This window comes from Buteo buteo, chromosome 21 (genome assembly GCF_964188355.1).
Source record: "Buteo buteo chromosome 21, bButBut1.hap1.1, whole genome shotgun sequence".
Classification (NCBI taxonomy): Eukaryota; Metazoa; Chordata; class Aves; order Accipitriformes; family Accipitridae; genus Buteo; species Buteo buteo.
In genome coordinates, this window is record NC_134191.1 from 23,465,730 (window position 1) to 24,619,162 (window position 1,153,433).

At 39.5% G+C, this 1,153,433-nt stretch overlaps 16 protein-coding genes and 2 long non-coding RNA genes across 57 annotated transcripts; 10 read left to right on the forward strand and 8 right to left on the reverse strand.

Moving 5' to 3' along the window:
- Positions 1 to 23,898: 23,898 nt before the first annotated feature.
- On the forward strand, positions 23,899 to 36,523 carry TSEN2 (tRNA splicing endonuclease subunit 2). The gene is made up of 12 exons (XM_075053092.1): positions 23,899 to 23,999; positions 24,774 to 24,969; positions 25,769 to 25,850; positions 26,525 to 26,561; positions 28,416 to 28,947; positions 29,063 to 29,140; positions 29,722 to 29,772; positions 30,444 to 30,582; positions 32,340 to 32,376; positions 33,044 to 33,155; positions 33,771 to 33,860; positions 34,354 to 36,523. The coding sequence occupies exons 2-12, from the start codon at positions 24,796 to 24,798 to the stop codon at positions 34,411 to 34,413; spliced, it is 1,392 nt and encodes a 463-aa protein (XP_074909193.1). The 5' UTR covers positions 23,899 to 23,999; positions 24,774 to 24,795; the 3' UTR covers positions 34,414 to 36,523.
- Positions 36,524 to 36,867: 344 nt separating this feature from the next.
- MKRN2OS (MKRN2 opposite strand) lies at positions 36,868 to 43,213 on the reverse strand. Of its 4 annotated transcripts, none has more exons than XM_075053096.1 (4): positions 42,870 to 43,195; positions 42,547 to 42,596; positions 41,473 to 41,635; positions 36,868 to 38,041 (listed from the first exon to the last, which is right to left on the reverse strand). In XM_075053096.1, exons 1-4 carry the CDS (start codon positions 43,073 to 43,075, stop codon positions 37,822 to 37,824), a joined length of 639 nt encoding a protein of 212 aa, XP_074909197.1. In that variant the 5' UTR covers positions 43,076 to 43,195; the 3' UTR covers positions 36,868 to 37,821. The 4 variants fall into 4 exon arrangements, with proteins under 4 accessions (XP_074909197.1, XP_074909201.1, XP_074909200.1 ...); XM_075053097.1 differs by having other exon boundaries at positions 37,823 to 41,035; positions 42,870 to 43,213; XM_075053100.1 differs by lacking the exon at positions 42,547 to 42,596 and having other exon boundaries at positions 36,879 to 38,041; positions 42,870 to 43,100.
- Positions 43,107 to 86,050, forward strand: MKRN2 (makorin ring finger protein 2). Of its 4 annotated transcripts, XR_012653850.1 has the most exons (10): positions 43,107 to 43,265; positions 43,671 to 43,799; positions 45,420 to 45,598; positions 46,391 to 46,695; positions 48,230 to 48,444; positions 50,049 to 50,159; positions 52,341 to 52,485; positions 53,127 to 53,282; positions 78,749 to 78,881; positions 85,548 to 86,050. XR_012653850.1 is itself a non-coding variant. In XM_075053095.1 (9 exons), the coding sequence occupies exons 1-8, from the start codon at positions 43,240 to 43,242 to the stop codon at positions 53,268 to 53,270; spliced, it is 1,254 nt and encodes a 417-aa protein (XP_074909196.1). In that variant the 5' UTR covers positions 43,107 to 43,239; the 3' UTR covers positions 53,271 to 53,282; positions 85,548 to 86,050. The 4 variants fall into 4 exon arrangements, 3 of the variants coding, with proteins under 3 accessions (XP_074909196.1, XP_074909195.1, XP_074909194.1); XM_075053095.1 differs by lacking the exon at positions 78,749 to 78,881; XM_075053094.1 differs by lacking the exons at positions 78,749 to 78,881; positions 85,548 to 86,050 and adding an exon at positions 54,799 to 56,912.
- RAF1 (Raf-1 proto-oncogene, serine/threonine kinase) lies at positions 57,058 to 137,163 on the reverse strand. Of its 5 annotated transcripts, none has more exons than XM_075053091.1 (18): positions 137,040 to 137,163; positions 82,851 to 83,066; positions 81,772 to 81,884; positions 80,613 to 80,715; positions 79,099 to 79,256; positions 78,016 to 78,114; positions 76,404 to 76,557; positions 74,806 to 74,865; positions 72,933 to 72,960; positions 72,714 to 72,841; positions 71,528 to 71,645; positions 67,488 to 67,572; positions 66,301 to 66,477; positions 65,235 to 65,281; positions 63,609 to 63,727; positions 61,074 to 61,205; positions 59,184 to 59,318; positions 57,058 to 58,213 (listed from the first exon to the last, which is right to left on the reverse strand). In XM_075053091.1, the coding sequence occupies exons 2-18, from the start codon at positions 83,055 to 83,057 to the stop codon at positions 58,073 to 58,075; spliced, it is 2,004 nt and encodes a 667-aa protein (XP_074909192.1). In that variant the 5' UTR covers positions 83,058 to 83,066; positions 137,040 to 137,163; the 3' UTR covers positions 57,058 to 58,072. The 5 variants fall into 5 exon arrangements, with proteins under 5 accessions (XP_074909192.1, XP_074909188.1, XP_074909190.1 ...); XM_075053087.1 differs by lacking the exon at positions 137,040 to 137,163 and adding an exon at positions 102,830 to 102,984; XM_075053089.1 differs by lacking the exons at positions 78,016 to 78,114; positions 137,040 to 137,163 and adding an exon at positions 102,830 to 102,984.
- On the forward strand, positions 101,705 to 169,034 carry LOC142042790 (uncharacterized). Of its 5 annotated transcripts, XR_012653854.1 has the most exons (7): positions 101,705 to 102,557; positions 110,087 to 110,169; positions 139,652 to 139,863; positions 150,017 to 150,141; positions 166,912 to 166,979; positions 167,816 to 167,956; positions 168,182 to 169,034. It is a non-coding gene; the product is annotated as an uncharacterized LOC142042790 (long non-coding RNA). The 5 variants fall into 5 exon arrangements; XR_012653851.1 differs by having other exon boundaries at positions 167,816 to 169,034; XR_012653853.1 differs by lacking the exon at positions 101,705 to 102,557 and adding an exon at positions 103,121 to 103,558 and having other exon boundaries at positions 167,816 to 169,034.
- A 1,918-nt stretch (positions 169,035 to 170,952) lies between these two features.
- On the forward strand, positions 170,953 to 180,403 carry CNBP (CCHC-type zinc finger nucleic acid binding protein). 6 transcript variants are annotated; one of them, XM_075053307.1, is made up of 5 exons: positions 170,953 to 171,096; positions 177,600 to 177,719; positions 178,003 to 178,098; positions 178,285 to 178,483; positions 179,424 to 180,403. In XM_075053307.1, exons 2-5 carry the CDS (start codon positions 177,617 to 177,619, stop codon positions 179,539 to 179,541), a joined length of 516 nt encoding a protein of 171 aa, XP_074909408.1. In that variant the 5' UTR covers positions 170,953 to 171,096; positions 177,600 to 177,616; the 3' UTR covers positions 179,542 to 180,403. The 6 variants fall into 6 exon arrangements, with proteins under 6 accessions (XP_074909408.1, XP_074909406.1, XP_074909411.1 ...); XM_075053305.1 differs by having other exon boundaries at positions 178,003 to 178,097; positions 178,281 to 178,483; XM_075053310.1 differs by having other exon boundaries at positions 178,006 to 178,098.
- A 3,228-nt stretch (positions 180,404 to 183,631) lies between these two features.
- ISY1 (ISY1 spliceosome associated protein) lies at positions 183,632 to 196,300 on the forward strand. The gene is made up of 11 exons (XM_075052637.1): positions 183,632 to 183,715; positions 183,935 to 183,957; positions 185,427 to 185,478; positions 187,239 to 187,304; positions 188,031 to 188,073; positions 188,297 to 188,409; positions 189,128 to 189,245; positions 190,130 to 190,252; positions 192,660 to 192,769; positions 193,902 to 193,988; positions 195,471 to 196,300. The coding sequence occupies exons 1-11, from the start codon at positions 183,713 to 183,715 to the stop codon at positions 195,576 to 195,578; spliced, it is 846 nt and encodes a 281-aa protein (XP_074908738.1). The 5' UTR covers positions 183,632 to 183,712; the 3' UTR covers positions 195,579 to 196,300.
- Positions 196,301 to 199,147: 2,847 nt separating this feature from the next.
- Positions 199,148 to 214,583, forward strand: LOC142042585 (haloacid dehalogenase-like hydrolase domain-containing 5). Its single transcript, XM_075052659.1, has 8 exons — positions 199,148 to 199,334; positions 201,697 to 201,906; positions 203,023 to 203,135; positions 204,793 to 204,886; positions 206,088 to 206,121; positions 207,043 to 207,217; positions 209,322 to 209,510; positions 210,367 to 214,583. Exons 1-8 carry the CDS (start codon positions 199,206 to 199,208, stop codon positions 210,761 to 210,763), a joined length of 1,341 nt encoding a protein of 446 aa, XP_074908760.1. The 5' UTR covers positions 199,148 to 199,205; the 3' UTR covers positions 210,764 to 214,583.
- Positions 214,584 to 219,585: 5,002 nt separating this feature from the next.
- RAB43 (RAB43, member RAS oncogene family) lies at positions 219,586 to 240,849 on the reverse strand. Its single transcript, XM_075053466.1, has 3 exons — positions 239,813 to 240,849; positions 229,531 to 229,714; positions 219,586 to 228,619 (listed from the first exon to the last, which is right to left on the reverse strand). The coding sequence occupies exons 1-3, from the start codon at positions 240,038 to 240,040 to the stop codon at positions 228,366 to 228,368; spliced, it is 666 nt and encodes a 221-aa protein (XP_074909567.1). The 5' UTR covers positions 240,041 to 240,849; the 3' UTR covers positions 219,586 to 228,365.
- Positions 240,850 to 258,907: 18,058 nt separating this feature from the next.
- On the reverse strand, positions 258,908 to 263,236 carry GP9 (glycoprotein IX platelet). The gene is made up of 2 exons (XM_075052639.1): positions 263,154 to 263,236; positions 258,908 to 261,296 (listed from the first exon to the last, which is right to left on the reverse strand). Exon 2 carries the CDS (start codon positions 261,287 to 261,289, stop codon positions 260,705 to 260,707), a length of 585 nt encoding a protein of 194 aa, XP_074908740.1. The 5' UTR covers positions 261,290 to 261,296; positions 263,154 to 263,236; the 3' UTR covers positions 258,908 to 260,704.
- Positions 263,237 to 284,096: 20,860 nt separating this feature from the next.
- EFCC1 (EF-hand and coiled-coil domain containing 1) lies at positions 284,097 to 343,755 on the reverse strand. Of its 3 annotated transcripts, XM_075052539.1 has the most exons (8): positions 342,979 to 343,755; positions 341,178 to 341,584; positions 304,328 to 304,473; positions 300,658 to 300,790; positions 300,185 to 300,350; positions 293,778 to 293,936; positions 291,402 to 291,471; positions 284,097 to 289,797 (listed from the first exon to the last, which is right to left on the reverse strand). In XM_075052539.1, exons 1-8 carry the CDS (start codon positions 343,687 to 343,689, stop codon positions 289,664 to 289,666), a joined length of 1,926 nt encoding a protein of 641 aa, XP_074908640.1. In that variant the 5' UTR covers positions 343,690 to 343,755; the 3' UTR covers positions 284,097 to 289,663. The 3 variants fall into 3 exon arrangements, with proteins under 3 accessions (XP_074908640.1, XP_074908641.1, XP_074908642.1); XM_075052540.1 differs by lacking the exon at positions 293,778 to 293,936; XM_075052541.1 differs by lacking the exons at positions 291,402 to 291,471; positions 293,778 to 293,936.
- Positions 343,756 to 350,721: 6,966 nt separating this feature from the next.
- Positions 350,722 to 385,260, forward strand: CFAP92 (cilia and flagella associated protein 92 (putative)). Its single transcript, XM_075053516.1, has 16 exons — positions 350,722 to 351,737; positions 352,547 to 352,743; positions 353,899 to 354,106; positions 355,536 to 355,667; positions 363,424 to 363,511; positions 363,759 to 363,922; positions 366,029 to 366,127; positions 366,961 to 367,145; positions 368,762 to 369,651; positions 370,640 to 370,834; positions 373,954 to 374,251; positions 376,053 to 376,217; positions 377,011 to 377,223; positions 379,803 to 379,941; positions 380,942 to 381,144; positions 384,550 to 385,260. The coding sequence occupies exons 1-16, from the start codon at positions 351,461 to 351,463 to the stop codon at positions 384,727 to 384,729; spliced, it is 3,633 nt and encodes a 1,210-aa protein (XP_074909617.1). The 5' UTR covers positions 350,722 to 351,460; the 3' UTR covers positions 384,730 to 385,260.
- A 103-nt stretch (positions 385,261 to 385,363) lies between these two features.
- Positions 385,364 to 410,931, reverse strand: ACAD9 (acyl-CoA dehydrogenase family member 9). 2 transcript variants are annotated; one of them, XM_075053102.1, is made up of 18 exons: positions 410,757 to 410,929; positions 407,711 to 407,804; positions 405,198 to 405,299; positions 401,866 to 401,972; positions 400,367 to 400,467; positions 398,465 to 398,543; positions 397,269 to 397,443; positions 396,573 to 396,646; positions 395,939 to 396,014; positions 395,156 to 395,226; positions 394,657 to 394,776; positions 393,665 to 393,793; positions 390,990 to 391,069; positions 390,309 to 390,435; positions 388,287 to 388,364; positions 387,255 to 387,383; positions 386,138 to 386,210; positions 385,364 to 385,648 (listed from the first exon to the last, which is right to left on the reverse strand). In XM_075053102.1, the coding sequence occupies exons 1-18, from the start codon at positions 410,889 to 410,891 to the stop codon at positions 385,548 to 385,550; spliced, it is 1,851 nt and encodes a 616-aa protein (XP_074909203.1). In that variant the 5' UTR covers positions 410,892 to 410,929; the 3' UTR covers positions 385,364 to 385,547. The 2 variants fall into 2 exon arrangements, with proteins under 2 accessions (XP_074909203.1, XP_074909204.1); XM_075053103.1 differs by lacking the exon at positions 393,665 to 393,793 and having other exon boundaries at positions 410,757 to 410,931.
- Positions 410,932 to 420,370: 9,439 nt separating this feature from the next.
- Positions 420,371 to 776,541, reverse strand: IQSEC1 (IQ motif and Sec7 domain ArfGEF 1). 12 transcript variants are annotated; one of them, XM_075053238.1, is made up of 17 exons: positions 776,230 to 776,516; positions 701,049 to 701,078; positions 607,502 to 607,588; positions 582,417 to 582,461; positions 474,461 to 474,743; positions 469,476 to 470,743; positions 453,159 to 453,320; positions 448,783 to 448,905; positions 447,820 to 447,986; positions 445,049 to 445,188; positions 443,763 to 443,792; positions 441,308 to 441,433; positions 439,493 to 439,592; positions 434,771 to 434,944; positions 433,915 to 434,091; positions 426,461 to 426,510; positions 420,371 to 425,115 (listed from the first exon to the last, which is right to left on the reverse strand). In XM_075053238.1, the coding sequence occupies exons 1-17, from the start codon at positions 776,493 to 776,495 to the stop codon at positions 424,510 to 424,512; spliced, it is 3,834 nt and encodes a 1,277-aa protein (XP_074909339.1). In that variant the 5' UTR covers positions 776,496 to 776,516; the 3' UTR covers positions 420,371 to 424,509. The 12 variants fall into 12 exon arrangements, with proteins under 12 accessions (XP_074909339.1, XP_074909340.1, XP_074909341.1 ...); XM_075053239.1 differs by having other exon boundaries at positions 434,783 to 434,944; positions 776,230 to 776,513; XM_075053240.1 differs by lacking the exon at positions 607,502 to 607,588 and having other exon boundaries at positions 776,230 to 776,515.
- A 64,772-nt stretch (positions 776,542 to 841,313) lies between these two features.
- On the reverse strand, positions 841,314 to 909,460 carry NUP210 (nucleoporin 210). Its single transcript, XM_075052695.1, has 40 exons — positions 909,280 to 909,460; positions 899,583 to 899,719; positions 898,657 to 898,788; positions 895,061 to 895,157; positions 892,801 to 892,951; positions 890,889 to 891,021; positions 889,782 to 889,940; positions 889,235 to 889,303; positions 888,815 to 888,921; positions 887,569 to 887,709; positions 886,211 to 886,348; positions 882,398 to 882,553; positions 879,130 to 879,328; positions 877,686 to 877,831; positions 875,218 to 875,439; positions 873,750 to 873,923; positions 872,313 to 872,505; positions 871,070 to 871,176; positions 868,598 to 868,702; positions 868,360 to 868,461; positions 865,314 to 865,442; positions 864,474 to 864,601; positions 863,405 to 863,540; positions 863,019 to 863,081; positions 862,209 to 862,388; positions 860,705 to 860,785; positions 859,610 to 859,741; positions 859,252 to 859,410; positions 858,280 to 858,371; positions 856,599 to 856,773; positions 852,582 to 852,757; positions 850,994 to 851,211; positions 850,324 to 850,460; positions 849,419 to 849,542; positions 848,319 to 848,465; positions 846,158 to 846,408; positions 845,349 to 845,568; positions 844,667 to 844,762; positions 844,418 to 844,501; positions 841,314 to 843,321 (listed from the first exon to the last, which is right to left on the reverse strand). The coding sequence occupies exons 1-40, from the start codon at positions 909,438 to 909,440 to the stop codon at positions 843,221 to 843,223; spliced, it is 5,658 nt and encodes a 1,885-aa protein (XP_074908796.1). The 5' UTR covers positions 909,441 to 909,460; the 3' UTR covers positions 841,314 to 843,220.
- Positions 909,461 to 931,774: 22,314 nt separating this feature from the next.
- Positions 931,775 to 962,225, forward strand: HDAC11 (histone deacetylase 11). Of its 5 annotated transcripts, XM_075053613.1 has the most exons (11): positions 931,785 to 931,839; positions 933,465 to 933,613; positions 936,323 to 936,423; positions 942,841 to 942,957; positions 947,978 to 948,020; positions 949,410 to 949,486; positions 951,237 to 951,299; positions 953,367 to 953,463; positions 956,547 to 956,725; positions 960,203 to 960,388; positions 961,721 to 962,224. In XM_075053613.1, coding segments are annotated over exons 1-11 (1,020 nt in total). In that variant the 5' UTR covers positions 931,785 to 931,837; the 3' UTR covers positions 961,727 to 962,224. The 5 variants fall into 5 exon arrangements, with proteins under 5 accessions (XP_074909717.1, XP_074909714.1, XP_074909713.1 ...); XM_075053616.1 differs by having other exon boundaries at positions 931,775 to 931,839; positions 956,547 to 956,608; positions 960,203 to 962,225; XM_075053612.1 differs by having other exon boundaries at positions 931,786 to 931,839; positions 960,203 to 962,224.
- Positions 962,226 to 1,017,873: 55,648 nt separating this feature from the next.
- On the forward strand, positions 1,017,874 to 1,023,770 carry LOC142042951 (uncharacterized). The gene is made up of 4 exons (XR_012653888.1): positions 1,017,874 to 1,017,940; positions 1,018,788 to 1,018,856; positions 1,022,897 to 1,022,996; positions 1,023,451 to 1,023,770. It is a non-coding gene; the product is annotated as an uncharacterized LOC142042951 (long non-coding RNA).
- Positions 1,023,771 to 1,027,482: 3,712 nt separating this feature from the next.
- FBLN2 (fibulin 2) lies at positions 1,027,483 to 1,145,540 on the forward strand. Of its 3 annotated transcripts, none has more exons than XM_075052570.1 (17): positions 1,027,483 to 1,027,715; positions 1,064,587 to 1,066,049; positions 1,107,414 to 1,107,525; positions 1,111,729 to 1,111,858; positions 1,116,663 to 1,116,849; positions 1,118,286 to 1,118,486; positions 1,121,022 to 1,121,138; positions 1,121,585 to 1,121,686; positions 1,129,079 to 1,129,213; positions 1,131,328 to 1,131,465; positions 1,131,789 to 1,131,932; positions 1,135,535 to 1,135,663; positions 1,136,192 to 1,136,317; positions 1,136,967 to 1,137,083; positions 1,137,924 to 1,138,052; positions 1,142,263 to 1,142,386; positions 1,143,418 to 1,145,540. In XM_075052570.1, the coding sequence occupies exons 2-17, from the start codon at positions 1,064,669 to 1,064,671 to the stop codon at positions 1,143,773 to 1,143,775; spliced, it is 3,630 nt and encodes a 1,209-aa protein (XP_074908671.1). In that variant the 5' UTR covers positions 1,027,483 to 1,027,715; positions 1,064,587 to 1,064,668; the 3' UTR covers positions 1,143,776 to 1,145,540. The 3 variants fall into 3 exon arrangements, with proteins under 3 accessions (XP_074908671.1, XP_074908669.1, XP_074908670.1); XM_075052568.1 differs by lacking the exon at positions 1,027,483 to 1,027,715 and adding an exon at positions 1,036,300 to 1,036,486; XM_075052569.1 differs by lacking the exon at positions 1,027,483 to 1,027,715 and adding an exon at positions 1,048,205 to 1,048,323.
- The last annotated feature ends 7,893 nt before the right edge of the window (positions 1,145,541 to 1,153,433 follow it).

Below are 1,153,433 nucleotides of genomic sequence, written 5' to 3' on the forward strand. Positions count from 1 at the left end.
GTCAGCATCTGTTTCTGAACGGATTTCTAGGTTCCCTCTAGGTCCTCTCCTCTAGCTATTTTACTATTTACAAGGCAAAAATGTGCATGTATATTACGGTTTGATTTCATATTACTTAATTTAACACCATCTAAAAGCCAAGCATCCAAGTAGTCATTCTACAAAGCGGGGAGTTCAGCATGTCATTAATCTCCTGCAAAGATTGATGTTTCAGGCTGTGGTATGGCTTACACTTTGGAGATGTTGCTCCTTCTACAGGCTATGGATGTAAATTTTAGATGACTGAATAAAAACGAGACAAATCATAGTCTATAATATGCTCCACAATAATGTGACACCCTATAACTTCTTTCCACTCATACACAGGGGGCTTCTTTCTCTTACATAATATATGAAATTTTAAAGGACTCTGCTACTATAACTAAATAATATCATATATCCATGGAACCTAGCAAAGCTGATGTCATTAGTTCATTCTTCTCTTTCGCTTTGTCTTCTTCCTCTGGGCTCCTCTTTTCCTTCTCGTCTGCACATTCATGAGACTTGTAAAGTAACCAGGACACAGTTATTTTGTGTCAGGCAAAGGAAACCTGAGGCACAAGAAATTTTGGGTCTGTCTGAAACAATCTAAAATTTTACTCTATTATACGGTCCCTCCACTTGATGTGACTGTATATACTTCTCCCCATACAGGGATGTGGTTGCCAAGATCATTTCTAAGTCTTCAGGGTGCCCAAGTGCTGCAGTGATTTCACGTCACTGAAGATAGTTGTCGGTTTTTCCTAGGGACCTTGACACAGCCTTGCTGAAATGAAGGACCTGAAAGATTTGCTTCAGAGCATATATGCTCAGTCCTGCACAGTGCTGAGCTTCTCTGAGGGGGATCTATATGTCATTCATTTGCACTATATGCACAAGAAGATGTTAAAGGGCATTCAGCGTTTTCAGAAAAAAAATAATTAATTGCAGGATCAAGTTCTTAAAGACCATTCTAAGTTTGAACTTAGAGCTCTCAGTATGAATCCATCCATCTGGAAATCATTGAAAGAGGATCCAATTGAGTTTGTAATACAGGTGTGATTTGATGGTAATATTTCTGTTAATATTCAAGAAAAAGGGTTCAAATTTGCCTTTCCAAAAACATGATCCAGCCTTGCCTAGGAACCCATTTCACAAGGCACCATGCATGTTACTGGAGCCTCTCCCAAAATGTTGGGTGCTTAGAACTGGCTGTTCTGGGTGACAGTTCTCCTCATTGTTTTCAGCTGTTGCATTTATTATTAGAGGACAAGCAACAATACATTAAATGCTTTCTTAATGTTTGTTTCTGTTAGGCAATTGTATTTGCCATGGGGATAATATGCAATCAGGGCTGGAAGAAGCAGCAATGTTTGCAAACTATGGATGGGTGAGGTGAAAATTTTTCGTGGTTGCTTCCAAGAACAGAAGGAGAAGGGACTACAAGGCAGATTTTTCATTAAAATGTGGTCCAAGTATTCAAATGAGGGAAATGGCTCCTTCAGCAGAAAATACAAAATGCCTTTAACAGGTTTAATTGAGCAACAGATATCACATGATCAGCTGCTGCTGCTAATATAACTAGTGCTACTATGCTTATCCCTATAAATGAGTTAGTGATTTATTACTTTCAAAGAGACAAATGCTTATTCTATGCATTTGTCCATACTGTTCTTATTAGCAAAGGTTTATCCATGGAAAGAAACAGCTTACTATGTCCTCACCAATGTCCTGTGATAACAGGAGCTGCAAGTTGTTTAGCTTAAATGTGTCGGGGGTTTTCCATTTCACTGGCACCAGCATTTTCAGATCTGGAGCTGCCAACAAAGCCTACAAAACCCCACCTTTGAGACAACAAGTAGACTAACTGTATGTTTAACCGCCTGTGTGAATGTGCAATTCACAGATCTGCTCATAAAAAGCAAGAGATGTTGCAGGAGCACAGGCTACACCTGCTATTGTACAACAGCATCTTGTTACACAAAGTTTAGTACATTTGACCTCAAATAAACCTAATTCAGAAAAAGAGAAACTATACAGAAATGCTTCTCTACAGCAGTCACTCTTTCAGATAGCTCTACCGTTCACTCTATCAGGAATAGTTCGACTCTCAGCTCCTGCCTTGGAACAGGAGAATGGATTAGAAGATCTCTCAGCCCCCTCTAGCACTATTCTATTTCTGTTTCAAACTGTGATATTCAGGTCCTTCTCCAAACCCTCCACCTTGCTTTCCTGGGATGACAACATCTAACCTTGAGATCCCAAGTGCTCTTTACTGCTTCCTTGAATTCCTGTTCTTCAGAGCTGAGAACAACTTGATTATTCATTTTACCTGGAGTAAAAGATGTAAAATACAGTCTTGCCTCACATCCTTTATTTTATTCAGTTTTCTGTGTCATTTCTGTTTTAAAGGAACAGAAAATATAACAAAAACACACACTGGACTAGTTTAGCAGAGGCTAAAGATTTCAGCCTACTAATCACCATAGATTTTCTTTGATTTAGATAGATTTCAACACTTAAGAGAAGAAAGAAAATACAACTATATGAAAGAAATTAATCTTCTGACTCAATGCTCTTGGAAATCTGTTCCTGAAGCAAATCAAAGAAATCAGTGTTTTTCTATTTTTCAGCATAGCTATTTTCCCTGTTATCAGCTGTCTGAAAAATGTGTCCAATAACCTATAGCTGAAGTGAGCCTCCAATCTTACTATCAGCTTTTGCAGTTGCTCCAAGAAAATATAATGATGTTTCGTTATTGCTCCCACATTGCCCTGAGGTCTGTTACGGAATGTACTAAGACTACACAGCGTTGGCCAAGGTATAATAGAAAGAAGCAGGTGGAAAAATAAAATATGATTTTAATTTCCTGCCATATACTAACCTTTTACTATACCCAAAGCAAGAAAGGATTATAAATAAGATCTTACTTTTTGTTTGTCACTTGATTGATGAACTGTTTAAGTAATTCTCACTCAATCTCTTTAAAACATATTTTTCCCTGCCACAATGTGCTCTTGGATTTCTTCTCTGGGAACTTGTGTTTACAGAGCTTTGCAAAGCATAAGTGCTGTAGCTGAGTTAGCAGAATTCCTTGGCTTGCTTGTGTCAATTGGGCATATAGACAAAATACTGGAGTGACAATCTGTAAGCAGAATACCACTGCTTCAATTTCTGCAAATTGATAGCAGTGGTTCACTGCCAGATGATAAAGAAACGACGAAATTATCAGCAAGAGAACTTTGTGACTCACAGACTGTACTGATGTCTGATTATTACTCCAGTTGGGGAATACAGTATTGGGTAAATGAGTAACTACAGCAGAATCAAACCAAACCACTTGGCGCTAGCCTGGAGAAGCTGGCCATCTAGAAGGAGTTGGTGACTGATTAACTGAAGAGCAAATGCCATGCTAAAGCAGATAGCATGGGAGTGAACAGAATGGCCTCTTTCTGTTTTTGACTGCACTGTGCAGCTCTATATTTACTAAGGTCAGTCATGGTCCCGTGCCTAGTCTGAAATAAACAAGGCAGAAATGGGCATTATCAAAAAACAACAACAACCAACCAACCCCCCCCCACCCCCCCCCCAACCTCCAACCTAGTTGTTGTTTCCAATAGGCGATCCACTGTGTGCACACTCCTGTCACCTACATGGCAACATACATTCCTTCATCAGTAGTGCTACAGAAAAGAAGGTGAACACTCAGAGTAAAATACAGCTTGGACCTTGTATTCACACACGAGCATTTAATCTCTGGTTAACTGACTGGCAACTCAAAGTAGATAATCGCCTTATAAAACCTAGCTTGGACACTTGCCAAACGTTTGTTCCAGACGACAAATGTGTAAACTTTTCTCCTTGTTCTGACCCTGTTTGGCAGTAGGATATCAACCCCACACATATCTTCAGTAAATCTCAATCCAATTGCTTTTTTTACTTTGCTCGGAAGTGCAAGGTGCAGGCAGCTTTTCACAGGCACAGCATTCTCTCTTCCCAGTTGGAGAAAGAACGTATATGGTATTGTTTCACAGATTGCTTCCCTAAGTCAAACTCATGAGGGAGAATTACTCTCCATCAAAATATGAGTGTTGTCAGGGTCAGAGAAAAACTAGTGAAACAGAAGCACTTTTAATAAAAATAAATGCTTCTTTTATTCCCCGTTAGAAAATTTTCTGCTCCTTGAAGGATGGAGTACTCTGTGACAAATGTTCTCATTCCTCTTTTATTTTTAATCCAAATTCCCAGCTGTAATTGGCCTCAGGTCACATGCTATTTGTTCTGCCTGAACATCCTCAGATGATAGCCGAAGTCATCGTGAGTCATTTTCTCAGAAAGAGAGGCTACATTGCATATTCTGTCTGGAAGCCAATCAGAGTGGGGAAAAATGCTCTCAAACACGGCAACACAAGTGAATTCCCTTTATGCTTTCTGTATACAGAGAGGTGATTTGTGCACCTCCTTTCCCCACACATTAGCCAGCAAAGATGAGCAGGGCCATGGACTTGCCTGGTTGCTCACAGTGAGAGAAAAGTCTGTCCTGACATCAGAAGGGATAGCAGAGCCTGAGCTCATACAGGAGAGGCAACATGCCAAGCCATCAGTAAGAGTTGGAAATCACTCATACTGAAGTTGTTTAAGACAGATCTGTAAGCAGAATCACAGTGTGAAGAATTATTGCCATCCTTCTGATTTCTCAGCCATATTGGGATAAACTGGCTTTAAAAATACTGATCAAACAAGTGTTTGGACTCACATTTCTGACCAACTCTCTGCAGCTACCTGTCTTGACTTTTGACTGTTCATTTTCACTCTCAGTTGTTTCAGCAAGCAGCTAGATGACACCTAAACTTCTTAAATGGGCTAAGCTGCTCTGTTGCCTGGACTTCTATTCCTGCCTCCTTGCCTTGGAGGCCTGTGAATTTTTTGGTGGCTGATTATTAAGTCTCACTTTGTTTTATGGCTACCTCCAAACAGGAAAAGCCTCTCCAGATATTGAACAGTGAGTCCCATTGAATTTATGGCTATACATCACTGTTCTGTTCCTGAAGATGAGAACAGTATGATTTCCTTCACAAAATATTTGTTATTTTTTCCTAATTCGACAGAATTATGACTCATTTTAAACTTCTTGTGCCGTCCATACTGCCTCTGAGCCAGCACCCTTTCCTGCAATCGGTGCTCCAAGGTAGGAAAGTACAGGATCCTTCGTGTGAAAGAATTTGTCTTTTGGCCCTTCATCTGAGCCAGCATTGGTAAGCATGCTTTCTGAAATGACAGGGGAGGCACAGATTGTATTTTCAGCCTAGTCCTGGAAATGGCTACACATGTACCACCACAGCATATATGCCAAGTTCTCTTGTTTTCCTTCTGACAGAGATTCTAGATATCTAATAAACCAGATTTAATACCCTGACTCTACCTCACAGCCACCCAGTAGCTTGGGATATTAGACAGAAAGAATTTTTATTTTATTTTCACAAGTAGTAGCTCTGTGAAATAGAACAGGTTCAATCAACAGCCTGTGTAATCTGCTGCTTCTGTCACATTCCTCCAAGGTTTTGAAAAGAATGGCTGGGTTTATGGAATCCTAGTGGGGTTTTGTTTTGCCCATTTATTTCCTCCTCTGTTTACACACATATGAGATAAATCAAATCTCTGGAGAATTAAGTCTATTTACCTACGGAATGGTACAATTCTGGCAGCAAGACCGTAAGTACCTGTTTGTGAAGTCACTCATGTCTGCAGACACTAGCCTGAAAAGCCATTTCTGGGGGTGCATGTTAATTTAGCATTTGTAACCATTCATTCCTTATCTTTGCTGAGATAATCAACAACAGGTCTTACTAATTGATTGGGTCCTTTTCTGTATGAACAGAACTAAAACAAATTTTGTTTTCTGTAAAGTGCTGTGCAATACATACATCTTCTGTCCATATTTCATTACCTTTGCACTATTCAATAGTTTTGCTGATGTGTATGGAAGTTCTTTTGGTTTGTGTTCAATACAAAGTATTTTTCAAGGAACATAACATTTGTATAAAGCAAAAATAACGCCTGCTTCATGATGCAACAGTGCTAGCATTAGCATATTTTCTAACATTAGTATTAAGTTCTGGAATTACTGTAATTTAACATAGTACTATTTCTGAAATCTTTTCATAAATGAACACAGACAGTATTGCATTTACCAGCTTACCAGACTCTCATGGGAACCATAGACGTTTGTACTAGCACTGAATTTGGACCCTGAAATTTTGTATACTAGAAGCTGCAGTTAATACCATAGCTGAGCTGCTGATGATTATAGATAATTGTATATTGGCCAGATAAATTCTATAGCAATTTTTAAGCTTTCACAAGAGAAGAAATGGAATAATTTCTTGTCTGAGCAAATTATATCTATTTGTATGCAACTGTGTTAAGGGTAGCTTTGCATCCAAATTAGCAACTTGAATACAGCCTGAACTATGAGGAGTGTGTGTGGATGGCAGGATGCTAACTGAGGGAACAAAATGACAAATTTCTTTCCTTTACATTTTACCCAGCAGTTTAAATACAGAGAATGTAAGTCGTCTTGTTCTTCTAAACAATACAGGCAAAGAAATCACTGTATTCTGACTAGCCATAGAAGGGCATTATCTTTTGCAACTGGTCCATGTCAAGTAGTGTACCTAGAAATTAAAATTAATCTTTTACAAGCATTTATGTAAGTCAAACCTGTTTACTAACAATATGCTGTGTCTTGTCACCACATGGGTGACTCAGCATGGCATCACCTCATAGCATGAGTATGTAAAAAGGGGAAGCGATGGGGCAAAAAAGATACAGATGTCAGATGACACACTTCTGTAGCAACGTTTGCTTTTGGTCACACAAAGTGTGTGGCTCAGCATGTGCATAAACATGTATGACAAAAGAATGCTTCTGGTATGCTATTTTTTTCAGTGCCATAATTTATTCTGAAATATGATACAGAGTCTGTATTAATGCAGAGTTGACCTGGATGAAGCTGAAGAGTTTGCACAGGAAAATTTTAAAATATCCAATACTGTTTTAAAAGGCTAAGTTTCAAAAGAGACTGTGTATGAAATAATAGCCAGGTTACACCTTATCTGCCTATGCCAAAGTGGAAAAAAAGTCGTGGCAGAATGGTTCATTCCTTTCTTTCTATGCTCCTTTGGGAGAATGGGGCAAATACTGACAGCAGGGTGTTCTGGGAGGGAGTAGAGGTGAGCAGGGGAGCATGTGCTTCTGCTGCATCTATTGTCAGAATGTCTGGAAGCCCCAATTTGTGTCATTTAGCAAGCTCTGACTTCTGCTGCAGCCTGTAATTCAAATTCTTGGTGAATCCTGATCTCAGTAGCCAAAAAACTCTAGGGACACTCTTGGAATAATCCTCAGGCTGTAGAAAACTGAAGGATAATTCTTGGCAGCATGCTACTGTATTTTAAGAGAGCCTTTCCAATATGCATGGCTTATTAAAGACAGTGAAATTGCTATATATTCTTCTTCCTTCAAATAATATACCTCCACATCTCTTTATAACAACTCCTTTATTCCCTCAACGATGAGGCTGTCACATAAATCACACACATACAACAAGTAGGATTAATTATAGCTCCAGAAATATGCTTGCCCACATTCCCACCCCTTCACAGCCCACAAACCCCTGTGGCAATTAAGATATGTGGATTATGGGTTGCTCCCCTAGGGTCACTGGAAAGCTAAGGACAGATGCTTGGAATCCTCTTGCTGTTAGTAATGCTGCTATTCTCTTAGACATTAGGACCAAATAAATAAATAATCTAGGGCCAAGTTGGTTTTACTATATTTTGAAACCTCATGTTGATGCAACAGGACCTTGCAGTGCTGCAATAAGCCTGTGTTTGAAAAAGGCAACAAAAGTTTCACCTCATCTCAGTATACCAGCCAAAGCCACGTGAAGTTCATGAAGAGCAGACGTTTGGCGCAACTCCAAAATGGAAAGACCTGCTTGTTGTATATTTGCCCTAGGTGCCCTTCACATGCCTTCAAAGTGATGGGGATGAGGTACGGTGACAAAATGTTCTATGTTAAGATGTTAGAGAGCATTCATATGGGGAGAGAAACAAGGTAGTGTGTTTTCAAATGCGACTGGAAATAATGGAACACAATTAAGAAAAGGAACTGTGATTAAAAAATTAAGGAAAACTGAAAGACCGTAACAGAAGAGTATTTTTTCCACGGTAGGTTCCATTTCTTCAGATCTTAAGAGCAAATTTACCCTAGTATTTAGGGTCAACCTTAAAGTTACCTTAATCTTCCTGAGATGCCTCTTTCTCACTTAAGAGTTTCTCCAAACTAGGGAAGACCCAAGCGGGGGAGTAAGGAGTGGAGGAGTACGAATGTGGCAAATTGCAGGGAAGTCCTGACTTTTGCCCCTTTTTTCTCTCCCCATTTCTCTTCCCTCTGAAAATTCTCTCCTTTCTGGCAGCCATGCGAAGAGTGAATCAATGTCTCTGAGCCAGGAAGGGTAAAGGAGACCAAAGGCTGCAAGCTTAGACAACACACAGTGTAGCCGTGACTGTCTGCCTGGGTCACATTATCACGGGGAAGAAGGGAGCAAATTCTAAAAAGCTTGAGAATCACTGAATTGTTGATTGTCTTTTTATGACGAGGAGCTCTTCTAGGATTTATTTTATAGGTTATTGTTCTTGCTTTATGGGAAGTTCAGCAATTCACACCAAAGAAATACGCAGTTGCTGCTGTGGACTTTCTAGCCTTGAAAGAAGTTTTAAAACATTTCATGATGGCAGACTGGGAGATGACTCGGATAAGGTTTGCTTTCAAACCCGAAACTCTCAATTTTAATAGAATGGACGAATTTACTTCATGATCATTAGAAAGTTTCGTCTGAGGACCTACTTAATACTAATGATCAGTACAGACCTAAAGATAGAGTAAATAAAATGCTAGCAATTTTCCTGTAGAAAACAATTCTGTGTTGGCTAACAGTCCATTTTACCCCTTTCACTTCTTTTTATGGTTCTGAACATTGTAGTACTGGTTTCATAAAATGAAGATTCTGGCCACTCGTGAAAAAAAACTCTTAGAATTAGCGATATTAACATTGTTCCTAGCCAGTTTTAAAATATTCATTCTACTGTGTCTGCCTTTATTTTCCATTGCAGTTGATGAAGTGAAGCTTTCCTTCTTCCTAGAAGACTTGCTTTGTTTTATTGCCAATACGAACTGACTGCTACTGAAAATTCTTCTCCCAAAAGTGGCTGCAAACAGGTAGTAAATTATGAACTCCCTTGGCTTCCATAGAGTTACATGTCCTGATAATGTCATCAAAATATTGTATACCACAGTCAGACCCAAATGACATTGGATCCTTTTGTTCAATGGCACTAGACAGATAGCAGTGGAGTATCTCTGAAGAAGGCTAGTACTTTGGCAGCTCCTTTTTGTTTTGGCTATACAAGGATAAGATATAGCAGACTCCTGTTTTTCTTATTAAATAAGTTGATATACATTACCTCCTTTCCTCACCGATAATTAGAATCTGCTAATTTTAAATACATACTGCCTCACAGAAATGTAATATAGATCACAACTCTTAACTGTTCTCTTCAAATAGCAGTTAGCAGCCTGAATTCAGGTAACCTGTGGTACGAATAGAAGTTTCATGAGTAATAAAGTACATATTTTTAAGTTATATATGTACAGTGACATTGTTTAACTTTGCAGCAATGTGACAGAGACTAAACAGTTGAGTTTGCCTTGAAATTCTGATATGTGGAAGAAACACTGGCGAGATTATCTACAGGGATATTCTGTGCAAAAGACTAAATTACAATGATGAGCTCCAGGTCCTTCCTAATCTGAAACCTCTTATTTTAAAAATGAGAGGTAGAAATAACCTGAATAATATTTAGCCTTTCAGCAGTTGTCATGCATGTAGTTATTTTGCATGCCCTCGGAAAGATTGCACATGTGTAAGTAGCAGAGAAGCAGGGCTGGCATGGGGGTGTCAGGGCGCAGATCCCAAACCCATCTCAGTCTGTACGGCACAGTCTGAGTGGGAGCCATTGTATGGCTGCATCCATGGCTTCAGGGCTGGTATCAAGGTGAGGATTTCTTTCCTCTGAAACCTAATCTAACCTGGCTATTTCAGTTCTGTGTTGGGAAAGGGATTACCTCTTGAGAGGGAGTTCAAACCCATGAAGTTTGGGTCTTTACTCAGCATACCACATATCTTTTCCACAACCTTGGTTATCATTCCAGCAAAGACAGTAGCTTTTGCAGGAATGCAACATTTTACATTTGTTTTTCACACTTTCAGTTGAAGCAGGAAGAAAGGTCACACTGGAATACATGCTACCCGATCAGAAGGACCTGGGGTCTGATACAGTTTAGCAATTCCTAACTCTTTTTCTGGCACATCAGGAGATACTTACACTTAAATTTGCCATCCATTAAAGTATGTAATGGACTTAATGGGAAGATTTTGATTAACAGAGCACGGGTTTATTTCATCTCTCTGTTCTGATTCAATGTCACTTGACTATGTAAAATCAGAAACAATAGAAGGCAGAAGCAAGGAATTAATACTGAGTGAATACCTGTCATGTTTTAATTGATATAATAATTTCTCAGTGATGTAAACAAATGATGGCCCTCAGACTCTCTAGAATTGATGTCACATGAACAAATACAAGAGTCCCATTTTATCAGATGTCATGGAGCGCGCTTTTCTATGGTTCAGATTCTGAACTTCTGCCTTTACTGCTGGTTCAGAGTTGTAGAGGTGAATGAACAGTTTAATTCTGTCCTTAAGAGCACTTTTACTTTAATCCACGTTTTCTGGGTCTTTCCCATTTGCTGCAACCTGCATACAGACCATGAGTGTGCATTAGAAAGCCTCTTCAAATTCCTGCTGCTTACCTATGAGACCAGAATATTCCTTGTGGAGTAAGGAGGTTTATGGAGATTTTAAATATGCATTATAGATACTTAATAGGATGAAGGAGGAAATTTGCATTTAGATAGATGCTGCTATTCCTATGAATACATAATCATTTTTAAATGAATTTTTGTAAAAGAATTACTTTTAAAGGATTTTTAAAAGGAATTATAAGAAATAATAAGTCTTAAATAACAGTACCATTCTCTATTAATATCAAAGTAAGTGGTATGTGAGTGGCTTCATTCCATTTTGCAAATAGGGATACTGAGTAACTGAGGTGTTATTTGCCAAGTGCATGTCAGAATGGGGAATAGGACCCAGTATTCATATTTGTAGTCTGGCATCCTGTCTGCCTAGACCTCGGTGCCTCTAAATAGCCTGCTGGAAAGGTGTCAGAAATGTGGCATTTTTGTGAAAGTCTATGGGGAAAGTATATCAACCTTGCATAATAGTCAGTTGCTGTTTTATTTATTCCAAGTATCCAAATCCAACCACAAGTCATTTTTTAATCTGACAGCGTTCACTCAAGGGATTCATACACCCATTGCAAGAATTGATGCAATCGTGCTACAGTCTTGCAATGAGTTGTGTTAATAGTTTGTAGTCCCAAGACTTTCCATTAATATACATTACTGACATCAGGCTGTCATTGGATAACCCTGCCATTAATAGGGATAGTATTCAGCACTCTCAGATCCTAAGATTTTTGCAAGAATCCATGGGTGTTTACTTTCTATGATTTCTGTAGCAAGCAACAAGGACTGATAGGTGCATATGACTTTATCATGTGTTTGAGGACAATAGGCACATAGATTTACGTGTATAAGAAGTTATACTGACTACAGACACTGCAGAAACATTTTTTTTCCCCACTATAAGCCTGGCGAATTTAGCTTGGGTTCTGGAACACAAGATAGGAGTTTTTCAGGTTCCTTGCATGTGTCCAAAAGTATAAAGCTCTAGAGGTCAGATTAGGCCCTCAAATTCATCCATGCTATGCCCCATATCAGCAAACTATGCCCTCAGTGACCCACCTGTCACTTACAATGACTTTGTATAGGTGTAATTGATTGAAACTCAGCAAACAATTCTGTTTGAAGTTTCAGGAGATGAACTGTAATAAGCAGTTCACTCACTTGGAGTTCTGTTAACTCTACAGTATGAGGAAGAGTGAAAAAAACAAGTTTTTTAACTGGTCAGCTGACATGAACAAAGTACAACTCTACTGAAGAAGCAGCACTGTGTGCAGTCTAATTTTCAGAGTAGAGTTGCACTTAATTTAAACCAAACGGCTTATTTACCAGAGATTATGTACGGACCTCAGGGAGCTTCTCAAGCATTAACCGATTTAGTCTTTCAACACTTCTGAAAGCTAGATGACATGATAGAGAATGTTCTGTTCTTTAATAAGGTAACAAACACTTTATGCTGACTCTATCAGAATTACTTTCTCAATTGATGTGTTGATTCAACAAGATGGGAACAGGATGGAAAAGTAGTAGCTCAGCATAAACTATAGTTTGGTAAACAGCATTGGTGGACACAAATACCTTCAAGAGCAAAGGAAAATCATTCATTTAAAAGCTGGATCTCTTGGATCTCTCAGTTTAGAATAAGGTGAAAACCTGCACAAACAGCCCAGCAGGCATCTAAAAAACCTAATTCTGTCTTTTACCAGCTGGTTATCAGGTTGTCATCTGGTGATGTTAAACATTTGGTGAGAGACTTGTTTTGAACTATTTATCTGTCACACACTGAGACTGATATTTTTGTTTTAAGAGGGCAGTGTGGTGATAGTGCCCACCGCTCATCAGACTTCCAGAGGGAAAAATACTAGTTGCCAAGCAGTTCTGCTGTTAGATTGACAGGCAAGTTTATAGACAAGAAGATGAAATTCCAGCTCCACTCTGAGTCTCAAAAGTACTGCAAAATTCAACCCCAGTAAAATCAAAGGCATGAAGCTTAAAAACTGAAAGATGCTTTCAGAAAGATAAGAAAAGGGACTCAGATGTGAGGCAGCTTTATAACCTTGGCAGATGGCTACTGAAAAGTTGTTTATAACAGAAAGTTAAGCTGAGCCACAGTGAGATGAATGAGTTGACACCAAGAGTTTGAGCATGTGGTAGTTTATTTAGCATGCAGACGTCTTGATTTTCAGCCTGCTGTCTTAATCTATACTGTTCTTGTGACTAAAAATAAACATCCACCCACAGTAAAGAAAGTAATTTACTGGCAGTTGGGCCTGATTTAAGAATTTAAAAAAGAAGGAAATATTAGTTGCATTTCTGTAGAAAGCACTTAATCAGCAAAACAGAGTTCCTTTAAAACCTCAGTATGTTTAATTCTCCTTCCTTTTACTAAGCAGTCTTCCCCTTCAAGCCTCAATAATTTGTTTCCCAACAAAAGACAGAAATAGTTTTAGAACAGCTTTTACTAATGTTTACTGTGGCATAGCATGCTTATAAAATCTTTTTAATATGTAACCATTTAACTTCTTTTGGCAAGATAAATTCAGGGTGATACAGATATTTTGTAAATACCATACCAACTTAGCATCTGAGTCAGAATAGATTATAAAAGAAAATGGCATTTGAAATAGACTTGGGTTTGCAGTGTAGTGAGGTATATTAAGCAAAAATTTTAGGAAGAACTTAGTTGAGAGTTCAGTATGTTCTTTATGGTACAGACAGCAGCTATGTGCCCCGAACTTCTGTGAGGGTATTTCTGAGGTCATCAGCTATCCCGTGGGGGAAATGAGTCAGCAAAAGCGTAAGTGATTTCAACACCTTTGTTATAAATTCCATAGATTAGTAATATGAACTTTACAAAAGTTTTGCTAATTTGGGACCTGTGAGACTTTCCACTGAGTAACTTTAGCTTTAAAAAATTATACACACTGCCACAATATTTGCATTAAAGCAGCATTAAGGATTCAAGCAGGAATGAGATTTTACTTTGCTGCTCTATGTCTGCATTTGAAAACAGTCCGTGCCCTCAAAAAGGTTAAGGCAAGACAAAGGTAGCTATTATGAGCTAAGTGAACAAAGAACATTAAGAAGGAGAATACTTACATTATTGAGACAGAAATATATATGGCTATTTATACCACAACTCAAAAGTTATAGAAAAACATTTTTTACAAAGGTAGATATATCTAAAATGCTTGTATCAGTATGCAATACCAATTGGAAAACATGTACCTCAAGGTGAAAAGAAAGCTAAAGGAGCAGTCTTTGGGAAAGAAGGTATCACAGACCTCTAGGATCTGGTAAAAGAGTAAGGAAAGCATGTATGGTCTAAACTGTAACATTCTTTAGAAGTAAGCACAGAAATTTATATCTGAAGGCTAAAGAGAATTATGTTTTCGGCCATCAGTAATATAAGTAGTGAAGTTCAGATGTCATTACATGACTGTGGTCTGTTAAATGTAATTGTCTCTTTATATGACTGCAGAATTAGGCTCCAAAATTGCAGTTACCCCCCAACAGCAACTTGCATGTAATATGAACATATGCAAAGTGCAGATATGAAATACATATGTCTTGGAGACTGACCGTTCACAATATTATTCTATTAATTATCATTCCCCAAATGATTAAGTTCTATGTATCAGCACACAATGATTCTCTCTTTGCTCTGGGTGGACAATGGTGTGACAAACCAGGAAGTTTTATCCCATTGTTCAAGGCAGCCTATAAATTAAACTCATACAACTATATCTAAAACAAATTGAGTATGTGCAAGTTGTTCCAGACCTTAAACACTTTAAAGAGCATACAAGTGAGCCTTCTCAGAGGTGTATTCATCAAGGTGCTCTCTGGTTACAAGTGGCTTTCCTAATCCAAGATCCAAATACACTATACAATGCCCTAAAGGCATTTTGCAGAATTGTGATTCTCCTATAGGATGTTGTGGGTATAATACAATGAATGGAACATATTGATCTATAGATGGAGTTTTCCATCTGTGACAGGCTGAAGGTGTTAAACAATTCAAATATCCCTCATTTTTCTCTAATGTTTCAGGACATAACAGAATGGAAATCACTTATATGAAATACGACAAATGTTGAAAGCCAATACATTTTAGATCAGTAAATTATGTGTGCAATTTCTATCTGCTATTTTCAGGAAAGGATATGAGAAATAGGTTGTCTATGTATAGTTTTGCCGGGACATTCAATTCTATGCTTATGATTTGCATGTTTGTATCTGTTGTTTTACAAATCTGAATACCAACATCTAGTAGTCATTTGACTGTTAATCAGCTTCTTCCCTTGTGATATGAAATCCAATCATGTTATAAATTGCACAGTAGGTTTCATAACATGCTGCAATGTGATGACAGGATTGTTCATATTCAAATACAGCCACCCATATTGCTTGGCCACATGCCTCTGTTTGGATTTATATAAGAAGCAAAAGAATTGTAGCTTCTTGTAAATTTTATCATGTGTGAAAATAACCTTGCAGAAACCTACAGTAAGGGCTCAACTTGGCTGCTAAAAAAGCTATGATTTTTACTTGGTGGCAACTAACATGCAAAAGCAGTCCTAAGGTAAAAGCACAGTGAAGACCAAGCACTTCAGTTTAGCCTTGAGTTAAACACACCAAGGTCAGCTCCAAGCGTGGGCTTGGATAATAGCACAGTTACATCATGGTAAAAATAACGTGCTTAGTCTTCTTTTTTTACTTCAGAATAATTCCAACAGTTATTTATTCCAAGATGTAAAAGCCTGCATTTTGAGCAATGAAAAGAAGGTCTTCTGTAACATGGCAGCTTCTGTATTAGTTCATCCATTTCCAAGTCAGGTGCAACATAAAATGTTACTCTTTCAACAGGTTAGCAGAGGTAATTTTCAACCTACAATGCATCCTTTGAGATTTGAAGCACTGTTGACTGGTTGTACTGCTCAGAAAAGTCCTGACCAACTAGTTCTGTCCTGTGCCAACCTCTTTAATTCACTCACATTGTTAATATGATCTTATTAATACGTTCATACTAACACAGTCACTTCTTTCAGTGACCATGCTCATGACCAGGGTTAATAAGCTTATGTTTTTCAATTTTTAGCATAATGTAGAAAGCCTTTCTGGACCACTTCCTTTCTTGCCCCCAGATTTCAAAATCACATCTTGCTTACAGAGCCCTCACTACTAAATAATGTTTAAATTCCATTTTCTAGACTTAGTATCTTCCTATAAAGACTGCTTTAGCTGAAGTAGCATGCCCATATTTGCATGCAGTTTTAAAAGGCCATGCTTGACCTACCCATTCTAGCAATAACTGGTCACAGTCATCTGAGTTATGAAAGGTGTTTCCTAGATAAACTAACTGTTGGTAAACTATCTCAGATCAACAGCATTGCTTTTTTATTCAATGGCTGTGAGACCAGTCATTTTTAAAGGAGTGGTAATGATCCTAGTTTTCTGCTGAATCTCATTTTAATGACAATAATCAGATCTCATCAACAAAGCCTGGGTCTCTGAGCCTGACATTTACCTCTGAAACCTTGGTGTCTGTGCCAGAGATCTGTTGTGTAGCTAAGATACTGAAGATGCAGAACAACTGGGTGTAGATCACATATCCTCCTCCAACTACTGCGAGAACATAAAATGTCCTCAAAGCCCAAGGCCCAGTAGCCTCCATAAAGCTACCCATTCTTTCCAGTATGACTGTCCTTTACACAGCTTGACAGACAGAAACAAGATTTCCCTACTGTTTGCACTTCCTTTTATGAGTTATTTACTTTTTTTTTAATCTGAAGCCTGAATTTCAAACACTACTGTACCCACAGTTATAATCCTACGGAATCCAGTTGCTAGCTGTTTGTACCTTACTCATTGTTTAAACAAGCCCACATCATGTTATAACTATATGAAGAGAACTGGCCTACTTGATATAATTTGGTCTATCCTACAGTGGCAGAACTATCCCGGAACTTTTGTAACATGATTAGGCCAAAATTTGCTGCAGTTACTGCAGTTGCCACAATAGAACAGTCAAGGCCAAAATAGGTTAAAGGTTAGAAATAGGTTAGACTTCTGTAAGCAGTCACTTCCTCATGCTAGTGACAATCCTTGTCCTATGGATCCAGTAACAGATGTATGATAAACCTTTAGCTCAATATTCATTATGGCTGAGACACCAAAAGAAGCAGAGCCCAGCAGGTAATGGGGAAATGAAAACAGGGATTTAATCTACACTTGAGTTCAAAAGGTACAGAGAGAGGTAATAAACAGAACACAGGAAGGGCAGGGACAAATGAGCCAAGGAACTATATAACGAAGTACAAATGAGACACCAAGCCATTATAAGTTGCTCCCTTGGTTTATGATAGGTAATTGTTTGCCTTTGTGTGCTCATAAACGCATTTAAAATAAACAGAACGCTTCCTACTACAGGCCATGGCACTGTTTTTTCCTGGTAAAGGTTTTAAGAACACCATAGGAATATTAAGATGCTGACATGTAAAACTCAACAAAAGAGCTACAAGCCTTTTCCTGTTATTAAACAAACGGAAAGTAAATATTCAAGATTGGAATATATTCCATAAGAGGATGTTCTGGGGGGTTTTTGTATTTAAAAACATATACACTTCTGGCAACAAATTGATTTATTTGGTTTATTTCAGTTCTTAGAATGTGATGATTTAGGGATTTATCTTGATTTGCTTGTTATTTTGTCCTTTTGTCAGTTATGACACATGAACATAGACAGCATTTAGGATGAGCTTTGAGACACATTTTAGATAATATCTGAATCCAGTAGGGTTGTTTATGTGCTTAAAGGCAGACAGCCTTGTTAAAGCACATTCCTGGATCAGGCATGGTCTAGGTTAAATAGAGTGACACCAAATTTTCATTTTGTTACATAATAAAGATAAGCCCTTCTGCTTCCTTAATATTGTAAATGAGGTAGAAGTGATGGAGACAAATTCAGCTTTAGATGTTATACTCATATCTATGGGAATTATAAACCACTAGTGCCTAGCTTGCATCTGGTCCTGGAAGCTGCCTTAAAATGGTCTGGTACATAGCATTCTCTAAAATCTATTCTGTCCTTACATTTAACAAAGCTGAAAATGCCTGGGAAACCAGAAGAAAAACAGTGAAAAAAGTCTCTCTTCTGGGTTATTCCTAGAGTGGAATTCAGTAATCTTAAATAAGGCCTTCATTTCAGCTCCTTGGAATTCCCTAGTATTTGAACTAAATTGCTGGTCTCTGACCTATTATTAATGAATGGGTGGGCAAATCACAAAAACGCCACAGAGGACATAAACTGATACCTCTCTTTGCAGTATTACAGGTAATCAAGGAAGTGAGTAAGAATGTCACCGATTTGGCAAGATAAAGATGACTTCTAGATTTGCTGAGGCAAATGAGCAGAGTGATGACAGACATCCTCTTCTGCCAGTGTATAAAGTAGATATCTGGAGTTGTAGCCTGGCACTTTCCATGCCACAACACTCACCACTTTGGCAGAAGAGGAGCACAGGCTTAAAATGGAGTGCAAACCTTGCTCTTCACAGTTGCCATAAGGTTCCCTTGCCCAGCCAAAGCAGTGAAAAACCTCTTCAGTAAAAGAATACCAAGGCCAAAAGGCTGTCTATGTACAGTTTGTTTAAAATTTTGAGCATAAAAAAGAATGTGTGCTCAGTGACTGTACTGACATGCACGCAAGCATAACTGTACTTTCCAACACCCGTTAGATACCCAAAGTAAGTAAACATTAGACATCAATATTTGAATCGAATAATGAGCACAGCAATTATTTAATAATTATGCAGGCATATCTAAATATCTGAGCCACTGGTTTAGGATTCTGCACACATCTGAATGCAAAAAAGAACCGTGCATAGAAAAACTAGAAGCCAAACTGAAAAAAAAAAAACAACCCACACTAAAAATCTTGAAATATTTTTCCAACTATTTATTCCTATAAGTTAATACAAAGCACATAGTAATTCAAAAAAGAATAAGAAAAGCAAGGTTGTAAACAACCAGAGACAATACTCAATATCTGAAAAGTCTGCCAGCCTTAAAGGACCTTTTTCTTAGTGTATAAGATGTACAAAGCGAAAGGTGGGGTTCGTTTGTTTTGCACTAGATTCAGTGCCTTTTTAAACAGAGCGCCAGGTGCACAACTTCACTGATATGAAAATCTATCTTGTATTTACATCTTTCAATGGAGCATAGCATTTTTTATGCATTTTGCACAGGGCTACAATGTTCATTTTAAGTTATAACTGAAAATTGCTGAAATATGGACATCTAGTGGAGACATATAATTATTACAGTTTTCTTTCCAATTGAAACACAAAAAACCGAAATGGACTTTTACTGATTATCTTGCTGGAGCCTGGAGTTTTGTCCTTGCTTTTCACTGCCTGGCCCATTGCTTAGTTGCATGAGGTGAAGCTGACAGAGTCAGAATTTGGCAAAACAGAAGCTGTGCGTCATTTAACAACTTACCTAGGTGACTGATGAAGCAGAAAAACTAATGACCCATGAAGGAACAAAAGTTTCTTCAACAAAAGGTAAATAAATCTGATATGGGAGCTCAAGGGATGGGCAAAAATCAGAGGTTGTAAGTGCCCTTAATTTCCCCTGAAATTGCAAGCTCACACCTTTTGCATTAGTTTCCATGGAGAGAAGGAAAGCGATAATTTTGGGGGCATTGGAAGCCTTGATGCAATGAATATTAATGTTTAGATTTTCAAACCCATATAGTTTGCAATACTAATTGAGAGCTAGCTATGAGGACAAAAAAGTGACACTGCACTACGATGTCTGCAGAGACACACTGATGTGACGGGATGTCAGCTGGATCAAATGGTTCTATAAGAATTCCTCATGAAAGTGTGTTTAATCTCCAAGAACACAAAATCATTTTCCATGTCTGAAGTAAGTATGCTAACTACATACTCATTTTTAATGTTCTCTTTTCTCATGCTATTCACTTTATTGCCTTCCACCTCGGGATTTCTGCTATTATGGGATTCCTTACTGGGTTGATGCTTGGCCAATATTTGTCTGACTTCTCCTTTTTTGTCTCCTGTGAAAACCATCTGAAACTAAGCAGAAACTAACCTTGATTTATTTCTTTAATAAACAAAATGAAGATACTGCATATTAATAAAAATGAAAACTATTCCCTTGTTGGTTTTTTTAAAGTTTCCAAAAACAGTCCCGTATCTCTGTCAAAGTTAATGGAACCAGAATTTCCATGGGAATTTCTGTCAGTCTGGGGAAACTGGAACTGGCTAATGTAAATAACTACAGCCCATCCTCCAACTACTGTTCAAATCACCTTGTGAGAAAGGAATGAGCTTTATTGAAAAGAAATATTTCTTTTGCTGACTACAACTAGTATGGGCTAAGAAAACTTTACAGGAACATTCTGTGAAAACCAGAGACAGAAATGAACCTAATGATGAACCATGACTTGAATTTCATGGGATTCTATGCAAAACTTTCTTTTTTTTGGTATGCAAACCAAAATTACCTAAAGATATTACAAGAATAGATCATTCTTTTATGATTTTATGACTAACTTCCTTGAGAGTGCTACATAGGCAAATAGTTTTACAGGCTGACATTTCTGTTTCTTTTAATAAGCCTAAGAATGTAACATATGTATGTAAAGAGTACCTGGCCTGTATGTTTCAGCTGAGATAGGACTGGGAATTAACTTCCCAACTCCCCATAAAAGACCCCAAACATCCAGAAAATAACCACCTTGGATAACAAAACTCCCTAGCACTTTCTTGCATATGGCAACTTAATTTTACTGGCAGTAGCATGAAAATTAGTTATTATTAGCTGTTAAATATTAGTTAATATAATATTACATGAGGTCTTTTGTATAAATGGAGTGTTTCATCTAAATGATTCCAGGCGAACTTTGTAATGTGACTGTTATTGAGGAAGGGCACAATAAACCACAGAAAGGCTGAGAGTACATGATTCCAAATGCTGATGTAGATTTTAAAGGATATTACTGCATATGTGGTCACAGGAAGAGTTTAATAAGCCTGATGGTGAGAGCATATCTTCCCATTGTAACTATTTTTCAGTTCTACATCTCCACCACTGATGGAGAAATTCTGTAACAGAGCAGAAGCTAGCAACTTCCCCCTGAAAAGACATATTGCTAGTTCAGAGGGACTACTATGCATGCACTAGTGTCCCCAAATGGGACCATGCTGTAGGAAATTCTGGGTATGGCAATGTAAACAACAGGACATTGAGGGTCAGGCAACGGACAAGCGAAAATTCTGCAGCAAAGGCAACTGTGTCAAAGTTTAAGGCAATGCATTTCTAGAACTGAAAAGTTACAACCAAGTTGTTCTCATCATGATTTGGAAAAGAGGGTCATACTAGTCTTTTCAGAAAGCTGACATCGGTTTGGACCTTAATTTAATAAAGAGCAACAGAATAATTCAGCTGAGTATCAAGAAATAGTAAGCAATCAGGTACTCTGCATTAGAAGCAATGAATCAGTCAGAGACAACATGGAAGTGTAGTCCGTTCTCATAATGACATTCCTGAACCAAAAGACAGTAAAACAGAAATGGAAAGCTGAAAGATGATTTAACGAAAGCTGCAGGCTTTCAGCCTCTGCAGGGCAGTACAGAGCATTGCATTTTCTGCCGCACTGCAGAGAGATCAGAAAAGCCCCTGGAAGGATAAATCCTGAAAACTCCCGTGAAAGGGATCTTCAGTGCTTTTAGTGCAGGCCCTTGTCTCAAGGCAGGACTAACTTTAGTTGAACTGTTCCTGAAAGACGTTTGTCTAACCTGCTCTTAAAATTTCCAGTGATGGACATAATACAATCCTCCTAGGTCATGACAGTGTTGTCCTCGCCTCACAGGTACAATCCTGTTTTGCAACATAATCTCCTTGCTCCTCCTATTCTTTCCCAGTGGTCATGCAGAACAATGTATGTCTCCCTCTTTGCAATGGTCTGTTTTTCCTATTTTACCTTTTCTAGACTTATTTCAGTCTTTCCTCCTAAGTCACTCTTGTCATTCTCTTCTTGACAGCAGACTGACATTTCTGACTCATTCCCAGTTTGTGATTCACTAATCTTGGGGGTTTGCTTTTCAGAGCTACAGCCTAGTCATTTAGCCGCCGCCTTGTCATTAGCTGTCTCATCATAAAAAGGGAGATCCAGATATTTGTGAAAGTGTCTGTACAATTATTGATATGCTAAGAAAAAAATGGGCATGACTCATCTTAAAGACAGCTTGTCCTTCAGATAACAAAATTTCTGGTTGAAGCACAATCTGGGCTTATAATCAGAAACGGGAGCAGATGTTTGGTTGAAGAAATGTGAGTGTGATTCAGTTAATTGAGTGAATGGCATATGCTGCGGTTTCCCTCTCAAGGCTGTAAGAAGATAACAAGATGTGAAGGAAAGCAACTGACCTATAGCTTTTTTATGTTTTGTCTACTTCTCACTGTAATGTACGTCTCATAGCAATGCCTCTGCACAATGAGAAAATACAGATATATCTAACATAGATAAACTCCACTTCCATTTAAAGGAGACTTGATTTGACAAAATTTAGAAGGGATTTTGAAACAAAGTGACATCTTTGATACTGGCTTACTTTCATGTTGTTACCTAGAATAATTTAACTCACAGGTATTTTAATGGTAGAGCTCTAAGAACAAACCTGAAGTTATCAGAGCATTGCTGTGTACTTTGGTGACAGGAATGCAGCAGGCTCCTCTGTGGTTCAGCTTCAACACTTTACAAAGTGTAAATCAACGTTCAAAATAAATTCACACTCATTCGATGGTATATAAAGGGGACCTCTGTAGGAAAAAACCGCAAGAACACTCGCTTGGTGTTCTCATGTTTTGCCCTACATTTCCTGTGTGGCCTTGTAACCATTACTGCCCCCTCTGTGCCTCATGAGTCTGTCAGGAAAATGGGAATAAGAGATAAAATACCTCATAAGAATGATGTATTTTTACAACTTTTCACCAGTGACTTCACTGATTTCTCTGTTGAAAATCACAGACTTCTCTGTCTCTCTGGAGCCAAAATGTCTTGATCTTCTTTCTTTGATAGCAGCACCTCACAATATAACCTCAAAATAAGAAAGAGTAGTTGCATCATAGTTGCATGTATGATGATGAATTTGATGAGCAAGGCTCAAACTGGTAACAGGTTCACTTGTGTATCAAAACAGAAAAAGGGCGGTTTGCTCCTCCCTAACTCGTGAAAATGCTTTGCTGCTTTTTTTTTCCAAATTGCACCACCATGTCCTCCTGAATGCGGCTCCGGTAGTAAGCTGCACGATCACAATTACCTCTGTTAACAAGTTGTGTAAGGAGCATTGCATTATCCCTGGCAGTTACATGAGTCACGGCCACATCAAGGGTTTGTTACGGAGCCAAAAACAATGGCTTCGAGCTGAAAACTGTCTCTGCCTCACCTCCCACAGCTGTAAAATTTCACCCACCCGCGTATCACAAACGCCGCTCATTATGGAGCTCATCATTCATTTCAGGACGGGTGTTCCACACGAAGTGTCGTTCTTCTCTCACTTTTTTATTTTTAAATCGCCAGCAGCGGTGGTTTTGCAGCCCGGGGACATTACCGCAGCACCACGGTTGGCAGCAACCAGAAACGCGGTGCCGAGGTCCCGGGCAACCCAGCCTCCCTCCTCCTCGCACGGACGCCATCTCTGCCTCTCTCCCTTGAGGCCGGTCCCGCGGCCGGGGCGCTGGGGGCCGTCCGGCCCACCTCCTCCCCACAGGCTGCCCCGGCTGCCTCCGCTCGCCCCTCGGGGCCGGGACCCGGCGTCCCACCACAGCCGGCGGAGACGCCTCCCCTCAGGGAGCGCCGACGGAGGGGGGGCGGAGCTCCCGCCGCCCTCCCGCCAAGCGGAGCGGGGCGGGGCGGGGCCAGCCGCCCAGAGGCGCCCGCGCGCTCCGGCCCGTGCGCACGCGCGGGCGGGGTTTCGCGGCCCTGCCTGCCGGCGCGCGGCCTCCTCGTGCGGCGGTGACGGGTGCGTGCGTGCGGGCGGGCGGGCGGGCGGTTGCTATGGCGACGGGCGAGTGGCGGTGCCCGGCCTGCGGCCTCACGGTGGTCCGCGGAGCCGGGCCGGGCCGGGCGGAGCTGTGGGTTTCCTTTATCCCGCCGGGGAGAGGCCCGGCCCTGTGTAAAGGCGGTTCCTACGCCGGGAAGGGGGGGTATGAGCGGGGCTTACGCCCCGCTGTGCCGGTCGCCGGCCCGCAGCTGCGGCCACCAAGAGCCCCCCGCGGTGGTTCTGTCAGACGGTGAAGGCTGCCCGTCCCCCACACCTCCTGCTCGGTCCGATTTCCCTCGGGAAGGGGGTTCCCTCTTTAAAGAAGAGAAACCTGCCCCAGCCACTGCTTTTTCTTCAAAATTTATTCCCGTCATTATTCAAAGCAGTTTATATTTAGGCGCTTGTGTGCTGTGGTTTTCTGCGTATTCTGCTCACTCGTCTGTTGTATTCCTGAAACGTTTTCAGCAGTTTATGTACTCGCCTTTCATCTGAAGTTTACTTTATAAACTATTGGCTCAGAAACTATCCCTACCCGGTCTTCAGGGGATACTGCAATGCCCAAGAGAAAAAGATTAACAGATAACACTAGCAAATCGCTGCTTATGTTCGTCTGGCATAATAGTTACAGAATTAAACTTGGATTATACTGTAGGGTTTATTGCTAATTTGCCATAGGGAAGGGAATATTGCTGAAAAGTAAAAATGGGTGAACTTTAATTCCTGAATATTAAATGTTTTGTTTCCGCTTTCTAGGAGGAAACACTAATATTAGGAAATGGCAGAAGCAGTTTTTCATCCCCCAAGAAGGAAAAGAAGAGTTTTTGAGTCGTACGAGTCTCCGTTTCCTGTGGATGTAGGTGGGAAGGATTTCAGAATATGCCAGGCTGAAATCATTAACAACAATGTTATTGTGAGGAACCCTGAAGATATTGAACAGCTGTATAACAAGGTGCTGTATCCTGTTTGCACAGTATGTTTAGTGTTTTAGACACAGGTAGAGCATAATACCTGTTATAATCTGCCTGCCTTTATGTTTTCCTTCCCCTTTAGCCTCCAGTAGTTCTCATATCTCCTTCTTCTCCTGAAATCAGTACAAAACATATATGAGGTATCAAATGTGAAAAGTATTTAATTCTTATCCCAGCAAATAGATTTTGGAATTAAGTGATGTTGTCAGCTAAAAAACAGCTGCAGAGACTTCATGTTTGTTATGTTTATTTCTCCTTTCAACATTTTATGTGACCTTGCAAAAGCATTTTCTTGTTTTTAAAGCTCAGGAGGTTGTAATCTTAATGTTTTATAAATGCTTGTGTAATTCTTTTAGCTTCAGAGTGATTTCTTCCTGAGTGAAATAAGCTACATTAAGCTTCTTATGTCTGAGTACCATTTCACCACCATTCTTAAGCAGTAGCTTTATCCATCTCTTTGTTTTCTATTGTGCATTGTCACAGCATTGAAACACAGGTGTTTTCTTATGCATCTGCTTTCAAATGTCTACTTGGAGATGCCGACTGACAAATATTTAGAATCGAGGAAGAAGGCCCAACACCCTCCACTGGTCAAATCTTTGAGTGCAGGTGTTTAATATTGAAGTAGTTATCAGAAGTTAAGCAACGAGCTTTAGGCAAAGCTTAAATGCTGCAGAATTTCAGTTATTTTTTTCAGCTGATCTTGGCAGTAAACGTTTTATATTTGGAAAGAAGTTAATTTTTGTCTGATATAATAAGGATTTTTCCTTTTCTTTGAAGGGCTATTTTGGAAAAGGTGTCCTTTCAAGAAGTCGACCAGTGTACAGCATTTCAGATCCCTTACTGGTTACTAAGTGGCAAGGTAAATTGTGCCCATTAGTACTTCCATCACTATTCTAATAATAGTACTTTTCACTTTTCTTCACTCATTGAAGATACATGTTTATAAATTGCACACGGAAAAATAATCTCTCTGCCGGGTCAGATCAAGGATCTCTCTCCTCCTATACCTTGTCTCTGATGATGGCCAGTACAAGATCCCTAGGAAAAATACAAGAACAGGAAACGTATGTCGATAGCTCCTTAGTGTGTTCTCCTAGCCTTCACTGATTTGTTAATTAGGAAGTCTGTAAGTAAAGGCATCATCCTTGAACTTTTCTTCCTCTAACTGTCCAGTTTTTCTTGGTTTTAATCTGTAGTTTTCAGTGTCCATGAAATCATGAGGCAAGGATATGTGTAATTTTTAATCTGGTTATAGCCAATCTGGTCTGCTCTTGGTCGTTTATAGAAAGACTGTCTTTTTACAGGCTGGAGAAGAATAGTGGATTTAATTGTTCCATTTGTGCAGGGTGTTCAGTCTTCGTTATCTCTGTACCTTTTCTAGTTCTGTTATGTCCTTCTTGAATACAAGTTGGACCAAAATGGCAGAGGATTGAAAATGGGGATAAATATGAGGCCACAGATTACCTCAATGCTCAAAGTCATGTAAAAACATTTTTATATTGATGAAACAATGTATGATTTTTCTTTATACAGGTGTTAACATAAACATGCCTATAATTGCATCAAAAAAGTAAGTTAATTTACATTGTTCTTGGGTTTTTTAGAAAACAGATGATTGTATTTTATGTTTTATCTTGCTGGTTTTCAAATAGTTGGCTATATGCATGCTGATGACTTGCTTCTATTTCTTTTCTTTGTATTTCATTTATAAATCACATTAGGAAAAGTAGAAATATAGTAGGTTCAGCATGGTTTTACATGTAAGCTTGCATGTATTAATTGCTGTTTAGAAGCCAAGATTGAGTGTATACATAGTAGTATGTGTAATTAATTCATAATAATATCAACCATAATAAACTTGTCTTTTAGCTGAGAAGGAGAGAAAGAAGTTTCTGGGGCAGGCTATTTAAAATAACTTTCCCAATTCCTTATTGAATTAATATAGCGTTAATTAATAGGCTGAAGCTGCTCTTGAACTTTTCTAATACATAAATGTTTATTTTTTTTAAGGTCTCTATTAACACTGCTAGTTTGTACATTTAAGAAAACAGAGTGTTGGACCACATCTTTATTGTTCTGCTTAAATAGTACATGAACTAACTGTAAGAATGTGCAAGTTAGTTACGCTGTTTGCTTTAATCCTACAATAACTCTAAAAAATTTTACTTTACTTAAATTTAAAAGTTATGCTCCTTCAGTCCTCAACTTTAGGTAAGGCAAACAGTAGCAATATTACTACTGCTGCTACTACAGTTATTACTGCTTGCAGAAACACTTGTCATTCTTACTAGTCTACTTTGTGACTGCTTTATGTGTCAGCAAATACAGCTGAGCATCAGTGAAAGTGTTACATTGGTGCAGAAGGTGCATCATGATCCATCTCAGTAGAGACCTGTAAGTGCAAATTACATTTAAATCATAGGATAAAGAGGAGTCTATTTTTTATAACAAAAGGTACAGCACTGAATTATATAGCTTTATTATGAGACTCCAGAGGGACTTATATTTTGTGTTGACACATGCAATTTGCATTTAATTGTCTTTGCAGTTCTTCATTACCTGGTCTGTAATTGCTGTGTTGGGGTTTTGTCTGGGGAAATAAAGAATATTGTACTAGATTTGTCCAAGTTTGAATAAGGATAGCTGCACTCAGCTACCTGTAACTTTCACAAAATGAAGATTAATGTCTTTGACTGGATATTGATGTTATCTTCCAAGGAGAAATAACTAAGGGGGCACTAAAAGCTCTTATAATTTAAAAACATTAGAAGTATTTACAGCTTTCAGCTACTATCTCACTGACAGAATTATTGTTATTTCTCAGGGATGTGAGGGTTTTGGTTAAAACTGAAGATAGTTTCTGCTTATGATTTTTACACTGGTGGTTTTGCTATGCGATTGCTGTTTCAAAGGTAGTTAAAACAGAGTTTGAAGGTACTGTTCTCAGTAGTTAGCTGTATAATAGATGAAGTGTGCGAGAGATCTATCTGCAAAGTCTTGTTGCGTATTTTCATCATGCAGGCTCTGATACCAGGATGGTTTTGCAGGGAATTCAGGCTTAAGGCTTCCATGGGAGAAAGGAGTTTTTGCTGGTGAAGTTCTTGCTTCCTGAAACTATGTAGCAATAGTCCTCAATGCATGGTCTTTGCACAACCTTCAGTAAGGGTGTTTGTTGCCACAGAAATTGAACAGGCAAAACAAAGCTGAAGAAGGTAGCAGAATCTTGATGTTCAGTCATATCTGCAGTTGTCTGAAGACTGGAGTCCTATTACATTGTGCATGTTGTACGTTGCATAGCAGTTATTGGGGTGTGTGTTCAGATTTGTTTTGTGAACTGTGCTGAATCTTACTTTTTTTGAGATGTTTCTGAGGTGTTAATTAAAGGATGTAATGCCCTAGAACTTCTCATTTACATGTTTACTAGGTACCAGTGTCATGTTCAGTGGGCTAAAAGTATTTTGCAAGAGCAAGGATTTGATGACTGCTCGGTTACCAAAATTCTTGAAAATTACACTAAGCCTCTTAAGCTGCTGGTTTTGGAAGAGGATGGAGCTGAACAAACCGGTAATAGTTGCAACAGAATGGGCCCAAATACAGAAAATACAGAACTTTCCAGACAATCTTCTACAGACACTGGAAATGTAGTAGCCCCAAGTCCTGAGAATCAGAATGAAGGCTACAAGAAAGCCTGTTTGGGAGGAGATCCAGCGTTTGATCCTGTGGCCATATGTGGCTCTAAACAACAGGAACAAGATGACTCAAAGGACATAGCTGAACTGTCTTGCCAGAAGCATGGTTTTCTCGTGCATTGTGGCTGCAAGGCTAAGGAGAGCACAGAGCAAAGATCTTGTGAGATGATCAAGTCAAAAGAATGTGCTCCAGAGTATGTATTGGTGCAAGAGGAAGAAGAAGGTAGCTTATGTCCTGAAGATGAGTCTGCTCACGCGCAAGAAAATGTAAGGTTAAAGAGTATCCTAATCTTTTAGAAAAATTATGTCATCAGTGCTATTTTCAGAATTCAGTATTTTTTCCAGTTTAAAGTTTTAGTAATATAGTAAATTTTTCTTGTAGCTTGTCAAGAAGGAAAAACTAGTATGCAGAAGAAATCCATTTAGGATTTTTGAATATTTACAACTCAGCTTGGAAGAGGTATGCTTCAACTGCAGTACAAGTTGTTTTACTTTAATCTGAGAAGTAAACATTAATCTATGTTACAATGTAATTTAATACCTGTTTCTAAAGTACAGGGTTCCCCTGTGCGTCCTAAGTATTTGGATTTTCTTAGTCATTAAACTTATTTTTAATAACCTGCGATAATTACATGATATGGTTAAAAAACATATGTAGGGTCCAATCCCATTCACTTTTGATGAATAATCCCGCTGACAAAGAGACCAGTGATAGGACTTAAGTATAGAAATACCAGGAATATAACATTTGTATAAGTCCTGCTTTGATTGTGCTGCTTCTAAATATGTTCATGTGTGTTAGTTTTAACACCATGCCTTCAAGAGTCTACAGCACATGCACAGATTTTTTTGTAGTGCTGTGTCTGTTGAAATGTAAAGGTCATGAAGACAAATCTCAAAGGAAACCTTCAGGCAACCTGTTTGTCTTGATGACATTAGGATTCTTGTACAAAATTAATTTGAGCCTGTGTTCTTGCGTGGAATATAAACTACAGGAAGAGTTTAGCTATCAGTTAAACTTATTCCATTTATTTTTTTTAGGCTTTTTTCTTGGTGTACGCTCTGGGATGTTTAAGTATTTATTATGGTGAGGTAAGAGATTGGATTCGTTTTAGATTGCTGGGGATACCATTAGTTTGGATATGTTTTGGTCTGAAATTTTTACCTACTATGGCAGTATTTTATGCTGTTAATTCTGAAGGAGAAAATACCAAACAGAGTAATTAGGAAGCTTTTCTTATAAGTAATGATATTTCTGTTTATGAAATACTGGTCTGAATGTTTTGTGTTTACCAAGGCAAATAGAGTTAAGCATGGTCTTTCTGTAGAGAAAGGTTTTTGTTCTAACTTAGGCAGGAAGTATGGGGAAAGCAAGTATGGGAGGAGTAATATGGTGAATAGCCTCTCTTTCCTGAAACAGGAAAATTCCTTTGCGTTTTAAGCATTAATTTATAAGTATATCAAGCTACTGTTAATGTAATGACAAAATAATTGAAACCTATGCTTCTAGTTTAAGAATTACCAGGTTTTCCTTTAAACAAGGGCATTATGGAACTGATTGTGAAATACTAAAAAACGCACTAAATGGAGCAACAGGTTTCTGTCTTACATTTAGGGATTCCATATTTTATTGCCCAAAGTTCATGCTCTTTGCAGTAGATTGTGGTATTTGATATTTGGCTGTTAAGCTCTACTACACACAGTATTCTATATCTGCCTAATATTAATGTAGCCACATTAATGCCTTTGGTTGTGATTTTTAGGAGCCCCTAACTATTTTGAAGCTATGGGAAGTTTTCAGCGAAGTGAAGCCCAATTTTAAAACTACCTACATGGCATATCACTACTTCCGCAGTAAGGGTTGGGTCCCCAAAGTCGGACTGAAGTATGGAACTGATCTCTGTGAGTAGCTTCCTTAAAAAATTGAATCATTTGCAACTGACTTCTTTTCAGGCAGTGCAAGACTCCAGTGCCAAAAATGAATTTAACAGTGAGGAGCTGCATGACTGGAGCAGGCTTTGCTGCTTGCAGCTGGCAAAAGACATTTTTGGCTAGACTGTGGGTTAGCAATGGAGTTAGGATGCTAGTAGAAAATAACATCACCTATGCAGTAGCTGAAGAGATAGCTCGAAAGGCCTGTTGTTTTGCTTCATGAGGTTAATGATACAGGATTGCACTGAAATTCCCTTCCCAGGTTTCTCTATCCCCTTCTAAACACATCTTCTGCAGTGTTACCGTGACAGTCTCTGGAATAGCAGGTTTGCATCTAGATCCCAATTCACATCAAAGACCATACCTCTCATTATTCACCTTGTTTAATGGAAGCTGGACTTCTGCTGCACTTCCTGCTAAGACTGTTTCTCTGAATTTTTTTTTTTTTGGGGGGGGGGGGGCGGGATGGGGAGAAAGGGGAAACGACTTGCTTTTTTGTTAATGGTAGGGTTTTAATCTTACAGAAATAATTAGTAGTGTCCGTAATCCCTTGCTAAGTAATTCAAGAACTACATTCAGCTCGCGTCAACATAAACAGTACAGTAATGCTTGTCATTACAGACAAATGTGCATAAAGGGAGATATTTTTTAATATATGCATGCAAACCAGCAGGTGTTTTAATACTGCTGATGCAGTTTTATAATTTGGGTGTTTGAGTATTTGAGTATGTCGAGGTTGTGCTGAGCTAGTCCTTTAGATCCACGTGTAGGTTTGGCTGAATTCATCATCACTGTTCTTAGTACCCTGGGTTGTAGATTGGGTTTTGCTATTGATCACCTGATGTGTATGTGAAATTGATACTAGTTGATTCACCATTCATTTGTGTTCTGGCCTGAATTTATTGTTTAGCATATCACTGCCTTTGGGTTTGTGCCAGACAAAGGAAGTGGATTAGTTTAAGGCTAGTAGGAGTTCTGCCTTACTCCTGAGCTCCTCTGGCTGCTTGTTCTTTGGCAGTACCTTCTTAGAGTTGGTATTACTACAATTGTTTATAATAGATAATTTGCAAATCATGGTTGTCACTGGATTGAAGTGCTGCTCATCCTTTTCCTGACAAGGTCTGTGCTGGCCAGCTGTTATAAGAAAAGCTGTGCTAGTTAAAGAAAGTCCCTTCTTAGAAGCTCATGACAAAAGGAAGACAGGAAATGTAACCATTCAGTTTAGTTACAGCAGTCCAGCTTCGATGAGTCTTGTGTACCCTTGTATAAAGAAGGAACTTTTAGTGGGTGTGGTGAGCAGTATGTAAGAACTTGTGCCCTGTGTCTCTCCTAAAACTTGTGGAAAATGCTTGCTTGGAACAGAAATTTGATGGCTTGTGATCTTTTAATTGTACTCCAGTGGCTCAACTTCTCTTGCAAATACAGTGATGAGTCTGTTGCAGAAAAATTCCATCCTAAACTTTTTCCCATGGCAATTGCTAACTGTCCTTTGGCTCTTCTACTTTATCTTTTACCTGCCACTCCCCTGCAGCTCCCATGGTTTTTTTTGTCTCTTCGCTCTCTCTGCACTTGCTGGGACAACTTAATTCTGAGCAGAAGTCAAAGGTGTTGAAGTTTTGTCTTGTGTAATTAAAACTTATAAAACATTTGAAAATATCTATGGACCCTGGTATTAAACTTAGATGGAAACTCTGTGATTATCTAAGGGTGTTTCTCTTCCATTTCAGTGCTGTATCGAAAAGGACCCCCCTTCTATCATGCAAGGTTTGAAGCTCATGTTTCTGTCTAATTTCTTAGTTTCAAATTAGTAAATTTCTCTCGCGCAAATTTAGTATCTTCACTGGTTAAGCACATATTCTTCACTCAAAATACTTTGCCAGATGCATTCATACTTGAAATGCAAAAGTCCTTTTAGCAGAGGTACTAAATAATGCAATTTCACTGAATTCATGTAACAGTAGTAAGACATTAAAAATTAAAGGTTGCAATGAGTATATTTAGCACTCATATGATGAATGCACTCAGGAAAGTAATTTGATTTAGTAATACTGACTTTTTTAAATATATGGTATGGATAATTTATGTAATTTGGGAGAAAAAACTTTTAAGGGATGATAATTGTCTTTATTTGTTCACTAGTCTGGTTGAACTCCTAGATAATAAATTGGTTATAAATGTCAGACTGGCATTCATAAGAGAATGCCACAGGCATCAGCAGAAGGGTGGGGAGGGAAAGTGCCAGTAAGCATATTCACAACTTCATCTTTTCTCCTCTTTTCTTAGTAGAAAGAGACTTAAGTTTCACAACTTGCTTACTGCATGCTGGCATATTGTTTAACACCAATCTTTAGGTTCTCATTCTTAAGTTTCATGATCTTCCAAAAATGGTAATTTTCTTTCCGTGAATTGTCCTATCTGCTTTGTTTTCCAGTTACTCTGTCATTGCTGAATTAGTTGATGATAATTTTGAAGGTCCTCTTCGCAGACCACTCAGCTGGAAGTCCTTGTCTGGGTTGAACAGAACAACTGTTAATGCTTCTAAGGTAAGTGTAAGATGCTAGTTTTAAAATAGCTTTAAAATGATAAATGTACAGTTTAGTTCCAAAGAACAGAGTGTCGGAGTGAGGCTGGGAAGAGAAACCTTCTGTTTCTAGTCTGCTGAAGAACACGTTGAGTTGCCAATAGGCGAACAAGTTTCCTTTGCCAATATCCAGATGAATTCTGGAAGCAGCTTATTAAAGATCTGTTGCCTGTAGGAATGTTAAAAGTTGTGTGAGGAACTGAAGAAAGACCTGAGGGACACTTCTGTCCTGCTTGCCACTTCTGTTTTTAAAGCCCTCTCCATCTACCAGGATTTTCTTTTGAACAGTGAAACTGAAAGTTTCCAAAAGCTTTTCTCTGTGATAGAGCCTCAGACATAGTGCTCCCATACTCACAGCCATGCTGCTCAGGTGTTATGCTATAATTCTATTTTATCCTATCGCAGTATCATGCTTTGATAAGGAAAGTGAGATATGCATATTATACAGCTCTCCCCAACTTTGTCTGCAGAAGACATCTTGTAGGAAACTTGGTATCTGCACAGCTAATTAATCTAAAACTTGTATAGAAAGAAATCAGTTGAAATTCATGTATTCCTGTTTTCTGTTTGCCAACAGGAACTTATGTTATGCTATTTGATTAGACCATCTGACATGACTGAAGAAGAGATGTTGACACCAGAATGTATGAAAAGAATTAAGGTTCAGGTGAGTAATTGCTTCTCTCCTTTGCCTGTGTAGCTTTGCCTTGGGACAGCTGGACAGCCAACTGTAAGAGCTCCCTTAAACTGTTGCTTGCTCTTTAGCATGCTTTGGTTTTTGCACACATAGCTGCAATAAAATAATGAGATTCCTTTGTGCCCCAAGGCATGAGAAGTGCATTGCAGGCTCTTTAAAGACTTAAGATCTTCTAATCCAAATTTTAATGTTGCTGCTACTGTGAATGTAAGCATTTGCATGGGGAAACAGGGGTACCTATGGAGACTGTAAGGTTAACGTATATTTAAAAATGAAGGGAGAAAAATGTGCGAGAGGCCGGTTCACTTCAGGAACAAATGTAGTCATCTACTAAAATTTCTCAATGGTCACATAATATATGTCAATTTGCTAAAGGCTTAATCCCCATCCCTCACTGATTACCTGTAGGGTTTGGGTTTTTCTTTCCCCCCCTCTCCATAATAATTGCTGGTTTTTATTTCAGGAACTGATTGTAACTCGTTGGGTTTCTTCCCGTGAGCGCAGTGAGCAAGATGAACTTTAACTGACTGTATAGGAAAAACTTATTTTTTTAAAAACTACTTCTTGTTGGTTTTTACCTGATCTCCTCATGATGCACCTTTGCCTCAGAGTAGTTTCTATCAACAGATTCAGTTGGTATGTATAAATGCTATTTAAAATGAGGTATATCCTGTTTACTGGAGAGAATGTTGTATTGAAAACATAACTGAACTATAATAATGCATATGAAGGGTAAAAAATTAAAGCTGTCCCCGAACTCAAAGTACTTGTTTGTTTTATTAAAACTTACAAACGTGTATGTTTGAACGGTGGCTAGACTGCAGTCATTAGTAATGGTGTTTTTAATATTCTGACAGATCCAGGCATTAGTGCTGAATAGGCACTGTGGCCTGCAGAGCCACTGAAGTCCAAAACCTCTACGTCTGCCTGAAAGCCTAAGCAATGAGCAATCAGTTTTCTGGGAACACCACAGATTACTCAGAGATGAACTCAGGAATTGTAAGACTAACTTCGTTTTGTAGCTCAGCACAGGGTCCTACATTTCTTCAGAAATGAGAACTTAAATTTGATAATCCTCAAGTTTAATGCTGGTTTTTAACTGGTTAAAAGCCAGCAGTAATTAGAGCAAGCCAAATAACCTTTTGTGATACCTATGGTACCATTCTGCTTCAATCAAAACCTGACTTCATAGCCTTGATGAAGTTGCACAAACTGAGCTTTGGGGAGAGAGTTGGTTGTTGCAATATTGAGCATTGTAACACATTGTTGTTAAGTGCCTAGACCCTGGAATTCGGTGGCTTATTTTCACAAGCACTGCTCAGAATTGATGAACTCTTCCCAGAATGTGCAAGGATTTAAATTAATTCTGGGGTCTAAGCAGCTAACAGCAAAGTTAAGTGTTAGGCACCTTTCCCCACTAGCATGTCTGTCTTTCCCTGGGGTTTGCAGCATAAGATTCCTCCTTGAAAGTAAGGGCCTAATCTTGCCCCATGGCAGCAAATGCCCTGACCATGAGTTGATGCCCTTTACTTTTGCTGAAGGTGGGTTACTGTGCAGAAAATAATGCAGATTTGCTGAGCTGGTGAGAGGAAGTCTGTCTCTCTAGCTTGGCAAGTATAGGTCTCAGTTTCATCACTGCTTTTTTCTCTTTTATCCAGTAACTACAACAGTCTATACACTAGTTTTTTTTCATAGTGCACTCATAGCTCTCTGCCCTGGCCTATCACATGTAGTAAAACAGACTGGGAGACACTGATGTGTTTTGTATAGAGTGAGGTATAGGACAGTGCTGAGCAGTTCTGCCTTGCTACACTAGATGCCTGCTATTTTCTAACTTTTTTGGAAGATTTAGTCCTCTAGATTGCACATTCCTAAATAAAATGCTTACTATTGCTAAGCCAGTTTGGAAAACAAACCAACCAACTGAGGAAGTATTCAGTTGTCTTTCAAGTAGAGCCAGGAGGTTTAAGGATCAACTATGCTGCATTTTAAGTATTGCTGCGTTAGATTCGGGCACTTGAATTCCATCTTAGTCTTCGAACAATAGGCTTCCTTGCATCACCGTGCTGTTAAGATTTATTTATCCCCTCCCCCGCCCCCCACCCCGGGTTGTGAGAGAAGTCATTTGCTGCAACAGTAGGCATTATAGCTGGTGACAATGACACCGTTTTGGATTGTCTTTGTGCTGTTTTCATTCACTATAAAAGGGGTTTTGCCTCCTGGTCACAGGAAATTTTCCAGGGCTGGTAAAAATTCTGTCAACTTGGACTGTTCCCACCAAACACAAAACCACAATCTTGTTTACTTAGGCAGTTTAGACTGTGAAGCCATGTCATGAATGCAGGAAACTACATACAACTCAAAGTGGAAGATCTTCTAGTCTTTGCTTTCCTTTAATACAGCTGCTACTGGAAAGATGTAAAATGAGAATGTTAATTGCATAATAGCTTTTTCAAGCTGAACAGGTATGTATGTGTTGACTATACATGGCAAGGTGTTTTATTTCTAGCTGCAGATGACTGTACTTCATGTTTCGGTACTGTTGTATCAAATAACTTACATTAGATAGTTGTACCGTAGCACTGATGCTTGCCATTTTATTTGTATTTTACCAATAAAATACAGTACTTAGATGAAGTGTGGATTCTGATTCACTCAAAAATAGCATACCGTAATTTCTTTTTGTAAGCCAAATCCTAGCTGAAGAATTCTGACTTGCAGTAGGAATGGGTGGATAGGAGGTCTCTAACAGCAGCAGAATTGCGTGTTTCGACCTGGTTGTCTCTATTGTGTTGTGGTTTTTGAATATGCTTTTAAAGAAGCTGTAATTTAGAATTTAGCAAGAAATGGAAGAACACAGGAGGTGGGGGAGTATGTTAAGCCTGGTGTATGGAGAGTACTGAGGGGGCGGGGTTAATGCAGTTTGTGTATACAAAAATATAAACTAGATGTGGACATAACCCTAATCATTTATCATTACTTCTCCATCTTTGAGAAAACAGGACTTACATCTAGACTAAAACCAGCTTACTTTGCAGAAATGAGCAGAAGGAAAAAAAGCTGAAATTATTTTGTTAAACTGGAATCTAAGTAAATAAATTGCACAAAATTATGGACTGCAGAATTTTGACCTCAGCATACACTTCCATGTAATGTACAATAGGTAAAAGTGCTGTTTGGAGGACCTTTTTCATTTCTTTTAACTTAAATTTCTTTTTGTTAAGTTCTAAATTTTTAACTCGAGAGATAAATCCTGAGGAGTCTTTCGCTTATTACAGATAGTAACAGATACAGACACTAAATTATTATCTTTTAATACTAAGCGTTTGTCTTGGTTTGAGGAATAAATGTGCAAAATGTAAATAAGAATTGGAAAAGAAATATATCTGGCAAAGAGGCTGCATTAATTTGTTGTTATATTTATTAGTAATTAAAGTAGATGAAAGTAACTTCGCATGTGGTGAATCAGCATTAAGTCATGGACTTTGGATTTCAGCAGCACACAAGCAAAAATTCCCTTTTTTTCATCTATCAGTAAACAAATGTGACAGGAAAACAACATTTTGGTTTGCTACAGCTTAAGTTACCACAGTTTATTTGTTAAAGCCCTTCATTACACAGCAGTTAAGATGTCTAGCCTTAAATGTCTTGGTGGGACAGAGCATATAGCAAATGTAAACAGGAGAACCTTTTTCCACATGAATAGTTCCCATTTAAATTTTCTGTAGTACATACATTGTATGCATGTTGTATCATTCAGATGGGCAAGTTCAGTTTCCTGATCCTTCCATGATGTGCAGGCTAACATGTTAAGCTAATTGTTTTTAAATATATTAGTAGATCATGCATCTTAAACCCTGAGATTTGGAGTCTTAAGACTTCCTTTTCCTATTGCATGTTGTAGATGTTTTTATACAGGAACTTAAAATTTTCAGCACAGTTTTTCTTGATCAGGAAGGGGTACAATGTAGAAATCATTAGCTGTTAGCTCCTGATGCAGAGTAATGTACTTGGAAGCTTTCTTTGTCTGTGGGATCACAAATTTCTCTGTAAATTCACTTTTACTCATCTGCCGTTTTCCTTGTGCAGTCAGCACACTGTTAATGAATGCCAGCGCATACGTGTAGCAGTTGTGGTCATGTTCGTCATACCTAGGAAAAATATCTCATTGGTAAGAGTTAGCGCTAATCCATTAATTACTGTGCACGGAAGAATATTTTACTGAGTGAAATAAGGAAGTGCATGCTCTCCAAGAACTATTGCCACCTTCCTTTAATACAGGTGTTTAAATACATTCTATTCATCACAAGTTGTACTTTGCAGCCAGGGATACCAGAAACTGAGCATGAAAAAAAAAAAAACAACAAAAAAAAGGCAGCTGCAGCCTTTACAATAATGAGTTCTTATTTTTTATATTTATTTGGCTTTTACCTTGTTAACCTTTGTTCTTCCATGTATTGTTACTCTCTTGAAAACTTCTTCCTGCAGCAGCGATGTTAACTGTGTGCTACTACATGCACTTCTTTCAGAGTGGCATTAACTTGGAAGCTTACTTAAAATCATGTAAATTCTATCACTAATATATTGATACAGTTGCTATATGGTGTGCCAGTTGTACTCCCGTTGGCAATTATTTGTGCCAATTGTGCAAGGCCAGAAATACTAACTGAAGAGCAGCAGCCACTATTTAAGATGTTCTTGCCCCCTTTTTTTTTTTCCCCCACTACCCTGCCCTAGGAGCATATGGTACTTACCTGTTCTTTTCCCTGTCAGAATGTTTCTCAGATTCTCCCAAATGCTTCATGTTGACCACTAACAACTTCAGTAATTTATTCCACTCCCTCACCACATAGTGCTGCTTTTTCCACTGGCCCTGTGTAACTGCATTTGATACAGACCTGCTCAGACTCCTGTTTGCCATCTGCCTAATCCTCAAGATTCTTCGGTAACTGCCTCATCCTGTGTCATTTTTCCCTTGTTCTTGTCCTGGTTTCAGCTGGGATAGAGTTAACTGTCTTCCTAGTAGCTGGTACAGTGCTGTGTTTTGAGTTCAGTATGTTGATAACACTGATGTTTTCAGTTGTTGCTCAGTAGTGTTTAGACTATAGTCAAGGATTTTTCAGCTTCTCATGCCCAGCCAGGGCACCTGACCCAAACTGGCCAACAGGGTATTCCATACCATGGGATGTCCCATCTAGCTTAGGAACTGGGAAGGGGGGGGGGCAGGGAATCGCCGCTCGGGGACTGGCTGGGTGTCGGTCGGCGGGTGGTGAGCAATTGCCCTGCGCATCATTTGTACATTTCAATCCTTTTATTACTACTGTTGTCATTTTATTAGTGTTATCATTATCATTATTAGTTTCTTCTTTTCTGTTCTATTAAACCGTTCTTATCTCAACCCAGGAGTTTTACTTCTTTTCCTGATTTTCTCCCCCATCCCACTGGATGGGGGGGGAGTGAGTGAGCGGCTGCGTGGTGTTTAGTTGCTGGCTGGGGTTAAACCACACAGTCCTTCTGGCCCCGTGACTCATTCCTTGCCTTGTACTGTCAGTGGCTCCATGATTGCCACATGGACTCTTCTGTGAGGCTTGCCTGTCAGCCCTGGGCATTTACAAGGTGTTTTTGCAGGATCTGAGGGCTATGGCTGTCAAAGGCAACCCTGCGACCCTGAGCCCAGTTCAGGACAGCTCACTGTCTTCTTCAAAGCTCTTTTAAGGGTATCTGAAGTGACCTATGAGCTCCCATTCAGTAAGCAAGCGATTTGCTAACGGTCTACTTACTTTACCAAAATAATTGTTAAGAAAAATAATGATGAGTAACTTCAGCAGTGGCCATCATCACTGTGCAGTACAAAACCTCTGAAAATGACACTGAAAAAATTGTTGGGTTCACCAGCTCAGGGCTGAGCCGGCAGAGAGCCGCAGCACGTCTGGATAACTTTTACGAGTACACAATGCTTTCCTGAATCAGTTCCACAATTAAGCAAAGCACGTAACACCTCATTTCTGTTTGCACGCTATCTTTGTATTTATAATGCAAAAGATTCTGTAATATACTTCTTACTACCCTCTGTGTCTTCCAGTTAGCACCTCATTTTTGGGAAGTGTGTCTTTATATCCCGACAAGCAAATCAGTAATTTAAGATACTGTCGGTCATGGCTGTGGCTGCTATTCTTTGCTGCTGTTATATACCATCCTTCCAGTAAATGAAAAGCAGTCAGGAAAATTAGAATCAGGCTTGGCCTGAACCCAAAGGAGTTACAGGGTTAGTTTAGCGCAGTTCCTCTCCACTGAAAAAATAAAGAGTTAATTTAACATCTTAAAAAAAAAAAGGTTGGTTTTCAGCAGTTGAGGGGTCACTGGTCTATTTGTGGAAAAAGTAGGTCACTTTGTCAGGAGGTGGCAGATGGAGGACAAGCAAAGAAAAGCTTGTAGAAGAGATGCACACACCTACCCACCTTCTACCAATGCTTTTTTGACATCAGGTTAGTTTTCATAATAACATTAAGGCACTGGGAACTGCTTACATACGAGACGCAAATCCTATTGGCTTTACAAGTTCCACAGACATTTTAAAATTACACTCTAGGTCAAATTCTTTCATCCCCTGGTATTAGGAAGATAATACATTATCTCTAAAATTTTAGAGTCAAGCACATAACTGAATTGCTAAAACCTGCTTTTGATCTTTTGTGGGTTTTTTTTCTTTTATATAAGATGACATCAACAGACATGCTCAGAACTGTGAGCAACAGTTCACAGAACTATGCTCAGACAGGCTGTTTGTTACAGGTACTGTTACTGATGGACAGTTCGAGGACTGGTGTTTTGGAAAGCAGGCTGCTTTGTCATCAGCAGGCGTGGTGATGTGGCAGTGCGTGTTTTAGCTGGGCTGCGTAACTTGTAACTGTCATCAGGCATTCACTTCAAGGAAAGCTACAAAGAACTGAACGTTCTTGCTGGAATGTACTGGTTTAATTCAAAATATGTGGAAGTCTTTCTGTATTTAACTATCCAAAGCAATGTTAGGAACCAGCTGGAAGAGCTGGAAATGAGCCTGACTGTGTTTCCCATTTCTGATCACTGACAACAAAGAAGTCATCTGGATGTAGGATCTGGGCAAGAATCCCATCAGTGCAGTCAGCCTGTAAATGCAAACACATCTAAAACCGTTGAAACCGAGAAGATAGCGTTGCAGAATTGCGCCTGGGCTTTTCTACTTCTGTACTCAGCAGCGTACTCTTAAAGGTAATGTTTCATTGAACTGGGTTTTTTTTATGCAAAATTCTTTTGTTGCTGAAGAAAAGTTCCCTCAAATGATCCCTTGTTTTAGAGCTTTAACATTCCAGCAGATGCATTTGTTACTTACAGCTTCAAAATACTCCCTTTATGTTTAGCAAGGCCAGTAAGTTTCAAGACGCCTGGCCCAACAGCATTATTTAGACTTGTTTGTTAGAAATGTGTGTTCTAAAAGAGCAAGGCTCTGAATGAACCACAAGCCTCACAGGGTCCAAAATGGAATAGCCCAATTTACCATCCCAGACTAAAAACTCCTATTGCATCCAGCTTTTAAACTACATACCTGTGAGGAAGCCAGGCCTCTCCCACAGAAAATTCCTCTAGGAGCTTATCCCACTGCTGAAGAAGCCCAAACATGTCTGGCTGTACTAGTGGGATACTAATGCACTGTTCCCATCCAGTTTCAGCTCTGTGAATGCCCTCTTCGTTGTAATTATACACCACGCCTGAAAACAGAGAGCAATACATTGTCAGGTGGCACTGCAAATCGGAGCCATATTCTTTTTCTTTTTTTTTTTTTTTTTTAAAGTGATGAAAGCTACTACTAGTTTTCCATACTGCCATTCTTTCCTAGACTAGCTATACCATAGCTTCCCATCAGTGGCCTTCTGTGGCTACAGAGCAGAAAATGCTGTACTTGCTTTTATCAAGAACCTGTTCTTATTTTTACAATGTCATTTCAGCAGTCTTTTGATCATGAAAGCAACTTAAGGACAACCAGGCTTCTTTTTTAACCCCCCAAATTAGACCAGCTTTATATTAAACATCTGAAGTGAGATTTTGCAGGCTGTGCCTACTCTAGGAGAACCTGATGCGGCGTTTAACGCGGCTTTTTAAAATTTTGTTAATTTGTTTTTTAATTAGGGGTATTTTTAGAATTAGCAAAAACTGCGTTCAAGTCAAAATTTCCTGTAACTTCTTTAAAGAAGTAGGCTGCCTAGCTTTCTATCTCCCCGCGTCCGGAACAGAAGTCCCCCTGTCAATTCCGTTCCGTGCCCTGCGAAGAGCGGTGCGTGGCTTTGACTCGAAGCTCTCCGTGCTCACTGCTGCGAGGCGAGGGAAGCTCCCGGCCTCCAGATTCTCTGACCTTTACGCGATAACTCTTCTGTAGCCAGCAGCCGAGCTCCGGCTCCGACACCCGCCGCACGCCGAGGAAGAGGGAAGCACCGGGCACCTGGACGTCGCCGCCCGCGTTTTTAACAGGTACCGGACACCGCCGCAACAGCGGAGGCGGCTCCGAAAACCCGCCGGGCGGTTCAGGTAATCGCGGGCCGCCCTAAACGGGGGCGACGCGGTCCGAAGACGAGGTACGGGGGACGGGCGGTGGTGTGGGAGGCAGCCAGCGAGCGCTTTTTACCGTGAGTACTGGTGATGCCGACGTGCAGGTCGGACTCCCCGTCGTAGCCCCTGAAAGAAGAGCGGCGGTGTGGGCGACGGCCGCCGGCCTCCTCCCCCGTCCCCCTCACGGACAGACCCCCGCCTCGGAGCCGGCGGCACTCCTCACGCTCCCGGGACCCACCGGGCGGGCGGGAAGGCACGACTTTTACCTAACCCCCCCCCCAATTTTCCTCTCCGGACGGGGCTGGGGTCGGGACTTACAGGCTGGTGGAAAGGAGGCGAAAGCTGCCTTTCCCCCGGGACCCCCGTCCCGCCCGCCGCGCTCACCCCGCCCGCCCCTACCCGAGGAAGGTGCCGGCGGCGGGCCGGAGGAGGAAGGCGCGGGGCTGGCGGTGTCCGTGGCGGAAGGGGCTGGGGAGGCGGACGGGGGCGGCGGGCAGCCCGGCGCCGCGCAGGGGGCGGCCGCAGGCGGGGCAGCGGGAGGGCGGCCGGCGGCAGAAAATGGCGGCCCCGCAGTGCCGCACCCGCAGGATGGCGGCCTCTGCCATGGCGGCGCGGCGCTGAATGCTGTCCGGGCGGGAGGGAAGGCGTTGCGGCTCCGCCCTTCTTCCTCCCCCGCGGCTGAGCGGAACCCCGGAGCGCGGCGCGGGGAGCCGGCCGGGCCGGCGGGGCGGACCGGGCCGGGGCCGGGCCGGGCCGGTGCGGGGCGAGGATGAGCACGAAGCAGGTGACCTGCAGGTGAGCGCCGCCGCCTCGGCCCGGCCCGGGGCCGGGGCTTTCTGACCGGGGTCTGCTCTCCCGGCCCGGCCCGGCCCGGCCGCTTGGGGCCCGCTCACGGCGAGGGCAAGGTCGCGGAGGCCTCTCCCCCGGCCGGGCCTGCGTGCCGGCCCCGTCCCCCGGTCCCGTCCCGTCCCGTCCCGTCCGCCGGCAGACGCGGTTTCCCCCGCCCGGGGAAGCCGGGGGTCGGCAGCGGCAGCCGCTCCGTCGAGGCCCCCCTCGCCGGGGAATCTCCGCTCTGAGGGAGAAGCGGGGCCGGGGGTGCGCGGAACCGGTTTCGGAGCTCCCTCTGGCCCCTACGCCCGTCCTTACGCTCGTCTTTCTTGCCCCAGCGGGCCTCTCTGACCAGAACTGCTTCTCCCCCAGGTACTACGTGCAAGGAGTGTGTCGGGAGGGCAGCAAGTGCCTGTTCTCTCACGACTTGTCGACAAGCAAATCCTCTACGATCTGCAAGTACTACCAGAAGGGACAGTGTGCCTACGGAACTCGGTGCAGGTAAAGACCTGACTCGGTTTGGAACAGCGAGTTCAGAAGAACTGGGCGTAATAATCGCGTTCGGTCAGCGGTAAACCCCGGGGAATCCCGGATCAAGACGAGATGACAAAGGGAATCAAATAGTATGTTAAATGTGAGCTTTTTCTCCCAGTACCAAAATCAGCTTGTGCATCCAATATTATAGTTGTACTCTGTCTTGGCTTCAGAAATTATTTTACTCTGTGGAAATTAAACTTCAGGTTTCACAAATGTTTTTCATCTGGTTCTTACTATACTGAGACCTATGAAATGCAAAAAGCAGAGCCTGCAACTTCACATGAAATAGCATTTGGCGGCACAGTTTGCTTTCCGTGTTACTGAAGCGGCGGGAAGCAGGCAGTGTTTCGGCAGTGCTTCACTCAGTTCTCCTGTTGTAGCTTGTAGCCTCCTTCGTGCAGATTCTAATACACAATCTCAGGGACTTTCAGCTCTGTCTTAGAGCAAAGTGTTTTTCTCGTGCTCCCCTAGGTTTGGTGGGAAAGCTGAACGGTACCACGCCTTTTCCTGAACTCTTCTGGTTAAAACTCCTTGAGAAATGCTCTAGTAAACGCTACCGTGTTAGTTAATGTCATTACATTCCACCAGGGATGTGCCAGAGGTGCCTTCACCCAACAGCAGCAGGGGATTTCACGGCATTGCTGTGATTGCAATGGCTTAGCTATATTTCCTTTCCTTCGCTTAGTTCATGATACCAAACTTGCTTTAGGAGATTGAACATTGGTGATTTCTGCAGCTTGCGTTAGCTGCTCACATTGAACTGGTAGTGTGTGATGTTGCTGATGGCCGTGTTATTCATGGGGACCACATCATGCGCTGACCGGACCGTAACGATGGCTGTAAAGCATGTTGCTGTTTTACTCCAGCTGTTTTGCTGGAGTTTGGGGTGCTTGACACACATGAGCGATTCACAGGAATGGCATGTCTGTGGGCGCGTACAGGTCCTAAGTACGGGACCAGAAACAGATACGGAGAATATTTTGTTCCCATCAGAAATACTCTAGTGTTCAGGTATGTCCCTGGTTTTACTGGCCCAGCCTCTTTACTGCAGTGATTGCTTCTGCTCTGCTGCTGGAGTATATTTCCACAGCTTTACTGGATGTTTCGAGTCCTTTCCTATCCCATGTGCAAATACTACATCTTCTCCTGTGCTGTGGGAGCACGAAGTCTGAGTGTGGCTGCTTGCAGGGGGAAACTGAGATCACGAAATGTCACTCCTTCCTGCACAGCGTTTTGATGTTGCTTCTCTGAGAAATGCCAGCAAACCTGTTTGTGTGAGGGGATGACGAAGATCTAATTTAATATGCACATGAATAATATTCTTTCAGCTAGGCTGGGTGTCTCTGGAGAAGAAAATATAGGTGTGCTTTCAGCAGCATCCATTTTTTTGAGACTGAGAAGCCTTTTAGTCTGGCTTTGAAAGGAACTGAGCAGTTCAGTCAACTTGTCAGAACAATCCTTTAAAAAAAAAATAAAAAAGTAGCTGTTCGGTTTTATTTTGTTTAAATATTCATCAGGGCAGTGTCCTGCCACTGTGCCAAGTTTAGCCTTTGTAACACTTGTTCTGTGTTTTTCCTTTCGCAGGTATGATCACACCAGACTTCCTGTGTCGGGGGGTGCAGCAGCCCCTGCGCCGCCTCCCCTCTCATCGGCAGCACTGCACAACCCTCGCCATCCTCCCGAGCACAGCGCACCGATAATCAGGAGCAAACTGCATGAGACTGGCAAACGGGAGAAGAAAACACTAGTGCTCAGGGACAGAAGTGAGTGGGAGTGCTGCTGTGCTCATCCTCTGTGATGCTTGATAGGAGTTAGGTAGTTTTTCTCCTTTTATTACTTGAGTTTCTTGGAGAGCTGGAGAGGTGCGGTCAGGCTTCCTACCCAATGAGGCCTCTTTCCTGGAAGCGTTTGTGCCTGTCAGTACCTTTTAATGACCTTGTCTAGCTGACTGGCTTTTAGCCTGGTGTTCTCTGAAGGAAGGTTTTGGTTTTGGGGGGTGGGTTTTTTTCTTTTGAAGTGGATTTTTTGGTTAAAATCTCTCTGCCCCTCAGATCTTCTTGTGCATTTTGTTCTCAGCATAAGGGCATTTGAAATGGTGAGAAACCTGGCTGCTTTGTGCCGGGGTACCTGGCGTGTGCTTTGTGGAGGATTGTGCCAGCCCGTAGGAACACAAGCACAGAGACATCCATCCACGCCTGACAGGCAGGGCAGAGGAGCCAAGCCCCCCTGCCGCCTGCACGCTGTTCCTACCTTCCCCTGCTGTCGCACTGAATGGGCCAGTTGCCCTAATGTGAAATTAGAGGATTTTTTAGCCTATTTGTAAACAGAAAACAGCTGAAGAAATCTTAAAATCAAACTTTTCAGTAGGTAGTTTGCGAAAATTCTTATGATTTGTGAGCAAAAGGAGCTTAGAGATGAGATTTCATTGAGAAGAAAACTTTTTCTAAAAAAAAATCAACCAAACTGGTAATCACTGGAAAGAAGGTACATGAAACTTCTTGTGTGGGTTTTGTGCAGTGCCTTGTATGGTTCATACTATGTTTCTGTTTCCTAAGATCTGTGTGGCTTGAATGAAGAAAAGCAGAAACCCAGCACTGCAAGTGATGTGGTGTGTTGCAGTGACCAAAATGATAATCTGGAAGTGAAGCCCCATTCGTATTTGGAAGCTATTTGCAGCGGACTGGAAGATCCGGTAGCTGGAAGCTCCTGCGCTGTTGGAGAGCAGCTGTGTCCCTACGCTGCAGCGGGAGCGTGCCACTTCGGAGATCGCTGCCTTTACCTCCATGGAGACGTGTGTGAGATATGTGGATTGCAAGTACTTCACCCTTACGACCAAGAACAGAGGAAGGCTCATGAAATGGTAGTATTAACTTGAAATCCGTGTGAGATTTGCTTTGCTTAGTGCGGGATTTGGTTTGTTTGCTCTAAAATCCAAAGATGTGTTATGTAGAAGAGCCTGTTGTTCCAAAGAGCTTTTGTTTTATTGTTTATCTAGCTATAAAATGATTCTAAGAGTGGTCTGCTCAAGCATCTTGGCCTTAATTGGTAACGATGATGCAGATAGCCTTTTACAGCAATTTCTTTTTTTCCAGTTTCATCCTTATTGGAAACTTGCCTGCAGCCTTCTCCCAGAACACCCTACAACTCTACAAGGAAAATGTCCTTGGTAGCTTACACAATGTCTCAGTGGTACATTATGTGTAGTGGGGAAGAGGAGTTGGGGGCTGCTGGTGCGTTCGGGGAGATCACCCTGCCTGCCTGCTGAGTCACCTCTTCCGATGTCTCCTCTTGGTTGTGGCTGATTTCAGGGCAGGGTCAAGTAGGGTCAGACTGAACGGAGCACAAGGATTTTGGAGCTGAACTTGAAGTAAGACAGCTGGAGGGACCGGGTGAGGAATTGGTTGACTAGAGATGGGCTTAAAGGGCTGCTCTTTTCTCTGCCTGGCTACCAGATTTAGGTCAGGGCTGGTCACGATCAGGAGTTCTCAAGGCTGAGGAAGAGAAGGACCAGCAGTGTTAGTGGTTACCGAATCGGAAGACTCTCCAGAGCCTGGAGTAGAATCCAAGGGGTTAAAAACCTCAGTTTTTGTGCAGTCAGCATATACTTGCAAAACGCACTGGTGCAAAACGCACTTCTCCCGAGAGCTTGTTGATAGCTGGCACAGTGTCCTGTCAGCGCTGCTGTCAGGCGCTCACCTCCAGAAACAGAGGTGTGTGTTGGATGAGAAGGTGCACTGGTCAAAATGCTGCTACTAAGGTGGAATTGTTTTGTGTGCTTTATTATTATTATAATTTAAAGTCTTTTAAATTTATTTTACTTGTCATGTCCTGAGAACTTTGAAACGTAAAACTATCCAGGTATAACCACCAGCTCACCTTGTAGTGCTGTGAGAGTGTGAATTGGTTATTCATGGTCACTACTGGGATACTGCGATGAGAGGTGCTGTAGGAAAGCCTGTAATAAGAGACTAATTCCTTAGCTAGGTTAAAGCTTAGTATCTGGTGAATGAGTGTGGCCCTAATGATAAGCAGAGTAACATCCTGAGTGTGGGACCTTTTCTGGACCCTGAATTAGATGGTTTCTAGGGGTATTTGAAGCACCTCCTTGTGCAATACCTGTTCCGTGACAGAGAGATAGAAAGGTGTAAATGAAGAGTGTTTAGGCAGCCTTACTTCTGATACTCCTGAAGCTGCAGAGAACGCTGAAGGGGTGAAATACATGATTGATTTTAATGTTCTTAAAATTAAATTATGACAATGAAAGGTAGGCATGATGCTCTTAATCAGTGTATCTTGTTTTTCCTGTAATAGGTCCCTTTCATAGACACTTTTGTTTTACAAGGAACAGGCTGATACATGGATTGCAATAACCGATGACATCTCTCCCATGACAGATGTGCATGGCGACATTTGAGCACGACATGGAGAAGGCCTTTGCCTTTCAGGCAAGTCAGGACAAAGTGTGCAGTATCTGCATGGAAGTGGTGTACGAGAAACCGTCAGCCTCCGAGAGGAGGTTTGGGATCCTTTCCAACTGCAATCACACCTACTGCTTGTCTTGCATCCGGCAGTGGAGATGTGCCAAGCAGTTTGAGAATCCAATCATAAAGTAAGTTGATGTTAACCAGAGTCTCTTCTCTGTGGCCTGTGTCAGTGAGATGGGCTCTCTGGTGTGCTTTGACTTGATACAGAAATAAAATTGGTGACAAGGGATTCCGTAGTTGTAAATATTACCATACCCATTAATAAGATCTGAGGTCAGAAAATCCTGGTCCAAGTGCTGGCAAATTCCAGGACATTGGAGTGTGGCTATGAGAACTACCTTCAAGACCAGAAGGATGCATTGGGTATCCTTTGGTAACAGTTTACTTACATGCTGCCGTCCTGTATGGGAAGAGCTTGGCCCGTTATAACTTTGCCCTCTCTCATTGCATTGACGGTGGGGAAAAGTGCACACGCGTGGACTCTGGAACAGCTGAGACCTTGTTAACCTGTGCCCTTCACAGAAACCTGTGTGCCAAAACAGGAACTCCTTTTTTTCTAAGTGTGTGCTTAATTACTGGATTTTTCTCTATAGCTTACTCAAGCAAAGTGTCCCACTACTTATGGATTTATCTGTACCTGAGTAAATGCCTTCATCTTCTAGCTCTGTAAAAATGTATTCCAAATATGCCTCTCCTCAGATGAGAGAATTTAAAACATCCTATTAGGGCAATTTCCTTTTTTGAGCATCTCTTTGAAAACTCTCTCAAGTTACAGGCATGCTGAGGAAAAGGTGGGAAATATTTTTTCAGTCTTCTGCCAAAACAGACTTTTCTGCGCAAGTTTCATTATAAATGTAATTTAAGTGAACGTTAGCTCATTAGGACATAACCTGTATTGGAGTCAAGCTTCTGTTGGACAGGTACTGAGATATTCTGCCTACAGCAGGGACTGCAAGTTGTTTGTTTTTTCAGAAAAAGCACCCTGGAATCCATTTTGAGTATGGATTAACTACTAACACAAATTCTTCAAATGTTTTTTACGTTTCTCCACAACAGTGAACATACCAGTTGTTGCAAAGTTAATCCAAAGGAGGGACTTGGCTTAGTTCTAGAAGCACTGCCTGCTGGGAGACAAGGTGTTTTATGGGACTTGGGGGGGGGGGGGGGGGGGGGTGTCCTGGTAGGTAATAAAGCCATTCCTAGGCTTGTTGAGGTACCTGAAGTTGCATATTTGATTCTTGGTCTCAGTTCCTCATGTAGAAATCCATCTCCTAAAACCACTAAGTGAACAACTGATCACTGCTGGTAGAAGTCAGATCACATTTCAAAAGGCTTAGAGACCTTCCTTTGTCTTTTTTCAACTGGTTTGGCTTTCTGCTGCATGGCAGCTGCAGTACTCGTGTAGGAGTTACGACTTATTTCTGCGTATTGGGAGTAGCAAATGCAGTTTACTCCTGCGTATTGAGGAAATACCTGTTACTTTTGTTCAAGTCTAGAAACAAATGCAAGGTAGCACAAGCCCTGACTGCGCTGAACTGTATTATTTCAATTGAAAACTACTAACAAATGTGCACGTGTGCTGTACTAATGTGTGAGGAGGTCTCTGCTGCTTCGAGTGCGACAAACCATTTCCCTTTCCCGCAGGAAACTGCTGTTTCTGGCAAATCTATTGAGGAGTATCATTCTTGGAAAGTAAAAGAGCATTGCTGTTTTGTCTTGATCCATTAAGGTCTTGCCCAGAGTGCCGTGTGATATCCGAGTTTGTCATTCCCAGTGCATATTGGGTAGAAGACCAGGAGAAGAAAAATGAGCTGATTGAAGCATTTAAGCAAGGAGTGGGGTAAGTTCAGTAACCACACACACTGTTTACATTGTCCTTAAGATAGATAGACTAAGATGTAGTCAATCGAAGTGCCTATGTTTTTAAGCTTTACGTAATTACAAACCATTCTACAGAGAACTCGTAATCTCTGTTAATGGTTTTATTTAACTTCGTGACTGCCACGAAAGGCTGTCACGTAATTATAGATCAGAAATTATTCAAACTCACTGTGCTCTGAAATGTTGAAGCTATTTCAGTTTGCTTGCCAAAATTGGCTTCATGTGTTTTCTGTTGATCCCTTAGACATGATTGCCTGGAAGATTGTCGGTTACTGAGGAAAACAAACAGGGAAGGAAAATGTATGAGTCTCTTGAAATATGGGATAAAAATTCATGGGGCTTTTGCAGTGTCTGCTGGAAATGGAAAATACTACATGACTGCATTCCTTTTATTGTCTAATAATGATTTGCCCGCTGCTTGGAGCGGTGGGAGAGGTCTGCTGACGGGTAGTTTTACAGCAGCTTTGCGAAGCTGTGCTTGCCTGGAATGTGTAAGGGCTATGTAGCTCGCAGAACAGTAATCTTTATTTATCTATCTCCTTGCTCACTCTTTTTAAGGTAAACAAGCAGAGCTGTGCTTGACCCAAGTGAGCGATGACTATTTTGTTGAAGGTTGTGCAGCTTTACTCTGTGATGTGCGCTGACCTTTAAACATGCCCTTTGGAGTACAGAAAAAAACAGGCCTTACTTAAATCTGTGCAGAGCTGCTGCTACTAGCTTTTCAGCTGCTGGGGAAGCTTTAAGTCTCTGAAGTCCTGTTACAACACAGCAAAAGAATTGCTGAAAGCAGCACTACTCCACTAAATGTTTAATCCAGCATCTGGTCTTGTTTTATCTTATAGTCAGGCAAAATATTTGAATAAAATTAATCACTTTAAACTGAGGTTCTTCAGACACAGTTTGTTTTCAATACCCTATTGCTGTTTTGGTTCTTCATTTTAATTCATAAGGACTTTGAATTGTGAGGGTAGTAAGTTGCGCTCAAAAGCCTCAGCTTAGTGCAGTTTTTAAACGGCCACGTTGTCAGTGAGGTAAGCTTTCGTGTTATTGGAACAGAGGTGTCAGGTCATGTTGGAAGTTGGGTTTGGCTCTTGTCAACCTGTTGTACAGAAGAGAATACAAAGAGGGGTTTTGTTTAAGTGCTTAGCTAAGACTAATACATTGTGTTGTAGCTAACAGTCTTTGGTACAGAAATTCTATGGATAGATCTCTTGGCAGTCAGTTTAACCTGAGGATTTTGTACTGCATGGGATGAAAAAATGCTAATACAATGCCAATAAAGTGGACTCTAAGAGCAGGGGTCATGCCAGCACAAATCCATTCTGATTTATATGCCAGTGGAGGATGAAAAAAGTCAGATCCAGAAACCTGGAAGTCACAGACCACCTGTGTTCCAAACCAAGACAAATTCATTCTGCTTTTAATGCACTGCTAGGTTTGGGGGGTGGGGGGGCAGTGTTATTGTTGAGCTTTTTTTCCCCCCATGTAGTTGCTATTTGATAGACTGTATCTATGTCTTGGAACCAGTTTCATCACTATTTGCATATTAAGGTTACAAGTTCAATTGCATTTTCTCTGTACTTTCCTCTTCAGCTGTTTTTCATCGCAGAACAATCCACCCACCCTGAATACTGTTGTCCTACCTTTGTAAGGAACACCTTTACAAAAACTTGCTACACAGCTAGAACAGCTTGATTGAACAATAAAGGCGATGGAAACTTAAATTAACAAAGTATTGTCATAGAACTTCCAAAGGAGATGATGAGGAACTGGTTCCTAAAAATGTAGTGGTAAAAAAATACAGGAGAGGAATGTTGCTAGAAAAATAGCATTGTTCATTATGATGACAATGCATCTGTGTAGGATTGATGACATTCTTTGAACATCCTTCAATTTCCATGTCTTAAGATAGTTTAATTTTTTTGACATGTGATGCTGTTCTTTTATCTATGTCTTTGTTCGCTTTTAATAATCTCTGACTGCTGTCAATGAGGGAAGGGGAGACCAAAACTCTCCGTGTGTTAACAGGAGCAGTACTTTGCATTACTGGCTAAGGATGAGATCAGCAGTCACGGAGAGTGAACTGTATCTACTTCCTTACTAGCTGAAGGCAATAACTCCCTCTTTCTAATTAAATCAGGAAGAAACCCTGCAAGTACTTTGAACAAGGGAAAGGAACTTGCCCGTTTGGAGGGAAGTGTCTTTACCTTCATGCTTATCCAGATGGGACACGAGCTGAACCTGAAAAACCAAGGAAACAGCTCAGCTCTGAGGGGACTGTGCGGGTAAGGGAATACTCCAGTCAAGTGCAATTAAAACCACGTTTTGAATGTAATGTGTATTACTTAAATATGTTTCATACCACACAGGGCCTTGGAGAGGTGTAGAAAGCACCCATCAATTTTCCTTGAGGCAAAGGTTTGTTATTAGGGAAAGGAGAAAGCATCTTTCATTTTATAGCAACAATTTATTACCATTTTATTTTTTCAACCAACCCTTCTCACGGCAAACCTTTCTTCAAAGGAATTCTGCCGTTAAAGCTTTCACCTACAGTGAAAGAACTCATCTCACTTGCCTGCATACAGCTGGCACTCAGACCAGCTGAAAAGGTTAAAGCCCCAGAAACATGTTATGGCTTAGCCACCACCCTGCATGGTCCAGGCAGGCCTACCCCTTCAATGCAGATACAGCTCGTTAATAGTGGCTATTTTGACCTCACTGTATTCATACTGTAACACTGAGTGGTTGTCACTTTGAATTTAACAGCAAATGTTGCTAAGAGTATTAGTAAATCCTAGCACAAACCCAGCTTTTGAATCTGAACTTCTGACTTTTTAATGAAGAAATAAGACAAATAAGGGAAAATGTTTTGATGGAACTGTGACAAATAATGCTTCATGCTTAGTCAGATTTTCTTCTATTCCAGTTCTTCAATTCTGTTCGTCTGTGGGACTTCATTGAAGACAGAGAAAATAGGACTGTGACCAGCACAGACGATGAAGTAACAGAACTTGGAGAACTTTTCATGCACCTTTCTGGGGCTGATGAAGATTCTGCTACTTCTCAATAAAGAGAACTAAAGGTGCTTTCATTTATAGCAATCTAGCTATTTATTTAGCAATGCTTTTACTTTCTACAGCACAGCTAGAATGAATGTGCCCTGTGGCTTACTTGTGCAGTCCTGGTAAAGTTTTCAGATAGTTTTTGTATGGCAACAAAACTACTAAAATATATTTAAAATGTTACATTGATTGCATGGAAAAAAAATCCCTTAATCCCAGAGGGTTTTCTCCCTCTTTGGCCTAACATATGCTGTCTTGTGAGCTGAGTGGTAGTGTAAATACAGCTCCTCTCTTACCATTTAAAGCTTAAGCTGTTAAAAACTGTTGCTAAATCTATTTTGGGTGGGTTTTTTTTTTTCCCCACTAAATCAACTAAATCTATATCTACAAAAAAACCACTGGGAATAAATAATGGTCAGTGTAGCTTTTTCTTCCTTAAAAAGGAGATTTAAGAACTAATACATTATACCTCAAAGTAGTACCCAGAGTTCAGAATAAAGTTTACCCTGTTCTTACAGTGAGTGTTTCAGTAGTGGGGCCTGGACACTGCCTGGCTCTGAAAGACTGTGCCAGTTACGTTCCTACCCTTGTTTTAAAATCATTAAAGAGTACAGGGGCAGGAAATGTCTCTCAGAGCACCTGTTATAAAGCAAATACAAGAGTACTGATTAATATATTCAGACAGAGCAACATTGGAGTCACAACATGCAGCTGAATTAAACTTAGAGCACAAATGGGATTTTGGAAACTGTATAATGAGAGCAAGTAGTTACTTTCAATAGCCATTGCAACCATAATAGTTACATTTTTGTTCAATTTAATTAGTTCAAATGTATTTAACCAGAAGGTAAACCTTCGGTCAGTTAAATGAAGTAGCCAAAATTAAATGAAGTAACTAAGTAATTTTCTGATCTCCTTTTGTCAGTGATCTTATAGTTTGCAACTATACAACATAAATAATTTGAGTTACAAAAGAAACAGTTTTAACTGCTGCTTTTCTTAACTGAACTGTGTGGCTGATAGATACTTAGGCCCTTCCATCTCCATGTACCTCTAGCATAGTGAAAGACACCTTTCTGAAGCTGTAATACAGTCTCAGAACAGCCCCCTTTCTGTGTGGCTCCAACCCCTAGATGAGCTGGCAGATGCCATTACTAAAAGCACAGGCAGAGGGCCAAACATTGCCCACTTAAGTGACATTTAAGGTGGCTGCAGTGCAGCCTTTTGCCGAGGCTGTCTCCAGAGTGCTCCCTGGCACTCCTGCCCCAGACAGTACTGACAGCTGGCTCCTTCTCCTCTTTGTCAGGAAGCCTCTCTCCAGGTTCCCATTTGCCTTTTTCAGATTAAGGACAGCAGTGTTAAAGGCCCAGGAGGTGCGAGGTGTAAGGCACATTTCTCAGCTAACAGAATTGCTACTGAATTTTATTTTTGTTAAAAATTTAATTTGCATTTGTGTTGCAAAAGCAATTTCCAATTTGATTGTGAAATTTGATACAAGGAGTTAAATCTGCTAAGTCATTTGTATTAATTTTGCAGTGACTAAAAATTCAGTCTGGACACAACTGAAATGGCTACTGAGTAATATAGCATTAAAATACTTGAGTGCAAGCAGAGTTTTCTCAAGCACATTCAGCAGACAATCTTCAAGTAAGTAGAGGGTCAATTTAACCACTGGCTTGAGGGTAAGACTGCATACCCTTGAAAAGTTGCTTGTCTGCTTGAAGACTTGAACTTTTTAGAAGGCTTGATTGTTGAGACAACAGAAATTACTTGTATTGTGAAGCAAAGTATATTTAGAGACACTTGTGCAGAAAACCTTACATCAGCACACCAAATAGGGTGCTGCTTTGATGGCTAAAAACTAGGATCTGGGTCACTGTCATAAAGCAAACAGCAAGAACCTTAATCTGGGATTCAAACATTTTTAAATGGCACCAAATTAGTGACTCCAGGATTATCCGCTTCAACTGTTGGTTGGCATTTCTGAGTCAAAACTGAAGCTGAGAAACATCCTGGGTGGAAATACTACCTTTCTATAAGGGTTCCAACAGAAGAGGGAGAACTCCTCCCACGTCTGCTGGCCAACAGTTCCCTCAAATTGAACATGCAAATATCGCTCTCTATTCTGACTTAAGAAATGTAACTTTTCCATAATTAATTTCCCCCCTAGAGTTAATTTTTAACAATGCTTACTGCAATGTCAGGCCTTATCTTCATCGCTAATTACAAAGGTGAAGGAAAATGAAGTATCACTACAAGAGATGGAGTACTCTGAAGATCAATGTTCAAGAGCACTTGCCCAGGCATACTTTCTACCCCAAAATACTTAGATAGCCCTTAGCCTCCCCACAGAAGCTTGTTTCTAGCTGGTCTTGCACATTTATTTTTTTTTCCCCAGAGAGAAATATTTTCAGTAATAAAATATACTCAAAAAAAGTCAATGGAGAGGATGTTCTTTACCTTAAACAAAACATTCCTGATTTACCTGGTTTATGTCTTTTTGGGGCAAAGTAACAGTAGTCTGAAATAAAAAAGATAACTTCTTTTTCAAAGCTACCTAGGGACAACATAAACAGAAGTTTTAATTTGAAAGCAGTAAGACTTAGAAACTCAGACTTTTTACATTCTTCACTTAGCAGCTTTCACCTAATTTGACATCAAGTGCTGGTCAAAATAAGCCTATTCATCAAAAATATTTTAATTTTTCAAGAGACACATAACCTGTTTTAAAAACCAGGAGTTAATGGTTTCTTTTTGGAAATCAGAGCTAAAGTAAAAGCAGCTTACCATTTATCTTTTTTTTTTCTTGTTCTTATTATAATGAAGGTAAAATGAAAGATAAATGACTTTTAGAGAGGGTTACAGTTAGAATACCAAGAATATTGTTGAAAATCATGCAGAACTATATAGAACAGTTTCCTTCAACCCTCAATTTACTTTTTAGCAAGCAAACTTTATGATCATGCTCAATTATCACCTAAGCATTAATATTCCACACTTCTTATAATATCATATGATATTCTGAGGACAAACAGTCTAGATATTTTTTAAGTATGTATCTGGCTTATGTACTTCAAGTTCCTTTGCCCTTTCACATTGTGGGTTTCTTGCTTGCTGCAAATACGAAGCTGAAATGGCTATTTGAACATTACAGACAGTTAAGAGTTGCACATGTAAGCTGTCAAAATTAACAGCAGAAGTATTTTGCCTGACAGCTTTTAGGCAGCTGTTTAGATGGAGATAACAGTGGTTACAGACATCTTGTCTCTTCACTCACTAGACCTCAGCAATGTATTCAGTTCAGAGCCCCATACTTACCTGCACACACACACAGACACAAAATCCCAAGCTTCCATTCTTTCCCTAATAAACATATTTAAACAGAATGCTATTTAAAAAATAAATTCTTAGATTAAACCACCTAGTTTTTGTCATCTATGGAGTTCAGCCAAGACAAAACTCTCACTTCTACCTAAGTAAACAACAGGTTCACAGAAGATAAAATGCAGAGCAAAAATGGTGCAGTTAAATAGCTTGATAGCACATCAGGGTAGGTATCTTAAGTAGATGCTGCTGAGAGATTATTTTACAGTAGAATAAAAACCATCTCATAATGGAAGTGATTGGAAACCTATAGGTTGTTATATCAAGTGTGTTTTTACTTGAACTGCTATTGCCTATCCTAGTAACTTTTAAAATATTATTCAGAATGTCACTTTCTGAGGTTTTCACATCTAGATGTACATATCAGAACTATGGATTACTACATTAAATGATGACATTGAATCTGAAACCTAAAATTTAATTTATTTTATTAAAATAAGATAATCAGAGGAACCTTGGCTTACAATAAATGCATTTTCTCAGGAGCAATAAAAACAAAATTAAAACCCAAATCAGCAAGAAAAACTGTATATGCTCAGTTTCCTCTTGATAGTGCATCTCTTGGACGACAGCTTCAGATGGGATGAAGACTATGCTCATTTTGCAGAAGTATACAGATAATGTTAATTAGCCTTTTCTCAGCCACAAAAGCCTGTCTTTCTGCACTTACCACCTCATTGGGCTGCAAGAAACAAGTCAATAGTACCAAAGTAAGCTGCTTAAGTTACTGAAGATGACCATAGCAAGACTGGCTAGCTTCCTTCTCTGAGCAGTACAATTCAGAATATATTCCATTCTTTTGCAAGAGTTTTTCTTCTATGTGCAAAACTATTGCAAAACTATTTTGTGTTGAATTAGCATTTTAACTTATTTCATTGGCTTGATGAAAGTTCTTAGGCAGGAGCTGATTTCCAGAAAGTTTTTTTCCACTTCTCTCAGTCTTGTTTGCAGATACCCATTTCAGGCAAAACTCCCCCCAACTTGAAGTGGCATACGGCATGGGGCAATCAAAGAGCACCATAATGCATCTTCTTTCCTCAAATGCTGAGGCAAGCCATCCTTGCAGTAAAAAATACCAATTTATCAACAGATTCAAATCAATCCAGAAACACTGCCAAAGAAACATCCATCGCTTCTGTGTATGGGAAAAATAAGGCTCAAGTGCATCTATTAAAAAAATAGTAATAGATCTCTTGATTTATAGTCTGTTAACTGTCCCAGTAAAAGAAACTGTAGAAAAAGGCAATGTGGAGCTGTGTCCCTGCAGGATAAGAACTGCAGAAATCCTTAGCAGCTTGTTCTTAAAACTGGGACGCAGATAATCCTGCTGGCACTGATCCTGTACACTGAGGCATTAAAAGCACAACTTCTGTTACTTCTGTTCCTTTCCCATCACTGGAGAGAACAAGGGAAGGGGAGCATGATCCTAAAACACGGGTAGTCTTGTCGACGTTAATGTGCATGAATTTATGTCCTCTGTGTGGGCAGCACGATGCAGAGATGGTTCAGAAGCACTCCGGTTGATTTTGGGTAAAGAATGTTGCAACAATTCAATGGACGACAGTATCTGAGGGAAACACAAAATTAAAAGGCAGCTTGTTAGACAAGCAACTCTTTCTATTTAAGTCTCAAACCTTCATTTGTTACAGCTTTAAGTGTATCTTTAAGAACAACAATATACTATGTGGAGGCACTGAAAACAACACTCGAGGAATACTCCAGTTTGAATAATCAAACTCTGCCATACAGTTTCATTGCTATAAGGAGTCTCGCTAAGTTTCAGAGGATGGGAAGATACTTTTCATTACCTCACAGACATTACAATCCATTAACAAGTATCTATGCAATTCTCCAACAGAGTAACAGGGAAAGAATTGCATCTTCTGCCTAACAGTCTGTTTACAAAACATTTAGAAAGAGCTTTTTAAACAACAAAAGTTACACTTGGTTGTAACAGCAAGAAGTTATTCTTCCAAAATCTGCTGATATTTAACTCCAGCTATTTAATGAGTATAAGAAAGTACCTTCATCATCCTCATAGTGCCAGGAAAAGGTAAAGTATCCTTTGTAAAAATACCAAAAATTGCTACATGAATTTACGCCCCCCGGTGGATTCTGTTTGCTTGTTCATAGTTGTGGGGAAGGAAAGGAGGAATAGCCTCTCATTTCCCTCAAACCTACACTAAAACAAAATGTAAATACAAAGATAGGTTTGATTTTTATTGTGTTAAGGTGGGGTTTTTTCTTATCTCTAAAATGGGTCAGCTGTTGAAAGCAAATTGCTCTAGTGTTAGTCTAACACTGCTTCAGGCTGCATGCATAGTATTTTTAGTGACCTTTACAGGAACTACATACAATCAGAATTACAAACTGTCTAGGGGAGCTGGGTTATGAAAAAATGCACATAGGAACAAAGATAAAAATAAGAAGCAGGCTGCACTTTATATAAACCAAAAATTTTATCTGCATAGAATGTTTTGTGTGCTAATGGCTACTTATAAAATACTCTGAAACTTCTGTGCAGAAAACACACTTACTTGTGGAAACAGAGGTCGTTCTTCTCTAACTTTCTTCAAACAATCTGCTACAAGCCTCTTCATTGCTTTGGGGCAGTTCTTGTACAATTTACTGAGGTCTGGAGAAGCATACCCTCGGCCAACCATGAAAATAATCTGAAAAAGAACAAGCAAGTAGCAGAAAACCAAAACTGTAAAAGTTGTTTCAGTGGTTGATAGCTTTAGTATCCTAAAGCGATTAAACACAAGTACCAAAGGTGCACACACAAGCAGAGCCTTGTAGATTTGTCCAAATTAGTTAACTGAAACAATGGCCCTGCTTTTGTGTAATGCAGGACATGATTAAATCAGAGCAACACCATGGTTTGAAGTGCTCAACAAGTGAAGGAACTATTGCATACAGAACAGGAGATAGATACTACATGACATGGGCATGACATGGCAATTTCCTTCAATTGAAGGCTACAATGACAAATGATCCTCAATTTAAGTAGTTATAAGCAGCCAGCTGATTTGGCACAACAGCTTAATCCATCAGTAGAACTGTATTTTCAGGTATCTCTGTAAAACATGTTGCAAAAGGAGATGTACAGCTAGAAAGTTGAAAGAGATCATCATAACTAATCACAACTAATGCAGCAAAAAAGGAAATGCTGTTTGTTTTGTTTTGAGACAAACAATAAAAGACATTATTAGTGTTCGAAAATACATTTTCTGTTTTAGTCCAAGTTAATATGGTCATCATTTAGGATTTTCAGACTTCCAGTAACCTTAATAGTTGACTATATAGTATTGATAAGATTATTATCTGGTAAAATAGTGGTAGGTTTGGTTGGTTGATGGGAGTTTGTTTGAGGGTTTTATTGGCAGGGAGCAGGGGTAAACAGAACTAACTGTGCTATTGTTTCTTTTTCAGCTAATGTTGTCTCAGGAAAAAAAAAAAAAGGTCAATAGAATGTTGCTAAAATAAGGTCTCAGTGGTGTTCTCCAGGAAATACTCTATCCCTCCCCAGAAAACTTACTTGAGGGTCAAGTGTCACATGTTTTGCAACAGTAATGATTATTAAAGCTTGCATATGATTTAAATATTATGAATTAAAACACATGCCAATATCCCAATTTGTAGACAACCTTAAAAATAAGAAAAAAATTCCTTAGCTTAACAGAACTGGCCTCTTCTGCTTGCAATTCAGACTATATAACATAACAGGGGCTAAAATCTAGTAGTTTGTCCCCATACACACACACTTCTCATTATAAGATCTTAATTTAAAAAAACAACAACACAAACCACAACTGAGATCAGCAAAACAGCGATCAAAAAGATCTAACAGTCTTAAGTTCACGCTCTACAGAATGAGTTAGCTTTACATTTGCTAAGCTAGAAAAAGCATTCATATAAAGAGAACAGTTGGTTTCTGTCCTTAATGTGCTTCTTTATAATTATTGGTTAACTGACTGGTAAGAATACAACTTAGTAAAGATTAAATAACACAAACTAACATGCAATACTAAAAGGTTTAACAATAGCCACTATATTTTTTTTCACTTAGTAAAAAGCACAGAAACCAATCTTGCTGATTTAACAGCGTATTTAACATCAGAAGGGAAATTTCACATAACCACATATATATAAACCAAGATTTTACTGATGTAGCAAAAGCTTTAACCCATGAATAAATCAACAGGGCACTTAAAATGTTTATAAAAAAAGAATTTTTTTCCTTTGAGTAACTGTCACTGTCAATATTTAAGTAAACATTCAATTACACAGATTTGCTGCTGAAACAAATCATGTTGTAAACAACATTCCAATTCTTGTTTTCATTTGTCTTTATCTTGCATTTCTTGAGGACAACAAAATGTACTATACCCAGAAATAAAACGCAGTATTCAAAGAATGTTTCTTACCTGATCTCGGTTGTTTATGTGGGAGTATGGCAACTCTCCTGTCATTAGTTCATATAATACTATTCCATAGGAGTAGACATCTGACTGAAAACTAAACGGGTTACTATCCTGCATCCGTATCACTTCTGGTGCCTGCAGAAGGAGGAAAAAAGAAATAAATTACAAGCAATATTAATAGAACTTAGAAACAGAAGACAAGAGAAGGGGAAAATATTTGGAAAGTAGAGAGAGTGAGCTCAACCAAGAATTAGTGAACAAAGGATACCTCAAAACCTTTGATGAGTTTTACCTAAGGCTCTGGAAAAGTTCAGGCAGTGCTACTCTTCATCTTATTTAAAAAACAAAAAAAATCAGCACTATTGAGAGTAAATAAAAAACCAACACTTTAATTCAATGAGTATTTTACCATTAGAAAAGTTAGTATCCCAATTTGCAAGATTTATTGACTTGTTACATCTTTCTTACAACTGAGTCTGAGTCTCTCACCATCAGTTCTTAAGCAGGTATTGATGTTAAAGGGAAAAAATGTAAAATTCTAATAGACTTAATCTCTTGTAAAATTGATACCAAAACATTTACATGAAATGTGAAAGCCAGATACAAAATAGCATATTAAAGATCAGGGAAGAAATGCAAGAGCATTCTCGCATCCATGCAAAAGAAAGCAAAATTATGAAGCTAAAGAACTTAAAAGAAACAACATTGAAAGATTTAATAAAAGAAGATATAAGCCATCAAAATGTCTTTCCTGTTAACTAAGATTTTTTTCTTCCCCCAAAAGAAGTCCCTCAGAATACTGAGCAAAGTACTAGTCAAAGTACAACAGTACAACAAAAACCCAGTAAGAGACTGTATCAACTTTCAAGGAAACAGTATCAACCTCCCCTTCTATATAATGACAACTCAGCAAAGACAGTCTATAAATGATTCAAATTTTTAAAAAACTGCAAAGGGCAAAAATGCAGGTGTTTTTTTCCCTAAGATCTGCTTCATCTATCTAGGCATACCATTAGTTTTGAATACCTTTATGGAAAGCTGTAAAAAGCTTTGGCTTTTTGGTTTGGTTTTTATGGGGTTTGTTTTGTTTTAAGAAAAAACTGTTTCTGCTTTTGTAAGTTTCTTTCAGGTGATTTGTGTATTTTATAGGTCACAAACAAATCTTAGCCAAGCATCCTGATATTCTTAATGAACACTTCCTGACTTTTCTCAAAATACAAATACTTCAGTAACAATGAAGGCTGCAAGCCTAGTAATAAAGAATAATTTTTCAAAAGGAACACCTGTTTTAAGTAACACCTGCAGCTCATTCAGTGCTAAATACTGAAAAATTTAAAACATACTAATATGTAGCATTCAGCAAGTCATTTTTATTTGGTTACACCTCCCCAAAGTACATGCACAAATGTTGCTGCATGCTCTATCCTGGGAGCCAGAAAATACTGCTGATCAGTCTACATGCTGAATTTAAGTAAACTGCATAGTACTAACAAAAATGGGTCAAGTAAAACTTCAACAAAATATTCTGAGTGCTAAATAAGACATTCTTGCATAATTTCAATTATGCCCTTTTAACCTGGTAACAGGCACTGTTCCACTTTTTCCATTTACTTTATTGAAGTCCTGCGTTTGAAAAGTTACTGAATAGATTTTCTCCAGCTGATTTTGGAAGGAAAATTGTAGAACTGCCTTTTAAGTTCTGACAGAAGTTAAACACAAAGGCAATTGTTGGGAATGTCCTCTCAGACAAGGACTTTGCAGTACCACTGCCAAAAGAAACTCCATAAACTTTCCAGCAGAACTTGAGAACTTCTGTACCTAAACTGATGTTCATCTGCTATGATTCTGAGCTGCCTCAAAACCTATTGCCACTACCTGGTGCAGGGTAGGGAGCAGTAGTGGGCCTAACAGCAGTATCTTGGCATATATGCAACATCTTACCACGGTACCAACGATGAATTACGCTCATTGCCATAACTCTGGAAGCATTCCCTATCCTTTCCCCAGTGCCCTGCCAAAGCTGCCAAATGTGCGATCAGCAAGTGTGTGAGAAGGAATGTTGCCAAGTCCCAAGCAGGGAGCAGGGGAAGAAGAGGCCACATTGAAGAACGTAAAGAAAGACAGGGTCTCACTGATCCCACAAAGCCACCATTAAGAAGATTAAAGACTGCTCTCCAGTGAGACAAGCCTGTGGTGTGGAAAGACAAGATTACAGCAGGAGAAAGGCTCTCCTCTTCCCTTGGAACTGCTCCTCACAGTTCCACTGACAGCCCTGTCTCTGCCCTAAATATTTAAAATAACTCTGAAAATTAGAAGGAGCATCCGTAGGTGAATGGTGTCTTCTCTGGACAATTAAGCACTCCAGCACTTCATTCTTCAATTTTAACTTGTCCTACAACTGGAGTAAAAGTCTACACAGTACTAACAGCATATGTTGATTCATTTAGATTTAAAGCTTTAAAATAGTGTTCAACTGACAAAACATGTATTAACTGAATGAAAGCGAGCTATTTAAAAGCAGTGAAATGTTTTGCTCACCATCCACAAGATTGAGCCAGTGGGCTGTTCCACCTGTTGAGATCCACTCCACCTGGATTTTACAGTTGCCAGACCAAAGTCTCCTATTTTCACTGTGAGGCCTTCATGAAGAAATATATCTAAACATTTGTTAAAGAAACTCTGTAGAAAACTTGAGTAAACAATTCTGAATTTTCTGACATGATTACAAAGTGTCTGGTCAGGTTATCACAAATGCAAGCCAACTATCCAAGAATATTGCTGGGTTTTGGGTTTTGTTTTGTTTTTTTAAAACCTGCTACAAGTTGTATGTTAAACAGAGGAAAAGTAATTTTATGACATTCATTTTAGCAAGTTAACATTTAAGACTAAATGAGACCAGATGTTTCAGCATTATTTGTACATTTATCTTTATGGTGAGTTAGGACAGAAATCAATTGTGTTAATTAACATCAATGACTGCAGGTACTTAAATAACTGATGTCAAGAGACACATAGGGAAACAACATAGAAGTCAACACAACTCAAAACAGAGAACTAAGAAAAAACAATTACAAGTAGAAACAAAAATCAAAATCTATTTACATAAAGCTCTCTGGCAGATCTCCAGAGATTTAGCAATGATTTAACCATTTCAACTGGAAATACACATGTCCATACTATTTGTAATCTATCTACTTAATAGATTTGTCTGTTAAAACTGTCAGCTAGCACTTTCTTTGTTGGGGTTATTTTAAGAAGATACCATTTTACAATTTAATTTAAGAATGTTTTAAGTTCAAAAAGATCATTCAGAAATGACAGACTCCTAGTTCTCATTTCCATGTCAGAAGAGTTAACTTATTTCACAAAAATGTTCATCATCATCAGGAATCACAAACTCCTGACCTCCTATATACTAAAATGATTATTTTTCTAACTTAACTGAAAATGGGAATCCCCTTACATTATGGAACTACTGAATTTGACATATTTTTTTATGATGACATTTGCAAAGCATTCTGTTCACATTTTATGAAAGGAAGTTACAACTGATGCTGCCAGGTCAATGGATGCTCTTCTTGGCAATTTCAAAAGCAGGCATTTTCAAAGGTGAAAGACATCGGCTCACAACATTTTTACTCCATATGCACTACTAGATTTATATTTTTTCAAGAAATATAGTGGGGAAAGGTTGCCTTTTCTTGAGTTTAAAGTAAGATTTTTGGCTTCATTTCTGCCAGTCATGTGATGTGAAGGTGTTTTAAATTTATTAAAAATATATGGGGAACAGTAACAAACCCCACATGTGCACACATACATCAGCATACACACACACGTATCTCCCATCAAGCAAAGAGCACAACTTCTCTCCAATACAGCATTTGAGTAACAGAGAATTGCATAAACACCATTTAAGTAAAATAAGACACTTCTGGAACACAACTATTGCACATCTTTTTTCATCTTTATCACAATAGTTTGGTAAGCAAGCACAAATGTTCTATGAAAGTCCTTGCTAAAAAGTAACTTCTTACTCACCAATCAGAATTACTCATTAGTCGTTATACACTTTTGAAACAGCTGTTTCACCCCCCCCAAAAGCTCCATATTAACAACAAATCACTCTCACATTAAAGGAAATATGATTAAGTTAGGAAAGGATACTATTGGATTTCATGTCTCTGTGGATGATATTCTTTGCATGTAAATAGCTGTAAAAGAAAAAGCAGAAAAGTGCCATTATGAAGGTTGTTCACATAAACTTAGCCTTTCAATTTACTGATAGACACTGTGACAGTTTATCACATACTCAACCATTTCATAGACCTCTTGCTTTAGTCAATTTACAGAATGTGGCTACTTTGGAAAAAGAAACGTAGCAAGCACTCACTGATGACTACTGCCTTATGCATTACAGAAAGTGGAAGCGATGCAGTAAATAAACCTCAGGAAGAGTGGCATCACTGTTATGTAACTGTATAATGCCCTAGAAAACTGGGTGCTGTCCTCACACACATGAAATTTGTATGCTATGCTAAGGTTTACTTTTTACAAACTGCTTTAATTTGCAGTCACAATATATGTCCCTAGTTTTCTGGGTGTCTGACTGGAAACCTGGGTCCTGATCTACAAAATGGATGAGCACTGACAGTGTCAGCCCATGTCAGCATCTTCTATGCTACGAACATTATAACATGGTCTGAAAGAGTAGTGAGGTGGTTACTATATCAACTCAGACATCTGGAGAATGCTTCCAAAATATATCCGAGTGTGAGTCCCATAGCCGTAGAATAGGAACAGCCATTCCCTCATCCCACAGAAGTACAATGCGTATGAATTAGTGTTTGCCAAACACTGCAATGTTATAGTAAGTAACACAGGGAAGAAGGAAAAAAAAGTTAATTCTATGTTTAGAATAGGATATCATCTAGTGCATTACAGTAAGACCTCAAGCTACAAATGAAGATAAAATACAGAAGAGCTGACTGTCAAGTGACTAGTGGTCTAACATGAACTAAGGCCATGATCCATGGGGAAAAAAAAAGAATACTAAATGAAATTAAGAATGCATACAACAGTGCTGAATTAAGGCTGCACAAAATCTTTACTTGGTATACCATTTTGATCCGTTACTATTTTAGCGCAGTAACTCCACATATTAGGGTTTGGGGAAGAGAAGGGAAACACCATTCCAAGAACAAAAATAGCCAGCATTGTTTATCCTACTCACTCCATTCCCTGTGCTGTCTGCCGAGCAATATCAATGAGCTGGAACATTTGGAACTTGGTCTCTTGAACATGCAGGTGTTTATACAGACTGCTTCCTTCACACCATTGTGTAACAATGGCCAGATTATCTTTAGTCATGTAGCCCATAAAGAGCAAAATATTAACATGCCGAGTCTTCCTAACAGAAAATAGCAGAAAAAGAAATTAGTATCTTTATGAAAAATGTTTTCAAATTCTTTTAAAAATGCATTCCTGGCTGAAGGAACATATTTCAGCTTTTGAGTCCAAAACCACGATTTTCCTGCAAACTTTTTGCTAGGTGGATGTGTGTGTAAAGTTTGGTTTTAAAAATAATAAAAATACGCCACAGTTGTGAATATATAATTTTTAATTAAAATCAGCTGATTTTCTGCTTTTTAGTTAAAATACTTCCTTTTAGTTCCAAGGAAATTATTTTAAATCAACCTTTAAGAGAAAGATGTCATGGAAATTCAAGGGTTTTGAAATTGGTAACCAACGTTCATGCTTGCAAGTGGTATTAGAAAAAGTTACTGGGGTAACAGAAATTACCCTGAAAGCTGTGAAAAAGTGACAACTTTAGATAGAAGACTGAATCCCAACAGGAAACTAAAGGGTCATTATAAACTGTGAAGGCATTAACAGATGAGAAGATAGTTCTTGTGTACTCTAACTGGTTCAGTTTCAGGATTAAAGTTACAGATTTTTAACCGGATGCTACAAAAACAGTATTTGAAAGCAGAAAACAGTTACGTAGATCAGAGTATACATTAAAAAACAAAAGGAATTATGCTGCAATTTTAAAAGGCACAGTTCAAGTACTCTGTCCAGTGATGAGAATTATGGCAGAATTTATTAATCCTCATCTTTTACTGCATGCCAAATGTGACCTGACCAGTTATGGATGTTAGTATTATTTATCTGAAAAGACAACTTTCAGAAACAGTGAAGAACCACTGAAATACTCTGAATTATGATTGCTGTCTCACAGCTCCACAACAATATTCAGAAGTATCACTCTGTGCTCTCTTTTTTATTCTTCTTCTCTGGAGATCTGCTTTTTTTTGTCTATCAAACATAGAATATTGGGCAAGATGGCTTAAAGGAGGGGTAGTAGTCAAATACAGTGCCTTGGAATAACAGAATTTAGCAATGAAACTACCAACTCACCTTAATACAGCCACTTCATTTCTGAAAGCCTGGAACTGTTCTGGGGTTGGATCTACAACCTTTAGTATCTTCACTGCTACATCCCCTGAAAATACATTTACCATAAAAGTTACTAAAAATACAGCTTTTTTTTTTTCCCCCAAAAACCAACATTAATATACAGTATATTTAGATTCCTAATCTGTGCACAGTACACCTCTACTAATTTGTACATAGGTCAAGATTTTCCAGCAGACATAATTTCCATAGTATCAAGCAATTAATTTATATGAATTTCAGTCTAATGGAAAAAGTCATTAATTGTTCACATGCTTCCCTTCTATTTTTTAACAGCTATGGCTGGCAAGAACAACACATATGCTTTTTGCACAATATGAAGCCACCAAAATCTCAAATAGTTGTTGAAAAGGAAGGTATTCTAGTGTAGGTGCGTTCTCAGCACATTATTTCAAGCACAGTCACATCAGAGTCTCTCGGCTTCCAAACAGTATCCAAAGTTTCATCACTTTCCCTTTTCTATCCGGCTTTAGCACGCATATATATACACCTTTGTATTTTTATATAATTGTTTATAGATTAAAGTTTATATGTATATATATAAAATATATATATGTATATACACACCCATCCTTTTTTAATATAAACTTTATTTAAAAAACAAACTTTATAAATTTAAATACTGCTAAATTTCAGGAATGGGAGGGATAAATCTTCTATCCAGGAACAGCAGAAAAATCATGAACGATATAACTGATTTTAGTATTTCAATAACAAATTTGGGGACTACGGAAAGCAGAATATCTTACTGTTCTTTAAGCTGATACATTATAAAATTGTAGTTAAAAGCTTCATTTGAATTGCTTTCAGTGTCAGTGCTTGCTTTAAATTTCAGTATCTGTTAAAGAGTAATACAGAGGGGAATATATGATGATCCAGTGCTATCTGTTTAGAGACTGTTTCCAAAGAATGAAGTTGTAAAAACCTTTACACAGTGTACATACAGACAACAGCAGAATTGAACTGATTCAAAAAAGGTAATAGTGGAATGAAGCCGACTGTTCTAACAAAAGTAAAAGCACTAACAGCAAGACCCACCAATTCCTGAGTGAAAGCAGCAAGCACCACATTCATTTTAACTATGGATGGACAGCATTTTAGAATTCAAGAGGGGGATAAACTTTCCTTGACACAGGAAGATGAAAGCAGCTTAGGAAAACAAAACTTCAATCTTGGTCCACATGCAGTAAAAAGATTTGAGAGGTGCTATACTCCAACATAGGCTTATCTCATAGTTCAAAGGCTGCTGCCACTTAGCATTACAGCATCATCACCTACATTAAAAAAATCCCTACAGTGACAGATTTCTCTGCTACCACAATCACTAGTTTTCTTCTTCTTAATATGGTCTCTTTTCAAAGATACATGTAAAAAAATATATTAGCATATCTCTAGAACATAACGATAACTGAATACATTAGGAATACTAACCGCTCAATTAAAAAATGTTGCCAACAAAGTATGAAAAGGATATGCAAACTGGTACTTGAAAGTTTCAGAGTACCCTGAGTGAACTGCAGTATCTTCCACTGTAGTTACCAGTTGCTTAATTTGCTGTATAATTTGAAGTCACAAAGATGCACAAATACTGAACACATTATTATACATTTATATCTTCTTCCTTTAACTTCAGTAAATGCAATATGCTTCCTATTTCATCCTCTAGCATCTTCATAAAAGAGAACCATCGCACATTTGCAGTATGCATAATGTTTTAGAACTTACAGATCTCTCTGCTTACAGACCAGAACAGGAGAATATAACTCATAGAAAGACTACACATGCAACTACTAAAATCAAAGGCTTTGAAGTAGCCAGTTCCTACTGCAACTTCTCTTGACGTACAGTGCAAGACCAATAGATGGTCTACCAGTATTTGAAGTATATTGGTATGAGGTATGCCCAGACAAGGCAAGGATGCAGCATCCACTGATTACAGGCCAAATGTTTTCATATTATTTTTCAATATATTCTCCATTATGATCCTTGCTCCACAGATGAAGAGATGTTTTTAACCTTACACTGTTCTTACTGAATCAGGTGCCACACTTTTTTTAGGCTTGATGGCATTTCCCAAGTAGTTTTTTCTACAGAAACAAATACACAATAGCACTTGTTTTGTTTAGCAGCAATCTGAAGACAAATCAGCTTCCGCCACCCCCCAACCACCAAAACCCTAGAACTGATTACCAGGGTCAAAGGGGAAATGTGAGTGTTTATGATAGGTAGTCTTCCAACCCATTTAAACTGCCTTGGTTCTCTTTCCGCCTTTTAAATTTAGAAGCATGCTACAGGACACTACAGGATCCAAATGGGGTCTGTAACAGAAGTGGTGCAAATACGAAAATTAGTACTTAACCATCAGAACAATCTGGAAAAATATGGAAGTGCAAGATACCTGTTCAACGAGACACACGCTCCTCAGAGCAAGACTCTCCTTGACACTTCATTTTTATTTTGGAAGACTAAATTAGGGAAGCTTATTGGAAACCTAATACCTTTTGCATATAGTTGTACATGATCTTCCACAGGTACTCTCCAAAGGTTCATTGCAAACAGCCTTTCACAGTTGGGCATGTTAAGAAACCCAACACCTCTAACTTAATCTAGAATTTTTACTTAAGTTTGCAGCAATCTTCCCACTTATTAATTTCATTTATCTTCACCAAAACATTTTTATTGCTGCATTTCTACTGTTAGAATAGGTTACTACAAAAAAGTCTGCAGTTTCACTAGTTTGCGCAGGGAACTCCCAGTTTCTTCAATTCCAAACAGGAAAAGACTTGCAATAAATATAAACCTTTAAATCTTTTAAGACCACACCACAAATGATGGTTACAAAGAGAAAAAAAAATTAGTAATTTAACTTCGATTTTCCTGAGAAATCAAGAAAACTATAAACAGTTAACCACAAATGAGGAACTGAATCTTATCGATACCAAGTTAGGTGACAGCTATACAGCCATCCAGTGCACACAACAGAGTTCTTTCTAAATATGTAGCTCCATGCATTTCCTGTCTAACATACCAAAGTTCTTGATACATGAAGAGTTGCTAATGTTTTATTAAAATAAAGATTAACAAGAAATTCTCATTTATTACTTTGTTTAGTGAAATCTTACTTAACCTATTTTTTCTCTTGATTTCTCTGTTCCATTTCACTTATATAATGAAAATCAATTTAACCGTTCCTGAATATTACTTTTAGCATAAGAATAGTCCTTCCATTGATGCTGACAATATTTGGGCTTTAAGACACACAAGTATTTATTCTTTAAAAATAGAGGGTGGAAGATAAGTTTCCAGATTTTTTTTGTCAGCTTATTTTATGACAATAATGCTATTTAAGTTAGGGCCTGGAGGGGTTTGTGTTTCTTTTTAAATCACAAGCCCTGAATTTGGAAACTAATTCTGTAGTTCTGCAGTGTGCCTCTTTTCAAAGTATTCCAGCTAACTTTATATCATAAACTCTCACATCAACCATTTTTTCCTTAGAAAAACTCCACAGTAAAGACAATTTATCCTTATTTCCTTTCCCTGCCACCTTGAATATAAGTTTGCTAATTAAACCACAGAGGTATTAAAAAGAAAAGGTAAACATAATTTAACATCAGGCCGTGAAATTTCCCAGCCAATTCTGCTAATTCAGCCCTGCTAATGGAAAGGGAAATCTTTTCAGAAAACAAGCTGTTGTAGAACATGGTAATAAAGAAAACAATGTTGGCTCCAATATAGTGAACATGTAGATGGCAGCTGTGAGATTCAGATTTTGATGTCTGTGAGGCAGTTGAGAGATTCAGATTTTGATGTCTGTTCTTTGCTCAATCTCCCCACTGCTAACATTAGGAAATTAGTATTTCTCATCTAGTACCTTTGGTGGTAGATAAGCACACAGCACCATTAAAACAATTTTACCTTTTTCTGGATTGCTGTCCTACCATATCAACATTTTGAGAAGATTGTAACACTTGTCAAGAACTTACCATGCCATTTGCCTTTGTAAACTGTTCCAAAAGAACCTGACCCTATTCTGGTAGAAAGCATGACTTCACTTGCTTCTATTTCCCAGTAATAACTGGAATCTCTCTGTCCACGAGGCCTCTGGAACAAAAATTAACATGGCTTTTAGTCCAAGTATTTCATCAAATATATATACACACCAAAAACAAAATAAATTCCTTCATAAAAGTTTAAGATGCACTGAAACCTCAAGGGTTTTGTCCTGCAGTTTGGACTTTTGTTCTTTGTCTCAATTTGTGAGGGGTGGTGGGTTTGTTTACATTCCCACCCCATCCCCCCCCAAAAAAGACAAAACATTATCTTGGATGGCTTGAACTGCTTAAGAAGCTATCATTAAGTTCTGCACTAGAAACTTAAACCCTGATCTTAGATCTTAAGAGGAACAAATATTTTACAATCAACTATTTAAAGACATCTGAAATATTTACAAAACTTACTGACTTTTTCAAAATTGCAATACTAAAATTCAGGAACTCATTTACATATTTTAAAGGAATAGACGAAAAAGACGAAAGCAGAATTCTCAAACGTCTAAGCGATTAACAACTGTGTGTGCCACTAAGCAACTGTACTTTCATTTTTATACCTTACAAGCCTTCAAAAAATTTGAGATATTATTCATTATTATTCTAACTTTTCTTTCTCTCCCCCCCCCCCCCAAAGTTTACATCAAGCCTTTGAGGCAAAACTTGCATTTTGTTAAATCTGTTTTTCCCCTGAGGTGTTTTGAGTAACTTTACTAGGAAAATAGTGGCATTATCAATATCCCCTTTCTATGGAAGCTATGGCTATGCAGTTCAAATAGTGATAATAAGGCTAACTTTAAACATATTAAACATATTAAAAAAGATGCAGCCCCTAAAGATTTAGAAAGGTAATCCTTGAGTCTGTACTGAAAAATAATTTCACAATACTGTCTGAAATGAATTTTCAATCAAGACCACTTTCTGGGTATTTATAATGCAAGGCAATAGTGCCATCCTTCCCAAGTTAGTTAAAATTATATTGCCGTTATATACACACACTGCAGAGCAATTCAAGATTACGATCAGCTTTTCTTGCCTTAAAGTACAGAAATTTATCCCAACACACCACTACTCCCAGCCTAGTTTAACATATTAAAAAATAATCAAGTATTACCATACTTACAATTTTGTTTTTTTCTTGTGTATTAGATCCAGGGGCTCGCTCTCTTTGGGCTGGGACTGGGGTTTTGGGCTGAGACCAGCCAGTTGGACTTATATTGTTAGGACTTCCAGACAGAGCAGAGGGTGAGGCTTAAATATAAAAATAGAAGAAAAACAATTTATGAACCAGAAAATAAACACAAAATAATAATATAAATTATTTTACTTTTTGAAACCATACCTGATTCACTATGGCTTCGAATTGCATCCTAAAACAGAAGAGATAGATAATGAAGTTAATAAATACATGAAAGCATACAAAGGAACAAGCAGAAATAGTGCTGAAATCATTCCTGACTGTTTTGGTCAAGTGCGATATGGTATTGACCAACACTCTCTAAAAGATGACAGCTTGGTTATTTTCTAGTTACAAGAATCTTATATGCAAAAAACCCATGCAATTTGTGAATTCTTACAAAACATTAAAAAAATTCACAGCATATTAAAAGGTATTACTACCAAAAAAAGAAAGGGAAGAGGGAAAAAAAGAGACACAGGACAAGAAGAAACACCAGAAATACTGTCTGCATTCCCACCACTGGATTTTTGTACATGCTTGTATTTCAGATCTGAACATAGCTCCGGTGATGGTCCTGTATATCTAGGGGACAAGTTCTCAAAAAGGTTTTGGGTTACAAGTAGGAAAACTTTTAAAAGCCCCTAAAATATTCCAAGTCAATATACATTTTGAAATACCTGTACATACTATTTCAACCCCCAAAAAAAGGAAAAAGGCTATGTCTAGCACCCTAATACAAAAACACGTAATTTTCAAAACATTTCCCCACAGATTAAAGTTTGATGATATTTGAAAAGCATGTTCTTACACAGTTCACTAGTTGGTACAGTGCGACAACTCTCACCTCATGCCACAGGCACTTTACAACACAATTCTACAGCCATGCACAAGATAAACTAAGCTCTGACAAACATGACTTTACAACTTTTCTCACCTGCTATGTATTATCCCAAAGTACATACAGGAAAGGTAAAATATCCAGGTACTGTATAAGTACAAAGCAAGAACATGCACTACAGAAATGTTAATACTGTCAAAATTAATAGAAGTCAATTCAAACTTTCTAACTAATTAGTAGAATAATAAATGTAAGATTTCATAGGAGGACAGAACAAGCCTACATTCCACCATACAGTTTTCAAATTAACTCAGATTATACTTAGTAAAAATTCTTTTATGAAATACATCATTTTAGCCAGTTAATTGCATTCTCCCAGGCTTGACTCTATATACAGAATTCTTGCAGAGTACCTCTACTCTACACCTGAGTGGATTAAAATCTGCATAAACTGCCAGTGAAGAACTCTTGCAAGTTACTACTTTTGTCCATTTTGAGGACAATAAAAATCTTTAAGAACCTGAATCAATAACAAGTGATGTTTTTTGTACGTCAGCCTGAGAACGTAACTGCTTTCAAGTAAGCTGGCAAAAGATAACTAAATGATTTAAAATTGTTCTCATGTATATGTAATTCTTATTTGAGAAAAAGGATTTTTGAACTTCAATCCTGATGTGAATATTTTCTTTTTTTGTTTATGAATCCTACAGCAAATGAACCAAAACCAGTGTTCTTTAGAGCTGTTCTTACAACATAAATAATACCATACACAGTGCTGTAGTCTGTCACCTATACTTTGATGTGAAATAAAAATAGTACTTCATGTTCTTAATCTAAGGGGTTTGTACAGTTACATTCAACAAAATAGTTTCCAGAGGAAAAAAGCCACACAATAGATGTGTTTGAGAAGGTTTTTCTTTAAAACCTCTGTGACCAAATGCATCTCTAATCCAAGCCTATTCAAATTCACACCAAATTTCATAGTAGTATGGATTCATCCAGCTAATCTAAAAATGAAGCTCTTTATCAATTTGCCGCTTCCAATTAGCATCCTCAATATTTAAGTATAAACATGCTATAAAGATTTTCATCAAATCAACTCCAGATTAAACATTTCATGTGGACACCGCCATGGCTTACAAGTTATAGCAATCCTGTTAATCACAAGAAAACAAAAGGCACCAAGAAAATACCTACTCTTCCCCTCAAACAAAATCGTCTGCACCAGGAACTGGGAGAAGCATTCAGGCTGTTATTCTAGGCCAACACAGTAAGAGATAAAAGAAAAGAACAGAGGAAGTATAAAAAAGAAATTTCTAAAAATCAAATGTTAGGATAAATGAAAGAAAAAGTAACCTAATTTCTTTGATATATGATAATTAAGTGCAGTAAAACTTTTAAGTAAGTACTCCTGTTCAAACCCAAAAGTTCACTAGTATCCATCCTTTGGTAAACCACTTTATTAAGGTGGTCTTTCTCATGTCATACTAGAGGGTCTCTATCACTTTTTTTTTGTGGTGGTATTTTTTTTTTATTTATTTATTTTTTTTAAGCCTTTTGGAAATGCAGCTCTTGTCTTTAAGACATGACTGCTATTTTTATTCAGTCCCTATGATGTTATGAAGAGACAGAATAGAAAGCATTTCTGTCTTTACTGCTATGCATAAAGGTTAAAGAAAGCAATGTTCTCCTTAAAGACTCAACACACTACAAAGTTCGATAATTCATATTCTCTTTCTTGAGTGCTTCATTATTTTTTGTGCCATAAAAGATGGTCAACCAGGCTTCTGAAGCAGTAAAAAAGGCTGTAAGCCCAAAAAAAACTAAGAGAAAGGGAGGGTACCTTCCCCCATAAAACCCAACTGACACAAAAAAACTTTATGGGGCTGCAGTGCACTTTTCTTCAGTTCCAAAGGTCCAGAGGACTTCTCTAGCACATTTCAGAGAGTCTTCACATTTCATTGAAGCCTATGAACTACCAGCTGAAGATGCAAGTAAACTCAGCAGTCAAAGACTTTTGCTTGGCCTAAACTATTCCAGAGCGAAAAAACAACAAACAGTGCTCTCTCTTAAGTCCTGCTGTTCAGCACTTTCTGCAAGCCTTTCCTGCACACCACTCCCTTATTTTGTTAAGGTTATCACAAAACAAAACAAAAGAACCACTTTAGGCCTGACTTCAAAGAATTGCCTCTCACTACTGCCAGTCTAAGGTAGGAAAAAAAAAAAAAAAGAAAAAAAAAGAAAAAGGTGCTTGAAAGCAAGTAACAGCAGAAATATTCCCAGGTACAGATGGCTTTAGCACACAAGCCCAGGATCGCTGTTAATTCCATAGAGGTATAACACAAAACATATTGCCAGTAAGCTTTGACTTGAGTATTCCAACTCTGAGAACTACATCCAGACTTACAGTACCTGTAGTCTGATTTAAAATAAACACCAGCCTCCCCAACAAATCCAGATTTTTAAGATCAAAAGAACATTTTTAGACAGGACTAATAAATATTTCTTCAGCAAAACTGAGCTTATTTTCTTTTCAGATCTGTGAAACTTGACTGTTAAGCTCTTTACAGACACCAAAAATCTTCCTAGAGCTTCAGGAATGTTGATAAAGACTACAAGAATGAACTATTAACTTTCTATGCAAATGTGTCACCTATATTCTCCATCACTCAGCCAACTAAGGCAAACAGTAAGCAAATAACAGAAAGCAAAGAAGAAAAAACAACCAGTGACTATTAGATGACCAGTCACAATTTTAGTTTCACTTTATACTATTCCCTCCCTACCAATATTACCTCAATTATCCGGCTGTCTACAGGCATTGTAGTGCTAACCATATGGACATTTGGTGTGGATGTAGATCGCTGTCTTTGGGAAAGAGAGCCCTCAGAGGAAGGATTTGATGTGTTGAATGTGAAGGCATGAGGTGTAGAATACCTGTGCTGGGAACTGAGAAGGAAAGAGAGAGAAAGGGAAAGTTGTGGTTATTTTTTCCCCCTCTTGCAATTGAAAAATACTGTTCAATGTAACCTGTGCAAAAGCAATATACACAGAATTCCAAACAGAACAGAAACTGGGACTTACACACTAACTAAACTATTTGGTCATCTGAATCATTCCCAGTTTAACTTAGGAAATAAATTAAAAAACTTGAAGATCTTGTCAGCTCACATACTTATCTAGTGTGTTTAACACAAGTCTGTTTCTGCCATTATAAATTTTGACACACTTCACCTCAATCCCAATCAAATCACATTTAATATACTGATAAAATACTGGCTCTGCTGGATTAATTCAGGTCTGTGAAATTTAAACAAACTGCTCATTTCAAGCCTGTTAAATGCGTAGCTTAAGAGCTACTTTTACTGCTAAGCCTTGAATTTGTAAAGGTTTGCAAGACTGTTCAATGGTTCGCACAGAACAGCCAGCAAGGAAGTCATGAAACCCAATATCAGTTAAAAGGAGGCCAACACTGAAATCCAGTTCAACAAAAAGTGATAAATCATAGCTAAGGTCACTCAAACCTTATTTATCCCAAATCACACAAGTATCTTAACTGAAATCAGCCAGCATTCACAAAAAGCTTAAAAAGCTATCAAGTTAATGAGTCATTGTTCAACAACACTGGAAATAAAATAAGACAGCAAAGAGAACATAAGATCAACCCCTGGTGCAGTTAAATAAAGAAATACATAGAACCATTTGCAAGTCAGCTACGTGCTCTGTGCCTCGTTCCTGAATAGGCCAAGATTTTTCAAAGGGATGTACAAAAAAGAAAAGATGGCCTGCCCTCTTCAGCCTCTAGAATTTCAAGGAAAAGAATACAGGCACAAATAGGATCAGAAGACAGGCCCCTTTGAAAGGATGGCAATTTTTATTCTAGCATTTAAAACTACAGAAATGTTCTCTTTAGATCTCAGAGTTTTCTTTAAGTGGAGAGTATTTTCAGTTTCCACTGTTCTCTCTTTAAACTCTTACCTGTCATCATAATATTAGAACCTTATTTTAGTTTATATATGCAAGTCATGCAAAACAAGTCACAAACCCTTACATGTATACTACCTGTTCAGATAAAAAAAACTTAATTCACAAAAATACCAAAGGGAGCCTTGAGTTCTCTTAGGCAGGAAAACAAAGGTCTCCAGAAAACCTTTAATACCCTCCCTTAAAATCTTAAGACTAAGAATTAAAAATATAAAAACCCAAATCAATGTTTTGCTTTAATCTAAGAACAAGAAAGGACACTAGATATAATCTATGATGAAGTGGTGTTGCCTTCTTGCACATTTATCCCAACCTTCTATAAGATTGTTCTATTTTTGAGGTGTTGGGGGTGTTTTGGTGGTTTTTTTGTTTTTTAAACAACTGTATTTCCCAAAACAGAAATGACAGGAAATACTAGCTTACCTAACAGGTATCCGGGAGACAGACTCCCGCATCCGTCTCATTGTCAAGGGAGGTAGTGCAGGGACACCACTGTCACTGATATTTGAATTTGGGAACAATCTGAAATATCAACAAAAACAATTACAATTTCAACTGCTACACTACCTCCTGTACAATGCTCTTTAAAGCTGAAAATTTAAAGGGCTGTTTCTTTCCAGCATAATTAACTTCATGAACACATTCCTATCTTTACCTATTTTTCCTCTGTGTATGGTATGACTAAACGCTGTCTTCAGACTCCCAAAGAAAATTTCCATGTGTTCCTTCTGAACTTACGATACAAATCTTTTTACAACAGACTTCAGATTTTCCTGAAAGGGTATTCGACACCAGATTTTTTACGTTCTATTAAACCCAGGTAGCACCAAGTGGTACAAGTCATCCTACATGCTAATGATTAATCAGTGTAAGAAAATGCATAACTATATGACCAAGTTTAGCTATTAAAAAAATACAATCACTAAGGCACATAAAATCAGTTCTGGGTTTTAACACTTCTGCATAAAAGGACTACTTCTAACATAATGATTTTCAACTTTTTCTAATCAATATTCGGAAAGTATTATCCTTCAGCAGTTTTCTCACCATTCCATGCATTTTCAACAGGGTGTCAAAAGTTGTGGTAGTTCTGAACACTCATGCTTCCAGCAGCTAAAAACCAACTGAATCATGACCCTTTTTTTTCTTCTAACAGAAGTGTTATGTGAGAGGAATTACTATTGCTCTGTTGAAATAGAGGACATTCTAGCAACTGCCTCGTCATTCAAGATCTTTGTTTGCTTGTCCCAGAATATTAAAATCTACAGCAAGAACAAAATGCACCTAATGTAAGTGGCCTTCTTCACCTGGGAATAGACACTCATTGCTGGCTGTTTTATGAAATCAATACACAAGTTCTGTATATTGATGAAAGTGACTACACTTCCCAACAATCCAAATTTATCTCTATTATAAGATATTAAAAAAAAACAAAACAAAACAAAAAACCCGATGCTTGTCTGTCACAGACAATTACTGTTGCTATTAAAAAGGAACAGTCCTTACAAGAGTTGCCTGATATTGCTCCAGTCGACACACATGGTTGGCACTTTAGTGCTGCAGTGTTCATGGAATTTATAACCACATGTCTGACACCGAAACCCATTTAGCAGGAACTTCTGGCAGATGTCACAGAAAGCAAGCTTTAGAAATGTCTTCCGAGCCTAGAAAACACATTAAATGATTAATCCAAGCCACTAGCTTCTCTTCATCAGCTGAGGTGAACATCTTCAGAGCTCGACATAAATAAATACCATGTTAAAATGTTATCAGTGCCCCCCAAGTGCTACTGAACTTAAAACCACACTTGAGTATTCTTGCATATATTTCCAGTTTGGTTGGAAACCTGGAAAGCTTACAAACATTTAGAGCTTTGTTTACCTGATTTTTTAATATTTTTTTTTAAAGAAAGAAAGAAAAGGAAAAGTGTTCTGTCACATTCAAAATCACTATTTTGTGCTCAGTAAGGTGACAGTTCGGTGGGCCAAGAATTGGGTTTTTGGTTTGTTTTCAGTATAACCAAGGAGGTGAAGGAGGATCAGATTGTAAGAACCACCTTGGGTTTTTTATTAGTCAAAATGCTTGTTGTGTGTTTACGACTAACCAATACTCCTTGTATAAGAAATAAATTCCTTAGTAAATAAAATAGTTTAAGGACATTCTACTTTTTTAAATGGCACCTAACTTTTTTTAAAGCTTCTGAAATACAAAGAAAGATTTAAAAGAACCAAAGCGTTTCTTCCTCCAGAGCATACTGTGGAGGAAGACTTGAAGTTTGAGCTTCTTCCAGATCTGGAGAAAAATACTAGTTTCCTGGTGATCAACTGCAGGTGATTTTCTTTGTAGTTTTCTAAAAATGTAAAGTAGAAGCAAAGCTACTTTCAGTTTTTGTAAATCAATTCTAACCTTTCTAATGGAGGTAAATGATAATCCTTTAGTTTTGCCACTTGGTGCAATATATTTCTGGGACAAAACAACAAAAAGGGTAGAATATAGGAATAGAGTTCCTTCCCAGGGAGAACAAAATAATGCACAGTGAAACTGTTAGAATTAGGCATTATCAGTTTGGTTAAAAAAAAAAAAGCTCTATTTATTTGCTCTATACTGAGCAAATAATCCATTTTTGAGAAGGAACTACAAATCTAAAATCTTTCATCCCCCCAAAAAACATTCTGTCAAATTACAAGGCAGCATTAGTTCACAAAAAACGTCATGACCTTGCAGAATTAACAGCACCCCTGTACACTCGGTACAGTTACCAACAGTCCAATGAAGCTGCTGAACTTATCCAGCTGATGAGCCAGAGACTGAAAATACAAGTTATCTCCCAGTTCTGGACTTTAAAGATGTGATATCTTAACATGACAGTTACAGAAATATATATTTATAAAAAATCACTTCAAAACCTCCCCACTGTGTTCAGAAAGCCAAAAGGTACCTAATGCCCAAAACATTCTTTGACTGAACATGTGGTTCAGTTGATACAATTTACATCAAAATACAGAAGAGGAAAAGCTTACAAAATTGTGTGTAGTGAGTGGAACATGATCAAGGAAGTCCACTTGCAGTTCCTCTCCAATCAAGGAGGCAGCATCTGTATTCCAATCCAAACGCACTTTTTTTCTGAAAGAAAGAGAAAATGGGGACAACAAAATTAATTAGGAGGTAAGAAGTCTGGCCTAATCAATGATCTATGCTTTGTGAGTTTTCTTGAGCAAACTGAAAACAAATACAAAAAAGCCTCTTAGTGAGCTATACTGCAGTGTCTTTCACTTAAAAAATTAGAAGCAACTTTGAAAACAAAGCAATTCACCTCTTTTTCTGTTTATTTTTTAACGTGTAAGTCATTTAGATATATAGATTATTTGAAATAAGACACCTAGAAGCTGTAATGGAGTCACAGAAATACCCTTATAAACAAAACATAAGAAATTATGAATGGGAGACTTAGCAACATGAAAGCCATATTACGTGCTTCAGCACTGAAGTTACTGGTGTCCCCAGAATGGACTCAGTTACATAGAGATGTAAACCCACAAATGACTGCCTCATGATTGAGGCTTAAAGGAGCATTAAGCCCAAGCCTTACGAGGTGTGAAGTTAAATGTATTAACTCCATGAGATACCTTCACTCCCTCAGCTTGTAAAAGAATCATTTGGTATTTAATAGCAGCATCCCCGGTCCTACAAAAAATAAGGAATATCTGAAGTGAGATTTAAATCCAAACATTAAAAAGTTGTAGAGGAGTGTAGAGCCTTAAAACTGAGCATACAGAGGAGACGTTCATTTAATTTGGCTAAGAATCACTAGCACTGAAGTTTACCAACTACAAATGCAAAGGAGAAATGCACCTCAAATATGAAGGCATATCACATCATTTCATCTAGAGTACAACAAAAGCCTCTGTAAGATGCTACAAGCACTTGAGTATACCCCTCAATTTTGAGCATTTTTAATATTTAGCTTTAAAACAAAAATAAATTTTTTCATACCCAGGAAGCTGAAGGAGTTGCCCTAGAGGAGGGTAAAGAAAGCAACATGGAAGTGTTCACAACCAAATTGTGCTTTTAAAAGAAACTAGCAAGAGAGAGGAAGAAATTATTATTGCTGCTATTCTAAAAAGAAGATTTTTACATTCTCTAGCTGAAAGTTTCACATATAACATTCCAGACTCTTACCCTTTTGGTTCAGCAAGAAGTCGAAAAACTGCACAGCATTCTGGCTGCAGACCTCTTACTTTAAGTGCCTTCATAAGACAGTCATGTAAGGTCATCCCATTTCGCACATTTACCTGTGACCAAAACAAATGTAGTCAGTGATTGCAGAATTTGTTTAAACGTTTTGGGGTTGGGTTTGTTTTGTTTGTTTGTTTGTTTGGGGGGGGGGGGCGGGGGGGGTGGTCATATTTTTCTCCTTTTCTTTAAAAGTTCCAGTAAAACTGCACAGCTGTTCACTTTTCAAGTTAATACATAGATAAATAAAAATTATTTGTATGATATAACAACAGACTGCTGTGCCTTCCAATTTAACTCACCACACGTTAAGCCAACCTATCAGAGGCAGGTACATTTTCTGCCGTATACATAACTATAGTGTACGTATGCAAAGAAAGTTTTGAAGTCATTTTATAAACTTTTCAATTTCTTACAATTACTAAGTTTCTAGGAAACAGGATTTTATACAGCACTCATACAAGTAGACAGACTGTAAAAGTAATAGAAATGCAGGCAAATGGAGGTACCTTAAGTATAGAAAAAGGCTTAATTTAGATTCCAGGGAACTTTGCATAAGACTACTATTAGTACACTCAGCTCCAAGAAATCTAGTAGAAGCATCCCCTCAAGAAGTTTCACTTCGGCTTTAACTACCATACTTCACTGTGGGCATCCAAGTGAAGAAAATGGTGACAGAAATGACTACATGTTTTACTTCGTGTTTTAATTCATGTTTCATGTACTTTATACAGGCATCATTGTTTAGGTCAGCCACCTACTGTCTTTTAATGTTCAATATGTAAGCAAAGTATCTTGCTCATGTATATTGGAAAAATACAGCACTGAGGTAGAGAAATACAGGTTCTGAAAATACAGATACATTGCTTTCAAAGTATGTCCTCTAGAATTAACAAACTGATAACAACACACTTAATCACAGTAAGACCTTTTGTGAAGCTTGGCATTTCTCTTACCAGATACAGTCATAGTGTTAGCAAAGGCAACAGTATGACCTTTTTTTCATTAAGGTAATATAGACTTACCACCGTGCGCTGCTTGTTGGGCAAGAAAACACGAATAGTATTACTAGTTTTGGAAGTATCTGATATTTTGCCATCATCAGATGCTCGGCGTTGATAACCAAACTGCTGAACGATAGTAGGTGAAATACAGTTTGGGCCATCAAAGACAGAATCCTTGAGTCCAAAACCATTACTGATAGTCTTCCAAGCTCCCTGAATGTGCTCCATTGATGCGGTCTAAGAAACAAAAATTGATAGAGTCAGGGAAAATCACAACATCCTTCACCATAAAGTGGTATGCTGTCTTCCTGAGACAACAGACCTCACAGCCTCTATTGAAAGCATCTGAAAACTGCATTGCCTTCTCCCTTGTGACACGATCAACCTACACATACATGGTACAGTTCACCCACATCTGCAAAATTAGCCTGAGTCTTGAAAGCATTTGACTTTCTGCACATAAACAGATCATCAGTAACATAAGCATAATTCCTCTTACTGCATCTCTGGTGTCACAGGAGCAGTTTACCATCATGTTAATTTAGATAATCATTGCCCGACGTGCCTTCAGAAAGGTGGCTAGATGCTAGCTGCAGGCCAAAAGAATAGTCCTATAAGCCAGATACAGCATGCAAACATTAGCAGACTGTACTGTTATGAAAAAGAGGCCCATCAGGAATTATAATACAAAGCATTCATTGAAGAAATTCCATTTTTATCAGTGATTTGGGGGCTTTGTTTTGGTTGTTGGTTTGTTTGGGTTTTTTTTTTTAAAGGGTAGCAAGTTTAATACCGTTAGAATACAACAAAATACATAACATTTTAATGGCATTACAATTTACACAGTATGAAACAGCAAAAAGACTTTTAAACCCACACACACACTATGCTTAGTTACATTTCAGCATAAACCTCTCCCATTGCAGGGACAAGAACAACCCCCGGCATACTTCCAAATCAGCACACAGTACTACTTTTGCACACTCAGGGACAAAGAAAAAGGTATCGTGTATTTTTTTTTCCCCAGCTATCACAACTTCAATGCAGCTTGAACTCCAAATTATATTCCAAATGCATCTTGTTCAAAACTAAGCAAAAACAAAGTCTAAAACAGTTTTGAAAAGTGAGATGTACTCCTTGCTAAATTTCCAAGTAGCCAGGTTCATTACCAAGCTTTCAAAAAGAAAAAAAAAAATCATTGAAAATAAGCACAGTAGTTTATTTCCTCCATAAACCTGCATCATTCTACAAATATCTGAGAAACTGATGTTCAGAACTGCACAGTGCAAGTGCACATCTTTTGCCATGTTAGTAGATTGTTTCCAAATTAATCTTCAGTGGTTGTGCACACCACCTATATTCCTGATCACCTCTAAGCAAGGTAAAAAAAGTCGTACTAAAGCTGCAAAGTCAAAAAGCAAAATCAGTCAGGAAATGCCAAAATAAAGGTCTTCCTAGCAATCCTAATTCCATCCCCTTATGGTACAGGAAAGACTTACACTGAAAGACCTACTTTGTTCCACTGAAATCACTAACTTAATTCAGTACATAATACCAAACGCTCCTTCACTGAACACCTATCAGTATCTATTAAAGTCTCATTTCATGTGTGGTCCTGTACCTCCTCTGTTGCAAATTATCTGAACCCTCCAATTCATTTCCTTATGCCCTTTGGTGTAGTGCCCATACAAAAAAACAAAAACAAACAAACAAAAACCCCAAAAAACAAAAAACCATTTATACCAAACATTCACATGCTTATGTCAGAGAAAAGGAAATGGTATTTGTTACAGTTGAAGAGCTAAAGTAATGGAATTTGTGGAAAAAAAAAAAAGATCTACACTAGTGTTAAGTGTCCATTTTGGGATGCCCAGAAGGATAAACTTTGAATTTCAGAGTGTCTTCACTCACAGCACAACTCCAGAAAGCCTTAGCTAAATTTAGAAGTACTTAACATTGCTACAGACCTAAACCCAGATCTGACTAGGAGCTAGAAAGGAAACATAAAAACAAAACTTAAAGGTTTGGTTTATATGCGAACTGCAGCAAAAGAACTCTAGACCTCTTACACTCTCTGCTATAAAGGGATCTTTCGGTCAGTTCATGAACATTTCTTTCACTGACAACATATACAATGACAATATACATATCCTCTCCTTCCTCCTGCCAATCATTGTCATTCCTGCATCAGTGCCATCAGTTGTGCAGGTCCAGTTGTTCAAAGGTTCAAAATATTTAAATATCAGTAAGATTTAAAACTCAATACCCAATCGAAATCTAATAGAATTTAGATACTTGGAATTTTTTTTTTTTTTTTTAATCTATGGCACATAAATTACAACAATCTTACATTTAATGTAAAAAGGGAACAAGGAATGGGAAGACACAGGGACATTCTGAAAAAAGGAGGGAAGAGGGGAGTTAAAATTTAGGAATACAACCAAGTTCATCATGCACAAGCAACTACAAGCACAACAATCTCACAATTCATATGCATTGCCCTACTGACAGGAAGCAGAAAGGTGAAAAAAGTTACATACAGTTGCAACAACTGTATTATGCATATGGACAGCCAAAACAGTAACTAGTTAGTAACAGTAAAAACAGAGTGGAGATAAACTGTTAGATAAGAGGGGTAAGATGAAACTCAGACAGCTTGTTCTCTTTCCTCCTATTTACTTACCCACTAAGGAACCCTACTTTATTTCACTCTTCTAGGTAATACATGAGACAAAACAAGAAGAGGAGCTCAACTGGATTTCTCTACTAAGCTGAGAGAAGGAAGACAGAGGCAACCACCAAAACCTCCTTGTTGCCACTGCTGACATAAGTTGACAACACCGTTAACATTACAGCCTTTATATTTAGTATTTTGACAAGCAGCCAACATTTCTTGAAAAATTCAAGAGAAAACAGGAAATGACAAAAAATTCAAACTTGCACCTTGAGAAAAGCTAAGTTTCATACCAAAAAAGGTACTTCCCTCACCTAACAGTGTTCTCTCATCTGAATATGGAAGGCCTACTGTATACTGTAGAACAGCCTACTAGAGAAGATCACAAACACATTTTGAGGTTGTTGTACACACAGTCAGAAAAACAGAAAGACAGCAACTCCTATCAGCCTTCTGTACAATACAAATGTCAGTTATATCTTTGACTATGCATTTCCATCCTTTTCTTTCCTAGGATCTTTGCCTCAATAAATGCTGGATATTCTGAGGACTGTGTATGTTTGGTGTAATCCTCTCTTCCAGCAATGCCCTGCTCTCTCTTGCCACCATGCTTCATCAGTGCATTTTTGCCATCTTTTTGGCTGCAGCTGATGACTGTGACCCTGGCAGCTTGGGTTTGCTCACAGATGTTGAGAGCTCTTTTTCTAGAAAATGAAAGTACCTCCTCATCTCAGCAGACAAATTTAAACCATGCCATCCTTGGCTCTCCTTCCTGCTTAAACTGAAGGCTATGGGTTCTACTCACACACTTCAAGAAGGAGCTACCACTGAAGGGAGAAGATGAGAACTTAGCTCCGATCTGGCCTGGAGCGGACAAAAACCTGCGAGTGGCCTAGGCGTGGAAGGCTAACAGAGAAGAAAGGGAAGTTTGAAAGATATTTGCAGTTTCCTGGGGAGAGACAGGAAATCCGTGATGAGAAGCTGCTAAACCTGCTCTTGGTGTCGATGGTACAAGGGCATGCAGGTGGTACGGTGGAGCTTGTTGAAGAAAGAGCAGTAATCAATTGTCCTGCTTCTGACTTTTGCAACTATTCAGAGACAACCCTCATGTGGGATGACAGGAGGCTCCAGGTCCTCAGAAATACCTCTTCGATCAGACCAAGAAGAGTCTAGTCAAGAACACTTCAATTCTGATACAGCATGGGCAGCCACTGGACATGTTCACTTCTCAAACCTAGTCACTGTTCCTTTTCCAAATTATTATCATGGAAGAATACAGACAGTCATAAAAGCTGCTTCTTAAGAAGTAATTTACAAAGGAATTACACTTACCCCTGCCCTCTAATGTAAAGAAAGCTATCTTAAAAAATTATATGAATATATACAAAAACATCCACTTTGAACTCAAACAGCTCACTGCATACATAGATATGAGGCAAGAGAATTAGCATTGCAACTACTTGACCAGCTTTGAACTGACAAAAACAAAAACAAATACATATATAATCACACAACTTAATATTGCACTTACACACATGATTTCTAGGTAGTACATGGAACACAGAACTAAGCACAACAGAAGACAACAGACATACTGTTTCACAGGACACAGGTTAGTGTGTCCACCTTCTGGCTACCTTAACAGGTAAGACATGTGCATAGCATAGCTTACCTTTCAGTGTCCTGTAGCCTGCGCCCTAGCATTGATTTTTTCATTCATTTTGGGTCTTTTGCTCCAACCAGTATCTGATGAAAGCCATTTTTACTGAAACTAAATTCATTTTCTCTAACTCTCCCAAGATCCCCACCAATTCACTCCAGTGAAAAGATGTCTGATATGTTCTAAAGAGAAATTTAATTTTAAATAAAGGAGGGAAGATTTTACAATGATGCCTTCATAAATACATAATTCTTAGTTTGTCTATTCCAGAAAAACTAGCTCTTCTTCCTTTAAATGAGTTACAAGCATGTTTCTGAAACATAATCGTTACCAGATATTAGATTTATGTTTATGCCATGCTCAAATAATCCATTGCTAGCTGAATATTTTCATACATCTTTCTAAAATTTTTTCTTTAAAATTTTTCTTCCTGCAACTCCTCACTTTCATGAAAATGACTTCAAAGAGCCTGTCTACAACTGAAAAACTGCAACAGCAGCATTCAAAGAATATTTTAAGATGTTAAAGTATATCAGTGCCCTTGTAGATCCAGTACTGCTAGGAAACTGATACTGATTCGTTTCATATTAAAATTCAATCCGAGGAAAAAAAAAAACCAAACAAAAAACATTCATACTATTCCTCCACCTCCCACAGATATACTGCATATTATGACCAAGATTGCACTTTTCATTAGTACTTTTTGCATAGATTACAGGTTTTGATATTTAGTCATTTGAACAAGCATTAAAACCAAATGCACAAAACAGCTATGCAATGTGCACATCTGACAGTAACAAATTCCTAGTGAACATTCACTCATATCCACTCAGATCATACACTCATATCATTCATCCATATCTGAAAGATACTTTAAGTTACTTTAACTTTTTCCATGACTAGCAAAAAGTGTTTAGTCCAAACTGCTAAAAATTTTAGTTGGTCTCCCTAAGGAATGCTGAAACTGGTAATGAAGAAGCCTTAACGTTCACAGGATACAAAGCTAAACTCCTCTCAGTATAGAGTTTAGGTGCCTTGCCCTTTCCTTTATTTCTGAAACAAACACCAGAAGCTTTTAAAGAAAATGTAAATACAGTTCCCCCTCCCAACACACACACGGTGCCATTTTTGTCCACATGAACAATTAAAAGCCACACTCCTGTTTAATGAGATATATATACAAAGGCAAAACACCACAGAACAAAACCCAGAATCCATTTCAAAGTGAACACTTTTGTTAGAAAATATAAGCTTTAAAAGTTGCCTATAAGAAAAGTTTTCATCCTTGACACAAAACGATCAATGATACATTTAACTCGCCTTTTCTCAGCTTCCCTCCCATACAGTAATTCTCAATTGATTTAATATTGCATGGGTGACCAGTTGTCTGGGGAAAAAAAGAAACCGACAACAAACAAATATCTGTTGTGATATATAGCAGTATTTTTTAAAAGTAGCTTTTCATAGCAGTAGAAAATAAATATGGACCCATTCCTATATTAATAAATAAAGCTGTGATCCATGTAAACATAAATGCAGGGCATGAGTTAGGATCAGTCTAATAACCCAGGCAGATCTCTCATACATCTGCAAGGTTGGCGTTTTTCCTTTGAATGTCCTTCATTTTAAGAGATCAACGCCAAAAAGCAAGCTCCCCTCTAATAGAACTGACAAAAAACCCCTAAAAATTAACGGGAGGAAATGTTATTGTTCAGGGGGGAAAAAAACAAACCCCAACACACAAAAAACCAACCAATACTTAAAGATTACACACATAATTTCTGCCTCAGGTGTTCTGATCTTGGAAGTATCTTTTCTCATCTTTTTCTCTATTGCTCTGAACCATTAATTTCTTAGTCATTACTTCAGCCATTATGCTGCTAACATAACTTAGAAGTATTTAAGGAAAAAAATAACATTGGTTTTCCAACAATGGGGCTTCACAGTAAGGAGGGCACAAGCAATACAACTCTCAGTCTGACATGCTTTCAGATTGATTAATCCTTTGCAAGATTAACATGTCTTTGTATTTAACTTTCAGAGTAAAACTCTGGTTTATATACTACTTGGCTGTAGTAGGCTGTACTTTGGGCTTCAGCTAGTAGGTATTTGTGACCAAAACTACCTGCATCTTTGGCTGCTCTGTGCCTGCTCTTCCCTGTTGATTAGAACACCTTCAGGCTACTTTTCCTAACCAATTTTTTGGAAGATCTCTTTGGTTTGTCCTCCACACAGATCATTCCCGTGTCAGTCACCCATTTCTTCCCACATGAAATTTCTATCAAGTTCAAATGCAGAGCTCTGTAAGTTTCCCTACAAAACCTGAATTCCTTCATTAGAAAAAAAGGAGCACTGAATACTCTGCTTGTATCTAAAAGAGCACAAAGGGATATAGAACCCAAATCCTTCCCTTTCCCAAAGCAAATAAAGCAATCTCAGCTAAAAAGAAAAATGCAGCAGGTGTTTCCAAGTACTCAATAAGAATTTTTTAAAGTTTTAGTTAAGTTCTGCTGCTGAGTTTATACAGATTCACAAAATAGTTTATAAAACTGCAAAAACAGCTATGAAAGGAAAAGGCAAGCAAGGAAAGTACACAATTTTTGCATGTACATTTTGTACAAGTTTTGCTAACAAACCACCAGAAGTATGTCATACAGTAAAAGCTCCACTTTTTTTTAGTATAATAATTTATAATTTTTATCTTATAATCAAAATTGATAAATATTGAGAGGCAGTCACTCAATGTTTTAAATGTGTTCTCTTAACATTATGAAGACTATTAAAGCTGAAGTGATATTTAAGATGTTCTCATTTTTTAATTTGATAAATTCAAATGCATTACTAGAAATAAAAAGCATACTGAACACTGCTTTCTTATACCTGATTATATCAGAATCACATTATATGACACTCTTGTCACGCTTAGACTTCTTGTTTCTTCACCATAATGTTGAATTCTTTACAGCAGAATCCTCCACAGATAGATTAAGAAAAATAGATCTTTAAAACAGACCTTGGATTGCAGAAGTGGGGCTACGAGTTTACATGTGTATTGACATTACACAGACAAGTCACTTTGGACAAGCATTTTTTTTCCCCCAAGCCTTTCAATCAACTATACATACATTCTCAGACACATGCCTATTTGCATTCTGAACTTGCTCATGCTTGAATTGTTTCAAGTATGGCTGAAAGCCCCAAACTGTGTTTACAGTTGCCTGGAACTCATCCACTTTACAGCAAGGATGAAAAAGTTACTCAAATGTCAGCAATCTACCAAATGCCCTTCCCACACAAGTTCTCAAGGATTAAACAAAAGTGACTGGGAATCTCAGCACAAAGAATTACTGGCTCTGTCCTCCCTCAGTTGCATGTAGTAAGTGAAGCAACACTGAGGACACCACCACTGAGAACATACCAGTCTTTAAACCAACCTCAGTTTTGCTGAAAAGGACCACTGACTGAGATTAGGTTATTCAAGTAACTGACGGGAGCCACTAGTTACGCAGGCTAACTGTACAGTTCAGACATACCACAGTTACTGTTAAAATACTGTTGCAAAATACCAGCTAGATTATCTGTACAGTTAGACAGAATAGCATGCAGTGATCCAGCTAATTCAAGAGTTAGGTATTCTCTTCATTCACTCAGGGCAGCTTTAAACTAATAAATGTAGTTGATTAAATGTGGGCTCTGTGCCAGAACCAGCAATGCCACCGGGAAGTCAATACTGCAATTCTAAAAGCCTGGGCATGGAAACAATGTACAGATTGGAGAGGGGGTGGGCAGCAGGGAAGAGGGGCAATAGCACTAAGGAAGGTTTGGAAAGGGCCTTGAGATATTTTTCTGTGAGAAGATAGAACAAATGGTTCTCCCTTATATTTTAAAATAAAGTACACCTGGGAATAGTTGAACATACATTTCTGCAATATGAACTAAGTCTTTTAGTTACAAATTGCCTGGACAGCTCTACTAATTTCATATGCACCGGTATTTGCAAAAAAGCCTGCATAAAAAGGCAAATAAAAACTGAATGTAATTAGAAATTACAGATTGTATACAAGCTAAATTATTTAGACTATGTCAAAAATTTACTATCCTGATTGTCTCCAAAGAGAAATTATGCTCCGTTTTAACTCTATCTTACATTATCTTACTAAATACATCTATGAAATTACAGGGGTTTGGGTGGGGTTTTATTTAACAAAGTACCATAACAGATTTTTTGTTTCAGAGGTACAACCTCAGAAAAGAAAAAAAAACAAAAACGACCACCAGTTGCAAGATAACATCGCAGACTTGATTTACATTAGGTCTGGGTTATTCACAACAGATCTGTAGTTGTGTGGAAAGGCAAATGCTATTTGAAGAGAGGCAAATATCAAGATCTAAAGTTCTAAACTGAGGAAAGGGCTTTCCCCCTGCAAAGTAAATATCCATGGAGACTGACTAAAGTAAGAGCTTAAGGTAAACATACACTTCTGATAAAGCAAACACTGAAACAACTGTAGGTATCATATCAATTTCATGGACTTTTTCAAAAAAACAAGAAGCAAATTTTAGTAGTAGTGAAGCAATACAAGCACTGAGCTCGGCTGTGATAAGTTTCCCTTCCTCCAGGAAAGACCCAGGGACCTCAGAAGAAAGAATGGGGCAGGGTAAGGATGAAGGGAAAGATAACCAGAAAAAGTTTTTTATACCTTTAGTTTCTCCTTTAAGTGAATAAAGTCCTACAACAAAAGGATGAAGTACATAATCTGTGGAAGGTAACACAAAACCAGAAGATATTTACTATTTTAATAGAAAAACTTATACACATGCCCAACATACCAAATTAATAACCAAAAAATTATTTTGTGAATTACATCAATAGTAGTGTTAACTTATCATCCTTCTACTGTTATAGTTTTCAGGGCCTTCTAGCCTTTCATTATTTTATCCAACATTCCAGTGTAATGAGACGCACTGTGCAAGGCCAGACTGTGTGACAACGAAATGCTACCCCAGCTCAACATAATCTCATAATTATTCAAGAGCATCATAATAATCTTTCACAGCTAAAAACTCACTAAATTAAAAATTAAGTATGAGTTGAATACTTTCTTCACCAGTTCCTCACTTATACAGAAAAACACCTCGCTGACTCATAAATGTTATAACAAATCTTGGTCCAAAACAACAACAACAAAAGAAGTAGTAAGAAGCTAAGCTTCTGAAGGCTGTGTCTTGCATATAAGCATTAACTGTAAGAGGAAGAATTCCTAGGGAAGCCAAAGAAGTCTTGATTAAAAGATTGGAAGCTCAGATTAGTGAAAGAAAGCAGTGCAAGTCAAATACACAAAAACATTCACTATATAGTAAATGGTAAAATGCTTTCTTACCCAAAGTTTCCATCCTAATTAGCAATTCCTAAAACAATCCCATGCAGAGATGATTAGAGTAGGCAAAGATGCAACACAGTCACTGAGGCTAGAAGGGACCTCTTGAAACCATTTAGTTCAACCTCCCTGCTCAAGCAGGGTCAGCTATAGCAGGCTGCCCAGGACCACATCAGTTGGGTTTTGAGCATCCCCACAGATACACGCTCCACAGCCTCTCTCTGCAACCTGTTCCAGTGTTTGCCCACCCTCACAGTAAAAAAAAAAAAAAAAAAAAAAAAAAAAAAAAGTTTTCTTGTGTTCGGATGGAGATTCATTTGTTTTAATTTGGGCTCACTGCCCCTTGGGCTGTGACTGGGCACTAATGAGAAGATTCTGGTGTCCTCTTCATTCCCTCCCACCAGTGTACAAATACACATTGATAGGATCCCCCACAAAGCTTTCTGTTCTCCAGTCTGAACAGTCCCAGGTTCCTCATATCTTTCTTTATATGAAATACAAGAAAGTACACGTAAAAAAAATTCAAGAAGAGATCTTGTATTGCTAGCTCACTTTTGGTTACAAGTATCCTCTCTCCTAGATAGAGCAGGTAGGGGAAAGGGGCAGAGGGGGGGAAGCTGCAATGATTTTACCCAAGATGGCAAACTCCCAAAGAATAAAAAGAAACCAGAAGAATGGTTTGGGATCTCCACCTTGAGCCACTTGGTAATTTTAAAATTAAAACCTACTTACAGTCTGAACTGTACATTTACCCTGCTTACTAACTTGCATACCTCTCTACAGCAAACATTTAGGAATGTGACATGCAAAATATCGTGAATATGGTTTCCATTACAGGAAAAGATAAGCAGGGAGACTGGGGAGAAGGGAAGAAGGAATTCCATCTTTTGCACACCAGAAGAAAAGCTGAGATCTTTAGTTCTAACAGAAGACAACCAGTCAGCAATAATGATATATTTAGGAAATAATCCACACTGAATCAAGGGGGAGGACGTGTTGTTTGTTTATTTTTTAACAGATTACATTACTGAGGAATAAGGTGTGGGAAGTGATGTGACCAGAAAGTATGTGGGGGCCAGAAGCAGAGAAAAACAGATAAGATCAAAACCACCATAAGAACCATAAGAATAAGCAGAGGACCAGAGAAAGACATCCTCATAGGAACCAATGTAGGCATGAGGGGGTGAGAGGGAAGTGGTGGGTTTTTAATTTTAAAAGTACCTAAGTTGACAATTGGCAAACTGATAAAAGCAAGGATACAGTTATGATCCTCATATTTAGCTAAGAGGTTAAGAGATTTGTAAAGACCAGTTTCTGAGGAAAACGAGCTAAAAACTGAGCTGAAAAGTGTCTGGGACAAACTTTTGAGACAATCAGTATAATGGATAATGCTAGATGAAAAAGAGAAGAGAAAACTGACGTGGTGGGGTAGAGGTTTTACAGACTGAAAACCCAAAGCAATTTTATTGTAGAATCAGCCAGAAAAAAAAGGATTCTCATATAAAAATCAAGAAGAGAAGGCATAGCATAAAACAAGTGCTATGGGTTAAAGAAGCAGCAGGTACAATATTTCTACCTGCAACCAAAGTAATAGCTGCAAGGGAGTAAAAAAATCACATATTTTTCCTGACAGGTAAGAAATAGATGAAAAACAAAAATCAGTAAGAACATTTGCTAACAGAACTGGCAACAAAGGGGGTTTAAGAAGCAAAAGAGTTGACAAAAATACCAGCTGTTATTGCAGATGTGAGATTCAATTAAACCTGAGAAGTAGAATTGTTCACCTAAGACAATGGCAAAGCCAAGGGACAAGAAAATTGCTCTGTACTGGAGGAAGTCTGCCTACTCACAGGATTTCCACCTGAGATACTCCACAGTGCAAGAGAAGGAGTAAGGGAAGCAGGTGTTCTTCTGTAAGGGGAATGCTGAACTCACACAAGTTGATCACTGATCGTACTTCAGTTTTTAAAGCATTGCTTTTGAAAAATTAAAAATTCTCCTACAAGTATAAACAGCCAGATCAAGAGTTTGAAACAGAGTTTTAAAATGATAGGTTTGTGTTTCAGGGTTGTCAAGTCACTTTTGAACTAGGTGCTGACAGTTTTAGAAAATACACCTGGACAATATTGTATTTAAGATCAGATAATCACAAACATTAGACATTTCAGCGCTGTGATTCAGACGGTCATACATCTGCATATGTGGTATCATATGTAGTACTTCTATACAGCTGAACCCCAGTGTTATACTGTTACAGCATTCTTGCTGTTTCCTCCAGTTTTCACTACAATTAGATAGTAGATACAGCATTTTGTCACTGGCAATGCTGAAAATCTGCTCCCAGAAAAAAAAAATTAAATTAATTTCTATTGTGTGTCAGAACCATCAACTTGAAATTTAGTAGGCTTTTTAGAAGTTATAATGACAAAAACATCCTGCTACACTTATTTCCTGGGCTACACTGTTAATTCCTGGTCTTTAAAAATCACATTGCCTATTTAAAATCTCCACATGAGAAACTGACAAAGACAAAACACTTAATACACAAAGGAAACCAAAATTAGAGAAAAAAAGAAAAAAAAGAAAAAGAAAAAAACACCTCTGCCAGACATAAAATATGCAAACAAAAGTGAAAAGACTCTCTTACAGTTACAGCAGCAGTATTATTTGTGGTGACAGAGGAAAAAATATTTTCAAAATGTAAGACAATTTTAGTCTCAATCTGCCTGACAATTTTATTGAAAATTTTCTTCAGAGCATACAGCAGTTCTGTAAAACAAAATAATTCCAGGTACTGCCCTGTAATTTAACATCACAAGGGCAGATCTTACTGGAATAGGTAAAAATAGCACTAGTGAACATGCCAAAGGAGAGTCTTTCCACTATATGGCCAGTGCTTAGATTGCAACATCAGCTGGCTCTCTTTTTATAACCTCTTGATTGCCAGTGAACAAGTTACACATTCAACTTAAAAGGTTTGAGAAATCTAAGAGTAAGCTCTGGAACTGACTTCCAGCTGAAATCAATCCACTGTATCACTCTGACACGAACACTTTGTTTCAGCATGCTATTATTGCCTGTGTAAGCTGCATACTTGCTTCTAAAGCATTTAACACAGATGAATGATGTAATTCAGAACACCGTTTATTTTTTGTTAAATGTCAGCATAAAATTAGAGCCTTTCACACTTTGTTGTTTCTTTTGGCTGCAACACACTCTGGAAGCTACTTAACTTACTACATTCGCTCACAGCCGCACACGTGCCATGCTCCAATGAGCCCGTATTGGCCCATTTCTGCAAACGCACCCCCTCAACTCCAACCACCCTGGAACAACCACCCCCTAGCACGTGAACTCTAGATCAGGTTTTTTCCGTGTTTCCACATAAAGATAACAACCGACACAATATGAACGCTTAAAACTGTTAGACCAGTGATCAAATTGAGACAGAAATGTTTTGCTAGAAGAAATTCATGCTCCTTAGCCAGCAGCTTGACTTACAGATGACTGAAATTGCTTAGCTTTCTAGAGACAAGGGAAACCAGTATCCTCCCATCTTCAACACCACAAACAGGCTTCTGCCTGCTCACGCCTATGGATTGGTACTGATTGGACATGGCTTTCAAAGTTATTGGAGAGGGAGACAGGGAGGGAAAAGAAAGCTATAAAAAAGCAGGAGGACATCACTTAGCTTGCACAGTTACTGCTACATTTTTTCCCCTCAGCCCAAGAAAAACTGAATGATCATCAACATATTTAACTCTCCTTAAGTTTGAAAGTGCTGGCATAATCAAATATATGTTTCTTATTTGCACACAGTGGCCCCAGTACTCTGTGTCTATATGAAGAAATATACATAGGTCATATACATGCAAATTCAAAAGTAGAGAGTTTAGATGCATTTGCCATACTTAATGCACGAGTTTTACAATACAGGTTTTAGAAAAAAAACCTGCATAAAATTACAAGCAGTGCACAAATAAAGAACTGATAATAATTATTTTAATGGGCTTATGAGATAGATTAGACCTGAGGGAATCCAAATTCTATCAGAAATTATCAAAATAAGGAAAATATTAACCTGGCAGCAATCATGAAACTAACAATTGCTAGGTAAATTCTGAACTTCTGGAATTCTAAAAAAAGGTTTTATAGAATCTGAAGCTGGAGTTGTATCCTATGTTACAAATCTGAGCAACTTTGTGACACTTAGAACAAAGTTTCTAAAACAAAGTTTAAAAAACCCCAAGTTGTTAGTGTATATCAAAATACACCTTTTCAACTGGAACCTAGAGAGATAATTACAGGCTCTTTCATCACCACATTAAGTTGAGTTAAAATCCACCTTGCTTTTTCTTTCACAATAAATTTATAAAAACATTATACTTTCTATGATAACCATTTGGGAATAATGTAACTAGCATTTTGGGATTGCAATAAATTTTTTTAAAACCCTTAAAATATGATTAACTAGTATTTTTTCTTCCCAGCAACATTGCCACCATTGAAGCTTCCAGTCTAATGGTCCTCCCTACATTTGCTGTATTACTTTGCAGGACTATCCCTCTGTGTTTCTACATTTCTTTTACAATTTCATGCAAACAAAAGGGAGTATACATTTCACCATGCTTCCTTCAGTTTCACCAAGAAATGTAAAATCTTATGTAAAATCTCGCACATAGTTTCTTCTACACAGGGAAAATTATAGAATAAAGAAAAAAGGATAATTTACTTGTTTCTCCAACAAGCTGTCGCAGTGGGGGAGACACAGTTCATCTCTTCCACAGGTAGTAAGAGAGTAAAGAGAGAGGAGTGCCTTTTGTTGTACACTAATAGACTGGAAAGACCACTCTAGAAAATACTGAATGCATGACCAGACTTTGAGCAAACAGTTAAATGACTGAGAATAGAAGAAGAAAGTGGAATATGCAAAAACTAGCACAAATTACTGATAGAGTTGACAGGGACATATACTGGAAGCAAATGACTAACAAAATAAAAGATATTACAGAAAAAGGAAGATTAGTCATATATTAAAGTTTCTGAATATATACCTAAATGTTAGCCCTGCAAAGGTACAAAGGCATTAAAGATACCTTTCTTCTAGTTGTGTGCTACCTTGCATCTCCCTCTTGCTAGTCTCTGCAGCTAGGTGTTCCCAAAACACTCATTTTCAAAACTCTATCTTGTTCTATAGTGAAAAAAATTATGTAACAGAAGACTATAATGGGGGCTCTGAGCCATTTTTTAAAGTCTAAACCTCTGAGCCAGCTTTAATTAATATGGTTAACCCCATGCCACACCCAGCTGCAAGTTAGTGAAGCAACCTCCCTCTAGCTTGTGAACTAAAAATATACAAGATGTCTCAACTGCTCTTAAGCGATACTACGTATTTCAATTGGAATGCAATATTAATTAACACCCTTTTGTCAGCTGTTTGTCAGAAATGACATATTTTAGGGTTAAACCAATAGCAAGTATGCAATGTAAGCTGAAATCTGAAATGAAGCAATGTAATGCAGTAGTAAGAGAAAACAGGCAGCACTACTGTAATCAACTCAGCATCTGCAGAGAGCCACAACACAGCAAGTGAAATGATTCCACAGAGCAATGAAACCGAGAACAACAACAACATAAAAAGGGGCTTATATCAGAAGAGCTGGAGATACAGGTCCCATTTGCAGATTTTCAGATACTGCAAAGAAAACAAGGCAGAGTCACTTACACACTCACCACATGCACAGATTATTTGCAAGGCAATTCTAAAACTCTTTTGCCTGAAGTTAAAACCAATCAGCTTTGATTTAACTGTGCTACTGCTCTGCTTCCTTTATGCAAGCATGCAGGATACGTTTGTAACATGCATAGAAGAAATGGCAGAACACAGACACACCTGCAACTGCAAACAAATCCAATGACCTGCATTTGCCACCGTATTGTTCTACACGAATCCAGAGTTTTTCTACATTAAAATCTTAGCTCTAAAAAGCCTGTCATTCCCCATAAGCAAGCAAAAACTTCTGGAAAATATACAACTCAATCACATTGACTATGTCACTTAAAACCCTGAAAAAAGGATACTCATTTATGTAAATGTTGTATTTATTAATTACCAGTTATAATTCTTAGCTCTGAAGTCTACCAAGAAAATGCTTTACTCATTTACAAATGACTCAAGAACAGTGCTTTGTTTATCCTCACCTACTGTATGCATTGCAGCATTTCAGTACACAAGATGACCATATTCTATTAAACCATAAAAGGTCAGTACACACTGCTGCAATAAAATCAACTTTGTGTGAAACAGATGGCATTTATAGTACAAACACAATATTCAAGTCACTAAAGGAATAAATGTGCGCCAGCTGCTTTTCAAAGCAAAATCGTTGTTTACAAAAAAATAGCGTATGCAGCAAGAGCCAACAGAGCACTGAGAATTATTCACAGAACTTTGTCCAAAACAGACTTTCTTTTCAGAAAAACTAGCAACATCACTAAATACATATCTGGATTACCCACACAGAATAAGCTGTATCTACTTTAGGCTGTCCCAAAACTCATGAGTTAATGCATGCTCATTGCTAAAATACCTTGTTAATTTGTCATAAAGCTAGCATTTTTACCTGATTTCCTAGTGTTGTATCAACTCCTCTTTCAATTAATTGTTAGAGCTCACAACAGGTTTCCACAATCTTATTCAATACACAATGGATATATTTCATACCAGAAAATACTCAAGGGTTTTGCATAAGCAATTACACAAAATCAATCAAATTTGGTACAATGCAGATATAAACACGCCTGCTCGTTCACAAATTAAACTTACGTGAAACTTACTGAAATCGTGCTTAAATTACCATGCTTGAAATTTTAGTTAAGTCACAAATTTTAATCTTGCTTTGTCTATTCTTGTTACTTCCCCAAATAAAGATAATTCTGACTTACGCAATTTGATGTTTTCACAAGAAATAGAACACTGACTTCTATTTCTCTTCACACAGTTACACAGTCTTTAGATTTCTGCATTTTTAAGTTAGAAGATGGTCCAGGAACTTATTTCTTACAAAACAATCACCCTTCTCAATTATTCATTTGTTTCAAGCTGAATTTGCATGGAAGTTTTGGAAATTCTACTGCACAAAAACATGTTATCATTGTTCCCTAGGCAACTGGTCTTATGTGATCATGCCACCCAGCTGTCCTTCTGCTTCTCCTCCAGCAACTTGTGGACATACTAGCTTATTTCAACTAAACACTTAGGTAGAGGCATCAAGAATACAATATTCCCACAGGTTATGGAAATAGGAAGCAAAAGCATGGAAGAATCCTTCGCTCTCCCAGCATCTTCATCAGTGAGGGCACCACAGCACAAACCTTTGGCATGCTAGCTGCAGCAGCACATCACCACGTGACAAAACCAAACCAAGAAAAAACCTCTTGCCTAGCTGGCAGACCAAGAAGGTAGACAAGCAACATAATAGAGGGAGAGGAGGAGGGAAAAAAAAAAAAACCTGGAAGGTGTTTAAGTAAGGCAATAGCTAAGACGGGAAAGCAAGGGTTGCTAAAGGTATTAAAAAGGTGTGGCAAAGGGACTGACTGAGGGTGTCATGGAAGAGAAAGACAGTATGTTTGCAGCAGAGATGATCAGAGACCCAAATACAAGCCTGTATTGAACTAGACTTCGTTAGTTTATTTGCTCTCGTAACTTTATTAGAAATAAAAAAATAATTTAAACATTCTGTATCCATAACACAAAAGTGAATTTATCAGCATGACTCCTGCATTTGAAACTAACTGATTGAAGACTTATTTATACATAGTAACTCGAACCAGCTTTTGGTTCCCATCTCCTACAGTAGTTTTAGAACCAACAGCTCTCATCATCTCAATTTAACTTGTCTTCAAAGACAGAAAACAAGGAAAACTTGTTTTTTCCTCAACTCCTGGTTTCCCAAGAGCAAAGGAGCCAAATATATAAACTAGAGGGAGGAGGGGAGTACATGTCCCAGAAGAAACTAGTGCTGATTTAGCATACCAAGAAGTGCTGACCAATGATTTCCGTGGGTCATGTTTGTGGTTTATAAAATATGAGTTATTTTAATAAGTTGTAGTAAGTTCAGGCCCTGAGACAGCAGTAACTTCATATGTAATTTGAATAAACTTTGTTATTGTTAAAGAATAAAAAATGGAAAATTATAGGTAAACACCAAAGGCATTCAACTGAAACAAAATAAAGTTTTACAACTACTTTGGAAAAAAATAGATCTGCTACTTCCAGATTTTCTTTCAAAGCAGGTTAGTCAGCAGTGTTGCACAATAAGTTGTCCAGTCCTGAAGATATTAAGTATGGCAACAAACCGTACGAAAAACACATTCCAGATTTCTGAAAGCACCACTGCTCCAACCCAAGTAAGCTAGTTCACTTCTGATTTAATAATCTAAGAGTAAATTGCTTACCCTATTAATTAGTCATCCATTTAATGAACATTCATACAGATCCATACTTTTTTTATGATTAATTGTAGCCTTAGGGTTCACCTACAGAAATTTTTCTTTAAGACAAACTAAATTAAAGCCACTTCCATTCTGAATGTGTGTCCACTGAACAGATTTCACTGAACTGCCTGAAATTAACTCTCACATTCACCAATTCAATCTTTTCTTCTGCACCAACACTGCAGACACATCCTAAAGGATAAGCATGTCCATTCAAATTAAATCTTAGTTTTACACAATGCAGTGATCTTTTAGGCAACATTTGGAGCCAAGTTCTTCAGAAGCATTAAAATAAAAGACATTTTAAAGTAATAAGTGCTTTGTACAAAACTATTTTCAGATATTTTAAGTTAGCTTTGGTTTTGGAAGAGTCTTAGTTTTACTCCATTACAGACCCTTCTGGTTTTGCATACATACCTACGACAACCTACAATTGCATCTGGAATGCACACTGTGCTGTAGCAATTCCACTACAACTGGTTTTGAGATCTCATTGTCCCAGGTAAGGTCCCTGCGTTTATGGATGTCACTTAAAGGCTAAGAAGGAAAAAAAAAAAAAAATTCTACACAAGTTACTTAGCCTGACGTAGGCCAGATGAACAATGGACAAGGGACGTGCTGCTGCCGTTAGCACGGGCAGGTTATTTGCATGTACATTTAGATTGTAGATAGAGTCCAGAAACAGTGCGATCCTCAAGCCCTGGCTCTGGAGTAACACCATTTCTACATAGCAAAGTTGTACCAGTTCAGAAAAAAATGAGGAAACTAAAGAATCTTACTCCACTTTTCAAGTGTCTTTTTTTTAAACTGAATCTAAGTCGGGGGAAAAAAGAAGAAAAAAAAAAAAGTCAAGCAAGCAGTTCAAACTGAGGAATGCCTAAGCAGAATGCATTCAGTTATGCTAATACAGCTTAAACGCATCTTCCGTTCTCGGTTCATTACACAGTAGATCAAAGTAACAGAAAGGTTAGGGAGTCCCCGCTGGAAGCACAGGAGGGACAAAGCTGCCAGCAGCGAAGCGCAGACCCGAGGAGACCGGGCAAGCGGAGCCACCGCTGGGCATCCCGCCCCTCCCTCCCCGCCACCGGGGCACGGTTCCAGGTGCTGCCGGGCGCCCGTTGCTCATCCCGCCCGCTGGCCGCCGCAGCACCGGGCCGGGCCGGGAGAAGCGGAGCCCCAGCCCCCGGGCACAACCGCCTCGGCCGCGCATTCCCCCCCCCCCCCACGCCAGCCCCCCGGGGCGGGCGGCGGCGGCTCCGTCCCCGGGGCTCCGCGCTGGCACTGACAGGCGGCGGCCGCGGCGCACCTTCCTCTCCCATCTGACCCGCCGCAGCCGCTACGGGCCTCAGACCACCCGCCCCGGGCTTTTTGGCACCTTCCCCAGCTCCCGGGTCTGGGCCGCCGCGCAGCTCCCCTCCCGAGGCGGGAGCCCCCGCCCGGGCCCCGCGGCGGACAGGGACGCCGGCCCCGGCGGCGGAGGGGGAGCGCCGAGGGCTCCGCGATGAGCCGCGACCCCGCAGGTACGGATGGGGCCGATTCCTCCTCCTTCCTCCCCCGTCCCTGTCAGGGGCCGAGCGGCCGCCCTTGCCTCGCCCTGGTTTCCCCTCACGGCCGAGGCGGCGGCCGGGTCAGCGCGCCCGGGGCTGAGCCGCCGCTGGGAGCCAGCCGGCGCCGCTCCAGGCGCCAGCACCGAGGAAGAGCGAGCCGGGGAGAAAGGGGAGAAGGGGGAGCCCTTCTGTCCCTCGCTCCCTGCCGCGTCCTCTGCCGCTCACCATCCCGACGCCGCTCCTACCTATGTCACTCCCTCCCGGCGGCTCCCTGCAGGCTCTCGTCCCGCTCGGTGCCGTTCGTTTCGTTCCGCATCTAAAATGGCGGCCTCACACTCAGCGAGACATTTATCCTCCGCCGATCGACCTCTCGGTACTCGGCTCCTTCCCTCTCGCCTTCTTTTCCCGTCCTCCTCCTCCCCGCCTCTCGGCCTGACCGCGGAGCGCCGAGCTGTCGATAGAACCCGCTCCGCCCCGCGTCCCCGCCCCCTGTGCAGGCCGCCATTTTGGAGCGGCGGCGGCAGCGGCTGTAGGCGGTAGCCGGGGGAGGTGAGGCGAGGTCCTGCCGCCGCCGCGGCTGCCTCTGCTCCTCCACCCCTTCTTGGGTCAACCGGTCTGGGGGTGGGCGATGAGCCCTTCCGCTGCGCCGGGGGAGCCGGAGCGGGCCCTGCCGGGGCGACCGAGCCGCCTTCCCCTCAGTCCTCCAGAGGTGCCTGCAGCGCTGCCGCCAGCCCGGCGTTACAGCCGCCTCCGTGCAGCCCCGCGCCCCCCGCTCAGCTCAGCTCAGCTCAGCCCAGCCCAGCCCAGCCCAGCCCAGCCCAACTCTCTTGCTTGCTCGACAGTTAATTAAACGGGGCCCTTCGGCAGTCGGTTAGCTCACGGGTGCGTGTGTGCGCACCGGCGGGGCCCCGCGGGCAGGGCCGCCCCCTCCCCGGGCCGACACCTGCCTCAGCCGCGCTGCCAGCGCAGAGCCCGTAAGTCTTACCTGTTCAAAAGCAAACCCTGTTTCTGAAGGGAACAGGCAGAAATTCCCAAGGGGCGGTACGGGCTGAGAGGGGTGGGGTGTGAACTGCTGGGAAAGGTAGCTGGGGAGACATTAAAAAAAAAAAAAAATAGCGTGCAACCTCTTTTCCTGGAGGAGACAGGGAACAGCTGCCAGACAGCAATCCCCTGTATGTAACTCGGCACAGCCTCCATGTAAGAGTAAAGATACTGAAGGAGTCTGCTGGCTGTTAAGTTGTTGCCAGTGCACCACAAACGAACCTATTTTAGGTCAGGCTTTGAGAATGTACAGCACTGCCCGTTAAATGGTAAACAGTTAATTTATCATCCCAAAACAAAACTTCTAAGGATAGCCATTGCAAAATAAAACATTTCTCCTAGAACTGTTTTTAAAGAGCATACACGTTTGTGTTTATAGTCACATAAGTTATGTTAATTGTTAATTAAATGAGCACTTCTCTAAAAAGAGCCTCCAGCAAAATTCTCTCAGCCTTATTTGGGATTTCTATACAGAAGAAAGTTCATTCTGATATAAACCAAGGCTTGAGTTCAGCTAAAGAAACATTAAGCTCATCGAGGCATAGCGAGGGCAAGAAAAAAAAAGCAGCACTGCTGAGCTTGCCTCTCCTAAGTACCAAATAAGAAAAAAAAACATACAAAGTTTTTAGCTACTGGTGCTCTCCAGGAAGAGGTATTGTTGCCAAGTAATAGGAGATTGAAATGGGCATGGCAACCAGGAGCTCTAGAAGGCCGAAACAGATATTTCCATGTCTCTAGAATACTGTGATTCAGTACTTTATTCTCGTATGTTCTAGAATTTATCCACTTATTCCAGTGTAATAATGCCTTCAATTTAGAGGATACTGCTAAAAGAAAGATGTAACTAAACTTTTGTAGCAGTCTTTTGTAAGACAAACCACGTGGAGATTTCAACTTTTCTATTGGGAAAAGCGCTTATTCTCTTCTTTTTCTCTTCCCCATTGCCATGGCTCAGACCTACCAAAAAAAAACCCAGAAAAACAAATCCAGACCAAGATGGTGTCTAGCAAAGACAAAATTTTTAAATGTGACTCATTCTTTTCAAATTCTTAAAGAGTAGCTTTCCTCTTAAATGTCACATTTAAACTGAAGGAGTCCTCTGATGCGCATACACAGTTTACATGACTTTAACAGGAGTCATCTCTCTTTATCTGACTGCAAGAGTTGGCCCAGGAGAAACAAATAAACTCAAAGCAGTGTGTACAATAAATACTCACATGGCTTAAAACTAAGCATATCCATGTAATATGGTAGACAGTAGTACAGATTTTTGCAAAATATGCAAAAGGAGCTTGAAACATTTAATATATAAGTAAGAACATGCCATGAGAAGCTTAAAAAGAAAAAGGGAAAGAAAATAGGGATAACCACCTCAAGAAGAGGTGGTTTTGATAGAAGACCTTTCATAAAGTTTTAAAATTCTTTTGAAAGAGTAGAAGGATCAAGGATTGTAGTCATGGAACAAATGAACACATGGAGGAAAGCAAGCCAAATTTCAGATAGTTAAACAATGTGGCACATGCAAAGAAATACAATAATTACAAGAAAAAGAAAAGCAAACAAGGAAACCAAGCAAAGAAACTCAAACATTACAGCGCTAAAGTAAAAGGGAAACAAAAATTGAACAAACTTTCCAAAATAAACTGAAAATTATTAGCATTCTTCCTGATGTTGATCTATTTTATGTTTGTGTTTAGTGGTTGGGTTTACAATATGTTTAACATGTGAATGTCCAGGTATTAGACATTCATTTGTGCAGCCATATAATCAAATCTTACATTTTCACCATCTGAAGTGTTTTCTACCTCTATAAAAAGCAGCCTGAGGAGTGATTAGAAAGAGAATGAGAACCAGTGCCACTAGAGTTTAGAGCAGGCTGAGTTAGTGACAATAACTGTTATCTTGAGATATTAGGCAAATCTGTCTAGTCTTTGTAGACTTGGGAACTCCCTTTTATCCAGTGAGTGTGTTGCACAGGCAAAGCCATCTCAGCTTCACAGACTTCAGTTTCCTCATAGTTAAAAATGGGATAGATGATTCTAAGTGGCCGTCTTTAAGAAGAGTTTTACTATTGACTGCTGAAAAGAAGTGTGTAAAAGTTAAACCTATTACTTATTTGTTGTGGTTCAGTTTGCTATGTGCAATATTCATGTATTCCCAGTCTACTTAAGTGTGATTACTTGGGGAGTCTCAAAAAATATAAAAAGTTTTAAGTGGTATCATATAACCTCAACTGTATCTTTAGTACATAAAATACCTATAAGCCTCAGAAGAATGAGTAGCAAGAATTAGCAGTGTAATGATGGCTGGGAAAAAGAAGAAATGTATATACACATTTTATTATGGAATTTTGGGTATCAAATCTTACTCCCTTACTTCTCAAGCCAAGGACTGCTGTAAACAAATTTTGCCATTTTATCCAGGGTTATTCAATCTGAGCCACATTCAGAGCATTGTACTTATGCATGTTATTTGGATATATGCTATAAATTATTCTCTTATTACTCTGTAAAAAAAATTTTTTTTTTTTTTTGAGTAAGAGAACACTGCTTAGGAAAAATTTAAGTTAGAAACAAAAGAAGTCCAATGTACAGAGGCCATGAAGAAGGTGGCCTTGAACAAGTCAAGCAATAGCAACCTAAAAGCTAAGTACTCCAGATAAGGAATATGTTATTTGTATGATGATGCATAAACTATTTTTATTTTATAGTTCAGCTGATAGACTTTATTATTTCCCCATGTCACTGACTTGATCAAAGAAGAGGGGGGGGGGAATGTAATTTATAGTTTGTTTGGTTTTTTTCATGCATTGTAGAATTTAAATTGCATACGTTACTTCAGAACAACAGGACATCTTATATACGAAGCTGTTAACAAAACAGTGAACTTGTTTTGCTGGAATGGAAATGGTAGCACAGTCTGTTCACATTAATTTTTTTTTTTATTTTATCCTGGACAAACTCTTAACTTTTTATGTTATCCATATACAACTAAATGTGGTTGCTACTGGGCTGGCTACGCTGCATGTCTATCTCCACTCTGTTCAGCATCTCTTCAGCCAAATAATGAAGCTAAATCTTGGGGGTCTTTCTCTTCCGTATGAAAATAACACTGACTTCCCATAGGCACAACACAAAAGACACCTCCTTCCAAAAGCTTTGGTCTTTATCATCAGTCATAGATTAAGCATGTAGTGACTTCCATTGCTTCCGTGGAAAGGCTGGATTCTGGAAGCAGATCCATTTAAGTAATTACTACACTCAGAAAACTCAGGGGAAGTCAGTCAGGCTATGAGACAGGGTTGTGTAGGCTTGTGTATCTGCAGGTTCTAACCCCCAAGGATCTCCTTCGGTAAATCTTCATCTCAGTGTAAAGTCAAGTCATGTACTTCATGATACAGAATGGACTGTCTGATACAAACCTCATAGATACTGAAGTGTGAAATAAGAACAGCATATATTTTTAAATTCACTTTAGTTTATTTACTTCCAGAGTCAAGCCAATTTAAGTGCTTTAAGACAGTTACCAAGAGCTGTCATGCAAAGTTTCTTTTGTTAAGTTTTACACACGCGCACACCTTGTGAGACACACTGCCTGAGGTAAATATGTTGTGCCATAGTTGCCTCCACAGTACTGCAAACAAGTTCTGCCTTATGTGTTGACCACTTCATTCTGTATATAAATTTAAGTTAGTATCTTTATTTTTTCCTTTCTTTCTTCTTTTTTACTGCTTTAACACTTTGATTTAAGAAACATGTTTATCTAAAAAACATATACAATTCATTGTAATGTCAAGGACTATTATCCTCTGCAGATTTGTATATTCTTCCAGAATCAATTCCATCTCTAATACTATAATCCATCTATTAGGTATTCGTACTTACATGGTTCTTGGGTTGTCCTTATGTAAACTTAACAATAAAAATATTTGATGCAAACATCAATTGCAATAGATTTTCAATACAAGTTTGTGTGGGAACAGTTCAGAGTAAAATTGAAACAGATTTTTGTTAAGCCTTGCAGTAATATATAAATTATTCTGAGAGAGCAGCTCTATAAACAGTACATAATAATCCCTTACTGAAAAAAAGTTGTATTAGCCTTTCTTCATTGATAATCTTTTACAAAACACTCTTAAAGTTCTCAACAAACTCTCTACCAGTTTTCAGTCCTCCATATGCTCCTACTGTAATTTATGGTATTATAGATATCCAGTGTCTCTGGGCTTGTTATGTGGAGTGTAGCAGAGAATTTCTGGTTCTCCAATTTCAGTGCAGTGCAATTTGCTTCTAGGAAAATTCAGAGGCACTGCACTACCCCATCCAGTTCTCTCAGACTCTTCTCCAGACAGGGTGAGTTAAGTTGCTTTCCTGAATTTTAGCGACTCATTTGCAGTACTTATTACCAAGATTTAATTTTCTTCTAGTGTGAAAAGAAGTTGTGACACATAAGAAAACTGGTCATAACTTGGAAACCTGAGCTTACAGACAATTGTCCCTGCTGCATGACTCAGCCCATGTCCATTGACTTATTTGCTGTTACAGACCTTGGCTACCCATTTGTTTGCAAATGCAGTATAAGCTGACGGAAAAAAATAAAATAAATAAAAATATCACTAAAGCCATGTGGTTTCAAAGTGATCACTGTTAAATTGTGTCTGGCAGGTGTTGTTATATTTTATTAGGTAACCATAGCTGTGGTTTTTTCCCTGTAGTTGGAAATGTATTGGAGGGATAGCAGTTAGATTCCCAATAGAAGGATTGAGAATCTGGGTAACATTCCTTTCGTCACAGACAGAACTTGGGAAGCTTCAAAGGAAGCAAAAGACAAACGTACTAAGTCAATTGGTATACCACTGTATACTGAGAATATCAAAGCATGAAAATGATTTTAGAATAATGTTTTATAAATTTAAGGTGGAGATGCTGAACTGATGGGTGCCACCTGCACAGTGAATAAATACTCAGTCTGAATAAGCATTATTGGAGCTCCAGCAGGGGAGGGGGGGAAACCCTAGGCTTTAATTTGTGGCTATTTGAACAGTCATTCCTACTTCATAGACAATAAATACAGCACTTTGATTTATACACGTATTCTATTTTTGAAACCTAACCAAACTGGTTTATTGGGTTTATTTTGACTTTCTGAAAAAGTCTAACCACAATAAAATCTATTTAGAGCTAGGTACTACAGTTTAAAAATAACAAAGCATAAGTAGCTCTTTCCTGACAAACATTTTTAGAACCTCCCTGAATATATAATTGTTCAGCTGCAGCAGGTTTTTTTATTTCACCTGATACAGAGATACATAAAGAGACTGATCATCTGATTTGGCATGACCTCAAGCTATGCGTTATTTTTTCTGTGCATGGACAATTTCTAGTATGTGGTAACTGAACTGCATTCAATACTTAGTTTCTCTACAAGTTATTCGTTGTAATAACGTACATTAGGATGACAGCAGAATTTCAGTTTTCTATGAAGAATCACAAATATTGAATCAGTAGCGATAGGGCAAAATAAGATGTGTGTACGGGCACATGTGTCTGAGTGTGTGTGTGTATATATATGTTCAAAACATATGGAGGGATGATAGGCAAGAAAAAAATTATAAGCTTCCCTTTATCTTTTCATAAATCCTATTTGTTGTGATTCTTCATTAAAAAGCCAAACTACTTCTTTTATAGTTTTGATGAGGAACCTATTCTTGTTGTATGTTTGTACTGCATACAGAAACACTCAACATATGCTCTTTTTGACAGCACACTCAGCTTTTATCAAAGGTAGATTCTAGGAGACAAGGGAATCAAAAGCAGTCTAGCCAGTGTATCTATCCAAGCTGCTCTCCAGCACTCTGGATAAAGCCAGACTAATTAGAATATAGGTATAAGGTTATAAATACCTGGCACCATTCAAAGGTTCAATGTATCTAGTAAGAAGACAAATTAAAAGTCCATTTTAGCCATGTGCATACATTCAGGTACTAAGAGAAACGGAACTCTCATTTACTGGATTCTGTTGTAAAAAGCTATGCAAATTAAGAAGAAAAAAAGGTATTTGGCTTTCAGCACAAGCCTATTTATCCACTGTCTTTCAAGTTCACCTCAAACATTCAGATAAACAAAGATAGGTGATCAAAGGCACATATTACCTTTGGCAATATACCCATGTTTTAGCTGGCTTTTGATACTTTGTACCTCGATGTCGTATATATCAAATTGTGCTTAGAAGGGTATGAAAATTTAAAATTATGTTGTAAGCACATAACTTCAGAAACAGTATACTAATATGACAACAGTGAAAGATTTTTATTATTAAGCTGATTAAGCTTGGTAGCTGTACAAGTATAAGTTCATAACATAATCTTTCTAAAGCATGCTGGTACATAGTATTTCAGTGCTAAACTACGGTCCTTTGGTGAAAATTTCAGTATATGCTAATAGACCACATCTCTGTTACAGGTATCAGCATTATTCTTGTCAGCAGCAGAATGCATCAGCAGATTTCACCATGTGAAGCTCTGTAAGATGATACACCAGTGGAGGTATGGTATTTTTTAAAAAATTGCATATGTATATAGCTAATTTAGTCTCTGATTATAAAGGTGGGGAATGTTTTTGTCAGATGTTTCATGTCATTTGTTAAGGCTTTTTTGCTGTTGTTACAAATTCATTTCTATTAGAAATGGACAGTGGTAATCGGATTGATTATATGCATCAGGATATGCTTTTCCTCCAGTGGAAAAGTCAATTTAATTATGTTTAAAGCTTCTAATACAAGATGATGTTCATTTTGGTCTTATTTTCGTAAGAACTTTTTTTTAATTTCTTTTTGCAAGATAATAAAAACCCAAAACAATGCTATGAGCAAAACAACTAAATTACTTGAACAGTAATTAGCAAAGACATCAGGTCAAAGGAATGCAAACATACAAGTCTATTGCTATGCCTCACTGCAAAACGCTAGTATGCTGCGTTAGTAGATTTGTTAAATCTTTCAGCAATTGCAGAGAAATGAGTATCAACATGTCTGGTTGTACCTGAGTATTTTTAATACTTTTAAGATGTATATCTAATACCCAGATGTGTTTAGATTGATTTATTCAGACATTCCTTAACTTCACATTTATTTCTGTTGGAGACAGAAGCTTTCTATCAGCAACAAATTATGTAAGCCTTTCTTCTGCATTTCACCTAAACGGAACAGTGACATAAGAATTTAAGTAACTGCTAAAACATTATTGCTGAGACATCAGTTTTATTTGATAGTAAGGCTGAATAAAAAAAAAAAAAAGCAGAATCTTTTTGGGGGACTAAATCCCTGTTTTTCATAAAGTAAGCATTGCTGGCATCTTTGTGAGTTAGAGTAACCTGATTCTATGTTCACACACTAACTTTCAGACTGGAAATGAGAAAAAGGGTATTTTTTTCCCTAACACATATAAAGTTGAATGGAGGGAAAAGAATAACAAGTTCTTGTTGCCAGTATATTTCCTTATAATTCCTACTTGGGTTTGACAACTTCAACATACCACCATTTTAATTCTTTTATATAAGCCATGCTATTACAGAGTATTACTTGTAGTGTAATAGGGTCAGTGATGCTTTATGATGGTTCTGTAATTGAAGTAAAGTTAAATCTTTCCTGGGGCAAATAGGGTGAAACTCAAAAACATTATTGCTATCTGAGGGGGATCAATTGCTGAGACATCTCCCCAGGACATACTTGACAGATACACCTCTTTTAAGACTGTCTTTTGAAAATAAACTAAGGTGGATTTTTTCCTCTTCTTGTGAGGGCCATGTGGTGAATAAGAAACAGTATGACCAAGGATATCTTATGTTGGTGCATGCAGTCTTCAGATGCTTTGACCCAGCACTCTCTGGGTAAATTATCTGACTTTTTGTAGCTTTCAGGATCACAGACTTCAAAATTAGCTATTTTAACTAAATATTTGGGTGCAACATTCAGTACAAAGCAATAAAGTTATTTTCCCAAGTAATGGATTTTGATATATCAAGTTTTCAAGTAGGGTCATGCTCTTAGCTGACAAGAAGGCAAGCAAAATGATTTGCCTCTTCCCCCCCCCCCCCCCCCCAGCTTCATTTAGCATTTGATAACATACAGTCAACTACGCTTATTCTTAAATATGTATTGCTGATTATAGACACAGTTTTGTTCAAAACAAATATTGCTTTCCAGAATATTTGAAATATGGGATACCTTATATATATTATTATAAATTAAATATATTAGAAATTAATATTTCACACCTGCTTTGTTTATATCTAGGAGAGTTCAGGATATTTCCTTTGAAACCAAAGGTCTACCCTCAGATTTTTAGTGCTATCATAGTAAAGCATATTACTGAGATTGTTTACTTCTATAACTTTATGTATAATCACTACACTTCACCCTTTAACTTCTACAATTGTGCTTTCCTACCCATCTTCATATAGCTCAGAGAGATGCAGGAAGGCAAGATTTAGCATAGAATTTTGAGATGGGGATAAAAAAAACCCCAAATCGCACAACAAAAAACCAAAACCAAACCAAACCAAACACAACCTTAGCACACATAAGGATTAAAAAAATAATAATTACCTGTCAGTATCAGAGGACAGGATTTACTAAATTTAGTAAAAACCCTATTAGTAAATTGACTATAAGAAAGAAAAATCATCTCTTCCAGATGCACCTGGCATTCCACTTTGCTTCCGGATTGTCTCCAAGGTGGGCCATTACTTTTAAATGCACAAATATGTAACAATATGTGCCAAGCCTTAGTGCAATTATGTTTTCATTTGAACACACCTTAGAGCAGTCTAGAGTATTTAAACATTATCGATGCAAAGCTTTAGCATCATGCACTACCATAAGGGTAACAATTTGTCCTTGTAATATTCAAAGTGGTGAAATCTGGTATTACAAAATATCCCAGTTCCTCTGGTATCTTGAGGAGGGTAGTAAGTGTTACCACAGTAAACTCCAAGTTAAAGACTTTCAGATATTGTACACATTTGTTAGCCAGTATTCTTTATTTAAAACATGGCATTTAAGAAGCTTCCATTTATCAAAAGGGGTGATGGCAGTTAGTTCATACATTTGAAAAACACAATGAAATCTCACATCTAAGTGACCAAAAGATAGAACAGGCCTATTCAAGAAGAATTTCCATTTCTGTAGCAATCCCAGGAAGTCTTTGAGTATGGGTAAGAAATAGGGTCCATTCTCATATTTGACATAATATAGTTCATATAAAATAATAAATCATAGATTTATTTAGTTTAATACAGGCCATGTAATTCACTTGAGTATTTAACTTCATCATGTGGAAAATCCTAGTTTCTCTTTGGGATAGGAAATAGACTCAAGTGATTAAAAATCTTCTGGTTACTTTTCCTGGTAGCTTTTTGTTGCTTGTTTTTGTAGGAAGTTAAGAATTCTCTGAGGAAAGCTTCAAGATGTTTTTGTGGCTTTGTGAGTAATGGAAAGAATTTACAACAAAATATGCTACTGCTGCATAGTGATATGGAACAATAAATAATAAAATAGTCAAGAAGTAAGGATCGCTAAGACTCCCTGTCTATAAAATAGCTTTTCCTAGAGGAAAGTGGAGCTGCTGTAGAACAACTTATATGAAACATTTGAGAGGATGCTTGCCAAGGAAGCCTACCTTGGAATTTGGCAAAAAGCCACTATGTTCTAATTACCTTTACTTTGCAGTTCGAATTTGTGGTAAGAAAGCGCTACTTGGAACTAGCTAGTACTGTATTAGGTTATTAAAAATAACAATTATTTTCTTATGAAGATAGGTAGTTTTCACATTGAATACTGCATTCCTCTTTCAAGGAAGAGAAAGAATAGCAGTTTCAAGAAAACCTTTATCATAGAAGGAGAGAATATAGAATTATTCTTTCACGATAACTTAATGCAGTAGAGAACTTTCAGAGCAATAAGCCATATAAATGCTATTCTTACCACAACTGTTTACTACAAGGCATAACACCCTTGGTCTCCGTTAGCATTTTAGAATAAATGAATGTCATTATTAATGTCAGTATGTCATACTGAAGCAGCTGTTGATATGCTATACAGTTGGTTTCAGCTACATTAGCATCTATCTACAAACAGTCTAAACTGCCTTATTTTTAAGCTTAACCTGAACTTGTTATTCTGATTGCCCATTGATATTACAACAGTAAACAAACAGTAAAAAGGCTACTGTTATCAGGCAGCCTTAATCACTATCTGCCTTCATACATTTCTCTCTTCCCCCACCCTCACTACTGCCATCACTTCCAAAGTTGTTGCACCACCTGCACTGCATTAGATGTATGCCACCCAGTATGCTTTCCCACTGAGAATGCCAACTGCGTTTATCTATTTATAATTAAGCGGTTGCAGGGTGCTTTTTGATTCATAGAAGTTATAGAATTAGGCTAAAAAAGTTTTGCAAGTTATTCTTATTAGAATTAGATACTATCAGACAGATTTAACTAAGTCAGTCTTTATATTTCATCAGAGAACTTTTCATTTTTTGGCTTAATTTCCTGACACAAGCTTTTACTTCCAGCATAAGCAAAGCAGTATGAGTACTAACCTGCATAATAAGCACAGATGATGTGCTCAAAGCAAGTCACAGGTCTGGTAATGTGGACAAGCAGTTCCTGGTTTTTGTCTAGGGTTAAAGCTTCACACTGCATCAGAGCATTTGGGCTACATTCCTGACTGTCACATGGAGAAAGACTGTGGATTTGGTTAAGTTCTCTGTACCTCAGGTTTCTCCTCTGTAAAGGAAAAGTAGGAGCACTGCTATGCTTTAGGGCTTAGGTGCAATTTCACAGTACTTGTAACAGTCTAATTATATACTGCTGCCAAAGGGACAGTCCCTTTTTCCCCTTTCAGCCCAAGTTGCACATTTCTGCCCCTTCTCTCATGCTGGATCTAGCAGTCATGACACTGCTTGGTGAGTCAGATTTTTATGTTTTCATGACTAATCTCACAATCCCAGCCCTTCTCGATCAATGCAAGGGAAGGAGCAGGAAGGCCCAACTAGTGGATGAGGTGTGCAGAGACTGGAATCTCCCCATTTGGCAACAGCCTACAGATCCAGTTACTTGGTTTGTGAAACTGCAGCCTGAGTAGTTGGAAACCCAGTGATCCCAGAAAGAGTATCTTTTTGCATATGCAAAGTATTATCTCAAAGGCTGTACCTTCTTACTCATCTGTTTATCACACTGACATAAGCAGCAATATTATTATATACAATCAGAGCTGAAGCTGCTAAATTAGTTTTTTTTGTCTATTGTTCATAAATTCCACATATGTTATGATTAATTTACGCCTTACACTATAGGTATTGTCTGGTTTGAAAAAAGCCCATGTGAATTCTTCAAAAGTTTATAAAAAGAACAACAGGAGTAAGTAGGAAGGCAAGAAAGTTTGCTAGTAAACATAACTTTTCATTATACTTGAGACTAAAAAAACCATACATTGAAAAAGCACAATATTAGATTATGAAATAGTAGATTAAATCTTATGCAAGTGAATGCAAAGCAACAGTCTGGGAGAAGACAGCCTACATCACATGTAAACAGTAAGGGGTTCTGGTTTAGCTCTTGTCAACCAGATAGAGAGATGTGGGATTTACTGTGAATAGGTCCCTAAAAATGCCAGCTCAGTGCTCAGCGATGGTTAAGACAAGAAACAATGTTAGGAATTTGGGATGAGAGCTGAGAACAAAGCAGAAGAGAGTACTTACTGCATTGTATAAATTAAGGATGTACCCACATTTTGAATACAGCATGCAGATCTGTTCCTGTGACAGAATATATGTTTAATAAAATTAAGAGGAACAGAAAAGGGCAGCAGGGACTTTTGGAGGTATGAACCAGCTTCTGCATGGTAAGCAACTAACTAGATTAGGACTCTTCAGCTAGGAAAATGAAAGGATGACACAGAAAAAAGAAGTTATTTTTATAAGACAAGTACCTCTCACAAGCCTATATAGTCATCTCCTAGGGACTAAAAAGAATAAGATTTAGGTAAATTGAGAAAGTAGGTACTCTGCTGTATATTTGTAGGCATTTCCTATCCTAGGTTCTCACAGCACTTCACAAACCACAATGAATGCAATGATAGATGATTAGGAAGAGTGCTGTAAACAAACAAACAAAAAAGTGCTTTCCTCCTACTATGACCTCCCATGTTATAGCAATCAATGGAAAGTTTTCCTGAATTGGAGGCCGATTTTCTATTTCTGTGCATTTGAAAGTCTTTCATAGTTTTATGCTTTCTGTAAGTTGCCTTTTGGGGTTTGTGTCCACCTTACTATGATTTTACATTTAAAATACCAGAGCTAAGAGCTTTTAAGTTCTCATTTAGAAACAACATTCACTTTCTGACAAATGACTTGTTGCAGCTAATAGTGCTCTTTGTTCTGCAGTTTCTCCTTCTTAGGTTTGGAGGGAAAGATCCTTTCAGCTTTTTTTTTTCTTTTTTATATTAGTCAGTGGATTATGTTGAGTCCCTAGAATAGCATCTTTAAACTCTAAACCATCTGCAAGCATTTTATCCTTTTAGCTGTTACTTCAAAATGAAAACAGAGATTGATTTGCCCAAGGGCACATGGTAAGTTAATGAGGGAGATGGGGAACAAAATTGAGGAGCAAAGGCTGGCAACCTGTTGTTTCAATATCCAACTTCCCCCAATGATTTTTATTGTATAACAACAATCTTCACTTCTTGGCAACAGTTATGCTGCAGTTTCAGTATACTGCCAAACACTTAGAGCTACATGAGATATGCTAGAGTTGAACAATATTGAGATATTCTTACACATCAAGATTTCAGTTTTGTATTATCTCAGTACAGACCACAGTTAAAGCAGAACATGTACCCTATTGACAGGGTACAACTGGAGAGTTTTAGAACTAATTTACAAAGCGGGTGCCTTCCTTTTGTGTAATGGGACTTCTCACAATTTGACTACCACATTTAGAGACAACTGTGAACTGAATTAACAAAGTTCAACTTCCATGTATTTCTGAAATATTAAAATACGGATCTTGATGTTTTACTATATGTAGTAAGTATATGAAGTATGATAGAATTACACAGCAAATTCCCAACAAAAAGATGTATATACAGTTGTTTTGAAATTAGTTTCTACTTTTACAAAATGCAGCCAATATTACAAAACTTATGGCTTAGATTTAGTGATGCCTTTGTTATTTCACAAAATCCTCACAAAATTCTGGAGAGTGCATGTTTTGCCTTGCTTGACCTTTGTTTAATTAAGCAGAATAAACACACAGTTGTTTCTCCAACACCCAGAAACTGGAGGAAAAAAATAGCAATATGACATAAAAATACTTAGAAAAGTTTTTATAGTGAAGCAGAAATACCATCTGGTTTAATTTGAGGGGTTAAAAAGTTGTTCTGTATTTACAAAAATTTTGCAAATAACCTGAAAAATCCTTGGCAGGTATATCCTAAAGAAACATCTGGGGTGTTAACTTGTGGAATAAAGATGTGTAGAGTATATACTAAGATGGTGGTCTCAGGGTTTTTGTTTATACATAACACTTTTCTTGGCAATACAAAGCAGTATTAAAGTATGCAACATGTTTAAAAAAAGCAAGTTTAAAGCACACAGGATTGTCATCCCAGATTGCTCACCAAAAGTAAAAACAAACAAACAAACAAACAACACTGCCTCCCAAACACCCCCCCCCAAAAAAAACAACAAAAGAGGCAGGGAGGGAGAAGAAAGAGAAATAACGTTTTCCCATGCAGGTATTCTGGAAACTGTAGCAGACTCCACCCAACATAGTAAACAGACAGTTTACAGAAAAGCCAGGCTCAAGAGAGAAGTAAAATGAGGAACTCTGCAGTCAGAAAATACAGAAGTTTGCTAACTAAATAAATATTCTGTGTTAAAATTTATCATTCTGATTCTAGGAACTAAGTGATATGACCACAGTCTACAAAAATAGCCCCAGAAGGAGTCACATGGAATGATGTAATGTGAACATGGAATAAATCCTTGCTTTTTTTAAACTGAAAAATTTATATTCAACTCTAGGAAGAACACAAACCAACAAAAAGGTTAGCTCTAGTGCACTGAATCAGGTCAAGGGCAGCATTCATCTGTATGCATTTGATGCTTACATCAGTATCCCATGGTAGAAAAGTTTTATACTAACTTTGACATAACAGTGCAAAGCACTGCACAGAAGTAATGGATAAGACCTTCATTTCTGGAAAAGTTACTCTGCATTAAATGCATCATCATATAGCCACTTAATTACTTCTGTTCAAGGACAGAAATAGATATGCGAGTGTTAAGCAACCCCATTATGAGGTTCTGTCCTCATGAAGGAGGTTCATGACTTCTCGAATATGAAGGATTTTTGGTCTGTTGCTTTTCTACCATATGTTCTTGTAAATAAAGGTACCCAGAGAATCTGAGATACAGTGGAGGGCAGTGGATTGCATTTCAGTTTTGCCAGCCTGCACTCCCACTCCTACAGTAATATGCTCCAGGATAAGGTTTTCCAAAGTCTGAAGTATTTTGAAGAGACCTTATTAAAAATGTAATCCTAAAATATTTCTAAAGGAAGCCAGAAAGAAAATAAAACAACTTTCAAGATTTCCATTAAAATATATTGGAAAACAGACACCACACTGCTGAGCTGTGAATGGTTAAAGAAAATTAATAGCTGTATGCAATGTGCTAATACACTAATGCAAGCAAAGAGCGTCATTGCATATGCCCTGGTGCATGAGATCATTGGCCAAGTGGCTGGATATTTCAAACCACATGAGAGGAGCATTGCTCCTTCCAACATGGAATGTGGCCAGAAAAGAAAAAAAAAAGTTTTAGAATCTCCTTTAAGAAAAAGAAAAGCAAAAAAGTGACCCTGCTATAAGCTGGACATGACTTGCCACGTCCATCTTTTAGAATTTATCTTGAATTTAAATTAGCCCACAAATAGATTCTGTGTTATCTTCTCTTTCTACCACATCATAACACCATTGATGAGCTCAGCAACAGGCTCATTTGGCTTTGGAGCCTGTCATAGTTCCTGGTTGTTGAAGTTACTCTTATTATCCAGCTCCATTAATTCCAGTTTTCTTTTATTCTGGAGTACTTGAATGTTCAAGTGTGATGCTTTGTGCCATTTAGTTCTTTTCATAGAGCTAGGTGTTAATAAGGAAATAATGTGGTTTTAAGATAAAATGCACAATAAAAATATTTACAATATTATAGCAAATTTTAGATTATAATGAGCAACAATTACAAAGGCATTGGATTTAAAGCAGTGAAGGGCTCAAATTGTGACTCTATGAGAGACTTAGTCAAGTCACTTAAGTAAGTAAATAAAATATACTTAAGCAGACGTTAAATGCTTTACTGGCTCCGAGATTAAGTTAAACACAAGGGAGAGATTTTCAAGAATGCCAGAATTATTTTGTTAGTGTAAGTGCATCAGGTGGGAAAAATTGTGAAGTAGCAAGGCAGTAACAGGGAACATCCCTTGTTAGCCACACTTGTAGCTCCAAAAGAATTGAAGCAAAACTGTGATATTACACCAAAATAAATTTTTAAAATCCTGTTTAAGGGTTAGATTTGTCCCTTGGGGATGGTTGGTTGTTTCTGCTCCCTCAGCTATCCCCAAAAGATAAGGGGATAGCATACATCATATCATTACCACCATTCTCAAGTTTACTTGACCTCGAATCCAAGAGCTTTTTCACACCCCCACATTTTACTCTTCTCTCTAACAGGGGGTTAGTTCTGCTTCATGTCCTAGCCTTACTGTTGCTGCTGGTACAGAAAGAAGCAAAGCAGCATTTCAGAAGAGTTCTGTCTAGTGGAGGGCTGAAATCCACAGTAGGGCTGGAACTTCTCATATCCTCACAAGACCGATACCAGTGCTCACCAGAGTTGCATGATTCAAGGAAGTCACAGGACTTGGCGACACTGAACTAGAAAGACTGAGATGAAATAGTCAGCTCTGCTGTGAGTTATGCACATGTTCATGTACTTGGGCTATGTCTAAAGGGCTCTGAAAGAGCCATCTCCAGAGCAGCTATAAGCACAACACATCTGAGCACCCATACCTGCTGCCCTTCTGCACGCTGCTCGCACTGCATGTTTACCAGAATATGCTCCAGCTACACCCAAAGCAGTACCAAGAGGTTCGAAGCCTCTGGAAGGTAGGTCATGCTGCATAGGCAATCTCAGGTTGTCTCTGTGAGACATTAGAGACAGCTTTAGTCTCCAATTTTCAGTCTTGTTCTTTGTTCTCTACACTTCCATACCTCAGTGAGGAAAGATGAAGCAAAGATAAGCTAAACATCACAAGACTCCTAGGCATTAATGTAATGAGGACTCAGTTCTACTATTTTGGAATGTGTTTGGAAAATGTTTTGTTTGGTAAGGGTCCATAGCCTCCTGATGCCTCATTTTTCTATCCTTGAAATGGAAACAGGCAGGCATCCCTTGTTCTTTCAACACTTTCAACTGTATATGAGGCATCAACATTGGTTATGTGAGGGACGTACTCATTCATAAGCCAGACTTCCTGTTAGCATTGGACACAACTGCAATATCGACAAGAAAAATATCTCTAATGCTTACTAATACTGGAAAGCTAAAAAAAAACAAACCAAAAAAAACAACCAGCCAACAAACTGTATTAATGAAGAGTGAGACACTGGAAAACAACAAAAAGCCCCTTTAAAATTTTGAACAGGAAGAAGTATTAAAGAGCATACTCAAATAGAAAATAGAACTATTTACTACATAGCAGAACTATTTACTACATAGCAGAACTATTTACTACATAAAGTTTCCACTTCAGCCATGAATCAGCTATATAAGTGTTATTCCACTTATGGTGGATGAGAGGCAAAGTGAACCATGGAAGTCAGGCAGGAGTAAGCCTCACTGATGTTCCTGGGCCATGTAGGTGTCCATGCACAGTAAACTTCACACCTGTAAGAGAATGTCCCACCTGCAAATAACATATTCCTTCATCTGAGGCATCTGCCTCCCTTCTTTGCTATGGGGCATGGGGAATGAAGAGGGAAAAAGACTCTCAGTCACCAGTAGAGAAACTCATCATAGAAGGGCATGCTCTCCAAAAGCATATACATGCATATCCTTTTCCACTAGGAAAAACTGGTTCTGATTTAAATTTAATCTTTTTTTTGCATTTATGCACTCATAGCATTTGTACATTTGTTCCAGACATCTGTAAAATCTTGTATGTCTACCTAGGAAGAGTTTCACTAGTGTGCTTGCAGCATAAACAGTCTGCTTTTGCTGTCCAAAACATAAACAGAATCAAAATTAAGAATTACTCACTTCTCAGCATACTGAGATGACATTATAATATTATGAACATTGCACTTTTCTGGCTAGCGGCCCTGTTTTCCTCGTGCCCTGTAAAAGAAGGAAGAAAATTGACACTCAGCTCATGTTGCAGTAGTTGGAGATCCTTAATTGCCCCTCTGACATTATTTTATAGAGGCTATTTGGTCAAAAATTGTGTCTGAGAAGTATCAAATGCAAATGCCATCACAAATCAGCAAGTTCCCTAAAGAATATAGGTGATAACCACTTTGTTTCCAAGCTGACCTGTGACATGCAGTTTTTCTCTTACTTTGACTCATCTAATCTGTACTGGGGAGGACAATGAAATACTGCTGAGATATAACATTCCAGGCATTCTGGAGAATAGCAAGTAGTATTGCTTACAAATCGTTTTTGAAAATGTATGAAGACTTCCAGTGGGAAGTTTAAAATCAAGAGGTACATACAAGTTTTTGTCTGCATTAAGCTCTGATCTCCTGAAGCCAGTCATACAACAACTCCTCAGTTTTATCCTGCAAAGGGAAATTCTTCCACATATCACTAGTGGTATGGCTCATCCATGATATAATCTTGGTCTGGCTTGAGGAACAGAATATAGTCCCTGACCAATTCCTTTGAACTTTGACAGTACAGCATTGTTAATTCTCATGATTCTACCAAGAGCAGAATGATTCTGTCCTGTGATCCGGCCAGTCTTTTGGAAATCCAGCAGCTCCAGCTCTCACATCATTTTCAGCCCTGTCTGTGGAAATCTCCTTTGACTATCTGCTACTCCCATCTTCTGGGCTAGAGCATCTAGGTCATACTTCACAAGGCTGATGGACCTTTCTTTCTCTCCTTCAGTACCCAATATGATTTTTTTCAGCTGAGGTTAAATGGGAAATAGAATCATTAATGCAGCCCTCATAGGAAGAGCATAAGCAGAAAGTGCCCAGAAGTCCAGGCCAGCCCTCGTCCCTTCTCCCTACCATTCCTGCAAACAGTGGGTCAGTTGGGCTTTGCTCTCCCTCTCAGTGTGGAGGTGGACTGCAGAACACTCGGGGTTTCCTCTATTTGACTGGAGGACTCCAGTCTAGAAGCCATCTCAAGCCTGTAATAAAAGCAGGTGCACACTGCAACCCACAAGGAACAGAAATGTAAATCAGGGCAACATGTAAATAAGGACATCAAAACCATGATTAAGTGAAAGCTGGCTACCATAAGTATTGATGAGGGATGTTGTCATCAGGTGGATCACTAACTGATGTAAGCAGATAGGATGGTGGAACAGAATGTAAGGCATTACTGGAAGCCTTTATTATGAGGCAGTTTCAAAAGTTCCTGCACCCCAAAGGCAAATTGCATTCTATACATTTAGGAGAACCTGCAACATTACAGACTCAAGTTCAGAGTGCTTGGGATAATCAAATAAATAGATATATACACACACTCTCCATATGCTTTTCTTGGTTTTGTTGTTGCTGTTGTGGAAGTTTTCTTCCTCGAGGTATTTTGGGATCCAGCCTGTGCTTTTTGATGTTAATTCTGCAATACCAGCACCAAGTTCATAGTTGAAGATACTCTCCAGCTATTCAACACTGAGAGCCTACGCATAGCTAGTATAAAGAGTGCTAGCTGAAGATTAAGTAATCAAAGTACAGAAAGTGGCATGAAGTCATAGATACAGAACTCAGTCATTAAGATAAAGGAAAAGAGTTCAGAAACAATATACGTTAGGTTTGGGTTTTGTGCATTCTTTGCACTGCTTGCCCCCCTCCCCGAAAAGAAAAGATTTAATCTCTCCCTTTTAATGATGTCTCCAAGACTAGACCATGAGGGGAGAAGAGAAAATGAATCATGATCCATTTGTTTTCCCATCACAAAGCATACTAGAGAGGGAGGAATCTGGTCTTTCAGATTCTACTTAGTATGAAAGGGGATGGTGCTAGGGGAGACAGAGCTAGTTGAAAACCCTTGAAAAATGAGGGTTACTCTGGTGCTGTATACAAAAGGCTCAAGTAGGATGCTTCTGCTCTAAAGAAAGTTAGTTTTACCTCTTTTACTACTTTTATCCGAAGGAAGGAATCCAGGCTTATTTAAGCTGTAATGATTGCACATATATTTCCTAGCTTGAGTCCCATAACACTGCAGCTGTATTTGGAATCTGCAAAACAGTTCTTTCTGGATTAGAAGGTATTTAATCATGGGGTAGAAGTGTTTTAGGAAAAGCACCCTAAGAAGTTTTAGAGGATAGAGCCAAGACCATTTTTGAAGCTTGTCAATAAAATAAAACAAACATTAGGGGTAGAGTCTCTTATCTACATGCTAGGCCCTCAGGTTCTGCCATAACCGAGTTGCATACCCAAACCCAGCTCTGGTGGCTGGTTTACAATAGGACTTTGTCTCTCCTGATGGAACTGGTTTACTTCTATAAATACACAGGAATAGGAGTAAAACCCTGGAACTTATTTTGTCGCAAGCAAGTGGCCTACATTATTTGATAAGTTGGAATGAAAGGATGTCTCATCCAAGCCAGAAACTTTGTCTTGGAACACCAAAACCTTCCCTGACAAAAGCTTCACCAAGATAAATTAATTTCCATGCAAAACTTTTGGCTTTGAATCTCATTTTCCAATAAAAAAGCATTTTGTCGAAAGATTCTTGATCAATTCTCTTTCTGAACACATACATTTTGAGTAATCACTGTGTAGGACAAGGAAATATTTGAAAATCATGAGCTTCATCAGTGTCATCTAACAGATGCATTTTTGCATAAGTAATTAACTTGAAAGAAATACACATAAGCATTCTCTACTGGTTTGCAGTTATTTTCAGGGTATAGTGAGTAATCTAACACTGCCTCTGAAAGCAGCTGCAATTTATAGATGAGTAATATTTACATATGAATAGATTTTGATCTGTGAACGACTAATTTCTATTTTTTCAGAAAGAGATTAAACATCTTTTGCATCCTGTTAGAAAGCAATTACAATTTATGTGGGCAATTCAGTATTGAACGCTGCAGTTAGACTGGAAGCAGTATTTCATTCTTAACTTGTTCAGTTGCTTTTGATATTACCCAACAAACTCCACTGAAGCAGAATCTTAAGGCCCATCGAGTGATAATTTATGGGACTCTAAGCAGTTAAGTTATATGAGCAGAAGGGAGTCTGAATGTTTTGAATTATCTTTGTGCTTACTTTAAACCAGATACATAATAAGTCTTTTTTCATTTGAGTACTTACAATATATGTACATTGCAAGAGAAGATGTGATCACAATATATCCACGTCAGTTTTAGTATAGGTAGAACAAGTAAAAATAACAGTTAAAATAAGTTATTATAGATGTCAACCTAGAAAGCAACTTTAATATATACATGTTCCCAGGGGGCTACTATAAATATTTATGCTTAAGATGACTCCAGTCAGTTTTATTGACCTTTAGACATGTAACAATATTAAAGAAAAATATGCCTACCAATCCTCTAATACAACCTTCACTGGGAATGTTGATACACCCTCTGTAGGAAACCCAAGTGCAACATTTGAAGAGGTTCAATGTTTATGATATAGGAACTGTTCAAGAAGTTACTGCTAACGGAATTGGATATATCAATCTCTGGGCATAGTTACTGGCACTAAGATTTCTGAAATACATTTTTCTTGGATAGTCTCTGGTCACCATTTGCAGAAAAGTTACTGTAAACAAGACAAGCATCACTAAATACCCAGTTTCCCAATAATTTTTCCCTCCCCTTGTGGAAGATGGACTTGAGTATTCTATGTCTTATTACTACAGTATAGAGGAGGGACCACTAAAGCTTTTTTAATATGGCCAGTATGCTTTTGTTTGCCATCTGGCCTTTTTAAAGAGCAACACAACATGGATGTAAAAGCTACCAATATTGCATTAAGATTTCCACAACTGTGTTGAAAAGAGCTGTGAAATACTGCATTTTGCTTGTTGAATAAGAAAAATAATTTTAATCTGCTGGTAGTTGGAGACACTTAAGCAATGAGATCATAATCTTTTTATAATCTCCTAATTTAGTGTGTAATTGAAACCAGGAGAATAGAAAAACCTGTCTTGAAGACAAAATGTCTATTTTGAGTATGCATCGACTCACATTTGGAGATACAGGATACAGAAAGGTGGGACTTGGGGCAGATTGTCATAATTAAAGGGGCGGGGTGCAATAGCATAAGTGACATTTTTCATATAAATTGATAATAATATAAAGGTGTGGTGGGTGTGGAAAGTAGGAAGAGAGGCAAACACTGGATAAGAAGTATTAGTGTGAAGGCTACACTTGTACTTCAAGCACAAAGCATTCATTTTGCCAAGTTCTGTATCAAAGAAGGATGGGCCTGCTGACTCCGTGGTTCATCTGTAGTATCTTTGTCCATAAACAGACACTTTAGTCAGTAATCTCTTTCATTTACAATAATCCTGATCATAATATGAGTGCTTATTATGTGCCATAGCATCTATTTAGACTTAAGAAAAGTGATATAACAACCAAATTTTAATCTGGACAATTATATAAACAATATTGCACAAGTTTCTGATTAAGACCTAAATGTGTAAAACTTGGCTCTGGTTTATGTAACCATTCTTCATTAGCCCGCACTCAGGAATTTGAGTAATTCTTTGGTGAAATAACAAATTTTCCACAAGCCCTTGATAGCAAATAAACTTTGAATGGAAGTAGCATATGCTCACATGAGTTAGAAATTCACAGATTCATTAGCTCTTTAAACAATATTAATTGCTTGCATACTGCTGAAGGAATTAGGTTGTCATGGCATTCTTTCAGCTTTGTGTCTGTAAGGAGAATTGGGTCAAAGAAAGAACCAGAAAAAGGTAGGCAAAGCATTTATTTTGGGTTTTGAGACTTTGAGGAAAGGACTATGAACTTTTGGCAATATGTGAAGGAATCCAAATGCAAAGCCCATGAAAGAAACCAGATTCAGAAAGGTGCTGGAAAACACTTTGTGGGAGGCGCTCACTTGCAAGATCCGAGAGAACAATTAAATCCAGGAAGCTGGCGGGGAGACTGAGGTGGGTGGGTTAGATGGAATTGAAGCAGGTTTTGGTTTGTTTTTCATAGCACTACACTAAGCTAGTTCTCACAGCTTCATTCTGGTGGATGGATATGTCATTAATCAGCAAGACAGGACACTATAAACTTGATTTTGAAATTGAGGGCTGCCTATCTGCAAAAAGGTAGCTATTATCATCCCTCACTTTTGTAGCCAGAGGAAATGGTTCCTTTACATTGCAGCCACTTTCTACAATAGATGTTCAAGTCACATCTGGTTCAGTTGCTCTCTTACATCCCTTGGCTACTATTTCCTTCTGTACAATAGAAAGTAGCAGCAATGTGAAAGACAACATAGGAGCAGGATACTTTTAACTATCCTAATGTGATCTCAGAGATCTGTGTATTAGAATGTGCTCAGAGAAAGATTTTTATTGATAGAATAGAAAAGTGATAGGGAAGTGATTTCCCTTGCATTCACTCACATACACAAAACTACAGTGGTCTGGGTTCTAGACAGATTTGAACTCCTCTTAAAGAATTTAATCTTGTGTAAATCTAAAAATAATAATAGGGTAGCATATCATTAATTTGATTATTCTTACTAGTCTTTCAGATACAGGTTCCTTCAATTACATTAGGAGAAAGGAATGGTTATCAAATCTGTATTTTTTTTTTTAATCTCAGTGCATAGGATCATTGACTTCTGTAATGGAATCTAGCAGTATTTTCTCAGGAATAAAATTGCTGCAAGAATCCCATCTTCTACATGCCCATATACTCCCAAAGCATCACCTACTATTCACAGTATAGAGGTGGAAACTTTGATGGGAAGGAGTTAATCTGAGCGGAAGATAAAATAGCCAGTTAGGCTGCACATCCACTAGTTTGTAAACTAACTGCAGGGATTGTGTAAATTCCCGAGTTCTGGTTGCTCGAGTCACTATTGCCAAATAGGCTTCAAGATCTGCATACTTATAAAGTATTTCTAAACAGTATTTATTTAATGTATGAGCTGAATACATTCAAAATACCTTCAAAAAGGACACAAAACTGTCACAAGGGTCTCTTATGCACCTTGTGGAAACAAAGAATTAGAGCTGTCTTCAGTCCATGTGCAAACTTAGTAATGCTTTTCACAATTACCATGGTACCAATTTATCATACATTAAGTGCTTAGCTCTCTCAGGATAGTAACCATATATTTTTGTACTTAGTGAGCAATATATGATATACTGTTCAAAGTAAAACCATATACACAATTTGAAACCCTTGCTCATAACAAAACAAGATTTATAAATGTATAGCCAGCTCCAATATATAATCTGAAGAAGACCAGAGCTGCTTCTGCACCTTGAAAACATTATCTTTGATTAAATAGTGATTACAATCTTCCCTCAGATAAAAAAAAAATAATATATGTTTATATATATTTATGTATATAATTTCAAAATCAAAGCCTTGTACTTACTGCATCTTCTTCTGCATGTCATCTGATGGCATTGGGAACAGATCCCAACATCCCAGAATGCAGCTTGGCAGGTATTAGTCTCCTGCTTATAATGGGCTCTCTAATTGCAATGCATTTTTTTTCCCTTTTGAACTAGCTAACTAACCTGTAATTTTTCTTGGTATCTGCCCAAAGGTAAATGAAGTATCTGATACACCCAAGGAATTCCTCATCTGCTACAGGTGACTTTGGACTGGGAGTTGCCATCACCAAATAAGAATGAATCTACATGTAGCCAGGTTTCAATAATATCCCCAGGCAAGACAGATCGCTCATGCTTCCATTTTTATACTGTTTATTAGTTCTTATAAGAAGAATAGTGAAGCCTGCATGCAAGTCTCCTCCCCTGAGCTCCAACACAAGATTGAAGCTGAGAGAGATTCTGATCATTGAGCAAGTATTGACTTGATTTAATAAGGCAAGAAGAACCTCAACGAGCAATTGCTGCTGCTACCCAGTAGCTTCAGGTGCTTAGCAATTCAGCATATCAGCAATAAGTACACTTAAGCTTGACCCACTTTTTCTTCCTCATTTTGCAAAATCAGGGTTATTCTTGTTACTTTGCATTTGGCACTTTGCACTTAGGCAAATGCATTACAATAAAGTATCTTCCACTGTGACAATTTGAAAAGATTCTGCTATTAATATGTCTAGCTGTTAAAAGTCAATGCATATATAAAAGTGGGGATGAGGCTGCAGAATTAAATGCAAATTAGCATGCAGTGATAATGGGTCTACACCAGCAAAAAAAAGGGCTTGAACTAAAATACTACCTTTTCTTCCCTTTTCCTCATTTTGAGAAACACTGAATTTGTCCTGCCTTCTGTTCCTTCAGCTGTTCCTATAGCCTCTTCTTCCTGCTGGCATACTGAATGGAAGATAAGAGACTTACTGTCCTCACCAGCTGTCTTTTTTCTCCAGATTAAGACAGTGGTTGCTGGGCAGCCTACTTGTCCGTCAGTGGACAAAAGTCTGCCCTCTCACTTAGAAGGTAAACATGCAGATTCTCAAGGAGTGGAACCACTGTGACCAGTATAGTACTTTTTTTTCAGCTGTTTCTTCTGTTGAAGATCTATGTTCTCCAGTGCAGCAAGTTCATGGACTTCTCCTTTCTGCAAGAGCATAGAGGGGAGGCAAAGAGGTTGCTGTCTGTCTTTCTTTTTTTTTTTATTATGCCCATTCTTTCATTGTGGCCTCTGCCTTGTTCCACATGTGGGAAAGTAGGCAAGAATCCTGAGAATAGTATAGGACAAAGACAAACCAGGCTTTTCACTCAATATACATGAGCTTTGGGTAGAAAGAAAGTAAATTCATTCTCTTGTGGGGAGATGAAATGTTTTGCTAAAATGTTACGTGTCTGGTCCACTGGGCAAGATAATATGGTACTAGAAATACACAGCCTTCCCCCAGTAAACCATTTCCTTTTATTTGTAGTCAGTCATCAGATAGGCCCTGTGTATGCCACGGTATAGCATTGTTCTGCTTCTGGACAATCCTTTTTTTGTACTACTAGCAAGTCTCCACTTACTAATGCAGGTGTATATCCATGCAGATTCAAAGTAAAAATAACACATTGCATGTAAGCCAAATGCAAAATCCTGCAGTGAAGAAACTAGATTCAGAACTCACACACACAATCTAGACAATGCAGAATGAATGTTGCAAAACATGCTAAGACAATGTCTGCCAATATCATTGTCTTGCTTCGAAGCACGAAGCCATTTCAGCACACAGGTAAACTTCATGAATTTTTTCTTTTGTATTTCTGGTAAAACATTCACCTTCCTAACTATGGTTCTCATCAAGAGATCAACTACTTTCACTTATATCTTTAAGTATATATATTTTTAAAAAAGTCTGAGCTAGACACCAGAAAAATAAATAATCTCAAGTACTTGAAGTTTGGCTTTTGGAAAGCACAGAAACTACAGGATTTATAATAGAAAGTCTGGGATAGCCTTTACTCTAGATAGCAGCACTGCTTTCTCTGCCTGAAGTTTCAAGCTTCTGTTTTCATAACTGTTTCATGTCATTTAGTTCTCATAACTACAAGGTTCATTTCAAATCCACTACAGATTTCCTAACAAAAAAGGTTGAATAATTTTCCATATGAAAACTGGGGAAAGATACTCAGTTTTAGCCAGCTTTTTTAGGTACCAGTGAATTGGTAGACAAACAGATTAAATGCTAGTTTCCTAGTAAAAATAGAAAAATTATTCCCATGTATATGATAAGAAGTAACTCAAGTAAAAGTGAGAAAAAATAAGCTGGTGGTTGGGAGGACTTAATTTCAGTTCAGCTTAAGAAAATATTGTCCTGGTATCCATAAATTCATGGGTTTAGTTCAAGCAATTTTTCTCCATTGCAGTTCACACTCAGTGGGAAGCAGGCTGTGGTTCAGTAACAGTCTCTGACATAACATGCCAGGCTTGGAAGAGCTTTCAACACTAGTTGACATGTTTGTGACCTCTGCTTAGGAACAACTAAAGTCCTGCATTGTCCATGTACAGGTTCCCCGTTTTTAGAAAGAGAAAAGGACATTGTCAATCTTGTGGATATTATAAAGCAGAATCATCTGTTTCAAATAGCTTGTTGGCAAGGATCTCTATGAGATGATTCTTTATGTGTATGGTGCTGCTTTGATTGGCACGTGGTACAGTGGGAAAGTTTAAAAGATTACAGGTATGTGCGTAGACATTTTACAAAAGCAAAAAACAACCTACAGGTACAGCTAAAAATACCTGTGCATAATATTCAGTCAGCTAGTTAAAAATGCTAGTAAAGTCCCAGTGTCAGAGGGAGTGAATCTGTCATCATTTAGCAAAAATATTTATCCTATTTTTTCCTTTAATACAGTTACTTTAAACTATCACTATTTCAATAATGACATACTGTAAAAGACGGAGATTTGTGGCTTGGCTTCTATAGTGTGGTTCATCTTTTAGATTTTTTTTTAAAGACTTCTGTGTACACAGTTGTATTTGTATGCAAACAGTATTTGTGCAGGTGTCTATCTGGTGTTTGGGGCATGCAAAACAAGGGCTTGCCAAAACTTTGATTTTTTTTTTTTTTTTTCTCCCCCCTAACCAAACAATCATTTCACATACTAGAGTGTTTGGGCACCAGAGGGATGTGTTCTTCCATTTCAATAAAAGTCCACATTCTTTATGGAACTACTTATGCTTTCTTCTTGTACTGCAAATGAATAAGGGTACAAGATAGAGTAGAATAAAACCTTGTGACAGAATTCTGGCATCTTTCTCTGCTGCCTCCAAAGTAAGAAGGGTTCTGTCTTAACCCCCTGACACTTACTGCTACCGGATACATTCCAGGGTAACAAAAGCTGATTCTCACCAAATTTGAGGCAGGGGAAAAGAATGATCCCTCACTGGAAATATTCAAAGGAGGGAACAAACTAAGGATCCTCAGACATGAGATTCTTTAAGCAGGGACTTCTGTACACCTTCTGGAATCAAAATGAGCAAATATTAAATTTGAGTGTCAAACTGAATGTACTTGTATTCAATTGATTGTAAAAGTTAATATAATTCTGAGTATCAAAATGAACAGGTATTGAATTAAACTTCCAGTGCAGGATGATTAAAAATGGAGTAAAATCAAACACATCTTTTGTGGGAGAACTGCGTAAATCCTTTGTGCAAGGATCAGTTCACTGGCAAAGGGAACACAGTTATTTTCTTGCAAACGCTGGTCCATCCTTTGGCTTTGCATGCAGCTGCTGCTCTTGTTTATAGGTATGGCACCACTACCCTCATTTGGCTTTCCCAGTAGGAGTGATATAGTATCTTTGTGCTTAGGAGGAAAAGTACAGTCAATATTCTCATGTTCCTCTACCTAGACAGAGGTACGAGAAGGAGCACAGAGCACCCCTGCACTGCACACAGCACAATCCATACTATAGGAACAGAAAAAAGATAGCATTTGGGCTTCAACAATGAAGTAGGTAGCAACCACACCAACTACAACAACAGAATCCAGACTAGCTAGCAAATGAGGCAGTGCTAACCTCATTGTGGTATGCAGAGTAGATAGCCAACAATATTAATCTAACATACTATGAATGCCCAGAATACTCATCCCAATCTTTTTGTTTCAGATTTTGAAGAAGTATGGGATATCTGCCAATGAAATTAAATATAGTATAGCTTTGGAGCTTAAAGGGAAAAAGTACAGTAACCTAACATTCTGGAAAAAAAATCTTACTACATTTCCATTTTGTTTTTCTTTCTCCTACAGCCTGATTAATGGTAATCTATTAATGACTTGGTTTCAACTGAACTGAAGTTGGGAATACAACTTGACATTACTATTAACTTGTAAACTCCTTCTTCAAAGCAGATGACAAACAATATATGCTTCATTGTCAAACACAAGCATGTATCACTGCCAAGAAAAAGGACACTGGGCACAAGGGTTCTGTTGGCTCTTGTTTGGCATAGGTCTATGTTTATAAAAAAAATGCACTTCCAGTCATTTGGGTGTGGGGCTTTTCATGGAACAATCTTGATTAGCTTGCTTTCCTAAGGAGAGGAAGCTTATGTAATGGTTCAGTCTATCTCTTCTCCAAATTTCAAACATATTTGATGCATGAGCCAAGGTATAAAAAATAATGAAAATTTCTACAAGTTTCTTGGAAGTTAGCAACTGAAGACAGAAAAAGGAACCATGTTCATTCCCCAGCTGAAGGAAAGAAAGAACTCAGAAACCAAGCATTGTACACTCTACTGTTTACAATAGCAGGCTGGCCAGTCAGCATTTATCTAAAGCTGAATTAGCCACAGTATGTGAGGCTTTTGCCCTGTGGGGGTGACACTGAAATAAGAAACACAGTTAAGATATCCTTATTTATTATAGCAGGGAGAAAAGGTGCTTTATGGATGAGACCATATAAATCTGTAGTAAAGCTGCCTTAGTTGTGCTGCTCATAGAGCTTTTTTTTTTCTTGAAATGTACTCTAACATTCAAAACACAATAAGCATGGTCTTCTTGTTCTTAAAAAGCATGGTGCAATACTCAACAAATTGTACCATAGCTGAGGCACCAAATAATTAAAATACTGGGTGGAAGTATACACAACATGTTGGTCCTTGGCTAGAGGACCATAGTTTATTTCATGTATGAATAGGCAAGGGTGGTTAATAACTTTTGATCTGTCTCTCTAAGATCATTTTGATTTGCTCAGGTTGCCAGAGAATGAGAATCTGAATGCAGCTGCTGAAGCGGCTGTATGTTGACTCAGATTTTTCTGAGGAATAAAAGCAATGCAGTGGTATAACTGTGCAGGAAGCTTTGTCCAAAATCATAAAATGCTCAACTTTTTTTCCTTATAGCATGGCCCTATCTATGTCATTCCTTTTTCATTTGTTGTTCTCAGCCTGAATTCCTTAGATAACTTTGCTAGAGACTTGAGTTTTATTGTAGATATGGAAAACTGCCTAGAAGTTTTGCTCCTTTGTTGTTCTGGCTACTTTCCAGCCTCAATAATACTCAAGATGCAACACATTCAACTTACTCCAGCAATCATTCTTTAAACTAAGGCAAAAAATAAAGGCAACCTTACAAAATGAACTCTGTTGCTACCTTAGTTAATGACTTCAGAAACCAGTAAAAGTGAGTTGTGACCTGGATCTTTGGAGGGCTAGTCCGAGCTCTGCTATACTGGTTATGTGGGCCTAAAATACAGCAACAGGTAAAGGTAGCAGGGTTAGTGTACAGGTCAATAAACATTGCTCAGCACTGCAGATCTTGAATTACTAATGTTTCTATGACCATCCCATAAACAAAGAATTTTGATAGCACACATTTAAATTGTCAGTGCCAGTTTGGCTAGCACCTGCTGCTGACAATAGTGAAAATGCATGTGGAGGAGACACCTGGGTTATATTAGACAACTCTGTTAACAAAAACTTAGCTGACTTCTGTGAAACATTTATGGCTACATAGAACCAAAAGAAAAATACAGAATAATAGATGGAGTTACATGAAGCCTATAAAGACAGTAAGCTAGATTTTAAAGCTGTCCAAGAAGATGACACATAATATACACTATACATCCAAGTGGTATAACCATGCCCACTTGACATTTCCAAACATAAAATCCTGATTTCTGTTGCTTATTAGTTTGCCAACAGATTATTTGGCCTGTAAATTTTCATGCTGGGTCTCTGCCGTAAGGTGATACTGTCTGTGTGTGCGTTCATATGGATAAAATAGCAACAATCAATTTCTCAAGAAGGAAAAATAGTAAACTTTACTCTGTTAAGCATTTTCCAGCTATTTCTTTGAAGCTGAAGCATGCCCAGCCTTTCAAGCCAGTGCTTCAAATTTGCTGAGTTAGTTGCTTTGGTTAAGGTTGACATCTTGTAGACTGATAAAGTTCCCCTTGCTGGACATCCACTGGTTTTATTTGCAGGCTGAATGACTTGTTCATTTACGGTCCCTAGCAAACTGAAACAATTAACAGCATGGGCTTCTACATGGGCTGCAAGGGGCCAAGGCTGTGCCTGTTATCCTTTCTTATGGTGGAGAGAGAGTTTAAATGTTGAAGCCCTGAAACTTAAAACACCTGTGTCAAACCTCTCAAGAAACTTTCCATGTTCCCCAGAGCATACCCCATGATCACTGTTTGTGCTTTCAGAGACATGTGATAAAGGCAGAACACAATGCCCCGACTTTGCATGAGACTTCTAACACATTTACTCTTTACTTAGAGGGTACATCGGACAGAAGATAAGATGAAGAAAGAAGATAAGTGATATTCCTATCACATAGTTTCCTCACTACATTGAAACAGATCTGGGACTGTGCTAAGCATCTTTCAAGTTTCTGCAATTCTTTTTTGCTGATCTTGACCTTTCTTCAGGACTGTATCTTTCTGCCGCTCCTAAACATCAGTTTATTTTGACATCATTCTATCCTGCAGTTACACTGGATCTTTCTGGTACAAAAGCCTGCTTGTCTCTTCCTCTGTGCTACTCATAGCTTCCTGTGAGCTTCAGTGAGTCTGTTTAGGTTCGCTCACCACTAGTAGAAACCGTGTGGCCTTGAGCAACTTAGCCTCTGCCTCAGTTCCCCATTTTGGAAAAGAGGAATTGGTATTTCATGTCCTCTACCTTTTGTCTTGACCTCTCTTTCAGTTATAAGAAAAGGTAGGGTAGGGTTTTGTACAACACATGTAATAAATTAATTTTACTGAGTGGTGAGAGGAAGGATTTCACAAGAATGTGGATACACAGAGGGAGAAAACCTGGACACATACAAGACTGAGGGAGTTAAGAGAAGTTATGATTCTGAAGCAGCTGAAGAATTTAAGGGTCAAGCAGAAACTCCAGACCTTCCTGTGTGCTGAATGTCCTGGCTGACATAGGCTTTGATAAAGGAGGATATTATTGCTTTTCTTGTGACTTCTGACCTGCTGCCAGATATTGTCCAACTGTGGACAGTCATGAAAAAGCTTGGGATTTTTTTTCTATCAGAGGATATGAGTGACTGTTATTTCCTTAAAATTAATTTCAAATAAATAGCTGAAATGTATTAAACCTCAGACTATCTAGGAAAAAAATGTGAACCCCAAATCCTTGGGCGGTGAGTTTGACAGTTTTCTCTGCTAACGAGAAATTCACTCATCTTTATTAAATAGAGGCTTCAAAGGATTTGTTCTATAGCTGAAACAATGGTTAGATGAGGTATTACAGGAGCCAAGCAGGGCTGAAGAGCAGGAAGGTGAACCTCTGCTATATGGGTACAGTACCTGCCTCAACGGGGTTTGGATCCTGCCTTACCTTTCTGGCTATTTCATAACAGCTGTGAGTCCTCACACAAACTCTGCCTTGAGTTACACTAAATCACTGACTTGGTGAGTTGCGTAGGATAATAGAGCCATGTGTTTAGTTCCTTTGTACTCTCAGAATCTCTTACAGTAAGGTGCACTTAATCAGCTATTAAGTTGCAAACCTGATGGGCTGCAAAACTATAAAGGAATCTGCCATGTTCATATACATAAGTAACAGGCATTTTGCATATTTATTTTTATGTGTTTTTTTGTTTAGAACACACACAGCCTGAGACACAGTGAAACAGCTTCAAATGCCTGTCTGATGGTTCCATTAGCTTTTTGTCTGCTGTAAATTAAAATATATAGGTCCAAATTTCATCTACAAACTTAATGAGGGAAATGAAGAAATGTAAATTAGCAGTACAGTTTTTAAAATATTTGGATTATTAAAATATTTGTTAAATTGTTATATGTTATTACAACATTTCATTTTAGCTATACTATTAAAAAACAATTAACTTGCATAAAGTGCTACATGTGAAGTACTTTCAAGGTCATGCAGTTGGGACGACAGAGGTTTTGTCTTAGAGTATTAGAAGGAACCCCAATGAAAATATCCTTGCAGTTTTAAACATCCACTTAATACTGTCAGGAGATCCCTTCTAGGTTTCTTTAGAATGTATAGTGAGAGCTACTGTACTTAAGATCAAGAACCAAAGCACATCTAAAAATTGCATAACACACAAAGCCAAGGAAGCAAGGTATTAAGTCCTATTGCTTCATCCACTGCAATAGACTCTGTTGCAGCAATGCATTAAGAAACTGAAGTAAGAGGTAAGACGAGACATTGCAATAGCTCAGCAACATGAAGCAGGGCTGGTTCAGGTACACAGAGCTGAACTTTCAGTTTAGTATGAAGGAGCAGAACTTCACAGCCCTCACGAGTGCTAATGAGTCCCATGACTAAACTGTGGCATACTTGGAAATTGCAATCTATAATACATATAATCTCAATCATCGTTTGGAAACTTCTGACCTACATGCAAACTTCCAAGGAGCTACCACTGCAGATACACTATCACTGCAATTACAGGTAGCCATGGAGCTCTAGTATTGTGTATATATAATACATTGTTATGCAAACATGCATCTACTTTTAAACCTCAGTTTCACAGTCATCATGGTTTTAATTTCAAAGCATCAAAAAGGAGGCAGAAATAAAGTCTCCTGCAAATAGACCTTGATTAAATCTAGAAAGAATTTTTACAAACAATTCAAAACAGGCAGTCTGAAACCCTAAAATGGAACCGTGCTGGTCAGGAAAGGACAGTCACAACAAATATTGCACTTGAAAATGCAACTTTGTACTGGTAAAACTTAAGTCTTGTGCTGGTTTAATATTTAAATAGGAAAAGACAATTTCAAAGATCATTAGATTTTTCCTCAGAAAATGAGGAAAATCCTACCAAATTCTTTATATGAGGTTCATAGAATGCCCCTTAGAAATAGCAGTTGGGCTTTTCTATCTCACCTCAGACTAATTAATGTAACCTTGTGGAACAGGTCCAGCAGGTATTTAATCCTGACCCTTTAGGATTCACAGATTCACTAATCTTCCATATGTCACTGTACAATTAAAAGCGCTGCAAAAGCTGTGAAAATCGTGTTTCCCCCCAGCCCGTCCCCCCGACACTCACCAGAGCCTGACAGTTCTTCCCACACCCAGCTAGCCCGCTGGCACCATCAGTCGTGGTTTTGGATCCGAAGGAGAAGTCTAAAGGCTGGGACCGGACCCCGGCTGGGAGGATGTGTGCAAACAGAAGCCAAGTGCACCTGGGGTTAACAGTTCTTAGGGAAAGCAAAGGCAAGAAGCAAGACAGTCAGTGTGATTTGCCTTTCCAAAAGGCTCTAATGCATTCTTTGTGTTAGCAGAAATACCTGGACCCACAGGCTGAACTCTTGAGTGTCACATGGGTGACAGAGCTAAAAAAGGCAAACCCATAGGCTTAATTTAAACTCCCCCAATATGTTAGTGTTTTCCCCTGAGACTGCTTATGTGCCTCTTCCAAACTTTTCTACAGTTTTTCTGGAATTTTAAAATCCCACTCTCCTTAGTTTTGTACTTTTTCACCCTTTTATTTTTAGATTCAGTATTTCACAGTGGTCTGTAGAGTCTGCTTGACGCCAGCAAATGTAACTGGATCCCAAGTCCCTGCAAGCCAGGAATTGCAGCCATGATCAGCATGCTGCCGAGAGTGCAAACCTTGGCACTGGTCAAAACCAAATAGTCTGAATCCTCTATTTATCTTACGGTAGGGCTTGGGAAACGAGGCAAGAAGAGTTCATCAAAATGTAAAGAATAACTGGGAAGGGTTAGGAGTAAGTAAATAGAAATCAAAGATGCAAATAGGTCTGTTCTACAACAGATTTGTGTGACCAGACTTTTAAAAGAAAGAACAGGGATTTACAAAAAAACAGAGATATTTCATTCTCTAGTAACCTAGTAACAGGACAGGCATGCACAAAGCAGATTGCCTTTGAAAAAGGCTTGTGTCAGCAAGGTTGACTTTAGTGGAATAAATAAGAATAGCCTGCTTGGCAGCAGGTCGCTGCTGACAATAATCTCACAGGTCAGATTTTCCAAGTTATGGTGGCTCGTTTGATATAAACGTAACTGCAACTACCAGTTCTGTTTAGGATTAATATGGGCCACCATCTTCCACCCAGCCTTTGGTGAGTAGGTGTCAGGTTTTTACCTTAGTCTTTCATGGTATGCAGCTGGAATAAATCTGGTCTCTGATACTAAGGAGCTGTATTACCTCGCCTGAACTTACTTTTTAATTTTCTATCACTTCTGGCCCTTTCTTCCTGTAGCAGAGAACAAAATGAAGAGTTGCCAGTTTATCTGATTGAGAAATTGTTCATCCTAACTATTCTAGGATCTGTAACTATGGTAACAGTGTCTACAACGGAGTGTGACTGCTTCACGGAAGAAAAAACAAGTGTATCGAGGCAGTTATTTCCCAAAGGTGACATGATGAGTCAGCAGCAGGGCCCAGATTAGAATACAGTGTTCAGACTGCCCGTCCCATATGCAGCTCACTAAACCACTCTTCCTCCTGCAGCCTCCAGGGAATAAAGTTCATTTAGCTAGGTGGTAAATGCTCAACTCCTGCCCTCGCACTTCACCTTGTTACTTATCTAAGTTTTGGCAGGCTTAATTGTTTGTTGCCAAGAAAGAGCGCAATCAAGAAAAACAGAGAAAGCATTGGTCTTACCATGGAACAAAGGACACTGCAACAGCAAAACTCTACTTGGAGAGAACAAGAACACTGGTCTGCCAATACATTGAATATATAGATTGTGTGTAACACTGAAATTGCTTGAAAATTAATTTCCTGCAAGGCAGCTTCTTGGTCTCTTCGTAAGTAACAAATGCAGAGTAAAAGAACTGTAAAACAGAGATCTTGAACAGAGCAACTAACATTGTCTGTGAGTTTTCTCCACTGCATAAAGTTCTATCTTTTTTTTTTATTCCTGGCATATTTAAAACTGGTTTGGACACATTATGTAACATGAGCATGTTTCCTTGGCATAGATGGTATTTGGTATTTGTATTTGCTCAACTAATTCGAAACTTGGACAGCCAGTCTGAAGTAGTTCTGCCAGCTGTAAGTGATGCCACTTTACATACACGCAGGAAGAGTTCTGCCTTCTCTGGTCTGCTGTGGCATGATCTGGCAAGAAGTTGTAAAAACGTGCCCTATGTAATCTCCTGCTGTATTCTCATCCTCTAATTTTTCAGTTACTCTTTGTATCACAGTTCCTCTTAGTTCTCCTTGATCCTTATGATTAACCCTTCGTTCTCACTGTCCTGATTAGCAAACCCTTAAAAGGAAACACAAGAAAACTGGTATTATTTACCCCCAGCACTGAATATCACAGTTTAGGAACTGCTGTTGCCACTGCGATGCTCCAGTGTCTCATCATGTCAAACATAGCTAAAGTGGAAAACTTGCTAGTCTCCCATATTGATGCAACTTTTCCATAGAGTTGTTCTCATCAAGATTTTTCCTGAAATGACCCAAAGCCTTAGCTTTCTCTTCCTGCTGCTGGCTAGCAGCCTGATACACCTACTTGAAAGCGCGTCAGATCATGGCTTAATGATGAGTCAAAGATTCTTGCAATTTGCCTATTGGCAATTTGCCCGTTTAGTTTGGGGTTTTTTAAAATCGGTAAAACAGTAATGTTGATTTGTTAACACAGTTTCTGATCTGCTATTTATTTTTTTCTGTTTTCTAACATTCAGGATGTACACAGATGATGTCAGACAGCGTGAGCTGACACAGCAGTTGTCAGAGAGCTCAGAAATATTAAGACTGTCTTAGAAAGCTCTCTGCTTGGTCCACGGGGCTTGCAGAAGGTGCTCAAGGCAGAAAGTCCAGTGAATGCTGAGAGTGGGCTGGTCTCTGGAGAACTGGAAGCAGCTATGGACTGTCCACCACGAAGGAGCCTCTTGAGGTTAGCACAACCCAAGATGTAATTGGCATTGAAAAGCAGGTGTGACCACCAGGACAAAAAATGTGTGACACCACACTGGGCTCTGTCAGCGGGGCTCTTCCCTGCTTGGGAAGAATCCTCCATGAGAAAGCATGGATGGCCGCAGTACAAGCCCTTACAATGTTGAGACCCAAGTATAATTTGGGGGTATATATTATATCCTGTTTAATAAGTTACCTTGCTAAAAGTGATTTTAAGTGTGGTCTGTGTTTGTATACAGCTTTGAATGCATGTGGCGGTGCTTTTTCTATGATGGATGGTGCAGAAATGTTTGTGCTGGGCAGGAAATGCAGCCAGCTATTCTAGGAAGCGTACATGGTAGCCTAAGGCAGTTACAAAAAGAAAATGAGGTGCTACTTAGGTGACTTAACAGTAAGGACTGAGTTGCCACTACTGGTCATGATTCATCAACTTTTGTATTTCTGTCACTAAGAAATATAGAGGAGGGAGTCCATGAGAGCAGGACACACAAGAAGCCTTAAGCTCTTAGCATGTAAATATTTGTAAAGGAGATAGTGAGTCCTATGCATTAGAGTAAACATAAATTCTTCTGTTTTATTCTCAAATGCAAGTGTATTTTATTTGAACCCTAATCTGTGTGCTGTGTAGGTGCCACTAATAAACAGTTTCTTTTCAACTAATCTCTAGAGAAAGATTGCTTCCTACCTACCCTGACATGTTTCTTGCAGGCACGTTGCTCTTGCCTTCATTGACTTATTCTTTCTTTTTTTTTTGGACAAGGTAGAAACTGTTAGTCTAGGAATCTGTATTGTGGAGAAGGCAGAATTTAAAACCAATGATATGGAGATAATTGTGGAAGGCATAGATAATTTAAGTTCAAACCCGAAGGTTTTTATTCAGTCCTGTAATTTTAAAGAGAGCAACCTTATTTATGTTTTTGAGAAGGGATGAGAGTATCCACGCAGTCTATCTAACTTGCAGTATCTAAATTTGGGGTCTCTATGGAAAGAAGTGGACTCTCATTTTTTGAGTTACTTTCTGGAAGAACTTGTCTCTCTCTTTTGAGTACAGTGTGCCAGGATAAGCAGAGCAAAACCATTTTACATTAATTCCTTCAACGTGAGGATTTTGCTTTAGACTGAGAAGGATGTGATCTCCTCTCTCTTGTTTCACTGGGAGTGAAAGATTATGCGTCTGTCAAATGTTAACCAGATTCAGATCTCTGAGCTAGAGTGCTGTTTTGCCAATAGATGGTTTTCATTGACACATTTTTTAAATGCAGTTCCAAATCATAGCTGACTGTGCCTGTTGTTTATGCCATCAGCCAAAAAGCTTAAATATCTACTTTAATGACTATTATTTCCTTCATATAGGGGAATAAGTATACCTCTTATTTCTTATGTATCATAATCTGAACTTATCAATAGATTGAACGTTCATTTATGACGTATGCTTTGTACTTCCTTTGACCTAATTGTTCATGTGCAGGGAAATTATCTAAATTCAAAGTAAGCTACCCTATCTGGTCTCTTTTTACATCACTTTTATCTCCTGATAGTCTTAACTGAATTCTCCTTATTGACTAAAGTATGCCTTATGCCCTCATTCTTGTGGGTTAATACTCAACAAAATTAAAAGCAAAATAACATTAACAAAAACCTGGATTTCTTAGAGAAATTACAGTACCTGGCCACTTTGATATTCTAAGATGATGTAATAGTTAACATTTCGTTTGCCTTTCTTACACAGGCTCTCAATACCCTTGAAATCTCCATGTAATATATATATTGCTTTATAGATGGAGACACTGAAAACCAGGAATGAAATCTGAGCAGGGGAGTGAACTCCCATATGACTATTACATCATTTAGAAGTATCACCAGCCTCTCTCTTTCTTTAGAAGAGAACGGTCACGCCATATTACTAAATAGCAAACAGGATTTTTCGTATGTCCAGGACAGGGCTGAGTCTAAAAATGATAGCCTAAGACAATGCAGAAGTAATATCATTTTGGAGAAAAAACTCTTTCCCTTTGTTTACCTCTTAAAACTGATGACCAGAATAATTCTGGTGATTCTGATACTTCTGGGTGAGCTAGGGTGTCATGAGTTCATTCATGAGTGCAGCAGAAAGAACTAAATTGCTGGGCTTCATAAACTTCCCTAATAGCAGTTCAGCATCTCAGCAGAGGCAAAACTAGGAAGAAGTCGCCAGAGTCCTCTGAGTCAACAGTTACAGGCGGGGAGTTATGATAAGGACTTGTGGGAGGGAATTCTGAGGTTTAGTCTCAGACCTCCACCATCAGGTAACTATGGGCGAATTCTCCATGATGCCATTAATAACAATCACATAATATAGTGTTGGGTGTTATACTATCAACATGGTCAACATGCCATCCAAACTGCATGGAGCAGCGGTAAAGATATATAGATAATTAGAATTCTAAAAAATGTGTACTTGCTGCGTATGTATGGTAGATGTAAAATATTACCATTATAGGTCCTTTTAGGTAAGCAGAAGTTTCATTAAAGACAATGTTGCATAAAGAGTGGCATATGTACTTACGTCAGGCCAGGATTTCAACTGAAATTGTTGGAACAAGGTCTTTAGGCCTTCACGGCTGTTCGTTCTTGCTTATCCCATGCAACAGACATACATAGGAAAAGCAGCCATAAAGCATATTTAGCTTCATGATACAGGTCAAGAGCCAGGATGAGAACAAAGACGCTCCTTGTTGCTGATAACGACTGCTTTGTGGTTGAAACTGGATCCTTGATTTTCAGTGCCTTGTTTTATGTGGTAGGGTGGGAGGAGTCCCTGGGCTCCATGTTCTCCTGTTATCAGCTGGGAGCAAGTGCTTGAGTTTCTCTCCTAGTGGAGACTGACTCCTGATGGGGCTCCCTCTAATTTGTATAGAGGGCTAAAAAAGCTTCTTGAGTAAGTTTGCTTTGTGAAGGAGTTTGGATTCAGTGTCCTACTTTTAGGAAGAAGCAGAAACAACAATAAAAATCAAGTTAATGAAAACAGCTTTTTGATTCTTTATATATATATATATATATAACTGAACATGTATTTATGTCCTACATTATTTGCAAACCAAACAAAACTGTGCAAAGGTATTAGTAAGTGAAACTCAGTAGATATGAGTTCTGTTAATCAACCCAGTTTCCCTCTCTGGAAAGACAGTGAGATTATGGAAACTCTAGTCCAAATTAAAATAGCAGTTAAATTTCAGATCTAATCATTTAACTACTTAATAACAACAAGACCTTTACTTTTTGGAATAATATAGTCTAACTATACAACCACAGACAGACCCTCATTTGCATAACGAGACAATCAGGGCCACCACTGGCATCTCAGCACAGTGCTTCTTGCGCAGATTCATAGCCAGAGAATTTGATACAAAGCCACAGACCCTTTATTTTTTTTAGCCTGACTTTAATGAGATTCTGTGTCTTGCCCAGTACTTTCCTTACAGACACCAGAAGGTGGGAAGCGAAGCCTTTCAGTGAGGAAAAATTGTGGGGAGGGTAAGTTGTACAGCCACTGCAAGAGTAGTATACGTAAGAGAAAAGGAACCTTTTGCAGCTTGCCAGTTCAGATGAGCAACTGCTTGAATTTTTTTTGGTCATTCCTTGCTATTTACCACACAAAAAGTAGGAAATCCTGGAAAATAATGGAAGAAATACTAACTAGAGTGAGCTTTCTTTAAGCTCGAAGAAGAACAGAGCAGAAAAACAACTTGTGATATCAAAAGCCTCTGATAATTTTTAATGTTTAGATTATTTCATGCTAGTGACAGCTTGATATTTCTAACAGTGACTATAACTGTAAAACACATCTTCTGGTCTAATTGTGACGCTTTGAATCTCTCCGCAGGATTTCAGTTAAGTTACGTCAAACCATTCCTGAAGTTCTTCAGCTAGATGAAGGGTACCTAGGAAAGAGCTGCACGTGTGTTCAGCCATGCTAGTTACTTTCTAGTAAGGAAAGTACCGCTGAGCTAATAGTTTCTGTCACGGGTAGGGTTAAATGAGTTTCACTTACACATCTTCAATTGCTGTCTATGAAGCATGAGTCAGGAGGAACCCTGCTTGACTTTAGCCTCTCTGGGGAACAGGCAGACTTGGCAGTTCAAGGAAAAACTTGTTTATAAAATGAACAAAAGACAGACAGATTGAAGCGGCCCTCCACAATGTCACTTTTAAGATTAGAAATGCACTTTAGCTGAGCCTGTCACCTGCTCTCAAGTCTGTTTACTGTACACATGACTAAGTGCAGTTATTATTGCTCGCTCTCTTTCTCAGATCTGGGTATACCTTTTCAAAAGACCTTATGGAAAATGCCTAATGTAAACCTAGCTTGCTCCTCTGAAAGTCTGTCAGCTTTCTATCTATTGTTCAGCAGAGCAGTGGTTATCTGACACTGCATACCAGGGAGGTTAAGTGAATGTCAGCTCCTTTAAAGGCACAGGTACCTGGAGCACTGAAGATTGAGTCTGCCCTTCGTATGTGGTTACATGAAGTCTTTTTCAAAGTCATTGTCCATGACTCGTTATATTGCCTAAACGGTTTTGGCTGTTTCAGGCTGGGTCTAAATTCTGGATGACACCAACCCCTAAGGCTTTTTATATAAAGGTAACTGAGCTCTTGCGTATATGGTAAAACATGCTGCTTTACACATTTTTCTGCTCTTCAGTCAGTCTGTCTAACAAGGCCAAAGGCATGCTGCTGACTCAGGCCCAGCATCTCTTACAATTTGTAGGAGTTCTGTGTCTTCAGCCAAGTACCCAGAAGAGACACAGGGTAATTCATTGGTGAAAGAGGCACTGCGAAGTTCTGAGGGCAACTACCAAACCAGAAGTGAAATTTTAACTTCAGTATTAAATCAGAAAACTCTTTAACTCTAAGTGTTCCTGCACCTCTGAATCTTCCATGTTTCATATCTTGTATGCTTTATAGTATATGCAAAGAGCAAATAACAGTAACAGATGAGGTTTACCTTACAAAGGGAATGCATAGCCAGAGCCAAGTTAGAATGAGAGCAACATGACCTTTAGTAATTCACCAATTTTTTGCATGCTCAGTCTGTTTGGTTTAAGGGGCATTCATATTTCTCCCATACCTTCTTCTTCACACAACTGTAGAGATACTCAGATGGGAGAGCTTTTGCACCATCTTGAGGAAGGAGCTATTTGGTTTATATATCCTGATTCTCTTTTGTGCAGATAAGCTTAGTGCAGGAGTGCTGACTGTGTGAAATCTGATCCCCAGTTCTTTGTGGCACATCTGCACTGACCCCAATAAAGCTATGAGAATCTCTGAAGAGAATGTCTCCCAAAGCAACCTTAACCAGTCAGGGCGAATCGAGAGTCACTGCGAGCTGATTCTCCTCAGTCCAAACAGACTTTTGAAAAGATGGCTGAAGTTGATTAGAAATTTTTAGTAACCAGAGGGCAACATTTTTTATCACATTAAAGTCTCTTTCCTTCCTACTCCCACTTTTGAATAATTTGCAGCTGAAAACTCATTTCACTTGGTCTTTCAAACATGAAAGCTGGCCTTTGATCTAGAACTAAGCATGGAGAGCTTTGACCCAGGAGGAATGTATTTATTAAAGCTAGAAACAATAGAAGCAAGGGTGTTAAACTGACTAGCAACACTGTGTTTTTAAAGGCTACTGCCTGAGTTTGCTAAGGTTGCGTATAAAGCTTCAACTTACAGATAAAGCATAAAATACTGTATTTATTGGAGCTGTTTCTTCTGTGCAGTTCTTCCCAAAATCAAGAGTTAGGTATTCTAATTGTTTTCATTTATTAACAGCTTTTGAGCCCCTTTGCTCCCCTTGCCAGTGGAAGTTCTGTAGCTGGCTAAGTGTCCTAGGACATAGGCAGCCAAGGTCTGAAACTGAGGAAGTTTCTAGCCTCTGCATTGTGTTAGTTGCCTTTGAACTCTTTCCTAGAACACGGGGTTCCTATGTAGAGGGAGATGCTGAAAAGCTTCAAGGGAACAGTTTGAGATACAAATATGCAGATCATCATTCCTACATCATTAAACTCCACTGAAGATTCAGTGATGTGAATGTACAAATTCAATGTGGCTCAACTGCTCTTTCATCCTAGGGCCCCAATCAGGTTAATTTACTTCTGGGTTTCCTTCTAGGATTGAAAGGAATCCAGGGGAAATTTTCAACCTTGAGAGATGGACATGAACTGTACCAAGTTTGTTCTAATACTACTCTAGTAGTTCTTATGTCTTCAAAATGACTCAAGGCAGGAGATCTACACCTTTGGTGTCATTCTATAAAGACACAACTGTGGTAGGCTGCAACACAGCCAACTATTATTTTGTGCATTTCCAGCTGAGGAAAAAAATGAAACAATGATCACAGTAATCTCGGGACAACCACACAGGGCCCAGAGCTATGAAGTACAGACTTGAGCTGGTCTGCATCAGCTGGTCAAGGAACTTGGATTCTCTTCCTGGTATGGTGCATAAAGGCAGCATCTCCACCAGCTGGAAGCAGTCTGGCACAATGTGTCGAAGTGTCTGTGCTACCATCACAGCCATTCCCGTCTTCCTGCCAAGAATGTGGAGCAGCACAGTACACAGTACTGTACTCAGCAGAAATGAGGTTCAGAGAGGTTCTGTGTGGCTCAGTTTTACAGTCCCATGTGAAACTGGTGTCTTGGTATTAGTCCATTTTTTAATTGATTGGCTGGTTTAATGGGATTTATGTCCTTCACTCATGCTGTCTGAATGTACAGAGAGCCAGAAAAATCAGTAGCAGACTCCCTGAAACAACAGATGCCCTGAAATTTTAGTCTCCATTCTCCAAATCAAGTCTGCTGTCCCCCTTATTCTTAACGGTTATATAGAACGTCATAAACAGTCACCAAGTGTAGAACAGTGCTGCACAGAATTAGATAAAATTAAACTGACTTGTAAAGCTGTACTAGTTTAGCCTTAGAATTTCAGTGGAAATATTTTTGGCTAAGGACTTTATATGTGGTCTTGAAAGAGCTTCCAGTTCCCTGACTGTGAAGCCTGACCTATGGCCAAACTCAGAGCCCCAAATATCCAGCTTCTTGAGCTTTAAGTCAAAGAATCATTCTAGGTATGCATCCCTGTGACAAAGCAGTACAATGAAAAACATTGAAAACACTGCTTTTCCAAAGCTTTGCAAGGAAGATCGTGGAGGAGATGATTGCTTGTGGCGAGGCCAGAACACCAACAGAACAAGCCTGCTGAGCCCATCATGCTTACCTCCAGTTACCCCCTTGCAAAACTCCCACTGCTGGGCAATAGTCAGTGCCCAGTGACTCTGGGCATAGGATGGCAGTTCTGTTGAACATACTTTCCCTAATGAAACAGGATGAATGACGTGAGCGTACAAATACAGCGTATGGGGCATGAGAACGCTGCACAGCCAGACATGACTCATGGGGTATCCCAAGAAAACAGAAGGATCGTCTCTGAAATAGATTGTGGGGCATATACTCAATGACAGGAATATGGATAGCTACCCACACTCTTTTCAGTTTCATTCTTATTTTGCCTGTTAGCTGTAACAAAACAATCAAATGTCTTTAACAGATAAATTAGGCATTTGGGGACACTGGCCTACTTGCATTTACATAGACTGGGGGTAACAGCTTTGTATTATTCTTTGTTGTTTAATAAAGGTTTGAAGCCTATCTATAGTAAAGTGCTTAGGAGTGAATGGGTATTTTTAATACTCAGAATAAGGATTAGAAATCAGAAATAGTAACTGAACAAGACCTTCCAGTCACAAGGATCCAGTGTGGATAAACTTGAGATTTTTTTAGAGAGTGATTGCTGAGACAGAGAAACATACATCTGTGTAAGCAAAGATTACTTTAATGAGGCTGTACAGTTAATAATAGATTGCCTTCTACTAATTGCAAAGCTATAATAAAGCTAAAATGCAAATGTTCCTATTTTCTTGTCCAACAAAAGATATAAGATGCTGTACTGATATGTCAGTACCACTCAGTACACTCAAATTTCTTCCACGATTATTTTTATAGATGTTACTCTGACTCCCTGGTGACAGACTCTTAAGTTTTTCTCCCTTGGGAAGTCTGAACAAGGCTTTAATTTCTGTCAAAATCAGAACAAGGGATCTTGCATCCTGTTCTCATTGTTGCCATATTTCCTTTCCTATGCACATCAGTAGCAATTTGAAAATATTAGTTAAAGTGTCCACAGCTTGTATGGGGGAAGCAGCATTGCACGTCCAGACTCATAGGAGTTTGGCCGGACTTTGATCCCTTAAGGCAGTCTGCTATAGTAACGGTGTGATCTGATGAACCTAGTCCCAGCACATCAGATCTGGGATGTAGCAGAGGCTGATGATCAAATAAATGGGAACTACAGGCTGTCCTGAGCATATGCTGTATAATTTTGGAGATTGTATTCATTGCCTGACTTAAAACATGCATTCTGCATGGACTTAAATTTTTTCCAGTGGCATAGTTTCAGATTTGAGCTCAACAAGAGGACCAGTGAGGGCAAATCTTGCCCTCTCTCCTCATGACTCAAAGCAAGTGCCAACTTCCCATGTATTCTTACATTGAACATTCAGAATGCCAAGAGCCTTGTTTGGTGCTAAAGGCCAACAATGTGATTTTGGTTGTCAGGAGCTCCTAAACATTCTTGTATTAATCCAAGATTTCTGGCTCACTTTTAGATTACAGACTGGCCTGGAAAGAGTTAACAATAATTTCCCTGCTGCCCTGCAGCAAATTCTCCTGCAAAATATCTGCAGGTAGCTAGAAACAAATACCTACCATGGTATAGGAGCATGGGGGCACCTGAAAACCTCTTCTGCAGCTAGCAGGCAAGCAGTAACAAGTATCTCTTCTGATGGCTATATGTAAAGTTAATAATGTGGATGTGTTGGGTGGAGGAAAGGGGTTAAGTGGTTGACTATCTGAAGCCACTCTTTCAGATTTCTTTATTCAAATCCCATATCACAAAGGTTCATTAACGCTTAAGTCAGAACATTTTGAAAAAAGCAAACTAATACTAGAGTCTCAGTGCTGTGTTCACTGGTAGTACGGGAGTGCTGGAGCTGGCATGTCATGGCTCTAGACTAAAAAATTCCAACTACAAGGATATGAAGAACATGTGGAAGCTTCTGCAGCCAAGTGCTTGCAATCCATAAACCACAAAGTGTATCTGGGCTTGTGCAGATGAGAAGCACTGCAATTCATTAGTGAGCACAGCTGCAAACGTAGATAGAGGACTCTATATTTGAAGATGTTTTTTGGAGCCTCTGGGACTGCATCATGCATGAGCCATTGCTATGGTACAACTGGCTGAGCTGTTTTGAGGGACGTAGATGCTGTTCAAAGACATTGTCATAGTTGTGCTTACTGAGCTGTAGAGTCCACGACCCAAAGTATGTATATTTGTAACGAACTGTGAGATGAAGCCTGGGAAATGAGCACAAAGATTTATACTGTTATACCTACACCTCAACCAGTGTAAAGAAGTAAAAAAAAAAAAAGTCACTATGAAAAATTGAGCTGCATTTAATATTTTGCTTCTCATCTGCAGGGAGTCAAGCCTGACAGAGCAGCTGGCTGCCAAACAACTAGACAAAATAAATACCTGGTCAAAACAAAAGTACTACCAGTAAGCAGTTACCATCTAATTCTAAATTAGAGCTCCACTTCTTGGAAGTCATTTGTGAGCTGTCCCCTCAACAGAAGGTTACAGTGTGCCTGTATATGATGTAATTGTGCTGGCACTAGCAACCTGCTGTGAACTAACTCTGCTGGGATTATTTCATTCACAATAACCGAGTTACTGAGTTAGTCAATAGTGTTGTTCAAATTAGGGCATAGAACTAGAAAGAAATTCCTTGGACTTCAGGTCCAGTCCTCCTCCTATCACAAAAAAAATTGCTCATTATCAATTGGGTGATGACTTGCCATCTCAAATTCATTGTTTTTTGAATCCTGCCTGACTCGGTGGGGAAGCCTGAAGGATAACCTAGGACCAGTTGTATGAACAAGGCTATCACCATTTTCACTGTGTCAGCTGATAAAAGATTTGTTTGTTCATGAATATCACCCAGTTGAAAACATAAAATTTGACTAATTCATTTTTTTGCTTTTTAGGCTGTCCTCTTTAATATTCAGATGGAAATACATTCATTCAGCTGGTGATGTGTAAAACAGAAGATAGTGAATATGCAGAGTACAACCAAGTTGTTGTAACTTTACTTTGAATTGCACAAGTAGTGGTAAGTATTTGAAAACAAAATTTTAATGTATTTTTGTAATGGGAGCCTCCATGAAGCATATGCTGAATGGGATAATTCTAATACCTAAATCTCTTAAGTTTTGTCAATTTACATTTTCTGTCATTTGGTCTGTTCCAATGAGTCACACAGCATAATCATATAGAATTATAATAAACTTGAAAAGCCAGCAATCATGAGCACTTGGTATTTATAGAATGGAGAAGTGATAACTAGTACTTTCAATGTAACAATTTAAGCTTGCTGAAACTTTTCCAGCCAGGACAGTTTTCCATCAGAAAATGTTGATTCAGTGGAAACTTATTGGGCTATTTCTGGTCAATCCTTAATCTTAGCATCTCTCTTTATGCTGATGTTGAAATGTATCCTGCTTAATTGATACTGTGGATGACTCCTTCTTGCTCATTTTCTCCTTCAGCTCAGACCCAGTAAAACTGTAGGTCCACCTTTGGCACTCTAGTGCTGTGCTGGTAAACATGTAGGTACAACTTTTTTTTAACAGTAATTTCAAGTACTGAAGTTTGGGGGTTTTTACTCAAAAGAAACTTACAGACATGAACACGTGGTTGTCACTGCTACATCCCTTCTCAGTCTAGATTATTTTCCTCCATTGACTGTCAGCTGACATGACCCATGGTGTAGGAATTAGACCATTGCCACTTACATCACTAGAGTCTCCCACTGTCGAGTGGCTCCTTTGCATCCTGGGAATACCACTATCCATCCTTTCGCTTCCAGGGCAACCTCTCTCTGTGTTTTGCATTGCTCAGAGTAACTCCTAAACATGATGAATGCTGCTGCCTGATGACTTGTGAATCTGAGCAAGGTCACTTCAGTCTTGTCTTCAGACTATCTTCTATGTCTGTTTAACATTGTAGCCAAAACTTCCCTTCTTACCTTTAAAATTACTCATCTTTAATCTTGCTTCAGACTGTCTCAGGCTTTACTTTGCCCTGCTACTTACTTCTGCTGCAGTGCTAGTTGCTTTTGTCTCTCTTTGTAGTCACATCGTATTGGATACAATAGCTGCCTCCTGTGCAGCTTTCCTGGGCCTCATTAACTCATGCTGAAGTTTCATATTTCAGATGCCAGTTTAAGGCTTTGGTCATAATCTTCAAAGTAGTTAATGGATCAAGCCTTAGCTACATTAAAGGCTGAATTTTGATCTGTGAACCATCATGACAGCTGCATTTCCTTGGGGCAATGTAGATTACAAAGCCTAGGAGGAAGTGTATGAAAGGGAGGAACAAGGCAATCTTAACTGAGAGAAGCAAGTGATGGAAAAAATATTCAGAAGATATTCTACAGATCCAGACCTTTCAAAACTGAATCGCTCCGAATATTGATTTCCCCCTTTATCCTAGCAAACAAACAAACAAACCAGCAACGCCTCAGCACCACCTTTAAAACAAATGCTGAGTAAATTTTTTCTAGCGAGCTACCAGGAAGTCTGCTACAAATTGTGCTTTAAATACAAAGTTCTCAAATGGCCAAGTGCTAGAACACCTTTTCTCCCTTGTCTTCAGTTGTGTCACTGCATTCACAGAATGCCCCAGTGTTAAGAGACTGTTCGTATGAAGCTGAATCGACAGAAAAAATTAATGCAAAATATTCAAATAGAAACAATCAAATACAGATGAGTAGTCTCTTCTTAAAGAGGGACTTCCTGTGAAGCTGATGATGAATATAGTACACAGTTTACTTTTGAAAATAAACCAGACTTTTTCATTCCTATTCTAAGCCAAATTAGTGTATTTCAGGCTTAGTGTTTATCCAAACACAAAAGTCCCACTGGTTAATCTTCCATGGAGGTTTCAAACAATACAGTTAAACTGGTATAAACACTTCTGTAAAGACTCTTAGTTTAGTTTATGTCAGTTTGGAATCTGTTTATGGCAACCCAAAATAAGCTATTCTTATACTTGACTACAAATGTCAGCCAACTTCTTGCACCGATTTTGACTAAACTGATTTAAAATAGAATCTTAACGTAAACTAGTGTAACTTTCCTGTAAACTGGAAGCTTCCTTGGTAAACTGGAATCTTCAGTGTACTGCATGTCATGTCCTCCCTCTTGTGGCTGATGTGAAGATTCACAGTGTTGGGGAACGCACATTAAAGCCCTAAAATGGATTAGGCTTTCCTTAGCCATGACCTGGCAACAGGGACAGTAAACTGGCAGTTATTTTGGTATTCAAATATATATAAACACAGCTTTATAGAAAGAGAATAACAAAATACTTGAAGTTGTTAATTTGAAAAACAGAATTTATAATTATTTTGGAATAAAGTAACTCCTAAATTAGCAGTAAGCCTTTCTGTTAAAAATACTCTACTAGTAGAAAAGTACTATACTACTAGTATAGCATCCTAATATAGTATATTACTATTAGTATACTACTAATACTAGCATAGCTTGTGCTCTGGGAGGGTACTAGAAAAGGAAAGTTGGCAAGGATGGATAACCAGGAATTGGGGGTGGCTTGTTCGAGGTAGGGACAAGGAGAGAAGCTCCAGAGGACAGAGCAGAGGAATAAGGCTTGCAGATTTGAGAGATGGTCCAGAAACTACATTTCTAAACTGAGTATCCCTTTGCGTCCTGTGGTAGCACACAAGTGGCTGAAAAGCTGGATGCAGAGGAGATACTGGCCTTCCTAACCTGCTCTGCCCATTCAGACACTGAAGATGAAAATACAAATCAGAGTGACTGCTGGGTGGGGTAAGCTGTGCTTCTCACCAATAAGAAATAGCTGCCCAAGGCTTCAGTAGAAGTACAGCTAAATTATGTAAATAGATTCCTGCCTTTATTTGGTCTTTGCCTGATTGATTACCTGATGTAACTGGGCAACCATCAGGTGATTTTCAACATGCTTAGGGGAGGCTTGAAGTTGCTGTAAGGATCTCAGTCCTGCATTCCCAGATTAATGTAATTGTTGTGATTACTTTACTGACACTATTACAAGGTTTTCTCGTTTGAAATTTTGCCTAAAAAGGCTTGGTGCCAGATGAGTCCTCTATTCTCTTGCTCCACCCCACCAGGGTAAAGCTGTCTCTTACATTCAGGCACAGCACTTGCCTATTGCATACTGTGCACATTTTGAAGTGCAAGCTGAAAGCTGGCATCTCTGTTTCTTCTCATTAAAGATGCAACAATCCTATCTTGTTAGGATCCACCTCTTCTGTGAGAGCACCAGGACTGAGGAATGTAATAAAGTTTATCTAGAGGCAGGGAGGTTCAGGACACGGGAAGGGCAAGGGAAAAGGAAAAGCACCACGTAACACTTGTGCCATGGGGAGAAAGTCCTCCTGTGCCCCTGAGTTTGGGGTTAGCATCTCAGGTCATCCACAAAAAGGTATGTGGGGAAAAGACAAAGGTGGTGGCACAGGAAGAGGTTCTCAAGGAGAGGATGGGACTATCCTCTAAAATTCCCCACTTTGATATGCTGGTGGTACACACTAGCAACTCATCTACCTTGCCTTACAGCAGCGAGGCAGCTCGTGGCAGAGGCAGAAGCTGTGTGACTAGGAGGGCACCTGGGGCAGCTGGGAGCTCCTGTGCCAAACAGGAGACATCCCACACCCATGAGCAACCATGGGACAACACAGGCATTAATGGGAGGGGCTACATTATGAGCTATGCTCATAAGTCAGCAGTTAGCTGTAGTTTATTTCCTATGCTGGTAAAATCTGACGTAAATTAGAAGCGAACGCTCAGTGAAGAATAGCCTGGATTTTCTTCAGTTGCTTGGTTCTCAAAATACTGACCAACCAGAATTGGCCAGTATTAAAGACTTTCAAGGTCACTGATGCTCTTTAGAAACATCACCAGATCAGGCTGAACAGTGTGCTGCACAGGTCAGGAGTAGTGCAGAGCCATCTTCCAGCAGTCAACAGAATTCACTGCCACAATCAAACTGGGCATTGCATGGGTTAATGCAAAATAATCAACACAGGATAAAGTGTTTCTGTTTTGCAGCAGGGTTGCTGTAATAATCAAAGTTCTGAAATCATTATTACTCAGGATTTCTTCCAAGTCTATTTTCAGCTACGTTGTCACCAAATTTTGGATTTTCTGAACTTTGGGGGATCTGTGAACACCTTCAGTCTAACGAGACTATGCCCATTGCCAGGGAGCAGCAAGCGCCAGCTGCTGCCGAAGGGGCAGGGGGCCAGAAGCCCAGTGCAGTAACACAGCCAAGGTCCAGCCCCATGGCAACCAACCAGGGTGAGCAGGCGAGACCCAAAGATAGTAGCTCGGTTCAACCATGAGTCCAGATCATCCCACAAATTCACAGTGATGAGGCAGGGCCAACAGGTCAGTCCACAAGTCAGGGCCGGAATCAGGTCTCCTGAGAGTATGGTCCGGTAATTGCTGGGCAGCTCCGTAGTTCCGAGACAGATCCAAGGTCAAGCTGGGAGGTCAGTCCAGACGTAAGGATCAGTGGGGTCCGTGGCAGGTACAGCTGTGGCTGAGCAGTACTGCTGCAGAGCTTGGGCCAGGACGGAAGATAAAGTGTGTCTCGGCAAAACTTTTCATAGCATGTTTTGGAGAGGCATGGTCAGGAGAGAGTTTATGCTTGTTGAATATGTAAGGAGTCAGTTTGGCTGCAATCTTCTCAGGCTTCTGAAAACACTGGGCTTCCATTATGCAGAACCAGTATTTGGTCACCCAGTGGTGACTCATTGTAGGATTCAGCCAAGAGAGAAGGAGAGAAGGACACTGAATTCAAAGTGATCCCCAGTTCCCTTTGTCACAGTTACTCCCACTGCTTATTAAATTGAAATGTAGGGTGGGAAAGCACTTCAAGAGAACAGCTAGGTAAAGGCTGAAGCGTCTCTTCCACACTGAAGGCCAAAGAGGTCTTTGATGAACCATAGCAACAAATTCTTACTGTCATTCAGTAACAAGACAGAAAAAAATCATGTGGCTATTTAGCTTTATGCTGGAGTTGTACATCTGGCTTCATAGTTTGGGCTTCTCCTCTCTGATCTTGGTTATTCCTCTGCATTCAGGAACAGTGAAGTGACAAGTGTCAGGCAAGGAAAGGTAACAGTGCAGAAGTTATCCTTGCTGAACAGCAGTGGTATAAGGTATTCATTGACTGGACATAATGAAAACCAAAAAAAACTATTGCAAAGTTCATCTTTTTTACATGTATTAATTCAACCCACTGACACAGACATTTTGGACATCCTGCTCACATGGTTTGCATTAAAGCATTATGAAATCCCAAATTCTAGTGCCAGATGGTTTTGGATTACTTTGCTTGTATAAAAGGTTTAATTTGGGTCCATGGAAAATGTAAAATATTCTGGTAATAGCTTCAGCAGGACTACATAGACTGCATTTGCTTTATTCATCAACTGTGCTGTCTGCCTTCTGCACGTTATATTCCGAGTCATGATAAACTTCAAAACATGAATTCAAATTTACTGACTTCCCAGAACAGACTATGCTCTGTAAAATGCTTAAAGGGATTGACGTGAAAGGAAATATTCCTAAAGACCCACTATGCTGAGAAACCACACGGTGAATAAAAATAGCCCTCTCTTTCCAAATACGTGCCTCCTAAGAATGCATTGAGCCCGGTCCTGAATGTGAAGCAAGAAAAGAGAGAATGGGTAAAGGTCAAGCATACAGCTGTTGTTCCTGCCAGTAAGAATTTTGCTTGCTTTACTTGATGAGCTGAATGAGCCTTTTAGCTACTATTAACAGGGATCACATTTTTCAGATGATCTTTTCTTGGTGCAACAGATGAGCACCAGGAGTATAAATATGGAGTTAACTTGAAATTAGATCTGTTGGAATTCACACATCCTGTTCTACATGGTATGAACAGGGTGAAATGGCCCTTGCACTTTCTGAATTTCATCCTGCATGGACCACCGTCACATCACGTACCGTGTGGCTTCTGCCTTGTCATTATTCAAATATAGAATTACTTCCCCGATCCAGTCACACTCCCAAGTGCAAGTGCAAAATGTTGACCTGGTTAAACCAGTAGCTTTCTAGGATATAGTAATAAAAATCAGCTGGATTGTATTTTAGGAGAACACTTTAAAGTTACTTCTTTAACTGGATGTGATTTTAGTTTGTTTGTTTAAACTTACTCTAGATGGGGAAGCCAGTGGCTAGCTAGAGACAGTCTTTCTCTCAGTATCCTCTCTTCCAGTTTTTCAGAAATAAATTGCTTATTTTCAGGGGAAGCACAAAAGTAAGGGCATGACATATGAACAGTGATCTTGTTCTCAGAGACATAAAGGGAGGTAGGCTGGTTTGTAGAGAGTCAAATAGAAAAACTAAACAGGAGTTTCAGATTTGGTTTTGACAAGTTTAGTATTGCCAAGGAGTCTGTGTTTCCGTTGTACTGCAATAAATAGACAGAAAATCATTGACTGGCATTGCATTTGATCAGTGTCCAAGCACTCTAGAATAATTAGGAGTCTATCAAGTTATTCTCTAAAATGAAAGTGAAACAAAGCAAAATTTAGGAGTCTTGCAAGCTGTCATCAAAACTTGAGAGCTCCACATGATGTCTACATGGAACAGTGGATCATTACATGATTATAGAGGAATCATGACTCTGTGAACACTGATCTCCATTACAGTCTCAGGTGAGCTTCCTCAGCTGTATCGCCTTACCAATGCAACTGAAAGTAGCTGCTGATGTCAGCGAAGACTGTACTAAGGCCTAGAATTTTTTAGAGAGGTGGAGGAGGAGTAAGAATAATATCAACAAGTACGTCAGGCAATAACGAGGTACCGTGATCTTGCTGAGGTCAGCATCACACCCAAGACTCAGAAAGGCTGACAGCAATGGATTAAGTCATAACCTTAGAGCTGAGTATGTGCTGATTGGCTTGCACAACTCCTCTCGAAGTTATGGGGTGGGGTAAATTTCAGAAAGGACTTTTTAGAATTGAAGAGTCAGTAGACTTAGATATAACAGTAGGATGGGGCAGCATGTGAAGCAGATGCAAAGCTTAACATTGCCTTTAGATGCAGGCAATGCATCTAAATGTTTTTTAGGATCTGTATTAGCGGAAACTGTACTTAAGCAACCTCTGTTTCAAATGAATGGTTAGCATGGAGACACTTGTGTGAGCAGTTTGTTACGCTCTTTAAAACCTTGTTGTTTAGCCTTTGCTGTATTAATGATACACTTTTTAAAACTGGAAAGACAGAAATTTCCCTGTCTTCCTTACTTTGTCGTCTCTCCCACTGGCTCCCCTATCTATCTACACGTAGTCCAAAGAGGGATAGAGTACCATATATTATTTACCAGTGTTTTCCTCTGGAAGACTCTGTAGTGGGTTGCTTGTGACTGTACAAAATTTTAATTGTTTTCAAACATTTTTCAAGATGACTGTCAAGGTGACACACATTCAGTTTACATGGAGACAACTTAATAAAACTGATTCAACAATTTCCAGGGACGACCCTTGGTTTAGAAGAAGTTCCTGTGACCTCTTTTCTGATAACTCCAGTGTTCCCATGCTTCAGGGTTAGGATTTGCCTACAACTATGGTCACTCCTCACTTCTGAGTGTCGCAAATATAGAATCTTTGAAAATGAAGCATATACACATAGTCACCACCTGTGAAAAGTTCAGTTTATGTGACCTGTCTGGTATCATACAGGTGATCCGTGACACAAGCATGGATAGAATTCAGTTACCCAGGACAGTGTTCAGTTCTCTGAGCCATGAAATTGTCCTTTCCCTTTCCTGTAGTCTCCTGTCTCCTTGTGCATCTCCCAGCTTTTACAATAAGGTAAGTGTTCCATTAGCATGCAACCACAATTCACTCCAAGGAGGCTGGGAAAAAATAGCATTGAATTATTTCACTAAAGGTTGTTCTAATTCTGTCCACAAGATTCCCAAATTAAGGTTTTATAGGCAAACTTAACTCTAGCATGTCCCAATTTTTGAGTGCCTGGTTGGCAATCTTTTGCATCTATTCTAATAACGGTGTTTGTTTTCTGGATGGATTTTGTCTAGAAATTCACATGCATCATCAACATTCTGCAGTTACTGTTCCTAGCAGTCTCAGTGCTCAGATATGTGGGCCTGAAAAATTAAAAATTATATTCACCAATACTAATGGACTTGCCAAAAGGCACTTTCCTGTCTTAGTAGTGGGAGGTTTCATTTCAATAAATGAAAATTTAATGGAAGAGCCCACTCAGACATTCCTTTTATACATGTCCAAGGGGAAGAGATTTCTGTGTCCACCAGATGAGGAATGATGAGCTGTTTGATTAACATGCCTCCCTGTTCTTCCTTCAAATTGAAAACCTGTCCAGACTTGCTGGAGTCATCACCTTTAGGGAGCACAGATTCTCAGCTCCATGCAGAAACAGTCTGGCTATAAGTCGTGGTATTGCTAAGAGATTTCAGTCATCAGGACCATCTACAACACAACTTGCAGATGTACAAAGAGTAAGTTACAGTTGGCAGTACAATGGAGGTCCTGCATTTCATTCAGGTCTCTATTTCAAACCAAATACATAGAGCTTTTAATTAGTCATGTAGGCTGGCAGGAGTTTCATGACCACAAACCTGTTCATCAAGTTGACTAACGTATTTGTGTCTGAACGTTCCAGTGTCAACGTTAGTCACTGTATGAAGGTTTGTAACAATGGAAGGATCAGGCAACACCCAAGGTCATTCCCAACTCAAAATATGAAAATAAATTCTTGATATACTTTCCACTTGCTATTGTTTATCACTTTTCACACTTTGAAGCTGACTGAGAGCTGCTTCCAAGAAAATGATAATGACCCTATCACATAATGTGTTTCATCCTGGTACACCCTAACTACAAAAACATGTGCAAATTTTTGAAAAATAATGTCTTCTTTCTTCAAAGACAGAAATCAGTTTTATTCTTCAGTTATTTATTTATTCTTATTTATTCTCCAGTTTTCAGAGGTACCTGATTTTTCTCTTAATTTCACCATACAACCTCCTTTTTCCTACCTTTTGCTAAATACCAGTATTGTGCCATTTTCAGGCTCACATGGATAAAACATCCTTCTAGATGACTCGTTTATTAGTATGACCAACCTTGGAGATGGATGTTTATGACATAATTATGCCTAGACTTTCAGTTGCCTGAATCTTCAAGGAAGAATTTTTTTAAAGACTTTAATATGAAGTGTACCTATTAAAGCTAGTGATAATACTAATAATCTGAGGCTAAGATGAGTTCTGGCGTATTTAATTATTGTAATGTGATATTATCAAGTAGGACGCCAGTGAGGAAAAACAAACCATACTTCTGAGCAAAGACAGGCTTTTTACTCCATTTTATTGAATAACGAAGGCTGTAAACAAATACCATTTCTGCATCATTCTCTTAGGTGACTCTATTTACTTTTATAGATTTTATATAAATTATGAAAGTCATCATATATAGTATATGTTGTACCATCAGCTTGAAATTAGAGATGTCTTGAAAACCAAGTGTCTGCAGTTCTGAAGTCCACAGGCACAATTTGATATAATTTGCCAAATATACCAGTGATGCTTAAATCACTCACATAGCTGATTGGGAATCCCCTTTTGGAGTATATAAATAAACACTTTATTCCACCCATCTGTATCTGATACTGAAAAAGAAACTTTGCTGGCAGCTTTCTTAAAAATTACATTATAGGTGGTGTATTCCTGCTTTTTACTATGCTTGTAAACTCCTCCTAAAAGAACTAGAATCAAAATACTGGCCAAATTGAATTAACAGAGCTTTTAAGCAGATCCTGTTTTCTACCCAAGAGACTATACTTCAGCAGTCCTCCTGTTTATCTTCTTCCATTCCCAAGATGTTGTAAAGTTGGGCTAATAGTCATGAACCACTGGGGAAAAAAAATGCCTTAACAGCGTGAAGTCTTATTGCTCATGTAGTGGGGTAAGAAATTCAAACAGCATTTCCACATGTTCTGAAAGACTTGGATTTATTCTGACTCCTCCACCAGTCTTAACTTAAGACTAAGATCTTCAAAAAATCACTTAATATTTTGTATTAAAAAGTCATCTAGTATTTAACCAATACTTCAGGCAGACTTGTTCCTGCTCTTTTCCAAATGGGTATCCCTTTTTATTGGGCGCTGTTTTCTTTCCCTTGCTATGAATGAACCCTCCTTGAGCCGTAGACTGGATAGTGACTCTTCACTTCTGTTCCTTATAATACAGCTTGGTCAAGCTACAGAACATGCAAGAAGGAACATCTTTCTTTTTAGTCATTTGTTTCTGCCAGTTTGGGATATAACAGTGCTTAATCCTGTAATTTAATAATAGTATTTTTCCATTATGAGCCATGTAAGCCACTTTTCTGAAGTAAAGGGCTAGAGATACAATGTCCTGCTGTGGCACTGACAAAGCAAGGTAGGAGTTTAGTTACAGATCACAACCTACGTGCAATACCTGGGACAAGAATCTTTTGCACTATGTGTAATTCTGAAGCCATAAAAAATGTCTAAGTGGGTTTTCCAGCCACTCCAGAGAGACCACATGGGAAGAAAAAACATCAGGGGAAACAAAATGTCACTGCATACAACATTACAAAATAGAAATAACCAGCTTCTCTATAGGCCTGATGCTTGGAAACTCACCACAGTTTCCACTGAATACAGGTTTAAGGAATTCCAGTGTTAGGTGTGCTTATAATGGAAGCTGATGTCATAAACCTATGAAAATCCAGGACTGTCCTTCTCAATGTGCTATGTTGACACAGCCCCTGGTGTAAAAAAACACCACACCGGCTGTGCTAAGAGTCTCTTAGCTTTCACACATGCAGATACCCACTTAAGAGATGTCCAAACACCCTGAGATATGAAAGGCCAGAGTGATGGTAGTGTGTGTTCAACCTGTGTGTATCACAAGAACTGAACTGAAGTTCTTAACTGTATCATCACGTTTCATTTTATCCCATAGAACCCCTGCTTCTGCCCAAGCAATGTAAGAGCAATGTGTATTGCGCAACATATGGCTCCTGTCTAGACTTTATTTGCTATACACCTTTATTTGCTACACATCTCCACCAACCCTTCTGCACTCATGGCCCTACACACACATCCAATGCCTAACCGTGGCTCCAAACAGTTTTCAAGTTGAGTAGCAGAGCTGAATGTATTTAGTGTGAGAAGGAAGGTCTTTTAAGAAGAAAGTGCACTGGCAAACATATCTTGAAAGGTCAAATGTTAAATGGAAGCCCTTTCTGCACTCATACCAGAGACAAATTTACGTAAAAGTATTAAGGTAAACTGTATGTTCCTGAGAGAGCTATTCCTAGATTCCCTAAGACTAATGCACCACAAGATTTTATGGATAATCAATTCAAGAAGCTGGAAAAGAGAAGAAAATTATTTATTTATACAGAGCAGATCACACCTATTATGAATTACAAACTATGAATTTATATAGCAGACCATATGTGCTCCCAAGTAAATCCTTTTCTGAAACTCAAGACTGAGGTACCCATCCACTAAGTTAAATTTTACACATGTTGATGAGAAGGAGCCTAGGAAATGAAGATAGTTCCTTCCTAAGTAAAAGTCTTGCTTACAACAGTGAAATGCACTCACGGGAAATAAAAACAGCACTGACCACAGTGCAAAAGCAGTGCAGAGCACATCGTGAGCTGAGGCTTTATGAGTAGCTTCCAGAGGGCCTGGCTTACAAAGGTGGCTTTAAGTCAGCATTATGCTCTGAATTTAGGGATGCAGGGCCATTTCCCTCTGTTCTCACAGCCAGCAAACCCCAGGAACTCTATATGTTTTTGCAATGTCTGTTGGTATTTCTGGGACTGAAATCCTTAAAACAACTTGAGAATATCTCAGCAGGAGAAGAACAGAACCTGGCTGTACACGTTGAGAAGGAGAAAAAGATGCTCCATGTTTTTAGGATGATGTCACTTTCTAAGAGCTTGCATCGAAGATGATGATTTTTTTCTACTTGGTTGAAGCAAACAATTAGATCTGTAAACTTGGCTTTGTTGTTACAAACAGCTGGAATATTATATTCTTATACAATTATGAGGAGAATATTGTTTCATTTCTATCTAATTCATACAGAATTGACATGAAAAGAGTGGAAGGCAGGATGACTTATTAGGGTTTTTACCTGTAAATCTTCACCTTTACAATTCCAAACACAATATGTTTGCACTGCTGGTGAACCCCACACTATCTGGGCTTTTTTAAACCTTTAACATTGCCTCGCCTGTATTATTGCTGTTACTTCTAGCTTATGACATAATTAAAACAACTTTATTAACTCAGCTCTGCAGAATATCTAACACACACATCTTTATCATAACTTTTAATTCTGATATGTCTGCTCTGATGCTTTTTCTACCTTCAAGCCAAGCACCTTTTTATGACCTTTTACTCATCCTCAGCTTGTAGTTTCTCATGCAATTAAAGTGAGACATGCCTATTTTTAGCACATAAAAATATTCTAGGAACTACAGAACTGTTTGTCATCTCTGTTGGTAAGGCCTGATTGTTTTCATTTGCTAGTTGGTTGAAATTACCATGAAATTCAGTTATCTTTTTGTTGTTGATAATGTGTACATTTTTTACATAATTTCTGCCTAGAGTTATTTACGCTGCTCCTGCCTGACAGGCATACCCCCTAACCTTGCTTTGCACAACTTTAAGTGAACATCTTTTTTAATCATCTTTTGGTTATCAAAAGAGTATTTGTGATAATTATGTTTGTACTTCTACTTAATATTTAATGAAGCTGAAAGGATGCTGTCATTTTTATATCCACATTTCAATAACAGGTTGGATAGCTTCACTTAGCTCACTTTCACATATGCTCTGCAGTACTTCAGGTAAAACACCACACTGGGAAAAACAATAAAGCAGATAAATCTCTGTATTAACACAAACTTTTTTCCCATTAGATGTCTATCTTTCTACATAGAATTTATGTCTGAAAGGAATGTGGCTATAATATTTTCCATTAAACTATCATGCTGCTAAATCTTTCTTGGCAAAGATTGTGATAAGGTGAAACAACTCAATTGCTTGCTTGACAGATTATTCCAGTAATAATGTAGAGGGGAAAAAAAGGTTCTACTCATTATTTCAGTAATGAGGTGTAGGGGGGAACAAAAGTTTTAATCCCTTTTGCTTTGGCAGGCTGCAAACAGGACACCAAATGGGATATATTTAATAAATAAGCACTGCAAAGTCTCTGATCCACCTACAGCCAAGACCTTACTCAGCCTCCTCTTACTGAAATCATTTGGAGTCTAGTCAAGTACAGATAAAGAGATCATTTCTTTTTTGGATCCAAGCTGAGTCTTGCTGCATCCAAACTAGGTTAGGAACCCGACACTGAGGAGAGGTGGGAGTATGAAAGAACAAAGAAGCTTTGCTTTTGTACTTCTCTTCTAGGCTCTAGCTGTCTTGCAGTCAAGTCAAGTTAGAACAGTCTATTTTCTCTGCTTACAGTTGCCTCTTGAAAACTTAAAAAAGCTGTTCTAGCATCTCTGGGCTGCCACTGCACTCTTGACATACTCTTTTTTCCTAAGAATCTCTTTCTTTCCCAGAGTTAACTGGAATAGCCATGTGGGGATGCCCTCTAAACAAGGTAGAATCTCTGGTGTCCAGTTACAGTTGCCTGACAGCAAACATATGCTGACACAAGATGGGTTGATTATGAATCTCAAGAGTAGACTTCATAATCCATTCTACACAGTTCAGTATGATTGCCCAGCAAAGAAAAGTTTTAGCTATTGGATCTGATACGCCTCTGGAGTCACAGATCAGGAGGCACCCTGTTGAAGTAAACAGAATTGCATGGGCTCATACAGTCCAATTATGTTAAATTAATACTTAATATTTTTAGTTGTAAGTGGAATAAAACACTACGTAAAGATCTTCTGTCACTCATTCCTTGTCTGCAAAACTTAAATTTTGGAATCACTTGTGTAAATCACTGGAAGAAGTGAGAAAAGCATTTGAAAGCAAGCAAGCAAGCATCCAGGGCTGCAGATTGACTGCAGCAGATGCCTGAGGATCAGACAGCTGATAATATCCCTCGGTGCGCTTCAGTGCGTTCCCTGGTACAATCAAGGGTACCTCTTGACCTTGGTTTTACACTGTAGTGTTTTAACCTTAGGGCACTGCACAAAAATAGAAGCAGCAGCACTACAAAATCTGACCCTTTAGTCAAATATCCCATTTTAGAGGGATACCAGAACTCCATCAGACTGTGTACACATAAACATCTACTCTTATTATCATGGTATAGTGCCTAAGCTACTTTACACTTCAGGTTATATAGGTTATTCTTCAATCTTTTTTATGTGTGTGGTCTTACACTATATATGCACTATATAGTTCTTTGAAGCGTCAGACAGACCATCAAATATTAGTGTAACTTTTAACAGTGTAGTCAGCTTAACAGACGTAACAGTTGGCTCAATGGTACAATTGCTGGTGTGATAAAAGGAAATGACAGCTTGAAGGTGGGCATAGTGCAAAATATTAAAGTATACTGAGCAGCTAGGACCCAACAGGTTAGTCCATAGGTTGTTTTAAAAATAAGAACAGCAAAAAGAGGTTTGGGTGTTTTTTTCATGTCAAAGAACATGCTTTAGAGAATACTTTATTGAGACATTTTCTCACTGTATCTCAGCCTGGTACACTGGCCATTGGTTATGTTGGATATGACCTCATGGTGCCTTCATATGCAGGTTGTATCTTCCCATTTTCATGTGACACCAATCTGCTGCTTCAAGCATTTGCCCCGAGTCCTGAAGACTTCTGCCCTCCTTCGTACCATGTGAGCTCTAGCTTTTTATTCCACAGGACATTCTGAATAACCAATTTCATGTAATTTATAAACTTCGTTGCACACTTAGAAAACCTGTCTGGCTAATGCAGTCATCTGTATCATCAGTGAAAAATCAATGGAGTAACTCACTTAAAAATACATTAAACCTTAAAGACATGGCAGAGTCACTAAGCACATTTAATTATGTCAGGGCCATGAGTGTACTAACACTTTAATTGCTTCGACCAGCTTTTCCTGGCGCTTCCACCCACGGCCCTGCCCACGGGCCCATCTCAGCCACCGCCTGAGCTACGTTGTGGGGGTGCTGGTCTCCAGCTCCACGTTCAGCTGCGGTACAGCCACGTCTGTGCCCAGCCACGGACCGCCCTGACGTACGCCTGGTCCTCCTGCCTTCATCTCAGCCCTGCCTTGCCACCATGGACGTGCCTGCCAGTCACCAGGCTGCATCTCGCTCCGTTTACTGCCACCAGACCTGACCCTGATCTGCAAATTGACTTCCCAGCATCACCTCAGACCTGCCTTCTCATTACGAGCATGTCTGATGATCCGGACTCGTGCCGGACCCCAGCTGCCATCCCTGGGCTTCCCCTGCCTGGGTGCTGTGGGGCTGGACCCCGCCACCTCGGTGCCATTTTTGGTTCCTGGCTCCTTGTGCCCCAGGGAGCAGCTGGCCCTCACTGGTCCCTGCCAAATAATATACGCATCGCTGCATATGTTCATCTATCTCTAAAAAGTACTTAGAGAGCGTATCGTAGTTTTTTCAGACATGTTTAAGGATTTCATTCTCTTTAGAAAAATAGAAGGATATTGTGTAGCTGGACTTCTTAGAGAGCGAAGGAAGTTCTTTTTGCCTGACTCTAAATGCGGATATCTGTGCAACAGTCATAAGCTAACTAATCATTCTTGTATTATTATAAACATTAAATAAGTAATTATTTGAAATCTCATCAGCTAATTACAATAAATCATAATGAACTAAGCATCTGGAATCAGTATGATTGCTTCTCTTCAACCAGAATAATTTTACCCTAGAAGACTGTAAGTAGCTAATTTAGCATAGACAGACTCTTAAAAAAAAGCATATATAAGCCTATGAAATAATTCAGTCATGAAGATTGAGTATAAATATGAATATTTTATAAAAGAAGCAGGCAAACCTTTCCTGTTATCTGTTACATCATCCAGGGGCTTATCACTTGTCCTGGTTTCAGCTGGGATAGAGTTAACTGTCTTCCTAGTAGCTGGTGCAGTGTTATGTTTTGAGTTCAGTATGTGAAGAATGTTGATAACACTGATGTTTTCAGTTGTTGCTCAGTAGTGTTTAGACTATAGTCAAGGATTTTTCAGCTTCTCATGCCCAGCCAGGGCACCTGACCCAAACTGGCCAACGGTGTATTCCATACCATGGGACGTCCCATCTAGTTTAGGAACTGGGAAGGGGGGGCAGGGAATCGCCACTCGGGGACTGGCGGGGTGTTGGTTGGCGGGTGGTGAGCATCATTTGTACGTTTCAATCCTTTTATTACTACTGTTGTCATTTTATTAGTGTTATCGTTATCATTATTAGTTTCTTCTTTTCTGTTCTATTAAACCGTTCTTATCTCAACCCACGAGTTTTACTTCTTTTCTTCCCGATTTTCTCCCCCATCCCACTGGATGGGGGGGAGTGAGTGAGCGGCTGTGTGGTGCTTAGTTGCTGGCTGGGGTTAAACCACGACACACTTCTATATTTCAAAAGTCTCTTAAGATCACCACTGAAGCTTCCTGATCTGTCATTTATACGGACAAGTATTAACCAGAGTCAGTCTTTCCTTTCTCAATACACCAACTGATTTCACTGACTGTTTTATCAGGCCTCTTTTCAACAGCCAGTTGACTATGACTTTTTCAAAGAAATAAATATACAGACCTGACTAAAGACTCACTCTCTTTCTTTCAGCAACAGATGATACTCTTTTTGCAGAAGTATTCTTGGTGGACATTGCTGACCCACTGGCCTTAAACCAGGTAAAATACTCTTCTCTTAGGCGATGCTGTAATACAGAATGTCACAATCTATTGATCTTAGAGGGATAACATCACTTGCCAATCTTTAAAAGCAAATACTTCCCTCCTTTGTTATTCTTACACCATTGGAATTAAATTTACTGCAGAGGCTAGGGCAAAGCATTCAGGGGCAGAACTGTGCAAAGATGGGTGTGTATTCCTGCTCTGCTCTGGCCTCCTGTCAGGGGAAATGAGTGTTTGGGGATGGGGGAAAGAATGGGCCACAGCTACCACTTGTTCTGCAACTGCTGCTGACAAGTTGTTTTCAACTAAACCATACTCCGAAAGCAGTTTCTCTTCTTAATACTTACAATCCATAGCGATTATTTTAGGTCTTCCTGGTTTTGAAAAATCCCACATACAAAATGAAGTAAGATTTACTTCAACAATAAAAATATGTGGCTGAGAAGCAATGACAATTGCCCAGCAACTGAAACAGTTTTCTACCCACATGTCCAACCACTCGGAGGAAAACAATGCAAGAACATTGGTTGCAAAATGTGATTTGTTGTTTTATTTGGTCTTAAAATGATTTGGCTCTTCATCCAACCCTTCTAAGAACTGTCTGCATTAGGAAAGATATATTGCTGAAACAATAGATTACCTTCAACTATTGCTGTACTTGAGCTCCTTTGAGCACTGTTATTCATAAATTGTTCTTGAGGCCTGGGATTTTGGGGGCAGAGCTAACACAATGAGAAGTCTGGAACTGACATAAAACTGTCTTTTCCTTGCGCATCATAAATTTAAAGACTTTGTATTTCTATCTCGTTTTCTGTCTACTTTGTTTTCTATAGGAAGTACTGAGCCAGGAACAGATGTCATGCCTCTCACTTTTGCTCTTTAATTCCAAGACTATCCTTTGCCTAAATATCAGAGAAACCTGCAAAACAAGAATTGCAAGCTTTATTAAGATATGAGCCAAATTAATTCTTGAGGCAAGTACACAAACCAAATGCTGTTAGAAGACTCTCTTATTATCTGCTGGGGGAAATTTTCATCCATTATAATGAAACATAGCTAAAAATATCCTTAGTGTAAGAACACTGGAACTGTATTTGAGGCAGTACACTTACAGAGGATGATTAATTGATTTGTCACCAGCAGTAACACTTCTTGAGTAATGCATTTTCACTCACAGTTGCACCCTATTTCCATTTCAGCTAAGGCAGAGTCCAGGATATGGTTTGAAGTTCCTTCAAATAAACAGTTTTGGTTTGTTCAGGGGCATTTACTGGCTGTATCAGTCACAAAAACTTTTGATGACAGGAAGTCTACAGATTGCCACCAAGAATAAACTTTGAGTTTCCTAGCCTCATGGACGGTACCAGAAGTACAACCAGCAAAACACAAGAAAAAAGTTAGAAAAGTTGTATTACAATTGTTTTGTCAGTCTGAAATTCCCAAGTCCTGTTACAAAGACTCATACAGAAGCCATGTTCTGGTACTTTAAAAAAAAGTAAAGATTTGATGAAAAAAAGAGGTTATATGATTTTCTCTCTGCATTCTTTCTTAGTGACATGGATCTGTTGTTTGGCTGGGTTTTTTAATGCAGTGTAGGCAAACTCATGATTTAGAAACTCTGAGTACTTCCTTAGCTACATACATTATTTTTCTTCCCTTTATCACATGAAAAGAGTAGCAATTAAAACTAGAAGTATGACTACTTGTGAACAGGATTGTAATGTATCCGAGGCAACCAAAGGCCATGAAAATTATGCTGAACTATGACAGCAGAGATGAAAAAAAGTAATTAATGGGAAGAAATGTTATTATGAGTTCAAAGCTTGTTGGCAATGTTGATGTTTTTACATTGCTGTAAAACAAATACCAGAATGAGAGTTGGCAGAAGTTTTAGTAAGACACTATAGCATAACAGGCAGAGATAGGCCTGAAAGGCTCGTCCCCTTTTTGAACCTCGGTGCTGATGCAATCTGGCCTGGTTTAGTTCTGCAGAAAATACAGCAGGTTATAAAACACACAGCACAGACATGCAAATACAGCACACAAAATACAAATAAAACCACATAAAGTCCATCTTAAATGAACTGCACTTAACAACACCGAGCAAAAGACATACATTGTTACTCATATTCTAATAAAAGAAACCTAACTACAGTGCTATAATATTAGATTTACAAGCTTGAGGAAAGGTCAATCCAAAGCGTCTCCACGGTCAGCCTCGCACTGACGTTTTACCCCCGAGTCCCAGGGCCTGGTGGGACTTTCTTGCTCTTGTAACTGACGGGCAGGAAGGGAAAGACATTTCAACATAATGTTGAAATGGTGGAATTTTAAACAAAACGATGAGGACGACCAAATGAGCAGAGTAATTGTGGATATTGCTGGTGTATTGTGCTCCCTAGGACATTCGCATAGAAGTGGTTTGGGTGCAATACGTAGTTGTTAATTCGTTTATAAAATTCCTAGGCAAAAGGGACAGTGTTTATGTAAAACTCCTCATAGCTGAGTACTAAACTAAGCAGTAATATTATTTGTGAGATTTGTGTAAGACACAGATTCTAAGAGAGTAAATGTTGCCCAGTAATTCAAAAAAACATTTTCCTTCTTGTGTCTGCTGGCTGTAATACGCCAAAATATCAGAAGCCTTGTTAACTGGCGTCCTCACCAGCGCGAATGAAGCCACGGGAGTCTGGTAAAAACCGAACTCCCCGAACCGCACCGTGACCGATCCCCCGTCCACCATTTCCTGGTGCTACCGGCAGGACGGGCGCCAAGCCGGCCTGTCAAGATGGCTGCCGCTCCTCCGGGCCACTGGCGTGCGGAGGCCAAGCCGCCGCCGCCCGGCGGTTAGCGCGGACGCCCTACCCCTGCCCCTGCCCAGGTGCCCCGCTGCTGCCCGCTTCCCCTCAGCCCCCAGCCGCAGCGCCTCGGGGCTGTGCCGGCCGCCCGCCCGGCACCGCCGGGTCGTGCCCAGAGCCGTAGCGCCGTACGGGCGGCACAGGCGCCTGACGGAGGGAGCGCCCGCCGCAGGGCAGCGCGGGGAGCGGGAAGCTCCGGCTGGGAACGGCCCCGGCGTCGGTGGGTTGGAGAAGGCTGCTCGGGGACGGGGGGGGGCGGCGGCAGCTCCGAGGCGAGCGGGTTATACCGAGGGGCCAACCGGAGGCCAGTGGCATGCGGGGTGTCGGCTGCGGAGGCTGCGGCTTGCCCGGCTGGGCGGGAGGAGGAGCGGGGGACGAGCTCGTCTCCTCGGCCTAAGATGGAGGAGGCTGCGCGGGGGCAGGCAGGGCAGTGACAGGCAGGGAGCAGAGGCGGGCCGGCAGCTCCCGCCGATCCCCTCGATTTCGCGCGGGGCCGAGCCGCTTCTCGCCGGGCGGCAAAACCCACAGCGGCGACCGCCCCGCCTGTCTGATCCGCCGCGGGACTCCCACCCGGACTGCGGAGCGGGGTGGGGGGTGCAGAGGGCGGGCTCTGACACGCCGTTTCGCGGCGGCTTCTGCTGCATCACCGGGACAGCCCCGGCGTCCCCTCCGGCGCGAGGCGTCGGGCGGGCGCCGGAGCTCTCCGCGCCGCGCCTTTGGCCGGAGCGGCCGGCAGACGGGGGAGGGGGAGGCGCGGGGAGGGAGCCGGAGCTGCCTGGGCGGTGAGTCACCGTGCGAAGGGCAGGGAGGTGCCGCAGAGCCTGCCCGGAGCCGCGCCGCCCCGCAGCGCCCGGGGAACGAGCCGCCCGCCCCGACAGCGCGTCCCCGCTGCTGCTGCTGCCGCTGCTGCCGCCGCCCCTCGCCCCGCCCGCCCCGCAGCAGGCAGCCCGGCGCGGTGAGGCCCGGTAGGCGGGCCCCTCCCACCTTTCGACTGCGATGGTTGGGCGCCCCCGTCCGCGGCTGCGATTGGCCACCCGGAAAAGCGTTTTGCGCCCATTGGCTGAGAGGTGGCCTCCAGCGAGCCGTGCGCAGAGTAGTAGGGAGGGGCGGGGTGAGGGGAGAGCGCGTGGGGCCGTGTGCAAACCGCGTGTGGCGCAGCCAGAAGGGAGCCGGGAGCGGGCGGGCAGAGCCGGAGCGAGCGGGGCCTACTGTCGTCCGGGTGGGCTACTGCCGCAGCGGGGTCGGGAGTCCGCCAGGTAACTGCCGGGCCGGCCTCGGCGGCGAGGGGGGCTGCCGGGGCCGAGGGCGGGGAGCGAGGGCAGAGCGCGGAGGGATGATGGCGCTGGCGCACTCCGGCCTAGTGCGCGGGAAAGTGGCGCCGAGCGGCCCGCCCGGGCTCGGGCGCGATTCTCTGGCCCGGGTGCCGCCGCCGGAGGAGGGGGGGGAGGGGGGCGGATGGGGAGCGCTGAGGAGGGGGGGAGCGGGGCCCTGCGAGGGCGGGCGGTGGCGGCGGGTGAGTCAGGCGCTGGCGGGTTCCGGGAGGCGCTGAGGGAGCCTGCGCTGCGCTGGGGGAAGGGAGGCCGGGGCGCCGGGGAGGGGGCGGGCTGTCCCGGTCCGCTCGGTCAGGCCGGGCGCTGGGCGGGAGCGGGTCTCCTGCCCGAGCCCGCGGGCCGGTGGCGGGTGCTCGGCCTGTTGGCCGGTGGCCGGCTGTGGCGGCGGCGACGACGACGACGTGTCCTGCCGAGGAGGCCCGCAGCGCGGGGGCGGAGGGCGGTGTGGTAGTCGGGGGTAACGCTTCACGTGGCCGGCCCGGCGGTGTGGGGAGGGGGAAACCGCCCGGCCCGGCCTTAATGCGCGGGTTGGGGTGTGTGACTAACTTCCCTGTGGGTGAGCGGCTGCAGCAAGTTTGGGGAGGAGAAGGTCTGGTGAGACCGGGGACTGGGTGGACGGTGGCAGAAATAAAATTGTTTGTTCTTCTCTTTCTTTTCTTTTTTTTTTTTTTTTTTTTTCCCCCTAAATCCGTGCCAAACTGCTCTGTGCCGTGACTGAGTGGGGAGGCTGGCGGGGCCTTGGCCCGGGCGCACCACGTGGCTCCCCACGTGTGAGGCTCTGCCGGAGACAAGAGGGTCGAGGTGTTGCAACTATTGGTCTCCGACCACAGGCATGGATGGTGGCCTGCTCCAAATCCAACTGTGACCTATAAATGGATAGGAAAAATAGCCTGTGACATCTACAGATCACGGACTAGTGGAGCAGCCTTTTATTTAAGTTCCGGCCAGGCGGAGTTCTCAAGTAACCGCTGTTACTCATTTTGTATCCAGAATTGTCATAAGGAATTATTAGACTTAATAGTGGGGTTTATTTTCTTTTCAGCGCTTAGTAAGATCCTATTGCCAGGCAGCGCTAGGGTTGCCTAGTCCATGTTTTCTTCCTCAATGCAAAGTTGCCTAGAGAAGGAATCCTGCATCTGTCTTCAAAGCGAAGAGGTTAAAGGAGTTCACTGGGGCTGTGCAACAACCTTGCGAGTCACAGCCTTAACCTACCACTTTTTTGAACTGACTTTTTTAACGTCTGGACTGAATTTTATGTTAAAAAGTTTGCATGTTGCTGATGTCGTTTACTTCTCTTCAAGTTTAAAACTTTGCACAGATAGCAAGAAAAAACAAAAGGAGAGGGCGGTAGAATGTGCATGTTTGGTGGGTAATCAATAGTTTTCCCCACTCTGTATCAACTAGTATGGATGGGCAGAAAGTGCTACAGAGTCACCTTTTTGATGAACTTTTGCTCTCCTTCTGATCTGTGTCAACAAAGCTATTCAAGAATTACTAGTCTAATCAAAGTCACCATGTCTTTTTGACCTGGCTTCTGGCCCCTCAGTAGGGGCCAAGTTATTGAGTTTTAGTTAATGTTCAGCGTTCTTGGATCAGCTTGGCCATGGAATATATTGAGGGGGATCCAAATGGAGTGTAGGGCTTGGCTTTCCACTTGTGTGGGTTTTCTTGATGTTTCAAACTACTTCCTTTCAGAATTGGGCTATCGTTACCTGGTGGTCAGGATACTTAATTCTGTATCTTTTTTAGTGAGGACAAAAGCCGGAGACAGCAGCATCACTAACTCTTTGTAGCACGTTTTCAAGTTACAGATGTGGAAATTCAACCAGCTCAATACTGAGTAGCTTTGGTGACACTCACATGTGGTCTGTGTTCAAGAATTCTCAAAACGTGCTCCTGGGGAAATAGAAACTCCTCGGGGGTAGCATTTCTCTTTAATATTTTTATTTCTCTTTTGAAACTAAATGCTAGTACTTGTTAGCAGTCCTTTCTTCCTTTCCAGCTCTTTATCTTAGAGGACACAAAGCTATGCTTCCTGTTACATAGGGGTTTTGCCATGTTCAGGCTGGCTCTGGGCTGGCTTCCTAAATTTGGATGTGGTATTATAGGTTGGTCACCGACAACCTGGAAGGAGACTGCTGATTTCTCAATGTTCGCCTATTTGATATAGCTGACTTGCCAAAGAGCTCTTAAGTGTGCTGGCTTTAGCAGTGGTTTTTATCTAGTCTGTCCTTTGATTGAAGGAGTGAAGTCCTCTTAATATTGAGTGGAAGTGATACTCGTAGATCAAAAAAAGCACCTGGTAAGTATAAAGAATATAAAAGCCCCTGTTATATTGGGCTGTTGAACTCTAAGGAACTGCTAGTATGCAGAAAAATAGTGAGTAATCTTAGAGGTGAAGTTCAGCTTCCTTTCTATGGTGAGGAGCTGAAGTTAGTTTTACTTTGTTTGTTAAAACAGACTTCTTCCTCGGAAGGCATCTAGGCTAAAACCTGTAAAATAAGTGGTAGCTTAAGTGGAGCTTAGTGGTAGTTCTTTCTATTATCAGGTCTAGATGCTTGTGCGTGAAGACTGGAAAGTAGTAGCACCTCTCCCGTTTTACAAGTTTTGAATGTGTATTAACTGTAAAGTCACAGAATGGCATGATCTTCTACTTTGAAGTTTGATTCAAGAAACTTCAAAGTTCTTCCTATCACTAGAAGAACCACAAAGAAACTTTGTCACTTTGAAGTTTGGTGCTAAAGTTGCACTCAGACTTCAAATCTGACCCAGGAAACTGCTGTGGTGGCACCTCTCCCTTGGATCTTTGAGCTGTTCTTAGCCCATGAGCTAGCAGTAGGATGGTCATACAGAGTAAAGTCTAAAATTAATTCTTAATAGTGTTTTGCTGAATAGCTGCAAGGTGATTTATTTCAGCTTCAAACTACAGTTCTGGAGCTCTGTAGAAGGAGTTCAGGTAGATGATGTGCCTTCTCTCTTTAGTAGAAAGCTAATGTTTGAGGCAACTAGACTTGTGTTTCCTCAGAAGTTTTGGAATCTAGTCTGAGGCAGTGGCTTAGTATATCTTGCAGAATTTTGACCTGGCTTGGAAATGCTAGGTGAGGCCATAGTTCTAATTTGTTTTCCATTATTTTTGTGTCTCAGTGAGGCCGAAATCTAGTTCGGGGATGTAAAGGGCATAGCTGGGGGGGGAGGGGGGGAGCAGTGGCAGGTGGACAAGCTTTGTGTAACCCATTTGAGCTGTGGAAAACACTGATAGATGTGACTGAGTGCAAACTTTTCAAGCAAACTTAAACAAGTAGGCTTCTTGCAGAAGGCTTACTTTAAGGTGGCCTTGATAGATAAAAGAAACTGCTAGTAACGCCTGTGAATACAAAATGAAGTAGTACTGACTAAGAGGAGAATTTGAAGTTGGGTGTTTTTTACTGTAGTCATTTTTTTTTCTCTTAGAAGTAACTGAAAAATGTAATGGTGTCCAAACTGTTTGGAGGCTATCCATTTAAGGACTTGTCTTCTGAACCAGCCTTTTCTGGATACTGCTCCTGAAAGGTTGCGGATGGCTTTATCTGAAAACTAAGTCCTTATATTGGTTTTTAAAACAGTCTACACTGGTGGGCAGTTCTGTCCTGTGTAAGGCTTTTTAGAATGTGGGGCAAGTAAAACTAGTGTCAGCTGCATCCACCTACTAATAGCTGGTGAACTTGTATTCGGTTTCAGATTCTTTACAGGAAGAAAGCAGAAGTTAAATATTAAAATACTGGTAAAGAGAAATTCCCGGCAAACTGTTTGATACTTTCATATACTTAACGTATCTGAAGATGGAGCAGTGTGCTTTGTAGTCATGCTTCTATGGCAGCTGTATCCTTCAAATATCTCTGAGTTGAGGCGGGGAAGGGGCCTCTGAAGTTAAAGTGTTTTAAATGAATTTCTCGAATAGTCTTGAAGGATGGTTGTACAGAGACTGTTGTCTGACTTTAGATTTCTTACTCAGTTTGCATAATCTTACTTTGCCAATTTGCTATACACCAGATGAAAAGAAACTTCAGGTTTTCCTCTTGAAGGAGCAGTTAAAAAGGAAGCAACTTCTAATCAGCTGTAAAACTTCTCTTTTCAGATTCCTTTGGGGCAGTGAGTAGTGAGCTTTTTTGTCCCATCATGCAGATCCTGACCCTGACTGGCAGACTGACAGACTAGATACAGGCTGACAGATTAATCTTAGTACAAAAACTTTTCCACTGTGTATCTAAAGCAGGTCTAGCTCACCTATTAAACATTTGTCTTTTACCACATGTTAACCTAACTGGTTATATTAGGTTCTTCATATGGGTAACTGCTGGCAATATTCAATCCTGTCACTTTGTGCTGTAATCTCAAGTTCGTGGTTTGGAATGAAAGTCTAGTAGTTTTTAGTATCTGTAAAGACATATCACAATTCTGTTACAGCTGTTGGCATACTATTTTGCTCTTTGTAACAGGTCTTATGTCGTTGTTCTATAATTTTTTAAATGTGATTAGAAGAGTTGGAAGTTGAGTGAAGAATATATCTTGGTATATAATTCAGAGACCCCATCTTGTCCCTCTTGAAATTAAAAGCAGCATCAACTATTGTGCCTGAGCCCAGCTCCTGCAGTTGGCTTTGCTTGTGTTTTTCCTGTTCTGCAGAGTCAACATGGTTGCTATGAAAACAGACATAAACAATAGCGCAGTGAGTGCCAGCTGCTGCCACCATAGTAGATGGCTCTTCACCCTTGGGTGTCCTAATAAAGACTGGGATGAAGCACAGAAGACTGGGTTATGTGTAAAATCCAAGTATACTCCTAAGTGCTCAGACAACCAGTTGTTTTATTCTTGTTAACGTATGTTTAAGATCTTATTGCATCTTTCTGTTGCAGAACTTCATTTTAAGGGCAAATACCATCATCTAGTCCAGCGGGAAGGTAGATGTGGGATTACAGAAGTAGCATACTAAAGTTTATCTCTCTTGTACTTTGAATTCCCAGACTTCTACTGTGGTTGGAAGGATGGGTGAGCACTTCTATGCTGATGATGATTGGAGAGAGAAGAACTGTTTTGAGGGAGGAGGGGCTAAAAAGCCACAGTGAACTTGTTCAACATTGGAGTAATTTAAAAATAACTCTAAATAAAAATTCATGTTCAGATATACACTCTCCATTTAAGAGCTAAATATCAGGATGCTAATTCTGGTTCCTTCTTGCGCTCCTGTGTTCTTACTGCTTCTGTAGTGGCTTTCTTGAAGACGCAACTTATGACCATTCCTGGTAATCTGGAATGCTGGGTGGTTTGGAGGGGAAGAAAGCATTCTGTAACATAAATAAATTGTAGGGTTACAGGAGGGTTATCTTGAGGGATCAGGTAAACTGACCAAACATACCAGATAATGATTCTACTTCTGTTGGGTTAAGAACAGTGAATTGGGAGAGAGCATGTGATGTATTTAAACTCAAGCTTTGTTTTGATGAAGTCTCCTTGACATGCGTGTTTTTAAATAAGCGTTCTTCAAGCACCCTTTAAAAAAAGACTCCAATTTAAATGTTTAACTTCCTTGTTCTTTTCTAGTTCTAGAAGTCTTGCGTAACTGTTTTACAGCTTAGGGGAGTTACGGTACTGTGACTGCAGTCTGTTTAACCTACCCCATCCTAATCACTGCTTCAGCGGCCTGTTACAGGCTGACTTTCTGCTCAATGAAATGCATACCTCCATTCCCCAATATGGGCAAAAGAAGTGGTTTATACTGTCTCGGACAGGCATGCCAATCTAATGTTTCCCTAGCATTCTAAGGATGTTTTCCAAGTTAGCCTTCTAGATATCTGGCAAGTGTCTGGTGTCTTTTAGGGAAGTCAAATGTCTTAAACATTTTCTTTCATGTAAACCTGGGAGTGAAGCATGCGTCCTGAGCTATAGGTTAATATATTGAAGTTTGTCATTCTTGTTTCTCAGAGTTTAACTGCTCTTTAGGTCATGAAAGAACTGAAGTCTTCAAAAGTTAAGCTAATGTGCTCTTTAAGGCTTTAGGTTTAATACTGCCTATTCTTAAAATTAGCTTCTAGAATGAAGCTTGAGTAGTCAATAAATGTAGTAGCTGCCAGCCAGACACTTCAGGAGAAAGCGTAGCAACTACCAGGAAGAAATAATTTGTAGAGATAAGTAGCTGCCTTTTGAGTATAACTCTGAGGAATAAGGAAGAAGGTGTCTTACTGAAAGAGAGAACAACAGTAAGGCTTTTATCTGCTACAGTCGTTTTAATAGCGATGATCGGATATTGTGCAAGAAAGTATTGAGTTAGCCAGAAGTCCTGCTTGGTTTTCGTTGCCTTTGCCGGGAGGGTGGGAAACCTCTAAATCTCTTATTTTAATGTAGCCTTTGGTTGGGGGAGGGGAAGGTGTTCTAAAAATGTCTGTCTTCCTCAGGCAGGTAATCTGCAGTCATGAGCAGCAATGAGTGCTTCAAGTGTGGACGTACCGGCCACTGGGCTCGGGAGTGCCCTACTGGAATTGGCCGTGGTCGTGGGATGAGAAGCCGTGGCAGAGGTGATTGATCACTGTGGTTTACACTTTTTGTATAGTAAGATCTCTAGCTTGACTGCTCTGTATAATGTGTGAAACTGGCTTTGTTAGTCTGAATGAAGTGAAGAAGTTAGGACACAAATTGGTAATAAATTCCACTGGTTCTTGCAGCTGCATAAGAATTTTGCCAGGGGCATCTGAGAGTGAAGTTAACTTGTGAATTGAGCTGGCAGTGTCCTTGATTAACTCTTGGAGAATATTCTGAACTTAATCCTGAAGCCTTTTTTCTCCTGTTACCCATTTCAAGCAGGCTTCCAGTTCATGTCTTCATCTCTTCCGGACATCTGTTACCGCTGTGGTGAGTCTGGCCATCTTGCCAAGGACTGTGATCTTCAGGAGGATGGTAAGTATCACTAAATATTCTATCTCTTCAATCATATGAACAGGGATCTGTGGTTGAAGAGAAGGATACAGTACACTGATCATAATTCACTGGAAACGCTGTACATGTCCTTCATTAGAAGCATTCTATGTCTCACTCTACCAAGGTTTTATAGTCTTGTTTGGTGTGTTTTTCTTATTGTGGAAGCCTGCTATAACTGCGGTAGAGGTGGCCATATTGCGAAGGACTGCAAGGAGCCGAAGAGGGAGAGAGAGCAGTGCTGCTACAACTGTGGCAAACCTGGCCATCTGGCTCGTGACTGTGACCATGCAGATGAGCAGAAGTGCTATTCTTGTGGAGAGTTTGGACACATTCAAAAAGACTGCACCAAAGTGAAATGCTATAGGTAAGAACTGACAAGAGGCAACTGCAAAATGTAGCTTAAGTGGTAGATGCATTCTGTATTTAATTTTGGTTAGGAAATGAAGCTGAAACTTTGACCAGATAGTTTTTCTTAAACACTTACCTACTGTTGTGCAAAACTGAGACTTAAACACCTGTTAGCAGCTAAGTCAAGTAATAGATTCAGTGATGTGCATCTCTAGGTGGCCAGAACAACGCAGATGTTAAATCACTTCAGCTGTACAGGAGAAAGGGCTGTATCTTTTTGCAGAAGGTGATGTGAAGTACTTGCCTGTAGCACAAACTTAAATTAGAGTTGGGTACCCCATGTCTTAAGCTGGAACTGACAAACTCCAGCTGTACACGTGGGTTGACTGGCACATCCAGCAGGAATTTGCTTAAGATGCCTTGGTTATAGGAACTGCAACATACAGGGGATGTTAGATCAGTTTTAAACACCAGCTTCAAAATGTTGTCTAGTTTTTGAATGCAGGCCTATACCAGAAACAGCATGTTCCTGAGCAGTATTCTTCACCCCCACCAAGATTCCCTTCTGTGGAGGAAGGAGAGGGAAGACACGGTGCACTTGAGTTAAAACTAACTACTTTCAAAACAAGGTTAAACTGTAGACAGACGCATTGGAGCAGGTGAAACCTGACAGTAAAAAAAAAAAAACCCAAACGTACCACTTCTCTATTTGATGTGTGGTGGTTTTGGCATATACAGTGATTAATGTGAGTTGATCATTTGGAGGACAGTTCCTGGCTCTGGTGAAGACAGAAAATTGCCTCATGTCAAAGAACTCTGGAACATTGAAGCAGAAGTCTTGGATGTGGAACTCATTGTTGCATGAAATTTAAGTAGATCATGTACTTGACAGAATAGGATTGCTTTTCTGAGTAACTGTTCTGGATGGTTCTGATAAAATTATTTGCTTTTTCCAGGTGTGGTGAAACTGGCCATGTAGCCATCAACTGCAGCAAGACCAGTGAAGTCAACTGCTATCGCTGCGGCGAGTCAGGGCACCTTGCACGGGAATGCACAATTGAAGCTACAGCCTAATTATTTTCCTTTGTCGCCCCTCCTTTTTCTGATTGATGGTTGTATTATTTTTCTCTGAATCCTCTTCACTGGCCAAAGGTTGGCAGATAGAGGCTACTCCCAGGCCAGTGAGCTTTACTTGCCGTGTAAAAGGAGGAAAGGGGTGGAAAAATCAACTTTCTGCATTTAACTACAAAAATGTTTATGTTTAGTTTGGTAGAGGTGTTATGTATAATGCTTTGTTAAAGAACCCCCTTTCCGTGCCACTGGTGAATAGGGATTGATGAGTGGGAAGAGTTGAGTCAGACCAGCAAACCCTCTCTGGGTTACATGGAAGTGATCCTATGCAGGAGGAAAGAAATTCTGGAAGTGTCTAAACTTCCTCATAACTTTAATTTTATTACAATGGCCTTGGATTGTCTGACCTCAGTAGCTGTTAACACCAAGTAATATCTGTATCGGGCCCTACCTAGAGCATATAGCTGAGTGGGAGTAAACAAACAAGATGCACATGCCTGTTAATGGCCATGAGAGAGAGAGAGAGAAATCAGGAATAAACTTAAAAGTAACAATAATTCAGTCAATGAATGTTCACGTTGGAGATATAGAACGTAAGGGGAAGCTTTTGAATAAATATTTCAAAGTAAATCTGAAACCCAGACATCCGTGCTCATAGCATATACAATTTGGAGCTATTCAGGAGTTGCAAATAAATGCATTTTCACAGAAATCAAGATGTTATTTTTGTATACTATATCACTTAGACAACTGAGTTTCATTTGCTTGTAATCAGTTTTTAAAGTAAGATGGTAAAAGCAATTGAAGTCCTAGAACATAGAAAATGTAATTTTAAACTATCAATAAAGCTGGAGGAGGAAGGGGAGTTTGGCTAAAGTTCCTTTTGTTTATTTTTGGTTTTCATGTACACAGTGCAAAATAACATTAAAAAGGGGTATGTGGAGGTGTAAAAAGTTTAGTTTGGACTTTTCTTTTGTACTGTCTTAAGTTTCCATCCGGTAGCATCAAACTGTAAATACATGAAGTATGCAGTCCTTCCAGACCGTTGCGTATCTGCGTATGTTCATGTGAATGGAGTGTGTGGTCTCAGTGGGTTTGTTTCGTTTATGCTGATGCAGTTAAAGCTTTTCTTTAAAAATCACTGAAGGAGGCACAAAAGTTGTTGAAGGTACAGCAAGTTCCAAATCTGGACTAGTTTAATGGTCTATTAGCAGTACTTCAGCCTTCACAGATGCCGTTACGCTAAGAACTACCACGTAAAAAAACATCTAGTATGACAGGCGCTTCCCATTCCCATACATTGTTCTGCTGATTGACTAAGGGTTAGTAAACAGTTAGGAAGTTGAACAGATGAAAAGGGAGCTGCCTGAGAGTGTGTCTTGAGCACATCTGCTCTGTAAGCGAATAAAGTCATCTTGATGTGCAAGAAAAGCAAGGGCAGGTGTTCTTGACTGATCAGTGCTTCACCTATGGTGCACGTGTGGAAGGTGTGCCTTGAACACCTGGTGTCAAAGGCAACTGAGGGCAGCTTCCGCTGGTGTCCCTCAGCTTGGGGCTGTGCAGGAGCTCGAGCGGATCAGATGGAATCTGTCTATGATGAGGGGTAGTGTACTCTAGTCAGCTTGTGTTTGCATCTTCACACACAAACGAAAGGCTTTCCTTACTTTGAAGTCCCAAAGTGTTTTTTCATAGGCTATGTACGCTACAGCAGTGAAAAAATTACCTGTGATGTTGGGATGGCTGTGTGTGGATCTCTTCAGAGAGAAGTACCAGACTGGTAATCTGCAGCTATGCTGGAGTAAAACAGAATTGGCACTATGCCTTGTCTTCTAGATCTGTGTTATAATTAACCAGTTAAGTATCACGTTAACATTTGCAGTTATTTTGGAATCAAGGCTGTTAAGTGTGACACAGTCATGCCATAATGCCCCTGAAGGTTGTGGTCTTCAGAAACAACTTAAGCCTGTGGCTTTCAGCAGACTATAGCAAATAGGTGAGGCTTATAGAAGAGCGGTCAGAACTCCTCAGTTGGTGAACTAGAAGATCCCAATGAGGGGTCTTCCCTGGGACTGCTTGAAACGGTAAAAGCAGGCATATCACCTGATACAATCTTCCTGTTGTTTCAGGAAATCTGATGCCTAAAATACGTGCGTCCAAGAAAATTGTGACGGTCATAGCTGCTGTGTCACGTCGGCTGAAGTCTGATCAGGTTACTACTGTTTTGCAGTGGGCTGCCATAGCAATTTAGAGTTCCATAACGTTTAATGAAATAAAGATTTATAAAGAACTAAAGTGTTCAGCCTGGGTTTGATGTTCAAAGCCTGTGCAAAAATGTTGAGCCGTAGTTCAGGGAGAAAAAGGAAGATTCTTGGTAAGAATACAAAGTACAAGGTGACTGGAGCCCAGATCGGTTGGCTGGCAGCAGTCAACCTGAGCAGGTTTTAGAAAGGCTGAGTTGGTCCTGCTGCGAAGATGAAAGGAAGCAGGCTGCTGGGAGAAGTCTCTTTATTTGAAGCACTTAAAAAGAGGGAATGTTCTTGTACTGCTTTGCGTAAGCAGGAAAAAATCCTGAGTACTTGCTGCTGCCTGGTCAGTGTGACGTACAGATGTAGAAGGCAGGTTCTACAGAGTGTAAAACCAAAATGAGATGGTGACTGCTGCTACAGTTGGTTGTGATTCTTTGGCAGGATGCCTCTTGGCCAACCTACTTGCTGAAGAACAAAGCCTTTCAGCTCTGGTGGAACTGAGGGGTGAGGAAGAGGTTCTTGCCTGAGTTGGGGTGGGGGCGATGGTTTTGGGTTTGTTGTTTTTTTTTTTTTAAATAGCTGCTGTGGGAGCACAAATGTATTTTTGAGTCTTAAACACAGTTGCCAAAACCCTTGTAAAATCCACACTTGAGATGAGTGGGTTGTCTTGGGGTAGTAGAGATGGCCTAATTGTAGCATATTCTTGTTCAGCCTTGTGGTAGGCAAGTATAAATTAACGGAATCTTTACATATAGTTATCTTAGTTAAACAGTAATAAAGCTCAAAGCTCTGTGATTACAAAGAGCTGAAAGTCTTTGGGACTTAACCTGTAGCTAAAAAAATGCTGCATCAAGGACCTGCAGTGCTGGTGACAGCCGTAGTCTTCCTTTTCCATTCCTGTAGGACCTGGGAATTAAGCTTGGTTATGGAGATCCTGCAGCTACTGCTTCCTAGTGCTCCTCCGGTGCCTCGCTGTTACCGTTGAATAATTTTTTGTGAGTCTGAAAAGTAGTATTGTTCTCTGAGAAATTAGGTTTTTTACCAGAAAAACAGGATTTGAAAGCTGAGAAATAGAAACCAGGATGTAACTTCAAAAAGGAGACTACGACTCCCGCGGAGGTCTCTCTTCCCCGGCATCTTTCCGTAGGGAACAGCTCGGGATAGCGATGCTGCTGTTGCTGCAGGTGTCAGTTGTGTTGCAGTGAATGAGCCAAATGAGCACACGCTCATTTAAGAAATTGTGGGGACTTGGAAAAGTCAGACCAAACGCTTCATTTGTGCCACATTAATCTCTTCCACTAAGGCTGAAGCGTCTCCTCAGTCCTTCGAAGAAGGCCAAGCCCGTGACGGACTCCGGCGCAGCGGTTGTTGCCCCTGTGGTGGGCCGCAGGGAGCGGGAAGGCGAAGATAAATGTGGGATCGATTCTTTTCGGCGAAGGGCCGGGCTAGCGTCTTCTGGAAAGGCAAATCTTATTTTCCTAAAGTTGTCGGGAGTCGCTGCCCGCGCCCGCCTCCTCCCGGTGCGGTTTCCCGTCCAGCTGCCGAGGGGCGGTGGGGCTGCAGCGCTGTCACGGCGGCGGCCGAGGTACAGGCGCCGTTGCTCCGTGCGCAACAGCCGAAGCCCCCCCGGGCTGTAATTACGGAGTTATTTTTTTTACAAATCGTGCTTTGTGCCTACGGAGGGAAACGAGGGCCCGGGGCGCCGCTCCCGCCTGCCGGGCGCCCTGCGCGTGCGCGGTGTTTGTGCGGGGGGGGGGGGCGGCCGCCCCCTTCCCGGCGGCGCGTCGGGCGGATGGCGCATGCGCGGTGGGGCGAGGCGGGGAGCGGCCGGCCGCGCCTGCGCAGAGGGGCGGGCGTCTCCTTCCGGGGTGCCCGGAGCGCGGTCGGCGGCGGTTCTGCGGGGTGGGCCCAGGGCACCGGTGGGCGCCATGGTGAGTGTCCCGGTGTCCTTCCCGGCCGCGGGGGGCTCCGCGGGTGAGGGCGGCCCCGCCGTGCGTGGCGGCCGGGTGCCCCTCCGCCGCCCCGGAGGATGAGGAGCGAGGCGGCGGTCTGGCGTCCGCTGCCTCCGTCCAGGCGCTTCGGCGCGGGGCGGGCGGTGAGGCGCTGCCCGGCGCCCTCCGGTAACGCCGCGGCTGTTTTCTCTCTTTCAGGCTCGAAACGCGGAAAAGGCCATGTAAGTACGGCTGGGGGTGTCGGCGGGGGCTCCCCGGGGCGGGCGCTTGGGCACAAGCACCGCTTGCTTTGGCCGCGGGGCAGAGACCGCCCGGCCCGGCGGTTCCAGAGGCGACCCCGCGTTCCCTCGGCTCGGTCCCGAAGCAGCGTGGTCGGGTTCCTGCGTGGGGCTGGCCGAGGCCCTGGCTGTGTGCGTTTCCAGAGACGTCCGTGCCCCCTGCGCAGTGGCTCGCACCCACAGAGCCGCGCTTGCCCGGCGGGACTCGCGGTTCAGCCTTCTTTAAAGTCACCGGGAGCTTAATAACGGGTTTTAGTACTTGGCTGTACGCGTTACGCTGGTCTAGAGACGGTGGGAGCAGGAGGGGTGCCAAGGCATCTGCGCGCAGCGTGCCTGGTGGTGTGGAGCTTGCAGAGCTGTGCTGGGTGGTGGTGGGCTGACCGCTGCAGGGGAGAGGCCACAGCAAGGGCTGGGTGATAAATGTGGTGAAATACATCCTAACAGCCCGTTACAGTTTTAGGCGGTTCCCATTTTTGGAACAGGGTGGATAGGGATCTGTCTGTGCTCAGGAGTGGCTTGGGCTAAACTGATGGGTTTTACCATATTTGTTTTTTGTATTGACTTTCTTGAGTACTTTTCAAAAAGGTTTGCAGACCACATATTTAGAACTACTAGATTAGAGGCTCTTCGATATATTTGTCTCATGTTTGTTCTTTTTCCTAAAATACTTTCCGAGCTTGTAATAGTAACTCAGAGAGAGGCTGAAGAGACTACAGCTGTTTAATACCTCATGAGGTACTCTCTTACAGTGATCCCATCCAGCGCGTCTGGGATGCTGGATTGGATGGTGTGATTTTCATTCTGGAAGTGCCTCTTAAAAGTAAATCGAGCCTCGATAATTGGCTTAGCTGCAGGGTATAGGTATGCTGTTAAAGGTTTTAAATGCGCTCAATTGTTTTGTGCTTTTTAATGTAACTATTAAATGTCTAGTAAATAAATAAAACAGTATATTAAAAACCTGTAGTATGTGTAGTCTCTGTTCAGTTGTAAGAGACTCAGAATATTTTGGTAATGTTAATTAACTTGATTACTAACTGCTGCTTTCCTTACTGAAGCTTTTTTCTCTTGAGTTTGTTTGCTTTTTCATGTATCCCCTGCTAAGATATGTAAACTTAATGCTTGTGCTTATAACGTGTTGACGTCCTTTTGCCGCTAATATCTAACAAGCTGGCATGTGCTGAACAGAAAAAATAATTAGCTGCTTACCAGGATTTATATGTATTGCAGAAATTTACCACTGACGATTTCTAGTGTTGAAGAAGTCGCTAGCCAGAAGAGCTAGTCAACGGATAGGTTCAAACCTTTGTTTTCTACAGGCTGTAATTAAGTCCATAATAAATATCCAGAGCAAAACTCATTCCTGTTGGAATGTAGACTTGTAAAAGTAAATCTGCTTCCTTTCTTTTCTTTAGGACGGCCTTGGCGAGATTTCGGCAAGCTCAGCTTGAGGAAGGAAAAGTTAAGGTATGATGTAAAAAAACTAAAGCTTTGTTAGCTCTAGTCAAGAGTGGAATGCAAGCCGTGGACAGAGCTGCGTGACAGCCATCAGAAAGGTCATATGCCAGGTACAGGTATCCTGTAGGAGTCCGACAGAAGTCATCTGGGAAGCAGCTGAAGTAGGGACTGTATTTCACAGTGACACAAAACAGAAAGTGGAATTTTCTTAACTAAATAACCTGTTTAAAAATTTACGTATATCTATGTTTCAGAGGTATGCTGCCTTGGCTGCTGAGAAGAAAGTGCAAATTGAACATCACTTAATTTTTTACATAATGTAGGTAGAATATGTAATAGTTTGGAAAAACCACCAAACTACAATAATGCTATAAATAGAGGCAGCATGCTGGGCAGAAAACGGAAACTATTTTTGAGACTGAAGTTATCTCCTTCTGCAACTACTACGCAAATTGATGCACATACACTTATTTTTACTGACAGTAATCATAAGATTTGTTTGGATTTCTTCCCAGAAAAGGTAGAGAAGTCCTTTTCATAATCTTGTTCTTTGGTAATATTATGACAAAACAGTAACCATGAAACAGAGGGCCTTCGGGATCATTGTGAACTCAAGGTTTGCATGATACATAACATTGGCATGTTATTAACCCAATACATGATAGCTGTGCATCTGTTCATAATTGTCTTCACTGTCATGCAGCTTTTTTTTGATTGATTGAAGATTGACAAAAAAAGAGACTTAGCAACTTTGTAATTTAAAACCCCACCACCACTATAATGAAAGAAATAGCACCCCTAAACCCACACAGAACCTTAGAGACTGATTCTCAGCTATCTCTGGATATTCCTGTACACTTTTCACTGAATCATAACTTGCAAGAATATTCATGTGGGGATCAGGGTGTTCTCAATAACTTTTTTTTGGACGAGTTTACAATTTTTAATTTTGAGTAACTGACAAAGGAATTCTGGAAACTAACTGAGGTGTCCTACGTTTGCACCTTAAGAAATGATGTTTTACACACAAGTACAAGCAATATGAAACAGTAAAGTGGAAAATAACAGTTTGGGGAAAGTGTAGTGGAAAAGATTCCACGAGTAACGGCCAGAGAATAAGATGGAATAGAGTTTCTGGTATACTATGTGAAGGAAAGCTTTTTAATATATAGAAGGTAGAGATGTGGAAGTATTGCAGGGAAAGGGACAAAATAACTGCACACAGAGTCCTAGAGGTAAGATGAAGTATTAGTTTGCATAAGCAAGTCAGCGGAACATGAAGAAGGTTGGGGAAAAAGGTGTTTTGGATAAATTGTAGTTGGGAGAGTACAGAACAAAATCATCTTGGAAAAAAATTACATTATTTAGGTAGTAGCAATTGAGAAAGAAAGGCCTAAACTTAGTAGCTGCTTGGAAGACAGTGGATTTTCTTTAGATGCTAGTATATTGAAAATAATGTTGTAATTCAACTGTCCAAAATGGAATGGTATTTGTATTGGAGAGGATTGTAGGGTGCTTTGAAAAAACAGGTGACAGATTTTGTTTTGAATAAAGTGTATTTAAGTAGATCCTTATATTCTGTGGTAGTTTTATTTGGCCAGGCTGTAAATCGTCATTGTTTTCCACTTATTAAAAATTGGTGGGAGCAGAAGATACTGGAGCTTGGTAGCATAGTTTGGGATTAATCAAGCAATAAAGTTTGCCTGAAATGCTGTGAATATATTGATGCTAGGTTAAAGCTTCATGGTGTGTGGCTTTCTGTCAAACAGGAACGAAGACCTTTCCTTGCATCAGAGTGTAATGAATTGCCTAAAGCTGAGAAATGGAGGCGACAGGTAATGTCAAGCTATAGATTTTTCTAATTATAGTAGGTAGAACTTTAGCACTTCCTATTTAGATGGCCTGCTTACAGATTTTTTTTCGGACTTCTTCAGTATGCTGACAGTTAAATCACAGAATAATTTAGGTTGGAAGATCATTTAGTTCACCAGGGTGTTCAAAGCAGGTCCTACCATGTCAAGTTGCCTAGGGCCATGTCCAACTGAGTTTGAATATCTTCAAGGATTTGGATTCTACAGCTTTTTGGGGCACCTGTTCCAGTGTTTGATTACCTTCTTAATGATTTTTTTTTTCCCTTGAATTTAATCAGAACTTCCCCAGTTCCAACTTGTGTTTGCTACTACTTGTCTGAGAGGCGCATGACAATAAAACAGTTTGGCTCTGTCTTCTCTATACCCTCGATTAGGTAGTTGAAGACAGCAATAGGTTATTCCTGCTTTGTCTTCTCTTAAGGCAGATCAAACCCCGTTCTCTCTCAGCCTTTCTCTGTACTTCATGTGCTTCTGCCCTGATCCCATGTACAGCTGTAAAAATGTTTCCTTGTTTTTTAAGCTTCTGAAGGTACTATATTTGTGTCTGAATAAAATCTGTGTTGATATTTGAAATTGATAAGCTCAGGTCCATTTTCTAGATCAAAAGGCCAACTTAGAAGTTGGATCTTCCTATTTCTAGGATTTTATTATTTTCTTGAGAAATTCACTGCTGTGTTCTTATTTAATTAGATCATTGGGGAAATTTCCAAGAAAGTGGCACAGATTCAAAATGGTAAGATTTTTCTAATTACGTTTTATTTTTTGAATCTCCAGGCCTAAGCAGTTACAGTAAAAATCACATTTCATGTGAATCATAGAATGGTTTGGGTTGGAAGCAGCCTTAGAGATCATCTAGTTCCAACGTGAACTAAACTGTTTCCATTGCATAAATTCTGAAATTACTCTGGTGCTTCTAGTAAGCTGCCTAATTTATTGCCTTCCGCCCCCTCTAACAGCTGGATTAGGCGAATTCAGAATTCGGGACCTGAACGATGAAATAAACAAGCTTCTGAGGGAGAAAGGACACTGGGAATTCAGAATAAAGGAGCTAGGAGGTCCTGATTATGCTGTAAGTGTAAATTATTCTGTACTACATGGTTGTTCTGCTTACAGGTAAAGTAGTGAGAAAAATCTGTGCGACGTTTAGTTAACCACGTACTACCTGGCCAATGTTTATTAGAGAGGAAATTTATTCAGCCCCTAAAAATGTTAGGTTGTGTTAGAAGTAATACTTGTTCCCATGTTGAGCAAGTCAGACTCTTCATTTGGAACACCGGTTCAAGGGGTCTTGCCTTCCTGTTACAAGTTTGCAGCAATGGTCTGGTTTTACCCATCAGTAGGTGTTGTTTTTCTCTACTGTACTCTGTCAGTCTGTAGAAGAGGTTTCACTTGGCTCACCTAGTTACTGCTGAAAATGAAATAATGACACTAGCTCTCACTTGCCAAAAGGTCAAATGTGTGCTTATTGTCAGATTTAGTAGTGCTTGTTTATCTGTTACCCAAATATACTAGTACAGAGAATAAGACAGGTTTAGATACTTTGTGAAGATTAATCTGGTATGGACACTCTATGGTTTGTGTGGTCATTTTATATGTGTGATTTGTAGTAAAAGTAGAGAACCTGTATAAAAATAAGCTATGAGGGCATTTGACTTGTGGGGTAGTTTGAACTGGTATAGCGTATCTCCTTTCTCAATCCTGTAATCTATGAAGATGCCCAGGAAAACAGAAAATACTAGATGCAAGAGGAATAAAATTTTAAATAATGAACTTTGTTTATTTTCCAGCGGATTGGACCAAAAATGTTAGATCATGAAGGGAAGGAAGTTCCAGGAAACAGAGGCTACAAGTATTTTGGAGCTGCAAAGGATTTACCAGGAGTTAGAGAACTTTTTGAAAAGGAACGTAAGTAAATAGCAACTCTTCCCAGACATGAATCTACATAGCAGTATATCTTGAGTAAAATGACTGCTGTAGTATGTGGGGAATGCTAGTAACAGCATATTCTGGCCTACATCTTGGATCAGCTAAATGAAATGCTAAACACAAGTAATTAATTAAATGCTGTTTCTTTGGGCAAAGAACACCTTTGGCTGTTTGCAGTTAAAGAAATGTAGAAAAGTGTAAACTGTTTTTGACTGGGAGTTCCAAATGGTAAGGACTGATGTTCTACAGAAACTTTCCAGCATAACAGGTTAATTTTATTGATAAGTTCTAAATAGTACTCTGAGTTCTGAATTTAAAAAAAAAAAGTTCACTTGAACATAATTTTAGAAGTAGGAATCAGCTTTCATAATAGGAAAAACTAGACCTAAGTGGATAAAACTTTATATATTGCTTTGCCATAGAATGAGTGGAAATTACTTGGACCCAAAGTGAGACAGGCCTACTGAATCAGCTCTTTCTTACTTGCCATCTGCAGAGAAAAATGATGGGAAGTACTACATCATCTGGGGGAGCTTGGAACAGCTTTTTAGTTCCTTTCATACAGTAGTCTTGCTCAGTACTGGGACTGCAGTACAGAGAGGGGAAAACAACGACATTCATGACAGGGTGGAGTTGCCACAGGGTGGGAACTGTGCAATACGAAGCATCGGGTCATGTATTCAAACTGTTTTGTGCAGACCAGAGTAAAATACCAATACTCTCGTTATTGACAGCAGTTCAGGTCATGCGTTGTTTATTAGCTGAAGTGAGGTAGCTGTAGTTGCTGTGAGGTTGATAGGAACCGGGAATGCAGAGCAAGATATCAAGATGGACCCGGATGAATGACAGTCGTGTTCTTTCAGCCCTCCCACCACCTCGGAAAACTCGAGCTGAGCTTATGAAAGCCATTGATGCAGAATACTATGGCTACAGGGATGAAGATGATGGTATTCTGGAGCCACTGGAACAAGAACATGAAAGGAAAGGTATGTGAGATTGAAAACCTGCATAAATCAGTCCGAGAAGGGGTGATGGTGGACTCTGAAGTTAAGATATCTTTTTTTTTTCCCCTGCAGGTGTTGTCTTGTGCTTAGCTGTCAGATTTCATCTGTCATATAGGTATCCAAATCACTATTGTGTAGGGCATTTTAGGAGTGAGGGGGTGTGCTTGAGAGTTTGCTTTCATCCTTACTACTGTTAATGTTTTAATACTGTCAGCAAGTGATTCATTATTGAAGCAAAATCTCCTTTTCTCCCCACCTTTCTAAGAATGTAGAAGAGTAGGTTGCAGCAGGGAGAGCTATGGAACTCAAGTGGTTTTCTCCCTCCTTTGTGAAAACTGACCATACCATCTGTTTCCTGTCTCACCTAATTATTTATCCATAAACAGAGCTGCTTAGTTTTCTTGGAGATTAGAGGGGAACTTCTGGAAATCCTGAAGTCTAGGTGGCCTGTGATAATTTCTTCATGTCATCTATCTTGGAACTTCAACACATTTGTGAATATTTTTTCCTTTGAAACCCATACTTTCTCAGTATTTATCCATGTTTCTGCTTCCTTAGTTCTCTAGCTTTGTTTCTGCTGATTTGCCCAGTAAAGACATCAGGATTATGAGTCTAATTCCTGAAACCCTCTTCAAAATTCAGCACTGTGTGCCGTATCCTGGTATTTGTGTAGCTTTAAGCAGGAGGCCACACACCACCTTTGAGAGCTTAGCTGTTTTCTAAATAGTTCTCTTAGTGCTTCAGGTGAGTGTTGTCTGATCCTGGCAATTTGCTGCCGTTTGCATTGTAGTTTGCTTTATGATCTCTGCTTCTGAAGCTTCAACTGCAGGCAGATCCTCAGTGCTCATCAGGAAACGTCCTGGTATAGGAACCCTTGGCAGGCTCTTCCACAGAACACAGCAGATAAAACCATCAGGTTTTTTCCTTGAACGGTGCTTCTTTTTGTATCAAATTATCTCTCTGCAATTAGAAGAACTTTAAACGAAACTGCAGGAAGTGACTTGTTTAAATCATTACAAGTTGTTGAGCTTGTAACTGTTACCAATACGTAGTATCTCTTGGTCTGGTCATCCACTTCTTACATTTATCCCTTCTCCGTGTGCGAGATCTTCATAGTATTGTGCGTCAGAGATCATGCCTTGTTGGTTAGGTTATAGGACAGGGAGGAAGAAGGGAATAAAGGAAATATTTCAGTTATCTGTGCCCTGCAGTGTTAGGGCCAAGTGAACACTAGCTGGCTGGCAGACAATTGATAGTGTAAGAAGGGAAGCTGTGCGGTGCAGCACTCCCAGAAAGGCCTTCCACTCCGTGTTCATCTTGCACATCCTGCTAAATGCAGGCAGGAGAGGTAGCTCATCCAGTTTCATGTGATTATTTAAGACAATTACCATCGTTGGTAATTATGCCACTTGAAATAACAAGGCTAGAGATGCTAACAGCACCAATAGGTATACTGTTAATATCCAATTAAATATACTATTAATGCACAACAGCTAAGATTCTCTTAGGGTCACTTGTTGTCTGGTGGGCTCTTGTGGTTTTTACCTTGTTATCAGAAGGTTTAAATTTTTGTCAAACAAAGTATTGAAAAGACTACTTAATTTGGGGTACCTTTTCTGTCACAAAACCACACAAACACACACCCATGTGCCACTAGTTAGTTAGATCTTGCTTTCTCAGGGAGAGCATTTTAATGTTTAATCTTTGAGAGCTAGGGGGAATGACTGCTGACTTCTGTTGTTGTAAGTATTTCATACTGCCTAGTTGCATTAGTCTTACACCTCCCTAGGATTTTTATACACTGGTGATGTCACTGATTAAGGTTCTTAAAACTTGTTTTAGTGCTCTTACTAGCACTCCGCTGTATAGTAGAGAGAGAGCAACCAGCAGCTCCTAGCTAGCAGCAAGTTACAGAATTGGAATCATGCTACATAATAAGAGAAATACACTATGAGTTGAAAAGAGAGAGACTGAGGCAGGTGGTCACTGTAAGGAGTGTAATCATGTTTAATTAACTACATGGTGATCAACATTGCTCTAGGCGTTGACATGCTATGGAGCTGTAAGAACCACTTAGCCTGGTTATGTTGACTCCGTGTTACTGAGTTCAGAAAGTAGGCTGATACTTGCCTGTGACATTGAGAGTCTAAAATGTGCCCAAATGAAGGCATTAGCAAGTACCACACTTTCACAATGCTAGTATTGGGTTTTGCTCAGACTACATTGATATATTTTATTAGATACTACATCAAGGTTCTACAGTAAGTGTGCGTTACCGATGTAGAGGATTTAAGCAAGAAGTTTAAGTCTGTTGGAGAAGCTTTGGAAATGGAACCATGCTGCTTTAACTTGCTCTCTGATACACTTGCTGTTTTCCTTTGTTAACCAGTTATAGCAGAAGCAGTGGAAAAATGGAAAATGGAGAGAGAAGCACGACTTGCAAGAGGTGAGGAGGAAGAGGAGGAGGAAGTAAATATCTATGCTGTCAACGATGATGAGGTATGTGATGGCTTAAGGTGATGTAACATTTCATGTGTCTTTTATGCTGCTGCCTTGGACGTTGAGTTATTTTGCCAAGAACCTGTCTGCTGCTGCATTCTGCCCTTCTCTCTGCCGAACTTACTAGACAATTGTCCCTGTTCAGTAAAAATCGGTAGTAGATGAGTCAACTTGGTCTGAGCTTAGAGCGATGAAAGCTGGCAGCTAGGGAAGACTTCTTACTTGAGTGAGAAACAACTAACCTCTGAGACCCTGTTGCAAATAACCGTCACTGCCTAAAATGCTGGTATGTGTAAGGTAGTGTGTTGTTAACACTGATCAGTCTTGCTTCTAAGTACAATCTACATCAGTAACAGCACAAGTAGTTTCGTGTACAGTGTAATTTCACACTGTCAATGCATAGCAAAACCAAGGGTTGCCAGGGTCTTGTTTAGTCAAATCCTAATACAGCAAGGCTTTGCTGATGCTGCAGTCACTGTTGTGACGGGGCTCTTATTTCTCTATTCTTCCCTGCTCCTAATGCCAGTAAGGGAAGTGAGGGACATTGCTGCCGCTCTCCAAGATCTGTAAAAGGGGTAGTGGAAACTAGTTCTTGTTTCACAGTCTGTACCTAAGTGGATTTGTCACAAGAATAAAAAGGAGATAGCCCATAATGTAAAACTGGTGGTTCCTTCAGTACCCTGTTTTATTTGTATTATCTCATGATTCATAAGCCCAGCTCTCAGGTGTGAGAACAAAGCAGTACAGAGCTGTACAGGGAAGTAGTACGTATATTTTTAGAGCACTTGCTTTCTTCTTGGTTAGCTGGCTCCTCTTTTGTTTATAGCTTTGCTGTGGCAGCTAGAGAGATATGGAAGAGGAGGGAATACAGCTTTACATTCATGCCCATGCCACAGCAGAGGAAAAGCCGTATGAAGAATGAAAGCAATAATTCTGAAAATGTCAAGGAGCCGGATCTGAACATGATAGTTGTCGTATTCCTGTGTTGTTTGGTCCTATTCACTTCTTGTGTTTGTAGCGTTGATTGTGCTCTATCTGGTTCCTTCTGGCAAAGCAAGTAAAAAAGGGGTTTTTGATGACCTCTTTAGAAAGTAAACTTGATGTGGCTTAATTTTTTTTTTTTTTTTTTTAGTCGGATGAGGATGGTGCCAAGGAGAAAGACGGTGAAGAAGGGCAACAGAAATTTATTGCACATGTTCCAGTGCCATCTCAACAGGAGGTAAGACGTCACAAAATTAAGTCGCAGAGATGCACTCTGGCTTTTGCAAGACAGAGATCTTAACTTATGGCAGGTCATCAGTAAAAATGTCTTCAGTTTGTTATTTCTGTGACTTGATGCTGGAGCTGTTTAATCCTCTTGCAAATGCTGTGGAAGTAGCCAGAATTGTGGTACCATCACTATACCCCTTTTCACCTGAGAATTTCCAAAGCCTTCATAAGTATTACATAAATTGGAAAGTATTGTGGTGTTATGGTCAAGATAACCCTGATTGCCTACTATGTCTTTACTGTGCTTTTCTGCTGGCGGTCTAACTTTTTTTATTATTTAATGGGATGATTTCTGAATTGCAGGGTTTGCTCTCTTAAGTTTTCTAAAATTATTTTGGTGGCGTGACCTTGAATTGTCTATTATATTTTGAAACTGCTGTAGGGTTTATATTACCTTAACAGTGACAGGTTGTTTGAAATATAACTCAGGCAAGAAGGTTCTGGAGTTATGTATCTTTTAGTATGTATGCCTTTACATCACACAGATAGCATGTGGTGGTTTGTGCTCTGCTCCCATCTTGTCAGATAAGAATGCTGTGTTCTTCTGTGAAGTCATGATGCTGCACATCCAACAAAATATACATGTAATGGCCTATGAAAACTGCAGGAGAGAAATAATGATTAAAAACATTGCTCTCTGGCCAATGGTATTCTCTTAATGGAGAGAGCATAACAGAGTCAAAACTGGCTTTCTAATACCTAACCACTGATGTACATAGCAACCTTTTCTAATTAGAGAGTAGTCAGTGTAATCTTTTCTCTTTTTGTAGTGGCAAATCACTCCATACCTTATGCCTACAGGATTATGCCTTCTAGATTCTAAATTACAGAAAGCTAATGTTCAGAACACTTATTTTGAGAGATGCTGTGTGCAGTTTGGACAAATATAAAATCATTACTGAGATTAAAAAAGGTCTTGCAGATTGCTGTTAGTAGATCTTTAAAGTACATGCTTGTTAAAGAATCATGTATTGCTGGTGCTTCTAGGCAAAATTTAGGTAAGAGGTTCATAGCCGTTGCTAATGTGAAAGGTATACTCACTGGACTGTTATTTCAGGGGTGTGGACTAGTGTGGCATAACTCTATGTGTTCTGCATTGGTTCAAGCCATATCCAAGACAATTGTTTGAAACAAAATTCAAGTGACTGTACTGAGAGTAAAATAAAATGGCAGCTAAATGTCTTCATTAAGAAGGGTAGGAGCATAGATCTGAAATAGAGGCATCTATTTTACTGCTTCTTTTGAGTATTAAAGTTGAGTATTAAAAAAGATACTCCTGACTCATATTAATTCAACTACTTCTACACTAGTATACACTTCTAACTTTCACAGTCTGTTTCCTGTGTTTTTCTTCCTCCTGTCTTAACAGCTAAGCATGCTAGGTTTCGGTATCTCAATTAAGCTGAATGTCATCCTATTTTTATATTTGCAGATTGAGGAAGCTCTTGTACGGAGAAAGAAGATGGAGCTTCTTCAGAAGTATGCCAGTGAAACCCTCATGGCACAGAGCGAAGAAGCAAAAACACTTCTAGGATTGTAACATTGCACCAGTACCTCCTGGGGTTTGTATAATTGATCTAAGAGCAACAGGTTCATGTATTCTGGTAGCAATCACTTTTAGATTTGAAAGTCCCTTTGGATGTTAAGAGTAAACTGATGAAGTTACAGCATGTTCTGCAGAAGGCAAATGCATCATTTTGGTTTATTCACTAGGATAACTTGCACTCCAGTGCTGAAAAAGATCAAACCTGGGTTAACTTGTCTCTACATCCTCAGCAGCTGTCCTCAATCCTTTCACTTTGTAAAACGGTTTGTGCAGTGATGCCTCTTACAGACAGAACTGCAAACCCAGTAACTTTTTAAATCCTGACGGAAAACTGACTGATGTTACTATTGTTCTGTCTGCTGTATCCTGACTGTAAGTGTACACGTCTTTCTCATGTTGATTTTTGCTGAGCTGAGTCCAGAAGTAACTCACTCTATTATGCCTGGTTCATTTACCAGAATGGCCTGGAACCTGTTTTAGAGGTATCTCGATGGCAGATCTTACAAGTGACTTCGAAGTTGATTTGGTTCTTCATATAACACATGCAATATGTCTAAAATCTGTTACCCTTTTTGTGGGTTGTAACCATGCCTGGACAAATTGCTTAAATGCTGGATATTTCAGCAACTATTGTAAATACTTCCAACATTGCAATACCTTGTTCAAATATTTTTAGTAAAACTTATTTACAACCTGATGTCTTGTTTCATTCTAGCTCAAAGGATTGTGTTGATCCCATTCTTTGGCTACGATTAGGGAAACATCAACAGCCATCCATGTAGGGATTTGAAGCTCTGCATCCCCTGCTGCTCTTAGCTTGTGTATCCTGTGTATCTGACAAGAGGCAGATCACAGCAGAGCCTGTTCAGAGTCTTATGGGTGACTTAACATTGTTACATGGGTCTGAATGAGTGAAACTTTAAATTGGACATCTGCAGCCATGGAGTGGGAGTGCTATCGAAGGAATATAGTATTTAACAACCAAGTAATCATGTCTTGGGACTATCTAGAGTTTAGAGATGCTCTTAGTATTCAGCACTATCTATTGTAAATAATCCGCTCCAGAACAATCGAAGCTCTAAATTATAGAGGCAAGCTTTTTCTTACTTGATGTAAATGATCAAACAAAAAAAGTCTTGAAGAAGTGGAAAGCATAGCTGCCAAATTTAAAATCTTAAAAAAAGAAAATAAATCAAAACTCAAGTATTGATAGCAAGCAGACAACTACCACTACAAACACATTCTCTCTTCCTGTTAGCAGCGTAGCTTCTCTGCTTTGTAATAAAGCAGCAAATGAGTATGTTTATGGCTTGTAATAATTTGTGTGCTCTGAGTTACAAGCATCTCTCCAAAGTCAGTTTTAGTTTTTGCTGCTGCTCCTTGAGTGTTTTCTCTTCTTGGGGTTAGAGAAGGTGATGTGCTTTTATCTATGTGCTATCTGTATTGCTGTGAGAGACAACACTGTTTCCCAGAGTTCCTTCCCTGAAACCCCTGGTCGCCAAGAATGGAAAAATAGGCTTCTTTCATGTTGGATGTGCTAACGGGTTTATGGTCTAGCAGTACTGGATCAGACTAGTGTGCTTTGCCTATGGAAAAGATTAGTATGTGAAGGATAAAGGCTTTGTTGCCTGGGACTAAGCCAATAACTGAGTCCTTGGAGCTGAATAAATTGGCAGGCAGTCTGGTTCATCTTTATTGGAGTGTTGGTCACTAAACCATAGGATGACTGGGGCAGGGGAGACACAACACCAGCAAATAAACTGGAGCAGCCAAATGGGCTTGCCAAAAAGGCGTTTGGAGTTAAATCTCCATTGTGAACAGCCCCTCGTCAGCCGTGCTTCTGCTAGACTGTACTTTATTTTTTTTTTCAGTACAACAACAGTTTTTCTTCTAGAACAGTGCTTGGAAGAAGAATGCCAGTCGTGCTGTAGACTTGCTAAACTATATGCTGGAGGTAGCTGAACTAGATTTGGGGGGGGAGGGGGGATCAATTAGTTTTTAGGGCCTGATACAGTCTGAGAGTTTGATAATACCAATGGTTGATCTGTTCTGTCACTATATGAATTCCTAACACAGAAGACAGAAAACAGAAAGAGTAAAGACAGGTCAGGGACAGAGTGATAATGACAGAAGACTTAAAAAAAGACTAAGCAGAAAGAAGGAGAAAAAATCAAGACAGGATATTAATTGCATTCATGTCCAAAGGAGTAGCTACCAGCCCTGGTAGCTGGTTTTCAAGGCAGTGCTGATCTCTGCTGACCAACACAGAAATGGAATATATGTACAAAAATGCAGTATGGAGCTGTGCAATGCAAATTGTGGCTGCTGCTTGAACCTGCTGTACCAAATATTCACTCTGTAGCTCTGAGTGCTAAGCGTTTTTGAGCTGAATGCTCTTTTTGGCTGTATCTACAAATTGCAGAGTAATTATTTGCCAGCAGCAGCCTACATTCTGCTTGCTGCACAGGCTGGTAAATTTCTGGTGGAGTTTGGCTGTGGAAGCTTCCCAGCCCTAAGCCAGGAAACCAATCTTGTTGTTTGTCCTAGAGAAGGAAATGGTGTATAGGGTCTGCTTTAACTCTTACTTTGAGTGTGCAGCTGTGCTTGGACATGTGTGTTGTCGGGCTTATAGCTTATACCGTCTGTATAATGTCTGAGCCTTGCATGTGTCAAGGTTATAAAATAGGTGTAATTTTATACATGCTTACATGTAGCTTGTTCTCTTGTCCACTTCAGAGTTCTGTGCTGTGCGTGATCCTGGCTTGAGCTTTGGTGGGATAACCTCCGTAATTGTTCTGTTCTCTGCATCAATTTTGGCTTGCTTTTGTGTTTTAGAAACGCATCCAATTCTGTTTCATTTAATGCTACCCGCCTAAGCGGTGCAGACTGAAAGACACTGTCCTTACTCTTTGTCTGGGTGAGTGCAGTGCAATCACTGGAAGATGGGTTTCGCCCTGGAGTCTGAGAGAGGGTGGTGAGGAACATTTGTTGGCAGTGCTAGGAGATAAGTAGATTTACTTAATCTGTATTAGCTGATGAGCAAGATCAGCAGTGGTAGCTTTGCAGAGTCTCCATTAACTAATGATATTTCGTGCTTGTTTTCTCGCTTTCAAGTCTAGTTGCTGGGAAATGCCTTTGCAATACAGATCTAAGATTCCGCAGTATTTGTGTACAGACGTGATATGCTTTTTTCCCCAAAAGCATCGACTCCTGAAGAACCAGAAGGAACGTCTGATTTGTTATTGAAGAAAAACTTGGTTCTTTCCTGGGTAGAAATGTTGCCGCCGAAGCGGTACCGCCTCCTGCAGCCCTTGAGGCGAGTCAGACACCAGAGCCCCGGCCCGCTCCCGCTCGCCCAACGCTTGCCCGCTGCCAGGGGACAAGATGGCGGCGCGAAGCCAGGAAGAGCTTCGACGGGCGGCGCTGGCTGGGCGAGGGCGGGGCCGTCTCCTCACGGCCCGCTGCCGGGCCAGCTGAGTGAGGCTGCAGCGCGGGGGCGGGGCCTGAGCCGGCGGGGCGGGGCGTTGGGGAGGTGGGCGTGGCCGCGCTGTGGAGGCGGGGCATGCCGGTCGCTCGGCGCGCGCCGCCGCCGCCGGTCGCCGTTCCCGCCCCGCGGCCGTTATGCGGCGCGCGCTGCCGCCGCTCCGCGCTCTCCTCAGGGCCGGTGCCGCGGGGCGGCCGCCCCGGCTCCCGGCGCTCAACGGGCTCTGCGGCGCGCCGGCGGATGAGGGGAGCGGCGGCGGCAGCGAGGTAAGCGAGGGGCCCGGGGCGGCGGTTGTGGCCCGGGGGCGGGCGCCTCCAAGGCGTGCGGGGCGAGCCGGAGCGAAACCGAAACGGCCTCGGGCGGCGGCTGCCGGACCCGGCCTGGGCGGGGCGCGGCCTGCCGGCGCCCCAGGGTGTGGCGGGGCACGGCCGGGCCGCCCGCCGCGGCTGAGGGGCGGCGGGGGCGCGGGCCGCCCGCGGGGAGGGGCCGTTCCCGCTCCCGGGGGCTTTCCCTGCCCGGGGCGGAGGGATCGTCTCACTCCCGTCCCAGCTGGGAGCTCGTTACCGGGGTTCCCTCGCCGGTGCCTGCGAGCCCCCCTCTTCCGAGGCTTTTGCCTTCCGCTGTTGCCGAAGAGGAGCAGCGGGAGTCGTTACGGTCGGGCTCGGAGGGAGCCCCGGGCTTCGTCCCGGCTCCTTTGTTGTGGCAGCGCTGCAGATCTCTCCTGTCGCGGAGAGAGTGTTCCTTTGTGGTCAAAAGGAAGAAAAAAATAGCTGTTAGTTTCGTTATTTCCCTTTCGGATATAGGCTCAATTCCTTGCTTGGTTCTTTTTTTCACTGTATGTTTAGCAAAAGACTTCTTTTTTTTTTAAATTTTGCTACGGTGTCGTTCGCTGTAAAATTCACGTTTGTAATCTACGTTATTTACAGATGGCAAAATTAACGCGAAGAACTGTGTTTCTTACAAAACCATTACAATATAGTTTCAGTAATTTCACATACCAGCTTACAAAGCCTGAGAAGACTACTGTATGTCCATCAGCAAGCCTGCAACATCATTTCTGCAGCAGGCGGGTTATTTCTAACGTAGCGTTCCTCAAAGTGTTGCAGACTACTCGGAGACAGTGGTTGCAGGGTTTTTTGTTTCAGAGGGCTGATAATTATATCGGGGAGAAAGGAGAGGGCTTCAGGGGGAGTTCCGGCATGTAAAACTGAACAAAACCCAACTGCCTAATTTAAATCAATGATAGTGCAATACATTTAAAGTGTTGACTTTATTAAATTGGGCTCTGTAGGGGTATGTACTCAAACTCATGGGTTTTCAAATGTCATTGGCGTGCCATGGTTTTAGAAGAGGCAGCAGTGAGAGCCGGTGTGTCAAGGTGTGTGTCTGCAGCTACATCACCTTTCAGGCGGTGGTGGTTGTGGCAGTGCCTATCTCTGTGCTGTACCCAGCTGCAGGAAAAATGTAGCAGATGAATAATTGATGAGGAACAAAGTGCTGCTTAAATAGGCAAAATGCCCTTCTCCCTCCACGGGAAGAACAGCGGGCTGGATTGCTGTCAGGATGTGCCCCCAGACAGCTTGAATAGCAAAGGCTGTCCCACCTCTGCTGGCTGGAGTCATTTCTGCGCCTGTTCTCCCCATCACACTCCATCTCAGCGCTTAATCTCTCACTCCTTTTTCATCAAATGATGAAAGAGGGGATCATAAATCCTGAGAGTTCTGGATTCCATTTGAAGCTTGGGAGAGAAATTAAGCTTAGATTATAGATCCTTTTTAGTCCATCCTTTTCCAACCTGATTCAGTCACGGTTTCATTGCTCAACAGTCCTCTCTCTGTCTCCGCTCCTTAGGCTTATCACCCAGCTTATCTTTCTTAGCCTCTCTCTCCTTTTCTGGGCTTACTAGGTCTAGCTCTTCACTTCTTCAAAGGCAGGCAATGGGATAAATTTTAGTAACTCAAACAGCATCTTTGTTTAAGGAGGTGCTAACTTTACCAGTAGGCATTAGTCTGCCATATATAAAACTTAAGAATCAACTGAAACAATGTGTAAGGAGTGCAACAGATACCTGGCTCGAGTCGAACCTGTTCTGGAACAGGAAAGTACAAGTGACAGCAGGGACAGTTTTAGTATCTAAACATCTTGTAAGGGAGGAGCGGAGTACAATACTTGCATTCAAGACCTACCTGCTGCTGAAAAATGTACTTTTGTTTATTTTGTTAGTAGTTTTTTTTGTTAGTATTCTGTGCATTGAAATTACTGGTGAAAGAGTGGGGTTAAATCAATGAAAAGTGTGACTCACTGGCACAGCAGCATGTATTTGTGCCTCTTTTTTATCAGTTTAATTCAATTTGTCCCTATCTTCTGAAACGTTGTGGAACTACTCATAAAGCAAGGTAGAACTCATGAGGCTGTATGCATAAGGAAAAGGGAGTTCTGGTGCTCCTTTTTTCACAGTAGGTATTGTAGCATATGAATATAAGACGCATTAAAATGTACAGTTAAAGATCCATTCCTTCTTTGTGGAGGCGTCTGTTTTCATTGGGCTTTAGCTTTTGTAAGCTTTATCAAACGTGTGTAAGTCTGGGCATAACTAATGTACTCTTTCTTTTCAACTCTTTCTTACAGCTCAACATACTGCCATCCTTTGGTTTTCTTTTTGACATTGATGGTGTACTGGTACGAGGAAAGACTCCAATTCCTGCTGCAAAAACAGCCTTTCAAAAGCTAGTGAATTCTCAGGGACAATTCTTGGTGCCTGTAGTGTTTGTCACCAATGCAGGGAATTGCCTTCGCCAGAAAAAAGCTGATCAGTTGTCTCATCTACTGGGAGTTCCAGTGAGTAGCTTAAATGCTGTTTATGTAGTTATTTACTTACAGTGAATGTGTCAAAATATATTACCTTCTATTAAATGCTGCTCAGTTAATCACTTTTGTTCTTCCCTTAAGCCCCCTGAAATGCTTTGCTGGAGGTATTATAAAAGTAAAAAATGCTGTCCAAGGCTAATGGTATTTCCGTTGGTAAAGGTACTGATTTCTCCAATGGTAAAGCTAATGGTGGTGGTATTTCTTTGCAACATTATTATCGTGGGAATAAATCTTGCCTTCTCCTTCTGAATAAAAACATGTGTGTGCCAGCAACATGAAACTCTGCTCTAGCAAGCTGAATGTCTTCTGTGATAATGTGCAGGATGGGAGCTTCCTGCCTATTTTCGATACGAGTGACAAAACTTTATCCCATCCCCCCCCCCCCCCCCCCGATATGTGGGCACAGCAGGCAGTAGGACTTCTCTGTTGTTGAAGACTGTGTTTGGGCCTTACTAAGAGAAAGCCATAAAGTCAGTTCTGCAGTGCCCTTTGTTTCCTTAAGGGCCAGCAGATGTGGGCATATCTGTATCAATAACATCCTGTGTGTCATGGGTAAAGTGACATCTTGATTATTTTTGAGGTTTTTAGATCTGTAAAGGTGGTAAGAAGCAATTCATAATAGCATACTTCCAGGCAAATAATTTTACTGGTTTTATACCTATTGAAGGAATGGGGATATGTAAACTAAAAGAACGAAGTCTTCTGATACAGTTAAATCAGTTGCTGCAGTCTAGCAAAGGGACCACAGTTGGAACTAGGGCAGTTCTGATTCTTCTTTCCTGTTTGTTTTCTAAATGCATTTGGTGATTCTGTAAAACTAGGGGGGAAAACCTGGTGTTCATGTTGAATAGAGTAATTCTGGAAGCTGAAAGGGGTGTCTATGATGATTTGTCAGTAATGTGTTTTTTTCTGGCATATTATCAATACGTCATCTGTGAAACTTAGGAGAAAATGATATGGCAGGGTTTTAGGTAGATATGTATGATTATGTTGTAATTCACAGAATTTGTCACACCTGTTAACTAAATCTACATATAAACTTACCTGAAAAACAACAGACTCCTTTTGTTTTTAAATCCCAAACAGATTTTACAAGAACAAGTGGTGATGTCACACAGTCCTCTGCGGATGTTCAAACGTTATCATGAAAAATGTGTTCTTGTATCTGGACAAGGACCACTTCTTGATATTGCTCGAGAGTATCTTTAAAAAAAAAACAAACCAAACACAAACAAACCCACAAACCTTTCTGTTTAAGTATTTTCCTTAGTCAAGTTCAGGGGATCCTGTGAATCAAGTGAAGACCAAACATTTCAACACTACAAATCCAGTAATAAGCAATGGTAGTTCTTACTATGATGTCAAATTTATGTTTTGGAAACGGTTGGTATGCTGATATTTGCTTCACTTTGTTCTATGTGTTTTTAATGAGGAAGGAAAAAAGAGAAAGAGTTATGGTTTTGAATCATTTGCAAATGACACTTTAGCACAAAGGGTTTGTGCTCCCTTGAGGATGAGAGCCTGACATTCTATCTATTATTTATCACATCTGACTTTTAGCTCAGTGGCTCAAGATTTGCTTTTAAGTGTGCGGCCAGGTCAGGTCACGTTCTTTTTGTAGCCAGCATCTAGAGTAGAACTATACTTGAAGATATTTTGCCGCTTCTGTACTAACTGCCAAAAAGAACTTGAATTATGTTGATATAATGGTGGTATCAAAGCTTCAAACTGTAATTTAATGACCTTAACTTTTGCATAATTTTCATTCTGCACTTCTTCCTTTATTGGGACTTTAATTAAAGCTTGTGTAAGTTATAAGTTGTAAAAAATGTATATGCAACTTTGAAGTATAAGCTTTATGTCAAATACAAAGATGAGAAAATGTCACTGAAGGAATATTCCAGTTAACTGTCAAAATTTGTTCGGCATGGGTAAGAGAAAAGTATGTTACAAGGCTGAATACAAAATATAAAAACCATATTTCTGTTAGATAGCATTTTTGTATGGGATAATCTAGTCTTAAAATGACTTTATAAATGGCCTGTGGTGCTAATTCCAATATAAAATCAGGTGGCTTAGTTTGTATAAGTGATATATTTAAATAGCTCTTGTTTTCATTTGCATGGTAAGAATTTGCCAGTATTGAGAGTAGCAACAACTGCTTTTTACATAAACAGGCAGTTTTAGTTTGATTACCTCTTGTTAACCAAGTTTAAATTATTGGGATATATCAGCATTTAAGAGCACTACCGTGCAAATCGTGAGGTTATTTTTTTCCCCTTTTGGTCCTTTCCTTTTTTGATGTGTTTCAGTATTTATCTTAACTCCCTTTAGAGCATAATTAAACCTGATTGGTCAGTTCACCATTTTGCAAAAGACTGAGCTTTATGGTGTTTGTTTATCTAGCAATACATTTGCAGTTATAATGGCCTAAGGAAAGCACAGTTTGTGGAGACTGTATTTTTTCCTCAACTAGCTCATATTTCTTTCCTATAATAATTACACAAGATGTTGTCTTGCTGCCAGATGAACTTCTTTTTGTGCTTCTGTGGAGATGATCTCAGAGTATTGCAGGTCTAGAGTGGCTTCTTGCTTTTTGTATCATATTTTGAGAAAGATTTATGTATAATTTTTGTCTTAAGATTTCAAGCACACAGGTCTCCCATTTATAAGTAATGGGATGATCGTCTTTTTATCTCACAGAAGTAAAAGTCAGTCTTTGATATATTGCTTTCATTCCTAAATAATTTGCTTTACCAGATAAACTGCATATGTTAGAATTGTTAAAATGGAATTGCCAATTTTTTAAACCTTTTAATAGAAGCAATTCTGTATCCTTAACTGGTATTTTCCCAGCCTTGGTTTCTGTCAACCTATTACCATTGAAACATTGCGGGAGAAACACCCTTTGCTAGATGTAGTTGACCATGACAGAAGGCCTAACGTTCTGGTAAGTATATTTTTTTGTTTTAAAATTCTTTGTTTGCTCGTTAGATGACATTCTATAATAGGGGTCAATATTTGAACTACCAAGCTAATGCTGTTGTTCTTACAATGTACTTTGACTTTGCTTTTCTGCTGCCTCATTTGTTTTATTACAGGATTTTCAAGAAAAACTGTATAGACTTTTTTTTTTTTTCTATCAGTGGTAATTGTTTAACATAATCTTTGATTTTGTAACTTACTGTTGTGGGAAAAGTTATAATTTAGTACAGATACCTAATTCAAAATCTGTCTTGGAAAGCTTATTAGCTTCCTCAGATGTGTGGAAGACAAAATAAGCTTTTTCCTTCAGTATAGGATTGTCTTGGTATTGTTTCTAGGCCGTGAGGTTGCTTTGATTGTAAATTAATGCTTTGCAGATAACTAATTTTTCTCCCAAGGACTCCCTTTCTTGTTTATACCATTACTTAAATGTATTTAAATATTAACAGTATGTACAGTACGATTTCAACGGAATTGTGCAGAATTTCAAAAAGAAGTGGATACATACACAATAAATACATGCGTGTATTGTACATATTCAGGGTCAGTGTATAAAGTGGATTTTTCCCATGTGAAGTCAAGAAATTCTTTGTGGTTCATAGAATCCATAACTCAGTTATATCACCTTTTGCCTTGCTTCTCAACCATGCAGATGTAGAAGTTCAAGAAACTGTTAACATATTTGTCACCATAGGGAGTAAATCATGAAGTAGAAACTCTTATTTGCTTAGGAAATGTATTATGTGTTATACAATGTGTTTTTCTTTCTTAGCAGTGTTAAAAAAATACATTTCAAAAACTATTTTTCAAATATCTTGTTAATACTAGAGGCCTCTTACTCCGGTAGGAAAAATAAACATCCATACTTTCATAGACAAGCAAATTAAACAACTGAAGCTTGCCAGAGGAAGTTAAATAGATGTAGGAGGCTAGCAAATGTAGAACACGCTAACTTGTCTGCTATCCATTTGCCACGAGATTTCACTTCAGAATTGAAATTCAAGTTTCTAAGTAAACTGACGTCAGGTATATACCAAAATAGAGAGTGCATTTCCTGTCAGTGTTGCAGAAGACAACCGTGGGAGCTATACTTGAATTTATTCTGTTAAAAAATAGTAGTAGATATCTAATCTTGTAGAAAACGTTCATTTTTTTTCTTATTGCAGTACCCCTCTGCTGTGGAGCTTCCCAAGATTGAGGGTCAGTTATCTTTATTTAACTTGCAACTATCCATTTATAGATTAAATATCTTTATTGTCCTCTATAATTAGAATTTATTTTTAGATTGCTGGGCACTTCAGAAAGTTGGCTGAGACAATTCTAAAATTTCTTTGTTAATGGCATCTGCCATTAATTTGGAATGTATCACGTGTGATAAAGCTGTTGTTTTTTTTTTTTTTAATGTGTGCAGTTTTCAGCCATGTGTTTTTGAAGTTTCAGAAGATAGGGGCAGTCTGCTTTCCTTTTTATCTTCCTTTAATAGGCTATTGTTGCCTTCCTTTCAAAAATGAGGAGTGAATTGACGTGTTCAGAAATAATCGGTCTTGTTTTACAGTAGTCAGGATGGTCACTTCAGAGTTGTAGTATGAGAAGCATCTTGTTTCAGCACACTGTATTCACTCTCATCTCATCTGAAGTACAGGAAGGTAGAAACTGGACTTTAGGATTTAAAAAAATCCATGTCAGATTATTGCTGGAGACCGGAAAAATGTCTAAAAACAATGTTCAAATTTTGTTTTAAGATGAACAAAATAACATCTCTGATGGATTATTTAAATACTGTATGTAAACATAGAATTCGCAAAGGTATGAAAGAATTAGAAATACAATTTAGAAGTTAATATTTTGTGATGCTATGGAGAAACTTAGCCAATTAAAAAAAGGCCCAAATTCTTAAACCTGTAGATTTTGCAGTGGGGTCTTGTTACTTCTGAGATTTTCTGTGAATGAATGGGTATGTAATATATTAAAACCCTAATTTAAAGTTAATGTGACTATTTAATCAGTTCATGGTTAAATCAAATTACTTGTTCAGTCTCTTCAGACAAGGTTTTAGTGTCAGAGATTTGGTGCCCTGTTAACTAATTCTATAAATCTATTTTCTAATTCTTGTTCTCGTAGCTGTTGTTTTGTTTGGGGAGCCTGTCAGATGGGAAACCAACCTTCAGTTGATAATAGATGTTTTGCTGACAAGTGGCTATCCTGGAAATCCATATCACCGTGAAAATTACCCTCACATTCCTGTACTTGCTTGTAATATGGATCTGATGTGGGTAGCTGAAGCACAGTCTCCAAGGTAAGTGCGATTATAACATGTATGTATATCGGGATATATTTGGGGTTTCCTCGTTTCTTCAGTAAAATTCAGAGTCGATACTTTTACACAAAATGCTTGCTATAGCTTCACAGTAGGTCTCAGCTTTGAATACAAGGTCTCTAAAGCAACGCACTTTCAGCAAATGCTGCCTTATTACTGTCTATGTTATTGCATTCAGGAAATCAGTTACTCGAGATAAAAACTGCTTTTAAGCCCTAAACCTTTTTGTTTCCCCACTCCCAGAAGAGTGGGGAAAGATAGGTTTTTGCCTGAGGGCCTCAGAGTCTCAGTTCAAAGGAAAAAATGAAAAAATTATCAAGGCCATTGTTTCATTTCATTAGGTCCTTCTTTGGTATTTCTCTTTTCCACCCTACAGTTTCTAGTAGGGTAAAGAATTGACCCTGCTAGTTGAAAGCAGTGAGTGTTTTTGAGCTGAGGACAATATAGTGAGGCCTTTAAGGAATGTAAGAAAAAACAAGTAGAACACACAGAACAAGGTGGCATGATCTCTGATAGTGGTTTTGTTTGATTTTGTTTTCAATAGAAGGTAGTTCTTTATAGTTTTGTTTCCCCTCCCTTCCCACCGGTCCAAAATTAGAGCATAGACTGAAATAGAAATTGTTATTTTGACTTGATTGCTGCCTTGATCTTGGGTTGAAGGTCTTGTCAGATACCCTTACTTGGATGCAAAGACCACCTCTACTTAGCGCATTGGCAAAAGACCTATGTGTGATAGTTTCAGGCTACAGAAAGGCAATCAATGTATCTACAGTGATTAAGATACGAAGTTTCAGTTGTGTCCTTTGGGAAGGATCCAGTATAAAGTTCATTTTTTCCTTTGACAGCATGACAAGGTTGCATCCGTCAGTGCCATTACCTTCACTATTGGAATATAATGCCATGACTAAGTTGTTTTAAGCTGTTGCTAATAATTACTGGAAATAATTTTATGTTTATTTATTGGTATTAGTTCATAATACAAAGCAACAAGCAGGGTGGAGAGAGGGAATGAAGGGTTAATTCAGAATTCACAAAAGCTAATTCTGTACCACATTTGAAAGTGCTACAGCTGCTTCCTTCTTTGTAGCTTTTTTCCTTAAAAGACTCTTGATTTCTAGGCCCTTAGAGACTTAGTTTCTTTGTTAGTACACCTTGTATTATCTCTACTGGCTTCTGATGCTCATTATACTGGTATTTTGGGGTTTTTTAGGCTATGGGTACCTGGTTTGAGCAGATATACTAATCTAGGTGCATTAGAAGTTGCCTAGCAGCTCTTGTTAAGTAGTATGTGTAATTTATTGTATAAAGAATTCTTGTATAGCAACTTTTTATTCTTGTTCGGGCTGTTTTGGTAATTCGATATTTCTCAAGTGGTATGTATTAATTCATCCCTAATCCCGCATCCTGACTTCAGTAATGAAGTAAAACTGCTTTCTTTCATCATGAGATTATGTCTTCTAAATTACTGATTTACAGGCTTAGTTGATGATCCATCATCACTGTTTGCACCTTGATCAAAATAACTGAGTTATCAAAAGCATGCCGTAAAATTATAGCTTATTCTTTGATCCTTATTTGCATCTATTTTTTTTTAGAGAAACCCATAAAGGTTTTTGTTTCCATATTACAAGTGCGGTTTGGTATACTCTTGTTTTTAAGGAGGGAGCAATTTTCCTCCTGTCTGACTAACTTTCCTTTTCTGTTTTGCCTCTTTGTTAATTTAGCTGATTCTGTTAAGTCAATGCAGAGAGTAGATTACAGGTTAGGCATTATTTCGTAAGCATCGCTTTTGTAACTAGGGTATCTACTTAAATGCAAGTAATGCTACCACAAACTGTTGCTGCGTTTTAAAAATACGCAAGTCTGTTATGCTGTCCCAATTACATGTTTTTATTGTGGCATTTATTGTTCAGCTAATCAGCACTTAATTTTCAGTGAAACAGCTGTGGAAATGTTGCGTGCAAACTGAGGGAAATTTGATAGTTACAGGATATGATTTATTCCTAAAAGATCATGAAATAAAAAAGCTTTGCTTTTTTTATGTGTACTTAGTATCATTTGATTTGTCCTTATATCTGTGTAGGTTTGGGCATGGAACATTCATGGTTTGTTTGGAAAACATTTACAAGAAGATCACTGGCAAAGATCTGAAATATGAGGTCTTAATGGGCAAACCTAGTAAACTGACCTACCAGTATGCAGAATACCTCATCAGGGCTCAGGCAGCAGAAAGGCAGTGGAAGCAACCTATTCAAACTCTTTATGCAGTCGGGTAAGATATCACAAGTCTAACGAGTACAGGAGGAAACTACTTGCAACATACATACCAGCAAAATAAAACAAGAAAAATACACAACTCTTACTAGTTTGTTTCTCAAATAACACCATTATTGGGACTACCTAACAGCCTTGGTGGTATGGCATACTTTTTATAATGTTTTTGAGCCTCACTGTTTCTAATCCTGAAAATTAATAATACTTTGCTCCTTCCATGTGTAATTTCTTTTGAAGCACAAAAAGTGGTTTATATGCAACTAAGATGTCTCCCAATTTTTTTTTAATTACTTTTTTTTAATTTCTGTAATAGGCTGTGTAAATCTAACAAAAAGGATTTGCATGGATGTTTGTTTTATTAGGTTTACTGGTATAACACCAACAAGCTTTGAGTAAATGACAGTTATTAGAGAATGTAGAGTTAGAATTTATTTGTGAGGTTGTTAAGCTTGGTCATATGCTACTGCATGTGCTGTCACATCATAGAATCCTTTTCATAGAAAGAGATAAAGCTGTATTGTATTAAAGACTGTTCCAGAATCTCCAAGATGTTTGGAAATACAATAAGCTCATTCATGGACTGCTAATACCTACCCTTGATTTCCCCTGCCTCTGCTCCAGTCGGCAATTTCAATATGGAGAGTTACTCACTTTTATCATAGTTAATGCTTAATGAAAATGGTGTCATAAAATAGCTATGGGATTGGATTTCTTCCTGTCTGCATACTTCTACATAAAAGTTATGTAAAGTATAAAATAAACTGTTAAGGCAAAACTGTAAAAATGTCTTTCGTACATCAAAGTTTGACAACTAAAATTGCACTGCTGACTGAAGTTTCTTCTCACTTTTCCAGAGATAATCTCATGACTGATGTGTATGGTGCTAACCTTTACAATCGCTATCTTGAAGAGAACTCCAGAAAAGGTTCAAAATCACGGATTCAGGCCAAAGTTGCTGGTGGCAGAGGATCTGCCACTCTCTCTCAGGATGATGAAATAGACAACAGTTGGGAGAATGAATTAGCATCTGCAGCAGCTGCCCACTGTAGGTCTGTTCTTGTTTGTACTGGGGTTTACAACCCTCACGCCGAGGTTCCCTTGGATACCAGGGAGAGCATAACTGAAACGGTGTTCCATGGCCACAGAGATTTTAGATTTGATCCTGGTTTAGTAGAACCAGATCATATTGTACCAGATGTTGATGCTGCTGTAGACCTGGTCTTCCAGCTGGAGAACTTTGCACCTAATTGATATGACATGACTTCTTAAGGACTACTCAGTGCTATGCTTTTCTTCCCAACAAACAGTGCTTTAAAATCATGCCACAAACTGCTGCTTTCTAAAAGTTTTACATTTTAAATTAATACAATCTTATATTAAGTATATTAATATACCTATATATACTTAGGTATATTAATATACTTAAGAATATTAAATATCAATAATGCTTTTTAAAGTACTTTGAAATATGTAATTTCTTGCTTTAGCTGACCTTTATTCCCCTTGTATTCATTATGTTAGTAGCTATTTTAACAGCAATTTTTCATAGTAGCTCATGCATGTTACTGGTACTTAAATTCCCACGACAGTACCTTCTTTTGTTTGCTGGAAGATCGAGCTTCTAGGTATTGGGGATCTTGAGGATATTGGATTGTGGTGCTGGAGTCATTCACACCATTACAAATTGGCTGGTACAGAGCACAACATGTATTACTGCTTGGTATTCTGCAAGCAAGGAGTGCTCTCGAATTAGAGTGAAGTTCAAGTCTGTTCTGCTACTTTCTACCTGCTCACATACAGCCCTGCAGCCTTTCTTTTTATCTGTTTTCCTGTGTGTCTGGAGCTGCTATTGCTTCTCTCTACTCTGACATGTAAAGCCTTAATAGAAATGCCCACGTAAGATGGAGAAGGCTGACTAGTTAACACCATTTTTGGAACTCCCAACTAAGCTGAACACAGTCATGTAAGGAAAGTGGCTAACATTGGGTGCCCTGTGCGGCATAATACCTGGCCTTTTTGTCTTTGCCTTTTTATCTGCACTTTTTTGAGAAATTTAGAATCTTAGAAAGTTTTAGCAATTATGTTTCAGGTGTTTCCATCAGTTGGAATTTTCCACTGAATGAGTGACTACTGTTTGGGCAAAAAGTGCCTAGTAATTTACTTGAAGCTTCATACCACTGTGGTAATTAACTGGCCTTTAGTGGAATATACTTCATCTTGTGTCAATGTTATATGTTGTTTGATTCATAGATTTTATAGCTGTTCATTTAAAAAAAAAAAAAGTAATTTATTTTATGTTATTTTTGTAAAATATTTTTAAACATTTTCATTCAAAAGATGTCTTTGAAAATATTTTTGTGTTAATTTGTTACAACACAATATATGGTGTACTTGTGACATAAGCTTGGAAAACATAAGCCAGTTAAGTGTGTTTTAAAAACAAAGTCAGTTTACACACAAATACCACTTACCATCACCTTGGGGGCTAGACAGGTTTTTATGGTTGGGGTTTGGTTTTGGGTTTGGTTTTTTTTTTTCAAATTAGAAACTGTACAAACAAAAATCTGTGGGTCTTCAGTCTTCCCAAGTACTTGCAGAACTAGCGGAAAGCTAGCTTAAAAGCATTGATAGACAGATGGTGGCATAAAGTGAAATGACTTCCTGGCCAGCTTCTTCACTGCTTATTATCCTGATATCAAAATCTGAAAACCCACATCATGAAGACAACATTGCTGTTATGAAGTCAGATTTTTTTGTTGTGTTTTTTTTGTTGTGTTTTCTCTGTTTGCAGACCACTGTAATCCCCCGCTCTCTTCTGTCTGGATTGTTGATTCATTCACTCATGTTTTATAAATAGCTTTCAATGTGTCTTGCTGGATCCAGTTTAAGGACACTGCTCTAAACTGTATTTCTTGTTTCTTTACTGGGAAAGTATTATGGCAGCACATTCTTGCCTTTTTTTATTGGTACAATGAACAGATATATAACTATTTCTTTAGCACTTTTCTGTAATACGCCAACTATTTGCAAAGTATGCCAAATCTTTCTAAGTAAACGTGGTAGTTTTGTAAAATGTCAGGATGACTTGAAGTTGCATTGTTTCAATACTGAGGCATGTTGCAGAGCTCTTTAACTGTTACTGGAAGTGGTGTCAGGCTGTCAGTGAAGCAAGGAATAAAGATGTGGATGTCGATGAAGAACAGAAAACATTCAGTTTGTTTCTTCTTTTTTCCCCAGAATACATGTGAACACTTCAAAAGGTTCATGAGGGAACTGTGTATATACTTAAACTTCATCCCTCATGGAAACATTAACTTACAATGTGTATGCAGAAAAAATACTGTTTGGCTGCTCATCAGGCTGCTACTGTTTTTTAACTGAAAGGAATACAGGTTTTTAGTCTATATCCCTCTTAGACCATTTAGGCTATGTCTGCGTTGCAGGGGTGTGAATGTTGCCTGATGAGTCTGCTTAAGCTACTTTTAATGTGATTCTTTGTATGAACGTATGACTGAGTCCCAGTAGTGGACTAGGGTGCCGCTAGATTTGGAGCTGTATCAGCACAAAACAAAAAATAGGCAGTTGTTGCCACAGATGTTGGACAAAGATCATTAGTATATAAGGGTATTACTATAAAACACAAAAGAGAAATGTTAGTGTAGTAGACACTTGTAGTATACCAGTAAGCTAGGCAACTATTTTGGTGATGTATCATGAAAAATAAATTTTTAAGGAAGGATTTGAAGGAGTATAGTGAGTTACTGTTGAGGATGTTTACCTGGAGCTCTTGCCAAATGTGAAGGACCTCACAGCATCCACTTGCAAGATGCTCCCACAACTTCATTGCAGTGCTGAGCTAGGTACATTGGAATTAGACTGTATATTCCCTAGTTAGTACTGCAACCCCACAGCATAGATCTAGCTCTAGAGCCTGAAAGCAAGCTGCTTACTCAGTGACATGTTCCAATGTTTATGTGCACTGAGCACTTACACCGCAGTTACAATTTTGAAATTTACTACTGGTGTTAGTAGTATAGCAAACTCCTCACACTTTGCAAAATGAGTAGAAAAGCATGTTCCTCCCTCAGTGAGTCCCACTCCAGTTTACATTTCAACTTAAATTTCTGGTGAAAATACTTGTGCGAAGGCGCTGGTATGCGACTCAGGCAAACCTTCCATTCCACCTGCTTTACTCAATACTGAATTCCAGCAAAAGACTTGTCATCTTTATCTTTTTATTACTGTGACACCTCAAAAAGCAGAGATTGTTCATTATATTATTATTTAATGTCTTACAAATTAAGATGCTACACTGATGGACTTCTAAGTCTTTGAATTTCATGCCTCCTAATCACTCAGGAAGTGGTACAGGTGTGAACTTTTTTGAAGAGAAGTGTCATAAGATATTGCATCAGAGTTACCATTGTAATTTCTAACATTTCCTGCTATGGTACTTTAAAGTGAAATTTAGTGATTCTTTGTTAGTAACAAGCTAAGATGTGGAAATCCCTGGAAGAAATCTCAATCTCTAGTACTGGAAAGGTGTTTTTTTCAGAGTTCTTAAAGAAAACTGAGTTTAGTAAAATGTTTGTTCCAATTATTCAGCTAAGAGTGAGATGAATGAATATTATATTAGGTAAGAAAAGATTAAGACCCTGTCTTAACTTTTGTTCTCCTTTCCTTGAATGTCCTCTTACCTGGATTTTCACTTACCTTGTATAACGTGTTTTCAGCTTTGACTTTACATCTTTGAAACAGACACTGTTTCCCACATGTTATGTTCAGTGCATAGGTAAGCTATTGGATGTCGCAATACTTCTTTCAAATATAAAATGTAGTGTTGAAACACCTAAGTGACCAGGATGTGCAGAAACAGATCACTGAAATGTCTTTAAAAAACAGTTCTGAAAATCTTGCTGAAGTTTCTTGTAAGTAGGACTTGTCCTTTGTGTAATAGTGTTTTCTTTCTTGATACCTTTTGTTCTATTAAAAAAAAACACCTCAAAACCAACCTTTCAAAAATATATCATGTATTTCTTTTTGTTAATACAAATCTTGACAATATATTAAACCCCAGTCATGTATTGTCTTCAGTATGACATGTTTTTCTTTAGAAGCATTTTTAAATTAAAGGAATGTATGAGACTTAGATTTTAAGAAAAACAAGTTTTCAGGTATCTCCTCTTCAATGTAAAAAAAAAAGCATTTAAAATTTATCATGTCAAAACTTGAATACTCTTAAATGTAATGAAAGGAATAATTTATTTTGTAGTATATCCTACTTTTATAAAATCAGTCTACTGCGCCTATGGATACTACTTGTTAGGGAATAATCTTTTCAAATTGCAGATTTTTTTGGTAAAAGATGATATCCAGGCAGCCTGCCTTAAAGAGGTGAGTAATTCACAATAATCTGCTGCAGTGTTTTGTAGTAGTTTACTTCTTTCCATAAACTGCTTGATAATTTTTTTTTCTGGGACAACCCTCCTTATGCTGCTATGTCTTACATTCTTCAGCAACACAAAACATGATGATATGCTGCAATAGGGTGCAATCAAATCACATGTAGAAAAATTAAAAATATTTCAGTGGTAGTAGGAGATGAAACACAGCCTCTGCAATGTGGTGGGATTGGCAGACGACTATCGGTAAGAGTATTGAAAAAGATCCACTCAAGTGAATGTTTTCGCTAAGCTTCAAAGATATTCTTGCTGGCTGTTGGTGTAGTATTGAAGCCTGGTATACAATTTTTAGACCTCTGTTGGAGTGCATTAGGCTTCATCCAGAGGGAATCCAGCTGACGTGCTTGGTGACTGCTCTGCAGAGCAAGTGGAGGTGATCAGAAGCTTCCCCTCAAAAGACACCTTGATCCAACTGAACAGTAACGCAGATGTACCCGTACAGGACCACGCGCTGCAGGAGAGTTGAGGTGGTTAAGTCCAGGATCTGTTAAATTCTGGAACAATACAGAAGAACACACGTGGGGTTTGGGCTGGGTTTTGAGCGTACAAAGATGTCTGCTTTCACACGTGGCCTGGGTTTGTTTCTCCACTACCATCTGTAGTTTTTGAAGGGGATTATTTGTTGGTTTTGTGCATTAACCTGTTCTTTTGGCAGAAGACAGTGAAATGCTTAAAGTAGAAGACAGCTCTAATTAATCTCCAAATTAATGTCTGGTTCTCTGAGAAGATAGCTGTGGCTTGCCTCCTAAAAAGCTTCAAAAATGTAGCTCTCCAGCCCGTCTTCCATGAATGTGAACAGGTATTAATAGGTAATTTACCTTTGGTTTCCACATACATAAACTGTTCTTCAAAGCAGCACGCACCGTTCAATAGCCTCCTCAGCACGAGTACAGGTCACAAGCGTTTCTCAAAGGTATTTAGTTCAGCAGAGCGAAGTCCTGGTGCAATCCACATCCAGGTGGAAGCTCGTTTCACCCTTGAGAAACTACCCCGGCCCCTGTAGTGCGACTGCACAGGACTTGCCTTAATAACTCTGTAGGTGGGAGACTGGAGGCTCCCTTGTCTTAAACACACAAGTATGGGTCGTCTCAGCGAGAGCTGAATTTATTTGGGAAGCGAAGGGGTAGATACCCCCTCAGATGGAGGCGGCGAGGGTTTTGCTATGGAATTCTCCCGGTGCGGATGAGGGCGGGCAGGTTTCCCGCCCAGCTCCCGAGCGACTGCCGCGGGGGGGCGCTCTCCGCCATCTTGGCTTTATTTACCTCAGCCCGGCTGCCCGCCGCGGCGCTCTGCGGGGGAGGGAAAGAAATAGGAGTATTGTGACCCTCTCCTTTTTTTTTTCCTTTTTTTCACTCCCCCCCCCCCCATCACAGAAGTAGTACAATGCAAAACCATTGCCCCCACGCAGTTCTCCAAGGCTCAGGGTATTTCAGGTTCTCAAACTCCCTGAACTCCAGCTTGGTAAGTGATAATATGGGCTTGGCAGACCCTCAAAAAGCCAGAATGCTTTAAAAATAGCAGATGAGAGTGTGCATTCATAATTTTAGCTTCCTCTCATTTGCACCCTTTCTTGGTTTTGAACAAGTGCAAAGCACTTGGTAAGTTTTTCCTATCAGTGACTGAGAAATTGTGCCCCAGGAGTTTGAGAGGTGAGCTCAGAGTTTGGTGCTCTTGAAACCTCACCCAACTGCTGGGAAAGATGTGTTTCCCTCCCAGTTTTGCTGTAGATGGTTTCAAATGAATCAAAAATATGCTGTTTTAGTGAGAGCTATGTTTTATGTTTAGGGCATGTGTGCTTTATAAAACTGACAATTGTTTGGGCTCTCTTCAGCAAGAAAATGAGCAACTGTGTCATGGAAGTGACACCGTGAAGGTTGTTTCTGTAAAATGTGGAAAGGATGTACAGTTGACAGGCCCTGGAGCATTTGGGTTTTGTTCCATCAGTGGATGGATGGACTTGCAGAGGGACAGGTATCATACATGGCGGTGCTTTCACAGCTCTGGATTTTCAGAACTTCAGTATCAGCTCTTTGTCAACTTTTTCATGTTCAGAAAGTGTTTCTAGGCAATGGATGGAAAGGAGGAATACTAACAAAATGATTCACAGAAACATTGTGCTAAACTTTGACTTTCCCAATCTAAGTTATTTTTGTTCCCAACAGCTAGGATTGAATCTCAATGGAGTCAATTAATTGTTCGGAGTGCAGCTCCAAGCACAGTATCTGCATGTAGTGGCACAGACATCCACCTTTGTAATGATTGAATATAGTTTTGCATGAAGTGCAAATACATTTGAAATTAATGTACATGTATATATTGCTTTAAATTACACTAATTGCACAGGCATCTGAAATTCTGTGAACTAGCCCAGACCTCTGGTTGACTTGGCTTTCCACATACCCTGTCTTCTGTATGGTGGTTAAAAGCAAGAATGCCATGTTGTTATGTCAAGTGCAGTATAGCTATTTTGTCCCCCCATCTAGTCTCACCAGGGATTAAAGGAAGATAGAAATAGTGACCTGAATAATACTACGCACAGAAGGCAGTTGCTGAAAGGGGTAGAAATCTCTTTCCTTCAGTGTCATAAGCAAGAAGCTAGGATTACAGAAGTTTATTTAAAATTCAATGGTGTGCTTGTATGTTCTGTAACTTGAACAGAAACGGGTACTAAGAGTCTTTATTGTATGGTATCCCTGCATATCTTACACAGTCTGTATTAATATCTTTCATCTACACAAGGATGAATTCTTGGGTGATGAAATTTATCCTGTTTTCAATGTTGATTGAAACAGCCTGCACATTGAAAGTTTCAGAAAAGAGTGTTTCTGTGGTCACTTCTGTGAATAAAATAAATCAGTACATATTCAGAATAGCACAGATGGGTTTACTTTGTGTAATTAAGACCACCTGAGACTCAGCTGGTCTTAATTAAAAATTCTCCTCCTTGCATTTTGTTGGTCTTGTATGCCAAGCTCAGAATCCAGTATCAGAATCTAAGATCATGCTAAACATGTCTTACAGTTTAAGACCCAGCAAGGTTTACCACAGATTTATCTGTTGACCTCTTTCTGAAGCAGAAGCAGCACCTGTTGTATAGGTAAGAATATTTCTCAGAGTAAGAAATGGATTTTCAATAGGACTTGGGTCTCGTGTCTTGTTTTATGGAAGTGTATCTAGGAATATGCTTTCTGCTAGTTTAACAGCTAAGTTGCTGACCATAGATGGGGAGAAAAAATATTCATTGAACTTAGACTATAAAAAAGTAAGGGTATTTTTTTGCAAGTGCAAGCTACATAATGAAGGCCATTTTACCTCACTAACAAGAAAAGAAAAATGGTTGCAATGTGTATAGATCTCCTCCTGTATCTAAACTATTCCACATTCCTAGAGAATTCAAGGAAGAGTTCCTAGAAATGCAGATAGGAAGTCCCTTTAAAGTGTTTGTCATACGCACTTACAATAAGCCAAATAACAGTTGTTGTGGTTGTTTTCCACAATAAATTCAAGTTACTCAAAGAAACCTGTTAATGATACATATTTTAATTTGCCCCACACACTTACAAATGATCAGGAAGCAGAGATCAGAGCAGGGGTTTGGTTTTTTCCAGTATGTGGTTTTTTTCCCTTCACATAACCTTTTATGACTGGTTTAGCCTGTTCATGTTTTCAAGGGTGCAAAAGGGTGTCCTGGGGAGATTCTGGCCACCCATTGGTGGCCACCCATCTTGTTCCCTCATCAGTCAGACTTGTGTGGTCTGCATGTCATGTAGTACTTTGGAAGATGACCTGGCAAGCAGCTATGAAACTAGTTAGTTACATTGACACAGGTGTGTGTCCTTTCTGCTCTGGAAATATTGTGAGAGCTTATCAGCAGCAAGACAGGGAGGTTCCAAGGTTCATACAAGGTGACATATCACTATATCATCAATGGCATATTGTGTGAAAGCACAGGCTTGCTTTTGAAGGCCATATGTTTTACATGGTTTAGAGAGAACTGTTCTACATGTTATATTCTAGGACTGTATTATAATAATGGTATTATTTACATAAATGAAAGCCAGCTTTGTATAAACTGTTACATTATTCCAATATCGCAGGCTTGGAATTCATAACTTGCTTTTCCCTTTGTATTTTGGGGGTAAGTTGTTTTTTTCCCCCACGCAGATTTAGAATATAGATATGCACTAGAGACGTGCAGAACACATGTGAAGTACATGAAAAAATAAAGGCCAATACCTACAAAGAGTAGCGACATGTTAAGCATGACACTTGCATTATTTATCTCTTACGCTGATTCTCTACAGCACTGTGCACACCAGTGACATGCATAGTTACATCCAGAATGTAAAGTAGTAGTAGTTTTCAATAGTAAATATGTGTCATTATAAGAGAATTAACTAATGAATTCAGCTATACCCAGCCCTCTAAAGAACCAGTTTTAGAGCACAGCCATTTCATTGAAAATTACTGATTGCTGTTTTGGTATCTGAGGCTGTTATTGAAGTAGTAGACTGAATACAGAACCAAGTAATTCAGTATTTGGCTCCTGCAGATCAAAAATGCTCATCTACTGATGTTAGAATTAAAGAGCCAAGCAAAAAGAAAGGGGTGTTGCTTTCTTTAATTTAGAGCAATTAAATAAAATCCAGGATCTAAATGTTCCTTTGGGAAGGTACAGTTGTAACTACATTGTTTACACTTAATTGTAAGCACTGAAGAAGTTATTTGCACTTGTCCAACATTGAGGACTTCGGTTTTCATTCTTAATCTTCTAGCCAGTTACGTTGGAGAGCTTACTAACTTGAAACAATTTAATGTGCATGCATTTACATAAGTGATGGGCAGTTGTAAGCATAAGAGGAAGAGAGTTAAGCACTGTTTGTTTAGTAGAGTACATTAGATCGTATCTTGTGTAAAAGTAGAAGACCATACAGCACTGTGGAGTAGGACACATACTTTCTTAAACTTGATTTTGTTTCTGATAATAAACCACAGCAACGTACATGCATAAAATAACAACAAAAGATATTAATTGCCAAATGTTTAATTTAATTAAACCTTTTTAATGATACACAGTACAATGTATCCACTACTTTGCTAAAATTCACAACAAAAGCAGGATTCATATGTTTAAAAATATTTTTCATAATAAATTCATAAATAGATGAAGGTAAAGTATAAAAAATTACCGTAGTATGCAAGCTTGCTCCCTTGTCTCCTCATATTCCAAATGATCTAGTCAGTATTGTGATAAGAAAGTTTAAAAGCAAAGTAGTTACTGATGATTAGAAATGTACAGCCTGCATCTCTTGAAGAAACCTTGAAGAACACCAACAGATTTGTCCTAGAAAATGCAGAATAATTTTAACACTGTTATCACTCAAACCCCTCAAATAATTTTGGAATGCAGTGAATGAATTCAATATGAATTAGAGATTTTTATTTTCTCCCCAACAGGTGTGTGAGCCAGACCCACTTGAATGCTATCTAGTCTCTGGAGTTGTGGGTTTTATATCTGTCAGATATCAGTGAGTGAGGCACAAAAGAGGGAAAAGCTGGTTGACAGCACTGAGCATATCTGACTATCAAAAATCTTAGCATTTCTCCTTACAGACTTATAAAATAGAAATCTTTAAAAACTGTTACAAATAACTAAATTCACCTTCTGGTTAGCATATGTCTGTATCTACTTTATGTCTGGCAAGCAGGACAGTGTGTGATCTCATCTGTTGGCTTCCCCTGGTTATGAAATGGTATGTATATGTAGCACCATTCCAACACCTACCTCTATTTGGTGAATCCCTTATATTACACCACCAAACTGTATTAGCAAAGTTATTCACCTCATCAATATTACCGCTCTCATAAAAAAAAGTATATAGCATTTTATTTTGTAAAGTATCAAACTACTTTTCACACTTAGAATAATCTATTTTAATACCATTTATAAAGGGAAAAATGCTTACTTACGCACAGCATTGAAGTAGGGAATGAACATGAAAAATACAGAATAATCAGGATGCTCTGCCTCTCACATTAATGTTGTTGGTTTGTTGTTTTGTTTTTTTAATAACTATTTCCCTTTAGTGCAAAACCAGTTGCATACAAGTTTTTGTGCCTTTTTGCAATGGTAACTAGATGCTTTTGAATATATTGGTAGGTATCTGTCTGCAGCTTTAATGTCTCTGAAAATTCAGCTCTTAACTCACTTTTTAAAAGTACCTTCAAATTGTCAAGACAAGTTTGCATGCCATGTTCAAATGACAATCTTTCATACCCTTGTTTTCACATACAATAGTTTAGATACCCAAAATCACTCCTTCTTGCTCATAGAATTTATTGCAGAAAAAATAGGTGTTGATCATCACATGTTCTACAGCACAGTGCAGTGTAACAGGCTGTTACTTAGTGGTTACTGAAAAGAGACTGGCTTTTGGAAGTATACAGATTGCATTGGTCAGGTGCCTTAAAAAGACAATTTCTCAGTCTTCCATTTAATCTTTTCCTCTGCTTTTATTTGGAGAAGATAATCTTTGTGCTGTAAGTTTTGGGGTTTGTTTTGGGTTTTTTTGTTTTTGTTTTTTTTAATTGATTGAACAATTAGAAATTGTAACTGCTAGCTTGCCACAATTTTGGTCATATATAAGGTACTTTCTCTAAGCTAAAATTTACAGAAACTTGGATCCTTTTAGCTAGCTGAATAGTGTGTACTTTAAGATGTCTGAGTGAGTTCATGGGGTAATTAAGGTTTAAACTCCTAGTAGTAGTCAATGATAGGGTGTACGTTCTTATGAAAGCTTAAGATAGGTGACTACTGTTCTTAGTATTGTAGTCTAGGCTTTAAAATTGAAAGATATAAATGTAGGATTTTTTTTAATGTTACGTTTATAACTGAAGGAAAAGAAAGTAGTTCACTTGTAGTAATTCAGCTGTAATAGCAAATTTTGAATGGGCTAGGTAAGTCTTAGACAGAAATGGTTAAACAGGAGCAGCTTTGTGAAGCTGCTGTGCCTACCAAATACCTTACCCTGACCTACACTACCTACTCAGATGAATGATTGCAAAGCTGGACTTGATTGATTTCAAAGTACAGTGTATTATATACACACATTACAGATATTAAGTAACTGTCACAGGAGCAGGAGATTGATAGCTGTACATGTGCAAAACCCTCTTGGTTATAGTCTATCTGGTGGCCCTTCAGCGCTTTGTGATAGGAAGATTAATCCTCGGTTTTCTGTTAAATTTGAGGTTGAAAGAAAGCAGAAATCAGTGTCAGTTCAGTTGGGTAATTGAATTGGAAATAATTAAACTGAAGTCTAAAAATATATTGCAAAAGAAACATGGAAAGTGACTTTTTTAGTGATAAAGAGAGCCTCAATAAATTTTTATCAAGGTATGATTTTGGACATGGTAAAGGTTTTCAAATGGTGTCCTGGGGGAGACAGACATACTTTTTATCTCATAATGGAAGGAATAGGTTCTAAATACAGCTTTAAGCCAACTTAACAGGTCTCCAAATGTTAAACTATGCTGTTACCATACACTTAACTAGTTTAGCAGTCCACTCTTCAGTATAGACAGCAGTCAAATTTCTGTTGTACAAAAAGCAAACAGCAAAACCCATAACTATTTGTGTATTGTATTATTTTACCTTTGGGAAGGAAAGTATTTTCTTTGAACTGAGTAAGCATTGATTAAACCTAACACATTTAATCGGACTAAATAGAAAATCTTGCCTGACTATTACTCAGGCTTCACTTTTCTCATTCTTGTGAAGTGACTCTGTTCCCTTGTTTTCCACTGGCTGCTGACTCATATGGAAAAACAAGACAATTGTTGACATAGTCTGTCTTCAGTGATGCCTAAAGTTATGAATGTAATACAGGTAACTGCCTTTAACAGTATTCAAGTAATATAAACCGTTGTTAAAAACAACACAGTGGAAAAAAAATCACAACCCTTTTGTGCTTCAAAAAACTATTTTTAAAGTGCATTTTAACATTTTTTCAGTCATATTAAAAAAATGCTATTTAAGGTCAGGATAGGAGAGCATGCTGGCTATTTATATCTAACCTCTGGCAACAATTCCATGGGCAGTAAATATACATTTGGGTTGGTTAGTTTGTTTTGATTTTGTATCCCTGCTCTTTTCCAAGTAAACTAAAATGAAACTATAAAAAAAGATGCAGAGGGCTAAACTTGTGCTGGAAATCAGAACATCTAGTTGCGGATTAGTTTGGATTTTTTTTCTAAAGTACACAGTGGAGACTGCAATTAAATGCTTCCATCTGAGATTTTTTGCTGCTTTGAATAGCTCTATAACCTGATTCAATAGAGTTAAAAGAAATCCAACATTACCTGGCCAGTAAAAACTAAGATACCCAGGAGGCTGGTTCTCTAACTGGAATCTCAGTGGGATGATCAGCACCAAAAGATACTACAAAAACAAAACTGAGACAGTATTTCCCAAATCTATGCATCTCCTCTTATAGCATGGAAAAGGATTATCAAATCTGAGAACAGCCCAATTATAAAGCACTCTGCTCTGTGACTCTGAAGTCACTATACTTCATACAACTGTAATAAAATGTAACCATTAATCTACATTAACAATGTAGCATCTTTTATTGCCAAATTTGTAAATCTAGACTGCCTTTTAGTTGATGAAACCACCTAGTATCATTTGAGAAAGGATGATGAAGTGGTTATGGTGATTAGCCTCAACTTTGGGATTCATTTCTTTTCAATTCCACCAAGAACTACACATGCCCTCAGATCTGTTGCTCTTTAATTGCCTCACTTCTTGTACCACAAGGGTCGGAATACAGGCTACATGGTCATCATCAGCTACGGGGGGCAAAGCAAGTCATGTGAGAACTACCTCTTCACAAAAGGGTACACACTCGCTCCAACTTCCTTGGATTTTCCCTGTTTACTGCTTGCACACTCTGCCCATAACCTGGTTTGTTTCTGTGAAGTCTCCCCAGAGAATGACTGACAAGGGTTAAACTGAGCTCTCTCCAAGGTTGGAAGATACCAAAAGGAGAGTAACTTTATTTTTCTGTTTCACAAAGCATGTATTGTTCTCACTTAATTTTCCTCCAGCACACTGTTTACCCAAAATAATGCAATAGGGTAAACTTCAGTGGTCTGTCAATATATAAATGTTTTGGAAGCAAGATAGGTAAAGATAAAACAATTTCTATTAATGAAATAACATATAAATTCATCTTGACTTAAAGAGACTCTCATTATAACATTAAGTAAAACAATCCCATAAAGAGAAACTAATAATGTTACTACCTCCCAGTTCCCTCAGGATTGGCATGAGATGGCAAAAGACATTCAAATGGTCAACTGGCTGGGACTATGAGATTAAATAATGGAGGTATAAATCTTAGTGGGACAATATATACTGGGGCAAATCAAGGAAAGGCTTTAATGTTATTTAAGGGTGCCACTGTGTGAGTGTATACATACTGTAATGTACTACTGCAGTAACGCATGTATATTGCACATGATGATCAGCTGTATTCTTGAGGTAAATATGATCTTCTTTAAAGGCAAACAAAAAACTGAGCAAGAGCTCCACTTTTCATGAAGTTCTTAGAAATCTATGTGGTATTAGCTGGGCTTCATTTAGTTCCCCCCCCCCCCCAAAGTGATCTGCTTTCCAGTATGTGAGAGTGATAAAATCATTAGGACTTTTCCTCTGTTCTTAAGTATTTTCATTTTTTTAAAATTTTGTTTTGCAAAGCAAATGTTAGCAGATTTCTGGGCTGATGTTTACTTGCTATTATATTTACATAATAATAAATATTTGTACAAGTTCCATCCATGATGATGGACTGGATGAGTAACTGGAGATAAAAGTAGCTTAAATCAAAATCAATACAAAGGATAACAATGCCCACGCTCCTGGGAACCACATTCTGCTGATGATTTCATTTCAGTATTTGCCTCTGCATTCCACTCCTAAGTGCTACAAGGCAGGGATCAATGTCCTCTTCTGTGTTTTTGTAATATTTTGCACACTTTGGGTACTGCCAAAAATAAATGATAAATACTAATGCAAATATGTGGATCTACTTAAAAGCAATTACTGCACCATAGTCTTGTTAATGTTCAACTTCCAGTAAACATGTTTCTTGGCAAATGTTTATGCTGTGATCATGCACTACTGAATTATTCACTTGATGTACATTAGTGTATGTTTGTAACCTAAGATTTGAAACTGAGGTTTTTACCCATAAATTTCAGGTTTATTGCTGCTCACTCTCTTCACCCAGGTATCCTTTTGGTTTCAATATGATTAATGGAATTAAACAACAGGACTGCCTTCCTAATACTTGAATTACATAGCTATGTGTGTGAATTGCGGATTTAATAAAAGTCTTCAGAAGGGGAGTGAAAACCTTTACGTTACGTTTACTGTTTAATCTACTTCTGGTCAAGAAGCTAGTGAGTATTGTGCTATTACTAATAGACAAAGAAAGGGTTTGGTAATTGAAATAGCCTTTTACTATTGACAGCCCAAGCACTGTCATTCATATCTGCTACTAACCTGAAAAAATATACCAGGTCTTCAGTCTATTTCTTTGTTCCCTTTTGTTCAGTTAGGTAGGGCATGCAAACTTGTATTACACTTGCTATAACATAGAAGAGCCAAGAGTTAGAAGAGAAAGCTGACTTAAAGCAATAGTCTTAGTTTTCTGCACATCTGAATTGGAGCCTTCATTTGAAAACATAGTGAACAAGTGCTGTATTTCATGTTTTCTGACTGAAACAGACTAACCTGCAGACAGTCTCAACCTTCAAGACTAGCTTAAGAGATATATGGGGGCAAACTGTAAGGAAAAGTATAGTGCTTGGTCTAATTCTACTTGTTTACTAAACAAACCTCAAAACCAAGGAAATGGATCAATAATTCCTCAGTTCTCCATCTACTGTAAAAACACAATCATTCACTGACTGCACTGGAAGCAGGATTTATGGTCATTTTGCATCTTGCTCCAGTTTTAAGATGAGTTACTATGTAAACTACTCATTTCAATCTGAGTAGTAGCAATACTGTTCTTAAATGCATGTGAATTTTTATCAGCATGGCTTAAATAATTTGGCACTAATCCTGCAAATAGTGGGAGGTTGAGCTTATCTGAGGGTCCACATTCAAGCATGCAGAACTGCAGGACTGTGACCTACAGATGTAAACTATAATATGTCATGACAAAAAGTCAAATGCTTGCTACTATTCTATATCTTAAGGACCATCTAACCAGGAGGAAAAGCAGTCACCAGGACTGAGTATTGGCTTGGACTGTCTTCATAGTTTCTCCCTAAAGTGGAATACAGGGTTTGCTAATCACTAACAAATCTAGAGTTCAGACAATTCTCAGTTTCAGTGTCTAGCTACTGCTGGACACTTACTGCCTGTTATCTTTGGATGTAGAACAGCTGGGAATGTCCTAGAAGACTATGCAAAAATACTGAGTACTGTAGCTCAACCTGTTCTTCCATATAAAACGTTAGAATTGTGAAAACGATACTAATTGAAAAATTTAAGGCCCTTTCACCCTTACAACTATAAAACTTGAAAACTAACCCCTTAGATGAGAAACAAACAGGCTACAAAGTGTATGTAACACCTCAATTATCTACGTCATAGTTTTAAAAAAAAAAAAAAGAAAGACCAGAGAATGGTTTAATATTTTCTGAAGAAAGATGAATAGTATTGAAATTAGGATCCATTAGCCCTTTCTTAAATCTTCCTGATTTTCATGATACTGGATATGAAGAATGGCTGAAAACTGGTGTAGCCCTAGTAGCAAACCAATCCAGGTCCTTTTCGACCTGATCAAGATTTTGAAAAAAGACAAGTGACTTCACTTTAAGTGGGTGCTTTCTGAAAATGAGGTCTTTCAGAGCATCAGGATTGCAAAAATCACTTGTCACCTCTGAACACCTTTGCTTTAACTGCAGAGTTAAAAATAATCCTGCTTCTGCTCCCTTTGCAAATCCATTTTTGTAAGGTGCTTGAGAGTGTAAATCCAGAGAGGACTGCTGCCACCTTCAACTGCATCTACAACATATAATATAGAGCTGAATCTGAAAGACAACTACGTAGAGTTGAATTATGAAATCTATTTTACTTAAACAATGTAGAGTTTTGATCAACAGTGAAAGATTTTTCCTGCTGAGTGTTTTCAAGAAATGAAAGGCAATTGGTAATTTGTGATAGGGAGAGGGAAGAAGTTGAGTACAAAGTTGGGAGGGAATCACTCAAAAAGATGCTGGTTTCTTACAACCAAGAAGCTGCAATGCATGCAGTGTTCAGCTATTCTGAGGTCTTCTTTCCCATTATATGCCCAGATTGTATTTAAAGAGATGGTTTAAAACAAAACAAAAACCAAATCCACTTACGCCACTTAAGCAATAAACACTCTGGTAACATAATGTCAAATGTATGACCAGAATTAACCCTGTATATGACCATTAGGCACATGGCAGGAGATCATGGCTACCAGTCAGTTCAAGGTTTCTCCAGTTCCTGTTTCCAGTGGTGCAGGTCTTGAGTTGTGGAATGAAATTAAGAGACCTGAGGGCAAAAACTCAATGATACCCACTTGGAAAAGGGAGCTATCACTGTGCAAACAATAACAAATGAAATGCATCTACCCTCTCCTCAAGGCTGTATTTAAAATAACTATGCTGGTCCAATCCTACTTTAAAGCAAGTCATGTGACATTGCTCAAGCTGATTTTTTGTTGTTGTTAAAATGATAAAAAAATTGTAACAAAACCTGAGAGAAGGCTTCCCCACCTGGGCCCGTTCCAATACTAACTAGCAATCCATATGCCCCAGGACAGGCGACTTCTATTTGGTCCTGTATTCAAAAAGCTGGGAATTCTGACACTTGAAATACCTTTATCAAAGACACTGTCACTTTCTGGTCATTGGTGGAGTGCTGAGGATTTAAAGAGACACTGTCAAGATTGCCTATTCCAAAAGTGACCTCCTTTGCCAACAGTCCCATGCAAAATGCTTCAGAACTTTGGGTGTGTATCAGTCTTTTCCCCAACCATCTGTCTCCCCACCCCACGTCACCAGTTCAAAGTTGTTTCCTCCACTTTTGTAATTTGTATGAAGGTTACAGAAAATAAAATGGTGGGGACAAATGTTGAGTAAGTTTTTCAGAGGGATTGACTTTTAGGACTACCTCTCAAGAGTCCCTTTTTAAAAATAAGACACCAAAGCAAACAGGATTGTGTCTAACTTCTACAAAATTGCTGGTTTCACAGGAGGAGGAAAATATGGCTACCATGCTACTCAGCATTAGGGTGAAGCACCATCTAAATTCCAGTAAAGTTACGGATATCACCTAGCTCATATCAGCAACCACACCCCCAGCCTTCTACAACGTCTTTGCTGTCAAGCTTGATGCTGTCAGTATTCTTCTCACTGAACATAGGGCCTCCGTGCCTCATCATGAGCTCTGTAGCCATCTTGACAAAAGCCTCCTCCACATTGCTGGAGTCTTTCGCAGAGGTCTCTATGGCACAGATGATATTATCATAGTGTTCAGCCAGACTCTGAGCTTCTTCCAGCTGAACCTCTCGAAGGTCACTTAGGTCAGACTTGTTTCCTGGAAGAAAAAGAGACAACAGAGTAATTTATAATAACTATTTATGTCACAGTAAATACTTATCAGGAGGTTCTCAGGTTGCCCAGAGAAGCTGCAGAATTTCCATTCTTGGAGATTTTCAAAATTTGACTGAAAAGGCCCTGACCAACCTGACATTAGTGTTGCTTTGAGCAGGAGGCTGGATTCCTAAACCCCTTCCAAACTGTTTCTGTATGACTCATAGAGAACAGAAACATCAGTAACTGAAGAGTGGTGGCTGTAGACCTTAACAGAAGAAAAATGGACTAGAAATGAAAGCTAAAACCATTTTGTGAAAACAACAGCAGTCTGCTGATACCTAGGGAAATCTAGAGTAGTACTGATACTGTATTAGCAGGTCTACAGGCCCTGAGAGCTGCATGTGAGTCAGAAACATAGGGGCTTGGAAGCAGAACTACTAGCAGAGGACTGACAAACCCCAATTGCCCCAAAGTCCTTCCGAAATCCCCTGGCTGCTGAAGTATGTGGGTGTTCCAGTTTGCCAAGACACGTCGGCTCAATATGATGGAGCTTCTCTGGGCCCTGGAAACCTTATGATCCTTATCATGAGAATAGTTCCACAGCAGCTGTGCCTCAGAACCTGGAAATCTTGGGTACTCAGTTCTCCATTAAGTGAGATGCAAAGGATTCAAAGGTGGCTTCTGATACAAAGCTGTCTACTTCTTAACGGAAGCTAATCAAAGCAAAACATTTCTGTTTTGATGAATCAGCACTTTCTAATTAAAAAAACATAGGGAAAATTTCCAATCAGATCTATTAAATACACCTTAACTTCAATGAAAAATAAAACTTCTAACCATCTCAAACAAGTATTGCAACTAATTACATTGTACAGTAACCTGTAGCGCTTGGTATTAATATTTTCAACTCACCAATCAGTAATTGTACTATGTTGGAACCAGCATACTTTCTCACATCCTCGATCCAGCGAGGAATGGACAGGAAAGAGCCTCTCTTGCTGATATCATAGGCTAGGATTGCTCCATTGGCGCTGCGGTAATAACTCTGCGTGATAGTTCTGAACCTCTCCTGGCCAGCTGTGTCCCAGATCTGCAACTAAATAAAACAAAGCATACAGTGAGACACTGGCTAGCAAGCTTTCCTGAATCAAAAGATAGGACTTGATTCAACAGCCTTGTTACACATCTCCTTTATACCCAATACATTCTGGCATCACGTTTTTCTAGTCCTTTGTTCATGATTTAAGGATAATATACCCTGGAGAACCTTGTCGCACTTGGCTGCTCAAGGTTTTTATCTGTATTGGTTGAGACACTCTGGGTTCTTGAACGTGAGCTCTGATGCACCCTTCTGTGGCAGATTATGAAATTATCACTTGTGTGTCCAGCCCTACCCCTTTGTCACCTTATCTAGCAGAGTTAGCAAAACAAGCTGTTAGCCTACAGCCAAGCCACTCCAGTTCATCAGTTAGTGTGTCACTGAAACTACAGCTGGGTTTTTCACTAGCATATTGTGTGTGGTACTGACGTGGTTTTGCCAGTTCTGCTACAGGGGCAGTAACAACTGGAGTAGGATGTGGTGTTATCATCTGAGAGCACTGATGCTGTTTTATAAGGAAATATGAGACAATTAATATATATAGAATACATAAAATGTATAAAAGAATGTATAAAAGAAATGCCAGCAATTCTAGGTTTCAATAAAGTCAGTCAAAGATCTAGTCAGTCTAGTCACCTGTCCTTTTTTAGGTGGCAGAACAGGCATTACATCTGGGCAGGAAGAAGAAATCCTTAGCTTACATACTTTTGCCTAAATCCAGCAGCATAAGAACTATGAGTTTAGTATCAAGGTTTGAGTTCCCAGTACTAGATGTTCCAGTGGAAGAAGCCAAATAACTCAGAGTGGACAAACACAATATCCTGCTCATAGGGAAAATTTCTCTTTTAAATCCTATTGTTTTATAGGTTGTCTAATGTCCTGGAACATGATGGCTTATATTTCAGGAGCTTTTAATCTGAAGTAACTGTGGATGTTGTCATCCTCCATATAAATCTCTAATCCTTTTTGAATCTTTCAAAGCTCTTGGCTTCAATATATAGTAGCAATGAAACCAAAGAATTTCCTTTTATAAATTTTATATTTTCTGTCCTTCTGTTGTACTTTCACTTCCCTATCCCCAAGTGATAAGTGAGAGACCACTGCTTGTCTTTTTGTGCCGTTCCTTATATTCTGCATCTCCTCTTAACTGAGACAGGACATGAGCAAATACTCCTGGGTTTTTTAATCTTCCCATATTGTGGACCTATTATTATTTCCCCTCTCCGTGAACCTCTTTAAAGAGCTGACAACAATTTAACACAATGCGCCAGTGCTATTTTATGCCAAATAACATGGAATCATTTTTCCATTTATTTCTTTTGCACATTAGTATTTTGCTTGTATCTTCTGACTCTGCTGCATGTTTGAACAGCAACTTTCACTTTGGAAAAGGCTGTACCGATCAGATCACTTTCCTGTGCTACTCAAGCATTTAGACCCCAAATGATATATGTACAGCTTAAGAGAATCAATCCAAGGAAAAAGTACTTCTCTGGTAAGAGTTTTTTCAGAAAAGGGGAAGGGACTGTAATGGACTCATAAAACAGAAAACCACAAAGCAATGATTATTAATGGAACAGATAATAATTTAGAGCAGTCCACAGACAATTACTAGACAGAAGGAAGTTCATGGCAGGTTTATGTATGATGTTCTGTGTACTCAAGTCCCCCATTAGACCTTTGTGTTTGTTACGTAGTTTTAAATCTCAGTGCTTGATTAGGTCAAGTGAAAAACAAGGCTAACGATGATTATCCAACTCTTGGGAGAGGTCTGAGAGATTCTGTGCATACAGAAGAATTATAAACTTTTTAAATAAAAAAAAAATATTTGTTTTAGCTTACACTTTTCATATGGTATAAATAAAAGTGATTTACCTGCAGAGTGACTGAGCAAGCCAATCTCACGCTTTGTGCTGTATATGGGATTTTAAAAATCTCTGTGTAAGTACATTCCATAGAATCACAGAATCATTGAGGTTGGGACAGATTTTGGGAGGTGACAGATCCAACTGCCATCTCAAAGTGGGGTCAAAATTTAATTCTTCCAGGAAGAATTGCTCCATGATCTTCCCATGGACCAAAACAAGCATGACCAGCCTGTAGTTCCCAAGATTTCTTGGCCTTTTTGAGGATGAGTACGATTTTTGCCTTTCTCTGGTCCTCCCCAATTTCCACAGCTTTTCAGTAGTGATAGAGCAACCTCAAAATGCCACCAGAAAGATCTCACAGCAGCCCCCCCACATTTTTTACTCAAGCATTTATGTCTGTATGTTCACAGGACTGAATGTACAAAGTTGCTGAAGCCCTGAGTGTCCTGCTGGGAACAGCACAGACCACAGGTTTGACCTTCTCAGGAGCTCAAATGGCAGTCTTCATTCCAGCTCACATCCTCCAGGTAAGCTCTTTCCCTCAGGCATTTGAAGTTCATGCTCCCCTACTTGTCACTCTTCTTTTGTGTAAGGACTCTGAATCATTTAGCTTTTTACATGATCTTCAGTTTGTTGTGGTTTTCCTTTCATTGCTGAGACTACAGTATGTATTAGACCCGTAAGCAGATACTTTCTTTGCAAACATACCAACTGACACACCTGTTTGTCACTGTTCCCATCGCTTCTGCTGGCAGAAGGAGACAGGTGAGTGCTCACTCTTTGCTTCAGGGAAAGCCAGTCAAATATGGGCATGGTTTAATGACTTGCTTAAGCCAAACTAAGACAATACTGTCATCAAAGACTTGCCATCCCAGCTGCATATCCTTGCCCTCTCCCTGCACTGAAACCAGCACCAGTTAATCTGATTCACCATATAGCTTAATTTACTGATGTAACTGAAAAGCAGGGGGTTTCCTTTTGTTTGAAGGGTTAACACTAATTACACAGCCACATGGTACTGAAAGCATGCAGACTGCACAGGGAGGAAGCTGCAATGATCCTTTAGAGCAATGACAAAGTTGTCTTAAACAATCATGAATATGCCCCTTCATTTTAACTTGTTGCTGAAGGTGGGTGTGAAGCGATACAGTAACCTCACCTGAAGCTGAGTAAGGAGTCCTTGTACAGTCTCCTCTGGCAGACCTATGCAGAGATGGTAGCTTCAGCTAGTACCAATCAGTCTGTCTTGTAGCATGCTCAGTGTGCAAAGGTACTTCTCGGGGGGCTAATAACAACTCGCGTCTTACAATTTGGAAGCTCGAAAACCTACCCATCACATTGTTTGAAGTTTTAATAACTGTCTTATTTTAAGTCATTAGGAACATACACTACAGACACACACAGAGTATGCAAGTATTATGAACCAGGTTACCTAATTTAAAGCAAGCTGTATTCCTAATGGCAAAATATAGCTAATTTGCTTGACAGCATCTTTAGAAAACTCTTAAGAAAAATATTTCTGGATAGCACAAATCAGTCTGAAATATGATTAAAAAAATATTAAGTCATTAAAAAATACCAGTTCTGATCCTAAGTAATCACTTTTTTCTCCAGTAGGTGTACAGATACATTTCAGAAAATTCTCTTGAAAAAGAAACATGACAACTACATATAAATGTCAATTACAACTATAATTTAAAACCACCACTTCGTAGTAAAAATTTTTTATAGTGTCTCTGTTAAACTATATTAACAGGTACGTAAATCTTGACAAGAAATAACAATTGCAAATTCTTTGGAAAAAAGTAGTATTTCATGTAAAAGCCCCTCAATTAAGTTAGATGTTAAAATCAAAATACTAAATGAATTTTACTAACCACTAGGTTACAAAAAAGATACAATCATATATACTTCTGTGTTGTATAACCATATCACATATACAGTATGTGACACAGAGTTCTTATTTATTTCCTCAATTTAAGTGCTTCAGCTTTGTCAATAATGTGATTGAAGCCACGTCTGTCACTTAGTAGCCTTTTTAAGCAATTCCTGATTTTGTAATTACTTTGGCAACAATTTTGGTGTAACAAAGACAGAAGTTGGGATTGCTGAATTGTGTTAAATTCATCTGAGGATACCAAGAAAAACCACCTATGAAATAAGAGATTGGTAGCAGGCCTTCAGGGGGACCATCTCTAGTAACAAATGAGGACAGGATAAAGAACAGAGAATGAATACTCATTGTTCAGAAGGAATATGACAGAATACCGTAAGTGAACAAAGACAAGGAGCCACCTTTCTTGTGCTAATTGTTTCACTATTGAATGCCCATTTACTTACAAAAGCTGGTTATTTTGATCAGCTTTTAGCTTTGAATTTTTTGGACAGCAGAGCCCTTAGCACTGGCTGGTACTGAATAGCAAAGCACTAAACCAACTATTAACTCCTGTAAGATTTTTCATGACTTCATGTAATCACCATAGAATTGGAGCTTTCTGAAAGTACATTAGACAAAGTCTTGAACATCTTTTCATGTTTGCTTTCTCATCTCTTCCTGTTGGGAAGGAGTATACAGGGAGTGTAGGTCATTCACCCCTTGCAAGGATGCAGGCTAGGGTCTGACTGGCTGGGGAGCAGCTGTGCTGAAAAGGCCCTGGGGGACTTTGGAGACAGCAAGCTGAACAGGAGCCAACAGTGTGTCCTGGCAGCATCCTGTTACAATACAGGAGCTGTACTGACAGGAGTGAAGCCAGTAGATCAAGGGAGGTGATTATTCCCCTTTACTTGGCACTTATTAGATTCCAGCAAAATTAGTGTCTAGTTTTGGGCCCCCCGTACAAGACAGACATTGAAGAACTAGAGCAAGTTCAGTGGAGGGCCATCAAGATGGCCAGGTAATCAGAGTACACACCCTGTGAGAAGAGTCTGAGGGCTGCTGTCCAGTACCTATGAGAAGGTTATCAAGATGACTGAGCCAAGCTCTTCGCAGTGGCACATGATGGAAAGATGAGAGACACCAGAGAAAAAATTGAAACAAGGAATGTTTCAACTTGATGTAAGGAGGAAAACAGAAGGTGGTCAAATTTATGGTGGGTCTTTCTGGAAGATCATTCTGGGATGTCTGATCAGGCTTAAAGAAAGCAGGCTTTCAACTATAGAAAGGGTTGAAAATGGTGAGTGACAGGTTGACCAAAGAGCACAGTAAACGAGTATTATCAAATGGTTTGATGTGGATTCTTCTTGCATTGAGAAACATATTGTTTATCAAAGGTTAATGCTTAACAAATAGCCTCAAGACACATTCAATTTCTTCCTCCCTTACTTCCTACCTTATTTATTAAGTACCTTCCTGATTATTCTAAAGTATCATGGGAGTTCAGGTTTACTTTTGCTTGTGAAGCAGCATTAATAGTAACCAAGTACATCCTATAGCTGTTACCTTCCTTTACAAAGATGGAAATGTCACTTTTGTGCTATGAATTCTTCAAAATGTAGCAACTTCCATATAACTTCCTGGTAGTGAAACAGTGGATGCAATGACCATGCTAAATGATTCTTAATAAACTGACTGCGTCCAAATCCTATCATCTCAAATGAAAAACAATAAAATACATTTCTGTACACTGGCAAATCACAACACTTGCTCCTAAAAGGACTTACAGAAACAATCTTGCAACTTAATCTATACAGTTTTTGTCAAAAGCAACCAAACTAACATTTGTATGGCAATGTATTTCAATTTGAATATTCCTACACAGAACAGTTACGATAAACTGCTCTATTCAATTGTTTCCCTACAAAATTTTCAGAGAATGAGGAATCCCTCTTTGCTGGGAATGCAGCATTCCTGTTTGCTCTAGCGTTACGAGTGTCAAAGTAGTTGACAGAGAAGAGAGCTACACTTTCCTCTGAATACCAAAGAATATTGCTTCTGTGTAATAACCAATAGCTTTGTTTGTTTAGCAACGTTATTAAATACACCCATCAGGAGACAAGACAGTTAACAAGTCATAATTTTATATTATTTGCAATTTGGCCAGATAACGACACGTTGCATTTTGGGCCATTTTGAAAGGAATACAGTTACAGCCATGAGGCCTGAATAAAAGCAAAGAATCTAGATATCATATGGGCTGAAAAAGCTTGTAAATTTAAAAGTGCAATGATACATAAAGAAGTATTTGTTATAAAAGGAATGTGTTTGTTTTCAGATGTTCTTCTCTCCTGCTGCTTTCTGAAAGATACAGTAAGAAAAAAACCTATGGCATAAAGGAAAAAAATATTCACTATATGTAAAACACTACGAAATGACAGCATAAAGTAGACATAAAGATACCCAATTAATTTATCAGTTCACAGGAGGAAATTCATCAAAAGAAAAGGAATTTTGTTATTACTAACCACGATTCATGGACTTGGACTTAGGAATGTCCTTGCCTACCATTATGTAAAATCTTAGTTCCACTCTTTTATAAATATCTTTTCTTACAGTGACATAACAGTTACAAAACATTTTTGTTCTGTTTGCCAGATTCTTTCTATCACTCAAAGAACAAGTAATTATTTTATCACTAAGACTTTAATCACTATGCATTAAGTCAACAACCACAACTTTTGGGAACTGCAGTCTGTACTCTAGGATTTAGCCAGCTAAGAAGGAAGTATTTTAGAGAGAGTAGTACGCCATAATTTCAACCTGTTAAACAGCATATACTAGAGTATTCTTTTTTAAATGAAGATAGATTGCAGACATTTCATAAAGCTGATGGGGAGAAATTCTGGATATATGCTGATCAGAATTTGTCTTTGTGATAAAAATCAAGGTGGTCATCACAGGTAGCTTTGACTTTGAAGTTCCATTAGAACCCGGTGTGCTAGATCTGCCAAATCCCTGCCTGGCTCTGTGCCACACAGCCTGCCTTTTAGCTCCAATGCCTCCAAGAACCAATGGCTCACAACAGCCTGTCCCAGAGGCAACTGGCTTGTATAATCCCACTGGACAATACCTCAAATTGCAATTGGAGATCTTAAAGAAAGAATAAGAAAAGAAACCGAAGACTGGAGGTCACAGACAAGCTTACATATTCTTCCTCGCCGGAAGTGGTAAACCTTTGCAAATCATGGTTAGCGCACATTGGGGAAGCTTATGATATCAGCAGTTTACTGTTTTGTTTCTAAAGAGAAAGCTGCAGTTATCAGCACTGTCGATGAATAGCTCCTTTCTCAAGCACTAACATCTCTTCATATATGAAGTTTAGTCAGCTTCTGTAGCTGATGAAGCAGTAGTGTATGAAATGTCTTGAGACACTTGAAAGAATACAGCTTTGAGATGTAAGGAAAGCCACAAGTTAAAAAAAAAGTTATTTGCAGAACCTTAACCTTTAGTATCCCAACATGCTTCTTTTCCCTTATGCAACAAAAAGGCATCAAAAGGAAGTGAGACTTAAAATCCTTGGGCTCCAAATGTTTCAGAAACCTTATGTAAGTGTATTGACAACATTTGAGTTTTAAATAGAAAGGGACACTAACACAATTAACCTTAAAATATTTGTTTCAATCTCAAAATAAGTGTCCGATTCATACTCACTCAGTTGTGTTATAATACTATTCTTAGCCTGACTAAAAATGAAGCTTAGGCCACTGGGGATGCAGAGCAGGTAGTGTTCAAAAGCTGCTTGGGACTTTTTTTTTTTACACACTATTGTTTCGAAGGAACTTCTGAAGATGAGCTTATATAACATTATAAAAATTGGAATTTTCTCATTCCTGCATCATTTGCTAAAAAGAAAACAAGCCTTCAGATTCCTTATGAAGATACTGTCTTGAGTAGCATAAACGCATAATGAAATCGGAGCAGCACAGAGAATCATTTGGCATGCTTTTGTAAGACCTTTTTGTAAGGTCAAACAAATCTTATTTTAAACATGTCCTGAACATCTCTTGATTTGAGGCATCCCCATCAACAATTTATCGGAAACTCTTTTAAACAAGTACGTCTCACGTGACTGAGACAGAAACAATGAGAAGCACAGTGCATCTGCCGCAGAGCACATGCACAGGCTTGTTTACTAATGGGTTAGGATATGATCTGTTCAGATAGCTAAAGTGCTCCTCCTAGAAGCATTATAACCTACACCAAAACCAAATTTGTAAAACGTGCAAGATATACACACCTACTTGCCTACTTTATAAGGGAGCTCACAAAAGTGTAATAAAATGCCTCCTTGTTTTCTGTTTCCTATAGCATGCTGAACAAACCTACCCAGATTAGATGGACTGCTCTGAAATCTCAATCCAAGTGGAAAAGCCTGACTGGAATTTAAACTTCACAAACAACCCACACCTTAACAGACCAAACAAAAAAACTCCAGGCAAATGTTTTCATATTCTGTGTCCCTGATACAGCAGCTAACAAAAATGTCTGTAAGGTAAATCAGCAACTATGTTGGATTAATTTGCCGAAGTAATGCTTAAAATACTCTTCTTTAATCTGTGCATCCCTAATTTTTCTTCATAGTGGAAGTACAGAACAATCCAAAGAAAAAGAAAGTCTCAAGAGCTTGCATTTTCTTACTTGCCTTTTGTAAAATTCTTAGAAATAATCCACCACAGGTTTTGTTACAGACTGACTACTAATACAGGAACATTCAGGTGTGAGTACTGGCAAGATGAAAAAGCACACCTAGGACGGTTGGGTTATTTCCTGGGCTAGTCCTCCCCTACTCCTGAAGTCTGTGGTCGAGACCCCTGGCACCGGGAACAGACACATTTGTCACTTCCTATGTGCCTGGCATTTAAATGGAGCCAGTTTCCAATCTTAAAGGAGAAACCCTACTTCTAACAGCTCCCTTGCTAGAAAGCGCAGAAGAGGTACTAATAGCACAAACAGAAAATCTGAGCTTCCTTTTCAACTGCTAACCCCAGTTATACATGATAGGAAAAGGTATAATACTACCAAGAAAATAAACACCTTTGCTAAATGTGGAACTTCTAATCCCCCTCCTTTTCCTAAGAAACGCGAGCCTTCATTTCTTCCATTTTCTGCAACTTTCTCTGCTTAATGTTCCGCTCACCAAAGTTAATTTATGAGAAAAAGACAACAGAGGACTTTGACACCTACTTTGGTAAACACAGACCAAAATTCAGCTGCAATTACTGTGCTTCTGTGCCACCACAGAAACTTTACAGTTTCGTGATCTTTCCCAGGCAGTGACTACATTAAGTTCTTTTTAGTCCCACTGGGGATAAGTAAGGGTAGTTGTCCGACTCCTTTCCAGAGGGGGCTGGTAAAGGGATCTATCCCAGCAGCCCCCTACAAACTGCAGGTGCTTTAACCCTTTATTTCTCTGCTGTTTGATCACGCTTCTGTGCTCAGAGGCCCGGTCTGTTGTAGGGAATCTGTGCCACTGACAGTCTGAGGGTAATTCCACTGGGTAAATGTCCAACCCTCTTTCTAACCCTAATGACTAGCTCATTTTCTCCAGCTTAAGAAAAGCAGAAGCCAAATTTAGGGTTGATGTGTTCTGGTTTGATAAGAACTATGAAAGTTGCGCTTTCTGAGACAGCCTGTAAACAGTGTCTTAAGATAACTCAAATATGCCTAATTTAACAACCACTCCCCCAGCCTCTCTCGATCTGCTGGTTCCACATCCCTTTCTGGCAACAGGACAGTCCAGCTGAGCTTGCTCCTGGCTTCTAAATAACCCATGGCCAGCAGCCTGACTGAAACGAGGGGTGCCGCAGTTACGGTACGAGGGAGGTAGAGCGCGTCCTGAAGCGCGGGCTGGCGACGGGGCTTCTGCCAGCGTTCGCGCGGTGCTAACGAGGAGCCAGCCCGGCGTGCGGCCGCACAGCGGATGCTGCTGTAGCAAAACAAGTTAACGGATGCGCTCGGTGCCTCCTGGCCCGCAGGAGCTCTTTGGCAAGGCGGCACCGGCGCCCAGCAGCCCGTCCGCCGAGCCCGCGGACGAGTCGGCAGCGGGACGGGGGCGCGGGCAGCGGGAGCTGCCCTCAGGCGGGCGGCCCCGCTCGCCGCCAGCCCCCCGCCTCGTCGCCGCCGCCTCCTCCGGCAGTCGGGCCGGGGCCGGGCGGCCCCGCCGGCATCTGGGCGGCCGTGCCGGCCCGGAGCTGCGCGGCGCCGGGCCGGGCGGTGAGCCGCGGCTCCCCCGCCCACTCCGCCTGCCCCGCAACCGGAGCGGCGGGGTGCGGGGCCGCTCCCTCCGCTCACCTTCACCCGCTTGCCCTGGATCTCCAGGCTCTTCATGGTGAAGTCCACGCCGATGGTGCTGCCCTGGCGCTCGGCGAAGGCCCCGGTTTTGAAGCGCTGTACGAGGCAGGTCTTGCCCACGCTGGCGTCCCCGATGAGCACCAGCTTGAAGAGGAAGTCGTAGCTCTCCTCCGGGTCGGGGCCGGGCCCCGCCGCCGCCGCCGCCCCCGGCGCTGCCGGGCCGGGCATGGCGCTGCCGCCCTCCGGCCTTCCGCCCTCCGCCGCCGAGGGGAGCCGGGCTCTGCGCAGCGCCCGCCGCCCCCCGCCGCGCCGGGCCTAGCGCTGGGCCCGCCTCCCGCCCGCCCCCGCTCTCTCTCCGCCCCAGCCGCGGCGGCCGCCTCCCGGGCATGCCCGCCCGCCCGCAGCCGGGGCGGCGGCGGGGCCGGCGGGCGTTCGCGGAGCGCAGGCTCGGCTACCGCCTGGGGCCCCGCGCCCGACCTCGCCGGCCGGCGGCCCGGGTCGGGGGGACGCCCGGCTCGCTGCGGCCCTCCCGCCGGGGCCCGGGCCCGCCGTAGGCCGCGGGTCCCCCGGTGGGCCGGTGCCGGCGGGGCCTGCTCGGGTCGCGGTCCGAGCGACGTGGAAGCGTCGTCTGCGGGCAGAGGCGCGCCTTAGCCTCGGCTGTCCCCAGTGGCGCTGACGAGCCGTTAGTCGCTACCCGCGCCTCGGTCCTGTGCGGAGGACCTGCACATGCCGGGCTTCGTCCACGGTCTTGCTGGAGTGACACGTTTTTGTGATGCATTCCTTCTGATAGATGTTTTAGGTTACTGACACATCGAAATAAACAGGTGCAGTTGCCATTAAGTCATCCAGGAAGTCCAGCGGATGTGCCTTGTTGGCTTTTCACGTTTAGGTCTGAGCTGGGGTGTGGTTTGTTTCCAGAGTGGCAGTCCAAGGCTCAGGGCTACGGTTTTCCACCGTTGCAAGATGCTGCGCTGCCCAGAGACGCCTTTACAATGGTTCACATCATGCTACGTGTCTTCTGTACGCACCTGTATATGTGTGATTGTATATTGCACTGCAGACCGGTTATGTGTATTGAGATAAGTGTATCTCAGCGATCTGGAATTGCTTGCGTTTTAACTGCGACCTGGGTTATCTACAAAACAAACTGCTCTCTAATAGGTACTCTCCTTTAGATTATGTGGTGAGTCAAGATGCTAATAAAAATCAGCTTTACTAATAAAATATTTTGACACAGCACATTTTGTTATTCTGTTCTTTGTCACAAATATTTGCTAAATTCCACCCTTGTAGTTTGCAATGACAAAGTTGTGAAATGAAACTGTTTAATGGCAGAGCATGAGAGTTAATTTTTCCCATAGGTAGTTGTGCAGGAGGAGAACAACCTGATTTGTGACTGAGCCAGCATAGACTGACGAGGCCAGCTTGCCTTGAATTCCTCTGAATCAATGTACTTTTGGGTAGCTTCATGATTATTCCTTTTCAGGTCTGGATATATGGTTTTGGTTATCCATGGTAACCTTCCAGCAAGAGCAGAGGTATGAGTACTCTCTGTCAGGCTGGAACAAAGGCTTTCTGATCCTGGTAGCCTGCAACTCTGAGTTAAGCAGGCCTCTGAATTTTAGGGTATTGATCAACCAGGGCAGAAAAAAATGTTAGAGAGGAAATAAGACATCACTGTGCATATGCTGTCATGCTAATTAGCACTTTTTATGTTTTCAGTGTCTGAGCAAAGCACTTCAGGGAATTTAGATTATTTAGGAAGAAACATTGCTAGAGATGTCAGTCTTTAATATTTAGAATTAATTGTGTGACCTCATTTTCATGGAAAAACAAAGGTACTGCTTCCATGAAGAGAATTATAAATAGGGTATTCCATTATCCTTGCTATAGAGTATTACAGACTTTTTTTCTATTAACTGTCATTGTTGCTGCTTGTCATCATGACCTTTTAACTGCTTTTAACAAAGAATTCCCAAGCAAAAACCATGAATTGTCACATTATGTTGTTATGCTTATGTGAGGGATCTTTCATTAGTTCTCTCAAGTTGCGAAAGCTGTAAATAGTGGTTTGAATGTTAAAATGCTTGTCTTGTCTTTGAGTAATCCCCAGATTCCATTGGGGTTAACACCTGTTTCATGCAAAGATTAGGAAAAACAAAATGGGTTTGATTTAATTCCAGTCTGTGTTTGGCTGTATTTGGGAGTCATTCGTCAGAGAAAAGTAGAGAGTGCTAGGAAACGCTCTCTAGTACTCTCTCTACTAGTGCTACTCTAGTAGTCACTAGAAAGCAGTACCAAAACATGGTAGAGGACCCCCTATGCTGGCCTTAGTCAGTCACAGTTTCCTTCACACTCAGCTAACTCAGTTCGACAAGAGAAGTTAAATTTCAATTCTAACAAATGGGTTGCACTGCAGAGCCTTTGCTACAGGTGCAAGGTTGCTTGCAGTTTCCACATTTCATAGTGGAATTTGGGTGGTGAGACTGTATTATATTTCAAAGCAGCTGCTTGAGATTTGGAGTTACAAAGCAAATTAAGTTCTGAACTTATAAATAAACATATACAGCGATCCCATATGAAACACTGAAAAAACACAAAGAAGAGTCCTAAAATATATTACCAATTCTTCTGCAGCACTCTTTGAAGGAGCAGAGGGTAGGGGTTCAAAGTAAATTTTGTAACTATGCAATGACTCAATAAATTTATAGATTACTGTAATTCTGTGCAGTAGCAAGCATTCATTCTTAATAACTTCCAGTGTGGATATAGAACAGTTGCCAAAATTGTTCATGAAAACCAAGATGACTTGAATTATAGCATGGTTGGTACATTGTTTATATTGTGTTCCAAGATAAATTTTTCAGCAAAGTTCAACATTTCCTCCTTGTGTTTATAATGCAGGCATATTATTTGAAGTGTTAACACTCCTTATGTGGTACAAACTTTCTTTGGTTAGATTTTGGTTAAAAGAATGTTTAAGCATCTGTATTTCTTGATAGCTTTATAGCCTGCCATTTTACAGCTGAGTCAGCTTGAATGGATTTATTTTTTTGAGAAAAGTAGTAATATATTGTACTTTCTTTTTTAAAAGGGATAACTGTTAAATAGTTAAATGTTTACATTTTTAGTTAAATGTTTACATTTTAGAATAAATATAATATATACAAAATAAGAACTACTTATTTGGGTTTGGTTTTGGTTTTTTTTTTTGGAAGTCGTAAAGTCATATTCCCATGCTCACCATTACCTGACACGGCCCCATATATTTGATGCATAAATTCTTGGTTGTGCATATTAGATCATACATATTTTGTGACTCTTGAGTTTATCAAAGCAAACTGCTCTTCTTCCCATCTTATAATAGTTTTGATATTTTTTGAGATTAAATACTTCTACTCTTTTAAAATTTACATGTTTGTAATCATCAGAGCTCTGGCTTTGTACTTCCAGACAGTGTGAGTTATCCTGAAGAGGTCTTAGATTTCAGTTTACCACAGGTAAGGCTGTCTGTTTGAGTCTGCTGAGCAATGTAGCCTGCAATATTATGGGGTGTGTTCTTTTACAAACATTGATCTGAATTTTAACCAGAAGAATTTTGTAATAGTAGACTGTTTGGTAATTCAGTCTAAAATGAATCACATGCTGATTTAAGCATACTTGTGTTCAGAACTTTAAAGTTTAGCAGTGTTTGATGTTTGTCAGTTAAAATGTTAGTACTTTTATTTTTAATTTGTTAATATTTTAAAGCCTTTTTGAGCAAAAAGAGAATTAGGGAAGTTACCTAAATGTTTAATTTTTACAGGAGAGACAAAATTTTGTCCTCTCTGTGGATGGGCTGTAGACCTTTTAACTCATTGCAGAGGGCTAAGATGAATGGATGTTTTGAAGACTGTCACTAGTCAACAGAAATTCTTGCTGTACATGACAGTCTCTTTTCCACGTCTGTATTCTGTGTGAGAAGTAATTGGGGACCAGCATATAGATAGGTATGGTCTTTAAGGTAATGGTAAGAATCATGGTTAATTGGGAAGGTAATGGTAAGAATCATGGTTAATTGGGAAGCCCCACGGTTTTTCAGTGAGTTTTTCCTGGAGAGCCTTATATGCTCATTTTTTCTACACTCAAACCTTTGTCCCTCAAAGCTGCAGTGGTCACAGCACTTGGAAGACTCCTGGAGTCTTGAAAAATGATGTCACTTAGACCTTGTATCGCTTGTGGCCTATTCTAGCAGAAACTTTGCTTTTGCCTGGTGTTCTGTTATTGTACTAGCACAAGTGGCAGTGAAACTGCCAAGTTATAAGGAAGTTGCTGACCAACAAAAAGGGATTAATTTGGGGTCTGAAACTTCTCCAACCAAGGATTTTTATTGAGTACTTCTCCTTGTAAGCTTACCGAGCCTAACCTTGCTCTGAGAAAATTTTTAGTGCCTCCCTCATGAGTGATTCCTAGCAATGAAATAGCTTCTATTATGCAGTTGTTCAGCAAAGTGTACGACTTCGTCATGTGTGATGTGTTTGTTACCCAACGCGAGTGTTAAATTTGTTATCAGCCAAGTTTCAGAAGAAGCTAGTAATAAAAAAATTCTAATTGCATTCATGAAGTTTTCCAAGTTACGCATTTTTAGTATTAGAAGCCATAAGCTATTTCCAGTTCCTTTCAGATGACTCAGTTGTGGATACTGGCTTCATTGTCATTTGAAATACTATATTCATATACATAGCTTAATCACCATCTGGATGAATGCAATGCAAATTCTCTTCTGCTTAGTTTCTAAAGGTTTTTATCAGTCTTAGTCACCCATCCATTTTCCTTGTGTGTATTCTATTGAGAATGAAAGCCAGTCATTGCATGGGTCTGATCTCAAAGAGTAGAAGAGGAGACATGCCACTTCAGAAACCATGCCAATTAATACAACAGATTTCTTAAAACACAGCTGTTAATCACAGTTTCAAACACTAAAGAGTTGCTGATGAAACTAAAAACCTTGGTTATTTGCAGTCAGGTTTATTTGGTAAATCATCACAGGCCAGTCCCCAAGTTTTGGGTGTCTGTGCAGTCCCTTGAGTTGTTTGTTGACCTGTGTCATCTTGCCACTGTAGATTGTAGCTGCACCTTCAGGAATGTGGGGTTAGGGGAATGAGAGAAATACCTTTAAACAGAGTGTGCGCTCATTAGTATTTCTCACTTGCATTTCAAGTGCAACTAGAATCCCACAGAGCAGCAGTGTGCACATGGACTGAGGATTTACCAGTTGGCCTGTGACTGCACATTAATGAAATATTGCTTAAAGTGCTAAAGACTCAGTAAAGAACCAGCTAGAAATCTGCATAGTTTGCTTTCTGTTCTTCTCAGTGAGATTAATGTAGTAGCTGTGAATTTATCAGACATCTTAAAATCTGTGTTTTCACAGCCTCCATGTGTCTGTTTGAGATTTCCTTATACTTGTCATGATAGCTGGATTTTTTGATGGTGACTTTTCCTTTCCCTGGTACAGATTGCCTAGGGAGCTGAGGTTATTCTAATATATTTGGGGCTTTAAAAATTATGATGCTACACATCAATTATGTGAAGGTTTTCATAGTTCCCAAGTTGTCTTTTCAGAGCTGATGCATTTAATTTAGGAATCAGTTTTATATAGTGTAAATTGTCCTCCTTATGTGGTGGGGTTTTTTTTGCATGTTAACTCAATCTCATTGTTTCTCTTTTTGGCTTAGTGACGTTTTAGTGTTGACGTAATAAAATGAAATAAAGATTCTAAAACACTCAAGGATATCAGCCTAGATATCTTTGTCTTAGTAAGGCTATGTAAAATATCTAAATATGTTTTTGAAAATATATATATGTCTGTGTGTATATATATACTTGTAGATATGTATATGCACGCATATATGCTTGAATTTATATATGAACATGTTTTCTTCCTGAAAAACACTGTAAAAGTAAAAAACATTATAAATCTACCAAAAAGTAGCAAGCCTGTTGTTGATACTGTAAGAATTATGCATGATAAAAACAGAGGTTCCAGTGAGTTAAACCACAGATCATTCCTGCATATATAGCTCTATAGCTAATGCATCCCATCTCGTGGCAGTACTTCTATTCTGAGAGTTCTTTATCTGTTGATGTTTCGGTTCATTAAAGAAGTTTGCTTTATCATTTCTCTACAACAACTTGGTTTTCAAAACATTTTATTTTCCTCTACATACAGTTTTTAAAAGACTTATTTTTTTTCTCAGTATGAGCTTGTCTTCATTTGAAACATAGTGATCTCTGTTACCTTCTGAATTGTGTAAATAGGTTAGGTAGTGCCTGTGAATACTTTCTCTCTTTTTCAACATATTTTCTGTCAGTATTTATGCTGTAATTGCTGCTGCTTCTCCTATGTGAAATCTGAAATGTCCTCATGTGAGATTCAAAAAATGACATGTCCCAGTTTCTTGCTTTAATACCATAAGGATTACTTCAGCTCTAGAGTTTGTGTAGAGGTTTTCCAAGTCTTATGTATCATAGCTTTCTTACTTCCTGAGAACAGTTGCTTTGGCCTTGTGACTTGACTAAATCTAGAATATATCCTACAAACAAATTTTTGCTATATCTAGAAGGTGGTACTGAAAGACAGCCAGCAAAGCTTCAGTTCAAGTGCACATTCCAGTTTCCCAAATACAGATGAGAGTTTTGATATAACATGTTGGAAAAATACAACCAAAATTATCTTTCTGTTAAATTCTAGTACTTTCTCTGCAGTTTAAATTACATGATGTCATGTAATATAAACAACCTGCAAGCAACTTATTTCAAATATCATAATAGTGTGTGATTTAACTTTTGCCTGTTCTATTACATCTTTATTAAAAGGTGGACTGGAAGATGTAACTTTTTTGGTGTGTTTTTAGAGTGTGCTAATTGAGCAGTTGGCAGTTAATGAAATCCTGTCATAACAAGAATACCTAGTGTTTACAATGTTCTTCACAATTCCAAACTTAATTTTTTAAAATTGGAGGTAGATCCTTTTTGACATAATTTTATCATGTTATACTGGAGGAGGTAATGAGTGTGGCAGTTGTCACAATGTCATGATTCTGTCAGTACTTCCCAAACCCTCCCGCAGTTTATTGCCTTGTGAATTTTCAGCTTTGAATTTCCCTGGAAATTGTATTGTCCTCAAGCAAAATGGTGATACGTCTATGGCATAGTAATTTAGTTTATGGATTAATAAGGCTAGGTTAAGAAGACTACTGATTGTAAGCATGGACGGTAAAAATGGTGTTGGGAAAAGTCAGTGTCATTGACTCAATGTGTTTTCAGCCTAAATTAAAAATATTTTTTCCTCTTCTGACTTGTAGTCCCGTTTTTTGTTCTGGGAGCAAGCTAGATTTATCACTAGTTTTGCCCCATCACCGGCAATAAAAAAGCTGGGGCTAAATTCAAACTGCAGTAATATTTGTGCCAACTGTTTCTTTTAAACTGCACAGGTGCAACGGGGATTAGAATATGTGAAATAACTTTGCCAGTATGGAGCACAGTCCACTTTGCCTTAGTTATGCTGCTTCTGGAGAATTTAGACAGATAAGGAGCAAGAAGATCTTGCATACAAGCATAAAAGGAGAAAAATCTGGTAAGAAAATGCCTTTTTTTTCTCCTTTTTTTTTCCTATGGGTAGAATAGTATTTTTGTTTTAATATCATAGACAGCAAATTCAACACAATTTTTTAATCACTGAACAGTATGTATAAGAATAAAGAGAAATTTTATATTACTCAATTGAGATTGATAGCAATGTGAACTCATTAATGGTCAGGTACACCATCGATCTGTATAAATTATTTGAAATAGATGTACATATGTAGTTCAAGTCTACACATGACTGGTATGAAAAAGATATCTCTGTAGTTTTGGAATATACTGTGAATCTGCTGAGCACTTGGAATTACTGCCAGGTTCTTCAAAGGCGACTAACAACAGGTAGTAATACTGGATGGAGGTTTTAATTTCTGAAGTGACACCAATTTCCCACTCAGGTCAGTAAGTCTTTGCTTTATCTTATTTATCGTACCAAGAATGTGAAAGATTGAAATGGTTAGTTTGCTAGAAGTGTGTTATACAAGCCTTTGTGTTTTATTTTTATTTAAGCATTTTGAAATTCTTACCAAAATTAATCATTTTTTCCAGTATCTTACCAAAATTCATCATCACCATGAGAGTGGCATAATTTAATTCCCCCTTAATTGATTGCAAGGCTTCTTGTTTGCTTTGTGTATATGCCAACAAGGGTCTTAAAATGATCACGGTGCATGCAGCTAGATGGAGGATTGATTTTTATACCTCAATGTACTTGGAAAAAGGCGCAGCTGAAGTACGCAGCTGTGTACCTATCAAAAGAAACATGCAATGTGTGAGAACACGGGCCAGAGACCTGGCTTCAGATCTCCATTAGTGTATCTTTTGCTTTCTCTAACTCTTTGATGAGAGCTCAGCACTAAAGCAAATGTCTGCCTTTCCAACTCTAATGGTGGTGTTTTGCTGATTTAAATAGCATGCTCATTTTGCTCAACTGTCTCAGTTTCTGTATTTCCTGATACTTATTTCTACTCTTCTCAAAGGATTTGATGTGGGAAGAGTCAATGGAATGAATTTCTATGTTTGAAGTTAAGATGTAATCAAATACATGGTTAAATTTGGCCCTAAAAGCTAGTGAATCCTTTTGTATATTTCCATGGGATACATTATTAAATCTGAATTTGACCAGTGTTGTTACATTACCATTATACTTCAAAGGTATTTAAGTATAATATTATAGATTTTGCCAAATTCTGTATACAACATTCTGACAACCCAAATCCCCCACCTGGTATTTGATGGCCTCTGATGCAGGGAGATGTCATGTACTTCCTCTGTTTACATGTGTTATCTCTGTGTTGGGAAATATAAGTTTATGTACTTTATTTGCCAAATTTAGGCTATATTGTAAAGAAATCCTCACTGAAATAAAGAAAACCAAAATATACATATTAGTTAAGGTTAATAAATGTGTTAGTTACATTCATTGTCATGATAGATACAGCTAATATGAAAGTTAGCTGCTTCTGTCAGCCCTTTCATTCTTTTGATGTTGCAGTTCTTACTGTCACTCGTAGCAGAGATCATTTTCAGTGCAGATGTGGCAATTCAGTCTTTGTGGCTTTATTGCTACCTTTGCAGGTTCAGATTCGTATGTGGTACAGTGTCAGACTTGGAAAGATAGATGTATACATGAATATAGCTACATCACACAGTTCAGTTAAATTTAATGAGACTGGCAAGCTGTCAGCTCTTGTGTAAAGTATGTAAAGAGCATAAACTGTGCTCCTCTGCTGAATAAATTAAGTTTTTGTTTATTGTTTTATAGTAATTTATTTATTATATACTTGAGCTTCATATTACCTCTACAGCAGTAGACTATCTCAAATGTGGGGGGGGGGAGAAAGTACATGTGGGATGTGCTTGGTCCTTTATTATGATATGAAGAGGAGTAGCCAATGCTCAAAAGAGATTAATTCCTGGATGTTTGCTTCTTTTTATTTTCTTTTTGATATTTTATTGTAAATATATGAAACTGTTAAAATATTGAGACCCACTTGGTCATGCTGAATAGTGCTGCAAAAAAAACCCAGAACAAAACAGAACAGTTTCTGTTTTAATATGGTAACTAGGACAAAATGAAGTACCTATATCTGTCTTGTGAAGACGTATTTACAGTCTCTAAATAAATAGTGACAAACAACAAAAAAGAAAATAACCCCAAAGAAAGTGAAAACAAAATAATGTCACATTTGCACTAATCTCTGCTTCACAAGTTGTGAGCCTTTTTAAACAAATAATTGAGGGCCATATTCTTTACAGGAGATATGGGAGGTGAAGCACTGCTACAGCTTCCAGGGCCACAGCACTCTTACTGCTGCCATTGCCATGTAAACTGGTCTATACTCTTGAAACCATAGTTAAGGACCTTAGAAAATCATGGCATTTACTGAAAAAGTGTTGAAACCGGAGTTTCCCAGACTAGCCTAGAATTCCCTCAGGTTATGCAAAACAAGGTGGGCTTTTTCACCCATGATAGTAACAAATAAAATAAACCAACTGTTTTGAACACAAGCAGGAAAATGGAGAGTAATCGGCTCTCACTTCTTTTCTCCAGGCATTCATGTTAGTTTGCCTAAGATCCTGCACTTGGATTCTCACTGATAACTCTTTGCCTATTAAATAGACCGTATCCCACTAAGCTGGCGGGACTTATTTGGCTGTAAGGATTTGTTTGTGTTGATGAGGAGGCAAGCTGGGGGCCTTAGAATTGGTGTGTCTTGACATGGCTTCTGCAGCAGTGTGCACTCAGCCAGCATTTGCATAAAACTTTCAGTTCCTTGGCTGGAAGTTGCTGTAAATGTCAAATTACCATCTGTAATATAAATGTATTGTTTTCCCTCACAAAGTTCTTGAAAGTGCATTGACCTGAAGCTAGCTAACTGCTTAAGTAAAAAATGTTAAGAATCTCTACCCCAAGAAGCTGCTCAAGAAAAATCATACTGTGTATTCTTATGCAAAATAGAACAACAGATCATAATTTCTAAATTTGAAAATATATCTAAAAAAATTTCTCTTACTTTATTGAAGATAGCTAACAGATTGCCACAGATTTTTAAATTTTATTTTCTTTTTGGATTGATTTTGTTGAGGTTTTAGTCTTCTTTTTTGAAACTATCTCAGAAAGATCTGTCTCAAACTTTCAGAAACAGGGGATGAATGGTAGGAAAAAAACCCCAGAAAGTGCTGTTTGCTTTTATTTAATTATGTTGGTTTAGTTACTTAGTTTAAAAATTTTTTCTTCTTTATTTTATTGCACTTTGATAAGATGAAGCTACAGTACCTATGTGGCTGGTCAAAATTTTAATTTACATTAAAGTTCATCATGACTTTGGGAGAAAAGAAGAAACAAAACCTATGTCAAGTTTTAGAACAAAGGTTGAGCTGTGTCTTTGGGAGTTGTAGTAGCAAAAAGTTTAAGGCACGTCTAAAAATGATTAATCACAGTGAAGAAAGTAAATGGAAATTGTATTGTCCAGTGTCCAAAAGTATAGTAATTTTAGGTTTCTGTCAATAGAAAACAATTTATGTCTTGCAACATCTGACACTTTGTGACAGAAGACCTGTATTAAGACTCTAGAAAGAGCTAACAGTAACTGGTAGCTCGTTTGGAAAATCACTCTATCACATCTCATTACTGAGGTCTTGGTATGATAGGGTGACAAGCTTCAAGGAATTTTTCTCACTGGCAGTTTTCAGCAGCCACTAGGTGACAATGTTGATCCAGTTTCAGAGCTGGCTGTCTGACAAAGCTGTTACTAAAGTTAAAGGAATCACTTCAGGGGCTCTGAGGTTCTGTTATGCGCAGTTTGTGTTCTTTCATGGACTGCAGCTGCCCTTTTCCTTCAGGTTGTAATTGCTGCTATTTTAGTTTTAGCTTTTCTGATAATTCAGCTTTTGGTATGCGTATCTGCAAATTAAGTTATCGGTTTTTGCAGTTGCCTTGCAAACTCAAGAAAGTCAAACATTTACTTCCTTCTAAGTGCTCTACTGTCTTGAAGGCAGCCTTTTGTGATGTGGCAATTGCCACGTTCTTCCAGTAGCTTGTACTACTACTGATAGGAGTGGGTTGCAAAGGTAGATTTTTACAGTGATGTGTCAGGTTCCATAGTCCTTCTCTGTGGTCATAAGAGGCAATATATGAATCCTAGCCCAAAAATCAATTATTAATATCAGAGGCAAAAAAATTCTGACCCCTAAAGAGGTGACAAGAAAAAATGATTCAAGGAGGAAAAGGGAGCCTGTAGTCCATCCCTGCTGACACTTCATTCCCTATAGATCAAGGCCATTTAAGAAAGGGCTTTGTGTGTTGTTTTGGTTTTTGTTTTGGTTTTTTTTTTCCTTGACTGAGATGAATGCTCTGGATTTCCTTAACCCTATTTCTTAATACTCCTCAGAAGGAAGAGGCCTTGATCCACTTTTCCCCAAGAATGTACTTGGGTAAAACAGTGCCATTCAACTTTAATAATTATAGGTTGTTAAAGAACTGGATGCTTGATGGTCAAACAAGAAAGTCAGAAGTAAAGCCAAATGAAATATGAATGAACTTCTGTCAGGTACCTCAGATTTATTTTGCCTAAAATGAACTTGCCATGTCAGTCAGTCAGTGGCTGTGTGCCTGTTAAAGTGACATCAGTGCTGCTGCCCAGGGGCAGTCGTTTGGATAAACTGAGAATATGCCGCTGGGGAAGGCATTCTGAGAGGGTATGTCAGGGAGCAAATTGCCCCTGGGAAGGAGTTCAGTATAAATAGCAGCCATGTGGCCATTATGCAACTAAAGCAATTTGTTGTCACACACCCATTATTGAGTGTAATCTAAATTTAATTGGAGTCAACATAATAGCAAAATATTTACATGGGTTCTAGCAACAGACTCTAAGCACTTTTGAAAATTGGTCTGTGTAGTGCTCTGAGGAGAAAAAGCATTAAGATAAGCAGTATTACTAAGATAAACTTAGCATTAGTAAGCATTATGATAAAATTAGCACTATCAAAGGAATCATTAGATAGGAATTGTTAGTTTTTCAGTGTAGTCATTTTACCTGTTGGCAGGTAAAAGTAAAATTGTGTAATTCAGGTATAAATCATAACATACAAGTGTGTGGACCTTAAGAGTCAAGAAAAACAACGGTTTTGTGAAGCCTCAAATTCTATTTTAATAATTCCCAAAACAGTGCAGTATGAGAATGTGGGTATCTTGGCTAATTAGTTTACCTTAAAGAATACAAGTGTGGTAGCTTAGACCAATTAAGCAAGCTTGTCTCACTGCTACTCTACATATATTTTTTACGTTCAATTAGTATTTAGTTCTTACAGTATATGTTTACTAGTTCAATAAGAAAAGAATTTTCCTATTCACCTGAGGGAGTTCTTATTTGTTACTAACCCTGTTAGGCTATGAATATTCTTGCTCTTTTGCTGTTTGAAACTGCAATTGGATTAATTATTCTAGCAGCTATTAATGCAGTTCCACATCTGGTCAGCACAAGCAGTAGCTGTGCAACTAAGGTAGAAGATGACTGTCATTATGTGACATATATAGTATGAAATAGCTGGGGTTTAACTTAACAGAAAAAAATATTTTACTTTGTATTACTCATTTTCTGCATACTTAAATACTTTGATTTGGGGCTAAGGCCTGGACACTAAATCTGAATCCATTTATGCATAGCTGCTTGGCAAAATGGTAAATACAATAGAAGCTCATTAACTTTGCAATGTATTTTATTACTAAGAACAAAGCTGTACTTAGTCTGTAGTATGAATTTAGTATGAACTAATTTTATGTAGTTTGCCAAACAAGACTTAGGATAGGCAAGGTTTACAGTCAAAATCCTCTCATGTTAGATATGAATGTAAGACCGTGGAGATACGTTACTGCAAATTCAGAACTACTTCTAACAATTACTTACTTTTAAGAGAAGACCCTCAGAACAGTAAAATGCCGTGTATCCATCTCATGGAGCTACCCAGAGCTTCTGGGGAGGACTGGACTGATACTCAAAGCATGTGAGTTACTCTAGGGTGAAAGAGAAAACTGTTTTCAGATTGCTTCCTTCTTGCTTTGTGGGGGAAAAAAAGGTGTTGAGTACACTTAGGTCTCATTCATTTAACCTTCATCTGCAGAATGTGGCACTGGAAACACATGAGAAATGTATATTCTCGAAATAGCAACATCCTTAGGACATGGAGGGGAGAGAGAATCAAGCAAATTCAGTGAATCCACAGGATGTGGAATGTATTTTTTACTGTAAATATGTAATTTTAGTATAAACAAGAATCACTTCTAAGATAACTTACATCACAGACATGCACTTGCTCTTCTCTTTTGCAAGCAGACACTCATGCCAAAGCAGAAAGATATGAGCTGGCTCCATTCTCAAAGGTGTGTAGTTACATACACTATTGTGGTGCTGAGCCCCAAATAATCGGCCCTTCCCATCAGTGTCACTTGTAGCAATGCTGCTGGCAGTTGTCCAGCCACCTGTCCTCTGAGTGCAGGAGAAAGTTGTGTATTTTTCATTTAAGAAAAAGAACAAAGAAAAAAAAAAAAAGAAGGCATATCAACTGCTCATGGAAATACCACTGCTTGCTTTCCTGCTTAGCTCTACCCTTCACATCCAGGGTGCTCTGTCCTTTGTGCATTTCCTCCCCAGGTTTCACTGCTCTTGCTGTGGCTTCTAAGGAGCACCAGTGACCTAACCGGGCTACTGCTGCCCAAGTGGAAATTGTGCTATTGTTTTCTTTCTCATATTCTTTCTGAGTTTTTTTCTTGTTGCCTGCAGCCTTGTAAATTAGCAAAAATGCTTTAACTCTTAAGTACTAGTCTACCTCTAGTGAAGAAAACAGTATTTGTAGCTAGCTTCAGAAGACAGATCCAGAGTGGCTGCATTCAGAGGAATGGCATTAGTGATGCAGAGCGAAACTGCTGTGTCTCAGTAACTGCATAGCAGTATTACAGTTTGACTCCACTAATGCACAGAAGCAGTTGTTTTTGACAGAGCGGTTATGCCTTTCAGCCTACTCTGACCTGAGACATGGTAATTTTTAGGAAATGAGCTTTTTTGTGTTTTATATAGCTCCAAAGCTGATTGTTAGCACATTCATCATAATAATTACCTTCTATTAATAATATTGTGGCCCTTTAGCACAATGGAGAATAGTATTGTGTGGTGTGTAAGCCTCGTGTGAAGGTTGTACACAACAATTCAGATGAAAGCTGTAAACACTTCAGAGGGAATTTATCCTCAATGTAATTCTATTGGGCTTTCAGGATCACCCCAGACAGAGTGATATCATCGGTAGGTCAGAGAGATTCAGGTGACTATAACGTACTAACTATTAATATGTTAAAACCAGAGGACGTTTTTAAAGACCTAAAATGCTAGACTTGGACACTGTAGTTCTCTCTTCAACAAAAAGCTGGATAACACGCTTACTCCCAGCCTAGCTGTGAAATGTTTGTCCCATGATAGACTGAAGGGTTGTCTCTTCCTTTGCTCCATCTTGATGACTTGTTAGTGCCATAAGACAGGGCCATGGTTCTGAGTTTTGTGATAGACTTTTTACTCCGTCACACTCATAATGTGATGGAGTAAAATAATCACGTTATTTTATATGAAACAGTAACCATTTATTGTTCATTTATTCACTCATAATTATATTAATCAGCAGTGGATATAATTATATCCAAGTCATGGGTGAGGGATTAGAGGATTTTTAGTCTATTACATGGCAGATCTATGTAAACTATTCTATTGCATGCCAAGACCTCTTCCTTACTGGTTTACTGTAGTGAACATGAGTCATGTAAATAAATGTGCAACTTTCAAGAAAGGGGTTGTGCCAATAGATAATCTGGTAGCCTGCAATTAAATTTACTGCTTAAAGATGTTTGTAAATAAATGAAAATGGAAAAAGAAGAACTAGATAAATTTTTTTTGTTGTTTAAGAATGAAATAATTGTCTTATCTAGCAATGATATCATTAGAAAAGTTGTTCTATTCCATTTTCAGAACCTGCATTAAGGATCTTCAGCCAAAACACATGCAATGTACAAATTTTATTCTAAAATTCATTAGTTTTCCACTGATATACTTTGTTTTTTGCCAGATTTTGAAACAATAGGGAATTTAAAATAAGGCTACAGTGCAGACTGGTTTTCTTTTCTAGCTTTACCAAAAATAACTGCAAACAGCTCAATGAGATAGCTAATGAAAACAGGTTTCTCCTTTTTGGAGTGGATGTAGGGGCAGGCACTGAAGGATAATAATCTACTCTGTCCAAGAGTATTTGTGGCTCATTGTTTTGATGATGGTCTTTGTGATAACAAATAAACAGTAAGGGCAAAAAGGGAGTATGAAAAATTTCAACCATTAGACAACACTAGAGGGTGTAAAGGTTAGTTTCTTCAAAATTGACTGTAAGTCATCATAAGGGGTAATATTACCCAGGGAAGTGGTTTAAGTATACCTGTTAGTACAACCAAATACTGAATGTTACATGCCATGTGATCAGACCATGTTACCAGTAATCTAGTACTCCAGTGTTATGAGAATCCAATATTCATGTTACTTCAATTGCACATATATACCCTGTATGTAAATACATTCTTTTTTCTTTCACTTTTCATCGGAGGGCCATGTGAGACACTTATGCCTTTGTGAAGATGCCTGAGCAGCCTGCTGTAGATAGAGAACAGATTTTAATATTACTTTTTTTTGAGCAAAACTGGTGATTTTCACCTCTCTGTTTCATGCTGACATCCTACATTGTGTGTCCTTTAATAAGGGTCCTGTATGTTTGTAGCCACCATTTATTACACTCAGATTTCAGGCACTAGTCACTTAAGTATATTGCACTTGCTTTAGTGGGAGTTATTCTGCTGTTCTAAAGTTATTTTTTTTCCCAGTTGATTTACTGAATTAATGGAAAAGTGAAAAAAAAATCCAAATACATTAGAAACCAACTGCCAAAAGGTGAAACATGAACACATGACAATGCTTGTCATGGATGCAAGATGCTATGATACCAAGTTTGGGGGAACTGGGAAATTTGGAAGTCAAATGTGGTAAGACCTATTGAAATAAAATGTCTGCATGTTTCAGCTGTGAATGGGCCTTACATGTTCCAAAACCAGCAGGAGTCTGCCACTGCCTTGAGTAGCATTTGAAGTAGGTTAGGTGTGGGATAGAATTGTAAGGTCACAACAAAGTGCCTAGTTTCTAAGCCTCCCCTTATGTTTATTCACAGAAGCATTGGTAGCTATCTTCTAAACAATGCTGTACATTTATTAGTGTCAAATGGGGGAAAAAAAAAAAAGAAAGCAGCAAACTTCTCTGATGCATGTATTCAAACAATGGATCTGGAATAAACTCTAACTGTAGATGGTAGATAGAAAGAAAACATTAAGCTAAACAGAAGTTGTTCAGATTGAGCAATGCTTTTTGCTACAATGTTAAGAAAATCTTGAGCATTTCAAGAAAAAAAGGTGACTCACCTACCATTCTGTTTAATAAATGAAGCCTGCAAATATTGTCCACATTAATTGAATTGCAGTTTACACAGAACTGCAGTTTACACAAATCTACTCTGTGTATTAGTGAACTGTTTAAAAATATTTTTTTGTTCTTGCTCAATAATTCTGAGTATGATTACTTGTCTTGCTAAATATTGAACCAAAACTCAGAACTTTTAGTTGAAATTAATCCCAGCAGTTATATCTATGTTACCAAAGAATGTGAAAACAGATATATTCACTAGTTTGCACTCTTGCAGGCATCATATAGTAACACTTTCTGAGACCTTTACAAACTCCTTTGGGAATGCTGTCTGCATGTTTCATGTAGATAGCTGATGTATTTTCCTGTCTTTGCATGATGTTAGCAACTGCAGCATTATTTATGCAATTTGATGGAGTATGTGGCTTAAGCACGACATAGTGGCCTTGCCAGATAAACAGTTGAATGTTGCTCTTGAACCTTCAGTTAGCAGTTCCAGCTTTCCCTTTTTCAGTGGGTTTTTTTCAGATAAAAGCCAAATGGATCAGAAATTATAAATACAATGCTGTTTTAGTGGAATGTGAAATACTGCCATGGAAGAGATTCCCTCTTCTTTCCTCTTATGAGGTCAGAAAAACATGTTCTCTCAAAAAAAATTTTTTTTCTGTATTCTGTGCATCTTATTTAATGTGTTGGCTGGTAAAAGCAGAAATGTTTGCTAATTGCTCAGTTTTTTATGTTTGTATAATTAAAGCTATAGAGTAAAGCAATTTTATGCATATCTAGCTTTATAGGCACAAAAGAGAGTGGTAAGCGTTTAGTGTTAGTGATTTAATTTATTTTGGGGAAACAAGAAATATAATTTAGGAAACTCTCCATGAGAGACTGCAGAGTGCATTTCTTCTGTAATATTCTGCATTAATACAAAATGGTGGTTGCCTTTTAAAAAATTGAAAAGCTCAGTGCAGAGAAAACATTCTGGAATTATCTAAGTGCGTACACCACTCTATTCCTATGTGTTTATTTGAAATTCTGTCCTGCAGAGGTTACTTATGTAGAAAAACATTAAATAAAGCTAGAGAAATTCTGAATGTTTGTGCTCACCTGATCAAAATGTACACATAAATCTGAAGACACAATTTTACTCTGGTCTGCCCTGGAGGGTGATACAGCCTTACTAAGCCGTGCTGTTTCTAGGTTATATGGTTCACTTCCTGCGGCAGGGATGCAACACTTTGTGAAAAGCAAATTCTTTGCTGCACTTTGAGTCCTCCTGGTGAAGACTGCAATGTACAGTTGGAGAAGATAGAGTGGAATATTACTGCTGCTGTGTAGTGTGGGAGGCTGACTCAGCCAGCACAGCCCGAGTTCCTCAGAGATGTTGCCGGTGCTCACTAAGGATGTCCCTGTGATGCATTGTCATTGTGGTCTTTCTTTTCATGGCCTGTCCCACCATAAATTTTGCAGGTGACCAAAGCAATAAGAATAGCTGTAATGTTTTAGGTGTCTCACACAATTCTGTTAAAATCATTCTTGTTTCAGGTAGTGCCTACCAATTTGAAAAAATGCCCAATGTGGGTTAGGCTATAGGATTCACCATGACATCTGATGAGCTGTTCCAGTGTTTATTTTTCATTGTTAGATTTTGAGCCCTGTTTCTAGTCTGATGTTCCAATTTCTACTCCCAGCCCTTTGTTAACAAATTTCTCTTCATGTAGATTCGTACAAGCTGTGATTTTGTCATTCCTTAAATTCCTCTTTATTAAATGAAATTGATTAAGCTCCTTTGAAGATATATTTTTCCAATCCTTTATTTGCATTACAGTTGTTTTTCTGATTCTTCTGCAACTGATTCTTCTTGATTTGTAGACATTGATACTGAACCATTGTAGCTTATCTAAACATGGAAGTACCTAAGTCTTTCTATCCCTAAATGATATTCCCTATTTTAACAAGAAAAGATCACATTAGCCCTTTGCTGCAATGTCATATATGGGAGATCATGATTACCAGATTATTTGCCTTCTCTGAATTGAGTCCTTAACCCATCTTTTGTTTCTAGAATTCTTTAGAATTGCAATGGGCATGTTGTCTCCCAGATCATTAATTATTTTACAGGGAAAACATCTGACTGTCCCTTTCCTTTTCTCAGTCTAAAGCCCCATGCTACACTTCATTACTAAATTGTGTAACCCTCTACCCATGGTGTGTGTCCTTTCCCCAAATCTATCTGCACTTCAGAGGTTCTTTCAGCAGTTCCACCGTACTCAGTGGCCATTCCTTGTGTCACAGAGAGGGCCAAGTGACTCATCCTGAATTGGAATCAATTTAGGTTGACAAGTGGTGATGTCTCAGATTGGCCTTTCCCTGCTAGTGCAGGAGAGAGAGGACCAACAGTGAAGATATGTTACAGATAGTAACATGTCTCTTCTAAAACTGTCTGAGAATGTCACCAGCTGTCAGCACTGACAGTTTGACTCCATATTGCTGAAGTGGTTTGGCAGGGGCAAGAGGGACCTGGAAATATCCCTGTGAACTGCTGTCTTTGATTTGGGTGTTTGTGGCTAGGAATGAGTCTTGTCTTATAGAAGTGACAGCACATGGTAATTGCAAAACCACCTGTCAGACGAAAGCTAACCACCAGGTTTGCTAGGGATATTATGTGCTTTAATAAGGAACCCCTCTCATGTGACAAGGTGCTAGGTAAAGAGCCAAGCAGTCTTTAGTGTCTTCAGCATACCTCTAATACCTAGCTCAGGTGTGGGGCTAGGAGGAGCATTTGCAAAATGCGTCTTAAATTGAACTGCCAACAGTAGTATTAATTTTAGAAGACCTTCAGAGATCTCCCATCTAACTAGCCTAACTTCATCAGACCAGATGGGGTCACAGCATGAATTTCTGTTCTTGGAGTCTTGTGAATAATCAGGTTAAGGGGAAAACAATATGCTTGAGTCACTACAACAATATTTCTATGAGGATGGGGGGCACTAGAAGAGAAGGGAAGAGAGTCCATCCTCTTCAAAGCTGTTGCATAAAATCCAGTGTATCAAACGTCAGTAGTAAAACTGAAAGACAAGTTCTGGAAATTTCTTAGGATTTTAATGGGAAATGTGTAGAATTGTGAAAGACATTAAACTTGGGTGAGTATGAATGTTCAATAAGCATCCATTATTTCAGTTTCACATAGAATGCTTTTTTATTGTTCACTTTCTAGGAAATTCAACAATATTTAAAATTATTTTTACTGATTATATTCTCATTACCAGTCCATCTTTAAACATATTCAATAAGGGATACATTCAGTGGCTGGCCTATATAATCATAGTGGTTTTGCTGGCAGGAAACTCCTGCACCTGAGGAAGAGATGGCTGAATTTGTTTGCACCCAAGAATGGTCCTACCGTTGGGACACTGTGAGGGGGTAACAGGTTGCAAACTCACACAGCTTCTGAGTGAGAAAAGAATTGCTGAAATAGTACAATCAGTGTTCATCTCCATCTATTAAAAAGTGTAGGATTTGGGGATGTAAATCTTGCTATAAGAGCTGAGAATTCAGTGGAAAAATGCTAAGTTAAATGATTTTAAAAAATTTAGAAGTCTGAAGACCCAGACTTTGAGCCCTGGGATCTGTTTGTAGCATGTTCACCAGTAAAACTAGTGTTGCCAGTGCCTGTGCTTTTTTGTGGTAGAATAGTTTAACATTTCTGTTCAAGCTAGTGGTAGTGAACAGCTCATTGTATCTTGTGGTTTTTGGAGGTATGCCTCCCCAACGGTCAGCGCCTAGAGTCATATTGGCTTAGGTTTATTTGGCAGACCAGCTTTTTTGAGAATTTCAGAGCCCATGCTACTAAAATAAGTGTAGTTATTGCTCCAGCAATTAAAATGAGGTCTCGCCAAAAGAACTCAAGACACTTGATTGGGAGAAGCCTCTTACAAATCCCCAGCTCATTCCCAGTCAGCTGGCTCAAGGGCTTCTTCTTCAAGGGTGCTGGGGTTGCACATCTGATGTTTGCAAGAGAGGGTGCAGAGACATCTTCTAACCAGAGTTTTAGATACAGAATATGACAGTCACAGTTCCAAGGATTGTCAAATATTTTCACTTCTTCCAGGCTGCGCAAGCTGTCCAGGGCACCGGGAGGAACCGAGGTCAGGCTGTTGTTCTGTAGATAAAGCCTCTTGGTGTTAACGGGCAAGGCAGGCACTTCCGTTAACTTCCTTGAACTGCAGTCTATGTGCAAACCCTTCATTTCACCCAGTGACTTACAATTACAGGTTGAAGGACAGACTTCAGTTTGGGTCATGTGGAACAGCAATGATATGGCAAATCCTGCAACACTGATGAATTCTGTCTTGTTCATGCTTCAGCTACCCAGAGAATAAGAATAATAATCTGATAAGTATGATTCATTACCACATTTCTAAATGCAGCTATTTCTTTCTTAGGATTACTCGTGAGGTTTAGGTTTTTGGAAGAAAATCTTTAGCTTTCTGTATTTCCCACAGAGTCATTCTTCCTGACATTAAGTAGCATAAGTGCAACTGGGAGAGAGCACAGTGCTTCCATTTAGTCTCTAGTTCATTGCATTTCCTTCATAATTGTATGAAATATATTGTTTTTCAAAGTTCTGGAACAGAATGTCACCAGGAGACAATGGTAAAAACAGTTAGTTTTAGGCAAAGATTTTGGTTCCATTTCTGTATCTTCATAGGTCTAGTGTTAAAATTGAGTGTTGAAGTCAGTTTTCAAAATTGAGTTTAAGAGGTTGAATAATTGTAAATGTCTAAAAATCTTTCTGAGAGTATGAAGATTCTAACAAAGAAGTATGCATTTTTATGTGGCAAAAAGTTCTTTTTTTGCTGCCTTGTAACTTCATGCATCTCTGAGAACATACAGTTTAAGATTTGGATGAAGAGAGAATTGGAAATTTTGCATATCTTGTACTGCTTGTCTTTTAGGGATTAAATAACCATGCTTTGGGCTAGCAGGTAATTATCCCTTTTGCTATGTCATTCCCAGTTCTGTAGAGTGGATCCCACTAGACTTCCATTTTAAACCCTTCTGTTTGCAGTTTAAAACCTCTAAAGCTATTCCCTTCCTGTATTTCCTACTACTTCTCTGCATTTAAAAATACATAGCTAGCCTTGGGACTGGATTGGAATTTGAAATACAAACTCCCTTGCACAGGTTGGGGAATTTCCAATCTTGAAACCATCTTTCTTTATGATTTTAGTACATCTCATAATTAAAATGTATTTTCTTCTTTTTTTTTTTCCCGATTCATTTGCAGTAAGTAAGTAAGTATTGAATCAAAAATACCTGACTCTATATTGCCTTGGATACTACTGGGCCAATGGCAGAACCTGAAAAAAGGGTTGGGGTTTTATACACTATACACTTAAAGAAAATTCCTTTTTAACTGAAGAAAGTGAAAACAGTTATATAACTGCAGGCAAGCGTTAGAAGCACATTGAGTATGATTTTAAAATTGGACTGGACAAAGCCTGAGAAATAGCAAGCAGGTAGGACAGACCTATTAACAGCAACAAATACAGAGTAAAAGAGGTTTTTACATACTGAAGGTGATAAGGAGCTTAAATTATACTAATATAGAATGGAATTTGGAAAAAAATTTCTTCAAAATAATGTTTTCAAGTGTAGAGATATTTTAGAACTAAAAAAAAGGTTTTCCTTTTAAAAACTTAAAATAAGCTGAGACTATTTTTTTTTTCTCTAGGAAGTTCTATTTAATAAAGACTAAAATTGTAGGAAAAATGGATTGATTTTGTTTTAAATTAATTTGCCTCAATTTACTTACAAAAAATATGTTATTAGCTTCTCAAAATAAAGTTAGACAGTTTTAGATTCCTGATCTAAATACTACATTCCTATATTTTAAATTGAATTAATGCTACATGAAATTATAAACAGCACAGAGAAGCTGAACTATTAATCTTAACAATCTCCTATGTCTTTGTTAGCAAGAAGTTAATCTGAATATCTTTGGTCTGAATCGAGATACTTGTCTGTTATTTTTCAAAGTAGACATCTTAAAAGGACAGACTATGTCATCTGACTGAAAAAAAATTAAGCAATATCTATAGAAAAGAGGATCTCTTCTGATTTAATATATAGATATCAAAAAATTTGAAATCAAATAGAAATAAGAACTGTGGCAAAAATACAGAAAGGAAGAGTTGGTGAGATGCCTGACTGACACTTACCTTTATTCCCTCTTGATTCCTTTCCCTCTGCTTGATAAAGTGTTGGAGTATGTATAGCGACTGGAGCTGACTTTTTAAGAGAGTCACTAAGGAAATATGTTAAAGAAGATGAGCTTTTTCCTATGCGTGATAGGAAGCCATTCCCATTGGAAGATGCTATATATGGTTGACATGTAACAGTATATAGTGCTTGGGGCATTTTTGTATTTTCTGCAGACAAGAGGAAATGCTTCTGATTTTTTTTTATTGCTAATATATTTTTCCCATTAAACCTGAATGTCTGGAAAACCTAAAAAGACTCATCTGAAATCTGGTGGGATATTTTCCTCAGCTGTAATAATCTGCAGGTATAAAAGCTAGCTTGAGCTTCAACTACTGACACATGCAAGCCTAAGCAAGGGGGCTCAAGTATGCCCATGAAATAGAGGTCTTCTGTTTTAGTCAAAGCCAGGTGTGTTTGATATCTGCCTTTCCACTGATTAAGTAAAATTTGTAAAAACACACCAGGCCATCGAAATAACTTACGTTAGCCAGGTGAGATCATTAAGGGATAGAGAAATATAAATGCCATTACATTGAAATAGCGATGAAAAGTCACCTGAAATACAGTATTTCATTCTAGTCAACCATGTTCAAAAAAGATTAAGCCAACAAGTGAAAAGAAGGTTTCTGTGATGATCAGGGATTTGGAGAACCTATCTTATGTGAAGAGGCTAAGAGCAACCCGTACACTGCGATGTGGAGCAATGCAGAAATATGTGAGCCAGAATGACTCAGGCAGGTAGGTGCCCCTGACACAACCTCGAATGTGAAGAAGGGTACACATGTGTGGATCAATGGATCAATTCCTATTTTGGTTCTTGTGATATTTTGTGGAATATAATTTCTTTGTAATGTCCTAGTTTGGTTTGGAGTTTAGAAATGAATTCCAGAATAGTCAGGGAATGTGCTCTGCGAAAGGCTGTCATGGTTAGCATGGCTCCCTTTAATCAGCACAGCCTAGAGGACTGGGATGTCCTTGGGCACATACACAGCCTTTCTTCCCAGTCATAAGAGCTGTGTGTAGCTCAGAAGAAGACTATGATCCTGCAAATTTCTTCACACTCAAGTTGCTGAAGAATATCAACAACTGAATAATAGCAATATGTCATCATAAAACATAACATGCTCTCTGTATATTTGGCTGGAAAGCCAGTAATTCAGGATGATACAAGTTTATAATATGCATGCATCTGTCCATCTAAATAAAGAATGCCATGTTTGTGTAAAAGAAAAGCAAAGACAGGATTTTGTTTTCACATTTTTTTTGTATGTGAAGTTTTGGAATAGTATTGAAATAAGTTTTCCTTTGCTTTAGCTACCAAACATGAACACTCTAGAATTAAGACAGCAGTTGACATTTGGAAACCTAGTGTGGGGTGGATCTGTCATTTAATTTAGGCCAGTCCTTGTTTAGTGTGTTGTTTTGGGAACAAGCTTTGAGCTGTGTTCTGCATTTGGAAATGAAACCCAGGTGAGTTTCAGATGTTGCAGATGTGCAGTAGAGCCCTGCTTCTGAGCTGTTATTTCTTTATAACATGCTGTTCTTGGGGGGAAGGGAAACTTCCGACATTTAAAATTATGCAGATAGCAATCCTTATTGTTTAATTCTTACTATTTAATTCTTACTTATATTTAAAATACTTTTCTTCATTAAGACTAATCAATTACCAGTAGCCTGAAGTTTGTTAGGAACTTCCTTAAGAAAATGACTTAATGTGTATCTCTGCTCTTTAGTATTTTAAAGGGTAATTTAGACAGTGCTGGAGGGAGAAGACAAAAATACTTCAAAGCCCATTTGAATTTCAATCTTTTCTATAAGATGAGGAAAGTGATTCTTCCCTTGTTGAAATGAATAGTTCATCTGCCTGTCATATGTTCAACAGCTGGACCTGAGTGGACTGCTAAGAAGATCCTTCTATCTTAGGGATTGTTTCTTTTCTTTTTTTGAAAGAACATCACTAAACCATAGATTTCATAAATGTCTGTCTTCCCTCATGCCTGTTTCCTGTATCACACAGTCTATGCTATATGTCTTAAGGAATGCTGCCACACAGAATAAAATTTTTCCTGTTACATGGTGAAATCAACTGCTGCATCTTTTTGCATTGAAATGGATGCAAAATATTTGGAATCCTCTGGAATCCGTACTCAAATTCTGTGCTATGGGTAATCCTCACAAAGGTAGTCCTACATTCCTCTGGCTGTTGTGTCACACGTGGTCGGAGAAGTAGCTGGTCATGCTGAGTCCCTGAATCTGTTACTTGTGATGAGTTCCATGGGCCAGTTTCTTCAGCTCTGCGTGGAGGCAAATGAATGCAGGGAGCATCTGGCAGAAGAAAAGCTTAAAATACAAGGCATTTGCATTTATGATTTTAGGCGTATAGCTTTTTGTAGGCCAAATGAGGATTCTTCGTTTAAGAGGATTTATTAAGAGCCAATTTGAAAAAAAAGTTATAATCTGCTATAATCTTGTTATAGTCTGAAAATATATTTTCCACAGAGTGGATCCATTTGATTTTTTTGTGAATGAGAGAGTCTCTGCCTCCTCTCAGTGGAGAGGTATTTCTGAATACTCTTGTTTCCCAAAGAAAACCTCTCTTGCTACCTTACTCGCTGAAAGCACACTTCTCTGGATATAGTTTTCTTTTGAGGCCTTGACTTTTCCAGTCACTTACGTGGGTGCTGCATCTGATTGCTTATATAGGGAGAAAAAAGAGTTGAAGGGAGATTACTAGTTTCCTTGCAGTTAAGAATAAAAGCTGCAAGTTAAGGGTAAATGTGCAGATCAAAAGCATGACCCACTAAGAGGAAATTCAGGCAGAACATGCCATTATTTTTTATAGACAGTTTTAAGGAGTTGTAGTCATTTATTGCTGTCAATGACCTGTTCTTGACCTAGAAAGGCAGAAGTCTTCCTCAAACACTATTTCCATTTCCAGTGCTGAAAAAATTTGCCACATCACATTGTCAATGGATGGCAAAAGTACCATTTAAGTTCTATCATCTTGATTAAATCTGTTCTTTCATATTTTCAAATAAGTTGGTGAGAACAGACTAACCAAAATCTTTCTTTGTAATTGGATGTGAGTCACTGGTAATTAATGAACTATACAAATAAGCAAATTAGCAAAAAGAAGAAAAAAAAAAGTTCTATCATGAAATTCATTCACACATCAAGGAACATTGCTTGCAGAAATGAATTAAAGAAAATCTGTGATTTCTCTAACATCAGTAGTTATTGTTGCCCTAGGGCCAAAATATTCCTATTATCTACTGCACCCTAGAGAACTAGCCTGCTAAAGCCTTTTTAGTATTTATACATAGGAGAACTATGAATTTCATCCTGCCCATATTCTGCTTATTGTATTATTTCCTGCTACACATTTATTGGTTTTACCTGATTTAATTTTGCCTCTGTCAAAATGAAATATCCCATTTTGTCAGATGATTAGTACACAGGCAGATAAACTCTTGTCATTTAGGAAATTCTTCTCCTAAATTGTACTCCACCCATTTTATCAAATAATTCTTTCTCCTCCCACCCATTCTCACAAAGAATCTCCCTCCTTGCTGTTCTCACTATTCAAAACTGTACATAATTGGTGTGCAATCATCAGCTATTGCTTAGCTTTCCACTAGGTGTCATTCAAGTTATTTTTTCGTTCAATGTTGAGCATACACGGAATTAACCTTTAGATATAATTTAACAATTCAAAATAGTTGTCTGAAAAACTGAAATACTATATTCTTTCAGGATATTACCTTTTCTGTAGCCTCCAAGATAAAAATGTAACAGATGTACAAAAAGTGTGTATTAAGTGATTTGTTTAAATCAGATAGCAATCACAGGTTTGTGTTTTATGGAACTCTTAGGGTCTTGAGCCTGTTAATGAAAATAAATATTCATAGACAATTTGGATTCAAACTATCCTCAGGAAAATATTAATACCATGTATGCTAAGTTGTAACAATGACAGAGTGCACATGGGGAAGCTTCTAGAGAGAGAATCTCTAAAAGCATCATAAAAAGACCACCATCAAGGCAGTATTTACCACCACAAGATAGTGCCTAGGCAGTTCCCTGCACTCCTGCTTCAGTTAATGAGCTCTGAACGTGCACCAGCAAACCCAGTCGTCCTGACAGCAGTCAGTGCAGTCAGTGTTTCTGATGTGCATTTCATGAGCTGAATGCGATGTTGGCACCTTGATGGGAAGTGCTGGGCTTGGTAAAATGGAGTCAGCTGTGCCCCTCTCTGCTTTGCTTGCTTTGCTGAATTAAATATTTTGCTCTAATGAAAAGTAATTAGTTTTCTAGCTTTTTATGCACAGTCACATTTTTTATTCAAAAAATGTATTTTGTTGTTCAAAATACAATACCATGTGTCAGTCAAAAAATTACAACACAATGCTGCATTTATGTGGATGTTCTATTTAGGATCAGGATTGAGCTTTCAGAGCAAGTCTCATGATCTTCTCCATTCTCCATGCATGCCTTTTAGATGAAACTAAACTGCAATATTCACTCTGGAAATACATCTGATTTGTTCCAGGTGCTAATGGAGGTTCAATACTTGGGATCAGACTAAAGATAGTCCAAAATAATACCTCCTCTCCTAGTATATATGGTTGGATGTGGCATCCTCGGTTCCAGATTGTTTCACTGCCATGATCATGCTCTTTGGGCCATTCTGTTTGTTGATGCAGATATTGCCAGTGTGACAGCCAAAGAACTGTCCATAAATGAACCTATTTGAACGCCCTGGTAACTATATAGTCAAGCCTGCTAAAGTTCCTCAAACGTCTTTACCAGGTTACTGCATAATAGCTGTAGTAGGATTGTAAAATGCATGAGATTAAGCAGCACTCTGAGTGTTGTTGAGCTGTCCTTGTTTAAGGACTTTGGTGATAAACAAAATCAGTCTTCAGCCCCACTAGCTAAAGTCCTGCTATTTTCTGCTTGAAGAGCTGGAAATGTTGAAGGCAGGGCATTGAACTTTATGGTCACACTGAACAGTTGTTCTTGGAAAGATCAATTAGAAATTAATTAGTGTCTGATGTAAAAGAGTATATTGGAAAAGCCCAAGTGACGAGTTTACCATGGTAATTCATTGTAGAATTTAACTCACTGTTCGTAATTGATAAGATGGTTAGTTTTTAAATTGCCCTTTATAAAGCTATGACTTCATGGGTTTTTTTTAAATAAAACAGTCAACTCTGGATATGTTTTCAATGATGAATTAATTTTTTCCAGATGTAAGCAGCTACAGTCACATTACTCCTTCCATACTAATGCTGTATTTATACACCTTTTGTGTTGCTAAAACTTGCAGATGTGCCCAGTTACGTTCTTTGTGCCACAATATTCAGAGCTGTCAAAATTGCAGTTTTCTTGTGGTTGGGAGGATAGTGATGAACAATGGTCTCAAACTGTTACCCCACAGTATTTGCTTTAGTATGTGAGATAACATTATTGCCTATCCCATTCCAATTCTTGCATTGCAAACCATGATATTTGCATTTTAAAGCAATATAATATTTTGATTTTTTTTAAAAAAACAACTTTTTTTTTAGTGGGCTTGGTGTTTTGAGCCATTAAAGTTCACATTTTCCAAGTTCTCCTCATAGTCTTTAAGGCTAGATATGGCTAATGAAAGCTGATCACATGCCTCCAAGTGTTGGGTTCTGAAGGAAATCTTTTATAGAGTGTAACCCATGATCAAATCACAAAAGCTGAAAATGCTTTTGTGCTAATCCTATCACTGAATCCTAATATATGAACAGTTTGGAGAGTCACTTTTATCAAGCTGGCAGATTAATTAATCATATGATCACATATACCAGGGAATAAATAAGCAGTGTTCCTCTGAGGAGGATTGTAAATTCATTGAAAGATGCTGCAAGTCTCTTCCCACATAATCTAATTCTTTCTTTGCCCTCATTTGCTCTCTCTAGCTCAAACACAGTGTTGATATCTGTACTTCAGTGAAACTTCCTACATTTAGTGGACCTAGTTGGACGTTATTTATAATTTATTTCCACATCAGTTTTGATGAATCTTGGTGGTTTGATGTTGTCCTGCAATGACACTCATGGTGTCATTCTCTCCATGCTGACAGGCACAGAACACCTGCAGTATCTCAGCCTCTAATGGGAGCCTGGAACCAGAAGACAGCTCTCTGTCCTTTTTAGTCAACAGCTCGCTTTGAGTACGCATCTGAAATCAATCAGCATTTGCCTCATGCTTGGCTGGCTGCTTTCTGCAGGTCTAGCTGTACCACCTTTATTTACACAAGCTAAAGAACATTGTTCAGGTTTTATGACTACAGAAAATCTTTCTCCTTTACTTTTTTTTTTTTAAATGAGGAGTCCTCGTGTGAAGTATTCTGAAATATTAGGTTCTTTCAGATAAAAGGATGAAGAAAGAAAAATCCATGGGATTCCCCTTCCTACTAAGTCTTTGTCACTGGCTCCCTTCAGAAGTATTTTATACTTTTTGCTGTTTTAAGGGAGACTTTCATTATGACCTAAGTGTGTTAGTGAGATCACGGTGCTTTGTCTGAGATTTTGCTTCTGCGCTTTGCTTTTTGCCTTTACTCATCATCTACCTTCTTTTGGATGTTTCAATTTGTTTCCTAGTGAACCCAATTATCTTTCCTTTTCTTCTACTCCAAACTCTGTGGCATTTCTGATAAGTCTCTATGAATAAGACACAATTTATGGTAGTAAGGACCTCTTTCCAGAATATATGGCAAGTTAAATGGCTATATACTACCTCCAGTTTAATCACTATTGCTAGATTGCTGCAGCTGAACAGAGCTTTATTACATATCTTAGCTTTTGCTTAGTTTGCATGTCTAGCATTTGGGAAAAACCTATCAAAATTCTATTAATTCTTTCTTAATCTTGTTCTGAAATTCAATAGGATGAAAAAAAGTGTTTCACTTCTGTGAATAAAGCTATGCCTGAAGGGCTTAACTGGATAGATATGCCAAAGCCAGATCCTCACCTGTGGGAGTTGCAGGTCCTACTTGAGATTACAGTTATACATCCCATATGAAAAAAAAGGTGGGGAGGAGGTTACCCAACCCCTCTACAGCCAGGAGTATGATTAAAAAAAAGGTGTGGGGGGGGAGGGGGACGGGACGACAAAAAGAGCTACTTAAGCTAGTGAATTAACACCCCAAGGTCTGGTTATAGGAAGCAGTGCCCATGAGAACTCTGGCTGAAAGAGGGATTTCTGGAAGGGAAAAATAAAGTAACTGCTAGGGCTTGGACCTGGGGCTTGTGTGGCCAGGACTTTGCTGAATCACCTCCATATATATAGTCAGTAAACAGACATATTATTTTTTGGGAATGGGTGAAAAAAGTTATGTTTCCTGTGGGTTGAGAAAAATGTGAATCCATTAATTTCCAGAGTTCCAAAATTACATTTTTTTCCTGATGTGTCAAGCAGGGCCATCAAACCCTTGTGTTTGAAAATACTTGTTCAAGTAGCTTCTTATTTTGACTGTGATTAATAGTGGAGTAAAAGAACATACAGAGCAGCAATTTTACTCAGGGCAAAGTTCTTAGCGGATATAAATTGAACATCTGAGGAAAGAAGCACAGACGCTAATTCTCAATTCAGTGAAGACTGGGATTTTCTCAGCCTTCAGGATATTGGATACAACTAATAAATAGTGCAGATGTCGCCTTATTTCTAGGCTTTTATTGTTTCTAAGGAAGCCTGTAAACTGAAATTCAGTACTTCTCTGTTTTGTTCAGTGTCAGCACATAAAGTAGTATCTTGAAGAGGGTGAAGATATCTGTGACTCTGAACAAATGTTCTTGAGATTCATCTTTGAAAGGTTTTAAAGGTCTTACTGGGGTGTTGGTATGATGTGAACTTTCATGACTACAGAGTTGCTAACAGCATTTTTCATTTACATGAAAAAGCCTCAAGGGCAGAATGGTTAAAATACAATGAAAAGTCTGGGCACTACTTCATACAGTATAAATATAACAGCTATGTCATTGCACAACCCCTGCAGAAAATCAGATGAGTGTGTAAAACTGTTGGCATGATCTGACTGTGGCAAAGTGGTAATGTGGTAATCTTTGGCAATGTGGAAAAGGAGGGCCCAATGCATAGCTAACACCACATTCTTCACAACTTTGAAAGGCAGTTAGCCATGATGTTCATCACAGGCCAAAAGCCAAGGAATCACTCAAACTCCGTTTAGAGCCTTAAGTCTATTGCAGATATAGTGATAGTAAACATAATTCCTTTTTCTTTAGAAAGCCAGAGTGGACATGTAATATGCAGGTCTTGTTTGCACTTGAACCTGCTCAGAAGCAACTAGTCCTGACAAATTCCGTATGTGGACACATGCTGCAATAAGTGTCCGTTTCCTTTACTTTAAGCCAAAAACATTCAACAAAGCTGAACAAGAAAAAGGCATCTTATACCAAAATAAGTCACATGCAAGAGTAGTTACATCTTACAAATCAGAGCAAGTTATCTCTACTTAATAGGGCAGAAAAGGGAAGTTGAACAGCTTATATCTCGAAAGTGTTTTTCTCTAAAAGCCTTTCTTTCTGGCTGCTCCAGGTCTTCCTTTCAGCACTTTTCTGCTACTGGAGAGAGATGTATGCTCTTCACCACCTAGTTTTTCTCTCTTATCCTGCCATCTGTTCCACCTATTACAACTCCATTATTTCCAATGCAGATGTATGCAATATACAAACGTATCCTGCAGGTGTTGTCCTGTTGCGGGGAGGAAGCATAGTTTGTATTGATTAATCACCTGGTTCAGTCTTTATGTAGTTCCATGCTTTTAAGTGTTTATTTTGTGAAAGTGTGTGTATAAAAGTTGTCCAGAAAACTCAGCCATGGTTTAGAGCCCTGTTAAAGCCCATTGCTAGGCGTATATTCTAAAGCATATCTAGTTCATAGTCAACAAAGATTCATTTGACCTATTGCTATATATGGACCCCGATTATATCACAGTGTGAGATTTGTTGTTTTGTGTGTGATAGTTTTCCTCAAAAACTTCTGCTTGGTCAGAGCATAAGCCAAAACATCCGTCTGCTGTTATTTTCACATTAGAGTTAAGTGGGCAAAAGAAACATGCCATTGAATGAGCTTTCTCTAATGTAGTTTCAACAGTATAAATTATATCTGCATTTGAGAACTTTTTGAATAGAAGCTAAGGATTGACTCCTATCTTTGAAATCTTCCTATTTTTGCCCAATTTAGCTAACCTAAACTGAGGCAATTCATCTTGCAAAGTAAGGGAAAGACAGGGACCAAAAGATAGCTGTGCAGATGGCAAGTCCCTGGATCTGCTGGAATCTGTACTCTAAATATATTTAGTAAAAGTTGGCACTTGCTGACAATGTTGCTCAGCAAGGCAACTTTGGAGATGTGGGAGTTAGTCTGCAGGTTAGCTAATCATGATAATATTGATGGTAATAGTTCCAAAGCTTACAATTTACTTTAAGGGAAAAAAGGCAGAAAAGAAGGACCTTCTCTGTAGTATTTTAAAGCCTGCATGCAGTTTCTCTCCACATTGGCTTAGCCAGTACTGCAACCTGAATGCCATGGAAGCTGTAATGCCGTGAAGAATTGAGAATGTCCTAACTGCTTCTTATAGGAAAATAAAATCAGATAATAGAGGATTATTGAGGTAGCCTGTTTAGTCATGTTACTGGTAATGACTACTGAGTCCAAGTGGCATAGCATTCTGAGTAGGAGTATGTTTTGCACTAGACTTTTGAAATAAGTATAAGTCTTTTGGCTTTTGATATTTCACCCACCAGACTGTCTCAGACTGCTGAAATAAGTGCATAGAATATGAGTGGGAATAATATCATCTGTCTGAAAAGGAAACAAAATAAATTCTCCCCCACACCTTGACTTTGGCAATATCTCTGACAAAAAAACAACATAAGTATATTATCCATCTCTTCAGCCAAAAATCTGTGACAAGGGCTCAGTCCCTTTTACAGTTTTAAACCATTGATGCCAATGTTGCAAGTCTCAAGCAAGTTCCTTTCAACTCTTTAAATTCTTGATATACTATTGTTTTCAGGCTAGAGGTGATTTTTCTTTATGCAGAAGGAGCTAGATAAAAAAGGAAAAAAGGATAAAAATAATTTCCAGATCCTGGGGTAAAACTGGAGAAAATGAAAAGAAAGTTCAGCCTGGAAGAGGATAATGTCAAATCCAGTAACACAGTAACATTGTAGACAATATGTAAAGAAGAAATACTATGTTTAATCAGATTGTGCTAGCAGGTAAAATAGAAGTAAATACCTACTACTGTAATATAAAAGTTCTCAGGTATCTTTTTACGAATCTTTAATTCTGCATTATGTTTTTCATTGAAAACTAGCTTGTTTGGGTGAAGAAATACAAGAATACAAGCTCTTTCCCCTACACCTCTTTTTTTTCCCACTAGCTTCCTTAGTGACCAAAGATCTTTACTATCATAACTGTTTCTTGAAGCCTTACATACTCCGTCTGGCTGAGTTTATTTACTTTTGAATTTTACTTTTTGTTTATGGTATTTAAGAACTATATTCGCAAACATTGTTGCTACTTTTTTTCAAAGCCATTTTCAGTGAAGTAGCAAAGGAAAGGGGAGTGTATACTCCCTTCTGCTAATTTTAGAGTCCTAGATTACCATTTGTAAAGAAGTGCTTCAGTTTAGGGATGCTTGTATTGACATTAATAGACTGACATCCTTCTCCTCAAAAATAATTCAAACCACTTCTTTTCCAAAGGAAATACTTACTTCCATGTCACCATGTTTCATACCTAAAATGAGAGATTACTAACAGCCCTAATTTTCAGGAACTACTGAGTGACCACCCTTTGAAATCAAGGTCTTCTTAATCTCTCTCTGGATAAGTATATAATACAAATTACTATATAATAGTAATTGTGTTTCCTTTGGTTAGAAAGACAAACTAAAGATCATAGCTCTTTTATTAAGACTGTGAAAAATTTCTTAGGTTGATTTTAAATTACAGTTTGTCTGCTACTTTTAAAAAATATGTGTTAGCATATAAGAAAATGTACAGCTTTCTTGGATTATAAATACTGGAGTTTTACATTTATTAAATGAGGTGATGGTGAATGTTCTTACAGGGAGACTGCATTTAAATTACTATGATTTGCAAAAGGAAAAATACTAAAAATTAGAAGCTTTTAAAAATGATTGTAGCATTTATTGTATTTCTATAGATATTTAGTTCTTGATGAGAAGGAAAATACTATCTAAATAGATTACATTTCTGTATGGCTAGCTATTTTTATGAATGTTTTCTGTGGTTTAACCCCAAAGCATACCATACAAGCCATAGTTAAGAGGAAGTGTAAACCAGACTGGCATTAAGTGAGTGACAGGTAAAATTATTTAAAATATTTGAAATAATGAGAAATGCATTTTAGGTATCTAAAAGAAAAAATCACCAGAAAAATTGAAAAATGTATGAGAGGAAAAAATACATTTTTTTGCAGAAAGTATGTTTGAGGTCTACAATAATTTTTAGGGATTTAAAAAGCCATTGTATAGTATGCAAAATGCGATGGACATGCTTGCACAGTGTGTTTTCGGTAGAAATAAAAATTTTCCTTACATTTTGAATTATTTCTTTTTGATATGTTATTAAAATGATTATTACAAATAAAATACCTTCCAGAATTGAGGCATGCCAGTAAATATCATTGCCAGTGTTCTATGGGTCAAATATGCTCAAGTTTTTCTGAACTAATATGTCTGGATTTTCTAAAGGGAAATGTAATGCTAATGAAGGAGCTGCATACACAAAGCAAATTATTTACAGGCCTCCACAAAGCAGATTTTTCCATTCTCCCCCTTCAACTTTCCCAGCTCTGCCCTGAAAGAGCCCCCAGGCTATAGGATGAAAGGGTAACGCTCTTCCTTACCCTTCAACACCCAGCCTGCCTGGTACAATGGACACAAGGAAACAACAGTGACTAGTAGTGGATTTTGTGATGGGGAGCAACTCATTTCAGATTAGGACTGTTCTGTGCCAGCAGTTTGCATTGGTCTTATTTAAAGTTTTATTTTAAACTGCTGTAATTAAACCAATACAAAAGGCTGTGTGAATAGTTTTTCTTGTTCTGGGGACAAGAAGGGAAGAGTGAGTGTAAATTGGTTGTTGCAGATTTGTTTGAGTTGTTTGATCTGATTTAGATAACTTATACCTCATTCAAAAAGCTGATTTAAATTAGTTTAACCCAAGAGGTGTATGTAAAGTTGAAGCGGATGCCCCATTGGTAAAGGCTTTCATTCAGGATGTGGAAGAACTGGATTTAATTCTCTGCTGTGCATACCATGCAATTATTTATGCAAAGTGGAGGAGCTCCAACAGGAAAGATTAAGAGAGAACCCAGCAGGTCAATAGTGCAATGGGTAGAGAATTCATGATGATATGGAAGATCAAAGTTAAGTCCCTACTCAATTATTCAATCTTCTACCTCCTGGGTGAGTACCAACCATATCCCTGCACTGTTGGTTATACTGCAGAGCTCTTGATGCAATTTAGATCAACAAAATAAAATTCAATTTAAGGAAGTGCACTTTTTCTGGCCAAAGTATTTCACTGGAAAATTCCTGGTCTGTTCTGCTTGCTAAGTTTCTCCTTCCCCCAACTGTGTGAAGGGGCTGAGATATCACCTCCTCTTCCTTCTGCCACCCTGAGGACTTCACTTACTGGGTCCTCATCACTCTCTGGAAGGAAGAGCCATTAACGTAGATGTCCTGACCAAATTCATCAATGGTATTCTTTTTATCTTAATATGCCATGTAGTTTCCATAGTGTGAGGTAGTCTGTATTTCTCCTCTCAAATTACTATGTAGCATTATTGTTAAATAGCTACCCGTTTTACCTTAGACGTTGGTAAATAATCCTTACTATTATTCCTTCCGTCCTACAGAACCACTGCCAGGCGAAATCTTTGGGGAACCCCCGGAGCTGCCACTGGCCAAGGGGCTGCAGCGCGGCTGTGCTCTCCTGCGCTCAGCTTGTCCCCTGGCACTTCTCTTCTGCTTGCTTACAATCTATCAAGTTGTTTAAAGGTCACTCTGCTGGAATCGTTCTTCGCCACAGCATACAGTGCATTGATTTTCCACATTTCTAAGACTCCCTATGCCTGCTGTGAGCTCTCAACTTCCATAGTGATGTGCTTAGCAATCGTTACCATGTGCAGGACTAATCTCACATTCTAGGTACGGCACACTCACTTGCCGGACTGGATTTTTTCTAGTGTCAGTTCTATTGAAATGGCTACATTATTTTTTCCTCTATTGGCTGGCAACTTTGCTTTTTTTCTGTTTTTTTTTGTTTTGTTGGAACTTTCTGAACAGAAATCGGTTTTCCCCCTCCCTATTATTCAAGCCAGAAAATTTTTTAAAACAGCAAACAAATGATATCCTTTTCACCCAAGCTGAGACAACTCTTAGGGTGTCCTAAATTTCTGCTGCTCCCCAAATGGGATGCCCCCAAAGCCCCTGTTCCATGTACACACATGTATGCTTACAACCTCACTGCTGTTTTGAGGTAATTGGGACTAACCCCTATGCACTAAGGATGCCAGTTAGACCAGGTGGGAACTGATAATCCTCAAGTTCTTTCCCATTTTCCGCTGAGATAGTTAGAGGGATAAACAAGCTCTCCAGCACTTCAGACAAAAGAAGACATGGAGGATTACTGTGGCCTAAAAAAGTCCCTGCAGGACCCCCCCCCCGGGATTTTTTACTAGTACTGCGCACACCTGTAATGTGGATAGGACTTTTCAGTGTGTCCAGCAGTGCTCAGGTAGGCCAGATTAGAGGTTTTGATCTATGCATAGTAAAAACATTCTCTGGATGAGTAGCATAAAGGATAGTTCTTCATTTCAACAAGGCTTTTTAGGCTATGAACAGTGTCTCTCACCAGTATTCTTAAAACTCCAAGACAATTGGTATAGTGTGACTGACCTGATGACAGAGCTTTACTAATTTTATATGTATGTATCAGTGTTACCAGTTTACCAAGAAAAGGCATGTGCTTGCTGTCTTTATCTTGCATTGACTTTTCAAATGCAAGTATCTTTGCTGTTATGCTTATCAAATACTGTTTCTGCACACGGTATGAAAAGAAATGTTCTCTTGTTCTTGCATATCCAATGTTTACTTCAGTCAGAGAAATAAGTGAATGTGGACTGGTAAAACACAATTAGACAGGGAGATTTCACTCATGATGAGCCGATTTCCCATGTAACTTATTGTGAAGATGGTAGGGGGTTTATGGGTTGGTTCGTAATAAATACCATATGCACTTTAGAGCACAAAGGTAAATGAGGGTTACTAGAACCAAGCAGGGAATGTAAAGCACTGACACAAGTAGGTACCCTTGATCAGGCAATGTAGAAACTGTTTATTGGGAAATATCCCTTATCTGCCTTCTGCCAGGCAGACAACCATTTATTCTACCAATGCAAAAGCTAAGTTCCAAGGAAATAGTGAATACTGGAGGACCTGGAACTCAGAAAGGGTAGAGTCAAGTGAATGACTAAGTGCTCTAGATGTAGCTGAACAGGAATTTATCATTACATTGGCATTGATGGTTAAACAGAACAAATATGAACATGCAATGCTCAACTTGTTTGAATAGGAAAATTACCTTATGTTTAATTATGGTGGGGGTGGTGTGTAAACACAGCATACCAATTACTAAGGATGTTTTCTGAATCATTCTTAGCCATTTATTACTATGAAAAATTAAACTTGAATCTGAATGAGTGGTCTATTATGGTTCATTTTTCTTCTCATAATTGTGTAAAATGCTTCCAAAGATCTTTTGGGGGGTCTGTTTAGCACTCTTGCACTGTAACACAGTTGTAGTAGGGCCATTAAGTGACTTGTCAGCATTCCTGTATCCATACCTGCTATAATTTGTATGGAAATTTTTATGTGGTATTGGCTGGACAAGGAATGATAAAGAAGAAAGAAAGGAAAATGTGACTTATATTTGCTATTTGCTTGTGTGACAATTTATGAGCTAGTCAAAGGCTAAACTACAATTCCACTATCCTTCAGAGATCTCCAACTGTTTATTTTCAGCAGAAGTTATGACCAGGTCTCCATAATGTTATCATTCAACAGCAAACGCAGCTTTAAAACTATTTACAGAGTTTATTCATCTGTGCAGGAATGAAGTAAATCTGGAGTCTGTAACAAGGAATTTCCAAAGATTTCATACAAATTGGTGGAGTTAGTTCTTTCCATTTTTAGTAGAAGTAGTATATGGGCCTATATGCTAATTTTTGTTATTATGTCTGTTTCTGCTTATAATGCAATGTCAAATGTCTTGTAAGATTTGAAATGGCTTTAAAAAGTCTTACTACTTTTTAGTTCTAAGCTCCCTTTTCCTTAAAAAATATGAACAGAGTAGTAAGCTTGGAGCTGCTGTTTTCTTGCATTAGGAAAAGAATAAAGAAAACCAAGGGTTTTTGTATTGTCAAATCTTTTAGTTTTAAAGGCCTCTAAAGTCTAAACCAAGTTAGGATTCCTCATGACATTGGGTTTTTTTCCATCACAAAATGAGATTCAGTTGAGGTGGAACAGTTCAAGTGAACTTAAACAGGTGTTTTGCCAAGGGTGGACTTTCTGGCAAGTAAGGGACACAGATTTCCCATGTTGGGATAGTCAAGGGCTATTCTGCTGTCAGTTTGTTTTCTTGCTGTATATTTTCTGTAATACTGTCCTTGTTCATAATATTACTAATGAAAAACACAAACTGGAGGGACCTTCGTCTCTATATGTGAGAGACTCAGAATCACAGAATAGTTGAGGCTGGAGGGGAAATCTGGAGATCATGTAGCCCAACTGCCATGCTCAAAGCAGGGTTAGCTGGAGCAGGTTGGTTACATGTCCAGTTGTGCTTTGATTATCTCCAAGAGACCCCACAACACCTCTGGACAACCTGTTGCAGTGTCTGACCACCCTCACAGTAAAAAAAAAAACAACAAAAAAACCCCCCCAAACTTCTTGTGTTTAAGTGGAATTTCTTGTATTTCAATTTGTGCCTGTTGCCTCTTGCATATCAATGGATATCTGAGAAGAGGCTGGCCCCATCTTCATTACTCCCCCCATGAGGTATTTATACACACTGATAAGGTTTCCCCCCCAAGCCTTCTCTTCTCCAGGCTGAGCAACCTCGGCTCTCTCAGCCATCCCTTGTATGTCAGATGCTCCAGGCCCTTAAACATCTTTATGGCCCCATGCTGGACTTGCTTCAGCAATTCTGAGAGGACTCTCTTGTACTGGGAACCCAGCACTGGATCCCGCACTCCAGATGTCACACCAGTGCTGAGCTGAGAGGAAGGATCACTCCTTCCACCTGCTAGCAATGTCTGCTTAATGCAGCCCAGGATACCATTGGCCTTCATCTAGGTTGAAAGAGATCATGATTCACGTCCCTCTTGATTGAGAGCATGAACTTGAATTTCAGCTCCACCTTTCCCGGATGAGTACCCTGACTACTGGATTATTCAGACCAACTGTGTGAAGGTGGGTCTCTTCTCATTACAGTGCTGCAGTTTGAGTGCAAAAAACTGTATCTTTGTATTCCCCCATGTTTCTATCTGACAATGAGTCAGTCTCTCAATGGCCTATTGAATATTTAATTATTTATAATTAAACAGATTGCTCAAATATTTGATCTTGTAATCCTGGATGGTTTTATAGCACAAACAAGCATGCTTTTTAGTTATTCCTCATATAACTTATCAGTCAGTAATCTATATTTAAATTTATATTTAATTATACTGATGTATATTCTCCTTAATGAATTTTCACAGCATTTTTCCAATACTAATCCAAGTTCTAGTAAAGTACTTTCAGAAACATTCCTCAGAAAAGGAGCAAGCAGGTTTTTATCCTAACCTATTATGAAATCCTTCATATTCTAGACTTCTAAAATAATAGTGATAATAATATAGTGCTGCATTTGTATGCAATACTGAAGCAGCTTGGACTTTTCAGCTGTTTGAAAAATTGTCCTTCAGCTTTTCTCAGTTCCACCTTGTCGACATGGTCTCAGTTCCACATTTGCTGACATCCTTGGCCCTGCAAGAGATAAGATAAAACTAAGGAAATTTCACCCTCTCCCTCTACATATTCTAGACAGCATTTTCCTTGTACAATTCTTGTTAGCAGAGTCTCCTTTTCCATAGTCTCAGCATTGTCAAATATGTTTTATTTCAGAGTCTCAGCCATATTTTTTTTCCTCTCTTCCTGTACTTTTTAATTGCTTGTGATCTCTGTCATGCTCTAACTCTCAAGAGTTTGGGAATGTCTTGTACAGTCAATGAAATAATACTATAAGTTGAGCTCACTCTACCATGACTTGCAACAATTTCCTTTTACGAAATAGTGGTTGCTAGATACACTATTCTGCTTCTCCATTAGGGGGAAAAAACCTAACAACAAAGCCAACAGTTACAAAAAAGAAAACAAATGCTAGCTATAAATATTAACGTATTTCCTGAGGATTTGTGGCTGTTGGAATGGAGGACTGTGCCCTGCACATAAGCTAGAAGTCCTGGAGCGTAAGTTCAAACTTAAGTTCTTGAGAGCAACTCATTAAAATTATCACCATAGAAGTAAGTTTTCCAGATTTATCAATGTCATATGAAAACTTTGTTCATCCTTCTTCTTAGGTTACCTTCTCAAATTCTATCTTGCTAAAGACACTTCCTTCACAGATCTGAACATCTTGATTCCATACTTAAAATAATTAGATTAGAATGTTCACTGACAGTTGCTGTAAAAATTCAGTTTCTTGCTCCTGCATTGGTAACTCTTTGGTGTTCCCTAAACAGAAGAGAATCTGCTACGTAAGTATTTCTTACTTCTTATGTCCTGAAATATTTCTGTATTTTAGGATTTGAAATGCTTCCCTTCTCTTTTCTGTCTCTACTCAATATATTGTTGTTCAGTTCAATGGCTCCTTAAATCTTTTTTTGTGACTCGAATTATTGGTTCTGTCAGTTTTATTTATACCTAGCTCCAGCCAGGTATGTAAAAGCAGCTCCAGCTGTGTTTCCTCTCTTGGTAGGGTCTCTCCAGAGTTAATGATGTTCTCTACAGAATTAGTTTAAACCAAGCTGTTATACAGCTTGAGTTACAAAATGGATGCATAGGATCAGGCAATCATTTTGCTTCCCTTGCTAGAAGACTAGAAGTATAAAAGCGGAATCTGAGCCAAGACCTCCTGAGTGGTATATACGTTCCCATCTTTATGCTGGAGAGAGTATGTCTATTTATTTGTGGCATGTTATGTGTAATTACAGTAAATGCTAAGTTTGTTACTGCAGTCTTCACTGAAGAGGAGTGTGCTCTAATGGTGGACTTGGTGATAAGATGTTTTCTCTGCACTGTTATGTAAAGGTGACCTAGAAATGGTTTCCATGGCAGTAGGATGCTATTGATGGCAGGGCTCAGAGGAGGCCCCAGAAGGCTATTAGGTTTAAAATGTGAGCACATTTATAAGTGAGCGACTTTCAAATGACTCTCAAAACCTGGTGACATTTTTGGGTGACTATCAATCCTTTGGTAGATGAGTCAGTGGTGTGTCTCAGCCCTGGGCATGACAGATGTTTGTTCATAAGCAATTAGCAGCCGTGCTGACTTCTGTCGTCCCCAGAGCTGATCTCTGCTGGTAAGAGCTGCAGTGCTTGACAAGAAAGCAAGCAGTACTGCTGCATGTGCTGGACTAGCACTGTGCATGTGTAATGAATTTTATTTCCAAGATTAGTTTAAAAACAAGAAAGATCCTCACGTGGGTATTGCATATTCTTTATTTAAAAGTAACATTTTTTATCTAAATGGTACGTTTAGGTTGAATCATCTCACCCTCCATGTATTTTCTCTTTTTTTCTATTTTTTTGGCAACCTTCAGAGGTAGAAAATCCCTCACAAAATACTGGACCTTGCCTTTATTAGAGAACTTTTTTCCACTTGTAGTTGTGAAAAAAAATCAATGAGAAATAATCAGCAAAACCAGAACTATCAAACAATAAAACCTTCAAGTCCAAAAATTATCCCTAACTATAATAGCACAAACACTCAGCTCTTACGACCTTTTTGCTTTGCAGTGAGGACATGAGTAAAACCACTTGAATACTGATAATTTTTCAATGTCATCCTGCAGTCCTTGCTTACTCCTTGACAAAGATAAGTTATTTCATAGTTCTTTGAGGCAGAATTATAAAACAGTCATTTATAATGCAATTTGTGTTGTGCTCGCAAAAGTACTATTCCTACAAAACACCACAGGGAACATAGTAACTCAGTGGGGTTTTGAAGCCTATCCACTCTCACCTAGGTAAAGCTGCCTGGCATGCAGAGATCATGCTGCTGATCACCTGAAATAAGTCTGTAGTGAAGATACACCCTCAGCAGGAACAGTGCTTGTAGGCCTCATCTCATTAGTATGTAAAGGTGTGTTACTAGATGGTGTGTTAAATTAAGTATTTTATAAGCTTGACATGTGCTGACCTCACTGCGTAAGGTGTGAGTTCTGAAAAATACAGTAGCCAGCTTTAGATTTGTCGACATAGACTGTCTTTTGGTAGGACTAGCCCTGTACTGCTTTCAGCCTCGTTACATACCCTGGGCTGCTTATGCTCTGCTATTTCCTCAGAACTGTCTCTGTCTCTGTAGTCTCCACAGAGCAGGACTTGTTTATCTCCCTCTCCCCAACACAGGCAGAAGAGTCGGCACCTCCCTATTGCAGCAGGCGCAGCGCTTTGGTGTGAGCTTGTGTTTTTGACAAATCCTGTAATTCAGCTGGATTTTCCAGGTAGTGGTGAATGGAAAGAATGGACTTGCAGGATCATGCATTCCCATTTCATGGCATCCATGGCACTCAGTATAACACAGAAAAGCTAACACAAAAGTACCTAACCTACAAGGTACCTGTGTGTCGCTATTGGGGGACCCTATGGATGCTGGAGTACATCTATGCTATCCTTATGTTGGTGGCTGTATGAAAACCAAGGGTTCATTTTGTCTAAGGAAGACATGCTACTCAGCTGGTGCACCAGGCGCTTGCCAGCTCACAAACAGCTCATGTGTGGAAACAGTTAAACTTTAACAAAATTTCCTAGTGAAGTCTAAACTAAGTAAGGGCTATTTCCTTCACAAATTCAAATGGCAAAGGTACAAATCTGCATCCTCTGAAGGACGCATTAGTATCATGCTGAATTAATTCTTTTTTTATTTCCTGGGCTATTATTTATCTTAAAGATAAACAGCTATTTGTATTCTGTGCTCCACATTTTGGCAAATGCAGAAATTTAAACAGACCTTTGTCTACTGATTCTGATACTCTGCTATCCTTTCGTGAGTTTCATTGGACAAAAATATAATTGTGTTGGTGGGAGGAAAACTGGTCATGAATTGAACTTGATGTCTAGCTGTGACTTGTTCTAAGATGTCAGCTAGGATTTCTGGAATTTCCTCTGAGCCTTTTCATCCTTTTCTTTTGTTCTACTGTTAATACAGTCTGGAAATGGATAGGGGATTAAGTCTAGGAGCCGACAATTCTTCAGACAGAGGGTCTGAAATGGTTATAGTTCGGAAAAATATAAGCATTTTAGGAAATAATGTCATTTAAGAAGTGAGTCTCAATAAGGTTTGCTTTAATGCAGACACCCCTCCTAAGTGAAGAAGAGAGTGAGCTGCATAAAACAAAGAGATTTGGCCTTGCTAAGGGTGAGCTCTTCTAAGAACCTGAGTGCCTCAGTCCAGGTGTGGTGTGTGATACTTTCAGCCTCAAGGCCAAATGTTAATTTGAAAAAAGTCAAGGGGACAAAATGAAGTTGAGGTATTTTGGCCTGCTAAGGGAATGCCAGAAAAGTGCCTCTCTCAATCTCCCCAGGATTTCCACAGCCATTGAGCAGGCTGGCCTAGAGCAGCAAGTTACTGCCCATGGACAGCCCGTGGACACTCCCCTGAGGATATATACACATGTAGATAAAACGGGCAATGCTCTGGTGGCCTCATCTGCTGGCTTGAGGCAAAGGTGGGGAATGCTGGTTCTGTGTTCCTTCTTTTCAGGGAGGAAGCTGGGCTCAGAAAGGTCTGGTAGCATCCCCAAAGAAATGCATTTTCCGTCTGACCAGTTGCCTGCAATAGCCACAATTTAGGGCCACCAAACTACTGTAACAGACCATGGGAAATGGGTAAGGATGTTTCTGCTGGTGTATTACAGAAGACCCAGAAAAGTAGAATACAAACCAAACAGGAACTCTGAAAATCCTGGCTCCTTGAAAGTAAAGTGTAATTCAGGAAATAAGGATGATTTTCAATTGAATTTCACACTAAGAAACACACTCTATAGCTTTTGTATTTTGCAGAATTATACATAAAATTATTAAGCAAATAAGATAATCTAAATATTGAAGGATTCAGTGTCTTAACTCCATGAAATTATAAATCTAAGAGAAACCCTTTGGCTATTAATGTGATGTGTCACACACATGCAGTGAAAGTTTATTGTCATTCTCTCATACCAGGCAATTCTATTTTACACAGCACTGTTTGAATGTGTTCTCTTCTTCTTAACAGTAAGATGGAAACAAAGAATGAAATCTAAATAGCCTTTCACCACTGCAATGTACCATGTAGTAGATTAATGGACAGTATCATGAAAGGGAGAAGATTTAATTCCAGCAAATTCAGGAAATTTACATACTGGTGCCAAGGATTTTTCCTCTTCCAAAAGTATGTACAAATGCCATCAACCTCTTGGAGTAGCTCTGGCTGGAGACAGCCGCACTTATTTGGTGGAAAAGTTTTGTGAATCAGTGTAACATCTGTGACAAGTGGTCACTGCCACATACTTCAGAGAGAGCTTCAATTAAAATAGACTGGACAATTATTGAATAACTTTATATATCAGGTGGACTTCAATTTACTATTAGTTAATACCTCATATAAAGTAAAAAATAGTGGGAGGAGGAAACTCTTCTTGAAAAATGTAAGTTATGTGAGAAGTGTGCAGACCCTCAGGTTATCTCAACAAGAAATATGCCAAATGATAAGTGAGGAGGGCATTGGGAGGAGAAAGTAGTTTGAGAATGAAGCCAAATCGGAAAGCTTGTTTTGTGGAAACAGTGGAGATCAGTGGAGGAAACGTCCCAGCTTCCTTGTTATGGCCAATTTGTAGTTTTAATAAAAAAAATAATAAATTAAGATGGTGACCGCTAAGAAAGCGAGTTTGATCACAATTTGTGGAGGTCTAATGTTGAACAGCTAAGGCTAAGGAAACGCAAACACATTATATGAGCAAAGTCTCTGAGAGCTAGACTGCCAGGTTTAGGGGACGTAAGCAGGAGAAAGGAGTGAGGGTTAGGAGTGCTGAGAACACTCCAGGCAGCTCCTTCAAGGAAAGACTGGACACCAGTCTTGAAGTACAAAATCTGGGAGCCTGAGGGATTTATTGTTCTGCAATTAGCAATGAAGGAGGAAAGACATATAGAGGAGATGATGAAGAATAACTTTTGCTGGGGTGAATTACATCAGGGAGTCTCCAGCAGATACATCTGGGATGAAACAAACTGTCATCTAAGAATGAATGGAATTATTCTCGAAAGAAAAAAAAAAATCTACTAGAATGAGGAATGAGCATGCTGGGGAGGGAATAAAATCTCAAGCATGGTATAAAGCCAGAGTTCAACCGGAGTGCCTCAAAGCCAGCATAATTAGGTTGCTTTAGCCCTTTTATAGATCCTCATTGGCTTTCTAACTGAAAATCAAAGTAGTACATGTCCCTTCTACAGACAAGACCTAAGTAACCCTTACCAGTTGGAAGCTGTACAGCAGGGCTCTGGTCTTACCTGGTAATGTACTCCCCAAACTGGTTTTTCTACTGAACAAAGAAATGTTGGGAAAGCATGCTCTGATGGTCTTCATCTGCTTATGCAAAATTTTTGATGGGCAATTGCACTTGTTATGTTTATAGCACATGCACTCTGTGATTTTTTTTCTTTAGTGAGAAGTCAAGATGCAAGCAAATGGCGATTTATTACAATTTGGTAAGCATGCAACAAAACAAAATGCTTGCAGAGATTTGAGATACTGGATTTGTGGTTGTACGTTTTAAACAGAAGGCTTTTGAGTGTGCTTTGTTATCTTTTCAGTTTTTGTCATATAGGGAATTTTTTTTTTACAAAGTTAGTTTAAACTTGGTATATGTTCCCTGTAATGTGAGTACTAGTTTGTGCAAATCTACAATTTTGTATGTGCTAGATGAGCAATTGCAGAGTATGTTACTGTGAAGACTGCTCCAGTTGTTCAAAGGAGGTGTTTGTTACACAGTCAGCAGTGTGGGTAATAACTGCTCCTACATTATTGTTTGAAATACGGTGAAGCTATTAATGAGACTTGATTAGATATTTCAGTTCGCTGCTTATCTGGGAACAATTCCAATACTCAAAAAGGCAAGAAATTTTAAAAAGGAAAAAAAAGGTAGCTGAAATCTGCAGTAATCACTTGACTTAAGGAGCTAGGTCTTTTAGAAAACCGAGAGGTTTGTGTTTGCTTCCCAGGATTATTGTGCAGACTCTTTTGAACATGTTCCACATAGTGAATCAAACTGTGGAAGGCAAAGCTAGAAATTTCCCAGTTACATTGATTTAAAATCACATATGTACACAGCTTCATATGAAGTATTTAGCAGCCTCAGCAACACTGCTGGCAGGGTCAGTATAAAACATTAAGGTAAAATTATTTAAGAAAAAAATCAATTTTAAGGTCACCAAAGAAGGTCTTACCAAAGTACAGTGCTTTGCTTTGTCTCTGATGTCTAGCAAGAATTTGACTAGGAGCATTTCTTGATCCATCCTGAAGAACAGATTCTTCTTATGCAAATACTGCAAGTCTTACTTGCTCCATATTAATTACTTTTTGAAGTTAAAATAATCAGCTTTTATTATTAAAAGGTTAATCAGCATATGCTGATGTATCAAAAATTGTTCTGATATAGGCATTTCTTTAAAAAAATAAAAATGTTACAGTATTTGAAGCTAATTTAGCAAGATGTGATCTTGCTGCTTCTTATATCAGTTAAGTGCTGTTTATTTATTCACAAAAGCTTCCTTTTATCTCAACTGTTTGCATCTTCCTTAACATTAGTTTAGGTTTCCAGTGGCATTTTCTAGTTTCCAGTTACAGTTCAACGGCTGCTTGGATAAGCTGTGTAACACTCACTCAGATTGTATTGTTCCTCCCCCATTTTGGCATTAGGACATTAGTTTACTTAATAGTCTAGATTTCTAGAAATATATTAGAAAGTGAAATGGAAACTCAGTGGTGAAAAAGATACTAAAAATATACAATTAGCATAGCAATCTTAAGGTATGCGTAAGTATATATAATACAAATTCACATTTATATGTGTATATATAGAGAGTGGATACAGTAAATAATACTAATTCAAATGATGAAAGAATCCTGCAGTACATGAGAGTATCCATAATCAGGTATGTACTTGCACTATAATCCTATTCCTGAAGTGTCGCTTCTGCTAACGATACACACAGATCATGCTTATTTAATGATTTGCTGGCATTTTTTCTCTTTATACATATACAGTATTCCTGGGAAGTCTTAGAGAGCTGCACAAAACATAAGCTGCTAGAAAATGAACCCAAGCAGGGAACTGACTTCTGCTCATTTTAGTTTTTATCTGTTGCACATTTAGTGTATAGTTTTTGTAGTATGTAATATTAGCATATAGTTTAGTATGTACTAAGTAATAGTATATTATGCTTAGTATTATGTTAGTAATATATTTAGTATTAGTATACAGTTTTCTTTCTTATAGGGTGAATACTGCACTATGTATATATGTCCTGTCTAATTTATCTTTATGAAAAATCTACTTTAAAAATTTATATCTATTCTTAAAATCTTCCTCTGTTAATCCAGAAAAAAAAAAACCAGGTAAAACACCATTGAACAGAGTTTGTTCCATTGTTTTCAAAATATCTTTTTTTCCTCCTCTAAAATGAAATGAAAATATCTATTGCAATTTTTTGTTACCAACATGGCTCTAAATGCTAAGTAATGTATCACAATTTTGGATGGAGGTGTGTGTAAGCTATACAGCGTATTATGAATAGAAAGGAATAGAAATCTTCTTATTCCCTGGATTGCGTTGTAGTATAGATCTTATTCCTGTATGAAAACCATTTTCATGGGAAAAATTAATATATGCACAGTTCAGAATTGAATTGTCTTATTTCATTCCTGGCATTATCTCAGGCAAATCATTTCACATTCTTAAAAGACCTACGGTGCATCTTTTTAATAACATAAATTCAGATGGATCATTTAAGAGCTCTGCTTCTTTAGTTTCTGTGTTTGATAGTTGAATGAAACAACAAAAGCATCTTGGAAGCAACTATTTTTTTTTTACTTTTGGCCCCAGGAATTATTTTATAGCTGATTAAAATATTACGTGGCACCATGATTAGGCCCAGCATTTTACATTAATTTGTCTGCAGTTTGGGCCTAGCTTTGTGTCCCTACAATTGCATTGAGGGAAATTAAATGAGGAAACAAAGTTGTGTACTGCACATGTCGTTTGCTAATGCGACAAAGGCAGCTGCTGCAAAGTGAATTTTTCAACTCTTCCTTTCCCTGAAAGCCTGGGAGCAAGATTGCTTTGTACCTTTTTCAAGCAGTTAAATTTAACTTTTAATGTAAAATCTAAGACTATCGTCAGGAAAGACTGTTGCCAATTTCTAAGGCATCTCTATAATTGCAAATACAAAATTCAGCAAAGCAATATTAAATCGAACTTCAGAGTTAAATAAGGTGAATAATTGAATCACAAATACAGACACACACAAACACAATTTATACGTGAGCCCTTAAAACTTACATTACTGGTATACACTCATGTGTATGTTTATAATACAGTTATTTTGTCACTTGTATGTTAAGGAAGCGGTTTACTTGCCAGTGATAACATAGGCTGCCTTTTGCTTTTGAATTGAGCTATCACAAAAGCTAGAAACCATGCCCAGCCAGTGTGTAACCAGGGCTGTAAATCTAAATAGGTCAGGTCAGTGTATTTTGAATAGTTTTTATTTGATTAACCAGTACAGTTACAGGGCTGTCATACAAGGATGGTTAGGCTTCCATCAGAGACAGACATTGCTATGTAATCCTCACGTCATGTGAATGCTCATTCACGTAAGGGAGGGCTTTGACGTTAGCTGGGGAACTGGCGCTCTTCCCAGAAGCAGCAAACCTTTGATTTCATGGCTGAATTATTCTATTACTTTTGTCTATTACTGAGCTCCGCTGAATTGGACAAATCTTATTCATTCATCATGTGTTTGAATGAACGATGACTGTTGTTCGGCTCGTTGTGCAGGTTGTAGTTGGCACTGCTGCTCAGCATGAGATGACCAGCGGGTTAGACAAGGACTGGCAACTCTGCGCCTTCTCCAGAGGCTGGCTTTGTAAGAGTTCACAGGCTGTCAGCTCATGGTAAAGAGTATCTAGGACTTCAAATAGGTGGGCTTTTCCTTTTAAAAGAAAATTGCAAACGTTATAATCTAAACAAAGACAGAAAGTTGCAGTTTAACAATCATAACACAAGCTCTTTTCTTCATAGGTGCCATTTCAAGTAATTACCATAAAATGTCTGAATTTTGAGACCAAATAATGAATTCCTATCCTGATAAAAATGCGAGTGGAACTGGGTTCAAGGCCTGTTTTCTCTACTGGTTCTCTTGCTTCATTTACTACCCACTGAGTTCTCATACATACTTGTGTGAACAAAGACTATTTCACGTCACAGTGAAGAGTTGCCAATCCAACCATCCACTTAGTCTTGTCAAAGAGGAAGAAGATGTTTGATTACAAAGACTTAGAAAAGCTGCTTAAATTGTATCAAGTGCACAGACAGAAAATTGAAAGCGGAGAAGATGAGCCATTTATGGCAATGGTGATGCAGAATAGACAGAGCGCTGCACAAGGTTACTTCACTTGTTGGCGTTGTTTTAGGAAGCTGAGCTGTGCTGCAGTTACAGAGGGGGAGGTAATTTGTTTCAGCAGCATCACTTGGAGTCAGTGTTCCTATGCAGGATAAATAGCAGTACCTTCTGGACACTTGTGTGCTGTGGATACTAACAGTCTCTTCTCTTGTTCTTGCCAGGAGAATATCTGACCTATGGCTCAGATACGGTTTCTCTCTGTGTTGGTGTCCTGGAGCCAACAAAGGTCTGTCTTTGCCTTCTTTTCTCTGCTTCCTCTGCAGCCATGCTGGAACAGCACAGCTTAACTCTGGGCTGCCTGCACCCTGAATTGCTGGACACTAGTAACAACAAGGCTTTGAAACTCCAAAACCCAGAATGGTTTGTATGTTATTCTCCCTAAATCACTGTTAATAATATTCTCCAAAATTAAACCCTCAGGCCACAGCTAGTCTTTTATAATCTTGTCTTTGACTATTGACTGCCTCTTAAAAGCACCTCCAAGCCATGTTCTTAGGCTTGTTACAGGATGTTCATTTCTTGCAGGTAAGTACAAATGCTTCGCTAATAGGAACAAAGTAATCAAATCTAAACCTCCAAGCTGTGATCCCTGTATGGCTCCTACAGAGGCAACTCTGGCACACCAGACCATTGTCAAGGGAGAAGAGTTTGCAAGTTTAATTTTCACGAGAGGAACACAAAAGGCTATTATTAGAGGAGTGCAGGTTTGATCTGGTTTCTTTACAGAAATATTCTGGTTTGTATATCTTGTTTGTGTTGCAGCAGAGGAATACAATATGTAGTGGCATAGCAAACCTGATAAATAGGTGTCTTACATACTTGGTCATGTTTTCCACTTTCTCATATCAATGAAGCCCTACAGACATTATTGGGGTACTGAATTGTTGCTGTAAGGCCAAATTTTAATTAAAATTTGGCTAAAAAAGCCTTGGATGTGTTCCTGTTTCTGATGTGTCACAGACTAGAAAGCAGCACTTTCTATAGGTAATCTTCTTGCATAGTACTTCTTTCTCCCTCGCCTGTCCCCCAGTATTTGAAATATTTTTTTCCTACTCATCTGTTCATTTTCTAGTGTTTTTCCCCAAAGGCCCCTTTTAAGCTTCTTGGTCTTTATACGCAAATTATTTTCTTACCAGGTTGGGGGTCACGGCAGGATTCCAAAGTGCTCAGCAAGATTTTCCCCAAGGCTCGCTTAGATATGTTCTTTAAAAAACAAAATAATATTATGGCACAAATATGTTCTTCCCCAGTTAAATGTATGCAACAAAATCTATGCGCAGTGGTTTTGCATTTGAAAATTAAACACAAAATGAAACTGAATCCTGATAACACAAGACTTGATATTGGCTATATTTTCAAGCATTTTGTCTTAGACACTGCTCAAATAATATCAGTTTGTGGAGGGCCACAGTTCCTTAATATGGCTGTAGAAAAAGAAGTAACAGTTATTCAGTGGAAAATACAGAATTTTCCAGAGTGCGCGCCTAAGCAAATCTAGATGGCAAGGAGTGTAAGCAGGGCATGTACAACAAAAGCTTGTTCAGTCCTCTGCTAGGCCTGTGTCGAAAGGTGAATGGACAGACTTCGTGGTGTAATCTCAGAAAGAGGCTTCTCAGACCCACCTGTTCTAGGAATCATTGGGAACCATTTTAGGTATAAACAAATCAGAAGAGATTGTATGTGTCATGTGGCAGGCCCATTGTTAGTTATATATTGAGATGTAATAAACGTTAGCCAAAGTGAGAGGACTGTAAAAAGTACTTAGGATTTGGATGGTCTTTTTCAGTGGTAGTTTTATATTAGAAATCTGTCGGGGCATTACATAATGTATCTGGAAAAACAAACTCTCCTAATTTGCTATCAAGACACTAATGCATGCTTTCTGGGAGATGGTCTTGCAATCTGTTTAATTAGTACTTAGAGCACCGGTGTCTGCAGGGACAGGTTGTTCTTGTTAAAACTTCAAGAAGTGAAAATAGATGGAAGCTATTCTGGAAGAAAGACGATGTACCTCCTCCCAGCAGCCCAGGCAACACTGGCCTTGCTTACCGATGCAGGTCATCTACCTTCTGCTTGTCCACCCCAGTGGGAAATGGGGCATAGTGGAAAGCAGTTTGTTGGCAGGCTGGGATTACACAGGACCTCTGCAACACAGTGTGAGGTTTTAATAGTCCTAACAGGACGTGCATTTGCCTTTGGAGAGTCATTGCTTTGTGGTAGATTCTGTTGCAAATGAGGTGCTTGGGATATTTAAAACATGAAGGTGAACATGCTGGGGAAGTGACACCTAAACCCACCATTTCTGATGAATAAGCTTTCTTTTGTCTGAAGTATATCCCATCAGGGATTTAGAGGATCCTTGCTAAACTCTGCTGGGAATGCTGTAAATTATCTGTTCATTGACAGCATCATTGCCTGTATTGGTGCTATGGGAGTTGGCAGCACACGGTGGCATGTTTCCAGCAATGATTAGCATTAAGTGCTACTATCACTGAGATATGGCACATTGTGTGATGGATTGTCTTCTAAACAGAAATGTAATACAACTGACCAGCAAATGACATGTTGAAGTCTTGACACAAAAGGTTATTATGCTTGTTGCCAGTTGTAGTCTTTACTAGTTTAATCCTTCACTGGATTGTTATTGATGCATGTGTCAGACTTGCAATATGAAAGCAGAATTTCCATGTCAAGTGCTAAAATAAGTTATTACCAAATTATGAGATATTGCACTTGTTCCCTAGAGTCACCAGTGGAATATGAGCGTACTTCAAACAAAGTAAAGTGATCATCTGAGGAAGCATTCTCATCTCACACAGATTATGCAGAGTTTTGCTGAAAATTGAGGAGAACCCGCAGTCATAATCAAAGAAATTAGTTCCTAGTAGTCCAGTGTGGCTCCCAACGTACTCCGTGTTCTGCAGATTATCCAATCTGCCTGTCTTTTGGGAGCCCTTACCATTATCATTCCCAAGCAGGAGATTTAAGCTTATTTTCTAAAGGACTGAACTGCCATACTGGACAGGTACTGGGATGTTATCGCATCAGCTTTTGTAAGTCCATGTTTGGATTATTAATTGGATAAGAAAATTCTTACCAAAAATACCTGTTGGTATACAGGAAGGGATTTTATCCCTTTAATACTGACTCAGTGTCACGTTAAGATGCAGTTAAACAAAGGTCCTTGTCTAGAAGGAAAAATAATCTTCTAGAATCTTTCTGATTCCTATCATTTTTGTTTTCCTTGTTTCCTCTAAATTTTTGTTTAGAGGATAAGGAGAGCTTGGAGATCTAGATCCAAGGAGATCTCTAGGCTTCTTTTAGAAAGCCAGCCATAGGGGTCTAAATGTTTTCTGCAATCACCAGGCAGTTCCCAGGGCAAACACATATAAAAATGTGTCCTGGTGTAAAGGACTTTGTACTTAATAGAAGGTATGAACATCCTTTTTAGTTTGGAAAGGACACTATCAAAACCAGTTCTAAGTCTCTGAACTGCTTTCTTGCCATACCAAGTCTCGAAGTTGTTGAAGAAGCTGTAAAACATCCATGAGCTTTTCTTCCACCAGTGACAGCCTAACTCTCTCAGTCTCCAACATCTGCAGCTCCGTCTTCAACAATTCGGTCTCCTCCACCTTTTGCTGCAGTTCACCTAGCAATGGGCCTTTCATCTGGACAATGACACAGGAAATTAAAAGCACTGGAGCTTTTCACTTTCTTGCCCAATAATTGCAAAGCTAAGTTTTCCCCCTTATCTCGTAAATGTCAGTTCACTCCAGAAGATTATCTTGAAAGGAAGTACATTTCTCTAATGTGCTACATAAAGTGAAGAATCAATAGTTGCTAGGAAATGCACGGTTTGCTCTTGCACATAATGGCAGCTCATTTAACACTGGATGCAAGCAGATCATTCAGAAATTTTAAATACTAGCATTAGTATTTCAGTTTTCTAATCTTTTGCATTCCTGTCATCCTCTATAAAGCATAACTAATTTGTGTGTCCTCACCAGTGTAATCTTATCTTTGTCTTGCAACTCCTACATATCAATCATCTGTGCCTTCAGGGAAACAAGAAAGTAATTAGCTTTTTTTTTAAGGTATTTTGGTTAAAAAAAAAGTGTCTTAAGGAAAAAAAATTAAGATTCTGGTTCTGCAAAACACTGGCATGTGTGCTTTGTAAAGCATTGGTTTGCAGCTAAGCACAGAAAAGTCCAGATTCAACAAGACTTTTGAACACCACAGAAATCCTGGGCAGGAGGGGTCTCCTCAGGTTTATTAATAAAAGTAAACTTCTTTTTCAATCATTACTCTGCTCAACATTCTGAAATGTTACCATTTTTTGCAATTTCTTGTTGCAAACACAATCTAAATACATTTATTAATACTACACTGAGAAACAAAATCGTGAGGTAAATGCCCACATTTTCTGGCTCTGTTAATCCCTTTTTGTTGTCATCTTTTATCTTTATTGCAGTTTTAGAAATAGCTAAGGAGACAGTTGAACTCAAAAAGCTGAAGGCCTTAATATGCACACCATTTAATAGGGATTTTTTTTTCTTTTGTGGAAATTTTTATCCTAATAAATTTTAATAGATGGGAAGGAAATTCAGTTCCCTAAAAGACAAGTGTTATCAGAGCAAAAAAAGAAAACAATCCCTGATCCACACTGAGCCTTCTAGAAGGTCATTTTAGTTTCTGACAGTGCTAATAGTATGTATTAGTTGTTGCTTATTTCCCCATCAGATGGAAATCAGCCTGTTCCATTAGCCCTCCATGAGCTTTGCCCTGTGAGGCACTCTAGCTCCTTTGAGCTATACAGCAGCTACAGAAGTTTGGATCACTTAATCTGGTCCATCTGCCAAACAATGATTTCAGCATCCCTATCCAAGCCCCCCTTTTAGATGAATACAGTAACATTTTCCTGTACGGAGAGCCAACTTCCTTACCACCAATGTGGCAGCAGTCTGACTGAGAGATAACAAATGCTCTAGAGGCTGCAGGAGGTCTTCAACGAATTAAACATGTGGTTTCCGTTATTATAATGCAGATTGTCTCCACATTGCAAATACCACCTGGCATAGATATGTACTAAACACACGAAGTAGTTATGTTCCCCTGTACAGCTGAAGCAGTGTCATATCAAATAACAGAAAGGTAAAAAGGCCTTTATTTTTAAGTGAAAAATAGACTTTCCCAATATGCAATTAGACAGATGCTCATGGAAATTTATAATGGGTGCCTATCTATCCTGGTCCTGCACCCTGTCAGGCCCCTGCACCCCTAACATCACTTAGCTGCTGCTTTTAGCTGCTGCTTTAGTCATGCTGGCAAAATTGCCGTTCTTGGAAAGCTGCACAGGGAGTCCTCTGTCCTTTGCCGGGTGTTACTGAAAGGCTGTGGCTGTGCAGTGGGTTTCACATACAAACATGAATAGGAGAAGTACAAACTTTTCTCTTTAGTATACATGCCACTTGAGTTCTCCATAGTTGTCTAGTGTCATGACCAGCTGCTTAGTTTGTATAGACAGCCCAGGCAATATGCTTAGCCATGAGTGCCACTAGTGATATTTGAACATAGCATTTGTTGCTATTGCTGTCTCTTTTTCTTCTTCGTTTTGACTGCTCCTACAAAGCCCTTTTCACTCATGTTTCCTATGCTAAAGCTAGTAAGCTGCTTTCCACAGCAGTTACACCTTAACAGCCACCTTGTCATCTGTAAGGATGCTAGTTTCCTGACACCTTTGTTTCATTTATACAGATGGGTATGCATTTTTTGTCTTCTTGTTGTGCTTGAGGATAGTGGCTCACTGTACCATTAAACCATTCTCTCTCTCAAATTGTTTTCCTTAGCTAGGTTATATCTACCACCTGTTGTTACCTTAACATTTGCAATAAGGTAATGACGATAGTTAAGCATAAGCTATATTTAAAACCTAGGTGCTGAAGAGGGATGGTCAGTAGTTAAGTCACAGGGCTCAGAGGAGTTGGTTTTGTTCTTAGCTGTGTCAAAGTCCCTAAGCAAAGCCTGATTTTGGATCTGTGCTTTGTTTGTGAGATGGAAATATTACCTTGCCAAACACCAGTTTTGAGAAGTCAGCTGCTGATAGCCAATCCTCTTACAAAAAAAGGGGAGAACGCCATGGGGAAAATCTAAGCTCTGGAGTAGTGTGTACAAATATATCTAGGACAATGAATAATTAATATGCAGAAATCCCTTAGGGAATGTAAGAGAAAATAATTATATTGTATCTTCTACAGAAGTTAAGGAGGCTCTCATATTAGGGCCATTTTTACAAGCAATGAACCTGAGACGCATTTTCAAAACAGGAAGAAAACAGTTACAGAACAGCAGAATGAAGTGCTGAACTGTGCTGTGCAATTTATCTTCTAAATCATTCTACCCTCAAAAGACTGGAGGGTGGCAAATGGAGTACCAGTTTAGGAGAGGCTGCAGACATGATCTGAGGAACAGCAAATCACCTCAAGAGTGTTCTGTCAGGCAAATTGATAGGAACTGTAATGGGGGAGGGACTTGGTGAATATATAGAGGAACATAGTGAAGAATCTATTAGATTTCTTTGAAAGGGTCTATGAATATATATGAATAATGTTAATTCAGTTGATAGAGTGTGTTTGGAATCTGCAAAAAGCTTTTGATCATATTCATCACCAAAGACTCAAAAAACCCCCCAATGTAACTGCCACAAGGCAGTAGCACAGATCCTGCCATGGACTTACAGCTGTTTAAAAGATGGGGGTAGAGCACAGGGTGACAGACCAGGACTGAAGGTTTCACAATGGAGGGAGATAATCCTGAGGGTCTCACGAGGAGCTGGGTTAAGACCTGAGCTGTTCAGCATGTTTGTAAATTATTTTTAAAAAAGGTGAATGTCAAAGTGTTTAAGTTAAGTGTTTAAGCTCACAATACAATTTTTTGGGGCCAATCAAAACTAAAGCTGCCTGTGAAGAATGACAGTAGGAGTTCATGATATTGAATAGCTATGGGCAATAAAAGATCAAATGAAATCAGTGTCAACAATGCAAAGTAAGGCATGTAGGAAAGGTACACAGTGTCATATGTATGCAGTGATGATGACTGCCACTCAAGAAGGAGATCTAGAAGAGCTGTAATCTCCTGAACATAGCTCAGTGGTCAGCAGAGATCAGAAGGATACATGGTAGGAGGTATTAGGAAAGGAACTAGGGACAAAACAGAAACTGTGATTATGTCATGAAGGGCTTGCGTCTGAATACTAAGCACATTTTCAGTTCTTCTCATTCAAAAAGGGTAATAGAACTTGAAAAGTACACGGAAGAATAAAATAGAATAACAGAAGTAAGTAATGGCTTCTATACCAAGAGAGCTGAGGCAGACTAGGAACGGTGATAACTGAGGCAGTATTTCTGGTAATAAAAGCCTGTAAAATTATGAGGGAAGGATCATTTGCTGATTTCCAAGAACAAAAACAAGGCGATAGTGGATGATCAGGCAGCAGATTTAAAGCTAACAAAACCAACTCCTCAAAACCTCTTCCTTTCTAACTAGTATGTGAGAGTCCTTGCCCTGAGATACCAAAAGCATCAGTAGCTTTAAAGAAAGGAAAGGTAAATTCATGGTGAATAGCTCCAATACTGGCTATTAAACATAATACTCCATGCAACATCAGGTTCAAGATGTGTCTATCCCTAGTGTATTGGGAACCAGCTGAATAATGCCCAGAGGAAAACCCTCTGTACTCTTTCTCATTGCTTTTCTCTAAGCAACTGCTGCTTGCCATCAGGCATGTGATATGAACTTTTCATTTGAACCTGTATGGCAGGTCATAAACTAATTGTCGTTTTAATTAAGCTGGCAGGTTGTATGCAAGCTTTCATAGAAAATAATTGGCATTTCTTTGCAACATTACACTTGGCAGCGTATCGCTTTATTTTTAGAATTCACTCATGTTTTCTTCATCTATTATCCCCAGGTCCTGACACCTTCATCACCCTGTCTTCAGTAGAAACTATTTTTAAATGTTCAGTTGTTGGAAAGCAGAACTTTCTAGACATGACAAATTTCGGAACTCTTATCCCCTGGTTTTACAAGTCTTAGACTGAAGCAATTATTAACCGGTATTTGAGAATGTTGCTCTTCACTTGCCTGCTGAGTTTGTTACTTGTTAGCTTTGTTGTTATTTGTCTAATTTTCAGCATTGAGCAAGTCCAAATAGAAGTATATAGAGCAATATATAAGGTAGTTTTGTCAGGTCATCAGAGGAAGTGTTCTTGGTAGTTTATTTATTAAGCCAATTTATTTATTTGCAAGTTAGATGAGAGAGAGCATTTCCCAGTCTTCCAATTTGCTTTCTGTTGATTACAGGAACAAACACCTTTTATAGCATCAACCGCTCCCCCCAACCTATAACTGCACACAAGATATAAATGCTGGCTAAATGAAAGTAAGAGGGTTTAAGAATAATTTTCCATCAGGCTCAAAATGATTCATCCTACTAATCTTAAATACATGTCGCAGTGAGTTGGCACTGTGTCTTATTCAGCTCCCTGCTTGTCTTTAAATCAAGAGCAACAGATTCCATTTTTGTCCTGGAATTTTGTATTAATCTATTGATAATGGTACTTTTCTGAAAAAAGATGCACAGAACTAATATCCATCAGCATATTAAAAAGAAGGCAATATGATACTGCAGAAAAAGATGAGTACCTCTGAATGGAAAAAAAAGGAGAAGAAAACTGGCACTACCTACAGGAAGGTAGTTCCTTCCTGCAGGTAAAAGAGTAAATGTAGGTTTTTTATGTGGGCTGATGTTAAGCAGTATAGAAGGATGCTTTGTGTTGCTCTAAGGAGTATTACAGGAATAAATTGTCACTGAATACTGCAAATTGTGTAAGACACAAGTATGATTTCATTCTGTTTTTAAATTTTTTCCCTCACAAGTAAACTCTTTCATTTGATTTAGGGGGGAAATGATATGAAATACTGATAAAAATCAAAGGATGGCAACGTGTAAAAAAGTTGGATAGTCTACTCTTACTTTAAATAGTTTACCAATTAATATAATCCTTCCAGAACTACTGAAATCTTTATGCTTCTTTTAATGAAGGGGTATAAAATACTGAAAAAGCACTAACTGAACCTTAAGACAAAGCAGACAAAAGCAATGCATATGATGCAGTATTTTTGTTTCATAGAAAGATTGCTAGCATTTAAATCTATGACCATCAATGGCTGAGGTTTGCAGTATTTAAATAGTAAGATCACACAGGACTACAGGATACTGTGCTGGGGCTTTTAACTACTTGGTTATAACCTCTGCTGAAGGAAAGTTGAACATGCTGCTAAGCCTGAGGACAATTTTTTTTTTTTTTAAATAAATATATCAGTCTAATCCTGAAAACCCACCAGAGTAAACTGGATGATTTCCTCCGAAGGATTCCAAAATGGTGAGCCCCTGCATCTCAGTCAGCTGGAGGGATTTCCTGACAAGTTACTGTGCTCCCAGAGGAGCTGGATGCCTTAGGACATGAGGAGTGTTTCATCCACCACTGAGGAACCAGTGAAAGCTGTCTATAGGAACCCTATGGCTAACGTGCAGCTCTTTGGTCGGCAGTGGTATCAGTCCCAAACATAGCATCAGTGAACATCTTAAACCATTTAAATAAAGAGTAGTATTTGAAGAGCCTGTGTCTGGCCTACATCTCATCCTCCAAACAAATGGAGTTTCAGCTAGGAACCAGCCTAGAAATGCAGGTGTTACAGGAAAGCATGAGATGTTTGATGACAAACTTATTGGCACAGTGAGAAACATCAGCAACAGTGAGCAGAATGGCCAGAATAAAATATAAAAGCATATGTATATCAATGTAGCTACTTAAAGATACAAAAATAACTCTTTCACACTCTGCTTGGCACCTGTTACCTCTTCCATATTTGTTTCCAGTTTCTTCACTTCATGCCCTTTAAGCTCTAGCTGTTCAGTTAGCTGTGTGATTCTCTCTGCGATCTCCACAGGGGCTGTTTCATAGCCATCAGTATTGGTGGTCTCCAAGTAAGACATTAGCTTTTTCCACATTTTTTCATCACATCTATATATATGTTAAAAAAAAAAAACAGTTAGTGAAACCTCACAATGAAGGTCTATGTTTGTAAAGGCCAGTTTTCCTGCAAAACTCTTGGCGGCACAGATCACAAATTAGTGTCCTAGCTTAAAGGGATTTGGGTTAGGTGGGAATATCCAGCATGTTGTTTCCCATGAGCTGTAAAGGATGGGCAAAGAATGTAAAGGATGCTTTTGCTATATAGTATTACTGCTTCTTACTGAAGCCAGGGTGCCTTCAGATCATAAAATAACCTTTGCAAATGGCTTATATAGAATTAATCTCAGAAACCTACCCGCTGCCACAGCAAGGGAGCTTGGCCAGTATTTTCTTCATTTGGTCCACCTGGGGTGGCTGGTCTCCTGCCCACTTCTCCTCCTCTTCATCAGAGGCAGCCTGGCCCTCCACAGAGCGGAACAGCTGATCTTCTGCTCAACAAACCAACAACCGCTTAGCAACAAAACAACAGCCCTGATGTGCTGCAGCTGTGGCAACTTAAAGTCCTGAGACTGAGACAGAAAGAAGTGAGATTTTAAAAACCCCAGGGAAACACAGTGCAGGGTCCTTCAGCATCTATAGAAAGGGGCTTTAAAGGTAAGGCAAGGGACCCTCAGCAAAGATCATTAATTTAAGTCTTGAAGAATTCAGCCCTCTCTTGCAGGTAACCTGTAGTTGTTTCACTTCAATTCTCTTCTTTCCTTTATATAACTCTAATGTAAGGATAAGTATGAAGGATCAGTGTGTTACTAGGGGGCAATTACTGTTCTCATATAAACTGAATATACAGTTTTCAAGAGGAATGAAAAACTGGTTTACTGTGTAAGATTTTCTTCATACTCGTTAAACCAGCTGAACACATATTCAGAGTTGAGAAATTTGATATCAATGTTCTCTAATTCATTCCCTTACTGTGTTTTATAGGGACAGTGATTTTAATATACAAATGTGATATTAGATGCATAGCTATCTAATGTTTAGGTATATATATTTTTTTTTACCTAAACCTAATGTCTCCTCACATGCCAAATAAATTGTAAATGAACTGTCTACAGTATGTGTAAATATATGTGTACTATTACAGTAATATTTCAAGACCTTTTTAGCTGTATCTTATAAAAGCTATTGTGTTTAACTGCTTTTTATCACAAGAATATATTTACTGGGACTTAGAGGATTATTATGATGCTTGTAACTTACTGGGAGTCTTTTAAAGCAATGAGTACATGGAAAGCACTGGTCGCATCTTTATTCTGAACACTTACTTTGAGTTGCTGTCAGGTTAAGCTAATGTCAACATGATTTAAAATTTGATAATTATTTACCTCAATCACTGACAGTTAATTAAACAGGTTTAATGAATTCCAACAGAGTGATCAAGTGAAATGCTGTTACTTCTTCCAATATCAAAACACATTTGACCCTAGGTAGCATTACAAGTGTTGTGCGTATTTAGTTAATTCAGCAGAGGAAAGGGCGGCTCAAGGGGGTGAATCACCCAGCAGAGACTCTCAGGTAAACGGTTTTCTGTCTCATTTCAAGGACACAAGCGCCTGCAGTTCAGGTGGAACCACCGTTTCCAGCTGTCGCCCTTAGAAGGGCTCCGGTGCAGCGAGTCCCCAGCGCGCAGCCGGAGGGCACTCGTGCTGCACGCTGCTCCGCGAAGCCCTTGGCTGGGGGCTGCCCCCCCGCTGTGGGTTTAACCCGCGCTCAGGGCTGCTCTCAGCAACAAAGGGAAAATGGCCTCGCTTTTTTTTAGTTTTGGGTAACACTCGGCATATGTTTGTTAATGCAATTTTCATTCCAGTAGCATTCGGTGTGCCTAATTTATAGCTATCGTGTTCGATGATTTATTGCCTAAGCAAGAACAAAAGTTAGTCGCATGCTGTATTGCTCTTTAATTAGAGAATGAATGTCTGCGTTTTCATGGCAATCCTTACACTGTACAAACTAATTTATTAGCAGCGATTTTTTTTCCGTGAGGCTGTGCACTGCCAAAACAAAGAAAAAGACTTTCTATTTTCAATCTGTGATACATTAGTAGTGATCGTTTATTTTCTTGCCATATGAACTCAAAGGGATAACAATCAGAGTTTACAACTGTTGTGGCAGCCGTGAGAACTGATTGCATGGCACTATGGATTCCTTGAAGAGCTCCAAACTGGAATGTTTAATCCAGTAAATTAATCGCAGCATCTGGCATAGCAGTCATTCAGATTAGGTTTTTTTAAAATGGAGGAAAAGGCATGTGAATCTCAAGCGGTCTTCATGCTAAGATATTGAAGACACTTGTAATGCTTTCCCCCCGCTCTCTGGCATATCCTCTCCTCTGACTGAACGTGTGTGCAGCAGAGACTATCTTTTACATCCCCCTTGTAGTTTATGATTAGCAGGACTGAAAACCAGAAAGGAAAAGTAAAACTTCTTATCCATCTCTTTTAACATAAAGCCAGTACTTTATTAAAATTCTCCTACTAAGCTAATATTTAAAAAAACATTCTGTCAGTAGAATTATTATTGTGATATTTTGGCATTAATTTGTAAACTAGCTGAGGTAGAATAACTTGCCCAATTCCATTGATGCAAGTGCTCTTCTGCTCTAAGAAATTAATATTTATTAAAGTATGTGTAAAAAAACTAGAAATAATTCTGCATCTAGATTTATTATCTAGAATATCTAGGTTTATCCCAGATGTTCACACAATTTTATTTGTTCAACTTTCTGAGTAATTTTTCTTTTCTGCCTTACTAATACTTTTTATTTGATGGAACACTTTTTTCACATTTTAAAATCTATAAACCCATAATTTATTTGTTTGAAAAGCTTTTGCTAAAAAGCCGTTTGTACTTGAAATATGGGTAGTGTAGGTTAGACATGGAAACTGTCTTTGAGCTGGCTAAGCATCTGATTTGATAAAAATATTTGTAAAAGCAGGTTTATTTTATAAGTCTAACCACATGGAGAACATGCTGCAATGTTAATTGTAGTTATATGTCATTATTTGTCACAGTCCCAAGCAGCTGCTTGCCAGTTTCATTGAATACATACCTAAAATCTAATTTTTTCTCATTACATACAGCTCTCCAGTCTGCCGTAAAGATGCCTTGTTACTTACAGCTAATGTCAGATAAGTGCTTTTGTCTTTGAAATAGATGTGTCCAAAAAAAAATTTAAAAAAAATCACTGAAGGTAAGCCAAACTTGCCAAACTTTGCATTTGCTCTCTAGTTGGCATGTAACCACCACCCAGGGGGAGGGGGAAGATGTTTGGCTTCTAAGATGGCTATCATAAATGTGTCTTAGCATTACAGCAGCTAAATGACACATACACACACACACACACACAAAAATAAAAAATTGCCATCTCTTTGAGAGCCCTTGTAACTGTCTGCTCTACAAAAAGCCTAGTCGAGGTCATTGATAGTGAGAGCCAGCCTTGGCAAACCCAGTGGAGTTAGGAGACTTTCAAAGAATGCTTCATGCAGTCCCATGAGAAATAGCAAGTGTGCAATGTTATGGCAGTAGTTGGCATTATGTGCGCTAAACAGGTTGGACCTTTTCAGAGTTACTGAAGCAGCCAGGATGTTTCCAAAGAGTGTGACTGTACAGAATATTGACTGCAAATGGTTTCCTTGGAAATTATTTTAGCTGAAGTTCTGAGTTTTTCTTCATAAAGAAATGAAAACTTCCTACTTTTAAGCCAGGAAAAAGGTTTTGGTGAGGTGAATCGTAGGAAAAAAGCAGTTTTTAATCATAGCTCTAAGTGATATGTTCAGTCTTTTAAACATAAAATTATGTGGGGAGTGAGAAGTAGAAAGCTGGGATATTACCTTTTGTTTAGGTTTAGGATTTCAAGATTCATTAGGATTGGTTTGTGGCTTTGGTGGTTTAATATCTATACTAGTTTTTCTGCTGAGGTTCTCACAGATCAGTGAGGAAATAAAGTAGTTGGGTACTGGGTTTGATACCATTCTCAGAAATCCCAGCTCCGCCAGTGGGAGATCGTCGATCTTGTTGCACAACAGACAGGCAGTATCTTCCACCTGGTAAGGCTGCTCCCTCTTTCTGATCTGGGCTGCTTCTTGAGGGAAGCTGAAATCTCACAATTTCCGTCCTGGAAAAGAAGGGCAAAGTAAAGTGGACTTGTAGGAAATTTGAAAAACCAAGATAAATGTGAACGGCGTAGCACATGAATGACTTTGAATGCAGTTGTTCAGACTTGCTATAGAAGAACAGGGTATCTACCTTCAGTGCCTGTAAAATTGAACCCTGGAGGGCTGCACTCGATTGCTTCACCGAGAATCAAAGGAAGGTGGGTTTCAGCTGTTCTTTAGGTAATAAGAACTAAAAATTACTTATAGCTTTTAGTTCAGGTCAAAGACATCTAGAAACTATGTATGGGAGCAGCCTACTCTGGCCATAAACTCTCCCACTGACAGTGATATGGCAGTGCATGCTTCGTTTTTACCATGGGCACCATAACACCATAGCTAAGGTAGCAAGTCTTGCATCTGGTCACTTGGACTGGTCCTCAGAAATGTCAGGCAGTTTTGATCTAAGTTTTCCAAGTACTGGAGATGAAGCAGTGTCAGAGACTGAAAAGTCAAAAAGAATAATACATAAACAGAGTGACACATCTGAAAACCAGTGAGTTGTAGGTAAGAAGCATCTTGGCAGTGGGCTTCTGAATTGCTGACAATCTTATTTGAAATCATGTGTTCTTCCGAGTGGAATGTAGAGGATATTACATCTATGTGTTTTAAAGGAAACAGCTTTCAAGGGATGGTACACAGATCAGATAATGTAACTGATGAATATGAGTCCTTAAACTTGCCAACAAAATATATTTTGAAAAAAGTAATTTAATTCAATGAAGGACAATGATTGTTCAGACTGAGGAATTTATAGTTACCTAAATGGACAGCACTGGGAAAGTACCTTCAAGGAAATTCAGGGTAGCACATGTTAGAGGAAAAATCCAGAATATATTTACATGTAGTTGAGTCGAAAATGTCCTAACCCTATCAAGAAAAGACCTAAGCAGGTCAGACAGTACAAGTCATTCGGTGTAGTCAAATGGAAACTTTTACTGTACATGAAACAAAATCTAACAAATCTAATAACACAGACTTATTTTTCTAACAATCTAATAAAATATTACATTTTGGAAAGAATGGGAATGGAATGCGAAATGACAGTTGCGATGAGTCCATTGGAGTTACTACTCTCTTTTTATTGGAATACATTTGGTTTGGTTCAGTTTCGCTCTCCTACCTGCCATTTCATAGGTATGTACTGAAAGACAGTATCGCTATTTTAGAGGAAATAGAATGCAAGTATGCAATACAGTTGAAGAAGAAAATTAATTCAGACACTCCTATTTACATACAAAATAGTAAATAGGGTCTATGAAATTGAAAGGCGACACATAATACTGAGTTTATTTCAGGAGTCTTGTTTTTTCACACAATATACATAATATGTAAATTAATTCCACAAAATGTTACTGAAATCAGAGCTATGAAGAATATAAGAAATTAGACTCTTAAAATGTAGCAAGAAACTCAGAGTTACATTGGATAAATGGAAATTCAGCATATCAGTTAACACATGTAAGGCTTATATCAAATGTTGTCTGAGGTAGGAATAAGCTACCTCTCAGGTATGGAGCTAACTGGACACCAAGTCCAGTCCATTACAAGTTTGTGGATGTTACATGTGTATGTTGTGTAATGTACTCTATAGGAAATGTATATTACATTTCTACTGCTTCCTTTTTTACTATTTAGAAAACAGTTTACTTTCAATAGTTACATCAGGATATTTTCCTATTAAACTGTATAATAACATGGTTATACTTTTCCCAGTAGGAGCTGTCATGTAGTTCACAAAGAATCTGTATGCAGAAGCAAGCAAAGCAAATTCAGGAGTTTTATAGTAAATTAAGTTTTCTCCAAATTCTTCCTAAGATTATTTTTGGTCTGGTGAATATTGAATATTCCTTGTACTTAACACATTAAACAGTCATCAACAAAAAGTGAGAGTTAAAACACTTAGCAAACTGGTCCTACTGAAACAAGTTGTATAACATGATCTTTTTGAACAAATCTTCTAAGTACTTCCTGCCTGTAAATTCAACTACTGCTAGAAACAGGACTTTAGGTGTAGTAATAGAAAAGCTGATGCCAAGTTAGAGAGAAGTATTGCAGAGAGCTTTTGTTTAAACTAACACAGCTGCTGTCAGTCCTGAAGAACCACACCAATATTAGTTCCCTTGTTGCTTGTGAAAGTACACTAAGTAAATAAGATCATGAATTTAACAGCAGCAGCAGAAGTCAGATATTTCAAAATATCTGTAGGGACAGAAGCTGAGGTAAACAGTGCTTAGGAACCAGCACTTATTTTACCCCCTTGAGTAGAGCTGACTGCATAAAAACTAATGACATATTTCATCTACAATTTATGGTATTATTTAGCTTAGCAACAACTGGATTTACTGTAAAGTCAAGGGAAATAGTGGTCTCCAGAATGGAGCCTGGTTAGTCATTTAGCTTCATTAGTTCTGGAAAAAATAATTTGGGAGTAGTGCACAAATAAAAAGCACTGTTAAGCTTGGGTATTCAAAATGAGGGTTCCTGGAAGCATCACAGAGCTTCAGTGTTCTGGACAGTTACTGTGGAATATAGTAGTATTTCCTTTCACAAGGATGTTGCAATTTATTTTTCAGGAATGTACTAATTTCCTTCATTTCAAGACAAAAATATTTTGGGGTCTGGTACTCAATAAGAATCCTTTATAGTTTCTTGAGGACTGTAGCTGGTATTGTGCAGGTTGTTCTCTTAGTTTTGAGCTGCAGTATAATTTAGATCTGTTTGGATTTCAGAGATTTCTAGAGTTAGTTCACATAATAGAGATGTTGACATTTCAGTGAATATTCATTGTAATCTCAAACTTGGTTAAGATCTTAACCCATAAAACACTGAGAATATTCCAAGTATCATGAAAATCTTTTCTAGCAAAAGTGGGTAAAGGCTGTGATGTTTAATGGGAGATCTGCTGGTGGTATTAACTTCTTACATCTGGCAGCCTGGTTTTAATTTAGCTTGCAGTCCAAGGAACATTAAGAAGTTTGGTGGAAAAAACCCAACCCTTCCCATTTAATTCAGGACTTAGAATAGCAGACTCCCTCTACTTAGAAGAGATTCAAGACAGACCTAAATAATAGCTTTCACTTCACTGTAGTTCTTGTAAGGGAACTTATAATTAGTTGATGAAATACCAAGTACAAACTCTGATTATTCTATAGTAATTTTCTTGAGAGGACTTCATCAGCTCTCTCTTAGTGTGGAGAAGTTAAGGGACCCATACAGACAGCATGTTTTGTTATGTCTTTCTGCCCAATACATTGATTAAAGACAGCCATGGCTGTCTTCTCTGGAGATGTTCATCTGGGAAACTAGAAAGAAATGTAAGTTTTCAGCAAGGGCTTTCAGACCCAGGTGCTGCAGAATTTAAATCTTGGTTCTGGCACAGGCTCTATCATTTGCATCAAATTGCCTTGTGCCTTAGTTTCCCCAACAGAAGAAATACAGCAAAGTTAGAGTACCTTACACCCTGTCCTGGTTTCAGCTGGGATAGAGTTAATTTTCTTCTTACTAGCTGGTACAGTGTGTTTTGGATTTAGTGTGAGAATAATGTTGATAAAACACTGATAGTTTAGTTGTTGCTAAGTAGCACTTAAGCCTAAGTTAAGGATTTTTCAGTTTCCCATGCTGTGCCAGCAAGCAGGTGCACAAGAAGCTGGGAGGGAGCACAGCCAGGGCAGCTGACCCAAACTAGCCAAAGGGATATTCCATCCCATGGAACGTCATGCTCAGTACAGAAACTGGGGCGTTGGCTGGGAGGGGTGGATCGCTGCTCGGGCATCTGTCAGTGGGTAGTGAGCAATTGCATTGGACATCACTTATATCTTCTTGGGCTTTTTTCCTCTCTCTTTTTTTATATTCCTTTTCATTACTATTATTATTATATTTTTATTATTATTTTATTTTACTGTAGTTATTAAACTGTTCTTATATCAACCCATGAGTTTTACTTCTTTTTTTTGATTCTCTTCTCATCCCACTGGGAGCTGGGAGGAGTGAGCAATTGGCTGCTTGATGCTTAGTGCTGGCTGGGGTTAAACCATGACATGCCATAAGTAAGAAGGCAGCACAGGTTAAGACACAGCCTTATTTTCTAGAAAGACACATGGAAATTATTTCAAGGTGTTTAGGAATGGGGCAGATTTTAAATGTGCGTGAAGGAACATGTGGCCAGACAAGCTGGAATTTCAGAGCTCATCCATGCCAGATAAAAATGAAGGGGGGGGGGGGGAAGCAAGCAGCAGCATGAGTAGATATGGAAATTTTTAAAAAACCAAGAGATTTTATATTTGATCAGCTAATATATAATGTCAAGGACCTGTTGGAAATAACAAAACTGGAAATTTGTTGGTTTGGTATGTCTTGCCGGGAGTCCAGTATAATGTGATGCTGGGCACTGGTTTATTCATGGTAGTGACAAGGGAATGTGGCAGGAAAGGACAGGACCAACAGCCTCGTGACAGAGGTAAAGGAGAGTGTCCTGCTCAATAGAGTGTCAAAGAGGGATGTATAAACACAGTTGGTTTTCATTCATGTCATCCAAAAACAATTTAAGGCAATAATCTGCCAAGTTTGGTGCCAAAGATCAAGAGGTGGAGCTAGATATCTTTTTGGCTATACAGAAATTGTGAGGGGGTGGGGGGAAGGCAGCTGCTAATACTGTTCCTGTAGCTGCAAGGGAAAACCTACCATTCCTTTAAACTATAATTAGAAACTAAACATGAGATAGGTTGAAGAAGGTTCTAATCAGAAATGTTGCATGGAACTAGAAGAATAGCATTAAGGATACTAATGAATCTTTGTGTCTATTGGAAGAAAGGGGCCATTTTCTTCTTTTAATTTTGCCATCAATGTAGGATCCTACATTCACTTTGGAGGATATTTCAAATTTCTGACTGGATTTTCTCTGGTTTTTGGTCTTTAAAGCAGATGCAACCAAACAGTAGAGAAGGTTTAATTTCTTAGGGTTCCTTCATGCTCTTTGGTTCACATCATTGAAATACACAGCGTTTCATCCTTGTTCTCGAGTGAGGTGATGGAGGCATGAATGGAGTCATGGTGGCACTCTTTGGTAGCAGAACAATGAAACACCATGATCTCCTGATTTCTCATCTTGTGATTTAACCACTAGGTCGTTTTTTCCTATCTGGGAGCTTTTTCTTTTCTTTCATGCCAGATCTGCACTCTTAATTTTCAAGTGGCAGATGTTTCAGGATTTAAAGAAGAGCATAACGGAAGAGGCCAACTGGTATGCTTTTGCTGTCATTGTAAATACTAAAAGGAGGAATCTTCACTCATTCTTAAACATGGGTTTAATTCTTTTCTTATTAGTATTCATACAGCATCAAATGGATCTTCATAAATGAGAAGAGTGAATAAACAGCACATTTGTTTAGGGCAAAGATCAGAGGGGAAAGTAGTGCTGAAGATGCCTGGGAAGTGTTTGTGTATGGTGCAGTGTGGCAAGGCTTCCATGGAGACAGGCAAACAGTCCACATTCATTTTAAAGTCTTTGTACTGAGGATAATGGGCAGCTCGAGAGAAGGAAAATTGAAGAGGGGAGAGTTTGCAAAGTACTGGACCTTAAAGTAATGTCCATGACTAATTGGCTTTTAATTGGCTCTCCTGTTATTGTCATGGAAACTTCTAACTGCAGCAAAACCCACCTGCTTCTCATGCTAAACAAGTCTTTAACTTAAATAATTCCTGACTAATCATAAAATAACTCTGAGGAATTATTTAGCTTTGCATTCATAGACCTTTAACTAGTCTCTTTTAGACACTTATTTGCAGCAGATCAAACAGCTGTGTGAATATGTACATTGCCCTAAGTATAGTTATACAAACTAAGCTATACTTTATTTTAAAAGTGTATGACTTGTGTTTTTTAACCAAAATGAGGTGTGATTTTTATTTTTGTACTATTTTACCCAAACTGCCAGGGTTCAGGGAACTTGGAATGGTTTCAGTTTCGGCTGATCCCTTACAGGGATCTACAGAGTTTAGAAGGTGTGCATATTTCTGATTTATTTATGACTTTTCATTTAGCATTCAGATCAAATATGTTTTCACACTGGAGCTAAGTGTCTGTGTAGGTTGTCTGAATTCACCTGTCTTTGGTGCTGTAAGCTGTGAACCTCTCTGCAACAGAAATCATATGAATGAACTTTCTATGATCAGTTCAGATTTTATATTGCTTAATCTCAGGTTTTAAATAGCTTGGACTGTAAAGCATTAAATATAAATTTTTAAAAGTATGAATTTTTAGTAGCTATAATAAAGATGACCAAATATCCTGATTTTATATAGATATAAGAAGTTTGTAGTTAAAGCACCTCTATAATACAGTTCTGAGAGGTTTCCTGTTATTGGCTGATGATTTTCATTTTCTTGCCAAAATCTAGAAAAAAATAATTTTGCTGATGGCAATGTGTTTTCTTGCAGAATCTCTCCATCTTTCTGCACATTGTATATAAATAGGCAAATCTGGCAATGATATTGTCACATGTAGCAGATAGTAACAGAGTTATGCCTTGCTGTCATGCAGTGCTCTTCCTATGATAATTCAAGCATTTTTTCAGACAACTCAAACCTTTGTGCAGACATAGTGAAATTACAGAATAGAAACGTGCCTTTTATATTCTATACTGTCCCATTCCAAAGAGCAACTTCTGTAAGCTCAGACTGTTTGGGAGAAATTGTTTTTCAGAAATTAGCTACTCTTAGTACAGGTCTTTGCTGTTCATTTGCCAGCTGCTTTCTTGTTACTCTGCTTCTTAAAATCTGAGATCAGCTTAGAAAAACGTATTTCCTGGGTGGTACCTTGGTGTTCCTGACATTTTTGATTCTCAGAGATTTAGATGCAAAGATCTTCTGTTGCATATTGTTTTCCCATGCCATTTGGGTTGAATTTCTCACAATCCAAATGTTTCTTAGGCTGATCTTTTAGGTTTCAGGTAAGCAAGAATAACAAAAGTAAAAGCATTTCTAAAAGGCCTTGTATCTCCTTTGTCTAGAGTGCTGACTGTTTTTAAAAGCTTTGAAGTATTGAACATGCTCCAGTCCATGGCCATGAAGAAAAACATTGCCAACAATTGTGAATCTGTTTATGCTAGGCAAGCTGGCACTAACAACCGAGAATAGGGTCAGGAATATTTTCCCTCTTGCACTCTCAGTGCTCTTCCTGATAAGGACACTAGCACAGGGAGCAGTGGCTTTGACATATAGGAAAGACCAGAAGAGCTTTTTATGCCTGAAGGAGTAGTCCTAAATAAATTTGGAAGAAAAAATCCCTTTTTACCATCTCTCTCCTTTAAACCTTGCTCCCATTCTGCATCTTCTCATACCTGATCCTGTATGCTCTAGTTGTGCAAGTGCTTGTGCTGCTGTGAACTGGATTTATGAAATGAGGTGTGTTTAAAATATCTCATCCCTCTCTCATTTTTGGAGAGAAGTTTAAGATTTGGATCAGTGCATAGCCCTAAGAGTTGCGTCTTTCAGGGGATGGCAAAATGCAGGGCTGCACCAGCAGCGAGTGGGTCAAAAGACCTTTTGATCGGGTTTTACTGCTGATGGAAACATGCAATTGAATTATGTTCTCAATACATACAGTGGTTAAAGTAAGAATGAGAATTACAGCAACAGCAGACTTGAACGTGGAGAAAGGAGACAGAATTGGGGTAGAGATAAAGGGACAGAAGATGAAATATGCAGAAAAAAGTGCTTAAGGGCCAAACACACTCCCTGATAAAATTTGGGATGCTATCCAAGTTCTTGAAGTCTTGCCATTACTCTCCTATCAGTAAATGTTTGGGAAAATCATCCACAAATTAGTTTCTCCTCCCTCCCCCACTGCAGGTCCACATGGAGGATGATAATTTACTTTGCTGTCAGTTGCTCAGTTAGAGCAGAAATCTATGCAGAGAATGTAGAGAATCTGACCCTGTTGGTGGAAAACACAGATGTCATGATGATGCTACTTGATACAAACTCTTGTGTGTTAAGTGTATTTGTTTTTTTTAAAAGTTCTCAACTTACAAGATGTCAGGAGGTTGCCTTAACCCCTGGAGCACATGCATTACAATACAGTTGTGTTTGGTAAAATCACAGTCTGTTTTTCCTATGTGACCTTTGCCTTATTCAAGGCAGGGAATGAAAGATTTCTGTGGATGGACAACAACTTTAGAGAGAAGGAAACTTCTGCCAGGAGGTTCCTTTCTTATCTACTGCAGAAGCTACAAGTAGCAAGTCGGGTGAGACATACAGGAACAGAATGGATAGTGTCCTCGCTGAAGCAACTACATCTTCCTTTGAGGAAATAGATTCTACTCTTGTCTCTGCCAGAGATCGTGCATAATGCTAGGCAAATTACTTTAGTTAGGCTTTCTACTCGTAATTACCATGTTACATGTGTACAGATAATAATTGGGTCCTGATTTTTTTTTTTTTGCATAGAATTTGAGACTATGGGGCATGAGAACTGCAGCTGAAGCATGGGATCATGGAAGTTATGCTTTGTGTGGTTTGCTCTGAAATACTAGGTACTGTAAACATTTAGATAGAGTAGGCACCTAAAATTAGCAGAAAATTTTGAATGTAATCTTTCTAGTCCGGTATATTATACTGTGAAGAAGAGTATGCTAAAACCCTAATAATTCATTTTCAACATAATGGTTAAGGCCACATTTACAGTTAAGATGAATATCAGTGTGTTAAGCAAGACCCACCTAAGTACAAAATAGGTGCTCTTATGCATGGATACACACACTCATACATACATAAATTTCTTGCAAAAAAATGACTAAGGCAGCTGGATTAAAACTGCATGGGCAGGTTTCATTCTGTGACTTGCAGAATACACTCCTTTCAGCTCTGAAATGCAGCTCAAGACCTCCGAGACTCACTGTTTGGTGTTTTCCTTAACCTTTTCTGGCCTTGAAACTTTAGTTTACCATTATTAAAAAACTATTAGTCATTTAGGCTGCTCCAGGAAAATAACATTTGATAATTAGGCTAAACAGATGAGGCAATTATAGTGCTTTTATAAATCCTGTGCCTAGCAAGGGATTATATTGCAAGACAGTAGTTCTTGAGTATATGCTTGATGAACCAGACTGCTTTTTGCTCTGTGTGGGGTATTTTATGGTTAACAGTCACTGCAGTATCTAGGAGAAACATACATCACTTTGGAATTATGTCATTCAGATATTCCTGCCCCTTTATGAATTCTTTTGTGACAAAATAAAGGAAATGATTTCCAGATGTTGTTCCACTGGAATAAAGAACTCTATTGCCACACCCTGCTAGCTAAAAATTCAGATATTTGCAGTGAAAGTCTAGAGTTTGGATGCACACAATGCAGACCTAAATAAAGCTAGAGGAATTTAAGTATCACTTGCTCTTGACTGAACTATCAGAACAAAAGCTACTTGCTAAAGTTTGCACAAGATTTCTTGGAAGTCTGAATGAAAAACCTGGATTCAACTTTCCACCTAGTCATGGAAATGGAAGTCATAGATCCATTAATCCCTCTAATCTGTCACACAGGTCTGCTCTTGATTTTGCCTTCCTTCCATATTGGAACAATTACTTTAATTTAGTATAACTGAAGTTTGTGTTAAGCTGGCTATGTCAGAATTATTCCAAAAGCCCACAAGACTCAACAGAGTGTATGTGGACTTGGGACTGGTGCTAGACCCCACAATAAGGCTAAGCAGCACAGCAGTCTGTGTCTTAAGAGACAATACTGAGGGAAATCTGAAGGACCAGAAGGGCTTTATTCAATATTGCACTGACTCACTGACTAACTGTTAGTTAAACAACAACAATATGGCTAATTTCAGCACAGAGCCAAATACCCTTTGTGGAACTTCCTAATAGGCCATGTGAGTACAGCAGTAATTCAGAGTATCTAGCTATGTTGTAGGTGAATTAAGAAGACTTCTGCTGTTGGTCTTCACCCCATGCCATAACAGCCATTTCAGCTGTTTTCCATAGCAGCTCTTTCCCAGCTAGAACAGCAGAGAGGGCTGGATGGCATTGCCTGGTGGCCTGGATCCAGCCTGCTGGCTGCCACTTCAGCGCTGGGGTCTGTGCCAGGCTGCTTTCCGCAAGATACGTTACATCTTGTGGGTGCCCTTCCTCAGGTCAACATCCTCCAAACCCACTCTAGGACAGGACACAGATCCTTCTGCCTGGAGTTTGCTGAAGACTCTGTATTGGCAAGTCCATTTCAGACAAGCAGTGCAAACAATTTACTTCTCCAGCTTATCAAGAAGTATGGGTCTGAAGTGAGGCTGAAGCTCATGTGAGAACACATTCTGACTCAAGACCATGCTTTTGCCAAAAAAGGTTGGACCAGATGATCCTTGAGGTCCCTTCCAACCTGGTATTTTATGATTCTGTGATTTCCAGCCCTCTCTACTTCTAGTCAGGTGGGCAGTCCCATTGGCAAAACCTCTCTCTGGGTGGTTTTTTGAGATCTCCTTTTAGCCCAGCCCATAAGAAATAGCAACAGAGGCATGTGAAAACAAACACCCACCCACCCACCCCCACATAACTACGTATGCATGAGTTGTGTGTATGTATTGTCCTAAGTCTGTTTGTCCTTTTTGATCTCCAAACTTTTATTTTTAGAATTTTCTCTCTCCTGGTACCCTGACTTGTGTTTTACAGAAAGATGCTTGAAACCCTACAACCAAAACCTAATAACTAAAATACCATGAAATTCTAAAACACTGATAGCTATAACTAAGATACTTGATATAAGGCATATAAGCCAGAGAAAGAAGAGCAGCAGAGCTGTGGTCTTATAGATAATTTCCTTCTGCCATTGCTTGTATACCAAGCCCCCTCATGTATTCCTTCACGTAGACGTATGCTATTTAATCCCAAGGAATCCTTCTGTTATCTCCTGCATGCTAAAGTGTATGTCAGTAAAGATCAAATGTCCAGTGATCCCTTTAATGTCTCCTAGATAAAAGTATTCTTCCTAAACGGAGTCAGGGAGTACTTATCAGTGGGGTGGAGATCCTACTGAATTCAACTGTTAGAGCTTAAAACATCTGACAAAACAGTTTTTCAGTTCTCTGTTTGATGTATGCAAAACTGCAGGTATCACTGAACATGCTATAAACTCTGAAAGTACCTATTTACTGGCATGTAAATTCCTTCAGGACTTATTTCAGAACTTCATAGATTTAGAGCCTCGTGGATCTGGAGTGACAGAAAAGGAAGATGGCTCATTAACTGCAACAGCGTGCCTTAAGCTGGCTGCAACTGATTTCTGACCAGCTCTTACTAAGCATTTGGGAAAATAGGTCATTAATGTATGTTAACAGGAGGGGCTGCAACCATTGATTTTTGCATCCAAGATATTTCTTAAGCTCTCACAGGACAATTGCATAAAGGCCTGTCTGGTCGCCTGGTGTCTGCAAGTTCCCGAGTGCTCTGCATTTGAGAGCTGTCCTGCAGTTATTGCTGAGCCCCGAAGTTCAGGGTGCAAAGGGAACACGTAGTTACTGCGAGACCTGAGCCTGAAGTGTCAGTGCCAGCAATGGTCTGCTGTGAACATGGGGAAGTTGCAACTTCCATGTTCCTCAGATCCTGTATCAGGAAACAAGAATAACAATTACCTCATGCTGTTGTGTTTTCTGTTTCACTGGTGTTTGTAAAAACATCCTTAGATCTTCAGAGAGTGCTATTTCTCTAGTAGATACTGTATAATTCTGCAAGCTCCTTCATACTTAAGCTCTGTGCCTGCTTTTTTGAAATAGTTTTAAGTTTCCTGAAAGCAGCCTGTCCTTTGCTTTCTTGAAGCCTTTTTTGTTCTGGCAGGTGACTTGCAAAAAACACTGCCTTTACAGTAATCCCAAATCAATTACTTTCCTTCCCAAATGTTCATAAGTTATTTCCCAGTTCACAGAGATCAGAAAAGATTGCCTGCATTTACTAGGGTCCTAGGTATATTTTGGCAGCATATATAGCAGCTTTTATTTAGTCTTTTATTGGTTATATAGTTGAATAAGAAACATTATTTGGAGGTAGAAAACTGACAGAAATGTAACATAACCATAGGCAGCTGCTCCCTGCATGTAAGAACTGGTTTCTGACACTGTGTGTTTAGCACTCTGGCTCATCTGCTTTCTCCATGGGTGGACCTCTGCTTGTCTCAGCAGTACCTCCAATTTCTTTCTCTCTTGAACCTCAGACCAAGCAGGTTTGCAGTGTATTTATCACCAAATTTACTTAAACTTCATCTAAGTTTAAACCTTATGTAATATCTTTCTTACTACACCAGAGTACTTAAGCAAGTGCATAATTTTAAACAAATACGTAGTCTCATTGACGTAGACAGTTTAATTACATTTTAGTTTCATTTTATCAGTTGCAATCCTTATATAAAGTTACACACCTCCCTAAACTTTTTACTAAGCAAAGATTTTAGTATTACCATTTTCAAATAATTGACTTCATCCAAGTTCAGGTTATGTTTTATACAAGTTCATTTAACAGCTTTCCTCAGGCTTTTGCTTTAGAAGTTTCTGTAATAGGACTATACTGTATTCATTTCCACGAAGTTCAATAACATAAAATTGAGATTCATATGGGGCTTAGGGAACCTTTAGTACTCCCCTGGGAAAAGCAACCTCTTTTATCACTTAGAATCACGTGGAATTTGTGGGGTGGCCATATGCAACATTATTGAGGATTTGTAGAAAGTCAACATAAATTAATACAAATATTTACTGGAGGAAAAAAGGTGTGACTGACTTGTTTTTCTCTCTGAAAAACTAGATGCCATAAATGTAGGACAGGCTAATCTGTAAGTATATATAAAATCTCCAGGTTTTACAGATGACCTCCAGTAAACAAAATATGGTATTTCAAGGTACTATAAACCAAAACAGTTAAGCGGCTAGACTATGGGGATAAGCATACATTAAAAGATGTTTAAGAAGTTTAACTTGGGTACACAGCAGGCCAGGAAAGACAGAGTCTAAAAAACGTAGTCATGGTCATATTAGCATTAGCTGAGTCCCTGGCAGTGGACAGTGTTGCTTGGTACTAATGGTTTATTGGCTAGATCTTTATGCTTTCTCATTTCTTGAAATTTTCATGCACTAAGGCCAGTTTTCTGATACCTTCTTCACATGGATGTATTTTTTAAAATGTGGCTGTGTTTTTAGATCACAGGACTGTTGGTGTAGGATGTTGATAACATAATTTACCATAAATGTATATTGTGTCAGTGTAAGGGAATTGTGAGCTAACCTGTTTGAAATTAGTAGGTATTACTGGGATAAAAACAAGATCAATAACGGTCTCTATTAGGAAGAGTGAAACCTAGTATTGTAATTTATCCAGCACTGATATTGTACAGCTGGGATAATGTTCTAAATTGCATGTATGTAGACCCTTCAGAGCTGCCCAGGGTGAGGTGTGTTCCCTGTTAATTAGGACAATGGTACAATGAAATCCTGATGGGAGCCCTTGAAAAGAACTACAATGTAAGGGATAATAGGACTTCTTTTTGCAGGACAAAGGAGCAGGTAGATTTTATTAGTAATGTACAATAACTCTCATTCCATCACCACCCCCACTCCTTTTTTCAGCTATACTTTATAACTGAACAAGCAGGAAACTTGATTAAGTAGTTACTGCCCTGGAAATTGCACATAGATTATTTAACAAGGGTATGAAAATTGAAACAAAACCACCTTCCATCTTTTAACAATGCCTGCGGCTCAGCTTCTCTTTGAAATGCTCAGCCATGCAGGAGAACTGCAGTACTTGGGCAGTAAATTTCATCTAGATTCTGTGGAGCCTAGCAGACTGTCAGAAACCAGAAACAGACACTAAATTATGTTGAAATATATTTCAAGTACATTTTCTACTTTTGTTTTGGATTTTCTAGCTCCACAGTCTAGAAACTTAGATGTCTAAAGCAAGTGAGAGCTACCTTAAAGGTAACTGAAGTGATGCAAAACCAATTCTGAGCGTGATTCTGTTTAGGCTGCTGTATATTTAAGGTATTATAGAACTTACTAATATTAGGTTATTAAGAAAGGTACATTGTGTAGGTAAGGTTTTCAGTCATACATGGCTCAGTGTTACTGTGTCTTACTGCCTGAATAATGGCTGGTCATATGTAGACATCACAGATGGTAGTGCAGCCCTATGGTTCCTCTCAAGTAGGAGAGCTAATAAATGAGGTGAAGAAGAGAGGGGCAGATGGAAGTTGTTACTAGGAAAATTCCTTATAGGAAGGTTGGGTAACTGGGATTCATGTTTTCCCGATCAGCATTACTCTAAATTATTCTAACAAATCTTTATTGGACTCCCTTCCGTGCGGCAGCCCTGCTGCATCTGAGCTAGATGCAGCTTGTTTGACACAGCACTACTTGTATCCTATGCAGCCCCTACCCTTAACAGGAGCCCCACTGTGGGTAAAGATGATTATTTTGGACAATCTTACAGGTATTTAGAAACAGATACTTCCTTTTGTTTTCATAGAGTTTCCTCAATAGATTTCCACAGGAAAAGAGGGAAATCTGTATGAAAAACAGGAAGCAGTTCTCAAAAGTTCTCTGTAACATAGCACTAGGAGGAAGACTTAAAATAAATGCAGTTGTTTGAAATGGTAGGTGATACCAGTTGTATTATCTTACTGTAAAAACAATGATTAAATTTAACATCATAGGGCTATAGTAGAATTAAAAACCTTAGGTATTTCTAAAAATATATTTAGCCTTTCATTTTAGTTGACAGTAGGTGACTAATATTTAAACTTCTGCAACGAGGTTTTTATACCATATTTTCTATTTCCACTTCATTGCCCTGGGCAACTCTTCTGGAAAACTTCTCATCTGCCTCAGCCTTGGATAAGATCCCAAACTTTCTAATGCTGATCCATTCCTTTTGCATCCAATAAAAGGCGTAATCTTTTCCCTCAGCTTTTTGACATTCTACAATGCAGTTTCAAATCCTGAGATTTCTGTATTAGAAGGAAGACAGGTTAGGATAAAATTTGACATGCAGGAACACTTGTTAATGAAAACCTTCTAGAAATTTCACATCGAAGTTCCTTTCTGAGCCATCTTCAAACTCCCACAAAGTTCCCAATGTCATGGAGAAGCTGTTCTAACTTTCACTGTGAACACTGAAAAGGGAGGGGGAAGTTTGTAATTTTCCACCTTAAAAGCAAGTATAGTCACACTAGAAAAATGTTCCAGTTGATTGCTGGATGAATTAGGAAGCTTGTTAGTCTATGTAGTCTTAGATAGGTGGAGGTGGCCCATTAGAAAATAGCATGTGGGATGACAATTTTTGAGGAAGAAACCCTTAAATTTTTAAATCCTTGAGAGGAAATTTGAGCTTAATTTTACTGTCACCTTCTGTATTTAATAAAGCCAAACATCAAGAAGAAGATGGATTTGGCCTTCACAGTATGTTGTTTGTATTTGAGAATGTTAGGGATAGTATATTCTGGGCTCATTTCTAATACAGAAATGGGTAAAAAAATGAAAGCAGAATACATTCCTGAGCTTTACTGCTAGATTTTTAGTAATTAGCAACTTTATGTTTCAAGAGATATATGAAATAAAAGTTCAAAATCCTCACAATCCAAAAGCATGTAAAACAAAAACCCTTTTATCCATACCAGTTGGCTGGCAATGCTGCTGTTTTAATTTTTAAAGCTATACTAGCTACATACCAGAATTTCATGGAAACATTTCAGGCATGGCATATTCTATTTTTTAAAGTTTCCATTAGAGCAATTGTAAAAAGCTCTGTAGATCTGAAATAGTCCCATTGAAATCAGAGCAGAAACAGGACTGATATGTTGCAGTGTTTTGGGGTTTCTTTCAGCTTAGTCCCAGAATAAAGCCTGATGGGTTTTTTTTTTTTGTTGCTTGAGTTAAAACTATTGAACAGACTGGTGTTTGTCTATATATCTCACACTGTTTCATCTGAGATGATAGACTAAAAAATACCACAGTAGTAGGTCTTTGTAGTGAATGTAGATTTTTCTTGGTTTTGTTTTCTGTAGATACTTTAAACAATTAAATGGGGGGGGGGGGGGGGCGGAAATCAATACAGTCTGTCCAAAGTGCAACACTGTTTTATCATCAAGCCTGAAATTTATCGGTAGAGACCCCTTCTTCCTCCAGCCCATTAGTTATGGTTCTTAAAATGATCTTGATTGTACTTATTACTTGAAAGGACGAGCAACAATCTTTCATTACATGATCATTTGCCACTCTGCAGTGTGCCATGTTGTTCAGTAACTGAGACTCTAATAATCCTCTATGAGTGAATTTTTATACAGTGTAGTGATTAGGCTGGTAATAACAGCTAAAGGTAGGATTTAACATGCTCTGCCTGCAGTTTTGATTGTAAATTCCTTGAAATAGGGCATGAATACATTAAACGTCATATATCTGGAGAGCCATTAAAAAAAAAAGATGCTGGCAGTAAACTAAGCCAGCTGTATATTTATGTCCTCGAAGGATTAATGACAGCATCCCATGAGCATGCAGAAGTCTGGTTTGCATTAGCAAAGTCTCATTGAATTGCATTCATCCTGGCCAGAACTGGGATATTTAGGATAAATACTGTTTATTTTTAGGCCCCCATCCTACTGGGAATAGAAATGACCTTAGTTTCAGATGTAAGGGCCACTATTAATGCTTATTTGAGAAGTGACAGGCTCCAGATTTGATGAAGGGTCTAAGCTGGTAAAAAAACCAACTGGTGCATAAATTTCATTTTCTAGCAGAAGCATTTGTTTAAAATGCCAGATTGTTCCCAGATCTCTAGTTAAAACCCAAACACATCATCAGTAACAGAAAGAAAGGTTTTATCACATACAGATCTATTTCAGATGTCTTTAAAACCACATCATGTGCAACTGCCTCAAGCAGCCTTCGGATGTCTTTACTGGTGATGACAGAGACTATCTTGTGGTGAGGTTTCTGGCAGCTGCTTTAAAAATTGTTGTTTAAATACACCTATCAGAATAATGGAAATTTAGGCTCTTGGGTCCATAACAGCGTAGGAGAGACATGATAACATGCGTACAAGTTCCCAGTAGCCCTTAAGACCACTGTTTACCTCAGTTCTTAGAAAGGCCATGCAGGATCAAAGGTTACTTCAGAGTGTATCATTACTGTTTAGTAAAGGGCTTAGCAAAATCTTGACCTACGGCAGAACTTCAATGCTTGCCTTTATTTCAAAAGAGTTTCTTATATGCAGCCTTTTAAACAGGTCCAGGCAATTTGGTTCTGTGGAAATGTTTCAATTGTGGTATCTTCCAACCTAGACTGTGCAAGATTCTAGGAAATAGTTTTTTCTGGCCATGTGAAATTTGACATTGACAGTCTACTTTTATTCAGTTGTATGTACATTATAACTTTTCTGTTGCAAATGATGCCTAGCTGTAGGACTGATAGCTGGGCTGTTAAAACAAGAGCTGCTTGTTTAATGTGTGTACTTCATGCACGTTGCACTGTTGATTGTGACTAACCCATGTTTATAAATGGAGACAATTAGAATATTGTTCACTGTATCTTACCTTCCCAGTACATATCTAGTAACTCAGCAGAGCCATGCCCATCACATTTGAAATTTGGGGGCTCTGTAACTTCTGCAACTAACTGTATTTGTTTTCAAAACCTGAGAAGAGAGTCTACAGTGACACCGTTGCTCATGAAATAATGAGGTTGTGCCAGCACATCCCAGTCTGAGGGCTGCATGCTACTGGTGTGGACAGGATTTATGTGACTTACTTATGCTAACACCAGTGTAACTTCCTTGGTAACTCAAAGGGGGAACTGATACCTCTGTGCTTAGGAAATTGTAATTGAATTCTGCTGCTGTCATACTCTTTTGGCTCAAAACCTGGGAGATCAAATAGGGTTTTATCTCCATTCTGCTAGTGCTATACTTCAAAGAAATGTCTTGGTTTCCTGCATTTCACATTGCCTATTTTAAAAAAAAAAAAAAAAGGTTAGCCTAAGTTGCAGAAGGACTGAGCATTTTCCTGTACAATTCTAAACACAGAGACATGACTGTAATGTGATGTGACCACTCCCTAAACTTGTACATTTAGAGTATTCGTGAACACATTCAAAGCAAATGTGTCCTTGTTTGTCTGCCCACTGTCCTATCCCTTAAGCAGATACAAGTTTGTGTGACAGTTAAACTGAGTGATCAAATGTTTACAGAGAACCCCAGAATGATGTGACATTCACCTTGGTCTCATTTTTATTGAATTCTAAAACAGCAAAGACAGTTTTCTGAAGGACTGATATGAGTTTTAGAAGTGACTTGAAGCAGAGGTTGTTTATAAAGTTGAATAAGGACCCAATTATTATTGGGATGTTCAGTTGCTCCTGTAATAAAAATGGCAATCAAATTTCTGTACCTTCTTAAACAGAGATAAACCCACAAGTTGGAGCTTCATCATGTGGAACCTATATTTGGTATCATGAAAATGATATCAGTAGCTTGATTTAAGCTGCTCAGAGCCTGATTTGAGTACGATTCCTGATGTTACATCACCGTTCCATATAATAACATTTTGTTTGGATTTCTCTAATTTGTAAGGCTTAAAGAATGTATTGATCGCTAAATCGTTATAAGAAGGTAAGAACTTAGGAACAACCACACTATGCTTAGAGTTTCATCTTGCCCACTGTCCTGCCTCTAACAGGGAGCTCTAGCAGATTCTTCAAAAAAGAAATGCAGGCACAGAGCAAGTCTAGAGCAATATTTTCCCAGATTCCAATAATCAGCATTTTAAAACTTACACAGATTGTGCATACGGACCTCTGTGATGTTTTAATGGACATATAAAAGCTTATCCTTTATAGACATGTAAAAGCTTATCTAAGTATTTCAAGTTTCACAATTTCACAGAACTGTATCATTAATTTTGACAGTGTTATTCCTCCCCATTGAGAATGATATTGTTATGGTTAAATTGTGCAGAGTGCCCATTTGCTCTCAATCTTGGCTCTCTTTGCGCACTGAAAAGCGAGCCTGGTGTGGGTTAGAGCCTATTCCCTTAAGGGACTCACAGCAGTAGACAAACAGCTGACAGTAATTCATGCTGAGTAGACAGACCACCTCCACTTCTTGCAGTATAATAAAACCAGACTATGCTGATGTACGGTGCATTGGAAGGCCCCAAAGGTCTCGTAGAGGATTTAAGAAAGAAATCACATTTACTATTTCTGAGCTCTGTCTATTGCAATGGTCTCACTGAATTGGAAAGACTGCATCTGAGCAGACAAAGTTTTGCTTGCAGAATAGCCTTTTTTTCCAAGGGTGGGATTAGTTGACAGGTTTCTATGATGAAAATTGGATTTTGAACTATAGTTTTAGTGCTGCCCTGTTCAGTGCTGCTCTTGTTATTGACTTCTTACATCACTACATTATTACAGAACACATAAGCTGAAAAATCTTAAGACATTCGTGAGACGCCAGTGTTTACAAAACTAATGAATTCTCCTTGTAGAATAGAATAGTTCAGTTGGAAAGGACCTACAGCAATTGTCTAGTCCAAGTGTAACTCTTCTAAATTATTGTTCGCTTTTTAAATTGTCTGCATTTGATATTCATGATGGAGTTCTCTAGAATTCATAGCATGCAGTCTTTTCCAAGACATACAATAACATGACTAGACTTTAAATGAGATTTTTCTTCATAATCTAAAGAGGTAATTTCATCATGCTCCTTTATTACATATACATTTATCTAGAACTAAAAAATTCAGGATATGGCCTGTATTTTATATCTTTGGTTCTGGCAAGTATGCAGTAACCCCTATAATAGATTTCTGAAATAACAAACATTAATGTCAGAGTTAAAAATATACATAAGTCCTTGGCCACATTTGCACAGAACAAAGTAGTAAGATCTATTACACAAAGTTACTTTCTCATCTTACCATTTAAAACAGAATAGTTATTGTTCTGGTGACATGAATTATTACAATGGTTGAAATAAGTCTAATAGTACAGCTTGAGTAGCCAGAGTATATTAATAAAAGCCTACTGCTATGGGAGCAGTGGTACTATTTAAAATCAAATTATTTGTATTCCTAAGCAATGCTGTTGGTCTGTTTGGAAGGACTGCTTCGCTGATGAATATTAAGTGAATAGTGCACATGGTCTAAATGTGTGCCATATATTTAGTAATTTATTTCATGTAATCTACTTAAGCTTTGTGTTTTACAGGGCAGCTATCTCAGTCTGATTCTCTTCCATTTGTATAGTCAGGCTATTCTTATACCTTGGCAGAGGTTTTAATGGAAGAGAGGATTCCCCATTAATACATTTTAGAACCTCTTCATTCCTTTTTTTCAATGAGATAGAATGTTGTATTACTGTCTCAGGACTACCTGGACTAGAAATGAGAAAAATCCCTCTTTCCAGGGTTATAGAACACCATTTTCTCCCCGTGACAGCCCCAACAGACTGTGAGAAACCAAGTCAGACATGCATTTATGGGCAGATAATAGGCGAGGCACTTGTATATGCATGGTGAATGTAAGGTATCACACAGCCCTCTAAATTATTGAACAGAGTCTTTAATATTGCAATATATATGCACATATCCAGCAACTTGGAGTGAAGTGAGAAAATGTGAACAGAGAAATACCAACATATGTCCACGACAGACAGCTGCAAACAGCATGAAGGCCAAATAAATGTTAAGGTTAAAGTACATATTTTATATCTGATAAACATACAGCATTTTTAAATGCTCTGCATGCCCCCAGATCTTAGCCTGTGTGATAACCACTGGGCCAACACTCTTACAAATTATCTTTTTCAATTATGTAAGAAAATATTTGCTGTGCCAGTGTGTCAGAAACTCTAAGCCCAGCTTTTCAGATTAAATTTTGCTGTAGGCATGGACGGATAAAAAGGATCTTTGCAATATTGGTATGGCTGTCTCCTACACAAAAACTGACATCTACATTGAATAGTATGTGTTGGTTTCCAGCTCAGCAGGGAACTTCTGTGATTTGAATGGAAATGAATTAAGTAATTTGAGACTGGACAATAGGCATCCATCAAGCAGAGTCTAGAATGTGAAAGCATGACCTAAAGGCAGGGACTTGTGCAGGGTTTTGTCACACTAGATTTTGGTTGGACTCTTCAGCTATCTAATCCTGTATCCTACTCATTATGTCCCACAAGCAGATGCTTATGCGGAGTGTGCAAGAAATCCTGTGATAGATTGTTAACAGGGGAAAGTTTCATCTAAAGCTTGGAGTCAAGAGTTTGGCGCTCACACTGAAATAAAGGGTTCAGATATTTTTCCAAAATTCTAGCTAATATTTATCATACTAACTTGGGAATTCTTACCAGAGTAATAGTTCATCCATTTTAAATCCTGGTAATATCCAGGTATCAGTGATATTTTCTAGCAACAGTGCTTCACCACCTTTCACTTAGATGCACAAAGAATTAAACAGTATTTGTAAGCTTGTAGTTCATCTTTTCCTGTCTTAAAGGTACTTGTAGAATCATTAACTAACGTGGGTAATAGCGGCCTACTTCTGTGGTCATTATAATCTTAACTTTTTAGATAGGGAAACTGATGTGAAGGAAAAATGTCCACGATTCTTCCAAAGCTACTGTCTTAAGTCTGAGTCAGGGCTAAGCTTAGAGCATGGGTCCTCTTAAATTGTAGGTATGTGAGGTAAGCTTGATTCTGAGAGCAAGAACCTACGGTTCTTGCAAATGAAGACAGGTTATGTTACAGACACGCCTAAAATCAAACTATATTTTGTCATTTTATGTATATTAAAAGTTCCAAGAGAATAGTTATACATACATTTCCTGATATTCACATACCCTATTGCATCCTTAGTCCTTCCCTGGCCTTTCACTGCAGTATGTGTGTAGAGCTGCTTGGCAACTCAGGTAGAGGTGTCATCTTTCTATTTTATACCTGCTAAGGGTTTTGTGGCTTGTTTTGGTTTGTTTTTAAAGTGGTGTTTTAGTTGCTTTCTTAATCCATGTAACCTTTCATCAAGCTAACCATCTTGCAGGAAGGCACTCCACAGCTTGCTTTACCTGCTGTGTAAGAACCACTTTTTTTGTCTGCTTTGAACCTGCCTCCTGCTTTCATGTGATAAATCATAGTCCTCGCATTGGGAGAGACTGAACAGTTCTTTCCTATTCAACTGCTGATCTCGATGAAAATTTTATAGCCTTTTTTTTGCATCTTTCCTCAGTGTTCTCTTCTCCACATCTACAAATGGCTAACATAGTTTCCCTGCCTTTTTTTTCACACTTGTTTCCTTTTCTGTGCCTTTTCCAGTTTTATTTTGGTTTAGGTGGAAGGATCATAATATCGTTTTTCTGATACAGGTATTCTATTAAAGTGCATAATTGTTTTCTTTGTATTGTTCTCTATTCCTTTCCTAATAAATGTTAGTATTACATTTGCTTTCCTCACTGCAACTCAGCAACTGAACAGATGCATTGCAAGTTATATAGCTCAAAGATATAATTCCTGAGCAGTTATAGTAAGCTCAGAGTCCACCACTGTGTGCGTTCCACTGAAGCTGGAACTGTTGTTTGGGGTTTGTTTTTGTTTTCCTCCAAAGTGCATCAGTTTTCATTAACATGGTAAATATCACCTGCCATCATCCAGTCACTCAGTATCCTAAGATTATTCTGTGATTCTTCACAGCTGATTCTGGTTTTTAACATCTTGGCTAATTAAGTAATTTTTTAATTTTTATTTTCATTATTATTTTCTTTAAAAATCAAATTATAATCACATTATTGTAGCTTTCCTTACCATGTGATATAAAGCATATTTCTCCAACTAAAATACAGACAAAACAGAGCATGTTTTCAGGTACTAACCAAGGCAGACTACCAATCATGGTTAGCATTAGGATAGATGAAACAAAAGTGCTATATAAAAATTACGGATAAAACTGAAGTTTCATATCCAGCTCCCCCTCAGTGAGTGGATATTCTGATCTGAATCCAAGCTGTGTGATTCAAATGCACTTTTAGTTGAGACATGAATTAAATTACTGAGGTGGAACTTTACTGCTTTTGATTCCAGAGATTAATTCAGACTCATCTCTGAACTATGGTGTCTTCTGCAGTGTTTTTAATGAGATAGTAACATCTTGATATATCATGGTTTTTAATGTATGACAAGGTACCCTTTTTAAACACAAATTAATCTTTTAAAAACATAAAATCTATAATGCATATCATCCACTAAGTACATTAACAATGCATCCAGTATGCATTTGTTTAATCAAGTGTGAAAAAAAGCCCTTTAAACTTAAGGATGCACAATCTAAGCCACATAAACTTTTTTTACACCTGTTTTATAGCACTCACCTCTGACCTGGCACTTTGTATGTTATATTCTAGGCCAGCTCATGGTTTCACAGTTTCATTTATAAAGTGATGGGAAAAATCTAGCATTTTCGCAAGCATGGTAGAGAAGCATACGTTCCTAGGGTCCTGGGAGGATTTTTGTCTTTGAAAAGTTGCTTTGATTTAGAGCTTGGTTAAAACACAAAACAAACATGCAAAAGCACTGGTTTGCTTAACTTCACCAAAAATAATAAACACCTGAAAGTGAACTCGGGCCTCTGCATGTTGAATTGATGGATAATTCATAAGCCTGCTTTTAAAAACAATACACTACATGGTTTTCTTTCCATATTTCAACAGCTCTCCCAGTTCACATTCATCTCGCCTATTGTGAGCTGAATGTCTCCCTCCAACACAGAACTTAATTAAAATTAGCCATTCTTGTTGCCAGTATTAAAACTTTATTTTGAACCAGTGCTCTGACCCTTTCTGAAGCCTGACTGATGATAGATCAGATCTTTGTTAGACTGGTCATCCTACTAATCCTGTTCCATTTGACCAAAGATAAATATCCACACATCACAGTTCATTTTATGCACGCAGGAACCTTACAGGCTGTGTTTATAGATGCAAAAGGAAGGGGGTCTGTCTTCCCACCATGGCTGTTCAAGCGCCAGCCTCTGTTGTAATGAAATCAAGGAAACCAACAGCTGAGTGTTGTCTGCTGCCTTCGGATGGGCCCCCTTTTTACTGCTCTCAACAGCCTCTTGTTTTGTTTTGTACAGACTATGCAGTTTCATCATTCATTCTGACTGTTTGATTTAGGCTTCCATTCCCTGGGTCAAAAAAAGGCTGGCAAGGGAGGAAGGATGAAAGAAGGTGACATTTTGACAGCTCCTTTTTCACGGTAATGAGCAGAACTGCTCTTTCTTTCCCCGCTCCTGTTCACTGTGGCCTTTTCTTTCTTTATAGAGCCACATGAAGAGAAGAAATTGCCAGTTAGGCTTTGCCTTCCAGGGACTGACTAGATAAACTGGAGGGCTCAGGGTGTCTTTTGTGGTCTCTGCCTATGGAGTCATTGCTTTGTTTAGGGGTTATTTTCTGTTTGTTTCCTGTATATAATGACAGGTAAATGCAGATCAATAGAATTTAAGTTTAGACTTGAGTACATGAGGCAGCAAAGCATCAATTGCTTCCTGGCGACTTCTGTACTGTGCGTCGCGCGTGTTCACGAAACAGAGCTCCATTATTTTAGCTAGTCCATGGGAGCCTGCCACAGAAAAGCTCACTTGGCTTGGAATAGGAAGAAATAATTGCTACCTTTCCAGCATTAATAATCTTCTGTTCTAAAAACAACATAATTTAATAAAGAGGTAATTTAGATTACAAGTAACCTGTATCCTAACTAGAAGAAAAGACTTGTTGGCTGCAAGACAGTGCTGTTTGCAGGGGCAGAGCGTTAACTCAGAAGGCTGGAGAACTGCAATTTAAGTATAAATGACTTCTAGTACTTCACAACAAGTGCCAAGCCTTAGGGATTGACAGTTTCTCTGATTTATATAAAGTACAGGTCTAAACACCTCAAAACTCTCAGGATTTTAGATCCTTAATCATGATTATTTGATGTGAATTCAGAGCTTAGATCACTCATATACTGCATAGTATTTACCTAAAAAGCTTTACATTTATTTACTTTTAAACATTTCCTATTTTTAAATGCATTTGAAGCATCATTTGGAAAGTCTAAATCATGATGAACAAAAAACCCCAAACCAAAGAGACCAAAGCATATAGGTAACAACAGGAGAGGGAGAAAAGTAGAAAGTGTAAGATTGACAGCACGAGAATAGACCCAGTATATAATTCTGCTGTATAAAGATTAATCATAACTTTTCTGAAAGATACCAAGACCCTGGCTACACTGAAAGGTCCTTCATTCAAAGTCAGTGCATTTACCCAGGAATATCCTGCCAGTGGTGGTAATATTTCACTGCCAGAAGACTTCTCTTTCTGCAAAACCAGTCACATCACAGTCAGGGCTCCAGCAGTCCAGAGACACAGTCTTTCTGACAATATAAGCTAAGAGCATTCTTATTTTTGGTTTTCTTGTTCTTTTTCCTCTGCTGAAGGAACTGTCCCTGGGGACTGTGGACAGTATTGGAAATTAAGCAGAGCTATGTACGTTCATTAATGGAAACACAGACCTTTCAGACTAAGGATCAGCGTCTCTCCTAACTTTTGCTTATAGCAGTTCAAATGTTTTCTTTTTTTTGTTTGGTTGAATTAGGAAGCTGAGGAAAAAATGTTTTGCATCTAAGGAAGCTGCTTCTTCAACATGAAATGAAATATTTCATTTGGGTTTCATTTCTTTTTTGTGTCTTAAAATGGTATTTTGAAATTCGATTTAGCTATACTGATTTAATGTCATTCAGATAGAAAAATCAAAACACTCCAGCAAGAAAACTTCCAAATAAAAGACCACAGTTTTTGTCTATGTGAATTCTTGCCTGATGTAACCTAAATATGCAAGTAGTTTAAACTGTTTCCAAACTGTATTTTTGGAGGATGAACTATTCGGCCTGAGTACTTTGCCTGGGTCTAAATTAAATCAGTGCAGTTGCTGTGAGTGGTCCATCTGTTTACCTCATTCATGCCAGACCTGTCAGGCCACCAAATTAAACCACTATAAACAGTCCCCTTAATGTCTCTGCATTCTGCAGCAGAGAATATCTATGAGATCTGTGCTTTCAAGGGTATGCCTATGTTGTGCAGTGTAAAATCACTTGAATTAATTCCAAAGAGCTAGTGTTTGTGCTGTGCAGCTCTGCAGCACTCAAGAGACGTGGCGTGCTCAGGATGTTGTGCTGATGCAGCCCTCAGCCCCAGAGAGCTGGGAGTCAACACATTAATGCACCACAAAATACAGGTGTACCCCCAGTTGCATACACACTACTGGAAATTCACCTTTGGATATTTGCTGACACAGAAATGGGTAGCATAACCTACTTTTCCGCAGTTTTCATAAGCATTGGCTTGGCTTTGATTGCTCATATTTCTGTCTTGTGTAAATTTCTGCTAAGCAGAGTGCTACTTAGACCTACCAGCTACAGCAGTGTGAAAATACTATACTCAGAGCTCAGCTTAAACCTGACAATGTTCTGCTTTAAACTGGCCTGACCTCACCATATGCAGTTCCAGATACTTTTGTTATGTGAACTAATGCCAAGGACATGTGATGGGGTCAAGTACAGAGCATAAAGCAGAGCAGATGTGCTGTGAATACCAGATTTTTCAGTTTTATGATTAATGTGACATCACGAACCTTCCCTGAAACATTCTGCTGTGAAAAGAGACTCTTCACAAAACAAAGCACAGGGCCTGATTTTATTCTGTAGATTTACTGAAAGGTTTGGGGTCTTTCCACTGTAATCTGATTCCTAATACTTGGCACCTCTTTTCTTGAAATGGATGATGTGTGATGTGATGACAATTAGCACTTGAAGCTCAGGCATCCCTCAGAGAATGCTTTTTTCCACAAACAAGGAGGGACTGCAACACACAGTCAGTCACAACTTCTACACCTTATTTTTGAACTGGTCTTAAGAACAATGCTGTGAAGGCTGAAGTTACTTGTTATACAAAAGTAAATTTCTGAAGATGCGTCATGCTCAAAACTTGTATTTGACATTTATTGTCCAACCATTTTTTTTCATAAAATACATTCCTGTGTGAAATGACACTGGTGAACAGATACAGTCAGCATCCTGTGATACTGATCAAGCTTGATTTCAAGCTTTACATTTTCAGTCTTCAAAGTTAAGCTGCAGATTTGTGATCCTTTAAGGACACATATATCTATTCATTTTTATTAGAATTTGTCCGATTTTCAGATGGGCACTATGAAAAGCTATAAAAATGTATAAAAATTCCTTTTTTTCATAGATGAAGAATGATCTCTGTAAATAACAACTAAAGCCAGCCTCTCGATATATCTTACAATTTTCAGGTTGCTTGACTTGAGGACACAGATAGGTTCCACATCTGGAATTGTAAAAATATTGCTTCTCTGCAACAGACTAAAGCAAGTACTTTGACCAGCTCATCTTCCCGCCCTCCTCCTTCCCCCCTCAAAATCTCAGTCTGAGTTTCCAGTTTGGGATTATCTCAGAACATGAAGCTTTAAATCAGATGCATTTAATCAAAGTTCTCCTTATAGTGCTGAGCATTCTTTTCTAGCTTTTTTTCTAGTTTGAGGGCAGCATTTTTCTTAGGTTGTGACTGCAATTTTTCTTAGGTTGTTTCAGTTGGTACAGTTCTGAATAGTTGAGATTCGGATTGCCAGGCAAATCCAGCAAATATAGGAAACTATGCTGAGTTTCACGAAGAGAATACCCTAAGCCAAGCACTAGAGAGGCAAATATCAGTCTGGATTTTAATCATTCTGCTAAGCAGGCAGACGAGATGCTGATAAAGTTGAAAAAATGTACTTGAGAATGAAGGGAAAAGTACAGTAAACATGGCCAGTGACTCAACAGGAATTCTGACTACTGTGAGAAGACAGATAAACAGAACAAACTCCAGCAAATATTTGCAGAACTGCTAAATAACTCTCGTGTCATTGAAAACACAGAAATTGCCTATATTTTATTTGCTAAGATCAGTGACATTTCTTAGCTCATCCCCCAACCAGCTTAGAGTCTAGGCACTTTTAGATACAGATTGACTATCTACCTTTATGTAAGTATCCCTGGCAGTGTCCTAAGTAACATGATGGTATTTAAAATAAATTGGTCTTGCCTGTGCTATCCTAAGGATGGGGTTTAAGAACTTAGTTTACCTGTGGGTTTGCATTATGGCAAGTTCTCAGTGAAGTCATGGAGTCAACTATTTTTACTTTCTAGGTATTTTCCCAGGTCTCCAGATAATTTAGTATTTATATTACATAGAGGAGCTTTTTGAGAATTTAAGTGAATGATGAAGTAGAAGGGTTGCCTGTGCTTCTATTAAAAGGCTAGATTAATTTCTTCTTTGGATGGCTAACTCCAATAGACATCTGGTTGAAGAAAGCTGCTGAAACAGAACATACTTCTTGCAAATCAAAGGACAGGTTTGAGTGGGCTGGTCCCTCTAGCATTTCCAGATTTCATGTTTCCATGCTTTTATCTGTGCATGTATTACAGGCTTTTTGTTGAGTTTTGTTTTTTAAGCATAACATACACAAATTTCCCTTGAACTGTTCTAGAGTGACTTCACTCATCTTGTCAGATCATGTCCCTTTTGGGATGTATTCAAAAGGTAAGGCCTCCTCCCCTGCAGATCATCAATCCTTCCATATTCTGAGAGCAGACTATTTTAGCAGAACAAATTAGTTTAATATGTTTGAAAACTTGGGTTGTCAGCATTTACCTTACAAACTACCTTGTCTATTTTGTGTCCTGAAGGGAAGTGGGATGAGCAAAGAGTAAACAATCGCTTCTTACTGCTTTAGTAGAACTCCTCCTCTCCTCGTTTTCATGAAGTGATTTTTCAAGTTTTAGGAAGAAAAGAAAAAATAAAATTTCTTCCCTTTTTATTCCTCCAGCAGAATAAAAAGCTTCAAAGAATGCAGAATTCTCTGCTCTTGCCTGAGTGTAGATGATCAGCAGTGTTTGATTTTCAAAGCAACTTATGTGAATTGACAGCAAAAATGACATGCGCTAAACCCACCTGAGATATGGTTGGTTGATCTGTTTTAATTTTATCTCTGGAGGGGCTCAGTGGAGTTGTCGAGTACTTTATACTAAATGTGTGTTTAAGTGCCTGACTGAAGCACTTGTCAATACTCTGGTCCTCTCAGGACCTCGCCCCTGGTGTTTTTACTTCGGATTTTTGTTAATATCTTTGACATCCAGGGCGGTAAACATAGAAGCTCCAACTTTAAGCCACTGGTTACACTTTGAGGTTACATATTACTAGTTTGTCTTACAAAACTGACCAGAAGTAAATTTTTAAAATACTCCTGGCTCTTCAAAGCATCTATTAGGGAGGTTTGGCAAACTTCCATTCAGTAAAAGATTTATTGCCCAGTTATGTTCTCATTACTCCTATAAGCAAAGGAATGCTGCTAATAAATTCAACAGGTCTGATCACACGAGTCTATGAGCAGAGCGCAGCACAGCGGGACCTGCTCATACAGAGACCTTGTAGTGAGGTGGGGAAAACTGGAGCACTCTGGCAAGCATCCTTTCCCGCAGGTGCTCTTTTGCATAGAAGTGGCTACAAACTTGTCAGGTTTGCTTAAGAAACAACTGAGAGGCTAAGCGCGTGACTGTGTAGGCAACACGTAACGGTCCTCCTGGCTCCCCAGTGAGGTTGGTAATGAGCTGTAATACTTCGTGGCAGGAGGCTACAAACTCTTGGCTTACAGATGCATTTTTCTTGGTAATAAATAATTGTTCTTTTTATGCAGCTCTCCTACACTGATGTTAGCTGGCTTTTAGGTCAAGAGAGATGCACAGATCCCAGTCTTGTCAAGCTGATAACTCCATTCCCAGAATAACCCCAACGCATCAAGTTTGCTGTGCTCGTTATCTGCACGCAGTGGGATCTGAAGTGTCACGATCTGTCAGATGGACGGTATCAAGGTTAATGCAATTCTAAGGTCTATAAATTGAGCACGACAGCAGTACACGGCAGTGATGCCCTATCACCGGCGAGTAGGCCCACCAGGCAGAAAGTACCTAGGAAGCCTTTATGGCAGAAAGCAACACACTGCTAATATTTGATATAGAAAGGTGCTGTACAGGAACTCACCCAAGTAATCCAGAGGGTTGCAGCTGAGAGCTATTTATGAGCTAGGACCATCTCTGTTTGATTTTGGTTCTTGCAATGACAGCGAGAAAGTAACTTAGTTCTGGGAGGCTTGCTTTCAAAGTGGCGTAGCCTCTGATAGGGAGTCCAGTCTTATGAAACTATTTGAAAGGGGTGGGGAAGAAGGTTTTTTTTCTTTAATTTAAAGTTATCTTTGTGTATGAAATTAATTTTTGATTTTTGCTGACAAGACAAGATAAATAATAAGTTGCATCACCTAGAAAATTTGGGCAGTAAAAGGTGTTCATTTTCTTGGGGAATGACTACAAAGCTAGAGAGGTGTGATGCAGCTTGTCAGGGCAGCCAGATGAAGGAGGGAGGTGCACGGCTGTCACCGTGGGGGACCACCAGGCTGCTGGCTGAATTTCCAGGCACTAATTCAAGGGAGAGTAGCTGCAGAAACGCTGACTGCACACCTTCTGGGGAAAAAATAATCTCTCTGGTATAGGAAGGGTTAGCATGATTCAAATTACGCACAGAAGGGCATGAGGAGACAGCTTTAAAAGGCAGCTGCATGTGTCACGTACTGTGTACGAGATGACAAAACTAACTCCTTTGGCTTGGAGAATCTTTTTGTTACTGCTGACTGTGGCAGGGCTTGCAGTACGCTCTAATCTCTCTGTCCCCAGGAAGGTACATGTAATGGGGGCTGCTAAGTGACAGCTACAGTGGGTTCAACAAATGGTGTTTCCACAGAGCTGTGGGAGGAAGCCTGGGACATGGCAAAAGCACGTCCACCCCAGTGAATGGGCAGTGTCCTTATGTGTGGCATTGCTATTGTGCTCACAGTGATTTACTCCCAACACAGCAAATAAGGCAAGCCAGATGAAAAGGAGGATTTAGTGAGGAACCAGGGGAAGTCTCCCAAGAATAAACGCTGTGTAACTAAGAGCCCAGCACTGAAAAAGCCCAGAGAACTGGCTACATTTCCAGTGTCAGAATTAGCATACAAGTACAAGCTTCCTTGTGTATAAATGCACTTGCATTAATTTGAATGGATTTGAAGCAAAGGCTTTGCTATTATTATGGGAAGCAAGTATTAGCAACATTAAAAAGAACTGAAAGACTCTTCTTGCATTTGCAATAAAACTAACCTTTCTATAGAAAGAGATGCTATACATTTTCTTCGATGTCAAGTTAATGTATTTAAATTGCTCTGTACAGTTCTCTCTACCATATATAACAATACCTTACGTTACCTCTTTGTGTGAAATAAAAATGTTCCTTTTGAAGTGTTTCAAATGACTAGTAATCTGAGTTGCTTGCTTAGTATGACTAAAGACACACAAGTAGTCTAAGCTTCGTATAATGGGAACGTTCACCTGCTACTGTTAACTCCTTGAAAAACTTAAAGTTCTGTGGGTTTTTTTGGCAGACTTCTATGTAATATAAATTCTTACAGGCTTAAGTAGAAAAAAAATACCAGGTACAAACAGAATTAGAAAATAAAATGAGATTACATCAGTTCATCTAGAACAATCTGTTTGAGTGCTCTTACAGATGAGGCTCTGCAAAGTAAGCTTTTATTTCACTCTCCATGAGCTCAGTTCCCTGACTGTCATCGTTCTTACTGACTGCCATCAGTCACTGCTCCCTGCCTGTTCTTGCTCTTGTCCAAGGATATACTTATCGTCTGTGGCTCTATCCATTCTTTTCTGTAGTCCAGCACATATACATCCACAGTCTCCAGTCAAATTTTGTGCCATCCAAAATAAATTGCCAAGATGCACTTCACCTTACAACCAGCAACTAGTTGGTATTGATGACAGTAGTCGAGCAGAAAGTTGTCCAGATTTTCTTTATTTAATGTTTAATTTTTTAAATAGAAGAACAGTTCTAGAATGCCTAACTATGAAACATGCATTATCATTTAGATTGGAAATAACCTATTATATACACCTTTTGTGGAATAGTGTTTCCTTCCTAGGGTTTTTCTTTCTTCACTTAACAGAGCTGATTCTGTATCAGTTAGGAATATTTTCATATTCCTCTCCTGTCTTGGATTACTGATTTGGATCTGTTTGGTCCATCTTGTCATATTTTACACAGTAAATGATAACCTAAGAAATTATGGAAAAGATCAGGATGTTGTCTCCTAAAAGAAAAACTGAACCACTTCCAATATAGGATAACTGAAAGCATAAGTTTTTGGAAAAATTAACACTGGTGAATTTATGAAAGAAATAAATGGAGGAAATTATGCTAGAGGCCTCCATCTTCATATTTATAAGAGAACATGAGGGGATGAAACAAGCCTCTCTGCATTCCATGTAAAAAGGATTCCTACTCATTAACACATATAAATGCTGATGGATAATTAAGTAATTTGGGAGACAAACCATGCATATGGGAAGCATTTTTGGTATTTTATGACCCCTTCCACTGACCTATGTAATTACTGTGCTGCTGGCTAACACAGCAACGTAAAACCTCTGTGAACATCTCCATTATGAAGTCTATTTCAATTCTAAATGACCTTTCTTTTTATTTGTTACACTGGGATCAAAAAAAGCTTGTTAAATTCTGTTGTACCCTCCAATGCTATTAAAGAGAAAAAGAATCTGTGAACATTATTAAGTAATCAATTTCTAAGCCACCTACAACGTAGTATAGAGAACAGAGCCAATTTATATTTGGCAAGAACAATTCATGTCAAACCAATTTCCTTTTCTGACAGGCAAAATGGCTGAATGGCTAAAAAGAAGCAGTAGATGTGACATTTTTATTGTAGTAACATTTTTATATGTGGCATTCTTATAAACAATACTTATAAATCATAGGACTACATTAGAATCCATGGATAGTGTCACCTTGAGCTGGAGCAAAACTTACTGGAAAAAAAGGAGTTTAGGGAATAGCTTTTAATGATTGGCTCTCAGATAAAGAGAGTATATCAAGTAGAGGTCACCAGAATCTGTCCGGGGACCTAGCCAGTATCTTCACCTAAGCCTCAAACTTTTGAAAGAGAAACCACAAATGCGCTGTTGACATCAAGCTGGGGGGAATGACAGCAGTTTGGAGATGAGTCCCAATATCATCTTGAGGAACTGGAAGAGTAGTCCAAAAATGGAAAAGGTGAGCTTAGTAATAACAAATGAAAACTCCTATACCTGGGAAAATGAAATCAAGTGCACCCATACAAAATGAGAATAACTTTCTGGGCAGCACTGCATAAAAAATGGGACTTGCATAACTTCCTAAACTCTTCCATATATTGACATTGTGAATTATGCATTTTTTATATAATACCAATGATAAACATACAATTTCTTGTGATGTCTTTTTCCTCTGAAATGAATTTAACTCATGCTTTTCAGTAAGAAATTTCTTGAAATTTACTGTTAAAGTATCTGAGCTGACTCATTAAATTGACAGGGATTAAAAAATAAAAGACAGTACAAATTTCTAATGCTGGAGAAAGAGGACAAAAGCCTGACACATGCATCCAGTGTAGGAAGAACAGGATGTGCCCCACAAGACAAGAAGTATCTATAAACTCTTTGGTCAACTAGGTTGCCTTACGAATCTAGTAACATGACAGGGACATTTCAAATCCTGATACAGGAACCTATGTACTCAGAAAAAGTTCATGTTTAAGTCATACGAACTTCAGTTAGCAAACGTTTACCAGAGATGTTGATAGCAACATTTTGCATTAAATTTGCAGCAATAGGAGTCTATGGGCAGAAAAGACAATTGCAATTAAGTACCCCAATTTAGGAAAACATTTAATCACTTGCAGGTACTTAAACACTTTCCTGAATAGGTGCAAGCTATGTTGCTTCCTGAATTAGGGTTTATAATTTAAGGTCATTGTTGTGATTCCAGGTCTAAATGATAGCAAGTTGGTATAAGACGAAGGTCTAGAAGTGGGAATTAGATGCCTAAAGAGCTTTGAAAATCTGAACCTAAAAGAAGAAATAATTTTCTTTACTTTATAAATATGAAAGTATAAATAGGAGCAGCGTGTAAAGCTCATAGACCAGTCTCATTCTTTAATATGATCCTCTCTGGAAGAAACTGGACTTTAGCTGGAGTAAAATAGTGGCATACCAAGCCACTTAATGTGAATTCTCAGGAGACATATCTGCAGTCTTAAATGCTTTCTCCAGCATACTCAAATCCCCACCCCCTTCTCTCCACTGCTACCTTGCAGCATTAGTTCTTGCCAAACCTAGATCCCGCTTACATGTTCACAAACTTCTCGTTGTACTTGGAAATGGAGAAAACTGCTCACTGGAGTACTAACTTAGATACATACTGACTTGAATAACATTACAGGTAACACACTTGCCAATTGGCAGTCTGAGAAATCTGCAGGATATAGCAGCTGTCCCTCCATCTCTATGCTTTGGCCAACTCATCAGCTTCCCCTCAAAATGCACTTCTAGCACTTCACCCAAACTAAGACCATGGGTTTTGGGCTTCTGCACTACAGAAGATGATTCTCTATGAGCAGGAGTTTCTGCCATCTGTAGCACAAGTGTAAGCACGTAAAGTGAGTGGGATAAGCTATGATGCCAATGGCTGCATAGGGTAGAGATAGCCCTGCTGGTGTTAAACTCTTTCATCACAGTAACACAGAGCTCTGCACTGCTTAACTTACCTATTTTCTGCCAGTTTGGGCATCTCTGTGCCACACTGTGGAATATGCGGAACAATGGCATTCCATATACTGCAGAACTGTGGAATATGACCACAGGCATGCAAGTCACAATCATCATTAAGCGGCTCTGCTGTTAAACTGTTTCTGCCAAGAGCTGTATTACAGGGACAGGGAGATGGAAGTGCTTCATGGCTAATGTAGAGTCAAGACCCATTAAAGGATCTTGCATGTGGAAGCTGGCCTGGTCCTGTGCTAAGTGTGTCGTGGGGCTAAAAAAAGGGTGTAGTTTCCAAACAGTCAGTCTAGCACCATTCCTGAGCTTTACACTCACTTTAAATTAGCATACAATTTTAAAATAAATATTACGGATGAAGATTATCTTACAAAGAACATATAATTTCCATTTTTAAACTCACACTATTTGTTTTGATGTAACCCATAAAAGTTCTTGCTCTGCAAGGCCTAGTTGACATTTCTTATTGTCTTTAACTAGTTCATCTCTATGTGTTTAAAGGTGATTTTTTTATCCATCATACTTTGGAAAAGCAATTCTGCAGGACAAGAACTCATCTTAAGCCTTTGGTGCTCACGCCAGGGAGAACTTGATAAACTAGACAAGTAGTGTGATCTCTCTTAGCACTAAGAGTTGTATCGTTCATCCAGATATCCCTGTAAATGAATGATAGTCATCTTTGACATTATGTGCCCTCACAGTGTGTTTAAAATCCTATAGATGTTTAAATAAATGCTTTTATCTTCTGCAACCACACAGCTATTAACGTATACAATGCTTACAGAAAGACACTGGATAAAATGATTATTTTTAGTACTTCCTCACTTCATAAAACAATACAATAGCTATGATGCTACAAATAACTCGCTATGAATTCTTCTTGAAAGCAAACAGAGGAAGTATAAGTTTAGGAAGAGACAAGGAGTTCAGAATAGACAATGTATTAAAATACTAGGTTTAGTACAGCTAGAAAAAAACCCCAATAATAGCTTTACTTTGGGTCAGTAAAAATATAAACAAGATTTTATTCCATAGGTCAATCTGAAACTCGGGCAGAAATGCCTAGCACTTAATAACCATCAATGAGTCCAAGTTTTGTCTGAGATAAAAAGCATTGCCGTGAACTGTTAAATTTGTGACCAACTTTCTGACTTTTGGAAACATATTTATTTATGCTATTACAAAAGCAGGTTTTAGTTGGATGATGTATGTTTTATTTGAGACTCCCACTATATTATTGTGAGGTTTTAGGAAAGTGTTTTAACTTTTCTCTGCTGGAGTATTACACATTCTGTCAGTGAAGAAGCAATAAAGTCACAGCAGAGTTTAAAACTGCTGGCCAGAAGTTTGCCTTGTGTGTTTTTCTCCAATTCATATGACGAGCTGAAGAGCTTTCATAAGAAATGGAGTGTCAGCCATCTGATTACAGCTGGCTTTGTACGTGTGACCTAACTAGCAGGAAATGACTAAACTGGTATTAGCTAATTAAGGTGAAAAAATAAGTGTGTTGGAAATGGATTCTGAAGGACTGTCAGCATTTTCTTTTGAAGCTTTCTTGAAGAGTTACTATGTTGAGTCCTAGTGCTGTGTGTTTGAGGAGTAACTTCAGCTCTCTGTAGATCAGCATCCTTATTTTAGCCTACCTTCCACTGAACGCACCCAATTCTGTTATGGCTGCCTACCAAGTAAATTGGTAAGTAGCGTCTAATTTCCCTCTGGTTATATTTTAGAAGATGTATTTGGAGACATTTAATAAGCTACGATGAGTGATTTTCAAGCTAACTTGTGTTCCAATACTGTGATTTTATAGGCGTTTTTTGATAGACTCAAACTTACCTATAGTGCTGCAGTTCCGATTCTAGCTGCTGAATATACATTTGCAGATGTGGCACTTCGTTAGCTTTCACTTCTAGCTCCTTCACTTTGCTAAGACTGTTAAGGACGGCATGTCTTGCCTCTTCAACCTTCTTCCTCATTTCTGCTTGTTCCCTCTTCAGGTTACGGTTGCAGTCTTCCAGATTGATGAGAGCTTCCTGAGAACTCTTCAGCTCTCTTTCCAACTCTTGATTGAACCTAATTGCTTCTTCAATTTGCCCATCCCTGGAGCTCCGGATGAGTTCCACTTCCTTCAGGACACTTTGAAGGCACTTGGTCTGGGAGTGGTTCTGCATTAATGGTCTCTTACTCCCTATAAAACAGGTGCCCTCTTCCTTATGGTTAGCATGGCTTTTCCGAAGTCCTACCTAAAATGAAGAGGAGCAGAAAGCAGGGAGAAATCAATGTGTTTTAAAGCAGCTGACGTTTTAATCACGACTGAAAATGGCTGGATTGTGTTTTGTTGGTTTGCCTTTTTTTTTTTCTAATAACATATAGTTGATCAGCAACTAATAAGCTACTTACCTTTGTGAAATACAGATACAATCAGCCAGCTCTGGAAAGTAGTTTTTAAATACATATCTATAAATTTAATTTTAAAACTACTCACTAAAGTGGAAAATTAGGTTATTGCACAACCTAAACCTATTTCTGTATAGCTTTAACATCATTACTATAGTCTGTCCTCACAAGGCAAGTAGCATTCTGAAAAAAATATTTCTAGTTATGTTTTTTAAGTTGTATTCAGTAGAAGTGAACAGATTGCAGCTGGCGGTGTTCTGGAGCTCTAATCTTTGTCCTTCCGATTCTTTCTGGGGCCTTTGACTGGTGACTTTGTGTTTGCTTCTGACTTCCCTTCACTTTTCAAATGAAAATGGTAAAAGTGGCTTTCACCTGCCATGCCGGAGGCTGCGAAGACGGGCAGCCAGCTAATGCCAAACGGAAGTGTCGTGCACAGAGCAGAGTTCTGTGAGTGCTGTGTTAGTATTAAATCCAACATGAGCAGACCCGCCAGAACGGCCGGTGAACTCAGCCCTTCAGTGCTTTGCCTGTTCTATGCTATTTCATGCCGGAGTGATTTAACTGCTGTTAAGTATGTACGTGTTTCACTTGAGCCAATGCAGCAGAAACAGAAACCAGCCCCAGAATTAATCGGGCTCTGCAGAGAAGCCAGAGACTATTCATCAGCCTGTTTGCAGAACTGGCTCCAACTCTGAACTCTCATGACCACGCTCTGAAGAAAACACACTTCTAACATTTCAGAGGCAAAGCTATTGGGCATTTATCACTCGGTCGCGCAGGTAAGAATCCAACAGTCCTTTCTCACTTTGGAAAAAAACCCACAACGGTGCCTGACCGGTATCTATCTGGCTGACCGGATGTGCAATAGAAAAAGCAGCATTATACGCTTAGGTTTGTTAAACTGACGCCTCCTACGATTTCAGCAGGGTGGTTTTCCGCGCATCCCTTAAATGCGCGTGATGTCACGCTGGTGAAAATACAACGTGTCCCCTCAAAGACTCGCACGTAACCCGACTCTGCCGAAAAGTTAACGCCGAAGATGAAAGCGCGACCCGGGTCTGCGCCACCACGCTGCCGTTACGAGCCGCTCTGGGGGCGGAGGGGCCACCGGCACGGCATCTTCCGAGCGCAGCATCTCACACGTGAACCGAGGGCAGCGGGGAGCCTCGGAAGAGCCGCCGGGAGCCGAGGGGCGATGCCCGCCGGCCGGGCCGGGCCGCGCACTCGCTCGCTCACTCACCTGCAGGGCCAGGCAGCGGGCGTCGCTGCTCTGCAGGGCGGCCCGCATGTCCTCCACCAGCTCCCGCAGGCTGCCGTTCTCCTCCTCCAGCTTGGCGATGCGGTCCTCGGCCCGCTCCAGCGCCACGATCTCCTCGTAGCACTCCCGCGAGCAGGGCCCCGCCGCCCGCCGCTCCGCCGCCGGCCCCCCCATGCCGCCGCCGCCGCCTCCGGGCCGCCCCGCCGCGCCGGGTCCGGCCGGCTCCCGGCGGCGGCGGGGGCTGCGCAGGCGGATCTGGGTCTCGATGTGCTCGCTCTCCCGGCCCAGCGGCAGGCGCGGCACGGCGCGGCGCGGCGCGCTGCCCGCCTTGGTGCTGAAGTAGCCGCAGAGGCGGGCGTGGAACTGGCGGAAGGTGAGCTCGGCCGAGAGGCCGTCCCACAGCCCCGCGCACTCCTCGGGGTCGGCCTCGGCCTCGGCCGCCGCCGCCGCCTCCTCCTCCAGCCCCAGCACCTGGCAGAGCGTCCGGAAGTCCTCGCCGGGGATCCTGCCCGCCCCGGCGCAGTCCAGGTGGTGGAAGATCTCCTGCAGGTACTGGTCCAGGCCGGTGGCCAGGACGACGATCTCGTTCTCCACGCCGCGGTCCAGCCCGTAGTGGTAGGCCAGGGCGCTCACCAGCCACTGCGTCCGCCGGGCCGGCCGCCCGTACGGGTCCCAGCCCTCAGGCGGCTCCATCGCGCCGGCCGCGCTCCCCGACCATCCTCTGCCCCCGGGGGCGGCCGCCCCGCCTCGCCGGGCCTCGCCTCGCCTGGGCTGGGCTGGGCTGGGCTGGGCTGGGCTGGGCTGGCAGCCCGCCCCGCTCGGCGCCTGCCCCCGGGGCGGGGTCCCGGCGGCTGGCCCCGGAGGCTCCGGTGGCCCCGGTGGCGGGGTCTCGCTCCCTCCCCCCCCGCCCCCCTCGACGGGGACCGCTGCGTGCGGCCCCCGGCCCCGCGGGGTTCCCCGGGGCAAAGCGGGCAGGTGCCCCCGCCGCTCCGTTTGTCCGTCAGGAAAAGGGTTTCGGGCCGAGCCGGAGCTCGGAGTTGGTTTCCAACTTCTTCGCTAGTTTCTTTCTGGTTCCTTTTTAAGGCGAGCAAAACAGCATCGCAGAATCCAGTTTAACGAGTAAGGCTTGCAAACGAGCGAGTGGTCCCACTAAATTAACGAAAGGAATGCCCTTAAAAGTTGATCATCTTTCTGCTCGCTCAGGCTTTTTCACTTCTGTCGATGCGCTGTCTTTATGGTATCAGTATGTATTTTTCAAGTTGTCTGTAACAGATGAACACACGTTAAACTGGTTCCAATGAGGGAGCTTTCCAAAGCTGTGCTTCTTGTCGCTTTTGGCTATGGAGTAGGACCTGCATTGTTGAGTGCAGCTACAGTCGGGGAGCAGCACGAGCAGGGCTGCTCCACTGGCAGGGACACGCCACGAGCCAGAGGTGACCGTGGCACCAGCCGTGCCCGAGGTCTGAATAGGTCGGCAAAGTTGGGGTGGTGATAATGGGCTCCACTGACAGCCCCAGACAAGGCAAGGCGGTGAACGAGGTCTGGGGTCCGTCCAAGAAGTCCTATCAAGAGCAGCAGCAGATAAGGCCAGAGACAGGGCTGGCGGAAAGACTACAGTGCAGGTCCAAGGTCCATCCAGCAGACTGGGTGTCGTGGTTTAACCCCAGCCAGCAACTAAGCACCACGCAGCCGCTCACTCACTTCCCCCCCCATCCAGTGGGATGGGGGAGAAAATCAGGAAAAGAAGTAAAACTCCTGGGTTGAGATAAGAACGGTTTAATAGAACAGAAAAGAAGAAACTAATAATGATAATGATAACACTAATAAAATGACAACAGTAAGTAATAAAAGGATTGAAATGTACAAATGATGCACAGGGCAATTGCTCACCACCCGCCGACCGACACCCAGCCAGTCCCCGAGCGGCCAAAAAAAAAAAAAAAAAACTGCCTCCCCCCCCCCCTTCCCAGTTCCTAAACTAGATGGGACGTCACATGGTATGGAATACACCGTTGGCCAGTTTGGGTCAGGTGCCCTGGCTGGGCATGAGAAGCTGAAAATCCTTGACTATAGTCTAAACACTACTGAGCAACAACTGAAAACATCAGTGTTATCAACATTCTTCACATACTGAACTCAAAACATAGCACTGTACCAGCTACTAGGAAGACAGTTAACTCCATCCCGGCTGAAACCAGGACACTGGGCAAGGACCAGAAATAGGTACACCTACAGCATCCCTCAGGGAAGGACAGGGGGCTCAGCGCTGGGTGCTCTTGGGCAGGGGGTCGGGGTCCCACCTTAGGTTGTTCAGGACAGGTGAGGTCTGCTGGTGTGCTCAGAGCCCAGAAGCTGCTTTTACTTCCTACAGTTGCATGGGAGTGTCAACTGACTTGGTGTGCTGTGCGTCATCAAGAAAAAGCATCCTTTGGAAGGCTGTTGACCTTCCTCTTCACTAAAAATCCGATTTCTGATTGTTTCTATGGTAGGCAGGCAGCACACAAGGCTGGCTGGCTGAAGATCTGTTTTCGGTTTTTATGGTACAAGACGCGGGTTCCCCCAGGGTACTCAATGCTCCACAGGATCAGCCTTCCTGTTCTCAAGGGCTGAGTTTTATCTACCAGTAAACTTCAGTGTATTTATTATCTGAAACAGTACTATGTTTTGTAATTGTGCAGTCGTTAGGAATCTCCTGTCCAGCTCATGGAGTTACTTCAGGGTTTTTTTGGGTGGGGTTTTTTTGATGTATTTTTGTACCTTTAAAGAGCTTTCTCCCATTTTCCTCTTGTTTGAAGTGATACATAAATTGTAACTTATATTTTTGATTGACTTGGGGAGTGACTGGGTGAACTAGATGCATGTATATTCCTTATTCCCTCTCATAGCTGCATATACCTATAAAACTTGAGCTTTTCTTAGTCTGGTAATGTTATTAATGCAAGAAATTGACTTAGGGTCAAAATGTCCCTGCAATGCAGCACCAGGGAGAGACAGGAAAGACAAAAACATAAACCTTGAATGTTTTTAGCAGATACTATGCAAATCCACATCCATTATCCACACACATCAAACTGACTGACCCCAAATACCAGCTAAAGCATCAAGGCCCTAGGGTTAGACAGTGCAACAATCTAAACTTGTTTTGGTCTAGCTAGTTTCAATTGTAAAAATATTTATCAAGTGGAAATAATTGATTTAAAGGCTGCCAGAAGCTTTACCAGGCTATAAACCTGTCAGCGTAAATTGTACTTTAGCACCTACGGTTTCCAGTTGGGTTTCTTGGTGATGTCTGTTGGCTAGAAGAGAGGCATCATTAACAGCGCTGGGGAGCATTTGGGCCTCTCTTGAATTCCTCGTTGCCCATCTGCTGGGCTTCTGGTTTGAAAGAGCAAAGGACATATATGGCATGACAAATCTTTGGCTTTCTGTGTTATCACTGTAACAGGGAAATGAGAATGTCAGAACGATGTCAATTCACATTCACTAAAGTTTCATCTCTGAAAGAAAGCAGATACTTGATACCAGCAAAATACCCCAAACCTTTGGCTGTTGAGTTTTGTTTGATTTTTCAGGAAAAGCTCCAACTGCTAGGCAGTTAGGTTTTGCATCATGTTTTCTTCAAAAACAACCACCTGATCCAAGACTTTTAACCACTAGACAACTGTGAAAACAGTTGGACCAGAGAAAACTTAAATGTTGCTTCAGCTTCTCTGTGACAAGGGGGTTGCGTTTGGTAGAGGTAAACTTTCCTTTTGCTGCCTGCTTTTCTTTAAACTAAACCATGGATTGCCCTACACTTAACCTTTTTTACAGTGCAGTGCTTCTGGTATCAGAGGTACAGAAAAAGCTGTCACAGTGTAATTACAATGACTCTTGTGTTTACTCCCAACTATAGCAAGACTAAGATTTTACTCCTGACCCAGAGAAGGTTTGCCTGTTCCTTGACTTATTCTCTAAACCTGCTCAAAGAGGTGGCAGCATTTTATTAAGTATTCAAGGACTTTTTCTTTACTAAGTTGTTCCCAATTCTGGTAGTGCACTCCAGCATGAAAGTATCTTGAAGGAGTTCCAACTGTAGAAAGACCTGATGGGAAAGCAGGATCTGAATGGAATGGCTCTTTCTACAGGGTTGTGGTAATAGTTGGAAATTAAAGTGTATTAAAATTCTGCTTTTGAAATTACTAAACTGGATACTTTGTTTTAAGAGGTTAAAAGGTGCCACGACCAGACTTAAACTTGTTTGCCAACATCATTGATGGAATAATGTTTTAAATTGTATGAGGTAGCCGTGGGATTAGTTAAGACATGTAAACTACATTTATAGAAAAAAAATGGCTTGAGTTTAAGTTAACTATAGTTGTATTTTATTTCACGGTTCATAGGCGTCGCGGGACTGAGGATCAGCACGGTTTGCATTTGTGTCAGACGTTCCAGGATATCAGTAGCCTGGTCTCATTTGTGTGGCAGGTTGTTGTTCAGTACACAGAGCCAGCCAGAACTGCAGGACTGTGGAAGATGCTCATCTTGCCAGAAAGATTACTTCATTACAGTAAAAAAAAAAAAGCCACGTTATTGCTTCCAGACTTTCTACTGTCAAGGAGAAAAGTGAAAATGTAGTGCTAAGTACCTAAAATTTGTTTTCCAAACCCTTTCCAACAAGGTCATACTGTGATATTATCGATCCTTTTAAAACTGTTGTTTCTGAAACAGTTGCTTTCACAAGGAACTTCAGAGACGAGTTAAAATAATATTAGCGGTGCAATGTTGTTCTTGGCATGTTCTTGAAGTTGCTTGCAATTCCAAAAATGTTGGGTGTTGTCTTTTTGTTTGTTAGGTCCAGCATATTGGGACAGCTCTGCGTATACAGTACGGCAAAGAAAGAAAAATGTAATTGAACATCCGTATCTGTTGTGTAGTTCTGCTCCTGCCTGCAGCGTGTTTTCGTTTAATACATACACAGACAAGATTTTAGATGTATGCATCTAGTGAGTGTGTAGGTAATTGTGATAAACTGTGCAAAAGGCTGTAAAGGTGTGCTATATGTTTAGGGACATGAAGAGCATATTGGGTGGCTATAGGAAAGAGTTTCAGTAACTAATATAGGGAACCTTAGTAAGCTTCTGAACGTAAAGAAAATGTCTGTGTTAAAAATGGGCAAGAACTGGTGTCTGGAGCCTCTCTTGGTGTGGAGTTGATGGGAAACCACTGGGGTTAATGAAAGACCTTACCTAACTACAACTTGGTTTTTATCCTGAGTGATATTACGAATTAGATTGTGGTCTTTCTCTTGGCATAAACTATTTAAAGTGAAGAAACGATTTGTTATGTAGTCTGCAGAGGAAACAGCTGCAGCTCTCTGAATAACCAGGTGTTGTATTTGACATTTCTTAGCTATTCAGCGTCTGGAACAGTTTTAAGGCTCTTCTCCTGTAATTAGAAAAGAGAAATCTACTGCTTTCGACTTTATTTAGTGGTGCTCATGGGGTAAATGTTTCTTTTTTATGAACAAATCTTGGAGTAAATGGAGGGCGAAAATTGGAAATTCGCAATAGGGTAAGTGAGACCAGAATTTGCCTTGTAGTGCTTCAGCCAATATTACTCCTGGCTTTCTGTTTCTCTAGCTGATAAATTTGCCAGAGTTCCTGTGCAGGCTGTAAGGAGCCGATATGATCTGAGCCTCTGCTACAAGGTTTTGACTCCTGTTAGGAGTGTGTATCTAAATTACTTCAGAAAAGTATTTTCTTTCTAAAACATTGATGCCATCTTAATTTCTGCTGTAAATTAGACTGTAGATTCTCAGGATAAATGTGTATTTTTTAGCTTTAGCCTTTTTAGAGCACCACTTCTGGATATTCCTAAATACCAGAGATTGCTAAGTCTGTGTGTACAGGTGAGGGAATGGAGGTACAGTGACTGTAAGGAGCAGATGCAAGGAGCATGATGGAAGCTTCAGCCTTGGAATTGGGACCCATTTTGTGTCCGTCTGGCCATTCCCGTGACATCTAGAACCTGAAATCCCTGGAAAATCAGAATCAGTTTCCTTACAGCTAAGTCGGACATCTTAGTGTACGGTCCCCCAAAACGGCATGCTGGACAAAGCGCTGCATAGAGTTAGATGACACAAAGAACGTGGGTGTCCCCTACTCCCTGTTATTCTGAGGTTTTATGCACTTTGCTGAGGATTCACAGCCCTGAGCCTTTGCCTGAGAGGAGCTGTGAGTGTGCGCTTCTGGCCTGATGGTGCAGGTTCTGCCAGCAAGCATGGGTGGGTGTCCTGTTCACTCCTCGCTGAGACTCTTCATGCACTTTCAATAAACCATGGTAGATCTTAAGACTCTCTCTTCCGACTGAGCTCAGCAAATCTTGAACTCCTTTCACAGTGGTACAGTTTCAGCAGGAAGAGCGGAATGTCCCTGTGCCCTGCCTGACGTACAGCCCTGATGGTTAGCTAGGTCTCACTCCCAGCACTCAGAAGATGCAGGTGCAGCAAGGCCTCAGGGAAGGGAAGAAGTAGACGTGGGTCTCCTGCCTGCAAGGTAAGTGTGCAGGCTGTGGAACTGGTTGTCCTGAGGAAGGTGTGACACACTGTCTGCAGCCTTTTATTTCCTCAAGGCTGTGTTTAAAACCGAAGCGTTGCAGTTTGGATGCAGCCCAGTCTGGCTGGGACGCAGGAGGTGTATCCACCACACTTTTGATCTGAGGGCTGAAGTGGGAGGCTGGCATCTAGGATTTCGGTCTTGGTAGGTGTGAAAGGAACACAAAACTGTTCAATCATTTTAAGATTTGGATCCTTCTGGCCTTTTAACTGCTTTTCAGTTTCATATGAAAAATTCAGGTGCTCTCATTGCATTTGAAAGAGATTTACCAAACCCCACGCACAAAGGCAATGGTAGGTGCAAGGAGTCCATGTGTTCTTTCGGTCATAGAATACGCCCTGAAATGTTGATGCTTTTATCCATCAGGAAGGTGCTTCACGACAATCAAGTTTTATTCCATTGGCATTTTAATTTCCACTCAGCTGCTTTTTCGCAGGCTATTGAGATGTCAGCCTGAGTTCCTAATGATGGGTTATGAGACATAATCACGTGGGAAAACAAAGAGAACCGAAATCTGATGTGAAATGAATCATCCCACCTTTTTTTACCCTCCTTGTGTGAAATATCGTCAAACTAAATGGACTAATGCGGGCTTAAGTGCTGAAAAATAGGATGTGGGTTTGCACAAGAGGAGAAAATATTTAATTATTATTTGGTGTATAATTGTTGAACTAATCCTGTAATGGTTTTGCTGCTGTCTAAGGAAGGGAAAGTTGGAATGCAAGTTGTGCACATATGGAATGTTAGTTATAGTTTAGGTAAACTGAGTCCCTGAAAAGGGAGTTAGTGAATAAGTAACGTGCCTGAATTCGCGCTACAGTCTGCTGCTCAGTGGTTTGGTGTGTAGGTAATCCTGTGTTAGTGTCTCCAAAAACCCCATCTCTATTTGGTTCTGGCTGGTTTATTCTTATTTCTGCCGAGTCATTTGGATGGTTGTGCTCTTCGAATTACTGAGAAGTGAACGTGCTTAGGCGTTTTCTTGATTTGTTAGCGGCGTGCATAATTAACTACATCGCGGGCAATCCTTGTCTCGTTCCCTTGCCCGCTGTACCGTAAACATCATCTGTGTCCACGGCAACCGACCCAAATTTGTCCGGGGGGGAAAAAGCACCGCACATGTTTGCAAGGCGACGTGGTTGCGGTTTTGGTTGTTTTAATTCTAGGTTTACGGGGCCCGCCACATGACGTCGGTGCGCGCTACGGCTGACGCCGCCTTCGCGGGGCTGCTGGAACCACCGCTCCCCGCCGCGGGGCGGGACGGGACGGGACGGGACGGCCGGACCGACCGACCGACCGACCGACCGGCCCCGGGCGGAGCCGGGCCGGGGCTGACCCCCGCGGAGCGGCTGCGGGCGGCCGGGGGGGCCGCAGCGGGCTGGTGGCGCGGCTTCGGCGGGTCGGGGAGCGGCCGGTGGCCGGTACCGAAGGTCGGTAGGGCAGCCGGGGCCGCTGGCGGCCGCCGTCGCAGGCGCTTAGCTCCAGGGGCTGCCCCCCCGCCTCGCTTCCTAAAAAGAAACGCTTTTCAAAACCTCAACTTTCCTCTGCAGGTAGGCAAGCGACCTGTCGTTTAGAGCCTCAGATGACGCCCCCCCCTTTTAGTTTTTTTTGAGGGTCGTGTCGCTGTTTGCTGAACACGCTGTCAGCCTGGCTTGTTCCTTGGAGGCTTGTGTGTGGGTTGTCCCTGCGCCCCAAAATTAATCTGTTGGGTACATGCATTGCGTACTTCGAGAGCATTTTTGAAAAGGGGATTTGTGCTGTCCTTCCTTGCTCCTGCTTTGGTTCTAGTAGGGATTTTTATTTTGGCACTAAAATAAAGTTGCTTGTCTTGTTCCGCGGCCTTTGAGTCCGTCCTCTGACTGTAGGTCAAGATGGCAAAGCAAAAGCGTAAGAGTTCAAAGGCGGTGGAAGAAGAGGAGGTGGAGGAGGAGGATGATAAAGAAGAGATGACAGACTTGAACACAACCTGCTCTGAAGGCACTTTTGAAACTGAAAACCTAGAGGTGCTTGGGCGTGCTGGACATCTGACCCCAGAGGGTGAAGGCAGCCGGTTCCTCCCATCTGAAAAAAGTTCAGTGGAACCGGATGGCTGCCATACTGTGACCTGCACGTTCACAGTCTCGCTAGCTGTCCCTGCCCTGCCTACAGGTAAGTAAGTATCTGGCACAGGTTTTCCTCAGAACCCTTCTTTTATTACTTCATAATGGTCTGTGGCAGACTCCTGAATGGTTTAAGGAGATAATGTTAGAAAAGATGTTAGTTGATTTGAATTTTCCTGGGTAGATCCCTCAGTAAAGTGGCAGTAGGACATAAGAGCCTTTTATCATTGAGTAGTGACTGAAAACCTTTCCTGACTGCTGACTCCTTGGCAGTCACAGCTGTTCAAGTTGATGATCTTAGCTGGTGCTTATTAATCAGTCGCTGCCTAATAAGGAAAATAAAGGTGGTTTTGGCATATATACTCAACTTGGCTAATTATGATTTTGGGTAGTTTGAAGGTGGTATTGTGATTTTAGGAGAAGGTAGCAGCTGTACAACAGGTGAGGTACGATTCTGCTGTGGCGTAGGGGTGTTTGGGTATAGCAGGAGCAGGTACATTCAGCCTTCCCCTGAGCAGCGTGGAACTCTGCTTTACAGAAGTTCTCTGGGTCACAGGACATACGTGCCTTGGGAATTGCAACTACTGGATGTCATGCTGCAGGAAGAGAGGGTGAAGGGGGGAGTTCCAGGAACTTCATGGACCATTACAGTAGTTAAACCTGGGTAAGAACTGCAGGGTTGGGCACTGGGGTAAAAGGTTCATGTTCACCAGTCATCTGTGTTCAATCAGTCGTTTTTCTGTTGTCACACTGGAATGCCTGTTACCATTTGGTCGTTGCAGAGAACATTAATTCCCCCTGAAAGTATCATATTTGATAACATTTAACGCTTCCAAATAATTCTAATATTCTCCCTAGGACAAAAGCAGAAGATCTCCAACCCCCTTGATACACAAGGAAAGAGAATTCAAGTCAATGAATCAGGAGCTATTCCAAGAACGAAACGTTGCTTTCATATTGAGTACTTCCTTCTACCAGATGACCTCGTACCTAGAAAACTGGATTTGGTCTTGTTTGGGGTGGTTGCAAAGCTATTTACAGAATCTAATTCCAAGGTAAAAGATACAATAAAACTAAGTAATCCAAAATGTTGCGTATAGAAGGTGGGAGAATGTTTTCAGATATGGAGTGATGTAGTTGCATATTGCTTTAACAGCTGGTTAGGCCTTATCTGCACACACAGTATAGAACAAATATCAAGGATAGAACTTGTCTCTGCTAGTCCAGATCAGCAGTAATTTCTTACGTTTATAGTAAGAGGCTGGTGGATTTCAGAGTATTTTACTTTTATTTTCCTCTAGATTATCAGTTTACTTGGGATTATAGCTTTTATCTTTCAAGTACCAAGATAATAATATAAAAATTTGAAGGCAACTATCCATTTTATTAGCAATTAAGAAAAAAATGAAATTTATGCCTCTGATCTTTGTTGAGGAGAAAAAGATTTTTAAGGTACTTGAAGAGTTTTGCAAATTTTGTTATTTAGACTCATGTTTAACTGAGTTCAAACCCAGGAACCTAAAAATTGGATATATTGTTTTGAATACACCTTGGTTTGTTAAGAAATTTTTTCTTAACAGTTGGTGCTAAAATAAATTGGGGTTTTTTTGAGAGAGGGAGGCTGTTGGTTTTAAAGTAACTTGCATACTCTCAGGTTTTGTCTGCATGACAATTTTTCTAATGGCCCTCTTTGATTGCCTTACTCTTCTTCTGAGTATCAGCTTGATGTTTTTGTTAAACGAAATGGACTTGCAAAATTGCTGATTGAAATATATTATATTGGCAACTCTTGAGTGCTTTGTTCTTACAGTTTACCAGCTTATACTTGTGAAGTTTAGTGCTGGTCCTTTAATTTTATACATACCAACTCAGCATTTTAAAGTGTATATATTTGCTTTTACAGTATTCTGTTAAGTCTTCAGTCCACAATCCCATGCTGAGCAACAGCTTAATTGCTGAGCAACAGCTTAATTGCTGTTTGTTCTTACCTCCAGTCTTCGTATCAGACCTGGACTTGATAAGACTACTTTGTCTGAATGCAACAAAATACGCTGCTCTGACACAGCAAGGGGTGGGTCACGTAAGACCCAGCGTAAGCTGGAGAAATAAATATACAATTTGAGAGCAGTGGTGATAGTGCTCAGCATGTGAATGCAAGTTCTCCAGTACTGGTCAGCTCCTGTAAAGATTTTTATCTTTTGTTTTAATAGGCTATTACACCATGGTTTGAAAATGACAAGATGTGGATATCATGGAACCATAGTGTTGATATCGGTGTCACTAATGAATATCTAATAAAACTAAGAGATCACAAAATAATTTTAAAAATCTGGGAGAACAAGGACAAAGTTTCTTCAAAAGCGAAGCTTAGTAAACCAAATACTATTTCTTCACTAGAAGGGGATGCAGAGGCTGTTGGTAAGGCTAATGCAAACAGGCACATTATAAAACAAACCTTGAAATTGTGACTGCATCTTTTGATAAGTTATTGTTGAGTTTATTTGACATTCATATGTCATTCCCACTAAAATAATTCCTACTCATTGGTGTTTTAATGAATGCATGAGTCAGTTTCTGAAAATTTTGATGGCAAGAAAATATAATTAGGCATATAATCTTGAACCTTTGAAAACTAGTGAGTTATTTGAGGTTGTTTGGTAGTAATGTTAGTAATGAATGTATTAATTTTTCAAAGGTGGATTTTTCTTTTTGTTGTACTGAGAAGAAGCAAAACACAGCCACATTGTTATGCTGTGCATATTTCCATTTCATCTTCCTTCCCTTGTTGTCTCCCACAATGCTATAATTTGAATCTATGCCTAAATTTTGGCCACACTAGCTTGAAGGTCAGTGGTTTCAAAGACAGTTATTTTATAATTATAGTTATAACTATGTATAGTTAATTTTTTACTAGTTGAGTTAATTTAATTAGAGGAGAGAGACCTTGTTAGGGCTGTTACAGACATGTATGAAATGAGATCTTAGTCCTTAATGAATACCAGAAAACTAAGCATGAGATGAAACCTATAGGAAATGTTTGTTCTGATGGCCTGAAACTACTGTTAGAATTAGTTTTACTATTAAAATATGCATAATTTGTTAGCAAAATATTGTAACTGTTCTTTCTTTCCCATGTGTTTCAGTGGATGGAGATTTGGTGAGGTTATAAGGCTTCAAATGCTAGTTAATATAGGGTTGGGTTTCTTTTGATTGAACTGATACTAATGAATCAAATGTTTGCTCAGATATGGTGGGGTTTGTCAGCAAGTAGGCTTTGCAATTGGTGGAGGTTTCTGACAGCATTTGGTTTTTCTCTTTAAGGTTGGTTGGGCACCTGGGTAGCTGCTTTTGGGAAATGGAGACTTGTTTGTAGTTCAGTGTTTTCTCAAGAGCAGCCTTACCTTTTAGCAATAGGAGGAAGGCAGGACAAAGGATTAAAAGCTTTCCCTCCTGAAGTTGCACGCTTTCCGAGGAGTTTGTATGGCGAAGTCCCCTCAGCTCACTGCCAGGGCTGTTTGCCTTCTCTGCAGGCTCAGTATTCTGGCCATTCCCAGAAGCCTCAGCTGCCCAAGTATTTTCTTCTGAATATGCATTGTTGTGCAGTACAGAGGGAGAACATTTTACGCTAGATTTTTCTGTGGGCTTCGAGGTAAACGTCAGTAACTCTGGCGATTTTCATCTCCAGATGATCAGAATTGAAGTCTGAGAGTGGATTCTTACAGATAGTAGGAAAAGGGGAAGAGGTGCCATTGGAAAATCGTTGCTCAAAATTTGGGTGGCCCAACCAGACTAAGCAATGAAGTCTAAACCAGGGAATTTATTTTATTTTGATTTTTTTTCCTGATAGGTGGTGTAAAACACGCTGTGCTATTGCAAAGAAAATTCTTTGAAGAGAGTCAGCCAGCACACAGCTGTACAAAAATCAAAGCAGCAAAGGAATCCAAGACACAGGAGGAGTCTTCAGCGTTTCCTGTTAAAGGTATAACAATATGGAAACTGGAACTGGCTTATGGGTGAAAAGGGAGGGGGAGTACAATGATACCTTGAGTAATGGACGAGCAGGAACAGGACTGAGGAATCTACTGAGGGAACAAGGTGTTGCAGGAAGACTGAAGGTATTATAGTTAGAACAAGTTTTTAATAGCTTTGGAATAGAATTGGGCAGAAAGATTTAGTTGGCTCACAGAAAGTTTTTAAGGCACACCAGAAAAAAGCAGCGGGGTTTTCTGCTGCTTCATGCTTGTAAATGATTGCTTTAACATCTACAGCCATGACCAGAACATAAGTTCCCAGTTTCTTGCTGTTTCTCTGCTGTGGCAAATATCTGGAATCCAGTAGCAGAATGCCACATTTCCTTTGAATTGCTGGTTCGTGGAGAAGTATGAAAGTTTATTCCCGACATTGGTGGGATCTCAATTGCATGAAGATTTGTAATCTGGCCTTGCCTTGTGCCAGTTGAGAACCTGCTGCAATACTGCTGCAAATAACAACAAAATCTGGCCTTCTGTCAGGTTCTTCATCTAGCAGCAGTGTGTTTGTAGCCGCGTCTGCTTAGACCCTGCTGCTGGCTTTCTCCATCCCTTCTGGAACCCTGTTCAAGTCTGCTGACTGGAAAGCTGGGATTTCTCTGCACCTGGGCACTGTTGGACTGAGCAGCAGTGCAGAGCGCTCTGCTGTGAGCTCAGAAAGCACATGGTACCACGTTACAGTGCCTGAATGGAAATCATGGGGGTCGAGAGCTTACAACAGCAACGGAAGTCAAGAGCAAATGAAGGCAAACTTTATTAATGAAAATTAAAATAAATATATAATGCTGAAAACATTAGGTCCTTGACTTTCCAGCTGGGCTACGAAGCGTAGTGGAAACCTTTTGCCTTATTCTTTTGTACTCCAATTTTCAGTCTCCACAATGGAGATAATATTTGACATGTTACAGAAAGTGTTAAAGTTGAGAAAGTAAAAAGATACTTCAGCAATGAGTGTTACAGAACTCTCTAGGAGGACTTCAGTAATTCCTTTTGCTACACCAGGATTACTGCTTGTATACTTTGTAAGAAATGACACGAAGACCTGCATTGTGCAGTAAGAAAAAAGCTGACTTTTGAAATACTCTTTCACTGAGCAACACAATGAACAAAAGTGTGCTGCCTGTGGCAGAGGACCATGAAAAAATGTGTTTCATCATCATCTGAGGTCTTGGATACATATATGTACCAAAGGGCTGAATTCAACCAGCACAGACCTTTTTTTTTGAAAAATTCTGCTTTTAGGCAGTTGGCCTTGCAATTTAATTGTTGTTTTCATAGAATGTTTTTATGAACAAAAGTGTCCAAAAAGTAAAAAAGCAATTATTATGAAATTCTATATTTTGACTTCAGTAATCTTTTGAAAATGCAAAGAAATTGTTTGCTTGTTTGTTTTTCTTTGTTTGTTTTTTCCTTAATTTTAGATTTTTATGGTGAAAACAAAACTAACAGCTAGATCCTCCCTCTGTGTTATGTCTGATTTTGTTAGATCTACAAACGAAAATGGACTTGCTAAATATTTAGGTAGAATTATCCAAAGGGAAGCTTGTTACTGCAGTAGGGTAATGGGGATTCAGCAGATAATGTGGTTTCCTCCTATATTAGCATCTGATGCAGGGTGCTTACATTATGTTGGGGAGCACTGTGTCACCAGCTTCGGCTGGTTATCTTTTAAATTTTTTTTGTTTTTTTTCTAATGATTAATGGCATGCACCATCGAAATAGGAGCACGTTAATTCTTGGGGTAATTAGGCTGGCAGAATGGGTCTGTGTTTTGGTAGCAGTGCCATCTGCTGATGGGCCCAGGGAGAATCGATGGACCAAGTAATTGAAGTCTGCAAAGGTAGAAAGTGTGTTCAAAGAGATAAAGGACAGGAACACGACTTCCCATTCAGATGAATGGAAAAATGCTAACCCATTCTGTGTTAAGGAAGAAAGGAATGTCCTGAAGATCTCTTTATGTTTCTTTTCATTGACTTTGAAAAACCATGTGCACTATTGGATGTACCAGTACTTGTGCTCTGTAAAACAGGTAATTTGTTATACTTTCTTAGTATCCTGTTTATAGCTGGGTAAAAACCTAATATTGCATTGCTCCACCTTTGCTTACTTCCAGATAATGGCAAATTTTGTTCTTTATTGTCTGGAACATGCTCAGCTATTCAAGTGCAAATTCTCCTTGCCATTCATACAATGTTGATTTGCTGTGATCTCACTGTAATTAAGACCTACATCTCACTGTAATTAGGGCTGATACATTGTGAGGCTAAGTGTTGAGTAGCTAACACTGAAATCTGTGACTGTAGAGTGTTTTTCTGTAATTAAATGACATTTGAAGACAGTTAGGTGTAGTATACCATACTTTTGGCATATATAAAATGTTGACTGAATATTTGGACATTTCTACACATTGTGTAAGAGATCCATACACTGGTAACATTATTTTTTTAATGAGTATTCACTAGAATAGCAATTGGAATAGTTTATTAAAATAAATAAGCAAAAGTAATGTATTATTTCTTATGTATGCAGTTTCATGCATTAAGATATGTTATTGACGTCAGTACCTACTGAAGTACACATAGGACATTCAGTGCTAGCAAAATATTATTTGGATATTCTCACCTCATTTTAATTACTTGTTAATTCCTAGTTCTGTTTTAAATTGCAGCATGATAATTACCATGGAACTTATTTTTCTAGGAAATACAGTATGACTTCATAATATTTTAGTTTCTCTGCATGATCTCTCAAAGTCCCTCCAAAAATATTTTATTTTACATATTTTAGGCTTATGCAAACTCATCCTTGACTCTGAGACAAAAATTAAATGGATTGTGGTTTTGAGTTACAAATACAGCTTGCATAAGACTTCTCACCACGTTTTCCTAGAGCTTTACAGGTTCATTTTGTCAGTCTTAGCAGAGTTATCAAAACATAGAAATACTTAATAACAAAGGTAAAACCTGTTTTAATTTAGCAGAGGAAACTTATCTGAATGGACTAGCAACATCTAATTGTGGTTTGCCATATCCATCAAGGACAGATGACTTTTGTACAGTGAGGTAAGAATGTTGCACTTGCATTGGGAAATGTTCATGTATTAAAAATACAGTTGAAAATATGTAATTGTTTTTCAGTATCTATGGGGTTTTTTTAAACGTTTTATAATTATACTGTGGTTTTGGCAGTGGTTGACTACTGCTTTTTGCACCCACGCCTACTGGTTATAGGAAAGGAGCAAAAGCATCAAGATCCCCTTTAATACATCAAGCTTGTTAATAGTCTATTTGGGGTAAGGTAGCTGTTTATGAAATAATTACATAAAGTAAGAAACTTTGCTCACCTTACTTGTTTGTGCATGTGTTTTCTTTTGTTCACTTGTACCTTTTGACTTGAGATAATTTGTCACTGATAGTGTCAGTGAGACTAGATGGAGGAGGAGCTAGGAGTTATTCTACTGCTAGTTGCTCAACTTGAAAGTGTTAGGAAGTGGCAAAAGCGAGGAGTGGTGTTCTTCAGGGTACGTCATTCTTTTTGAAAGGTTGAAGGTAGTGTCAGCAATAACAGTTGCTAGCAGAGCAGGCTTTGCTGGCTTGTGAGCTCAACAGATCAACTCTATAACTATGAATTTGTATTGGCTCAAATTACCATGAGGTAATTTTCTAAAGCAATTAATGTAATCCTGAGTTTATCCTGCTGTAGTAGCATAGTTCCCTATTTGTTCTGTTCTGCTTTTAGGAACAGTTATTCACTCTTCTGGTTTAATAAGTCATTTGTTTTAATAGCTTTCAGTGGTAAATTTCTAACAAGTAGCATGTAACCCTCTAAAATTGTAGAAGAGATTAGAGGGTTCAAGACTTGAGAAACTATAACTTTAAAAATAATCATGTTTTCTTGGGTGTTATACATAATGGAAAACTTTGCACTTGAAATGAATCATGAATAGGGTATATCTCAAATAAGTCATCCAGAACGTCATCTAAAAAAATATGAACTTTTAAATTACTTTCTTGAGGTTCCCATTGTGTTTCTACAAAATTAGGTGGTGTTAGCACAAGATAATGAATCCACTCCTGTATTCTAAGATGTGCTTTCTCATTTTATGCTGTTATGTAAGTTTAAGAATTTCTCCTGAACAAGATTTAGTCAGATTGTTACTCTGCTCAAAAGATAGTGAAGTCAATGAAAGGATTGTTAATGCCTTCAGCACAAATTTGTGAACTCAGCTTTGCAGAGCAGTATTTCTGAGTATTTTGTATGTTGTGAGAACAATACTATTTCTGATGACTGCACCTGTAAGTGAGTCTTGCAGTTCAAATGGTATGGGTTTTGTGTTGCAGAAAGAAAACATGCATTTGTAGTGATGAAGAAAATCGGCCAGAATGTCGAATTGCACATGGAAGCAAAATCTTTAGTTTATTTCAGATAGTTTTCATTTAAGTGCAAAACCATCTTAAAAAAAAAAATTCTCTCAATATCTGGAAAATCTAGCCACCTTGCTTTTAAGTTCCTAGCCTGTATTCTTCTTAGCTGATGGAGACCGAATGCTTCTTTAACAAAGGTGCTGTATTTAAGATTTGAGAGAATCTTGATTTTTAATCAATATCTTGTTACATCGTCCTACATAATTCTTGGTTTGCTGCCTGTCCTGTTTTTAACAGTCTTCAGTTCCTGGTTTGTAGATTAAATGGACACTTCCTGTTCTATAGCCGTTGCTATCTGAGCTATTTCCTTCTGCATTGTATTTTTGAATGTGAAAATAAATACCAGGTGATTGCACGATAAAATAAAATGGGGCCCTCTGAAGCTTCGTAACTGCTAGAATCAGTTGGGCTAGTGTGTTTGTATCTTACATATCTGTTTGTGATAATAGAAATGAAAAAACAACCTTTAGAATGGGATTTTATTTGTTAATGGCTTATGGGAGGAGATACTCAGTGCAGATGTGAGTTGGTGTTTTTGAAACTAAGTAGGGTTTTTACTCCAAAAATAGCATTGGTGAAATCTTGCTGTGTAACTGAGAGTGTAAATTGTTTCTGCTTTGTGTCCCATGAGCATGTCCTTTCTGCTCAAAAATGGGTGTCCATCTTGTGTAAGATTTAATGTAGAACCCCAGGGCATTACTTTACTTTGGACTTGCTCTGCATTTTGTAAGCATCTGAAGTATCGGGATATTTGAAGGGTATTTGTCCAGTTTAAGTCTGAAAGTGTAGTTCCTTATGCTGTTGCAGCTCCCTTGCATGCATTTATGCTATCTGTCATGTCAGTAACAACATTCTGGTGAAACATGAACAAATGAGATCAGTATTTTGAAAAATTAAGAGCATGTGTCTGGTCTTTGTGCAAACTTAACTTTCAGTACAGATTAATTGGAATAGAAATAATTTTGGGGTAGAAATAGTCTAATATTCCAAAACCATTACTGGAAACATGTTGAGAGGTACTACAGTCTAATGACACAAGAGCTGTGTAAGAATCTTTATCAGGATATTAGTTTGTCTGGAAAAATTTACCTCTTCAAAGTGAAGCTCAAACAGGGTAAAATGAATGAATATTATATCCTTACGTACATCACTGTTGCTCTTTCATATACCTGAATGTTCTCGTTCTGCCTGTATTGTGACTGTGGTGATGTTTCTTTCTAGCTTCATGTTGAAAGAACTATTATCATGATCATTCCTTTTGGAGGACTAGTGAGTTACCTGACAAGCAGCCTACATGTTTACTCTAAAAGCAAATCTGAGATTCAGGAGATTATATTTTACCAATTTTATTGGCAAAGTTTTGCTGCTCCTTTGCACACCTGGAAAAGTATCTTTGTTTTTCTAAAGAATCAGCTTCCTTCTTCCCTCATTTTGTGTCAAAAGTCTACAGCCAGGAAATATGATAGTCACAATAATTTTATGCTGCATTGCTTCTCTCAAATTGGTTCCAGAAAAATTCTTAATACTGCTGGAAATGCCCACATATGGTCTGATATCCTCTATGCTTTTTCAGTCTGCAGTGGGGAGGTTTCCAACAAATCCACCAATAAATTCCATGTTACCCCTGTGAACTCCACACTACAGTTTCCTTCACTTATTCCCAACACCTGGAGGTTCCTATATATAGTCTCTAGGGTCTCTGACTCTTTGCATTGTTTTATTTATTTATTTATTTATTTTAATTGAGGCAAATGAAACAGCCTTATTGTTTTTAGTTTTAGCAGGTCTATTTTTTTTCTTAGCATGATGGTTTACTTATAAAACCACATGTAAACTTTATTTGGATTTTTTTGTTCCCAACGCAATTATGACAGTCTGTCATTCACTACTTAGTTAACATTACATATATTAACAATTTTGACTGTGTTTTCATAGGAATACAAAGATCTTGGAAAGCTGTATTTTTAATGTTGATCACTTTTAGTGCTGCAAAACCATGCAACCAACCTTCTCTCTCCCCACTCCAGCTATTACTACGATCCTTTTTGAAACATCTCTGAGGACAGGTAGAGTTATTTGGGAAATGCTTGGCTTAATCTGGGTAATGAATTATTATTTTTAGTGCTGTAAACATACATTACTTCAAGCTTCACAGCCACAGTCTTGATTCGTTGCTCACTGCATGGATGCCTGTCTGAATTAAAATAATGTTTGTGAAGCAGCTGCAGAACTTGGACCTCTGAGATTAAAATCCCTGGGAGGAGGAGGAAGAAAGGATGTTTGAAAGATTTAATGCCAAGGATAAAAGGAAGATGTTGCACATATTAATAAATATGAGAGAACATACTGTAGACTGAATATGATAATCTGGAGACAATAATCAGCACCAGAAAGCCTTAAAGCAAACATTGTGAGAAGCTGTGGGGGCACTAGTCAGGGAGATTTGGACTTTGTGTCCCAAGCATATAATGCTAGTCGCACTCAGAGATGACTAGATGACATGGAGTTCTTGTAGTCTATGTTTTTAGCAATAAAATGTTTGTTAGATTAAAGTCTTCAAAAAATAAATGAATGTCATAATATGTGTGTAAAAGAGTAGACTGCATGCATCTGTCTATATATATCGCACTATAGTTATTTCATTATTAAACATTGTACCTCTCAAAACATCATCAAATGTTTTAAAAATATTTTCAAGCTGCTATTATTATAAATCATGCTAAGTAAAACAGTGACCAGTTTTTGTGACTACTGATATAAAATTTTCTTGGACAGACATTGTATTTCCTTGAACTGCATATAAAATTCTACCACCAATTCTGTTACCCCATTGTGAGGAATCTTTAGGGCTGAATGCGTTCTTCACAGATAAAACCATTTTGCTGCAGTATGTCTTGTAGTACCTCCCTCCAGGTACAATATATAACAGTGATCTGAAGAGAGGGACAACAGAATCACTTAATTGGGAGATTTAAAATGTGGTGAGATTCATCTTTGTTAAACAGCCTTTTCTGCTGTTTCTGATTAATATTAATTTTTCAGCACCAATAATGTATCAAATTTGTAAGAAATGTATGTACTTTAGGGAATAAAATGCGTGATGTCTTGTGAAGAATGATTTACAGCAGTGGCTGATATTACAAAGTTTGGGAAGCTTCTTAGTGCTGAAATATAAGTGACAGCATTCCTAGCTGCATTTCCCCCCTAAGAAGGCAGTTCCTCCTATAATAGAGCAAAACTGTATTAATTCTAGATTTCTGGTCTATCTGTAATTGTGTAACAGGGTATACCAAATGTCAGCAGTTACAGAACAGACGTATTTCTCTTTCCTCAAAAAGCAAAGCAGATGTACAGAAAAATCTGCAAGTAAGGTATTGTAGTATGTAGTACAAGATGTTTTACTTTATGCATGTCTTCAGGTACTTAACTTGGTCTCTTACTCAAAAGAGAAGGACCATGTATCCTGTTGATATCCTTTACGTTTATATTCTGGCAATTGAGCTCTTTTAGATTTGAATTATTTTTTTCCCAAAAAATTGTTTTGGTGGAATCATTAGCATGGCAGGGATTTATTTTTCATATTTCTTAAATAACTTCAGATCTTTTTAATGTTTTCAGAAGTGTGATATTTGCAAAAAACAGATTTCTGGATAAGGCCCAACTTCTGAAGCAGAAAGCAGTTGCTGGTCCTCCAATTAATTCAACTTCAAAAGAAACTGAGAAAACAAATGATAATGTGGGAAATGTGACATATGGAGCAGACGAAACAGCCACCACAAATGGTAAGTTCTGGATGGAACTATGGACTAGATTTGAAAAGGTGGATATGGAATTCTGTTTATCTTCTTTTTCTTTTTTTTTTTTTTTTTAAAGAATTCAAGGTTAAAACAAAAAAAGAGTTATTGGACCTGTGCTTTAGTCTCATCTCTGCCGTGAGCTTTCTGTGTTTCTTCAGCAGCTAATAAAACTTTCTTTTTCAGTTTCCTTAGCTTGTAGTGTGAAACAGGGATGATGACAATCCTTTTCTATCACTTGGGGTGTTCCAGGGGTGAAGTGATGGATATTTGCAAGGGACTTGGGTGTGCAGTGATGAAATTTGTAAAACAGTTAAAGAGTAATGTTGGAGCTAAAACAACTATTCCAACTGAAAAATTATCAAGCTGTTGTTTCGTATCGCTTGCATTGCTTTTCCTACTAGAGGCCAGGTTTTGATCTGTAGTTTACGGCCCATTTTTATTTCCAGTGCTAGTTCATTATGTTAAATGAAAAACCACAGCCCCACTGAGTGATATTTTGCTCTCTCATCTGTAGTTTACAATTGACGAAGGCCCTATGAAAGATGGAAGAAGATGATAGCCATTGTGATAATGGACATTAGAGCATATATTAACATGCCCGTGTTAAATAGCATGCTTGTCTGGGCAAAAACTAGCATGGCATCACAGGGTTGCAGTACACATTGCCCCCAGTACACATTATAAAAAGTACATTTGCTTATCACCGGGCATGAATGATAACATTCAGTTGTAGTACCATTCTGTCAAAATAAGTGGATGCACCAATAGCATCAACCAAATCTTTACTTGACAACTGTTTTCTGTTGCTGTCCACTGTGGCAGAGTTTGGTGCTCCTGCTTTTATGGACAGACCTTTTGAAGAGTAGTAAAGAAAACACTAATGCAGAATGGGGCATGCAGAGAAATAGGGAGGCATTTTGGAGCCCTCCTGTGTGCACGCACATGGTGGTGGGCAGCTCAGGTTGCAGCACAAAGGTGTGTTTGAAGAGCTTAACCCTCAACCACATCTGCTCCATTTACCTTGTGGCTCTGGTTTGGTCTTTCTTTCCCGTGACTCTGAAGACCCGTGACTTATGTCATCATTCTCCCTCAAACTTCCATACGCTATTTCTTCAAAATTAAGGCAGTTGGTACTTTCATACGAGCTTTTGATAAACAATTACGCACTTTGTAGGGAGTTCTCTATGTTATCATTTTGCTTTTGTTCAGAGTGGACTGATTTTTTCTGCAGTGTAGTTTTGGTACTGCTAATATGTCATGTCACATTACTGTTGTTATTAAAAGATAAAGCTTAGTAATACATTGCACACCTCTCTTTCCTTCCATTTGACTGTTAAATTTATCCTTAAAACATTCTGCCATTCCTTTTATTATAGGAATAATAACAAATCAGGACCAGCAGCATTAATATTTCTGCAGTTCTTCTTTTAAGTTGCTGTGTTCACTTGCTACAATTTGTCAAACTACTAGTGCTGAAATTCTGTCCTTGCTTAGTTAACTGATGGTATAAAGCATCTGAAGCTAGGATTTATACACTTGAGGCTAGGACTGACTGTGCTTTTACTAGTTGGATAAAGGCTGGATCTGGGCAAAAGGAATTTGGGAATAATTACTTAGCCTCTAAGAAAATGACAAAGATGAAGGAGTTTATCTTCATGGTATCCTTGTGAGGTAAAGGAATGACAATATTCCTGTAGCTGTGAAGTTACAAAATACCAGTTTCTGGAAACAATAGAATGCATATCACAAAGAGTACTGTATATGTGTCATAATGCATATATGCAAGGAAAGAATAGTAAGGTGGCAAAGATAAATTTAATTTTGGTAATTCCAGTGCTTGCTGTTGCAAATTTAACTTTCTTGTAAAGTAGGGATTCCATATGTAGTGTAGTGGACTGTGCAATGGAAATTTGAGCATGTTGAAATACTAGCCTAAGTTGGTGTCAAAGTATATAATCAATGACTTTTTTTAAGGACGATACTGAATTATGCCACCTACTGCAGTAAATTTAAAATTATTTCTTTGATTAATTGCAAGAAAGCGTCTCCTCCTTCCTACTCAGTCCGACCCTGCCTCCCTTCCATCAACAGGTAGAAGAGGTTCTGGTCCTAAAAGAAACATTGATACTACTATGGAAGAGAAATATGGCATTGCTTCACTGCAGTTAGATGTCATGCCTCTCCTCTCAGGTATTATTCTGTTAGGGAGGGAGCGACATGCTAGGCGTGCTCCATGTCTCCTCCTCTGAAGTGTCTGTGCTGGTGGGTCTGCCTGGTGGAAACTGGCTTGAAAGATCCCTAGGGAATTTCGTATTCTGGTTAAAAACTGGTTAAGAAAGATTTGGGATTTGGTTTAGATCTGGGGGAGGCTGACGTGTTCAGAGGTCTGTGTGCTCTGAAGGGCAGGATGTCAAAAGTACTTCTGCCCTGTATGTACGTCTAAGCTCTTGTATCCTGTTTGATTTAGAAGGTGTTGAAAGTGGGATATTGGTCAGAGTAGAGTGCGTTATTTCTGTGGTTTTCTGACTGTGACTAGATTAACATTCATTATTAATATAGGTTGTCCTATTTTTGTGTGTAGTGAGTTAAATCTCCCCTTTGTTCTGTGCACGCAGACAAAAATAGCCATACATTATGCAGCATGGAACTCAGCTGCCGAGTGTATGGATGTGCCAAAGCTGCCAGTTTGTTTAAAGGTGCTTGTTTGCCTTTAACGAAGAGTTTAATTTTGATGAAGAGTTTCTGGACTGCTTTAATTTTTGTGTTTATGTGAACTGTGTATTTGCAGCTTTAAAAAGAAATAAACTTGTGTGCACTTTCAGCAGTTAGCCCAATGGGGGTTCTGATACTGCTTTGAGGAGTATTTTCTTCCTACTGTAGAAGATAAATAATATTTGAAGCAGTTAAAACAACACTTTTATTTTAATACAAATTCAGTGGAGGTTTGTAATTAATTGCATCAAATATGGGTGCCTTGATGGGATTGCTTCTATAACAATATTTAATTTTCTATATTTAAAAAGGAGAAAAGTCAGTGATCAGTCGTCTGGCAGAAAATAATGCTAAAATTTTAGATGCTTACATGACTTTCACTGTGGAAACACCTCTTCTGTCTGAAAAACAAAGACGTGAATTAAATCCACTGATTATAAGGATTAATTCAGCTACCTGCCTCCCAAACACACCTGTACCAATAGAAGTGCTGCAGGTAACACATACCACTACTTCTTTCTGAAGGAATTTCCTTGTTACCCTCAAGTAGCTTTGCTTAAAATATGGGCATGGTTTTAAAGATAACTTTCCTTATTAGTAGCAAAATTGGAGAATATGACTAACATATTTCCTGAAAACATGTGGCCAGATTAGTGCTTACATATCATAGGCACTGGCAGCAAAACAGCAATCCTTGTGTTTTCCAAGGGTAATAATTTATATAAAGTTATCCTATTTTGATTTCTGAGCAGTGGATCTTGAGTAAACCAGAGAAGATCTAGTTCAGTTGCAGTGCTATATTGTTTGAAGCAATTTGCTGACAGGTCAGTGTGTGTTGACTTGCTTGTTAGGACAACTTCTATTCCTGTGTTAAAAATATCATTTCACTTGAAAAAGTAGCAAATGTTTCACACCTTAAAAATGCTGTGGACGAAAGAAGTTCTATATTGGTGACAATATAAAGTTTTTGGTCTTATATTTGTAAATTTTGAGAGATGAGTTAGAAAATACGTTCTTTTGTCAAATGGTTGCATTTTTAGGCTTAAAGAAATGTTATTTTAAAAAGGCTCTTTTCTGAGCATTTTATATTGTTGATGTGAAAGTGAAATTAAAGTCAAAGACCTTTGATTTCAGGAGCTATTTTGTTGATCCCCATCTGAGGTGGAATTATAAGGGAATAGTGTATGAAAGATCTGGTTCACATTGGTAGGATTTTTTTTATTGTTTTTGTGAAAATAGTTTAATAATATTATGTCAGGAACTTTATAATGGCGCATATAGTTCTGTGGTGGAGTTCTACGCTGCAGGGCTTATGACAAGCTAGGCGAACTGGCTTAGCATTTACGAAGAGAAACGGGGAAAGTGTCAGTAACTGCGCAACGTAATAAATAATGGAGAAAAACCCCACTCTGTAGTTTCTAATGCGATTTGCAGAGTGACCACAGAAGTTTTGACTTTGTTTCCCTTGCCAGGTGGGATACTGTATGAAATAATGAACTGTTTCAGATTCGCAGTTGTCAGGACAGTCCTTGACAGGTAGCCTCCACTCCATGCAGGCTGCTGTAATGCTGATGGATGCTAACAGGGAGGAACTGCAACAAGTGTTGTGGAATGAATCCCCCTGTTTGCTTCCCCAGATTTGTAAACAAATGGCTAATAATGAAGCTCATACTGTCCATTCCCTACAGTATCTCCATTCCCTATGGTATCTCTGGATACTTGTTGAATTTCATAACTTCTAGCTATAGGCATTTATTTTAGGCCTCGAATAGTACAGATGAATGCATAAGGAGAGACAAAAAAGATCTAGGAGCCATTGCAGTCCCCAGCATGGTCCTTTAATCATCTAGAAACAGTGAGAGTTTTTCAGACATATTTGGTAAGTGAACAAAGTTGAGGACAGGCAAATGAAGGGGACAGTATATTCCCAAAACGCAGGATCCAGACATGTAGAATGGCCTCTGCTGCCTTGGAAGACCATAGTTTGTGTTACAAAGTACATCCCCCATACCTTTGTTACTAGAAAAGCTGATTGTTCTGTGAGGTTAAAAATAAAAAGGAAAAAGGTTAACGCTGCAAATATCTGTTTCTCCTCATCTTTCTGTTCTTTAGAGATTGTGTGTTCCCACCTACTGCAAATACAAATTTCATAACTTTCCACCTCATCAAACTCATGGACAAGTCCATGGAACTCATGTCTACTTTAAGGATGTTAATGTACTTCTAACAGGGACGATGAAACCTGGGGAATTACAGAGGTGTCTTAGAGGTCCACCTTTGGAGATTGAAGTTCATGATCGGGATAGAAACATGGAAAACAACACAAAAAAGCCCTGTTTGTTTGGGGAAGATGATGCAGATGAAAAAGTGGGTAAGGTGAGCTTCCTTGCTTGCAAATCCACAATCTGTAATTCTTTTACAAAGAACGAAGTGTGGCATCCACATGGGGTAGCTAAAGTCAGTCTAACTGATTTATTGCTGGGTAGAAAGTACTTGGCTATCAGTGCTCCCATTCGTAGCTGCTCAGCTCCACATGCAGCTGCTTTCAGTGAGAAGGATGAAAAAAAGAAGAGAACAGGATCAGTGAGTAGTTCTTCCCTGCTACCTACGGGACATTATCTGGAATCAGACTCACTTTTGAAAGTAAGAGTGGAAATAGCTGTGCCATTGGGAATGCATGCAGAAATTGCTGATGCTCAAGTCACAAATTGCCCATATGGTTGTATAATCTACATTTTTGACTACAATAATTCATCTTTATTACATGATTTGGTGGAAGAAATTACAGAAATCAATGCTAAAGCCCTCCAGCTGGACTGCTATCCTGTACACTTAATCGGAATGGCTCTTGCTGCATTAAAACTGAAAACCACACTTGAGAAAGTTTCTGAGTTGGATATTGTTACTGGTTTTCACTTATTGGATGGAGCAACTCATGTCCTTGTCTTGGAGGGATTAAAAGACAAAGCTATCAGGAGACTATGGGATAGACACTTTGAAAGGTAGGAGATTTTGACATTTTTCATCAGTTATTTCCTTAGATTCAGAGATTTTAATTTGATTTATACCTCCCCCATCCCTTTCTATGCAAAGATATACGGGCAACTACATAGCTGATGCTTTCTGTGAGGTTTTAGTGGATATGAGTCCCAGTGGCTGCTTCACTTGAGGCATAATCTTCTCATCTTTATCACGTGACACCACAGATCATCCATGTAAAGTTAAAAGAAGGATGGCAGCATGTACTTTTTTTTGTTAAGCTGCTACTTGGTTTGTGGAAACAGCACTATCTGCCAATTCTGAGTAACAACAAAAATACTTAATGGGATCTAAAACAAAATAGTCACTATGAGGAAGCTGGACTTCAAGCTGTTTCTTCTTTTGAGTTTAGGGGAAAATGTGACAAATTCAAAGAGAATGTCTCACTCAAATTTCATGCCTAAAAATAATTTATATTTTTTCCAGCACTGTAGCATGTTTTTAAAGCTTTCCTGTGGTGGTTTGTTGTTTGGGTTTTTTTTAATGCAAGTCACTTCATTGCAGTTACTGTAATTATTTATTGCATGAAAGGTTGTCTCTTGTCAGTGCTCACCTGTAACCTAAATTGAAGCTTTGTTTTATTGTTGCAGTATCAATTTTGGTATTTGTAGTAGAAATATTTATATAATGCTTTTGTAGCAGTAATAAGGGTGTTAAAGGGCAGAACACTGATGGAACTGAAGTGAGCTTCCTTTCAGATGTTTGCCATGTGGCTTAAAAAGAAAACATAGGCAACTCTGTTATGTTCTGAGAGTTTTGATATTTGCTTTGTAATTTTGTCCAAAATAATTTTTTCAGAACAGTTCACGTGAAGCGAAGGCCATAAGAGGTTCCATCTAAAGGACAAAAGCAGAGCAGTTTCATTAGAGAGAGTAATTGTGCTGCAGAACTGAGGAAACCTGAGATAGGGCCTGATTGTTTTAACCTTGTGATTGGGGTACTTTGTTACAGAACTTACAGACATGAAGATGGACAACTGGAAATACTGTATAACTCACAACTGTCTTTCCATCAGCGCCGGTATACAGACCTGGAAGCTATCTTTTACCATTTCCGCCTCTGTCAGCCCCTCTTCACTATAATGAAACAGCCTCTGCTTTATGTCAGAGGTATGGTTCCTTGGGCATGTTTCCAAGCCTTGTCCAGGTATGACTCGTCCAGATTCATAGTCAAGAAATTAGGAAATGAGATGTTAGCAAAGTAGAGTGAATAGTTAATACAAAAAATAATACTCTTGGATATCTTTTCCCTGATGAAAGCAGTCAGTGGGCCCGATGGGTAATTCAGATTTTAGATCAGGTGTGGTAAGACAGAAGAGCATGGTTTTCTAACTGCTGACATAGTGGTATTGGTGAGCCCAGTTTTAGTTTGGGCAGGAGTTAATAATTTGTAAAGAAGAGAGGTGTATCAGTAGGATAGTATGTAAGAAAATATCTGAATATAATACAAATAGAAGAAAGAGAAAATTCCAGTGTCAGAAGCATCAGCTGGGAAGGATTTACTTCTCTGCTCTGTTCTTATAGAGGTGGTGTAGGATGCAGTAATGGAGGAGGCCAAATAGGACTTGGTAGAGCCAGAAAGTCCCTTAAACTAAGTGGGGAATTCTAAGAACTGTTTTCCTACAGTAACTAGAGAAAGGAAGAGTTCTGTGAGAGTCGGGAGAATATGTTTCCTGTTCCTGGCTTTTTGTTTGGGGGTTTTGCTGCATGAGTTATTGCTGGATCTTTGCCAGGTTGCTCACTTTGTCAGCATGCAGGTATTCACAGCTGTTTGCCTTAAAGCATCTCTGGTATTACACCTTGTGAGATGGCTTAAAGAAAAGGAAAGTGGGTGAAGTCTTATGTGCATATGTTTCTATCTATCTATTTTACTAATCTATGAAAAAATTTCTATGTGTGTTTTTTTTGTTTGTTTATTTGTAAATTAAGACACATCTGTTGAGAGGTGGAAAAAGGTACCATCCATTTTTGGTATGAGCAACATGGGTTTAGAGAGCAGAGATGAACAGTGATTACTTTCTTTCTTGCTAGAAATAGACTGGCTTGTTTAGATTAACTTCTGAAATGAAATCCTGCAAAGCATATTTGAAATGAATGGGGACATTTAGTCCTGAGACAAGAAAGAGTGAATGTCTCCTAGACATCAGTCTGATTTCACAAAAAAATCTTGTTAATGTGCAATAATATACACGCAATCTCATAGCAGCCTTACCCCTTGCCCTCCCACATGCTTGCTTTTTGGTAAAACATACTCAGTAATGTGTATTACGTATGGATTACCTGTCTGCTACAAGTTTTATTTTGTATATGTCAAGGCAGTTGCTGAAAAATGAATGCAGTACACCTCTAATCTAGCAGGCTGGTTTAGTACACCTATCTGTTTCCCCTTGTTGGCTGACCTATTCAAGTGCAAGAACTGTTTATTTGCTGACAACTAATGAAATTTAACTTCATTAAGCTAATGAAGAGCCAGGCCTTTACACTTTGAGTTCTGAAGTATATTCATTCTAATGATCTGCATGTAACTTGGGTACCTCTTCACATATCTGTAATTTGTTTCATGTTTATTCTGTGAGATGGTGAGGAAAAGAATACAATATGAAGGTGACTGGTGGCCATCACTGTGATGTCCTTAAAAGTCCCTTTTTATTTTGTTTTTCTTTGATGACGGTTGGTAGGTACCTTTCTTCCTTAACCTATGTGCTGGCAATATTTGAGGTAGAAAATAACATAATACTGCATATTTTAGATGCTTGGTAGTTAATTTTCTTGTGAAATTTTACTGTAGTATGTCCTGTCTAAAAAAAGAGAAAATTAAATCAGCAGGTTAGCTGCTGTACACAACTTGCTAGATAGCTGCAGCTCAGGTTCCTGCAGTGAAAGTGAGGGTTTTGGGATGGCTGGGATAATTTTAAATGCAGGGGTTATTTTTCCACTAGAGAGAATTGAAGCTGCAGGAATGATTACTATACTTCATAGTACTCATTGCTATAAAATTAGAGAGAACCTCAGTAAAAGCATCTTTTGTGGCGGAGACAATGTCCTTCTAGACACCTGCTCTTTCCAGCAACCCACCATCACAGGTTGGTGAATCATGTCTGCCAGGCTTTGAGTGTTAGTCCTTTTTACCATACCCTCATTCTGCCGTGGCTGTAATTATTCAGAGAAATACAAATAAATTCTTCACTGGAGCATACAGACTGTGAACTATGTTCAGGAGCAGTATCTAACTTGTAGAACTCCTGGGTTTTTTTTAGTTTTTGGTTGGCTGTAGTCAGTCAGTGGTTTCATGTGTGCACAACAGAAACTGCTGCTGCTTGATACATTTCCTTCTGCTAGAATTAGCCAGGAAAGTAATTTTAACTGTAGGAAAACTAATGCATGTGATCCATATGCACAATCTCCAATGTAATTTTTCAATATACCAATACAAACTCTATTTGTGTCATTAATGCTGATGCAACTTTGAAATTAAAGTTATCAGTTGCATGTATTGTTCAGAAGTAATGATAAGATAATAATGTTGTAGTAATTTTACAATTGAATTCTTTTACAGTACTTTGTAAAGTTACTCTGCTCAAATAAAGAATAGCTATGTGATAAATGATTAACAGATTTCCACTTTTGGCAAGGAATCATAATACTATGTTTGGCTATCAGGTGAGTCACTTTATTTCATGGCCTCTGCTATGGCCTGAGCCAGGGAGGCTGAGAACGGAATTAAGTGCATAGGTGTGAAGTGTGCATATAGTGCTCAGTAGCTGTCATATATTTAGAACTGGTTTTGTGTTGACACTAGTCTTTTCAGCCAAATTTAGTGAATAAACAGAAATCACATGTGAGGCAAGTGTCATGAACGGCATATAGAATGAAAGTTGATCAGAACAAGACGTAAAATAGAGGTGAGGCAGGATGGATTTTAGTGGGCGTTCAACATAAATATGGGTCACACACTAGAACCAATGTGCATGAAGGGAGTTTGCTTTATTGCCTTTCCAGCCCGAGGCTAGAGAAATTCAGCAACTAATCATTAACTTGCAGCTAAATCTAGTGCCAGCAGCATTCCTAGAATATTCCTAGTAGGTTTATTAAACTGCTAAACTTGTTTATTGCTGCTAAATGCCAGCATACGTGAACTGACCGGAACTTCTTAATAAGTAGATGTTTCAAGAAGGTTGTATAGTTTTTCCACAGTAATATTAATTGTAATGATTTGATTGCAGTAAAGTTTTTGTAAACTAATAAAATGTTAATGTCTATTTGTAGGCTCAATTACCTTTGTCACAGTAAGAGATTGAGGGATGTAATTCATGGGGATCTGCTGCCCTCAGCAGAGATGATCACAGTCTTGAGTCACGAGTATGGAGTTCCCTTAACTGATGAGGATCACTTCACTCAGAAACCTCCTTTACTCCCATTTTCCTCTGATGATTGTACAGTACCAGGAAAAGTTAGCAGAGTGAAACAGGCAGTATATTCTTCAGTAGATAACTACAATGAAGTGTATGTGCAGCGGAAGAAAGAAATAGCAGACAAAATGTCTTTTGAGAGGAACCATATTGTGGTGAGTAGTTTGCAATATGCGAGAGGCAAGCCTCAGTTGCAAAACTTCATATCCTTAATCGACACCTCCTTCATCTCCTGAAACAATAACTCATTAGACTTAAAAACTTTTGGTAGGGTGTTTGTAGGTATTGTAGAAACATGATAAAAAAGTGCAGGGTAATTTTATTTTGCAAGGAGGAGACACTGTGTGAGTGGTAAGGAAACAGATTAAAGGACTTGTAATTTCTTTTTGGGTTTGGTTCCTAGTTTTCTTTGTCTCTTTCTTCTCCATAGCTCCCCCATTGTGCTTTAGCATGTCATCCATGCTTCAGATGCTTGCAGGGGGCCAAGCCAACTAAGCTTATGTGAAAATTGCGCTTTCTTCTCTTGCCGTGTGAAAGACCTTCTTGCCTTTGGGCAACCATGATGGCATTTATTCTTAACTAAATAAAATAAGCAGTTGCAGACAGAGCTGAGCTGAGCTTTAAGGAAATGGTGAAGAATTTTAGAACCTCTTCTCGCTTGCTACCAGTGCCCACCCACCCCTTCTGTTGCCTCAGAGAAAATGCATTGAAACTAAACCCTTTCCCATTAATATAGACATCAAAGAAGGGGTATCCTGCATGTTTCCTGGGAGTCTGAATTGGATTTTGGAGTATATTGCTTAGTTGAGGACTCTAGCCATCCTGTGGTTTGTGAAGAATAGTTCTGAATATTTTTTCCTGTGTATATTTTAATACAAACAGGTTTTGTCTGATATGTGGAAATCTGTGTTCCTGTATAAGGGTACTGTCTTGGAGATACTGGAAGAAATTTAACTCCTGAGTAGTTCCTTTTTCAGTCTTAGTCTGCTGATAAAGAAGTATTACATAAGGCTAGAAAAGGAGACAATCGTTAAATAATTGTTCCTGGTACTTGCATTTATAACATCATAGGAGGATGAGAGCAGCGGAGCTCTTGGGCCTAATCATTCTCTACAGATCAAGTGTAGAGTTATTTTGTTACTTGTATAAAGTTAGCAGTTTTCCCAGTGTATGTGTTTTAACCACATTTTGTTTTATACATGCTTTTGAATCAGGAGGATAATAGAGGAACTGGGAAGTCCTCTGTAGAAAAGAAAATATGAAATTCTTTTTGAATAGTAGGTTAGGTAACCTTTCAGGCTTTTTGATTAAAAAAAAAAAGGGGGAGGGGGGGAAGTGGATGTCAAGGGAAAGTGGATGTCACAGGGAAGTGACATCCAAAATGCAATTTTACTCGCTTGCTGTAATTGCCTATTATGGCAGAGTCTGAATTCAAAGCCATAATTACTGTAAACACAGTAGAATGATGTTTTTAAGTGAATGAATAGGTATTAGGGTTTAATTATACTGTGTCAGTAGAGAAATTTGAAGAGTTCTAATGAATGGTGTTTCCCATGTCACTGTATTTGCTGGGGTGTTAATGGAATCGTAAAAATGAAAGAACTAATCTTATTTCATTTGAAGATGATGAGCATCAGCTCTCCAGAACAACTATTAGATCTGTAAGTAGAAGTCATTCTCTAGTGAGTGCTTGCCTCCAGTCTACTGCAATTAGTCTTGCAGAATATCCTATGCGAGGGTGAAGTGGTGCTATTTTTTTTTAATAGAGTCTTTTTGTGGAGTATTTTATTAACAAAGAGCTGTTATGTAATAAATCTATATGTAGATTTTTTTTAGGGTTTTTTGTTTTGTTGAAGTTGGTTTTATGTTTACAGAATCATTTGATTGTTTATAATTTTTTCATAACCCTCTGAATTCCCAATTCAAACAGAACTCACATGTAATCTCTGTTTGCAGGCTAACATTGGTGCTGTATGCCAACTCAAAGGAAAGATGAAAAAGCCAAAGTTTGAAGCTTTCAGGATTTCTCCTGTTGATGGCAAATCTGTCTTTAACTACAGCTCTCAGAGCCTGAATTCTGCAGAACTTGCAAAGAAGCATCTTCGCCAGGAAATGGCAAAGGTAAATTGAGACACATAACTGGAACATCTTGGCTTGCTCTATGTAGTGCTTAAAAAAGAGCTATTAATTAAATAGTTTCACACTAGTAACTCCCATGTTAGTGCATAGAAGGGAAGTTGGGATCCAAAAGGATCTCAGTCTGAGAGATATTTTTTGTTGCTGTGTAAAATTCTGCTCTTAATGCCATTCGTTATAGTCAAGTTGTCTCATCTCCGTGACTTGGGCTGTCATTTTGAGAGCAGACTTTGATAACTTAGGTGTTCACTTCCAGTTCTCCGTCCCACACAGTTATAAGTGGGAGAATTTGAGGAATTGCAGTGTCGGTGTATGCAGTATTAAGTGATTTGAAGAACACATTTAAGAGCACATTTGAAAATCACATTTATCTGCTTTTGTTGGAATAGGTGGCTCAAATCTTAATAACAAATGCTATTTTCTTATCAGCTAGTGGAAATTACTGTAGCTCTGTGAAAACTGTTCATGATGTACCATGAACCACAGTATGAACTACAGTTCCCTTTTTGCGCAAATAATATTAAACATATTTATTTCTGTAATTATTTTACAGAGATCGCATTATACCAATTGTCATTAAATCCATCATTGGATCATAATAGAATGAAATTTAAAAACTTTTAAAAATATTTAATGATACATATTTTGTATAATTTTGATTTATGATTACTTGCAGTCTTGAGGAAAGATATGATACTGGTTCTGTACCTTATGGACTCCTTTTCCAGCAAAGGGGAATTCACATTAACAACAACAACAAAAAATCTTTTTTTTGTAGGAACCAAAGAACAGATTCACTTATTCTCATGAGTATCTGTCAGCCATGTTTGACCCAGTGGATGTGGTTGCTGTCTGTAAGGAATTCTCTGCAAAATCCAAGAGTATGTGGCTGTCACCAGATGGATTTGTATTTCCTGGATTTAAGAGCAGCATTGAAAGCAACCTGCACCCTCAGATGCCTGATGAGGCACGTCTGGAGGAGTTAAGTGAGGTAACAGAAAACTTAAATGAACAGTCCTAAGTGAACTCAAGCATTTTAGGAGACTTGAAAGAGGCAGGCTGCTTTAACATACGGAAGTCTTTTTTGAGGGGTACAGTCTAGGCAGCTCTTTTGAGGGTGACATCCATATTTGCAGTTTGGGTACATCAGCACCTAGCTTATCCAGGTGACAATTTGGATACACAAATTCTACCCTAAACACATACAGAAAACCCATTTGACGATATTAACTGGGTACTAACAGGTATTAATGGACTATAGAGTGCTTTGTTTTACATTTACAGGTGGGGTCTAGTGTCAGAAAAATAATAATATTGCATTCTGGATGGTTCTGGGCTGTTCTTCATGATTTGCCAATCTAGTTGTGGCCTTCCTTCATGTTTCCAAATTCCCTCACTGCTTATTTTTCCTCCACCTTTTATTTATGGTTTGTATACAGTTTTATGGGGTGTTTGTTCTCCACCACTGTGTTCTCTATCAGTTTCTTCCTGCCTTGTGTCCTCTCTCCCTTCTCCTGTTCTTTACTATTTAGCTTCTAGTTTTCTGCCACTTTACTGGGTCATCAACTTGACTAGTTTACAGTTCCATGTTTTGAACAGTCTTCAGCATTGTGCATACTCAAGCACACATAGTCTGCCATTAGGAAGAAAATTTGCATTAGAATTGGCAAGGTGAGGAAATAAAGGTAATAGAACAGGGGGGGTTTGTGCAGGATCAGTAAATTCTACCAAATTAATTGAACACAGTCACAACACAGAGTGGAACAACGTGAATGCTTGGAGGCTTGTTATTGTATCTTGCAAGAATGTGTACATGTTCATTTAATTTTCAGGCTTTATTTATCTTTTTTTCATACAAATTAAAGTAGTTTCTCAAAAAGGTTAGAGTATAGCTGGAGTGAAATGGTTAGTGAAAACAAAGTGCTTTTTTCTGATCCATCGTGCTGGAGAATGTATCTTCTCACAAAGGAGCAGAGAAGATTCACTGACGGAGAGTAACCAAAGCCAGCTAGTACAGTATAATAGCTGGTGCCTTTTGCTGAAGAGACAAAAAAGAGGAGGGGAACTAGGCAGTACACGATCAAAAACCGACAGGCTGAAAAAGGAGTAGCTGGCTTACACTGCAGCAGCTGATGACTGACACTAGAGTTACTGAACTGAAATAAATGGGGGACGGTGATATTCGGTGTGGGTGTAGCAGTTGATCAGTATGTTGTATTGACCATTGGCACCTACTGATGGGATGAGAGTGGGGAAGAGAGCTGACATCTTACCCTGAATGACACTAAGTGTAACCTGGCAGTACCAGTAGACGCGTAGCGTCAGTGCTAGCCATGGAGCTGGGAGAAAAGAGGAAGGAGGCTCCTCTGCTCAAGCAGGGACCTCGTGGGCAAGACCAGCATTATATTGGACAGTGGAGATAGATAGATTGATTCTGAACTTACCATTCATGTTACCTGAAAGGTGGAACAAAAGCAAAAAACTATTAGGATCTCATTCTGAAGCAGTCTGGTTCTGATACATTGCCTCTTCAACCATTCTGGTTTTCTTCTCAAACACAGAGTTTGGCTATCTTCTGTAACACCATCCCTTGGGAGGCAAAAAGATTCTTGGAGTTCTTCTGATTTCCTAAAGTATCTCCATACAGTTTCAGCAGTGACTCAGCTATCCTTTAATGGCATGGTTTTAGGTAAAACAGTGAAAGTACAGGGCTAACAACAGACAGTGGGAGTTAATTTGTAGCCTAGGAAGGATAGGTTTGTCTGAAAAAATCTAACTGGTATTTCAGCAGTGGGTAGTCAGAGGACCACAAAAAGTTGAACTCTATTTTGCAATTGTGATGATGAATATTCCTGCCACGATTCCAGTGCACATGCTTCTTCTCTCACCTGGTTCCTCGGGACACCTGGGCTCTTGGCCCCAGTAGTTTATTGATTGTACTTTTAGAAGCACTAGGACAGCATCTGCTTTCTGAAAGCACTGTGCTTTAATATCCTCCTTGAGATGATGTATAGCTCTCACTGTTCTGGCAGTCCTGTACAGCCAGCCCACTTCTTACTGTTGGGAAAAGATAAGTAACTAGCTAGCTTTTGGACTGGGTCTATCCTCTTACAGTCTCATTGTGCAGAGGAGGATATTGATACAGAATCACATGGATGAGAGGGATGGTCCACATTCACCTGCGATTTTAGTAGCTGGAAAGTACAGGAAAGTGCATCAGATCCTTTATACCACTGCAGAGAAATGTGACATAAAGATGAAATTGAACCCCCTGCCAGGTATTTCTCAAGTGTACTCTAAGTGCCTGCATGTTAGATAACAGCTCAGTACTAGCGTATCAGCAGCTTGCTCACAAAATGGATTTTTGTTCTTATTCATGTGTATCAAACACAACAAACTGAAAAGCTACTTACAGAGAGAAATGGTCCTGTGTAGTGAAGTCTGGACTTTGGTAAGTTCCTGTTATGGTAGTTGTTAGATTGCTACCCAAGAATCTGGCTAACTTATTTTATGTGATTCTTCCCTGGTGATTTTGGCCTAGCTTCTTAAAGGGATTCAATTTTCATTTAGAAATGGCAGGAGAATACTCTGCATGCTAACATGGAGCCAGTGCTGTCACGAGACAGATGGAGCTGGGACAAACGGCACATTGATTTTGATCTTTACGAGAAGCCACCTGAGCTCTTCATGACAACAGCCCCACAGACTGGTAATGGATCTGTTAAAATTAACTAATCACAAAGCTTTTAACTTAAAGCTCTGACATATGGTCCTGAAGCTTGTTCAGTTCTGCCATTGAGGAAGGGAGTTTGAATGCAAAGCTGTTTAGCAACGAGATCCACTTTACAGCAAAACTGTTCGTACTCTAACAAATGAAGCATCCTAAGATGTAAGACCTTGGCCATACTCCAATTTTACCCCTCCATTTACCCAACTTCTTAGCCTCCGTTCCTTTGCCTATAGTAAAATATTACAGGGAGGTATAGATCCTTCTTGGCTTAGTCTGTAAAGCTAGCTTTGTTGGCTTCCTGATCTTCCTTTATACAGATTGATGACAATCAGTTTTGGTTACCAAAGCCAGACAAAATGTCCCTCACAGACTGCAAGCAATACCAGATAATTGGTGCAGAGGGGGCCTGAGATGAGCCAGTTAAATCTGCACACTGTCACAGCAGCCTGTAGTGTGCCTTGGTGAGGTGGTCAGTGTACAACCTCACGTTCTCCCACAAACAGTAATAGACAAAGTTTTATTTCATTATAAAACAGTATTTTGAAAAGCTTCCCATGTGTTTCTTTTTGCCCAGAACCAACTGAGATTCACTGGAATATTTACAAGCAGAAAAGAATAGATTTATTGTGGTTGCTAGAATCTTTCATCTTTGGCAACTTTTCTGCTGCCTGTTACCCTGTAACTTGCAAAACACTTAGTGCAATTCTTCTCAAGTGCTTCCTACAGAGAAATGCTTTCGGAAGCAGTCAGGATTAATTCCACGTTCATGTGTGTTTTATGGAGCCTACAGGACAGTGAATTGTCTTTGCTGTGGGCACTGGCCATTATTCTAACAACTGTATCATTTCTTCTAGTGGAAACCTTGTGAGAAATGGTGTTCTTTGCAATAGAGGCTTTTAGCCTACCTTTTTCAGTTCAAACAGCCAAAACATATCTTTTCCATCTAACTGGTTTCCATTGCCTGGTTTTTCTTCTACAGTCTGTTGTCAGCCTTGTGAAGATGCTACTCGGATTCTGCAAACTACATTTCACGATACCAAGCTGAAAGCTCACCAGCGCTCCACAGCAGCTGAGTTATCCACGTGTGGGCCGAGAGCCAGGTTTCAGCTACAGAAGCTCCATAGACTTCTGCAAGGTGTACCTCCGAAATTCTCGCTTGGCAAGGCAGGACCAATTTTGAAGGTAAAGGGTACCTGTCTTTGGGTACTGACCCTGGCACCTACCTTTGCACAACAACAGCTGTCCTGCACTTTGTGGAAGGCAGATAACATGTGACACTCTTAATTTAGCACAGTACTTTTGGAAGTAAAAATTCTTGTTAAAATTGGCGTTGATAGTACTGGTTGACTCAATCTTACAAAGCTCTTAGAAAAATGTATCATCAGCCCAGGCACAAAATGATTTCTTTTTCTTTTTTTTTTTTTTTTCTTTTAGTTCTTTGCTTTGATGCTTAGAGATAGTGGAGGAAGGGGGAGAATTTCTGTTCAATTAACTACCTTGCCTGTCAGTGTGCAGTGGGTGAGAAAAGAAGAACAATTTTTTGGCCAGCTGGCTTAGCAGCTCTAAAAGAAATTGTAATGTCCCCTAATGAAATGTAGGGGTCGAGGCACTTCTATAGACTAGATGCCAAATGTCTCTCCATGTGTTCTCTTGATTACCATAGTGCTGTATAGACGTCCTGAGTGTTGCACTTCAGCCTGGTGGTGCAAAAATCCCCCACAGACACCCCAGTCTGCAAGACTAAAGGGTTTGTGCTCATTAATATGAAAAGCTGTATGGGTGGCCTGCACCTAACTGTTCTTTTGTTGGCTGAATCATAGTCAGGGCTTGCATCTAAATGACTGACCCAAACCCTGAGTGTGCTTTTAAAGCTGATTTTGATCAAAGGGACTGAAGCTCGATGTTGGCTACAAATGCTCTAGAAAAGCAAACACAGGAACTATGAGAATGTTGGTAACAAAAGCAGAGTTAAACCTTTGAGGCCAACTCACTGCTGCCACCATGCCCCCCCCCCCCCTTTTTTTTTCAATATTCTGAGTGCCAGTCCTTGTATTAAATGGACACTCAGCAGCAAGCTGCCTGGCCTCTTCAGTTTAGAGCGTCAGGCTTTGAACTGCGTATGCCTTTGTGCTCTCTGTGCTTGGCCTTCTGCTTTGATTTGGTTGTTCAAACTGTGAAACTTGTCCATCTTCGACTCTTTGCCTGTTTCCTATAATTCCAATGCAGAGCCCTTTTTGCTAGATTGCATATAAATATGCTATTCGTTTATTAGATAACTTACTTATATCTTGCACTTAATGACATCATTCTAATTATGGCACTCAGACTTGACTCTGCCATATCCCAAGTTTCTTGAACACATTTTTCAAGCCTTCTAACTATAGCTGATGGGAAGACATTTCTGTCTTGCTTCACTAAATTGGCTACTCTTTTGCAAAAATACAATCTTTTAGAAAGGATGTTATGTGCATTAAGTTCCATGGGTCTGCTTTGGAAGAAAGATTTAAAAAAAACAAACCCAAAACCAAACAACAAAACCCTCCTGATATATTTTTAGTTCTTGCTTTTAATAATTTCTAAACTAGCCTCCTTTTCCAGTACAGTGTTTTAATTCTGTCAGAAAAAGAAAGAAAATGTCCTTTGCTGGATGATGTGGCTTGCTGAAGGAACATAGAATTTAACCATGCTGGATATATTAAAGCTAAACATGCAGTGTCACATTATCACAACATCATTTATTTTCTGATTATTTTTATATGTAAGTTTGTTTTCAGAAGGGTGAACACAGTATCTCAGCTCCACTAGCTAGTTTAGTGCCATTGCCTTCTATTTGCACATTCTTATGCTATTGCGTTCTCTGCTGATTTGTCTCTTTTAGAACCCTGCCTTCTTCACCTGATTTTCTTTTCTTTTTTTTTTTAAATTTTTGCTGTAGCAGCTTAGAGCTGGTTGCTAAGTGCGTGCTGTGGCTTTTCCTCCATACTGTACAAGCAGTGTAATTCCTGTCCCTGTCTACCTGCCTAGGATTCCTGGTGCTCTGATGAAAGGTCGTTACTATCCGTGCAGGTCTGAGTGTTGCTGGAACACCGAGGGATCGCTCGGACTAGCCCTCAGGTGCTCCGACGCCCTTCCCAAGGTTTCGTTGTTCATCCCAGTGCACTGGGGTCCAGCCATGTACCTCCCTCCCATCGGATAACTAACTAACTGACACAAGCTAGTCTGTCTGTCTGTGCATAGTGCCTATTCCTAGGTGCAGGCTTTGTATCTCTAACAGGATTCACTTTTTGCTATAAAAGCAAATATGGACTTTTTAAAAAAAAACTTTCATTATGCAGGCTTCCTCTACCTGCTTCAAATATTGGACTGTCTCTCAAACCATGTGCTTTATTTAGCCTTCTGTGAGTGTAATCTGATCGCCGGCTTTTAGGTATGCTCACTTCTCACGTTCAAATCACGCTTGAGTGGATTTATTCTCTCAGATCTTGTCTGGTGCAGCTGTTTGATTACTGGGACAATTTCTGCTCAATATTTCCTCTCACTTGTTAGGCAAGCAAACCCCCTGAGTGAGGGCTGTGTGACATCTGTGTGGACACTTCCAAGCTGGAACTTTAGCTTTACTGACTAACCTGACAATTGTGTGGGTTTGGTTATATTTTTTTTTTTTTTTTTTAATTTGGTTGCTTGGTTTTGGTTTTGGGTTTTTTTTCACTTAACACTAGGAATCAGCTTGTGATTTGTATCTTAAAGGTTTTGAAGCACAAAGGTTGCACATAATCACCTTTTTTTTTTCTTTTCTTAAAGAAAGTGATCTCAAATACAGGCTTGTAAGACTCCATGAGTTTGAGCACTGTGTGCTTTAGCTGTGTACATTTCCAACCTTGTAGTTTGCCTGTAAGGTAAATGCTCTGGGGCTCATTTATGTAATAGTATATGAGGGCACAACAGCTTTCCTCTCCTGTCCATGTTTTGGGGAATCTGTGCACTTAAAAATTGACTCACATTGGGTGCAACGGCACCCAAAACGTCCTGTGAGGAATGGCTGCCTGCACCTCTTTTTTTTTTTTTTTTTTAAAGCCTAGCTGGCCCAGCACCTGAACATACGTTGTTTTCTTGTCCCAGCCTGTCCCAGCCCTGTCAGCATTGGACAACCCGTCCTGTGACACCAGGTCGGATGCCCTCCCAGGAAGGAGGAAGGGTGTCACCAGTGGCTTTGTACCAGGCCCTGATGACCAGCACAGCTTGAAGTGCAGCAAGAATGTTACCCCCCCAGCACAACAGGGAGTGTAAGAAGTTTGAAAAACTCTGAGGCGCACATTCAAGTAAGACCACCTTATTGCTAGAAATAGCAGAAGTTGGCCCACATTATTTTATATAGTGCGTGTCAAAGAGCTGCGGTACACAGACATTATAACAATAAATTACTAGGTCAATAAATTAAATTATTAGGGTGTATCCCAAAGCAACAAACGAATTAATTATATATAGGACAACTTGGCGTTCTTGGGCAGTCTCCTTTTCAAGTCCAGAATTAAGGAATGAGGTTTGCCCTGGGTGTCCCTGTGCATTACCTGCGTTACATGTTCACAGGTTGAACTTTCCACAGAGCTGTCAGAGACACTGACCCTTCAGCTGTATGCCCGGCCTTACACCGAGGAACGTAGGCTGCAGCATTTCTCATCTAAGAAGCATAAATCTAAGCTTTTGAAGAGCAATTTTTACCTTTCCAGTTTAACTACTAGATATTTGAAGAAGTTTCATGTTATTTGAACTTTCTAAATTAAACTGTATCAGCTGGCAAATTTTCCATTAACAGGAAACTTGTAGTTACTGTCTCAATTACATATGGAACAATGTTAAAAGTGGTTTAATTGGTATTTTGTTCTTTATTGTGGGAGATGAGTTCTGGCCTTACTTTGCTGTCATGTCATCAAATCATGCAAGATACTGCTCTGCTTCATTTAATTATTCATTTCTTGCAGAAATGTAATCTTGCATTTAAATAAAAACCCACACCTATTGGTTTTTAAAAACAAAACAAAGCAAAGGGGCCAGCATAAGGCCCTTAAGACCAGGGTCAGGAACAGAACATGGAGCAGTTCTGATTAAATACAAGGAAAAACATTTAAATGGGAGCTCAGAGACCCTGAACCCACCACCCAGCTGGTGCTGCTGTCCACAGTCTGGTGGACGTGATGACCCCTGGAGGTCCCTTCCAAACTGAACTGTTCTGATTCTGCAAGTCTTTCAGTGCTTCCCTAAAGGTGAGTAGTTGATTTAAGCTTAAAAACACTTACAAAACCACCCAATCCTTTCCCTGGGAAAACACAGCTCACTGTCCAAACCTCAACTGTCTTTATTTAGCTCCAAGGGAAACAGACACATGTACATCTAGTAAGATAACTTGAGATTTAAATAAATTTTATTTATTTATCCTCTTCATATGAAGTTGTGTTTAGAGGTTTTATTTTACACAGTTACAGCTAATTACATTTGGTAAACTCATGAAACAGTTATTTTTAATTACTTGAACTGCAGAAAATTAGTTTGTGATTTACATTCATCAGTATTTGCTGTCAGGAAAGTAATTAGAATGTCCGGTCGAGTGGATGAGAACAGGTGTACGCTCTCTTTTCCAGTACCTGCTTTGCAGCTTTTTTAATAGAGTCATCCAGATTTTCATCTGCATCTATGGAGAAACAGAAGGAAAGTTAACTAACTGAAATAATGTAAATAGCTTTTCTAAATTTCTTTCAAAAAGGACTTTAGAATACAAATGCAGTAGCTACACTTCAGTGCCAGGAAATAATTTAACATCATCTTCTAAAAAAGAGTGATTATTGCAGACTGAGTTTCACAGACCAAATGCCTAATTGGTCAGTACTTAACCAAATAGGTCAAATACCTAACTGTTTTCTAATATTTTCTTTACAGGAGTATTTGCTACCGACAGATTTAATGTTCTTCCCCTCAGAGGGGGAAAAAAAGTATCACTGCAGTTTGTTTTGTCTATTAAATGAAGAGACTCTTTATATTCAACTGGTACCAGTTATGTTCCTCATCCTAATTCAAGGTAGAGCAAAACTATTCTGCTGGTCACATCAAAACCACCTACTTTTTGTTTGGAGTCTGTGAAGGCCATAAGAGTATAAAAATTATTTTATTTTATAGAACTTACATTTTTCTAATTGAGTCATGGCATAATTATTCTTGAAATATGCTTCCGTGCAGAAGATATTTGTAAGAAGCACCTGAGAAAATAGTAAAAGTCAGTTAAAAACTAGTAAATGAATTTCATAAACAAAAAAAAGTAGTCATTTACACTTCTACAAGTCTAGTGTTGTGTCTTGATAAGGGAGTGCTGTAAGCTAGTAATGCATGTTGCAAACTTAGTTCTTACTTATCCCTCACAGCTACTGAGTGTCAGAGTTGGGATGACCCCTTCCTTTGCTCAAAATTGACTAGAAGACATTTTTGGTACTAAACCCAGAAGGGGCTTACATACACAAAATATGAAGACAAAGGTTAATCAGTTTGGATTTGTCTAACACTTAATTGTAGCAAATTTAGTTGTCCTGTAGCATAACTGTTACCGTGATACTTTAAATGAGCTACTACACAACCACCTGCATGTCAAATTCTCACTTTACTGTCAATAAATTTTTAAGTATTGTTGTTATTATATATTACTATTTATTAATGATTATGGAAAGAGTTTGGGAAGAACTGCATGGTATTAGCAGGTTTAAGAGAACATGCAAATTTGTAATTAATTGGTAAATGTGTATGTATGTATTAAATATTTTAAACACTTTGATAGCGTGCACCCTGTATGTTCAGAGCACCAGAGAGGGAAGTGGTGTGGTTACTGCACTCTTGCACCAGTCAGTTTAGAATGTTCTGGTGCACTGTTGGTTTTACAGGAGAGTTTGCTGTGGTAGATGTAAATTCTTAACAAACGTAGAGCGCGTACTTTTAAGTGTAATGAAAGCTATTTGTCATTGAGGTTTTGCAAAGTCTGAGACATTAGCATGCAATGCCTGCTCCTTCAGAGCACTTTTTTAGGACAGCATCATGCTTGTGCAAATGTCAGAGTTGAGGGGAAAGTTGGCTCGTGGAGGCAGACACAGCTGGTTAGAGCCTTGTAAAACACAGATAGGCTGTAACATTGCAAGGGAAAGTCTGAGGCTGGATAGCACCGCTTTATTACAAAACACTTCGTGAGGCAGAATGGTAATAAATACTAACTGTTAAGTGACATTAAACAGGTATGGCTGATATTAAAGTGCACTTACTTCATGGTCGTGGTTTCTTAGACCGATACTGATAGACCGGCTAGCTCTGGAAATAGCTGCTGTCATTGCATATAAATTAATAACTATATCTGCCACTCTCTTCAGAACCAACTGCTCTTCCACTATTGTCTAGAAGAGTAAAAACGACTGTTAGCTTGTAGTTCGTTAAGTTAAAATTTTAACCAAGCTTTTTTTTCATACTTTGTATTTATGTTCATACTTACCTAGCATAGACAGGTAAGTTGTTACACAGAATTTCTACTGCGAGACAGGAAGTTTTGTATTAAACTATGCGGCTTCTTAACAGTTTTGGATTAACTACCTTTAAACTACCAAGTTTTGGATTAACTATATTCCACCTTTTAACAGTCTTTCTGGCTGCAGCCAACAGTAAAAGTGCTGTGTCTTGAAACCACTTTGGTAAATGCCAAAATCACTGAAATTAATATACCAAATATATTAAGCCTGTTCAAAAAATGTATTAAGTGGAATGGGGTGGGGCCTAATCGGATAAGCATTCTTAGAACACAGCAGGTTAACTGTCACAAAATTGAAAGTCCAGGGTATTCTAAATTCAGTCTCTCCTATTTTAACTGCACCACTTTGCATGGCGTAATTAGAGACTTGTTTGCTGTACAATATGGATGAATAGCGTAAATTCAAAAAACTGCTGGTATAGCTTTTCATTCAGGAACAGGGAAAAATGGGTTCCAGTGACTGCTCACAGCAAAGTACTTAAAATAGTCACTGGAGCAGGCAGGATTTGTGCTTACGGAGGTAGAAGAAACCAACTAATTCACTGAGATTGCTAGGTTTTTTGGTTGGTTTGTTTTTTTTATTTTTTGTTTTGACATAAGCTGTCCATTACATCAAGTGTAGAATTTCAGTGTATTTTCTTACATTCAATGGAAACATCTTGTGTAAACAAGTCCTGGCTCTTGCCATTTCCATGCCAGAGTCTAGGCGAGGCCAATTTGGTTGAGGATAAACTATTCAATAATGAAGACAGATAAGAGAAAAAATAATAGTTACCTTGCCAAACCTACTTAGCAGGCCTCTCACTGTAGCTCCAAAATAATAAATATTTTCTTCAAGTTTCTTGCCACTTTCCTACGAAATAAAACAGAAAATCCAACAATTTAAGTAGTCTTTTAAGGGAAAAAACAAGCATGCCCATGCCCCCTTAAAGCAGGACACGAAGCTAAACAACTGGCATATTTACAGGGAAGTACCTAGGGGACGTATATAAATAAACCAAGGTCATGACTTGGGTGACACCACCTTCCGCATGAGAAAGCTGCTGCTCTGCCCCCACCGTCCTGGGCCTCGGTGGTCTGGCTGCAGGAGGCCAGTGTTTTGGTGGGTTTAGTAGCCAAGACACAAATTAGAATTCTCAACTACAGCACAAAACTAGTTTCCCTGTTTTAATTAGCCAAGACTGAAGTGTAGCAGAACACTGTTATGTGGTCTGGAATCAATTGTGAGTGATCAAAATGAAGGAACAATGTACACACTAAGCTGAACAATGAACACACAATGCTACTGAAGAAAAATAACAATGCAAGCCCCAAGGTGCGTGCCGCACCACAAGAATGAACTTTCCCTCTCTAAAAAAAAAAGGCAGTTCAATTTTCTGCTAAATGCAGCATTTATTATCAACTTCTAGTCACTGACCAGAATTCCCTTTTAAGATGCTCTTTCACCATTTTACATCTTTGTCTTCCCAGCTAAAAAGGAGAGAGTTTCCCTATTTACCTGAAAGGAATGGGATTATAAGATGTTGATTCTTTTGGGGGGGTGGGGGTGGGGAGGCAGGGGGGGGAAATCACTATTTAGATGCCGCCCTGGTATCCTGAAGCCCAGCTATAGCACTACATTTTTCTCTTGGCAAACAGTGGGCTTTTTTTAACATTCATCCACTTTGCTGCTGAAAGCCAGATAGGCACTATTCTTTCTCTATAAAATATGCATTAACATTTTCTAAATTTTACTTTTGGTAACTTTTCAGTATAGTCTTTGTGCTCATGCAAATAATAGTTTGAAAAATTCTTATGCAATGTTTAGTTCTGGACAGCAAACCTAATTCTTATTCTAAGTGCTGCATGTTAAGAAAACCCTGGTAAGCAAGATTATCTGGTACTACTGTGTGAATTCCCTGATAGTCTTAAATGCTGGTGTTAAGTAGGAAGAAAAATTTCCAGCATCATACATGGCTTTTATTAATTCATTAAATGCAACTCATTCATTATGCTGATTCTTGTAACATGAATGCAAGTAAGTGGGTCTGAACTAGGTCAGAACTGCTGTAGTCAAAACAATCCTCCCACGTACTCGGTCGGCACTGCAGCACGCAGCCTGCGGACCCAAAGGATCCATATTGTGCCATATTGTCCAGGTCCCTTGTGGGAATGGAACAGTACTGGCACGTCCCTGCAAATCCTCTTACCTGTGTGCCTGACGTACATATCTGACCTGGAGGACAGGTATACTGACAGAACAGTAAAAATCATTTTGTTACTGTTTTTCAAATCACTAACAAAACATCACAGGAAAAACATACCTTATCTTTTTTCTATTAATGGAACATTCATCTTTGGTCATAAAAATTATTTACTAAGTGGTTAAGCAAGGATGTATATATAGTTCACAGAAATTCTTACCTAAAACTGTGTTACTATTAAACAGGAAAAAAAAATACTGTGTTTTGTAACTAAGCTTATTGTGAAGTGCAGCAACAGACCATTACAAAGACTTTAATACTGTGAAGGCTCAATTTATATAAATTACTAAAATAGATGTAAACCTGGATTTGGTATAAATACAGACTTAGAGCAGTCTTCATTTTACCTTGATATGTACCCATATAATAGCTGTAACTCAGTCCTTACCCCTGAAATGGTATAAACATCTGCTTAAATTTGTAAATCTCACTGTTCCTAGGCACACGTTTAGTTTCACATAAAGAGGTTATCAAGTTATGACAAGCAGTGAAGGGAATCAAATATGAGAGACCAGTGTCTGGGTCAAAGAGCACTGTGTGCCCCCTCCCCTTACCTGGAGGCTGGGATGCACCACTCCACGGTCACCAACTAGCCCATAATCCACTTTTCTTCCCATGATGTCCTGTAATTTGTTTAGAAACTCTCCCAGTGCCACTCCCACATTTCCTTTCTTGATTTGTCTAAAAAGTTGGGTAAACAACAGCTGTTAAAGACCATTTCCTGGTTTGCAAGGGAAGTTTCAGGAGGTTCAGATAACCAGTTGGAATTCTAAATGCTTTACCAAAACACCTGCAGTTTGTCTATGAATCATCAAGTCTTTTGACCCATTTTACTATGAAGTCTGGAGAACAATTACATGGCCTTAAAAGTATACAGCATTGTTCATATTCAGTTCTTCTTAAAAATACTCACAATAAATTCCAGAGACCAGTATATGTACTCAGTATGTACAATACAGCTGTCTTACCAATAAAACTTTGTTATAAAATCTTAAGTTATAAAATTTTAATTACTGGTCTTCTAAGAAACAATTTTACAGCAGCTGGAATTATAAAATACAATCTATAAAACATCCAACTAAAAAGAAAAAGACCCCTATAACACTGCACTACCTTTTAGACAGAGAATGCATTGAAAAATACTGTGGTTTTTTCCTAGTTTTCCCTCTTATCTATAATTAAACAGTTAACACATTCTGTTTATTAAAAACTATTAGCAATAAATAAGAACATACTTAATTTTGTCAGTTAAGATTTTGCCTGCATATTGCATACCCGTCAAAGCAATATACATTCGCAGAATTTCATTTGTTCCCTGTAAAAAACATAAAGTGAAGTCAGTATTGAGTCCAAAGTGGTTTTAGTATTTAAAAAATCTAGATACGCTGTGCTAATATTTTGCATACTTCCCCCCCCCCCCAACCGCTTTTAATGTCTAAATAACTTGTGCTGTGCTTTTCCTTGAAACGTTCTAAAATGCATTTGGATGCGTAAGATAGATAAAATTCTTTTGAGAGCTCTACGTAAGACAAAAGATGATCATCACTTGTAAGGCAGACACACTTACGCCAGAAACTGCACCCCCAGGTGAGTCTGCCTGAAGCAGTAACAAAAGCTGGGGAGGTAGAGGACATACGGCTGCAGGGGGTCAGGGATACTGGAAGCAAGCACCAAAGACTAAACAGTCTATTAATTAACTTTTTTTAAAGTATAATTTTGAAGACAGGTTCTTTAGTTAACTATAAAGTTTACAATATTAATGAATGTTTTCCACGCAGGTCTGTTTTGCCAGTCTTCACCTTCTATTGTTCTAGTATTAAAAGATTACTCTTCATCCATCCATAAATGTTTGCTATCTTTTGCTTTATCTCAATTATAAATTCTGATTTCACTTAGCTGTGAAGAAGTTGAGCCTCTCATTATTAAACATACATATATATCACAACGAGAAAGAAACCAGACTGAATGCATTTTGAGAAAAAATTAAGTTTTGCGTTGTTCCAGTAAAGGAACATTTAAATAGTTGTAAAACCGCTCAGTATGCCTGTTCGGAAAGCAAATGCAGACCAAGAAACTGAGATGATACTGTACAATTTGATGTTTGGGAATCCATTATATGATTGGTTGTTTTAATATAGATGGCTGAAGGATAAAGATCAAAACACAGAAGGCTGGTCACAGATGAAAAGCACCCCGAGTATTAGATCAGTGTCAAAACTGTAATGACCCAGTGACAGGCCAAGTGACAAGAGGCTGCAGCTCAAAGAAGAAGTATTTGTCTGTTATTAAGACTCAGCAGAAGTTTAGGGGGCACATACACAGCACAGGCTACCTCCTGTTGTTGTTGGCCAACAGAAACAGATCCTGGACAAGTGTTCTGTCCTTGGCTGCAGCAAAGTGCATTTATCTGATCTGCTGGCACGTCCCTCATCAACAGGCAAAGATAAACAACAAGGTAAGCAAAACCTTCTTGTTTTAGCAGAAGAGTAACTTTATGTAACTGTTGGGATCAGGGAGAAAAATTAGCTGAATTACAGGAATTCCAATGCTGTGGTGTTTTGGTTTTTTAAACAAGACTTCCTGCCCAATGCGAGAGGGGTTCTCTGCTTCGACCAGTCCAGAAAGGACTCCCTTTGTCTGGTTTTGATTTTACTGTTCAGTGTGTCTGTCAGATTCATAAACATCAACCCCCCCAGGATGTAGGAGGATGACCTTATAGGTTGGCTGGTTTTGCTCTTTAATCAGTATTGGAATTGACTCTTCCTACTTCCACGAGATAAGAACACACGCGTGTGTTTGCAAGAGGAGCTGGGTGACTGCTATGCACTGAGCTGCAGTTGGAAAATTCTTGCTTGCATTAATTTGCAGTTGAGATCTTTGCTGTCCTGACACCAGGAGGTAAATGATCATTTCTAAATGCCCCATCAAGAAAAATCAAGTCTGGAAGTCCGACTCAGATGTACAGATGAATGGTCACTGATAATCCAGCTTGGAAACAGAATAAATTTCACAGCCAAATTTTTTAAAAAATAAATACACACCAGTAAGTTAATTAAACTTATTTTGTGAGTTTCCCTACTTCACTTGTGAGAAGCACACAAGGGGAAAGGTGAACACAAGTCCAAGGACCAACAGAACAGCTTAGCCACAAAAAGAAAATCCTATTAGGGAAATCTGTTTTAAAATTAAAATTTTTGCCCATACCTTTTACCAAATCCTGTCACTTATATTAGCACAGATACATGACAATAAAAGCAGCAAAAAGGTTTCAAAATACACTTGATACAAAGCAAGATGGCCAACGTCATTCTCGTAAGTCTCTTGCTTAGGCAGACACTGTACTCTGATCTCATCAGGAGTCAGCATATGCAATTATGACTATTGACTGAACATAAACTGATGAGTTACTTTTGTCAACTAAAACAGTTTTAGGCTTTTATGCTAATTTAGAATCCTTTAGTCTATTCAAAACAGCAAGCAACCCAAGCCATGAACAGGACTGTTTTTAATCATGCCAGTGTATTTAAAACAGCTGCATATTTTGTTACAAACATCCAGAAAGTTTCTAAATATTTCAGAAACTGTATGTATACTACCAGTATATATATGTAACTGTATCCATACTACCATGTATACATACTACCATACATACCACTATATATCCAGTTTGTTCTTTTCAGAGGCAAAGCTGGTGCCAGTTCCTACTGTAACTCACACTTTGTCGTTAGTCTATAAAAGCCGTATTTTATTATAGGAAAGTACTATCCGTATCTCCAAAGAAAACAAGATTAGTTCTTCAGACTAACTATTACAGTAAAGGAATGAAGGCCTGTTCAACTGAATGCTCAGGTTTACAGAATGTGAGAGTGTGAATTTCAGTTTACAGTAAAAACACTATACCGATACTTGCCTCAAAAATCAGAAGTATCCTGGTATCTCTGAGATAGCGTTCATAGGGGTAATCTTTCATATAGCCAAGGCCTCCAAGAATTTGCAGTGCTTCACTTACGCAAGCCCATGCACCTTCAGAACTGAACACCTGCCATTGAACAGTATTTTAATCACCATGCTACACAGTAAATACAGAATACATGGCTCTGTTATTGTATCTGCGTGACATTGCTGTAGTATTTCGTACTGCTGTTACAATAGTCCCATTAAAAGCTTGCCTGAAATAGTATCCTTAATGGCTCAGGGTGTATACTTTGGTCAAACTTACATAGTTTCCTGGCAATCCACAAAAATGTCTCTATAAGGAAATATTCCTGGGAGAGTGACAGCCACAAACCAGAAGAAGAGCTGTAGCTGGTTGGTTGGAGCCCTTCACATCTGTCCCGATCCACCAGAACACGAGTTCTTTCAAACTGACCGCACCGTAAGGAACCATCAACAGGAGCTGAAAATCTGTGCGTTCTCCTGAAGGGTGCCTGCCAGGCAGCAGCACCCAGCCCTACGTGGCAGAAACGCCTTAAACAGTGACACTCCCGTAGAGAGGGCCTGACTCTTAATGTGTATTTTGCAACCAGTTGTGAGTTAGAGCCAGGACAGAAGCACCTTAGCCAGGCCTGCAGCTGCAAATACAGCTGAGTGGTTTTTTACGCTTGCTACTGCGTGAGGCCACGTAAAAACAGAGTTTGAGAACACCACGATATTCCAAACCTGTTGTATGCAGTTTTTATTTCGTACAGTGACAAAAGCCTGCATCTGAGGTAATCAATAGTATGTGGGATATAGAGAAAACAGTAGTATCTGTTTTCTTCACGTAGCTGAGTTTTTTGTATCGTATGCCTAAGTGTAATACCTGAGCCTCTCGGCAGTCTGGAATGCAGATCGAAAAACAGAAGAGGTGTTAGCCTGTAGTAGCTTAAAGCTGTAGGCAAGCCTTTCAATAAAATTTATTACCTTGACCATGGCTGCCTCCACAGAGCAGTCGGGAAACCCTGGCCTGTCCATCATTCCCGCAGTGAGGTAAGCCATACTCTCCATTACATATGCTTTCACAGCCATAAAACAAAACTTCTCCTGTCAAATAGTAATACAAGGAATCATACAGTAATTCAGATGTAAAACCCCACAGACAGGCCTGAAACTTAAGAGCACTACTGCAGTTTTCATACATTTAACATATTATCAAATACTAAATAATAAAAAGTACTAATGCAAAACAATAGTGAAAAATCAAAAAAAAAAAAACAAAAAACCCAAAAACCTATCTTCATTATATTTATCATTCTAGACATCTAAAAGATCAGTCTACAAAAGTCTGTGCTAAGTTCACACAAATTTAATACCTCCAGCAATTCCTTTAAACTAGTACAGCCAAAAGAACACCAACATAATCTACGTCCTTGCACTCAGCCAATACAAAGTACAGAGATTTAGGTTTTTCTTTTTTTATTACCTGAATTAATCCAAATTCGCTCAGTTTCTTATTGAATTGTTTCCTGGTACAAGCATACTCTGCTGTCATTTCTTTAAAAAAAAAAAAAAAATCCATCTCAAAACAGCAGAACTGTAACTGTGACAGACCATTCCTCCTGGCAGTGTCCTTCTGTCGACTGATTGTGACACTTCAACCTACGCATAGTAAACCCCTCGCTGCTTCATAAGCAGTAGTTTGTGAAAAACACCCTCACAATGACGGTGTTGATCAATTCTGGGAACAGTGTGCCAAAGGCTTTTAAACAAGAATCTCAGGTGTGAACCCGTACTCTTAGAGAAGGCATGTTTTAGTGCTAGTTGATTACTTTAGTGAGATTTCTGTTACTATTTTGCATAACTGTTGGTAGAAACCAATTTTATTACTTATTACTGTGTATAAGCTTTGACCCAGTTATTCGAGTGGGAGGTTTTACAGAAGATTATACCTTTTAAAGCAATAGTATAGAGGCTGTTCTCTTAGTAAGAACATTTTACTTTGGAAAAATGCAACACAGGCAATAACTTTCCACTATATGAACTGAAAAAACTTCAGTGTTAAAAGCTGTGAACAGGCTTTTAATAAAAAATTAAAATAGAAATATTTTAGTGTTTTAAAAAAGTCAAAGCATGTTGTGACTGACAATATAGCGATGTTGTTATGATCAAGACCGGTGTTACCATACTGAATTAACTGCACTATACACCTTATGCAGATCAGTTTTTTACATGGCACCCAGCAATCCAGAACACCTAAGTCACCCACCTATCAATTTTTTAATCATTCCAGCAGATGCACTGCCCATGCTAAATCTTCCACTGTTTAGGATATTCATGGCAACCTGTGAAGAAAATGAACAGTTTTTAGGCAGTGTTGTTGCCACCAAACTTCTCCTTAGGCCACAATGGTTACTGGTACTTTGCTTCATGTTTTAGTGCTTTCCTGGATTTCATTCATCCCTGGAATACACTCCCTGTCCTGTGACACCTGCTCTCATATTGGTCGGCGCAACATTCAGCAACCCAGCAATAATGTTTCAAAACTAGGCTTTTAAGGTGACCTACTACATCCAATTTAATATTTGAATTAGTTTTCAGATACTGATGATCCAGTGACCTGGAAGTAATCCTCTATTCAAACTACATTAAGGTAAAATATAGATAAAAACATATTTATCTGCAACTAGACAAATAACATTCAAACAAGACAGCACTGCTCAAGTTTATCAGATAAAGAAGAAAAACAGAATACTGTTTAATATGTGTACACAACAGCCAAATATAAAAATCTTCTCTGCAGCTGACCTGGGATGGGTACTTTTCTGCTTCAGATACCCAAAACAAAAAAGACCTCCTTCAGGCTTTAAAAAAATCATCAGTAGTTGTTACTCACTGCTTACCTTAAATCCCCCTCCTACTTCTCCAATTACATTCTCTATAGGCACTTTTGTGTTTTCAAAATGTACTTCACAGGCTGAAACACAGAGTTAATAGCTGTTGAATTATTATGTAGAAATATTTAAAAGACATTCAGGAACATAAGTTACTCTTTTTTGTAACAAGAAAGAAAGTTTCCCTAATGCACTGTTTATGACAAAATTACATATGCTTTGCAAAAGAAGTTAGAATTTGGGAAAAGACTGTAGTTGACATCAATTACTGATGTAAAATATTCAAAATATAATTAATGTACATTGTGTAAACAGAGAACTATAGTTTTGTCTCTATTTTAAGGAACTGATACAGCAGTCAAGTCCAAATGATAGATGGTGAAAAACTGTAATCAACAGTAAGCTTAAGAGCCTATGAAAACTTACTTTGAGATTAAAGCTACTTGGTTACTGAATCTTCTGAGCAATTTCCTTCACTGCATAGCTAGGGAAGCTTGACATGTGCAGAAAAGAATTATACAATATGGATTTCTTATTTCAGACCCTGCATTAGGAAGGACTCATACAAAAAGCTAGGTAAAGGAATGAAACTTATGCTGTTCTATTGAACAGATACTGATTTGGCTCTGAATTCAGATGATCTAAACAAATTAAAACATTAAAATATTAAAACAATTTCTGTTAACAATTTTAAGTGATTCTTACTATTGGATCCTCGAATGCCTAACTTATCCTCAGGTTTCCCATGTGTGACTCCACCAAAATCCCGCTCTACGATGAAAGCAGTAATTTTGTCTTTTAGTTGTCCATCTTTATCAACAACCTCTGTCCTAGCAAATACTGTGAAAATATTAGCAAGGCCACCATTTGATATCCAAACCTGTTTCGAGAGAGGAAAGATGTGTAAGAAATACATTTGTTCTGGTTTTGTGAGCACTGTTAAGTGTTTCGTAACAGACTAGCAAAGCACTGAGTGGTGAAAGATTGCTGCTGCTTCCCTTAAATTCTAATGAGTGTTCTGCTACTAGTTCTGCCTCTTGTGAACCCATTTCCAAGGAAAGTGGACCACAGAATAGTCAGTTTAGAGCAACTATAAAAATAGGTTGTAATATAGATTTGAATTAAATTAAAATCCATGGTGCATTTTCACAAAAGCTTGTATATCCTGCTACTTATGGCACGTGAGGGATACAGGGGTAATACAAACTGTAGAACCACTTTGCCCAAAATAATTTCAAGTCTGATGAGAAATTCTCTGAATCAGGCCACATTCAGAGGCCTCTCCCACAGGACGGGTCTCTCTCTTCACATCACAGACAAATATATCAACAACTACAGATCAAGTCTGCAATGTACCAAATCCTGTTGAATCTAGCGCATCTCTACGGTTCTTCAAGATTGTATTTTGCCATTGTTTCTTTTAGCGGAAATGTTCCAAGCAGCCCTGTTTCCAATTCAGTGTCAAGTTTTCTTTCAGAAATACCTACAAAAATCTGGCATGAAGAATGAAGAGAGGGGAAAACATGGTTCGAGGTTTCCTTTTGCCTATGCTATCACAGAGGGGGCTAACTGACTAACCCTCCCTGAAGCTGAACACCATGAGCTGGCGATACAGAGACGGAACCTAAGAGTGGCTTTTCATATCTTTCTTACCAAGAGTTTAGTGAAGGTTATTCCCTGAACAGTGTGCTTTTCTATTCTCTTTGGCCCTAAACCAACATGGGTTGTCTTTCTGACATGGTCATTCTTCACTTGCTTGGAAACCTCAAAATTGTGATGCAGCTGCCAAGCTAACCTTTTTACTTAGCAAAACCGACGGACTGCAATGCTGCAAAAGACAAAGATGCTTTCTATAAACTTGTAACAAAACCCTGTCATATTTCCAGTCTGTGAGTGGATACCTTGGAGCCATTTAATAAGAAGTATTTCCCATCTTCACTGAGGGTTGCTCTTGTCTGGATGGATGCAGCATCACTTCCACTAAAAGCCAGACAAATAAACATGCTTTAAATACAAAATAAATTTAAATATAAAATAAAAATACAAATAAAAATACAAAATTTAAATACATCTTCTCCCTCTTCCCATCCTTTAAAAAGGAATGCTTACAGTTGTATTAAATAGTAGTATATAAATTTTAGTTTTTAACTAACACAGAAACTTACTAGATTCAACAGCGCCAGAGAAATCTACTGAAGTTACCTGAGGGGACATTTCCGGTGATTATCACGTATGTTATCAATCTTATGACCTGACCAGAACATTCAGAATGCCGCCCAAGAAACTTTTTTGAGCTACACGTTGAGCTATGTGAACATACAGTGAAACTATCATCCTAAAACAAACAATCAAGTTTAAAATGTCTAAGTTGTTCCTCAAAAATTCACACCCTGCTTTTATATCCTAAGTGAAAAAAGGCCCAACAGAAATGAAAAACATGTGACAGTCTCTTTCAATGAGCACTTGGACACATCAAATACTTTCTACAGGAGCAAAATCAGCAGGTCAACTACAACAAAGCAATCAAATAGGTTCTGTGATTAAAAATTCATGCTCTCTCTTGAATCACCACCTAATTACATAATGTAACAAGCAGCACATAATCTCCCCCTGGAAAGAAGTTTCCTTTTCCACAAATTAAAATGCCACAACAGCTCACTTTGGGCTTTCAGCTGAAGACAGTTAAGTTCTTGGAACAGCCAGATCTCAGCTGGTATTTTAATAGGATTAGATTTCTAAAATTCAGTTCTAAAAATGATTGCTTCTATGCACTAGAACTAAGGTCTCTAAGAAGACTGAAGTTAAGTTACTAAGACTAGCAATCTTTTTAAACAATACCGGGCTAAATAAAGGTGTTAGAAGAATTTCAGAACACAATTAGCCCTTGTATTTTTTCCTGTGTGTTACCTCCAAGTCCCTTCCATGGATCACTTTGTTAAAATATATGCGCAAGTTTAAATTTTACCTGCAAGAGCGGTAGCTTTTAGAGGGTCAAACCCCAGCTTAGAACTCTTGAATAAAAACCATCACTGATGGTTGGGAGGTATCTACATCACAGCAACATGAAAATTAGCAAGTAAACCAAATGCTCATTGCAAGTCACTCTAGCAGACAAGAATTCAAAAAAGACAGTTTCAAACTATAGTTTTGTATGGACAAGCAAGATTCAACTTTCAAACATTCAACTGGTCTCAGTCCTTCAATCACTTTCCTTCACAATCATGTAGTAAACCATCTGCCTGTATGTTTTTAAGAAAACTGTACCTCTTCTGCATTAACAGAATTTGCAACATTAGCAATAGTCAACGAACAAATGTAATAAATATAACTTTTATCTTTGAAATGAAGTTGCTGCTACAATGCCTTTTCTAAACTCTAAGGAAAGACCAAAATTTCCTCCTATTATTTTTGATAGCTCCTTCAATACAGGTTTTATAAATTTTGAAAAAGGACTGAAAGTATCCTAGAACAGTCACAGCACATTATTTCTAACATGACACAAAGTATCCTTTCAATTCATGTTCAGTAATGCCAGAAATTAAGTGGATTAATTTCTGGGATGGCAACAACAACAGTTAGTGATTTCATGCAAACTGCCATAAGCAGCACATTGGGGAAACATGAATTACATGATTTAAGTGTACCTTTTTAAAAAAAAATAAAATTGACCTATATACTGAAGCCATAGGCACCAAATAATAAAGATTTAATATATTACCCAAACAATCACTGTAATGAAGATAAAAATAATAAAAAAATAATTTTGGTGTTTTCTGAAGCTTTTATGATTACAAAACCAGTACCTTCCAGGCTCAGTGAGACAAAAAGCTGCAATGTGCTCCCCAGATGCCAGTCTAGGCAGGTACTTTGCTTTCTGTTCATCAGTGCCAGCAATGAGGATTCCCTAAACAAAGAATTAATAGAAAACTTTTCAGCATCAACCTGTGTAAAAAGAAGTGAAGTTGATAAGCTTTACCAAGTTCAGGAAGCTTAATTTGCAAATTTTATGTCATAACAAGACACAGTTTAATAAACAACTAACATGATTATTTATCAGATGTTAAAATATGTCAAAGTTATCATCACACAGTTGTTCAAAGGCCCATAGGAAACAGCCTGTTAAGACTGCCTTCTAGGGTAGGTTTCACTGTATTTACACTGTAAGTGAAGACTAAACCGTTGCTCTGAAAGTCACTGAGATAGCCTTCCTCTATCATTTGTTATACTTTCATTACTATCACTATAATTCTATTTTATAACCTCAAAAGCAGCAATTTTCAAAGCTCCTAATCAGAGAACAGAACGCGATTTACTTAGGTTCCAAATTATTTCATTACATAGGCATTCAACAACTTTTTGTGAGAGTGCACTTGTTTTCATTATCTCTGTTGTATTTATTTTTTGTACAGCAGCTTTCTTACGAAGGACAAACAAAATACAAAAATACAAGATAAAGCTAAATAATCAGTGGTTAAACAGTTAAGATAGAGTTACTCAATAAAATTAGGATTAACCCCAACTGACCCAAACTGGCCACAGCAGGAGAGTAACAGTAGTTGTGTCTTACACTACACTTCTCATTAGACTGCTTTACAAATCAGCTCAGCTCACTAGCCCTGTTCCACAGATGGCAAATTTTAAGAAAGGTGAGGAATAAATACATATTTTTAATTAGCACTGTCTGCTTAATTCCATGAAGAATTTTTTCTTGTTATAATGAACTTACTGCTGTTTCAAGTTTCAAACTACTAGCATCCATCCGCCACTAAAAGGCTGTATTATACAGAAAACGAGTTTAAAATTCACATGCTCAATATAGCACACTGGTCTTGGATAAGTTTTCTCTCTAAGCTCCCCCAATACGCAGCCTCATTCAGGTAGAAAAAGTTCCACCCTTCTGAATTCTCTGCATGGCTGTCCCACCTCCCCATAATTTTAGCCACTCTGATATTGTATTTATTTCAGTATTTACTGTAGCTACTTTTATCAAGTTTGCTCAGTTTAAAAAACCTGGGATCATTTAAGGTAATTTTTCTAAGAATTATTATCTCAATGTTTCCTGGACTGGTAATTTTCTTGTGTACTTCATATTCAGTCTTCATGCTGCATGAAAGTCTTGCACTGAGCCACTGGCAGAGGGTGCTGGGAACACTAACAATCAACCTGATGTCAGAATGTTTCACCCAATTTATGATTCACTGGTAATTCTTATTTGTTACACCCACACCCCACATTTAAACAAACTTCACCTCACCTTTTCTACGCAAGTTGTGTAGAACTACTCGACGTAAAAGAGCATTACCTTAAGCCCAATAGCTTGATGAGCTGCCAGAGTAACTGCAATAGATCCATCTAAAGAAGTGATTTCTCCCAAACGTGCATACATGGTATTTGATAGACCAAGACCACCTGGAACAAATACTACGTTTTATTCTAAGTAGATACCTTACAATTTAACTTGCCCTTTCCCCCGCAAAAATCCCTATCAAATACAGAAACATCAAGAATTTAACAGTTAACTGGAAAGCGTCTTAGTACAGACTGGTTATAGTATGTCCACAATCAAGTAGCACATTGCTGCGGTTGTGCCAGAAGAATGCTCTGTGAAAACAGTAACTTTTGTAATAAGCATGAGTTGTGCTGGATTTAGTTCTATTCAAAAAGCAGATGTGTTTGTGTTCAAGCACATATAGCAAATACAGTATAATCCATGGGAATCCAATGTGAAAATGGTAAAAGATTCAGTATAAAAACCACTCTAGTCCCAACTTCTGTGCTTACAGGATAAAATGAATTTTTTTGGTGACATTTCCTTGCTAGTTACAAAGCCAGACCATTAACCCATCTACAGCTTTACAGCTCAGCAGCTGCAGACCAAGCAGCAGAGGCAGCAGGGCTGGGCTGGTACCCATACGCAGCCAGTCAGGCTGTCCTGAGCTTCACTGCAAGCAGGGCAGAAAATGACCCAGAGAAAATAGTTCCCAAGCAGACTTCCAAATTGGTACTAAAGAAGGATAAAATACAACACTTCAAAAATGTCTTTAATCAAAAAATGTGAATATATCAAGGAACAAACTTGACATCAGCACATCCTTTTTTGGAGGAATTTTGTGATCTGTCACTGCAAATGCAGAGACTATTTTGTAAGGAGCTTGAAAAGAAGTAGGCTAAATCAAAGCTGCATCTGTACGAGTCTAATATTCAAGAATTTTATGTCGTCAGGACTAGAAGTCCTGCTCCCTGTAATTTAAGAGTATGTTATATATTACTGCTGAATAAACAACTTTATCTAATCAAGATAATCTTTTGTCCAGGCTAATAATTTTCTATTTGGGACAGTGATATAAGTCAGGACGATGAATACCTTATTTCAGCAGACGTCTCAATAGTCCTACTATTTTATAGATAACAAAAAAATGCAAGAACAAGTCTCCCCCATACCATTAATTCACATCACTGCCTCTTACACCCTTCTGCTTCAGAGCATGCTTACATGAATTGAAACTCACACTCTCCTATCTGTACACTCTTACTTCTTTTCCCCTAAGTGGTGCTGGCTTCAGGATTCAGCTTGGAGACTACTGATGATGTGCACAGTAATTCCAGTGATGCCCATGTTAAAGAGAGCCATTATTCCATGATTTACATGAACTTCATTTTTCCCATTAATGTTCTGCATTTTAATGCTTCTGGCAAATATGCCTCTATTACAAACCATTATGAAAAATACCATGCAATGCACAAAGCACTGAATACGTGTGACTGAAGGGTTTTAAAATACGACAAGCACTACCAACAAAAATACAGCAGGTTTAAATTACAGAAAATGGGAAATAACCTCGTTAGAAGCATATTATTTATGGTGCAGAAAGAAATAGCTTGCTTATAGCAAGGCAATTGCTTTCCGTCTTCTAGTTTTTATCCAGCATACATGTTTACAAAACAACAGGACTATGATTTTCTACAAGTATGCTGAATGGACTGCAACCTTTTAGAAACTGGAAGCTGAGAGAGTATTATTTCCCAAGCTTCAAAACAATACAAGATCAAAACAACAATAACATTTTATTAAATTAAAGTATGATTTCGAAGTCAAATACATTGCCTTTGAGTCTCTTTAAAAAAATTAACAGAGTGGGATACTTATTTCTAATTAATCAATGGTTAGTTACACTTCCAACGTCAGGATGCTTCCTAATGGTCTGAGTTCTGTCCTTTGTTCTCTGCTTCCAACACCTCCTTTCAATGGACGCCATCCTCCTGTTTTCTTCCAATATATTTCTTAACTCCTAAATACCTTTCTCTCCCCATCTGGGTTAAGGCGCTCTGTCCAGATCTTTCTCCTCCCAAAACACTATCCTGACGAGAAAAACTTTAAAGAGCTTGCAAACCTCTTTTCTATCATACTCTCACATCACCCTGCCTAGTTCTGAATACCCATGAAAAACATTTAATACTGTTTCTAATGCATTTCAAAAGCATGAATTAACAATTAATGAATCAACAGAGATCACATCATGTTACAGCACATGCAAGCTGTCCAATATACTTCAATGAATTTGTATATAAACGCTTTATTTAATGAATTGAAATCAGTGCAGCACAGCAACACTAGTTATGTTGCCTAATACAATAAATGAAAAAGGCGTAACAAAAAATGCCATGAAAAATAGGGTATTACTTTAATGCCAAATAAATACTGAGGTATGTCTCCAGCTTTATATAGTTATTACTGTAATCACTGAAAAAAAATATTGTTTCACACTACTCTCTTCAAAAATTAGGTATCTTCCCAAGTGAAACTATCTTCTGCAGATGGTCAAACACAGTTTTGCCTTCCTCTGAGTTGTTGTCTTTAAAGTCTCCTTCTTTTGTAATAGAAAATAGACAATGCAATGATCTCATTGCTTTAAAAATTTCATGTAAAATATTAGTTTTGATCCCAATTTTTATTTTATGCATAAGAATAAGATAAATATTTTCTTGAAAATTCCTTTGCAAGTTTAAGGGTTAATCCACTGAAGAACGAATGTCTCTTATCTCCACTGGTACTATAATGTCCTTTGAATGTCTCTTATCTCCACTGGTACTATAATGTCCTTTAAGACATAAACTTTTCATTCAGTATTACATAGGAAAGATTTTATACAAAAGCTATACTTTCAATAAATAGACATTATACTTCTACACTTCTATACGGTCAAACACATTCCAATCTGCCAATGACAAGTGACAGCTTTGATAGATCAGTTCCATGAGACACTGTAGTTCGGACCCAGTACAAGTTTAGGAACCATCAGCAAGAACTGCAAGTCCCACAGAATGCCAAGCTACTCTACTGCATCCAAAAAAAGAACAAAAAGGAAAATGCTATGCCAAGAGGAATTTGCACCATCTAAAATTAGTTATCTAACTCAGGCACCCAAGGTAAGAGTACGCATAGCTCCCTACGTAGCCAAGAGACATTCTCGGTGCCTGCACCTCTCTATTAACTAGGGAGGAAGCTTCAGCTCCTAATTTAGACATCAAAGTCAAATGACTACACATGGAATAGTACAGACACATTTTGCAAGACCCAAAAATGCATTACTTAATATAGTCTACTGGGTTATTGTTTTGTGATCATTTACTCACCATATTCCTCTGGAATCTGCATGCCAAAGAGACCTAAGTCCTTCAGTCCTTTTAAAGTTTCAGGCGGGATTTTTGCATCTTGATCAATCTTCTTAGAGTCCACTACAAATACAGAAGGTTTTATAAGTTAAAACTGTGTTTCTTCATGCAGAAAAAAATCTCTGAGACTGCAGTGTTCTCAAATCAGAGGCAAGGTCACTGCGTGCTATGAGACAGCAGCAGTATGATCTCTAACCTAACGATCAGTCTGAGAGCCCAGACCTGAAGAACTGAAATAACTTACAGAAAAAGGGTCTGCTGGAGCATCACATCCCTCCCTGCTGTAATTTTCCTCTAGTCTTCTGAAGCATCTTGAGAAAGGCCATAGTACTTGTTGCATCAGGTACAGACATACTTCTCATCCCTAACTTCGCAAGACTTACTCTTTCTGGCTTCAGTCTGATCTCACTGACTGTCCCTCTTTGCCCTCCTCCCCTTGTGGTTGGAAAAGTCTCAAACCCTAAACTGGCTTCTGTAAGACTAATAATACTTTGGGTTGGTTGGGGCCTGTTCACTGCAGCCTGCCGCCCCAACCCATCCTCTTACCTGCAAAGTGAAAAACAATTATTTTTAGCCTTTTGATGACAATCACACAGACAAGTCATCACACGGACACAAACATTGCAGTGGAAAGTCCCAGTTCTGTTTCTGGAGATCACCACTTAATTAGCCCACCTTATTACACCATCAAAGTCAAAATACAGAACCACGAAGAATACTGATTATGGCTGTAAAGTCATAACATATACAGGAAAAGGCTTGGAAGTAGGAAAAATCTAGGTTTTATTCAATCTTCTCAAACATTTCCATGTGTACAGTTGTGCAGGTTAGCAGATGCCATGGCTGGAATAAGCAAAGTACTTCCAGGATCTTCTATCTGAACTATGGCTAGGTCATGATTAAAAAAAAAAAAAGTACAAATAAATGAGTTAATTACAAAAATCTTGTTCTTATGAGTTATTCAAATTCTTGGGGGATTAAAAAAGCTGTTCTGTACTGTGACAATGAAAATAAACAAGAATTGCATTAAGCAGCTCAGGAAGGCTGTAAGCTGCAGCAAAAACAACACAAACCATCTTTCCAAAAAGTACAGAAAAAGAACTAACTCTGCAAAAGCAATGGAACTTTCCTAAAGAAACCCCACATTCACCCCAGTTAAATCTGACACTAATTTCTGTACAAAATATAATAGGGGGAGGCAGCTAAACATTCTGATGCTCTTCTAAGAGAAGTTATCCAGAAAGAAAACTTTTTTATTTTTAAGAAAGACTTTTTGTTCCCCACTTAGCTACATAGTATCAGATAAATATCTGTGATATGCCATCAGCTGTTCCAGGGAGAGAAAGGTGTTTTTTTACCTCTTCCTCCACTATGGCCACACAGACGTACCCATGGTGTCTGGACATTGTGAAGCTTCACAATGACTCTGCCGAGATAAATTTCCTTACCCAGTGCAATCATATCAAGTTCCTAACTGTTTAAGGCTGCTCTCCTAACCTATTTTTACCACATCCGTGAGTTACTCTGAATAACTAAACAGAAATAGTTGTGAATTCAAAGATAGACGAGCAATTTCCACCTTCAGTTAAGACTCTATAACTTGACAGTTTTATTCCTCCCTTAAATATCAGGTTTTTTACTCAATAAATGATGTTCCCCAGCAGAACAAAGAATTAAAAAATGTAATCTGTATAAATTCTCAATTTACTGTCAGCAACATTACAATTTTCTAGTTAAAATTACCTGGATCTCATAAATTGTGATCTGTGACAATCACAGGCTTCTTCAAACTCCTGCAGTGTTCGGCAATCTAGACCTAGTATCTTTGTCAGCGGGAAATCTGAGACGATAGTGTTTTAACTGTCTCAGAAATTGCTATCTGTAAAAAACAATTTTCTACAATTGTTCTAGAATTGGCTTATCTATTGCACCAGTAACAGATGAAACACCGTGCAACCTATCTGGAGTGCATATAGCTAATACAACTTTTCCCAAATAGAATCACTACTCTAATGCTGAAAAAACATAACTGCTTTTGATTTTTCACAGCTTCTCAATAAGTCATCATTTATGAATATGTCTACTGAATTTTGCTAAAACCAGTTTTAGTACAGTAGGACAGTTAAGTTTCAGAAAAATTCACAACATATGAAGTGGTAAATCGCATTATTCAACTGAGCTAAAACAAATTTCAAATCCTACCTCTATCCTTGGATTCTTTTACTTCCTGTTTTTTTTCTATTTATTTTTTTCTGTTTTGAAGATTTATGTCTTCTCATCAGCATACATATACTCCATATAAAAAAAAAACCATAAATGAACATGCCTGTAGAACCAGCAGCACTATATGACTAGCAATAAATGCATAAAAATAACTTAAATTTTTTAAGTATAATAATCTTATTCAACTGCTACAGTTATATCATTTTGTAATCACTAAATCACTTGCATGAATAAGAAACTAGTAACTATACCTTCTTCACTGAAGAATTTTTCTACAGGTCCTACAAACTGGTTGATCTCCTCTAGTTCTTCATTGCTAATTTCTGGATAAGGGAAAACTTCTTCCTAAAATAAAAGGCAATTTTTTTTATTATTATTAAAAAGCACGAATTGTGCAACTGAAATAAAAATTCAAGGACATATACCTTTCAAATACTAGACTCTAAAATAAACTGTGAAAATTAAGAATTGTGGAAGATGTTCAGAAACAGCCTTAGGACTCAACTTTAACATATACCAAAAACAAATCAGAAGGTATTACCTGAAAAACAGAAACATTAGGAAGAAATAAAGAGAATTTAAGAACTATGAGGATGCAAAAAACCCTTCATCGACCATGAATTTTGTCAATGTAATCCCATTCTGGGATTGAAAAAAAGTTAGTTAATTTTAATTTCTATCAGAATCAATTTACTGTTATGTTTCCAAAGCTCAGCCCATAAACACTGTCCCTTGGCAACACACAGCACACTCCACCTGTTTAATGTCACAAGTACAAAGGTTATGAGTTTCATACTGCTCCCTATCAACACCCTGGTATTTTGGTCATAAACTGGAAGCAGTATAATGTGACAGACTTGAGTAAATAAAAAAAAATCCAAGCAACTAACACAAGAAGTGAAAGACTACATGAGAAGCATGCTTCTTATTTTTATCATCTTTCCCCTTTTAAATAGAGTCATAAAACCATAGAATGGTTTGGGTTGGAAGGGACCTTAAAGATCATCTAGATCCAGCCCCCCTGCCCTGGGCAGGGACACCTTCCACCAGACCAGGCTGCTCAAAGCCCCATCCAACCTGGCCTTGAACCCTTCCAGGGATGGGGCATCCACAGCCTCTCTGGGCGACCTGTCCCAGTGCCTCGCCACCCTCACAGTCAAGAACTTCTTCCTTACAGCTAATCTACATCTACCCTCTTTCAGTTCAAAGCCATTACCCCTTGTCCTATCACTACATGCCCTTGTAAAAAGTCCTTCTTGGCTTTCTTGTAGGCTCCCTTTAGGTACTGGAAGGTTAGATAGGCTACAAGGTCTCCCTGGAGCCTTCTCATCTCCAGGCTGAACAACCCCAACTCTCCCAACCTGTCTTCGTAAGAGAGGTGCTCCAGCCTACCTCTGCCAAAACAAAACTGCTCATGACAGTGTGAAGAATCATGTCGGCTCCAAAAATTCAGGATCTAGTAAATGCTATAGTTTTTTTAGAAAACTATTGTATTGAATTTGAGAGGAAAAAAAAAAGGCATATATGAACAGGGGTTTAATGTGATGGAGTCTGACTTTACTTGACAAGGTCTGTTCTGGGAGACTTTATTGTTCAACTCATTTCAGTGGATTTAAGTTATTCATTTTTTCAATTTATTTAACCCTGTAATCTCTGATAAATGCATACTCCAATCCTTTAATTAACAAGTACTGTTTTAATACAGTGTTGTATCTCAAATTTGTAACTTCTTTGTCTGGTGGCATCTCAAGACACAACAAGAACTTTGATCTTTCCTACAAAAAACTTCAAGCAAAAGTATACATAAAGCCTTGCTCCTTGAAGTAAACAGCAGATGAACTGACATAAGTTTTGTGGAATGCAGTTGTTCAAGGCCCAGAGCCCAGTGTAAACAGACACTTGTGTTTCTGTAGGGAATATGCTAGGCTTGCAAGAACAGGCGACTGTGGTTTAAAGTAGCCCTTCAGATGCTGGTTGTTCATGAGCATTTAAAATTACATCATGCATTTTGTGTGCACAGGTGCAAACAGGTCCATTTATTTAACTCAGCTTCAGCTGAGAGACCAACTGAGACCAATACCTGAGAGCAAGCAGGCCTGGACTGCAATGAGGAGCAGCAGCTGTTACTAGAATTGCATTCAGCAGACTGCACAGCAATGCCTCATTTTCTCCATTCTGCTTGAGGGCAGGAAGGCTCTACAGAGGGATTTGGACAGGCTGGATCGATGGGCCAAGGCCAACTGTATGAGATTCAACAAGGCTCAGTGCCAGGTCCTGTGCTTGGGTCACAGCCCCACACAATGCTACAGGCTTGGGGAAGAGTGGCTGGAAAGCTGCCCGGCAGAAAAGGACCTGGGGGTGTTGGCCAACAGCTGGCTGCATACGAGCCGGCAGTGTGCCCAGGTGGCCAACGGCATCCTGGCTTGTATCAGAGATAGTCTGGCCAGCCGGAGCAGGGAAGCGATCGGGCACTGGTGAGGCTGCCCTCAAATACTGTGTTCAGTTTTGGGCCCCTCACTACAGGAAAGACACTGAGGTGCTGGAGCATGTCCAGAGAACAGCAATGAAGCTGGTGAAGGGTCTAGAGCACAAGTCTTAATAGGAGGGGCTGGGGGAACTGGGGTTGTTTAGTCTGGAGAAAAGGAGGCTGAGGGGAGACCTTATTGCTCTCTACAACTACCCGAAAGGAGGTTGTAGGGAGGGGGGTGCTGGTCTCTTCTGTCAAGTAACAAGCGATAGGACAAGAGGAAACGGCCTCAGGTTGCGCCAGGGGAAGTTTACATTGGGTATTAGGAAAAATTTCTTCACCGAAGGGTTGTCAAAGCGCTGGAACAGGCTGCCCAGGGAAGCGGTGGAGTCACCGTCCCTGGAGGTATTGAACAGACGCGCAGATGCGGCGCTTAGGGACACGGGTTAGCGGTGGACTCGGCAGCGTGAGGTTCACGGTTGGACTCGGTGATCCAAGGGTCTTCTCCCACCCAAGCGACGCCGTGATGCGCTCCGGCCGGTAACGGGCGGCAGGTGCGAGGCCGCGGTTCGGCCCAGCGCTCCGCTGCCGGCCAGGGAAGGGAAGGGGGACACGCCGCCTCCCCACCCGCGCCGGTACCCGCTGAAGCAGCGGCTGCCGCCCGCTCCTCCGTGGGACGGCGCGGGAGGAGGACGGGCCCCGCGGAACCCCCCCCACGGCCGCGGCCCGCGCCCGCCCCTGAGGCGCCGCCGGCCGCGGGAGCGCTGGACGGGCGCCCCCCCTTCCCGCCCCGCCGGTTCCCGGGCGGAGCGGCGGGGCGGGCCCCTCACCTTCCGCAGCGTCCCCACGAAGAGCTCCTTGGCGAAGGCGGGCCGCGGCGCGGCGGTGCGCAGGCGGCGGACGGCGGCGGCGCCGCCCGGGAGAGCGGCGCGCAGGGCGCGCAGCAGCAGGAAGCCGCTCATCATGGCGGCGGCCGCGTCCCGCCACGCTGAGGGCGGCGCCGCACGTGACGGCCGCGCGCCTCTGCCCGTCAGCCCCCGCGGGGCGGGGCGGGGCCGAGCCGCCCTCCCCCGCCCCGCCCCAGGAGGGGGCGGGACTAGGGGACTCTCCGCAGACACGCCCCCCCCCGCCGCGGGGAGCCGCCACCTGCCGCCCGCCCCGGGGACGGCGGGACCCGGCCCGCGGTACGGCCGCTCGTTTGGCTTCAGTAAGGCAAACGCCCGTCCTTCGGTCCCTCCGCGGCGGCCAGGAACCGCCCGCCGGGACGGGGCCGCTGTGGGACGAAGCCACTCGCGGCTTTTCCCTTGCAACGCCAGGTCCCCGGCAGCCCCCGATCCAGCCGCGAGTCCCTGCCCGGGGAGGGCGCAGGGGCGCGGCACAGCCCCACGAGCAGGATTTGGGGTCCCCAGAGCCCCGCGAGGGGCTGCTGGGGTCCCTCTCCCTCCTCCACCGACTTTGGGCCTAGTGATCGCGTAACCGTAGCTACAGAAAGTGAGTCAGATACCCGGACAGTCGGACAAAATATTTTTTGGAGCACGCGGGATGTCCGCGAATCGCCTTCCTGAACCAACTCAAAAGCACCGGTGTAGGCGAGGAGAGGGAACAGAACCACCTGCCAGAGAAGAAGGGGGGATCGCTTCATCCCCAGGTTGGATCTGGCTGATGTGCCGAACCGCACACGAGTCGATGGTAACCAGAACAAAACCTAACTCCTCCTGATCTGTCTGTCTCCGGAATTGGGAGGATGATTATGTCAGAAGCTGACAGCCCTTCAACTTGTGCAGCCATTCCCACAGATAACTAGGTGCCAAAGACAAAACACTGTTACTGTGACCCGAGGTATAAACACTGTGCTGCACTGACGATGTTCAGGTTTGTATTTCGCCTTTGCTTTCTTCTGCCATGCCTTCGGCAGCAGTCTTTGTTCTATGAAAAAAACAAGTGGCAAAGCCATGCCAGATTACTGACTAAATACAGACCTCTGGTTAGGAAATACACACTGCTCCATTTCTGTACAAGAGGTCACTAGTCAAGTTTGTTCCATCACCACCCCATACCTCCTGTTCTCATCTGCTGGTGGGTAAGAGTGCTCACTGACACGTAACTACTTTATGAATACAAACTCCATTTACACAAGGGTAGAATTAATTTGTTTTAAATATTTCTTTCAAGTCCTTTAAAGGCTGTCTTTACTCCCTCATCTTAAGAATCACCACATCCTGCTGGTCCCTGCCCTTCATTCTTTAGCTGCCCTCATTTTGTTTTGGTCTGTGAAAAGATTTGCGGAATGCTAGGGATTTAACAAGCAGTACTAAAGGTAAACACAGGCGTAACGAACTGATTTACTTTTCTTACTTATTTGCGTACTTTATTTATGACTTGTAAAATGCAAATCCTTTAATCTTGTAGTCCAAATAAATTGCCATTTTGGTTGCCTCTCAAGGACCATAGTACAACTTGGGAATAGGAAAGGACTCTGAGGGTGAGGGGAAGAGAAAAGGTAAGAAAATGCATCTGATCTCCAGCTCAAGCAGCTTTGCTCGCTGTTGGGGGTTTTTTGTGTGTCTGTATATATACATGTATTCACATTGTGGGAATCCTCAAACCCTAAGCATTCGCAAGCAGACAGGTATCTGTCAGAGCCCTGTGCACACTGACCAGGCTGACTGAAGCCAAAGGTATTACACACAGGTATATAATGCTGTACATCTGGGTGGAGGTGAGAAAGATTTCATTCATTTGGTTGGTGAGTCAGCCAAACAGTGTCGAGTCCAAACACACGCGGAACTCTGAGGAAACAAACCCATCTCGACCAGAAAGGTTTCCCTTTTCATGGACTCCTTGATCCCATGAGTTCTATTAGTTGGGTATAAGGTGCTATTACTGAGTGCTTATTTTGTGACAGTCTCTTGAAGGGTGAGTTTTTGATGATCAGTACCAACTACTTGTCTTTGTATGAAAAATGGATACCTTATTTATGAGAGAAAAGCCAGCCCCCTTTGCTAGCCCTTTGATAAAGGCAATAATAGATAGGAAAGGCTACCTGCAGGACCCTGCTTCTCCATAAGATTACAATACTTTCACAGTTTTGTGGTTACAGGAATACAGGAGTACCGACTACCAAAACCAATCCTGAGCTTCTAACCTCCACATGTTCAGTTCTCGTTAAGTAAAGCTGTCCAACTTTTTAGTTTTGAAAGGTGGAAAAGCAAGAGGTGATGTCTAGTCCTATGAGAAAAAAAAAACAACAACAAACAAAAAAGGGGTGGGGAACACTGAGGTGGCTCCACCACTTTGCAATCTTTGGGGTGGAGTGATAACACATTACTGTCTCCATAGGGTGCTTGTATCTATAACTGGTTGATGGTATTGGATAGGAAGAGTAAAAAGCCTGCTCTTCTGCTCAGCCTTATGACACATTGAGTTAATTGAGCAGAAGGCCTTCCCTATGATGTCACCGAGAGGGAACCTGTCTGGCACTGCGGTGAAATGGTGGAGTGTTGAAGAGAGCGTGATGCCACTTCAGTGCCACATCCCAGTTCTGGACAAAGGTGGTGGTAGCTAAGACATCCTCCATGGGGTCAAGAGAAAAGCTGTGGGTCCAGTGACATCCTCCCCAGACTAAATACCCTAAGGATGCAAGTGCTAAAGCTGAGGCCACCCTCTACAGAGACAAGTCAGCCTGGTTCTGGTCAGTACAAAGGGGGGTGATCTGGCAATTTTAAAGAAAGGATAAACAAAGAGCACAGTAGAAGACTGCTTGATGAAAATGATCCAAACAGTGAAAACAAGGCTAGGCAGTTGGGAAACAGCAGGAAAAAGATGCCTCATCTGGAAGTTCAAAAGAACTGAGACAGCAGCCAGCACACTCCACCCTGTACATTCATTCACTAAGCATGAGAATGGTATTGTGAGCATATCCTAAAGAAATACCTGATTTTTTTTCCAGTTGCAGAACAAATCGCAGTGGATGATAGCATATCCACAGCATGAAACTACAAGCAGACTATCACTCGCACATAGAGAATCCTCTTTGTTTCTGTGCTGATACAAATAATATTTATTTTGTCCCATACATGCAACTCTTCCTAATGTTGTACATAACTACAGTTGAAAGCACACTCCTGGCAGCTGCAGTTCTCTGCAACTCTCCATAACAGTTAATTCCACCATTCTGACCTATGAACACCTTCAGACTGCATTGCATAGAACTGCACAACATGTTGCTAAAAAAAAATATATATTTTTTGCCTTCTGCTTCAGCAACATGCCCAACCTTTTTCTTTCCCCACTTCTGTTTACAACTTACCTCTGCTGTCTTGGCCACTCAGCTATTCATCCACATGTTCATATAATTTCAACTTCCTTTGAAATTGTTAGACCACTCTTCACTACCTTCCTGGACCAGCTAATCCCTCAAGTGTTAGAGATCTCTTTGTAACTCACATTTTGTGATCAACCATGACTGCCACAGTGATGTCCATTTCAGTCTATTCCACACGGAATTGCTTTCTTGAGAAGGAATTAATACAGAAGAGATAGAGATCAATAAACAAGTTATCATTAAATTACCCTACAGTTCTCCTTTCCTTTTTAGTCTACCATATTTTTTGTAGCTGCTTAAAAACTGGTATTCAATAATACAAACATCTGATAATATTTAACTCCTTGAGACATGGCTATTTTACTTACTGAAAAAGTGCCACTGTAGGTCTAAATTACTTTATAAAAATATTCACCAGTCTTTGCAGCACTTCTAGGAAAATACATACAATTCCTTTAGTAGCCTCTGTTCCCATTATGCAATTGTTTTCTCCTTTTCAATCAGACAGATGGTAGGAAATTTTTGCACTTGAAATTCATAATTGTCTTCCCCGTGGGCATGTGATGATGTGCTCCTTGCATCATCTCTCCTGTCTCTGAATATTTAAAAAGAAGTTGGCTTACAAATTAAATCTTGGGAAAGGTGAGAGCAGGAACTGGTATTTCCACTTTTGCTCCTGGTTACATGCTGTGGAAGTAACGTAATGTGTTTGCAACACAGATGTTAACACGATCACTGCATAAATACATTTGTCCAAGCTAGCGTGCATCCAGAATTATTGTACTGTGGCTATTGTAAGAAGTACCTGAAAAAGAAATAGATACATACTGTTAGTGAAAGGGATTCCTCACAATTTAAGGTGGCATGTACAGGCAAACTGCCAATCAGCTCTGTCACGTTAGATTAAAAGGAAGCCCTAAATTATCTTATGTTTTCTAAAGTATTTTATTTCAAATTATAAACTTATAAATTTTGTAAATTTTTCTTTACAGCCAAATAAGCTTTAATTTTTCAAGAGAGAGAGAAAATAGGCCAACATTGTATTGAAATCAAGTATAATTCTTGCTCTGTGAAGGAGATAACCTAAACTCTCAATCTAGGAAACAAGCTGTTACTGTGGGATTCTGTATGAGGACATTTGTGGATAAAGAGCAGCAAGCCAACCTGGACAGTATAGGTTTCATATCACAAAAAAATGACAGTGATAAGTGAGAGAACAAGGGTGGCTATAAAAAGACCCTGCAGTAACTGCATAAAGCACATCTTGGCACTATTAATGAATACAAGAAGGTACACGGGTCAAGAGCCTCTTTGCCAAAATAAATTTTATTATACTGTAACGTTGCAGAGCAAGGAAGGAGCTCCACCGTCTCTGGAACATTTTATTAATATTTTTTCAGTCCAATAATTTGCTTCATCCCAGATGAGGCATCTGTTTTTCCCCTCCTATATGGAGGGAAAGAGAAACAGATGACCTAAAATGCAAGCGCTTTTTCACCAGCTTTTTTTCAAGTTATTTCAAATCCACACAGTCAGAGGAATTGTTCAGGCTGCCTCCCCTGTGACTCACTGCTAATATACGGACACCTTTTTTTGCATGAAGCTATGCTGGCAGTTTGCAAGTATGTTACCAGGGTCATGAAATATTCCAATAGTCCAGAAATCTGAATGCTGTAGTAGCAGAAAAAATTAGAAAGAATAGAAACAAAGTTTCCTCTACTTTTAGGTATAAAATATACATGCAAACTATTTTGAAAATTTACAAATTGCTACAGCAGAAGAGTTAGCACATAATCAAAGACATTTTTTAAAATTGCTGAAATGCTGTGAAAATTCGGGATTATACACACCTAGGATGCTTTAAGTCCTGCCTAAAATACTCAGTACCCATTTCTCATTGGGCTAGAAAATGCTACTTCTTGTCACTGCACTTCAAAACTCAAGCTTTGAAGCACAACAGAAGTATCTTAAACTAGGGCCACTGTGGTTTTGTTTTGTTGTTTATTTGGTTGGGTTTTATTTTATTTTATTTTAAATTACTGCAAAGGCATTTTTGGAGCCTGAGGTAAGGGCTGAGGCAGAAGCAGAGACACGTGATTACCAGAAAGATGGAAAAGACAACATATAGGATGAATCATTAAATAAAAATGTTCTTGTCTGTTCCTGCAGATGGATATAAAGGAATATTAGCCAGTCAAATGAAAATAATAATCAGTCAAGAGCATATGGTGAGCTTATGGAGGAGAAAAATGCTCATGGGGGTTGCACCCCACCACACAAGCGCAGTCCTGCCAAAGTCACGCATCCAGCATGAGACATGCTCCTTTGCTTCCTTCCTCCCTCACCCCCAGTGCAGCTTTTGCTTACCTACACTCACAAAAGTGCACTCCCTCCCCTCTGCTCCCTGGCCTGACTCACAGCTCAGCTGTGTGTGGGGACCTCGAGAGGGAGAGGGACTGGGACCACCGGTTTGCCCAGCTTCAGGAAATGAGGTGTTCCTGTCCAAGGATCACGCACAAAGGAAAGGCTGCACATACCAATACAGCTGGATCCAAATGTGATGAAACTCCATGTCCAAAAGTCAGATTATTCCCTCATTAAAAAAAAAAAAATCATAATGGTAATGATTAAATTAATTAATTTCCAGCTGTGGTTTATTGTGATACCATTGCTGAACAACAGCCTCCTAACCCAGAACACCTGCATAGTCCTTGCTTTTTCCATTTCCCTAGACAAAAGCAGCCCATTTCTTTGTCAAATACTTGCATTCGTTTGTAGCAGAAATGAGAAGCTGTAGAGAGAAAGCATTTTTCACTATGCATGCATAACATTTCATTTGTGTTAGAATCAATTTACCCTATTCATCTTATTAAAGACAGATTATTTTTTCTTTGCTCATTATATATACCTGTTTAAATCGCTATGTCTAAATATGAAGAAATACATGAAAGCTAAAATTGTGTATGTCATTTTACAACAGAGCTGATAAATTGTATGCTTCTGTGATTTGTTTGAGCTGGCTGTGTCTTGTGAACCATGATGCTAATTTCACATCTCAGTTATTACAAAAATGCCAAATAAAGGGGATTTTTTAATAACATTTTATCCCTAAAAATATGCATTTATACATATAGTAAAAATAATAAATCTAACCAATGGAAAAAAGTGATGGTTTTAAGTCAGTAGCACCCACACAACTTTCATTTAAGCCTTATTCAGCTTAGGAAGTACTTCAAGCAGAGATCTTAATTTGAGCATTTCCTAACTTTCATGGTCACTCTCATCCTGCAGTTGATTTAGTTTTACCAAGTAATACAGGATTTGGCTTTAATTCTTGAAATAATAGGAAACAAAAAGAAAGTCTACTAAAAAATTCACCTAAAATGAAGCATTTTTCCATCATTTGTGTATTTTAGATATTTCTATCAAGTTAGCTGTGCTATGTTCTCCTCTAGGAAGGTTGCATCAACAAAATATAGCAGCAAAAATCACTAAGGAGCTAGTAAGTAGGCTAAAAGTCCAGTATGCTTCCTTTTGAAAAAGGTGTATATAATACCAGTAAAGATTTATTATGGCATGTTACTGTAAGTACATTGTTCATCATATGCAAATACGTTTGTCGGTACATACCTATGCTGAAATATGATTTATCACACAATCCTAACAGCATCATAATTCTGGTATCTTGTGACAGTTTGAATGACTGCAGAAAAAAACCCCTAGAAGTTGGCTAATGTTTCAAGCTCCAGCTAAAATGCTGAGGAATAAGCAAAGGTGTATGGAAGATATTCTGGACACTGTGTGACCAGGGCCTGCGATACTGTACAACAAATTTAAAAATAATTGGGGCTCCCAAATCTCACCTGTGCACAGGTTGTAGCTGATGAATAAAACACCACACAACTATTACGTATACTCTAAATAAATATGTGGTAAAATGCTACTACACTAGTTTTATAAAACTCCTGAATGAAAATGAACCATTTAAGGCCAACTGTAAATAGAATTCATGTGATTGTTAAGTTAACAAAAACCTAAAGAGAGATACAGATAAAATATATTTCAGAAGACAAACATGTGAAGTTTTATGTTTGTTTTCCTGTCATTTCAATATTGTATTTCTTTATTTCAACCAAAATAATACAGAAAATACTGGAAAGTAATGTCCTCTTAAAAAGATGCTATCTAGAAGAGCTTGAAGTAACTTGTTATTGCATGACAATTCATTCATGCAATTATTGTGCGTATTGATACATGCACACAGACATGTAAAATGCGCAAACATAGGACAGAGTTTAGGAAAATTTTTCAAACATTAGACTTTTGACTTGCAAAATATGTGATTTTCATTACAATTTATGACAGTTACAATTTATGACAGAAAACCTTGACCTTTTTCCTAATATTAGGGTAAGATTGCCTATTCTCAGTCAGAAGGTGATAAAACTTCTTAAATGAAGGCATTTTTCGCTACGTATGTACATACAAGCTTTATCAGAGACTTAAGGAATGCAACTCCATTACGATGAGCATCTCATAGGGATACTAAAATAATAATTAAAAAAAAATCAACAACTGTGAGCTATTAGACTGTCACAGGCTTAACCTATGTTGAATTTTTTAAATTAAGTTACTTGGCATTGCTGCAACCAGTACAAATCTATCACACAAACCACAATTGCTGCTGAGGTTACTTCAGCTATTTATTTTTCTTAAGTAGTGCCAGCTCACAAATGCCTTCAACCTAGTCTTAGTTTAGGTAGGAAGCAGCAGCATTTAGACATATTATTTAGGTCCTACTTTTAAAATGGATCAGGAAAAAACCCCAGATTTATAACAACACTTACAGGCTCTTAATTAGAGAAGACAGACTCTCTGCCTTCTCAAAATGTAGATGTGTCAAAATTCTTAAAATCATAGCTTCTAAAACAGGAATAGAAGTACCAGTAAAGAACATCACTGCAAATTCTTCTATTTTCACTAACAGAATGTTTCTATGAGGCATTGGTTTATCTTCTAATGGGTCACACAGCTCAGAGGGATGGCACACTGGAAGTATCTAGTAATAAATGGGTACTTACCTATCAAAAAATTCCTTGATCAAGAGGTACAGCCTGAAATTACCATCATTCAGAAATAGGTCATAGTTGACTATTCACACAAAATAATTCAAGAATCTCCTAAAATTCATAGAAAAAACAAGCAAACACAATATTTAATTTAAATTGATAGCTAAGCATTAGTTTTAACAGGCTTTATGAACACACTGTAATCCCCTTGAAATCTAAGAAATGAGCAAAAATAAGAACACAACTGAGTCTGCCACAGGTTATTATCTAAAGTAATTGCAGTAGCGTAACATCAAATATTATGAAGGCCATGTGTGGCAAATATGCCTGCATAGTGATCCTTCAGTGGTACAAATTAAGACACACAACAAATAAATACAGGTACAAGTAGTAATGGGATAATACTTATTCACAGTTACATCACTTACTGAACTATGATGATGGTTCCCTGCCAGCAGGTGCACAGAAGCAATGAATGCTCTCAAAACTTGATCCAAAGAGTGCAGGTTCCACTTAGGAAATGAAGGACTGCATCCCTGGGAAGGACAAACTTAGAACACTTACGAGTCAAGGGCAGACGGTCATCTGAACATGAGCTCCTAAGGCAATGTGATAGCCAAAAGATTCATGCCATCAGTTGAACGTGCTGGACAGCTCATGTTTAAGGAGATTCAAAATCCAGTTACTGTTTTTCAATGTTAGAATGTTTTGGTAAGCAGTGCCCCAAAAAGCCTCTTAGGTGTAACCTCTCACTGTTTGCAAATCTAGGTGGTGTATTTATTGCTCTTTATCGTATTTTGAAACTAAATACATTTACAGCACCACCAAACAAATCAAAAGCTATTGAGAAGGGATCACAGTCTCCACAGTACTGACCACCATTTCCACCAACTTATCTTTAATTTAAGATGAAGACTGAAATCTTGGCCCCTTTGAAGTGAGTAGCAGAAATCCCATTGACTCAGCAGGGCCAGGATAGCATTGGAAGGAATGTCCTTCATTTCAAGTTTGAAGAGTTGAAGTTCTTGGATTACACAAAATGAGAAACAAAGAGTTTTAAATGATTTATTTGATTTCGCCACATGATCACAGTTATAGTTTTACATCAATAGGGTCTGTTACTACTTACAAACAGAATGCATATTAAAATGAAAGCACTCCTTTCTTCCCCATAGTTACAAAAGGGGTCTCAAGCCTCCCCAGAACAGAAGCTTCTTGTATGCATAATGTTTTTTGAAGTCTTTAACAGTCTGCATTCAAGACCTAATTCTAACAGTTTAATACAACTCAAAGCTGATTTAAGTTCCTAGCAGGAGATAGGCAACCTCAAAGTGACTGCAGACTTCTAGTAATACTAATTTACACACTATGTACAATTTAGAGAATTATCTATTCCCCCTACTGGTCCCATTTTCACCACCCCCTTTTCTCTTTTCCAAATTTAATCTTGTTATTGGTTCCACTTTTCTTTTAAATATATACACAATAATCCATTTTGCAGGCAAGAAGTGCGATGGTATTTTACAACGGAACAGCAAAATGCATGCTTAACTGCAGAAAACACACAGCTTCATATGGAACAGCAAGTCAACATCTAGAGATTCATTGTTTAAATATCTGCTGACTGTCTTTCAGCTCATTTTATCAAGAAACAAGAGGCTTCTGCTGCATGCAGTACATGATGGGAAAATCATTCTACACTGTATGTTAGACTTGGGGTTTTTTAGCAATACAAGACGCACATTATATTAGGATGAACTTTGTTTTTTGTTTTTACATTGTTTTACATTTCATTCTTAACTTAAAAAAATAAAACCCCCAAATATATATTTGATTGTTGTCCCAGAAAAGATTTTTGTTGCCACACCTTCATTCTTTACGTTTCCCTTTCATTTTTTCAAATCAGCATTACTACTTTGCCACATCATTTATGGGAAAAGAGAAACATGGTCACTCTATGCAGTTCTGTACCAGTTTTTAATTGGCAATGGCATTTGAGAAAAAGACCCTCTCAATTCTACTCCTGCCTGCAGGCTGAAAAAATTCATTTTCTTAACCACACGCAGTGTTAAAATACTATCATTTTCCTATTCTAGGCATGATCCACACTGCTCTAAGCAATTGTTAATCAAGGACGGAGTCAGAGAGGTTATATGACAATCCTAAACAAGCAGCAAAGTTCTTAAGACTTATGCTGACACCAAGACACATTTCTTTGTTAAAAGTACATACAAACACACAGTCAAAAAAAAAAAACAAAACCCAAGGTAAAAGTCCACTGTTTCTCCTCATTGACTTGAAATAAGAGAGTTTACAAATACTGTGCTCTTGTATGACCAGTTTTGTTTTATAAACTAGCCTCAAAATGAGCTGTGATTTTACACATGCGACTTAATGCACCTAGAGGGTTGGTACAAACTCTTTCCCCACGTGTACATGAAATCATGTGTAAATGGTTCTTTGCATGCACATTTGTGACATCTCCTGAATACTTAAGTGATTGCACATGGAAAATCAGTGGTCAAGCATTAAAATGAGGCTTACTGTGTAAGTTTAGAAAATTTATATGTAACTCTAATTTAAATGAAAGAAAGGGGTTTTTAAACATAAAACAAATGCAGATCTGGGAGATTTAACATCTTCACTGTTAATTAACACAGCTAGAGTCAGATTTTCCTCTCCACTGATACTGCATATTCTACTTTTATTCCATACACAGGCAATTTTACTTACATTATAGCTCTGCATCTGAAACAAGTACAGACTCCATCACTCAGTGAAGAGGAGCGTTCTTACCTCAGTTTTAATTAAAAGATGCGGTTTCTGAAAGATGTTTATACCTGAATGGTTCTTTATCTTTTCTGGAACAACCTATAAATTACAGTTAGACTCTACTATTGGTACAGATGTATGAAGAAAAGTCTACATATTGAAATATGTTATCACTTTACTTCAACTAATATCAACAGTAACACTGATATATTTTGCAAATATACAATATGTAGAGTGTAGCCTCACACTAATAATAACATTAGATGACATGCAGACAGTTCTACTTTCCCTTAAAAGAACAGTATATATTTTTTTAAACTGCAAAGAACAGAGCCTCAGGGGACCCACATGAGTCTCTTAAGGTAAGCCGCAGAATTTAGAATAGTATGAGTGATACTTAAAAATAATAATGTAACTACTCATTTTCTTTTCTTTTCATTTCATGAACATAATTTAGAGGAGAAGGAGAAGAAGGGGAAAACATATTGCACATGTGTGGAAAAAACATGGACAGCTTTAAACAAAAGGCTAAACTCTAGATTGCTGTATTTGCTCTCTGTGGAGGTTAACAAAGTGCTCAGTTCGCAGTTTTGCTGGTATTGTGATATCAATGGTACGAAAGGGAAAAAATTACTCAACCTCTCCCCTCTCCCCCCCAAATATTAGAGATGCCATGAGCAAAGCCAATATGAAAAGTCACTCTCTTGTTCTCATGCCCTCATTATTCCTGACAATTTTATTATTGTTAAACAGAAAATTGACTGGTGGTTATTATTATTACTTTTACCCATCTCACACTGGAACTTTTTGCTCATCCTCTTCAAGGTTTGCTTTTAGGCTGGTACAGTTTTGCAGTTGTGATTCCTTTGTCTCTACTGTTTAGGTGTAAAGTCCTTGCAGTGGCTCAAAATGCTGAAACTACAAAGTAGGCGCCATGTATAACTTTGTACAGGATTTTGGGATAAAAGTTGTATATAAATTTGCAAATGGTTTGATTACAACACATAAGCAACAACAGCACAGCCTGTTTTTATGTGATGTCTTGCAACTAACTGGACTATGAAAGTGAGGGTTTGAGCATAAACTCAGCCTGCTGAGTGCTGGATATTTTCAAACTAACAAATGTGATGAGTAAAAATGGTGAAGCCACTTTGTTGCTAGCACATGGCTACATGGAATTACGTATTTTTTTAATATGTGTATATATATATATAAAACCCCTATACTAAATTCTAAAACAAACCTTCAAGTTTTAGAGCACTTCCACCTGGAAACACTCTGACTAGAATTCAGCTTCATTGGGGGTAAAAATGAGAAATTATGGTAAACAGGAATCAAAGTAGCTGAGAAAGATGGAAGTTTGCCATTTTCATGTTCAAGATGAATGTTTTTGCAGTGTGTACATGCACCTGTTGTAACTCTTCATGTGTTTGTTAAATCATATGCATACAAAAGAAATGTGGATCATGTAAATTCACAGTTATCACAGCCTTTAAAGTGTCTAAGAATTTGTGTGACCAATGCTTGAGGATGACCACTGGTAAATGGTCATCCTACATTGCTACGGTATAATTACTGCATCTTAACAAGTTTGCTTACCTGAAATAGCAGAGCAGTTATAATACTGATTAAGTATGATATTATCGTGTTAATAAAATAAGGATTTATACAAAGCAGTATTTGACTACAACATTTAAATGCTATGTTACTTGGCACATTTAGTAATGATTGCTTAGAAATCTTAGCAAGTCCAGAGGACTTTTAATGAAAATACTGAAATGTCTGAAATTTGTTTCTAACAGTTAATGTTTTTTGGTCTACTCTTTCATATGCTATTCATCTATTATACTGTCCTATCAAGTAAGTGGAATTCCTTGTAAAGTCTATATTGCTAGTTTTGTGGACTGAAAAAAATTCTCTCCAAGCACAAATGTTAACTATACAGTATATATATATATATTTATATGTATATATTTATATTATATAAAGTTTACTTACGTACTTTCATCAACCATATCAGGTCTACTTATTTTTTTTGCCCATTGACAAGAAAAGAGCAAGATTGCAACACTTGGTTCTGTATCACTTTTTTCCTTGTTTCGTAGACTAAGTTTTTATTATGCATGTAAAATTGTCAAGGGATTTGGTGTAAAAGATCGCTTTACCCATATTCAGCAAGCAGCATGTTTTCAAGGCAGTTGGAAATAAGAACTAACCAGATGGTAAACGTCTGTCGAGTAGATAAGTGAAACCAGTATCGATTGCGCTAACTTGAATTATTTTATTTAGTAACAGCAAGCCTTTAAGCTCACACAACTCAAATTATCTAGGTAGAAACTGACAATATTATTTGTTGCTTCCTGTAAGTGGCTTTGTAACTTTGTTTAAAACTATCATTATTAGGAGGGTCAATATGTTCTAGACTATTGTGCTGATGCCACTGTGTTTGGGCTTAGTGCTGGCTGAAGTGGAGGGAGGTGGTGGCGGTCCATGGTGATGCTGAGAGTGTTGGGGATGAGAAGAATGCCCTGGGTGCGGAGGGGGCAGTGGCGGGTGAGGAGAGTGGGTATGCTGCGCATGGGCGTGCTGCATGTAAGGAGTATGCTGGGAGTGTGCCGCATGCTGGGAATGGGGCACATGTTGGTGATACTGGTGTGGATGCTGGAGATGCTGGGGAGGGTGATAGTGGTGGTGGTGGTGGTAGGGTGGTGGGTTCTGCTGCATATGACAGTACTGTGAATGGTGAGAATGCACTTGTGCCTGCGTCTGCCCCTCAGCTGGCCCTGCATGATGCATGGCAGAAGGATGCTGTGAGTGTTGCTGATGTGGGATTACTGGAGGGTGCGGAGGTTGCTGTGATGAGCCAGATGGTGGATGGCCTTGGGAAGGTGGCTTTCCCCTTTTACTACCAAATAAGGAACCTAGGAGTGAGGAGGAGTTAGGCATAGTCTGGTGAGGGCGAGATGGACACTCTCGGGTTGATGTAGCTCTTCGGCGCATGTGAGGACTGCTAATGATGGACCCCTAAAAAGAAATTAATAGAAATAAAAATTAAAAAAATCTTAAAATGTTTAAAAGAAAAAGTTCACACTGACCCACAAACTCCTCCTTCAGTGTTCACATGGGTGGACTATGTTAAAAGTTCTAGGAAAAATTTTACTTCCACCTTCTCTAAGTTGCCAATAAGGCATTCATGCCCTTCTTGGGGTATTTTAAGCATTAAATGTTCTTCTCTCAATGCTTTAATATTTGACTTTAAAAAAAGACTTTAAATGAGAAAAATGTCACGGAAGAGTACCATGACATAAGACCTAGGAGTGTGTTTTTAAAGGAAAAATACATTTTTAAATACTGTAAAAAATACCATACTTGCTTTTTTACAACAAAAAATAAAACTACATTAAATTCAACCTAAATAGTTAAACACACAGCAGCAAATATTACAGTTACAATTCAGATTTCAAAACAGTATTTTAAACTTTTTTTATAGTAGTTTTCCACTACTATATGCCACAGTGCTGCTTCTCAAGCCTACCTCTGAAATATGTGTTAAATGGAACCATACCATTTTTGCCACTAAGATTTCTATGTGATTGTGTTTTTCTGGTCTGTGGTCCAACATTCTCTATTATTTCGCCTGGAATGGTGTATTTAGTTTCTGGAAGTTTGGGGGTTGTATTTTTTAAAAAAGAGTTAAGGGACACAACAGTACTTAGGCAAAGTGTGCTAGATTTAAACTGCAATCTACCTAAAGCAAACACAGAAATAAAATAAAATTAAAAAAAAAAAGGAAAAAAAGAAAAAATCTGCAAGCTGAATTCAGAGACATGAACAGTATATATAAATGGTTTGAAGATGAATGAAATCTCATGAAATCCACATTGAATTCACCTATCTTAATAATTTTTTCCTCCCATGCCCTATCTGTGCAATTCCATGGTGTCATGACTGCATACATTTAGCAATTTAACTCGAAAATAAGCAATGGGAATGGTTGAGCATGAAAGTCAATAGTTGTAGCTAAATACCAAACAGCAAGAACAGTGTACTTTGTAACAAAGAGCAAGTGGGCTTTTAAGCTGGGACCAGACTGAAATGGTGGCAAAAGGACACATCATATTCATTTAACCATGCTTGCAGGAACAAAGGGAACAAGGTTAGCTCAAACCAAAAATGGCATTGGTCTAAAACAAGCTGTCAGTGCTTTTTAAGCTGGAAGAATACGGAGTGAGTAGCCTAGGCATGCATTTTATTTGAGGCAGGCAGGTTATATGTTAGAAGAAAAAAGAGCAAAAAAATATGTATATAAAAGAAAGGTTTGAAATGCACATCATCACATCCAGCTAGACATCAGTAACTTCCTACTTACTTCCATATTGCTGTCTAGCGATCCTGCACTGCTGCGTCGCCCACGCTTGCCTGCCCAGGACATGCAACACCATAGATTAGAGACTGAGACAAGACCCGGGTGAAAAACAGCTGCTTTCCCTGAATCACTAGAGGAGTCTCTAAATGCAACTAGAGGAGCTGCAGGGGGGTTAACATTGCACTGGACTGGTACAGCAGCTACTAAGGCAGAAACTTAGCTTTTTAAGGCCAGTAGTTATATTAAGTTTCTGTACCTGACTAATTTTTAAGAGGTTTTGTTGTGAATCAACTATCTTTAGCGGGGTGTGATTTTTTTAAAATTTGTACAACTCTTAAAATACATGTATTTTAGCATCTATATTTAGTAGTATGGTTATGATGTTGACCAGCAACAATTTTAAATTGTTTGACTTCCTGGAATCTAATTGTCTATGAAGTTTCTTTCTTTAAAGACTGGTAGCATATGCATATATATTTATGGGGTGGTATTAATCTAAATACAAAATTTAACAGTGGCATATTCTTAACTTCTGTGTGGGAGATTGGTGAGGGGCATTGGTTTCATAATTTCATTTTCAGTTTTGAACCTCAGTGGATTTCATATAATCTTCTTCATGAGGTTTAAAAAAAACTAAACTTAATTTTTTATCAATAAATCTGGAATCTGTCTTGACATTATGGCTAGGTTTTGTTTGTTTAGCTGTGCAGTGCTTTATTCTTAAGTATGATGGATTTGTTCTCCAATATTCTCAAATCGCCAAAGACATTTGCCTACAACTACACATGAAACACCAGACTGTTTGCCTAAAGAGCCAGAATACTTCAGTAGCTATATATAGGACACAGGATCTCAGATTTTCTCTCTTGTTTCACAGGAGAGAAAATAGCATATGGCTGCAGTGGAAACAGATATTTTTGAAAAGATAGCATGTTGAGCATTGCTTTGCAAAGTTTCAAAATACTTTACTGGCTGGGTGTATAAACAAAGATAACCTCTGAAGAATGGTCAGGTTTTCAAAGCTTCTCTAAAATCTGCATGTTTTTAGAAACCTAAATTTTCTCAATGCTTTCCTGCAAGGCCAAATATCAAAGACAATCTCCACCCTGCATTGGTACATTGCTGCCTTCAGAATCTTCTACTCTAACAGGTGGTTTTGGAGAGGAATGTTTAGATTTCAGCATCATTGAACCTATGAGCCACATACCCTCATCTTTAGAAGCCCAAAAGGCACATGGTACCAGAGCTAAAGAGAAGAACTTTGGGACTGGTTTGCAGGTGGGACACAACAGTGATTACTGGGAGGTTCACCCTTACTTCTTGACAAACCCTCTCATAGACCAATTAAGACCCATAAGTCTTATACTATCAGTATGATCTAAAAATACCACCTATTGGATCCATAAGCGTAACTTCAACCTGGTTGGTCATGGGATGCCTCCCCAGTACAAACCCCTCTACATTGACATTAAATTGAGGGGAAGGCATTTGTGGTCAAGGTGTTTTGTCTGGCTTGTTAGATTTGTTGGAATTTTGAACAATTCCCCTAGACAGGCTCTTTGTCAAAAGCTTGGTGGTTCATCTCTTGCTGCAGTTTTAGCCTCATAAAAACCATAACTCTGCTATCTTATGAACCCTCCCAGAAAAACTGGTTTTGATAATCCCTTTATTTTTACTTCTACTCAGGTTTTGATATTTTTCTGCTGTGCTAACGGGATTAGTACTGATTAACACTCAGATCACTCTTGCTTGCTCATACAAAAAACACAGAGGAAGATAGCCATCTCTTAACTTAGCAGTCAATATTGCAAATAAGACTGACAGCTGCCACAAGTCATTAAATGTGGCCAAAAATGAAGAAAAACAGGAAAATCTAATGCTTTTTGCATATGGCAAAGTCTCTAATAAAATAACCGTGAACACAGTATATACCCAGTATATATGGACAGAAAGAGACAGATGGATTTTTGCTTAGAATAACTTCAGGGCAAAGTAGTAGTAGCAAAGCCAAGAACAAACAGAAAATCCTACTTAAAATGCCTGTAATTTCCCTCAGATAGGCACTATCACAATAAAGAGCGCTTTGTTTATTTTCTTAAAAACAAATTGAACCCAATTCTGTATTGGCCTACAGTGTGATATGAAAGCTATTAAGTAAATCCTCTAGAGCATTCCCCCTGCCAATGTGTGTTTATACAAGACTGTTCTCTGGTCTTTGAGATGGCATCCCATCTCAAAAATGTTTCCCTAGAGCTGCAGTGTTCAAATGCATTTCAAGAAAATAGTGACTCTTGACTAGAATTGTATGTAAGCATAACTCTGTACTTGCATGATAATTAACAGCTGTGATATAAAGCAAGGTGGTATTCATCAAATCTGAAGACCAGTTTTGCTTAATATATTCTGATCTACTTGAAATTTTTAAGGATGTTACTTAGAGTGGTTTTAAATTTATTTTTATAAAATTAAATTTCAGTTAATTTAATCTTTTCTGATTTATTCCAACAATTCATTGATGTTAGATATGAATATTCTTTGTAAGAAATATCTTTAACTTAGATAAGTATAATATGTCCCATGTATATACATGCATTATATGGGACTAAGAATATTTCAGATTTATAGTGGAAATATTAAGTGATCACAATATTTTTACAAACTTAAACATTCCAAAAGAAAGTATAGAGTTTCATTAACAAAAATCCATTCTACCTTGCAGAAATTGATCTCACAGATGTGCACAGATTGTAACAGTAAATATAAATATTTCTTACTGCTACCCTGTATTTCTTGCAACTCTGTTCTATACCAGAGAGCTACACTGATATCTAAACAATGTATTAGGATCTAGTTTTGTACATCTTGGGAAAAAGTTTGGAAAATGTTCTAAATTAATGTTTTGGTAAAGCAAACTAACATAGCAGCTCTTATAATGATGAGTTTTCTTACTAGCCTCCAAAGGCTTTGAAATTGATATTCCCAGCAGAGCAGCAGCAGGATCTGTAACCATCTAGCTACTGAACTTATAGGTATTACTCAACCTGACTTGCTCAAAATAATCTAAACAATATGCTCTAGTCATTAATTTAGAGAGACCACTTTCCAGGGTGAAAAGACTCTTTGTAACCTTCATATTTTCATCTTGTTTTCTGTGTGAAACAGGTATAGTCTTAAGATCACACATCAATTGTGAAAATAGTTTCTTGGCATCTTCAAACAGATTATTCTCAAAATACTGATTAAGCCCCAGGAGATGAGAAAACAGCATAACCACGCCTTGCCTTGCTGAACTCCTCCTTCAATGGAAAAGCAAACAGCGTCTCTTCCATAAGACAGAAAAGTTGTTGATACAAAGGTGTTTATATACAGTGCGGGTGTCTTTGTACAACATACTTGTAAAATGGTTTGATATGAACATAGGCATATCACAAAAGACTTGATTCATAAAAATCTGTTTTATTTAAAATACCCAGTAAACTATCATGCCCATTACTGTTGCTATTCCATTGAAGAATAGGAAATATAACAACAGTGACAAGGGAAGAGACAGGAACAATCTCTCCCTACCTGGAAAGGTCTTCTAATAAGGGAGAAGATGACTGCTAGTATCCTCTCTCCTTTATAGTATAGCAAAATCCATGGGAGAGGAAGGAGAAAATAACCTAGTAACCCTGCCTGCATCAGATGAGGGAGGAGCCAAGGGACTGCACCATCTCATCACAGATTGATTCAACAGATAAAAGGGTTCTGTAATTGCATGAACTCAGAGTCTTTTTAAGGGGATTACAATGCTGCGAAATTCCACAATCTCTTCCATTACATTTTGGGATATAGGAAATTTTAAAAAATACATGATGAAATTATTAAAAAACAAACAAACAAAAGAAACATTTAAAAGTTAAAAGTTGATAACTGAGATTATATGCAATATACAAATAGAATTATTTTTATTCTGAAACTAATTTATGTTTTGGTTTTGTTGTTCACTTTTTTTTTCCTTAAGTAGTCTCTACTGGTCTGTGATTGTTTTGACATAGCTCAGGAGATTATGAGACAAGCACAACTTATATTAATAGTAACCATATACCATCCTGCACTTCTGTGCAGATTCCAATATCACATAGGTATGCCAGTTGTGTATTACCAAGGCAAACCATAAAATTACAATTTTTAAACCAGTGTAGTGTGTAAATATTATTTCCCCCTTACACATTAGAGATGGGGTGAATAAAGCTTGATTTCCACAGGTGCTCACCACTGTAAAATCAATGTGAAAGCACTGGGTCCTCCAGCAACTCAAAGTCACTGGAATTCAGATTGACTAGCCTAAAACCAGCCAAAAAAACCTGAGAGAGACAGAATCAAAAATGCAGCCAGCCTAATCCTCCATGATCGGCTTTAGCAATCAAATCATTCCTCCCATGTACTGATGGCCATGATGGGACTCCACACTTTTCACATCTTTCTGTAAACCTACTTATCATGTAATTGTATATGAAGTAAGTGCTGAAACGTCCAAAATTCTATTGGAAACCATAAAACACAGCTTTAACTGCATTAAGATTTGTCTTCTAATATTTTTATGTAAACTAAGAATTTCAAAGTCTGGGACAAATAAATTCAGCTCTTCCTTGACTATAGCACAAAAATGTGTAATAGAAATGATAAATTTTTCTCTTGAGAAAAATAAAGCACTAAATACTTTTGACATATTCACATCTTGGAACAGTTGGTTGCCATATTCTGCTTTTTATTCCGTGGAAAGAACTGTCAATCCACAATGAACAATACTATCTTTAAAATCAAGAGACCCTCATGCACATCCTTTTTGCAATTATGATTTAAGCTATCGTGGCAAATGCATGGAAGAACAACCATCAGGAAATGATTCCTGACATTGTTTCCTGACAGAGAAATCTTGCCTGTCCTTATGGTTTACAGCTTAGGAGTCAGAATCATTCAGGGTATCAACATTCATTAGATCTAAGAAGCTTATGAATCGTCACTCTTTTCCAAGAGAGAAATTTAAAGTCACTTTCCACAGCCATCATTTACTACTGTGGTATCCGGTAGAGACTAATGGACTGTTTTCTTAAATAGTTTTGTCATATACCCATGCAACCAAAATGCTGTTCAATCAGATTTCCCCTTCATTGAGTAAATATTTCAAAATTTTCAATTTGTTTTTGCAATGTTCATTGGACAATTATTTGCCTTACTGCATAAATATGCAACCAGGCAATTTTCTCATGCTTACTAGATTTATTTCTGTTTAACTGTAGAAAGGAACTCTCCACAAATCCACTTTCATCATGCCTTTTCCTACAGAAAGGCACACATTCACACAAAGTCCCACTACTCTTGTTCCTCTTCCTTGTTGATCCTGTGTTTCATCCACAAAAAGAATTGAGGCAACCTAACTCAGTATTCTTTTACAGAAGCAATTTAATATGATATAATCACTGGGACGCAGTATCTTGCTAACTGAAAGAGATTTCATTGTTTTTCTATGGATCATCTCTCCCATATAAAAATATAAATCAGACTCACATGCAAGCTATTCACTGACAAAAGGCAGAGAAGACATGTATAATCTCATTAAAATTACTACACCAAATAACAAAGCAAAAAACAGGTATGTAATTTCTCAAGTCAGTTGCACTGCACAAGACCAAACAGAAACTCTCCATAATTCTCAACTATTTGAAGTTAAAATTAAGTTTAGTTGGGTTTAACAAACTCATTGATAAACCCTCCAGTCTGTGAGTGATTTCTACTTTTTGTTATGGAAAAAAGCTATTTTCAGTAATAAGCATGCCAATTGTAGGCATGCGCTGTTGAAACGTGAAATGTTTTCATGATAACAAATACTTGTTTATTGCATAAAACCCATAACATGAATTTAAAAACATGGCAATGTTTGAAAGACAGGGATGAAAAATTCCTATGGGATGAAAAAAATCAATCAGAAATCACATTTATGGGTACAGATACCCACTGAACTCACATATTCAACAATATGGTAGTTCTCATTCTAATGAAATGAAACCAAAACAACGAAAAAGGATGATGGAAGTATCCTCAAATATAACAGAGGATATAACAGTGGTGAAGACTAGTGGCTTGATCCAAAATCCATTGAAGCCAATCAAGCACCGATATTCAACTTCAGCCTGATTTTGGATCAAGGTTCTAGGTCTTTTTAATGAAGCAAATGGACATATGAGTATGAAAGCCTAAACAGAGAATAAAATAATTGAAAGAGCTCACTCTCTACATATTTGTATGCACATACATATACCCACAAAACACAGGCTATAATTTCAGTTTGTAACAATTTTATTTATTGCAGCATAGCTAAAATCTCTTAAGTTAAAAAAGGAAAAAGATAACTAGTGTCTACTACCAAAGATATACATAGTATTGAAATTATGACTATACTGTAAGTCATCACTTCAATTAGAAGAACAAATCAGAGTATGTAACACAGACTATGAACTAAAAAAAAATTAAATATACATATATAGTTGCTACTATCCCCAGAAGTACTTTCTGAATAGTGGGCGTGGTGTTCAGATATGAATTCTTGTAAATGACAGGAATCACATTTAACACTGAAAGACAAGGTTATTAGCCATGGTAGCCTGTATTATATGGGTATGCCAGTTGTGTATTACAAAGGCAAACCATAAAATAAAAACATACCAAACTTCCCCTGGCTTTTCTTTGGCTAAAAAATCACACCACCACTCCTTTCCAGTCTTTAGCTACATTAATCGGTTGATAAATCTTAAGACACATCAGTGGTTTTGTGAGATATCAGTATTCTTGTCCACTAAGGGTTCTTTTATTATATTGGTAATAGTATTTCACAACAACCTCTTTTGCAAGAATTGGGAACTATATCTTGAGTTACAAAACAATAAAAGAGCATCAAGGACACACTGTATCTGAATTACATAGCTCTAGACCGAATTTTGCAGGGCTTCACTCAATTTCATTCATCAAGGCAGTAATACAGGTACACTTGAGCACAAAATACACAGAAAGTGGTCATTACACAGAGACCAGTTTCTTTTCTTTTCTTTCTAAGCCTATTGTATGAAGGGGAAGAAGCAAAGGGGAAGAAAAAAAGGAAAACTAAGTGGTTTACTCCTAGCACAAGTCAATCATTTTTTTAAAAAAACACTTACAATTTTTCCTCTGTCTTCACTCTCCTTTAAAAGTATACATAGCAATCTACAATGGTTTAAATGCTTTCAAATAGTGGTTGCTTAATAGAACAAGGGTAAAAAACAAACAGAAATTAAACACTAACTATGAAAGAGGAGCTGTTCAAAATGTTTGAAGTTTCAGTATTACTAGTTCTGGAAGCCCACTGTGACCTGGGCTTTATATGCATCATTCACGCATCTTTGCATGCACTAGTCAGAGCAGGAAATAAAGGCAGTGCTTACCTGCTTCAGACAGGTCTCTAAGGGAGCTGCTCAGCGCACTTCTTTTCAGCCCCTCCCCAGTAGCATAGCTGTCATCCAGGCAAGCTCTGTTCAGCGTCCCATTGCCAGAATCTTTTTTCAGGCTGGAGCATTGAGACATGCTTGGACGCACCACACCCTTCTGTTTTTCTAGCTCAGCTGAAACAAAGAGAACAATTTTGCAATTATTGACTATAATGAAGGATGTTATAGTCTAATACTAACATCACAATTTCTGTATGTGATCATGTATTACCGTGAAGAACAGGAAAAGAGTTCATCTTGGCACTGTTAAATGCCAGAGAGGAACTTCACCCCTGTACTAACAGCTTTATATTACAGCATAGAGGATGAAAAGCTATTACTCTTTTAGAAGTACAGAAGATAAAATTCCATGTTTAAACACCCACGTAACTTCCAGCAAAATATATCTATTTGTATTATGGCTACCTAATTGAGAGAATACAGGAATATCAACATGGAAATAAAGAAAAATTCAGTGAAACTTTTTTGAAGGGCTGTCATTGAGAATTTCAGAGTGATGTAAATCATCCCTAAAATTCTTACTGCAATTTATACTACAAATTACAAACTCACCTCTATTCTGTCCATTGCTATTTGCACTTTCCTCTAAATTTCCTCTGCAGCTACACTGCAGTAAATAATAGTCAATGAACTCAGCTAGGCCTTAAGATATCATTGGGTTTTTCCTCTTTCTAGAATCAAAGCCATGGAAAAAACCCACATTATCTTGAACTTATAAAGAGTTCTAATGGGTTATACACATACTCAAGATTTTCTTATTTTGATTATCTTGAAAATGCTGTGTTGTATGTACCTTTGTACTTACACTCTATTCTGTGCTTTTCCATTTCTTGAACCTCTGCAATTGACTCCCTCAAATCATCTGTAAACTTCTTCCTGTCCTGAGGATTTGGTGCATTGAAATTTATTAGTACTTTGATATCTGCTCCTGGAACAGCTGACGTGAGCCGAATGCCATTGGGATAATCTAGAAAAAAGAGTCAAGAAAAACTAAGCTCTGATTATTCCAATTACTTTTCTTTTAAAAAACAAACAAACAAACAAAAAACCCAAACCCCTGAAGGCTTTTTACTAATATTACCATATAGGGGACAAAGTCAGAGAAATAAAAGTCTAAAGGCACAGAATTAGAATGAAAATCCCTAGGACTGCTAAACTGTCAAGATATCAAATAAATATTGAAAGGTAGTCTTTATGCAGCTGTTACCCTTAAGGTACAATGTATAATATAAAAGAAAAAACCCAGAAAAAAACCAAAAAAATGAAGCAGATAATTTTTGTTGCATGGAACAGATCCCATTACCTACCTTACTCAATTGTGACCAAAGTTTTGCTGAGTAAAGACTACTTGAATACAACTCAAGTACTAGAAACTATCTTATACTTTTAACTTAATGTTTGCAGGAAGACAAACACACTAGCATGTACAGCTTTTAGTATTTCCTATTAAGTTGTGTTCCCTGGACATTCTACTTCCCTTTTTTTTTTAAAAAAAAAAAAAAAAAAAGTTTAAATTATCTGTGAAATTACATACTGAGGTCCACACCCCCCACCCAGGCCTTTTGGCCCATATTATGGACATCTTCACAATAAAAGGCAGATTTTTCAGCAAACTGTCTTTGCCTCTCTTCTAGCTGCACATCTGAGAATGCAATTTTTTACAGTTGGTCAAAAATATCTCCTAGTTGAGATAGAAGGTTCATTTACAGAGAGATAGCTTATAATGAAGATATGTTCTGTTGTAGAAAACAGAATCAGCCTTTACTTGAAGCACAGACCTGTAGAAACAGGGTGTTAGAACAAAATCAAAATGTGCATTCTAATTCACAATGTTTACTTTTACTCAACTGCCTGACCTTATTGGTTTCCTAAAGCTCTCAAATATTTACTTAAGTATTCAACCTGAAGTTCAAGTGCTCCCACATACTAAAAATTCATTCCCGCAAGAACCAGCAGATGTAAGGTAGTCTCTTCCCTCAAAGCCATTAGGTTTCAACAAGACTTAAAATATTGAGAAACAAGTGCAAATGCTATGCTTTTTAAAAAGGATATCTTAACTTCCAAATCAGAGTCGAAACCAAAAGTGAAGCAAGTCCATTTACCATTCTCGGGTGAAAAAAGGTGCCAACTACTGCAAGCCTCAAAGGGTACAGAGGGGAAGGAAGGATAAGAATTTGGGGCTTCTGCCAGGGTCTAAAATCAACATCTTGCACAGAAGCAATGTATGGCTGATCTGCTTCTCCTGACCGCATGACAATTGCATCTACCTTCAATCAAGTAAGACAGCCACCTCAAGTTGTCTGCAGTTGCTGTCGTTCAGAATACAGCCAAATGGCAAGTGCAGAGGAGTCTGGTGCTAGCGAGCTAACAGGTGGAGAGCATGGTGTAACACCATGTACAGTTTTGAACACTGAAATTGGATATGCAGCAAACAGCTCTAGAAAATGTACCACTTGGGGGGGGGTGGGGGAAGATGTTTATGAAACCAAACAAGGAAACTTAGTAACCCCAGAGGCACATGGGCTACCTTCACATATGAACAAAGAACGAATCTCCACATACTAAACAAACAGTTTTATTACCAGAGATACTTCTCTACATCATATTGATTAAGCATCAGCAAACATGTAAGTATTTACTGGTTTCAGATACACTCTCTCTAAAGTCATCTGCTCACCCTTTATATTTTGTCAGTGATTTTGACTGAAAATGTAAAATATACTTCCCTTATCGCCTATTTATTTACTAGAGATATATGACATTATTTTCCCTTTTGGAGCTCATACATCCCTCAACGTAATTGACTTCTGTCATTAGAAGTCAATTCTTCTATCATCAACGCCAGTTGTGTTGTTCAACCTCACCAGTAGCCAAACCAATATTTTTGTTGCTTCTGCTTTAGTGACATGAAATTTTATTCACTTGAAACCAGCTGATTGTGACAGCTGCTACTCACAGATTTACTGAATGGCATGATGGCTCTGGCCAAAATACCCCAAAGCTTGCTGGGGACAGGGGAAACCAAGAATACAAATTTTACAAACCAGAGGGAAGACTACTTCTCTCTCCCAACCGGAAAATACTGCATTCCACCTAACAGGTACCAATACTAGAAGTACAATCAGCTCACTGATTCACTGTAGCGAGTTCACCTTAGGAGTCCAACTATCTCTACTAAAGTGTCTCAGTTAATATGCCTCCAGTTCACTGGGAGGAATCCAACCCTTTACTCCTAGTTTCACTACAGGTATTTTCAAGTTTACTTGTGTGTTGGGTTTGTGTGGCAAGGTTTTGGTAGCAGAGGGGCTACAGGGGTGGCTTCTGTGAGAAGTTGCTAGAAGCTTCCCCTATGTCCAACAGAGCCAATGCCAGCTGGCTCCAAGATGGACCCACCGTTAGCCAAGGCCAAGCCCATCAGCGACACTGGTAGTACCTCTGGGGTAACATATTTAAGAAGGGAAAAAAGTTCCTGTGGAACAGAAACTGCAGCCAGAGAGAGGAGTGAGAACATGTGAGAGAAACAACCCTGCAGACCCCAAGGTCAGTGCAGAAGGAGGGGGAGGAGGTGCCCCAGCCGCCGGAGCAGAGATTCCCCTGCAGCCCGTGGGGAAGACCATGGTGAGGCAGGCTGTCCCCCTGCAGCCCAGGGAAGTCCACGGTGGAGCAGATATCCACCTGCAGCCTGGGGAGGACTCCATGCCGGAGCAGAGGAATGCCCAAAGGAGGCTGTGACCCCGTGGGAAGCCCATGCTGGAGCAGGCTCCTGGCAGGACCTGTGGCCCGTGGAGAGAGGAGCCCATGCTAGAGCAGGTTCACTGGAAGGACTTGTGACCCTGTGGGGGACCCACACTGGAGTAGTCTGTGCCAGAAGGACTGCAGCCTGCAGAAAGGACCCATGCCAGGGAAGTTCATAAAGAACTGCAGCCTGTGGGAAGGACTCATGTTGGAGAGGTTCGCAGCGGACTGTCTCCCGTGGGAGGGACCCAACACTGGAGCAGGGGAAGAGTGAGGAGCCCTCTCTCTGAGGAGGAAGGAGCAGCAGAGACGTGTGATGAACTGACTCCAACCCCATTCCCCATCACCCTGCGCTGCTGGGAGAGGGGGGATGTAGAGAATTCAGAAGTGAAGCTCTGCCCAGTAAGAAGGGAGGGATGGGGGGAAGGTGTTTTAAGATTTGGTTTTATTTCTCTTTACCCTACTCTGGTTTGACTGGCAATAAATTAATTTTCCCCAAGTCAAGTCTGTTTTGCCCACGATGGTAACTGGTGAGTGATCTCTCCCTGTCTTTGTCTCAACTCGTGAGCTTTTCATTATGTTTTCTCTCCCCTGTCCAGCTGAGGAGGGGGAGTGATAAAGCGGCTTTGGTGAGCACCTGGCATCCAGCCAGCGTCAACTCACCTCAACGTGAATAATAAAGTGTTTCTACTTAGCATGCTTATAAGATTTTTTTTTTTTTTTAATCTAACTTGACATCAGAGGAATTATACATTCTTCTATTTTTAGTAGAATCCATGATAGAAATATTCGGCTTTCCTCTCTAAAAATGAATTTTATATCACATAATGTGTGCACGAGAGAGAGAGAGAGAAGGAATGCGTATGCATATAAATAATCTGCAGGCTACATTGCTGCTATAAGCTCCACAAAATCTTCCCTTTTGAAAACTCCAGATGCTTTGACTCAATAACAGCGACTTCTTTTGAGATGAGCATTGGAGCACATTCTCAAGGACAAGCGAAAACTAAGAGTCTTCCACAACAGAAAAGCACAGAAACTGCTGAATGTCACACTGAACTCTAACTAATTTATCATGCAGGTCAAGGTTTGGTTTACAAACCATGAAGTCAGGTCCAATAGACTGTCTCCCTATGTACCATACAAACAACTGTGCTCTGCTACATTGTTACTGATGCTGTCTCTGGGCTTAAAATCAGGACATTAGCAAACTATTTGCTTTTTGTTGGGTTTTTGTCTGCTAAGACTAAGCTTGACAAGCATTAAAGATAAAACAAATATTGGATTGATGCAGATTACGACTGACATAAACAAAAGGTGTCAGAAAATACAAACTTTAATCCAGACTCTCTGCTTTGTATTTATATTTGAATGAGTATACATAACCTAGGCACAAAGTTAAGATATAAATCAGGAAAATAAACTAAATATTGCTTTGAATTACACATATCATTATAAGTAATTATTTATTATCATATATTCAGTTCCAGCTAACTGTACCATTGACTCAGCAACAGATATATTTGTTTCTTTACAAGTATTCACAAATAACACATTTGGCTAGATTTGGCTTCTGACTACACCGAAACAAATCTAACAGCAGTCTTGCTGTTTCTTATGCTAACACCATCTTGCTTTAAACTTCAGGGGTAAGTTAAATTCAGAGCAATTTTATCCCTAAATTCAGAATCAAGCCCTGTCCATCCCTTTCACTCAAACAATTTTTAATTTATTTTACTTATAAATAAAATGGTCATCTAAAAAGAGAGGAGAGACTTACACTGGTTCTCAAAAAGAAGAACTTGCATTCCATAGAGGGAAAACGACTGTCGAAAACTGTATGTAACTGAGTTCTTCTTCTTTTGAAAAATCTTGGTCACCTGAAAGTTATCAAATAAACAAAGTGAAATATCCCTTTAACCATATGTGTTTGTGGAAAATTATTGTTCTTAAGAATTAGCACATGAGACAATATTTCATGTCAAAGCAAGCTATAATCTGCCAGAAAATAGGAACTTGTAATTTTTTCCTTTTTTTTTTTTTTAATGCATCTGATGTGTTTAATCTACTACTACTGAAGAAACAAAGCTAGCTTTGAAGCATTGGTATCTCTTAACCAGAAGGTTTAGTATTTTATCCAGATGCAAAGCATGTGTTCTCTATTCTCCAGAATGCTACTCCTTGAAAGAAAGAAAGAAAAAAACCCTGCATCCTTATTGTGCACTGTACAAGCTAGCAAAAATGTAAATATATTTAAATTATCCTTTTAAAAAAACTTAGCTGCTACCACACTTTCCTTCACACTGTTTTCTTACAGTCCTACTGCAGGCAGCACACACCTATGGACCTCTCCACACAAGTTCAGTTCTAAGGCCTTATTCTCATGTGCTGTGACCTTCCAAACCTGCTTCACTTCTGTGCACCTTTGAATACTGTCTTACACTACCTCATTCAATGATGCCCTGTTTTCCCTGATTTGTACAGCACCTACCTCAATAAAAGCTCTGAGTCTGTGGAAACCTTTACTTTTTGCTACAATAGAAATAACATACTACTACTTACCATCAATTTGGGGGTTGTCTGAAGTGTGAATGCGACCACTCTTCCTCTTTATAACCAAGAGGTTTTTTTTTTACTAGTTCTTACTAATTTTACTTTTGACAATGGCTTTTTACTAGAACTGACAAATTTGGTCTATATTACTCCCAACACAGTTTGATAAAACTACTGACATCTGAGTAAGTAATAAAAAATGACAGAAAACTTGCAACCTGAAGATGACGATGTACCATCATTTTACACCCAAGCTCACATTTACAGCGAGGAGGTTACACTCACAAAAGGGCTAATTTTTTTAATTTTATTTACTTCCTGGTTTTAAGGGCTGAAGGTATGTAAAAATTACACAGAATAAAATTGTGCATCTGAAGTGAGCCTTTTTCGTAACAAAAAAAGAAATACTTAGTTGAGTTCTTAGTTCCCAGGTAACAGCCAAATACATGCCAAATAGAGTGCAACAAATTTTCTTATTTTTAAGGGTAAATCAACCAAATAATTCCAAGCTATCACTAGTTTTGTATGTCTGTTTTTCAAAAGACTGGGTCAAGTTAAACACACACTAAAAAGTAAAGTCAACTGTAAAATGTCTTTCAACATATCCCATTCCTGTTTCAGTGAATAAACATATATGGTTCATAGAACATCTGGGGAATACAAAGTAGCATGCAATTTTGTTTTTCCACAAGTAACTTAAATTCATTATTCACGGAATAAAGAATGTCTCCGTTTACCCATTAGGGAAATGGGTAAACTGGAGGTAATTTCTGTTCTTTATAGTAAAAGCTATTGCATCAAAGTACTTTCTTACAATAGAGTGTAGTAATCAATAAAAGGCTTCAGCTTAAGAGCAAATTATATATAATGAAGAAAATTAAGAAAATTTAAATCTTAATCATCCCAAGATGGTTGGAGTACAGAGTAACAGGTAATAGATATTTATTTTTAGGAATGTTCATGCACTTAATTGTCACTGATTTCATAGAGATAGGCATTTCTGAAAACCTCACTAAAAGTCTATCCACCTGAAAATACATACCACAAGAAGATCATTAAATAAAAATATTTCTCGCTGGTGCAATCCAAGCTTCTGAGGTTTATTTGGATCTGGCACTTCAAACAGCCTACAGTAGCAAACAAGCCTCCGGTGGGGTAGAGAGAGGACCTATGATAACACAAAAGTTCATGGTTAATATTGCAATATTTAGCCAAGAAAGAGCATCTTTCATACCCAGAGTCTTTTTTTGAATATTTCGAATATTTTTACCTCTAAGTCCATTAGACTTTTTCATCAAAGGACCAACAACAGAAAAATAAAGTTTTATATGCCACAAACTTGCATGACATTCAAACTTCATCAAAGTTCTTCTATAAAATATTCTCTAACAGCTTGCATTCCTGTATATGGATGCCAATGAAAGTCTTACTGGAGATAGAGTTTTACTTTGTGAAACGATAAAACCTTGAAAGAACTTAAGATTAAGCAAGTGGGAGGTCAAAGCAAAGGATGTTTGCTTTCCTGAGCATTTTTACATATCTTTATTAGAAGAAAGGATGCAAAGCAACTTTAGCTTTTGTGAGATGAATACGCTGATGTTGTAGATTACTTTTTGTCAGCCACTGAGTTAATTCAATTTGTTCATTCCCCAATACCAAGGAAATGGTGACATCAGGAAAAAGTAATTGCATTTTCAGTCTGGCTTATTTTCTCATGCTGGCAAGAAAGCCAAGAATAATTTTCCATTTTCTTATTTGAAACGTCTGCTGAAGCTATCTCCGAAGCTGCTGTTTTCAACCTAGTGAGACTTAATTTCTTTCAAATGCAAATGATGATATCTTGTCAACAATACTAAAAGAAATCCTTTAAACTTTTAAAATTTGAAGTAGAGAATATTCTTTGGTAACTAGACATATATTTCATTTATATATTATATTTCTTTATAATTCCTGATTCTGCATGGGAATTACAAGATTTACTAGGCAAAAAGAAACAGTCAAAGACTGTTAACGCTTCTTCTTCCTCTGTGTGAGCAGGGGAAAAAAAAGAAAAAAAAGGGGGAAAAAGAGTTTAGGATTCACTAGCTGCCCTTGTTCCTGGTTGATTATCAAGTCATTTGGTGAGATTTCAGTTTTCCCCCAAAATCCAACGATAACTATACTAATAACAGATAAAATGCTAATACCACTTAATTTATCTATGGCATTAGCTTAATTACGGTCCTTGAACTTGCAAGGAGAAGGTATTTAAGAAAAAATCTGACACGTTCTAAAGGAGCCAGTGTGGTGAAGAATGCTGGAAAAATCAATGGTTTCTAATTTCAGCCTATTCTGGTAACTGAACAGCTTACATGGGTTTTCACTGAAAAGTGGCTGGAATAAATGTTGCATGTTCTCATTCTCTCCTACCTCCAGACTTAGTTTCCCCAGCACATGGCAGTTCGAGATTTACTACAGCGAGATAACAAAATCCAAGAGTAGTCACTGAGCCTATGAATTTGCAAACAACTACAGTGAGCTCCAGTATTGAAATTTAACTATAGACAGTGCTTTCACTCATAGCAATAGATGATCTGGTAAGATTCCATTCCACCATATTTTATAAAGGTCACATCTTTCAGTTTGTTTTTACAGTCCAGTGGTACTGCTAGACTTGCATCCATGAAATAATGACAGGTACTTCACTTAGGAATATGAAGCTAGCTTTGCGTGATTTTAATTGTTTACACAGAAAAAGCAAGAAATAGAAGACTGAAAAAACAAATGAAAGTTTGAAGTTCCTTCTCTGGATTGTCCTGAATGAAGATGCTAATGCACAGTGCAGTTATAACTGAGAGAAAAAAAAAATCATTAGGATCAAATTTGTGTAAGATAATCAGACTTCAGAGCACTATGTGCACTCCTCTGTGATGAGGTGGTTTCTTTGTTCAAAACTACTAGGAATAATATTATCATGAAATTAAATTAAGTGGAACACTGCATTAGAAGAATAGTTTTAAGATTATCATTGAATATGTCTATAACTTAAATCTGGAATCAGTATTTTCTATGTTTATCTACCTTTCAGAATAGGACTGTTAAATTAACTGGCAATATCTTTCTAGAGTATCATTCAATACTGAAATGGACCAGAAAGAATAAACACACCAGGGTCCAGGTGGAAAGGTGAGGTGCAACTGTAATTTTACTTATTTGTTTATTCTTTACTGGCTGTCTAATTTCTACAGTGATAATAGCATTATGAAATGCATAAGAAGTGTACCAAAAAGGTCTAGAAAACTCTTGGCAATAAATTAAGCAGTCTCTGGGAAATATATTTTTAAGAAAAGTCTTTATACTTTGGAGAGTTATTGCTACTACAATAGGAAAATTTTGCTTGAAAGAAGCCCAATTTTTTAAAAAGTTAAAATGTAATAGAATGCATTATTGCCAGTTTAAGAAAACGCTGCCAGTTAAAACAACTATAAATTTTGAAGGAGTATGAGAGAAATACCTACACAACCAAGTCCATGATGCAGAGATCCAATCTACAGTAGAAAGACATATACAAGTTCATTAAACTTCAGAGAAACACAGTACTGTATCATAGCAAGTAAATACGTCACGGTCTTACTATGACTAAATGCCTATAAAGTAAAAACAAATATTTCTATCAATAAAGACTGTTGGCTGTTTCCTCAATTTTCTTTCACACAGTTAAAAAGTCTCTCAACAGAAGAATCCTTGAACCTAGGACTCCATTGAGGGCATTGTTTTCTTAATCCCATTTAATTTACAAGGTCAGGATTAGTTTTAGGATTTGAATTGCCACATGCTTGAATAAAAAAAGAACCATGAAAAAACCAGTCTCCCACAGAAGCCTATATATAAACCTAAATCCCCAAACAGTTACAGAAAATAAGTTTCATACGAAAGCACAAGTGACTGTCAAATACTGACTTTAGAATATTTACTTCCCTTCTCCACAAAAATATGGAAAAGCTTTTATTAAGGAAATTTTGCTTTCTCTCTCCTCTGCTTCTTCCAAGAGATCTCCTCAATATTTCCTTACTGGGAAACAGAAGTAAATTCGATATTTTTTTTTTTGGTGGTCCCTCATTCCCTTCTCCCCCTCCCCACATTGAGGCTTGTCTGAGAAGAGATTACAATTCAAAGCTTTTTAAAAGCTCTTTAATTGAAGATTAATTTACATAGCAAAGTACCTCAGGATTTTTCCAACAACAAAGCAAGAGGTATCTTTGGATGCTCAAACCCACCATTAGAACCCCTGGGACCTGATTTCTAGTTAAATTCTGAGACAAAATGACACAGTTTCCCCTTACAAATACCAGTTCAGAGAGCTAGCTGCAAAGCTGAGAAAGATGCTGATGTGAACAGTTCTCTATTACTCTTGTAAATTATGGAGTCATAACTGATAGCATAGATGTTGAAATATGATTCTCTACAACATCACTTCAACATAACACTTCAATTCTCCTGAAACAAACATGAGAACTGCCTAAACTGCAGATATTTCAGAATTGTAAAGCTTCATATAGAGAAAAGAGTTTAAGACTCATAACATCATCACTCATGAATACCAGACTGCAACAACAAAATTCACCTGCACTATGAATACTCCAATTAAAACCAACCTTATAGCAAATTATTATTTTGACAGTTTCTGCCTTTTGCCATTTATTGACCAATTTAGACTTCTAAGCAACAAACTTCTGTATTGTTCTATACTGTACATTGCCCTACATCTCCTTAGTAACTGACAAGCAATGCAAAATGAACTTACCGGTTTCTTTCCTACTATGAGTTTTTCAACCTTCTGGACTTGTGATACGTGATCCTCATTCGTCTTAAGTTCCCGTTTGCGGATTCTCTCATAAATCCCAATCAGCATTTCTCGTGGGATATCCTCACCATCATCCACACCTGCAAAAGCCAACAGTTTCTATTATTAGTCTGGCTCTGAATGATCTAACAAACACTGTTACTTCTCAGCAATGTACACTTCTCAGCAAGGAGAGGATAAAAACATGGGCAATCTTTGTTTCCTCTGCTAACTAAAGCCAACGTTGCCTAAGACTGCTGATGTACTTGTTTATGCTGTTTTGTTTTATAGCCGCCAGTACTCTGTCAGCTAACATCTCCTATGCTGTCCTTGAGCCTACCTTACCAAAGCAGCAGAAGTTATGTTACTCATTATTGAAGCACTGATTTTTGTCCAAAAGCTTGCTGCTCCCAATATGCCAAGACATTGATGTAAATTACATGGGGTTTCTTTGTTTTAAAACTCTAATCTAAAAAAATAAGCCATAAAAAGGCTAATTGCCTATGTAAAGTCTTTTTTCTTGTAAATTTCCTCTTTTTTGTATCAAAGTTCAAGTGAGTTAACCCTTTAGACACTAAAATCTCTGTATGACTTCCTCCTAGGACTATACCACTGGGAGGAATCAGAATAACCATTCCATTTTGCTTCTGTCCCAGTATTACTCAAGACTGTTCATAAAAGAATTTCCTACCCAAGAACCTTATGAACACCCAGTAAAATTAATTTAACCAATATTTCCTGTACAATTTCAAAACCAATTAATTTACTCTGGAAAAACAGATCAACAAAATAGCCTAGTTATGGTATTACTGTTTAGCACTGTGTGATTATCATTGGCACATCAGTATTCTAACAAATGCCAGTGCCTTTAATGCTTGATCCTGAATTTTTAATAGCAGTGGAAAGAGTCTCATTTCAATAAGTGACTTTAAGCTGGATATCCTGGGGAGAGGGAGATGCATGTCTATTTTAAAGTAATAAACTCTTATCTCCCATTCAGAAGCCAAAATAGAATATTTTGTCACCCAGTGGAACAACTGCTCACGTAAAAAATTCTGTGATAAAATACAGTTTCTTTGCAACTAGAAGCAAGCATAACAGCCTCTGTTCTGTTCCACGCCAGCAAGTCTTCCACAGACGACCCTTTGCAATCCAGTTATTTAAAGTTATAGCCAAGGTAGCCTGTTATAAAAATGCCTACAATAATAAGAAATTGCTGGCATTCAGGCTGGAGCTCATAGAGAATGTACTGTACTCAATACAACAAATGTAACTGTAGTATTATGCTAAGAGATGAATATCAGGCCATTTTTAATCTTTGTGGATTTTATGATATAATCTCCACACTAACTTAAATTTTGCTAAGCTAAAAATCTGCTAAGCATAGATCATTCATTGCTGTCTTATATAACTCTAAGGGCATAAAATCACTAAACAGGACTTTCATTTTCAAGATCTGAAATTCCAGAACACCACAAGTCTTTTGTTTTTACTAGTACTAAAACGAAAGTACCACATGCACACATGAATACAAACTGCCATGCATCTGAGATGCACCACTATATTTTTATATATTAAGCAACTTGATTCTGTCTCTCTGACATTCAGCCCACTTTTAGATAGCACTGAGAAAATGGCCGTTAAACAATACATCAGCACTTGCTGATGCCTGCAGTTGTGGGCCTATTCTGCTACCATGCTGCTACATACATTGTTGCCAAGAGAGACTGCACTAAGTTGTGCTTATTCTGTGCTTGAAAGCAGGAGGAGGAGGAGAGGGTTGCAATGATGGAGCAGGCAATTTTCCTGGCCTTTGCACAAACACATAGTAATGGAACTATAGTGAAAGCTGCTTTTTCCCTATGGGCACAAACTATCATAAAAGAAAAAAAGGGATGGGGACTTCAGCCTCATTTTATTTCTCTGAGTGCTCTTCTGTGTTAAAAGGTAAATGCTGTTTGACGCATTCTTCCTTGAGTGCCCAAGAACAACAGGAGATTATCATCATCTCATGCAGGATCTTCCTCCTCAGCTCTACAGTGACTCTAAGGTAGAGCTGAGCACTGGCTGAGCTGATACTTCATAAAACCCTATTATTTTTCACCAGAAAGAACCAGGACAGAAAGATCTGAGATACAGATTTGAAAAAATATCTGTGTTCTTTTGGCAATCTAATTGCAAGCTTAGGTGGGCCATAGCCTGTTAAATAGTAGACAAGGCACTTCAGGACATGGTTTAGTAGGCATGGCTGACGGTTGGACTCAATCTTAAAGGTCTTTTCCAACCTAACCAATTTTATGATCAGAAATTATATCAATGAAGAAATCAAAATGAAATTTCTGTGCTATTTACCATGTACCTTTCATGAAGGTTTTGGAGTTAGGTTCTTTTTCCCCACTGAGAATTTAGATCTTTAGTTTATTTCCAAAAGTTCTCATCATAGCACAGTTATTTCTGTTCCTTAATATATATACATACATGGAAACAAAAGGACCTGACAATACATCCACTCAAGAAAGACAAGATAAAAATGACAAAATACTATATGCTTAATTCTGTTTTCACTATTCCACAAATTACTAAAGTCTGTAAAAATGACTGCAGTTTTAAGTCAGGTGAAATCAGAATCAAGTGCTCTCTATTTTGTCTTTTTCCCAGAAGATACACGGTGTCCCTCCAATGACAGTTACAGCGAAAAGCTTTCATGACCTTCATCATTAGAGTTTGCTTACCCCTTAGATTCTTGACAAAATCTTCTAGCTTCATTTTGCGTTCTGGTTTCACATTTGGGCTGTACATATCTGTGTTTAATAGTATGATGGCAAAAGCTAGAATGAAGATGGTATCAGGATTTCTAAATTGTCTCACAACACCTGGATTGCAGATACAGTATCGTTGGCTGTAAAAAGCAAAGAGGGGAAGCTGTCAGAGCTATGAATAACTATTCTAATTCCACCAAATAAACCAACTACTACATTCCAGAGGCTAAGCAAGCTATTATTATTCGTGTTCCAGACATAGATTTAGCTTTCTGTCCACATATTTTCATAAGCCAATACCAGAATGTGGGAAGCTTTTGTTTTCTACTACCACTGTAACTTCACTTAGGACAGATTCTGAGCTACAACAACTTCAGGATTATTTTTTTTTCAGTGAGTAATACCCATTGACAACAGGTAAGAGTACAACATTGATTTTAGCTTACTGCCACATGATGATTTACATCTCATCCTGCCCTGGATAAAGTATGCTTGTGTTAGTGTTAGTAAGTTGATGCTCTTTATTCCACTATTGTTGAAATGCTTAATGAAAGTTTGAGAGCATATATACTCTAAAATGTAAATGGTCCTTTAATTCCACTCATATAAATTATTACATCCAAATACATTGTTAGAGACATTCAAAAATCCTTGAATACGTTTTCAGCTGATGCCACAAAGAACTTTTAATTGAGAAACCTTGCTGCATTAATACAAATGACATACATGAACAGCAGCGGCAAATAAAACTTCCTATTTCATACTTAACAAAACCACCACAAACAACATGCTATATTTGAAACTGTAAGTAGCTCACAAGGACACTGCAAATAGGCAGGGAAGTAACTTAGATATACTCAACTTCCCCAGTTCTCCAGTTGACCATTAGACAACAGCAGGTTTCTGGTGATGTAGTAATTTATTTCAGCATCATACCTAAAAGCTTCAATGAGCCGTTCTACTTTCTGGGCTTCTCCTTGAACACGGATATGAGCCTGAAATTTCCTGAGCGCTTCATCCAGTTCCATTGTTGAGAAGTCCATCTCATCCACAACACAGCTAGGATAAAAACATATTGCCATTGTGTCTTTTAATTTCTAACAATACAGAACCAAAGGCAAGATTTCAAGACCAAAAAAACCTTTCAACTTTCCATCTCTTGTAGAAATTCATGGAGTTTTCTGAAATATTCAGTAGCAATTGCAATAATTGTAGGTAAGCTGTGAAGGAAGGATTGCAAATAATGGATCAATGAGAATGTGTACCTGTAAGCAGGCCCTTATTATTTTTTTTTTTTTTAAGAGAAGAGCTGCTGGAATGACAAATGTCTGACTAATGTAAGTGACATGCTATTGCCAAGAATAATTATTGGTTTTGTGCTTCCAGGCCAATCAATTATTACTATGCTAATAATAATAATAATAATAATAATAATAATAATTAGTTTATACTGCTCAAAATATCATATCTCAAACAGCCTGCAGCAAGTACAATAATCTGTACCAAATGGCTCTGTGTCTAGGAATGTTCTTACATACAGAGAAAAAAACAATCTTGTTTGGATACTCTCTTACTATTACTGTAATTCTCATTCTCCCCATCATTTGCCATATCTTTCAGTTAACATTTATGAAGAAATAATTACTTTCTTGCTCTGAAAATACAGTGCTGACAAAAAATAAAAAAGAAACCAGTTTAACATAATCAACGATGTGAACTATGTCATTCTAACACTTTCTTTAAAGACTACTTTAAAATCAGAAGCTTATAAATTTCCTTTCTTTAAACTTAGCTTTTAGTTTTTAAATAACCAGTCATGAATCACTGCAAGTAACAGCACTGTAATGCAGAAACCACAGAAAGCACAATCCAGTTTTAAAAGCCTTTTCTTAAATGTATAGCTATAAAATGATAGAGTAGTTCACATTTTTCTTCTAGTAACATTGTAGCTAACATAGATTAATACCAAAGCAATTTATTCACTTTGCCTTGAATATTTTTCCCTTTATGCAGAACTGCAAGGAAACAAACACAACAGGCTTGGCATTTCTCACACCCTTTCCAATCCACACCTAAAAACCTACTATCAGTTCTGCAGTAATGTTCACAGTCTTCCCACCTATTCTAAGTTCTGTAACACTTTCAAAAGCTCTTTTCTCCTTCAAAGGTGTAAAGCACATGTGCAGACAAGCTGGCAAAATGAAGTAATTAGAGCAATTAAGGCCCTCCAGAAACATGCTGGCCAACAACATAATGGGGAGGGGTCTTAAATAATCTTTTATATGAACTATGGGGATAGAGCAGGTATACCACCATGGTCCATGTTCTTAACTGGAACCACTACTTTTCTGCAAATATTTAGTAAACAAAACTTTTCTAGTGGCTACATAATGGCAAAAAAAGGAGCAAGTTATTTTAGCTAGGTCACTACAGTAAATGAAAACATGAAAGTAAGAAAGATCAGACACACCTGTTCCATTTTTGTTAACAATAGTTAACAAAATTATAATCCTTGATAATAATACCATGATCATAATGCTAAAGAGAACATGATTAAATAGATTTTAGTCACTGCAGGAGAACTTGAGTACATATGTACTCTGGGTGAATAAGCTTGTGCTGAATGACCACATCTTCACTATTACAGTTACATGTCCCAGGCAGGTAAAAGCAAGCAGCAGCTAGGCTTCGCCACTTCTAGGTGGGCAGATAATTGAAACTTCTTCCTGGGAACTATGCCCTGCTTACCACCTCGCTACAAAATTTAGGCAATAAAAGTGGAACATACCATTTGCTGGGTTGGTGCAGCTACAATTGCCTTGGTTCTCTACTGTCCCACTTGCTTGTACTCTTGCACATAACTGCGTAGTGTAATGAACTGAAATGATGGAGTCCCGTACAGAGCAACAGAACGTCATGCTTTCCCTCTCACTTTTAACAGGGTTCTTTATGATGGTTTTATTTTATTCTTTCTTTGAGTGACTGCACTTTTGTTTTCTAATGCAAAGTCAAGAGACAGTAGAAGGTCAGATCCTCAGCTATACCTCTATTACATCAAGCCTTCGTCAGGCTTGCTGCAGAACAGCAGTGTTTCAGGAAGCATGTCTGATGTGCCTCCTGTTGGCCAGGGCAACATCAGTGCCAGCTGTGCCAGCCCCACGCCACCCAAACAATGCCTTTACACTTGAGATACCACCAGGTAGCAACTACACTAGGCCCAGAATGCAGCTCGTGGTCCAAAATTTAGGCTACTCTCTTTAATATTTTCTAAGCTCCAGTGAAAAGAAGTTTTCAAACCATTAAAACACCCTAGTCTACAGGATCTGGGAAACTTGACCACAAATCAAAGCAAGTCACTTGAAATTAAATTGTGTAACAGAAAAAGGATCATCTGTTAAAATATCTTTTCTATGTAACAATCTGGGGTTATTTTCAGTTCGACAAAATCTACTTCCAATCTGTAAATATGATATTTAAGATGAAATGCTATTCTATTTTCTCTTTTTAAGAAAAAATACCTTGTTCCTATTTGCAGGCAAGGTTCAGAACACTATCAAGAGAATTGCACCGCTTACAGGGTGTTACTTGCCCCAAAGCATAGCTGAAATAGCTTATTTAAGAATAGATTAACTTCAATAAAAGGATTGTTGTGGGGTTGTAGGTAGGTGATTGTGACCCTACTCTTAAGAATTCACCTCATCACATCTGACTGAGCAGAGACACACTTGTATTTATACATATTCTGCTAGTCTGTTTGAGACGGTGAGGGCAAATGATTTGTTCAAGATCACTAAATGCATCATCTAAGATTATAAATCATATCGTCCTCACCTGTACTGTTTTCTTTTAAAAAATCTGAAATTACACGCTCTTTGAGAAGTCTTCACCCTAGTCTGACTCATAATTGCAAAATTCGGACGATCATTACAAGTAACTGATAGTGACTCATGCTGAATAGGGATTGCATCAAAATCAAGCCATATTCTATTACTCTGCATTGTAAGGCAGGCTGCATGCTTTGGTACAGAGGCTCTTCTATTACTTTCTGCTGGGTTTTGTACAGGAATAGGAGACACAGGAAAGAAAGGGAAGACCTCTAAAAAAAGGTCTACGGCATACGTACATATGTACACATGCCATTAGCTGTATTAATACAGTGTTCGAGCTTGCAATTTGAGATACATAAGTTCTGACAGCATAATAGTAAGATCAGGATGACTGTAGAGAACATGACCAACATCTTTACAGTATGAAGGCAGTGAGAGCAGTCTATAAGAAATATGCAAAGAAAATATAAGGTATTGGCAGGCCGTTTGTATCATGATACCGCAACCTTAAATTTTTTGCGATGTATCAATATTATGGTATCAATATTGCGTATCAACATGCAGTCCTGAAGAAAGACTGCATCTACAGAGCAATGCAAATTTCAGCACAGCTATTGTTATACTCTGGTTAAAACCTGTGGTCAGAATTTTTCCTAGTCTTCCTTAATGGGCAAGATGTGGGGTTTTTTTGCTTTCATTCTCAGTGGCTTGTTAAACATCTAACTGAATTTTTTATACAATTCCCTGAACAAAATTGGACTAGGATGTATTCATGTTTATAGGTGAGTATATCAGACACACACACAAAAAAGCCCCAAAAGAATACATGTTTTAAATGAACACCCTCTTAATATCAAGCAACTTCTTTTTTGGTCTACACTGTATATAAGGTTTAGAAATTTATGACCAAGCTGCTAAAGTCTAGATTTCTGCTTTGGATTTCTTTGGTTTTTAGAAGAGTTTTTGTTCATCTAATCTTTTGGAAAAGAACAGTTTGTATAGATCTTGTCAGCATATGCCTCTACATGCTGAAATCCCTGTTTATCTAACATCTGAGCTATTTGGCTGTAAAAATTATTTTCATGTTCTGTTACTGATGAAGCCTTATGTTGCATATAATATTATTTTGTTTCATTCAGTAAATTATTAGAGAGCCTGAGGAAGGAAAAAGACTTCAAAATAACATACTCCAACGCCAATGAAATTAAAACATAAATTTAAGTAAATGTACATGACTACAGGGAATATAAAACCTTGTAAGTATCTTGCTGGATCAATAACAAAAACAGTAACTTAGCTGGAAAGGAAAGAAATAAGTATTCGTTCATAGGCATGTTTTCTTTCTTAACCCTTAGAGGCTGGTTTCCCCCTCCTTCAGAACAAGATCCAAAAAAACATTCAGAGACCATTACTAACTCTAGCTTGATGAAACGTCTTACTTGAACATTAAAATATGCTTACCTCCTCCCCCCACACAATACTCACTCTAATACATCCCGGTTGAACTGTTTTTGTCGATTTCCCAGAAATTCTCCAATCATCTGTCTGCTGAGACCTTTCCTTTGCAGGAGAAAGTGGGCAACACCAACTGGAGTGTCTGGCACAAAACCTCGCTCAATTAGGTACTGGACTCCTTTTTCAGGTTTTCTGAGGAGAAATGAGAATGCAAAACTATTAATTTTCTTCCACTGGACCTGAGGGCATCTGATTAAAATTTTACAACAATTTTGCCAATCACTTTTGACTAACATACTACTAGTATGGGCTAGTATAGTTCCAGGATAAATGTAACCATCCTGTAGAACATACTGTTCACTGTTAATAGCTTACTAGCTTTGAAACACATCTTTGCATGTTGTTACACATTTCTCTGCTCCATAACCCTTCTAAAGAGAAGCTTTATATGCAAACAGCTTCAGGCATGAAAGTCAAAACACTTGTCAATGCAAAAGACAAGACCAACATCAGCTACTAAGTACTCCTGTTGCTGGGAGAGATGTACATTCCAGAAACCGAACTAAAAAGCTGCTGAAGAAAAACAAGAAACAAAGAAAACCCCTGACCTCCCACCCCCTTGCTGTCAAAAGCTGAACTCATTGAACAAAAACATCTGAAGAGGTATAACTTGCAAGCTGAGAATACAAAAAATATAGCAAAAAAATAAAGCCAGTCATGCAAAAAGAAGCAATTAAAAATAGTGGGGCTCCCATCTAATTTAGACTTCTTTTCCCTTGTCCTTTAACACACCCATTGCCCCAGATTTCCCTCCCTCAGACAAGCACCTTAATAATTTCTGCAGTATTTTACATCTCTTTATACATCACCTCCAGATTTAGCTGTAACCATTTAAAGATCTCAAAACAAAGCAAGCTGAAGCTACTCATTTTAACATATTAAGAAGCGTGTGCTGGGGAGGAGGGCTGGGTATGGAACTGGTTTCTGGCAATAAAACCTACTGCTTATGAAGCCAAATGCTGCTCATATTTTAAAGTGATGTAAAATTCCCCTTACAGCACATATTGTGCACTGCGTCTTCCAGCAGTATGACACAACAACCATAATTTCTTTTAAAGATATTAAAGGGATATCTTTACAGAACCAGTAATTCCATCATCATCTTTATTTTGTAAGGAATTATAATACAATGTCCACCTGTAAGACTGAATGATTTGCAGCATGCTGGATGACCAGAAAGATATTTCCTTTAAGGCAAGCAAAATCAATTTCAAAGGACAAGGTGATCGTACTATTTTTATACGAGGTTGATCATACAACCATAACGCTTTCTCAGTTTTTTTAATTGCAAATAACATTACTGAATACATCACCATTCAGTTCTCCTACTCTTTTATATTATACTGTTATACACTTAGTACCCTATTAAGAGTTAGATACATCAGAGGAATATATGTAATTTAATCAAAAGGGAGTTCTCAAATCTCAGTTTCTTGCATCAGGCTTGTGGCTCTCTTCATCCGAAATAAAATTACACATAGAGTCATCTTCTAAGTACAATCTTGTAAAATCAATCTCTTTCATATTCAAAAAGTACCCATTTTCTTGTAACGTAACTGCTACATTCATATGCTTTTGCGTTGTATTTCAGAATTCTTAATCTTTCTAAATTTAAATTCACAGCATCTAACAAGAACAGGAATAGTTTTTTACTCCATCCCCCTTGTTAGTGAGCTACATTTGTCCATAAAATTCAGAGTGATATAAACCCAGGAGAGTTCCTCTCCAGCAATTGTCAAAACAGAAAACAAAGAACACTATCAAAAAGCACAACTCGATCCAAAGATCACCTTTACTTGAGATATAGAATATACTGAATCGTTACTTATTGTGCTAAACCACAACTTGAATTCTTACTATCCCCATAAGCTTGAACATTTAAAATCATCTTTGTGAAGACACATGATTTATTTTGCATCAGTTCCTATGTAGCTGTATGATTTTATACAAGTCAGGGCCTGCTTTTTCACATAAGAAGCTCTGCTTTTGGTTCAAGCAATATGAAATCACTTTATTCAAATACATTTCAAAGCAGGCTAGGTAAGTCTCCAAAACAGACTTAAAAATCCACTTAACGGTACACTGGAAGCCAAAAGCTCTTTTCCCATTGACACTGTCTTCATGCTGAAGTGAAGCATCAGGAAATTTTACAGTCTAGGATTATTTGAAAACAGTACAATTTGTTACAAAAGTTGTAACACGGAAGCAATGTAAACTCTGAGCTGTAATAACATGAAAATAGTACCTGAAAACTCTGAACTGTAAGAATGAAGACTACCCTTTCCCTATTTGATAAATCAAACTGTGGTAGCAGTAGCATAAACTTCAGAGTAACAAACCTATAAGACTCTTTTTCACAGTGAAGAAACTTTATTTCTTTCTAATTCATGGCCCTACCCAACTGAATTTGCCAACTAGAGATCAAGAAAATTGTGTCATATTATTTTGAAATCTGTCCTCTAAAAACTGTGAACTTTGTTGTTCCTGAAAAACAACTGTAAACCTAGAGAGTATGACTGACCTCAGCTGAAGAGCTACTTGCAGGTTGACCCCAGCCAACAGCTAGGCACCCAGACTAAGCTGGTACGAGCTACTGCTAAAAATAAAGAACTCAAGAATTAAAGGGCTTCTCTAGAGAACTTTTAAAAGGTGTCAAGATGAGAACTGTAACTTTCCGTAATGTTACTTTGATTTTTCTTTGAAGGTTCCGATAGTCATCACTACAACAGGGATAAAGGATTTCTTAGAGGAAGCATTAGCAGGACAATTGTTCTTAATGACAGAACCTATAGCTTCAGGTGGTCTTTTGGTATCTCACCCTAAGTAATGACAGTCTACAATAGAGTATATTCTAAAGGATGGCATAAAGGACAAGTAGCCAGAGGCAGGTGGTACCACTCTGTAGTTGTTAGGATATCACTCGTTGCCCAAGGCAGCCTACAATGTTTTCAGTTTTCCTCTTACCAAAATCAACACTATTTGGCTCACAGAAGAACTCTAAAGGTTAGGGTTTGTATGGGAATGTGCACAAATAAAGTTCTAAATAAAGTAAGTTTCTGTGGCTAAATGTGGGTATTAAATATCAGAGGAAGAAAAATGTTCTTATCCAGTGGATATCTCCCTAGCTTCCCATTCAAGTCATAAATGCTAATTTTGGCTTCTGTTCTGGAAGTCTAGCTTGCTGACAAAATTTCTTCATGTTTCTGTTTTTGATGATCTGAAAACTTGAATTAATTCAGCACTCTTGACCAAGAAATTAAATTTAATATGTACTAAATTTTATCAAACAGCTTACTGGAAGAACAATCGCTCTCTTTTTTTAAATAACTTTGCAAACCAGGGAGGTTCAGGGGGTTTTATTGCTGTTGTAGGCTCCCTCCCACCCCCACACCAGGTGTGACATTATCTTATTCAATGGGAAAAGTACTTAACAGAAAACTGACTTTGTAAGCGCATTCTGAAGTGCTGTACCTCCAATGAATTTTTACTTACAAACTGAAGCTAACAATAGGTTAAGAGAAAAATGAAAGGCAAAAAATACCAGGTAGCTGACAGGGTTTCTGGGAGGGCAGGTTTTAAAAGAGAACACAAGCAAACAGGGATTCTACTGCTGGCAAAACCAGCTGTTTTAAATTGGACAAACTTTCTTTTTCACCAAACCCTAATTTTCCTAAAGTACATGACTAGATGCAGAAGGGCATGGGACAAGAAAAGGTCATGGATTTAACACGAGATAGGACATCTAACATAAGTTATCCTCATTTGTGCCTACTCAGAATTGAGCATAGACCGTTTTGTACTTACAACTAAGAGTCTTTTGTGATTAGGAAAATTCCCAGTGATGGCTTGTTAATTACACCTACGAATAACAGGGAAGATGAGAAGTCTATAAATAGCAATCGTGGAAGCTGCAAGAGCAGAGCATTTATTTTCAGATTGGAATACATTAACTAATATCAAAATACATCCTCTGAAGTTGGCACCTTACATAGCTGATGATATACACATATAGAGAACTTTTCATATTTACAGGATTGCTTCCAAATTAAAGCTTAAAAATGTCTTCTATCTAAAAAAAACAACCCCAAACCCCAACCAAAACAAAACAAAAAAAAAAACCAACCAAAACAAATCAAAAGGAATCTACTGAAAGGAAGAAAAAACCAATCAACTAACACAAAAAGATGTGCAAAACCATGTTTACTTAAGATTCTCAGATGTTGCATAAAGAGCTAAGGGATTTGCCAGAAACTGATTAATTACAAGACCTTTAGGATGGTTTAAAGCAACTTTTAGGGGAAAAACATTGATGGAAAAAGTAATGCAAACTTCAAAATAACAGATCAAACCAGTATATTTTAATAAGTATGCTTCTTAGAGAGTACTGGTCATATCCAGTAAAAATGTTGTCTTTGTGTGTTTCTGAAGACAGCTTGGATCCTGCAGCAATTTTTTGAAAATGACATCTTTAAGAAGAAGCAAATTGCAGGAATGAAGAGTGCAAAATCACCCACAGATAACAGTTAAAAAAACAAAGAGCAAAACCCCCAAACCCCACCCCGCTCCCAAAGCCACTCCCTCAAATCCAAGGCAATAGTAAATCCCTGCACATCACTGCTGTTTCCTCTAGTCAGTATTATGCCTTTCCTTCCTTGGCATAATACTAACTAGAAGGAGATGGCTTATTTACTCAGCAAGTCCTACATATAGTACTGAAAGTGTAAATTCAGTGGAAGTTCATATAACTTGCTGACATTTGTGTAGATCTCATTAGAGCAGTGGTTTGTTGGGGGTTTATAGCTTGTGAAGCTGAGGAGGAGTTGGTTTTTTTTTCCTTTAACAGCTATGCAGGGTGAATCTGGAAAAGGTCAGTATGTTTAGGAGTTTTGCTTATGTAAGTGATGTACGAGGCTTTCCTAAGAACGAGCTCTCCTTTGGAGTATGGGTTAGAAGAGAAAAGAAGAACAATAAATAGGGTAATAATACCAAAATTGGTATGTTCCTGAGAGAAGTGTCCCTTATCCAAGTCAGGAATATATAGAAAGAAGAAAAAACAAAAACAAAAAACCCAGTATTTTTTTCATTAGACTAAAACCTACATGTATATAAACAGCACAGTATCTTTACAAAAACACTGCATTCCTAATATTTTATTGTCATGAGCAAATGAGTAAGGACAGCAGTGATCCAGACATACGTAATTCTGAACGTGTCATTATTTGTCTCACTTAACTTTCACCTGGTCAGAGGAACCACTCACAGACAACTTCAGGATACACGTTATTACAATCATTTACACTATGTGAGAACATCATCAACCTGCAAAGATAATCACCAACTAGCTGTTGTAGAAAATCTGAACTGCCAATGATAAAAAACAGGCCTAAAGCTCCACAAATTACTAAACATGGACTGTCAAAATCACATAATTCCAGTCCCTGCTTTGAATTTCCTCTGCTTGAATTCTGTTTTCAGAGGTGCTGAAGACCTGCCAGAGTTTGAGAAAGCAGGAAAGCCACAATCAGAAACAGCCCCTCCTTTGAAGAGGGGAAGGATAACAGCATCTGCTGACTGACTTCCCAAGTCAGTTCATGGCAAAGATGTCAACAACTGCACTCACACAATCTGGCAGGTGGTGTAGGAGCAGGGACAGACACACAGATTGCTGTTTAAGCCACAAAAGGAAACATGGTTAGAAATACACCACCTTATGCATTTGTTGGACATAAAGTAACACCAGATTCCAAAGGTCAGTGGTACTTGGGAAATATGGCTTTCCATTACCTGGATATTCAAAATGTTATCTTTCAAATTGTAGGAAATACTATTTTTGCAAAAACACAGCAGTGAATTTGAAAAGTGAATTTGGTAGAGTAAAAGCTTTTAGTCAGATTCTAAATGGTAAGAAAGAGATCAGCACAAATTTAGCATTTACTGTTATCTACCAGACTTACTGGTACAGCCAGTCTTACTGCAAAACAAACACATTAAACTTAAGTGCTGTAGTTAGGTGAGCACTTCAGTGGCAGTGCCAGCACTGGCATCAGTCTCTTCTCTCATTCCTGTTGCTGGTTTAGGACTTTCTGACAAACTGAATGAGGAGAAAAGGGGGGTTTGTTGTTTTGTGTTTGTGGTTTTTTTTAGTGGTTTGTGTTTTGGGAGGTTTTTTTGGTTGGTTTTTGTTTCTGTTTTTTTTTTGTGGTGGTTTGTTTTGTGGTTTGGGGTTTTTTGTTTTGTTTTGTGTGTGGTGGTTTTTTTTTTTTTTAATCCAGTCAAGCTCCCCCCCATAACTGCACAATCATAACCAAGCCACAGTGTAGATAAAGTGCCTATGTCCACGCTGGCCAACAGGAGAAGAGAATAGCAAGCACTACTTCAGAAAGAAACATTCAGCAAACCCACAGTACAAAGGTATATAAAGCCTTCCCTATTTCTGACTTGCTAAACATGTAAAGCTTACAAGCACCCAAACCCACATTAAATCTTTGTATTTCCTCTTAGATGCTCAGACAATAACAGAGCTGTAAAATGGAAGCATTAATGAACAAATGAGCACACAAAGCAGCTTGCCCAAGTCTAGATTTCCAATATCCAGCAATGCCAAAAGTATCTTTTAAAGTAGACTAGGGATTTATTCACACAATGTAAATAACCACAAATACACTGTCTTTACAGCTGTCTGAGACAAGGAGAATAAAGCTAGCCTGAATGAAAATGAGAAGCTTGGTGAAACATCTAGAAAGAACTTCAGTATTTCTGAAGGCACATCTATGCTTTTTGGTTTCTTGCCTATGTTGAGGCACACACATGCGCACTACACTAAGAGAATCTAGAAAACAAGCAAACCAGAACTACAAACATTTCTTAGAGGCTGTCAACACTGCAAACAGAAACAGTTCACAAATGTGCTGCTGCCCAAGAAATCTTTTCATGTTACGGGTGGAGAATTTAATGCAATTATGCCAGCCCTCTGTTAAAAAAAAATAAATCTTCCTTGCCTTTGATACTAGAGATCCCATTTTGAAAATACAGTTGTCACAAAACTAAACATTAGTTTAACATTAAAATCCAGGGATGCCTTTTTAAATAGCAAGAATCTAAGACTTTTCTTAGAATCATTTAAGAAGTTAAATATTTTTAAATAGCCAAGTTGGCAGTAACAAGCTAGTTGAACATTCTCCTTAGTCTGGCAGACAGTTAAATTTTGTTTCTGTGGTTGTACTTCTTCCTTCACATTTGCTGAATAACCTACTGCTGCTGCAATGAAGCTAATAGAATGGCTATGTCTATTTTAAACCTTCTGGGAAAGAAGCAAAACCCCAACATCCTTAAAATACTACCAAAACTAGTTGTCAGAGTTCACTCAACTATGTAGCAATACAAGAAGGGGACAGAAAGGAAGAAAATCAGAGAAACTGACTGGGAAGCCTAAACTGTGCCATTGTCATGTTACACAACCACTTAATGAAGAAAAAGGAGAGCTAGGTGTAAATTGCATCTTCTGGTAATTACAAGAAAGAGTTCCTGGGTCAGGAAAATAAGCCAAGAAACAGCACATTTCTCACAGCTTCTCTGCATCTCATGAAAATGGGGAGATAGTTATTCATATTATTTTGGCAGGAACCCTGCAGTTTCCCCCACAGTGAGGATGACTTCTCCTCACTACGCTATAATATGTTAAACTCCTCAGGTTCATTCAAGACCAAACCCAAAAAACTACCACCACAGAAGTGAAGGTCACAGCTTACTTGCAATTATACCAAATTACCTGGAGTAACCTCCATTTAGTGAAAGTTAATTTACACTCATGTCACTAACAAAAGAATTCACTAGGAAGTGATCTCAGTGCCCAGTTCTATTTGGTGGGGGAGCAAAATAAAGAGAGGAAACTCTGTAGACATCTATTTTCATAAAATTGGGTAACTGACCTAAACAGTTCCACCATTACTTTCTGTCCTATCAATCAGTTTCTTTATGTCACCATTTCCCAGTAAAGTGCTAGGAAATTACACATTAAACATTACTACTACTGAATGTTTAGGCTTGTCTGAAAACTATCGCCTGAATCAGAGCTGATTACAAAACCGTAAAAAGTGTATAAAAGGCAGTTAAAGGGTCCAAGCAGAAAGTCTGGGTTATTCAAATAAAGGAGGAAAAAGAGAGTTTAAAGCTATTTCAGAAACAGGATTTTTCTGTATGAGAAGCATCAGCCTTGAGGAACAGAGCAGTTAGCACAGTGAAGAGAATCATAAGGCACACCCCACGTAGTTGCAATGCAGTAGCTGGACATGTCCTTGCTAGTAAAAACAATCCTGAGTCATCATGCTATAGCAGATTTTGTAGCTTCTCATCATTCCCTCTCTTGGCAGTGGACAGCCTGCTTCCCCCCGCCCCCCCCCCCCCCTTATTTCCTTCTTTTGCAAGGAAGGATTTTAGTTAACTAAATGGACCAAAACACTCCATGAGGATTTTCTCACATCCTCTGACCCCATTGCATCTCTGCACTTCTCAAAGAGTAGGGAAAAGAGTTTGTAGCTGCCAGCAGAGCAAAATATACTCCACTTTGAGACAAGACACATGAAAAACCTGCTGGCACTCTCAGAACTATTTGCGAGGGCTGAGTATTGCTTTCATGTTTATGCAACTGTAGTCAGGAATGAGACAGTAAGATGACTATGTCCTTGAAATTGAGGAACAGTCCCTGTCTTAACATTTTCTAGTGTCCCTGCCCTAAATTCTCTTTCCTCACCCTCACCCCAGTTACACATAACATAAGCACTTCAGCTTCAATTTCTGCAACTCTGCCGACTGCAAATGGGAAACACTGACAATCATTTACTGTAAAGGGGATACCTTTTAGTTTGGCAATGCAAAAATGCTGTTTAAAGATCTCCAGATTTTTCATTTACAGATCCACCAAACCCCAATTCAGTAGACTGATGTGAATTGTTAAGAAGAAAGAGTCGGTGCCCCCCTTCTCTTTTCCTTAAGTCTTCTTCCAAGGGTTCCTATGCAGCCTTCCCCACTCCCTATTCAAACTGTCCTCTGTATGCCTGTAAAGGCAGCTGGTCACATTTTTCACCCTCAAAATTTGGTCACTTGAGATTTAGGGGGTGGTCGTGGTGGTGTGGGGGCAGGAAGTAATTAAAATTCTGGCATCCCAAGTCATATCAGATGCTCATCTGGGAGCTGCTCACCCAGTCAAATTCCTCCATTCATAGGGTCATTTTCTAATAACCAACTGTATCCTGAGCATGCACCCAGGCATTGTTAGAGCAAACCAGTTACTGATTCCTGGCACGTAGCAGTGGGTAGCAGCGGGAGGGAGACGTGTGCCCAGAATGTTTAAGGGCAGGCAGAGCTGGCGGCAGAGGATGAGGTAATGGCTCTTTCATGGTTCCAGGGATACTCACACACAGTTACTGCTGGTCACAGTGCAGCCTTTCAAAAGCTAGATTTGCTTCAACATTTGGTAAAGTTTATACTCCCTTTTAATGGCAATAAAGGGAATCCTTGTGCCCATATTTGTAACCAGTGCTTAAATATACTATTGGTTGAATCCACAGTTATACATTTCACCTGTTTTTTATGGGCAGGACATAATGTATGCTAATCAAAGCACCCATTTTGGAAAAAAAGGAGGGAAAATGGGTCTTCAGGGAGAAAAGATAAAATGCGAACAGAACAAAGCAAAGCACATAGAGCTTTTTTTTCTTTGGGTGTTCTCACTTAGGGCTAAATGTTTTTAGAAATAATGAGAGTCATACTAAGAACATTCTTCTCTTCTTACTAACTCCTCGGCATGTTAGAGGACAAACTACATGGAGTGCTTTGATTTTAATTTTTGTTGGAACTGTCTGTGGCTGAGTAATCTGCAGTCCAGATGTTGTAACAACAGTAAAGTCCCTCTGAGCATATACACGAGGATGGCAAATGGCTCTGTTGTGAAATCCTGAACACGACTCTTGTCTCCCCTCTTCTCTTGCTACTGAATCATTAAAAAAAAAAAATTAAAAAAAAAATCACAGAAGATACACAATTTGCAAAGGTATTAGAGATCAGCTGACAAAACAAAAGAATTAGTTCAAAGGTAAAGAGAACCAGCTTAGTTTGATTTACACCTTCTCCCTCCTATTCGATCTGCACTTACAAAGTCTAAAATCATTAGAAATGTTTCCAATAAGCTTTCAACTTAAAATTCTAAGGGTGACAGTCTAAAAATACATGTTTTCAGAGCAGATATTAGAATGCTGAATGGATGCCATGAGACCTGACTAAAAGCAATTCAGAAAGTATATTCAGCATCTTAAGGGAAATTTATTAGGCATGTGATTGGTGTAAATGGAGGAACATCAGATTAGTACACTTATTACAATATTTAAACTAATGGCTACTTGCAAAACTTTAAAAAATTAATAACAACTGGCAACTTGTAAGCATTTCAAATAGAGAAAAAGTTTGCAGTACTTTCTGAATGTAACAGTACTTAGGAATCCAAATTACCTTCAATCTCTACCTACACGTAAATGATGGAAACCGTATACCTCTGTTCAATAGTTAAAGCTGCTTTCAGGCAAAATGAAAAAGTGTGCCTTTTCACAAATATTATTATTGTGTGCCTCAGATTTCCAACAAGAATTTCTCTAGAAATTGTAATTTGCAATTTTGTATTTGGTATAATCCTCCCAGGACTCAGCAAATTCCTCTCATATCTGCTTAGTAAAATAAAGAAATACTTATATTAACATTGCAAGGAACCTAGACATGTTTAAAAAAGTCTGCTCCTGGAACTAGTATCCAATTCATATCAATAGTGATTTTTAAATTTTGAATAAAATCATCTCCATCATGCAATAAATGAAGCCGGTAGGGCTTTCTGGGCTTACAGGTCAAAAGATGATACATCATTGCATAATGCAAACAGATACTCATGCCTTTTTAGCTCTGTCAATAAATCCTTTGAGAGAACTTTGGAATAGTAGGAACCTCGATAATAGCCTATTATAAAGGAAGATACGGAAAACTCTTCAAAACAGTACACTGTAATAGACTGAGGACACATGGGGAACAGTTTTCCATCTGTCCCTACCCTTTCCAGAAAGCAAAAGAGGGCAAAAAAGGGGGCTGGGGGGAGAAAGGCATCTGGGAAATCTTATTGTAAAAATATTTATAGCCTAGCCTAGCCTCTGTTCTAGCAATGTAAAGTAGCGTTATGCTCATTTACCTCCAAGATATATGCATAAGATTAGGCTGCAAAGCCTTCAACAAAACACTACACAAGAACAGCCCTCAACAAAATTATGCCACAGCATAAAAAGCAGAGCACCATGGTGGAAATGGCCCACAAGCTGTACTTCACAGCCTCTCTTCACGAGCAATGTCAGAAATTGGCATCAGCACCAGCAAGACTGGTTCCCGTGGCAAGAAATCACAATGCCATAGGAACACTGCCAGATGAGGGGACATTTAACAGTGTCTTCCAATATCTGATATCCCAAAAATACTAAATACGATTTTAGTCTCTGCTAGATTAACAAATGAGTCTCAGAAATGCAAATTTGCTCTCATATTTTATAATACTAGGCACAGTTGCATCGAATTTTCAAACCACTCTAAAGTTGTCCAAATTCTGTTGAATATACTTCATTAATACAGAAAGCGTTTGTACCTCCTGCCTAAAAGAATGGTGAATAATCACTACACTGTACTCTATTCGACATGGCCCAATTGGGTGTGTCACTGCAGTTTGCGGAGACAGTAACTGTTTTCAACAAACATACCTGGTAGCCACAAATACCTGGCAAGGAGCCAGAATTACTGCCACTATCATGGTAGCACAAGAGAAGGGCAATATACTTCTTCCTACACATGTACCACTCTGCACAGAATTACAGTCTGCTACTACCAACTGCAAAGTTGACCCAAGGGCAGGACATGTTTCCTCAAACTGCTGAGGTTAAACCATTCAGTCCTATTTAATCTGTTAGAACCATCAGTGCACCGGTAGCAGAATGGAACCTGAAAATCCTACCAGATTAGTCTGCAATAACTGGTAAACCTGGTATTTCCAGCCTGCAGTCAAAACAAACAGGAGAATAAAAATCACAGCCCTTTTTACTTTTTTTCCCTTCTTTTTTTTTTTTTTTTTTTAAGTAGCAGTCAAAAGGCCTCTTGAAGCCTTGTTTATAAGCAAACCAGTCTCAAAGGCTGGATTTGCATTGGCAGGGTTTGAAGCCTGCAAAATAAACCTTTCTAGGTAGTGTTTTCCTTCTGCCTATAAGGGAGGAATGGTTTCTGGTATAATTTCTCCCAGACTACATCCCTTTCAAACTACACTGAAGAAAACGCCTAATTCAACACAGCTGGCCTCACCAAGCTTCCCTGGGAGCCCTTGCACTCTCGGCATGCACCTGCAATCCTTCCTTTAGGAAGGCAATGAATGGTAACACACAATCTGACAGCCTATTGACAGGGTGAAATCACTACTGCCATTCAAAAATAGGAGAATGTACAGAAGCTGTTACTTAGTTGCAATTTCTTTGGCAGAAATCACTCCATTTGGGCCATAGTTTATGTTCTAGTACAGTGGATACCACAAAACATCCTTAAAAAAGTATACTTTAACCAACACTAAGGTTCCAACTTGAGTGCCAAGTTACAGTTTGAAACAAATTCTATGAACAAGTGATAAAATTCCTAGAAAAATGGTATTCTATTACCTACAGTTTTTTCTCCACATTCCTGTGTTCTCCATTCTCCAGTGAACTTTGTGCTACTAATGTTTTGCATATAATAGTGATTAAGTGAACTAGACCACCAGTTGTGCTCAACTTTTACTCCACCCATAACCAGCTATTCTAATCAAGGGCCTCTGGTAAGAAAACTGCACTTTGGCTTCTGAAAATTATTATTGTAATAGGAAAGCAAGAAAAATTATAAAGCATCTGTTGAAATTTCAACTGTGAGGATAGTGACTTTCCATGCTTTTAGAAACTTCATTCTTTCAACACTCCTAGTGAACAAAGCAGAAGCATTTACTCTGCTACAATACATGCACTTCTTTAAGGTTCTAAATTCTTTGCATTTCAGCCAAGCTTCATGTACCAGAAAGAAATTACATGTTTATTTGTTAATTAAGGTTTGGGATCTTAATTTGCAAGGAAGATTTCAAAGATGCAATGAAATTAACATGAGCTTCTTGTAAAAGACATCCCTAAAATTTCCTCTGGGAGATGCAGACATTAGGAAAAAAACTTGACTTCTTGTAATAGGTAACTTCAAAGGCACTTCTTTCAGTTCTGCACACAGTTCTTCCGCATGGGTGGTGCACGCATCCTCTCAGGAGCTCACTGCCAAGACTTGTACTACTCCCTCATTTTATGACTATAAATGTATCATGGAAGATCATGTGGCCAAAAGACATCCAAATGATTCTGCTGCATTGACTTGAACACTGGAGAGTAGACTAAAAAAATGTATCTCATCACATCATGGGTGTACATCTGGTCACACGACAGGAAAGCACAAGCAGTTTGCAATGTGGAACTGAATGCATAGGGAGACCCTTGCTCATATGAGATGCTGGGCAGTTGCATTTTTGCCATGTCATGAGAGAGAAACTGCGAGGACAGAACTGATTTGCAGAAAGTCCATCTGACCTGCAGACCCCCTTCCTGGCCCACGTCTAGCCAGGTTGGGCAATCCTCCTTTGCTGTTCTGCATCTGAAATAGCAGCCTTCACCAAGGAAACTGACACCTAGGATGTGGCTTTCTTTTAAAAAAACATTTGGACACACAAGATGCTATGACATACTTCATGTGCTGAGAACAATGAGCACAATGCTCAGAAGTTAACTGAAAGTAATGCACCTGTACAGCACGTATCTAAAAGGAAAAAGGATTCTTCATCTTGATGAAATCATCACTTGTAAATCCTGGTGAGTGCCTGAACACAATCTCTACCCCTTCACTTACCAAACAAAATGCAATTTGTAGTCCCACCTGATACACTCTTAAGAGTGTCCTTCTGAAGTTTTTAAAGAATAAAGCCTTGGAAATTTCCCAGCTCCCTTTTCAAAAGAGTTTACAGATTCATAGACCATCACATTCTATGATGGTTCAATACCTGACATTGCACAAAGGGGAAATAAGGCTATTAGTGAAAACATCACAATCTGCAGACTTGAAGAGACATGATCAAAACCAAGATACATGGGATACCCGGGGACTGTCTGAGCTATCAATAGAATCAGAGTGACTCAGCAGAAGGTAATGAGAATCTTCAGTTCTGTATCAATACTGGAGATAAAACACGTGGGGGAATAAAACAATCACACACAGCAAAAGATCACGCACAGAGGTGCTGCCTGGAGTACTGCGCAGTGCTATATTTTAGAACTCACTGAAGAAACGGCAAGTCATCTTACAACCAGCCAATACATAAAAAAGGTTTATCTCTATTCAAATCCATGCAGCAAGATCACTTAGATGTGTTTCAAATAGCAGTCTCTATTCTTCTCTATTCCTGATATTTATTTTTCACTTTCAGCCTCCTACTGATATGGCATGTCACTAGAAGCATCTGACAATTTCCAATGTGCTCATTCATTGCTGTGTGCTGCTTGAGCACTTTCTCCATTCACCTTTATTCTTACACCAAGACTGTATTATCAAGCCTGAAGTTCACTGATCATTGACTGCTTAAGGCTTAATTACTGTGCAAAAAAATGAGCAAACACCAAGTCTTTTAAATGTCAGCCAAACAGTACCAGCACCTTCCTCCCCACCCCCACACCCAACAATATGAATGTTTTAAAATCTTCCAGAAAAACACCAAATTGTTATATCTTCCTACCCAGCCTACTTCATGACCAATAAAAGCTGCATACATCCTATGACTTACATACTTTCAATTGGTTAAAAGCTTCCGTAAATGTCTATTAACATTTTACAAGGATAAAAAAATCCAAACCTGAAAGTTTTTACAGCCAAACCTGGCTGATCCATACTTAGTGTTGTAATACATAGCCTCACGTGATGGCATCAAAAAGCTTTAATTATCTGCAATATTACAATGCATTATTTGATGAACCACTGACCTATTAATCTAAACAAAACAAATCACAGCACTGCTAGCTGAAAAAGAGGGCCGAACTCATTCAAGCTGTAGCAGACTGTGAAGCAAGGTCTACAGCAGCATGCTGAAGTATCTAGTAGCTCTTCAGAAGCTACAAAATTTTCACATAGAAATCCTGAAGTACTCTGTAGAAAATTTCAAAAACTTATACAAACACTGTGAGCTGCCAATAGAATTTAAAAGAAAAATAGGAAAAAGTTCTGGCACTTAGCATCTTTCATCTAAGTATTCTGAGGAGCTTTATAAGCACCAGTACCAGAAAAGGTTTAAGTAAATTATACTCATTCTAGGGCAGGGAAATTGGCACACTAGGCATTAACAAAGCAGTGAAGAAAAACTAGGAATTCTGATGCCAACCACCTAGCTGTTCTTATCTTCAGATTATGATAGTTCTAATAAGAACTGTGTAACTCCAATAACGTGAATACAGAGATTAGAGTAGTATATTATTTGTTACCCTCCATTGTAATACTCATGGTTTTCTACAGCCATGTGGGAGTGTCCAAAGAAGAAAGTATTTCAATAAAACAAAGAAACTTGAGAAAGTTGTTTTACAGAAATTTTAAACAACTCCATACATGGGAAAATTAACAGTCATAGGCAGAAATAAAAATTTTATGGTAATTTTATTATAAAGAATAAATATTTATTTAGCATAAAAATATTCAGCTCATTGTTTTTTAGTATCAAAGTTTTGATGAAATTGACTGAACAAATTCCAGGCCCTGCCTGTGTTAAACAGGAAACTCGTCTTACACTGCTTGTTATTTCTAATTCCCATATGACAAGTTTTACGATACCTACATGATTAGGGCAGGAAGAAATCTGAATTTGTTATACCACCAAAAATGGATCAGGATTAAATCACCATATTTTTCAACAAGAAAGGAATCCGATCCATCTTCTTCAGTAGTTTACTACCAGATGTATATATATACACAATTATATTTTTTCCCCTGAAGCTGTTTAACAATGAAGACATCAGCTTTTAAGTACTCTAACATGAACAGTGACCACAAGCAGCTTACTTTTCCACTGAAAAGTTAGTATCAGACACCAGTCTTACTTATCTGATACAAGAAAAATATTCCTGGTTCAGTGGCTATGTTTCTACCAAACACAGAGAGAAAAGGAAGAAATGCTGTACTTACTTGTTAAAAAGATTCAGTCCAATCCTGTAATGGCGTTTCCTGATAACATCATTACTGAAGGCAGGGGAATCCCAGCTGTTGCGAGTTTCTTTGTGGTATGTTTGTTTGCTCAAGGTTTGCTCCCTTAGGCTGTCTCTAGAAGAAGATTCTGAGCTGCAATTTATTGTATCATTAGAGTTGGAAGTGCTGTTGATACTGTCATTGTCTCCATCAGAATAATCGGACTCTGATTTGCTTTGCCTGTTTGCTGTACCATTGATAGCTAAATGACTATCTATAGGCCTAGCCCTATGTCTTGCCTCCTGTTCCTCTCGGGATATAATCTTGGCAGGAATGCTGTGAGGAATGTGTTTTGGGCTTCCTTGTTGACTAGTGATCCCTCGGTCATATGCATTTTGTCTCTTTAATGAGCCTCTCTCTGAGCGGTCACTCAAGTCCACTGAGCTGTCACTGGGTGGCTCTATAGTTAGCAATGGTAGATGATCCATTCTCATCCTCTGTTCCTGACATTCCAGTGACGGGGTACTCCTGCAGCTTGTATCAGTGTCTATCTTATTATCATCTTTGTGGGTCATGGACCAGTACTCTTGAGAAGAGTTCACGGACCGGAGCCTCAAATCAGATTCTGTGCTGGACGGTCTGTCTACTGACTGGGAAAGTGGGAGGGGTGGAGATAACTCTTCCTCATCAATATATAATGTAACATCACTGTATGACGCGGTCATCTCATCAAGCTTCCTGTGATCCACATTGTGAATTGCTGGTTTAGTTTGAGCACAACTATCCCTTTCCATTTCACGACTTCTGACTTGATCCGGAGTCTGGACTTCATCAGAATGTAGGCTACGGCAATTCAGTGCATCATCAATGGATTCTGCAAGGGATTTCACTTGCCTGGAAAAAGCATCCTCCAGTTCTGTTATAGCATCAGCAAAATCAGTAGATGCTGCTGGTGACTTCATTGTAGCTGACTCTCCAAGGTCACTACATTCAGACTGTACCAGGGATCCCAGCTTTGACCCATCATTTGTAACAGAAACTTGTTTTCCTTCAAAGTAAGAGCTGTGGACTTTCTCAGGTCCTTCAAAGGAAAACTGCATTCTCATATTGGACAGTACAATGCGTCTTGACATACGATTTTCAGACATAGAACTTCTAAGACGCTCAAAATTTTTGTTCATCTGATATTGGCGAAAAGCTGTTTGTATAGTACGAGCAGCATGTCTAGTTATGAGACGGCCTCCATATTTCCGTTCTAGCATTTCCACCTGTGAAAGGGTGAACACAATTATTTTGTAACTTGATGCAACCTTGTTAGAACAAGGTTAAAGTACAAAAAAAAAAAAAAAATTCTTTTAACAACTTTAATTTTTAGACATTTTTCAATGTATATACTGTTTTTGAAGGTAAAAACTCAAAGCCCCAGACTAACAACTGCACAAATAGTGAACCGAACAGTCATTTGCAAATCCCATCATTAAAATACAGACAAAAATTTGACTATGTAAATCCTGTGATATAAAATTAATGATTTGGCAATTTATGTGTGTGTGTGTTTAAATTTTGGTTTTTTGCAGATTAGCATTGGTGTGCCTATGTCAAAGCAGACAAGATAGCACTCTAATGCAGCATGATGCAGTCATTCTTTCTCTGTAGGGACAACTGCAGAGAAGTGAAATCCAAGTATGATGCACATTGCCATACTTTAAGAGTAAATTATAAAAGTGTCCATCACCTTTCCAGGCATGCATTGCTTTCTGCATGAATAAAAACCAGGTGGCATCGTTTCACCCAGGCCTAATATCAAAGCAAAACTGAGCCTCCCAGACCATACGTTTCCAGAGAGGTTTCTCTGACAGAAACTCCACACACATAGTCTTCCTCAAACCAAGAGCATATTTCAGACTTTTTAAATACAAATTCAAATCTATTTTCATTCTTGTAATTACATTCAACATTGCCAGTGTTTCCAATTAACAGAATGAATATGCAAAATAAAGACATTGTAAATGCCATCAATTTAACCTAGTGAAAAAGACACGTCAATACTTTTAGAATACTCATTAGGTATTTTCAAGCCTTTCCTTCCAAAACACGAAAATGCTTATGTAAAAAACACTGAACAAGATCAATAACTAGTTTTATTTCAATTTTTTCCCCCAATATTTAATTTCTGTTCTGATTGGTCTTTGCTGGATCCACATTATTCATAAATGCAAAACATCCATGACAAATCAATATGTTTAGTACTACAATCAAACCCACCATTTTTCTGGTAGCATTTTTGTATAAGTCCATGCAATTTTCATAATACTCCAGTGATTCAAAAGTCACTTCTCACTTGAAAATCCAGGTACCCTTTTTCATTAGACACCATGTTTTAATTACTTATCTTATATGCACATGCACACACAACCTCTCCCCCTCACATTTTGGAGATCTCCCCAAGTAAATGTTAAGTTCAGATATTGATGTGCAGAGGGGCTTCATCCCCCTTCTATGGAAGAAACCAAATGCTACTAAAAAATATTTTCTAGTCCATTATGTCTACCATTTGGGAGTAATTGATGTACTTATTTCAGTGCTATTGGCAGGTTCAGCATCTCCCATTCCCCTTCCACATTAAAGATGATCTCCTTTTTGGCTCAGTGTTTCAAAATGTGAATCACTGATTATTTTATCTTATTTTTTTAATTCTCGATGCAAAAAATACTATGCACAGTTATTGGCATAAATTGAGGAGGCTAACTTCTCAGATGGGCTCAGATCAGGGTTACTCATAAGGAATTGTTCTTTCAACTGTATCTTGAAACTTCTTTTAACTAAGCTCAAAAAGCTGTGACTGATTTCTGAGGTGGGAATCTGTAAATCTCTGCACAGTTTTCTACAGTTTGTCTTTAAAACAATTGTTTAGCCTTTCACCCCCAAATGGGGGTTATATTACCTATGGCTATGAGGTTACTTCTAAGGCATTCTTAAGATTAAAAAAATTATTAAGACCTTCTATCACAACCCTGCCACTGCTGCCACACATTTGCTACTATTTCTATCCCTAGTGTACATTATGTCACGTGTGTTTAAATAAATTGTAAGAGATTATTTTGCTGGACTAATCTCAAAACAAATGATGAATTCTCAGTTTAGTTCTCCTCTCAAAATTAAATGTCAAACCTGAAGAAAACTAGCATAGCTGGTGTGAAAGAATAAAAGAAAACCTAATAATCTATAAAATAAATTACATGGACTTTATTCTTGCAAACAGGCTGTTGTCCTTCAGGTTTACAGAGAAAATATCATCATCATTGATTATCATAAATTAGGGGGTTTGGGTGGGAATTTTAATTTAGAGTATTTTGGAATTTGCCTAGATGATTTACTAGACTTGTGACTAATATTTCTAATAAATTGTAATGCATATTTAATGCACCTTTTTAATGCATATTTAATGCACACAGCCTTTATTTAAAGCCTTGGACATTTTCCTAAATAGTTTTTAAGTATCTTCTGAGATTTCAGTGAGAGCTTTTCAAGAGCAGTAAGCAACTCTTCAACATCAAGCTTCCTTTATGTGTCATTATCACTTTTTATTGCATAGGACTCCCTGAACAAATACAAAATAACATCTGCAGTCCTCATTCTCTATCAAACCGGTGTAAAAGGACAGATGGAATCAGGCTCTGTGGAATATCTGCAGCGCAGGAGACCTCTTTAAGTAAGCCTTGCACTTTATATCAATCCCTTATGAGACATCTAGCAAAAATGACTGCCAAAGGTGGAAAAGGAAGTAACATTTTAGATTTCACAAGGAGGTCCAATTTAATAGCAGAGCTGGCATAATCTAGATCAAGAATCAGGAACTTGATAAGTCCCTCTTCAATACAGAAGTTGGTAGGCATAAAGGCTGTACTAAACTCATACTTGCTATCCCAAATATTGGCTTCAACTTTAAATCAGAGCTCAAGCTCTGTTCTTCCAGGTTTCTCTGGAACAACATTATGTGATTCTCCCCCTGAAATTTCAGAAGAACAAACAGATGGGACTGTGAGACTTAGCCCCTATAAATTTCACTGACTATCAATGTGTGGTCCAAAATCAGGAACAGTTTTCTTCCTGTCTGCAGAATTTTGCCTGCTTCCACTTTTGCCATGTTAACATAAAAGTTGGAGTGACTATGCAATATACTGCAATGATTCACAGTGAACAAAATATTCTATGGGAAGAAAGATCTCCAACAAAAAAAAAAAAATCACCAACCTAAAACCATTCATGTATTGGCTACTGTTCATCTGTCAGTGAAATCCAGTGCATCCTGCATATTTTCTTACCTCAAGCTATTACGGCATCATTTTCAAATGATAAATATTAACTTATATAAAAATAAACATCTTTGAAATAGGACTACATTCAGAATAAATCTTAAAAGGAATGGCTGAGGCTGACTGTCTTACAGTAGTCCCTTTTTAGGGACAAAGGCTTTGAACTCCTACATAGCTTCCATCCAGTTCTTTGTAAAGCATATGGAAGTTTTGCGTAGTTGAGTAAAGCCAATTAAGACCTTGAATTCACCCCACAGATATGAGAAATTATCAGTTGCAGTACGTTCTTCCTTTCTTTCAGCAACAACAAAGATATCCAGGTTTCAAAATTACTCATTTTCTTAGAAAAATATTTTGCGTTATTACATTCTAGCACTTGTCCCAAGCATGAAATCACAATTCCTAGAACTGTTTTTACTTTTAACAGTACTAACATACCTCTTACACCCTTTTTCAGGAAGGGGGAAAGGTGTATGGGACACAGGGATGACACAACACAGAAAAAAAGTCAAAAACCTCAGAAATGCTGATGTATGACTATTTTGAACTAAGTTTGTCACAGGAAAAAAAGTATTTTCAGTATCACAACTGAAGTGATGCTAGAAAAGATTTTTCCCAGCTTACAGACATGTTCCTATTGCCATAAATTAGGTAATAAAGCTCAAATACCTGCTTATCTTGTAGGTCTGAAGAGAGTTCATAGCTCTCAGAAAGTGATCTTGACCTTTTAATAGCTTCTTCCTCTGCTTGTTTTCGCAGTATGGACGTTGAATGCTGAAGTTTTGGCCTCCGAGATCTTTGTTGTCCAGGGGAGACAGAATACAGCCCGTAAGCAGAATGATCGTAATGGTCTGGACTTATAGCTGAACTGTGTGTTATAGGTCCTTGATGGTAAGTAGATGGGCTATCCAAAGATGTGCCAGTTTCACTGCTTGGAGCTTCACCCTCAACACTAGACAGAACAAAAAGACAGAAAAATACTCAGGTAAGTATTGTATGCCAAAATTCTCAGCAACAAATAACACAGTTTTGCTGTGTTATCATTTTAGGTAGACATCCAACACATTTTGTTCAAATTCATATAAGGGTAATGTGGCTTTCATGTCAAACACCATAGTTTTCACTGTAATCTAAGGAAGTCTCTATTCTGTTGCAGAGGTCATCTTTAGAGCATGAGTCAAGCAGGAGAACGGAGGTTTCAAGCATTATTTAACTTTATAAACTACCAATAACATCCTGAGTAAGCCACTCAGCAACCGCTGTGTAAAATAAATGAAAATTTTTAATTTCTTGTAATACTGCTCATTTCCAAGTTGTTCTACTTCAAAACGATAGATTCTTATTTGTGTCTTTCCTCGCTTTGAGAAATAAAAGCAATACTTTCTTACTGTTACATTACAGTTTGACATAAAAGGATTACTTTCATGTTTCTCAACGGAGACTTGGGATTTTATGGATCTTGTGAGCTACTATGTTTCTAGAAACTGAAGTTGGGAAAAAGTACCTACAGGAGAAATCTGATTTATTTCTGTTAGTGAAAGATTGCTCCCATGGGATACTTTTGGCATGCTTTCTATTACAGAAAGAAAAAACCCCCTTTATATTAAAAGAGTTGTACACAATAGGAAACATTTTGAGGCCTAGTCAAGGTTTATCCTGAAGTAGTGATGACTAATAGTAATTTGTATTTGTTTTATATTTACAGTACGGCATTCTCACATTGCCATAGGGTATGCACTTTCACTCTTCCATCTTTTTCATGTTTCACATAAATCCTTACTATCTGCCTCATCCTGTGTACACAGAGCACTGATAGAAAAATGGAATTTTAATTTTTTTTTAATCACTCAGAAAGCTTAATAAACACTCCACACATGCACAAATATAAGTATTTGCAGCACTTTCCCTACCTTTTATTTTAGGAACAGGTACATCCAAACTCTAAAGGAGTAAAATTCTCTGTTTCCACCACGCCCTGTATTTCTTATTTTGCTTTCACTCACATGTATACGATCATAAAAAACAAAGCCCTCCTGTTGCCTCTCAGAAATGAAATGCTGTGACCCTTGCTGCATACACATACCACAGCAGTCCCTTCAACAGTTCAAAGTACAGACCGATTTCTGAAAGAATGTTCTCCACCGGACCGCAGTGCCAGAAGAGATCAAGGTTAACACTGGCAAAACTCTCCTAGCTTGAACAGTGTGTACTTTTTAAAGTGAAGGAGAACACCCCCTACCCCCCGCCCCCGCCTAGATTTCTGAAAATGTTTCTATAAACATACAAAACTGAAAGCAAGTCCTCTTTCTTTGCCCATCAAAATATGACTCTACCCGAAAGGTATTTTCAAACATACTTTACCCAAGCTGGAAATATTTTCAGTGTGCACACATTACTTTTTCCAAAAAGGAAGTTGACAGGAAACTAATCCCTTTCCCTCCCTGATACAGCTGGCTTTCAAGTTAAAAATGGTAAATTATCCAGAGTTTTGCTAGTGACATTGAAACTGTGTAACCACTCGTTAAAAACAAACAAATCCTTCTCTCTAAAGTATCCATTAAAGAAATTAGAAGGATACAGAACTGCTTCACATTCTCTCTTTAAATACTGAAGTATGTTCCTCTGTTCTGCTAACTGTGAGGCCACACCATTTTGTACATCACAGGTTCCTAATTACGAGTTTATTTGTAAGTACTTTTCATACAAGTATGGTAAATTTGTTTTTAACAGGAAGTCAGGAATTATCACTATTTCCCCCTTAGGTTCTGTGACTTTTTTTGCCTTCCTCCCCCTTAAATTGTGAGCTATTTAATAACACTTCCACATTGATTATTATCTCATGTTGACAATTTAATGATACCTTCAGTCGATCACTTAACCTTTTTATCAACAAAAAGGGTACTGCCCTAACCAGAAAAATTTGGAAGGGGGTCTACCTGAGGCTCTGATTAAATTTAGGGGTTTCTTCTTTATTTTTAGTTTGTCTTTCATACTTTTTCCAGACATAAATATGATCCTTGACTGGCTGTAATGCTTGATCTCATTTTGCTCATGGGCCCATTCCCTGCCATCACACCTGACCTTTGAAGCAGGGAAGTAATTATCTTTTACAACAGGCAACCTCCTGCACAACAGTATGACAGCCCTTTAAGGCAAACAACGCAGTATTGCATATGTGAAACCCTTCTCCCATTCAGCTCGTCTTGTCCGTTAGGAGCAGCTGAAGCTTCATAGGAGTTATTTAATAAAAATGAAACTCCACTGACAACCAAAAGCAGCTTGCTTTCTACTAGTTACTACTTCACATATGTTTGGAAAAGAAAAATATTTCAACAAATATGACTTGTGTGATGCTTTAAGGATGACAAGATGTATTGCTCCGCTGTGGAGGAAGTGCACACAGAACATCATGGAACAGGAATGTAGAATTGAGAATCATCCTGCCCATGTCTATTTTGAAAGACTGTATGCTATAAAGGGTACCTTTGCTTCAAAACAGACTCAGAACATGAGCCAGTCACTACAGGGTTACAAGGGCGGTTTTTATCTATCCACTTATTAAAAATGCCAGCACACAAAAATGTCAAGGATTCTGCTCCAGGCTTGCAACAAGAATTAGAATAAATCCCCCTATGACTAGGGGAGCAGTTAGACACTTCTCTAGCACTACTTCACTTCCAGTAGCCACCCTGCACACACTGTCTTTCTCAGATGGGCAAGAAATTAAGTACATTAAGTACACTGCAAAAATGGACAATGTAACACTTCACCCAACCCCAACTAGAATTAGAAATAACTTCTTAATGAAGGTCTCCAATTTGAGGCATCTGCCACCTACTATACATGTCCAGTAGAATTACTGATAATTTCAGTGTTTAAAAAAAAAATAATCTAGTGGGTAAATTTGGTTCATCTCCCTGCAACGTGGAATGGCATATTACTAGGGAACCTGGCAATATGTTGAGCATTCCAATTGTGTAGTATTAGGAGAATGCAAAACAGTTGAAATTAACCTTTCATTTTTAGAACTCCAATTGTTTTATCACACTCCTGTTTCAGCAGAAAATAGACATCCCTTATCTGCCAAGCCAGAAAAAGGTTGCTTGCCCGTATTTTACAAAGAAGCAGAAAATGGAGCAGCTAAAGAGTGAAAATGGAAATTAAATATTTAAAAATAATTAGTACTATTAATATGACTTTGCATGAACAAAACTTTAAAACAGAGGCATGGAAAAACTTTGTTTCTTTGTACATCTAAATTACTTGACACTGGAAGTTTCTTCCCGCATAAACTTCAATTGGTAATACTGTTAAGAAACCCCCAAACACCACTATATCAAGAAACAATAGGGAAGATGAAAAGCTTAGAGGAAAAATGGAAACAGACTGAGCACAGTATTTTTAACATATTTCAATGGATATGTAAAACCATTGGTGAAATCAGATTAATTTTACTTTTTCCAATTACTATAAAGCAGTATTAAATACCAAACATAGACGGATTTGGGCATTTTGTTTTATTTTGTGTGTGTATGGCTCTAGACTTCCTGCAAGAGCTAAGCCACATACTCTGCAAACACTTTTAAATTAAAATACATCAGCTGCAGTGACATATGTGCGTGCAAGTAGGATCTGTTGGCTTCATCAGCAGGGCAGTAAGATAAGGGTCATCCCCGCAGTGCAGCTAACACTGTATTTACCCATGATGCACATTGTGCTCTAACAGCTACAGAATCAAAGCTCACTGCTCTGTCTGAATCAAAGACTAATACCAATGTGCATGCAGTGGCTGCCAAAAGCTGCTTTTCTAACTAGTTTGCCTAGATGTCGAAGCTAAGTAACATGGTGCATGGCTCTATCTTTGGACTAAAAGTAGCATACAATAGATTCAAGCTGATAAAATGTGAAGTAGATGTTGTTGCTAGCTAGAAAATGGTCATGTGTTTTACAGTTATTTCCCACTATTCAGGTAATAAGTTAATTTCAAGAATTACCTAATAAGAAAAAGCTCTGTCTCCTCCTTCCTCTGTCTACTCGCCAAATGTAGTTGTGTGGTTAGCCATGACCAAAACAAAACATTTCCTTACCAGGCATTTTAGCAGCAGAAACCTGGCAGGTCTTTTCTTCCCCGTCTCTCAATTTATACCTTCAGTTATTACTTCTGATCACAAAGGCTGTAATTAGTAACCAGCACACTAAAACCACTATGATATTTTAAAACAACATATTATTCAGGATGCTTAAATATCTACTGTTATTCTTTATTTTTCATTTTCATTCACATCTTCCTCTTCCTTCAAATCTTGCCAAACTATTATCTTAGCAAAACCAAAAAAAAGCACAATAAAGACAACATTTTGAAAAACAAGAATACTTCAACATTTGAGCTTAAAATGGAAACTGAGTCCTCAAGACCTAAATTTCAGCAAAGAGCACCCAAGCTTTTCCATGAGTAGACTTACTTGTTCCACTGACAATAATAGCAAAATGATCAGAGAAGCTGCAGGTTTGGTTCCACAGGCACAACCATTTACCTCTCAGAAAGACTATACTATGAAAGAAAGAGAGATGATAACCAGAAAAGCAGAAATTCCCTTTTAACTGAGGCCCAGTACCTTATCTTTAGAACTACATGCATGTAAAGAGGAAGTTTATAACAATACCACGAGATGCACAGAATTATACAGTATTCCCACTCAGCCCGGAAACCTCACAGTTTACAAGTAGTGAAGTGTCACAGTGCATTCGTAGGACTAAAATACAAAGATAATGGAACATATGCTTGCAGAAATCATCCAAATGTTCAAACCAGTATGTTGCAGATTTAGTTTGGAACTAAAAGCAACAAAGAAATACAACATGCTTCTAAATAATGTAAATGCCAAACCAAAACTGCATGCAACATTTTAAAATAGAACCAAAAGACCCTCCCAGCAAAACAGAGTAAATACTTGAGAAATTATTTTACCAATGAACATTCTCTGAAGTCACTAGTTATTTTCATCATTCATTTAGAATGGACTTTCAACAGTGTAATATAAAGACATGAAATTGAAAACAGGCCCTAACAACTGGATGGTACAAGCATGAGAACCAATCAGCATTATATTCATCCTGTAAAAAATTTGTTTTGGACATAAAGAGAAGTATGACAATATAAGTTTGTGCTGCTACATCGTAAAGATTTTTACATAGCATTTTAGATCCTTAAAAGTATGAATACAAGTTCAAAGGTACACAGAATAAACTCCTTTTCTTCTAAATTGTGGAAAGTGTGCACAAGTAACATGAATACGGGAAGAAAAACATGGCCAACTTAAAATTCTAGTCAGCACAGGATGATAAGACTACTCAGCTTTGCCATGACACTACAAGTCCTCTGTTCTTTAGGAAGCAGGCAGTTTTTAAACATGACTGTGGTAGAGTATCACTTGCCAGAGAGAGTGGCCAAAACTCCAGGTAGTCTGCATAACCTGGATTCAAATTGAACTTAATGAAGGATTTATACTTTTGTTTTATTTGTTGCAACAGTGAAGCATTTGCATGAGTAGCTCTTCATGAAATTCCTCAGTCAAATCCATCCCTTTCTAACTTGCCTACTTTTCCCTGAACCCATGTCATTTACTCCCCTCTTCAGGAAAAATGCACCTAAACCTGGTTGCCTTTAAGTCATATCTACTGATAGAACAATTCAGCAAGCTTATTTTCTTCCTTTGTCTCAGAAACTTTTCTGTCCATAAACATTAACATGATGCCTACAGTTGAAGTATTTAGATACGCAGGGACTCTCTCATATGATTTATGAGGTGGATTTAAATGCAAACCAAGGAGTGAAGCTTTTTGTATTAAAACCTCCTTTCATAAGCATGACTCCCAGTAAAACTTCTGCCTCACTTAGAAATAAATATACCATATAAATAGGCCCAAATACCCAGGAAGGAAAAAGTGCTATGCAGCTGTTTTACAACAACTATCTCCTTTTAAAATTTGGAGGTTAAAAAAGTCAAACTCTGATCATAACTCCTAATTATAGATACCCACTTGAAATGGCTCCAAATTCTCTACCTAGCTCAAAGAATGCAGACTAGAAGTCGCCATGGAACTAACCGAGTAACAGAGAGAAGCACAATGGCAGCTGCTAGAGCAGCTGGTATGGTCAGACACTTCCAACATGAAGCCTGAAAAAAAACATTTGAATGGCAAAAATGTTTAGGTCAAATCTAGGCATTCCACATAGGAATAAACCTCTACAAAAGCTAATTTCATGCATATAGCTTAGTCTTTACAAGTGCAACAAAGTCCTAATTTGAATGTGAAATTTTAAATGACTATTACAAACATAACACTGCTAACTGAAACTATGACTCCCCATACACAACTTAATCTGAACATAAGCATTCATTTGACACAAGGGTACACCCCACTGCTTCAAAGTTGGCTTACATTTCAGTACCCGTGGTGCTTTCTGCTATAAACTATGAGGTGTATTTAATTAAAGCTCTGATGTATGCATTGTATTATCTCAAATTACTCTCCACAAAAATTTCTTAATGTAACTTCTTAAAATGCAAAACTAGCCATACGTAGTTCATACAAGCTAGTTTTTTTTAGCATTCCCCTCACCCCCATTACAATATTCCCCAATGGATTGAGAACATTTGAGCAGAATTATACTATTAGTAGTTTGCAACAAATTAGAATCTAGTTCTTATTGCCATGTCTGTTTTGTACTGTCTAGTAAACAAAAGTCAATTATATTAAGAACTTATACAAATCCCCAAATTCAATAAATGCAATAACATTAACAAACCAATCTATCTTCAAATATACACTGTCAAAAGTTCAAAGCCATTATGATGGACAACAGTACTCACAGGCAGTGGCAAAAGCTTTGATCCAGGAAAGAAATATTGACCAACTTGTTTCACTTAGAATGCACTCTCAATTCAGCTGTTTCCGTTAAAAACAAATGAAACCTTTGAATGCACATCAAAGTAATGTCCCAGGTAATTCATCTTACTGAAGTTAAATATCATTGCAAAAAAAAATCCAGACAAAATTTGCATGTGTCTCAGAAATGAACACTAACAAAGCAACTGCTTCATTCCGTAATGTTCTGTGTAATAAGACTGCCAACAACAGCCAGCTTAAGTTAAAACACAGTCTGACGACCATTGACAGAACGACCAGAATTCCACAGACAAGTACCACTGTGCACACTGCAAACCTTCATTTGCTCTCTGGTCCAAGTCCTGGATTCAAAACCACAGGAAAACCCCAACATCTACTCACTTGGACACTACCAAGTTTTAATTCTCACTAAATAAACCTATAAAAGGCACTAACAAAAAATGTTTTTTAAAAAAGGGCATTTTGACCAACAGTCTTATACGCCTTTAGTAGTAGCAGAGAGCAGGAGAAGAAAGATGAGAGTATTTTCTCCATGCCAAAACAGAATGTAAGAATTAATGCACCGCCTCTTCTGAAATGGAGATGCACACCAGCAAGATGAAAAGAGAACCACAGGAAAATCTACCTAACTTCTCAATTTTAGGGAATAACCTTTATAATATATTTAAGGACTAAGAATATCCATTTGAAAAGAGCTTACTTGAGATTATCTTCAGATTCCAAGGAGGAGAAGGAAGGTTAAACACCTCACACATCACCTTTGTCTAAGTCAAATAGTGGCAGTATATTGGCTAGTAGACACAAGTATTTACTACAGAAGGGTCAAACAAGCCAATGAACCGACCTCACCCAGTACCCATTTAATGCCTTATGAACCCTATCTGCTAAAGGCAAAGCTGTATTTTATTTTCATTATTTAGCAGCTGGAAAATAACAAAGGAGACCGAGAGCATCAACAGAACTTGAGTACAGCTTACAAATGTTAGCTTCTATCTCAGGTAAAGACAGACAACGTCATTCTCTGCTAATCTATGTTAATCACCACTCAGCATATGTTTATTCAGCAATGACCGTATTCCATACTTCAAACTCTTTTAAAAATGGATAAAATATTATTAAAAGATGACTATGGTAATAATTTGAGGCTTGTGGCTGGAAGAAGAGCTCTCAAATTTATCAGCCCAATTTTTAGAATGAGGGTTTTTATGGTCAGCTCCTCCTCTTGATGTGTCAGCATAAAACATACTAACATCAGAAAATATCACGTATGCTTCAGAAGGATGCTTACCTTCATATAAGTGTAACTGTGGTATCTGACCATTTAACAAAATCTGTGAAGGTCTACCTACCACTAGCAGACTTTGTCCTGTTCCTCCTATGTAAACTCTTACACAATAGGATAAGCTTCAGAAATCTGTGGAGTTTCTCAATGCAGCTGTGGTAGAATTTGACCTCAACTATTTATTATTTATTCAGATATATCATTCAGCAACTGGAATCCTCTTATTTAGCATATCTATACTACATATGACATGTATTTAAGATAGTAAGATATTAATACACATTCTACTGGTTATATCATAACATGACCTTTATACAATGCTAATTTTAAAAAGGAAGATTTAATTTCTGCAGCTGAGAAGAAAAACTGATTTGCACACACAGCTGAAGCAGCATTTGATATAATGCAAAAATCCTTGGTGTCCTATACCAGCTATCCTTGTATTTCACCTCTGTTGTGGCTTCAGCTGTTGTGTCAAGCCCACCAGAGGAAGAGGTGATACAGAATGGCACTGCTGAGAAATCAGCTTGCTGGCAATTAGGTTCTATAAGAGACTAAATACTAGTTTCCTCTCCCCATTCAGGTCTTGGTGGATAATATTCTTTCCCCTCTTATATACTGTATATCATATAAACATGAATTAGTTTAAAGATCCTTAATGAAATCCTGTTTACTGAATAAATAAAATGTTTCAGGCATTGAAATTTCATACCTAGAACAAAACTATATTCTCATCTTAGATCAAATATAAGCCTATAAGCCTATAAGCCTATAATTTGACTCATTTTAAGGTTTTGCCCCTTTAGTATTCAAAATTATTACAAATAAGAAGCAGTATAGAGAGCTAGGAACAATTTTTGAGCAGGCCAACCTTTCCTTTCAAGTATGTGTGTGTGCCTGGGCAGAGGGAAATTAAGAAACATCATAAACCAAAGTGTATGCAGAGGGTCCACACAGCAGAAATGAAAACAAAACCATCATTCTATATTGGACACTATATCGGGTAAAGTCACAGATCACATCAAACCTCTATTAATTTTGGCCATATTTTCACTTAAGTAGCAAAAGAATGTTATGCAGAGAGACCTATTTAAAACAACCGAGGGATCCCATTTCAATTAGTTAATAATATATTGTTATTATCTAATGTGGTGTGCTTTAAAACACTGATAAACATGAGATACTTTGTTCTCTCACTTGGATTTAAGAAATAGTTGGCTAAAGTTCTCCCACTTTTAAAATCAGAAAGAAAGGCATTGTTCAACTTCTAGTGGTTGTTTGACTTCTCTCTGAAGTTACAGATGAATGTCATAAGGTTAGAGAGCAACGTACTTAAAGCCAATCCAAAAGGAACATGTACTGTTAAAAGTCTGACCAGAGAAAGAGCTTTTACTGATCTAACTCAATCTAGAAGTACACATAATATGAAAATATCACTCAGTTTTAAACACTGCACAAATCCTGCATTTTGACTGCCAACTACGTCATGCCAAGTCTAAAAAAAACCAAACCCAAAAGACAAACCCTACTAGTTTTCTCTATTGAAGAACAATATAATTTCAATAAACATAAATGCAAATGGGCATGGGAAACTCTCACCAGGTAGGAAAGAAAATGGATGAGAATATAGAACCCTTGTTGCTGCTTCCAGTGAAGTTCAGAGCATTGCTACCAAGTTAGTGAGAATGGGAACTGGCCTTGAGCATTCTGCACGCACTGAGAGAGGTCTGTGTTGTAACTTACTGGAACAGAATCACTGCTAACCAGTCCTTAATCACAGGAATCCTCATAAAAATGAGAATTTTATCCTCTGCAACACACCCAAGGTTTATATCAAAGTGTACAGAACATAATGTTTAAGAAAACAAAATGGTAAGAGTTGTTTTGTTTGAAATATGGAGTTTGGTGGAAAAGAAAATGTTTTAGATGTTACTTATATTCAAGGCAATGCACTCAAATACAGAAGATATTTGGAGACATACTCAGAAAGATATTTTGTGTCTTACTACATGTAAATTTTCACTTGTAGGAAAATGAGACCTCAGAAGATTGCTTAAAACCTCTAAATCCGTTAAAGAGCTGACAGATGCTTTTTCATTCACAAACTTCCTTCCTTTTATATTTCCTCTCCATTATGCTGAGTCTATATATTTTATAGATCTTCTCTGTTAGTGAGGAATTAAATGTAGGCTTTCAGCAGGACTTCTGACCCACCTCACTGATCACAATAAAAAAGTAACACAAGTAGCAATTCCTGTCTTGGAGACCTATAAATGCTATTTCAAAGCTTACTATAAGCCAAGAACTTTCTCCTTACAAAGCTTACCTATTACCAAATTTTAAGATCTGCTCCTATGTTCTAAATAATTTTATTAGCTACTTCCAATCAGTACCTAAAAAGAGGACTTATTGCACATACACAGAACAAGCATCATCGTTATGTTGTACTGCAGCTTGTAGCAGCTTCAATTCGATGTAGCAGACAGATGCCCAGTAGAGTTCTGCAACTCTTGCTCCCAGAAGCGTCGACAATCTGCACCAACTTCTGCTGATACAGCTTGCCTTAGCTGGGGGCTGCACATGAGGCTGATCAACCACAAAAGCACATCAGGTCTAAAATACAGAACTCAGACCATTCTTAGAATTTATAGGCTCTTTACCACAACTTAATTCATAGATCTTTCCACAATGGAAAATGGTCCTTTAGGACAAGGGTAGAAGTCCAGTTCCTGAAAACAAGAGTCACCATTTTGTGACCTGAAACTGAAATATTGTGCAAAGACAGATTTTGAAAATGTCAACCAGTCAGAAATGATCTTGTGTAACATGCTGCACTGTGGCAGCACAGGAAAACCTGAAATACTTCTTTTCTTCTAGGCTAAGCTAATAAAAAACATCTTAATCACATCTTAATTACAAAAAAAGAATCCAAGTTTGCAATAGGTTGCCACCATTTGGGACAATTTCCATTAAGGCTGGGCAAACCTCTTTTCTCTCTCAATTTCACAAAGCCTTAACTGCTAGTATTAATAGGAGACTATTAGCTGTAAAGTTCCATTCTCCCAAAACTTGAAGCATTAGAATCAGCTCCTTCTTGAAACCAGTTTCTACTAAATGCTTCATATCACTAGTATATTCTAAACGAGGTTCACAGAATAAAAGATACAAAAAAGAATATATAAAACCCAATAATGATCTGTCTTTCCTTCAAGAATCTAAGATCAGCTGAAAACATTATCTAACATTCTACACCCTGTGAAATGTTAACTTCAAAGCATGAGAATCACACCAGACACCTCTAGAATGGAAATTCAACAGCTGTTTCACAGCACATTACAATAAAGCAGAACCTTGTAAGAAAGAGAAAGAAAGATAATTTTTATTCCCAAGTGAAAGTGTAGAGGGAAGTTAGATTGAGAGAAAAGCTATTATTAAGTGGAAACGTGACCAGAAAGTCAGGAGTTTATACAGGCCTGTTCTGTTACATGTACTATTAGAGCCCTAGGAACTGCAGCTGGATCAGGAACACTGCTGTCCATCTCATTTGAACGATGACTTCCTCAGCACAACCTCCCCAAACAATGAGGGAAACCCTGTCTTTGGTATTATCTTTAAAGGCAAAAATGCTTCCAACTAAATCATCCATTCCTTCCTGAAGATTTATCCTTAGAGTTCAGTGCAAGTACTGACATGGCCTACCCCAACTTGACTCATGAAAACTGAAAGGATCACAACTATAATCATTACGGCTGTAGGCTACACTAAAAAGAATACACTAAATTCAAGCTAAATACAGTCCAACATACAGCTGTCTAAGCTACAATACCCACAGCCACCGCTGTATTTAATCTCCATGTTATTTGAGATTAAGTTTGGTCCATTCTACCACAAAGGTGGGCAGTGAAAATTAAAGTCAAATTGTAAACTTTCCTGTAGTGCAGTTTTATGACTGGCTGTAAACATACCCTGCAACAGAAAATCCATCAGGTTTGCATCCTTGCTTCCTTTACAGTGCATAAAGATGACCTGAAAGCTCATGTATATATCAACAAACAGAAGGAAGTTAGTTTTCTTTTCCTCTGTTCTTACCAAAACATTTAAACTCGTGATGCATCCATCCTTGTTCATCTGGTGAATTTTAGGGGTGACTGAAATTTTTTTGACTAAACGATGCAAATACCCCTCAAAACAAGCTTAGGATTCTTTTTCTATTACCCTGCCCTGTACATAGCCACTTTTGTAAAAGGAAGCCAAATCATAACTGTTGCATTTTGTTTGTGCTTGCACAACATAAGGCAACAGGGAAGTGGGTCCTTTGTTTTTAAGCACAAGTTTAACTTGGATGACACTGAACTACTAAAGAATCTGATTAACAGATATACTACATCAATTTCCTGTATTAAAGGCTATCAAAACCATCATTCTAATTTTCTGCTTCTCTCACAGGGACAAAGCAGTTTGATTTTTTTGTCATAACAAAGCTTGACTTTTTAACTTTAATTTTATTAAAGACATCTTTACAATAATTTCATGAAAATGTTTCTAGTCTTTTGTCTATTATAAGGAAGCAAACCAAGATTTATTTAGCTAAATTTGCAGTCCCCTTTAATGTAATACTAGGGCTTTGTGCTACAGTGGATTAAAGCAGCATCTGTTCCTCTCTGGAAACCTGGAGTCAAATCACAGCAGTGCAGTAAACTTGCCATCTCTGCCTGCACCCTAACTAGAATTGTCCTTCCTCCAAATAAAATTCAAACGAATTCCTGAAAGACACAAGAAGGGCTATGTAACTAAAATATTTCTGGTTAATAAGTCTTGCTAAAAGAGCCCATGATCAGTAACTATTTTTGCATAACAAAGATGTAGGAAATAAACAAAATCTGTACGTACCTAAGTTTTGACATAAAATGACAATATACAGGATGCTAAAAATGAACTTCCAAATCCAGGGCCTGATTCTGCTCTTATAACTACACAGTCATCTTAGACAACAGAAATAAAGAAGCAAACTTGGGAATATGAAATTGGCTTGTGGCCCATACTCTGTTTAAACATAAATGACATCCAAACAAAGCACGGTTAACAAAAACAGCACACCAACACACTTTCTCCCCAAACCCATGATTCTTCTCTTCATAATTCCAGTTGTTCTGTTGATCAGGCAGTGTCTGGGTTAAGGGCACATCCTCACATATTTAATGTAACAAATAGAGCAATCAGGGCTCCATCTTGATTACAGTTTCTGAGATCTCCTGCAGTTCTGTTATTAAATAAACATAAAAAGCAATAATTGATTGACAGCTAGTGTGATTAAAATATGTCTGGCTCTGAAATTAATGATAAAATTGCCATCAATTCTGACAGAAAAAGAACTTTGTAAATGCTGAAAGCACAAGAAAATCACATCCTTAATGTCCTTCACAAATTATGGTAAATCCTTACAATGAAGAGGCACAACAGGCACAATGACCCAGCTAATCTACATCTATGTATCAATAATGTTCAAAGCAACACTGTTTTTTTCTCCTCAAATTTTGGTCCTTCATAGTTTGGGTTGTTTGGGGGGGGGATGGGGGGGGTGTTTTTTGTTTTGTTTTGTTTTTCCCAAAAATACCATATTCAAAAATACAGTAACTTGAACCATTCCTTTGCACCTGTCAGAATCATGCAGAAACTGGAAGCTGCATGGGTTTACAGCAAAGAGGATGCATTAATTCAGTTCTTGAGATTCTATGAAGACCTAGTGGATAATTTCCATGACATCTTTATAGCATTAATATTTCCAAACTAAAGCTGCCCTGATAGCCAGCTAAATCCAATTTTACTCATTGAGAGTCACACAGCTGAGGCTAGAAAGTTAAAGGCAACGCAGTGTCTTGAATTTCAGTTGGATCACCACAGAGCAGGCAAAAGGACATGTTTTACTAGGAAAGCAATATCTCACTTCCAGCACTCTTGTTTCCCAATGTTCTGCTAGAGATGCCTGAAGTCTGAGTATGAGTGGTGTTAAACATCATGAAGCACAACGGAAATATGTGAGGAGATGTTAAACACCTACACGTAGCATTCCCACAAATGTTGGTTTTGGTTCAGGATGACACCTTGCATCCACCAACAGAGGACTGGCTACTTTTAGGCCAGCTTTTATAACTCACAGCCACTTCTTATTGGTGTTCAGGGCAAATACAGTTTGCAAGCATAATTAGAGTAATCACATAAGTGTGCTAATCAGCTATGCAATTATAAGATCTTCCTCTTCAGAAAGTTTGATCCTTGAATTGCCATCTTTATACTTCAGAGAAAACATGATCAGTATAAAGGTAAACTGTTGTTTCAAAGTATCTGTTCCACCCAAAGTCCTAGTACATAACCTGGAGATCCTCAAAGGCACAAAAAAATCCCAGCCTCCAAGTGACAGAAGAGTATTCTCATGAAGACTATATATGGAGGAATACTTTCTATAGCCATGTGAATAGAAATGCAGTTGTCTTGAGAGAATTTTCATTTTGCAAATATGAAATGGTCACAGGGTGAGGAAAACCATGTAAGGCCACGGGGCTGTCTATCCTAAGAAATCACTTCCCAGTTCTCAGGAGGAACACCCTGCCAACTGCTAGTGAAGAGATCTCCAGCAGAGGTCTGCTTGCCCAGCAGTAATTCACTGTGTCAACTCCTAGCAACCTTCCAATATAGATTTGTAACAAGAATAACAAATCAGAGTTACTGTTCAACTTGGTATTTGTACTTTTCAGGTGAAAAACTGAATCCTTGGCTTTCTTTACCTGACAGTTGCAATTTATTCAATGAAACTGAATTACAAATTGTTTATTAACTGCACCAGGATTTCCAGAGAGCTTCTAAAGGGGCAAAGAAACGAGTAAACGCTGTTGATACACTGAACGCTATAATTTTCACTGGTTAGTTCCAGATCTTGCACTACAGTTAGTATCTGTGATGATAATGATTCAGGTTAGTAAAAATAGGAAAAAAACAGATGATAGCTGACTTCACACATGAAACCCCAACATCGAGCACCTATTAACTAAGAGGGGGAAAAAACAGCTGACTATTATGTAACAGTACTCTCAATATCTGCAATTTCAGGAACTAGAACAGGACATCACAACAACAAAACAAATCTGGTACAAAAGTAGAAGTAAAATGGGAAACGGGTCATTTCATTCAGCTTGGCTTAAGTTCTCCCAAAGCACTAGATAGATGTAATGAATTCTGCGTTTATATGAAGGATATCTGCCACAAGAATAGACACAGTTAAATGCAACCATCCAAACTAAGTACTCAGCAATTCCTCTTTTAACACATCAGGCAGAATAATCAAGTTTAACTGAAAGGAAGTGCATAGCAATGTGCAAATGGAGTAAAAAAGTCTGAAACAATGACTGAATAGCAGAACATAACTGCGTGAATACAAGCAAATCTGTAACTGAAGTAACATTTACTAATTATGTATTGTAGCAAGCTGTGCAACTGTAATATCACTTCTGCAAACATTACCAACTCCACCCAGGAAACTTACAAGCTCAACTTTATTATTTTCCTTAAGGGTAAAAATGAGCTTAAGGATCACTAATTGTGTGACTAAACTGTACTATAAAACATTTTTCTTTATCAAAAAAACATTTTTCTTTTCATTTCCAGAAAAGATACTGTTGCATTCACATGTAGTTACACTTAATCTAGTCACTTCCTCCCTTTCTATTTTTCCACACACACACCCACCCCCAATTTAAGATGTTGCCTATCTTTATTTCAATTGGATATTTCTTTAACAGTTGATCAGCTCAGAATTTCATTGAATTATTTGGCAGAATAACCTTTCACAATGCATTGAAGATAAAGTGCACATGCCAGGGTAACTATTTTAGTCCATCATAATCTACACACAATATTATACAAAAAAAACTAGTTCCTACATCTAGTTTTCAAGTAGCTCATGTAACACAGTACTGTGTTTTTGTGATTTTGATGCACATTATTTTAGTAGTTAATAACATCATAACAATAGAGACTGTACATATTAACATGTCAAATCCCATTTTCTATTTTTCTTTCATCGGTTTTTCAGTATCCCTACTTCAAAGGCCTTTAAACTAAACTCTCTTTTCTTTCTTCTTCTTCTTTTTTTTTTTTTTTTTTTTTCCCCTTTGGCTGAGGGCATGAGTCGCAAACGATCATTTACCCTAGGCAGTTATGACTGAATTTAACGCACCTTCCCGCGCTGACAGTTACACCGCCGGGTCTCCTGGTCTCTCCCCCGGTCGATTTCGGACACCGGGAACAGTATGTACCAGGGCTTTCAAGTAGAACTCGCCGCTTGTTTGACACCAGCCATGTGATTTCTTGCACTATATCAAGCTCAATGAAAAGAAGCGTTTTCAGGCTTGCGTACACTCGTGTATAGATCTTAGCGGCAAGGCACACGCTAAGTCAGATTACACCCTAACAGCACTTTTCTCAAAAAGCTTCTGGCGGTTTTATACCTCATCTGCCACCGACTAGCAGCAGCGTATGCACGGGTACGCCTTTGATACCACATTTAAAAGCTTGCGATTTCAAACTTGCGTCCCTGCGAGACAGACGGCACTGTAATTCTTCCCCCCTCCTCAACCCAGGACATCAGCTCCAGAACAACACACGATCGCCAGAAAGCCGCCGCCGGCCGTAGACCGCCGTACGTTCACGGTCACCGCGAACTTCGCAGCACCCCAGAGACAAAGGGGGTCACCCCAGCGGCAAGCCGGGCCCCCTGCCAGTCGCGAGCGGCTCTGGGCTGCCGCTCCTTACCAGCTTCCCGCGACGGCGATCGCCGAGGCCGGGCGGCGACGGAGCTGAGAGCCCTTTGTGTGACAGGACGGGGCTCCCCGCCGAGCAGGGCCGGGAGGGCGCCGGGGGTCGTCCCCCCCCCGCCCCCCGACCCCCCAGGCAGGGCTTACCAGCTGTCAAGCTCCAGCTCCAGCAACGACTGGGTCCTCTCCGAGCTGCAGTGCAGGCACCACATGGCTGGGCCGAAGTCGCAGGCGGGGAGCTCCGCGCCGCCACCATAGCCGCCCCTCAAGGCCGCCCCGCCCGCTCCCCTCACAGCGGCCGCGCACAGCTCGGGTTGGCGGGAGGGTGAGGGAAGGGGGGGGGGAGGAGGACGGGAGCGCGCGTACGCGCACGCGCGCGGAGGACGGTTGCCCGGGGAACGCGAGGCGCCAACGGCCGCGGCGCGCGCCCCCGCCCCCGCTCTTCCTCACGGAGCCGGTCGCCTCACGGCCCGCACCGTAACCGGGGGCCCCCGGCAACGCTCAGGTAGCGTCCGAGGCCCTTCCGGAGACTGAAAACGCGGAGCGCTGGCTCGTGCCTCATTAATACCAGAGCGCTATTAATGACAACGCAAAGGGCCCGGCTCCGGGACCCGCAACGGGCCTCTCCCTCGGCAGCAAGGGCGAAGTTTTAAAACAGGCTCTGGGGACTTTTAAAGGAGAGGCCTTCGGAGCAAAGGTGCTGGTCAAGATTGAGGATTTTCTTTATGGTGGTCAAGGAACGTACAACTGTTTTCAGCTTTCCTTGCCCACCTCATCTGCTTAAAAAAAGAAAAAACCCAACGAAACCCGATTGTCTTTTAAATTATTTTAAGTGAAAAAGTACACATAGACACTGGAGGCATCTGAGAGGGGAAGAGAAACTCCCTCCGACGAAGGGTGTGGCTGCATTTTGTCGGAGGCTTCTGGCAGCCACATTGAAACTCCCAGAGATGTCCGTGGAAAGAGCAACGCTAAATAGCAAAGCTAAAAATATTTCAGATGCACCAGAATAAGAATGTGAAGAAGGAATTTAGCTTGTTAAAAAAATCCTGACTCGAGGCAATGGCAGCAGCTGTGCTGGCGGCAAATATTCCAACCCCTTCTCCCTACACTTATTCCCAGGCACGCAACCAGGTGAGGAAATTGAGAGCTTTTGTCAACATCACACACATTCAAAACAGCAGCATCTGAACTTCCCTGTTGTTGTTCTGAATATTAGCAGAATAATCCAAATCCTATTTGCTTTCCATAAAACATTGTTTTTATATGCGTTACACTAGTATGAGATGGTTTGAGGTTCATGATTGCAAGGCAGAAAGTGAACTATGAAACTCACAGAAAGAAAACGCACCCAAGATATTACATTAAGTGCTGTGGAGGCCTGGTGACAGGAGAACAACAATTTTTGGAGGAGTAGTTGATTTATTATTAAAAAAATACCCACCAGAATGAGAATTTTGGATAAAAATGAGTAATTCCAAAAAGATTATAATTATTATCCTTTGTTGCTCCACTGAAACCTGACCTAGAAAGCTTGTGGATTTTGCTGCATCATGTCCTCAGTGTTCTCACAGCATTTTTAAATGGGAATGGAAAGAAACCTCCACCTCCTCCAAACACATGGTAGCTCAATAGTAAAGCTAGTTCTGGCAAGCAAGAATTTGTCACTAGAATAAAAAAAAAACAAACAAAAAAACCAACCAAACAAACCCCAAAAAACACACCAACTGAATTTCATCATCACAGTATCTGACACATGAATAACAATCCTTCCTAATTTTTTTCAAGCAGATTCACCACATAGTGATTAAAGTATTGCAAGAAATCAAGTCTAAACAGAGTTAATTGTAACTTAGTAATTCATAAATGAAAACCATCTCATCTCCTAGAATACCGTAAAAGGCGCTTTAATTTTTATATACACCTCTTACTGTAGAAACCACACACCTGCAAATGAGAACACTGAAATTATATCATTTTCTCACACCCAATAACATTTTACACACATATTTTAACAAAAATGCTTATGCTTCATGATGCTTTCCCAGCTTTCCTCTCCCAAAGCCTAGAAAAGAGAAGGGTTCGCAGCATATCTGGAAGGTTAACCCAAGTGCTGAAGATCCAAGGAGTCAGCCAGTACCAGAATTTGTCCCGAGGGAACATCACCTTATCAACTGTCTGCTCCTGCTCAAAATGCAGTCCGAGTTACTCTGCTGATCTAAACATCAAATAATTTTGAAGAGTACTTGCTAAGTCACACTTTGGTAGAATATTCCTACAGCAATTTTCGCTTTTCAGGTCAAAAGAACAGCTGAAACTGCACCATAAAACCAGTAGATAAATTGTGCTACTTATAGGTACAAAGAAATTAGTGTTTCAAAAAATAGTAGGGCCCATATGGTTAATGTCATGTAATAACACAAGAAACCAAGAGAAGTTTTAACTTTTGGGTTTCCTGTTTCATAGAACCATCAAAACATCTCGCTTTCCAAATTAAGTTTCCCTTCATCAAAATAAGCATCATGTCTATGTAAGCTGAGCAAACTGTCTAACCACAGACTCTCCTTGTCTTCATTTAGATGCCAGGGTACTGGAGAAGGGGAAGCTAATTAAGCAAACAAGAACCTTTCTTGGAGGGTGGGGTTGGGGGGCAGTTGGTAAGTTTACCACTAAAGGCTTCATTCGTAATCATTTGCACAATATTTAGTGCAATTTTGTGTAGGGGCAGAGCAATTTGCACTATACTTTTTAGGAATGGAAATACTCTAGCACATCAAAGCAGCACTGGCTGATCTCTGTAGTTTGGGGAAACTCAGAATTTTAGTCAGAAACTAAAAATGTTGCTCAAACAGATCAGGTACAAGAAAGAGCACAATGAAAGGCCCAGCTGTGCCCTTGTGCTGTATATACAACAGACCTCTTATTTACAATACATACCATGAGAGCTAATCACATCTTCCTGGATGATAAAAAGAATCAAAGCAACTTTTACGTAAACCAGTTAAACATTTGGATCAAGTATGCATTTTGCATAGTTTCCTAAGGAAGCGTTAGGCATAGATTCCAATAAGCCTGGGTTTAACTAGCTTTCAGTGAAACTCAAATATATTAAGGAAGGACACACCTACACTGACTGTTTTGATAGTAATGTCACTGCAAGTCTATAACCAGGGACTATTTACACTGCAATGCCTACTTTCAACATCTCATGGTTACCCAGTCTCTTCCCTACAGAAGTTCTGGGATAGACAACAATCCCACATTTTTCTGGTCCTGACTCAATGCCCTCCTGTATCAAGCTTCATCTCTACTTGTAAACAGAGAGAAATCCAAGGCAGACATAAACAGTCCGCAAAAGTCAACTGCTTCTTTGGAAACTAGTTTCCATTTAGAAACCAAGTGCAGACAGCTTTAGCGTGGGCTGTGAAGGAGGATATGTACTGGAAAGGGTGGCCGAGAAGCTCTGACCTCAAAAGCAGTCACAGAATTTTCTGAAGAATGTGCTTTTCTGAACCCGCTTCAAACAATCTTCCTTCTGCAGATCTGAACATGCTAGATAAGCAAACAATCAAGCAATACTAACACATCCCATTTCAAACACTACCTGGCTAATTGTTACAGCTTCCCTCCCACCCCCCAGTGTCAAGCATCCAGAATTGTCAATTCTGTTTCAACCATTCTGCTACAAAGTTTTTGTTAAATCAGTTCTTGTTTTAGTAAGTCTTTAAAACCTAAAGTACAGATTAAATGTCAAAATCATCTACGTATTTAACATCTTGCATGTATTCCAACAGGGGAAATTAAACACAGAAAAACAAATTCTTGCTGCACTACGCAGATGGCATTGTGGTTTCCGAGTCAAGGCAGCCTGATACAATTATTTTTGGAGGGATTTTTTGTCTATGTTTCAACATTCCAAAACCATCTTTGTTGAACCATAATCCATAGTACATAATCCAGTCTCCCTCACATAACAGTAACCATAATCCATACTGCATAACCCATTCTCCCTCAGGTGACAGTAACCATAATCCATAGTGCATAACCCATTCTCACTCAGGTAATTGGTGGTGATTTTTCATAGACATCAAGGCTTGGCTTTTTAGGACATTTTTTTGCTCTCCTGAGTACACAGGTGCAGTGCTTATGCAGAAGTGATGTTTCAGGCCTTAGAAGACAGGGGCAGGAGAGGCTCTTCTAACAATACAGAGCCAGTGTGGGCTTCTGTACCACTTTCTTTATCTGCACTTTGTATAGGAAACTTTGGCAGAACCAATAGGACATACAGAAGCCATATACTCTGTCGTTATCTCACTGCTATTTTGACAACTAACTAGCATTAGAGCTGCCACCAAGATACTGTAGAAATATGTAGTGCAGGGTAAGGAGATAGGAAAGTGATTTTTTTCATGTCTTAGTATCCTTATTCCTGGCAATTTCTTGGAGCACAACTAATTGTACAACATAAAGTTACCTTTGTTCCATTAAAAAAAAAAAATAAAAAAAAATCAATGTGACTTAGAGAAAAAATTAAGGAACTAGGTAATGTCTGTGCAAGAGGAAGTAAACAAAGATTTCAAACTATGAACTTATGCTCACTAGGTCAGTCCAGAAGTTTGAGGTAAATAATTCTGAAGCAAGCAGGCTGGCTGACCATGGGAAGAGCTTACTGTTGACAACCGGCTCATTCACTATAGTTGCTAGTTCACTCACTTTGTACCACTGTAGTTTTCAGTCAGTGTGACCAGCAAACTCTACTGACAAACTTAGAAAGGTGGCTCCAATTTTGTCACTATTACCACCAATATCTCAGTAGTGAATGTTAGACTATTCAATCTTCCTTGCTAAAACTTAAAACTAAGCATATTTTATTTCTAATACAGAAATACAATGCTTAGATTAAGCACAACACTGAAATTTTGGTTTATCCAGTAATTTACATAAATCACTGTTATTTAATGTGTTAATAGCTAAGATAAAGTTTATAAACCCCCAGAGTGCAACAAACTCAATTTGTAATTATGAGCACACAGCAATTTGTATAACATGCCGTCTAAATCTACAGTAATTATGACCCTGCTTAAGGGTAATTCCCAACTTAATCACATTTAATACAGCATTATTTCCAAGATCTAAGAGGCTGAAACGGGCATTTATCTTGCATTTTGCTTGAATAAAAGCAAAGGGTTACCAAGAAAAAAAATGCAAGAAACTACTAGGGAGTAGTTTTCTTCCTGCAGACTATAAATACAGCCATGCGGCATTGTACAATAAAATGCATACACAGGTCAAAATACATGTTACTTCTCTCACAGTGGGCTTTGGGGGGATATTAATCCAGTTCATCCCTTGAAAAAAATATGCTAACCCATATGGATCCTCCACCTCCTCCCTCCCATGATGAATTCTCTGCTTCTCATGCTCTCCCTCTACACATGCTTACCTGTACACCTAACAAAAACTGTGTTCTTTAAAAAATATTGGGATATATCAGTTTCAAGGACAACACTTTTTCACAATATTCTCTTTTGGTGCATGAGGAGAATTATCCATAGACAGTAATTGATTCTCTAACTGTATAAAACATAATATATTGTGATAATTTTCCCACATGACTTGGAATTACATAGGGATTCTCAAATATGCCAGGTAGTTCTTTAAAAGATAACATGTTACTGTATTTATGCCATTTTTGTGTCACCCCAAAATGGATTTCTTATCTTCTCTCATATATATTTCTTCATTTCCTATGGCTGCATACTAGTTCACTTAATTTTTTAATGCCGATATACAAAAAAATGGCATTAAAACAATAGTTACAACTTCATTTTTTAAACTGAACTTATAAAGCCTTCAAATAAACACATCTGGGAAAAGGCTTTATGTTGTCGGTTGCTATGGAGTAGGCAAAACAATGAATCTTTGTAGTCCTTTTGCTCTCCTAAAAACAGATGCAAAGCCTATTTAAGGCAAAGGAAACCTTCACTGACTTCAAGCATTTGTAGACTTGAAACTGTACTTTTCAACTACCTGTCTCAACACCCACCCCCCCACTTTACAAAATATAAAATAGCATTATCGCTATGTGAAGGATGGGAATATTGAAGCACAAAGAGTATAAACCATAGCAGAGAAAAATGAGAATAACTCTTCACAGTCATCTTGCAGATCAGTGGGAGAACTAAAAATGAAACATATCTACACATTCTGATGCTTTATCCCCTCCCATAAAACAAGATACTTAGCTCTACAGAGGGCGAAAAGAAAAGGGTCTGTTATTAAGCCCCTCAAAACGAACCTTGTCAGTGAAAGGCTGCGCTCTGCAGCAAACTCTCTCCTTAGCCCTGGCTAGAAGATTTAGGCAGGAGGCCTGATTTTGGAACAAGAAAGGAAATTCCACAATGATAACAATGTTTCAAAATGCTAAGATACACTGATTTATCCAGTGTGGAAGCATGCAAACCAGACAACCCTATAAACTATAGCAAGTTTTAAAAAACATAGACAAAATCTCAGCAATGAGAAAAACAATGCATAAAGAGGATTAGATTGCAGTCAAACCATCAGACCAAAGCCAGGATTCCTGACTCAAAATTCTCTGCTGTCAATACTCTGACCTGGTTTTGTCCCTCAAAGTCAGTAGTTGACCCTAGAAACCCTCACTTGTGTGGGGAGCTATTGTAAACTATATTATTAGGTGCACTAAACCACTGACTATTTACATCCACGGGAACAACATCGGAAAAAATAACATTAGGCAGAGCTTTTATTTAGTACAGTATTTAGGTATTTCTCTCAGAGAATTCTGGAACACTGGTCACGCTGCTTCTGAGCTGATGTTTTCATCCTCTCTGATTCTGCCTCTGCTCCCCATAGTGCGGCTCACAGCAAGACACGGTTTTGGTTTTTCACAAAATTCATCAGTTACTAGATAACTACACTTCATTATAATACTATCAAGATATTTACAACTTCTCCTGACAGATCCATAGGCACATGGAACAATTTTTTTTTGTGCAAATACCATGCAATCTCCCATTCAAAAAAAATTTAGCAGGGGGCTTTCAGCAGTCATAAATGTTGCCGAGACTCACCCCAGCAGTGAAACTATACCTGAGAAGCAGAAGCTGCGATCTAGGTCAATCAGCACTGAGCGGTGGTTCTTCAAGAGAAAACGCTTTCTTCTCACAAATCCATGGACAGAAGGATAGTGAGTGCTTGGAAATCCTCCAGAGAATAAAGGCTGACAAGGAGCCAGAAAGCCCATTTAGAAAGAAGTTCATCTGTAACCCAAGAAGGCCACTCTATTATTGTCAGAAATTGTAGATCGAAATAGAGTCAAAGAGAAAGGGAAACCTTTAATCTGCATTCTTGGGGGCAATAAAGGCAGGACTCTGTACTGTGAATACAAGGTGACTCCAATTACAAGTTTGCTGATACCATTATACATGTAATAGTCCTCTGCACATATTTCACTCTTAAGAGACAAGAGTGGCTCCTTCATTTTCCTCACTGGGAGTGCCACGTTCTCTGATGAATCCAGAATTCCCACAGCTTAGGATACACCTAAGCATTTGCAACACCAAGTCACTGGGTTCCAGGATTTTGCTGGCTGTGCGTTCGGTGCCACTATTGAGCAAGGGTGGTGGGCACGGAATCCATGTGGCTCAAGATGGAAACTCAGAATGTAAGTTCTGAGAAACTCAGGATGTAAGGAATATATCCTGATGCTCTAAAACAGCAGACCTCACAGAGAGAAAGCTGAAGCCATGAGCTCCCCCTTCCAGACTGTTACTTAGTCATAATAAAAGTCTGAAAAAGTAAAGTAATTCTGCTTTACTAGAGAAGCAGTGCAGATTTGTGGTCAGATTAAGCTAGTACTGCCATGGAAAGAAGCGGCTTTACCTTCCCCTCACCTCTGCACCTTCCCTACCCCCCCTTGCCAGGTGCACGTGTTCATGTTGATATGGTGGGCACAAACAGATGTAAAACAAAGCAGGTTTTGGCAGGTCCTTTGGGATGTTTCACCTTCTACAGGGCAGAGACATTTGTCACAATTGCACACTGAGTAGCACTCAGTATCAATAAGACCCACTGAGTATGTACTTAAGGCACAAGAGAAAAGCAATGCAAAAGTTCACTTTTGTTCTTTACTGCTAGGTGTTGCCTCCAAATGGGACTAGAATGGAAAGATTATTATGATTTGGGACTTTTTAATATTACAAAGTACCACTGTTAAAAAGCCATAAGAAAAATCCACTGATACCAGATGGTACAAAACTCCATATACCACCTATGCAATAGTTAGCAAACTTGTCACTGAATAAAATATCTTTAAATGAAGTTGGACAGAACACAAACACTGAGATGATACGTATAATGCAGGTAGCTAATACACAGTATATTAATGCTCTTGAAACACCCTGTGTAAACCAACTGAAACTGAACCATCCTTTAAAAATATGCTACAGCAGAAGGTTCCCCAAAGCCTCCTCTTATTTCTGCTTTCATTTTATGGCAGTAACAATGTGCTTTCTGTGAAAAGCATTTCTTTGGGATTAACAGACAGCTGAGATTAACAATGCTTAGTTATGCTTCACGTCATCAACATCTCAAAAGCTCTCAATCCGCAAGAAAAGCATAGTTTTGTTTGCTTGGTATTTAATGTTTTTTTTCCCTGTCTGAACGATTCACAAATTTAGTAAGATGAGTGTGCTTTTATGTGCACATTGGGTTTTGTGCACACACTAAAGTCAAGTAGAAAAATATATGACTAATTTTAACAACGCTTTGCTAATATTTTCTAATTCTGGAAAATACAGAATTGTGTTTCTTCAAACAAAAAATTTGAAAGAATTACAAACCCCTAAATTACAAATAGTTACTGGAAGCTTATGAAAGTAATTCTGAATGTTGCTAATTTATGTTCTGTATAGAACTGTCTTTCTACTAGTATTTGTGACATCTGGCTCTGTATAATGTGCTACATTGAGACATCATGTGTCCAGTGCACACCATGTAGAAGTATGTATCTTCCATGACTTGCCTTTCTACAAGCACCATTCTAAACCCAGAAATTTTTGTGCTTGAAGCTCAGATTGTGTTACAGTTGGTTTTTTTGACAGCAACCACTAAGTTTAAAATGTTACTAAAATGACAAGTATCACTGAAATGTCCCATATATAAATGAAAAAAAAATGGACTGAAATCCAATTTTAAGGCAAAGAAATCACTTTTTCACTGACTGCATATTTAAACAAATAAGTAAGAAGAAGGTTATAAGGAAGGTCTTATTATTGACCTAATAAAGTTAGAATTACAGGTATTTTATGAAAATATTTTCATGGCTTCTTTATTAGTGCATGACTCTGCAATGCAACAATTTTTAATTCAGGAAGGAAATTCATCTACATTCACATTTTGTCAAATCCATCAGCACAGAGGTGCACTGTATCACTCAGATAGAAGACTTGATTCAAATGCAGAAATATTTACAGACACGGCACTTCTTTTTGGCAGTTGCACATCTTTAGGCTGATACCGCAAGTGACTGTGCCGGCACTGTAGTGTCCCTTTCCACAAAATTCAGTGAAGGCCGCATGCTTACAGTTTTATGTATAATGCAGAGGGTCATCACTAAGGAAAAACAGAACAACAAAACCACATTCCCCAGCAACGCTCACACAGCAAAACAAGTTACCGTACTAAGGCCACCCTAGATAGATATATAGATATATAGAGAGATATATATATACATAACATAGCAAAAAGCTATGGCACTGACAATACCACTGTGTGTGGTAACAAAGTCTGAGCCTCCACTAATTGACTTAAGTCCATGAACTAGATTCAGTAACCATAAAAACTCAATCCTAGCGTAAACTACACAAACAAATATTGACTTTTTCCATGGTAACCTTTACAGCTAATAGAAACTTTGAATGGTGTTTTGAGCCAGATATAAACAAAAGTAGGAGAGGAACCAATAAACACACACCTTGGAGAAATGCTCCACACAAACATGGAATGAAGAGCATTAAAAAAAAGGTATATTTTTGTTCCACGGTTTCCTGCACTGGAGCCTGGAGGCCAGCACAGCACGTTTCAGTGTCCTCTCTCTGGAATTTGATGAACTCTCTGAAAAAAGGCTGGGCAGAACTGGCCATTTTCACAAGGAGATGGGACACCTCTGCCTGTCCTCTGTGTGCAAACGTGCCAGCTCTGCCCTGGCTCTGAGCAGAGCTGAGACAAGGCACAGCAGCTTGTGCTCACTGTCCTGCTCACTGCCACGTGCAGCTCCCAGCCAGCTCCGAATTCATATACCCGAAAACACATCTACTGTAGAGCTCTCCCTAAACTTGAAAACAAAGAGGCAAGATGTGAAAGAGTAGGATAACATTACATTACCTTTCTAGGCATAATGAAACAAGGGGAAAGAACTGATCAGAAAATACCAAATCTAAATGACAGTACTGGATTTACATCAGGCATTTAGAGGCAGCTTATATTACTACAGAGTGATCAATTCAAGCATAAGGAGACTTAAATTTTTGTTCCGTTATGCTCATTCACAGATTTCCCCCTTTGCCTGTCATGCTGAGCATGCCAGTACAGAACATAGACACATAGCTACCAGCATCTGGCTGAAAGCATACCTTCAAATTACCTTCTTTATAATACTGACATATGCAGATATGTTAAGGTAAAAAAGGACCAGGAAAATTCCTCTTTGAAACATTTCAGTGCAGAAAACTAATTACATTTGCTAATAAGTTAAGTGAAAGAAGAAACGCATGGCCCCACTCTTAGATCCACAGGGAATGCCCAGAAAGCAGCCCCTGTGACACAGGCCTCTATTTAAAAAGCTTATATGAGATTTGCCTAAAACCTCTGCAAGGCACCATTAGCACAATACCAACAGAAGAAATGATTTGCATATGACTATGCACAGTACACACTTGTTCACAGACGAACAGGATATATTTTGTTTCCTTTTGGAAATTTGTAATTCCTGAAGTTTATGACTTGCACAAAGGTTGTATTTTGGCACAACTAACTGCACCCTAAAGAGATAGTGGGTAGACATCAGGGTGCTAAGTTTTCATCTTTTGAAATTATGACTTACCACAGTCCTTGTGTTAAATCTACATAAAAAAGAAAAAAAAAAAAAAATGACGCCCCTCCCTGCCCCCGGCGTTGCATATAATAAACCAGTAGTTGCTAAGGGAAGAACAGAATTGTTTCATTGAATGGCACACACCACTGCGTGCCAGACAGGGCAGTCTGCCCACAACCCATCTTCCTTTTAGCAGTCCTCCACCTCTCTGAAGGAAAATTTCCACAGAAAACCAACCACCGCTTGCCCCAGAAGGTGATTAATAAGAGACTTATACCATAAACCATAGCATATTTTAAATCACCACCTTCAAAAGGCAAAAATGGCAAAAGAAATCACATTTTTGTCACCCATAACAAAAATGTTACTTTGCAATAAACTACATTACTGAAGGGACTTTTAACTTTTGATTGACTTTTTGCCCTGTCACAGAAAACATTTAATAAATTAAATCTCATCTAAATCTTAGACAAAAAGAAAATGAAAAGCCATTATGCTAATTAATTACACGGTATAGTTATGGACAGGTAGCCTCTCAAATGCAAACAGTTAATTTACAGTAAGAACCACCCCCAGGTGTCTTAGAAAAAGCTGCTAACCAATCTGGAGATTACAAACAGGAAGTAATTTGAAATGTAAATTCCTTTTTCTTCATCACCATAAAATGTCCTTTCCCCCCCTCTAATCTAGGTGCCCATGCTACAAACTGCAGTAACTTGGCAAATAAAAATGACCCTGAGGCAATAAAAAAGATGAGCAACACGTTGTAAATGGGTGATCTTTGGCACCCACCCTAAGATTATTCAGTAAACCAGTTTATATCATTATTACTTATCTTCATTAATATGGAATAAACATACTGCGGACTCAAAGGGACTCCAATTTCTCTTCCTCCTCCTCAGCTCAACACTCATAGGACTGCAAGAACAGTCAATTTAATCAATTTGTATCCTTTCACATAACTGACTAGAGAAATTTCCTCCTTCTCTAGGGTAGAATTTATCTTGGTGTGCTCAAAGCTCTGTTTGTCAAGAATCCAGAAAACTAAATTACAAGTAACATTTTATTTTGTTGATGGGATTGCACAATGGTAACTGAGGCCAGAGCATGGCCAGTTACATGCAGCTGGTATCAGCTACAATAGACATAGCAGGCTAAGAGAAGATGGATGCAGTTCCAGCCAATGCTATTCTATGGAAACCTGACCATGGCTTCCCAATATAATGAGCTTGACAGGTACTGAAAGTACAGATGAAGATGAAATAGGCTGTTTCATAGACAGGGAGTCATATAGAGTCCTCAGAAGGTTTCTAGTATGAACAATATTTTTTGGACTGCAGACGAACTCCTATCCTAAATCAAATTTAAAGCTAAGCTTCAGATGCAAAACCCACTATGCATATCCAAAGGATAGCACAGCACACTGGGGGACCAAAACAGGTGAAACCAAAGAGGTGGCACAATCTAACACTTTATTGGCAAACCTGTTTTCAGATATTCCAGATAGTTTGTTCCTGAAAAAACATGAGGATAAATTTTACTCTTGGTGGAAACCTGAGACCGAGTGAAATGTCAGCTACTGTGGCCTGTGTGCAGACTAGCCTAACGCCTCCTAATTCTCCAGCAGTGTTTGAGAAATCACCTAACAGCGATGTACAGGGACCATGCCTCTATAATCCATGCCTATAATCCCAAAGAGACATTTATAATACCTTATACTATCAAACCACCCCATTACATACACTATGAGCAGACTATTGCTTTGGGCCTGAAGTCTGTAACACAAAAATAACCTATTGAGCTAGCAGTCTGACTGCTGACATACTCACTGTATAACCCAAGGAGTACACAAGTGTAGTACAGTGCAAGCGTGCACTTAAACCTATGGTTATTCTGATAACCCTATGTTATTCCTCTATATGTCTAATGCAGTGGTTATTCCTGTTTGCAACCCAACTGAAAAGAAGGAAAAGAGTGTAGGACAACCACTTAGATGTTTAGTTATCAACTAAAAAAACTAGTATTTAAGTCTAGGAAGAGAATTCTGACTTCCTAGAAATGGAAGAAAAATGAAGATAACTGTAGATCAAAAAGAAGTTTTAGAAACCTTTCACATTTACTTGATTGGCTCACCAGCTTGGATATTATGCCATCTTTCGTTTAAATTATGAACTGCAAAGTAATTGAAACGTGAAGTATTGCTCAATCAGTTTAAAATTTAATCTCAAGAAATTCAGCCATACTTGATTTAATGTTTTTTTTTCTTCCTACAAAAAAAAAAAAAAATCAGAGAAATTAAAGAGTTTTTAGTCTTGCTACTCTGTGTTGTTTTCAGAATAACTTTCAGATACTCTCAACAACAAAATCCTCTAGTTTTTATAGGTAGATGATTACAAAAAACTTTACAAAAATAATTGTAAAAATAGTTTAATGTGTCCAAACCTTATCAGTTGCTCGCTTTACAATCATTTCAGTAGCTTTTCTCCTACATCACTCAGCAGTTTTTTGTTACCCATCACAATGAGTTTCAACAAGTAACTATTTTCAGATGCGTGACAGATCTTTAACTTAGAACTGCTGGCAAAGATGCACCTTCATTTACATGCTTCTCTTTGTGCATATTGTAGACAAAGAATTTACCTGGGCTAAATATAAATGTGATCACTCATTTTGCTTTGACCTTGCGTATAAAGCCAGCAGAGCCTACCCTGATATTCTTTAGTTGGTGATGTTTCCTCACATTTATTTTAGATTAAATATCTACTTACAAGCATACTTTAGCTATTAAGGATGAAAGTTACTCTCAGTATTGATAGCAGGAAGGTGTTTGTTGTGGTTTGGGTTTTTTATTGATCAAATTAGCTTTCACTAATGGTGAAATACTCAAAGCATGCCTTTTTGTACCGCCCTGAAACCCCTCCCATGAGCCAGAAGGAATGAAACAGTCAAACAATCCAAGCTGGAGTTATTTCAAATGGATTCTTTTTGAACTTCACAGGAAACAAGTACATTTTGAAGGATGTAGAAAGATCAGCTGAGTATGACAGACAATCTAAAATTTTTTTTTTTTCCCCTAGAATGGATACTGTGTAAGTGCCCAATGGCACCTATCAAGCCTTTCCCAAGACACACGAGTAACCTGAGAAGATGACAATTGCTCATTTCTGCACAAACACCTGGTTAGTACCACACTGAGCCATGGGATGAAACAACAGACAGACAAGACTCCCCAACCACATCTGTATGAAAACTGAAAGGAAACATAAACTGTTCTTAGGCATCCATTTTTCAAAGCTCCTGCCATTATCCTTCAATGATACAGAGTTGAGAGGCTGGGCTTTTTTGTTTGTTTGTTAAGTCTGAAGAAAGCATTCAAACGGTGACGCAAACTGCAAGTACCTGCATATGTTACGTGCTGTACTTTGTAGCATTAGGATTCTTGAAAGGAAGTTGCCACTTAGAACAGTTGAAAGGAAGAAGCAAAATTAACGTTGAAGAAAGGTGAAGCCTGACACACAGTGACAGAACATTCACTGCTACTGTGACCCCTTCAGGCTGGCTTTCAATCAGCTACAACATGCCTAAAACATAACCGTAAGAGGTCTGACAAAAACCTGCCCATTTCCCAGACCTAGATTTACCCTCCCTACAATGCAAACAAAAATATGTAAAGCAATAAACCCCCAAATGTTTAAAATAAAAAGCCCTGAATTCTAGCCTCACAACAGTATTCCATGCAGAAACTGGAATTTAGTGCAATTGCTGCTTCTGTCTGGATGCTCAGAAACAAGATTTCTCTTTCAAATGGTAATGATGCTACAACTTTCAATCCTGCTCACAGACAGGCCACAGAACATACATGTTAATAAGAAAACCATCATTCATTGTTTCTCCCAATTTTCAGATGTTGTTTTACTGCGCAGTGCAATATACCACCCAAGTTCCTTCTCTCCTCCTTTTCCTCCACCACCCAAACACAAGTTGAACAGTCTGTCACAAATTACAATCTCCTTTTAAGTCAAAGATACACTCTTGAGCAGACATATGGTGAAAATTCCTGCATATGCTGTGCATGGCTTTACGTAGTGCTACAGTGGTCCTGCAAGGAATATAATGGCACATACATTCTTCAATTAATTAATTTCTAAAAATGAAGGATTAATTCTTTGAAACCTGTAAGGATTTCAAATAAAAATAATTTCTAGTCTGTTATGGATTTTATTATACCAAGTAAATCACCATATAAAAATCTTTACTCAGACTAATTCCAACTGCGTGTCAGATTTTCTCTATCCAGAATACATTTTTCCTCAGAATACTCAGCACTGTATTTAGAGGGCTCCGCGTGCCCATGCCCTCACACACACAAATTCGACATAAAGCATTACATGAGTGCATCTACAAGTATGTGATATCAACATAAAAAGGCAGGCAATAAGTCTTCAAAAAAATTCACAGATGGTTTCATTTTGGAGCACATATTTTTGCATTTATGCTTTTCAGAGCATGCTGACTCACGTGTACAGCTGTGGTTGACAGAACAGCATCGCTTTTTTAGGTGGCAATTCCCTCTGTGTTTGTGAAGGAAGTAGAGAAGACTTGACTTCACATGAGAGCAAAAGTTGCAGAATTCAGATATAAATGCTAGCTAACGAGTCTTTCTGGAAGTCTGGTAACCACAGTTAGTGCTTTGAATAGCTCTGCTAGCAGAGAAGAGTTTGGCAAAATCCCAGATAGGGGACAAACGCCTGAAGCAAGTTAGCTTCTGCTACAGGAAGCATCCGGAAATACACTGAATGTTCGAAGTCTGTATCATTCAAAACATAATTTAATCAATTTACCAAAGCCATTAGAACGTTCCCCTCTGGGTGAAAGGCAAAGGCACAAAAAAGCACCTCATCTTGGCTCATTTCTATAAAGTGTGGTCAGACTTACTCTAATCAAGAAGCCAGACAAAAATGAGCATGATGCTGAAATTAAGTTTGCCCTGCTGCTCTAGTAAGAGAATTTAAGATGTGATTTTTATTTTATGTATACACTGTTAGTTGGTGCATGTAGCCATGTTTTGACAGCTTTCTCTGCACCATTCTCTCTTTTTGGACCTCAGTGGGCTTATTAAAATTAAGTCACCCAGACTCTGCCATGTTGTCAATACAACAGTTATATAAATCTGCTTTAATTTTATTTGTTGTGTTCAAAACCAGGAGACAGTTAGCTGATCTTGCTACTGCAGACAGTTCTGAAATAATATTAATATTCCACGGGTTCAACCAACAGGCACATCAGCGTTGCCAATCATAACCAGATGCAAGCTCCTCAGCAGCAGCAAAAGCACCAGCTTCATGGGAGCTGGCCCCTCAGCAATCACTGCAGGCTCACACTGCCTGGCTCAGGCTCTGCAGCTGCCTCTACAGCAGAGAAATCAGGACGGGACTGAGACACGCACCGGAGCAGCAAAGTCCGTACCGAGCTATTCGCTGAGGTAGCTACATAGCTACCGATAAACAGTTCAGCTCCAACAAGTGAAGATGCTTAGGTTTACCATTGTTGCTATATTTACAGCTAAAAGTATAATATACATCAGGTATAAACCCTGAACTCTATATATACCTCTGGGCGACTGTTCCTAAAAAGCTGTAAATCTAAAGCTCTCTAAGTAGCAACCAATCTCAAAAATAGAAGTTAAAGTTTGCTGGGGGAAACCACCTCTTCTCTTAGTCTTCTGTTTCTACTTAAATGGTACAAATGATATGGATTTTCCAATTAATTATATTAAAATAGATAAAGCTTATGATTTCTGATAAAAAGCTCAATATGGATGTACATTTTTGTTTTGTAGTATGGAAAGGCTGGTGTATAAATAATCCAAGCAGCCTTTCAGGTTGAACCAAGACAATGTCATAATTCCTCAAGTAGGATAATAATACCACATAGCTGACAGTAAGCAGAATAACCTTAGAAGCTTGAGACAGGTGCTGAGAAAAGCTGGAACAAAGCCTCTACTGAAATAGCTCAGTATTTATACCCAGCTTCTATAAGAATATTCTAAGAGATAAAACTGAACTACCTTTGCTTGATGAAAGCAGAAACAATTTTAGCTTTGAGAAACATGTCTCTCTGCTTCTTTCTGTTGATGTAAATCTGGCATTTTAGATTAAAAATCTGCAGCCAAATAGACTAGGTATTATTTCACCTGACACTGCTAAAGAGCATTTGGGTCAGTCTGCATAAAGAGTCACAGCTTTCCTGATGCCAGCGTTTTGGCACGCTGTCTGCCTTTGCACAGTTTCTCCTGCTACTCTCTGATTAAGTTGTCATTTTCCCCCATGAAAGAATTGAAGATCAGGTGACACACTATGCATTTTGCCTAAGTTGTATTGTTGTAGAAAAGTAAAAGTCTATCAATATTTACTTTGGAAAATGTTTTTCCTCAAATCGCTCAGATACATCTTGCTAGAACTTACTCCTGGCTGGCAAGAGCACACTGTGTAATCACTGTCAGAATGATGAAGTAAGGTACCTACTCTTTCATGGACAAATTTGCATTGAAATCATCCTGCTGCAGTGGGGAAATGGCACAGCAGCTTTGCATAAAGCCTTCCCTGAACAAAAGGTTTAAGCATCTTTAGGTACTGTGCCTTATCCTAAGATGAAGATAGTATTCTGGATGTACAAATATACATATGGATAAACAAGACAGGGATTTTTTAGGGCATGAAATACCAAGAAGATTATTAGCAGCAGTATTATTTAGCTGTGTTTTTCCAATATGGCTTGTTTCAGAATTTCTCTTGATTTACAGATGAATAATGAAACAGGTATGCATCTTACTGAGGCAAAAGCATACAAAACAAAGGGAGAAACACTGGTGAATGAGACAAGAATACAGTAAACTTATTCAGCGATGTCCAACACTTGCATAAAACTTTGTAGTTCCATTGAAACTGCAATGGCTGTTATCAAACAGCAGCTGAGTATCCCAACTGATGCGACCTAGAACCACCGTGTTATTTTTGTTCACATTTTCTAAACTATAGAAAGAAAACAGTGAATTTAAGGAGGTTAGTAAACACATCACATTTTAATTATTTTGTTTATTCTATTTGTAATAAAAGCTAATTTTTTTTTTTACTGCATGTTCTAACTCAGATTTTACATTCGTTGTATTAAGACACCCTGTAAGAAAATGCGAAATCTACATTAATGCCTTAAATGCAAGTGCATTTTGTAGAAGAATTTATAAATATTAACAAGATAAAATTTACAAATGTAAAAGACACCATTTGCAGCTATGAATGTTTAATTCTGAGGGAATGGGAATAATATTTTCATATTCATGCAAGTCTTAAGCTATATTAAAAGAATACTTATGTACAAAGCGTTAAAATAACAGGACAAACTAGTATTGATCTGAGATGATTCAAAGTCTTTTCTGCTACCCTTTCTAGTCTCAGTTCAACATATGACTTTTAGGTCCAAAATATCTGTTTGGTATTGGTAGGAATCTGGAAAATGGAAGCCCAAATGACAATACTAGTTTCATTAATTCAATATACCCTTCCCTGGCAGAGGTCGTCAATATTACTGCTAATATTAAGTGCTAGGCTTTATGAAACACCTTTCATGAACAGACAATGAAAGTCAAAGTCTATCAAGGTCCTCCTTGAATAACCAGTCTGGATGAAGGGTCACGGTACTCACTGTTTTGTACATAAGCAATGGACCAACATCTTCAGAAATTAGTTTAAAACCACAAATCAGGCTTCTGCCTTTTTTTTTTTTTTTTTTTTTTTTTTTAAATCAGTCACCTTAGAAAACCAAGTCAGGGTTCAGATCTTCTGGTAAAAGACCGAAATCTGGTTTCAAGACTGAGGGTGGGGATTTCAAAGGCACATTGGCGGTGCCTGCTTCTCATGGGATACCAAAGGGCACTGAAAGCCCAGCTTCTATTTGTGCTCCTGAAAATACGTGTCTAATGCTGACAATACAGGGCTTTGCTTTGGAAAATCTCAGCCATGGTACCTAAGTCTAGATTACTTTCTTTTAAGTGAATGGTTGCAATAGTTGAACTTTTCCCATCAACAATAAAAAACACATTATCATATTTACAACCTTTCCACTCTAGAGACTCCCTGGTTGGAGTAGCAGATGAAACTAAAGCATTACAGTGGCACTTGCATTTTTCCATCCCTGAACTAGGAACTTGAGCTCTCCTATTCCTTCAAGGCCAATGAAGGCCAAGACCACAACTCTCTTGTGAGGTGGTGAACTGGAAATAACCCAAGTAGTTTAATTTCTCACTTCTAGGATTTTGAAAACATTTGGGAAAAACACACACGGAAATGAAAACATTCCCAAGGATCAGATTTCTAAATAGCTCACAAAGTCACCTGGAGCGCTCTTCCCCCTGCACACAGTTACTGTAATTATGCACTCAAATTTGAGAAATGTATACATGTTTTTCTCTTTGGTTACTTTATTTACATATGCAGCACCCAAGTCCCCAAACCATATTAGCAGATGCATACCCAAAGAAATAGGACCATAAACATTCAGAATCAGCCATAACAGTTTTGCCTTCATGCTCACTGCAGCTCAAATAACACTAACCATAGAAGTACTGTCCCACACAGAATAAACCAAGAAAACTAACTCACAGTAATATATTATTAGTCTCCTTTTCACTTCTAAGATCCAGCCAAAGATAGTAACAATAGGAATAACGAATATGTCAGTTATGAGCAGAATTCCCCTGCCTATACATCATATGAAACATAATTCTGCACTATCCTCCACAGGCCAATGCAGAGCAGCATCAGTGAAGCGGTGAAGGACTGGGAGAAACATCCCTTTGGTGATGAACAGGTATAGGTGAGGCAGCTTGTCAGGTTAGTCATCACTCAAAGTCAACATTTTAAATTAAAGGTATGCCATAAAGTACTAAAAATGTAACTCCTTAAGAAGAATACTTCCAGCATTGCAGGGACAACTGATGTAATTTATAATCGCCTTACAAGGACTATTTATTTCTTCATTCTAACTAGCATGAGGTATGGGTGGGTTTTTTTGGTTTTTTTTTCCCCTTGCATCTGTCACTGACCATGTAAGTTAAGAAATAACAGCATGGAAAGAAGAAAGCATCATAACAGAAAGAGTCAGTATAGGCTGTGACACAAAGCAAGCCTTATAAAAAGCAAAGCATTTAAGATGAAACGGGACTAAAGAAAATTCTCCCATATAATCAAACTGCCATTCTCTGTCTAGGCCGACTCCTGCATCATCAGCAGTAAATACCTGCTGATTTGACAGATAATCACACTGTCATATCACCTTCATCAACAAATTCTCTTCGGATATTTTCCAAACCAGTAAATAAACAACATAACAATCTAATTCGCAGGTATAAACACGCAGGCAAGTGGAAGAGAAACTGCATATTGTGCTATTAAACTCTTTAAGTACAATTTACAGTTAATTGCCTTTCACAGTGGAAAAAAAAAAAAAATCCACTACAACCAGCTCCATGCTAGCTTCCCCAAGCTTTAATTGCTTACTCAAACTGGGATCGGAGGCTAACAAGAATCTCAAGCATTACATTCAACAATGGCAGCTCAGCAGAAGTGTTCAGTTTTAGTATTTTTCTTTGCTGCAGGCCAAGAGTTACAGGGAGTGAAAGCCTTATGCTTTCTGTTTCTCATTAAATGTTAGTATGCCATCGTAATTACAAAATAACATCAGAGAGGCCTTGCAGTCCTTTTTCAACTCCAAAAGGCAGCTTAGACTTATTTCATAAACAGAAGAATTGAAATAGGGGGGAATGGAGTTTTAACAAATATATTCATTGTAGAATATTAAGACTGTATTTATGAGATGATGCATTATTCATGCCCCAGAATCCAGTTGGCTATTTTGCTGTAGTCATGTCATCACAACACCAAATGCCATAGTGTTTACTCTGGGGTCTAGAAACTGCTGGAGCTATGCGGAGCCTTCTTGGCCCTGAATCGCCCATGGTGTTATGCTTAAATCTTTAAAGAGTAAATAAACTTTTATTGATTAAATTCCTTTTAAATCAGTATTTTAGTCCCTTGATTTTATTTGTGTACATATAATTTTGCAGACGTGCATAATACACTTTTTTTTTTTAGCTCTACACATTGTACTTGCTCTCAAACCCCAAGGGTGAGGCAAATGAGAGAGCAGTGCAAGGTGGGATGCAACAGTATTTTTAAATTATGCTACAATTGACTTGAGAGCAGCATGTGAAATAGTGTCCTTACAGCAGCTTAAAGTTCTTCTTTAATGAATTCCAAAGGAAAAACATTTACTTCTGAGTTTGCACTTAAGCAGGTGCCCAAAGTGCTGCTGTGCACACTGTAAACAGTTATGTCCTATGAATGATAATAGAGAGAGAGAAATAATTTACAAGATAACCATGCTCCACAATTTGCATTGTATATCTTCCTTTTTCAGGCCACACACTGCAGGGGACTTTGGCTATTTTTAGAAAGTACTTATGCTAACATATTCTATCTTACCCCATGCATATACACACAAGTATTTTCCAGCTCTCAACAGCTCTTCACCTGTATCAACTGTTCTTCTTCCATAGGCTATAAGGCTGTCATTACTCCAGGTCATGTCTATCTTCAGGTCAAGTTTCCTATGGTAATAAGTACGTCCCACTTTCTGCAGCAGTTTTATATTGGTAATCTGCTTCCATTACCTCTAAAACAAGCTGTAAAAATGCATTTAAAAGCCCTCACTTCAAATTTATTTACACAGTGTGGATATATAGACTGGAATAAAAACTGGGCAAGTTCTCGTCTCGCCTTCTGGAAGGAACAATAAAACTGTCCAGTCCCCAGCGTGATACTAGTTTTCTTTGTGATATTCTGTCTAGGATGTACTCCTGTTTTTACAGTCCAGCATAGTAAGGACCAGATGGGTTTGGCTATGGGCATTGCTGCATGTCAACCCATTCAGAAAAGAGCCAATTTGACTAAAACTGAAATCTCTTCTATTCTTTGCCCTGACCCTCCATCCCTCCTCCATGAAATAAACTCATGATGCAGGGGAAGAAACACTACATCTCTGCTTCAAAGGTCTTTCTTGGACCACCTCTCTTCTCTATACCTGCTCTGTATTTTACTATGCCGGGGGGAAGAGGGAGAATTCTGGCACCTGTCATGAGCTAAGGCGTGAGCCTGTGAAAGACAGTGGCCATTTCATCCTCACCCTGATGAAGTACTTCTCTCTCAAGAGCAGCGATAGTGCCTCAGCAATGTGGGACAGCTGCTCCATGTTTGTATAGCTGCAAGAATTCAGGCTCCTCCGTGGGCAAAGCAGCTGCAGAAATTTATCTCCAGCCAACAGAGCCTGCAGTCATTTTAGGAATCAGGAACAAAAACTTGAACCTCTTCTGCCTTGAAGTCATGACCCAATCAATCAGATTCCTATGAATTGGAAGATGTAGAGCTCTGGTGCCTGGGTGTCCAAAGCAAACCCAAACACATGCTAAATCCCACTGTGGCACACTCCATGTCTAACATGTGAGCGCTTATGAATCACTTTATTTAACCTGACTAAAGAGGCTGCCTACGACGCTGCACTGTTAGAGCAGCTTTTCAAAGGTATTTTGAAAGGACTCCTCCGAGCCAGGCAGTCTTCCTGAACTTGTTATGCAACAGGCCTACAAATAGTTCATTCAGCACAGTCCTGAGGATTAGTCGTGTTCAGCTGGACACTTTGTGCTTAATCCTCGCCAAGCAACTGAGTGTGGTAAAGGCATTCCTCAGATTTGCTGACAGGAAGAATCTGCTGCCAGAAGTCAACCAAATATGTAAGCTTTCAGAATACAGCATTTCCTTAGACACTCAAAATGTCTGTTCTCTATTACTCCTCATAGTAATTACATCAGGCAACTTCACATTCAGTTGTCATGAACCGCCAGCCTGCTCTAGGAAAAACATGTAAGGTGGCATTTTAGTCCTATTGCAAATGACAGTTCAGGGTCAGCAGCTGGCCACAGCTGAAGTAAACTGTATAGAGGAGAATTTCACAGTGCTAGCAATAAAAAGGGTTCTGCGACAAATTTTAGTAGCAGTTGTCTCTGAAGTAAAGCAATGGTTAAGCTTTCAGTGAGTAAGAATGGTGTTGTCTTGACCGCCTGTCCATATATTCACATTTAATTATTGTAGACCCACAAAAGAACCAATTATATTCCAATTTAAACTCCCTCTCTTGTTTTTGCTCCTTAATGTGCTGATAAATAAAAGCATGAAATAATTTGTATTCATCATCAGAATGGCTGGGAGACGTTCAGAAGCTTAGAGATGCAACCAGGCCAGGACAAAATTGTTCATACTCGTGAGGGAATTTTAATTGCGGACGTTTTGCACAAGCTAATAAGGAATGTGTGTGCTGAGACTGCAAGAAAAAAATACGGTGAGAATTCTGTTCTAAATTTATAGAATTAAAACAATGATGAACATTAAATTAGCATTACATCACCACTGAACATACAGCCAACAGGTCATATCTCTTGGTGGTGGTGATCTCACTACTCCACCCTGTTTGGCAAATAAAAATAAGCAGTTGTTTAGAGCATTTTATGAATATTGAAAATATATTTCCTCATACTCTGGTTAAATATTTCTCTTTTTTTCTGATAAAAATGAAAAGACCTTCAGTTATTAGAAAAATGCCTTCCAGGCCCTCTAAGGATGTTACAGTGGTTGGGGACAGTTTCTGGAACCTTTTTGAGAGGGATCAAACCTGCTTTTGTAAAGTCTTGCTTCAGAATAACTCCGTATTGAGATATACATATATGTTACTCTATCCAAAAGTTCCTTCCTCTTAATTTAAAGGTCCAGTAAAGTGCAGTGCTCTGGCAGCCAAACAACATGGATATTTTTACTCAAAGAAACCCTTCTTAATTGTTATAGAAAGAGTCTTGGCAAGCATCTCTAGCAAAGCATAGATCAGGAGCTAAAATTTATATTGCACTTGAGAGAAACTGCAACTATGTCATTTGGGGGTGGAAGGTAAACTCTGGTTTAAAATTGTTTAGTGTAGGAGTCAGCTCTGCAAATGAAATGAAATGATTTGCCCTCATGTGGCGCATCATATGAAGTCTCTGCTGATGATTAGCAGTTCCGTCTCTTTCCCTGAGGTCTGTGCAACTCTCACTGACCATGCTCTCTCTGAGTTTGTCTCAGAACTGGCGCGGCTTAGCACAATAGCCGCTGTGCTTTGCAAGAACATCACTAAAGTACTTCCATTTGAAAGACAAACATGTTTGTACAATTTAAGCACCTATTCAACAGAAAGCAGCCTTTGAGGTTTCTGGCCTATAAGGACTTCACACAACTCTCTGGCCACACAGCCATAAAAACGTCCCCTTATTCAAAAGCCGCACTGCTGTAGCTGTACTGCTTCATGATCTAGTTAAGCACAGTCCCACCAGCTATCTGGGGAGAAGAAACCAGCTCTCTATTTCTAGATCAGAAAGGCTCAGTCCCAGGAGTCATTATCTAAAGTATCTCAGCTGGCCAGACTTGATCTCACTCAGGGTTAGGCAAGGTTTTCCCAAGTTGGCATTGTCAGAATTTGGCAGACAAAGGTCAAATTCAGAGAAGGGAGTTAGATACTGCACAGACATAATTTAATGTCACAAAATGCCTTCCAGAGCTGTTCAACCATTCTTCAGCTAATAGGATGGCTATTTAAAGAAAGAAGGCTCTTTGCAGTGATCCAATCATTCTGAACAGGACTGCTGTGTGATCAGCTTTGGTCACAGATTTTTTTTCTATTTTTATTTAGGGAGCAGAGACCATCTAGTTATTTCTGCACAAATGAATAGACCAATTAAAATATTAATTTCCATTAGTTCTGATTCTCTAGAATACTTCCGGACAGAGTACCCATCAGAACCAAACCAAACATAGCACAATGCTCAGGAAGTGCTGAATAGTTTGGTATTAAGTCTCTCGAATATTTTCATTTCACTTCATGCTCACAAGCCTGCCTTTCTTTTACATTACCAATAAGAGGCAGTCTATGTGCTGTCAGGACAGTCACAAATTAGTGTCTCTACCATTAGTGAAATAGTGCTTTGACAAGTAGAATCAGGCAAGTCCTCCTTAAGGGTTCCAGATGCATGAAAACATGCAGGTATTTTTTCTTCTAGGAACTGAAGGAATTAAAACACACCAAATTTTAGCTGTGAAAGACCACGTATGCACATTTAAGAGATCTAGATAAGTGTGGAGGAGATGACCACAACATTACCTCAGAACTTCACTATTGTTAATATTTAAACTGCTTGCAATACATATTCAGATGTACAAACCACAAAATACCACACAGCAAGTCTAAATTCCTCTTCCTGCAGGAATGGTAACTTTTGCATTTCCTGATAGATTGTATCTGATGGCTTTAGGACATTAGATTAGCTTATTATTTGACCAACTGACCTCTGTAGATTCCTGTTTTTAATGTTACTCATGGCTCTAGATCAAACACGCCCACAGTTTCTCCTCCTCTTTCTAATAGCACACTTTTGCCAACAAGGTACCAGAAGCGTGCCCCAGAAGTAGACATTCTCTGCACATAGTAAGCAGACAGAAACTTTTTTCAGGCACCATAGTTATCTCACACACTGGCTAGTACCATCCATGGTATACAGTACTTTTTGCAGCAAGTTTCAGTAACCACCACCACTGCTAGCCTGAAGATGGTACTCTACTGATCAGCTGTTTGTACAAAGCAATGAATCAAGGTTGCAGACTGGCTAACAAAGGTTATAAAAGAAAATCCTGCTATATCTTCATATGCTTGAAAAGTATGTGTAGGGTTCGGCGTTCGGAAGATCTTGCGATGTCACGGAAAGTTAGAGGGTTAGTCGCAGCCTTGTGATGTACCTGTAATCCCACCTCCCCTTGTTAGTATAAAAGCAATTAACTGCGCAATAAAAGGTGGAAGTTGGCGCTCACACTGTGTGTGTTATCTGTCTCTTTCCCTGGTCCGGGCCGACCAGTGATCTAAGCATGGCACCTTGATATTTAGCGAACGCTACAAGTATGAACATTTCTCCACTTTGATACACTTCCTTGTTTTCTGTACTGCTTTGAGCTGTAAAGTTCATGCAGCAGCCTCATTTTGCATCTCCCACACCTCAAATTCAACACGGGTTGTGTGAGAAACAAGTGTACGCTCAGCTATTGATCTAAACAGAGAGGTCAGCAGAAACTTTTACCCACCTCTGTGGGTTCTGTAGCTACCTCTGGGCATACCCAGGAACCAGTCATGCTTATGCTGAGACACGGAAGGATACACATTCAGCTGCTGCTCTACAACTACCTTAACACAGCAGGAGGGATGAAGTTCCAACCAGTGCTAGCAGTGAACTAGTCATCACTTTTCTCAACTTTTTGCTTTTCTCTCACATTGCCATCTGTGATTGAGCCTATCCTTGATATCAAAAAAAAGATAGGCAACATCTTCAAGGGAAGAATCAGGCACACTGAACTCAATTCTAAAAGTCTAAGGTGAGAGAAGTCATGAAGCGGTATGAAGTAACAGCTCAAACCTGGGGAGGAGAAAACATCTTTCAGCCCAGGAACTGATAGACACAAGCTTGAGACCATCTCACTGGGGTGTCCATGTAGGCAACTACATAGAAAACTGGTCCTACATATGAGCTACATATTAGAATATATTTTTTCTCTGATGTCCCTTACTAACCTCACCATTGCCCCCTAAAAAAGGGTAACTGCATGTGATAGTTTTTGCTTGCATTTGCTGGTATGATCACAATGAATTTTACTCAGGTGCCATGATGAAGAGAGCAGACCAGACAGTTCCCTAGAAAGTTAATAAACTGCTGGAGAACCAAAACCAAAAAAGGATCTTCAGAGACCATGAAAATGGCACATGTGCAGATGACCCCAAAATCATCATATCTGCTATATTCACAAGTTTTTAGAAGCTTTTAGAAAAATTTTGTTGCATGCCAAATATTTTTTCACCCAATAAACTATATATTTACAGTAGAAAAGCTTACTTTTGCAATATCCTAAAGCATGGAAAAAGAAAAAAACCAAAACTGTGCCTATAATGTTAGATGCATAAACTTTAAAAAAAAGTGTACGGAAAGAGTTAATATTTTATTTACCACATCTGACCTATTTTACATTTTACAATTTGTTGCTCCAAGTAAGCAAGCTCTATTAGATACGAGCCTATATTTAATATTAAGCACCCAGACAATCACTAGACAGTCCGTGAATTTGAGAGACAGAATTTACTCAACTCCATTTTAATTTCTATTGTGTATAAAAGCGTTTAGAGTGTGAGCCTTGCTAAGAGATGACAGAATACCATTATTCAGTAATTCAAACGCTTTAAAGGCTGCTAAGAAACCTCTGCTGAAATGACAGGCCTTGTGAAGCGCTTAAAAATGCTGTTTCATCCATTCTAGACAGGTTTAGGATAAGGAAATTCATATAATAAGATCATATATTTACAGCACATAGGCTAACCTTTACACTATTTCTGTAATCATATTATGCAGAATTGGATAAGACTTGCAGCATTGGTATCACATGGTTTTTCTGAGCTGAGATTTTTTTAGTTTGTTATGAGAACCAGAAACTTTGGGAGGACATTCTGCAAGATGGCATCGTTCTGCATATCCACAGTCCATCTATCAAGTTGTCTGAAATTCTTTAGCAAGACTGAATATTAGCTTCCTTTAAAAACACTGAGTTCAGGAAAGGGAAACAGCTTGACTTAGTATTTATGTGCCAAGGTAAATAAAAATGTCAGAGGAAGTGCACATTTTAAAAGATTGGGTAAACATACCCTAAGAGGGTGGCTCACTTTTCATAGATCGTTCTAACACCCACTTTTTTTTTTTTCCCCACAAGAAAACCAACTGAAAATAAAATCTATTCAATGGCACAATTCTACTGTGATCACAAGCAAACAAAAGAATATAGCCTCTGTCCAAGATGCAATTTGGTCAGATCACATTTGGCTACCAGGAGATACTGTTTCTTTTCACCAGTGTTTGGTTTTCTTTGCCTTTGACCATGTTCTTACCATGGCATGTGTAGCCCCTACTGACTGCTTTGTGTTCTCCAAAACATCAGTCAGCTGAAAGTGTGATTTAGCCCTGTTTTGATCAGAGAGCCAATCTTCTATGGTTCACCCAAGATATTACTCAATCCAGGCAGTAAACATACAGTTTTATCTATTGCAGTCTGAGCAACAGATAAGGGAGACGGAGCAGCACCGTAGCGATAAATCAAGGTACACAGTTCTCCAGCTTTCATTCAGTGAATGAAACTCTTTTCATCATAATTTGTCCTACTCTAACTTGAGACCTGAAGGATCTTATGATATTCACTAATGGATATCCTTCAGAAATGTATATCTCAACATTGTTTTAATCTTGGGTTTGAATGCTGCTTTCCTGTTTATAGACAAATAGTTTTCAAATAGAAACAAATAAACAAATGAAAGTCAATTTTCTACATATCTCCACTGTCATACTTCCACTGTACCCTCCAGTTTATATTCTCAGGATTGATGAGACAGGCTCTTTGCACAAGCTTCTAAAACAGTTAATAATGACAGTCTTGAGAACAAGGATACAAGTGCACTAGGGAGACTGGATAAAGCGACAAACTTTGCAATCTGATTAAAATCAAAGGCTACATAACCAAAAAAATCCACTTATTTGCTGGTTTGGTTCACAAACTGGATTTCTTCAGTAAGTCCTGTTTGGCTTCCAGGAACCTGTTTATCTAGGCAGAAGCAGCTAGGACATTTTGCTAGGTGCTGGAATTTTTTGCAGTGGGTTTAAAGCTATTCAGATCAGATATTCTGAGTAGCAGAATATGCAAAAGCATGATGTAACAGTACCCAGAAGATTGTATGGAAGATCTAGCATTCAGACAAATAACTGGAGTTTGCAAGAGCAGAAAGCTTGCAAAGCAACCGTAAGGACTGACTGCATGCACAAGTGTTTCAAACTCTAATACAGCTCCTGACCTCAAGCACCAGTTATGTTATGCGTCAGATGCAAGCTAGAAAACACTTCTGGTATTGATATGCAAACATGCACACCAGGCATCTTGCTTTATTTCAGACTTCCCAGACCTGACACTGCCATAGCAAACAGCTCGTACTAGGATGCAGAAACCTCAGTAGCAATGTGAATTGCTAGGGTTTTGCTCCTTTTGCATGCTAATACTTTGTATGCTTTTACAGCTGACAGCTGCTTCATTCACTTCCACTGATGTCTGAGCTCTGGACCAAAGCACAAGTTGCACATGAATCTCCTCCGTGGGTTTCCTTATCTTCTCAAAAATAGAGTGGGTGCGAAGGCTAAACTAGAAAGCTAGAGTTGGGCTTTTGTTCAGTTGCCTGCAGAAATGAGGACAAGAACAAAACAAAAGCTCTAGCTTCTGTAAAGGCTTGAGGCAGTAGGGTGTAGGCATCTGGTCCGGGCCCACTTCTAGTTAGAACTGGAGTGTAACTGCCTGGCTTGAGCACACGTGTCTGCTCTGGAAGCTGGGAGAATACATCGGCTCCAGCTCTAATTCAGACTGCTGAATGCATAAAAGCAAGCATTTGTGAAGAAACAGAATCTTCTGCATTTCTGTTCCTTTTCTGTCCTGCTATCTACGTCAGAAATGTTTGGAATGTGGGTTTTGTGCTAATAAAGGTTGCTGGGCTGACAGTTGAACATGGCGTGGTCAAGAGCGTGAAAAATCGCCCTGGTGAGCTCCACGCTCTGCAGCTCCACACTTAGCAGCAGCTGATCCTGCCTGAAGAGTCGGCTCCAGCCTGGGAGCCTGCACACACATTTGCCGTAGCGCTCCTCTCCCTACTGCACAAAGCCTTCCTTGTCCTCACATGAAAGGTAAGCCATTCCTCACAAGGCATTTCTTCTGGGTCCCTCTGCTGAGCTCGCCAGCCAGCAAGGCTGCGAGGTGGTGCAAAGGTTGCGCCAGTGACTGGATCAAGATAAGCAGTTGTGCTGTTTAGGTAGCGTGAACTTGCACGCTGGATTGCAGTTGTATGTTTTGCTGAGCGCAGAGAATAAGAATTTCTCAAGTGTGGTGTAGTGTGAAGAGATTAACAGAGCAGCCAAGCAAGCAGTACTGGTAAACCATAAAGTTCAGGGCAAGCACTGGGGTAGGATGAAGTGACAAAACAAATGGTATTACAGGAGTCCCGTGACAACAGGACTCAAAGTAACACACAAACAGGAAGGGAAAGAAGGAGGAAAGGATAACCGGGTGAAATTTAACTGTGCAATTATTTTATTTGGCTTAATTCCTCTCCACCCAGCCTTCCATATTTCTATTAGCCGGCTAATGTTACTATCATTCCGATCGCCAAGCAATGCTTTTGAAATTCAGGTGGGCCACTGATTTAAGAGCAAAATGGCACAGATAAGCTATTCTGTGGGATACAAAAGCCTTCTGCTCAGACACTTAAAAACAGGGTGTCACTCTCCCCTCCCCATTTCCCATCTCATCAGTTCTGTTACTGATAACGCAATAGTGTTTTATTTTTCCATTAGTCTATTCATCATGTTAATCAAGGGATACAAAACATCACAGTTACACTAACATATCTTACAGATAGTATCCAACTAGTAAGGTCTTATTACCAGGAAATATTTTCCTGTGGCCCTTCACTGGAAAGAAACACAACTGAGGCCAGCCCACTTTGGCAGCAGTTATCAAACAAGGAAAAAGAGAGCAGTGTCTAAAAGGCAATATATTTTTTCCCCCTCTTTTGGAACTGAATCCAAAAACATTCTCTAGATGAAGCCCTGTGGCAGGGGCACACAGCTGAACCAACACCCTTTATTGCACACTCTGAGTAACATAATAAACGCACGGCAGCACAACAGGCCATTTTCTGAAGCTACAGTCTTCGATCCCTATGTTCTCCTCTGCTCATTGCTTCCTTGAAGACTGTCTCAATTGATTCTATTCTTGGCTTAAATCTTAGGAAAATACTTTTGGAGCGCACCACATCAGTATTAAACTATCTGCCTCAAGCCTGAACAGGTCATCATAATCAACCCCTTGCCTCCCAAGAAGTTGAGTTTTCTCCCCTTTGTCCTGCAATATAATTGCGCTGCTTAGCTGTTGTTCAGCGGATGCTTTTTGTATCTGCAGAGTGGACTTCAGCATTGCAGTAACGCTTGGGAAAATTGGAAAGACTACGAAATACATTTTTATGAGTTTTCTTTTTCTGTTTGTCTGCAAATATTAATTGTTTCTGCTGTTTTGATTCTTGTGCTCATTACTGAAAGTTCAAGGCAGTCCAGCTATGTTTCCCCTGCATTTTAATAACACAAGTAAAAAAGTGGGATGCGGTAAGTTATGCTGTAATGTAGAATGTGATTACACCCATTTAAATAATACTGTCAATTCAGCATTGCCTGTAAGACATGGAGTGTAACTCACTTAGAGATCTGGTTTCACTTGAAAGAGCTAAAAATGTTTGCCAAACACCGCATTCTGCAGATGTCACATATACAGCATGTACACATGCACACACACACACACAAAATCACACTTTTAAAAAACTTATTTCTCTATCTCACTGTTCAAGCACATGAAATAGATACTGTCCAATGCTCCTAGGCAGCTGTGAGAGCACTGCATTGGGAACAAAGATTTCTAGAATCTAACTCTGCCTCTAATATCAACTTTCCTCTGCAGCTGAACAAACCATTCTCTCCCTTCCTCTCCCTCAGTCTTTCCATCTGGAAAAATGAAGACATTTGCATCTGTACTGTGGGTGCCTGTGTTGTGCATATAAATCAGTAAATGTTTATAAAAAATATTTAAAGATGAAAAGTTATGTATTTCTGATTTAATGCATTTACTTACATTTTTGTGGAACAAAACAAAAACCAAGAAACCCTGAAAACCTGGCTTCAGTAAGGATCTGATTGAGAGTCCATGAAATTCAGTTTCCTTAAGGTTATGGCACAGGCACCTCATGCCTGATATTAAATATGAAGGAGTTCTCATTGCAACTCAAGACGAACCTCTAGCAGCTATCACAATAGAAAAAATTATAACACAAGGCAACAAACTCAGCTCTCCTCCCCCTTTCTCCAAACCACATCCTAGTCATGTACCTCTGAATGCTGCTACACCGAGTAATGACCGTCAGCACCCAGATTAGTACTTCCTATTACAGAATGCTACTGCACACTAGCTTCGAAAAACCCTCGGATAGTATCACCCTGGTACATGTTCACACTGTTCGCATTAGAAAACTAAGCTTTCTAACAAAGTGGCTAAAACATTTACTAAACTCCAGGTGGCTCAGTCTTCACATGTATAAGGCCTGTGATTTTTTTTTTTTCAGAGACCTAAAAGAATGAGGAGCCTGGATTAAACTGAATTTCAGCAGGATTTTTCACTTTGACAAATGTAGCTGTTTGAGGAAGTAGCCAGCTATGCTGTTTCTTGTAAGAGGCACAGGTGTATAGTTTTGTCTTGCTGAAAAGCAAGTATTTTTTTTAAAAAGTTTTTTGGTTCTGTTTTTTTTCTTTCATCTCCCTTCTCATGCTTCAGGAGACAATTTAATTATCCAATAGGCACAGCACAGCAGCCTGATAACCTTCTACACTTTGACAAATCTAAAGTTTCTGCTTCTGAAGAAGTCCCCTCTAACAAATGCAGTGGCTTCTGCCTGGGAGAAGTCCCAAAACAAGATCCAACTTGCCTGCAATTGCTTTTTTCCTTAATAAAAATTCTCTCCAGGAAAACATGAGTTTCCTTCGGAAGCTTTTCAGTACTCTGAAGGCTAAGCATTGGGGAAGCAGTCATGTCAAAGTACTGGGAGACCAACAATGTAATTGCATCATTTACCTATTTAAACTTCGAGCTCCCTCAATGTACACTGAAACTCCTGGTTGTCCTCTCTTAGGATGCATTTCTTATTGTAACAGCATTGCCATTTACAGGTAAGAGTCTTAAAAAAATTATGGCTGTCCATACAATACCCCCAGCTAACCACCGGTATGCTAGAAAATACCCATTCGCTCGCTTCATTGCAAGAGCCTCATTCCCAGCGTTGCCCCAGCGTGAGCCTCCTTTGTCCCCGAGCAGCACGAGAGTGCAGGAGAACGTAAGCGATGCTGAACAGCCTAATGCACCACTCAGTACTGCAGCAAACTAGCAATGCCCTGCCTGCACATTAAAGCAAAACTACTGTTATTTACATTAAAAAAAAATATCTAAATTTGTTAATAGACTAATGAAAAAACGCTCCAACTTCATGCAGTTGCTGATGCACCGTTTGCCCTTCACCAACACTGTTTCGAACTGGCAACTGTGTATATGTAAATTAAGGGTTTTATTGCTTTACTGCTGTTCAGCATGGGGGCCATTCACTTTTTACTAGAGTTCCTTTGGCATAAAGAGCGTGACTCGACTAGTAATGAGACATGCCTTGTCCCTCTACCCTCTATAAAAATAATGATTTCATCAAGAAGGACTTAAGTCCCCCAAGGTATTTGTGTACTGAATACAAAACTTTTACATCCAACATGCACAATCCTTACTATCCAGGTTACAGTAAAACCAAAACAGGTATGAGAAAGACTCTGGATCTTCAAACGTGTAATCATGTATATAACTACAAGCACAAATGCTTCAGTCCTAATGCAGCTATGCATTTATAAATTCAAGACCCATATTTTCTTCTTAAGCTGCAAACCAGTATCTTCCATTCTCATTTGAGAAAAAAAAAATGTTTTAAGTTATTTATTTCAGAAAAAAGAATTAGGAAAAAAACGCTATATTATTGCTTTAAATGGTACCATGTTTAAAACTAAAGGATAATTTAGTGAAAAAAAAGTCATTTTTAGTAATATTTAGTAGTATTTTTCTCCTCCTCAAGCACTTAATGCATGAAACAGTTTCTCATTTGGTGGCTGGACCCATGGATGTTGCACACTGACTTTGCTCCAAGACGAGTGGCACATTATTAAGAAGCCCAGCACATGCATTGGCAGACACTTTCCAAAGCACTGAGCTGACTGGTGAAAACAAAAGTGCCCCACATTCCTCTTCTGGCTGTGCTGGGCTATACAAGAGGCATAGCAAAGCACCAGGAGGAACAGAAGAGTTTGGACTTATGGGAAGCCAAGCTGAATTTCTCTGCCTGTGACCTTCTCAAAGTGACAAAGGCTGTCACCCCCAAATACCCTTTAATCCACTGATGCAACACTACTGACACCTCTCAGTCTGCTTAAAGAAATTCTGTATTTAGATGTCAGCCTGATTCGACCCCCCCAAATCTGTTGGCCAGCGGACCTTCACAGCGTACAAAACTTAGGTCCAAACGTACCGGTTTCATATCATCCCTAGCTATTCTATAGCAGAGAAACATTGCTGACATTGATATCAACGAGCATATGATAAGTCAAGGTATTTTCATTGTTTATAAAGATTCCTATAAAACAGCAATCAGGCAATGAATTTTAACTTTAACCAGGCTTATGACTTAAGGGTAGTTTTCATTCCTTTACTTCCAACTGCACGTAGATATTAAAAGATCCATAGGACAACCCTCTCCAAATCAAACTACTGTGTTAAGACTAAAAGCATTGACTTTTTGACAAGCAGCACACACGAGAGCTTTGGGTTTTAAATGGGAATCTCGTAACTTCCTGCTCTGGGTGCTGGTGGCAGCCCCGATTTCTGCTTCGCTTGTTCTAACCATTCATCAGCTTTGACAGAACACAGTCAAACCAAATCCAAAGCAGTTTAAAGTAAGTGGTACTTGGAAAAAATAGCAACAATTAATACCCCATTAAAATAAAAAGATATTAATCTACTGCCATTAATCTAATACCTTTTAAATCCAAGGACACTGACATGAATTAACAAATTTGTTTTAAAAAACTGTTAAGCACAAGAAATGTATTACATATACTAAGAGATATAAAAAAATAAACTAACCCCCCTAACTCTCAGCCACTTCATCCACATGCTCCAGCTATCCATTATATAATCACAAAACACCCAAACACACAGGCCGGTCCAAGAGCTGTGCTTTGGGAACTCTGTTAAGAATATTTACATGTCTGTCCTATGAACCCACACATTCCTGTGTACAAGGCAGGCATGAGACTGTTTTTTTTTTAAAAACCCAAAACATACTCATGGTTTGCATGAAAAACCCTCCTTTAACAACTGCATAGATTGCATGTGATTTAACAGAAGGATTCAGCTTCCTGAAACATTCTGCTCCCTCTGCTGTAGGACTGTTTATCCTTCTGATGATTTATTTAAAAGCAGATACACAAAGAAGAATAAATACATCGAGCAACAAAATCAACAGAAATTCACCAGAAGGGATTCAGGGTGGGCACAGGCTTGATAGACTAAATGCAAATAAGAAACCTGAACCTACGGTCTAGAATCGATGCTAGCAATCTACATAACACACAGTACATCAGCTACAATGATTAACATGCTTATTTTTCTGCTGAGAACTTGATATGCATTTATAACAATGAAACACAACATTCCGTTAATTCTAGCAAGTTAAATGGATAGCTTTGCTTCAAAAAGACTGGTTTTCTATCATTTTAAGGACAGCAAAACCTTTGTACATGACTACTTCAGGCATAACAGAAAGCTATATGATTAGAAAATGTCATCTGCTGCACCTAGAAAGCCTTGTTTTGCCTCGCCTGCTACCCAATACATGCACAAACAGAATTTATTAATATTTTCCTCCACCATTAGCCCAATACATTAAATCATCATCTCTGTAGCAAAGCTACTGCTGCAGCAACTTCCTGCACTGCATCATTCACCTACCTCTGACTTCATTGTTCCACGGGCCATGAATAAATAAAATCAAACATCCAGGTGGAGCTGTCACAGTTTTCCTTTGCGGTAGATGTGCAGCAATAATATAAAAAGAGCTAGCTGGTCCTACAGGAGGATGAAGCTGGGTCAGTGCCTCGTTATGGAGCAGGGAAGTGCAGGGCTCCTAGCTGACTGATATACTGTACTGATCAGCACATTTACCTAACGTCGCTGTGATGGGCCGGACCTTGTAGCTTCTGCTCAGCAGCTTTCATAGCCGAATGTACCCTGAGACATACCACAGCTCTATGGCAATTCCGGCTAGTAAGCAATCTCACTGCAAGGTCAGTGCCCTTTCCAGCCTTACACGATGTATCAGACAGCTTAAGCAGCAGATGCTGGGCTGTATAAAAATGATGATGCTATGTGTGCTTTCCCAGGACTAAAACACTTCCTAAATTTGATACTAATTCTCAGGTAATACTCAGCTTCGGTACTGCTCAGCCCAAAACCGACTTACAGCTCAAAAATTTGGAACAATACCAGTGATGCATAAGCATCAAAATGATGTAGCATAACTTTTATGCCTAAGTAGAAAGTATTTTATCTTCTAATCATAATTTTGTCAATGATTCCCCCCCCCCCCCCAGATTATCCTCTTAAATTTCACCATACCAGACAGAATGCATACCAGCCTCTCCGAGCTCCCACGGTATTTCTTTAACTCTGCCCATTGCCTCTGTCAGACTTCTGCATGTCACTGGAAGTGCTGAAGTGCAGGTCTGCCTGACTGTAACAACATGGATGGGTGCTCAGTAGCTTTCATTGAAAAATTTATTGCTCAGGCTCCTCCAGCCTTCAGAGGTAACAATTTTCCCCCATCTCTTCTTTTTTTGCAGGAATACTTCCTTTAACACTGAAATGCATATTCTGTGTTTGCTGTTACTGCAGCATTTTCAATGCGTCTTGAAATAAAACCCAAAGCATGGGCTAGATTGCTGATATTTCTTTGTGTAGGGCAGCCCAAAGTAGTTTAGGTTTTAAAATCATAAATTACATAAAAAAGCAACACTGTTTACACTGTTTCCATCTAACTCATGAAACTTGAGCTAAGCTTTTACTCAAGTTCATGTGCTCTTTAGAAAAGTCAGCACAGCCGATAGAGCCAAGCCAGCCCCAGCTAATGCTCACTAGTTGCCATGGTTTGAACAGCAGCAAATCACAGACACGTAATGAAAAAAAGTAAACCAGGATCTGTTCAACCAAATGCCAGATCTTTTCCACTATTTTGCCAGAGCATTTGATATCCCTTGAAAAGGTAAATTTTTGAACACAAAAATTCTCAACTACTTTTCTGGATGCAGTGGTAGACTAGGAGCTTTATATTAGCAGCATAATAGAAATAATATATGAAGTACTACATGCAGCTTTTCCTACCTGTCAGATATCCAGATAGCATGTGTTGTTATAGCATCTGACTACATGATGCTACTGACTGTACTTAACCTGAGAGATAAGGAAGTGGCCCTGTTTGGGACAGAAATGCTGAGAGTTCAGCTGGACTGAACTTGGAGCCCAAGGGTTTTTACAATCCTTTTCCCAAATCTGAGAAAGAGTTACTGTGTACTGCTTCACTTCTTACCAGACTCCTCTGATCATAAAACTACTCTATTTAATTCAGCTCCATTAGTTTTCTGGGATAGTATTACTAATGGTTACTTTCACAGAGTCTTTCAGAGGAGGACCGGAAGCCCTTTCCAGAACTGGGAAGTACAGCAGAAGTTAAGCACGATACAGGGTAGACAGACAACTTTTTCCCCTTTTGACAAACCATACCATATAGTAAATTGCAAAGTATCTGAGAATCAGACTGTCACATCAGGCTGTCAATCTCCCCCCCAAATCAAACCATGCACGTCACCTGTAGGCTGTTCACCCTCCTTCCCTATTTTGTGCACTTGCTCTCCCCTTGGTACCTCCTCGCTGACAGGAGATCTTTATGGTTTGCTGTCACAGGGACTCGCTCCTCCCCACACGCTCCCTTGTACCACTCCAACCTTTCAGTTCACCTCTGCAGGGATGCATGAAGCCGATGCTTTTTACGAGACAGAAATAGCGCATTCAAAGGGCTAGAGTGCTGATGTGCATTTTCGGACAAATTCCTTATGCAGCCAAGTGAGCTCACTGCAGAGCGATGGCTGCGAGCAGTCAGTATGTTTCCAACATGTAAACATGGCCACACAAAAACATTAGGAAGAGAATTCAACTTGGACAGGAAATATGGAGGGATTAAAAGGATATACAAGCACGCCCGTGTGTTGGGTTCCTATCTCGCTTTTTTCATCGTTCCCAAGCATTCCTTTGGCATAATTCCAAGATCTTCAGTGCAACCAGAATCTCTCTTTACTGACTCCCTACATGAGATCTTTCTGTTAGAAGACAGCGTGTCCAGAGAGACACTTCTCAGCACATTTCTGCGTAAAAGTGATCCGTGACAGTTTCCCTGCCATATGATTCCTTCATCATCTTTGTCATGTAATTTGTCATCAAATAACAGAAAGCTCTCTTTTCCAGGGTTCAAGGTCAAAACATACACCAGCCAAAACTTTATGCAGAGCTTCCCAGTGAATGGAGGATCATGCAGGCTAAGCAGCCTCCTGCACCCAGGACTTGCATCACTACCTCTGGAATGGCTTTCCAGTACAGAGATAAAAACAGAACAGGAGAAAAAAAAAAAAAAAAAGCCTAAATTCAAAATCTGAGTGCGCCGCCTCTCCAAAATCAACACCAGAAGTCCTTAAAAGCTTGCTTCAGCTTTCCTTGTGGAAAAATTGGAGATAATTTTCACTCTGTTCTGTTAAGCACTTCTGAGATTTTCAATGCAAAGATGCTGAATAAGTGCAAAATATTATTGAAATATGTATTGGTAAGAACAGTTTATATTACTCTCACAATAATAAAATAAAAAAGACTATCAATCCTGCATGCTTCAAGACCAGCTGGATCTGGGAAGAAATCTTTTGGTACAAGGTTGTCTAATTAGCTGGCTGGAGGCTGACTGGAGGAAGGCGTTCATCCTTCTACTCCGTTAGACCTTCTGAGCTGATAAGTTTTACACTCTGGGAACAGCTTGGGTTCTTTGCATTATTTTCACTGCACTGCTGAATTTGTTTTGGGAGACAGAGGAGGTTGTCATTTCATAAGAGTTGATTTGCTTTTCCTCAGGTCTTCTACTTAAAACCTCCTAATAGTTAGTGACCTCAGCCTGTTTTAAAGCAAATCAGTTGTGACGTCACTACGAGGATTTTGACCTTCAAAGACAGAAAACATCATCCTGTGGAGCTCAGACACCTGGGATTAGGCACAGATGCATGAGAAAAGCAGCTGGAGCATTAGGAAGCCAAAAGGGCTCTGTGGCCTCGGGAAAAGGAGCGTTCCCAGAAATACTGATAAAAGTTGCGTGAATGACACTGAAGTGGCCGGTTTGCTTTTACATAGCATCATTTGCCCCTCTTTTATGAGCTAAACGTCTAACACCTTCTCAGGTAAGTCTCTCTGAACGTCAGAGCAGGAAAAGCTCAAGACCACATAATTCTGATCCTACTTTTATTTACTTCTGTAAAATCAGGGTAATACTCATTTGCATTTATCAGAATTATCCTTGTCCTAAACCAGACCCTTAGACAACATAAAATGCCAGGAAGTTTTGCCTTGAATGGATGCAGATTGCAATTTGCAGCTGAAAGGGCATTAATCTTAAATGCATCATGCTTCCTTTTTCCACTTGAACTTGTACAATTCATCTGTATAGTTTACACTTTGTGTGCCTGCCACCTCCAGGATTGTGAAAGGTGCCAGATGGACAATTTTGGTTCTGTTCAGCCACTGAACAAAATCCACAGACAAGCCCTCTTGACACTGCCTCAGGCATGCACGCGCATATACAAAACACACAGTGTGTGTTATTTCATATTTTAACACGTGCCAAGGAAACAATTCCAAGTTCTTCCCCAACAAGAACACGTCTTATAAAAGCACTGCCTTGTCTACAAGCAGTCTGGCAATCATGGCAGCCAACATACCTGCAGTGCTATCAGTGACCATTGCTGCTATCTACACAAAAGCGAAAAGAGACCAACCAATTCTAACACCCATTAAGCACACTTGTTTTCTTGGGAAAACTTAGTCTGAACATTGGATCAAAGCCAAGCGTTGCCTTGGTCCTCCAGTACCACTCATTGTATTCCAGAGCCAAAATATGCCAGCTTAGTCTACCTCATTTAGCACTGCAGTGTCTGGCCTAAAAGTTACTATGACTGGGATGGATTTAACAGATTGGAGGTAAAGTGCAAGGCTTCCTGGTTCTAGCACCTGACAAGAATGTTTCCCTAGCTCATAGCTACAGCTGCAAAAGGTCTTGGCACCTTCATAAATCCACAAAATCTTTCCTATGTATTACATAAGCATATTAATAAAAGCAGATAAACTCCAGGCAAATTTTACCTGCCGGGTGCAACAACTGTAGCCTCTAATGGTTACAGGAAGGAAACTAATTCACTCTCAAAGAGTAATTTATTTTGATTACCATTTTTGCACCATAATCTTACATGATTTAATTTTTAAGATAAATTCAAACCAATTTTTTTCTGTTCTGGATTACTGACTGCCAAAACAAAGCTGAAGGTAACCTGTCTCTGCTGTCACATACAGTGTGATTTCAATTACCTCTAGAATAATGCCCAGACAAGTGGTAAGAAAATACTACATTGAAGGTTTGAAATTAGAGGACAAACAGAGCAGTTTTAGCTATGTTGTTGAGAATAATTTAGCACTAGCAATGAAGATATACAAGAACATCAAGTAAGATGATTTCATTGCTGCTTTCTGTGAAAACAGTAACGAATCCTGTACGCTGACACCTTCCCAGGTAGTCTGCAAAGAGGAGAAACTGTTGGGAAACAAAATAAAACTTTATCAGTGCTGTGCTACATGTAAACTAATGTCTTTGGGTAATAGAGATAAATGTGTACTGTTCTTCATATATATATTTTTTTTTCATACTGGCCACTTTAGTTGCAGAAGAATTAGTAAATGACCAGAGACCAGATTCAAACCACGTGCTGTGGGGGTGTAGCGGTCAGCTTCATGGAAGCTGCAAAGGCTGTCGTGCTGCTGAAGTTATCTTTGTGCCTTGCTTTCCCCTCCTGAGGTTTGAGTTGTACATCAGTAAAACCTGTTCTGCAGACAAGAACTCTTGTGGTGCTATTACATCTGAAATGGTATAAAACATTTTACACTTCAAAGAACAAAGAACAAGCTGCTGACCATTACAACCGCTGACTGAAGGAGGCAGTAGCTTTTATCATTGTCTATATTTCAAAGGTGGGGAAACTGAGGCAAAAAAGTCAGAGGCAATAATTTTGGTTAAAAATGGAGAACTGCTGCATACCCTATTCCTTCATTAAAAACAAAGCACAAACAAATAGTATGTCTTCAAATGCTGAACTGCTTTGACAGCAGAATAATCCTGATGCCAGTTGGAGTTTGTACCCTGCTCTCCTTATGCATGTTAATAACTACATTTTAAAAGACCCTTTATTACCTGCAGCGTACGGTAAGGGTGATGTGGGGCATTTCTCATGTATGAGAATGATTCTGACCCCATTGTTTGGAACGAGATTCCCTTTCCAGAGAAAGGGATCAATTTGTCTATTTATGGGTAAAGCCATTGGCTTCTTTTAGTCAGAGGCTGTAACAGCCACTTGTACCATTATCACTGCTGCCTTTGGAGAGACACTTCTTGTCATTTTGCTGTAGTTTACTTGATATACGTTCATTTCTTTAGTGATGCAGTCTCAACTACATTCTCCTTATTTTGCAATTGGAAGCTTAATTGCTGGCAGGGTATACATTTAGGGGAGGATAAGAGACAATGAAGACAAGCCTGACTGCAGTCTGTACACTCTATGATCAGTGTAATCATAAACAAAACAAACCGGCCTGAGATTAATAGAAAAACTGTCATAACTGTAGGAAAAAAATAAATAAATTTGAAAGACAAAGCAGATTTAGATGTAGACACAAATATGTTTAAAGAAGTGCATCAAATAGTTATAACATTTTCAATGTAGTGTAATTTAAATTGAGATCTAACAATTAGGTACTTACATCTGACTTAATGCAAGTAGACCATGTTTCTAAATACCCAAATCTTTCGCAAGAATTTAACCTCTGTTATTTGGTTGATTTCTACTTAGTTCTTTCTTACTGAGGCTGATCATCCTCAGTAAAGCATTCTTCATTCATCACTCATCCATACTCCAGCATCTCCCTGAAGAAGGGTAGCTCCATGAATTCTCTCTTTCCACCTCTGAAAGCATTGTATGTTTTACAGTCCCTGACCTGATGCTCAGCTTTTGCAGATCTTAGCTCCTCATCTTTCACCTTATTGTGCTACAGAGCTCATTTACACTAAAACCCCAGGGGATGTTTCACTGTCGCTTCACAGTGGTCTCTCTTCCATTCTTGCTACTTCTGTCTTCTCACAGGGCGCTTCCCTGTCACGTTTCACTTGCTCCTGGCTTCTCCTCACTTCTCCCCATGGCTTTTGGAAGATTCTCATCAACCTTTCTTACAGGTACCGCACCTTAAGTGCTTCCCAAGAATTAAAGTTGCTGCAGCTGCTGATTTCCTTTGATTTTTCCTTTCACTCAAACTAACCATCTTGGTAACTACGTTTGGAACAGACTGATTATTGTTATGCTTTATTAACTAAGTGAAGGAGGGGCTCTATTTTAGCTGCACTGTGAGGTGCTTCCAATACAAGATAATGTTAGGCTAACCCCCTTCTGTCTTGCTTACAGAAATATGCCACTTCAATACAACTATTCACTCAAGAAAACAAGGAGAATTTGATCCTTTTCCCCAAGTTTGCCTATTTTTTATTTCTTCTACGCCTATGGCAACAAATGAGCAAAATCTAGATTTAATTTTCAAGATGTCTACATATATAACTATAGCTTGTTAAGGTTTCCCAGCACAGACTGTTCATTTGTATCTCCTCAGAACTAGTTCAAAATCCAAGTTACAGAAAATCATCGGTAGAAGCTGTATCCCATGAATATACAGTCACGAATGATATCAAATTTTAACAGTCAACTGTGACTAAATGAGATAAGCATATTACAAAAAAATGAGATTCATAATAAAATTCATTATCCAAGGTCCAATTTCAAAAAGCAGCTCATCTCTTTCACACAGGGAACATCACTCTGACTTGAAAAAAAGTTTTTGAATCTAAATCATTCAGATTTGCTTTTTTTGTTGTGGAGATTTTCAGTCTTTTTTTTTTTAAAAAAAAACCCTGATTTGTTTAGACAAAGGAGGCTCAGATAAAGAATAGCCCAAAGAAAAAACATGCAAGGGAAATACTGCTGTACCATAAAAAAAGTAAAGTTAAACAGAAATTCTTGTATTTTCTTACGAACAGCATTACGTCTGTAAACAACTGGAGCACTTAGGTGTTCTGGGCTTGACTTATTTCAACAGAAGGCCCCGCAGTCAGAAGACTGCCAAAGCTCAATAGATTGCAACAAAATTAGTTATACCTCATTATGATTTCGAAGACAATAGTCTAGCCACCTAGGATGAATTAAATGTTGTGTGCTAATGCCTTTCTCTTCGAAGTTTTTTTATTATGTGCATATTAAAAGCAGGATGTTTTTGTCTATTACAGGATAGTTGTAAAGTAACATAATTTTTATCCCACCAAGTGATTGATGGAGAAGTGCAGTCTTTATGCCTACTCAAACTCAAAACTTTGTAGACAGCTTTTGCTTTGCTGGACAATTATTTTGATTGTTTGACTTGACCAGAATCTTCTGTAGTTTAAGAAGCCACATTATCAAAAAAATAAATATTTTGAAGAAAATATTTTCAAATATTTTCTTCTCCTTTTTCCAGATAAGACATATGAGATGCAGTAAGGTTACCATTTTGACATGCCTTCTGCTGGCATGTTTGAGCTGTTGCACAATGACATGGATCAGGCAGCTGTTCTGGCTGAAGAAATAACCCCCTTCTCCATCACCACCTTTTTGCTTTTTGGGGTTTGGTTTTTTTGGGGGGTGGGGGTGTGCAGTTTCCAGCTGGATCAGTTCCCCTATCTGGTTCATGGCCCTGCCTCACATACTAGCACTACAGCTCATGCAGCACAGCACAGGACCAAGAACTGCTTGTTTTAGGAGGCAGAGCCCATTTAAATGTGCGTCACACTATGACATCGCTTGCCAAAGAGCAATTATGAGCCAGCCGCAAAGCTAGAAATAGAACTCATGTCTCTTGACTTTCAATCTGTGGTATAATAATTAATTTTTATTCACTTTGAATAACCCTTTTTCTCCTCCTATTAAGTAAAATTCCATCTTTACAAAAAGGAAAAGGTAGGGAAATAGAGCTAAAGAAATCCATAAAAAGTATCAATATTTTAAAAGTATTTAGAATTCTACTTTCTATCTCCCAAAATTGCATACAGACTGCTCACTAAGCTGTATTCCCCCTCCTTTCAGGAACAGACCTTCACATGCCTAATAACACATACAAGTTATGATGTAGAAGTTATTTTTAGAAACCTATGAGTTTCAGTGCATTATAATTAAAAACTATTAGAAAAATTGCCAAAAAAAAGAGTACTTCCCTCAATACCAAAATTGCTTGAAGGACAGATGAACCAGGTAGTTAAAGTGCTCCTTACTTCACTAGAACCCTTTGTGTTTTCTGGCTGATGGGCTTTTAACTGTAACCTCCTCTTCACCCTCCCTCCCAAAAGCTTAAGACAACTTGATTAATTTTTCAATAGTTATGTTACATATAGTACATGATAATATGTTAAAGAACTTGATCTATGAAATCAGAGATCACATAGCAAATGAAATCACATGGGTCTGGCAATAGAATCTATGTTTACAAATAGAGACAACAGTGACATACAAAAAGAGCCATTTCCTTCTGAAATCAGTTCTGTTGTACCTTGTAGAGGAGAATATTCAAAAAGCACCGTATTTTGCCACAGACTATACGGTGGGGTTGTCAGACAAATTAAGCAATGACTTGGCATCTAGACTACAGACCATTTGTCCATTAGCCTTTCTGTTTTAATCTATCTGAAGTGTAAGGAAGCAAAATAGCATGTTACACATCTACAAATACACAGCAGTTCTATGAACTCTAGAAACTACAGCAGCCACAAATTGTACCTAAATGCGTTTCCAAGTACAGTGAAATGACTTATATATACATGCAAGTTAAACATGGGCTCTACAAATTTAATAAGAACACGAAGCATCTTTTTCAACTACTCAAAATGGCATTTTATGCCATTCACATTATTTACCAGCACACCTAGTGAAACAGCCTTCTGTTTCCTTTAGCTTCCTCAGAGAAAGACAGCCTTGTGGTCCAGGCAGTCATATTTCTATATACTTGATCCAACTTGGGAGGCATGGCTAATTTAACAGGTATGACTGGTTTGTCATTCAATCACCACTGGCGTTTGACTTTTTGGTATTAGAAGTTGCCAAAAGCAGTCGTAGAATTACTTTGTCACCTGCCTATGTTATAGAAAAGTTACGCAGCAGCCTCTATTTTCTGACCATAGTTTTCCCTTTCACTTGCTTGCTAAAAGTAGTGTCAGCATCTCTTTAAAGTACTCCTCTCCATTAGAAAAACCTCACAAATGTTGAGTACATCACCAGAAACTCTTTCAAGAGCAGACTGCAGCAATACAGTTGTCGTCTATCTTCTGTGCTAATTCTATGCACCACCTCCTTAGATAAAAGGAGATGGTTTGGAGCAAAAGATCAAATTTATTTCCAAAGTTCTTCAAGACAGCATTTCTTAAAATTATTTAAAATAAAGGAATAAAAAGATTGCATTTCTAAATAAGTGCATATGTACACATACATATACACAGTTCCTGCAGTTCCTACAGTTTATTATGTGTTTATGGTACTTCCCTGGCAGATACCCACAGCACTAAAAATCTGAGCAAAACAGATAAGGCAGGATACTATTACTATGGGGATTTTAGGGTGTATTATTTGGTACCTTTACTGGAAGCATCAAACTAGTAGTTGTAAAAGTTTTGTGCCATGGGGAAGGGTTTGTTTCTTTTTTCAGTATAACTGTCAATCCAAGATGCAGGAATATAAGGAAAAGCCTGCAAGTTAGGCATTAAAAAAACCCTAAAGATATTCATGTCAGACTGCCAAAAGGCAGGTTGGCAAGAAACCATTCTAGTGGAAACCTCACAAAACAGTGTAAGCAGTCATCCCATTTGTCAGCTGTCCCCAGCTCTCCAGCAAGATACTTGCAGCATCAAGTTGCTTCCCTCTGGGAACGCTCGCTGCTCTTGCTGCTTATTTAAACTTAATTGCCATGCCTGTTCTTCAGCAATATGCTTTTAAAACACAGGTGAGGCCTCAGCTAGAATGACTGCGCTGGTCCTCCAAATTTAAGGAAAAGTAAATCAAAGTTTGCCCTGGGTGCAAAGAAGGCCTCTTTGGATGACTGAAGAAATGGAAAGCTTCTCTGGCAACTGTGGACTGCAAAAAATTGGCTCACTGAGTCTGGCAGAGCCCTGAAAAAGGATAAGAATTGCTTTTTCAATGCATACTGGTGGGGTGAGCATATGGGCTAGAAATGAAAAATTAGTACTGGCACAAGAAGAAATGTGCACAAGTTGGAACTGAATTAAGATAGAAAGAAAAAGATTTCTAGCTCTGTGAGCAGCAAAACTGTGGAAAATGACTGGATTATGAGATGAAAACATACAACATGCTTGCCTGAAGTAGAAGGGATTAGTGCTGATAGCCCAGAAATTCCTATTTCAGTCTCACCTTCCTATAATTGCTGCTGCTTTCAATGGTTACTCATCACCCAGCAGTATCTTTCGCTATAGTTTTCTTCTTATAAGTGTCAGGAATAGGTTTGGCCTCAGCAAGCATCATTCTTTCAGTCTCCTTCTATCAATGGATGGAAGGGCTGGACACCAGACTCAGGGTCTATTAAAACTCCCAGGTCTTCATGAGTTTTAGTGTATGTTCATGCATATGGGTCCCCTTTCCTGCACCACCCATACACCCATTTTCCCATAAATGCTATATCATAGCATCATGCTTTGCCTACATGAAGGAACTTCATGAGGTGTATCTGTGCACCAGGAAAGACCCAGCATGAACTTTGATAGAGGGTAGAGATGGAGCTGTTGCTAAAAAATATTCAATGTATTTTGAAAAGAAAACGTAGATATTGATGACTTTCAAGCTGTTGCACTCTTTCCAAAGGAGTAAATGCTCTTTGGAAATAAATACTAGTATGACAAATGGGACAGGAAGAACAACATCTTTTCCATTTCCCTCTTGATGAATGCGGTTTATAATCCATAAATCCAGCATGCATATATATATATATAGCTCTTCCCAGTTGTTACACTGATTAAAAATATCAATTCTTTAGATTGATCTGTTAGAAAAAATGATTTATTGTTTTACCAGTCCATTCTTTCTAAACTTGCTTCTAAGAAACTTGGTGTTATACATAAATTCAGTAAGCTACTAAGCAAAGTACCTAACTTTCCTTTGTCTGTACTACTCATTTATGTATATTTGGTTGTATGCACGTGCTTAGAGCTTTGCTGAATCAAGTAAAAGAGCTGGGTCATGACAAATGCTTGAGATACACAGCAAATAGGAATTTATTCTTTGTTCTGGAATCAGGTCACCTTTAAAAACCCCTCCTACAAACATGCCAAATAGTCAGTTGAAGGGTAGGAATACAGGAAGAATAATGCTAATTCACAGTTCATAAAAATATATGTATTTTAAAAAGGGTATTTATGTTAACAACATAAAGGTAAGATTGGTCTGGTGTCATCTCATTACGTCAGCTCACTACACTTTGCCATAGACATATTTTCAAAATCCCATGAGAAATCACTTCAGCCATCCTTCAGCCTCATGTAGTTTTCAAAGGACAGAAGTCAAAGCTATTCAAAAAGTCCAGGACTGAAGTGAACATTAGGGCAGCTTTTCTATTTTTGTTTCTAAATGGTGATCTTTATGTAACCTATGGAAATAACTTAGTTCCCAATTAACTCTACATGACCTGTAACTTCATTTTTTTACAGAAGATATCAAGTGTGTCAGTAGAAAACAGAATACGAGTATCATTGCAAGACGTATAGAGAAAAGTGAAACGGCCACACTAAAAAAATATTACTGAAAATGGTTCTGTGAAGAGTTTGCAAGATCTGCAGCCTCTCCCTACCTTTAGCAAATGAATAGCATTAATGTTCCCTTCATGCTCTTCAAAAAGCTTTTTCACTGGTGTATGAAATGGCAAAACCAGCAACTCGCCCATGTTTTCACAGTAAGAAACCTATTCTGTTGCATATATTGAGAAAGGTAATAAACTTTAACTTTTTTTGTGATGTTAGGAGAAAACTGAACTTAAAACAAAGGACACATCACACATAGGTGTGTATTTTTAACACCTGGTGCCATGACCACCAATAACAGTGCTTAGCACTTTCAGTGTTGGCATCTCTATGGAGATATCAAACTTCTCAGGACCTCCAAGATGGATTTTTTTTTTCTTTTTATAATGAACATACTGATGTAAACAATAAAAGTTAGCAACTCTTAAGCTTGGTGTTAAAGTAAAACAATTTGGGTTAGAGTGTTCAGAATTAATTATACTGTGTGAGAAAGATATTGCCCCCCATTTTAGTGATGGAGACCTATCACACTGAAAGCTCAGACAATGACAGAGAAAGCCCATTGTGGAGCACAGTAATGAAATAGGAGGCTCTAAACTGGCACTCTGCCCGCAGACTGTTCTTACTTTATCAAAAAATAGCATTAGTTTGTATTTCTGCAAAGCAGGTGCAAACTCTGCACAAATCACAGCTATATACATAAACATACCACAAAAACTACAGTGGAGACAGGGAGCTGTCAGAAACAGATATCCATAGTACAACTGGCAGTTTGCATCTCGGGTGCCCAACGAGCACAGTTTAAAAAAGCAAGTTTTAAAAATTACCAAAGAGGAAATAAGGAACTTGCAGATGCTGCCTGCTGGCACCAAGTCCTTTCTGCGTGCATACATAAGGCAACAGTCAAATCTGGCACTTGATGGAGCATAACATTAATTTACATATATATCTAGAATGCACAGAGGTCAAATCCTTGCAGTGACTGTCCAGCACATCATCATTCCAAAGCAAAAGTGTGATGTGCAGGTCTATGCTCAGACAGACTAAAGCAACAGAGTCCTGTTTGAGTGTAAAAACTTCCATTGCACGAAGGATCATGGCCCTGGTATGCTACAAGGCTCTTCACTAAGAGTTAAGTTAGAATTCTTGAGGCATTTACACATCATTACAGCTAGAAATGCTTTATTTATTCTAAATAGACAGATTGATTTTACCTTGGCAGCTAGTAAAACCTGGTCTTAAGCAGTAGTAAGGGCTACTTTGATTTGTCACTAGAGGAAATTATTAGAAAAAAAGAAACAATGTCCTCAAGCCCTCAGCCAGGGCTTATTCTGCAGTTTAAGATTTCAGTTCTAGAGTGCACCACCAGGCCATGAAGTCATTTGTTTCAAGTAGCAATTGATGACATGGCGCTCTAAAACCACGTGTATAGTATGTCATATCTGTAATTGCCTCTAAAAAATTTCACCATATGTGCAGTGAGTTATTGATGAAACCGTCTAGAGAGAACAGAAAATAGGAATCTCGTCAGCAATTTGTCCTGATATCTGAAAACATATCCTAGACCTAGCAGTTTCCAAAGTTAGAAGCTACCAAAATTATTTCAGCCTTCCTAAATGCTGAAAACATTCAGAGCAAATCAGTTGACATTGTCTCTACCAAAGCTTAGTTTGCCTCTTATCAGTTTGCAATTACTCAACATGACTCCCTGAACCTTTACAGAACCAATTCCTTGGGACAGAGTCCCTTTCCTTCTAAGTGTGGGCTTCAACCTTAGTTTACAGACATTCAGCTTTACATCTGAATATATTAAAAAACATGCACATCGTTTGTTTGTGCTCTACTGACCAAACTATGCTATAGCTGCCCTCTTTGGCCCTGTATTTGTGTCATCTACAGATACTACAATTATTTTCTTACCAGAATATTAAATTTTATGTAGTGTGAGATCCCTATGACTCCACTTAAACTCACCTGCTCTACAATAATTCTAATTTACAGCTATGTTTTGATAACCATCAGAATTACATCTACCGAGAGGGTTTGTTGATTCTAGCTGCTTAGACCAGTGGTCTCCAAAGTGGGGTGCACACCCCCCAGGGGGTTTGCTTCATGATCCATTGGGGTGTGGGAAGATGATCTTAGAACTTCAGTAGTACATGTATTAATTTATGAATATACGTACATACATTGTGAGTGCGTGCTCAAACATTTTTTACTGGTAGGGGACTCAGTCAAAAAGTTTGGAGACCACTGGCTTAGGTAACTCACATACTGTACAAATCCACAATAAGCAATACTACCTTGCATACACAAACAATGTCTGTTAGAAACAGGAGTCAAGTCTCTTTCAATTTATGTCAATAAATGCCATATCAATTAAGGACAAAGGATAACATAATTAAGTGCATACTGGCTGTTCTACAATTCTGTCAAAAATCAGTAGCATGCTCACACACATTATCAATTGTCTAAATCATTCCTTTCTTCTCAAACATGGATATTACATTAACTTGCACTGTTATGGCTTCTGTTTTCCCCATCCCCATAAAATAATTAAATATTACATGTTGGAGAGAATTCATTGGCCAACTCTTCTAAAAGCATTTGGATACAATTTACCCAGATGTGCTGTTATGACGGGTGCTCTTTATCGTCTGGAAACAAGACTAGAAAATATAACTTCTTAAGATACAAAAACATTTCCTAATTTGGCTTCCAAACCACAGTAAGGTGAACTCACTTTTTCTGCCCTTACTGACAAATTTACCAGCTGTATTTAATACCATTAGAATTCTTTTTGTCTTAATATTTAAAATGTTGCCCCTAACTATGGCGGCATAAATTTGCATTCCTTTGCTTTGCTTATGATTCAGAACAGGTTCTTACTTGTATAATATATTCATCAGTGTCACCTTCCACTTTTCCATTTGTAGGTACTTAGATTTTTTTTTTTTATAGGTACTTGCATCACCCTGAGCTCCTCTTGATAACAAAAAGGTCCCATGACCAGCATAGATTTTTACTTAAACAGAACACACCAACTGTTGTTCAGAAATTAATAATTACCATTCACAACCCCTACTTTACATTCCTAAGCAAAGTAATACAGTTTATAAACCATGTGACTACAACTTTAAGCATCTTAGCACATCACTATTCAGATGAATCAAGACATAGGACTGATTTTTAGACACAAGCACAGCTTTTACTCATATTTGTCAGAGGAAATAAAATGTTCCTTACCCCTGACAAATCAAGACCTGCTTAGATCAAATAAACCAGGATCAAGTGTCTACTTTTAAATTTTAAGCAAATTTACAAAATAAAAATGGCAAAGTCTGTTACTGTTTAAGTTCTCTTACATGCATTCATCATAAACTTCATCGCTTGTTAAGAATTTAGGAAATGCCTGGGTACACTTGCTAGCCTGGGCATTTCAGAGGGGTTTACTGGGTAAATGGCACCACCTTCAGTCTCACTGCGAGCACTGGACTGCTGGGCCTGTCCTGCCTGCGACACATTGTGGGGACATGTTTGAGGGGGTTTGACTGAAAGTAACTTCTGTTCCCATAAACATCCCTTCGGTATGCATAATTTATTTTACTGCATTTATTTCCACTGGACTGCAAATTCACTTTTTCACTAGCAAACTAGGAACATATGCACTGTTCATATAATGACAGATATTTTACTGAACAGCAAAATGTTTTTCTTCAAATTTTTTGCATATATGTTAAAAAAGAAAGTGTATTTGTCTTGTATGTGACCTCTTGAATGCATGATATAGCAACACAGCTGTACTTTTTCTAATTTTACATATATATCCACATTAAAATAGAACCTACTTCAAGAATTAAAACTATTTTGTAGGACTAAACTTTCAAGTGCTCAAGGTCTCCTGAGTGGGAGCGAGCACGGAATGGAGGATTTTACATCAAGCTGGCAGAGCACTTAAATGGTAGTTTAAAAGCATGAGCAATTCCCACAGCCAGAGACACTTAGGATACAGCACTGTCAGTAGTAACGCTGACTGTCTCTTTAAATTAGCTGTTGAATTGTGGCATTTCACAGTTAATATTTTTCCTAAAGAAAGAATTTCCTCTTTAGATGCTACAGCATCTTCATTTAATTTTACAGCTGACCCACTCATTACATTTTTAACTAGAGAGGCCTGAACCGAAACTCAGCCCTCCTCAAACCTTTCAGACTTCATGTATGGGTGTCAGTTTTGATCCTTGAGCTAATCTAGAAAGGCTTTCAAAGATACTGCTTTATCTCAAGAATTTCATACTAAGTCATATATGAGGGTAAACGTCAGCTATGCAGCTTTGAGAGCAGGCTGATATACAGACTTTGCACTTCATTAGCTGCGGAGGTAATAAAAGTATTGAAAGGAATGAATTTGATCTTACCTTGAAATAGTAAGACTTCCTTTTGGAGTCTTTTATATATTGCTTTATATGTAAATACACACATATGTATTGATATATACATATAAACACACAGATCTGTGCATATAAATACACAAATTGTTCTCCCTTATCTGGAGCAGTTAAATTGTTACACTACAGGCTGTATGCAATATTTAAACTGCAAACATCTTTCAGATCTTCATACATTTTTTTTGTATTTCCAGAATAAATTCCACTAGGCAGATATGTAATTGACTAAATGCCTATAATTAATAATTTTTACCTCTGTAAAGCAGTATAATTCTTTGTGGCTTCTGTTGCACAGGTGCAATTATTTGACATCTGAAAACATACTATTTAACTTCAAACCACCAAAATATCGATATTATCTTTCACTGCGAGGTAGCATAGCAGAAAGATTACATTTTGCAAAGTGGTATACGGCAAGGGAGGGCATTTTGACTCGGTAACAAAGACTGAGGACTTAATATGATTCACTTCAGTTCCTCAAGAGATTTGAGATCTCCCCAAACACAACTGTCATTCGAGCTCTAGCTCCCCATTTTCCCATTTCTTCCAGAGTCTTGTTCTGAGCTTGCATTACCTCTCCCAGATGCTGGTACTTGGTTTTGTTTTCTTTTTCACCCTTTCCATTCAGTATTAAATCACAGTGGAGGCATAATGGCATGAATCACATGGCTGAAAACAATCTGACCACCTAAATTTACAGTTAGCCCCTTGATTTGGTTTAGTTTCACCTGAAAATGTTGTAATTCTTTTAGATAATTTGTTCAGAGAGAAAGGAGAGATGTGGAGTAAAGAAATGGCTGTATTTCTCTGTGCTCCTCAACATGCACAAGATCGACCTAACATACCTGCCCTGAGCTCCCCTCAGGAACACATCTGGACATGGGGGAAGGTTTTGGCAGAATCCCAGCTGGACCATATTACGCCGTATTTCATGCCCTTTGGTATCATACAAAACTCCCACGAACCTCTCAAATGAAACTGGGCACAAGACACAGCAACTCTGAGTTTACTGTACCTATTCCTATGAGGACTGATAGCACCTGTAGCTGTTCTTATAGGCTTGTAGAAAGCCAAAGGTCTAAATCTCCCATCAACCTGCTCAGCAGAGCTTTCCCTCCCTGCCCCACCATGCAACTTCTCTAGCGTATTGCTCTATCAAATATAATTTTTTTTTCAGCCAAAAACTGTTAAAAACCACACAAAACCTGAAAACCAACAGAGACCAGTAGTTGATGAGGAAGTATCAGAATCCCAAGTGTCCACTGCTGACAAAACATCTGCAACATCTTCATTACATGAAGATTTTGAAAGCTTGCTCACCATCATATAAATAATTTAATAGCCACAGAAATCACATAAGATATACAATTATTGCTTTACTGTTAAACTATAAACATGAATTTATAGATTCTACAGTCTCTAGATGAAGTTTGTAAAATAAGATGATCGTTTTCAACACACACTATATTCTTATAACATCTGTAGCTGTAGGAACTAAGGAACTTATGTGCCAAATGGTTACAGTATCTGACATTTAAATATTGCCTTGATAGAATTTCCAAACAATGATTTGGACATTCAAGATATGCTTGGGAATATTGAAGGAGGAAGGAGGGATACTTTGAAGAGGGAAACAGATATAAAAGCTATGCAAGTTCACGGCAAGTGCTGGAAAAAGTAATTACCTAAGTGTCTCGGTTCCAAAGTACCAGAAGTCTTTTTTCAGTGTGAGAGCATAGTTAGGCACTGTGTAGGTTAAAAAGTAACACTATTAAATAGCAGAAAAAATCAAAACAAAAGCATGAAAGAAATTTCTCTTGCAGCTTTATCTCATGGCACTCTGAATTTACAGTCCTTTACACAGTCAGTGTAGCCACGTGAGGCACCAGATGAAGGAGCCACAGCATAAGCTTAAATCCTATGCAACACTACAGCTTAAAGGCTAATGTTTAGCATCTTTTGTTGCTCAAAAATGACCTTGGTTTAGAACACTTCCTATTAAATGGGTGGAATTTTTAGAAAATGATTGTTCCTTTCTGAATCACAGAACACAAAATGATAAGATGCATGTCCTTTTGCCTTCCTATACTCTTTGTTCTCCACACCCCTTACTCTGTCTTATTATACAGCTAATCGTATGCTAAAACTGCTTTTAATTTAGCCCGTGAAGACAGATTGGTGTATGTGGACCACTGAGTGGGAGCAGGGTTTAGCTTATATTAAAATGACAAAGTGGGCCTACCAGCTGCCCAGGCAGCTTGTCAGTCCCCTCTGGTACTACAAGCAATCAGTAAGTTAAACACATGCATGGCTTTTCTTTTTACAGCCAAGTTAAAACAACAACAAACAAAACCCCCCAAACCAGGAGGCATCATCTGTAGAACAGCCAGCTGATCACATTTGGTATGATGGACATTTGGAAAGGATATTAACAAAGCACATAAATCTGTTCACCTGATAACAGGGTTGATCACTGTAAAAGCAACTAAAAATGTAAAATAAATGAAGTTACTTAGTTTTTAAAAAAGGGAAAACGGGGATGGGGGAACAGGGAGAAATGGGGGGCAGGAAGAGGCAAACAAAAACCAACAAGACTTCCAAAGCTCACCCATTAAGAGTTCCCTGTAGATCAGCAGAAGCCAAAGTGCTCCTACGGGGGCTCTTATTTATGTTCCATTCCTCTATCAAGTCTTAATACACCCAGGCTTAGATTACTTATTTATTTTTTTAAATTCTTCCTTCAAAGCCCATTTTGTGTAAATAATTTAAAAGCTTGTGAGCTGAAGGCTGTATGACTACAGAAAGGCTCGGAAGCTGGGATGGAAAGCTCTTTGGAACTGCCTGTCAGCTTTACACATCACTTTTGAAATTAAGCATGTTAACTACAATTAAAACAGATTATCAGCCACCTGTGCTTATGGCTTTAGCAAGGTGCTTGGCCATGGCACTAGTTACGTTAGAATAAATATCAGAGTTAGCCCACATCCACAGAAAGCTTGTGGATGGAGAGGAAACTCGACTGGCAGCATTCGGAAATGCACAGTGGACCCGATTCTACCAAGTACACTGACATTGTATACATCATGTACGTACCCAGAAGGAAGAATGCAGCAGTGTTCGTTACCCATATACATGATATGTCAAGCTCAGGTTTACTGCTGAACACCTACATATAGAAAAAGAACTCCTTAAAGGTATAACAAAACATCTATTCTTGTGGCCTGCCTCATATAGTATTTTGTTACCCCAGCTTTGGATTTATTATCTCTTTAAACACATTCTTTTTATGACACGCTAATGTGTTTACTAAGAGATATCTTTATACTATGAGCCCAGATGACGGTTTGTTGAGAGAGCTCTAGAGCTGGATGTTTTCAGCGACTGACATTTTTACTGCCTTGACTGACATGGTCTGCTTCAAGTTCCTAAATCTACTTAAAGAAACTAAGCAATATGCACAAAATGAGGTTTGTCTCTTAGTTAAAGCATTTAGCTTTGAGGTTTGCTGTGGCATTCAGCACATCCCAAACCCAATTGCTTAAGTAGCTTTCTGAGAGAACACGTCTACTGCAATCACTGTATTTCTACCCCTGAGCACTAAAGACACAGTAAGAGGGCACAGAAGAAAGATGAAAAGGTCTTCCCTTGTAAAGATCACCGAAAGGAATGTTTCTCTGGGTTAGTATCACGTTGTCGTACACATTTAATTTAATCTACAGCTATAATATCTAAAGCTAAGAAAGACATGGTAAAATTAGCAGAAAAGAGACACCACAAAACTGGCCAAATGAGTAGAAACTATTGACTGTAGAGAATAAAGAGGGTCCTCTACACATCCTGTTAACAAATTCCTCCAACTTCAGACAGCAGTTTATTTCTAATGGTATCTTTCCAGTTCTGTACAGTCAGAACAGACTAGCTCACAAACTAGTTCATATAGGAAATATTTTATTGCTATTGTAGCAGGAGTTTCACAGTTTGCTTTATTTTTAAAAACAAAGGAAGGATAAAGATAACTGAAAACTGTAAGAGAGCAGAATTATTTCAAAAGCCGTCAGTTTAAGGATACTAAGATCAGGCACACTTCGTATCATTTTCCAAGTTCGTTGCTTCCCTCCTGAGGGCAAAATTGGAATCCTTGTTGAAGTTAGTGGGAGTTTCCCCACTGAATTTCAATGGCACCAAAACAGTCCCTTATGTATTGCATTTATCATTCATTTGAACCACGTTTAAACAACAGATTTATTTAGAGATGCATTCAACAAAAGAGCGATCACAGTACCTGTCAGAATGAAAACTTATCCTTACTCCTAATTCCATGTGCAGCATAGAAATAGCATGGACAGACTATCACAGAGCACCTGCAAATGTACTGGCAAAACCCACCAACCCTGGGATAAACATTCAAGCTGAGCAAATTCAGGCAAATCTGCCTTCCAGGTTTATGGAAGGTTAACCTTCAAAAGTGTGGGGGGGGGGGTTGGTTGGTAAGGGGTTTTTGTTTGTTTGTTGGGGTTTTTTTCTTTTCACATTTGATACCGTTTTTCTAGTGGCAAAAGCAAGAATACTGAACCTTTCAAACACAAAACCACAAAAGATATAAACGAGCATTTCTCTAAAACATTTAATTCAGTTTCTAATCTAATTTAGATTTTGAATCTGAAGTTTTGAAGGTATTTTGAATACTAACCACAGTTTGAGAATAACACCAGTTTGACCGTTGTACTTAATGCAATGTAAAATAGATTAGAGAAAAGTAATGAATACAATACTACTCAGCTTCTGTTAAGACCTTCTTGTCACATTTTCTAGAGTTCAGAATTGGTTTCTGTCTCGCTTATTGCTTATATGTAAACTTCTGAACTACTCTGGTTTTGGAATTTAAACCAAAAGAAACTGTAACCTCCTACCACGTAGTCTTCCAAAAGTCAAAAAGGCTATAAACACCAGGAATTAGAAATCTAAGTCCTCATCTCCATGAGAAAGCTCACTTTATGAAATTTAAGATCTATTTAAAAAATACGCAATTAAATCAACATGATACCATTTGCATTACCTAGGCTGTTTAATAGTAGCATATAGTAAAAAATAAACCCAAAGACAGACAGTCTATTGCTGTATTTTTATATAGCTACCAGTGATGATAAGCTTTACAGTCAGCCTGTGCTTCATCAGTGATAATCATCAAAACTGTTTTAAATTTGTATTGATTATCCTATAAAAGCACAGAGGCTTTAACTATCCACAGAAACAGTAAAAGTAAATACTAACAATGTTACCCCTCTTTCTCCTCAACCCCATGATTGCGTGCCTTTTATTCCTGTCCTTTTTTTAGGGCACCCTTGGAAACTCTTAACTGTAGAAATTGATAGGAAGGGAATGCTGAACAAAGTATCTCTCAAGTGGTAGAACACGCTCTGGGGAAACTTCTCCTCCTACCTAAATAATTCTTAGCAAAAGTCAATAGAAAAACAGTATAAATATTTGATAGGCATATAACAAACTGCCTTAATACTGGAAGGGTGAGAGAAAAGAATAAAAAAAAAATCCAGTGGAACATTTGAACCCATCTGGTAGATAAGTCACATACAGATATCAACCATCTGGGATTTGAACTTTATACCTGACCCTTGGCTGGACAGCATTTGTTGCCATAGCTGTTTAATTAGAAGGATCTCCAGCTTGAAGAGGAGGAAACACTTGAAAAATATTTGCCAAAGAACAATATGCCTTAGTTTGAGATTTTTCCAGTGTCTTCCTTCTATTTAAGAACTAATGTAGTTATATTTATTTGCATGTGGATTGATTATATTAAGCCTTTTGCAGCCTTTGCAAGGAATTCCTTTGTGAAATGTAGGTTGAAGGGGGAAAAAAAAAAATCTTCAGCAGCAGCAAATTCCCAAGACACGCCACTGATTCATTCAACAAAAGTAATTACTTTAGCAAATGTTTGTGTATTTCAATGCCAAGAGGAGGATTCCAGGTATTTTTGAAGCTGGTCAGAGCTTGTCAGTCTAGCTGATATTCAGAAACTTCTAGTCAATGTGATGTAACATTAACACACCACTTAATCAGAAAAATAGGATGTTTCTCTGATGAAAGGATTTTATCTTTAACAAAGGTTACATTTCATTCTTATTAATGTGTTCAGAGCTGACATCATATGGTCCCTAGATTTCCCCTGGAGGTATAGATTTTAAAAGTCCAGCGGGAAATTATAATACCGTACACTGATTTGTTGACATATGAGCTCTGAAATTACCATCGGAAAAAAATTCCGAGGTCTGCAAAGATAATTTCACAACCCAAAGTGCATCCTAGCCCTGTGCTTAGAAGTTTTAAAAGCTTTTTGAAAGGAAAGCTATGAAGAATGAATGAATAGCACACATTGGGGCCAGATTTTAAAGCAATTTTCTAAGGCACTGTGGAAAGTTCATCTCCCTTTTTAATGGACACCGACTACTTGGACAAAATGTTTCCCTCCCTTCTCTCTCAACAGATTTAGACATAGTGAAATTCATCTTTTGTGCTTTGATAGACATGAAAAATTAGAGACAGGTATGGAAAAGGCTGAGACTACCATCACAGGTCTCTTGTTTTCTTACCAGTCTCATCTGGTTTAGACATATGGATATCGGTACCCTAAGGACATAGATGTATTTTTTCTGTTTCTTTGATGGAAAATTAGGTACACAGTTCCTCTTATTAATAGCGTCATTAGCCACTAGTATAGAGTAGAGAAGGCAAAGACCACATACCTGACCTCACCACTTAGAAAATTAAAGACAGAATAGTCCCAATGAACTAATGGTTCTGAGCAGACACCAATAGATAGCGGGTCATCACCTCGCAAAAAAAGTCTCTTGAAAGGTTAAACATAAGGGAGGGAAGTGTGTTAGCAATCCTTTTTCATTTCCTAAAAGTATAAGAAAGTCATGAAAGGCTTTCTTCTCCCCTCCTGAACTTATTTATTTTCATTTTAGAAAAATTCAGCTTTGTGCTACCCCAGAATTTCTACTTCAGAAAACTGGATCATCTAGGATACTACATACCTTTAGACCTGAATTCAGATCATTTACAGTCACCAACAATCAGATGAAAATGTCTATAAAATAATGAATTTTGTTAAGGCTTCAAGACTCCCTGTTCTGAGAGCGTTCTTAGTCCTCATCTCGAGATGGTCATGCTAGGAACCCTAAACTACTAAATTAACAAAACCCACCAACAAACCAGCAACCCTTCAGTATATTTACAAATATGAACCAAGCAACTTTCCCCTCCTCAAAACAGCTTTACAGTATTGACCACTCATGTAGCTTTCCCAGTGTGCTCAGAACTCTCCCATAAGGCTCCTAAGTGCCTCAGATATACCATCTTTTCTTTAAAGTCTGAGGAAAGGATCAAATATTGATACAGAACACTACTAAGTCAGTAAACTTATTTAATGGTTGAATACATACTATGAAATACAGAGTATCAGACAGAGAAATAACTTGCACAAGGTTTTTGTGTGTGTGTGGCTTTTGTTTGCTTGGTTTTGGTTTTTGGTTTAAAGAAGCAGCTGAATAGCCACATGCCTGCTACTACTGCTGTTTAATGCTTGAGTCCTCTCTTAACAGTACCGGGACTTGTATTAAGAAGGGATCTGTGTGTCTTTCAGCGACTGTATGATTTTCATTTTGGCTATCTTTGCATGAACACCTATCTCCATCTTTGCTTTGAAATGGCTCCTGCGGCACATACACTTTAAGGGAGTCCACTCCCAATTTCTTTAAAAGCTTCATTGTTTCACTATTTTGGAGGAAAGGGCCTTGCCAGCGTGGTTATGCTTTTGTTTGCTGAACATTTCCTCCAGAAGTGACAATGGTGTAAGAAGCCCTGATCATACTAACCCATTAGCCCTGACCCATTTTTTTGGCAGCCTATTTTTACTGTGGGTTCTTTTCCTTATCTATCTCACATAGCTTAATAGTTTGTTATACCGGCAAAACCAACTTGTCAGGACAATCAGATGGCAGGAAGCAGGCTAGCACAGCATAGGCACAAAAAGTACTTATGAAGTATCATTTAAACCCTTTTCAGCATAATTTCTCCCTCTCCATCCCATTCGTATTCCAAGAAACACCATAGCTATGCCTGTCCCTGCAAGATGGGCATTAAGTGGAATAGTGTCAGGAGGTGTGGATATGAGCTACTGTGCAAGGCTCAATAATCTGAGTAACAAATCTGCTCAAGTACTTAGAATACAGAGGTGGAATAACCAGTAAAATACAGCGGTTTCAGGGCCTGAAACAGGATAAACAACTTGGGACAAGTTTTTGAAGAGGTTGCCTTTAAGGTTCGCATTCTTTTCCATGTGTTTGTTTTTAAAGAATTAACACTGGTCATTTGGAAAGAGCTCAAGTATTTATCTCCATCTCACTGGCCCCTTTCCGCCACAAGTGTTTGTTACATTAACTTGAAAATATACAGACAGTGAAAATCTATCATCAGGTCTTTGTATACATGTCCAGAAAAATCATACAACTGAGCAGACTGCAAGACAGAGGTCTTGAGTATTGCCATTAGTGGAAAAGTGCTTAAATTCAGAGCTGTGTACCTATAGCAATTCAGATTAAGGTCTCCTAAATAGTCAGATAAAAAGTATGCTTTTCATATTGCCTAGTTTTCACTTATTTTGAAATATCAAAAGACAACTTCAGACAGATAATAAGCTATTGAAAAGATCAATCTGCCCCTATTTCATTGATTTGGTGGAATAGTTCATTCTTCTGATTTAAACATGAAAGGGAACTAGGCCATACAAAAATCTGCTGATACAAATGCATCTACCTATGCAGAATTTGTATTTAGCAGTATACAGGCCTGCAGGCATTTTATGGATATCCAACAATTCTAAGTAAATTGCAACTAAGCTTTAAATCTAAGCTGAATGCCTAAGATTAAAAATATTCTATTTAACAAATGGTAACTGCTAATTTGGTTTTCAAACTTCTGTTAAATCAGCTTCCATTTCCTTAGGAACACAGTAAAAACCAACAATAACAGCGTTGAAGCTGTTTTTATGGCTTTTATAAAGCTTTTTTATACCTGTATCTGCCAATCATAGCTATTACTTCTATCCACTTCTTCCAAAGGCAAGCAAGACTCACTCTTAGATAAGAGGAGCCAAGGCAAAAGTGCAAAAATGCCTTTTATCTTCCAGGAGGCATCAGAAGCTCAGCATCCCCTTCCCACAACTTTCTCTGAAATTGCCCAGATGCTTTACCCGGAGCTGCAGTGGCCACGGGACTGGGTGCCCTTCCCAGGTGGTCAATAAATGCCTTCTTGCTGAGGAAGGACTGACCACAGACACACAGTTCCCCCTCTGCCACCAATGGAGAGAGGAGAAAGAGCCAAAGAGTCATTTAAAAGTCAAAGGTGGAACAAACGTTCAGAAAACTTGAGCCAAAGAGATCCTCTTCCAAGGCTTGTGGGCAACAGACAAGATTGCAATCCCACTGAGCTTTTAACAGAAAAATGTGTTACCATAAGACTCATAATATATTCTGAAGGCTTCCAAGCAACAGAAAGGTTGTATTTCCCTTTGCACCAGCCTGCACTGGCTTTGTATTCTGCCTTTTTGACAGAGCTATCACAACCCGCCCAGATTTTTTTGAAATATCTCTTGCTTTAACACGAAAAAGCATACAGGCTGCAGGTGAAATAGTACCATCAGATCTCTGCCAAAGGTCACAGCAAAACTCTCCTTGTCAAGGAAGTGGCAGCGTACGCAGCTAACGCTAACTGCATAATGGAGCACAGGCAGTGGCGCAGTTTCTCAAACAACTGAGCTGTCATACTAGTTTTGCTTTATGTATGAGATTCAGCTAACTGGCAGACAACACGGAACAGGTATCACAGGTACTACATGGGCACAGCAGTTCATGCTACCTTAATTCAGCAGCATAAGCGTTGGGAAGCTTTTATCAAGGATCTCCTCTGAAAGATTGCTTGTTTTGATACCCAAATAATGCGAAGTTATACTCAGGAAAAGCAAGTAGTGACAGAACTGTGGCTGTGAACATAACCTAGTCCTCAAGATGATGTGGTAAACAATTATGTCCAAGAAAACATCCGTATTGGAAAAACAATTTATGTGAAAATAAGTAACTTTCAGGAGAGCTGAGCCAGAATGTTTGATGTCAGGGTGGCAATCCCCCCATGTAATTTACAGTCATGGTGTTGCTCCCTGTACAAAACAGGCCCCATTAGACCATGAAAGTGGCCCCCTGATGTTATTAGAGAATACTATTCATTACTCTGATATCACAAACCAATGAGAATTCATTAAATGCAAAATGCCATGCATGTTACTGAGACTTTTCCAGAAGATGAACACAGATGTGACTAACTCAGAGCATATTTAATTTTTAATTGATGAGTTTGCAGCATGCAGGTTTGCACCTCAGTACACTCAGCACAGAAACACTCCACAAGCGCAGCAGGTCAGGCAATCGTGCCTCGCCTACCTTAAGTTCTGCTTAAGTTTCATTAACCAGTCAGAGGGTCTGAAGTAAATACATACATGATGAGCTTGCTTTTTTTTTTTTTTTATATTTGTTTGTTACTGCAGTTGTCATGAGACCCTAAACTCTCCTAATTAAGCAGTTCTGCCATCCTGCCCCCCTCACTGGCAAGTAAAGGAAAAACCCCAACAATCTAAAAACACTTCAAACACTTCAGTCACTTGATACCTGTCAGGCAGTTAATTATATGAATGAATTTATTGTCTCCTGCTAAAAGATGACTGAACACAGGACACACTGCTTACTGCATAAATTCTTGCTGGTTTTATGATTATTGTCAAAGAAAGTGATTAATAGGCAGATATTGCATGGAGAACAGCAAAAACATATCCAGAATTAGAAATTACACTTGTATAGCAAAATGAATTCCTATTAGAAAAGGAATAAAACCTTTACCAGGCATTTAAGCAGAAGTTTTTTCATTAAAATAATTTCACATACCATGCTTTTCATACTATGATCAAATCACAGTATCCACTGATGTTAATCACATGATTCATAAGCATTAAATTGATCAGTACTCACCAATTACTAAAATGTCGTCTGACTCCTTCTGGAAAATGCATGATCTCATTAAAACCAGATAAGCTTAGAGCTTTATTTTCTCTCTACCTAATTTGCTTTAGAGTCCACTAAAAGATAATTCTGTTCAAACTGAAGAGCAAGTAACACTTCCATATAATTTGTTTCTTGTCTGTACGTTCAGAGCAGAAAGACACAAGCTGAAAGGCTGCTTCCGGAGATCTTAAAATATAAAAAATACAAACCAAAGAACTGAGTAATCTAAGAGCAACAACAGAAGCAGTATCCTTTCAAAACAAATCCTAAATGCCAATTTCTAGGTAGGTCTGAGAAGACATCAAGCAATAGGACTAGCAGTGGAAGGTAGTATAAACCTCAAACAGTAGTTCTGTTCTAGAAGTTGCCACATACATTTTTACCATATGCACCACCTACAGCAAGCATGAAAATACAAAAAGCTACCTTAAAATAATTGAACTCCTCCATCACTAGACAAACAATTTTACCAGTTCAGTCACCTATGGCTCTGCATCAACAAGCTCTTTTGAAAGGTCTGTGTAAATAAATAATAAAACAGTCTGTTAACTTCTCTGGACCACCTTGGATTAGGTTTCTGACTTCTAGGGTTTCAATGCATATCATTATACCCTGCATTGTGAAAGGACAGAGCTTTGGCATAGTTTAAACCCACGGCTGCTCTTAGCCCAAACTAAAGGTTTGAGCTAAACAGTGTTGCAACTGTTTTAATGCAAAGACATGACAACTCAGAAGAGGGCTAGAAGTTGATTCCATTTTTAGCTAATTAGCTAAGCTGGCTTCAGGTCCTTTTATACCGGAACAGCTCAGTAGACTCAGCCTTAAAATAAAGGAACAAACCCTCTAGAATGAAACCGATGTGGGCAGTGACTAAAAACAGCCTTCAGATCTCAGACTGGTGCATCACTTCCATATTTTGCAGTTACTCGACCCTTCTTGAAAAACACGCAGTCTTTAAGTTCATAAGGTACCTTGACTTTTTGTACAGGAAAACACACAAACAAGAAGCCCTGCTGCTGGACTGACAATTTCTGTATACGTCCAAGGTAGCTGACCCTCACCTGTGAGTTTTCTATGTGAAGAAAGGCTTAATTATGTACAAATATTACAAATTCTGTGGTACTTTTTACACTGAAACTCTAGCAAGGATTAAACTGAAATCACCTGCTGTCTCTAACAGCCCCTGCCTATACATTTTAAGCTTTTAGCAATAATACAGCAAGTGGTGCACAAGGAGAAAGACAGCATAGCACAAGACAAAAAGAGCACATGAAAATACTAAGTAGGAGCATTTTTTGCTCATAGCAAAAAAAAAAAAAAAGGGCAAAAAAAAAAAAGCAAAAGGAGCTGATGAGGTTCTGGTTGTCTGCTCTAACAAATCTGTAACCTGCTTAAGCTCACCATGCCCTTCCTGAACTTAAATCACAAACCACTAATTTACATTAACAATCAGATTGAAATAATATAGCCATGTAAACACAGATATGCCCTAGCTGAACAGAAGCAACATTTAAAGACAGTTAACTGAGTTGAAAAAATATCAGCCCAAAACAAAACCAAAGCAACATGTAATTCACCCCTTGAACAAGTCTCCTTTAGGTAGAGCAACCGAGCTCAGAGGAATTAATGCCATAATGATTTTGTCTCCAGATTCCTATGCATAGACCAGAGACAACAGGAGAAACAAGGTGCACTTTACCCAAATAATATATTAAAGTATGCAAAATGCACAGGACACATTCATACATTCCTAACACAGAGTTCTAAAGACACCAACTTCATCCTAACCTCACAATGATTTGTTATACTGGCATCAAAGGCTTATTAAAATTCATTAAGTGCTGTGTGGCTATTGGCACTGTCATGCTGAAGAGATCTTTTAACCCAAAGGAAGGTTTGCACTAGGATAATTACAGTTGTACTATCTTAAAATACAAGACTAATAGCTACAGAAAGCCATGCACTATATGAAGATTAAAGCATCCAGACTAATGACGACTTGCATTCAGGTTTGTCTTGTAGCTTCTCAAGTGCAGCATTTTGCAGATGACAAAGAAACCCACACAGAAACTGAATACAAAAATAAACACATTCTGGAGATACAGGAGTCAACATGGAAGGTTTTTTTGTTGTTGTTTTGGTTTTGGTTTTTTTTTAGTCTTAGAAGTGAATTTTTAGTAATTCTTGTTCACCTTTAAGCCGTAAAATAGATATAGGAAAATCACTTTGTTAGTGTCTGATCTTAACAAAAGGTGCCAACTCTATTGCTTACTACTGTAACAATATGTAACACATATTCTCCTTTCCTGAGATAAGTTTCACAAACATTAACCCTGTAGGTGTCAGGAGGAATATCTGAGGTGGGTGTTCTCATTTCCATTTCAGATGATAAATATCTGATTATGTATCCCATTATCGTTGGTTACATGTGACAGCTAAACATCCATAGGAAGAGAATGCTGCTATTTGTCAATGAACTACAGAGCAGACTCTGTCTAACCTTGGCTTAGTCCTGTGTCTTCAGCCCATGCTATCTCCCATAAGGTGAAGTCACACTTCAGCTGTGTGAGCACTGTGTCCCCCTGTTCTCCCACCAGCGCTTGTTATACTCCCTTGCCCAACAGGAACACAAGCTCTTTTGTGGGGCCTTGGGGTGAACCCCACCACTGCAACCACCTGGATGGAAAACCACCCCTTTTTCTCCTGCTGGCTTTCCTGCATGGCTGTACAACGCTTGTGCTGGCACCCTGTATGGACAGTCTGGAAGAAGGAGCAAGGAGCTGCAATAACATATGGGGCAATACCATCACTGAACATAAACTGTGGACTAACATATTCGTTGTATTATTCCTTTACATTGACCCCTGTTTAATTATTTAGAGTAGTTTGAGCTTTCGTGATGCGGTGTGGATGCTCAGAACATCTATGAATAAGCCCCTAAACAAGATACACCAAACTGCCTTTACATGCTCCAAACTTCGACGACTGCCTCTCCCCTACACAGCTACAGTAGCTCGTGTTGCCCAAAATGCAATTAAAGCCCAGCTGAGACCCTTTCACTTGTCAGGGTGTTATTTTTCCTTGATGAAAACGCAGCACTCTTCTGTCAGTCTTCAGAAAAAAAACCCAAAGCAGACAACTAAAAATAAAGTATGACTGAACCAAGATGGAAAATGTTTGTAGCAGAAGGAAAATAAGTGAAGAAACTCCATGACAACTCATACTGAAGACTAATTCTTACTTTTTTCCAGATGTGCAGAGCACTAAGAACTAACTATTGACTGTTTTCCTCCATTACTCGCAAATGGAACTTTAAGATGCAATCTGAAAACTATGCATTACATTACTATAAACCCTTTAATTTATTCTCTGTGGGCTGTGGATCTGCTGATTCAGATGGCTCCAGTCTGCTCCTCTAACCACTAGCCCCATCCTTACAGGCTGGCTGGCATATAGGACATTACCAAGGGAACGAGTAATTCTGCATGCAGCTGATCTGCTCCCTGTCTTTATATAACTCGTGTTCCTCTGTTTTAATACTGACACGACCCTATAAATACAATGGCTAATCTGAGCATGTTGACAAACAATTTCCTAATTGTATATTTGCCTATCCCCCATCTATGGTGGGTTACTAAAATGTAACTTTAACAGAAGTAAATGACTACTGATGCTTTAACCCCAGTTCTACTTTCATGCTTTGCCAACTTTCTGATTTTGGGAGAATTTTCCACCTGTGAATATCATCACAAGCAGGCACTCACCAGCAGAGGAAAGCACTGCTATTTAGCGCAATGCTCCCTCACAGTGAACTTCAGAGGAGCAGGAAGGGCACTGTTTGCCCTCCGCACACATACTGGGACAGCAGTGCGGTCAGCGAGAAGGGCGAGTCAAGCGGAGGTTGCTGTGACAGCACAGCCAGCACTGCCCTGCCCCTCACTTAGGAACAGTGCCGGTGGCAAACACCATTATTCCCCTTTTCAGAAATATTGGAGACAACTTGCAGCGCTCAGGGCAGGAACACTTAACACCTCTTGTGCAGGTAGTGACTGCTGTTGGCAAGGAGAGTCAAAAATACCACGGTGTGGCATGAGTCACGGCTGGCCTTGGGGGAGATTGGCTTGGCCAAGGGAAAAGGATAATGATCCTCTATCCTTTAAGGTGGAAACACAATGCAAATCGGACAGGACTGACAACTCTCCCCCTGGATACCTGGGAACACCAGCTCCAGGTGGGCACTGTCCCGGGGCTCAGGAATCACCCCACTGCTTGTTCTGTGGTTTGGGGATGTAGCCAGACCCTGTCCTTCCTGCACCTTGGGAGGTAACCTGGTAATATCGTAGGCTTCATGGGGGCTCAGAGAACTGAGCTCTTTGAAAGGACAGAAGTTTCATGTTAAGTGCCACAAGCTCAGCTTCGGTGCGTTAGTGAAGAAACCCCTTCATCTTTGTAATTTTTGCAATTTTGCTCTAGGAGTAGGCCAACACCCCACAGAAGACAAAGACGACATTTAGACAGTGCAGTATATTTCCACATGTGCTAGTTTTGGCTGGGATAGAGTTAATTTTCTTCATAGTAGCTGGTATGGGGCTGTATTTTGGATTTGTGCTGAAAACAATGTTGATAATACAGGGATGTTTTCATTATTGCTAAGCAGTGCTTACACAGAGCCAAAGCCTTTTCTCCTTCTCACCCCACCCCACCAACAAGTAGACTGGGAGGGCACAAGAAGTTGTGAGGGGACACAGCCATACCATATGACATCATACTCAGCATATACAGCTGGGGGAAGAAGGAGGAAGGGGGGGGGTGAAGTTTGGAGTGATGGCATTTGTCTTCCTAAGTCACCGTTACGTGTGATGGAGCCCTGCTGCCCTGGAGATGGCTGAACACCTGCCTGCCAATGGGAACTAGTGAATGAATTCCTTACTTTGCTTTGCTTGTGTGCGTAGCTTTTGCTTTACCTGTGAAACTTGTGTTTATCTCAACCCACGAGTTTTCTCACTGTCAACTCTTCTGATTCTCTCCCCCATCCCAATGCAGGGGGAGCAAGCAAGTGGCTGGGTGGTGCTTAGTTGATGGCTGGGGTTAAACCACAACACCACATTACACCATCCTGCTCTCTCCTAAGCTTATTCCAGCATTACCTAAAGCTCCCCTATGCAAAAAGCAAACCACTGCATTTTATTCTAGTACTACATATGTATCTCACCTTGCTAACAGGCATGACTCTATGATTTTAAGGTCTAGTCACAAACTTAAACACATATACATGGATGTGGACGATCTCTCTACCCCCAAGCCATACAGTCTAATTAAAACAGACAACAAAGACTCAGTCAAATATTTCTTTTAAAGCTGCTGGAGTTCAATGGAAACAAGACCAACCCTAAAACCCAGTTAATAATAATTTTCCTTTTGGAGTGGGACTGTTTTCTCAGCAAGGCATAAAACCCCTCATTCAGGCCTTGCGCATACGTAAGGAGCTGTAGTACAACTGGTCCAGTGTAGTCAATGCAATACACTGCTGTTCAGTGCAGCGGCACTGAGAGCGCGTAGAAATGCTTTTACCAGAGCAGCTTACACGCAGAGGGGAAAAGCAAACTCACTCTACTGGTATAAAACACTTTGAGGCTGACTGAAATCTCCAGCAGGGGCTGCCTGGGCTTCACAGTCTTCTAGACAGGGAAGGAGGCAGAGAGGCAGAAGGACTGGTAGAGCCTCATACGTGATGGATAAAAACATGAGCCAGAATGGTTACTGAAGCCTTCCAAAACACAGGGAGAGTTTCAGGATTTCTGAAGGATATCAGAAAAGCAAATTAAGGTGGTAGAGATCTTTTTCCACAAAGGAAAAATTCTTTTTTTTTAATGCTCTCAAACTCATTGGTGTCACTGCCAAAGAAAATAGGATCTGTTAAAACAACCAAACACATTAATTGAAAATACTCATAGTACTGTAACAAAGAGCAATATTACTTTGCATTACACTAGCATTCAACCTACATATTCTGAACAGTAGTAAGGTCACTGATAAAAGAAAGAAGTGGATGTTTACATGTGAGCACAACTTGCATGTTAAACTTCAGAAAAATAGCCACACCCAAGTGCTCCCAGGAACCTGTGAAGCTTAGTCTCAGTAGGAACATACACCTTTATAACTTCAGAGTTTTGCACAGGACTTTTCTGGGACATTTCCAGCAGTATGGAGGTTGGGATGAACATCTATGCTGTAAAGACTTTTTCTCTGGATTTAAGCACTGGTCCAGTTTGTTTCAGGCAGTCCCTCTGCTTCTGGTTCTAAACTCAGACCATAAATAAAATGACTTGCATCTTAATCAAATCCTCTCTCAGGGATTATTTCAGTTTCTATTATATTGACTCACTGTCTGCTGGGAACTAAGGGACTTTTTAGCTTTATTTCAGGACCCTGAAACAGGACCCTCCACAGTCTCATTCTGGTTGTAATGAAAGTTCATGCAAGAATTCAGGCTCTCTAAACTCTTTCCTCAGCACAGAATAATTATGCAGTGTGAAATGCAGTAATTATTTAGATTATGTGATTTCTCAAGGGAGGCTTGTATGACAAAATGTACCATTCAAATCATATAACCATGTAACATGAAGAAACTATAGCACAAAGATGGCTAGCTATTTTTAAATATATAAAATTGCTGTGAGAACGCACAATCACCAAGCGTCTCGCTTAATAGCTCCATTCCTGGAATAAACTCTGCTGGAATCCACAGCAACTGCTCTTGGCAGGGAGCATGCAGCATGTCAAACACGAACCACTCAAAGAATGTGCCCAGCGATGCACAGCAGCCACAGCCTGTCATCTTATTTAAGTCAGCTGCATTTTCACATAACACGCACAGGTAAGATTGTAGCACTACACTAGCTTAGAGACATTTGAAACTTCAGAGTTCTATTCTGCCATAAAAGCCACCTTCTTTTCTGCCCCCCTTCCGCTTTGTCTGAGCAAATGATGCTTGTGGTCTGCTAAGAACACATGCTGTATCTCTGCATTTGGAAGAGAAAATAAATAGAAAATTATGATAAGCAAGTAGTCATGAAAATAAGGTTTCTTTCATATTCCAACTTTTGCCTGCTTGTAAATGACACAGAGGTACTTCCAAGACTCTGAAATCATGAAAACTCCACTTTCCTTGAAGATTTTTTGCAATAATCCTGTATTTTTTTTTTCACAGCTTTAGTATAAGGACAAGTAAGAATCTAGCCTAATAATAATCTCAGACTACTTAGAGTTAACCATGCAGAGGGAAAGAATACAAGCAGTAGGGCAGACGATCTTTAACACAGGCAGTTTTCAGACTTACCACAAAATAAAGTTTTATATATTCTTACCATACCTGATTGTCCTGACAGAAATGCAGTATTTCCACATCAGATTCCACATTGCACTGCCATCTCCCTTCATGACCTTCTCTGAAGTGTTTGCAAAGTGAAAAAGATTCCAAGTAACTCAAGGAACAAGTAAGTTTAGCAGCTCACGACTAAGTCCAAGGTTCATGCAGCAGCCAAGCACTGATTCACGATTTCCAAGTGATTCCTCCGACCTCCACTCAAATGAACTCAGAGAAGCCAGCTTTCTCATCTGAAGTCTCGGGTTACTTCTTTCTTCATGATTTACAAGACTTGTTGTTTACATTATTTGCAAGCCAGAAGAGATTATTAGAGGCTGTTCAGAAAGCTACATATAATATTGCTCCAAGTTGTCAAGTAAGAGAAACCTATCTATGCAGCACCTGCGAAAAGTTATTCTAATTCATTTCAGTTCAAAAAAACCAGTCCAGTAACCTCACTTACGAGAACTGTAAATGCTTCCCAAATACACACTAAATCAAATGGTTTAGGCTGAATAAACTCTCAACTGTTTGCAAAATTTCTTGCATACTGTAATAAACTTTTTAGTGCCAAAAGAAGTAATGAGTCATTTTCCAAAGCCGTATTTGAACACATACAAAGTTATGACTTTCAATACTGAATACCAGCTATGACACTTAGCCTATAAATTACATCCAAAAAAATGGCAAGACCTGATAAAACAAAACAAAACAAACTCAAAACAAAAAAACCAAAACCAAACCCCAACTTATTCATTATGCATATGGAATCCTCTTGCTGTGCTGACCAAGTTTAAACACACAGCATTTATTGCCAAAAGTTTGAATAGAACTTAAGCCTCAATACACACACATACGGAATCAACCTTAGAGAAAAGTATTATTATTGTTGTTGCAATTATTATTAATCTTTTTAACTGAAGGACAAGCCCTCTAAATTCTGCCCTGGTTTCTCCAAGACCACCCTGAAAGTTAGTGTTGTTGCTATGACAGATTAAAACTTCCTAAGCCTTCACTCAGCCCACTGAGACCACACTCTCTTTTCTACAATGAGGTCAACAGCACGATTATCAGGGGCTCTTCTGGATCAAAGACATTAGATACATGTTTATATTATAAAACTTCATTAATCAAGAAACTAAGTTCATGCTACTTTTTCATCGAATAGTATGCTTTTATGATTAAATGTCTGTTTTCTGTTGCACAACTCCATTTTGTGTAAGGCCATTTTATCTAGGATCTTGTGACTGTTACTACTATTCTGAGTACATTCTGTTTCAGGGGTTTTCTGACAACTATTCCCGGACCAAGCTATTGATGGCTCATAAAAAAAGTCAGAAGTTCCACAGCATATTGTACATTTTAAATCGGTAGGCTCAATGAAGAAAAATTACATTAGTAAACATACATCTGTTCTTAACACAATCATTGAAATACATTTCAATGGTGGAAAAAGCTACGTAAGTTCAGGCAGACCAGCTGAACCCTGTCCATCACCTTAACTTGCAAATTTGAGAGATGAAGTGCCTACAAGATAGATTTTCTGATTTTTTGTATGGTATACACTTGAAGTATTTCATTTAGCATAAATAAGCCCATTATATACAGAGTATAAAACTAGTAGTTTATTTTCTGTATAGTATAAAGGTATCAAACAGCATGCTCAGTTGTGTCAACTACATCTCTTTGAGCCTACACTGGAGGCTTCAGTGTAGCTGACGTATTTAGATTATACATTCCTTGATTCTCCTTCAGTTGGAATATTTTGATATTACCAGCATCTTCAGGAATAGTATTTTTATCTGTCTCTAAAGGTAGATTAAGATGGATGAGATCTACAAGAGAACAGTATTTTAATTACCTTCTTCCATGTTTCTAAAATTTGTGCACAACCAGTGGCCAAATGGATTAAAGTAACATGTGACAGCATCATAGGACAGAAGTGAGATACTGTGGGATGGTTTGTATGTGGGTTGTTTTTTTGTTTTGTTTTGTTTTTTAAATCATTGCTGCAGCATTTCCCATGGAAAGGAGACTATTTATAAAATAGTGTAGAGAGTATCTCAGCTCCTGTCCTGATGAGCTGAGTTTGTCCACTAACTCCCAAAGAGACCTGGACAAATCAAGGTAGCCCCCCACTAAGAAAGCATTAATTCTGCCAGGAATGGCAGGCCCAAATTTGGAATATAGAACTGACAGACTACCTGTAAAGACAAAATAATATACATCCAGAAAATGCTGAATACTATGTAAATCACATAATGAGTTAACATGACTAATATTTCAGTTCTATGATTAAATCTCAGATGTAAATAAATGCTATTTATTCTGGTGTAAATATGAAGAACAGATTGCTGTAAAATGCTCCTTGAAATGGTATTTGAGAGTTATGCTTAAACCTAAGAGCATCTTGTAAAGCTTCAGGAGGGCAGGGAGAACAATGCTAGATGTGACCAAGTGTGGGTGCTAATAGCCTCAGCTAATAGCTGGTGATTTCTGTACCTACACAGATGTGAAGAACTCGTGATGAATCAAAACCTATGGCTAATTCTGTCTCTCATGAAGGGCTGCCTTTTCTGAAAACAGCTCCTTTGTAATATGATTACCAAGGAGGTAACAGAATGGATATCAAAGAGGAAACTGACTGATCAACTATTTCTTACCATTAAGAAAAACCTTATTCGGGAATAGAGGAACTTTTCCAGCAGCAGTAAGACAGTAAGTCCCTTTTGTCTTAGCTGTTTACTTTCTTCTCCTTTGTTCACAGTGACATTACTATGCCTGAAACAAGGCACAGATTAGCATATCAAATGATTTCACTTTTTTGAAGCCTTGTTTGCTTTCACTGTATGACAAGTCAAGATGAGCCCCAGCACTGCAGGGGCCTTTTGGCACCACGTCTGTCTTTGACATGGATTTTCCATTTTGTACATCAATCATAATCTATTGTAATGATTCCAGTGACAATCTTCTCCCACACTCACATGTTTGGCCAAGAAATCCTAGCCAACGTGGAGACTGTGGGTTGGTAACAAGGGCTGTTTGGAGACAGTTGCTGCCTGGCTGGTTTATTATTCCTCTTTGGGTGTGGCAATGAAAACTTCAGTTATCTCTTCCCCTTGAAATAAAACAACAGATTCCATTCATGGGACATCACTGCGTCCACCCAGTCACACCGTGTATGGGACCATGCTCTGTATGAGGCAGAACTCCCCAGACAGATATACTTAGTTTGCTCATCTTTTTTTCCTCCCATAATACTCCCTGGAATCTTTATTAGATATGCCCTGCTTGCAAGCATCTACAGCACAGCTCTCATTCTCAGTAGCCATGTCAGCACCGCTACGTCTGGATCCACAGCAGTGCCCTGCTAACGGTTCACATACTACAGGCTGCCTTCATCCTGCCAACTTGTAACAGGAAGGTGCAGGAAGAAGTTCTGCCTCCTTCCAAAATTTCTTCCCACTTCAGTACACTGGCTTTTCCAAACCCAGCATCATTATGTCTCCCTAGGACACTGAGTGACTGTTTTATTTTCAGTGGACGTATTACGTATTAATAGGAACAATTATCAAGTGCTGCCCCCTGCATGAGAAGGTCACATTGTTCTTCAGTTTTCCCCCAGTTTATTTCCACATTTCTACATTGAGTGGACAGACCAGGTCTCTTGGAGCTGCATTTCACTGTCCATAAAACAGGAAAAGCAATTCTCAACTTTATAAAACGTTCCTCAACTTTTTTAGGAAGAAATCTTTAAACAGCCGCAATCACTAATTCAAAGACGATAATGATACTGGCACTCTCAAGTGGCTTACGAGAACTGAGCAAATAGTTGAGGCAACTGAAGATGCATTCATTCTTAACCATTCCTGCCTCGCTGAGGCGTTATTGCTGCTTATTGCAAAGTCAGCATAACGGACTGTCTGCTGCTGAGCTACTCCGGATCTGCAGTCTAGAGCACTGGCTGAAACTGCTGATGCAGGTGAGTTTGCACCAAGACGACCTGAAACATCTGAGACACACACATCTTTTGTTTTGCAGGCTGTACACAGAAGCAGTGAGCTCTTGCAGGGGAGTAAAAACAATTGGAAGAATCAATATCTCAAAAACGCTGGAACAAAATTCACCAGAAGTTGTTTGTCAGAGCCCTCAGCTTGATCACTACCAAGCACGTACAACAGTAGGATTCTCCCAACGGTTTTGATTGCTACGAGAACCCAGAGCAACTACTAGCACACTCTGTGATGGAGAGTACTAAAGGATTCTTAAAAAAAAAAAAAAAAAAAAAAACAACAAAAGAAAAAAAAAGTCAGGGGGAAGGTAGGGAGGTAATGGACAGAAAAGAACTGGAGGATTTTAATCTATTTTCTATATTTTATATCAGAAACAAAGCTGCTGCAGGCAAAGATATTACAGGGGACATAAATCATTCTAACTATTTAAAAATGCTAGAGCTAAGATTCCTTTACAAGTTGTAGGTAGTATATTACTTTTAAATTATATTGATGGAAAGGCAACGCTTAATTTGGAGTCTTACATTCTATTACTCTCCCCCCTCCTGAGATTCATTCATATTTGGCATAAAAGCCTGCATGATAAGCAAAGTGCTCTGCTGGTTCAGCCAGGGAGAGGAGGTGAGTGTCAAGCCCCTGTCACGGAAGTTCCTATGAAGTGGCTCAGAGAAACTGCACACCCAGGACACCTTATCTGATTTGCTTTTGATAAAGTCATGTGCTCCAGATGCATGCATCACTTGACACATGACACATTTGCAGCTAAGATAATCTTAGTACCTTAACTGTGCACAGGCTTATCCTTAATTAGGTTAGCATAACATTCCTATGAAAAGGGAAATGAGTATACTGCAGCCTTCAAGAGTGAAGGCAGCAATTTGCTTATTTTCCTGAAGTTTCTACCAATTCAAAATGATCACAAAACAGAATTTAACAGCATTTCTACTATTATGTAGATTATATTTATAGGTCATTTGACAAAAGGAAAATGTGAGTGTTAGAGCTAGTATGTTTTTGGTTGTCAGGACAGTTCCAGACCTATTTTTAACTTAGGTAGCACTCCCTTTATACAACAGCTATTACCAATTAAGGATTGAAAGGAGTCTTACAAATAGATGAGTTGTAAATTTTTAGATTGAAAAGCATTCTGGCTTTTTAGACAATTTAGGGTATCTTTAAACCTTCAACTTGTAACAAGTCAACATTTTTAGTAGATGGAAGAAGGGGTTTAAATTAAATATTTCCACCACACTTTCTCCTTAGCCTTCCCTGTATTTTCTTTTCTTCCCTTTTAAACTTCCTTTTCTGATTTTTCACAAACATTCCCAAGAGTACACAAAACTCAACCTTTCCTGGGAGTTTATAGCAGTGACATCCACGTACCAGTCTTTCTGCAGAACAAGGTCAGCATGATTTTGGCATTTTGATAAAGGGCATCCCCAACAATCTGGCAAGTTAGTGTTGTTTCGAAGAGGCCCCTCCAGCACCCTTCCAGCTGCAGCTTCTGACAGACTCCTTGTATGTCTCCAGGCCTCCAACCACGCTCCCAGACTCCCTTTTCTGTGACTTAATCTTGGAAGACTATCAAAGGAAACTCAGAGAGCTTCCAATCCCCCTCTGCAGGGCACGTAGCCAAACGCACAATTAAAATGTGACTGCTCTAGGGTCTGCCTATCAGTTGCATCAAAGTACAGTAGAGACCAGATAAGGAAAGAAAAGCCTGGCAAACAACGTGCACTCTAGGGGCACAGCGAAAGGGCAAGCACCACCAGCTACGCATGTGAGAGTCCCAGCACAGATACCCCAGTTCTTCAAAACCCTAACAGGAATCTTTGAAGCTCTGTTTATAGAAGGCTAAAATCTGTACAAGTGTGGAGAACAGAGAACCTGAGGACTCACCGATGGTTCCTTGGGTGAGAGGGAAGGAGGTGAAGAAAAGGAAGGTTTCAGAAAGGCTAGAGACTTGACTTACTGAAGACTGCAGAGAGGCAGAAAAAAAGAAAGGCATATACACAAAGAACTGTCTCCAGTCTGAAACCCGGTTTATCAGTTACAGCAGTGGTAAGGGTAGACAAATCACACAGCCTTACATATTCATGCAGGATTTTTGCTCAGCAATACCCAAGCCCCACAGCACACCCCGGTGAAATCACGGGATGGAAAGTTAAGGGGTCCTGTAAGATGTGTATCCACCAGGTAAGAAGAAAGAGAGCCCGGAAAGTTAAGACAAACCAGAAATATGAATTTAAGGCATATGAACAACACATTTTGAACACATGCATGGAGATTCTCTTTTAGATACAAAATAGCATTAATTACATTACAATGAAGGATTCAACCAGATTAACAGGTATTTGGGGTATTTTAATTTAAATTTTTCAGCTTGAAATCACTTTACTTCCCTGCGTGTAGACAAGTCCTCTGTTTTTAAGGCATTTTACTATTTTGTATATTTATTTGAGGGTTTTCTCTTAATCACTTTTATGCTGAATGTGGGAATACTGCAATCTGCACTGTTTGCAGGCTGTACTTCAAGAGAGTGGTGGATTTGGGGGGATAAGGAGGAGGAGAGAGTTTTATGCTCTCAGCTGCTCTGCAATTGCACAAACATTGCCAACATGAATCTCCAGAGAGAGAGCTGTACTATAGGCATATGACTCAGCCCTGGTCTGGATGAAGTCACTGTCAAGTGAAAGCAAACTATTTGTTTCTAACAACATATATGGTGAACTCTAAATGCAAGTTCAAGACAAAGCTTCAGTAATTTTTCCCACCGACTTTGCTATTGTTTTTTTTCAAGATATTGCAAAGGAGCTCATAATTTAAATGACAGCAAGAAGAAAAGCAAACCAACTGACATCACTGTCTCTAAGTGTGCAAAAGAAGTTCCCTGCTCTCATGAACTAGAACCTAAGGATTTTTTTCGCCCTGCTCACCGTTACTGAGATTTGCAACTAGTCTACAGCTACTGTTTCCAGGAATACAGGATTACAGGATGGTATATAACATACTTTTTTTCCTTTGTTAAATCTGTTTTTAAATAATGAGTGTAACAATAGCCTTCCCTTTAACTATGTAGTAACACATGACCATTGAGTTCTTCACATTTTTTTTATGCTGCATTTTACTTAAAGGAAACAGCAGTACTGCTCTGTGACTATTAGCAAGCACATTACCTGGCACATCTGAACCCACCTCACATAATCCTAGAAGCAGAGTCCATACTCTTAACACCAGAAATGAGGAACAAAGACCACCAAAGCACATTCTTTTTAACAAAGAGTTAACCTAGAGGACAAACCTGACATAGATAATTTAAAGCACATGTGCTGTCTTTGAAATTGCATCTACATTAAGACTGGCAATTCCTTTAATGGCTTCAAAAGCTATGAATTTGTCGTGGATAACAGAGTGGGAACGAGGATGAGCACAGAGCTGCAGGTGCCCTGCAGCATGCAATATTAGAGTGGCTTTAAGTAGCTTCTGACACTCAGTTACTTTGTGATAGTCTAGTATGGCAGCAATAAGCTGCTCCTACCAAGCAAATTCATGAAAGCATTTTCATTTATAATCATCACTGAAACATCCTAATGGGACTGAATCATATACAAAAACACAGACCTATTCTTGCCCCGAGATGGGCTTAAGCACATGATTCAATCTATCCTGAATCACAATGTTGGAACTGCTAGTCCCAACAGGAGACTAGCAGAAACAACTTCAACTAATCCCTGCTTCAAAAAAACCATCATCTCTCACTTATCTTATTCCACTGGGGTGGCTAGAATCAGATGCTTGTTAGAAATGGCCCTAATTGCTCTGTAACAGACTCATACCTCCTTTAGAAAGATGAAACTGATGAAAGAAAAATGAAAAATGAGAAGAAATAATTTTAAAATCATTTTGGTCTTCCGGCAACTGGATTCCATTAAAGTAGCCTTTACAAACTCGGCACTTTATGTTTTTTAAAATGCTCTTATCTTGGCAAGAAGAGAGAAGACATTCTGGAAGAAAAAATCCCCCCCAAACTACAGATTATAGTTGCCTTCACTGCCAGTCACAAATTTTCTCACCTTATGCTTTATCTTTAATGCAATGTTAATGGTAACAATTTCTCGCTTGGGCTATTACACACCAGCTGGCAGAAGCACAGCACGATGCACCCACTGGCTAAAGAAAATCTTCACTTTCACATGCTAAACCTGAAGTCACATGATTTCATAATAATCCATTGAGTAAAGCATGACACGTTCATCCTCAAAATCCCACAGAAACCCTACAGCGATTTGCTCATCTTACACTTTAATCTGTTACAGAAATACATCTCTACGCTTCTAGTATTTGTATTCAAAGGATACCAAAAGCCAGCACTAAACTGAGGGGTTATCTAGCACTGACCAAGATGCGCTCCGTGTTAATGGCAACAGAGAATTGAAATTTGACTTCTGTAAATTATTGAATTACCAAACATTTTTTGGACCAAGTTTCTACCCCAATCCCCCCATTTGCTGTATACAATCTGCTACAACATGGATAAAAGCAGGATGTTAGTTTACATACACACTATTGGAGGCATCAGCATCATTACCTTCCAGTAACTTTGTTTTGTGAATATACATGTGATGGGCAAAGTCCTAGCTATTGAAGCCACTGCCAAATTTAAGAAACAGACTAAAAGCACAGTTTGTTTATTTTGTCTTATTTCCCCCTTTGCCTTGCTGTGTTGAGGAAATATACTTCACTGAATCAATTTTCACAAAGGACTGCAAACTCTACAGAAGCCCTCTACTCTAGGTTGGGTGTCTGCCCTTAGCTGGGCTTTTCTTCAGGAATGTCACATGCACAGCTTGCTATAAAGAGTTTTGGACTTGGATTTTTACCTTGTATACCTGAATATATTTGAAAACTAGCACCTTAGAAGGCAAAAATTGTCCTAGTTTTACTCTGTCCCATTATCCAGAAACACTAGTTTCTTGCAGTGCCCCAACTAGCACTACAGCTACAGGCAGCGAGGGGGACTGGTTCATTTGCCCTGTCCTCCAGTCCTGCTCCCAGTCCCACAGCTCAGACAGCAGAGACAGGCCACCACCACAGTCTGCCTGAGCCTCTGGGTATAGTCTTGTTCTCAAGAGTTTGAGGAAGAAACACATTTCCCAAACAGCAACATAGTGTGCCAGGCCCATCCTGCCACGCAGCTCCATATGTTGAGGGCGTACATGTTGTGAGTGCACACAACCAGCCCAAGCAGCGAACACTGCTATGCAAGAAAGTTGCAAGACCTAACACACCCTGCATGGACTTCTCTTGAAGTCCGTGGATTTCAACATAGATGCACAGTTCTGTGCAAGCGGCTCCCAGGGGAAGACAGAATTATACCATAAGTCGGACTTGTCCATGTCAGGCAACAGACATGATCCCACAAGACCTCCCTGAGTAATAAAAGCTAAACAAACCAGCTTGATTTATGAATGTAGAGCAGCGAGCCACAGAGCTTCTGAAGCAACAAGAAACGTTTACCACAGTTTTGAGCACTGACTGCAACTGAAAATGAAGTCACGCTCTGCTCTGACACTCCACAAAAGGAAAGAGAACAGTGACATTTCTTGTCATGTACGGCTTGCTAAGCGCTGCTGGGGAGGGTGAGTGCACGAGGAGCGATGAGCAGAGCTCTCATGGCCAAGCAACGAGTCTCTGAGTCACCCCACAGGATCAGGAACACACGGCTTAAGTGGGAGGTGGGCAGCTATTCCACAGCATCCCTATGTCTGCTCTGAGAAGTCATCTGCTGTCATAGCACTACCTGTGCAGGGGGAAGGCTTAGGGGTTTGGCACTGCTTCCCCCACGACTTGTTACTGCACCTCTTCACCTGAAGCCATGGCTGGTCACCAGGTAATAGCGGTGGCACAAGGGAATATCATACAGGGATGTCTGATGTTTGCTCCTGCCTACATTCACTGACACATCTTCCCCTGCACCATCAAGGTGTAACAGAGGGCAGGCAATAACCCTAGCGCTAATACTGAAAATCCATGCAGTAAGACCCATGTAATAGAAATGCTACTCAAGTCCTGTTTTGGTTATCTCATTTTATACATAAAAGTAAGATATATACCCAGGTACACATAAAACTCTTCCCCACATCCCCTTGGCTCTTTTCCAAGAGCATTTTAAACAATCTACAATTACTAATAAAAAGTAATTGAAAGTAAGTCTCAAGAAAGTTTGTTTGGTTTTTGGTGGTTGGTTTTTTTTCCTTTTTAATATGAACTTCCTTGCATTTATCTGGACCATTTGCTTTTCATGCTTGTTTATCACTGTGCTTTAATCAAGAAATTATTTTGTTTAAAATGTGAGAAAGTTGCAACTTTCCTTCAATTTTCCTTTTCTCAAAATGATGAGAGCAAAGCGCTTCTAAGTGCTTAAGTCCTCTTTTTACTTCTGTTCATACAAACACGCTCCAGAAGGAGGACTCAAGTACATCTAGGTTTTGGTGACAAATAAATTAACTATCTGGAAGGAAATAAATGGACAGTCCTTAGCTATTACAGAGGTTAGGAGATGTAGAATAACTCTACAGTAATTCATTTACAACAAAGCTGGGATTTTGCCAGGAATCCAAGACATAAAGCTTTAGTTTAGCTGCATTTATTTGTGTCAAAACAGTCTGGCTACATTTCTATTATTTTATATGGTTTCTCAGCAAGGAAGACATTACAATGGGCTGGGAATAGGTTGGAAATTTTTTGGCTTAGAAATGAAATCTGTGAAAAGCTGCAAGAAGAGGAGAATAAAGCTATCTTTTGAAACTTCACAAGCCAGTGGTCACAGATGAGGGTCCTATATTACTCAATGCCAGAAAGTGCGGGGCACCCCTTAAACCTTGAAAAAGATTGGAACAGTTCCCTTTTCCAGCCTTCAGTCACTGCATGAAAAATTCAACTGCAATTAGCATTTAGTACAAAGCACTTTCTGTAGGCTGACAATAGGTAGTCAGACCAGAAAGTGTACATAACAAGAACGGAATCCCATTTTAAAGAACTGCATGGTTTTTGTTAACAATGACATGATCCCCACTTTTTCCCCAGAAAATTCAAATACACATAATTCCCTCTGCTTAGTAGTGTACATCAAGAGCAAGAAAACAGAAGTTTAGATTAAAAGCATCAGGGTAAGTTCAGGGACATGTTAAATGGAATTGCTTATTTTGCTGTTCCATTAAATAGGCAAGCTCAATGCATCTGACACCCAGTCCTATTCTTTATGATCACTATTCACCATCAATCATTTAAGCTGTGTGTCAGACCTGCCTAAGTGAAGTGCCCAATGCTCTGAATGACTGTGATGTGCACTTTGAGCTGGAAGGAAGATGAAAGATGAACTATTATATTACTAAATATCTCTGGGAAAAAAGGATCTTCTCTGCACTACATAAATTTCCATGACATTTCAATTAATCTCCTAGTGCTATTTACAGTCTGTACACTACACAACACATGCTACCGTGCCTAAGGATAAGATATCAGAGAAGAAAAAGTACTAATTGAGTCTTAGCTGAGATGATGTGACAAAGTAAATGTTAAAACCAAACAGCATCATCACCTTTCACATCTGCATGCACAGAGACAAAAGTGGCTGATAGTTAATGCAATAAAAAAGCAGCTTTACAATCTTTGTCACAAGTTCTCATTAATTCTCTACCACTCCCTTTTCCCCTGCATATTTGCCTTTCAGCAATGGAGTAGAATAGCAAGTAAAAGCACTGGTGGCATCATGTGCAGCCACCCAGTTCTGAAGAGCATTTCAGAGTTAATGTTTTCTTACCTTTTATAGAAACCGTGAAGAGGCTGGAGACATAAAAACTGCCAGTAATCCAAGCAGAAGGCCTTTAACTTCAGCATTTTCAAATACTTCTACTGCAGCAACTGTAGTGTGCAGCTAGGTTTTAGCAACACAAGACTTCTTTTTGTTATGATTTGAATGACTCAAATCCAGTCCAACACACTCCTCTCCTTATTGCTGCAGCGTGTTTCTAATTGCTACCAATATATGCAGCTAGTCATGCACATGGCACAGCACCTGCACAGTTACAGTATCCTACTTTAATACAAAGAGGCAGTCGCACAAAGGATACAAATTCATGTGCGCTCTTTGATCCTGATTGCAGTTTATCTTTCCAAAGGTCCCCAGTGCTACTGGGATAACTGTTATTACACAGAAATCCCACTTCTCCTTTCGGCTATTTTAGGCCATTCTAAAAGCCCTCTGGTCAAGCAACGTGTATATATTCCGGTTAAGGTTTTTGAAGGACCTTTGGAAAGCATCCTTGAAGCTCACGGAACTTTGGAAAATACAAGCAATTATCTCAATCAGATCTGACAATAACTGCCCTATAATCACAGCAGTGCTATGATCCCATCACACGGGAACTGCAGGCTTTTCCCCTTTTTCTATTTTTTTTTTTTTTTAAATAGAGCAGCACACAACTCTGTTAATCAGCTCCTCCTGTGTAAATCACATCAGCTCCATTGTCTGCCCGCACCTATGAAAACTGTGGGCTCCTTATGAGAGGGGAGGAAAAAAAAAAAAAAAAAGAAAAAGAAACACCACCCACCCCCCCCCGCCAAGCCCCGCCAGGCAGAAGTGCAGGCCCTCCCCACTCACGACCCAAATTACGCTTATCTTATTCCCACCACACTTCGCCAGCTAGGTCTGTGTGAAGAAAAAACTAATCACCGGAGCCACATGGTGCGCAGCGGGGCAGCCCCCCGCCGCAGCCCGGCCGATGACGCCGCCCCGGCCGGCTGCCGCCGTTGCCGGGGCAGCGGGGACGGGCGGGCGGGCAGCCGGCGGGGAGCGGCCGCCGCCGCCGCCATTGGCCCCCGGGGCAGGAAGGGCTCGGGCCGGGGCTCGGCGGCGGCGGCGGGCTCCGGGCGGAGCGGGGGCTCGGGCTCGGGGGCTCCGGGCGGAGCGGGGGCCCGGGCCCGGCCGGCCCCCGGCAGCCCCTCCGAGGTAGCGCGGGAGGCAGCGCCGCCCTGGTGGCGCGGGGAGCGCGAAGGAGCGGCGGGCTGCTGCCGAGGGGAGGGCAAGGCGAGCAGCGCTTTGCTGCCCAAAACCTGGGGCTGGGCGGGATGAAGGCTGAGCGCTTTTCCTCTGGGGAGACAGGAGTCCGCGCTGCGCCTCTGCCTCCCGGGGAAGACGCCGGCCCCGTTCCGCCGCCGCTCCCCCCGCTTCTTTCCCCTCGACGCCAACGCGCGCGTTTACGTTTAAGGAGCTCCCCCAGCCCCGCAGGATTCTCCGGGCAGGAGGTCATAGCGCAGCACTGCTATTTTGCAGGGAACGCTACTGGCACAAGGGAGGACTTCAACAGCAATTCTTTTTTTTTTTTTTTAATTTTTTTAAGTTTTTGTTGTTAAACACCTGGACAGGTGTTGTGGGATTGTTGTTGTTGGTGCTTTGTTGGGCTTTTTAAAATAAAAATAAATTTTAACACTGCTTAAAAAATATGAAAAGAAAACCAAACCCCTAAAGCTTAACATGAGGCTCTTGCCCATGTAGACACATCTAGTTCCCCAAGTACCTGGATAATAAGCTATATTTAGGGATCCCTTCGGTTTCTGGTCTTATTGTCACTTTTTGGTTGCATAAGTGCCTTGCAACTTCTTAGAAAACTGGTTTGTGCAAGTTTACTTGAAATTAAATTATAAATATATTTGAGTAAGAACCGGCACTTTCTTTAGTGAAGTAAAGAAACAGGTAAATTATGCCCAGACAACATTCCAAAACGGTCCTGTTGCACTTTGCCTGGTATTTCCCTAAAAATACATTGTACAGTACAGGGTGAGTGGTAGAAATAAACAGATCATGAGGAAAGCAACTTGCATGAAAAACCACAAACGTGACGTGCATTTGATTTAGGCCTTTTAAAAAATAATTTCTTTTAAATATTCTCTTTAAAACAATCAATTGCCTGTGATGCCTGCATTTACTCACTGTGATTTCTTTCAGACCAGCATCAGAGCTGGTACTGTTGCAGTGATTCCTAAGAAAATACCATTTCTTACTTTTGAGAAGCAAGCCCCCTAACAATATTAAATACTGTGAAAGTTCAAGCCTATTCTTCTTCCTGACCTCATATTCCCTTGGGCTTCATTAGCTTGGCAATTTTCAAGACAATGATGCCATCGTGCTAGCTAAGGATATTTAGGTTTTCAAATCAAAATCTTCTACCCCAGCTTTTCATCCCTAATATCAGCCCCTGTTTTCCAGGGATAGTTTTAGCTAAAGCAGAACTGAATGAAAGGCCCTTGAGACCCAGTGCCTGCTGGCAAGCTGCAGCCTTCCCCAGTCTCCCTGGTGCTGCCTCCTGGCTTGGGTTGGGCTGGTCCATTACAAAGGCTCTATGGTATACTGCCGAGAGGATAACATGGAAACCTTTTCCCCTTTATTTCCAAGAGCAAAGAGATAGCAAAAAAAGTTATGCTTGAGTTTTCCCTATTGGAACATTCTCCTGTCTGAATTTCTTCAGATTCCTTTAAAAAAAAAAAAAAAAAAAAAGATGAAGAAAAAAGCAGCAGCAGCAAGGAATGCCTCACCCCATGACCAAGAACAGCTATTCTCAGGCTCAAGGAAGGAGAAGGGGAAAGCCATACTGAGACAATTAAGCTCAAGAGACACCATCCAAAGACTTGATCCCAAAATGAGACTTTTCTGAAAACTTATCCTTTGACCATTCACATTGCAAAGCAATTTCTTTCTCTCCATCATACCCTTTCCGGAGGGGAGCTATTTGTCACCTTAATTACTTACTTCTAAATACTGGGCTTTCAGTGAGTAGCAGCTATGTACGCATGAATTTTCTGACAGCAACCAACACTGATTATACTGCACTGCATGCAGGGAAAATGCTAATTAGGACTTTGCAAATGAAAAGCACCACGCTCTCAACATGTTCTTCATTTTTACTTGTCTTCCAGAGGAAAACAACAAAGAAAATTAAGCTTCATCTCACGCTCACCCTGGATATAAAACCAGTTCTTTCAGAAAGGCATTTACTGAAACCTTTGACTTAGAATTCCCAGGCCTAATAAGAGCAGGAATTTTTGGGTGTGCTGCAGCTTCAGCACTGGCACCGTAAGTGAGCAGTTTGCTGAAGATTCTGATAGTCATTTAGAGTTTTGCTGTGCAGAGGCAGCTCTGGCACAGTAATGTACACAAGCCTCTTACAAGTCTTTCAAAAACAGCTGCTAAAAAAAGGGGCAAAGTGAAAATCATATAGTACACCACCTCCTTTTTTAGGGATGGTTGTCTTGTCAATCCATGAAGCTCTGAGGCTGAAGTAAAACAATGCGCTGATGGCAGAGAGTGTTGTATAAAATAACGCCAGCATGAAGTCAGTGTCTGCTAGACTTACTAGTATACTGATTTCAAGTGTTGGCATTGTGGAAATCAGGCAAATTGACTTGTCTAGATACATAATCTTTAACCCTTCATAAAATACAGAAATTGAACTACTGTTATTTACTTACACCCTTACACTGATATGCCAGGAACATTCCTGAAAAATATTTCACTTGCCCAGAAAATCAGGGTAGCCGCCTACTTACCTGGAGTACAGAAATTGGAAGCCTGCAGTAAGAAAACTGTTTGCCACGAGTCTTTCATGACTCCAGGGTGAAACACTTCAATAGCCATCCACAAAAACTTCACACTAGCGATTTGTACATTGTTGGAGTTCAAGAATATCATGAGACTAAGACAGTGTGGTTCATATACTAATTCCACGATACCCTGTGCACACCACACTAAAAAGTGGGGAACATATAAGGAATACATACAAGGTGTACAAAACATGATTTTGTGCAACTGAATAGATGCTGAACTAGTTCCTGGGAGGCTTAAAGGCCTCATTGCTCACAGAATACAACAGCACACGGAGCTCCTGCACGTTGGGTCCCTTTCTTGATACTGGAAATCAAGTAGTCTCCACGTGCAAGTTGGTGGGAAAATTTCCTGGGTTGCTTATACAAAGAATAAGGAAGACTTCCATGTTAAAGGCTCTGCCAAACCAGATCTCTCTTCCCAGCCCTCTTACGCATTTCTGGGTACCACTTCAGCAAGTATTCCATCCCAATGAGGGAAAATGGAAGACCTGTGATTATACAGAGCTCTCAGGCTCTGCTGCACTGTTGTGACACCTGTGCATGTTGGTGACATGCTCTACGGAGATGCCCAGAGAATCAGGGACATAAAAAAATCAAGCTCTCTTCCCCCACCCCCCTTTACTCAAAGGGAAGCTCTGCTGCCTAGGAATGCTCCAGTTGCTCAAAACAAAGTTATTTTGCTTCAAACAGCTCTCAGATTTATGCACTCCCCCACAGACAAATATTAATCGTCATTTGATACTACCCTTCACTTTTGGTTATTAAGCCTCTAAGCTGCCAAAATTTCATGAAGTAGAACAATCAGAAATTTGCTGTTCTCTTAATGCTGAATGTCTTTTCTGCATGTCTGTTCTCTAAATTCAAACAAACACTAGCTGATCAATTTGTTACAGAAGATGACAAATACACCACAAATATCTGCAAAGCTTAAATATTAAAATTTCTGGATCATTTGAAACAGGTCTGGTAATACAACACTCCAGAAGACTCACATTAAGATTTAGATATTAGGAAACAAAGTATTTTCAGATACCAGCTGAAAGCTGACAGAGTCCAACTCAAAATATCCAGAACAAATACTCTACAGACTGTGAAAGAAATTCTGCAAAACAGAATATACATACACATATTGTGCAGATTTTTCTCTTTATAATGGACATAAGCAAATTTTTCACATTAGCCCTGACTCTTTACAGCTTTTCTCTGTAAAAAGAAAAGCTGTAAAGAGCTTTTCTCTGATCTCACTGGGCTTTTCTCTGATCTCACAACTGTGTAACTTTCAAATTGAACCTACAAAATCCAAGTGCAGTCTAAATAAATCCAGGGGAAACAAATCGATCTGTCTGGTGGGGATCTACATACAACTGACATTTTACAGAACCAGAAGTCTGGATTACAATGTTCCAGAGCAGGTGAGAACTAGAAGAGTGGTTCTTTGAGGGCAAACTTACTTTGTTGATGGGGACAGGAATTTAGTGAGAAAAAAATGCAAGGAAAGTAGCCAGACTAGAAAATACTAATTGTTTGACAGGACACTGGATGGGTTCATATGAATTGGTACATTCCATTTTATGGGTCATTCAAAGGCAAATTGCTCAACATGTTCATGAGAACACATTCAATAACATGAAGTCTTCTACTATCTTTCATTTTACTTAAAAATAATAGCCTCGATTCTGTTTAATTACAGCTCCAGAACAGATTTGACCTACTGAAGTTGACTAGATATTACATGCCGTTTCTTCAATAATTATTTAACCCGTGGGAAAATTCACTAGTTTAGCTGATATAATCTGGAAATTTCTTTAATGTCTCCTCTATGATTGTTTCACTCTAGAGTTTTTAAACATCATAAAATTATTCAAAAGGACTTAACGCATGCAAATGCATTTATTTCCAAATAACTTTTTATAAAGACAGTTTTGTAAAAATATTTACAGGTATTCTCAAGATTTTTTGCTGTTGTCTGAATTAGTTTAGGAAATGCCTGAGCACAGAGGTTTTATAAAAGTAAACGGGATAAAAAGAAAAATCTCAACATCTCTAATAACTTAAAACTTAAAATTTTTTTTTGTAAAAGAAGGTAGAATATAAGCTATTATAAAACTACTGTTTAAAATATAAAGAAGCTCAATCAAGGATTCCATACCAGCCTGCATCTCTCTGTTGCAGGCTTAAGAAAGTGTTACCCACTGAACGCATACTAATGAGAACCAATGCCATTGAACTTTACACATATACTGTGTGTATTAAACTTTGTGGTTCATGAGGCCATGCAGCAATGGCCACATTGGTGGATATTAAATCAAATGGTCTCAAGTTTATTGAAAATAGTTTAAAACAAGGAAATATTCACATGTTTTTATGATCCTGTAGCAACTGAAAATGATTCAACCACTGCAGTTTCTAGAAAACATGTCTATTCAGTGCAACTAAATCTAGTCAAAGAATATTCCTTTTCCCACCAAATGTTAAAATTCAGCCACTTACATCTGTTTAATTCTTCCCCATCTTTCTCACTGATATCCTCCCGTGGAAAAAATTCCACTGGAAAGGAAAACATTGTAACAAAATCTGCTATTTTCACAAAGATTTATCTAGCCTGGAATAAAGATGGCAGCAATACCTGGTTCTGGGAACCTTATCCCAGTAAATGGTAAATCACAAACCAGCTACGCGATGTTCTTGCTAAAATAATTTTGCAGAAAATCTGGGTGGGGGGAAGTTGACATTGCCTCCTGCATTGTCCTACCACACAAAGAAACAGTGTTCCAGTCAACCAGGGAGATGGGAACAAAACTACAGTCATGACTAAACATCGTCCAGTGTTGCTATGCTGGAGCTGAAGACAAAGACAATATTAAAACATAGGGTGTGTGCATGTGTGTGGTTCTAGGAAACGATAATAAGGCATACTCTTTACTTTTAGAGGACCATACACTGGAAAATAATGGAAGATTAGAGAGGGCCTTTAATTTGAATAAGGTTAAACAGAACAGTTCCCGCTAATGTTTTGTTCAAGCAAGATTAAAACTACACAATGTGGGGAAAAGTCACATCCTCAATCCGTAAAGTCTCCAAAGGAAGACTTTTACCAAAACAACTGTCAATTTGAGAGGAAGGGACTCTGCCCCAACTTAATCAAAGGAAGTCTGAGACTTTGATGCACTCTTTAATGTGCAACTATGAGAATAAAAGATGCAAGGTGCCCATTTGATATGCACTGTTAACAGTGCTAAGCATTTTTTTTCTAAATTGAGTGATCAAAGTAAAATCTTAGTTACTGCAATGACTCATATGACAGTACTCTCTGAAGTTTATACATGTGCTTTTATCAAAACGCTGAGCAGTGAAAAACATGAATGACAGTTCGGCACAATCAGTGTTGTTCACTCAAAGCAGTATAAAACTGCCAGGGAAGGTCAAATGTTTTCAGCACAATCTAAGGTTATAAAAATCTGAGAGAGAGAAATGTTTTGCCCATGTGCATGCACAAACACACCTTCCCTCCCTTCCCTTCATGCTCCTCTGACAACAAATACAGTGTTTGAAGCTAGAACTGAATTTCAAGTTGGAAATCCTGGAAGAGAGCACACTATCCCCTCTAAAACAGAAAAATCCAGCTATTTGGTCAATGCCTTTACTGGCTTTATGTTGTAAGATAAAGCTATGTGATGTACAGCTAATACAGAATAGATGCAATTTCTATCATTTCAAACTTAAAATTAACATCTGTATTACCACAGTACCTGAGCGGATCACTTGAGAGGCTGCTTCGTGTTTCCAGTGAAGTCCTGAGATGATAGCAGAAGAATAAAATTATGAAGTATTAAAACTATTCAAAAATACTATGTCCTTAAACGTCAAATGCTTAATGACTTTACATTTTCTTCCTTTTTAATGACATTTTATAATACTTAGCATGCCATTAAACACGGTTGAAAAAAACACCAAACCACAAAACCTAAACAAAAAACCCAACGGCTATTTCCTATACACTAGAGGAAGGGGAATTACAGAAACATTTTTTTGAACTAGTCAAAACATGATCAATTTTCAATATTTTAAAAGCACTCTACCCTTCTGTATTTGTTATACATGAATGACAACACTTTGTTCTATGAATGACTGACACAAGTTCTACCGTCTTTGTTCTATGAATGACTGACACAAGTTCTACTGTATGCATGACTATATTAAGCATTTCCAGAACCTGTCTTCTACTTTCAGTCTTGCACTGTGTACACTTAGCAGTAAAATCTCAGCTCAATGCACTTGCATCAAGTGCAGAACCTCAGAATATACCAGCATATATGAGTATTACAGCCTGCCTTAGGAAGCATCAGAAACCTTTACACCGTAAATGCTTGAAAACTTTAGGCAATGCGAATGTCCTTCCTGGAGGTGCTAGCTTTCTCCACAGCAGACACATCTGCATTACTCTCCGATCACATTTGCTGGAATTTGTCCCTGAGCATAAATCGCCTTTCAACAAACTGTAAGGTTGATGCTTAGTTTAGGCATGTATATAATTTCAAGATGCAAGAAGGGTCCTCAGCAGAAGACTTACTGGCAAAGAATAGCACCAGAATAGGGCAGTGTATGTAAATCAAATCATGATCACAGAATAGCACTGTGCAGCTTACAAGTACATATTCCTGGCCACATTGCTTTCATCCTTAGTATATCCACTAAGCAAAAATAGCACAGCTGCGTGGAACAGGGAACTGGGCAAAATTCTTCTGTGAGAGCCTCATGAAGTTCCATTCTACCCTCTTGCTGGCTTTTCTCACACTGGGCATCAGATTATTTAATTTATTCATTAACAGATCAGTGATCCTTACATTCTGCGGCTTTGTGTTCTCTACCCAAAAGGGCAATTATAGAGTTGTCCTGAAGAATTGCTGCAGCAGAAAGTTTAGTTAAGACACTGTAAGTACCAAGGTGATTATGACTATGCTTATGTTTAAGCAGCAATATTTTAACATGTAGTATGGTATTACTAATTAGACTTGCTCTTATTGAGCACGACTTCAGGTTTATTATAAACATATGTATGATATAGACTGAAATTTTTAGGGTGAAAACAGGTTTTCTACAGGCTGTAATAAAACACTAGCCAAAGCCTCATAATGAACACTCCATCATCATGTTAGAAGTGCTTTTTAAATGGTTATTCACAGTTATCCATTTATATCCCTTATACAAACTGCCATAGATCAATCTTTGCTCATATAGTCATAAATGTGTATGGTCTATGGAGGTTCATAAAATTAGCATTAGAATTGTATTAATTATATTTACGGTGGGTATTTGTAAGTCAATGGCAAATCTTTACTTTTAATCCCAAGATTACTAGTATGTTTACAAAAATAAATGGGGTTCTGTGAAGGAAGGAGGCCATAAACACAGCATATGGAAGAACTAGCTGTACAGGAACAGAAACAAACCATATTGTCCAAACAGCTTTTAACTAAAGCTTTAAAATAGCTTTTAGTAGCTTATTCCACTCTGTAATTTGTTTGCTTCCAGAGTTCAAGATTAGTGAATTGTGATGAATTTTGAGGGGGTGGCTTACATATGTTGGCTTTGTGGCTCATTGTTAGTTTAACAATTGAAAAGGGTGAACTTAATTTACTTATAATTAAGTTTACTGCTTAACAGCATGCTACGGAAGTGCCAACCTGCTCACTAAGCGTGACTTTTTGCCTTGCTTTTACAGAGATTTAAAAAAATCTTCTCTGAACAGTTTTGGCCTTTCTTACTATAAATAAATATTTAACAGAATCTGTCTTTGTGCAGTGACAATATGTTGTGCATAAAGAAGAGATGGTAATGAGACACAAGGCAGCGCTGATTAGCCTCTACCCCGGCACAGCCTTGATTGTGGTGCCGAATGACATTGAGCATGTTGTGACCTCAGGGACTCCTTATACAATCACAAGTAGCAGGATTACAGCTTAATTAAAAATACCTCATTTTTCTTTCTGAAGACAGACACCTAAGGTAGGCTCCCCAACGACCAAAAGCTTCAGTCAGGAGGTGCATATATTTTTAAATACATAGGAAAAAGCACAGTTCCCACAGCAAAAATACCCATCTTGAGGCTGTCCTGGAACATGGCTGAAAGGTTCCATTTTTACTGAGATAGCTTTCCAGAAATTTCCCTGCTGCTGCTAATAGCAGTTCAGCAAGCTATTAATAACTGTTTAGGCACTTAGTAACTGCAGTTAAAAAGCCCCAAACATGAAAAGCCACAGATCTAATCAACTTGGTAGCTGGCAACACAGAGCCGCAGTAGCTGCTGATGTGCTCAGCAAGTCCCACGGGCACCATGGTGGTGGAAGGGCTTCAAAAGCCTATCTGCTTTAAAGAAGTGCTGCCTACGTGGTGGGCAGCCTACGTCACGGCGAGAGCCCGCTGTAGCTTTGGGCCCCTGCGGTGTGTCGCCGGGGAGCCCTTCTGCCAGGGGCTCAGAGGCAGACGACGGAGTCTCTTACAGTGAAGTCTCTATGGTAGAGACTCCCCACCCTGCACAATTAATTTCTTCAATCAAACACAGAATGAAAGCAGCCCTGTGGTGAAGGGCTTATTACTGGTTTTCTTACGTGAAGATTGGATATGAAAACAGTGTCACACACAGTAGAAGCTACATGAGCTGAAGAAATCTCCTTGGATGAGAGCCACAAACAGATCGCTATTGGGGAGCAAGATGGAAGCCAAGACATACACTAAGGAGGGTTACGTGCCCAGAAAAAGCTATAACCTAGCCTTTTAAACTGGTCACCCCTCCACCGATTCAACTTGCGGTTGTGGAAAGCCTCAGGAGTAGGCTGACAACATGAAAAACAAAGTTTAGTGGCCAAGAAAAAAAAGCCAGTAGAAACAGGAGAAATCAAGTTTAAAATCTATTGAAAGATCTGGATTTGGGGTACAGAAAGTTCGTTAATTCTTACTGAATTTACAGAATAATTATAGTATATCACAATCACTCCCCTTCTTTCCTGACATCTAAAATCTCATTTAAACTTTTGGTTTCTTTCCAAACACTGCTCAAAGATGAAAAGTTAATTTAAAACATAAAAATAACCCAAATCCTGAACACAGTACCATTAAGCTACAGCAAAGAAAATATCTCATTCTGCACAAAGTAATTTCAGGAATGTCTCTTTCAGGAAAAATAAAAACATATCTATTTTAGGTTACTTCAAAACAAGGTTTGTTTGGGTTTTTGTGATTTTTTTTTTTTTCTGTTTGTTTGGGTTTTTTTAACAAATTAACTGGACAGGAAAAAAATATTGCATTGCTCTAAGGAAAGCAAGCAGGAAGGCCTAACAATCCTATTTGTTTATTCCTAATGGGCACTGACTCAGTACATTTGTAATCCAGAAAGAAATCCATACACTATCTTATGATAGAGCTATTAAAAATATGCTATTAAAAATATAATGGACTTGTCTATATATGTAGAATTTCTACTTTGTACATGCACAAGAAATTAAAAAAAAACCAAACAAACTACTATTAACTGTAGAACTATGCCCAAGGAATTGGCTGAAAATTGAGCTAAGACTTATACCACCACTAAAGAGAAGAAAACAAACTGCAGAACTATCCTGCATTACCAGGGAAATGCTCTAAACAACCCTGCAGGCTGTTTTGTATCTCAAGTTTGTTTCCATGGAGTTTGCAAGGTCCTTCTAGGTAGGCAGTTGAGGTAATCTGCACCAATTTCACTGATGAGTCAGTTGACTGACATCTCTTCGTCATGCAAATTCTTGACATTTTAGAGAAAAGGCAGAGAAATCGTTCCATGAGCTGTAACTAAACTTGGCACACAGGGCTATACCCAGTTGGATTATTTGGCACTAACATGGTCAGCATGAAATTTGAAGAATGTGTGTAATTGTTGGTACTAACAACCTCTTTCAAGGCTAAAACAATTATACAAAACATGGATACACACAACTCCTGAATTATGAACTTGCTTAGAGCTTGCATCTATTTCTATCAGCTAGCACAGAAATCATAAATAGCCCACTTCTACAGTGTATTACGCAGGAGAAAATAAAAATATTACCAAGAAATCATTGGTCTAAAATTCAGACGCTGTCTTATTCAGTAGGCTTTAGGTATCCATAGACAAAAAGAGTAAATACAATTCTAGTTGAGCATTCTGCCCTGAAGTAAAAAACAAGGCCATGGGCTGTAACACCTGTTACTCACACTGTCTAGTGAGCAAACCTGGGGGTACAGGATTCCTAGCAACTGGGTATTTAAAAGATCATATTCCACAATGTTTTACCAGATTTAAGTGAGACACACAATTAGCTTCTTGGTACCTTGAACAATGATACAAGTTCTGTTTTATTTTGCTTTTTTTTGTGATGAAAGAAACTGTTTTTCCTAAATACAAAAACCACTCTTATTGAAGATTACTTTTGAAACTGTGTAAGACAGAGTTCCTTCTACCATATGGACACATAGAAGGTAGAGAATGAATACTTCGAAGAATTGACAATCTTAAATCTCGCTTTCCTCAGCTGTGATAATAGACATGGAGTGTTTTTGATCTGGGAGACAGCATTACAAACAGAGACCTTAAACTATTCTGTCTCTCAGTATGGAACGGTGACAATGTAAATCATTAGCACATTTCTAAGAAAGATTTCAATGTGATTGCAGTAAGCACCAGTGTAGCAGAACCACATAGGAACCATGCTCTTGCTGAGACTGGATAAACAGAATATAGTAATTCTAGTAGTCCAGCACTGTCTGTGCTATAAGCCTTTTACAGAGTATTTGTTAACTTTCTTGAGAAAGCACAAAGTTATATGGAGGTTCTTACTACACTGAGCGGATGATCTTGTGAGAGTCCCCACACTGTGATAGCTCAGCACGGTTGCCTCCCCTTCTCAGGGTCCCATGGGCCACTACCAGCCCTAGAGGCTCAATTCTACTGAATAATGCTAAACTGGGATAGGAGCAGTCCATTTCCATCAGTGCAGATGGCTGCAACTGCTTCGTTATCTGTTAACCAGAGGATAAATGAGACCACAAGTACTACCTACCTTATTGCTGACAGAGGCTACAAATAACTACATAACATAAGCAGACATTGTGCAAGCAGCAAGAAAAACTTCCAATTCGAGAAAAGCCAAGATATTCTTCTGGCACAAAAATACACAATGGTGGCAGATAAAATAATTGTAGCTGAAGCAAACCCACAGCTTGATCCCAAATAAAGATTGCTTAAATATATCATCTTTTGGCTAAGAAGTGAAATTCACTTGGAGCATCACAGTACAAAGATATGCCATCTGCAAATGACAACTCGGAGTGCATGTGTGTGAGGGGGGAAAGACAATTCTGAGCTGTATCAAACCTTTGGTGCTAGAAGCAGCATGGTATTACCTATTTTTAGTGCTGAGGAAAGGAATGGAGAATAATATATTAAACATTTAAGACACTGTGCTAGATATTGCTCAGCGAATAATTGCTGCTTGTCACAGTTTCTTCGTATGAACTGGCAGTACACAGAAGAAAGGGAATCCTGTTCACTGCAGGCTGATGCTGTGACACTCCACACGTTCAGTTACAAAAGAGGACCAAATTATTTATTTATATTCCAAAGTGCAGCTTCATTAGATGGAAATATTTACGCTTGCTTGAGGATGGTCTGAAACTAGCACTGATGAATGCTTTAGATACCAGTCTTAGTACTCTGTTTGGTAGGTAAGCCCAAAGCATCTAATCATAACAGGCAAAAAGAAGGTAACAGAAGGATCATACTCAGCCAGAACAACCCCCTCCCACAGAAACAAAACTGGAAATGATATTCCAGCCATTACATTTGTCATCAAACAAAATCATCCCTTCGTATGCTGTGTGAACTTACTATAAGTCACTTCTGTGAGTTCTGATAGGATTCCAGAATGTCTAGCTTGAGTCCCAACATGCGTTAGCTCCAAGTGAAAGCCATAATCACCACTGCACAGTATCATGCCTTCTTCATAATGCTGCATTTCAACAACATACAGAAAGCTGCGTCATCTTCAATCTGCTCCCCTTTAATTAGTTGCTTAGTGGTCAAGTTTCCAAAGCACCCACAATATGGTGAATTGACTTAACAGAGAACTAACAGAAAACAGTAACAAAGGATCATTCCTGTTAATTTTAGCCTCCCACCCCTAAATTCTGCTCAGCAACGTCTCAGCTCCTGGCTTTGCCCAGAGATCTGCCAAGCCGTCAGGGAGGACACATTCCCCCAAAACCCCCTCAGAAGTGCTCTGAGCTAAAGGGACCCAGTGGCTAGCAGTTCAGCGTTTGCTTTTGTTAGACAGCCCCTTACCTGATGTCCCAGACAAATGGTCCTGAAGAAACAAGCTGTGGGAAATTCTAATTTGAATATCACAGACCAGAAACTAATGAAGAGATTGGGCTCCTGCCAGAAATTAGGAGGAATCAGATGGATATACAGCTAGAAGCTCTACTGTAATGTCTTCTCTGGCTGGAGCATCATTTATCAGACATACAGCTGTGTCCTGTATTAATTAGTGCAATACAAGTGAATCAAGACATATTCAAGAACTGAAGGCAGACTAGTATAATGGCACGCTTTTGGCACTGCTATGGACCACTGTCAGAGATAAGGTGCTGGCCTGGACAGACATTCGCTCTGATGCGGCATGGCTATTCTGACCCACTGTTTCTACCAGCTCATTACTGTGTTGTCCTTCAGTTCTCTGGGGGACATATTGCACTCTTAAAACAGGGATGTTGCAAAGGCAGAAGCTCTCAGGAAACCTGTAATGCTTCTGGCAGCTACACTCACATGTGGATTCAATTCAGAGAACCTGTCTCGCAGAAGCCTGTCTGAACCATAGAGCTAAAAGTAGAACAGCCCAACTCCAGAGGTTTCCGCAGAATTGCGTGGGTAAGTAGGCCAGACCTAAACATCACTCGATATTAGTCATTGGAACAAAACCCAAAAGTATAGTTCAAATTAAGCCTTCCTTTTCGATATACAATTTAATAGCTTTACTGACATAACTAGCACCATTCACCTATGGAAAGGCAGCATTCAGAAGGAAGGACTAGGAACTTTAAAGAATACCACTGATGATATTGCTTCTCATTTTCTCTTCTCTTCAAATATTTTAATGAACCATTTGGACAAGAAAGTACTTAAATACATGTTTAATGCCATTCTTAGAAATAAAAAGCTTTTCTCACTTTGGGGTCAAATGACTTAGATTCCCAAGTAGAGTCCTGCTGGGTCTAGAGGTTTTGCACTGCTCCGAGCTGGAAAGCCTGTATTGCCTGTCCTCAGAGTGCAGCTCATTTTCCCAGGTCGCTAACAGTTAAAACTGGATTACAAATCTAAGCAGGCAACTGGTTGTTCAGAAAACCAACTGACTGATAAGAGTTTTTTGTTGGATCTCTTCCAGATACCACATGGCTAAGTGACCAAAAGGTTTACTTCAAAGACAGAAAAACAAGAGCTTTAGGAAAACTGAACACACTTTTCTACTTGGCATACTTAGAAAAGTAACTGAATTTGTTTTGCGCTGTGTGCAAGCTATACACACAAGCTTTCTTTCATTTTTCGTCCTTCAGGAGGCTTGCCTCTGCAACACAGTGTTCTGTCATAATTTCAGGAGTGTTCAGCACAGGAGCATGCCCAAACACTCATTTTTATAACATGGTTTCAAAATCAGAATATAATCATAGTATCTCAAAGAGATTTTAAATCTATAAGAAAAGTAACAAAGCTATCCCAACAAGAACCTAAAGCCATGAGGAAATAGCCAGACTAGAAGCTCAGTTGGCTTCATTAATTTGAGAAGACTGTGCAGAAGTAAAACTTAATTTCTGTACAGAGACAACAGAATTATACTAAACAAAACTCAGTTTGTGCTTACAAAGTTGGGGCCTGCATTCCTAGAGCAATCTGCAAAAATAACAATGGGGGGACTTGGAGAAGCTTCCTTTTCAAGAAATGCTCTAATTTCAGTTTTGTAGTAACACATTGTACAGTGAAAGATGTTATTTGAAAAATTAATTTAAAAAAACTCCCACCAGCTAGATTAACTCCAGCAATAACATCTAAAAGTTAATGGCCCTGCTATTTAAGACTGTTCACCACTACATCTTAGGACACAGTTTCAGAGTTCACGCCAATCACGTATGCCTTCCCTGGGTTTTCCAAAGGAGCTGCAAGTCCCCCAGCCCCGAACTTTGGCAGGGGTGGGGGGGTGGTGGTGGTGGATATCTTTATCAAGGAACCACCCTCATGACAGCAAACAGTTTAGAATTTATTATCTGCTGAATATCTAATCAGCTTTGTTTTTCAAGGTGATATCTTGCCAGGGGAACTGATTTCATATTAAAATATTGCAGTGCTGTGGTTTTGGGTTTGTTAGAAGTAAAGCCCATCATTTAAATTGCACTTATTCCCAGAGTTACATGAAGATCAGATGTTTATTAACAAACTTCACTACTATTTGAAGCTCAAATTTAGAACCATGAAAACAAAACCAACTCATACATGCAACATGGGAATTGAGGTTTTCCAAAGAAGGAAGAGAAAGTGCTTTGCTGATAGCAGCAGCCAATTGTATATAATTTGATTTGAAGACATTAAAGTTTCCAGATCTATGTTTAATCCTCTGTGAGGCAAAGGTCCAGCATGCTAATGTAATCTGAGACCTGAAGTGTTTGAAAATGTCTTGTTCAACAATATGGCTGGACAAACTCTCCATTAAAAGTTCTCATTTGTGTCTACTGGCCAGAATCAGCTACCTTTCCCTTTGTTTGCATATCATCTGCAAAGAAAGTGATGCTAATGAGAGTCATAAATCTGAAAACACTTTAACATTATGTGTAAGGTTTCTCAATTACTGTGAATTAAGCACTTAGAGTAACCTAGTTAGGCTAACTCCTCTTTTGTGTGACTGCTTACCCCCAGTGTAAGCAAAATTATACCACTTGCAAGGACAAAGCACAGAAGCTTCAGTATAGACAGAAGGGTACTCTCTGCCCAAGTCCCCATACCAGTGTGCACCCAGGTACCACAAAGATCTAAATTCTGCAAGTATCCTTTCGTGGCATTTGAGATCACTTGACTGAAAAATAACAGAAAACAAAGGCTGTTGAGTAAACCTAAAATGGACGGGTAATTTAAAACATGTGTTTGAATATCATGTGTCCTTTTGCAAGCTATAGTGTTACTACTGTCCTCCTAAAACAGCTAGCAGCAGCCTAAAGTGCAAGAGTGATGCAGCAAAGTAAAAAAACCCATCAAGTTGAATATGAAAATGAACACACTAAATTGGCTCCATTACATTATATCCTAAGAGCAGAGACTTATGACTTCATCTGTTAAAATGGCGACTATTTCTGTTGGGTATCTCTCCTTCATGTATACTTAAGAACATTATGACTGCAGACAGTTCAAAGCCTAAAAGATCTGTTGGTATGAAGCAGTACATGGCTGCACCACAGGATTGGTTCAGTGACAGACTTTATTCCACTTTTCATATTGGTTTATAGACTAATGGTTTTCTTCTCATCTTCACACCAGCAGATTTTAAATCCCCAGTTCAGAATGAGTGCTCTGAGAGAAGTTTGCAGCTTAAGTATTTCCCACATATTACCATATGCTGCAGGCACCTCCCTGTAGTTTGCATACTGCAAATGCTTACATACGTACAGAAAAACAAAAGGCTTAGAGGAGCCTTATTCCCTTGCACAGATCTGTAGGCAGCGTGAGCCACAGTCTATGCTGCCAGAAGCTAATTTCTCACCTACCATGACAAAGCTTTTTGTTCCTGTAGCTGCCCAGAAACATGAGTATTACAGTTTAAGAATTCATATGACTTTCAACCTATTTCAATACATTCACTTGCAATCAATGATTATTTCTCTGCATGTCAGTGACATTTGTCTTTGATTACCTAGCACATTTAAGAAGGAGCAGCAGATTACAAGATGCTATAGATCAGTGTACGTGACCCTTTTGTTTCCCAGGAAATGTAACAGAATTACACAAGCTGTTAAGAGGATTCAAAGACCTACGATCAATGTGCTGTTTCCCTACTACTTGGTAAAGCTGCATCAATTATATTCATTTCATCATTTCTGAAAAAGAAAATTGACAGAGATATTTACATAAGCAGACTCAATGATTTACATTGTAGTGCACTGTATCAGTCTGTCAGAGGTTAAGATGCTTCTTTTAAATAGAGAAAATAACCTTTTTGTCACTATATATGCACAGTAAATGTTTTAGTAATTCTACTCCTCCTGTAGGCTACAAACCTACTAAATTGAAAATGGGGTTAGATTTTTTTAAAAGCATCATTGTTTTCTGGAAGAAAAGGCTTACAAAACTAAGTTAAATACCATGCAACTAGCAAACTACCGCAGAATCTGAAAACAAGCACAACTGGAGCTACGTCAGCATGTCTGTGGCAAAACAACAAAAAGTGGGGTTAGTAAGTGTGCATGCTGGAAGCAGGATGGGGAAGCTACAGAGCAACCTAGTCAATAGAAAGGAAACATGATTTTTCAGCCAACTGGCAGTTTACATTTATCAAGTGTGCTGAGTGAATTTACAGAGGCACATTGACTTTCAAACACATCTGAGAAGTTGAGACAGGCACCTTCCTGACAGTACCAAATGGATCCCGTAGGCTACAGACTCTTTTGCACCGGTGCTGGGTTTCACCAAGGGCAGCTGCAGGACAAGTCAGGGTTTCCGCACAGGCCCAGTTTGCAGTGGCTCTTGTCCAACATTTAGAAGTTATGCAAATATCAGAGTGTATAAGTAGCAGATCTAAAAAATTTATATATTTGTGTGCATACATATGTACGTATACATTTATATAGTATATATAAAAATTTAATTTACCATAATAATAATTTTCACAACTTTTCATAATAAAAGGAGCCAGTTGAAGCCACAATAAGGTGACTACATGCTTTACATAACTTCAGAGTTCACAAATGATTGGCATATTCATTCTATGTTCCAAACAGTATTTACAGTAGAACAGTGCAGGGTGCCTTTATACCCATGGGAACCAGTATAACTTCAATGCAAACCAAGAAATCGGACTATGCAGTCCCAGATGCGTCTGAGAGGGCCAAAGGTTCCGACTGCCATCTGGATGCAGCTGTACATATTTGGAGAACAATCATACTTGGGAAACTGCTATATATGTGTGCATATATATGTATATGCACACACACACAATACTGTGAAATTGTTTTCGAAAAGCCCTCAAAACACAAAGAGCAAGGAAGGAAAACATCAAAATACCTAAAGAGAATAAGCTTCAAATGAATCTTCCCTATTTTCAATTTCATACGCACTACCCAAAGACTATTCTACCATTTAACTTTTCAGTACCAGAGAATTAGATAAAACAAACAACTGGCAGAAACTTGCACATCTGGCTAGAGGAGGCACCACCTCATCTTCAGTTCTAGCCTCCACAGCTACATATTTTACCACTCCAAGTTTTGACAGATAAAGCATCTTACACAGAGGCTAATAGAAATTGCCTCCCAAATTTTCCTATTCATGGCTAAGCTAACTGCGGACTTTCTCAAGCTGGACTAAGTTTTGTGGCTGAGGCAAATGCCTAATGAAACATGAAAGCAAAGCTCAGGATTCATTTAGCCTCATCTGTAATAAAATGACAGGCTTCCTGCTGCTCCACTTACACACCTAAACCTTTGCCTCCCTTGTTGGCTCTTTGATCATCCTTAAGTCTTTGATGAAAAATGTTAAATGAATTGATAATGCCTACTGCTCAGTTGTTTTCAGGGTTTTTTTTTTTTTAAAAAAGCACTGGCTATTTTCTTGCCTTGAAGTAATCTAACCAAGCAGTTTGTGGGAAGAACTACTACTGTTCATGTCTTACTTGGAATCCAGTATGTATTGACAGCACTGAATTAAATATATTTTCATTGAGCTCCCCAAAATAAAAAAGAAAAAAAATAGAAAAAGAGCCTTCAATAGTAAAGTCTGATTATAAAGCAGAAGACATGTCTTTGTGGGCTTCTGAAGAGCTAAACACATGTGGAGAGCACCTCAATTTCATGCTGAATCCTAGAGGCACCAACAGCAGCAATCTCGTGGCTTCCACAGCCAGCTGACAGCAGCGGGCACAGCTGAGAGCTCACCCACTAACAAAGAACAAAGCTGAGTGAAATTGCTTTAATCAGACACCTCGTGACCAACAAGCAAACAAACTTGTTTGTCAGAAACATCTGCTACATCTAAGAGACTGAACAATGGGCTAGCTGCCCATTCTTTCCAGTGTCAGAATACGTGTCACCTTATTAATAATACTGCTTGTAGGATTACAAAATAAAATTATTTAAGTAACATTTCCTGATCAAGATTAATTATCTGCACTACACCAGCCTCTGGCAAAATCTTGTCATAAAATATCAATTACATCTAATTGAATTCTCCATAAAGATGAATTTAATTGAGGAAGAGAGCAAGACAGATTTCAATACCATCTCATTTTCAGGTGTGCAATGCTCCAGTGATTGGCTAGAAAAAAAATTCAGAGGTGAATGAGAAGTGACATAATTTCTTTAGGAAAAAATGCTTACATTAATGGATCATAAATTGCGTTGATTTTATCCATTTGTTCTATGAATGCATCAGCCAAAAATCACTGAAGGCCAAAGAGCATACAAATAACAACAACAAAAAAGAAACCCAAATAACTCTAATGGGTATAAAAACAAAAGCACTTGCTTGAAACACTAGAAAATAGAAAGGGATGTATTTTTCATGAAAAATACTGTGCAAAAATTTTCACTTGAATATGGACAGTAAACATAACTGTAGGAAGAAATGGGTTTTGGTTATTTGAAATTTCAGCTTCCCAGCTTGTTTAGTAAATACAGATAATTATTTTCAAATGTTCTAAAAAATCTCATCCCCAACTCTAAAGGGAAAACAGCAACACCCATATTTTACAGAAACGACCAAGGTAAAACATTAATTGCAGATAAAGATGTTAACTGAGCACAAAGGAAGCCATACTAATCAGGATCTTTGAAAACTCCCACCCTTATTAGCATCTTTAATAGAAGCTGTCTTTAATGAGGACCCAAATGTTTACTATAGCCTTACTATGCAAACCAAAACACGTTAGCTGTATAGCTACTCTTTCCTTCCGACCCTGTAGCATGCTGTTGTGAAAAAAAAAATAACACACTCTGAGCGAGTCCCTCCCATCCCCAAGAAGGTCTCCAAAGTCTCTTTTAAGGGTCAGTAAATGAACATCTCTGTGTCACAGGGTGGGAACTGAATAGCAGCAGGACTGAGTCATAAAAGCCAACCAGTAGCTGAGAGAAGGAGGCTGAATTTGATCCAGACACAGCCAGGAAAAACTCTCACTGAACTCATGAGATGTTGTTTCTCCTTGTAGACTGACTCAATTAAGTTCTGGCTTCTCTTTATCTATCCATTTTTGTCAGCTCATCAGAACAAGTGATCCCCTGATCACAGCTAGGAACCGGCCCCGACAAGCACTGAGTTCACTACCTGGCACATTCAGGTAATCCTGTCGGGTACCAGGGCCTCCCTTCAGAAAGGAAGGCAAAGTGTCCTTCACCAGGCAGTAGAGGAGGGGAAGGAAGGAATAAAAATCAAGCTTCTGTTCAGCTGAGTCACATTAAGCTATTACTGCTGCAGATGATTCAAACTTTCTGTGCAGCTGTGCTTGCTTACAGATTCCCCGCCCAGTACTGAGCAACTGCTGTGCACATTTTGTGAAGTTAAAAGAACTTGTGAAACATACCTGCACATGAGAGAAAAGGTTCATAACACCAAATGCCCTGTAAATACAGGTGTGATACCCTTAACTGAATTATTATAATTAATGTAGTAGAGGTAGAACAGTAACACGAGAATTTCTGCTGCTTTGATAGCAGGAACATCTATCTAGCAGTTTTGAAATTGTTTCATGCTTTTTTTTTTTTAAATAGTAATTGTCAATTTATTTGAAAATCTACTAGACATCACCTATGGATTAGTTTCTTGCCAAAGCCTACAGGAGCCTAGGAGAAGTATCACTGTATGTTTGTCTTGTTCTTATACTCCTTTCTACATAACCATCAGACATCTGACAGTAGGATGTCTAAATACCCCATATGACTATTCATATATTGCTAAACACATGCACCCACCTTCCCTGGAACATATTCTGTATTACAACTTGAGGAAGGTAGAGGCAGACCAAACTACACAAACAAACAATGTACTTATGATAATAACTATAAAACAGATAAAAAACATTGACTGTAAAGCATGCTGGCATATATATCCATTTTGTCATTCCCCATGATCAAATACTTATCAACCTCCAGTGTTAATAGCATGCAAAAGTAAATATAGATGGCTTCCTCCTTTGTTTTCATCTACAGCTTCAGGTAATAAAATAGGCTGGTTTTGTAATGATTCACTTACTGAGAAAGCTTTGAAACAGACTGCATTGGAGCTCCCTCTAGCCACCACTTCAGGAACTATTCAATTGCTGTAAAAAACTCGAAAAATGCTACCACCACTCACAATCCTGGCAACAACGTAAAGATAGTAAAGTACTTTCACAGATGCTTGTGTAGATATTTGGGGGCTTACATTTTCTGAGAACTTCGTGCTCCGTTTCAGTATTTGAGGTGAAAAAGGACTTAGCGCTGCACTTCAAAATGGTCAGTTTGGCAAATCAGTATTGCGTAACATGAATGTCCCCCTTTCAAAACTGGGAGACGGGTGGTTTCAGAGGGGACAGCAGCCAAGTCCCTACCTCTTGACAACGACCTCTACGACTCACCTTAAATGCTGCTTCAATGCCGCTCCATTCTGATCAGCAGGTTACATTCTGCCATCCCCAGGCACCTGCTCAACTAAGGAGCCTCCTTGGCCATAAACTATATACATAATTCAAATTCATTAGGACTCTTGAGTTGCTTGAAATTGTGGCAATTCACATTCAATCACATAGCTAGTAGAATGGCTAAGGGAGAGTTTTAAAAGCTTGATTTCAGTCATGCTTACGATCTGCACCCTACCACATTTATCAGGGGATTATTTCTTCTCTTTATGTTACACAATATTTTGCTTCAGCTAGAGTTATTTTAAAGTCTACTTTGGGAGATAAGTCTCTAATTTATCACAGTTGAACTGGTTTTTTTGCTCCATCTAGTGGTGCATAAAAATCCATACCATTCAAGCACAAAGGGTCCGCACACACTGCTCTCAGCCGTTTTAATGACTTCCCACCATCCATTACAGAGAGAAAGTAACACAAGTACAGCAAATAACAGCAAGTCAGTAGTTGCTCTGCAAAACTGAAGTCTCACCCACCTATTTTAGGCAAAACCACCCAAAAGAACGTAAGAGCTGAATATGTTTGCAAAGGAGAACTCCACATTGCAGAAGAAAAACAAAATAGCCTGATCCTACTAGGTGCAGGTGCTTAAAGGTGCCAAAGAAGAAATTAACTGAATTCTCCCAAACCAGCAGCTTTTCTTCAATCCTTAGAGCTCCTGAATGAAGAAATTTGGTCTATGAAAAATGCCATTTCTACTCCACCTTCCATACCAGAATGCACAATAAGACAGTCTTCACTTTTCACAGAAACAGTGCAAATGCATCTAAGGATCAGGCGAAAAAGCAAATTTTTCCACTGCTACCTTTCTTTCTCTGTTTTATAATAATGCACAGCATTTAGGTCATCTAATTCTAAACACTGGTTAACTAAAAGAGAACCCCTACTAGGCTCTAGTGCAAAATCCTGAGATTCACTGCATGTTTTATTTAGCCAGCCATGATTTATTTAGATAGGAAAATGTTTACTTCTGCATTTCTGACTTTCACTGCATCAGAGAAGGTCAGCTTCTCTATTTGCTCCACAAAGAGTAAATGCCATGATTTGATGATACTACGGATACCAACTCAAATTGTTTCAAATGCCAGCAACTTATAATGATGCTATTTTCCCATAATTGGAAAACTACCAGATAGAAAACAACCAATGATAGCATCCGGTTACAGCTAATAACACTGATCAGTCTTTGACTTCATTTTCTCCCAAGACACATCATTAACTGCAACCACATTCAGGGTAATCAACTGCTGTTTCTTCAAGGCAAAAGGGCTGGCACCTAGAGCTGGTGGTTTTAATTTTCATGTTTAAGTAGTAGTCTTTCTTCTTTGTTTTCCTTTACACAAATATATAAAAGATACTTATTGAAAAGATTGGACAAATCCTACCCTATAGAAGAGAATAATTACAGTGCTTCAGTTCAGTACACTGAGAGAGTTAATTACTGTTTACATTTGGGAGGGAGATAAGCAAGTCAAAATATCAGAAATTCCTACTGTTTCTATCTTTGGGAAGCAACTCTTGAGAAACTCTTAATTATAGCAGTAAAAGACCAAAATTGGGAGCAACATTCAAACAGTTCAATGTTTTATCCTACCCAGTAAACGTCAGAGCACTTCCAGGGATATAAAAACCTGCAGTAATCTACTAGACAATTTTTGCATACATAATTCTCAAATTTTACAGTGGGAACGAAAGTACTTCATATATATTGTAATGCCAAATGACTGAGCAACACATGAAACTAAGGAACATTCAAAACCAAATAATAGAGGAAGCCATATATTGTTTACAGTCTGCAGTCAGAACAAAGGACATAGACAAACTTGCAAGACCATGAAGGCAGATAGCCTTCTGCAAGCAAATTCTTCCTTATGCCTCCAACTCTTCACAATCATACCTAAGGCAAGCACAAGAAAACTTTTATCAGGAAGGATAGAAACAGTTGATCAAGTTTAACTGAAAAGGAAATAACCTGTATTCTGTTTTTTTATATTAATTCCTTCAGGATCATAAAAAAGCACATTATACAGGATGAGAATGAGCCTCAAGCTACCTTCACAGTTCTTCCCTTCTTGATCCTGATGATTCTGCTTTTATCCCATCCTCAAAGCCACAAATAACTAAAAATAAATATCAGCTTTTCACCCTACACCCAACCACCTCTGCCTTCAGGTGAGCTCCAGACACTTTGGAGTAACATTTTAACCCATTACAGCAACAACAGACTTAAGAGCCTTTTCTCCCCACCGCCCCATCAGTTTTTTCCTTCTTGCTAGCTTTGGGCTAGTAAATGCCACTTCATAGAAATTATCTTTCCTGGTACATCTGCTTGGGTTGTTTAAGTTTGGAAGATCCAACCAGTAGAAATCCTCCAGTTATTTTAGAGCCACAAGATGTGTCTGGAAAGATGTAATCAACAAAGTGCCTTTTGGGCAGTGGTAACTTGACTCTATTCTTAGACACCCATGGACACGTTCACATTTATCTGGTTGCAGTTACAGGGCCATTCAATTACAAGTTCATTCCTTTGACAACAGTCTTGTGCACAGCTTAGAGAAAAATATTGTCATCAGTTAGGTAACAGAAATACACAAGTAATGATCTTGTACTTTTGCTAATGCTTAATACAAGACTTTCACAAACACAGGCAAACAAAATTAGCAGACAGACCTCAAAGAAGCTTAGAAATGTAATCACTCATAGAGTATCTGCTGTACAACATAAATGTGCTGGGTCCTCAGAATAATCAAAAAGCAAAGAGAGAACAGTTAATCTCTATATAGTAATGTTCATAAAATGTCATGTTGATGTTTGCCTAACCTTGAAACAAACTTCTGGGACTGTTAGCAGTAAAACCAGCCTAATACAGATTCTAAGAAATAGCTTCCCCTCCTGCCTGATAGCCTTAACATTTGGGGGAGAAAAAATCACATTAGTTTGCACCCTTCATACCACATGACCACGTACATACAGTAACAAAACTCACAGTACACTTAAAGACTTATGGTACTGTTTATTTTAGTTCAAAATAAACTGTGCATTTTATATATTTGTTTACAGTTTGCGTGTGTTTTAAATACTAGACACAAGGAAGAGAGCTGTAGAAAAGCATGGAGAGGAGATTACCAACCATCGATGGCTAAAATTTATGGCTGTGCCATTCTGAATAACTCAAACTTGACATGAATCAGAATCCTATGGCATCCATGCAAGTGTCAGTCCCATACACACCAGTAAGAGAGGAGAGATGGACTATACAGGTGTAGCACTGACTGCACACTTAGCGACCCCGAGCTTCTCTGTTATCTTGAAGATGGACTACTAGACCCCGAAGGTGGACAGCAGAACTGGTGCAGAACATTATCTTCCCTGCCAAGGAAGAGGGGGGCGAGAAAGAAAAAAGACAGAGGAACAGAATCACAGGGAACAGCATTAGGAAAATTAAGCTTGAGATTTGTTTTGTTTTGTTTTTAAATCCACAAAATTGTGTAACTTGTTTGTAAGTACGATCCGATTAATCCATTTCAATCTCAGATACAGGACTTTCAACACAATGAAGAACCACCAAATGAGCCTAGGCCAACACTTAAGAGTTAAACTCGGAGGCAAAAGCTGTTTTGAAAGGGCAATTTCTGTTTTTTCCCAAAGGAAATATTACATTAAGTAGTCATACACATACACAGCCTACTATGGCCACGGCTCCTTTATTTTTAACATGTTTAAAAGAAACTTTCCACAGGTATTGTCACTGCCCACATTCCACTGAAAATGCAGAACAGATGCATTCCCCTTCTGCTGGTGATTTACATACAGAAATATTGATGAGTAACAGATCTGCACTTTACTACTCCCCCCACCGTTTTTTAAAGTAGGAGGAACAACTCTGTTTCCATGCAGAGTTGCCAGCATCATGAATGGTGCTACAAACCAGAAGGCACAAAGGCTATTAAAGAAGCAGTTTGGAATACCTACATCTGTAATGCTATAATGTGCTTTATGGCGGGTGGAGGAAGGGATGCCGGCTTAGCAGGAAGCTTGTACGAGGTCACTTCTTTATCAGTAACACAACCACGAGTGGTCACTTCCTTTAAACTAAACAACACGCTGAAGGAGGAGGATGGAAAGGAACACAATGAAGGAAGAAAAAACAAGAAAATCCAAAAACAAATAGTAAATTTCATGATATTCTGCCAACTCCTGATTGTTTTCAAAGTGTTTGCTGTGTATGAAGACAATTCACCATTTTTGCATTGCTAGATCACGTAGGCATCAAGTGGAAAATTACAAGTATTACTATAATTATGCCAGCTTTCCTTTGCCATAGGGTTTGAACACAGATGCCTTATATAATCATCTGAACCTCATACTGACTTAGCACAGAGTATATGATTTGGTCAGAGTTTGGATCTGTTTTGCTTTCTTCATCTGCATATTCCGTCTTTGTTGCAGTATGCTGGCTGGTCTGAGCTATGTTGCTTTCACTCCTTTGCTCAATTTGAAAAAATATTGTCAAGCTTTTAAATCTACGTGTATTATAAAGAGAGGCTATGGTGCTTAAATGTGCTAAATTGTATAGCTAGGCAATCGCTATTCAGTTAGAAATAAGATTCCTATTTAACATTTTTTTTTTTGGTAGAAAACTTCAATAAATAGTCGTATCAAGAGTACAAAGGATTCTGAAGTACGGCTCCTGCAGCTACAGTTTCACCTGTGACTCATCATTGACTGGGGAACTACCACAGGGCTGAGGAGTCTGCTGTGTAGAGTGGAATGTCTTTATAGATGCTTGCATGAAGGACATGTGAAGTATTTGCTATGTGTCTAAGCCTGGGAAACAGTATAGTGCTCATCAGTTGAAAAAGTAAACAGAGAGTTGCAAAGAACCAAATTTATCTGTAAACGGGTATTCTTCACTTTCAGGAATCTAAGCCAAAAGTTCCTGATCTTCCCTTAGTGTGCCTAGTGTGCAAGAATTCTCACCATGCTCTTGAAAAAACTTATGAAAAACCAAACCACTCTAGCACAATATAGAAGCATCTGTCAGCTACACATCATTGTATGATAAGCTTCTGTGTTAACCAGTTATGGTAACAAAATAGCTACAATGCCTACCAGTGGCTCAGACAAAAAGAAATAGCACAATCAATCCTTCTATCGTCTTCCATACTGTGGTTTGTTGCATGTAAGCCAACATTACCTGGTGAAACAAAGATTCCACATTAAAATTTCACATAAGTACAGTATTTTCAGAATAATGTTTTTACCTCCCAGAGGTGCTGATTAAACATTAAGCAGGTAGAGACTGCAAGAAAATGATGGGATTTCTTTGGTACTATAACATCCTTTGCATTATCTTTTTGTTTTCACAGGTATCACTGGGGAAAAAAAAAAAGAAAAGAAAAATCTCTAGCTTCACGATTTTGAAAATGGTCTTCGGACATGATAAGGGCATCTAATTTAATATTAGAAGGATGGAAGGTAAAGTGGATGGAGAAAGGAATGAGTGACAGCCAACATTTCATGCAAATCAGAACAAGCAAATCATAGTTATAAATAAACACATCAGATGAAAAGACGCTTAGACATTAGTGGTAAGCAAATCTGTCCACATTTGTAGGTGCATATGTCAGCCTATTAAATATCCATACAAAGAATACAGATATGAATAAGACTTTGTATTTCCAAGCATGGGCACTCTTCTACATTATATCTTCCTGTGTGGAGCCATTCCTACAGCCATTTCTGCTGTAACACTCATTGCACAAAAGCCTGAATAGCTAACGGCTACAGCAGCACTAGGGCTACAGGGCAGATGAACTATCCTCAGACTGTAAATGAACCCTGAGTGTTCAGGAGTGGTGTAAACAACTCAGTAACTTGAAGGTTCAAGTGATACACTCCAAGTCAACAACTATCAGGTGCACGAAAGTATGTGTATGTTATTAGTATAAGGTATCTAGCACCTATACAGATAGGCTGAAGTACTAACTGAAGATTGTTTAGAAAGATGTGTTTAGAAGATGTGTTTAGAAAATGCTGGGAACAGACTGTTCTTCAAACAAGAAGCAGAGATGATTAAATTTACTTTCTCTGAATGCCACTGTATCTCTGGGCTTTGCTTTGCACATATTCTAGCTGCAAGGCCACTGAGATAACGCAAGCTGTATCAAGCAAGAGGCTCAGCAACTGAAGTACAAGACTACATGGATCCAGGCCCTTTTGGAAGGCTCTCCAGGGTGTACCACTGTCTCCTTTACTTTGCCCTTCACGCCAAAAATAAAACCTGTATTCAAATGATCACTAACAGATACAGAACACCTCATGGAATTTGCAGCTTTCAACTAGCGTATGCTGGTTTTACGGCTCTACTTTGGGAGGCAGAAAGGGAGAGGGAGTTAAAGTGCCCAAGCTACAGACATTACTGTTTGGGTTTTTTTGTGTGCGGTTTTGGTTTTTTTAAATTTCCAAACAAAAATAATAAAAAAGAGCAAACACAGGAGGCATGTGGGCTAACTGGAAGACAAACAGACAAACAACTAGCTGGAAGTACATTATATGCTTAGGCTTCCTAAGACTTTTCTTACAATAGGAGAATGCAAGATAACTTGCATTATTTCTGTCTATTTTGAACATTGTAAAATGAGCAAGCAAGGGATTACTGCAATAGCTGCAGTTATTAAAAATGCATTATTTCCGTATTAACAATTCAAAACAGATGCCAAAGATCGTCTTGACTAGAAATAAAACTGCTGGAGTGAATAAAATATCCAGCAATTAGCTAACAGCAAATCAGAGATGCTCCAGATTTCACTGTAGTGCATTCATTAATTGCTTCTTTCAGAACAAATTTAATTTTTAATTCTGGGCTACAAAATTAATCCCTCTGCGTATTTTCTAAATAAAGCCTCAAATCGGAAGTTAGACTGAAGCATCCATTTCTGTTAGTTTTGTTTCTAATGCTTTCTATATATAAATTGATAAATGGGAAGACTAAAAGCTAAATTTAATGCTATTAAATATATGTGGAAATTTAAAGCCCAATCTTGTTAGTGTTCTAGTAGCTGATTTTCATTCACAGCAGTAGGATTCCCATATATGGGTTGTTTACAAAAACATGCATAATTTGTACTCAACTAAGAGATTACAGATGTAGTGAAATTTAACTCATGGGTAAACCAAAAAAATTCCCGACATGAGGAAGACTATAACAGTCTGGGTCTAACACACCACCACATTTGTGTGTAGGATACTACCTGGGACAGCATTAGCATCACTGTATAATTTAAAACTAAATTCTACAGAACAGACTTGCAGCTCTTTTTTCCTTCCCAAGAACAGAGTCCTTCAGGATCACAGGATAATTTGTTAGAAGGGACTTCTGGAGGTTTGTGCAGTCCAGTCCACTGCTCAAAGCAGGGCTAACTACATCAAGCTGCTCAGGGCTGTGCCCAGTTGAACTGAGTACTACTGAAGACAGAGATACCACCTCCTCTCCTGGCCTCTATTGCAGTGTTTAACCACGCTCAGGGTGAAATTCCGCTCTCCCTCCTACCCTGTACCTATCTAATAGGAATTTTCCTTACTGCAATCTGGTTTTGTTGCCTCTTGTGCCATCCTCTCCTAGAAGACGCTGGCTGCACCTTTTCCATACTCTCCTATTAAGGAGTTGAAGATAGCACCAGCCCTGAGACTTCTCTTCTCCAGGCTGAACAGTCCCCGTTCTCGCAGTCTCTCCTCACTTTTCATGTGCTCTGGCTCCCAGACATCTCAGTGGCCCTTTGCTGGACCTGCTCCAGTATCCTGATGCCTTTCAAAAAGCCAGACACTCCAGAGAAGGTTTCACAAGTGGTGACAGAAGGGAGGAAATGCCTCCCTCAGCCTGCTGCCCACTCGTGCCCATACTGCCCTGCACATGGCTGGCCACCTTTGCCACAAGCACGCTCTGCTGGCTCTGTAACATCTTTTGCAAAAGCTCATCTTGCACCTAGGTAACTTGTGTGTTGGGCTGGGGGAAAGAGGTCAGAGAGAACAAGACCATATCTAATCCCTGAACTCCTTTATCTAATCACACATAATAAAAAAGGTTAGCACAGATCACGTTCTGCTAGCAGACCTACACTGGTTAGCCAGGAAAGGGGGTGAGTGACAAGTAGAGCATGTTAAGTTTCCTGGCAGCCAGTGACCGACCTGTTGCTTGCTCCATTACTGCTAGGTGAATATGGGCAACAATACTATATTATGACTTGTTGGAAGTTCCCGTATCTCCACCCATTCTCACGAAGTTACAGCTATATATGTACACACAGTTGGAGAGTTTGAGACCTAAATTTCCTTGAGAGCAAACAAGGTCAATGAGTTCCTTCATACACCCCAGTCCTTACAGAAAAGCTGAAGGTCTTAGGGCATATGTTTGGGCATTATCCAAATCTATATCTTGTTTTACGTGTTAGCACTCTAGAAATTGTAGATGCTTTACAGATTCAGCCACACTTAGGGCTTTTTTTTTTTTCCTTTTTACTGCACAAAGACAGAAAGACAAGGAAGCTAGAGAAGTTAAGGATTTTTTAAGCACAAAGTTATGCTGTTTTAATTCCAGAAGAAATGCTACTGATAAAAATAATAACCGACATGGAGAAAGATAGTGAAACATTCAAGAAACAACTGGTTTTCCAATCAACATCCCTATAAGAAGATCTCTAACAAGTCCTTAAAATTAAAGCATTATAAACTAAGGACAAAGGAAAACCAAAAGCCTCATTAAAAAGCAAGTGGGGAATCTAATAGTGTTCAGGCACTGCTCCTCAATGAGAGAATACTAACTTGAAAGACAACTCAACTATGCATTCACTACCACCAAAAACTAAGAGCTCTGACGGGAGAAAAAACCAAACACACAAACAGATGCTGCAGTGTAAAACAACAGGATGAATCCAAACATGCATGGTTAGAGATAACTAAGAGATGACAGATTCAAATCAGAAATATGTTTATGCATTTACAGATTTAGGATTCATTGTTTGTTTTTGTCTTTCCTTATTACCAGTACAAAGTGATTTGATTTTTCAGCACCAGACTTCCAATATTTTGATATTAATATTATTCATGAGCTGGCAATTATCACTAAGTTAATCACTAATAGTAAAAAAATTAATGACTATTTTTTCATGACATGCACAATTTCTTAACAGTTTTCACATTTCTAATTACTTAGATTAGCTGTCCTTTGATGCTTCTATAAGATGACTTAAAATAAACACTGGCACTGACAATGAATTGTATTAAGATGTTCAATTACTGCTTTCCACATTTGATCAAAGAGAGCTTGGAAAACACACAGTAAAGACATCTATGTCAAATGAAGCATTATTAGCTGGAAAACATATATTTTTCATATATTCAGGGCAGACTCTGCTTAGCATCAAGGGCCTGCATCTGTTTAAACCCCCCTTACTTCCATTCAAATCAAAAGGCAGTGCTGAGCCTTTTGCAGGTCCATGCCTTTAACCTTGAGAGTGCCACAATACATGGCTTACTTCACATACTGTCATGAAATATTCAGAGGTTAAAAGAAGTGTTGCTCAGAACAACATCAATATCCTGCATAAATTATATAAACATTTCAACGTGTTATGTGAGAACTAAACCTACCACTAGCTTCTTCCTACCTTTCAAAGAGTCTAGGGGGATGTGCCTCTTAAAGCACATGAAACTCGTTTTACTGTATAATTCAAGACCGCCTGAGAGAAGTGAACAGAACTATCCTATGAGATGTTAAGAATGTTTGATATGTTTTTCTAATAATCTTTTTTTTTTCTTTTAAAACTTAAACTACTATTCCTTTTCTTATGTCAAATGTTAACATTAGAGGTCTCTTCAAAAATAAAAAGTGGGTGGACCGTATCTACTCTTACCTGTACTCTGAGTGTGTGGCAGGGACAGCTAGCTGGGTATGGTACAATGGAGCTGGACAGCAAAACTGGTGCAGAGTATTTAAAGACCTACGACACAAGGAAAAACACAAAGTCAAAACACCAAGTGTTTAGAAAGGGGCTTTTTAGGGAAAAGCATGTGCTAATAGGTATATTTGAAACTCATGATAACTTTGAATGAAATTTGATGTACAGCTGTCAATTCTGAATCCCAGGAAATAAAGAGGGGAAATAGTCCCATAGTTTAAATATATACATCAAGAATGACAGTGATGAACTGTTGCAATGAAGAATCAAAGTTTTCTTGCAAGATTAAGATAAAATGCCAATTTAAGACTTTGTTTTTGCCTTGCCATGTGGAACAGAGGCAAAAACTAAACATTGAGGGTTAAAATTCCTATGGAAATGAAGCTTCAGACTTGCACGTTACTCTGCACCAGTCAAGCTGTTTCTTTGTTAATGGAATTACAAACACAGTGCTTAAACATGAGGAGGAATAATGTGATGAATATGGACATAAGCTTTCTTCAAGCCCGGTAATTACATGTATTGCAATATGCCACTTACAAATTTGAAAGAATCTAAGTTTCACCCAAGTTTTAAACAATATTCTGAAATGTGCAATACTAATTTAATTGCTGTCATTTGTTCAAAGCATGAAAAAATAAAGTTTTACAACACAAAAAGATATTCCGCACCCTAGATCATTATGGTTGTATTGTTTCATTAAAAACAAAGACGAGTTGCAAAACAAGACAAGGTATTGCATCTGAAGTAAAGCTTAGAAAAATCTTTAAGCAACACACAGTACACTTCTCAGCATTTTTGATGTTTGTGCCAGGAAACATTAAGCAAGGTTTAGCACAGTAAGTCCTCCATGATAAAACCACCTAATCAAATTTCTTTAGACACAGCATTCTTCTAGGAAATCATAAAAAAATTAATCAATATTTCCTAGCTCTTATAGCAGGCACACATGGAAGAAGTAGCCATTAAATTGAAAATCCCCATTTAACTTGTAAGCATCCAAACTGACTATTAATAGAGAACGTGTGTATGTGTACACACACACACCTTCTCCCCCCATCTTTGGCTTGGCATCTTGACAAATGTTTCAGAAGATTGATTTTGATTCTTCTGCATCCCTGAGGCTTAAAGTGAATCCTGTGAGGTCACTCTCACATAAGATCAAACAGTGTGGTTAAGCAAAAAAAGTCAGGCTTTGTTCAGAAAGGAGTCAGTTACTAATCCTTTTTAAAAAAAAACAAGGTCAGCCTGTTCTGATTCCTGTTGCCAACAGTGTGTCAGCAACTGCATGGCCAAGATAAGTTAGGTCTTCTGTTTAAAGATAGCAACTGATGGTAACTCCTATGAAGTACTTGAGCTTTTGGAAACACAAGTGCAGCACAATTCAGTCATGAGGCAGATTGCCAACATGGGACATACCCTGCTAACACCTCGTAGTGCACAATTACTACTTGGTGGCACCTTCAAACCACCTGGAAAAACGACCAGAACAATTCTAAAGACAGATGGACAATGTTACTGAAAACACCGATGGACCATGATAAAAGCAGTTAGAACACGCAAAAGCTGTATTTTCTGACAAGAAAAACATACGATATTCACACAAGTTGCTCCACACAAATCACAGAACCAGGGTAGTACGTTGTAAGTGTGCTCTGCACGATAGTCTCACATTGGGTAGGGAAACTGATCACACTGACGAAATCACTGCTTCCTGCTTTGTGAAAACCTTATTTTTTCAGTAGAAGCAAAAGGAGGAAATTAGTATGAAAGTGTCCCAGATTCCCTTCCCACCACTCCTTTTTCCCATACAAATCTACCTGTTCTTATCAATAGTACCTCTTTCTTCAGAGAATAAACCAGTAAACGTATGAAAAAAATCTGTCTGGATTCAGTTCTGCTCAACAAAGCATTTTGAACAGAGCTTGCTCCTGGCTATTCCAAACAGAATCTGCCCACAAGGCTCCATAAATCTGTCCTACTCCAACTTTCCTAGGTTCCAAAAAAAATCTAAACAATAAAGAAAAAAGTTCTCCCTATAATCTCAGTTTGCTCATCTGCAGTTAAGGTTAATACTCACCTATCGCACAAGACTGGTTAGGACCTCAACTGCTTTGAGTTTCTTTTCGAAGGTGCAGTAGAAATGCAAAAGTCCAGTCACCTTGATAGCAAATAAGAAGTGCCAAAGGTTCGTCAAGTAGTAAGTACACTGGCACTCTGTGTGTCATAGGTGCAGGAATGGAGTAGACAAAACAGATGACAGCATTTAACTGCAGGCTTGTAATTAAGTAACCACACATCATTGCTGTGTTGCAACAAGAAAATCTCAGATGTCAAAGACATATGTTCAATACATAAGATTAGGCTTCAGCCATTTCTTAGTGTGTTCAAACACAGACTTTTTGTCCAACTAGTTACAGAAGCCAACATGAGGTTTGGACTCCAAATTTTAAAATTCAGGGATATCTTGACTCAGTTTTTTGGTCCCTCTAGATCCCACTGACTGATGCTCAATCAGCCTGGCAAATGATGAGGCCCAGGCTTTACAGCCTCTGTAATAGCATACTAATTTTACCCAAAGCAAATCCACCTTCTGCTGGTAGAGTCTAAGATCCATATGTGGCATTTTGTGCCTTCAATCACCTGCTAAAACAGTACTTCCATTCATTTACTCCTCTGGAACATATCAGAAAAAGTTCAAGATTCACATATCCCCCCCCCCCCCCCTTTTTTTTTTAAACTATATAGCTAGATTTTTCGATCAGCCTTCAACACAAGTTTGCATTCAAAATAGAATTTATTTTCTAAGTTGTAAAACCTAAAGACATCAGAAGAAATGTATTTAAATAATTCAGAGGAGAAGTAATCACTTCCCCTGTTCACAGTATCATAGATACTTGGCCCTTAGTTTCTACATCTCTGATCTATGGTCTTCAACAGATGATTTAAGATTATAAATAGAGCATAGCTACATCAGCACTGACACAAGACAAATGACTAAATTGATGAATGCCTCTTCTGGTAATTTCAGTTTCTGAAGCATTACTGCAACATCCCAGTGGACGTGGAAGCTTTGCAATTTCCTGCTGCTGGGCCAAGTTTCTTCCAGCTCTCCCCAAGTACTGACAGACAGGTAACCACTTCTCAATTTTTAAAGAAAGCTCTTTTGAGAACAGACTAGTCAAACAGTAAAACCAACCAAATCTAAAACAAATCCTTGAAATCACCATCTCTCTCAGGATACCAATATAATAAGAAAAATCCAGCTACGAAGTAAGTATACAGACCCAAAGTAGCTTTAACTGTTCCTCTCACTTCTGTATAAATTCCATTATGTTTGCCATTAGAAACCACTCATTTTAACAACACTTTCATATCTATCAGCCAACAGAAGTGACCATTCTTTTTATTCTTGCAGTACTAGAGCCTTGTTTAGACGTACAAATGAAAAGAAAGAGATTACTGATCATCACATAAAGCTACAACTGTTTGCTGCCATCCCCCATTTTCTCTTACAATCATCCACAAGACTCCCAAACTCAGTAGATGATTTTCTCCATATTGGTTTTAAAACAACCTGGGAGAACAGAATACCAGGCTATTAACTTGGAATTACTTTTGCTCTAACGGGCTATCCTCTTACTGTTTTCAAAATGTCCTCTTAGTAGGCTGGTAACCACCCTCCTGCTCCTGGCAACAGGGCAGTGCTGCTGCGCTACTGGCTCTAGCACGCACCACCTCCATCCACCGATATGTTGAGAGCCAGGAAAAAGCTTGTCCTCCTAACCCTGAACTTAGTACAGGATAAGATATCCAACCCTTTCTTATTTTGCTACTGTTTAATTTTAAGCATGTGTAAGCCTGTGAGTAGGTTGACAGCATTATTAAATCATCACTGTCTTAGAACTTCTTCCTAACAAGATTATCAGCTTTCAAACAGAAGAGACTGTGAGACTGCTGTCTCACAGATACTTAGTAAAAGTGTATCGGTACAGGACCACTGCTGGAAGAAATGTCTTTTTATAAAGTTAATGATGTGGCTGATGACAGGAGTCTACTAGGTACGTTTATTCATCTTAACCGCTGCATTTTTCTACAGCCATATTACTTCATACTCTATTCCTCTTCTTGGGATGAAATAACAATCTGTTCACCTCCATCTGCCAGAATTCTTCCTTTTCTTCTGGTATGTTTTTCATGAGGTGCTCTGTTCCAATGAGTACGTGCAAGCACCAGGAAAAAATTTATACCAGCACAGCCTCCTATACTGCCTCAGGCACTCTGTATACCTGGTGCTAGTTAATACATACCCTTTTTAAAGTTAGCTTGTAAATAGCAGAAGTGGTAGACAAGTTCATCCCCTATATAAGTCCATTCACTTTAATGTCATCTGAGGTAGCTAAGAATAATTTGTTTGACTGGATTCATGCCTACAAGCTAATAAAAGGAATACTTCCATTTCTCAGTATTCTGTCCTGATGAATAACATTATTTTACAAGTTGAAAATTCTCTTTCTCCTGTCAATCCAGACTTATGGCTACAGCTGAGATTAGAAAAGACTATAGTTAAAAACTAGTAAAGTCTGTCCTGTTCTCATTTAATAAATCTAACCATTTCTTTAATGAGAAACAAAACTTGAAATATAATCAAACTGATCTCCAAATAGATGACAAACAATAAAAGTCATAATAATACAGCCTCATACTGACTCCAGCTGAAAGTTTGCTTATTAACATGTTTATTAACATGCTAGAAAGGCTTTTGGAATCAGCACTGACTGACCCCACAAAACAACTTGCTTTTTGGAAACTCACCCCAGCAGAGAAAACAGCAGATAGCTTTATATAGCAACTCACATAATCTCCTCATAGCCCAAGTTTGATTGTAGCTGTCCGTGGACACGTCCGCTAAGAGGTGATGTAGCAGATGATCCATTCACATTAGCAAGGACAAATTCCTACTGTTCTGACATCAAAGATATTCCTTTCACTACTAAGATCTTTACCCAAAATACACAGGACAGTGTGATTTTGGCTTTTGAAGTAGCACTGAAAAAAAAGCTTTTTTTTTTTTTTTTTTTTTTTTTTTTTTTAATTTTTTTATTCGTTTCAGCCCACTTTATGTCCAGCAGTCTGTAGCCAAGTATCAAGGAGAGGCTGTGGTGGCATATAGCAAATGTTATCTTTTTTCACACTGTTCTTATTATTTACAGTCTTTTCCTACACACTTTTTTGAATGGCAACTATACAAAATTAAATGCTGTTATTGCTTTTATGGCTGCATATGTAAAAAACTTACAGTTCAGATGTACTTGGCAGAGATCGTCACACACTATAGAAGACTACAATACCTTTATTCCTATCATTTCCTTTCAACAAGATGGCTTTCTGTACACAGCTTGTTGGACACCAAATCACAGGAAGGTAACAAGACAACTCATGGCAAATAAACATCAATATAATTGCCTGCACTGTAGTCTGAGAGTCAAGAAAACCGTCCAGATATAATAAAGTAGCATAACCATATGTTCTAGACCTGTTATGTTGGCATCTCCCTCCTTCCATCTCTGTCCCCCCTCCCATGCAGTAGTCATATAACCTAGTTAAAAACATTGTAGGATAGGATTTTTTTGTAATAGAAAACAGAGGTAGTTTCACTAGCTATCAAGGATGCTGAATAAAATCCACAGTTCTAAGAGATGGGCACATGTAAGCTAGAGCACAGACCACTGAATTTTGCTCAAGAATACATAAAATTTGGTTGTCATCAAAATGATTAAACATCAGCATTTGTATGTGTTGCAGTATAAATGCAAACTGATAGGTTCTTGTTTTAAATAAAACTACCCTGTATGTATTTCCAACTCTAGCATCCACAGCTGGATTTTTCAAAAGAATGATTAGGTATGCTTTCACTGACCTCTCCTCCATCAAAAGGGCCTTAATTATAATCTCTTGGGAGAATAAAACCAGTACTATCAGAGCATACTAAACAAGAAACATCAGTTATTTTTGTCCCACCCTAGAACACAATGCTTATTAACATTATAGATAACTATTTTAAAAATAATTATTAGAAACTTTTTTGGTTTCATAAAAATGAAGTACTAGCCTACATAAATAGGCAAGAGGTGATTCTTTTGCATCCTAGCCAAGGCACAGTTTGTAGGCAGCCTCCAATACTGGGTTAGCTGTAACTAGGGTGAATTTAATTAAGGTTGTTAATATGTAGACACCTATAATTACGAGCATTTATTTCCCTTTTGATTAAGTCTTACTATAAAACCATCTATTCTGAAGGGTGCTATACAATAATTTACAGTACACATGAAATGCACTTCTATCATTTGTACTTACTAGTCACTTTCAAAATCTGTAGAAACCCCCCACACACAGTCCAAAACCAGAAATAAAGATGAGCAGAGACATGAAGCTGCATATGATAGAAGGAAAAAGTCTTTTAGATTAAATCAGAAAATTGATAGATTCACTGCATCTTTTCTGTATTTCCCATGTCATTAAATTAGGTCCCAGAATTTCTCAAGAAATTACAACTCATATTACAAAATACAGCCATGTTTATAATTTCACAAAGCAATAATCACAGTAAAACCAAATCTAAATAGTGACATCTATACATATTGGATTTGAAGCTCATGAAAGAGGAAAACTAGTGATGTTCAAAGAATAAAATTACACAGATATAGCATAAGAGATTTACAGCAAAGCAAATCCTATTACTTAAAACAATGGTACAATGACATATGTTCTACTCAGTGCAGCATCTGAAAAAACGCTTTTGCTAATCCCAGTAGTTTGCACTGTTGTCTAGGTTTTTTTAAAACAGCAATAATCTGGCTTTTTACATTTTCTTTTTAAGATGTAAAAAAGATATATTTTATTTTTTTAAAAAGCAAAGGTCCTTAGCATATATATTATTAGAACACTGACAGATGTATAGTATTTAAGTTTTCATCTCAAAACTTACTCATGCATTAAAGAGCTGGTGTATTTAACTGTTCAACATAGTTTTCAGTATTCAGAAGAGATCAGTTCTTAAGAATGTGAAGATTTTGTATGCGTATGTTCTAGACAGTTAGTTCTAAAAAAGACCCCAGGCTTACATTTTCCTTCTTTTCAACTATCAGCATCAACTTTCTTAAATATGAGTTAAAATTCAGAATTATAGAAGAAGTCACAGTTCATATCTTGTTTCCTACAGCAATGTGCTGAGGTAGGTAAAAGATATCCAACATGTAAGCATTAATAGAGGAAAATACTGCATAAGATGGTCCTATAAATAAGACTGCAACATCACTGTTAAAGAAAGTAACCTACTGAGATTAAATGTTCTTTAACACCACACGATAAGCACTGTAAGAAATTCTGTCCCCTGCTGAGAGTTACAAAATCCCCAAATCCCAGAACTCAAATTAAAATGGAGTCTAATGCAAACATTACTACTTCTCCCTTGTATGAACATACGGCATTATATTTAAAGCTGATCCACGTATACCTGGAAGGCTACAACCTGTTTTCCAAGTTCGCTTTTCTTATTTCAACTTTCTATGTATACTTCCAAGTTTATTTTGATTATAAAACATTTCAACTTAACCATTCATACCATCACTGTAAAACAAAAGGCTAAAGAAAACTTAAGAACATATTTCAAGACTTTTTCAATATTCATTTTGAGTAGTTTATTCTTGAACGGTTGAACTTACTATGCCTGCGTGCAGACAGTGCTACTGAATAGGGAGCAGATTTACTCAAATTAGGACCCTCACAGGCACTACTAAAATAACTGAAAAAGGCTACAGATGACAATTGCATCTGCTTCATGTATGATCCTCTGGCAAACCTAAAGCTAACCCTGAAGGGAGAGGATCTTTAACCAGAGTCCAGAAATGCAAATAGCAGGTACAGCCATTTCAAAACACTGGATTAGAAGTGAACCACCGATGGCAGCGAGGGTGGGTGGTAGAGGACAACTTAACTGCACACTCGTGTCTGTTTTGTTCTGATTTTTCCCTGAAGCCGAACAACATTGCAGTACGGTTTAAGAGAAAGCTCATAGTAAGGATCATGTGGAACCACTAAAATTCATCTGAATAAAACCACCTAGTGTGGTTTCCATACACACCCTGACACTGACACCACAAACAGTATGGAAACTTTAGCATTGTCCTTCTTCTGGCTACAAGTGGATAAGCACTTAGCTCTTCTGCCAAATGTGACAGCTCATGCGAAAAGCTGCTGCACTCCATTAAATGAATGAAATATTAAACTCCTGCTATGCTGACTATAATGTTTGAGAAACTGTTCAAGTAAATAATAAGCTATTAACACATCTTTAGATTTTGATCAAGCATATATTACAATGACAACAACAACACAGTGATATTTTGCCTTATTGGTATTACATTGCTTAAGACTGCATTCCATATCCTTGTATTAGTATTTATGTATTTAAAAGACAGATTACACTTTAATATGACAAAGCATTCGAACAAAATGGAAGAGAGATTCTTGACTCATCACAGACAGAATTCCTAGCATCCTGCATTGCCTCTTATATGCGAAGTGGGTTTTTTGTTATTTTTTTCACTGCTAAACATAGACATATTCACTTTATTAGGCTAAATTTTTAAATACCCGTGTGCATAAACACAATCATCATCTATGGATTTCTAATATCCAGATCATTCATCTGCCACAAAGGTAACACCCTAAAAATGGTTCATGGAAAGAAACGTACCAAACAATAAACTGATCACTACTCCCACTTCTGGAATCCTCAACACAGATATCAGAGACGTGATGACAGATGAACAAGGAAAAGGTACTCACAAATAACACCTTCTGCAAGCCATCCTTGAATGTGTTGTGGATTTGGTATTTATATTTTCTGTCACGCAATCTGAGGTAGAAAAGCTTTTTCTTAAGGAAAAAAAAATAAAATCACATTCACAGCTTTTGCATGCTCATTCAAGATCAGCCACGGTGGAACATCACACATAACTAAGCTGGTGATGTAACCAGCATCAAACACTGCATCAGATAAACCCAAAGGCTCTACAGGGTTATATTTTGCAAAGCCAAAAGGTTTTTCCCAGAGAGGAGGTTTAGCAAGCATAAACCAGCCACACTGTTTTCACATTCCTGGTGGGCTTGCTTTCCGCTTCCAGAAAAAGTCCCTAAATCTGTATTTATTATTAAACTTCATCACCAAGAAAAAATAGTATGCTTTCTCATTTGATATTTAGACTGAAATATAAAAGCACCAAATGTTGCATTTCCGAATGCACCATCTCTGTACGAACACTGTAGTACAGTCCAAACCAAGAAAAGGCCATTGGTCCTTTTATCTCCATGGTAACAGCAGCATCTGTGAAGACGAACCGTATTCCCTCTTCACTGCAAAGTCAATTTATAGTCACATACTATGACATAAACTGATAAGACAGCAAAGCTAATCAGCAGCTAGGAGAAACAGGAACCAAAGTACGAGACTAAGCTCTTGCTCAAGAGAATATTCTTCTGTATATAGTACTTCTCTTGTGAAAATTACAAGATGAATAACCAAATCAAGCTGTTCCTTTGAGCTGATCCAAGTTGGGAATTTCTGAACTTCCTGGTTTAGCTAGCAAGGATAGTTGCTGAATATTTCATAGAATTAGCCTCTTGCTTAAATCTCCAGTTATACCCTATTACATGGTGAGACAATTAAACAAAGTTGTTGTTTGCAAAAAAATTACTGAAGAAAAAAAATTACTTAAACATTACCTTTTCCCTTCAAAAAACTTGAGAAGTTTCACAACTCTACAAACTACTGCCCTCCCCCCTTTTTAGCACCGTCAGTGGTGCGAATATTTCAGCAGCATCATGCTTGTGCACTAACAGTCTCTATCTCCAGGGAAATGACCGTACGTACAAGCGTGATGAGTCACCTAAACTTGCTTTTATTTTATTCCTGTCCACGATGGTCCTTTGTAAAAAACCAAACCAAACCAACAACCAAACAAACAACAAAACCAAACATAAAAACGCCACCACAAAAATTTCCTTTTTTTCCTCTCCTTCCCTGCTTCTTGCCCCACTCCAATGCTCAGCCATCAGGCCTTACGTTATCAAGACAGCCAAGCTTCCTCCCTTGCTTCATGAATCAATATAATGACCATCTGCTCACATTATTAAGTTAAATATATACCAGAACACACTGATGAGGGCAGCTCATTTGCCATGGTCAAGTGATCAGTTCATAGCTGTTTCATGGCCAGTTGTAATATTTCCAGAACGAGAGCGAGCAGGTGGTCAGCCAAATGCTACTTATCACAGCATTACCTATGAAGTTCCCCAGGCTAAAGAGAAGCATGAACTGTCAAAGATGCTGCTAAATAATGTAACTCTGCAAAACAAAAAAAAATGGTAAGGCAGGAGATATTCTGATGATCTTTGGTCCAAACTGATTTGCAAACGAATCTCTTTTGTGTCAAAATACCCTAAATATGCTCCCTTTTGGTCAGTACCCATTCCACAGCGAAGGCCTGATTTGAAGCATCTGTTCCTTGAAATACACATATACAACACTGCAAGGCATTAACAGGATTACTTGGTGTCTGCTAACTATGGAAGTTAAATATCTTTCCCACAAATTAAGATAACTCAGAGAAATACAGATTAAAGACAAGTGGGTTTTCTATTACACTGAAGACAGCCTAGAAGTATCTTCCCTTGCTCTAGAGAAGTTTTATAATGATTCAAATACTGCTTCACTTTTAGCAGACACCAAATACAGAGCACTGAAGAAATAGTACAATTTCAAAAGGTGCTTGCGTATTGTGAAATTGCACATCGCAGCCAAAACCGTCTAATAGCCATCAATACATCACATGAATAAATGCTTGCTAAGAAAAGAAAACCGTTCCATAAAGAGTCCCATAAAACGGCTTTCCAACCTACTGTAAAGTCAAGCAGCTCAATCAGCACTGGTGTATGAGGAAGAGAATATACAAGCAGTTTTTTCAGCTAGGTCCGACTCTTCTGTCTTTAAATCCAGTTTCTGCAGATGTCTGGCAGTGCAGTGCACAGGTTGAATGAAAAATGAAGAATAAGTTATACCGGTATTCAGAAAGGTGCTCTCTGGATGACAATCAATCCAGATCAAGGAGGAAACACTTTGGTCAGGTAACTGAATCTACTAGTCCGGTGAAACAGCTATTTTTTCAAACAACCAGTTTTGAGGCATATGAAAAACAAGACTGAAAAGTCAAATCAATAAGCAAAAGCAAATTGCACAAGAAAGATTCATTATCTGGACTCCAGCAATGCTAAGGCTACAGGAAGGTGCTCAGCTGCTGCATGCATGTTGAATTCTGTCACCACACAGGCTCAGAGCTGATGCCCACTGCTCGTTCACTCATGTTTCCTACAAGAGTTCTAGTATCAAGTGTATCCAAAAGCGGTAACCCAGCCTGCAGTAGTTTCTTCATATATGAATGATGCGTTAGTAATTTAAAAGCTATTCCTCCCCATTCTGTACTGGATGCCATCAAAACTTTAATTTTAGACAGGATAATTAGTCATGAAGCTTTTATAGTGCCTAACATTTTTTTGTGTGTTTGGTACAAGTTTTCAGTTTGATTCTAGTTTTTGTTTTGATGTGTCCAGATATAACGATAACTAAAAAACCCACTATCTGGCTCTAAACTTCTCTGAGCTCTTACTGTTTTATTCAAGATAACAGACTAAGTTGCATAGCTTATATTAAGCATGTGCTCAAGCTGCTGTTTGAGCCAACATATCTTTAGTTCACTGTCTTCCTCAGTTCTCCTCTAAAACAATAGGAAGTTGGCCTGATGAGTAAGCGTAGGATAAAGTCTGCCAACGTTTCTATCTTAGCAGAATGAATTAAAGTGTTTTACAATTGATTGAATACTATAGTAACTGGACAAGCTATTTAGCCTTAGCTTTTAACTTAGAAGAAAGGCCTTCCTTTATAAGGAAAATATAGTAAGTAGGACAGAATTGGAACACCAGGGTTGCAGTTTCCCCTAGCATTACAAAGTCTACTCAGCAAAATACCTGTACAGTATGTTACTCGATGCCACTGTGTGAAAAGACCGAGACATAAGATGCCCAAATCATTATCCTAATGAGTTTGCAATCTAGAAGTTTTACAAACAAAGACTCTGATCCCACTGAAATGACTGGGAAAAACTCCGATGGGCTTCAGCAGGGGCAGCTTGTCACAATAAGTGTTCAGTTCTACTAAGTCCTACCAACATTAATAGCCTGCCAACATCAATAACCTGCACAGCCAGTGAACTACCTGTTTCCAAAAACCATTCTTCTCTACCGAGATTTCTCTTCCTTCCATTACTGCAAGGAATAAACAGATCACCTGAGCAATATCAAACAATATTATATAGGATAGCTTCTGCAGGATCACCACAACTTATGTACCACATGAGCTGCAATTCATACACCAGATGACATTTACAAACCAAAATCATCCTCTACTGCTTGTCGGTTGGTTTGTTTTAAATGAAGGCCTGAATTTATCTTGAGTGTTTTGGGATATATTACTAGGCAAAGCCATCTGTTACCATTTATTGTATTCTCATGTTTATTAGTAATATGTTGGTCTCTGCATGATTAAGATGCTTAGCTATTTATTCATTCTAGAAAACCAGAGCAAACCAGGCTTGTGGTTGAAGCTTCAAGTGAAGTTACATGGGATAAAGCACACACACATCCTTCACCCTGCCCCCACGAGGTCTCAACCTATCTATCAAATACATAACCAAACAAGTGTACTCCAAATATGAAAAGAGGAACTATTGAAACAAAGCCTTTAAAACCTCATTTTGATATCACTAGTATGATTAGGTGCAGCTGTGTCACGTGCTATTATCATGATCGGCTTTGTTTGCTTTACAGTGGTATTTAATACCAGACTCTGACCCTTTGTTTCAAAGGCCCCCTAATTTTTTTCCAAAGATTTTCTCTCAAAGGATTCAACAGTTGGAGACATTTTTCTACCTGCCTCATTATCACTGCCCGAAAAATGAGTTTATCATTTTAAGACGAATTAGTAATTTTGGACATCCAGGACATTCTCTAAACATCACTGTCAAGATATATTTCTGTGGCCTCAGAGTAACAGTCACAGACTACACATGGTCTGATCTGGACAGAGTTCAGTGCCCTTAATCTGTTAAAGCATCAACATCCTTGGAATTGCTACAACAGGGGGCTGCAAGGAAACTCCCCAGAAGCAGGAAGGCTCAGCAGTTGCAGCTTATCCACACGCCGCATCACACCACTCTGTATGATGCGCCAAGTGTCAGCACTGGTACGTAACTGACCACTTCACTCTCACGCTGTTAACCACCGGCGCAAGTGTTACAGTCCAGTATGGCCTTGGGAATGATCAACAGCATTATGTACCCCCTGACCACTGAGTGCGAGATAGGAACCACTCATCTCTTCCTGTCCTAGGTCTGCTTCATTCATATTGAAATGAACGTTTAACCTACCTGGTCCTGTCACGTGCCACATACTTTAAGTTAGTACTTGTTACTATGATCTTAAGGAGAAAATGTGGCTTGATGACAGTTACCCCTGCGTACGGGGGTTGGGGGGGCAACGCTGACAACTGTGGTGTTTATATAAGCAACTAGTTATCTGAGAGATCATATAGGTTATCTTCATAGGAAAAATACCTATTACTGGCTAAAAACTCCCACATACTCACACCACCACCTGAGACTGCACCACGTCTGAAAATCCGGGGCTTGGCCTATGCCTATGGAGTCTCCCCTCAGCACCAGAGGAGCACGGTCGAGAGAGGGACCCAAACCACATCCGAGGATGCCATGGATGAGGCAGGCACCAAGCCCCCAACCGCGGTAATCGCCCCAGCGGCCAAACCCAAACACCGGGCAGGGAGGTCAAGGGCTCCATACCGTCGATCAGTGACGGGGGATGAGGAGGACAGCGAGCGAAAGGCAGGTGGGTGTTTGGCTGCTGGCCCGGGTCAGACACCGCAGCCCTTTCCAGCATCCCGCTTCCCCAGGTGGCAGGGTTCTTCTCTGCGAGGGGAGCCCGGGGCTGCCCCGTGCTGGACACAGCCGGTTCCAGCTGGTTCCGGCCGGTTCCGGCCGCCTCAGCCCCTCAGGGAGGCTGGCGGCACCTCAGGCAGCTGGCCAAGGCCGACCCACCGCAGGAATGTCGTTATGTATTGCTTATTTCCCTCTGTGCTTGTGCTTTTATTGTACAAAATGTGTTCTCAAAGTAACAGTGGAAACACCCTAGCTCTGATATGGATGCTGCAGCCCTTGGGATATTAAGGAAAGGATAAAACACTGCGTATTGTTTTCCCGCAAGCACGTGCTGCCCCTCCGTGAAACAGTAGCTGACTATTATGGCAGTGATAAAATACACAAGCCCAAAGCAAAAATAAACATTTGTAAAAGGACTGCCCAAAATTTCTCAGGTCAGAGTACAGTATTTCCACTTTCAATTGCACTTTGAAATATTTTTCACGAATGTATGTAGCTTTATTCTGAAGCCTCTGAATTCTTTTTCCTACTATTTATTTTAGTAAGGTGCCCCAAAGCTTTCACAGGAAGCTGCTTCTAATTTTCAGAGGCTTCTAATGGTTGTTACTGATTAGTTGATATATATTTGCTTGTGTTTAATTTCTTTTGCAATACTAATTTTATCCCTGTGTGTTCTGAGCTTTATATACAGATGCTGGTGCATTTATCAATTATATATCTTATATACTCTCCATTTACCCTTAATATAGTCAGAAGCAGTTATTTAATACTGTTCCCTGCTAGTGTTTGCTGCTCTGCTTCAGGGGCAAGTAAAAGGTACTTTATGCCAAACAGCCAAAATGACTTCCACGTTAAAGAGCAAACCCAAGCAGCTCCCTCTTCCCCGTGCACCAGTGTGTGCCTCTTCCATACTACATATTGTTCATTTCCATAACGAGTTTACTTAATTTCTCCAAGCTTGTCCACTTCTTATGGAAGTTAAACTCGTTTCTATCATTTCACTGAAACTACTTCCTTTTGCCCCAAGCCCCATCTCCCTCTGTCAGAAATTAACACGCACTAAATCCCAGCAGGTTCTCTTCTGTCATTGGCTTTCCTGGAAAGTCCTTGCTCTTCACCAAAATTAAGCCTCAGCTAAACATCAGTTCAGTAGCTGCTGAATTAATTTACTGGCTCTCATCACGAAAAAACTGCAAGTATTAACCGTTACTGGCAGCAGAATAGAGCTGTGGAAAAATCTGTATGTTATCAGTCACGATAAATTCTTTTTCTATTTGTACACTGATATTACTATTAAAAGCATCCTTTGTTTTCTGCTAAGCAACTTAAGCCCTAAGAAACTGCTTCCTTTTAAGTTACACTTAAGAACTCTGCAAAAACAAGGCTCTAAATAACTGTTTATACCTACTTCCACTATGCAAAATGACTTCTTTTAAAATGAAGTCTACCAAAAAAAAAAGATCCCATCCAAATTAAAATAATATCGCAAGTCTTCAGTGAGTCCTCACACGTACTTCCACTTAAAATGCTTTGTATTAAATTGATCACCTTAACAAAACCCTTTATTGAGACTGCTTTATTTGACTACAGACACATCGACATGGTAAGGAGCTCTCAATACCCTTATTCTTTGGCCTCTTTTTGAAATCTCTGGTTTGTGCCAGTTTTGCCCTGTTCCTTGATGATGATGTTCCTATTCAAACTCCCTTGCACTGCATGTGACTCTGGGAAAAGGATCATCTTCTCATTAAAGTAACCCAAACTCTCAGTTAACAAATTGGCTTATTTTAAGTATTAAAACATCAAGTTCTCCAGGCACTTAGTATGGCCAGAAAGGATTACAAACAACATTCACTGCCTTTTTTTTTTCCTGCCTATCTTTCCAAGCATTTTGCTTGTTTGCTTGTAAAGAAAAGCAGAGGTATGTGAATATGCTCAATACCTGATTTTTCCTGTGCACATACGTACATTTGATACATTTTCATTTCAATTACAGGATTCCATTTCTTCACTGTAGCAAACAACTAACTGCAAGAGAACTAGTGTACCATTGAAAAAGCCAGGTGAATCAGTAATATCCTCCCCTCAGATACAATGCTGGCAGAGTAAAACTTTTCTTTGCACAAAATGCAGCAGATATGTTTTGTAGTGGTTTTTTTTTTTCTTACAATGCTTGACCATGCCAAGGATAGCAGCTAGGTCGGCAGCAACACAGTGTTCAGGTTGGGAGGGTACGTGCCCCCACGCAGATCTCGGGATCACATCTGCTTTGTCACCAGCGCGCACTAGCAGGCAGAGAGAACTATACACTTTTGTGTCTGCTTAAGTCCCCACTTAGACCACTTACTTTACAATAGAATCAGCAGACCCTGGGAGTAGGGCTGCCCTGTCAATCAGGATGCGCACGTGGCTTGTTATGGTAACTATTTTCCCTGAAATATCTAGGGCAAGGCACAACCCTTAACAAGGTAAGAAAGCTTAACTTCATTCCCTCCATAAGCTACAGTCTAGTACACGTAGTTCCAGCTCAAGGTTGTTCGTGACATAGAATGGTATCTGTTAAAGAGCATGAGGAGGCATAGGATTGGCAAAATACTAATTCGCCAGAAACATTTCAGAAGACCTGCAGTTAACAGCATCTCTGCTGCTTCTATCCACTTGTAATAAACACAACAATGCTTGAACTACAAAGCAAAAGATGTATTAAAAACTACAAAAGCTTAAAAAATCCTCAATGACTACCTGCCCCACTAAAATAACTCTGTGACTACGTATTTTTCATTAAAACATTTCATTCTGGAAGTAAAATCTATAGAAATGTTACTACGGTGCTGTTGACAACAGATCCAATTAATTTGAAAATTGGTTTCCAAGTTTTCATGTAAACCAACTACATTGGCAAAAATTTTTGATGAAGAAATTTCATATATAGATATGCTGTGCTCAAATCTGTCATCAGCTATTGCTTTTATATTCAAATAAGAGATGTATGTACTCTGAACACAAGGTACAAATTTCCTCAGTCTTCATATAAGATATCCTGAAGTCAGTTTATTCAAGTAACATTGCTGTTTTAAATAATTATCAGTTATCCGCTTCCAAAAGCTGAAAGAGAACTGTTTTCAGATATCCACATGTACCATGAAATAGAAATTCACAACCAGTACTTATAATTTCAGCACAGCCCTCTATGTGAAACACATTCAAGCCACTAAGTAGCACTGCTGGTTTTGTGGTGTGGTTTTTTTGTTTGTTTGGTTTTTGTATCTTAAGTTTAACGCATCTTTTAAGGTAATTAGACATTTAATTATCAGAAACTCCATTGTCTCTGGCAGAAAAATCAGAGCTTTAGAGTAATAATTTTTAATAGCTAAAGACTACCCCATAGTAAGTATTTATGTGACAAATTAGTGAAGAAAAATTATTCTGCAAAATTAAACCACAAAAATTCCATTAAGCAGCATTTTGTACCATCCTACAGACTTGATTACTCCCAGAACATAGAATGCGAGATTAATGTTAGGTTTACTCAATTTTATATGCAAAATTACTTGAACAGCTTGAAACTACTCCACAGCCTTTGGACCACGTGACCAGCAGGACCACATGACCAGCACAGAACTTAGATAACATGATAGATGGCTATTATTTTCAGTGCCGAAAATACATTTTGAACTGTGAAGAAATAGAATAGCTTGGTGAAATTTTTTGAAAACCCGATCGTATAACCCCACAACTTCAGCCACATGTCACGAGTTCTCTTCTGCTTCCCCCATCCATCTTTTTTTGTTATATATATATTCTGGAAACACATGGCAAGAAATACTACATCAGCTCAGGGCTTGTCTGATTTTTCAGCAAGAACAGATTCTCTTCCAAATATCAGACTTAAACTGTACTTGATTGCCCATAATTAGAATTATTACCCCCAGTGAGAATTCTCAGTACAAGAAGCAACTTAAAAGACATACTAGACATTCCCAGTCTTTTCACAGCTGTGCATCCCAGCTAAAATTATTACTTTAAAAATGAAACAAAGCATTCTCAAGCAATTTTTATAGAATTGCAAACTTCAAGATTTTACTTGAGATTAAATTTCTGACTGTCTCCTCTCTTCATTATTACAAAGAAAACTTCAGAGCCTGCAAAAGGCTTGGAATGGTCCTCTGTAACTGTGGAAATATTTACCCCAGACACTTAACTGGACAATATCCTAAACTATGATAAACTTAAAGACCTCAAATATGCCATGAAAGGAGAACAAATATAGAAGAAAGTCTATAAAGTTACAGACTTGGGCATGATTGAACAACAGATCAAAATATATAGGAAAAATTCAAGACTGAACTATTTCAGATGCACAAAATATAAGCAGCAGCAGGAATACCTGGAACACAGCCTAGAAACAGTTGTGGACAAGGACTAAGTACAGTATTTTGGCCTGAGCCACTCTTCTGGGCTTCCTGATACCAGGTCACAGCTGCTGTCCTCTTTAATAAAATAATACACTGTTAATGAATCACACTATAATAGGTATTTAGAAAGTAATTATGTTTCCTCAAGATTGGGATGTGGTTTTAATTGCTAGTTTTAATCTGACATATATTTCTTCCCTTATGAATTACATAATATAAGTATGAAATATTTGCTCAGATGCATTCCTTCATCCTTTAGACAACAGAGTTGAAAATGCAAAAGCCAGGAAAACTTCTGCTGCATGCACCTTTTAGTATGTGAGGTGATACTACATACAATAGCAAATAAGTATCAGCAGAAGAATGAATCCTAACAAGCAGAGTGTAATTAATGCCTGCACATCTTCTGGTCTCTAAGCAAAGCCCTATCTGTCACCAGAAGATGTTTTACAAACACTAGCAAACTAATGGGCAATGTAATACATCATTTGAAAAGAGATAAAGGAAAGAAGTACCTGTCTATAGCTCAGGATATCACAATTCACTAGATACTGCAGATGTTTTTATTCTTTAATACATATTTCTGACCTAACCCAGAATCACAAAGTCATTTACCCAACAATTAACTAATCCAGGGCATCTTCTCAGAAAAGCATTCAATGGAGCTACAAATAAATAAAAAAAGTTCAGAAGTATTTCCTACATCCTTTGTTTACATTAATCATGCATTTTATTCCTAGCTTTAAACTCTGTTGACTGCAGCTGCTATTCAATGGATCTTATGTAACACACTGACATTACCATTATTTGTTTCATCTTTTCTACAAAAAAATAAGCCAGCTTTTCATCATTATTTCTTAGCATTCATTTACTGTGAAGGCATTTACAATATTTTGTCCTTAATTGTTTTAATAAAAATCTAGCTTAATAAGTATTTAGATGGAGGAAAAATTGCAAATTAATGGTCATTTAATTATTTTGGCAGGTAGACCTATGGCAGATTTCACAATAAAGGGCTAAGACTCAATTTTAGTAACAAGACTAGTCAGAATATTTGCCCCAGAATTATTAGCTAGATGTTCAGTGGATCAATTATATTAATTAAACAGACAAGACTGAAGACAACTGATGTTGGTCAATATGTTAATAAAGATACCAATGCCACCTCTCTCCCCAGGGTAAATATAAACAGAAATCTAGTTGGATATTTCATGGATGCATTACTGACTGAAGCAGTAAGTTATCACAGTTACAACAGCAAGCATATAATTTACATTCACTACAAGCTTATAGGAGAACCTGAGAAGATAATAAAGAAATCACAGCTGAGTTCCTGAGTCATGGGTGTTTATGGCCATGGTAATCCCACTCCCTGGAAATGCTAGGGAGCACCTGGCTGCAAAACTACTGCAATCTAGCTGCATTTAGCAAATGACAGTGGTGGAATTTGCAAAGCAAGAACATACAGAGCTGTACCATAAGGTTTGGGGTTTTTTGTTTGTTTCACCCTCCCCTTTTTAATCAGCTTTAATACTACTATACTACTGCTACATAGTTCATCCCAACGTGACCAAGGAGGGTAAGGCTGTATGGAGCACCCTCAGTGTCGAGAACAGGATGAGCTGACTGTATTGAACTGCCTGTATATCCATGAGTCTCAGACCGCATCAGTCTATTCAGGGGCAAGGAGGACTGCCAACCTGCCTGCCAGTCATCTGCATTCACACATCGGTGGGCTGCAGCAGCTCGCGGCACCACTCCTGACAGACCACAGAAGGAGATAACAGCCCGTGGCTAAAAACATGGGAACTGCAAAGAAGCCCTGCCCTGGCGTGTGGTCAAGGGTGAACGTCGATCTTCTGACGCTATAAAGCAGTCTGTGTCAAACTCTGATATCTGGGTTCCTGTGCCAGAAGTGACACGTTATGCTTGACATCTCCAAGTCATGCATTTTATTCATTAGTTTTTAAAACATATTTTTAACTTAGAGGAAGGTCAACAAAGGGATTTTTTAAAAACATTCAGTAGTTTTGAGAATGTGAAAGTGAACACAGTTTGATGATCTAGGGTCCATCAACTCAATAATTTTAAAGAAGAATGTTTTAGTGAAGTGATCAATGCTGAAGAAATGGAGGAAGAGAACAGTTCATGGCAAACCTACAACTGAAGTTATGACTTCTAGAAGGAGAACAATGCATTATCCAAAGGAGATTTCTTGGGAGAAAAAGCCCTGTCAATGAATATACAGCATGCATATAGAGCCAGTGCAACAGGCAATACAAATTCTAGAGCAACTGCACATAAAAAAACATCCATAATGTTCTCCTCATTGGTTATCTGCAGAAGCAGCAAGGGGGTCAGATATTTCAGATGTGTACAGCTTCATAGCTATATCTGCAGAATTACAGCAAATTTAGGATAGGAACTTTGTGACAGTTTTAAGATAACGGAACTTTAAAAAATGCACATGTATTGCCCTAAACATTCAAAAGCACCAATATTCAAAGTATGATACTATTCCTTATATTCTCCTGAAGCCTAGATGATTTGAGATGAGTCAAGATTAACACAAGAATCCAAATAACATGTGTCACAGTATGCTCTGTTCAGAGGCTTGAATAATAAACCCACGGTACTCTGGTTTGAAACATCAATCAAAACACCTTTTGCCCAAGAGGCAGCATCCCACATCCCAGCAACATCCAACAAGCAATGCTTCTCCTTTTCCTCCCCACTCAGCATTTGCTTTTCCGTTTAATATATGCCTAAACTTTGCATGGCAGAGAACTAATTTAGTACTTCTAAAGGGAGTGGAGAGACAACTAAAGCTAATACTTAATATAAGACCACAAATCAAAAGGCCATCAGGTCTCAAAAGTTTCTTTCCACAAGTATTTCACTAGTACATAGTAATATACTTTTTTTTTTTTTTTTTAAATTCACTAATAACTTTTTGGCTGCAGGTCAGGTCAAATTTTACAGAACTGTGGACAGTGGTAACTGTTTCAATATTCTGTTTTTTCCTCACTATAACAGCCCTTTGGTATAGCATTCCTTTTGTTACCCTTCTTGGTTTTCCCTGACTTTTGTTCATTTTTATAATGCAAATTATGATTCAGACAAAGTAACTAGGTAAACCATTTGGACAAAGTAACCAGGTAAACCACAACTCCCAGCACTACCTTGAAACATGATTTTTCTCCACTACAACTCTTCAGTTCATAATAAGCTTAGTTGCAAGAAGAGCATGCAGATGTGTGCGCTGGTTCTCTGGTGTTTCTAATATGTCTATAGGCAGAGATTACATACAGTATTTTCTTTGGTGTATTAAGTGTAAATGAAAAAATCAAGTATCCATCCTCTCAAGGTTTTTCTGCAAAAGTCTTAACAAATAAAATACTTGTACATGTCGAGTTTAGAGCATGAAAGATAACTGTATTCAAGTTTGCACACAGAAAATTCATTTGCTCACAAGAACTACAGAATACATACTTGTAGACAGAAAAAGTCCCCCTTGAGTACCATTTGCCAGTTCTTTTTCCTGGCAGCAGACATCGTGGACTTGGCCAGCGTTCCTCAATGCAGCAGAGGCATCAGGCTGGTGAAACAGCTGCTCTCGCAGGCAGCCCAAGCAGGAGTAGCCGGCCAGCTTCTCCTCCGAGAGGCTTTTGGAAGCCAGCCACCCTCTAAGCACGCCTGTTTGAGAGCAGCTATATTGGATACTAATGACCTTGGGAATTTATGTCGTTGAAGTTGAGCTCCACTAGAAGAATCCTAAAAACCTCTACGCTGTGGTTGTTTTTTTTTTTTTTTAAGATATAATCTATTTCATCTCTTTTTTATTCATACTTCCATCTGCATAGCTATCTTCAGTTATAAATATTAAAAGCAGTAATTTAAAAGACCTTTCAGACCAACACAAACAAATAAGACAGCTCCTAGCAAGTGTCTGTTGTTAAATCCACAGAAACGGGTCATTTTTACAGGACAGCTTCAGCAGACTTCTGCATTTCAAGTTGAAATTTGATATACAGAGCAGTTCAACCTAGGGCAACATCTCTGAAAGTTTGAAGAAACAGGGTCAAGTCACAGAGCATTTTGTTTTTATTATTATTTTCTATGCAGAAATGGTTTGAAACAACTTCAGAAATACGGATACAACAATTCAGAATGATTAACAAAGAAATCCTCTATGTTTATCCCATTTCAACTTTCCTCCACATATAGGAGCTGCCAACTTGTTTTGATTAGTACAAGTAATATAAGAACAAGGAACAAGATGCTGCACTCCTTGTAGTTACTAATTTGCTATACCACATAGAAGGTATTCAAATAATTACTTTTTTCTCCCCATTTTTCTTTTCTTTTTCATTATAGGTAAAATATTAGCCACACTAACTTACATCAATGAAGCCACATTTTCCCCTTGGTATTTCAGTATATTTCAAAAAAGATGTCTTTACAGCAATAAGTTACTATTTCAAAAGTGAAGTTTTAGTTGGACTCTAGATAGTTGATGTGATGGCATTCTCTACAGTAAGTTTCATTTGTTGAGGACTGAGCATCAGCCACCTCTGGTAGACATGTTAACTGAAAGTGTTCATACTGATATTTTAGCTTGGGATTTAAGGTGTGCTCCCTGAGTCGATGAATTCACACTTAAATGTGGTTCACAAAGCAGTCTGACAGAGAGAGAAGCATCACTGTGATACAGGTCTTTTGGTATGGACACAAATATAGCATAACCAGTAAACGAGTTTATCTTTAATGCTAACTGTATTCATTGCAGTAAGAATAAAAAAACCCAAACCAAAACCCAACAACCACCCACCCCAACTTGTCTTCAGTTTTTGACGATATTGGGAGCTACAGCTATACATGCTTACAGATCATATGTTATTTAAAGTAAAAAGGAATGAGACTTCAATACTCTAAGGCAGTACCTGCCTTTAATCCTTAAACCATATTCAACCCTACCATACAGACATAACAGCTGAACTCTATCCATTTATAAGTTGTCTGCATTTGTGCCGATGTTTTCAGAGAGCTAGGCACTGAATCAGAAGTATAGCCAGAGACACGCAATCAGTATTTATCCCACAAGAAAATAAAAGCAATTTTTAAAAAGTTTTCTTTATCAATGCTACATTAAGTGATTTCTGAGAAGAAATATAAAGTACTTACCATATTTTGAGTTTAGTATACACATCATAACTGTCTATTTTCCTTAAGTTTTTCCACAGTTTTTAGGACATAATTAATAATGCCATTAGAATACATTACTATAAAGATGTTTATTCAGCTCTTCCTCAAATTCAAAACAAGAACACTTTCAAATCAATTTTTTTATCTATAATATGCCAGTCTATGGGAGAATAAACCACAGAAATATTATAATGAATTCTAACCATAAGCCTCTTAAACATAAGTTTGTCCAAAATGATTAGTCTCTTCCCATGCAAATATCCGAAAATAGAACAGCACATTATGAAATAAATTTGTCGTATATTCATGGAACCATTGTGGATTACTAGTAACCACACCGCTGCGCCACATTTCAGCTTGGTGTTTTGAAAATCCAAGCACAAAATATCATAACAGCGTTGAACTCTACTCTCTAACATTGTTTAAAAAACCCCCACCAAACTTAAAAGTGAAAAAAAATGAGTAATTAAAATACAACGGTCTTGAACTTTGTTTCACACATGGGCTGTAAAAATAAAGATCTTGACAAAGTAGTGATTCCTGAGGAGATCCCCAGTCTGCTTTACCACCACCAGGCTCGGCAAGGCCTGCTTTGTCCAGTAGACCACCCCTCTTGCAGACTGCCAACAGATGCGTAGAGAAGGGTACAAAAAGAAAAGGAAATTGGGTTTGTTTAGCCTGGAAGCAAGAGCACCTGGGGGAGCTAACAGTGTCTTTGCAGTACCTGAGAGAAGGTTACTGAGGATGAGGGAGCAAAGCTCTCCAACTGAGGTGCACAGCTGGGGCATGGGACAGCTGGCAAACCGAAACAGGGGGTCCTGACTAAACAAGGCAATTTTTTCCCCCCTGTGAGGGTAACTAAGCACTCGAACAGAGCCCCAGAACAGTTATGAAGTCTTCAGCCTTGGAGGTTTTCAAGATCTGACTGGACAAGCCCTGAGCAAAGTGGCCTGAGTTCAGTGTTGATCCTGCTTTGAGCAGGAGGTTTGAGTAGGTGACCTCCAAGGTCACTTGAACTGGAACAATTCTGTGACTCCATCATGTTCTGATACTTCCCCAGTTTCCAAGAACTTACAGTTCAGTGACTCTCTAACTACAGGAGCATCTTAGAGGTTAATAAGCCTGGGTAAATTTTTCTTCCGTGACTGTGTCTTTTCAATCTGTATGAACTCAATATCAACTATGTTCTGTGCCAGAGCTTTGCAAAGTCTTATTATGCTTTACAGGAAGAAAATACTTCTGTTTTCTTAATCAGCCTTCATTTTCTGCTCAGTAGCTATGATTACAGGAGAGATTGAATGATTACTCTTACTCATTCTCTCTATAAAACTCTCAATCTTTTGGCCTTTTGTGTTCCCTTCCCCCATCCCACCAGTCACCCCTCTGCAGGCTGAAGGGCAGCGTAGTTGATCATGCTTTGTATGGAAGCTATGCCTTGGATCATTTCTGATTCCTTTCTCCTACCACTCCACTGCAGTACAACATCTATGGATCAAGATTGCTTTTTTGTAAGATATGATGTAAAGAAAATTTTCAGCAAATAGCAAGAGCAGCTATCTTGCCCCATACAGTTACCTTTCTGCCAAAAAAAAAAATTTAAAAAAATGTTTTTCATGGCAGGCTCAACTTTTTACTTCCTTATAGGAGCTGGATCATTGAAGGCCTTTTAATAAAAATGGAAGGAACCTTACCAAGCAGATTATTAGGTTGCAACTTCCAGACGTAATTGTCTTTGGAGGTTCTCCTTGCTTCTCTGGCCACACAGAACAGTGATGAGGACTAGGGCAATATGCCACCTTCACTAGTCAAAAGGAAGACAGATGGTACTGGAGGCAGTGATCAAAGTTACAGTAGGTAAATCTGTTCTGTTTTCATAATTGTGGAGGCTGGTAAATTTGCTAGATGAATTTCAGAAAAGCATGCCTATTAATTCAGATTTTGCAAGCCTCAGTAGTATAAGGTATTTTTGTTCTTTTCAAAAATACATTCAAAGATGTTTCCAGTATAAATGAATCAGAATATTTTTATTGCTGGAAAGAAAGCTGATTTGCTTCCATTTTACTTAAATGGTAAACTGGTCATTTCTTGTAACATTTGCTCCAGAAAAACACTAATTTTAGACTAACTTAAAATGCAACAAAAACTCAAATCTAGAACTAACTGCAAATATATCAGAAGACAACTCTTTTTCTGACTGCTAATATTATGAACTATGCAGCCAGTTGCTAGACATCTGACCACTCAGCCTTACTAAAGAGGTATAGCTAAGCAATATTTTTTTCTTTATGCTACATTTGATGCCCCCTAAAAATTAGTGGGGAAAAAAAAAAGAATTCCTTATATTTCAAATAATGATGTGGAGCTGTGGCATACTATAGTGCACACTTTGTCAGAGAAGCATATTCTTCTGCCTTTGTACAGGCACAAACTGAGAATTGATACAGTTCAGTATGTGAACGTTCAACTAGAAGAACTTTAATGTCTGCAAGATAGTCTCAAATCTTTCAGTCTTGAAGAAGATTACAAACATATATGTGGATATAGGACAAAATCAACACTTGCTAAGACTGCTGAAAGAAATCCATGGAAAGAACAAAACCAACAGGCTCCTGAGGTAGCTCAGCTAGCTTGAGAAATCCTACAGAAAGCCTTGTTTAGTGTGTTACAGCAGAGGGTGAGCAGAATGAAGGTCATGCCTTGAGAGGGAATGGCAAAGAATGACTGGTGGTTATTTTTTCTTTTTCTTTTAAATCAGCACTGTATGCTCTTCCTCTGAGGTGTCTGTATGAACTAACACAAACACAGAAAGAAAGTTTCATCACACAAGGCTAATGGGGTCAGTTTGCACATGATAAACGTCTTTAACTCTTAAAAACTTCTCAGCCCAGTTTGAAGTTTAATAGACATGGGTAACAACAGCATTTTTTACTTTTTAAGCAAACAGCTGAAAATCTCTACCTATATACTTAAAACCAAGCCAGTAGTCTTCTGTTGTAGGCAAGAAAAGCTTTCTTGAATGTTTGGTGTATAGTCCAATGCCTCATTTCTTAAATCTTCTTTTAGTATAAATATTTTCTTAATGCTCTAGCCATACTACTTTAGTACCAACTTTTATGGCAAAAGTGTTTCTGGGGTTGGGACTAAATTTACAACACTCCCTCTTCCCCCAGCCCATCCATTTCTCCTCCTTAAGTCACACCAAGTTTTCCTTGGCGAGTTGAATTTTTAGTGAAGTACAGCCATTCTTCTCTGGGACAGGGTACACTCTCGTTAGTTTGGGGAGGAAGGCAAAGGGACAAATAAAGGTGTCAGCTATCGAACCTGACATAGCTAGTGACTGTTCTACCTACTTTAGTTCAGACAAGAAGGCTTTTGGCAAATGAAGACACTTAAATGCCAAGAGTGAGTCATCCATAGTAAGAAGAATACAACATAAACAGACTTGCCAGCAGCTCTGAGTTGATCTCTACTTTCTCAATGTATGGTGAACACTTTGTTACTAATCTGAGTAATTCTCTCAAAGGTATAATTAGCTAGAGGCACAGATATAAGAGAGGCTTTTAAAAATAAGAAAAAGAAGGATGACAAGTTATTAATGTAGGTGGTTCAGACTTTAGTCTTTAATTTAAACTGAAGGTTAGTGTATGCAAAAAAAAAAAAAAATCTTAGAACTCCCCGAAGTACTATTGTTATTCCATGCCAATAAAGAGAAAAAAACAGAAGGCGGCTTTTCTTATCCTGGGCAACAGGTGTTCTAATAACTGACATGTTGCAACACAATATATATTAAGGTGCATTCAATATATGTTGAGTAAGAAGGTCTGCACAAAATTGCAAAATGATTCAAAGTAAAATGGCTTAGCTTTGTACACAATCAATATATGAATTACCTTGTTGCTATAACAACATGAATAGCCTAGGTAGAAAAACACAACTGCTGGTGGCTCCTTCATGTGAATTGGCTCTTGTCATATTGTATGTCAGGCAACACATTGCAGCATTATAGGCACTGCGGTAGCCAAATGAAGCAAAAGCTTCACCTCTTATAAAGATCAATTTCAATGTTAATTTTTTCCTTAGCAGGTGAAGGGAATAAGCTAGCTGCCTCAGGGAAGGCCAGATGGCTATGAAATACTGGCTACTCACCACTGAAGAAAAGAATTAGCTTAGACATGATCTCTGCCATATACAGGCCAAGTATCTTTTGCTTCTCTGATCATTGCAATGCATCTCATACAAGTTGTCTTCTGAAACACAATTATAAGTAGATTTTATAACTGTGGAGTGTAACACCAGGTCTCTCTAACATGAGATGAGTCACTAAAATGACTCAGTTCTGACTTGCTCTTGTTGTTCAGACACTGATACAATATGGCACTAGTCTGCCTTATTTAAGGCCTATTTATAGAAGCTTGAGTCACTGACTAATGAAAGCCGCCTTTTTGAAATGAAACATTCGTTAAGAAGTTGGTGCATAAAATTCTAGCTCAGATGTACACCCGAGACACTACGAAGATTTCACTAGTCACATCTGAATCCACACTCACGACATGAAACTTATTCAGCACTTATTAATACATGTGTAGTTTTCCTTCCTCAAGGCAACATCCCTTGATGTGTATTTAGAAGACTTTAGATGAAACTTGAGAGTTTTCACTATTTTTCATTACTCTTCAACCACACAGACACCCAGATACCACATAGCGGCTTTATTAGGGGAACATAATCTATTAACACCATACCTGTTTTAGGATCAACCTCCATCCTAACTTCTTGGAGGCTAGAAAGGTGCACAGGTATGAACAAAATCAGAATTTACAAACAGAGATAAAAGAATGAGTAGTGAACCTTAGACATGAGCTTATACTTTCTTCACTGCTTTCTACCCTGTAATATCACAGCCCAGAATGATTTATAAAACTGCCAGTAACACAGTATTTCCCTGCATAGTGTTTCAAAGCATTTTGCTCAACAAAACCAAACAAAACCAAACAAACAAAAAAAGTAGAACCTGCAATACTTGTTTAGGATCACTTTCTAGATTAAAATAACACTCATAAGTTGCAAAACAACAAATGCAGTTTTAAAAAATTGCTTCTAAATAAAAATTATTTGCTTAACATGCTTGTCTGTCTACATCCTAAGTGTTGATTAATTTATTAGAGAATTTTAACACATCAGGCTGGAGACAAGACTAAAGGGCAAGGTTTCAAAGTTTTCAGTGGCAATAACTCATAAAATGAAGGAGACATTCATTCATCATGTGATCCTTGTTAGAAGAGAATGAAAGTGAAATGAAAACCTATGATTTCACTTATAGAAAGATTTGCTACAAATAAAAGAATACTGTGAAGCAATGTAGAATAAGAGGTGAACGAATTGCCTAGATACAGAGAAATTTAGTATGATGAATACTGCAACTGGCTGGCCAGTTCCAAAAATACTGCCTTTAAGAAATGCAGTCCCTGCAGATGCATGTTGGAAGGAGAGAGATTTGCAACAAATAAAATACACATAAAAGCTTTCCTACTGTATTACTTAATACTGTCTAGATGTAAAGTTAACCATAACTTTTCCTGCTAATCTGTGGAAAAAAAGAAAAGACTTACTGGGCATGAACAATCGCAGCACCAGAATGTTGTCCTACCCAGATACCGACCCACTCAATGTATAAAACCAAAGCACAAGAAAGTGTTAGAGTTCAGTTCTGGGGTTGGTTTTGTTGTTTTAAACATGCTTAGAGATGCCCAGTACAAAGCCTGTCTTGCAATGTCTTCAGTGCTGCCGTCTTCCCGTAGAAAAGAAGAAACATGATCATTTTGGGGGGGTCACAAAATTAGTAATGTGGTTATGAAGGGTTTTTTTGTTCATTTATTTCTTCCACTTGACTCCCACCCCCCTTTCTCTCCTACTGCTTTGAATAGGATCAGATGTGGAAGCATTTTGTTCTAACAGAACAAATGCACGTACCAAAGTGCCTTTGGAGGTTTTTACAAGTACTTGCTTTTCACTACTTAACAGGAAGTACGAGAATGACAGGTATTTTCAAATCAAAGTGAAGCAAACCAGTGAAATTACATTATATCAGAAGAAACTTCTATAAATGGTACCAGAGATACTGAATAAAATAGATGCAGCTTCTCAGGAGAGTTAGGAAACTGCTGAAGTGTGTGTTGTTGTTTGTTTGTTTGTTTTTTCTTTTTTCATTTCAATATAAAAAGATACTGTTAAAGCAGTTATTTCTTTCAACTGATTATTGAAGGCTATTCAGTCAAGCCCATGTTCTTCAGAAGTTAAACAACCTGGCAGGTTTCAATAATAGATGTTTCAGAGAAATATTTGTCATCTTTTAAGCACTACTATTGAATAAAGCAACTTTTTTTTTTTTTCTACAGAAATAGATCTTCTTAACATGGTCTATGTCAAATATTTTAGCCCACTAGTTAAAGGTCATTCTAAAAAAGAAAGCTAGATATTCAGCAAAACATCCAAATATGAAGATTTAGACCCCAGTCTGATTAACTGAAAGTTATTTATGGTGTACATGTATTTCATGATCCAAACTATCTTATTAAACTATAAGTTGACTATTCTCTTCCATGAAGCATCTGCTGAAAGGAGGCAGATGAACAGATTGTTTTATGCTAAAACCAATGTTACTTGAAGCACCACTACGTTATAAATAACCCTTTATGATGAGTCAGCAGATGCATCCCTTGTTTGTAGAAATTTTGGTAAGACAACGCTTTGAATGAAATGATTTTGTCACCCAAAACGTTATTCTCTTACTATACATGTTCCATTAAGTTTTTCATATTTCATCAAAGCTTAAAAGTGACTAAGTCATCTCATGGAATGGAATTAGATTTACTAAGGCTGACACTCTACACATGCCAGGGGGATCACATTTTTACTTCAAAGTGGGGGCTGAGGGCTTCTGACAACATATTATTCATGCAGTATCCAGAAGAGGGCAATGTCTTGCTTCAGAAAAGATTTTGTACTCGATTCCCTTTGCTCAGATACGCAGAAAAAGAAACTGTATGCAAGCAGGAATAAATAGTAGTGCTATTAGGAAAATCATAAGCAAATATTCTGAAAGGAAGCTAAGAGAACATGATTCAGTTTAATTTTGCTCATTTCCAGCCAGTATTAGAGCTATCCAGAATACCGACATTTTAACTTCCCACTCCATGAGATACACCAATAACATTCACCCAGCAAGGAAGCACTTCATTGTTTCTTCTGATCAGATGACCAGAATACCATCTACCAAGACTTTCCAAATCCAAATAATAGTTAACTTGATGCAATACATTCTGGAAGTGCCGTTACCCCAGGTCAGGACCAGCACTATCCCAGTGCTTCTTGGCGCCCTTCTGATTGATTGAGACTCTCACTAATGCACAGAGAAACACAAGGAAATTGTTCATCCTTTTCATTAGATACTAATAAGGATTGATCAGTGGTATCTGCTTTAAAACTCAAATCTTTTTAAAGCAGAGCAAGAAGTCCTATAAGCTCCTCATAGTCAGGTAGAATGGGCCCAGAAAGTCAACACAGAAGTACCAGTTGAATTAAGCACATTCATTCACCTCTCACCATTTTTCAGGACCAGTTTGGGCCTTCTCAGACACCCAGGAACATTCGTAGCATGGCAGAAGTAGGTAAGTGAAAACAGTCGTTTTAGAAACAGCAAGATCTGACTGAAGCTTTTTCAGTAACCATGGTTGAAAAACTTTTAAGTCAATTTGGAAACTTCTACTTGAAAATGCTGTGAGAAAAAACACTGAGGTAATTAAGGAAAACTATTCAAGTATTTTATGAAGACATTTAGAAATTTAGTCTTTTTTTTGAGGTTTCAAGATGAAAATATTTTCAAAATTCATACAACTACAGAATTCCATCAGTAAACCTAAGCTTCACATTGAAATAAAGAAAACCAAAAACCAATTAAAAACCTCCTCCTTTAAATCACAGCCAGCAGTGTGAGATCCAAAGGAAACTTTCTAAACTTTTAGTAAAAGAAATTAGTGCAGCAGACCCAGTTTTGACCTGAAACAACTGATGGATGACAATAGCTGTAGTATTGGTCCAATTCATGATTAAGATCTGCAAATCAACCTTTATGCTGTCTTTTCCTTATGGGCAGAACAGTCTAGACATTGAGTGTACCTGATTTTGTCAACCAGGATGGTTTGTTTGGGGTTTTTGTTTGGTTTGGGGTAGGGATTTTGTTTTGTGGGGTTTTGGTGTGGTGTTTTTGGTTTTGTTTAAAAGCATCAGAAACCAAAATTCTCAAATATGTGACTGCAATAAAGAGTGCTGAAAGCTGCCTTGAGACATCACAATTGCTATAACTGCATTATAAAAATTGATCACTTTTCACAGCACAATAAGCCACAGTGGTGCCTTTGATGCATTTCAAAGGCTGAAAAAACTCTTGTAAAGAGTGATGAACTTCAATTCCTTGAGGCAATAAAACTTGTTGAATAAAGCTACGATGTCCTAAAATGCAGCAAAACTTCACGTTTCAAATATGTAAACTACACATATATGAAGTATCCATCTTCATAATCACTCATTTATTTGCAATAATATAAAATATTTCACTGTTACTCTTAAAAATCTGTTTCCCAGGACAGAGAGAAAGCTACTGTAGTTGAAAAGCATCATCAGCATTAGAAGAAATAGGTATGAATTGGCAAAAGTAAATAAGGACTGAATGGAAATGGGAAAGTTTTAAGTTCTAAGATAGTCTTGGCATAGGCAAGATAACTAGTAAGCTCTAGCCAGGCTTATGAAAGAGTTTACACAACAACTTCTAAGCAGACCAGGGAAATGAACTGAACAGTTAATCCTTAGGTTGACCTGAGGGATATGAAACAATTTGAGTGAGCCATACGTGGTTTCCTTTCTTTGGAAAAGGACCCTTAATCCATTATCCATCTCAAAATTGCCTAAAGACATGCTGCAGCTGTGGTAAGCAGCAGTCTCCGACATGCCAGCAGAAAATATTTATTCGCTGAAATTTATAATGAACATTCACGGAAGTTTAGGTAGCAGGACCTCCCAGGTTTCTGCCACATTAAGATGTGTATCACAATTCAGGTTTTAGAAGTATACTGGTTTTTTTATTGGGTTCTTACCATATTATTGGGCCTGTACCAATCAGCATTTCTACTCATGTAAAGGAAAACACAGTGCTGTTTTCCTTTCCCCTACATTTAACCCATAGGGTTAAAAGTCCCTATTAATCTGCACGCTGCCTCCTAATACTGTTAGGGAGCCATAGCTCCTCTTCCATAAATATCTGCTTGTAATTGCTCTGCTGACTGCAGTGATTGAGTCTAGGAGAAATCTGATCCTATCTCAAATGCTGGCTTCAGCAAAGCATGTATAACTATTCTGTTAAAGATTCAAAGTACAGAACTCAGAGATCAAGGTACTACACGCAGGCAGACTGACAGACGGCAGCTTGCACTAGCTTTCTCCTACCCAGTACACAAAAGGCTGTCCATTTCACAGTGGTGAAGTGGTGGTTACCGTACACGTCAATGCTGGAGCACAACTACACCAGCACCACGTTGGCGACAGCTTTCCTTTTATGTAAGTTCACATAACTTAAAGCTTCACAAAGCTAGTGTTTTCCTAACTCCCTACAACTTTTTAAAAACAAAAATAGAACAGAAACCTCACAACTGGATTTGGCATTTATAAATGTAAGGGTGCAGACACGCCTGTGTAGGTGTTTTACGAGGCCACGAAAGGTTGCAGGCTGATAGCTCTGGATACTGGGTCCAGATCCCATCCACCACCCGGGTAAAGCTCTGGCAGTAACAACACAGCCGTGGCCCGACAGCCGGCCCCGCCACGACCCCCGGGTTGTTCTATTACAGTCAGTCATGACAACCGCACTGAAGGTGCCACTTTCATACCACCCAAATGAGGTGAGGCTGTTGCGATCGTACCTCCGTATTTGGGGTTTGGGTTGGTTTTTTTTTTCAGTGGACTTATGCAGATCTATGTACCTCATGGACTTGAGAGACTGAGTTTCGACAGGATTTTCACACATTCGCAGTGTGGTATTTCATGTTACCAACACCAACACATACTAGGATATAAAGGCCTACAATTCAACAAGTCAAATAACCTTCTTCATGGTCATGGACAGGAACTAATAACGTTTCAAGCAAATCTTTGCAGCAACGTCTCATCCCCCCAATGCTACCAGATCAGCCAGACACACCTGGATTAAGCCGTAGCATTTCCAAGGTGAGGCACGTGCAGGTGAGAGAAGGCTGGGGGCCAGGGCAGCGGGCAGCTAGGGGGCTCGCACGGGAGACGGGCAGAGCGTGGATGGGACCGCTGACCAGGAACACCACTAGATGAAGTGCCACAGCCCTTGCGGACAGCAGCACAGTTCACTTCAGCGAATATTTGCGCACCTGAAGAGATTGACTGAAGACAGGAAATCCAGCACAAAGGGCGACCAAACCACATATTGCTCAAAGCCCGTGAGCCACTACAAGATGTCTTTATGTCTGGGTTTGAGGCTTCAAACATTGATGGGTTGCCGAGCATCCCAGAAGGCACCTCTGCCCAGCGCACAAAGTCCTGCATCACCTTTGTCCTGCTCATGCTCAAGACCTAGACTGTCATCTAAAAAAATAAACAATCTTCCTTCTCCTATATGCACAGCAACTCGGGGCAATCAGCCAAAGCTGCCAGGTCATCTAAAAGATATCAGATCCTTGTTACATTTAATGTTTTGCATAAGACACCATTTCTTTAACAACAACAAATCGCTTCAATTAGAGCCACCATCTTAGACTCCAGTTCTATAAAATTTCAGTAAAACTTCCATATAACTGAACATAAGTAATTTAGAATCTATCAGTAACTTCAAGTATTTAAATCAACTGAAAGTACTGAAGCTGAAGTGTTTACTTAAATGCAAAGTTAGACAATATAAATACTCCTTAGCAGGCTTTCTGTGCATGAAGATAAAAAATTGAGAGCAAACTGAACAAGAACTGACCTATGGTACAAATGTGTGAATGCAAACCTAGCTGACGTGTTTTGGACTTGCCTCAAATACGTAGAGCCTCCTGGAACGCCATTTACAAGAGCAATAAGGAAAGGTAAAGAACAAGGAATTTTATTTAATAGGTATCTTCACCACTCTGTTGGGAACACTTGTTGGAAGTTTGGACTTTTGACCTAGCTCAGCATCCATCATAACTAGACACCAAAGGAACATACTAACCTCAAAAAGAAATGTACTTTATATCGTCTTTTAACAAAAGCACCCATGCTGCATTACAGTGCCTGAAAGCCACTTAACAACCCTATTAGTAGTCCACTGTGTGTGGTGGTGTTACTCATCTCTAGTAACTCAGAATTTCATCTTACAGGCTGACACACAAGGGAAAACAGAAATACCAGAGTGTAAGCAAGATACAATCATTGTTTCTACAGACCCTTTCAAAAGGAGCATGAAGCCTCCATTAAGTAAGACATGTTTCTGCCTACAAATAGACATGCTTTATACATGTGATTACAGATTACTTGGAAAAGATTTGAGAGGTATGGAAGTGCTGACATTCATGTTTTTACATCATGCGCTATAAAGCAGCGTGAAAAGTATGGCTGACACTGCAATGTTTTTCTCCAATTTAAAGTTTTTTCCAAACTGGGCTGGATATAGCCCCCGGGGGGAGGGGGGGGGGGGTGACTAGAATAAATCTAGATGTAGGCAAAAGCTCTTTTATTCTGCTTCTTGCCTGCCAGTTCCTTTACAGTATGGCCATCTCCCTGCAGTAAGAAACGGAAGTGCACAACTCTGTGCATTCTCAGCTCTCCAAATGTGCTACTGGGACTGGCGATTGACTTGAAATACTGACACTGCCTCTGGCATAAATTTCCATGAGTAAGAAAAGCATATAGCTGAGGTTTTAATTACTCACCTCTTGTACTTCAAATTTGTTACACTAGTTGATATAACAATGACCTCTGCATCTACTATGTATAAATGCTACCATATTAGATACAGTGGTTGTACAAATATTTGGCAAGCAACCACACAGCATTAGAAATCTATAGCCGCCCTAGACATTATGACAAGCTCACCCTAACTAGACACAAAATAAGAAAACATCAGGGACGTTTCATTTTATGTTATAATTATTTACATGACATTCTTTTCACATGGGCTAATTTTTGCTAGCTTTACAAGCATTTGCATTGGGTTCTACATTTGTTACAGCAATCAAACTTTAAGATCCAAACATCTTTTCAATTTAACTTTTATCTTTATGAATTCTGGGTGACATCTTTTTTATATAGGCAATTGGTATAAAAAATACAGATGTGGAATATGTGGAAAATGTGCAATCAACTGTCATGTTTGCCATAGCACAATGTTTAAGAAACATAAAAGAAAGCATCAGGAATCAAGGAAAATCCATTTGGCTTTATAACTTAGAAGTAGATGAATGAAGAAAACTGGAATAAACCCACCAAGAGCAAAATTGGTTGAGGGTGGGGGGTGGGGAGGTGTACAGCAGGACATGGAGAAAATATAAATACAGAGGGAAGAGATGACGTTAAGATGATGTTATGCATTTTCCTCCTTAAGGATATCATGGAAACAAAATCTTTGGCAATTTGAGCACTTCATGTCTGTGTAAATTCAGACCAAGTACGATAGTGCTAGAGCAGTATTTTTTGACTTTCAAAAGACAGCTCTTTTCATTTATTCCCCATCTAATGGTTAAAGTAAAGACACAAAGGACAGTGCCATGGAAGTCTGCAAGGTTTTAAACCCAACTAAGATTGAGATCACAGCTGCAGTTTAGAGAATATTACTGAAAAGGTGTGTGCCCCATCCTGGTCACCCCTCCAGTTAGTACATACATATCTCCAGAAAGTGTAAAAAAACCTAGGGCACAAAGCACTGAGGAAAACAGGCAGCCTTGGCCTTATACTATGTAAGGCAGGAGACACAATCAGCCAAAAAATGTTGCCATTTTTATCCATCCTGAAAGTAAACCAACAACTGCTACAAAACAGATGTAGAAACAGAAATAAAGTGACTTTTCCCCAGGCAATCATCTTTACTCAGGGAAAAAATACTTGATGAGACTGACACTTTACATTTGGAAATAACCAAACCTGGGGAACGGGCAGGGGAACGGGCAGGGGAACGGGCAGGGGAACTGAATTGCTTTTGAATTTAATTCCCTTTCCTACCTCCTCTTATTTTTCTACCAGCCAGGAACCATTCTTCAGATCTAGCAAGGCAGGAACTAAATTCTTATGAACAGACTTAATCTTAGTCCTACAAATATACCCATGAATCCACCAGAATTATTTTTATAAAGGTAACTACAAGTGTTTTTATAATTCTCCTGACAGTCTGACTGCCTATTACATCCTTGCATATGAAAAGTAATAACTAGCAAACTGTTACTAGAAGACCAAAGCATCAAACCCCAGATGTGCCAATTTCAAAAAAGGTGCCCTGATGCTGAGAATGAAGGGCAGAGCCTCAAAGCACAGCCATGCAGCTGCATTTTTTTCCCCTAATATATGAAAGTTCCACATTCCCAGTTATGAAACACTTAGAAGATTTACATCTCAATTTCACAAACTTTGAAAACAAATAGATCATCTCCATGAAGAGTTTGCACCTGAGATCAAGGCATACTTGTAGAAATACTCTCACATATTCTATGAGTGAATATGATAAACAACCATAATTAATCTGTATCTATAAACACATGTATTTTTAAAGTTCAAGGAAACTTTTATACAATTATGGTATGACATTATCTTGTGCACAATTAACCTGCTATCTTTTAAGCTCCAGTATGCACAAAAAATTTAAATAGTCTATTGCAATAAATACATTTCAGAAAAAAGAGACAAGCAGAGATGGCAGAACAGTGGTGCTTTGATATAGGACTGGACTTCGAGAAGACCAAAAGGAAGCAATAACTTTCTTGAGCAGCATTAGGCTGCTTAGCTACATGCAAGTGCAAAGCCAGCTAGCCTCCACTGGATACTTTACAAGCAAATTTGGGCTGATTTATAAACACAAACCAAGAAAAAGATTTTCAGGCATAACACAAGACTCCATCTCATACCCAAATCATATATCAACACGTTCAGTTCCCATTTTCTGCAGAGGTGCAATACTCATTAGGACACCACAGCTATCACTAGAGCAGGTAAAGGGCTCAAGTAAATTAGCTTTTAGGGTTCCCTGCTGTTCAGACCAGAGTATGCAGTTCTACATGAAAAAATACACCAGAAGTCTGTTATGTAGACATTTATTTATATACACAGATAAACATATATATATACAGAAACAAAAGTATACTCCCTGTGGAAGCCTACAAAAAACCCAACAACCCCCCCATTTTCTTCTGTGGAATGAATGATCATACTATGAGTTTCCAACATTAACAAGGACTTAAATCAACCATAAAAAATTTTCAGTCATGGATAAATATAACCCATTCCTGAATCTCAGTAGCTGGACTGTCTAGGCTAATAGGTAGGTTTATCAGGCTTAACTCACTTTGTGTTGAGAACAGTTAGCTATTGATCCTCTTCCTGATGGATACAGAGCTTTGTCACCTTTAAAAAGCCAAATAAATGCTGAAAAGTCTTACTAAAATAGTACAACATGCAGGACTTGTATAAGCAGAACAGAAAGACGCCAACCTTTAGGTGACAAAAAGGAAGCATCCTTTCATACATTGCAGGACTTATCCTTAAAAACCCAGTGGGACACCCAAAAGACATTTTCAAACAGCATGGCCTTGGTATGGCAGCATTTAAACATCTTCATGACTTGAGTCAAGTTTCATTTCTCTGTGAAAAAATAAGTTCTAATATCTAACTAGTATCTCAAGAAATCAGGAAATCTACAGATAAAGCTTAAATCTGAAGGAGTGCTATAATTGCAAAATATGTTTTTCAGAAACACTTCTACCTCTAAAGAGAGTCCAAATTCCCTCCCATAGCAACACTTTTGCTTTGCTTCTATTTTCCAATTTTCATAAGCTGTTTTCTGTGGGGAGTTTGGGGTTTTTTTGTTTGGTTTTAAGAGATTTCTTCTGTCAGACTGCTAGTCTCAACAGCATTAGTTGAGCTTCCCAAGTCACTGTTACACCATTGCTGGGGGGACAGTAACAGCCCTTCACAGTTCTGTATAGCAGGAACTTGCAAGCGTTGGTTATCTTATCCACTTACAATTCAGCATGAAGTTTGGAGCGTGGGGGGAGACTTTTCAGACATCTATACATTTTTCCACACTGGTTTACTAAAAGATTCAGTTTTGATGCATTAATGCAACTTGAAAACACATGCACTGAGATAATCCCTAGTAATTTTGCTATTAGTTTTCTACATCCTCTACTGTAAGCTTCATGCATTAGAATATTAAGCATTGGTAGTCTTCCATATTGAGGTACAAGACTATGATAACTAAAATGCCAATTCCACCAAATAAATGACCCACACCTTATTATTTTTCCCCCTGTTGCTTGATGGAAGCTGCCATTCTCCATTTGGATGATTATCTTCCCTTCCAGGCATCATCTTTAATACACCTATCGAACACCACCTTTCAGGTTTATCATTTATCAGGTACTTTCTGCTCCTGAGTGTAGCAGAAATTGTATTCTTGGCAGCAGTTCCCCCTCAATCTTCATTAATACTGGAGTTGTTCTTTTAATTAATTCTGGAGAGTTCTTGCTGACCTGCCTTCATAGTTTGTTTCCAAACCTACACCTCCTGTTTGCTAAATCACATTCTCTGCTCATTTTCCTCCCTACTCCTGTTACTGCTCCAGAAGCTTCCGTTTCTTCTTTTTCGGAACAGCTAGTTCCCTGAACACCCACAGTTGCTTATCTTTGTGTAGTAAAGGAGAAGCCACTGTTTGGACTGACTTCTCTTCTGACTTATCAACATGCAAGGACACCGATTCCTGTGGGAGACCACCCTACTAGAAAACACTATTATTTTCTTCAATTAGCTGATGTTACCTATTCCTTTGATGAGAATGTTGCCACAAAAATAAATCATTTGGTGGCTGAGAGCAAAGCACTGTAAAATCTAAAGCCCTACAGCTATCATAAAGCTGGAAGGAAGCTCTAAAAGCAAAGTATATGGTCTGCACGTTTCTTTAACACTTCCACATGTAAATTACTTTAAACAAAAATGGTATCAATCCCAAAAAGGTAGGTGCTTGGAAAGGAAACTTTTGCTGTAATTATTTTTTATACTAAAATTACTAAGCAATCACATAAACATTGACAACTCTCATATCTGTTTCATACTGAGACTTCCACTTTCTCCTGTCATGGTAGCATCTCTGCACTCCAAAGCATGAAACCCAAAGGCATTATTAAACACCAGCACTATAATCTTATTATAATGTTATTTCCCCCCACCCCCACTTAAAGTACTGAAATTGCGAAGTACTGAGACTTGTGAAAGAGCCATGAGTTTACTGATGTGTTCCTCTATTATGTATACATTTCTTCATGGGACAGAAATCTAGATTATCTGCAGATCGCTAATGCAGCACCATTTTATGGTATATGACTCGCTACCCATAGGTACTGAACTCAAATAGCCTGTCTTCTACGCTTACTCTACACAAGCCTAGGTCACTATTCTCCTGATAGCTTGAAAGTGTTAAGCTACTTAATGCTTCTTTTCTTAAGCTAAGTGTTCCTATATTGTTGGGATTTTCAATGACTGTAATTATCTCATGTAGTGCTACAAGCTACACTTTTCTACAGGAATATTACTTATAAATACAATTTTTACAGCCTTCTCTCTGGAATTGGATGTTAATGAGCTAGATGGATAACAACACTCATAATACTTTGACAGCGTGTGGGCCTCCTGCTTTTCTTTTAGCTCAGTTTCCATAATCCAAGTATACTGGGAATCTGACAATCTTTTGGAAGCCTGGAGGACACAGCCCCCCATCTGTCTTTTGTCGTGCCATTGAGAAGCTTATACTTACGCTTCAGTTACAAGCCATTTTTTAAAACCAACTTGAGATAAACGTTTTTCCTGATTCATTCTTCATTCAGTATTGGCATGAGTGAGGTCTGGAACCGTAATTTCTTGACCCATACTCCATCTGAAGTCAGTGAGACAAGGTACAAACAAACATATTTGCACCATCACCTTCACATCACAACGTTTTTATTTGCTTCTCTCTCCAAATAAAACAAACACCCTTGAAAGACTTGTATGAGACATGGGTGCAGTTCCTTGTCTTGTACGTGCCTGAAGATTTTCTCCTGTTGTAGCGGAAGCCCCTCCCTGTTAATGCTATTAACAACGTGACTGTTGCAAGTGAAGCACGTATCTAGTTCACCAAGACAAAAATCTGCTCTGAGCAAATTATCTGAAGGCAGATTTGTTACAGACCAGTGTTTGACTGTAGTACCCCATCTCATTAGCAGGTGCTGATCCCACTAAGTATTTAGCACATTTCTTTAGCTCTTAATCCTATGCTGACATATAGCAGAGGGAAGCATCCACAGGAAAGACACAGCAGCGGCTGGAATGGGTAGCTGCAGGAAATTAAATAAAAAATTGACCACACATTAGCTAAGCAAACTTAGCAGATGCTGAGCTTGACGGAAATGCTTGGGCCCTCATGCTATCAGTATTTGAGACCACTGCCTAGAAATGGACCTGAAAAGGACATTCCTTGTCACTGGTCAATTTTAAGTGGTATGCAAACCTAGTATTTCATAAATGCCTTTACACTATGAAATGATTTAATAGCAGATAAAGGCAATTGTAGTACATAGATTAAAATTCCTGTTATAAATACAAAACCAACTGAAAACCAAGCAAAGGTGACTCAACTTCTAACAAGATCCTTACTTTTCAAATATCTCTTGTAATCAAAACAAGAAACCCCCACTCATTGTTTATGACTTGTTGGATATTGATCAAGACTTCCCTATTATTATCATCACGTATTCACTCTAAACGGTCCCACTCAGATAAGTTCTAATAAAAACCGATTCCTACGCTCAGCTACACCGTTCAGTTACTGAACTGATCCGTGTCAAGAACAAGCCTTTCCATTAGTTTAAGCAACAGTACTACCTAGCCACCACTACAACCACCCCAAAACAAAGCAGGTTGGAACTGTTTCCAGCTATAGAGCTTTGGCCCTAAACTAGGTTCCTTTGCTTGCACAGATAACTTTTCCTTCTCAAAGGGTGCTGGTGAGTTGGTTCTTAATGTTGAAAAAGTCAACCAGTGGTACTTTAAACCAGTTTCGTTCAGACTAAAAGATTCACTGTAAATATTAATGCTGTTGATTTTATACTCCATGTATAACAAAGGTGTTATTTGCACTTTTAAAAGCAGCTTATTCAATCAACTCTGTTGTAATTGAATAATTTAACTTGAATAAACTGCTCCTGAAGTGTATGAAGTACTTTTTCTGAACACAAATCTCACTGCCCCCATCACCTCTGTGAAAAGGGACCATAACTCTTTCCTACCTCCCTAACAATACCCAAGCTGTCTCCTTTTCATCAATGTTATCAGCTCTCCATTACAGGGATCTGTAGCTTCCTCCAGTCAATTTTTTTTTCTTCCATAAATTGATCTTCCAACAGCCTTAGAAATTCCTGAAAACAGTACCATTATTCCTTCTGTTTTCACACGCACAGGTTAAACAACTATGTTAATGTTTACCTTGCAGTTATACTGAAAATTAACTGAAGAGCGTGTAGCAGGAAGACTCGAAATAGGAGATAATCAATGGAAAGCCACTAGAAGTTCAATTATTTGATGTCCCATAGCTATGTCTTGTCCATACTGATAAATGAAACCAGGTGAACAAGACCAAGGTGATGTTTTCTAAAACATAATGTCCCACTGCTAAACAGTCTTAGAACAGTTAATGATAAAAAACATCCCAACATCCTGTTTCCCCCAGTAGCTATCCATTTCCAGTTTAGAACAATTTTTAATGTTGAGCGCTTTTCAGAAAATGGCAATTTTATAAACATTGACGAGTGTTAGATACTTTTGATTGCAGTCTGGTTTAAGGAATAGATGCACAATTTGCAGAAACTATTAAACATGAGCTTTATTCCTCATCTAAACTGTTAACCACATGGCTCAAAAAGCTGCATTCTTGAGGAAAGCAGAAAAAAATATGGATAAGAGTAGTCTGACATTACTTATTCACTGATTTGCACTCAAACATACACATCATAAGGTCACACTGATCTCCAGATGCAAGACAAGTTTAACTGAAGACATCTTTGCCTGAACTTTATGCAGTCAGTGAAATAGTAAGATGTCAGTCAGGACAGAAAAGGGCAGGAAAAGAGTAAAGTGGTGAGGAATACTTCATGCTTATACTATCGTCAGAATAGACAAGAATGCCATGGTGAGAACAACCTAGTAAGATTAAAATACTGTATGTGCATCTGCACATGTATTGGAGTGAGGAAAACCAGAACCATCTAGTTCTAAGGAGGGGAAAAAAGTCAGAGGTGCTTATTACAATACAAGAAATTAGAAGCACATCATCCTTGTCTAACAAGGAAGAAAGGAGAAAGCAGGAGTTTGAGTCACATGAAGGCTTCAGAGACTAATAGACACTTTCAGAAATCTGGAAATATCCAAGGGAATTTTAAAGAGATGGCACAGGGCAAACTGGATTAAGTTTTCCCTGTCTTTTTATAAAGTTAAAAAACCACAATTTTTTCCAAAATACTGTTTTTACATATACAAAATGTATTTTTGAGTATTCCAGAGAAATGAAGTTTGCTTTTATGTTCAAGCATTTTTGTTCAAGCATCTGAGAGGCAAAAATGCACCAGTTCTTTGGTTTCCTCCTTCACCATCCATACCTTAAACACAGTACCAAAACTGGCCATTTACCTTTCAGCTGGTGCCCTTGGATCTTTAGGAGCATGAAGTAGTCAAAACCTGCGTCTCCTCCAAAACCCAGCATAACTCAATATTTGCTCTGGTGAAGTGTTTCCAAAGAGTGCTTAGAGAAAGCAGAGATTTGCTTGGGACAGTTGACACATGGGGCAGATATCAGCTGCCATCACTGTTTTGTCACACTGAGTTACATTCACAAAATGCAACTGATAATCCCTTTGTGGCACCAGTGAATGTATCTAAGCCGATTTAGAACCTCTGGTTGATCCATTTTGCCAAATCTAGGGCAGGCAAAGCAGGTCAGAAAGTCAGGTCACTTCTACACTGCTGGCTTAGTCTTATGCCACTATTGAGACAAATGGGGTCTCCATGCTGCCCTCCAGCAGGGTACAAACTAAAACCAGCCTGCCTGGTAGGCAACTTTAGACTATCTACCAGCAATGCAGATTGTGATCAGTATTTTGTGCTGCTTCTCTATAGCTACGAACATCCCATTGACTTTGGCAGCTGTACATTCACTGTAACAATGAATGGGAATGCAAAAAACCTATTACATGTTTAAATCATTAAATTGATAACACTAAAGCAGAATTCATAGTTTACCAGATCGTTTCCATTTCTAAAACTTGTATTTGTCATATTATACACAGTAATAGAGACCTCTAGCCTTTATATATTCTAATACGACAAATCACACTGCTACTGAGCTACTCTCAGAAGTAATCTAAGCTTTAGAATAAAATCACTGACTACAGCAGCCTTTAGAAGAATAGAAAAAAGATCAATATTCGCTGGAAAATAAGCTTCTATGAATGAAGGGGAAGTAATTTTGTGTCAAAAGGAAATGTTCAGTTATGTGCCTTTGTAGCAAGTTACTTTAAACCAGGCCGTTCTAGCAACGCATCAGTAGCAGAATACACAAACCTCAGTAACCCCATGAAAGACTGAAACAGTCCTGGCAAGCGAGTCCCCCCTCCTTATTATGGAAGCCAGTCAGCTTCAACAGCAAGTACCGCTCGCAAGAAAACCAGCCTGATAAAACCTAAAGCTGCTCTAATAGGCAGGGATTGTATCTTGGTCGCAATCAGCAGCATTATTCTGACTGAGTATCAGGGATGTGTTGGCGTCGATATCTTCATCAGTGACCTCCCCTGGAACCAGCTGCCCTGAAAAGGGAGGTTGGCTCACGCCTGCGTCACCTACCAAGAGATGAGTGAGAGCTCGTACGTCCTGCCTGGGGGGACATGGCCTAGCATTCACCCACCACACACGGGCGGACAGCCTTCCCGTGCAATTATGAACCCTTTGGACACTCTTGAGAATTACCCCAAGAGGAACCCTCAGCCACAAGCCCAGCTTGTGCGTGCTCTTCGGAGCAGAATTCCTTCACAGAGGTATATCAGATCTCTGGGATGCCTGCTCCCAAGGCTATATTGAAGTAATCTGTCCCAATACCTAAAAAGATACCAGCTCTACTACTAAATTGTTTGGCCACAATGTCAGTATGCATACATGTAGCACCCACAGCCACATGGTTAATGAGCAAGCTATGCCCCACCTGCCACAGGCTACTGTAGATTTTTGCTTTGCTGGTAAATGCAAAGATATATTTCACCCCTCACAGCTACAAAAGATCACAATCTCATCTATGGTATAACCTTCAGGGTGTCTCCAAGTCCCCCTGACAGCTCTTTAGGTTTTGTTTCTTAATAGCACATCCCTTTTCCTCTTTGCAACATCTGACCTTCTAAACCCCTTTCACCAGCACCGCCACTATGTGAAAATCAGACTACGCTAAGACAATTCTTTGTTAGATACCAAAAAACTGAAGGGAAAAAACCAGCTTTGATCCCTTGGTTTCACAGGACAAAGATCTGATGTGCCTTCTGGAAAGCATCACTGGATGTTATGCCGCAGTGCTGGTACGAGCCTCAGAGGCCAGCAGTCTGAGGAACAGTCGGTACAAGAGACAAAAAAGATAAGGATGATCTTTTAAGGTGAAGCACCCAATTCTCAAACGGAGATATTAGGAAGGGGAAGCAGTGATGAGTCATCGCAAGAGAGCAGAATTCAATCCAATGGTACCTCCTGAAGCACAAGTGAAAGTGAGTAATCTGTCAAAACAGAACAGCAGAAAGGGCCAAGCCTCGAGCCTAAAACTCAGAGAAGTGGTTCAGATCTGTATTTGCTAGATTTCTGTTGTTCAAGGCTGGAAAGGCATAGACACACTAACATTGCTCTGAGCAGCTTTTATATTTGGTTTAGTTTTCTTAGGATGCAGTAAGTGAAACAGCCTGCTTTCTCACTTCGAAGTGTTACTTGGGTATATGCCTTTAAAGACTGAAGCAATAACAAGGAACTACAGCAGGGACTGTCAACCTGTACGGGTAACAAGAAAGAACACAGAGATCTAAACTGAAATTTGCTCTACAGCATTTCATATTATAGTTTCAGACACAGCTCTGTTCACCGCATTGTGATTCTCAGCAGCACAAACGGGAATGTTGGGTTATTACAATTCTTGCTATTTGTGCAGACTGCAATCTCTCTTCCCATCAGAGGAGAGCTCTGAAAGCACTGGATCACCAAGCCATAAAGCCTGTGATAAAAATAATTTCTCAGATACCAATATACATATTTTAGCAAACATGTGGCAAAATTAAATATGGGTACACATTTTTCTGAGATGCACTGATGGCACTACCACTTAGCCCGTGTACTCTGTGACAAGGTAGTGCAGGGCAATGTTCTTATGAAGGATCTTGTAGCACAGATGACTATATACACACACACAGATCAGTCTGCTGCTTCCGAGTATGGCTTTTATATTAGAAATAGGAGATGCAACATATTCATGCCTCCTACTCCTCCAGTTCATCTCACTACTGGAAAGTAACAGAGAGTGAGTAGGTTCCTAAACCAGGTTTGTCTTGGACAGGACAGGTCTAAACCTCAGTGCTGGAACTCAGAAAACAGAAGCCCATTATTCTCTGACTGGGATAAAGCACAGGCTAACCAGAAACTTAAAATTAGTCTAATGGCAGAAAAACAGTTTTCATTAGAGAAAAGTTGCTAGGAAAAAAGATGGGCTGCAATGGCCTGGATTTGAAAGCCTAAATTCAGGCTTCGTGAGATGGCTTTTTTTTTTTCAGGGAAGCTGTAACACATAACTAGAACAGTGTTTTTTATTTTTCCTTTTATTTTTATTTATTTTTTTACATGCTATTTTCTTCCTTCCTTCCTCACTTCTATGGAATTGGTTTTGTAAATGACTGTGACAGGTAGGTCACTTTCTTCACTTGGCAATCAATGCACGACTGGACTTTGAACATGTTTCAGAGTCTAAAGAAGTACGTGTCCAGTTATCAGCAGCACTTCTCTCCTAGTAACTTCTCCAGCGCTCTGACGCCAGAGCTCAGTATTGAACAGCATCCATGTTAATTAATTCTAATTTTAGTTCCACCTCTTTTTGACCACCAATAAATCCATGTTGCTTTGTAATCCAGAACTGGGATATGTTCCAGCGCTACAGAATTTGGCATTTTAAAACCATTTCTGTACCTACCCCAATCGCCAGTAACCTCAATATGTTTGGCATATGAAAAAATACACGTATCTGCTTTAGGGTCAAGTAAAGCTTATGGATGGTAATTCTAACAGCAATATCATTCCTGGAACTGCAGACAATATAGCATCGTGATGCCATTTGGTATGGAAATGGCTTTCTTTGCAGAAAGAACATGATCTGTTTGTCATTAAAACATGCTGAAGTTCTTCCAAAGAATCAGCTACTAGACACGGCAATTCTGCATCAAAACCACATTCTCTGAAAGTCCTTTACTTTCTCCCTTATGTAGCTTTTATACCAAGACAAAATTTTAGTTCTAAAAGAAAAACACATCCTTTCTTTGCATCTTTAGAGAGCCTTTTAGACATAAGTAATTACAGAAAGATGTTTTTATTAGTCTCAAGGCTGTTGTCCAACTATTCTTCAGATATTTTATAAGCTAAATTTATTTCAAAGAGCTGCGAAAAATATGAATTTTATTTAATTCAAGCAACATATCTACGTATTTAAAACTATGTCTTTCTCTGAATCCTTCTGTGATGACAGCTATTATCTGCTGCTTTCATGGTAGGCAGTGCTTTTTACTTGGGTTTATTACCGAGGAAATAAGTGTTACAGCTGGTGTCAGACCAACATGACATGGTTTCAGCACCGTGCTAAGTTTCATATCCTCAGGCACCTTCAAATTACAGTCAAGCAGAGAAGACTTCCACTAACATGAAATACAAGGCAGTAAATAACCAGGGTCTAACTGAATGGGGGAACAGGGAGAACGGCCTAATTACAGCACAGAGAGCACTGGCTGGGCTTAACAGGTCTGGGGGCTGCACAGCTCAGTGTTCCTGCCTCTCGGGGACAGCAGGGCAGAATCTATTCCTCTGGTTCTGTTGGATTTCTCGAGTACAGGGGAAGGATGGTATTTGGCATCTTAGAAGCAAAGGAGCCTGATCAATAATACAGAGCACAGTAAAAGTATAATTGTATTAAACACTTAAGCAGTCTTAGTGCATGATACTTGTCCTGCTTACAAACATCTCCAATCTAACAGTCACTGCACTGTAAACAGAATTTTGATTAATCCCACTGAGGATTCTCTCTCTCTCTAATGTATATTCTGTAGCTTAGTACAATATTCCAAACCGGTGACAAATACTCAGAGGTATTATATTTAGAGAAAAGCTTACTTATTAAATGTGTTCAGCCTCATCTATCTATAATGGTAAATGAAAACCCAAAATATCTGGCACTACAAAAACCTCTTTTTCCAAGATGCACATTCCAAAGCAACTTTTAAACTTGCCAGCTCACGCATAACTATCCATAACGATGAATGTGCAAATCTTTCTCCATTTTGTCTCTTCTTGTCCCCAAAATATTAGTACGCCAGCATGTGACAATGAAGAGGAGTGAAAAATGCTGCTGATAACTGGTACAGGATTTGCGGTAAGATATTTGATATGGAAATATTCTAGTCCAGTTTATTAGCCCATGCTGTACTGAGAAGGTGACATGAACTACTGGAATCAGGTGTTCACACATTCACACATTTGGTTACAACTTTGAGTAGTTGCCAGCATCTTCCTGGAGAGCTGAAAGATATACTACTCTTCACCAGTGGAAGTGAACAAATCAATTTAACAAAGAAAAGCTACTTATCTAGTCCCGTGCTGTCAGACTTTGATTCATGGGAACATTGCAAACAATAGAAGTAGACCATGTCTTCAATGAGAACTGCCAAAGTCTTTCTAAAGTAAAATGTTAAGTAATTTAGCATCGGGGCTGCTACCACCACTCTCCTTGCAGTAGCCCATTTTCACTGCCTTTGGCCATTCAACGATTGCCGCTGATTAAATTCTACTTTCAAATAAAACCAAAACGTAGAGCTGGGGATATTCCCTGCCCCTCCTTCCATCACTCACATTTCAATCCACATACATTGGGTTATCACAGCATCCAATCAGCCATCCCATTCTGTTTACAGAACAGGTGTTCATCTAGAGCCAGTGAAATACAGATCAGGGAGTTACTTCTCAGGTAGGAATGAAAACAGTAAAAACTGACAAGGGCCCAGCCAAGGGAGGAGAACCCTCACAGCTCAGTCTTCCAAACATGCCAAGGAACCAGCTATGAAAAACACACTGTCGGCACATCTTTGTCCGCTGCCTTATGTATTGATCCAGACAAAGAAATGGTCACATTAAAAGAAAAAAAAAAACAAACCAAAAAACCCCAAACTTAGACTTTTTTTGCAGTTCTGGATATTTTATGTAAGATATAAACTACTTCTAAGTTTTCATTCACCATTGAAACTAGAAGTTGATTCTCCTATAGACTAGAATACTTGAAAAAGAGCTACAGAAAAAAAAAGGCAGGCAATGAAAATCCTTTATAGCCAAGTTACCTATCCAAACAGTAAAAGGGAAAAAGTTAGATCTGAGAGCAAAGCAGGTTCTGAGGCAGCTTATGCTTTAAATTAACTTTAGTATTATAATCAACACATACACACTGTTACATTGAAACACAATGTTTTTCTACTTCCACTCTGTGTATTAGAATATTAATGACTTATTTTTAACAAGTTTGTTCCCATTTACCTTTTTATCAATAGCTCTATTATTAATCTAAATTGCTAGTAAATCTTCTATTGGGGAGGTGGGGTTTGTTTTGGTTTTGGCTTTGCTTTTTACAACCACTACTACAAAAAGCATTTACTGGCCTCACTCACAAAAGATTAAGTATAGATACAGTTTGAAGGCATATCTTCAGAACTTTTCCATACAAGCAGGATTTAGGATGGATGTTCCTGAAGTGTCACATTTTCAATTCTACCCAGAACAGATTATTTTAGATCTGAGTAATCTCAGAAATAAGTTATTAATAACAAAATTAATACTGGATTACTGGGAAACACTGGATTCCACTGGAAATCCTGGTGTTTTGACCATTGTTTGTGTTCCATCTCGGATTTGAACAGTCAGAAGAGTGAGATTTTTGGTAACTGAAAAGCAGCAACAAATTTCAACTCCAAAAAGCGCATCATTTTGTGGGGATGTTAACCTATGCAGTTACCTGACTCCTGTTGAGGTTTTAAAGGTAAAAAGTTCTGTCACTGCAGAAACTCCTGAGGTCAAGCCATCATGCTGCAATAGGCTGTAAGTTTATCTAGCTGCAATTTTGGCTGAAACTATCTTGAAGTGTTTACAGGTGCATATAATCATTATGATTTTCTGATAGGAAATGATATAATGTAGCTTCTAAAGAAAACTTGCTCTAAAGAGTAACGTATTTGTTTAATACAGGCCAACCATGATGTATTGAGAACACTCAAAAGCAGAGGTCAAAATATCCACATATTTTTCAGGGGCTGATTTATTTTACCCTTCTTTTTTTTTAAAATACTGCCACAGAAAACCTGCTGAAATGGTTACCCAAATGCAATGAAATCTTTCCACAAAGTCTGTATTTCACTACAGACCATGCTACCCTGCCCCCCTAAAATTAGTACACACTTTTTAAAGAGGAATGATACATAAAGCTTTAAAACTTACATCATTATCATAACACAATTTAAGCATATATAAGAAATAAGAATATTTATAAGAATATATCCTCTAAGACCAAAGCTACTTACTGAATATATAAACAGAAATAGCTTCAGATATTTAATTGCCAGCATTGATACCCAAACACTAGGACTGCTACGGAAATATTCCTAAAAGGCTTTTCTGCCTTTTATAGCCTACAAAAAGGGTTTAAAAAAAAAATAATCAATACATATATTTTTACTCTGTCACTTCCACTTTAAAGCTCAGATTTGTGTTGCTTTCTTCTACTTTCAACATTAGGTTGCTGTTTACATACTTCTGTTTCTCAGCCAGCTGAAAACTACCATAGTTTTCTTTGACTCAACTGTTTGTGCTTTAATGTGTGATTTCTAAGACTCAAACATGTAAACTTGCTGAATTCTACCCAGAAAAATTTTATTATCTTTTTTCTTTATGTGGGCAGATACATGGGCAATTTCATACAAGCTGTATTCTTGTATCAGCGTAAGGAAAACATTGCCTTTAGTATTTTAAAGAAAATTCTGTGCGTTTTTTGTTTCAAAAGTAAAATAAAATTTGAAACATCTGTAAATTAATAAATGCTTTAATTAATACCCGTTTATGTCACTGTATGCTGAGATATTACAAGCTTTCGACTTAAGGGAGGTTACCCAGCCAGGCCTCATTGAAGTAGAAATTGAGCCTTCATCTCCAAACTGCCACCACTGAAACATCCTCTCCCCAATTTAGCTATTTATTGTATAAACCCCTTCCTCTCGGAACACCAGGCGAGGCATTTTCTTTGAAACTATTTGCAGCTTCTTGTAAACTGAAGAGAATTCAATCCCTCATAAGCCTTTTCTGAGAGCTAACAGCATTTCTTGCCATGAGAGAGATGGAGGTGATGAGGGTTCACAAAGACATGGACGACGTAATGAAGAAATCAGGCACATGTTTTTACCTCTATCAAAAGAGATCCAAACCTTCTGAATAGGGACAACAGCTTTATTTGAAGTAGTCTGTTTCAGATAAAATTTATCCAGCAATGCTGAAATTCTTTCTTTCCAATCTTACTTTTTGCAAGTCAAAAGGGGGAGAATAAGATGCTGGGCCACAATTTCGAAAGTCTAAACTGAGGTATGCATTTTAATTTATGCTGCTTTTTAGATGCAATTGTAATACATAGTATAAACTGCAATATGTAGTATAACCTGCACTCCTAATCATTACCTGAAGGAGGATACTTTCTGTCGACCTGGCACAGTTGGGGGGGAGGGGGGAGAGAAAAGGAAAAAAAAGACGTTTTAGAAAAGAAAACTAGTCAAGAAGACTCACGAAGCAAGAAACTTTACAGAAGAAGAAAATGCCAAGCACATTTTTCCTAGATTGTAACAAATATTCACTGTTCTCTGGATGGAAATTCTCAGACAACTTCAGTGCAGTGGATCCGGGTCTTAGTTGAACCTTCTCTAACAGCCTGGTTTATGCAGCAGAGCATGTGGACAAGTAATGTCTTATTCTGTACTAAATCCATCCTAGTCTTGAAAATAGCTGCAGCAGTTTGGACTGTGGAGTTCTGCCGGAGCAGCGTATCGCCCCAGCAGCAGGAGGAACCCGGGGCGAGGATCCCAGCTCCCCAGACTATTTCAACATTCACAGAAATGACATGTTTGCAAGAAATCTTCATGCACCTAATTTTGAAGAAAATATTAGTATTTTTGCCAGCATTGCTGAAAAGTAAATAGTGTGAGCATATTGTAAGTAATACTAGAGGCTTCAGATGCTTCTTATTACAACTGTGAGCTGACCCATTTTCGGACCTTGAAAGCTAAAACTGTTCGGCAAAGAGGCAAAAATGTGTGCAGACATATCCTGTAGCAAAGAAACAGAGTGACCCTATTTAAAAAAAAATATCCGAAAGACAGAAGAGAGCATAGGCTGAAAGATACCACTGATGGCACAGTAACAGTGGCCATTCGTGCAACGGCAGAGTTAAAGCAGGTATCAGGAAGGACAGGCTTCAAAGGGCTCATCAAGCCCAATACTCCCATCACAAGCCACTGCAGAGCCCAGAACAGTCCACAACATGATAAACCTCACAGCATACAGCTTTAGGTTACTCAGGGTAAGAGTACAAAAGCTTCAGGAGAAACAGTGGTGGTCACCACCAAACTGGGCCCTGAGAACAGCGAGCAATTTGTGAGATGAAAGCACGTAAGTGATCTTAACTTTACTCCCCACCTTGTTGTTTAACTATTGTTTGGTTTTTGTTTTTAAACTCTGACAAAGTACCCACTGTTGCACAGGCACATAAGCCAAGAGAACCCCATGCCACGGTACAGCATTGATACACTTCTCTTTCCATGTTGAGTAATGCTAGAAACTGAAAAGCTAGGAGTGCAAAAATAATAATTTGTGCTAGATCACATCAAGGTCACTTGAGTTGCAGAAATACGAGGTTCCTAGGCCAAGGAGCTTAAGCTGCAAAGTGAAAAACACACTAGGGACAGATCTGCAAAAGGAATTCAATTCAACAACTTTGAAATCTAGAGAAAATTTCCACTGGTTCATATCAACTGTAGCTCTCACCCTGTAAGGCTGTAAGTAACTTTCACCAAACATACACAATACAAATACCTCTACACCTTTCTACACCCCCCAATCTGTCTGTATCAGTCTTTTCTGTCTTATACAGATCACCAACTCGCCTCAGAGAGTGATTCTTTAGCTGCATTCAGTACTGCACAAGTAGGAAGATGTTTTTAGGAGTACAGGCAAAAATATAATACCTGGCTTCTATGATACCCATCGAAAGCAAAATGGCAAATGAGAATCCTCCCAGGGTCATTAGAGATCATTAGTCTCTACTCAGAAGAAGCCCTCCCCAAAACTGCAAGGGGAAGAACAGTTGTACATGAAAAATAATATAGAGTTAAATATGGTGCTAGTAATGATCACTATATGCACAACAGGGCTGAAACAAATCTTCCAACATAATCCCCCACTTCAGCCCCCAGACTTTTACTTTTTTTTTTTTTTTTTTTTAAACTGAATTCAGAGAAACCATTACTATGTCATGCCTGATTAGCAGCAGGTACCGACACAGGATGACAGTGACACCACCAACAAAGCAGAGGTAGCAAGGGTTTGGGGCTGTTTCTTAAAGTCCCATCTAGATGCCGATAGCTATCATATTATCAAAGGAACATATCATATATATGATGTCCAGTGGAGAATTATCAACAGTGAAGAATTTGAGCAAGCATCATTAAAACATCCACTGTAGTTCGACCTCAAGATCATAGTAGGACTCGGCACATCAGAGAGGCACGACCAGTAGTAAAAGGCTGCTCCGGACTCGTCCCGCCAACCAGCCCAGGCTCCCGGCGCGGCTGAGCTGGGGACCAGGCAGAGAGCTGAGCCCACCGCAGAAGCGAGACGCCCTGCCGGGTCCCAAGCCCCACAGCACAACTTCTCTTCTCCTTGTTGTGTTCAGTTTGCCCAGCAATTCTTTCTGTGCATGCTTAATCCACCAAGCATCCGTGAACAGGTGCTTGGAGCCTGACGACTTCTGGAACTTGCCTTTTTCGTTATGAAAGCTGGAAATGAATGAAGAGAAACCTCTGCCACCATTACAGAGTACTTCGCCCTCGTAAAGAGGCGCATCCCAGGCACACAAACCTCCAGCAGCTTATTCAGAAATCTGAGAAATAGGAGACTTCTGTAACACACTTCAGTGCCTCACCTCTGCGGCTGGGCTTTCTTGGCAGGCAGGATGGAAAGAAGTAGTACTGCAATAGGGATGCTCCCCCCACGGGTGAGGAAAACCAGCCAGCAACAGTGTGAAGAGCAGCAGTAATTTCTTAAGGACCAAAAAGCACTCATGAAGGGTTGAAAAAAGGCTAATGTCTTGACGCCAAATCTGGTGATGAATTTTACTCAGCTTTCTCTGTACCTTCACATTTAGGTCTTGGCAAAGTAAAATTCTGCATTTATAAAATAGATTTTATTTCAATTTTAATTTTTTTATAAAAGGTATGTTAAAGCAAAGAATTTGGGCGGCATTCTGGATTTTTTCAGAGCATCTTATAATGTTGTATGGAAGGATAAACATTCTGTAAGGTTTTGTTTGACACTCCATAGGATACACACAAGATCGTCTTAATCATTCCTCCCTACATAAAGCACACGTTTGTCAGTGTTTCACTTAGACGAATAACACCTAGTACTTAATATTGCTTTTCAAAGCACTTTAAAACATTAGTGAATTAGTTTTTGGCATGAGGTAGATAAGTATCTAGCAGGTAAGTATTAACCTGTTTTACGGATTGGGAAACAGATTACAGGGTTTGTGAATCAGCCTCGCCTCTTGGGTGCGTGCTTCGTGATCTGACACGGGCACTCTCACAAAAGGTAGGAAGGTTGGGGTTTTTTAGACTATGAGAGGAAACACTGATTAAAAAGTGGTAAACACACACTATGAATTGAACAAGTTTGCAAAATTCCCAGACCTAGATTTTAGTCTGATCTGAAAAAATAACTTTAAAAGTCTTCATGAATTCAGGAAAGCTATAAAATTGTACTTGGCATTCTCTTCATGAAACATCTACTACAGGGGCTCGATCATGCTACATGCCAGAGTTTGCATCCCTTTTTTCGCTTTCATGAAGGAAAATTATCATTTCAGTGAGACTCTGAAGTATGTGTCAACACAGAACAGCTGGCAAATAATTAACTTTATAAAAAACTATTTAACTTTTACTAAAGTGCCAGATGAGTACCTGAAACACCTCCTTCCTCTTCTCTTCCACATTAAAAAGTCCTCCTTTCTTCAGCAGGTTCAAGAATTCAATGGAGTAATTTAAACTCAGCACATATTCTCACGAGGAAATGGTTATTTCACACCCCCATAGAAAGTCTAAGAGTAAATGCTATTTGCTGCAAAGCCATTCTTTTAATAATGTTGTTTGAGAACAGACCAACAGTAATTTCTGGCTAGAGATTCTACTTGTATCAATGCAGACGTAATTCAAGAGCAGCTTGTGTAAAAGTTGCAGCTTGACAAGAGTTAACGTAGACCATCTGAACAACACTTACTGACTGATTACTGATTACTACTTTAAAAAAATGAAGTTACTTGTACAGAAGCTACGGATAAAGATGGTTAGAAGCGTACCTGCACAGAAGCCGAACAAGCAATGCAGTAACGTTACATGCCAGGTTTTTCCTGCAGGGCTTCCCCCACAGCTTACCGAAGTCCTCCACCACCTCTGCCCCTGCAGGGATTTGGTCCACGGCCCACCATCCCTCTCTGCAGCAACAGCCTGGTTTGGCAGGGCACTGCTTTTCCCACCTTCTCCGCTCAGGAATTCAGCATGCTTTTTTACCTCCAGCCATTTAAAAAGCCACTCCAAAAGATAACAACGCTTCTCAGGGAACATGCAATGCATAACCAGGAAAACCTGACATTGCAGGGGCCTCCTACCACAAATATCATGGAATAACATTCCTCTGAAACACCTGCCCATCATCTTAGGAAGTCCCATGACCTGGAAGCTTTAAGCCCAGGTGATTTGATTGACCCTTCACATAAAGTGCAGCAGAAGTGTTTCAATAACCAAGAATTGCTCAAGGAGTTGGTACTGCCATTTAATTTTCAACTGTCTTTTTTTTCCTCCACCTTAAGCAAACAGGAGAATAAATAAATAAATCCACAGCAGTCTCGCTGTCGCAATTGGCTTGCTCATTTTTAAGGAGCAGCAGTAGAAATAGTTGTAAAGCAGAAAGATGTATCAACTCCTATCAACTACATTCACAGCAGAAAGGGACTGTCTCCCTTTTCCGTTTCGCAAGGACAAGCCCATCATGAAACTTGATCCTTGATCTCATCTCCAGTCTTTAAAACCATGTACTTGTTCACAGTATTAAAAGTAAAGAGGACTCGAAGGCATTTGGCTTCCGTGAAGGAAACACAGTGCTGATTTGGGGGCTGTGCATCAGTAGGAGAAACAACGCTGCTCAGCTCGCTGCCCATTTAACTTACCAGCTACGTTTTCAACCTCTTGGGATTTAAACACTCGGGAGTAAGGAAACAGTTAAAAATGCTTCGGTATTTTTGAAGACTGAAACCAAGTTTTGCAGCTTGCACGCACCCTTCATTTTTAAACTAAGGCTTTGAAACTTCATAGAGCAGGAATCTCTACACCAGTACTAATTCAGCCTGTAAGTACTGAAAGCTATTTAAGTAAGTGACTTCCAGGCACTAAATCAGACTAACTTATCTTTTATTCATAAGACACCATGAATTTCTCCTTTAAAAACAGCAAATACAGGTTAAAGTGACTGTTGTGTCCCTTCTCCCCAATCCTTTTTCAACCTGATAACAAGCATGCTTGCTTCTGCTGGCACTTCCCAGAATGAACAGCTGTTGACACATACAAACCTAACTTACTCGCTCGACTTTTCCACACAGTGAGCAGAGCAGGGTAATTCACTACATGATTTGAAAATTTTTTTGCACATAGCTTTCAGTAAGAAAGTAACATAAACCCATTCCTGAAGTGGCACCAAGCAAGCCCACAGGCTCTGGCTGACAGTGACAGCCGTAGCTCAGGCCCACAGAAAGATTCAAGAGGTTTAACACAACTTGTTGCCTGGTTCTGTATGTAAATCAATGCCAGGAGTTGGCCGAACTTTTAACTGTTGAAATTTTTCACACTATGAAAAAAAATAAATTGTAATGTAAGCTTTTCCAAGATTTTAGAACCATGAAGAAAAAGCATGGTAAAATGTCAAACCAAGACATAATCCAGTTTTAAAAGTTCACTTTGGGATAAAAATAGGTAAACTAATTTACCAAATCCTCAGTGTTCGGTTATTTAAGATTAACTAACTTTACAACCATTTGATAAATTTACAAATGTCTACCTAAGTTTAGCATTTCCCCTCCCTACCCCCAAAATGACTCGAGGAATACTATGTACATATTTATGGTTCACATTAAGTTTCTAACCACATCTTGGCAGAACGGAAATGGTACATGATGCACACCTGACTTTTGACCAAAAAACAGGTAGAACACAAGAAATGTCTTACAGAAAAGTGGAGACAATCTTTTATGTAAAATAGTACTTCATTAAAAAAAAACTGTATCTGGCAATAGCATAATAATAGATGAACTCCATCCTGGATCTTTCAAAGCAAGAAGTATTAGCAATGTATTAGCTGAAATCAAACTCTATCACAAAATAGGTTCTCTTCATCCCTTCTCTTCACATCTTTGTCTCCGCCTGTGGTGGAAAGAGGGGGAAAAAAAAAAAACTTCCTCCAAGGATTTCAATGAGTATTTCTTATCTATTCAAGTGGTTCCTAACATTTTTGTGAAATCCTTTGAAGACAGCTTTACAGAAAATACTGATTTTTAACCCCCCCCAAATATAGCTTTATCTTAAATATGAAAAATCCAACTCTGAAACTGCTTAGTGAAGACTTAAATTTAGTGAACATTTGAAGATATTACCACAGAAGGCTGTGCTTTGAGAAAAAACTCCTTAGTACTTAAAGTGTAATAATAATGGGATGAAATACAGCTATACACATGGCTTGCTTTATTTTTAAAATACAGAACTATTTCTTTTCAAACACTGAACCAGTTGCAAGCACAGATTTTTGAATGTTCTAAAACTAGAAAATTTGTCAACTGTTGCCAACAGGATTCCCTAAATTCCCAGTTCAACTGGTTGGACAGCGGGGCTTGGGAAAAAAAACCCAAAGGCTGGAACGAAGAGGAAGGCAGACGAGACCAGCGGGCCAAACACGAGCACCACTGCCCTGTGGCTGTTTGGAATAGCCAGCTCAGCCAAACTGCACCGAGCTTTTCAAACTCCGGAAGACTAAACATTCTTATCGGGTTTTAAGGAGAAAGCAGCTGTCCTTCCTCCACCAGAAGACAAGTCATTCCGATTTCGAGAGAGGACAGAAAACAGAAAGCCAAGCTGCAAGAAAGACAACGCATTTAAAGGTTTGCAGCTTTTATTAGAAAGCACCAGCACTGAAGAGGTCTCTCAGAAAAAGGCCTTTTAACAGGAGGTAGAAGAATCAAGCCTTTAAAGACGTTCAGGTAGCTCTCTGCCAATAAAGCAAAGGCAATTAGCACTTCAGTGCGTTTCCAGCAGCCGATCGTTTATCCGCAAGCAGAACGTGCTAATGAGACACACACAAAAAAAGCAGTCTGCGAAAGGGGGCAACATCTTTTGGTTTTAATCCAGTCCAAATGCAAAAGAGGTGCATCCTCATCTTACAGAAAAATGGAGAGGGGAAAGCATGAAGTCTCTCTGAACAGAGAAGGCAGCAGCTTTTTGAGCCCCAACCATCCAGCTACAGCCACACTCACCCCAGCAGCCGCATCTAGCCTCATCTGGTCTTGACACGGGTAAGAAAATGGCTGCAAAAGCCCTAAAAGCACCAGCCACATCGCAGTCTGTCAGTGCCGTGCTATCCCTGGCGATACTGAGTTCAGCAGAACACTAGCGATCGAATTCCCTTTTCATCCTACAGCAATACCTCGTCTTTCACCACAATTTCACAGGGTATCACTCCCCTGGCAGGGAGCAGAACGCCAGGCTTTCTCTTCTGCACATCCCCTCGGCGGGCGTGGAAGAGGCGGGCTAGCAGAGAGGAAGCATTAATCTGAAGAAAGATTGCTGTTATTCAGTTTCCCACGAGTGGTTCATTTATATCCCAGAGTTGCAAATTTTTTGTTCCAGAAACTTGATTAAGGTTTTTCACAGTGGCCTTTCATAAGCAGTTCAGACATAAGCAGGGCATACTTGTCCTTGAACATAAGCCCTTATCATCGCTTACAAAATCCTTCTAAATTGATACAAGGACTCAAGGCTCACCACTGATTTCACAATATCACGCGCATTTGCCTTTCAGAGCATACTCGGAACGCACAGTTCACCCAGAATCACAGCTCGACTTCTGCTTCACAGGCAAGCTGAGAGAAATTCGGAGGCTCAGGCTCTATCTGGACCATGACTAATGGTAGCGATTAATACTACTTAGACAGGGCCAAAACAAATCTAGGTGAACCCTCCAGCTTCCAACAGCAGCAGAACACCTGAACAGATCTAACTCAGTTGGCAGCAATCTGAAAATCAGATTTAGGTAAATGAGTATGAAACTGCTGTAATAAAACCACACAGTTGCTTTAGCGTAGTTGGCTGTATTCTGTTCCTAGTGGCTCAGGAATTGTTTCAGTAAAAGCAGTAGAACTAGCTAATTCAGCACATCTCATTCAAGCCCAACACATACTTGTTCAGATATATAGGGCAACGTGCATGCAAGTTCACAGAATCCATTCCTACCTAACAAAGTGGCAAAATTACAAATTAATGTAATCTAACTTAATATGTCACTCCAGGGTACAGTGACTGAATGAAACAAGCCTCTTGCACTAAGAAAAATACTCTGGCCTGTTACAGGACCATTTCTCCATTGGAATGCTTAAACTTCACAGCACTCAGAATGCTGAATTGAGAGGGAGGAATGTTTTTTTTATGTAGTGACAGACTATCTACAAAAACAGGTTCACAGTGATCAGGTGGCTGTGAGGAAAAAATAGGAAGATACGACAGAGACATGAGAAACACACAGTTTTCCCTAACACCACCTAGAACATTTCCACAAGCAAAACTTGAATTTTCCCTTTTCCAAAACTTGAATTTTCCCTTTTCTTATATTTCAAGTGTGTGTGAATACGTAACAAAAAACACATTTGGTAAACTTTCACTGATTTTTTTTTTTTAGATAGATATATAATTTTTTTAATCCATATGTCACAACAGCAAGAAACTTTAAAGGATTAGGGTGTTGGGTTTTTTTTCTTTGTTTTGCCTTTGGGGAGGGGCGGGGGAGAGGGCAAGTCCTCCCAGCAACATTTCAGTTTACTGCAAAGCTAATCCCCATTGTAAGAAGTAGGCAGATAAGCCTGTACATTGCTGGACGAGACCTAGACATGCCTACAGCTACCCTGCAGAAAAATCCATATAGGAATGAAGCATCTCCAATATATTTGCAATCAGCCACCGAGTCAAAAATGCTTCTCCTATCTTGCAGGAGTTTGACATCCAGATGTTTTTCTTCATCCTAAAATTACCCTACCCAATATTTAGGTTTTTTACATAGCGTGATCTAAGAAGTTGTCAGAGTTCAGATTGCTAGTTTTTTTGTCTGCCCTGTTTTTCAGCTTCAAAACTAATATTTTAGTGTATTAAGTTTGGGTAATACTGCACAGAAGACTGAAGAGAGCTAGTAATATAAAAGGACTACATAGCTCCAAATCCCTGTAATCTTAAAACTATGCACTCCCAGTGCCAGAGCTACTCAAAATACTTTGGAATCACCAAGCTCAACTCTTAAATGGCATTGAACACTGCAGCTCCTATTCCTAGTTGGAAGATTTATGACAGTGGGATTTATAATGCTTAGCTCCTCAATATCCAGGCCATTTATTCACCATAATAAGAAATCTAGAAGCTACTTAACACCTGACAGTAGCAGCACAGAACAATTTAAGAGAATAAAAGACAATTTCTATATTTAATTGAAGAACTATCTAGGCAGTTGAGAAGGCACAACTGCAAAAAATCAATAGTGAATTTTGCAACTCACCTGTGAAGAACAACATGGCATTTTCAAAGACTAGGAATAGTTATACTTTTTTCACAATTTCTACATTCAGTCCCAAGTGTTACTCATTTTATGTAGCTATAAGAACATTCTTTTTATGTATTAACATTCAGCTCCCCAGAAATGAAATCCACTTTTGCACAGGAGAACCAACAAAACCGTGTCTTACTGAACCCTAAATGTGGCTTGGGCCTATCCATCCACACCACCTGAATAAAACTTCAACTTGGTTTTAATCTAGTGCATAGTTCCTTTTACAAATAACTTACTTCAGTAACATCTTTTACATTCTTAGCTGTACAACAGCAGCTTCCAGGGTTGATCTTTATCTTGCAACAACTTTAAAGGCAACACAAGGCTCCTCAGCATGCTATTGTGCACAACGGAATTCTGCACTTTCCCCATGGCTGGATGTGATACAGGAAAATAATTTGGTTGCAAAGTCTCTCTCTTCCTGGGGCTCTGAAGCATATTAAAGCTGCATCTCAGGAAGTGACATGACATGCTGGAGAACATTCTCCAAAGAATTACTTGGAACTTAGAACAGTTTCAATGGTATGCTATTAAAGTCTGTATTGTAATAAAGGTTAAGGCTCATTACAATGCCGCAAGAACGTGGTAAGGTCCACATTCTGTTCCATACACAGCAGATCACATAATGCACCTCACCACCACTTAGCCCTATGGTAACAAGAAAAGCCTGAAGCCCTAATAGTATGTTTGAAGCAGCTTTTCAAGTGTTTACCCCACAAATTGTACATGAAAAGGTCTCAGTATACAGTGGTTAATTTAAGAAAAAAATTGCATTGGTACCACCATTCAACATCTCTGTGTTAGTTTCCAGGGGAATTTTTTTTCTTCCTACTTTAAATATACAGACCTATTTTCCTCTTAACATGTCTAACTGTAAGAAATAGGGCTGCAGCAGCTTGAATGTTAATGCATAAATACAGACTGTTTTCCTTCAATGTGTACTTAGGTTGTTTTCTAGACAATTGCATTTTTCAGACGAAAAGTATCAGCTAAAGAGAGCAAATATTTGAATGGTATTCAGTACAAAAAATGATGACTAACAGAACAAAGTGGTGTAATTTCAAGAGCTGTACTTTATAATCATCATTTTGAGCAGAGTAGGGAACAGCGCTACAAGCAGCAGGGGTACAAACCCAACAGTTGCTGCAATCAACTTCTGTTTCTTTACAGAGATTCTGTAGCTTCACATAGCTGACAATTTTTTAAATCATCCTGCCTATTTGAAAAAATACATATTTTATTACCACTTCTGCCATGTATGCAACACTGCTATTTAGCTTCTAGTACCTGCATCTTTTTCCTGCTAGTTAGCTGGGTTTAGCACAATCCATGTTAGAGATGAACCATGTTAATGGTTACTTTTACTCCTAGATCTCAGTACAGTGTCAGAAAACTCTTCCCTCCCCCTGCTCCTTCTCAGAGTCGTACCCTACTGCAAGAAAACACAACCACAATTCTGGAGCGGCAGCTCAGCAGTCACCACCCCTATGGGTTTCACGTGTGGAACATTTCCTTTGGTGTTACCACAACAGCCAGCGACCATCCTCAATGGACAAATCCCAGGGAAATTCAAAATGTGTTATAAGAGCTATTATAACAGAAAATAGTCGAGACGACCCTGAGCAGAAGGGAGAACGTCCACTAGTGCACATTTACTGCCAGAGAGAGAGCAGCGTGGGAAGAGAGGTCCTAACCCTCCCTTCAACCCATCGCAGCAGGTCTCTGCTCCCAGCGCCGCAGGGTGCAGGGAAACCTTGCTCACATCCACTGAGACGTGCCTGCCTGGGATGCAAACCGTACGAGACTGCTAGATTTTTGTAATGCGACATCAACTGCCTCCCTACAGCTCAGTCCTTTTCCTTACTCACAGTCAGGTATTACAGCAGCAGTATTGCTGCCTTTACAGCTGCCAGTCATTAAGAGACATGAATAGAACCGTAGAGCTGAAGTGTAATTTCCACTCCTACAGAGTCTTTATTAGGATCCTGTCAGAAAGCATTCTCACCACGGCCATGGTAATTGACTGCCCAACCCTTAGTCTTGTGTAAATCTCAGATCAGCACTGCACTTTATGCATATCAAACTTTAATGTACTGAAGAAAGCGTGCAGAATCTAACAAAAGCAAGAGCGATTTGTGCCTGGCTGCAAACTGCAATAATAGCCTTAAAAACATTCCTTCTATCTTCACTAGGTGAAAAATCTCTCATACCAAGGCAGTCGGCAGACTGCTTATGCATAATTTAAGAGCCTCATCTAGTTTCCACCAAGTCAATGAAAAATCTCCTACAAACGTTAATGTCAACTGAATCGTGCCACAGGGACTGAACTGCACAATTCCTAGCTCTTATGCCAGTCCTTTATACAGGATGAACTTTCCAAAGTAAGCTGAGCTACTTGTTTTTCCTCCCTATTTGCTCTTTGCTCAAATAAAATAAAATATGAATTTAAAGCAAAAGTAGGAAAACAACATTAAAACCCAAGCATTCTACAGAGTAAACAGAAAAATCACTTCAAAGGACTACAGCTTCATGTTTCAAGTCACCAAGGTGCTTTATATGACACCGCGCGACTTCTGGAGGGGAGCAGGAAGTTTTGGCAGGGCTGGGTAGAGATGCTCAGTGGAGGGATGCTGCTCAGCACAGGACTGACAGCTTCACCAGGGAACCTGGCAAAAAGGCAGAGAGGTTGGCACCACTCGGATCACACCAAACACAGATTTAGCCATTAGGATTTTGTTGTTTTTCCTAAATAAAATAAACAAACAAATAAATAGACAACCAAAAAACCACCAAAAGGAAAACCAAAGCCAGGAGCTTGTCACAGTTACAGTATTAATTTCTAGGAGGAGGAGGAGGAGGAAGGGAGAAGAGCCATTTCTTGGCACATATTTGAAGCACCTGCCATACTGTGCAGTCAAGGCCCTTTTGTGAGATGCTAAGAGCCCAAATAGTTAGAACCTAAACGAGTAAAAACATTAGAAAATTGGGAGCAAGGCACAAACTGTCTTTACAAAACTTAAAAAAAAGCACGTTATCTTGCATAGAGTGTTTTGTCACCATTAGGGCTTACTCCTGTTTGACGCTTGTGCCGACGACATTCCCGGTTACTACCAGCTGAGCACAGTGTTTCGCATTAACGGAGACCTTCTGACCTTGTGTAAACCAGCACGAAGCTTCTGTACTGAAAAGTTTCCAGTTTTGTGGCTTTCAGCTACTAATAACAGTGTGTGGTATACGGCACAAATATGGAATTTTCCACAACCCAGCAACCTTGGGCATGAAGCTTTCTAGTTCAGGTAAGACTAACAGTTTTTCTGCTTTCTTTCTGGTCCATGAATCTTAATCATAAATTCCTTCATGCTTTTAGCTCAGTGCTCTCTCTCCCGCCATGACAAACATATGTTACCAAATCAAATAATGCTTTTTAAACATTTTAGTCAGCAGTTAACTTAAAGTTTGAGCTCCCTTTTGTTCTACATTAGTGCAGGGACACTTTAAAGCAGATATTTTCTGCCGAGAGATGCTCTGTTCGCCCACCGCACTGCCCAGGCACTCAGCGCTGCCGCTTGACTTTCAGATCTGCAGCTTGAACTCTAACATTTGCCAGGATTCAGCCAATTTTACAGACCAGACTTCCTGCAGAGCTGAAAGCTTTGATAACATATTTTTAGAGGTTCAAAAAGGAGAAAAACTTAGACCACTTTTCCTTAAACTTGATGGGGTACACCAGCCCTGTTCCACTTGCAGAGACTTCTTCAGATACTTGCTTTTAAGAACAACTGTCACATTGGGACTTCTATAAAAAGGGCCATCTCAGATCTGTCTGTGGAGTAATCTCAGTGTGAATCCCCACTTGTTTGGGCAAATCAGCCCCAAGATCCCTCAAATATTTCAATATGTTCTTGGATTCGGACTTCTGAGAAGTCTAAGGAAACTAACACTTCAGCTCTGCCCTCCTTCAGCATACGTCTTGTGAAGCAGGGGGGAATGCTTGGCCTAATTCCACTTTTTATATCATTCTATCCCACATCTCGCTTGTGCAAGTTCTCAGCAGTGCTTTAAAAATTCCATCAAAAAATGGTATGCAGTATTTCACGTATTAATTTGTATATTACAGTGGAAGACTAAACCCTTTTTGCCTCCTGGCATTTATAGGCCTTGACTGAAAGCATATGAAATCTAACTATATGCTTGTTTCCAAAACGAGCAACAAGTCTTTCTCACCATCTCTCAGCATTTGCATAAAGTATTTTAGCCCCACAAATCCAACTATAGGCATAGATATCACATCTAGCTCACTTTTATGATGATACAGCGGTTTTAAAGATAAGTGCTTTTCAAGTACATCAGTGTTACCAGGCTCCTTCACACTGCATTAAAACGCTTGAACCATACACCAGCCTTCTATCTCTGTGCTCTCAGAAAGATTCCTCAAGTGGCCGATTACGGCTTCCTCCTTGTAGGAGATAGCTTATCACAGCCAGGATTGTTAGACGCCTAACATTTTAAACAGTTGAAGTCAGCTCTTTCAAACCGTATGAGCTCCTCCGTATTGAAAAGAAACCCGTACAAATGGTCTCCTACCATCTCTCTGCAAGGACTTCGGGCAATAATCTGCAGCCCAATTTGTGCACATCTGTGCACAAATCTACATGAAAAGTAAATGTGAAGTACTTAATATTTTGCTGTAAATTCATAACAAGTTCACCGGACACTTTCTGAACACTTCTGTAAAAAGCAGGAGGTACTGTAGAGCAGTGCCTGTGCCAGAAATTCATGGTCTTAAAAAGATTATGCTTTAGTAAAGAAGTTGTTCACTGGGATCAGATATATTGGCCTCTTAATTTATATCCATTTTTATATATCACATCCCTTTCTCCTGCATTATTTAATACCAGGAAGAACTATCCTTAAGGCCTGCCCTCAGCCAGGATTAACCAAGATTTTCATTTCCCACCTTGTTTCCTCTCTTGTTTGAATACAGAAGCAAGTCCCACCAGTTTCTTTGTAAACACAGGCAGGGTACGCAGCCACCACTCCTTTTACTCCCTACCACCATCCCCTTGGCTCGAGCACAGTCAGTGCAGTAGCTTCTGGTTCTTCCACCTTCGTCAGTGTCTCTTCATATGAGGAAAATCAATTCAGAAGTGGCCGGTGAGGCAACTGGGGACAGACAAACGGACTTTCTGGCCACCCAGCTAAGAGCCGTGATAGATTCCAAGTCACTGCACTGCAGTTACTGGCCGCTAATGATACATGTTTTAGGTGCAGTGTAAGAGACTGCCGTTCAGGTTCAGTGGTTTAATTTCAAGGTTGCAGGCATTTTGCATCAGTAGGATCCCTTCTTCATTTTAAGATACTGCATGCACTTTTTAATTTATTTATTTATTCACGCACAGGACTGGTGATGTAAAGTCAATACATTTGTAAAGACCCTGCTAATTTGTTGCTTGGCTATTTAAGCCGTACCTAGCAAATCAGCTTGTAGAAGCATTTCCTCCACACATACTCCCCAAACATCAGAATCACAGCTCAGACTGATCCAGAACCAAACACTTGATGGCTTGTCTCAGAGAAACCAAATCTTCCTAAAGCAAGCCATGAAAGATCAAACTCCACAGTGGGCTCTGCAGGACTCTTAGGGCTACCATGCATAAAGGGTTGTCTGAATACTCTCTGTGTGGTTGGTTTGTTTTTGTTGGGGTTTTTTTGTTGTTTGTTTGTTGGTGTTCATTTGGTTTTGATTTTTTTTTTTTTTTTTAACCTTTCAGGATTTATCAAGGAGTGACTCCTGCGAAACCAACACAAAACCAAGAGCAGTATGTCTGGCTAATCCTTTAGAAAGAATGAGCTCAAAATCCCAGGTACAATCTGACCAATGTAAAATTGAGATTAAGCACCTGAACAAAATAATTTCTCAATATTTGTTGTTTTGGAGCTTTGAGGGACAATGGCTATCTTAAGTTTGCATGTAGTTAGTCACATCCACAGCTAAGTCTAAACAAAACCAGATGTGAATATCATTACTAAAAGTTATCTTTCCCTTCCTTCCTTTGTTTCTTACCCTTTCCACTGCTTCTCCTGCCTCATCGCCATTGCGTTTGCCTTTTTCTTGATCCCCATACACCCTCCCAAAAGCTCAGCTATCCAGGATCCCCATGCCTACTGTTTTCACAGTTGACATTTTGGTCTCTAAATGCATTTACTGTTCACTGTAAACACAATCCTTTCCCCAAAAGACAGGTAGCTGCCACCTAAGAACCACCTGAACTCACCTAAATAGGTTAAAAAAAAAAGTAAACAAAGGACACCCTCACTAAGGGCAAGACTGATTTTCTTGTATTTCCTGGAAGGAAAGGAAATTTCAACTGACAGCAGCCTGTGAATATAGCTCCATGGAGGACAACTGGAAACTGCATCCATGTTAGGAAGAAAATGACTTCTAAGGTTATTTCTTAAATATACCGACGTTTCTGGTGTTGGCCACATTTAGTGCTGTTAGACACTGTGGAAAGATTCATGCAAACCATGTCAGAAGTGTTTACACTGGAGATCAGTTTCTATTGCTTAAAAATATGATTTAAACAAAAGCTACACAGAAAATTGAAACATTATTGAGGACATTTGACTGTTACATATTAGTTTTATTGCATAATTTCTGGCATACTTGCATTTTCTTAATCTAATTTATTAAAACTACAGTAAATCCATTTCAGATGGCTTTTCCTATGGAATTATAGCTGTTCCTTCACTTCAAAAATAGGATCTCCAGATGTAATTTAAAACATTATTAATAGTGTTAATTTATTAGTAACGAAACTAATAAGATTAAGATGTTAAATTTTCATTCTACTGTTTACTAGCTGTTCCTCATTACTATGGCTTTCTATTGTATTTTTTACATAAAGCACAGTAACTTTTGTGCATTTCATGCAAGTTACTCAGCTTCAGTATCATGAACATGATCTCTTGGGGAAAAAAAATACACCAATATTTCCGTCAGTTGAATCTTAAAGAAAAAAGAACTTAAAACAGATTAGGTGACTTACATAAGTTGAAATAAAAACGTCATATTATACATCGAGTTCTGTAAGTAACTTAGTATGTTCAGCAGCTACCCAAAGCACTGAAACGATCCGATCCTCTGATTTGTGCAGGACAGAACACCAAGACTGTTTCTAAATGCTGTCACCCGTGCATCAGCTACCTGACATCTTGTTACAGCAGACATCTGGTTTAACCCACCTCCCGTGGCTACAGGAGTAATTCACTCTACTTTTCAGAAAATGGAACCAAGTAATGGGTATCGCCGTAGTACAGCACTGGTACGAAATGACACTAAAAATCTATTTAACATATTTCAACTTTGGTGTTGATGCCTTCCACCATCTATTCGGCATTTCAGATTAGGAAATACTCTGTTCTGACATTTTTAGAACGCATTTTTCAAAGCAGCAGAACATTGTTTTTACAAGCAGTAGCTTACACATTACATTTAACTAGGGATTTTACCAAAGCAGGTATAAATATGTTTTCCCTTCCCAAAGCCAGTTATGTAAGAGGACATTAACTAGCAGCATCAGTCTTGCCAACTTAATAGATTTTTGAGATTTTGAGATAAGGAGAAATTATTCACAAGTCCTTATTAACTAAAACCATTGCTACATACTTACACTACAGAACTGCGATTTAGCAAGCACTACAAATGGAAATTTTCTCTGGGATATGTCAACTCCTAGAGCTGCTTCCAGGACCAAACAGCCCCCCCGGCTCCAGTTCCTAGCAGTATACATATTTACGCAGGTTTTCCAAAACTGACCCCGCAGAGGTCTGCAAAAGGCCTTCCACAACAAGGATTTCTCAGTTAGTGAAAAATCAGAACAAGCGAGCTCTTTTTGTTTAAAATGATTGGCAAACATCTTAAATGCAGCTTTCTGCTTCAGAAAATAGTTCATCAACAAGCAATGTATATTTTACAGTTTCTGAACATTAAGTGGTTAACATTTGTTCTAAATCTCCAATATCTCATGACTGCCAGCTTCATAATTTGTTATTATTAATTAGTAATTATGACATAAAATGAAGTATGCAGAACCAGGCACAGATTCAAGTGTTTGGATAAGCCCCCTCCTCCCATAACATGGAAAGCCAGCATTGTTTCATTATTCATCAGAAGAACATGGTGTGTGTTATTTGATCAGGGTCTGCAAGCAGTAAGTTTCTAAAGATACTTTCAGTTCTATTTATTGGGAATTTGTTTCTATTTTTTTCTTTGCATAAACCAATTGCATGACAAGCTGCAACACAGGCAATCAGCCAGTGTCATAAATATGCCAATAAATAATAAAAAGCTTAGAGCAATCATATTTCATTCATCTAAGTTGCAGAAATCCCACAACCTTAAATGGGGAAAAAACCACTTTCATTCAAACAACATGCCCCTCAAAGAGAAAAAAGTGGAATTCCCTGCCCCCAACACAGAACTTACTGAAAATTCTCCCTTGCCATAGTTTATCATGCCCTGGAAGGTCCATCCCCAGCAAAAGGAGATAACCAATATAGGACATTAGTTCAAAATCAGAATTAACTCTTAAAGCCATGATTACCTCTCAGCAGTTTAATACAGGCACTTTATAAGCCAGGATGAGCCTCTTTTCAAGAAGCATTTTTAAAAATGTGAATTGGCATGCTGACGGAGACTGCATTAATTTTGCAGGTATTTTAATATAATTAGGAAAGTCGATCTGAGTTACCATTACATGTATTATGACAGCACTTTGAAATGCCAATTAGTGATCAGGCACTGAAGACACACAAAGTAAATTGCTCCCTCAACAAAAGCGACACTGAAGGCATGGGAAAGAAATAGAAAAGTAACATCGCCAGCATTAAGAACATAAGTAAATCAGGCAGTAGACAGGAAAGATCTTTGATCTGCCAGTAGCGCTCAACTCACAGACCTCTGAGACAGGTTTCTAAAAGCCTTAAAGCAATATTAACTCATGAACTTAAGCCAAGTCACAGAAGAAAGTGGGCTTACATTGTACTCCATGCTGTGTTTCAGAATAAACAATCCAAGGTAACTACGGTCACATACATTCGAGGAGAATTTACAGTAAGCAGCCAAAAGTATTCTTAACGTTAAGAGTCTTAAAGAGCAAAACATAATAAAAACTAATTAACAAAACTCTCTCCCAAGAACACGCTGGACTTCTGACACAGCTCAGGTGGCAGGGTATTTTTTAATAACAAACCATCAGAAAAATCAAAGACCGTTTCAAATGGAGAGAGAACCAGTCACATAAGATTTTCAGCCTGTACACCCAGATGGCATCTTACAGCTCATCAGAGGAAGTGCAGCATGCTCAGACTGAAAAGGGACAAGAAGCTTCTAGCCAAGATCCAGCAAATGGGGTTGGAAGGAAAGTGTTATAAAAAGCTACCACAATTCTGTAAGACAACAACATATATATATTACGTATATTTAACCATTTTCCCAGCTAAAACTGTAGACTTCCAGGTATTTATATGATAATCCTCGGGTTTGGGTTTGTAAGGTCCCTAAGAAAATCACTGCCATTCCCTCTGTTTGGCAGGCTTACACCGCGTCCCTTCTGGTTGTCGTGAATGCGGACACCCAGCGCTGCCTGTTGCCTGCGTGTACAGTAACGGTGACCTGAGCCGGGGACTGCAGCGGTACAGCCACTTGGAAGATGCTTGATTTTTACTTCTGTTTACATCTAGCAAGCAATCAGGAAAAAGAAGACTAGAAAGAAATAAGGTACTTCAAAGAAATAAACTCTGGCTGGTTTTTTTAACCTCTAAATGGGTTAGACAATATTTGAAGTTGTTTATGTGCCAGTTTAAACTAAATGAAGAACTTGCAATGAATGAATTTTTGCTGCGTAGTGCCGTTTTAAGAGCGAAGAACTTCCATTACGAAACTATAAAAAGCAGCAATAGCAAACTGTGCTGTGTTTATCTTGTCACTTGACATATCAAAATACCCACTTAGTGTCAGCATAACAGACAAAAGTGTCTACAAAAGCAGAATTTTGCTCTGTGTTTGGAATACTTGCCCTTATTTCAATGACAAGTCTTACTAATAGAAAAGAGTCTTAATTACATGCTATTTTTCAGTATTTATGACACTACAGACCAACAGTCATGTAATGAGAAGTCTAGATATGCAAATATGACTTAGGAGGCAGTTTAGTAAATATTTGGAGACAGACTGCTTTTATTAGGTAGTGAGATTGCTAGATGCATTAAACATCATAAATTCACACCACAGTTCCCCTGAGATTATTTGGTCAAGACTGCAGAGGGACACATTTTAAAAAGGAATTCCCAAATAGCAACCACATTTTCATCTTTCACATCATTCTGCTTTCATTAACCTTACAAAGGAGATGATTTATTCATTATAAAGATATTAAAATGCACTAAGCCTTCTCTTATCTCAAGGTATTTGTCATTATTTTGTACAGAAAATGGCACTTGGGAAGCTATTTGAAGTCACTGTCGCTTCTTTTTAATTACTGTTTGCAACTGATTGGCTCCTAGTCAAATTCTGCGGGAGAGACTCAAAGAAGAGACCGTAGTTGAACCGCTGCTTCGTTAGGTCGCAGGTCTCCCCCCAAAACCTGACAGGTTTAGCCCCCCTTTCCCTCTCCCCCCCCTCACACCCCGTTAGCCTCCAAACTCCCCCGCCCCAGCGCAGCGTTAGGGCCATTCACGTTCCCAGAACTGGGTCCCAGGACCTCGCTGTCCCTCCGCGCGGTCCCTGCCCGGAGCCACAGGTCCTGCGAGGTGCCGAAAGCCATCTCTGCAGACGGACGGACGGAGGGAAGCTGTGGGAAAGCGGAGAGGGAAAGCCGCGGCAGACCCAAGGCAGGCAGGAGTGGGGGGTTAGTCTGCTCTGCAACAGAGACGGGCGACTGCCGGCTCTGTTCCGAGCGACGCTGCTTCGAGAACGGTGTCCTCACCTTATTTAAATAAGCAAGGAAGTTTACTTATTCCCACTTGACGCTTGTGGTGCATTTATACTAGCAACTTTGTAAGCACAGGGGAAGTTTTCAGGAATCCTAGTAAAAAATTCCTAGTTAAAATTTGGTAAGCTTCATTAAAACTAGCTCACCAAAATTTATTCTGTGGTATTCAGTGTGATCAAGTTGATGTGGAAGTTACTTGATGGCATCTGGTTAGCCAAGATCTATCAATGCCAAGCTTATTTTCCGTAAGTTTGCCTTCTTCTAAAAGCTTTTCTAACTCCTCGCCATGGGCACCTTATTCTATGTCATGCTCTACTTATTCCTTATTTTATGTATAGGTATCTTTCATTACTATAGATATCAAGGTAATAAAATGCTAATATCCTGTGTTATCCTCTTTCCAAGTATTAGTACAATAAAATACCTAATCTGGATACAGAGTTCTAAATTTTTATTCATTCATAGCACCCCCACACACACACAAAAATCAGTGTTCACCTTTTCTTCATGATTCACAGTATCTTCCATTTTGTCCAATCAGCTTTCCTGCTTACTCTAGCCTTAATTTAATCATTTAATTTAACCAAGTGATCAATAAATCTCAGCTGAATCATAGACATTTTGCAGCACAGGACCCTAGAACAGGATAGTCCTAGTACTCCACAGCAGAACAAATCTTCAAGTAACTCATTAATAGCTTCCTGTTTGGATTCACCTATGAGTTCAGGGACAAAGAGGAAATAAACTGGAAAGAATATTGGAATTCTTGCTCCTGTGGAACAGCTTGTATCCCTGTCCTTAACACTGCTTTGCCACCCAAAGCTCGGAGGATATGGAAAAATGTCTTCAGATTATATGCAATTCTGTTGCTTTGAAGCAATTACACTTGGCGGGGGGGAGGACTACAAACACCTATTGTTTCAAAATCACTGTCCTAAAAATCATCTTCAATCTTCACACGCTGTCAGTTCATCCCTGATTGCCAAAAGCAAGTTAGAGCATCTTCAAGATACTTTGCTTTTGATAGCAAGGGATTATCCCAAGTACATTGTTAGAGCTTTTCATTTTAATTAAAAAAAAACCAAAACAATAATGAATACAGTGGTACAACACCACTTTAAAGAAATAGTTGAAACTTGGAAAGCTACATATAAGTTCCCCCTACAAAAATGCTTAACCATTCAAATATTCTTGCTTTCATTTCCTGGTCTTCCAAAAAGCAAATCCACACTACACCACCTTTCAAAATACCAATTTTCATCTGGATTTTTACCACCAGTTCATTTAAGAATCTGTTAAGTGCACATTAAGCTTTAATGTAGAAAGGCATTGTGTGTCAGCTCCATCTGCTGCAAAGCAATTGGAAGGTAATAGCTAAAACTCAATTGTTTAATTTTGAAAACTAGTATCTTAGGTTCCCCCCAAAATGAGTATAAACCACAAGCTTATGTTTTCTAATGAGAATTATTTACAGCTGCATGAAATTCATGCAGCTTTGGCAGATGTTTGTCTGTATCCTCCATCATACAGGCAGGATAGTTCATTTGCCACTTCTATGACACAGGAAAACAGGAAGATGCTCAAGCCAGACATCTAACATCACCTGGAGAATTTGTAGAAGGAAGAATGCATTTACCTAGAAACAGCCCATGGAGATCAGTGGAGACTGTCCATTTGCTTAGCTCTTAAATTTAAGAGGAAATTCCCTGCTCATCGTATGTTACTTCTCACTACTGTTAGGAGAAAGTATGACAAAACAGAAGCCTAGGTTTTACCCTGTGGAAGTCAGAACAGAAATGAAAACTCCTCTTTTGCAGGTTTAGTTAAGAGCACTTGCTCTTTCTACTTGCATCATTTTATTAGCTAATACTTTTCACTTGTAACGAACTGAGAACAGACAAGCTTTAAGAATCACATCATCCTTTTTGAATAAAGAACTAGTAGTTCTTTTGTTTGCATAAAAGCCTTACTGTACCTTTCCATCCTTTTTCTGTTGTTAATGATCCATTGCCTAATAACTTCCTACATCCTTTCAGGGAGCAGATATCAATTTTGCCACTAGCTAAGCGCAAAAAAAAAATAAAATTAAAAACCCCCAGCTTTTATGATTCTCTTCGAATCCTAACCTTTAGTATTGCCCTATTTCGGCTAAGAAACAGCAGCAGGATTTTTGTCCTCAAAGTTATTATTAAAATGCTCATTACTGAACCACATTAAAAGATCTCCATAAAACCTTCAGACTGGTAATGACTTAGGTCAGGCATGAATGGTGAAAGATGTACAATGTTAGCAGAGGAATGAAAAGCCAGCTGCTATTCATATTTGTAGAATAGGTGTGGAAGAATCTCCCTACTTTTTTTTTTTATAAACGAGGAAGTTCATACTACCCAACGTTACACAATGGGGTGGGGTTTTCTGGGGTTTTGGGTTTGGTTTTTTTATGCTATAGTTTCAATGGTCCAAGTTAGAAGTGGGGTCACTGTTAGTAGCAAGGCATAAGATAAAGAACTGCTCACTGAGCATGGTCTGAGAACAGTGTTCAAGACTCATTAACACTTTAAATGTAAACACATGTACAGAAAAGATATGCATTCAAGAACTCACAACAGGATGAAGGTTAGGAGAGGATAGTGCTGCACCTCTTCTATTAAGTCTGCAAGTCTGTCCATTCAATAACCTACCAGATCTCCCTAAAATGTAGACACAGTGGGTTGAAGTGAGGAGTTATCCTTGAACTTTACCTCTGGCTTCTTCAGCTTTCCTTGCTTAACGTGTGTTCATACTGCTTTTACTACAAAATTAAGTCAAATAAAAAAGAAAGGAAAAATATATTAAGCACCCACTTCTTTTGTCTACACAATTCCACCAACAAACACATACACATGTTAGCATCTAGTATGGAGCTGAAACAGGAAATTAAAAGACTACTGTTTTCAGTGTGATTAAGATACATGGAGTAATATTTCAATGCGTTAAGCACTCTCAAAGACTTTTTGGCGTCCTTTACATACTGAAGTCATTACATATATTTAATATTGTTATAGAATATGACTGTTTCTCACAGGCTGTTTTGAATCTGCACTCTTATATACATACATACACAAATTCAATTATTTTTTTCAATTCAGTTTAAATCCTGAATATTTAACACTCAGACCAACATAGTATATTATGTTATCTCAGAACATATATATTATTGGAATGTAGTTCCACAAGACCAAAGGGTTTGGTCTTCAAGGAGTAGAAGCCATATATTCTATAGAGGAGAACTTAATGTTATTGTGATTTACTTTAGGATTTTTTAGGAAAACTTGTAGTTATCATCAAGTGTATCCTAGGAGAGAACAGGGATATAAGCCATGATTATGCAAACCCCTTAAAATAATGAAGCAGCACTACAGAGACAAAGCGCAGATCCTGAGAACGTGTAGCCTTTCTGTTTTATGCTATCAAAATAGCACTGCTTTCTTCTTATGAAAACCCAGACTTCCAAAAATTTGTACATCATTTCTTCTCAACAAGACTGCCGCTAGAGAAACAGATTTAAGTGGCACATGCTTCCATTAATATTGCTTAGACATTGCAAGGATTATATCACAAGAAAGCAGGTGCATTCGCTACCCTGAAGCATTAAGAAATGACTCACCTGCTGAAGCAAAGAATAGAAAGAACTATCTCCCACATGCTCAGTCTTTATAGAAAGAGAATGGATTGCCATAAAATAGGGGGCCTTATACAGCAAGGGAAAGAAGAGATAGAAGTGATTCTGATCACGTTAGGGCTGGAACTACATCCGAGACAGAATCAGCTGTTTAAATAATGGACTGAGCAAAGAGCAACTCCCTGCCTGTAGACCACTTTGTCATCACCATACGGCACACAAACAGCAAGCCCTTCCAGGGACAGAGCTGTTCAGAGCATCAGTCTTACTCTGATAAAATCTGCTAGACAGAATCTGGGCACAGTGGCAGACACCAGAGGTTTTAGTCAAAACACAATGGCAAATCAGGAAGCAGGATACTACCTTTGGTCTCCCTTAAATGATCGCTCTACTTTTTTCTTTTACAATGTAATCCAGCAGAAGTTCTGGACTCTGAAATTATGGCATCGGCATAACCCCTTCAGACGTCCTCCATGTTAATGAGTTCATGAGCATGTCCAGGAAGACCTCCTCCAGCTCCACGGAACAAGGATTATAAAGCAATTTAGCCAAGTAGTGAAGCCAGAAATTACTGAAGTGTTCGGTCACTTTGCCTTGGAATTTTAGAGTCCTCTTTGGATTCAGCCAAAATACTTAAGCAGACCATTCTTTGTTTTTCCAAATAGAATGCAAGAGTAATGAAAAAAGCTGGCAACTGGTTCATGGACAACTCAGCCATATTTACAAATTTCATCAATTAACCACAAACATCCTTGGTTTGTTTGTTCAGCTTCCTCACAACTTTTTTCATAAAAAAAAAGCAGATAGCTACAACAAAAGACCAAGTAGCTACCAACTGTTGGTTCATTTAGTAGCTCTGCTTTTGGTCTGAATAAGTTCTTTCTGATATGAACTGCTCACTACGCTGAGACTTACAGGTGAGCCATACTACCTCTTCCTAAGATGGTCCAGAAAAACTATCAGAACTAAAGCCAACTATTTCTTAAGAATCCAGATTTAGAAAAGTGACTTTTGCTTTGAGTTTCAAAGAAAGATTAATCTCAAAAAGCAGGTATGGAATGCTTTAGAGTTTAATGGCAGGCCTATTTATGCTATCATTTTTAAACAAGTAAGTGCTGTTTCACTAATTTCTCTTCAGCATCCCAAAGCAATACACACTGTATTTCTTTCCCCTACAGTGTGCACATTACTCAATGATGACACCTTTTTCCAGGTATTATGTGTTACTTCAAGGTCTTTAAATAAGGCTGTTAAATGATTCTGATACCTAAATTCTGAAGGGTATGGTGGAAAGCGTTCTCTAAGGAACCAGATTACATCTGCTGTATGCAGAGCAGCAATGTCAATTAATTCACAATTACTTCAGGAATTGCAGCACGTTTTAGTGCCACAGGATTACAAATAACATAGTAGTTCATAGTCACAGTAGACCCAGTACTTGTAAATCAAATACTCATTTACAACAGATAAAGTGCACAATCAAAGTAATGCTCAAATATCTTGGTAATGTTACCTTGGTAGCATCTAGTCCTCCGTAGCTGCGTTTGAGAAGTCTGTTGTCATTTTTGCAAAGACCCGCGTTGGTCAGGAGGTTACTTACAGCAGTGCATTTCAAAGCAGTTCATTTCAAAACCAAAAGGCAGCAGAAAAAGATTATGAAAAAAATAAAAAGGCGTGACACCTCAGGCAAGCCAAGCCTACATTAACATATTCTGAGCACATATTAAATGACAAGGTGCAAGCTAAAATCCTCATCTTCATAGCAGAGTAGAAACATTCCTCAATTTATGCATCAGAGGTGAGGGGGTCATTAGAAGGCTAGCAATTTAAATGAATTCTTGCTGGATTTTGATATTTGCTTGAGCACAAAGGGACTTTTTCTAAAACTGAATAATGGTAAGTCATCTTAATTCATGCATATGAATGGTTTACAGTATCTAGAAGGGAAGGATTCAACTGATTTGAGTTCAAGGTTCATTTCAACATGAGTGATATGCTCCAGTGTTTACCACTCCTAAAGTTCTGAACATCAAATTAAGTTTGACTGTATAATAAACAAAAGCACATGGAAGACTGAAAATACCCAGAGAACATTCTCTAAGTGCCCTCTCAGAACACTTCAAAACACAGTCCTTCAGTGTATGACTCACCACTTTTGCACCGTAAACAACACAGATTAGAATAAAACTTGACTAAAACCAGGAGCAAGTTAGTTAACATTATCTTCAAAAGACTTTTTCTATTTGTCATACAATAGACAATAAATGTATGTAGTATTTAGTGCAGCTCTATTAATTTCGGCTCCAAACTCTATTTTTGTATAGAGATACTGTTTCTTGCATTAAAATTCAGAGGAGGAATCTTATTCCCCTGATAAAGTTAACTACTATAAATAAATTACAGGGGTATCCCAAGTAACGTGCTTGATTTAATCAACAAGAAGTTAACGAGGCCAAATTGATGGCAGAAATTAGGCAAGACTAGCTGGCAGGTATTTACAGATATGTTCAGCAGATAAGACTGTGGAATCAATATGGGATTTCGGCAAGTGAGGGCATCCATTACGGAGACAAGTTAAAGTGCTTTACTTTCTCCTCTTAACCCCAACAGAAGACAGGTAATGATAGGGCAAAGCAAGGAGGCACAAAAGGTTAAAGCTTTCAGTTAGTAATTTCTACTAAAAAAAGTCACAGAAACCTTTACAGCCTTCACTATGCTTTAATAACAAGAAGTAGGCATGAAAGGCTTTCTTACTGTGTTTTGTTCATCTTTCAAAAGAAGGCAAAATCTACAGCTTCATTTACAAAAGAAGTTAGACCAACATAAGTATAATTTGAGATCATGTGATACAACATTTGGTTGCTACAATTATCAATTCTAGTGATGTATCTTGTTCTCATGCTCCTGCTTCTGTATGATATTGGTGGCCACAGCAACCTGAAGATAAACTTTAGGACTGGACACTAAAGAAACAAGTAGTACATCCACAAAACTCCAAGAAGTCCTTGGCCTCTGCTTCCCACGTTGTAGAGCACAAGGATGTCTATGCTTACACTCCACTATTCATCCAAGCTCAGCATACTATGCTTTTCTAAAAACATTTTTGTTCATCAGTTCACAAGTCTGCCTCCAAGTGCACACCATGCAGGCAACAGATTAAAAATGACAGAGCAGGCACATCACTGCTAAGGCCCTTTGTCCTTTTCTGCTATTCTCTTTCCTGCAGGAAACTCATTATTTGGAGGAAATAAGAAGTTGACTACATTCTGAATTTTTTAAAAATTACTCTACTGTTTTTTCTTTGCTATTCAGCAAGGTAAGGTTTGTGTCTATTGTTTTATTACTCAGACCATAGAAACATTTGTCCTTTCTGCCCTTCATCGTAAGATGCCTATAGTTGGGTTTTTTTCCCCAAGTTTGTTCACAGCTCATTTAAATTAAAAACCATAAAAATCCCCCATCACTAACACTTGGCTAATTAGAATCCCATTGACTACATAAACATTTTCATTCTTTGTGATCTTGATTTCAAACAGTACAAGAATATGCTCCAGGAGAGATAGAGAGATTTAAAATTGAGCTGAAACATTAAATACATAGTAATAAAGTCAACTAGCCAAGATACTTTATACCCTGCTACGCTGGGCACAATAGGTTGAAATCATCAATTAAATATGTAAATGATTTTTTTTTCCTTCTCTCTTCCAGTTTAAAGTCTTATGCTCCCCTGTATGAGCTCGTTAGTCTAAGACATCTCTTCTTAATGGCTACTGCAACTTGGACTGGGAAACCTTTGGCCAGAGGCACAATTTGTTTATATGCCTGATGTAGCTACATGGATTCTCTTCCCTAATACTGGAAAGCACATAACTAGAAACATCTCGGAGATCTCTAATGGCAACTTAAAATTCCCCTATTCCACTGCAGAAACCTCTCCCCTGACCCTAGCAAATGGGGAATGTTCATGCAGCAACAGAGTGTGAGGAAATTTGAAGATTTATCAAAGTATAAAAAAATGAAAATCAAAGTCACCCAACCCAAACCCCACAAACTTAGAAAAGGGTGTCCTTGTTTCTTTACCCTATGGATTAGAAAAGGGACCGATACAATGCTGACCTTTCTTGGTCTCTCACTACAGTCCTGATCTTGCTTAAAAGTTTCCTTTCACTTTTAAAGCCAAATAATATTGAAAAATTCTAAGTAGTTTTTCTCTACAGGACATGCTGGAAATACTCTCTCTATAACTTGCTTCCCATAACAACATTTAGCTGCCCAAAAGGTGGCACAGTCAAATTCATGCACAGCTTTTGTTAGGACTGTAGTAGCCCACAACAAACTAGACACCTAATCCTTTCTCGTTATTGTCCATGTCAGACAACGGACAAAATCTCTTCAGATTCATCTTGTGTATCCCATATATCAACTCTGAAAGTACTTTCCAAAGGTAGCCAAGAGGCTTTTAATATATACAATGCACAGGTTCGAACTATTGACACTTCTCCTACCACAGGGAAAATAGATTTTGTAATGGTAAAGCTGGTTACATTCCAGTAAAATACAAATTAAGGTACTGGTGATGTGAGTGACTGGTCATTCAAGCAGTCTTAATTAATTATAACCAATCCAAAGATATCACATACTTAGAGCCCAAGTCTTCTTTTGCCCAGCAGTTCAGAGCAGTTTATAAAAAACTCTAAGAAACGGTTTCCTCCTTTCAAAAGTCAGCAGGAGTCCCGGCCTGCGGGGTTTAAAGACTTGAACATGGCTGTGAGGATGGTAACCCCACAAGCAGCACCTCCTGACTTCCACCGGCATCTGCTCCTCCTGTTCCCCTTCTACTCCTCCATCTACCCAACACAAACAAATTTTTTATTAGAGTTTCATGGGCAGTATTAGTGCAACAACATCCACGGCAGTTTTTTGCCAGGGAACTCTGTTAGTGGTGTCCTTTCCATGCCTCTAAATGGGAGTGCACTGCCACTGCAAGTTCGGAGCCTCTGAGAACTCTCTGAATAGGGAGAAAGCTACGGAGAGCTGTGTAAAATCACCACAAAAATTGACTTTTCTCTTTCTCCAGAAAGCAGAGCGAGAACTGCAGGAAAAAAGCAACCAACAATCACCACCTCAGCCATAAACACACATTGTCAACCAATCCAACTTACTTATCATAGCTCCTAGGAAGCAGCTGCATCACAACTGAAGCTTTAGTCTTGATTCCAATTATTTATAATGTGTATTTTAGGAAATTCATTTTTCTTCTGTACTGTGATAACCTAAAACATTCTTTTATGTTTTTATTAACATACTATTTTGTTCTCAGTTTCCCCAGTACATAGTTTTCTTACTTCATCTTCCATTTACTTGCAATTGCACTTACTGGAATACTTCCAAAAGCATCATTAAAACAGCTCAGATGAGGAACCAGATATCTAAATCATGGTTAATTCCTAGACCAAGGATCATTCTTGAATTACACTGAGGCATAAAACTACCTAGAATACAGATTAAAGAAGCAAAAAGGAAAAAAGGGCCTTTAAAGTTTTCAGCAGGTTTTTACAGATCTATTTTTTGCTGCATATTTTCCTGTTGGAAAGAATTAATCTAACCATGACTACGTGCGTAAAGCAATGAGATTAGAAAGAAAAAGTATGAAGGTTCTCTCTTTTAAGTTGTCAATGTGCAGACTACTACATAAAAATTGCTGCATTGCATCTGAACCAAAGGTACGTTTTGCTTAAAGTCCTATCTATAAGTATCTAATACATTAATTTGTTTGAAAGAAACAGATTACATGCAAGAAAGCAGAGATTTTTTCACCAGTGCATAAAATCATTAACAGAACTCATTGTCTTCTACTCATGATCCTATCAGTTTGCACATACACATGGATTTCCAATAGTTAGCGTAGACAATTTTCAGTGTTCTGGAAAGAAAAGTATGCCAGTTAATTCCATTCCTAAAGTCAGATTTTATTCCTGTCCTCACAGGCCTACATGAATACAATCACATCTCCATTAAAAAAAACCAAAAACCCTAGTTTAAATTCATATGATAAGCCTACTTCAGATCATACCCTGTCCTCCTCTGGAACTCATGCAACAGCTATAGTAGAAGTGGTTCTGTTGGACTCACTGCGCAACAATTCTGTTTTCTAAAAATGAAATCCCTCAGCCGGTTGTACGTGCAACTGAAGAAGTCAACATCTCTCAGCCTACAACGCAGACCAGGGAAAGCTTTGTGTTTCAAGGGTACACACATTCTAGGTTCTTCTGAAAAGCAGATTTAAAGAGAAGCCAGAAGGTGACTTCCTTTAGTACAAGCTGCATAGCAGGATGTCTTCGCCTCACTAAAACTCTAGCTCATTTAGAGGTGATTCTCATTGCCCCACCAAACAGCTAAGAGATGTGCTAAATTCTACTCAAAACGCACACTACTCCTGCTTGTCTTGACTAGAGTGAGGGCATAGAAACAGGAATACAGCCAGGTAATTACAAGCTGCTCAGCAGATGCTCCAGAACCAACTTTAACCAAAGCCCCTGAAGAACATTATGAAGCACACAGAAAGTATAAGATATTCTATGTTTTTTCCTTCTTTGTACTCATATTCTATGCCTTAGATTTAGCCAGCTTTTCATGTGAATTCCAACAGAAAAGAACAAAAGCAACTCAGAATGGCAAAATCATGAAGGAAATTCAAAGTACTCTATCTACACCAAAGAGAAATCCTGTGGCACTACAAGCACTCAACGTCCTGAATTAAGTTGTGCACACATGTTGCTCATTAAGCAAGACTTATCTTACATAGTAACCGACGGGACTGCTTACGAACACGAACGCTCCTTCAAGAATTGAGTATAAAAATTGGCTGCATTGAATTAATGTGAAACCACTTACAAAGCTTTGTCTTTTCGAGATTGCAGATTCAACAACTGCCAGCCTGTCAAGAGAATTCTATTGAGCACAATCAGCACTTATAAACTTACATAAATTACAGCTGTCTATTTCCAGTGGAAATAATTTTAGACAAAATGCTTGCATATGCTAGTTTATCCACCTGGATGGTATCCAGTTTTTAGCAAGACTTGATTCTACTTCAGTAGAAAAATTGGGATCTCAGTAATTCAGAAGTCAAAATATTAGTATAATACATTGTCTGATGCAAATATTTCATTAAATTGCAAACAGACGCCTACCTGTGTTTACGCAACTATTGTGAAAAAAAAATCAGCCCTTTGCCCTTCGATTCACCTATCAGTACAATGCTATCGTATTTTCTTGCTAATTGAGTTTAAGGAAAGAGTATTAAGGGGGGGGGGGACGACGACCAGCTTCATTCATGCAGAACATTTTTTTCTACAAAACATAGATGGTGTCATGACTGTGATGCTTAAAATCATTTGCAGTACCTGAGCTTTTGAGTCATGAAACATTATGATATGCCTAAAGATTCTTCAACATGTTGAAAAGCAATCCAGAAAAATAAAACCTTACTACATGAAGCACAGAATCATGGACTTCTTTTGAAGACTGTCAGGTTAAAGAGGTCCCCTCAACCATATTCCTCCTACTAGCTAGCACTATCATGCAGTTACACATTATACTTTGAGGCAATAATATGATTTTGGCTGTATTGCCCAAGAACTAGAACTCAGTTAACTCACTTCGTGACTAAACCGCCTCAAAAAAAGCACAGTATTACTCTTGTGTTTTTCTTGTTTTTCTTCTTCCAACAGAGGATGTATAAAAACAATAGAAGGTTTATGAAATAAGGGATATGCTTCTCACATCAACACTGTTAACTTTCTGAAATTTTACTAAGTAAAACATCTACTATTGTAGCTACTCAATGCTAAAATGTCACTCTATCAATACTGGACTGGCAAGGGTTTTTTTTTAAATATATTAGTAATTCTGCTTGGCAACTCAGATACATAATTTGAAACACTTTGACCAATTGTTGAGGTATACATACTCAACCATTTTTGAAAATCAAAGTTTTAAACCACCTCAAATTGGCTACATAAAAAAGATGAAGGCACTCGGTATCACCAGGAAGTCTTGAAGGTCTAGTTCCAGTTCTGTGGTGGTGCATTTCTTCCCCCTCACTGGGATGATCTATGAACTTGGGAAGTCTCGCGAGGCCTTAGCATAAGTGTCGTGAGTTGGGCGGTTAAGCGTCCCTTGACCATACCAGGAACTCTCGCATGGCCAAGACAGGGAGTTGTACTGACCATTCCGAGGACTCCTGCTGCCTGGCAGAGGCGGGGGACGGGCGTAGAGATAATTAGTTCTCTCCTGACAACCTTGAGCCATATCTTAGTCCTCTCCTGACAGCCTTGGGGCATCCCATATCTGAATCTTACATCATTCTCTGACAGCCCTGGAGCCTTCCTTATCTGAATCGTAACTCATGTGAAATGGTACCAGCGCAGCTGGGATTCCAATCATTTGCTGATGACTAAAGCCAATCATCTCCCAAACCTATAAACGGTGGTACTAAGTGAGACCTTTTGAGCTCTCCTGGACCGCAGCAGGCTGCAACCAGCATCTCCCTCCGAGCAGGACGCCTCTCAGAGCTCACAAACTTAGCATTTTCCGAAGATTGGCGGTCTGTTGCCAAAAGCCAACAAGACTTGGGCTGATACTCTCCGCTCCTTGAGGCTCAACCCCTTCGCCTGTTGAGAAAGATCCTGAAGCATTTAATATGAGTATTTTCACTGAACTCAAGGAGAATTTTTAAGAGGTATACTTCTTTTACTTGCTTATGTATATCTCTTTGTGTGTTTATGCACGTGTGTATTAACCTGAATATTCTATAGCAAGTATATTACAAATATTGCTTTTCAAATCTATACTTAAATTACTGTCATAAACTTTATTTGACTGTGAATGAATCTCAGGCTGCTATTATAATCTCTTTAGATATAAACCATTGCACAAGTCTGAGACTAGGAGTTGATGCAGCCACGCCTAGACTCCGACAGGAGTTTAGAAAGCAAGGGGGTCTCCTCTGAACCTTTTGACTCAACGGGAGGTTCAGTCTCCCATCATGAGAAATCAATTCTAATTCAATTTTCCTTTGTATGTTTCTTTACCCTATTGCATCTTCAGTCTCTGTATACATAATTTTAGTTTGATTCTGACTTGGTTTTCCTTTGTGCATTTCATCCATGTATTAAGTAATAGAGTGAATCTTGCCATTGAATTCTGTGAAGTTGCGCTTTTATATAAATGCCTATTAAATAATTTTTACTAATACCATTGGAGGATTCTTTAAGCCATCCAAACCACTCCGTTTCGTGACAAGTTCACAACCATTTTCCATAATCCCTTTCCCAAAATCAAGTGCCTAAAATGCCACTACTAACACTGCCAAGGTACTTTGTTGTACTGAATGCAATTACACTTGAGGAAAAAGATTTGCTAGTTTGAGTTCATTCCACTTCAGAGTATAAAGAACACAAAGTGAAAAATTTGTGAAAACCATATTACAGAGCTCAAACAATGACTCCCTGTCAGCTAAAGCATATATATGGCCATGTTCTGCTCTCTGTAACCATTCAAAATCTCTGCTGAAACAGTTCACAGTATCCCAAGAAGAGCAAGGTGGAGGGTGTAGGCCACATGGTGGTTTCAGATATATTAGCGCACTAAAAACAGTGATGCAAAACTCTAGATACACGAAGCAGTATCACCTTCTCCTCTTCCAACTTGGCAAGCATCTTGCAAACATCATCCAAACCTCTGTTTGTCCATTTCCCTTGTCAAAGAAACTTGTGGCTTTTCTCACAAGGCTGATGGGGAAAGACTGCCATCAACCACCAGCTCACACCACTGAAGTTAAGGTGGTTGTGCAGAGAAAGAGCAACGTCCAAGAAAATTGTCCTCCTTGGCACACAAGTTGTTGCCTTCTTACCACCTCTTAGAGACAAGCCTTGCTGAAGCAATAAGGAAGAGAGCAAAAATTCCTGTTTAATCATGAACTCTTTCACCATCAATACAATTTATTCACTTTGTATTGTAAGGGCATTCACATTCCATACATGTCACATAGCACTGTCACACAGCAATATATATTTAATTTTACTATCAATTCATTTCAATAGAACTTTCACCAATGGCAAAATGGTGAATGGTGTTTAGTATGCATAATTCAGAATTCATCTATTTTTACTATCATCCAAACATCTACCACAGTCTTTGACAGTGGACTTCATTGTTTTTACCAGATTTTTAAATTTTTTTTTCCTTCCAGTTCCTCTCCCAATTAGAAATTAAGTTCTGAGTGGTCAGACAGGTAACGCTACAATACAACACTGAGGTTGCTGTGCAGCTGGGAAAGAGCTTTCAATTATCTGCCAAATTTATAACTAGTTAAAAACTTAAATGATTATCAAGCCTGAAGAGCCTTTTACAGACAAGTTCAAAGCAACACTAGAGCTTAGCAGAAACAGTTTATGAGAAATCTGCTGAGCGCTTTGGATTCTACCAATTATTGATTTTAGTAAGCTTTGCTAATCCTTCACATACCGTTTCATAAAACAACTTCTAAGGTATAACCCTAATAAAAAGTCTTGGGGGGGAAATAAATCCAGTCTGGTATTAATTCCTACAGATAAGCGTGTACTCCTCTAGCAGTCAAAAGGGCAGAACAGACATTCTAGTTGCATATAAACAGGAATGCTGGCACAAGATTTCAGAACAGATAATATAGGGCTAATTTGTTTTCAACAGCTCCAAGAATATCTGGAAAAAACAATGACAGTTGTTTAATAATAATAGCTTAATCTAAGATGTTAACAAGAGATGTGTGTTACTAAAGAGAAGACCTACACAGAAGCTACTCCTCCCCTTTTAAGAAAGCTCATACACTAGTGCTTGCATCTCTAGCCTTCACTACTGTTATAATTTTATCTAAAGCTGGAATTTAACATTCTGTTGTTTTAAATATCAAGTTCCCAAAGTGCAGTTAAAGTGCACAATTAAACACGGGGATACAGCTTAAGTCTCGTGGGCAAGACAGTGGGATTGAAATCAGAAAATCTGCTCATTGCTACATCACCGACTCTGTGGTTCGGGGACCTCACCGTCACCCTCCTCTCTCAGTTATCATTTCAGCATGAAGCTCTTCTGCCCGTACAGTATTCCTGGGACTTGGGCCCTAATCCCTGAAACGAGCTGGCAATGCTGTGGTACTCTCTATTCGCAGCCATCTCTTCTTCAAGAAGATTTCTCTGTCAGAATTCCTTCCTGAGCAGTCCTGGCTTACCCAGACGAGTATCTGCTGTACCTAAGGTAGTAACTCACAGTCCGAAACTGGAGCACGAAGGGATGAATGACAGTACTTCATCCAATGAAGTCACTCAACTACAAAATATTTGTCAAGAGGATATACACAGAGAGCATGTAGTGTGTGGTAAAAAGGATAAATTGCCCATATTGTTAAGGGAGATGACCAAGACCTGAAGCCACAAACGGAGTGCTGATTTGAGCACTCTGTACAAAGACTTTTATACCAATACCATCTCCTACTCCTGGAAAATCATGTACATTACAGCACACTGCTCACATGATTCCACGTTACACAGGATGACGGATTTGTAAGAAGAAATATGAATATGTATTCCCAATCTTATTTCACTTTTTTCTTTTTTTTTTAGTTTTCACTTATTTATTCTGTAAAAGTAGATGTTTCATACTGCTTGTAGGAAAAAAATTTTTTTTTTAGCATCGTGTCGAGTTAACTATTAAAGATGACACAGAAACAGTTCTGACTTGATGAACATATTGCTGTCCTTTAATTCTGAAATTCAGACTAAAGCTTTGTAATTTTAAAGCCATTGGCAACTCCACAACCATCTCAGCTACTAGAAGCTGTTTCCATATACTTTATTTCTGTTAGCAGTCATAAAACTAATTTTAATTAACATCAAGAAAGTCATCATATTCCACTCCACTGTAGAGGGTCAGCCTGACATTTACGTAGAAATCTGTTGGAGGCAATTTTTTTGTTGGTTTTTAAATTAGTAACAAATGGTGATTTTGCACATTTTAAGGACTGGTTATAAAACCGTAGAAAAGTCTTAATGGAATGATTAAAACCAGCCAGAAAAGGCCCTGTTTACACGTAGTCAATGGGTTGTTTAGATTGCAAAGCAATAGATTTGAACTCGAAAATTAGTTTTACAAGTTTATCTGTCTTTAATTCCCCAAAACCTGTACTTTGCAGGTTATCAGAAAGGAGGCTGAGTCACATTGTTAAAGTAGATTTTACTGGGGTGAAACAAAACAACCCCCCCAAACTTTGCTTCCTGCTAGACTTCCTCTCTGGCTCAGTAAGTGCAGTTTGTCAAGGTCTGTTTAACAGCCATTCCTCCCACTCTCCACGCAGCACAGAATGAGGCTGATATTCTACAATTCTTTCCCACTCTAAAGTAAATTAGACAATTACTTTTCCACTTAATCTAATGTACACCTTTAGAAGAAATTAGCCTTTCCGCATGATCCTCAACAGACACAAAACCTTCCATGTCCACCATCTATTTACATACTCAGAAGAATTACAGACTGAGACTTTTCTTTTGGTTCAGCTAAATTATTTGGCTGATGTTTTCTCCACAGCTAGTACTTCAGCTGCCCTCTTTTTTCTTCTTCTTCTTTAACTAACCTTCAGGCTCTCTCCTCTTTCTCCACATATTTCTTAAATTACGTGGGTATTCACAGAACACCACACTTTTTTGACAATAGCCTTGGCACCTCTCAGTTCAGGAGCCACAAGAACCCTCTGCTTTTATGCAGTATTGTTACCGATAGCTTACCCCATTTTGTACTTCATTTCTCCTTTGAAAAGCACACAACTGGGAAGGAACAAAAAACCTAAAGAGGCCAGGTCAATGCCAGTGGTCTGACTAAAGACGTATTTTGCACAGGATGGCTGCTGGGACAAGGTCTGAGAGGTGCTCTGTGCTGCTGACGACTGACCAAAGCACCAGCGGCAGCAGAAGTATTACACCAGGAATATCATGGAACCATTGTGTGGAGTAGCTACAGCCAACTCAAATGTAATTCATCTCACCTGTTTTACTGGCAGAAAAGCAGCAAAGGAATACCGAGGGAAATGATTAATTAAATCTTAACATCTTTAAGCTGTTCATACTACTATTAATTTCTTACAAGAATAAAAATGGGAAAAGAAGGAAAGCCAGACTAGAGGTATTGTTTCTGGGCAGATTTTAGCGGTTTGCTAGTCAGAGATGCTTACTGATCTTTTGAGTCCCTCTGCACCTTATGCACTGCTTGAATCCTCTATTCAGTTGCCTTGTGTTCATTAAACACACAAGGTCCATAGTAGAGGTAAGAGGAACATCTTCTAGTTACTAAACCTTGAGACGTACTATTCTTGCAAACTTTGATATGATAGATTATACTACATATATACATTCTCATCTGTAACTGTCAGGTCATACTACGAAATATTAAAGTTGCTTGTAAAACAAATTACATTTTCTACTGAAAACATGTGAACAAAGACAGCTAATTAAAAAGTACCATCACACTGACAATTTCATAGCTCACTGTATATGTTCATTACATCTGAGAATGCAAAATGTTCAGAGCAGTTTATCAGTTTTAATAGATTTAACAAATACCTAGGCTTGAAAATTACATGGCATTCACCAAAAGGAAACCAATGCAAACTTATTACAGTACAACAATATTATAAGCAGAAAGAATTTTAAGGACTTGCACAATGGGATAATTTATTACTTTTTGTCACAATGAGAAAGCAAAGGAAAAAGAAATCAAGAGGATTTTTAATTGTTTCAGTGTATTATCTAGAATCATATTGCCTTTCTGCATCAACCTTGTCTCTGCATAGTCAGATTCAGTGTTTACTGCATTTCAGAGCACTTGAAAACTTATCCAAAAGATGTTTTGATTGTTATGACAAGCTATAAAACTACCGAAAACAAATCCACCAAGGCAATAACTTTTGCAACTCTGGAACAGTATAAAATTCTAGGGCATCGCTTGTATTGGATGTTCCATTTCAGAATGAAAAAAGCCAGCTATTCCAAAACAAGCGTCTCAGTCAAGAGTCTGATCACACTCACTCAACTGCAAGAGACTAAACTGAACCCAAGGATTCCCAGTCCCAGGCACGTCGGCATATTTGGCATCAGACTCATACGGCCTTCCAGACCCAGCTGTGTATCACAGCTTGGGGGTGGAGGAAAAGACAGGGACAAAACAACCAAAAAAACCCCACAAGATGTATGTATTTGCCTGCCCTCTTGAATCCTAATTCTTCTATTTACTGCTCAGAGACAACTCCTAAAAAGACCCTCCTAGGAGAATTAAAAAGTTCAATGAGGATGACAACGGCGCAGGCTTGAGAGGACATGAGGAGGGAAAAGAGGATGACGACTCTGGTTCAGAGTAGACCTACTCTGCAAGTCAACGCCCGTGTCACTCCAGTATCGGCTCTGACCCACACTGAATTCGAGAGACTGATCTGTTTCTCTCTGCATCTGCTAGACACACAGAAATAAAAGTTAATGATTGCACTGGTTCATCTCATACCCAGGTAGCACTGAACATGAAAGATCTTGCTTCTATGTAACAAGCCACTAAACTGTTGTAGTGACTGAGGAACACCTGCCGAACTATCACCCATCTGATCTCAAAACAATCTTCTGGCAGAAAAGAGGTAAAAAATAAATGGTTGTATCTCAGAATTTGTTTGGAGTGATCCTGTTATCTTAAGTGCTAATGCTAGTGAGAGTCAAACACTATAATCCTGATACTTTTGCTTATTAACAACAAACATATGCCCTTAACTAATTTCACTCAATATGGTATCTGTCCAGTTAATGCTGAGACAGTACATATTATTCCTGGCTTCTCACCTGCTCGCAGCTTCTTACTATACTTTATTTCATGACTTCAACTGAACAATTTGGCAGAAGACGCTGGCACAGTATGGTCAGCATACTGATTTGCTGGTATTTTGCTGGTATTTCTGTGAACAGGAATGATGATTTCTTCTCTTCAGAATTTAAGCACTATCCCCTAGACTGACCTTATTATTTCATTTGAGATTATTACATTTCATCTTCATTTGCCCGAAATAAAGGAAAACAGTATGAATCAAATTAACCACAATGTAAAGAAGCCACCTAGACATAGATAAAGAGCTAAGTGAGATTTTGCCCAAGGCAAGACAAAAGCTGACCAGGATTTCATGCAGGCAGAAACATAAAGGCACATCCTCAGTGACATTTCACCTCTGCTCTGAAGAAACACAGTTTAAGAGGGAGGATGGAAGAGCTGGACTGAAAGAATGTTTCAGGAGTACAGCTCTGCCTTCTGCTTAAGTTGCCTGCTCCTGCATTCATCTGTTAGCCTAATTTTAGGCTGTCATAGAAGTCTGGAACTGTCTCGGAGTAACTCACGTTCATGCCGAATAACAGAATTAATTCACTGAACAGCCTCAAAACAGGAGATTATATCAGCATTCCAAGACTCATGCTGATTGCCTGCAGGTTTCTGTAGAGAACACATGGTGTTGATTTTCACCATCACAACCCTGAAGCCTGTATACAGGAGAAATATGCCCCATACAGTATGGCCAGTTTCTATAGGTAGCCCAAATCTGAGCAGACCTTTCTTGTAAGGTGTGGAATTTATCTGGCAAGACATACTAACATGATTCCATCAGTCTTGCAGCCCACCCCCTGCAACAAAATAATCCTAGTTCATTAAGATGCATGCTAGAAGCAAGGGCTAGAGTTCTATTAATGTTTAGTTTTTAGGTAGCACCCAAACCAGTTACTGGCTTTCAGCTGTGCCTATACACTACTCAAATACCTCCAAATATGGTCTCTAATAGATGAACTCTACTCTTAATCAGCAGCAGTGATACCACACATCCCTACACCGCCCCCCCCCCCCCCCCCCCGAGCAACCAAATCATACAGGAGACTCGCAGGTCAAAACAAGAATGACTATTGTAGGTTGAAATGTGACCTCAGTTATAGTTCTGTAAATTCACATGTCAGTGGACTTATTTTTAGTTTGCAATAGCTGATCAGGATTAGTCCTTCCACAGCTTGCCAGCATATTGGCAACCCTACTGGGAATTAGAAAAAACCAACCAAGGAATAAAAAGCACATGCATCTTACTACAGTCTTAACTAGAGCAGCTTGTATTTTGTCCAGTTCAGTTGCCACATATTAAAATATGCTACCACCTTCCCATGCACAGCCTTGAACTCAGGTCAATACCATATTGATTTTGATTTCTATTGTAAGAAAAAAGCATTTCAGAGGATCTTTGATCACTTCCTACAGACTTCTGGTTTTCTGATATCAGATCAATTATTCTTCTGCAGTTCACATGTTTTTGTGGATAGTCTGCATACCTATGGGTAAGAACTGGATTTTTAATTCTGCAAGTGAAGGCTCTGGCCTTTTTTTTTTTTTTTAATGTGAAATAAAATACAATGTCTTTAGATGCAAAGTGCTGACAATCCCCAAAACAAGTTGCAGGGTATTATGGTGAACCCACAGCCAATATTTCGGACCTTGTTATCATTGATCAACGGTCACACTCCTTGAGAATCAAGGCATCTGCTTAATTATAATGGTGTAATGAATGTGGAACACATTCAGATTCAAGTGTGTAATTTTAACATTTCAGTCCTGTTTAGAGCACTTTTACAAGCTCTACAAGTTTGACTCAGCCACATCGTCAAAAAGGTAGTTTTATAAAAATACTCTTGAGGTAACAAGTATAAAATACTAAATGAATAAGTTAAAAGTAAAGTATCTGATAATTACATTAAATTCCCTAAATTATCTGAATCTTCCAAGCGCATAATGAGTGTTGTAATAATAAGTCAATGAAGGTTATTGCTGTCACAAGTAAAGAAGGGGAGACTACTAAGAAAGCCTGAACAAGTACACGGACTTCTCCCCAACACAGACGCTGCCTCCAGAAACTGGCAGGCAGCTGGCTCACAGCTTTGCCATACAAATGACTATTAAGCATGCATTTTGATTGAAAGCGCTGGAAAATAACTATAAATAACCTTTTGCAATTATCAATACTAATATATGAGTCTTAAACCATATTGGAGATAGAAGTGTTCAGGAAATGTCATGTTATCTATTACTGAACTTACCCAGGGTAGAAGATCCTGTATTCAAAATACAAATGGCATGCCAAGTAGAACCAATAAAACCTGCATTTTTTAAAAATCTCATTCTCATAATACTTTTTAAATAAAGTTATGCTTTTTAAATAAAGTATTTTCTTAGAACAAAGACATCAAGACAAAGAATACAATGTACACATACCTGATGCTTCTTGAACTTTCACCTTCAGACCTGTAAAGTAATACACAAACACTTAGGGCATAATTACTTCCAGTATTTATAAGCCAGATGTCTAAAAATGGCAGACTCTTATGCATTCTCTCCCTTTGTATTTCAGTTAGTTTTTCTAAGGTTTGTTGTACTTTCCCTACTAACAAGACATTTAAAAAAGAAACCAGTCTACTTAGGTTTAGAATAAATCTATTAGAAGTTAAAAACTAGTTAACAGTTGAAGTCAATAACTGCAATATTAAAATATATGCTGACACCCTCAGAACCCTCAATAAAGACCTTCTGTAAACATGCACTAGCAAAGATTTATGTTCCATATTTCCAAGTGAAAAGCACCAGCCTCTGACATTATTCTAGAAGCAGATTAGCTTGTACTTTTTTTTTTTAGCCTTTCTTCATTCTAACTGAAAAGGTCATAGGCAAATACATTTAGGAATCTAATCCCCAGGCTTATTAGGCACTACTCAGAAGGGGCTACGGTTTGCAAATAAAATAATCTAAAATATTTTAAAAACCCACACTTGTCTGAATTTCATAAACATGCAAAAATGAGGGATAAGATATAGCAAGTCACAGAAGCTCTTAAAGGGCATATTTTTCTCAAGTTGAGATGATTTTATCAATCAAAACTGGAACAAAGCATCTTCCCCCTCCCCTCAATATCTTTTAAGTAGGAAAATTTAGTGTCATTCATATTGACAAGGTTTCCTCCTCCGAAGAGAAACAGAAACATAATACTCCTAGCATTTCATGAACAAACACAAATTCCAGAAGAAAACATACAACCATTTGCCCAATTCTTTTCCTTCCTCACTCTAAAACAATCCAGTCTCAGTGCTGCAGAAGCCTTAATTACATTCGTTGGCTCTGCAAAACCAGAACTCAAACGTACAAAGCAAAGCAGGAGGTTCCAGAGCAAAATGAAGCCTCAAAACACTTTCTCCATGTCATAATCCTACCAGGGATCCAAATAAAAAGGTGATCAGTATGAACTTGCAAACTCTAGCACTTAAGTGTCAATAAGGTAGCACCAAAGTTGCCTCCTCAAAATCAAAGACAAGGGTATTTCTTTAGTAACTAAAGAATCTTCCCTAGTCTGACTGGGCAAAGAAAGAAAGAAAAAAAAAAAAGACTGATTTCTTATTACAATGACTTCCATCCACCTCCAGTGACAACTTGCATATTATGCTAGAGGCAGTAGAAAAAGTTAGGGCTACTAAAAGTTTCGTAAGTCTAATACTAGAAAGCAAACAGTACTAAAATCTCATTTTCAGAATCTATTGTAGAAATAGGTACCAGAAATTGATTGTTTTTTTCTCCCCCCTTCACTACATGTTCTAACATCATTTTCTTCAAGCTCAAAGAAGTCTAGATGATTTTAAAAGCACAAGCTGAGAGGAAAGAAGGAAAAATGAACTTGGCCTCTTGTCCCATGAGATACTCAGGCAGAGGGAAGAGTGCTGTAATTCAGCAGACTGAGTGTAGGTTACAGAAAGGCGGCCGGGTATACCTACATGTAGGAATATCAGTTGATGTCCCTGACAGCTAACATCACAGAATAGTTTAAACCAGAAGTGGAATTAGCACAGTGGAAAAAATCTGTTGCCCAGAGAAAAGTGAATCAACTTCTGCCAGGAAGGAAGATTGCAGTAAGTAGCTGTAGTGCACAATCTCTCAATCTGGAACACCCAGCTGGGTTACTTGATTTTCTTCAAAATATTTTAACATCTAAACATGCACAAGACTTCAGAAGTGGTCTGCATTTCCATCCTGGCACCCTGCCCTAATAAGACAAGCAGTCTGACATCCATCCTCCTCATACATCCCTTTTAACACATACAAGAACAGAGGTGAGGAAAAGATTGGCACAGGGCTAAATTCTAGCATCAGGTTGCAGCGTCATGAATTCAAAGCTGACACAGTATTAATTCATGAGTCTCCTTTGCTTCCCTTCTCATTTTTTAAAGCCTGTCTGGTCACTTTAAGTTGTTAGGTTTTTAGATATGTATATGTATTCTCATAGACAAAAGGCAACTTTAAAGCATCTTTTTCTACATGAAGACCTTATCCCCGGAGGTTACCTGAATGCAAGGGAAGCAAGAGAAACGAACTCACTTAGGCATCCCCATGAGTAATGAAAAAATTAATGAAGAAAGTATTTAACTGACATCTTCCCACACTCAGTTTTCAGCAAATTGTATCTTGCAGAACATACACCTTACAATTGAAAAAGATGTTATATGTAATTGCTTGTACTATTAAGTTTTCAAATATAGCCGAGACAACTGGATGTTTAACCCCTTAATTTTCTGCCTTTCCTCTTGACTAGAATAACAAGACCATCTGGACCATCTAAACAGGGAAAATGTCTTTAAGCGCTCAAAGCTTTCTGGGCTCACTAGAAGAAGCAACCAGCCATCCTAGACCACCTTCCCATCAACTCACTATTCCTCTCACTGAAACTCAAGAAGTATTTTAAGTAAGGCAAGGAAAAGTTGCAAGGTAAAGGCTGGCCCTCTGCAAGGTGCTCTTTGCCGAGTTATGCTCCCTGCACCAAGGCTGGAACCAACTGCTCTCCCAGGCTGATCGTCTTCCGACTCGGCACAGCTAGCCACGAGGGAAGATGGACCACCATCCCTTCTTTATTTTTAGAATCCCCAAAGGTAAAAAAAGCTGCTAAATTTGCATTTTCAAGGCAAAGATTTAGTCCAGTAAATTCCAAAGAGTTAATCAGAGATGGTCAATTTTACTCAGGGATTGAGTAATTGATTTGCAGGGCTGAATGAACACACTGCTGAAAAAAACAGCTACTTATAGTTTGAAATAAAGCATTAGATTTTCTTTAAGCATTCTTTAAAAGCCAGTATTTTAGATCAATATTTAATGTTTCTGCTTATGCTGTAAGCATGTACTGGGCCCTGGATTATTTTTTTCCTTTTGACCCAGACAAAAGAAATGATACCATCACTGCTGAAAAAAGGAGAAACGTAAAAATTTCTGGCAATATATTGCATTATTTCTTTTAAGGTAAACCTTAAAGGAGGAAGAGGCTATGATATCTACAATATCTGCTATGCTACAGTACTTTAAACAGAATATATTCTATTATATATCTAAGTTATATCAGTGATGTGATAAGTGTCATGCAACTTTCTCCAAGATATCTCCTCTCATCTCTGGCTGGTTTCCAATATTTCATTCTCAGCAGAACTAAAGATTAACCCACACACCCCACTGAAGTACAAGTTTGTCTTCTTCCTGACCCCAGGAACTTTATTCTCAGTAGGAAATATGGCAAAACACATCCTCTTTAAGATTGTTACAGTCAGTAGAAGCAGAAATGACTTTGCTATTAGCAGTATTTACCGTAATTCCACTGCAAGCAGAGGCCAGGAGGAACAGGTACTATCATAACAAACCTTGAATGAAAAACTAATTGCAAACTAAAACAAAACCCCCAGTACTTAAGACTTAGAGGAGACCGCAAACCAAAGTGACTATTAAACAAAAATAATTCAGGATTTTAAGTTTAAATGAAGTACTGCCATCACCCTCCATCTGTCAGTCCACATCTGAAAATGAAATTTCAGAAGACATCTCCTTTCATGTTACTGAAATGACTTACTATCTTTTGTTTTGCATACCCAAGAGACAGTCACCACTATGCTCCTATAAATTCAGCAAGCAGGAAAACGACAGAGTATCTTGGCTTCCAGTTGCTGAGTTGGCTGGCAATTTTTCAACAAAACATTCTTGGTGGGAGGTTGTCAGCTCAGAAAAATTGAAAGCCATTTACAGGAATATCATAATTTTGAAGCAATCTTTGAGAATAGCACAAGACAGAAAAGCCACTCAAATTGGGAATGCGAGAGGTTCCCGTTTGCAATCAGCAAGTCTCTTGTTCATTTAGGTGAGAGTAGGGTCTTAAATCCCAGAAGCAGCACAGCTTCAGAAGCAAGCCTCATTCAGTGGCAAGTCTCTGGCTCACCCCTGCAAGGAAATGTTCTACTCTCTCCATTATTGCCCCCCTCTTAAAGAATTAATAAACCAGCTGAAAGTCTTACGCCATCTGATTTGTTGTTTACACTTAAAAGTGAAACAGCACAATGTAATGCTGCTTCCAAAAGCAGCTTCAGGACCAGCTTTCCATCTGACTCATAGAAGTAATAATTTCAAAATAAAATCTTGTTCATAACCATTAAGGCATATTACATAGACTGATGTACACAACTACCCTGCAACAATTTCAGCCTTAGCAGATACTTTATTTAAGCAACGAGTAGAGTTACAGCAATGTTCTATAAAAACAGATTATATAGAAAGTGGGAACAGCAGTTTTAAAACTCTATTTGTTTAACATGCAGGATGCAAAATTTTCCTTTACATGGCAGGGTAGAAAAACAGCCAAAAGCAGAACTGAAATCTTACTGTAAAACCCCACAAGCGGACAGGACTTTAATGTAGTTTCACAGCCCCACACTCACCCACATGGTAGTAAGCCAAATCATATCTCCTCACCTATTTAGAGATGTCACTCCCATCAGCATACAGAGAACTGGGTAAAAGCCAAGGTTTATAACAGCGTGTTGAGCTTCCACACTAAGTAATCATACTCCATCTGAAATACATCTTCTTGTGAGTCACAAGAACTAATTTTATTTTAGGAGACCTACTACAGGTATGAGTATACAGTAACCACATATTAAAGAGCAATCTAATTTCATTTTTTACAAAAGAAAAAAGATTGAACCAAATCTTTACAGAGCAATAATAGAATCAATGCGTTTGATTAAGCCTTGCTTTGAGCACAGAACTTGCCTCAAGAAAGAAAACTATACCTGTTACAGGTTGTTCTTTTGTAGTATATGAAGTCTTTCAGCATTTGTAATGCAGAGGAATGGTCTACCTTCACAGAAAAAAGCTTCAGGAAGAATTCATTAATGGCTATATAAACAATACTATTTATATCACAAATAGGCATTAGCATGTTTCAGTATAAAGTTTCTATATATATATGTTCTGAGGAGCAATTCAAAACAAGATAGAAGTTCCCAGGAAACTTCCAGCCCCATCTAAAGGCTATTAGAGCTACCTAGGATTTTTAGTTTACTCTTTGTGTCTGAATGACATTACGTGCCCCTGTGGGTCACAACAGATGTGCAATACCCTGTTAAGTAAAGAAATGCTCTTATTCCAGGAGTCTGAAAAGAGTAGCCTTGCTTGCTGCACATACAGTCATATCAAATATCTAAAACCTCACCGAGCTCAAAGGCAAGCACACTTGCTGTCATGCTCTTGCCCTCCTGCTAAGTAGGTCTAGATCAACATCAGTGCATTGCCAGCAATGTACAAAACAATGTGTCCGGTAACGCAGGCATATGGAATGGAGGTTTTCCTTTCCAAAAAAAAAAAAAAAAAAAAAGGGTTAGTTTGCAAGACTTTGTATCTTAGACAGGGTCAGAAAAAATCTACTGAGCTGAAGACTCTTAAAAGAAGTGACAAAATATTAAGTATAGCAAGACCTGTCCAGTCAGTAGCATTTTAACAAGGTAAGTTTCAGGATGAGAAAAATTATTCATTTCACCACTAATTATAGCCCTTTCAGCAGGATTCTGTTCTTATGCATAACAGAATAAAGGAATGAGCACTCACTGCAAAACCATGCTCTTGGCCTGCCCATCACAGTAGTAACAGGAAGAATAAATCAGTTACAGAAGTAGGATTACTGCATTGCATTTTGATTTAATGCTGAGATAAAAAAAAACAACAAAACAAAACCAAAAACTATCTTGCACAGTAGGAAAACCGCTATTTTCATGGATTATTTGAGAACAGTAATATCCTAATAGTCTTTTTGTTCTTTTCCAAAGAATATGAGAAAGTCTAACAGCTACCTTGAATATAACTTGATTCAGCACCCTACTGGACAGGATCTCTAATAACTTTCTACAGAACAAAAAGTTTCTTTCAGAAGGTTACATCTGACAAGTCACACATGATGCACATTAGGGTTAGGAACAGATAAAATGCTGCTAGTAATAAGCAATCTTTGGAAAGAGATGTGTGCAGTCAGAATAAAGGTAAGCTCAGAGACTTCAAAAGAAAAAACAGTGTAAACTGAGCTTCCCTATTGCAATGCCAGTCAAGGTTTTCTCACTATTTTACTCTTCAGAGGTATGCTTATTAAATCAAGTCATCTGCATACTGAAAACAGGAAAAAGCATACAGAAGTTTTTCCTTGAAAAGAAGAATGATAACAGAAAGAGACCCACATATCATTGATGTGATTTTTTTTTTTAACTTAAACTGCTAGAAGTGTTCCAATGTCACAAACCAGAACAAGTATTTACCTAATAGAATAGAAAGACGTGTTTTATTTTAGTGAACATAAAGCATTTGACCTACCGATATTCAGCAAAATGAAGGACTGGTGTATAACAAACAGCCTTCAAACCTGGCACCACATCTTTGTCTGGCATCATTACTTCACCTCCCACATAATGACTAGACATATTGCCAGGGGAATTTCTTAATACAAGATGACTGAAGTTGTTATAGCATCTCCACATCCATCTCTTCCACCCTGAAGCCTATAGGAATTGAACAGGAGATGGGCAGCAGTCATTAGCACCACCCAAAAACCAGCACTGAGCGTAGAACCGCAATACCGTTGTGGGTAGCAATGCTCAGAGACCACTGAACACACCAGCAGGACTCCAGTGGCTTCTGGTGAAGTCTTTCCTCTCCACTACTTTCTCACATTGGTCTCACCTGATCAGGAAAAAGCCAGCACCTAGCTCAAAGGCTTCGTCCCAGAGAAGGTGCAGTTCAGCCTGAGGCTAGGAACTGCTCACCTTAGTTTCTCCCTCTGTACATGCATCATCCCAGTTTTGCTTTGATCCAGCAGTTTCCTTGGAAGGAAACTATGGAGCTATCAGCTTAAACCTCTCCTGCCTGCTGCTGAAATACACAGTAACACTAGCCCATGGACATATGTGAGAAAAGACAGCAAAATCTGGTACTGCAAAGGCACAGCACCTCACTAATATCACAGCTGCTTCAACATCACAGAAATGATAGGCCCAATAATCCTTGCGATGTTTTTATTGCATACGGTTAGAAATACAACACTATCTCAACAGCAGTAGATTCCTAGTCTGCAGCATCCCTCATTTCAGAAGTCTCTGGCAATTACAGTAACTCCTTAAAGCATACAGAGCACTTACAGGCAGGGCAAGGGCAGAGCTGTACCTCTTCCAAAGAGGGAGCTACATCAAGATAACCCACCAGTTCTTGTACACTCCAACTCCCCCAAGTTCACAAACCCAAACTGGTCATGCCAAAGAAGCAGCCGAAGTCACCAATTCAAAGGTGACTCAGACCTGTAATGACAGGAATCAGCATTTATTCATCTCTGCCCCACAGCCTGCGTGAAAGGAGGGGCTATTTTGGATGCACGTCCTGTTCACAAGAGGCTATCAGCCCCCAGCCGTGCCAGCTCCCGGACAGCTCGTTGTGTTGGGTTTGTGTGGCAAGGCTTTGGTAGCAGAGGGGCTACAGGGGTGGCTTCTGTGAGAAGCTGCCAGAAGCCTTCCCCACATCCGATGGGGATCCGCCGCTGGCCAAGGCCAAGCCCATCAGCGACACTGGTAGTGCCTCTGGGGTAACATATTTAAGAAGGGAAGAACGTTCCAGTGGAACAGAAACTGCAGCCAGAGAGAGGAGTGAGAACATGTGAGAGAAACAACCCTGCAGACCCCAAGGTTGGTGAAGAAGGAGGGGGAGGAGATGCTCCAGGCGCCGGAGCAGAGATTCCCCTGCAGCCCGTGGTGATGAAGACCACGGTGAGGCAGGCTGTCCCCCTGGAGCCCATGGAGGTCCACGGTGGAGCACATCTTCACCTGCAGCCTGGGGAGAACTCCATGCCAGAGCAGGGGGACGCCCGAAGGAGGCTGTGACCCCGTGGGAAGCCCGTGCTGGAGCAGGCTCCTGGCAGGACCTGTGGCCTGTGGAGAGAGGAGCCCACGGAGCAGGTTTTCTGGCAGGACTTGTGACCCCGTGGGAGCAGTCTGTGCCTGAAGGACTGCAGCCCATGGGAGGGACCCACACTGGAGCAGTTCATGAAGAACTGCAGCCTGTGGTAAGGACTCCAATTGCAGAAGTTCGTGGCGGACTGTCTCCCGTGGGAGGGACCCCATGCTGGAGCAGGGGAAGAGTGAGGAGCCCTCTCTCTGAGGAGGAAGGAGCAGCAGAGACAACGTGTGATGAACTGACTCCAACCCCATTCCCCATCACCCTGCGCTGCTGGGAGAGGGGGGATGTAGAGAATTTGGAAGTGAAACTCTGCCCAGCAAGAAGGGAGGGGTGGGGGGAAGGTGTTTTAAGATTTAGTTTTATTTCTTGTTATCCTAATCTGATTTGATTGGTAATAAATTATGTTAATTTTCCCCAAGCCAAGTCTGTTTTGCCCGCGATGGTAAACGGTGAGTGATCTCTCCCCATCCTTATCTCAAGTCACAAGCCTTTCATTATATTTTCTCTCCCCCTGTCCAGCTGAGGAGGGGTGATAGAGTGGCTTTGGTGGGCACCTGGCATCCAGCCAGCATCAACCCACCCCACTCGTGCTCTCTGGAAGTTCTAGGGACACTGCGTACTAACCAGCCAGGCTCATACCTGACTGGCAAGGAAACTACTACCTCGATCAGTTTGGATGAGGTCTGTAATTAAGAGACTCCCACAGCCCAGACCGCCAAGTCAGTTCAAAAGACAGCACAGGGTCAACATTTATGAGATATTTCTCTTTTTTCAATTATTGAAGGACAAAGAGCTGTAACACTTCCCCTCAAGCATTTTAGATAGTCTTTACAATTGCTGCCTGAAATCCTTCAGACTAATACTGCTACCTCATTAACAAGCACGTCTGATAAATGCTTTTAAATGAAAATAAAATGGGTGATGGAACAAAACTGCACTACAGTAAAATGCAAGTCATTCACGTAGTTGGGAGGTTTGAAGTCTGGCTCCCTCCACTTCTTCATAGCAGGATCTCAGCCTATGGGGCAGGACACACTCCCTGGTACGCTGCACTAGGACTAGAAGTCGCTTAGGTCCATCTCCAGTTTTTCCACTGGAAAAGTGAAAAACTGCATGTGTGTGTGTTTCCAATGCAATTAGTGAAAAACATCATAACAGAACCCCCCAGAAAAGGCACACCATGGACTAGGTTCACTGAAAGTCTTGGGAAAAACCTTTGCCCCTAAACCAGAGGATGCTCTTACCTAAAAGGCGAGTGCTCCAGAGGTATGTGTAATCCTGAAGCATTTTTTAACATACAAGTTTCATTGCTTATAACCAAAACCAAAAATGAGTGCTCTTCTCACATACTCTGCAGCAAACACTATAAATTAAAATCAGATTAGTTGTTTAACTCTTCTATTCTTGCTCTTAACCAAAACTCAATACTTGGAAGAAGCAATTTTCCAAAATGCCCTCTCCAATTTCTAGTACCAGAAATCTGTATTTTGCACCATATTACCTGTATTATAATAAACAAAGTTTCCAGTAAAGATGAATTCTCCTCTTACTCCACATCAGATATGAATCTTGAATTTCTCTGCACTAGCAGCAGTAGGTGAACAACGCAGAACTGTACCTCTAATTACTAAGTATCAGTTTTACTGGCTTATAGTTATACCAGTCCAGTACTTAGAGCAGGACAGTTTATTCTGTTGCAGAAAAGAAGCAAAACAGAGGAATCAGTAAAAGCTAACATCCCCATATTATTTGATGGAACTGTAGCTCAGAAGTTTATACATGCATTTATATTGGCACTTTAAGTAGTATCAGTTTATATTTTACTCATTATATTCTGACTAGATGTACAGCTTTGTTTGTATTGTCTCTAGCAAGTGAACAGCCCTTCCATCCAGTGCATCAGTTTCTTATATTATTACAGTGCTTCTACTGTCAAAGTGAGGAGACACCTTTTCATCAACATAATTAAAGAAAACCCATTACAGGATGCACAACCTCCCAAGAAATACCACAGGAGTTATAATGGTACCAACCTCATGCTAAGGCCTCAGGACTCTTGGTCACTTCAAGACACAGGAAAAAAGTATTCTTTGATAGTGTTCCATGCTTTTAAGTGCTGGTTTCATGTTATGGTGAATGTATTGAAAGCTTTCTGTTTCATTATTCTTAATGCTTCACACACTTTAGTTCATTGGGCACCATTCCGCTGTTCATACATGCTGTATTCATACCCTCAGAAAAAAACATAAATACATTTTGACTGCAGAAAAGCAGGAAGAGTATAGATATGATTTCCCATTACCAAAACTGCAAAAGGAGTTTCAACTGAAGTCCCAAACAGTATAAAACTTAAAACTCATATCAGAACTATATACAAACTAAATTTGGGCTGGTGCTTAGACTAATGGATCTCATTGTAGATCATGCATGAAAGTACACCATCTCCCACCTGAAATGGCATCATGAAGATGAGTTAATACAAGGGTAAACGTATGAATCACTAGCTGCAGGATTCAATGTAACTTATAGAAGAAGCATTTTCAGGCACCTTTCTGAATTTTTAAAAGAGGAAAAAAGACAGCAGGTGCCCAATTACCATTGTATACCATAGCAACAAAGTAGATAATCACCAGTTATGCTGCTGGAACTGTTCCTCTATGATCAACCTACACAGGGTTCTTACTTGTAAACAGAGAATTACCGGGTTATGGCAATTCTCCCCAAGTACACTGATATCAGTGCAATGAATTCTACCACACTAGGGAGGAAGGAGGTATAACGAGAAAGAATTCTGTATTAAAGCACAACATACGACTGACTGCTTAAAAAGGACCTATTTGATAAGTTTACCAAATCGACTGGATATTAGACCTACAACTGCCAATTAACAATGTTCACTGAAAAAGCACGCTATTTCACAGAGAACGTAACTTATCACACTCCTTTTGTCCTATATTTTCTCCAACTCCTATTAAAGAAAGTAACTTAGGTTTTAGCTATCTTAAGTGAGACTACAATATTGCAGGTGCCTCTTTTTTTTAATACAGATCTACTATGTGCAGTCTTCAAGTGTCTGCCTGCATGCGCTCATATTTGTGGAGACCACCTCCATCCTAAGATGCATCCTTCCATTCCAGCTCTTGGAATGCATTGCTCATGTGGCAGTGACTACCAAAACCTCTTTAGTCCTTATAAAAGGTGTTGCACACACAGACACTTCTAGTAACCATGTTAAGAGAATAAATTCTAATCATGAGCCTGGACAGGAACATTGAAAACAGCTATTTCCTTAAATAGCAGATGTCATTTTTGTCTTTTAAAGCTAAACTGTTAAACCCAAGCAGACATGTCTCTCAATCCACAAGCAGCAGCCAATACTTATCTCCCACAGATAACTTACTAGGTTCTATGATGAAATACCACGGAAGTGCAGCTACTGGCATATGGTCTCTATAAAGAGCTTGTTATATCTATTCCTGGACTGTGTACAGCCACTACTGTCCAAGAAACGTCTATTCCAAACTCTCAGTAATCTCTGATGAGAGATTCGTAGAAAGATCAGCTTGATTTCATTGCCCAGCCACCACTGTTGCACATGCTACCGAGCTTCAGGCCAGCTAGCAGTTGGGCTGAACGTATCCTCTCCACACTCACCTTGTTCATCTAGGATGCATTTTTTTAGTAACCTAGGTTCTCTTCTTCCCTTAATGTCTGAAAATAGCTTGAAGCAATGGACAGGACACAAAGCCCCACGTATTTTCACAAAAAGCAACCCCCTCCACAGCCTGTGCTGTGTGCTTTACATCAAGGTTATAGATACCATCTGTCTGCTCAGCAAGAGGCAGAGGAACACGCTTCCTCCAGCATGCAAATAAAGACCCACACTGGGCAGATGCTACATCACACCACCACCTGGATAGCCTGGAACAGCCTTCCATACCTGAATATTTCACAAAAACAGTTAAATACCCATAAAACTCAGCATACAGATGCAACTACCTCAGGGCACTTTTAGCTAACTGGAGAAATATTGTTATCCTCCACGCACTATTGTCCGTGTTACCTGGGGGAAAAAGAAGGGAGACGCAATTTCTTCTTTTCAGGGAACACATCAGTACAGCTGTGTGCAGACTGAAGTAGCAGTGTTCTAAACAGAAAGCTACCGAGAAAAATTTTTACGTTTCTGTCCAAAGTGTTTGCTGCCCATCTCTGGAAGGGGAAGCAATTAAGCTGGAGGATAAGTTAAAAAGCATCCTCTCTCACATACCCCGAGGAGCCTGGCATATGTCACAAAAGCACCACCATTTCTGGCCGGTTACACTCCTCGCAGACAGGCTCATTCAGAATGCAATCCCTTTATGTGTACTACAGAGTAGGACAGAAAATGATCCGTGGAATAGAATACAGCCAAGCAGAACACAGAGGAAAAAAAGCTTTGTTTACAAAAGTTTTCTATTATCCTTCCCTGCAGCAGATAGCAGTAAGGGTTTCGTGAAATTAATGCCTCCAGAACAACGCATCACTGTGTGGAAAAGGCTCTGCAGTTTCCACTTGCTTTACAAGAAGCCCAGCACCAATACCTGTCTCATGAGATTAAGCAATTAGAATCCGCAGTGAAGCCAATTTACGATCTAAGTAAAAATATTGCCAAAGAGCCATATGGAAGGGAAGTAAATATTTTGCTTTGATAAGTGGGGGTGCTCTTAAAGTCAGCATCAGAATACAGACTGCAATCTGAAGAGATAACCGATTAAAATATCTTGGGTTTATGACCTCTCAAAACCATTTTACCTGTTTTCCTATTGCCCCCCCCCTTACCATTCAATTGTTTGTAATTTGTAATTGCTTATAAGAAAACAACTAATGTTACAAAAATTGAGATGGTGTATCTGCTTCAATTCTGTTTGAAAAACATGTCGTTATCTTATTAATCATTTTACAAATGAGCCAGTTCATTTTTTCCCCTGCAGCTGAAACTTTTTAAACCACTTAGTATTTCACCTCTGACCTGCAGACTTGTCTATCCCTACCACAGCTCAGGAACCAGTAACCTCACAATCAAAACTCCTTTAGATGTTTCTTTACAGCTCAGTTAATTGAGTGAGTTTTGGTTTGGTTTGGTTTTGTGTTGGTTTTTTTTTTAATAGCTGAGGAAGTGAGAATGCAACTTAACCCCAGAAGTAATGAAGAACTGCATAGTATATTTTTAATATATAACTGCACATCAGAAATGTCTAAGTTAGTTCAATGATATCATGACCACCTTTATGAGCAAGCAGAAAACAACTTTTCTGCAGAATTACGAAGAAGTATTAAGAAGCGTTAGCATATGGCGTTCCTCTGTACTGAATATATCTACAGAAGGCATTATTCTAGCTTAAATTAAGAGTGATCATAAGTGGCAAACCACTAGACAGGATTATTTCTGATTGCCTTTCCATTTACAGGTAAGGCCTTACGAAGAAAGAAAAATATCTTTAAAACTGGAGTTTTGGTATAGAGTGCATCCTTTCATCTTACATGTAAAATAACAGTTAAGATGCAAGTATGGCTTTTCAACAGTCATGGCTCCAATTAAAATACTTCCTTATAGAGGTCCTTGCCTCTAATGGCAGCTAAATGCTTTTCAAAATATGAAGAGATCTACAGCAGAACACTTTATCATCAATTTAGCCTCTAAACATGCAATCATCAGCCATAAACATTTTGAAAATGATCAAATCAAGCTTCATCTTTCATTTGTATCAAGTATTCATATTTTCCTGAATAAAATTATCTGTCTGCAGAGGGTTGTTGTCAAAATGTATTTTAGATATACATGTGGATCAATTGGGGTTAGAGCAAGCAGCCAAGAATCCTTCAGCAAGAATGAGCAATTTTCTACACATGGAATTTATGTCTTTAATCCTCAGGCTTTGGAGACCATTACATCTTTACACTTATCTTTCATACAAGACAAGACCTCACTATGTTTATTCTATAAGGAGAAAGAACAAACAGTAAAACTTATGGGGACATAGTTGGTGTCAATCTTCCACCCGAGGGATTCATTCAGTCATTGATCCAACAATAATTGGAAACCAAAATGCAGCATCTGAAACCTCCCTAAGCAATTTAAACCAGAGTACTTCACAGAAAGTTTTCAGTGTAAACTACACTTAAGTCTTATTTCAAAAGAGGCATCTGCACATTAAATTCCACACACAGATTATTAAAAGTCGAAGTGACTTGTCATTAAAATGGCAAAGTTACTTTTTAGAAAAATAAAATGGTGCTTTTAGAGCACAAACTAGATTTCACGCTAAGATGCAAGAAAAGCATTAAAGCCTTAACGTACTTAACCTCTGGATTAATCTCATGGCCTACACTGGCAGTATTTGGGATGATGCCAAATGTGAAGAAACCTGAAACATTTGGAGACGCACAACTTGCTCCCAGTGGACTTGATATGGCTTTCACTGGGAAGAAACATATCACCAGCCAAGACAGGAGCTGTTTGACTTTCCAGATCATTTCTGGTAGATGTTTAATTCCCAATCATTCTTTGCTAACTAACCATGTTAATCTGTCCATGAAGTCAACCTGATTTCACTGGCCGCACGGGTATACCAATTGCAACCTGAGTTTTGTTGCCACTGATATAACCCATTTCTCCAATTAAGTCTAAATTAGAAAGTCCAAAACGATGAGGACAAAAACAAGTGTATATTCTAGTACTATAAATCATTAGACAGAAGGCATAAAGAACAGCATTGAAGTCTTCAAGTTGTTTGATCTCATCTACTCAGTTAAATCTTTAGAAGCACTGTAATTTATAACTACTAAGTCTTTGCATGCAGAAATTAAAAAAACTGCCCTACTATAAGAGAAAATCGCATAGACAGAATTCTTGGCTTCTTTTTAGATGCCTGGAGGCCTCAGTTTCAATTATAATGGCTGTACTTAGAGCTAATGGCTTTCTTGCTCTTAGTCAGATTCCATCTGTCCTAATACCTGCAGTGGTTATTGACTGAGCCATCCCCAATATAAAATGCCCTTCCTAGATAATCTTGAGGTTACAATTTCTTGAAATTATTTTGGCACTGGATGGAGCAACATAGCGCAGTTCTTATCTTCTGAAAAATGCCTTACAAATTTTGGGGTTTTTTTTGTTTGTTTGGCTTGGGGGAGGGAGGTGGTGTTTGGCATTATTTGTGGGTTTGGTTTTATTCCTTCCTTAGAATCAGTCCCCCAAATGCAAGCTTCAGTATGATTACAACTTTCAGGGAGAGTTTTAACAAGTAATCCATTCAGCTTTCAGAAGCATTACTTCAAATACCTTCTTTGTGCTCCGTAAGTGTTACCCAAACACTCCTGAGAGCTCCCTGTGCTACCTGCTTTGCCTGGTTTTCCCTCAGTTCACTGTTTGGTATTTTCAATTCCCCCTTCACATTGATACATTATATTTTTTTTCTTTAGATCAAAGCACTCCAACAGCTCATACTGACCTAGGCACAACCAATGAGTCTTTACAGGCATTGTTGTGGTTGGGGGTTTGGGGTTTTTTTGCAGTTGTTCGTGTTTTTAAACCCTCACAGCATTACAAAACTAAATCACATTTTGTGTCATTGTTCACAGTAATATGTTTCAGCCCTGATTTTTGGCAGCATACTCCCTTAAGTGAAAGCAGAGCATGTATCTATCCATTTACCCATAGTAACAGCACATTCCTGGTTCTGTACCTTTGAGATTAGTTCTTCCTGCTAAAAAAGACTTTATGACCTTTTACACACCACCACACCAGCCCCCCCCCCCCAAAAAAAAAAAAGAGTCCTTTAAAGAACAGGGGGACACCAGGACTTCATTAAGCATTATCTTGTCAAGTTGATGCAGATGGACGTGGGGCCGTCTGCCCCACTGCAGCCGCAGCAGGTCAGCCCGCAGGACCCAAGCCCTTGTTCCCTTCGGGACCGTGACTTGCCTTCTCGTCGGTTCCTTCGGCACAGCGAGCGGAGGGCAGGGCTCAGACGTAAACGCGGAGTCGGCTGCTAGCTCGTGCAGTAACTTTGCATCTTTTCTATATATTCGTTATATAGAGATATACGAAAGTCCGGTTAATGTGGCAAGTAAGACTATTCCCACAGTGACATTCTCAGTATTATTTTTACTGCCAATACATTTCATCTCAGCATTTTCACTTCTTAAAAGAAGCATTCATTCCACAGCTCTGCGGCTCCAGGACATTTAAACCTTAGTATTGCACAACTGAAGATACCACAACAGACGTCATTTGTCCTCCCCACTACCTTTCTTCACCTCCTTTTGCCCTTGCTTGCTGCGCTGAAATAATGTGAAGATTCTCACTGGTCCCCTACTGCCAGAAAGTCCAGGTGACCTCTAGACCATTACTTCACTTTTCAAAGTTTACTGCAACAAAGCCTGACCGTGCCTGCATTCCAGCATTCTCTACTTCCTTTTTTTTGATTTATGGACATGCATTCAAGGCATCTGCCCTGTATTTCCAGCTCCAAGTATTGTCTTTAACAGTTCCGTTGCCACCACTTTTTAGTCTCTTTTTGCTCTGTAAATGTGCACCATTAATGCAAAACAGGACCTGCCGTTTACTCTGCAAACTAACATATTTAGGTGAGAGCACACTGGTATGATAAAAGTTTTCAGAGGAAACAAAATGGGTGTGGGAGAGGAAAAACAGCAAGTGTATGACCTATCCTAGTCATATAACTCCAAGTTTTAGCCAAGTTCAAAGACAGCGCTTATTTGGCTTTGTGCCTTCTGTTCAAAATATGATAATGTGGTTTTATTTGGCTGTTGTAAAAGAAGTTTATAAACAAATGAATTTACTTTTAGCAGTGCTTGAGCTGCTAGCAAAATTTAAATAATGCCCAATGACTGGTACTGGCACAAGCAAATAAAATTATGATAATATTTGTCTGGCACTCAGTACTTTAACTGCTTAACCAGGCTTTGCCTTCTAGGGGGTTAACACTCAAAACGTGTAAGAAATTTAATATATTCAACTTTGTAAACCAACACAATTTTATATACAATAGGTATAGAACTGGGGAAAGAGCATCCTTTCAGATGCTCATCCATCAACAGCCCATTTTTATAGTACTCTGGCATAGCAAAAGCAGTAACATTCCACTCATGGAAATAGCTAAGCTCAAAGATCAAACATTGATGGTACTCCAGAGGCTTCTTTACATGCATATTGAAATTTAAGATTCCTTTTCTTTTACAATAAATCAACTGTGCCCATTTGAATAGTCACTTTAGTTTATGAAATGATTTAGATGGATCACTGCTACCTGGCACAATGAGTTCCCAAACCAATCTTGCCTCATAAAAGGCAGCTCTTCTGGATAATGATTCCAGAGTCCTAGCCTAGTCTCTATTTATGGTTACTGCAGATGTGGTATTCAATCACTGCTGAACAGAGGCCAAGGACAGCAGAGATACAATAGGGTGAGCACATTTTGCTTGAAAACACATCTGTACATCTGCAAGCTGTACAAAGTTTCTGCGCCACAAATGGTTGTTTAGAGAGACCTTTAGAATTCCAGATCAACTCAAGTGTCATGCAACTAAAATATTTTCAGTACAATTCCTTCTTTAGATAATCACCAGCTTTTCAGGTTTTAGCAAAGATTAGGCAGCCATGCATTTGTATGGCAGCAAATTTGTCCGCAGAAACAGAGAACTGGGGAGATGGCAGGAGATTGGATATTTTTCTGTATTGCAAGTCTGTCCTGCTCATTATATAGATATCCAAGTTAGACCACTATCAAGAGGTGTAATTCCTACACAACTACAGCAATATTAACTTTAATCTAACTAGTGCAAGAGACGATAGCAGCAAGGACATGGTGATTCCCATGGCAGCATCAGCACAAAATGTACCAGTTCTACTAGAACTGCTTGGTCTTTCCTTGGGCAACTGAAGCCTTTTCTACTGCATCTTCATTGTTACAATTATTTGAGCTATAATGAGAAGACAGTTAGGAGGTATGCCCTTAGTGGTGGATTATTTTCTTTTTCTAAGCCTGAAACAGAAGTATGTAAGTTTCTTCAAAAGAATTACAAATATCCAAATACAGTTACACTTAATAGCATAATAAATCCCATACTATAGGATTTAGAGGACATCTGGTCCTTGTTACTTATGTACAGAAAAGTGCACACTGTACAGATTTACACATTATTAGGACCATCCTTCATCTTGTTAACACTGTTTACTTCTGGTGAGAAGGCTGAAGATAGGGAAATAGTATTCCTAACACCTAGTTCAAGCAGCAGTTTGTTGAATTTGATACACTTGGCTGTATATGCTGCATCAAGTCTACAAGCCAGTATTTTCAGTGAATCTGCCTTGAACTGCAGAGATAGTTTTCCCATCCTGCAAACACCCCTTCAGCATTTATCGTAACGTGCTCCCTGGGAAGGCAGAAGGGATAGAGATATCTTCACTGCAATGCTTATTCTACCGCGCAGCAATTCCTCTGTAGAAGGAGCTGGGCTGCAGCTGTGAGCCAGCAGTCAAGTCATCCTGCCTGAGAAAAAATAAGCAATCTATACGATTTGTCACTGGGCTATTTTTGTTTCAGCTGTTTGCACCAGACTTCACAGGGCTGAATGTCCTATGCATTGTGCTCATTTGACTATTAAGCTACATCGATTATTTTTTTCCCCCCCGTTAGCCATATGGTACTTTTATCCAGCCTACAATTTTGCTTTCAATATCCCCAGGGTGAACTGGATAGTTAATGTAACAATGCACTTGCAAATTCAGCGTTAAGCTCGTCCAAAGACGATATTAATGCAACATAACTACATATCATCTTATTCCACATTGTTGTCACCAAAACTTCTTATTCTTTGAATTCTCCAGGAAAAAAACCAAAATGAGCAGTTATTACTAAAGGAACAGAATCTTCTGAATTCTATTGCTCTGAACATCAATAAAGCATTAAGGTTTAGGAGTCCTCTTAAGTAAGCTTCATTATGAAAGCTTGACTACTACAGGAGCTTTGTATTAGATTATGTGAACCAGACCAATTGTTCATTTTATAAGACAGGTTTAGCTCAGCCACTACACTATAGCAAGAAATACTAATTTCTCTACTTGTTTACAATACTACACAAGTTTTCAGAATGCAAAATCAGTACCGCAGAGGCCCTCAAACACTGTCCTACTTGTGTTCACCGCATCATTCAAAGACACTCCTGGAAGAAGGCTAATCAACCCTAAAATTTTAAGTGAGAAAGTTAAATCTTTGGCAGTAATACCAAAGTTAATTCTGAAGGTAAGTTCCTATAAAAAGCCTTATTTTAGTACCTCAAAATGCATGCCACCTATCAATCTCAGCTAATTCATTTTCCATGTCTTTTAATGACAACACAACATGTATTTCAGACTTCTTTCTTCTTGATCTTGAGAGACCATGGTAAATTTAGGTCTTTTTCCAGCAAGATGAAAGTCTTCCTACTTACATTAGTGTTCTAGTTTACTTCAGCAAGCTCAAAAGCTTTAGACAGCAAACAAGTTTGCTGTCATTACTTAATACTCCACTGTACATATAAAGCCCAGGGAAGAGCTGAGGGGCGCTTATGTTATAAACTTCAAGCAGAGTTTGAACATGATGAATTTGATTTAGAAAATGTAATTAAGGTTTGACAACATTTAATTAGATGATAGATACTAATTTTGACCCAAATTATTTTTTCCACTGTCAGACATAACTTATATTTATCCATCTCCAATAGCTCAGCTAGTCTGGTTGTTTCTACCCACAGACCAACTCTAACTGGTCTCTGTCCTTTCACACAGAGCACTGCAGATTTAAGTCATGTCAAGGGTAGAGAACAATTTTCATGCATTCACTCATTTTCACTCATTTCAACAGGACAGATGTATTAGAAGCACAAAGAGCAAGAATGTTACCATTAAAAACCCAACAATTAACTCGTCCAGTTAAAACAAGTTAATACCACAAAATTTTAAAGTGGTGCCACATACTACTTGTTGTATCACCTACTAGGGATTGTTTACTTTCTGGGATATTATGTTTGGAAATTCCTGCATGGAAGTGTTGAACCTGTTCCCCTTATCTCTTAGTAATTAGTGGAAGGTTAAAAGGCAATTACTGGACATAATTAGTATCAGTTCCAGGTTCTAAGAGAATACTCAATTCACAAAGAATCTTTAAACTGCAATATATTAGACATCATTACAGCTAAATTCCATTTCTCTAATCATATACAGTTTTAGATAATGAAACCAAGACGCAAAGAGGAGACTTCAGTAAGAATTTTATGCCTGAAGAAGTAATACGGCATAAAAATGTCAATAGTCCGTAGACAGAGTGGGAAGATTTGTCTCCACTTTTTAACAGTCACTTGAAAACTGATAGCCTGAAAGCAGTCTGTATGCTCAAGTAAGGCACGGTTAATATAAAGAGTACTCTAGCAGAGATCAGAACAGTTACATCAGTTGTCTGCACCAGCAGGCATGCAGCTACTTTTGCTTGTGGATGAATTGAAATAGCAATACAGGCAGGCAATATGTCTCGATCTGTCCTAAATATATTTTGAAAAATTAAGTGAACATATGGGACAGTATGGCAAGTGAGATATTCAAGCCAGCCAACATAAGTAAAGAAATGTACAGGTAAAGTCAGAGTCAAGTGCATTTTCCTACGTGGCAAACCTTTGCTCCTTAACATACTAGTTGTGTCTTACAAAAGGCGATACCTAAAGAAAAGAAAGAAAAATACCCGCATAATGCTGTTCACATAGTGTGATTATTCAACAGATCACTGCAGACTTTTGGAAAGTGTGAGATCCTCCGTAAGCATTGCTCAGCTCTGTGGTAAAAGCCGTTGAGAAAGGATATATGTAATGCAGAAGACAATGTCAGATAATGTAAGTGTGCTCACAACCAAACATTCTAAAACAAGGTTGGTTTCGTATTTTACTGAATGTAACTATAAACTGGGAAAATTAGACAAACATGACTATTAACTGCTTGAGAAAATGACACAAACACTGAAGCACTATAACATTTTGATCCCATTTCTCAAACGATGACAGCAACTTGAAAAGCCAAGAAAAACAAAACAAGCAAACAAGTCACTTGCCTTCTCTTGTTCTGTATCACCTATGGAAGGCTACAGAAGCAGCCCCTATGGCACTGAAAACAAGTAGTACCGATAACCACAATTGAAAGCATATATTAATACCATGGGGGTTGTTTTAATTGGCCCATTCGCACGTCTGAGAGAAACCATCTAAGGGAGCCTCATTCTTTTGCTTATTGCTGCTTTCACTTGAGCAAATACTAGAGTACGATCTCATTACAGAAAAACATTGTCTGCACCATTCTCCATGTCAGGCTTACCAGCCTAGCATATGCAGCTACCCAGTTCAGCCACCAGGAGTAGTAGCAGAAGAAACTAGTAAGCATTTATTAGAACTGGATTTTTAAAATGGACTGATAGAGCCTCGAGAAAGTGGTTACCAAGTCTGGTTACATTTACTGAAGCTACTTCAGATTTGTATGAAGAGATGAGAACATTTAAATGGGTGCTTATGAAAAGCATATTTTTTGCACAACTGCAAATGCATAAAGATACCGTTTAATTTTCAAATATGTCTCAATGACTTCAATATATATATATTCCATTCTTTAATTCCCCCCACCCTTTACAAAGTTTTACCATATAGCACTTAGAAAGCAATTCCAAGTCAAATTCAATTCCAAGAATCTACAGCATGATTTTTTTCACCTGCTTCCACACTTGTTACAAGTGTTTACAGCAAATAAAGAAAAGGATGTGGTAGATTCCTGTAGGCAGATGAAAAAACATGATGTTTACTTTCTGTCACTTCCACGGAATATGAAAATAATAGTTTGAGTGCTTATCTTCTGTACTCTTTATGAAAGATAGTCTTGTGATAATAACACTGTAGGTGTGTAAGTTCGATGATTTCATTCCCAACATGTAAACCTCCTGCTTGTAAAAGACTAGCAGTGCTTTTGTGTGTTTCTAGTAAGTTAATTCACAGAATTGCATGCAATGGCTAAGAATATATGAAAAGATGACTGCATCGTACTGCTTTCCGATCTTATGAATAAGATTATTCATAGGCAAATAGCTCAATGAAATTAACACATACCACTAGTGACAAGGCATAATTTTGTTAGTCAGCCATGTCAAGGTTAGAACAGGTCATTACATTGATGTTTGCTGATCATTCCTGCTTTCAATTAAATGTGCATAAATGAATCTCAACATATACCAATGTCTTCTTAAATTCTAACATTTATAATAGTGCTTAATTGCTTTTACCCTAAAGAGAAAGTAGCAAGAGGACTGCATTCATCACAAGTTTTCATGTAGTCATAATACTATAGAATTCATTTTTAAAAAGAAACAAGATATTGTATTATTTTAAGTGTTGATCTTGAATTCACAGTATTTAAAGATTCATTTTTGCCTTCATGGAAGCAGTAATATAAACAAATTAACACCAAGCTAGTGGCTTACATCCCTCTTACACGCCTTCTTGTATTTATCTTCTATTTGCTGTTCAGCGGCAATATTAAAAAAAACTACAGACTGCTCAGAGGAAAAGCAAGCCACAAAAGGAATGTCCTAGAGACAGAGGAGCCTGCAGATTTCACTGTGACAAGTCCAAAGCTAGGCTAGGACTGCAAGGAGTGCATGTGGAAGGGCTTAAGTCATATTTCTGCCTTTCTGATCTCCAACTTCTAAATAAAAAGTCACAAACTGTATTTTTATTCTAAAAACATCTGACTGAGCTTGAATGTATTTTCTCTGTGAAAATTGGCGTAAGGTGAATGTTGCCAAGACAGAGCCAATACAAGTTGGCTGGATCTGGATCCGGATCCCAACTCAGGATCCCATCAGTTTGCACAGACAACACAGAAAGGTTCAATCATACTTTTTCAGCTAAGATGCTCCCAAGAGATACCAAAACCAAGACTGTTGTTCAAGATGTTTCCAGAGGTAACAATCAATAGTGCTTTTACACAGATATATCTGCAAAAGTGAAAAGCTTGAAGAAGATGGGTTAATACTTGGAGGATAGCTCAAATTATGGCATTAGGTAAAAGATAGCATTAGTAAAGACACTCGCATAAAACCCCATTGCTTAGTAAGGGAAATACTTTCAATATCTAATTCTTAACTTTCCACTCCTCAATTTTTCACTTAATTGCTACTGCAGCATATTCTAATGGAAAGACGTAAACAGTTTCTGTAAACATGGTATATTCATAATGCTAGGAGAAATGAACAAAAAAAATCCCTTGGTTCAGTGAAAACAAATCTCAAGCACGTGGCCATCCCAGCTGTTGCTGAAGTCCACAAGCCATATGAGATCCCATATGCATGCCTCTATAAAGCAAACTTCCAGTTACAGTCACACATAGCTGATCCTTAATTCTTGTTTTGAAGACTAAATGAAAGATCTGAAGTACTTTGGAGTTATAGTGTATGCCTTTTGAGGTCAGTGCATACAAGATTTCATACAGGAGTAAAATGAACTTTATCAAGACTGTACTTTTGGTGAGTAAGGGGTTATTTCTTGGAGGGGAAGTTAAAATTCCAAAGCTATCCCCTCTCTCATACGTCTTTTGATGTGGCCAGCAAGCCTTTATTCCAAACATTATGTGTTCTGGATGGCTCAACGAGTTCCAGAAAAAGGTATTTTCTGACCAGTGCTAGAAGTTTCAAAACATTTACTTTGACTGGCTTTGCAATACCATTATCACAAGTACAAGTGCATAAGCTTAGAAGGACCCATACAAATCTCAGTCCTAAAATAGCTTCTCCGTACAGAGATATCCCGGCTCTAAAGCACACTACCAGAGTGTTTTCAAAAGAATTAGGAAGTGAATATAGTCACAATGGAAAACCATCATTTATAGCTGTGCAAAAAATCCTAAAGTTCAGTCTGGGCACTTTTCTACCCAAACAAGTTCTCAGTAGCTTGGGATAAAATGTTGTCAGTCCTGTACCCCCAAAAAAGATGCACAAGAGCAAGAAATGCCTAATTTTACTTGTGGCAGACTGATTTAGATTTTATCATTTGTGATATGTTAATCCATGGATGAATTTGTAATATTACATAAATGCCAATTAATAATAGTTACAGACTGATTAAAAATAAGCTGAGTGTTTATGTCCACAATTATGGGTAGCACTTTCATATTACCTCATTATGGAAATACTCTAGACAACCACAAACTAGCACACATCTGCTCAGAAATATATTTTTGTGCTCTCAGAATTATACTGCACGAAAGCAGCACTGATTGCTGGGAGGGTAAGAGCAGTGCCTTGAAAATGTGGAAACAGAAGTTTATACACCCAGTTGTCTTTTTCAAGAGGGAATTACAAGGAAACTGTAATACTCCTCAGTTCTTCAGGTACATATTTAATTTGGCTACTCCTGCATCAGTCACGATTTCCACAGGCCACGTGTTTTGCAGTTGGCATGATAAAAATCTGAACAAATCCAGAAGACATTTGGGACAAAATCTTTTTCCGCACAAAAAAATTAGAGAACAGTTCCATGAAGGAGGTGTTGTGTTATGTGTTTCTATGTCACAGCACTGCTGTGGTAGGGGTAAGTAAAAATCAAAGTATTAGTCTTCTCACCTGTAAAGTGTTATCAATAATGACCAGAAAGTACGTGAAATGTAAGAGCATTTTTAACCTACATGTACACACAGTGAAGCCACAGCAGATTAGATTCTAAAGCTGTTGCTTATTTTTAATACTTGAATTTTTGCCATGCAGAAATCTTACTATAACTATTTTTCCCTAGAAGAACTACTTCATTCAATCATGCAAACTACTCACCTACCCAGGAACTAACCAGTCACTTTCATGTTGTTTGGCTCCATATTTACTATGCTTTTTCATTTTTGTATATAGGCTTTTGGTTTGCAGACATTAGAATAAATCTGCTTTTGAACTTTTCATCGTATAGCAGTGATTTTATACAAGTTACATAAGCTACATTGAAACACCACTTTCTCATTCACCAATGCAAAAAGCTTACTCTCATGCAATACATTTTAACTTATAAAGCAGCTGAACTATGCATATGAGAACAATGTAGGTCAAAGGACAGCAAGAGTCTGTTAATTCTCATTATCCTTCATGTTACAGAGATTACGTCCTCAAACATTACAGCAAATACTACCTTGTAAACTCATTTCTACTCCTTTCTCACTGGATTTACTTCTTCCACTCACAGGAATTGCAGATACATGACCTACTGTGCCATTCCGAAGCACATTTGGAAGCCAGCCACTTAAATCTCATTCTTTAAATGCTAGCTTGAGACTAATCTTTGCACTGTTGACAGACCATCGCAACCATTTCATCATATGTAATTTTTGCTCCCACGCCTGTTTGAATGGCAGCAGACCAGGGCAGTAAACCACAGAAAATTTCTACAAACTGTTCACTGGAAATCTGACACAACAGACTTGAGAAATACTGCAAAAGATTTCCGACTCGACATATGCCCCAAGGCAATTGCCTAAAAGGTAACATGGCAAGTGTCACATCTATAAACTCTTAAGCAAGTTTTCTGTGTATTTTGTGAATAACTATGTTCTGAAAACAGTTAACAGAAAAAAGTACATCTTCTGCCACCCCAGTATGTTGTACACCATCACGGTATACATATGCTTCAGATGTGCTCTGTGAGACACTACACACTGCTCACCTCTGCCAAAAACGCATGCTTAAATTGGATTGTCATTGTTCTTTTTATGGAAAGAATTATTTACTCAAAGGATCTAGCTCAGTAAAATAATAGGGCACTAAAATAATTTTCGATTTTAATGGGGTATTACTCTACAGAGCAAAACACATCCAGCTGCAGTAAAACAAAAGGTAAGGAATTTCTGTGTAACAGGACTATCACTTCTGCCTGCATAGTTAATAAGAGCCTCTTCCTTCATGAGGATAGGAAATCTATTCTTCTGGGCACTTATAGCTAAAATCACCACTTGAAAAATAACTCAGCATACATTTGAATATATTACCATTAGCTTCCTCAAGGAAGCACATTTTAAGAGAGGGAATCTCAGATCGTAACCTTAGTTTTGATAGTTTCAGACAAGTTTCCTAATATCCCAATATTCTTTATCATAACTACACTGAAAGAAATCAGTACAAAACCAAGCATTCAAACCCAAATTTTCAAGTTCAGGAAAGGCCAGAGCCTGGGTTTGTTCCAAGCCCACCTCTAGCTCAAACCTTAGTTAAAAGGATTTATAATAACCCTTGTAAAAATGCCACTTAAGTCACTCTGGGATCGCTTTCACTGAAATAGCATACACAATTCCTTTGCAGTAATGCCAAAGAAAGATTTAGGGTAAAGTTTTCAGCAACACTGTTGAATGCCCGCATTTTCAGAAGTGTCACTAAGTCTGATTTCACTTATGCAAACCAACCTAAATTATAAAGGGGTCAGGAGCTGCCTGGGGCTCAGTACCTCTGACAAAGTTGACTCAGAACAGTACCAAGTATACAAAATGCTTCTCACTCCACTTTTGTACCGACCTAGAATATATTGCTATAATTAAGCAGCACCAGGTTCAAAATAACAAAGGTCTTTTGCTATGTTACTGCCACCATTATGGAAGCACAGAAAGGTACGATCAGAATTAACAGTTGCAGCTGGGCATGAGAGCTGCTATTAGGAATTCCAAGGGCTTTGCTTCATACAGCACTTCCGTAGCGTGCTCTCCTACTACAGTTCATTCCGTGCTCACAAGCTTGTAACACTCACCGAGCATCACTCCAGCAAGGGCGGTGTGCTGCCAGGACTACCTGGTTCTGGGTGATAACATTAGCTATCAGCTGATCACTTCCAACCATCAACTTCATCATTGGGTTAACTTTGAAACTATGAACTGGAAATTATCAGTCGTCAGTCCCTGAGTCACACAGGAGTCCTTTTTCTTGAGTACAGACATTAGTTTTCCTTTTGCAATTCACCAACATATATCATGGAGAGTTTATATAAGGCTTTTATATTTCAGTATACTAGTCTTGCCACTTTGGGACAAAAAGTGCTCTCTGTTCTGCAGCTTATTTCCTAAGCAAGTGCCAAGAGCAGCAAACTGAGACAGATAAAGGCTAATAAGCAGCAGAAGCAGTAATGAGTAGGCAGTCTAAATCCTTGTTTATTCTACCAGCTCTTACTATTTAAATACACTTTTTTAAATGTTTAATTTTAAATTGAAGGGAGTCAGAACTAAAGGACAAAGGTGATCTTGATAACAGAAGCAAATATACAGAAACACCATTAAAGACGCCCTGCACTACAGCGAGGACAAGTTAAGGAAAACGTTCATACCTCATTTCCCAGAGGTCTATGACATTTTACTCAGCACCTAAGCCCACAGAATCCACAGGCTACCTGGGCCAAGGTGGCCAAATGCAACTGAAATTAAGTCATCAATACAATTTAATAAACCTGAATACCTACACAGTGGTGATACTGGCAGGCAGAAAGAACAACTTTCATTTGCCTAAGTACACATTTATTAAGGTTACATTTATACCTGTACAACATACAGTATTAAGGACAGCCAACAGGAAAGTTGCTAATAAAATTACCATTACCAAAACAGTGAATCATGAACAGAGGGAGCAAGCACGAGATTTAATTTCTTGGTTTCTTTGCATTCGTAACATTTCAACAAATATTCATCTGTTGTTGAAAGCCATTCATACACTAGCGCTAACTGCAAAACAGCTTCTTAAACTGTAGATAACTTTTTCAGATTACTGGGTTTTCAGATTCCACACCCTAAAACTTGTTTACAAAACAATCTTTAGCTTAGTTCACTGGTAAATACAAGTGGAAACTTGCCCAAATGTTCAGATTAAGCTAGGTTTAAACAAAGTTTGCTTTGAGAACGTTCTTGTAACCTTAAACACATAAGGTTCATATTCATGCGCAAACTGGCTTTTGTACGCTTGGGATGCCCAGCCGCGGGCAGCTGTGATTCCTACACCCAGGTACAGGCAGATGCGCCAGCCGCTTGCCTGGGGCTTGGCATCCCTTTTTGTTGTGAACCGGCCTCCTCTGCACCTACTACTGCCTTAAATATTTAAGTTGCTGATTTTAAACAATCACACATTGCCTAAAGAATGCACAACTAGAGCTAATCATGATAAACAACATACAGAGAGATTCTAGACTACTGTGTCTAATTAGCAGAAATGCGGTTTACAGTTAAGGAATTGCCCTAATGAAAGAGCCGATCCAGCAACTGAAATCCTTAGCTAGTGCGAGTTATAAATGATCGCTATGGAAATTAAACTGAGAAATATTATGTTTGCACCAGCCAGGGTCTGGCACTACCAACACAAAGAACACAGACCTAAGGCAGATACATCAGCACACAGACGTGGGTGCTCAGTGAATCCTGTAGCTGAACAGCGAACACGTTAATGGCAATTGACTTTAATTGAAGAGGCAAAAAAGCTTCTAAGCAAGTGCCACTGAGCAGTATGGCAAGTTCATAATACAGCTGGCTGAAGCAGCTCAGTACTTACAGGTTTCCTGAAAGAGCTAGAAGTTTCCATACGATTAGTTTTGCACTCCAATTAGTGCCACATTTAAATGAAGCTTTGCTGGACTCCAACATAAGCCCAGAGCGAACAGCCCAGCTGCTTAGACTGCCCATCCACTGGGTTTGTACCCTACTGCCACAGCTTTGCTTTATGCCAAGAAAGTATTCCTGATAGGGAATGTACTGTCTCATAAAAGTTTTAGAAGTCGTTCAAAGAATCCAGAAGAATTTTTAGTGGTGAGCTTTGCGATCAGTCGCAAGCTATCTTTGAATTTATTTTTTAAAGCAATCCATTGTTTCCCCCCTCATTGTCTACTACTTCTTAAATTAAATGGAAATCAAGAGGAAACTGTTCCATTTCTTGCCCTCAGTAATTCCTTAAAATATTTTTTTTTATTTGTGAACTCCCAAGAGCCTTCTGGGAGCTGTCACCTGAGAGGTATGCAAATAAAAGTGTCTATATTTTGTGCCAATGTTTAATAGATTGTATTGGTCCCTGCCTTTCCACAAGGAAAATCAACTCTTGGGACATCTCAATTCTGTCAAAAATACTGTGTATATGTAAGTTGACTGGATTTTTTCACACAGTACTTGAAGATTTTTAAGAGTCAGGCGATGCATAGGTAGGTCTTCGTAACCTGGAGCTGTACAATGCAGGTATGAGTCAAAATATATTCTATATTCAGAAGATAGTTGTTTTAAGATAATTAACTTGCAGAAAGTTAAGTATGTAAAGAAGATTACCCTATCTAGAACAAATTTTACGTAGCAAATCTTCAGGCAATTTGAACTGCAAGATAAATTTTTCTTTAGTGCACTTTTCCTAAAGAATTCCCAGTGTACTGGAAAAAAGTATTTCTAACACACTGTGATTTTCCAATATATATCCAAACGTATATATTTTAACAGCCATGCTGGGATATATAATCTCAAACATCGTCCGTGACAAGAGAGCTGTTGTATACTTTGGTCTAACAGTTTTGTGCACCACTTATATAGCAAAGGTTCCCAGCAATGAGATATTCTACAGTCTCTAATATTTGGAAAGAGTCTGTGCTGTAACTAGAGCAATAATTGTTGTGGCCATCAGGGTGCAAAACGCGGAGTTTATTGTGTTTTTCAGGAGTATTTATATCAGATTAATGTGTAAAGCCTTATCTACTTATGTCAAATAACATGTTCTAACGTCAGAAAAATTGAGCCATGTAATTTACAAAACTGTTGCTGCAATAGTTAATACCTGAAATACATATAACACTTCCTACCTGGTCAGTGTTTAAGTAAGGGAAGAGATACAACAGAAGTAGATCAGAATAAGAAACTGATGAGGAAAGGAGACTTAAAGACACTTCCATATGTCCAGCACAGGAAAGGGTGTATTAGAAAAATCTTGCAATGATTTTAATAGACATCTATTTCACAGGGGCCTCTCACTGGCCTATTTACTCTTCATAGTGAAGGAAGACAACTGGATCTATAGAAGTTGAGAAGTACCAGAGGCTTCTAACTGCCAAAACCACATTCATTGCATTAAGTCGTAGTTTGATTACACAGGGTTAAAAAAAGAACATTAATACTCGATGCTTCTGCAGACATGCCAACTAGAGTAACTGTCTTTTTTTGGGTGCCAACTAGTGAGAACATTGAATTGAAGCCTTGAGAGAATGAAGCCTTTAAAGATTAGCAAAATTAATACATCAGCTGGGTAATGTATAGTGTATGCACTTCATATTGACTTAGTTGCCAGTTTGAATACTATAGAACTATTACAGGCAAAACAATTTGAATAGACTGCATGTTGGAGAAGTAAAATTTAGTATTCGTGTTTAGAATATTCTATGACTCTTTTAGATAATTTAGTTCAGGACTGGAGTAAGAGGTAGGATATACATACACACACTTCCAGAATCAGGGGTGCTAATTTTATATTTAATAGCTTAAAAACACACTATGCACTACTGCAATAGGTCTCCAAGAAGGGAGTAACACTGCTCCAGGGCTTAAACGCTGCACTCCAGGAGTCGTTTAAACCAAGTTCCTCTGCTTCAGCCTAAATCTAATACTTCTACTTTGATTTCCACAGTATAAAGAAAGCATCTTCTGTTTGCAGCAGCTCTCCTTGGAAAACTAAGAACCCCTCTCCTCAGCGTTAGATCAATCTTCAATTTCTTTAGCCTTTTCTAGTGGCTTACTTTTCCCCCATATCTTAGTCTGTGTTACTCTGTAGCTTAAAGAATTGTAACATTCATCATTGCATAGCCTCAGGAGGAGAAAAAACAAAACAAAAACTGAACACTAGCCCTCTCCTGCGTACAGGTTTGTAGTCAGAAAAAGCAGCATCTCTCCAAAGATTATATTAATTTTTTTTGGAACTTGTTTCTAAAACCACAAATTGAGTATTAAAGGCAATGAAATAATGGTCAGCAGCATACACCTCATAGGTTGTTTCTGACCGACTTACTTACAGTCAATTTTATAACACTCAGGATTATGTAAGGGTGAATACATCTCTCTAACTGGAAGGTGGACTGCTCGAACTGCTAAATCCTAAAACACACTATTACACACACACACACAAAGGAATAAAACCAAAAAAGAAAATACCAAAACAAAACACCCAAACACAGCACACGAAGCTTTAACAGAGCTGCTGAACAAGATATCTTTAAAAGATAAAGGCTACTTCTCCCAGGAAAGGGAACCCTCCAGGCCTTTAACTTAATAGCTACTGCCCCAAATATTAAGACATTTAAGAATACCTTCTTGTGCTTTCACCTTCAGCCAACACAAATGGAAAAGACACTGAGTACTACAGTATGTTTTGTTTTTCCACATTAAGAAATTTAAGGAAGTCAATTGAACCCACTAATATGCAACCCTGACAAGAACGTTCCACATGAACAGGCTTCCTAAAGCAGCCAGCCACAGTCCTTGCCAGAAAGTAAGTTATTAAAAATTCCCCTGCTGAAAGAGAAATTAAGAATGCTACAGAAATTTCCCATCGTGCAGTTTTATCCTTTCCTTCTTTGTGCTCCTGTCATTATGTTTCCCCCAAAAATGCAGACATCAGCCCTTGACAGCTTTCCTCCTCAGATTCCTTCTCATTCAAGCTGCCAGAAACATTATTGGCTCAGCAGGAACTGGATCAATTTATGACAGTTGCTAGCATGGGGTGCCTGTATCTTCTGTGATAAGTCTTTGCTTGTCAATAATGCAAAGTTGGCAAAATATGTTGCAAGGCCAGTTGCTTAGCCACGGTATCACTTTCATCACCAGCAGCATGTCCTTACCTTGGTGCCTCATCTACAGCATGAAGTGCTCTGAAAGCCACGGAGACAAGCAGATTGCATGTGCTCAGCTTTTGGTTGGGTTTGGTGTTTTTTTTAATCTAAGGAAACATGTTCAAGTGTGTTTCCTTAACTACAGCCATATTAAACAAAGGACCCATGTCAAAGTAATGTGTTGATGGAGAAAGGTAACCATTATAACCAAAACCATTTCTGTTAGAGCAATGGTGAGCACAGGATCCAGCACTTCTTTAGCTGGTTGCTAACAGTGAGTACCAGATTGTAGATTTTCTGTACAGTAAATGCATGGTTTAGGTGACTAACTCCTGTTGTTCTTGGCTGATTACAACATTAAAGTAAGCAGCAATTATCTCTGGATATTTTGAAGAGTGATGCTAGGTACCACTGCTACAGACCACACTAAAAATTGAAGCCATTAGAGAATGCCAATGCTGCTACTGAATTACAGGAATTTTAAATGCAATCAAGATCATCTAGAATCACAGATGATTTTCTGTTGAGTATTTGTATAAATACTTGTCATGCTTCATTCAAAGTCAGAGAAGGATTCTTACCAAACATTAGTACAGCTCAGCTCACTAGCTATTCAGTTTTACTATTGTGGTAGGGAAGGAAGAGAGGTGAAGTTGAAGAACTGAAGTTTGTTACGGTCTCCCGTACAAAAAAGGGGTTCTGAACATCAGAAACTGCCTTCCCCCCAACACTTACGTGGCTTACCAAGACCTGTGTTTAGGTCTATGGGATGAAAAATGGTACACAAAAGTTTAATTCATAATTTAAGTGACAGCACTGCCAGAACTTCATCAGTTTATGGCAAATACGTAAGTATTTTTATGTTTCATAATAAATTTTCACTTAAGTGAAAGAATTGAGGCATGATTCTGCACACTTGCAGAGAAGAAAACAAAACCAAAACTCACTGCCCACAGTAATTCTAACTTAATCATCGACGTGATATTCAAGCACAAAGCACAGTATTACTCCCCCCCTACAGTCTTTTTTGTTTGAAGAACAACTTACCCTCTGGGCCACTGCATGGAGCTGAGATTCAGCGCTGCACAGATCTAACGAGAGTGGCATTCCTTCCAGCTGAATGTCTTATGTGACTGAGGTTGGAGACAGATGCTTAAGTACCTCATGGAATCAGATCCTACACTTTTTTCTCCCATCAAAGGAAATTTACCTACTAGCAAAGACTAAGGAAATTCCATCACAGAGAAAGCTAATGAGAACAATTTCTTGCAGTAGGATTTATTACAGGTCTTAACATTTCCCAAGATGAGTCAGACTGAAACAATAGCCAAATTTTCCATTTGCATCATCTAAGTTATACATCAGGAAAATTGCCTTAATTTTGGACATTTATGACAGGTTTCACACAAAATGCCATCACATTGGTGTTTTTAGAACTAATTAGTCTTCATGACAGGCTAAAACCTTGTGATATGTGAAAACGAAGTGTATGTAATTGTATTTGAAGGTAGTTCTTCAGCAGGTATAGCACCTGTTCCAGCAGCACTATGCCCACAGCTGCCTTCCACGCTAAATGAAAATTGCATTGCAGCTGCTCCACAGCAGAAAAGTACACTCTTGAAGTAATAGGAGAACAGATAAACTGAGGGGAGAAGAGACTTTCAGCCTCGTGATAAAGGTTCAGGGAAGGGTGGGAGGGCTGCACGTTGCATGCTGCCCAGCAGCTCCAATATTGCAGCTTTGGTGGACAGCCTGTTTCCAAGTTCTTCACTCAAATACCAAACAGCACTAGCAAAAAGGTCTAGTAGAGAGTAGTGAACAAGGCAGGCTGAACAGGACCTTATACAAGGAATGCACCTTTGTAGGCTTCAGTTCCTAGAACAGTGTTAAGTATCACTTCAGGTAAGTTATTGCAATTTGTCTATTTGTCTAAGACACTGACCATTACTTCACAAATGTGATCACCAAATTACATACAACATATCTTTCCACAACAGTTTATGCTTAGTGATTTTATTTATGTGACAAAAATAATTCAATTTAAAATAGAGTAGGTAGCTCTTATTAATCTTAGTTGTCCCTAAGTTGGGCAGCAGTAATGGACATTAAGTGTTCCGTATATTTGTCAATAATTTCACAATCAAAGGAAAACCTGGGGTTCATAGCCCACATGTATGCTTATGGCATTAAATGAGAAGTAGCCTCCATCTTATATTTCAGTGCTGACCATACTATATTCTGTGCAGCATAAATCCTCCTTCACCTCATGTTAATACTTAAACCAGTCAGGAGCAATATCATTGACAGATGTCATTAGTCAGTTATGTGATCAAAAATTCATCATCTATACATCAAAGGGCTTCCCACCCCCTACAGCAAGTAGAACTATTGCCCCCTTTGCAGCTGGGTTTCTTGGTGAAAGCAGGTGCAGGACATTGTCCAGAACCAGTAGACTGATTGTACAGCAGCACCAAGAAAATAACCATGTCTTTCATCACATGCCTTTAGTCAAGATACCAGCTGAAGCAGTAACAAGATGTCAAGTCTGAAAAAGTTTCACAAATCATGTCTATTCTGTGCACAGAAAAGGCTTGGGGTTGGGGTTTTTATTATTTTTTTTATTAAAAACATGTTTTAATATAAAATACATCAAGTATGTTTGCTGAAATGGACAGAAAAGACAGACAAGTCATCCCACACAGTTAATCTTGATGCCTTACAAGTTGAACCAAGCCAGATGTTCCCTTTAGTCTCATTCTCCACAACTATCATAAAATATTCTCTGCTGGGAGCTTTACATATGAATGAAGTGTTTCTCTCCAAAACAGCGTAGAAGAGCTGTGCACAACATGTTCTGGGTAGCATAAAATTCAAGCAGCTCTCTTTGAATGTAAAATATTCCAGGTCTGTTTCATTATACAGACCTAGAAGGTGAAGCAGTAGGAATATGGCACCACCATGCCCCCATCTGGTTTACCAGCCAAAAGTAGCTGATAAAACAAGTTACAACAGCTTCCTTCACACCCACAAAAGGTCGGTTTCAAAGTAAAGTCTTAGCTTGACTGGCAAAACACAGGAGAAAACCTTCCAATTAAGTCACAGGAACAAAACTAACATGGTTAAAAATAAATTCTTTCCAAACAAACACATACATCTGCCACTATAAGAGTTTTGTATTTTCAAAGCATGAACAGGAACAGTTATTTTTATTGATACTGGAGTTCAGTCAAGACACTAAACGCAAGCAAGAAGCATTCCTAGTTTCATGCAAAGTTAAAAAATGGAAGCAGTTTCCCCCTCCAAATAGGAAGCAAGAGTAGTGTTCCACATATGCTACAAAAGTATTTTCACTCCTTCACGATCTCTTTCATTAGAAATGATTGACATTAATGTTCCAAAGATCTTATGAGCTCCTAGCATCCATCTGACCCAGTAAAAGGCCTCACACGCACAAACAAACAGAAAAGCTTTTCACTCCACACAGTTTAGCACAGCCATTTGGTGCATTATAGTCGAATTGGCACAGACTGAAGCATATCAGGCCATTTGGGTTTTAACCTTAAGTCAATGCCATCAACTAACATAAGCCAAAGAGATTGTTATGGAAATATTGGGGAGTTTTGTTAGGGGTTTTTCCCCCCCTCCAGTTCTGGTCATGTAGCTAATGACAGACCAGAGGCAGTTCTAGAAAGGAAATATGGAGGGGATGCACATACCACCTTCTGTGGAGGAGCTGAACAAAAGAGAACTTTCAACTTTCTCAAGGTTGGGCTGTATCAGTCAACTGAAAGATGACTCACAAACTGGCACAAATGCTAAGTTGCCCATTTCAAATAAAGCTATCGATAAGTACAAGATAACTTCTCACCTGACCCACAAACAGCAAGGGATTGTTAGAACACTCAACTAGAAAGTCAGATTTAGTTCAAGCTACAGAAATTCACATTCCAAGTGAAAATTCCTAGATTTACTGGCTGGTGTCATCTGATGCAACCTTCAAAGCGTGTTTGATTCATTGAAAGAATACCAGGTGCATTAGATAACACTGAAGTTTGTACTAAGAGTTTGTTTAAGTTCTAGACTAATGTGTCTAGAGCTAGCGAGTTACACTGATGAGGTGAACCTTCTTGCTAACTTATCTCCATTTCTATTGTACATTCTATTTCTTTTTCTTCTACGTTTCAAAAGTGCATTTCACAGAGCAAGTCTGTTACCAAATCTTTAGGGAAATTGTTCTGTTCATAGCAGGGTCTTATGAGTTATCAATGTCCATTAACCTGTAACAGGGATACTTCTCTTGTTCCTGCTCAAAGGGCTAAATGCTTCTGTATCCATTGAGTATGAGGTCCAGATGAATTTAATCACAAATTTGACCACTCACACCCAAAACTTTCAATACATGACTGTACCTTAAAATATACAATCTGACAATGCATGTGCGCTATTACTCCACACAAAGATGACCAATGATATAATATCATGTATGGTGTGGATATGCATACGCACCCAGAGAGCAATCTCTCATACCTAGACAAAAAATTCATACCAAAGAGTCAAACCGAAAACTTCTACCCAAAGTTGTAAACAAAATGTTTCCACATCTGACTTCTCAAACCTCTCATTTAATTACCCACCTATATTAACTGTGGCCTTAGAATAAAGTCACTATGTAGCACAGTAAGTAAACAAAATCCATCTGTTTGGGAGAAGAGAAGAGAAGAGAAGGGGGGCGGGGGAAAGTCTTTCACTGGCCCTTTTGTCTTTTATGCAATTAAGAAATTGTCTTGATGCAATTAAGAAATAAAATAGAGCACCTTCAGGCTGATGCATTTCTTACTGAAACAGACTGTGCACAGCATCATTATTTCCAAGGCATTAGTATCTTTGCATGTGATTTTTCACCTGTAATCTGTGTGTCCTGTCTATATAATTCACTCAACATTTCCAGCGGTCAAGATTCAGAACAATTCCGGGTTAGTGGCTATTTCAGATAAGTACTTAGGAGAGTTCTGCTACAACGATGAGTAATGTTCTCTCAACTTCTACAGCAGACCAATTTTCTGTTTTGCTTTATCTCAATATCGTAACTAAACCCAGTAATAAAGAAGTAGTACAGAAATTATTTATCATAGCATAGAACACTTCAAACAAAACATCAGTTTAGATTTATGCTCAAAGCTTAAACAATTTTCATTTGAAATGCCAAAAGGGATTTTGAGATAATTAAGTTTTATTATTTTTTCATGTTTCTCCAGCAGCAGAGAACTATAAAACCAGTTTTCTCAGAGCATACCAGAGAAAGAGGGAATCTTTAGATGGTAAGAGAGCAGATTGACCAATAGCCAAAACATGCTGTACACTGCTCACCTGACAGAGGATCTGTACAGCACCACAATATCAAAGCAAGCTTCAAGGGCATTTCATTATCTTTTGCCAAGATACTTCTCGGCATTGCATCCACAGCCTCTGGCTACCTTTTTGCCTTTTCCCCTCCCCATGTTCTTTCAAACATTTGATGGAAAGACAGTATTTGTGTGCCTGTAGTGAAAGGGGAAGCTGTTAGTGCAATATGTGTATACAAACACCACTTGTTAGTATTAAAATGGACATTTTAAAATGAGTATGTAAATCATCTTATGTTTCTAAAAATACCTATATAGTTCTAAGTACAAACCAAATGCATAAAATTAAAGTCTGATTTATCCAACAGTATTACCATAGTCAGCACGTCTACTCAATTAAAAATTCAGCTCATACATAGATCAGTGTCAGTAATATGAATGTCCTCCATAACTTAAACAGTTCATTTATTACTATCACAGAAAATGATCATTACATATAAAGACACAGGCTTATGGTAACCATTGACCCCATCAAGACTTCTCATTTTGTTTTTCAAACACTTCAGATTACAGAAGTGGCACTTGTCCTATGATCAAGTATTAATCATTCTGACCCATTAAGAAGAGATTAGCTTTCTATCAAGCAGATTTAACACAATATGGGCAGTAAACAAGCCTTGGATTGCTTATCTACATACTTAGTGCTTACCACTATAAAGGTGTATTCTGATTTGCATCCCAGTTATGCAGCCTGATTGGGTTATCACTAAACATTGTTTCTACAGAATGTTTTCTATGAAACACCAAAAATTATACCCCTCATGTCTTTGTGCAGCGACAGTAAAGACATCCAAGTTTTCATACTCTTGTCACCCGTCTTTCTAATATATTCATAGGGCAGAAAGGAAAGACGAAGCCTTTCTTCAAGAGAGGCACTGGCTGCAGCATACCTTCAAATTAGCAGTGACTTACACAAAGAAAAAGCAGATAACCACAGGGCATTTGGAATAGCATGCTGACCGTGTAATATGTTTTCATGAGGAATAAACAAACATATATTATAATCTCCCCATTTAGCATTCAAGTGACTTTGCAGCTAAACACGGGCCTGAACTGGGTACCAGAGCATCAAAGCCCAACCGGCCCCAGAAGGCCGACGGTCCCGGCTCCGTGGGAGCACCACCTATTCAGAGGGGTCACCTTGCTCTGCCTGGCTCTTTGAACGGAGGCTTCTGCAGCAGCTCTCCCTGCCTATCAGCATTACAAATTCATTTCATGCAAGGAAGCAACTGGGAATCCGTATTTTCTCCTTCTCAGCCAGGCCGCTGCCTGGTATACTGTCAGTGAGATACAAAACCAGCACCCCACAAGAGCTTATCTCAGTCATTTGCTAAAGAGATTCTGTTCCTAAGTCTCACAAGAGTCCATATGGTTTACTATGCTCTATTGGGTCACAAAAAAATCCACTAGCTCTGATCCAGTATCCCTCGGACACAGAATAAACAACCCCCAAAGCGTAAGCAAAAAGACAGCAGTTTTCTTTTGAAGATTGTCAAATTGAATCAACACTTTTTTTCTTCTAAACAAATTTTCAATACTTGAAGCTAAGTATTTCTGGTAAGTATTGCAGAGCCACTAAGTTGCTAAACCTTTATGTAGTAGCACTAGAAGGGAAATATGAACAGGTGCCCAATCCAAATGGATATCCACAGCTGGCAGGCACTCTCAAGAAGCAGAGAATGAGATGGCAAAGTTAATGAGGAGCAGTATTGATCACAACACAAGCAGAAAACCTAGAGTCGCTACCCTGTGTGCTGTGAAAACACTGGATTAAACAAGAACAGCTATAAATAGTAAGCAGCTTCCCACACCTTAGTCACCGCAGCAATGATTTATCAGTGGGAAGGCAACAACAACTGATATGACAGAAAGGTGGAAGCTAAACCGAAGCTTTTAGAAATATGCGGAACAGGGCCCGATCCAGTTTCCAGTCCTTCAGTTCAACAGTCTTGGGAGCTCTTAACTCCTGGATAATACTAGACTACTTGGCACATCATTAAGGGGACAAATCTGTATTTCAGAGGTGAAAGAAAGATGCAGTAGCATTTTAGGTTTTGAGTTTCTGTATATAATGTGTGTTTTGCTTTCCCAGTGAAACAAGAAGATTCAAAAAATCTCTTTTTAATTCCAAGATTTTTTAAAAATATATTTTAATTATTCCAAGTCTCTATTGTCCATTTTAAAACAGGACCAAGTAAAAAAAGCCAAATATTTCTTTACAGTCCAAAGCAGAGTTTCAAAGAGTTATTCTGTTATTTCATCAGGAACCTGTTTTGCTTGGAAAACTGTACAACATACCTGCCTTTCTCGCTGCTCAAGAAAGGTGGAAAAAAATGCCTTTATTATTTCCCCATCAATACAGTGAATTAACCTGAAAAAGAGATATTATTTTAAATTATGAGTAACTTTCTTTCTAGCAGATAACGAATATTATGCTATTTAATTTCAAAATCCATGATGTATGCTTTCATCTACTTTTTAAAACCCAGGAAAAAAGTATACCTGTGAGAAAATATATCCAGGCACAAGAGCTAAATCGGTATTTCTAGAGAGAGCATAGTCTCTGATCTGGTGGAGTTGAATGATGACCATATCCCCTAGTCCTTTGCCAAGGATACAGCCCTATGAATGACAGTAATCTGTAGAGGCAATGAGGTAACTTAACATCAAGAACAAGAACTAGAACTGTTCTCCCGTCACATCAGAAGTGCCACTGAATGGCCTTTTTGGGATTTAGTTAGCCATCCGGTATGTGTGCTCATAGATTTTTCCATCCAAAACAGACACGCAACAAATAGCCATGTATGAGATATAAAAATAAGAATATTGAATTAACATCTGTCTATTCCAAATGTGCCATCTCCTCCTAGCAAAACCTCAAGAGAAATATATTTCAGGAATGATTTAACAGAAATCTGTTCCAGTTATGAAATTATTTTTGGAGAATATGGCACATGGAACGGAAGCACCTATTGCTAAAAAGTTATAGAATAGATTACGAAACAAGTTTTCCACCCAATATTGAACATGACAGATTTCAGCCATGGGGCCAGGAAGCCTATTTCTCTCCCAGATAATACCACCTTCATGTTTCCAAGTGACACTAATTAACAGGTTGACCAAGCTTAACTGAAGCTATAGAAGACTATCAGCACTGAGATTCCTCAGACCCTACATACGCAGCATACAAGATGCTGCACTGAGAGATTAGTATTTGCCCAGCAGTGACAAACCAATGCCACAGGCACTGAGTATCTGGAAAAAAACATATCTCAAAAAAAACCCCCACGAAACCCAACTTTCCAGTGTCCTCATCTCTTAACTGCTAAGACCATTTTCTTTCCCCTTCTTTACACCTTCATTGCAATAGCTACTTTATATTCATACACAGAAGTATCAGAAGTTCTGGAATACCTGCAGTGCGAGTTTTTAGCTAGAATCTTAAACAAAAAAAAAACCCTGACCACAACCAGCACAATCACTGTCAACACTCAGGTGTCTGTCCTGTGGGAGAACTCCTAGCAAATCATAGTTAAATAGAGATTTAGCTAGCCATAAGGCATCAGTGAAGCCCATCACAAAGCCCAAATAGTCTACTTTATGTACTAAAATACGCTAAAACCCCCAAACCACATCCTTTACTTCTAGCAACAAACAGCATTAGGTAAATTCCTTTAAGGACCACAAGCTAGCTACAAAAAGCCCTAAGAGTCCAATTTTCATGTTCCAAAAACCTTGACTTTGGGTCTCTAAAGCACATTCTAGATGTGGTTTGGCAGAATTTTGAGTGACTAACACCACTAAATGCTTAACTGTTTGGTTTCAAAACTCGGGACATACTTAATTACAATCTACAAAGAGAGGGATCTTGCTGTTACCTGTAAAGCACTATGCTCCCTAAAAGCCTAAAAAAGAACACACTTCTCAAGCTAGACTTAATATCTCATCTACTTAACAGAACTCCTGTTATATAGTAAGATACTGGCCAACACAACACTGAGTCAAAGGAAACACTCAAAAAGCCATTCCAGTGCGCTCACTTGCCAAGGGAACTCACTTCTACCAGTATGACATAGTCCCATTAAAGGCCGTGAATCTTTGAGAGCATCAGGTAGAAGGACTAACCGCAAACTGGAGAAGGCACAGGATGGAACAAAACACATCCTCTGATCTACTACTGGCATACTGCTCTCTTGGACAAGCTGCTGCAGTTTGCTACATCCCACTTCATCATTGCAATCAAAGCTTACAATAGCTGACTTGAGCTCAAGGGAGTCATTAGGAACACTCTTTGAGATTCTCTGAAGGAAGAAAATTTTTTATGTAATATTTTCACTTATTGGCAATCTAGAAGACTACTTTGCTTGCTGGAATGCTCTTCTGTAGGACTTCATTACCTTGGGGTAGGGGGAAATCCTAAGATTCCTACAGAAACAATCCCACATTTAGAAGGGATAATGCTGTTCACATTTATGCATGGGAATTGGACTTTATCTGCTAGTTCTGAGACTCAAAAGTGTTCAAGGCTAAAATGTAGTTCTGCTAATCATTATATAAATGTGTAGTTTTTAAAGACTTAATTCCCCCATCCATTTGTTTGACCCTTCCCCTCTCAATTTATTCTGGATTCATGGAACTTCATGGCCTTTCTTACTGGCAAGAACTCTTACTTCAGCCTATTTTATTGAAGTATCTTGAAAAGGTAAAAACAAATAAGATATTCTGGATTCATTCATTAACAATTTTTACTGTGTCAACTAGAAGTTACATATAGCATACAACTAAGTCTTATTTTTAAAGCCCCTCTTAAAATACCTTGGGAAGACTGTTTCATTATTTCTTTCACAGTTTGTCTAACAATAACTTGAATTTCCATTAAACTGTTGTTCATATTCTTGACTCTGCCTATTTGTGAATCTGAACTGCAATTATGTCAAAGACCATTTCATTCAGTGTTCTCAACTTTTACAGAACAGTTTAATAGTGATTCTTGGTGTCATTGTTCAATTCACTTTTCAAAAATTCTTCAGACTATTATTCAAGCATCAAACTCACATAGCAGATTGAATAGTACATACAGTCTTAACAGTTTGATGCTGCAATCAAACATCTCAAACTTTTGCTGAGTTTGAGACCTTTTATAGATACTTGCTAAATTACTACAGAGATCCTGTTATTGCTTAGTAATAGAACATGCATGCATTAATTTAATAGCCTTCCAAAGCGTGGAGAGGTTTTTTTTTGTTTGATTTGTTTTTAATCTGACACATCTTTATTCATCACAATTAAAGCAAGAACAAATAATTCATTCAAGAGAGTTCAAATATAATTACCTCAAACTGTTGATGTTTAGGTAGGTAAGTGAGGCTAAAGGAACAAGACTTTCCAAAAAAAGCCAGAACTCCCAAGTTCTCGCATGTCTGTGGTGCGTTTACTTAGTCAGACTTCAGACATCTTCTACCAAATCCTAAAGGATAATTCTGTGAAATTATATTTACAGTGTTTATTAGTGTGTTATTAAGCATCTAATTTTTACCCTCTGAATTTCATATTAATGTTTATATTAATTACACAAATTGTTACTAATTATACAAATTATCACATAAATTATATAGTATCATTTACTACTATAGTATAAATTAGTACCAATTATATAAAAGTAGTATTTATCTCCATATGTCATTGACATCAGGTTGCTGCCCCCAGACGGATGATTCAGGAAATAATTGTTTAAGACTTGCTCTTTCAGTTCTACCAATGGTTAAATTAAGTCTCACAAGTTCGTGATTACGGTTAAAACACAGACCTGTTTGCCTCCTACCTCTGGCAGTTTTTACATGCTCTTTAACAGTCCCGTTAATAGCTGTGCACTTATGTTCCCTTCTTATTCCACTTCCTCCAAAGTTACTGTCGTTTTATCAATAAAGATCAATGAACAAGAGTTGCTTTCTTTTTAAATGAATACATACACATAAAGAACACACACCATCAGAAGCAAAGATGCTCCACAGAAGGGTACTCTGGAAACACTTGCCAGCAGCTCAGCAGACACTTCAAAAATATGAAATCCAAGTTTATCTAGTCAACCTAGGATGGCAAGTCTTCAATTATACACCTTCTGCTTACTTAGTATGTAACATCTATCCTCCTCATGAAGAAAGGCAGAGCAGCCCCAAATGCAGTGCTAAAACCTGGAAGTGTCAGCAGTTGCTCTCTTTCAATTGACTGATGAGCCATGCAGAGATACCTTAAGGATGCCTCCTATAAGACCTCCCCTAATTTAGCAAGAAAAGGGTAGGTTAAGAACCAGGAACAACCACTCAGTTGAGAATCCAAAGGTTGAAGATGTGTGTAGGATCCTGCAGGACCTAGATAAACTGCAGAACTTGTTTACTTTTCCCCAGCCTTATACATTCAAACTGGTTAAAACTGATATTTGCAATATCTGAGAGCTCAGCCTCAAGTGAACAAATTTCTTGTGTTCTCTGTTTAAAATACAGTGCAATTGCCACAAAGGTGTACTTGAATAAGCCATTTAAAAGACGACAAGTTCTCACTGTGACTTGTATACGATGTGTACACTGAGAAGTCAAAACCGGCCAGGAGCTAACAGTTAGTTCAATATTAACACTGAATTGATGTTATCTTGCTTCTCACATGACAGTGTCACTGAGTTTCAGTTACCAATGTCACTTGTGTTGACACATTTCTCAAAGATGGACAAGGTCAGATAAAGGGTTAGGGAAATAAGAGTCAATAGATAAATGGGATGAGAATAGCTCTAAGAGAGTAAGTTCCCCCTACAGAAACTAACTGCTCTTACACTGACAAGCTACAGCATTTGCTAAAAAACCAGCTATTTGGAAAATAAAGCTTGGAATCGAAAGAGTGAACAACATCTGCTGATCTCTAGCAAGAGACAAGTACATAAAAACTTCACCTGAGAACCAATTTCTTCATGGCTTCTAAAAAAATAAAGGACTTATAAATTAAGTTCTAAGAAGCTGAACTTTTGAAAGTCATGGAGAGAAATCTATTTTTAAATAGTCAACACTCAATCTTTGAAAGCTTGTAGGAGGAAAACTACAAAACATAGCAAGTTGATCAACATCCTCCAAAAGGAGACAGTACTAAGTGGCCCTTATAAAGCTTCTCAACAGAAGGTTTAAGAGCCACACGTGCACGAATGTTGCATATTTAGTTTTACAACTGTTCACATTTTGCTCAAGACCAATGGTCCATCTCTTCACATGCTATATAGAAAACATTCCCCTGCATGCCTTTATTCATGCAACCACCTACAGCACTTAACCACTTGCTACAAGCCAAATACTCTCTTTAGAAGAATGGGAAGAACAGTTTAAGTTTCTTCATGGTAATGTCAACGCATGACATGTATTCTTTTATTAAAAATAGATACAATGAATTCCAGCCACCAAGTAGGGTAGAAAAATTTAAGTATCCTTTAGCCTTGCTTTGTTTTAAGTCATGAAGCTTTCCAACTTTAGACAGGTAGAAAATGTAGTAGCAACCACTTCTGTTTGCAGTGCCTCACAAGTAAGAGAATGAAAACTTCATGGAAACAGAGAACAATGCATAAGGAAGACTGAAATATAAACCCTTAGAAAAAAATAACCAGAAAAACTCCATGACTATAACAGAAGGTTTTATTGGATTAAATTCAACATAAAAGTAAGATTGCTGGCTTAACGTATCTATCCATTTATGTTAAGATAGAAGAGGATTCCTCCTCCATTCCCATCACTCTTGACAGCACAGAGGAGAGATTCAATTCACTTGGTGCTGACAACCGAACTTGGCACTAAAGAGGAGACATACAAGTACTTGAAGTGCTTTAAGCTAAAATTTACATGGCACCGCACAGAGTAGTTCTGACCAATGCTTAAAGTTCTTAGTTTAAAGAAGTTACAGTAACAATTCTTAAAAATTTTTTTATTAGAATTTTTTCTTCCTCATAGATACAAAAAGTCAAAATAAGCACGGCAAACACTGTCCACGTCTAAAAGATGTTTCAAAACAGACACTTTCTGTAATAGAAGCCTTTTATCTTTTTCCATAGTCACTCCATCCACCAAATACATAATTGAAAGAGCAGCTCAAGTTTGCAGCGACTTACAGCAAGTATTTCTTCCAGCAGACATCAGGATGTTTCAATAGCACTTGTCTCAAGTCACTAGCTACTCCAAGCCCCATTAGCTGAAAAATATATTTTTAGGAGTAGTTCCTTCTTCATTATGGTATTCCTATTTGCTCACTGCTAGCAGCTGTAAAAGGATCTGCTCTAGAGCGATTAGGTTCTTCACCAGCACAGAAAGAACAAGGACTTTGCAACCCACTAACAGTAACATTTGTTTTATTTTTAAATGTGTAGCCAACACATACTTTCACACCATTGCTGAGAAGGATAGTGGCTGAACTGTTACAATCTACATTTCTACAGATCAGGACATTATAAATTACATATAGGTGGGAATATCCAGTTTAATTCTGCCCATAAGTTTAACTACACTTCCTGTAAAACACTCAACATGCTTTACGTGCTCTTAAGAACCTCTGCTATTTGTCACATTACTAAAAGCAGTCTTAGATAGCAATTCCACTTCTTCTAGTCTGACAAGAATTGGTCCTCCAAGCCAGCAAAGCAGCAGTATTCAGACTACAGTTGCACATTTGTATTTTTGATAGCACAGTTAACTCTCGCTTTGTTTCTCTAGTTTATTTCTCTATAGCTTTTGTAAGTAAAAGGCAGAAATCTAAAGTGTAAATCGCTAGTTAATCACATTCACAGATTATAGTCTAACCTAATAAGAAACTGTAAACAACATTAGGATAAGAAGTAGTGACTACCTACACAAACTACTTATATGCCATTACTACTCTTCTGGCAAAAGCACAAAGTGTAACACTGCTTAAAAAGAGCTCAAGTTTGTATTTCCACAGATAACCATCAACAGGAGAAGGAGTGCTGAAAAGTTGTCATAGTGTCAAAAAAAGCCAAGTTAGTCTTGCTTTATCACTTTGGAATTAAAGGAGAAATAACCAACAAGCTGCATTTGAGAAAGTTAATAGCCCTTCTACTACACATCTGTAAGACCAGACCTGGAACAGCCTGCTCAGCTCCAAAAGCTATTGAATTTCACCTAATCAATACCAGAGATCGCTAATGACCAGCTATACAAAAGGCACTACTACAAATGCTGAAGTGTAATAGAAGGATTGCAGAAAAAAAGATGAATTCAAGTTATTCAATCATCCAAATGATGAAATATTAGGACATAACCGTCTCCCTAATGCAACCTTAGAAGCCTGGGAAAAAAACTATTTAGAAGCAGAAGAATTTCTTGTAGTATTTCATTTTTATATAATCAGATTTAAAATCTCATTTGCCATGTATTATGCTGTAATATTGCTGCAGAAATTCCACCTATTCAAAGTGTACAGTAGCATTGTGCTCTATTGTTTAGCCAGTTCTCTGCAAGACTCCATAGAGAAGGCAGTACAGATTAATTTTCATATGCCCTCCCTTTGGAATACATGATTCACTAGAGGAAAAAGCATTTTTGCTTTTGATGGCTTGCAAGCTATTTTTAGAGGTTTGAAGTTAATCCAGCTCTGAGCTGCTCTAGCAGTGATATATCCTCTCAGCCTCCGCACAGGCATTCTGGCCAGTCTGCTGTAGCAAAAATTCTATCTAGGTATTAAGAAAATCAGACTAACGTTTTTAACAAGTGAGACTGCTTAATTGCTTATGTTCCTACCCAGGTATTAAGGTGGACAAGTGCCTGCTCACAGGTAGTATGCTACTCTCCTCAGGGAAGAGTTTTCAATCAGGGTCGTCATTTTATGTATTACAAGCCTTGCAATTTTTCTTACCTAAATTCTGCTCTCAATAAAGAGCGCTGGTTTAGAGCTATGTATCCTTCAGTTTGACACAGATAGTTACACACCAGACAAAACTATCTGGACAAGCAGTATAAGGGGTTAGCTAAAGGCACAAAGACAGTGTATATGCTGAAGATACAGGCAAGCCTTTCAAAAAAGAACATGGTGAAGGGAATGGATTGTTTCATGCCTCACCTACAGAGAATTGCAAAATGACCTGGCATAGCAGCAAGCTGGCACCAGCTGGCAAATGAAGATTCCTCAAAGAAGGGATGAAGCCTCCAGGTTTTAAGGAGAACGAAGACACAAAGTACATGCTTCAACAGATAGCCTCAAGTACCGCATAAAAAGGCTGGACTTTTAGAATTGGATTTTTAAGTAAAAGCCTATTCTGAGACATCTGGTTCACTGGCCTATCATGTTCTGCTATCCCATGAGCACAAGAGGAAAGGTATGAGTGAGGGGGAAGCTGAACCCTAAGACAATGTCTAAACTTAAGTTAAAACAAGATGCTAACATACTCTTTTTTGTGCCAAAGAAGTATACACACATGATTTTCCATGAGTTTCATAACCATAATCCTACATGCCCTTCACTTCGGGCTTCAGAAGAAAACATAGAACTTTTGGAATTACTGCTGAAGGAGAATGGATCTCACAGGCATGCAAAACTCATCCATGATGAGAGCCCTTGCTTATAAATCCAACAGATTAGTCAAAATGGACACAAAGCTGCAGTTTTAGATCCATATGCTGAAGAGGTAGCAATGGTGCCTGCCTCTTCCCACAGCTCAGTTAAAAGCAGCACCTGAATGAAGAACTAGCAGGGGTTGTTCCAAACAGCTTATATTCTTAAAAGTACTGTGCAAGTGCTCCATCCATTTTGCAGGCTGGGTCTTCGTCAGCCACCCAGTACCAGCAACTGGGGGAGAGGAGGCACACCTGCTTTTATTGATAGTGAACAAAACACATAGTTTCACCCAAACCACACAGGTTGGCATGCTCGTTCCTCTCAAGACAAGTTCAGGAGTTTTCCAGTGTAACTTCTGTTCTCTTACAGTAAACTAAAGTCAGAGCTACGGAAGGATCTGAACATCACGACAGGCACATTAAACCCACCCTGTTCTGTAGCAAACATGCTCGCACACAATAGCTGCATCCCAGCAATTGAGCTGTCATCCAAAGAACTGCGCCCAGTGAACACAACAGACGGTTCTCAAACCGACTGAAGTGAGACACAAAATTCACTTGAGAGGAATAAAAGTGAGCCACAGAACCCACGGCTTTTAGAAATGAACACTAAACTCTCATCTTCAGCTGTCTTCTGAATTATTTTTTCCACGCCTCCTGCCACACAGACATTTAGTCACATACAATGGAACACAAACAAGTCAAGGTATTTCTCCCACACGCTAAGGCAGAAAAGAAATTACTGTAGAATGTCTCTTCCTTTCAGAAAAATATTCCAAAGACACTCTGTTCCTATGGTGATGGGGTCCTACCTAGATGAGGAAAACCACTGCCTAAAAGAATAACACACAGGATCAAGACTGAAAAGGATATAAGCACATTCTGGTTCCAGAGCTTTTCCATTTGTTCACATACGATGCCTCAGTGAGGTTATTTTTTCCTCCTACAAAGATCCAAAGGAGTTACAGCACCTACTGTTATTTCAAGTGCCATTTTGTCTCCACTAGCCATTTAAACTACACCTGTATTAATAAAGTTGGATTATATTAAGAAAATTTAAATTGTTTCCAAATGCATCCAAGTTTAAAAATCAAATCCTAGTTTATATAATTCTAGCCTAACTTATTGTACAAGGAATAAAGAAAAATAACAGTCATTTAAAGCACAAAAAAAATTTCTTCTTCCCTCCCCAACATCACCTTAAGAATCCATATTGTGAAGTTAATTTTGCTTGGTTTGACAAGAAGCTTGCATCTGTTGGAAGTACCAGTATTTACCATGAAACAGTTGAATAAATCATTTAATGAGACAGCACTCCTAATTTGGTATTAACAAGAATTGCTTACAAATAAAAACAATTTATGTATGGGTTTAAAGATTAAACACAACTTTATATTCAGAGACTATTCTGGGTTATGTGATGGGTTTTTTTTAATTTCATTAAGTGGGGAAAAAAAGAGAATTGAATGTAGCACACAAATGAAACATAGCTCTGCTCCAGAGGGAAGGCCAAGTACCCCACAGTACTGCAAGAGTCCCAGGGCCATGGTTCATGTAATCTTTAACTCAGAAGGCTCTTCCTAATATTTCCTAGACTTTGCACAGGTTAAGATTCCAAATGCACCCAAAGCCATTGTTTTCATGAGGACAACTGAAAAGCTGATGCAACTCATCTGCAAGCTTAGAAATGAGGAAATCAATTAATGCAGGAAAGCAATAGCTTCTGAGAGTTTACCAATATTGCTTTTAGTTTTCCCTCTCTTCAGTTGCTCTATTCTCCCACTCCCACAAAAAACAAAACAAAAAAATATCCCTTCAGTTCTTGGAAAAAGAACGTAAATGTAGCATCCAGTAAGATCAGCGACTGGGAGGGCTCCTGATTGTCCCACACTTTCAAGGCACAATTACCATCCATCTATCAAAAAGTTTAAGCACGTATGAAGTGGTTTACCGGCTTCACCCTCACATTGCACACACGTGAGTGTACAAGTACAGGTGAGCTGTTCGGGGAAGCAAAGGAAGCAGCCTTCAGACACCGAGTCTGATCTTGAACAAACGAGATCAGTCACACTTAATTTAAACATAACTCTGTGACAAAGTAATATGTATATATGTAAACACACACACACATATGCTTCCAAGTATAATTATAACATTAATGCCCAAAGCATCACATTAAGTTCACTATTAAGAACAACAGTATCCATTGAAATTGCCCTGGTTTTACTTGAATCAGTTATATCAATTTAATTATTGTCACCTGATGAGAAGCATTTACTCAGAGTTTTGCACAAGTTTAAATAAGATAATTTGAAACAACTTTACACTGGTGCCCTGAGTCTTGCTGGTAAGCTAAATGGAGAACACTAGAAATGGGTCACACTGGTGACATAACAGAAGTAGCTCATCGCTACACTGCGTCTGGGAGCACTGAGAAACATTGATTGATGTAACCTGGATAATGCTTAGTTTATAAACTGCTTGGAGATCCTTGAACACCAGGGCACTCCAGGTCTACTCCAAAGCCTACTAAGTTTTAATGTGTGCTTTATATCCCAGGGGGGCGGGGGGGGGAGTGTTGAGGAAAGAGGAGGAAAAGAGGCTACAAACTAAACATTTGCATCGGATAAAGAACAGTAGCTGACTGTTTAATAAAATTCTATCTAGCAAATAAAAATGAAAATTCAATGCTCTCACATTAAGGTCGTCTTTATATTTCAATTGTAAATGCTGTTGCTTGTGCTGCTGGTAAGGATTTACTGAGTTTTAAAAGCTACACTAACCACAAGGCTTCTGCAGAACATATCTATTGTGCCTAAATTTATAAAGCACTATCTGTTTAAACATGAAGTTTGCAGTGAGGAAATCAGTAGCTTCTCTACAAACTGATTATACTGAGCCCCTTTCCTCACACTACTGCCCTTAACGTGCCAGGTGTTTGGCAAAGACTGCAGCAAAATACTCTCCTTCGCAAATAAAATATGGACCAGTCTATCACTTCCAGCACTTCACTGCAAGCCAAACATTTTTCCCATAGAGCATTAAAAGTTAGTAAGTGCCATAGCAAAATACTTCAAAAAGACAGCTTAAAATTATCATCATCTCTAAATAAAAGCTGGAATTCTACATGACTGTAGCAGGTGGGAGTTCAAATACTAAATATTGTAAGATTTGACAAATTGACAAAGATTACCACTCTAGATAAGAGCACTTTACCCTCTTTTTACACCATACTCAGCCTCAGTCCTTAACATGTACTTTGGAAGGTGACTGAATTCCCCAGCTTCCTACACAACTATATTGCAGATATTTTTTTCTTTTCCTTAAAATCAGTGATGTACTGAAATGACAATATGACCAGGAAAATCTGTGGGAGCTTTTACTGAATGCTCCCCACATAGTTATTTTAAAACACTTCACCCAGCTGCCAGCTTCTCCTCTTGACAGCTGGCTTTGGCTTCCCTCCTGGCCACAGACTGGCTTCTCTCCACAGCTATGAAGCTTCAGCCAGAGGCTGGAAAGAGATTCATTTGGAACAGAATGGGGATATTTGAAGCTCTTCACAATTGTTTGGGGTTGGTTTTTTTTTTCCCCCTTCAGTCCTGGAGTGCACGCTTTTGGGTGACACCAGCATACTTCATGTATGCTGAATGCTCTTCACAGGAAGGAAAATAATGGTGCAAAGGAGTCTTCATATAAACCTTCCAGCACACAGGTGAACAGTGACAGTACTGGCATTTCTTGGTTATCCCCAGAAAATACACAGATTCACCAGAATCCTTAAATGCATTGCTACTGGTAGTCCCACTGACTTCTTTAACTACTCGTGTGCTTGAAGTTAACACATTTTTGTAGGATTCGCAAAGCTTAGTACTGCTTGATGCTAAGCTTCAACTGAATTTGATGAGAGAAACTGAACACCAAGAATCAAACTGTTAAAGTAACTGCACAGAATATTTATTCCTAAAAACCCGCACTTGAACTTACGGCCTGTAGTTCATAAGTCTCGGCTCCTTTAAAGCCAAAAGCAGTTACATTCAGAGTTTTAAAATAAATACAGAAGAGTTGTAAGGTCATCCCCACCTTTTGAGCATTTTATGCCACATAAAACCATCTCCAGTAGAGTAGAACAGCCCTCAGTTATCCATTTCAGTGTGTATTAAATTATTCAAACACCATCTCAATTTCAAAGACAAAGTGAGTTCCTAAATACATTTCATATGCAAGTGTTAATACTGGATTATTCTTAAATATCTATTGTGAGATTCTAGCACAGCTACATGTACTTCTACATCAAAGATAAATGCCTGCTGTATTATTAACAAACAGCTCTCCAGTTCCTCACCTGCAGTTCTTGCTATAAGTGACAAAAAAGTAACTCATAACACTACTCCTAAAATTCCTCTCCAAGAGGAAAATATGCATTGCTGTTTGTATTAAGAACACAATACTGCCAAGCTCCACAATGTCCTTATGCTTCTGAATCCTCAAGTATCTACTGTTATGCTGCTGACATTCAGCCTGTTGATCTGTCCAGAAAATTCAAATAATGCCCTACCCTACGGTTATGCACTACCTCCCTCAAACATCAATTACAAGTCTAATAAAACCATTTACAAGGGGTGATGGTTAGAAGCTTGCTAGGACTTTATGTCATTTAGTACTATTAAATTTGAAATCTATTATCATTCTACGTTGTACAAGCTAGACTAAAGTTAAGCTGATTTACCAAGACAGGTTACACTGCATAGCCCTGAAACACATGATCTGGAAACAGGAAGCTTATCTATAAAAAGGCACATAAAAGCACGAGTTCATAATCTACTGGAACACACAGAAGATGACAAAAGAATCATTAGTTCAATATCAAAACTGTATTTCAAGTTTACTGGGGTAAACTAACTGTAGTCTCTCCCAAATAAATCTCAGTCAACTTCTACAGAAATATAAGCTACTAGGTTTATTCTACAATTACTGATAGAGGTATTACAGATGTACAATTGCTAATAAAAATGATACAAGTCCAGCAAAATCATGCTAATACAGGCATCAAAACAGCTGCAAAATATCAGACTAAGTCAGCCATATAGTAAATAAGGGGATGAGTAAAAACATTAACAAGAACACTACATCTATTCCACTATATCCAATTTCTACGCAGTGATAATCTACTATACCTGGGTTTTATAATATGGTACATCTTTAAGAGCACAACCAAACCTGACAGACTACATCAATGTATGATAATCTCAAAAATATTAAGGAAAAACTATACAAAGAATGTGACAGTAACCTTTTAAAACCAAGTCATCAGTTCACATCTAATATTGTCAGAAGAAATTAAAAATGGGACAAAAGTGTCCTCGCTTTATTTGCTTTGACAAACAGATGTTATTAGGCCCTGTACTTGTGTTAGTCTAACTAAGAGTCTATAAAACAAGGCCAAAATTTGAATATAGAAAGGTGATCACCACATAACAGCTAGAAATAACAAGAATGCCTGCTTGCATGCCCGAAGTGTTTGAGTGAAGGCATATCAAAGAAAACAGAAGTGGAAGAACACTGGTTAATTATTGACATTTAAAGCCATCAGTTAGCTGAAGACAGAGTTGCCCAATATCTTTAACAGCTTCATCTCTTGTTATATCAAAAGCATTTAGAGAAGTAGCTTATTTTGCAAAATGAAACCAAATACAAGAGGGCTCTATATTAAGAGTGGTGAGGGGCAGGAAGATGGAACTTGCACTTGCTCTATTCACTTCAGCAAAGTTTAAAATTTACACTTGCCAGCTTGTCACTGTTAATAACCATTTAATTCTTATATAAGGTGTATATATACATACTTTCATTTTTGTCCAAAACCATACTTGGCTAAATTCTGTGAATTTGGTTGCAGTCAGTAGAAGTAACAAATGAGCAGAGATACTGCTTAGAGACAGGTAAACTGGAAGTGTTGGGAAAAGGATTACCCTCTAGAGAAGAAAAATCACACTAAACGCATTAAAAAAACCCACCAAGCAATGTGCTTGGGAGGCAGAAACTTACACATGACCTAGCCTCAGAAAACATAGAAGTTATAAAGCATGGATTAATATACCAGACAACTGCTCTAGTACTCACCCTACTTATTTTAAAGTATGTTCAGTTTGCCAGCCCTCATATGAGCATGACAAAAAAACCCCCAAAAAACAGAAAAAATATACTTAAGGATTCTGAAAAGCTTCAGATAATTACCACCTAGCTCCAAACTCAGCATGAAATTATCAAAATAATGTAATCGCACTTGGAAAGCCATTAAACCTGACTAAATCGCAAGTTTTTCCTTTATCCTTCAGCTAGAATTTCACCTTATACTTTCACCAAGAAAAGGTTATGCTACATGAACAGGTGAATTCAGCCTACTGTTACAGAATCTTTCAGCTGAGAAGCTCCATCATCTGCAGCAGGTTTAAATTATCTCACTCACTCCTTTGGGAGACTGGAGTTCCAGGCACTGTACAGCACCAACTGAGCACCCAATACTGACTCTGAAACAACCACCAAAGCAAATGGATGTCCGTAAGGGACAAGAACTACACATACTTCAAAGTTTTGAGACACAATGTTTATGTTTACTCAATTATTCTGTACCCATTTTCCAGCACTGAAGGTTTCCATAATAATGAAGATACACAAATACATTCTTACACAGGCTGCTCCTTGCTCTTCAACACTTACTGTTTCTCATTTTATCATGATCTCTGGCCTGAACTTCCCCCCAATACTTATGTATATGATCTTTTAATTCATTTGGGAGAAAAGTCTTAAATTGTCCTACTTGCCAAGCTTACCCTTTCAATTTATAAGTACTAAACTGTTTTTTAATTCTAAGTATTTATCTCCAGGCTCTTCAGTTACACATTATACTGACATAAGATTACCACTAAGGGTAAGCTTGCTATGGATCAGCTAGCCAGAAAATAAAAGCATTTTTAGACAAGCTGACCCCACGCCTGCTGAAACTCAGCAAGTTTTTCAACACCCTCAGCTTTTACTGGGGTGGATACAAAACAGGAAAGAACTACAATCCTCAGAGTCTGTAATGGTTGGGAGCCTACTCCTGAAATAACTGTAGGCAGACCATCTGATCTTCAGATCCTCTTCTTGAAACACATTTTTCAGTATTGACAACAAGAAACAGTAGTAATTTCTGACTTTGGATTAAAAATATCAGTGAATGGTTTCTAAGCAAGATGAGACATTTAGTCACAGACACCTTTTAATTGCATTTCATGTAGTATTTTTGGTTAGGCTCTCCGAATTCCTTTTCTGGAGGGAGGGAAGAGAGAAAAGAGGTGGAAATCTTATGTTTTCTAGGTTGACTGTTCTGGAAGGACTTTCTTTCCTTTCTTACATAAAGAACAAGTTTTTCATTAATGCCAAAGATCCAACACCAAATGGTTTCAGTAAAAAGCACTAACACTATAACTAGGTTTTCTACACCTGCTTTCATGCAACTAATTTCACCAATGGTCATAACCTGTGAATGGCAAAACTCCATCTGAAACTGTGTTGAAGACCTACTAGCTACGTTTACGTGCCTTCATGATTTAGTCCCTTATCACTTGATGCTTGGATCTCCAACACACACACACACTTCAAAAATGGTGGTAAAGAGTGTACAGCATAGAAAGCAGTTAAGTCAAATAAGCCTGTTGTCTGATGCCATTCTTGGCTACTCAGTAATCCACTTGTACTGGCAGCTCAAGGAACAAACAAAATACAGACTCAACAATTTTAATAAATATACTGTTGCTTTGTCAGCAGTACAAGCTACTGACAGTCCTAGGGTAAAACTGCCACACTTATTAGCACTTCTGGTTAATCCATTTACTTAATTATAAACAAGAGCTCAGACAGCAAATCATTTTGCTTTGTTTTGATTTTGGGGTTTATTTTTGTTGAGGTTTTTTTTTCCTAATTATTAAGTCTAAGTAACAGCAAACTTCTTACTGTGCCCTTTTCTACTGCAGTGCTAGGATTTCTTCTTTAGCATAACCTAGTTGTGAATTTTCATTAAGTTCATCACCTGCTTAAATTGTTGTGTAGCAGCAAAACACTTCTGAACTACAACATTGTTTCATGGCTGCCTGTAACTGCAAGTAGCTTTAACTCAAGAAAGTCTTCCCACTTGTTATTTCTTACCAGATTTAAAAAAAAAATAGGAAAAAATACATCAAGAAAACCTGATTCTAAGAACACATACTAGAAAGACAGTGTACCTGAAATCACTATAAATACCAGTTGTAAAAAAGTGCTCTCCAAGAAAGCAGTGAAAAAAGCTGCACAAGAGGACCATTTAAAGGCTTTCTAAGGTGAAATTGGATGTTTCATGCATTAGTAACACAACCACTGAAAAAACCAAGGTCCAATGGATTGCTTAGTCAAATATGCTGTAGATATTACATTAAAAGATTTTTTTTTTAATAAAAATACAGATCTCAGCATAAAATCTCACTGCCTCATTTTCACTGCCTCCACTTGTAAGTTGTGCCATATCACTCTTATTTGTAAAGCTCTGAAAATATAACTTCAAGGAGGGAAAATGACTACCATTTCAAATAGTAGACAGGAAAGTCAGTCTTTCTCCACCCCCTATGGCTGCTATACTTAGCAACAGCTATACAATCACTGCTTATCAAGTCAGGCTACATTTCGTAGCACATGAAGGTAGGATAGAAATGACATCTTTTTCTTCTGCATAGTGAGAAACATCAAGAATTAGAATAATGATGCATTCCAGGCTCATTCTAAGATGCAGTAAAAAGACCAAGACTCATTTCTCAGCATCATCTTAGCCACTCAAGTTGCCTTGAATGAGCTTCTTCCTCCGCAAGCAGTTAGGTTATACTAGCAATAAGTGCACAGAGTAGCAAGATGAGAAAAAGTAATGTTCTCTGAAAACAGGGAGGAGGGAGAGGTGTTTAACAGAGATACCTTCTTTTTTCCTTCAGTACTTGCTGTGCTATATTTAGTACACACTCCAGCCGTGCAACAGCCACAGAGTATTTTGTTGGATGAGGAAGGACAAAAGGATATCAGCGGCTGTTTTGCCATGTTTGCTTGACTAAGGTAAACTAAAGCACAAGTTGTGAAATCCACTAGAATCAGAAAGAGATTTGGGGGTTGGGGTTTTTTTGTTGTCATTGTTTGTTTGCAGTTTTTTTGTTGTTTTTTGTTTTTTGGTTTTTTTTTAAGAAAAACTAGCAAATAAATGGAAAGGAAGTTTTCTAAAGTGTAAGTTAATGTCTACATTACTTTTATGGACAGAAAATTATTTTTTTTTCTTGCTATCAAAGCAAGTTAGTGAGCAGAACTAGGTTTTTCAGTCTGCCTTCTCTACTGCAATGATTTATTAATTCAGCTCAAAGTCTACATTATGAAGAATCACATTGTCAAAAGTGCAGAAGATAACCCAGCCACCTCACTAACAGCCCTTTTCCCAGAGCTACTAAAGAAGCAAATCCAAAAGCAACTACTGTACACAGAAATAACATAATTAATAGTTAATAAGTTTGTGCCATGTAGCTACCTTTTGATGTTTATAATCCTGTTTTACCAACAGGAAGTCTTCAACACTGACTTTGATATTTAACAGTGGATTACTGGTCACATCCAAATAAAAACATCTGCAGCTCTGTGGGTAGTACAACATCAAAGAATTAGATATTGGTGTTAAGTTTGGAAATAAACCTAAACAACTCACATCCACATGAAGGAAGTGAAAAGAAACAAGCCCACATAAAAGTGTCATGTGAAGCCAAGATAACAGATGGACCCCAAATATAAACTCCTGGAAGCTTAGGAAAGCTAAGCAAATGCAGAAGGTTACATTTGGGAGGGGATATCTGTAGTGCTTTTAGAAGAGCTAAGCAGAGTAAGCACAGAAGCGAGCTTCCCAGAAGCACTGCTTTCCAGCTACAACAGAACATGAAAAATGAGCTCTCCTCTTGAATGAGGAAACCTGCCTCAAAAGTACCAGGATTTACAGAAAGAGCCTTCGCCTTTCAAACAGAGAAAGAGACTGGCCAGTAGAAAGAAAAAAGCAAAACAAGAACAAAGTCACTTGCTGTCCAAGTATAGCAGTCACAGGAGAGGTCATAAATTAAGCAGACAAATAATTTAGTCTTCTACCTGCACTGTTTGGGGACATGATGTTTTGAGACAGGTTGGATTTTTAGTGTTTTTTTTGTTTTGTTTTGTTTTGGGGTTGGGGATGTGTATGTGTTTGTTTTTGGTTTTTGTTTGGTTTTTTTACACACTGAGGAATATCAGAACAACTTATTTTTGCTATATATACATATGCCAAGGATGTTCAATTGCTACATAAGCAAGTACCTAATCCCTCCCTCTTGTCAAAATAGATACACACATGGCAGGGGATCCACCCCACAAAAGCCAGCTTGCTCGCCCACTCCATCCTATTCCTACAAGAGTATTCTAAATAAAATTATAGGACTTGATTAGCAGTCAAATGTTTACTAGGACTGCATCAAACATACAGAATACCCTCCTCACTAGCATAATAAAGAACAGCCTCAGTAGGAGACCTAGGAAAGATCAAGAAGCAGACTCCAAAACTGGGCACATGCTGACCTGGAAAGTGGACATTTTTCTTCCTTTTTACAGTCACCAAGACAACAAACTAGTACTCACTAAGTCCTCAAGCATAAGACATCTTACCTGGTGCGCAAGGGTGTTCATATGCTTCATATGGACTGAATCCATACCTGGGATGTTAGGTAAAGACAGTACTCAATAATGTGATAAAACACAACTATCTCCAGTTGAAGCCCCAATCTTTATTTAGCTTCCCTTTGCTAGCATGCAAGTGCATAAGAACAAGACACACATGCATTTGGAGTGACCTTGGAGTTACTATCCTTTAGTTTGCACATTTGAGCAAGTCAAAAGCTATTTATTTTAGTAGGGTCAGGTAAACTCTTCAATGCTGCATCTACTTTGATAATCCTGTGCTGGGATCAGAATTTCTATCAAAGGTACATGTGTGATTCTTTTAGTCTTAATTCTCTTGTATTTCAGCTCCTTCTCTTTTGTTGGTTTCAAACCAGCTCCATGAAGCCTCCCTGCCCACCTGCTGTACACTAGTCAGCATCTCAGCCCACACTGACCAGAGGTCATCCTGCTGCCGTGCTTCTCAGTTTGAGAAAAGGATGCCCTTTTTCAGATACACTTAGTCTGGACTAGGAGCCAGGACCTCCAACATTAAACATGTCCTTGCAAAGATACTTAAGCTCAATTCACTCATCTGTGTCTGGAAAATAACAATAGAATTTATCAACTTCAGAAGAAGATTTTTCAATTCAAAGAACAATTATCATACAGGAGATCTCAAACTGCAAAGCTGCAGCTAATGTGTTCAATCATTCTTCATTCACTACATTTTCTCAAGTGTATTGGGGAGAGCAATAGTACCTCTGTGCTTTATGTTAAATACAAAATTAGCCAAGAGAAAAAAGAACAACTTATCTGCTTTGACAGCATCACATGCTTCACAATCCTCAAGGCATTGCAGTTTATTTTGATTATCACCGCATCCCAGGCATTACTACTTATTACAACTTCACTTTCTAGTTCAAAAAAGTCAAGCCTTCTAATTAGAGATTTAAGTTTTTCCATCTCCCAGGAATCTACCTAAAATATGGAGATCAAGCTACCCTACATTGTCATTACTCTTTGGATACAGAAGCAACCTGCTTAAGTTAAAGAAAAAAGAAATCTTTGCTGCTGACAAAGAATTCAAATTCAACTAAAATCACTATCTGATAAGTTGGCAGAAAGCCACAGGCAGCACACTTGAGTCTTTTCTGTTACTTTCCCTTTCTTAAAATAAAGAAAGGATTTTAATTGGTGAAGATAACATACTATATTGGACACCAATATTGAGACAGACTTCTTGAAAGAATCCCATTACTTGGAAAAGGAGCAGATCTATAATAGTTAAGAGATCACTACTAGCAATCATTTCTGCCTGAATGAGAATTTTGTCCAGTTAACTCTCCACCAACAGAAACCTCTATTCAGCTGAGCACAAGGAGTAAAGTGAAAATCCTGTGCTTAGTTGAGGAGGTGACACAGATTTGAGATATTTTGTCGGCATTTCAGCTACCAAGGAGCATGATGACTTACAAATTGGCTATTTGTCTCCAACTGGTCTTTTTAGTTCCCTTTGTAACACAGTTTTAAAAGGAAAGCCACTAACTTGCACATTTTGAACTCAGCATGGCAACCAGACCTATCAAAACAGGACTGAACTGTTTCATAAAGTTTTCTGGATTCTAAATTAAATGATAAATCCAACAATCCAGTAGTATACTTCAAGGGCTTGCTTCAAAATGTATTTAGTATTAAGCCAGTTACAGTTCAAAACTGCTCCTCAGAGGAAACACACACAGAACCTCGCCTTCAGTTGTGATGACTGGCCAGTCCCTGATGGACTAGATTCACCCCCAAAATTACAAAGCATATCACACCAGTTTTACTTCAGATTTATTACTACAATAGCAGGCTGCTAAGCAGTCACTTCCACACAATGGATTTGTTTAGCCAGAATACAAGAGCATACATTAACATAATGCATGAAAATCAACAAAATTACAAACCTGGACAAACTATAATATCAAATAAAGCTCCAGTGACCTTTGTCAGTTAACTTTGTAAAGTTAGTTAAATGTCTTGGTAATATCACGGTTCATTGCATAGATTATCATGAGCAAAGTATATTCTCAATTAAGCAACATTATCTAAACAGGACTCTTCATCTAGCTTAAAGAGGTTTAACAATCTCCTTCACTCACAGCAAGATGACTCATGAAACAGCTTAAGAGGGTCATGCCATGCCACACTTTAAAAAAATCACTTCTGAATTTCTTAAAAATCTGGGAAGCACCTACTTTTTAAAAGATGTTCACATAGCAAAAAGTTGCTTAAAACAGTGACAGTCTCACAGGAGTAAAGATACAAGACTCAGACTATGCACTACTCGATCGGTAGACAAACCAGGTCAGTACCTGATTTACTAGCAGTTTTCCTTACTCTAAAGTAAAATACTCAAACAAGTTTCTAATACTGCACATAGCCCTTAGAGGTAAGTAAGGTCAATGAAATAATATGTTTTTCAGGAGCAACTAGAGGTGAAGATCATGGCTTATGTCCGCAAGTTCTAGTGATATATCACGTTACATAATAAGTAAAGCTCAGTGCTAGAAAGCACTTTCCTGAAGAAAAGTTACGTAACTCTGCAATGTGTTTAAAAAAATCATACTTTCTTGCTTTCAGAGGGAGCAGGCAAGAGGATAGACAACCTTCAGTCTCCTGGTTAGGAGCTACTCTTATCATCACTACTACATTTGGATAGAGGTAAGATTGCTGTAGGCAGTCATAAGGTGGTTGAAAAAATGCAGGTGGGGAAAGTCACTAGCCAGCACATAAAACCCTGTGATATAAAAGCCAGATACCTATTTTTGAGCACCAGTTTCTCAGTGATGAGTTCTGATGCAGGCAAATTTATACCATCTTATAGCTGCCACTATATCGAGAAAGAGAGCAAAGAGGACAGAAAAAAATACATCATTTTTTCTGCTTTTATAAAGATTCTTTGTTTCCTTTAAGGTATGAGGTTCCACTGAAGCACTGAACATACTTACCTGTCATTTAGCATCTTAGTCTACTGCCTAGATCAGATTTCAACACAACAAATCCAACTAATAAAATTATGTGTTCACTCACATTTGGACTGCTATCTGACTTCATAGATACAATCTAAGTCTTAACTCTGAGGACAGCATTTCTGCCCTAGGCATGTGTACAGGTTGAAGAGGAAAATGCAGAGTACTGTGGGACTTCATTGTAGAGTATATGAATTGTTTCATGCTAGGATAAGGTTTCATCTATTACCCAAGTTAATACTAGACAGAAGACTGCTTGAACACTTGTGCACAACAAAAAACCCCTTTAATCATATTGCTATGAAGTGATTTCAGCGTGGAAATCACCTTTTTAGGATTAAAAGGAACCTGTGCTGCTTAACAGAGAATCCAGATTCAAGTCCAACACTTCCTTTTTTAAGCAGCAAAGACCAGGAAACTTACAGGGCATAACATCAGCAATTGGGGAAAGCAGGAGCAGCAATTGATTTCCCTGCCTCCCCATCTCCAGGTATCAGAGTTTACAGTTGCCTGCACATAACCCTCTGATTAAATATTGAGCAAGCACTGAGGCATACTCCATCTACAGTGGATGAGATTTTTACAGGAGCCTAGCACTGGCCCATCAAGTCTCACGTCACTAGTTATTGCTCGTATTTAAGAAGTCTCACATACCTCACGTGAGGTAGTTTTGACTACCCTTTTAGAGTTTTCTTTGAAATGCAAGCCAGGAGTAGCTATTGAATTACCCCTGCAGTCTCAGAAGAGTCTCCAATCACTGCCTTAAAAGTTTTCTTCCCAAGCTGTTTGGGAAAAACTTCACAGATAACAAGCTATTGCACTCAGATTATCATTCTGTGGTACTAACTCTCCTCCCTTCCACCGTTGGTACTTACATCTCCAAATACACGATTAGCACAGCCACTTACCCCACAAATACAAGTGCACAAGGCAGCGTGAGTGTTCTATGTCAGTGCTAACATTGTACTAGCACTAGTGTTACAACCGCAGTCAAACTAGAAAGTTAGTTTTCTGCAAGACAAAGTCATTCTCTCAACACATGACAACCTCAAACACTCCAAAAGTGGTGGACTCAATTAAAAGCTTAAAATAGAATCAAGCCCAAAAGCTGAATGTAGGTTTTACCTTATTGAAATCTAGCAAGATCATTTGCATTAGATCACAGCCCTACCCCCTGCATATAAATACCTCACTCTTCAGGTCTCTAAATCGGGGAGATCAACACAAGAAAAGACTATGCTATATGAAGAACCAAATCCTCCCAACTACTTACTTCATGAAGGTAAATAGCAACAGGGTTGGACATAACCATTTTACTTTTCTGTAACTGGAGCCTGCTAACTTCCACAGCACTATACAGTTATTTATGTGCATGAATTAAGACACAAGATGACACAGGCCATTTCTGCCTTTTTAAACAAGACAAACTTCAAAAATGTTTGGTTTTAGCAGTAAATTTTACTAACAAACTTACACTTACAGTTTAAGAATCCACAGTCCTGCCTAGATCAAGCAGAAAGCTAAGTAGAAACAATAACAGATTAAAGCAGATATTCTTTGAAATGCACACACTTTCCCCAACTTGAAAGCAAGATTAATCAAATGCTTCTGCTATGGGTCTACATATAAAGATGGAATACAAGAAAAAAAAGTCAAAATACAGCTATTCTCCACAACAAGGAACCATTAATCATAACTCCTAGTAGCAAGTAAAAACCCAAAGGGATATGGTTCAGGACATGGTTTAGTGGGCACAGTGGCATTGGGTTGATGGTTGGACTCGATCTTAAAGGTCTTTTCCAACCTAAATGATTCTATGATGATATGATGATATGATTCTATGACTGAATTCTTGATTTACTGTCACCATGAGCACTTTTAACATAAATAGCCCTATCTACTCATGAACAAAGGACATCACTGCATAATCTAAAGAAAGACAGTCTAAAATGTAGTGCATACATGCAGCACACCACACACATGCACCTTGGGGTCCATGGTGCCACTGGATCCTGACACCCAAGACAAAAATTTAAACTGACAATATATCAAGTTGTTTTGGATTTGAATAACAATACTTAAATTTCATTTCTGGAGGAATACATGTCTGCCTCACTAAGGAAACTATTAAGGGTACAAAAGACTATCAAGCAGAATGTAGTCTGAACCAGCTTCTACTTTAAAACCATTGGTGAAAGGAAGATGAAGTGAATGTAGCAAGGTAAGCAGCAAGAATGAAGAAGAATGATAGCTCGGCTCTCTGCAATCCCTCCACTGCAGCCATCGTGACCAGAATTGCTAAGTCGTCCCTCTGAATTTAGCACAATTACAACATCCCAGCTGCATTGCAGGGTGGGAGATTAATGCCTGTTTGCAACCTTCCCCAGCCACACGATGCATGGCAGCTGTACATGACCTGGAGCAGTCACAAGCACCAAAGACTTTGACCTTCTGCTTCAATTATATGCATAGAGCACAAGTGGCACCTACACAGTTTAGCTGTTAACACAATATCAGAGTGCGTCCACAGAATAGACATAATAGTTACCTCTGCAACTGGCTTGAGTGCACGTGGAATTCCTAGAAGCACTTAAGGCTCAATGCTGTATGTGTCTATCCTACCAAGAAACCATGTTAAAAGAATACTGCTACATCTTACAATGCATTAGAAGGGATTCCACTTGCTTTCGGTTTATCAAAAATTCTTCATTCCTGTGAAATACAACTTCCTATATTCAGAAAAGCCATACTAAGATCAAAATTGCAGAATGACGTGACATGCTTGAACCTAAACTGGAAGACAATCTGTACATCCTTGACATTTTGCTTTATTTCCAGAATCATTAATAGTGCGCAGAAGACAACCAAACAGAAGATTTTATATTCCCCAAGCATGAGCAGAGAACCATTAGATCCATAGAAAGACAATGAAAACCAAAACACTGCTGCAGTGAATCTCTGAAACAGAGGCAAATTAGACTAGCAAGTGAAGAGAGGTCATGTTCACCTCATACTATTAAAAATATCCCATTTCTTATCTGTAACCAGCCCCAACTAGATGTTGAGGTCTACTGATCCAAGTGTGCAGTCCACTGCTAAAAACTGTCATGCTCCAGTATTCTTCCTAAGCAGCAGGTCACATCTGGCAGTGAGCAAGGATTCCCCTTCAGCTTCTCCCTGTGACTGCTGGGGACCACTGTGACAGAAGAATTGCAGACATTCAGGCTGATACTCTGCATTTACACTTTCATAAAGAAGTTACCATTCCAGTATGCCTTGTCTTATTCTTTCAGTAATAATCAATCCCTGCTCTGCTAATTTAAATGCAGTCAGAACTTCAAAGAAGTTCTTCTGCGGTTACAATAGCATCTCCTAGGCATGACAAATAATCATCTCTGAGTAACCCCAACCTGGAGACCCTCCATTTTCACTGTAGCAGAAGCCAAGCTTCAAAACAACTCAGCATTGTTATACAGGGATCCTTATAGTGTCCACTTCAGGCTGATGAAATTTGCTTGCTGTGAGTTTTAAAGACTATTTCAACAGTAAGTTGACTGAGGCAATAATCTTAAGGACTAACAAGTCTTCTGTACAATGTAGGAGACCCAAGCTGGATTCCTCCTCCTGCTTTCTCAAATTTTAGAGAGAGCACACAAGAGCCCCTGAAGCCTTTGAGGAAAGGTGGCATGTTGGCCCCCTCAGGTAATCAGTTCATTAAGCAAAAGCAGTAGACACTGTTCAGTTCTTTAATTCAACTTTGAACCAGTCAAAACTAAGTGTCATGTGTAATTAAGTTCATGAAACAGCTTTCACACATCCTGAACCCTACAATGATCCCCATGGCACTCCATGATGGAAAAGTACAGGAGAAGACTAAAATCCTCCCAGGAGCTGGAATTTGATCATAAGGCAGCAGAGGTCTGAATGCAGAAAAATGGAAGATCTATTTTACAGAACTCAAACTGCTTGAAAATGAGAGGTGGGAGAAATTAACAGAGGGTGGCACAAACAGTAGTTTTAGCATGGTTCTCAATAAACAGAAAGCATATTAAAACCAGCTCAGTTATTTCGCCAGTAATTCAAACTTCTTCAAATATACAGCTTGGTGCATACTGGTTCAACACTGGCAGCCAGGAAATTTGGTAGGGATTTTTTTTACTACAGCAGCATTACTTTAGGAGAACTGGTTGATGATTGTTAGAAGTGCTACACAACTCCATCCACCCAGCAAAAATAGCACAGCAAATTCCAAACAGAGGCTGCCAACATCAAAATATGGTATTTTAGAGACTCCAAATATGATCCCGAAATGATTAAGTGCTAGTGCAAATGCACATCAGTACGAAGTTCAAGAAGTGGGTCATTATCTCACCTTGATCAATAGTCATTTCAATACACATAGACCTTATGCTGCTCAAGTTTACACCCAAATTTGACATACACCCAATAAAAAAATGCAGAGAGGCACAGTTGTAGAAACTAAGCTGCAGGACTAATAAGCCATCTTCACAGTAAAGTGTTGTTCAAGTGGAGAGAAAACTGGTAGAGGTGGCTAGGAAAAACAAAAAAACCACATTAAACAGTCAAGTTCTCCTCTCCCGTGAAAACACATTTGTGAAACTATGTCCACAAGACAGTGGTGGTTCACATTCAGTAGCAAAGGGGCTTCATTAGCCTGAAGTTCTTCATAAGTGTTCCAGGCCAAGACCCTCCACAACTCAGAGCCCGTCCCTTCTAGCATGATTATCAAGTACCATTTGACAGTCCAGCTTGTCAGCTAAAACGCTCTTAGGGCAGAAATCAGTTTGCAGAGATGGGCACAACCAGGTCCCACAGCCTGGGAAAAGTGCTTACCATTTGAAAGCTTGGCTTGTTAACAAAACTGTAGTCTGTTCGCCCTATAGCTACATTTTCCAATGCCCAAAAAGAGTAATTAAAAGGTCTCAAGTGGTCCACACCACCTGCAGCTATTTTCAGCTAGCAGAAATCCAGCAAAGATGAAGAAACCCTGACAAATGTCAACTCCCACCTGCATCTTGAATTTTGAAAAAGGACAGGATTGTTTCCCCACCTTCCTTCCTCTGCTTTATTTGTCCAGTTATTCAGAATAAAGCGCTATTTACACTTAGTAAATCTGAATTACTGTGGTGCAGTAAAAGATGTAATGCATGTATGTCTTTGTCTCTACTCATGTTTGTCAGGGAAGTCTGACTAGAAATGTTATTAACATGCAAATAGTGTATAGTATGTTTCAATCAATTGCTATGGAGAGCTACTCAGTAGCAGTGTTTTTCTTATCTAGCACAGCAGTAAGACTCACTCAGTCTACACAGATGCCTTACAGCAGAGAAATTTCTTTTCTGTGTATATTTTTAAATGGTACTATTTGAAAAGAAAGTTTACCTCTGCACTTTAAGACACTAGAAGAAAAAACTCATAAGAAATCTTCAGCCATATTCTTAGTAGCCTTTCTAATGCTTTGGAGAGACACAGAGGTAGTACAGACGCTGCCATTCAAAAGCAGATTCTACACTATATCTACATATACGAATATATACACACACTCAGTACAGAACTGGTAAGCAGTTTAAAAACAAGACAGCAGAGGGAGCAAAAGTCACTGAGACTGAACTGAGGCTATTTTGGGATCGGGAGGGGTGAGACTCCATCCGAAATGATATAGCTTGATACACAAAAAGATACATTTACATACCTAGCTGTTTGAAGAATGGAAGACTCAGGTTTTCAGATTCTGTTGTGAAAGCTGTTCTGTTTTACAGCGTTCACCCTGTTGAAACGTTTTGGCCACCTTGCAGCAACATTTTTAGTGTTTCCTTACAGTAACCATACAAATAACACCACTAAAACCAAACAAGTTGGTATAATAGCCATGAAGGAACCCAGGATTTAAAAAAGCTTATTTGTCTCAAGTGTACTATTTAATGCAATCATTTCCACCTAAATCTCAGCAACCTATTAGGAGATGATTGTTAACTTTAACATTGACTTGCCCATCTGTAAAATAACAATTATCAGTGCTTAGTCTTGCCAAGGGCAAACAACAGGTCACCAGATGGGACTAAAGAAACACCTCTGCTCCTACTTCTGTCCGTAATCACAATACCATGGTAATGACCATTAAAGGGTAACAATTCTTACCCAGATTTCTAGCTAGCACAAACCAGCATTTCTTCCACTGTAACAAAGCTGAGAATTCTAGTATTTCAAAGGAATTCAAATTTCAGATTCTGAATTTCAAATTCCATGAAGAATCTGCAGAGGAGCCCCCTAGGAGAGGGGGTGGGAAAATGCAGCCCACATCAGGGAGAGCTACCAAAGACCTAAAATCCAGCAGAACTTGCAATCATACACTATCTCTTCAAATCACGCTGCTCTACTGTACCAAGCCTGCTCAGATTGTCCAAATTTCTAATTTCAACAATTCTGCTGAGAAAAATAGTACAGTTAGGCAGAATGATTATGACAACCTCATTCAACAGGCTCACTGAGCTAAGATGAAAGACGGGATGCACTGGCAAAAGTAGCCTAAAAGTATCTGCAGGCTGCAAAACTCAAAAAAGGTGGAATTAACATAACAGAGAGAGTAAGAGTAGGAACGATAGGATCAAATTAGAATAATGCCAAGTGTGGGCTGCATATCAGGAAGTACTTCTGGCCTGCAAAATCCACTTGCCTAAGAAGCTTCCCACACCCCCCCTCCCTGAATAGCATGAGATGACCTCCTTGCCACCTGCATGCAGAAGGCAGGACCCCTCAGACAGGAGAAGGCTCTAACAGACACTTCACTCATCTGGGTATAGGCTGCCTACTTTATAGGCAACTCTTCCCATATTAGGGACTGTAATCCCAAGGGAGCCATGAACTCAGGGGAAATTCAGTGTATTGCAACACTTTGCAGGTCTGCACAGCTATACCATATAGGGGCCCACAAAATTAAGTAGCGTCAAAATTGGAAGTGCAGAGGAAGCAACTGTGGCTGTTCCTAACCAGCCTCATTCCCTTAAGAAAGTCCTGGAGGAACCCATGTACTTCTGCAACTGCTCTATGCAGAAACTCAGCATCTAAAGGCCATGGTCTGGCACACCACACTGAATCCAGCACAGCAGTTCCAGTTTAGCGTCACTGACCGGCACATAAGTAAAAGCCACCTAGTTTTACTGGGTGTAAAAAATGAAATTAAGCTTTTTGAAATGCTACTTGCAAGAAGCATTTAATAATTTACTATTTTAATAATTTACTCTCCCCATCAGTATGCTGTAAGAAAACACCTTGAAATACCTTGTTCTTTTTTCCTCATAGCTTCTGTGATCTGCCATTGAATAAGCTCTTCCTACCAATACTTCTTTGAACATGATGTATTTTGCTCCAGGTTTTCAAAAAAGCTGCAACTTATTTTTTGCCAGAAGACACCTTCCCTAAGGACTGACGGGGATTTGCCTTCCTATGCAAATAACCAGGCCAACAAGACTGGAAGTCAGATCCAGACATGCATATGTCTATACTTCACATTCTCCCAAAAGTTTGTTACTTTAAATGGATAAGGATGAAGTTTAGCATCCCTCACTCAACAAGAAGCTAAGCTCCTCAAAAGCACTGTGCTTGGCACATTTGTGAAGAACAGGTCAGCTGCTCCCCCTAACCCCATGTTTCTATGTAGTTGTTCAGTGCCATCCCTCTAACACAGTTTAAAAATGTAAAAATGTACGTTGTTGACAAGTCGTAATTACTACATCGGAGATTACACTATTAGGATTGACCCAAGAGCCATTGCCTATGATAATAGTACACTGTTCCAAACTCACCAACATTTCAGGAGGAGTTAAGGACACAGTTGCTCAAGTCTGAGTCCCTCTGTTTCACACAGGCCACCACACTGAACTCACAGCTACGTCTTCTGGTAATAACTGGCAGACCAAGGCTCAGGTCTTCCTTTACATGCCTCGCATGAGAAAATGAGAGTAATCAGTATGCTGCTGGTGACCTACATGCATATATGCATACAGCCCATCACATACAGGCTTGTTTTGGAGTGAGATTTTTTTAGAGGAGAGCAAAGGGGATCTGCAGACATAAATGGGACTCACAGTAATTACAGCAGCTCTCATCTGCTCACCAAGGACCTAGGATCCATGAACACTGAAACTTGTTTTATTAGTTACACAGTACACATCAGCTTTCAAATTAATCTGTCTTTACGTGTTATCATTTAGCTTAACATTTAGCAGATATTAAGTACAAGAATTTGCCGATATTTCAACAGAGATCCAAAATAATTTAGTTTAGTTAGCAAGTTCATGTCTTATTACACATCTTCACACTATTGATTTCCTACAGTCTGCCAGAACAACAAATGCCTAAGAGATGCTCACTCATCTGCTGATGTACAAATCACACTAATGATGTCGAAATGAGTGCTGCAAAAGCACTCCCTTCAGTGTCAAGTCCTTACTCTCCTAGCTCAGTAGTCATACCATTCCAGTTATGTATTGAAAATAAAATTAACAGAATTGTTTTAAGTTATTTGAAAATGCAAATTTACATTCTGCCCAACCTCAGAATTACACCATCCCTATCCGCTATAGGACTGACAGAATATGCAGCATACTGTGGTAGTAAAGTGTTCATTTTGGACACAAACTGCACTTTCCACGTAAATATATCCTTCACGAGCAAAATAAGCTAAATAGGTAGAGGTGCATCTTGTAGTAGTGACTGCACTTCTATGGCAGACTTCTTCTGGCAAGACTATCAGTCACAAATCACGCTTTCCTACACAGCTGATTGAGAAAGAGGACCTAACAAAAGCACTTCATCTACATCCTTGTTGACAGGAAGGCAGAGAAAGCAAAATCTTGCCCAAACACGAGCATACTTAACAGATGCTGGATACCTCTACTTCACTAAAGCAAACAAAAATAAGCTGCTGTTCAAGCACAGCACAGGCAATGAAATCGGATTTACGTCATATGAGCAGTCTGTCTCAGTAAAGGCCATCTCTGGAGGGAAAAAAAAAAGTCAGGCTGGTCTCTATACTAATGCAATCTTTGGCTTCCTGCTGAGACTGTGTGCAAGGGGAGCGTTCAGTGCCGATAGCGACACACAAAGCCACAAGCTCATTTTATGTAGGCCATAAAGCAGCCTTCACATGTGACTATCACCAGAGCAACAACTTCCACTTACTAGATTGCACTAAGTACACCTCAGCTGAGACCGAGAGTATCTTCTAAATGCAGTGAGGATTTCTTAGAGCTCTGAATTGTGACTATTTTCCCCGAGAGAACAAAGCCAGTCCTAGATTCATTTAAAAATAAATCAGTCGGGCCAGGTGCAGAATTTAGACTAGTTGCAAATAACAACCCTCTAAGATTGTTTATCTTAGCAGACAATTATTCTCTACCTCCTGCTCAAACTCTCACCAGGCACCTCCTCGGTGGAAAAGCAGCACAGTTTTTAACTTGATTAGGTTAAGTACAAATATCACTCCCTAAGCTGGTAACATGCCAGTGCTGAATTTTCAGAGCTGGAAAAATAGTACTTGTGCAGATTTGAGAAGATCCAGTACATTTGGTTTTACATATTTACACTAAAAAGGGTATTACCAAAATTGATGTATTGAACATGTCTTCCTTACACTGAGGATCTGAGTTTTAGAAGTTCTTTCTGTTTTCTCAAGTGTTAAATGAAATGGATTAACTGAAAATTAGTCTTATGCAACTTAATGAGTTAAAATACCTATTGTTATCTTTAACATGCTGATTCATTACATCTAACAGAGCCTTGTAATCAGCTAATTATCCTCTATTCCATTTGTGGATTTTAAGGTTGATTTGCACTCAGCAAATTACTACAAAATTAAGTGAAAGAGCACCCAAACCTTTTCTTCATATAACCTCCTTGCAGGATAACGAGCACACCTGCACCTACTAATCCATCCCTCTGCTCTTCCCTCCCTCAGATAGCAACCTACCCAAGAGAAACTTTCTTTCTACTCTGGCCCTTTTTTTTTTTTTTGGAAGGACACAAACCAGAATATTTTTACCTTACTGGACTGGTGTTTTTTTCTTCCAGAAGTCTATTACAGGGCTCATTAACAGTTCCCTACCCCGCAAGAGATCAAGCTAAAGAATTTCTACAAATATGCCAGCTTTTCCATATTATTTAAGCAGTCTTCAGCTGTATAGTCTTCCCATTGTAAGAACTGAAAAGTTTCAGGATTTGTTTGGGTTGTTTGGTTTTTTTAAAATATATTTTATTAAGTATAAGAACTAATCATAAGCATACCATCTTGTATAACATTTCCATGCCTCCCTTTGTATCACACAAGTTAACCACCACCCGGTAATACGAAACAGCTGTCTCGACACTACAGTGTCAGTGATCCACATCCACTTTACACAGGTTGAACTGCTGCAGAGACAGGAGTCTAAGTGGTTTAGAAAACAAACAACCAAACTATTCAACTCGCAAGGTACAAGCACTATAGATTACTTCCTAAAGTACTGATTTCTTGATGTATTTGACTGAGAGAAGCCCAGTTTTCTTCAAAAAGGATTCCAGTCATTTTAGCTTTGAAGTACTGAAGGGTAAGGAAGAACAGCGACCACCACTGGTACTTGGGCACAAAGCAGTTCTGCTGCCTCTGGGAGGAGGTAGACAGGGAGGTCTGTGCACTGGGGCAGGAGGGAACAAGCTGGACCTGCCATCCCTCGCATCACCTCTCTCCTAACACCAGAGATCCCCAAAGCGAGTGTCGCTGACATTGGATACTGAACTTCAGCAAACAAGGGATCCTTATTCCCCACCCAAACACACGCAAGGTGCACGGGATACGTAATTCTGGGGAAACTGAGACTGAGCTTCTGAATGGGAAGCTACAGACACCCAGAACCTGCAGGTTCAGTTTTCCAAAAGCCAAGATAACTGCAGGGCTGGGAGAAGACTTTAAAACAAGGGTATTTTCTATTTTCCAAGCGGGAGACTTCCTTCATCTTTTGTATCCAGCCAGAAAGTAAACTGATCCTGTGGCTGGCTTGTTGCCCCTTGCTCCCAGACAGCCGTAGCCCCCACCTCACGCAGCTGGGGAGTCCACCGGTGAGATCCGCCTGCCCAGCGAGGCAGGGTCTCCCAGGGAGAAGAAGGGGCTCGCTCCCTACGAAGGAAGGGGGGTGACACAGAGGGACAGGGGACAATTCAGGGAGGCAGTACTCCTCAGATGAAGGTGGCCCTGAAAATCTGACTCGCCACAGACATGCACATGGGCAAAGGGCCCAGTCCAGGGCCAGACTCCCAGCGAGGGCCCTTCCCCACTAAGCCCTGCAGGCTATGCCTCAAAGCAATACAACTCTGCCATAAATATCCCAGATTAATTCCGATCCCAGCATCAAATCCACTTAAGAGACTTAAAAGCCTCCGAGTCCCCGGAGCTGCCTGCCCAAAGAGGGCCCTGCAAACGAGTCTTGGGCTGGAGAGGAGAAACGTTATCAAACAAGGCAAGCCATTTGTACAATTTTTAGTAATGTCGTTTGCAAGAGACAAATGGGACAAGATAGCTGAGTTGACGTCTTGTACTAGAAGCACAGCCACAAAAAATCCTCGGGTACTGGACGTGGATGCATGGGGTAGGATTTGTGTAACTAACTATTCCATACTTTCTGGAAATAGCTCGCTCTTCTTACGGGATTGATTGTTAAATGACAGCATATGCTCTCCAGTCTGTTTAAGGAGCTATTTGCTTAGTTTTCACAGAGACATCTCTGTTCATAAAAAAAGCCTAAAACAACTACCCCAGCATCACAAAAAAAAAAAAAAACAAACCCTAAGTGGGTTAAAAAACTCTCTGACAGCAAGAAGGGAGCCGGGGAGGGAGAGCTGCTTCCCTTTCCGCTCTGCCACACGGGTCCGGTGTGAGGCGTTTGGAAACAGGAGCAGGCAAAGGGGGCACGGAGCGACCAACGACCCTCCCCCGCCTCCTTCAACCTCCACAACAGCACGCCAAGAAAACACCATTTCCGAGCGCCAGGATTTGGGGACTCCGTAAGCAGCAGCACCTCCTACCCCACCACGGCCGTCCCGCTGAGGGCACACGCGGAGGCAGCGAGAGGTCCGAGGACCTGAGCCAGTTCTCCGGCTCCGCTCGGCGGCATCCCTCCCTCCGCCCCGCTCCGCTCCGCCCGCTGCCATCGGGGCCTCGGGAAGGGAGATGCGGCCGGGACCGCGGGCGGCAGCCGGGCCGGAGGGAGCCCCTGCCCCGGACTCCGGCCGAAGACCCTAACCCGGGGTGGGGGTCTCCCACGGAGGGTGCAGCCCCTGCCCCGTCCCGGCAGCAGCCGCAGCCCTCGCCTGGGGCTGGCGAGGAGCTTTCGCTCCCCGCTTGCCCGGAGCGGCGAGAGGTCCCTTAGGCGACCGGCGCCGGGTGTTTGTTTCGGAATACGAGGAATTCGAGCGCACCGGACTACAAACAGCCCGGTGCGTCGCATCGGAGCGGCGACGCGGGCTCTCCGCACGGCGCACGCCTTTCCCGCTCCACTCGAGTAAAACTAAGTCTTACGTACTTTCCCCCAAGTAGAAACACGTCGGGCAAGCGCCACGGCTTTCGCTGTGGCTATTCCCGAATTCCTGTTCCTCCAGGACGGACGACAGAGGCCGGCTGCCAGGCGCAAAGGCCGGCAGCGAACGCGGCTCCAGAAGCGGGGCGAGCTCGCCCCGGCAGGAGCCGGCCCGCCCGGTGGCGAGCTGCCAATGTTTACTGACCCCTCTCCGGGTCACCCTCCTCGGCGGCCAGACCGCGGGCTCCCCGCGGCTCTCCCGGCGGGGACCGCACGCCGCCCCTGCGGGAACCGCGGGGCCTTGACCCCGCGCCCCCCCCCGGGGTCCCCGCGTACTCTAAACTGGCAGGCAAGAGGCCACGGGGAGAAGGGCAGAGCTCGCCCCGCTCCTCCCGGCGCCCTGTGATGGTTGCTCTGCCGGGAGGGCGGCGTGCCCGGGGCATCCCCCCCCCCCCCCAATTCCCAAGCGCAGAAGGCGGCCGGGGCCCCGGTGGCCGCAGAGAAAGCCGCGGGCGAGGCGGGCAGAGAAGCCTGCCCGGGGGAGACCCAGCCCTGCTGCCGCGGCTCGGCCCCCCCCCCCGCCCCGGTCCCGGTCCCGGTCCCCGTCCCCGGGGGACCCCGGCTAGAGGACCGGTGAGGCACCGGCATCCACCGGGGTGTAGAGGCCGAGGCCGCCCCCTCCGCCCTCCAGCGCTGCTCGGCGAGGGCCCCCTCCTTCGCGGCGGGGTGCCCAGCCGAGCCGAGCGGAGCGGAGCTCGCCCCCCCCGGGCACGCACGGCGGAGAGTTCCGCTGCTTCCCAGGGCTCGTACGCGGGGCGGCTTTAGGAAACCGAAGGCAGGAGGCGTAAAGGGAAGGAAAGCCCCGCTAGAGAAAGACCCTCCTCGAAAAAGGGCGAAGGGACCCGGGCAGCGCTTACTTTTCGTGCTTTGCGTTTTCCTGGATGGCGCTCAGCACCCCCGGGTACGCGGGGGGGACGCCCTGCTGGAGCCTGCATGTGGCCAGGTGCCGGTGATGCTCGTCCTGGAGACAGGCGTTTTCGTGGTACAACTTGGCCACTTGCTGCTCCAGCTCGTCTATCCTCCGCTTCTGCTTCTCCAGCAGCTCCTGCTGCGTCTCGATAATCTTGTTCAGCTCCTTCAGGTACTCCGCCGCCTTGCTGGGGTTCTCCGCTGGGCTCTCCATGGCCTCCCCGCACCTTTCACCCTCCGAGAAGCAGGTGGGGGGCGCAGGTGCCGGCCAGCCTGCTCCGCTGGGAACTTAAGCGAGAGGGAAGAAATAAATAACCCGCCGGAAACCGGCCCCCCTGCCAGCTCCGCTCTTCCCCTCCTAGAGCCGCGGCTGCCCAGCCGAGCGGGGGAGCGGCGCGCCGCGGCTCCTAGTCCGAGCCGCCATTGCTGGCGCTCGGCTTCCCGCTGCCGAGCGAGGGCAGAGCCGGCGGGGACTGCGGGCGCCGAGCCGCCGGCCGGAGGAGCCGGTGCTGCTCGGAGCTCCGCCGCCGCCGCGCCGCCGCACGGGCGCTGTCCCGCCCCGCCGGAGCCGCAGCCGGGTTAGCCCGTCGCCTGGCAGCGCCCGCGCCCCCGCCGAGCATCGCAGCCCGGCATGGGAGCCCGCAGCCCGCCCGCTACCGCGGCCGGAGCCGGCCGGCCGCCGGGGATGCGCTTTAAGTAGCCGCCGCGGCCGCCTCCTCCGGGGGGGCCGACGGGGCTCGGCGGAGCGGCGGCCGCCGTGGCGGAGCGGAGCGGCGAGTCCCCCCCGCGGGGCCGCGGGCCCCCTTTCCGCCGGCCGGGGAGAGCCCCGGAGCGGCGCGGGGTGCGGTCCTGCGGAGCGGGGAAGGGGCCTCGGCCCCGGGGAGCTTCTGCCCGGGCGGCGCGGGGCGGCCCCGGCCCCCCGGCCGTGCCGGCGAGGGCCCGCGGAGAAGCGCGTCGGGCGCGGAGGCGGGCGGGTAGGGCAGCCATGCGGGGAGCCCGGTCTGCGAGACCTGATGGGGGAGCAGAGCTTTTTCCCTGGCACATCTGGGGAACGATTATTTATTGTTTAAAAGGCAGCGGGGTGTTGGCTCCTCGGAGCGGTGTGCCCGACGTCAGGCTCGTGCGAACCGCTGGTAGCAGAGACCTCTGCCTTGCCCGGCAGCAGCCCCGACATTTAAAACCTCTGTTGGTGAAACGCTGCTTCCCGTTCGGGTTGCATCCAGCCGAGAAAAGTTGCTGAGATCTGGGTCCTGTGTCATCCCGAGAGAACGCGTGTTGGGAATGCTTGTGAAAACCGGGAGGGAATAGGAAAGGGAAAAGGAGGGGGATACTGCAGGAAGAAGATAGGAAGGTGAAGATGTGCTTTTCTCCTCTCTTCCTCTCCATGTCCCTTTGATTTTTTTTTTCTCATTTTTCTAGCTCTTCTCTCCCCCTTTAAACTTTTCAAGTTTTCAATTAGTAAAATTTTCTTAGAGCGGTTGTTTCAGCTGTCACTAAAGTACAAACCCTTTCTTGTGAAGTCAGCTCTCACTAGCATTTGCCAGGACGCGTTGCTTTTGGAGTACAGCTGATTCAGCAGAGTGAGGCGGTGGGGGACTAGCAGCAGCCGTGGCTGCTGGCAAGGTTGGAGTCTCCGGGCTCTCCCCATCGGGCCTTGGTGTGAGGGGCTGAAGCTCTTGGAATGGAGTTCCAATGTGGAGGGTGTATGTCCCAACTTCGCACCCTCTGCCTCCTACTGCTTACTTGTCAAGGTGGAAAAGAGGGATGTGAGGGGAGGATAAAGCCTAGGAACACAGAGATTCATCTGGCAACTCTCATATGCGTTCTGATTTTAGGTAGAAATAAGTTCTCGGCAAAACTGTTACTTTTGCTCTGGACATATATGCAACAAAGGGCCGTTGTGATGGTCGAAGTGACTGAAGCATGAAAGACTAATTTCCAGTCCTAGTGAGGATCATGAATTCACGGAAAAGTTTTCAGCTGCTCTTTGAAGAGGCCAAGCTTCTTTTCCAATAACTTGACCAGTATTTTTTGTTAGAATTGTTGAAAATATTTTTTTTTTCAAAATACTGTTTGTTCAGAATATATTCGCTGAAGAGCAGTTTGCTCTTTGTGGAAAGAAATGTGCATCACAGCATCCCACTGAGGCAGCCTGCATAGTAGTATTTGAGGCGGCCAGGATATTTGTCAGGGGTTAAATTAATAAATAAAGCAAGTGAGCTTGCTTCTTACATGCAAAATAAAATGCAAAGTAAGACACTCAAAACTCATTAACGTATCTGCAGACAATAAAAGCTTATTAAGCATTTCGGAGAAAGGACAGCTGAAGTGGAGCCACAGCAGCTAGTACAACTAGTATCTGTTGGAAAGACATCTTTTTAGGTAGAAATTACTAAGTTCATGGGACCCATGTAATGCTACTAAAGAGGCATGAGCCATTTTAAGTGTGATTAGTTTCCTTCTTTCTTGTACAGATTACCAGAAAATGCCTCAGTTCCCACGTGGAAAGTTGTATCTTGTTCACTGGCTTACAGTCTTGTTAGATAAGCTAACTGAGGAATAATAGCTTGTGAAGGGACTAGCTTCTCTTTTTTGTCTGGTTGATTTTGGAGGGGTTTTTTGAGAGGATACCAGTAACAAGATAATGAACTTGACCTGCCAGTCAGAAGCTCGGCCGCTTGTGCTTTCCCATAGATGACATGGAAAAAAATCAAACCTACTGGACACGCTCTTCCCAGGAAACCCTCTTCCCAGGAAACCATAAATTAGACTGGAAAATACAGTAAACCCTCAGACATGCCCTCAGGTTGGCACCTGCCTTCCTGGACCATGTTACTGGTGTGTCTTGTGTGTTGCTGGCAGTCGGCATTTAGGAACAGGAAGGAGTTCTCTCTGCCTGAGGGGATCATTTCTGTGAGCCTCAAAAGGCCTGTATGCTTCATCACCTTCATCACGCTCTGTAAATTAACAACAAGGGGTAAACTTAGAAGATAAGCATATTCATGGAATCGATAATATATTAAATCTCTATCTGTATGTAAGACACAGATTGTAAAAGCAGATCCAGCTTGTTCAGATTTGCTCAGTTAGAAAATTAAGTGACATCAAGCCTAACCTTTTTAAATATGAAAATTACTAAAATAGCATTCTTATTACTTGCTAACATCTTACCTCAGACTGTCCATTTTCATAAGCTAAGCAGCACATAGTTAATTCTTGCCTGGGAAAGTGCCAAGGAAGATTTAAATATGAAAGGAAATGTTGCTCATGCAGTAAGTAGGATTCTCTTACCAGGTTATTATTAGCAATACATAACTGTCCCATCACACTTTGGAAAAACCTTAGGATGGCCTTAACTTTAGACTGTCTCAAGTCTTGGTATTTTCTGGCAAATTGATACCCTGCAGAGTACCATTTGTGAGTGTAAGGGTATTTGTTCCAATGCCTGGTCCAAATTCTGATCAGGGTTCAAAGAGACACTTCTGTTGCTTGCAGGACTCTGTCTGCTGTTTAGATGCCCAACAGAGATCAGGCACGTTTGCCTGTCCAGTCCTGAAAACCTGGCTCTTGTACTTGCCACGTGCCTGTCTAACTCAGATGCTTTGTCAGTTTTAAGTTTATTGTACTGCATAAAAACTAAGCATAAAATGTTACTGTTTCAAAAGTGGTTTGGTGTGGCTAAATGCCATGAGCGAGCAAACAGCTGAAGTAATGTTTTCAAAACAGGATAAAACCAGGGAAAAGCATCTGATACATGTTTTCCATGTAAAATTAATTAGGTCAGTGCAATATACAAAACAAAGACCCAGAAGTCATGCAGTGATTTGTGCTCAATCTTAACTCTGCCCTCCATCTCTCAAAAAATTCTCTTGGAAGCTACTTCTTCCTTGCTTGCACTTCTCTCTTACACTCCCTTCCTTTAATTCTCTCCTTCTCTCTTTGTTTTTGCTGTGTTTAGACATTAAGGAATTTTATCCTGCTGTTATGAGTTTATCCTGTTATTAGAGTTTATATGTAGGTACCAACCTCTTTCACACCATTTGCCTAACGTATGTGTACTCTCTTTCATGTGTCCTAATACATGACATACATGTTCCTTATCTCATAACTGTGTATTCACCATGCACCCAGAAGTGCTTGTTCATCTCCAGTGGGCTGATGGTGTGGAATCGGCCGAGTAATACCAGAAAAATCAACATTCTTTGTAGCCCATTTGCTGCACGCTTTTGAGATTCCTTGGAGAAATAAGGCAATAGAAATCACACTGCTGACCTGGCCCATTGCCCGGGTAGGCCATACACTGCCCATGAAACTGATACCTGACTCTTAAGGTATTAGGGGGAAAAAAAAAAAAAAAAAAAAAAAAGGCGGCACAACCTTAAAGACTGAAGTCTTTTAGAAACTGTGGTGTTTATGGCTTGTTCTTTCTCCTTTTCTGGTTACATAGTTACATATAACCCACTTTTAAAACCTGACATCTTATTTCTCTTACTAGTGTATCTGATTTCTACTTACAAGCACAAAACTTCCTTATGCCTCTTCCTACCACAAATCTTTTTTTGCAGTAATCTCTTGTAAAATATGATCGTGATACCATTTACCTTTTTCTTAGGTAAATGGAATGTATTGAGACTCGTTCTATGTACCTCAACCCTTCTTCTAAAAAAGGAAAATACTTGACCAGCTATAAGGTCAACTGTGGAGTTTTCTGCACTTTATTCTAGAGTACTGTTTGCATCACCACATGGTGCCTGTATAGCTTTTATGGCACTTGAACAATTAGGCTGTGTTTTTGCCCTGACCAGTTTATAAACTATTTGAAATATCACAAGCTAAGCATGACAAAATTACAGACCATATTTTAAGGCATACACACAAGGCAGTAGAAAGTTCAATTTCAATTTTATGAGTTCCAATTCTGAGTGTACCAATCATTACTGTTTTATGAATTGCCTTTTGATTTATGAAAGAAATGATAAATTGGCTCTTCCAGGTTATGTAGCTTAATCTGGAAGTTTGCCTGCAGAGTTTGGTCCAGAGCTAATCCGTCTAAGTACCTAACTTTAACCAAGTCTTTAACTCTAATGAGGCTTTCATAAAAGTATTTCCACTGTATTTTTGTTAGTTTCTGTGAATCCTCTTTATATATCTTGTTTTGGTAAGCGATATCAGGGAAGTTTAGTAGGCAAAAAAAATTGTGTCCTCTTGTGCGAACTTCTGGGGAAAGGTCTATGTCTGTCTTTGTGTCCTGTGAAAGCACCATTAATGTAAGGTATCAAGCAACTCTAATATTAAAGTGTGGGATAAATTAGCAAGGAATATTTTGCTTCTTTGGGGAAAGAGGAAGAATCAGTGATGGGTTTATAAAGGAAAGAGTATGCTGTTTAAGGAGATGGTTCATAGTTTTTCTTGGGGAGTATGATGTGGCAATGTGGCAGTGGCACTGAATGCAAGGCTTACTGTGTGCTGGGGAGGGGATGTGTGCTAATACTCTGGATTATGGGACAGATGCTGCATTCTAGCAAAGTGGGAGGAAGGGAATAAAACCATGTGGAGCACTTGCAAATGCAGCACCTGATGTCATCTGTAGAGGAGCTGCAAACCACTTCATAAGCCCTTGGATATCAGCAGTGCAAGGGCCTTGGGAAATACTGTAGTGGAGGATCACCACAAGAAAAAAAGCATGCATGCTTCTGCTAAACGTCTGTGGAAGTCTATGTCGTTATCTTTTACTGCACTGTGCACTGTGGCAATAGATGAATGCTTATCAGTTAAGCCAAGGAAAGATAGGAACTTACACGTAGAGATTTACTTCTGATATGTGGTCAGACAAACATGATTTCTAATTGTGTTAAATTTCCTGAGGGTATATGGACTATAAATTTACCTTGAGCTACTTAAGCTTCCTGGTTAGGATGATCACAGGGGTTTTCATGACCAGTTATAAGAACAAACAAGCTCAAAAGAAGATTGTTTAAAATTCAATTTATGATAGTTCATATTGAGAATGGGGCTTAAGAACAGCTTTGGAATAGTTTTGAGACTCTTTTTTCCACTCAATCTCTCAGTGAAACCAAACAAGACTACTTCAATCCAGAAAGAATTTTACTGTGAAAGTGCTAAGTAATTTTAAAAAGAGGACTAAATTGAACTTATAACTCTAATTTAGCAATAAATATAATGAAATTCTGAGTACAGCTGTAATTATTCCTCTGCTAATTAAACAAGTTATTTTATAAATGGTGCAGAAAATAATTTCTTGGTACTTAAACTGAGATTGAAGCCAAATCAGAGTTGGAATAATGGACACCTTTCATGAAAACAAAACATTTCAAGTTGTAGGATGAATTGTGACTGAATGAGAAAAATAGATGCTACAATATCAAATACCTAGTGTGAAGAGCAGGTAAGTGCCGGAAGAAAATACTTACAAAGATGAACAGCACAGATTTATTGCCAAGGACAAAAAACCTTAGACATCAGATTAGGAAACTGAATACTAAAAGAGTAAAGTAAACAAATAAAACCCTCCCAAAATTACAACTTCATAAATTCACTGAAAACAAGGAAAAATATCAAATGCTAAAATATCCATTTCAATGTTTCATCACCATTTCTTGATTACATGATTTCATTGCAACATGCTTCTTTTTCAAGCTTATAAAGCAATAAAGTATCATATACAATATCAAATACCAGCATTTCAATATAAAAAAAACCAAAACCAACCAAAGTTTTCATTAAGTCTGTCCGGATAAAAACTTAATAAGCAAACTTGCTCATATAAAAGTCTTGGAGGTTTTTGTCTGTGTTTTTTTTGTTTTTTTTTTTAAACATTACTTAAAGGAATAATTACCTATGCTGCCAGAGTTAAATTCACAGTTTTCTATTTTCAGATGTTGTATTCCATTTTCATTCCATACATTTCCATTCTAATATTTTTCTATACTTTAATGGGTTGAAGTCAGTTTTTCAGTGCTTACCATATTCTTCAGACTGAATTAATCTTGGCAAATTTCAGCAAAAGCTGCTTTCAGAATAAGATTATGAGAAAACATGAAAATTGGATAATGCTATTTTCTTTTTTAAACATCTATGGAAACAGAAATTAGTGAAAAGTCAGAAGAAGCAACTGTGATAAAATATGAAGTCCTCAGAAATATGTATTTCTTTTGCCACAGGTGTTTAAAATTGGACACCTACATTGATGGAAAATAATTATTTTTATCATTCATTTCTTGTTCTTGTTTCACATCTGTAATTGGCATGTTGCTTACTAGGATGCTATGAACAGAAACTCTCTTCGATGGCATAATAATATTTTTTACATTAGGAAAACAATTCTGCCTTCAAAGAGAAGTTGAAATAGTAAAAAAAAAAAATTAAAAATGGGGAAACATCCTGAAAAATCAGTATCAGATGGTATTTCCAATATGTATTCTGTTCATTCTGTCTGAATCCAATGGATAAAATTGCAAATAATTTGAAAGCAGGGCATACCATAATGTATAGCTATATGATCAAAGAGGAGAATTTGTCACATGGGTAATCCTAATTACAGCATTTAATAACTCCTGAATGCTCGAAAATTCAGCCTTGCCTATCCTTTTAGGTAGTATACATCTCCATACCTCCTCACCGTTATATGTTCTCATTTGAAATCTTGTATCCCTATAAATGGTTTTAAACAGCTAGCATTCAAAGTAAGATGTACAGCTCACTCAGGAAGCACTTACATGACTGAAAATGAAGATTATGACAGAGGCTTAATCTGTTATTGCCATCTGTAATTTTTTTTGTTTGTGCATTTGGATGGCTTAGTGAATCCTTGTCATCTACAAAACTTGGAGGAAAAAAAAACGTATTTACTCATTTCATATGAACTGCAACAACATATAAATCATGAAGGCTTGGGTTCCCAATCCTTTCATACAGTCCAGACCACCTTTTAATTGAGTATACTGTTATGTACATCTGACAGGTTTTAATAGTGATATGGACCATTTCACCTGCTTTTTCTAATTGTACAGCATCCCTAGGACAGCTACACTATCTGCTGTCAAGATTAACGTACATAAATATAACTTTTCACTCTATGTCAGCAGCTAGAAATGGGCAATGTTAATTCAGGCAGTCGTTAGCTAAAACAGGCCACTAGCAAATAATTACAAGTTGCTGCTGAGAACCACTAATCTCAAGTCCATCTCCAAACTCTGTTATAACAGGCAACAACTTTCCATCTTTGTATCTGCAAAATGGATGCTGTATTGCATATGTCTCTGAAGCTTATCTTGAGGCTACAGATGCTTTTCCACTAACAAAATGGCATAAGGCAAAGATCCCAAAGAACGCCGTTAGGTTTACGTGGTGAAATGTTCTGTGGAGAACCAGCTCCAGTCTCAGCAGTGAGGTCCTTTGCTCAGGCTGGAGCCCAGTGGTCAGTACTGCTAACTAGCTCGCGTACAGCCCTGTGCTGACAACCGCAGTACTTGCAACTCTGGAGCAAGCTAAGGCACAGCTAGTTCACAGATCTCGATGTTGTCCTGTATGGTGAGATTTAACATGAGCTTCCATGAAAATGGAATGCTAGGGAAAAAAGAGTCTCTCTAAAATCTGGACCTATACCAAACAGGATAGCTTTTCATTATTAAATATTAATGGAGGGGCAAAAGAAGTGGCAATTTTACCTAAAGGGTGGAGGTATATACTTTACTTTGACTACACTATGTTTATTTACAGAGTACATCAGTCTTTGTCCCCACCCTGAATGAAAAGGTGACCTAGAGATTGGTGAAGAAACAAGTAAAAGAAAATGAGAAACTCTGTATCTGCCTGTCAGTTGTTTTTATGCTATGAGAAAATTAGTAAAGTTTTGATCCTGTAGTCATTAAGATAAATTGGTACTAATGCAATTAGAAGAGTCTACATTTGCTCTGACTCACCATATTTTCACTCTTACTGGTCTGCAGTTGTTCAGGCTTTTGTACCATTTACTTTTTTCCAGGGAGAAACTAGTAATATATCGCTGTCCAAGACAGAGTGTGTGTGTGTGTGTGTATATATATATATATGTGAAGAGAAGGAGAAATAACCTTTCGTTTGTAAACAAGAAGTAAAAATTATACCCCAGCTTTATCATTGACAACAGCTGAGTGAAATTTAACTTCTTTCATTTTATTTGCAGCAATACTTAAAAATAGATTTGCACATTCAGACTGGAAACTCTTCTATCCTTTTCCAAAAAAGAAAATACATCACAATATGGACAAATCAATTTCAATTGCTTCTTGTCGAAATAAACAGTGCTAAACCTCAAGATGTCTTAGGTAAAGATTCAAAATCAGGAAATGAAAAACTGAACAATAAAATGCTAAGGTCAGACAGGATCAACCTTTTCTAATCCCCTCTCTTTCATACTGTTGAGCAATATATAGGAGGGGATGAAATGTGTTGATGCTGGACTGTATCATTAGTAACAGTCTGTTATTTACAATTTCAGCCTAGAAGCCTTGGAAAGTACTTTATCACTTGATCTTCAGACTAGTATTTGTAACTCGTCAGCCACTCTCCATTTTATGAGCATTTGTACTGCAACCGCATTGAGAAGCCCTAGAGCAATGTAGTTAAGCTCTATTGAACTCTATGGAGGTTTAAAGATAAGGGAGTTATTTCTGTCAAAGCGAACATGAAAGAATATATTTGCTGCTTCATAATTGCCAAATAGTGGCAAAAAAGCGTTTTTTTTATTATGTCCTTTTTTCTACTGTTGCAAACAGAACCTAGTCTTGCATAAGCAAGGGCTACAAAACCTTGTGAATACTTGGGGCACTCTAGTCTCAAGGGTATGTTGTCCTTACGGAGTATATGTGGCTTTGGTTGCATGTTTCCTGTTACTATTAAAAACTAACAATTAAAATGCTTCATATGAACATAGCACATTCCCAGTCTCTTAGTAGCTGGTCGTACAAATAGAGCTCTTAACGTGCTGGTGAGTATGAACAGTCAGAGTACAGGCTTCACTTGGATCAGTACTCCTAAAAAGCATTGATTCTGCTCTCTGTTTAGAGATCTGAGAAAAATGCAGTAATTTCTGGAAGCTTTTCCAGCGAGGTTCTTCCCAGTTGAAATTTTTTAAAAGAGATGTACTTGCTTTTGGAAGGGATTTTTTTTTTTTTCTTTCCCCCATAACTGAACCATCTCTCAAAGAGGAGACTCTACCACAGACTGAAAATCTGTCATATGGAATGACAAAATATTGCGGCAGCAAAATGTTCAGTGAACACTTACGTGGGGTATTGAAGACTGGCAGAGGGAACAGCTTTTCTAAGACAAAGGAACTGCCAGAACTGACCCTGTCAATGAGTATCTGAAGGCAAAAGTAACTTGATTCACTCTAAAGATGAATTGGAATTCTACTCAAAAGGAAAAGTAAAAAAGGAATGCGCTGCTGCTACAACGAAGAGATGGAGGTGTAAATTCTGGAAATGCAATACAAAAAGAACTAGCTATGTTTTTTTCATAAGTTTGCTTTGTGCATATTACTTTGTCAAAATTAAACTGGGTCACTTATCCAGAGGAGAATAACGATCTGAATCATCTTTAGGATCTCCAACAAAGTGTTAATTAGATGTTTAGAGGTTTCCCCTTGGCTAGGCTCTTAGAACACAAGGAGAAACACCATATCAAAATAAGTTCTTAGTACAAATGACAAATTCAGTTTATTCCCAGTCCCTCAACAGGAATTGAGATCTTACGCTTTTAAAAATATGGAGTGGACTAATGTGGAGCTTGTGACAAACTGCTGTGGGTTCTTCTGAACTCAGAAACTCCCTGAAGTAATTTGCTTCACGCCTAAAGAATAGCAATCACACAAAGATAAATCGCTGTGCTCAGGCTCCTCAGCTACCAGGTTCTGTGAGGCTTGTGTGGACACTGCACATGCCCTCTTTTTACTCTTTGGCAGCCTTGGAGAGATTTACTGACATGCCACACACAGTGAGAAGAATACACAGAAATGGAATGCCTGGGTGTTAGTGAGTCTCCTTGAAATTGTCCTTCATTCAAGTCAGGCAAAAGCTATGAACAAATGAAAATGTTTGTTTACAAAATCCAAGACAGCTAACATAGTTGCAAAGGTTTATAAGGACCCTAATAACAGCAAAGAAGAAAATGGTACCTAATCTATGTTTGTAGCCAGGTCCAAAACCCAGCAAAATCTGTAGGATCTGATATGTGGTAGATTCTTCACTTCATCTGTGGGGGCCTCAGTGTTTGTGTACACTTCAGGGTTCAATCACAAAGGAGGAACTTGGACTGAAGAAGTGTGCTAGCTTTTTAAACCTCTCCCCCCACTCTTCTGGAATGGGCATAGGAGTGAATTCAATTTTCTTCATAAGTGTTTTGATCCTCAACCTGTTCAGGAGACTTTATTTTCTCTGTATCGACAACTAAGTGAATTTCTACCTTTGGAAATGCTGCTATCTTCTTAGCAGAGAAGGTGCAGTTTAAATTATGTGATAAATCTGATCCATTTCCCACATGGAAAAGCTAATCCTGACCTCCGTATAAAGCTTTTTATTGTACTGAGCTTTGTATTTCATAGCCCCATGTAATCAAGAACTATTCTCTGTATCTTGAATTAATTCATGTGAGTAGCTCTTTACTGAAGCGCGCAAGTGGCACTAATCAAATACTTTGGGGTGAGTGATCTTGAAACCTGTCTTTGAGGAACACTATGACAGGACTGTTAACTATGAGCTTTGTTTTGCCTGTCAGTGATCCAGGCATTTAAAAGTCTCTTGCTGCATTTAGTCGCTGAATTACTACAGGAAAAAGGTGCATTATTAACGTTTGGGTCTACCTTTCACCTGAAAAGGGTGTTTTCCAAAAAGCAATGTAAAGAAAATATCTCATAGTTTTATTTCTATTACTCAGATTCATTGAGGAAAATAGTTCTTCCATTACTTTAACATATGGCCTGGGAAGACTCTGCCTTTCTTTTTCACATTGCAAAAAATTCACTTTCCAGCTAAGGTTTTTCAAAAACTGGTTGTCAAAAAGTCATTGTTGTGTCATTTCTTTGTTTGATGCTAGCTATAAATTGACATTTCAAATAGATCTCCAGGAATTCCTGATGCAGAATGAAATAAATTCAGTCCTTGGGAACAAAAAGGGCTTTCAAAAAGGTGTAGCTACAACTGCAAGCAGGTTTCAACCCATTCCTTTTTGGCTTCTGTTCAGTTATTGTCTGTTAGGTTTTCTTCCCCTTTAAACTCTCAGAATCTCTGCCACTACATCTGCCATATATGCTAGAAGGGCAAGCATGGAGCATCCACCTAATGTAAACAGTCTCCTTGAAGCTACGTCCCACCCAAAGCAAAAGCACAGCTTATGCAAGCCTTTGCTTTGTTGTTCATTATCATTTCAGAGAATGCCTGACAAAAAGGGATTTATTTCTATAATATTCAAACTCAAAAAGTGAAGTAGACAAAACCTTGTTCTGCTTGCTGCAACCACAGCTGTAATCTAACAAGGGACTTTCTTCTGCCTTTTTTCCCCTCTTCTCCTTCCCTCTCCCTTCCCCCTTCCTTCTCCCCTTCCCTACCCCCTTTTTTTCATTTCTCATTTTCCTTTTTATTTTTCATCAGAAAGGTGCTGATGACATTATTCATCAACCAGATTCTGCTTTGGAGCAGTTACAGCATCACATTGTGAACTCAGGGTCAGCAAAACTGTAGTTCAGACAATCTACTCTTCATCTTACACTGTTTCAGTGCAAAATTCTGAAGAATTCTTGACAAGATCTGCACATACATACCATTCCTTCTAAAAAGAAGAAAGTAAATATGCTGCTTGATGAAACACTGCATATCAGTTCTTACAGAATCCAACTGGCAAAGCAGTCCCTTGTTATGCAAAATCCTTGTTTGTAAACAGTGTTCTGCCTTTAAATTTATTTTAATGCTTTGCCTTAGAGAGCTTATATGCTTATTTTCCCAACATAAACCCACTACAAGTGCCATCTGGTGGCAGAAGTAAATTAAATCTGCACAAAAAGTTTTATGGAATTATTAAGGGGTAAATTTTCAGCAGAATGCAAAGGGATTTTTAACCATGCAATTCTCATGAGGAGATATGTGCTATTGAGCCTGTGTTATAACACATGGATCATTCTAGGTTGGAAAAATTCCCACAAAGACAGGATAACTTGTAGTGAAAATGTAACTTGACTGATTGTCATACCAAGATAAATGTCGTCTTAGTACAGATATTAGAATGTAATAACTCCCAATTTCATCTAAAAAAAAAAAAAGATAAAAAAAGATTAAACTTGTTTCACTTCCTCTCCATGTACCCAAGCTGCCCCCATTCAGGGATTTTTGCTAATGGACTACCCAATACCACCTTTTAAGGAGACACTTTGTTTCCTTACTAAAGGGAAAATACACAGTACTGCATTGCAACTGTTCAGTTCTGTATACAGTCTATTTTGGTATACATGACTTACTATAGATACCTCAAATCCTTAGGTTTTGTAGCCAAGATTTTACTAGATTTCATGCTTGAACTAGGACAAGGGGTAATGGCTTTGAACTGAAAGAGGGTAGATGTAGATTAGCTGTAAGGAAGAAGTTCTTGACTGTGAGGGTGGCGAGGCACTGGGACAGGTCGCCCAGAGAGGCTGTGGATGCCCCATCCCTGGAAGGGTTCAAGGCCAGGTTGGATGGGGCTTTGAGCAGCCTGGTCTGGTGGAAGGTGTCCCTGCCCAGGGCAGGGGGGCTGGATCTAGATGATCAATCCAACCCAAACCATTCTATGATTCTATGACATTTATAAAAAGGTGAAAAATCTTTTGGGAGAACTATTTGAGATTCATTCTCTTAAGGTAAATTTAGGACTTCTTTTGTGGGAAGGTTTTCTTGGGGTATTTTGGCATCTGTCATAAGTATATGCATATCTGGAAATACAGTTTTCTACACGATGTGTATTTTGGCCAGTATCACTCAGACGGATCTTAAACACAGGTTCCATGTTCTTTTCTTACTATGCAAGGAAATGTTCAGACTTGAGAAGACATATGCTGTGTGGCAGTATTACATCTGTTATGAAATCCTTTTGAGAAGAGAGAACTGAATAATAAGGTGGATTTTCTTTCTATCCTTGTCTCTAGATGTCAGTTCTTGAAGCAGAGTTGCTGACTAAGAAACAGTGTTTGGTCTTGTTACAGTTCTCAAAAGGAGCTGCTTGAATGCCTATGAAAAGCCCAGTTGATACATAAACACCCATACAAAGAATCCCTGCAAGCTATGTAACTTCAGGTCACTAATTAACACCCCACTAATAAGATAACCTGATTTTGAATTGAAAAAGTCCTATTCTAGCTGGAAAAATTTCAGTCTTAAGAATCACCCTTAAGCATACTTCATCAAGCAGATTTTTTCAGGAAAAGTGGCTGCTGATGGTCACACCTACCTGTGTGTATCTCCCTGCCTTGAATATGGGTGAAAGCCAAGTGGCTGGTCCTCTTAAACCATCTGTATTTCCAGTGCTGACTCAACATGTGCAACTTTTTCTGCTACTGTGCCATAACAGAGAGAATCATCCCACCCCATCGATTTGTCAATGCCGTTTGCCTCCCTCTAGTTGCTGACTACGTAAGACAATGTGCAGCTTGTATACACTGTCTTTCAGCTGTGTGGCTGACCCCATTTCTAGGTGATATTATCTCCTGACTTCCCAGAGCGTGATACAAAGCTGTCTGCGAAAGTGTCTCAGTACACTGATGTCTGGCCCAAGGACATCAAAGGAAATAAAAGAAAAGGGAACTCCAGCATTTGGTGCAAAACTGAGGGTGCAACCTATTTCTTACTCTCATGCTTTAAAGGATTCAAAACAACCAAAAAAGGATTGATCATGGACAAGGACAAGTAAAGGATAAAAAAAAAAAATCTATGTGAAGGGTCAGAAACCATCCTAGATAAAGCTCCTTTCTGTTGCTGAAACAACAGCAAGGGATGAAGTCATCTCTAGATGCCAGCAACAATTGCCTGTTAGGCTGTTCTGTGAATCACCCGTTTGAACACAGCTCACAGTAACCTGTAATTTTCATATGCAGAATGTCCAATTTCAATGCAGTGATAAGTGGGAGGGAGGAGAGCACATTTAGTTGAATCATTCACATACGTAAGTGTCAACAGGTACTGTCAAGCAAAAAGAACATGAGTCAAACATATAGCAGCGCTGTTTTTGAGGAGAGTCTTCTTGTAGAATACCCAATAGAGAAAACATCCAGCAGCCTTCCCAGCTCAACTCACCATCACTTGGCACCACTGACTTAGTCAAACAGGGCAAACTGTTAGAGGGCAGTCAGGCTGGCAAACAATCTGCTCAAAGGCCACCACCTAATGGCTAAAAATGCAGTCTGAGTCATGGAGGGAGTGGAGAGGTGACATGTGGCACTGTAATCCATCACACTCTAACTGCTGCACCTATGAAGCTTTAACAGTCTTGGTGCCTGGCTACAGCTTCACCCACTCAAATCCTAATGCTGTCATTTCTATAACCATGTAACCTTACCGTGTGTAATCACTCAGGTGAGGGTTGAGGCTGAGGAAAATGGCATGGAAGCAGGTTTGGGCATGGTAAGACTGGCTATGTGCAACCACAGTTCTGAAACTGATCCAGGAGCCACCAGCGGCACACAGAGCCTTTTTGGATTGGCCACTGAACAAAATGATTCAAGAGAGAAGTGGCAAGGATTTGAAAGAGAAGCAATAGAAAGGTGGAAAAGCACTCTCACACTAATTACTTTGATAGGATGAGGAAAGATCCAAAACGACTCCCGTTGCTGTCTGTATTTCTATGATATGGGCCTGAGTAGAAATGTCTGTTGTGCTGTGGGAGAAAAATAGTATCATAGAACAGGAAGGTGACAGAGTGCTTTTAATGGCATAGCTGCAAAAATGTCTCCCTGGCAGTCAAAGTAACAAACATGCTTTCCATGCAGGATACCAATAAAATAAAACTACAGTGAGTGGCATTTAGCAAAATACTTTACAAAATGGACCCAAGTTTAGATTTAAAAATTAAAAGAAGAATAAGAGAAAAAAAACCTACTGGAGAGAACAATTAATTCATCTAGTTCTCCCATTTCTCCAACATTTTGGTTTTCTAGTTTAGTTATAATGAGGTAAAGCAATAGTTTATTTGCAATATTGTACTGATTTTCTAAGCATTACAGCTAAGAAAGTGAAAAATCTGCAGTGCAAACAGGAAATACAGTATTTGCACTATACGACTGAGAACGCCTATGAACAATAAGGAACAGCAATAATATTGAGGGATAGAGAGCAGGAAGGGGTGAAATCCTCATGCCAGAGAAAAGAATAAGATAGAAGTATTAGGAAAACACAGGGAAATTCCAGCATAGGCCACTGAGGTTTTCTCCAGAAACTTGAAAGCTTTGAAAGTTTTCCCCAGATAAGAATCAGGCGCTTCAGATCTGAAATCCTACCAGATCACTGAGGCACGAACCTATCCTTCTGGAAAGAGAGTTCAGTGGCTGCACCATCTTTGTTCATTTCCCATTCAGACACAAGCACATAATTAGGATCCTTTTGTCTATACACTGTGCTCTGGAGCTTCTTACAGACAAATAATTGCTGCTGCGTTTCTTTAGCAGTAACCACTGAAGCACTTGGGAAGGTCTTTGGTGAGCACATGGAGAGCCCAAGGCTACATGGGCCACAGAGCCTGGATTAGAAATTGAGCAAACCTGGCATGGAGACATGGGTAGCCTAAACCCATTCCTGATGCTTGAGACCAAGGAATTAAGGAGCTGTCTCTTTCCAGCACCTGAGTAAAGAGCTCACATTTGCTATTGTTTTCCAGCTCTCATCTACTATTAGGAGGGACACCGCATCAATTTACTCTGAAGTAGTTCCCTGGGAGTATTTTAACTACTGAGCAGAACTGTTGATACAGAGAGCTTAACAACCACATCTGTTTAGGTACCTCCAGAGCACATTTAAGACTGATTAAAGTCTAAGGATCTAAGTTACTTTCCCTTCTGCTGCCTCTGTTTATCTTCAGTATCTTAAAATCTTCTGTCGTGGTTTAACCCCAGCCAGCAACTAAGCACCACACAGCTTCTCACTCACTCCCCCCGCAGTGGGATGGGGGAGAGAATTGGGAAAAGAAGTAAAATTCATGGGTTGAGATAAGAACAGTTTAATAGAATATAAAAAGAAGAAACTAATAATGATAATGATAACACTAATAAAGTGAAAGCAGTAATGATAAAAGGATTGGAATATACAAATGATGCACAGTGGAATTGCTCACCACCTGCTGATCGATGCCCAGTTAGTCCCTGAGGGGCGATCCCTCCCAGCCAACTCCCCCCAGTTTATATACTGGGCATGACGTCACATGGTATGGAATACCCCTTTGGCCAGTTTGGGTCAGCTGCCCTGGCTGTGTCCCCTCCCAACTTCTTGTGCCTCTCCAGCTTTCTTGCTGGGTGGGCATGAGAAGCTGAAAAATCCTTGATTTAGTCTAAACACTACTCAGCAACAACTGAAAACTTCAGTGTGTTACCAACATTCTTCTCATACTGAACCCAAACCACAGCACTATACCAGCTACTAGAAAGACAATTAACTCTATCTCAGCTGAAACCAGGACATCTTCAAACCCTCACAAAACAACACTTATTGTTGCTGTAATGAAACAGGGCTTGTTTTTAATATGACATTGTGGTCTTGTAACTTCATACCCTGAAGCTATTGATCCCCAAAACAGTCAGTGATCTTGTCATGCAGTAGGTACTTCAAGACATATATACACTTATATCAGTATTAAAATAATATACTATCAAGTCTTTTTGCTTGACTTCAGGCTGCAATTGTTGCTCTGTAAGCAGCAACTGCCTTTATAATCTACCTTTCAACTAATAGACCAAAGTATAATTTCTCAGTTCTGCTATAAATAGTTTAAAAGCTCCACCCTCAATATGTGCTGTATGGATGAATTGCTATGTCCATAGCAATTGCAAGTGTATTTTAAATTAGCTCTTAATTCTTATTTTAAAATCATCTATATAAGAGCTCTTACACCTTTTTAGAAGCATGAAACCTTTACTTTCTGTAGAATAGTTCCTCTACCTGCTGTAAGCAGTAAATGAATGTCTTAGGGTTGGAATACGTACTGTTCATGTGTGTTAGTAGGGAAAAAATGCAATAATCTTAAAGTCATTAAATTTTATATGTATGGTATGTATGAGTAATTGATTGGATCCATCTCACCACTGGCATATACAATCACAGCAAAAGGATTTGTTGCATTGTGCAGTTTGATACAGTAAGGTGAAAAATATTTTCACAGTCTTTCTTAGAATTCCAACAAAGCAGTAAATCTTAAACAATCTATGTTTTTTCAGTTGATGTTTTGAAGGGCTCCATTGTGACAGGAAATGCAAATTTAATGAATTGATACACACTAACATTACTCATGTAATATGCTTTTTAAAATGTAATTTAACATAATGGAAGTTTCCTAGAAAGGTAGATATTAATTTTAAAAAAATTCTGATCATCCATTTAAATTAAATGCACACAAGTTCATTCATCAATGAATAATGCAAACTTCTATTTACAAGACCGATGCCATAATTTATACATCACAAAGATACTCAGCTAATGTAACACCTCTGTTTCAGGCAGCAGTAATACTGTCTTTGTTAAGGAAATGCCAACAGATTAAAATGTTCTCATAGTTCACAAAATAGTTTAGAGGAAGGTTTGACAGCATTATCAAAAATGTTGTGAAGCCTGGTGCATTTGAAGATTATGCTCTGCATTTAAATAAAAAAAAACATGTTGTGAACCATGGAAAAGATGGCAATGTCATATTCATCTGTTGATACGTGTAGTTATAGTGATTATATAGTAGTTATGTAGTGGTTTCCTATATGGCCATATCTCAGTGTAATCATTGAAGTTTCTACTATGCTTATACCACCTACAGAGATGGTGTAAGTTCCATCCACTGAAAAAGTACCAGCAAGAATTTATCTCCAGATAAGTATGACAATAAGAAGATACTTAAAAGGAGCTGAGAGCTGAGAGCGAGCTGTGTGAAAGAAAAACTTACCCTCTTTTTTAGTTCAGAAGTGAAACCAGTGCAAAGGTTATTAATGGTTTACAGCAGATGAGTGCACAATACAGCACCTGACCTGATTGTAAATAACTTATATTAAAATGTTCCAAACCAATTTAATTTACAGCCACAGCTGGTAGCAAAAAATCTACATAACTGTGGGCTGTTCAAATCAGCACTTAAGTTTTGAAGCAGCAAATCAATTAATTATACATTGATTTTACTATGCATGTTTGCTCAAATAGTGCACAACTGTGAATTTGGCCCCCAAGTTCTAAAGCATCTGTTGAATATTTACATCCAGCTTCTGAATACAAGCTCATTTGTTTCTTTTTGGCTTGAAGCATGGGCAGAGAAGTTAACATCTGTTTGCAAAAGGCCATGCAATCATATTGTACCCTGCAAAGTACATTTGGTTACAGAGTGGCCTAAGGGAGAGAAGATGCCTTGCCTGGTTGCAATTAGACAAGAATCATAATAGATGCATGTATTAATTTTGTAGAACAAAATAAAGAGAAGGGAAATATGTGTCTTTTCATAAATGATTACTGTATTTTGCTGACTAAAGCAGAAAATAAGAGGAGATAAGTTTTCCTTCCTATTTCTGATTTTTTACAGGAAAATCTGTATGTATACTTACCCATACATAAACTCATACACAGAGAGGAGTTGTTATATGAATATAAGCCTGTAAGAAACAGAGTCCCCCTTTTGAACTGAATATGTCAAGTCTCATTGATTTTAACAGTTATTGAGGAAGTACAGCTCCTTGCTAGGCATAGAATAATTTCTGTAAAAATCTGTATAAAGGATGTGATTTGAATGTGAGTGTAGAGTTGCTGAAATGAGTACCTTAGAAGTTGCTGAAGCTAAGGGAAGTGAATAAAAATATTAAATTAGTGGGAACATATTTGGGGAAGTGATGATCTAATAGGAATAAAACAGAGAATGTAAAACTGATGTGATGTTTTAAAATGAGGTTTTCTAGTTGGGATTCAAATATCTATTACATGGAGCCTTAATAAAGTTTATGCCCTCACAGTGCTATATAAATCTAGAGCAGAAGACAGATTTAATCCCATTAAATATTTGTCAGGGATTTAATGTAGTAGATAATATAACAAGTGCTATTGGACCTGGCATTACAATTATCCTTTTTTACCAAACACCAGTGCCCATGGCTTCATAAAGAATTTTGCTTGAGATAGGAACTCAGTGATTGGACTTCATATTTCTTCTAATTTATCACAGTCAGATGTTAGAGGTGCTATTGTTTTCTCAGCTCTTTTTATCTATTAACTGTAAAGCTAGCTTTGTTTCTTTATTGCAGAGGTGTCCAGTGGAAATGCTGTAACAGGAATATTTCTATAACCTTCCTTTTAACAGAAATGTGGCAATTTGACCTACTGATTCTGTATGTTTTTTTCCTATTCAAGAGCAGAATATCATCACCAGCCTCCACACAGTTAAAAGGCTCCTGCCAAAACCAAGTTCCTTTGCTAAGATACTGGTTCTGCAGTCCATTTCAGTCAAAATGTCAAAACTGTTAGTGTAGAGAATGCCTGGCATCCAGGTTGCTTGTACAGTTTGTTTTCTTGTGTCATCCCAACTTTTACACTTGGCTGAAAAAAAGTAAGATAAATAAAGTTTTGAGCTCTGCAAATGTGGGAAAAGTTTTCTGTTACACCCAAGAACTTGGGATGGATGAGGCATTACTTAATTTCTTTTCATTAGAAAGCCATTTATACATATTCATTGATACTCTTTTTTTGTTTGTTTGTTTTCTGAGGACTTTCTTCTGCAGTTCTGTAGCAACTACCACCACACAGCAAATGGGAAGTGTTTTTTAAGAATACCCCACTGCTCCGTCCTCAGAAGATTAAAGCTTCTGGGTCATCATAATCATCCCTGTGGCAATTAAAATGCTGAGCATTCAGATACTTGGATGTTTGGGTTTTTTTAAAACATAGCAGTGTTCTCTTAATTAATTAAAACCAAATTAATTAATTCTTCAACTTTTATTATTCTCTTGTTTGAAACTCTTCAGCTATCAAAGCAAGAAACTGAAAGAACACTCAGTGATTTCTGATCCTAAACACCACTAATAAATGTACACTTCATGGCTGAAGAGAACAATGCATAGTTTGTGGCTTCACTGCAACTTATCTGATGAACAGTAAAATGAGTATTTCCAACATGTGGCAACTCATAAAACTTTTTTTTCACTTGTGCATAGTAAAAGTTATTTTTGAGAACTTCTAATGCTGTGTTTTGTAGCCACTTATCAGGTGATGTTTTCTATATAACAATGGAAGGAAGTAAAATAAAAAATGTGTTATCATAAACTAAAAGTGTTTTGGAGATTCATGCCAGGTTTCATATGAAGATAAATCATATCCAGACTGTCAAAGCATACATTTTCCACTGACAGGCTATCAGCATCCCATGAAATAGTGAAACTACTCATATCTGTTAAAAGTAAAGCCACGTGTTTATCAGTTCTTTCTCTACAGATTTAGGCCAGCCTTTCCAGGATTTCCAGTTGTAATATGAAGAGGCAAAGTAAAATCAACACAGAAAAGCTAATTCACTCTCCAGCAAGACAAGAAATACACAGTATGACATAGGGAAGCCCACTTTTCCTGTTTTTTTAAAGAAGGAGATGGAATTTTGTTTTCTTCCCTGTCTTTGGCACCACATTTGAACTACACTATCTGGAGAGGAAGGATGTTCTGAGACTCAGGGTGCCTGGGTTCAAGTCTCCACAGCTTCCTGAATGATGAGTAAATTAATAAAATTGTTATTTCCTTTCTGGAGTGGGGCACTTGAAGACATGGAAGTTATAGCTAGATAGAGACCATCAGGTAGGATCAAGTCTTCGTGATGTCTCCATGGCTGCTTTAAAGCCAAACTGTGTTATGCTCCCTGGTGCACAAGAATTAAGTTCCTGGATAGCTGTCTCTGGAGGGGCTCCACATAAAAGTTTTTCATAAAAACTATTTGGACAAAGACATGATTAGAAATTCTGAAAACATACCAGATCTATGGTATTATACTTGCTGCCCTGTTCACTGATTGCTGGTCTTGATTTCCCCCAAAGGTCACTTAAATGTTTTGCATAAGCAATTTCTATCTGAATTTCATGTTGAGCTGATAAGAAATGTCCCCCCTACCCTGGCTCCAAATCCATTACTTTTCCCCTGATCCTAAATATTTTCCTTCTTCACAGCAGGATGAAGCTCAAACTTTAATATTTTTCATGGTGAATGGGGTGGGAGGGAAAGGGGGCATTCCCAAAGAATGTTATGGAATTTGGGTCATTCTTTTTAAAGAAAAAAGATTCAACTTTAATTTACACTCTGAGTTGAATCAGGATCTTGCACATGGCCCTAAGTGTAGCACATTTATGTCTAAATGTCATCCCTCTGCTCCAGTGAAAATTGTGGATATTTCATTACACAATGAACATTTATCTAAATTCTCATAGTGAAAGACAGGTACTCACTTGAAAGCTGCATGTATGCTGTTAGAGTGCTTAGACGGGATGTGAACACATTGTGTTTAAGTCTCTGGTGTAAATTCACAGCTACAGGTTGGGTCTCTTCTATCACAAATCATTGCAGATGAAAGTCTCCATATTCCGATTCTTAATAACATCTCACTTTTCTTTCTCTTCACATTGGCCAGGAATTTAGCTGATGAGTTCTTGTAAGTTACCAATTTTTTCTAAACACTTGCTTCTCCCAAGATGTATAAATGAAGGTGCTAGTGCTCAGCCCTCTTGAATTCAGGAGAGAGTATTTTGAAAGCCTATAAGAACTAATATTCTGAAATGCCTCAAACAGTATCTGCCACTGTTTTTCAGCTAAAACTCAAAGAGAAAGTAGGCAGCGAGAGATATCAGAATTGAAGGATGGGGAAAACAAGGGGTGAAAATAATTACAGTAATGCTACTTTAAAGTCTGAGTTCTCTTTAGCTGTGAATATAAATACACACTGCATAACATTGCTCTTGTCTGATTAATATTAGTGCTACAGGTAGTATTTCATACTACCAGGAGTTTCTGAGATACTCAACTTAAAGCTCTAACTGGTTCTTCACAATCAAGCAGATTTCATTTGACATATTTAGTTTTGGAACAAACAAATCCAAAACTTCCTGCTACTGATATTTTCACTCCCTTGCTATCATTTATTTTCAATAAAAATTAAATTAGCTACTTTATCATGTAGAACATCCAAATAACAGCAGGATCTTTGAAATTATGCTACTAGTGTGAAAAAATAATAAGAAAATATCATAACAGGTATAGCACACTGTTCTCAGATCAACATTGGTACATGCCACAAGACTTATGATTTGGTCCCTTAGGTCCATTCAAGAGCACAGAAAAGGTGACAAGCAGGCATACTGCCTCGAAAAATATGTTTCTTTCATACAGCAGTATGAAAAGTTGCGTTCATCCATAAAAGCTTTTTAATTAGAAGTCCTTTTGTTCATTTTCATGGATCTAAAACTAGCAGATTATTGAGGGTAGGGAGTATTATATACTCAGACATTCCCGCCATAAAAATCTTATTTGTTGCCAGATACATAAACTTACATTTTCCAGGAATGGAAAATTCCAGGAATGGGATCAGAAACTTGAATATTCACAAGACCAACACTTGCAACAAAAGAAGCAGCCAATATCTACATATATTGCTTAAGTCAAGGTGCCATACTATGCATACATTATGCATGCAATAAATAAATGTGCATAACACCAAAACCCTACCTCATTGTTCAACAATTAGCTGTATAATTCTAAAATTGTTTAATTCAGAATCAGAAACTTTAATAAGATCTTGGATTCTTCCCCTTCCCTATTGTTTTTAGTGATCCATATTTCGATCCTTCCTTTTTCCTGATTTTTGCTTTTACTTCCTTTCTGGGTGATATTTGAGAAGATCTCTGCTTTACTGAAGACGGAGTTAGATATAACTGTATTCAGGAAAATCCTGATCTAGCTCTTTGGGAAGCATAACCCTGATTCCTTAATCTTTGCTCCTGTAGGATCACCTAAGTGTAGTAGACTTAGAGGAGTCACTGATGGCCGTTGAGACCATCTTCCACTGAGATCTCTGAAAAGGACTACTTGAGTCTGAATGAAGTGTCTTATTTACTAGCACAACTCTTCACAGAAATGAAAGCCCAGAAAGCAAGAGAATTGCACTGTTGAGACCAAAATGTTTGTGCATTCTTTCAGTTGGAAAACATGAGTTTTACTACAAGAAACAATTTCTATGTGGAATAAATACAGTCAGTTTGTAGAACTATGTTGAATACACTCAAACCACAGTCTGCAAGAAGAAAATGTTACTAGTCTGATTGTAGAAGTTGAACTTGGAAAATATTTGCTCAGCTGTAACACACTTTTCTGAAAGTAATATGTAAATAACAGTCAAGACAGAGAGCATGCTGGCTGCCATGGAAATGGAGATATATCATAGTGTTTTGACTACATAGCTTCACTTGTTTAGAGAAATAGGCTTGAACAAGAGGAATTTTTAATAGATATGAGCATTGTTTATAGCAATCAACTTAAAAGAAAGGGCTTTGGGACTACAGTGTGACAGTGTCTCCTGGTACTCAAAGGGTAGCCAGCCCTATGGAAGAACAGGCAAATGAGAGGCATGATCTATAATTCCCACGAGACACTGTGATAGCATTTCAGAACTGAAATGTCTAGGTGTAGCTTTTTCAATCAAAAAGTAATGTTTTTAATTACTTCAATAAAATCAAATTCCTATGAAGAAAGAAACTTTTCCATCTCTCAACAAACTGTACAGTATAAACAAGACATACTTGGTGAAATACCTGTTTCCCAATCTATGAAATGCCTAAGTACTGAAAAAGACAATTAAGAAACATAATTGATACTTACAGGGGCTATAAAAGGCATTGAAGTAATTTGAATTTCAATCTCACATTTCAGCAAATGCTCTCAAAAAGCTTGGATAGCTACAAAGGAAAAACTCTTGGACAAGAGGTGACAAGTTCATGATAAGTATCATCATTAAACCCAAATGTGTCACATATCGCCAAGACAAAATCCATGGAAGCTCAAGGGAAAGGGAAACAGCTTTTTGTAGCTAGTTTAATAGTTTAATAATGGTTTAATAACAAGCTATAATAACAGGTTCTTTATTTAAAAAAAAAAAGACACCTCAAAAATATGAAGTTTCCAAGAAAACTTGGAATAGCTTATATGAAAACCACTGCTTGCTTATATGCCTAAAGTCGACTTTTGGGAGCACCGTGTAATGCACTGATATTTTACAACTAGAACAGCCTCACTCTTGCTAGCAGAGATCAGTGGGAGGTTCAGAACTGGACAGACTCGCATTGTTGGTTAGAACTATAACTTGCCGTTGCTGCTAAAAACCAGTGAAACAACTTAAGCCTAGAGACGAAAATGGCATTTTGCCTACCAAGAAAGACATTATGTCTAAGGAGTCAGGAAGAATCAAAGGAAAGACAAAATCATATATATGATTATAAAAAGTCCTGAAAGCACAAATTATACCAGATGCATATAAATTAATAATATTAGTTAGATAAGACATTCTTTAATAATGGAGATAACACTATTAGTGTAATTACTGACTGCCTGGTCAGGTACTGGGAATGAAAGAAATACATTACACATTACAGCCAAAGTAAGTATTAATTTCAAGTTCTTTCCAACTTAAAGAACTGTCTAGTGACTCACTATAAAGGAGTCTGATGCAGCAACTACGTTCTGATATCAAAGCTATGTTTTAAACACCAATAATCAGACAACTCTTCTACTGGCTGCAAGGCAGAGTCAAGAAATTCACACTTGTACCCTTGCCAATGCTGGACTTCAGGTTTAAGAGGTTTCTTCCTAGGACTTTAAATAACCTAACTGACCACAGCACCAAAAAGTGATGCTGCTGCAGCTTTTCATCCCAGTATACACATTATTTTCTTTCCTCTGTATCACAGGCTCCTTCTTCCACAATAAGCAATTAGAGGTACCCCCTTACTGAAATTTTATTAAAATCCAGTATAATCATATTCAGTAGCAACATATGTGCAAATATGTGTACACTGAAACAACAATTACAGGCTTCAAGCTGCCTGGATAGATAGCAATGGGTAAAGGCAAATTAGGCTCCTACCACCTGTAGGGAGGATGAGCAAGGACAAATAGAAATAGGGACCAATGTTCCCAAAGCATTCTTCAGAATTTCTTTCATTGTGGCACCTTTACTACTTTAATCCCACTCCCTCTAAGCTTGGGTCCTTTCTTTCATGTTTGATGAGATATTCCTTATGGTCATGACCTACATTTTCCAGTACTCTCTGTTCCAGTCATAACTGTTATGGAACAATTATAACTAAGAGAATTTGCACCTGAGTACAACAAATAGCATTCAGTGCATGTTATCTGTGAAGTACAACGAATATTCAACATATTTATGCATTTACATTTTTATTATTGATGCTATGGGGCAAGATTTTGTATGTGCTACCTTAACCCTGGTGCAGGTTTCCTAGCACTTGTACAGAAGCTGTACTTTGCTTTCATGAGCAAGTGTCTTGTGAAATAAAGATTTTTGTCTGAACAGCACACTATCAACAGAGCTGTCTCCCCGCATTTAACCATTTAGCCATTCCCATCCCCTGAGCTAAATATGTTCTTTAGGAATGGAATTCTTTATGAAAAATGTCTTCTGCTCTTCTCATTTCATAAGCTTCCTTCCCACAAACATTATATCTGGTATCCATAACTCCTCATTATATGCAAAGAAAGCATTGCTCTAATGACATAAAATGAGGCACTGACAAGCACTGTGAAATATTTATACAAAATACAGGAGCGATACCCCTGAGCTGTTTGCACCTGGTCCATTCTGGTTCATTCTCTCTTCTGCCTTGCATTAGAATAAAGCCTGAAATTAATAATTTTTTATTGTTGCTGGTTTTAATACATGCTTTCAATCTTTATAGATTAGGTGGGGTTTAGATGTCTATCAAGTTTTGAGTTCACATATGGTGGGCCACAGTAGTTGTGTTTAATTCTCCTTATAACTTGTCACTGATAAACTGCCCATGTTAGTAATAACTTACTGTCTCTGCCATGGTTGGCAGATTTTTTTTTTCTCTATGTATTATTTGTTATCAAAGAAAACTGCAAATTTTTCCACTTGGCAAATCTGGTAGAACAAATCTGTCTTTTTGATTCTGGAGTAAATTCTCTCTCCTGACTTGTTCTGACTTAGATGAAGTAATATGTTGTGTGAAAGAACAGAGCAGTACGAGGAAGGTGAAGTGATACAGAGGTATGGTGGGAAATGATTTATGCCAGTGGAGCTTTCTTACACGTGTTCAGTGCTGCCCTGGTTTGTACTTGCAACAAGCACCTGTTACACCTGTCATCCCAGTATATCTTCTTCCTATTCTGAAAGCCTTGCAATAACCTTTCAAAGATCTGTTTGCAATTACGAGCAGCATTTCATAGATGTCTTCCTAGTTGTATGTGCTACTGACTTCATGCCTTTGTGGGCTAATGCCTGCTACCTTTTATCACTTCTTTGCCAAGGACGAGTCCTCAGGTCTTATCCCAGGATACTGGCAAAGATATCAGCAACTGCGCAGTGGCAACTATCTTTATTCACGTCAGACAGCTTTACTCCTGGTTATTTTTCCTTATTCATATTACCATGTGCCTAGGAATCCTCCTTGAAGACCAGATGCCACTGTGCAATGTGCTGTACAAACAGTACAAAAGGAAGGCTTTCTGTCATGAAGAACTGCAATAAACTCAAATAAAACTAGAGAGACAGGGGGATGACCTCTAGAAAGAAATCTGGAAGAGAACGTTACTGCAACATCAAAAAACACAGTTAAAGAGTCTGCAAACCTTGGAGGGGAGGGTGGGTAGGAAAGTAATCTCAAATCCTTTCTTTTGGGTCAAGTAGCTGCAGACACTAAGGATGCTTTGCTCCAATAAGAAAAGTAATCCTCTTTCTATTTCTCTCACTTGCATCTTGTGGAAACACTTAATATACTGTGTTTTGTACCTGTCTCTGTATGCTTAATACATAAGAGCATGAAAAACTGACAACTGACTTTTTTAATGCAGAAAAACACTGAGAACATGTTCATTCATCACTGCATGAGAAACTAATTTAGAAAGGCTTTCAAAAGCACAAAACACACAACCCTTTATTTTGAGGTGTCTCCCAAAACATGTGGCTCTCTAGCACATGAACACTTATCAGCATTCAGATTTTCTCTCAGGCAGATGAAAGGATTACCAATAGGCACTACAGAAACCAAAGGATACTTTAAAGAACTGGAATACCCTGAAGAAGTAGTAAAGAAGGATCCATTTCATTCCTGGTTTATAAAGGATTAATAAAATACCCTTGAATAGCCAAGTCTATATAGTTAAAAGATCGTTTTAACAACTTACCAATGTATTTACAATCATCGGCAGTCCTACTCTCATCTATTACATGCTAATAGATGTTTTGAATTTGTCATTCCATGATTGAGAATTCTGACATGTTTCATTTCCCTGACTCAATCTCTCCTGGGAAATTGTAAATTCTTTGTCAGAAAGTGCTCTACAAAAGCTAATTATTATTTCACAAAAGTACCCTTAGTTTCCACCGCTTTTTGACTAGAGTTTGGAAACTTTTTGTTCTTAAAACATAAAGCAGATGCCTTCAGATTTTTACATTTATTTATTACATTATTTAATGAATTATAGGAGACAAGCAAGAAGAAGCTGGCTCAGAATACATTTTTACATTATTTATGTTATCCAGTCTTCATTCATGTAAGAATGCCAATAAAGAAATTCACATAGTCAAATAAATCCTTCTCTTACCATGTAGGCTAATCTCCCTGCTTTTGCAGTCAAGCAAAACCTCCTCAAGAACATGTTGATTTAAAAAAACAAGTTTGAATTATCCAGTGTGCTTAGCCTGCTGTTACCAATTGTATTATGGCTTTTTATTCATGATTCCTGACCACTTGTGATATGAGTCCACTATAATTTGCTTCAGATATTTTGGACTTTAATTCCTCTCTAGAAGAATACACTGAACAACTAAATTAGGACTTGAAAATAAGCAATAGTGGAAGAAGTAGTAATAGATCATATTATCAATGTATTGCAATGGGATGAGGAGAGTATGGTGTAAAACCTACTATTATTATACACAGGTTACAGTTTGTCATCAAACTGTATGTAGAGAAAAAAAGTCATCCCACTCAAACTGGGATCAGGAAGTGCAGAGCAAGTCTTCATGTTTTGAGATTTACAGTGGTAAAATAATACAACACACCTCTCCTTTTAAAGATTTTTATAATGGATTATGACATTAGCATGCATGATCCATACTAAAGGTAATAGTAGCATATCAGCCAATAACCTTTGGTAAAATTGCTAGTTGTCACTATCTGCAACTTTAGGACTGAAACCTTAACTCTCTATTCCTTGTGCACCAAACAACCATAGAGCATTTATCAGAAGCTTTGCATATACAAGAATAGTGCAATATTTTTATCACAAAGGGTAATAAAGAACAAAAAGAGTAACCTTGGCAGATCACAGTAAAAGTGATGATGCCCATGGAGAACAGGAAACAGACTGGGAGAGGATTTGGTTTAATCAGGATGTGAAGACCTTTGTTTCTTATGCCATTAACCTTTGCACTTTTTATGGCCTCTGGTGGCCTGTTAAATTAATTTCTCATTTAAATTTTAAATTCCTTTATATACCTGAAGTTATTAAATGCAATTCAGTTTAACATAAGCACCTGACTAGAAAGTCTGTGTAAAATCAAATCTGTATTTACACTGTTGTCCTCCCACTTCATAAAATAAAAACTCCAAAGAGAGGAGGGAACTTTCCTTTTCCTCTATTTAACAACATCCTGAATTTTAAAACAGTTAAGCTATCCTCTATTTCCTATGCAATCATTGATACTAAATGAATTTATGCTTATACATCCTGAACACAAACTGATTCCTATACTCTTATTAAAATAAAGATTTTGAAGGTACTTTGCTATGGAATTGCAACAACTATGGCTTGTTGTTGTGTATAAGTTGATTAATTGCTGATAGGAGCTTACAACGGTTCTCTGTTTCATAGTTGCACATTTAAGAACTGTGAAGTAGTTAACCAGAGAAAAGAACAGTCAGAGGGCTTTACACTTCAGTGTGAAGATTGTATTAAAGCTAGGAAGGAATGGAAATTCACAAATTAAAATTGAACATTAAGTAGCCATAAGGCCACGTGACAAGGTAGCTTGTTTTTAATTTGTAATATATTGTGTTAGACAATGCAAGCAGAGCTGTTATCTGATCAAAACTCAGTGTGGAAAAAGAGAACAGATATCAGTGCTCAAAGGTATGCTTAAGGTCAACGTTGGAAAATACTGGAAATCCAACACGAGTGTTAGGCAAGGCTTTTCGGTGTCCCATTTCTATCCTGCCATCTTTCTTTTTTCCATAACGAGTCAAAACACAAGACAACAGAGTTTCTGCCTATATTCTCATTATACAGCTTAACCTTCTGTAGGTACCACAAGACAATATGCAATTACACAGCCTCTGTAGATCCAGGTTCCTCATCACAATTTCTTGCCAATGTTCTGCTTTTCCCCATCCCTGGGAAAAGTCCAAGGGGATGACAGCTTCAGGATTTAACTTTGGCTCTAGACCAAAAAGCCTTTGGTCTAGACCTAAAAAAAAAAAAGATAATTTAGGCTTAATTTAAATCCATAATTCCAAGAATATGATCCTCAAACTTTGTCTCACGCAGGCAACTATTCTTTTGCTTTTTGATAGTAATATTCTGTCAAAATTCTGCCTTCACTGCAGACCCAGAAATATCCTTATTTTCCAGTACTGTACAACTCAAACGTCTATTGCACAGCTCACCAAAACTGAGTATTGCATTGTATTCAACAGCTGTTTAATCAGTCCTTGAAGCAGGGACCAGAATCCAAGTCACTGGCCTGATCACTACACCACTGACTGAATATCATCCTCTTGTTCAGCTCATTGATCTTCAATTCATTTACGTAAGAGTAGCATTTCTATGAACAGATGATAGAGTAAAAAACTAAGTTTTTCTCAAAATAGACCTTCCTGCCTCTTAGACTGTCTCAAATCAAGTCCTAAGTGTGAGCTTTGTGCCAGTATTAGTCATGCTATGGTTCATAATATTCTAAATTATCATCTATGAAATGACTGCCTTTTTTATTTTTTACCATTTTTTCCCCTTTCTTGGTTAGTGCCCACTGATAAGCATAGCCAAAACCTGCCTGTCAGGAGCTGTCAGTGATTGATTAAAATATTTATAATTACAAACAAGAAATATTCATAATTACAAACAATAAAATTCTAATTCTGTAAAATCATTATAATTTTGTTTACTTAATAAGTATTTAATGGACAAGAGAAGAGCAGTAGATGTCATTTGCCTTGACTTTAGCAAGGCTTTCAACACTGTCACCCACAGTAGTCTTGTTTCCTAGTTGGGACAACAAGGACTGGATGGGTGGACAATTAGATTAATAAAAAGCTGTTTGGATGATCAGGCTGAGATTGTGGTTAACAGGTCATATTCTACCTGGAGGCCCATTACAAGCAGAGCTCCTCAGGGATCTGTGTTAACATCTGTCCTGTTTAACATCTTTGTCAAGATATGGGAGAAGTGATGGGGTACGCTCTCGTCAGGTTTGCAGATGACACCAAAGAGGGGAAAACCTGCTGACATGCTCAAGGGCAGGATTATCATTCATAGGAAGCTAAATAGGCTGAAAGAATGAGCCTTAGGAACCTTACAAAATTCATTAATTAAAAATGTGAAGCCCTGCATCGAGGAAGGAAGAAGCCCCTGAAACATACAGGCTGGGGACCAACTGGCTGGGGAGCAGCTCTGCAGAAAAGGCCCTGGCTGTTCAGTTGAACAGCAAGCTGAACAGGGGCCAGCAGCATGCCCTGGCAGCAGAGGACGACAGAATCCTGGGCTGTACTGACAGGAGCAAAGCCAGGAGATTGAAGGAAGTGATTATTCACCTCTACTCACCATTCATTAGACCACTTCTAGAATAATGCCTCCGGTTTGGGGCTCTGCAGTACAGGAAAGACATTCAAAATGGGAGCGAGTTAAGCAGGGGGCCAACCAAGATGGTCAGGATCTGATGCACTTCCTCCTAAATGAGAGGCTGAGGGAATTGGACTTGGTCACCCTCAAGGAGATAGGATTTGGAGAACTTAAGAGCAACTCTCCAATACTGATGAGGAGGTTATCAAAAAGATGGAGCCAGACTCTTCACAGCAGTGCATGGTGGGAAGACAAGAGGCAGTGGGCACAAGCTAAAGCAAGAGAGGCTCAGACTGGATGTAAGAAAAAGCTTTCTCACCACACAGACAGTCAAGGATTGGATGAGGCTGTGCAGAAAGGTTATATTGTCTCTGTCTTGGACCAGATGGCTTGCTGAGGCCCCCTTCAGCCTGAATTTTCCTATTTATTTCCTATCTGTCTACTGCCTCTTGTGTTATAATCAGGCCTCTTCCTTTTTGAGAGGGGAAGGCTTGTGAAACCTGGATGGACACAGAAAATTTTGACACTAAATCCTAGTGACAGGCAGGATTTGACATCATTGCCATGTGCTGCTGTTTAGCTGAGACATCTCCTACTCACCATACTATTTACTGTGAGGCACAGCTGTCCCCATACCAGAAACAGAACTGCTAACATTTTGGTTTGTGGAGGCAAATAGGAATTTGGCAGTGCAACACTAAGTATCACAATGCCTGGATCTATTTGTAGCTCCAGTTGTTTTTTACGGTATTTTTTTTAAAAAAACAATTCTCCCCTGACACCACTATCAAAGCTAGTAATCACATCAGTAAGATACAGACTGGTTATAGGCATTGTAACCTCTGCAAAAACTAGATTTGAAAGATGAAGCGATGTTGTTTGAAATCCCTATTTCATACATTCCACTTCTACAATCCTTTGATAGAGTACTATATCAAAAGTATGAACACTTCTAAAAAATTCTTAAGGCAGTAGTGGTTGGAGAAGCAATTCTCAATAAAGCTCTGAAAAACTATTCCTGCAATTTGACCCCCAAAATACTAAGTCTCTCTCTACCTTGCCACAACTTCCACAAAGGGCCAATATATAGTATATATAAAGAATGTATATTTTCCTCTATAGTACTTCGATATTTACCTGAACTAGTATCAGCACATGCAGTTGTTTGAAAGCAGACCAGTGTTATTTTCAGAGAAGCAGCATAAAAAAACAGGGGCAAACCCTCTGAAACCGAGAGTTTTCTACTTGGCCTGCAGTAATAGGAAGGTACTGAATTATTCTGTGTTTGAAAACCTCACTTTGAAGCAAGCCAAGGAGCATAAAGATGGCACATTTTAAATACAATTTAATTTCCTCACAGAGTACAAGAGAACATATGTTTGTTCTCATTCAATAGAAACAGAAACCTCAGCCCAACTTAATCTCCTTTCTCTGTCGTTATCAACAGTCTCATGAACTAGCCTGCAGTGCAGCTGGCTTTCCTCTGCACTGTAGGTAGGTTTTGTTAGGCCTGAGTAAAGGGATTCCTTTGAAGGAAGACTTGCCCTAGCAAGTGTGCAACACAGAACAAGTCTCAGGGAATAGAGAAGAGCAGGTTCAACACCGAATTGGGGCCAGTTTCCCAGTTTGTAAAATGATTTGCATCTTTTCTACATAGAGCATGACTATACTGAAATCTGGTGCACAGAAGCAGGTGTTTAGAATAATATCCATAACTCCAGTGTATTTTTAATACAATACAAAAGATAGCTGAAAATGAGCATAGCACGGGACTTGCAGGGAAAAATAAAACCCATAAAACAAAACCAGGAACTGGCATAATTTCAGCTTTCTGTCTTGGCACTTTACAGTAAGAAAGCAGTGTGGCCAGCTGCCAGTTCTCTCAGCAGAGAACACAAGAAAAACTCTGAACTCTTCCACATTATGGGCGGACTTTTGTCATCACAGCAAAGTTCCCAAACTGCAGATCAGGTGTCACAGATACAAAAAACCAGAGACAATAGTTGTTAAAATTTAGGTCCCTGTTTTGTCCTCATTTTTACAATTTGTTCCTATCCCATTCAAGATGCTTTTTAGCAAGTGACTGGTGTTTGCTACTGACTCCTATTTTCTGAAGCAACTAGCAAATGAGCAGCCCAAGACAAGAACTATAGTTTTAGAATACTCAGTGAAGCAGGTTGAATGTTTATCACTTATAACATCATTTTCAAGTATCCTTGGACCTTCTGATGTTAGTAGGACTGCAGAGCAGGTCAGAAAGGCTATGTGCTCTATCTATTTCCCTGTAATGTAGCCCTCTCTGTATATTCTCCTTTGTAACAGGAATCTTCAATTTGCTCTTGAAGAGTCAATGCCTAAAGAAGAAATTGAGTGTCTCATAGTAAACTTGTTTTATTAAAACTTCTACCAAGACTCCCATTTGAAGGCAGAACAATTTAACACCTTTCTTAGTTGTTCTATTTCTGCTTATAGCAGTTTGAAAAAGATCCTGCTTGCCACCTTGCTTTCACTGTCATGACCCGACACTCACTGATGCTTGCTTTTTGGGCTTGGGTATTTCTGATATGAGCAAGTAATTTGAAAAAAACTGACCTTTGGCTTAAGATTCTGTTTGGTGCTTTTGGAAAGTGTATCTTCTATTCTTCTACACTATAGGGCTATATTAAAAGCCTCACTGAATTTAGGAAGGATGCAGAACAAATATTATGAACATCTCCTAGTACAGTTTGTTAATTAACATGAACATTAAGCTCACTCTGTAGGTGAAGTCAGTCTGTGAGAGGAAACAGATTACCAGCTAGCAAGAGGCACAGCTTCATTGAAAGAGTTTGAATGAACTACAGGTTTGCAACAGCTGTAGATTTTGGCACTTCCTTTTGAAATACTCTTTGACCATCTTCTTACCTTTTCTTCAGTGTATGGCTGTCTCTCATTTGAGAGCCAATACTTAAAATGACCCTCTTTTTTGCGGCAGTTGTCCTATCTCTTCTGCTTCTTAAGAAAACTAAGAATTATGTAATCAAATAAAAAAGTAGTAAGTAAAAGTCTCCACCGAGTGTTTGTGTTGAATTTTAAGCCCCAAATAAATTAAATAACCAAAGAGCACAGAAGTTCCCTTCTAGTATCCAGCATTGATTTTTCTACCTATTTATAGAAGAGTGGAAGTGAAAAATAATGTGTACTCGGGTGTCATCCCCAACATCAGAGCAGAGATAGCAGAACACCACCAGTCTTGGGATTGCAGCCCCAGGCTCCCCAGTTTAGATGTAGTCACTCTCATTTAAAAAAAACAAAACAACCCAAAACAAACAAACAAAAAAAAACCCAAAAAACAAACAATCCAGAAATGAGTTTCAACTGATGTTGCTGCAGCACTTTAAGACACTACTGAGCCCTGCTTATCTGCCCTGCTCTTTTGCTAGTGCTGATTTCTCCCAACAGATTAGAAGGTATACTCATCTACGTACTGAATATTCATTCAAACCACTGACAATGGTGGATTTGCCTGAAAAAGTCAGCCTGTGAGTCTCTGAAGCCTAAGCATATACTACATTTTGCCAGCTCTATCTAATCCACAGGCAATGAGTGCCAGCTGGAAAGTGATTAACAGCTGGTGAGATTTAATGTCTTAAATCTTCACAGCTGTCTGCTCACTGAATGTGAATCAGCAATTTTCATTAAGGAGGATTCTACCAGTCAGAATGGATTCCCCTTCCTCTCAATACTTTGTCTTAACTGCTGCATTGAAGAATTTTATTTAAATTCCTTTTAGCTATTTATTTCACAGTAAGTTGTTTGACGTACAAAAGAACAGAGTTGTAATTTTTTATATTTTGACATTCTCTGATATGCTGCTATCAAGGCAAACCATACATTTCAAAAGATACAGTACTGTTTTGATCTCCTTCCAATGTTTATCATTAGGAAGGTGAGATTAGTAAGAAACTTCCACAATTCTGACACACACAAAAAAATTAATCAAAACCAAAGAAAACAACATTTACACCCAAAATCAAAACATAGGAAACATAAGACCCCACAAAACTATGTTAAGGAAATGTCTGGGTAAACATCTGCAAATGAGCATGGACAGGATTATACTTTCATTTAAAATAACTAAATCTGAATCAATGAAGACATTTCCATTGATTTCAGTAAGAATTGAATTACAACTCCAGCAGCTTTGGACAGGACTACAGCTAATTTAGGCCACTTGGTTAATGTTGTGTGCTGAAGCATATAGAATTATGTATTACAAAAATATTATTATATGCATATGAAATATATTATATATAATTTTATATATATAAAATAAATATCCAAGTGCATATCAGAACATGAAACCCACTTCCAGCTCAGAAAAATGGTTTATATTCTGTTTCTAGAGGGCACAGTGAGCAAGTAAGTGTGGCTTTTTCATTTTCTAAATCTCAACTGTAAAAACAAATTCCAGGCCCTTGGTTCCAAAGCTCACAAACACTATGCTCTAAAAACAGAAAGGTAAGAGCTATGAAAGTTTAATAATTTATATGAAATGTCTGAGTGCATGACCAGTGTTTATGCTTATTGTATCTGAAAGGAGGAGGTATCCAGGATTTTCACACAGTCACTGGGTTTTTTTATGTGATGAGTCAAGACATTGCTGTTAAGGAAATGTCAGTGATGTTCTGTTATTAACTACAATCAAATTATAATGTGAAGGGAGTTTTCTGAAGGATTGAAGTTAGAACTGTGAACAGAATGCTTCAGTGGCAACTGAAAACGGTAGGATGCACAGTGAGAGGAAAAGAAAAAAAAAAAAGAAATCCAACACAATGGAAATTCTGAGAAGGCAACAACATTAATAACTGGACATTAAAAGAAGCAATTCAGGATTCAGCTCTCCTTGGTTTTCTTACTGTTAAGAAGACAAAAAGAAAAAAAAAAGAGAAAATAAAAAAAGAAAAAGAGAAAGAGAGAAAGAGAAAGAAAGAGAAAAAAGAATGCAACTGGAAACTTTAATTCCTATTCTAAATACTGGCAAAAATCTTAACCATTTTGCAGCTGTCCACATATCATTCTGAAGTCCATGGAAAAAAGGAGCAGAACCGGGATTTGACTCTCAGCTCCATATTTAGTATGTGAATATGTCTTCTTCTAGATCCCCCCATAAATTTCATTTTCCTCCTCAGATACCTTAAAGATTATATATTATAAACCACGTTGTTGTTTAAGCCTGTGGAAACAAAAGTAATCCAATAGACTGCTGGTGACTTTGAGCACCCAAGCAATGTCACTTAGCTATTGTTATTTTTTCTATCAAAGGAAATAGACAGTATCTGTAGCCCTGTATTATCTCCTAGAGTTTTTCTATGCCCAAAAGATCCCTTAGCATTAACATTTTTGTTTCTAGACTTGCTATGATTTCATGACTTAAATTATTAGAGAAACTTAAAGGAAGAAAAATAAGTATATACATGCAGTAAGAATTATTACTGATATCTATAACTTTGGATTGCCTTGATATAAATAAATACTGAAACTTTAAGAAGTAGTGTTTTATAGTTAATTAAGTTACTGGAATAATACATATTTGTTACGACAACTGGCAATTCCTTTCTTACAGTCCTTATGTTTGCTTTATGTTCTCTTCTGAAAAGGAATTATATGAAATATTGTTGGTGCAGTGACCCCAGGGGTACCTTCTAGTCCTAGACCACAGAAGATGTGACAAACACATATAAGTTTATACATATAAATATGTACATATGTATACACTCAGATGCTACAAATACATTGTCTATAAATACTGCAAAACAGACATGGAAAACTGGTGTCTCACAGTTTTGGGCCAGGTTTGCAGCTGTTCTTCCCTTTGTCCCCCATCTTCCTGCAGCTTTCCAAAGAGGCCTTTAGCTCTTTCTGTGTGCTATTAAGGTTTCATTTGTTTGTTAGGTTGCTTGGTTTTTGCTTAATTTAATTTTGACTCTGTTTCCAAATACAAAGCACAAAAGAATTCCTGGGTTCAGGACTTGCATTTCAGAGCTGTAACTCCAGAGTTATAGTGCTATAAAGGAAGAAAATTACTCCATGCTTCCAGGTCACACTGGAGAAATCGGCTGCTGAAACAGCAGCACAGTGTTATAAAGTAAGCCTCTCCAGCTCTACTCATTAGCTTGGTTTCCAACCTGTGGCTGTTTTAAATGGTTAGAACAAAAGGGAAACTACAGGGACAGATAAGAATAAACTGTTAGTAAGACTGGCTCTCAGCTAAATACATTTATTTTCTTCACTCTTTTCACTAAGATGGCAGGGGACACATTCTGCAAGAATTAGAACGTGTGGAATATTTATCATCATTGTAGCACTTTGAACTGCAGTCTGGGAGGAAAGAAGAAATTCACTAAAACAAAACCACAGTTCTGTTTTCTAATCAATGGAGGTACTAGTTCCAGGTTAATAAATGTATGGCCATTTAATTAACAAATTTAGAGCAAAGAATGAGGGTGCTACACAGAAAGAAAAAACCAGCTTTTTTTAAGCCTCTGCCTTAGACATAATGGTAGGACAGGAGCACAGGAATAAAGCTCATGGATTGGCAGTTCCACATTGCTGAGGAATTCCCCCACTGATACCTGAAATAAATGTGATCTTCCTGTCTGAGACACCCCTTGATTTCTAGTCAACTACCCTCATCACTTTCCTTTCTAGCCCTTTACTGAGATATTGATGAGATAACTACATTTTATTTCATCTGTTGTAGATGTTTTAATGTTAATAAAATAAAGCTCTCCACAGAACAACAAATATTGCAAGTGGGAAATACCAAATTATGAGTAAGTGTTCACAGAATACTATGGGGAAAAATACATCTGCAATTTCTGGCAGCTCAGAGTGAAATAGCTGATGGTAGACTGTGTTAAGAGAAGATCCGTACACAAGAAATAGGAAGTAATTATTCCATGTTTACTTTGTGGAGGTAAGATGTCATTTGGAGTGCTATATCTAGTTTTTGTCTGCATGCTTCGAAAGGAAGTACAGTTAGAGAGGGAGTGATAAATGTGGTAGAAAACATGCACTGCTTAGAATCTTAACCAAAGGAAATAGGCTTGTTTATGCTAGAAGAGAGAAGAACAAGAAAGTCAGTCTTCCAAGCATTCTAGTAAAGACAATACTGATTGTTCTACATGACAGCTGAGGAGAACACACGAAGTCAACTTTAAATAGTAGAAGAGAAAATGCAAGTTGAGTTCTAGACACCCCCCACCTCCCCCACCCCTGCCAAACCAGAAAAACAAAAACCCCACCACTCTTCCCCACCTGTCTAACCATGACATAAGCAGAGCTAGGGATACTTTGAGATTCAAGGAAATCTGGGACATCACACGTGCTGCTGCCTACTTGTGCTCATAGCATGCCCAGTGAATTCTGACTCACTGCATGCATTACACAGTGAGTGTAATGAGGAAGCAAGAACACTACTTGTGAAGCAACATCTGGGAGTCACCCTTCAAACTAAAGGCTATGAATTAAGATGTTAGTAACTGCAGCATTCAAATAGGCTGACTTCGGAGTGCTCCAGCAAAGAGGTAACCAAAGGAGACTGCAAACACTCCTTCTCTGGAGGTTTTAAGAGGGGAGTTTAAATAAAGCATCTATCAAGAACAATCTAGGTTTACCTTATCCTCATTTGCATGGCAAGGAGAACTAAATGATCATTCCTGGTCCCTAGAGTCCTATTTTTTAGATACAGTCTAACCTAGATTATCTAAAATAATGATTGTGGAACCTCTAGCAGAAATTCATGGTTCATGAAAAGGAAGATAAATGCAAATCAACAAGGAAAAATAATAAAGGCTATATTACATTAATCCTCAATAAGTAGAGGAAAGGCCATTCAAAATAACAACCTGATGTAGCAGCACTGTGGAGATCAGAGACTGCTGACATGTACTTTGACTTTAACATTCTGAAGAGGACACAAATCCTTCCCCAGATGTAACGAAAAGATACCATATAAATAGAGCCCTCATGCAATAAACACCACGTGGTTCTTTTGTAGTGCTCTTCACCAGGTTTCAAAGCATTTAGTAGAGTACCTCAAGGCTCACTAAGGGTGCTGGCACTATGTGGACTAGGTATTTGCACTCCAGATGCATCTGCAGAGTCTGAACTTTCTCTAACCTTAAAAAAGACACAATATACTGATTATCAGAATAATTCTAAAGTTCAAAGAACAACAAATGCCAATCCATCTTACTAGCTTTCTAAATACCTTGTAATTAGGATGATTTGTTCCTTGCATGTTTATACAGCTGATGTGAACGCTAATCAGGAAGAGGCAGGGGATACTTTCTGTGTAATATGCAAGGCTAAGTAACACAAGCACCAGATTTTATTAGCATGGGCCATACCATAGCAATAATGAATGCTTCCTTACAGAGGTGATTGTCATTGTGTGTTTGAATGGCATGCAGGGAAATGTCTTCATTACAAATAACTTACCAAAAAGCTAAAGCAAGTTATCCCCAGAGGGCCTGTAAATTTGCCAGCAGAGCAAAAAAGCACAAAGTTAAATTGCAGTTCAACAACTCTGCAGGTAATATTATTTACAAATCAGTAATTTGTTTGCTATCTTGCTAACCTAACTGAATGGCGGGGGCAGGAAATATCTTCTTGTAGATTGCCAAAAGGTTGTGCCAATTGAAGAAAAGTTATCTCTAGCCATTATTCAAATGATGCCTGTGAATAAAGCTGGTTAACACCAGTCCTTCCCTCTTCCCAATGAGGACCCCAGCTATACTATCACCATATGGGGGAATAGGATAGACTCATCAGCTGTCTCTGCATTAATGTCTAAGATTGTGTTGCAATACCTGCATGGACATGCACATGGATTCAACTCTTTAATTACTATGATGTACTCTTACACCTCATAAATTTGCCAAATCCGCTATACAATAATGCCATACCTTCTAGAATAGAGGACATGGTCTATATTCCTACTGTCCAAGATTTACTTCTAAAAACACATAGAGATAGGATATTTAACTATTTCATATCTCAAGGTCACAGCATTTATTTTGCAACACTTTTCATCAACTGCTCCAGATTTTACTTTTTTCTTTTTTTTAATTGTCTTCATAATATCATTTCTATACAATGCTCTAAGGCTTATTTTGTGAGATTCTGACCTGAAAGTTTTATCACTGACTTACAATAAGCCAGACTTCTACCCTTCATTTAAGGTTACTTTATCTGTGCACATGTATTTACGACATCCTTGTGGGAGGCAAATAATTTCTGTCAGGGTCTTTTTCAGCAGCTCTCCTCACTTTTGGAATTATTCTCAAGGTTAACAGAGATAACAATTCAACAGCATAACAATAACAAGCCAGGTTAGAACTGTTCACAGTGTCTGCAGGGGAAAGTCATGCTTTAGAGCTCATAGTTTTGCTCATGTGCTTCCACAATGTCCTCTGCTGCCTGCAGATTGCTTTATATGACACAGATTTATATGTAAGGAGGATAGTAAGAAGTCTCATGTATCACACTGTGTCACACTTGATGCATGTGTGCTGCACAATCAGACATCCAGATTTCTGTTTGGGATTTGTCAGCGAGAATTACAAGAGTTCCAAGGACATAATTTTTTGTCACGTTGGGTCAGATCCAGGTGTCCCACAGACATATATGTACCAGTCATTGGAACACAATGCTGACATCCAAGCTGATAAATTCACATGGGCCGGTGTAGCACAACACAGATTCACCTTTCCACAACATCACATCCATAAAAGTAGTATGTGGAGGTAACGCTGCTCTCGGTAGAAGGACATGTAATCAAGCAGCTCTTACTTATCTTCTGGCAGAGAGTTCAGGTGGAATGTCAATAACCAGTCTTGAATAATGCTACACGTTTGCCCTGTTCTGGGAAGAATTTTGCATTTCCATTCAGGTTAACCTCCACAAGGATTTTACCAAGGGATAGCTAACATGGGATTTGTTATCAGGTAGTAAACACTGTCTTTCTCAGCAGTAAATTCAGAGCCAAACTTCTGTAATGCTTCCTCCTACTCCTTTCTACACCTTAATTCTGATGGGAAAGCTGGGCACTTCCAGCATCAGCCTGTGCACTTAACATGTGAAACAGGCTGTACATATAGTCATCCTGAATACTAAATTTTAAATAGCAGTAAATAGTCTACCTATATCTCCTTTTTTTAATAAACCAAATCGGGGAAAACACTAATTACATCCTCATTAGATTTATTAATAGCATTAAATCTAGCCCATCAGACACTTTGGATTCATTTTAATTCTCTTTCTCCCCTCTAGGCAGACACTTTATTCTGCAGACAGTGCTGGTGAAATCTTCTTGTTGTTACCATTCCTAGATTTTTTTTTGTGTGTTTTTTTTTTTTACTGCTCTAGTGCTGTCCTTTCATCCAAATGGGGAAAAAAAATCCACACACCTCATCCTTTCTAGACCGCTGCAACAATGAAATAATGTTAGGTCAAAGAACTGTTATGTAACTGTAGTGCTTGTTTTGATTTTCTGGGCCATACAGTGGCCTGAAGTAATCTCCATCTGGAAGGCTTCCTCAGTCTCCTGATGCATGTGCATACATAGACACACACATGCACAACCTGAACGCATTATGATACAAACAATAATTGGAAGAGAATACTCTTGAGAAGAGTCTGCACTAGAATCTTTACCTTCTAGATGGCATCTTCCAGAACCATTCGAGAAACAGCACTAGCAGCGAACTCTTGCATACACTGTTCAAGTCCAAGGAACTGCTACAGACCCACTTTGCAGATCACTGCCAACTTTTAAGAACTTGCCCACCACCTCATAACCAAGCAATGCCACTTCACTGACTACTTACAGTAAGAATAAAATGACTACCATTTAAATAAATTATTTTGCTGCCTAAATCTAACAGGAGAAATACTATTTTCGATAATGACTTCAGTACTAGCTACACACTAAGCTTTGAGTAGCTCCATTCCTCTCATTACTTAACTATATTGCTTTATTCTTGTCTAGTTATAATTGCCTACATTTTTAAAAATAGTATTAGTAAAATTTTGTCATACTTTTTCCCTGTTGTCCACCAGATAGCAATTTTCTGCTGGATTAAACACCTCAAAATCCTTCAGGAATACATACATACCAACTAATTATTTAAAAAAAAGCTTTGTTGTTCAGGCTTTGAACATAGCAGGAGGCTTTTGAATTACAGACTGAAATTTTATGCAATTAAATAATTTCCATATGGATCTCCTTCTCTTCTCAAAACCCTGATCTAGTATATAACAGCAGTATGCTAAAAAGTTTATGCATTTGAGTAGAACAACTTTAAATGGAACTAATTAACTAGGCATAATTTTAGATACATATTTAAGTTCTTTGATGAATCAGACGCAACGTTTTTGGTTTCCTTTTTTTTTACCCACTGGAAAAATCTAAATAAATGGGGAAGAAGAAAGCAGAAAGTAAACACATATACCAGGATTTTAACCCAGATAACAAGTTTTGATACTTAAATGGCTCAATACTTAAATATCATTGGGCAAGACTGTCATACATCAGATTAAGAAACATATTTTCATTTGAAATGCATAATGCTGCTGATGCAATGTACACAGTGGAATCAGACTCCCATTTATGTGGGTAATTAACTATACTGTATTAACAGGAAAATACTTCTAAATGTGATGCAAATAAGAACATCTCTTTTGTATAAAACACCAACTTCCACATTCGACTCTGAAAAGTCAGCTTCAGAAACACCAGCACTGGACTTATGGCACTGCCCTATTAAGTGTGCCTGGCTGAGCTGTAGTAAATAATTCTTGATCTGCAAGATTCTTAGCAGTGATCTGCTCACATGCTTGTCAGTGCAGATTGACAAAACCCAGCATGTTTCTTCTCTTCCTGACCCCTACATTGCTCTTCTCACGCACAACTAAACATTAGGAAAGGGGAATTTTGATCGATTCTTGGAAGTCTTATTATTTTAAAGTTTAAAACAGATGCTGGTTTATTGACCAATGACTTGCAACAAATTTCTTGAATAGCTTTAGTAGGCTATTTCTTTAGTAGGCAATTTCTTCAACAGCTCTGTAGGCAAATTATTTTCTGTGGAAAGCTAGCAATGTATCTCTGGGAGTTGAAAAGAGCTGTGTATCACAGACTACATCACTGTATGACTACTAACTCTATGTTAGTATTTTCCATTTACACTCTTTCTCTTCAGTGTGATAGTGTCACAGACTAAGCAATGAATTCAGCTCAAACACAGGTTTTATTTTCAGCTTTGCCACTGGTCTGAGAGGGGCCTTGGGCAAATCATTTCCCTGTGTACTTCAACCTTCCCAATGATGAGATGAGGTTAACAATTCGGATTTACATCACACATGGATTCTCAACAATAGAATTCAAAATAGTTTACAGTTCTATAGCAAGCACTAAAATAGTGCTGTGGGCTCTACAACAAACCATTCTTTCCTTCCTTTATTCTACTTTCTTCTCCACACAAAAATCCAAACAAATAGTCCTCAGTTGAAAAGTTTTATAGGTTTTAATGTTTCACTCAATGTAATTTACAGAATATAAAAATGTTAAAGTTTACATTATGGGAAGGGTAAATAATAGTATAAAAAGATAGCAGAATGATCGTTCTGTAAAGGGTAACATAGTGATAAAGGAGGGGGAAAGAACCAGTTCCATGATGGATTATGAGTTAAATCTAGTTCTTCTTGGGGACACCTTTCTGCAAACTTAATCAAAGGGAGTACTACAACATACACTGTTTTACAAGCTTGGTAAGCTAAGGGAAAGGATGTCAAGAGCCATGTAGTAACAGAGGCAAACAAAACATGCTTTAATGCCTAAGAGATCGGTCTTAGCTCACTCTGGACACTTGTTAAATGAGTTCTTATGGTTTCATGCTCAAATCATTTTCCATTATATGGAAAATTAGAAGCTATTTATGAACTTAGAATAAATGCTTCTGCATTTTTACACATGACCACAATCCAAGGCACATGCAAATTCAGCAGCTGCAGGCAATCAAGGCACCACTACGCCAGGAACAAACTTTTTTTTTTGCACATGTAAATCCATATAATGAAACTTAGTCACCAAATGTATCCACAGATTTGCATAGTCATACTAATCAAGACATGCTGATAAAAAAGACTAAAACTGTTATTCAGAAGCATTTGTATATGAGCAGTTTTAGAGTCACAAAATTACAGGATCCAGTCTCTGTGGGAGGGGCATACTCCTTCTGTTGGAGCCACAAGTTTATCAGCTACTCTAGATATGGCACTTCCCATAATTCCGTCACTTACAAAGAAAGTACAGATTTCTAGATATTCTTTGTTAGTTCTGGACTGTAACATTTGAATTCCAAAATGCAAAAGAAACCACCACCCCAAAACACTGGAAATTTGCTGCTAAAAGTTTCAAATAGCAAGTAGTGACTGAGCAATACATGCTAAGAGCTTATCTGAAAATACAGACATTAAGGCAACAGAAAGGTATGCTGAATTAGAAGCCTGAGCAACACGTTAATCAAGATGACAAACAAATTCATATAAATAGGTGATTATTTAGTCATTCATGAGAAGTACAAGCACACCTTTACAATATATATATACACAGAAGCTGAAATATTCAAAGAACAGTGACTTAGAAATTACCTCTTCTCAGAGAACAACAAAATTCCTAAAGCTCATTGGCAGTGAAAATATTTTAGGTTAGCAGTTGTTCCTATTACTTAAATTCAGCCGCATATACTGTGCTGTGTTTCTGAGCAGCTGCAGGTGCTGGAAAAAATATTCACTTTAAATATTTTATTTATCTGGAATGAAACAACCTAAAAAATTAATAGCAGACTTAGTACAGTCCTAGCTATTAATGCAGATGGAATGAGAGAAATTTATAACGATAACTTAAGAGAACTCCTGATGTTACTGATTTGTCATTGATTTGTTATTAGTTAGAATTAATCATATTTAATTTTAATATTTTAGCAAAATTATATGTATGTTGTATTTTATACATTTAACCCCAACCAGTACCTGCTGTGAAATCCCCTGTATAGCCCTGTATCAAGGCCGGAGGAATTGGCTAAAATCACCTAGTAGGAACATTTAGAACTTAGATAACAAGATAAAGAAATTAAAATCTGATTATAAAAGAGTTTGGTTTGACTAAAAAGTAGAAAATTGTGAAGCATAAGTATGGGAGTGTTAAGTTTGAAATGTAGCCTTAGGAACCTTAGGAATTTAGGAGCTTAGAAAATGTATAATGTGTAACCATAAGAATTTAAGTATTGTTCAAAATCATTTAACCACAGAAGTTTTGACAAAGATTGGTAGTCTTGTAGTGTTTGTTTTAAAAGCTAAGGAAACCGTTATGGACACCAGCTTGCTGCTTGGAAACAGCTGAGAGGTCAAGAGGTGGACGAGTGAGGAAGACTATGAAAGACCACCAGAGGACTCCTGAAGACCACCAGAGACCTTCACTGTGCCTGCGTAAAGGACATTTACATATGCTAATGATTTCCCGGAAATCTGATGAATATGTATCACCTTTCTTGGAAATCTAATGAATATGCATGAATAAGTTTTAATATAAGGTGTATTGTTTTGGTGTCGTGTGTGCATCGTTCGTGAGAGGACTCGCCCGCGCACCCGGCCGTCAATAAAGAAATGTCTGCTTATCTACACTAAATTGGTGTTGACAAGTTCTTCATTCCGAGTTTTTCGGTAACACTGAAGTACAACTGAAGAGTGCAATACATGAAACCTGGTATTAAAGAAATTTTATGGCCAAATTCCAGCAGCAAAACAAATGTTCTTGGATCACACAAAGATATACCATATTAGCCTGAAAGAAAGATGACCCAGAATTTAAGACAACTTCCAATATTTAAGTTAAGCTACTTAGAGGAAACCTTACTCTCCCTCCTTGCTGTCTCCTCCCAGATTTTTATTCCACACATCCAGGCTCTTATAAAAATGGGAGATGAAGGACAGTTAACATTATTTCCTTTGCTAGTCTCACTATGTTATGCAAACCTACTTATGAGGTAAAAGCTGTCTTCCATTTCTCTATATTTCATTTCAATGCATTGTTCAACACCTTCTTTGCTGTCCTTATGAGGCTACTTCTGAGAAGCTGTGAATTTATTTTACTTTCAAAGGTTTTTGCTTTCTTATATACTACTTTTACCTAAACACCAATTCTTTAGGAACTCTCTTTAAGAGAATGTTTCTTCCCCCTCTCATCAAAGATTAATTCCAACTGTTTTGAAATTTTGGCTTGTTAGTTTTTAACTGGAACTATGCCAATCCTCCGGAAGTCTAAAAGTCTTCACATGGTAAGCCTAAGAGGCAAAAAGCTTTGCTTTCTCTTGCTGAATTTCATTTGTAAAAATGTGAACTGTACAACTAGACATTCATATTTTATATAATGGCTTACCAAATCCTACAAAGAAACTGGTTTTTGTTAGTGGTCTAGCAATGCCAAAACTACAAAGTCGAGACTACTGTTTTTAAAAATGCCAAGACTGAAACTTATGTGAAAACACAGCAGGTGGTACATTTATAACACATGAAGTCAAGCTACTTGCTATGGGGTTTCCAAGTAGCCTGAAACAGTTGTTGATGCTGATCACCACACAGCTCATCATAGTAAGACACAATTACATAATTTCAAGTTCACAGAATTTCAATGACATTTTATTTAGATGAGTAACATTAATAGCTTCCTTTCTGCTGCTGACTTTCATTTCTAAAACTATGACTGCCTGAAGACCTGGCTTTTACTGCTGGAATTGTTTCGTTAGAAGAAAGGCTTCACCTTGAACATTATTTGGCAAGAAGAGTGGGAAATAAATATTTAAGGTCCTATTCAACAATGGGTTCTATATATAAACTGGTTTATTTTATTGCTGAAACCAAAGAGATTTCATTCACGATAGCAATCACTAATCATAACAGCAGGATGCTATTCAAAGATAAGCCTACATGCAAAAGCCAGAATGAATTCTGACACATTTACAACAGTGTTCTCAAAAGGCATACTGCTCTATAATTCCGCCTGCTTTGCTGCAGAGCACATTTAATGACTTTAAAATGACATTTGACAGATTTCATGAAAATATGTGTACATCACAGTACACAGTCCAACTATATCAAAATAACTACACTTACACATACTGGGTGAATCAGCAGAAAGACAACAGTCGAATCATACAGAAAGCTTCCTTTGGCAAAATGTTAAGCTCATTTATTGCTGTCTAAATGACAAGATGTAGTTGTTGAACAAGGTTGCAGAGATATTTGAAGAAGTCTGAAGAATGTGAAGCCATCATTCTTGGTCTGCAAGAGTATTATTACCCAAATTAAATGTTATTTGCCAGGAAGCCCTGAACTTACAGGGTTGGGAATCAGGTGCTCATGTATCATTAGATCAGCTCACCTGCTAAGCCGGAGGGAAGAGTGCTGCTGACAGACATATTAAGAGCAATGCACAAAAGGATGCATATTTGCATATACAAAGATGTTGACTTCAGGTAGGATGCCAGACATAGGTATAACACATACAAAAACCCTACAGTTTTGAAGGAAACCAGTTCATTTTAAAGTTTTCCTGAAACAGCACAATTTTTATCCAAGTCATGTATCTAAAGTTCACAGATTCCAAGTATCTGATATTCCAAAGTTACATTCAAAACTATGACTTAGTATATTTTTCAAACACCCAAACACACTGCCTTTCCCTGCCCCTCCACACCCCACCTCCACCCCTCATTTAGGAGGAAAACTTCATTGTCCACTGCTTTCTACACATACATACCTACTTCTGTGACTCACTGCTGGAACTGGGATTCTTCTACTTCTAATGCCTCTTGGGAAATACTAGTTGGAAAACACTCGATGTATTTTCACCCTACTTTTAATGTGTTTTGAGGAACAATAGTTTCTCTTACGTCTATCCTATTACTTGCTAAGTTGTTACATTGCAGGTATATCTACACGTTCTTCCAGCTCAGGAAAAAGGATCACTCTAAGTACTGCTGTAAGGATGGCTGTTAGCAGCACATACCCAACTTTATATGCTGGGTAATTCACTGATTCAAGGACACAAATAAGTTAAGTAAGACCTGTTCCTAAATAGCAGCTGAAAAGAGTTAGGCTAAAAGGAAAGAATATTATGAACCAGAGGGAGTGATTTACGCCCTCACTACCTGGAACATGAAATCATGATTTGCTAAGTCAGATCATGAAAAAAAACCTAACCAAAACCCCCAAACCAAACAACTACACAATACTTGTCCCATGATTCACAGTGACCATCACCCTGAGTGGATATGGTCTGGAACGGTGATGACAGCAGTACCAAGTGAATGAGGGTAGAGACCTCAGACTGACAGGGCGCTAACCAGCTTCATGCCAGGGAAACAAAGTCTGACTTGTATAGACATTATACTGTTAACATTACTTGGAGTGGAACTGAAGACAAGATACAGGATTTTATTCTACATAGCTGGCAGGGGTAAATAGCAAGTAGTTTGAAATATTATTTTAGGTAAAAGCAATGTAATAGACAAGATGTTTTTAACAATGTAAAAGAGAATAGATACATTTTAACTGATTTCAAAAATAAGGTGTAAACTTATTTTAGTAAGGGGAAGTAGTTTGTTTAATCTCATCTGACCTTATTAGGGGAGAATAAATTCCTTGGCACATGGTCTTTCCCTTGAACCCAGGACAGAAACATTATCACAGACTTCACTGCATGGTAATAATCACCTCAAAATTACAACAGGCTTAGATAATTTTATGACAAAGTAAAATAAATTTATAGCAGTGTTATGGTAGGGTCTTCTCTTGCCTGATGCGTGAAATAAGATTAGATGACACAGAACGTGAAATACATCTTATTGTCTAGGATTGTTATTTTAACAATGTTGTAAATCAAATTTAAGAAATTAAGGAAAATGTTGTACTGCAAATTATGTGCTATAACCTCATCTCATCTATTAGGTACCTAATTGTGGCTCATACAAGCTATAATTACATATGAGCCATAAGCCTTAGCATTGATTTTAAGTATGTATATTACTAAACAATTGTTCCAAGAAACATTCAGCATTATACAACCTTAAAAAAACAGAGGGGGGGTGGGGGGTAAACCACCTTTCTGTTTTACAATGCACAACTGTCACACTAAAATCGAAGGATTGATTTGCAGGAAAGGATCAAACCTCTATTACTAATAACACATAATATAAATTATTTCATATTAAATAATAAAATCCCAGCAGCAAAGCTCACTGCCCATCACTATTAGCATGATACAGACAGTTCTTTCAGAGAAGCTAACTGTGGAATGGCAAGAAAGGCGAATTGTTGAGAAACACTTTTAATTCCAAGTAAGAGCCAGAAGAAGAATCTTATTTGTCTAATGTTATGTTTCAAAACAGATTGACTGACACAGAATATCACAGGAAACAGGACCTTCAATAAGAACAGGCAGAAGATGTACCAAGTTACTGAGCAGCAAGATTGCTACTCTGAAGGAGTACTGCATGTTTTCACATATATTTTTCACCCTCACTGTTTTAATCACAATGATCCAACTATGAAAGTACCTTTCTATGTTTTCATCATGGACCTCAATCATATAACCATTAAACAACATGCCTGCCTTGAGCGGTGTATCTCCAAGCCTTCCACTTCCCCTCCCCATCTCAAAATGGCTCTTACTCTTAACAGGATTTAGTTGTGCTTGATTACCTCAGCAGGCATAAGAAATGAAATGCCTGTCTGTTTATTAGAACTTCTTCCTAGGTGCAAAATATATTGTGTTAAGGAGAAATGTAAGCACTGCGTGCTTTTCAAAGGAATATTACTTGCAAACATATGGCTGACCTAAAAAATGAAGTGCTGAAAAGAATTCCAGATAGTCAATATTGGAAGAAAAATTCTTAAGAGAGACATCATTTTCCTAAAATTACAAAAAAAATCTGAATTTTAAAAAAATGAAAAACACACAGATTTTTTTTTAATAGTCACTAAATGTAAGTCAATCATTTTCATAGTGAACTGACATTTCTGTTAATTTTAATATAGAGGCTATTGTAATTTATATGCCTATTATTATTATTACCACCACTTCTGGAGCCTACATAGATGCAGTAAAATGAGTGGTATTAGATCCCACTTCCCACATCATCAACAGAATTATTAACTACATTTGAATTACACAATACTTTAACATGATTTTTAAACATCAAGTAACCACAGTTCCTTTAAAAATAGATGGACTATGAAATAAGCACATTAAAAATACAGTTACTCATTAAAGTTGGGAAAAAAACCCCACCAGCTGAAAAGAGCACAGTTTGACTTTTAGATTCCAGGTCAAGTCTATGATATATATTTTCTTACATAAGCTCGACACATTTGCTATACTGTTGATGGCTTATGAGGATTTAAGATTATTAGTAGTGCTACTTTCTAAAAAAGCAAATTCAAACCTTTTAAGTGGAAACCTCACTAATCTTTCAGCTTTACTTCTATGATGCTTTTGTTGTTTGTTTGGTTGGGTTTTTTTTTTAAATGGACATGGAATTTACTAGATACATGGAACAGAAAACATAACAAGGAATAGAAGCCTCATTTACACATGTTTTGGTACATTTGGCACATCAGGCTTAAGCAAAACAGAAAGGTTGAATTACCCTTTTCTGATGGTATGTCATTCCCTAGACTTTGTCCTTAAACAATACATACACATTCTGTAAGAAACCCAACTGGGGAACAGTTGGGTGAAGCTGGTTTTGTTTTCTTCTTCTTCTGACAAACATTAGATTTATAGTTCTATTTACACATTACAAAAAAGCCCCAAGAAGATCAAGCAAGTTGCTGCACAGGCCAGTTCCCCTATTTTCATGATCTAAGTTGGATTGCTAAGTGTTATTCCTACAAAAAGTATTCAGAATCCACCATGTAGAACAACAACTTCTTTTGGTGAGAAACCATGGAATGTGATCAGGGCAACACCAACACTATGCTACACACTAATCTGGCTACAATCAAATGTAATAATTTCTATTGTAGAATATGCTGTACATGTGTAATGAATGGCACTTGGGAATGGGAAGCAAAAGTTCTTTGTACACTGTCTGTAAGTTGATGACATTCAATCCATTCAGTACAAATTGCTTAGTCAGGTTGAATGAGGCATGTTGGTAAGAGGGAAGGCCTGATGCTATACCAAAATCTACTTAAAATACTTGCCTGTTTAACAAAAGCTAGAGGAATAAATATCAGTAAACTGTCATTTCTCTGCCCAAGAGGCAATGTAGTACTCTCAATAGAATCAGCACTAGGAGAACATAGGCTCTTTTATGGACTCTGAACTTTGAGATTCGTGTACCACATTTATTTATCACCATTCTCCTACCCAAAATAAAAAGGTGGGGGAAGAACTTTATTTTTATATAGGTTTTGCACTTACTGAGATTTGCAGGTGCAAATATGAGCCGCATTATTCCACAGGCTAAGTTAGTCCCTTTGCCAGTGCTCCCATGAATGGATACTACATTAACCCCTCTATGTATTTTACTAATTTGCTACTGAGAGGATTCTCTCCATAAGAAATTGTCCAGAAATAGATCAGCCAATAAACAAATAATAAATACAAGTTCAGATTTCACAAAATTTCTCTTTGAAAATGGAAATAAATCTTAATACTTTTCAATTGTCAACATTTAAAAACCCCCACCAATTCTGCACATGGTTGGCAAAGCCAAATGCTGCAACATTTGCAGAGGCACAAGCAAACAGTGGCTTAGGTGATGGGGTTCCTCCACTCAGCAGTGGAACCATTATGAAGACAAAAATAATATGAATTGTATGTCCACGGAACTACAGTACATTATTGGAGAAAAAAAAATAATCTGCATTCACATATAGATCTTTGTGGTTTGGGATACAGAGGGAATATATGAACCTAGCAGAAAAAACCCTAGGTTTTGCATTACTATCTTCTCCTTTGAATAGTATCTGTAACTGCCACATTTTCAATTGAAGAATATGAGGAAAAAGTTTTGATTTCAAGGTATTGTTTTGCACAGTGGAGGTCACAAAGACTATTTGGTTTAATCTGGACTGCGTGTTACAGTGTTTTGCGACCTTAAAACTCAGCACCATGCATGATGCTGCCTTTACCTTGTTCTTAATGATGGCATTTTGTACTATGTTACTGCAATCCTAAATCTAAAAAATCAAACAAAAGAGTGATGTATACCTTGCTGCTTTTAAAAGCATACTCAGTAAAGCTGGAAGAATAATGAAATTGCTTACTATGTTTTATGTCTTAACTACATTCTGCCCCCTGCCCCCGGTAGCTCTGAGTAAAGTATTAATAATTTAATTAAATAATTTTAGAGTGGTAGCAACTACTGTCTACTTCTTCAGTATCTCAATTCATCAATCTCTTCCTGCTGAAGAAGGAGGTGGAATCTTGTATCAGAGAGACAAAGAAAAATCACACATAATCACATTTTTGTAGTAGGGGAGGAATATGGAAACTATAACAGTGGTAATAACCTGTGTAACATACAGATTATGAGAGTCCCAGCTTGTTATAGTGCATGCTCTATGAAGGCAGCATACCCAGAACAAGGTAGTCAGACACCAAAAAACACCAACCCAATACCAACAAAAAAACCCACAAAACACTCTAGTTGACCTTTAAACATCTTCATCAGACCAGTATTTCTCCAATGCTATCAAAATAATCCTTCAATTCAACTGCTTATTTGGAATAAAATCCTGGCATTCCAAGGAGGATGTTTAGCCTTAAATGTTTGGGTATTTGCTGAAAATACTTCTTTGTTTGGTAATTTTATTCATTTTCCTCTCATGCAAGAAACAGTTGGCAGTGAGAATGAACCAGCTGGGGTCAGATGCTCAGGACAATAGATTTCTTTTTTCTCCCTGAGAGATACTTAACCATGCTAGAATTGAAGGCTATTTATTTCTATTGGTCAATCTTAAACCAGCATAAAATAAAATATTAATCTAGCAAATGAACAAAACCCCAAATTACCACCAAGACCTGGCCATGACCTTCAAATCCAAAGATGACTAGCAAGTCACAATGAAAGAAAGAGTTGTGAAGAGAAAATTACGTGGAGAGAATAACATACATTCAGTCCCTCACATTACAGTTTGAATTCTAGCACTATATATAGACTGCAATCTTTTTTTTTTGCGACTAAAAGGTAAGGAGGTTTGTATACACACCCACTTACAATTACAATAGTCAGTATTTGTTAGGGAACTTATCTAGTCAGTGACAGCTTACACTGTTGACTTTTACCTCACTGTGGTCAGATTCATGCCCTAGCTCCTTTGTTTGTGGGGGCTGATTGCAGTTTCCAAGTTTTCTGCTGTCCTCCAGATTGCAAAGAATAGAAAAATCCCACCTTGCCTGTGATAATTCCCCTGGTTCAGCCAAAACAGCTATATCTGAAGCTCTCTAGAACCCGTCTTTAGTCACATAGCTGGTAGATAAGTATTTTACACATTAAGGTCTACCTTCTGTTGCTGCACAGCGTATAGCAACAAAAGAAAACTTAGAGAACTGTACCATTTCCCCGATGTCTCTGACTAATAATTTTTCTACATACATGCAATACAAAGAGCCACTGAATAAAGACCCAAAATATAATCCAATTTAATTATCTCAAAACATGCTTCAGAAGAGAATCAAAACCAATGTTTACAATCAAATGGAAGTTAGATGAGCCTGTGTGTGAATTCTGAAGGACACTGAGATTATCAGAAGCAACCAATGAAATTATAAGGCTACCGGTATCATGAGAGCATACACAGGCCTTGTCAGAGACCAGCCCATTCCTTCTCCTTCCTTCGGCATTGCTAGGTAGTGTGCAAACACAGAAGTGGGAAACACATCAGGCAAGTGGTGGACTAAATAAATGGCAAACAATTGAGCGGTGGCACATGCTTCAGCCTGGAAATCTGTAATAAAGGTTGATATAGTAATCCAATCTTTTGGCTCCTTAACAAGTTCAGCGATTACAGCCACGTTGCTTCTACCATGCCAGGTCCTTAGGAAAGGGAAGTTCGCAAATGACTGTTCTCCAAGTGCAGCATGAGAGGAGTGTACTGGTTTACTGTTTTAGTCATAGAAACCCAAGGAATTTTCATTTAATAAACGAGTGTATGTGGGAGAATATAAAAAAAGTCTATGCAGCTAAAAGCTCACAAGTTCAGAAATGCAGGATAAGCACTATCTTGCATTATTCATTCCTAAGTAGCAAGACCAATTCAAATTATTTTTTTTCCATGTAACATCATGTTTGCTTCCACAAAGAATTGTTTTTTTCCTCTACCTCAAACTTGCTTTCAATTTACTTCATTCCTTTTTTTTCTCCTACTTCTTTTGTTCAAGTTCATTCTTTTCCACTTGATATTGGTTTTGTGCCTGCCATTGTTGCAGATTTTATTGTTAATAATGAGTAAACACTCCAAGTAACAATGAAATCTGTTCAGTGATGCAGAACAATTGTAAGATGTAAATTACGGACTTTATTCTTTGCTGGTTTAACTTGTACCATTCATGAAGCTCTGTCTCATTAAATCTCCAGTTTTCCACAACTGATTCTATTTATATGTTGCATGGTAGCTATTGCACTGGATAATGCTACTTTAGTCCACTGTCTTTTTCTGTTCGCAAACTACATTATAATAAAATCCTATCTTCTCTATTTGGGATGAAGAGAAACTCTACTGATGCCTGCTTTCCTACAGATTTAATCCTCAAGGACGGCTGCAAACTCTCACTAAAATTTTCATACAAATCAGACATTTGTAAAGGCCTATGTCTTTGTGGGTTACCTAGAAGCTAACAAAGGATGAGCTTATACAACACTAAAAACAGAATTACAAAGTTTTCTTTACACAGGGATTAAGTTTTGCAAAACTCATGTCAACATAATTATCCTTTAGATACCCATTCTATTATTGAAATTGGTTGGGATCAGGGTCAAAATTAAAACAGTGAGTGGAAGCAAACAGACACAGGGACAGCATGGCTGAAAATGCCTCCTTCCTTTAGAGAACCAGGCTAGGAATTATTCTGAAGCTGCTATTATTCTGAAGTTCCCCCCCCAGATGTGATTTATCCCCACATCAGGGTAAAGATCAAATATGCATAGGAACAATCACGAAGTAATGAGTCCAAATTATCTTTAATAGCTGTGTTTGTGCTCATGGTGACTTGAATCAAAATTTACGTGGCAGAAGAGTTCAAGTGTGGATCACTGTTGGTAGAAGCTGGATCTTAATGCTGAAACTTAAGGCTTCTTAGTGTTTTTCTAATTATAGATTTGATCCAGCTTCCATTAAAAGCAGGCTAATTGACTTTTACAGAAAAAAATAATAGAAAACAGCCTTTACTTTTATTTTTAAAATAGTAAAAGTAGTTCTTAAAAATAGCACTTTAAATGAGTAAATTGTTAAATATTTCAAAGAAGCTTTGCCTCAGACTGTCCAATGTATTGTTGCCTTATTAGCAACATTTTATGAGAGGTAGTTTCTTTGTTACTTTAATACATTTTGAAAAATAACTCTTTTAGTGCCTCTTCTATTTATGACTCACTCATAATAACACAAGTGACTCATGCTGTCAAATTACAAGTTATTACTTTAGAAAATGAATTTTTTCCCTTCCTTTTGGGTAAAATATGACAATTTTCACTATTTTGTTACTAAAGGCAGTTTCTTACTACTTAACAGGTTCTCAGAATTCTATTTTCTAAGCAAAGCATATGTCACAAAACACAAAAGCATCTCCCACCTCTTGTCTCTTTCAAAGATGAATACATTTGATACAGAACAATTATTTAAAACTAGTTCCAGAACTTCAGAGGCTGTTTATCAGTAAATTGTATTTCAGTCACCAGATTTTATCTAGACAATTCTGCTTATTTTTTTTAAAAGGTGGTCTCTGTAAGCTATTAACACGTGTTGGCCTAAAATTAATTACTAGGGATACCATTGTCACAGGCAAAGACTCAAGTCTTCCATTGCAGTGATTTCTGGTCTGCCTCTCCAGTAAGGTAATGTCGTCCTTTCACATACAAAATGTGAAAGGATGTCCCTAGGTGGGAATTAGCTTGCACAACTGGGAATGGAATATTTCCTGGGTCAGAGAACACTGTGAAGCTTTTTGTTTTCTGATAGCTTAGTCCCTCTGGCCACCTTCTTTCCACACACACGCCCTCTCTGGCCCTCATTTTTTTTCCGTGATGAAAGCAGAACATTCCACATGGAAAAAGATCTAAATAATTTCTGTACTACTGTACATATTGTAGTGTCTCATTATTTTGTTATTGCAGATATGCCTAGTGATTCTAGAAGCCCTGAAAGGCCAGGTCTTGAAAGCCCAGCTGCCTTGCTTTTGTGTGAGGAAGCTGTGCATCCTGATCATTTCCTCTGATTACTATCCCAGATGAGGGCCAGTATGTCTGGCTAGTGCTCATTTAAATTCAGTGTTGAGATCATCACTGGAGCATCCTTTTATTAAATGGTATTTCCCCCTGCCCATCTCCCTTTTGCCTCCTCCCCTCCCCCTTAGTGGATCGCTCTGGAGGACATCCTCACTGATTATCTGCTGTTAAGAGTGGTTAAGTTGCAAAAAAAAAAGCCTCTCTAGAACTTGTTTCTTATGTATTCTAGTCCTTATCTATAAGAACATCCGTGATCACAAGAAGATGCCTACACACAGACTCCCTAATACTAGAGAAGAGTGTTTGCAACTCAGGTTAATATTTCCTGCTCCTAGAAGATTCTGACTCTGTCCATATCATTTACAAATGAACAGCCATCATTCCCTAGCAGAGGCACATCTCTTTTGAGGGAGGAAAAGAAATGTCAGCAACATCTTTATTCTCTGATCTTCAGAAATGCAGATGGAGTGATCCTGAACTTTCCCAGGTAAAGAGGAAAGAGAGATCCTAGTAGGACTCCTTGACATGTGTTTTCTAGGCATTGCCAGTTGACCCTACATTGCCACCCAGACATTGATCAGGGGCTTTAGGAAGCAAATGAACTGCTCCTTGGCTCAAACATCTTCCACACTGGGATATTCCTTTTGAAATTGCCGCAGTTCAGACCTTATCACTGAACTCTAGGTCTAGGCCACATGCTGCCTTTTCTCACAAGGACTCTCTGCCAAAAGCAACATTCAGAGCACTATTCTTCCTGCCATACCCATCACAATCCTTGCTTTAAAGCCTTTTCTCCTTTAAATCCATCAAACTTTTTGCTTCTTATCTATTCTTATGTTCATAGAGAATAGAGTCAATTCCTTCATTTGATTGTTCATTACATTTCCTCTTAACATGTTTTAATGTTTCTTAGCTCCCCTCTTCCTCCCCTTCATAGGTCAAAACTCAGCCTTGATAGAAATAACCCAGAATTCAAGCAGCTTAAAGACTTCTCATCTACTTTCTGTTTCTGCTGCTTTCAACCCATTTAGTATTTCCTTTATTCCTTCTGCTGCTTTCCCCAGAAAATCCAAAGCACTGTACAGTATCAGTGACATTAAGTCATACTGCTGTCCATAATCCGATTCCACATTTGGACATTCCAGGTCAGGTTTCAAAACAGACTCAGACTGATGACACTGTAGAAGCTGAACACCAGATGAACTACAAGGGTTAGGTGAGCTTCGTAGTACCAATGCAAAAAATTTACACTGACTCTGTTGAGGTCTCTCTTCTCCTTTGTGAAGGATGGTGCAGAAGAAACACCTCTTAACATCCTGGCCTTTTTAGGGGATGATATCAAGATATCTGGTGTATGTGAAGCAGACACTTACTAGGAGTCTTGCCAGGAAAAGACAGCCAGCAACAGTAAATCAGCCTCTCTCTCATTCAATATTGAAGTTTGCCATTAAAGTGTTCTGAATGCAGAGATACATACAGGTACTGTGCAGCTACTGCACCCACTAGAACATCTGGATTAGTGTAGTCTATACTTAGAAATAAAGCTATGTAACACTAAGATGCTTAAGATTTTTTTAACTGTTTGCAGTCGAAGACGGTTGTCAGCAATGAGAGTAACTCCTGGAAGTAAGAGTTCTAACACAGAAGGTGAACGTTTGGGACTACAGCTCCACATTGCCTCGCATTTGCTCAGTAAGAAACCACTCTTTTATAAAAATGGGATAAAAAAATCGAAGGAAAGGTCACAACAGTGACACTGACATATCCATAAGCACAACAGCTTGAAAATAAACTTATTTATGCTAAGTGCAAAAGTAAGAGGCATAAGATAGTCCTTGGGACTAAGCAGAATGCAAACAGCACTTTAAAACATAACATGGCAACTAAGAAGAGAGAACTCAGAAAAAATGAATGATTGGGTGAATTATAAACATGTACACAATGTCTGCTAAATAGAAAATAGCAACTGCATCTTGCAATCTGTTTAGTAATTATGGCAAAACAGACCCCAAAGCATTGAAATGGAGACAGTTAGCACACTAAACAGAGAAACAAGATGCTGTGCTGAATTGTGAAGACATTATAAATTGCAGGAAATAGTTTATTAATACAAAAAGCTCTGGAGCAGGCCACCTGCAGTGGTATAAAAATAGCTCTGAAGATAGAAGGACAAGTGGTATGAGGGAAAATATGGAAAATGGCTTACTGTTGGTAAATTCACCGCTCAAATACAATGATGATAAATATGAATGAAGGAGAAAAATTAGTTTCCCATTCTTGTTTTAATTTTGCAAGCTTCAAGAGGAGAACCTGAGAAACTGTATCACCAAATCTCTTGTGCCTAATTTACACAGAGAAGTTGTCTCATTGAAGTTAACAGCTGAAAAGTGAACCCAGATTCATTCAACTAAAAACAAAGCATAGGTTTTTTGATTTTGCCAATAAAACAAATAACATATGGAAGATACAACGTCACCTGAAGACCTTAAGTCAGATAGCCATTACTTACTAAATGCCTTTTTTTCCAGCTTCAAAGTTGATGCATTTCTTATGAGAGGAAAGTAAAGGGCCTGTGTTGTGTAGAAGATCAGACTGGATTTTAAGGCCAGCTATGACCTTAAACTTGTAACTAAGACAATGAAGAAGGAGCTGAAAAGGAGTGGTTTTAATCATATCACGAATACTATACAGACTAACATAAGTACATAAAGCTAAATACCTGAATAAAACGTCTAGTTTCCTTACCAGGAAAAAACATTTAAAAGAAGAGGAATTAATTTGAAAGCACACACCTTGCCTGTCAACCAAACACTATCTCCAGGGCTTCTGCAGGCAGAGTTCCTACATCAGGGTGTTTCATTGCAATTACAGGGAAATGATGAGACACAGCATAATGTAAGGTGCAAGCTGCATGTCACAGAAATGGCCAGAAAAGATGCTGTTGAAACTTTGTTGTTCAAAGTCTCTCTTGAAGAGGTAGCCATACACAGAGAAGGTATAGTGCTGGCCGAGGATCTCTGGAGACATCCTGCAAGGAAAGGCCAAGATGTTTAGGAAAAACAGAGGTACACATGCTCTGCTACACACCTCTTCCTGCTTCTGTAGAAGTGAACTGTCTGGTGCCCTCCGGCAGTTGAAGCTGCAGACTGTATTTATGTACTGGTGTCACACAGATCAAAGCCAGCAGCCTGGACCCGGGGGCAGTAGTTTACAAGCAAGTACACAGCAACAACTTAGTCACTCAAAGACATAATTCTCCATGCACTATATCAATATTTGTGCAACCTGCGTACTTAATGTTACAGTTAACGGTTAAGCTTCTAGGGGTTGCAAGTACCTGGGGTTAACTCCTAACACCTGGTTGTTGCACTGGTATAGTAGAAGGCACCCTGTGCTCCTGTGCTGTTACTGCTTCCTCAGAACAACACAAAGCAAGACTTTACCATCAGGATTTACTTTTTAAAAAATTATTTTTTCCTAAAGACTCTTCCCCTGGCGTTCATTCATGAACCTCATTTGTGCTCGAATTGTTACAAACACAATGGTAGGCCAGAGTTTTCTGATAAACATGCATATATATTAACAAAACTGGCTAAGGAAATTACCAAAACTTATTTGTACACCCTGACTCTGCCTAGAGCACTACAGGCAATTTCAATGGCTACTACCTGGCTTTCTCTTAGGAGACCCCCTGCCTGAGACAAGAGCTAGAGCAACATGCCTTGACTAGACCTTGCTCTCCTCCAGCTATATCTCTAACAGGGGAAACCAGAAGGAGGAGACCCAATGCTTCTTGGGGAGTCCTGTACTAAGAAATCCTCAGAGAATGTTTAGGAATGACTGACATGTAGGTACCTTATAAATGCATATATCAGCAAGCAAATAGGGAAGAAAATAATGTCATTATCTTAAAGTAAATGCAGCGATTAGCAAAGAGGCTAAATTAACATCTGTAAAACTTAAAAGTCTTCACATAAAGAACAAAGGTCAGCAACCATGCTGCTAGGAAAACCTCCTTAAGCACCACACAGTAATCCTGGCTCCTCATCAGGAAGAACTCTTAACTGAAAAGGTTGGCTCAATGTTTTATTCAGTATCTGCCTTGCTTTTTAAGGGGGAGATGGAGAGATAATGATTATGCTGTGTTGGGGATGTCACATTAGGATAGATTGGCTTGAAGTCTAATATTAATCTAGACTGGCTAGTCTAATTAAGTAATTCCTTGCAACATGGCTGCTAAACAACTATTGACAGGCAGGAACTTTCTGGATGCCGCAAGACAACCTAGAACAGAAAACAGGCTCTTTATCCCGATGCAGTGGAGGTACCATCTGTGCCTTGTGCTGCTGCAGCGCTCAGCCATTGTGCGTGGACACATGCACGCACACCCTGCTGTTTCTGGAGACTGTTTCAACAAAAATTCTGTTCTTGCTCATGGAAGACACCACTTTCCCCCTACTCCCCATCAGCTCACAGGAGCCACACGAGGGAACTACGCAGGTTATAAACAATCCCATTTTCACGAGGACTTTACGTTCACTGCCACAAGTGAGTGTCCTCCCATTAATAGTCATGTGGTGACAGTAACTGGGAAAGCAATCTAAGCCACTTTACCAAAAAGCACGAGATTGACATAGATTTTCATTCAATAGTTCTTCCTCAGAGAGGCACAGAAGACCTGAGGCTAACTTTAATTAGTAGAGAAAGGTATTTTGGAAACAGTAATAGTACGCTGTAATTCTAATGAGTACTATTATATTTTCTGTTACATTTCAGTATGATAATATTATTATTCAGTATTCGGTATGATTCAATACAATAATATTATTATTAAATGTTTCCCTAATGCTTCCTTCCTTCCAAGTACCTGAACATCTGCCAACCATAATTCAGCCACTGCTGCCTGTTCTGTCAGCGTGACATCTCCTTCCCCTTCAGGGATGAACTCCCTCCACGCAGATGCCACAACTTGACAGGAATTTCATGATAATTTACTTTCAGGATGAAATTTCCTGCTCTTTCCTAATCCTTGTGGACGCCAATTGCTGAACACAACTGTATCTTTCAGATGACTTTGCCCATTCAAGTTTGCGTGGATTAAAAAAACCCCAAACAACACAGTACATGGTAAGATTCCCCCCCCCCCCCCCCCTTCTCCACTACAACTGTTCTAAAAAGGCAAAAACCAAGTTAAAAGGAGGTGGAGGAAGGACCTCTACGACCCGCATTACCGCGCCCCGCCGGAGCGGCCGCCTCTCCTCAGCGCAGGCCACGCCCCGGGGCTGCGGCAGCGCGCGGCGGGCCCGGAGCCGCCCTGTGGCGGGAAGGCGCTGCCGGGCGCCGCCGGGGAGAGGGCGGCCCGGCGGCGGAAAAAAAGGGGTCTCGGCCGCTTTTGAAGCGGTTCTGCGAATCAAGACGGTTTGCAGCGCGCTCCTGAGCTGCCTAGGAGGAGGGTCGGAGGGCTGAGAGGCTGGAGCCAGGCGGGCGGGGCTGCCACGCTGCGCCCCGGCCCAGCCCGCCTCTTGCCACGGCAGCGGCCCGGTGCGAGCTGTTGTATTGCAGAAAACTCATACATACACAGGTACATAAAATATGAAGTAAAGGCTGAACTTTGCTCTAAGTTACAGCCGTGCCTATTCGATAAACTAAAGCAAAGCCCTGCGGTTCTATTTGGGAGTAAAGCTGTCATCCCCACAGCCGTCCCCAGGGCCACTGAGCTCCCACCCACTCTGCAGCAGGAGCAGCTGTGCTGAGTTCTCAGTGTTTGCTTCCATTTTCTGAGGGAAAAAAAGTCTTGTAATTGTGTTTTCAATGCAAGTATTTGCCGTTGTGAAAGGGAAGCCTGTTCCCTGAGCAGGTCCCGCAGTACCGACCTCACGCAGGCACTGCCAGTAACGCAGTTTCTGCCACGGAGCCCTCCTGGTCTCGTATTCAGAGACGGGAAACCTAAGGCTGCAAGGACAGTCCAAGTCATTTGCTCAGTGAGTTCACTACTCACAGATTGGGTTTGCTTTTTTCATCGTTTATGAAGCTCCAGTCAGCCCATTAAAAAGAAAAACTTTTTGTCTGACAACCAACATGATGTGATGAACTTGCCGTTGCTGGCATGCACTAAATTCTGCTTCTACTAAGGAGCAAAGACAAAACTCCTGCTGAATGTGAAGGGACCAAGAGGGTCCGAGTGCAGCTCTGATTGTTTTGTTACCTAATAAACTTTAAAAGACAAGTCAGCTCACATAAGGCATCTAGCTTACAATATCCACATTCCCAACAGCCCTGCAAACACTCAGGAACAAGCAGTAAGTGAATAGAGGAACAACTCAACATCAAATGCAAAAACCTCAAACCTCATTTTAGTCAATTAAAAAAAAAAAGCTAAAAAATTAATCTTTACATTGGCAGCAACATGCTCAGAAAAATTTATATCCCCAAATCCCACCCACGCAGCAGTCACCCAACAGACCACTGAAGCTCCTAAAGGCTTACAGCAGGTTGATTCCTGAACTATACCAGCTCCCTATTTCATAGATTATTTTTTTCCTCCCTTAACTCCCCCCTCTAGCTCTAGCTTGTGGCAAATCACATTTCATGAAGATGCATGCCAGGAGACTGCCAACTACTTGCCTAAAGAGGTGAAATAAACAGTGGGCATTTGCCAAAGTATTCCCACCACTTGGAACAGTTCATTTTTCAGGACATTCAGTGCCAGACTGGTAGGCTGAACAGGAAAGAGAAGGAGTAGGAGAGCAAAACCTTTCCTGTAAGCATTTCTGAAATGTTTTTCACAGTAGCACTGAGATATGCATAACCCTTTCATTTCTCTCTGAAAGGAAGTGGAAAAAGATGACATCTTTCCTTAAAAACCCAAACGAACAAAGTGGAAGTTTGAACAAGTCTGGAAAATGAAGAGCTGCTTCTTCAGCCACCACTGACTTCAGCAGGAATTGAAGATGCTTTGTGAAAACTGGGAAAAGCCCCTGACAACAAATACTAGATGAAAAATTGTCAAAATATTTAAAAACATTACATTGTCAACAAAAGTGAAAATTAAGAATGTAAAATCATTACTGCAAATACTGAGGGGCTGTAGGAGGTGAAGTACAAATAATATAGTCTAGTGCTAAATTCTGAATAGCCAAAACACAAGAAAGCTCATCAACAGCATACTAAAGGAATTGGACAAAGCTTTATTAAATAATACAGATACAAATGCTTATTATTTACATCCAAATTGTCAATTTTAAGTAGTGCTAGCATGTAAGGCACAACTTCTCCAAAACTAGCCAATAAGTTACAGAAGACTCAATATAATAACATGTAACAATGTTGCTTTTTTGTAATACTGCGAAACCAAAACTGTATGCCGTAAACTGTGACTGCATTCCATTCCTCTATTTGCCCACATAGTTCTGTACACAATATATTTTGCATGAAATATTTTGTTCTTTGAAATAGAACAATTGCAATCACTTTCATTATGGTCCTTAGGAGCGTTCAGACAGCCAGAGTATTATTCACAATTAAAAAACTGTGATACTTGTTCTATGTAAACAAAGCCCTTATCTGATAGCTGCAAAATACTGTTTATGGATTAAACGTTACTGTGATTATGATTATTATCCTCAAAATAAAGGGTTCCAACTTCGATATTTTTTTTTCTATTCTCAGGGAAGTATTTTAGAACTAAGAATTGTAACCAAGTTTTTCTTCTCATCTGTTTAAAATTAATTTAGAAAAAAGTTCATGTTAGCATACCTCACTGCCATCTTGTTTAGAAAGCAAAATACATCTGAGCACACAGTGATCAATTGCCTGGTTTAGCAGAGTACTTTCTGATGTACCTGGAACTGTGCATTTTATATCTGTGTGTCTTAGCCAGTGAAGAAGAAAACCAGAAAATCAACCAAAAAACCCCCACATTAATACTTATGCAATTAAATGCTATGTTGTATTTTACAGACTTACAAGTGAGCACTTATTAGTAGGATATTACCGTACAAATATTCCAAACTCTGGTTATACCAGTAATATCTTACTGTACAGTTTAAAGGAAGATTTAGGGTGTGGCTGTGTCAGTTTGTGCGTAAATATGGCAGACACAAGCAGATTGAACCAACTGAAAAGGTCACTCATTGCAAGTGTGAAATAAGCCACTTACTTTCCAGTGCACCAGATGACTAGTGGTAATAAAAGGAGGCTCAGTTTCTATTGAGGTACTTCTATCTGTGAAACGACCTATATAAATGTATTATATTTATATCAGAACACAGGTAAGACAATTGCCTTCAATTAAAAATATTTACTACCAGAAGAAAGGTCCTCTTAGAAGGCACATGCTTTCACATACCCAGTCCAAAAAAAGTGCTTACAGTAACAAGAAAGGAATACTGCAGTTGTACCCAAAGGAAGCCACACTAATATAGTTATGTTTTTCTTTTTTGTTGTTGTAAAAAAACTCCAAATTATTCACAGTTGTTCCAGCATTCCTAATGTTAAAACAGCAAATTACGGTGATTAATCACATTGTAAGGCTAAACATAAGAACACTTATCAGTGCAGTACATTCCTGAGTCTTTGGAACTCAAAATAAAAAACTAGTTCTTTGAAATATATAATCCTTCATATTTTTGGCTCTTATTTCACCTGTTTTTCTATTTCCCTTTTTAAAAAAGTTCATTAAAAAGAAAGTTATTTTTTACAAAATCTAAATAAAAAACTTTCATTACTATCACTTAGACATAACTTCTAGTTGCTTGAAGAGTGCAAGAAAGCTAGCTTAGCATAAACACTGCTTTTAGTCCAGTCATCCTTGTCAACTGAGCACAAAACAGCAGATAAAATAAGTTTTAGAGAACTGAAGCAGTGACATAAAACAAGAAATTCAAAGAGCTCTAAATATAAAAAAAAAATAATTATGAAGCTAGTTACATTCAAAAGATGACTTGAATTATATCAAAACTGTGAAAGTTCTTCAATTTGCTATTGTTCAAGGCACTGTTTTGTGGGTTTGGTTTTTTTTATTTTTTTTTTTTAATTTATTTTTATTTTCCAGCCCTAGTGCATGAAGACAAGTCCTGCTGTGTCTAACGTGAACCATAATCAGTGCTCCAGAGCGTGGATGATGGGCTTGTTTTCCTGCTCGAGGACTGAGGACTGAAGGAAAGCACAGGTGATACAGAGAAACCTAAAACAGAGGGGAAAAGGAGAAAAAAACCCCAATCATACTCAGGAATAGTGGAAAAAGAAACAAACAAATAACTGCTGTTGATCATCTGCTGGAACACCTGGCAAGCAAGTCTAATGATCCATTCAAAGTGAAATAACCCCTTTAGCTTATTGCCTATTGAAAAGACATCTTATAAGTATCAAAATTTTCTAAGTCTTCCTATGAAGAACTTTAATTAAAGAACTGATTAAGTCTTCTGAATGGGGCACAACATATTTCAACTCAGCAAATAAAGTAAGGCAAATTCAGACTGAAAGTTATTGGAAGCGTCAGGCATGTGTTTTTACAAACAGGACTGCAGCTCACCGTAACTTAAATACATCTATAATCATGTGAATTTTGTTTTAATAGACACTGTTGATTACAGACGTTCCAAGTGAATGGCTATTTTTTGCATATTTCTGAGAGTTTGATTCTGTAACACTGCAAATAGGTAAAATAGGGAATAAATATGATGTCAAAAGAATAGATGAAAAATGACTGCAAGATCAAAAGCAGTGAAGGAACAAACTATTCCCTGAGCAACACAACTATGTTTTCTATAGACTTGTGTCCTTTGTCACCTCACACTTGCCCTTCCCTGTCTATTACAGTAGCCCCAGTTCGCAGTACCTCGCAGCACACAGACAGCACAAGAGATGCAGCACATGCTGCAGCTAATCTGACATCCCATGAACTGACTAACCAGCCAGCTGCTGCCAAGCACACCATATCAGCAGCTGAGCTCTGCTTTACTTTCCCCTCAGCAGGAGCAAAATTGTGGATCTCTCTCCTCATGATTTGCGTGAATTCTTACACTTTTAAACCACTTCCAACATTTCCAACATGGCTGAAGCTGGCCAAGAGTTTCAAAAGAATTAACAGTAGGTAAAGGGGACGTTGGGGAGTGGGGCAGGAGGATGGGCAACAAGTTTCCTAGGAACTGGCATGGTGCTTGTTGTAATATCATTCAGTATATAGGCTTTCTCATAGCCATACTTCCCTAAGATTCAACTCAAACACAATACCTGGACTTATCAATTAATTCATTTATAACTGGGTAACAGCTGCTTACTGTTACGGCTGTGTTGAGGACTTGTCCTTGGGGTAAACGCTGGATGACTGTGCTGTTCTTTTGGTGAGAAAACTGCATGATAGGCTGCAAGACATTATAAAAAAACAAAACAAACAAACAAACCCACAAAAAACCACAAACAATAAAAATAAAAATCATTACACATGGAAATTATTACTTTATATCTTACAGCTAATGCATTGTAAGAAGTTATGGAAAAAATACTTCTGCAATTTTTTATTCTCTTACCTATAATCATAACAGCTGTCCCTGCTAATAGTGCAAAAAGTGTGAAGAACATTACTTGATAAGAATCAAGAAAGTGCTGGAATAGACTGGCTCCATCTGTAGAATCGATTAAGAGGAGACAATATTGAGTTAAAAGAGCATCTTCCCCAATCTGCTTTAAGAGTTAACAGTTCTTAACTCAAACTGAAATAGCCAAAAGAAGGTTTTTATTTATAGTAAGCAAGTGTAATCAACTTAGATAATACGACTTCGATTCTAGCAACTATTTCCAATACAGTCTTCAAAATCTGCCAATAACAGCTTAAGACATTGATATACAATCTTAAGTGTGTTCTTTACTTTCCTCAGCCCCCAAATGCTAATCTGTTTTCAAATTAACAAGGCATACTTGGGACTAAATAAAAGTAGAGCAAAAAAAAAAATTACTTTCAGACACTTTAGCACTGGGATATTTATGCCAACTACAACAGAGTATTTTGGACCAACCCAAAAGGAAAATATGTTCATCTTCAGTCATAATGAGCAATTGTATTCAAGTCTTCTGGTCACAGTGAGCGGCCTACGTGTCAATGATAACGTTAGCCGCCAGCTCAGATTTTAACACACAAAATTTTATAACCTCATGAACATTAATGGAAGTTAGAGGTTTATTCTGGCATACAAAGCCTAGAGATAAACTTACGTCTCACTGGTGTGCTGGTTCTGTCAGTCAAGTAAATCACTGTCACCGGGATAGTGATAGACTGGTCAGTCATAGGACTAGAGACAGTGAGAGTGGTTGATAAGGATCCCTGGCTTGAAACTCTTGGATCAGACAGACTAACGGTGTAGACTGCATAACTAGGCAGCCCGTAGGATTTCTCTTTCTCAAACGCCTTCACTGCTGGTGACCCACATTTCACCTGCCAAGGAAAAAAAAACAACCTGAAATGGACTGCTTGAGAAAGCACAGCACACATCCATCTTCCAGGCCACATGTCAGAAATATGTTATTCCATAGAAACACAGGGCAACTCACCCCTCAGCAGGAATCGGACTTGGTTGTCACTTTACAGTGACACCTGCAGCATTTCATCCCTGTTTATTGTTAAGGTTGCCCTATTAACTGCTGTTTCTGTGGGTCTGGGCTAACCCCATACAGGCAAAAATCAAAGTATCCCTTACTGGTCTATGTGAACCTGGGCAGTCAAACAAGTAAGTGGGCAAGAACCTACCCCTGCCCTTAGGAATCAGGCAGTTTTTCTGCTTCCCCACCTGTGAGCTGGCTAACACACCCCAGCTGGTGCACAGATGAGCCCGACACATTTCTACTGCCCCAAAACAAAAGAGAAAACTGAGGAGGAATACATTCCAAGATAAGTATTGCCAAATCATCTCAGGAACAATCTTGACATGGTAAAGGTGGCACAGAGTGCCTTTGGTTAGAAAGTTGCATATAGCAGTTCAAAATGCTTTCAACTGTGTTGTGATACTTTCCAGCAACATGCTCACCTCCAGGGTATCAAGAATTTCAGTGGCACCAAATATTTTCACATCAGAGCTTGTGTAATGGTTACTTAAAAGCATTTCCGTTTGGTCAGCATAAAACCCAGGATTGAATGGCACTTCAGTGCTGATCTGCTCCCCAGAGAAGTGGCTGCCTTGGATTGAAGCTGTAACTCTGAGTGCAGTTTTACTGAGGCTGAGATGCTTCAGCTGCTTGTCAGTAAGCCTGTGCATTGTGATGGAACAGGTGTAATGTCCTATAGAAACAAAATCAGTTTGACTGTTAATTGCTCATCTTCATTGTTTTTTCTGCATGCAGAGTAAGATTTCTGTGACATCTTTAGACAAGAGCTAAAAAAGGTGCTAAAATTCAACAAACAGAAAGATCAGGAGTGCATAGGTGAATGGCACACTGCTGGTCCAAGCATCACAATCCCAGTACTGAAACAACAGAAGTTATTTCTTGTCCCAAACTAACTATCATGACAAAAAAACTAAAATGGCAGTTTCCAATCACATTTTATTTTAATATGCTAGTGAGACTGAATTCCACTTTAAATATAACATTTATGCTAATATTGATAGAAAGGCTTTACTGAAAACAAAATTTAACATCCTATTTCATATTCTCTTCACATAACAACATTAAAATTTTAGCCAGTTACCATCACCATCCTCAACTCTGTGGAGGCATGGTTTATTATTTATAAAAGCTTCTTTAAGGGTTAGATATTCACCATGTTTCTAGTCTCTTATGGGACCCATTTGTCTATTATTAGCGATAAAGATAGTAAAAAATTTCCCCAGTATAGAAGATACAAAGCATAAGTAACAAGCAGTACTTGCTAGGTGCATGTTTTCTCCCTATTTTCTCTCCCCAATGAAGTAACAGAGGCAGCCACTATTATGCAAAGTATAATAGTGTTTCACACAATGGGTACACAATGGGGACAGATAATTAATGTTATTTCCATACAGTCCACAGTGTTGTGGTTCCTTTTAAGATCATGTTATGGTTATGAAACACTAACACATGTTGTAGACTTTCACAATTTTATTTCCATTTCCATGATATCTAGTAATTTCCCCTCCTTTTAAGTCCCAGTTCATGTTGTTTTGGGGATACATAAGAATTCTACCTTTCCTAAGAGATTACAGCACTCGGGTTGTGCAGGAAAGTTTGAAAGCATGAAAATTCCAGAAATCTTTAAATAGCAGCATACAAAGAATTCAAAATTATTTACTTTCAGCAGATTTTCACATTTATGCTATTTCCCTCATTTTAATCACTGAGGTTAGTTATACTGCAATAACTACAGTGGCAGGGTTTTTAAAAGGCCAGCATCAAATACAAATACAGAGTATAATTTGGTGATATCTAAAGATCCTTGGTACACAGACATTAAAACTCATGATTGCTTCTCTTATCCCTAGTCTTACCTTCCACTGCATTTAAGTATATGGTAAAGGCACTGACGTATGGCAAGAAAACACCTAAAAGAGCCACTAGATGTTTACAGCTGCAAAGATACCCAATTTTGGAATATTTGTCACATGAGTGCTCATTTTTACCAGCTGAAGGAGGAAGTTCCATAGTTTAACAAATACAGGGCCTGATATTCTTTTCTAAATTGTTATATACAAGGCAATCTATTTTTGTACAGTTCAGCTGGAGTAAAATATGGCAGCTGCTATCTCTGTAAAGTGTGTGACCTCAGTGTATTATGTCTACATTCTGTAATACCATCACTTCTGTCTCAAGGTACCATTGGACTGTTTGCATGCCTACAAATCTATGAGTAGTAATGTGCAAAATTAGGACCTAAATTTGTAGTCAAAAAACATATCAAAGTTTGTTCCCCAACCCAGTAAAAATAATGCTTCCGAGTTTCCTCCTCACTTACTACTACAACTCTGAAAAACATATGAAATGAGCTGCTACTGATTTCTGGCTTTCTCTGAAAACAAATAAATGTTTCTGTCACATGCAGAAAACCCTAGAGTTAAACAAGGAGAGTACACGTTAACAACTCACTAAAGCCTGAGATCCTACACAGTAAAGCTCAGAGGCTTCAGAAGGAAATCTGCTGGGTCAAAGGGCATTTGGACTAAACCACAGCAGAATTCAAAGTGTCTGCCCGGAGTGTGGCATCTTGTCTCATCTTACCTGAAACTGCATCAAATCCAGGTTCTGCTATAAAAATATCACGTGCTGGGAAGTCAAACACATCATTGTTAAAATCGAGATGGCAATTGATAATGGACTGTGGTTGTAATTCAGCAATGGCTTCAATCTGAGCAGACAAGCACTCTCCTAAGGGGGAAAAAAAATTAATCTCCAATTAATTAGAAAAGAAAATTGTAACTAATTAGTTTTTAATTAATTAAAAGCAAAACCATGGCTTGAAATACCAGGTTATTCTGCCACCTTCTGAAATAGTTTCACAAGGTTATGACGATCTTAAAATAGCTGGAAATCATAGATAGCTGTCCTATCTCAGGTCTAATCCCAAAGACACAGCAAATGAAAATTTTATATGTTGTGGGTTTTCTTTGACAGGAATAATTTATTTACAGGAAAGAATGAACTCGAGAGAATTTTCAGCTCAGATGTGTCTGTTGAATAACTTATATGATCCTGGGAGTCTCGATTTATATTTTAGTATCTGGCAAGATGTTTTTTTTTCATAGGCTAATAATTTACATAAGGCACAATAAAATAGTATTTGAACAAGTGCTAAGTGTTAAGCTAAAACCTAAAAGAAACCATAATCAAACAAAATACAGCTTATTAAATAGCAGACACAATAGCACCATGATGCTTAATCGTTGTATTGATTCTAATTGCTGATAATTTCTGTAAAAGATTTAAGGATGGTAGCTACTTTAAACATGCTTAGTAAAAAAAACCCAGTAACTTCAAGAAGGCAATTGGAATTAAACAAATAAGCAAACAATCAGCTGATTGCCTATTAACTGTTTTTTTGATATGATCAGAAACAACACTTCTATTATCTACCAATTTTACTAGTTGTGAAATCTTAATAGTGTCCCAGAACGCCCTCCATATTCTGTAACATGGCCCTAAAATTCTTCTAGAGCTCCTGGGATTCCAGAAAGGCACTAAAGGTTCATAGAGATCTTGCTACACCAACTCACTGAGCCTTAAAAAACAAACAAAACCACCAAAACACAAACCAAAACCACCTATCATTAATATACAAACATGCAATAAACAATCAGCATAAAGATTTTTTTTCATCATACCTTTCAAATTTTTATTTCTTTCCCCAACTGAAACTATCACTTTTGAGGCTGCAACTCCTTGTAAGCTTGTTTTCACTCCACTTACATGCATTGCTGTAGTCCTCTGAGGTATATTAATCAATATCTGAAAAAAGGATGAACTACATTGTCACCAAAACCTATTTTTACAAATAAAAACTAAGGCAAAACCAGACCAGACTGACTGTGAAATGCACACATCCTTGTATGTATAACAGAAGACTCCAAGATGTCATGTTTCTCTTTGTAAGAAATTCTACATTTCTCTAATTTTAGAAACTGCCTTTCAAGGCAGTACAAGGTAGTAAGAACATTTTTTTCTTTCTACCCAACCTTCATAAGTTAACAGGCATAAAGCTGTATGTCTAAATTTAATTTAGAAAGAATATCTAGCGCTTATGTTAGCTGATACAGTGAATTGTGTCAACAGTTCAACTGCACTGTAGATAAACAAAATAATTTGAGTAGTTCTGATCAGCGATGCATAGTAATATGGTACAACACTTCAGAAAGTTCTTGTTGGCATCTCATCCTGCAGTGAAACTTCATTCATAAAAGCTGCCATAGTCAAAAATTGTTTAGCATCTGGAAACAACTTAGCCAAGCAAATGAATCAAAATGTACAATATAAGAACAGTAAAGGCTAAAAATAGAAACAATTACACTAAATTTTCTTCCTTAACATAGATGATTAAAAAAACCCACGATGTGTTTGGACACATACCAAATACTTTCCAACCATCTGCATTTCTAATAACTTTTCCTTTAAAAAGAATGTTTCTAAATATTTAAAAAAAAAAATAAAAATCACAGAATACATTTTTGGTGAGGGTCCACCTGAAGCAAACAAACATCAGCAGTTCCAGTAGGATTTAGCAGTGCCTTACCTCTCTGTATGTTTTAAGTAATCCAGGAATCTCGTAATAGACAGTGACAACACCAGAATCCTTTGCCACTGCTACACCAGTCTTGGAGTCCACTTGAAGAACACTACTTAACGAGGAGCTCCAGACGCCCGGCAGGCCTGAGAAGACACACCATTTGGACACTGTTCAACTAATTTATGCTAACTAAAGCATTGCATTATCACATCGCTGTCTGTCTGTATGTATCCACTGCATGGGGAGCATGGGTACACACACTTCCCAATTCACAGAAACTAGATTCTAGGGTCTCGCATCATGGAAGGCTGACAGCCCAATGCCAAACTGACTTGTAGTTACTCTGACAAAGGCCCCTTAATACTAAGAAACAAATACAGTGAGTGAAGTTAAGACAGTCCTGACTCTGCATGATTCCCCTAAAAATCTAGCCTTTCAAGCTAACAGAATGGAAATGTCTGAAGTCTGATACTCATGAATTCAATACAATCAACATATTGCATGGTACAATTAAAATTAGAGTAGTTGATAAAACCTATTTTTATCATTAACAAGAACAGTGACATTTGATTCTGAAAAAACATCATTAATTATGCATTTAGTTTTCCTGAGAATGAGAAAGAGTTACACTGATGTCAAATTATATAGCTGCAAAAACACAGCAAGTGCTGCTTACCTTCTTGGTTCATCAGTGAAGTACTCAAACAGAGGACATCACCTACTACCACATCTATGAGTTCAGGAAAAATGGCATGTTGCACAGGAAGTGGTACGTAGTCTGCAATTCCGCTCTGTTCTGCATCCCAGACTTTAAGCAAGGTCAAACCTACATTTACAGTCCGGATTATAAATGTGTTGTTTGTGGCTCCTTTCCCAATCTGTACAAAGTCATCTCTACAGATAAAAAGAAATGCTTTTATATTAAGGCAAGTTTGCTAATGTCATTATCTCTACAATAAATAGTAGGCATTGAACTCTTTTTAGACAGTTGCCTTTTTGTTTTCAACAATGGTTATCTTCTAAAGAAGTCTGACAAAATGAGGAAAATATAAAAATTGTTTAGGTGCTACTGAGGCAAATTTCAGTTCTCACTTCATTATGCTGAGGAAATACTGAGGTCACAATTATGTATGATAACTCCTTCCTAATTTTAAGAATGGTAGAACTTTAGAATGAGGTAATTCATCTCTTTTGCTTCTTAACTGTGAGAAAAGGGAAAAAAATTTAAACACCAGTATGCAGCTTTCCAGCCATAACATCACAAAGCCAAATCACATTTGATTGCAAGTCCTGATATTTACCAAAATTGAGCATTCCCACATGCACTGACATGCAGAACACTTGTAAGTGCACCCAGCACAGAGACTTCCCACCCTGGCAGCAGCACGTGGAGATAGTGAAGGTCTTGACAGCAGTAGAGCTGGGTCACCACAGTGCTGCACCTGAGGTTAACGAGCAGTGCTTTTCTCTCCAGGGCTAATAATTAGCCCGATGCTGAAGCAGCTCTGTCACATCTACTTTGTAAGCTAGGGCAGTGTTATCTCAGGGATCTGTGTGCTATAAAAGTTTCTGCAGATCATTTAGGTAGGAGAATGGAAGAATCTTGCATTCAACCCCCCCTTTTTTTTTCCCCTTTTAATCATGATCACTGTGTTATAACTGCAAAGTGCTCTGAAGAAAACAAGCTATGTTATAGTAATGGAATGTGATTGTTTACCAATGACCAAAGAAGGCTGTTTTATAATATTTATTATTCTTTGAGGCAGAGACCAAAAAGCCTTTTGAGGCTTGGCTCTGCTGTGTGCAAAGGCTGTGCAAGCATATCTGAAGAGACAGCCCCTGATCCATAACGTTCACCATCTTATATAAGACTTAAGTGAGTCAGTGTAACAAAGCACTAGGAGAAAAGAGGCAAGATGAGGCAAATGCTAATAAGATCAATTGTTTATATAGGCCACTGATGTATGCAATCTGATGATTCTGAGTCACTTAAAGCAGAAATGTACCCCAGCAAGCCCCACTGGGGATCACACTTATCTGGGCAACTTTCCACTTGCTAGAGAATATCGATTGCTAACTGGAACTCTTCTCTCTGCTACGTGCCTCTGAAGACTGCAGAGACAAAATCCTTTCTTTGCTAATCCCAGTCCAAGCTGTATCTTCACTTGATATCTTTGGAACAATCTTTGTTCCTTGCTGTGGCTGGGCTATGTGTATTTGGCCTTTTTTGTTCTCCATAATTAACACCTGTGATAGATACCTACCTGTTCGTTGCAAAGTTGAGCACAGAATTATGTGAATGAAAAGTATCTCCAGAGTTATCATGAAAATGGACTGTAAATGTCAGTGTCACACCCAGGGGGAGAGCCAGTAATGCCTCTTTGTTTTGTGTGTGCAGAATAGGTCTCATGGAGATTCTTAGGTATGAGATGGGGTAGACCTGTAAAAACATCAGCAGTGAAAAGCAAAATTAAATTGGTTTTTTTGATGCCTCTATAAAAATAATCTAAAAGAGTTCTTATTATGCAAATACACAAAGCTTCCTTCATGAACAATTTGCTATAAGTTTAACCATATGACAGTACTGAGACATGGAGCTTTTATCATCAGTACATATATTTCACAGAATAGCTGAGGTTGAAAGGGGCCTCTGGGGATCGTCTAGCCCAGCTCCATGCTGCTCAAGCTGGGTTACCTAAAGCCAGTTGCCCAGGCTCATGTGCAGGCGTCTCCTAGGATGAAGACTCCACCATCTCTCTGGGCAATCTGTGCCAGTGTTCAACACCCACCACAGTAAAAAAGTGCTGTCCTATATTCAGACACAATTTCACGTGTTTCAATTCTTGTGTGTTCCCTCTTGCCCCGTCATTGAGCACCACTGAGAAAAGTCTGGCTCTGTCTTCTTTACACCCTCCCATCAGATATTTCTTAGTATTTTTCTCTAATAGCACTGGGAATTGAAGAAAGCAATAATGATGTAGAAACACACATCACAGACTTCAGAGACTACATTATTATCTTATAAATTAAAACTGTTAAGACTCCCTGAATATGCAAGAGAACAAGTTGCCCCTAGACTTCTCTCCCAGTAATTCTTGATACAAAAACTGTAATTCATTCCCTAGTTACTAGAACAGGAGTAACTTGCAATGTATGTGAGAGTAAGGGGACGAAATGGTCACTGTTTCCCCAGTTCCCTTGCACAAGGTAAGAAAACCAAGATGATACACGCAGTTTCTAACAGCCTTGGCTCTGTTTGAGCAAAGGTTTGCCCAGCAGAGGAAAGATGAGCAATAGCTGCAAAGCTGTTCCCTAGTGATCCTGATCAAGCAACATCATAGACACTACAAATTGCTGCACCTCAAACGGGCCTGCAGTGGCCTGACAACAGGGGTCCCAGAGGTGGGAAGGAACAACACTCATGAGGAACTTTCCTCCTGAGTTGTGTGCTGGGCTGGTTTTTCTGACCCATCACTGGGCACACTCGCCTTGGTACTGCTGGCTGTATGATGCTGCAGCCAGGCCGTCCTCCGAGGCATGGGCCGATAGAAGTGAAGTGCAACAGACAAAAGCAGTCAGAACTGGTATCTGACAAATCCTAACTGGTCAGCAGGCTGCATTTTGTTGCCTCAGTGCCTCTCCTCAACTAAGACGGAAGTTAGGAACTGCTTCAATTTCTTTAGAAAAGCCTGCAGGATTATCCGTATGTGCACACCCCCACATTTTTGCAGTAACACTCCAATGAAGGAAGTTTGTCTGAAGACAAAGATGTTGCAACCATTTTTTGTTTTGTTTTTAAATAACATATTATTATTCTTGATTAACTTATCTAGGTTAACTAGCAAAATTACCCAATGAAAACACCTACATCTGTTCTTTCTGTTACAGCTGTTGGAAAATAAATAATGGAAGGATAGAGAAAGCAAAACCCCTCAATTATATAGAGAAAACTATTTTAAAAGAAGCCCTCAAGCTTATCTTGTAGGAAAATCCTGTTTTTTCTGACCTAAGAGGCTCAGCTAAAATGTAAAACTCTGCAATCTGAAAATGTACATGTCAAAACTTAAAAAGGAAAGGACAAATTTGGCCTCAAGCAAACAGCATCTTTGGTGAATCTGAAAAAAAAAAAAAAAAAGTGGCTAGAATATCAGTAGGTACAACTGTCTACTCCACAGCCTGATATAATCGGTTAAAATATCAGTGCATACAGTCATCTGCCCAACTAGCTGAGGTTACAAGCTAACAAAAATGCCATTTCCCTGACAGATTTTCAAGCTTGCTTTACTTTAAAGCCTCAGAAACTGTCCCACAAGGACAACTGCTAAATCTAATATTGATGAAAACAGCTATTTACTGTAAAAGCATCTCAGTTTTTAAAATATTTTTTATTTAAAAAAAAAGAGTAGGGCACAGCTGGTACAGGCAAGTGCTTAGCTTGCTTCCATGCTAAGCATACTGTCACTCCTTACTTCCACCATCCTCCTTGGCTTATTTAAGGTAGTCTTTTTTTGAGCAAAGTTGAAGGTCTAAGTGTTAAGTGATGCTGCTGCAGCAGTTTGGTTCTTAATTGCGTATAGTTGTAAATAGACAAAACAAGAACTTATGAAAGGAAGGACAGCATGAAGGAGAGAACTTTGCCTTAGAATGACACAACAGATTCAAGCTCATCTCCTGCTCCGTCACAAGTTTTTCTACATGACCTTCAGCAACACCACTCAAACTCTCTCTCAGTTCTTCATCCATAAAATGAAGGCAGCAGCACTGTATCACCTCATGAGGTTACCGTGAGGTTAAAAATATCATTTCCATAAAAGTAGTATAGTCCTAATACGTACAGGAAAACAAATCAGTTGTACGAACTGAGATGGTTCCTCCTACAAAGAGCTCACAAGCTTAATATCATTGTGCACTGACTCCACAGTTCTGCGATATACTAACTGTATACGGAAAGAATGCACAAAGGGGGAATTTAACTTCAGTACCACTACATGCTGACTAAATGTCATTTGAGCCAACCCCAAACTCATTAGATGTCTTTCACGCACCAGATCCAGCAGTGAAGGGAAGAAACAAGGTCATCTATAACAGAGCTGTAGAAATTCACTGCCACCACCTAGCAGCAGGAGTGGCTGAGTGAAACTAAGCCACCATTTCTTTTTTCATTCTCCACCCAGGAGGACAGACCTACATACTGTCCTACAGACAAAGCTGAACATTATGGTAAAAAACCACAATTCAAATAAAAAAAAAAAAAATCAAGCCACTTCACAGTGATTATAATAATTAAACTTACAAAATAAATTAAATTTAAAGTCAGCACTCAATTATACGTCTTCTCCTTTATTTGGGACATATGAAAGATGCTGACAGAGTAAAAAGGGATAAGAGGAACTGGAAAAGTGGGTATCTCAAGGCTCACGTTGCTGGATGTAGAAAGTTCCTGGCACAAGCACTTTCAAACAGAAATGAAGGACATACATTCCCTTATGTCTTAAGTGCCCAACCAGTAAGATACATTAGACTTTGCATAACAACATTCAATGAACAGATGAAGTTTTGAGAAAGAAAGATGTTTCATTAGCCTGGAAACAAACTGCTGAGTTTTGCTACAGATTTGTCCTTCCCTGAAGCATCCACATTTCAGTGGAGCTTAGGCACATACGGCAGCCTTAGACATGCTCCTTGCCAGCTCACCAAATACAAGCAACAGCAGCTGAATTATTGCATCTGATCAGATAGGTTTTCTCATGCAGAGATTCTCATTATATGTAAAAGCTGAACTGCTGGGAAACAGCAGAGAAAATGAAATTTTTGAGCACCGTACAGTTACATCTCTAATATCTTGAAAGTCTAGGTATCACTTAGGTACCTCACAACAGATGCTGTATTTATAGTCATTACTCCAGATGATATTTACCTTTTTTAATATGCTGCAAAATGCATGCTTATGACATTAACATCTTTTTTTATTTGAACTTCTGTAATTATCAGCCTTCCAAGAGATTTTTAGGACATACTACTTCTTTTTTTAAAAGTTTTTAAGGCACATGCACACAAAGGCCTTTTCATAAAATGTACCAAATTTAAGAATTTGCTGGGATTTAATGTTTATCTATCTAGTTTAGTAAACTAAACTTTTTTCAAAGCTCAGAACTGACTATTAATTCCTATAGTTCACATTTTTCAGAAGTGAAGTTCAAAACGTGCAATTAACCATCTGCATTGCGGTCATAAAGATATACTTCTAACAGAAAACTGCAAAGAAAGAGAGATGATACTACCTTAACAGCAGCTACAATGGTCTGGTTGATCCCAAATGATTCTTGTGAAATCACTTCAATTGTTGATGATCCTATCAAAGACCCAGAGTTAAGGAAACCTCTCTCATCGATTTTTACAACAGGAACTTTATCTGGTCCATCCAGGACACGGTAATTCAGTGAAGCCACTCGATCCCTTAAGAAAACAAACAAAAAAACCACAGAAAAATAAAAAAACAGGGGACCCCCTTAAATAAGTAAAACCATATATACACCAATATATAATGCAAGTCTAAAAGATTGCTATTTGGTATGTGTTTTTTCCACGTGTCTGCAATAAAAGCCAAAAAGCCTATATTCTACTCTAAGAAAGAAAAGTTTAAGTTCCAATTCAAGCTCACTTGGAAGAAGTATTATCTGGGTTTAGGCATGTATTGAAATCTAGCTTCCATCCACTGCCCTGTAGTGTCATCATTCACTGATGTAAACTTGATTCCAAATAATAACAGCTAAGGCTACAACATGCAGCTTCTGCCATAACTTCCTATAAGCAATATCTAGAGGAAGATTAGTCTGCCAGGGCCAATGCTGGTATTAGAGATAAAGCCAGGAACTTGATTAAGTGGATCTCATAATTTTTCTGGAAATGGTTTTGTAAACAAGGTTAATTTTTGGAATAACTCTCACCATGGTATCTGCATATTAATAAAGTGAGCAAATACATAAACTGTAATTAGTGGGCATTCTGAGACATCATCTACTTTTGAGTATCACTTATCACATCTTCTACAAGATTTGTAAATGATTTTTTTTTTTCTTCCAAGCTCCTCCATTGGGATAGAAATACTCTACTTTATCCTAGGAAACAAGCACTAAAGCTGGATTTTAGTTGCCCCTTTCTTGGCAATAGTGTAATTATTTTTGGTGGTAGACTTGAGACATAAGGGCTCTAACATTGGATAGTGAAGATAACAGAACAAAGAAATGTACAAACTGGTATCTAAAAACTTAATGACTAATTAATTAGAAAAACTGCTCAGAAGAGATAGTGAAACAACATTAGTAAGTGACTACAAATGACAGGGCTCCTATAAAACTGTTTCAAAAGCGGATGCTGAATGACCATGGTTGCTGGAGCTCCAGTGAAACTAACAGTCCCTTACCCTTAAAAAGTAAATGCATCTGAAGCCTCGCCCTCAGCATATGTCCTATTGTCTATATCTGCACATTCTTATATGAGGAAAAACCAAATTTCAAGCCTGAAATGAGTCTGAAATGCCAGTCTTTGAAAACAGATTATGTAAAAAGGACTTCTCATTTGGAAAGGACATTTTAGTCTCAAAATCTAGTGGTAGCCTTTGTGTAAGAAATACAGAGAAGTATATTCCATAAAGCCTTGATGGCCCATAAAAAACTCTAGTGGAAGCAGGCTACTGCTTCAACTGGCTCAGCACCTTTTAAAATAAGGATCTAGAAGTTCCAAATATTGAATGAATTTTCTAGCTATGTTCTAACTAATACAAGATTTGACAGAGCCCAAGAGTACAGGTAAGTTACTAGTAATCACCAGGTAAGTTACGTATTATACAGATGTACTGTGACATTCTTTTAAAAAGATTGAAACAGCTTACTTCAAGCAGAATTGCTTTATGATTTTGGTAAGTCATTGACACAAATCATAGTATGAAAACTGATCACTAACCTGTTTGTCTGAAGTTTAATAAAGGAATTTGGTGACATTAAGATTTGCTCTGCTTCTACTTCTGGAGTGACTAGATGAAATTTTTCAAACACCTGGAAAATAAAAGGCATTTTAGCCTACTGTTGTGTGAAGCAAGTAATTTATTTCCATTTATTTCACCTTCAAAAACCCCCCCTAAATAAAAGTATAACATGCTTTTTTTTTTTTTTTTTACCTTGCACAGTAGGTATGGTAAAAAAATGAAAATTAAACATGAATATTTGAGAATGGGATAGGCAGTATCTTCTACAAATTATTCTGAAGAGCATTCATTTCTATGGCTATAGCTATACTATGAAGCACTATGAAAAAAGAAGCATATTTGTCAAGTGAAATGGTGTTGGAGACGCCACATTCATCCAAGTTACTTTAGACTAACCCAAGTCTGAGCCCATGAACTGCATGTCCACGAGGTGCACTCCTCAAGCACATTTTCCAGCTTTGTTCCATGTAAAGGGATCCAGTTTGCATACTTTGAAACTGCTCCCCAAAGTATGGTAAGTGGGAACAACCAAGAGATTTATTTCAGAAGCTAATTCCTGACCCAAATTGACATGCCTGCATAGGCATGTATGATAAGCACTAAAACCAAGAAGTATTAGTGTGCAGAGAGGAACTACAGCAGCAAAGTTCTTTTACAGCTCTACTAGTGCTTATCCATAAGACAAAAGCCACCTCAATTTCAGGCAGTCTACAACAAAAACCAACTCCTGAATATCATTCAGCATCACACCAGTGTGTGACTGTTCAGTGTAAACCCTACCAACACTTGGGGAACTTGGAGGTTTCCAAAGAGTGGAACATTATACAAACAAGAGTAAGGACTCCAAAACTGGAACTACTTTGCATTTCAAATTGGTTACTTCAAATACAGACTTCAATTCAGCTCTGAAAGAGATATTAAAACATTAACTGTGAGGAACATCATCATACCTGAATTTGGATTTCATCAGACAGCTCTCTTGCCATGTTGTAAAACTGGTTGGCTGCAGGATCAAAGACCTTCACAACAACTTTCAGGCCTGTTCTTCCTTTTGCTCTGCTATAAACATCCATTGCAAAGTTATATTTTGCAGGAAACTGAAAAGAAGCCTTGGACAGGAGAAAGCGATTAAAATTTTACTCATGGAAAGAATTGACATTGATACAGAGGAAAGACCACACTCAATGCTGACAATTGCTTTGATTTTGAGTAAGCGGAAGCAACAATATTTTCTCAATTCCCTTTACATGGCAGTTTCCTTTTCCCAAGATACACATACATGCAAGTGCACATACACACACAATTTACCTCACTGTGTCTTGTCTTGATATCCAGAGTATCCCTCTTTGTGACAGACCAGTGGAACGTTAAGCCTGGTACTGCATTGGCAAATGAAAAAGGAGTCTGACTACTGGTGATGCCCATTACATAAACTGGCATCTAGAAACAAAGAAACGAAATTTCTTAGGTAATTCTAGGATGTTAACCAAACCTGCACAGAGCAAACATAATTAAACTTAAAATTCATTGATCAAGAGATAGTATTTCTTATGAAAAAAATTGTTTGGCTGCTGTATATGTTGCAAGGATGTATCACGCAGAAGACTCAAATAACTACCAACTTGTAAAAAGTAAAGTTTGATTTATTCTCATTTGCTATACGCTCTACAAAACACAAGTACCAGTTTTCCATGAGAAAAGATGAGTTCAATAACTCATTTGTCCCATTTGTAGCATCAAATCACTTAATCTTAGTTAAATCATACATTCTTACATTTTCTACATCTTTGTCTAGATGATCTCTCTGATTAACTCTGCTCTGGACATCAACCTTCCCCTTCCAACTCTCCAGATTAAGACAACATAACATATAAACACAAAACAGGAATTTTCCGCTTTTTATTTTTAATCTTCAAAGCAATTCATACACCTGGGACCAACGAGCTAGAATTACTAGCCATTTTAGAATGAGTAACTAATAAGGGAATTATAGACTCTTAAAAAATAGACTTATTAAAAGAGAATTTGAACAGTATCTGCTGTTCTCGATATAGAAGACATACTGTAGATTTTTAACCACAAAGGAAGAAGGTCTCCACTGCAAATAGAATGAAGGTGAGAGAACCCTTCTCCATATGAAATGATGCCTCTTCAGCAGGGCCTGAATTTCTGAAAATCAGTCTGGTGTACAAGGTAAACTTGTCTTGATTTACTCTTGTAATATGTTCAGCTCTGGAGCTTCTCCACTGCCAGCATGTTCATTCCTGCAGCAGCAGTGGTACTCCTCAGAGCAGGCAACCACTCCGACAGCTGGAATGGTATTATCAGATGATCTAATAGGAATGGTCACAGCTTGCAGGTCAAAATTTTAAGGCAATAAAAGCTAATCACAAACCAACTAACCTGTGTACCAGTTTTCATTCGTGTAATCGGTGCACGAATTCTAACAGCTGTCAGCTGTACTACTTCAACTTCCACTTTGTCCTAAAAAGGAGGAAGGGAAGACATTGTAAGCACTTGTCAAATGTGAACTAGAATGTGAACTAGATTTCACTTTCAGGATCTATTCACTATTTTGCCATTATTTAATTGCTATTGCCATGTGTTTTGCATGTGACTTATCAGAGAAAATACAGATGCACATAACTCAGTAGGACTGTAAAAAAACTACAAAAGCATTAACTTTGTAAATTCATAGGCATTTAAAAATGCCACCTAAATTAAAGAAATAAATAAATAAATAAATAAAGCTCTGCTCAACATTACTGACAATATGAATGATGGAGCTGAGAAGTGACAGACTGCAAGGGAATAGATCATAGGGGTCCCTAGGAGAAGAGGAATGAATAATCCCAGAAGGTAGAGGAAGACATTGAGAGAATTAGAAGGAAATGAGAATGATAAGTAGCAAACAGGACAATTGAGAATAAAAGGACGATATATGTGATACTCTGATGTCTCCTCTTCACATATCCTGACGTTCCTGATGGATTTTATTCCTACTGTATACTGGGGAGGAAAGGTCAGACCTGGACCTAATTGGGCAGTAGATTTAGCTTTCAAGTTTATTCTACTTCCTGCCACAGCATCAGGGCAGGCTGCTGCCCCCGCATTACAAAGTAAAGATATATATATATATATATATATAATTTTTTTTTTTCAATTTCTCTCCTCTTGGCCTGTGGGGACATCTTTCAAGCAGCAGAGCTTTGTGGTATGCAGCATTGTCCTGTCTTGACCTCAAATGAAGAGCCATAAGATTTGGCCCAAGTTCTGCTGTTCTGAGTCTCATGCAAGTCCCAGAGACCTGTGCTCCCTTATGGGCCTGCTCAACAGCTCGCCTACACTCAGCTAGTAGGAAATTATATGGACACAGATTCTGATGAAATATCAGTGATTCACTGCTTGAACTTCATAGATGGATTCAGACCACAGCACAGGATGATAGCTTTCTATAGAGCCTGCCTATAGCTTAAGAGACAATGTGTTTCTTAGGCAACAGTTACGTTCTGACTTCTACTGACATAAGATGCTGCTAAACTGTAAGGTGATGCAGGCAGGGACAATCTTCTGCTGTTCTGGAAAGGCTTCTTTAGATGAGCTTTTCTAGATTTACTAATCAATTCTAAAGATATCAGACCATTCATAAAGTCTTCCTGGGTTATCAGTATAACTTTGTTTTAAGGTACAGCAAGATTTAGCTATCTGTTGAAAGTATCACCTCTGTCAGCACATATGTAAGTTCACAGGCCAGGGAGTAGGAAACACTGATTTTTCATCTCCTTAAGGAAACCAGGAAAGTGCACAAGATAATGTTACTGATTCAGAAAGACTATTCGCCCCTTTTGAGCCATACTCATGAGTTAGAGAGCCTCTTTCAGCCCCAAACAGGATCATAAAACATTACCTGAGACACCACAACAAGCTTCCCTGTCTCTGCATCAACAGCTTGCACCACTCCTGTTACTGTTCCATTCCCAACTGCCACTCCTCTGACAAGTCCAGTGCTGTTCACTGATGCAATCTTCTCATCGCTGATGGAGAAAATGATGTTGGATTGAGGTTGAGGGCCTCCTTCTGAAGTGATCTATAATTAAAAGCACACAGAACAACTAAAATTAACCCATCAGGTACTTCTTCTGGTTAATGTTACAGGGTACATACCCGTTCTGTGCTCAGCACCACAATGTCTTCAGTAAGAAAAGGCTGTTTGAACCTTCACGGGGCATCTGAGGACTTACTTCTCCTGCATATTGGTCCTTGCATGATGGGGGACTGGGAAATATGTGAGCTAAGTGCAAAAGTGGACTATGTGCTTTATAGAATGTAACAGGCTGATGCTACATCTAGTCCAGAAAGTTTCAGAAAAAATTCACCTCACTTTCTCTTCACCACACATGGTATAGCTCTTCTCTGTGTTTCAGGTTGTAGAACTAGCCCACTATGCTTAATTTCATGGAAGTGACAGATTTATTAATGCTGTGCTGGTATTTAACACTGGAAAAGCTGATGCTCCCTTGACACAAATAAATACAAAACCTTTGATCTGGCAAGACAGTAAAACGGAAGGTGGCTCAAGAATGAACTATTCTTGTTAGGAGGAGTATTCAGTGTGAATCAGCTAAATTGCCAAGTTGAATATCTACTCCTGAAAAATAAGTTATATACATTTTAAAATAGAAATTACAAAGGAAAGAAAATAGGTAAGATGCCTCACCTGAATCGTGGCCCCAATAATTAGGGTCACTTTCCTTGGCAGTAGTCGAAATGGGGGAAAGACCTAAAAATAGAAATATGAATATTTGTTTTCACATGATTTCAATCAGATAAATTATGTCACAAACCAGTACATGCAAGTGTAAACTGTGTCTTCACTTGCTTAGTTACAGTAAATTGAGCATGCAGAAACTTAACTCATCACTTGCAGTTAAAAAACACTGAAATCTGAAACAGATTAGCATTTGGGTAATTTCTGGACAGAACGATGTATTTACTTTTTCTGACAAAGTAATTATTGTACTATAAATTCGCTATAATACACTGTTTCTATTCTATCACAACATAGATTTTGTTTACACATGTATTTTATCTGAAATTATTTACTTCAATCTGTTGTGGAGCAGAGTTGATTCTTTGTCCTCTTTTGTCAGCAACAGTTGCCATAAGACTAGTCTGACCAATGGCCACCCCATGCACTACAAAAGCAGCAGTATGGTCATCAAGAGCTTCACTGAGTGGGCTGTAGCAAAGAAACACATTAAAATAGAGAAGTTCATTGAATAAATTACATGAGTAACAAATGCAAAGGACTTATTTGGTGCACAGCAGTTTTATCATAAGGATGACTAAGTGACTATGTCTTAGGCAAAATTAAGGTAACCGTCGCATTTCTACATGTAACATCATGAAATGGCTCTTCGTAGCCTATGTTTTATCTTACAATGAAATACCTGAAATGAAAGTGAAACTAGAGTGTTAGCTGGTACAGACCAAAACTCTGCCAGGGAGCCCACTAACAATTTGACCAGTATGGACACTAGTGGCACAAGCCTTGGTTACATACCTTGACACTATTTAATGGAGTGGGATAGATACAGCCAAGCAGTCCATATATATTTGCACAGTATTTGCAAATACAGACACACTCTTCCCCATACAAAGCAGAATGATTTTTATTGATTACTTCAACACTAAAAATCAACAGTCCAAACCCCCTTTTTTCCCCTGTGATTTTAATCGTGTTTAGAGCTTGGAAAATAAGGAGCTTTGAGGCAATAGGATGATTTAGGCTACCTGTTTCTAAAAGGTTAAGTAACAGACAGAATGAGTTTGATAAATCAGATACGTCTTCACGGAGTTCTTCACATGACATTATTTGCCAAGTCACTGCTTCCAAGATGCATAAGGCTCCACAAAATATTATAGCATATGAATACAGTCTAATTTGTCAGTCAACAAGGTTTAGACTGTTAGCTTAGGCAATTTTCCTGACAAATAACCATTTTTTACCATTTAACAGGTAATTAAAACTTTACAAAAATAAAATAAATAAATACTCATATACTCATGGTATACTACCATGCCTCCAAACCAATACCTTCACTCATTTTTGCTTATTCTGCCTATAAACATATTTGCAAATTAATTAAAAAAAAAAAATCCATTAACTTACACAAGGGAAACAATCTGAGATGCTGCCCTTAGTTCTAGATCCATGACAGCAAAGTATTTCGCCAGAAAAGGTTTCTTAGAGTCATCCAGAACTCTGACATAAGCTTTAACTGTTTTTCCAATCTCCACCTGAAACACAGTCACATCCAGTCATTTTTCTTTTAAGTTATTCTTATTTATTAGCATAAACGCTTTCCTTTTATTTTGTATTACATTTTTAGTAGGGTCTTAGAGATAAAGCCCCAAGGTTAGATTAGCACTGATTTTAAGAATAATCCCTGCCAGCTATGGTTAGCGTCAAATTAAATAAATGAATTCAGGTCTTTCAGCTGGCAAGGGCATAATTAAAGCATCCAGAAATATCAACACTTATTTTGTGTAAGACGCACCCAAGACACACTGGCAAGTAAAATGAGTTGGACTTTTTTTGGTTCATTTTTAAAACATGACATATGGAAAATGACCTTGGGGCAAAACCTACTCCTAAAAGAATTGTTCTCATGCAATTTAAACAACAGGAAATGTAAATTAGCGTGTTCATATAAATTATGAATTAACATTGCTGTGTAAATGCAAAAGTTGAGAGTGCTGCCACACAGAACATGAAGTAAGAGACACTTGATACTCTGAAAGACTTACAACCTAAAATGATAAATTTGGGAGGGAGAAACAGAAACATAAGGAGATCAAACTATTTCTCTTAAGGTCATACAGCTGCAGCAGAGGGCCCTAACCACTACATTGTATCATCTTGTACATGTCTCATCTTTACGTTCATGATCAGCACAAGGAATCAGGGCAATCTGGATCAGCTAATAATTCTGGTTTCAAAGCCACTAACCTTGTCAACAACGCGGACATACAGTTCCTGTATATCAGATACATAAATTTCAGCTTTAGCTGGTGCAGCGAAAGCCAAACACAAGTCATGAATCATTACAGTCACTGATCCTGGAAGCAGAGGCTTCACCTGCAATGCCAAGAGAAAATTCTATTATAGCACTTCTTATTTTCATTTGTCTGTCATTCATAGGATAAAATTTATATCACTTTCAGGGCTGATGCAGTTGGATGCAGAAGTCCCCAAGCTTTAGACACAGATAATTCTTCCTCCTAAGTAAAAGTAAAGCTGTAAAATGTATGTAAAAAGTATCATACTATTGAGCTAGTGCAGACAGCCTCTGGGCAGCAACAGAATTAACATGTCTTAAGCTAGAAGCAGTCTGGCATCCTGTTATTCTCCTTCTGCCATCAGGAGGACAAAAACCCCACAACAAATCATTCAGAGCAACGACACTCTTCTTAGTGGAGTGAAAAAAAAAAATATAAGGAAAAAAAAAGAAAAATCAAGGACAGAGGCTATGCTTATAAAGGATTGGTATTGCTTCCTGCAAGATTCATAGTTTACAGTTATTGCTTTTAATCTGGATGAATAGCCAAAATCTGGTGGTAGATCTTCCCAAGTAAGAGGATGATTGATAAACCAGGTATTTCTTTGATACAACTATTATGATTATTTTATTAATTTTTTTATACAAAGAAGGTACACGTTATACCTCTCAGAATACAAGGAGAATCAAACAATGGAGAAAGATACCTCTGCTCACAAATACAAGAACTAGGCACCAATTCCAAAGTCGTCTCCACACACTTTCTCAAGGCTATGCATCCACACCTGGCTCACATCATCTTTGCAGTTCTCTTGCCGTTTGCCTGACCTTGCCACACACCTCAGGGACGATCCCAGCTATTCTCTTCACTTTCACAGGTACCTTCACTTTGGCCAGAGACAGTGCAGATGTTTGGTGCCCTATTCTATGCACTCATCTGGCTTATGAAGATGAACTCTGAAACAAGGGGTCATGGACAGCCAGGCCCCCTGTTCAAAGGATTTTAATGTAATTCATAGCATTACTTGGCAGCACTACAGGAGTTAACAATAAGAGCAGTGGGAAGGGCTGACATTTTGTTCTTTAAGGGCACCACTCTTACTTTTGCCTCAAAATAGAAAGGAATATAAAGTTTTAACAAATGTCAGCTTTCAGAACAGCAGCGGTTCCCGAAGTGGGTGGCTAATACAGGTGCTAGGGGCATATATTAACACACAGCCATGGAAAGCAGAGAAGGGGATTTGGCCAGGAGGAGGCAGCCAGCACGACCACGGGGAAGAAGATGTAACGGAGCTCAGTTTGGGCTGGGAGACCAGAGAAAAGCAGCTACCAGAGCAGAGGGCCAAAGGGGAAAGCAGGGCTACTACAACTTAGAAAAACCATTCCTGTCCCAGCTACTTCTTCCATTCCCATCAGCTATTAGGTGTCCAGCAGCTCCCCAGTATACAGTGTATTACCACTATTCATTCTTCCCCCATGTTATCACCCATGTCCAGAAATGCTGCTGTGTTAAAAAGAGAGTAAGAGGTATAGAATTTATCCTTGGCAGCCCCAGTAAAAAGTCTGATAATCACTGCTCTAGATAACTTGAATTTAGCTTCTCAGAACAGTTTACTGTCAAAACATCCTGTATCAGCTTGGCTCCACTGATACCTGCTATGGCATCAGCCTGGCACATCAGCCTGGAACTTGCTGATTTTCTACACAGACCATTCTGCTGGCTTCCATCGAAAGAAAAATCCCTAAGCAATACTGGGATTTAACTCAAACATAGCATGCAGGTCTAAAAGATTCTTAAAATGTGGGGGGTTGGTGGTTCTTTTTTTTCCAAAATGTTTTTTAAATGTGTTAGAAGTTGGAGTTTTTTCTCCTTTAATCTGACAGGTAGTTAAAATAAATCTCTTTTTGTACTTCACAAAGCTTATCTTGCTGGCACTGTTCCACTACTTAAGTTCACTGCTCTATTCTGAAATTATCTTGTGTACATCAATTAAAGCACTGCTAAACCCATGAGGGAGATCTGACTGAAAAAATATTAAGAGTTGAAACAGTGTAGAATGTACAAAAATAAGGTCATCTCTTCTATTTTTCCCCACCTCTGTGCCTAGCTGACTCTGTTGGAAAAATATTCCTACCTTACGCTTTTGACAGAGACAATCAAAATGTTTCACCAGTACTTTCCATATTCTCAACAATGAAAAAAAAGCCACCTTTATCATCATTATTTCACAATTTCATCAATGTTATTTATTACAAGATAAATGTGTAAATTATAAACTTAAAAACAACTTGTGTCACTTCCAATTCTTGTCTAATGAAAGCTACAATGCAAATATATAGTTTTATTGTTGTTCACTGTAGAATGCATCTCATATCCTAGGCCTGGATGAAGTCAAGCATAACTGTAGTTTAGTTGCATCTTCTGGTGCAAAAGTGCATTAAAAATTTAATATGGAGATCAGAAATCAACTCTTTAATAGATACTTATTCACAAAATCAGGATAAAACACTGTGACAGCAAAATGTCCTGAAATAGAACTGGAAGAATTCAGAAGTACTGACCTACAACAAATATTCCACTATTATTCTAGAAACCAATTAATCTTTTGTATAACACTTCTGAATAATTCTGTCACATTATTTTTCATTTTTTAATTTTTTATTTATGACTCTTTTCGAATAAATATTTATGAAATCAGGAACATTTTACTGCAAAATTGTAATGGGTAAAGAACAACTCGTACTGGCTTTTATCTTGTATAGAGTATACATATGCATCACAACTGTGGTGAAACAATTTCCTATACCTTAAACTATACCTGAAATTGCTAGTGCAAAGATCCCCTCCCTGACGCTTGACTGTGACAGGCAAACACATCCAAGATTCAGTTATTGCCTCTCTATCCATGTGTACTGGAAAACAACCACTAGTAATGAAACTGCAGAATGATATTCAGATCGCCAAAAAGACATAAAAGAACAAAATACTTCACTCACCAAGGCAATACCTTGAGCTTCCTCATGTGCCACTCTTACAACATTTGCAACACTGGTATTAATGTAAAAATATCCAGAACCTTCTTTTATGAAAAGTTCTGCCTGCAAAACCAGAAAAGCATCCAAAATTAGGTTGTGTCTTTCTAGTACATTGCTGAAACTGGTATCCTTAACACATATCATACAATTTTTGAAGTTTTCCTCCCTGCAGTTAGAAAGTAGCAGAATAATTCCTTACCTGTATGTCAGGGTGATTGTAAATGGAGACATCTGTAGGGTTCACTTTTACATCTTCCACTAGTATCAGTTCAATAGTGGCAGACACTGGTAGAAGAGGTTCATACTGAAAGAAACAATTCTAGCTGTTACAGCAAACACTAAGATTCAGAAAACAGTGCAAGTCTCTTGTATGTGCAGGGAAAGACGCTTAAAACAGATGAACAAAGAGCCAGAGCTGGAGAAGTTTAGGTTAATAGAATGTCCACAAGATCTAGTAATTGGCTCAGCAACTACCTTGCTTCTACAGGTAAGGTCATATACAGGACATGCTGGTGTATTCTGCATCTCTGACCAAGACAAAGAGCAAAGGCCTGTATATTAAAGATGTAGCAGAATCAGTTAACCAAGTCTGACATACACAGATAGGATATTAACTCAGAGACATGTTATACGTTCATACAAAATGATAAAGCATAGAGACAGAATGTTTTCTTCTACTTCAAATTCATCTTTTTAGGATTCTTCCTAGCAGGCCACCAAAAGAAATTCTTCCTTAAATGTAAGTACATAAACACTGGACCAGATGCAGGTTTAATCATTCACTCATAATAACATTTGCTTAGAAAGGGAAAATGTTTTGGGTTTGGTTTTTGTAGGTTTTTGTTTTGTTTTGTTTTTTTGAGGAAGTTAGTATTATATACCCATTTCACCTAATTAGTAGAATTATTTCCTTGATGTAGAAAGGATGTCATCTTTCCCTAATATAATAGGATGCTCCACTTAAACATGGAACAGTGATCAAGACATCTTAATACACCATCTATTAGGTTTTTATTTGCATTTTTGTCTGTAAGAAAGAAGTCTAAGTATGGACAGGTTTGAAAGCAGAATATAGCAGTCCATTTCTAATGTATTTGAAAAAAACAGACAAATTACCTAATTTAAAGAAACAACACATGAGCCTATGTAACTGTACCAGAAGTGGTATCTACAACTACTCTTCAACTATCAAAAAGATTCCTCCCAAACTTAGAGACCAGAACTTAAATAGAACTCCAGTGACATTTTACATGTATGTATCCCACACTGAGATACAATAAACTTCTCTGAACTCAAGGCAAAGTTTAAAGAATTCACTTTTCTAATTATCTCTAAATGTAAAAAAGAATATTGAATATTGGTTTAATAAAGCAGAGCACAGTGAATTACAAAATGATTGCAGAACATCAAGTGTTCTTATTACAACTCAATTTTCTTAAGAGAAAAAAGATACAGAACCAAATATCTTAGGTGGCAAAGTAGCTGTGTCTCTAATCTAGTAATTTTGACTAAGTTATAGTCAAATTCTTCAGTGGAAATGCATCTACACCATGCTTCCCAACAAGAGCAGACTGGAAACCTCAGTGAAAAGACAAGAGCCAACTGGCAATACAGATTGTCTTCCAAAGAAATTTACCATCCAGATGCCAAACCTTGGACATACTGACAGAAACCTGGGCCACAGGATATTTCACATTACTAGTGCCTGTCTGTTACCTGCTTTGAAGTAAAAATACTGTAACCTTCACCTCTGTATTTCATTCTTTGTCTCGACTCTGTTTTCATGGTATGTGATTCAGAACCACATATAGTCGAAACTCACTTAAATCTTGCCTTACAAAATTAAACAGAACTTCAATTTAGTGAAGCAGGATATTTTAAGAGTTAGTTACTATGCATGTCAGGTTGTTCCATATGCTGAAACCTGCCTTTATATTCATTTAAAAAAAGTGACACAAACAGAAAATTGCCATCTGTTTACATCTGCCTTCTTTGTTCATCATCACTACTTTTTGCTGTTGTTCTTCCCCATGTTGAGTACTTATCTACAAATTAAAGTATTTCAGGGAGTGGCTAATGACTTGTAAAATTAGAGCCTAGGCTTATGGCTGGCACTGTACAAATGAGTAGTCTCTCCCTTCTGGAAGATCAATGTGAGACCAAAGAAAAAAAAAAAAGTATTAGTCAGAGTCCAGATTTTACATATGGTCCGTATGAGGATATCAGCCAGCTTTTGCTTTGCTCATGCAGAACCTTTCTACCCAGTTTTGCAGTGGAAATAATACATTTGCTTTCCCCAGAGACAGCTGCACTAAGCACATGGTTGCCTTAGTGAAGGACAAGCAGCAGAGATTCACCAATTCATTAAAAAGCCTAAATCGAAATAAACCAAACTGAAACAATTCTTTGTAATCCCCTTGCCCAGATGGTTTAAAAAAAGGAAAAAAAAAGGAATTGGATATATTTGATATGGATAGCAGCAGGTAGCACAGAAGAAAGCAGGAAAAGCCATGAACATTATAAAAACATTGTGTTATGAATCTGTCTTCAGAATCAGCTATGGAGCTGCCTTATTTTTACATTACTATGCACTGAGGAAATAAATACATAGGAACACTATACATTAAGAATCCCAGGAAAATGGCAACAAAAAAACCAGAGTTCTGAGTACCGGTATTTTTACTTTAGCTGCCTTGAGATGGGATTGCTGGTATCCTGTTGCAGTTGCAGAGATGGCAGTTGTTCCAGACTCACGATGAACTATAACAGTCTGTAAGCCTAGAATCAAACAAAAAGTCAAATAAATCTAATTATGGGGAATAAAAAAAAGATTAAATGTACACTGCTAATCTCTTCCATTGTCTTCTAAACAGACCAGGATTTTCTCTTTCAAGACAGGTTCTAGGCATTCGGTTTGGTCCTTTTTTTTCTTTTCTTTTTTTTTTTTTAAATGGCAGACACTTAAAATGCACATGTGAGAGACTGAAAGAGTTAATGTCTCAAACATTGTGGTGGGGCAAGTTCTGCTTAAAGACAAACCCTGCATAGCGAGGAACCAATGTGAAAAGCCCATCAGCTCAGGCATCAGCAATAGGAGGGGGAGGGCGTGCTGGAGGGTGCGCAGCTCCCTGTTCTGACAAAAAGATCAAACAATGGCCACGTCTGCAGGGAAGGAGAAGTTACTCCACAAACGACCCCCAAGCCCAAAGGCTCACAAACTGCTCCCTAGCCTGACCGGTTCAGGTGTCTGCCCAAAGGAGGGGCAAGGATGATAAAAGGACACAGACTGAAGCCCCAGGTGCACAAGCCCACCGGGACTGGACCCCTCGGCTGACTGAACCAACACTGGACCCAGGACCGGTGAAATCTTTCTCTCTTCTCTCTTTCCTTTTCCACAATCCCTACACCTCAATCGTTTCAAGACATAAACTGTTGACCAAGTCTGAGACTAAGAGTGGATCCAGCCACACCTAGGACCTTCTCTGAGGAGGACTCTGGAAAGCAAGGGGGTCTGCTCTGAACCTCATGACTTGACAGGAGGGATCTCCTTATCCCCGAATTGATGTATATGGTTACCCTGGGTTATACGGTTTATGGAAGTAGTCTTATGCCAGTTCCTGTTGTGAGAAACCCTGCCACCTACTATCATGTCTCCCCAGTTCAGTTTGTTTCTGTCATGAATAAAATCTTTAACTGATCATTTGGTGTCGTTTCACCTTAATTTAACCTGAGGGAATTTCAAATTAAACATGACTCCCTGGTCTGTCCAGTCTGGGTCGTGACAGCAGATTGAGGATAAGATGAAATGTGACTACAGATTACAATAATTTCTTTAATCAAGCTCACATGTTACCAAATACATTTAATCCTTACCTTTTTCAAACAATGAAATGCTCATTTAAACTAATTCATACCATGCATTTTCTTTTGACCACTTCCATCTTCTTTCAAAGTCAGCTCCATTGGCATATCAGGCTCAATATTAGCTAAGGACATTTTTGTTGATTCCCAGATAACACTAAGAGAACTGAAGTTATCAAATTTACTGCCCTGCTGGTCATATGCAGTCAAATCCAATACTGGATTGCGATAATTTGAAACAGGAACCTGAAAAATAATGAATACTTTGAACTGAACAGATGCAAGATGATTTTTTAATCACTAAAAGAAAAAAGAAAATGTATGCTGAGTTGCATGAGATTTATTATAACACTCATCACATGAGCCATTAAAATGAGCCATCAGTGCAAAGTCATTAAGCTGTACTTCAGCTGCAATGGTTTGGTTCTTTTTTTTTGGGGGGGGGGGGGGGGGGGGGTTAGCCAGTGAATTACCTTAAAAAAAAATTGAATTACACAGCTCAAGTATGTCATCTTTGGAATTCAAACAAATAATGAAAAATATTTCTATTTCTCAGAAGACATAGCTCAAAATTCTAGTGTTCATCTTCTGAAAATCATTAGCGATAGCAGTGTACTGATGTAGTCTAACTGACACATAACGGAGCTAGAAAAACAGGTGAACTGTGAAGTGACTTAGAATATGCAAAAATCTCCTTATCTTGTTATTACATAGAAGTTACTTAAAATGATTCAACTCAATACACATTGCCGTTTTATAAAAGTAGGATGACTTTATATTTGCCTGCTAATATTAACATGACAAAACACAGTTTACTCAGCAGACAACATGTGATGGCACTCATTAGGATATAGAAGAAAGAGTTCTTTATGTTTTATAATCTACACGTATGCATTGTCCATCTGTTGTGACTCAGATTTGCAAAGCTGAATACATCTTATGTCACTAAACAATACTCATTGTATATCCTTACATAGGTATCTTCATGTCAGCAGTGTTTGTGCCTTTACTAGTAAGACACACACAAATGTACACTCATGTAATAATATGTGTATAGTAAAATATGTCTCTATATATACTCAATGGAATACTTAGATTAGAATGAAGTGGTATAGGGAAAAAGTACTTTTCTTAGAAACAACTGCTGAGAACATTTCCCCCCTCCCTTTTTTTTTTTAATAAAAAAGAAATTTATCTCAAAACAAGTCAGAAAGGCTTCCTCACAGCGACACTTTTGTGAGAAGCCACAATCCAAATGCTTTCACATATACCCCTATTTTCTGGTAGGTCCCTTTATAAGCCTGTTCAAATGATCACTGTAGGAAACTTGCATTCAGGCTGCTCTCTGCAGGAGACAATGATACCAGTGTGGCCCACAACACTAGAGTTCCTGCTACGCTTGCAGGAAGTCAGATACTTTATTTCTTATGTGGAGGTCCCGACACTGATGTCCGGACACACATTCTTTTCCTGTCACTTCTCAGGCTTACCACTTGCTTGTTTTGTTGCAGCAAAGGGCAGGAGAGATCAAGCTGAGGACTTCCATAAACAGGAGTCAAAGTGAGTCGTGAAGGGACAGCACAGATGAACTTCACAACAGCAGGCTCAACCGCTGGAAAAGGGTTGGTGATTGTGGGGTTGTTTCCAACTGTTAAGGCAATAACCTGTACAATTATGAAAACAGGTAAGTGAGGAAAGAGAAGAGGACTACTGGGTTCAGGTATATTCTATTTCACAGATCTCAGTTACACTCTGATGTCAGAATGAACAAGCGAAAATATGATTCTTGGGGATTTACAGCACCATTAAGACACAGGAAGATGTAAAAGGAGGTGCATATTTCAAGAACAGTTCTATACCATTGTCAAAGTACTATTCCTGGGAACTTTCTTCCTAGGTATTCATGTTTATTACTATCAAACTTGATTCAAATGACAAATCTTTTGTGACTTCACAAGCTAACAGGCAGGTGTTTTTCTTGCAGAGCGAGAACAGCACAGCCCAAAGACAATATTTATGCTCACTTCACTGTGTTTAAAAACCATCCTATGTTTTATTATAGATTCCTTTTTTTAGGCCTCAACAAAACAAAGTGGATATAAACACAGAGAAGGCTATCCCAGCAGGCTGAGGTAGCCCTGGTTCCCTGCTCATGCACGGATGCTCGCCAGAGCCAGATGTGATCTGTTCTGGACAACACTTGAGGACAGACAGCCAACGCCTGCACAGTCATCGACAACAACAAAATGTTTTTCCTTTCTGAATTATCACTTACAGAAATAGCTACACTTTGTACAGTGTCCACTGAGGAAATCAGTTAAACAATTTGGCAGTCACACCAAAATGCTTAGGCCTTGCAGAATTACAGGAGAAAAACATTAAATCAAAGCTAAATGCTTTATAGACTGGCCAGGGTGAGTAAAGCAGGATAAATCACTTCTGCATGTTGGAGAAAACAAGACCAGGTGGAAAATATCTACAGACACTGTCACAATGACTGCACAAATATCAGAGCAGTAAATTCATATGGCTGTCTTTCGTCTGACTAAACAGAATTACACTGGAAGGTAACTTGGTTAAGAGAAGCAGGTTAGACAGAAGAGTCAGTTTATTGCAGTAACCTTCTGCTATGATCCTATTTATGCAAACTGAAGCTGCACTTTTGGGATCTAATGTTTAACGCATTCCACAACATAAGGTTTCTGTGACTTGGCTTCATACTGCAATAAACCCATCATAAACCACTTTATAACATAATGCTGTGAAATGCTCACTCTAAAACCTGGACCAGCATCACAATGCATAAACAATATACTTACCCAAGTTCTTTACTGGCTTACTATAAAACCTGCTTGTTTACAAAAGGTATATGGTATCATAAATCTGTCTGAAGCCTGTTCTCAGTTGCCTTAGCTCAGTGTTTGACAGAGGGCAATACAAATACCTTCTGGCACTTACTTGCTCTCCCAGGCTTTTGCAAGACACTCTAACCCAATGCTGGATGTTATTTCGAGATGTAGGAGGTCCAAATAAAGACAGACCAATACTTTCTGCATCCTCAGTGGTGATGTTCCTGAAGAACTTTGAAGGTTCTTGGACCCATGGTCTAGGTCCTCCTTCAAATAACATATCTTTAGAGGAACCCAAAGTCACTAAAGCAACAGATGGAGGATCAATAGTCTGTAATGAATGAATTAATTACAAATTAATGATTCTATTTACACATAGTTTGGTTGTACTTTGCAAAAGATACTTCCTTCTTAATGGAAGAGCTATCTTTGTTATTTTGATTAGGCTATGATTTTTCCCACACAGTGGTTTGTAAGAATGGTTATTCAAGAACAGAGTTGCACCAAAATAGTTAGCATCACCTACAAGAATTCTGTCTAGTCGGATTATATTCAATGGAACCCATGGATCCAAAGAAAAGTTTTAACTACACTCTAATCACATCTCTTTCATGAAGAATTACAGCAAAAGACCCTTAATATGCTCTTCTGAGCACATTCAGAGAGATAACATTCTACCACATTTTTTAAATAGACAAATGAATGAAATAATGGCAAATTTTACTTTCACTTGACAGTTCTCTCTGCAGCATGGTTCTGTGCACGTAATTATTCTCCGACACAAGTTTTACTTCAAACCTCTACAACAAATTCTACACTGATGTGCATCACTGGGACAGCCTGTGGTATTTATCATCACAGAAATTAACCTGACATTTTAATACACAATAACCATTTGTAGCTTGTGTTCCACATCACCATATTACTTAGGTGTTTAGTAAGAAAGAAACAGCAGCTAACTTAAAGCATGGTTCAATTCTTTCCATAGCTGCATTTTGGTTGGGAGAGAGAGAAGGCAAAGGTTGGCATAAATGTTCCTCTTTCCTCCCATTTACTCCCTGGTTGTATTTGTAATACAAAGGTAAAAACCCATTGGAAAACTATGAGATTTAGTGTCAAGTGTCTGCCTGCCCTTTGAATCCTGTTTATCTTTCTCCCACTTTTTATCTATTTTTAAAAAATAATAATTATAACACATCTGACATAAAAATGCTGCCTTCCATTTTTGGGCATCATAAATATTTCATTCTGCAGAAAGGAGGGAAAAGAATATGGAATTCTCTGTTCCACACTTCAAAGAAAACTAAGTTCTTCACTGAGATATCCAAGCACAGATTTTTTTATTATTTTTTTTCAAAGTGCACTTAATCTATCCTCCTTGTCACCATGTATTGGCTCTGTTAAGTACCCTAGAATCATTTAACTTTATATATGTAAAGCAGTGTTACAACACCTCAAGGGACTTTGTTAATAAATGTGAATGATACCAGACATATGAAAAATTCCTAATTAAAGGTACTATGCCTCTCTCACACATTGCTGCCAATAATAGAAAGTTTACACACTCTGCTTAGGATGTCTCAGCATCTTCAAATAATTATACTCAGCTATTTAAGCTATTTGACAGAAAAGCATATTTAAAAAGTAAAATCATCATTACAGTCACAAATTTGTAGCATTTGCAGAAACTTTTGTTCCAGATTTGGGGGAAAAAAAAACCTATGGTCAAATGTATTAGACTTCAGCTTTGCAGATTCAGTGCTAGGTCTCTGAAGATGAGGGTAACATAAGCATACTATTTCATATTTCCATATATTGACCCTGTACTCAGGTTCATTATTGCTGTTTTCTTTAGTGAACTGTCCAACCGTGAAATATGTTTCTCCCATTTGTAGGGAAAAAGCATACATTTTCACAGCCATACAGGCAAGCCAGCTTTGCTTTCTTGCAAAAATCAGTTTATATACCATTAAAGCAGAAATGATAAGTTAGGTCTACTTTCATTTGCTGTTATGGACACAGAATTGTGACTGCCCCCTTATTACCCTATTAAGCCAACTGTTAATCAGTTAAAATGGACAGTCAAGAAACAAAAGATTTGAGTCTCACATAATTTTCCACGCATCTAGAGTCTGCTGAAAAGTAATTTACTAATTCAGGTGTGCTGTGCAAAATAAGATATACATCCTCACTCAGATGAGAGTTGACTCCTATTACTGTCCTGCATATTTCTTCAGATGACAGCAATTGTGACTCTTTTGCCAAAAGTCTGAAAAATGGGCAAGGATATCAAATTCACTTTCCACTTCAGAAGTTGCAGCATGTGTTAGTTTGCTATCGCACTACTCCTCTGTAGTTGGCTTGCAATGTCCATGTAGGCAAACTCTACTACATATATGCTCCACAGAGAAAGGGTTAAAACACGATTCCCCAAACACTCCATAAATCTTTTCCTGTGAATCAACCACATACCTCATTCTTTTTAAACATACTTATTACATAACATCAACTTGCTATTTGTCATTTAAAGGCATTTTAAGCGATGGATTGCTTTAGGAACAGCAAAACCAGACTTACTTTTAATGGTAGATAAGCAGCAATGGTGATGCTAGCACTGAGGTGGACGTGACCATGGGTGTAACTAACAACAAGTGGTGTGTATCCTTGAGTTTCAGCTTTTACTCTGACTCCACTACAAAAATCAGCAGTTGGCTTAAGCCTTCCTGTCAGATAAATTAAAAATATATAAATACATACTTGCAGAGAAATGCCCAGGCATTTTAATGCAAGTTCAATATGGCTTTCCTTGACAAAAGCATTTCCACCAGAAGTAGAGATGTGTGCTCCAACCAAATGGATAAAAACGTTCCCTGTCTTTCATCTCAAACCCAACACTTACCAAAGTATCCACATCTCAAACTTCTTTATTGTCACACTGTTCTAAACAGGACATGAGTCTTTACTCTGGTACAAACTGATATAACTTCTATCTCTTACTGCATATTTTCATCTTGCTGTTCTAAAATGAAACTGGCTTGTTATTAAGCATAAATAAGTCACACTGCTTAGACGAGCTTTCCTGCACAGAATAACTTGAACTGTACACAATACATCATTTCTCTAGCTGAAAGTAAGGTATTTTCATGAAATTTCTCTGCTTACTAGAGGACATTTTGGGAGGGGTCTATTTTTAATTTTTTTTTTGAAACAAACAGTACAACAGCATACTACATAGTGACATTTAAAAGAGCTGCTTCTCAGGCAAACAGATGGCACAATGCAGACTGATTTTACTGGCTCAAGAGCACAGGAAAGAGCTTCCATACAAGAGACACTTGGAAAAAATTGATGGTACATCTGAACAGCATACTGAATTCAGTAGACACAGGAATAAGCACGTTGCTTAGTGTCCACTTAGCCCAGCAACATTAATGGCAATCCTTAAAAATAGCATGCATAGTCCATATTCTTAATAAACCTTACAAGAGGCATTTCTTAAAGCAATGAGCTTTACAATGACAGAGCTTTGGCAAAATTTAAGCAGTTGATTGTCTCAGTCACTTGTGAGGAAACAATGAACAGTGTTTTTCTAGAACTGAAAGTAGTGCTGGACAATTCGGGCAAAGTAGTTATTAATCTTAGTGTTCTAAGTCTTCCAATGCTACCTCAAACCACAATATACGTGGACCCCTCTTATGAGAAAACCCATCAGCTTTGTTACAGGAGCATGTTAAAAATACTAATCAGTAGAAAGACATACAGGAGAGTACACATTATCCAATAAAATAATTGCTAAAATGTTTTCAGAATCCCCCCAAACCATCAAAAATATCAAAGGGAAGTTCTGCATAAAAAAGTAAATACATTCTCAAAATAAAACTGCTCTGATCCCCACCTCTGAAGTTAAGCACCTCTGTGGGAATACTGTACACAGCAATTGAAACAGTGATTTAAAGGAGATGTGTGTGTGACTTAGTAACATCTTAATTTAACTTTCAAAAGAGGGAGGGGGTCAAATCACCTTGGAGTGGCATGAACACACCACTGTTTTCTACTTCCACAACTAAATCAAAGTGTGAGCAGTCGCTCAGTGGGACTGTCTCGCCCGATTCAACATTTGTTAGGCCATTAATCCTCAGGGGCAGCTCCAATATTTGGCCAACACGCGCTTCAACTTGACATGGTGTGAACTCCATCCCACTGGGTTCAGTTACGTACACCTGAAGGAGGAAAGTAACACAGGACAGAGATGTATGAACACAACCCCACAAAAAGACACCAGGAAGAAAAAAAAAGAAAAAAAAAAAGAAAAATAGACTTCAATATGATCTCCTTATTTTAATTAGCCCTCTCATATACTTATCCCAGCCACTGACTTCCCTCTGATTGCTGGAAACAATTCTTCTCAGATTTAACATTGCTTTTGTGTCTACCTGCCACAGAAAGGGCCAGGAAAAGCTGGTTACTATTTTAGTGCTCTTTTTCCATAACAGTCCAAGCTCACATTAGCTTAGTGATCCTTTTACTACTACTTCTATAATTCTGACTGATTTTAAAGTGTGGACTAAGTTGTGCGCTATCTCCAGGAGGTATTATCACCAACTGGGACAGATTTAGTACCCAACCTTGACTTTCACAGTGTAAATATTTGAACTAGACCTGATGTAGTTAGCAAGGCTCCCCAGCCTCCATCACTCACAGCAGCAGGTATGTAAAAGTTAAGGGAACTAATGACCTAAACACTTCCTAAATGGCTTCTTTTTTCTATTTTTTTTTCCCCCCTTCTTTCTCACATTTCTGTTGGCAAAATATTTTTAAAGGTGTCCAGGGCTCAACACTTCCCCACAGTAATATGTCTGAAATCTAAAATAAGTTAACAAATATCTACTGCCTAATCTAACAACCTTCTGCTTCAACAAGGAATCTTTATGTGAGAGATACTTTTGAAATCAAAAGGATTACTTTCAGAAATAAGTCCGGCAGAAATAGATCTTGCATGCTATTATAGCTGGTATGTTGATGAACAAGCCTTAACTGTATTATTTGCTATTCTGATTTGCTACTTTTCCCATTAATGTTAAAGAATCCACCCAAGACTGACTGCATATTTTGTAACAATATCTATGATCAAAGCTTTTCATTTGCAATATCTTAACTTCCTAACCATCTGCAAATGGCTTCAGCATAGAATATTGAACCATATGGTACAGAGTTAAAACTGTAATCCTTGTGGAACATAGTTAACTGTTCCTAAAACTTGCTCACTGAGGTCAGTAAATAGAACTCTTCAGTTACTCTATGAAGCATGCAATTCCTAACACAAGAACAAAGGCGTTCAAAAATAACCCATTCAGATTGTGCAATACACTGCTCTGAAAGCTCACATGGAGAGAAGTATTTTTTCTGTCTTCAGGCTTTGACTTATGTTTGAGGATAAGAAGTTTTAACTGAAAAAATCTTCATTCCTGTATCTCTTGCTGGTAATTGTCACACTGCTAAAAAGCAGCATCCTGGGCTGTCCAGAGAATAATTTCAGAGCAAGTCTGTAAACTAAATTCTGCACAAATTTCAATTTGTGTCATTATTTTAATCATTTAAGTTGTTATTTCAAGCATGAAGTTTCGTACCTCTCCAATGCATTTTGTAAAATTTACACAAATAATCTGAGCACAAAACCCAAGCTAATTTGCCCCTGAAAAAACCCAGCATTAGTAGATGCAGCTGTTCCTAGTAAAACTTGGTTAGAAATATCTTTCCCAAAACACACATACAAAAAAAAAAAATTAAAAAGAAAATCTGCTTATAGCTGTCTCTTCATTATGGGGCAGACTTGGCAGTCTTGACCAAACACATTTCTTAAAACTTTTGCCAAAGGGGACTTCGGTGCAACAGAAGTGCAGTATAACAATTACAGCAGTGCTGCACATGGGAATACTTAAAAATGATGAGGTATTTTGTAAAGCTAATGTATATATATTTGATGCAATCAGCTTGTTCCCCACCAGTTGCTAAATTACAGGCATGTATCCTGGAAGGAAGGTGCACTGCCCCAGGGCCTGCAAGACGTGCTTCCTAAATCAACTTCTATGCTCCCTCAGAAACAAAGACCATCACCTTTATAAAGCCTTAGCCAGATGGAGGTTGTTTGCCAGCCTCAATAGCATCCGCTTGGCATAAACAAACCTATTTCATTTATGACCATGCAGTTAGACAAACACAGCCTCTGGATCCCACATTAGCCACACGTGCTTAGTACATTATCTTAGTTTTTCTGAGGTCAGGAGCAAGTTTCCTCTTCTCTGTCAGGTTTCCATTCCAATGCTTAGCTCTTTGCAAAAGGCAGAGTTAAAGCATAGATTAAAATGCGTGAATTTGTGAAGGTAGCAGAGTAGTACTACTTCACAGTAATGAATATACACCACAGCAGTACTTACTTTTAGTTTCTATTCTATAATGATACAGGTCTTGCAGTTCCTAACAGCCTGACAGAGAGAGTAAGCACTGCCACAGTTTCATTAAGGAAAATTAGGACACAAGGAGATATTTCCAAATCAATAACATTCTAGAGAAGAACATTTAAGATTGTAGATTTACAGTGTTAACCAGAGCAGCTTCTTCACCTATCTTTGCACACTCTTTCCTGTGGGGCCGTTACATATGTTGTTCCTATATTTTCTTCACTCCATACCACACACTGATCACTCTGACCAAATACTAAGAATAGGGTACGATTTGCACAGAGAATGCAAAATCCCTCTTGGGAGGTGTATTTTTCATTCCTGTTTCCTCCTACTTTTCCTAAAAGGTTATTTTTTTTCTTGGCCAGCTTTGGTATCTAGATTCATTATGTGGCACTGTATTCATTTCAGCCACTGATCCAGGAAGGTATTTCCTTGGGCACCTTGATGATATCTGTCATCCTTTTATATTGAAGGAAAACACCCACGTCTTATCCTGCAGAATGCATTTTTAGTTTGGCTTGTCTGCTTAGATGGCTAAGCCAGTAGTAAATCACTGTTTCCTTCTTGCGCTCAGAACTTTCAACAAGGAAAAAGACCTGCCAAGGAAACAAGGAAGGGGCCAAAGTGGGAGTTACGTTAATGCAGTGGAAAGAGCTTGAATTCCCAGAAGCACGAACTCTGAAACTGGTCACTTAACCTACCTGCCACAGGGCAGGCAGGGAAACCTCTTGGGAACATTTTGGAAAGGGGAATGTCTATGGCATTCTCAGCTTCTACACTGTTTCCAAATCCATATTCAAGAGCAACCAGGGAAAATAAGAGTTCTACCTTCATTTCTCCGTAATGCAATGGATTCTGAACATCAATTGCCTGAATAATGCTGATGCCAATATCACTTCCAGTTGTCATTACTCCTTTGACTGTCACTGTAGCAACTGCCTGGTTAGAATAGGACCAGCTGAAGTTTCCACTTCCACCATGAGCCTAGAATACAGAAAGAAAATCTTTCAAATATTTTATGAAGTATACAGTTCTCATGTTTCTTAGCTGTCAAGCCTTTGAATATGTTGCATGAAAACCAGGGACACACTGAGCAACAATGTTGTTATTGAGGAAATACAGATAATATAATGCCTGAGAACTTTCAAATAAGCAAAGTGAAGTAAGAGATGAGAAGATTACTACTCTTCAATTCATTTTAATTTCAGCTTTCGTCATGCACATATCCTATGTGCTCACCAGTGCTGCTAACTCAAATATCTCTCTCCCAGCTGCAGATGTCTGATGCTCACAACTCCCAGTGCTAGAGTCAGTGCTTAGAGTTAGCAGAGCATTTCACAAATCGGCACACCAGAGGCCTGGCACATGGGATTATTGTACTTCTGAAAACTCCCACTGTTTCTCTGTTGCTGACAGCCAAAGTGCTGATTTGGGGTCTCAGAGCTGCTAACCTGACACTCTGTACCTACTAGCTTCTTTCAATGGGAATTGTTAAGGAATCTAAAGGGAAGAGAAAAGAAGGTGGGAGGCAGGGAGGAAACGAGGCAAGAGGGAAAAAAAAGAAAAAAAAAAGTCACTCTCTTCTTGGCATCAATTCCTTATTTTTATGCTGAAAAATAGCACGTCTACCTGCAGCCATTCAGCAAACATGCTGCTCCAGCAACTGATCAGCCATGGAATAAGCAATAGGCCCATATGGAAACTGTCCACTCTTACCACAAGCACTGCAAGGGTCTGCAAAATGTACATTCCCACAATGGCTTTTCAAGGAAGGAGTCAGCAACTGCCAAACTTACAACCTCAGGTTTAGCATGCAGATTCCCACAAAACCCCCAAACCAACAAAAAAGAAAATCCCACTCCTTTCCTAGAGCTCCTAACTCTTGAAGGGTTGTTTCAAGATTAGAAGAGCTTAAATGATTGGAATTATTCTGCAGATGAGGAAGAACTAGTTACTTGATATTATGGTCCACATCAATGGAGACAAATAATTATATCCACTGTATGAGCACTTGGCAGCCAGGACAGAGTAATATCTGCTGCAGGTTCATATTTTATAAAGTGAAGGGCCAAAAAACATTTTGCCAACACACACAGAGTATTGTCTTCCTAGATGTGTAATACTGGTTACCGAAGAAACATTATCATTACAATGCTGTAAAATGTATAGGTTTTAAACATTATCATTGTGAGCTATAGGAAGTGTCTGTTGAGACAAATACTGTGCAGAAAGGTACACTGAGAATAATGCATTTTTAAAGCAAGTTAAAAAACTCAAAACTTTCACACTCCAAAATAAATTTCAGAGTTCCATCAGAGTAAAGCAAGGGTGAACATGGGAGTAATTGGGTTTTTACATGTACTGTTTTAATTTCTCTAAATTCCTCAGCATTTGCTCTAACTTGTTTCATAATTAAAGTAAAATTGAACAAGATGATAAATCTTGTCTAGAAAGACAGTGTGGAAAATAAAGAAATCTAGATTATGCAGGAGCTTAGCTAATAACTGTTGGGGGGGTGGGGGGTGGAGGGAAATCAAAAGGACAGTCATTTCCCTTTTTCCTTCCCATGAGCATGTGCACAACCTGGTTACAGAAAGAGCACCAGATAAAGACAAATGGATAAATAGGTAACAGTGTGTGATAGGAGATACATGGGATGTGGCAAGAAACATCTGAAGAATGTAAAAGTTCAGAATGTTTTATAAAGATATTTTCAATTAAAACAGGGAAATGAGCAGAAAACATAAAATAGAAATACCCAATTCTTAATAATTCTATGGAGTCACATCTCGTTGCCTTAAAAACCAGATGCATTACTACATTTTTCTCTCTAGCAGTCAGTTTGCTCTGAGGAGAGAAAGGGTAAACCAGCTTCTATTTCAGTCTAATCATTATCCACAGCCTGTGGATAGGCTATCCACTCCACAAACTGTTACAAGTGACGGTGATACCCTCACTAGAAAAAAAATAACCTCCACATACTTAACTTCACAAAGATGGCACTTCATTTCTCTCATGCATGGAATGAAGGAAATGTCCTCCCCCCCCCCCCTTTTTTTTCCTTTTTTACTTGCAACAGAATCATCTTATTAGCACAAATATGAACAAAGCAACCAACAAAAAAACCAGACAGCTGACAAAGTAAAGCCTAAAAGTCATTCTGATACCATCTGGTAGGAGTTACTTTAGCTATAAACAGAATTCGGCTAGATCCAAAAATCCCTTTTAACTTATTTTCAGAAAAAGTCTATTCACCAATTTAAAATAGCCTGACTCAAAAACTATCAAGTAGGAGGCAAACACTAATCTACAGGCAGGAACAACAGTCAAGCTGTGTGCTATTGTAAACAACCACTAGTATTTTTGAATGGGCTGATTGGGAAAATTGAACATTTTCAGTAAATGTAAACTAATTTAAATGTTAGGAGAAAAAAAGTTTTTCTGTTTTTAATGAAAAAAATCACAGTAAAGTAAGAATACTGATGTAATTATTGGAGTAACACGAAGGAATATTCTCTAGTGAGATATTTGATGATATATGCAAGATAAGGTGAGACAAGAATAGAACTGTAAAAGAGTTGGGAAACAGAAAAACACATTTACTTTCCCTTACTGGGAAAACTCTAGCAGAAATTATGATGAAGTACTGAAAATGCTTATCTGTACTAAGAATTTTTAGCACACTCTGCTGGTGTGGTTGGGTATAGCATGAACTAAACCAATCTAATCCCACAGAAATTAAAAGTACAGATGACAGGACTAGACTCAATGGTGTTAACTTCAGATTTACACTAGGGAATGCAATTTTATCTCTATGGCATTGATTTGTTTACTTCAGACACCACGTGTCCCACTGCCTCTTTTTGTATACTGTTTACTTGAAGACAGACCCAAAACTCAGCACTACTCCATGCTAAAAGGGAGAGGTAGGAACTGTGCAAGAAACACTTGAGGGCAGGATCTGGGTATGATTGGGTTAACAGTCCAGGCTGGGGAAGCACAATGTTCTTTCCTCCAGTTGGACTATACTCTGGATACTGGAAGACAAGCCATTTGCTTCATGAAGTGTATGGAAGGAGTGGCAGCATGGATGCTAAGACACACATAAGAGGTGTAAGAAAAAAGTCCCTTTGGAAGGGCATACTCTAAATGAAACTGTGGCCTTTGCCTCCCTATAACTTTTTATTACAAGCATGCTGATGTCAAAGGTTGATAGGGCACTGCTCATTAATCTTGTCATGCCCTTTTTGCAGTCACTTCATACTCTGATGCATACTCCCATACTTCCATCCCTTTACAGTAAATGGTAGCATCTAATTATTAAGTTTTGTACTTAGGATGTTTTCTGTAGTTCCAAACCATTCTGTGCATATGTATGTGGTGCATCCTTGAGGGAGAGAGGAAGTGAATGAAAGACAAGAGGTAAAAGTTGGTGGGGTTTTTATGTTTGCTGGTTTCTTGTGTGCTTTTTTTAAACTACACATTAATTCCTGCAACTAACACCCAACAAAATTCCTCCAAATAAAGTTTTGGATATCCCTGTGCCTGAAGTATCCAAAGTCAACTCTATGTAAGTGATTACAGGCCTCACTGCACCTGTTTGAGCAATACTTCCTGCATTTAGATACTTCTTTGGCCTACCTGTATGGTGTACTGGTAGACTCCTGCTTTTGGCTGCCAAGGAAACGTCAAAATGCTGGGTGAAAGAACTATGGGAACATATATTTCAACATCTTGCTGGTTTCGCACTGGAACTGGTAATGTATGAACACCTCCATCCTACAAAAAGCAACAGCACAGTATTATAAATGGCACCATAGCGCTTCCTAGAATTAATGTTTAATCCTTATATAGACAATTTGTTGAAACCATCTCAGAGAGAAAGGAAAGCAACTATTTAAGGTCACGGATAAACAGTGTTACTTGTGAGCAAATAGTCAGCTCATCGCAGCAAAGTGTGCTATTGTATTAAATGAGTAGTATTACTATGGAGATATAGGTGCCCTTTCACTACTCCTAGTTTTTGAGACCTTGTCTGGAGAACTAATTCAGTAACTCTACACCTGCATTTACTCTTTGCTCATTCCACTCTGCAGCAGGTAAAGATGAAACTCAGCCTAAAAGACCCATTCCTCAACCCATCCCAAAATATTGGCCTTTACAACTTTGCTGTAATTGTAATACCATAATCCTCTGGCACAACTTACTGTTTCTTACTGGAACTCTGAAGGAAAACTTTAACAGCTCTCAGTAGACCTCATTTCATTCAAGAATACCTCTGACACAGAGAACGAGTATGGCTTATCATAGACAAGGATCTACTAAATCCTACTCAAGGAATCACTAAATGATTTCACAGCAAATGGGTTGAAGTGTTGAATTTTTCCAAGTTTCAAGCAAAAGCAAATCACTTTCACACCACGTGCCCTAGTTAGCCATACATTCAGCAGCCTGCCCAACTAGCAGAAAGTTAATGAATATTAATTTGAAGAAATCTGCAGGCTGATACTTTTGGCAGATTATCATTCCAGCATTTAACATCACTTACCAAAGGATAGAAAACTTTCCAAATGTAACTGAATGCAGAACAAGGCCAGGGTATGACACTGATGATCCTACCATAATAAATTGTAAAATTCACTCAGAGAATGTGAGAGGACCTTTGCACCAGCACAAGGATACGATATCTGCCCACATAAGTATCTGCCATGAAAAAAAAAATCAGTGCTGTGCACCACTAGTTTAACAGGTGTTTGCCACACTCGGTAGCAAAATCCTGAAGTCTTTATTTAAGCAAGTCTTCTGTTGACTTAATTGACAGTTTTCATGAAGTAAAGATTTTAGAATTTGGTTCTTAATCTTTTTAAACAAAGACAGCTTAGATCCATGTAAGTCTTAGGTTTCCTTTTATTGTCACTATTAAGTCACTACTGCACAAGTAAATAATTTTTAGGCCTACGTAAAAGCAGTAAAGCAGAAAAGTTATTATAAAAACATACCTGATCTACTACTGATGTCAGTGCAGCATCAATAATGGTCTGACCCTTCTTTATTGCTTTCACATAATGATATGATCCATTCAGAGATGACTTCAGCACCTCAAAATATTCTTTGGACAGCTTTGTATTAATTCTGATATTCTAAAACCAGAACATTAAATAGATATTGCCACAGGTAACTGACATTAATACTGTACAGCCAGCCATAAGCATATCAGCAATGAATCAATGAGAAAACAATTGTTTAATAACAGTTCGAAGGAACTTATCTGAAACTGAGTAAGAATTTTTCTCTGTGAAAGTTTCAGTCTTTCAGCAAGATTATATCTTTTAGACACAGCATTAACTCCACAGAAAATATTTACTTTTTAAAATTATCAGCGACATGTAATTTAACATGAAAAGTACCATTATTTATGCCACTAAATAATTCATACTTTACAATAATTTCTTAATTTTGTCATTCTTAAACACAAAAGGGGAAGAACATATAAATATACTGCCCCAACAGCACATTTCTTCTGAGATCTAGCTGAAACTCAGATCTATATCTCAAGAAGCAAATAAGTGCAAATAATGTAACATTTGCATAAATTCAATATTCTGAAAAGCAGTAACTTAATAAAATTGTTCTGCTTGCAAATGAACTATTTGAAGTTTTTCTTCTTTATTTTTTTTTAAAAAACAATATATATTTGGTACCTATAATTTGTCTTATTTAACTACCAAACACTGAAGTGTTTTAATGCTAGCTAATCATCTAAGCTTTTCCCATAATCAACTGAAAGGAAACAGGTAGCTCCTCAAGAGTTATAAGCCTACCTTAAGCCTCATTCTTTAATAGGAAAGATTACTTCTAGATGTGACAATATTATATTTGGGGGAGATTGATGAGAGGAAGTACCGTATTAGTACTGCTCTCCAGCAGTTACACTGGTTTGCAATTTCCAGTGCAATGCTTATGATACACGTTTGAAGTGCATTGCACAACTTCTTCCAGTTTTTTTCTACAGCACTTAAGACTCCAGTGGGCACTTTCATGTGGATCACCCAGAGTGCTCTTATAATTAAAAAAAACAAAACCAAAAAAACAAACAACAAAACAAAGGGAAAAAAGGCAAAGGCAAGAAATAACATGCTTTGACATCTCCCAACTCAATGTACATAAGAAACTACTCAACTAATTCCAAAGAAAGCCAGGATTTAGGAGACAGACACTCAGAAGCATATCACCATTTCAACTTACTTCAGATAAATACACCTTATTGCTTGATTTATCATACACTTCAATTGTAATTTCATAAAGTCTGCCCGTTTCTAGGACCCATCTGTCACCTGGATGAACTGTAAATCCTAAAAAACAGGAAATATTGAACAGCACAAACCAACAGCCTCTTTACATAATGGATATAAGCATTTTGCTTCTGGTACCCATGCTCTGAAGATGCACATTCATCGTTTTAAGCTGCTGAATACAGAGATGAAAGAAAATAAATATTTACTACTAAACCTATTTCACATTGAGCTACTTTTATGAATAAAATTACTTTTCTATGAAAAGTAATATGAAAAATGGAAGCGTGTATATACACACAGAAAAACACCAACACAAAAACAAGGCAAGAAATTATATTAAGAAATCAGGAAAATTGCAGCCAGTACCAACCTAAATACCCAGGATTTACAACATAGATAGTGCTGTTTGGTAGTCTGGAAACCCCTTGCATGCGAATACCTGAAGTCTCAGTAAAGGAACAGAAAAGTTTTGACAAAAGTCAAGTAAAGACCAGCTTGTTCCTGGGGCTCCTTGTGCCTCTTTGGATATTTAAAGCTAATTGTACACTGAAAATAAATGTTACCCCCACCACCCTGAAAGACAGTGAGCATTTTAGAGAGATTCCACTAGAGAATATAATGCTCTAAATATAAAAATTAAATAAAGCCCCTTCACATTTCCACATTGACTGAGGGGAACAGACATGATTTAATTGATCTTTTGCCAACCTAATTTCTTAGAACATTTCAAGGCATCAGGCAGCTCTGTTGAGACTGAATTCTCAGCAGTGCTGCTTTCTATGGCTCCACCAGATGCTCCTGATTTTCAAGAGTACTGGTACAAATATGGATAATTTTATCTTTTTGTGCTGCAAAAGGTAGAAAGTTTGTCTCCTGCCACGAAGACTGGATGGAAAAGCATCATCTAGGAAGGATACTCTTGTGCCCAAGTACGAGGTTAGTTTGTCCCTGCTGCAGTGCAGTTACAACTGACGTTGCCTGGTCCAACTTGGCAACCGGCCAGGATGGATCTCCCTCAGGACCAAGTACATTGTTCTGTAGCTGCAGTTCATACTGATCAGATGGCATCATTAATTCTGTATATAAAACAAGACAACATATGAAACAATAAAAGCAAGTGTGTCAGTGTTTGGATGCTGCTAATTATTGTTGATTAATTTTTATTGATACCTAGGTTACACATTAAATCCGAATTTTTAACGTCTTATAGAAATAGCATTTCTGAGATTGTATCAACACACACACACAAAATGAGCTTCTCACCTAACTGTAATTTCTTTGAAGCTACAATTTCCAACTAATATTACCCCACTATTTAAACCTAACATCCAATTCATTCCCAGCTTCAAAATTGGTCAAATTACTTTCTATGAGTTACTGACAATTTCTGCTGCTCCATTCTGCACTACTAGCTGATGTAGTGAGCCTAGTTTACTAGCCTAGTAAAACATGTCTTATCTAGTTTCGAAAACCAGAAAAAAAGAAAAGGAAAAAAAACAGGAAAAAAAAGAAAAGAAAAAAAAACACCGGAAGGAAAAAAAAAAAAGTCAAGTCACTACCAGCACAGGCTCCGTGTAAGCAACAGATGCAATTACAAACTTCCACACTTTTAAATGGACTTAAAGCCAGGTAACTCACACTTGTAGAAGCGGAGCAAATCCATTTGTCAAGAAAACATTTCTGTTAGAAAATTTACTAATCTAAATTTGGTTTAATTAAGAAAGTCAGACACAGTTTCTTAGTCAATGTGAAATAAATGAGTACATCTACAACAATAGTGTTAGCTCCTATTCTATGTTACCCTTACCTTTATGTCTGAGAAATCTGAAAGAGCATATCCTTTCTAGACACATTTTTTTTGAAAGAAAGAACTAAACAGCTGTATCATCATGTGCTTTAGGAAAACAGTATTAAATATTAACAAAGTAGTTTAAACACAATTAAAAATTTCTCAGCGGTTAAAAATTCACACAAAGCAGAACCCCCCTGGCCACTCCCCCCCCCAAAAAAAACCCAGGACAAACCTGTAATCTTCCCTTGCCTTATTTTCTGAACTCTGTACTGAATGTGTGTTCCTACCAGAAGATAAATGTCATATGCTGGATTTAAAAGGATGTTTTCCAAAATAAGCAATCTGACTTCTGCAGGATGTACATGCTGTTGATTGAGGGGGGAAAAAAAAGAAAGAGTAACCACATTTAAAGCAGCTCATTTGTTTGAAACAGACCATGCAGCAATAACTTATAATTTATAAGTGAAAAATATTATTAGTTGTAATTGGCTCTTTATTATCATCTCAAATTTTGTCAGAACAGGGAAATGCAAGGGACAATGAATAGTATAGAGATCTGCTCTGTGCCTACTGTGCAAGGCTGAAGAAAAAAAATCAAGTCTGTATGGACATCATTTTGGTTCAGTTTTCTGGAGAATACAGAAAAAATTGAATCAGATGCATAGCGACTTCTCAGACATCTAGAAATTTATTTTCCCTATTGTAAAACATGCTACCTCCATAAAATATATCCATTATAACTTCACAGAGGAATCTGTATGAAACTCATTGGTCTATTAAATTAGGAATACAACAGATAATTGTATAAATTCTATTACAGTTGTTTGAGGGATGTTCACTGAAAACGTGCAGTCTAGTAGCGGTGAAAGATTTAAAGGAACTACTAATGAGAAAGCCATAAAAAATTGCAAACGGAACAATATTATTTCAATTTTACTTACAGTATCAGCTCAAAACTAATTCAGAAAAATAAATATTAAAACAGAAAACCAACCAAGCTACAAGCATTCAAGAAAAAAAAGTCAGATTGATACCATGTAGAGTAATTATATGCAGCGCAATTAGGTAGAACTGTAACAAAAATACAATTCTTAACACCCGCTATTATTTGTGCCACATCACTGTATTACATACGTTTAGATAATATTTTCATAGAACACTTTCTACAGGTATGGGTTAGGTACTCCAAGGCAATTCTGCTTTAAGCAAAAACATTAAGTACAACATGTAGTAACACAAATCTGCAAAACCAGACTGCAGATATGAGATGAACTTCAGAAAAAACCCACCATTTTATAGAAGGATTTTTTTTAAGGTGCAGTATTAAGTTGACACTAGCACAATGCCAAGTATTCCTGTAAGCAATAACCCATAAAAACTCTCTCAGGTGTTTGTAAATTCTATTAAGAGAAAAAACAACTCTGTTACCAGAGTTAAATGAAAAAACTCAGTCACCACAAGTTACTAAGAAAGAAACAGCATGGATCTACATAACAGCTGGGAAGATGGCCAATACTGCAGTTTAACACCCTTGTAGCATTGACATTCTGATCCCAAAGCCCCTCCTTGGAGACCAGAATCTAATGAGGTAGATTAGATACTAACAAAGTATTCATATGACACTCATTTCAAGCACAACAGGAAATAAAGGTATATCCAATATAGCAATCCTTGTTCTAGCTATTTATTTATTGAAACAAAGACCTAAAGTGTTGTAGTTGGTTATTTTTAAAAAGAGTTAAAAGGCCAATGCCCTGTCCAGCATGATTCTAGTTATATATATATAATATGAAGGACTATCAGGAATAATAAAATTGTACAGAAGTATCTGAAGTGTATTCCTCTGCCACGGGGCCTTTTGTCAGAGTTACGTTTAGAAACGATCTCTGGCACATGCACCATCCTGGGTTAGGTAACTGCACCAAGGTAAGTGGATCAAACTCCAAGCCTTTCAGGGTGATCAAGAGCAGCACTGTCATCTTGTGTGATATGGGCTACAGAATCAATCCAGTAAGACAGAGATGCAGCACTGATATCCACAATGGGAACAATACAGCAGGGCAAACTTACAGCACTCCTGTAACATTGGACTATAAATAATAATAAAATTAAAAAAAAAAAAAAGATGAATGTAAGTTTCTTACCTTATAGACGCTTTCCTGTATTCTTGCTTTTAATTTAGAACTCCCTGTTTTCATTCCAGACACCAAAATGGTATCTCCTTGCTTGGCAACTTTTTCCATCTCCAATATATAGGAAGGTGGAATATAAGTGGATTCTAAGAACTTAAGTATACTGAAAGGTGAACCAAAAAGTGAATAGAAAATTGTTTACCAGTCTTTGTAAAGCCACAGAGAAACACCACCAGCATCTATTCCAAGCTATTTCCATTTTTAAGCAAATTTAAGATGTCTGCCTGGGACCAGATATCCAAATTTTACTCATTCTTCAAGATATCTGTAGTTAATTTCTGTGACTGATAAAAGTTTGTTTGAAGCTTGTTTGTGGGCTTTCAAGAGATATCAGACAACTGCACATGTTGTCTATAATGATCCCTCCAGTTTTTACAGTAGGTGTAGACTGCAAAAACTCTCTAGATTATTGTGGAACAACTGATGTGAAAGACCCAAAGCTTATGTTTATAAAAGCAACAGCTTGACAAACCAGAACGTAACTTTGACCTATATGAAGACGCTAGGATGCATTTAATAAATGACTATAAAAAAAAATAATCTACAAGCAGTATACTTGTAGTAACTGCTAGAAATTTCAGTGAGATGTGGCAACAGAGAGGAAAGGAATTTGCCACAAATGAGTAAACAACAGGACAGAAACTGAAAGAGGACCATGTTTTAAAGGTTGCCAGCTTCTGTACGCGCGTGATTTGTTTGGCTTTATGTGCACTCTCACCGTAAAATCAGTAAAGCCATACTGAGAACAGTTATGAAAATTAAAATATTTATGACAGTTTATCAATTATTTTGCAAAGCTGTAACACCATTAGAACATTTTTATGTTATCATAGCTGTGCTAACAGTAGAGCATATATCAATATTAGTTTGGTTAAAATCACATCTCTAGCAAATACTTATACCGAAACAAAAAGCTCTGTATGGACTAGGACTTGGATCATAAGTCCCACTGAACAATTAGCACACTGTCTGGCTCTCACTGTAGATAGGGGCCATACACTCATACCTGCAGCTTCAAGTGTATTATCGGCTTAACAGGCTTTCCTCAGGTAATGCTGTGCCTACATTATTTTATGTGCTGCAATCTACCTACATTTTGCTGGCACCTGTTTTTCAAAGTAACTGAAGCCTCTGGTGCATGAGTTTGAATCTATTTCATTTTACAAGCTTACTACATGTCATGCAAGTTTTGACTAAAGCTGTACTCAAGAAGTGTTTGTATACTGTTTTGTGAGAAAAAAACATGTTTCATGTGTTCGCAGTCTGGTAAAATTCACATTTATCAGAGAGGCATTTTTTTCTACCAACATTCTCACTGAGCAAAGTCAAAATTCACCACAGCCTGGATCTACCATCCACAGTCTGGATTCTGTTCCTATCCCTGCCACAGGTGAGCCTTCTGACTTTTGGGCAAGAACTCCACCTCCATTAAATGGAGGGAATATTTCCTTATTATACAGAAACACTGAAAAACACTTATCTCATTAGTGAGTTGAAAAGCACTTTCAAGATCTTTGGATAGAAGTTTCCAGAAAATACAGCACTTCTAAATTCCAATTAACTTACTGAGTCAGTACAGATGACAAACCAAGCATCATGGCTTATTTATCAAGCAAGTGCTTTCCATTCATTGCTTTGTCTGAAAGACAATATATTCAATGCCTTCATTGAATGCCTTTCACGGAATTATTTTATCTGGCCTTCTGAGCTGCATCTAGCGTACAAGCAGGCACTTGATCTGTTCCAATTTAAAGGTTAGCTACTTTGAAAGCTATTTCAACACCGGAACTAAGTGTTGACTGAAACCTGAAACTCTTCAAGTTCGCAGAGCTCCTTTCTGAAATGAAAGAGGACTTTTTTTCCTTAAGAAAAATAAAAAAAATCTCTGCTAAAATCCTGAGATAACAGTCTTACTGATAAATCCTTCCTTTGCACAAGATGTTTTGGGAAGATCAACAGTTGCATCTATTTATTTCTAGTTGTTGCATTAGAGCTACCTGGGATGTTCTTTAATACTATCAGCTGTTAAATTAAACAGGGATGAGAGTGCCCAGGCTGTTGAGCAGGCACTTAAAAAACTCCAAAACTTAAACAACTGACCCATAAGCATTATTTTAGGCATCAGTTCAGTAAACTGCCTATGTGAGGAAATATTCATACACATCAAACTTAATGGACACCAGATTTTCGAGAACAAATTAAATGAACTTACCGTAATGCATTGTGGGAATCTGAGAAGCCATCAGCCTCTGTGTCTTTTACTATTGTCCAGTCAAAGACTAACCCTGCCAATGTGCTGAAAGTGTTTCCTAGAAATCAAACAATCAGATTAAAACAAAAATAAATAGCAAGCATATAGTCTTCCTGGAACACAAACTATGACTTCTTCCCCTAGGAAATCTCTCTATCTTATCCCTAAAAGAAGCATTATTGGTATCTAGTTAAAAAAAAAAAAAAACACAATCTACCTTACTTTACTGACTTTGGCAAATTTAAGGTGTTTCTGTTAACTGGCTTCTCTGTTTATATTTTGCAACACCATATGCCACTTCATTTTTCACAAAGCCCACTAGTGTCCACTGACACAATATGGAGCTGAAATCCCAGTATTTACTGTATTTTAAAATATATTTTCAGTTGTGTTACTCCCTTTGACATTTGTATCTATATTAATAAAGTAAGAATAAACACAAATTTATTTTCAAATTCTTATGCTTAAAGGTTTATGATATTTTTAAGCCACAAAAATGTTTTAAGACAAGTTAACACAAAACACAGCCTATGTTGTTTCTCCCATTTCTGTACAACTTACTGCAGATAGCTCCAAATCCCAAATAAACAGGATTTTAAACATAAAACTCTAAACAAACAAGGCAATATAATTAAAATTGATTGAGACTGGATTATTTAACACACATTCAAGTCTAACTTTCTTTAGTGATGCATGCTTTAGCTTTGCAAAGCTGTATTACACTCTTTTGTTTTGCTCCAATTGAAAACAAGGCTAGTGGAGAAACGCACATTATGGCACTACAGAGAGGCTATGCCTGGACACAGCCAGTGCTGCAGCAAACTGGTAGCAGAAGCATGAAACAGTTCTTACAGCCTCTGAACCACCACTGGGCCTGGCTGTCCTGGCTCCTGTTGGGGTCCCTCGCTATGAAGGCAAAGTCAGGTCATCAAAGACAATCCATCATGGGCATTCCCAGACGATACTGTCTTGAATGAGTGAGACCCTGCATCAGCTATCTCTGCAGCGTGGAGGGCAGCAGCTGTCTCCAGATTAAGCCTATCAGAGGCAGCACCCAGGGAGGCAGACAGGTAATACAGCGCTTGTCACGAACTGTATTACGTCTTTGTCCTTCCCTGCAGGATCACACAGCTGTCACAGGAGCTGCAGACCAGCTGTCCTGGCCAGCTGTAACGTTACCCTCCCAGGCTCCTCAGATGTCAGTGTAGGCAGCAACTTGTGCTCCTGCTCCACAGCCGTAACCTGGCCCAGAGCTGCTCCTCTGTGATGCTTCAGCAGAAAAGCAGCTCTCACTGGCAAGGCTGGAGCAAACCCCAGTAAACAAGGAGAGCTGTCTTGATGTGCTCTGCTCCATCACTGGGGCAGGAAGCCAGTGTTCCTTGCACACTCATAGCCAACGAAATGCAAACTCACATCTTTAAGTCTTTCTCTTGTTTAACTCGCTTCTGGTTAAGTCATAATAAAATAACTTGAACAAAGTTCAACAGATAAAAGAAAACAATATATAGTATGACTTTTTTTCCCCTCTACATTCTATACTTAATTTGGCCAAAGATCTCCATGATCATCTTCCTCTCTTGCATTAGTAATCTTTGAAAAGAAATAGAGATTGAGGTTATATTTGGAGTGGCTTATTAAAAACATGTACAAAAAGGAATTGACATTAATGTAACTGATTAAAAAATACAGTTTATGAAAAAAATAACTGGACAATATATGGAAGAGAATAAGGAAAGAAACTATTCCTAAAGATACATCGATACTCACAAGAGTAGAGTCATCAATATTAATGAATGGTCTGACCCATACCAGATGCAATAATCCGGCAATGTAAGATGCAATAATCACCATCAGCCCAAAACAAATCGCACTTGGTACATCCCTAGGGACGACTTAACAACTTTACATACCAGGACAAAAGCGATGTCTCTGCAACATTGTGTACATACAAGGGCTGATACAAATCATCTACTCTCTCTCCCTCTCACACAGGCTCCAGTTAACAGGCTTGACATCCATTCTTTGTGCAAGTTTTCAGCAAATCTAACCAATTTTTTCCCAATATTCATTGAACTGGATAATTATTTTATATTGATGTTTTCACCTTCTGAATATTAAAAAAAAAAGTATTCAGAAGTCCCGTATTCAATTCTCTGACTTTTCCTGAACCATTATGTCCTTCAATAAACTTGCCACTGCTCTTATTTTTTTTTTTTTTTAAAGTGTGCCAAGAAAGACCACTGAGAGTCCAATATGTTCAAAGGTCACCCAAGGATGGATCCCAAGGTCATTTGGGTCAAAAGGAACTGATTTTCAAAGCTTTTGAGTGTATCCTGATCCCCTGAACCTAGATGGGGAAGTTTAGCCCTATGGCTTCTAACCAACACCTTGTTTCAGTCATGCAGATTAAACCTTCTTCGTGAGTTTTGAACCCCTGCTCCTGTTCAGACTCCAAATTGGGTGGCTTCCAAGACAAATTTGTCCATTGAGCATGCCTGAGAGTTTGCAGAAACGCCAAGCCAAGAATCCAGTATTATGCATAGTATAAGAAAACAAAATTACTTTTCATTATTAACATATTGCCATACATAACCTGGCATTCATTGTTTACAAACAAACAAATTTAGAATGGGCTCATCAACTACCCAAAACAAACAATTCAACTTTTTATAGCTGCTTTACATGTCATTTCCTTCCAGCCAAGTAGTTGTCCTAAAAAAAAAAAAAAAATCACTCAGCCTGTGTAAGTGTCGATGTGTACATAAAAATCGATTGTTGAAACCAAAGCATGAAATTCTTACCAGCGTCATGGTTCTTTTTCTGATGCTACTGACAGTATGAAAAGCAGAAGTTTTCTGCTCCTATTAAAAAATTATGCATTCAGTCCAAATGCACTGATTTTATGAGCCTAAATGGTACCTCCCCAAAGTGAGGGTTTCTATAATAATTTAGGGATATTAATCCAAGCAGTAGGTGGTTGGTCTTCAACATCATCTCTGAACATCTTGTTGGATGCTTGATTGGACTCAGATAAAATGTTGTTTTGCAAAATTCCTTAGACTATGTCAGCTCAAAAGAAAAAAAAAGGGAAAAAAAACCCCAAACCAAAACAGACTACTTCACATTCCTGTGCAGCCTTGCTCAGGCTAGTTAAATCCTGATGGGGCATTTCAACAGGACAAGTGTTGGGACTTTTTCCATTACATTCTTACTCCTGACCTGGAGGTAGAATTGCTAAAAGCTGACACCTTTATTTTAAATTCTGATTTTTAATAATACCATTAGCACTAGAGTTAAGTTTCCTGGGAAAATATGGAAAAAAGGCAAGCAAAGTTTGTTGGAAATCAAGCAGTGTTTGATTTTCCTATTCATGTGGTATGTAGATTTTTACACTTAAACAAAAACAATAGGTTACTGAATGTATTATGCAGAGAACTCCCTTTAAATTACTCAGTTCAGCTTCTAACATTCAATCGTGTCACAAATAAAACCAGTGCAAATATCAGACAATTAAGAGTTTCAATATATATTTTATCTCCTACTAGTAAATCTCTTACCTTCAGAATCCAAAGCCTGAATTTTTAGCTCCAGTGGTGAATCTTCAAGGTAGAGTTCTCTTGTTGTGGACACAATTTGGATGCCATGAATTATATCAACTATAGCATCACAACGAAGCACTTGTCCAGTCGCTTAAAGAGACATCGGAAAGAGCACATAAAATCAGCAACACTGGACATGCTCATGAAGAGCACCAACAAGACAAAATGCACCTCAAATTTAGCCAAGGACACAAGACGCTGAAGGAACTGAAACTAGGTCATGGCCTTGACTAAGGAACTCTTGGTCAAATGGTGACTGTGGCTAAGCAAGCAAGAAAAGCAGTTCCCTCCCTCACAGAACTTTAGAATAAATCTTTAAAAATTGTGTTTTCCATCTACACTAACAGTTACAGATGTTGTCTCTGAGTACATATTAGGAGTTTCTACAGTGCAACTGTCAGACACGGCTCATGTTCTAGAGAACTTAATGACTTTTACCCGCAGATGATAAACCCCATATACTTCTTCATTTAGTGACTGCAAGACATTTAATTGACCATCCAGTTTTGCCTATCTGCCACTATAGAAACTAACCAGGTATATTGTATAACAGACACAAAGACAATTTCCAGCTTTCTGAATGCAAACCATCTGAATTTGCATCATGTAAAAAGTATGTACTGAAAATTATTTTCAGCCCTCCCCCCCTCCTTTTTTTTAAAAGAATTACCCATTTTCCTGGATGTATCTTTAATATCATTAACACTTATTTGAGGTCTTTAACAAACAGAACATAAAAACCATGCCCATGGAAAGTCTAAAATGACTATGCATATGAATGGAAATTTCTTGTTTTGTTTACTTTTAAATCGCTACTTTGTTTCTGGAGGATGCCAGGATGCCCATAAACAAGTAATGGTGTGCTTAAAAAGGTTAAAACTTACTTATATCTTCAGCAAAGATGATACTTGTCAGACGTGTGGGCTGTGAGGACCGTGCCTGGACAACAGCTTTCTGTGAGCACTGGCGCTCATCCTGATCTGCCAGCTCTATGCTCGCAACCTCTGGCCTCGTGGAGGACCTACAAGATTATTTGGTTGTGTTAGCAGGATTTAAGTTACTGCTAGACAGAAATCAAAGGTCTGGTTTAAAAGCCACCAAAATAATTTACATGAGACATGCTACATGGTCAGGACCTGACTTTCGTAAGAACTGGAAGGCAACAGCTCCTTGAGGATTTCAGCAAAAGTGAGTGCAGGCTGAGGAAAGGTGAAAGCACAGACCAGAAGCCCACCAGAGCCCAGACAGACAAACACAGCATTCTCTCTACCACAGCACGTTCACCGCTGAATGTAATTCAGTCAATTCAGAGCTACACCCAGCTACTAAACGAAAGTACAAAGCCTTTGCCCTGACTATTTATTAGCTTAGAGGCATGGAACAAGCAAAACCACATACAGAATACTGAAGTAGAAGGTAAAATAATTTTAGCTAAAGCTCCATTTGCCACTTGTAATTGCATTTTCAAAACAAGTTTGACACAAAGTTCTGTAAAAGTTGGAAGTTCTCCATGATGACAGAACATCACAATTACATATGTTTGCTGTGGCAGAGGCACTGAACAAGTAAGAAACAACTTTTATAATCAGGAATTAAAAAAGAAATTGATTTAGTCTGTTTAGCTGAAGTATGTAACACTGTGTAAAACACGCAAAGTTGTATAATCATCTTTGGTGAAATGTAAGCCTACATGGAATTTTGACCTAAAATTGATGCATCTGTTACTTCCTGCTATGAGTTGTATGGCTTTTCTAAAAACAACTGCTCCAGGAATGAGCTTGTAGGAAGCTCACCATGGACGTGGAGCCCAGTTCTCACCTCCTGTGTGCCAAAAAATGTACAGTGAGAAAAAAAAAATTTAGAAGTTATTAAAAACCAAGCCTCTTGAAATTAAATTTCAGATAGTAGCAATATACATCTGAGGCCTGAATGTAGAGTGCTTAAAGCAATTAAAAAATTCAAGCAGGCCATACCCCTTGCAAATAGTTAAGAACACCACCCCTCTGAACTGGGATGAGCTGCTGACTAACTGTTTTGCAGAACTGGGTCACGGCTGCTCCATACAACCCCTTGGTCATGCTACTCTGCAGAGTAAGCAGAAAGGCAGCCTGCTTGGACTCCAGCTCAGAGTCCAGCACCCTGCTTAAGCTGCTAATGAATTAAGCGCCTGAAACAGTCATCGCTGTTTGCTCGGGGATCCTGAGTCAAAGCTCTTTCACAAGGGTCCTTTGAAGGATTAAAACAATGAAAGAAAGCACTGATGACAAAGCTGTTCAGGAATTGCTTCTCCCAGATGATGACAGCAGTTCTGATGAAAACATTGCGTTATCCGGTAAATATAGTCTAAACCAGGCACTAGAGCCACACCTGGTAAAGATGGTGAAACTGGATTGATTTAGACTTTTCTTCTGGAGGATGTTAAAAAATGCCTACCTGTGATCTATGGGAAGAAAAAAATCTTCTAACTCAGCAAGGAGCTGGAGGGGAGCTTCAAACAAATAACAATATCATACATGCACTTCTCCCCAGATGTAGGTTTTTACCTACTTTTATTACTGGCAGAACCAACCAATCCAAAACAGTGAAGAACAAAGTTTCTTGTTAACTACAATTGTATCCATTTCAAAAAATAACATATCACAATATGTTCAGTTATCTTAGAGTTAACAGTTGCAGTCCAGGTGAACAGGGACCAATCTGGTTGTAGTCACTGGAATAAAACCGCAAATCCTGTCTTCACCCTTAAGCAATGAAAAGCACAATTCTGAAGACAAATCCAATCGTGCAGAACTCCAAGACCTCTTTGGTTCGAAGCAGTTGGTAAGACAGCAAACACTGCATTTCTCACAGAAACAAAAATACATTTGCGTCAGCTCCCTGGTTCCCTACATATGGGCCTGGATTTTATCATACTATACTATCCAAACAAGGAGGCCCCAAAAGCTTGCAATCTGAGGACACAAAACCCCAGTCAGAATACTTTTAATTGTGCATACTAATGGCGGCGTACAGGTTCATTAGACACTGCATAGCAGTATGATGTTTTTGTCTTCAGCAAAATTCATTAATTCAGTGAATTAGTAATTCCTAATATTGGTGTGCTCCCAACAATATTTTGCTTACACAAAGACTAGTTTTAAAGGATTTTGAAAAAACAGTAGCAACTGCTAACCCAGAAATTTCAAAGTAACAACCCACAGCAGTATGCAATTGACAATTTAAACACCAATTAGAAGCTTAAACCTGAAAACTGTTTTGTTATATTCTAGATACCTAAGCAATGTACACAAATATGAGCATGGTTTTTTTATACTCGGGTTTACACTGTTTCTAAAATAGTATTATTTATTTTCTATATTAGTAGTACATTTAACTTTGCTATACAGCAATTAATTTCAGAGTGAACAATTAGTTATTTTTGTGTTATTCTGTAGCTTCTTAGGCAGCCATGAAACAGTTTTCCAACATTTAGCAAGTTTCTTTAAACAATGTTAGTATTCACAACCAGTAAGGCTTTTTCTGTACTTGGCTGGTAGGCTTTTCAAGCTGAGCATGTGGATCTGACTTAATGTGCATACAGGCATTTTTAAATAAGCATTATATGTATGGAATGGACATTTACTCTTATTATTTAGCTCACTATATTGCTTAATATTCTCTGCCATTACTTTTTTTATTCATTCAAGGTTTTTGTGTTCTTACAGTCTGAAATTGACTGTGTTTGCAACACAACAGGGGTTTCATTGTGTTCTGTATTTGTTCTTTTAATCATGGCTATGTACTGTAATACATAACCACTACAGTTTGCACTAACAGCAGTCTTGTAAAACTAAATCTAATTACAGGATATTTTTCAGACTAGAAAAACTAAGGAACAAAGATAAACTAAAAGTTTGCATTACATTTTAGCTGTAAACTTACATACACACCACAATTATAAATGAACTTCTAAGCTTTTACAGCTGAATGCTGGTTAACTCTTAGCTGTCACTAGAGTAGGGAACCTGAGATTAGATACTATTTGGTCTCTAACAGTAGTTTAAAATAGGAGGTAGAATATCAGCTGAATTTCTTACTTTTTTATTTACTTTTAAAAATTTTATTAGCAATAGTATGTCTGCTATTTTAGGCAACTACCTTAACTGGGCAGGTGAAGCAGGGCCTTTCTGAGGCTTGGTTTACTATTGATTTATATTAAAACCCAAATCTGCATGACTATTGTTTTTTACACCATAACATATGAAATACTTGATGACTACTCAATATCATTTGGCAATATCAAAAGCACATTCTGTTTACAGCTACATCTGATTCAGGGTCAAGTACAGAAAGGATAAGGCACTAATCAAATAAGCTGTGTATTACAGGGGCATTACTCTGCTGTAATACACACAGGGATCACTACTGCATCCTAGATGGACAAGAAAGAGACTTTTGCTTTAAAATGACATCAAAGACTGCAACTTATGTCACCTTCCAATTACAGCAGTTCTTCGGCAGCATGTCAGCGTGCAATATTGAAAGCTAGGCTTGTCAGAGGTCAAAATTAGATCCTGAGAAGCAAGCAATGGGAAGCATTTCTGGCACTAGCTCTCGATCCCATACCAGCCTCTGTAAGAAAGAGCAAGGCAGGAGAGGAAGCACTAGAAAGAATAGTGAGGAGGTGAGGAAAAAAAGCTAACAAAAGTCCCAACATTTATTTCTCTCAGAATAATAACCTACTGGCTGAGGAATTAATGACACTTGCAATAAAGACTGCCAGTCTTCTTGCTGATTTCCATTTCATTCATGATTTTCACCTGCCCCCTGGACACAGAACCGTATGCCAAGATTTTATCTACGGATCTACCCAAACTTATGCCTGCACATTTTTAATCGACTGTTCTGTAATATCATATGTGAATACTTCAAGGATTATACTTAATTAATTTATCAGCTGGTTTAAAGATCAGGCAAATACTACTCTTTCCACACTCCAGCAATACTCCGTTGATTCTTATTGCTTCAGCATTTTATATTGTTTTGTCAACTCTTCAGACTACACTCAACTGACTAAATTAGCAAAAATCCACCTTTGCGGAGATGCACCATGAGTGTCAGTTGATCTAATCTTTTAGAATTTGTATCAGGCATGTGGGCAGATATGTAGTCAGAGGGAAAATGGATAGTAAAGGTTTCCAAGAGTTTGGTAAGATTGGATTGACCAATACATTAGGTACCTTATTTCTAGTCACTCTTGGGACTAACACTGTTGACATACAAAAATGAAAAGAGACACAAGAGCCAGAACAGGATCCAGACAACTGTAGTTGTATGATAAAAAATAGATTCCCAGAGAACCAAGGATATGGGAACTGAACCCATTCCAAAGCAAACATAGAGGGAGCCTGGCAGAGTTCCCTCAACTCTTAAGGATTTTTAACAACACAGTGGCAGATTATCTCTCTATTGTTCACTCAATCCTCTCCTAGGATGTTTCTTATTGTACTGGGAAAACAAAAAGCAGCAAAAAAAATCCTCCATCCAGTTTTGCTTTAAAAGCAAATAGAAACATCACACACCACAGAATGAGCCAAGGATGAAGCTTTTGCTTATGGGATTTTATACTGGTGATCAGCTGGCATGCCCATTAACTTCAAAGGAAGCAGAATTAAGCCAGCAATGATTGTTCTCAAAATCCAACCCAGATGCCAAACTGTAACTTTAATATTTTATCAAATCAACTGGTGGCCAAAAGCATTTTACCCTAAGTACTTATCTTTGTACCTTTTCTAGCTGCATGAAGGAAAATGGCATGCCACACTAGTGATAGTCATCTTCCCACTAAGAGAATGCAATAGATAAAGGTTGGTCTACACAAGTTGCTCTGAAATTAGCTTAGCCTGATTTCAAATTAGAAAACAAAACTAAAAAAATGGCGGCTTACTTCCAAAACACAAATGTCACATTTTGCATTATTTCAAATTATCCACTCTGTTAAACCTTCTCACATGTAGACACCCTTAAAGCTTCAATTACTAAGGTGAGATCCACACCCAAAGATAGTCTTAAAACACTTCATGGGTGTTCTGCAGTGAAAGCTGCCCAAAATCAAGAACAGTGCTTACTCTTTCTGTCCTCCTTGCCAGGCAGGTTATGCTCAGATTCAGAAAAAGTTTTTTCGACAATAAACCTGCAATGCAGGTTGACACATCAGCTAAGAGAAAAATCACGATTATTTCTTCTGCCTCTTCAACTCTGGCAGAACATCTATGCCGCAGACTCACGCTACCTGCTATGGGTTTGAGCCAACCTACTTGGGTAATACAGACCTGAGCCGCAGCAGCGCAGCCTGTCTCACTTTACCAACAAGGATATCCCAACCCAGTTCTGAGCTCATTCTGGTATCTACAAGAGCTTGAAGCTGTGCTGTGAAATAACACACTGCAGTGCAGCCTACCTGACAGTCAGCAGCATAGGCACCTCCCAGAGAGAGGGAGAACATTTTGTTGCCTGCTATAATGGCCTTCTAAGTAGGAAATGCAGAGCAGGTGAGGACCAAAGAAGGGGTAAGGATAACAGGGGATAACAATCATTATTTAAGATGTTATTGCATAATATGGAAATTAACAGTCAGTATCATGCAAAACATTTTTCAGTGAGAGTCAAAGACAGGGGTTTTTAGACCCATGGTAAAACAGGTAATCCATGAGACAACAACAACAAAACCCCCAGAATATCAGGGATGAGATTGTCAGTCTTACAGCAAAGTAACAGACCTCGATCAGCAGCACTCTATTTAATATAGATTTTTAAAAAACATAAGCCACCACATACATCCCATGGAATGATAGGACAAATTTACAACCCAGTATCAGAAACATGACAAGACAAGGAGCTAGAAAATGAGCTTTGCCAGCCGACTACTGCAACAGCAGTGCTGCATATGGGTTTTGGGTTCTTTGGAAGTACCTGTGCATTATGCAGTTCAAACACCACTCAGCCACTGGATCTCTCACTCCAGCACTCTGCCACCTGCTCCTCTCACAACAGCAATTAACTTTATGTAACCTCATCAGTGAGGGCTTCAGGAGCACACACAAACCCTTTTATTTAAGGTGGCAATAAACTCTCCTTCACTGTATTTGCAACAAACACAATTGTACAGGGCCATTATCACCTTTGAGCAGTTTCCTATAGCTGTAACCTTTCCATAGCAAAAACCTCTGACTTCCATGGACAACGGTGCAAATTCAAGCGGTTGTATTTCTCAAAGCTAATTCCTGAAGCTTCAACTTTCCACCAGTTCTCACCATGTACCTCAATTCTACAAGATATGAAATAATGTTACAGACCTGTAAGTGTATTTATACATTACACATAATTTCTACTATAAATACCCTGTGCCATGTTGTATACCTTGGAGGAAAATGGGGATTTTTTTTGTGTGTGTTCCCCCCCCCCCCCCCAATGTTATTACGGTAAGGCAGATTTCAAGGACAGAATTCTGCTTCTGAATGCTTTAATTCTTCCAGGTGTAATTTCTGGATTAAGGTAATTAAAAGATAAATACAGATGTAATTTAAATGCTAAATATATCTGCACAGACTGTGTTTTATCCCTGAAGATAGTACCATGTACAATATTTACAGATGGGAACACCGTACGCTTTGAAAACAAAGCTTTTACCAAAAAATAATTCTAACATAAAGGCAACCCAAACTCCAGAAGGCACGAGCATCTTGAAAATCAGAAAACACTTTAAAGCCATGCTTGTAACTTTATCATTGCTCCCAATCTGCTGGGATGATGATAGAATTTGACCTTTTCCCTTTGAATCACTGGAATTCTCAGACACCACTACAATCTCTCTGAAAATCTCCCGCTTTCAGAGATTAACCTGAAGCCCCAAAGGGAAAGTGGACAGAAATAAGGTCACATGTCATAGACTGATTTTTCATGAAATTGGACACTCAGGTATGAATTCAGAATGTTTGAGATGAGTAATGCAGCCCTTCAAATACTCAAAGGATGTCTTTTGAAGGTAGATGCTGCTGTAGGATGAGAACAGCTTTCATACACTACCTCTAACCTCACAATCACCCATATTACACAACCTCAGTCCCCTCTCCAGACACAAAGGGCCTCAATCTTACAATTTCCATTCTAAATCCCTGCTTTCATGCATGCAAACCCACCCATCATTTTACAAATTCTGGGTGAGGAATAGTCACTACTTCTAAAGCCATTACATTTGGTACTTCCTAACTTCTTCAGTTTAACGGCCTCCTTCCAGTAACAGCTAAAACTGACAGCTTTAACAGGAAAGTACAGGAAACCTGTCAGCAAGTAGCTGTGGAGTTGCCTGCCCCTCCAAAGTACACTTCTTTCTAATCCCCTACAGTTCAAGGTCTGTGGGGGCAAGGATGTAGAGGGAAAGAGAGCCGCAGATGCAATCCAGCAAACATGCTCTGAGCACCACGACAAGCATGGCTGCTTCTGCTCAGTCACACACACACAGACACTGGTTTTGTAAGCACACGTTGAGTTTTACCACCCACATCCTGCCAGTTCCTGCAAAGCAGAAGTGAATAAATACACATTTACAACCCTGGTACGGAAGATGATGACACACTCTGTATGAAGTTGGTATAGTTTCCTTAATTCTCAACCAAAATTAATTAATTAATCTCTGAAGGGCAGACGGAGAGGATGGAAAAGCATGTTGAAGCCTATCTGCATGAGGGATACAACCCATTGCTGGCAACTGGCACCAATATAACGTGCTCTGAAGTGCCTACAAATCATCCTCATTAGAGGTACACACGTGGACCAAATCCATTATTTCCCTAGAGTACGATCTTATATCCTTTCATCTGTAGATCTCAGTGATATTTGCAAAGGTCTACATACTTCTGACAGTTGGATAGCACCTGGCACATGCAGGAATGGCTGTAGCCAGCCCAGCATCACCTAGCAGTTTGCTGGCAAAACAGGACAGTCTACATCTCCTAGATTTTACTAGTGCTTTGATGAGTTTGGTTTTTAGCTTTGTACAATGTACTTTACCACATAAACCAAATCCTTTTAAAGACTCAGCTGCCTCTAAAGATTAGAATAAGGAAAAAGAAAAGAGCCATACTTGCAAGTTTTTCACTAAAATGGCCCATATAAAAATGAAATTACACAACCACATGTAGCTCATCTAGTAACTTCCTTTCAGTCAACTTTTGCAGAAACTCTTGATTACTACTGTTGTGTGCAAACACCCTCAAATGTGTAAGTTGTTACAGACCAAAGGCTTGTAACCAGCCCAGGGATGGGAAGTGTAGGACCACCAGCTAAAGAAACCAAGACAGAGGGAAAATATAGCCCTACAAGATGTATTTCAGTAACTGTCAGCCACAAAATAACAACTGAAAACTGCTACATGCATCCATCTGGCACATATGGAAGTATCATCCTAAACCTATCTTGACTACCACATTTTTTTTCAGGTGTGTACCTCCTGCTTGTTACTGATCCAAATTACAATTCTGGTATGCTAAAGGAAGGATGAGGATTTGGTAACACTTGTTTAACATGAAGACTGCGACACAGTTTCTGAATCTGCACACACCATAGCATTTGCCTTTAGCCCCCAGTTCTCAACACAACCCAGACCTGCTGCCTGCGAGCCCGGCCTGCAGGCCTCCCCCCTGCACAAGACGGGCTGGGGGCTGCCAGCCCAAAGTCGCTCGAGTATATCCCACCTGCCTCAGCACCAAGGCCTCCAAAAGAAAACCAGAAAAGATATAATCTTTTACAGCTTGACTTCGTCTTCCCCAAGCTACGCGCTCAGGGCGTAGCCTACACTTACAGCAGCACCGAGAGGCTCACACCTCAGTGAGGTGCTGCAACTCGGTCCCTCCTTCTCTATATCCATACCCCAAACTCAAGGCCCTCAGTCCTTCACTAACAACCACAGCGAGGGAATTTCTACCCCAGCAGCGCAAGCTTGAGCTCCGGGTGCTGCCACCACACACGTGGGGCTGCGGGGCAAGCATGTGCAGGGCAGCACCGAGGGTGTCCACGCGTGGAACGCGCAGGGAAGCGAGGTGGGCATGCGTGGGGTACGCGGGGCAGCGGGGTGGGCACGCGTGGGGTGTGAGAGGCATGCGTGGGGTGTGAGGGGCACACGAGGCGCCCAGCCATGGCGGGAAGCTCCCCCACGGCAGGGGCCTTCCCCTCAGGGCCCTTTCAGCCCCGGCCTCGGGCCAGAGCCCCTCTCCAGCAGGTTTAACCCGTGCTGTAGGAAAAAAAAACACAACAGCGATGGTTTGTAAAGCCCAGCCTTTGCCTTCAGGGGTTATCTCCGTTTCTGCCGCCCGCACTGCTGGGCCACCCCAAAACACCGCCCGAAGGAACGTGATAACGGCGAAGGGGAGGCCTGGCGCTGGCGTCTCCCTCAGGGGAACGGCCCCAGGGAGGGAACGATGAGGCTCCGCCGAGTCGCGTTTTCCCGCCGCGGGCTGAGGAAACGCCGCAGGTGCATCCGGGCGGCGGCGGCAGCAGGGGGAGCGGGAGAAGCGGCGGACAAAGGGCGGCGGCACCTGCACTCACCATCGGTAGCAACCCTCGCTGGCCTCCAGCGTGAAGTTGACGCGGGTGCCGCGGGTGAAGGGTAGCAGCACCTTGGGGATGTTGAGCTTGGAGGAGGCGGCGAGGTGAAGGGAAAGGAGGAGGAGGAGGAGAGACAGCGCCTGAGGTGCGGGGGGAGCCATGCTCCGCCACGGGCAACCGCCGCCGCTGGGGGCGGGAAAGGGCGGCTATCCGCCGCGGGCGGAGGGACGTCAGCGCCGGGGCAGGGCGCCCCGGGGGGCGGAGGGGGCGAGGAGAGGGGCCGGGCCTGCCCCGAACCCGGCCCCTCTGCCCCGAACCCGGCCCCTCTCCCCCGGGGCCGCGCCGCCTTCCCTGAGGTAATTTCTAGTGGCGCCAAAGCGGGGAGCGAGCGCCGGGGTCGAGGCGAGGGACGTCCGCCAAGTTCAACTGCGGCCAGGTTTTGGCGGCTAAAAGGGGCTCCTGCGGGGGTGGGAGCGTGTCGGAAAGCGGCTTGAGCAGCTGGGGAGGGAGGTGGGTTTTCTTCAGGCGGGGTCTGAAGGGGACAGAGCTGAGGGTTGCGGCTTGGATGGGGCTTGTCGCCGCGGCCGCCTCAAGCAGGTCGCCTCGAGTTGGCTACCAACGGAGCATGTGGTGTTTTCACCCCACTGGGGACGTGGGGCGAAGACGGTGGCGCGTCTTCACCTTGCCCCGGACAGCACCTTCCACGAGCCCTGCTGAAGGCAGAGTGGGATGAGGTGTTGGTTTTAAAAATAGGACCTATAGATTAAAAAAACACCCAACAACCTAAACAGATTAAAGCCTAAATCCTATGGATTAGAAAAACCCTTAAAAAAAATCCATCGAGGATACAGGTGCTACATTACATACTATACTCTTCCAGTGTGCACATTATGGTACATACAGTGATGCTAACAGCTAAGCGAAGCAACAGTTTTGTTGTTATAAAAACACCGATTTTCTATATCCTTATACCCTTCAAGTAAGAAGACGACTTCTCCTGTACTCTGTGTCCTAGGGAAAAAAAATGGTAGGCAGACCAAAGTGCAGAAAAAGGTAAAGGAGTCAAGACAAGGAACTTGGTGGTACGTGAACTCTGCAAACCAGGTGAATACCACAAGCAGTCTTGGCCTGAGCCGCTTGGAGCTCCTCCAAGGAGCGCAGTAAGTAGCCAGATTTCATCAGCCAGCCTAACGCGAGCTTGACCTTTTCCTGTGTATTGCTCAAAAGCATGGTGGAACAGCATGGGAAATAGGACAATGTAGGAAGAAGAAGAAAAAGGATGGAAGTTTTAACCATCGCTGACAGATCTGTAATCATTTAAGTGTGTTCAGAGCCTGGAATGGAATTCAGGAATCAGAAGTCTCAATCTGATTATTTTTTTCCCCCACTATATTTTGTAAACATATTGCAAAATGTATATTTTACCTCCTGGTGGTGATTGGACTTTGTTGAGGGTGGCATTGTCTTACTCAGTTCACTTTGTTGCAGATGTTTTTGCTCGAGACTTAAATGAACTGGTGATTTATGTAGGGATAAACACGATTCCGTAAGATGGAATTTCTGTGTATTTAATAATTTGCATTTTTAGAAACTCTGAACACACCTGAAAGTACTCTCGAAAGGCCATTATATTTTTTAAGTGGAAGGTCAGGCTGGTACTGCAATCTTAATTTGTCCTTGTTGTCAGTATGCATTCATATGTATCATCATTTCAACGTACATTTAATGGTAGGATCTCTTCACCATTCATGGTGCATGGGAAAGGTCATGCTCCTGGAATTAATCAAAGCTATTTAGTGAATGAAGTTATTGTGTGGGAAGATCTGCCTATTCTTACCTACAACAGAGGGACGGTATGTATATGCAGCAAGAAAAGGGTTTTTAAGAAGGGACAATCATCTTGGAATTAAGGTAGTTAAATTCTGCCCAGGAAGATCAGATGCTGTCCGGGGACACCACCTGAGAGTTCACCCAGGTCTAATTTAGGTAGGGTAGAAGTTAACCAGTTCTCATCTATTCTAAGTAAGTAAACTTATACAGGACTTTTTATTTACCTATGAGGTGATTTTGTTTTGGTTTTTTTTTTTCAATATTTATTCAGCTAGTGTTTTATTTATAAGTACCTCAGCAAGGCTATTCCATTTTCTATCCCAGAGGACTGTGTGCGGCTGGACAGTTCACTTCTCACTGCAGCTTCTGTTTGTATATTACTCATTTTCTGAATGCACATCTTGAAATTGTGTGGTCTGATTTAGAGAAGAGCTGAACTTTACAACTGCTATTTAAGTCACTGGGAGCTGGGCCCAGAAAGATCTATGGTATTAAAACCTCTGGCAAATCAAGCCACTACGCCTTAAATTGCTCCCCAAAATACAGTGTGTTGGTTTTTTTTTTCTTTACTCTTAGTGTCAGTCAGTCTGTAATCTTCCTTCATAGGCATGTTATGAAGATAAGTTCAGTGAAGACTTATATATTAAGGAGGGATGTGACAAAACAGCCCATGACTAAATCAGTACAATATGTTTACGGTTAATATAATTACAACTGAGTAGATAAGAAGTAGCTAGTGAGTACCTTGCATCCTGTGCTGTGAATGAGGTGAGGAAATGTCTGTATCCCAGTGCTTCCTAGCTTTTAAAAGTAGGTTTTGCAATCTCAATATATCTTTACTTTCTTTCATCAGCAGTGTATGGTGATGAGTATTCAGTGCGTTACTGGAAAATTATTGTTGTTCTCAAATACTTCTTAGACTTGAGTGATTTTCATAAGGAACAGCAAAGTGAGCTTAGGACCTTAAAGCTTATTGATGAAACATGACAGTTAAGTACAGCAATTAAATGTCTGACATATCTCAAAAGCATACTAAGCAATTGTAAGAGTAGAATAAGGCAGGAGACATTGATGAGCAACTCTGCAGTTCCTGTTACACAGTAAAATTATGAAGCAAATTTTCTGCTTGCTTAAATTGAAAGTCATGCATTGCAGCACTGCGTTAGCATTAAAGACTATTTTGGACAGAGAAGAGTAGGCTAGGAGGCAGACAGTGTAGCTGCATGCTCTGTGAGAAGTCACTAAATTCATGGGTTGGCTTAGCATAGTTGCTGCAGTGCTCTACTTTCTCTTTCCATACTGCAGTGATGAGACCAGTATGGAGTCAGCACATCCTTTCTCACACTAAAATGACAGTGCAAAGAACGTAAAAATACCTCCGGTCAGTGGGATGGTTAGCTGAGAATAGGAACAGGATAGACATATTAGGAATATGAGATAATTTTACATGCATATCAATGTACACCTGAGTAAGTCTGATAAAGGACAAAAATGGAAATTTCTTAGTCACAAAGAATGCAATTATAGAACGATAGAGGGAGTACTTTAATGAGCTGCTTAATTGTGAGAGGGATAAAGGCGAACAATAAATGGTTATTCTCCAAGCAGCTGAGCCATTTGTGGAAGAATTACATTTTAAAGAGATTTAAGAGGCAATCAAAATACACGGCAGTAAATAACAAAACACCAGGTGCTGATAATGTTTCTAGTGAAATACAAAAATAAAAGGGGGAGAATTACTGAAAGATTTTACAAACTCATTTGGTTGGTCTGAAGATCTGAAAACACTCCCAAGGAAGTAAGGAGACATATACTTGGACTAAATCTTTTAAATTAATGAATTTCTGGTGGAGAGATATTTTTTTATAAAGCTAGAAGAAACCTGTATCAGTATATCTATCGTGAGGTGATCTTCTGCTCACAGTGACATAATTTTAAATCCTTGTTCAAAAAAAGAGAGTATTTGAATGGCACAGTGATGATGATGGTGCCTGTTTGCCTGTCTTCCCTTTGAATTGCCTCAATGCTTCCCCAGCCCTCAGGTCTCAAGGGTATACAATATGTGTGTCTCATCTTTCGGCAGTACAAGGACTTGCGGGGCTCATCATGTTCAGGAAGGCTAAACCAACTTGATACAAGTACTAAGCATGTATCTAATATTATGGTTCTGCATACGTGCTTTCCTGGATTGAGGGCTGAGTCTCTGACAAATTTTGAATGAAGAAAATCCCAGGTTCTAGAGTTCATTCTCTAGAAAAAAAAGGTTACTAAAAACCATCTCGCCAATGAACACCTGACTTTATTTTCAGGCATTTCATATTTTAACATGTCTGAATAATTTAAAATCTTTAAAAACGCTCCTCTACAAAAAACAAACAAACAAAAACCCCAAACCAAAACACAACCCAAACCCCCTAAAAACCCCAACTCTGAATAATTGCAACTCAGAAAGTGAAATTTCAACAAAATGATAAGGCAATGAGGTGTGGAAGATTATTTTAAAGTGTACTGGGTCAAACTAACTCAAAACAGTTCCAACCATAACCCTTGTAGGCATGTCTATACTCATGTAACAGTATAGGGCTGGCTCTGTGTAGTATGAGCAGCTAAATGCATTGTGTACAATTTAATTTTAAGAACAGTTTCATTAAACTGGAAGAATCAGGGGTCACACAGCAGAACGATGAAAAATATTCTGTGCTATCACACTCATGAACCTCTCAAATAAAATAATATTTGATTTAAAGGCTAAAGAGCGACTGACAGATAAGAGTAACATGTTTAACAAAAAGACTGTTCCTCCAGGGATGAAGCTCTGGTTGAGAAGAGATGGGGAGTTGCCTACACCAGGCTGAGTAGGAGATGAAAAGGGCAGGTTAACAGACTTGGAGAAAGAAAGTGGTCTGGGAATAGTAACTTAAGGTGAGGATAACGGTGATGGACGTTTTTTTGTCTGATGTTGTCTGTGTTTAAGGTGAAGAATAAAAAAGTATCCTGCAAAAATTGCTGGGAAAGATGGTCAGTTTCCTTCCTCCTTATCAGGCCACATCTTATAACACTTCAGCAGCCCCCTTTGTGTCTGTCTTACCCATCGCTGATCTCAAAGTACAGTGCTTTATGTGTATTTGCTGGCTGACCAGCTCTATGGCTTTCATTGCTGTGCTTTTCTTCTGCTTAGTTTGCTGTCTGGTTTCATCCTCATAGCTGCAGAGCCTTGCAAAAATATCTCCACCAAAGAAACATCAGTCAAAGAAGTATTTAAAGTAGTCCAATATATGAAAAGGTACTTTAGAACACAGTCAACAGAGGAACAAGATTACAACTGGTGTCCCTTAGTACTAGCAAAAGGCTCATGGGAATTAGTAGTTCACAGATAATTGTCTTTGAGTATGTGATTATAGCCATCCATTATTTAAAAATTAAATGGAAGATCTTACATACATACAACTGTTAAGCTTGACTGGCAAAACTCATTAATTAGGCATTGATCCTGCTGCCAGAAATGCATGGGATAGGTTCCTGCCTCTGCATTATGTCTCTGTTCAGCTGCTTCTGCCTACCTATGGAGATCTAATTGTAAGAGGGGGCATTACACTTCATTACTTTAAAATAGGTATCGTAGACTTAGAGGGTACATAAAACAACATTCCTTTTTCAATTATTTCTTTATCACTTTCTCTACTAGTAGAGTTATCATGTTCAATTTACTGTATTAGACTTTCTGTATCTTCATACGCCTATTGAAGATTTTATGAGAACATCCTCTCAGTCTTACAACCATTCTCTACAGAGATAATGATAGATTGATAGCAACTATAAAACTGAACAGTTTGGTTATGCCTGCCAGTATTTTCCTTCCAAGAGAAGATTTTTGGCCAAAGGAAGGCATAAATTCAGTAAATATCCAAAATTAAGGCAGCCAGTTAATGGTAATAAGGAAGGAAAATTTAAAATTCCATCAAGGTTGATTTCCTTCAGAGTATTCAGAAGGAGGACTTGTGTTTAGAAAATCAGTAAAATAAGGGCCAAACCTGCCATTCTCTGCATAGTCTAATCTGCCAGGGATGTCACCGGGAGTTTTTGAATGTGTACCAGGTAAGTAAGATTCAGTCCCAAAAGGGAAATGTAGCCCATTTTAAATCTCTGTTCCTATCGTATAAATCCATTTGATATGCAAGACTTTCCCAGATGGTCTAAAACCCCATGACCTTACTAAATTATTCAGGATGAATCTGATAACACGGAGATTATGAAACAGTAACATCAGATAAAAATAAACGTTTTTCACTTCAGAGTTTATCTACCTTTCTAATGTAAATTTATGGTTATTAAAGTAGGTTATTTATAGCTGTCTTTCCAAACAGTTACATAACTGTGGTCTTGCCATGTGCCTTTATACACAGATAGAAATCATATTAATGAGCTATTCACTGAACAACTGAATGAATGTATGAGTGATGAGAATTCACAAGACGAGACAAGTAACAAACAAACAAAAATCCCAACCTTTGTTTGTGCTTTAAATACATCAGGGAAATTTAGGAAAACACAGTAGTCTTAAATTTTGAAAATAATTAATACAATTTATAAATAGGCATGTGAATATGTTTAGTGACTTAGTACTAAGGAAAGTGAATTGAGATCATTTCAAGGTTACTTGGTTGCAAGTTATGGCAAGTACACCTCAGAAATTTTAAGTGGGCAATCAAGTACAATAATTCTGAGTCTTTTTAAACATTAACACTGTTCTGAATTGGTTTGTTATTTTCTATGTTTTAAACACCAACATGGGACAATTTATAAAATTCCATCACCTTTTCTATTTTTCCCATTCTCTTCCTGCAGTAGTCTGACCTCACTTATCTCAGCACTGACAATGATCTAGAGGGCTTCTCTACCTACCCAGCAAGACTGTCAGACTTCCTCTGTATTTCTTCATGTATACTGGCAGTATATAGTATGCATTTCAACTGTAAAATTGAAAATTTGTATTCAAAATAAACTCTATTTTTTCCACTCTAATATATACAGAAGTACAACAAATTCAGCACCTCTTGCTGACCTTGAAGAAACCTAACACAAATTCTGTATAATGAGTCCTTCCAATGGAGATTTCACTTACTGCAGTAGAATGTTAGTAGAAAAGCAGGATGTGCTGCAGTGCACAACAGAATATAACGTATCATGTACACATTGCACTGAAGTGAACTGATTTCTATTTTGTCTCCTTAATTCCTTTCAGGGTCACTGTTCCAGGTAGGCCACCTACCAGTCAAGTTACCCTGGGGAATGGAATATTCAACATTGAAAAAAGATACCATTCCTGAAGCAAAAAAGTTATCTTCGATATGAATTTGCAACTGCAGATTTGTGACAAATAAAGTTAAATACAGTGTCACTGAGACAAATTCACTGCAGATAGTGAGGCACTGGACAGAGATTTTAAAGGTCTCTTTTTTAAAAAAAAATACTTTCAGAATCTTGGCAAACCAAGGTCTAGTCCCAGCAACACAGACACAGCTTGCATGAGTAAAATTGTACCCAGGCTAGCAAAGTATGACGCAGCAAGCTAAACTCCATGGCCTTTGAAACCGAGGTCTGAAGTTTGCTGCTTGCAGCCATCTCTAAGTGCATACACCTTTTTCCTTTTTTGATTTTTGTTTCTGTGTTGACTCTGACTCATCCTAGTTACATGCAAGCCTCGTTTTCACTTCTGCCCTTTCTGTCCTGCGTCTTACACTGCCACTTTACCACTGGTACAGCGTGCTTCACAGGTATTTAATTAACGTGTCTTCACAGCTGCCCTTTATCCCCATTTTGCAGACATGCAACTAAAACCCATGAAAGAAATCTGAGATGCTAGAAATTCCATTCTTAACAATGAATGTCCCCGTCTAACATACCAAGCACCTTCCCAGTCTACTATATGTTTGGGTTTGCCAAGTGGCCTATATCATGTCTGGAAATGTGATTTGGGTGAAATTTGGAGGCTGACTAGGACTTTCTTCAGACAGGACAGTAGCATTAGCTCTTGCTGGGACCCTGAAAATCTTGCACGCAGCCACTGCGCATGCTAAAATCTCCTGTACAGATCTGAGTACAGTAAATCTGACTGTATGATGCGGCCCAGTGTTCCACTGAACAGCAAACATCTAAATTGCCATGGTGGATATATGGAGAAGAATTAGGACACACTGAATGCTGCCCTACTCTGGCATGACCACTGAAACTATAGGTTAGTCTCGTTACAATGACCTTCACTTAGGTTTAGGCCCCTAATTTATCTTTGAGATTGGGTCTTAGTTTCTAAAGTTGGCGATCCAGATGATTAAATGTGAGTGTGTACCTAATTATGCAGATAGCATCCAATAGGACTTAAAAGGCAGAATGCTCCTTTTTTTTTTTTTTTTTAAACTTTAACAGAATTTTCTCAGCATCACACATTAGGAACCTGTATCTGCCTTCAGGCACTTTGTAAACTCTCTAACTTAAGTAAAGGAATTTGCTTTGACTAGAACCTATATTGAAAACTTTAGTAAGACAGGGCACATCTCCCAGTGGCTTCCTGTGAAAAGGCCTATTAGCTCAGTAATACAGGTTATTAAAATGTTGATAATTTAAATGCATTATTACAGCTGTATACTTTTTGTGAACATTTGTGCTAATAAAATTTGATCTCTCAAAATGTTCATGAATGAAGGAGGTTCATTTCAAGAGCATGTGAATATTCATTAGTATTTTTGCATTATTCTTCTAGGCCTTCTTTGGTACAAAGTTCAAATAACAGGATTTGTATCTGGAAGACACTAATTAGCGTATTTTAAAGCTGCTGTATAAATTACACAGTTTTGTACATGCTGAAGTATGATAGTTTCAGAAATAACTAGATGTTCTGCTGATGTTTATAACACATCTAAGTTTTAATACATTAATTTTTATAACAATGGCAGAACACAAAGAAACTGCCTTTCTTTGTGTGGCTTGGTGCTGTTTGTTCCAAATATATTTTTTGCTTACAGAAATGTCTGCTACAGATACTGTATCAAAGTGTCAGAGAAATGTGAGAAATTTTCTGATATCTAGAAAAAACTAAATTACTTTGACAAGGGAGCATGTCCTGCCAACATGATTATAGCTAAGGGAGTCATCAGTTTAGTTCTTTTTTGTTCATCTTTTACTGTAGGCTCGATTAGCTATGAATTCTATACCTTGTCCTCTCTGGATTGAATACCTACACAAGCTTTGACATTCCAAGGATATTCTAGCCAAGGCACTTTTAACAATTTTGTAGGGGAAAAAATGCTTAAGTTACTTTTTGATAGCTCAATGATTCTGTAAACAGCAAGTGAAACAGGTATATGGAGGTGGTATTTCCTCTTTTTTTAATTGGTTTTGTTTTTTTCTTAACTAGCCTGTTTTTTTCTCAAGTCCCATAAAAGTCAGTGGAAATTGCAGGTGCTTGTACTTGCAGAGTTTTGGGTAGTTGGGTTTTTGGTTTGGTTTTGGTTTTTCCTTCAGATTAGGGATAAATCACAAGTCATCCTGATTTTCACTGTCAACACTGTTGTTCTTATGTGGAGAATTTAATTCATTAGTCTGTCAGTTTTCAATTCAGTAGAGGTTAATATTACTATGTCCAAAGGATCTGTACTGTAGTTAGTATTTAATAAATTCATTAATTATCCAGAAAGGCAGAAATGAGGGGTAGCACAAAAAAATGAGGTCAGCAGGATTTGCAGATGACAAAATTACTTAGTGTAAGTCTTTGTAAGAGAAGGCTGTGATGAACTTCACGGAAACAGAACTAGACAAATTGGCAGCATAACGGTTGATGAAATTCAGACATTGACAAATGTAGGGTAGAGCACGTTAGAATGAAAAATCTGAACTGCTTGTGCGCATGGCCCTGTTCTAACTTATCGCTAACTGCTAAGGGAAAAAGAGCACCCAGCACAATTAAAAACGCTTCTCAATGCCCAGCAGCAGCCAAAATCTAAATAAGGTGTTGTCATACAAAATAATAGCATAGAAAAGACCCACAATACAGTGGAAAAATATTAGTTCCAGCTTTACTTTAAACTTTACAAGAAGCTAGGATCATTCCATCTCACATGAGATATGACAGGAGAGGTCTGTGTCTCTAATAATTCCTAAATCCACCTTCAAGTCTATTTTGTTTCTGATGCAAGAAGCTGGAAGCCCATTGTTATAACACATGCTGGGTTGTATAGGAACCTGTGAAGATAGTTTGCCTCCTTTTGCTTTTCATTATCAAGCTCAGCGCTGTTTGGCGATACTCTCTTGAATGTACTTCTGTCGATTTATCAAGAGAAGATCTGCTCTTTACAAGATGTCATCAGTCTACTTTTATTCGTTTATGATCACACTGAGCACATCAAAATCAATCTTCCATTTTATTTTTCCTTACTAGCTGCTATCTTGGTGACACCATTTTTGATGTTCTTTATAAATGTTTCCTCTTGGAATCCTGGAGATGCATTTGTATTCTCCTTTTTCGCCCATTTGCTTTTGTTATTGGTTTTGGTTCCTTTTGAGTAAGTTCTTACTACCTCAGATCAGTTCTCTGCATAACAAGCATACTAACTGGGGGTTAAAGAGACAGGAAGATCAATTTGTAAGAAGTTCACTAGCATTACACATGCTGAGGATAGAGCCAAGGTTAGTTACACTGTAAGCAACAGCAATCCTACAAGACTAAATATTTTTGTTAGATGAACTCTGTTGCAGCATGAAATTTCAACTTTTAACTTTTCTCTAACGGAATTGCTAAACAGTCCTTTGTAGTTGTGGCAGTAACCCAGAACTGAAACCAGAGAAGGGTGTTTGTCAACAGGTTTTCAAGCAATTTTAATTTTTTTCTCATTTTAGTAACAGCAGACCAACATTTTTTCTTACTTTTCTCAGGTAAGAGTTTTGCAACAAGCTGTGTGAAACACATGAATAAAATTAGAAGAATCTCCACATAGCCCCATATTGGCTTATTTTACAATCACAGAGTTCTACTTAAAATTTGTAAAATTCTTTAAGTGTTTCAGATTGTAAGAGCCCCCAAAAGTGCCATGCTGTTTTATATACCTAGGTATCTGACATAATTTGTAGAAAGAGGAAAAAAAAATTAAAGCAACTCTGCAGCATGTAGTTTCTCCTTGTGAATTATTCTCCCTGTATTTTTATGCAATAGCATAAATTAATTGCAAGGATGCCAATTTTAGTTCTGTGTTTGTCAAATGAAATTACACAGAGATTCCCAATAGTACATTGTATGAAGGCCTACGGTTTCGGAAATATTTAAGTTGATGAAAAATTAATTTTTCACTTATTAGTTCTCATTTCACAATCTTCTTTGTTCATAACCGACTGCTGTAACAGCATTGAGTCTTTGATTATTACCAATTATTTGAATAAAGATTTGTTATTATTTGAAAGTTTGAGCCTTTTGGCTCTAACTAATTACTAAGACAGGATGAAGGAAAAATGTGGTGAATTATTCACTAACATTTGGCTTAATTACAATCAAATGACCCTTTCAAATTGAAAAGCACTTGGTGAAAAACAGAAGACAAATGATATTTTTCTGTATAGAATAATGAATAGCCCTATTTTTTAAATTAAAAAAAAAATACACTATGTATTCTATAGCTTTGTAGTAAGATGTACTTTGTTTTTGTGAGTGCAGAACGCATTCTCTTTGACCTTCATGGAGTTTTCTTTCTGATCTCATCTTGCATCTGCGTAGCTTTAGGGACTGTAATTCTATTCCACTAAAAAAATTATGCTGAAAGCTCCGTAAAGATTTTTTCCTTCCAACTTATGCCTGATTTTCACCTTGCAATGAACTAAACAGATGAGCTATATTGCAGGACTATGTGTGTGTGCAAGTACTATATTTGCAAAAAAAACCATTTGCTTCAGAATTCAAATATTAAGTAATATCTCAGTCACTTAACTATGCTCTTCTTTATCCTAGATCTTCTTGTAAAGGACATAATTTAATTAAAAACAATTCAGCAGAGCACAAGATGCTCCTTCAGTGCAAAAAACTATCTGTAAAGGATCTAAATATTTTATTGACTTTCCAAAGTCTTTAAAAAATGCATCATTATAATTACAGGTGCTCTGCCCCTCAGCAGATTTATGCATATACTTATCCTTGTACACTGCCTGCCCTCTGAATTGTTATATTTAAATTGCATCTTTTGCTATAAATTGATCCAGATTTGTGAGATGAGGGTATCTGAAGTGCATATATGGCCTGGAGTTCACATTTGCTTCCATTTTGCAATGTTGGCATTTTGGAAGTAACTGTCCCGAATCCTGCTATAGACTCTACGTTCCTTTCCACTGACACTGGGTTGGTGTGTGTAGAGACCAAAGTCAAAGAAAAACTTTGATGCCTTAGAAGGCCAAGCAAGTTATCTTTTGAACTAGATAAATCTACTTTTCTTTCAGAGGGGACTGTAATGAATTGACAAGCAGAAAACAGATGGGTTTTAATGTTTTCTCTACTTAAATGAAAAATTTTCAGAAGTCTATCTTTTAACACATTAGAGACAATTGGAGACAACGCATCATTCCCAAAAGAAGCTTATCTGCCCTGCAAGCCAGGACTTCTAGTTCAGGCTGGTGATCTGAATTTATACCTGGCTATTGAATATATCCAATTATACACTTACATACATTACATGTTTGCATTTTGCTGCAGTTCATCATTTACTCTTCATCTCTGTTGCCTTTTTGCCTGATAACAGAGCAAATCCCCAGTGCACTAGCCTACATTGATAATGAATGTATAATGTTAATTACATTTTAGCTGTGGTATTAGAAATGGGTATTACATACTTGGCTTAGTAATGCAGTTGAAATAAACAGATATACTTTTGCTGAAATTTAGCTTTCTGTGAAGTGTAAGAATTTACTTTTTGATTAATGAACCAACAGCTTATATATCTGATACTGAAAAACAGAAGGAGCCCAAAGTTTTGCATTTACATGGAACTGTCCTTCACCCCTTTTCCTCCTTCCCTTTCTCCCAGCTATCCCTTGTGTCCTGGTTTACAGAAAGAGCAGACAAATGTGATTGTCCAATAATTGACAAAGTGGGTAAACTGCTCAGTGTTCCAAGGCAGACACCAGGAAGGAGGAACATTCTCTAGAGAGGTCAAATTAGTGTGTATGTTGCCAAAATTAGAAAGGGATAAACAGTACCTATCCTTGACTACATCACTGCTAGTCAATCAGCTCTGTACAAGTGCTCCAGGAAGAGGGAAAGATGAAGCATAGAGAAACCCAAAGCATATTGCACTGCCAGGAGCATTTACAGGGGAATATAAGTAATCTGTGATGACTGATCTCATGCCTCTGGCCTTCATCTTAAACACATTTGAAAGTATGAAGAAGGTGCCTCCCCAAAGGCTTAGTTGTCTTGACAATTTAAATGAATGAAACATACTGCAACTGTTCAGCTGGGCTTACATGGAAGGTGGCTTCCAATTTGGGTTAGTTTTGCACTGTGGAGAAGGGAATATTGGGTTATATAAGGAAGGTAATCCATTCAGGGGAAAAAACCCCACTATTAGTTTGTTTGCTTTTTCACCAAATGCCACTGTTTAGTCATAAAAATATTCAAATAAACCAATAATAGCTTGCCAGAAGACAGGCTGTTACAAAACATACAGACAAGTTCAGATTAAAATATGGTAAAAATTATAAAAAAACCCAAAACACAAACACTGAAAAGTTAAGAAATACCAAAATAAGATTACTTGGGCAAACTTAATACGCCTCTTTTTTTCACATGTAGGATTTTACAATCTCTAGTTACCTGTCCAAATAGTGCTGGTATATGGACAGGCACCTTTCAGAAGAACCCCTGTTCTACTCAAGGGCGCAGAAAGGATGATACTTAGCTATTTTGTTTTCTCCTCATTATTCAAGCGTGTGCCCTGAAACCTTATCTACTGCACATGATTCAAACCATGCTCTGGAGAAGAGTAATTAATTTCCTTTTCTGTCACATCTACCCATCCAAGAGCCACCACTAGCAAACAGATCTCCTCAACATTTCTGCAAGCCAGAAAAGTTATATTAGTCATAATTATAGGAGTAGTGGTATTAAGAATACTAAATACACTGGTGGACGACTGAGCCACAGATGCACAATTTACAACTACTCATTCGAAATGCCCTGGTTTAGGGGCGTGCTCAAGGATTTCTGACACTGATATGTTTAGATTTTACTTTTGTTAATTTTATGTATAAACAATTCTGTAATGCCAACCACAGAGTGCCAACCTCAGGCACCCCCTAAACAGCACATTATTTTAGCGAGCATTTGATGAAATCTTTAGACCTAATTATTAAGAACTCAGTTTCAGAAGCAAGGTTAATACTGTTCTCAAATGGGGAGAGCCCAGAAAGAATAAACTTCATTGCATATTTTGGTTCACCATATTCAGCCATAGCAGTTGGGTTTTTTTACATAGATAGGAAGATGCAGACCCCTGGGAGCTCTGCCAAGTCCCAAATAGGAGATTTTGTCTCCCTCATAGTAGCCATATAACCCAAGGATGTATGAATTTTACAAAGGTAAATCATTTTAACTGAAGGACTAGAAAAGACCAGGCTGACCCAACAGAACTTACTCACCTTGAAGTTAATCCCTTATTTCATAAGAAAAAAATAATAGTTAAACTTGAGAGAGCAGGAAATAGTCTCATGAGTTTCACTGTATTAGAGAGAAGGACTGAGCGGGAAGAAGAAATGGAAGCCTGCGACATGCAGCAGGTCAGCAGGCAGGGAGATGAATTACCTGACCTGTTGTTTTGGTGATTTTTCCCAGCTTTTCTGACCCTGAGGGAAGTAAGAAAAGGCTCCACCCCCTACTGCTGCTTTAAATCACCACACACCCCAAATCAAGATGATATAAGCTGCAATTAATGCAGCACTAATACAAGAATTGGTGTAATCACAGTAGCTAAATGATAAGGGTGCTGATTTCTGGTCATTGACATACTTCAACTGATAAGCAGCCTATTAGTCTTAGAAATGAGGGAGGTTTATTACTATCACGTTGTGTGATCAGCACATCTTTGTCAAAATAACTTCCTGTGGAATAAAAATAAGAAATGAGCTGCTCCTTACACATTAAGAGGAGTTTTGCTGAGACAGTTGAAAAATATGTTTTTGTTTTGCTCTGATTGTAAGTGTTAGTCATATGGAAGATGGTGAGGGAAAGCAGAAGGAGTCATCTTCTGAAATTCTCTTCCTCTGTGCAGACATTATGAAGGACCCCTGGCTTTGATACTTTCTAAAAAGCAAGTATTTCTTAAACTGGGATTGCACCACGGTGCACTAAGTGTATCTTTGTTCCCATATTACTTCTACTACCTTTTTATATATAAATATATGCATATATATCTCTTACAGTTCTTCACCAGTAGGAATTTTTATTGCAATACAACTAAGAAATGTTATTTTCTTCTAGAGAAAATAAACACAGATCACATCCCAGATGTGGGAGTGTGATGCGGCAATATTTGTCACAACTAGATTTTGGGTAGTTTCTGGCTGGCAGCTCCTCTGGCCACGCACCAGAGCACCCCAGAGTCGTGCTGTAGCTACACAGAGCCAATGCAGGCTCTCCTTTGGCACTTTATTTTCTTGCTGGTAGGGTTTATCTTCACTTCATAGGTTTCTGGCTTCCTTAAGAGTTCCTGGGTACGAGGCAGAGCAAGCACTGTTGCAGAGTCCTGTCTACTCCCTCTGATTTCTGTGAGCAGTATATCCAATTCTGGATTAATAGTAATTAAGTCCATTTTTTTAAAATGTTGCTTAAAGTGACTGAAAAATGGATTTAAAAATACCATTGGGAAGTTCCTTAGGGAATTTGATCACCATGACTCAAAGGAGTGTTCTTCACCCTTTAAAAATAAATCCTGAATATCCCTAGCATCCCTCCATGTATGCCACTTTCATTTTGAAATGCTTCATGTAATAGTTTAGTTCTTTCCTTCAATACCCAGAATCTGGCTGAATGCAGTGGTGTAGGGCAATAATCTCGGAAGCTGCATGGCCTTATTCAACTACATTTTACCATGTCTTTTTTCTTGTGATCATTACATCATCATTCAGCAACTGAAACATCTATTTAGTAATGCCAGACGTAAGGAGCTGGATTGAACTAGCTGCCCGTTTGCTAAAAGAAATGATACAAAACGTTGATATTAATTCATGATGCGTAATACAGTTTGAGTGCCAATTATCTGATAATTCACCTCTAAGTTGTGCTGTGATATCTGAGAACAGATAAAATGTCCAATCTAGTTATCACAAGACATCCCTATCTGAAGGTGGAAACATCTCATGGTGCCGGCGAGGAATTTCATCTGAAGGCCTTTGACTCTGAAGGAGAGTTTCTGAATAGTTCTGAGCTTATCAAACCTACAAAGCCTGGAACAAAGCCAGGTTGTTTAGTAATGGTTCATATTGTTGTAGTTCCTTCGCTTTTCTTGACTGTGCTCAGGTGAATATTGATATTGAAATTCCTTCAGGCTGTCTCTTGAGGCATTGTTACGTTGCAATTTATGAATCTAAAACTAGTAGAGAAATATGAAAATATTGAAAAGGGATAATGGAATTGGAAATGTTTCAAGTATGTTTTGTGTCATGATGAATTTTCCCACAAGCCCAAGCCACACCCGGACTTCTCCTGGGACAGTACAGGTGTTCCTAGTTGTTGCAAATGGTAATTGTGCTGCTGCTAGCAGAAAATTCATGCTCCTGGTTATGCTTTATGTGCTTGGCTTTAACCTGTAACAAAGTAATAGTCAAATATAATTGTCCTATATATTTAAACCAGATTTCTATATTAACTTATCTTTTTAGAGAAGATTTTTTCAAGGGAACTTGAACTTTCACATGTATTTGTTTTCCAGCGCAAGCTTGAATGTCCTTACTTCTTGTACAGTACCTTTTCTAAAGAATGTGTAAGAAATGTGCAATGTGTATATAAAGGCATATCAATGATTCTGATTCATCTTTTCTCATGAGACTGTTGGACTGGACATTTTAGTCCCTTCCTAGACTTTATTCTAGTAGGAATTCTCCTTTCAACTTACTGATATCTTCAGAAATATTCTGTAAAACTGCATTTCCTTCCCCACCCCTCCCCCCTCAATTTGATTAAGTACCAATACTAATTACTAGGAAGTTGTTACAATTGTTGCACAGAAAATTGTAGCAATTGTTACCTTGTTAATGGGAAAGGTGCGTGAGGTCATCAGAAACAAAAAGATGTCCTGAAATCTGAGATTTAATCTTTTCCTGGTAGTATAAGGAATAATATACTTTTCAACATTTTGCCAATGTTTATTACACTTTTACCACCAGCTGAGTAACAGATGTCTAAATGTATTTCTACTGAATGTACTTGGAAAATGCAGGACAGAAATTTGTGTTTTACTTTGCCTCTCTCTTGCGTATTATAAACAGACTAAATATCACTCATATTGTCAAAGCACTTAAAAATCAGAATAGAGGAAATATCAACTAAACATGCTCAGCTGAACATGCTAATTATTAAATGAAAACAGGTTTTGTGTATCTGGTTGTTCTTAGGACTGAATATTATGAAAACTGTACATGTTATACACAACCTTCTTTATTTTGATAGGTAACAGAGTACTAGACTTCAGGTTGTCTCTGTAATTGGCAATGAAATTACAAAATTATATGCCATACATACATACATTTATAAATATGCTCTGGGAGAATGGATACAAATTAATTTGGAGACAAATCTGAGGTAATAAAGAATGTGTTATTAATTAACTTAATTGTGTTTCTCTCCCGTGTTCATGTTCACCCAGTTAAGTAGCTAGCTGCACCTCTGAAGGGACCTGCAAATGAATCGCTTGTTTGAAAACTTTTCTTGCTTCAGAAGGCACCTCATTGTACTAAATAAAATTTTCTCCATTTTGATATTGACTTGCAGATGTTTACAGTGTATGAGAGTAAATCAAGTCTTATGGCTTCCTTCACTGGTCGTTGGCTCAAAGCATTAAGCTGGGTCCCTCTAGTGAATTTGAAAAGGCTATTTAAAGTCTATTTTGAATAAACCCTTGCTGGGATTTGTATAATCTGAATTCTGTTGCAATAGCCTACATCTCTCATTTTGAAAATCGCATGACACTGAAGGCACAAAGTGGTGGTTAGTGGTATCATGCTCTATTGTTTTAAAAACTGACGATTTCAGTTAGATGTAATTCAGTGAGGGAGAAGGATTTAGGCTAATAAGAGTGAAGATAAGACTATGAGGAGAATAATGATATCTTTAAGAAATATTCAGGCCTTGCATTTCCAGCTGCTCTGAGCAACAGGAAGGGAAGAAAACTGTATCAGTTTCTGAGCTATAAAAAGCACAGACCTTTTTCTGCTCCGCTGGATTACAGGAATCAATAATTTCACATTTTCAACACACCATGGAAGTAAATGCCTGATCTCCATCATGTCACTACATGGCAGATCAAAGCCCTCAGGATCAAAGAGATTAAAGTAGCACAGGCTCTCAAAATATTATTTTCTGATTGAAAAACACTAATTAAAATTTCTGTAGAAGCTCATGTAATGAGTTACCATTAGAATTTTTTACAGGAAAAGTCAGTCCCAATGTAAATAAAAAATCCCTTTTCTATATGTTCCTTTAAAAGTATTTCATCCCTGATTTTATCTGTAGCACATTTCTTCATGTTACCTGTTTCAAAAGCCTCAGCTCAAAGTAGTTTGAAAGCAAACTATTTGTGACATGGCTCTTATTTCAGTCCCGAGAGTGTCTCACCCTTTAAGGAAGGATATTTCGCATCTCACAACTGAAACAAAATGAGCTGATTTGCACACTTTTCTTTTCTACAGAGGACAGGCTGTCGTGACAAGAGATGGGGGTGAGACTTTGGAGGTAGCTAAGCTGCCTCTATATAGAGAAGGAGGATAGCTGCACACGTTAGGCCTGATCAAACCTACTGGGATTATTCCAATTCTTGCATTATTCCAGCTCCAGGCAGTAACTGGAAAGTTTCTAGGAGGTTAAAACAATACTGTAAGTTGCATCAGCTCTTAATTTGGCATCATACTGCTTCACCTGTGAGGCAGGTGACCCAAAGGTTACATCGCTGATATAGATTATGGATGGCTGGATCTGGAGTCCCAATTTTCATAGTATCATGAATTTACTGCCACTGACTTTTGCCTCTAACTTCACTGTTTCTTGATATGGAAAAGCCCTTGTCATGTTTCACTATTCATCATGTTTAAGTAATTTCACCATCATGGAACATCAGAACTAAGAAGTCATTTTCTATGACATGGGAGGTTGAGAAGCTGATGAAGGGCTTTTGCCAAATTCCCTCATTCTCCTAAAGAATCAATGTGCAACAAATTACTTGAACAGATTTAATAAACTGGCACAATTACTGGCAGGCCCGACGGGCCAGTCTCTTTCATATGGGACATTAGTCAGACTCATTTTTCTGTTTGCTAAAAGTTGGTTTTGCTAGCGATTCAGACTCTGGGACCCATCTTCAAATGGATCTGCACAAGTGGGTCCCTGAACTTTAAAGAGACCAATCACATGAACAGCCTGAAAAGAGTTCCCCAGAAGGACAGCACCATTATCTGAATCAATTTCAAACCGGAGCCCTGTTATAATGAAGTATTTCTCTTTGGAAGGCAGTCTGTCCTCCTAGAGGTACTTTTTATGATTTTCAACATGAGATGAATGATCTCTTGGATGACGAAGAGCACGTTAAACAGGCCAAACCTTGAGAGTTAATAGGTTGCTGGTTATTTATTATAACAATGATATGCCTGTGCTTTCAAGTATGCAGCAATTAATAAACTCCCTTACCACAGGATGCCAGCGTTATCCATAATATTGTCAAAACCATTCAAGTTGCACTTTGTGTCAACAGAAGCAAAACGGTATAAGGAGAAAACATTTCCTTTGTCTTGGGAAAATAGAGCTATCAGTTGAGAAATAACATCAGTACACTGCACGAGCTGAGTTGTAATTCAACTATTTTCTCACTTTTATGGTGTATTTGGGGCCTAATTTTGAAGGATTCCAAGAAATTTAGAGAAGGGTGGCTTCTGTACAGTCTGTAACTTTTTTCTGCTTGTTAGGAGTATATGCTTTTATTCTAAAAGACTTAGGCCATTTTCTCATATTTTCCGCTGACTTATGGTTGTTGCCCTGCTTTTCAAATTTGTAAGGAGCAGATTAGAACTCAGCAGAACTTTTAAAGGAAATATCTTTCAGCCAGAAGTATGGATTAAGCTACTCCAGTATATTTTGTGAATGTATATTAATTTAAAAGTTTATTATTTGTTTGAGTCTGACTTTTTTTTTTAATCAAAATATTTCACTTATACATATTTAAAATACAACTTCAGGACAGACTGACTTTTTTTGAAATTTTACTTTGCTTTAAATATTGCAATGTTGTAAAAAGACAATGTGAAGCCCAAATTTTCTTCAAAAAATTTTTTTCAGAGTGACTAGTGAACCAAAAATGTCATTATTTGCTCAGCTCTGCTTCTTCTACCATGCTGTAAGGTTTCCGAATCCATTTGCCTTGAAAAGTCTGCTGGCAGAAAACTGGAGCTCAGAAAACGTCCAAAATCCAGCACGGGTCATTCTCTTGCATATCTTGGGCCTAATTCATGAGGAAATAATTACCTTCCTACATAAAAAGATAAGACTGAACAACGTTATGCCCCATATGGTTTGTTTAAAAACTGTTAGAAACTCATTGTGGTAATGAAACTAACTGTCAATGTTTCCGCAGTAGGGCTGTACCTGCTCTGGGGTAAGGACTGCCCACATGCAGATGGCTTGTTCCCTGGAACCACGGCAGTGTCAAGAATAACAATCACAGAGTGCCCAAATGGTAAATATATACTATAAAAAATATTTTCTAATTTATAATATCTTAAATAGTGTGGCCTACACGGAAACAGGGACACGTCCCGATCATATTTCTTTTTCAGCTGAAGAAAAAAAGAATTGTACCCCACCAAGAGTGAACAGGCATTAGTCTAAATACGCGCAGCACTTCTTTAGGGGGCCTCCAAGAGAGCCTGTCTCTGCCACTGATGCAGAAAGGAAAAGGTGTTATTGGGGAGCCTGGGGGGAATTGGCCTGCAGGCAAGAATCCAACTCACTGTGGCACAAGAGGAGGAAAATGAGAGCAACATCACATCTAGCCAGAACAGAGGAGTAGATATTTTCATTTGATTTTTGGAGGCGCACAAAGGAATGGCTGAGCAAACTTTCCATTTGGAGAAGTGTGGGTGCCATAGTTTAGATGTGAATGATTAATGGGAAAGCACATACGAAAAACAATTCACAACATCCAACAAATATGGAAAGCAGTCTGCAAGTTTATTTTTAATTTAAGTTTAAAAGTTAATTTAAAGGAAAATGAAATAACAACACGTTATATTTGTATCTAGTTAACCAAACGACACTCGAACTCTAATTAAGCACCAAGCATTAAGTAGTCAGTAACAAGGAATAAAAGGTAGATACACTGAAATACTGAGGCAAGCACACAAAGGACCAGAACAAAAGAAATGTTAATTAAAAGATAATGTCAAAGGGATAGAATGTTTTCTTGGGATAACAGTCTCCCGCTGCTAAATAAATACCAAGGTGAAGTCCAGGCATCCATCAAAACTGAATGCCAAGCCAAAGCCAGCATATTTTAAGAAGGAAGACATTTATCTGGAACTCTCATAAAGAGACATTACCCCTCATGAGAAAAAAGTGCCTCTGTACATTCATCCTTGGTTTGGTAGATACCGCCGCTATTGATGGCCCATTTTTCATGACAGTGTTATCGATTTAACTATACAACTGCATAAGAAACGCTTTTTGGATATATTCAAGAAGGATTAGTGAAGTACACTTAGAAATTGGCTTTTGACTTGAAACGAGCTTATTTTCCTTGCGTGCCTGAATTTAGGGGTGGTGTTCCTGGGGTGGATCCCGACCTGACGAAATCAGCGGGCCTTGCACCACTCAGTTAGGCAACACCACCGCTTCACCTTTGTTTTCCTCATTCTGCTGCTGACCTGCTACGTCTCTTCACCTGCTGGTATCGTGTTAATTTTATTTGGTAACGGGAATCTTATTTTCCTGCCCAAAGACACCCTTTGGGTGGAATCGCTCTGGGGCCCGTGACAGAAAATGACGGCAGCAGCTGATGTCAGAACCCGAGTGTCGGTGGTTCTTCTCCGCCTTTCCCACTCCCACACCATCAGACCGGCTGCTTCCCCGCCGCGACCTCTCGGTTCCCTTCACCAAATCCCTTCCCCGTTGGATCCTGTACCGTCCCGTCCCGTCCCGTCCCTCACGGCGGCCCCGCAGCTCGCTCCCACCTGTCAGACGGCCTTACAAGCGCCTTCCCCGCCGCCACGGCCCCTCTCCCTCCCCGCCTCACGGCCGTCCCTCCGCCGCCGCCCCCTCAGCCCGCCGCCGGGCTGCCCGCGCTCCGGCCCCGCGGGGGCTCCGGGGCGGCCCCTCCGTGTCTCCGCCCCGCGGCGGGGCGGGGCCGCTGGCGCTGTCGGTGCCGGGCCGTGGGCCGCCCCGCAGCCTGCGCGGCCTGGCCGGCGCGTCCGCGGAAGGCAGCGGTGGGGCCGGGGCGGGGGAGGGATGTGAGTACCGCGGCCGGGCGCGACCCTGAGGCGGCGGCGGCGGTGGCGGCGGGGAGGACCCGGGCGGCAGGGCCGCGAGGGGCGGCGGCCTGGGGCTGCTGCAGCGGCTCTTCGCTCCGCAGCCCCGTCCCGGCAGGTGGGCCGCTTCGGCCGCCTGGAACCGGCATCGGAACCGGCGTCGGAGTCGGCCCCGGGCGGGCGCTGAGGGCACCTGGCCCCGGGGCGTGAGGTGTCGGGCTGTAGGCAGGGCGCGGAGTCGTCCCCTTCCCTCAGCCCCCCCCGGGGGAGCGAGGCCCGGCTGGCGGGCGGGAGAGGAGAGGAGAGGAGAGGAGCGGCGGGCGGGGGTGGCAGGTGGCCTTCGGTTAAAGCTGCCTTCTGTGGGGCGGGACGAGGGGAGGACGGAGGGAGCGGGCCCTGGCGCTGCTCGTGGGCGGTGTGCGTGGAGCGGGGCTGCGGGCTCCGCTGAAAAGCGGCCTTTGTCTTCGTGTTTGGTTTCTTGCTCTGTTTTGTTTATTTGCTGGGGTTTAAAAGGGTATTTGGGGGCATATTTAGGCTGGAAATAAGGGGGGTTCTGTTTGTATTGTTCACCTGACAAAAGACCCTCTGTCTCGCTCAGTAAGTTGTGAAGCCTTTTGCAGGCTTCTGCTAAATTTGGGGGAGCAAGATGGGTCTTGGCGTAACTCAGCAGCACGGGGTTTGGGGCAGAGAAGGGAGGCCACGGCTGGCGGAGCAGGCTGAGCGTGAACAGGGAATCGTCTCTGGGTTCGGCCTGTCTGCTGACCCGTGTGTGCGCAGGTGTCTGCCGAGTGATCGGCGTCTGCGTTTGTAAATGCAGAGCACGGCATTGCTCACCTGCTCTGTGAGTGAGGGCTCCGAGCTGGCTGTGCCATCCCTCCTTGTATTTGGAGGGAGGGTAAAGGAAAGTATTGGTTAAGGGTTACAGGCGTGAGATCTAGAGTTGAGAGCGTGTCCTGTGGTTGTATGCTGTGCAGATAGAAACCCAGGCCTCTTTACTGTTGCTGAGCTGGTCACAAAATAACCTGTTGCTCCTAGGAAGGGACCCTAGAATCTTTCCAACCTTGCCTTGTTAGAAGTATCATGTGTAGGAGCAGTGTGGTTTGGTTTTTTTAATGGTGTTTTGATACAGACTTTAAAAGGTAAGTCTAGTAATGTATTTGTTGAAGGTTATGTTGTCTGGAAAACTGGATGCGCCTTCTAAGGTAGAGGTGCCCCTTCATGAACTTGGAAAGACAAGTGGAGAGAAGCAAATGTTTCCATTAATTATTGTCTGCTATGAGCTTCATATGCATAATTTCTTAATGTACATTCTTCGGTCTTCAGTTTTTTGGTTTTTTTTTTCCCCACACTACTGGTTAGTTCAGGAGTATAACTGTACTGGTTGGAAGCGAGGGATGTTACTATCCCTGACCTTACTGCTGAAGAGCGGTTAAACAACTGAGTGTTTCCTTCAGTAACCGTTGGAAATAGCATCTTCAGGAGTCCTTCCTAATGTAAAGTTGGTATTAATGAGGACTCTAATTGGTAATTTGGGATTTTAGTGAAAAATGGTCAACTTCGTAAATAGTTGCTAAAAATGGTGACTAATTTGTTTTTTGCTTTTCAAGGCCTCACAGAACTGAGTTGTATGAGGATCCTCCATCACCATGCTGCCCTATCGTATATTCTCCAGACTACAACATCACGTTCATGGGACTTGAGAAACTGCATCCATTCGATGCAGGGAAATGGGGAAAAGTAATCAATTTCTTGAAAGGTAAAATAACAGAAGGTACCTCTTAGACCAACATTTGCACAAAAGCTAATAGAAATCATGTAGTTAGTGCAGACCTATGTTAATAATTGCTAATATAATAGTGACTGTGCATCTTCATTGCTCATTGTGTAGATTTAAGCTACGCTCTTTAATCATATTTGGAGTGCTTTAGTTTTCTGATATATTTGCAGACTTAAATCTTAGCAAGTTAAATTGATTGTAGGGTTTCTGAGGTGGGTTGGATGTCATGTGTTACGCATTGTTGAAGATCTTTCTATGCAGTACTTAAAAGATGACATTGTAATGTTAGAGCAAACATCCAACACCAGGGTTTTTTAATACAAAGGTTTTTTTCACAGTCCTTTGAAAATGTATTTTCTAGCCTGCTCCACTAAATAAACCCACAGTTTTGGTTTCAGCTCCGTTGTGTCTGTGTAGAGTGAAACTCATGAAATGTGATTGAAAATTCAATCTCATTAAATGATTTGCTCTCCCCAGAGGCATGACTAATACTAATCAGAGTAACTAGTTTGGTTCATTTCAGTCTGGCCCAGAGCTTTACAAGACTATGGGTAAAAAGGAGGAAGGAGAAATATGAGCATAGCAATGTCTTAGACCATGTTAAAGTATTTCTGGTCTTTGCGATTTGAATGTTCCTTTGCTTTACACCTGGTGTAGCAGGAACTGGGGCATTCCTTTCGGCTTGTGAAACTACAGGTGTTAATGACTGGCTTGCTGTGGGGTGTAACTTAGTTATTCAACTTCAGCTGCAGACGATCTACTGGCAAATGGCACTTTTCAGGCTGAAAGATAAGTGCATCTTGTATAAATCCATTCTTTATCAACCTCATGATAGTCTGATAATGTTTCGGAAGAGCTGTGAGACGCCTCTGGTGACAGGCAGAACGTTTTGTGAGGGTCCTCATTATAGCTGTTTAAACAAATTGGAAGATACAGGCAGAAATACATTAAGGAAATAAAAATGTAAGAACCAAGGTTAGGATCAGGGCCTATAAAATCTTGGCATCTCTTCATCTAAAGTTTAAGCTTGCTCATCAAGTGAAAAAAAAACCCCCAACCCCAAACTTCTTCTCTTGCCAAGACAAAGGTTGTCTGAGAGCCAGGCCTCTTCCATTTATGTGGTCCTAATGACTCCTTCAGCTGATATTTTTTGCAGTTAAGTATTGCCCTTCCAATTTTAGGCTGCCTTGTATTCATTTAACCTCAGTTAAATGAATTCTAACGCTCCATTTAGTACCTGAGTTTTGGATCTTCCCTCTAATAACCTTAAACAATTAAGTCTTGGGTTCCATGACTATTTTCTTAATTAATCAAAAGCTTTGCCTTTCTGCTCCTTCTCTGTGTAAAGTCTTTTCCTCTAGCTCTTTTCTGTGTGAAGCGTCCACTCTTTGTTCTCAGCCTTTCACAGAAAATTAGTTTTCCCAATCGCTTTACTCCCCTTGCTTTGTAAAGGAGAAAGAAGCCACAGGATACCCCAGGGTGCTCTTGGTTTTCTCTGGCTCTGTAGCAACTCCTGGCAACAGCTGACCTACGCTTTTCCCTATCACGTTCTAGAAAATCACCAGTGAAAATCTTTTTAGCTTACCTTCTCCTTCCTCAAGAATGAAACTGTTAGTAGTTTGGCTTTCTGTCTGACACCAATGAATGAATGAAATGTTTCTCAAGCCTCAGTCAGGAGAAACATAAGCTTGCCAAAACAAATATTGTTGCAGGTGCTCTTCTTGTATAACACTTCAGAACAAAATCTCTCGCATGTGAGAGTTGTTTTCTTCCTCCTCCAAGAGTAAAATTGGAGAAAAGGTACAGTCTTAGAAGGCTGCAGCTGTGCAGCAATTAAATATCAAAATTTGTCTGGGAAGATCAGCATGATGCCTTATATTTGGTGTTTGTAGTGATCATGTGCAAAGCAGTGTTGTTTTTCTGCACTGTGTGGCTTTTTTAGTTGACCCTAACTTGAACTTTCTGGCAAGTATATCCAGATGTATGCATTCGAACATATTATCTTTGATCACATTCTGAAATCTTGGAGTGATGTTTCGTAACTTGCTCTTATAAAACTAGGTTTTTAAATAAACTATCTTTTGGTCTCTAAGAGGGAGAATTAATAGCTGGTCATTGGTATTTCTTGACATTCAATGGAGGTAGGGGTGTGACAAATATCCTAATGAAGTGTAAGTTTGCTTCCGTGAACATCCAAGCAATTATTTTGTTTTGAATTTTGATTAATTTTTTTTTTTCTCCTCTGATTTAGGGAATTAAATACTAGTATCAACTGCAGAGTTTCTTAAAGCATGTTAAGGAATAGTGAATATTTGATGGTATGAGCACCAAGATTTCCCCGGTGTATCAAGCCCTAGACTGTAAGGAGTCTTGTAATTCTTTTGTGCATGTCCATCCTCTGTCACTACCTGTCCTCTCTTGCAGTTTAAACAAGAAGTTACCCTGATTCCACTCTGAAAACTGTCTGTAAACAATATTTATCATATACACACTACCTTAATAGCTTACATGTGTAGCAGGTTTGTATTTGGATAATTTGTAAACACTGAGTAAACAAAAGTTGTTTCAGTGATTTACATAACAGATGAAGTTATTGCATCAAGGTCGAAGTAGCTTCTTTGGCAGGGTGGAATATGGGAAGTTAAGTGATGGTATACAATGCCAATTGTTATTTCTCTCCTGTTTCAGAAGAAAAACTAATTGCAGATGACTTGATTGTACAGGCACGGGAAGCTACTGATGAAGATCTCTTGGTTGTTCACACAAGGCGCTACCTTAATAAATTAAAGGTGCTGTACTTATTAATGTGTTTTTCAAGGAAACTGGCTAGAATTAGTGTCAAAGGCAACAGATATCCTACTCTATTTGTTACAGAATGAACTTTTACAGATTATAGAATGGTGTATTTTGATAAGATTGTCATTGAGAATACTGAAAGAAAAACATAGAAATAGTAGGCAATTCGCACTATAGAGGGGTGGAGGGGAAAGAGGGTCTACGATGTTATATGGGTGACCTGAAATGATATTTCAGTAAAGTTAAATGAACATAAGGAAAATTTTAATGTTTGAGATGTAAATAATATTCTCCTTAGTACCAGGGTTTTAGTCTTCAAAAGTGTAAGTTTTGATTTACTCTAGTAAAATATGGTTCTGAAATCGAAAATACATTGGAGAGCACTAAAATGGAGTACTTTATTGGATGTGTTTTTTGCAAGGATTGCTTTATGGGTTTGGGGTTTATGTAATCTCAAAAGAGCATCCACATAGGGATTCTGTTGTCAGTCTGTTATGGTGGGAAGTACTGGCTTCATACTTAGACACTGCCTGTATCGGTGGAATATGGAGAGAGTTTAAAGATCAATGTAGGGGCATAACCTTGCATGTTATCTGTGTGTGAAGGTTTCCAATACCAGCTCATACAGGATTACATATTCACAGGAGTAAAGAGCATTCACTGGGTATTTCTAAATGAAACATCCGTTTGTTATACTTCAGTTTAACTTTAAAACATAAACATGAGATCTCTGTTTCTGAATATATTCAGTCATCTGTAGGTGGAATTGGATAGTAGGTGAGCGCAGGTGACATTGCTTTTGTTTTGCAACTCTTTACTTGGAGGGCAGAGAAGGGATTTTTATGAGAAATCCTCTTCCATTTCATTAATTCAAAAGAAGTTATTTTGAGTCATCTTTGCCCTTCCACAGTGAGAGTCCTTGTATTGCTATTTCTGGAATGTTTTATTTTTCTGTGTAAGGGATCTATTATTTGTGTGAACTTTTTTCACTCTTACTCCTTTTCTGAGTTCTCTTACGTTTCTTCATTCTGTGCTATAAAGTTACATGCAATTTCATACATCATTAGATTTGATCTCACTGCAGCTATTCTTGATATTGAGCTTTTAATTCCATAGAACCACCCACCTCTTTTTACTGAATCACTTCTTTGAAGCAGGGTGTAATGTGCATAGCTCAGTTTGGAATACCGTAATAATATTTTTAGTACCTATAGGATGGCTACACAGGGAATTGTCTGTATAACTTGTGTCTTGGTGTTCAAAACCAGTACTGTCATGTGCATTCAGATGTGATTAACTGTGTATCTCTCATTCCCCTTTTCTTGAGAGAATATTTCCTGCAACTGTAGAAACTGGAAGGTGTATTGGTCATGCCAGCAAATTCCCACCAAGCAGTGAAGATAAAAGTGCTTAGTTGCAAACAAAAAATAATATGGTGAGACATGAAAAGGCCCTGGGTATCCTCTGTATTGCCTTATCCAAAGTCTGCTATGCTATTTTTTTATATATTTTTTTTTTTAATTCAGACAAATACAGATCCACCAATAAATGGCATAGTTTTATGTTAGATAAGCTCTAAAGAGTACAAAGGTGCTTGCATTTCTGGGAATGCCTAGGTCTCTTAAAATAATTAGATCACTTGAGTATTCATTTAAAATTTGAGCATGACTTTGGTAAGAAATTCCATACGCTTGCAAGAAGAGGTGGTGTTTGGTATCTTAGCAGCAGCTGAAGAAGCTGGCTGGGGGTTGGTCGAAGGGAAACAGATGGTGTGCATGAAGTAGATCGAGCAGTACGGGCAATTAGTTCTGTGTTGGAAGGAAGAGTCTCCCTGTTTCCCTGTTTTAGGTAACGTGACTAGTCCTTACAACAAAATTTGGCCGCCTTTTGAATTCAGGTGATTCCCCCTCAGTTATTCCTTTGAAGAATTTAGATCTCTAAGGTAATGACTGGACTTCAGATAATTTGCTTGCAGTACTTTTCCACTTACTGCTTTTTTCTAGTGTTACGTAAAATAATGATTTTCCTGCATATCAGCTTTCTGAAATTTTGGAAGGAGATAGGCAATGAGGTTAAAGCTAGTTTCAGACCATTGGAATGCAAGATGTGCATTTCTGAAAGTGATCCGAAACAGGTGATCAATTGAACTTAGAAATTTTAATCTCTTTTATGTATTTGCAAATTGTGTAGGCTTAAAAATAAAAAGTTAAGCACTTTATTAGAAATGTAAATTTTTATGCCTAGCGAAAAGTGGATTGATGTGATTATAGGGAGTGTTGTCTGGTGTTCAAGTGCTTGTGTACTTTGACTCTTGCCTGGTCACGTGAGTGCATCTGCCAAGAGACCAGAGGTACCCGCCTCTTTGCTGCATGGTGGTATTGGCAGTGTGCCTGGGCAAGGTGGTAGGGCTCTTGGGAATAAAGGCAGTAGAAGCAGGCTCATAAAATAATCGGTTCAGCCTGTGATACTTCTGGCTGGTTTAGGTGTTTAGATAAACCAGCACAGAATGCATCTTGGGCTGTGTGCATTCCGTAAGTGACCACAGGTGACTTGGCACCTGAAAACATATGGGTTTGGTTTGGATAAAACGGGCACCTTCAGAAGTCCTTAAAATTCCCCTGTCCAGTTCCTCAGTTCATGCAGTTCTTGTACTGTCATCCGTTGTCTCTGTTTGCTCCCTACATTGTGCTTTTTCCTTGCTCAATTTTTCTGAACTTCATTGGTGAAAAATTTATGAAGGCGAGTGGTAGTTTGCTGTAAAATGTTAATTTAAAAGGTCATGGGAGCAGGTAAATGAATTTGATACCTTTTACCAAAATAGTCATGCAGATGTTATTGTGTCAGGTAGAGGTCTGTAGGAATATACAAAAATGTTATTTTAAAGGTAATGATATTTGAGTATGTTTGGAGACAAACAAGAATACTTAGTCATAGGGAACAAGGTCTGACAGGTTTCAGTATTTACGCTGCTGCGCAAATGCTATAGGGCACTCTTTGCAGCTGAAGCAACTAGTAGACCTCTTAAGGATAAGGTGGCATTTGGTTAACAGTGATTTGCTTCTTTACTTTTAATATTTCCAGCTCATTGGTTGGGAGACTGATGCACCAGTATTATTTCTTGGCTGGTTTGTTTTCTTGGGTGTGTCACCTGGCTATCATTTGTTTCTACCAGTGCTGTATCTTATTCCTAGTGATAATAGTGCCTTTATACCTTGACTTGGAAACTTTTGTGAAAATTGCAAACTTCCTACTCTCCTTTATGATTTTATTTTAAGTTAATTCAAGCTAAAAACATACTTTCTTTATCTATTGAAGTTGGACCCAAATAGCTTTGTCCCAGGCAAGCTTCTAAATATAAAATCAGGTTAGTTGCTTGGTGTTGGATTTGTAAGTCCATGGATTTTCCCTTGAAGCTGCAACTAGCTCCAGGAACTTAGCAAAGTGTTAAGCACAGTTTAAATTTAGGTAGTAAAGAACAAGATTGCATATTTTTTTAAATTTAACATGGTGTTGGGTATTTTAAAATGCTGGAATACTATGAATGTGTAACTTAAAAGGCAGTTCATCAGAGGTTGGTTTTGATCATTAATGTGCTGTTTGTATTAATCCAGGATGTGTCAGCATAAAAGCAGCTACTTTAGTTTTATCTTCGTAATATTAGTTTTTCAGTTTAACTTTTAGTTCTTGAACACTAATAATCTGAAATAATTTGTAAAGTCATTTAAACTTACTAAGAGTTTTTATAGTTAAGGAATTAAAGTTAATAGTAATAATACTTTATAAGTAAAGTCCTGCAAGAATATCCTCATTATGTATATGTTATTATGGAGTTTGGGCTTAAGCAAGGACAATAAAGAACTCTTGAAGTTGTGTGGGTTTTTCTGTTTGTTTATTTCATTTTGGTTTGGGGTTTTTTTTGAATGTAGCATCTTGGTATAGTGTTACACTTAGCCACATTTAATGATATTGCCTAGTAGTTAATTTGGTAGGAGGCATGTATTAAAGGAAAATATACCTGGTTAAGGGTTAACCGGACATCTTTACTCCATTTAAGAAAAAATTGAAACTTAAATTCATACATTGCATTATTTATCCAAAATACAGGAAGGTAAATAATTTAAAAGATCTTATGATATTGGCAATAGAAAGAAAGAGTTAAATGGAGTTGATAACTAAAAAGAATAAGCGAAGGCATGTTATTGAATAGTGTTTATATGTGATTATTACTCTTCCCTGAATCCAGGCCAAGTTTTAATTTCTGTTAAGTTATATAATTAGATGGCTACAAAACTTTACTAGAGAATCAGTATCTTGATGATGACTGAGTGAGAGCAAGTATCTACCAAAAGAAATAGTAACTGATATTATTCTGATATATGCAATTTGAATGCAAAAAATAGTGATTAAAAAAAAAATTTGAAGGGTTTGTTCTATATGAAAGGAAACTAATATGTGTAAAGAGTTGTGTTATGGAAGCCAGCTGACAGCCTGGAAAATGTAATTAATGTCGTCCTCATTCAAAATAATTTTTTATTTTTACAACAACAAAAAGTATACAATTATATAAAACCAATTCCTTTTGATTTCTTTTTCAAGTATATACATAGCTGCTCAGAGAATTTATTGCAGGAAATGTTGGAAAACAAAATTAGCACATTGAAGAAGAGAAGTGCAAAACTGTCCACAGTTTCAGGCAATATATTTCTCAATTACTATCATGGTGGTTTTTAAGAAGCATTTTCATTAGTCTATAGCTGCATTTTTGAACCCCAAGACTTTCCTCACAGTCAAATGACTTCTCTCTGGTATGTTAGGTATTACATAAACACAGTAAAGGACTAAGTCTGGAGCAGTGAATGTCTTTGGGCTTGGCACTGTTCGGTAAATGTCTTCAGCTGCAAATAGAAAGCTTTGCTTACCCTTTACTCATACCATGTACGGATTTCTTGCATTCACTTAAAAACCTGCAGCAGCAGACATGTTGATTTGAGTCTTTATTGCTCCCACTTCTTCCTGTTGAGGTTAAAATTTTTTTTAAACTGTGTTAAAACTTTCTGCAATTTCGTTATCATCGTTCACATCTGAGATCAAAATTTATTTTATGCAAATGTGACCTTTTCAATTCTATATTAGAACAAGAGGATTGAATCTAGTTTTTTTACATTATACTTGTTTAAAAGCTAAAATACCTTGCAAAAGGACTTTATCAAGATTGACTGTATTACAAAATAATCAAAGCACTTTGTTAATGATGGAGACCTGATAGTATGGTAACAGAATACTGTCTTACAAACAAAAGTAGTAAGAGCTTAAAATGAATTGTTGACAAAATATAGTTAGTACTTAAGAACTTTATGAATAATGCCACTCCTCCACCCCACCCAATAGTACTTTGTAGTTGAAACAATGATAACTGGGAAGCCAAAGTTGCTTAAGTTTTTCTGAGTATCAGAGTACCCTGAAATTGGCATGTGATTGTCTTTGCTTAAAATTGACCGCTTGTATATGTCCTATCATTTGTAAACAGACAGCTAACAGCAATTGGGCAACGAATGTACTGAACCTGGTTAAATTTCCTAGTGTTGAGGAAAATAGGATCTATTCAGAATCCTTGTACAGGGTGTCAAATTCATAATTCTCTGTTCCTGAGTATTTCAGATCGGATGAAGAGGTAGATTCTTGCTTGTGACTTAGGCTTTGAAATATATTTAGAAGTGTTACCGCTGGTAGCAATGTTAGTAGAATTTCTTTGAAGTAATCTATATGTGTTTGCAAAAAAAGCATTTACATATTGCAAATATTTTGTGTTCTAACCTTTAAATCGTATTCTTGATGATAGGACTTTTTAACAGAACATGTCCTTGAAACATTTTCCAGAAGTGTTTAATATGCTAAATAAATTTTAATCGGTTCTCCATGCTAAAATTTGCACTGTGTGTTCACTTAAGTATTTGAACTTCTCAGTCGAGTTGTCTGTTTGTTTTTCCTTCCTCCTTGGTATATCCTTTTGACTTGACACAGGAAAAAATATTTTCGGTTTGAACAATATATCAAGCCTAGCTTACTATTAATACTGCTGAAGGACATTTTTCTTCCTCCCAATCCCTGGCCTATTAGATTTTCTGTAATACCAGCTTGCTGAGAAATTGCTGATTTATTACCATTTGATACTAAAATCTGAAAAACCTAGTGATGATGATTGAAAGTGATGATTCTCATAGTTAACAACTCGAGGACAAACCTACTTGGAGGTTACTGGTAAATACTGTTGTGGTCACCTCTATCTAAAAAGATTAAAAATATTGCTAAGGACCTGTGAGCTCCGTTTCAGTAAATAGCAACTAATCAGAGATCTAAATGTCATCATTAAGACAGGCTGCATTTAATTGGAACCTTTTTCCCCCTTGCAGTGGTCATTTGTTGTGGCTACAATCACAGAAATTCCACCAGTTGCCTTTCTTCCCAATTTCGTTGTTCAGAGAAAAGTGTTGAAGCCTCTACGAACCCAGACAGGAGGAACAATAATGGTAAGGTGCTCTTGATTCACTTTATTGTTTTTAAACCTGTTGATCAAAACACTATAAACCTGTGGGTTGTAATATTTTGTATAACTCAGAGGCTTAGCTGTGGAGGCCTGTAGAAGGAAGTGAGTTAGCGTACAGTCCTAAACATGAGCAAAGTTTGCCACTTGTTAACAGCTACCAAGGTGAAGGACATACCTGATTTTATGGTCCGTAATTTGCAGAAGCAGAAAAGACGGTAAGGGGCAGCCTGGGCAAGCAATGATAGATATGGCAGGACTTGGGGCAAATAGAGAAACTGACAAATACAGGCAAATTCTAGGAATGGGAGGTTTCAAAATTGATAATATAGAAGCTATTTTTGAAGCACAGATTTACCAAACAACCTTGGTACTGTACGGGAAGAGAAGCATGGTTTGGTTGCTCTTGAGACTAGGTAAGTGTTTAAAAATCATATCACCTGGCTCATTTTAATGATTAAAGTTAGTCTATCTATTTTTTCTATTTTAAATACTGCATAAGCAGCTCGGCTGAACTCAAGTGAGACATAGCCTGTTTTACCTTAACAGAATTGTTATCTAATTAGTTAAATGAATGCTCTGGTCAGAAGAGCTCTGTGTTGCCAGACATTTAATTTTGCCTGAGAATTGCCATAAGAGATGTTGAGGAAGTAGGAGGAAAGAAAACAGTTAATAGCTGGAGCCAAGAATTAGTTATTTAAACAATGTATTGAGGAAAAGATGCCTTCATAATTGTAAACTGGTAACTAATGAAACCTCTTCTGCCCTTTTTATCATTCCTTGTCATATTAGAGCTAGAGTTCAGGAACTATATAGCATGGTGCTGGGAGTAGAGGGTAACGGTCCTGATGTCTCTTTGCAGGTACTGAGCTGTAACAGTTACATAAATGGAAGACAAATAATCCTATCTGAAATCATTAATATTATGCTACAAATAGCTCTTTGCTGCATTTTAGCTACTCTTCCTGAAGGTAGCTGTTACAGTGAGTGCACGTGAAAAGGATAGAATCCCATATTGCTTTTTCTGTATCTCTCTGAAGCCAGTTATTGAAGAACACTATTCTGTGGGTTGGCAAACCTTTCAGAGTATGCCTATGCCAGACATGAGAATATGATTTATTGCAACTACTAGATATTAAAGGTGAGCAAGGCTGGGAAGCCATAAATGAATGATAAAATAATAGCATTACTCTCAGAAATAGGATAATAATAGGTAGCTTCCCCTTTCTGTCAACAGAAATGTAGGTACTTAGTAATCTGCACTGGAATCAAGGTTTCTTATTTTTAAATGCTTACCTTCGTGAATGTATCAAGAATTCATTAAAGGCATAAATAATGTAAAGAGCTCTTCTATGACTACTGCATAAAAGACACCGCAGTACAGTTTTTCAGAAACAATGAAAAAGGTCAAATCTGTTTGAGTCTGACCTATGAGAATGTGAGTGAGCCAAAAGTTTGGTGAAGCAGTTCTCCGAGTCTTTAATTTTGTGGGGCTGATGTGAGATTAACTGTTGCTACTATCACTTGTATAAGTGGATCTGGGCACTATTAAGTTTCAGCCCTCTTGGGTTTTACTATGTGAAATGAAAGGAGAGAGCCAGTTGTTATCAGATTTTAAGTCAAGATGAAATATCCTGCTTTTCTGTTGGATTTACTTTTTTAATGATAGAACTACTCAGTGCTTGATTCTTTATCGGGGGAAAAAAAAAAGGCAATTTCTTTCAGTGTTTTAGCACTCTGTTGTTAAATCTGTGTCCCATCCAGCTGCTGGATTTGCAAGTGTGTATGTAAAAGTAACTCTGCCATTTGTTGGTTTTGCTACCAAAAGGTAGTAGAGAAAGGAATAGAGTGGACTTGCCAACTTGTGACTGGGCTTAAATATCAACTGTTAAGATTCAGAAACATCTTCTAACGGTGCGATATAATTGTTTTAAGCATGTCATCTTAACTCCCTTTGTAATATCCAAAGCAGTGGTCATAGATATTTAAGAATCTGGAGCTCTTTGAAAAGTTTGAGTATATCATCATGTTTGACCTGTGTTGCAGACTGGTGCATTTTATTATTTATAATGAGGAATGTAGTGTTTACGGAATGTAGCTCTTCATGGTACTGTGAAACACTCAGAGTAGTTGAAAAATGTATTGACATACATATGCATGTGCTCAGAAGAATCTTGCTTATGATTGGAGGAAAAGGTGAGAGTTCTAATCACAGCAGAGAAGTAGCAAAGGAATATTTCCAGTAAGTTTTTGAACATGGGGATAGTGGAGGGAAAGATCAAAATGTCACCTTATTGATGCTGAAATTGTCTGTGTGCAGTGAGTTAACTACTGCTTATTGCTCTGAGCTGTTAAAGAAAAATGGCCAGCAGTCTCTTCCTAAATCATGAGGACAGTATAGTGAGTCCTGTGACATTTACCATGTTTAAGTACCCTTGCATGTTGCTGAGTCTGGTTTTAATTCAGGCTTGTGAGTGGGAAATTACTTTCTTTTATAAAATAAAAGTTGTATGTATCTTGTCTATCTTGGACTCTGTTTCTCCAACTACTGTTCTCACCTCTTAAATCCCATTTCCTAATTCTACTTTAATTCTCTTGTGTTGCTCTGTCTTCTTGGATGTAGATATTAAGGTGAAAGAATAGTGAGGTAAGGAAATATGTGAAAGCTTTTGTACAGTGTAGCAATATCCGGTGCTTTTGTGAAGCCTAAAAGTCTGCATAAGCATGAGAAAACCAGATAAACTACTGAAAATGTTAAAGCAGTCTTTAAGGACAACTTAAGTATAGGAATTTGGAAAGAACATGCTAGGTTATGGATAAATCTTTAGACTTACTGGATTATGGTAATAGGCTAGATAACAAAAAGTGCTACCTCCTTTAGTAGGTGTTAACTGGCAAAAGCAGAGATGATGGAAGTGGAACACAGTGCATCTCCCTAATGCAAATCTGCATAAACCACCTGGAACGCTTTCTCCTGGCAATTTACCAGCAGGAGCTGGAGATAGTACCAAACTGGTTTTGTTGATATTTGTGTAGTCATCTTGCTTTCAATGGACTGCTGGGAAGTTTGGGGGTAGTTTGACTTTTTTTTAAAGCTGATGTTATAGACTGGGTAGTAGTAGAGAGAAAGAGTTCTGGTTTCATGTGGTTCATATAGTTCAAGGTGCTTAAAAATTTTTGGTTGTCGCTCAAAGAAGTAGCTCCTTTCTGTCTCCATTTAGTTCATCAGCATCACTTCAGACTCCTGGTCAGTTCTCTCTTCTGTGCCATATTTCTGACTGCAGTCAGTAGTGATTATTGAGATGGGGGTTTCTGGTCTGCAAAGTCCTGTCTGAATAGGAATGTGCAGAGTCTTCTGTTATTATAGTCATGCTGTCTTTTTCTGTACAATATTTATGAGGAATGAAGGAAATGGTAGAAGAGAAAAATAATTGGCAAAAGTCTAGTTTCCTAGTATTTCTACCTTTGATACTTCTTAAGGGTCTTGACAGTATGCGTATGTGAAGTCTTTTCCACTTGGTTCTAACTAGTCAATACTTCTATATAGTTTTGTGATGTTTTTCATTGTGCTTGTGTTATCTTTAATTCATGAAGTGTGTTCACTAGTTATGAATGTGGTCATGTAGAAGAGATAGCCACTAGTTGTCTATTACGCCTTTGTGTCATGCCTCCTGAAATACACATGACATCACTGGTCACTTTTGGATTGATCTTGATGCCATATGCTGTTATTTTTACTTTTTTTTTTTTTTAATTTTTCATTATGGGGAAATAGGTATGTACTTTAAAAGCAGTTTTGATTTGTCAGACAATAAAATTTGTACAGTACCAGTCAGAAGTACAATCTTCTGCTATTCCTGGTGGTCCTGTTTATTGTGAAAATTCCTGTTGAGTTTCTGTACTTTTTAATGATTTTCTAGCAATATGGGAAGATTGTTTTTTGGTGAGGAATCCCTAGGAAGTATGCTAAATCACAGATAATGTGCTTTCCCTGTGACTTAATGGGTTTTATAGTTCAGAAATTACAATCTTTTCTCAAGATCTAATTTGTGTAAGTTAGCACACTCATAACAGGATGATGTTTACTTTCCCAGTAGTTTTCTTAATACTAAATTAGAACTGTTCAAATGTAAATATTGGGGATGAAGAATTCTCAACTGTTCAAACTTACTTTCATATATGATGTGTAATATGTTCTTTCTGTGATTATGGAAAAAAATAATCTGGTTTTACACACACACACACACACCCCCTTATTTATTTATAGTTCTGGCTAGTAATATCTTCTGGTTTTTAATATGACACTTAAGGAATACTGCAGTTAAACACTTGCTTGACTCTTCCAGGCCAAAATAAGTCAGGTTTTTCAATTAAAATTTCATGATTTAAGCCTTTTGTATCTCTTCCTGTCAATACTTTCCCTTCCCTGAATGTCATTTGAGTTCAAAGGAGAGATACAGGCGTAGTTTTTCTGTAGTGGAAGGGAAAAGATTGGTAATATTCTATACTATGCATGCTATATAATTTAAAAGTCACAGCACACTTTGTATTGTAGCGTTTTTCTGTCCCCACCCACAGCTGAAACTATGTTAATCTGTATTTTCAGGATTTTGAGCTTACATTCCTCCTATTTTTACATGAACAGGAAGGATATTAGGAGATTTTTGCTCACTTTTTACTCTTGCCACCACTTGTACTTTCCCCTTTCTCATTTGTCTGCTAGGGGTCAGTGTTCATCTCTGCAAAGTGCAGTTAGTTTTAGATCTGTTCAACTGCCAGAGAATGAAATAAAGATGGGATATCAAGTATTTTTTCAACTAATTATGCTGAGGATAGTTTTGTATGGCTCGTATTCAGAGCTCTCATGCAGAATGACCTGCAGTGGTAAAACATCTGAAAATTCGATGGGCGTGTCCGACTGCCAAGAGTTGCATTTGGGGTGGAAGCAGACAGTGTTAAATGGTTGCCTCATTCATTCATGAAGTTCTCACCGTAATTTTCTTAAGGCAGGAAAACTTGCTGTTGATAGAGGCTGGGCGATCAATGTGGGTAAGTACAAATGTAGTACATTAAATGATACTTGAAATAATGTGTTTAAAATCGTATCATTTTCATTTAGCACAATGTGTATTCTGTTTATAATAACAGAATGTGACTGGATTGTGTTTAACAAAGGTCAACTCTAAAGGAAAAAAATGGAAAAAGTACTGGATTTGTTTTCTTATCCACTACCACCCGTTATTAAATAAAATATTTTTGGAAAGAAAAAAAGATAACTGGATGAAGGTATGATATCATATATAAGGAAAAGTGTTTGGATTGAAGTTGTGTGGAAAAAAATAAGGAAGAATTTGGAGTAAATGTAAATATTTCAATAAAATCTTTGTTTTCATTAAATTATAAAATAATTATCGTAGATCTTGTCAGCAGCTAATTTATATATTATACCAGATCAAGGGATTGGTTGGTATGCTGGAGAGCAGGGCTGCACTAGTTAGTGTCTATATCTGGCTGTGCAGTTTTTCCTGAAAAAGACTTGAATGAACAAATTATGAAGAATATAGTGAATATAAATCTGCTCTCCTGCTCATAGTAAATAGCAATGCAAACCCAGTAAAATATTGAAGCAATATTTTGTGTCATGTAAAACTTAGCTTGTCCTTTTCACAGAGCTCATCAGTTCTGGGATTTTTCCGTTATTTCTTACATGTATCCTTTGCAAAGTGAATATCCAATGTTAAAAACAAACCCGAAAGCCTGTCATATTTACTGATATATAACGTGAGCTTGTTTATGTTTCTTGCTTAGATATTTGTAGTGGGTGTCTCAGTAAAAAGTTCTGGCTTATTATATTAAAAATAAGTTTTGGGCTGGGGAGGTCTAAGTACTCTTTTCATGTGAAGAGTGTGTGTGTTTGTGTTTTAAAGAGGAGTTCTTAAAAGTTTCTTCTGGCCTGAGTGTTTGCAAAAGACAATGGCATGTGCAAATAACACCATAGTTCTTGGTTTGGTATTTTTTTTGACCCGATGTTCAGCATAGAAAAGAACTTTCAACCTGCCCTGTAATGTTAACTATGCAACTCCAACAGCCTGGGGGAGTTGAACTTTCAAAGCAGTATGCTTTGTCGTGGAGGCACCATGTGTTACATATATATACATTTCTCAGTTCTTCGGGTGCTTGCTAGATGACGGGGACAACTCCTCTTAATCTGGGCTTCTGCACATCCTTTGCCTGATGGTCTGGTAGGCCACACGTAAGATCTGTACAGAAGCCCTGTGAGATGTTTTGCATTGCTAGGTAAGGGTTTAACAGCTCTAGGTGTGGTATTTGCTAAAGAAAAAAAAGTGCCTGACGTGTAAGTGATCTCTGTCTCTTTGCAAAGACCATTAATGTTCCTTAGTATCTAGCTTTTCACCTCTTCAACATTTTTATGTTTAGGTGGTGGTTTTCATCACTGTTCAAGTGACAAAGGTGGAGGATTTTGCGCATATGCTGATATCACACTGGCTATAAAGGTAAGAAGTACTCTTAAACCAGTATTTTCTACTATTTGTGCAAATGGAAAAAAAATCCACACAAATTCATAAGAACTAATTTGCATCTTAATAGGAGAAAATAAAGCCATCTGTAGATGGGTGGGAATGGGAAAATGGTGTGGTACTTGATGCTGCAGAAAGAACATAACACGTATGCAGTATTGTTAAGTGGAAGGGAAGAGTTGCAGGGGTCAGAATTATGAATGTAAATATGAACCACTACAATTGCATTAATAATGTCATCTTGGGAAAAAAACCATTCAAAATCAAACCAGATTGACTTTTAATATCCTTAATGATAATTATCCTAGCCTTGCAGTTGAACCTGAAAATTCCATATTAGTTTTAGTGGTTACAATCAAGACAAATGCGGAGACAGAAATCCTCTCTCTGAATCAAGCTGCACTATACAGTGCTCAGACTGGTTCAAATTCATGAATAAAAATGTGAGTGTCTCCAAAATTATCATTGAATGTGAATGAATACATTTGGTATTTAGCCGTTGAAAGGCTGAAGCAAGAGCCTTCTGCAATTAGGCTTATTTTTATCAAATGTACTATGGTATATTTGTATACTAGAATATTTATAAAGTATCAGTAATAATCAAAAAAGCTCTAGTGATTGCAGCACACTATGACATAACATCCTAATTTCTGTACGTGGTAATTTGCAGGAAAGTAATCCACAGTGTTCTATTTTCCCTATCATTAAAATACAGATTGAGAAATTATAGTGGGTGACAGTTTGTACAAATTCTTTGGGTTTTAGCATGTCTATATTAAAGATAGTAACTTGTCAAAGTTAAGACTCAAGGAATTAAAAAATATTTTTTTCTTCACAGACGTGGAATGAGAAATGAATTCTGTTACTAAAAGTGGCTTTAATGCATACAGTCCCTACAGCAGCTTTTTCTACATGGTAGATTTCATGCTTATACAGTTGGATGCCATCACAGTGGACTGTTTCTCCCTTCCTGCTGATAAGCCTCACTTGTGCTGTTTGTGTCTCATGAAGTTAGCTCCTTGATGTTTTGGGGCTCGTGCAGCTCTTGCTTCACCCTCTCCCAACCCATAGTTGTTGCTGTTGGTGTCTCCGTGCTGTCGCTGGTTCCACCCCAGCCTCTCACGGCACCAGTGCCACGATCAGCTTGATGATCCCTAGCTGGACCTGTCCTTTTCTGTCTGGCTGGTGCGAGAGCAGAGATGTACCAGCTATGTCTGTGTAGAGCCAGCGTTACTACAAAAGGGTTTATTGCCCTGGGCTTCAGTGACATTGGGCTTACGCCTTATTTGCAGAGTCCATGTTACAGGTTAGTGCAGGATGCTGTAGAAAGACATGTCCTTGATCCTATGTTGTGTCTGGTACTTTGTGGGAGAAAGAGGAGATGAGTAGAAATCTCTTTCTTCCCTCTCTCCACCAACTTTCTCAATAGGTAGGCAGATGCCTGCACAGATGACTGTGAAATGCATGCTTCATGCATTTCACCTGGTGGAAATGTATAGGTTTTGTTATTGTATAACCACAAAAATTATTTTTTCATGTGAAATAACTAGAGCTTTTGTAATTAAATATATTAGAATCATTTAGCCATTTATTTGGTGAATGAAATGGAGGTACACTCTACATTCAAATCAGAACAGTGATATCCTGTGCAAGCATCAAGCCTCCAGTTCAATCTGTCACCTAACTGAAGAATGTTCTCCATCTTTTTCTTTGTTTATATGTCCAGTTCTTATTTGAAAGAGTACAAGGGGTATCTAAAGCCACAATTATTGATCTGGATGCTCATCAGGTGAGTAGCTTACTTATATTCAGTAGTGCAGATGTTTTGCTTGAAATACAAGTGTGTGATAAATACCATTTTTTTCTAATAGTAGTGTAAACTGTCAACTTGCAGAATACAAAGTTAATCATAGATGATGGAAACTGAACAGTTGTTTTAATTATTTTATGGTGCAAAAGGCTGTTAAGCCAGTTCAGTAAAATTAAACTGAGTTGTAGCTCCATCATGTGGCTAGATGGAAAAATATTTTTGAGTTACTGATCTGAGGCATAATGGTCTCTAGAGTAGATCAGTATCCCAGAAGAAACAAGAATCTCTTAAAACAGAATTACAGTTAGTTCAGCGTGCATGATCATTGCAGCAACCTTTGCAGGGGATGAATTTGACCTTCAGTGTTTTAATGGAAAGCCTGGCTTAAGGCTAATGAAGTAAAGAATACATCATTCTTCACCTGGTAAAGTGATTTACTGTGGGTACTGAGAACAAATCTCATCTTTGGTGGGATTTCCAAAATAAATCCTGAAGGGAGGGAAATACTACTTTTAGAAAAGCAGTTAATGCACTAAAATTATGTCCAAACTGAAGCATTGAAGATAATTTATTATGTGTAAATAAACCATTTTTAAGTAGCTCCATGGCAGTGAGGAAGCCTAATGGCTGCAAGTTTTCCATCTTCTGTCATTTCTCTTATCTGCAAGTTAAGGCATCCTAAAATTACCATGAAATAAGGACACAGATTATGCAATAGAAAGATGTTTTGTGTTCATGATTCTCTTCAGCCATCCCTGTCAGGGTGTGCATTTTTTTGTGCTTTTCTGGGGTGTTTCTTTGTTTTGTTTTTTAAGAACTTCTTGGGGTGTATTTTGATTTTCAGGTATCATGCTGGTAATCTCAGCCTGCACACTAAATCACCCCTTTGTTTCCTTTCTTTGGGGAATGAGAGGTGTTTGAAGTAGTAGCTCAGCAGATCCTTTTTAAGTATGCATCTATACTCTCATCTTGTAAGTGTTCCAGTTCTTGGTGCATTGGCGAGTTTCACCTTTCATAAGAAAATGATTTACCCAGAGGCTCTCATATTCCTAGATTTCTGTTCGTGTACTGTTTATTTGTGGACCAAAGGTGTTGAAGAAATAAGTACGTGTTGCCATTTTTTAGAATAAAGAAATGCAATTCTGGTGCTTCCCATCTCCTCTTTCACACAGATTGACTAGCTTCAGCCCAGTGATTCTTGGAAGGGAGGCTGTAGCAGAAATATAGCTTAACTGTCCAGGGACATAAATTATGTAACTGAATTACGGCGTTAAATCTGTGGAAATGTCTGGTTTTGTAGTTTAAATGAAAGTCTATTGGGGGTAGGGGCTGGGGTCCTGTATGATACACTGATTTCAACAAAATTATCTTGGCGATTGCTGTGAAAAGATGATTTTATATTAGTGGAAAAAAGTCTAAATGAGAGCCAAAAGAATACTATTTAAATTCAGAAATGGGGGGAGGGGAAATACTGAGAATCTGAGTTTTTTCCTGAGCATCCATCTTTACACCCAATGCAATCTTTTTGTAAGAAATTCTGGGTGTTAAACAATATGTTAAACTGTTGGGTGTTTAGTGTTTGTAATTTTTCCAGGGATTGCTTATCTCACGAAGGCTTGAATTGTCAGAAGAGCTGTAGTCAGCTTTATTTATTTATTAATCCTTGTATAAGAATATCAGTATCTCTGCAGCAGTTGAAAGTGACTTTTTTTTGCACAATTGGAAGACGAGAGATTGCTTTTGTGATGCTGCTGAAGACAATTGGGTTCTAATTTTTGTTGTATTTTTCTTATATGTGCAATGAGATCTATGATAATTACCTTCACAGAAATATTAGGATGTTGATTTTGAACCTGCTGTCTTCAGACTGATACTGTCAAAGCCCCCAGAACTCTACACCTCAAAATAACCTTCAAGACTATAAATAACGGAATGACAGAAGAGTTTTAAATATTAGATCTTTGTAGTCTGAATTACTCTAGCATTTGTAGATTACTTAATTCTGTGTTAGTATACTAGGAATAGCTAACTGTAAATTTTCTTCAGGGAAATGGCCATGAGAGGGACTTTATGGATGATCATCGGGTATATATTATGGATGTGTACAATAGGTACATTTACCCAGGGGATGGATTTGCTAAACGTAAGTATAATTGAAATTCATATTCCAAAATGTGAAAGACCTACTGTGTTGTTAAATAACTTCTTAATTTACTAATAAGCTTCCTTGCAACAATGTTAACTAGATTTTTTTTTTTTAATTTCACATTGGCCATACAATTTTCAATGATCACTGTGATATATCACAATAATGTTAATACTGTAGTGTTTTCCATTGTTTCTGGAATGAATTTCTGGAATGCAAGGTGTGGGTATTACCTGGACTTTGTTAGCAGTCCATTCAAAAGCTCATGTCATGGTTAGAACAGCAAGTTAAATAATCCTTTTGATTTGAAGATAACTGTTAGAACTGAATCTTTCCTTTACACTAAATTTATGAAGAATTCACTAAGGATTAGCTAATACTGTGTAAAAAGGTTTCATGTTCTTTTGAAAGTTATAAATTAAAACATATTTAGGCGTTGTCTTTCCAGTAGAGCTTGTTTTATAAGCATCTAGAAAACAAGATGCATCTGAATGTGACACAAGTTGGGAAACAAAAGGAAGTCATACAAACGTTAAGAGCTGGTGCTTAATTTTTTTTTTGTTGTTTGTTTATCCCTACTGTGATGTACCTATTGTGTCTGGTGACCTCTCACAATTAATTAGTGGGGTTTTGATAATGGTTAAATTGTAATGTGAAAGCCCAAAGTTCATTTGATCTTTGATTCTGTTACACTTTCACTTATTACAGGCTTAATTTGTTACCTGAATCATAGTTTATTGGGGGAGATGTTCTTCTGCTGTTGAATTTCTTCAGTGATGCTGTCATTCTGAAAAGCCTACTTTATTTGGATTCCTGGCAAGAATTAGGTGCAGTGCATTGTACTTCTGTTTTTTAACTAGTAAAGATTTTGAAAATTGTAGTATATGTATTTCAAGGTATTAATCTAAAAAAAGACCATTTAAAGCACATCCTGTCTGTAAGCAGACAAATTGCAAGCAAATGGAAGGTATATTTTTTCCTAAGAAAAGCATTTCTTTATTCATATCTCAAATGGCAACATTTTGAACAGATGGATTAAGACCAAAACAAAGTAAGCCCTTGTTAGCAAATCTGAAAAACTGAATTCACCTCTCTTCTGTGAAGCTGGGAATACTATCATTCCCTTTCTACAGATGAAGCGTGAGGTGCAGAAGGCTGTGGCCAAAGACATGTGAATATGTAGTTCCTTGTAGTCTGCATAAGGGTATCTAAATAGGAGTTCAGTGGCTAAATCCTTTAAACTCTCTCCTGCTAGGTGACCAGATGAAGATGAGATCAGGGAGGGTATCTTTTTGAAGAGAGGTCGAGGCTTGAACCTGGGAGTTTGAATTCTTAGGGTAAACTCTGATTGCTCTCTCCCTGGACTTCCTACTCATTTTCTCCATGTTTTATTACAGGAGTCTCTGTACATTTTTTTGTCCCATACACTTCCTTGAGGGGGCGGGGGGGAAGAATAGCTAACACTGCCTAATGCTTAGCCATAGGCGTATTGAGTCCCTAAGGGGAAGTAGTTTGGAATTACACAGACATTTAGGAAGAGAAAGGAGAAGATGGATGGGGAAAAGGACTAGTTCACTGAAGGGTGAGCATAAAAAGTTGATAGCTGAAACTCAAGGCCTTAAAAAAGTGTTGCTGTTTGTTTGAGTGTCATTTTACAGTTTTCAAAGCTGTAGAAATACATTCACTAGTTAGCAAGAGATGGACAAAAGGGTGTCAAATGCAAAAGCTGTGTTCATTCTAACCTACAGATGCATCACTGCATCCCTCGGTAGTCCCTGATCTGGATAATAACTAATCTGTAATTCTGTGTTTTGTGGTGGAGATGAAGACAAGAGACCTACAGAGGCATGGAATCTTATTCACGATTGTCTCAACTTCTTAATGGTTTCATCAGAACAATACTTATTTGTCCCCATGCTAATGTGTTTACCTCCTCCTCTAAAGCTCTATCCAGCTAGCGGATTCTTTACCCTGAAGAGGGTCTAAGTGCTGTTTAGAAGAGCACAGCTGTGCAGACTTACATGAACATTTATATAACAATAAGAAAATAATTCAGGAAAAATATCATAAAGGAACAAAATTCTTTGAAAGTAATGTTGATGCAATGAAATAAAGAGAAAGAATGCTTCACTAATGCTGAACAAGGATGAAAAGCAGAAAAAAGCCCTACCCAGCAATCACAAGAATAAATAAGTATCATTCTGTGTTGAATGCATTCATGCACACTTGGTGGGTGCTGACTCTACACTTCAGATTTAGGACTCCAAGGCATTTAATTGAAGGCATAGGGTATAGTGAGGTAGAAGTCATACCTTTTAAACACCTCTGACGTAGAGTTGATGAATTCAGATTTAGACTTCACATAACTCTGTAAAAGCACCCAAAGCTAGGTTGCAAAACCTTGGGTTTCTTTCCTCTACCTTCTCAACCCTCGTCTTCTAATGCTTTATTAGAAGCATTAGAAATAATTTGGTTTAAATTAAGAATAGGTATTTGCTCTTCTGGTAGGATTACAGGGTAAGAACATTAAATTGAAAATGCTTGGGGCAAAGATGAATCTTGTTATACATTCATAAAGCAGTTCACATAAATTCATGATCCCTTGCTGTTAGCTTTGAGTGTTGTGATAAAAATAAAACATCTTAATAATTTCTCGGTGATATTTATCTTGTGTTTTCCCCCAACTGTTTCCTCTGCAATAGCAATTTGGTGTTTTCTTTCCCTTATGCTTTATTTAGATTACTTTTAATAATTTTCTTTATGATTTCTTTGCTGATTGGTAAATGGACATGCAGATCAGCTGCTTTTCAGTAATATTTTCCACTTGTGTCTCAGATTATTCCCTCCTCAGCCCCCACATCTAATTTTCTGTCTTCAGTGGAATTTTTTCAAGGTCATTGTGCTTACATTTGCTGGGAAAACAAGTAGTTGAATAACTTTCTTTAATTCAAGGTTCTGTGAAAATGCAGCATATTTACAAAATTTCTGGAAATGTTATCTCTTTCTCTTGCTTACCTAAATCTTGTGTTTTCTGTCGAAGCAATGCTTTGGTTATTGAGTAACATCAGAACATTTTTTAGGTGCCATAAAACGCAAGGTGGAATTAGAGTGGGGTACAGAGGACACAGAATATCTTCAGAAGGTACATACTCACGTGGAAGGAGCATTAAATGAATTAAAACCTGATATCATTGTTTATAATGCTGGGACTGATATTCTGGATGGCGATCCTTTGGGAGGACTAGCTATTTCACCTCAGGTTTGTATAATACTAAAATAGCTACAGTCTTTCACTCCTCAATAGATACTGAAGGCAGTCCTGAGAGTGACTTGTGGCCATTTGTTAGATGAAGGTAAGGTGCATACTTTACACTAAACCAGAGCATTTTCCTGTTACAGATATGTATCGATACATCTCTGTCCCTCTTTTCACTACATTTTTTTTTGTTGTGTCTTCCTGACTAAATATTTTTGTTCTTCAGGTGCCTGTTCCGGTATCATTTGTCGTCTTTCTAAAATATACTGATTTTGAACAGCGGTAACCAGACAGTAACCAGAGAGGCATATATTTTCACACTTCACATGACTCCTATTTTTCCTGTTTGGTTTGTTCATTCTTTGTTTCTTTTACCCTCACATAACCCTTTTTGCGATGTATTTCTTTTGTCACCTGCCCCCAGTGTGTATCTTACACTTAATTTCCTCTGTAGCACTCCCAGCTGTTTTAAATTGCTCTTCTGGTATCTTCCAGTCCTAGTAATTTTGTGCAACCTGTCTGTGTATTCTTAGCAAATGAACAGATTTGGTTTTTTTCCCTTTCCTCATTCTTTTCTATACAAATATCATTACCTTTTTACAGTTCAGTTTACCTTCTCTCTCCCCAGATTGTTACCAGATCTAAATTTTGATTTATTCTGCATGGCTTTGTAGAAGTCTTCACCTTCCAGATATAACAAGTCTGCTTTTCTCAAAATAAACAAAAATTTACAGATCTTGTATTTCCTCCATTTTTTAAATGATTCCTTCTCTGACAGCTCCTCAGTTCTGCGTGTCTGCTGTTTTCACATTTGGTTCTCCTTTAGTGTCTACCAGTTCAACATAGAAACGTGCTTTCTTGATTTGTGAGCTCTCGGATTCCCTTCTAATTGAGCCATCACTCGATCTGTTCAGTTTTCATTCTATTTTGCAGTACTTTAGTTCTCAAGTGCTTCATTTTGCACAGAGCTTTAGCTCCTTGCTGGGTTTTATTGGCTTCCTTATGTATTTCCTCATTCTTATCGTCTCTGTCACTGAGCAGCTGCTTCGTTGCTTTCTGACTGCCCGCCACGTCCTCGGTGGACCCAGGGTGGAAAGACTTGGGAGCCACTCTGGATCTCCGGGTTTTGTTTCCATGGCTGTGTAGAAGTCTCTAAGGAGAAAGGAAGAGCTGAGGGGCTTGGACTCGTTTAGTTTTAACCTTGGAGAGGATATGACCTGAGGTGTAAGATCTCATTTGATAGAACAGAGCTTTTTGGAGGGCAGTGGCCACCAAGAGAAATGGAAGCTAGTGATAGATGGAGAATACTTTAAGATGTGCCTTTTCAAAAGATTTTCTGCCATTTGAGAAGGAGCAGTGTTAATTGCCAAGAAAAATGAGTTGCTGTAGCTTGTTGGGTGCTGTGTAGGGAAAGAGACAAAATGTGGGCATGGGGAAAGAAAGGTGAAATAATTCTTCTGGTCACAAGTAGAGATGAAAGGCAGAGTGCTCTTTCTCTGCACAAGCAGTGGCTCGGGTCCCTGATGGAGAAAAGGTTTCTGTAGCTAAGCCTTCATTTTCTGAATTGAGGGCAGGGTTTCTTGTGTCTCTAATCTTGTTGGCTTAGGTGTGAATAGTATGTTTCACCGAGCTTGAAATCCCGGGCCACTGGAAATGCTGAAACTGAAGGCATTGAACCTGGATAATTCATCTCTTCAAGGTTCGCTAGTCCAGTCTTCAGTACTGCAGTTGTAGATGTCATTAATGTTTAAAAATCTTGCTACAGTGTTAATTCTACTCAAAATTATGCCTCCTCAGAGTGCTATGAGTAATAGTTTCTTGGTGCTTGAGGCTATAGCCAGAAAACTTGAGGTGTAGTGGATAAGTCCCTCTTACCTTTGTAAGTGGGAGCTGTGTCAGGCTGTCATTTTCATTTGATGTATTTTCTTTCTTGGTAACACACGAATGCTGGAATAAGCCCATGTGTTTTCCCCTCAGTTCTTCCAGGCTCAGCCACTAGAGATGCTGGAGCAGGGATGAGGCTGTTAGGCTCCTATGAATAGTGACTGCTGCCAGTTCTTCTGTGGTATAATGTTTGCTACATCCAGCAATGGTTCCCAAGGGAAGTACAGCTCATTCTGTAATTCTGTTACTTCCTTTAAGGATCTGTTCCTAATATAATTCTTCAGTTTCCTTTGTCTTATTTTTCAGTTATTATTCCTTACTCCCATTGTTCTTTTACAGGGCTATGTCAAACTATACAAAAACCATTACAGTTATATGGTTTTAAAAAATATTTTTTTCAGCTACATTTGAATTTTATTCTTTCCCTCTACCAATTGTTTGTGATCTAATTTTTTTTAATGGCAGGGTAATATTTCTTGACATATTTACAGTCTTTCTCTAACCAGTCTGAGTAGTGCATACTCATTTTGTTGTAACACTTTTACTGCTGCTTCCTTAATTTTTTGTGTTTGATTGCACTTTAATCCCTTTCCACTTCTCCAGCTTTTGCAGTTATTTAAATTTTGAGCTGTCCATTGTAAGCTGTTGTCTATTATGTTGTTAGTCTTTTTTTTTTTTTTTTGAGGAGTTGTAATGGATTATTTATGCCTCTTACTCCTATGTGTCTCTGGAACTCTCTGCTTTTACTTTTTCCAGAAAAGTAGATTTTAATTCTGTTCTTACTTATTTCTGAATTCTCTCTTTTTCCCCACATGTACTTGTTTGAAACTGAAGAGACTCAAAGTCTTCTGTTGTATGAGTTTAATGATAGTACAGTACCACTTGGTCAGCAATCTTTTGTTACTTTTTAGTTCCATACCCTTGTCTATAAGTAAGAGGTTATTTAGAATTTCTTTTCCTTTCTATGGATTTACCATTACTTACATTCTGGAACTCCCCCTTCAGCCATAGATTCTTTTAGTATTAGCTTTTGTTAAACAAACTGGAAGCTTGTAATTCAGCTAGTGATTGTGAATATGAAAAATCTGATTTGATTTTTTGGTTCCTCTGTAGGTTTGTGAAGTCTTGATCAAGTTGCTAAACTTTTATCAAAGGGTGTTATGCAAGTTGAGCACAAACTAAAGCGCTTTGAATTCAAACAATCTTTCTTAGTCTCAAATCTGTGCCTGTAAAATAGGGTGAACATTTCTAGACTTTGTAGTCAGTTTAGACTTTATGGCCTCTGATCAGGAATTCTTCTAGGAATTTATACTAAAGACTTATCTGTTATGTCCTCTAAAACCAAGTCAAGGATTTTTGATTTGCTGTTTTCCTTTTTATTTATTTAATGATTATGCACGTAAACCTGCTAATGGGACTTTTAAATGAATTTTTTATTTGTATTGTAAAATGTAAGGCCTAATCACTTATCAGGCATCCAATACTCTGAATCTATAAACCATAGACTGGAACTAAAATACCGTATTTGTAATATTCATATCACTTCTTTTTTTTTTCTTTTTTTTTTTTTTTTTAATAACTGTTGTAAACTTGCAGGGAATTGTGAAGAGAGATGAAGTTGTGTTCAAGGCTGCCAGGAGGCGCAGAATCCCAATCCTGATGGTGACGTCTGGAGGCTATCAGAAGAGGACAGCGCGGATTATTGCTGATTCCATCCTCAATTTGCACAACCTGGGGCTTATCGACAAGGAGCTAGCAACCAGTGGAGCTGAAAATCCCAAGGTAGAGCAGATGATTAGAGACTCTGCTAAAGACTTAACCAACTTGTCACTGCAATGACAAGTTACTAAATTTTAGGAAACAACTTCCTGGTTTAGGAGCAGGAAGTCTCCACATCATTATCAGGGTTAATATAACATATTTAAAAAAGACTCAACTTGCCTGTAAAATAACACAGTAGAGATAATATGCAGTCACAGAATAGCTCTGTCTAACTTCTGAAGCTATCCTGAGCAAAGGCAGCAAATTCTTTTAAGCTAATTGAGACACATACTCAAGGGTACCGTCTTTCTGTTGGAATTCTATTATAATATTACTGTAGAAAGCTTTTAATTGCTTCTTTTATTGTTATGGGTAGTCTGTTATGTTGAAAGAACTATGCAGCTGGTATCCAAAAACTGTCCCAGACCTATTTTGGATGATGCAGTTTGGACTGTGGTGGGAGAAATGCAGACTAAAGCTACTGGCATTTTTTTTTAGATACTGCATTTTATTTATTGCTTTTTCTATTGAAATACTGTTATAAAATGAGTTCTGTGCAGGCTTCAACTGTCAGTTTAGTATTAAAGTTAAGTGCAACACTATAAAAAACAGTTCAGTTGGTAGGTTTTTGGGCTGTAGCCTATTAGAATGAAAGTTCATTAATTTATATTTTATTCCTGTTGTTGATAGTGACTTAAATCCTACTTATAAACACCTTGAGAAATAAAATACGAAATGCCTTTGGCTCCATATGCAGATGAGCTCAGCATTAGCAGTCTAGTTTTTGCCTCTCTTAAAATGAGGCCTGCATATAAAAGGCAATAGTTACTATGCATTGTAAATCACAGAGTAAAGAAACTACAATAAAATTAAAACTAATTTTAGACTTCTGAGAATTCTTGCAGAAAATATTATATAGAAATGTAGGGTATCTTTTACTGTTGCTAACTTGTAATGTATAAAAGTGAAGGGTAAATTTTGATTTCTTTTTTTTCCCAACTAGTGCTGTGGTTTTTTTCACTTGCTCGAAGAGTAATGGTACTCATAGTTGCAGTCATAGTTGGTAACCAAATTGTTCATATTTACAGATAAAAATACAGTGAAATTTCTGCATTAAGTTAATGTGCTAACTTTATGTGGGAGCTTCTAGGAGAATTTGGGAACAAAATAGTGTATGCAAAAGCAAATTCAGTACACTAACTGTAAAGTTTGTTTTATTTAAGTTGGTATATTTTGCATTAGGTACTGTTTGTAGCATTGGGTCGTAAACATACTAAACTGTATATTTTGCAAGAGCTTTTTAAAATTCCAAGTAATCACTGATTTGTAGTAAAAGTTTCACATCATGTTTAGGTCTGAGCCTTCCTATGAAGAAACACCAGGATTTTCCTTGTAGTAGAATTGGTATGTAAGCTATTTAAGGAATGTTTAATTCTAATTAGAATACTTACCTCACTTAGTGTTAATTTTTAGATTGATGGGGTTTGTTAATTGTACGAACTTGCACAATTGCTATAAATATCTGCTTTAAAACAGATTTGACATATTGCACTAATCTTGAGTTGCAACACTGTTATTGAAAAGCACTTTTAAATTTCTTACTAGAAGGACCATCAGAGTACAACTAATGTTGAGATTTATTTTTTCTATACTGTCTGATGTTACTGAAAGATGTTGTTGTTCTTTCATGTAATTTTTATAAAACTATAAATTACATTTCTATAAACTAAAACCCTGTCATAGTACCATATGGTCTTTTCTAAAACTTTCTGTTTGTGTTAACATGTTTATATTATTTTTCCCTCGGTGGAGATTAAAATGATGTTGAACAATGCTGCCTGACTTTTCTTTTCACTTCGCATGTATCTTGGCTGTCAAACTTTGAATGGAACAGTTTATTGAAAAGACAAGAAGATGTTTTTCATACTTACAATGTAACTGAAACTCCAGTGAGTCTTCAGGGTGAATAGTACAAGGTTTATCAACAGTGGATGACTTCTCTGAGAGTTAATGTGTTGACCTCTGAAAGTGAGCTTGGAATTTTTGTATTCAAATACTTTTTAAGATGTCATCGTAAGGGGTTAAAGTCACTTTCTAATTCCAAGTTACATTCTGTTACCTATATTATAAATCCTATCTTAAGTATCTTATTGTTACAGGTATTAAATGGTAAACTAAGCTTCTGTTAAGGCTGCAATAGTTTGTTAGAGGTCTTTTATAAATCAGTATCTTCTCAGAGAGAACTAAGAAGAGCCTGCTAGCTTTCAGACTCATCTGTAAAACTTCTGATTGTTAAGCCATGGACATATTGACTGCATTTTCAGTGTTCATTATAGAGTTAGAATTGGTAAACAGATAACTCCTTCATATTTTTCAAATATTTTAAATTAGTGTGATATTTGACTTGGTAAAACCAAAAAATCAATTTCTACGCATTAAGAAACCAGTCCAAGATAAATGTGTACTGTTTTTCAAAAACAAGTGGTGAAACTGTTTCTAAGTTGAATTTAGACTGCAGATATTATATGATTCATAGTTAATATACTGTTATCATTAGGCAGAGTTCACTGAAAATTTCATCATGGAACCTTGCCTTGAGCTACCACCACTAAAAATTTAGCTTTGACAAAAACTTCTGTGGAATGCAAAGACCTATGGAAGTCTGCTAGGAGAATGCCATGTAGTCACAAATTTTATGGGCAAAAAGTGTGGAGTTTTGGGATTTTGTTTTCTTTTTTTTAATTGCAGTTGTAACTATAAAATCCTCCCATAACAGGAAGGAGTTTTTAAGAACTGATGCCCTTACTTAAAACAAAAAAACTACCTTGAAGAAAGACCTAGTAGGTCTTGTCTTTCATAAGAAGACATCATTTTTGACTCGTATTACTTAAAGTAAGTGAGGATTGTTCAACAGCTTATAGTTAATGTATGAACATGCATTTCTTGCTAGTCATCCATGTATGAAATTTATTTAAAAAATAAACTGAGGAGTTGTTTTCATCTATTTGATTTGACAGTTGGCACATCAAGCTCCAGCACCACTTTCCTCTCTGACAGTTGACACACAGTATAGAACTTGGCCTTGAAAACACTGGGTGTTGTGGTCGTAGTCTTACACTGACTAAATTTTAGCTTTAGATGGTAATATCAATCTCTTTCATGCTGAAAGTATGATTTTATTTGTTTGTTTGACTTTGATTTTTTTTTTTTAACACCCTGCATTGTGAATCCCAGGCTTGTATCATGAATACAAGGGAGAATTTGAGAAATGCTGTAGTCAGTCAGCTATGATTAGAAAAAAGAAAAAAAGATACTATGAAAATTTCATTGGTAGACAGCTTATTTGGGGGGGGGGGGGGGGGGAGACGGACGACAGGTAGTGCTTATGTTTGGTGAGTAATTAATGTCCATGCTCCCAGGTTCCCTATTCCTTGCTGCTCCTTGCAGCTTGAGGAACCTAATGATCCTTAAACCATTCCCTGATACCTTTTGGTCCTGGTACCTAAGTTGTTCAGCAGTGTTTCTGCCTTCTCTTGCACATGCAGCAAGGCACACAGTTCTTTTCAGTCCTGGCTGCATATGGTTTTTGTGGCCTGTGAAGTGACACTTAGGAATTTCTTGTACTTTTACAAATTGTTCTATACAATTGTGTCCTACATGCAGCATAGCTGCTCTGGGGAGAACACTCTCTGACAAATCCAGAAGTTATGAAGTTAGTAATCTTGGATCTAGACTTTGCTCACACTGTGCTGCCAGGAGCTGAAGGAACTTGCTGAGTTCAGAAAGCTGCAGGGTCTCGGATCTTGGTGCAGTTTGCTATGCCAGTTTTTGAATAATTGAAAACGTTCTTCTTTCGAGAAAACTGCAATCCCTTGGTGAAGAAGAAAGTTCACTTGCTATCTTTGCCCAGTGGAAGATGATCTTCCTTATACTCCCTGGTTGATTCTGAAATGCAGAGCATATCCGAAACAACAATAAAGGGCCTGATCCCAAACGATGCTGTGTCCTGAACTTGCCTTGAATTTAGCATGGGTTGTGTATTCCCCAGCCATTCTAGAGGCAAGCTTGCAAATTGTTCAGTATGCGCCAGCCTTTAGTTTAGACTTTAAACTAGGTGTGATTTTTCAGGTTTTCAGTCTTTCCTTGATCCTGGCACTTCTGGTAACCTCTTAGATTTCCCATCCAGTGCTCAACTAATTCTCCCTTCTTTAATTTATCTTACCCTTTATGCAGGCCATTTTGCTTCAGCCAGTCACTTTTTACCAAAGATCAATAGAATTAATTCCCTCTAAAAAGAGATGATGTTTTGGTAAGCTGTATGAATGACTAATTCATATTACTAGGCCTGATTCTCTTCTAGGCTTACCATGGCAGCAAGAACAGGAGGTTGGTTTTGCTCAATGCCTGACTTAATGGAAGTTTGGTACCAAGCTGTAGATGATCCTTAGGACAAAGCAAGTAACTCCTGCCCTACTTTCCTAGTATTTTGAATGTGTAAGAATGCTATGTGCTGCACATGGTACTAAATTCCTGAAACTAAATTCAGAAAACTGTGGTAAGACAAAAATGCCATTTTGATTGAGAAGATTGAATAGACATAGGAAATTGTTGTGGTGGGGCTGTGGTTCTGACTTACCAGCCTGGTGTGGTTCTGATCTCCTTCCCAACAGCTTACCTGAGATTAAACTTCTGTTTGGAGATGAATTAAGTACAAAAATTATGAAAAGACTGCCAGGAACATCTTGTATTACCAGTCCTGTGGTATTGTATTTTGCCAGCGCAGTGGTGTGCAGAGCCATGGCACGCTTCCGTAAATCATGTCTTACTTCAAAAAGTAACATTACAGATAATTGGTTAAACTCTTTGTTGTCAGATATAAGGCTAGTTACATACTTCACTAATGAGATCCAAACTCTTGTTTTATTTTGCAGTTGAGAGTAGACATCCTTTGAGCTTGACTGGAAATTATTATCTTTATTCTGGAAATACAAGTTTGATTTGTGTAAAAAAAAAAAAAAAAAAAGAAATGAGAAAAGGAAAAAAAATGTATTCAAGGCCAACCTAAAATAATGCATCTTGTCTTTATAGTGTCTTAAATTTAGTCCTTAGTAGAGTTATAACAGATTGCAATGCTTTGTAAGAGCAAAGAGATTCTCCTTTCTTTCACTTTTGACACCTAAGAAAGGTGGTAATTTAATCCTGTGAGCCAAAAGCTTGTCATTTGTCATGTGATTTTTTTGCCCTTGTATTTGCTACAGGTACAGAAGGTGGCAAAATAGACTTACGGTCTATTTAGTTCTATAGCAGAGATGAGAAAAGGAGACTGAAAATTTCGTAAACAAAAAGCTGCAGCCTGCTCTCAACTTTCCTCGCGCGTGTCGTTAAGAGCTGCAGCCAGCCAGAGCCTCTTCTGTTTCCCGTACAAATCAAGTAGGATCTTTCCTGGTATACGTGGGTATCGGCATATTTATTTGCTTCTTCCATATCTTGTATGCTAGCTTCTCTCTCTTTTCAGTCTTTGCTAATCTTTCCTGTGACAACTGTCCAATAAAAGTGTCACCAAGAATGTTCTGCTTTTTTATGATGGTGACTGGGATTTTCTCTGTGTGGGCACTGTTCTCCAGCTGTGCTACATCTTCCCGCTGACCGATTTTTTCACTTTATAGAGGCCTCTAGACACTCCAGAAATTCTCAGTATAAGGGCTTAGTAGAATTTGGGCTTACTCGTTTTGGTCTGTGGCTACATTATAGAGTTTGGATCTTGTCTAGTGTGTGAGATTTTTCAGAAATGGATGTGTCAAGGCAGGGTCTGCATGTGCACCTGAGGGTCTGAGTAAGTGGCAGGTATACGCAGCAGCTTTTGTTGACAATTGTTTGTGTTTTAGGATGAGCAGCTCGAGAGGATCCCAGATCAAAAAGAGATGTTTGATTGCTAGCTGAGTAGAAGTAATTTATAATAGCTTGTTCAAGAATGGAAACAGAATCAGGTTTTAATTTGGTTCCTTTAAAAATCAAAACAAGCTGACAGATTTCAGAAGTAGATGTGGGTTTTTGTAGGACCTCCAAAAACTAGTGTCTGATGGTTCTTAATTTCAAGATACTACGATTGTCTTGGAGTGTTATTGTAAATTAGATGAGTTAGTCTTTGCCAAGACTACATCCTGTGGTAATCACAGAAGTGCAGATTAATGGAAAGCAGAGGGGAGAAGGCAGAGCTGCAGGTGACGTGGTGCGACTGCTGTCATCATTCCCAATTTTGCGATAGCTCTGTTGTGGCTTAGCAGAGGGAGTAATGGTATAACGAGACGCAGCCCTGCATGTTGCTTTGTGGACATAAGCAAGAGGGTGAAGTTCTGAAGCATCTAAGTGGTTCTAAAGATTCTAATCCCTGTTTATTTTCTTTATTCGTAACAGTTAAAATGTAATTATTTGAACGTTGTGAGATTCGAGTGCTCTTTTAAAAAAAAAGAAAAAAGTGTTAATTCTTACAGCTTCTATAAGAAGAGTTTTAAAAACGGCATCGTGAGCAATGGCCGCAGCCCAGCCACAGCCTAACGGAGAAGGGGAGCGCAGGCTGTGGCTCAGGTGCGCGCCGGAGCGCTCCTGGCTGTGCCTGCCTGCCAGTGGCAGCTCCGGCTCCGCTCCCAGGGAAGGGCCAGTTGATAACGCTGCTGAACACCAGGCAGCCGGTTCCGATCTCGGTCATACCTTTGTCCATTTTCAGGTAGCCCTGTGAGATCGCACAATGCGCTGCTTATCACCATCCGTATCTTTTAATTGAGTTTATGAGAACTTCCTAAAATGCTATTAGAGGAAGTGCTTAGACTATTGGAAGTTGCAAACAGCAGCATTGATGAAATTAACCTTTTCTGGATGAATTGTTTCAGCTTCATGGTATGCTGTCTCTGAAATTGATTCTGAGGTTAATTTTCTTTATCTTGGCCACTGCTTCTCAAAGTCACCTTTTGTTAATTAAAAAAAAAAAAACAACCCACAAAACAAAACCCGACACTTCTGGGCAACTTTGTATTAGCCATGCTAAATGTATCACAGGAACTACGGGAAAATGGTTTAAGGATTTTTACTTTGGCATGCAGTTAAACAATATGCTTAAAGCTGTTGTTACTGTGTTAGGATCAGAGGACAAAATTCTACAAACACAAGTTAGATGTACTCACAGCTTAAAGAAATATCCTGTGATGAGATTATAAAGACAGACTAGAGCTTGATATCGTACTATTGAACAGAATTGGCAACCAGTAAGTACAGAAAATCAAAGAATTATTTTAGATGGTAGAAATAAATAAGACTGTATAAAAGCCAAGAAGTCTCAGCCCCCTCCCCAGCCCCCCTTTTTTTTTTTGAGAAGAAAAGCCAAACTTGGGCTTTCATTCTTTCTAGTATGCAGTATCATCAGCTCTGTAAATGATGCTAATCTTTTGTTTCTCTTTTGTCTTACTGTTTCTAGATGTAAGCATGGTGTCACAAAGATGCAGTTTTGAAGTGGAAACCATAGTAAAACACAGCTGTATTTTGATTTCTGGAGGGAAAATCACCCAGGATTTGCTGCCCAGGTGATTCTCTCCAATTCCTCCTTCTCTTATGTTTACTGACTTATAAACACATCAAGTAGTATATAAGTAATATTTGTCTATAAATAATAGACAAACAAACAAGTGTATCTCAAGCCAATGTTCCTTGTGACTTCTTCTATTTACTGGTGATAGTGTTAGAAAGCTTTAAGAGTTCCAGTTAAGAGTTATGTTTTTAATGCTATTAGCAAGTTGGAAACACCTGGAGTGTTTCAGACTTGGCTCCTTCACTGAGCTGTAGAATAGATGCATGTTTTGCCCAATCCTGAATTAAGCACAGATTTTACAAATAACATAGTACAAACTGTATTGTGACAGAAAAACAAATACAATGTGCAGTGGCTACATTAAAAGGCAAGAGAAGTCTTTTGTGTTTTCTCTAGCCTGCATTCATTGACTCTTTAGGGAGTAGGACATTGAAACAAAACTGGTGAGTGATAGAGCTGTAGAGGTTCCATGGTCCATCAAGATTTCACACTGTTTGTTGTGATTAGATACAAGACCATATGCTGAAAAATTAAATTGAAAACTGTATCTAACTGTGACTATGAACACAACTCCATATAACTCCTAATGCTTCATCAGCTATATCTCCTGCTAGGGATAATTTTCCCTATATTGTCATAAAAATCCAGAAAGTTACTAAATGCTCTGTAGTCTGGTTTCATTTGGTTAATAAAAATATGAACTGTATTTCTATGCTAGTTAGCTAGAAAAACTAGTTCAAAGAAAGAGACACTGTGGGGGGAAAAAAAAGCTGTCTAAAGAAAGATGACATTTTTCTGAATGTATAGTTTGCTAAGCTGTAAGACAAGGATGAAAAGCGAAGCTTGATTTAGTGCTGTTTAAAAACTCTTTACAGAATTCTTCCTTTCTCACAGAAGCTGTGTGTGAGTAGCAATTATAACGTGCTATATGTAGGTGTTGAGGATCTGTGCATGGCTATACAAAAAGGACTTGATCATTAATGAAGTTATAGTACGTTTCCTAAAGTGCTGCAGCAGGAGATAACTTCTGCTAAATTTTACATGGCAAGCAGCGTAGGGCCTGCTTCTCCACTCTGTATGCAAAGAATCCTTGTGACTTGGTCACAAAAGCAGGCTGTTTTACACAGATCAGTTTTTCCTGTCTCTGACTGGGCACATGTTATGCCACCCATGGAATTTGAATTGTGTGATACCGTAAATATGCTCAGAATGGAACAACAGCCAGAAAGATGAGTCTCCTACTGTACTCATACATCAGACCATCTCACTATTTATTTTCTGAATTAATCTGGTTTTATACAGTATTTCTAGACAGATGTTTTCCTACAGGCCAGAAAGCAGTGTAGCTATCAGTCTGAACGCTGCAGCTCATTCAATAGTGTTGAGTGTAGTGAATGTACTTCAAGGTATGTTTAACATCTCGTACGTTAGTGTAAATTGAAAATTGAGTACACTGCAATATGAAAATAATGATGGTTATTAACAACTGTTCAAACAGTAAGAGTACTTTAAGAAATAGTGAACTGGCTGAGTTAGCAATTAAGATGTTTTATTGGGTTTGCAAAAAGAAAGGCTAGGTAGCCTCATTTTATAGAAATTCTTGGCTCATAGAGGAAGAGGTAGCAGAAATAATCATTGTTAGCCTTTTCATTTCGGTGCTGCTTGTTTGATATGTGCAAATTTTTGTTCATTCTGTCTGCTCATGAAAACGTTGTTTGCACAGACCGACAGCATATGCAAAGCAGGAATGTGAAAGGTGAGAGTTGCAGTATAAATGTGTAGCCTTCCATGCCAGCACACTGATTGAATTAAAGGGTTTCATGAAGTGTGGCAGCAGCAGTGCTGATGAACTGCAGACATGGTTTTTTAGCCCTGACTGCATATGCTTGAGAACAATATTAAGAATTCAAAAAGTTTTACCTTGTTTTGACCTCAGAAAAGTAAATACGTATGTCTGAAAGTTAACAAGCTATAATAGAGATCTGTTCTTCACGGTGTAGTTGCAGTAATTCTATCTTATTTTTCAATACCTGAGGCTCTTGATGTAATGGGACTACACAGCTTGAGAAATAAAGCTGAGTCACCAAATGAAGAATGCAATAAACTGCATTCAGAACAATTGCCATCTGTTTTTTTTATATTCCTCCTCATTAAAACTGGAAGGCTGATTTTTCCCAAACACTGCAATGAAAATCAGGCATTCCTGTGTTGTAGTATGGCCATTTTCATGTTGTTCATAACTAGAGAATTATACATGCTGTCTCCCTTTTCTCTTAAGCAAATAATTTGAGGAACTGAAACATTTTCAGGGTACAGGTAAAACCAAAGACTAACCTTTCATTTTTCCAGTGATGACCAAGCCTTACTTAAGCTTCACCTAATGTAGTCTAAAACAAATAACTACATGTGATGCACTGCTATCTGAATGATTTGTTATTAAAGTCAATTTTATTAAAAAAAAAAAGGGGGGGTGGGGGTGGGCAAGAGATGATAGTTGTTTTATGTGAACTAAAGCTTACAAACTGCATTTCTTAGCAAGTCCTTTCCCAGCTAAGGACAAGGAATATTTCAGCTTAGATGTGGACAATATAAACCTATCAAGAATTGTCAAGGTCAGTGCTAACGAAGTTGGGCCTGATTTATTGCACATTTCTACAAGACAGACAGTGTTTAGAGGATTGGATTTGATTTAGTTTTCACCACTGAGGTATTGCTAGGGGAAAAAAAAACCCCTAGAACTCAACAAATTACCATGCTATGGATGTGATGAAATCAGTAGTGGTCACACAACAGAGATAAGCTTCTGGTTTCTTTTTCTGAGGCATGCTCTAAGGCCTTCAAATTTTACAGAGTGTGGAAAATGTAGTCTTTTAGCATGTCTCAGTAAAATGCTGTCTTTGAGGTGCCCACTGCTTCCACACTGGGTGATTCTACTGTCCCTACAAAAGGCACGTACACCTTCTCCTTAAGCTGTGCTCCAGCATGTGAGGAGAGCAGCCTACGGTGTTTGGGAGGTGGATGGCGTCCTGTTGGGGACACGCAGTGTGGCTCTTTGGGAGACATTTGGGAATGTGGGAATAGCCTTTTTTTTTATAACACTCAGCAGCATTTTAAATGAGTGTACAGGGAATGATGGGGTCATTTTAGTCATCAGGAACAGTTCAAGTTTTGAAGCTGGAATAATATCCAGGCAGATACATTTTGATCGTAGTTCACCTCGGGGAGAAGAGTAATACTGTTGCTCACCCTTGACCTGTGACTGCTAGTCAGTGCTGTCTAGAGGTGGAAAGCCAACAGTCCTCTCCAGAGGGAAGACCCAGAGACTGTTGTAGACTGGCAGCTAGTAAAACTTATTTTAGAGTTGAAGTTCATTGTTCAAATGCTTAGAAATGTTTTAATTTTTGTGTGTTTTTAATATTTCCCTTCCATTGTTGGCAGCAGCTTGGGTTTACCAAACCGGACTCCTGGTGTATCTAATAATTAGGGCTCTGGTTGTGTTTCATCTCCCTCTTCCTCTGCTGTAGCTGTTCTGCAGTTCATCTACTTAAAAGGAGGTGGAAAAGATTTTTGCAAATCAAAGGGCTGGCTCAGTTCTTTTGACTATTTGGAAGAATTCCGTTGAGAGTAAAATTGTAGATCTGAAAAAAATATGCTGCTTTCATAATGATACTTCCCCTGCTTCTATGGAAATGGTTTGCTTTTCTTTTGCACTCTATATGGGTGGTTTTCAAGCTGTTCTTCAGTGGAAGAGGGCAGGATGCAACTTCTGTGTCATCAGCCAGAAGTCAGGTCATTTTAGTGACTTAATATATAAATGGCAGAATATTGTGTGTGGAAGTTTCTCTTTGAAAGTTCCTGTGTGTTACCAGCTGTGTGGTATTCTGCTCTGCTTTAATGGGGTTCCTCTGCTGCACGTAACTTGTATGTTATATGAATAAATCAGCGCACAGTTCTTTTGAAAGATGTAATTACTAATCTTAAACTGTTTTTAAATGGAGTGAAAATATGACTAGTAATATAGAGTATCACAAAAATGACAGAAAAGATATAGACATCGCAGGGGCTGAGTTCGAGTCAGACAGCTGGCGAGGTTTTGTCCTATCAATAAATAACTCGTCAAGGGAGAGAGAGGCCACGAATCCTAGAAATTAATTATTTTCGCCAGAGGTCTTTCCAGAGGAAAATTGGGTCTGACCTATATAAATAATGTACACGTTTCAATAAGCCATTTTAGTGTTACAAGATCTTTCATCTATTTACACTTTGAATATTTTTCTCATTAAGTGTAGAGCTGTGTAGCAGTTAACAAAGACGTACAAGTCTTTTTCAGTATTTCTTTACGAACATAAGCAGAGGTAGCAAGACTCTGGTTAAATTTTGACTGCGTGGAAATTAGAGGAAACTGTCATTGCTATTAGTATATGTACGTGTACATATATTTATTTTGCACTGCATGATTACTGTTTAGCAAGTTTCTGCTGCCACCAAGGATTGTATAACTCCTTCTCCCTTGCGAAGAGAGACTGGCTAGGGAACACTTGAGCTGGCCTTTTTGTCACTGAGATAACATCCCACACAGCAATCCCAGGGCCAGTTTACAGCTGTAAATTACTAACGTGTAAGCAGACCACTGAATTCAGAGAAGAATGTAGGCTTTCTTTTCCAGATTTTAAGAGCTTGCCTTGTTTTTTGCCAGTTCAAGGACCTGTGGTGGGAAACAATAGCCATTATGGTCATGAAGATAAAATCTCTGAGACAATGTGTCTGATAGGAGTAGGGCTCCTAATTAAGCATGTGATGGTTGAGTTGTGGGCTAATTATCTTTTCCATCTGTTACCTAATAGAATTTTGTAACACTGGGATTTAAGGTTTGTCAATTTTCGCTATCTTTCATTCTAAACCTGGACATCTCTGCCAAGGCCAACAATGAAATGAGCACATTAAGATAATAAATCTCCAGTGAATGGACTAAGTTATTTGTTTTGGATGAACGAGGCTACATGTAAAACTGGGGTGTATTTGGGGTTGACTGGTTACTGGAGGTGGGAGTGCTTTAAGAGTTGAATGCTTTTATAATATGCTTTAGTTGTGGGAACATTTGAGCCTGAAACGTGAAAGAATGCAGACCTTTCAAAATAATGGTATGTGAGAAAAATGTATGATTTAGTGTCTCCATTTCCATAGAGGAAATAGCAATGCTTTGCTTGAACCAAATGATAAATTTCCTTTAAACTTAGTCATATGATGATCAGGGAAATAAATTCCCTCTAAACTTTTGTCAAAGCAGTTGAGGGAAAAGTTAGGTGTCTTAGAGTAACCTGCTGTCCACAAGGATGTGGTTATATTAGCCAACAAGCAGAGGATTGTGTTTTTCCTTTTTTTTAAAGACATTTTATAACAGCCCTAGAAAAAGAAATAGAAGTGTTTATCAGAATTGGGTTTGTCAACTGCACTGTCAGACCAATTGTAAACATTACTGATTCTTGGACAAAACCACACTTGTTCCTTCAAGCAGTAGAGACAATTGGGCGGCAGTGCCATATCATCAGTGTTCCTGCATTTGAGCTTTGTGACACCGTATGGTTTTTGAAATGTATGTTCTTCAGCATGTAATACACCTTTCCAACCACATCTTGTACAGAAGTGTGGCAGGAAAAAGTCTACACTACATCTTGGTACTTCTGTTACCATAAAAATGCATCTTGACTTCTCTGTGTAGCATTAAAAGTGGATGTAACTGGGCAGAGCTTTTGATACGTCACAGAGAATAGTGCCGAATCGTAACTAGGTGCAATAAGGATTTAGAATATATACAGCTAAACATCAAAAATGATCATTGCTGCCTTTATATCTCTTGCCATTTTTAGTTCTTGAGCCTGAGAAAAAAATATCTTTTGGTGCAGCATGGGGTGTTAAAGATTCTGAGGGGAGATGCTAAGTGAATTTGTAGGCCACTGAGCTGCTCAGTGTTGGAGGTTGCTGAGTCTTGGTGTGCTGCTCAGGAGCGACATCTACAGCACTGCTGTCCTCTGAGATGGAAACAGCTATTTTTTTGAGCGTACAAGCAAGATTCATGCTTATAGTGACTCTGCTGGGAGCTAACGTGACTGGTTTTAGGCAGGTTCCCTCCTGGCATTGTACAAGGGATGGTTCAGTCTGGTTTGAATTTGGGAGACTTGGTTACATCACGTTGAAGCTAATGTACTATTTCCAGTGACCCACTTAAAACCTGCTCCCATGAAAGTGTTCCTTGTTCTTCAGCTCAGTGGGATGATCTGTGTGTTGAGAGTCAAAAATGTCTTTGTATGTGTTATGGCAGGAGCTGTCAGACGTTTATAGGATGGAGCCTTTCAGAAGCATGCAGTCTTGGATTAGCATCACTTCGTAACAGAGGTGTTGCAGGTCTATTGAACAGGTGGAATAACATAAGGGGTGTATTATTAAAATTAGGTTATTTAAACTTCTGTGGCATTTACAACAAACCAAGTGCCCTGCAATTAAAAAAAACAGAAGTGCTCGGTTTAACAAGCATTGAGCTACTGTGTAAATCTTCCCATGAGCCGCTTCTTGGTCCATCTCATTATGTAACATAATTGCGTGGCTCGGCTTGCTTCCAGTAAATGGCCTCTCTGGCCCCATGGCAATCTCACCACCATCCCTTATTCAGCCTCTCTCCACAGGGAAGAGCCTGAAAAAAAACATGATAATAGGAAAGATGACCAGTGTTTACAATAAGTTAATGGGAAACCCAGCTGGTTTCGTAGGTTGCATAATGTTGGAAAAGAAAATCCAGTGCCTTGAAGAGAAGGCAATACCAATTATCCTCTTTATGGTAACACTATTAGAAGATGTGTCTTCATCTGTGCGCGTGGTCGTATTTAAACCCTCCAATCTGTCTTTTTTAAGTTAGTTGGTTATTGCAGAAAGGCCTAGAGGTTTTATATTTTAACTGGAGGAAATATCTCTTGAATGTGTGTTGAATTTGGAAGTATGATTTGGCTCAATTAAAATGTGATTAGGCTTTCTGTCTCCATTGTAGAGGCTGTAAGTGCTCTGGAGAAACATTTAATGTTGAAGTCTGGCCTGCTGGTTTTGGCTGAAATGTAGATAGAAATATGCAATGTACTGAGAAATTCCAGGACTCCCACTAGGTCAAAAATTTTCTCTCAACTATAGCATTTCATCAAGTTCCCTAGTAACATGTCTCCATGTATCACAATCGTTATTGCTTGGAAATCCACCAACTTTGCAATGAGCCGAGAGTATTTATTATATGTGCTGGATGACATTCCCTTTACTAGAGAAGTCTGATTAAAATAATTTCCATCCCTTCTGGTTTCAGACTGCATTTGTGTTACATGCTGTTGTTTTACTGTATGTTACATGCTTTGGATGAGATTAATTTAGTTATGTAAGTATTTAGTCTAATTCTATTAATTACAATATTTTTAATCAAGCTAACCTGGTATAAAATGTTCAGGAGCCAGTCGCTTAAATCTGGGCTGAAGCAGAAATTAGCTGTACTTTCAGAAGTGTACTTGGCGTAGTTCAAAACATTATATACAGGAGATCTTAAAAATCCCTGAGCTAGTCATCTTGTTATAACCAAATTAGTTGGGAACTCTATGATAATGGCTCACTTCACTGTATCTAATCTTTAAATCTTTGTAAGAACTGTATCTAGCTGGTCTTTTTATGGAGTATCACTTTTCTGGGTGAAAATGCAGAAACCTTCACTTAATCAAAGTTAAGATTTGCAGTGCACCTGTCCTCTGGTCTAAAACTGGCTGACAGCATAAGTGAAATCTCACAACAGGCCTTTCTTGGCTTTGGCATGGTGTTTTTGAGCAAGTTGTTAAGAGGTAGTCCTCATCATTTGATGAATCATTTTCAGCTGAAAGAACAGGGTGATTTGCATACAGAACCAAAAAACTCTTCCCTTGTTGCCACTCCAGTCTAAAGATGTTGATAATACAGTAATTTTATAGTGAAATGGGGCACTGATGTTCCATGTAGGGTCAGTGTATTCAATATTTTTGATCCTATGATGTGCTGGATCCCCTAGACTCCTCTTATTCTAGGTTGTGCATGATTCAAGCTGATCTCATGAGTCTTCACAGTGAGTGGCTTGATGTCCATTATTTAATGAGAAATTTGGGAAACAGAGCTAGAATATTTCGCGCTTTGGGCCTGCCAGCAGCTTCTCCATGTGGCCCCATGTGGTGGAGGGTTGTCCATGCCCTTTTCAATATCCCGCCTATTCTGTCCTTAAAGAAGTGCTATGCTAGCATTGGGAGGCATCTCTGCATCTTCACGACTTCTTAAAGAAATAAGAGGTTCTAAAAAATCCTAAATGTTGCAAGTAGGGCATCAGTAAGCATTGGCTGGGACCCAAGTTTCTGAAAATGTTTGGGCACCCTGGGCTCATTTAGTTCCTAATTCCTGTTGAATCAAAGGCATGTTAAGCACCTCATGGGCCTTATGGAACTCATCCGATGTGAGTTGCCAAAGGCTACGCAGAAGTTACCTGCAGAGCGAAGAGTGGACTGCTGGGCTTGTAACTCCATGTCCAGTGCTTTAACCACTAGAGGACACTGCCTCCATTATTATTAGGGAAATCAATCATTACATGTTTAAACTGCCACACTATGGGAATCATCTTTCTGATGGCTTAACTTAATCTCAGATAAGTTGGGGGTTTTTTGTTTTGTTTTTTTTTTTTTTTTTATTTTGCGCTGTAACTATCCACAGTGCTGCCATATGCTCAGATGCTACTTTGAGCTGAATCAGTGCCCAAAGGCAGACGGCTGTGCTGCCCTTCCCCAGGTAAAAGCAAATACCTGATCCTATTGCTCAGTGCCTCAAAGAACGCAGACCAACACTAGAAGACCCTGCAACACTAAGAGCCACGCATCGGTTGGGTGAGCTCATCTGTGAGTGATTCGCAGACTCACGCTTCTTGTTGCAGTCTCTTTCAGGCTTGGTAAGCTTTGGCCTCTGCTCTGAGCGCATGGACAAGGACTGTCCGAGAAGGTAGATCCCACTCCTCTGCTGCGAGCGGCTCCCAGGGAGGCAGAGGGCAGCTGGCTGAGATGGAGCGGGAAGGACGTGTGCCTTTCTGCCCATTCGGGATTCTCCTGAAAGGGCAAGACTGGCGATGGCAGAGTTGATCTCCTGCTTTACCGGTCCGTGATGCTCTTCTGCTCTGGCTGTGGCAGAAGCAGGAGGCCACCGAGTGAACGGTGCTCCGGACTCGGTGCAGGTCTGGCATCTGAAGGTGTCGGGGGCAGAGCTTCACTCCCGCTGGGAAGGGAAGAAGGAATAAGGTACAATTCTTCTTCTGCTTTCATCTCGGAAGAGCTTCAAAAGTGGGCTGTCCATCAAAAAGCTTTTTTTTTTTTTTTCTGTAGTTGGATACAACCAGGAGAATATAGAGATGCTTCAGGGTAAATTGATAGAATTTGCTGCTTTTGCCAATCAGAGTATTTAATTGTAACTAAGTCCCACGGTGGTAGCAGGAATGTATCTAGACTTTTAAGTATCGTGATTACATTCACAGAGCTGCTGTAACATGAGGAATACCTGAATGTAGTAGTAGATGTTCTCGCATTAAATCCCACAACTCATTTCCATTGCATCATGAACTTACTGAGTTGGGAAGTCATCCCTCGTGAATCAGATAAATGCATCTCCTCCAAGAGCTGCTTATTTTCTTGTACCTTATGCATCACATGCCCTGCAGATTGGAAAGAGGTAATTTGCTGGGTTAAGTTACAGAACTGGCTCTGTTAAGTCACTGTGAATTACTGAGGTGTCTGAGAGTGAATTCAGCTTTGATAAAGTGGTGTTATAAGCATGAGGAGATAGGATAGTCTGGAAGTATTCATCAGTCAGTTCCTAGGCAGTGTCAATGCTGGCGTACCCGTGTGCGCTGTATAGAAACTGCTTACGTTTATCTGCAACACATCTCACCAGTTTTCAGCAGCTCCCTCCATGATGAGTATTCATACTGGTGTCTGCTCCCCATAAATTCGCGCTATCCCAAATACCCCTTTTATGTGCAAAATCTGGTATTGTTATATTAATAATGGAGATGCAAAGAATCTCATGGAGCTTAAAGAAGAGGAAAAAATAATAGAATTGTCTAAAGGTAGATGAATGTTGCGGTCCAGACGTATGAACGCCAGTTAACACCACCGGCAGGGTCTGTATCTGGCAGGTAAACTGGCACATTTTTCACTTCCTAGGAAGCATTTCTGTGCTTCAGTCAGAAAGTGTCTGTGCAGATTTCCCTGCTGAATACTGCCAGCAAGCACTATTTCACTTACAAATGCATGATAGCTTTATTAATTTCTGTTGTTATAATTGTGGTGAATTCTTTTCTTGTACGCTGAACAAATTTTCTGTTCTTTTGAGAATTGTTTTAGTGCAAAGGTCTCTTGAGGCTTGAGTTTGACTGAGAGACAGCCAGATGGGAAACATATTTTTGACTGACAGATGCCTGAGATTTGTAGCCCTAAAGCTTCTGGTAAAAACGGCGGGGGCTCAAAACACAGTGCCGCCTGGAAAAAGGGAATGTATAATACAAGAAAAACCGCCAAGGTCTTGCCAAAGGACAGCATGAAAGGAATGTGTATGGTTTTAATACTGACTTATTAGTATGTCTGATTAAGAAAGACAACGGCTCTGGGGGAAGGGAGATGAAGTAATGGCTGGTTTTGAGGAACAAGGTGAGAATTGTTCCACATGTTTTGCAAAGGAATTGGTGGTACTTTTCTGCAATACGACCTGAACGAAAGAATTGTTGGGGTGTTCAGAGATGCTTGCAGATGACCAGCTTTGAACTTCATTGAAGAAACTGATCGAGTTTGATAATATCAAGAAAGGGTAGCTAATAATTGTCTGTGTGTGGAAATATAGAGAGCTTGATCACTTCTGTACAGCTGGAGGCCCGAATCAATTACATAAGCACCGATAAATGTCAATTGTTTTGTGTTCATTGTATTAGGAGAGCATTTGGGTTTGTCTTTAAAACTTGCTGTAGGACTGCATCAAATTCTCTTCTGTGTCTCGCCAGATAATAGGTGATTTTTGCTGAGGCTAGCATTCACTGCAGGTTTACCTCTAGTTATACCTCTCAGGCCTGTCTGCACACGCAAACAGTTATTTGTGTTTTTGAACTTGAGCTGGCTCCTCTCTCTGGGGATGTTGCTTACAGCCTGCGCTAGCGCAGCTCCCCAGCTGCTAATGCAATCTCCGTGCAGTTTGAGTAATATTTAGTGCTGTATCTGCTCTCATTTAAGCACAGCTAACGCAAGGGAAGTTAACTTGAGTGCAGCAAACTCGTGTTAAATCTGCGATGAAAACAGCCTTAAATGGGTATGTTCAATAGGTTCTGCATATGTTCACAAAATTAAAAGAAAAACAATAAAATCACCCCACAAACACAAACGGGCAAGTCGCCCAGATCAGCACAATTTAACGGACGAGCTGTAAAACGCCGACGTGCCACCCCTGAAGCAGAGCAAACGGTACCAGGGACCCTCTCGGGGAGGACCCGCCGCCGGCCAGCCCCGAGCAGGGGAGACCCCGCGCGGGGTCCTGGGGAGGGCAGGCTCTGCGCTTGGAGAGGCTCTTTCCCTTTGTGCTCTTGCCAAAGCGGCTTTGTTTCTTTGTTGTGATCTAGGTTCTGTGTAACCAAAATTGTCCTTGGTCCTTCTTTGAGTCAAGGAAATGCGTAATCCTCTTACCCACCGTCCTGGCTTCTCTCTCGTGCGCGTTACAAGGGATGCCCGGCTGCCGCAGGCGAACAAACCAGGTGGATGCAGCGTGTGAATGAAAACCACTTATGTCCTGTGTGACAAAAACTTACAAAGCAAATTCAATAATCTTCTTGTTTACCAGCAGTATTTTGTAAACGTATTCACTGCTGAAGTTGTGGAATGTTTTTTCAAGCGTAGTGCTATTATAAAGTGTGTTAAAGATTTGATATATGAGTGTTATGGTTCACCTAAGTCTTATCATATGTTTCTGTTCTTTAAACAGACACCGTCACTGAGCCACTGGCTAATGGCCTCAGCACTGTCATGTTTGCTGTCTCTTAATCAAGATCTGTTCTCATCAACGCTAACAAAAATGGTTATAGGTACATCAAAGCTCAGTTGTGGGTTCTTTAGCACAGAAATACCCGCTACGTGGGCCATTCTGCTTGGGATGCCAACAAGAGTTGTCCCAGTCACACCTCAGTACCTGAGGGACCTCCGTGTATGAGCCAAATCGAGGAGGGTCTTTAGGGCTCTGGTCTATCAGGTTTTTCCACTGGGTGTTTCGCCTGCATTGCTGTGGGGAGGGACGGCTGAGCAGCGTCGGGGTCGAGGTGTCTGGCAGAAAACCCCATGGCAGCAGCACTGTTCCTTGGAAGCAACAAATAACACCGCGTGTGCTCTTTCCTCGCCCTGCACGGTCAGGTTTTGTCTCGGGTTCAAAAAAAGGCCAAATTCTTCTCTCGTTAGTGGCTCTAAACGGGGTTCATCTCCATCACTGCTTCGTTTGCACTGCCGCGGATTAGATGCAATTGATAGCAGAAGATCGCCCAAGTCCCTAAATGCTCAGCAGTTCGTCTCTTGGGGGTGTTTTCAGATGTTTAATGGAGCTCAGCTTTCCACCTGCTCTTGGGTCCCTTTCCTTTGGAGATCAGCAGCAGTAGGACTGCATGTTGGAAACGTTTGGACTTGAATTGCAACCCAGAGAGAGCGGGTGTAGGGATCCCACCACCCGAAGGTATTTAGGAAAGGGAGGTGGGGAGCCGGGTGGACAGACCAGGACGAGGACTTGTGAACTGGGTCTTTTGGCAAGAGCTGTCAGAGGAAATTTGTTCTGGACAACTTCATACCTGGAGCCAAATTTTAGCAGGGGCGTAAGCTGTGATGCCAAGAATTTTTGTCCTGTCTGGTTGGGAGTATTGGAGTAGTTCAAAGTAGGTGTGGGTAGAGAAAAGAGCCTAGATGAGTTTTAAAACTGGTTTTCAGTGAAATTCTGCAGCGTTTGCTGTTATTTGCATTGTCTCCTTTGAATTTCACCCTGTTGCAGAGTCAGATTATCTAGAGGAATTAAACTCTGATAATTAAATTCCATCTTAAAATGAGTAAACATATTCCAATCCTTTAGCACTAAATAATAGTGATATTAGACACTGAAAAGATAATCCAAAACCTACTCATTTAGTACTACTTTAGAAATTATTTTCGGTGCCTGCCTTTTAATGTCTTCTGACATGTACTTTTTAAGTGATTTATCCATGCATTTATAAATTTCTCTTTTGCTTGGAATACAGCAGAACTAGGTCTTTGATATTTAGATCCTCATAATAGTTCTTGGAATTTTTCTTTGGATGAAGATTTTGGCATGGATGATACTTTGTGAAACAGTCCTGTGTCTGGATCTCATTCATCACAGATCTTGAAAAGAAATGTCTCTTGGCTTTCAGATAGGGTCATGGAATTTTTCAGAAGATGAATTCGAACTATAAAGTGTATGTACATTTAAATACAGGTTTCTTTAAATATGCAGAGCTTACGTAAGGATCAGATTTGTATACATTCCATTAACAGTAAGTGTAAATTTTTAAATGTATTATAGGCAATGGAATATGCACCTTTGTATTAAGCTGGGTTTAAATATGACAGCATTTGCTGAATAAATTTATTTTCTTGACTTAATTCTGTTCTGATCAGGCATCATGAACAGAAACTGAAGTTATTTCTGTATATTCATTTTTTTTTGTTAGCTTGCATGTGCTATTTCTCTTTACAGTGTTTTGCACTGGGGTGTTCAGCAGCTGCCCTGCAGAGAGCCTTGAGCAGACCCCGTCTGGAGCTGGGATCCTGAGATTTGGGCTAAGTGTTAGGCAGAGGTAAAGCACAAAGAGAGTCTGTGCGAACTCACAAATTGCTGAAGTGCAGCTAAAAAAAAAAGGGGGTGGGCAGAGGGATCAGTAAGGGGTCCTGGACTACACGATGTAGTAGGTTTTCTCTGTCTCTGATCTCGATGCCTCTAGTTCTGAAAAGGTGTTTATGAGCTGTGCTCCGTCCCGCTGCACTTCAGCAGAACTACTTCTAGTGTGTAAAATTAAGCTCATACATCTATCATGTCAGGTTCAGGGCTTATCACTTTAGCTGGAGTGTGGTTATTGGAGCCAATATTTGTTTTAGGTGGGTCACTGGAGTTATAAAGTAGGGTATTGGGTTGTATTAAAGCAACTGAGCTCGTATTAGTAAGGCCTGGCAGTTCTGACGTGGAGCCTTTAGATTTACATAGTCTTTTGTCGTGGGCCTGACCTAAATCACCAGCATTTAGGGACAAAAAATGAATTAAGTCTTGTCTCCGTACAGACGAACTCCCTGGCCTCTGCTGAGTGTAGCATTAACAGAGCCAGCAGTGGTCATGTCTTTCCTTGAGACTATCATAAATTGCATTTATTAATGGCAGATTATATAAATTTCGGCCAAGTCTTTATCAGCACTTAGGCCAGACACCAGATAAACAGTTGGCTGCAATTCTGCCCTCTAATAAAATCGTACATGAAACTTGAACTCAGTTTTGCAGTTTAAAGACTCTTAAAAAACCCGAGCCGGTTACTCGGCGGTGTAAACCGGTGATGCTGCCTGAAGCCAAAGCAAGTCGGCTGGGATACATCCGATGAGGATCCAGCCCTTTTCTCTCGGTGGGAGAGTCCTGGCTCCTGCCCCGGCCCCCGCTGCGCTCGCGGAGGAGGGAGGATGAGGAGGAGCGCTGCCGGGGAGGCTGCCCGGAGCCGCGCGTCGGTGGGGCGGCCGGGAGGGCGCCCGTCCCCGGAGCGCGCCTTGCGTCCCCGCTACGCATCTGCTGGGCTCGGTTATGCCTCGCGCCTCGTTTTTGAGATGCGCTTCCCTTCCCATCTGGCTCGCGGTTTCCCCTCGGAAGGACGGGCTGTTCGCTGCCAGTCGTGCTAAGGGAAATTTCCCGCTGCTGGGAAGAGATTCCCGGCTTGTGACGTGCCTGTGCGGCGGAAAGGGGTGGGTGAGCGGAGACCACACATGCCGGAGGTCCCAGGGACCGTGCTCTCCAATTAAAGCGAAGTGACAACACGTTCAGCGTCAATGTTTGTAAGGGGGACTCGGGCAGCTCCGGCAAAGTTAGCGAGCGTAGCCTTTGTGCTATTTTTCTAAGTTTTTTTTTTTTTCCAAGTCTTTGAAATACTTTTTGACATCTGCTCTTCATTACACAACAATATAGCTGTCTTTTTAGGAAAAGAGACATTTTTCATTATTCATTTCAAAGTTAACAAACACATTTTAAAGCGCCCGCAATAACTGCAAGTGATTTGTTTTCAGGTGATTTGGCCGTACAGCCAAGTCCAACTATAACACTGGTTTCTGTTCCACGTCCACATTTACCTTGGTCACAACTAAAACCAGGTTCTTAACGGAGTTCCTGGGTTTGTTTTTAATTAAAGAAATACTTTGACTTCGTCTGGATGGGCGACATGAAACCCTGGTAGGAAATCTGAACCTTGTGGTACTTCACATACCGAGTTCATCAGCAAAAGCGTCTTGTTTGCTCTTTGTAGAGACAACACGGTTGCATTGTGGCTTTTCCCTTTCCTATCAAAGGCATGACTTGTAGCTTTTTTCTTTTACTCCCAAGTGGAAAAATATGAAACTTTGAAGGGTTTTTAAGCAAAAGTAATATGTAAGAATTTTAAGACAAAGGTATGCAGTAGCGAAAAGCTGACCTCCGTTTCCCCTTTCATGCCACATCTCATTTGCTGTATTTCTTTCTCTGAAACACCAGAGCCGAGTGTAGGACTTGGGCTGCTTTCAGAAAGTGAGGATGCTTTGAAGGAACAGCCAAGGGTGCAGCGGCTGTAAGGGTGAGAGCGCACACATACCTCAACTTGTGTCTTCAGTAATTATCGCTATGCCACCTGCATTTTCACCTCAGGGAAAGTGTCACGGGCACCTTTTGGGGGGTTTTGTGTCTTACATGGGAGCCCTGAGTCTGCTGGGAGTCAGAGATGTAAAGTGGGGAGAGATCAGAGGCCGGGGGGATGCTCTGAAGGACGAAGAAGAGGGGTCTTGGAACTCGACAGGTCCCACTTCTGTAAGAGGAGGCTGGGAAGTTGCTTTTTGATTTGGTTTAGGAATTCTTCAAGCTTTTAGTAAACAAGGAAGGGGAAACATTTTTCTACAGAAAATACTTGGCATCTTGGCATTTTGGTTGTTTCTTGATACTTAAAATTCTTCACTTTTGGTTTTGTGCATGTAGGGGAAGATTTTCTGATCTCTGGGACAGCCAGAGAAGATTTTAACTTTTAAAATATTAATTCCCCTTTTAGCAGTGCTAAAAGTTTATTAAGAAAAAAAGAAAAAGCTCTACTTATCAGTAATAATGTAGTTTCCCAAAGCACATGACCTCTTTTGGTCAGGTAAGGTAACCTGGAGCTGTGCATGTGAGTTGGTGAGGGTGTAGCTGAGAGGTCAACGCAGATTTTTCTGTACCCCTAATACTTTCTGAAAGTGTGTTCCCAGGGCTTCCGATCTGTGTTGCTCTGCCTTTTTGGAAGAGAAAAATAAATCAAAGGAACAAGTAAGAACGAAAAGACCAGGATTCATCTGTAAAAATAGATGGAGGGCAATCTGTAACTAACCAACACCCTGCAAGCTTCAAAAACCTGAATAGCAGTTTAAGTGTCTCTTATATTTGCACTAGACATCTTCAATTCCAGTCACATGCAGAGCCCAAGCCTTATTCTGTATTCTCGATCTGAGAGCAGAAATTGCACATTTGCATCCATAACGTCTTTGTTCTGTTTCTCATTCTGGATAGCCTCTGGGTGAAGTGTTGGAGCTGGGGACGCACTGCTGACGGGTGATATTCTGCCATGCAGGAAAACAGCCAAGGTGAGTTTTTCTAAAACCTGTTGTTAATTAGAGGTACAGCAGCCGGCTCATAGCTTGGTTACTGAAGATGCCTAATAAATTCAATCCCTCTTGTCTTTTCCAGTGTAAAGCAAATGTCAGAAAAACAAAGAGAAAGCTTCTGTCCTCACAGGGTAGAGGAGCTTTAGCTCTAAAGAACTTGGCTTCCTCATTCCCATCGGAAGCATTTTGATAAAATGAGAGACAGTGTGTCCCTGCACTTTGATTTCCCCCCTCAGGGCTGCGAGTCTGTACTCTCAAAATACCCAAAGGTTATCTTCCAGGCACGGGCTCTGTGTGTCCTCGGTAGAGCCAGGCTACCGCTGTCTGCTCACGCTGATTCACTTTGAGAGTTTCGGTGTCGCGACCCTAACACATCCGACAGAAAATAGAGCAGTTTACTCCAAATTTAGAGCACAGCAGGGTGCAGCTGGGATTAAGCAGGACAGTGACCAGAGCAGCAAGGCTACAAGCTAGCTCGGTTTGACTTGTTCCCCATAGTTGAACAGTATTTGCTTTATTTTGTTGTGTTGAATGCTGTCATTTCAGAAGAAAGCTTGAGCTCAGGATTCATTCAAACCCTGGACCGACTCTTGCAGCTGCCTCCGGACCCCCTTACGTGCGGGGGGCCACCTCCTCGTTCAGCTGCCAGGGGATGCCGGGGACCTCTGTTGCCTTGTTCTCCTTTTGCCAGATGCTGTTTCGGGTCTCCATCCAAGCACAAACCTAACGTGGGATGATAGTGTTAGTCCCGAGGGTGATGGGTTACCTGCCGTCAGAGCCCCCCTTCAGCCTGCGCTTTTCCATACGCTGCTTTCCTTTCTCTTTGTTCGGTGATGAAATGGTTTGGTGCTGTTTACTCCAGATGCGAGACAGACATCAGTATCAGCTGAGGCCTAATCGCTAAAGCTTTCCTATTGCTGTGGTTGACTCGAGAGTTATGTCCACAGGCTGTAGCGTTGCATCAAACTGCTTTTAACGATAATAGCGCTTCTACACTTTCAAGGGATGATACAGCCTGTTCTATAACCATTTAGAGAAGCCCTTTATGTACGGTGTTGCAGTCCGAGAAAATAACTCCACAGTCTGACTTGTTAATGTATTTTTATTAAGCAGGTCATTCTGATCATGATGAGAACATACAACATATTTACTTTTGTTTTCCAGAATAAAAATGGGCAGTTTAGTTTCTGGGGATGAGAACTATGTTAAACGTGCTGCTCGCGAGTCATGGAGGGAGGGAGGGAGAAAGATTTGCCACTGACTAATTTAAGGGATGCTCTAATCAGCACCAACATTTAAACAAGCTTCTTTTTGTACATATATTGGGCCACTTTCAGTACTAAATGGCTCCGTTAAATGGTTTTCCAGGTCTTATGCTGGCCAGACAGCTATTAAAGTCAATGGGAGTTTAGCCTCTGTAAGAAATGGAGCATCAGTTTTTCTGCCAGGTGAAATGTATCGTTCAACAAAAGCTAAACTCTTGTTCAGAGAATTCAACAAGCTAATGTAAACAAGGATATAAAGCTTCTCAAGCCCTGCTGAGCTGTTTTTGCAGATGTAATGTCTTTTACAGCACTAAAATCAGTTTCACGGGAAAGCGAGCCGGGAACCGCATCGGCGCAGCATCTCCAGCCAGCGGAGTGGGGACCGCTCAGCAGGGACAGCCCTGGGACGGAGCAGAGCGGCAGAAAGGGGAGAGCAGTTCCCTGCTCTGGTTCTTCCAGAAGCAAACCAAGAGCCTGTCTTCGAGACATTCCCAGAGCCTGCTGTGCTTAAAGCTTGTCTCTAGAGACTAACAGGTTACCTTGTCAGAAATGCCCTGTACATGAAGGTTCTTTTGCAAACGCACGAAAGAACAAAAATCCTCAAAAGTATCTTTGTAAAGGACTGAGATTGCCAAGGTTGTAGGTTATTTGGTTGTGATAAGGTACAAATCTTCTATCAGAAAAGAGCCTCTCCAGCAGGTTGGTTCTCACTAGGGTGTCTTAGTGCTTCCTAGAGTAAAGATTAAGAATTAAATGTAACTTATTTTTTCCTGCAGAAATGTCAGAGTATTTTTAGTTTCCCAGAATTGTTAAAATAGTTTGACAATTAACACTGAATTGGTGGGGAAAAGGGGAACAACCCTTTAGTTTTCTTTACTATGAAAAATACTTTTTTATGTTGTCATTTCTTTGAAAAACAAAGATAGTAGCTAAACCCGTCTATTTAAAAGATTCCACACAAAACCCTCCCCCCCATGGATAGCTTGTTTGTTCAAAAAACCAAAGCAGCCCAGGAACATGTTTCTTAAGATGTAAATGATCCTGGAATGTGTTACCATTAGTTAAGTTTCACACACACACACACAAACAGACAAAAACCAAACCAAAACAAAAAACCCCAATAATTTGATTAAAAGCTACTGAGTTGCAGTAGGGCTGGTGTCCTGAAAGCAGCTGTGCCGAGTGTGAGGGGCCTGGCTCTAGCCAGGACATGTAAGTGTGAAATGAAGAGAGAATTCCAGTTGCGGTGTGTGACTCCTGGAATGTAAATCCAAGGGTAACAGCCCACGGCTGGGCAAACACTGGCCGGTGCTCGCTTGCGCTCCCCTCAGCTTGTCAACGCAGATGTAAAACTAGATATAGAAGAAGATTTCTTGTATTACTTTTTGGAAGAGAAAAAGGTGTTGCATCAAAGACTTCCATGGACTAACGGTTACTAAAGAAAAGGACATTAATATTTCCTTCTCAGCTAACCAGTGAAGCGCACCGTTTGCTTTGCTCTGTCATATAAATAACCCGGGCTGCTGTCTGCCAGCGCGTCCCCTCTTCTCGTGTGCTCCTGGAAAGGGGATGGGTGGCACAGCAGGGCAAATAAATGCGCTTACCTGATATTCTTAAATGAATGTAGTCATGGCCCTGCAAGCAACGCACAGAGGGACACTGCGGGCAAGGGTGGCCGGAGCGTTTTGTTCTTTGCTGGCTTTATTTTGTTTGCACGCGATACGGGGGGGCTGCCGGGGACCCTCCTGTGTCGCCGGCTGTGCTGCGGCGGCTGGCTGCCCGAGAGAAACCGAAATGCCCCAGCTCGGAACCTGGGAGCCGCCTGGCTTGGTGGCCAGGAGCAACGCGCAGGCTGTCTCGCTCTGCTTCTCGGGCTGGGTTATAGGGGAAAAAAACTTGTTTCACGGAGCTTTGTGCTCCCAGTGTTACTCCCGGGTCCTGGGCTGTCCTGGGGCAGCTGCACTGTGGGCACCTCTGGGCTGCCCTGCAGCCTGCTGTGGGCTTTAGGGGCTTAAGGACGACAAATGATCAGAAAATCCTTTGGAGAGCATTACATAGAGAAGAGTATATGGACTTCCATCTATCCTGAAAAACAGGTCCCCGTAATCTAACTGCGAAGTGTCTGTTAACCTGTGGATGGGGTGTGGTGGTTGGTAGTGGAGGAAGCAATCCGTCAGTGGTGGGGACCTCGGCCGGGCACGAACGTGCTGAGAAAAGGTACGAGACTGGTCTGCCCTCCCATGCCACGTGTGCTGAGATAGACTCTCTTGATTTCTTTTTTTTTTTTTCTCTTGGTAGGTGAGACCCTCAGGTTTTGCCAGCATATATAGGAAGAGCTGCTGGTCAGCTGCAGAGTTTCGCAGCGGAGATGTCCCCTCGCTGCTGTAGCTCACTCGGTGGCACCTCTGCAGAGCTCCTTGGCTCGCTGTAGCCCATGTTGCTGTCCTGCTCTTCGAAACCGTGACGGCAGCCTGTAAACCTGGGGCCTTTTGGTAGGGCCTGTTGCTGTAATGGCTTTGCACTGAAAGAGGGTAGATGTAGATTAGCTGTAAGGAAGAAGTTCTTGACTGTGAGGGTGGCGAGGCACTGGGACAGGTTGCCCAGAGAGGCTGTGGATGCCCCATCCCTGGAAGGGTTCAAGGCCAGGTTGGATGGGGCTTTGAGCAGCCTGGTCCGGTGGAAAGTGTCCCTGCCCAGGGCGGGGGGGCTGGATCTAAATGATCTTTAAGGCCCCTTCCAACCCAATCCATTCTGTGAAGCCAAAACCGCTGCTGATGCTGTTGCTTGGCACTTTGTGCAATATGAACCCCAAGGGGGGCTGGTTTATGGCCGAGGTTCCCAGGCAATACTGCAGAAACTGGTTTGGGATTTTTTTTGCCTAATGCATTCCTCCGTGTTTGGGATTTATCCCTAAATATAACTTATTATTGATGGGAAAAAACCCTGCTTCTTGTAGAAAAGCAGGTTGTAAGGCAGTGGGATTTGTTTATGGGCAGTTGTTTTCACTATGTGGATTGATTGCACAGCCGATACCTACTTTTATCTGCTCATGTATCTCTTGATACATTTATCCTTTCTTGTTTATCACCACTGTTACATAGTTAGAGAGTGATTTTTCTAGTCTAGGAATTTCCTGGGGAGCAGGAGGCAGCTTTTCGAAGAAATGCAGGCTCAGGGTTTCTGAAATGCTGGTATCACTTCTGGGGGAAAAAGGGTTTTGTTCCTTTTCGCTGCAGGCCTGGAGATGAATTTTATCAGAGCCTTCTCACAGCTATCGCTGATTATTCGGTCTTCTACAGCCACATGCAAGCGCTTGCACCTTTCGTCAATGCACGGTGATAGGAAGTTTCAGAACCGTGGTGTATTGCTCAAAGATTTCTTTTGATAAAACTGGGATTCTGCCTCCTTCTGCTGTTTCGGTACCTCTGTGTACGTCTCACCAGGCATTCCAAGGTGGAAGTGATGGGTAACACGATGGATAACCTGCGGGCGCTGGCCAGGGGGGTCCCGGTGCCTGGTAATGCAGGGGATCCAGCTGCCCGCACGTCCCCGGTCCTGGAGGGCTCATCTCGCAGTGGCTCTGCGCTTCGGGGAGAGGGGATCCAGCAGAACAGCAAAAAAAAGTTATCAGCTCTGGTAAGGATTTCTCCCAAGCGTCTGCGAGACAGAGGGTGGTGTTTGTCGGATGCAACGCTCAGGTTTGTGGCGACGAGCCCTGTCGCGCCTCGCTGCAGGGGCTGGTCTCGGCTGCGGTCGTCGCTGGGTTGTGTGAATTTAGGAGGCTCTGCCAGCGGTGGGGACCTGCGGCCGGCTCTGCAGCGATTCACCGGGCACAGTACTGATCCCGGGCTGCGCCCTCTGCCCTTTGCGCGCGAGGAGGGGCCGCGCACACCTTTTGTGAGCGTTTTCCCCGCTCGGCCCCTTGGAACAGAGACGAAAGGTTTCCAAAGGTGGTTTCTTCTTGTCGTGTTTTTCCCCGTTTGAGTTACTGGAGGCCGCTTGAGGGGCGGACGATTGCTCCCGCGTTGCCTCTCGCACCTCCTCGCTCACAGGTGCTGCCCAGGAGGACCGCGAGGATGCTGAAGGTGACCTTCTTCCCCTCTCCCCTCGCTCCGCTGCCCCCCCCCCCAAACTGCGGGCTGGCTGCTGCCCCTGCGGCACCCTCACTCTGCGAAGGGCTCCTTGGAGCAGATGTTACCGTTAGTTTACTTCTCTGTCTCCCTACCAACGTTTTCATACACAAACAGCTTGCGGTCCTGCTGGCCTTTTGATGGAAAGTAAACACCCTGCTCCGCTGCTCTTTGTGTTCTTTTCCTGGTGCTCGGCCGCGGGGGCACGGGAGGGTCCGCAGCCCCCTCCCGCAGGCAGCTGCTCCCCTTCGCACCCCTGCCCCATCCCGGGGAAGGTGCCTGGCTGGCAGCGAGCAGCATTGCTATTGCTGCGGAAATACCTGCTTTGGGCCTCTCTTCTTTCTGGCAGAAACCATTTTATGCTCTCCTGCTCCTTCTGGCGCAGGTGGCTGCCTGGGGCAGAACAACGCTGCTGCTCAGCTTACTGAAAGGTGAGGTTTTACGCTGCAGGGGACCGATTGCCTCTCTGACATTTGCCCCCCCGGGGGCTTCTTTGCTTCTTTGCCCCCTTGCGCAGGCACCTCTGCAGCGTCCGCCTGAGTGGGGACGTGTCTCCTGAACAACCTACTGGTGTTGCATTTGGGGGTGGGATCCCACAGCAGGGCTCTGCTGGGCTCTGGGGGACCCCAGCAGACCCGAGGGACCCCGCTGACTCCAGGACCTCTCCCAGGTCTCCTCCCTGAGCTGCATCCCGTGGCTCAGCCCCGAGGTGCTGCACGCCGGGGTCAGGGGGATATCGGCTTAGCACAGGAATTTCTCAGCCTGTCGCTAGTGACTCGCAGCCAGAGTGCACAGGAAAACTGTAGCCATGTTTCAAAATACCAGACGCTCTGTTGTTTCCTTCCCACCGTGGATTTTCCATCACCCCAGCCTTGGCCCGCCGGCAGCCTGCCCGGACGCTCTCCCTGCTGTGCTTCGGCAGTCCCACTGGTCCAGGTCCTCCCGTTTCCACAGAAAGCCCTTCAGGTCGATGAGTCTCCATCCCTCCTTATTTAGAAGCATGTCCTGGTGAGACGTGGTTTGCCGAATTTGCACCAAGACATTCAGCGATGATGCAGTCGGTTCCTAAATGCACCCAGAGCCCACAGGCTTCTCGCTGCTGGACAGCCCGAGTGGCAAGCGTGTCCTCGGGGGAGCCGGAGGGGGAGGCCGGGCAGGAGAGCAGCCCCGCAGCCCCTGCCCTCGGTGGTCCTGCAGCCTCCCGGGGCGCGCGGAGCAGCAGGTCGTGGCTTGGCAGAGGCAGCAGCCATGGCAGGTCGGTGGGCAGTGCGGTGAGGGGTGACGTATTGCATGCGTATGCTACATATGTGTGTTCATAATATTACATGTGTGATATTAGGTATATGCTTTTATTAAATATTACAATTTGAGAAAATCTTGGGAAAGTGGGTTGATTTCAAAAGCATCGGTGAAGAATTATTACCACTGTTTTCCTAGCTTATTTATGATTCAAGACCATTATACGTGATTTTTTCTTATAATACCTTACACAAACAACTTCTGTGATACTGCAACGGTTCCTTTTCCCCCGAGCCTTTGCTTTTTGCTTCCCCCTGCAACACCCACTTGGGGAACGCTTTTGCTCCAAGTGCCAGACCAGGACGGCCGTCCCTCTCGGGCACGGCTGGGGTGGTTTGAGCACAGGTCCCGTAGCTCCTCTGTGGCACAAGGGCTGTGGTGGTTGTCCCCGCCGTTCTGCAGCGGCCAGAGGAATCTGTCCCTGCGACGGGGCTGACCGGCCGAGCGCTGGAGGAGCGGCTCTGGCAGAGGCGATTCCCTGGGGAGCAGCCGGGGAGGAAACCCTCGCCGTGCTGAACTTTGCAGCCCATCATGTCAGCGGGTGAAGCTCACTTTTCCGTATGAACGTTTTTTTCCGTGCTTCTGAGATGTGCTTTGGCCAGAGGCGTCCAGAAGGCGGCGGATGCCTCCCTGCTCTTTGGGGTGCACGGGGGTTTTCCTTTCCCTGGGTGCCCACGGGGACCTGGGGACCAGCCGGAGCCCAACTGGAGCCCCTCTTTGGAGGCGTGTGGCGTGGCCTCAAGCGGCATCATGTTTCTCAGCGATTCGCCTTCTACGTGTGGCTCGTTGCCCCCTTTGCATCGGCCTTTGCACTGAGTTTTCTTTTTCAAGCCCCCTCTCCCCTGAAGCTGTTACAGGGGTGCTACCGAAACCACTGCACACCCGTCCCAGGAGAGGAGCAGGGTGCGTTTCTCACAGCCCCTTCCTGCTGCTGCTGCTCAGAAGGATGCTCCGGCCAGGCGTGGGAGAGGGGAGGCAGAGGAGGGGAGCAAGCTGCAACTGTGGTCAGTAATAGTCCAAGTCATACAATAAACTGACGCTGCAGTCTCACGTCTTCTTGCTGACAGAATGATTCATTTCAGTGTTTTGAACCAGATTCTTACTTAATTTAACAGTGTGTTTGGTAATTAAAAGGTATGGAAGGCTAAATGAAAAACTGAGTAAGGATTAAAAAAAGAAAAAAGGCTGCTTCTCCCCGTAGCCTGTGGGTTTACTGGAAAGTGAGTTTTTCAAGCACTAAAGTTCTTGCTCCACTCCAGGAAAAGCGTAATTCAGTGTACCAGAAAGATTTTATTCTTCCCCTGCGCCCCCTCTGCCTTGAAACGTTGCTGATGTTCTCATGCTGCCATTCATTAGTAGAGATGGGCTGGTTTCTTACTATTTATGTTTGATTTTTGTTTGGAAACAGTAGGAAAAAAACCGTGCCCACTGTGAAGATTTAGTTCACACAGGTCGGCGTATTATTTCAGCTGCGAAAGTTGCGCGATGAATTCACAGCGGCTTTCCCAGGCGAAGACCAGCACCGGTGTGTGTGCCACTGGAGTCGGGAATGGGCCCTCTTCTAGCACAACACACCACGCCAAGCTGCTGGGCATATTTTTTTGTTTTCTGGTTTTTACTGACTGTAATAAGAGTGGCCACCCAGGGTGCTGGGCATCCCAGGCAATCTTTTAAAACTGTGTAAACCAGATTTGTTAGTTCCCCTGAATCAAATCAAACAACCCAGCGATAACTTAACCCCAGCTTTGTAAATGTAAGTAAGTGGCATTTAAAGCTTTACGCTGTGAAGAGCGTAGTGCCATTAATGAACTTCATGTTCGGCTCCAGCACACAAGTGTGGTTTTGGCGGGGGTTTTTTGGGTCCGAGTCTCTGCCCTTCTCTGGTGGTGATGGTTTTTCTCCCCTCAGGGCTGTGCTCTGCTGAATACCCTTCGTGCCGTCGCTCATCAGCTGCTGGGGGTGCAAAGACTTGCCCATGGTCTGGGCCGGGCTCCTCCGAGCCATCCAGGTCACGAGCAGAGTCAGGTGGGCACGGGATGTTTCCCAAGACGTTTTTGTGTGTTTCTGTCTCTTTCTCCTCTTGCTCAAAGTAAATAACTATGATTACAAGAAATAATTAGGCGTTGCTTGAAATATTTGGACCTTGTGATAAAAAATTAGCACATTCACTGCAGAGCTTTTTTTTTTTTTCCCCAAAGGCAAATTACTCTTCGATTTCCCTTTTCCTTACACATCACCATAAATTCCTCCACTGTGTCAGAGGGGCTTCCTCTCCCCAGATTCCCCAGCCCCGTTCATCAAACACTCCCGACACGTGTAGCCAAGTACACGAGGCAGAGGAAACGCTGGATATTCCTGCAGACGCTGGACAAACCAGGCAGGCTGCCATCTCCTGAGGTGGAAATACAAGCAGAAGAGAGCAGCAGGTAAGCGGCGGTGTGTGAAACAGGCGCTTTGTGGGGCAGGTCCCACAGCCGTCGCCTTTCTTGGTGATGCCGTTAATGATGGCTGTGGGAAGCCCTCGCCCTGAGGGAGCTGCAGCGTTGCTTTGAGGAAAAATACCACCCTGAGCAGTTTTGCCATGAGAGGAGGAGGACCCAGGCATGCTGGAGCCCAGGTCAGAGATCTCCTTTCTTTTCTCGGGAGGAGCTTTGCATGGGAGAAAGGAAAAGGGGTCAGGCAGCCTCTACAGCACTCCCTCAGCTGCTGGAGAAGGAGGGGGAGGAAAAACAGGAATGAAAAAAAAGCCCAATAACTAAGTACTCCCCTAATTTCTCTCCCGTATATATGGCTTGGTCCACTCTCTACTTCCATCTTCTGATGCATCTCCCAGCACACGGAAGGAGTAAACTGGGTGGGAAGGGGAAGGAGCCCCTGGCGCTTTCCCCAGGAAGGGGACAGAAGGTCCTGCGACTTCCAGAAGAGACAAGAGACAGAAAAAAAGGGTTGAGAAACTGATGTAGAGGCTGAGGGACCAGGGAGAAGAAATACGAGGGGAGAGAAATGGTTTGTGGCTATTAATTGCAGGGCAGGCAGAGGAGACCAGTAACTCTGAAGAGTTTGGCACCTCTTTGCCATTAGGCAGCTGGCCCCAAAAGTTCATTTCTCCTCAAAGTTTCGGTGTCGATCCTCAGTCACCACCACCGAGTTCTCCTTCGTGCTCTGCTTTGGGGGCTGACACAGGTAGGGGGCATCAGCTGAAGTCGTGTCAGGCGGATGTTTTGGATATGGGTATTTTCCATAGTTAGTGTGGGTCTGTATCAATAGATCTCTCTGGGTGCAGGGTAAGGACAATTTTAATCCTGCTTGCTACTGATCAGAAGGCAGAGGCTTGGGCTAGAACCGTAGCTTGTGAGGAACGACCAGATAGTTACAGACAGACCCAAGCAATGAGTAACATGGCACCACCTCCCTTTGGGAAGAATTATTAGCCCAGCAGGAGCCCAGGCCCAGAGCAGGATGCCTGGAACCTCTGCAACACAAATAGTAGGGAGTTCATTCATACAGCAAAAGATTTTCTGACCTTATCTAGCCTTACATATTCACTACACCTCTTCATTTAAAAAATCACCATGGGAGCACTCTGCCTGTGCCGGAAGGTCCATCCTTCCCCCGCTACTGCTGTGCAAGAAGATGCTCTCTGTTATGTTGCTGTACAGTGGGTCTCCTGGGTCCCTACCACTGAATGAAAATAAATCTGTTTACAAGAAACAAACAGCTTTGTGTAAACTACAGCTACAAGTTGCCAATTTCATGTTCTTCCAGCATAGAAATGCATACTTCCCCCACCATAAAGCGCTCTGTTAACAGCAGCCACGGTACAGCTCCAGGGGTGTGTGGTTATGAGATCATGTCACTTGGGAACAGAAAGCACCAGACTATGCCCTGTGTCTTTATAAATACAGATGTGTGATGATTATCTCATGATAACCATCAGAGTTCCTGCTGTAATGATACTCTTAATAATTTATCCTTCAGAAGTTTTCGGGTTGGGATCACCCTGCACTCGGGTGCTATGCTCAGGGTCTGCTCTGTGGAACAGTTATGGAGATCCTAGTGCTGCGTGTGCCATGAAAAGATGTAGCTGTGATGTGTTCCTGAGTTCGAATGATGTGTGTAACCAGAAAGTCAGATAATTTCTAGTTGGGGTGACGCATAGTAATGCTCAAACCACTAATACCACTAAATATGGTTGCATGAGATTAAATAAGAATACCCTTATTGTCAACCACATTCCCTTTTTTTATTGCCAGATAATATGTTAATATATTATTATAGTTCTTTCTCTATGTTTCTTCCCTATATATGTTCATCATCTAGACTCTAGGAGGGCTGCAGCTGCAGCAGGAGTGGAAGCACATGGGGAAATGACTCACCTCCCAAGGGCTAGACATGGATTTTCGACCCAGCAAACCACAGGAAAACTGATATAAAGGTGGAGCATTGTGTTATTCAGGGAACAAAATGTCACAGCAAATGACTGCTTCAAGTTTTGTCTATTTTTTAATAGACTTGTAGGCTGTGAAGTAAATGTGAAGAAAACGTGCTTATTGTTGCATTTCAAAAGGTCAAGTATACTAAACACCTTCAACTGCAAATGATCTGAAGGATGCTGCGGTTACAGTCAGTCTGTGCCCTATTCTCTTCTGGTAGGAGGGCTCCGGCTCTGAAATGAGGAGCTGGGTGAAGTTTCAAGAGATAGCGAGAGGCTCTCTTTTCCTTTATGTTTCTTAAAAATTCCTCCCCTGTTCCCACTCAATGTCCTGTACAAGCACTGTTGGACGTGGCTTCCAGTTGCATGATTTCTTCTTCCACTACCAGCACTGAAATTGCAGGGCCCCTGCAGGAGGGACCTCTGTAAGCAGGGGTTTGCTCTCTTTGTAGTCGTGTCTGAGTAAAGTCCTGATTGTACAGAAGTGTCGTGGTTTAACCCCCGCCAGCAACTAAGCACCACGCAGCCGCTCACTCACTTCTCCCCCACCCCATGGGAATGGGGGAGACAACTGGGGAAAATAAAAGTAAAACTCAGGGGTTGAGATAAGAACAGCTTAATAGGACAGAAAGGAAGAAAATACTAATGATAATAATAACAAGAATAAAATGACAACAATAATAATAAAAAAATTGGATGTAAAAAACAAGTGATGCACAATGCAATTGCTCACCACCTGCCGACTGATGCCCAGTTAGTTCCCAGGCAGTGCTTCCCCCCAGTCAACTCCCCCCAGTTTATATACTGGGCATGACATCCCATGGTATGGAAGACCCCTTTAGCCAGTTTGGGTCAGCTGCCCTGTCCCCTCCCAACTTCTTGTGCCCCTCCAGCTTTCTTGCTGGCTGGGTGTGAGAAGCTGAAAAATCCTTGACTTAGTCTAAACACTGCCCTGCAACAACAGAAAACATCAGTGTGTTACCAACATTCTTCTCATACTGAACCCAAACCACAACACCATGCCAGCTACTAGAAAGACAATTAACTCTATCCCAGCTGAAACCAGGACAAAAGGCATTTCTTCTCTGCAGTTTGCAGTAATGTTCAGGTGCATCCAAACTAACCTGCAGCAAAGCTTGTTTCAAGGGTTGGTTTAGTCCCTCTGGGCTGCCAAGAAATTCTCCTTCAAAGCTGCATTGGGAGCCTGCAGTATATGCAGGGGAGTCTGAAGTGTCCCTATACCCTCGTAGTTTTAGCCTCAGCTTGGAACACATGTTTTCCTCACCTAAGGGACCTTAATGTCAGACAAAAGAGTTGCCCCTTTTGCTTCCAGAGCTGGGAGTTAGGAAGGAGGGCGCTGGGAATGGTAGTGCAGGGCAGTTCGGTCTCCATCCCACCTCCAGCAGTCCCTGCCTTCCCCACCGTCCTCACAGGAGCTCTGCAGCTTCTCCCTGTGAAAATACTCCACAGAAAATCCTCTGCTCCTTCACAGGATTCAGAGGTAACGCAAAATCTCTCCCCGCTTCTCCCCTTCCCAGAAATCAGGTTGCCTGCGTGTGTCTGCATGCGTGCACGTGCCAAGTTTCAGCCTACAGGGAGTTTTGACACCTGACTTCAAAACCCGCCGAGAAAATTTTATTACGGAAGCAGTGACGTAACTTTATAGCCGTGCACGATAATGCTGGTGGCTTCTAACGCTTTTACGAGGTGCGTGTACAGGAGGTGACATCCCCAGCGCCGGCAGAGCCAGCGGTACCTGGCCGGGACCCTTCCAGCGAGGGGCCGGGCGGCCGCAGCGACGGAGGGTTTCTCAGGCAGCAGCCTGGGACCTGCGAGAGGGACGACGGCAGGAGCCGAGATCGGTTAAGGCAGGAGCTCTGCTGCACGGGTGGGTGGGAGTTTCCCGTGGGGAGCACGTTCACCTGAGAGCAGAATGTGACCCCAAAAAGCTGGCAGGTTTTTCTTCTCCTTAGCCCTGAAGTAGGGACAATAAAAACAATTGCATCGATGCCGCTATTGATCAGCTTCAGGTACGTTCAATAGTTAGAGCTCCTACTCCTCCAGCCCCTGCCAAAGAAAATCAGTAGCAAAGGAAGAGAAGAGAATATCTGCTGTGTTTATAGTGTGGAACCCTGGCATCAGAGCCTTGTAGCAGTGGTTTGCTGCTGCCACAGGCCATGAAATGGAATGTCCTTGGCTGGTGCAGTCATGTTTGAGGGAGCTGGGATTCCTCTCAACAGTCGGTAACTCTGGAGCATCTCTGGGGACCAGGTTTTAATTAAAATGTAAAACTGCATCTGCTACGATCTTGCGTTATTGTTATTAAGAGGATAAAATCTTTCATCACCATATAATTTCTGAGTGTGCAGAGTCATAGCTGAAGATGGGTTGGTGACAAGGAAGAGAGGTTTTGGCTAATTGGTCACTAATTCATGCATAGGTGGCATTCAGTGACCAATTTGCATTGCAGAATCTGTAAAGATGAGGTGCTATTTCAAAGCTGAAAAAATACCTTTGTGTTACAGCGCTTGGTTCCAAAATCATCCTAGAAAAGAACAAATATGCCTTTTAAAAAAAATTTTGTTGTTTCTGTTGCACATACCACTACGGTGTGAGAAGGCTGCCTGTATAGCAGTATTTTTTCAGTTACCTGATGTTCTAAAATGATTGATTCAGAAGCCCTGACCCAAATGCCAATATGAGCAAACCAGCAGCTTCAATTACGTATCTGCACTTGTTTCTGCAGGGTATCTCTGTGCTGCGCAGGCTGTTCACTCCATAAAACCACACATAAACAGGTGGTGTGTCCAGTAGAGTGATACATCTGGAAGAAGCATCTACTTTATCTAAAAATGTGACCAAAGAAATGAAAAACTGAGGCATTCGGGGCACCAAAATGATATTCCTGGCAAGACTGGTGGCTCTAAAGGAACTGGATGTCCCAGAATAGCGAGAGTAAACGGTCATTTTTAGAGAGTTCACGTATGTAGTCTATGGGGTAAGAGCAGGAAATGGAGCCCAGATTTGAAACACGAACAAAATATGTGTTTTTTAAAAACCTCTGTGGGTCTTCGATGCTGCCCTCCATTGCTTCTGTGATGTTCTTGTGAGCTGGTGAAAACCAGATGTGTAGCACGACTGGGTGGGAAATGGACAACAATACCAGCAGTATTTTGGACTCGGCTATAACAATTTCAATTCTTTAATGTTTTAATATTAAAGACAAGGAGCACCTGTAAACTTTGTTTAAAAGTTACTTATTAGTTAGCTGAGACAGGAGTACTATACAAATCCAATTTATTATTTTCTAATTGCTACTGTTAATTAGAATGGCAAGTTATGAAATTGCCTGAGTAGATTAATGAATAATTTATTACTGTTTTTTTAATTCAACCAACTTCATTTTTCTTTTTTAAACTGAAATTTGCAAATTGAATGCAAACAGCTAATTAAAGAAAGGTGCCAGCACCAGCAAGTGCTTTGATGGGGTTTTGAAGAACATACACCTGTTCTCATGCTTTAAGCATGGGACTGAGTTTTGAGAAGGGATGTTGATGCTGTTTTAGGATGTTCGGTCAAGGATAATTAATCCTGTACACTCCTACCACTTTTCTGTGTTAGTAGTCATGTTACTGTGTGCTACACTGGTAGGGTGCATATGCAGAAGATGAGCAGAAGTTTCTCATGGTGCAGAGGACTGCGGGGCTGGTGGGTCCGTGCTGCCTCTTCTCGCTGCTACGCTGGCGTAGAGCCCCTCCGAGTTTGGTAAAGCAGCGTTTGAGCTTAGTCGCTTGCCATTATTGCAGGTGCCAAAGCAATATCTGCTGTGTACCAGGTAATTGAACTGTTTTTCCAGTATTTTCCCTAATGCTGGTTATTGTAGTGGAATGAGTAGTCTAAAAGGTTGAAACAGAGCAACAAAAGAAAATTGTGGCAACTCTTTCAGGTTGAGAGTGTGCTTTTCTTCAAGACACCTAAATGAAAGAAGTAGCTATTGCAATGGAACCAGGAGATGCATTAGCTAAATGGTGTGAAGAGTTTTTTGGAAGGTCTGTGCCATCAAGTCATGAGCACCACAGTGAGCCTGCCTTGCCCTCCGTGGGTGCAGGAGAATTTGAAGGAGTCCGAGCAGCAGGTCCTGCGAAGCCCTTTCCCTGCCTGTGCAAGGGCAACTGGAAAAACAAGAGGGTGGATAGTGCTGCTGGATGCTGTCTTAAGAGTGTTTTACATTGCAGCCTTCAGTAAATACAACTAACTAATGCTGTGGTGTTAGGCCCATAACAAAATAGCATTTTCCACTTATTTAGCCCCACCTCATTACACATGTAGCAGATGCTGATTGTCTTAACTTGGAATTAACTCACACTAAATCAGTGATGAAAATGGGACTGGGGAATATGGAGCCTCTGCCCTGAGACAGGCAGTGCTGCTGCGTGGAGAACTTACTGCACCGTCTGTGATCTATTAACTGAAGTGTCAAAACAACCCCCAACCCCCCAAACGAACAAACAAACAAACAAACAAAAACCTCGTAGGGTATCCAGGGGTCTCAAAGATTCTGTCAAGCCTTCATGCGAGTTGACTGAATACCTTGGCATGATTCTCAAGCAAAGAATCGTAAAGCAGGTGAGCCCGGATTAATACGTACTTGACAGCTACTGCCCAAAATCGGGAAGAAATCAAGTGAATGTCACATGTATGTTTTTCTCACCTAAAACCATGTGTATTTCAGTAAATGTCTAGAGAGCTTCTTGCTACAGAAAATCTTTAACTCTTGCCATGACATTGTCTGAACCATGTTTTCACATGTATATTGGCACAAGACACTGTATTTAGGAACAGTTGTATTTGAAGCAAGCTTTGCATCTTTTACTGCAGTTTCTAGGAGTTGTTTACCTAAGTCTCACCATATGGGGAAAGAATAACACTGTACATATGTACTGTGGTATTACAAATATTTATTCCTTTAACTCCATTTCTCTTAAAGGCTCCCTTTCCTACAGTCATGCTAGCAGTTCATGTTTCCAGTATAATGCAGTGTCTTGGGTCATTTTCTAAATTTCTTTTAAAATAAAAATCTAATGAGTTTCAATATGCATGTACAGCATTATATATATACTGGTATATGTATGTACTATACGTACACAGAGTATGCAGTATGGTCTGGTATGCTTTCCTCTAAAGTGGTAAAGTGGGTCAGCTGTTTATGTAGAGGGGAAATACAAGGGCAGAGACTGAGATTTGTCACAGACTTTGATGGCCTATAAATTTTTCAAAACAGTGACATAAATATTTTACAGTAAAGCCCCAAAGCTTGCTTTCAGAGAATATTTCTCCTAGCGAAAATACCTAAGGTTGGAGGTGATGGGATCTTATCCTCTCTAGTCTGCCTCTATATTGCAGTCTTGCCCAGTGGTCTTGGCAACTGCCAGTTTTTTACTGAGGCTGCTGATCTTCACTGGAGACCCCCGCACGCTATTCAAGGATATGGTGCTGTTGGGGAGCTGGGTTAGTCTTTGATTTTCTGCCTTAATTCTGATTTTTGTTTTTTTTCAGACTATGTCCCCATTTCCTCTCCGTAGCTACTTTAGCGATCTAAAATTGGTTTCTTTTTTTTTTTTTTTTTGTATTGCTAGCTTCCCTGTCTATTTGATGTGTCCCTTGACATCAAGTCCACTTTGCCAACCCCAGTGCTAGTGTAAGACTCTTGACTGATACAGCTCATCGACTATTATGGGCCATGGCATCCTTCCTTTGGTACTACTTACGCTTCTAACTTGGTCATCTTGCCCTGGTCTCCTTCAACAGTGTCTCTGTCTCTTTCTCAGATACATCTCTGTGTTGTTTTCCTGCCTCCCTCGTGTCCCTCCTGAAGACTTGCATCTTTCAGGAATTTTTCAGGTCAGTAAATATTAGCAATATAAAACTTGAACCTGAAAATTAAAAGATCAAGAAATAAAAAGGTAGCTCTGGGTGGGCCATACTTAAATTATCTCATAGCACACACAGACCTATGGCTACAGTTCCTCTGGTCATCTGTGGAGCTGCCCACCTCTTAATGGGGACCAACTACTGCGAACACCCAGAGACACAGGATTTTAGACACCCAAACAGCTCCGTTTGTTTGGGTCACTGCTATGTGTATGTCAGAGGGCCTAAAACATCAGCTCTTTGCTGCAGGGAACTTGCAATTCATTTATTTAGCACATTTCCGGCAGTGCAATAGGTAATAACACAAGAGGTAGATACCAAAGTCCAGCTTCATAATTTCTAGTAAGACCAGAATGAAAATAATGAGGAATTATTGTGTTTCTTAACATGAGAATAGGGAATATTTTTAATATCCAATATGATTAATTTACAAAAAATTCTAAACAGATTAATTATACATACATAGTATTTTTTTCCCCCGGTGATCATTTAACCAGATAACTATGCAAAACCAACAATTATAGCATCAATTCCACTGCTCTAATCATATTTGCTGGTGTTCCAAACCTCAGCCTGCTCAGCCAAATGATGGGCTATGCAGCAGCTGAACACACAAAACAAAGCTTTTAACAATATCATGAAATGATAAAGCACCATGCATGAAAGCTTAGTGCTCCTTTGCCAAAGGAGTTTTGATTCAGAGCAAAACTTCTAACAGACTGGTGTTGTCTCACTTCCATAATCTTCTCCTACTGACTCTTAAATAACGGCCGGAGGATGAGGTTGGTCGTGACCTGTTTTATCTTCAGTTCTCAAGTAGCATGTCACCGAATGATCTTGGGAAGTAAGTCTTCGGTAGCTTTCCAGTCTTTAGTTTTTCTCAAATATTAATCTGAGGGTTGCTTAATTACTGAGTCTTCTACTTTTACTGCTCAGCTCCAAGGTGCCGATAGACATTTTCTCCCTGGTTCTTCTCTTGCTCTGTGGTGACACCAATTACTCTTGCACCCTCCTGGCACTGGGAGGGAAGGCTGCCAGCCGGTGGCCAGGACACAACCCTTTCCCGCTCCACCCTGGCTGCTGGGCTTGTTTCCAGGGCTGTTGCCCGAGCGGAGCCCAAGCCACAGGTGCAAGAGGAACCTGTGGTGGTTTACGTGGGTCCTGTTTAAGCACACGCTTATTGCAGCCTACCGAGGTAGCGAGGCACTTACTAGTCTCTGTGTGACCAGCTACCTGATTATTCCATCCTTATTTTTACTTGTGAACAGATTTCAAATCTGCAATGGCTTCGATGCCTGCATCATACCATATGGCTCTTCAAAACCTGGGCTCCATCCACTTGGTGAGCTTGTGGGAAGAGATGGCGAGTACGCAGCTTGCAGTCCTTTGATCCTTCTTCCAGTGGCTATGAACACCAGACTTTTCTCATGTTTTCTATTTTCATTCTATATTTTTGTAATTAATGATATCTTTTGCCACTCGAAATCTTGCCTAATTGTCATTCCTGCTGTAAGCCCCATCCCTCTCTGGCATGGTGGGAATGTGTAGGATTTCTGCTGGGTGCCTTGATACCAGTAGGTCTGAAGTTTAGGGTGCTTGTGCAGAGCTGTGCTCATGTTGGAAGTGAAACTACTTCTTTAAAGAGTCTGCAAGATCGCTCATGGCAGAAGCTGTGTCCATTTGGCACCTACAGCCTTTCGAAGGGAGGCTAAGTCTCAATGAGCAGCCTGGTGATACAGCGTTAAAACATCTGCCTTTCCACAAACACTAGTAATCTTCCCTGGCTCAGCTAAACTGCTTGTAGCTAAAGATTCTCGCATGAATTTACATCTTCAGAGGGAATTTTATTTTCCTGCGAAGTCTGAATGCACTTTTGTAGCGACAGCAGCCTGTTTGTTTGACACTGCCTTGGCTCGCCTGAAGCACTATTGGCTTTCACTGAATGTCGACGTTCATGTTGTGACTGTGGAAAAGTTATCAGAGAAGCTGCTCGATGTTTGCCGAGTAGCTGTTTTGAATTCGCTGCTAAATAACGAGCAGAGGTCTGCTGTGCTGCCATTTTCGGTGAGATTTCAAATGGCCTATTTTTGTGCTATGATGAATTTTAATAATTGCTGTAAGTATGCTATTAGTCAAAATGAAGCAGAAAGAAACCCAATTATTGAACTAGACTGCTGTGACTGGAATCTATAGCTGATATATTAAAGCCCAACTGTCATGCTTAATAACTAACTCAACCCACTGGCAATTCTGGAAAAGAAAATGAACATTAATAATGAGTTAACTGATCATTATTTCTTTTCCCCATACCATTAGAACAATATCCTGCAGTATATCAATTAAACAATAAATAATCTTACATCATATACACTCTCTGCTTTTGCCTGTACTTTTCTACCTCCTGCTTTCCCAACACCATTTTTATGTAATTACTGCTTTTCTCAAAGTCTCCATTTGCTGCCCTGGTCTGTGTAAGTATTGAGGGAGCCATTACAGGATGCAAACACTATTTAAAATGCCTTTGTTTTCACCTGAACCAAAGAGGAACGATCCACAATCAGACAGACATGTACCTACTTGAGAGCGCTCTCTGTGCATTCAGAGTCTTCTAATTCCCTAGACTGCTTTAGCAAAAGGATGGTGATAGCAGAAACAAACACCTAAATGAAGTGATCGGTGTACTACAACATTTGAACATCCCATTAAGCTCCCAGTGATGACTGTCTCTCCGTCAGGTCTGAAGTGATTGCTGATGGGGCAATCACAGTGATTAGCTCCTACAGCTCATGCAAACTCCTCTCTGCTCAAGGGCCCCACGTGTCTTGCGGCTGGAAGAGGAGCAGCTTTTCTGCTCTTCTGACAGCACAGCTCGAGGCCCAGCTTGTGTCTGACAAACCACAATCAGTGCCCCGCACTGGGAGTGTATGGGTACCGCTCGGGTGTCTGCCTGTGCTGCCAGCGGTCCCTGCCAGGCAAGGGCAGAGCAGGCATCCAGGTGTGGTCAAATCCTAACTCTGCACACATCACCGACCTCCTGAGGCCAAAATCTTGACTTCTCTCTGCTGCAGAATGAACTGGCTTCGTAGACTTAGTTGTGCTCCTCTTTCAACGGGCTGTGCGGCAGGTGTGGGCAGCAGCCAGCTTTCTGCTCGGGAAGGCACCTACCCATGCTGAAAGGTGTGCCGATGTCACCTGGACAACCCCACCTTTGGCAGAGTGGGTCCGTGACTGTGATTTTCCCAAATTATTTTAGAAACAAACTCGCTTTTTTTAGTCATAAATGTTCTTGCAGGGGGGATGGATAGACTTTGATTTAACGTTGCCCTCAGTCGTGCGTTGGAGCTACCTCAAGGGAGTCATTTTAATTTGGATCTTCTCTCCCGCATCTCGGTGAGCTCTGCCAACGTCGTCTTGCGGTCCTTGCAAAAATCACCATTTTGGCTCTGAGCTTGCTAATATTTGCAAGGGAGTCTGAGAAACAGTAGAGACATTGCACAAATTCGGAGTAGTATCTGAAGTTATCACAAAGATGACTATTCCCTAGTCTGCGCTGAGGGAGAGAAAAGCTGAATGCGGATGGCAGAGGAGAGCTACCCTCTGAATTATTCAGAGGTCTTTGGTGCCCACCAGAGACCTTGGGATAAGCTAGATCCTTTTGTACATTTACCTTTTTGTTTGATTTTGGTTTTTATTTGAGGAGGAGACTGAACTCTCCAAACAGAAACCTGGATTTAATGACGTCAATAAGAGCTTATCAAATACCAGGTGGTGCCCACAGCTGATTACCTGTCCCCAGTGGGCCGGATGGATTGATTTCTTTTGCTCTTGCTATTCACGATTAGAGGGCTGAATTTACAGATACAGCTGTGTTTGAGGGATGGCTGAACTTCAAAACTCCGTTTGTTTTTTCGCGTCCTACAAAAGGCGGTGTGCGCCTGGGCGAGAGCGTTCGCTGTGTGCTGTTTGCCTTTGCTATTTCTTCATCTTCTGTCCCCTGCTCACCTCCAGCCCGTACCGACGGTGGGCATGCGGTACCCTTGGGTGGCAAAGCAGAGGCATGGCGAGGTGAAGCCAATTCTTCAGGGTCAGATATCAAACGGCAGGACGGTGAGCTCAGCCCTGTTTGGTGGGGGGGCCCTCACCTCCTCACGTGGGGTCGTGGAGGAGCCCTGCTGCGGGGCCGCCGTGGCCAGCCGTCCCTGTGCCCTTGGGCCTCAGCCCCTGCCCTTCCCCAGGAATTCCCCTGCGGGGACGGGGGTCGTCCGACAGCAGGGCTTAAAGCACACGTTGGAGCCTCTGCCCCTTCCTCTCCTGTGCTTCCAGTTCCTTTTCTAGACTATCACTAACCTGGTGGGGCTGATTCTGCCAGGCTCCTCTCACAGGCTCAGGTGACGGAGCCCACCATGGTTCAGAGACTGGATAAAGGTAATCTCAAGGCTTTGCAGGATGGAGGCTTATACTTTTTTTGCCTTTTTTTATAAGATAATTTTACCTTGAAGTGGTTCAAGGAACAGTTCTGACCTAAGTGGTTCTTAAAAGGGTTACTTAAAGGGGGATATGTAGACATAGACCAGATAAAAAGGACTTTACAAGTACATTTGTTAGTTATAAAAGTAAATCAAAGTGCAACTCTAGAATATTGGTTAAAAAAAGGAGAGGGGAATAAGCAAAAAAACAACCTCAAAGTGGAAAACTCAGTTATAATCCATGCAAGAGAAATATTGGGAAATGCCTTCTAGCACTTACTTCTAGTCTTCCCTCTGTGAAGCCCCAAGCCATAGTAACCAGCTTCCACTGGAGCTATCACAAACCAGCTGCACCAGTGCATCGCTGAAGTCCTGAGGGGCTGGTGCCTGGCCCTTCAACCTGCACACGTTCATGGACATGGCTAGAAACGAATGTGAGTGAATTGTCTCCTTGTGTCACTAATTATAGAAGTACAATTCCATATGTTCAAGATTATTTTTTTCTGATCTGGACCTACATTTTAAGCTGTGTACATATTTTATATTTGTGTTCCTGATTTGAATTTTGCTTTCTGTGGTATTTTCTGGGACTTGCTGCTGCTGCAGCCCTTGTTCAAACTGATAATTTTGAGTACGGTGCATTTAAGGGTGTAGACATGGGACTTGTAAATAGAATTTTCTGTATGGCAGTGCTATCATTCTAAATGTCTACTGAAAAAAAACTTGTTTCTGCTGTGCATTAAAAATGCAAGGATATCAAGGGGTTTAGCAAATCATGTCCTTTAGTACATACAAAAATGGAAAATGATTCTAGATCACATGTTGCTAGTCTATGCAAAAGGCTTATATAAGATTTGATCTAGTTTACATACACTCCTATATTGCAGTGCATATGGAAAACCCGTGGAAAATACGTCCATGCAGGACGTTGGTGAGCTAAGCCGTGCTGATGTGGGTCTGGGTGTGCCAGGCGGAGCGGGCTGGGCTGTGCCCGGGTGGCTGGTGGCGTGGCGGCAGGGACGCTGCTCTGCATGTCATTTCCACCACCGGCACGAACCTGTCATTCACGGTTTTTATATTTTAGGTGTTTAGCACTTCTCGTGGTCAGTGATGGCAAAGTTACATTTTGGTCGGTCTCCTACCACACAAGGTCCTGAACATCCTTTTCTGCCTTTTCCAGCTCTCCTTGAGGGTCTGGCTAAAGGGGAAAGGGATTTATTAGAGCTAGCTGTGGAGCAAAAAAAATTCACTTTGGATCCAATTTGGCACTAGTGTTTAGAAAAAGACAGCGGGGGCAGGGCAGGGAAAGTTTGATATCTTTTCTGGAGCGTGGGTCTCAATATTAACCATTTGGTGGAACATTAGTTCCCTCCTTGCCACCTATTTTGGCTGCTGAAATGAAAAGGTCCCAACTCAAAGTGGGCCCGCGGAAGCGCCTGCTGTGCCGAGCGCATATGTCCAGGGTACGCTTTCCCCCCTCTGCTTCCTTCTCATTTCTTTAAGGTTTGTGTTGAACGTTTCCTGCTTTAGGTTTAAATGATTTTCACCCTGTGGTCCGAGGGGGTAAGCAGGCACAGCGTTCTCCCGCACCCCAGGAGAAGGGACGTGTTGGCCATGTCCAGGCGACTGCCACCAGCAGCTGGTGACACCCCCGGGTGCCCCCGCAGCGCAGGACGGCGGCGGGTGGGAGACCCTCCTCCAGTCCGGGCACGTTTCTAACTGGAGAGGATGGCGGAGTGTGTTATCCCCACGGTCACAACCCGCGTGTGCGGCTGGATCTGGGAGCACGTCGCTATACTGAAGCGTGTCCCTAGTCCAGTCCCTGATGCCTGTTTTGTTCCTATTTATACGCAGTATCTAATTTGATATCAGGTTATTGCTGGAGCTTGCAAACGGCTTTTATAAAATGTCTGGGAGCGGGTCCGTACCCCACTAACAGCCCGTGAGCAGTCCGCACCGCTGTGCGAGAGGGACTGGGGCAGTAGCTGGTGACATGTCATGGTGAAAAATATACTCTGGAGAAGACGGTATTATCTACTTTGGGAGAAAACACTGTAATTCGGTCTCTCCTTGGAGTGGAGGTTATGGATCAGCCTGTGAAGATTGCTCTCATCCTGGAAATGGCTGTTGTGCCTTCTGGGCCCATTGCAATGTGCTGGAGGGGATGGAGATTGGGATTCCCACCGTGGCACGAATTCAGTCTTAGTCTCGCTGTCCTGCACAAAGCCACTGACGAGCGCAGATAGCCAGAGTGTCACAGAAAGCCCAGCCTGGCCCGCAAAACATGCCAGAACTGGGGATGTTGCATATCCAGGAGGGAAAAGCTGAGCTTGCTCCAGGAGCCGCAGCAGCCCCCGTTCTACAGCCATCAGCAAGTGGGGGTAATTTAATGAATTTTCTGAAGGGCGTTAAGCTCTAGCTCAGAGTTTCAGGTTTTTCAAGGAAATCTCGCTCCCCATGAGATTGCCCCAGAGGTCAGCTTCTCGTTAGCACAAGAGCAACAGGAAAACGACTTCCAGCGCTCACCTTTGGGCCTGCAATAAATTAAGTGGTGAAATACCAGAAAAGCACCTATGAAAGAAGTTGTCCTGCAACTTGAGAAAGAAACCATGAAAGAAATCCCTGGTCTTATGAATTGGTTGCAGGGCTGAGGGAGGAGGGAGTGCTGCTTTTGGATGTGGAAGAGACGTCGAGGTATCTTTAGAATGACCGGGAATAAATGTTACTTGTATATAAAACTTTCTTTAAACAGAAGTTAGATTTATTAATATTTCTAACAGTTTGGAGCAAGTAAACGATTCACTGCATTGGAGGATATTTACTCACTAAGTTTCTTTAGATAAATCCCCCTGATGCCTACGTTATCTGACACTTTTTATTTTTCTATATTTAACACAAACCAAAGTACAAGTCTCTACTCCAGGAACCATTGCCAAGGAGATGATTATTCATTAACTCTGGGTAAGGAAAAATGGGCTTAGCAACATCTAAGATCTCTGGGGGGAGTCTCTACGTTAATTTCCTGTCAAATTCCTGTTGGTATTCCGTGTTAGCATTACTCCAAATTAATAATGCAAAATAACTAGAAAGTAGCAGAAACCCCAAGGAGAACATTGCAATTTTTAGCCAGAATGGGTTTAATTGATATTGTTTGATGCACCCATTGCCCCTGAAATCTGCTGAACTATTTCTGTGTGGGTACCTGAATAATTATTTCACTGTGCACTTTATATAGAAACTATAGCTAAAGGACATTTTATCTCTCAATTAGAAACAGTGGAATAATAATTGCTAATAATGTGTTTGATTAATTTTCACCATCATTGTTGAACACATTTCTTATGAATAAATGCCTTCATTAATAGATCAGTTTCATAGAATATAAATAAATTATTTGGGATACTTCCCCCCATCAGTCACTGAATAAATTATTCTTGAATATTTCTATTCATTAAGCCAGCTGCATTCCATTAAGAAAACGATATAAACCATAGTTCAGGGAAAGACTCTGTAATTCTTTAAAAACCCATAGGGAATATTTCTCTCATATCAACATTTTTATAGATATAATCTTTTAACCTGGAAACGCTGTGCTCTGAATATAATTTGTGGAACACACCAGAACTTTTGGGAAAAACAAACTCATGTGCCTGGAGCCCAGCTCTGCAGAGGCCCTGGGACGCAGCCCAGGCGGTATGGAGGTGAGGGACGCTGACATCGGCCAGGGTTTGCATGAGCTTAGTGGTCTAAAATAAGTACTTTGCTCTACGGGGCCATGTTTAAGTGCCTTCAAGTGCAGCAGCACTTGAGCACATCCCTTTCTGAGGGAAGATTGTGGGAACTTGGGCTATTGGGAAATGTGGGAGGGCCAGTGCTGCTGTCTTTGCCTGTCCCAGGGCTGGATTTCATCTTCCTCTTGCATTGCTATTCCCCCATAACAACTGTACAAACTAATGACTGTTTGGCAATAAGGGTTGAAGGCAACTCGTCCTCATTGCTTAAATCTTGGAAGAATGTCTCATACCAGGAGTAGTTTGACAGTACCCACCAAAGCATATAGACCCATTATAATTTTTTCCCACAATTAAACAGGTTCACACTTGAGTGTTTGGCATAGTCTCCTAAAAATTCTCCACTTCACTTTAAAAGGAGCCAATATAATTTTGATTTTTAAACAGTAATAATCCTCTTTTCATTTCAAGGGTCTACTCCCTCGTTTTTATTCCTGTGACTAATTGTTCATCTATTTCTTGCTGATAAATGCCAGTCAGTGTGGTTGGTGGCAGGAATTAATGGAAACCATAAATTACTTCTCATCTGTGGTGATTCTTCACTTTGCAGCCCATCTGGTAGACAAAATTCCTCGGCGGTGCAGCGTGTCAAGGGATGAGAATGTCTTTGTTCTGCGTAGAGCTGCAGCACCATGACCACTTCAAAGGTATATAGAGAGTGAATGGCCTTAAAGCTCTGAACTGCTCCAACGTGCCACCGGAAAGCACTCGAGACTCACTGGCAGTGTACACAGGATGCAAAAGTGAAGTTAGGTGAGAAAGAAAAGGGCCGAATACCACTCATAAAACAAACCAAAACCGTATGACTCCAGTATAATCTAAATTCAGTTTAATTGGGTAACTTGGTTGGAGATGATTGAAAAGCAGTAATAGGCCAATTAAAGAACAAAACCTCTTGTCTTATACCTGTGGAGGACTCTTGGTTAGCAGGAGCAGAGATAAGTTGAGCGTCATCCCCCAGGTGTTTTTCCAAACGCGTTGACTGTTTTGCTGCTTCTGGTCGCTGCAGCAGTTCCCTGGCAGCTCCGAGTACCCCAGCAGCTGAAACAACCTGCAGGGGCAAAAACCCTCCTGGCCTTATACTCAGGGCAAATGCTGCAACAACAGTAGCTCCCTGTAAAATATTTTCCTGCTGATACCTGCTGTTTCACTGGGAGCTGCTTGGAGTGAACCTTGCCTCCCAGTTTCTTTGTAAGTCTAATCAATAGCTACAGAAGATCTGGTTACTGATTTTTTATTTTTATTTTTACATAGGTAAGTGATCAGGCTCTAAATGAATTCCCATGTGCTTCCTTGCAAGAGCAGACTGCTTCAGCACCTCACGTTCCTCAGCTACAGTAAGAAGGGGGTCAGTTGATCATGCATTGTGCAGCTCCTGTATGCCCTGGGGCAAGTGTAGGTCAGCCAGATGATCTAAAGGGCACAGAATCTTGTAGCTGGGGGGGGGGGCAAAAAGAAAAAAAGAAAAAAAAGGGCCAAGCCCACTCTTGTCTAGCAAACACTGTCTTGGGATGTCTAACACCTCTTGCGGCTGTATGGGATGCTAGCTGCATGGACTTCCAGCATTGTATCACAAAATTGAAGTAGAGGCCTTGAAGGCATTTCATAAACTACTAACTCAAAAGAAAGTACATAACTTTTTTTTTTAATCATCAAGATTTTTCTCTTACATCTTTCTCATCCCCTAGGTACAATGTATTTAATGTAAAACTCGACAAGAACATGGAGTATTGCCCAAAGGTGGTGGCTAGTGATGAAATACTATCCTGTACGCTGGTAGATGCCTTTTTGTCCCCAAAGATTTGTAGGTTAGACCGGTACACATGTATACAATATGCTCTTACAAACTGTTATGCTGTGGTTTTGGCACATGCAGTAACACTGGTTTTGCATTAAATTTTTAATATATTCTCTATGTAATTATGCTCTATATAGTATTTTGTTATTTCCCGTTTGGATTGCTTTAATCATTCAGTGAACATACTAAGGAAATTCTATTTACAATGGTCTTAAAAATTTAGGGAGGTTTTGCTCTTTCTAATGGATCCTAATATAATATTACATATGAGAGACAGGAATTCCATCATTATGCCAATGTTACTAGTCAGTGACAAGATCAATGGGTATTTTAAAAAGGGCTTATTTTGAGTCTGTCTCAGGGATATCAAATGACATTTCATAAACAGACAGCATTTCTAATTATGTGTTTATCCTAGGTCACCGCTTTTTCAAGACCTTTATTTGAATCGACAAACCGGTAAAAAGAGCAGTCTACTACCCAGAAAGAGCTGATGGTTATCTTTGCTGATCTGCTTACCTTGGTGAGGACACATTTACCAGGTGCTTTAGGAGGGGGTCAGGACATGCAATTATTGAGTAAATATCCCACCCACCCCCACCCCCATTTTTATAAGTGAAAATAGGAGTGTTTCTCCCAAATTTACAAATCAGAATCAAAATTTAAACTCCAGTTGCTGGGAGAAGGGAAGCCCTGTTCAGTCAGCTTTGAAGGCAGCGTTCGCTGTGCAAAGAGCTCAGTGATCCAGAGACAACTTGTGAATGAGGGAGAAAAAACAACCATCCAATCATCTATACTGTAATTACATGAAATTATTTTGACAAGTGGAAGATATTAAGGAATAAAAAGAAATCAGTTAAAACAAAGCCCTTGAGCTTTGTGAAGAAGAGTGAAACTGCGTAACTCTCTCCTTTCAAGGCCTGGGGAGTTTGGGGAGGCACAGCTTCTGCTGCATCCAAACAATTTTGCATGCTGTGATTTCAGTCTTGTAGAAGAGGATGGGTGAAAAAGAAATCTCCTGCAAGATATTGTGGGTTAGACTGTCCTGAGGACTGCTTCGATATCGATACCATGATATGGACCTTCTGAGCATCGCTGCTGGCTCCCTCCTCTCCAATGAGCGAGTGCCTCACTTGTCTCATGGACTTGGTGTAACCTTCACTCCTGAGAAGAAGTGGGGAGGGTGAATTTCGGATGGGTGCTGTCGGTCTTTTGCAATCCTCAGTTATTTTTGGGTAATGTCTAGAAGAGGACCTTGCTGACATGTTAATTCGATGGTAACTCTTAAACAAGTTTCCCAGGCAACAAGGAAATGGTTGTGCTGCATTCCACTCGCACTATAGACAAACCAGATATTTAATGGATGACTAAAAGGGAACAAATATTTTAAATTCGTAAATACCAGTGAGAAGAAACTAATTATGTAAAGTAAAAAGGCAAATTAGCATGAAATTAAGGAAAGAGGAAATTTACATTTTGTATCAGAAACATATTCACAGACTGACATATCGGGCCGTGACTAAAACTGATCAGAAGTCAGCACTTTCACTGCTGGGGAGGTTGCAGAGTGCTAAATTCTGTTTCAGAGCAATTCGCAGAATTTTTTATATTTCTGCGTTGGCAGGAAAATACCAGAGCCCAACACCCAAAGCTTTTAATTTTGAAAACTGTGAAGGAAGACGTGGGTACCAGGATTAGGCTCCCATTGAAACACAGTCCCAATGTTTGTCGGTTGTGGGTTTCCTGTCCATCCTGTCCTGTCTGGTGAAAAAAAGGGCTTGGAAACGACAGGAGTTTGAAGCTGGTGATGCAGGAGGCTGCAGCAGCTTCAGCTCAGGAGCACTCCACGACATACAGCTGCCCCAGAGCTGAGTGACCTGGAAAGTCCCAGATGCAAATGTGGCTAACTAAAGCCAGCTTCCAAAATCGTGTTCCCCTGACAATAGCTGTGCTGTCATCACAGAAACAGTCTCCCCTTGCTATAAGTGAGAGATGGGTTTGACTGCTTTTCCTCACCGTGTCTGGTTACACCTGGGCTTGCAGCTCTCTCTTTGAGGCACGGTATCGTTTTTAACTGACCACTAAGGATTGTTTAAACGCTCTTTAAAAATATAGTTATCTCAGATTCCACATAGGTGATACACTGGATTAGTTGTTGTTACATGCCAACATTTGATAGCTAGTATGGGAATTTGGAAGAGAAACTAGGGATACACTATCAGCCCCATTGTGGTGTTGGAGTAAATGGGGTCTTGATAATTTTTCCAAAGTGAATAAAAGTGGGAGGAAAACTAGCTTGCCAAGAGGAATAGTTGGCAATTAATGAAAAATAGCTTCGCTCTTTGTAGACTTTACAGATGCAAGGATGGGACAAACATTTTTTTGGTCCTGATTCAGCAGGTTCATGAGGGTCACACAATTCACAGCACAAAGCATTGGCCTGACCTGCAGAGTCATCCACTGGAGAGCCACGGAGCCGCAGGAAAGCCTTTGATCTCTGTGTGCGCCTGCCAGTTGGCCACTGCTGTGTCAGAAATGCCTCTGTTGTTAGTGGGGAATGTGAATGTGATAAAGAAGAATTTCAAAGCATGCTGCATGCAAAGCCTCAGCTTTCTCCCGCCTCCAGAAACCTATGTGGCTCCAGAACCAGCTGTATGGTAAAACTTTTTGTAGCCACCTCATTCCCCCAGACATCATACTCCTCCATATACCACATGAAAAAACAAGCAAAACCAAGTCCAAAGGCTCTCCATCAAGTTGTATTAAATCTTTTGCAGCCACAAAACATTTCCTCTAGCTGCATGAACCATAAGGAGACACCTGTAATTTATATGGCCGTGCTGGTGCCGTAGACTCCTTCAGCTGGCAGCGGTGGCAGTGGTGGCCATGTCCTCCCAGTATGACCCAGGATGGAGGCCAGCTTGCAAGAACTGCTGCCATGCAATCAACCTGCAGCAAGGGAAATATGGGAAGGTGGGTGTGCCCAGGATTTGCAGGGAGGCATAGGGCCAAATCTGTTTGCTAAACTGCCTTCAATGCTAAATTGGCCTTTTGACTCTTTGTGACTGGTTAGACCAAAGGATAGACAAGAAGAGCACTACTGCCTCTTGGGAAAACCCACTGGTATTTACATGAATGCAGAAAATATTCTTACAGTAATGTGGGTGAGGGGAGGATTGTGCCTTTGAACCTCACCCCCAGCAGGAGCTGCACAGCCTGGCAGGAGCAGGAGCGTCTCTGCGCTGACACCAGGAGCAGATATGGAGAGCTGCATGTGCTTAACTGCCCTGGTGAAATGGGGCACCTCTGGCTACTAATTATTGATCTACATGGAGAGCAGTTCTGTAACATGATCATCCATGTCTCCATGCTAAGTTCCCACTTAACAAGTCTCCCAGGAATTGCTCCTCACCTCCAAGTGAAGGGTAAATGGGGTAAGTGTGTGTGTGTGATATAACAAATACTCACATCTTTCCTATGCAGAGGTCTCTAGGCTGTGAAGCCAACAGTAAAGACTATTCTTTTCTGCAGAAGAGCAGCATTAACCTTGACGGGAGAAAAACCCCAACATTTTTTATATCTACTTCCAAGTTTACACTGTGCTGAAATGTCTTTCCATTGCACAATAGCACAGTGAACTGCTCTGGGATAAGGATGAAGCAATTTTTCGTTTAGCTCTCCAGGAGCGGAATAAACCACATGTATTTTTGACACCACATAAGGATTTATGGGAAACGTTGACATGGTCGTGCCTGTATGTCAAGGTTATAACAGCAGCTTCAGCATATTTGGACACATCTTTCTGAAATATAACTGTTTACTGATTTGTCATCTTTGTCTTACAACAAGTAAGGGATAATTTTCTTTTGTACTTCAGGGATCTATTCAAGTAATTGCTTCTCCTTATTTATGAATATAATGAGGTGTGATTTTCATACCTATATACTCAAACTGCAGCTACCAGCGTGTCCCTCATCTCACAGGAGTAATGCCACCAACTGATATACGGATTTAATATTTTTATGGGTTTTATAGTAATTTTCTTTCCATACTAGGTACAGAAAACTGAGCATACTGTCCTGTATACTTTGTATTGTATTATAAAAAGGAACTCATTCCTCTGGACATTAAATGCAGTTTGCAAAACAATATTCCTACTGCAACCAGTACTGCCAAACAATATTTTCCTATTTACTGCTCTGACAGTCTGGCAGTTGGAATTGGGCAGGTGGTAGCAGAACCATTGCATCTACCTTTGCTAAATGGTAAGGTTTTGAAAGAGGATTATATATATTAAATGCCTTGCAATCAGGTGGAGACAGACTGGAAGGTCGAGAAGAGAGGGCTGAGGCTCACAGTAATAAATGGCCAAGAGACTTACTATGGGAACTTGGGTAGAAATAGAGAAAGCTGATAACAAAAATTCAGATCACCCAGCGACAGATAAAATCCTTGGGGAGTGGTGCAAATACTGGAAAGTGAGATTTGGACTAAGGCAGGGAAACGAAAGCACCAGATGAAGTCTCTGGTTTTGCTCTGTTAAAGCTTTTGCCTTTTATCCAAGCAGTTTAAATAACTGTGGAGAATCTAACAGTGACACTGAAAATCTAATAATCACCTGAATTTTCACTAGAAATAGTTTTTGGTTTTCATTGTTGAAAAAAAAGTGTATTAAAAAATATTTAGGTTTATTTAAAGCACTGCCTAGTTTTTTAAGGTGCAAATTCAATGAAGGTACAATCTCAGTCAGTGCTGGTTGCCCTGCCTTTGCCCTGCCCTCTCATCCCTCCCAACAGCTGAGCACGAAGAGCTTCAGGAGACAGAGCTCTGCATGGTTTTCATTAGGCAGAAGGGTTAAGCGAGTTTTTTTCTATAGATCTTTATTGCTAGGGTATGACAAGGAAGGAATCCAGCTTGCCTTTCAGATCCCAGATTTTGTTTTGTAGTCTTAGCAATAAATTAAAAAAAAGAAAAAAAAGAAAGAAAAAAATCACCCTGTGAACTGTGTGCACACATTATCATTTCCCATGGATTTCCAGATCATTATGAAACACCACCAGGCCAGCTTCCCAATGTCAAACTGCAGAGTGGAACTGCAGTTGAAAAAAGAGGTCACTAACAAGAGTTCGGAGCTGAACTGAAGAGCAGCACAAAGGGCCTTGGCAGTGTGGTCTGCCTGCAACCGGTCCTGCGAAACTGGGGGGCTGTGCAACCCCACCTTTGTGTCTGCCACCACCAGCTCCGCTACTGGACAGTGTCAGGTAGATCAGTTTTAAGTATTGCATGAAAAACTTCTTAGAAAATTGCTAATACTTTTGAAAAGGCCCAAATATATCCATTCTTTTGAAAATATGCATACAAGTTCATACGGACACTGCTGGTGTCCTCACCACAAAATTTAGCAACTGTCAGTAATGGTTGCAAAGGGAAAGAGAAATGCAGCTAAACTGGAGAGTGTTCAGTTATTGGCTGTCTCTGTGGTAACTCATGCTAAGTAATGATGCTTTTTTCTGGTTATTTCAACAAAGCAAGCACATCAGACTCTTAAAGTCAAGTATCTGCTGCTGTTCTTCTGGTAAGAAATATCAGGCTCTAAGGAAGTCGCATATATTGTAACACAACCCACATTAGCATCTTGGTGAGAGGTACAGCACAGCTGACATACTATTGATTGAGGCAGACTAAGGAATATAATCTTAAAAAAAAGCAACTAGCAGAAGAAAGACAAAACATGCAATTCATTAAGTAACCCCATATGATCTTCTGAGTTCCAAAAACTCTTCAACTCCAAAAAATGCCTATTAGGAGGAGGCTTTCAGTTAAAAGAAATCCTGTGGTTGACGATGCAGAAGCAAACAGGACTGTAACTTCTCAGGCAGCACAGGAAGAGCTGTACTGCACAGTCAGCTGGTGCAGAAATGGTGTGAGTATGCTGGTGTACATCTTTCTGTCTGCCTGCATTGGGAAAGTTTCTTTGCAAATTCTAAATTAATGCAAATAAGTTGTTCAAGTGAGTTTCAGAAGCCGTACAGCCTCCAGTGAGTGAGTGCACATGTTACAGATGCCTGTTTATGATCCCCTCCCCTGCGCCTTCGGTGAGCCTGGCAGGGACTGGATGGGCCTCGGCTGCTTTGACTTCTAAAACCGCAGTCACTGCTTCCTCAGATGGTGACTAGTCACTTCCAATATTTTGTGGGTAGTTAGTGAAATTAGGTGTTTGGAAAAACTTGATAATATGAAAGTATACTGGAACATTTCTTGGATCAGAATACTGCATTACTCATGCATCATTAATTCTCAAAATATTAAGGGAACATTTCTTAATATTGGGCCATATTCCGTTAAAGAGATACAAAACAGCTTGCTGAGTTTAAACCATGATGCAAAATGCACCATTGGCTAAGCAGATCCCCTGTGTCAGGGTAGGTAGGAAACCAAAGTGAGTAGAAGAGACTTGTTGGGCTTAGACCGAGAGGTTTGGATTTTCTGTTATGCGTTGTGGTGTCTACATTTCTTATTAGCCCAGAACTGCAATATCTCATTGTTAATGCTTGTATTGCTTAACTCCTATGTAGGATTTTCTGTTGTCACAGCAGACCAATTTAATGCTCTATTCAGCATTCCTTGTATAACTAAAACCACTACTAACTTTGCCTGCAAGCCTGAGTTTGAAGAAAATGCAGCCTTAGTACTAATGGTACTGCAGCTGCATTCATTAGCTCTGTTTTTTAGTTTCTGCCATTCCTGTGAGATTCTCCTCTTTTCCAGGCTTAGAGCTGCCCTGGCATTTTCACTGCATTCGTCACTGCCGTGCCAGAAGTGCAAACAGAATTTCAAGTGAGCCTCGTTTCCCCTCTTCTCTACGTTGGTACATAATGATGTTACCTACTGTTTTATTGCTCACATCCCAGCTCCTGTGAAACTGATAGTTGTGCATAATGCTTTGTTACTGGAAAAAGTTTGGAGCATGTCAGCAACCAACTGCTTTATTAAGTTATTTTTCTGGACGGGTGAAGCTGTTCCCTGCATTTTAAGGTCGTCTATTAAGATGGAGCGTGGAATTGGTAGATCGCAGAAGAACGGACCCCAGGCAGCAGCTGGTCCGAGCCCAGCATGGTTTCCCACTACCACATGCCTCCTCCCTCAGTCCCTGAAGATCTGTGCTTGCAGTGGAGGAGGTGGCACCTCACGCTCAACAGTTCCATCAGTTGGCACTTTTCATCCAGTCTGAGCTGGTGGGAATAGCTGACCAGAGACTGCTTCTGCCTTTTTATCACTTTCCAAACCCTCCATCCTGTTGCTCCTGGGCTCTTAACCCCCACTGGGTGACCTGGCTGTCAGGGTGACTTTTTTGGTGACAAGCTGGCTCACCACAGCTAGCTCATTCTCTAAGATTTCTATGTAAGAATAGTGTAATTCATAGTTAATGGCTTTCTCCATTAATGACCCCTTAGTAGATGGTTTGTAGGTAGACACCTTTTAAATTATGGCCCAAGATGGACACAGAAGACTACAAAAAATGGCAAGGGCCCTGTATCCAATTAGGGAAATTAGATAAAGATTAATAATGCAACGCCCAGGATGCTGGGGGGAGGTCTGCGGTACATGTGGCCTGCCAGACACTGCCTGTCTTCCCACTGAGCCCCTTTGAAGAGTGGAGCACTTCTGCCTTTGGGATCCACTTAGGATGTAACTATTGATTTATGCAAACCCAAACATCCATGTGAAGAAATGCTCAGAATTCTGTGTTCTCTTCTTGAGCTGAATAGAAATTGATCTTTGAGCATCCCCCCAGTTTCTGTGGGACTGCTCAGCAGGGGTCAGATGCAAACTCCTGCTAACTCAAACTCCCTGAGCTCTGATGGGGCCTCTGGTTTGGAAGATGCAGAATCAGAGGGGAGCGAGGAGTAGGACAGGTTGGATAAACCATGTAATCCCTGGGCCCCGGGGACATTCTTTCTGCAGCAGAGTGAACTTCACCGTAAAAATTTATCAGCTTCACTTGCTCTTGCATACAGAACAGTTTATCTTGCAGACTGCTTTTTTTTTTCTTTTTTTTCCTTTTTTCTATTTTAGTGGAATTATTTTAGATATTCCTGCTGGCTATATGCAGAAAGTTGAAAGGAAACAATATATCTGCTTTTGGAAGCTGATGGTTCTTTGTCATGGAACTGATTTCTTGAAACAAAACCAAATTTCTATTTAATCCTTCTCATGTGTTATTTCTCTTTCTGTATTATGCAAAGTAGTTCTTTACAGAAATTATGCTCTTGTATATAATGTAAAAGGTAGACTTTAAATAAGAAGATATTTTTGGCAGGCTACAAGATGGAATTTGGTAAGGTGAGCTCTGGGGAGTTACTGTTTTGGGAAGCACAATGAGGGCAGGTGAGCCAAACTGGCTGTCTTTTCAGTGCCCCTGCTAGGAAGCCCCAGTGGCAGGGGGTTTATGGGAGATTTGAAACAAGCCCTCCATTGCTACAACCTACTTCACATTTAAAACTTGTCAGCAGTGATGGAACTATAGAAAGATAAAGTGAGAGACTTCTGTGTGAAATTTGAATGGGGGGAAGGCTGTTCAACACCACTTGATAAGCTAGGAAATTCAATTGCTATATTTTTCAACAATTTTCTCGTCTCTGGCATGTCAGGCGGGTGCTAATGCTTTCAAGTTGTTACCACCACAGGGACTCGCTAGGAAGAACAGAAAAGTCTAAGCATGACAGCAACCGCAGCCAGGCATCAAGCAGCTGTGAGGGATAGCAGGCACCAAGCAGTGCAGGATTGCTGCTGGAAGGGAGCCTGTGATCCTGCAACAGTCAGTCATCGCCCGTGGTGGAAGAAGGGCGAAAGAGAAATACAAATAGGAATGGCAGCAGTAATGTAAACATTTTACAAGGGAGGTCAAAACTGCTTTATTATTTTTATCAGTTGGATTAGAGTGAAAGATGAGATATGCTCGGAGTGTTTTTGCAAATAGCTAGCAGGTCTGTGGTTATGAACTGCTAGGCTCGATGCAACACTAATACTTGGTAAGTGGTAAATTACCCATGTATTTCCTAGGCATGTGAGCTCAGCTTGGAGTGTTAAATGGCTGTTGCAGTATTTCCTTAGCAAAGACAGCCACTTCATTTTTCTCAGCAGCTTTTCCAAGCAGCACTCCTCCCTTTCCCACCTTCTCTCTGAGGGGCTCACAGGCTGTTGAACATATCTAAGCACACAGTTTTTTCTGTATCCCAGGAGTTGGCTTAGTCATTTAATGATTTTATATATCTGTAGCTATATCTATATCTCTTTTCCTTCAGGGAAGAGAAAAGGTAAAAGATCTGCTATTCTGACACTATTCAAGTTAAAGGCATGCTCCTGTTGAAGTCACACAGGGGATGAGGTAACCTGCATAGATCTCTAAGGAAAAATGTCACAGAGCTGAAACTAAAGCTAGAGGTAGCCATAGGACCTACATAATAACTGCGTGTCTCTGTGCTGGAGGTTACCCGGGGCTCCAGGGAGGCATCTCTGGCACCCCAGTGTCACCCGGTGCAGTGACCAGCCCACATAATGCCTGTGTTAAGCTGGGGACATCCAGCACCTGTGGAAGGTGCTTCTCCTCTCCAGCATTTTGCCTGGTTGCTTGAGCAGGACGTGTAATCTCCCTGTCCGGTTGCAGGAAGAACATTCATACTTGGTTTCTATGTGGCAGCACCGGACCCAAGACAGCCTGCTCCGAGCATGAATGCCTGGAGGCTATGAGTCCCCAGTCAGCCTCAGGGAACGCTTCCAGATGTCCTCAATGGCCTTCCCTCTCCAAAGTCTTTGTTTAGCAGAAAGGTACCACATCTTACCTGAAAAGAATAAAACCCAGATGATCATCACCTAAAGTTTCCTTGGGTATTTAGCCAGGATCAAGAGTTACCAATCAGGTTAGCTATGATATGGACAATTTTGAATATAAACATAGTTCACCTAACCCCCCCACTGAGTTAAAAAGTGCCAGCAAGGATGAAGAATAAATAAGCACGCCATTAAGCTAATGAGACCCATATGCTTGTGCAGTCAAATAAAAGTGAACTGAATGTATTGAGAAGCCAAAAAGCAGATGAATGAGCCATGACAGACATCCTCAAATCATGTTTAAAATGCAAATATTGATATTTCTCACACTTTTTTTCCTTATGTAAATCACGTCTAAATAAGGCGTCTGGTAGAAGAGAACATATTTTTGCCTTTCAGCTCATACTCGAATGAAGCAAACCCAACTTGAGAGAATACCTACAGGCTGCTACAAATATTGGAGACTGCAGACAGTTGGGGACTCACAAAAAAGACTTGCCATCGTGATGGAAGCTGAGCCTGAAAGTAATTTATATCCAAGTCTGCACAAATTCATCTGAGATTTTTTTTCCTAAAAATGCAAGCCACACAATTTTCTCCTGGGATGAAACTGCAGATGTCCCATTTGAGGAATCCAGAAATAGTTGCAGTCAGAAAGCACTTTAATATTAGAGAAATTGTCCTCTTTCTCCTGTTTTGTTTCCATGTTACTTATACAGAAGAAGAAAAAAAAAAGAAAAGAGAAAGAAACCCGCCAGCTTTTATGAGCTTGATATTACTTTTTCAGGAAAGGTATATCTCAGAGAAGAATTTTCCTTCCTTTGCTAAAGGTTTGGGCTACTTGTTGCTATGCATTTGCTCTTCTAGCTGCTGCTGTCACTGACAGTTATTGCTTTGCAGGTCTGACAGATCAGCCCACCTTTCTCCACCAGTGATGTCATTTAATTGGGCAAATTATGTCTTATAAATACTGCTGGAAGAGGGCTACGAGTTTCAGGCTACCCTCCAGGGAAAACATGCCAAAATTCCTCTCTTTCCCTTTGAAGGTGCCACTTTGAATCAATGGAGCTACCAACTTAATTTGTGTGGGATGGACCAGCCCTTCTGCCTGCTGAGATGCAAGGATGGAGCTTGCAGTTACGCTGAGTATGGTTATTACAGCATGTGCTCCTGGGTGCTGGTGTTTATGATTAAGAGCAATGTGGCTGAATTGTGAATTTGGGGCTAATTCAAAAGGAGATCAGGGAAGGAATTCTATGTGGTAGTGGCTGCTTGGGCTGAGGAAGAGGGTCCTTGGTCAATGCCATATTCCCCATGCTTGTGTAATGGATGCCATCTTCACCAGTGATACCGGGGTTTGGACTGGGGACTAGCATGAGCTCAGCATTAGATGGACTTCTTGTGATACACTTTATGTATCATGAGGTATATGTAATATACCAGGCATATATCACATGCCTGGGTCATAAGGGCAAGCGTGTGATACTAAGTAATATTTGGCCTAATGGCAGTCCAATGTGTTTTCTTATCTGCTTTTCTTTCCACATATATATATATTTGCCTTTTGCTGATACTGTTATCTTTCCAACCTCCTTTTCAGGGAGCAGAAAGAAGAAATACACCCTTTTCCTGGTTACCTGCCTTCTCTGATTTCCCTCTCCGTGGGTAGGACACATTGCAATAACTCATCAGGGTAGTGCTCTGCTTTGCACCACTGAATTAAATGCAAGTATTCCTTTACCCAGCCGCAGAATACATTGAGCTGCAGCACTGAGTCAACGCATTGAAACTGTCCTTAGAGTGCCCATGAAATGCTCTGGAAAATGCACTATTGCCAGAGCGTCTCTTATCACTGCCACAGTAATCCTTATCAGCTTGACCTCCTCTTGGACTATCTTCGTGAAAGCCAAAAAGCTGTGAATATTCATCACATTTAGTTTAATTCATAGTGCCTTCTCAGATGGAAGGCTTAAATGGCCAGCAGGTACTGATATGCTGTCAGAAATGGACACTTTGCCAGTCCAAGCTGTGTGTACCTAACTGATGCCCAGCAGCAAAAGATGTATATGTTTGGAAAAGACACTTATGTGTTTTAACCAAGCATAGATTTTCACATGTCACAGTTTCAAACCAGTAGCTCAAAGTTTATAGTCTGTTTCTCTGCACCTTGAAGTGGGAAGGTAGAGCTTAAAAACGATGAAATAACAAGAACTGAGCCCAGGGTGGAGAAAGTGAGTGTAGATGTACTGGAGCTACGCTAGTTAACAACAGCTAAGGATTTGGCTTTCAGCTTCTATGTATTATCTGATTACACAAGTTTGTTGTTGTTGTTGTTGTTGTTGGTGGTGGTTTTGTTTTGTTTTGTTTTGATCTCCAGGTCCGCTGTTAAGGGATTTGACTGCATTGCAACATCTCCAGATAGAAGCCTGTCAAAGACCCTGCTGACAAAGGTTTTCTTGTGGTGCATATTACATCTTTAATATCACTGAAATATAACCTAGTATTTGCAATCAGAGGGTGCCCTAAATGTAACATAAGTGCTGATTATGTGACACCTCTCCTCTAGCTGAAGTGTGACATTATCATGTGCTGGCATCAGCTGACAGACTATTACAAGCCACTACTGACAATTTCCTTCCCTCATATCATATTGTAAATGCATTAATAGATCACAACTGTAGTTCATATCTTGCTTAGCAGATGCAAGGAAATCATTCTCCTCCAGATTAACTGAATTAAAATGGGAGTGCCATTCCTGATTCACCAGGAATAAAGCAAAGGCTTCTTTTATGATTCAAGATTGAGGAGAATAGCTGTATTTTCCTGTTTCTTCTCAGTAACCAAAAAGGTTCAGTTTGGGAGATCATATTAAGCACCCTCATGAAGTGCACCATATGTTTTAGTCTTTTTTAATTACTGTAGCCTTTACAATCTCAGCTAAATGTCATACTTAGTGCTTTGTTTTACAATTAAATCTCTCCTTTGGGGAGATCTTAAAATCTTTTTCCCTCGTCATCTGTGAAGTGTAAAGGAGAACTGCAAATTTACATTACTATGACAAACAACAGTTTTGTTTGGAAAACAAACTTTAAACTATTATTATATCAAGATGCTTTTTATTAAATGCTGTGTTGATGCCACATAACAACAATGTAGGAGATAAAAGACATTTTGTCTCCCTCTTCAGCAGTGCCTTGCATAAGCCAAAGCATCGGTTTGTTATTGGAAGATAAAGGTTTACACAAAATAAAAAAGGCAATATCAGCTCTGGTCTCCACACATTTTTAAGATCTCAGTACTAAGGGCTAAGGATGAATTTAGATCTCAAGCAGACTTTTGGTAACTGCTGAAGAACTTGAATCTATTCACAGCTCTCTCCCACTCCTCAAACCCACACATACTTTCCACAAAGTGCTTTGCACACAGATATGTCTCATTAAAAAAAAAAATAAAATAAAAAATTCATTTCTTAAATAACAGCAAGCTTAAATTTAGCCCTTCTGAACCTCATGTGGAGACTGTTAAAGTTCTGCTGGAAAACTTCTAAGTGTGAGGCAATGCAGGGATGGAAACGTGACTTTCTCTGCTACAGGGTTTGGCTCCGGAGGATCTCCAAGCTGTTCCCAAGCACTGTTTAATCATCACAGCTCCCCTGTAAGATAAATAAGGGATTAACCACACCTTGCACACACCACCTCGGGGTGAAATTCAACAGCAGTGTGACTAAAGGCAAGCCAGAGCTGCCCACGACTGGAGGTGCAGGCTACTGGGGTACTGGCCATCAGGTTGGCTTCATCTGAAATTGTGAGGAGCTGCAGCTACTCTCGTCACAAATGTCATAAGGTCTTCTATTTATGGCAATAATTTCCAACTATCTTGTTTTGTGCTACTTTATGTAGATAATGCTTAAGAGGGAAAATCTTCATTATCTTTCCCGATTTCTAGGTGACTGGCGCTTCCTGTTTGTTACAGAAGCTATTAGCATTGCACTCTTGGGGAAAATTAACTTAATTTATTGCTGATTAAAATAGAGAAGTTCAGAAACAAAAAACTAAACCACCTTCTTCCTCCTCATCTCCCCTGGGTGTCACAGGGCTGTTTCTAACACTTTTTTCCTCACGGCCGTGTGGCATTTTAACCTCTCTTAACTACCTCTCCCCAGAGGTGCCGCCAGCCTCCCTGAGGGGCTGAGGCGGGGCCGCTGCAGAACCGGCCAGAACCGGCCGTGTCCGGCACGGGGCAGCCCCGGGCTCCCCTCACAGAGGCCCCTGCAGCCCCCCCAGCCCTGCCACGGACACCCAGTCTGCAGAGAAACAAGGACAAGGGTTTTATTTTTGTGTGGAAACCGTAAGAAGCGAAAGCCACCGCACTGCTCCAAAGGTGTTTCAAAAGCAGAGAGCAATGGTGAGCGCCAGGAGGAGGGAAGGACTGCTGCGGCTCCCCCAGCCTCTTGCCCCGCAGCAGGGGTACGCTCTCCCCGCTTCTGTTACTGTTATTCTATACAGCAGGAATTGTAAGTGCAACTCATTCATCTTGGGAGACTGTCCCTCTACTTGTCCCTTTTTCCCTGGTCTGAAACTCTTCCCTGTGGTCTGAGGCTCACTAGCTTCTGGCAGACACTCCTCAGGTGGCTGTAAGCTGTACTCCTGCGTTTTCCCTTTGTTAATTAGTTCCCCCGCCCTCTTACCCTGAACCGAGGCACATTTCAGTGGGCACCCCTGCTCCAGGTTTGCCACCTGCTCAAGTGGGACTGCCACAGAGGATCTAGTCCCCATTTGGCCACACGCATTGGTGCTGGGGAAGGAGAGGCTCTCCTGCAAGAGGAGCCCTGCATCTCCAAGGGCTCCCCTGCTTACCGTGTCAACGGGGCCTTTGGCAGCCATGCAGAGTCACCTCTCCTCCTAATGCCTGCCTTGTGTTAAAATCAGGGGAGAAATGAGATCCTCCTTCATTCTTTGGTGGCAGGGGTTTGCACAGGCTCCAGGTGTGCCCTCCAGTTTTTTCCCTCTCCTTCTCCCCCGTGCAGGGGCAAAGCGTGGGCCAGCTGTAACTATTTCGGAAAAGCCTGGAGATGAGCAGGTAACAGAGGTAAGTGGGGCCTTTCTGATGAGCAGCTACCACAATGCTTTGGTAATCCCAGTTTTTCAGTTTACAGATCTCATCTTAACAACAACAAACCCCCAGACAAACAAACAAACAAACTTTTCTCTTTGACTCTTTCTTTTCCCTGCAAAGGCGCATGGCTTACACTGGAGACCACCAGAGTGGGATCTGTGGGCAGCTGGGGACCTGCCCACTGCTGCCTGAAAACTTCTTCAGAGCAACACTTCTCCAGAAACTCTAACACGTTGAGAAAACAGACCAGGCTGCTGCAGGTCAGACCCTCACTGTAGAGGGGTTTGGTTTTTTTCTATTTAATTGTTTTTTTCTTTTGGATGGTTATAAAACTAACAGGCCACATTTTTCATTCTCTCTGGCACTGTTAAGGAGAAAGAGGGATATCCCTAAACAGTTTACATCTGTGTTCTGAATCTTGAAGAAAACACCCAGCCAAATTTCAGGAGAGAAACTGGAGACAGCTGTGAAAGGGGCGTTGCTGCTGTCTGTTTTATAGGGTCATCTATTCCCTTCAGTAGTTACAGGAGAACCCCATCCAAAGCAATCATGGGTTGGCCTTTGAGTATTAACTAACCAGGGCCACATAGTATTACAGCCTTGTTACTTTCCTACACAGCAGCATCCAATTCAGCAAAGAATATGTGCTGTTTGTGGATGCCTATTGCATGGATTCAGCTCCAAAGCTGCAGTTTCAGCTACAGTGGAAAAAAAGGAAAGGAAACATCTCAGTTGGATTTTCCAGAGCAGGTAACATTGGGACTACTCTTTAACTTTGAACTGAGATGATTTTGTGTGAGCTAGGTATATTTGTGCAGGATGATATCTCCAAATAGTCCCTGTGGGGCTCATGAGATGGTTTTGCTAAGAACTTGGCTAGCTGTGTGTCTGCGCTGCCCAACAACGGGGATGTTTTGCCTCACTAGATGATAACTTTCACATGTTGTTAGAGATCCATCATGGTAGAAGTCGGTACTAACTGGCTCATATGGCCTTCAGCTTTCCAAGATTTAATCATCAGGTCTCTAGGCTGATTCAAGTTTTTATTAGCTCCACACCTTATGCAATTTGGGAAGCCTCTAATATGAGACCTTGTTCCTGGCTGGAGGAGAGGTATGGTCTGCCAGCATTTGGTGACAGTCACCCGTTTCCCCACACCAGTCAAAACACAATTTTACTTGTTTCTTCGTATCATTTGCATTTTAAAACAAGCAAGGAAATCAGCAATGACAATTGCATACTAAATAACAGTAGGTTAGTTTCTAACCCAACTGGTTTATTTTAACATAAGTCTAGTTTTCTGTGGAAAAGGTGCTGAAAGCTTGAGGCTGATGCTTTTATTAGAGAATAGCTTTGGGGGGAAAAAAAATTGAAGATGAGTATTCTGGTGGTGGCCACCACTGCCTGGTGGGATCAAGAGACAGATTTAGTGGTAAAACCAGCAGCCTGTGCCAAGTCCATCCCCACGTTGGTGTGTTACTGGAGGGAAGAGCCAGGCAGTGTGGCACAGCTCTGCCAGCCTCCTGGCTGGATCCACACCCAGACTAGGGCAGCTTCTCTGATGTTTTAATGATAATAGCTTGTGATATCTACTGAAAAGTATTATGGCAAGGAATTGCCCATCATGCTCCTTCAGGATAGCAGGTAGCATCACACGGCAACTTGCGTATGGGGTAACTTTGTGACATCTGGGGAAATAGCCATTCAGGTGGTTTATTTGTATAGTAGGTATTTATTACGAATGCAGGATGTTACTAGGGCAGATTGTTACCCTGCATTCTTGGCCTCAATGAAAACATTTTTATTTGAGCTATCCACCAGAGGAAAACAATGATCTATGTCAAGTAATTATAAGGGTTTACTCACTTCTTTGTCAAAGGGGACCATGCTGTACCTCCCAAATGCAGAGGTTATTGACAGTGACCTGCACTCATTGGCAGCTGGTCTCTGTCTCTGTGGGCTGAGCCAGAAACCTCTCACCAGCAGTGGCGGTCTCTGCCTTAGTCTGGTATGTCACCATGGCTGGGGTTACACCAGGCTTATCACAAAAATTTAGGTGCTGGTTAGAAGAGATTCCTGTGTGCGAGTCACGTGTGAGGACTGAGCAACGCCCATATCTGGACCAGACGAGACAAAGCAACAGCCTGGGTTAACAAGGTGATGTAAAGTGCTGGTGGGACTTGAGATCCTGCTGGAGAGTAGAGAACTGTGGAAGGCTTAAACAGTGTTTCCCTCTGCATTTGTGAGCACTAGAGATGAGATAGATGTAGACTTATTTATGATTCTAGCGGTTTTGAAGGGCCGTATGTTTCTGGCAATTTTCTGGTAACTCGGGGAGTGGGCAAAGGCAGTGGGCAACTCCAGATAGCAAAGCAGAAACTTGAGAAATGATACTTCCCATTCAGTGAAATGCAGAATTATCAGATGGAAATCAGACCTCACTTCAAGGATGAAGACATAGTCTTCCCATTTTGGGTTGGTAATGGGAGCGTGTTATGGGGATGACAAGCTTGCGACTGGAATCTAGATGGGAATGTGCAGGCCCAGAATGAAACCTTTACAAAATTAATTGATAGTTTGGAAGGGAAAGAAGGGGATCCCACATAGGCTGATACATGTGAAAAGCACACAGAACTAATGTTGTGGACGTGGGAGTGAACCCTGGATTTTACAAGAGCAGAAATATGAGTGCCCAAGAACAAGCCTGCAGCACTGTCTGTGCTGTGGCGAGTACACATAGGCCATTTTGGGGGAGTTCTGTGGCACGGGCAGTGTGCACATGGGCAAAGATGCTGACTCTAGCAGCAGCAACTCCTCCTGATAGCTACAGGATACTGTGGCAGAAGATGGATATGTGCTCATCTTGGAAGCAAATGCGAGAACTATTAATTTTAAGGTGGCCATAAAAGTATGAGCCACCACACTGCTGTGAGCAGAAATATTTCCACAAAGGGAAAAGCTCCTGGCAGTAGAAGATGAGCAGGTAAAATTCAGCAGTTGTGAGGTATGTAAACTAAATATCTTAGTAAAGGAATGACAGAAGATACACTTTACTTCAGGTTAAAAGCCTAGCAAGTCCTTGCTTGCACTGGAAGGGCAAAGGGATTTAAAAAAAGCCCACACAAACTTAAGGGAGAACTTAAAGTTATCCCTGCCACCCTGCCTGGGGCTGGCTGCGTGCCCTTCCAGCCTCTCTGATTTCATCCCTTCCCCTTCCCTGGCAGGTGGCTGCTCCCCTTCCTCCTCCTCACTGTGCAGTTGTCGGGGGCTGCTGCTCAGGGCAGGGAGCCGTGGCAGTCCTGCTCCCTTGGGAGCACCCTGCATCTGTGCTCAGATCCTAAGTGGACCTAGAGAAGCAACAGTCCAATGTTACCAGACAGGGGCCCTCTGCTGCCTTCTGTTTCCTTTGCTGTCAGTCCCTCTCCTGGTTTTACTGCCTGCCAGTTGCTCTGTCAATGTCCTTTGGGAGATGCCCTAATCCTTAATTCCTCCTTTGGTCTGAATAGCTCTGGGCAATGCCACCTATTTGCCCTGTCAGTAAGTCCTCTCCAGACAAATTAGTGTCTTGTGACATGAATTTGTTCCATGCACCAATAGGGGACAAAACTGTAAGAGGACTCCAGACTTTGAAAACTGGAGTGGCTCTTTACAAGAACACTAATGTAGAGCGTGCACAGCTTCACAGGGCTGCCCGGCTTCCCATTGCTTGCTTGCTTCTTGCAACCTGTAGCCATCCTGGCTTTCACGCTGGTTGCTCTCCTGCATCCTACCTACTGCTATATCCAGCAAGGCTGGGTGCAGTGCTGACAGATCTCTGCACCCGCAGAGAACCCTGCTGACGCTAGCAGAGTTGTATGTGGGTGCAAAAACCCACATAAAAAGAGCCCACACAGAAAGAGCCCGTGGGCTCTGGGTCCTAGTTGGCAACCTTAAGTATTTGCAATGTTCTGTTGAAATGACATTTCAATACTGTTATCCTTTCTAATTTAAGAGCATGTTTCAGAATCATAATGCAAAGCACTACTTGGAGGGTAGCTTCACGTGATGCAGCATGTTGGCAGTCATTCTTATGTTGGATATTTGTTTTGTTTTGTTTACAACCTGCATGCAATTTGCTGCAGCAAATCTGAAGTGGATTTTAATGGTCTGCATTAGTCACTCATCCACCACAAAAAGAGCTAGAGCTTCATCTGTTTTTCAAAACTTCAAGGTCAATACTTAACACTTTCAAAAAAAGAAAACAATAAAGCCCCCTCGTTGTTCCAACTGCATCCTCAACTTCCTCACTCTCAAAATCTTCAGGTACTGAAGATCCTGTGAGAGGAACTGGGATGGCCAGGAGGAAATGGGAGATGCCAACAGGGGTGACTGGGGAAAAATGCAACTGCACCTCCTCACTGCATATCTGTATGGATGTCAGATTTGAGCCACTACTCCGTAATCAGAAATCAGTCCAAACTAAAGTGTGTCTGACATGCTCAGTTGGGGTTTCTTGGGAACTTTACGTGTGACAAAAATGAAGGTAACAAGCGCTGGAAGAGGGCATGTTGTACCCGTTTCTATGGCTATGGGGTAAAGGAAGAGCTTGCCTTGGCAGAGGATTTGTCTCAGCAGCCTTTGCAGTCCAAAAGTTCATTGATGAGGTGACATTTGCTGGCATCAGAGTGCTGATTTCTGAGAGCCATGCTTTCCATTATGTACTTATTGATGGTGAAAAAATTTGAGAACAAGGAATAGTTTCAAGTCAGGTTCCAAGATAAAGATTATTTTCCTGCCATTTGTCTTGAAGAGCCCTTTGATCTTAGATTTGGGTACATTTCTCAAGCACTTGCAGTAAAATGTCAGAATCTGAAAGAATGCCTTATCAAATGCTGCTTTTAAGTGCTCTTGGTTTGTCAGTACATTAAATTAACAGCAAGTTACTGTTGGGCACACTTGCTCCTTGCTTAAAGAATTATGCTTTACTCTGTTATACATGCGTGACTTCCCCGACTCAGTGCCCTTGAAGGAAATATAGCAGAGTACTGAATTTGACCAAATACCTGCAGAAAAACTGGTTGATGATAAAGAAAGGGCAATGCTGTTTTCCTCCTAAACTGTCCAGGTAGGTAATTCTCACACTGCATTCATCCAGCACCACAGGAATCTTCTCTTGTAGGCTGTTTCTTTAACTTTCCACTGTTAAGCGTTCAACCATGCAGGTCACAGTAAATCTTTGTGAGTCCTGGTGATTAGAAATCTCTAGAACAGTATGAGCTTTTCTCCACTGGGTTCAGGGTAGACATACATTGTAATTGATTTGTTTGGATTGGGCTAGTCTATAAAGTGTACAATTTTTCTCTTGTTTGAAATGTGTTAGAATATTGACTCTCTGCTATTTCAAAGCAGCAACATCTGCTAAAAGCTCTTCCTACGTGAGCTGTACTTTTCTTATGTTTCTCAACTGTACACTGCAATAAAAGGCATGCTGTTGAATGGCCTGACTTTGGCCAAGTAGGCATTGTTTTCTGTTGCTTTGTGACATCTTCCCAAATTCTGAAAAACTGTGGTTGGATGAGGACGTGTGAGGAAATATTTCAGTCTGAGTCTGCCCGCACTTGACAATTGTTCAGCTCTGCTCTGTGGTTATTCAACCAGAGTTGCACTGCTTTAAAGTGGGAATGCTATAGCCATGTGGAAGAGAGAGTCATGGAAGAGATGTGGCAAAAGAGTTCCTGCAATTTACAGTGGCACCAAAAAAGGAGTAGAGGATACTGGTGGTGTGGTTCCCACTGGTCTGCAATTAGGAAACTGTTGCTTAGGAAACACTAAAGACTTTTTTTTTTGTGTTAGCCCTGGAATTCTAAAATGTCACATCTTCTCCCCCCTGATTTGTTTCCTCTTCTTTGGGGCTTTTATTTGGAAAAGCTCCAGCTGATTCTAAGTGGATCAAGTTCTCTAGGATTAACTACACCATGTACAGAGGTTTCTCTGTGTGTTCTGGTTCTGACTCTTGGAAGGAGGCAGTGCTACCCTTCTCCCCTTCAGTGCCCAATGGAGAGCTCAGAGTTTCAGGAGTGCTGGAGATCAAAAAAATGGCTGGATGAAAGTCCAAAAGAACATTTTTCCTCTTTAAGTCAGACTTTCAAAGAGTTAGTTTTGCTTTCCAAAGCTAGTCCCTGAGTGGATATGTGCTAATCCCACCAACGATGATGACCGCTCTGTATCTTTGTGTGGATTCACATGACCTGCCTTATACTTTCAGTCCCCAAACAATGGTTTTTTGTCAGTTTTCTTTCATTCAAAAATGATGGATATTTCCATTTAGCCTCACTTAATGAAATCCTGGATGTATTAATTCTTCAGTGTCACTTGAAGTCAAAGCAAAATATTTTGAGTGATCTTATGATGTTAAAAAAAATTACTCTTTCTGAGCTGTATTTTTACTCAGGCAAATTAAGTGAAAGTACTGCCTGAGGACAGGCCACCAGCATAGGACTCCAACTTTTGATTTAGGTTTAGGGCTTCCTGGGTTTATCCAGGTGAGTGGTGGTGTGGTGAGGTGCAGCAGAGCTGAGCTGGCAGGTTCTTAACAGCCATTTTGCTCTGCTGTGCTGAGGAGTTTCTATCCTCTACAGTAAGGTCCTCTGGGGCTATGCTGCATCTGTTATTGCTGTTTTACATGCATATGTAGAGGGATGAATTGGTTTGTCCCAGTGGCATGGCAGGAGATCATTGGGAGAGCAGGGTACACTCTGCTCCCTGTGCCAGTTATCCACCCTGATAGTGCCATTGCTCTCCTTCAGCTCAGTCCTCAGCTGCTGGACACAAGACTGAGACCTGTGCACGACTTCCCCACACCTCTCCCCTCCTAAAGATGCAGCAACAAACACTGAGTCTGTGGTCATGTTTCCTCGTGAAGTCCCCCCCATTGCTATACGTTCAGGTCTGGGCGTAGCAAGGGCATTAGAGATGCTATTGTACAAGCAGTGAGAAGGATTTTTAACTTCTGTCTTTAATGGGTCTGCTTGTTGGCATCTCCTGCTGCCTCTGGCTGTGTTGGTTGTGTTGGCGGAGCAAAAATGGTGATAACAGTCAGTGGGTGTTTCAGGGAGAGGAAACCTCATGTTGAAGACCTACCATAGTCAGGAGTGCAGCTTGCAGCCCCCTCTTAGATCTGAGGAAGGATTTGTGTGCCTGAAAGCTCCTTAAATATTTTCCATGTGCATCAACTGGTCTGATGAGAAATTTTACCCCTACCTACAGACTTTGCCTTGCTGAGGCCATCATGGCTTTAACAGCAAAAACTGCTGGAGTGATTTCAGGAGTCTCCTGTAATTTCTGTTTTAGTTTTATCACAGTCGTGGGGTTGACTCCATTGGTCTCTCCTGGTCTTCCTCAAACACGCGTGACTCAGACCCCAGGGTGTGGAACTGGCAGACATGGGCTCGCTCCCAGTTCAGCCACAAACCCAGTGCAAAGCCCAGATGAAGCGTTACCGCTGGCTCTGCTGCTTCCCATCTGCTCATGGCACAGCTGGGTGACAGCAAGCGGCACTCATGGGCTGTCACCAGATGATTTAAGGAGACTGTAAACTCTACCTTCAAAGCAGCAATGCTCACATTGCGCCTTCGCAGAAATGGAGAGAAATCGGAGTCCTCTGCTCTTTCTATGCTTTCTTTTTTCCTTCAGATGAAATTCAAGACCGGTAGGATCATTTTTGGAGGGTTGGTTGTTTCCTCACAAAGCAAACAGCATTTTTCCCTCTGGCTAAAGTTACACAATAATTTCGTGTAGTTGGTCTAGCCCTGAGGGTGTCCAGCAGTAATCGGCAGCAAACCCCCTCCCCACACACGCTGCAACATCACACAGTAAGACAGTCCCACTTTCCCAAGCTTTGGCTGTGTCGGAGACAGGATACCACAGTATTCAGAAATGGAAATTCTTACACTGCTACTTTTCCCTAATTGTACGCACATTTTGTCTGTGCAGATTTCGAACTTGCCTGTGAATGGGAGCTACTGAGAGCCAGAGGCAGCCCAAAAGTTTCTTTGATAAAGTTGCCTTTTTACTGTCACAGACTTGGGCTGAGCTGCATTTGCTGGAGGAGAGAGTACAGGAGTAGGAGGGCATGATGAGGAACCTCTCCCCCAGGGTGGCAGTGACAGGAGAAGATGACTGAGCACTGCAGGGAGCCACCACCTCTGACTGCAGCAGTAGATGCTGCTGATCCCTTGGTTGCTGGGAGAGGCAAAGCCAGCAGTCAGACCGCGGGTGCTTTGCTACATCCATCAGCCGGTTGCTCCAGGCAGCTGTCCACATTGCCTGTGCTAGGGGCAGGCTGATGGTGCAGAGCCATTTTGCTGAGGGCTGATGAGTGCCACGCAGGCTTGGGCAGAGCTGCCATCTGCCAACAGCTTTAGTGGGCATCAAACAGGATCAGAAGCGAGGCCTGGACTTGCAGGGAGTGTTTGGTCAGTCCCTTTCTCCCATCAGTAAATGCCCGAGAAGATGGAGGAAGCTCTGCAGTGGGAAAACGGCCCAGCGGGGTCTCCCTGTGCTGCCCGCCCCAGGCGCTTGTTGCAGAGGTTCAGGGCTGGCCCCACAGCCAGGCTAAGGGCTGGAAACGGCTTGTGCTGAAGGGGCAGAAATGCAGGGGGGAGCTGAGCCTGGCGCCCCAAAGGGAGGTCCCAGAGCTCCCCATCCAGCGTGAGACAGGCTCCCTCTGAGCGAGCCCCTTGTGCTTGCAGGCAGGTCCCTGCTGCCTGGCTGGGAGAAGGCACCCTGGGTTATTCTTACAACCCTCTGAGGGATGTTTTCTTGATGACATAGTGCTGCAGTGACTTTGTTCTTCCCAGGGACTTGTGTCTAATTCATACCAGGATGGGTTGCTATAAACAGTCTCGATTGTCACATAAATGTGACAACTGGACCCTCTCGATGTAAAGATTAGGATCAAAATCACCAAATGCTTCCGTGGTGGCTCACGGCGAGGTAAGTTTGGGACCACTTAGATCTCAGTAAGCAGCAGTGGGACGAAAAGAAAATTGAAAGCGCTTCTTCGCACAACTTCGAAGCCACCTTTGATCGAGTGAGCGGGCTTAACCTGGGCAAACCCAAGAGGTGCGGCACCTCAGCCCCACCGCGGGCGCGGGGCTCAGCTTTCACCCCCCGCTTTTTATTTTTTTGAATTGCAAACCCCAGGAAATAGGATGCAGACTTTTCTCCTCCACGTGAGCGTTATAAAACAGCCGATCTCATTGTTTCAGTATGTCCAGCCCCGCTCCGCGGACTCCCCGGGACGGCGGGCACTCGCCTCCCGCCCGGCCCGCGCTGCCGCCGGGGCTGCCGCCGGCCGCGGTGCGGAGCGCGGAGCGCGGTGCGGAGGCAGCAGCAGCAGCAGCAGCCCCCGGTGTCAGGTTAGACAAACACCCCGCGCCGCCGGTCTGCCCCGCCGCAGCTTTCCGGCCCCTCCCTCTGGCTCCCGGGGTCCCCTTGCCCCTTCCCCCGCGGAGCGGAGCGGCGCGGCGCGGAGCCGGGCGGTAAGTGCAGCAGCGGGGGAGCGCGGGCGCGGAGCCCCCGGGCGCGGATCGGTCCCCGGCGCTCCGCTCCGCGGAGGTGCAGGGCTGAGCCGCCCCCACGGAGCCCGGCGGAAGGTCCCGGGACGCCCGCCGGTCCCGGTGCCGGTGGCGGGCGGAGCGGAGCCGGCTGCAGCCCCTCGGTGCGGGGGACGCGATGCAGAGCCCTTTCCCGGCTACTGGGACAAATGTGCAAATATTTCCTTACGCCGTTTCTCCTCTCTTTCTCCTTTTCTTTTTTTTTGTTGTTCTGAAAGTGGCAAGTTGTCAAAGGAAAAAAGTTGCCGTGGATGTTTCAGAGCTGTTGCTTTATTGAAAACAACTCCCTGGGTGGAGGCGAGAGCAGGCTGTGGTTCGGTGGGAGTGTTTGCAAATCAAATGTCATTTGGAGGTGGGGGGAAATCTGGCAAAATTGCTCCATAAATGCGTTCTCCAAGTTGTGCAGGCTTGCTCGCCTCGTGTGAGCTTAACGAAAACCAAGGGGAAGTTTGAAAGGAAGAGGAGAAAATACATGGGATAACTAAGAAAAGTGCTTTCTGCCTGCTTTTGCTCGTGTGCTTTTTTTTTCCTGGAGCGAGTAGCTCTGGGTGTGAACGCTTGCTGGCTGCCTCCATGGCAGAGTGGAACAGGGGGCTGAGTCGGGGAGATTTGGGGGACCAGGTTTGCAGGATCGGTGGAGAAATCCAGCCGCAGGCAGCAGAATTGCGCACGGCATGTTCAGGGCTTGAGCGAGAACCAGCCTGTTCTCTGCCCCCATGCCTCCCCTCACCTTATCTCTTCCTCTTGTCACTCAAAGGCTTGTGCTGGAGCCTTTCGGTCCGCCCAGAGCTGAGCCACCCGCGGGGAAGGAGGCCAGAGGCAGTGGGGTTGGGCGCACGGTCTGTACCACCTGCAGGAAGGTCCTTTGAGCTTACTGGCGCCACACTGGCATTGAGTTTTTCTCTAAGCCTTTGGTACTGAAGGAAAAGATGTTATTTTTGCCGAGTTATATTAGTACTGAGTTTTGCTTCTTTGCACCCATAGGTGATGAGTAGAGGGGTGGTGCTTGAGGGTGTATCTGTTCCCAGGATTTTCTAACAGACACCAGCACATGGATTCTCTCCTTTCCTGCTCCTCCTCATGGGACATCTTTGTTTTAGGCATCCTTGTCCTTTCAGTTGCAGAGGGAGGCTATGGGCACATCCCATAAACGTGGCTTTACTTGGTTAGTCTGTCATTTAACAAGAAAAACTACGGCTTATGGTATATAGTTAATGATGGGTGTAAAATTATCTGAGAAAGATATAGCTTTCTAGACATAGAACACCCTTATTAGTGGAATGGATGAAACCATTTTTAATATGAAAGATTTTCCTCTAATGGCAGAATGGGGCCTGCAGAGGCCAAAAAAGGATCTTTTAACTGCTTCTTTTCCCAAATGGAGTCATCTGGACCTTCAAAATCACTTTGAAGACAGTTACACCAGCATTAATTGGGCTGGTGTTGGCGTAAAAATATCATCCAAAAATCACACCCTTAATTGGCATTACTGTGTTGGCAAACCTTTTCCAGCGCTGCCTTATTCTTCAACAGCCATATTATTTTAATTGTATCCATGTATTCTGTCTCACAAGCAAGGCTCTGAGCAGGATTTATTGAATTCAGTGTGGTGGCTGGTGCTTTACCTTCTCCAGTGAAGACAAGAAACTGATGGCAAAGCAGCTGAGGCCTTCAGTCCTGGTAGCTCCTCGGGCGTTCCACTTTTGTGGGACTGCTGGTCTGAGCATATTGCAGTAAGCTGATTTGCAGGCTATACTGGGATAAATAATAGATGAATGCTAGCCTTGCAGTGTATTTAAATACTAGGAAAAATGTTTTTTAATTCAAATCAGCTTCTGTGACTGGAGAGATCTCACTCTTTTCCTTCCATCTGTCTGTCCATCCACTTTAACACCTTTTCAGTTGCATTAGGTGATAACGTGGCATTATATACTTCTAAATTTATCTGATCTACTTGAAGCTGGAAGAAGCCATCTTTAGGCAATTTTGTGCAATGAGTGGTAGGTAGCCTTTCAGGGGCAATGATGGGCAGTGAGTCCCATGGTGCTTGGTGGCATTAAAGGTGACATTCCAGTGCCATTGGCACCTTCTGTCCCACTCAGGCACGCAGCATGGGAGAGCAACAACAACCCACATACCTGAGGGCTGGTTGGGTGGGCATAGCTGAGGATCAGTTGGCCTACTGGAAAAGGCCCATGAGCACACAGGAGTCTGCACCGGAGTGCTCATGAGTGTAGCTTTACCCCTGCATATGCGCGAGGTGAAGCCCACCAGACATCCCAGGCTGGCTTTTGGCTCTGGTGGTGGATTGGTATAGAGCAGCAGCACAGTGAGGAAATGGCATCTTCTCAACTGCTATCTCTGGTTGGTACTGAGCCCTGTTACTACACTTTTTGGAAGTACAGTGTTTTGCTGGACAGTTCCTCATCAGCAAGAGGGAGAGCGCTGGGGCCTTTCCACACTGCCAGAACCGCCCCAGCCCTGCGGATGTCCATTCCTCTGGATTCGCAGGAGCAGAGAGTATAGAATAGAATCATAGAATGGTTTGGGCTGGAAGGGACCTTAAAGATCACCTAGTTCCAACCCCCCCTGCCATAGGCAGGGACACCTTCCACTAGGCCAGCTTGCTCAAAGCTGCATCCAAGCTGGCCTTGAACACTTCCAGCGATGGGGCATCTACAACTTCTCTGGGCAACCTGTTCCAGTGTCTCACAACACTCACAGTGAAGAATTTTTTCCTAATATCTAATCTAAATCCACACTCTTCCAGTTTAAAACCATTACCGCTCGTCCTATCACTACACTCCCTGTTAAAGAGTCCCTCCCCATCTTTCCTGTAGGCCCCCTTCAAGTACTGGAAGGCTGCTATAAGGTCTCCCCAGAGCCTTCTCCAGGCTGTGGGAGTAACTCCAAGTAGTTACATCCCACCACCAGGTTGTGACCTGCTTTCACTCCATGTTAAAAATTATGCTTTTTGTGCCTTTTTTGGTGTGTGTTGGAACCTCTAAGGGCTCCTGTGGCTCTCATTGCTGTAGTGTCTGGTATCTGCTCTCAGTTCTCAAAGCCTGCATGGAGACTGTTAGGTATGGAGGCTACCTTGGCTGTCCTTCCTTGTCATCCTCGTGCCCTTAGATTTTTGCATCCCCTGTAAGCCAAACCAAGCCTACAAACCAAACCATGCCTTTCACAGCTGCCTTCTTTCCTTTATTCCGGGAGATGACAAATGTTTACAGTGTTGATCTTCTCTTCCAAGCTGTTCTTTGGAAATTTTTCCATGCCTGGGAGTTTCTTCCCCTAGTTTGCGGGTAAGAGGTGGGATTTAACTGCTTCTGGGAAAACCAGAAGTGTCCCTTAAACTATCCAGAGATTTCTGTGGCTGCTGAAAGACTTACTGTGGGCACATGCTTTCCTACAGCTGCCTTCTGGCTTTTCAGCATCATACTCTGAAGAAACCAGACTGCTGCTAGCTGGCCCACCAGTGCCGGGGCTTCTTGCCTCTTCCATGAGCCTTTGACCTTGAGGCAACCATGATCTCAGGTGGCCTCACACTGCCCTGGGAGAGGGCTGTGCCTGCCGGGATCTCCCCTTCTTCCTCTGTCCCAGGGCTGAACTGTACTGAGGTGTTTCTTTTCTAAGTTGTATGCAGATCCCTAGTGGCAGAAAGAACCTTGACTCTTAATTATGCTGCCTCTTATCTCCTCTTAGATGTACCAACAGCCCGCGTGTTTAGAATAAGGCTCTTATATAGTCATACAGTCTCACGCATTCACTTTTGTTTAGCTTTTCCCCTCATTCTCTTGCATTAGAAATTTGGATTTCCTTTCAGCTCATTGGCATAATATTAACCTTTCTTTTTGCTGGAAGTGACATGTTGCCTTTAATAACAGGGGCCTGGATTTAATATCCCAAGAGGTCCTTTTCCAATTCCATGTTCATATAGATCAGGAGCTAAAAGAAAGAGACTTCTAAAAGGGGCTTTCCAAAAAGTGGTTTGTTTTCTCTTGCTTACATTATTGTGGTCTTTTTGTAAGAAATCAAACTGTTGAAAAACCCCATATATCCCACTTAGATATGAAGAAATTGCAGCTCACTTGTGGCCTGGATCCGCTCCTTCTGCTGAACATGATCAGAGCAAGACCAGACCCTTTGAGTTACCTTTTCATTCTTGTATGTTAAAAACCTAATATATTATTCATGAAAATTAAGCTGCATTAATTATATCTCCTGGTCTGCTATAAGACAGACATACATTCCTGTCTGTCTTGTTTGCTAATGAATATTGTGGATTGAATCCAAAATCAGGGAGAAGTTTAAGCACTGTCACTGATCCATGCATGCAGCTCTCCCTGACTTCATTGTTCAGATGTGACCTCCAGGCTTCCCGCGTAGGGGTGGCTGTGGAAGTAAATGTTTGATCAGGAGATGTCACTGACATTTATTGCTGGGTGCACTAGAGCCCGTGGCTTTCATCAGTGTGGTCTCATTTTTATGAATGAAGGCAGGCAATGACTGCCGAGCTGTCCAAACCAGTGCCAGGAATCCGGTATTGTAGAGACGTGGGTGGAGACGGGAGCGTGAGAAGTGCTTCTGCTCTGGCGATCCCACCGTGGTACAGCTGCGTGTCCAGCCCCAGATGTGATGGATGGCCGTGCTGTTTCTGTGGTCTGGAGGTGGTCTGGGGTCAGGGGACCCGGGAGAGAAAAAGTCATGAAGAAGTACGTCACACACTCCTTTTTGTGATGTGAAGTTTTAAAAAGTGTCCTTTTTCACCTCACAGACTCTTTCCTGCCTATTTTGGTAGGAATATCTTTTTTTTTGATCCTTAGCATGAAACTTCTTTTAGTTCAGTTCTGGTTTTTACTCTTGACTTTATTCAGTGAACACACCTTGGAGACAAGGAGCTCATTTTTTCCTATATCCACAAAACGTTTTAGTTACCGCTAACCCATTAGACCTGTACATGTATAGTCAAAGAAGGATCTTAATGTGGTTGTGTCTAGACTTGTCATGGAGAAAGAGAGAAAAAGCAATTCCTGGGGCATAGATACATGACTTTTTGGAAGTAGGAAAATATAACCAGCAAAGATTATATCCCCAACAGAGCTGGCAGAAGGGGTCTTATGGGTGTTCTTAATCCACCTCACTGCAAAGTCAGCCAGGTTAGCTCAAACCACCTTTGTTTTTGACTTAAATTAGCTGAGTCTGCACTAGCACAGTGAATGTTCTCTCTGTCCCTCCTGCCAGACATGCGGTGGGGGACTACCAGCCAGCTGCTGGTCCTCGGCCAACTCCTGCTATAGCCACATCCAGGAGAGACCGTCTGTGTGTCCCCCAGGCATTACTTAAATGAGAGCTGAGCCATTTGTTCAATATCAACTTAACCACGTTTGTCAGACAGAATCAGCTTAAGATGTGCCCCTTACACTCACGTTTGTGCTGTCCTAAATCATTTCGGCTTGGCACCTATCCCCCAGCTCTTAGCTCAGGTCCCATTAACAGTTCTTTCTGGGAAATTTCACAGGTCACTGGTGCTCTGCGGCAGCCATCAGGAGTGGGACCAGCTGAACTCCTTAAGGGTGTCTGTGTGGTTCAGATTAAACAGCTATTTTACCCGTGGAAGGACAGACCTGTTCTTTTACCTGAGGATTTGCGAACCATTTAGGGTGATACTGGATATGCATGCATGGACAGAGACTTAGAGGATGCCTATGAGATTTGAATTCCCATTTAAATTAAAAGGCAATTTGTTGTCTGTGTTTCTGTGACAATCCCATTCAAGTGTTTTATAGAAACAACTTCTAGGACTTTTGCTTTTCTGTACTGTGCAGTGGGCTTTGGAGGCCAGGTTAATTATAAAAAAGAAGATGGAAGGTGGAAAAACACTGTTTTGCTGGTGTCATGAATCTTTAGATAGGAGAGAAACAGAATACATTTAAAACTCTGAAGTGTTTTGTAGCCCGAAACCTTTTCACAGGAAAATGCTCCTTTAAATTTATGGCCGGAATGGAAGAAAAAATCACTTCTGCAAATGATTATTTTTTTTAAGAATTAAAAAACACTGTTAGAAATGATTAATTATTGTAACATGTGAGCGCTGTAAAGTTTCATCTATTCACAGTAGTATTTCAAATGATTTAAAGTTGTTTGCTCAAGGTTTGCTTTTACCATGTCATTAAATGTCATGGATTTGTTCCAGCTGTCCTCCACAAATGTATCACTCATGATGGATTTTGCATGGGTACAGGCTACCAGATTTTAGTTTTGATACCAAAGCCCCATTTTGTTTTATTTTTAATATAGTTTTGCTTTGCAGAATGTATTATTGGCTTTTAATGGAGTTGGCAGAAAAGATGCTAGCAACTCTACTGGGCAGAGTTGTTGGACCTGGCTTGCACCTTCTTCTGAAACCCCTTGAGGATGGAGTCAAGGATGGGCATCTGTGCAGATATCTGACCCCTCTGTCTGCTACCAGACTTTTTCCTCTGGTATTGGCTGTGCCTGGTCACTGCCTCCCATTGCTGTCACTGCCTCCTGGCAGTACGTAAGTCCTCCTATCTGCTAGTTGCATAGTCCACATGAGCACTTCCTAATTTGCTTTAGGCAAAATCAAGTGGATTATCTCAAGCCACTAATTAGACTATTGAAGATAATCCTGCTGGCTTTGGGGTTTGTCTCTTTCCTTCCTGAAGTGAATTAGGGAGGACTCTGAGAGGCTGCTCGATCAGCCACATCTGAAGGGAGCTGGGCTCTTGCTGGGTGTAAGGACAGGCAGCTGAAGGTCTCCTCACCAGCACAGCTCAGCCGAGAGGGCAGAGAGTCACCATGGACTTACTAACAGCCTAACCAAGTCATTATTGAAGGAGAGCATCTTTCTTTACTGAGCGGCCGAGGCATGCCCAGTGGCTCTACCAGGTCTGTTGACGCTTATCTTTTACTTACTCAATTTTTGTAACGAGAACACTTACGTTTGGTAGCCTGTCATGTTTTCCTATTCTAAACTAATGAGCCTCATGCATGGAGCTCTGTCATATAATCAATATAACATACCGTCTGATAATCTTGAAAGACTGGGTATGATTAATGCATAGATATTGGATGGCCACTTGGAAAGGATATAATCTGATACTGTACAGAGCAGATTGATTTGGGAGTTTACCCCTGAGTTCCAAATTGGTAAATAGCGTAAATGGATCCACTCAGTAAGAGGAACTGCAGTATGCTCTCAAACATTAGTTTGCCTTTAGAGCAAAACCAAAAATGTGATCTGCTTTGTGACATGCCATTTGGTTCCTGGCATGGCTGCTTGCATATCCAGAAGGATATGTCCCATGGGAAGTGTTTGTAATGATTTGTGGACTTTTCTAAAATGCAGACATTAATAGCAGGAGCACATGATAAGCAATCTCTCTTCATTTTTATTAAGATTTTTGCATTCTTCTCGAAGTGTTGACATAGTACACTGTACCCTGGGGTGTTACAAGTGTCTGAATATTTAGGATGTGTAAAAGAACAAGAACATCATGATATCTTTTCTGTCTGGGCAAACAGGTTAACTTGAGTGCATCACTTTTATTCCTACATTTAAACAGAATGAACTAAGATGCTAGTAATAAAAAAGGAAACTCACTGGTATATACTTACAAGTACTAAAATCTCTCCTTCTGTAAAGAGTGAAAAAATAAATTAGCACTTTTTGGTGTTTATCATGAAAATGAAGCGTATCTCTAGACTAGACAGTTGCATATATTTAATTCTAATTCTTGGTTACATTTCTATAATTTGTGGTTGCTTGTCTCTGAGGCTAGAAATAGCATTTTGTTGCATGCTTGTGCAGTAATGTTGTACTCTAACATGCTGCTAAAGTTCCACGTGCTGCCATGATTGTGATATGTCTTTGCACTGGGAAAAAACCCACTAAAATAGGCAGTGAAGTGTGTCAGGCAAGTATATGTGTGTTTTAAATAAAATAGTCTCCTCTGGGTTTAAATGAAATGTTTCCATTTCTTTTTAAGCCTTCTTTTCTACAGCTCTACAGAAACATCTGCCATCAGTAACATCCTTATGTTTGGGCCCTAGCCCTGAGAGTGCAAAGCACGTCACGTTCACGTTAGTCACTAGGATGGGGTGAAGAGCTAGGTGTTTGCAGGCAAGCACTTGGGCAGGAGCAGAGCCCAGGATTTGTGTAATAATACTAGTAACAACTTCTAGTTGTTTTTCAATGGCATTTTTTCGTGATGGGTAGATTAAGTAGATCTCGTTTCCTCATTAAAAACAAAGTGAAGTTAAAGAAGAAAAATGCTTTCTGCAAATCACATCCTGTTTTCATCCTCATTCAATTAGCACAGATTTTAAATTGCAGAGTGAGTGTCGTCCATCTGACCTGCCTCCCTTCCCCTCCTTATTGACACTGATATTAGAACTATGGGAAAACTTAGACTGTTGGCAAAATGGGTGGAAAATCAAATGTTTAATGTTTTGCTTGAACATTTTGTGGTTTCTCCTGAAATTCTTTGTCTGAAACAAAGGATGTTCTTTGTTCTTTTTGGGGGGGTTTGCTTTTTATTTGAAAAAATATGCAATGTCATTGTGGATTGCAGAAGTTTCTATAGAAATTGCATAAGTTCTCTACAAAATCTTTTTCTTTTAAACATGGAAAAAGAAGGACAGTTAGAAACTGCAAAAAATTGTCTGTTTTGATGGTGAAGAATGATTTGTTGGCAGATTCTTACAAAAATTCTTCAGAATCAAAATGTTAGTGATTTGGAAAAATCTTGAAGTAGAATAATTTCACATGACCCCCTCTTGGAAGCTTTTAAGTTTTGCATTCTTTGCTCCAGCACAATTCCCACTGCAGAAATTCTTCAAAAACCAAGATTATGGATTCTTTTAAAAATGTCATTCCTTGCTTTTTGGGTACTGCACTAAGTTGTGTTTATATATCTTAATCTTATCCTGATTTATATGATCAAACCTAAGCAGTCATGGATTTGTTTGGAGTCTGTTAAAGATATGAACTGAACCGCAAGATAGACAGTCGCTGCCCTACAGAGTTTGCAGGCTCTGGATGCCCAGGCTCTTCCAGCTGGATGTTGGGCTGCTATAGCAGCATGCTGCCCTCTCTCCCGGGCATCCCAGCCGGAGTTGCCCCTGCCCTGGCTGTGCGGCACCATGAGTGCTCCCTGGCCTTCCTCGCCATTTACAGGCCTGAGGAGACGCAATGGGCGCAGGGGATGGGCTGGAGGCAGTGGTCGGTTCCCTCTGCAGAGCTGCAGCTGGGAAGGGGGTGAAAAAGCAAAGCCCTGGGAACAAGCAGTGTGTGTGTGTGGGGGGGTGCACCTACACTTGGCATGCTCAGCCCAGTACGGGCCTCTGAGCTCTAAGGGACTGTCTGAAGCAGAAAAAAATGGTGGTTTTGTGACCATGCAGGTGAAAGGACCTTCTAGTCACGTCTCTTCTGCCCTTTCAGCCAGACTGGCTTTTACTGTGATGCTAGCTTGCCGCTGTTAAGTAGCTGCTAGTTGTCACTCTGAAAAGTATTCCTTTGTTATTTCAGAATTACTGAGACACTTAATTGGCTGTTCATTAACTGCCTTAGAGAAAAATAAGATCTGATTAATCATCATTTCAGCAAATTATAGCCTGTTCTACAGGCTAATGAAATTAAGCAGCAAAGAGCTGGCTTCCTCCAGTTAGCTGTAACCTGCCTTAGCTGTGCAGCCCTCGCTGCCTGGCCCTGACCTGGAGGGCTTGAGGTGCACAGGAATCAGAGGGGTCACCGACATGAATCAGGGATGAGGAGCGCAGAGTCCCGTTTAATGGGGTAAGGACCACGGAGCACTGCTCAGGGCACAATGGAGATGATGCCTGTGCCTGGCTGCAGCATGAGTTGTGGACATAAGTGCAGACAGCCAGCAAGAGAGACGTCTGTTGGCTGCAATTCCTGACCTTTGAGATCACTTTACTTCCTTTTTGTTACTTTTTTGTAAGCAATTGTCATTATAACCGATCAAGATAAAATTTCTGAGCTGAGATCTTGAATTCATTACTGAAGAATGTATATTTTTCTCTGAAATATTCCTATATAGTACATTATTTCAAGTTTTACTTTACACACATGCTGATTTCAAAGGTAACTGGTTTCAGTAAATTATGCAACAGGGAAGATGCAACCAGCACCTTTGCTTTAAAATAAAGGTCTGGGGTTTGAAGAAAGGAAAACTCCACAGATGCATAATGCAGTTGTTAGAAATCCCACACAATGCATTTGCAGGTGTTACTCACAAGGCCAAGAATTTAAAAAGCAGGTTTCTCACATGAAACTGCTTTGCCTTCTTCTGGCCAAGAGTTAAAAGTGCCCCCAAAGCTTCTCTATTTTCTGCCATCTTTGTGTCTTACATCCTTCCTTCTCCAAGATCCCTGACTCTTGCTCTCCTTTAATCTCTTTTAGGGGCCCTTTCTCAGCTATTTAAAAGCAGCTATAGCTGTTCCCCCCATCTGCCTAGGGTTGGCAGAGAGAGTAATAGAAACCTTCCGTTTCTTTGCCAAGTGGGGCTCCTTCAGCCTCCCTGCATAATTTGATTTAGAAGCATTTGAGACATTGACAACACTGACATTGGCATTACATGGAATTTGCTTTCAAGAAAGTTGGGGAATAGCACACCATTGACAGTTTGCACTTTGCCCTTTTCAAGACCTAAACATTCACGAAAAGCCTACACCAGGTTGGTGCTAGTTCTTAATCACCTGGATGTTGGTGTGTGGCACTTAGGACCTGATGGTGTGGTTGGGGCTGGACGAGCAGGAGTGACAGGACTTGAGGACTATACCCCTTCTTGTCTGCACCTTCTCTGGTGTATGCAGCTTTGCAACTGGTTTAACTCTGACCTGTGCAGAATTTGTGAAGAAGAGGCATTTCCTTCTTTGGAGTGTAGTCTTCTCATCACTAAGTGTGATGACGATAGCAAATACAAACCAGAAACAGATGAATGACAATAGAACGGAAGAATTAACTGAAGAAAGTTTAGAGCCTTTGTTTTTTTTGTAGTAGTAGTAGTAGAAAGGTTTCTTCCGTTAGCAGAAAAAAACTGAGATTGTTTCTCACTTAGCTGATGGCAACACTGGAGTGGAACGGATGGGAGTCTTGCAGCCCAACCCATGTAATGTCTTTGTTGCCAAAGATCCCAGACCAGATGCCCAGGCTTCGCTGGGTCTCAAGGGGCCTCACTGGGCTTTACCAGAGCTGTCTCAGTGGGGAGCCTTGGTAGTGGCCATGGGGATGGCGATGGCCCCTGTGGTGGTGGTGGCCTGGAGCAAGGAGGGCTGGCCCTCTTTGATGTGGGGGCTATAGTCCCCTCTGCGCTGGGCACCCAGGGAAAGGGAGACAACGGCCTCAGCGGCCCAGTGAATACCCCGTCCCAGGGTTTGGTAGGTGGGAGCGAGCTGTTTAACAGCCCCATTTGGGTGGAGGAGGCAGCCCCGGTGCTGCCCGGGCTGTACCTGGGTCAGGCGGCTGTAGGCACGACTTTGAAATGTGAAGCAGCTTCCTTAGGCATTGCGGGGGGTAAAAAGTGAATTAACCATATCATAGGCACATGGTACTTCCCTGCTCAGATTACACTACAAAATCTGGGCAGTTCCTAAGATAGAGCTGGAAAAGGGGATTTGGGAGTGTGAGCAGCACTTGGAGCAGAGCACAGCTGACATGGCTGGGAACAAAAGGTGATAGGAAAACTCACTGCATCTACATTGCTGCACATCCACAGGTCAGCAGAAATCCTTCCTAACTGGACATTTGTTGCAAATTTACTGGGAGAAGTGTAAAATAACTTTGTTTGAGTGCTGGCTTTGCTTTGTGCCTTGTGTTCTGCTAGTTGCAAAGACTGTATTTGCTGTGTTTCTCTTTGATTTTGTACTTTGTTTTCAGATTTACTTTCTAACTGTTCATCAGACTCTAAAGCTCTTGCTAAATATCTTCTGTTTGATAGAGTTTAAAGACTTAAGTAGATAGGGACGGATTTGCTTTGTTAGTTAAAACTGCTAAAGCTGTGTCTACTCTGCTCATGGACAAAGCTTTTTGCAGTATGGATTTTTTTCACAAAATACTCCATAAGCAACACATGTGTTTGTGCTATTAGTCAGATCTTCATGGACTTTTTTTTATCTTCTCCTCAGAAGTGAGCTTCTTACAAAAACAATTATTTTTAATGCTGCATCTGGCCTTTTGACTGGGAATTCAGAGAGCATTTTACCTCATGTACTGAAGCGAAAGTTAGGTTTGTTTTTGTTAATGTAAGTCAAGAAGTAGCAATGATTCAGTGTGACAGGCTGAATGTGAGCCATATGAGCCGAGCTGCACAAGCATAAAGGATGATTGTGCTGCAAAATATCTCCAAGTAATTTAGATTTTGACACACTTACCACTTCTTAAGTTGCATTTCCCCCTCCCCGCCACTCCTGCCCTTCCCCCACCATCCAGGATCTGATGTGATGGAAAAATATATGCATTGTCTGTGGGAATAGTAATGGTTGGGCTAAAAGTGCTTTTGCTTCTGCAAATTTTATTATAGCAATAATGCAATGTGAGAGCTTCACAAAGAGATGATAATAATTGTATTTGCTTACGTACATAGTCTTAAATAATGACTTTATGGGCTTAAATAGCTCAATTTTTAGATGATAATTCTTATCACTTAGAGCGTGTGTCATCTGCTTATCTGTTGCACTAGCGGGTTTTGATACGCACCGGTATATAGTAGTTTTCTGATTTAAGAAGTGTAACTTTTGAATCGAGCTGCTGGAGCACAGCTCACACGCAGCTCCCAGTGCGTGTGACAAGAGTTGCATGTTAGGGAGGACTGCTTGTCCCCAGGAAGCCCAGAGAACCGGGCAGAGTGCCACTTGAGTCCCACTCTTGGGTGGAGGATTTTATAATGCCATTTATTTCCAATTAAGCACTATTGATTTCTTTTGTGCGTGTTTTATTTTTTTGTTGTAGACTTTTTTTTTAATCTGTGGTTTCTCTGTATGAATGACAAGTGAAGGCTGTTTTAATGTTGACTCAAATGATACATACTTATAGCAGGATTTTATGTCCAGCCTTTTTATTGATTAAACATCTGCATGTCTTAGCATTTGAATGTAGAAAGGAATAGCAAATGGTAGTTCATTTCTGGCTAGGATTTCTTACCAATATGTGAAATGCGGGGTGGGGAGCCATGTGTGTATGTGTGTGTGAGTGTAATATATTAGTGTAACATCTATAAAATAAGACATATTTTAATGGCTTTTAAACTTGAAGATTGAGTTCTATTCTCTTAGGAAGTGTATCATGCAGATACAACAGACACATACTGGGGTAAATGAGAACAGAATTTGGTTTTTCAGTGAATCTGTTCTAACCCACTGGCCCAGTCCAAGCCTTCCCCTGAAGTTATTAGAAAGGACCCTGCTGACACTGATGAAAGTGGGGATGAAGCCAGGCGTTAAGATGGTCTAGATTTTGAAACGCCTTTGCTGTTCAATGTTGAATGTGAAGTTTTTCAAGAAGCAAACAAAAAAAAAATACATTGGATACTATTTTTAAGGCAAAATCCCAGCAAAATGTCTGTCATCAGGTTCCAGATGATTCCTTGCTTCACTTTAACAATGAGCTATCCGTTATATGGTCTTTATTTATGGAATGTTAAACAGTTTCTGGCATTACTGTGCCCCTGCAGGAAGAACAGATGGTACTTTTGAATGAGTTTTGCTATGGGATAAAATGTTCCAGGTCTTCAACAGATCATATCCATCTGTAAGAAAGGAATAGCATTTGTGTAAAATAAACAGGGTAGAGTCAAACAACTTGAAATCCTATACTGAAGGAAGAATAGTGGCTGTAGACTGAGGTGGTAGTACACATTGGAAGGTAACGTGGAAAGCTATTGCTTAACATTGTTTTAAAGGTGAACACTTATTTTGGTTAAACATCCCAAATGGGAAATCTGATATATCAGAACTTGGAAGGCAGTGGTCAGTATATAACATGGTCAATATATACTGACAGTAGTCTGTGTATAACAGGAGTATGTTACATTTATAATCAGACAGATTGGCTACGTCTTCATCTTGTCTCCATGCAATAAAGTTCTGCCTTGTTTGATTTATAGAGCTTTGGCTCTCTGAGAATAGTGTGGAAGCAATGAAGACCCAGACCCTGACAGTCCTTATCATGTCAGTGTATAATGTAGCCAACCCTACAGAACTTAGCAGAACATCTCCATCGTGATGCACCCTCCATAAAAGTTAGTTTTATAAGTCAAACAGAGGATTGGCAGAATTGTGAGAAGTTGCACCACTTTCCTTCTCCATTCTTCTAAATGACCAGGAACTGCTAGGATGATGGAATCTATCATTTTTCAGAGCTCTGCTGCGATTCTTCCAGCTGGCCTCTCAGGGAATGATTGCTTTCTCTTCACTGGCCTCTGCGCTTCTGTGGTCCACATTCGGTGAAGGAATATCCCCTTCAGTTTATCTGTCTGTCTTGCAATTCTATAAATTTTGTTCACATTCCCTGTAGAGTTCTCCTTTGCAAATTGAAAAATCACTGGCTCTTCAGCTTTATCTACTTGAAAATAAGGTAATTAATCATGTAAGGTCCCCGTATGGTGCATAAAGACAAGCTCACATCTTGAGGGGGCAATCCATCCATCATAAACAGATTATCAGTGAGAGTAGTTGCTCTCTGAAGTTTTAACCACCTCTCCACTGACTGTAGAGGAAGCTTCATCAGTGAGGTAACTTCTAGAAAACTGAAGTTAAACTGAACCTGTGATCTTTAGAGAATTTAAGTTCATGGTCCCCTTTGTTCTATTCTTGTTCTTTGAATACCCAAGATCACTGTATCAGCAACTTGCTTTTAGAATTGATTCTGCAAAGTAGTTGTACCTTTATATTATTGGAAATCTAGTGAAAATCTTCCTTCTCCCAGCCTCCAAAATCAGTCAGCTGGGTGTGAACGTCTGACTGGGCTGCCAAAGTGTTTAAAATCATTCTGGGGTGAGGCAAGGTTGTGCTACAGGAAGGCTCTCTGCAGGTGCCTCTTTCTGCCGGACGGCTGCATGTTAGTCAGGCCTTGGAGGCTGTATTTGTGGAAGCACTAACAGAGGAATTTGAGAGAGGACTGGAAAGCAGGAATACCTCTCATTTCACTTTCTTTAGTTTCCTCGGTGTTTGTTTTGCTTTGTTTTGTTTTGTCTTGGTTTTTAATACCAAATGTTCTGTGATTTGGGGAGACTTTATCTTTTACATATTAGTAACTTAGTCATCTTAATTTTTCTTGCCAGTCATGTGCTGGACTGTGCATAACTATGGTGGAGGGAGGGAGTATCAGCTCATTCTTCTTCCATTGTATTAATGATTTCTTTCCCCTTGCATAAATCATCTTTACAGTTGCAGGATTTCTTCAGCTGCAAAATAAAATAGCTTCCTTTCCTTCCTGGAGAAAAGTGACCAAAACATACATATGTGTTTTAATATACCAAGACCAAACAAATTGTGTGCACTAGTCAATACCACCTTCATGGAGTATTGTTCATTGTAATGAAAATCAGATTGAATTTACTGTTTGGTTAGTGCATTCAACAAAAACAAGATGTTGTGAAAGGAAAAGAAGTATTTGTATTGTTTAAATTATATGCAACTCTATAAGGTAACATATAAGAATATTCAATCAGCATTTTATGTTAGTGGGAGTACATGCATGTGCATCATTTAATGCAAAACCCAACATTCTCATCAGCTGATTGCTCTGGATTCTCTCTCCAGCATCAGAGGAATACCTGGGTGTGGCCTGACATGAAAAGCAGAGTTAACATTTTTATATATATATATAAGTGTTTTCATTTCCCCAAAATTTTATATGAGAATATGGGGCTGGCTTGCTTCTCAGTATATTTGAAAGGAGCTGCCTTTTTCTCAGAAATGTTGGAGAAGTCTGGTTGGTTTCTTCAGTGATGACACTGGTTCTCTTCTGGGCAGCAGTTAAAGTAAAATCTCCATTTTGTTAGATACCTTAAACCCATTATATGTTCCCCATTACAACAAAGCCAAATTTTGCAGTATCAGTGTTTCTGGATTGCTGAGATTTCTAATTTTGACTGTTCTGCCTTTAGTTGCAAGTATCATGGGTTTACTTGTATTTGTTGATGATCAGTAACTTAAAATATTCAGGAGTATGTGTTGCATATTTACACAGCAGATCATACTAGCTTTCTGTGGTAATAGAAAAAGTAATGTATAACTTACAAAGTAAACAAGACTTGCTCTTCTAATATTGTTCTGGTTTGTAGGGTAAATATGGTACAGAACCACAAATCATTATGAACGCAAGAACTACGTTTGGGCATCTGAGGGCAGAAGTTGTCTAGATGTATTTAGACATATGGCAAACTATCTGTTGGTGATCACCGAGTATGTCAGTTTGAGTTTCTGTACAGTATACAGAAAAAAACCAGTGCTCCTATCTGCGGGAAATTATCCTCCAAATTAAGGTTGCACCTCAGACAGTTTGGTTCTGGTCCAAAGCTACTGAAATCAGTGGAAGGAGTTCAGGATCCAGGGTTCCACAGGTGCAGCAGACAAAAGGGTTGGACACCTTCCTTAAAGAGCAAAAGCATTCCAGGGGAGTACAAGAAGTATGTGTATTTTTGTTTCTATATCTGTTTATGTTGAAACCCTTCAGCAAGAATTAGTATTAGATACTTTGCTTTTATGAGTTTCAAAGTACTGGTCAGTGCTTTCATTTTATGACAGCCTCTTAATAGCTTTAACTCAGGTTGGTTATAAATAAATTTGCTTCTCAGAAGAGAAGAGGTCTTATCACTGAAGAAATGAACCAGAGTTTCTCCAACATCTAGTATGATGCCTCCTCTGAAACACTTCTCTAGATTTTAATCTTCACCAAATGAGGTAGCATTACTGGCCTTGGCATCTCTTGAAAGATAAATAGGACTCAGAGCACTACCCATCAAGATCCTCTCTGGCAGAGTACCGATTCTGTCTGTCTGTAGGAGCTAGACGTCTTCCTGGTCAGCATCAAGTTTGGTTCATATAATTGTGTGCTACAGCAGATATACTAAAAGGTCCAAGCAGTGTGTGTATTGGGTGCATGGGACCCTGACCTGCTTGTCCCATCACCTCAAGTACTTGCTGGCCGCTGAGGAGCAAAACCTTCCTCAGCCTCATGCCTAGCCAGTGAAGCACAGGCTAGTTTACATTCCAAAAATGGGAGTCACACAGCAACTCTCAGCTTCTCTTACACAACCTTTCACAGTCTTTGAAGATCAGTGAAGAATAAACACAGAGTGGAAGATGGGAGGAATTGCAAGCATAACTTCTATTAGTTACATCAGGCATTATTGTTGTCTCTGAATGATAGGCTCTGAGATGAAATAGCAAAGCAGGCATCTTTTCGCATTTTGGTATCCAACAAACCAAATTCATTCCATTATCTTTTATGGAAAGTTTGTGCAGGAACAGTTTTGATTGATGGATTACATCTGTGGCTGCTGACTGATTAGCAGCGTGATAGATGTAGCTTCATTTACAGGGATTTGCTTTCATTCATAAGGAAAAATAGAAGGTTTCTTTCCAGCACATTTTTTGCATTAAAACTTTTCAAAGTGCTCAACAAATGGTAGGCTTTGATTTCCATTTGTTTAATGCCTGTGGTAATTAACATTTCTGTGAGAACATTTTAACCAAATGTTCTAGTTTTTCCTCCATTAAAATAATAATTTCTTGCTTTAGCTAAAGAATTTAATTGGTATATATAATAACCCTGATATGGGATTTCTTTTGTCACCATATGAGAGGAAACTGTTCCTGAGGAACGATCATTGTTGCTTTTTCTGGACTTCATTAATTTATAATTGGCAATATGCCTCATGGTACATCCAGTCCACTTATTACAGATATGCTCTGTCTGCAGTCCATTGTCTCATGGCGTGGGTGGAGATAGGGCATGTATGTGAGTGCAGAAATAAATCTGAGTTCCTTTTCTTCATACCAAAGAATATCTGGGCAGATACTCAACCAGATTAATTAGCTGGACCTTTTTCAATGCAAAATTACAAGGCTGGATCCTTAACCCAGCCTGTCTTTGTGGAGTTGATTTCTAAACCCTATCTCCTCCTTCGTGGCTTGTAGAAAACCGCAAGATTGGGAAATCAAGAAATGGGGCTGAGAGGCAGCAAAGCGGAGATGACTATTTAGTGATACCGGTACCGGTTTATGTTGGGAGATGCATCCACCCTTGTATTTTTTACACCTCCATTTCATCCTGTATCCATGGTTCTTGTGTGCAGGTTCAGGCACAGACTGGCCTCTGGCTTTGGAGGTCCTCTGCAACCTGTCCTGCAGTGAAGCTCAAAGATTTTGGTTCATGTCAGGCTTACTCTAGATAAGCCTTATGGGTAGAAGTAGTGGTCAGGACAGTTATTTCTTCTTGTGCTGCTTATTCTTGTCCCTGCCTTCTAACAGGAAGACTCTCTGTTCAGATTAGAGCACAGCAAACTCTCAGGATCACTATCAAGGGAAGAACTAGCAAATCTGGGATGATTCCAGGAGTAATACTGTGCTCAGGGCGACATAGAGGGCTGAAAATTTTGCAAATGAAAAATTCTGAGAACACTTACTGTAACAAAGAAAACGCAATCCCAATGACTCAAGACAGAGATACTTCCTCAAAGTGTGAGGTGAAGGTGAAGACGACAGCAATGATGCCTCCAAAACCTGGAGAAGATTGCAAGCAGTGGTGTGCTTGCGATGGATAAATTTGAGCTAGCATTTTATCCACTAGTTACAATAAGCTAAGGAGTCTTCCTTCTCCGGTTTTCCCCCCCAGCCTTTGTCCAGAAGAATAGGACAGAGAATGCCCTCTCTGTATGGAACAAAGACAGTGATGGCCTTGTGTGCTGTCTCTAAGTGTTATTTATTTAAGAGCCAGAGTACAGGCAGGACAGTGGGTGTGCAGAGGTTCACCTACTGTCATGCAAGTCTCAGCTAGGTGCGTTCTGCAGCTGGGAGAATGGAAGATGTATTTTCTCAGCTGTGGAGCAGAGCACAGCTAATGAAAGGAGTTGGTTTGTTGCTACAGTTGGCTGCTGAGAGCACGTTTACTCTCTTGAGGGACAGATTTGGATCCTGTTGAGTCATAAAGGAAAAGAGTTTGATCTTGTGTCCTTCTGGGGATTTTGCCACATTGTGAAAAATCATTGTGCCTTTTGAGGGGAACATGTCAAGATTCACAGTCTGCTCCTAGGGAAATCCTGACTGTAGACAGCAACTGTATGTGTTGTGGATCAGAAGTGGTATGTTGACAGAGCTCTGTATAAAAGTTATGGAGAAACTGTGAACCAAATTAGTAAGAGACTATAAAATGTTCACTGTACAATATGTGTTATTTTCACCTCATCAGCAGATAGAATTTCATTATTAATCCTGACAATGACAAGGCCTGGACGCATTTACTGAAAAATTATTTACTATGAACTTACTGTATTGACATTTTGTTTTGATATTCATTTGGAATTAATTGGCAGACTGAAGCAAACCCCTCCGAGTTACTCTGGAGAGTCTCAAATCAAATTCTTCAATTCTGAGGCTGAAGTGCAGGCGATGCAGGAACCGCCGCTCCTCTGGCTGGTGAGCAGTTTTGCCTCACAGGTAGACTGTGGAAAACTGTGTTGCAGTTCCCTTCAGTCTTCCCTCAATGAAAACAGTTGTTAATTATTTCCAAATTGGCATATGGCGGTGCACAGGGCCGGAAAGGCCACTTGCTAAGCTGTCAGTTAAATAGTAGGCTTTCTTTTGCCTAATTTGTATTTTAGGGTGGGGGTGGGGAATTGTCATTTTCAGCTGTTCTGAAAGGGCTGCCTGAAATAGGTAGACAGTACCCCAGTGTGCTTCTCTTTAATGCCCAGATGCTCCAGCCAACATAATTCCCAACATAAGGAGAAGATCTGTACTACTGACTGTCACTGCTTAAGGCAGTGGGGTTCAAAGTGCTGGCAGGACTCGTGCATGATAGAAGACTGGATTAAGAAAACAAACAAACTCAAAGCTTAGATCTGTTCCTTACAGGAAGTTCTAAGTAGCATCGTAGTCATTTCATTGAGGAAAGAAGAAATGGGGACAGGGGATCACGGAGGGAGTGGAAATGAGATGCTCAGGTTTTGCATGCCACTGTCCTTGAGGTTGCAGCTGTTTTTTTCCTTGGTGAGAGTCAGCAGCAGCCCTGCAAATACATGAACTCTCTAAAACACTGGGAAGGGGCAGAGGACTGGGGTATCCTGGAGGAAGATTAGGGAAAGAAAAGAGAAGAGAGAGAAATGTAATCCAGGACCTTGAAAGGATGCTTTTTGAGAAGCACCATTATGAGACTCTGCAGGGGTATGTTCTGCTTGAGTTACTTACGGTTTCTTGCCAAAAAGTATCTAAATAATGGGGAGCATAGTGGAAACTAGAGATTTGTTTCTTCCTGAGAGGGAAGGGAGGAGTGCAGCTCTTCAAGTAAATGAGAAAACTCCTTTCCTTCACTCACCAGAGCAGCTACCAGTATTGACAGCGTTCACCTGAGCCCAGAGCATTGAACTGGTGCTGGTGACAGGACCTGGGGCAGGAGCTGTGCTGCCACATCTCCTGCGGCTGTCTCCACATGTGTGCGGCTGCTCGAGGTGCTGTGGAGCTGAGGGACATGCTCTGCTTGCCTGCTGCCAAAAGAGCGCTCTCTGTGCAAATTAGTTCATAACTTACGAGCTTTGACAAGTTTTTGTTGGCTGTGCCTTGGGAAACGTTTCTGAGTGGCTGTTGCTGAGTTTGCTTTTATCTTATCCCAGATTTTTTTGGCTGTTGTGGAAATAGCTGGATTATTTAATTGTGTTTTTGAGATGCATATATAGTCACCTGAAACTTGGTGATGTAAAAAACCCCCAAAATGTGTATCAATAACAAACACATTTATTTTCACTAAAAAGGAAGAGTTAGGCTCTGCAGAGCTGTGTGACCCTGGCCCAGCTGCAAGTCCATGCTGAGCCTACTGTGCACGGACACTGCACTTGCATTGTCCTGAGAGAAACTGAATCTTAGTTGGTTTGTCAGAGATTCCGTGGCAGTGCGCTTGGCATGTTTCAGCTGCCGTAGTCGCCCTGTCCATGCACAGCCCCTTTGCTGAGCTCTCCACCGCCAGCGTGTCAGAGCTGGGACGAGGACCAGCCACGTGCGCTGGGTGAGACGGTGTTTCTTTTTGCCTCCTTTCCCCCATGTGAGTCGTTTCTTGTTCCTCTGCAGCTGCCATCCTCCCACTGAGTCACTTTGGATCTGCTGCAGTGGCGACTCCCAATGACACAGAATTTTACTCTCCAGTGAGCCAAGTACCTGCCCTGTTATTTTTGGGCTGATCTGGGGTGAGGGGGAGCACTGACACAATAGACCCAAGGCATGATTCTCCCCTCCTCAGCTCTGCCCTGTCATTCACTTGGAAAAAGGCTGTTTTCACTCTCCGGGACTTTAAAAATGGCTTCAAAAGCTGCACATTCTGGAAGAATACGTCCCAGAGCTGCCTGGTCACTATTGCTAATGCTTGGCTACTTCAGCTGAAATACCTTGGGTGATGCTTTTCCATTACTGCAGCGTGTCAGGTTCCTGTTTGGATTTGAGCATGGGGAATGTCCTGGAGAGCATCGGGAGCATCTCTGCCCAGGGGCGCTTCTGCTGGAAAGGGAGGTCTTATCGGAGCCACTTTTGGGAAACTGCGTGAGTTTTGATCCTGTGCTGCTTGCTCCTTGTTTGTCCCACTCTTGAGTTCTCTGTTGAATTAAGTAATGATCCTCCGGACTCCCAAATGTCCATTTTTTAAGCTTTTCCATGAAAAGAGGGTTAACAGTAACTGATTTTTTTATTGAAAATAAAGCTGAGGAAAACCGCCTGCAAAAGCTATGACTTCTGAAAACAGGCTGATTTCGCCAAGAACTGGAGTGTTGACAACACTGAAGTGACTAAGCATCTTGTGCTTTACTTTCGATAAGAAAAAGCAGCTCGTTGAATTTGGATTTACACTGGGGTTTATCTTGCCTCTCTTTTCTTTCTCCCCAATCCAGGTGCCCTGAATGAGAAGGCTGGCTTCAGCTCATCTCAAATTCCATTAATTAGCCGGCAGAAGTGACTGCTCTGTGCACTGTATGTTGCATAAGAGCAGTAGAGGAAACCCGTCTCCACTTTTCATTCATCCGTCTGGTGAATAGCACTTTAGTTACCTCTGCTAGGGAGATGGGCTGGGAGCAGCCAGCAGCAATCCCTTCCAGTACTTGGTGAGATCACAAGTTTCCGGATTGAGAGGGTGTGAAAGGAAGAGCTAATCCACTGGCTGGCACAGCCGAGTCAGGAGTTACCGGGTTTAGTTGTTTTTTTTTTTTTCTGTTTTTCATACAAGAAAGATCTCTCACAAATTTCCATTTTCTCTTGCATTTAAAAGGGATTGTTTTTAAATTGATATTTCCTTCCGTCCCCTCCCTTCTTCCTCCCTTAGTCTAAACTATGACCGCAGCCATTTAAGAGCTGCTGGCAGCTGCAGCAGACCAGAGAGGTCTGGCTGGGGAGAGGTGCTAAAATACACAGACCGGTGAAATATGTTAGCCTTGTTGTTCGGTGCGGGCGTGCACATGCGCTTCAGCCTACCACTGTGCTTTTTACAGTGCTTTCACCAAAGCGATAGAGAAGAGATTCAACATCACAGACCAGGGCTGTGGTTGGTCCCTGGCTACGTACAGCCTGAGCCTGGAGACCCAGTTTGGACTGGGTAGCACTGGGAGACCAGGAGAACGGTTCATAGCTGCTCTGTGGCTTGATGAACTTGCTTTGTGCACAGGTGGCGAGTGCCACTACAGGATTTGCTTTCTCACAGTTTAGGGCATAGACAGACTTCTTTTTTGTATGCATGAAACCTGGGCGTAGATTAAGGGATGAACTAAGCGGCTAACCCCCACAGCTGCACTCAGCAGAGAGTGTGCTCCCAGTACATGGCACGGGAGGGATCGCACAGCTGTATGCCACCTTCTGCTTTCACATCAGCCTTGCATCTGGCCCTGCACATTGTTCAAAAGCAGAAGATGTATATCAAAAGAGCATTTCTATTTTTACCATCCTTGAAAAGGGCAATTTAGTGAGGAATTGAGAGTTAGGATGGAGAAAAGAATTGTTCTATCTAAACCTGTTTGTAGGGATCTGCAGCAGATTAAATCGCAGGTACATCTTCAAAGCTGGAGGTCAGCAGGTTCTCATGCAGGTGTTGTACTCTGCAGTGGGCTGAATTTATTCTGTTTATTGCTTTTTGTTTATAAATGGCAGTCTCTTTTTATTCCATGAACATTTGAAAGAAAGCTCTTGGTCCTGCAGTATCTCTTCCATACATGCACACCTTCTCCAGTTGTTCTGCCTTCTCTGGGGCAACTGTCACACAGAAATATGGTGTTCGTGTGAAGTCTTTGAAGGAAAGCGCCTCCTGTCACCTCTGCTTACCTAGAATAAGCTTTCTGGTTCAGCACTGAAGTGAAACCATCTGGAAAAAGAATCTCCTAATAAAATACTCCTCTTAATTTAAAGAAGTTGCACATTTAAAATGTCTAGATCTTCTGTGGGAACACACTGGTTTCATCAACATTTTCAAGTAATACAGCTGAACTGTTTTAATCAAGTCAACATTCTTCCTTTCGACTTTATGTTATGGCTTTGATTGAAGTAAATCACTTTGAGTATATTGTTTTGCAAAAATGTCAGAATTTATAACTTTTTGGCCCTAAATTGAATTGAAGTAAGCATTTTGAAATCTTGTTTTGTTCTACCCACTTCCCCTGCCAGGAGACAGGAATATGATGTTTTTCAGCCAGTGTTAGTTATAATTTTGATGGTATTTGCTGTGAGCCTTGGATGTCCTGTCACACAGATACTGGTTTCATCTGCAATGTGAAGCATTCTCATTTCCTTTTCCATGAAGATGTGTGCCTGTAGTTCATGTTCATTTGGACTCTTACTTTTTTAAGCTGGTTTTCCATTAGGTGTCTTTGCGTTGCCTTTCCTAGGAATCATTTTTAAAGAAGGAATTGAGGAATAAGGAACTCCTTTGTGGTCTGACCATCCTCTCTTTACTGCTGATTTACCTCCCAGGTAAATCTGTTCTGTTGACTTTAAGGGACTTAGTCCCAGTCCAGAGCATTGGCCCTCCCTTGCGTGGGCACTCATGCTTTCTCAGGACGCACTGTGTGCACAGGACCAGCAACAGCTACTTTAATAGTGGCCCAGTACAACTCCACTAAAGCCAACAGGGTTAGCACTTGAACCAAAGGAGATCAGGATATGCAGCACAGCAGGTTAGGAAACCGCACAAAGGACATAAATTGAAGTCTTCTGGGTCATGAAGCAATGCATGAGGACTGGGGTGTCACTTGGGTTATCTTGCTGTAGAGCTCTGTAAAGCTTTCAACAGAGACTATGAAAGACCTTTATTTTAGGTGTGCAGGGCTTAATTTGTTGTGACATCTCGCCCAGTTGAGCAGCGAAAGTCAATGACATTGATAACAGTGGGTGAAGGACAGAATTGAGACTAAAAAGACCTGATTGTCATTTAGGTGAAGCCCTTGCGTATTGTCCCAGTTGTGTAAAAGGACATTAAAGCATGAAAATAGTTAATGGAAACAAATTATTGCAGTAATATCTACTGATATGAAACTCCCCTATCCTCCAGAGATAGCGCATTTTTTACCCTCTTGGTATAGACACCTTTATTTCACAGCTCCAGCTTTTGATGCCATTACCAAGTAATTAGCTGCTGTCTCTAGAGCATCGTTTCAGCAGTGGGGAAGGGCAGAGATCCAGAGGCAGTTGCACATCAGCTGCGTGGGCTGGCAAGAGCACACACACTCTGTTTGGAGGGATGCGTTTTCTCAGTAGGGCTCAATAGTCATGTCTGCGCGCTTCACTCAAAGCTGTTTTTCTCTGTGCCTGAAGTAGAGACTGTTTCTTTGATATGCAAGTTTGGGGGGGGGGGGGGATGGGTGGGAGCGACGGGTGTGGGGAACAGATGGAGAAAGCACAGGGAAAATGCAAGGGTTTCAAGGAATAGAAAGAGATACTTTTGTTGGAATTGTTACACCAGAAACAAGCAGCCTCTGATGAAGGAAAGTGAGCCTGAGGATAGGGAAGGTTGTGGTGTTATCGACAGAAAAAGGGTTTATAAGGGTTTCAGCTTTATCAGTTCGAGGTTGGTAGCTTGAAAAACCAAATGTTGAGGGATGTGGAAGTGATCAAAAGAGAAAGGTTACAGAAGGACTGAATAAGGCATTGAGCAGAAAGCGTGAGAGGTGGGGAGCAGGGACAGGGCTTGCTGTGGGAGAGGGGCCACGAGCTCTCCGAACCTCTCCATGGGGGAGAGGCAAGGTAGCAAGGAGAGCAACAGAGGAAAAACTGGAGGTGACCTGGACAAGCAAACAAACCCTTGGACCGAAAGTGGGTGCAGATGAGGAGGGGAGGAGGTAACTGTACAGGGGAGGGCAGTCAGGGAGCTCCTTTCACAAAAACAGGACTGTCCCATGATAAACCCTCAGCTGTGCTTGAACTTCTAGGCATGCTAGATGTCAATTGTGGCTGGCTTTCTGCTGCTTGCTTCAGGAGACGAGGTAATTTGGGGGTTTCCTGTTGGGCGTTCAAGTTCATGCCCGAGAAGTGAGTGCTTGTTTTGGGGAGACCTGAACGTATGAGCAGGGCAGGCAAACACCGTTCACAGGGGTGTCCTGCTCCCATTGTCACATTGACCTGACGGGCTGTGCTGCACCAGGACAGCAGTAGTTGACTGTGAGCAGTTGCCATTTGGATATAAAGTGGGTGATGTGCACAAGCTTGCCCTTTATGTGACCCACAGGAGCTGATTACCAAGGCAATGCTGTGCCCTGCCTTTGTGCACTCAGAGGCTGGCCGAACCTGGGGCTGTGACACCCAAATGGCCCACATCGGGGTCCTGGGGCTTTCTGAGCCTGGGAAGCACTGATGCAGGAGAGGGAGGCGCGGGCCAGGGCAGAGCTGAGCTCAGCGGCCGCCAGCAGTGCTCTGGCAAGCACCGAGTTTGACCAAGGGGCTTACGTGCACTCAAGCATTAAAGCCAGGAGGTACCAATGGGAGGGGATGGTGACAAAATCCTGCTGTGGGACCCTCACAGAAGCAGCTTCTGTAAGCTTTAATTGTCCTTCCATTCATTATTTCCCACCTAAACCTATGTAATAATTACAGATTTGGATTACCTGGAAAAGCTGCTGAAAGTAGGATGAATTATTAATTCACAGGCTGGATTCTGAAGAATTAATTTCAGCACCACATATTGAAAATTCTCCTTCATACAAAATACCGTAGTTTTGAGAGCAGCTCTGAAAAAGTGAGAATCTTCCAAGCCATTATTATACTTTCTGACAATTATATTTTTCCTTCAATCAGTATCTTTTAGCACACTCAACTAATACACTCAAATTAGTAGTAGAAAAACCTACATTTGTAAGAATTATATCTCTGTACAATGTACTGAAGTAATTCAAATTCCAGGGCAGAACTGTGGAAATTCTTAGCACAGTTTGTCCATATCTTATCAGAACAGGCACGCTTTTCCCACAGCCTGGCTGCTTTCCAGCAGTGCCGAAGCAGACTTGTTGGAAGCCCAGTTTGAATGGGAGAAGTAATCTTTCTGAATGGATTTTTTGGCAGGATTCCTGTTGCGTGTGTGGTTTATTGTTCTTGGTGATGTGACTACATTTTGCCCCATAGATAAATGTTTTAGTGTCTTTATTTTTTGATGATGGGAGGGGTTCTGGAAAAATAATCAGATCACTAATTCTATAAAATTCTATAGGCAGACTTTTTTCTGTTTTAACTACTTTTCCATGTTAATTGTGTAGGTTTTTGAGCATGCTTTTGATATAAAGGACAACAGCTGATTTACTTTAACTCCTAAACTTTCTATGGTCAAAGGGTTTAGTAATTAAAAATCAAACAACTTTATTTTCCTCAACGCATTTTAACAAAGTGTTATTATGCCAATTCATTTTTTTATATATAAATTTATTTATTCTGTTCATAGTGTAGTAATTCACTATAAAGTATTTACTGGTGGTGTCGAAAATAAAAGAAGTGGTTGCCAATGGTGGCATATCTTCAGTTGGTATAAACATCCACTACATTTACAGTTGTAACTCTAGTGAAGTCACTCTAGTGAAGTCAGTCGATCCCTCTGTGTGCTACAGGCCTGCTGTGGAGCTGTGCCAACTTCTGTGAGCTAAGGATCCGGCCTCTAATATGTATTACAGGATAGCTAATATGATGTTTAACCACACAGGAACCACAATATACAAAGAAGTTCTATTTTAGCACCGCTGGGGCAAAAAAATCACTGTTAATGCTGAAGACTGAAGGGCAAAAGATTGCTAAGTGGGGGAAGAAAGCAATAAAAACCCTCCTCTTATTTTGAGTTAACATGTGTACAGACAAATTCTCACATCTCAAGGCTAAGTTTTGTCTAAGAAAGATCTTTAAGATTTGGGTCTTTGTAATTGAAACATAAAGAATAATTATCTTAAATGTACATCTGCAGAGGAAGAACTGTGTATTTACTTATTATCTGCCAAAAAATCTTTCTCTTTTTAGCTAGAAAGATTAACAAAAAGGCGTTGAAGTATAAAGGCCTTCTTTTTCTTGAAATATATATACATTTGTGAACAGATTCAAAAGAGAACAGTCACAACCTTTTTTTCTTTCTCTTTCTTTCTTTTTCAAAATGGGGGTGGGGGGAAGCATGCAACTCCAAACTTAGTGCCTACAATAGTTGGAAGACATTATGATTAATTTCGTGCTTAGGTTTCCAGATGTTGGATTTTGTCCCAACTTTTAAAGACCTCTAATGTTTAACAGGATATGTGCTGAGTATAGTCTAACAGAGTTTTCTTTCATAACTCTAGGATCTATGAGAAAAGGTAACTCGGGAAAACACTGCAGATTTGGAGCTGAATCTACAGCCTTCTAGGAGAAAAAAACCATCAAATGTGCAAGTTTGGACCGGAGCTATATTTGTTTGGGAAGACTATGGATAGGTACCAGAGCTGGCAGCAGAGCTGTTTGAATGCCATCCTCCTTGTGCTGCTCTGGACTGGCTTTTCCTGTGCACAGAGGGACTGCACGGGCGCAGAGTGCCAGCCCCTGGACAACTGCATCGAGGACGTGCTGGAGCCTGGCGAGTGCTGCGCCACATGTCTGCAGCACGGCTGCACGTGTGAAGGCTACCAGTACTACGACTGTGTCAACGTGGGCTTTATCAACGGCAAAGTACCTGAAGGGCAGTCTTACTTCGTGGACTTTGGAAGCACTGAGTGCTCGTGCCCCAAGGGAGGAGGCAAGATCAGCTGCCAGTTCATGCTGTGCCCAGAGCTGCCCCCAAACTGCATTGATGCGGTGGTGCCAGCTGACGGGTGTCCTCAGTGTGGGAGGATAGGTTGCCTCCACGAGGGCCAGAAGTATGTAGCAGGGCACACCTTCCACATGCCCCCCTGCAAGGTTTGCCATTGCCCCAACGCTGGTGGTGAGCTGATGTGCTACCAGCTTCCAGACTGTAACACGTTCGCCTTAAACACTGCAAGTCCAATAGATGCTGAAGATAGCGAGCCGGAGAGGCACTACGACGATCCGTACAGCTACGACCAGGAGGCACCAGAAGGAGACAACACCCAGGTGGAGTCTCCAAAAAAATACAGGAGTTACTCGTCCCACCTAGAGCAAGAGAGCATCAGCCAAGAGCAAAGCGAGGATTATGACTACCTCCCAGCCAGCATTGCTCCTTCAGCTTTGGCTCCGGCTGATCCATACACCGAGGAAATGGCTGCGCCACTCACCACACCGGTGCCTAAGGTCCCTGCTGAAGTTCGCAGTGCCACAGAAAGAAGTGAGCGAAAGAGGGTGCCCCGCACCACTGCAGCATCCCTCCAGCAAACGACGCATAAAGAAGCACCGGTAACCACCAGGGCTCCTCCAGAGCATAAAACAGCCACCACTGAGACACCCAAGCACCTGGAGGAATTAGAGAGGAGACCAAAGGGAAAGCAAGGGGACAAAGAGAGGCATGAGCAAGAAAGAGCCCCACACTCTAAAATGAAGAAGAATGCCAGAAAAGAAGACCCAGGGAACAGCATGCATCTAGGCTTGAAAGAGGTGAATTTAACAGAGCCAAGTTGGTCAAAAGCTTCCCATGAAACGGATGAGGGAAATGCTTTCCCCAAGGTAAAGTTCAGTGCAACAACCTCTCCTCCTGTTGCTCTAAAGGAACACCATAGTCAGTCATCCCAAAAGCAGTCACAGACGCTTTATCGTTATCATCCTGAGGAAGATGGGGACCCCAACTCTATTCACGCTAACCCCAGATTACCAGAAGGTAAGAACTACTTCTAGTGTAGATGTCTAGAGACATTTATTCATAATAACATTGGTGCGTATCCACTGTTCTTTTCTTCTTATTGCTCCATATGGGCATGAAATCAAGCAAACCTCCAGTTACCTTCTTTCATCTCTCTCAGAAGATAGTTTGTGTTTCATTTGACATAATAGATAACATTTCACTATTGCCTACCTTGCTTTGATTTTGCAGACTTTGGATGGTGTTTTCTGGTATTTTAACTTTATTTCAGGTGATGATTTGTTAAACTCTGACCTTTTCCTTCTATTACTTGCTTTTAATTTCTAATGTGATGTTAGAGAAACATCTTACTCTGCACAAAAGGATTTAATTAGTTATCTGCTTGGATCATCCAGTTACCAACTGAATGTAATCACGTTTATAGCTTTTGTCTTTTGATGGGGAGGAAGTGAAACAGTTGTGCTTCTACTACGAAAATATTTACAGCACTTGTTGTAATATTTATCCTATGGTTGGAAGGCTGTCTAAGCTCGTTAGTACAAGAACTTGCTAGATACACTCAAATAACCCTGAGGACTAGTAGGGAGAAAAAGGACTGTCTCTTGCTTTGTGTTTTTTGGGGGCTGGAAGTTTATAGTGTTTATGATCAACTGTGGCAAGTGTACATATTTCCTCTCTGCCTCTGGATTCCTCTTGACATCTGCAGTGAATGTTGATTATATGCTTTATGCAATGCTCATTACTGTAATGAATGCAAACTTCATCACTATAAATTAGCACATACACAGCTCATATTTCCAATTCATTTTTCATCAAATCAAGAGTAATATCTCCCTTTTCAAGATGTGGCACAAAATGTTCTCATGAGCCTCAGATGTATAATACTTGCAGTCTGAGTGGAGAATACTGATTACTCCCTAGACAGTGATATTTCTTCCTGGGTTATCTAGGTAGCCCTTAAACATCTCGAGCTGCCTAGTTCATCTACTCAGGAAGTTTAAGGGAGATAGGAGGAGAGCAGATTTGGAGCTGAGACTCTAGGTCCCAACACAAACAGCACCTCATGACTGCTTACCAAACAAAAGGTGTACGAGGTCCATGAATGGAGATGGTAGGCGTTTTCTTTTTCTTTCACTTCCACTTATGTTTTTATTGTAAATGTTGACCTCCCAGTTAGTGGTAGCAGCTATAATCTCAGTCAGATCTTAACTTCTTGATTTCACCAAAAGAATGCTCTAGAAATCAGTCTTACCTGAAGAACCTCAGTGCATTGTAGGAGTACACCGGGCAGCAGTGTTTGAATACAATGTCTTGAAATGGGAAAACTTTAGCTGAGCACACTTACCATCCAGACGGATGCCATTAGGAAGTGTAGACTTTCAAAAGGATTTAATAGATTGTTAATGTGCTCCAAGCCTTACCTCCATCCTACCTTCTCTTCATGGATGCCTGTTGTATTTTACTTCTAGCTCCTTTTGTTATGTGAAAGATGAATCAAACAGGGGTGACTGGTTGATTATCCCAGGGGAGTAGTGTACTGATTCCAGCCTTCCAGTTTGTGTGACCTGAATAAGAGGTAAGACCTGAATCCGTAAGACCTTTATCTGCTTTGTGCAAATGCAAGCGGCAAAAACATCTGCCTACATGGTGCACGGAGTTCATCTGCAGTCAGATTTTACACTGCATAGTATTACCATGCAGCTTAAGCACAAAGCTCTTCCTTTATATTTGTTGCAACTTACCACAAAATCTGATATGAGCTGTGCATCAAGGCTGTGCACAATACATGGGTCTGAGTTAGGACTAATAAGCAATAACCTGTTTTCTGATGTAACTTAAAAACAATCTATTTAAAATTAAGTTGCCTTCTTTTTTTTTCTCTCAAAAAGAAAAGATGGGTGGACCATCCTGAAATTTTCAATGAGAGGGTTTAAGAAAGCCTATTGGGGTGAAAGTGTTTAGCAGCAGAGCTACCTATTACATTTTAGAGTCTCCTTGGGTGATTTCCAGTCTGTGATTCCTGGGAACTGCTTGGCTGAGATAGGTCTAGTTGGGGTCTGGGTTAAGTTGGGAAGCCTGTTGGATAGGAGCAAAATTTCATGGATGTCATGTCAGGCGTGAATTGTCTAGCCTACAGAAGCAGGCTTGGAAATCACTGGATGCTATTTTTGCCTTAGCTAAGCTACATAGTTATCTCTCTATATAAAATTTCCTTTAAATATTGTAGAAGTAGAAATGAAAATAAACAGCCTTTGGGAGCACAGCACTCTCTGTTTGGCTGTAGACAACACAGCTCTGAGGCTGCTGGTTCTCCGTTTGGCCCATGGAGTTGCTGTGCGTCCTGGGAGTGAGCTCTGGTGCCATGGCACCACGTGCATCACCCCACAGCCTCTGGCAAGTGGGGCCTGGCCAGGCAACCTATCCGCTCCACCATTCCCATTAGGAATAGTTGGTGGAAGCAGATCCATACAGGCTGTAAGGGAACTACAGAACCTTCTCCAAAAATGAGGAATCTCCCTTGATGCAGCTAGTGCCAGCACTCATGCCTAGGGACTGCTGTATTTTCACTTGTTTTGTTGCTTTAATTGATGCTGTTGTGACTCATGTGAGGAGATCCGTATGTTTCAAGTAATAAAACACATACATCTTCTGTCTCTTTGGTGACTCCTGAGCCAGTGATAGAGGGTGAGTGAAGATATTAGTCAGACTTGAAAGAAAAATTAATTTTGCCTTCAGATATAGAATGAAAACATAAATTTCGTGCATGTATTTCTAACTAGAAAATGGCATAGTCTACCAGAATTGCCAAATAACTTATTTTCTCCCCTCAAGAATCAGCAGCATGATGTAAACCGCATCAATCCCCTAATTTTTAAGACCTGTGAGGCCGTTTCGCTGTTTCCCAACGAGGCTGCTGCTCTGGCAGCAGGGGGATGCCGCGCCTCTGGGTCCAGTCGGGCATTTCCTCGGAGGTGGCACATGGACGTCCCAAGAGAGGGTTTAGGTCCTGTCCAGCTCTTTGGGGTGTGACGTGGGCCAGGCCTCAGGCAGGCACAGAGTCGCTCCTGTCCCAAAACAAGTAGGTGCTCCCAGGCCACCGGCCTCCCCCTGCCCTGCCCGGGGGCTCCCAGAAAGAGCGAGTGCGGATTTTGTTTGCCCAGCTCTCAGCAGGGTGCTGTGGGGTGCAGAGGCCGCTGCCTGCAGCTCGGGGAGGGCGTTTTGGCCTCTGTGGGTGCTGCGTGATTGCAGAGGGTCGCAGCGTGCGGGGAAGATGTTTGCAGCTCGAGGGGCTGGCAGTGGCCCTGGCTTTCCAGCAGCGGCTGCCTCGGAGAGGGGAGCTGGGTTAGCATATTGCTTGGGGTTTTTGCACTTAATTGAATTTTCCTGTTTTTCTCATCAGTCTGTGTATGGGGATGGATTTTCTTTATGTTGGGTTTTTCCTTTTTTGAGATCATCAGTATGGTTGGTTATTAACGTTTCACCTTAATTGTTTTTTTTGTGGAAACATACATTTATTTAGGTTCCCAAGTCACTGGGAGTTACATTTTTGTGACTGTAGGGAGATTCTAGATATTTTTTTTAGTCTTTCTTTTTCTCCAGAGTTTAGAAAAGTATAGGAGGCTTCACAGAAACATTTGCTGCCACTGAAAATTCAGCCCGAGTTAGATGGCTATTGCATTTGTTCTTCCTATTAGCTGTATCCTGGCACCAGAACTCAGCTGTGGTTGGATCCCTGATGCCTTTGGTTAAAAACTTGGCTTCATTACTTATATTTTATGTATCTCACTTTGGTTTTATATGTAGCTGAATTTTCATCTCCCAAATCTCTGATGGCTCATATGTAATCTAATAGTGGAAAAAACATGGAGTACTTTGGTGCTTGGAAAGGTTAATTTTGTGCTTTGATTCTCCTTCTCCTTTTGTGCTTCGCTTTTCATCCATATTTCAGTACAACTCTGTGAGGCTGGTACGTGCTGCTTCCATTCTCGGTGAGAAGGGAAGCCTGGGGGCTTGGTCCCCAGGAGAGGTGCCATCCCCAGCGAGGCTGCCCTGGGGTATGTGCTGAGCTCTGCCCGTCTTGGGGACAGAAATAACTCTGCATCTAAAAACCTGCTGTTGTTAGACACAAGCACAAACAACAAGATGTAATACTGCACTGTATTTCACATCAGCCAGCTGAGATGATCTACTTAGCATCTTCACTCATGGACTCCAGTGAACTGTTTGAAACAAATTGCCATTTGTTTGGGGAATTTTTTTCCACTCTCCTTTTTTGGCTGCTCTGAGCTTTCCTGAACCAGCCGTTTTGCTGATTATCTGGGTGCTGTGTGAGGCCAGGCCCTCACTGGTGGCTCTCTGAGGCAGCAGCAGTGCTCGTGGCCCCCAGGGAGGATGCAGGTGCCGCTGCCATCACAGAAATGGGCCCTGTTGCAAACCCACCGCTGAAATGGTGACTTTGAGGAGCTGGTTTGTCCATTTGAAAGGTGGAAAGCACAGCACCAGCTCTGCAGGGCTGCGCGAGCCCAGTGGATGCTTTCCTGCCTCTGACAGGGGCAGCTGCTGCTCCTCAGGGGTTTCCACCACCCTGTGCTCCGTGCTGGCCCGTAGCCCTCCCTGCTGTGGAAACATTTGTCTTTACTCGGTGTGCGAGTGCCCTTGTCATAGATCCTGAATATAGACTAAAGAGCAACTTTCTTCAGCAACATACAGACCAATTGAAGTTTCTGTGGCAAATACTAATTACACCATTCCTAAAGGAACTGTAAGTGTAAAGTAGAGGCAATTACTCAGCTGAGAAAGTGTAAATTAAGTACTTTCACCAAGGGAAGGGATGAGATTGATGGAGACTATTCTTTTTATACAGTCTCTTTCCAAACATTGATCTTATCCTGTCACTTACTGCAAGAGCAGCAAACAGAGGGAGTTTTAATTTCTGTACTTCCTATTTCCTCATCCTAAAAATGCCCTGAACAGGGGAGGGTTGAATAAAACACCTTTAAAGATCTTACTGTCAAGTTTTATTATGATTTTTCCACTTTTTTCCATTTCCCTATGCTCTGCCAGTAGAGTGCTGTTTCTTGGATAAATGTAACTCAGGTAGCAAACAGCCTCATTGTGAATGTTTTATGATTTGCATTCTGGTTTTGGCAGGCTGAATAGCAATTTGCATCTAGCTGGAGCCATTGTGTTTCAGAATGGAGGTATTTTTCCACTTTAAAAAACTCACCAGTTGTGGATGAGTTTATCGTGGTCGTTTTTAGAGATAAGGATAATTGCCGTCCAGCTGAAGTAAATTGCACCAAGTAAATATTTGTGAGCCGAGATCAGTGGATGTGAGAACGGCATTTATTGCATGTGAATAATGATCAGGTAGGAAGTACTGGGATGGTCTTGTGTAACTTCTAAGGATATAGTTGAGATTTCAACCAACCCATCTACTGCACCTTTGCTGATATTGAGGCTCATGAAGAAAGATGACCTTGAATTTCTGAACTGAGGACAAACAGGAAACGAGATCCATAAAGCAGACCAGCAGTGAGGGTTTCCACGGCATTCCCTGAGCACACCAACCTGTTGTACCTCCTACTGCCACCATAAAATGCACTGGAGGTGGGAGAATGCTATGGATGGTGCTTCAGAAACACAAACTCTATTTGCGATTATTTTGTATTTTTTGGTATCAGCTGAAGTGTTCTTTCACATTTACTTGAATTACCTCAGGCTTAATCCTATGTTGTCTACTTCATCTCAGTTCTCTCTGCAACAGGATGAAATCAGCTCTGAGCCCTCAAACTAGGATACCTGAGGAATAAAAATAAACCTCAGGAGAAGACGGTACAGGGAGAAAAAGCCTCTGGGCCACAAGTGTGAATCGGCATGAATTACGATCCCAGGGGACAGTGTTCAGTTGTCTCTTTTGTAGTTAAAGTTCTGAGATAGTAAGATTATAGAGGAAGATAGCGTGAATAGGTATAAGGCAGGCTGAGATACTTATAGAAAGAGGAATACTAAAATACTATAAAATTAAGAAGTGTTTTAAGAGAGAACCGCAAAATAGATCTATCTGTTCTGCCAAAAATGGCATTCGTACCTTATAGGGTAGCTGGATGCTTGTTTAGGAAGAAAAAGAAAAAATGCAACCTTTTCCTAATTAAAAAATACCATGTGTGGGGCTGATCCTCTTAGGGATAGTGCACAACCTCTTCCGAGACCCCTTCCCTTGCTCACCTCAATGCTGTGGCCCCAGTGCCCACGGCCAGGGGCTGCCACCCCCTCCTCGTCCAGCTCCACTGGCCCAGCCAGTGGAGAAGCCGTGAGCAGCTCATGCAGCCACCTTCCTCGGACCGGCTGGCAGATTTGGGCTGCTGGGCCACTGCCAGCCAGCCCTGCTGACAGTGGACCTGTCATTTCAAGTTTGTGCCTGAACGGAGTGCTGCAGGATGAAGCGTGGCAAGGTCTGCCTCCCTGCACGCAAGGTTTGGAAGGAAACCTGCCTGAAGTGCAGTAGTCGCCACAATCGTGTTTCCCTGTCTTTTGTCTTCCTTCCAATATCTAAAAGCGTAAGTAGGGGCTGAGGTTGGACAGCGAGATGAAGGGAACTGCTTGTGCTGGGATGGGCCCTCTTGGCACTTTCTGTTTTAACAAGATCAGTAATTTCAAGTGTGTGTGTGCTAAACACTGCTTGTGGCATGAAATTGTGAGCAAAGGGTGCAAGGAAAAACAAAGCCTGCCTCAACGACATGGAGGAGTGCATTCAGACTAATTGTTTGCAGACTCTGAAGTAAACAGTAGCCAAAAGTATCAAATCTCCAAGCACCGGACTGCCAGATGTGGCTAGGCTTTCTGTTTCCAAAGCTCTTGCTTTCAGTGGATGCAGCATTAGGCCTGAATCAAGTGCTTTGAATAGTCCCACTTGAGGAATTTGAGCCCAGATCAGGAGGGCTGATCTAGCCTGCTAGCCTAGGCACGTAGGCAGCAGCTGAATTTTGAGTATCCAGACTTGCCCTACCCAGGAGCATACTTTTGGGGTCAGTGTTGATGGTACGGTGTCTAGATGATCTCTCTGGACATGTTGCTGCATGACTGCTGCTTGCCTGTTTGTGTTTTGGGAACTGCTATGGGTCAGACCACTGCTGCTGGTTTTCCAACTGGCCGGGCTTGTGTGCCTCTGAAAGCTGCGGGCTCTGAATATGGAGCATTATGCTTTCTTTGCAAGAATCCCCCTGGTGAGCCTAAGCCCTCCTCACTGCAGACCTTCTTCCATTCATCATGTGCATCTCCTTGCTTAAAATGGAGATATTCATTGAAGGTCATGAGCTCCTGGTTAGCAATACTTTTGTGTCAGGCTTTTATGGTGCTCCTTTGGTCCTTAACTCTTGCAGAGTGTTTTAAGTGGTAGGTATATATTGAACGAGGAGCTCATGATCTTTAGTTAGAGGAAATAGTTTAGAAGATCCTTGCTTAAAGATGTGAAGATCTGTGAATTGGTGCAAGCACAAGCATGGTGTGCAGAATGCCAAGTTTCAGCGCCACGTGTCACTAAAAACTGCCTGCATAACCTGTCATAGTCAGATGTATGCAGATTTTTAAGAGCCTAAAAAACTTACAGAAATGCTCAGGTCTTGAGGTCTTTTCTTTTTAAACCCCAGTACCTGCCCATCTAGTAACTAGAGGTGTTTGAGGTGGTAGCTCGCTCTCTTCCTGAGTTGCCCATAAAATGAAGATAACAGCTCCTCACTTCAGTGTGATCTTATGGATAAGGCTATGGGGCTGGGGACCCTGGCAAGCAGGTACAATGTGCAATATAAGGTGGGACAAACAAGTATGTTCCTTCAGATCTTGCTACTCTTGCCTCCATTAAATACACTCTGAAGAGCAAGGTCTTTTTCCCAGCATCTGGTGCGATGATGGGGTGTAGTCAGATTTCCCATCTGCTGATAGTGCATTTTATACACCGACTTCTTTTTGCAGCAGCAACAAGGACTATTACTCATGCAGTTGGCTGGAGCAGTTTTTTATAAGGAAATTCATTGTGTTAAGTGTTGGCACTGAAGGGAGGTGCAGAGAACGTTTGAAGAAAAAGTGAAACAGGATGAAACATTCACACCTGGCTGGGGAATGTATATGGGCAGTATCAGTGTCCCATCCTGCCCTGGAGGAGCGCAGCACTGGCACAAGCCCAGAAGGCAGTGTCTGCGTGGGACAGGTTTTCCACAGTGACACTGAACACAGGTGAGGATCCTTAACTTCATGGGATTTAGTTACCAAGATAGTTTAAATCTTATATGTTGAAGTAATAAATTCAACTGGAGTTGAGCACCTAACCTGTGACGGCATCAAAATATTTTTGGAAACCCATCCCATGTAACTATTTTGTAGAGGTAAACATAATTGTTTGTGAAAAGTTAGCTCCATCCATGGTTCAATTCTGAAATTAAAACATGCTGGAGACAAACTATGGAAATAAGATGGGAGTTTTCTTGTACAAATTAATTAACCACTTGAACAGACAAGGCTGTTGGGCTCACCAGGTTTCTCAAGGGGACTACATTTGCTGGTTATTTATAGGATGTATCTGAGACTATTTTCTTTTTTTTGTATGCATGTTTGATACTTCTTCAGAAAACAGAATTTAAATGAGACTTCTTTGCAGTAACGTTTGTAGTATTCTAATCGATCACTGAGGAATTAAAAATGACCCTGAATATAGCTCCTTGTTAGAGAAAGGCAAATACAAGTAGTAATTTCTGATCCAGATTTTGTGAGACAATAACCTTTTGAACAGTTTCAAATATGTAGGCCAAATAAATGTAGCTTTCTAGCATATGCTTACTCATGAAAGGATTTGTAATTTCATTACCCCGGGCCTCACAGCGAGCAATATCTCTTACCTCTTAGGGATTCTTAGGTAACAAGCCAGAAGTAATTGGAATTTTATAAAGATCCCCTTATGTGTGAGGAGGTTTTATGTTTTGCTGGCTGTTCCCAGTCTGTCTGTGCTGTGCCTGAGATGACCGATTCTCTTCCAAAGCCACCAAAAAGTCCTAAACCGCCATCCCAAAGCACGGGTGGTGCTGGCACTAAGCCAAAGTCTGAGAGAGGGCTAGGGGGAAAAACAAGTAATTGTGCTATCTTTAGGACCAGCAAATCTCCACGGCAGTTTCCCCTTTCCTGCCTTTCCCTGGGGGGGGGCAGGGAGCAGCAGTGCCCGCCTGGAGCCACTTGCCTTTGCCCTGACACACACGTGGAGTGTCCGTGACCCACCAAACACATCGCAGTGAATGAATTTGTAAGCAGCGACATTACAGAGCCTCTGGGTCTGCAATCGTTCACTGCCTGGTGGAATTACTGGGTTTTACTCCATCACTGGGGCGCACTGATGGTGATGGAGTACCTAATTAGATGGCAGCAGTTGCTAACATGGGTGCTGTGGGGTGTTAGAGGGAGGCAGCCGCTCCTTGCAGACAGCCTGGGGAGCGCGGGGCTAACGGGGGTGCGTGGACAGCGTGCTGAGGTACTGCTTCACCTTGCCTGCCCCTCTACAGCTTGGTCATGCTGTGTGCGGTTCTGGCTGCAACTTATTCAACCCCTTCATACGCCAGAAAAGGAGCAATTTAGAAAAACACACAGAACAGTAATTCCTTCTCCCTTGTTGCTGTGAGTGCTGGTTGCTTTTTTTGTGTGGCTGTTGTGAACCATAGGGATGCTGATTGCATTCAGAAGGGCTCAGAGTGGCTTGACCGTAGTTTTGCATTACCAAGTACTAAAATAAATGTTTATGGCTCAAACAACTCTGGGTTTAAAACCTTTCAGCAGTATATAGTTGCATGAACGGGGACGATTTGCATCAGTAACTTCTTTTAAAAGATATTATGAAAGTTGATGTTCTTGTGAACTGTTTCTCTGTCTATAATACACATCTTAAAAATAACGAAAATCATTAAATGAAACCTCGTAGCCTTACTGTTATTATTCATAGGGCAAGTTATTGCTTGCATCTCCAGTGACCCCAGTACTGCACAAGTAATAGGTTTGTATACGGTGTTGTAGGCCTTTCCACTAAGGTTATTTGAATTGGGCACATGAGTATGTCTCAAGGATAAACAAGGCAAGTGCTTAGGATAAGCTTTATTTTGTATGAGGTCACTATGTAGAAATTTTATTTCAAGAGGAAGAATTTGCATCTTCTCTCCTGTGTTAGCCATCTGTGCTGCACCTTTACCTCCCCTGCTTTTTTTTGGCTGTCACTGAAGCATATTGTGGATTTTCCCACTCCTCATTTGCTGCATGTCTCCTCCTCCCTGTCCCATAGCCCTTGAGGAGCCAAGTTTTGTGGCTTTGCAATTAAGGAAATGTTTCCTTTCACCTGAAGTCAGCACTCTGGGGCATGCTGATAGCTGCAGGTTGGAGGTGATGTGGCAGCCCCTGACTGCTGCAATGGCTGTGGATGGCTGCAGCCCAGCGTGGGGTCTTTGTGGCCCAGCACAGGGACTTTGCAGCCTGGTGCTGGCCACCAGACATTGGGGACCAGTACAGGAACTCTTCTGGGAGAACTGCAGGAAAGAAATGGAGGAAGATGTGCCTCCAGTGGTGTTAGGAAGTCAACAGGTTACAAAAAACCCAAATAAACTGAAAGGGCAAGTCAGTGCTCAGTACAGGATCATTGGTGAGCACTGTTGAAAAGGGACAGAAGAGTATCAGATAGGAAAAAATGGTGTTTGCCATGGATATCATACATAATCCAAGAAATTTTAAGCCAATTTCACATAATATTTTCTGGTCTTGGTATGTCACTGAGATGCTTTTGGTGTGGTTTTTTGAGTAATAAGCTCAATAGCACCGTGTGAGGGCTACAGTCTGGCATTGAGCTGTAATAGCACTCATGTCCTCCCTACATTCATTGTGAGCAACATCATCAGCTGTGTTTGGAGCAGGGGAGCTGGAGTTTGACTGGAGCTGGCTCATATGCAGGGAACAGAATTGAGAAGAAAATTGAATGAGCTCTTGCAACAGGAACATCTGGCTATACTTCAGTTTCCTTTTCTTCTCACCTCTCACTATTTATATGTTAGTTTCTGTCTGAGTTTTGAAAGACATTGTATGTGCTACTTGCTGGAATTATTTTCAGAGCACAAGTTAAATTGATTAATATTATAGAGTTATACATCTTGTATGAAGTGAAACATCAAAAGTGCTTCTTGTATTTATATTCTGATTGAGACATCCTACAAGGACTTAGGAAACAATTATATTTTGCTGTCAGTGGTTTGTTACATAGAATTTATTATACTTAATACCAAACCTACTGTGTAATGGTAGCACATGGCACACGCAAAAGAAATTCCACACAAACCTTGCTTCAGTGGGGAGCAGAATTTCTTGAAAAGCAAACACGGAAGTAAAAAGCGTGTTGTCTTCTCCAGCTACCTTAGCGGTGAAAGCAGATAGCCTTGTGAGCCTGATACAGGTGTTGTGGTTTGGGAGGACCGGTTTTGGAGAAGATGCATGTTCAAGCTTGTGTAGTTTGTCATTAAAAAAGTAAAATTCATTACTAAAACCACATCTTTTTAATGAAAATGGAGCTTACTGTATATAGTGGTCATTTCTTATGACTCTTTCCATAAGGTTAAACAGCTCTTTTGCATTGAACAAGCAGAATAGGAAACTTTCAGCCAGTTTAATGGTGTTTAAGGAGTCTTTTTTAATAATGATTCTGAGAAATCACTGGGAGGAGGACTTTTAGATAAGAGTATTAAGTCAATCCATTATCTGCTTGGTGGCATGGAAAGCCTTACACCCACCCAACAACTCTGCCAAATGCTGTCAGTATTTGGCTATCAAGCTTTCAGTTGATGCCTATTTCTCTCTAAAGCTCAAATAGACCCAATTGTAATTCTTCAGCTACCTCTATAAAACATCTTGTTTATGGCCTATAAGCAGCTGAAGATCAGTATAGTTCTCCCTCTTATCCAAGAATTCTTCCTCTGCAATGTGCATTAATTTTCCTTGTGTTGGAATTGCCTTGCATTAAGCTACTAGTAGTTTTCATTTCCAGATTCAAAGCTACAGTATTCTAGCCAAATGATTTTGTAAGAGATTTACTCTGAGGAACTGTTTTCCATTGAACATAAAAATATACTTAAGTAATGTCTTGTGTAATAATGATAAAATTTGTACTTTCACTGTTTTTGGATCAAAGTTGATAAGCATTGTCTTAACTCATGGCATTGAAATCAAAAGAAAAGTATAGTAAACATCAGCGGTTACTAGGTTTTACATTAGAAGGTTACATAAATGTTTAATTTCAATCAGCTTGGATTGACTGCGGTCACAAGCAAATTGTGTTTTTGCTTGTATCTTTAGGTGACGTGGAAGATAAATATGGAGACTTTCCAAAATCTTGTGCACTGGTCTCAGAAGTTTCTGTTGTTGCATTAAACTAATGAATGTGCTTTACATATGTTCTTGAAATACGGACTTTTGCCTTGCTTGGCCTATGGCCCTGGGATGCAATTTTCCTGGTAGTGTCTGCACTCTTTCTCCTTTATGCATGGCCCCAGGGACAGTAGGAGCAGGTTTGTACTCTGGCATGACTGAGAATCTGTTGTGGGACAGGCACGGACTGCCACTGCCTTGGTATTAGGTGAAACTAACCAATTTAGCTGAAAAAAAGAGTTATACTACTGGTTTTCTTACTCTTGATGAATATAACCAACCAGTTAGAATGAATAGGAGCTTTTGGAGTCAACCAGTTACATTTGCTTTGCAGTGTGAATAATTTGGTATGCTGAAAAATTCTGGCATGTGGCAGAGAGGCCAGTTTAGGCTTGCTTTTTATGCTCACACTCCTGTGCTAAGGTTAAATGAGTGTAACACTTTGGGGCTGAAACTAAGTATCCTTTAACCTTTAGTCCTGAGTCCCCATTCTGACTTTGGTGAGTGCGAACCTTGCAGAATGCCAGCACACTCTGGCAGAGCAAGCAGCTCCTGTGTAAGGTAACATCAGTGACTTCAAAGGTGGAACGCTTCATCAGCACTGCTGTTTGTCTGCACTCCTTTAAACTATGGGATCTGACCTTTATTGGGTAATATTAAAGTCCCATTTTGGTATGGTGAACAGCTTTATGCAGTCTTGAAATCTGACCCTGGTATTTCAGAGAGATTGCTCACTGTTATTGGGCTTTTAAATGCAGTTAGCAACATTTCTTGAAAAAATACTTTGAAGGTCAAATCCTGTCCTGTCAATGCCGAATTAACCCCATTAGTTTCAGTAAGGTATACACATTTTAGCCGTATTGCTTCCTCCTGTATTACTTTAAAATGGTGAAGGGCAGCTGTTAAGCATTAGAAATTCTAAAAAGTAAATGCTGTCTTTAAGTAAGAAATCCTTACATCTCACATGAACATACAACAGTTGCTCTCATTTCACAAGGCTTTCTTTGCAGTCACAAAAAAACCTTGTTTGTCATATTTTTTGGTCAGACTCAAATTCCTCTCCCAGATCTTACAGCTAATTTATAGTAAACAAATACCTCATAAAACGTATGATTATTATACAAATACGTTATTATAGCCATTTGTCTTTGTGTTTGTAAATTCCACAAATTGAATGTCTGGGTAATGGATGTTTATGGAGATGCAGTCGATAGCACTGACTGAGCCCACGGGACGACATGGTGCTGAGGGTCACGAACGAGCACCTCTTCCCATGACAGGCAGGAAAGGGCTTGATGCCTACTGATCCAGCATCACAAACCACATTCGTTTAGAAAAAAAGAGCTGGTGTTGATGGATGAATATGCTTCCCCCATCCATGCCCGTATAATAGAACTGAGATTCACACTGCTGTGTTTCAAATGTGACACAGAAAATTCCAGGCTCCCCCAGGGAGTTAATCATGCACCTGACCATAAGTACCTGGATTATGGTCAGTTTTGTAGATGAATATAGCGCTTTTTCAGATATTGGAGAGAGACCAATTAATTATTTTGCTACTCAATAAACCCAGAGTAATTGCACTGTCTCCTAAAGATGTTAGTATGAGAATTGTCCTTGTGTACTGCCTTCATACTAGGTTAAAATACTGCTGTTCTTGGAGCAAATCTTGGCTTACTTTGGTGCAATTGCAACACAGGTAGGCCCTGGTACTAGCGAAGAAATCTCCACAGCACTTTCATATTTTATATTCTTTAATGGCAAGAAACAAAAATATATATATGCTGCAAGATTAAGGATTTAGTCCATTTCCTGAAAGGCCAGAAGGCCACACTGGTGAAACGGTGATTGATTCTATTCTCAAAGATGAACTAGAGAGGTTTTCTAAAACCGACTTGTTTGTTTTGGCTGGCTGTTTGCTGCCACCTTGCTGAGAATTTTCTTTTGCTGCTTGAATCTCCTCCAGACTCTTCAGAACCTGAAAATTGCTAAAGCTGATGACAAATAAGAAGGAGCAAGTGTTGGTGCAGTGTGAGGAGAATGCGAGTTAGCAACAGGTGTTAAGAGGACCAATATTTCTGGTGTCGTACCCGTGGCACACTCCATACTGTGGGTATGTGTTGCCCTATCTGTGCATTCTCCCAAGAATGGAAAGTAGCTTATCTGCTTTCATAACCTGTCTCCTTCTCTCTGCTCTGGTAGTGCTAGTGGTACAGTGCAGGTTTGTTCAGCAGTGCCTCTCATGGGACTGAAAAGGTAAAGTTCAGGCTTTATCTATGCCCTATCTTGATCTAATTAGGAGAAGACGCTACATGTGGGCTCCTGTGGACCAGTTGCAGGGCTTGTCTGTGTGTGCAGCTGGTGGAGAGTAAGGAGACAGCTGTACCCTCATGCAGAGATGTGCAGGCTGAGCTATAGCATAGAATTTAAAGTTGGTATTCATTACAGAAGTTACACACAGTGAGCATGGAGGATGAATGCGTAAGTACAGCCAACACTGATGTACAGATTGTATGTGACTCTGTTGGGTATCAAATGCCTTAAAAAAGGTGCAAAGTAACTTCCAGCTGTGTGCTGGGGAGCTGTGTGCTAAGGCTGGAAAATGCCTTTATCTTGTTCACCCTCTTCTTTTCTTATGCCCTGGTAGTAAGACTCGGTTACTAACTTTCAAACTGCTAAGCAACTTTTAACTACTTGTCTATACTTGAAAAAACCACCTCAGTCTGACACTAAAATACTTCCTAACATGTTCTCTGAATCAGTCTGTCAAGCAGGGCAGAGTTGGGTTCTGCAGTAGTGATGGCCGTTGCCGCAGTTTATGTAGTTGAAAATAGAAGTTTTGTATGCAGGAGTTTATAAGTAGCAAAATTACTCCACAGGTTTGCATAGTGCTGTAGGAATGCTTGCTAGCTCAGTGTAAAGACTTATCATATAGACAGATGTAAGCTTTATTCATGTCAATTAAAAGTGTAGGGCTGCAGAGAGCCCCATGGGTTTGGTGGCAAGGTATCCCTAGTGAAACAGAGAGCCTTTGCTTGGGTAACCAAGTTGAGCCCCAAGGCTCAGAAAATCCTCAAAGTAGTGCAAAGTAAGTCCTCGTTTGCAAAACCAAAACAACACAGCAAATGCATTTCTAACTGTAGCTTGATAACAAGAACATGTAAACAAGACTTCACCTGGTTTCACGTTTAACTGCAACATTTCTGGCAGCTCAGACTTGCCTGGCTTTTTCTTCCATAACTGCCAGTTATGCAAATTGATTAATTTGACAAATTTCTGCCTTTTGTAGCAAGTCATGCTCAGAACAAGAAAGAGTGAAAATCTAGTCTGTGGTAAAGTTGCTCGTCAAGTGTTGTGCCACACATGCTTGTAAAGGAGACTAATAAACACTTTCCAGCACAGAAATGTATGCCTTGGACATCACCTACAAAATTAAGGAAGGAGTGCCAAATCCTACAACATGTTTCAAATAATCTGATATTTGAGGTTATTTGTAAGGTCCCGTCTCCCAGAGTCATACAGCTGGCCAAAACCATCACCTTTCATTTAAAAGATTTAAAAAAAAAAAAAAAAAAAAAAAAGTGGGAGAGCCACAGTCTTCCATAAAGAGAAAAACTAAATCTCAAGTGTTTAAAAGCCAACAAACAAAACCCACCCCACGTTGTAAATAGACAGCAAATTAAAAGAATTCAAACATGTACACGTTTCTGCTCAGCCCGTTGCAGTGCTCCCCCGGCCATCGTGCTCCGTGGGCAGTGTGGGCTGTGGTGGCAGGGCTGTGGTGGGGTGGCTGTGAGCGTGGGGGGAGCCGTCTTTCCAAGCACCTCTCCTTGTGTGCACCTGGAGCACGTTCATAGGAAGGTCACTGCAGCAAGGAGGAACCAAAGAGGAGCCAGGCAAATTCCAAGTGAGAGCCAAATGAAGGCATTTCTCTTGCTGAGACCCACAGAAATTGCTAAAGAGGGAAAAACAGAACCTTGCTGAAATTTTCAGCAAGGGAAGGGAGATTAGCAGACAGGTATGTCCTACTTTGTCGCACACTATGAGCCGTTAGAGGAGTGGGTGATGGGTGGGCTTGGTATTTTTTCTATTTTACTTTCAACCTGGAGGCGGCTAAATAGGAATGGTTTAAAATAGTATTGTAGTTGCCATAGATACTTGTCTAAATTGAAAATAGAGGTCTGGACCAAGCTTTTAGTCTGCCCGCCAAAGCAAAACTTGGACCTGAGTGATGAAACCTGAGTGGGTTTGAGGAGTCATGCTGAAGCTTGCGTTGTCGCAGTCAGTGATTCAGCCGTGCCGCAGAGGATGTGGATGTGTTTGACGTCACTGAGCAGCTCCAGCAAGGGTTCACATGGGCCTGGAGACTCTGGGAAGGGAAAAATCCTTCATGCTTCAAACGTTTTCCTCCTTTTTTTGCCCCAGGAGGTCTGTAGAGCTCGGAAAAATGCCATGGAATGCTGCTTTCCTGGGACTGGGTTTGATTTTTATTTTTTAAATCTTAATGTGCAACAAAGCAGCAGCAAATTTAGAGTAGTTCAGCTGGGTAAAAGCATCCTGTTAAGGTAAATTCAGTTTATTTGGCCCAGGAATGTGTGGCATATGTGTGTCTAATTACAGATAAGGCAACTAAGACTTTTATCTTCTTTCAGTGAAAAAGAATCTGCCAATAAAGTGTAAAATGTTTTGGTGAAATGTATGAAGATCCTTTCAAGGATTTGGTTATCGCGAATGAGCCCCACTTAAGGGAATTGGAAATGTTTCACCCTATCCTTCTGCTTTGTGGGTGGCATTGGATGTATTGGGACAATTTGAGCTGACACTGGAAATCCCTCACTTTGAGATAAAAATCTGTCGTTCTGCCTTTAGAGATTTCTAGTTTCATCTGTCCATTTTTAGATGTAGAGGGAAAATCAGTACTGGTCTGGTGAAGATGATGGAGATGCACAGAATACATTAGTTGAGTCCAGCCTGAAAAGTACGTACTTAACATTGTGTCATATTTCCTCTCCAATTTCTTGCTCAGTAGGTGGTAGAGAATTAGTGCTTAATTACTTGCAGGCTGTGGACAACAAGCAGCCCCCTTAAACTGTTTACATTTCTGGATAAGGCTGGAGCTGAATGTTCTTTGTGGTTCAGTCTTTCTCAGTATCTATGGAAGATTTTATAGTGCTTGTTTATCTTTTATACCATATACAGGGATAAATGTTTGTTCCCAAAGAACTTTCATCTAGTAAAAAGAACCCCATTCATCCACGTCTATATCACGTTATGTATGATAAATCCGATTTATACCATTCAGCTTCCCAGCTTGTGAAAAGGCACAGTCTGTCATTCAAGAAGCTTGTGAAATTGTGGGAGTTCATAACTGAGCCAAAAATCAGATCCAAGTCTTAAAGGTGGAGCTGGAGTTCTAGACTTGCTTGGATACAAGGAATTACATCTAGCATACATCACTTGAATAAAACATTAATTTCCCATTAAAAAACATTATGTTGCTCTGATAATTGTTCCTGTTTTGAGTAATCCTCATTTCCTGCATATCTCTGGTGACTCATCACAGCAGAGTTCTCATCCATTCTGCTTTGCAGATGCTCTCAAGCTGTCTATTCCTGATCTGACTCAGCTTCTTTATCATCAGCATCTTCTCTCATTGCTATTGTGCTGTGAAAATGTATGCCTCGCTAAGGACTTCATTCTCCTTCCAGCTTAAAAATGACTGGCACTGCTGGCTATACTTTTAAATTTAACTCAAGTTTTAATAAAGTTTTAGGTTAAAAATTTACATTTCATATTTTCAGGTTGTCTCAAGTCTTGAACCGCAGCTCAGAAGCCCAGATTGCAAAAATGTATGCCTCTGAGTCCTTATCTCTATCTACAATGGGAACAAATCTTTCTTCCTTTCAGATTTTCTGCGAGTGGTTTGCTGGTATAATAAATTCTCATTGTGATCTGTGCATCCTATAGCTTCAATTAAACTTTACTTCAAGGGGTTAAAAGAGATGGGTGGTGCATGCATCTGTGTGGAGTCCTGTGCCTGTCAGCTATCACCTTTGTAACAAGGTTTGAGATTCTGTTACTGAAGTTTATAGGTAAATATAAAGTTTTAAGAAAGCTAATTGGTGGATGCTGTACCAAGCAACAAAACCACAGGACTCAAAGAAATCCTTGTTGAATATACGGCTTAGAGGGCTACAATACTCTGAAGTGTTATATGCCTCCATGCAGTATGTTCTAGCACTTTTAAATTCAGAGCCCTCAGAGCTGTGGTACAGCTGCAGGCAAGTCTCACGTGATGTTCGTATTGCTCATGTGACATGTTTGTCAGCTTTGGGGTGTACAGCAGCACCTTTTATGACTCTCACTTTGCAATTTGGTCTAAAGGAGTGGAGGGTGCAGGTGTCATAAGGGTGTAACTCCTGTTAGAATTATCTGGCAATAAATACTCATTTAAAACTTACCTCTGCTTTTAGTTTAAAGCTACAACAAATTTTTGATCCTGAAGCAACACCCAAAGTTTCTGCCAGGAGTCCTGTGGGTGATGGGGATGTGTGCGAGGAGCAAGTGAAGGCCGCTTGCACAGATGAGTCTTTCCTCCTTCTCTCAGTATTTCCTCTGCATGTTGTTCTGGGTTACTGATCAGGAGGTTCATTGTCCAACTCGTTAGTAGCATTGAGTCATACAGGTAAACTTTCTTTTCCTTTTTTAAGTCACCCTCATCCTCCTATGAGCAAAATGGAATCTGATGTTTAATATACAGCGCATTGCAGTGAATAATTTGTTACATTTTTCTAGTGCTTTCATTACTGAAGTTATGCGCTCTGAATCAGCACTCCTGTTGTACTACTTGGAGTTAACCTCTTATCACTTGTAATGCAAGATGTACATGCGATTCATGATAGCAGATCATCTTTACTTTCAATTGACTTTTCCACTCTTTTATTATTGGCAGTTATTTAACCTTCTTAGGTCATATTTGGGTAAAGGTTTTCTTTCCATACTGAAAACAGGTTCTAGTATTGAAAGTTGCACACTGACAATAGCTTTCACCCAATGAACGATGACAGAGGAGTTTTGGGATAGTGCCATGCTTCATATGGTTCTTCAGATATATCTGTCATTTGAGGTGGTTACCTCAGCTGTCAGTCTGGTAAGATTATGTAAAGTTTTTAAATTATCTCTTCTTTGTATGGCCAAAAAATGATTCAGTCCTCTTGCATATTGTATTACCTCAAGTCCTTGGTATTTATTATGCAACAATCAAGAAATTAAGAGTCTGAAGCTTGCAAAGATTTATTTCGTAGCATTTAATAGCTAGCTGTTTGCTAGTAATTTGGTTCAACAGAATGAGAAATTTATTTTTGAATTGTCTTTTAATGAGCAGATAAGCAGGTTTCTCTATTACTCTAAAACTTGAGGTTGTCACTTCAGGGCTGCATTCTTACAAATGGAAATTGTTATCTCTTGGATAGGTAACAGGCTGTTGTAGTAGTTTCTATTGGTTTTAATGGAGCTTGATTTTAAACACCCCCATTAGCTAAAAGAAGACTAAAAAACTTTCTCTTTTACTTGAGAGATATTTCTTTTACTGTATATTTGATACTTGATGGAGTTGGTACAGCCAGAATGAACCCCTAAATGATAGCCAACTCTATGAATATCTGTATGTTATTTTTGTCATTGTTTTTGCCACTTGAGGAAACAGTCATATAAGAAAATTTAAGAATATCCTCATTTTTGAAGGAGTTACATTTATCGTAATGATTTTGAACTTGTTCATCATTGGACCTGTACCTGTGACTTGAGCAGCAGTCTGGTCCAAGAAAGCCTCTTACACAGCAGAGCTCCAGTGCAGTGCAAATCCGCCTGGTCCTGCAGCATCAGCAGTGAAATGTCACCGTGTCGCGATCAAAAAGAACGCTTGAATGTGTGTTGAGAGAATTATGAAATAAGTACATGTGCTGCTGCTTTGCTAAGTGATGAAAATTTTGTGGCTGCACTGCATCTGTGCCCAAGTAAAGAAGGGTTTATGCAGGGTTGGCTCCACTGACGTGCAGGACTCTGCCCTGAGCTTCTTTCAGGCTGAGGGAGGTTTGATACAACAATCCTACCACTGAGAGGAGAGAGAAGAGGATGGCTTGTGACATTGTAATACCTGTTTTGGGGAGCGCCAAGGCAGACAGAGGTATTTCCTATGTGATAAGGATTTCTGTGACTGAAACAGAGGATGAGCAATGTGCTGTGTCTGTGTGGAAAATAAAAATAGTTTTAGTTAACTAAAGAACTAGCTGTGATTTAACTTAATGCTGCTCAAACAATTCATATGTGCAGCTGAAGTTTTCTGAAAGGAAGGAAGGAAGGGAACTGAACTAAATTGCAAGATGTGAATTCAGCGCCTGGGCGCTTGGTGCCTGACCTCTCCAAGCAGTAAATCAGTGTCCGGCACTTGCAGGTTCTGCTGCAGATCCAGAGAATATCATCTCCATTCTGGTCAAACCAGTTTAGTTCAACCGTTCCTTTCATCAGAGCTTGGAAACTGCTATGGGGGAGGGCATTTCAAAGTCTAGCGAAGCTGGTTTTCCTTTTCCAGTCTCTAAGTTGAAAAAACATGTGTGTGTGTGTGAGAGAGAGAGAAGGTGTGGATCTACCAATTTTAAAAAGATCAAAGCCTGTTTTGCACTTAAATATGGTGTTAGTTGTCCTAAATACTGGTTGTGCAAGCTGAGTCTCAGAAGGGCAGATATTTCAAAAAATGCCCCAGAGAGGATTTTTTGTGTGTCTGCAGTGAGGTCCTGCCTGGCATTAAGCTGGTCCTCCCTGGGGCGCCGCGTTGGGCTGCCTCTCTCTGCCTGGGCCAGCCAGCCTCACAGTGTTTCCAGGAGGTTGACATCTTTGATATTGCTATCTTTCTAGCAACTTCAACTGGAAGTCTGGCTAAGAAGTTAAAAAAAGTATGAGATGATTGGAAATTGTTATAGAGATATGTAATGTGCAGTTCTGTGTGGCATTTCTTTTTGACATGAGGTATGAAAGTGAAAAAGCCAAAAGAGTAGAGGAGAACCTACATGCTGTTCCAGTGGGGTCCTGTAACAGCATTTAGGGTTTTTCTTTTGTATTTTCTAATGAGAAATTTAAAATTAAAAGTCACTGCTGATGAAGCCTGTAGATGACATGTAGGCACAGGGCTGCATGGATTGCTTGCACTTTAGAATGGACAAATGAAAGATCATTCACCCAGGCTCTTCAGTCAGGAAAGAAAAAGAAAAAGCTAACTCTGTCTTCTTACAGTCTGTCAAAGCAAAGAGCTTTGCATCACACAGGGCTTAAAGCTGCCATGAGGCTTACAGAATAGAGATTGGGGTGACTGAAGATGTAGTCAGCATCCCTACTTCAATTGTCATTACAGTTTTAAGGCTGGTCTTCCTATGAACAATTAATGTACACAAAATGACTTACCTTTGGGTACTGTGTTATGATAAGCAGCATCAATCCCTACAGGTAAAAAGTCCACTTCTGTCATTTGCAGTTTGTGAAATCCTGTTAAAAAAATAAAAAGAAAACAAAGGAGTATTGTGTCAGGGTAATAGAAATAGGTAAGTAATTGCAGCTTCATCTCTGTTTTACAGACATGGGTATATTTGGCACTGAAAATTCTCAGTTTTAAAGAAACACAGAATAGTAAGTAAGTCGGGGGGATTTTTGGTGACTATCCATATCCATTTTCAAGGAAGCCAGAAAGAAACTTAGTAGTACATGTAGTTCTTACTTTTTGTTGGCTTCTTTCCAGGTCATCACTTTTTTTGACCTGTGTCCTTCAGTTTACTCCAATTATGACTTGTTTACAAACATAATCCTTGGGAATGTCATTCAAAAGCCATGTACTATGAGACAAGGCAGATCATAATTTTTCAAAATGTCAGATTAAGCTGTAGAAAGTGCAATCCTCTGGATCTGATAGGACATATGGCTGGCCTCTTTTTATTTTTTTGTCTGCTGAAATAAGCTTGTAACTATGTGGAAGTAAATCATAACTAACATAATGCTCATACCTGTGAGCTGGAGCTAGTTGAGCCAAGTGTCCTGAGGGGAGGTGGGAATGCATTGCACAGTTGTAGTAAATCAAGCGAAGAATGCACACGGTTTGCCTGAACTCCTTGGTGTCAGCAGAGCTGGGGATTGCTCGCAAAGGATAACTCCAGCCTAGAGAGGCTGGTCTGTCGGCTCCTTCCCCAGATGATGGAGGAATGTGGGCTGCTCTAGAGCGGAGCCAGCCAGTGGCCCTGGAGTCCCCTGCAGCCCTTTGCCACTGGGACTGCAACCAAGCACCAGCAATAGGGGTCCTGGCCCCTGGGAGCAGCACACAGGGCTCCCATTCAGTGCTGGAGGGTCATCCCAGGACCGGGGTGTGCCGGTCCATCCATCCAGCTTGAGGGAATTTGCTGGCACCTCCTGTGCAGGAGCCATGCCTGCAGCCTCTCCTCCCTTTGGCTCGGCAGCTGATGTGACTTGGCACCTGCGAAGGCTTTTGGCACAAGAATTGGCAACCTTTGCTTGAGAGAGTGACGTGGAGCAGGAATTCAATTTAAATATTTTGCCTTGTTGTCTGGAGGAGTCTGTCCCTCCCTGCTGTTGTCAGGAGCCATGGGGACATTAGCCCCACTGCATTTTATCTTTTGTCATTATCCCTGTACCCTGCTTTCCTCAAATCCTGCCCGTTACAAAAAGAAAATGAATGTGTTTTTTCATAAAACATGAAAAATTACATAATCTTTTCTTTTATGGGGAAAGAAGGGTTGGGAGGGGGATTTGTATTGCGCCAGCTCTGGTAAGTGAAGATTACCACTATTAAGGGAAAAGTACCTTGATAAGATAGTTTAAAAAAAATTTATAAAGATTGCATGCTAGCTTGGGTCCTACTTAAAAAAAAAAAAAAAATCATTCTGTAAAGGTGATGTGTGATGGACCCATTTGTTTATCTGGGGTGACAAAGGAAGGAAAAGTCATCTGAGAAAGAGATCTGTATGAAATGAAGATGACCTCAGCCATGCTGTACATGCTTTATAGATGGGAACAATGCCTCATGCTAGCAGCCAAAACAGTTCTTCAGGCACTGAGAAGATTTTCAAGACATGCATAAAGAGAGATTATTGTGAGTTAGACTGCTGGGATTTAAATTTATGGTCATATTGAAAGGAAAGTATCCTCAGCTTGAAATCATTCTAATTAGTGTCGGGTCAGTCTGTCCTCAGAATCCAAAGCAATAAAATAGTTGCTTAAAAAGTGGATGCATTGCAATGGGGAAAAATTACGAGAGGCTGAGCATTTGTGGAGCTGTGATTGTAGTTATAATCAATTATCATTTTTTTAATTGCTGATTGTAGGTATAACTTTGTAAAATTTCAGATCGCTTGCATTCCTGCAACAGAGTTGGTAATGGATGGTGCTGGGTACATAGTTCATAAGTTCAACTTATAACTTGTTTTCTTATACCAAACTGGATTGTGAAAATATTACATCAAGAGTTAAAAATGTTGAGTCTTTCTTTTTAGCAAATATCACTGGATATCAAGCAAACATATCAAATTTAGTTGACTTCTTAAACATATGAAGTGTTTTGGAACTATTCCATGGAAATAGCATTTAGAAAGTCTTACCTGTTGGTACTGTTCCTGATCAAGTTGGATCTACATGTTGCTGGCAGAGAACTGGGCAATTTGGGCTCTTGCTGGTCCTGGGCTGATTTTGTCTGAAGCCAGGTGTTGACTCTTGGGATCTAATGTAATGCCGATGTATTTTCCTTATTTGCGGTTGTTTTTTATGTGCCAACCCCACTGTACAGATGTTTGTAAAATAACTGATTCTTAGTGACAATTGATGTTATTAAACTTTTTTATGTCATAGATACAAAGTGACATAAAGCCTTGGCAAGCTGGAAGTAGCGAAAGTTTCCCTGCTCCTAGGCAATTAAGCAACTATAATATGGGAAAATTTGTAGAGAGGAAGAGAATGTGGAAAGCAAAATTGTATTTAGAAGGCTTCTTTTCACTCCTTTCAGTATTCAATATTACTTCCTCACTAAATAACTTTAATCCACAAATCAAGTGCGTAGAGTTGCACTAATCATTACTTTAACAGACGATGGTGTGGAAAAGTAATTAGCCTTCAATAACAAATTGTTACGCTACACCACGCAGTTTTGCTTTATACTTCATGTGCTGTAAATGTAAGTCATCTTAATATCATTATGAATTCATGAAACTGTTAATGCAGGTTTCCATGTTCTCTCAAATTCTTGAAATATTATTCATTCAGTTATAGCGCTAGTCAGTTCATGTGCAGACACTTTTAAGGAGGTTAAAAGTCACATAAAAGTCAACGAGCTGCTGCACAGGAATAAAATCTTTTCCAATTGTATGAATTCAGTGGAAGTATCATATGAGTTTGATTTCATCCATTGGCTTGAGGTGGTTGCAAACAGGAGTTGTGCAGTGGGGTGGTGCAGCACAGACACAGTATGTGTTGGTGCTGCCAACAGTATAATGGATCTCCTCTTCTCAGACCTTTAATACCTGCTGAATATGAGCTCAGGGCTAATAGCACTTTTAAAAGCACTTTGAATACACTGAGCACTGGGAGTCCTGACTGAAATCAGAAGCTTTGCTGAGTCAGCGAGCGAATGTGCAAAAGGGTTTAAGACTGATAAAGGGCTAGGGGAAACACGTAAACCATACCAGTAGTGCAGTGGCCAGTAAATGTAGCATCAGTAGTTGTGGGCTCGCTGGGTGGTTGTTTTGTGTCCTGACATAGAGGGAAAGGGATTTTTTTTTTTCTGTTGGAGAGTTTCCAAAAAGACATGGGAAAAGAGAGAGCATGGGGGGTGGGGGGGATAAGGAAAAAGGGTCAAGAAAAATAGGAGTAATGTGTGCAGGTAGCAAAGGGACAAGACTAAGGGCCTCGGAGATGAAAACCAGTAGTGAAACAGAAACCTTCCAGGGTAAGAGCTACAGGAAGCCAGCTGGACGCAGATGACATTGCCTAGTGTTGTAGGAGGCTGTCACTGCTATAGTTACTTCTGTCTGCCCTGGCAGCTGGGTTACTGATGCTTTTATCAATATGGTACAGTGCCACGTGAGCAGCAGACTCGGCTCATGGTCACAGCTGCGTGCACAGCACTGCCTTTGCCCCGTGTAATTTGGGTGAGACAAGAAGATTAAAAAGAGTGGCCCTAACCTGAAACATGTGGATGGCACTTTTCTGTTGTTGAAAGCTGAATATTCACATTTTATAGGAAAGTTTTTGTAACAAATTGCCTAGAAAGCTTGTGATCCCAAAGGTTTTTTATTGTCTTTTGCCAGATAGCCAATCTTTCATTATAATGTGGTTGCAGTGCATTTAACTTGAGTTTAAAAACAAACAACTCCTCCCCAAAGGCAGCCTTGCCAATAAACTCTGTTGGTGGTCCTAACCGTTGCTGAAGGGAGCACAGCTCGGAGCGGGTGCTTCTCCCAGCAGCTTTGGAGCTCCCCCTGGCATGGCAGCTTTAACCTTTAGTTGTGCGGCCTTTACAGAAAGACCTTCTCCCGTGCCCTTGTACTGAACATCAGAGCCATAGGGACAGTGTTAGGCCTCAGAAAGCTTTCTATCTCATCTGTGGAAAGGACTGGAAAATCCTTCAAATCAAAATGCGTCTTGGATACCTGCAGCTTGGGCTAGTTGGGTGAGTGACCTTCCAGACCACTCCTGTGTGGGAAACAAGTACATTTTTCTTCAGATTTTTCTTCAGATTTTTATAAGGACTCGCCTATCTGATGCGATAAGAGTTTCTGGCTTTTGTTTTGGTTCGCAGACACTGTGAAGATACGGGCCGATACTCTGTTGTAGTCATATATACCTCATCTTCCCTCCACCCCTCTTCCTTTTCATTGCAGGTTTATACAGAGTGGCAAAGCCACACCATAAGTCAGATTTTGACCCTGTATTTCCAACAGTATGGTAGAAGGGAACGATTCTTCGCCTCTCACCCCTGCATGGCCCATGTCCTATGTGAAAGCTGATGTCTTGCAGTGATTAGGAAACAGCTGACAGTTAACAAAGAGTGTTTGTTGACTGGGAGAAGCAGCAAGTTCAAAGTTGAACCTCTCCCTTGATTAAGGAGGATGCATTCCTTACTGGGGGAGGGATCTGGCTGGTGCCCAGCCACTGCCAAGAACATGCTGTACCGTTCTGCATTGTCCTGCACGTTGCTCCCTTTCTCCTTCCCACTGAGGTCTAGATCAGTTTATCGGTGATGGCAGCAATGGAGGGTGGAAAGCAGCGTAGCCACTTCTGGAGCTTGTAGAAATGCAGCTAGTGCTACATGCCAAAGCTCTCATCTCATAGGTGTCATCGGAAAGCACATTATTCCGGAGTTCATGTCTGCATTACACAGGCTTCATCTCTGAAGTCTTAAAACATTTGTGTTTTAGTGCTGTAAGAGAGAGGATTTCCCCTTGCATGAGTTAGTCAGGTACTGAGGTTAAGAGTTAGTGGGTTTAAATGTGACCTGGAGCCTGGCGGAGGTAAGGAGGGTCCATCCCACAGGAACTTGCCACCTTTCGTGCCTCCAAGATCCCATCTGGGACGTGCAGGATGTGCTACTTGGTTTTTCAGAGGCCTTTGTCGGGAAGAGAGGCTTTTTTTGAGGTTTATAGGAAGAAATTGCATCTGATGAGGAAAATGAGGGGAAGAAAACGAGGGGATGCCACTGGCGCTTTACCAAGATCTACAGGTTGCCTGTGGATGCTCGCTAGTGTTGTATTTTGCTTTTAAAGATCCATTTCACATCCATTTGAGACTGCAGATACAGCTTAGAAAGGTGTAATTGGCAAATCCAAATAAAAACAAAGTAGATCTCAGCGAGAAGTCAAAATTTTAAAATTGCTGGAGGGACCAAATATTATGCATACAATCCTGCTTCTATGGAGTAGTTTATAAAAGACCTATTTTGTGCTGATTTACCTTTGTGTACATAAATAACAAAGTAAATTAGACTAAATCTGCCCCAGAATTAAAAATCTACATTACAGTCCCTTTTACAGAATGATGTCAGTGTTTATAAGTAGTACAGCCAATGTGCATAGATAACACTAAGATATTTCTCCTCTTGGCCTGGATCTGTTGAAAAACCAAGAGGGGGTGAGTTCATCTTTCACTCATCTTCTTAGTGCTCTCTGACCTTATTTAAAGAATCTGTTTTTCATGAAGCGTACTGACACAGGAAGAAAAAAGCACTGAAAAAAACAAAATCTGCCTAGTGATTTTGGTCTCTGAGCAGGATATAAATATATCCCTTTGATTTCAAGGGTGGACATGCAGCTGTATTATTGAAACACGGTTGAGGTGGTAACGACACACTTCAGACAGTTCAGTCTGTGAAGCCACCTCTAGACTGAATGCAGACTATGTAAACAATGCTTTTAATGATGTGTCAGTAGTTAGCAGAATTGTGCTTGTGTTTGTAGCTCTTCAGCATGCAAGCAGCTCTGTATGAAGTAATTACCTTGTACATGAAGATAAAACTTATGCTTTATTGGGCTGTGAATGTATTTTTCCGTACTCCAGGAAAAATGGGCTGATCCTTTCTCAGTGAAGATGCAAGGATTTTGCTCATTTTCCTTAGAAATTAATAGGCCACTGAGAACTCAAGAGGGGTGAGAGAAAAACTTTAAACAAATGCGAACATTAAAAAGCTTGGCTGCGTCAACATTTTGTAGCCTAAGATTGTAAACAAACACTGTCCCATTTGAAGGTATTGGCCAGCTCGGCTAATGGAGCATGGTTGTCAAGCTTACAACTAAAATTCTGAGAATAAAGGACCTTGGCCTTCCTAAGCACTGTGCTTGTCTACGTGGGCCTGTACAATTTGGTGGTGCTCCAAAACCTCTCAGCCACCAAGAGCCTGGTGTTTCAACCACTTGGATCCCTACTTCATGGATGATTACTCGGCAAGTTATTTTCTTTTTGCAGCTACATCCAGACTTTCCTGGCTTTAAGTATATAGACATTTAGTTCTTTTCTTATGTGCTCCTCCAAGAAGTTTCTATCACCACAAAGTACTTTGTATGGATCTTATTATCAACAGCCTCCAGTACAGAACTAAGACTGTATGCCTATCGCTAGCTATTAGTAGGCTGACTTGAACTAGAAACCTGGATAAGAAATTTCAGAATTGAACCATCCTGATACTTTGATCATTCAATTACAATTTGATCTTTAAACATGAAGCACTAAAACCGCTTCCCTGCTCTGTTTTTCAGTCACTTCTGTTCTCCATCATCTCCTCCCTTATCTAGCTTCTGTTTCCTCAGCCTGAACAGGTGATGTGTGTGAATGGACATTGCTCTCACAGTTGGTAGTTGAATATTAAAAAAGAAAGAACGTGAGCAGTGGCCTCTTTACTTATTTACATAAAAATAATAAAACCTGGTTTTTGGAAACATATTGATGAAGTGGTATGTAAAGCTCTGCCTCTTTTAATATTTTTTTTTTTTTTACTCTGTTTCAGCTGTCTCCGGCAGTAAGTAACTGTAATGAGCCTTTGTGAGAGAGATGAAGAGACTCCTCCGCCCTTCATTAGAATTTGTCGCCTTGTCCCAAATGCTCCAAAACACATTTAAATCACAGAGTTGGAGCTTTTCACAAGTCAGTCTCTCTTCTTTCTCTTCATCTCTGGTTCCAAAGTAAAATATGTTCAGGAATGTAAATTCCTTTAAAATTGGCTGCAGTCTGTAGTTTCCGAGTAGGAAGTGTAGCCAGAGTCCATTGCAGGAGATTGAATTCCAGCTGAGATTTAACTTGCGCCTGTTTCAGGTGCTGCATGCGGGGTTGTGGAGCCTGCCCCAGTGCTGCAGTGGGCCACAGTCTGGCTGGTCAGGATCAGAAAGAGATCTCCTTCCTAGCTGGGTATGGAGTGCATGGCTAAGCTGGACTGCAGCTCTGTCTTTCCAGTTGTGTTTGTGCTTGTTTCGAGTGGTGTATACATAAGAGCTTGAGAAGGAAAAGTACTGCGACTATATCTGCAGCTTACAAAAAGTATAAAATGCTGAGATCGCTGAAGAAATAGTTTCTGTAGAGACAGATACAAGCTGTCAGCTAATGAAATGCTAATCTATTCACAACATCCTTATGATTATTTCATACTTTGTAGGAGACAGATGTTACTTGTTCAATGTTCCTTGTAGGAAGCACTGTCTTACTTGATCTTACTGCGCCTCATGGGACTTGAGTCAGCAAAGGACTTCAGCACATGTCTGAGTTTCATCAATGCTACTGAACTAAGGACTTGCTTAAATATAAACATGTTCATAGTTATTCTACATATTCAAAGACTTTGTGCTTTAGTTTTTTAGTAAAGGAGCAGACCGGGCCTGTAGGCTTCCATGGGCACTGGTTCAAACACTAGCTTTAGGTGAAAACATCCACTTCTGCCATAGTTTACAATAATTTGCAAATGGTTGCCTTATTTGAAGGTGACTTCAGTGACAGTGCTTGCAAGTATACAATAGTATCGTTAATCTTGATGAACACATGTGAGCATGACTTGCTACTTTTAAATAGGAACATGGAGTTGAAACAAAACCTATGAATTTTGTGTGTGATCTGAGTGGTGTAGATTTTTGACAGGAAGGAATTAGGGAATTAAACACTTAATGTCATTGTATTTCTCTTGGTATATTGTGGCCAAAGGCCCCAGTGGGGTTACACTGAGTTGTACCATGGGAGACCAGATAGTTTGAGCTGGAGGTAAAGTCTGAAGTGGAAATGAGCAAAATGAGTCACCCAATAGCTCCTGTGTGAAACCACAGTAACAGTATCAAATAAGGTGCTTCATTTAGAAGTTAAAAACTCCATTTTCCTAATTTCCACCCCAAATCATTAATTTCTTAGGGAATTGAAAAACCTTGTTCCAAACAGCTCTGGTTCTGTTGCATACTGCATGGCAAAAGAGAAATTTCCTGCTGTGCTTCCTGCTAGCGTCTGCTAAATTCCCCTGGAACACTCTAAACATCATTATCAGCCCATTCAAATTAATATTTCCTCCTACATTTGTGAGGGATAAAAGGAAGTTTGTTTTCTTGCTGTTGTCTAAAGTATCCCACAGAATTTCCTTCACAATAACTGCTCTGGCAGTGGGTGCTTCCTGGAGAATTTAAACCTTCTTGGGGTTAATGGATCAAGGCAGAACCGTGGGCCATCAACTCTTCCAGCCTGTCATTAATCCAGGAAATGCCCTGGGCTGCAATCGTTATTGCTGAAATTCTTGCACAAACACTGATTGCAGAACTTCAGAAAGAAAAGACAAAGGAAATGAGAGACCTCTTCAGAACATCATAAAATAAATAAACAATGTAATTTATGATTATAAACCTGACAAGAACTAGCAAGAAGTACAGTAGGATACCCAAATAAGGAGAACTGGAGTCCTACAACAACTTTTCTGTTCAGTTTAAGCATCCCTATGCACTAATTAGAAACTCGGTAAAACTCAGAGGTTTCCTTTCTCTGATGTTCAGAGTTTTTTGGTCAGCAATCCTCAGCCCTGTCCAAACAGAGCTGGAGGGCACATACTTCACCAGGAACACGTCAGGCTCCTGGGGCGTGCTGTGGCTCACTGACTGATGCTATTGTGTAATCTTATCTTTGCCTTACGTTTTGAAGGTGTGCAAGACTGTTTGGCTAGGGCTGCTGTTTCTGTTAATGTACTGTATTAAGTTACTTTGAAAGTTGTGTTGAGAAATGTAGCAGAGAAAACAAGCTGACACCAGCAGCTGGGGATGAGTCAGTGAGTAAATTTTCCCAGTTTGTTTCAGTAATTCATTCATTTCACAGTGAATAACTTCTCTGATGAATTTTACTGTTTTTGTACTTTACATGAATTGGTCATGAAGAGAAAGAAAATCTTGGCCTTTTTTTTTTTCCCAAAATGATTCATGAGTTTTTTCTGTGAACAATTTCTGGATGGGCTCTCCTAGAGTGCAGCTAAGAGTGTGTATTTTTAGTCTATGCTGGATGCGGTTGTACTGATCGAAGCAGATTAAGCACTGGTCATCTGTGAATTTGGATTTATTTTTTTTTTCAGTTACTAAAGTTGCAAAACTCAAATACCTAAAATCTCACACCTGCAACCTGAAAGATGAGTGAACTTTGGGGTTGGCTTCCTCTGACTATTCATAGCCAGTTCCCTCTTGTGTGTTAGCTCTGCCAGTGTGTTTGCGGTGTCTAAACCTGTAACCTGTGCACCAGTGAAGAAGATTCGATTCATATACAAATGTACAATCCTCCTTTGTGACTTTAAACAAAAGTACAATTTCTACTGTAATTGGTAGGAGATCAAATTATGTATTTACATGGATTGCATGATTAAGGTGTCTAGTGTTGTTAAGCAATTGAACTCCAAAATGGCACCATAGCTTGGCTTGTCCTCGTTCAACATTCCCAGTCCAAAACTAAGACCTTTTTCACTGCTACACTCTTAAATTTAAAGCAGCAATGTGTCTTGATGGATGGCTGTCCCTAGTATTGCGGTGTGTAGGTTTGAAATTAGTTTCACAGTGAAACTAATGGATTTTTTTCTGTAGATGAACACACAGAAATAGGGGGAGCACGTAAGCTAAATTTAAGGCCTTACACACACATCCATTTGCCTCTTTATGTTTGTTTGCCCCCCCCTTTTTTTTTTAAAAAAAAGGAATAGTATTTCTGTAATTTAATTACCATTACAACCTCAGCTCAATTTGTAACTGGCTAAGAACATACTGAAAATGCTTGTGTTACTAAATGCTTGAGTTGCATCAGATTCAGTGATCCTGCCTAAATTTCCCAAGTGCTCTGACAGACAGGTGATGAATACATTCCCCGATAAGCACTATGCCTCTTAATTTTAACTTTAAAATTAAACAGGGCTGGTGGAAATGCTGTCTCTGAAGAAAGGAGCCTACCTAGCCACAAAAAGGAGCATGCAAAGAGCATGCTCTCCCCCAAGATAAAATTCTTTAGGCAGGAATTACAAGGATAATCGGAACCAGGCTTTCCAAAGCCTCAGCTCTTTTGAAAGTTAATAGACAGCATAAATATACTCTGTGCAATATCTGAGGAAGGAAAGTTGAGGAGGAAAATACGGCCAAGACTATGCTGAAGGGCAAGAAACATTATGCCTACTTTGAGTTATTATTGTAGCTAATAGAAGGATGATTGTGTATGAACTGTTTCACTTCAAACTCAGTGACAGAAGGATAGACCCAAATGAGCCAAATTTTTAAAAGGCAGGAAGAGAAATTGCTTAGGTTTTTAGTTGGTGAAAAAGGTCAAAGAATTTATTTAGTTGTCCCCCCTTCTTCCAACCTGGAGCTAATAAAGGGTGCTGTCATGGAAACGTTAAAGACCAAACATAGTCTAAATTATCTGACCTCTGGCACAGGTAATACAAGTTTTGACTTACAAGGATTATCCAGAACTAAAGCCAGAGGGAATATAAGGTTGCTATTCATTCACACATTGAACAAAATCTGCCAAACAATCCTGGCTGAGGTTATGTTGATGTATGTCTCTATTGTACAGTGCATTGTAAAATGAGAACATTCAGTTTGTTTTATCCAGTTTTTCATTGTGCCTTTGGGCAGACACAACTCTTTATATTTTGCCAAGCAAGCCAGCATAAGGAATTTATGAAAAAAAAGAATAATGTAGGAAACAGAGAGTTTTCAGGTTGAAATGGAAAGCAGATGCCTCCCAAGGAGTGAAGGCAATATAACAGGAACTTGTCCTGGATGAATGATGGGATGGATTTCTAAAGAGACGCAGGTGACTTCAGAGGAAGTAGGAGAGCGTAGAAAAACGCTTTTCTGTATGAAGTTTAAAATGAAGGCAAGTTGCTGCAAGTGTGATGGACCTCACTTACATTACTGCGGTGATGCCATGGCAAATTGAGTCCAGTAGGAATGGAAGAGGATGATGGAGAAGAGGAGAGGATTAGGTACTGGATTGAAGCCATGCGATGTGTGTTGAACTGTCAGCTCAGCCTATATTTCTCCTGCAATCTGCTTTTTCATTATTTCCAACGAGAGGAGCCTAAAAGTCTAATGAGTGCACAGGGGTTAAAGCCCCTTCCCCAGCAATGAGCTAACTGAGGATTTGATCATGGAAACACATGAGCACCACTCTCATTTCAGTAAGATTTAGGGTCAAATGTGCTCCTGAACACTGAGGCACTTTGAGGAGCCTGCAGTAACCTGCACAGAATAAACCATACGCGAATTTATCTGGGAACAGGTCCTGAAGAAAGCTTAACCAGTCCTAATGACGTAAGTGATAGTTCAGTTTCAAGTGAAAGCAGCTGGCTTTGGGGCTGTGTTGTCACTCTCCCCTCCCCTATCTTTGCCAAGATAAATGTTCTTCTCCTCTTTACCTTTACTCATTAAAATGTCTTCCTAGGCATCTCAGATAAATCAAGTTAAGAACATGTTACACTGCACAGCCAAATGGTGAAATTCAATGAGGGAATTTAATAAAGCCTCTCAGACTGTTGATAAGATAAGAAATGACAACCTATTAAGGGGTAAAGCTACAGGACTTTTTTTTTTTTTTTTAATTTATTAAAGCTTTAAATGATGAAGAGATTGGAGCAGAAAAAAAGACCCACTGGAAACAGGTATTTTGCAGTATTTGAAGAACTCTATCAAGTTAATCGTTGTTCTGTGAAGAAGTTCTTTGTTATTTGCCATAATATATGGTTTTGTGTTCTCAGGCAGGTATTTGATACCTCTTTCTCCAGTGTGAGCAAATAATTCTCATGAAATGTATGTGCTGGGTGGATTGCAGGTCTATATACCCCTTCCTTTAAAAGGAAAGATAGACATATGTAAAACTATAAACATATTTTCAAGGTGCCTTTTTTTTTTTCTTTACAAGGGAGTGTGAAACAAGTCATAAGGACTTGACTAGACAGGAAAAGCAGCACTCTGCTTTGATCCCTTCCTTGACCATGTGTGCTCATGGAAAGGTGGTAGAAACTGCTCCTGTTCTGCTCCGCACCATTTCTGTGCTTTCTCCGCTCATTTCTGGTGGGTGAGGGTGGTTGCCGCAAGTGAAAACAACCTATACCACTGGATCAACTTTTATACCAAATAACAGCTTTCTTTTGAGGTGTGAAAAATGCTAGTGTACTCTAGTAGTTCAGGAGTGAGCCTTCATATTTTGCTACTTGGGAAGTCATAATCTGCCACGGGTCTTGCTAGGGAGACTCATGAACTGCTCTCAGAGGCTGGTTCATTAACCTGATGTGTTGCAGGCTGCTGCTGCTGCCTTCATGCAGGTGAAGCTGGGCTGCCAGGCCACTCCACCAAGCTCAGTGGGGTGGCTGATTTATGCCAGCTCGGGATTTGGGCAGTTTGTGCAGTGGCTTTTTTCAAAATTATGTTGTAGCTTGAGAGGCACGGCTGTCAGCTTCCCATGTGGATGAGATGCATCTTAATGGAGTGCCTCATTTCTAGAAGGTTCCACGTCAACATTAATCTTAGTGCACAAACTCATTTCCTTGCAAGTTCCTGTGTTGTTTGTTGATTTTTAGTTCGCCTCCCCCAGCCCAAAGAGTAACTACTATAGTTTTGAGGAAGATAAATTATTTTCCTCGGGTATAGGAACTGAATAGCATGCTTCATCATAAGAACAAGAGCTCAGCTCATTTTTGGAGGTATGAACATTGCCTCTTCCGCATGTGAGTGCTGATCCAGCAATTAACAGCTTAAATTAAAGCCAGCAGTGAAGAGATGTAGCTGCCTGGGGCTGACAACGTCACGCAGCCTCTGAAGTGCCAATCTTTCTGGTGATTCATGCTTCATCTGGAACATGGTGTGCTTACTTTCCCTGGCTATAATAGGTAATCTTGTTTGGGAGTAATGTAAGTTTTGAACTTTACCTATATCTTGGCTCAAATGGTCATATGCAAGCCCCTGCACTATATCTGCCTACATGAGTCTCTCTGTAGATAAAAATTACTGTCTTTATCTCTTTAATGTGTCATGGCTCCTATAATAATTTTAATAGAAATGAAAATAATTGTTTATTTTAACTGAATGAAATCTTGATAGTGTTAAAGCTAATGGCCAAGATTTAACCCATCGCTTGCCACTTGTGGGTGGAAGGCTTGGATGGATTGGTTAGTGTGAGGGGTCAGTGCTCACTGCTTGCACCATGTGAGAAGTGTTGAAGTCTTAAGGTTTGTCTGTTTCTGTTCTGCTTAGACAAAGGAAATATTTAGGACAGGTGAATGGTGGATAAAACTTGCCTAATAGCTCAGTCAGTGAGCCAATACATTTGCGCAAAGAATGGGTATTTGCACAACAGGAGTTAGTCAATGGATGCAAATGTTCTGCAGAGCTGCAAAACTAAAGTGAGAACAGCAGTAAGCAGTGAAATCAGAGGTGTTAAACCTCTTAAATGTTCTGAGTGGAAATTCAGGTGAAGCTGAAATCAGTGAAACTTTACTGTTAAAAAAGCTCTGGCAAGAAACTGAAATATTCTATCACTTCTTGACTAGTCATAGAGCTGGCCAACGTTTTATCACTCTCAAACCATAATTTGTGAACGCGGGGGGGGGGGGCGGAGGAGGGGTTTTGAAAATCCCTTTTGTCTCCTTTGTTATTCTAATAAACTTATGGTTTCCTGTGTGAGTGGGACAAAATAATTCAGTAGCCTTTAACTGTGTGTTTTCCTCAGTGTAATGTCTGAGCTTCAGCCAAACTTTTTAAAAAACATACATACTTCCCCCCTCCACCCCCCCCCCCCCCCCGGTTTTTCTAGTTGAAAGATGAAATTCCTGCATAGCAGCATGTAAAAGCTGCATGGATATCATGTGGCTATGGACAAACTTGATGTGACCCTGAGTCAGTGGGAGGCCATCCCACTGCTAGTCAGGTTTGGACCAAGCATTGAGACATGATGTTTTAAGGCACAGTCAAGGATGAGTTAAAATTCTCTGGGGGGAAAATGTTTCTTTAAATGTTTGAAGTAAATTCTAAATGTCTTTAAAAGACAATACACACACTTTTGAGATTAGGCCAAAATGTACTTTAGTTCATATCTTTAGAGTGATGTAGATTGATAATTGTAGGAGATAAGTTACTAAATTGAAAACGAGTGAGGAGACATGATGCTGTTTTATAGTACAGCCTGAATAAAATACGGTTTTTGTCCTAGTGAAGAAATTCATAAATAGCAAATTATCTGTTAACAGGTATCTTGTTAAATGACTCTATGAAGTATCAAAAATGTACACAGTATAACAGATTTTCAGGATTATAGTGTTCTCAAATAGAATGACTTTGTTTTCCGTGAGCAGATCCAAATCTACTTCTAAATCTGCTAATATCATGAAAGCCCCAAATAAATAAAGCTCTGTTTGAATGCTTAAGTATTTCAAAGTCTGTTATACATATAGCTTAAAGTCTCCATCCAGTGTAGAAGCTGTGACCTTCAGTCTTGTACATCTATCTGGTTGTATATATTTGTTCTTGCTAATGTAAAATCAAAATATCATAAATCCTTCCTAATGAGTGTGAGTCCTATTATGAATTATTCAGTTTTTCTAATTCCTGATTGAGATAAAATGCAATAGTTTGTTCATTTTATTATAAGTGCATTCTAGATTTAATTATTCATAAGATCATAACAAAAGGCCATATATTTTGAAAATATGACTGCTTAATAGTGTGGCACTTCAGTACAGCAATCTGATATTGAATCTTTAGTGAGGAATGAGTAATTCATTTTTATTTGAATTGTAAATCATGTAGATTACTGCAATATAGATTAGTAAATTCTACTGTATTCTTATGTTTTAAACCTAGCAATACTGTAGCAACAAAGTTGTTTCAGCACCTGGTAAAATGCATGGAGTTTCTACCAAGTGACTGAATTAAAACTATGTTGAAAAACTGTTTTATAGCAAAGTTTTGTAATTATCTGGTACCAGGTGTATTTCCGGCCTAGTTTAACTGCATATATCATCCCTCTCATGTCATATAGCAAATTTCACACATAATACAGCTTTCAAGACTCAAGAATATTTTAAAATTATTAACATGCCGCATAAAATGAAAGCATTGCATAGACTGAAGTCCAGTTGCAGTTTGTTATGGTGCTATGTGCCCTTGTATGTGAGCATGAATGTGGCAATGTGGGAGGATAGAAATGGCTTTGGTCATCAAAACCCCTCTGCAGCTGGGCTGCACAGGGTGAGGGTGCAATGGCTTCAAGTCTGGTTTGGGTTGACTGTCCTCGAAGCCTTAAAGAAAACAAAGTAAAATTTTCAAAAGTGTGAAGTGCACCATCTTTCCCCCCTCGCTCCTTTTTTTTTTCAACACGCAAGTAAGGACTTAGGGTAGAGATGAGGCTGGCTGTGCCAGGATCTTATCTGCAGTCCTCCCTGTGCACACTACTCTTCTGTGGCATTCACTTGCCATAAGGCCTCTCCCTTTCTCTTTGTAACCTAATGGTGTTGCACAACTGGAGTTTGTGGGCACAAAAAGGATGGGTTTTTTCCTGGAAGCCCAACTCTCCCTCTTAGTGTCAGCTGTCAAAACTGTTACTACTTTTTTGGAGTTACTGTTAATTGGCGCACTAACAAAAAATGCGGAAGGGCTGGGGCAGAATGGCAGTCAGGTGGTGGGTGACGCAGGGTTTGATGCTCCGGGCCACGAGGTTGCTGCTGGTTTGGGCACACATGGCTGCAGCTGTGAGAAGCCGTGTCTTGTCGCTTGCTGTAATCTCCTCCCCTCACCCAGCCATCTGAGTTAGCGATGAAGAAGGTATTTTTCCACAGACCTTTTTCTCTTTTCGGTGAAATATGTAATTAAAAAGTGGAAATATTTTCACCAGGTACTGTGGTTTGGAAATGCTTAATGCTCCCACCCGCCTATGAGCATGGGCTCTGTGTTGGAAATGAAGTTCCCGCAGTACCGCTGCACAGCTGGGAGTAGAGTGGGAGGCAGCAGCCCGCATGGAGCCCTTCTCACCTCCACAGGTGGCTCAGACTTGGCAGAGGCAGCCCTACCTATCCTTGGTTACCATGGCTTAATCGTATTGCAAGACTATTCCTCAAACTGTGTTTCATCTGGCTACTGGAGTGGTCCAACACTGCTCAGCCAAATCAAACTTGGGTCTGTTAAGGCACTGCTATAGAGTGTGTGAAATGAACCCTATCGGGGATCAAAGAACACAGAAAGAAATGGAATTTGGTAATTTTTCTCCTGCAAGATCTTGATCAGTAATGTGACGTGTGTTCTTTCTTTCTGCTCCTCTTTTTCCCTCCTGTTAGATACGGTTTCTTAAAGTTGTTTTCTCGTGAGCAGACATTTCATGATCGCAAGCAGTATATTTTGTGTTTAATTTTTCTAGTTGCTTTTTATAAAGCAAGCCATGCTGGTGATGAGAACTTTCCAGTTTCCAAAATGTAATATTATCTCCTAAATTAACTGTAACAAGTATAAAAGATTAGTCCTCTGCTGAGGAGGTTTGTATTGTTTGTGTGAGTGCCAATATATTTTAACATTGAAGACAGCGCTACACTTCACTTACCCTTGATATCTAATGACTATTTAGCTCTACAAGACCCTATATGAAGTTCTTCTACTATTGTTTGAAACATAGAACAACTGCTGTAAATACAAGACAGCAGAAATGTACTGGTAATGTAGGCTGTCTCTCTTTCTTCTGAATTGTGCGGCATGGATACCCAGATGTTTTGAATTGTAGCCGTGTCTAAAAATGTGTCACTTTAAGTGTTACAATTTTGTAAAGAAAAATTATTTTACTTGGTACCATATACCAAATACAGACAAAAGAAAGGATTCTATTAACTTTTTAATCAAATCTGGCCTATTGGAGAAGCTGCCATCTAACACTGCTGTTTACACGCAGGAGGAGAAGGTTCTCAGTTCAAATGGGATGACTGCAGAGTCCCTTCTATCAACCTGAATGCAATTCCCTGACAGATCAAAGTTGTGCAAGGCCAGGCCAGCAGATGCTGGCTTTCAAATGTTTAGCTTTGTTGCCAAGCCTTGACAGGAGAGTGCTGCACCTTCAGCAGTGCCATTCTGCAGCAATGGCATTTTTCCTAAAATTCTTGTAGAAAAAAAGGTTCCCTCTTCCTGCTGTAAGCAGAACTGATTCAGGAGGGATTTATCTAAAAACTGGCTGAGGGTTCTTGAAAATACGTTGTTCTGCAGTGTGGGTTGCTGGTTGTTGGTCAAGGAATGCTCAGATGTGGAGCTACCCAAGTTTCATTGCACCCACACATCTCCTACAACTCAACTCTGTCTTTCCTCTTAATGGTAATACCAAACCATGCCAGAGGCTGGCCTGGAAGTATGGATAAAATGCACAAAATGTTCCTTATATCCATATAAATGGCTTTAAAAGGAACTGGAGCACTGCTGATGAGCCAATGGAGAGAGCAGGTGCTGCTCCAACTCATCAGCACAGGGCCATTGACTCTTTGTGGAGAAAGCAGAGCCCTGTGGTCTGATATACCATCTTTATGATGTGTGTTGAAATGTATAACAATACTGGGAAATCACAGCCCCCAAGCATTTGTAATGCACCTCATGTCTCTCTAAATGGCATCTCTTAATCATTTTCTTACCCGGTATCTGTGTAACTGTTCCCAAAGCAGACAGCCCCTGCTGCGGACCCATTAGCTGGTAAGGGGGAGACCGCGTGCTTTGTTCGATGGAGCCCATCCACTGCATGAGCAGTCGCAGGAGAAATCTTCCTTCTGATGACACAGCACAGCACTTGCCAGCTGTTGCCACGAAGCAGGCTCCTTGCACTCCAGCATTGGTTTAGTTGGCTTATGTTAGTGTTTGGTGTTTGCACCCCAGTAGCACGGCAAATGTCCCATCATGAAGTAAACTTCTGTACAGACTCCAAAAAATACTGTTTCTGCCCAGTTTGATGTGGCCTGAATCTGTTCTATACAGTAGGTATCCAGTATATTGCAAATCCACTAGTTTAAGTCGTATTTCACTGTAACCTGAAAATTTACATCTGAAGTGGAAATCCACAAGGAAAAATGTGAACTAGTGCAGCATTACTACATCTTACTGCCAGAGTTTTACATGAGCTCATTAGCAGAATCAGAGTTATGTCTCTCAAACCCTTTTCGTTATGGTTTTAAACCAGCTGAACCCTTATATTCAGCTGTAGAGCACTCTAGGTATATGTTCTCTAGGTAATTCTGAGGAGTGAAATTTCTTTTTCTGCCTTATGGAAACAATTTCTTACTGCTACATATGTCAAACCTACTAAAAGCACCCTTTCTAAATACTAAGAACTTTAAGGGACTGTGACAAGGAACGTATTTCAGTTTGTTGTTACTCATCAGTGAAACTTCATATTTACAGTTTGGTATAAGAGAACTACTGAGGTTTGTGTGTGCCATATGCCAAGCTTGTATACACTCTGTGTACTGTGTTTCGTTTGTTGTGAACTTGGACACCTTCATGCTAGCCCAGCTAGTTGTAGTGAATGCACTGTTACAACAGCATAATGACTTATTAAATCAACTTGCATTAAGTGGCCAAGCATGACTTTTCAGGGTTTTTTTGTTCAGAGACGTTAAAGTTGGAGTTGTCTTCAAACCAGTTATGTCTTTTATTGTATTTAAAACTCTAATTTGCTTCTGCTGTTCCTGCCTGAAAGACATTACCAGGTGATTGATTATGTTAAGATACTGCAGGTACCAGTTGCCTTTTTTTTTTTATATATAACCAAATGAAATGTGGAAAGAAAAAAAAAAAGAAAACAATAGTTTAGCTTTTTCTTATTTTTATTTTAAAGATCTTCTCAATTAAGAAAACAGAGCTAAACCCAATCCATTCCATACAAAAAATTCTGGGTGTATGTTTTATACAGGTTCCACAAAGGAATTGATTGAGAGCTGCTGTGGAGCTGGACAGCAGTGGGCTATAGACAACGGGGAGTGCACAGAAATCCCTGTAAGTGGAACGGATGGTGATATTTGCAGGTATGTAAGGCAAAACTGAGCATTTTTCATTAACAAAGAGAGCAGCCCTTTAGAAGAAATCAAATGATTGTACAGTTCGTGGGATGTCCAGGAGACTGGGAATTGTTTCCTTCATTCTATAAATTATTGGTAGACTGGCAATAAGTCATGGCAAATTAGAAAGAAGGATTTCCCCCTCCCTTTCTGCAAAATCTAATCTAAATAAAAGACTTTTAAGGTTTCTTTCCATCTCTCACGAGGAGAGCACAAATTTTTGTTTCCCAGTTTTATGCGCATCTGTGGAGTTGCAGATAAATAGAAGGGCAGAGTTTGTCTTCCATTTGACAAGTGCTAAGTGCAATGATTAGCCATATCATTATATGATGCATTTATTGTTTGATATGAATGGCTGCTGGTTCTGATGTCTATGTTCAGCTGGAGGGGGGATCATATGCCTTGGTAATGCTGCTGGTATCAGTAGCATCAGGTCTAAGTGAGGGTGCCAGATTCAAACTGCACAGCAAGAAAAGAAGAATGGGTGCAGAGTAATGTGGACAGCATTTTACACTAGCTGCAATTCATCCCATCTCTATCTCCTCCCCTGTAGTCTGAAACAGGCCTTAGGGAGGGATGCACGTAAAGTTATCTGAGACTCACACGGTGCAACATAAGACAGATGGATTTCTCCAAGAGTGATCCCAACATTTTCAGCATTAAAAAAGCTTGGCATAATCGGTTTTATCAAAGTTAGTATCATTGCACCTTTCTGAAGTAACTGGGAGATTAAAATCCCTCCCCACCCTGGGATCTGGCATGACATAACTGACACATACCAACTTTACTTCATGTCTATGAAGTAAAGATAGATTAAAAAATGCCAGCCTTGGCCTAAATAGGTGCAAATCCAATACATTAATGAGTTGCACCTGCACATCTGAGGCTGGGTTTAGATGAAAAAGCCAGATCCTAAATGTTTCAGTCCCTGTGAATCTATTGGGATTTAAAAGAATAGAGATCAGGAGTTCAGTTGTTTTACTTTCAAAATTTCAGTTCTGTCCCTGTTTTAAAGATTTAAAACCACCTGTAAATATTGTGTGTAAAGAAAACATTTTGTGTGAAAAAGTATTCAAATCCGTGGCCTCAGAACCTTGAAAGCATAGACAAAAACTTACTGCTCCCACTGGGAGATGTGCCAGCGTGCAGAGCTGGTCACTGTGCACATATCCAAACCTCAAGTGCACTGTTTTGTGTGCCAGAATGCCTGCAAGTAATGCAAGTTCCCAAGACTCTGCCACTAATTCAACTCAGTATCTAAAGATTTTTAAAAGTAGAAGATAGATACTAAGTGTAAAAATCAGTTACTGTTCTATAAATACTTGGGTTTTACAAGTGACCATCACTGCACTGAAGGATTCATTTTTTTCAGCTGAGGCAAATGAGTGAAGCCTCCCATGTCTGCTGAGGTTGTAGATTGTTTATACAGAGGTTGCAGATTGAGGTGTCTGTTGTTCCCATATGCCATGTTGGGGTTTTCAAGTGGTAAAAACTTAGACATTAAAGCTACTTATTGACGTATCTTGATGATGTCTCTGGACATTCATGTGCCAACTTGGCCTACCTCTGTGTAGTAACCAACAACACTAACTTCAGGATGGGAACTGGGACTACCTAAAAGAGATCATGTGTAGTAACTAGGTGAATGAACTTCAAATAAAACAAGTTACAGGAAATCCTTAGTCAATTGATAGCCACATGTGAAAATAACCCCAGAGCTTGTACCACTGGCTGTATCAGAAATAGGATGTTAAGCTAGATGAAATCTCATCTGACCCATAATCTCATAATTGATATGTGTTTTATCATAACAGAGCAGCGTTTATCGGTGTGGCATTTACATCAGCTGTATAAGTATGAATCCTGCTTTTTGCTAACACTGTGTGCCAATTAAAGACCCACATCAGTTTAATACATTGATGTCATTTCACTGATCTTAACTCATTAACTCTTTCCCTAAAGCAGGAATGTTCTGAATCTTCTTTGAACCAACTATCTGGTCTGTGAAGAGTAGATTTGTGAAGAAGAAACAAGAGAATGTGGTTAACACTGTTCCCAATTCATTTTCTGGTAATAGAGTAGCTGAAACTGAGCTGTGCTGATAGTTAAGGAAATACTAAAATAAAAAAATGGCCAGTGATACTCCAGCGCTCCAGACAGTACTGTTTCTACTATGTATTTCATACATGAAAGGAATTTCTCATGGCTAAATGTCACGTGAACATGAACCTATAGAGGTTTCAGTGTTTTAATACGGTAAACACTTTGCACATATAAAGACAATTCTAGTAGCATTTTGTCATTTCTACAAATGATAATAACTTTCAGTTAGTTTTTTTTAAAATTTTTTAATGAAAGTTTGGATGTCTTATGTAAGCAATAATAGTCAAATTACTGGTGTTGGAATATATTTGGGTAATAACCATTCATTGCTCAAAAAATTGTATTTCTCTAGTTGGCAGTTAATACTGGATTAGAAAACCAACTTCCTTGAAAACAAAGCACATGGAGGTAGTAATCCCTTTGCTGTAATCAAACTCAAACCACTGATTCCTGGTTAAATCTCTCTTATGCTATCCAGCATAAAAATATCAATGTAAAGCTGACACAACAGGCCATTGGTATTGGGAAAGTGGCCAAGTGGCTGTCACTGGCTTGTTTCTGCCAGAATAAGAGACATCCCTTTCCTTTTTTTTTTCTTTTTTTTTTTTTTGTCTTTTTTTAATTGAAGCATTAGGATGGAAGCTGTGAATTGGAAATATATTCTGCTCAGAAAAGACAAGGTTTTGTTTCCTAGGACAACTGTATTTTATTGCAGTAATAATGGTATCTTACTGACAAAAGTTGTTTACTTGCAAATATTTCTGTTGCAGAATTGCTTTGCTATGAGGCACTGGCTGTTAAAATGTATCAACCTCCCATTCATCATTACCAGGGTACCCCATAAGGCAATGTGCCCTGTGACAATGCATCAGCAAAAGATAGTTAGACATCAAGGTTATTCTTGGAAAAAGAAAAACTTTGCTTAATTCCTTCATGCCACCAAATCTGTCCAGAACAGAAATTTGCCCTTACTTAAAACATAATGTATTATTTCATCTGAGTTTTAACATGTTCATCCGTGTCACATATGCCCAATCTACAGGTCATGTACTCAGCTTAACCCCCTCAGGAGAATTCTTGTGGCCTGCAGCTCTCAGTCTTCACTCGCCCTTCCCCACCATACAGGCCCTTCCCTACCCTGGGACTGGACACAGACCCCTCCTGGGGCACTGCTAGTCTCCATCCTGCATGGATTGAGAGAGAGGGTCATGGAGCAAAGCCAAAGGGACTGTGTGGTTATGTCAGCCCTTTTGGATATGAATGAAAGAAGCACATACCTCTTTGAAGGGATGGGGAGGAAATCCACCATAGACTTTAAAATAGCAGGGAAGAGTATTTTATTATTTCAATGAACATCTATTAAATGTCATTTAGGAATTTGCCATTTAGATTTTCAATCTGTTTCATTTCAACCTTCAGTGAATCTTGTTAAATGTTTGATTTGAAGAGCCGTATATAGGAAATGTACATTCCCAAAGTACTTCATATACAGTGATCAAGTCACCCATAACCTTCTCTTTGATAACTGAAGTTAGAGGAAAGCTTAAATCCTGGGTTACGATCTGCAGGGCTATAAAGGAGATTTTAGAGGGGTTTTGTGATGTGACACTTTCCTCAAGTCCTGTCCAGAGCTTCAGTCCTCTGGTTGGTGAGGAAGTAAGTGTGTATAGGTGCATTTCCCTTTCCCCTCTTTCCAGGGAAGAAGGTTTCTGTCTGTTTTCTGTTTCTAAAACCTTCTGAAGACTTCTGAGAAGCAAAACATGGGGAAGAGGGAAACTTCTGTTGCACAAACATAGATGAGCTGTAAGGGATATTGGTGACCAGACTCTGAGAGACAGTGACCTAAACACAAGACTTCTTGAGCATTTATCAGTACATCTTTTTATTAGAAATGAGAAAAAAGTATATCCTGCAAAGGTCAGTGGTACCATCTGTATTATACTAGTATTGACACGTCAGAGACAAAATCTGTGGATTGTATGGTGAATCCAATAGGTCTGGGTTTTTTTGCATCCCATCCTGATGTCTTAATGTCAGTGAACGCTTGACCTCCGTGATCCTTTGCAGAATTGCTCAGAAGCAGTGTTGCGTCTCCACCGTAAAGGAGAACAGCTGCCTGGCTGGCATGATTGCTGCGAAGGAAGGAGATGTGTGTGGACCAGAGGAAAGTGATCCCTGTGGAGGATCGTCATATAAGGTAAGTTGCTCTGATGCTTCTATTGGTTTTGTTCTGAATATGAGGTGTCCTCGTTTCCTGCATTTAGCAGTAATTTCTTTGTACATTATTATGGAGCACAGAAAATTATAAAGTTATAGGAATTATAAAGTGGCAGGGAAGTTACACTGTTTGCGTTTAGGTTTCAATTGCCTGGTGATGCAGCCCCTTTTAAAACTTCACAATAATGTTGTTTCGAATTATTTCCGTCTTTGTTTTTAACTTGCTGTATTATTTTCGCTTCCTCACTTTGGAAGTAGCTGAAAAGAGCATTTTAGGTTTTATATCTATGGTGTAGAAAAATTTAGAAAATGATAGGGCAAAACTTAATCGCAGATGTAATGCAAAACCCATTACTGAACAGTTTGCTTGGCTACGGTGTTGAATTGCAGCCTCATTTCTCAGTTAAACAAAATGATGGACTAGAGGAACAAGCATTTTAGATGATGATGGAAGCTTTTATTCATAAATGAAGGCAGACCATTAACGAATGGTTCAAATCACAAATCATGAGCCACAGCCTCAGCTTATATAAATGAGATTTGCTTTATGAGAATCAGTGGAGCCAAACCAATTTAAACCAGTTTGAAGATTCAGCATCTTGCTTGCTTGCTTGTCTTGTTTTTACCAGAAGGGTGCATTTCAGAATTTATTTCACTCTGATAATAATTTACATAGCTATATCTCAGCTTAAATGCAGCTTCCGTTGTCTCAGCAGGAAACTGATTAGTTCTGTCTGTTCTTATATATCGGTGATCTTGTGGATAATTGTTCACTGGAAAAGCAAAATACATGGGTGTCTACTGTGGAGTTTAAAGTTTAATTAGCTATGCCAGTTTGTCATTTTCAGAACTATTATTTACTTGGGTCTAGAGTCCACCATTAGAATAAAAAGAGAATTTGTGCATTTGAGAGGAGACAATATTTCTGAAGTGTGACAGAATTGTTTTCACCATGGGTCTTTTGCATGCCAGACAGAGCACAAGCTGTAGAGTAAGTCTTATCATACATGCCATTCCTCAGAAAGAAGTGGAGAGGGAAAGCTTCATCATTCCTGTCTGAACTGAAAAAAGTTACAAAATACTCTCATGGAATAGCTCCTTGTCCCAGTTCCAATGTAATGTTTTCCTTCAAGAGACACCATCTGAAATCATAAAATTACCAAAGGAACAGCTTTGCCCTCCTCTTTAGCTCCTTTAGCCATTGCAGCTACTGCTTGAAAAAAATAACAAAAATGAACAAATATTGAGCCTGTTGAGACTTTAAGGAAGGCTTTCTGATTTTATTATAGCTAAACATAGTTAAACATAAAAATAGTTGTATTTGTTATTAAATCAGTGGTAGAACTCTGATGAAGTTCAAAAGGTAGCTAACAGAAGATCAAGATATCCAAGTTTTTACGTTTTAGCAGGAACTTTTCGACGAACAAGTTTTTCCACTGGAAAATGAGACACTTGTATTCATCTGGAAAACATGTGAACCCAGAAGTGTATGACTGATTTAATACTCTCTGTGATGCCTGCACATGGGATAAATTGTGAATCAAAACTATGACTGAAAAAAGCCACATTCTTCAAGGCAAATACTCCAATATTTTACGATACTTCAGTAAAAACGTGTATTATCCTTAACTACTTTTGTTTTGCATATTGAAGGTGAAAAAATTGTAGCAAACCTAAAAATATTTACAGACAGTAGAATTTTCGGTTCATAAAATTTTGAATTTGGGGATTCTGGATTTGGCGAGGATGTGTTGTGAATGAGTGGTTTGGACTGCTTAAAGAATCACTATCAAAGGTATTGGCAAAAGTGATTTAATAGGAATTTATAAAAGTGTGACTTTACAAAGTTCGATGGCAAGGTTCACTCTATTACTTAATACATGGGTGAAGTGTACAAAGACAAATCAAGTTAGAATCAAAGTAGAATGATTTATATAGAGACTGTAAATGTAAAAGAGTAAGGGAGAAACATACAAAAGAGAATTTGAGTTAGAATTTATTTTTCATGATTTGTACAAAGACCAGGCGTACCGAAAGTTAGGGGAGACCCTCCCATTGAGTCACAAGGTTCAGGGAAGACCCTCTTGCTTTCTAAACTCCTGTTGGAGCTTAGGTGTGGCTGGATCCACTACTAGTCCCAAACTTGGTCCATGGTTTATGTCTAAGGGATTATGTGTGTAGCAGCGGATTGAGGTTCATTTACAGTTTGAGGTAAATGACAAGATTTAGTAACACTTAATCGCTGATTAATTTAACATTTACAAAGTGATTCAGTTCAATATACCTAGGTCAATTCACACATGCATGCACACAGATACAAAGATAAATACATAGATAGATAGATAGATAGATAGATAGATAAACAGAGGTATACCTGTTAAAAATTCCCCTCGAGTTCAGTGAAATATTCACGTCAAATGTCATGGCATTTCTCAACAGGTGAAGGGTTGAGCCTCAAGCAGTGAATATCAGCCCAGGTCCTGTCGTCAGCTTTTGGTGACAGTCCTCCGATTTTCATCAACGAGAGAGTTTGTGAGCTCTGAGAGGTGTCCCCCTCAGAGGGAGATGCTGGACGCAGCCCACTGTGGTCCAGGAGAGCTCAAAGGGCGTCGCTTGGGACCGCTGTTTATAGGTTCGCAAGATGATTGACTTCGGTCAGTGCGATTTCATTCCAGACAGAATTCTTGTCAGGTAACCACAACAGCGAGTCATGATCCAAGCAGCAGTAGTCTCAGGTACGGATCCAGCCAGCAGGAGTTTCAGGTGCAATTAAGGGATGCCTAATTGTCCTGACTCACTGTACCATAGCCAGGATGAGAAGGTACTGGGCTGTCCCAACTCACTGTGCAAGAACACAATGTTGGCTGGTCCTGACATCGCAATGTGGCCCGGGGGGCTGCACCACCACAGGATGAAAACAGGATTTTTCTCTTTTCTAGCCTGACCACAATCCATTATAGTTAGATTTATTTTTTTTTAAAAGATGATTTAGCCCATTTAGTATAAAAAATAATTCAGCATCTTCAGGACCTGTACTGTAAATTTTTCACAAACGTGTATTTGGGCACGTAAAGGCAACTCTTTATGGCTGTGCGTATTTGCAAATGTGAATAATGTCTACTATTTACGATGTTTGGGGATTTACAAGATTAGAAAGCAGGGACATAAAATGTGAGCTGTAGTCCTAGGCACTGGGCTGAACATGCAAGGGATACATATTGTGTGTGCAATGCCCAAGAAACCCTAAAGCTACAGTGTTTGAATCTTGAAAAAAGTGACTCAGTGGAAGAGTTTCTGCAGATTGAGCTGTTAGTGGACAAGTTTCCCTGTCTCCCTAGTGGAGGCAGACTCTGGTTTAATGGTGAATGCCCATCTAGGATTGCTAATCATGAAATGTGTTTCCTTTCCATTTCCATACCGCGTCCAACCCTTACAACACTGCTTCTCTTATTTGCTCTCCTCAGGTCAGACATCTCTCTCCTGGGAAGGGGGAGCTTAGTTCAGTTTTCTTCTGTTCCGTCCTTGGACTTTCTGTTGACATAGCTAACTGCTGCCAGTTTGAATTATGTGTCTGATGCCTTTTCATAGACTGAATATTTGAATAGACTGAAATCACGTCTCTTGGTTCAGAAAGGCTGTTTCAATGTAGCTGTGAACTATAAATGAGTGCTGCTGGGCTGGATGTCTTGACTATCAAAGGAGTTGCAGAGGGAAACAGTCTCTGCCTTTTATAACTGTACTGTCAGTGAGAGCATCTAAATATATACATATGATGTCAGGACACTTACACTTAAATCCAGACAGGCATCTTCAATTCATATGTGGCCCCTGTATGTCTCTGTAGCAGGCACTTACAAGTCTTCAGCTTCCTTGCTTGATTAGGTATCAACTATGCATACACAGTATAGACTTTTTGAATTTTATATAATTGATTTATTTTTGTGGCCTGACTGTGCAATATATTTGTATGTGACTGAGTAAAGCATAACACAGTTTTTGTCTGCCACCTGCAACAGAGGAAACTGCAAGAGACTACAATTCAGGGATGCCCCGTTGCATCAACCTGTCCGTGAAGCTGCTGCTTAGATGCATTCAGGAAAGAAAAGGAAGGCAAATAGCTCATAAAATATACCCTGGCTTTTCTCTAGCCACTGTCTCAGGGGGATGCTGTCCAGGACAGTCAGGTAATTAAAGGTCATAGTAGGTTTGCAGGGCAGTGGTGCATAGAGGAAAGAGTCTTTACTGACATGCTGACAGAGCTCAGATGCTGCTGCTGATCCTTTTGTCCATGTGTCCTGGGTTCAGCTGGGATAGAGTTAATTTTCACAGGAACCTGGGAGGGGGCACAGCCGGGACAGCTGAGGACACCAGGCAAGATATTTACAATTCCTTTCACATTGCTTCAAATAGCTAACCATTTTTTTAGATCTAATGCAAAGAGGTATAGATCTGTATTATTTTGTTTATAATATACTATATACAAAGCAATGGCTGTGTGCAAGAGCTAGAAAGAGATGATCTGTTGCACCACTGCTTCCTTGCATGCGAAGTTGCATTGTCACAGCGAGACTTTGTGTTTAGCCTGGTTGCAGTTGACCCATTTGTGCAGGATGGCAAAACCAAGCACAAGTAAAGCTTTGATGTTTGCAACTGTCTAAACCCTAACTCCTTTTCCAGATGCTACTGTTAAAGAAAGTGCAGATCAGTTCCAAGCGTGTGTGGGGGCTCATCCCTGAAGCAGACTGTATTAAATCCTTGTTACTGATGGTCTCCTTCTTTTGAAGCAATGCTGCGATTGCTGTAACCTGGGCCTGCGATTAAGGAGTGAGGGGAAAACCTGTGAGTCCAACATAAATCTGGGCTACCCCTGCAGTCATGTGATGCTGTCCTGCTGTGAAGGCGGAGATCACTTTATCCATCCAGAAATAAAAAGGCAACCTGAACCTTTGCCAACAGTGACACCCAAGAAGGGTAAGTGTCCATTTATGATTTGAAGACATTGCAGATAAGGTCTCTGTCTCATGTGGTCGTATGGGGAGGTGCTGGAAGGTGTAATGCTACAGGAGCACAGTTGCCTTCCCTCTCAGATCAAGTATAGACTTCCTTGTTCTTAAGACAGTTCTGAAAAAGAAAAAAAATATGTAGGTGTTTCTGATCCTTAAAACATACCTTCTTTAGTAGTTTGGGGTTTTTGTGTGTTTCTTCCCCCCAAGCCACATAGTACAGAGACCTGCTGCTAGCCCTTGGTAAGAAGCAAGTTGAAGCTGGTCTTTGTCTTTTAGCAGAAGCAATCCTGAAAGATTCTGCATAAAGCAAATTATGAGTTTTTTCCAGACAAAGTAGTCCCATGGATTATGATACCAATTAAACATCCTGGGAATAGATTTCCTATTGTACTGCTGAACATCACAGCAGCTTTCTCACAGCACACTCTGGAGAAGCCCCAGAGCACTGCAAGTTTATTTTCACTCTTTCAATATATGAACATAGTGATGCTGAAGAGCTAAATCAAATCCCTGCAGCCAGAGAGGCATGACAAAGGGAGCATGACAAATCTGGAGTTTGGACAGCTAGGCTTCCTCCCTCAGCCCAAGGTCACGCTCCTTCCAGCATCACTCTGTAGCCACCTGTCATGCATGAGTTGCATGGTAACCTCCTGCATATGCTAGGGTTCAATTTTTGTCCATTCTTTTCTCATGAACTAAATGTGTATTTTCTCTCACCAACAAATGTAAGGGTTGATTTTGACCTAGCTGAGACCTCACTGAGCAAGGAAGTTTTCATGTATGTGTTTAAGAAAAGCTCATGTGATGAGAAAATCACTGAACAATTAATTTTAGTATCGCAGAAAGTCTTGTTAAACTTGGTCAGGGAGTGGAAAGGATAGTCCTTTTGCCAGTGTTTAAAAGCAGTAGGTAGGATAGCCATGTCATTATTAAGTGGGTCCCAGAATGTCTGTAATGCTAGCGACAGAAGTAGCCAATAAATTAATAGTGGTGTTGAAAAGGGTTTCCAAACCAACTGGGTAACTTTTCTCCTGAAATTAGGAATTCAGTGTCGTTCTTCAGTGGGGCCAATTTCAGATGGGGCTTCAATGTGATACCTTGGTTCAAGTAATAATAGTAATGGTGTTAGTGTGAAATGTGAGCTCGTGACCTCCCAGGGTCACCCTGTTTCTCGGCGGCTCCTATAAAATGTCCCTCTAGCCTTATGGAAGGAGGTGGTGGACCTTCAGCACAAAGGTCTTCTCTTCAGGTTGGGTTTATTTGCTCTTGTCTGTGGAGTAACTGTTTTGGGTAGATTTGACTGTATCTGGAGTTTGTGTGACCAAATGCTCCATACTGTACAGTCCTCATGCTAGAACACCTGTTAGAGAACCAGCAAGTGTTGTTCTGTTGTACTTTCAGAGACGGAAGATCACAAGGAAGCTTTGTCCATTAGTAGTGAAGCTGAACTGTCAAATAACCTGCCTGGAGATGACCTGGATGAATGTCTTATCTATGGTGGGGAGCTCTGCCAGCATTTGTGTATAAACACCATGGGGTCCTACAAGTGTTCGTGTTTTCCAGAATTCACCTTGCAAGATGATGGGACCAGCTGCTCTCCAGGTGACAAAATGAGCAGGAAACACCATGAACGATGGTGTCTTTGTGCCACCTACATTGATCTACCAAGCTTTTTTTTAGTTTCTGTGAGGTTTTTTATGGGTGTTGATGCATGGACATTTTCTGTAGAAATTGGACAGGTTAATAATGTAAAGAAAAACAACCATTTAGGAAACTTAATTACGCCTTATTTTTCTGTATCGGTGGCATGAGATCAGGGTGTTATTTAATATGTTAAAATCAAGACTGTTTCCACTTTTCAGAAGTGGATTTGTAAAGGTTGTTAATGAAACACCTTTTCTTCTTAGAGTAATTTTGTATTTCACAGTTAGCTTTCCTTTAGATAAACTTTACTGAGTTCAGACAGGCAACATTGCTTCCTGAACTTTGATTTTTATCTAAAATCATTAACATCTTTCAGTGATACAAAATCTAAATATTTCTCGTGTGGTGGAAGTCTTGAAAAGAAATTCTGTTGTGTTGTAATTGTTTTGATGTCTGGAGTTCTCCAATGGCAAGATTTCAAATCAGATAACTTGAAAAGTTGAAACCTTATATTAGTTACAAGTGCTTTCAGGTATTTAACAAGCAAAATAAGTGTTGCCATCCAATGACAAAGTTCCTTAAACTTCAAATACTTTCTGGCCAAGCCAAACAATAAGCATTCATTATGTCATTCTTCTCAACATGATGTTACAGTGCTTACATCAATGATGTGTTTGACAGTGTTTCTGCAGCAGCTGTGTGCTCTGTTGTTTATGTTAAGATTCTGGGGAAGGAACCTAATCCAAAAGAGGCAAGAAAATGGTTCTTATTTTAGCACTGCAAAATTTGGCTTGATCGTTCACCTGGAGCATATATGTGGTTTTGTTTTGCTTTGCTTTGCTTTGCTTCTCCCACTACTAACTCAGTTGAAGCGTGGATTTGGGTTAATACATCTTGTATCTGGGTAGTCAGTATTCTTGGCAGATCTGCAAGACTGCAGTGCTTATGGCTGTGCCAAGAAGTGTAGAGGGATTTACAGAGCTCTCTTGAGGTAGAGGATTGTGATGAGAGTAGGGGACTGTGAGTGAGACATAAGACACATAGGAAGAGTGTGGCGAGGAAGGGTTGCTACTGTCATTCTGGAGTCCTGGGTCAAATTAAAGGCTGGGCAAGGGAGATGGCAGGGCAGGGAACCTCACTTGCTACGCTTGGCTAAACCGTATCTGCTCTGCCTGGCGATGTGGCACAGTGGCCTTTTATTTCTCATTTTTCCTCTGTGTATGTGCACATCTCTGTCATGTGGTCTGTGCATGGAGACCCACGCCAGACAGTTTTAAAACTCATGCTGTTGGTAATTTTTACTGCTGTGATTAGATATAATGCTCTTGTATTTGTACCTGTCCCAGTACACTTCCTGTTCTTTGCTGGACTCTGACTGGTTTTGTATTTAATTTTTGTTTTTTAAAACATGTCATGCTTTTTCATGAGGCTTGGAAGAATTGATGTTCTTGTAGTGGCTCTGTGAGGCAAGGAGAAAGCATACATTAATGAAACTTCAAAAACTTCTTCCTTCTCTGTGAGCTCTCTGAGGAACTCCTTCAGGGTATACCACAAGCAGATGTCTTGCATTTGCCTCTGTGTCATAGCCCATTGTATGTCTGTGATTACTTGGAGGGGGGTGTGTGTGCTTTGGTGTTTGTTTTTTGTTTTTAATGAAATTGCCTTTCCTGTACCCCAAACCTGCATTGTAATCACACTTCGTCATTTAATGTTGTCATTATTTGGTGGCTCACACGTTGCTCCAGGTGACACTTGAACCCAAATCAATAAGAATAGGACACATCCCTCTTAAGGAAGAATTTAGCCTTATGGATTTAGGCTTCCATTTTGATGATATTGACAAACTGGATTACTCTTATTGATGTAACACAGCATATTATTTTTTTTTAACCTATTCTGATACCTTTAACATTACTGTTTATTGAAAATCTTAATGAAAGATAGCAGCTGTCATGTTTTCCACTTGGCTGTGTAAAAGTCATTCCAGAGTATCCTGTGCTTGTAAAGGTGAGCATCTGCTTTTCATCTATGTTGAAATAGGATGTACAGAGTAAGTTTAAAGACTTGTTTGGGGTTTGACATTTTTTTCATCATACACCAAATGAAAGACAGCCACGGTCTTTACAATATAGCAGCATTTAAAAAAACCCTCCAAAACACTTTCTGTTTGATTCATTAGGTGTCATAATATTTTACTCTAAAGAAGTTATTTTCAGCCAAGCTCCCTGATCTGTATCCATGACATTCGCGAGCATCTCCATTAGCATGCAGCACTCTGTGTGTGCGTGCTGTTGGACAGTTGTTCGTATCAAACAGATGGCAGCTTCCAAACCTGACTATTCACCTCCATGCATAGACAGTTCTCCAGGTCACCAAAATGTTTCCTCCTACAAACCGTGATGGAGTGGGATGAATGGGACCGGGACCTTTGCTATGGTGTGCCTAGTGGAGATGAGCTATCCTTGATCTCTCTCTGCCTCCCTTTCCTTGCAGATCCTGACAGAAGACGGGTGACAAGGCTGGAAGCAGAAGTCACCATCCCTACAGCAGCCTCTCCTTCTCAGCCTCTTCTTATCATGACCTTACAAGAAGAGCAGGATAAGTGTAAAGGTATGTTGGAGGTGTAAACTGCAGATGCAGATGAGTGAGGAATGTTTAGAGAGCTGGAATAAAATTCCACACATCCACACACCAATCTGATTTCAATGCACATCCTTAATTTGTTACCTCTGGCATAAGACTGAAGAATTGTCAGGGGAAACCTGAGGAAGTAATTTGAGGCTCTACTCTGATTTCAGGGTTATTACACACCTGCTACTTAGTTTAAGGTAAGCAGTGCAGCTGTGCAGCATAATGTGAACAATACAGGTAGGAGTGGCACAGGTGTGTTTCTGTGGAGGGTTGTAAGTATTCATTAGGGCTGCCTGGACAGATTGTTTACAAACTGCATTCCCCATTGCCTAAACTGGGATTATATTTGGGTGACGTGGAGGTGTGCAACTTCAGCTGATCTGTATTGTGGATGCTAATATATTTTGCAATTTTGCTTTGTATAGATAATGGCCCCTGCAAGCACGTCTGCAATATTGTGGAAGGAAATGTTGTTTGCTCTTGTTTGTCTGGATATACTATCATGGCTGATGGGATTTCCTGTGAAGGTAAGTGGTTCAGGTTCACCACAAAGACCTGGTTAAAACACTTTTATGTAGATCTCATTGATCTCATACCCCTAGGTGTTTCTCTAAGGATTCCTCATTTTCAGTATTGTGAATTGCAACTGTCAGTACAGAGACTATTTGGCAGAAGGAATACCAAAGCTGCTTCAGAGATAACTCCTAAAGCACGACTATCCAGTGTGCCTGTTACCTGGGGACTCCGGGTGAAGGCAAGCCTGGATTTGTGCTCTTTTCCACTGACATTCCTGGCTTTTTTTCAGCCCTCTTGATTTCTCTTCACACTACTGTTACTTCCCAGGGTCTGTCTACACAGCTATGGACATGCAGCTTTTCTTCCTGAGAATGGGAGCAGCAAGCAGAACGTGGGCATGTTTGTTGCCCCGAGGAATGCCCTCAGAGTTACAGCTCTCCCCTGTCACCTCTTCTGTTTGTTTTTATTTCTGCTTGCCATGAAAATCTGAATTCAGTGAGGCTTCACTGCTATAAAGAATGTGCCGTTGTGAGCTGGTCCAGCTCCACGTGTTTCACTTGACATTGCAGCTCAGGCCTGCACAGTGATGAACAGTGAATTCCAAAGCTGCATCATGAGAGTTCGCATTATATAAATTTTAAATGAACATGTTTGGGTAGTGGTAAAGGATACATTTGCCCAGGAAAGATTTGGGGGTCAGAAGCAATGCCCTGTGACATATCTTAATTATAAATCTGTGAGTATGGGAGCAATAACAGCCAGCAGTGAAATGCAAGTAGAAACTTCTGATGCTCAGAATTGCTCACAAGTGATCCACATCCCTCTTAATCTCAGATCTTATTGAATAACAAATCATTTTCATGAAATTCCAGACAGTCTGTGAAGAAAATGGGAATTTAATATCACCAGATAAAATATTCACTGTGCATTGCTTACTCAGCTGTGGTGGAAGCTAAATTGATTAATTAATGTCAGAATCAAAAGGGGCATTTCAATGTTTTCCTACAGGAGGTAAAAAAAATCAGAAATGTCAGTGGAAGTAGTGAGTTTAAATTGTAGCAAGGGACATTTATAATCTATATTAAAGTAAGTATTTGATGGTAAGGGTGGTGGTGTACTGGAACAGGTTTCCCGCAAAGAGCGTGTGTTGCCTTTTTGTGACTGCCTATTTTTAAGAATGGCTCCTTCCGGAATGACAGAAGTGTAGGGGTGCAAGCAAGGACTAGATGATATCCGAGGGTTTATTCCAGCCCTATTTTCAGTGTAACGCTGTGTGTATTATAGCATGATGCTGATGTGGTAGCTCCAACACACTTCATTTGGACATCTCTAGCATGAAAGAAGTGATGTTTCATTTCAGAAATTGTTCTAATAGAATTCTAGTTTTCCCTTTTGGTTGCAACATGTTGATATAGATTTGGATGAGTGCCTCACAGGTGCTTATGCTTGTTCCAGAGGACAATTATGTGTGAACACATTGGGATCATTCTACTGTGTCAACCACAGAGTGATCTGTGCAGAGGGCTTTATACTCAACAGGCATAGAAAATGTGTTGGTAAGATGATAGGTGTAAGCCGTTCACCACAGCATCATAATTCTTCATGCTCTGCAATGCATTTAAACCATTTGTGCTAAAAGGCTTTCTGGCCATCTCTACATATGACATTTCAATATGAGTTAGTAAAAACACATGTGCACCATTTGCTCAGCCGCTTAACATCATGAGTTGTATGCTATTTGGCTTTTTCCCTAGCAATACATTCTCAGCATACATATAACTTTACTCAAAAGTCATAAAAGTTCATAGGTATGATGACCACAGCAGTACTGATGGCTATTAAACTGGACTAAGAAAACATAGCAGTTGATCTCTCTGGACAGTGTCAATACTGCCAAATCCCAAGACATCATGAAAAAACAAAACTTCATAAATACAGCTCAAGAAATCTGCATAAGTCCGGGCAGTAGAAAAGATCCATTCCAAAGTGATGGAATTTTAAAATTCAGATTAGTCTTTTGTTGATTCTGGCACAAATTTCTTTGTGTAAGAGGCCAAGATGCATCATAATTCTGCTGTATCATCCTTGCTATTTAAGTTCATATAAGAAACCAATCTATTTTTACAAGTGTATTTATGAGGATTTAATTTGCTTCAAAAAGCCAAGGCCTGAGCTTATGAAATAGTTTCTATTTGGGGTACTTTTCTAGAAGCTGGTTTAGGAGGCACCTGAGCTGCAGCAGTGTTGTGTGGTAATGCCTGGAAAAACAGAACACCTGGAGACCTCTAGTTGTTAATGAAAGCAGCAGTGCCTTTGACTATAATGTCATGCGTGAATACATTTGCCTTCTTCCACCCCTGTCTTTCTCCCTACATTTATAACGTCGTTTTTCTGACCATCACAGCTTTGGTTTTGTTCCTATCTTTTAAAGCTGTATGATCTCATCTTATTAATGAGCATTATATGGCATGAGGGCATGAGCAGGAAAGTTCATACAGCGTCATAGTTTAGAGCAGAGATGTGATTTACTATCTTCTGGGTTTTCCTTAAATTGTCAAAATTGGATTTTTAAAATTTTTTTTAAGATTATTTATTTTTAAATCAGAGATACTGGTAAGCATGGAAAACTAATAAAATTATTTAGTTTAAATCAAACGGCTGAGAGAACACCACTAGAAGGAGGGATGCCTTTACAGAGAAAATATCAGATTGCGAGATGGAAGATGGTATTTGTAGTTGGCCATAGTCTGCATGGTGTGTTTCAAGGCTTTCACAGAGCCTGCTGCATGTACCACACTTCTGAATATAAGGTCTGGTAAGTGAGCAGCTGAAGGAACTGCCTCACCTTGCTTTATGCTTCTGAGAATCTTGCCATTTAATCCCTTGATATTTTTCCTGGACTATGCAGCAGAGATCTATCTGTCCTTTTCTACATCTCCCAGGAGTGTTTTGAAACTAGATTAATGCATGTTTGGCAGCAACTTTGGCAGAAGGTGCTATAGAAGATGCCAAATGCTTCCTTTTATTCACCTTCTTCCTCTCCTGCCCTCTACCTCATGACATTATAACCGAATTTTATTGTGACTGATACAAGATAAACCTCAGGCGTCGCTAATAAAATGAAAGATAACAACTCTCATTTGTAAAGGTAAAAGATCCTCTTCTCCCTCACTAAATAACAAACCTCTGTATTTCTCTGATGCAAGTCTTGTAAATAATCTAGAAAACGTCGAAGTTTCTCTTTCTTTTCAGATAGATGCACCCTGTGTGCACCCTAAATGTATACAGCTCTGCTCTGTGTGTGGTGCCTGGAGAACATTTGCTGTATTTAACGTTTTTCCTACTTCTCTAGTCAAAGGGGAAGGCCACAAGCGTACTGTGGTTTCTGTTTTGTTGAACTGCCTCATTGCAGCGACATTCACCTAAGGTATCCTTTTCCAGCTTAACTGCTTTTGTGCTCCATCTTGAGCTATCTCAAGCACCATGAGGAAAGCTTTGGTAATTTGTTTGCATATTATTGTTGTTTTAATGATGTTACTCTTTGCATATTTCAGGGACAGGAGGAACAATCTTTGCACAGCAACAAAACAGCTGATAACCTTTTATCTGTTGAATTTCCTTTAGTCAAACTGTGGAAGATGATAATTCCAGGTGCATTCAAGAGCAGATATCCAGAATTCCTGAAAGCCAACCATGCACAATGAAGAGTCACCAGCTGTTTAAATAGCTTGCACACACCAGCCTTTGTGTAGCTTTGTGAAAAGATATTAAAATTTTTTTAGGCTTGAAAGCTCCACGTTCTCCAGTGATAAGAGCCAGGTTGGGTGTTTCTAACGTGGATTGCTTTTCCTGGTGACTTTCAGGCAAAGTCATTACCACCACCCACATGCACACTGATGGGAGACCACTTTGCTACTTTCATTGCTACTCCCATTTAAATTTTCCCTCCTGCCAGAGTGAGCAGTAAGTGGTCATTTTATTGCTGAACCATAGGGACTGTGTGTGAGCACAGGATGGGTGGCTGCAAAATAACAATGGGTCTAGATAAAACAGATGTATTCCATAAACCAAATTGAGCTGAAGTAATTTGAAGAGGAAAATAAAATCATGAGAAGTACATATGAAGGACAAAAAAAGTCTGCATTTCACATTTTTATAAAACATGCAAAAAAAATATTTTAATGTTGAAGTATGTGTTGAAAAAAATAGCAGTAGGTAAATGTTGATATTCCTTTGCAAAAATGTCAGCTTCTTAGATGCAATAGATATGCTCAGGGATCATGTACATGTTGCTGTTCCCAACAACAATTCCAGGATAAAAAAAGAGATATTTCTCAGTAATGTTTCATTCTGGTTTTTACTGACATAAAATTGAGGGATGTTGTTGCCACACACATAGACCTAGTAGATTTCTCAAAAATTGACTGTATGACGTGTTTTTAATATATTACTGAATTATTCCTGGTTTTTTTATAAATATAATCTTGCCCTACATCACAGTCTTAATTGTGTTGGATGAAGACTACAGCTTGTCCAATGTTGGGAATTAACTTCATTTCAAACTGAAAACATAACTCGTATTTTTCCTAGTGCTCTGTCAAGCGTCTTAGTGACTTGTTGAGTTGGTTTCCAGTACTGAAGAGAGACAGGTTATGGGCCCTCGTGATTTTACGGGTAATCAACAGGGAGGAAAAAAGGAGAAAGAGACTGTCCTGCTTCATAAAACTGTACTCAGTCCTCACTCCCCTCTACCTTGTGCCATAATGGTAGAGCAAAATGATTCTAGGTACAGCCTGGGCTGAACAGAGCTGGTGCAGGTGCTTGTGAGCTGCCCCAGCAAAAACTGGGACCCTGTTCCCAAAGATGCACACTGTTTTGCAGTAGGCGTTGATAGTGACAGCAACGACGTGGACTGGTGGGAACTCATGAGAAAGATGCTGCAAGTCTTCTGAGATCTCATTTTGTGGCATGACCGTTTAGGAATTTGTTTAGAAAAATGAACAAAAGAGGGCAGGTCTGCTTAATAAAATGGAAAGGAAACTCTGGTGCCTGGCAACTGGCCTGATATCAGAGATAGAGATTCATGCCCTAACATTGGATAGGACAGAGGAGAGCCTTGCATACCGCATGGCTCATAGTTTAAGCCTTGCATCTCAGCCCAGGTCACATTCATTAGACTTTAGAGATTGTCAGTGTATCACTTGTGGACAAAACTTTCATTGAAAGCAAAAATTCTGCATGTAATCTTCCAGTTTCCATAATTTTAATTTCCTCAATGCATTCTGGCCACCTCTACTTATTTTCTCAAGTATTCAGAAATCTGAAAATTGAATCAAAAAATATAGACAAAACATGGAATTATATTAGATCTTTTTTCTCTGTGAAATCTTAACCTTTTTACCTGTTTACACCTGCTAATCAGGTGGAATACTTCCTGTGTTCTTTGGGTAGTATTTCAGACAAACATGCTTTCCTCCTAGTGGCTCTTTTGATATCATACTGAACTGACTTAAGTTCATATGATGCAGTGTAGTGCTGACAGTTTGTTTATATGAGAAGGCTTTTTGTGGTTTGCAAGAAAAGATAATCTCAGATCTGTTGTATAGCCTCTTAAATCAGTAGAAAGTCTTGCACTGGTTTGGATGCTGTTAAGTGGCTCTCCATTGCCATTTTTCTCTAAAATTAAAAAAAAAGACCCTCAGTTTTATTTAAGAACTAAGTCTAGTTAGGTGGGAGGAGTCTGTCACAGCAGGTCATAGTCTTCTCCCAGCATGTGAGGGTTTTTTTGGTGTTTTTTTTTGGTTGTTGTTGTTGGTTTTGTTTTTTTTCCAAGGCCACTTATGATAATATTGCTGCTTACACTTCAAGCTCATGTGTAGAAAATGGGAAACTGTAGGAGCATTAGGAGGACATAACCCTGCAAAACTTTGGGGTAGGCAATTACCTGCCAAACAGTGGAAGTACACAAACATAAAGTGGGACAGGCAGAAAGATATCCAGCTAACAGTAGTGACCTCGCTGTGGATTAATCAGCTGGCTTTGGAAAGCAAGTACACAGCATGTGAAGAATAGCAATGGCAAACAAAAAGAAAACACAAGTAAATGAAAAGTGAAATGGCACCAAGCTAACATACCGGTCTTGCAAATCTCAGTGCACATCACCAGTTAGCTGACTTCAGCAGGAAGGGAAATTTCTTGGTGCTCGTCTTCATCTGTTTAGTAGAAAACAATATGATACATTTTCGAAGACAAAAGGCTTTTAAAATGCCCTGTCCTGTTTTCATGCTCCACAAGGGGAAGTAATATATTTGATGTTGTACTTATCTGAGAGTGAGGTTCCATAGCCAAAATGAAAATCTGATTTAAACGATACTTGCTTTATTGTGTAGTATGAAAACAGCTTCATGTACAGAAAGGCTGGATGATTGGTAATAGTTATGGTCATATTTGGCTTTTGTTAGCTCTAGAAATACTTCTTAGCTTTATATAGAACTGTGAATGTGTAAGATTTTGTGGAGAATGGCAAAAAAGTTTCTTTTCCCATCTCTACCCCTTTATGTTGCTTGTAAGTGTTTGCTTATCACGGTATTCCTAGCTTTCATTATTAAAATAAGCAAAACCTGAATTTGAGATTATTTCATCCAAGCCTATCAAAACATATAATTTTAAAGGTGTGGCATATTCCTTTTCGATTTGTGTCTTACATTCCATGATCTGGTATTTAAGTGATTCTTTTAAAAGAACTTTTCTGCTATTCCACCTGCTGAAATCAAATCTCTTTAAATACAAATTTACAAACTTGATTGAGCCTTTAGGATTGCTCTCTCCATGTTTTCTCATGTATCCAGTTCTAATGACGCATTCCTTAGGAAGTAAGTATGTTACATGATTCCACCTGCAGCGAGGCAGGCAGTTTCAGTACCTATCTCTTGCAGTAGTTCCACACCAGCAGCTCCTGTCTACCTGGCATGAAGCAGCAGGACTGATACACAGCCTGAGCTATGAAAACCTGGTAATGAGCAATAGGCATTAATCACTTTCTCAATCAGCTGTTCAGGAGGTTTCTATCCAGTGAATCTGAAGCTGATTATCAGTCCTCTGTGCCCACCTTGTATTTAATGAGTTCTGTCCATCCCTCGTCCTCAATGCCTGCACCATCCACTGCACATTTGGGAAGAGGGGAGGAGAGGAAATGTCCCTGTGATTTGTGTCTTGAGTTACTCTGTGTTAACAAAAGATCCTGGAATAAAACATCTTTCATCCAAACGCTGTAGCAAAGTCTATATTGACTATCTTTTGGAAGAAACGGTTTCACTTGAGCTTTTGACTCCTTCCAAAAGAACAGGAAGGGGCAGATGACTTGATAAATATGTGGCACTGAGTTGTTTAACTATTTCTTGTAGACATTAATGAATGTGTAACAGATACACACACCTGCCAGCGGAGAGAGCACTGTGTCAACACGATGGGATCATTCAAATGTCTCCAGGAATTGAGCTGTCAGCCAGGTTATGAACTTAAGGATGGAGAATGTGTTGGTAAGACAAGTGGTTTTCAGCTGATGCAGTTGCTGTTACCAAAAAGGAAAGGGAAGGGATTGCAAAGCATTTTATTGTTGCTGGTCTGTGATATCAAGATTATAACTAAAAAAAGGTGATCATCATGGAAATGTTTGGCTTCATAAGCCCCTTCTGTACATTCATTTATTTGAAATACTTTCTAATGATAGCTATAAATAATTTGGAAAATGCATGAAACCTTATGAACTAGGATTTACCCTGTTTTTAAGGGGTTAGAGAGAGATCTGATGGAGAAACTCCTATTATGCTCCTCTGGGTACCTCTGCTTTTCTCTGAAGGGGCTGATAGATACTGTTTGCTGTTGAATACTGAATGGATCATGGGGCTTACTCAGTCCAGTCCTTCCTGTGTCTAGGAGGTCTGTCTGCATTTATTTACATGTGGAATGGTCATGGGGTTAAGAAGATATTCTTCATCTCGTCCTTCTTGGTCTGTATAGAGGTCTAATGGAGAAGGTAATGTCAGTAGTCATAGCATAGCAGAAGTTGCTCTGCAGCACTGGAGCATGCAAGAGACACATGTGCCCTGCCTTCCAGGGCATAAGTCAGTGTTATTTACTCCTAGATTTTTTTATACAAAGAGTTTCCTGACAGCTGGAGTAAGAGATGCCTAAGGAAAGAACTTAGCTCTTGACATATGAGGTTATAAAATAGAAATTATCAGAAATCTCACTTTATATACAGCTGTCATAAGTAAACCTTGGTTTACTTGAAGAGGCTGTTTGTGAACATCTTGTTCTGTTGTCTGATTCTTCTATAGCACTTCTAACATTTATTGCTAATCTAAATTGCTTTCTAGTCTTAAAGTTAGATTATAACAGGTTATAAAATTTATGAATTGTTTCAAAGTAGCCTTTAAATTAATGACTTATAAGAAAGACTAGAATTCCAGAACTACTCTGGAAATTGCCTGCAGATAACTGTTGAATTTGCAGAGGCCTATGAAATACTGAATTCCACATTTTTTATTTCTCTTAGTCAATAAATATGGTTGGAAGACCATATAGTACCTTCTGGGAGACTGGTGATGTTCCCTCGTGACCTTAACGTTTAACTGAGGAGTTAGGGTAGAACGAGAAGCGCCAGCAGTTCTTCCTGGAGGGGGAACCCCTCAACTGTGGAGTTTGCTCCATTTATCTTTATCTTCTAGTAAAGGTGTTCATCATAGGAAGTGTCCTCAGGAACCAATGCATGTTAAAGCAGCATTTGAAAATATTCACAGGAACTGAATTTCAAACTGAATTCTGTTCCTAGGTGGGGTTTCTTCAACTGGAAAATGGAAGCAATGCCACTCTACCAGCTGATCCATGCAGTTACTCAACACAGACCAGTTGAGTGTAAATTTATAAGTTTGAAACTTGCAGGAAGTGTTTTCAATGTGCCTAGAAAGCAAGCATTAAGTTGGTGAACATAATTTGAGAAATAATTTCATATAAATAATAAAAATTGAGAAAGCTGTGTTGAGCTCGGCTGCAGAGTAAGAAAAAAAAGCTGCATTTGTTACTAATATTACTACCTCTCATTCAGATTTTTTTCAGAATAGTTTTCAGAGTTGGATAAGTGTTTGTTTTGTGTACATAAGTACATATATATACACACATGTGCCAGTGTACACAGTGAAATCCCAGCCCTGTTCAAATGAGGTGCCCTATTAGTATCAAATTCAGTGGAGGTAGGTTTCTATGTAGAATTCCTGAGGTATATAAGGAATAAGAGACCATTTTGCTTTTGAAAGAGTGTGATACGCATTTTATTATGTGTACCTTACTCCTAGTCTTAATTTGGGTCTAGGATTTTAAAACTGCAGATGTTTCAGTATTTGCGGTTTACAAGAGATGCTGTGAACAAGGCAGTAAGGACCTGAAATCAAATTTTCTGCAGGACCCGACAAATTCTGAAGCCTGTGCTGAAGAGGTTGTCCAAGAGCAAACCTCAGATTTCCCATAAGCAATGTTGGGTGTCTGGCTTAAATAATGCTTCCTAACTTCCTTTCTGAGAAGTTAACTAGTGATGAAGACTACTGAAAATTACAGCTTAACTAGTCACAATTTGGTGTTTTGATCTGATTAACAGATATTGATGAATGTGAGAGAGGAACTCATAGTTGTAAAGTAAACTTCGTTTGTCAGAATACAGAAGGATCATTCTACTGTGAGTCAAAGCAACGCTGCATGGATGGATTTTTACAAGACCCTGAGGGAAACTGTGTTGGTAAGCGTGACCAGCAATATGTTTGTAATATGTGCAGCAGCACTGGCCAACTCCTGTTTCTTTTAGCCTGTCCAAGCGGTGTATATTGACCACATGTAGTTTTCCTCAAATCCTGCTGTGAATTTAATTTAAACATTGCTGTCCTTTTTAAAATATGCATGCTCGCATATTGAATTTGAAAGTGTTACCACAGCAGACCTTCATCAGCCTTATCTTTGCAGCACAATAAATTGAAATGAAGGAAAAGAAGTGACAGCTGAAAGAAAACAGACCGGAAAGGTTAAATAGCTTCTCTCACTGTTCTAATTCATTTTCTTCACCAGATATTAATGAATGCACGTCTCTCCCTGAGCCATGTAAACCAGGATTCAACTGCATCAATACTGTTGGGTCTTACACCTGCCAAAGGAACATGCTGACATGCAGCAGAGGCTACCACTCCAATGAGGAGGGAACCCGATGCATCGGTAAGGTCTGACTCCAGTGTCTGGTCAGGTGCCCTCTCAGAGGAGAGAGTACATTACGGTTCTAAAAAGTAGTTTTGAGTTACCTTCAGATTCCTAAATTTATTTGAGAAATGGGAATTTGCTGTATGCATTTGCTGTCTGAGCAGCTCAATGATTTGTTTGCTCTACAGGCTGCTGCACCGATGTCTGACTGCTGCCTGGAGTTCCTCTGGGTGTGCTGGGTGACATTGGTTTTGACTGCATATGAGATTTACTGGCTTCCATTCTATAGTGATTTAGTTACTTTTTAACCTCATGCTGTCAGTCAAAACCATGATCCTTTGCTATTTTTTACAGTATCTTACTGTAAGTGATTTGATCTGAAGCCATGGGATGCAGCAAATGAGAACCACTGAGTTTGTGGACTTAACGAGAGTAGTACTAAGTGGATGTTCTTTGTAGTGCTATGAATGGTGTTCCCTATTTACATCCAGTTGTGTGTACATTTAGGATAAATTCTTACTTTCTTAGTGAAAAGAATGTTGAAATATTCATACAGGCTGGCATGCAGCTTGATACTGATTTGTATTTGTTCCAATGTGTTTATGGAGTTACTGACTCAGAATAGCAATTTCATCTCTTATTAGCATTTGTTCTGTAAATGAGCACACTAGGCACAAATGGATTGAAAGCTTGGACCTTGGTGCCCAAGGCAAGGCTGGCTGTGTACTTTTTGAATTCCCTGTATTCTGTATGACATGAAATAGGAAATTATACAATGGCAGGAGAAAAAAAAAGACAAATCAGTATTTTGGTTAGTGATGATATCATAATAATTCCTACTTATGTTCCCTTTGAATAAAAGGAAGGATGAAAAAATAAACAAAATATGCTTTTGTGATGCTGCAGGTGGGTGGAAGCTGTGTTGGTCACGACTAGCAACTTGTAGTGGAAAATAGCAGTATAGCTAAAAGATCCCATTCCTGCGTAAATATCAGCATTCTCCTTTTTGCTTTTTGTTACACTGTATTTCCCTTCATGATTTTACCCCCAGGACTATCCAGACTATGCTTGGCCAGTGAGAAGGTGGGGAAGATTTGGAAGTAGCAGAAGACAGGGACAGTTTATGTCTGTAACTGAGGAAACTGAGAAAGCTTCCTAATACAGCTCTAGGTGGTTGTGTTTTGTAAATTTGGGGCAAAGTAGTGCGGTCTCACTTGCTGTCCTATTACATAGCAGCCTGAAATATTTCATTTGTTACAAAGGGAAGGTCCAAAAGTCCTGTCTCAGTTGCTGTAAAGACACAGTTCCTCAGCTGGTTTCGATCAGTCCTGTTTCAGCAAAGTCAGCTGGGCTAGGTACGTTTGCACCACCTGAAATGTGGTGACCCTGAAATTTGTTTTTAGGGTTACCACCATGCCAACATCTCCATGAACACCATTTTTTTCACAAGTCAGCAGTCATCATTGAGCAGCTCAGAAGTCCTGGCTGTAGTGCTAACAGCCTTTGTTTTCAAGCCCTGCTAATGGCTAGGGCAAATTATATGCCTAAATTTCAAACTGATAGTTTATAGAAAGAATCCAGCTTTTTTCCCCAGTTGTTCCTAAAAAAGAGCGACTGTGTGTAAATATGTGATAGAGGAGGAAATTGACATTATTCATACAGCATTTATATCTTTAAAGCATGATGAGATAACACAATGCGCTGTAATTACTGATGATACTTTACTTTATGTGACTGACAGTGCTTTTAGGGAGCAGGTATAAAGAAGCTCCTCTAGTCTGAATTTGGGAAAACAAATGTTTAATGTTAATTGGTGATTTCTCTGTCTTTGCTGTGTGCACTCTGTCTCTGCAGTCTACATCTTTTGCTATTTTTTTGGTTTGGCTTTCTTTAAGTAGGCAGAGAGCATGGAGAAGAAAAAAGAAAAGCATATGGTCCTAATTTCCTCTCTCTATGATAAAGACTAGTTTCTTTAAGGCATTACAATAGCTAATTAGATTCCTGATTCAGATTTATTCACAGTAATAAATACATCATCTGCACATGTTTCTCCAGCAGAACTACTCTTGTATGGTCATATTCTCTGTTTAGAGGATTCATCTCTTTAAAATGTTCATGTTTTCTGGTTTAGTAAATTAGTTACTAAAAACTACCTCTTACACTTAACTGAAAACCACTGTAACTATTGTGAAATACAGCACACTTCTGATGATGTAATGACCTCAAACTAATTAAAGTCTGAGCACAATGGAATATACTATTTTGGACAAACCAATGAAATTAGTTAATTCATTACAAATAAAACTGCTACTTCACAAATTTGTATCTGCATTAGAAACTTCCTTGTTTTGATGCTACCTCTGATCTTAAAAGAAAATGAGGAGACAGTGTTTCAGCAGAAATCTATGAGCCCATCAGGAATTCTTTGCTTGGCGAGTGGCATTCCTTGCCATCCCTAACCCCGGTGCCAGCAGGGACTGTGTAGGTGGGAATCTGTGCTGAAATACTGAACAACGTCTTTGTTAACATCTTTTATCGTGGTTGATATAATCCACTTTTCCAAATCCAAGTTTCTGTGATAAGTAACCTGCTCTCACTTCCCTATCATTTTCGCAGCAAGTGACTGCTTTTCAGAGCACTCTCCAAGGCTGTTGTTTGATGGAGAACTGCCCAGGAACCGTCTGAAATGAAATAGTGCTCAAATTTATGACTTCAAATAGGGTAGTATGGAGAACCTCCAGCCTTAGACTACCCTCTTAATTAATATTACAGGAACAGGGATTTGGGTGGTAAAAGTAGCTGAAGATGTGAATAATAGGAAGGAAGCAGGATCTGATGGCTTAAGAAATGGCAGAACTCGGAATACTTGAAGAAATACAAGTTTCTGAGGGTTAATCAGACTTTTTGATGATGCTTCTCACAGATGGTAACAGGGATTTCTTAGATACTGATGAGCTATTTAGTCATGTTACAAGTCTTGTAAATCAGTGTGTATTGAAAAATCTCATCTTCATCTGAGGCTTTTTAAAATGAGATTGGAAGTGATGCATGTGAGTGGAGAAGCAACTAATTTGTTGGTATTGGATTTTGGATGAGAGACCATGAGGAACATCAAAATGTGAATTGATTGAGAAAAGAAAAATCAACATTGGGAAAGAGCAAAAGGTAGACAGCAGAAGCAAGACTGAAAGGGCAACTGGAGATGAAAATAGCAATTGCTTTAATTGAAGGGATGAACAGAATTTCTGGCTAGTTCTTGTTTTGTTTTAAATGGCTTGCTGTGACTCACGTAGTAGCAGAATATCAGAATAGGGTGTTTAAATGTCATGGTTTGATCAGAATCAAAATGTGTTTACATTGAAATGCAGAATATGCTGGGAAAGCTTCATTGCCATTACCGTTTTCATTTTTAAGATAATGTATTGCTTTTCAAAAGTTTGACTTAGAGATATGTAAAGCTGACTCTGAGCAGAGCACAGTGGGAAAAGCTGATATTCTTTGTTCTGTCCAGAGGACAATCCTAACAGTTTCTATTCCTGTTATTTAATTTTTTTTTCTCTTCATAAACATTGATTTTCAGCAAACTATATTTCACCTAATTGCTTTGTCTGGTTCTGCAGATGTGGATGAATGTCAAGCTGGTGTACACCGTTGTGGCGAAGGGCAGATTTGTCATAATCTTCCTGGGGCTTATCGCTGTGACTGCAAGATGGGGTATCAGTACGATGCATTCAGCAGAAGCTGCATTGGTATGTAAGGCACAAGATGAGATGAAATGACTGATTGATTGAGCCTTGGACCTCAAGGCAGTATTTAGCACCATTGTGGTGTGCAGTTATTAGTTCTGCAATGCAGTGCCTCAAAAGATAATGGAATGCCTCCAAAGCAGCCGTCGTTCGGTGTGACTGGCCATTTAGAGCTCTGCCACTCCATGCTGTGATTTCAGACCAGGTACCCTTGGTTTGGTTTAGCTGCAATTTATCAATTAAAGTCATCTGCGAAGTACTTTCCTATGGGTTATGCTTCTGCTGCTGTAGAAATTTATCTGTCTGACAATTTCACAAGTTTCTTCATAAGATACTATGTATGATACAGCATTTTGTATTTTATCACTACTGTACACCAATTAGAGTGCAAAGTCAGACAGCATAAAACCTAAGGTTGCAGCATTTCATGCTCTGCAAATCAGTCTCTGACACCTTTTAAAATATCCTCCTGCATCCTGCTTGATGCTTTTGTTTCTAAGTTGATTGTATATTTGCTTGTTATGCTGGCAGATATAAATGAGTGCTGGAATTACCCTGGACGCTTGTGTCAGCACACGTGTGAGAACACCCCTGGGTCCTACCATTGCACTTGTTCTTCTGGTTTCCGCTTGTCTTACGATGGGAAGCATTGTGAAGGTACCAGACATTTTTTCTGTGAAGAAGAAACTGCAGTGTGCATTAAGGGACTTTAGAGAAGGAGTTGAGGTGAAATATAAATACAGAAAACCCATGATTTATGTGTGCTCAAATTTGCAGGTATTCACCTGAACACTCAAACTGTCAAATGAGAGCTGACAAGTTTCTCCTCTTTCTTCCTTTCCCTCACATACTTTTTCCTTTCCTTCCAGATGAGAGAAAAGGAGAACATAACAAAATTAGAACAGGAGACTTTTCATTCAAATTTTAATAAAGATGAAACTTGGTGGTGACAAAACTTGAAAAAAATTATTTTGAATTAAATGGAAATTGTTTAAGTTCTCTGTGATCTTTTTAAGGCAATGATCACATATTTTTAATAATCCGTAATATATAAGGTCTGAAACAGGTATTTGTATGTGTATGTGTTTTCATTGGCATATATAGAAATGAAATTCAGGTGCAACAGACATCCTCACACTTCTTGGCATTCTGCCTAGGGAGCAGAACCATCTTCTTGGGACAATTTAGTCCATTCTTATTCACTCTGACTTGAAGAATGTGGTAGCTGTTCTCAGGGGCAAGAAATAGTGGAAGATACTGTTCTGAGCCACTGTGGCAATGTCTGTGGGTTTGTTTTTCGATACAGATGTGAATGAATGCGATACTAGTCCCTGCAGCCAGGAGTGTGCCAATGTTTATGGTTCCTATCAGTGTTACTGCAGGCAAGGTTTCCAGCTAGCAGAAGATGGACATTCTTGTAAAGGTAAGGCTGCTGCTTTGTCAGCTCAAGGTAAATATGTGTATACTCTTTAACGGTCAGGGCTGTCTAACTCTCTAACAGTAAGTGCTGTCTAACTCTCAGCAGCACCTAATGCTGCAGGTGATACATAAGGGTGGTTGCAAGTTAACCCTGCTGCAGAAGCTGCAGAAGGTAACTGCAGCTATTGGAAAATGCAGTTCGTTTTCATGCCTCCTACCTGGCGCTGGAATACACTTGTGTGACTGCAGAACTGGTTAGGTTATTGTTTCATGGGGCTAGAGCTTATGATTGAAGAAATTAGAAGGGAAGATACGTTTACCTCTATTGTATCAATTAAAGCTTCCACTCAGCCACAGTTGAGTGAAGGCTTGCTCTTCTGCTCATGGTGGGTGAATGAGGAGTAGAGTGATCAGAATGGAGAAGGGAAGGGTTTTGCCTCTTTTCTTGAAGTTACCAATACTGATATATTGGAGAGTCTCTATTTAAGAAACGGTGAAGAAACCCACATTCTTCCGAGCACAAGGAAGCCCTCAAAGCAATCCTAGAAGAATTACAGAGGTACCAGAGAGAGTTTTTCCAACTCAGATGTGCCCTAGACTTGTTGCTCTTTTCCATGAGTCCCAGCTACTTGCAACCAGCATGTTTGGAAGCATTCTTGTGTTCAGCATTTCAGAAAGCACCACCAACAGTCCTAGAGCAATGTCAAACTTTCATGGTTGCATTCTCATTTAAAAATATACTATAAATGCGTCAGATAAGAATCTCTTTGTGTTCTACAAGCTTCCCTTTTCAGATTTCTGTTATTCTTTTTTTCATATGTTTGTAATTTTGTTTTTTTCCCAGATATTGATGAGTGCACCCAGAGTGCAGGCATTCTTTGTACTTTCCGCTGCGTGAATGTTCCTGGTAGTTATCAGTGTGCTTGTCCTGAGCAGGGATATACCATGGCAGCAAATGGAAGAACCTGTCGAGGTAATGAGGAGTTTAGGAACTGAAAGGATTATCTCATGAAGCTTTAATCCTTGGAATGATCTAAGATATTATGGTTATTCAATCAAGTCTCCGTGTTTTATATTAGCCACTGTTAAAAAGCCAGTATTTGACAAAGTTGCCAAATACCGTTATCTGCAATATCAACTTTTTCCCGTGTTAGAAGAAAGTACTGTGGCAACTCAGCTGTCAATGTGAGCTAATTGTTTAAATGAGTTCCTGAGGGACCCCACTTCATCATTCAAATTGGGGCACTTGATTACTTGCATGAGCTGTATGTGCACCTTGGCACAGCAGTAAGTGATCTGTTTTTTTAGAGGTGCCAGATGTAGAAATCTGTGGCTTCATTACGAGTTGCAGTTTCCTGCCCCAGAAAACTGGGAGAGTGGATGTAGGAGCTGCAGTGGGAACTTAGACAACCAGAAGTCTGCCACCTAAGCTTAATTATGTTGGCGTTAGTAAATGTTAGTGTAAATGACATGTATCTTCCACCTCCCCCCTGCCCCCCCTGCCTCTTTTCTCCAGAATCATAGAAATGTCTTCTTGGTGTCTGGTGTTTTTCATCTGGTGCGCAGCTGTCTGTTTTTGAAGTAAAAATCCCCCATTTCCAAAGGATGCACTGACTGTGTAATGATGATTGAAGATCTGATTACCTTTATGTACTCTACATGCATTCCTGCAGTCGGTTACACTAACTACCAGGCATTTCCTGCTCTTAGTTTTTAAGGAAACCTTCACATAACTTTTGGTTATGTATCTCCTATGCTTAAATTCTCTTCTCAGCGGTAACGACAGTGAATTTACACTGTGTAAATCATGAACAACATGAGCATACTTGATCCTGACTTTGAAGCAGAGAAATGGACTAAATGACAAAACCTTTTGAAAAGATTTTAAAAGATTTTTTGGATGTATTTTTAAGTATGGATGCAGTTATATCCATGTGCATTTAAATTCGTACATAAAAGTCACCTTTAGAAAACTGCAGCTAAAACTCTCCTCAGGCTTTGGTTTTTGTTTTTGTTTTTCCTGCTAACTATGAGTGCTGGCATGTTAGTTGCCACCTCTGCCAGCAGTGAGATTTGAGCTGAGGACGTTAATAGCGTGAGTCACCGCGTTAATCGGCCAGCACAGCTCTCCCGAGCTGGAGGCACCTGGCGTGCTCCAGGCGCTGGAGGAAAAAGCTTTGCCCCACAGACCTATGGATCGCACTTGCATTGTTTGTGTGGTGTGAAATCCTCTCTGCGCGCTCACCCTGTGCGGTGAGGCTTCCTCTTGTACAGACTAGACCTGCTAAGCGAGCTGTATGGCAACACTTGGAAGAGCTTTTCGAAGTATCTATGCCGCCTGGTACGTGCACCCGCCTTCGAAGGCGAAGTTGGTCTGCTCGCAAAACTTAGCGCACGTGCGGCAGCTCTGTGCATGGCTGGGTGAGCTGGCATTTAGTCAGGCGCTGGAAGTAACCCCCGGGTATGTGCCCTTTTTTTGAGCTCTGAAAGTTTGTAGTTACAAGTTTGGGCAGGCTTATATATTGACATCTCTCTGAAAACGTGGTCAGAGAAACTGAATTGATGTCAGCTGCGCTAAACTCAAGACAAATATATTGGTTTCCACCAGCTAAAGACCTGGCTCCAGTTGCTTGTCATCTGACCAGTTCTTAAGAGTTACTGGTGGTATGTTCTTTGTACCTTTTTTTTTCCAAACAGATGAGTTGTATCTCGTGTAATAGCATCTCAACATATGGATCTTTTTGGAGAAACTGCCTATGGTATTTTGCAGCCCATCCAAACTGGTGAAGTGAGTGCTTTCATGACAATGATTGCAATATGGAAGAAATTTTCTTTTCACCTAGGGGCACTTCTGAGAATCAGCAAGGGATTTAATTTACTTTGATTGTCTCCTACTTCCTATTGTATACTTTTCTTTGCAAGACTTTTAAACAAGTCAGTTCAATGTATGAGATCAGTGCACATCCCAGGGGAACAGAAGGAGCAGGAGGTTATAGTTTTCCTCTAAGAGTCTCTCTCCTCTGTGACAATTGGCAGAACTGCAGAGCCCTACACAGTCCACATGGTTTGTCTGTTAGCATTTATTTCATTTTAAAGCCTCCGTGCGTTGTCTAGACATTTGGGAGTACACAATGTGACTGTGAGATCTTTGCCAATATTTTCTGCTCAAGCTGGATCCTTGTTATTGCATCTGGTTTTCAGCATTTTAAGGTCCGTGGCTTGGGCTTGTGCATATGTATTATTTAGGTAACCACGTTTATGCCCTAGGCCATAATGAGTCTTTGAGCTTTAAATGTTCTTTTCTGTCTTCTGTAACATTACTTCTCATTATGGGGAGATATTTATATTTAACTTAAATTTTCAAAAATGTGTGCCTTGTCCTAAAGTGTTGTTCTTAAGTTCCCATATTTCATCACAGTCTGGGGGACCTTATATCTCCTGGATCATGCAGCTGTACAGCAGTGGTTACTTTGCTTTGTATTTGTCCCCTGCTTTAATCCAGAGCAACCTTCATGCATAGATAAGTTCTTCTGCTGACATAGCCCAGCTTTCTCAATTCTCAGAAAGTCAGTGAGAAGGTCCTGTTGGCTTTTAACATGGGTTGGTTACATTCTGAAGGGATTTGTTTATTCCTGAGGGATAGCTTTTGTCAAAACAGGCTGTGAATGGCTAATATGTGGGCAGACATAGGGTGTCCCTTCATCCATTCATTACGTGTGTTTGCTCTGCAGAGGGGAAGGCCCCTCAGCAGACTGAGTGATGGGGGAATGTTTGTTTGCTCGGGATATGTGGACATTTTACAGCCTTGTCCGTGAAGAAGGAGCCATCGTAATCACACACGTTATGCAGCGTATGAGCGGTTTATCGCAGTGGCCACCTTTCAAGGGCTGTCCCTCGTACTCCAGTGCTTGCATGCAGTGTCTACACCACGCACAAGTCTGTGCACGTGCTCTGCTGTTTGAAACTGGTTAGATGCTTCCCCCAGCTATTGAGCTTATCATGTGTGCACTGTGCTCACGTGCTGAACAGCATAGGAGCACCACGCTTGTTTAAAAACACCTCGCATGACACAGGCAAGCTCTAAGCATGAAACTGTGGTTCAGGGAGTACCAGTGACCTGTGAAGCTGTAAAAATTGGCCCATCACTATCAAGAAACTATTTAAAAACTATCTTCAGTCAGAACAGCTGGGGAAAGCTTACACAGCAGCTGCGAGGACAGACAGGTTGGCTGGTGTGAGAAGTTTAGGGTTCCATTGCCTTAGACTACTGCTATCTAGTTATTTTATTCTGTTTCCTTTCAGTCTAGTTTATAGTATTGCTTACAACACATCTCTGACATCTCAGGAGCAAGGGAGAATATGACAACACAGGTGATTCTGTGTAGATCTTCAGGTTTGGTTCGAACTAAACATGTTCATGTTTGGTTTTTATTGCAGCGGGAAGTGGCAAGACAGGAGGATCTTGGGGTGTGAAAACTTTTTTCCTTCTCATGTTTATTCTCCACAAAGTTAAACCCTGTGTTACATCAGGTGTGTTTGGAAGGAGAATAGCTAAGTTCACAGGGGTGTGCCAATGCTTGCAAAGTACAGGTAAAGAAACAAACTTCCCCCGCTGTAGGCAGCCAGCCCTGGCCATATGCTGGGTGGCTGCAACTGGCCACACTCTCTGCCAAGCAGGGGCAGAAGTATCAAACAACCTGGAAAGGATCACAAGCTGTAGGGAAGAGTGGGCTCCCTTGTTTATTGCACACACTGCCGAGTGGTAGTCATCTCTCATTAACTGATAATGTCAAGGAAGGAAAATTTTTCCGCAGAAGACACATGAATTTTAGCAGAATTGGAATCAACATGATTTACCCTGTCACTCCAAATGCCAGCAAGTGTCTGTGTGCAGAGAGATGAACCTGACACACCTCACCTGAACGTGCATTTCACAGCCCAGGTGTTTCCTGCAGGGTTCTCGCAGTCCTAGTCTGCAGGCAGCAGGCACGGGTGCTGAAGAGGTAACACACAGCAACTGAGTGGTGAAGACCAGAGCCCTCAGCTTGCAGAGCCAAACCCACAGACTCCTCTTGCTTCTCATGCACACAGAGAGTCCCATAAGCATATTACAGCCCGTGAATTGTGATTACTTCTTATTTTTGAACTTAGCATGTCTTTTGCCTTGTGTTTCTTCTTGTTAGATATCGATGAATGTGCAATAGGAACCCATAACTGTTCAGCTGCAGAGACTTGCTATAACATCCAGGGCAGCTTCCGCTGCCTGTCCTTCGAGTGCCCTTCCAACTACAGAAAAGTATCTGACATGTAAGTATTGCCATTGCAACAAAGCCAGCAGCCCAGTCCAGTGGCTGTGGATGTTACGTAGTGCTTTAGTTTGTGGCTGGGTCTAAGTGCTCAGAGCTCTAAGAAGATGCTTCAGCACCTGGAGCACATAGAGTTTCCCCATATAGAGTTTCTGTCTGGTTTTGCCTCTTCCATCTTCCAAGCCCTAAAGCCCCCATTTGTCCTCCAACTGCTGCTCTAACAGCAGTCATCAGAGCTTGCAGCTCTACAAGGGCTCTGTTTATAATTAAGTTTTAAAAAAAATAAGATCTTCTATGCTGCTTATATCATTGCAGTAGCTGCCAGGCTGCTCAGTGCACCACTTTTACAGTGGTTTGGGGGCTCCCTGTTTAATATTCAGATTGCAGTTCCTCAGAGAGTGTTGAAATGTTGCAGGGGAGCAGGATAATGAGCTTGCCAGGCTACAGGATTCTGGGAATGGCACACCCCCACAGCTTCCAGCTCCTCAGCAGCTGTGGCTCAGGAGCCCCAAAATCTCCCGAGCCATTTCCTGCCTCGATGGCTGCCAGTGCTTTGGGAAGCCATATTTAGCTGCTTATGACTTAAAACGTACTTTTCCTTTTTTATAGAATTAAGCAGCTCTGCAAGTTGAGGAGCTTGTTTCCCATTCCCATGTTTTAGCTACCTTTTAAAGTGTTTTTGTTCTTATTTTCTTGGAGCGCTGTCCCAGGCTTGTGCTGTCAGTGATGAATCACAGACTCCTCTTCCAAGTTCTGTGCTGCTTGCAGCATGACTCTGGCTCTTTCCTCGTTGTGGAGCTTCCCAATACAGCTCCCCATGCCCATGATCTTTTTCTTACGCTTTTGTACGCTGACAATTACATCATTTACAAATGCTTTATGGGCACTGTAAAAGCAGAACAAGGAGCTGGTAATTACACAGCTGAAGTTTGGGACTCCTGTTTGTCTAATAGTTTTGCAATACTCTGAAATACATATATTTTTACCTGCTGTTACATGGACACTGATTGTGCTTCATTTCTTATCTCTTAGGAGGTGTGAACGAATCAGTTGTTTTAATTATCTGGACTGCCAAAATACCCCGGTGCGCATTACCTATTACCAGCTGAACTTCCAAACCAATATCGTGGTCCCAGCTCATATTTTCCGTATTGGACCATCGCCTGCCTATGCTGGAGACAACATTATCCTTACTATCAACAAGGGAAATGAAGAAAACTACTTCAGCACTCGAAGGCTGAACTCGTACACGGGCATTGTCTATCTTCAGCGACAAGTGAAAGAGCCTAAAGACTTTTTGTTAGATGTTGAAATGAAACTATGGCGTCAGGGAACATACACTACTTTTCTTGCCAAAATTTACATTTTCATCACAGCTCATGCGTACTGAAGCATGTATTGACATTGGATTTTATTGGTGCTATGCTCTTTAACTGTTCTACCAAAGCTTAATACTGTTGAACTGGCATTTAACGTATCTAGCCTTTATATTATTTTTCTGTCATTGCTTTAAACTTTTTTATTGGTTGTGTAAATTAAGTTAATTTTTATCTTTTTGTTTTGTTTTCTTATGCAATTCTTTACATCATCATTTGACAATGAACGCAGGAAGGGTTAGAAAGGCAATACATACATTGTGTTAAATGCTGGAATATTTTCTTAGAAATTATTTTTAGGTTTAGTCACATCTGCAGGGTATTGCACTAGAGAGGAAAGATGTTCACTTGGGAGTATTGGTTTTTGCCACTAAGGGAAAAAACCTTGAGCAATTTCTCTTTATTACACAAACTTATGGTTTGGCTCAGCCACTGACTTCACTGAGGTTTCTCTGTGTTGAGATGCTGTGTCGAAGGCCGTATGTGTACACTGACGATTAGCTCGCCTCATATTACCGGTTTATTTTCCTCCTTCCAACTTGCATAATATGTTGCCTAAAAATATATATGAATAAAAGAAAACTCCACCAGTGAAAAAGCCTATGAATGAGTCTTGCTTTAGTAGGACTACTCATATGCTAAATATGTGCAAGACCAAGGCCTTAAGAGAATGTCATGCTTTAGGGTAAAAGCTCACATTGCCATTTTTAGTAGTTTTCTTCATAGGTGCTGGGATTCCTCTCTACACAGACTCTTTCTATTTAGGTAACTATACATACAGATTAGATGCTTTATAATTCTTAATGGAATGTCCGAGAGGAAACATGGAAATAATGAAATAATCAATTATTTTAAAGCCCAAGGTGTGCCACTGAGGAATCACTTGCAATTTTAAATAAACAAAAAGGGCAGTTGCTTCTCTTCAGGAAGATTACTTCAGTTGCGTTACTAAATGGCGCAGAGGAAAATGCTAGTTAAATTGGCGGTTTGTATTATGCCATTTAGAAAATAGCGCAACCAAAGTTTTGAGCTAGATTTCCTCTAGTTCTACAGGAAATTGGATGAGGTCCAAATTTGAAGGCCAGATGTGGCAAAGCATAGTATAATCGAAGTATTTGTCAGAATTTAGAAATGAGTATCAGAACTTCTTTATGGCTGTTTTCTTTTTTTTTTTTTCCTCAAAAAAACCCCCAAAAAGCTCCAGTGTTGGAATTTTCTGAGCTTCCTTTGTTCCAGCTATAATTATTCTGCAAAATGTTTTAAAGGAAAAACATAGCTATGATGTATTGATGTTTACTACACTGCAGTTTAATAATCACAGAATCATAGAATACCAGGTTGGAAGGGACCTCAAGGATCATCTGGCCCAGTGTTTCTTGGCAAAATAATAATCTGTTCTTTTCTGTAGTTGATCTTATTTTGACCAGTGTGTACACACAAAAAAAATGGAGAAATCAAATCTTATGGCTTTTTATGCCATAATCAATAATTTTATTATTCTGTAAAATACTTGTTTGAACTGTATCTTAAAATCTTGTAAACACCACCTATATGGTGAGAGGGCAGATGTTCCGTATTGACTATATCCCAAGGCCAATTTCTACCACTTCAAGTCACTTCTTTAATTTGGAATCTCTTATTGATAATAAAGTGCAAATCTTTCTGTATCTGATATCATAAAGACCCATTACCAGGGAAAAATTATGGCTATTACCCAGCTGTGAAATATGGGATATCTGTGAGCTTGCATACATCAAGCTTTTCTTTGGTTTTCTATAAAAATCATTTTGTAAAAGTGATCTTCTTCCATCCATCTTTTGTTTTCCATAGTTAACAGTTTCATAAGCATTTAGCAGGGAAGTGCCAACAGAGAAACGCATGTTTATGCAATTTGTCATTTCAGTTAATGCATATCTTACAGCTACAGGCCTGGCAAGATGAAGAGGCAGCCGCAGCAACGAGTAGGAGAGCCCTTCAGATCCATTATGCAGGATACATGTTAAGTGGCGATACATTTCTTCATGCCCCAATGGGGCACATCAAGAGTCACCGAAACCCAGAGTTTTCCATCAGCATTAGTATTTGATTGAGTGTAAATGATATTCAAGCCTCGACAGTCTTTCTTGTCAGAGAACAAATGGACAAGCCATTTGTTACTTGGAGACCTTTTGCTGACTAAAACCAGCCATAGTCAATCATATTAAGGATCTGGCAGTTTATAACACCAACTTTTCATTTTCTAGACAGGTAATTGATGAAGAAAGTTTTAAGAAAGGCTTTGCATACTATTATAAGAAAAATGCTATGTTATAAAAAAACATGTCTTCATCAGCACTGTGTCCAGCAGGCATTCAAAAAGGTTAGAAATAGTTACTCGGTCCAACTGGTTGAAACCAAGGAAAGGCTTATGGTAGATAATTTCACATTCTTCTGTTCCCAAAATAACCAGAGGAATCTTTTACCTCTTACCATTCCAAAGTGTATGACCTGTCAGTTTTAGTAGGAGCTTCAGTGCAGGGACAGTTAGCACTGCACCCATTGCTTTTTCTTAGGACAATGCTCACGACTGAACTTGAACAGACACGTCCACCAAAGACCCACTGACCAGCGAGGATGTGCTTTTGCTGTGTTGCAATGGCTTTGGACTGGAATTTTGGTCTCCTTCAACTGGCGTAGCTCCTAGAAGGCTCAGTTCCCATCTTCAGTAATGCTCCTTCTGCTTTATTTGGCTGGGTAGCCTAGACAAAGAATGAGTGCGTATATCCACATACACAAAAGAGGTCTCAGTGAAAAGAGCTCAGGCCTGGACTGTACCTTTATGACCTCTTATACTTTCTTAAAACAGCAATAGCTTTCCTGAATTCTCTCTTGAGCAGCCATTTTTTTCTTTTTTTTTTTTTCTTTCTCCATTTCTAACAAGTAAATTAAGTAGCTTTTATTTATTCCGTTAGCTTCTTCATTCACAGCCATCCCCCGCCCCTTGCCTGGTTGAGGTGAATTAAGAACAGCTACCCAAGAACTACGCAAGCTGATAAATTCATGAGGAAGACAACAGCTGCAAACCTAATAAAGAATTATAGCAGACTTGGGGCATATGATTATGTATGTGTTAAAACTCAGATGATTAGTATGTTCCCAAAATTGGAAATGGCCTTTATGTGACCTGTCTGAACAATGCATGTTCTGCTTAGCTTTGCAGGTTACTTACTCCTGCCTCTATGAAATCTGACATCTCTGTACTTGCCTGTTGTGTTCCCTGGGAGATCCAGTGATCCCAGAGACAGAAGAAGATCAAATGTGTCATTGGAAGGAAGAAGGAGTGAAAATCTGTGTTTGCTGGAAATTTGATGGGTCTATTACAGAATGAAAACAGGTTTTCTTTTGAATGGAATTTACATAACGTATAGTTGAAATAGCAGTAGATGGGTGAGAAAGATGTTTTTACCTAGTATTTTGAATTGTTTCCTTTCTGCACCAGGGAGGAAGTATTTTACAACCTCTTTGTATGTAAAAAATGCATGTACGTGGATTACTGCAGGTGCTGACTAGCCTGTGCTAGCATTCCTCTGTGAGCCTGGTGTAGAGAAAAGGCATCAGAGTGCTCGGCTTGGGCCTTGCTCCTTCTCCTCGCCCTGGAGGACCAGAGCGTGGCTCACCTGTCACAGAGGAGTAAGCCGTTAACTGTAATGGGCCAAAATTCTTCTATTAGCTCTGAGATCCCACAAACAGAACTTAATTCACTTTTTTTTTTTTTTTCCTTCTCCTTTATATCAATTATTCCTTAGTCTAGTGATTTAGGACAGAAGCAGATTCCAAACTTATGGATTTCATGGTTTGGATCATTTGAGGTTAAAGCTGTAATGAGGGACGTACTACGATAGTGGCTTTAACATCAGAGCATAAAACATCCTCCTCTGCAAAGGTCCCATTCAAAATGCCTCTATCAGCACAGGTACTGGTGTTTCAGAGAGCAGGGGAAAAGCTGAGCAGCCTCCTCCTCACCCCTTGTCCCTTGGGGGGGGTCGCTCAAGGAGCTGCTCCATGGCAGACACGCGTCACCAGGGAAAGCCGGCCAGGAGCCCCCCGGCCCCCCGGTGATGGGGAGCGCGTGCTGCCCACCCGCCGTGGGCTCTGTCTTAGCCCTGGGGAGCTCACGAAGCCAACGGGCTGCCTCCGCGTCTCCCAGCTGCTAGGGCTTTGCAGATGCTCAGCACCCGGCAGCGCTCAGCTTTTGGGTGGAGCGGGGCCCCTGGTGAGGGGCTAGTTCTTCTCTGCACCCGCTGGTTTGCAGCTTGTGCTTGTGCCTTTGCTCGCTCACCCAGCCTTGGGGGCTGTAGTGCTCTGAAAAACGCTGCTCTTCGCAGTCCAGACAGAAGCAAGAGTGCTGAAAACTGCGTGCCCGAGATGGAAGGTGAAGGAGAAGAACAATTAAATAAAACAACAAACATGAAGTAAGATTTTGCAGTTCTCTGCTACTGTGATAGGCGGTTATGGTGCTGAATTTGGGTTTTTCTGGGGTAAAGTCTTGAGTATGTGATTAAAATTGGTGTCCTTTGTGGGTGGGTAAGTTTTGTACTTCCCCTGCGACCTTTGCAAGGCGAGGAGTTGCTTTCATCTGGTTTGCAGGATGCAGGGAATCTGTTGGTTATTCTTTGTCTCCCTCCTTATTCTCTGTAGCTCATATGAGAGGCCCTGGCTGTTCTTCCCCATTCATTTTTCTTTTTTTTTCTTCATCTTCCCATTGCTCCCATCCATGCCAGGAGGAAAAGAAAGTTCCAGCCGGGGAGAATTAGGATTCTGGAATAAAAATAGCCCTTGAGGTTAAATAAAAAGTATCTTTCCACTTTCAGTGTTCTCTGCATCACAGAGACATTTGTTTTGAAGTGGCTATTAAAACCAGGATTTAATTATATCTAGTTTCAGTGATGTGAAACTGAAGTGACAAACTTGAGCCTTTTGTCTTCTAAAACACAATTCTTTCTCTTCAAGTTCTCTACAAATAGCACTCAATGCGTAGGACTCTTCCAGAGCTTTGGAGCCCTTTAGATAAGCTTCACCCTTCCAGGGCTCCTGCCTGACGTCCCCCAGCCCATGCCGCTGGAGGAGCTGGCTGGCCGCAGCAGGCCAGCTCGGTGTCGCTCCTTGTCCTGAGGCTGCCCCGCAGGCTTTTCTCCTTGCTGTTGGCAGCGTGGGAATCATAGAGCATCTCGGGTTGGAAGGGACCCGTAAGGATCATCGAGTCCAACTCCCGAAGAAGACTGGTTTCTTCCAGCTGCACCCCAATGCAGGGGCTTGCTCGGCCCAGGGGGCTTTTCAGGGAGGACGGTGACATTGACTTCCCATGAGCGGAGGCTCCCATTGTAGCAGGGTTAAAAATTCTAACATCTGCTGTGAATTTTCTTTTTTTAGTTGGGGTTGGAGAGGAAGACGATGCAATTGTGGTGTCCTACATACTGTGGAGGGAGGGATGGGAGGAGATCCTTTGTACATTAGTGAGTCTTCTGTGTAGTAGCCAAGAATTGTGCTAACTGCATAAATTCACAGCAGGATGTTTTAATTGCTTGGAGCTTGGGGTGGTGTAATGGTGGACTGGAAGAACTGAGCTGGTGGTGCGGGGCTTGGGGGAGCTGCTGCGGCAAAAAGGGCAGTCTGGTCTAACAGACCGAGACCAGCCCAATGGGAAGGTAACCCCGGGTTCACTCCAGGTAAAGAATTGGTCTCAGGTGAGATGATACCTTGTGTGTACAAGTGATCTAGGGCTAGGTTAGTCAACATATAAAGTATGAGAAGGCAGATGGAAACTAGTTCTGTCCAGGGTTCCTGGAGATTTGTTTCAGTGGTAATAGTCTATAACTAAAGCATTAAATCAAATCTCACTGAGAAATACCAAGTTTCTGAAGAGAAATGCTATGGAAAGGGCCATCTGAAGGAGTTAAACAAATTGTTCCCAACAGAACAAGTGATGAATTGGGAAGGGGGAGAATGGGGGGGGGGGGGGGGAGATCTAAAATCTAATTTTATTTTGGAATAATAGCAAAATGTGCAGACTACTAAACTCTCCTCTGTGCCATCATTTCTAGAAACTAATTACAAAACGTGTTAGTAACAATAGCTGATGCAATTTAAGGAAAATACATCCAAAGTAGAGACATAAATGCCCTGAGAGAATGGGATGGTGGAGGTGCCTTTGTGTCGATGATGGTGCCTTACGGCAGCACAGGCTCCACTGGGCTACAGTCCAGAGAGGGGTTTTGACTCACTGTGAGTACAGAATTACTGGTTGCAGCCAGATGCACTGTAAAAGAGGACAGATTCTCCCCAGCATTGATGGCCAGGAGAAAAATGTACATAGAATACTTCCAGTATGGGAAAAAGACTGATAATCTTCAATGAAGTACATTTGAAGTGGAGCATTGCCGTTTTTGGAGTTTGTATAAATTACGTCAACTAGTGATACAGGACTGATAAACACAAAGTGACCTTTTGAAGGTAACATACCATGATGAAAAGTTTGGGGTTTGTTGGTGGTAACAAAGCAAATGCTCTGACCAAGGGCTGAAGATCATAGTAGCGAGAAGACCTTAGTGCGGTTGGGAGACTGAACAGGCCGTTCCCCACATCTGACTGGCTGGAATATCAAATGGACGCAGCTCACACAACCTTGAAAGTGGAGGAGGTGCCCGCTGACCTCCTACTGTTGGGATGGTAAAGCCCAGCTCCCAAACTCATCTCAGGGTAGATGAGAACATGCCTTCCTATGCTGGTATTGGAAATTTGAGGAGTGTCCTGTAGCTAAGTTGTACTATGCTGGTGCTGCAGCCATTGAAACATAAAATTATCATTTTCTTCTTTTATGGATGTTCTTCACAGTAGTTTTATAAGAGTAATCCCAGTTAATCTGACCTTTTGCAGAGGCCTATTACAGTTATCCTGTTATCTTTCAGTTGCACCTTGGAGAAATAGCTTTCACATTGACCAGGAATATTTCAGACAGAGTTTCAGGTTGACTAATGTAATTCTGGAGTAATGATACAGTATAGTCTAGAATTGCTGCTATGAGTATGGGAAGGACTGTGCCTAGCCATTAGTGTAATCACCAGCTACATGTCATAATAACTGAACTCCACATTGTAAGTATTGGTCTAACTTAGATTTAGGGCAAGTATGCAATATTATACCAATGTATTGTAATGCTTAACCTGATGTAAATGGACATGAAGGTGCTGTTGGTATTGACAAGAGCAAAAGATAGTCCTGTAATGACTCATGCTTGATTATCACTGGAGTTGGGAGCGCACAAGTGCGGTGTTTAGTCACAAAGTTTAGGGATTCCCAAAGTCAGCATAACCCTTATTACATTTGCAGACCAGGGGAGTCTGTAAGAGGAGATGCAGCTGTTCGTAAACTTTTCCAGAGCAGACACTCTCCTGTATTCTCCTGTATATTAACAATGCTGCTCTGAACGGTTGCTCTACAGTTCACGTAGGCAAGAGTCTGCACTCTCCATTTATACAAAAGTAGCAGTTATTGATGCAAGTAATCCCATTAACTGGAAAGGCTTGAGTACTTGACTGGGATTTGGAAATGCTGGACTCTGTTCTGGGCTCTGTCCAAATGGAAAACTGGGTGCAAAGCAATTGTGATGCACATGGTTACAACCCCTATGAGTCCTTGCGTCCAGTGTAAGAGTTATAAAATAAACCCCCTACTTCACCCCGTAAGAGTATTTGTGATCATATTTCTATTGTTACCATGGTAGACGCTGGAATAAATCCTACTGAGTGGTTGTTCCCTGTCACCTGAGGATCTCCCGTACCAGACACCAGAAATGGTGCTGGTGGCTGGAGGGGCTGAGGCTGAGTGTGGTCTGAGGTGTCACAAACGTACAGCTGTTGTGGGCTGTGCCGTGTACCACAGCTGCTAACTCAGGTAGCGCTAAAAGAAAAAACAACCCAACCTCAATAACATTGAAAATAATGATTTCCTATGAAAAATACTTAATTTAAAACCGCAGTTTTCTACAGTTTCCCAACAGCTGTTGATGCAGAGCTCCACTGAAGTGAATGGGCTAGGTGAAGTGAAGACACAGCTTTAATCATAACTTAATTTTCCTCTGGGGAGATGTCCTGGTTTCAGCTGGGATAGAGTTAACTGTCTTCCTAGTAGCTGGTACAGTGCTATGTTTTGAGTTCAGTATGTGAAGAATGCTGATAACACTGATGTTTTCAGTTGTTGCTCAGTAGTGTTTAGACTATAGTCAAGGATTTTTCAGCTTCTCATGCCCAGCCAGGGCACCTGACCCAAACTGGCCAACGGTGTATCCCATACCATGGGACGTCTCATCTAGTTTAGGAACTGGGGAGTGTGTGTGGGGGGGAATCACTGCTCGGGGACTGGCTGGGTGTCGGTCGGCGGGTGGTGAGCAATTGCCCTGCGCATCATTTGTACATTCCAATCCTTTTATTACTACTGTTGTCATTTTATTAGTGTTATAATTATCATTATTATTTTCTTCTTTTCTGTTCTATTAAACCGTTCTTATCTCAAGCCACAAGTTTTACTTCTTTTCCCAATTTTCTCCCCCATCCCACTGGATGCGGGGGGAGTGAGTGAGTGGCTGCGTGGTGCTTAGTTGCTGGCTGGGGTTAAACCACGACAGAAGAGGAAGAAAGACATATGATGCTTGTACTGTTGCCTGAATCATGCCTGGATGACTCTGACATATACAATAATGAAGGCAGATAACAGTATGATTGCTCCATATAGGTACCTGTACTATAGTTCAAAGAATGTCTTTTGGCTTGTAAATCAAGTGATCAGAAGAGGGTGAAGGCCAGGCCTCCAGTTCGGAAGGACACTCAAAAACTAACACAGTATTAGAGGTGCCAGGCTGTGCACTGCGAGACTTCCCCGTCCTTCCACCAGTCCTGCACCTGTACGCAGATGGTTTGGGGCAGTTCAGTTGGTGGCGGTTGGGCTTTGGGGGTTTTGTCTGTGTGTTCAGTGATCTGGACTGGGGAGTGTCCAGAGGAGGAGGTAGTGGGTGTTCGCATCTCTCGCATGGGTACGTGGTGCAGGTCGTCTGCATGTCACTTGGGTGGAGTCTGAGTCCTCTGGCGTGTGGTGCCGAGTTGCTTTTTAAATGTAGCATTTACCAGCTCACGACTGCAAAAGCCCCGCCAGCCCCTCTTCACAACTTTCCCATCCTTAGAAATCCCTGGACTTCACCATGTATTCGGTAACTTTGGTACCTTTAACCCAGCAACAATCTTCATCTCTTCCTTTTATGAATTCCACGTGTAGCCTCTCCTCTTCTGCAGTTGCCTCCTGTGGGTTATGTTGCTTTTACCCCATTGCCGGAAGGTTTTTGTTTCATCACTTCTCTCCCTTTTAAAAGGGCACAGGTCAAAAAGAGAAACATCCAAAAATCCATCAACCCTTTTCCATTGATGCCTTAGAGACTGCACCAGTGTTAGCAGCTGATGAATCCGCTGGCAGTACCACTGAGCTGCCAGTCCAGAATCTGAAGAATAATATTATTCTAAATTACACTACGGCTTTAAACTGTGCAGTGTTGCACGTTTGGAAGGCAGCTGTTCTGTGCACTTCTGGGACTTCGCAGAGTGCGTTGTTGAATGCACACCCTGGGAAATCACTAATAAAAGATGATTT

Bases quoted from the DNA above. Each gene is read 5' to 3' on its own strand.
- GP9 (XM_075052639.1), bottom strand. From the start codon at position 261,289: ATGAACAAGACAGAATTCATCAGTGTTGCAGGATTTGCCATATCATTG.
- LOC142042585 (XM_075052659.1), top strand. From the start codon at position 199,206: ATGCGGCGCGCGCTGCCGCCGCTCCGCGCTCTCCTCAGGGCCGGTGCC. The intron at 199,335-201,696 runs GTAAGCGAGGGG...TCTTTCTTACAG, and splicing joins GGAGCGGCGGCGGCAGCGAG to CTCAACATACTGCCATCCTT. The intron at 204,887-206,087 runs GTAAGTATATTT...TTCTTATTGCAG, and splicing joins ACAGAAGGCCTAACGTTCTG to TACCCCTCTGCTGTGGAGCT.
- HDAC11 (XM_075053612.1), top strand. The intron at 936,424-942,840 runs GTGCTGTACTTA...TCCCCCTTGCAG, and splicing joins GCTACCTTAATAAATTAAAG to TGGTCATTTGTTGTGGCTAC. The intron at 949,487-951,236 runs GTAAGAAGTACT...TTATATGTCCAG, and splicing joins ATATCACACTGGCTATAAAG to TTCTTATTTGAAAGAGTACA.
- FBLN2 (XM_075052570.1), top strand. From the start codon at position 1,064,669: ATGTGCAAGTTTGGACCGGAGCTATATTTGTTTGGGAAGACTATGGAT. The intron at 1,111,859-1,116,662 runs GTAAGTTGCTCT...CTTCTTTTGAAG, and splicing joins GTGGAGGATCGTCATATAAG to CAATGCTGCGATTGCTGTAA. The intron at 1,121,139-1,121,584 runs GTATGTTGGAGG...TGCTTTGTATAG, and splicing joins AGAGCAGGATAAGTGTAAAG to ATAATGGCCCCTGCAAGCAC.
- NUP210 (XM_075052695.1), bottom strand. From the start codon at position 909,440: ATGGCTCCCCCCGCACCTCAGGCGCTGTCTCTCCTCCTCCTCCTCCTT. The intron at 875,440-877,685 runs GTAAGTCTGGTT...CATTCATTACAG, and splicing joins CTGCTTATCTACCATTAAAA to ACTATTGATCCTCCATCTGT. The intron at 865,443-868,359 runs GTGAGTGAAGTA...TTGGCATTGCAG, and splicing joins AAGCTCAAGGTATTGCCTTG to GTGAAGCCTCTGCTTCCAGG.
- RAB43 (XM_075053466.1), bottom strand. From the start codon at position 240,040: ATGCCCGGCCCGGCAGCGCCGGGGGCGGCGGCGGCGGCGGGGCCCGGC. The intron at 229,715-239,812 runs GTGAGCGGAGGG...TGTTTTATTTAG, and splicing joins TCCAGGGCAAGCGGGTGAAG to TTGCAGATCTGGGACACAGC. The intron at 228,620-229,530 runs GTGAGTTGAAAA...TTTTTCTTCCAG, and splicing joins CATAGTACAATTACTGATTG to GAAACAAGTCTGACCTAAGT.
- ISY1 (XM_075052637.1), top strand. The intron at 188,410-189,127 runs GTAAGTGTAAAT...TTTATTTTCCAG, and splicing joins TAGGAGGTCCTGATTATGCT to CGGATTGGACCAAAAATGTT. The intron at 193,989-195,470 runs GTAAGACGTCAC...TTATATTTGCAG, and splicing joins CAGTGCCATCTCAACAGGAG to ATTGAGGAAGCTCTTGTACG.
- ACAD9 (XM_075053102.1), bottom strand. From the start codon at position 410,891: ATGATGAGCGGCTTCCTGCTGCTGCGCGCCCTGCGCGCCGCTCTCCCG. The intron at 397,444-398,464 runs GTATCCACTCAC...CTCTCGAAACAG, and splicing joins TCTTATTAAATGGCTCCAAG to GTTTGGATATCAAATGGTGG. The intron at 387,384-388,286 runs GTAACTATTATT...TTACTCTTCTAG, and splicing joins TGCTAAGTAGGTTTGGCAAG to ACAATAGTGGAAGAGCAGTT.
- CFAP92 (XM_075053516.1), top strand. From the start codon at position 351,461: ATGGCAAAGCAAAAGCGTAAGAGTTCAAAGGCGGTGGAAGAAGAGGAG. The intron at 366,128-366,960 runs GTATTATTCTGT...ATATTTAAAAAG, and splicing joins TGTCATGCCTCTCCTCTCAG to GAGAAAAGTCAGTGATCAGT. The intron at 381,145-384,549 runs GTAAAGGGTACC...ACATGTTCACAG, and splicing joins AGGCAGGACCAATTTTGAAG to GTTGAACTTTCCACAGAGCT.
- CNBP (XM_075053305.1), top strand. From the start codon at position 177,617: ATGAGCAGCAATGAGTGCTTCAAGTGTGGACGTACCGGCCACTGGGCT. The intron at 177,720-178,002 runs GTGATTGATCAC...ACCCATTTCAAG, and splicing joins GATGAGAAGCCGTGGCAGAG to CAGGCTTCCAGTTCATGTCT. The intron at 178,484-179,423 runs GTAAGAACTGAC...TGCTTTTTCCAG, and splicing joins ACCAAAGTGAAATGCTATAG to GTGTGGTGAAACTGGCCATG.
- RAF1 (XM_075053091.1), bottom strand. From the start codon at position 83,057: ATGGAGCACATTCAGGGAGCTTGGAAGACTATCAGTAATGGTTTTGGA. The intron at 76,558-78,015 runs GTAAGCTAGTAT...TTTCCTTCTCAG, and splicing joins GTCTCCCGGATACCTGTTAG to TTCCCAGCACAGGTATTCTA. The intron at 71,646-72,713 runs GTAAGTATGGTA...TTTTTGTTCCAG, and splicing joins CACAAGAAAAAAACAAAATT to AGGCCTCGTGGACAGAGAGA.
- MKRN2 (XM_075053095.1), top strand. From the start codon at position 43,240: ATGAGCACGAAGCAGGTGACCTGCAG. The intron at 43,800-45,419 runs GTAAAGACCTGA...TTCCTTTCGCAG, and splicing joins GCCTACGGAACTCGGTGCAG to GTATGATCACACCAGACTTC. The intron at 46,696-48,229 runs GTAGTATTAACT...CTCCCATGACAG, and splicing joins AGAGGAAGGCTCATGAAATG to ATGTGCATGGCGACATTTGA.
- MKRN2OS (XM_075053096.1), bottom strand. From the start codon at position 43,075: ATGGCAGAGGCCGCCATCCTGCGGGTGCGGCACTGCGGGGCCGCCATT. The intron at 42,597-42,869 runs GTAGGGGCGGGC...CTCTTCTTTCAG, and splicing joins GCCGCCGGCACCTTCCTCGG to GGGCTACGACGGGGAGTCCG. The intron at 41,636-42,546 runs GTAAAAAGCGCT...CTCTGTTTTCAG, and splicing joins CGGCATCACCAGTACTCACG to GCGTGGTGTATAATTACAAC.
- EFCC1 (XM_075052539.1), bottom strand. From the start codon at position 343,689: ATGGAGCCGCCTGAGGGCTGGGACCCGTACGGGCGGCCGGCCCGGCGG. The intron at 304,474-341,177 runs GTAAGTTTGAGT...CTTCTTTTCCAG, and splicing joins TCGGAACTGCAGCACTATAG to GACGGAAATTGTGAGATTTC. The intron at 293,937-300,184 runs GTAACAGGTGCC...GTCATTGTCCAG, and splicing joins TGGAAACAAATATGGAAGAG to ATGAAAGGCCCATTGCTAGG.
- TSEN2 (XM_075053092.1), top strand. From the start codon at position 24,796: ATGGCAGAAGCAGTTTTTCATCCCCCAAGAAGGAAAAGAAGAGTTTTT. The intron at 28,948-29,062 runs GTAAGGTTAAAG...TTTTTCTTGTAG, and splicing joins CTGCTCACGCGCAAGAAAAT to CTTGTCAAGAAGGAAAAACT. The intron at 33,861-34,353 runs GTGAGTAATTGC...TTTTTATTTCAG, and splicing joins TGAAAAGAATTAAGGTTCAG to GAACTGATTGTAACTCGTTG.
- IQSEC1 (XM_075053238.1), bottom strand. From the start codon at position 776,495: ATGGAGAGCCCAGCGGAGAACCCCAGCAAGGCGGCGGAGTACCTGAAG. The intron at 582,462-607,501 runs GTAAGAGTAGAT...CTATCATCTCAG, and splicing joins GCCACACACTCAGAGTACAG to GACTTCACTGGAAACACGAA. The intron at 434,945-439,492 runs GTAAGTCTCTCC...TCTTTTTTCTAG, and splicing joins TCTTCTTTTTGAGAACCAGT to ATTATCCCAATGGCATTCGG.